Source organism: Chelonia mydas, chromosome 2, assembly GCF_015237465.2.
Source record: "Chelonia mydas isolate rCheMyd1 chromosome 2, rCheMyd1.pri.v2, whole genome shotgun sequence".
NCBI lineage: Eukaryota > Metazoa > Chordata > Testudines > Cheloniidae > Chelonia > Chelonia mydas.
In genome coordinates this window covers 34,956,829-36,110,261 of record NC_057850.1, presented here as the reverse complement: position 1 = coordinate 36,110,261, position 1,153,433 = coordinate 34,956,829, and the positions used below count along the sequence as shown (strand labels likewise).

The following is a 1,153,433-nucleotide window of genomic DNA, read 5'->3' as shown; positions in this document are numbered from 1 at the left end:
TCTTCTTATGTGCCTCATCCCACATCACTGTACAGTAGTGAAGGGAAAGAAATATACTTTTAACAGTGTAGTGAAGAGAAGTAGGGTACTCAAATGACATCTGCTTAGAATGTACAGAAAATGTTGTAGGAAAAAAACACCTGGTTCTCAAGTGATCTCATATTTGGAATATGTTGACACAGCTGTTACTGAGAAGTACAGAGTAATTGCAATAGTGGCTTTAAGCTACTCCAATCCTGGGCTGTGTCTGGGGACTGCTTTTAGTTATACCTAGCTGTTTATAGCCCCAACAGACCACTCCAGCAGCTGGGAACAGTTGGGAGTGTAGTGGTGCTTTGACCACACCCTCTATACCAGTGGACTAGAAGAGAGAAAGTGTCTATATTCCCCAAAGGAATCCTCAAGTAGCTGATTAACTGGCTTTCTGACTGCTTTCCATTACAAAGCACACTGATCATAGACGAGATCTGGGGGCTACATATAAAAAAAGATGTGTATGTTAAACACTATGTAACTGAATGAGGAAACATATAATCTAGAAATTCTAAAGAGAACATGACAGATTTCAGAGTAGCAGCCGTGTTAGTCTGTATCCACAAAAAGAAAAGGAGTACTTGGGGCACCTTAGAGACTAACAAATTTATTTGAGCATAAGCTTTTGTGAGCTACAGCTCACTAATCTCCCCACTGTATTTTCCACTGCATGCATCCGATGAGGTGAGCTGTAGCTCATGAAAGCTTATGCTCAAATAAATTTGTTAATCTCTAAGGTGCCACAAGTACTCCTTTTCTTTTTAAAGAGAACATGTAACATCTTGTACCTTATTTCAGTAACTACTGTTTCTTCAGAACATAATTATCAAGGGAAATATAAAAGGTCAATTTCATCCATAGTGTAACTCATTTGACTTCAGTGGAGTTACAAAGTAATGAATCTGATCCAATAATTTGGGAAAAAATTATTATTAATGAGACTCATTGTAATTGTGCATGGTGCTTTACAGAAACACCCCCCCTCCATAAAATCCAATTAAAACCCATTTTGAAAAATTCAAAATATGAAATGATTGAGGGGGTTTTTTGGTTGGTTGTTTCCCTCCCCTTACCCCGAGCCTTGTGAACTGTTTGGAGGTAAATGTCCCTTCCTCAAAAGACAATGATAACAAACAACATCTACAGAACAGCCTTTACTGACCATCTTTACTCAGGTGAAACATTTGTCCCATGTAACAGGATGGCTTGCCCATGAACTGGACAGCCTGGGGCTAAGCCAGCACTGATTACACAATGTGACTCACCTGGTAGGAATCAGAGGTTGCCAATATAAAAGGCAGCAGGAAGCTGTAGGGGTGGGTAGGGACAGAGGAGGGGAGATTGAGTGCTAGACAGCTGCTGAGTGGAATAAGGTCTCTGTGGCTGACAGGAGTGTTGGAGATGGGTATGAACTATGGGGCTACTATGGTGGACTTTGTATTTGGGGCACTGAGGACTATTTTCAGTTAGGGCTATTGACCCAGTGTCAGTGGAGTGTTGGTGATAGTCCTTAGAGAGACTATATGCTGTTCCCAAGGTCTCCTGAGGAGAGGAAGGACCCTGCTAAGACACCTCTGGCCATAAGGTGGTGCCTGGGAAATGGCACCCGTACTACACCAAAGAACTGAACAGGCAGCATAAACATAAAATGGCTAAAAAGCTATGCAGATCACATTAGTGTGCAGTACGCGATTGTACTTGTGTTAATGGCTCAAAGAGAGAAATCACAATTTACTTCCATGGTAGCTTCCTAGCATTGTGGCAACAGCATGACAAATGAAAGGTGACAATGAGAAAATTTTACATTCTCAATCTCACTTTCTGTTCTGCTAAAACACCTGGGGCATTGAAGCAAGGAGAGAAAACAAGCTGTGAGCTGTCTCCACCACAATCTATTCAGATTGCTCTTCTATAGTCACATGTAGCTCCCATTCTTTCTTGCTTCTCACTGAATGCTGCCTACCTCTCTTCACAGTGGGTCAATGGTTCACTCCAGGGATGAATTTGCCTTTATATGCAAGCATAAACTTTCTTTTTATGATGACATTACATCTCCTTTCTCCATTAGTACAATTGTGATCAATGCTCTTATTTCAGAAGTGCTAGTTAGAATGTACAATGTAATTCTAGAAGACTAACTCACTTGTCCCATTTATCACACTATAACCTCTCTCTTTCTTTATGTAATACATAAGTTCTTTTCCCCACCCTTCTCAAGATACAGTTAGGTTTATTTTACTACTTGTTTTTCAGGCTGGAATAAAATAAATGCTATTGTGTTGTCTTATTAAGTATCATTAAACTTTGCCTTTATGCTTGTCTCAACCAACTAAAAGACTGCATTTGCTTTTGACATGTTGTTGTGCTTTCCAGACATGGTCATGGACCACTCAGAAAGCTGTATTTGTCCCAGAAGTCCCTTTTTAGCTTGGGGACTAAATCAGAAGTGCACATATTGGAAGTTCTGTTTTAGTCCCACCCCGTGGGCCAGAAGTCTGGTTTTGATGTGGAGGTATCTTTGATTCCTATTGGGCAGTTTTATTAAAAGAAGGGTACTGCTGAAGGTACAAAACTTAACATGTTGTTTATATTATCTAGTAGAGTTAGTGAATGTAGGTTGTTAGCTAAGGTTGTCTAAGCTTTTCCATTCCAATATTTTTAACTGTTTATGATCTTAGTCAAACTTTCATCTTTGAGTCTGAAAGTTAGCAGGTCTTGTCTGTCTTCTTTTCTTTCTCTTTTTTAAAGTTGGCATAAAACTATTTAGCCATTTGAGTCTGAAGTCAGTGAAGGGAAAATACATCTTTTATATTATAGAAGAAAAATGCAGAGGTTTTTAAAAATAGCTTCAGAGACTCAATAACAGTTGGTAGAAATCTGTCACAGAGTGAGATAGCACCTTTAAGTGGTCCGATCCAGTGAAAATTAATTTTGATATGAGCAAGTCATAATGGTTAAAAACCTATTTCACCTATGTACACTAATTCTACCCTAACACAATCTTTTTGTTTTTAAATAACCTTCCCACTGTTCTGTCACTGCTTCTTTTGTCCTAGCAAACTGAATGGAAACTTCAGTCTTTGAAGGAACATATGGAACAGCATTCTATATGATGACTGAAGACACCTATGGAATGAGCCAGGGCCACATAGGAAGCCTTTGATGTTTGAAGGTGAATATGGAATAAGACAGGGCTTACAAAAGGTTTTACCTGAGTGTGCACCCTCTTCAGGACCCAGCACTCTACTGCTGTCTAGAAAGTAGTTCCCTATGAGTACAATGTACTTAGATTTGAAACATGACTAAAATCCACAGTAGTGCACAAATTTTCTTTCAAAATGTTAAATATTTCCCCGAGGAGCCTTTCCCTAGAATCTCCTGGTTAGAGGCATATGGGGTGCCACCAGACTCCACTGTTCTGCTTAGCTAATCTGACCCACTGGGTAAGGTAAAGAGTCAGAAGGGGTCCTCTTTAATTGTACCCACGGGGAACAGAAATGTCTGCAATGGTACCATGTGTCAGATCTCATGAGTTAAGCAGAACTGTAGTGAGTCAATACTTGGATGAGAGCTTGCTAAGTGGTTGGCTGCTACTGGAACGGTTGTGTGATTCAGCAATACGGGTGGCACTCTTCATTCTGAGTCACTTCTGAAACAGAAGGCACTATTGGATGAGATGTAAAACTGAAGCCCTTTGTTTATTAAAGATCTCATACCACAGTTTGAGGGCTGCTGACATAGGTGACTTAGTGTGTTTAATTCTAACTGTTAATTATATTCCGGTGATCTAAATTTCCCCACGGTTCTTATTGGATATATTCCCTTGCCTACAATTGTGTAGCTTTGCTGTGTGCTGCTCCTGCATTTCAGTAGTGGATGAAGTGATCCCTGTGAATAATTTGTATTCCCTTTTATAAAGGGCTTTAGGAGGAAAGGTGATCTTTAAATATGACAGGTTTCAGAGTAGCAGCCGTGTTAGTCTGTATTCGCAAAAAGAAAAGGAGTACTTGTGGCACCGTAGAGACTAACAAATTTATTTGAGCGTAAGCTTTCGTGAGCTACAGCTCACTTCATTGGATGCATTTAGTGGCTCACGAAAGCTTATGCTCAAATAAATTTGTTAGTCTCTAAGGTGCCACAAGTCCTCCTTTTCTTTTTTCTTTTAAATATGAGTATCCTATACCTGGTTTGCAGCCCTGTATTGATGAATGATTATACAAGAGAGAAATTATCTGGGGAAAAACCTTTCTCTCCTACAGCTCCCCAGAAAATGGGGCCTCTGAGAGTTGTGGTAATATAAACATCAAATAACAATAACGAGTCAGAACCATATTCATTTCAGCGGTTCCCTCCTCTGTCACTATTCACTATGGCAGATGTGATTGCTGGTTGCTATCAGTGAAAGTCTTAATGACCCTTACTCATGAATGGAGTGACTCGTTGTCTGTTGCTCTGAGAGAAACGGGTTGAAGTGCACATTCCAGCGCACGAAGGAGCTGGCGTTAAAGGGCTGAATTACACACGTTGCCCATTTAACAGCAGCACCAGAGTTAATGCAGCAATCCAGAGCCAGTCGCTGTTGCCCTCGCATGCTAGGAAAAGGAAGGGTGGATTTATGAAATGGGGCGCCCAAGGTTTGTTATGGCTAGTACCTGCCAGGTTTGCCCATCCCATATATTAACAATGGATCACCCGTTAATGTAGGGAACCAGCATCTCTGGGCGGCCGCTTTCTCCCATCCCCGCCTCTTCATGGGCTGGAGGCTGAGGAGTTGCGGAGGTCAGACAGCTCGCTGAGGAGCCTCTTCCAGAGGCGTCGCCGCAGGCTGTGCCGCGTGGGCCGGGGCTGCGCAGAGCGAGTCTCCCGCCAGGAACTCCCGGGGAGCGAGGCGGTGCAGACGGCTGGGAGGCGGGAGACCGCAAGGCCGAGCAGCCGGAGGGGGAGGCGAGGAAGGGAGGGGCGGCTGCCTGGCAGAGGGCACAGCGGCGAGGACCGGAGCGCTGCTCCGGCGGGTCTCGGCCCCCGGGCTGGCGGGCGGAGGCGGGATGCGGTGCTGGCCGCGCCCGGGGCACTGGCACTGAGCGGCTGGCGCTGGGCTGCAGCCGGCCGGTCCCGGGGCCGGCAGGATGGGCTGCGGGGGGAGCCGAGCCGATGCCATCGAGCCGCGCTACTACGAGAGCTGGACCCGCGAGACCGAGTCCACCTGGCTGACGAACACCGACACCGAGCCTCCGCCGCCGGCCTGCGGCCACGAGAGCGCCCGCGCCGAGGCCGGACTGCGGGAGCAGGGCGCGCCGCACCCGGGTGAGTGCTGGGCTGGGCGGGGGGTCCCCGGGGCTGCCGCCAAAGCCCCTCATCTGCTGTCCCGCTCCCTTCCCTCCGGTTCGGTCCCCGGGGCGAGCTGGCGTCCCCCGCCGGCTCTGAGCTGGGGCGGGTGGGCTGCCCAGCTATCGTCCCTCCGGAGCCTGGGAGCGGGGACAGCTCCGTCGCATGTACCCCGGGGGAGCTCCGTGTTCGCCAGCCGCAGACCCCGGGCGGACCGGCAGGACAAGCGGCTCCGGCTGATGCGCCGAGAACCTGGCCGGAGAACAGCGTCTGTACGTCGCGCTGAGACAAATGCGAGGGGTCGGGGAGATCGCCGGTTAAGGCTTACTCCTAGCGATCTGTGAAGTGTGGGCCGTTTCTGTCTCTCATGAGTATACCACGGTGCTCCCCAATTCACCTAGCCCCAGGTATTGGAAATTCCCGCTGAACCCTAACATCGGGCACATAGAAAACGTCCTCACTTATGTGAAACACCACATTTGAATCCAGCATCCCCAGGCTGGACGGACGAACTGTCTGAATCTCTTTATTGTTCTGTTAAGAGTTTAATCAAATGCGTGGACACGGGTTTGCAACTAGCACCAAAGCGGTATTCTATAGAGTCTATTTCTCTTTTTTCCCTTGGGAAAAGATGCTTTTTTACGCCTATGCAGGCATCTAAGTCTGCACTTTAAAAACTTCGTGTTTGCTACAGCAGCACTGCAGCGTGTATCAAAAAAAACCTTTCACTGGTCTCATAATTTCTTGTAGTTTCCAGTGGACATGGAAAAGGAGGAACTTTCACATTCCTATGCTTTTATTAGAAAAGGCTTGTTCTCTACCTACCACACTTTGATAATGATGCTTAATTTTTTGAGGGAGAACATATAAATGGCATTAGTTTTGTGATAATCTCACTGGAAGAGAATGTGACTGTATGGTCTCTTGGTGCAGAATAAATGACCATGCAAAACAAGGCATTAAGGAGTATATTTTAAAAAGTGGCACAAATCAGCCAACCCTGCCTTCCTTAAAACCCCCATGAAAATAAAATTCCATGGACCATGACATTGCAGAAAATCAAATTGACCCAACAGTGTGAAATAAGGCAGTTGGCCTACAATTTGACTTTTTATGTTTAAGGTTTGTCACATTGTTAACTGGCAGTGGATCTAAGAATTTACAGTGGGGAAAGACAGGGTGAGGGAGAAAGGGGAGGAGAGATTCAATATGCAAGTGTTAGATAAATTAGATTCTGAGGGCATTTCAATCTGCCTATGGAATCATAGAGACGAGAGAGAAAAAACACAAGTTGTTTTTCTGTCAGTTTGGGATTGTTCTTAGAATACATTTTTTTGTATTGTTGGAGCTCTGTTGGTCCCAGGATGTTAGAGAGACAAGATAGGTGAGGTAATACCTCGTATTGGACTAACTTCTGTTGGTGGGAGAAACAGGCTTTTTAGCTCCTGGAGCTCTTCTTCAGGTCAACTATAACTTCATACACCTTGTCTCTCTAATATATATAGTCTAGTGTTTTGTCCACTCAAGTTTTAAATGCTCCAGATGATGGAACTACCACTACTTGATGGTAAGTTCTTGGGGTGATGTGCCACTATGAGACAGGGTGGCTGGTTGCTGCTCCTAATACATTTTAGGTATTATCACAGTATAAATACCGCAATAATAATAATAGTTAACTTAAATTCTATTGGGAGACTATTCCTTAGCTATATCTCACTGTCAGGAATTTTTCCTAATATTCAAACCTTGATTTTCCCTTTCCTGGTTATCCTGTCATTCCTGGTAATACTCCCATGTACCACAATAAATAATCAACCCCATCCTTGGTATTAATAATACCTGTCAAAAATATTTTCAGAATGCTAGTACATCCTTCTTTCTCTCTGCCAGTATATTTAGCTCTGTTTATGTACTTGCACTATAGATAAATGTGTGTGTAGCCAAACCTATGATATTTCACAACATTTTGGCATAACTTTTTATTAAATAAAATTACAATTCATTACTGTATGTCTTTTTTTTAAATCTTCTGTCCCCCTCCATATTTCTTCTTTCCTTTCTTCCTGTTTTAGTTTTTTTTCTTTAGATTATTTATCAGTCTTTTTACATCTTTTTAACATGAATGTTTAAATAAACTAACAAAATTTCAACATCTCTGTATTTTTCCCAAGAGTAAATACAGAACAATATTCATTGTTAAAAACCAGTAAGTGAAACACTGAAAACTGTAAAAGAACAGATCCTCTGTCCTCTGACCAGGATCATAACAGAAGTAAAATTTGCTCGGTAGCCATTCATGAAAGTCCAAAGCTGAGCTTTTGATAGCACCAAACAGCCTCACATATTGAAGAGGGAGAGAGAGATAAAAATACAGGTAACATTATGAAGCATTGCAGGTGGTGAAATTGAAAGAAACCTTTTAAAAGACAAACTTGTCTAAACTTAGGGTGTGTGGTTTCCAGGAGTGGGAAATGAGAGTTTCTAGCAGAATACTGATAAGAGCCTCCATTTAATTGTAAGCTAAGGACTTGTCACAGAATCTTGGTTTCCCAAACCTCCGCCAATGCTCAGTCTACAGTTGGGCATAATAATAGTACTGTTTTCCCACAGAAGCACATAGGGCTTCATCATGCAACTCATTACACTTGGTTCTCCTCTCTTGAGTTGCCTCATTGACTTCAGTAGAACTACTAGCATGAGTAAGGGTTTACAGGATCAGACTCAGTCACCAATAGGCTAATCCCCCACAAGAAAACCACTGGGTAAATAATTTTTGAATAACCACCAAAACTGTAATGTCTCAGTTCATATTTATGTATAACTTGCTGCAAAAACCTATGATAAACATCTAGTGGGAATGTAAACAGTCTATTAACTGCAAAACACAAACCTCTATCAAAAACCCTTAAGAGTTCCATTAACTCAATTACAGCTGAAACCAAACTCAGTATTATTGCTCAGAAGTAGCTCCTTTTAAGTCATTCTATTCCCACTCTCTCCTAAATCAGCAGCCGTGTTAAACTCAGTTTTTGCTTATTCCGGAAAATGACTTTGACTAATAAAACAAAATGCTGCCTCTTGCTCAAAAGGTCATATAGTCATGATCTGTCCCTTTTGATTGACAGCTCCTCAGAGCAGATACTGGCTCTTACTATGTATTTTTACAGCATCTATCACCAACGGGCCCAAATTTTGTCCGAGGGTGCGGCATTATAAATAATAATTCATCTTTAATTGATCAAAAAACTTAACTTAAGAGCACATCAAGTAAGACTTCTTTTTAATTACTTGAGTAATTTTGTTGTTTGACTTGAAAAAACAAATAAACCTTTCTGTATTAGTTTTTGTATACTTTACAGTTGTAACCTATCAAAGAACATTATCCACAGTACATTTTATGCAAATCAGCCTGACATACTGTAGAGCAGTGGTTCTCAAACTTTTTTTTTCCATGGACCGCTTGAAAATTGCTGAGGGTCTCAGCGGACCACATAATGATCTTTCCAAATGTTGTTTGTACCATTAGCTAACTATTGTAAAGCGCTTTGGATAAATGCGCTATATAAAAACCCCCTTAATTAATGGTTTTTTTGTTCTACAAATAAAAGCACACAACTCATATTAATATCAGTAGTCTTACCTTTCTAATGCGATGGATGTGCCCTCTCTCCCCCTCTGCAGCAGCCCTGGAGCTGGGTCTGGAAAGGAGGGCCATCTCTCCCTAGCAGCTGCAGCCCTGGAGCTGGGGAAAGTTGCCTCTTTCTCTAGCTGCTGCAGCCCTGCACATCCCAAATTCCCCCCACCCCCTCTTCTCACCCTACTGCCCCCTCCCACCTATTCCGCCCAAGACCACCACCTCACCTTACATGTGCATCTTCTCCAGGGTCCAGCCACCTAATTAGTGAAGCCACGCCGGTGCGGCTCCACTAATTAGGTGGGTGGCCCTTCATTCTCTTGTGTGCGGCCACCCAGGTGCGCACCTTAGAAGGAACTATCTGCGGACCACCTGAATGGAGCTCACGGACCACCGGTGGTCCACGGACTACAGTTTGAGAACCTCTGCTGTAGAGGAAAACATATTCATGATGTTAGCAAAGGTGCCTACTCTCAGTGGGCAGCCACAAAAAATAGACTTATTAGCAGAAAAAAGTATATACCATGGGCCAAATCCTTCTTCTGAAATCATTGGCAAAATGTCCATTAAGCAGGAGCAGGATGGGGTCCTTCATGAACTTGTTAGGGAAATTCCACCAGAATAATAGGAGGGAAAACTCAACAGTGACACAAAAAAATTAATAAATTAAGATCAGCTAATCAACAATATCAGGCTGATATTTGGCATAATTGTCTCTATTTAGATGCATTTGTGTGTGTTTATGAAAAAATATTTTTGTTCTGCTGCATTTACTTAAGTAAAATACCAACTGAGAATGATGTAGTTGTTCTACAAATGTGATCACTCACAGCGCCAGGAAAGGCTGATAGATATCACCTTGGCACTTAGGCTGAGGATTCCTGCTCAAGAATCAGCATACTTGAAATAAAATAAAGGGGTTCAAAGCACTGGCCAATTTTTTTATGGAAGTTTCTGAAAGTTGCCCTTCCCTTGTATGTTGCTTTACAGTAGGAGAAACTGAAAGGAGTTGTAGAAAACTAGGGCTGTTTGAACACTAGTTGCCATAACAACAGAGAGCAGTATTGGTTATAACCACAGCTGCAGTCATCTGCTGTTCCGTTGACCAGGTAAACATGAAATTAAAAGTTTAATGTGAGTAAACAACCATGAGGTTGCAAATGAAAATCTCATCTTGTGAAAAAGAAAGATGCTTTATTAAATCATTATATCTTTAAATATACTTTACAATAAACAATTTCTGCTGGAGAGCCCATTAATGCAATGTCCAGTTCAGTAATGCATAATAAGGGTATATCCATGCCGCGCTCTATGTTCTTACACCTGCCTTTTCCTCCCGCCCCCCCCCCCCCCCCCCCCAAGATCATTTAAACTCTGGAATATATAAGGAATGTGTCATAATAATTACTCTGATGTTTAATCGCTAAATAAGAAGGGGTGACTTTATTACAGTCAAGTGTTGTAGTGACCAGTGGATAATTAGGACATCCTTACTGAGTGTAAATGTGTTCCAGAACTTTAGTATAAACATTACTGTTCGATTAAATTACTAGATAATGTGGCCCATTTTTTATTGTCAATGTATTTTATTCTACACACTTTCAACTTCCATTCCCTATAACTTCTGCTGGGAATATATTGTGTTGAACAGGCCCAGTTCTCAGCAATGAAGAAGAGAGCAAAAGGGAGGAGGAAGAAAGGAAGAAGAGATGGCAGGAAAATAGTGTCTAGTTTCAGAAAGTGGCCATTTATGTGTACGCAAAGTTGAGCAGACACACTTTTCAAGCATTAATATGTATACATGCAGGTGATATGCAAAACCTCGGTAAATTTTATTTGTACAGTGGGTTAGTACAGATGTTCGTGCATGCATAAAAGGATGGGTTGCGATAATGCATGGGTTGAGACCCCTTTGCAAATTAGTCCCTTAAATCATAATTTGATGGGGATGTTCTCCAGATTGGCATGAATGGCAGGGTTTACAGAATACTTAGCACCCATGGAAAAACATATAAATAAACCTCTGTGCTGCCAGTACTGTAAGTACAAACACCGTATTAAACATAAAAGCAAGCCAAAAGCAATATGAAAGAGTGCAGGACCCTGCTGCTTCAGAGGAATTAATCTGAACATGTCATTCACATATATACCTCATCGTTCAGTGACAGCAAATTCAATTTTTCACAGACTGTCCACTAAAGATTGATGGGAAGTACTGCATGGACTGAAAAGAAATAACACTGATGCACAGCATAACCACCTTTCTCCCTCAGTTTTCCTGCCAAGAACAAATCACATCTTTCGTTCAGCCCATGAATCAGGGTATTATAAATAACCTTAAATGGCAGTAGATGAAAAGAATAGTTAACTGGATATAGAGTGTAATAACTGATGGGCGCAAACCAACCGGAATTGACACTACATTGAACATTTGCATTCTTCATTCAAATATATATATATATATATATATATATATATATATATATATATATATATATATATATATATATATAGTATTCAACTTGGAATCCAGTTAAGGTTTCCTCTTTGTAGCCTAAACTTATATTTACAACACATCAGTTTTAAATTAGATGTTGTCCTAGCAGATAAAGAGGAACTGATCACAGTCGTAAAAGTTAATGGTAGCTTAGGTACAAATGATCACGACTTCATTACATTTATAATGTGCAAACAGAATAAAGTTTAGACCAGTAATGTAATGTCATCCCCCCCACCCCACCTCACCCCCGGCACACACACACATACACACGCAGTACTTTAATAGGGCCGATTTCACAAAGCTGAAAACAAGTATGAGCCAAATCAGCTGGGAGAAATAATTTAATTAGAAAAAATACGAAAGATAATTTGGGAATCACTTAAAAACATCTTACTAGATGCCCAAAGAGCCACAATTGAGGAAGATGGCCATGCTAGTTAAAAAACCAAAACAAACATGACCGAGTTTACAGGGAAATGAAGGTAGCTATACAACAAATGGAAAAAAGGGAAAGTTGATAGTAAGGAATATAAATCAGAAGTTAGGCATTGTAGAAAATGATAAGGGAAACAACGGGACAAAAGGAGAAATTTATGGCCAGCCGAGGTAAGGAAAATTTTTAAAAGTTTTTAAAATGTATTAGGAACAAATAGAATTCTGACAATGGTATTGGTCCATTAGCAAATGAAAATGGTAGAATCATCAATAATAATGCAGAAGAGGCAGAAATAGTCATTTATATTCTCTATTTGGGGATAAAACAGATGATGTAGTCTCATCATATGATAACACTCTTGCCATTCCACCAGTATCTCTAGAGAATGTTAAACAGAAGCTACTAAAGTTAGATATTTTAAAATCAGCAGGTCTAGATAATTTGCATCCCAAGAGTTTTAAAAGAGCTGGCTGAGGAGCTCACTTGATTGATAAGGTTAATTTTCAATAAGTCATGGAGCACTGGGAAAGTAAATGGGATAACCCAGGTAATGATTGGGCCTGTCATTCTGATATCAATCCTGGACATGATAACAGAGCAGCTGATATGGGAATAGATTAATAAAGAATTAAAGGGGATTAATGTAATTAAAACAAATCAACATGGGTTTATGGAAATCAATCCTGTCAAACTACCAGGATATCTTTTTTTGATGAGATTACAAGTTTGGTTGGTAAAGGTAATAGTGTTGCTGTAATGTACTTAGACTTCTGTAATGTGTTTGACTTGGTTCTGCATGACATTCTGATTAAAAAATTAGAATGATATAAAAGCAACATGGCACACATTAAATGGATTAAAAACTGGCTAACTGATAGATCTCAAAATGTAACTGTGAATGGGGAATAGTCATTGAGAAGGTGTGTTTCCATTGGGATTCTGCATGGATCAGTTCTTGGCCCTGTGCTATGTAACATTTTTAATAATGACCTACAAGAAAACATAAAATGATCACTGATAAAGTTTGCAGATGACACAAAAATTTGGGAGGAGAAGGTCACTTATTCAGAATAATCAGGATCACATGGTAAACTGAACACAAGCAAACAATATGTATTTTAGTACAACTAAATGAAAATGTATATATCTAGGAACAATATTGTAGGCCGTACTTAGGATCGGGGACTCTATCCTGGGAAGCAGTGACTGAAGAAGATTTGGGGGCCGTGACGGATAATCATCTGAACATGAGCTCCCACTTGATGCTCTGACCAAAAGAACTAATGTAGTCAGGCAACACATAATCAGGGGAATCTCGAGTAGGATTAAAAAAGTTATTTTATCTCTATATTTGGCTCTGGTGCAACCAGAGCTGGAATACGGTGTCCCATTCTGGTGCCTGCAATTCAAGAATGATGTTGATAAATTGGAGACAGTTCATTGAATAGCCATGAGAATGATCAAAGGATAGACTAAGAAAATAAGAATGGCCATATGGGGTCAAACTAATTCTCCATCTAGTGAGTATCCTGTCTTCTGACAGTTGCCAGTGCCAGATGCTTCAGAGGCAATGAACAGAACAGGGCAATTTTGAGCGATCCATACTCTGTTGTCCGGTCCCAGCATTTGGCAGTTGGAGGTTAAGGACTCAGAGAGCTCAGTCTATTTAACTTAACAAAGACAGTTAAGGGATGACTTGATTCCAGTCTATTACTAACTACATGGGAAACCAATATTTAATAATGGGCTCTTCAATCTAGCAGAGAAAGGTATAACACAATCCAATGGCTGGAAATAAGCATGACTTTTTAACAGTGAGGGTAATTAACCTTTGGAACAACTTACAAGGATCGTGGCGGATTCTCGATCACTGACAATTTTTCAATCAAGATAAAAAAACCTCTAAAGATATATGCTCCAGGAATTATTCTGGAGAAGTTCTATGGTCTGTTGTGTACAAGAGGTCAGACTAAACATTCACAATGGTTTCTTCTGGTCTTGCAATATATTAAGCATGTGGCTAGATTCAACGTTTTGATGGCTCAGGGCCATAAATGTAAAACATCCATCCAATTCTCCATATACTGTACAGCAATTTTTCATGCCACTCTCAGTTGTATCTCTTCAGCGATCATACTGACACCAGCATCTCTGTGAAATTAAGATGGCATTATGTTAATGACCTATATTAGAAGCTGGAAATGTGTAGATCAGGAGAAGTAATAGTAATGTCTGCGTTGAGGAGCAGGGACAGTATTTAAGCAATATTTACTTGGTAAATCTGATTTTTCTGAAAAGCTTTTATATTGGTTTGATTTATTTATAGCTTCATAGATTTCAAGGCCAGAAAGGACCACTGTGATCATCTATTCTGACGTCCGGTGTAACACAGGCCATAGAGCTTCCCCAAAATAATTCCTAGAACAGATCTTTCAGAAAAACATCCAATCTTGATTTAAAAGTGGTCAGTGATCAAGAATCCACCACAACCCTTGTAAACTGTTCCAGTGGTTAATTACCCTCACTGTTAAAAAGTTATACCTTGTTTGCTGTTTGAATTTAGCTAGCTTCAACTTCCAGCCTTTAACCTTCTGTCTGTTAAATAGATTGAGCTCCTTGCTTCTATCATTGTAAGGCATGTTTCTAATCCATTAATCATTCTTGTGGCTCTTCTCTGAACCCTCTCCAATTTACCAACATCATTCTTGAATTGCAGGCACCAGAACTAAATGAAGTATTTAAACTCTGGTTGCACCAGTGCCAAGTTTAGAGGTAAAATAACTTTTCTATTCGAATTCAAGATTCCACTGTTTATGCATCCCAGGATTGCATTAGGTCTTTTGTTCAGAGCATCACATTGGGAGCTCATGTTCAGCTGATTATTCATCATGTCCCCCAAGTCTTCTTCAGAGTCTCTGCTTCCCAGGATAGAGTCCTCTACCCTGTAAATATGCGTCACACTAAGTGAGGTTTACAGTTCAGGAGGTGGTACTCTTCCCTAAATCAGTGTTCTTGTTTTGAGCTACTGTGCTGATAGAGGTGGGGACTTTAGGATGCGTTGTATAATCAGTATCCTCATCATTTGTGGTTTATCAACAGACCATACCATTTTTCACAAAATCCCAGATGAATTCCAATTTGTATAATTACAATCTGTCTCCCTAAATTCCCCCTGCATTTCCAAGTAGATGGAGTGGGACTGATTCCACATGATTTTCCACCTTATGTAGTCATTTGCATGTGGGTAAAACAAATTCATTGAATGTGCCTTGTGCATAGGCCCTCAGCAGAGGGTCTCCCTAGCTGTCTTGGTATCTCCAGGAGAGAGTCTAGTGGGTACTGAACCACTTGGGATATACAGATTGAAAAAACAAAAACAAACAAACAAAAAAAACCCCATAAAATTGAACTTGGAAATGTAATGGAAGTTAGTCCCAATCACAGAGTACAGGTGTAATGTGTTTCATATGTAAACACTGCTAAGAACGCAGGCTGCTGCATTCTGCATTTCTGAAACTTCCTAATGGTGTTTAGGGATAGCCTCATGTTGAGCACATAATTGTAATCCAGTCTCAAGGTGACAGAGGTTTGGATACCTGTAACAAGAACAGCATTATAGACACAGAACAGTCAAAATAATCATGCCAGTCCCACTTTCGGTGTAATGCACACCTTAAAGGCAAGGGAACTTAATTGCAGTGTAAGAAATTCTGAGGTTCAAAGTTGTTTTTTATTTTAAGCTCAGATTCAGTTAATGTCAGGACTGAAAAGCTGCGCAGCAATCCTGCTAATTTTTCTTTTACATCAGGCCTCATGTTTGGCAGAGATGGAGCAGTGCTATTTTGTTGGATTATGCCAGTTCTTCTTATCAAATGCAGAGCTTGCCAAGCCAGTTTGCGGCACCCTCATCAGCAAAGTGCAGAGCCCTCAGACCACCCTCAAATCTGGTCAGAGGGCAGTTGTCAGTGCTGTGTGACGTTGTCTGTCTTTGGCCACAGCTGTATGTGAGATCCTCTCATTGGCCTCAGGTGCAGGGGTGCTGGAACAATTTGTATAGTGGGGGTGCTGAGGGCCATTGAACCAAACTGTAAACCCTGTATATGATGGAAACCACTTCAAGCCAGGGGGTGCAGCAGCACCCCAACCACCCCTAGTTCCAGCACCTGTGCTTAGGGGTGAAGACTGGCTGCACATTGACCCTGGTCCATTCAAAATCTGTTCAGAAGGACCCATGAGCAGCATGGCAAATCAAAGCTGGGTACATGCACAGTCAGGTCAGTTATAGGAGAGTGGTTTCTGACATCAGCTCCAGACTATTCTTCATGCCACATCAATGTTACAGAGAAATCTGGGCACGGCAAGTAGGCCTGCAATGGGTGCTTTGAAGACAGGTGTGCTTTTGGGTAGTCAAAGAGGACTGGATGGTGGCAGGTTTGGGTTTGCCCTGATCTTCTCACCCATTGAGGCTGTAGCATCCTCACAACAGATGTGTGGATGAGTGGCTTACCTCGGGGAGCCATAGTGCTGGAGTGGATGAAATCATCCCAGTTACGATGTGCATGGTTGAATGTATTTGTGTGTCAACCAACTTGTTGTGAGACAGATGGAGCCAGACCAGAGTACAGCTGCAGAGTAACAGAGAGCTAACTCAGATGGTCGGAGAATTTGAGTGTTTGCTCCCCATGAAGTCCTGGTCATTTTGCTTAGAAGATATGTTCTGAGTCCTCACGTTAGGTGCCTTTTCCTCAGGTGGTTAAGATATGTAAGAAATCTGTCAAGGATTATGCTGAGGTAGTTTGGCTGGGATTCATATTTCAAGTGATGAGAAAGATGATCAGCATTTTTTCGTGAACTCATGAGTACCCGGTTCCTACCAGGGAAACTGATGATCCAACCAGCAGACAGCATTTGAAGTCCTTTCTAGGACTGAATCTTGGTCACTTGCCAGCCAACATTCCTGATGTAATTCTGCCTACCCCCCGAACATTTAAGCCTTTGAACTAGCCCTGAAAATACTACAGCTCAACATTGAGGGATTGTCGACAGCTAAACACAGCACTCTCAGTGATTAAGCCAATGATGCTACATGCTGTGTGAGTATGTATATTTCCCACCAATGGACTTGCATGGAAACAATGGCTTGTCCCTGCTTTGTACCGTAATCAGTAGTGCGCTCTTCTCCAACAATTTTCTTGGCTATTGGCTTAAGTACTTATTATTTCTTTAGTATCAAAAACCTATTTTGCCTTTTTTTTCCTATTATGATCAGTAACACTGTATGCTTTTAAAAAGGGAAATGGGTAAATGAAGGTGCAGTTTTGTACTGAGGGAGTTTGTAACTGTGAGCTTCACTGCAGGAGGTAAGGTTGGGTTTGTTTTTTTTTAAAGTTGTTGGATTTATTTTTAAATCCCTCTAGTCAGTTGATTGAAGAGTCAAGTTTTCTGCTTTGCCCTCTGCTGGTTGACTCTTAAAGTCTTATGTACCTCATCAAGCAAAAGTTATCTTGAGCCTTTCTGTCTTCCCAGAAGATCATGGATTCTGACTGAGTTGCAGGGCAACCTATCCAGGAGAAAGACTGGCCATCTGCAGAAGAGCAAAATAATTTTCCAATCTCTCTCGTTTTGATTTTTGGCCCTCCATTTTTCCAGGAATACATTTTATTGTGTTTCAGTTCCTGCAGCTACCAACCTTAACATCCCATTCGTGTCCTTCCATTCCCAGCTCTGTGCCTCCCACCCTGCTGATCCTACAGAATGACTTCTCACTCCCAGCACCCCAAAGCCTACACTCTCTTCTCATTCAAATCCTTCCTAAAGTCTCACTTCTGGAATTCCCACAAACCTTAACCCACATCAGTTGCCTTCCTTTTACCAGTCCTTTCACACTGCCTCTATTGCACCATATCAGGACTTCATATCAGGAAGATCTGACTCTCAGTATCAAAGAAAAATTAAAGCACTCTAGATCTCGCAAACTTCCAGCACAATAAGGTGGTTGGGACTAGCCTAATGGTATAGGGGTAGCATAGTGTACTACTGTGCAATGAATCAGGATTTAAACAAGTTCTCTGATACCTGAACAACACATTCAGCTTCTGGGAAGATGGACTACTGTAGCCAATTACTTCATTTTATCATTCATTTATTGTGTAATGTTATGATTAACTAACATGTCATGTAATTGTAAGCAGAGTCAGAATGAGCTCTACCCTGACATCCGGTGGTGAGCTGTGGAAAAGGACTTCAAGGGCTGATCTCGTTTGCATGGGCACACCCACCCTGCCTAGAATGATGAACTGCTTGCCCAAATGGTAACTTTGGCTGCTGCGGGATCCCCAGCCTCTTTGTTATTGGGGCAGAAGTAATAAAGCATTGTTATCATGGTTATGTGAATCAAGGACAGTAGAACTATACTTGGCATTTTATGAAAGAGGGACTCGCCCTCAACTAAGTAGCACTCACTAGGCAACGAACATGGGTTCCAAAACCCAGTGAATTGAGAGAGACTGGGGACAGGTATGTGCACCTGGTAGTTTGGGACTCTTCTGAGGGCCTGAAACACTATTTTGACCCCTCCTCTCTCCACTGTGTAATAGCAGAGCTAATTTTGGCTCTATTAGGAGTCTCATTACATGCTGCAGAACTGAAATCACTGATACCTAGGTCTAAGTATTAGACCTACTTTGGGCTAGTGGTGCACAAGCACTAAGGCTCCCCTACTACCAGCTAAAAATCACTGATAGCTGAAATCGCTAAAGAGCTGAAGTTACTAAGAGCTGAGATCACTGAGAGCTGTGTTAAGTGTGCGTGGGGGGGTCTGAAGACAAGTTGGTGAGCGGACATCAGGATGGCTAGCTTGGAGAGCGGAGCAGAGTGGCTAGCTGGGCAGCTGGCAGAGAGGAGCGGACAGGAGCATGTAAGATGTCCCCCATACCTCCCTCCACTTCCACCCAGGCTGGAGGTAAACTCTGCAGATGAACTTCTGAACTCTGCGGGGGCTGCACTGACCAAGGACAGAAACTCTGTGTGTGTGTGTGGGGTGACTATTGGGTTGCTAGACTTAAGACCTTGAGGGGAAAAGGACACTGCCAAACTTACTTGGGCATGGGTTTTTTGCTCATGGTTGGTGTTATGAATCCTGTTTGTGGTGTTTCCCCAACATAATGCTGCATTGTTTCCCTCCTTTATTAAAAGGCTTTTGCTTCACTCAGACTCTGTGCTTGCGAGAGGGGAAGTATTGCCTCTTAGAGGTGCCCAGGGGGGTGGTATGTAATTGTCATAAAGGTCACTGGGTGGGGGCTTGAGCTGTTTTTGCACTGTGTTATTGAAACAGAACCCCTAGATACTGAACCTGGCCCTTGTTGCTGCCAGCTCTGATGGGCAGAAGGGTTACATAATGTATAATCATTGTATGCTAAATAGATTTAAATTGTAGGATTATAAAAGTATAAAATTGATCAGTAGTCAAAAGGGATAAGAATGCATTAGGTATCTAAGTAAGTAGGGCTGAAATGCAAGGCCTACAGGCCGAGGCATGTAAAATGTCAGCTTAACCATACTAGGACTTATGCCTAAGAAATGCTTGACATAAATAAGTGACCAAAGAATGACCCTGTGCTACAAGATTACAGGAAAAGATGTGCCAATGGCTTAAAAATTAACCACAAGAGTAATTCTGACTACAAGATACCTGGTAGTCACATTGTTCTAACACGGGCCCTAACTGCAGGGTATACATTATGCATAAATGCTAATGAGAATAACCAACCTATGAAAAATGGGGTATACCATTATTCTTGGGGGAACAAATACAAATAAGGAAAAAGAGGGTGGACACCTTCACACACTTGTGCAGAGTGTAGGTGTAGTCAGAATCACGAGATAAGAGGGCTCCCAGACTGGGTAAAATGAGTTCCCTACAGGAAAACTCCAATAGGAACTATCCCTCTACTGATGATCAATTGGCAAGGCATCCATCAGACCCTAGAAATATTGTTAAGCATGCGAGTATGACTATATTTGTAACTTGTGCATAGGTCTTTATATAATTTCTATATGCATGGGTAATCATAACCTTAATAACCTTTAATAAAACTTGTAAAACAGACTAGACCTTGTACTTGTGAATGTATGCATGGCCACTAGCCTTGGTCTTTATGTGTTCCTAGAGACTCTAAATCTGAAGCAAGTAGCAGAGGTGACTTTCACTCTGTTAAGCTTGAAACTAGCCACCAGAGCCAAACCTACAGTGGCATAATACCACATTACTAAATTCACATTAAATAACATAAAAGGCTACAAACACCCTGCAGAGATTTCTAGTGATTCCAAAACACTCAGAAATTGTATTTATGGGCTCCAGAAGAAGTGAGATCCAATCCTCGTCAGACAGAAAAGAGTCCAACACATGGTTGAAGGTGAGGAGGAGAGTCAGAAAGGGGGAATGTTGTGAGGGGATGCTATGGTGACTCTTACAGAGCAGGTCTTGTATAACCTCTCAGATAAAAAAAACTCATTGTTTTGTAATTTAAGACATTCGAACTGAAAATAATTGTTTACCTCCCTCTCTAAAGAGGAATTAATCCCTGTTTTCTGTTCTTTACCAGAGTAAAATAATTGATTTGACATATGGATGTGCAGAACATAAATGCAACATTAACCCAGGATTATATGTATGTTACTATTGGAAGACTTTGCTGTGGTAGCAAGTGGAGATCTGATATCTCTGATAATGTAAATACATTTTCCAGTGGCTGAATAATGAAAATGGACTCTATTTTGTTTGCCTCTGGATTATTTCCAAGGTGCACAATAGGAAATCCTTGATAAGAGTTGTTGATTGAAGTGTTACAGCTAAAAGGATTTCAGCAAGATAAATGAAAATTAATGTTATATTCTAGTACTTTTATAACCAGAAACAAGAAAAACAATCATCCCCAAAGTTACATTAATATTATTGTTTTAACCCTTTGATAATACCGAGGGAATACTGAATCCCTAGTATTTCTTTAACTGGTTTAAACAAATACATTTTCACCATAGCAACCAAGGAACATGTCAGTGGAGTGATTCAGAAGCACTTTCTCTCATTCAAAACCGTGTAATTTTTCATCACTAATTGACTTATTATTGCAGAACCATTTGTGTTGCTATATTTAAGGCTATGAGAACAACATTGCCCAAACCCTGTGGGAGTACTCAGAAAAGTTAATAAAACCTAACACTGTTTAATGTTTCTGCTACCTCTCCCTGCACTGTGGAATCCCTTTTCACTCTTAAGGTGCTTCCAGAGGACACTCTCCAGAGAAGAAAGCCACAGAGGACTGGGAGACAGCAAAGAGACACCGGGCTGCCATACAGGGGGCCCTGGCTTTCTGAGTGTGGCTCTCAGAGGATCCACAGAGGGTGGGAGATTGAACCCCTGCTCTTCCAGGAGCAAAAAGGGAAGGCAAATGCCACCCCAAAATGGAAGAATTAGGAGGGAACTGTTTTTGTTTCCTTCTTCCTTGCCCTCCTCCTGTGGGCATATCAGCAGAAGAAAGGGGTCTAGGTCTTAGATGACTACTGTATCCAGTAAATAAGAGCCAGAGTGAGGGACCAGGAGCCGGAAGGTCATGCTGGGGATCTAGCCCTGTCTGGCACTGGATTCCTCTGTGGCTTTGGGAAAATCAGTGAAGGTAGTAATGTTTACCAACCTCCCAGAAGTGTTGTAAGTGTTTGCAGAGTTCTTTAATGACATAAACCTCTCTATGTACTAAGTATTTATTATTTAAGGCCTAATAAAAGGGTTATTGTCAAGGCTGACTGGCCTCAATTTAACTTTGAAATTGTTTTTATTTTACTGCTCTCCTGGACCTGGAAAGTTGTTCCACTTCTTAAAATGAAGATCACAACTTAAATTCAGATTTATGTGCTAGATGATTAGACAAGTTTTAAGCCTGTTATTTTGTGTGTAGTGTGTGGGGCTGTGATCACAGGCAAGTTGTTAAGTTCGGTACCATCTGTATTTTCCTTCCAGAACAAATATAGCCACGATATTTGCCTCTTTATTTCTTGATGGTGTATCAGTGCATGGGGTGTGTAACAGGGTGGCACCCACCTCTCGCGAGCATCCCAGGGCAGGTGTGCATCTGCTCCACTCTCAGTCTGTGGTAACCCCTGTCAGTGGTTTTTCAGGCAGTTCTTTTGAGACTCAGCCCTCCGACTGAGTCACGCACTGTTGGTGTGCAAACAAAACAAATCCCTTCTGCAGCATACAGTCCAACTGGGTCTATTTCAGGGCCCTCCATAATGTCCTGCAGCCCTCCGCAGGCTCAGTCCTTTAATAGTATGACAGTCTTTACCTGGCCTGGGTATTGAGCCATACCCCAAGGCTTCCTCCACGGAGGCAATGGCTTTGCCCTCTCTGGATCCTTCTGGCCCCAGCTCGCCAGCTGAGCCACTAAGCAGTTCAGTTCCCCTTCTGAGAGTGTATCACATTTCAATATTCAGGCCACTTCCCCGTGGCTAATGCAGGGGAGGGAACCCAGACCCACCCACTACTCCTGGTCTCAGCCCAGGACCCTCTGAATAGCAGTTATGTGCCACTGTGTCCTCTTTAACTCTTCACTATGCTGCTTCAGTTCCCTGGGAAACTTCTCCACAGCCCCAGCACCTTCACAAATGCTTCATTCTTACTGTAGGGTTGAAGCCTTGTACTCAGTCCAGCAGCCAGCCAAGAGCTCCTCCTTGATCCCCTGGTCCCTGCCAGCAACTGTTCTTTCTGCAGTCCTGTAGTTCCCTCAGCCATCTAAGAATGCCATCCACTCTCCTCCAGCTCCAGGCAGCAAATGCTTGTCTTGAGCGTTGCAGCTCTTTTTATACGGCCTACCTGGGCCCCGATTGACTGCTCCTTGCAGTCACTCTAGGCAGCCTGTAGGACTTTTTACTGCTTCTTTCTGGGATGGTGTGTGGTAGTATCCTGAGGCCTCCAGAAAGGGCCTCTGGGCCTGGTACACCCCATCACAGGGTGCAACACCAAACATATCAGTATCAAGGCATTATTCTGTATCTAGACATATCAGTGGGGGAGCACCCGGTCCCAAAAATTTGCAAAGAGCTCCATGTTGTAGATGCCTGTACCTGCAAAAGCACAGGGATGAATCCACATGGAGCTCACTGCAAGATCAGAGTCTATACGTGCTTGATCCTGTCGTCGGTCATTCATTAGGTATCACCTGTCATACTATATTGAAAAATCACCAATTGCACTGCAGGGGATGCATACACTTCATATGACTTGTGCTGAAAATGCATGAGCTACTTTCCAAACAGAAAAGGTGGCCCTGTCCATGCTCTGTAGACAAATTAATGTCAGACAAACATACAGAGTTTAGTCCAAAGGGTATGACACACAAGAAGTGTGGTGATTGGCCATATCTTTATAAGTTATTTATTTTGTATACACACAAGTTATGTAGCTTCCTGCTGCTTTCCAAGCTTTGTGGTATGATGCTGCCAGTCAGAAAGCAGCACTGAGCCCTAAATGTTTGCAAAGGTAGGTGGAGTCTCCCCTCCGTGAATATATATGAAGGGGCACAACCCCAGGCAGATCTCCCTCTGTCTGCACAGAATGCCTTCTCCCTGGCATGTAGTGGAAGCCCTTCCAATGGGGCTCTGTACAGAAGGGACTCCTCAAGGGTTTGGGACAGGAGAAGGTGCAAATGACGCTTCAGCATTTCATACAGATCAGCTTGATTTCCACAATCGAAGGATCCAGCAAACTGCAGCAGGGTTCCTAACAAAGTCACATGCAGGCACAGCTGTCCTTCTAGATGGGTCCTATCTCTGTGGATCTCATGGGTCCTTTCTTTCTGGATCCCAGATTGAGAAGCTTCACCTGCTGCCAAGTCAGCGAGCCCTCAAATTTTGCCCCCTTAGAGGATGCTTTCCAGGAAAATCTCTGATGTTATCCTCATGGAATGTTCCTGCCTCTCTGCCCCCTTCCCTTAGGTTTGTCCATGGTAAGAAGTGACCTGATGCTTCTAAATTTACCTCTCCTTGCATCCCCACCTATACTCATTAAATTAAGGGTGGGAGTATGATCCACAGTTCATTTTACTTTGAACAGGAGAAGCATATAATATGTATGTACCAGTCCTCATTTCAGCAGCTCTGTAAAGTTTTCCCAAACACCAATAGCTTCTTAGAGAAGCAGAGGGGGAGAAATAGGAATTCCAACTTGTAATACATAAACTTTGCTTATGTCACTAAAAAATATTTTAAGACTAGAAGAAAGAAACTTAACTAAAGTCACAGATAAATACTTTCTCTGGTAGAAACCGCCTGTGGTAACAAAGCTAGTTATTCCTTCTTAGCTGTGAAATATTACTCAAAATGTTCATCTCTAATGTCTAATGCTCTACAATATCTTTTTATGACTACACAGCATGACACATAAAAGCTTATACATTGTTCATGAGACATCAACCACAATAAATAAGAGGTGCTGCTGAACCAGAAGAATTTAACCTAACCAGACTGTACCACAGTCAGTTCCAAAAATATAGCATTGTTAATTAAATAACTCCACGCTTCCCATCATCTGGAATTAAAGCATGCTAGGTGGCACATATGCCAATATTCAGTCACTTTAAACACAGGTATACCTGTAATTCAGTATTATAGTATCATGTTTATGATATCATTGCTTGATTATATAGGATCATAAGAATTGCTGTACTGGATCTGACCTATGGTCCATCTACTCCAGTATCCTGTCTCCATGGCCAGCACCAGATACTTCAGAGAAAGGTTTAAGAACCTTGCAGTTGGCAGATGTGAGATAATCTGCCCTTAAGAAGTTCTCATCCTGATCTCTAATAGTTAGAGATTAGAGATTTAAACCCCAAAGCATAAAGTTGTAAATGCCTTCTAAATGTTTTGTTAACATTAACTTTTATAACTCTGACTATTCTTGATATCCATACAAACATTCAATCCCTTTTTGAACCTTGCTAAATTCTTGGCCTCCATGACATCTTGCAGTCAATGAGTTCCACAGTCAAATTTTGTGTTGCATGAAAAGGTATTTTCTTCTGCCAGTTTTGAATTTTCCCTTTCAGTTCCATTGCACGTCCCCTTGTTCTTGTGTGATAAGACAAGGAGGATAGAAGCGCCTGATTTAGTTTCTCTAGACCATTAATTATGTTATATACTTTTACCATGTCTCCTGTTATTTCTCTTTTTTAAGATAAACAATCCTAATCCTTTCAATCTAATTATTCTCATTCTCCTTCTCTTCTTCTGCATTATACTTTTTGAGATGAGGTGACTGCATATGGTATTCAAGATGAGGGTACATCATTGGTTTATATGATGGTGGTATAATATTTTCAGTATTATTCTTGTAATGGGGTCAGCACCCGTTTCTCGTGTGTGCCCCCTTTTCTCTGGCCAATAGTGCCTGCAAACACAGTTCTTTTCACGGGGGAGGGGCAGACAATACCCACCTCTCATGGGTGGCCCCCTTTCTCTCGGTCACGTGTGAGCCTGCTTTTCTTTTCTGGTGATACATCAGGGTGGCGCCTGCCTCTCACAAGCACACCCCCAGCCACTGGTTCTCTCAGCTGGTCTTCAGCAGCTCAGTCCTCAGCTGAGCCACACATGCTGTCCCCCTTCTGGGGTATACAGTCCCAAGTTCTTATCATAACCCTGGTATGGGGCCGTAGCTCTAAGGCTTCTTCCCTGAGGGACCGCCTTCTTCAACCGCCTAGCTGGGGCCCACCTCAGTACCCTCGAGTCAGCTGGTGTCCTTTTCAGCAGCCCTTCCTTGGCTCAGTCTGCAACCAGACCAGCAGCGCCCACCTCTGTACCCTCGCCTGGTCTAGCCAGGTCCTGGACTCAGTCCCCTGGGCTCAGCCTGCTCTCACTGACCTTTTCGTTTCCTGCTGCTGTTCTATCCAGCCATCCAGGCACTTGGTCTTGGCAGCCTTCCCTGGGCTCAGTTCTGCTGGGTGAGCTCTCTGCAGTGAGCTGTCCATGGCTGGCTGCTTGTCTAGCCCACCAGGCACTGGGTCCTCCCTCGTCAAGCTCCACACAGCAACCAAAGGCTCTGCTCTGCTGCTGCTTGCCTTTTATCTGACCCTTCTGGCCCCTTATTGGTCACTCCAGCAGCCCCTCCGATTGGCCACTCTTCTGCAGCCACGCTAGGCTGCCTGGAGGACTTCTCGCTGCTCTATTCTGGGACAAGGTGATACACAGCCGTGAGCCTCCAGCAGGGGGCCTCAGACCTAGTCGATCTTGCCACAATTCTCCATTCCATTTCTTACATAGCCTTATTTGCTTTTTGCCCATAGCTGAACATAGAGCCATGGTCTTCACTGAGCTGTACATAGTGATGCCCAGGTCACTTTCCTTAGTTGATACAGATAATTTATAACCCTGTAAAGTATATTAATAATTCAAATGTTTCTCTCCAATGTGCATTACTTTGCATTCATCAACTTTGAACTTCATCTGCCATCATGTTGCCCCATCACCTAGTTTGTCAGGCCCTCTGAAGTTCCTCATATCTTTTGTGGACTTGACCAGCCTAAGGAAGTGTCATCTGCAAGCTTTGCTATCTCACTGTTCACCTCCTTTTCCAGGTCATTAATAAATATATTAAACAACACTGGCCCTATAGAACCTTGAGGCATCCTGCTGTTAACCTTTTGACATGATGAAAATTGACTCTTTATTCCTACTCTTTGTTTCTTGTCTTTTAGCCGGTATCATCCATGACAATACTTTGCTTCTCACCTGATGGCTACTTTACTTCTTTTGCAGCATCTTGTAAGGTGTATTGGCAATTGTCTTTTGAAAGTCTAAATAAATTATATCAACTGGTTCTTGGTCAGATATGTGAGGGTGGGACACTGCTGCTTTGGAATTTCAGAGAGCTTTTTTTTTTTTTTTTAATTAGGATTTATATAGTAAAGTCCCATCCTAAGCATCTTTAAGGATGTCTCACATGACAGAGTGGGGAAAGGGACTTGGCGTACATCGCTGTTCCAAGTTTAAAGTGCAGCATGAAAGAAGAGATGAGCGTAGCAGTTGGACAGGGTGAAGGGAGCAATCGGAACAGAAGGTCACTGGCAGTATACAGAGCAGTAAGTGTGAGATGGGCAGTGCTCCACTCTGGAGACGTCTGAGAATTTCCATAACACATTCAGATGGCATTTGATGAATTCTATGAGTGGGATTATTTGCTGCTTAGAATTTTGTAAAAGAGAAGTCTTTTGTGCTCTTAGAAAATGGGATGTTCCACTTGTCACTGATACATTTCTTTTTAGTCTGAAACACAAAGGATCTTGATGACAATGACTGTGGTTAATCAATAAAGACTTTTAAAGTAGAGATACAACTAAGAATGCACCATGTATTAGGATTCCTATGTATTAGGATACCTATGTATTAGGATTCCTCCCCTTAAAAGCTCTTTTTTTTCCCTCTTTTTTTTTTTGGACAGCTTTCTAGGCAGGGCACAGAATGAACTCAATACAACAGCTGACTGATCAGGGCAATATACTGTGCACTCTAAATTTTGTGGACTGGGGTTGTATTTAGTGATTCCTGCTAGGAAATGATAACAAAATGACCGCATGCCTATAATAAGCCAAAGTTACTCGGCATAATTTTGAGATTTATTTTTTTTCATTCAGCTTGTAACGCAGTTATGTGACTATCCCAGAAAACAGAAAAGTTTGAAGTCCTACTGGAAGTTTTCATAGATTCCAAAGCCAGAAGGGAGCATTGTGATCATCTAGTCTGACCTCCTTTATAACACGGGCCAGAGAACTTCCCCAAAATAATTCCTAGACACATCTTTTAGAAAAATGTCCAATCTTGATTGACAAATGGACAGTGATGGAAAATCCACCATGACCCTTTGTAAGTTGGTCCAATGGTTAATTAGTCTCACTGTTAAAATTTACACCTTATTTTCAATCTGAATTTGTCTAGCTGCAGCTTCCAGCCACGGGATTGTGAAACAGTCAACATTATGATCAAGCATTGGTTATGAATGGCAGATGTTTTTGGAGAGACTATTACATTAAAAAACTTCCCCTTTCTATGCTATTCACACTATTTACATAAACTATTTGAATATGCTCTTGACACCTTTACAAATATACTGATAACTTGAGTTTCACATTTGTGTTTGCTTTAGGTTTTTGTTCTTATTCGATTATACTATTTTAATGTATATATCATAGGGAAAAAACAATAGACATGTTAGAAGGGCCAATATCTTGCTGTTCTTGGTCTTCATGTTGAAGCACATTAGATTTTAAGCAGATTTCTCTGTCTATAGCACATGAGCACATTTGTAAAACTAGTACAGTGGTATGCTTTTTTAAAATGGTGTGTAACCCTTCTGCCTGTCAGAGCTGGCAGCAACAAGGGCCGGGTTCAGTATCTAGGGGTTCCATTCCAATAACACAATGCAAACCGGCTCGAGCCCCCACCCAGTGACCTGGGACAAATATATACCACCTCCGCTGGGCGCCTCCAAGAGGCAATACTTCCCCTCTCACAAGCACATAGTCTGAGTGTAGCAAAAAGCTTTTTAATAACAGAGAGAAACAATGTGGCATTATGTTGGGGAAACACCACCAACAGGATTCATAACACAACCCATGAGCAAAAAATCCACCCCAAGCAAATTGGGGCATGCCTTTTCCCTTTGGTTCTTGAGTCCAGCAACCCCAAATCACCCAAAGTCCCAAAAGTCCAATGACCCAAAAGTCTCTGTGCCTGGTCAGGGCAGCCCCAGAGTTCGAAAGTTTATCTGCAGAGCTTTACCTCCCAACCTGGGTGGAGATGGGGGGGGGGGGAAGAGAGAGGTAAGGGGCACCTTACATGATCTGAAGCCGACTGCCCCACAGCTCCATAGGCCTTCGCTCCGCTCCGCTCTGCTCCATTCCACCCCACCCCACCAGCTGCCCCACGAACTGCTTTGCTCCGCTCAGCGGCCCACAAGCAGCTCCCGCCATCCCACAAACTGCTCCACCAGCCTGTCCACAAGGCACTCCAGCCATCCCACAAACTGTTCCACAATATATCTTCAGGCTCCCCCACTACTTAACACAACACTCAGTGATTTCAGCTCTTAGTCAGTTCAGCTTTTTGGTGAATTCAGCTTGTAGTAGGGGAGCCTCAGTGCTGGTGCACTATAAGCCCAAAGTGAGCTCAGCAGCCTGTAACTAGACTCCTAATGGAATCAAAATTAGCTCTGATATTCCACAGTGGAGAGAGCAGGAAGTGCAATTAGCATGTAAGGCCCTCACCAAGGGGCCCATACCACCAAGTATTAATACTTGTCCCTAACCTCTCTCAATTCACAGAGTTTTGGAACCCATGACCCTTGCCTAGCAAGTGCTACTTAGTTGATGGTGAGTCCCTCCATCATAACAAAAGGCCAAGTACAGTTCCAAGCACAGCTCCCATAATCAGGGTAATAACAATTTATTCTTCCTGCCCCAATAACAGAGACACTGGGGATCCCACAGCAGCCAAAGTGACCATTTGGGCAGCTATGGCCTCATTCTAGGCAGGGTGGGTGTGCCTATGCAAATGAGATCGGCCCCTGAAGTTCTTTTCCACAACTTGCCACACCTCACCACCAGATGTCAGGGTGCAGCTCATCCTGACACTGCTTACATGTGGAATTGTTGAAACATTACCCAGAGCTGAGGTTCTTTCTGAAGTTCTATAAGAACTAAAGTAGTGCTAAGGAGGACAGGTTTTAGTTTTGGTTTTGCAAAAAAAAAAAAAAATCACTGGCCAGAATTGGTTTGAATCCATCTTCTAGTTTTTCCAATCCACCAAAATTTGGGAGGTTTGGATAAAAGGGTCTAGGTTCGTCCTATCTCTACTAGAGACAAATCTGGGAGGGGATGGGGGCCTTGGTTCTGCAAAACATAATTCAAGTTTTCAGTTTGTAAATATCAAAACAAGGGATAGTTTGCAAACAGGCCCCATTTGGTCCTGTTTTTATCTGTGAGGGAAGTTTTAGATAAAAGGTTATTTTTTGATGTATCTGTAATCAGAACCAATACTGGTCATGGCTAGTGCTCTAAATATTCCTGGAGATTTATAATCTGGACCAGAAACATGTTAGAAGGTGATTTGGGCCATAGTGTTGTTTCTATTATGCTGTGTTGTGCTGCCATCAAGAAGGTCTTTTATTTATAGACAATCACAGACCTCATTAAAGCTGATGGGTGAGTGAACCATCCTTCATTCAGGCTAAGTGGAAGGAGCAATTAAAAACCACTTTATATAATGATAACTAGAAACAATAGTGACAGATTTCAGAGTAGCAGTCGTGTTAGTCTGTATCCGCAAAAAGAAAAGGAGTACTTGTGGCATCTTAGAGACTAACAATAACTTTGTTAGTCTCTAAGGTGCCACAAGTGCTCCTTTTCTTTTTGTAGAAACAATAGAAAACCACCACCCAAGGCAACTGGCTACATGGCAAGGTTAACGTCAGGAGTTAAGCCATATGGTCTCGGGATTCTCTGGGACTGATTGCAAATGCAGGGGCTAAAGGATTGTCTGATGTGTGTGTGTGTGAGAGAGACTCAAAAAGTTACCGGTAAATGAGAGAAGCAGTGGTGAGCATGGTCCTGGAAGAAAGTCGAGAGATAGAACTTCTTTTGGGCACAGTACTTGCTGGAAAGGCAGATGTGGCTGCTGTTGGTTCATACTGTGAACAAAGAAGTTGATTTTGCATACATTTTTTGCAAATAAACTGGATTGTACCAAAAGAAATACTTGACTATCATCGATTTCTGCTTCTAATGGAAACAACTCAGCAAGGCCCCAAATATTGGATATTTGTCAGGATAAAAGGAGCAACATTACATTATTTGAGGTTTGATAGTCTGTCAAGGGGTCAGGATTTGGGAGAAGAGCTACAGAGTCTGTCAAGCATGCTAATTCACTTAATAAAATAGATGAGCCTCAAGGAGCATGTTATGGACTATACTACTTATCCAGGCCCTGGGAGGCCCTCAGACAATTTGAGTGGGCTTGTCCTGACAGAGAGAATTGGATGGTGATAAGGAAAGCATAATTATGCTTCAATTCCTGCTTTGAGAGCTCTGCAAGCTTACAGAGAGGAAGGGGTGTGTGAAAACAGGCACTCTGATATTACTATGATAAGGACATAACAATGGCCATACTGGGTCAGACCAATGGTCCATCTAGCCCCATATCCTGTCTTCTGACAGTGGACAGTGCCAGATGCTTCAGAGGGAATGAACAGAACATGGCAATTCGTTGAGTGATCCACCACCTGTCATCTAGTCTGAGCATGTGGCAGTCATAGTTTTAGGGACACCCCTGGACCTATCCTCCGTGAACTTATCTAATTCTTTTTTGAGCCCAGTTATACTTTTGGCCTTCACAACATCCCCTGCTAATGAGTTCCACAGGTTGACTGTGAAGAAATACTTCCTTTTGTTTGTTTTAAACCTGCTGCCTATTAGTTTCATTGGGTGACCCCTAGTTCTTTGTTATGTGAAGGGGCAAATAATACTTCATTATTCACTTTCTCCACACCATTCATGGTTTTATAGACCTCTGTCATATCCCCCATTGTCATCTCTTTTCCAAGCTGAACATTTTCAGTCTTTTTAATCTCTCCCTGTTCCACACCCCTAATCATTGTTGTTGCCCTTCTCTGTACTTTTTCTAATTCTAATATCTATTTTGAGATGGGGTGCCCAGAACTGCACACAGTATCCAAGCCGTGGGTATAGAGCTTTATACATTGTCATTATATTATTTTTGTCTTGTTATCTATCCCTTTCCTAACATTCTGTTAGCTTTTTTTGGCTGCTGCTGCATATTGAGCAGATGTTTTCAGAGACACAGTGACTCCAAGATCTCTTTCTAGAGTTGTAGCAGCTAATTTAGACCCCATCATTTTGTATATATAGTTTGGATTATGTTTTCCAATGTGCATTACTTCGCATTTATCAACATGATGATCATGACATAAATGCCTAGGCAGTTTGGTTTAAATTATACTTAGGCAAGACTCAGATACAGGATGTTTCTACCTTAACAGCTTGCAACTTCCAGATGGTGAAAGGAAAAATATCTAACCAGTCATTCTTTTATTTGTGACATGGCAGTATTCTGCTTCTCTTATAACACTGCCAAACGCTTGCCATCTGGAGAGCAAGAAGTTTTGTGCCTAGTCCTTTCTTTAAGACCTTGTCTGTTCTCTAATTAGGATTCATATATGAATTCATGAAATAGCTAGCATCTAAATTATGTTTCATTTTCTGATTTGTCAACAGAATCTTGTGCTCTAGCTTCCATTGCTAATGAATTGTTGTTCTGACTTCACACCAGTGATATATGAAGAGGAAAGTGAATACAATAAGTTCCTAAACTTGCAGTGGATTGTGATAGAATTTCCAAGAGTCATTTTTTCTCTAGTCTTGTGAGTGTTTTATGCTTTGTTGTGTCTGGGTCTTCTGCCACATAAGGTCTCACTCAGGGTTTGTTGTGGCTGCTTACAACATGGCTTCTTCAGCCTCCTGAGTTCTCAGACAGTTCTCCAGCAACTGTTGCTTCCAAACAGTTCCTCCCAGGAAACAGCATGCCGCCTGAAAGTGTCTTTCATATTGTTACAGCCGGCTCAGTAAATCACTCCCTTGTTGATGAACAAGGGTTCTAAAATAGTTTCTTACTTTTAGAAAAGCAAACATAATAGCGTCAGACTAAAATAAGGACAAAGCCTGCAGTACATCAATAGACCCTGATAATGGCAATGTAACTGATAACTGGGCTCAATGGAAAGAGAGAATGGAACTGATATTTGCAGTCCCAGATGCTGATAAGTGGTTAGTTTCAGATAAGTATTGGACAAAATGTCTAATCTCAGCAGAGTGTGGCACTTAAGCAGCAAATTAGCAGAGGACACAAATGAACCAAATCTACCATTTCCAGTGTTTATGGTTTTCCACAATCCCAAGAAAGATACATCTATTCCAATAAATCTGTTCCGTGAAAGACAGAAAGCGGCAGCACAATCAGCTGATGAATGGATAAAACAACTGTACCTAATAGTGCTACAGTAATACAAATCAATACAACTGTGCTTTTCATAATAGTACTAACACAATAAAATAGTATTGTTATGGGCTCAACCTCCAAAGAGCTGCATGGTGAAAGTAGTGCAGGAAGATGAACCCACAGAAGAAAAAACTGATAACCTGTGGGTCATGGGACACTCCACTCATCACTGGAGCACCTCCTTCTGGCTGTATCTGGGAATTAGCTCTGCCAGTCTGATACCCTTCCTGCAGTTGCTCACGCCATCACTCTCTCAGCCTCTCTGTCTTGGGACTCAACTACTCTTGCTTCATGGCTTGGCCCTCCAGCCAGGTCACTGTAGTCCTCACCTTCTGGGGTATCAAAGGACCCACAGTCCCAGGCATTCTTCCCTCTCGCTGCCTCTTAACGCCCGCTCCCCAGGGGCTGGTAGGGGAACCCAAGCCCACTCTCAACCCTGGGTTCCAGCCCAGGGATCCTATAACAAGCAGTCAAGGTCTGCACTGTCCTGAACCTTGCACCTGTCTCCCTCAGGTACTTCCTACCTTGCCTTCTCTCATCCTGAGAGTAACTGCAGCTTCTTTCTCTGCAGCCTCCTTCTACTCTCAGGTCCTGGGCTTATGCCGGCCCCTCTTGTTCCTGTCCAGCGAAGCTTCCTCTTTAATTAACTCTCTTTACTCCCTGGCTCCTCCTCCAGGTGCAGCCACTGTGCCACCTAACTACTGTAACTCCTTCAGGCCTTGTGTGGGGTGGACACCCCATCACACCATATGTTTGAAATGTCCAAATGTAGGTATTAATACTTAACACTTATAGCACTGTGCATCTTCAAAGACCTGTAGTAACACATGCTTACAACACCCCTGTGAGATAAATAAGTAAGTATCCTTATCTCTGTTTTCAGATGGGGAAACTGAAGCCGGGAGTAGAACCAATATACACAAAACCACACTAAGTCAGTACCAGAGTGGGGCATAGAACTTAGGAGTTCCTGGCTACCAAGCCTGCATTTGTTTCCATAGGCTATGCCATAAATACATAAACAGTTCTTGAGCCCTTGTTCCTAAATAACTAATTGGCTCCTCATGTCCCTTCCCGCAAATCATCTGAGTGTGCAACAGTAGTCTAGAATCCTTTGTAACCCTGACCCATGCCAGGTGACTGGGACCAAGAAAAAAAGTATCATATGACTTTTAAAAACCAGCTTTATATTTGTGGATAATCTAAGCACTATACCCAGATGTACAGACACTCTTTTCCCAAACTATGTATTATATAGTTTTTTTAACATTAGCTTTAATAAATTTTTTACTACTCTGCTGCACACCTTAGTCTGGAAAGCGGCAGGGAGGTGTGAGATTTAAAATGTAAGCTGCTTGAGTAGACTTCATGGAGGTGCAGGAGAGGAGATGTTTACTGCTGAATGAGGGGAGGTGTCAGTGCTGTGGAATAAGAATATAAGAGCTACCACACTGGATCAGAAGATGGTTCATCTTGCCCAGTATCTTTACTCCAACAGCGGCTCATACCAAAGGTTCACAGGGAGTGTACAGAACAGGGCAACTATGGAATGATCCACCCCATCTTCCGCTTCTGGGGGTCGGAAATGTAGGGTTGTTCTGAACATGGGGTTGTATCCTTGACCATCTTGGCTAATAGCCATTGATGGACTTATCCAGTTCCTTTATGAACCCAGTTATACTGCTGATCATCACAGCATCCCATGGCAATGCATTCCCCAAGTTAGTTGTGTGTTGTATGAAAAGTATTTCCTCTTGTTTGTAATAAACCTGCTGCCTGTTAATTTCATCAGCTTTTTGTATTGTGTGAAAGGATAAATAACACTTTTCTATTAATTTTTTCCACACTATTCATGATTTCATAGACTTCTATCATATCCCCCTTAGTCATCTCTTTTCTAAGATGAACCTCCCTAATCTTTTGAATCTCTCCTTGTATGGAAGCCCTTTAGCATCTTTGTTGCCCTTCCCTGAACTTTTCCCATCTCCACAATATCCTTTTTGAGAGAAGAGAACCATAACTAGTTCAAGGTGTGGGCGTACCAGGGATTTATTAGTGGCATTATGATATTTTCTGTCTTATTTTCTATCCCTTTCCTAATAGTTCCTAGCACACTGTTAGCCTTTTTGACCACTTGCACATTCAGAGGAAGTTTTCAGAGAACTATCCTGGTGATGACCCCAAGATCTCTTTGTTGGTGGTAACAGCTAATTTAGAACCTATCATTGTAAATGTATATTGGAGATTATTTTTTCAAATGTGTATTACTTTGCACTTATCTATGTTGAATTTCATATGCCATTTTGTTGCCCCGTCACTCTGTTTTGTGAGATCCCTCTGTAATTCCTCGCAATCTGCTTTGGATGTAACTATCTTGAATAATTTTGTGTTGTCTGCAAACTTTGCCACTTCATTGTTCGTTTCCCCTTTTCAGATCTTTAACAAATATGCCTAACAGCACAGGTCCCAGTACAGATCCCTGTGGGGGCAGTCCACTGTTCACCTCTCTGAATGGTCAGTCTTAAAACTGACCATTTATTCTTCCTGCCCTTTGTTTCCTGTCTTTCAACTAGTTTCTGATCCATGAGAGGGCCTTCCCTCTTATCTCAATTGCTACGTAGTTTCGTTAAGAGCCTTTGATGAGGACCTCATCAAAGGCTTTCTCAAAATCCAAGTACACTATACCGAGTGGATCACTCTTATCCACATGCTTGTTGACTCCCTCAAAGAATTCTAAGAGGCATGATTTCCCTTTACAAAATCTGTGTTGACTCTTCCCTGACAAATCATGTTTATCTATGGGGTGTCTGATAATTCTGTTCTTTACTGTTGTGACTATCACTTTGCCCAGTGAAGTCAGGCTCACCTGCCTGTAATTGCCAGGATCTCCTCTGAAGTTCTTTGTTAGAGGCAGATAAAGAGATGAGAGAAACATCAGTTTTTTCCTCTCACAGAAAATGACAACTTCCAAGCATTAAGGACTTTAAAACATATTTTTTACATAAAATGCAATATTGATGTTAAAAAAAAGCTAATTCCATTTTTTATTTATACAAACCAAGATTGTCTGGACTTTTTTTTTTTTATTTCTTTTCACCTGACAGTCCTACAGAGAAACTGGTACATGGAAGCTCTGCCACCATCTGTAGACAGTTTAGGAAAATGCAATAATATATTTTTATTCACATTTCTCACGCATTAAGTCACCTTCATCACTTTCAGCATCAAGACTGGAAATTTGGGTGGACCTTTTCTTGCAGTTTGGACAGCTGTTTTGGTATGTCCCCAGTTGCTATTTCCGTCGTCTTTACTTTTCTCAGTCATTTCCTTTGGAAACCTGCTACTGAAAATTCTTTCTATTGATAAGGCAGCTTTTCCTGCCAGGTGTATTCCCTGCAGATTTCTGGGCGAGAATACAGAGCTACTTCTCTTTCATTTGTTGTGTCCTTAATGCTACACTTGTATTCATATCTGATTTATGAGAATGGGTTTGGTGATGCAATGCACAGTTCAAACAGCAATAAATGTTTTCCGTATAGTTCCTCTTCACATTTATTTCCCCTTTGTATCTATATACACACCCTTACTTCTCCATCCAGTTATCACAGCACTTGTACAGCCATAAAATAAGATTATACATTTTTTCTGTTGGCATGTAAGCAAGCCTCTTTATAAACAGAATTTGTTAAGTATTTTTGAACAACGAAAGCTACAGTAGCCAAAGTGACACATCCAGCCTTGTTCTTTTTTTTCATTGTTGTTATAACTTTGGCCAGATCCACAACTCAGATTTGAGAATTACAACTAGAAGTTTAATGAAGTAGGCTTATTGTAAATGATAGCTTAGTTCAGTTAATGCAATAAGATGAGGAAACTTTTTTAGGCTCACCCATATCATATTGCTCTATGTTTGCCTTGCAGTACATTCAACCAGACCTGAAAAAAAATTATTCCTTAATAATTTGACTATTGATGGACACAATGTTTTGATAAAATATGTTTGTGTCTATTATGCAACAAGTCCTCATAAAAATTAAGGGTACCCTTCTAAGTAAAAATCATATTTTTATCAGAATATTTCTTACCTACCATTTTTATAAGTAACCCCTAAGATTACTAAGGTTAGAAGGGATTCAAGGGGAGAGGTGTCTCTAGTTATTTTCCAGTGTCTTCCTTTGTATGAATTTGATCTTACTTTCTATGCAGTCAGTGTCACTGTTTCCTTGTATAGTCAGTTAGGCCATGATCCTCCAAGCCGCTCTGCACTGGCAAACTCCTGTACCCATGAAGTCAACAGGCCTCTGAGGTAGAGAAAAGGTCTGCTCATGTTCAGTGGCTTACAGGACCTGGGCCCACCATAACTCATATCCCATTTTGTTTGTGTAAGACAATGACAGGAGAGGCATTTTTAAGACAGGGAAATGTGAAGGTAAAAATCACAAAAATAGGCAGGAGACACAGAGGCAACTTTACTATCTGAAACTTACTTTTAATTCCTTGTTTTATATAAACTAGGTTTCAAGTTGACAGTGTTCTAGGGTGACCAGGCAGCGAATGTGAAAAATCGGGCAGGGGTGGGGGGGTAACAGGAGCCTATATAAGAAAAAGACCCAAAAATCGGGACTGTCCCTATAAAATTGGGATATCTGGTCACCCTACAGTGTTCTTTAGTTAAAAGTTACAAAATAGTGATACAATGTAAAGGAACAATGGCCATTAGTGTCAAATGTTGTTGGAATGTGATTTCATGTGTTCTTATTAGGTATGCTGGAAGATGAACAGTCAACTCAGACCTGTGTTACCATGTCCTCGACTGCAAGTGGAATAATTAACACTGAGAAGAAAACTAGCTGTGGTACTCAATGCACAAAACCTGCAGTCCATCCCTCTGGAACTATGACACAGAAACACAATAACTTCAGAACAGCAGAGGTAGGTTTATAATTATTTTCTGTGACTCTCAGAACTAGCTTCAATGGGACTACAATTATTTTTGTGACAATTCTCCATTTTACAGTCAAACCCCATTTAGCATCTTGAAATACAAATAAAATACTTACACTGCAGCCACAGCATATTGCATGAGAAGCTGCAGATCTGGGCAGAGGCAGATTTTGAATCTACGTCTTCTGACTGATGATTAAGTATTGACAAGGGACAGACCCAAAGGCCCCTACCCAACTGCACAGTAGGATCATTAGACAGGTTCTCTCAAACATTTACCTCTGGGATGGGAGAACAAGCATGGGAAATGTGAGCCCAAAAGGAATTTGTCTGAGAAAATAGACAGCAACTGGAAAAGGGAGTTTAGAATGGAAGCCACATCTCAACCTTACCTCTAATGTTCATTAATAGCAAACACAATAGTATGTGTGTGTTTATTTTAAACCTCCTTGTACTGTATTATTCATCCTTCATTGCTTCTGCAGCATGGAAATATTTCCCCTGTGACCTACACCCAGTTGTGTCTTTCCATTTAAGTACTGCAGTAGCAGGAGTACAGGGGCACATTCCACGTCAACATGACTTCAAGAGCCATAGGGGGGTTGCTGAAAATGAAAAAGTGCAAATGCTTGTCATAATCATGAGTCCATGGAGAAATTTAATCAGTCAAATTGAATATGGTGTAACAGAATCAATGTAATTATAAAATCCAATTTGTAAGAGGCTTGGCAGCATTTCAGAATTAGATTCTACAAATGATAGCTCTAATCTATTATTCTTATTTTTTTAGCAACAAGAATACAAACATTTTAAGAAGAGCTCTGTGTAAGCTCGAAAGCTTGTCTCTCTCACCAACAGAAGTTGGTCCAGTAAAAGATATTATCCCACTCTTCTTGTCTTTCATTTTATTTGGTGTTACTAGAGATGATGGACCAATTCCTGCAATCCTTAAATCATGTGACCATTGACTGCAATGGGGCTACTCACATGAGTATGGATTACTTAATTGGGCCCTCTATCATTGGCTTGGAATGCATTCTTCCAACTTTTTCTGTCAAACAAAGACGCATGCAATCAATTGTTATATCCATGTGCACAGAGAATTTGGTTGACACTAAGTCAAATCTTGGTTATGTGATTTATGTGAGTATTCTCACTGACTTCACTTTGCCTTCTATCTTTATTGTTAGGCAGTGTTGCCTAGTGCACAGCACACAGGACTGGGGCTCAGGAGACCTGGGTTATATTGCTGGGTCTGCCAATGGCCTGGTGGGTGACCCTGGGGAAGTCACTTGTTCGTGCTGTGCCTCAGTTTCCCCATCTGTAAAATGGGAATAAAGCTCTTTGAGATCTACTGATGACAAGTGCTATCTATTTATCTATATAGCTATCTAAACTAGGTATTATTATTTATTACAATATCTATTCCTCCGTTGTCTTGCTGAATCAAACTGTAGTGCCAGCAAAGGTGTATGTCAGTAAGGTGAAAAGGATATGGGCCTAAAAGAAATTGATAATAAAAACAATTCATAAAATAATGAAGGAAATACAATGGTTGGACACTCAAGGGTTAATGTTGGGTCCAGGATTATTGACTATATTGTATGAAAGATCTGACGGAGGAGGTGCACTGGGAGTTGAAGTTTGCTGACTGACATTAAATTATTTTGATTAACAAAATCTGTGGAGAACTGTGAGAAACACCAGATCGATATGAACACTTTGGATCATTAGGCAGCACAATGGCAGATGTAATTCAACTTCCATAAATATAATGTACGTTGGCAAATGTAGGGGCCCAATTCTGCCCTTAGTTGCAGGGGTGTAACTCCCACTGGCTTCAGTGGGAGTTACACTTGTGGAAGTGAAGGCAGCATTGGCTCTATAATCTAGATAATCTGCAGGAAAAAGATTTCAGATCCATTGTGAATGGCTAATGAAATGTTTGCCAGGTACATAGCAACATTTGAAAAGGCAAATAAGTGAATTAAAATAGAGAGATAATATTATAAGACCATTTCAAACACTGGTGTGCACTCATTTATCTTGTCCAGATATGGTTAGCACACTTTAAGAAAAGTAGAGTGAGGACTGGGAAGGTCCAGAGAAGACATGTATAGATATAAACTGTGCAATAATTATTTAGTCTTGGCAGAAAAGGCAGAAAAAGACTTGAATGAATTATTAAAATTATCAAGGGGAGATTGAAGATTTCACAAGAAGGAGGCAATCACTGAAAATAAAGGGCAGTAAATTTTAGATAATTACAATAAATATAACTTTAGATAGTGTACAGTCAGCCTGTGGAATCGACTACTGCAGTAGGTCACTGAGGCAATTGCTATCGCTAGATTTCTAAAAGGTAAATCTCTATTTTGCATGGGGACTATATATACTGTACATGTCCCCAATATGCACTGTATTTAAAGCTAAACTTGAGGAAAAACATAGCTTCTCCTGTTAAAATAATCAGATTAATATGTATGAGCAGAGGTTAATGGCAAAGGAGAGTTCACATCTGTATGGGACATATGCCTCACCTTTCCTTGTTTGCTAGAGAAACTGCTCAGACTCTCTTCTTTTAGTGTCCACTCCATATAATTTATTCAAGTCCCTTCAACCAACACCTGTACAGTTCAGTACAACAATTCTAATTCCTGTAGCTCTATTACCATCAGACCCCTGTTCATCAGGGCCCTGGAAGGAAAAGAGATCTCCCTTCCTTGGGATCTTCTTCAGTTTGGGCACAGCTGCCCTGCCCCAATAACACTTCCTTCCTGCCTTTTATCAAGTTAGTCATCTGATGAGCCAATTAGTTCCTTAACTCACCCAGTTTCCCATCTGATTAGCTAATTCCTCCCTATTTCCTCAGTCAGCGACTGCTGGGGAAACTAACTGAGACAACAGTGATCAGAGTGCTGTCCCATCTATTAGGCCTCAGCACTCTGTCACAACCTCATTTTAAAATGGACCATCTGAGCTATTATTTACATGATGGCACATACATTCTGGGACAAATCCTCCTGGCTCTACTTGCCACAGGTTGGCCCACAGGGTAACAAGGATTTGGCCCTCTGTTTCCTGTATTTCACAATAGCCACAGGACAATATATTGCATTATGAATTTTGCTTCAGGGAGTAAATAGCCAGGGCTACGTCACTACATCTTGTTTTAAACAGAACTGCCCAGGGACTTCTTGATGATTACTAAGAATAGAGTAATTCAGAAGGAAGCGACACATCTCCTACATCACAGTGATAGAACACCCCAGTTTCTCATGACATTTTTTATATATTTACTTAAGTGGAGGTCAAGAAAAGTGTCGGAGAAATTGTGCTGGTTTTGAGTAACAAGTGTATGGGTTTTCTTCTTGTACAAAACTTTTTCAATCTGTGTACAGAGGTGCATGCATAGCAGTGTTAATGGTGGTCAAAAGGATTTATTGGCCTGGTCCAATGCCCACTGGCATCTATGGGAGTCTTTCCCTTGATGACAACAGGCTTTGGATGAGGCTGGATAGATATCTATTGTGATTAACTAAAAAATTCACCCCAAATCATTAAAATGGGTGGAGAACACTTGGTCTTTCTGTGTATTTAGCATATTTATTTTGACAAACCTCTGATAGCTGTTGTAAATGTCTCACAATTTGCTGCCAATGTCAAACTCATGATATTGTTTTAAACTTTTTAACAGGCTAAATGGGACACCAAGAAAATGCCCACAAAAGAAGTCACCATTAATGTTACAAAAAGCATCAGACAAATTGACAGCGACAGAAGAATCAGAAAGAATTGTGTCAATTAAAGGAGTAAAGCAAAAGCGAAGATGGACCTGACAATACTTTGCTGCACTTTAACTGTGACTGATCACTTAAGATTTGAAGATCTCAAGGTGTTCTGTGTTGAATGCAATGGGCAGCGGCTGCTGAGTGCCTTGAGAAACGTTGTCTTAACTAGCAGTAAATAGCTGCAAACACTGTTGGATGTTCAGACGTGTATTTATCTATTGCAATGGCACTGTACAAAAATATAACAAAATATGTACCATTGTTTTCTCCAAGTCATATGCTATCTAATTGTAGATTTTCTATGCTGCATTGCTGTTAGGATGAGATTGGACAATTAGAGCTGCAGTTCATCTCACTTTAAAACAGAGAAAGAATAACTAATCTGTGTTATTAGTAAGTAGCCTGAAATGTGTTACTTTCTGTTTTACAAAGTTAAAGATCTGACTTTATAAAAACTCAAACCCAGATATCTCAGAAGTAAAGAAACACAAATGGCTTCCAATTTTTGACTATATACGTGATCCATGAGTCATATTGTCTTCTGGTTAAATTACCTTGTTTTAAGTTAGTTTCTATAGCAGAAGAGTTTAGGTCTTGAAAGCAATAATACTCATGTTGTTATCAGTCTAATGAATCTGAAGTACCCAGTTTAAGCTCATAGGTAGTGTTCAGTTTACATTCTGTCTTGGCTCTTACTCAATTCTCCCTTCAGAAACTCCAAACTGAGAACTGTTTTACAAGATTTTGTAAGACACCCTTCACTTTCCAACTTTATATATAAATAATCAGACTTTCCCAAATAATTTCTTAATGCTGACAACTGCAAGAAGATGATCTTTATTTGATAATTAAATTTAATTTAATTTGGCTATATATTCTTGTTCTTCCAATATATAGAAATGGGCAGAACATACATTTTAATTGCATTATATTGTGTCACTGTTCTGTATATTTATCATAAGTATATTCCCAAGAAATCAATGTAAACTTTTGTACAGACCACTAATTAATACAGGACCCTGTTAACAACAAATCATGAGTTTGATATAAACCCACTGTGGTTTTGAATTTGGACTTTCATGGAGATAAGAGCAGTAAAATCATTTGACTTACCCATTATACACCTATGAGCATTCTTAAGGTGTCATTTACAGTAACTATTCAGCTACCATTAACGCTCATGACTTATAATAGGTGGAAGTGGGCAGAAACTGATCTATGTCTGAGTTGCATGAGGTGCTTCTTTTTTATAGACACAACCATAAATAGATTCCTGGAACGGCACCCTAATGTATTCCACATGAGAATTCTTTTAAGAAATCAACATCAGGTTTATGAGTATTTATTACTTTACTTGGAATACAGCAAATATATGCAGCAAAGAATTGTTTAAATAAGTAATTGTTTTTATAATTCTTACACAAAGACAAAGTAAAGTCCAGTCTTTGCCAGAAATATTTTGCATGCAGTAGAGTTTGTAAAGTTTTAAAACCATTTATAATACATAGATTTTCAAAGGCGGGGGCCAAAGATCCCATTCTTAGCAATTCTAATTTTTTTACCTGAGCTGTGCATTTATGTACAGTAACGAAGCAGCATTGAAAGTTGAGTGGAGTAGGTGAAAACAGCTGCTACCCACATTTATTTCACCTACTTAATGGAACCTGCCAACTTGCTGCACCTCTTAGACTCGCTCCGTAAAATAAGCAGTGGCTGTTCAATATTCTTCCTTAGCAATGGGTGGCCATTGTCGTCTTTGGCAGTATACAAATCTAACGGAAAGTACAAATTAATGATTCTGTGTTATTTATGTAGAGCATAAAGTATAGATGGTATTGTCCATGGACAGCTGTGCCAAACCAATAACATTCTTGACCCACAGGGCTTACAGTCAGAGACGGTACAGTACAATCCAGCAAAGAAGCAGTGGGTGGCCCATGTAGCCAGGATGCATCAGGGAACAAATAGATTTTAGAGTGTCTTTTGAAGAAGAGAGAGGTTGCTTTACATACGTTTGTTGGGAGGCTGTTCCACCTTTAGGGCGGTATGGAAGAAGGTAAGGAGTGGGGCATGAGCAAAGGAGACAACGTGGGCAGAAGGAGTTCAGGTAGCGAGATAATTTGTAAACTAATAATTTCAATGGAAACATTGCTTTTGTTATTTTGATTTTTTTTTTTAGTTTTTATAGTTTGTGTTAACCAAACTCAGAAACTGAAGATCTACTGTCCAATAATGTAAACTGAGTTCAGAGGAACTTTTTGTATTAAATAACTGGAGATACTCATAGTACTACAATTTAAATGTGTAACTTACTAATGATTAAACCCAGTGTAACAGGAAATCAAGACATGGAAAAGAAAGGCTGCAATCTAGGTGTTGTGTGAAGATCCTACCACAAGCATTACCTGACTTTTGTGACCTTGTATACATATTGGGAAAGTGCTATGTGTAAACTGTTCCACACATCTTTTTCTCTAGAGATGGGCCCAAACTAAAACATTTGATCCAAACACCCATGAATTTTATGGCTTTTGAAATCCAGATTCAAAGTCTGTGTCTTGTGCCAATCACTAAGTTATGACTGTTTGATAAAGGCCTATGGAAAAAAACCTATTTCTCTAAAGGCTGGATACCCTTTGGATCATACACTCTTATGGTTATTACTTAGAAAGACAACTACTATAAACGCTCAAATGGGGGTCTCAGAAATCTTAATTCAGTCCATGTGTGACTTTCAAATGGTATGAGGTAGTAGATTACAGCCCCTAACAGTCCATTCACTTTCTGACAATGTGAGTTGAGCTGAACTGTGTGAGATACTTTGTTTTTAACTGCTTTATTTTACACCACCTACATAGTATGATAGGATTTTTGTTGATGGGAGAAGAGAAAGCAGTCTACTAGATACATTGTTCCTGGTAGGGAAGTTTAAAGTATCAGATGGAGGAGTTTTGCCTCTGTTCTGAATGCCCAGGATTGGATCCATCTGCCTATATTCTGTCATGCAAAAGCAGGTTGCATATTTTCTATAGATGAAAGAGAGAAAGTCAAACCATTTTACCAATGGTTCATTCAGCAGATTATTCAGCCTGTCAAGAAACTGTGAAAGAAAATAATTTATATCTAGTCTATTAGTCCAGGAGGAGTTTATTTTTGTTTTTGGCATGTATGTAGAAAGCTTTGATAAATGTAAACCTTCTGCCAGGGTACCAGCACTGGGCTGTGCTATTATTAATATACTTCTAGGTTCTGGTAAGCTCATGAAAACATTACACATTAGATATAAAATTATTCAGGGTGGGAAGTGCTAGGTTCTGGCCAAAGCTCATTGAAAATTGTACTAGCACAAGAACATAAGAATGATCCTACTAGGCCAGACCAAAGGTCCATCTAGCCCAGTGTCCTGTCTTCCGACAGTGGCCAGAGCAAGGTGCCCCAAGGGGAATAAACAGAACAGTTAATCAAGTGATCCATCCCCTGTCGCTCATTCCCAGCTTCTGGCAAACAGAGGCTAAGGACACCATTCCTGCCCATCTTGGCTAATAGCCATTGGTGGACCTATCCTCCATGAATTTATCTAGTTCTTTTCTGAACCCTGTTATGGTCTTGGCCTTCACAACATCCTCTGGCAAGGAGTTCCACAGGTTGACTGTGCATTGTGTAAGAAATACTTCCTTTTATTTGTTTTAAACCTGTTGCCTATTAATTTCATTTGGTGACCCCTAGTTCTTGTGTTATGAGAAGTAGTAAGCAACACTTCCTTATCTACTTTCTTTATACCAGTCATGATTTTATAGACCTCAATCATATCTCCCCTTCGCCATCTCTTTTCTAAGCGGAAAAGTCCCAGTCTTATTAATCTCTCCTCATACAGAAGCCTTTCCACACCCCTAATCACTTTTGTTGCCCTTTTCTGAACCTTTTCCAATTCCAATATATCTTTTTTGAGATGTGGCGACCACACGTGCACTCTATTCAAGAGGTGGGCATACCATGGATTTATATAGAGGCAACATGATATTTTTTGTCCTATTATCTATCCCTTTCTTAATTATTCCCAGCATTCTGTTGGCTTTTTTGACTGCTTCTGCACATTGACTAGATGTTTTCAGAGAACTATCCACAATGACTCCAAAATCTCTTTCCTGAGTAGTAACAGCTTATTTAGACCCAATCTATATGTATAGTTCGGATTATGCTTTCCAATGTGCATTACTTTGCATTTATCAACAATAAATTTCATCTGCCATTTTTGTTTCATTTGACAGAAGCACGTGGGGTTAGTCTGTGTCTAAGGAATTGTATCGAGGTTATCCCCTTGAATTTTTCATTGCTGTTCTTTAGAAGAGGTACAAAAGCATATTCAGTCAGACGTGTGACAGCAACAGTGGCCAAACTCAGCATGGTTCTGTCACAAGAGACTTGCAGTCACAGAGCTCATAAAATAAATTTACATACATTACTGCTTAGAAACTGTATCGGGAAGAGAATCCAAATTTGCCCAATCTGTAGTTAAAACAACCTTAATGGTTAAAGTGCAACTAGATGCAATGCAAAATTAGATGTCATTCATGAAGTGCACGGTTCTATATCCTTTGAAGGAATTTCAGCAGGTGCATATTGAGAAACCCACTTGAGATGAATTTGATGAAAGGCACCAGAATTCTAGTTTTCAATCTTTGCAAACCTTTAACATTATGGTAAAATTACAGCCAGTCAGGTCAGTTTTGGCCTCTGAGTGAGCAATTCTCTACATTGGGATTAAAAGCTTCTCTTGATTTTGAAGAACTGGTGGTTATAAGTCCTCTCCAGAAGCTATTCATTTATGAATGGGTCTGTTTCTCTGGACCGACGAGTGACTGGCATATTGTCTATGCATGTGTATAGACCAGGGTAGTGAATAGGCAGACCATGTGCCAAATCCAGACCACCAGATGCTTTTGAATGGACCATGAAATCTTTGTATTTACTTATCATTATTTGTTTTTTTAAATTATTTTCTCTGGAGTCTGAACCTTGACTATACCTTGACCAAGAAATTTGGACCTTGACAAAAAATAATTGACTATTTCTGGTATAGACAACGTAACATGTGACCTGAGCCTTGCTGTGACTACCACCAGCCATATAAGACTCTGGGTGCAGAGGGTGGATCCAAAGGAAGAGTCTTGTACAGGCACTGTAAGATCTCAAACCCAAATACTCTGTCACGCTGAGGATTATGTTGGTTTGGAGGAAAATTTATCAATGTTTCCTTGGAAGTTTCTGCTCCAGATTTTTCCCTCTACTAGGGCAATAGTCCATTGGATATCTTGGTGTTGGTAGCAACCAATGGGTTGCTATGCTGGCTTCGACAGTGAGGTTTGCAATCCCAGTAATTTCTCCAATGTTTCCTCCAGTAGCTCCTCATCAGCAAATTTGCACACAGACAAGCTAACCATTTAGGATGAGCAATGCATATCCATGGGTGTAACATGGCTTCCTTGTAGTCACCAAGTTGGAATCCATTGCTCACAAATCACATCAAGGTTTTCACCAGGACAGAACCCAAGACACCTCACTACAAGCAAGGATTATATCTCTAGACAATGAGCCACTTGTTTGCCACAAAGTAGGCTTTGCCTTATTTAATATATGAAAAATGTTTGGTCTGAAAGGCTATAGCTGAGGCTTTGGAATTCCTGTGCAGTGTGTCATCATGTCTAGGGGGCATTTTGGAAGGAATTTCCCTTCTGAAGGTGAGACGATGTCTTTGCCTGGTGGAGCTACCGTGGCACCAACCTTAGGCTGCCCCAATTTATGAAAGTTCTTTATTTTATATAAACATTTTAGATCAACATTTAGTTTAATCTGATGTCCTTATTGGAATCTTATCATGCCCTCAAAGGAGGCACCTTTGTATCTAATGATGCTTGAAGGGGAAGATATTTTCTTAATATTAATGAGTTCCTTGCAAGCCATTCACTGACATCCTGTCCTGAAAGAATCCTGTAGGTTGCTTTTGTTTGTTGTGATGTGTGTGTGGTACTTCTTCTCCCAGCTGTTTACAGGGGGAGGTAGTACACTACTCACCTGGCATGGGGACCACACAATAGAGGAAGGGTCCTGCTACACATAACTTGATTTTGGGAGTAGCTTGTTAGATGTCCCTGAAAGGCTACCTGCCTGCTCCCTGAGGCTGGCTAACACCTAATTAAATATAGTCAGAGCAACTAGTACCATCCAGGGTTTTACTCAATAAATCAGGATAATTTTGAATTTTGAACCTAGGTAGGGATTTCTCACTTACCTCTCTCTAATCCCATAATGGTGCACCTTCATGGGGAGTAGAATCCCCATGTGCCTCTGTTCTTGTCACAGACTTCCTGAAGTGCTCCTAAGACTTTAACATGGAGCCAGCCTGTGGAGTGGGGGAGGGGTGGAGAGAGACACATTTCCTGCCTGTCAGAGCCTGAGCCCCTTTCCCTGGCAGAGCAGGGGATTATGGCTGATGATCAAAAGGAACATATCCTATGCTGCTGCTGCCTCAGATCTGGCTGAGCAAGGGTCCCTGGGCTGAAAGGCAGACATAGGCTCAATTGCTAGTAGGCTGTAGCCTGAGGCAAGGCTGTACAAGAGGAACAGGCCTCTAAAGCAGGTCCAGACCTGCTGGAGGTGGAGCAGTAATGATACAAAAGCACAGAGAGAGAGACTGTGTAGGAGAAAAGCCTTGATTTTCACCCATGGAGTAACGAATGAGGAGAGAAGCTGTGCAACAGAAAAACATATTCAATCAAACCTATGACAGCAACAGTGGTTAAACTCAGCTTAGTTCTGCCACATGAGAATTGCAGTCAAATATTACTGCTTAGAAACTGCATCCGGAAGAGAATCCAGATTTGATCAGTCTGTAATCGGGACAACCTCAATGGCTAAAGTGCAATTACACTCTGAAAAATGATCATGTGACGATGTCATTGGATTTCTGCATTGTGTTTCAATGATTCCATATCAAATTTAAACAGTTTACAGGTAAAAATCTTTTTTCTCTTATTTGTCAATCTGTCACAGTCAGACCTGGGATTTGAAAGTCAGGGTGTGTTTTTCCTAGTACATAGATCACTGTCAATGATAACATTCTGCAACCAGAACTCAGTTAACAATTTTGTTGATATTGTACACCCTAAAATGTAACTCAGCTCACTCTTCTTGAACTATGTTGGTTCTGCAGTGTTAATATGAGTGAAAAATAGTCAAAGCACATTTTTTCAAAAAGATAAGCAGATATGCCACTGAATTGGCATAAGAAACAGATATGTTGAGTGGAGAAGACAATGTAGCCATGTTGGTTGCTTCCCTCAAATGTAGGAGGGCTTCTACTCCAAACTTAAATCTAAGAGTCTTCATCCCTTTAGGGTACGTCTACACTACGAAATTAGGTCGAATTTATAGAATTCAGTTTTTTAGAAATTGGTTTTATATATTCGAGTGTGTGTGTCCCCACAGAAAATGCTCTAAGTGCATTAAGTGCATTAACTCGGTGGAGTGCTTCCACAGTACCGAGGCTAGAGTTGACTTCCGGAGCGTTGCACTGTGGGTAGCTATCCCACAGTTCCCGCAGTCTCCGCTGCCCATTGGAATTCTGGGTTGAGATCCCAATGCCTGATGGGGCTAAAACATTGTCGCGGGTGGTTCTGGGTACATATCGTCAGGCCCCCGTTCCCTCCCTCCCTCCGTGAAAGCAAGGGCAGACAATCGTTTCACACCTTTTTTCCTGAGTTACCTGTGCAGACGCCATACCACGGCAAGCATGGAGCCCCCTCAGCTCACTGTCACCGTATGTCTCCTGGGTGCTGGCAGACGTGGTACTGCATTGCTACACAGCAGCAGCAACCCCTTGCCTTGTGGCAGCAGACGGTGCAATAGGACTGGTAGCCATCATCGTCATGTCCGAGGTGCTCCTGGTCGCCTGTGTGAGGTCAATCAGGAGCGCCTGGGCAGACATGGGCGCAGGGACTAAAATTGGAGTGACTTGATCAAGTCATTCTCTTTAGTCCTGCAGTCAGTCCTACTGTACCATCTTCTGCCAGGCAGGCAAGAGATGAGGATGGCTAGCAGTCCTATTGCGTCATCTTCTGCCGGGCAGCCATGAGATGTGGATGGCTTGCAGTCCTTCTGCACCGTCTGCTGCCAGCCAAAGATGTAAAAGATAGATGGAGTGGATCAAAACAAGAAATGGACCAGATTTGTTTTGTACTCATTTGCTTCCCCCCCTCCCCCTTCTAGGGGACTCATTCCTCTAGGTCACACTGCAGTCACTCACAGAGAAGGTGCAGCGAGGTAAATCTAGCTATGTATCAATCAGAGGCCAGACCAACCTCCTTGTTTCAATAAGAACAATAACTTAGGTGCACCATTTCTTATTGGAACCCTCCGTGAAGTCCTGCCTGAAATACTCATTGATGTAAAGCCACCCCCTTTGTTGATTTTAGCTCCCTGAAGCCAACCCTGTAAGCCGTATCGTCAGTCACCCCTCCCTCCGTCAGAGCAATGGCAGACAATCGTTTCGCGCCTTTTTTCTGTGCGGACGCCATACCAAGGCAAGCATGGAGGCCGCTCAGCTCACTTTGGCAATTAGGAGCACATTAAACACCACACGCATTATCCAGCAGTATATGCAGCACCAGAACCTGGCAGAGCGATACCGGGCGAGGAGGTGACGTCAGCGCAGTCGCGTGAGTGATCAGGACATGGACACAGATTTCTCTGAAAGCATGGGCCCTGCCAATGCATGCATCATGGTGCTAATGGGGCAGGTTCATGCTGTGGAACGCCGATTCTGGGCTCGGGAAACAAGCACAGACTGGTGGGACCGCATAGTGTTGCAGGTCTGGGACGATTCCCAGTGGCTGCGAAACTTTCGCATGCGTAAGGGCACTTTCATGGAACTTTGTGACTTGCTTTCCCCTGCCCTGAAGCGCATGAATACCAAGATGAGAGCAGCCCTCACAGTTGAGAAGCGAGTGGCGATAGCCCTGTGGAAGCTTGCAACGCCAGACAGCTACCGGTCAGTTGGGAATCAATTTGGAGTGGACAAATCTACTGTGGGGGCTGCTGTGATGCAAGTAGCCCACGCAGTCAAAGATCTGCTGATATCAAGGGTAGTGACCCTGGGAAATGTGCAGGTCATAGTGGATGGCTCTGCTGCAATGGGATTCCCTAACTGTGGTGGGGCCATAGACGGAACCCATATCCCTATCTTGGCACCGGAGCACCAAGCCCGCGAGTACATAAACCGCAAGGGGTACTTTTCAATAGTGCTGCAAGCACTGGTGGATCACAAGGGACGTTTCACCAACATCAACGTGGGATGGCCGGGCAAGGTACATGACGCTCGCATCTTCAGGAACTCTGGTCTGTTTCAAAAGCTGCAGGAAGGGACTTTATTCCCAGACCAGAAAATAACTGTTGGGGCTGTTGAAATGCCTACAGTTATCCTTGGGGACCCAGCCTACCCCTTAATGCCATGGCTCATGAAGCCGTACACAGGCAGCCTGGACAGTAGTCAGGAGCTGTTCAACTACAGGCTGAGCAAGTGCAGAATGGTGGTAGAATGTGCATTTGGACGTTTAAAGGCGCGTTGGCGCAGTTTACTGACTCACTTAGACCTCAGCGAAACCAATATTCCCACTGTTATTACTGCTTGCTGTGTGCTCCACAATATCTGTGAGAGTAAGGGGGAGACGTTTATGGTGGGGTGGGAAGTTGAGGCAAATCGCCTGGCTGCTGGTTACGCGCAGCCAGACACCAGGGCAGTTAGAAGAGCACAGGAGGGCGTGGTACGCATCAGAGAAGCTTAGAAAACCAGTTTCATGACTGGCCAGGCTACGGTGTGAAAGTTCTCTTTGTTTCTCCTTGATGAAACCCGCTGCCCCTTGGTTCACTCTACTTCCCTGTAAGCTAACCACCCTCCTCTCCTCCCTTTGATCACTGCTTGCGGACGCAATAAAGTCATTGTTGCTTCACATTCATGCATTCTTTATTTATTCATCATACAACTAGGGGGATAACTGCCAAGGTAGCCCGGGAGGGGTGGGGGAGGAGGGAAGGACAAGGCCACACTGCACTTTAAAACTTAAAAACTTTAAAACTTATGGAATGCCAGCCTTCTGTTGCTTGGGCAATCCTCTGGAGTGGAGTGGCTGGGTGGCCAGAGGCCCCCACACCGCGTTCTTGGGCTTCTGGGTAAGGAGGCTATGGAACTTGGGGAGGAGGGCGGTTGGTTACACAGGGGCTGTAGTGGCGGTCTGTGCTCCTGCTGCCTTTCCTGCAGCTCAACCATACGCTAGAGCATATTAGTTTGATCCTTCAGCAGCCTCAGCATTGAATCCTGCCTCCTCTCATCACGCTGCCGCCACCTTTCAGCTTCAGCCCTCTCTTCAGCCCGCCACTTACTCTCTTCAGCCCGCCAATTACTCTCTTCAGCCCGCCACCTCTCCTCCCGGTCATTTTGTGCTTTCCTGCACTCTGACATTGTCTGCCTCCACGCATTCGTCTGTGCTCTGTCAGTGTGGGAGGACAGCATGAGCTCAGAGAACATTTCATCGCGAGTGCGTTTTTTTCGCCTTCTAATCTTCGTTAGCCTCTGGGAAGGAGAAGATCCTGTGATCATTGAAACACATGCAGCTGGTGGAGAAAAAAAAAGGAACAGCAGTATTTAAAAAGACACATTTTATAAAAGAGTGGCTACACTCTTTCAGGGTAAACCTTGCTGTTAACATTACATACATAGCACATGTGCTTTCGTTACAAGGTCGCATTTTGCCTCCCCCCACCACGTGGCTATCCCCTCAACCCTCCCCGTGGCTAACAGCGGGGAACATTTCTGTTCAGCCGCAGGCAAACAGCTCAGCAGGAACGGACTCCTCTGAATGTCCCCTGAAGAAAAGCATCCTATTTCAACCAGGTGACCATGAATGATATCTCACTCTCCTGAGGATAACACAGAGAGATAAAGAACGGATGTTGTTTGAACGCCTGCAAACATACACTGCAATGCTTTGTTGTACAATGATTCCAGAGTACGTGTTACTGGCTTGGAGTGGTAAAGTGTCCTACCACAAAGGACGCAATAAGGCTGCCCTCCCCAGAAACCTTTTGCAAAGGCTTTGGGAGTACATCCAGGAGAGCCGCGAATGCCAGGGCAAATTAATCCTTTCACATGCTTGCTGTTAAACCATGTATAGTATTTTAAAAGGTACACTCACCGGAGGTCCCTTGTCCGCCTGCCGGGTCCAGGAGGCAGCCTTGGGTGGGTTCGGGGGGTACTGGCTCCAGGTCCAGGGTGAGAAACAGTTCCTGGCTGTCGGGAAAACCGGTTTCTCCGCTTGCTTGCTGTGAGCTATCTACAACCTCATCATCATCATCATCTTCTTCGTCCCCCAAACCTGCTTCCGTGTTGCCTCCATCTCCATTGAAGGAGTCAAACAACACGGCTGGGGTAGTGGTGGCTGAACCCCCTAAAATGGCATGCAGCTCATCATAGAAGCGGCATGTTTGGGGCTCTGACCCAGAGCAGCCGTTTGCCTCTCTGGTTTTCTGGTAGGCTTGCCTCAGCTCCTTAAGTTTCACGCGGCACTGCTTCGGGTCCCTGTTATGGCCTCTGTCCTTCATGCCCTGGGAGATTTTGACAAAGGTTTTGGCATTTCGAAAACTGGAACGGAGTTCTGATAGCACGGATTCCTCTCCCCATACAGCGATCAGATCCAGTACCTCCCGTCTTGTCCATGCTGGAGCTCTTTTGCGATTCTTTGGGACTCCATCATGGTCACCTCTGCTGATGAGCTCTGCATGGTCACCTGCAGCTTGCCACGCTGGCCAAACAGGAAATGAGATTCAAAAGTTTGCGGTTCTTTTCCTGTCTACCTGGCCAGTGCATCTGAGTTGAGAGTGCTGTCCAGAGCGGTCACAATGGAGCACTCTGGGATAGCTCCCGGAGGCCAATACCGTCGAATTGCGTCCACAGTACCCCAAATTCGACCCGGCAAGGCCGATTTAAGCGCTAATCCACTTGTCAGGGGTGGAGTAAGGAAATCGATTTTAAGAGCCCTTTAAGTCGAAATAAAGGGCTTCATCGTGTGGACGGGTGCAGGTTTACATCGATTTAACGCTGCTAAATTCGACCTAAAGTCCTAGTGTAGACCAGGGCTCAGTGTGCAAGTCCTGGGACAGAGCTAAGATGGGACTTTTGTTAGTTTATTGCTATTCCTACAGCATCCTGGAGTCCCTGTTCAAGCTGACCAAGTTCTTCACTGTGGTAGTGGAGGAGTCATCAAGACTGATTGTTCTGCGTGACTTCAGCATCCCTACTGATGATGACTTGTTTGGGTTAGTTCAAGATCTCATGAACCAAATCAAACCCTGAATCTCAACTTTAGCAGGTTAGAAGATTGGATCCAAATTGTGTGATCTGAATCCATGTCTAATTACAAGGAACTTGTAAAATCTCTTCCTGTAGCATATTACACTTCTCATGAATGTAACGGGTAACTTGAAAAGAACCTACAGTATACGTTTGCTTTCCTAAGCTAGCTGCATTAATTTTAGTGAAATTTGATGCAAAAGTTTTGTTCTTTATTGATGTAGTCATACTCCTATTAACTTCAAAAGGAATAAGACTAGGCTCTTGATGAGTATTACATGAATTACTGCATTTTTGCTCACATAGGGCAGGATTCTGTTGGCTTTACTAATGTGGAGTAATACCTTACTCTAGGAGTGGCCCCACTGAGGACAATGGGGCTACTTGTGAAGTAAGGTACTACTCAATGTGTGTAAAGATGGTAGAGTCCAGCCCATATTGATAAATACAAATGAAGTCCTAAAAGTAACATTTCCCTTATATTATTTCACTGGTATTTCTGAAAGGGCAGAGACAATCTCTTGTGTCTCTTATTGCAGGTAACTTTGCACAGAAAGAGCATATTTAAATGAAACACTTAATATATTTTGATAGCCCGCTTAAATATTTATCAAGTAAAAATTCTGACTTTCAGAAATAGTTCATATAAATGAACATAAATGAAAGGTGCTTTATGTTTGTTTTGTTTTTAGCTTACAGTGGGTATGCAAATGATATAACTAAAGTATTTAAAAACCATGCACTCAATAAAATCTAAATGAATTACCATAGCACTGACTACAGTAGCCAATAGTCAGATTAATTATTGTCTTCCTGCTGCCCTATAAATAAACATTTGATATTGACAAGAAGAAAAATAGACGCACTTTAATCAGAGCACATAGAAACTCCAGAAAGCTTAATAACATACAATCACCAATAGTACACAATGGTCAACAACATGTTCAGAGGCAGCATGTCAATTTTTTAAAAGATCAGAAAACAGATTTGTACTTTTTTAAACTAAAAAAATGAACACTGTGTTTCAGTTATTGTTATTATTGGGAGTAAGTATTAATATTATAGTTAGCATTCACAGACCATAATCGGGACCTTTATGATCTGCTTCTCCCCACCCCATTCGGTTCCTGTTATACCTGCATTCTGTTATTCTCTTTCCATTTAAATGTTTTCCATGCAATCCTAAATTATCACTGTTTTATTGAGAACTGCATATCAGCCTTTACTCCATAAACTGGCTTCTGACTTTCTCATCCTTTCCCCCACCCCCTCTTTTGCCCAACAGACACCTTAGGATATCACTACACTATAGTTTCATCATTTATTTTCTAAATTTGTAATACAAAAAGGCTGTATATAAATTATGTGACAAGAAATTCAGAGTTCCTGCCAACACTGCATCATTAACTCAGACTACTGTGCAATCAGCATTAAATAATGTGTGGAAGTCCATATGCTTCACTGATACACACTCTACGCAGCCTTACTGACTTCGGTGGCATTGTCCATGAAGTCAGTAGGGTTACATGGGGTGTAAATCATGACAGGTTTAGCACAATGGATTTTTGGCTTAAATCTCAACTTTAGGGATAAACTCTGCTCTCAGCTGCACCTCTATAAATCAGTGAAACTCCATGGGTCTGATCCTGGTCCCACTGGATCCAATAACAAAACTTCCACTGACTCCAGTGGGAGAAGTTATTGGGTCCAGTAATTTCAAAAGGGTTCCTCTGGATTCATATCCCTGCAACTGAGAGCAATGTTTGGCAACTGCTGAACAGCGTATGACTTCATAGCCATGCATTGGAGGTTCCTCAGGTTTGGCGTTGCTTATCTTCTTGTGATTCAGATATAGAATAAACTTTATCCTCCATTGCCAATTGCTCTGACTCTGAGAATGCCTTTGCATGTTGGTTTTGCTTCACTACTTTCAGATATGCCACAGTGGCTAATACTGGGTCATTAGCATAAACAAGTTATTGTTGGCCACACCATAATGGCTTCAGTCTTCTGTGCCATTTTCTCCCCACCTGCCCACAAAACCTGGGTCCTTATGGAGTTCCTATTTCTACAGCCATTGAGGTCAACTGCCAATGATGAGTGGTGATTGCAGTGAGCATGCTCAGAAAGACATCCTGACATCCTTACTCAGAGGTATCATTTCCATGAATGAACATTCTCACCAAATGTGTTCATCAAAGGGGGTCTTTAAAATGTTAACTAGGTCAAATTTATAAAACAAAATGATTGTGGTAGAGGGCATTCTCCTCTAAGATAAAAGAACTTCCCCTATCTTGCCACCAATACTTCTGTTTCTCCGGTGATAGGAAGCTTCAAATTTAATTCTACCAACACCTCTCTTTCATTCTAAGTGCAAGGAATCATGCCATTTAGTTTGTTCCCCAATCTGCAGCTGTACAGGAGAATCAAATCACACTGGAACATCCCTTCTGAAGAAATTACTTTCCCATCTCTGGGATGGGTTTTTATTACTTGCATTAATTCAGGTTTAATTTCCCATGGAAATTAGCTCAAGTTGGTCTGTGAGTTATAGAACTGCATGATCCAGAGAAAACATGCGGATAGGATTTTCTTCTGCAATTTTACCCAAGATGCAGATTTACATTTTTCTGAACAGTGAAATAGAGTTACTCAGAGAAAATTTCAAAATTATAATTTGCAGTAGAATTTGCATCAAGATAATGCAGAAAGAGAGATCTCACAGTTACCAGTAGCAAAATTCAGCCCTGCTGTAAGTGGGGTTGTGCTCAGTTGCATCATTGCTCCATTTAGGCATATGCTTTCTCAACATACTTAGTAATTTCATCACCATTAACACTGCTGATTGGCAGACACACACTTTTACAGTACAGCAAAGCTCAAACATCCCCATAGAAAAGGGAGGAAAGTATGATTGTTTTGTAAGCAATATACAGGTACTAGGGTTAACGCATTTTTTAAATTGGTTGACTAAGGCCTCATATAAAATAAGAAATGTTGATATTCCAAGTATGTTTGTTTATATATATATATAATATGTTGTGTATGTGTATTGCAATGTCTTTAATGTGCAGCTATGTTCTGCAGAACATACATATTTTTGTGAACCTTTTAGTTGTGAGTTCTTAAATCTGAGACACCAGTCTAATATGTTTTAATGTTTGAACTGAAATCTGTTTAACATGCCATATGAAAAGATGAGATGTATAATTTGTGCACATAAATATTGTTTGAAGAAGAAGGCTTTGATTTATTTGGAAATAATGAAAAATCTAGTTAAACAGCAATGTAAACTAGAATAAAAGGAGCATTTTTGTACTTGCATTTTATTTGTAAAGGACTGAGCTTTGAAATTGAATTTGAAAACAAAAATAGACTAATTTATCTGTTACATAACAGATAATTAGTCTATTTTTGTTTTCAAATTCAATATAAATATTTAATACACATTTGTATACAAATTATATATATATATATATAATGTGTACAGTAATATAGTTTCTGGCAGATAGATACTACAGAAGTAGAAGTAATGACTGGGGATGTACAAATAGTCCCTCCCCTCTTATAAAATTGGAATACTCTATTTCAGAGGTTCTCAAACTGTGATCCATGGACCACTCACGTTTAAACCAGCTAAAATAAATTAAATGTTTTCCTAATAATACTTTTCCACATAGGCAGTTGCTGTAGTTGCCACAGAGATGCTATGCTGTTGCCAGTGAGAGGGGAAATGGCTCACGGGATTGGTAGATGGAGGGTGGGTGGTCCCTGTGATGGCAAACTGGGAAGGCAGGCGACCCCTGAGAAAATTGTTATCCATGATATGGCAAAGTTTGAGAAACCCTGTGTGATAGGTTCCCCCTGAGGTGCCACCTGGAACTGAGGTACCACTGAGCCCCCTGACCCACCAGCCTGGGATCTCTTTAACATGTACTGGTGTGACAAGCTACAAAGCCTTCCAGCCTGCACTTTAACCCAGCATACACACAGGTTGGGACACACCCAGCTGCAGTTACATGCAGGCGCTCTGACCAGCTCCTCAGGCACGGACCCGCTCTGGAGTATAAACCCAAAATTATACCATCTTGCACTGCACGGGGAACTGTACAGCATAAGCTCATAAAATTCACCCCCTCCCTCAATGTGGAGAGGCATGTGCAACAACCTTCTGACCCTGAGTTATGATTCCCACACACTGGTTTAGATGAAGCAAAACCAAGTTTATTAACTATAAAAAATAGAATGTAAGTGATTATAAGTAATAGCAAACAGATCAAAGCAAATTACGTAGCAAATAAACAAAAAATGCAAAGTAAAGTTAATACACTAAATAGATTGGATATGAATAGCAGATTCTCACCCTAAGGGATGATACAAGCAGGCTGCAGATTCTTAAGGGGAAAGCTGCACTTGTTTACAGCTTAGAATCCCCAGGTGCTCTATTCACAGGCTAAAATCCCTTTAGTCTGGGTCCAGCACTTCCCCCAAGTTCAGTCTTTGTTCCTCAGGTGTTTTCAGGAGTCTCTCTGTGTGGGGAGCGAAGAACACCAGATTATGTCACTCCCTGCTTTGGCATATGGTGGGAATCCTTTGTTTCAAAGCTTGGTTCCTAGTTCCCAGACCCATCTGTGGAAAATTATTGACATCCCAAGATGGAGTCTAGAGACATGTGGTCTTATCACAAGTCTTTGCAGAGTCTTAGCAGCCATTACTCAGAGGCTTTCTGTATGCTCCCCAGGTGGGAGATAAGCTTCTTCTAAGGCCTATTGTATTCCTAATGGCCCATTCCCTACCCACTGTCTAGAATGAAAACTTGTCTAGTGGGCAATACCTAGATGTAGCTACATTTGAAATACAGATACATAGTTAATATTCATAACTTGAGATACAAAAGTGATACATGCATACAAATAGGATAATCATATTCAGCAAAGCATAACCTTTTCAGTGACATCTCACGTCTTATCTTGCATAAAGTACATCATAACTATGTCATAATCATATCATAATATCACTATGAAGAATGTGGGGTGCAGTGTCACACCCTGTTCTATTCGATTTTCTAGAGGGTTGAAGAATTTTCTAATTACAAGAAAAGGTTATTTTATTGCCATGTTCTGAATGGCTCTTCCCTGAAATAACAAGTGAATGACTTCATTCCTTTGTGAATGAAAGACGATATTTGACATTAGATTTCCATTGTGTTAGTTCTGTGCTATTGATATCTCTTTTGCAGTAGCCTCAATCAGGATCAGGGATCCATTGTGCTAGGTGCTGCATAAACATACAAGTAGACACAGTCCTTGTCCCAAAGAGTATACAATTTACTCTGAAACAAGATACAACAAGTGAGTGTAGCAAATAGTAGCAGGAAAGTGGGGAAGGAAGAGGATGAAGATAAGATAATGTGGTTGCATAAGTTAGCCATCTGTACAATATGATGGTTTCTTGTGCAAGTACCATCACTGAAATCTCAGAGAAAGCCTGTGCAAAAGTTGCTGTGAACAAAGGAATTATAGGCCTCATTAGAAAATGGAAAGAATATGAGTTCCACTACAGAAAGACAAAATTTACCTTTGTCGTGTTGGTCCCAAGATATTAGACAGACAAAGTAAGGTAATATCTGTTATTGGACCAACTTCTGTTCATGGAAGAGACAAGATTTGAGCTACACAAAGCTCTTCCTCAAGTCTGGGGAAAGTAACCAGAGTGTCTGAGCTAAATACAAGGTGAGACAGATTGTTAAGCATAAGGGGTTACACATGCGATAGAAGACCACTTAAAATAAAGTGTGTTGTGGGCAATTAAGGTTTAGAAGGCAGCAGGGTGTATCACAAATTGTTATAATGAGCCATAAAAACCAGTATCTCTGTTAAGTCCATGATTTTTAGTGTCCAGCAAAGTTATGAATTTAAGTTCCTAGATTTGTCTTTTGAAAATGTTATGCAGGTTTCCTTTGAGGATGAGGACTAAAAGCTCAGATATGGAATTATCACGCTGTGAAAAGTATTTACCTATAGATGATATGGTGTTTTTGTCTTTTATAATTTTTTTGTGCACATTTCTTTTGAAAGCATAGTGATTTAGTTTCATCCATGTAGTTGTTATTGGGGCATTTGATGCACAAGGCAAGGTACACCACATGTTGTAATAGGCATGGATCTTGAAAGGTGTGTTGTGGAGGGGTATTGATCATCGTAGCAGCGGAGATAGGTTTTTCATCTGTTGTTCTGGCAGGGTCTGGGGCTGCCTGGAGTTAGTGTGTCCAGGTCTGTGGGGAACTTGCTTTTGATAATGAGCTTGGTGAGACTGGGGGAGGAGGGGGTGTTTGAAGGTCCGAAATAGGGAGTTCAGGAAAGATTTCTTTCAGGCTGTGGTCCTCATCAAGCATGGGTTGTAATTGTTTTATGATACCCAAAATGAGTTCCAGTGTGGGGTGGAAGGTGACAATTAGGGGTATGCAGTCAGGGTTTTGTGAGGGTTTTTTTTCTGTATTGAAGCAGATTCTCCCAGTGTATTTGGTTAGCCTGTTCCATGATGTGATCTATTTCTCTGGTGGCCTGTCCTTACTTATTGCCCATGGTTTTAAGTGTGTTTAGGTGTGTATCCTGGACTTTCTTTTTGGAGCAAATTCTGTGGTATCTAAGTGCCTGGGGTGTAGATAACCGATTTCTTGTTGTGTCTGGGATGGTTGTTGGATCTGTGGATGTAAGTGTGGTGCTCAAGGGGTTTCTTTCATATAGTGGTTTTAGAAGTTTGGGGTTGGGGTTGAAGCTGGTCATGGTATCCAGGAAGTTGATGCTGGTGTGGGAGTGTTTTAGAGAGAGTTTGATTGATGGGTGTTGGTTATTGAAGCTGTTGTGGAAATCTCTGAGGGAGTTTAGGTCGTCTCTCCAGAGGATGAAAATGTCATCAATGTATCTCAGGTATATCATTGGTTTTGTGGTGTATTTTTCCAAAAAAATTTCCTCAAGGTGGCCCATGAGGAGGTTGGCATATTGAGGAGCCATCCTAATACCCATGGCTGTTCTGATGGTTTGGACAACATGTTTGTTGTCTGATGTGACATTGTTGTTGGTGAGAATGAAATGGATGAGTTTGGCAATGTGTTTGGGGTGGATTATCTTGTAGGTATTTGAGGCAGGCAGCTATGCAGTCATTGTGAGGGATGTTGGTACGTAGGTTGGTGACATCCATGGTGGCAAAGATGGTGTTCTGTGGGAGGTTGTAATGTTGTGGAGTTTCTGGAGGAAGTCAGTAGTGTCTTGGAGGAAGCTGGTGGTGAGTAGTTTGAGGGTGTGAGGAAGAATTGGCTACCCCTGTGAGCCTTTTTGTGGCCTGGGTACCTCTGATTTTCCCTTTATTCTCCCTCTTCCAGGCCCTTTTACAGAGACTCCATGCAGTGGTCTGTCCAATTGTCACCCTTAAAGGGGTCTGGGTTTAGTCAGACAATAACTCAAAAGTAAAACTCAGAGTCCCAAAAATCTGTCCTAAGGCATGGCTCTTACCTTGGAGCCTGGATGAGCAAAAGGGTTCCTTCATCTAGTCCTTTTCCTTTTCTATGAGATCTTAGGGGTGACCCTCCTGGGGTTTAGCTGTTTCCTTGCTCCTTCTCACTCCCTTTGCTCTCTCACACGGTGGTTTCTAGGAGTCCTGATAATCCTTCAGTAAGAGTGCTATGGCCAGACATTATGGGTCTCCCTGGGTTCACTGGTTTGTGTATTTTGGGGAGCAAGTAGAAGGCCTCTGGGTAGGTTCATGAGGGATGAGGTTGTAGAGTTTTTCTTGGAGTTGTGTGGGGAAGGATTTGATGATATCTTTAAAATCCTATGTGAATTATGGTGTGAGGTCTTCTTTGGCATGGGGTCTTCTCCTTATGCTGAACCATCTGCCCTATCACCTTGTATTTAGCTCAGACACTCTGGTTACCTTCCTCAAAACCTAAAGAAGAGCTCTGTATAGCTCGAAAGCTTGTTCCTTCCCCCAACAGAAATTGGTTCAATGAAAGATATTACTTCACCTACCTTGTCTCTCTCAAACTTACCTTTGAATCGTGGGAGAGTATTAAATGTGCACAGTTAACGTCTCAGAAGAATGGTCACAAGGGCAGGGTGTTCCACAGAATGGCATTATTGACATGTTACTGTCAAAAACTGATGGAATTACAAAGGGTGGCGAGGTGTAGAGATGTCCTAGGATGGCCTCTTCATGGCTGGCATCCTCTTCTCTTCCATGCATCAGATCCTCTTCACTTCTAATAGCTTTGAGGCCTTCCACAAGATTTGGCGCAATGGAAACGCAGTGGGGAAATGCTGCAGTGGTAACCATACTCAGAGCAAATAAGGAAAAACTGGTGCAAAACACAAGCAAAAATGAGGTGAGTGGAACCATTCTTTCTGGTTGTGCTTTCTTAAAGGCCTGGGGGCTCCGCCATCACAAGGAGCAGGGTAAAAAACTCTTTGTTTAATTACTTGTACACCAATTCATGAGTGGCATTGAGTAGGGCTGTGCATTTGGGCTCCATAGGAAGCCAAGTATACCCGTGCTATTTCAGTCCCAGGAGTGGCTCCCTGAGGGATTGAGAAAGCCAGAGAAAACCATAAACCCCAGTACAAATACCAAAATCAAGTGTGATATACCTAGATTGACATCCAATGTTGGGGAAATTCAGTTAGCCAAGCAGGATGCTAAAGAAATAAGAGAGTTCATTATCCTGAAACTGCATGGTTGTCATTAGGGCTCCTGATCTCCAACAAAAAAGGACCTATATATTTTCCAAACTTCCTGCACCAAGGGATGAAAGATTCCAAAATGAGGCTTGTCTATGTCCAACTCCAGAACAGATATTGTGGGGTTTGTGTTGTTTATTTTTGTGTCTGCATTTAAAATTAATGAGGCAAATAGATACAATAGCCAATGAAACACAGAATCAATTCACCCAGAAGAAATAGTACTGATGCTGTAGATTTGATGAGAACGCGGTATTGAATTGCTTTACCCTTGCTATAGAAATTACCCCAGAACTCTTGATGGTGACTCCTACTTTTGTCTCCTTTTAATTAAACTGAGAGTTGTTGAGATTTTTTCCCCTACTGCCTGAAAGAGTTTCTGTGGCTAAAATATCATCCCCAACCTAATTGTCTATGCCTAGTGTGCACTTTGACAAGTAGCTTTTTCCTTTTTGATTCATAGCCAAGATGCTGACACAGCAACTGGTTTGTTTCCTGTTGAAAAGAAATAACAGTAGAAAGAAATGTCTTTCAGATGTGCCAAAAAATAAAGAATTTGGGGGGCACAATGAAACCAGCGTCAGCAGCCGGACACATAGCAGCACGTGGGATCCTGAGAACAGAATGTTCTGAATATCTGGGGTTAGACTGTGCCCTAAGAGTGTGGTGTGGTGTGGTGTGGAGCAATAGAGGGGGACCCACAGCCGTGGGAATCCCAGCGGAAGTCTACTTGAACGGATTCTGTTTGGAATTCCTCCGATGTCTCCCAGGGAGAGCATGGAGCATTAGCAGCTCTGTGTACACATTAAATGAGAGCAACATAGAATCATAGAAATGTAGGGTCAGAAGGGAACCTGGTGCCCCTCCACCCCTCTTTGCCCCCTCTAGGGGAAGATAGCACAGAACATAGGGTTGTCAATCTTGGTTGGACATATTCCTGGAGATTTAATCACATGACATAATCTTTAATTAAAGATCAATCTTTAATTCCTGGAAACTCCAGGCCAATTCTGGAGGGTTGGCAACCCTAATGGAACAGCATGTCCACTCGTCAGATACATTGTAGCTAGCCCCTGCACAAAGGCATAAGAGGGAACATGCCTTCTCCCTCACCTTGGGCCCCCATGCAGACCTATGTGCAGTCTGGCCCTTCCAAAACACTGGAACATAAAAAAACACCCTGTCTCTGGAGACAGTGAATTTAATAACTTCTGTGAGTGTCCAGTGAGAGGGACTGGTCACTGCAGAAAGACATCTCTGGGGACCTCAGGAACTGGGGTTCACTGATTGTTACCTGCAAAAGAAGGTTAAGACTGGCAGAGTCTCAAAGAATTTGCTGGTGAGGTGGATAGACTGGTGTGGCAGGGAGCTGACACATGGTTCAAACCCCAGCAAAACTCACTCTTGCTGAGGCAGAGGGGTAACACAATGGCTTATGTCTGCATGCCCTAGGAATATGTCACAGAAGCCTGGCCACCGCTTTCTATTTTGTACCAATTTCACAGCTTTGTTCACATCTAAACCTTTTTGTTCAGTGTTATTCTTCACTGTGTCTGTCCAACGCATCCTCGGTCTTCCTCTATTTCTAGTTCCGTGCACTCTGGTATGTATCGCCATGTATGGTATTTCTGTTCAGCTGTTTGCTAGCAGTGTAAACGGTTTCTCGTCAGAGTGTTACGGACATTTTCTCCAGTTAAATGACAGCCCCTACGACTGAATTCTTGGAAGCTCTTTCATAAACCTAGTATTGTGCTCTTATCCACTGGGCTTCAAATAATATCATCAGTATGCTTGCATGCCTTCAAGAACATGCTCTGGGGTTCTAAGAAATATTTACTCTGCTGAACTGATACCAAATGGTAATCTTTATAATCATAGAATCATAGAATATCAGGGTTGGAAGGGACCTCAGGAGGTCATCTAGCCCAACCCCCTGCTCAAAGCAGGACCAATCCCCAATCAAACCATCCCAGCCAGGGCTTTGTCAAGCCTGACCTTAAAAACTTCTAAGGAAGGAGATTCTACCACCTCCCTAGGTAACGCATTCCAGTGTTTCACCACCCTCCTAGTGAAAAAGTTTTTCCTGATATCCAACCTAAACCTCCCCCACTGCAACTTGAGACCATTACTCCTTGTCCTGTCCTCTTCTACCACTGAGAATAGTCTAGAACCATCCTCTCTGGAACCACCTCTCAGGTAGTTAAAAGCAGCTATCAAATCCCCCCTCATTCTTCTCTTCTGCAGACTAAACAATCCCAGTTCCCTCAGCCTCTCCTCATAAGTCATGTGTTCCAGACCCCTAATCATTTTTGTTGCCCTTCGCTGGACTCTCTCCAATTTCTCCACATCCTTCTTGTAGTGTGGGGCCCAAAACTGGACACAGTACCCCAGATGAGGCCTCACCAATGTAGAATAGAGGGGAACAATCACGTCCCTCGATCTGCTCGCTATGCCCCTACTTATACATCCCAAAATGCCATTGGCCTTCTTGGCAACAAGGGCACACTGCTGACTCATATCCAGCTTCTCGTCCACTGTAACCCCTAGGTCCTTTTCCGCAGAACTGCTGCCTAGCCATTCGGTCCCTAGTCTGTAGCTGTGCATTGGGTTCTTCCGTCCTAAGTGCAGGACTCTGCACTTGTCCTTATTGAACCTCATCAGATTTCTTTTGGCCCAATCCTCCAATTTGTCTAGGTCCCTCTGTATCCTATCCCTGCCCTCCAGCGTATCTACCACTCCTCCCAGTTTAGTATCATCCGCAAATTTGCTGAGAGTGCAATCCACACCATCCTCCAGATCATTGATGAAGATATTGAACAAAACCGGCCTCAGGACCGACCCCTGGGGCACTCCACTTGACACCGGCTGCCAACTAGACATGGAGCCATTGATCACTACCCGTTGAGCCCGACAATCTAGCCAGCTTTCTACCCACCTTATAGTGCATTCATCCAGCCCATACTTCTTTAACTTGCTGACAAGAATACTGTGGGAGACCGTGTCAAAAGCTTTGCTAAAGTCAAGAAACAATACATCCACTGCTTTCCCTTCATCCACAGAACCAGTAATCTCATCATAGAAGGCGATTAGGTTAGTCAGGCATGACCTACCCTTGGTGAATCCATGCTGACTGTTCCTGATCACTTTCCTCTCTTGTAAGTGCTTCAGGATTGATTCCTTGAGGACCTGCTCCATGATTTTTCCGGGGACTGAGGTGAGGCTGACTGGCCTGTAGTTCCCAGGATCCTCCTTCTTCCCTTTTTTAAAGATTGGCACTACATTAGCCTTTTTCCAGTCATCTGGGACTTCCCCCGTTCGCCACGAGTTTTCAAAGATAATGGCCAATGGCTCTGCAATCACATCCGCCAATTCCTTTAGCACTCTCGGATGCAACTCGTCCGGCCCCATGGACTTGTGCACGTCCAGCTTTTCTAAATAGTCCCTAACCACCTCTTTCTCCACAGAGGGCTGGCCATCTACTCCCCATGTTGTGATGCCCAGCGCAGCAGTCTGGGAGCTGTCCTTGTTAGTGAAGACAGAGGCAAAAAAAGCATTGAGCACAGTAGCTTTTTCCACATCCTCTGTCACTAGGTTGGCTCCCTCATTCAGTAAGGGGCCCACACTTTCCTTGGCTTTCTTCTTGTTGCCAACATACCTGAAGAAACCCTTCTTGTTACTCTTGACATCTCTTGCTAACTGCAGCTCCAGGTGCGATTTGACCCTCCTGATTTCATTCCTACATGCCCGAGCAATATTTTTATTCTCTTCCCTGGTCATATGTCCAACCTTCCACTTCTTGTAAGCTTCTTTTTTATGTTTAAGATCCGCTAGGATTTCACCGTTAAGCCAAGCTGGTCGCCTGCCATATTTACTATTCTTACTATATCTTATATCTTATATTTACTATATCTTACTATATCTTATATTTACTATTCTTACTATATCAAACCCTAAAGCTCTGGCTGCCAGAATCTGGGACTGGATGACAGGGGATGGATCACTCGATAAATTGCTCTGTTCTGTTCATTCCCTCTGAAGCACCTGAAATACTGGTCAATGTCGGAAGACAGGATAACTGGGCCAGATGGACCATTGGTCTGACCCAGTCTGGCCAGTCTTATGTTCTTAAACCATGTAATAAGTATACATATCTTTGCACTTTCATATCAGACTTCAACTGCCAGAGCTTAAAAAAGTAACAAGCATCTGCCACTATTTCTTCTATCTGATTATCCCTTTTTAATATGTTAAAGGTAATAATAATAATATTAATAATTAATAATAAATTAATTAATACCTAACTATTATATAGCCCTTTTCCTCCATAGATATCAAAGTGCTTTACATAGGTCAGTATTAATTTGAACCTAATCTATAAAGTGATGAAGCAAATTAATCATTTACTTCATCACATCATAAATGACATTCATGCTGGGTAAGATCACTAGCACAAATCAGTGTAAATTGAGAGCTGACACCTGGACTTTTCCTCAGGCAGCTAAAACAATAATAAAAATCCAGTGTGAATTAGATCTCAGAGCTGTCTTTCTCCCTTCCCCCACCTTTTAGCAGCACCAAGCAAGAGCTGAGAACTCATCTCTGTGACCCTGATTCTCATTTACACTACACCACACTGGTGGTGTAAAATGACCTTGAAGTTTTCATAAATTTCATTTACTCTGAGGGTCTATGTATTTATTCCTGGTTTTTAGGGCAGATCGGTTTATATAATTTTAGACCATTTAAAAATAAATTACTTTTCTGAGTATTGACAAGTGCAAATAGTTATTTTCTTTACAGGGGCAACATGAATTATGCACCTGCTGTCCTCATGCAATCACGCTATTCTAGAATGAATTACGTTATGGTGATACAGTCATCCCCACTAAAGCAGATTATTTTCTTCAGTCTTTTTGCTTTCAAGTTCAGTAACAAATTAAAAATGGCCCTTCGAGTGTCACAGCCGGAATGAGGGTAAACATAGATTCTTCTAAATTGGTTTAGATTTGAGAACTCTTTTATGGCACTTCACAATTTCACTCACATAATTCACATGGAGCAGGAACAAAAGCTTAGCTGAATTATTCTCTTTGCTCCCAGGAGTGTAGAGACCTACTGGATCTGCAGGTGGCCCCAAAAAACAAAAAAAAAACAAACAGAAAAAATACAATTGGCAGAAATGCTCAGAGGTACTTCTTGCCAAAAGAGGCACAAAGGAGGAGAATGGAAACAGAAAAACAGATATGAATTATAGAAACATCAGTCCTTTGGGCCAAACTCTGCTGTCAGTTATACACAAGTAAATCAATGAAGTCAGTGGTGTTACTCCAGATGTACATTATGCTGGTATAAATGAGAGAAGAACTTGGTCTTTATGTTTTAATAAAAACATTGCCTGTCTTTTGAAGAATCAGGCCAGTAGCATTGTGTCAATACAAGCTGTTCAATGGCTGCTGCACTACATGTCTGCAGATGAGTTTTGTAGAAAAGGATAAATTAGTCTAGAACAAAGTGACTGTAAAGACATGTAGTACATGTAACACTCCGTAGACAAATTGGTACCACTCTAGTTAAAATCATTCCATGGTAATCCAGTGTATTATGCACCTGAATTGTTTTGTCTATCAGAATTTAAGCTTTGTGAGATAGGTAATGTTTCTTCCTCCTATGTTTGTACAAGGCTGAGTAATCTGTCAGTGATCTTTATATACTAACAATCTATTTTCCAAAAAAAAAAAAAAGAATGAGGAGTACTTGTGGCACCTTAGAGACTAACAAATTTATTTGGGCATAAGCTTTCGTGGGCTAAAACCCACTTCATCAGATGCATTCAGTGGAAAATACAGTAGGAAGATATATATATACAGAGAACATGAAAAAATGGGTGTTGCCATACCAACTCTAATGAGATTAATCAATTAAGGTGCGCTATTGTCAGCAGGAGGGAAAATTTTTTTTTAAAAAAACCCCAAAAACAAAAAAACAAAGGACGATCTCACAGATCTCACAGATTTTGGGAGACAGGCCAGTCCTCGCTTACAGACAGCCCCGCAACCTGAAGCAAACACTCACCAGGAACCACACACCACACAACAAAAATACTAACCCAGGAAAATATCCTTGCAACAAAGCCCATTGCCAACTCTGTCCACATATCTATTCAGGGGACACCATCACAGGACCTAATCACATTAGCCACATCATCAGGGGCTCATTCACCTGCACATCTACCAATGTGATATATGCCATCATGTGCCAGCAATGCCCCTCTGCCATGTACACTGGCCAAACTGGACAGTCTCTACACAAAAGAATAAATGGACACAAATCAGACGTCAAGAATTATAACATTCAAAAACCAGTCGGAGAACACTTCAACCTCCCTGGACACTCAATTACAGACCTAAAAGTAGCAATTCTTCAACAAAAAAACTTCAAAAACAGACTCCAACGAGAAACTGCCCAACGTGAATTAATTTGCAAACTGGACACCATTAAATTAGGCTTGAATAAAGACTGGGAGTGGATGAGTTATTACACAAACTAAAAGCTATTTCCCCATGCTAATTTTTCCCCTGCTGTTACTCACACCTTCTTGTCAACTGTTTAAAATGGGCCATCCTGATTATCACTACAAAAGTTTTTTTTTCTTCTGCTGATAATAGCCCACCTTAATTGATTAGTCTCATTAGAGTTGGTATGGCAACACCCATTTTTTCATGTTCTCTGTATATATACATCTTCCTACTGTATTTTCCACTGCATGCATCTGATGAAGTGGGATTTAGCCCATGAAAGCTTATGCCCAAATAAATTTGTTAGTCTCTAAGGTGCCACAGGTACTTCTCATTGTTTTTTTGCTGATACAGACTAACACGGCTACCACTCTGAAATCTATTTTCTAACAGTCTGATAGGATATGTCTTCTACCTTTCACAAAACAGCTCTGTGTGGTCTATTCTTGCTATCGTGATCACTTCACTGGCTTGTCACTGTGGTGTGGGTTGTGTTTAGATTTTCCTTTCCTCTCAGCGGTGTTTTTTCTTCTTAGGGAAATCCTTGTTGTAACCATTGTAACACTGAAAAAAAATCCTCCCTGAGGAGCCCAAATAAACAAGGCAAACACTTTTTCAAAAGCAGGCACTGTGTGGTGAGAAAAGGGTTGCACGGAGTGGCTTGCACTTCTCATAATCCAGCTGTCCTTCCATAGAGTCTGCAGCAGTTCTGCAGTTTATTGAGATTTCCCCTAAAACTGTCTAAATAATGATTACGGTTCTGGAGTCAAGACTAGAGAACTTTTGCAAGAGGGCCTACAAACTCTAAGTACCCAACAAACTTTTCAAGCTGTTAGCTGAATGAACTAGTGTGGTTATTCCCTTGCTGGTTAAGGAAAAGGTTATTTGTTCAGAAAATTGGAGACTTTGGAAAATAATCTGGGTTTTGTGATGGGGTATACAAACCCCACACTGGGCCTGAAGGCGTTAAAAGGCAATGCTAGGACTAGACAGCCCCGCCCCTCCAGACCTGCTGAGCATGCTCCAACTAGAGGAGCAGGTTAAAAAGAACTCAGAAGCCCAGGCAAAGAGCGTGGACAGGCTGCATCAGGGAGGAATTCTTCTTCTGGAAGCCAGACAGAAGAGCAAGCCTGAGGGTGTATCTACACTTAAACTGCTACAGTGACGCAGCTGTAGACCTTCAGTGTAGACACTCACTACGGTGATGGAAGGGATTCTCCTACCACTGTAGTCAATCCAACTCCCTGAGAGGTGGAGCTAGGTTGACAGAAGAATTCTTCTGTCAAACTAGCACTGTCTACATTGAGGGCTAGGTTGGCATAGCTCTGTCTCATACAGGTGTGGATTTTTCACACCCCTGAGAGACATAGCTATGTCTATGTAAATTTTCTGTGTAGACCAGCTCTGAGAAGGGGCCCTAGAGTGGGTAAGGCCCTCAGGCAGAGGCTTCTCTAAACACCACCTCTTTGAGAACTTGAAAGTCCAGCAGAGCCCTGCTGTGATGGACACTTTTGTTGTAAGGTGATTGACTGTTTGGACAATAGGGCCCATGCCCCAAACTGAAGGGATCTATAGGTAGAAAGTAGCCCAGGGAAGCAACTTAGACTCACTGCAGGGAGGAACCTGCTGGGGTCACTTCCCATAGAGTGCTGGGCTGGGACCCAGTGGAGAGGGAGGGCCCAGGTTTCCCTACCACACCATCTTAAGGATCTAAACCCAGATATGGAAAGCCAAAAATCCTCATCTTAAGGTCAGGAACAGGTACTTTTACTGCTCTGAGAGGGACAGGGCTGGAAGTTGGATGCACTAACCACTAGGCCACTTGGCTCTCCAAGCTCCCTATCACAGCAAACTAGATATGTTCACTTTTGGGTATGCAAGTCACAGAAGGTACTGTATGGCTCCTTGTGGCATTCGTTGGCCTACTCAAGCTCCCACTCAGAGCAGGAAGCAGCCTCCAGGGCTGTATAGCTCAGGAGACTATGTGCAGAAGTTTCTTCTGCTTTGCACCTTGTGTAGAATTTACTCTAGTGCAAAGTAGGTGTCAAACGCTAATATTGTTGGATCATATTAAAGAAGTTCTGTATTAAAATCACAAATGAGTTTGATTCCCCATAGTTTAAATTCCAGGGTATTACTAATTAAGAGGTCTCTTGGTTTTTGGTACTGTTTCTCTCCCTCTCTGTGTGAAACTTGCAAGCTGCTAATTGTGTTAGTACATTCTAAGACAAAGTCTGTTCTCAGAGCAATTCTTTGTAACAACAACTACTCACACAGAGAGAGACTCAAAGCAATACTCTGTAACAACAGAAACAGCACCCAGAGACTCTCCGCCCTTTTGTTGTATTCATCTCGCTTTGTTAACAATTGTGATTAAAATAGAGATCGAGGATGTATGTGGATGGATGCGTGGTGTGGATAATAACTGAATGATCATGGAGGTGCCAGACTAAGACTCCAGTGTCCATTGGCTGAAGAAGGCGTCAAGTGGAAACAACCAGAGGACCCCCGGAGGGCAGACTGGAATCCACCCAACAGCCTCAAGAATGGGAGAACCAAAGAACAAGATAACATCTGGCAGCACGGAGCCGTCAGGAATGTGCCATCTGCTGATTGATTCAGCAACAGCATGATGAAGCAATTCCCATAGACTGGCATAGGAAGAAATTCCTATAAAAATGGACTCTAGAAAGTGAGAACTTTGGGGTCTGATTCTGCAAACCAACTTCCAGGAGCATCAGATGAGCATCTGACAAGGCCCTGCTACCTCCTCATGTCCAGGCCACCTGGCCAGTGGCTTGGCATGAGCAACTCTCAGGCTGGTAACTATGATAACAACCTTGCAGAACCTGTGTGTGTGTGTATGAATGAATGTGTGAATAAATATGAAATTGAATGGAACGTTATAGCTATAACTAACTGCTTACTAGGATTCTTTCTGTATTCACAATAAATGTGGCATTTTGCCTTTTCCCCTTTAATAAGATCCTGCTGGTTTTTATTGTATTGGTATAACAATATTCTTATTTGGTATTTACACCTATTTTGCACTCACTTAGCACAGACATAAATAATTGCGCAAGGTGCAAAGCAGTGGAGAATTAGGCCTTAACCTATTTATTGTAGGCTCTTAGGCCTGGGCTATACTCAAAAGTTAGGTTAATATAAGTCTCCTTGAGTTGACCTAGTTGTCATGTGTCATAAATATAAAGGGAAGGGTAAACACCTTTAAATCCCTCCTGGCCAGAGGAAAAACCCTTTCACCTGTAAACGGTTAAGAAGCTAAGATAACCTCGCTGGCACCTGGCCAAAATGACCAATGAGGAGACAAGATACTTTCAAAGCTGGAGGTGGGGGGAACAAAGGGTCTGTCTGTCTGCGTGATGCTCTTGCCGGGAACAGATCAGGAATGCAACTCAGAACTCCTGTAAAAAGTTAGTAAGTAATCTAGCTAGAATGCGTTAGATTGCCTTTTGTTTAATGGCTGGTAAAATAGGCTCTGCTGAATGGAATGTATATTCCTGTTTTTGTGTCTTTTTGTAACTTAAGGTTTTGCCTAGAGGAATTCTCTAGGTTTTGAATCTGATTACCCTGTAAGGTATTTACCATCCTGATTTTACGAGGTGATTCTTTTACTTTTTCTTTAATTAAAATTCTTCTTTTAAGAACCTGATTGCTTTTTCATTGTTCTTAAGATCCAAGGGTTTGGGTCTGTGTTACCTATGGAAATTGGTGAGGATTTTTATCAAGCCTTCCCCAGGAAAGGGGGTGTAGGACTTGGGGGGATTTTGTGGGGGAAAGACGTTTCCAAGTGGGCTCTTTCCCTGTTATATTTGTTAGATGCTTGGTGGTGGCAGCAATAAGGTCCAGGGACAAAAGGTAAAATAGTTTGTACCTTGGCGAAGTTTTAACCTAAGCTGGTAAAAATAAGCTTAAGGGGTTTTTCATGCAGGTCCCCACATCTGTACCCTAGAGTTCAGAGTGGGGAAGGAACCTTGACATCATGTATCTACACTCAAATGTGTTGCTAGCAGCCATAAGCGCCCCATTACAGTGAGAGTAACACCACCTCCCCGAATGGCATTGAGCTGAGGTTGACACAGTTCAAGCATAGAACCTGCATGGCTTATGTGCCACAATGCCCAACACTGACTGCTCTGGTAACAGTTGTGAACTCCACTGCCCAGGCTACACAGAGACCAGAAGTTACTCCTACCTTTGAAAACCTCACATATTTTTGAAATGCCTTATCGTGGTTCCCCAGCTTGGTGAGCACACCTAGCAGCTCTCCCTTGTTGGGTGCAACTGCGAAGCCAACCATGCTGGTTACGCACTCTAGACTCGCTCCTGACTGGAGTAGACAGGGGGCATTAGGTCTCCTGCACCTGTGTGGAGAAGAGGCTGTGCAGGCACAGCTACAGACCAGCCATAGACATGTGCACCTCTATGGGAAGATTGCACAAGGGATGCAGGCGAAGGGATAGAACAGGGAGCAGCAGCCGTGCTGCATGAAAGTGAAAGAACTGTGCCAGGCTTGCCATAAGGTCAGGGAAGTCAACAATAGATCTGATGCTGAGCACAGATCCGCCACTTTTACAATAAGCTGCATACCGTACTTGGCAGAGACCCCACCAGCACACTGCAGGGCACCAAAGATACCTTAAAGGAGCCCGAGACAGGGACTTCTGCCAGGAGCAATGAAGAAGAAGAGGACGGGGGACATATAATGGGAGAGGTCCAGCTATGCCATGAGTCAAGACTTTTTGAGACTTCACTGCAGTCTAGCCAATCCTGCCAGCCGAGCACGGAGGAGCCCGATGTGGGGGTGGGGGGAGGTGGACCTTGGGTAAATGTATGAATGCATTTTGCATTACAGTGTTTAAATGTACAGATGGTACCCGACCCCAACTTAGCAGGACACAGGTATCAACTTTTCATTGTTTTACTTGTACTAGTAGAGGTAGTGGTACAACAGACAAAGGTAGAGTTGTCATCTGCTTTTCATTCTCCTGTAGAGTGAGGTGGGGAATGGCAGGAGGCAGAGCAATTTGTTTGTGTACAAACATAGGGATGTCCCTTGAATAGATCTTGAGAGAGCCTGACGAATCTTCCATGAAGGTACTTGCAATCCTCTCCTCCTGGTAGTTTCTGGGGATGGCAGCCTTATTTCTTCCTCTGTTATAGGCCCCTTTCCCATTCCACTCCGCGATGACCTAGGCAGGCACCATTGCTGTAAACAGCCTAGCAGCACATTGGCTCAAGCAGCTTTGCAACACCAGCAGCAGCTGTGCTGTGCCTTTGTTACCCTCAGGAGCGAGATATCAGCTAAAATCACCACTGCATGTGGAAAATAAAGCCAGTGCTCAGTGCCGTTGCCCTGCACCCATACCCATGGAAATTAGGGGCTGAAATTTTATTGTTTCATGCAGCTAAACAATTCCCCCCTTGTTCCTCCTCCCACCCTGACCCAGTGGCAGCAAACTAGATCATTCCAGTGTTCATGAAATGGGAACACAAAGGGCATGAGAATGGGGGAAAGCAAATCCATTACAAATATTGAAAAAATATTTGTGGAAAATAGTTTTTATTACCCACTCAGTTCTAAAAGTTACATTTGGCTGATAAATAATAGCAGATACCCTAAGGACTCAACTACGACATTTTATTTATCTCACTTGGTCTGTAGAAGCACCCTGAGACAATTGCTTGATAACATGTTGGGTATTCTGTGTAGGGTTGAATTATTTGATTAGATCAGTGGTATGCTTCAGCTAGTTCAGGAAACATGAACCTTGAATGCACATGCTTTTAAGAACTTATCTAAAATATTTGGCATTTCTTGCTTTGATGCAATTCCTTGCGAGTGAAATACATTTTTTCTGTTCAAAAGCTTCTGAAAACACTACTGACATAACCTACAGCCTTTCCTTTCACACTCATTATTCACTCTCTTTCACTGGCTTCTGTCTAACAGTGCTTCACTTTTTTTTCCCTCTGACCCAATTTCTGTTCTGAAACTGTTTCTCACTGCACGGGTGGTTTGGGCTAAACGTTATGAACAACTTTTTCTAGAAATTCTTAATTGCAAGTGTTTCTACTCTGGATATTGCTTTCCCCCCCATAGATTACAAAATAGGAAAACAGTGAAACAATGGTTGATCCTAACCACCAAGGATGAAGAGAGAGAGAGACTTAGAACTGTTAACAGTGATCAGCACTTTCTCCTAGGCAACAGCACACATGGTCAACACATTTTACAGATTTTAGCCTAAAGCAGTAAAATTGATATAAATCTTGGGAGTGCAGCAAAATGTCAGCAACCCAGCAGGTCAGCTGTTATGTGATTGCAGTTACCCTGGGGGTTTCTACTGGGTCTCATTTTTGTATTCTATAATGATCTGCAGAAGAACTGCACCGAAATCCCTACCTGAAAACATGGTTAGTATGCTGTTTCACTCTTGTCAAGGTCAAGGGTACCCTTCAAATGGTTCAGAAAAAGCAAATGCATTTTTTTCAGTTTGTTGCTAGTTGGATATTAAAATTGTAAGAATCAGAGAATTTACGTTGTCATCACCATAAACAGAAAAAATAGCTGGAAAGATCACAACGGCAGAAAGCGACTCGCGGCTTGTAGTAAGGTGGTTTGCCCCTTAGGGTACGTTTACATAGCGTTTTGGAGCTTGTAGGAGTGAGCCTCCCAGCCCAGATCGACAGACTTGGCCTAGTGCGCTCTAAAAGTATCTGTGTAGACAGCGCTTTGAACTTGCGGCTGGGGCTGGGCCTCAAGCTCTGAAGCCTGGAGAGGGGGTGGGCTTCAGGGATCAAGATCCAGCCCAAGCTGCAACTTCAAAGCACTGTCTATGCAGCTATTTTAGAGTGCTAGCATGAGCCCCTGCTAGCCCTTGTCTGTCTGCCCCCCATTTAGGAGACTCACTGCTGCAGGCTCCAAAACACTGTGTAGACATATCTTTAAGGGCTAGAGGCCAGGGCCAGATAACCTTAGTTACTAAGGAGGCATATCGGAACAGGGATCACCTGATTCCCTATAAAGATGCTGTGGAGGGTGGGAAAGTTTGCATTGCTCAGGTCAACAAAGCAAGCTGTAGAGAGACTGCAGGGAGTAAGAAAGGCTCCTGTTTGAAGTCCTGAGACCAGGAGAGTTTGGGCCCTGTGCCCAGCTTCAGGCTGGTGGGAAGACTTTTGTGTTTATTACTGAATTTCAGGTTCATACACCAGACCCTTAGGAGGGCTGCTGGCACTAGACTCATGAAAGCCTGCATGGAGTTTATTTTAGAAGCATCTTGAAGGGGGAGACTGAGGCAGGCCACTTGCAGAGTGACCTCAGGCCACCAGGGGGCATGCAAGTGATGGCCTGCCTGCTTACATTGATCTATAGGTCCAACGAGATGGATATCATGACCTTTTTCTGCTGAGTTCTGATAGTTATTGTTAACACAGCAAATATCTTAACTATGCATGACTCATGATTTTTTTCAAACAAGATGAAACTATTATGCACTGCAAACCCCAAACCCTGTACTTCGATGTTGTAGCCTTCCTTTTCCTTCCCTGCCTGCGGTATAGTGAATTAATGTTCTTCTATTAGGACAGAGAGAGTGGAGAGATACCAGATACTGATAGAGCTGCCTTTTGTATGTCAGGTACTCTGCTTTGTTCTTTGGTAAGTTTCCTGAACTTGAGAGATCACTGCTGTATTGTTATATCTGATGTAAAGACAAATGATTATTATTTGTATTACTGTAGTGCCTAGGAGCCCTGGTCATGGACCAGGACCCCATTGTGCACAGGTGTTGTACAAACACAGAACAAAAAGGTAGTCCCTATCCATTAACTCTGTCAGTGTTCAATGTTATTATCAATATCCTGGAGCTTTGCTGTGGATACTGACTTAGTCTGATTAGTTTAAAATGCTGATTAGTTACTTTAGAAATTCCTTAACATCTGCCAAGCTGCGAAACAGAACCAAGAAGCTCTGTCAGTTCCTGAGCTTTGAAATGTTGTATCCCTGGTATTTTGATGTTTTGACAAACATACTATTTAAGAAAAGTGTCAGCTTAAAAAAAATGGTGAGTGAAATCTGCACAAAGACAGTCTTGCTCAGCAAAAAAATAAATAAGGGAAAGTGGAATCACCTGTTCAGACATAATGCTAGGAGAGACAATTTAACCCAAAGCTAATGGATCAACATGGCAAAGGGAACTGTGTACAGATGTACTCCATTAACTCAAGGTTTGTTCTCTCTGTTCTTGCCCTTCATCTGTACCCTATACTGCTCATAATATAATGTTAATGATTGTTCGGTTGGTGTACCTTAGGCACTGTCCACTGGGAATGCACTCATCATACTATATGGGATAGGTTGGGCTTTAGACTCCAAGTTGCAGCTTGGGCTGCAACATACACTCTCTTATTTTTAGCACGCTAACTCAAGTCCCTCTAGTGCAAGTCTGTTTATCTGCACTTGGAGGCTCACTCCCAGCTGCAGTGTGTAGAGTGACATACCCTGAGAGGCTGCAGTTCTCCTTGGGTTCTGGAGAATTCGGGTGACACACATACATTTTGAGGTCACACTACAGAGGCTGAGAAGTCATCCCTGTGAGATGATCAGAAGGGATTGTGTCTGTATGCGTGCACTGAAGTATAAAAGTGCGTGTGTTCGACTGAAACCTTGCACTGTAAAATGTATAACAGCAACAAAGTGGGGAAGTCTGTATAAGGAACACCAACAGATATGCCACCTAGTAGTTTTGTTGAAGAAGTTATTAAAAAGTATTCCAAATACTGTTTGCCAATGTGTATGTACTTAATGTTTGTTCACTAAGAAATTGTATGACACTCTCTCTCTCAGAGGCTGACTAGCAGCTATTATTAACACTTAATAAAAAGTCCTTAAAATGCAGAACTGCAATGTGCTTCAGCAGCGAGGCATAGGTGCCAACTCTGTGGGTGCTCCGGAGCTGGAGCTCCGTCAGCTAGCTCCTCCTTCCTGCCCCCCGTCTTACTTTGTTGTTCTTTCTCCTCTTCAGCCTCCTGTCCCGCACCCTGCCCCCTTGCTGCAGCGCGTGGCACGTGCGTGCTTGTTGTCTCCCCACCTATGTGTGTGTGTGCACGCATGCACACCCAGCTGCGGCTATGGCGTCCTTCTCACTGCACATGCACAGAGTGAGCCAGGACAACTAATCAGCAGTGTGGGTGGGAATCCAGGAAATTAAAAAAAAAGGGGGGAAGGGGGAAGCAGAAGCAACCTGCAACTCTAAACTGTTTAAAGTGGCTAAATTAAAAAACCCAAGCCTGATTCTGGGGGCACCATTTCAGATTTTGGTGGGGGGAGGGGGACAGGGACTTTAACTGTGATTCCAAAGGCTAGTTGGGCACCTGAAAATGTTCTTGTTTTTTAGCAGATAATAACTTAGACACAGTGCTCTTGTGAGATAATAATTTCTAATTCCTGTATAAAGAAAGAAAAATAAATAAATATTAGACCCACTCAGCTCTAATACTTGTTCTGACATCTTGTGTCAATTCACTTAAGGGACACTGGTTAGGTTTAAAAAATTAATGTATATTCTTACTTTGTTACTAACTCTTGAATTCAACAATTGAAACAACTGTAGAAAAACCTAGATTACTTTCTTTCACTTTTTTGCAGTTCATCAAACTTGGAATAGATTATTTAACTTTTAGAAACATCCTATTAGGGCAAGGCCCCGTGAGTCTATACTGCACCTGCCTGGGGCTCTAGGGGTGTTACCCCACTACAGATAATAGACTAGAAAATGACTTTAAACAAGAGTGAAACTGATACTTTCAGATCACTTCCATAGTATTGCAAACCCCAAATGTTCAAAAATCAAGAATCAGGCTCACCAAAAAGCATGAGACTTATTTTTATATAATCTCATTATTTTAAAGCCATAGATTTGGTGTTCTTTTTTTCATATTCTGCTTTTTGAGCCTTTAAGTGCACTGGGGTCACATTTTGAAGCTTTCTCCCCAGCCACACGGGCTAGAAACTTCATTTTTCTTGAAGAATGAAGGCCGAAATCATCACATATCCACTTGACTCTAGGAGCTGGGGCTTTAAGGAAAACAATAATTATCATGAGACTCATGACAAGATCATGAGAGTTGGCAACACTGCACTTCTGTTTAAAGGCTAGTTACTTTCCAGAAGGCTCTTAAACACAACACTACAGCGACTGAGTTGCAGTTTTCACAGGAGAATATTTTAAATCAAATACCAAGAAAATTCAGCATTTTAAAGTTGGGTAAAAATTGAGACTTCTGAGGTATATGAGGGCCACTGCAGGCAGGAAAGCAAAATAAACAGGCACAGGAGCTCTGGGCAACTCTTTCTCTTGAAAGAAAGTTGGAGGGTCAAATCTTCTAGTCCTTAGTCAAGTCAAACTTCTATTGCCATCAGTGCCTCCACTCATAGATATAAACATCACAGTAAACATGCAATTATAGTTATTGACCGCACATGTTCACTTCATACTTAAATAGCTGAGCCGTCTTATCCCGAGTTACACGTCTTATATGCATTGGCTCAGGGATTACATTTTCTGGCATATTCTGAACAGTGCTGAGCACACAGATCATGCCCAATGAATAACACAAATCACGACAATAATGGTTGACTTTTATGGACTCTGTGGATGCAATTTCTGTTCTTTGTTCTGGAATTGGCCTGAATACAGCTGAAACCCTAAGAATTTGATGTATAATCACATCTGATACTCATACCACACTCTCTCATTCCTTCCTTTTCTCAAACTCAGAACAAAAAATGACAAAAACAAAATGGTTTTCAGTTAAAATCTAAAATTGCACAGCAGGCATTGCTGTACAACTCAGCTTGGGGCAGAACCTGCCATGCATTGGTAGTAAAATCCCACTAGGTGCCTAAATACCTTTGAAAATCTGGCTGTTAGTCTCTCTGTGCCTTGGTGCCCCATCTGTACAATGGGGATAACAGCACTGCTCTACCTCACCGAGGGGCTGTGATGTGAGGCGCTCAGATACTACAGTGATGGGGCCATGTAAGTACCAGAGGTAGAGTGGGAACTTCTCTATACCCCTGCTATCCCTTCCCTGGGTTTTGGTCGCTTCTTTTCACTTATGCTCCTCACATCTTCTTCTTTTCTGAATGTAACGTTGGCTTAGAAGGCTTAGCTGTATTTCTTCTGAGGCCTGGTCTACATTAGCAGTTGAGGTCGAATTTAGCAGCGTTAAATCAATTTAACCTTGCACCTGTCTGCACAACGAAGCCCTTTTTTTTTTACTTAAAGGGCTCTTAAAATCGATTTCTTTACTCCACCCCTGACAAGGGGATTAGCGCTGAAATCAGCCTTGCCGGATTGAATTTGGGGTAGTGTGGATGCAATTCGACGGTATTGGCCTCCGGGAGCTATCCCAGAGTGCTCCATTGTGACCGCTCTAGACAGCACTCTCAACTCAGATGCACTGGCCAGGTAGACAGGAAAAGGCCTGCGAACTTTTGAATCTCATTTCCTGTTTGGCCAGCGTGGCAAGCAGCAGGTGAGTGCAGAGCTCATCAGCAGAGGTGACCATGCAGAGCTCATCAGCAGAGGTGACCATGATGGAGTCCCAGAATCGCAAAAGAGCTCCAGCATGGACTGAACGGGAGGTACGGGATCTGATCGCTGTATGGGGAGAGGAATCCATGCTATCAGAACTCCGTTCCAGTTTTCGAAATGCCAAAACATTTGTCAAAATCTCCCAGGGCATGAAGGACAGAGGCCATAACAGGGACCCGAAGCAATGCTGTGTGAAACTTAAGGAGCTGAGGCAAGCCGACCAGAAAACCAGAGAGGCAAACGGCCGCTCCGGGTCAGAGCCCCAAACATGCTGCTTCTATGATGAGCTGCATGCCATTTTAGGGGGTTCAGCCACCACTACCCCAACGCTGTGCTTTGACTCAGTCAATGGAGTGGGAGGCAACACAGAAGCAGGTTTTGGGGACGAGGAAGATAGCTCACAGCAAGCAAACTGAGAAACCGGTTTTCCCAACAACCAGGAACTGTTTCTCACCCTGGACCTGGAGCCAGTACCCCCAAACCCACCCAAGGCTGCCTCCCGGACCCACCAGATGGAGAAGGGACCTCTGGTGAGTGTACCTTTTTAAATAGTATACATGGTTTAAAAGCACGCGTGTTTAATGATTAATTTGCCCTGGCATTCGCACCCAGTACAGCTACTCGAAAAATCTGTTAACGTGTCTGGGGATGGGGCGGAAATCCTCCAGGGACATCTCAATGAAGCTGTCCTGGATGTACTCCCAAAGCCTTTGCAAAAGGTTTCTGGGGAGGGCAGCCTTATTCCGTCCACCATTATAGGACACTTTACCACTCCAGGCCAGTAGCACATAGTCGGGAACCATTGCAGAACAAAGCATTGCAGCGTATGTTTGCTGGCATTCAAACAACATCCGTTCTTTATCTCTCTGTGTTATCGTCAGGAGAGTGATATCATTCATGGTCACCTGGTTGAAATAGGGTGCTTTTCTTAAGGGGACATTTAGAGGGGCCTGTTCCTGCTGGGCTGTTTGACTGTGGCTGAACAGAAATGTTCCCCGCTGCTAGCCACGCTGTGGGGGGAAGGGGGGGGGTTAGACACGTGGTGGGGGGAGGCAAAATGCGACCTTGTAACAAAAGCACATGTGCTATGTATGTAATGTTAACAGCAAGGTTTACCGTGAAAGAGTGTACCCATTGTTCTATAAAATGTGTCTTTTTAAATACAACTGTCCCTTTTTTTTCTCCACCAGCTGCATGTGTTTCAAGGATCACAGAATCTTCTCCTTCTCAGAGGCTAGCAAAGATTAGAAGGCGAAAAAACCGCACTCGTGATGAAATGTTCTCTGAGCTCATGCTGTCCTCCCACACTGACAGAGCACAGACGAATGCGTGGAGGCAGACAATGTCAGAGTGCAGGAAAGCACAACATGAATGCGAGGAGAGGTGGCGGGCTGAAGAGAGTAAGTGGCGGGCTGAAGAGAGGGCTGAAGCTGAAAGGTGGCGGCAGCGTGATGAGAGGAGGCAGGATTCAATGCTGAGGCTGCTGGAGGATCAAACTAATATGCTCTAGCGTATGGTTGAGCTGCAGGAAAGGCAGCAGGAGCACAGACCGCCGCTACAGCCCCTGTGTAACCAACCGCCCTCCTCCCCAAGTTCCATAGCCTCCTTACCCAGAAGCCCAAGAATGCGGTGTGGGGGCCTCCGGCCACCCAGCCACTCCACTCCAGAGGATTGCCCAAGCAACAGAAGGCTGGCATTCCATAAGTTTTAAAGTTTTTAAGTTTTAAAGTGCAGTGTGGCCTTGTCCTTCCCTCCTCCCCCACCCCTCCCGGGCTACCTTGGCAGTTATCCCCCTATTTGTATGATGAATAAATAAAGAATGCATGAATGTGAAGCAACAATGACTTTATTGCCTCTGCAAGCGGTAATCGAAGGGAGGAGGGGAGGGTGGTTAGCTTACAGGGAAGTAGGGTGAACCAAGTGGGGAGAAACAAAGAGAACTTTCACACCGTAGCCTGGCCAGTCATGAAACTGGTTCTCAAAGCTTCTCTGATGCGCAGCACGCCCTCCTGTGCTCTTCTAACCAACCTGGTGGCTGGCTGCGCGTAACCAGCGGCCAGACAATTTGCCTCAACCTCCCACCCTGCCATAAACATCTCCCCCTTACTCTCACAGATATTGTGGAGCGCACAGCAAGCAGTAAAAACAATGGGAATATTGGTTTTGCTGAGGTCTAAGCGAGTCAGTAAACTGCACCAGCGTACTTTTAAATGTTCTAATGCACATTCTACCACCATTCTGAACTTGCTCAGCCTGTAGTTGAACAGCTCCTGACTACTGTCCAGGCTGCCTGTGTATGGCTTCATGAGCCATGGCATTCAGAGGTAGTCTGGGTCCCCAAGGATAACTGTCTTGGGTTTTGCTTTGCTTGTTTCAAATATGTTTCAGGATTTCTCTGTGCAATTGATACAAATTCCCAGCAGCTGGATTAAAGTAGTAGAGCTTCTACTCACTATCAGGTCTTGGAAGAAAAATGTTTTATTTATAAACTGAAATGTTTTCATCCTTGACTATTTTTGTATCTTAATTAAAGTAAATGGTCTTAACACTCTGTACTTTCTTCTTGTCTTTTTTTTTTCCAAATACATTTTTGAAAATACAAGAATGACTATATTTTTTTTAGTTTGAAGTCTCACATCAAGATTTACTGGTGGCACCTACTGGTTATTTTATAATGCTTGTTGTTTTTAAATGAATAAAATGACAAACAGTGTGTCTCAACAGTATAACAAGAACATTATGACACTTATAAATGAATTAGCCAACAATAAAATATATTTAATTGGTAAATCTGTAATAGCCAAAGTAAATTATTCCAGGTTTCAGTACAGTACATCAGTAGAAAAATACAGTTATGCAATTTTTACTACTGCCCAGGGTGAAATTTGATATTATGCAGAAGGCAAACACGAGGCCTCTACACCTACTTAAATCTCACTTAAGTCCGACCTTGAGGACTTTGTGCTGGTCCTTGGAACTAGTGTGACTATTACAGCTCCTCCCCAGTGCATAATAACCATGTAATGCCCTATGTTTCACTTAAGCTCTCTGTAGCATAAATTGTTTTATTATAAGTATGTGAGGCAATGTACAGCAGTATTACACTGGCTGAAACATTACACTAATTTAGGATCCAATTCAGCAAAGCACTTAAGTGCATTAAATTTAAGTACATACTTAAGGGCTTTACAGAAAAAAGATGAGATTACTCACATGCTTAGCTTAGCCTAAAATAGCTAGAACCCAAACCTCTTAGATCATGACTCTGAGAATCTTGACTCCTTAGTTAATAGTTTTCTAAATTATTAGGTTTTGGTTAAATGAAATATAATAACCTGACAGAACAATGGTTTATGGTCTGATCTTTCTGGTAGATGATTATGCTATATGAAACACAAGAATCCTGGTAAAAAAAACTACATGTTCTTGCCTTAGACCATAAAAAGGGTTAATTATGTATAAAAATTCACCTGAGGGAATGAGGGAAGCCTTTACAAGTATGTATAAGTACAAGTACACTACAAAAGGGGATTTTAAATTACTCCAGCAATTGCCATTGAAAATATTATTAAGGACTAGATCCTGAAAATGGAGCTGCACAAGTGAACCACTGTGTTTACTTGGAGCCCCATTGATTTCACTGGGGCTCTGCATGGGTTTAATGAATTTCAGGATCAGAGCCTAAATCGGGGTGCTTCACTAGACTATTGAGAAGACGGGGGTGTTAAATGATTGAAACAATTGGCCAGTTAAATATTGAAGACACTACAAATAATGGAAAGTGATGTCCTGAGCACAAAAAGAGAAGAGGGCAGAAAGTAGGTGTGATGTTGCACTCCATATGATTTTATGAAAATATGCTAATGAGTGTGAATATAATGTAACTGGAATATGCTTCATGCAAAAGGTCTCTGTAAGGTATCATTACAAAGCTTATAATCTACTGAGCGTGGTCATCCTATTTGCATAAATGTATCATACTTGTATCTAAAACTAGAAATATGAAATATAATTCTGAGGTCCTATTGTAATTATGCAGTGTGGGCCATTAATGGTGGTTTGGAATCTTGATGGCTCCCATCAACTAGGACAATTGGTTGTAAATGGCTCTGTTTACTTGCAAGCCTGTCTGTGAGTCAGGCCAGGAAGAATGAAGGCTTGGGGTCTCATAGGACATGTGACCATGTCATCTGGTACTGGAATCCATCTTAAACCTGGTGCTTTTCCATTTAGAAGGAGGGGTGGGGACCCAGAGAGACATAAGATTCCCACCTTGTGCCAAAGCTATATAAGTGGGTGGAACAGAACAAAGGAGGCTGCAGTCATGAGAAATTCCCTAGCTACCACCTGAGCTGGAACAAGGACTGTACCAGGGGAAAAGATTGGGCCCAGACTCGAAAGGAGTCTAGTCTGTGAAAGAAGCCTACTGAAACATCTCTGAGGGAGAGATTTACCTGTATTGAGTCTCTTAAATGTATTAGGCTTAGACTTGTGTGTTCTGTTTTATTTTGCTTGGTAACTTACTTTGTTCTGTCTGTTATTACTTGGAACCACTTAAATCCTACTTTTTATACTTAATAAAATCACTTTTGCTTTTTAATTAACTCAGAGTAAGCAATTAATACCTGGGGAAGCAAACAGCTGTGCATATCTCTCTATCAGTGTTATAGAGGGTGGACAATTTATGAGTTTACCCCGTAAAAGCTTTATACAGAGTAAAATGGATTTATTTGGGGTTTGGATCGCATTGGGAGTTGGGTGTCTGGGTGCTAGAGACAGGAGCACTTCTTAAGCTATTTTCAGTTAAGTCTGCAGTTTTGGGGGACGTGGTTCAGACCTGGGTCTGTGTTTGCAGCAGGCTAGCATGTCTGGCTCAACAAGACAGGGTTCTGAAGTCCCAAGCTGCCAGGGAAAATGGACTCAGAGGTAGTCTCAGCACATCAGGTGGCAGTCCCAAGGGGGTTTCTGTGATCAAACCCATCACAGTAGGATTATAGCAATTTTACAACATCTAACTGTAGCAGTGCCGACTCACCACCACGGCACCGCCTGCTGGTCATACTGGGAATTAGCTCTCTTGGACCACCAGAGCACCTTTTAGTAACAGTGTCTCACTCGCCCTTATTTTCACTTCCTCCATCATCTCAACCATCTGGACCCGTGTTGCTCCCAGACCATGGTGTCCCCCCAGCTTTCGAGAGACAGGCAGTCCTCCCACTTGTCTCAGCGGCCAACTGCAGTCTTTAGTCTAGCCCCTGGCTTTAGAGCCAAACTGCAGCCTGAATTTAGGCCACTCTCCTCTTTGGCAAGTAAGAGAAAAGGGGGAGGTGGGACCCAGGCCCACCCACTACCCTGGGTCCCAGCCCAGGGACCCTATAGCTGGCAGCCACTTACTGCCCCTCCTCCTATTCCTGCTGCCTACTTTCCGTGGGCCACTTCCCCTGTAGCCCTAGCACCTTCCCTGCCCTTGCTTCAGGGCCTCAGTCTGGCCATGGTCAGCCAAGAGCTCCTCTATTGCTCCGCTACCCTGCCCAGCACTGTAGTCTTTCCAGTGCTCCTCAGCAGACAGTCCTTCCCCCTTGCCCTCAGGGAGAGACTACCTTTTGTTCTGCTGAGCAGCCCTTTATATATGGGCTGCTCCAGCAAGCCTTCTCCTGATTGGCTCTCCCAATAAGCCCTTTCCTGATTGGCGGAGTTCTGCGCAGAGGGATTTTGCGCAACCTCTCCAAGTCTGCCTTACCCTTCTCCTGCCTGTGTGGGGTAGGTGCCCCACCACACACCTTCCCCCTTAAGACCACACACTGGGGGGGTTCTATCTCTCCAGTTTCTTCCTCAGCTGGTGGGCCTTCAGGACATCCGTTTCCTGCCGCAGGCTCTCCAGCATGAGGAGCAACTGGCTTCCCTCCTCAAGGGTTTGGGTACCCACTGTAGCCTGCTTGGCTCCCGCGTGGGGTCCCTTTTTCGTTTGGGTCCCCACCATACCTTGTCTCACTCTCATGTGAGTTCCCCTCTTTATCTGGGGCCCCTCTGCCTCAGACACGCCCTCTGCTAGAGCCTCAATCTTCACCACCCCCTCCTTCTGAGCAGTTTCTGACTGATCCTAATTATCCAGTGTCCCCCTCCATCTCTGGGGGAAATGCTGCCTTATATGGTCCTCTTTGTGGCACCAGAAGTACTTCTTGTGCCTTCTCTTGGCCACGACCCTCCCGCAGTTTATTTCTGGCTTAGCCCTTCCCTCCAGACTCGCCTGGGTCTTGCAAGTCCCATTTGGGCACTCCCTCTTCTCATGCCCCAGTTCCCCACAGGCCCAACAAGTGCGCCACCTCCCTGCTCTCTTCCCAGGGGGACTCTCTTAGGTTCTTCTTGTCTATTCTCTGGGGTGATCTCCATTCCCCATCCCGGTAGGGGCACTTCCTCCTGAAGTGTCCCTGTCACCCACAGGTGAAACATTGTCTAGGCCACGACACCGGCCTCCCGCCCCTGGCTCGTACTGTCTATTGGCCCTCGCCTGCAGCAGCTTAACCAACCCCCATTGCTGCTCGGCTAGCTGGGCCACACAGGCTCTCCAGTAGTAGTCCGCTATTTTCTCTACCCTCCATTTCTCAAGTCTCGGATCGGGCAATAGTCCTACAGTCCTTGTCCTGCCCCTTGTATCAGGGGCGACCACATGCCCACACTGTCCACCACAATGTAGCAGTGCCGACTCATTGCCGTAGCGCATCCTGCTGGTCGTGCTGGGCACTAGCTCTCTTGGACCACCATAGCGCCTTTTACTAGCGATGCCTCATTCGCCGTTACTTCCACTTCCTCCACCGTCTCCACCATCTGGACCTGCATCGCTCCCAGACCCGTGTCCTCTTCGGGACACAGCCCTCCGGCTATGCCCCAGCCTGCTGTCTCCCCTCCATGAATTTATCTAGGGTTTTTTTTTGAACCCTGTTATAGTTTTGGCCTTCACAACATCCTCTAGCAAAGCGTTCCACAGCTTGACTATGCGTTGTGTGAAGCTGTACTTCCTTTGGTTTGTTTTAAACCTGCTGTCTATTAATTTATTTGGTGACCCCTAGTTCTTGTATTATGAGGAGTAAATAACACTTCCTTATTTACTTTCTCACACCAGTCATGATTTTATAGAACTCTATCATATCCCCACTTAGTTGTCTCTTTTCCAAGCTGAAAAGTCCCAATCTTATTAATCTCTCCTTAATACGGAAGCTGTTCCATACCCCTAATCATTTTTGTTGTCCTTTTCTGAACTTTTTCCAATTCCAGTATATCTTTTTTGAGATGGGGCGACCACATCTGAACACAGTATTCTGCGATCTCTGCTCTGAATGTATAAATGTTAAATATTCTGAAAAATCAGGCCATAGGCATCTTAAATTAGGCACCATCCATCCCATGCAATGAATTGAGGAAAGGATCCTCTGGGAAATGCAGTACGTGATCATGTAATTAAAAACTGTATCATAATGCATATGCACAAGGGACTGAACAGGCAATCTTAATTTTGTCTTTTACTATTTTTGAGTGCTTGATTTTGCAAATTTAATGTTCTTTTAACATAGTTTTTGGATGACGTAATCATAATTACATACAGCCACCTTTAATTATTTCTGTTCTGACTACGGCAGACATTAAAATATTATGTTACCAACTCCCTGTACCAATTAACTTTTGAAGGAGTAACAAATAATCCAATATAGACTTTATTTCAAAAGCTATTATCAAAAACAACGACCACCCTTCTGCTATACCCATATAAAGCAATATATATGGTTTCCACACTACTCCCTCTGTTGTTAAATTCTGAATGTTGCACACTTAGGCCTCAATGCTTCAAATACTTATGCACATGCTTAACTTTACTACACTCATTGTAGTAAAGCATACACATTTTTCAGGATTGAGGCTTTAAAATTGTTCCTTGGCAGTCTTAATGGACCAGATCCACAAAAGGATTTAGGAGCATAACTCTTGACTTTTGCCACCTAAGGCCAAAATTTAGGCACTTTGCTTAGCTGCCACTTAACTCTGTAGGTACTAAACTGACTCAGCACCTATATTTTGCTGTGAAAGTCCCTTAGTGTTTCTGGCTGAACTCCTCACTCTAGAGCCGGCGTCCACATGCCTATCTTATACCTTATCCCCTGTGAGCTCCTCAAGCAGAAGAAGATAGGTGCCCCTCCAGTGGTTAGCACACTCTCCTGAGAAGTTAGAGAACCATGTTCAAACTCCTTCTCCCCATCATGAGAATTGAACCCAGGTCTCCCACATACCAGGTGAGTGCTGTAATCACTGGGCTAAAAGTTATAAGGGAGTCACCACTCCTTTCTCCTCCAGCTCAAAAAGCAGCTGAGGTGACTAACTCCAAGAGAGTGTTCATGGTTGTGGATCCCAAGCAGAGGGAGGTGTCTCCCTCGACCTAAGTTCCCTGTAAGCCATGCAGCCGCCTATGTAGCACCGCGCAAGCGCTCAGGGAACCCGCCTGGGGACCTGCCGCGGCCGGGGCAGGTCACCCTCCCCCCGGCCCCAACCTAGCCCAGCCTTCAACCTGTTTTAGCCGGGGTAGCCCCCCAGCCCCAACTATACTGCGGCCCAGAGCTGCAGTGGCCAGGGCATCCCTACCCCTACCCCGACCCCGGGCGGCCCGCCTCAACCGCAGCCACAGCTGGGGTGGCCTGGCCTGAACCTGGGCGGCACAAACCAGACCCAGCTGGGGAAGCACAGTGTGGCCCGGACCCGGCCGGGGCAGCGAGGCGCGGCCCAAACCCAGATGCAGCCAGAGCAGCGCAGCCTACCAGACCCAGCCAGGACAGCGCGGTATGGCCTGTACCCAGCTGCGGCTGCCTGGCCCAAACCCAGGCAACCCTGCCTGGACCCAGCTGTGGCGGCCTGGCCCAAACCTGTTGCGGGGTGCCCCTCCCCGAACCCAGCCCAGACCTGTCACAGCCAGGGCGCCCCTCCCTGAACGCAGCCCGTCCCAGAGCTGTCGCAGCTGAGGGACAGGCGCCTATCCCCCCAGCCCAGGTGCTGCTGCGGGGAGAGAGAGCTGTGGGGAGTCCTCTCTCCCCACAGTAGCCATGGAGCACCCTCCTGCACCCCAAGCCCCTCATCTCTGGGCCCACCCCAGAGCCCGCACCTTCAGCTGGAGTACTCACATCCCTGCATCCCAACCCTCTGCCCCAGCCCTGAGCCAACTCCCACATTCCAAACCCCTCAGCATCACCTCCATATCGGTGCAAATAACAAAATTCATTCCGCACATGGGTGCAAAAAATTAGAGGGAACACTGCCCTCCACCTGCATTTAGGCACCTAAATCCCAGAGGGGGCAGGGTTTAGGACACACCTCTGTCATCGCCGTCTGCTATTAGTCAGCTTAGGTAGCTCATTGCCTTGCATGCTGGCTTTTGTGAATCTCATTCTCAGGTGTTTATCTCTTGCCATATATTGGGAGCCTAGGTGCCTAACTCAGGCTGTGTTCATCTCAGTGATTTTCTAGATGTCTAAATCCCTTTGTGGATCCAGGCCAATATCTAAGGCCCTGATCCCGCAAAGACTTATGCACATGCTTAACTTTAAGTGCTGAGAGTAGACTAATGCATTGGAACGCGACTACTCACGATGCACAAAGTTAAACGTGTGCATAAGACTTTGCAGGACTGGAGCCTAATTCAGGTTTACAAATGTTATACATGGTCTTTCATATTGTAAGTTGTTTGGGGTAGGGACACACCCATATACTGTTCCAGGACATAGAGTTGCACATGCAGTATATGGGCAAATTATTCTTTTTTCCATTTTCATATAGGTATGAAAAACCTTCTGAGGGAGAGAACACTTTGCAGTTAGGAAATTTCCTGTAGGCATGTGACACTTACAAATTAATTTACATGTGTTCAGTGCAGTATCCTGAACTGACTCACAAAAGACTGGCATGACATGATCACCCAGGGTGACCAGACAGCAAGTGTGAAAAATCAGGACAGGAGATGGGGGGTAATAGGTGCCTATACAAGACAAAACCCCAAATATCGGGACTGTCCCTATAAAATCGGGACATCTGGGCATCCTATAAGCACCTTTCCTTTTTCTCAGTTATCAGCATCACACTCCACTTTGTAATGATCTTCTTTCAGGCCCTCTATTTGATGTCTCAATGCACTTTCAGTACGCAAACGAAGCAAGCTTCACAAGACACCTGTAATGTATTTTTATCCCCATTTTACAAATGCAACAAGTGGTTATGTGATTTGCCCAAAGCCATGCAACGGGTCAGTGGCACATGAGGAAATGGAACCCAGGAGTCCTGATTTCCAATATTAGGGTTTATTGCCACGAGAAACTTGCACTGGTATAATTTACAGTGGGCAGTTAAACCGGTGCAAAAGATTACGGACATTCTTAGTTCAGTTAAAGTGTGGCTCATTTCTGGGTAGCCTAGGGGCAGGTTTAACGGAACTACAGGGCAGTAAGCCATCCTCACACCCAATTGCGGTGTTCACCCGGGAGCTTGCACTGGTTCAACTATTATAGGTTTAAAATCCGATTTAAATTATCCCTCTGCATCGCTGGTTTCCAGGTAGCAAGGCCCAGTACTGCCCTGCAATGGGGATGGGCCTGGGCCGGCCCGGCGCTGACAGGCAGCGGCTCGCGACGGGCGGGCGGGCCGCCTCGCGGCTGGCTGTGGTGCCACGCGGCCGTGCGGGCACCGCCCCCCCACGCTCCTGCCCGCCGGCTTTCAAATATCGCGGGATTCTGCGGCCGGGTGGGGAGACGCCACGTCCTGTTGGTGTTTCCCAGGAATCGCAGCCGGAGCGGAGCGGCGTCGCTGCCGCCCCCCCGCGGCTGAGGTGAAGACCGGGCTTCTGCGCCCTCAAGGGCTGAGCCGCCCCGCCGGTTTTCTCCCGGGGCGGGGGGTGGCTGCGCTGCCGCGGGGGGACTTCCGCCCGTGCCGCGGCACGTACCGGGGAGAGTGGCCCCTTCCCCGCAACGCTGCGTCACGGCTCCCGAGCGGCGGGGCCCGGGGGAGGCCGCCTGAGGGGCCCGGGGTCCGCGGACGGCTTGGGGGCAGGGTGCGTTGTGCCTTGTCCCTGGGCGGAGCCGTGTCCACGCCGGCTGGGGCAGCCTGGAGCGGGGCCATGGAGCGAGTTCCGTGGTCCCGCCCCAGGCGCCGCTTCCCAGGGAGGGGCTGGAAACCAAGCCCCGGCGCGGGGCGGAGGCCGCAGCTGCAGATCCGGGGCAAGGCGGTAGCTGAGCGGTGTCCGAGCGAACCGATCGGGGGGGTTACGCTCAGCCAGTCCCGGCACGGGAGCGCGGAGCGGTGCGAGTGGGGAGCCCGCGCCGGGTCGCCGGTCTGCTGTACGTATTCCCCGCTGTAACCTCAGCGGCTGCGTGGTGGTGGGGGAAATTGATTTCTTGTCTGGAAAGTCCCCTTGCCTGCTTAGAGCCATTGGACAGGTACCAGGTGTGATTGAAGGTTAAGCTGCCGCTTGACTTCCCCACTCCGCTAACGTTGGTGGCTCTTGACTTCAGATTTAGCAAACCTGACCCATTGTGAAAGATTAAAAAAACTGGGTGTGCTTAGTGTTGACAAAAGAAGAGGAGGCAAACACTTGTTGTCAGGGATGATCTAACTTGATTTTTGTCCTGCGACAGCATAGGGGCTGGACTTGATGACTTCTTAAGGTCTCCCTTCCAGCCCTACATTTCTGTGATTCTGTGGAGTTACTCTTCATTTACACCAGTGTCAAGTGAGAGGAGAATGAGGCCTGGGAAAAGTTGTCTTTTCGTTTTACAGATTTATAGAAACGTGCTTTCTCTGCTGGAAAGTCTACTGTTTCATGTCATTTACTGGCTTTTGTACAGATAACTACCGCTGAGCTGCGATGTCTTTTTGTTTTTACAGTTCACAAATAAGGAGAGAGAGACTTTTCAAGGAATCAAGATTGTACAGATTGGGGAAGTCCCATGAGAAGCAAGGAGCTTGATCAGCTTTTCACTGCTTTTTGTCCATGTTCTTCTGGAAGAAAAGATGAAGATTGACTTCATATGAAAAAATAATCTCTGTAACCACTGACCAAAATTATGTGCTAAAATCAGAAATCTTGACAAAAATGGGAATATTTGTGTTTTTTGTGATTTACAGTCTAATCTTAACCCTGATACAAGGGCACAGTCTGTTCACCTGTGAACCAATTACTGTTTCCAGGTGTACAGGACTGACATACAATATGACATTTTTTCCAAATATGATGGGACATTATGACCAGGACACTGCTGCTGTCCAAATGGAGGTGAGTTGACCCTCCCTGTTTTGTAATATTTGTTGCATTCAAGTAATATAACTGGGAACAATTGGAAAGGAATGATTTATAAACAGATAAATCTTTCTGTCATCCTGTAATACTTGGAAGGGAAGGTAGGTAATGTGAAACAACTAGCTGCCCATTTGAACACCTAGGAAGTGCTTTTCCTCCCTGTTGCAGCCTCCTGGATGTGCAGATAAGGTGTATGACAGCTGTATGCTGTCCTATGCAGACCCTTGCAAGCCAATAGCACACATTACTGTGGCTATTCTGGGCCTCTCTAGGTTGCAGAGCCAGGATTTAGAGCAACTCCCTGAAATGCCTAAATTATGTCCAGTGGCAAGCAGAACCTTGATCAGGCCAGAATCCAAAGGGTATAAAAGTAGCTTAAAGTTGCCTTTCCCACCCCTACCGAGATGTTTTGTTGTGTGCTGTGCATCGAGGAGACTGAGCACATAGTCTCATCCCTACTTCCCATTCTTTGTTTCCTGAGGTCTCCTGACTGAACTTTTTAAAAAGAAAACTGCATCTGTTTTGAAAGTTGACAAGAAAAGAAGCACTTCGTACACACACATTGTTTCTGAAAATCTATAATACACTTAGTTTTTTCTGGGAGCTTGCCATCTGCAGAAAAACCTTGTTAGTTGTTCTAGTGGTAGGAAAGCCCTCTTGTTGAGAGACTTGTAAAACAAGTTTCAAAGCCATTTTTAAACGGGAGGGAAAATACGGGGCTTGAAGTACTTAGCAGACATGTACTTGCCAGAGGCTAATGCAAAAGATGGGAGGGGCACAAGGAAAAACTTGAGTGCTTTTATCAGGGGCTGAGGACCCAGCAGGCTGATTGAGGGATTGAGTAACTAAAGCAATAAGATGGGAAGAAAAAGCTCTTTTGTTTTTCCAGTACATTTGAGACCATGACCATCCTCTAGTCTGTTTCACTGCTATGTTGAACCCCTTGTCAGTTCCACTGCTGCCCAGTCATGCCAATTACTTACTGGTGCTAGGCACTGGAGCTTTTTGCGGGATGAAGACACAATAATGGATGCTGGAAGAAGGGTAGAGCAGCAGAGCCCCAGTCCCTCAACAGCTGCCAGTAGGTCTGTGTGGCAGCTGTGAAACTGACCAGAGTTGTTTAAGGTTGATTCTGCTGCTGCTTGGGACAGCTTTGTCTAGTGGCAGGGGCCCTGGAATTGAGAATAAGTTAATGCTTGGTTATCGTTGCAACCATAAGAGGTAGAAACAATTCATTTTAAATTAAAGCTTAAGTTCTGCAGGAACTTGTCTTCGTCCTTACAATCACCACTTGCCATGAAAATAATCCTTATCATTGTGCATAGCTATTTGGATTTTTCAAGACACAGAAAGCAGGAATGTTTAAGGCACTGGGTCTAAATTAAGGTGATTCAGGGTCTAATCCTGACTCTGCCATAGACTTGTGTGACCTTGGATAAATTTGTGCATGGAGGGGACCCTCTGTATGCAGCTGTCCCCAGCTTTGTGTGCAGAAGCGGGGTCTGGTCTCCTTTGTTGGCACCATATTCTTTTGTCTCATTGCTTTTGACCTTGTGGAGGCCTCCACGCAGGGTCCCGCTTGAGAATAATGGAGACTTGGCAGGCCACTAGGGAGGAGTGGGGTGGTCCAAGGGTGCATATCATCCTCTCTCTGGCTTTGTGAAAAATCTGTGTTACAGATGATAGAGCCACAGGCTATATTACTGTATCTATATAGCCCACCTTGACTTTTCCATGGCCATCTACAGGGGGAGAGGAAGTTTCTTGTATAGCTTCACTGGAGCCAGGGAGATGTGCTGGGGGGAGGGGCAAAGCTAATGCTGAGGCACAGGGCCTCTGCACCGGTGGCTCTACCTTTCCCCTTTGTCTTTTCCTCTCCTTTGACAGGGTGATTTGGGGTATTGGTGGTATTCTTTCTTCAGACCTTTCTCCCAAAAGAGAAGATGTGAGGGTGCTCTGCCTCAGTTCACCATCTGTAAATGGGGATGCCACTTCCCTGCTTTGCAACAGAGTTGTATGGCTAAGTTTATTAATATATGTGAGGAGTTTCTATACTGTGACGGGTGACATAGCAAAGCCTATTAATAAATTGATACAGAATTGGGCCCTAAAGATTCCCTGCTTTCTTAAATTACTGTGAAAACAGACTAAACTGTTCTTTCAAAAGTTTACAACTGAATATTGACTTAATACAGCTTTGAAACTTTACTATGCAGAAGAAAATGGTGCTTTCCTTTTTTTTAGTAGTTTAACACAGTACCTTACTGTATTGGGGGGTGGGGGTGGGTTTGGTGACTGTGCTGCTGCCTGATTATGTACTTTGGTTCCAAATGAGGGGTGTGACTGACAGGTCAGTTCATAACACTGGTGTTTAACTCTGAGGGCTTCCAGCGGAGGGCAGTGAAAATTGTTAGGGACTGGAGCACGTGACTTATGAGGAGAGGCTGAGGGAACTGGGGTTGTTTAGTCTGCAGAAGAGAAGAATGAGGGGGGATTTGATAGTTGCTTTCAACTACCTGAAAGGGGGTTCCAAAGAGGATGGATCTAGACTGTTCTCAGGGGTAGCAGATGACAGAACAAGGAGTAATGGTCTCAAGTTGCAGTGGGGGAGGTTTGTTGAAACAAATGAAGCTGCTTCAGCTTAGACTCAGTGGAGAAAATAATAAAACGCTTTTGTAAGAATGTTCTATCCTGTGGTATTATAGCTATGTTGGTCCCAGGATATTAGAGAATCAAGGCAGGTAAGGTAATGGACCAACTTCTGTTGAAAGACAAGCTTTCTAGCTTACACAGAGCTCCTTTTCTGCGTCTGGGAATTGTATTTAGCTGGGACTCTGAGTACAACGTGGAACAAAAAAGGCTTCAGAGGTGATCCTAGCAATTATAGGCCAGTAAGCCTAATGTCAGTACTGAGCAAACTAGTTGAAACTATACTAAAGAACAAAATTGAGACACATAGATGAACGTGATTTTTGTGGAAGAGTCTATGTGGTTTTTGTAAAGGGAAATGATGTCTCACGCATCTAATAGAATTCTTTGAGGGGGAGCCAACAAGAATGTGGACATGGATGATCCAGTGGATATAGTGTACTTAAATTTTCAGAAAGCCTTCCTTGCCAAAGGTTCTTAAGCAAAGTAAGCTGTCATAGAATAAGAGGGAAAGGATGGACCTCTCCTGGATCAGTAACTGGTTAAGACACAGGAAACAAAGGAATAAATGGTCCATTCTCAGAATGGAGAGAAGTAAATAGTGTGGCCCGCAGGGGTCTGTGCTGGGACCAGTACTGTTCAACGTACTCAAACGATCTGGAAAAAGGGGTGAACAGTGAGGTGGCAAAATCTGCAGATGACACAAAACTACTCAGGATAGTTATATCCACTGCAGACCATGAAGAGTTACAAAGGGATCTCACAAAACTGGGTGAGTTGGCAACAAAGTGGCAGATTAAATTCAATGTTTATATATGCATTACATTGCATTCATCAAATGATGGGGGTTTAAATTAGCTGTTACCACTCAAGAAAGATCTTGGAGTCTATGTGGATAGTTCTCTGAAAACATCCACTCAATTTGCAGTGGCAGTCAAAGAAGCTAACAGTGTTGGGAATCATTAAGAAAGCGGTAGATAGTAAGGCTAGGATTTAGTCACTGGTATTTTTAGTAAAAGTCATGGACAGGTCACGGGCAATAAACAAAAATTCATAGCTCATGGCCTGTCCATGACTTTTACTAAAAATACCTGTGATTAAAATCTTGGAGGGGGTGCTGGAAGGTGGGGGGGTTGTTGGGAGGGGCAAAGGGACATTGCTGTTTGGGGTGGCACTGGGGGCCAGTGGCACCAGCGGCTGGTGTGGCTGTTGCGGGGGCCACCAACCAGCTGGCCCTGGAGCCATCTGCTAGGGCGGTCCTTGAGTCAGCCACAGTGGCCCCTGGAGAAGTCACAAAGGTCATGGAAAGTCACAGTATCCGTGACTTCTGCGACCTCTGTGACAGACACAGCATCTTAATATTAAAAGAGAAATTATCATATTGCCTCTATAAATTCATGGTACACCACCTCTTTAATACTGCGTGCAGATCTGGTCACCCCCTCTCAAAAAAGATATATTGAAATTAGAAAAGGGCAACAAAAATGATTGGGAGTATGGAACAGCTTCCATATGAGGAGAGATTAATAAGACTAGGACTTTTCAGCTTAGAAAAGAGATGACTAAGGGAGGATATGATAGAGATCTATAAAATCATGACTGGTGTAGAGAAAGTAAATAAGGACGTGTTAGTTACTCATAACACAAGAACCAGGGGTCACCCAATTAAATTAATAGGCAGCAGATTTAAAACAAAAGGAAGGACAGTCAACCTGTGGAGCTCTTTGTCACAGGATGTTGTGAAGGCCAAGCCTATAACAGGGTTCAAAAGAACTAGATAAATTCATGGAGGATAGGTCCATCAATGGCTATTAGCCAGGATCGGCAGTGATGATGTCCCTAGCTTCTGTTTGCAAGAAGCTGGGAATGGGCAACGGGTTGAATCACTTGATGATTGCCTGTTCTGTTCGTTCCCTCGGATGTATCTGGCATTGGCTACTGGGCTAGGTGGATCTTTGTTCTGACAGAGTATGGCCGTTATTATGACTTGTCAGTATCAGGGAAATTGTCCATAATAGCTATAGCAGAATACATTATATAGCCAGAGTAAACTGTTATAAAGATGGAATAAACTACTACAGCTGTAATGGTCAAGTTCCCTGTCTAGACAAGCCCTATATCTTCAGTTTCCCCAGGTCACCTGATTACTGGCAATAGCCTGCACAATTTTTCAGCCTTCGTAGTATGCACATCCTTAAGATATCTATAAATTTTATTTCTAGTCTTTATTTGTTGGTAAGTTGAGATATATGTAAATCAGTCCTTCCTACTGATCCGTCACTTTTGTTTTTCTTTGAATTCCCTTTTGTTTGTCAATGTCTGTGTGCTGATAATGGGCTGCATTCCCCCCCCCCCCCGGTCATGATTTGAAAGGATTTAAGGGAGGGGGAAGCTGGGAAGTGGGGTTAAGTGGGTCATAGATGTAATAAGCAGTAAATCCAGTGTCTCTATTCAGTCCATGATTTTTAGTATCTAGCAAATTTATAAATTTTAAGCTCCTAGGCTCATCTTTCAAAAGTGTTGTGCAGGTTTCCTTTGAGGAGGAGAACAGAGGTCATATATAGAGTGATGGCTTTGTGAAGAATGTTCACCCACAGGTGGTTTGGTGTTGTGACAAAAGACAAGCTTAAATTAATAACTTTGCTAGATACTGAACATTATGGACACCAGATACACTGGATTTATTGCTTACTATAGCAATCTGTATAACCCAGTTATGCTTTCCCCCCATTTCCCCTTCTCCTTGAATGGTCCATTGAAATATGTGTTAACTACTTATGCTAAAACAACATAAGAATGGCCATACTGGGTCAGACAAGTCCATCCAGCCCAGTATCCTATCTTCTGACAGTGTCCAATGCTAGGAGCATCAGAGGGAATGAACAGAACAGGTAATCATCAAGTGATCCATCCAGTCACCCATTCCCAGCCTCTGGCAAACAGAGGCTAGGGACACAATCACTGCTTATCCTGGCTAGTAGCCATTGATGGACCTATCCTCCATGAATGTATCTAGTTCTTTTTTGAACCCTGTTATAGTCTTCTCTGGCAAAGAGTTCCACAAGTTGACTGTGCGTTGTGTGAAGAAGTCCTTCCTTTTGTTTTAAACCTGCTACCTATTAATTTCATTGGGTGACCCCTGGCTCTTGTGTTATGAGGAGCAACTAACACTTCCTTATTTACTTTCTCCACACCAGTCATGATTTTATAGACCTCTGTTGTATCCCCCCTTAGTCATCTCGTCTAAGCTGAAAAGTCCCAGTTTTATTAATCACTCCTCATCTGGAAGCTGTTCCATACCCCTAATCATTTTTGTTGCCCTTTTCTGTACCTTTTCCAATTCCAATATAATCCTTAGGCTCAATATCTGGAAAACTTCGTGGTTGTAAGATTCATTAGATTTTAATAGTTTTATAGAAGGAAATGTAAGGCCATTTCCAAAGTATTTTAAAATTAGATTACAGGATATCTTCTACTGTTTTGCGTAGAGAAAAATCCTGCCCTGTTGAGGAATGGAAAAAAATGATCTGATCTTGTATTTTCCATTTCTAAATTCTGAGACAGGTGTTCTTGTGTCTGTTATCTATGCTTACAGTGGAGAACGAAATGAATCTAGCTACAGCAGCAGGAAAAAATAAATAGAAGAATTAAAGTCACTGTCAAAGATGTACCAAAAATAGTATCATTTGAATTATTGAAGCAGCGGTAGAAAATAAAATAACACTTCTGTACCAAAAAACACTTCTGTATTTTTCTCCTTCTGTAGATTGAATCAATTTAATTTCTCTATTGACATAATAGATTGTAAAATGAAGCAAACAGTGGAGTTGGGAGAAATAAATCTTTCATAATTAGTTCAGCATTAAACAACAAACCCTTGCAACTGGGAAACATTGACATTGTTTAAGTTACCGTATATCTTCAGCACATGGAGGATGTTGGTAGGAGAAAAGAAATGCAGCGGCTACAAATGCGGAGTGTCAGGAATTCTGTAAGATGACTGGCTCAGAATACTAACACACTGAAATGTGGATAGATGTTCTTTTAAAATTTTAAGTGAAAATTATCTGGAAGAAGACAAAGGAGATCATGGACTAAAATAGAAAGATTTTGTGGATGGTGGCATGGTATCCTGTACATCTTGTCTTTAAAGAACAGTATAGCATAGTGCTCACAAATAATAGTGGCACATCACCCAGGTAAGATGCCTATATAAGTTCTTTAGTGTACTTGTAATTTAAGACATTAATGTAATAAGGTGAAGCTTCAGCAGAAGGTGAGAAACAGTTTTATATTTATAATTCAGACATACTATTCAAATTATCCTACATGCTTCTAATAAGGCTAGCTTTAAGACTAGACCGCTATTAGTATGGCAAAGTGGTTTGCTTTCTCCAGGAAAGAGTTGTTGGCTGTATCTCCTTAGAATCACTCTGAAAGTTCAGGAGATGAGCAAATATATATATGAGCACCAGCATGAAGAGTAGTTAATTTTTCTCTTTAGTGTAGAGTTTTATAATGTAATTTTCATTTAACAGCAATTCAGGTAGAAGATGGGAAATTGTTTGTTAGGAAGCATTTATTTGCATGATGTGATGGTTATGCTGACTTTTGCTGGCCCTTTAGGTGGTGGTTTCAGGTGTATTTGTTTTAACCATTATACAGAAGTGCATAAGGGATAACTTCTTATGTACAGTACATAGTGAAGATTAATCCACCAGTTTTGGTATTAGTAGTGGTAAGCATGTCAGTAGGAAAAGTACTATGCCTTTATTTAACCTCAGGTCAGTATGGCTATTCATGTACTTGAAGTTGAGCATGTATGTAGCAGAGGGAAATAATCCCATAGTTGAGACCCTCCTTCCAGATGTCACGGTATCCTTCCCCATTGAGGATACCTCTGTGCGGGAGGGAACTCCAGTTATTAGGAAGAGACGGGTAATAGTAATGGCAGATTCAATTATTAGAAACATAAATAGCTAGGTTTGCAACGAACGGGAGAACAGCATGGTGACTTGCCTGCCGGGTGCAAAACTTGCAGATCTCTTGAGACATCTAGACTAGTAGTTCTCAAACTTTTGTACTGGTGGGACCCCTTTCACACAGCAATTCTGAGTGTGACACCCCCCCGCCCCTTATAAATTAAAAACACTTTTCAATATATTTAACCCCATTAAAATGCTGGATGCAAAGCAGGGTTTGGGGTGGAGGCTGACCACTCATGACCCATGTAATAACGTTGTGACCCCCGAGGGGTCCCAACCCCCAGTTTGAGAACCCCTGATCTAGACAGATTTATGTGTAGTGCTGCGGAGATGGTCATGGTACATGTAGCATGGCAAATTGCCAGTACGATTATGATGGGTCCCACGCTTCCTCTTCTTGGAGGGTGGGGTGCGGTTCAGGGCACAGTTTCCTGCTCCTGAACTAGGGTATTTACTGTCCCACTAGTAACCCAGAGAAGGGTAGTGGAGAGGGAGGGACCCGGGACCGCCCTCTACTCGGGGTCCCAGCCCATGGGCCCTAGGGATAGTGGTAAACCGCTTCAACTAGTGCTTCCTTCCCCTGGGCTACTTCCCTCTCCTGCTCTTCAGCTTGTGGGGCTTCCCCCTCTCTCTACCTAGGGTCTTGGTCTTCTAGCCAGCCACGGCACTTCTTCAGACGGCTTTCTGCTCCAACTCCTTCCCCTGGCTGATTGAAGCAGGAGGCTTTTATCAGGTGACTAGCTTCAGGTGCTCTAATAGGTTTCTATAGATTAATTAAAAGCACCTGAAGCCATTCTTCCCTCTACAGGGAATAAGGCTTCTCCTCATCCTGGGACTTACATATCTCTCCTATATCACTCTCCTGCTGCCTTCTGGCCATGCTGTATTACAGTAGGTACCAATGGCATAGGGAAGGATAGGAGAGAGATCCTGGAGGCCAAATTTAGGTAAGAGATTGAAGTACAGGACCTCTATGGTAGCATTCTCTGAAATGCTTCAAGTTCCATGCACGGGGCCAGTTAGACAGGCAAAACTGCAGGGTCTGAATGCATGGATGAGATGATGGTGAAGGGAGGAGGGGTTTAGATTTATTAGGAACTGGGGAATCTTTTGGGAAAGGGGGAGCCTATACAGGAAGGATGGGCTCCACCTAAACCAAAATGTAACCAGATTGCTGGCATGTAAAAGCAGTTTTTAAAGTAAGGGCTCTGGGAAAGCGGACAGGTACAGAGGAGTATGTGTTTTGGACTGAGACATCCCTTGGAGGATCTATTCATGGAGATTCTATATGTCCTAGTAAGAAGGAGGACATGGAAGATGATAAAATACTCGTAGGATCTGATGAGATCTGGTCGCCCCTTCTCAAAAAAGATATAATGGAATTGGAAAAGGTACAGAAAAGGGCAACAAAAATGATTAGGGGTGTGGAACAGTTTCTATATAAGGAGAGATTAATAAGACTAGGACTTTTCATCTTAGAAAAGAGATGACTAAGGGGGGATATGATAGAGGTCTGTAAAATCATGACGGGTATGCAGAAGGTAAATAAGGAAGTGTTGTTTACTCCTTATAACTCAAAACCTAAGGGTCACAAATGAAATAGGCAGCAGGTTTCAAACAAAAGTAAGGATTTCTTCACACAGCACAGAGTCAACCTGTGGAACTCTGCCACAGGATGTTGTGAAAGCCAAGACTATAACAAGGTTAAAAAAATAACTAGATATGCTCATGGAGGATAGGTCCATCAATGACTATTAGCCAGGATGGGCAGGGATGCAAAACCATGCTCTGAAGTGTCCCTGGCCTCTGTTTGCCAGAAGCTGGGAATGGGTGACCTTTAATATTGCAACCTTTAGGTCTGAAATTGAGTGACCAGAGAGATTGAAGTGTTCTCTGACTGGTTTATGAATGTTATAATTCTTGACATCTGATTTGTGTCCATTTATTCTTTTACGTAGAGACTGTCCAGTTTGACCAATGTACATGGCAGAGGGGCATTGCTGGCACATGATGGCATATATCACATTGGTAGATGTGCAGGTGAACGAGCCTCTGATAGTGAGGCTGATGTGATTAGGCCCTATGATGGTGTCCCCTGAATAGATATGTGGACACAGTTGGCAACGGGCTTTGTTGCAAGGATAGGTTCCTGGGTTAGTGGTTCTGTTGTGTGGTGTGTGGTTGCTGGTGAGTATTTGCTTCAGGTTGGGGGGCTGTCTGTAGGCAAGGACTGGCCTGTCTCCCAAGATTTGTGAGAGTGATGGGTCGTCCTTCAGGATAGGCTGTAGATCGTTGATGATGCATTGGAGAGGTTTTAGTTGGGGGCTGAAGGTGACGGCTAGTGGCGTTCTGTTATTATCTTTGTTGGGCCTGTCCTGTAGTAGGTGACTTCTGGGTACTCTTCTGGCTCTGTCAGTTTGTTTCTTCACATCAGCAGGTGGGTATTGTAGTTGTAAGAATGCTTGATCAAGATCTTGTAGGTGTTTGCCTCTGTCTGAGGGGTTGGAGCAAATGCGGTTGTATCGTAGAACTTGGCTGTAGACGATGGATCGTGTGGTGTGGTCTGGGTGAAAGCTGGAGGCATGTAGGTAGGCATAGCGGTCAGTAGGTTTCCGGTATAGGGTGGTGTTTATGTGACCATCATTTATTAGCACCGTAGTGTCCAGGAAGTGGATCTCTTGTATGGACTGGTCCAGGCCGAGGTTGATGTTGGGATGGAAATTGTTGAAATCATGGTGGAATTCCTCAAGGGCTTCTTTTCCATGGGTCCAGATGATGATGATGATGTCATCAATGTAGCGCAAGTATAGTAGGGGCATTAGGGGATGAGAGCTTTGGAAGCTTTGTTCTAAGTCAGCCATAAAAATGTTGGCATTCTGTGGGGCCATGCGGGTACCTATAGCAGTGCTACTGATTTGAAGGTATACATTGTCCCCAAATGTGAAATAGTTATGGGTGAGGACAAAGTCACAAAGTTCAGCCACCAGGTTAGCCGTGACATTATCGGGGATACTGTTCCTGATGACTTGTAATCCATCTTTGTGTGGAATGTTGGTGCTTCTAGAACTCGATTTCAGATCTAAAGGTCGCAATATTAAAAAAAAAAGAAGACTTCAAAAACAGACTCCAACGAGAGACTGCTGAATTGGAATTAATTTGCAAACTGGATACAATTAACTTAGGCTTGAATAGAGACTGGGAATGGATGTGTCATTACACAAAGTAAAACTATTTCCCCATGTTTATTCCCACCCCCCCACTCCTCGGACGTTCCTGTTTACTGCTGGAAATGGCCCACCTTGATTATCCTACAAAATGTCCCCCGTCCCCCCCCCCCAAACCCCCGCTCTCCTGCTGGTAATAGCTCATCTTAAGTGATCACTCTCCTTACAGTGTGTATGATCTGTGTGTATATAAATCTCCTCACTGTATTTTCCACTGAATGCATCCGATGAAGTGAACTGTAGCTCACGAAAGCTTATGCTCAAATAAATTGGTTAGTCTCTAAGGTGCCACTAGTACTCCTTTTCTTTTTGTAAATTAGTTTAGAAATCTTGGTATACTTAACTGTGCTTGTATTTTAAAATGAAGATTGGAATCAGAATGGTGTTTCCTTGCCTTCCTGTTTCTTAGGATTGGGGTGTGTCTAGAATCATAGAAGAAGTTTAATTACTATGTGTGTATGTCTATATAGCAAAAATTCCCAGCCAGTCATGTTAAAATGCAATTTTAGACATGTCTTGTGTGGGAAAATTCTGATCTCACAAACTATTTAAAAATACCCATGTGAAAGATGTGAACAATTTTCCTATAATTGAGACATAAGTAGCACTATTTTTCTCTCAAGCAAAAACTTTTCTGTAACTTTTGTCAAACTTTAAGGACACACACAGATTCACAAGGGGGGCTTAAACACTTAACTGCCACATGAGGAACCTAAGTTTAACATTTAGGTGCTATTGGCATTCACAAAATCACTGGTGAACTGCTGCCTACCCCTGTAAGTGCCTAAGTTTCCACTGTTAAAGTCCCCCAGTTGCCTATGTTTCTGTGCTGGGGCATGCACGCAGCCTAAGTCCTGACAGCACCAAGCAGCTCAGGGCTTAGCTCTCACCTAAGCCCCAGTGAAAGTTCCCCTACCTATCTTGCCTGCAGGGACTGATCTGTTAGCTGTGCTCAAAGTCTGCCTAAGAGCATGCCTAGCAGATCAGGCCTTTTTTACCCAATAACCCAGTAGTTAGAGCAGTCACCCAGGCTTTGGGTGACAGTGGTCAGTGCCAGATGCTTCAGGGGAAATGAACAGAACAAGGTAACTTTGAGTTATCCAACTCCATTATCCAGTCTTAGCTTCTGGCAGTTGGAGGTTTAGGGACACCCAGAGCATGGGGTTGCATCCTGACCATTTTGGCTAATAGCCATTGATGAACCAATCTTCCATGAACTTTATCTAATTCTTTTTTGAGCCCCATTGTAGATCTGGCCTTCACAACATCCATGGCAATGAGTTCACACACTGCAGTCAGCCTGTGGAAGATGTACTTCCTCTTGTTTTGTTTTAAACCTGATGGCTGTTAATTTCACTGGGTGACCCCTGGGTCTTGTTATGCAAAGGGATAAATGACGCTTTCACTTTCTCCACACCATTTGTGATTTGAGGACTTCAGTAACTCAGCCAGAGGTTATGGGTCTATTAAAGAAGTGGGTGGGTGAGGTTCTGTGGCCTACAATGTGCAGAAGGTCAGGCAAATCAGTGGTTTTCAAACTTTTTGTTTTGGTGACCCCCTTTCACACAGCAAGCTTCAGAATGTGACGACCCCCCCGCCCCTTATAAATTTAAAAACGGGACGGGGAGAGTTGATTTGATTTAATGGAGGCTCGGGACTATCAGCCCCATGGAACTGACAGCTCCTGACCCGGATATAACCACCTTATGACCCCCTGAGAGTCACGACCCCCAATTTGAGAACCCCTGGACTAGATCGTGATGGTCCCTTCTGGCCTTATAGTCTGAGTCTGGGGCTGGATCATCTTTGTCCACATGCTTGTTGAATTCCAATAGATTAGTGAGGCATGATTTCCCTTTACAAAAGCAGTGTTCACTCTTCCTCAGCATATCTCATTCATCTATGTGTCTGATTCTGTTTTTTACTGTAGTTTCAACCAATTTGCCTGGTGTTGAAGTTAGGCTTACCAGGCTGTAATTGCCAAGATTGACTCTGGAGCGTTTTTAAAAAAAAATTTGTATTATATTAGCTACTCTCCAGTCATTTGATACAGAGGGTGATTTAAGCAGTAGGTTAATAGCACAGTTGTGCAATTTCATATTTGAGTATTATTTTGTTTTGTTCCCTGGGGTGGAGGGAGGTGAGGTTGGGCCCTGTCCCCAGGTGGTGGGAGGCAGAGCTGGAGAGCTGGCTTACCCTCAAGAGCAAGCCCATTCCATGCTCATCCCACAGCAGTGGCTCCTGTTCTGTGGAACTGGGCCTGGCTCCCCACTCTGGACGTTGTGACTTAGCACATGGGGCTGCAGTACTACACAGGTTTGGCCTGGCCACCCCTCCGTCACAATAAGTATGGGGGCAGCTAGGCCAAATTTGAGTGAGTTGTGCTACAACCCTTTGCATCAGGTTGCAATGCCACTCACTGAGATTTGGCCTGGTCAAACTTGAGTGGCGCTCTGCCCCTGCGTGCCAGAATTATATTGTATTTTATACATTGTTTTATGTTCGCAAAAAGCATAGAGCTCAACCATTTATATCCATTTATTATAGTATGGATATAAATATATGAAGGAGGACATAGCATCTGAACCCTGAGTTAGTTTTATCATCAGCTAGTTGAGGTTTGCCCTCCCGTTAGAACAATTTACAAAGTTATGATGGGTCACTGGAAACTTTTGAATTGCAATTGGATGTTTTTCTAAAAAATGTGCTCTAGTTCAACCATAGGCATTGGACTTGAAGCAGGAATTAATTCAGCGAAGTCCTATGGACTGTGTTATGCAGGAGGTCAGATTAGGTGATCATAGTGGTCCCTTCGAGCCTTAAAATCTGTGAATCTAGGGTATATAGTAAAGTTATTTGAGGGTCTACAGTGTATTTTTATTTTTCTCTCATTTATGCTCTGTATAATCTACAGGGAGAGAACTATATATAACAGTTTTTCACAAAGATTTCAGATCTGTAGTGCTTAGAATAGAAGCATTTTGTTATGATTGTTTTGAATTGTTAATTACAGATAGTGACATCTATAATTTAGGTTCACGTCTCAAAATGCCGTGTGGTTTTTTTGGTAAGCCATTTGGGAAAGCTGGGATTTTAAATCACTGTACTTCAGTTTGTTTCTCAGCAGCTACTTTTATTAAGATTTAAATGATTTCATATTTATACTGTTTCTAAACTTTGACAGTTTTTATAATTTTTTTTTTTTTAATTTTGAACTTTGGAAGAAGTATAATAGGGCATCTTTACAACAGTTAAATTATTTTAAAGCTCCTACTCTTACTACTGTGTGTGTGTAAAATAACTGCAACATGCCAAAGCCTAGAGAAATCTAAAGCAAAACAACCTGCCTTCTCTACTACGTGCGTGCATGTGCATGTGTGTTTTCAGAAGCACAAGGCAGTTAAGTGGCCAACTCCTGTTGGCCTTCAATTGGAGTTAAGCATCTAACTACCCTTTGTGGTTTTGAAAAATTTTTTCCAGGTGCTTTGTTCCCATCCTGCCTGGAATTCTGACTAATGAAAGATGGGGTTTGAATGGAATTGTTAACACTCATAGCTACAGTAATGATAGAGCAAGGGCTCTCAAATTGGGGGTTGGGACCCCTCAGGGGGTCACGAGGTTATTACATGAGGGGGTCGCAAGCTGTCAGCCTCTACCCCAAACTGTGCTTTGCCTCCAGCATTTATAATAGTGTTTAAATATATTAAAAAGTGATTTTAATTTATAGGGGGGTTCACAATCAGAGGCTTGCTTTGTGAAAGGGGTCACCAGCACAAAAGTTTGAGAACCAGTGTGATAGAGTTTATAGGTAGGGTTGCCAGACGTCTGGTTTTCGACTGGAATGCCCAGTCGAAAAGGGACCCTGGTGGCAGCGTGCGGAGTCTCCCTGGCCACCCATGTGCCATGGGGCTGCAGGAACCTGGGAGCCACTTCCTGGGAGCCACAGAAAGCATGGCCGGGACCCTGAACCCTGTCATGCACCCCAATCTCCTGCCCCAGCCTGGAGTCCCCTCCCGCACCCAAACCCTCCAAACCCCCCCAACACCCTGACCTAGCCCTGAGCCCCCTCCTGTACCTCAAATCCCTCATCCCCAGCCCGGAGCCCTCTCCTGCACCCTGAACCACTCATTTCTGGCCCCACCTGGAGCCCACACCCTCAGCCCAGAGCCCATACCTGCCTCACACCCTTGCCCCAGCCCAGAACCCTCTCCTGCACCCCCAGCCAGAGCCCTCACCCTTCTCATGCACCCCAACACCCTGCCACAGCACAGTGAAAGTGAGTGAGGGTGGGGGAGAGCGAGTGACTGAGAGAAGGGGCGGGGTATGGAGCAAGCAGGGGCTGGCCTCAGAAAAGGGGCGGGACTTCGGGGAAGGAGCGTTCATTTTGTGCAATTAGAAAGTTGGCAACCCTAGTCATAAGTTACAAGACCAAAAGGGACCACTATAATAATGCTGTCTGACCTCCTATTTAACACAAGCCATAGCACTTCTCTGAATTAACTCTTGTTTGAACTAGTGCATCTGTTTTACATTTTGAGACTGTCCAGATAGTTTTTAATCCATTTAATGTGTCATGATCATTTGTATCATTCTAATTTTTAATCAGAAAGTTGTACTGGACCAACTCAAATGCCTTACAGAAGTCTATTATTATTTATTAGTATGACTACAGCGCGTAGGAGACCCTGTCAGGGATCAGGACCCATTGTGCTAGGCGCTGTACAGACAGCGAACAAAAAGTCCCTGCCCCAAAGAACTTACAATGTAAGTATAAGACCAGAGACAACAGATGGATACAGACAGACCAACAGGAAAATACAAGGAAACAATGGGTAGGTCTACACTTTGAGCTGGGGCTGTGATTCCCAGCTTGAGTGTTACCCAGGATTTTTCAGAATCCACAACTGTGGCAACTTAACTGTTTCACTCCTGGTAGTGTCAGGAATAAATCAGTGGGAACACAGCAATTCCGTCTGATAAAAGATGAATGCAAAAAAGCATGCTCTATCTAATACTGCAGCTTATTAGATTTAATACACACAGACAAAAAAAAAGGTTTAGAACATCCCAAATATTTACCTAAAATTTGGAACAGTATTCAGTAATTAATAGCAGGTTCGCAGTGGCCAGTTGCTCACCTGCTGGGGAGAAAAGGTGTCTGAAAAATGTCTCTTAAGATGGCTTCAGAGGACTGCTCCAAAGTACACTGCATTAGCTAGTCTTTTATAACTAACTTCTACAAAACACATAGGTCATCGTGACCCCTACTAAATCAGCACTTTTCCTAACTTTCAATAAACTACTTATCAACAAACATCCCTAACAATGTTAATCATCATAAACTTCTGTATCAAAGGCACCCAAATCCAAGATTTTCATCCACCAAGGTTTTCAGTCTCAGTTGTTGACTCTTCTTTTTCCCTCCTCCCATTCTGATTAGCAGAAACTGCCAGTTAGTTTTGACCTTGCTTCTAAAAGCCTGCTTTCAAATTAACCCTTAACTGTGTGGTGGTCTATTTATTAGTTCATGGTGGCTGAATACCCATAGTATGCAGTTAGCTTGATCAAATCCTGGGGTGCGATAGAGAAGAGGGAGCTAGTGGACTGATGCAAAGAGAGGGTTCAAGGCATGGTCAAAGCTATGGGTAGGAAAATTATCTTTGCAACAATATTCTGAATGGATCTCAGCGGGGCCAGATTGCATTTGTCAGGGCCAGAGAAAATATTGTGGTAATCAAGATGCGAGATGATGGCTGGGCAAGAGCTTTAGCTGTGTGGGTGGATAGGAAAAATTGTATGTTAGAGATATTACATCAACACTGTTGCCTTGATCAACCAAACTTGTAATCTTATGGGAAAAAAAGATAGCAGGTTAGTTTGACAGGATCTGTTTTCCATAAACGCATATTCCGTGACTTTCCAGAACCTCCATGACTTCTGCAGTTGCAGCAGCCAGTGCGACTTCTGCAGTTGCAGCAGCCGGCGGTGCCAGCCGCAGGGGCTGCCGGAGCAGCTGCAGTCCTGGGTGTGGCCCTGGAGCAGCTGTCCTGGAGTAGTGACGCGGCCATCAGGCCAAAAATTTTGCCCGCCCATGTAATAGATTAATGTGCATGGACGAGGAATCAGGGAGTTTCTCTGCCATTGACTCACTGTAGAGCCTTGGACAAGTCACACAGAGCTCAATCCAACCCCCATTGACCTCAGTGGGAGTTAGATAGAGCTGCTAATCTCTGGGGCCTGATTCTGATCTTCTTTACATCAAATCTGGGGTAACTCCATTGAAGCAGTGATCTGATATTAGATTCAAGCCTGCTGTGTTTGTTAAATTGGGGGAAATTACACTTTTCTACCTTTACCGAGGTGTTGTGAGGATTCATGGTTTGTATAGCACCATAAGTACCCAAAAGCTGATTATTGCCTGGTCTTTTGAGAAAATTGTATTCATTACTTAAATACAATTGGCTGAAGGAGTCTCAGTCCTTGTTGGCCACATACTAGGAGTTAAAGCAGACCACAAAAATTATTTGAGTTTAGATTCTGAGGATAAATTTTAGTTCTAGAGTGATGCCTACTGAAAGATATTTGTGTTTGCTGCTGGGGCTATAAACTATTTTACATAAAGAGTGCCTTTCAGATGAGATCTCCTTTGCTCCAAGCAAGAGAAACACTGGTGAACTAAAGTCAATAATATCGGTAATGTAGATTTGAATTTATGGTTACAACGCAATGTGTTTATACAAATTCAAGTACAATCTCCTTTGATGCTTCCAAAAGTGAAATGTAAAGAATTCTACAAAGTAACGTTCTGAGAGATGCTTGCTCAATTTTAAATACGGTATAGGTTATAAATATTCTCAGACTATGTTATATTTTATATTTTGGAGCAAGGGCATATTTTTGACATGATAGTAAAGGAGTTACAGTGTTTTCACTTTAAGTCACAAGATTTATATCCTGCTCAACAGGTAGGGCTAGATCCACAAAGGGGACTTCGATTCAGTGTTGCAATGCCTAACTATTAGGTGCCTTGCTGTCCTAGTGGAATCTACAGCCCTGGGTTAAGCACCAAGGCTACCTAGACAATGTAGAGTCAGAGGTAGGCACCTAAGAATAGGATTCACAAAAGCCAGGACTCTGAGTGGGGAGCTGCCTAGGCTAGCCAATAGGAAATGCTGAGTAGAGAGGTGAGATCTAAGCAGGGCCGGCCCTAGACCATTACAGGCGAGGAGCGTCTTTGGTGCACCCCTCCATTTGTTAAACTTTAGAATACCTTATTTTTTATTTCATTTATAGCCCATTTCATGACTTTGATACATGATTTGCATGCATGATTTATCCCTGTCATATAAGACCATGAATTTGCACACTAGGATCTGTAAATCTGTATTTATTCATGCCATATATAAGCAAAGAAAAAAAAACCCATTTCCTCTAAGCCAGTGGTTCTCAATTGATTACACATTGTGGGCCGCATATGTTACCTGGGTCACGGGGGCTGGGTGGCAGGGCAGGAGCAGCCCCACCCATTGCTGCGTGGGGCAGCCAGCTGCCTGCTAGGACGCTGCGGGGCTGGCCAGTTGCCCTGGACCCCACCACACTGCTGCCCCAGATCCCAGACCTCCTGCGGCTGCCCGGACCCCGTGGGGATGGCTGGCTGCCCTGGACCCCATGGCAGCACTTTGAAATGTGAGTGTGGTCTTGCGTGAGCACTGGGTGAGAGCTCTCCCAGCGCTCCTAGTAATCCACCTCCACTCTCCAGCGCACGGAGCCTGTCTACACTAGTGCTTTAAAGCTCTCAGACTTGTTGTGCTCAGAGAGGTGATTTTTCAGACACCTGAGTCAGCAAGTTAGAGTGCTATAAAATCTAAGTGTAGACATACCCTTAGAAAGTCATCAAACATTACGTGTTAAGCATGGCAAAAGAAGTAAGAATTTCTTTTATATTGTGTATTTCAAACATTCTATTTTCCCTTTTGTTGCTATCAACAAAAACGGCACCCCCCACGCCCAGCACCCCAGGCGGCTGCCTTCCCCTAAATTCTGTCCTGGGTCTAAGCCTTGCTCCTCAAAGGAAGCAAGTACTGCAATCTACCTCTCTTGCATCCTAGGGTAGTGTCCTCTATCCATTGGAAAATGGCAGTCGTTCTCACTCTTTCTCTCTGGCCCATTGAATATTTATACAAAGTGAAACAGCTTTAGCAGGAGAAATTGAGATGGTTAATAGTCTCCTGTAATGTTACTCTTGAGGGATGCTAGGAGGTTATTGTCGCCCAATTGATTAATCTCTTAGACCCCAGTGGTTGGTAAAGGTTTGGTCTTCTGAACTGCTACCGCATCAGGAAGATTATTACCAATATTATTAGAATAAGAGACCTGAGGAGCACATGAGAAACAATTGCAATTTAACCCAATTCCTTTTTTTAACAAATGAGCTATTTCTCAAACTCTGAAATACAACAGCAGATAGAGATAATATAAAGTGTTCAGCCTTCATTCACATTCCCTGCTGGGCAACTCCGGAGTATCAGTCGTCGTCGTCGTCATCCATCAATACCACCACCACCAGTGGGTATCATCTGGCATCTCCCAAGGGATGCAGGCTGGGATACAGCTTTTATAATGTGTTACATGGATGCCCACTGGGGTTTGTATATATTTAGGAAGGTTTCGGCCCCTTTTCCTCCTATAGCTCTGCACCCCACTAAATTTGGGGTGCCCTGTTTTTCATAAAAACGAGGAGTCCTTGTAGCACCTTAGAGACTAACAAATTTATTTGGGCATAAGCTTTCGTGGGCTAGAACCCACTTCATCAGATGCATGGAGTGGAAAATACAGGAGCAGGTATAAATACATGAAAAGATGCGAGTTGCCTTACTTAGTGTGAGGTCAGTCTAATTAGACAATTCAATTGACAGCAGGATACCAAGGGAGGAAAAATAACTTTTGAAGTGGTAATGAGAGTGGCCCATTTCAGACAGTTGACAAGAAGGTGTGAGTAACAGTAGGGGGAAATTAGCATTGGGGAAATTAGGTTTAGGTTTTATAATGACCCAACCACTCCCAGTCTTTATTCAGGCCTAATCTGATGGTGTCCAGTTTGCAAATTAATTCCAGTTCTGCAATTTCACGTTGGAATCTGTTTTTGAAGGGTTTTTTTGTTGAAGAATTGCAACTTTTAGGTTGAAGTGTTCTCCTACTGGTTTTTGAATGTTATGATTCCTGATATCAAATTTGTGTCCATTTATTCTTTTGCATAGAGACTGTCCAGTTTGGCCAATGTACATGTCAGAGGGGCATTGCTAGCACATATCACATTGGTAGATGTGCAGGTAAACGAGCCTGTCATAAATATAAAGGGAAGGGTAACCACCTTTCTGTATGCAGAACTATAAAATCCCTCCTGGCCAGAGCAAAAACCCTTTCACCTGTAAAGGGTTAAGAAGCTAAGGTAACCTTGCTGGCACCTGACCCCAAATGACCAATGAGGGGACAAGATACTTCCAAATCTGGAGGGGAGGAGGCGGGGGGAACAAAGGGGTTGGTCTGTCTGTGTGATGTTTGTGTCGGGAACAGATCAGAAATGCAAGCCTTCCAACTCCTGTTAAGTTAGTAAGTAATCTAGCTAGAAAATGCGTTAGATTTTCTTTTGTTTAATGGCTGGTAAAACAGCTGTGCTGGAGGGAATGTATATTCCTGGTTTTGTGTCTTTTTGTAACTTAAGGTTTTGCCTAGAGGAATTCTCTGTTTTGAATCTGGTTACCCTGTAAGGTATTTACCATCCTGATTTTACAGAGGTGACTTTTACCTTTTTCTTTAAATGAAATTCTTCTTAAGAACCCGATTGATTTTTCATTGTTTTTAAGATCCAAGGGTTTGGGTCTGTGTTCACCTGTACCAATTGCTGAGTTTTATTATCAAGCCTTCCCCAGGAATGGGGGTATAGGGCTTGGGGGGAGAGGGAGGGGATATTTTGAGGGAAGACATCTCCAAGTGGTCTCTTTCCCTGTTCTTTGTTTAAAACGCTTGGTGGTGGCAACATACTGTTCAAGGACAAGGCAAAGTTTGTACCTTGGGGGAGTTTTTAACCTAAGCTGGTAAGAATAAGCTTAGGGGGTCTTTCATGCAGGTCCCCACATCTGTACCCTAGAGTTCAGAGTGGGGAAGGAACCTTGACAGAGCCCCTGATGGTGTGACTGATGTGGTTAGGTCCTATGATGGTGTCCCTTGAATAGATATGTGGACAGAGTTGGCACTGGGGTTTGTTGCAGGTTTGGGTTCCTGGGTTGGTGTTTTTGTTGTGTGGTGTATAGTTGCTGATGAGTATTTGCTTCAGGTTGGGGGGCTATCTGTAAGCGAGGACTGGCCTGTTCCCCAGGGTCTCTGAGAGTGAGGGATCATCCTTCAGGATGTGGTTAGGTCCTATGATGATGTCCCTTGAATAGATATGTGGACAGAGTTGGCACCGGGGTTTGTTGCAGGATTGTCCTTCAGGATAACCTCGTCCTTCAGGATAACCTGAGGCCTTCTTTGGCTAAGTGTGGTGTTTAAATGTTGCTTGTAATTATTAGAATTGGAGCACTGGCTGTTGGGAGTCTGAAAGGACAGGAAACAGGAAGGAGGGGTGAGGTGTTGAAGAGGCTGAGGGAGAGCTACTGAGGGTGCAGCAGCAGCTTGGAAAAGAGGTTTCCACTTCAAAAAATAAAGTCCTGTTGAAGTTTTACTTTGTTAGTACTTTGTCTGGCTACTACAACACTAAGCTAAATATTTCACAGGCCTGAGGCCTGTTGGCACTGTTAAAACTTAAATTAATACTTCACCTCTATATCTTCAATATACCTGATATCTTTTATCCTTGGCTACATGATGCAGAGCAGTGTCACTACCCTAGATACTGTGACCTTGTTTCAGTCATGTTCCAAAGTTTGGTACCCTGCTAAGCAAAAGGGCAGAGGAACTGGTCCATCACGATGTCTCAGAGAATCTAAAAATATAGTAAGTCAGGTGCTAATGTTTTTGTCCAGGCTCAGGAGATCATTCCCTCTGACTAGCCCAAAAAATTTCACTCCCACTGCTGAGAAAGTTTAGGATGTTTGAATTTATGGGAAGCAGAGGAATTACATCTGTCTTGCCAGTGCTGTGCTTGGAGAGAACAAAATCATGGGACTGGACTACAGAAACAGTTGAGCCCCTTGACGTGGCTCAGGACAGGCATGTCTTGAAGCGATTAACTCTCATTTCCAGTGGACTTTTGACCTCGGTTTTACATTTCCTTCCCCACAAACAGGCCTACAGGAGGAGAATACTTCTCCTTAACTCTTGGTGAGCTTTTGTTTTAATGGTCCTCCAGAAAATGCAGACTGCTTATTTGCTGTAATAGCCAAATTGGGAACGTTCTAACTGGAGGGATCTACAGTAACTCGTCACTTAGTCATCCCGGTTAACATTGTTTCATTGTTACGTTGCTAATCAATCGGAGAACACGGTCGTTTAACGTTGTGCAATGCTCCCTTATGTCGTTTTGCAGTTGCCTGCTTTGTTCACTGCTTGCAGGAAGAGCAGCCCGTTGGAGCTAGCTGGTGGGGGCTTGGAACCAGGGTGGACCGGCAGCCCCCCTATCAGCTCCCCGTTCCCCTAAGTTCCCTGTGTGGCAGCCGCCCAGCAGGCTATCAATTGCCGGCAGTTCAGCTTTCCCTCCCCCCACTGCCATGTGCTGCTCCTGGGAGCCTCCTGCCTCCTGTGTGGGGCAGGGGGAAGAGAGGAGAGAGGAGGGCTAATGTCAGGGTGTCCCCCTGCTCCTGCACCCCACTTACCCCATTTTCCATAGAGCAGGGGGGACACACGACAGGGCTCAGGACAGAGGGAGCTTCCTGGCAGTAGCTGCCATCTCAGCTTGCTGATCTACTTAAAAAGGCAGTGTACTTAGAGTGGGGTCAGCATAAAGGAGCAATGCGCATCTCTCTCTCTCTCTCTCTCTCTCTCTCTCTCACACTCATGGTATGTGTCTCTTTCTGTCTGCCATGCTGTCTCCTGTCCCTCCATTCGTGCTGCCTTGTAGAGTGTGAGGCTACATTAACAACAATGGGTTAACCCTTGAGGGCTCAGCCAATCGCTAGTTCATCATTTAGCAGTAAGGCATTCCCTGGGAAATATCCCACCCTCTGACTCCACCACCTCAACCAAGCTTCACAATCATCATCACTGTATACCAGTATTAAATTGTTTGTTTAAAACTTGTACTGTGTGTGTAATATTATTTATCTGCAAAAAATTGGGTTTTTGACAAAATGAAAGGTTTTATGGAAAGTGTCTGCTTTCAGTAGGAAAAATTAGGGTACGTCTTCACTACCTACCGGCTCGGTGGGTAGTGATCAATCTATTGGGGATCGATTTATCGCATCTAGATGAGACGCGATAGATCGATTCCCCGAATTGATGCCTGTACTCCACCTTGGCAGGAGGAGTAAGCAGAGTCGACGGGGGAGCCGCTGCGGTTGACTCGCCGCCGTGAGAACGGCCAGGTAACTCGAACTAAGATACTTCGACTTCAGCTATATGAATAGCGTAGCAGAAGTTGCGTATCTTAGTTCGAACCCCTGCACTCCACCCCACCCCCCCAGTGTAGCCCAGGCCTTAGACTCTTTGCTGAAAACCCAAAAGTTTTCAGTTTGCAGCCAAAAAATGAAAACTTTCAGTTTTTGTTTTTTCAATGAAATGTCAAAATTTTGACCAATTATTTTTTTCCACTTTTTTTGTTGAAATTTTCTGTGGGGTAAAAAATCTCCCACTAGCTTTAATAGTGGCACCTAGAGGTCCTAATGTAAACCCCATTGTGTTAGGCACTGTACAAATAGGAAATACCATGTATAAGTAAAGAGAGAGCCCCTGCCCTAAAAATTCTACAAGCTAGGTTAATGTGACTGGTGGAGGGAAAGATGTGACTGGTGGAGGAAACAGAAAACTTGGGGGTGGAAAGGATGAGGTAAAAATAACATTTTTACATAAACTAGCTATATGACCAATGTAGAATATGTATTAATTTCACACATTCCTAAAATTTTACCTGTCGGTTGAAGCTTTCACTCTGCCTTATCCAAAGAGAGACCTTCTTTTACATCTCTAATAGCCTTACCTACACAAGGAGAATTTTTGAGCTCTATATTTTTATGGAATGGTATAATACCCTTTCATTAGGAAATACAGTAAATATTTCAATAGAACCACTTCAAAAGTAAATTCAGTTTCCATAGGAGCCAGCTATTAGTAGTTCCATTATTTTTAGAGTTGCCAGGCGTCTGGTTTTTGACCGAAACTCCCGGTCGAAAAGGGACCCTGGCAGCTCTGGTCAGCACTGCTGACTGGGCCATTAAAAGTCCAGTTGGTGGTGCAGTGGGGCCCTGTGGCTAAGGCAGGCTCCTTGCCTGCCCTAGCTCCATGTGGCTCCCAGAAGTGGCCACCAGGTCCCTGCAGCCCTTGATGCATGAGCAGCCAAGGAGGTGCTGTGTGCTGCCCCCCACTCCCAAGGATGGGTCCGCAGCTCCCATTGACTGGGAACCGCAACCAATGGGAGCTGCGAAGGCGGCGTCTGCGGGCGCCAGGGCAGCGCGTGGAGCCTCCCTCATGAGTCATGGGGCTGGAGGAGCCTGGCGGCTGCTTCCTCAGAACCATGATAAGCACCACCAGGACCCTGCACTCCGAATCCTCTCCTGCACCCCAACCCTCTGCCCCAGCCCGGAGTCCCCTCCTGCAAACCCCTGTCCCAGCGCGGATCCCTCTCCCACACCCTGAACCCCTCATTTCTGGTGCCACCCAGAGCGCACACCCCAAGCCCATACCCACCCCGCACCCTACCCTCTCCCCCATTCCAGAGCCCTCTCCCACACCCCAAATTCCTCATCCCTGGCCCAACCCCAGAGCCCGTACCCCCAGCTGGAGCATTCACGTCCCTCTCATACCCCAACCACCAGCCCAAGCCCAGTGAAAGTAGGTGAGGTTGGGGGAGAGCAAGCGATGGAGGGAAGGGGATGGAGTGAGTGGGGATGGGGCCTCAGGGAAGAGGCGGGGCCTCACGGAAGGGACGGGGCAGGGGTTTTTGGTTTTGTGCCATTAAAAAGTTGGCAGCGCTAATTACTTTATGTCCTTGTGCAATAAAGAAATGAGCCAGGATAAACTGAACATTAGGACTAGAGCTGGATGGGAAATGATTTTTCTCTGTCCCTTGCATTGGGACAAAATCGAGACCTTTTGACGTTTTTGACGAAATTAAGAGAAACCCAAGAAAATCCAATAGCCTGGTGATTAGGGTACTTCACTAGGACGTGGGAGACACTGATCTGGAGCAGTGACTTGAACCTGGGTCTCCAGCATTCCACCAGGCTATTGGATATTCTGGGGTCTTTTGCTTGCTGCACATTATCCCAGAGTTGTGCCTGCCTCCTCAGCAGAAAGTACTCAAGTCTTAGGGTTCCAACAGAAGACAATTGCAAAGACAGCTGGTCAAGTGCACATACTTTCATAAAGCATTACTTTCTGTAATGGAATCTGCAGATGAAGTGCACAGCCACAATGTTCCATGGCGTAGTGCCAACTTAACATATTTTTGATTTTTCATGAGGGGCTTTTCTGTTTGTTTTATCTTCCCCATCCCAAATACACATCTAAATTTTATTACTTATGTACCATGAAGATTGTTGGACATGTAACTTTGTGAGGGAAAAAAACGTAGTAGTTTGTCAATTTATTTTCTCTTAAATAGCATGTCCACGAATCCCACTCTCCCTCGGGATCTTTACTGTTGAAGGTTAAAGCATCTTGGTTTGAAAAACAGCTTGTTTATGTTAAAAGTTTCCATTCTAGAGTCAAAAATTGACTTCTCCCTCTCCCAATCACTGACTGACAGCTTTAGAATTGTTTCTAGTTGCCAGAAGATATAATAAGGATTGGGAGACATATCCATTAATTGGAAAGAAATAGCTAGGTAACCATTTTTCCTTTGTCCACATTTGCTTATACCATACATTCTGCTCCACTGTGAGAACTCCTCATATTCTTCCTGTTTATCTACAGATTTTCATATGGTTCATATATTATTTCAACTTTCCTGCTATACATATTTGACTACTAGTTGGAGACATAACTTAGTACAAATATTACCTGAATCTTGGAGGGTGTGGTGTGTTTTTTTTTTTTTCTTCCAGTAATCCAAAAAGAGACTTATTTAATCAAGTAGCTGTCCTAGTCTAGGTATATCACTCAGAATATATTGTCAATATAATGGCAAATGGGCTCTCAAAAATTAGCAGTAACTAGTGGATGGGACTGCAGTCTGTTAAGCTAAACCATGTTTTTACCTAGTAATCAATTTGGTATACCATAAATAACAACTTTATTTTTTCCCTCTAGTAGGCCCGTCTGCCTGAAAACAGTGCATTAAGCAATTACTAAAGTTGTATTTAATTTTATGTTAGTAGTTGCCAGGTAGAAGTGGTTACCAGTAATTCAGTGTCTGTCTTTTTGTAGTGAAGATATAAACTAGGAATACTTTGACAGAGGAACGCTGGCCTGTTTTTGAGTTTTGGAATATATTATACAGAAAATCAATAATGTTCCTTAATTACATTAATCATAACAATTCTCAGACATTCAGATCTCATGGTGATGAATGTGATGTATCTTGGCCAAGATTTTTAAGTAAATGGGAGCTGCTAGGTTGTAAATGCTAGGTGTTTAAGTAAATGCTGGGCTGCTAGGTTGTCAGCAGTTCTTAAAACCAGGCCACTTAGTTAGGTGCCTAACTATTAAATTAGGATCCTAACATTAGGCACCCATTTTTGAAAATCTTAGTCTTAGAAAAAACTTGTAGGTGTATAGTACTATCCTCATTTCACAGATGGTGAAATTGAATTAGAGAGGTTGGCCCTAGGCTAAGATATCAGAGCAGAGTTACGGTTAGCAATGTTAATAGAACTCAAAGTCCTTCGTTCTAGTCATTCAGATCACTAGTTACAATCCTTTTTTATAACTGTCAAACAAGTAGTCTTTTTTCATAATATCTTTTCAAATCCACATGAAAGTAAAATGTGAACCACAGTGCTTAAAATTATTTGCAGTATTGTTGTAGCCGTGTTGGTTCCAGGATATGAGAGAGACCAAGTAGGTGAGGTAATATATTTTATTAGACCAACTTCTGTTGGTGGAAGGGATAAGCTTTCAAGCTACACATAGCTCTTCTTCAGGTCTGGAAAAGGTAACCAGAGTGTCTGAGCTAAAATACAAGGTGGGACAGATTGTTAAACACAAGGTGCTCACACATTCTGTAGGAGACCACTTACAATGAAGTGGACAATTAAGGTTAGCAGGCTGTAGGGCAGGAGTAGTCAATAGGTGGACTGCGGGACAAATCCAGACTGCCAAAGGCTTTTAACTGGACTGTGTAACGCTGGGGGGCCATGGGCAGTTAATGTGGGGGGGGAGGGGAGGAGGAGTGTGGGTAGAGGAGTGATGGGCCATGTGCTTGAGCCTGGGGGAGCTGGGGTTGCGGGGTAAGGTGGAGGAGCCTGGCACCAACACTCACCCTGCTGCTGCCACTTCCACCATCCTCTGGCCGCCATCGGCCTGCGACTGAGGAGCAGGAGTCAAGGCACCTGACTGCCTGCTCCACAGGGGCCACAGCGTGCTCAAGTGGCCAGAAGGCACAACTGCAGCTCAGTCCTGCCTGCAGTTTAGCCCAACTGTGGCAACCATGCTTTGTGTGCCCCTGGTGAAAGGGGGTGCCATTTAGGGAGGGCAGGGGGCACACGTGCCCCCTGGGTTTCATGTCACCCCCTGGGTGGCCGGGGCTCCCACTGCCCCAGAAGGTGCCTGGGACAGACATGTAACTGAGGGGGGCAGATGCCCTTCCCCCTCCCCCCCCGCCCTGCCTAAATGGAGCCCTGGCCAGTGCCCAGGGCTGACAGCAGGAGCCCTGGCAAGCACCAAAAGCAGACAGTGGAAGCCCCAGCAGGCAGCCAGGATTGACACATAATTCAAGGGGTGGCTGACACACAACTTGGGGCAGGGGGAATGTGCCCCCCCGCACCTGCCTTCCCTAAATGGAGCTCCGCCAGGCTGGAGCCCCTGCCACTGGAGTCTGGACCTTGACTATACCTTGACCAAGAAATTTGGACTGTCACAAAAAATATTTGACTACCCCGCTGTAAATAAGGTGTGTTACAAATCCATAAAACCAGTGTCTCCATTAAGTCCATGGTTTTTAAGTTTGCTGATTTTTTGCTTCTTTTAAAAATTACTAATCAAAATCTTTTTCTTTTTGTAAAGCCTTTTCTTCCTCTTGTGAATCTCCACTGTTCTCCAGATGTCCACACATTTCTGTGTAAAGCATTTGTGCCTGCCTGCATGAAGCAAATTCATGTGATTCACCCCTGTCGAAGACTTTGTGAGAGAGTATACTCCGACTGTAAACAGTTAATAGACACTTTTGGGATCACCTGGCCAGAGGAACTGGAATGTAACAGGTGTAGTACCTTTTAATCTGACATGCAATGAAGGTGACATTTTCAAACACTCCTGATTTGACCCACAGCTGAACTGAAAGTCTGAGACGGAGAATGTGTTAATATCTGTTTCAGAGTAGTCCCCACATCAGTGGGGACCCTGAAAGGTTACCTGAGCAAGAGAGAAATTTCTCTTCAAGAAACTTAATTAAACTGATCTCCTGGATTTCCTCTTAGTGATTTTGTCTCAGTACAAAATGCTTAAAACCATATATTTCTGTCTGCTTCCTTATCTGTAAAATGGGATAACAGTACTTATCTGCTTCACAGAGATTTTATGAAGAATTATAGAGTTTAAGGTCAAAAGGGACCACCATATCATCCAGTGTGACCTCCTTACTCCTGAGGGAATTCTGCACCAAAAAAATTAAAAATTCTGCATACAATATTTTAAAATTAGATACAGTTCTGCAAATTTTATTTGTCAATAAATAAATGTGGAGGCTCCAGCATAGACCACTGGCTGCACAGAGGTGGAAGATCACCCGGCAGCCCCTCCCCAGGACACGGACTCATCAGTGAGGCAGCACCTGACACTGACACAATACAAGGGCCAGGTCTGCCCCAGAAACACCACAGGGCCCTGCCTCTCCATGCAAGACGCACCAGGTGTGGGGCAGGCAGGTTCAGCCTGGCAGGATCCAAATGTGGAGGGGCTTAGTGTGGGGGGGATCCAGGTGTGGATTGAGAGGGTTCTGTGTGGGGCAATTTGTGTGCGGGCAGCTTGGGGAGGGTCCAGGTGTGGGGGGATTGGATGCACAGGAGCTTGTTTGGGGGGGTTCCAGGTTCAGGGGTAATGGAACTCTGCAGAGGGGTCCAGGTGAAGGTGGTTGAAGTTCAGCATGGGGGGTCTGGGTGTCGGGGGATGGAGCTCAGCCGGGAGGGGGGTCAGATGTAGGGAGCTCAGTGGGGGGTGTCTGGGTGCTGGGGGAGTGGGGCTTGGTAGGATGGGAGTTTGGGGCTCAGTGAGGGGTGGTCCAGGTGCAGGAGAGTGGTGGTTCGATTGTGGGGGGCTCAGCAAGGGGTGATCTGGGAGCAGGGGTGGGGATCTGGATGCAGGGGGTGAGGCTTGGCAGGGTGGGGATTTGGATGCAGGCAGGTGAGGCTCGACAGGGTTCTGTGTGTGGGAGGGTTCCAGATGCACAGGTTGTGGGCAGTGGGAATAGCTCCCCATACAGTGATCCCCACCCCCACAGCTGAGGAGCAATGTGGCAGGAAACAGGGTGTGTGTACGGAGTTTCCTGTAGCCGGGGGAGGTTTTTGGGGGTGAGTTTGACCCGGCTCTGGCTGCTCCTTGCAGGGGAAGAGGGAGTCGCATCCTCCCCCAGCCCAGCTGGGACTAGCAGCTGGGCCCAGCACAGGGTAGGCGCCACTGGTCAGGGTGTACCCAGTCCCACCCCCTGCAGTGATTTATCTCTTCGCCAGCTGCTCTGAGTGCCTGAAACAACACGCCCGCTCTGCTGGAGGGGGGCATGTGACCACTCTTGCAGCTTCCCTTTGCTTCCCTGCAGAAGAATGCTTCCCTGTTAGAAAGTCAAAGAAATCTGAGGGGGATATGAATTCTGCACACACGCAGTGGTGCAGAATTCCCCAGGTTTAACCTCTTGTATATCCCAGATGACACTGACACACACACACTCTTAGACCAAAGTATTCCAGCCCCCAAAGAGTAACTGAATGGTACTATGAAATATAAGGCACTCTGTCTATACATCACTAAGTACCAGAAGGCTTTTATTTTAATCTTAACCACTTAGCTGAACAAATTAAACCTCCCATTACTTTATCTATGCTGCATGCCAAGATTCAGTATTTCACAAAAATCTTATCTTTGTCTGTTTCTTCTAGCCCCCAGAGAGATAATCAAAAATTCATAGATTTTTAGGGCGTGAAGGGATCATTATTATAATTTAGTCTGACCTCCTGCATAACACAGGAAATCGAACCTCACCCAGTAATTTCTGTTGGCAACTGTAGCATTTGTTTTTGAAAGGTATCCAGTTTTGATTTAGGACTTCAAGTGATTTGAGAATGCACCACATCCTTAGGTAAGATGTTCCAATTGTTAATTACTCTCACTGTTAAATAAGGTGCATGTTTTATTTCTAGTCTGAATTATCTAGATTCAGTTTCCAGTCATTGGATTGTTATGCCTTTTTCTACTAGATTAAAGGGCCATTTACTATCCGAAATCTCTTCCCCATTTAGGCAGTTGTAGACCATGGTAAGTCACCTCTTCACTGTGCATAGCCACAGGGAAAAGAGTCTGATAGTACAGACCCAAGGGCAGGGGACAGGTTGAGCAGCAACATGGAAACACAGTATGGAGGCCCATGGGATGTTCAGGCTCTGCAGCATTTCACACTCTCACCCCTGCCCCTCTGCAGAGCTACAAACCTGTCTCAGAATTGTTCTGTAGAATTAGCCATCTTAGAAGCTTATTCAGATATTCAGTATATTTTCTAAAATATATTTTAAAATAAAATACTCAGTTTTTTCCAGGAACCGTTGCATCTCTAAATTATTCTACTACTGACAATAATGACTTAAAGTTAACACTATCTACTGCTCATATGTGAAGTGAGGTGGTATTCTCTGTCCAGTTCTTAACATAGAGTCCATAGCACAAAAAATACCCTTGGAGTCAGCAGTAACTGGCACTGTTGTTGGCAGCCTCAGAAAGGCCAAAGACTGAATGAGCCTAGAGAGTGTTACGAGAGAGGCACTAATGAGAACCCTAAGATAGACACTCCTGACTCCTCAGAGATGACCCCAACAGAACGAGGATAAAGCAAGTTGGTAAATTGGTGAGATAAACTTGTACTGGTGCAGGTTTCAGAGTAACAGCCGTGTTAGTCTGTATTCGCAAAAAGAAAAGGAGTACTTGTGGCACCTTAGAGACTAACCAATTTATTTGAGCATGAGCTTTCGTGAGCTACAGCTCACTTCATCGGATGCATACTGTGGAAACTGCAGAAGACATTATATACACAGAGACCATGAAACAATACCTCCTCCCACCCCACTCTCCTGCTGGTAATTGTCATGCACATTGTGGGGAGAGTGGTCAGTTTGGATGAGCTATTGCCAGCAGGAGAGTGAGTTTGTGTGTGTGTGTTTTTGGAAAAAAAAAAAAGGGGGGGGGGGTGAGAGAACCTGTATTTGTGCTGGAAATGGCCCACCTTGATTTTCATGCACGTTGTAAGGAGAGTGGTCACTTTGGATAGGCTATTACCAGCAGGAGAGTGAGTTTGTGTGTGTGGTTTTTGGAGGGGGGTGAGGGGGTGAGAGAACCTGAATTTGTGCAGGAAATGGCCCACCTTGATTATCATACACATTGTGAAGAGAGTGGTCACTTTGGATGGGCTATTACCAGCAGGAGAGTGAGTTTGTGTGGGGTGGGGGCGGAGGGTGAGAAAACCTGGATTTGTGCTGGAAATGGCCCAACTTGATGATCACTTTAGATAAGCTATTACCAGCAGGAGAGTGGGGTGGGAGGAGGTATTGTTTCATGGTCTCTGTGTATATAATGTCTTCTGCAGTTTCCACAGTATGCATCCGATGAAGTGAGCTGTAGCTCACGAAAACTCATGCTCAAATAAATTGGTTAGTCTCTAAGGTGCCACAAGTACTCCTTTTCTTTGTACTGGTGCAGTGCATGATGTTCCTGCTGTATGGTTAAAAAGAACTTTAGCTTCTAGAATTCTCAGGCCAGCCCAATTTGTCCAGAAGAACCTTTATTAATGGTGGTGATGAAACAGAGAGACCAAGTTGAGTTTGTCCATCTGGCATTTAGGGGGAAAAAAAACCTTTCTACTTTTAAACTGAGCATATTTGTTATGGAAATCAGTGAGAAATCATGATGATGGAACTCCGCCATGCCATTTTTACAGAGGCACTCTTAATCTATTCTCACTCTCAGGATAAATTGTAGAACTCAGACTCATTGGTGAGTAGTTGCACACATTAGTAATCTCATTGTGAGTAAGTGTGCTCCTACTCAAGTAAAGATTGCATAATCTAGCCATAAGATAAGTCCATCACCTGCTAATGCAGAAATGGTCATTATAAAACAGATTAAGTTATTTTGTCCAATCAAATTCTAAATGTCACAAGCTATAGTTAAATTAACTTTTTTTAAAAGTTAAAGAAAAAATAATTACAATTGTGTTCAACTTTTATACTAGCTCTCCTTTTATTTTTCCTGTCTGTTAGGTAATTTCCAGTAATATATTATGGATATCAAAGTCCTTATCAGTTCTATGACAGACAGTCCTCACCATCTGACTGCTTCTGTAAATATTTTTCCCCTGAGGTAAAGTGTTATCAGCTGATATGAAACCAAGCAGATCCATTAGTGAAGGCAGATTTAATGTTAAAAAGGTCATCTCTCCATTTCTAATAATGAGTCTTTTTTCCTTTTTGAATGGATTTACACTGCTATTATTGTGAGACTTCTACAAAATGTTCTAAATTCCCACTGTCCTCAATTGTTTATCCCTTCTTTGATCTCATAGTCTTGATCTCTCGATTTCAAATTAATTAGCACTGTAAGGGGCCTTACAGAGCTGTGAACAAGAGCAGTGGGTACCCTGGGAAGAGAGCTTTCTGAGAGTAGGTGATTTGAAACACAATCAAACCACTATTGTCAGCAGTTAAACATTGACCTGGTCCAATAAAAGAAAAGATATTTCCATCTGTATATCCCAGATGTGCAACATTTCACTCCTATATTTGGATTGGAGCTTGCATTATCCCTAGTGAATCTCAAACAACAATTTGTCAACCAGATATAAAAATCTATGATGGGTGTTTTTTCACAAGTTTACATGTATATAAATAATTCTGATGTGGAATAAGACCAGTAAAGAAACAACTGCAAAATGTCTCTTTTAATTTAAGAATTTGAAGTGTTTCATAACCAACTGAATACAAAACCAAGGTTTTGTAAAGAATAAACAGCTTGTATTCAACTGTTCTTCTAAACTTAACATTAAAGATTTTATTTGACTCTACTCAAAATTTTTTCTAAAGGCCACCTGATTTTGTTCTCATAAACTAATTTTTGGATCATGTATAAAATATATTACTCAAACAGCTTTTTCACACTTAGGAAGAATAGCAGTAAAATAAGGGAACACTTGACAGTGGAAGCGTATTAATGTACATGCACTTTTCTTAATCTGTGTAGACTGGAGGATTGTGATGAAACTGCTCCTGTCACTGCCGCTGTAACCACAAAGGTCCATGGAACACAGAAGACCCCAGGGCAGGCTCGAAGAGACTATGGATTTTGGTGTCCGCGGCATCTGCAGACCTCCAATGGACAAGGCTACAAGTTTTTGGGAATTGATCAGTGTGCACCCCCATGTCCCAATATGTACTTCAAAAATTATGAGCTGGATGTTGCCAAAAGCTTCATTGGAATAGTTTCAATTTTTTGCCTTTGTGCTACTCTGTTCACATTCCTGACTTTTCTGATTGACGTTAAAAGGTTCAGATACCCAGAGAGGCCAATCATATATTATTCAGTCTGTTACAGTATAGTGTCTCTGATATACTTCATTGGCTTTTTGCTGGGAAATAGAACTGCTTGTAACAAGGCAGATGAAAAGTTAGAAATTGGTGAAACAGTTGTTCTTGGCTCTCAAAACAAAGCCTGCACTGTCTTTTTTATGGTTTTGTATTTTTTCACTATGGCAGGAACAATATGGTGGGTGATTCTTACGATCACTTGGTTCCTAGCAGCAGGAAGAAAATGGAGCTGTGAAGCTATTGAACAAAAGGCAATTTGGTTCCATGCAGTTGCATGGGGCATACCTGGTTTTCTCACCATTATGCTCCTTGCAATGAACAAAGTTGAAGGGGACAATATCAGTGGAGTTTGCTTTGTTGGTCTCTATGACCTGGATGCATCTCGATACTTTGTCCTTTTGCCTTTGTGCTTTTGTGTTTTTGTTGGTCTCTCTCTCCTTTTATCTGGAATTATTTCTTTAAATCATGTGCGGCAAGTCATACAGCATGATGGCAGAAACCAAGAGAAGCTGAAGAAATTTATGATTCGAATTGGAGTCTTTAGTGGCTTATACCTGGTACCACTGGTGGCACTTCTTGGATGTTATGTTTATGAGCAGATGTATAGGAGAATCTGGGAGACCACTTGGGTCTTTGACCATTGTGATCAGTACCATATTCCCTGTCCTTACCAGGTAAGGAGTAATGTTTTGTATAATTCATATTGTAATAAGAAAAGGAGGACTTGTGGCACCTTAGACTAACAAATTTATTTGAGCATAAGCTTTTGTGAGCTACATCAGATGCATGCAGTGGAAAATACAGTGGGGAGATTTTATACACACAGAGAACATGAAACAATGGGTGTTACCATACACACTGTAACGAGACTGATCAGGTAAGGTGAGCTATTACCAGCAGGAGAGAGGAGGGGTAAAAAAAAACCTTCTGTAGTGATAATCAAGGTGGGCCATTTCCAGCAGTTGACAAGAATGTGAGAGGAACATTAGGGGGGGAAAATAAACACAGGGAAATAGTTTTACTTTGTATAATGACACATCCACTCCCAGTCTTTATTCAAGCCTAAGTTAATGATGTCCAGTTTGCAAATTAATTCCAATTAAAACACTAACCGAGGAACCTGTCCTTGCAACAAAGCCCGTTGCCAACTGTGTCCACATATCTATTCAGAGGACACCATCATAGGGCCTAATCACATCAGCCACACTATCAGAGGCTCGTTCACCTGCACATCTACCAATGTGATATATGCCATCATGTGCCAGCAATGTCCCTCTGCCATGTACATTGGCCAAACTGGACAGTCTCTATGTAAAAGAAGAAATGGACACACATCAGACGTCAAGAATTATAACATTCAAAAACCAGTCGGAGAACACTTCAATCTCTCTGGTCACTCGATTACAGACCTAAAAGTGGCAATTCTTCAACAAAAGAAGAATTTCTCCCCCACTCTCCTGCTGGTAATAGCTCACCTTACCTGATCAGTCTCGTTTCAGTGTGTATGGTAACACCCATTGTTTCATGTTCTCTGTGTATATAAAATCTCCCCACTGTATTTTCCCCTGCATGCATCTGATGAAGTGAGCTGTAGCTCATGAAAGCTTATGCTCAAATAAATTTGTTAGTCTCTAAGGTGCTACAAGTCCTCCTCTTCTTTTTGCGGATACAGACTAACACGGCTGCTGCTCTGAAACCTGTCATATTGTAATGTTAACATAAAAAAGGCATCGAAATGCATTATGATATTTGTAACAACATTTAGTGGGTAGACTGAAGTTAGGGAAGCCAATGAAATACACACAATGTAATATTTATAGACCAGTTAAACATTTAAATAAATTGACTGAACCAATATTTATGTTGAAATCTCCAGCTAATCAGATTGGTGGCACTTAAAATCTTTTTAGAGTCATGAGTTTAAATTTTTAAGTTATTTGAACTTAAAAAAAAAAAAAATGGTTCATGGTGGAAACTTTCTACATAATAGGCAGCTATTCCTAAAAACTATTTCCCCAAATTTTCTAATTTAGGTGCCTGAAGTTACTCAGCATTTCTGAAAATGAGGCTGCCTTGAAATATGTACCTAAGTATTTAAGCAACTAATTTTAGCCATTCGAATTTGAACATTTTGGTCAGAACCACATTTGATTAAAATCAGTTTTGTCTTTTCTTAAATTGTACAAGTACAAAATACTGAGCTTTTCACTCTTTATTTCTCACAACTATGATTGCATATTTGCAAACTGATTTTTGGTAATGTGGACTTAAGTTTTAGAAATTTTAAAAATATATATCTTAAATTGCTGAGATGTTCAGGTTTAAAATTTGACTTTTGATTAAAAAATTGTCTTCAGAAAGACTTTAATATGCATACCAACTGCACATATGCAGTACTCTCTATAAATTACATTTTGTTTTAATGCATAAAATTCTCTGTCATATCAAGTAATTTTTGGTTTATGTCTCGCTATTTATGAGCTGGTGTTTAAGAAGGAAATAACAGTAAGGGAACTGTTAGTTTTTCATGTCAAGTTACAAACTTCAGTTGCCTTGCATCCCACCATTAATGTTTATACTGCAATGAGCTACCATAAAAACAAGAAGAATAAACACAGAATTCATAGAATGTTAGGGCTTGATCCTGCAAGTTTCTGAGTACCCTCTACTCTGATTGACGTCAATGACAGTTGAGTACAGCCCCTCGTAGGACTGGGTCCTTAATACTTATTCTTGCTCCTGTTTAAAGTCAGTGACAAAATATCCACTTCAGGGGATACAGCATTGAGCCTTTTATCAACTTAAACCCTCCAAAGTAAGAAAGTTAAGAGTTGAGGTATCTATTCCTTCTTTAAGAAATTTGCCTTGCAATGTTTACCTTGCAGCACAGGTAATAAGAAATTAATGACATAATTCTCAAGGATTATTTAGTTTATTGGTATAATATTTGATTGCATAGGTTTGTTCTGTTGCTATTTACTCTCTCCAAGAAATATTACAACTGGATCTGTTCCTTTGTGTTGTACTTGTTGTTTTCCAGTGACAAAAACCTATTAACTACAGAGTGGCTTCTCTTTTTACTCTGCTTAGTTCAAAACGAAACAAAAACTTCAGCTTCAACAATTATGGGTACCTAGCTAACAAAAAGAGTGACTAGTGCTTTGAAGGCCAGAATACAGAGACAAGTGGATTAACCAAGAAAAAATAAATTACATTTGGGGCATGGGAGAGGAAGTTAAATAACCACTTAATGAGTTAAATGTCTCAACAACTGTGACCCTGTTCTGCACATAGGTGGATTAATTTTGCAATAAACAGCAGAAAACACTGGTATATTGGCAAGGGTGAAAGTAACTTAAGGGACTTACCGGTACGCAGGGCCGGGGACCTGAGCAAGGGGGGGCTCAACCGAAAAGGGTGGGACCTCAGGCGGAAGGGGCGGGGCCTTTAAATCGCTGCCACTACCCCGGGGCTCCGGCAGCAATTTAAAGGGCCCGGGGCTCTGGCTGCGGTAGTGGCGGCTGGGAGCCCCAGGCCATTTAAATCACCACTGGAGCCCCATGGTAGGGGTAGCTGTGGTGGCGGCTGGGAGCCCAGGGGCTCTGGTGGCGATTTAAAGGGCCAGGGGCTCCAGCCAGTGCCAGGAGCCCAGGGCCCTTTTAAATCACCGGCCTGGGGAAGCTGCCCCCTGCCAGTACGGTTGGCTATGGACCGGACCAGACCAGCTTACTTTGACCTCTGTATGCTGTCCTGAAGCTCTCTGAAGATCCTGATTCATGTAATTAAATCTAATTCATCCACTCCATCTCCTCTGTATCCAGAGGAAGCTCCCAAATATGCAGTGTTTCACTGGAGAAACTGCTTAATAATACTTTTCTCCCCTCCAAATAATCTTTTCTTCCAGTTTTTTAAAAAAATCTCCCTTGATGCCTCACCTCCTGTCCACACCTTCAGCTACATCTCCATAAGCAAAGATTAACCAGATCTGAGTTGACTGTGCATGTTTTAGTTCAGTCCATAGTGTGTCTGAATGCAGTATAGGATAGCTGGTGTAAAATAGAAAGTACCTCAGTATGCTCTTGTACATGGTTTCTGTTCATTTTATGCACTTTGTCAAGAGTCAGTGTGTGTGTGTGTCTGCGTGTGCGTGTTTGTTTATTGAACTTTGTTATCTTCCAGGCAAAGGCATTAGCTAGACCAGAAATATTTTTGTTTCTGATGAAGTACCTGATGACGTTAATTGTTGGCATCTCTCCAGTATTCTGGGTGGGAAGTAAAAAGACCTGTTCTGAATGGGCCAGTTTCTTCAACAGAAATCGCAAGAGAGAGTAAGAGCAACTCTTTGTATGTGGTACTGATAAGCTTTAAAAAAAATGTATTTGTAACATGTGTCCCTTTAAATATATGTCAGGCAATATAGAAAAAGTATTGTTGTTTACTCTCTCAGGGCCCAATCCTGCAGTTAGACATCGGTAAAATTCCCACTGGAGTCAATTCAAGTTTTTCCTGTGCAATGACTACATGATTGGGCCCTAATAAGGTAGAAAATATACTTCCCTACTGATCTGGTCCTTTAAATTGAGCAAAAGGGATTTTGTTGCTCTTAACACTGACTAACATGGCTGTAACTTTCAATCAACAGGGAAGACTGTTTGGCCCCATCAACTCTGACTGCTTTCATTTTCCAGGTCTGCTGCTTACATCATTTGCACTCATGCTTTAACCGTATCTTGCAGTGATGGTCCATCCACCATTTTTCTTAGTAGCTTACTCTGCTGCCCTAATTCTCTTACTATTTCTAATGTCCTACCTTAATTTTTTCTTCTGTTTCAGACTACTGTTTCTTGTTCTATCCCCTTCTGCACAAGAGTAATTCCATTTCTTTATTTAAACTTACCTAGAGTTCTCTTTTGTAGGAGATGCATGGGCCATATCCTTTTCAATATAAGCAGACTGGAAGTTTAGGTCCCATCCCTTGTAATTATTGTATCCTTTTCTTTTCCCCTGATATATTTTTCTTTAGATTTCCTATATTCTTCCTAAACTGTGGATGTATTTTTAGAACTCTTTATTTCCTTGGACTTGCCCAGCCAACATTACTTTGGTTTTCTTTAGCTCCTTTTATTTTAAGTCTGCATTCCTGGATGGTGAGCTTATAGCTTTCTTTCCATCTCCCTACTTTTCCATTTCCTGTATGAGTCTTTCTTATGTTTCAGCTGTAAACTACTTTCAGCTAAGTGATTAAAAAAATGTTGCCCATTTTATACTATTTACCATTTTTTTCACTTTAACAAGTTTGCTTTAGGAAAACTTAATTTGGTGACATAGCTACCTATGAGCTAATCCTGCTGTCCTTTCTCACATGGTTAATCTCATTCAAGTTATTGGAACTATTTGCAAGAATGAGGCATGTAGGATTTTGCTCTATTTCTGTAAATTTAATTGCTCCACATATATAATTACTTAGTAGCCACTATCCCCAAATTTCTTCCCAATCATCAGAGGTTATCATTTCCTCAGTATTGGTTAACATTGGAGCCAGGTTTGGTACATTAGAGCCACCCCCTTTGTTACTTCCTTCGCATTTTGGAATAAGAAGCAATCTTCCGCTGAGTCTAAATGATCTTTGATGAACTAGTCATATGCCTTTGTTTTTCAGTCCAATCAGTGAAAGCCGAAGAGTGTTGCAGGAATCATGTGACTTTTTCTTGAAGCACAATTCTAAAGTTAACCATAAAAAGAAGCACTACAAATCCAGTTCACACAAACTGAAGGTTATTTCGAAGTCTATGGGGACTAGTACAGGTGCCACAACAAATCACGGAACTTCTGCAGTGGCTATTACTAACCCTGATTACTTAAGCCAAGAGAACTTTCCAGAAATTAAAACCCCTCGAGGAACATCTGAGAAAGAGATGGAGGCAGATGGAACATCCACCCAGAAAGTGGAGGAAGGGGAGAATGCTGGTGGTGAACATGTACTACAAATATTATCTACTTCTAAACTGGCTATGGAACAGGTGGAAAAGAGCAGCAAGGCAGACAACACGTTTGATATGATTAGCTTATCTGAGAGTATGAAAAGAATGGGTGAAGGAAGGTAAGATGCTTATTTTTTTATCTAAGTTTGGACTTCAGTTTTCTGGTGTACGTTCATACTACCAATACTATGGTATATTTTTGTGTCCTTTTCCTTTGAAGACAGATTGTCCAATAACAGTAGCTGCAAGAAAAAAGTAATTCTTATAAACTACCATATATACTTGATCATAAGCCGGTTCGTTTGTAAGCTGACCCCACCCCTCCCGAGATGGATAAGTAAAAATGGAAAATTTTTATGACCCATTCATAAGCCGACCCTATAATTCAGGGGTTGGCAAACTTTGGCTCCCAGGCCATCAGGATAAGCTGCTGGTGGGCCGAGACAGTTTGTTTACCTTGAGCATCTGCAGGCAGGGAGGTACGCCTAAGTAAACAAAGTGTCCCATTACACCAGCTGCTTACCCTGACGGGCTGGGACAGCAACTGGCGGGGAAATTTTTTTTTGGGAGGGGGGGGAGTGAGAAGCTGGGGGTCAGGGGAGTAACCCCTGTGACCACCTCCCACATGACCCCACCCCTAGCGTGAGACCCCCACACTCTCCCCATCCCATTCCTTCCCACCTTAGTTAGGGCGGGCCAGGGGAGGATGTCTCTGGCCTGGCCGGAGCTGCTCCAGCAGGCTGGGCGGTGCGGCTGCAGCGTGCTCCAGCGGGCCAGACTGATTACTTAAGCCAAGAGAAGGCCAGACTGGGCGGCATGGCTGCAGTGTGCTCTGGCGGGCCAGACTGGGTGGCACGGCTGCGGGGCCGGAGTGGCATGGCCGCAGCCTGCCAGCCCTGGAGCTGCAGCTGCTTCGGAGGCTGGGGGGAGAGCAGCGTGGCCAAAAGTGGAGAGACTCTGGCCCTGCCTCTTCCCTTCTGGCTCTGCTGGCTGTGCTCCCTCTCCTTGCCTCCTCTGTTGGGGGGAGGGGCTGTGTCCCACCTCTCCCTCCTCTATACCCATTCATAAGCCGACCCCCTTCTCTGACGCTTCCCTTTTTTACTAAAAAAATTCGGCTTCTGAACGAGTATATATGGTACTTTCCAGATGACCATGCAGATGATGTGTTTCTAAATGAGGATATATGATTTGGGGATTTTTTCTAGTAGAGGTTTGAAGTACTAGAGCTTTTATCTTGGGATAGGATGTGCCTTATATTTAGGGCCCTACCAATTTCACGGCCATGAAAAACATGTCATGGACTGTGAACTAAGCCCTTCCCCTTGAAATCTGATCTCCCCCGTGCTGCTGGAAGCACCCCAACCAGGGGCTCCTAGCTGCGAGTTCCAGCACGGCTGGGGAGGAACAGGACTTGTCCTTTCCCTGCATAGCCGCTCTCGGGGGGGAGCTCAGACCCACCTCTGAGGGCCTCCTGCTGGGACTGGGCAGTAGCCCCGGAGGTTCCTGCAGCCAGAGGAGACTTGTGGAGGTTGGTCTGATCTCCCACTGAGAGCTATTGTGTAGGGGAAGGACAAGTCCTGTTCCTCTTCAGCCTGGCCGAGACTCACAGCTAGGAGCCCCTGGCTGGGACACTCCCAGCAGCAAGGGGGCGATCGGACCCACCTCCACCTCTGGATGACTCCTGCAGCTGCAGGAAGCTCTGTAGCTGCTGACATCGCGCAGAAGTGAGGGTGGCAATCCTATGACCCCCCTACTACAGGTTTGTGACCTCCCACAACGCCCTTTTGAGTCAGGACCCCTGTGGTTACAACACTGAAAAATTTCAGATTTAAACATCTGAAAATGTGAAATTTACTAAATTTCAAATCCTGTGACCATGAAATTGACCAGAATGGACCATGAATTTGGTAGGGCCCTACTTATATTGCTGAATAGTGACCTCTAAGACAAATAAAGGAACAGCACTGAAAGGTTGTGAAAAGCATTCCCTATCCAATGCTTGCCAAGACATCTGTGGCTGCCATACAGCTTCTTTGGATAGGTGGCTGGTATAAAAAACATTACTGATGACCCTCTGGACTCAGGAACACAAAGGCCTATTAAATGGCTAAGGAAAGAGTATTCAGAACTATATTATTGTCTTTTAAAAGGAGTGTTGTAAGTTCAGTGTATATTGCCATTTTGTTGCTAAATATGTTTGTGTTTCAGTCTAAAACATTATATGCTTAAAATTGTTTCGGTGTGTTTTGTTTTTGTTTTTAATTACATATAGGGTATCTCCTAAAAGTGACTTTACTGAAACTCATCCACTACAAGTCAGTAATTCACAGCTACCCAATGTTTCACAACCAGGCAGTACCAGCGGCTCCATATCAATGCTTGTCCACTCAGCTTCAGACACTAGAAAAGATCAGGATTTTGGAAACAGTTCAAATCCTTGAAAGATTAGAATTTCTATATGAATGATTTCAGTTTATGAAACTGTTATGGGTTTGTATTACACTGGAGATTACTGATACTCTGTGCCTTGTAAAAATACCACATACATATCCCTTGTTTTGCACTTAAAAGTTACACTGCAATAGTGGGGAGGTCTAGCAATAACCACTGTATTTAACCTCATAGGAGAGTAACGGAAACTGGAGTTCTAATAGCACTCGACTGGGCAGGTCAGCAGTAATTTAAGAGAAAAAGAAATGAGAGAAATCTTTCTCTTCTAATACATGAACATACTGTTAAATTACAGTAAAAATAATTTATGGAAGACAGTTATTTTGAAGCATAAAAATTTAATTTGCTTCACTGGTGTCTTTCAATCTTCCTATTAACATTTCTTTTTCTTTTTAAAGTAACTGCATCTTAAACAGCTGTGTCATTTAGAATAATTAGAAGTTACACAAATCTATAGATATCTTTAATGTGTAAATGTCTCATGATGTACTAATCTTAGCACTGTATTATGGTAGTTTCTACACTGAATCTGAAAAGGACTCTGGAATTATAGTGATTTATTTTGTAGTTAAAAATGAATCTGGTAAATAACTTATTTTTATAAACTCAACGTTAAGAACTACTGTTTTGTTTGTTGCCCAAATCTGATAACTAAGGTGCTTCCTTCTAGTACCAATAAGATGACATCATTTCCTTCTGAGCAATAGTCACTACAGGATAATATAAGCACTAATATAACCTCCACATCTAGGGCAAAATTGTGTCTGGTCCCTCCACAAGTGAGAAAGGAGAGACACCCTTTGCTTTTGCACACTTACTGTTACCCCAAAAACAGACCCAGGGTATCCACAGAATAGCTTCTCTATTATCCCACTACTGGGTTTACCAGAGGTTCCTTTCAAGGTAACCTATTAATCTATTTATCCAAGGTAAAAATTGGGCCCACCCTAGAGGAACTACTTGGGTTTACCAGGTTCTCTTCAAGAGACTCCCCAGAATAGCTTAGACCTGTTATCCCTGGGAGGACATAGATACGGCCTTCCGTTATAACTGATCGACACACAGGCAGTACTTTTTCTAAAACAAAGTATTTTTTATTACAATAATTACTCCTGGGGGAATTCTGCACCACTGTGCATGCGCAGCATTTATGTCCTCTGCAGATTTCTTTGTTTCCGCACAGAAAAATAACTTTCTGACAGAGAAGCAAAGGGAAGCCACAAAAGCAGTCATGCGACCCTCCCCAGCAGTATGTTTCGAGTGCCCTGGGCAGCCGGCAGAGAGGTAAATCACTGTGGGGTGGAGGCAGGACTGGGGAAGACACGGTCGTGGCTCCTACCCTGCACTGGGCTCAGCTGCTAGGCCTGGCTGGGCTGGGGAGGATAGGACTTCCTCTTCCCCTGCAAGGAATCCGGGGCCGGACCACACCCACCCCCAGATTTCAGTTTGCATGAACACATTCCAATTGTCAGTTTATTAACTTCAATATTATGGTCTGCTATTGCCACTCTATTTCCCTGCCAATTTAGTTAATCCTACCTAATTTTTCCCCCTATTTTCAGCTAATGGTGGCAAAATGATGTCCACCCAGGGTTGTGCTGAGAAAACAGAATAGAGTAGTTCAAAAATCTCTGATATCTCTACACAAGGGTTGAGCTAAGGGATAGCAGGACTGGGAGAGACTAGTGTCAGCATCAGTGCAAAGAGATGGGGCAGAGAAGTGGCAGAGCTATAACCCTGCCTAACTTCTTCACTGACTGTTCTCCTCAAAAAGATGCAGCCTTTGTGCATTCTGTACAGGAGGGGTGCATGAGGTGCAGCTCCACTTCAGAAAGGCTGCTTCCCAGAGCTTCTGCTGGAGTGGTGTTCCACTCATCCCCAATGAGGAGGCACAACAAAGCTCTCAGTACACAGGGACAGCATGTTCTGAAGCACATATTTCTAAAAATCCAATGTTAAAGACTCTGTAGAGAATTATGATATTGCAGAAAAAGCAACTTTTGAATATTAACATGCAAATTCATCAGATGAGGTTTTCACTTAAAACAGGACAATAATGCATTTTCCATGTGCTATATTTTTTACATGCTTTAATGGTCTGTGTGTTTATACAGAAATGCCACATTTTCTTTAGATTTTTTGGTATTAGGGCCCAATTACCCAGCTCAGAGTAGTCCTTACTAATGGAGGAGTCCCATTGTTTTCAATGGGACAATGCACATGAGTAAGATGACTGGTGTGGATAAAGGTTGCAGGACAGGGCCCTTTGGGTGAAATTCTGTCTCCAATGAAGTCAATGGGAGTTTTGCTGTTTCAGTGGAGCCAGGATTTCACCTTCCATCTGTAACACTGATGTTCTATAGGGCTCTTCTGCATTTTGCCTTACTGGTAACTGGAGGGCTCTTAGTGTGACACATCCACTTTGATATATGATACAGTGAGGCTATTACATTCCACTTTGAACAGCTTTTTTGGGTGGTGGTTTGAACACTCAAGCAAAATCACATAACTGAAAGGTCATGTAAATACTGAATAAGAAATTGTAGTTCTGATAAACCAAAGTTACTTGTTTTATCCAACATCTATTGAAATTTGAATGTTTGTTATATTGTGTCTTCTGCATTTTATAATTTGTAATTTATTGCCTTAAATAAGGGATGTTCGTTTTTTTAGTGTTCCCTTTATTTTTAGCACACAATATTCTTGCTGCTGAGATAGAGAATGAGAAAAATCTGAAATATCCTCTGTGAAGAAACACTAAATATTCTTCATTCTCTTGTTCTCCTATTTGTAAACTGAAAACTTTATATGTATTTTTAATAGTTTTGTTTTTACTATCTTTGTTAGTAATAAAATATTATATTGTACAATAGGAGCTCCTGAGTTGATTTTATTGTTAATACTTAGTTCTCATTAATTGGCTTTATTTCCCCTATTGTCATAGTATCTGAGCACCTCACAGTAATGTTTGTCATTACAACACTTCTGTGAGATAGGGAAGTACTATTATCCCCATTTTGTAGGTGGGGAAATGAGGCATAGAGAAACAAAGTGACTTGCCCAAGTTAACTGTAAATGTGTGGTCCTAACCACTGGACCATTCTTCCTCTCTCTGGTCCTAATCAAAGACCTCCTTTAGAGTACAGTATATATGTCCTTACATAGTGTCATCTCGACGTAATGTTCTGTCAGTGCACAAGTACATGTCAGTAGTTTGACTTGAGATGCTTTTCTTTTAAAACTCTTTTAAAAAAATTAGAAAAAGGAGGAGTACAAGAGCACTAAAAAGTTGAGTACAATAAATACTTTGGATTTGTATTACACTGCATTTTCAAAGCACGGTACCAATGTTAACTAATTAATTGTTACACCCTTTTGAGGTATTGTAAGTATTCTTATTTTACAGATGGAGAACCAGACACAGAAAGTAAGTGACTTGCTCAAGATAGAATCTCAGCAAGTCAATAGTAGAGCTATATTTTATACCTCCCATGACACAACCAATTGATCATGGGCTTCTAGTGCAATACCGTAGCTAAGATGGTGAACATGATCCTGGGATATATAAGCAGGGGAATATCAAATAGCGGTAGGGAGGTATATTACGACATTAGTGAGACTATTACTGGAATACTGTGTCCATGTCTGGTCTCCATGCTTCGAAAAGGATGTTGAAAACTTGGAAAGGCTTCAATAAAGAGCTACAAGAATGATTCAAGGTCTGGAAAACCTACCTCACCGTGAGAGGTTTCCTCCCAGCACACAGCTCCTAGCTATTTCCCTGCCTGCATCCCGAGCTACCCCCTGCCTGCACACAGCTCCTAGCTACTCTCTCCCTGCACCCTGAGCTATACCCCTCACTGTGCACAGCCCCTAGCCAACCCCTCCCTGCACCCTGAGCAGCTTTCAAAGTTTGAGCTGAGCACCCCCCACTTTGAGTTACAATTTTTGGTTGCGCGCCGCCCCCCAATCGAGACAAGCTGGGTGGCCTGCTGAGGTTAGTCAGGGGGTGGAGGTGGTGGTCCTTCCCCGGGCCCCACCATGCAGATCTGACCTGCAAAATAGAAGTCAAACTACACCTGTGGAGCCCCCCCCCTCCTCCGGCACCCTGCAGGGCTAAAGCCCCAAGCTCCCCTGGCCCCCGCCCACACTGGGCCCTGGAGTTTTTCTAGCATATGGGGGGTGGGGTTCAGAAAGAAAAAGGTTGAGAACCCTTGGTCTATATTAAGTAGGTCAGACTACATCGGGGGAGCAAACTATGGCCCCTGGGCCACATCTGGCCGGCCAGCTGATCTAATCTGGCCCTTGAGTTTCCACTGGGGAGTGGGGTCCGGGGCTTGCCCTGCTCCCACACTCCAACCGGGTCATGGGCTTGGGGGCTGCTCCGCCCGCACGTGCCACAACTACCAGAAGCAGCGGCATGTCCCTGCTCGGACTCCTATGTTTAGGGGCAGCCAGGGGACTCTGTGCACTACCCTGTCTGCAGGGGCGGCGCTTGTGGATGGGGCAGCGTGCGGAACTGCCTGGCCGTGCCTCCGCGTAGGAGCCAGAAGGGGGGGACATGCTGCTGCTTCAAGGAGCTTCTTGAGGTAAGCACTGTCTGGAGCCTGCACCCCTGCCCCTACCCCTACCCCAGCCCTGATTCCCTCTCATCCTTTGAACCCCTCAGTCCCTGCCCGGAGCACCCTCCTGCACCCCAACCCCCATTTCATGAGCATTGATGGCCCACCATACAATTTCCGCACCCAAATGTGGCTTTCGGGCCAAAACATTTGCCCACCCCGGACTAGATGATGATGATCCCATCTGGTTTTATAATCTATAAGCCCCCTGCAATACAGCACAATGCCGCTCTCTATTTTTTTTAGTTTAAGTGGATCTCCATGATAGAGCACTTTAAAAGTGCATTACAATTAGCTCCCAGGTCACATGTGAAATAAATTTCAAAGGCCAAGACTTAAAAAGAGAATACTGTCATAAACCTTGTGTGAGAGAACCTGTCTGCTAAATTAGGAGTCCTCCAGTTAGTTTTGCAACAATGTGTTTTCTGTATAATCTATTTTACTTTCCTTTTTTATTTATCGTTTTAGAGTTTTGGGTTGCAGTTTACCAAAAAGTTGCAGTACAAAATATATCCTACAGCTTTATCAACTAACTGGAAATCATCTAGTTTTGGAGCCAATTTAGTGGTGAAATGCAAAAAGTAAACCAGCAAATGGCAAAAAATAAATTAAATAGTTTTTGAATTCTCCTACTTGTAATACTTTTAAGGTGATGTTAGTAAATTTGGTAAGAAAAACAACTGCATATGATCTGTAGTTTTATACTATCCTTTTAAATTTACAAGGAGCCTGACCATTGCAAAGCACTCCTGGGCTGAGTGGGAAGAGACAGTTGAGACATCATTGCATGTTTTTAGTTTGAAATTTGGTCAGTTGCTTCACAGGGAAATACAGGTCCTTCCTCTTTCATAGCCACGGAACTCATCAGTGCTTCGTAGGCAGCCAGGTCACCTTTTTAGTTGAGTAAGAAACTAAATCAGGAATTATTTAAATGTTCCCAATTCAACTTCCTAAGTAAAACTAAAAAAGCAAACCCAGCTTTCTACAAAGCACTGAAGACTGCAGGAGCTGAATGGAATGAGGAATCATTTCTCTTTGAAGTTTGACCACCCACTCTCACCAGACCATCTCATAAGGCCACACATCACAGGAAAATGCTACATCTGTTGACTGGCACTAGCTGCTGTGCTCAATAGTGCTTTGAAGGTATCAAGCTGCTTTTTGTTTGGCTGTGTTTATTAGTAAAAATCTTTGCCAATGCTAGCCACTGGTATTAGCAAAAACTTAGAGGACTGGTACCAAAGATGATTCATGGTTTAGAATCTCACAGGATAAAATGTTCCTTTCTGCTGTAGCTGTTTTTGCATTTATGCTTGCTTTCTTGTTTCCCCTTCATCACGTTCACCCTCTTTCTTATTTTATTTTTTCAGATAGAATAAAAGACTCATTATACAAGCCTTGAACTTTTTTAGCCTTAACATAATTGTATTTAAAAATCAAAGAAGTCCTGCTCCCTACACCTCCCGTTAATGCGCTGCCTGCTTTGTACGTCTGGAAGCTGAATTAGGAGTTACTTTTTGATGCAAAACTATAGAAAAATGAAACCCAAATCACATTAGTAAATGTAGGAGCAATTTTCTGCACACTGCAAATGCTTCAGTGTATTGACCCGAGTTTATTCTCGATCACTAACTGGAGCATTAATCACATTTAAAATATTATAAATTGGAATATTGAATTTTTGGCAATGACAGCTAAATCAGAATACTTCACTATGTTTGCTCTCTGCATTTCAACTTTGTTCAAGAACCAAACCTAAAAACCAGCAAGCCTATAAAAAAGGAATGCATATAATAAGGCAACGGTTTTTGTTTTACTTCACTTTTTTTTAGATCCTACATCTAACAAAGATTCTAATATGTTTTGAGCACTATTAAGAGTAGTAATTGTTTATATTGCCTTAGTGCCCAGAAGCTCCAGTCAAGATTGGAGCCTTGTTATGTTTGGTGCTGTACAAATCATAGGTACAGTCCCTGCTTTGTTTAATTTGAGACCAAATTTAACAAGTGACTGTGATAAATAAATGGAAGGCATTGGAGGGGGGAGATCAGAATAACAAAAATAAGATCAGTTGGTTACATATTGATCAACTATTGTGTAACTTAATGGAACCTGATATATCCAAATCATCTTAATTAAAATAAATGAATGAATAACATGAACTATTCTCAACTGCCACACAACTAAAGTGTGTTAAAATTTATATCCCAGACTTTCTCCTTGGTGCATATTCTGTGGCATCTGAGTGCCTGGCTATAGATCAGTGGTTCTCAACTTTTCCAGACTACTGTACCCCCTTGAGGAGTCTGATTTGCCTTGTGTACCCCAAGTTTCACCTTACTTAAAAACTACTTGCTTACAAAATCAGACATAAAAATACAAAAGTGTCACAGCACACCATTACAGAAAAAATGCTTACTTTCTCATTTTTACCATATAATTATTTAAAAAAAATTGGAATATAACTATTGTACTTACACTTCAGTGTGATACTTGAGCCTGTTTTTTTACTTGTGAGCCTTTTCTGAAGCAAGAGCCCCAGGCGGCAGGGCTGAAGCCCGAGGCCCGCCACCTCGGGCTGAAGCATGTAACTTAGCTTCGCAGGGCTCCTTGTGGCATGGGGCCCTTGGCAGTTTCCCTGCTTGCCATCCCCTAATGCTGGTCCTGCACTTGTGACCCCCTAAACCCATCCTGTGACTCCCCTGGGGCTCACAACCCCCAGGTTGAGAAACACTGATCTAGAGGAAAAGGAGTACTTGTGGCACCTTAGAGACTAACCAATTTATTTGAGCATGAGCTTTCATGAGCTACAGCTCACTTCTCATGCTCAAATAAATTGGTTAGTCTCTAAGGTGCCACAAGTACTCCTTTTCTTTTTGCGAATACAGACTAACACGGCTGTTACTCTGAAAACTGATCTAGATGAGCTGAGTACCCCCTGGAGGATCTCTGCATACTCCCAGGGCTACACGTGTCCCTGGTTGAGAACTATTGCTGTAGATAGCAGATTTCTTGGTGTGTTTGGGGTGGTTACTGGCTCTGAAGGTAGGTGTGGAGTAAATTGCCTTTCAAAGGCTATTTGTACTTGAAAAGCATTTGCGTACTATTCCTGGGAACCACTCAAGGGGAACCTGAGGTGAGCATGCCTGTTGCTGGGGAGCCACCCTGTCACAGCATCTTATACTGGACCTCAGGTGACTAAACAAGTGCATTCATTGATTTTGGTTCACAATCGGTACACTTGCTTTTATAATCCCCTCCCTGGGTCCCATGGATTAGTTTGCAACTCTTGATTTTCAGGATGTGTACTTCCATATTTCCATCCTTCTGTTCCAAGGAAGAACCTAAGATTCATAGTGAAAGACACTCGTTAGCCATTGAGACTGTTACCCTTTGGCCTTTCTACAGTTCCAAGAGAATTCACCAAGTCGTAGACAACTCATGCCTCCACAAACCTTACTGGCCTACGTGAACCCCAAAACATCACAGCTTCTCACTCTCTGGACATACCTATTTCTATCATCCCATCCTACAGTAACCAAAGTTTTGAAGGGGCTAATGCCTTATTTCCTGCCAGATAAGAATGTTTCCCCTTCTTGGGACTTAAGCATAGTCCTATCTCTGATGAAATCTGTTTGAATCCATGCCCTCATATTCTGTGTATCATTTGTCTATTAAGACAGCATTTTTGATCTATTCAGCTACTACCTCTAGTCTCAGAATGAGAAAAATCCAAGCACTGATGGCAGGACTATTTATGCCACCTTCCATAAGTAGTTACTTTTCATCCTCATCCTAAACTTCTGCCTGAAGTGGTCTCAGACTTCCACTTAAATCAATGTATTCACTTACCTGTGTTCTTTCCAAGACCTCACTTGTCCTCTGCAGAGGCTAAACTCCACACTTTGGATGATTTAATAGCTATCTTGTAGTACCTCAATAGGACAAAAACATTTCATAAATCACCAAAACTGTTTGTATCTTTTGCTAATAAATCCAACCCAAAAACTCTCAAAATGGGTGTCAGTCTGCTTTAGCATATCTACCAGCCAGCATCTGACTGACCTCTCCACACCCACCTATTGATAAGCTGGGGGGAAAGACCTCAGGACCAGACTGTATTTGTGTAACCCATGCCTGCTTGATATGGCACTCTGTCGCTTTCTAGTGGCACCTAGCCCAGATACAGATTGTTGAGCCTACTACAGCATTGGCTAAATGCCATGTGACTTTGAGCTCATGCAGTAGAGGCTTATGCACTAAGCTTCAGAAGTCCCAGGTTCAATCCCCCCTGCTGACAACTAGGCTCTGTTGGTATTAGATTTGCATGAACACACCTACTCTGCTTATATGATCAGCAGACAAGCCTGCTTTTTGAAAGTGATCAATTTCAGCTGTTCTGGGTTAAAATCCACTTTAGGTTGAATGCAGGGGAAATGAAATGTTGTTATCCTTATTGTATAACTAAAGGGCAGCAGAACTGCACTTAATATGCCCTATTGTGGAAGGGGTCACCCAACTGAAACCTCACTTGCTTGGGGTGGGGGGAGGTAGTGATGTCAGCTCCAAGTAAAAGGGGGGACTGGTTGAGATGCCTTGTTTCTGCTGAGTGAACAGGAGCTGAAATCGCTGATGAGCCGGTCTAAGGGGCTGAACCTTAGACCTGGTGTGGGGACAGTGCAGCAGTGAAGGAGAATGCAACAGTAGTGATATTCCCCATTCCTTGGTAAAATCACTAGAAAATGGGCTAAGTGGGGCGGGGGGGGGAACCTCAGGATACAGCAGTGCATCTGGAGAAAGAGGCAACAGGGAGTAGCAGCAGTGGCAGAGATAACAGCTAGGGCAGCACACAGCAAAGATGGTAGCAACACACAGCAGCAGTCGTGAGCAGCAAGTGGCAGTAGAGACAGCCGCGGCAGTGGTGAGCAGCAGCAGCTGCATTGCACCAGTCCTTGTGATGATTCTTAGGGTACCCAGGTCTGTGAGTCATCTTGTGTCCCTGGGCCTCCAGCAAGTGGTAGCCAGTATCAGCTTCCTCACACCACCGGCCTTTCGGCCATTCAAGCACTCTCCTCTGGGCGCTTCCAGCCCTAAATTCACCTTGCAGGTCCCTGCGTCCCTTAGAACCATTCCCCTGTGATATCCAGCCCCTGACACTGGCTATTCCCAGTAATTTTCTGCCCACAAAAGTACAATGTACCCCAGTTTACCAGTTTTATCGTAAATCACTGCTCCTTTAAACCACACAGCGCTTGTGAGCATTTATAATAAAACAAAAATAGGTTTATTTAAGAAAAAAAAAGGTTTAACAAAAAATGAGAGAGGGGTGAAACAAATGGTTCCAATACAAAACAAAGTCACAAAATGTGACCATGGGTCTAGACGTATTAATAGTTTCCTTTCCTATCTAATAAAGATCCTACCTACAGTGGGATCAGTATGAACATGGGTGGCTGGTGAAGCTTCCGCTGGGGGAGACTAGCTCCTTGTCCCACCTCTTCTGCCCACGGCCCTGCCCACAGTCTGCCCCCACTTGGCTCCAAGCTCCACCCCCTCCCCACTCAGCCCCCCCCCCCCACCGTCACTCCCCATGTCCCTCCTCAGCCCCTGCCTGCCGCGAGATTCCCCCGCTCGTCACATACCTCCTCAGCCCCTCGCCTGCCATGTCCCTCTTCGCCCATCATGTCCTGCCTCACTCCCCTGCCGGCCACTCGTTGTGTCGCTCCTCACCCCACCCCCCGCCCACCGTGTCCCTCCTCACCCTCCTGCCTGCTGCAAGACACACACACCCCCGCTTGCCTCCTCACCTCCCTCGCCTTCTTGGGGGAGAGAGGTGGAGGAGAGGAGGGATGCGGTTAGTGGCAGGGACCTCCGGGGGAGGGGGAGGGGGAGTGGAGGAGCGGAGGAAGACTCACTAGGCAGCAGCAGCAAGCAGTGGGGACCTTGGGGAAGGAGCGGAGCAGGCAGGGGACACGGTCTAGGCGTCCAGCAGCAGGTTGGCGGTGGCTGGGCCAGGGGAGGTTTAGCCTCTCCTGGCCTATTGTACCCGCTGCCCATGTGTGTGGACAAATTCTCAAAGAAGAGGGAATCATTACTTACCTTGCAGTAATTGTGATCTTTGAGATGGTTGTCCACACGGACCCCACAATGCCTTTCTTCCCTCAAATGTAGAATTTTTAGCCTTGGGGATTCTGCATTGGTGAAGGAACTGTGAGGCAGTTGGGGCTGCTCTACATTTTAACTGTTGGAGAAGAGTCTTAGGGCATGCAGGGTGCATGTGCAGCTTCAATAGAAGTTGCTGGCCAAAAGAATCTGATCTTGTGTGCATGGGGCATATGCACACCTACAGCGGGCTCTGAGTGGACAAAACAACTCGAAGAACCACTTACTGTAAGGTACCTACCATTCTTTCTCAAGCATCAATACCTGTTCTCATGCCAGCGGAGGGATAGACCCACAGGAACACCCAAGTTTCCCATGCAATGTTTGGTGGTTTTCCTAGCTAGCATGATAACTTTTGTGGGACTGTGTGTGCAGGAGCATCTGTGCTTTAGGATCAGGTGAGCTTATTTGGCTTTGAACTGTTAGGGCGATCAGTATTTAAATAGCCCAAAAAGGAGAAAACTAGCGACTGTTCAGGGCTGTGGTTGTTCTTTTTAACAGCTGCCAGGCATATTGCTTTTAGATATTATCCTAAATTATTTGGTACTGATTTACTATACTAAATTGCCCAGGGAGGTTGTGGCATCACCACCATTGGAGATTTTTAAGAGTAGGTTGGACAAATATCTGTCAGGGATGTTCTAGATAATACTTAGTCCTGCCATGAGTACAGGGTACTGGACTAGATGACCTTTCAAGGTCCCTTCCAGTCCTATGATTCTAAATTACTTTAATTCAAAAGTGTAAACTATAGTAATATCGTACCCTTCCAAGCAAGTAAAGCAAATTTCAAATTCACAAAGGGTGAAATTCACCACTGTGCAGACAGCCGGCACTAGGCCTATCCTCCAGGTATGTATTTTGAGGACTTACGTATTGCATAGGCTTAGAGAAAGCTCTCTGCCCAGGGGTGATTTTCACCAGATGTGAATTTATCTTACGCTTTGCTTGCTCAGAAAGGGAAGATATTATATTTTACAATTTCAGATTTTTTCGAAGACAAAAATCACATTCTAATGAGCAACATGAACTGACATATTTTATAAAACCATTACATCTGCCCTCAGAACTAGTTTTAGAGTCAAGTCTTAAAAGGTTACATGTCTTACAAAGAACTACTATACATACTACACCCCCTAAATGGCAAGCTGGGCCAGGAATCAACCTCTTTTAGTCAACAAATATCTAACACAGTTTAACCCTGCCAGTAGAAGTAACCAACAGAGAAACAGTTTTCTAGTGTCCTTTAAAATACTATTCCATGTGTTTTATTCAAATCAGGTGCACAAATGAAATGTATTTAATTAAAATTTCAAATATAGCTATTGAAAAGAAAGTTTTCACCCATGAAGAGCACAGTCATTTTCTTATATTGTTCTTAGGATCTTTGTAAGAAAATTAAATATATTTCCTAACCTGCAGTAAGTTTTAGTTCCTAGAAAACTTGTATTTTGGCTTTCCACTACTGCAGAACAGACTGTTCTTTCTTTCTTGAATCAGACACACAGGCTGCACAGTACCATTTGAAATACCCAACCGTCTTCTCTGATCACAACCTTTTAAAAAAACAAACTAACTTGTACACATTTTCACATACTACTTACTTTAGACATACAGAACATAATGAAGAGAGAAACAAGATGCTCCCACAGTCCAACTACAACACAGCCCAGAATATCAGCAAAAAAATTTAAACAAAGCTAAAACATATGATCACTGAAATTAAAAGCGTTCACTAAATTCCTATCTACATGATATCATAGAATCATAGAAGATTAGGGTTGGAAGAGACCTCTGGAGGTCATCTAGTCCAACCCCCTGCTCAAAGCAGGACCAACCCCAACTATGTTATACCAATAAAATAAAAACCAGCAGGATCTTATTAAAGGGGAAAAGGCAAAATGCCACATTTATTGTGAATACAGAAAGAATCATAGTAAGCAGTTAGTTATAGCTATAACGTTCCATTCAATTTCATATTTATTCACACATTCATTCATACACACACAGAGGTTCTGTACGGTTGTTATCATAGTTACAGCCTTAGAGTTGCTCATGCCAAGCCACTGGCCAGGTGGCCTGGACATGAGGAGGGAGCAAGGCCTTGTCAGATGCTCATCTGATGCTCCTGGAAGTTGGTCTGCAGAATCAGACCCCAAAGTTCTCACTTTCTAGAGTCCATTTTTATAGGAATTTCTTCCTATGCCGGTCTATGGGAATTGCTTCATCATGCTGTTGCTGAATCAATCAGCAGATGGCACATTCCTGACAGCTCCGTGCTGCCAGATGTTATCTTGTTCTTTGGTTCTCCCATTCTTGAGGCTGTTGGGTGGATTCCAGTCTGCTCTCCGGGGGTCCTCTGATTATTTCCACTTGATGCCTTCTTCAGCCGATGGACACTGGATTCTTAGGCTGGCACCTCCCTTATCATTCAGTTATTATCCACACCAAGCATCCATCCACATACATCCTCTATCTCTATTCTAATCACAATTGTTAACAAAGTGAGATGAATACAACAAAAGGGCAGGGAGTCTCTGGGTGCTGTTTCTGTTGTTACAGAGTATTGCTTTGAGTCTCTCTCTGTGTGAGTAGTTGTTGTTACAAAGAATTGCTTTGAGAACAGACTCGGTCTTAGAATATACTAACACAATTAGCAGCTTGCAAGTTTCACACAGAGAGGGAGAGAAACAGTACCAAAAACCAAGAGACCTTTTAATTAATAATACCCTGGAATTTAAACTATGGGGAATCAAACTCCTTTGTGATTTTAATACAGAACTTCTTTAATATGATCCAACAACTAAATCATCCCAGCCAGGGCTTTGTCAAGCCAGGTCTTAAAAACCTCTAAGGATGGAGATTCCACCATCCGCCTAGGTAACTCATTCCAGTGTTTCACCACGCTCCTAGTGAAATAGTTTTTCCTTATATTCAACCTAGACCTCCCCCCCTGCAACTTGAGACCATTGCTCCTTGTTCTGTCATCTGCCACCACTGAGAACAGCCTAGCTCCATCCTTTTTGGAACCCCTCTTCAGGTAGTTGAACGCTGCTATCAAATCCCTCCTCACTCTTCTCTTCTGCAGACTAAATAAGCCCAGCTCCCTCAGCCTCTCCTCATAAGTCACGTGCCTGTAATCATTTTTGTTGCCCTCCGTTGGACTGTCTCCAATTTTTCCACATCCTTTCTGTAGTGGGGGGCCCAAAACTGGACACAGTAGTCCAGATCCACAGTGCCAAATAGAGAGGAATAATCATTTCCTTCGATCTGCTGGCAATGCTCCTACTAATGCAGCCCAATATGTCGTTAGCCTTCTTGGCAATAAGGGCACACGATTGACTCATCTCCAGCTTCTCGTCCACTGTAATTGCCAGGCCATTTTCTGCAAGCCTGCCACTTAGCCACTCAGTCCCCAGCTTGTAGCAGTGCATGGGATTCTTCTGTCCTAAGTGCAGGACTCTGCACTTGTCCTTGTTGAACCTCATCAGATTTCTTTTGGCCCAATCCTCCAATTTGTCTAGGTCACTCTGGACCCTATCCCTACCCTCCAGCGTATTTACCTCTCCCCAAAGGTTAATGTCATCCACAAACTTGCTGAGAGTGCAATGCATCCCATCATCCAGATCATTAATGAAGATGTTGAACAGAACTGGTCCCTATCCTCTACCTCAACCAGAAATTATGGGCTTGATGCAGGAATCACTTGGTGAAATTCTGTGGGTTGTGATATGAAAGAGGTTATCCTAGAATGATGGTCAGAATAGTTCTCTTTGGCCTTAAAATCTATCTATATTACTTGATTGAATTTCATGCAATCGGAGTATTACAGCTAAACCTGCACAATGATGACTGTCCTCAGATGTGCAAATAGAGAGCATTTAAATAAGTAAAAAATCACATCCCATGCAGAATGACAGAGAATAGGGGTCAGACTGGATTAGGTTTGGGAGTATGTCTACCTTCATTTCTTCCAGATGGCAATCCAGACAAATGAGTACTGTGGATTTTACAGCAGACATACTTATCGGAACTTGCAGCATCTCCTACACTATTCCTTGCTGACTCACTTTTCTCGCTCAATGCTCAAAAACATCCAAAGGTCATTAAATAAATAGAGTGCATGCTACAATGAGTCAAAACAGTCAATTCCTTCACTAGAAAAAAGTTCTCAGGGCTGTCCTCATAGTAAGGAAAAGTTTCTGTAAGAGTTAGTGGTTTTAGATCTCAAGGGTCTCAAAAATAGATGAGGATAACACAGTTCACAATGGAAACATTTACTTCAACCATGGATGGAAATATTATTAAGCATTATTTAATGCCATAAATGTACATAGCTGGTCCAGATAAGTAGTAGTCCCAAGTCATTACTATCTGTTAGCTGTTGTCTGGCCATTGTGAAGTGAGTTGGAAGTTTCAGTCCACTTCCCAGTGGACCATACATCACGAAATCACCACCCCATTTGGCACTGACTGTAATTAGCAGGGCACTATATAAATACAAGGCGTGCTGAGAGAGACTATGCAGACTGTCATATGAGGTCCCAGCTTTGTTTCTTCACTGGAGCCCCTGACAAGCTGATGCTTCCTGGAGACATTTCAGTCAGCATGGACCCTGGGAGAATGACTGAGTGACACACACACACACACACACACATACTCACTCACTCTCTCTCTTTGTGATGGTTGTTCTTGCATGAAAATAAAGTACAGAGACTCCCAGGAGCAATATCCAAACACAGGGGGCACTGAGTATCTAAATGAATTTCAACTGGTGGGATAAACCAGGTAGAGGGTAGCCCTGACGGGAAATGCCTACCCCCAACATACTAAATCCGCTTTGGCAGACTGTGTGGAGGAGACTTCTTGACCAATGGTTGGAAAGGCACTGCAACAACATACTGTTGAGTACGTAAGGCTTGACAAGGCACAAAAGACGTCAATGGCTATCCACGGCAGCTAATGAAGTTCCCAGTCTTTGTGACCTTTCATGCTGCTGGTCTTTGACTTCAGCAGCTGAGAGAGTGAGATGCAACCGTCTTCTCACTTAAAAAGTCTCGCACACAGGCATTCACACATATAAATACAAAATAGTAATATGGAATATTTCATCCTTGCGGAAACCTTACCTCTATAATCCTACTCAGGCTGATGTCTGCATGGGTTAACTCTCAAGTAACTGTCTGACTCTTCCAGTCCTAATGAGTGGCAACATATAACATAATTTATTTTGGATTGATTTTATTTCTAATATGACTTCATAATAAAGTATTATTTTAATTAATGCAATGTGAGATTAATTATATTGGTTGTAGTTCTTAGTATTTTGGCATTTCCTTGAGCACGAGATCAAAAGTACTCAGTGGGAGGCAGTATAATGTTATCTCATAAAAGTCTAATTTTCTACTGCTGGGAAAAAGAATTTTGTGTCTACGCTCCACACCTGTTAAAATGAAATAGATCCTGTCATCTATACATTTATATTTAGATAGTATTTTCAAAAGTAATGATACTCATGCCACAGTTGAGAATCTTTGCTGTAGCTAAAATAGCATCATTCCGCCTTCTGTAAAATTGTTCTGTGAGTTCCTGGAAAAAAAGCTCCTTAACCAGAAAGATACTAACTGTAAAACAGGGCCTCAAAGGTTTAAAAGGAGGGTTATAATAGAGGGATCTCTAGGGTTGTCAGACGAATGATGAATAATGGATGAGATATGAAAAGTATAAAGCATCTTCCAAATATAGGCCTACTTGACAATTTTCTGTATTAATCTATTTTCTGTATGGCAGCCGTATTGACTCACAGGACAGTAACAACTCCATAAATCTATTTTTAAAATGGTGTCTAAATATGAATTTGCATAAGATTTTTGACATTATCTTTGGTAGGCCATTCCTATTTTCAGAATTAGTTCATTAATACCATTGTATGTTTTTAGTTGAGTGACACAGACAAGGGCGGCAGAGCCTGACCAAAATTGGGGAGGGTTCCCCACCCCTGCCCCCCCTCTTCTGCCCCTGGGGTTTTCAGAACCCCCAACAGTGGTAACTTAACTGTTTCACTCCAGGCGGTGTCAGGAATAAATCAATAGGAACACAGCAATTCTGTCTGATTAAAGATTAAATGCAAGTAAGTGTGCTTTTGTCTAATACTGCAGTTTATCATATTTAAGCACACACAGACATAAGCAATAGGTTTAGAACATCCCAGATATTTATCTAACATCTGGAACGGTACTGAGTAATTAACAGCAGGTTTGCAGTGGCCAGTTGCTCACCCACCAGGGAGAAAAGGTGTCAGGAAAAATGTCTTTCAAAATGGCTTCAGAGGACTGCTCCAAAGTACACTATATTAGCTAATTTTTTATAATTAACTTCTGCAAAACACATAGATTATAATTAGGGATACAGTTATGTCACCAAGGCCATGGATGTCACGGAATCCATGACTTCCAGAGACCTCTGTGACATTTTCTGCCCTGGGGCTGGACTGCTGTCAGCAGGCAGCCCGGCAGTTCTCAGCCGCTGCTGTCAAAGGCCCCCAGCCACCATGTAGTAGTGAAATTTCAGCTGGGCTCCCCGCAGCTACCTAGCTGCAGCAGTTGGCAGGAGCCCCCCCCCCCCAGCAGCCCACCCGTGGCAAGCAGCGGGGGAGGGCAGGAGGACCCTGCTGCAGCCCAGTCACCAGGGCAGGGATTGGAGCCTGCAGCAGCCCAGCCACTGTGGATGCTGGACCCCCCTCTCTTCCCATTTTGTCAGGGATAATTTTAATAAAAATTATGGACAGGTCACGGGCTTCAGTGAATTTTTGTTTATTGCCTGTGACCTGTCCATGATTTCTACTGAAAATATCTGTGACAAAATCTGAGCCTTAGTTATAATGACCCCCACTGAGTTATTACTTTTCCTAACTTTCAGTAAACTTCTCGTATCAGAGGAGCCCAGACTCAAGGTTTTCCAACCACCAAGGTTTTTCATTTCACTTGTTTACTTGTCTGTCCCCTCCTCCCATTCTGATTAGCAGAAGCTATTAACTAGTTTTGACCTTGCTTCTGAAAGCCTGTCTTTAAATTAACCCTTAACTATGTGGTGTTTTGTTTCACTACTACATGGTGGCTGAATGCACATAATATGGGTGCAATTCACTTAATTACATTCTGGAGTATACACACCCCTTAAATCCAGGGCAACACCCCCGGCCAAGCCAGAAGCCAGAGCAGGCCAGGAGCTGCGGACTCTCCATCTGCCTGGGGTGGGGAAGGTTGAGAGCAGCCCCTGGCCCATGTCCCTGCCCCATGGGCCCTCACAGTGTAGCCCCACACCTGCCCAGGTGGCTCTCATCATGGCAATGCTGTGGCCCCCCCCCAGCCGCAGTCGGTTCCAGGTAAGAGCTGCATGTGAGCAGCTGTGGCTGGAGGCTGCTCTCGACCACACTCTACCCCGGGCAGGTGGCGGGTCCGCTGCACCCCACAGCTGCCGGCCTGGCTGGAGGGGTGGGGTGGGGCAGGGCCTCATGGGGGAAGAAGAGGGGCAGGGGCAGAGCCCCTGCCAAAAAATGGACACGCCAGGCCCGTCCACTTTCAAAAAGTGGGAGGGCCATGGCCTCCTGGCACCCCTTATTCCGGCTCCACTGGGCACAGACAATACAGTTGTCTGATTTCATGTGAGGGGCTGTAGGTTTTATGGCACAGCTGGTACAGTTGCATGATTCCATGTGAAGGACTTCTAGTTGTGTGGCACAAACAGTGCAGTTACCTGACTCCGTGAGGCGGGGGGGGGTGCCTGTGTGTGGCACCGATGGGACAGTTGTAGGACTCCATGTGAAGGGTTTTGGTTGTGTGGTGCAAACGGGTCAGCTGTCTGATTCCACGTGAGGCGGCTGTCTGTTGCATGGCACAGGTGGAACAGTTGTCTGACTCCAGGGAAGGAGGCTGCATGGCACAGGCGGTACAGTTGTCTGGCCCTAGGGAAGGAGGTTGCACGGCACAGTCAATACAGTTGTATGACCCCAAGGAAGAGGGCTGTGTGGCACAGGCAGTACAGTTGTATGTTGTCAGCGTGAAGGGTCAGTGGCACAGGCAGTACAGTTGACTCCCGTGAAGGGGGATGCATGGCACAGGCGATACAGTTGACTGCAGGGAAGGGGGTTCTGTGGCTGAGGCGATACTGTTGTCTGATCTCAGGGAAGGGGGCTACATGGCACAGGCAGGACAATTGTATGTTGCCAGTGGCAAGGGTCAGTGACATAGGTGGTACAGTTGTACGTTGCCAGTGCTAAGGCTCAGTGGCACAGGCAGTACAGTTGTACGTTGCCAGTGCTAAGGCTCAGTGGCACAGGCGGTACGGTTGTACGTTGCCCGTGCTAAGGGCCCGTGGCACAGGCGGTACGGTTGTACGTTGCCCGTGCTAAGGGCCCGTGGCACAGGCGGTACGGTTGTACGTTGCCCGTGCTAAGGGCCCGTGGCACAGGCGGTACGGTTGTACGTTGCCCGTGCTGAGGACCCGTGGCACAGGCGGTACGGTTGTACGTTGCCCGTGCTGAGGGCCCGTGGCACAGGCGGTACGGTTGTACGTTGCCCGTGCTGAGGGCCCGTGGCACAGGCGGTACGGTTGTACGTTGCCCGTGCTGAGGGCCCGTGGCACAGGCGGTACGGTTGTACGTTGCCCGTGCTGAGGGCCCGTGGCACAGGCGGTACGGATGTACGTTGCCCGTGCTGAGGGTCCGTGGCACAGGCGGTACGGTTGTACGTTGCCCGTGCTGAGGGTCCGTGGCACAGGCGGTACGGTTGTACGTTGCCCGTGCTGAGGGCCCGTGGCACAGGCGGTACGGTTGTACGTTGCCCGTGCTGAGGGCCCGTGGCACAGGCGGTACGGTTGTACGTTGCCCGTGCTGAGGGCCCGTGGCACAGGCGGTACGGTTGTACATTGTCCCTGCTGAGGGCCAGTGGCACAGGCGGTTCGGTTGTACGTTGCCCGTGCTAAGGGCCCGTGGCACAGGCGGTACGGTTGTACATTGTCCCTGCTAAGGGCCAGTGGCACAGGCAGTACGGTTGTACGTTGTCCCTGCTAAGGGCCAGTGGCACAGGCGGTACGGTTGTACATTGCCCGTGCTAAGGGCCAGTGGCACAGGCGGTTCGGTTGTACGTTGCCCATGCTAAGGGCCAGTGGCACAGGCGGTTCGGTTGTACGTTGCCCGTGCTAAGGGCCAGTGGCACAGGCGGTACGGTTGTACGTTGCCCATGCTAAGGGCCCGTGGCACAGGCGGTACGGTTGTACGTTGCCCGTGCTAAGGGCCAGTGGCACAGGCGGTACGGTTGTACGTTGCCCGTGCTAAGGGCCCGTGGCACAGGCGGTACGGTTGTACGTTGTCCCTGCTAAGGGCCAGTGGCACAGGCGGTACGGTTGTACATTGCCCATGCTAAGGGCCAGTGGCACAGGCGGTTCGGTTGCACGCTGCCCGTGCTAAGGGCCAGTGGCACAGGCGGTATGGTTGTACGTTGCTCGTGCTAAGGGCCAGTGGCACAGGCGGTACGGTTGTACGTTGCCAGTGCTAAGGGTCCGTGGCACAGGCAGTACGGGTGTAAGTTGTCCCATGCTAAGGGCCAGTGGCACAGGCGGTACGGTTGTACGTTGCCCGTGCTAAGGGCCCGTGGCACAGGCGGTACGGTTGTATGTTGTCCCTGCTAAGGGCCAGTGGCACAGGCGGTACGGTTGTACATTGCCCGTGCTAAGGGCCAGTGGCACAGGCGGTTCGGTTGTACGTTGCCCGTGCTAAGGGCCCGTGGCACACGCGGTACGGTTGTACGTTGCCCGTGCTAAGGGCCCGTGGCACAGGCGGTACGGTTGTACGTTGCCCGTGCTGAGGGTCCGTGGCACAGGCGGTACGGTTGTACGTTGCCCGTGCTGAGGGCCCGTGGCATAGGCGGTACGGTTGTACGTTGCCCGTGCTGAGGGCCCGTGGCACAGGCGGTACGGTTGTACGTTGCCCGTGCTGAGGGCCCGTGGCACAGGCGGTTCGGTTGTACGTTGCCCGTGCTAAGGGCCAGTGGCACAGGCGGTTCGGTTGTACGTTGCCCGTGCTAAGGGCCAGTGGCACAGGCGGTACGGTTGTACGTTGCCCGTGCTGAGGGTCCGTGGCACAGGCAGTACGGGTGTAAGTGGTCCCATGCTAAGGGCCCGTGGCACAGGCGGTACGGTTGTACGTTGCCAGTGCTAAGGGTCCGTGGCACAGGCGGTACGGTTGTACGTTGCCCATGCTAAGGGCCAGTGGCACAGGCGGTTCGGTTGTACGTTGCCCGTGCTAAGGGCCAGTGGCACAGGCGGTACGGTTGTACGTTGCCCATGCTAAGGGCCAGTGGCACAGGCGGTACGGTTGTACGTTGCCCATGCTAAGGGCCAGTGGCACAGGCGGTACGGTTGTACGTTGCCAGTGCTAAGGGTCCATGGCACAGGCGGTACGGTTGTACGTTGCCCGTGCTGAGGGTCCGTGGCACAGGCAGTACGGGTGTAAGTGGTCCCATGCCAAGGGCCCGTGGCACAGGCGGTACGGTTGTACGTTGCCAGTGCTAAGGGTCCGTGGCACAGGCGGTACGGTTGTACGTTGCCAGTGCTAAGGGTCCGTGGCACAGGCGGTTCGGTTGTACGTTGCCCGTGCTAAGGGCCCGTGGCACACGCGGTACGGTTGTACGTTGCCCGTGCTAAGGGCCCGTGGCACAGGCGGTACGGTTGTACGTTGCCCGTGCTGAGGGTCCGTGGCACAGGCGGTACGGTTGTACGTTGCCCGTGCTGAGGGCCCGTGGCATAGGCGGTACGGTTGTACGTTGCCCGTGCTGAGGGCCCGTGGCACAGGCGGTACGGTTGTACGTTGCCCGTGCTGAGGGCCCGTGGCACAGGCGGTTCGGTTGTACGTTGCCCGTGCTAAGGGCCAGTGGCACAGGCGGTTCGGTTGTACGTTGCCCGTGCTAAGGGCCAGTGGCACAGGCGGTACGGTTGTACGTTGCCCGTGCTGAGGGTCCGTGGCACAGGCAGTACGGGTGTAAGTGGTCCCATGCTAAGGGCCCGTGGCACAGGCGGTACGGTTGTACGTTGCCAGTGCTAAGGGTCCGTGGCACAGGCGGTACGGTTGTACGTTGCCCATGCTAAGGGCCAGTGGCACAGGCGGTTCGGTTGTACGTTGCCCGTGCTAAGGGCCAGTGGCACAGGCGGTACGGTTGTACGTTGCCCATGCTAAGGGCCAGTGGCACAGGCGGTACGGTTGTACGTTGCCCATGCTAAGGGCCAGTGGCACAGGCGGTACGGTTGTACGTTGCCAGTGCTAAGGGTCCATGGCACAGGCGGTACGGTTGTACGTTGCCCGTGCTGAGGGTCCGTGGCACAGGCAGTACGGGTGTAAGTGGTCCCATGCCAAGGGCCCGTGGCACAGGCGGTACGGTTGTACGTTGCCAGTGCTAAGGGTCCGTGGCACAGGCGGTACGGTTGTACGTTGCCCGTGCTGAGGGCCCGTGGCACAGGCGGTACGGTTGTACGTTGCCCGTGCTGAGGGCCCGTGGCACAGGCGGTACGGTTGTACGTTGCCAGTGCTGAGGGCCCGTGGCACAGGCGGTACGGTTGTACGTTGCCCGTGCTGAGGGCCCGTGGCACAGGCGGTACGGTTGTACGTTGCCCGTGCTAAGGGTCCGTGGCACAGGCGGTACGGTTGTACGTTGCCAGTGCTGAGGGCCCGTGGCACACAGCCCCAGCACACTTGCCCCGTGAGTGCCGGCTGCAGGGTGCCTGAGGCTGGGGTGGCGGTGCCGGGCGATGCGGGGGCGGGAAGCCCCGGCGGGCCTGTGGCTGTGGCCGGACGGCTCAGGCGCGGAGCTGCTGCCCTGTTACAGGATGGAAATTCCTGGCGTCCCCAGGGAGGGAGCTCAGGCTCCGGGCTGTGAAAGGCTCATTTATCCAGCGCGCTGCTGCGGGGCGCTGCAGACACTGACTAATCCCCCCGCACGCTCGCTCTGCTCCCAGCCAGCCCGGCCCCGCGCCCCCGGCAGCCCCGCACCATGCGCTCTCCGCCCGCCGCCGCCTCGCTGCTCCTGGCCGCGCTGCTGCTGCTGGTTGCCCCGCCGCTCGGGGAGTCCGAGAGCCCGAAGGGGAAGCACAAGCCGCTGCGCCAGAGGGAGGTGGTGGACTTGGTGAGTCTGCGCGCGCCGCGGAAATAGGGGATGGGAATGGAGGGGTCGGGAGCAGCGGAAGACTGTGGAGCAAGGGGTCGGGAGAGAGGGGCAGAGCAGAGGGGGCGAGGGAGGGGCTGCAGTGGGGCTACGAGTAGATGATGGGGTCAGGAGGGGCCTGGAGAGGGGTAAGGAGGGCTGAAGTGGGAGTCTGGGGGCAGGGGGGCCTGGAGAGGGGTTAAGGGGGCTGGAGTGGGAGTCTGGGGGCAGGGGGGGCCTGGAGAGGGGTTAAGGGGGCTGGAGTGGGAGTCTGGGGGCAGGGGGGGCCTGGAGAGGGGTTAAGGGGGCTGGAGTGGGAGTCTGGTGGCGGGGGGGCTTGGAGAGGGGTTAAGAGGGCTGGAGTGGGAGTCTGGGGGTAGGGGAGGCGTGGAGAGGGGTTAAGAGGGCTGGAGTGGGAGTCTGGGGGCGGGGGGGCCTGGAGAGGGGTTAAGAGGGCTGGAGTGGGAGTCTGGGGGCGGGGGGAGCCTAGAGAGGGGTTAGGAGGGTTGGAGTGGGAGTCTGGGGGCAGGAGGGGCCTGGAGAGGGGTTAAGAGGGCTGGAGTGGGTGTCTGGGGGTAGGGGAGGCGTGGAGAGGGGTTAAGAGGGCTGGAGTGGGAGTCTGGGGGCGGGGGGGCCTGGAGAGGGGTTAAGAGGGCTGGAGTGGGAGTCTGGGGGCGGGGGGAGCCTAGAGAGGGGTTAGGAGGGTTGGAGTGGGAGTCTGGGGGCAGGAGGGGCCTGGAGAGGGGTTAGGAGGGTTGGAGTGGGTGTCTGGGGGCGGGGGGGGGTCTGAAGAGGGGTTAGGAGGGTTGGAGTGGAAGTCTGGGGGGTCTGAAAAGGGTTAGGAGGGTTAGAGTGGGAGTCTGGGGGCAGAGGGGTCTGATGTGGGGGGAGCTGGTGGACAAGGTTGTGGGTGATGTTGTGGATTTGAGGTTACAGTAACAAGTGAGGAGCTGCTGGAGAATCTTCCTTGCTGCTTTCTCATTCAAAGGGTTGGAACCACCCAATCCTCTCCTTTGCTTTATCCCAGGAAGAGGCTAGAGCAACTCTAGGGGCCAGTCTCTGCAAAGTGTCTATTGTTGGGAGAACAGCTCCCTTCTGCCAGCCAGGACAGTTCCCCTGTCCCAAACCCAGTTATAACTTGAAGACCTGACCATAGACTCAATTATGCTGGGTCATTTTTGCAGGAAGGATGAGTAATTTGATTTATCTTCTTTTCTACATGTTATTGCTCACTGATTGTGATGATGCAGGGAAATGTTTAGAATGGATTTGTCTTCATGGAAGCTATTTCTTTCCAGATGCAGACTGTGTTTCCTCAGATTTTCACATAGCAGAGTCTGGAGTCTGTGGTTAAAGTAATACATACCCTTCTTTCCAGTCATGTCCGCATGAGGAAGCAAGGCCAAGTTAATGTGGCTGGATTGTTTCTATAAAAAAGAGTGGACTGTGAACTGCTATCCTTCCTTACTAAGACATCGCCTAGGCAAAACTGATTTTTTAAAGCCCTTATTAACTAAACTAGAATAGTAAATAAAGGACAAGATAAAGAAAAAAGGTTACTTTTCAAGTAAAGAGCCACAAAAACCTGCAAAACTCTCATTTTATTAAATCCCACTTTCCCATGTGTAAACAAATTCACACTGGTGCTTATACATGGCACGTTTCCAGATGCTGTTTCATTGCAACTACAAATGCACTGAAGGCTATTGAGCCATAGAAAACCAGTGGCATGGATTTTTCTTCCCTCCAGACAAAGGCAAGTCTTTGCAGGGATCCCGCACTTGTATTCACTAACAATTATATTTTTTTAGGATGGAGAGGGTGCTGCTGGTTTTGGTATGTAGACGGCATTGTCAGCAGATGTACCTAGATCATACCCTTCAAATGTACTTCAGTTTGAGGGCTATCACTAGTTTCAGTCCCAAAGCCACCTGTGTTCCACAGAGCTTTGGTGCCATCTCACTGTCATTGTTGAACATTTTTTATATAAAAAAATAAGGAATAATGAATCTGAGGTTTTGGGAAATTAAAGGAGTGAATCCCACAGTTTAAGTTTTCTGTATGAACAAATATTTTTGTGTCCCTCATCTTGAATATTTGCCCAACACTGCATCCCATTATTCAGCTTAGCAGGCTGAGATCTACAACACAGATAAATTAGTGGAAGTTAAGGAAACATACTTAAGTAGATGTATACTAACTGTGTCAGCTAAAATAACTTTGACACAAACTCCTTCAAAAATAGAACCAAAAATATGACAAGGGGTCGGCTTCCTTCAACAGACACAACATTGTCATTTTACAACCAGATGCTCATTCCACTTCAAAAGCAGCATACCATATGTGAAAATAATTGATCTGGTGAGTACAGATCGGTTTGGCTGAAGAGGAGACCAAAGTCCATGTAATTCTTTTGCATACGTGAGTTTCTGGGTCTGCAACAGTTTAAACCTCCCTCTCTGGAAATATTCAACATTTCTTTAATGTTAGATCAGTCTGGAGCACCCTCTTTTTGGCTAGCTCTGCCCCCTGGTGGAATCTAAAAGTAAAATGTCCAGGTCAGCTAAAGCGGTGGTTCTCAACCAGAGGTACATGTACCCCGTAGATATGCAGAGGTTTTCCACAGGGTACATCAACTCATCTAGATATTTGCCTAGATTTACAACAGGCTATGTAAAAAACACTAGCAAAGTCAGTACAAACTAAACTTTTGTACAGCAATGACTTGTTTATACTGCTCTTTATACTGTACACTGAAATGTAAGCACAATATTTATATTCCAGTTGATTTATTTTATAATTATATGGTAAAAATGAGAAAGTAAGCAATTTTTCAGTAAGTGTGCTGTGACAGTTTTGTATTTTTATGTCTGATTTTGTAATCAAGTAGTTTTTTAATTGAGATTGAGGTGAAACTTGGGGGGTACACAAGACAAATCAGACACCTGAAAGGGATACAATAGTCGGGAAAAGTTGAGAGCTACTAAGTTAAAGCAAAGAATAGCTAAATAGCATATTTTATTTGTAAGAGCATGCTTCTCACATGTTCCAGATAGTGGGCCTGATCCTGTGAAGAGATGAGTGCCCCCAACTTCTACTGAGTTCAACTTTCTTAATATTTTTCTATTCATCTGTCATATTAAAGAAATCAGAACTAGGCAACATTACAACCAGTTTCAATATTAAAGGCAAAATGTATCAAATAACTTGGTACAAGTAGTACTGTAAGAAATGAAAATGTCTTCACATAACTGTCTTGCCTATTAGTTTTGTAGGTGTCTCTGAGACCAGACTAATATTCATTGAGCCTTTTTAAGGATCTGCTCCTTGATCAAATGTTTCACTGGCATGTTCTTGTTACTGTATTTGCCAACAGTGATTCTTTCTTTTTGAATATTGTAGGAAATGTCAAAAGTTCATTATTCTGGATCTCAATTTACTTCCTTAGTAGGACTTTTCATTTTATTTATTTATTATTTGTATCACAGTGGGGCAGCCCTGTTATGCCGAGCACTATCCAAATATAGGTTAAGAGACAGTCCCTGCCCTGAAGAGTTTATAATCTAAATAGACAAATCAGTCAAAGGGAAGGGAAGAAGGAAAACAACATACAAGCAGGAGCAATGTTATGATTTGAAAGTGTCATGTTAGTTGCATAATTCTCTTTCAATTTTTTTTTTTGTTTTTGATTAGGGTTTGGTGGGTGGGGAATAATTGAACAAAAGGACACAAGGGAAGGAGATAAGCATGAGACAGAAGGCAAGAAAAGAGCAGGGCAGTAGGAGGTGAAGAGACTCGATGAACGGGTGAGGATTGGAATAAGCACCCAGTCAGCAGATGGGACCGAATGTTCAAGATAAAAAATGTAGTGGACATCAGCAGTGTCCAAAGGTTCCTGTTGCAGCTTCTTCTATGTCTCCTTCTCCTGGCTTTGTCTCCACCCCCAAATTGTCTCCTCCCTGGAGTTATTCCCTGGAGCTTGCATGGGTGGGGACAGGTGGAACTGCCTGGGGTCCACCCTGCACAGCTCTGGGTCCAAATAGTTTCGGGATTGAGGGCAGAGAAGAAGAGAGAGCCCCATCTGAGTTTCATCTTCCTCTCTCCCAAAGGTTAAATTTACACTATTACTATCACAGTCTAGTTGGTTAAAATGTGAAAGCAAGGTGTACCATCATAGTTTGAGGCCAGCAATTGACCATATTAATATTGTAATCTGGGGAAACTTTTTTGGAAGGTAAGGGGCATGTACACTTTTCCATGCAGTTTTGTAGTTAACATATATGAATATTTCCTATTAATGAAACTACCACCCTGCATCTATCTTTGATACCCCAGTAACAGCAAACTCAGCTGCCAGTTTTAACATATTCATTTAATTTTCAGTATTTGAGAGGCAATGCCATTTCTTGCCCCTCTTTCCTCACTAATAGAGGAATTTGCATGGCCTTCTATAACAGACTCCTATCTTGTACAAAGTAAGCAACACTATTTTTCAGCCTTAGAATCAATAAGCAAAGTGTGAAAAAAGATTATGTTTTTCAGTATAATGGAATGTGTTTACAAGGACCTGGTGGTGTTCCTGGACGAGATGGAAACCCTGGAATCAATGGAATTCCTGGGACACCTGGAATCCCTGGTCGGGACGGGTTGAAAGGAGAAAAAGGAGAATGTATGCGAGAAAGCATTGAGGAGTCTTGGACACCCAACTTTAAGCAGTGTTCATGGAGTGCGCTGAATTATGGCATAGATCTTGGGAAAATTGCAGTAAGTAAGCACACGTGATGTTGTAGTCTGATGTTAAAGCAACACCACAGCAGCTGTTGATGGAAACTTTCTTCAACATTCAAGGTTGATCCCAGCTAGAGTTTTAGTTCAGGCCCATTTCTATTATGTGTAATAACTGATTGGACACTCCAGGTGTCTTATTTCAGTAATAAAGCTACAGGTGAGAGAGCTGGGTTGTTCTAGGTACATACAGCAGACCCATATTCAGTTTTCCCTTTTGAAGCAGTAGAACTGGAAGCCAAGGTTTTGGGTTCATGGATGACAGAGATAACTGGCTAACCGACTGGTGAGACTTGTGCAGCATCAACAAGTCCTAACCAGTTCAACAAAAATATTGTATCCTTAGTTCAGGCCTCTGAGTATGAGATTTTAAAATAAGAAAAAAACAAAACATTAATAGGTATAGAAGATGACCAGAAAGAAAAAAAAAATTCCCAACCCCATAGGAGCTACACATCAAGCCTGAGATTTGTAGGCCTACTTTGTTTAAGTAATACAGTTACAGTCACAGTGTGAGAACCAATTCAATAGATACAATAAATATCTAATTTCCATTTACTTTAGAACTGCCCCTTAATGGGCCCAAGCAGCAAGTTATTCAGCATTGGGTAGGTGGAGGGGCACACTTAAAAATTCAACTGAAAATGCTTTCTACTAAATTTTATAAACTATCATATTAAGAGTCTTGCAGTTTTCATGAAAACAGTGTCTTGCGACTGCTAAATCCAGAAAGCCCCTAAGTGATGAAGAGAGAAATCATAAAATTATATTATGTAGGGATTCAGGTTTCAAACACATCCCTTGTTACCTTGCATCAGTGTACTGCAATAGGATGGACTGATTTTAAGTCACCGGTTTTAATCATGATTTTAACCAGCAAGCAGGAAACTTTGATTTCAAGAATTGATTTGAGTCTTGTTTTGCATTTATACTTTTGAGTTACTTAGAAAAGTTGATTCTCATTGGTGGGTAACCATAAAACATGTTGATTGGCAACTAAATGTAGCATTTACATGAAATTTGATACTTCTTTTTGCTAACCACATCTATATATATTTATTTAAGAAATTATTCTGCATAATTTACATTTCAGATTTTTAATTTTTACATCAGAAAATAATGAATGGTGTATTTATTTACTAGATGATTGTGGGGTTTTTTTACTTGTGATTTATTTTAAGCTTGACTTGAATGGAAGTGGGAGTTCAAGTAAAAATACATACACAGCATTTTAATGTTTTATTAGTTAAATAAAACTAAAATGTGGAGGATACATGAGAAAAAAAAATTATCAAAACATAATTTGCACTTAAAACTGAGTTACGAAATTATCTGTAGTTGTTGAATTGAAGTGATTGTTTCTGGTCACCCCGTCCTTCAAGATTTTAGAACTAGGAGATCTCATCCTCACACCTAGTTTTTATTCATAGATTGGAAAAGGAAAACAGGTTTCCTGAAGCTTTTTCAACTCCCAGTCAGTTTCTTAACTTTGAATGAACAAGTCATTGAACTAATTGAATAAACTGTAATGAAGAAAATATTCTCTCTGCACCTGCAGAAGAGGCTACTGTTGTGTCAGGCTCGTTTAACACCTCAGGAAACTCTCGTGTCCATGTGCTGAGCCAGTGGTTTGATGTTCTTTAAAACTTTGGTAGCAAATATGTAGAACTTATTAAAATCACTTAAATAAATATAGTTAATGAAGGCTTTAACATAACTTGTCATTTTAAATGTATTTTAAAAAGCAAATATTTAAAATTTAGAAAATCTGGTTTAAATAAATAATCCCTATTAAAACTTTTTAATAAAACCTAATTTATCCATCTTGTACAGCACCAAGATAACCCTGCATCTTTCCATCAACCTCTTCTGGCTAACATTTTGTGTGGAGTATGGACTGGCTTGAGAGAGAGCTGGTAACACTCTCCTTACCTGCAAGGAAGGAGAGTGTTGGGAAAGAAAGGAGAGAGAAAGGAAAGCCCCAAAGATATTTAGATACCTGACTTGACAGCATACATTGTCTCATATTAAAATATAGGATCTCAACATTCCCCCATCCTCTGGTGTGTTTGAAACACCGATCAGTATTTTGGGGCACTGACTTACTTGTCAGGTGCTAGTTTTTAATAAAAGGAGCAGGGGAATGAATGGGGAGAACAGAGGTGGTGATTAATGTATTCTCAAAAGAATTAGTGAAGTGGGTTCAAAAGCCACAGCCAACAATTTATTCTTATTTTCCTTAGGAATGTACATTCACAAAGATGCGCTCTAACAGTGCTCTAAGAGTTCTCTTCAGTGGATCACTTCGACTCAAATGCAAAAATGCATGCTGCCAGCGGTGGTATTTTACATTTAATGGAGCCGAATGCTCTGGGCCACTTCCTATTGAAGCCATAATTTATTTAGACCAAGGAAGCCCAGAGCTGAATTCAACTATTAATATACATCGCACTTCTTCAGGTATGTATGTCAAAGCCATGTGCTTAGGAATGGAGTTCAAGATAAGGATGCAGTTAACAAGTGACATGGGGAACCTCATAAGGACATCTATTTAGAAGTCTAGGGTCCATAAAGGGGAGGCAGAGAGGGACAGTTGCTAGCTGATTTTTCCCACCTGTGTCAAAATTCAGTATCAGTATTAAAAATACAGTAACTGCAGTTTTTCTTGTGGATTTGGGTTTACTGCCACTCCATTTTTACGGTTTTACTAGCTTTAGTCATACTTTAAGTAAATTCAAGAAGTTAGAGATGAAGAGACTTACTTTATCCAGCCCAACCCATTGAGCTTTAATAGGTTTCTATTAAACAACTACTGCTGCTTCAAATTAGGATAAAAAATGGCATGTGTGACACTATGCCCAACTGCAGTATAACTAAATAGCACTAGTGCTTTGGTGAAACTGGGATACCACCTTCTAAGCAGGCAGTTTATGTATTGGACCTGTATTGTCTTTTGTGCAGTTATTTGCATCAGGTATGGAATTGCATGCAATGTTCTTGGGCAGACTAATTTCTGCTGGAGTTTCCAACACAAACCCATCTTCACCAGTAAGACCTATCACATTAAAAGCTAAACCAAATCATATTTGGAACAATTAGTTGTCCACATCTTATATGATGCCCTCTTCTAGGAAAAGGGCAAATCACAACAACAGTTCTTGTTCAATATCAAAAGATGATGATATAGGGAAAATGGGAGTAACAACTAAAATATACTTACACCATATGTCCCCCTTAATACCTTGAATTATAGACATATGCTGAGAGAAATTGTATATAAAACCAAAGGCTTGCAACATCTAACTTACCAGATGTTGTAGCATAGAGAATATTCACCACAGCGCAGCAGAATAGGCTAGAAGGTTTCACAGGAGAACAACTGCTGCTTGTAACAGGCCTAAGGTTATGGGAAGCTAGCAGCTCTGCTTTTTGCCTATGACAGAAGGCCTCTGACTCTCTGTCTCTCTTCCCCCTGGGGTAATATTTCTCTAAAGTAACAAGAAAATCCATGAAATCTCACTTGTGTGGCCATAGTAGGCCTTTCCATGAAGTACCAGAATGGGTTTTCCACCACTCTACTCATGTCTCCCATTAGTACTGCCACTACAGTGGAGACTGTTGAAAAAAATGAACAGAAATAAGGAACTGTGTATGGTTAAAAACTATTCCTATAGATGATCATAAAATTAAATTACTTTTAAAACTTTGTATTATGGTTTAAAAAACATTTGGCTGCAGATAGTTTCTACCGAGGCCATGGTACCCTGGAAGACAATGTTCTCCCCCCCTAAAGATTTAAACATTAACAACATAGTAACCCTACCTAATGCAGTTTCTGTAGAGATAGTTGCACTGAACTGCTGTTCTTTGGCATGTTAACTATATAAATCAGGATATGGAAAAAAAAAAATCAGTGAAATAAGTGATACTGATTATTTGAAATAAGATACAATGTTTGTTTGTCTTTAAACAGTGGAAGGACTTTGTGAAGGAATCAGCGCTGGGTTGGTGGATGTTGCTATCTGGGTTGGTACTTGTGCAGATTACCCAAGAGGTGATGCTTCTACTGGATGGAATTCAGTCTCTCGTATCGTCATTGAAGAGCTGCCGAAATAAAAGTTTTTTCCAAACCTCCTTATAACCCATCGTTCCCAAGCCCCCATATCAATTTTTTATACACATTTTGTACAATTTACTTTGAAATTGAATAGTTCTCTGGAGCTTTGTAAGCATCTGGCCAGAATACACAAGCTTGCTTACAAGCACCCTAGTTGAATTTTTCCAGCTGAACTGTTTAACATGTAGCCACATCACTGTTAAACACACCTGGCAAGTTCTTCTACCATATAATTTTAGAACAAATATTAGAAACAAGTTTGTCCAGTTTTATTATCATTTGGACTGAATATTTATCACCCTTGTAAAAACTGTAGATTAAATCTTTTTATATCTGTTGAATAAATAAGACCTTTTACAAAAAGAGGCAAAAATCTAGGCTATTTTATTGTCAGCAAATTGCAAACGGTTTTACTTTTTACATGGCTATTATGAAACAGGTGTATTAGAGTAGCTTGACGGACATGAAAGTAACATTTGTGGAGAAAATACTATACTTTATTCATTTTAGATTTCAAGAGCATTATTTAAAAGCATCAAATCATATTATACGAACCTGATTGTATTACTGTAGCACTAGATCATTCAACTTTACTATAGTTCTACTATAGATTCAACTCCCATTGATGTTAGTGAGAGTTGGATCCAGGACAATAATAAGCATAAAATATCTCATTTTAAAAGATTAAGTTTTTAGCATACCATTTTGGCTTTTTCCCCACTAAGTTAAATAACTCATTAAGAGGTTCTCAACACCCAATTTATTTTTAGTATGAAAGTCAGTTTCACCGAAGAAGACTAATAATGGTGAATATATTGGATAATTTTACTACAACAAAGGTTGATTTACCTTAATAATTAAGGTATTTCATTTCCCTAACAAACTAGTTTATTTCAGAGTCTTCTTAGCCAGTCACCATGTATCACCTTGGTGCTAAGATAATTATAAATCAGCAACACAAAAGTATGAAGTGCGTTACACATTAATAGAAATGGAGAAAATAAATAAGGGTAGGCTCAAATGCCTCACTCTGTATGGCCTTCAGAATAGTTTGCAAGTGTTGGAAGCAATCACGCTACAAAGGTGATGTGTTCAGTCTCATAAGACTAGATAAAGAAAATGATCATGTTGATCATTCAGCATGTCTCATAGCTAACTGTAGCATTTTAAGTATTCACTCCAAAATGCAGCTGTCAAGTGACAGTATCCACAAAAGTAGGGCTCTTAAATTTTTACAAAGGAAAAAAAAGGTAAGTGGTTAGAAAGAACTCAAATTTTGCACTGAAGAGCCAAACCAAAGGAAAAGTCACAAAGCATGTATAACATGCGAAAGTGTAATGACTAGTTTTCCCTAGAATTAAAAAGAAAAAAATCCTGCACAGCTTAGATTCAGGTTTTAACTTTTTTAAAAGAAATACTTTGGCTCAGCCAGGTTCTGAAGAGAATATGCAATACATATTTCTTTAAGATTGTCACAGCATTTCCCTCTCAAATTTCTACCTCCATTTTGCAGTAAGTTGGTACTATATAAACGAACCTAAAGCTAGGAGGGCTGTCACGCTCTTCTACCTGGAAATAATATCAGTGCTGCCGCTGAAGTCCAGCAAGCTATACAGCTGATAGATCTCCCCAGAACTTTGTTCATTGCCACTGTCTTCATGGGGTTTCAAAGTATATTCTGATCTTCGAGTGGTTAACACCACAATGCCCTACTGAATTAGTCCTACATATTATGTACTTGATATGTTCTTAAATAAAAACCTCATAAGGCACACAAAGTTAACAACTGCATTACACAGAGATGTTAAGCTTCGTAATTCACATGGTGGCCTTAGAGCAAGATCAATTATCATTCAAATGTAAATATAAAAAATGCCTATATAATAAAGAAGGCCAGCTAATGGAACCTAACAGTATCCCATTTCTGCTGAATGCCAACAATTTCATAATTTAGACATTTATGTTCTCAGGTCTGTGTGAGTGGGAGTAGGAATGGGTTATTTATTATTTGTATTACTGTAGCACCTGGGAGCTCTAGTCACAGACCTGGACCCCACAATGCTATGTGCTGTACAAACACAGAACAAAGACAGTCCCTGCCCCAAGAAGCTTAGTTATTAAAGACTTAAACATGTACAAAAGATTACCCAAGAAGGCAGTCAGATTAGTCAATTGAAACAAACATTCCTCTCAATATCAAGCTACTCTTCAAATGGTTGAATTAAGAATGCTCAACATTTTAACGTTTGCAATGTCCTAAATTCCAGGGTCATAAAATGAAATCAATTCCTCCGCTCCAAATTAATTCTTATGTATAAGGAACTTGTCATAGGTTACATTAGCTTGCTATGAAAGGATGAGCTTTCGGAATAATCAATTTCCTAAGCAATAAAAAAGGTAAACCAGTTGCCTGGCTCCAAGTTATTTAACTTACAGGCTGAATAATTCTTGTATTTACATTTATTAACTCCTGACTCTCATTTGATACTTTATACAAAACAATTGAATGCTTTCACTGTAGTTAAAGAATTTTCCTGATGCAGAATTAAAAATAACTAAAGTCTGAAAAGCATGTACCCTTGATCCTGACCCCTGGGATGCCACCGCTGTTTCAAGTGGTGCTTATGGTGGAAGACTACATGTGGACTCATGCATTTCTGCTGTGGTATTAAGCAATAACCTGAATAAATAAGACCAACATTTTGAAATATCCATCTTTAAAATAAGACTTTGAAAACTACTGTTATTTACAAAAACTAGTGCAAAAGCATCAAGCTATTTATTAAACATGTCTATGTGTCTGAACATGTCCTTTTACTTCAACGTAAACTCAACCTGGAGTTTACATGTAATCTCTGTAACTAAGAGGGACTTTATCTTTCCCTCTAAAAGGAAAAACTGGAGAAGTGGCCAGTGACACATTAACCGCTGATTTAGGTCTGATGCTGCAAACATTTTGCAAGATGCCTTGGACATTATACTAAAACTGGAGGTCTAGCAGATTTTAATATAATGGGCTGGGTGAACAGCCCTCCTCCTTACTGTCTCCAGCCACACTGTACCTTAAAGGTACTCTAAATCATAGAATCGTAGAATATCAGGGTTGGAAGGGACCTCAGGAGGTCATCTAGTCCAACCCCCTGCTCAAAGCAGGACCAATCCCCAATTAAATGTTTGTGCTGTCCCCCGCACAGTCTCCTCCAGTGAGTCAGGGTTTGCACTGCACACACACTGCAATCAGGGCATTCGTCATTCTGAAACCTGACAAATTACACATGGATGGGATTTAGAAAACTCCAGACCACCATGAGGATGAGCATGTACACAGTTCTGTTGGGTCACAGCCAAAGAGAAGCCCTGTGTTTGATACATCTGGAACCTGTCACAACTTTTGATGTCCTTACAAACCCACTCAATTAACCCTGGACATCATCAGCTTCTTGCTCTTGTATAGGAAAAGCTGATTTAGAGAGATCAGTTCATTGAAGGACATGGCTGTTGCAAGTCTGGCTTTTTCCAGTCACTGTGCTGTTTTAAGGTTGGGATGGGAACAGCTGTTTCAGGCAGAGGCTGCTGATTCAGAGAGAAGAGGGAAATAGAGGGGTCAGGAGAGCTCCAATAGAAGAGAAGGCAGTTTGGGTTGTTCTGATCTCCAAATTCTTGCATTGATTACTGGAGCAGTTCACAATCTCAAGCTAAACAGTTGTACAATATTTCTCTCGGATTACAAGTTTCAAAAAATAAAGGACAGTAAACTCCACTGGATGCAAACTTCTAGCTTTAATTTAATTATTCTCTTTTCTAAAATTAAACAAAAAATTCGATACATTTTCATACACTACAAAGGTAATGCAGCAGGCAGGAGTCACTCTGATCACATTGGGGACGATTCCTTTGTAAAATCCATGAACTCCTTCTTTCCTTTGGGGGGGTGGGTGGGGGAAAAGAACATTTTTAAGCAGATTTGAATGAAAAATCACTGAGACAAACAAACATGGAAGCCCAGGATGTCTCTCCCCGTCCCCAATATACAGTTTTACACATATCCATTGTCTTCAAATTCTAGCCCTTGCACCTGTGCAACCCCACTGACTACAAAGAGTTTGTACAGATTTAACTAAGTCCAGGTCTGCACTACAGATCTATAGCAGTATAACTACATCGCTCAGGGGTTCGAAAAAACCACACCCCGGAGCGATGTAGTTACACTGATCTAACCCTCCTTGTAGAAACTGCTATGTCAACACGAGACCTTCTCCCATTGACATAGGTACCGCCTCTTGGGGAGGTGGATTAACTACGCCGAGGAGAGAAGCTCTCCCAATAGTATGTTAGCGTCTTCACTAAAGTGCTGCAATGGCGCACCAGTGCAGCAGTGCTGATGTAGTGCTGTACGTGAAGACAAGCCCTAAGTAAATAACTCCGTTGAGCAGGTGATGTACTAGGAGGAACAGAATCCAATTCACACTTGGCCCTGCAGAACCAACACAGCTAACAGAAAAAAAAAACAGTAATAAAAATGTGTCACTGAAGTCAGAAGACACAACACTGACTACACACCAGGAGCAGATCTGTTGATTAAGGTGAGGTCATTTTCACAGAATTGCATTTTTACTTCTCTATGCCTACCTCCATGTCCTGCGAATAACATCAACCATTCCAGAGTACCGATTGTGTTGATCCTGAAGACGAGCTCGCACTACTTGATATGGGTATGTTGCTGATACAGCAAATATTTTGGATAGTGCTGCCATGGTAATGTATTCTAAAGCAGTCTAAAATTGTAAGAAAGTTACCAATGTTAGTTTAAGTCAAATTACAGACAACTAAAAATGCTGGGAACTATCACACTGCTTTTTAAAGCATGAACGGAGCAGTACTCTAGATTTTTTTTCCTCTAAGAAGGGTATACAGGTTCCAAGAAGTGCTGATGTTTATTACACATTAACACTAGCATTAGATGTACTTATTTTGATGTGAAACCTGGTTATACTGGATGCTTTAATTTATATCACAAGTTCAATAGCATACTTAAGTAATATCCTAAAAAGTATATTATAAATTACTTTTTTGGTATAGCTACTTTTTTATTTGTTTATATTTGTGGAACTACAAGCATTCTCCCAAAAGTTAATTTAACAACAAAACAAAAACAAACAAGATTTCCCAAGTTCTCAAATGAAAAGTGGATTACTCCAACATGTAAAAAAACAGTGCTAACTGTCTTGTGATGAGATAATTTGTACCGAAAGTGAAAAAACAATGAATATTTTCCTTATTTTTCCTATGTGATCTGCCAAAAGTTAACATAACATTAATAGCTAACAAATTAGTAGTTTGTGGCAATTGCACAAACAGTACAATCTCATCTGATCTATGTTCTAGATATACAGTTCTGGTTTCCATATACTCACATACTATAAAAAGATAAATGTTTCCATTTTAGGCAACTTACCAATTTTGTATCCAATAGTCTGTTTCTATGCTTATTGTATCTCAATTTCAGATTTTCATATGCCATGAACTGAAGTGCTCCATGTGAAGTTCCAAACAGACCAGGCACAAATCCCTAAAACATTTTTATTAAAAAAAGAAAAAACAGGTTAATCTGTAACCCTTGAAAGCTAGACAACCTGCTTGCATCTGCTTATTCCAACATATGCTCTGCGCTCCCCTCCCAATACACACAACTCATTTATACTGTTGTAAAACCTAAAGACTACAACCAGGTTCAGCCCTGTTATGCTACATACCATACAAACACGTCTATCTAAACATCAGCCCCTGCCACAAAGAGTTTACAGCTGTAAACTCCCCCCCCCACCTCCTTGCCATAAGGGGGTGAAACTTATCTGGGCCAGCCAGGGCTGAAGACTGCATCCCAGAAGCATTGCTGCTCTGTTGTCAGGCAACCCTCTCTTAAGCAGAGAGGAGGCTGGAGGGAGGGAACTAAACCAGCAGCTCCAGATGTCCTGACACAGGGGACCTCTGATTGGTTCTCTACCCCAGGGATCTGGGAGAGAGAAGATGGTTCTGTATCCCTCTGGGTGACAGTGTAGATAGACAAGGTGGGTGAGACAATATCTTTTATTGCATCAACTTGTGTTGGAAAGAGAGAGACAAACTTTCCAGCTACACAGAGCTCTTCTAAATAAAATAAAATGAAAGCTATTACCTCACCCACCTCGTGTCTCTAATATCCTGGGACCAGCATGGCTAAAACACTACAAATAGTTGAGAAAGAGACAAGGAGGAAGTAGCCCCTCCTTTGAGGCGACATAGGAAAGGGTGAGCGAGATGGTGGCGGAGAGCACCAGACAGGAAGGGAGCATCCAGCTCCCTTCACAGATTGACTTTTTTTTTTTCCCCCCCAATTTTCCCAATCCTCAATTGGGAAACTCCATCAAACTGGGCTCCCACAGAGTCTGCCATGCCACTCTGAGGGCAGTGACTGCCTGATGGACAGTTTAGCTGGCTGCCACAGCCAACAGCCTGATCACGAACAGTTACCTCACCCAGGAGGAAAAGCAAAAAGCTGGTGTCTAAGATTGTTACCCCAGAAGAGAAGGATTCAGATCATCCCTTGGAGCTGAAAAGCTATTTCCGAGATTCAGATTGCTCTGTGGATCACTAGACCCCCTCAGACAAGACACCAGGCCACAGTGCCTGCAATGTCTACAAGTGCACCACTGATAGGTACCTGGACTTGCGACTGACACGTTAGAGCAGTGGTTCTCAAACCTTTGTACTGGTGAGCCCTTTTACATAGCAAGCCTCTGAGCAAGACCCCCCCCCAATAAATTAAAAACACTTTTTAACATATTTAACACCATTATAAATGCTGGAGGCAAAGTAGGGTTTGGGGTGAAGGCTGACAGCTCGCGACCCCACCCCCATGTAACAATCTCGTGACCCCCTGAGGGGTCCTGACCCCCAGTTTGAGAACCCCTGTGTTAGAGGGCTGACATAATAACTAGAGTCAGGGAGACTTTGTGGGTGGTAGTTTTAAGTGACCAAAAGAGATATAAAAAGAGGTTTATAGCATCCTCTACAGATGGCTTTGTATATATTTAAAAAAAATCTATCCATGTTCATATATATTTATTTAGTGTATTTTGTTCTTGACATTTTTTGTGTTTATAATTTCTATTGTTCATATAAAGCTTATTGGAGTTGTTTGGTAATTTGAGAATTGTGTACTTATTTATGAATGGAGTATGGTATCCCGTTAGGGTGGGTTATCCATTATTTCCCAGGAGGCACCGCTGATGGAGTAGCAGTTTGAATAATCCAGATCTCCAGTGCGGGGAGTTGTGAGTTCAACACAGAGACCCACAATGGCAGAATGACCCTGGACCTCAAGAGGTCAAGCACACCCAACCCCTCCTGAGTGTGTACCCTCTGAGGTGCTTGGGGGAATGCAGGACGGGGAGAAGTCATGTCTTTTAGACTATGCTACAAGCGGACAAGACAAATAATTGGCTAGGGGAGACAAGGTAACAAATCCAACAGAATGAGTTCAGGTTCTTAGCCAGTTATTAGCAGTGATCACTACTTGCCAGTCGCCAGGTTCCATTCTTGTGAATACATCACAGGATGGCTGGCCCTTTAAGGGAAGCTGGGCCCAGCAATTCTGCAAGTTTTATCAGTAGTGATTTTATATTATTCATTTGTTGCTGATGAAAATGCTGCATAGCGTCGGGCCTACTACCAATCCCTGTGGAACCCCACTAGAAACACCCCTACATGCAACAATTCCTCACTGACGACTACTTTTTGAGATCTATCAGTTATCCACTTCTTAATCCATTTAATGTGAATTCTATAGAGACTATATAATGCTAATTTTTTAATGAGAATGTTGCGCTGTACTATGTATATTATATCTACGCAATTACCTTTATCAAACTTTTAATCTCAAAGATGACGAATATCAAGCTTGACAAGACCTATTTTCCCTAAACACATGTTGACTAGCATTAATTATATTCCCATCTTTTACTGCTCGACCAGCTGAATTCAATGTCAGCTTTTCCCTTATTCAGCCAACTCTTTTAGGACTCTCACATCAGCAGGCCTGGATAACTTGCACTCAGACAAATTTATCACTAGCAGATGTTGTTTAACATCCTTCTCAGTTACTGATGGACTGGAATGTATTATCATTGTCATATGAGAGCATCATCCTGCTTCTTTCCAAATACAGAACAGAAATATTTACTGAACACTTCTTCCTTTTCTCCATAATCAACAATTATACCATTTCAATGGGTCTATATCATTGCTAGGATTTTGTTCCTAATATAATTAAAAACGTCTACTTATTGTCCTTAGCCCTGCCAACCATGGATTTTTCCCTTGTATTCTTTCGAATCAATGAATTACAAATTATGAAGTGCAAAAAATTGATAAGGGAAGCTATCTACTTCCTCCTTTTCCATGTGTTACATTTTGCTTTTTTATTTCTAATTGCTGCTGTCACTTCACCCTGAACTTGGATGATCTCGAAGGATGCAGGTTTGGAGGCATCTGAGGAGGAGACTGCAGTAGCCAAGGCATGATGCTTAAAAAAAAATCTCTGCTATAGTCCCTTTCAAGATATGTTTACATATCCGCTCAACAAAGGATTTATTGTTAATCAGTAGCTTTAATCTAAGGAAAAACACAAAATGGACTATATAGCTAACATGCTAACTCAAGTGATTTTATTATGAGTTTCACAATATTTGGCATTTTTCTTAAAACCCCAGCACCTGGGGTCTTGTGATTATATGAGAATCTGTTTATTTTTTAATTTAAGATTTTAGCCCTAATGGTTATGGAGAAAAGCTAGAGAACATGAACCTTGAAGTCACCAAGTCAAATAGAGAACGAAAAAAATTAGTATATTTTAAATCTCATTATTTTTAAGCCAACCTCATGATATTTTTGGGGCCTAAATCATGATTTGGCATGCTCAGGCCTGGGATTACTGTGCTGGCTCTTTTAAGACCTGGTAAGACCAGCTTGCTGTTTACTGGGCCTCAACCCTTTCAAACAAGGGAATTCTGGCAGATGAAGTCTCCAGGAGGCAATGATGGGCAGGGCATATCATGTGACAGCTAGGCTATAAACAGAGAACTGTTCTTGCCTCAGTTTGGCAGAGCCTCTCTCTCTGGTCTCTTCACCAAAGAAACAACCTTGTGGATGGACTAAAGAAACAGGCAGGTGAAGAGAACAGAACTCGAGCATCGAGTATCTGAAGGAAAAGGCCTGAGGCAATATAGTAAGGGTGCAGGCTTGAGACCTGGCACTGGGCACTTGTGCTTATTTTGGGACCACAAGCTGGGTTGAATGAAGCCTCCTTCACCCCGCATCAATAGAATGACTACTGATTTGGCCTGGGGAGGATCAAGGAAAAAAACTGCTTAATTCAGGAAAGGCAAGTTATTGAGGAACCCTGTATCAACAGGGCAAATGAACTACCAATCCCAGGCAGGCCTGAAAATTGTGGATGCAAGGCCATGTGCACAACAGGCTAAAGAGAAAGCTTTTTCAGGGATTGCAAAAGAAACTGTTCAGTTCAGAGAGGGCAACCCTGCGTCAGTGGGGTGCGAAAGAGATGCATTTTGCTTTTGGGATAATTAGAGTCCAGACGGGAGAACTCTTTACTGTGGTTTGGCTGGAGGGCTAGATTCCAAGTCACTCATCCACCAGAGGAAGACTGCAGCCCACAAGCTAAAGAAGAGACACAAAAGCAGTGAAATATGAGAGATAAGAACCAGTTAGACACAACTGTGGAGAATGAGGAAGTGTACCTTATTCATCTGCAAAAATGGTTATCTGAAGAGAATACTGAATACAGCTTTGTGTTCTCAAAAAGAAAAGGAGTACTTGTGGCACCTTAGAGACTAACCAATTTATTTGAGCATAAGCTTTTGTGAGCTACAGCTCACTTCATCGGATGCATACTGTGGAAAATACAGAAGATATTTATATACATACAAACCATGAAAAAAATGGGTGTTTACCACTACAAAAGGTTCTCTCTCCCCCTACCCACTCTCCTGCTGGTAAGCTATTAGTTAGTCTCTAAGGTGCCACAAGTACTCCTTTTCTTTTTGAGAATAAAGACTAACACGGCTGTTACTCTGAAGCTTTGTGTTTGTAGGTCACAGAATCTCTAGTTCATACTAAACAAAACTTCACAAAGCTTCAAACATGGCACACAGAGGATGAAGCAGCAGGGAAAGTCATTCCATGCTTTAATTTCTTTAAAAAAAAAAAAAAAAAGGCCTTAAATACTCTAGACTAGAATATAACAGGCTGAAACAGGCCTAATCTCAAGCAAAAGTTCTTGATGTGGATAGTTATGTGGGTACCCTTCTTTAGATAACAGCTATTATAGGCTCTTTCAAAGGAAGTACCTAGCTTGGATGCCTGCTCTTGCAGGTAAGATTAGCATTAGAGAGAAGCATCCAGGGCCAAGACACATACTAAACACATGGAAAATCTGAAAAGCAACCCAATGGAACAGAATTTAAGAAGTCCTAACAGATGCAAGAAATTAGAACTGATCTACATGGAACAGAACAAACATTTATCCAGCCACACCAAAGAATCCCAGCAACTTCAGGTTAAGGAGTAAGTGAAATATTTTGTTTCAGAGTTATCAGAACTTGGCATTCATTGGTACCTGCTACAACAATCTCAGAGACTGGGATCAGGTTTCCCGCAGCAAATAAGGGAGATTAACATTCAGTAACCTACCCATAGTTGCTAAGAGCCAGTAAGCCTGTTCCTCCACATTAGCTGGATTAGAAGAACCAGAGTTCTTCAGGTCTCCAAGGTATCCATGACTGTCCTAATGTCATGGTCTGAAGGAAGGAAGGCAGAACGAAGTTCAAATCAAGCTGTTATTTTGTTTCCCTAAATAAATTCTCACACTAAAAGAATAAAAGCCACATTTGTAGTTGTGTAGCTAGTAGTTGTAGCCAAATTTAAAATCCTACGAAATGTGTGGATCCAGAGCTGAAGATGACACATTACAGGCCTAAATGCCTGGGAATGGGATGTGGGAGGTGACTGCAGTATTGTCCATAGTAATGGAGGGAAGATTAATAACTCTGTTTCAGTCACACTGCATTTAAGATGATGGTTGGACATTCATGAGATGTCAGAAAGACAGGCAGAGAGATGGGATTGGATGACGAGGAACAGTTTGATCAGTAACAGCACCAATCTGCCCTAGAAATTATGCCCTGTTGCCGCCACCTCTCTCCTCCAACGACTAGAAGAGAATACTACAGAAGAAAAATTCATGATCATTAAACAAAAGCAGTTCTTGATTCAACTTTTCTGTTTTAGTCATATTCCTCTCATCTGAGTTTCAGCCCACAATGCTTTTGTCCACGTACCCCATAGTCTTCCCTCTTCCAGTTTCACTACTGCTTATCCTTCTGCAACCTTTACTTACCATTATAAGTTTTTTTTGCTGCAATCCTCTGGTGTGGTAGAAATAGGCTTATGAGATGATGAAAGGTAGCTTTTATAGTAACATGTAACAACTTTCCAATTCCACAAGAGCCACAGTGCTATTACACCCATGATAAATTCCAGAATTCTTCTCCATTATGCCAAATTATATTACCTTGTATAAGCCACGTATACCCTCGAGCTTGTATATCTTTATAAGAGCATCAAACATTCCTTTGTACTGGCGCTTTGATGAATCAATGCCAGCATCATATTGTAACACAAGCCGCGTCTTCGTTACCCATATTGGGTTTGTGATACAGAGGGTCATGACTCCTAAGAACAGATGGAAGTTAGACTAATATTATGAATGCCACTCTGAAAGTTTGTACCCCTTTGTTCAATTCAGTACAAAACACACACACCCCCATCCTACAAGAGCACTAAACAAGAAAAATGTAGACATCCCACTCTTTTCCTCTTAACTTTGAGAGCCAAATGCTGCCGCAACAGTTCTGCTGAACAGAGGGTGGGAGGGGAAACTGGTACAATTTGGGGAGTCTGTGCAGAAGTGCATGCTGCAGACCACAGGGCTCCCTGTGTATCCTTTACATTGGGGCTAGTGGATATTTCCTCCTTTACTCCACCAGGGTCCAAATGGTGGAATCTGGACATAAGCAGCTAGTTTTATTTTATTTGTGCTTTAATTATCTCAATTTAGCCTTATGGTACACAAAATTTCAAAATTAAACGAGGGGGCACAGAAATAAAGTGTCCATGTAACGAACCACCTCGCTCTGTCAGAATGATTGACCTGATGTAGCTTTACAGATTACTTTAAGTCGTAGGACTATAAAGTAATGACAAACTAAGGATACAATTTAATGTGTAATACTGCAACAAGAACTCTTCCAAAGCTCCAAGATTACCATCTATATCAGAGAAATGTGTACAAGAACACAAGAACATTAGAAATGACTTAGATTAAAAATTGCAGAGATCAGATATTTGTATTTTGTAGGTACGATATTTTGAGCATTGGATTTATTTATTCTTTAAGAATTAAATGTATCTGAATTCAACATCCTATTGACACTACAGGTCCAATCCAATGCTTATTAAAGCCAATCAAGTTATTGCACTGTCTTCAATGGGTGCCTGATTGGGTCCTATATCTGCTTTTGTGTGTCATTCTAAGTGCTCAAAATTAACACTAATACATTATATTACAAGGATGTGTTTAATAATTTTTGGCCTTTTATTGAACAGCTGCATATAGTTTATGCACTAGAATTTGTATAAAATATTAAGAAAAGATGGCTAGGCAGCCATAAAACATTTTAGTGGTTGCTATTTATGAATAAAAATGTAGAACACACAGCTGTCCAACCAAACAGTATTAAATTATTTATTACTTTATAAGTGAATGCAGCTGGACTGAAACACTTGCACTTGCCATCTGGAAGAAAAAGCAACATTGACAGACAAAGGCAAAAACAGCATATGGACAGGCTGAAGGTAAACATTAATCTCGCTTGCATTTTCCTCACCGGCCTCAGCAGCTGACACTAGGTGTTCGGTTGCACCAAGACCTTCCAGCTTTCTTTCCTCCTTGTAGGCTTTGATGGCATTATAGCTGGAAGAGGTAAAACATATTTAGATAGAAGAAATACAGATCATTTAGGAAAAGGTTTTTAAAGATTACTTTATGCACCATTACCCATTAGAGAGCAGACAGAGTCAGAGATTAACCTGTCTCAGTCAGATGCGATACAAATTGCTGAATTGTAGCTTTAGGCTATTTAAATATCTTTTACAACAGTACTCTTTAAAGTGACAGAATATTCCTAGATGACAACAATGGGACTGCACCCTGTATGAGATGCTTATAAGACAAAAGACTGCCTCTTCATAAAACCTAGGTGGTAGGTATTTATTTTCTAGCACTACATTACATCAACCTTTATCTGGTGGATTGACCTCATGCCCTCTGGTCTGCATTCTGGATTTTGAGTGAACTTTCACTGGGAGGTGAACAGGTGGAAGTCAGAAGAGAATAAGCTCTAGATCAGGGGTCTCAAACTCAAATGACCACAAGGGCCACATGAGGACTAGAGCATTGGCCTGAAGGCCGCATCACTGACACCCCCCTCACTGCCCCTGGCCCCACCCCCATTCCAACCCCTTCCATGAGGCCCCACCCCCATTCCAACCCCTTCCCTGAAGTCTCCAACCCAACTCTGCTCCCTCCCTGCCCCCAGAGGGTGCAGGAGGGGTGCAGGGTGCTCAGGGCAGGGAGTTGGGGTGCAGGAGGGGTGTAGGCTCCGGCCTGGCGCCGCTTACCTAGAGCGGCTCCAGGGTGGCAGCGGCCAGGGTAGGCTCCCTGCCTGCCTTCACTGGCCCCGCTCCGCTCAGCAGCCAGAACCACGTCCCTGTGGCCCCTGGAGGAGGGGTGGGGCACAGGGCTCTATGCGCTGCTTTTGCTGCTCCTCCAGGTACCTTCTCCGAAGCTCCCATTGGCTGCGGTTCCCCGTTCCCGGCCAATGGGAGCTGCAGGGGGCAGTGCTTGGAAGCAACGCACGGAGCCCTCTGTGCCGCCCCAACCCCCGCAGGGACGTGGTGCCAGGAGCAGCGCGGCGCTCGCGGCACCAGGGAGGGCAATCTTGGCCTGCAGGCTGTAGTTTGCCCACCCTTGGCCCAGAGGTAGGCGATGCGGGTGGTGGGGCACGGGGAGCTTGGCTAATAGTCATTGATGGACCTATTCTCCATGAACCAATCCAGTTCTTTTTCGAACCATTATACTTTTGGCCATCACAACATCCCATGGCAATAAGTTCCACAGGTTAATTGCATGTTGTGTGAAAAGTACTTCCTCGTTTGTATTAAACTTATCAATTTCATAGGGTGACCCCTAGTTTTTGGAAAGGGTTTCACTTTTCTGTTCACTTTCTTCACACCATTCATGATTTTATAGACCCCTCTCATCTCTCTCCTTAGAAATCTCCTTTCCAAGCTGAACACCCCTATCTGTTTAGTCTCACCTCATATGGAAGCCATTCCATACCCTTGATTATCTTTGTTGCTCTTCTCTGAACCTTTTCCAGTTCCACTATATCGTTTTTGAAAGGGGACAAACAGAACTGGACACAGTATCCCAGGTGTGGGCACATCATGGATTTATAAAGTGGTATTGTATCTTCTGCCTTATTTTCTATCCCCTTCCTAATAGTTCCTAACATACTGAGAGACTTTTAGATTGCTGCTGGGCATGAAGTGGAAGTTTTCAGAGAACTATCCACAGTTACTCCAAGATCTCACTTAATTTGCCATTTTCTTACCCAGTTTTGTAAGATTCCTCTGTAATTCCTCAAAGTCTGCTTTGGACTGAACTATCTTGAATAATTTTCTATCAGCAGCAAATTTTGCTGCTTCACGGTTCACTCCCTTTTCCAGATCATTAATTAATGTGTTGAACAGCACAGGTACCAGTACAGATCCTGGGGAATCTGCTGTTCACCATTTTCCACTGAAGACAGACAAGCTACAAGTAAAGTTATTTAATATTTCTGCAGCATCATAATAATAAAACCTAGCTCTTATACAGTACTTTCCATCAGATCTCAAAGCCTTTTACAAGGGAGGTCAATATCATTATCCTCCCCATTTTACAGATGGGGAAACTGAGGCACGGAGGCAATAATTTGCCCAAGGTCACCCAGCAGGCCAGTGGCAGAGCCATGAATAGAATCCAGGTCTCCTGAATCCCAGGCAGAGTGAATAAAAATCAATAATAAAAAAAAAAAAAAAGAAAAGAAAAATCTGATTTAGATTAAAAATTGGATTTTTAAAAAATTAAACTTGAAATTATAACTACAAAAGGTAAATAAAACATACTTTTTAATGTAAGTAGTACATGTTAAAGGAGTTCCGGAAACCTGCCGATTTCTCAAAGAGACAATATTAAAGGCACAACAAACTATCCTGATGCCAAGGAAAGCTAAACAGAATATTAGGACGCCAATATGGCTCCATCTGGAGCTCTTTAATGACCTGAAAATCAAAAAGGAATCGACAAAAAGTAGAAACATGAAAAAATTGCAAAGGATGAGTACAAAAGAATAGTGCAAGCATGCAAGGACAAAATCAGAAAGGCTAAGCCACAATATGAATTACACCTAGCAAGGGACGTAAAAGGCAATAAGAAGAGGTTCCATAAATACAGTAGGAGCAAGAAAAAGAAGAAGGCAAGCATAGGTCCACAACTTACCAGTGAAGGAGAGCTAATAATGGATGACACTCAGAAGGCTGAACTCTTTAATGCTTATTTTGCTCCTGTCTTCACTAAAAAGGTTAATTGTGACCAGACACTTAACATAACATTTACAACAGGGGAAGGCACACAAGCCAGAACACGAAAAGAACAAGTTAAATTTGTTCAGGTTAGCAGGGCCTTATGAAATTCACCCTAGAGTATTTAAGGAACTAGCTGAAGCAATCTCAGAACCGTTAGTGAACATCTTCAAGGACTTATTGGAGACAGGTGAGATCACAATGGACTAGAAAAGGGCAAACCTAGTACCTATCTTTAAAAAGGAAACAAAGAGGACCCAATGAATTATAGACCAGTCACCCTAACTTTGATACCTAGAAAGATATTGGAATAAAATTATTAAACTATGAATTTGTAAGCACCTAGAGGATAATAGGGTAATACGCTATAGCCAACGTAGATTTGTCAGGAACAAATCATGCCAAACCAACCTAATTTCCTTCTTTGACAGTTATTGGCCTAGTGGTTGGGGACAGCTATAGATGTGCTATACCTTCATTTTAATAAGGCTTCTCCCACATGACATTCTTATAAGCAAACTAGGGAAATATAGTCTAGATGAAATAAATATGAGTGCACAACTGGTTGAAAGACTGTACTCAAAAAATAGTTATCAATGGCTCACTGTCAAACCAGGAGAATGTACCTAGTGGGGCAGTTCTGTCCTGGGTACAGAACTTCTCAACATTTTCATTGATGATGACTTGGATAATGGAACAGAGAGAATGCTTATAAAATCCAAGCTGAGAAGGGTAGCAAGAACTACGGAGGACAGGATTAAAATTCAAAATGACCTTGACAAATTGGAGAATTTTTATGACATCAACAAGATGAAAGTCAGTAAAGGCAAGTGCAAAGTACTACACTTTGGAAGGAAAAATCAAATGGAAATAACTGGCTAGGCAGCAGTACTGCTGAAAAGACACTCTGGGGTATAGTGGATCACAAATTGAATATGAGCCAGTAATGTGATGCAGTTGTGAAAAAGGCTAATATTATTCTGGGGTGTATTAATAGGAATGTGGTATGTATGACATAGGAGGTAATTGTTCTGCTCTACTTAGCACTGGGGACCTCAGCTGGAGTATTGTGTCCAGTTGTGTTCACCAGGCATTAAGAAAACATGGACAAATTGGACAGTGGAGAGCAACAAAATAATGAAAGGTTTAGAAAACCTGACCTATGAGGAATGTTTTAAAAAACTGAATACCTTTAGTCCTGACAGAGCAGGGGGAGAGGGGAGGGCATATGAATCAGTAACAGTCTTCAAATAATGTTAAGTGCCATTATAAAGAGGACAGTGATCAATTGTTCTCCATATCCACTGACGGTAGGGCAAGTACTAATCAGCTTAAGCTACAGCAAGGAAGATTTAGGTTAGATATTAAGAATTAAGAAAAACTTTCTAACTATAAGGAAATTAAATATTAGAATAGGTTACAAGGGAATTTATGGAATCCTTGCAATGGAAAGATTTTAAGAACAGGTTAGACCAACAACTGTTAGGGATGGTCTAGGTATACTTGCTCCTACCTCACTGTGAAGGGATGGACTACCTCACCTTAAGGACCCTAATAGACCTACACTGCTATGTTTTCTATGTTTGCTGACAAAGTTTTAAAGAAAGTTGAACCACTGACCTGGTCAAAGTCACTGGCTAAGCACCTGAAACCAGAATTTGCTGAAGTGATAAACCAGCTATTGACAGCAGTACCCTCTTCTGCAGGTGCAGAGACTTTTTTTTTTTTTTTAATTTTAGTCTATTCAAATAGTTCAATCAAAGTAAAGAATCTGATTGGAAGTTGGAAAAACAACAGGAAAACTTGTTTTCCCTCTTCCAATGCATGAATAAAAATGGGGTGTGAGGATGAGATCTACTACTTCTAAAATCTTGAAGCACATGGTGACCAGAAATAATTGTGTCAATTCACTGTAGTATTTTCTTAATAAAGCAATAAGTTTTAAATACAAAGCATGTTTTGATAATTTTTCTTATGTATCCAGTACATTTAAGGTAGTTTTATTTAACTAATAAAAACTATTTTAAAATGCTGTTTTTGTGTACTTGAATTTCAATTTCTATTCAAATACTTAGAAAAGATGCAAATAAAAATTAATAATCTAATAAATAAAATGCATCGTTCACAATTTTCTAATAAAAATGTAAGAAACCCAAGACTCAATGTGTTTTACACTAAATAATTGCTAAGTAAGTGTACAGACATAGTGCATTCTCCTGATTAGCAAAAACATACCATATTTCATGTCAAGACTTTATCTAGTTGTAAATCAACATTTTTGAATGGTTATACCAACCAGTGAGAATGAATCTTTCTTTAGGAAAATAACTAAAGTACAAACGCAAGACAACATTAAAAGTGATTAAGTTAAAATAAATCATGAGTACAGTTGGTTAAAGGATGATTAAAACTGATTTAAATCAATCCACCCTGGTTCCAATCCAGTACTCTATTCATTAGGCCACACTACCCTCCTAGGCATGCACTATACTTTACAACAGTTACAGATCCCTGTCCTAAACTGCTTACAGTCTAAATAAGACTTAAAATATCAAGTGATGACAAAAAAGGGAAACATTTATATTTATGCACCCTCACCATCTCCCCAAAATCAAAGTACAACCTACATTCAAGGATCACTTTGCATAGAATATTAATATTCTACAGATCCACTTACAAGAAAAAGTAGAGTCCCCAGGAGGCACCTGCACCCCACATGTTTGGAGTTACCCCTTTGTACAGGCCACGTAGTCCTTCGTGCTTCCAGACAGTGGTCAAACAGTGTAGAATCCCATTGTACTTTGGTCTCAATTCCAACCCGTCACTCACTATTTAAAAAAAGAGATTACACTGAAAAAAACCCCAACATTCCATAAAGAGTAAAAGAGTGCGGTATAAAAACTACAAAGCAAATACCTTTTTCTCTAGGCTGAGCAGGGAAATGTGCAGTGTTAAAGAAAGTTGTAGTGAACCCGCTGGCATAACTATTTACACTAGAACCTCAGAGTTACAAACAGTTCATGAATGGAGGTTTTGTTCGCAACTGTGAACAAAACGTTATGGTTGTTCTTTCAAAAGTTTACAACTGAACATTGACTTAATACAGCTTTGCAACTTAGTATGCAGAAGAAAAATGCTGCTTTTAACCACCTTAATTTAAATGAAACAAGCACAGAAACATTTTCCTTACCTTGTCAAATCTATTTTTTTTTTAAACTTTCCCTTTATACTTTTAGCAGTTTACATTTAACACACTACTGCACTGTATTTGTTCCCCCCTACCCCCCGCTGCTGCCTGATTGCATACGTCTGGTTCCAAATGAGGTGTGTGGTTGATTGGTCAGTTCGTAACTCTGGTGTTTGTAACTCTGAGGTTCTACCGTAGCTGTATTCCGAAGGTGAATGTGAGTTAAGGTTTGGGGAACTTTACAATGGACTGATGCAGTTGTTCTGCAGACTTCCTAAGGTCAACAGGATGGAAGCACCTCTCACTGAGAAGGTAACTCTGCTGCAGTGTACCTTAGATGAGTAGTGTCCTTGACTTAAAGCATTTTGTCAGTTTTACAGAGGATGGAGTTTGTCTTATTAATGCCCTAAGAGTTTTATGCTACATCTAACCTATAATCTTTGACATTTTTGTGGTCCTCTACAAATACTACTTTTCTCCCCCAAATGATTTTCGTCCCTTGGAATTTTTATTATGACTTTAGCAAGAAATTCCCATTTAAAATGTATCATCCATGTTTGACGTATGATTTTCAACAGGTCATGATCCGGTCAATTCAAAATCAGTTTTCACCAGAACAATCAAAGGTTATTTCCATGCTAAATTCTAACTTTTTCTCTGCCGCTCCTCACTACTTGGGCTGCATTGCATTTTTTTTTTAAATTAGAACAAAGTGTATCTTTGGCCCTTTTCTATTCAACAGCTGAACTGTTTTTGCCCAAACTTTCAAAGACATTCACCTTAAGAAAAGATGGAAGTATGGAAAGTTTTAGCCTGATAGATTTCAGATGGAACAGAAATGTTTGTGTAGCCTTGACTATAGCCACTATAGCAGTTGCTTCTGCTCTTACTATAAGAATGTAAAAATGGCTACAGTATTTGCGATACAAGGAATTTACCTCGAAAGCAGGAACCAGAGGTGGGGTTCAGAGTGACCTAAACTTCAAACTAAAGCAAACTTTCCCAACTCTGTTAAGCCTCTGTCACAACTAGGAAGTCAGCTCAAAATTTTGCCACCAGAGTGGCTTCCTGGCCTGCTTATGCAGAGAAACTATGCTCCCATCAGAAATGGTAGTCTGGTAACTAAAACACAGACAGCATTTTCTGTTTATTACATCCATTCTCTGACCCGCCTCATGTACATAATATGTTCTGACAAAGACCAAGTTTGAAAAAAGAAATGGATCAGCAGGACCTCAAAACAACAGGGAAGTCAGAGCCTGGAACATACATTAGGGTGGTCAGTGAAGTTGTTGTTTACCAATATAATCTTAATCTCAGGTTATCAATTTCATTTCACTTTAACGGTTTCTTAACCACCCTAATTAAATCTAGTGAGATCTTGGAGGTGTGGGAGCTCCTACCCTAAACTTGTTTTTAAACTTTCTCTTTAATTAATAGTTTAGGTTTTTTTTAATCACGATCCTGATTTCTCGGTCCCTAATTCCACTTCCTGGTTGAAGGCAGAGGCTGGAGACTCTTCTGGGTTCAACGCTGGCTCAGGTAAATGAAAAATGAAATCCCATCTATGCTGTTTGGTGAGAATCCATCTTGGTGGGGTGGACACATATTTGGCATCAGAGTTCCAACCAATAATTCAGGGGAACAGCTCAAAACCCACTGGTTGATGGTGATGTTGTGGGCTAAAACCTACCACCTGAGGCCACAAGCAGCAGGAATCACATGGAGCAGAGAAGAAGAGGTTTTATCCTTGGATGAGGTCTTGGCGCAGAAAAAAACCCGAGGCATCAGCATGCGCACCACCACCCCCCAAATTATTTCTGGGAATCAGAAAAGAGCATGTGAAGGGCCCATTCTGGTGAGGGAAGGAGTCCAAGTCTCAGTGGTTTTGAATACAGACTTTTGTCTAGTCATACCATAAAGCTCTTGAGAAACAGCCAGCATCCAAGGCGTCGGAAATCACAAATACAATCTAAAATGGAACTATCAAAGCCCAAGAACAAAGTTGGAATGCAAAACTTAGAGGGGTCTGTGGCAGTTAGAAATAAGAGCTGGGCTGAGGTATAGAGAAGTTTAGCTAGCTATCACTGCCAAAATAAGGCAAAAATGTGGTATTAGATGTCAGGAAAAGTAAGATTTAGAGGAAGGGACACTGTCCTGTTAAAAAAAATTTTGGGTTACCAGACCTTTAAGACTACTGAAACTAGTTTATTTTTTACCACTTATTCTATCTGCTGCTAATATATCAATAAGATTTTCATAATAAAAAGAAATCTAGTCAATTTTTCGTCTACTTAGTCAGTTGCATTTTCCAGGTGTCCATATGCTTGACACAATGCTCCATCTGTAACTAAGAAAAAGTGTTTAAATCCTCACCAAAAAAGTACAATTCTACTTGAATCTTTAAATGTTACAGAAAACATATTTTGTATATTCAAAAATTCACAACATTTAATTTTGGAGTCTAAATTATCCAAAAATTCATTTGAAATAAATGTAAAGAAATTAGGCAGTTCTTTAACCTATATATAAACGGATGTGATAAAATAGAGGCTTCAAAAGAACAACTCATCAGCCACATCAACAGTAGCTCATCGGAAAGAAGAGGACACCCTTCCCTGCAGAGAAACTGCAATTCCAACTTCATTCTCTGCTGACCAGCATCACAGCCTACAATAATGGGGCTAAATTTAGTTGGGGATTGGTCCTACTTTGAGCAGGGGGTTGGACTAGATGACCTCCTGAGGTCCTTTCCAACCCTGATATTCTATAATTCTATGATTAAATTAAATACTCTTTTGCCTCTACTATTTAATTTATTGGATCTAAAGTCAGTAAAACTCCCCAGTTATGTACCACAGGAGAAGTTAATCTAACACATAAGGAATTTAATATTGCATGTCACATCTGAACAAGATAACTGAATACTTGTTATAATAGTGTATTAAGGTTAAGTGTATTTTGACAGGTGCTTAAATCTAGTCAATGTAACAAAACTGCAATGGTTCTTAAACTTTTATACTGCTGACCCCTTTCACATAGCAAGCCTCTGAGTGAAACTCCCCCTTATAAATTAAAAACACCTTTCAATACATTTAACACCATTATAAATGCTAGAGGCAAAGCAGGGTTTGGGGTGAGGGCTGACAGCTCGCGATCCCCCATGTCATAACCTCGTGACCCTCTGAGGGGTCCCGACCCCCAGAAAACACCTGAGTTAAAGTTTAGCGTTACTCAGTATTGTGCTGGATCGTGCTTACAGTAGATTCGCAATCCCAGGCTTTGCTGTAATCGCAGCCCCCCGGTCCCCTCAACCTTTGCTCCCACTAGAAGTCTCGAGTCGTGGCTGGTTTCGGAGAGCCGCAGGCGCCGGGGAAGGAGAGCGGGCACCGCACGCACCACGCCCCTGCGCAGCTCGCTCTAACCTTCCGGCAGCATGGCAAATCCATGCTCTGAAGCGAAGGTGGGAAGAGGCAGACTGGAAGCCAGGCTGCGCTACGCATTGTGCCTCAGTTTCCCCAGCGGGAGTGGCTCCAGCAGGCGTAGCGGCCCGTCCAGGGAGGGTGCCCCCTCTGCAGGGGAACGGGGGGAGCAGGGGGCCCGCCTCACCTGCGAAGCGGATCTTCACCAGGTCCAGCGGATGCAGCACCAGGGTGGAGACGACCCCGCCGCTCAGACCCGCCACAAGGCTCTCGTACCGCACGTGTCTGAACAGGGGCCGCAAGGGCGGGGCCGGCGGAGACTCCACCGCGCGCACCGACCCCCGCGTGCCCTGAGCCGCACTCATCAGCCCTCGTCCACCGCACCACCAGCCCCGTGGCAGAGACAGAGGGTAGGGGGGGCTAGCCCCCGGCGCCGGCCAAGCTCCCTCGCTGGTGGGTGGAGCCGGACAACACGTTGGGATTGGGGAGGGTGTCACGTGAGCCCGACGTCAGCTCTTCCGGTCGTTGCTGTGCGCTCTGACTTGACCCGGAAGCATTCCGGGCTGGTTCCGGTCTGTGCGGCCGCGAGGAGCGGAGTGTGGCGGCGGGATGAGGGTGAAGGTGCTGAGCCGGAACCCGGATGATTACATCCGCGAGACCAAGCAGGATCTCCAGCGCGGTGAGCGCGCGGGCAGGCGGAGGCGGTTGGTTGGGTGGGGAGGAATCTTCGGTGCGCGCGACGGACAGGTGCTTGGGGGCGAACCTGGCGTAATGGCTGTGCGGGTGTCCTGAGCCCCGTTCCCCGGGGCCCGCCTTGTGTTGGGGCCACCCGCCAGAGAAAAGGGAGCATGGGACTGGCAGGCTGGGCTAGGAGAGGGGCTGGGCTAGGAGAGGGTCCGGCCTGCGAGCCCCTTGGACAGGTGTGTACAGCGCCTAGCACACCAGCGTCTTGGTCCCCTACGTGGCGCCATCCCAGGCTGCAAGTAAGTAACGATAACACTGTCGTGGGGTGCAGGCTTTACAGATTAGTAAAAGACGGTCAGGGAGATTAAAGCCAACACCTACAGAAATGTCTGCTGATTTTGGATATCTCAGTAACTCGATGCCCGAGGCACCTATGTCTTTCGCCAGAACACACTTCGTTCTCTTTTTGCAGTCTGTGCCACTATCCACCGTTCAATTTACTCCCAACAAGAACTCATTCACCACTGAAACTGTGTTCTGAATAAGTCAGGGGTCCTATGGAAAAAATGGTTGTGATCATGGTATCAAAGATGGTATCATAATGCTAGTGAATAAGGTATCAGAATTAGGGATATGTGTGCTAGCTTAATTTTGACATTGTTGAACAATTGATTGCTTCATTTTGCAGCCTCAGTGTTCTTTTAGTGTAGGGATGTATTTTTCTTTGAAACTTCCCAGGCTGAGTTTTCATCTTGTGCATTTATTTTTTTAGACACTGGAATAATGTTCTGCATTACACAATAAGAAAAGGACTGCCTCTTTCTATATAAGGACATGCCCCAATAATGTATTGGGAGTTGGGAGTGCAGGGTTCTGTTTCTGACTCTGGATATGGATCATGATCTAGGTGAGGTAGTCAATAGGCGGACTGCAGGTCAAATCTGGACCCCCAGATGGTTTGAATGGACCCTCAAATCTTTTCATTTACCTATTATTATTTATTATTTTCTCTGGAGTCCGGACCTTGACTATACCTTGACCAAGAAATTTGGGCCTTGACAAAAAATAATTGACTACCCTGAGGTTAGACTCAGTGGTTCTCAAACTTTTGTACTGGTGAGCCCTTTCACATAGCAAGCCTCTGAGTGTGACTCCACCCTTAAATATGTAAAAAAAGTGTTTTTAATTTATAACACCATTATAAATGCTGGAGGCAAATCGGGGTTTGGGGTGGAGGCTGGCAGCTCATGACCCCCCATGTAATAACCTTGCAACCCCCTGAGGGGTCCTGACCTCCAGTTTGAGAACCCCTGGGTTAGAGGAAGGGTCTGGGAGTTATGACTCTAGCCTGCTACTTATTTTTCAGTGACGTTTTGCCCTTATGTAGCGCTTGTTCATCTCTGGATCCAATGGCATCTAGTAAAGATGGGTATGTCAGAATAGTACCACATTACGGACAGTCTCGTCCTGATCAGATGTGGCACATTCTTTTTGAGAGATGCTGTGATCGTGCTCTAACGTAGGGGTTCTAAACCTTTTTGTTTCTGAGGCCCCGCCAACATGCTGTAAAAACTCCATCACTCACCTGTGCCGCCACAACTGGTTTTCTACATATAATACTTTTGGGAGAATTTTGCGTCACTGCAATGCGCAGAATTTGTCCCCAACAGATTTCTTTGCTTCCTCCCAGAAGAATGATTTTCTGATGGGGAAGCAAAGGGAAGCTATAAGAGCAGTCATGTGACCCTCCCCAGCAGTATATTTCGGGTGCCTGGGGCAGCTGGCAGAGAGGTAAATTACTGTGGGGCAGGGGGTGGGACTGGGGAAGACCTGGCTGGTGGCTCCTGCCCAGCACCAGGCTCAGTTGCTAGTCCCAGCTGGGCTGAGGAGGATGGAACTTCCTTTTCCCCTGCACTGCATCCGGGGCTGTGTCAGACCGACCCCCACCGGATTTCTCCCCTGGCTCTAGGAAGCTCTGCAAACTCCACCTTCTGCGCTTCCTGCACCTATTTCTCCTCAGCTGCAGGGGGAGGGATCTCTGTACAGGGAGCTGCTCCCCCATTTGCCCAATACCCGTGCAACCAGACACTCCCTGATGAGCCCCACTTCCCCTGGATCACCTCGGCAAGTCACCTGTACCTGGATCCCCACCCTACCGAGCCCTGACCAGCTGCACCTGGACCCCCCTGTGGAATCCCATTATTGTTTTCTGCAGAACCCCCCAACAAGTCCCTGTGCATCCAGATCTCCCCTCCCCCCACCCCCCGCACCTGGCTCCCCCACTGAACTGCCCCCACACAGAACCCTCTCAACCCACACCTAGATTCCCCCCACACTAAGCCCCTTCACACTTGGATCCTGCCTTGCTGAGCCAGCTTGCCCGCACCTGGCACAGAGGGGCAGAACCCTGAGGTGTTTCTGGGGCAGGCCACGTTCTTATGCTGTGTCAGGTTTGGGTATAGCCTCACTGCTGAGTCAGATTTCAGAGCAGCAGCCGTGTTAGTCAGTATCCGCAAAAAGAAAAGGAGTACTTATGGCACCTTAGTGACTAACAAATACTCCTTTTCTTACTGCTGAGTCAGTGTCCCGGGGGGAGCTGCACAGTGATTTCCCACCTCTGTGCAGGCAGTGGTCTGTGCTCCCCAATTCCATGCTGGAACCTCTACGTTTATTTGACAAAATTTGCAGAATTTTAAAATATTTTGTGCAGAATTTTTAATTTTTCGGCACAGAATGCCCTCAGGAGTAATATAAAAGCCAGAGCTCACATTAATGGGTAGCAAGGAGGGCAATTGCCCAGGATCCCACGCCACAGGGTGCCCTTTGAAGCTAAGTTGCCCAGGCTTCTGCTTCAGCCCCGGGTGGCAGGGCTCAGGGCTTTAGTCCTACATGGCAGGGCTTTCTGCCCTGGGCCCCAGCGAGTCTAACACTGGTCCTGCTTGGCAGACCCCCTGAACCTGCTCGTGGACCCCCAGAGGGCCCCAGACCAGTGGTTTTCAACCAGTGGTCTAGTGGATGAGATTTGGGTCTTCCACTTTCTAGTCTATTTGTATGTTTTTGCCAGCTTTGTCAGATATGAATGTATGTAAACTCTTTGTCCCACAGTTATCTCAATTGTGTAATAGGGTAAGGAAGAAACTAAGTTTCATAACGTAGGGATATGGTACCTTGCTCAGTAATGAGTGTTACGAAATGCAGGGAAATATTGTTCCTCATTGGAAGAGGTGGGAGTACAACTCAAGGTCTCCTAGCGCCACTAGACCAGAGGCTGTTTTGGTTGTGCAGAAGAAAAGATCTCATAAATAGGCTATGTCTACACTACCACGGTAAGTCAACCTACGCTACGCAACTCCAGTAATGTGAATAACATAGCTGGAGTCGACGTACCTGAGGTCGAGTTCCTACGGGAGAAACTCTCCTGTTGACTTACCTTACTCTTCTCATCGGGGGTAGAGTACAGGGGTCGACTGTAGAGCAAGCGGCTGTCAATTTGGTGGGTCTTCACTAGACCCGCTAAATCAATCACCGGTGGATTGATCTCTGAGCATTGATGGTTATGTGGTGGGGGATGTGTGTGTGTATGTATGTATGTGTGTATTCCCTCCCACCCACAACAGTGTGGAAGAAACAAAATAATTACAAAATATCCTTGTCCATTGGCATTCTCAATACTGGCTTTGTTTTGGTTCTTTGAGCAGGTAATGTCTCTTGACAGGCAAGAGCCTTTTAACTTTCAGTTCCCAGCCTGCTCACATGACTAGTATAAATCCAATGTTTAGTTAAATTATGGGCATTTTAGTTTCAGCTCTTTTTGAAATATAAGACAAGTGTTGATAGCTAGAAGTCTAATCTAAAAGTAAAATCTTTTAGAAATTACTTGACACTGTCCTTTTAACTTCTTAATTTAAAAAAAGCTAGTAGGACTAACTCTAAACTTAAATATTTCAGTAGCCGGTGATCCCGCAGATCACTTTGCAGTTATCAACGTGACAGAAATCCCAGTGTTGTGGGAAAATATATTCTTTCCATCATGGCAGGAAAAATCAAAGGGAAATTTATCTTAATTCAACTTAACTTGCACCACAGAGGATGTCATGGGTTCTTACGATTATCCATCTTATTCCAGTTCCAAGAAACTATGATCCTGCATTGCATCCATTTGAGGTTCCACGAGAGTATATGCGAGCCCTGAATGCAACAAAATTAGAACGTGTGTTTGCAAAACCTTTTCTTGCTTCACTGGATGGTCACAGGGATGGAGTTAATTGTATGGCTAAGCATCCACATAGTTTGTCTACAATACTTTCTGGGGCCTGTGATGGAGAGGTAAGTGAATTTGCCTCCCAAAAAAAAAATGAATACAAACTTTTTAAAAAAAATATAAGAATGGCCATACTGGGTCAGACCAGTGGTCCATCTAGCCTGATATCCAGTGCCAGATGCTTCAGAGGAATGTATAGGACAGGGCATTATAGAATGATCCATCCCCTGTTGTTCAGTCCCAGAATTGGTCAGTCAGAAGTTTAGGGGTACCTAGAGCATGGGGTTTCCTCCCTGACCATCCTGGCTAATACAATAATTCCTTTCACTGCACTTTCTATGGTCCCTATCCTGCAAGTAGGTCTAAGTCATGTGGAGGAGCTTCCAGTATTGGGTTTGTAAAATCGAATTCTTGCTGGTGGTAGCAGTGACACTCACTTCAATAAAGAAATTTTTAAAAAATATAAGGGAAATGTGATTGTAAGCCCACAAAAAATAGACATGGCTATTCAGGGGAAGGTTTGTTTTGAACTCCTTGGAACACATTTTCTAAAACTAGCTAGATTTCAGGCTGCTGTTGTCCATTTGACATGACTTTTCATGACATCTTACAGCTAGAAAACTACTAAATGGAAAAATGTTTTGGTATTCTTTAACAGGTTAAAATTTGGAACTTGACCAAGCGAGAATGCATCCGTACTTTACAAGCACATGAGGGCTTTGTACGAGGGATATGTGCCCGCTTTTGTGGTACTTCTTTCTTCACCGTAAGTATAATGTTGGTATGACGTATAGAGCATACTTCCACCATTGGTTTTCCAATCAGAAACTTAGTGTAATCATTTGGTGAGCTTCTCTGTGGTAGCATGTTTAAAATGTCAGTAGTTTTTAGGAATAATGTCCACTAAACTCCATTTATATTGCAAACCTAGCCTTTTCTGTTTCTGAACAAAAATGTTTGGTGCTACAACGCATTTGTTAACCAAGACTAGCAATTTTCTGGTGTTCTCCCTTTAATAAGGGCAACTCAATTAATTTGAGTACGTTATTTTACCTACTGGTTTTGTATGGCAAACTGTTCATTGAAAAACACTATGAATAGTTACTGTGATTCAAGATGGTTTCAGTTGAGTAATTAAAGTCAAAGTTCTGTCAGTAAACATCCTTTCATTGTCACTTTATATCAAGTATAATGGGTTTAAGTGCACATAAACTGACTGTGATAAAATATCAGTGTTTTGGTGTTCAGATGAAAACAGGACTAACATCTAACAGTGAAAAGCATGAAGTATGGAGGACAGAATGAGTTGATGGGTCCTCTTGTTAACAAAAATCTTGTATGTCCATCTACCGACAATGGAATGTGTATCCACTGCTCTGAAGTAGACACTAGATAAGTGTCATGGGGCGGGGGAAGGTTTGGGTAGTTGCATAACATAGGAGCTTGAATTGTGTAAATAGAAGAAATGTGTGTTAAATACTCAAAGAGCTAGCTGTATACGTTTTCTCCAATGCTTCTAGGTTGGTGATGATAAAACTGTGAAGCACTGGAAAATGGATGGCCCAGGATATGGGGGAGAAGAAGAAGAACCACTGCATACAATTCTTGGAAAGGTATAAAAACATCTATTCTCTTGTTACTACTTAAGTTAGTTAAGCATGGACTAGTGGGGTGGAAGGTGATTGATTGTGGATCTGGGATTTATATTTCTGCATTTTCTCCTGGGAATGTTTTATGTTTTTCAAAGACTCAAAAAGTAATAGCAAATTTTTTTTAAGTACATCAGAAGCAGGAAGCCTGCTTAACAGCCAGCGGGGCAACTGGACGATTGAGGTGCTGAAGGAGCACTCAAGGACGATAAGGCCATTGCAAAGAAACTAAATGAATTCTTTGTGTCGGTCTTCACGGCTGAGAATGTGAGGGAGATTCCCAAACCTAAGCCATTCTTTTTAGGTGACCGATCTGAGGAACTGTCCCAGATTGAGGTATCATTAGAGGAGGTTTTGGAACAAATTGATAAATTAAACAGCAATAAGTCACCAGGACCAGATGGTATTCACCCAAGAGTTCTGAAGGAACTCAAATGTGAAATTGCAGAACTACTAGTCTGTCACCTGTCATTTTAAATCAGCTTCTGTAGCTATCCTCCAGTCATCTGGTAATGTGACACCTGTTTTTAAAAAGGTCTCCAGAGGTGATCCTGGCAATTACAGGCCTGTAAGCCTGACTTCAAGTACCGGGCAAACTGGTTGAAACTATAACGAACAGTATTGTCAGACATATAGATGAACATAATTTATTGAGGAAGAGTCAACATGGTTTTAGTAAAGGGAAATCCTACCTCACCAATCTACTGAATTCTTTGCGGGGGGTCAACAAGCATGTGGACCAAGGGGATCCAGTGGATGTAGTATACTTAGATTTTCAGAAAGCCTTTGACAAGGTCCCTCACCAAAGGCTCTTACACAAAGTAAGAGGGAAGGTGCTCTCATGGATTGGTAACTGGCTAAAAGGAAACAAAGGGTAGGTATAAATGGTCAGTTTTCAGAATGGAGAGAGGTAAATAGTGGTGTTCTGCAGGGGTCTGTTCTGGGACCAGTCCTATTTAACATACTCATAAATGATCTGGAAAAGGGGCCAACTGTGAGGTGGCAAAATTTGCAGATGATACAAAATTACTCAAGATAGTTAAGACCCAGGCAGACTGCAAAGAGCTATAAAAGGATCTCTCAAAACTGGGTGACTAGGCAACAAAATGGCAGATGAAATTTAATGGTGATAAATACAAAGTGATGCACTTCGGAAAACTTAATCCCAACTATACATATAAAATGATGGGGTCTAAATTAGCTGTTACCACTCAAGAAAGAGATCTTGGAGTCATTGTGGATAGTTCTCTGAAAACATCCACTCAATGTGCAGCAGTAGTCAAAAAAGCAAACAGAATGCTGGGAATAATTAAGAAAGGGATCGATAATAGGACAGAAACTATCATGTTGCCTCTGTATAAATCCATGGTACGCCCACATCTTGAATACTGTGTGCAGAAGTGGTCATCCCATCTCAAAAAAGATATATTGGAATTGAAAAAGGTTCAGAAAAGGGGCAACAAAAATGATTAGGGGAACGGAACGGCTTCCGTATGAGGAGAGATTAATAAGACCGGGACTTTTCAGCTTGGAAAAGAGATGGCTAAGGGGAGACATGATTGAGATCTGTAAAATCATGACTGGTGTGGAGAAAGTAGATAAGGAAGTGTTATGTATTCCTTCTCATAACACAAGAACTAGGGGGTCACCAAATGAAATTAATAGGCAGCAGGTTTAAAACAAATAAAAGAAAGTATTTCTTCACAGAACACACAGTCAACCTGTGGAACTCCTTGCCAGAGGATGTTGCGAAGGCCAAGACCATAACAGGTTCAAAAAAGAACTAGATAAATTCATGGAGGATAGGTCCATCAATGTCTATTAGCCAGGGTGGGCAGGAGTGGTGTCCCTAACTTCTGTTTGCCAGAAGCTGGGAATGAGCGACAGGGGATGGATCACTTGATGATTACCTGTTCTCTTCATTCCCTCTAAGGCACCTGGCACTGGCCACTGTTGGAAGACAGGATACTGGGCTAGATGGACCTTTGGTCTGACCAAGTAGGGCTGTTCTTATGCATGTGTGGACAGGAGTTAGGTTAGAGGCGACTCTTGAGTTATACCTGTAGTTAATATTGCTGTGAAAACAAGCCCTTAAAGTGCTCCATCTGTTTGGCTTATTAAAAAGATTGAGAGGTGACTTGAATAGAGTGTATAAGTACCTCCATGGGGAGAAAATACCGGACTAAAGGGCTCTTTATTCTAACAGAGAAAGGCATAGCAAGAACCAGTGGCTATAAACTGAAGCCAGACAAATTCAAATTAGGAATTAGGACAGATTTTTAACAGTGAAGGTGGTTAACCGTTAGAACAAACTGCCTATGCAAGTGGTGGATTCTCCATCTCTTGATGTCATCTTATTGACTGGATGCCTTTCTGGAAGATAGTCTTAGTCAAATACAAGTTATTTTTTAGTTAGATGGAAGTTATTGGGCTCAATACTGTGTTAACTGGGTGAAATTATCATAGGTCATTATTCAGGAGATCAGACTACATGATGATGGTTCCTTATGGCCTGCATCTATGAGATGTGATAGTGGTTTTGTTTTAAGTAACTTAAAAAAAAAGCTGATTTTTATGGCATCCTCCACCACAGTGCACATATTTTGATGCGGTTTTTTTGTATGTGAGCTAGGGAGAGATTTTAAAATTAATTATGGTACTTCCATAAGGAAAATTGCCAGCAAGATTCAGCTATACATTTTTGTGTAACATATGGGATCTATTTGACTGCCTCTGGAAATACATTAAACATTTTAAAGTTTTTTTTCACGTAGGCTATGTTACCACACTTTTTAATATGTTGTACGTCAAAGTAAAATGTTCAGTCAGACTGGTTTCAAACTGTCTGAGTGACAGTTAATACAGGTTTCACTATAAATATAATCAATAAAAATTTACAAAAAAGAACTTGCAAACAGAAAATGAAAGGCTACAATATTCTTAAAATAGCTAAATGTGAAAGACTAAAACATGTTCAGCAGGGCGTGATGATTTGGTCAACAGTAATTTAAATAATAAATATAACAAGTTTTTCAAGTTGTTACACAAAGTTGAGTTGAACATTCCTGTAACTAAGTTCTTTTGCCTTTTAAAGACAGTGTACACAGGAATTGATCACCACTGGAAGGAAGCTGTATTTGCAACTTGTGGGCATCAAGTAGACATCTGGGATGAACAAAGGACCAGTCCCATATGCTCTTTGACATGGGGTGTTGATAGCATCAGCAGTGTTAAATTTAATCCAATTGAGGTAATGTTTTCTTTATACATACTGTATGTCAATATTTTATTTGATCAGTACGAGGACTAAATCATGTTAACATTTAGAGATTCATATTAAACTCTCCAACTGTTTGTTCCAACTGTAAATTTCCAAAACCGTATTTTTAACACCGTTATATAGCATGTGTTTTTTATTTATTTATTTTTATTAAAGTGGTGACGTTGCTTCAGTAGGTAATACTGAAGATAGTCTTTTGTATACATACTAAATCAATTACCAACATCGTGTTGAGGGGAATTTTGTGATGGGATGTACTGTCCTTTAGATTAGCTGGTGAATATGTGAGAGAATTACCACTTCACAAGTGGGGAAAAACAGATTGATTTCTGTTTGGTGAAAACAAAGCTATTTCTGAAAAAAGCCCTCGAATTGACTGTTCAGCTGTACATAAAGAATAGTGAACCCATTTACTAATGGTTAAAGCAAATAGAACACATTTGACACCAAAATTTTGTTTTGTCAAAGGACATTCAAGATCATGTTCCTGTTCTGTGATTGCTTTTATTCAAACAGTTTTCTTAAAATTTTAAGGGTCATATATTAGAAGAAAGTGGTTATGTCTGTACTTAAATTAGCAAAATAGCAGTTGCTTAAATATTTAGTGTAAAATATATACCATATATATTCGTTCATGAGCTGAATATTTTTGGTAAAAAAGTGACGCATCAAAGAGCGGGCGTCGGCTTATAAACGGGTCTACACCAAAATTTGATGATTTTAAACTCTATGAAATCATTGAATTGAATATCTAATACATTGTTGTTTTGTTTACCTGGAGCGTCTGCAGGCATGGAGCCCCTCAGTTCTCTGTGGCCGCGGTTCGCCGTTCCCAGCCAATGGGAGCTGTGGGAAGTGGCGCACCACTTCCCACAGCTCCCATTGGCTGGGAACGGCGAACCGCAGCCACAGAGAACTGAGGAGCTCCATGCTTGCAGATGCTTCAGGTAAACAAAATGTCCCAACCCGCCAGTGGCTTACCCTGACAGGCCGGGAGCCAAAGTTTGCCGACACATTTATTGATGTCAATACTGCAGCCTTTTAAAGTTGCAAAGTCTTTGTTTAGTGGACTAGATTGGCTTGGAAAGAATGCTAAAAGAGCAGTGCTGCAGATCTGCATGACATTTGACCCATGCATTTTCACAAAATGCTATGCCTTACAAGCCGATCAGAAAAATACAATGAACGATAGTACTATAGCACTGGTGTCAGTCTGCTACTGTGTAATTTGATCTCTTCATGAATTTCTTTCTACCAATGGACCTCATAAGTCTTGAGCCAATATGAAAATATAACGTGCAGAATCGATGGAATCGCTAATAAAATTGATATAGCCCGTTATCCCCACAGACATGCCAATCTACAGGGCTGCTTTGAAATAAACAAAGAACAATAATAATTTGACACTGATAAAGCAGGTGACATTCCTATATAAAATCCTACAAAATCTATAACTACAATAATAATATACTATTTTCATGCTAGTATTTAAAATGAACAACGGTGAAATCAAAAGAAAAAGATCTGCTTATCACGCAGTGTTCAAACTTAAAATTGTTGAATATACAGAAGCAAACAATAATTGTGCCGCTGCTCGTGAATTCTGTATCAATTAGAAGCAAGTAAGAGAATGGTGAAAAAATAAAACAATACTAAAAGACAAGCCAAGAAGCAAGAAAAAATGTCCAACAAGGTGCGCTTCATTTCCTGAGCTGGAGAAAGATCTCAATAATTGTGTTGTTGAATGTCGACAAAATGGGTACATTGTCACTAGAACTGGAATTCGTCTGCATGCTCTGCAAATGTTGAAAGGTGACAAATACAAGTCATTAAACCATCAATGTTTGTCACATCAGCGGGTTGGTGTAGTCACTTCATGAGCCATCATAGTCTCTGTCTTCATCAGCGAACAAAGGTAGCGCAAAAGCTGCTGACAGATCTGGAAGAAAAAATCGAATCTTTCCAAAGGTTTATTATAAAATATCGAAAGGAGTATGCATTTGAACTGTTACAGATAGGAAATATGGATGAAACACCGATGACATTCGATCTCCCGAGCAACAGAACGGTAACCGGTGTTGGTGAAAAAACAGTTTTAATTAAAACCACTGGCCACGAAAAAATCCATTTTACAGTGGTTTTATCTTTGGTAAATGGATCAAAGCTTCCTACTGTTGTTCTTTTTAAAAGAAAAACCTTGCCTAAAACCTTGAAATGTCCTGCTGGTGTCATCGTACGTGCACACGAAAAGGGATGGATGGATGAAAGTGGGACTATTAAATGGCTGGAAAAAGTGTGGAATAAGAGACCAGGAGCATTTTTCAAGAAACCTGCTATGCTCGTTTGGGACATGTTCAGGGCACACAAAGACGGATGAGGTGAAAAACGTGGCCAAAAATATGAAAACTACTTTGGTTGTAATAGGAGGCTTAACTTCAGTTCTACAACCGCTTGATGTCTGCCTGAACAAACCCTTTAAAGACAGGCTATGGAAAATGTGGTCTGAATGGATGTTCTCAGGCATGGCGAAGTTGGCAAAAGGCAGGAATCTTATGAAGCCCGAAATCAGTCTGGTCACCCAGTGGATCAAGCACGCGTGGGTGTCCATTCCCTCGGAAATGATAGAAAAATCATTCAGGAAATGCTGTATCAGCAGTGCACTCGGCAGGTCAGAAGATGATGCCATATTTCATGATGACACAATAGAGGTTGATGATAAGGAATCTGAGTCTGAGGACAACACTACCGACATCTACGATGATGATGCAGGTGCAGCTGTGACTGAAGCCAAGTTTCAATGAACTGTTTGGTGAATTGGAGACTGATTCAGACTTTGAAGCATTTTAAGACTTTTTAAAGTCTCATATTGTTCTAAGTTACTTGTTTTAAATATCCATTTACTGACTTTAAATATTGACTGTAATTTTGAAGGTGAATACATATTTGTTCAGTTATTATAACAGGTTTTTCGTTAGATTACATTAAAATAATTCTAGCAAAACTTTTGAGCGTTTTCTTGTGACGCCAGCTTTTAAAATATAGGAGGGGTTGGCAGACTTTGGCTCCTGGCCCGTCAGGGTAAGCCGCTGGCAGGTCGGGACGTTTTGTGTACTTGCGGCGTACTGCATTCATCCAGAGCTTGGGGCATCTGTGAACGCACTAGGTAAACAAAACGTCCCGACCCAGCAGTAGCTTACCCTGATGGGCTGGGAGTCAAAGTTTGCCAACCCCTGAAATATAGGGTCGGCTTATGAAAGGGTCATACAGTTTTTACTATTCTTACCTATCCATCTTGGGGGGTCGGCTTATAAACGAACGGGCTAATGAACGAGTATATACAGTACTCAGTGTCCTATTTTTTTTGTTTTCATAACTTTAGAAGGTGGTACCTGATATAATGGCATGATTATTTTTTAGACGTATCTTTTGGGAAGCTGTGCTTCAGACAGAAATATTGTGCTGTATGACATGAGGCAATCAACTCCATTAAAGAAGGTAACTTTGTTTTCTTGCTGTTTTAATAATTTGTTCATAAAATGTTGATAGCAGTTTTGGTAATACAGCAACACTTAAGTAGCATGTTAGCATGGAGAGGCCCCGGACAGTTTAAAATTAGTCCCTGACATAGTAAGCATTGGGGATTTTGGACCAAGTGGGAGTTCTGTGAGTGTCATCTCTTTAATTTAAACTAATCTGGGGTGTGAATTTTTGTGATTTAAGCCATGCAAAGGGTTTAAAAAGGGCCCTCTTTTCATTTCAAATTGGCTGTCATACTCTCTCTGTAATTCATTGTAAATGTGTATGAGACTGGACATAAGAGTCTTAAGGCTTGTCTACACTACCCGCCAGATTGGTGGGCAGAGATAGATCCAGCAGGGGTCGATTTATCGTGTCTAATATAGATACAATAAATCGACCACTGAGTGCTCTGCAGTCGACTCCGGTACTCCACCAGAACGAGAAGAGCCAGCGGAGTCGACGGGAGAGCGTCAGCTGTCGACTTACCGCAGTGAAGACACCGTGATAAGTAGATCTGAGTATGTCGACTTCAGCTACGCTATCACATAGCTGAAGTTGCATATCTTAGTCAACCCTGCACAGTAGTGTAGACAAGCCCTTAGTTATGTTCATTTAATGTAGTGTTCCTACATGTGTGATGTTTTTTCTTGCCGGAGGGGGAGGCAAAGTAATTTTTTTTTAACTCTTAAAAGACTTTCACTCTCAAAAAAGGAGTTCCAGTTTAGGCTGTGCTGAAAAATTGAGCTTACACATATTTACAAATGGAAATGACAAGCTTTTCTTGAGCTTGCTTGAGTTAAATGATGTGATCGATACATTTCTAGTTAAAACTGAATAAATACTTTGTCAAATAACATTTATATTTATATAAATTATTTTGTACACAACATGTGAGTTGTCACTTGTCTTTCCATAAACATTTTAGGCAAACCATTAAATGTAAGATAATTCACAGCTGAGTATTTATGAGCAGATAATGTGGTTATTGGGTTCAAGGACTGACTCAGCTTGATGACATTTTTGCTTCTATGGGAGCGCAGCGTTCTGGCTCTTTGTTACGCACTGAGAGTCCCTATGGTGTATTATGCAGTCTGTTCCCACACAAAAAATCTGTCTTTGATGTGAGTGGGAGCCTTGTGTGGGGAAACAAGCACCAAACATCAGTAGAGCCTCAGTGATGATCCAAAATAATGTGCCTAGAAAGGCTTAACCGAACAGTATATCTGCTCTTTGATTTAAAATAAATTAATAAATTTTAAAAAATCTGACAGCAGCATAGGTCTCTTGTAAGAGAATGGAAATACTTCAAGATTTTTAGTATGTGAGAAAGTGCTTTTGGTGGGATGCAACTATAGCTCTACATTCACTCTATTCCAAGCCATCATTATTGTTTATTTTTCGTACTTAAAATAAGTTCTTAGTCCTGGTAGTATTACTGATGTAACTGAGTGAGTGAGCTGGATTCTCCTCTGTTTCACTTATCAACAGAACTGTTGTTAAAGCTCCAGTTCCAGAACCAAATTCTGGATTCATCTTTTTCCGAAGACAATGGAGTTGCACTTCTCTATAGTTGAGGGCAGAATTTGGCCCACAAAATCTCTCATTGGTGATGATGTGCTAGCCATAACACACAGATAAATGTAAAAATAGACTTCCATGCAGTTTAAAGGAGCCTGTCAAAGTTAGGAATGTAGGCTGTGTGGAGATGTAGGAATCCCCATTCAACAATTTTCTCGCTGTTCTATGCACTTCTGCATTGGTGATCTATTGTTCTTTGGGTTACTGCCATGCAATCTAGTGAAGAGGCCCAAGGGGACCTTTGTTTAATTAAACATTAATATATAGATAGTCTAACCACCAGTGGAAACAGAGAGCTATGCTATGAATTGCCATAGTCCAACTATTTTAGCAATAGTAAATATAAAACTATGATAGGAGGTAAAATTTAAAAAACCTCCACCACCAAACCCTGGCTTGCAGATGAGAAGCTTTTAAAGCAACTGTAATGAGGTGCTGTTTTCTTATAGTAAAGCAGTTTAAAAACGAAAAAAAAAAAAGGAATTCAAAACTAGAAGCACTGCTGCTGAAGAAAGATAAATGATACACTAATGATACAATGGAAGTCTATCTGGAAGTCTTTGAAAATGATTTATTTTTAAGAGAGAAATAATCAGTAGAAAAATATGTGCTACATTTAAAACAAAGTGGCTGTGAATGGGTGACGAGAATGGAAAACTCCTGGCCTGATTATCAGACAAAGATGCAAGATTTATCACTTAATTAGAACTGATAACCATCAATCACACCATTATTAAATAACGATTCTGCAGTATTTATAAAAACCTATGTGCGATCACCCTAATCGCAGACCTTCACAAAGCTAATGACTCCCTAAAAAAGAGCAGAGATCTCTTTCCTTTCAGATGTACTAGCTTTAATTTAGGAGATGAGATACCATGGCAGTGTTCAGGAGGGAACTGCAGCTGTGCAAAATAAAGCCCTTTGTTTTTCTTCTGTCTAGTGCAAATTGTTCTATTTAAGTGTGTACATTAATTTTGACAATTCTTGGTATATACATTACCATTACTTTCTCCACTTGCATTCCATTCCACAACTGTTATATGTGGCACACATTTTTAATGCAAACCCTATAAATATAAAAAATGAATTCTATAACCTCTATAGAGTCTGTACTAAAGATAAACATAAAAATATTAGCCAACATAATTGAAAAGATATTTATTATGGGGGAGGAAGCAAACTGTTAGATGGTAAAACTTGCAGATGACACCATTATTTAGGATAGTCAAGGCCATTAAAGACTGCAAAAAACTTCATAGGGACTTAACAAATTTGGATAAATGGGCAGCATTATGGCAGACGCAATTCCAAATGCAAGGTAATCTATACTGGAAGGTATTACTTGAACTACACATGAATATTCCTGGGCTCTAAATGAACTGTGACCACTTGCAGTGGAGTAGTCCTAAGGGTCATTACAGACAGCTTGAGGAAAACATTTGCTTAATTTGTGGTAGTTAATTTAATTTAAAAAAAAAAAAAATGCAAACAGTGTTCTGGTGTTTAACAAATGGAATAGAAAACAACACTGAAAGTATTAATGCCATGAAATAAATCAGTAGAACACCTAATTGGAATACTCTGATCAGTTCTGGTCCCCCCGCACCTGAAAACACATATGGCACAAGCAGAATGTATTCAGAAATGGTGATGAAAAGGACTACAGGCATGGAAAACCTTCCACGTGAAAAGATTGGGACCATTTTAAATGTGTAAAAAAATGAATGGTGTAGAGAAGATAGAAAGGGTAAATGGGAGCACTCATAATTCAAGAACAGGAAGACATTCAGTGAAATTAAAAAGTAATCAACTTAAAACTGTAAAAAGGCAATCATTCTTATATTTGAACTGCCTAGAGAACCAAAATGGCGTTCCCATTGTTTGCAATACTAATAAAAACCTTAGCTGATCAAATAGGCAAAAAACTCAATACATACTAAAGTGGGAGAGATGAGTAAATGTGTGTGTTTGTGTTGCTTTTAATCTGCAGGTCTCCTTATTGACTCTTCACATAGGAAACCTCTAGCAAGTGTTCATGGTTTAAAAATAAACAAAACCAGTGTCCCCAAGGACTTCTTACCTGAAACTTGCCCTAGTAAAGAGTTCTCCTCATTAAATGTCTGGACATTTCTATAATTTAAAATAGAGATCATGAAGTGGTCTCTGTTAGAAATTTAAAAGTTGCTGTAGTGGCTGTGTAAAAAATCACACCCACAGTAACTCAAATCTCTTCAAGCCCCAGGCTGAATTCTACAACTGCTGTCAGGCATAATATTAGATATGTATGGTAACATTATTGGTTCAGTTGGTGTTTTTACTTGAAAAATGTAGAATGAGTCCATGTGTGAAACAATGGACTCAAGATATAGTAGACATCATTCAGTTGGAAAAGAGCTATTATGAAACAAGAGGTGAAGGCATAGATTTGACCAAAACTGGCTCCTTCTGAGTGGGAGCTACCCATACTAAGACCCAAATCAAAACCAACAAATGCTTAGCCACTTCTGATTCACCAGTAATACCAAATAAAAGAAAAGGAGGACTTGTGGCACCTTAGAGACTAACAAATTTATTTGAGCATAAGCTTTGGTGAGCTACAGCTCACTTCATCGGATGCATTCAGTGGAAAATACAGTGGGGAGATTTATATACATAGAGAACATGAAACAATGGGTATTACCATACATTCTGTAATGAGAGTGATCAGGTAAGGTGAGCTATTACCAGCAGGAGGCGGGGGGAGGGAAACCTTTTGTAGTGATAATCAAGGTGGGCCATTTCCAGCAGTTGACAAGAACGTCTGAGGAACAGTGGGGGGGGGAGGAATAAATGTGGGGAAATAGTTTTACTTCGTGTTACCAAAAGAAACTACAGCATTTGGTCAAGAAACTCCCTGAAAAAGCACAAGAACAAATCCACACAGACACACCCTTGGAACCCCGACCAGGAGTATTCTGTCTGCTACCCAAGATCCATAAACCTGGAAATCCTGGATGCTCCATCATCTCAGGCATTGGCACCCTGACAGCAGGATTGTCTGGCTATGTGGACTCCCATCTCAGGCCCTACGTTACCAGCACTCCCAGCTATCTTCAAGACACCACTGACTTCCTGAGGAAACTACAATCCATCAGCGATCTTCCTGAAAACACCATCCTAGCCATGATGGATGTAGAAGCCCTCTACACCAACATTCCACACAAAGATGGACTACAAGCCGTCAGGAACAGTATCCCCGATAATGTCACGGCAAACCTGCTGGCTGAACTTTGTGACTTTGTCCTCACCCATAACTATTTCACATTGGGGACAATGTATACCTTCAAATCAGTGGCACTGCCATGGGTACCCGAATGGCCCCGCAGTATGCCAACATTTTTATGGCTGACTTAGAACAACGCTTCCTCAGCTCTTGTCCCCTAATGCCCCTATTCTACTTGCACTACATTGATGACATCTTCATCATCTGGACCTATGGAAAAGAAGCCCTTGGAAATTGTTGAAATCATGGTGAGATTCCTCATCCCACCATCAACCTCAGCCTGGACCAGTCCACACAAGAGATCCACTTCCTGGACCCTACGGTGCTGATAAGCGATGGTCACATCAACACCACCCTATACCGGAAACCTACTGACCGCTATGCCTACCTACATGCCTCCAGCTTTCATCTAGACCACACCACACAATCCATTGTCTACAGCTAAGCTCTACGATACAACCGCATTTACTCCAACCCCTCAGACAGAGACAAACACCTATAAGATCTCTATCGAGCGTTCTTACAACTACAGTACCTACCTGCTGATGTGAAGAAACAAATTGACAGAGCCAGAAGAGTACCCAGAAGTCACCTACTACAGGACAGGCCCAACAAAGATAATAACAGAACGCCACTAGCCATCACCTTCAGCCCCCAACTAAAACCTCTCCAACACATCATCAAGGATCTACAACCTATCCTGAAGGACGACCCATCACTCTCCCAGATCTTGGGAGACAGGCCAGTCCTTGCTTACAGACAGCCCCCCAACCTGAAGCAAATACTCACCATCATCCACACACCACACAACAGAACCACTAACCCAGTAACCTATCCTTGCAACAAAGCCCGTTGCCAACTGTGTCCACATGTCTATTCAGGGGACACCATCATAAGGCCTGATCACATCAGCCACACTATCAGAGGCTCGTTCACCTGCACATCTACCAATGTGATATATACCGTCATGTGCCAGCAATGCCCCTCTGCCATGTACATTGGCCAAACTGGACAGTCTCTACGTAAAAGAATAAATGGACACAAATCAGACGTCAAGAATTATAACGTTCAAAAACCAGTCGGAGAACACGTCAGTCTCTTTGGTCACTCGATTACAGACCTAAAAGTGGCAATTCTTCAACAAAAAAACTTCAAAAACAGACTCCGAGAGACTGCTGAATTGGAATTAATTTGCAAACTGGATACAATTAACTTAGGCTTGAATAGAGACTGGGAGTGGATGGGTCATTACACAAAGTAAAACTATTTCCCCATGTTTATTCCCCCGCCCCACCCCCCGCTGTTCCTCAGACATTCTTGTCAACTGCTGGAAATGGCCCACCTTGATTATCACTACAAAAGGCTCCCCCCCGCCCCACTCTCCTGCTGGTAATAGCTCACCTTACCTGATCACTCTCGTTACAGTGTGTATGGTAACACCCATTGTTTCATGTTCTCTGTGCGTATATAAATCTCCCCACTGTATTTTCCACTGAATGCATCCGATGAAGTGAGCTGTAGCTCACGAAAGCTTATGCTCAAATAAATTTGTTACTCTCTAAGGTGCCACAAGTCCTCCTTTTTCTTTTTGCGGATACAGACTAACACGGCTGCTACTCTGAAACCTATAATACCAAATAGTTAGTTACTTTTTACCAAAATTTAAATTTAGAATATTGATCAAATATGTAATAAAACTTGGCTATAAATTTATTTTTGTGGCTTTGGTGTAAGCCGTGCAGTGTTCACTTACTGTTAACTAGTTTAAAATTAAATTTTCATCCACGTATAATAAGCTGAGAGAGAGAGTTGAGTAGAATAAAGATTAAATACAAAACTTTGGCTAGGATTAGAGTTGACGACAGTCTGTTTGAATTGCTCACTTATTAATAACTTCTGTGTCGTTATCCATCTAATATGTGGCAGGAAGAATCACTGTGTGCAAATAACTCTCTTGATATGGTGGTTGGAAGCTCCTCCATGCCTCAGGAGAGACCAGAGCTACTCTGTTAATAGATGACAGATGATTTTTTTTTTTTCTCCTCCCCCAACAATTCCCCAGCTGTCATTACGATTACAGGACTCCTCTTCAGGGTGGGAGAATAGAACATATGGCTTCCTAATACCTTTCATCTAATCGACTGTTAGCAAAATGTGTGGGTTGTCTTACTAGGGTAGTTGTCAGCTCCATCTCGACTACTTTAAGATGAAGCTGGTTTTTTCTGTGGCCATCTGGTTTTCACAAGTTCAGGATGCAAAATTCCTGACTCATAATCAACTTACTGCCAGTGGTACAGGTCCCATTTTTACTTCGGGCTTGTCTACGCTACCCGCCGGATCGGTGGGCAGCGATCAATCCAGCAGGAGGTCAATTTATCGCGTCTAGAATGGACGCGATAAATCAACCGCTGAGCACTCCTGTCGACTTCGGTACACCAGCAGAACAAGGGAGCACAAGTGGAGTCGATGGGAGAGCGTCTGCTGTGATATACTGCAGTGAAGACACCGCGGTAAGTAGATCTAAGTACGTCGACTTCAGCTACACTATTCACATAACTGAAGTTGCGTATCTTAGATCGACCCTGCGCGGTAGTGTAGACAAGCCCTTAGTATATCTGTGGTATTATACTAACTACACCCACCCAAAAACTGCTAGGCACTTCTCAAAGCAGACAAGATATCATCTTGGCCTGAGGAATTAATAAACAATAATTTCTGACATAGTAAGAAGATAACAGCTGGGGTGGGGCATAGTTGCAGAAAGGACAGGGGCAGTATTAATTTTAAATGTGGTTACTTAGCAAAGACTAATCCATTGCATCATCCGTCAAAGATATCTTTTAAAGAAATAAATATGTCAAATAGATAAGTAGATTTGAAAGGTTCCTTTTGGTGTTATGGAAGAAATGGACCTTCAGGGGAGATGTAAAAGCAGCTTGGTGGACCGGCTCAGGAATGGTATTCCCTGGGTAAAGGGCAGCATGGCATGGCATAAAGCCCTTGTTACATGATATGTCTCCACAGAGAACTTAATTGCAGCATAATCTGAAGGAAAGACCTCACAATTTGGGACAGGAAGTCCTGAGTCCTAATCCTTGGACTGCCACTGAAATGCTCTGTGGCCTTGGGTATGTCACTTCACCCTTCTGCCTCAGTTTCTGCATCTGTAGAATGCAGTTGTTTACCTGCTTCCCGGAGGTGTTGGGAGATTTGGTTTGTGTGTGGAGAATGGCCACTATTTATTACTTATAACAATGTATTTTTTTCTCAGGTTATCTTGGACATGAGGACAAATACGCTCTGTTGGAACCCCATGGAAGCTTTTATTTTCACTTCAGCAAATGAGGACCACAAGTAAGCATGCTATCGCTTTTTGGTGATCCCTGTTAGTTTACTTACCTAAATCTTATTTATTCATCCTTATTCTACAGTATTTTTATAAAATCACTTCACATTTTATATTTGAGTCACTTAAGTAAATGACTAATTAGAAAATCCTAGGTTTGTTGGATACATTGTTGTATTAAGTAGCAGACCACTCTTTCCACATGAATCAGTAGCTGGAATTAATACATTGTCTTTTACTAAAAATTAGCCACCATTTTGTTCTCTAAGGGCCTAGTGAAGCAGTCCTTCTTTGGCCTTAAAGTCAATGAGAGTGTTTGAAAGACCTCATGACCTACCTTTGCAAGACCAAAGATAGTGCTACTAAGGAGGGCTGTAGTACTATGTACCCACCAGCTACTGTTGTACTCCCAACTAGCTTTCTCAAACTAAATCTGCTGTTCATATATTTACAAGGTCTGTCTGTCCTTGATATGCCTGTGTCACTTATCTGCACTGAAAGTTATGCATAATCATCAAAATCAGAGTAACTATTTCTGTAGGAGGAGGAAATGGGAATATAAGATGACAGCTCTTCGGTCACCATTTTAGCTCACAATAAGAAAAAGTGAATTGATGTAAGTGTAACCTACAATGGCACTTGGAAATTAAACACCATTGATCCGGCCACAAGAGCAATGAAAGTGCTTATTTACTTGCCAGCGATCATGAATCCTGGCATAGTATGCTAATCAGCTATTTTGGCATGAACATTTCTTTTTAAAAAAAAATAAAAAACCTCTTGATTTTTTTTTTCCACAAAAGGTTTTAGTACTTAACCTTTGCTAACTCTTCCTGTCTCCTAAAGCACTTTTTTGGGGGGGATGGCATTGGCCACTTGAACAGTCAACCTAGTGTTGGAAAAAAGCCTTCTCTCTCTCTAATGGTGTTTAAACCCAGAAGCACTCAGGATACACTTCATACCTTTCTTTCCAAGGAGCCAGTGGTCCGAAAACAGAGATCACCGCTTTCTTCTATAATACATTAATATAGTGACTCTTCTTGAGGATACTCTTCCAAAGAACTGGTAACTGGCTATGTCGTTGAAAAGGGGAATACACTGGATGCTCTGTTTATTCCTTATTTGTGTGATGGGAAAAGTAAAGCCTCCTAAGCAGTTTAGTACAACTCATAGCTTGTAGCACCACTGAAGTGATCAAAACTTTATGAAGTTGGCAACCACTATTAATTCCTCTAATTTGTGTTTAAAAAAAATAGTTTAAAAAAAAAGTAACAATACTTGTGTACTGTTGTATATCTTCAACACATTGTACAAGCATTAGTTAATTAAATGGTGGAGTAGCAGGTGCGAGTGGGAGAAGGAGGTCCTGCATTCTGAAGGAGTTTGGTTCCCTTCCCCATTCCCCAAGCAGGCAAGGATTTCCCTGTAAGCGCCTACTGGGAAAACCTCTGGAGTTGGCTGGCCTGCCTTCAGTGAAGATGCTACCACACCAACGGGAGAGCTTCTCCTTTTGGCGCAGTTAATCCACCTCTGCGAGAGGCGGTAATTATGTTGATGGGAGAAGCCCTCCTATCGACATAGCGCTATCCACACCAGGAGTTAGGTTGGATTAACTCCGTGGCTCAGGGGTTTGGATTTTTACACCCCTGAGTGACTTAGTTATACTGATGTAAGTTTATAGTGTAGACCTGACTTTAATGAGGGCAGTGTAGCAGAGAAGAGAGGGTGGCAGGCAGGGCAAAGGGTGTGCCAAGTGGAATCTGAGAAACACACAGCAGTTGTAGATGGTACATTTGAGGCTGGAGGTGGGAGGAATGAAGGAGGAAGATGTGGTAGCTTATGAAGCAGGTTGAGCCAGAGAACCAAAAACAGGCTGAGGGAGAAGTAGAGTAAAGGAGACTCCCTTTTCCTGTACGAACAGGGAAGGAATCCTAACTCTAGCAATACAGCTAAACTTACTAGCTAGTATGTGTTCTGTACCTTTTTTCAAGTCCTACGATTCTTTTCATGCTTTATTAGCAGTTGTCTGACTTGAAATAAACAGTTTTAGGTCCTAGGATCTAAAAGCTGAGCTTTGTGGGTACATATAATCACATACTTCAAAGAAATGTATGGTGATATAACATGCATTTGATAATTCAGTTCATTTGGAAATTGGTATCTGAAAAGCACTAATCTTTTTCACATAAGTGTTTATATGAGATGGTATTTAAAGCATGGTGCCTTCTTTTAATTAGCAAATTTCTTTTACAGCTTATATACATTTGATATGCGTTTTCTTGAGTCGCCTGTAATGGTTCACATTGATCATGTGTCTGCAGTTCTTGATGTGGATTACTCCCCCACTGGGAAAGAATTTGTATCTGCCAGCTTTGATAAATCTATTCGCATTTTTCCTGTAGACAAAGGTCACAGCAGGTCAGTGATTTTTTTTTCTTTCCCCCAAATCTATCTCTTAGGTCTTCCCCCCTCCCCCCCGCCCAAAAAAAAAATGCTTAGCTCTCTCATTAACCTATATAATCAATAGATTCCCATTGCATGCCTATAGGGTCTCATCATATGAATGAATGTAAATACTAAATCACTGTCTAAATTTTTATTAAATATATTAGAGTAAAACTCCTATTTAATGAGCGGTGAATTTTGTGTTCTAGTTTTGAGTGAAAATTATAAGTGGAATCCAGGGATGAAATTTCTCTAGCCTGTTAAATCATTTTTTTTTTTCTCCTCTTACTGATATTTCTGGTACTAAGGTGCCAAGGACAGAAGTAGTAGTCTAAGTGAAACATTGACCATTTCATATAGAACAGGGGATAGATATACTCCTTGTTTCATGATGTTATGTCCTTTGGGAAGGCAGCCGAATGTTACTTCCCTGTCAAGCAGTATATCTTGTTACAAACACACCTTTGATTTCTGCTGTCACCTCAGACCTCTCTTGACACTATTGCTTTCCAAATATGTCTTAGATTGAATATTAATTCTGAATTATTATTCCTAGATGTATTAGTTTGCATTTGTCCATTTTATCTCATTTTATTTCCTGCCTTTATTTCTGATCTGTATAGGTCCCTTTGTATATCTCTGTCACCACTGATGTGTACAACACCTACAGTTTTGTAGCATTTGTCTTTTTATGGGCTGTTTTTTCTCCTCCTTTTGAATGATTACATACAACAGGATGTAAAAGATTCCTGTGGAAACATTCTGGACACTTCGCTGATCTAATTAATTTTCACTTATTATCTTTTGTTCATGCTTCTCTATCCATGTGACAATGTTTATATCCACCACAGTTTGAATTTTTTTTCATGTAAGATTTCATAAGCATATTAAGTACTACACTATAGTTTAGATTTCATCGACTGTGCACTCCCTTCATTATTTTTTCAATTTGATCAAAATCAAAGAAAGTTATCAGGTTTGTCTGGCATTATTTGTTCTCCATAAACCTGTACTGTTTGTTGTGTCTGGTTCCATTATTCTCTACTCTTGTAGGTTCTTCCAGTTTTTTACTCTTGCTGCTTTATTTTAGTGGAAGACTTGCCAAATAGCATTTGCAAGACTTGCTCTTTTTCTTAAGAGATGCCTTTTCTCAAAAATAGTTGCCAGTGGTTTAAGTTTATTAATTATTTCCTCTAGGATGTTGGAATGCATATTAATCAGACCGGCTGATTGTGTGGAGTCCATTTTATTATTGACAGCTTCCTTAGTGTACTCTCCAAACTGTTCATATGCCCCTTTGTCTTAGTAAAGGCCAACTTTTTTTTCCTGAGTCCTTAATAATTGATCTACAAAACTTTTAGTTTTCCTTCAATCCTGGAATTGTGTTGCAGATACCCACTGTAGTTCCTTGACTATTTTTTTATTTTTGTATTGCTAAGCAAAGTTGTAGCTGTTCCTCATATGTCAATCAGATAACTATTTTAATTGTTTTTTGTAAATATTTTTGATCCATAGAAGGGGAAAAGAGGTAGAACTGTGTAGCGCTGAAGGGGGGAAGAGGGAAAGCGTAAGTGCAAACTACCAGGAAGCTTGCCAAAAAGAAGTCTGAGCTGATGGTATCCACTTGTGTATCCAGATGTATTGGGGGGGGGGGGGGGCGGGTTTGTCTGTCTGTCTGTCCCTGGTGCACTAGTAGCTCTGAGAACTGAATGACTTGACTTAAGTACCTCTTTAAACCAGGACCACAATCTTGTCACAGTTAATTCAGAAGACTTTATTCGCAGTCAGGTGGGTTAGGAACTTGTTCTCTTTGTTTTTAAGGAAAGCTTAAATTTGAAACTTGAAACTGTAGGGAAGACACAGACCTGATTATTCCTCCTTGGGGTATGGAGGGAACGTGCCTTTTTGGGTATGTCTATAGTGCAAGTGAAGGTGTGGTTGTAGCATGAGCAGGCATACCTGTGCTGGTTTTAATTTAGCGAGCATGGGTAACAGTGACAGGGTAGATGTGGTAGTACGGGCTTCAGCACAGCTAGATGCCTAGTACAAGCCCGCCAGGGAGCCTGTGTACATACTCTGGTTGCTAGCCTACGCTGAAGCCTGTGCCGCCATATCTACACTATAGTTATTACCTTTGCTAGCTAAATTAAAACTAACAGTAGATTGTCTACCCATCACACTTTCACTTATAGTGTAAACATACCCTAAGTGGGGAGGGGAGTCTTTGTGGAAGACCTTACATGTTATGAGGAAGCTGTAAACACTCTCATTGGTATTCCAAAGTTCAGCCTTGAAGGCACATGCCCTCAAAGGTACACACAACTCCCATTGTACACAGATATGAAAAGGCAGAATTTATGGCCAGATTCTAAGCTGATGTAAATTGGTGTATTTCTTTTGAAGTTTATGGAGCTATGTCTGTTTACACCAGGTGAGGTTGTAGCCCCTGATAGATGATACTAACTAACTCTCTATAGTTCTTGACTTGTTTTACAAGACCAGTAGTTTGGACTTTAATGGAGGCAGCCTGATCCAGTGTATTGGATGCTGCAATAAGACAAAAGACCTAGGCATATTCTTAGCTCTGCAATTGCTTTCCTGTGTAGCCAGGTCAAATCACTTAACTTGTGTGTGCCTTAGGGCTTATCTATAGATGGAGTTATTCAGGACTAGCTCCGTATGTCCTCTTATTCCATAATAAGTGTGCCTTGGTTTTATTTAGCTTAGCCCAGTGGATTAAGCTAAACAGCAAAAAAAAGGCACTTTTCCTTTGGAATAAGTGTGCGCACAAATGGAATTGGCCAGGAATAGTTTTTGTGTTTTTAAATCATATCCTAACTTAATCTGAATTAATTTTCAAGTGTACATAAGCCTGTATTTTGCCAACTCTAAAATAGCAGTAATGATACTTGGCCACCACTGTAATGTATTTTGGGATTGATCTAAAGTCCACTGAGGTCACTAGACACACCCCACCCCCTCATGTTTGTGTAAAAGGCACTATATGTGCTAATTATCTGTTAAAACTATTTTCTATCTGGTTTATTAATCGAATATAGATTTAAATAATACAAAAATTAAAGTTTAAAGTTTAAAACATGAAGTTTGATTAAACTAAAAATGTTCAAAACTTTAGAACATTGGTAAATATATAAGATGTAGTAAATTTTTGTTTGTTTATGTAGCTGAAACCAAGTTATTGCTTTACGTGAATGTTATTGATCCACTTGTTTGCGTGGTAAATATTGAATGAAATCCAAATAGGAGTTTGTTTTGAATAGTGATTTAAATATAACATTTAGAAGCATTCACTCATAATTTAGCTGAAAAATTCATAGTTTGTTGAACACACGAATGAAGCATTTCTGAAGGTCAGTGCAAATTTATTTTTCAAATATTGCTAGCATTGTTGACCAAAAGGTTGATGTATTGTCTATCGGCAGAAATTATTAGTTATTGATTTAAAAGCAACATTACTGTTCTAAATCCTTCACCTGCTTGTCAACAATGGTCACTCCCCAGTGTGTGCTGAAGCATTTTTATTTTAAGCTGTTTTCTCATATGGCTTGCAAATTCCTCATTGACTGACAGAGGAAGAGGCTATTTTTCAGGGGGTAAAGGAGGAAAATTGCAGTGAACAGTAACTGACACATCTCCAAATTCATATTGATGCTCTTAGGTTTCAAACATCTTCTCACTCATTCACAGTATTGGTGCCAGACAGACTAAGTTTAGCTCTACAATTCCCATATCTGTAATGCTTACTCAAGACATTATAAATTTCACTCACAATATTTGTTAGTATAAAGAAATAGCTGTCTAGGATTTGTAGATAGTGTATGTCTGTATGACTGACTTTGGTAATCTAAGGAGAGCAATTCTTCTGCTAGTTAGATGCCATGGAAAAGATGAGAGGTTGTTTTTTGTTTTGTTTTTTTTAAAGTATTATCTAAATAATGTTTTGTCAGTATATTTTAGGCAGAATTTAATTGGAGAACTTTCCATGTATCAGTTTGGAGATTATTCCCCTGTAAACAAAACCATTTTAATCAGTTATGGTTATTGTAGAACAAATATTCAGACTTTGAAGAGAGAACATTATGATAGGTGAAAGGCAGCAATGATTAGGAAGGTAACTATAACACATTTTCTAATGATTCTTTTGGCTTCTTTTAGAGAGGTATATCATACAAAGCGAATGCAGCATGTCATCACTGTCAAGTGGACCTCTGACAACAAGTACATTCTGTGTGGCTCAGATGAGATGAACATTCGTCTGTGGAAAGCTAATGCTTCTGAAAAACTGGGCGTGGTAAGATTTTTGTGCTAGCTTCACCAGTTATCTCAAGACTGATTAAGATACAAACAGTATTTTCCCAAAATTAAAAATAAACTTCTAAAAATTCAGAACTTTCTAAAAGGAAAACATAATTGAAATTTATTTTGAAAATTTTGAGATAATATGCAAATCAGCATATCAGTATTGGCAAATATTTCACTCATTGTAACCTTTAGTGCTACCTCCATTGTTTATAATATTAGAATCATGCATTTTTGCCCAGTAAAGTATTTCTTTAACAAATATGACAAAGTATACTGTTCAGCTTGTACCAGTCTGAATAGGATTTGAGCCTTCCACATCTACGATGCAGGTGTGAATTCAGGTCTGAGTGGTAGTGACAAAAAACCAAATTCTGTCTGTCTCTCACCAACAGAAGTTGGTCCAATAAAAGATATTACCTGACCCACCTTGTCACTAATATCATGGGACCAGCATGATTACAACAACACTGCATACACATTCTGGCATGACCTATGTCCAGTGCAACTCCATTAGAGCGCAGTGTCATTATTTGCCAAAAACTGTTCTGTGATCTGTTTGAAATAAGTTGGTGCTCTTTGTATAGTTCCTAATGGGGTAGATCTTCATATACTGAACAACTTGCTCTGGTATAACTGAATATTTGTCTAGTTAGTCTATGCGAACCCCTAATATAGATGTGTGTAATTCTGTTCAGTGTAATAAACATATCTATTTTAAGTGTGACTTAGAACTCATTTAAGCATGTCTGTTAGGGGTTTATACCAGCATAACTCGACAGACTTTTTATTAACCTCAGTGCAAGTTGTATAATACAGTAAAGGGTAAAATCTGATGATATGATTCGTGCTAATTTGTACCCTCCTGAGCAGACTTAGTAAGAAGATCAAGTTCTGAATGGGCATGGACAGTGAAATTACCCTCTCCCTCTCTTGGAGTAGTCCCTTCAGGTCATGGTGGAGGCATATCAGTAGGGCGGTTGGGAGTTGCTTGCACTGCTACTGTTTATTCTATATTAGTCTACAGAGCTGTCAGTCTGATATCTTTCACAGTAATGCATTTTTCTTTTGTAAAAGAGAGGAAGGGAGGAATTTTAAACTGTAATCTGACCGGCAAAATATATGTAGCCTATGAACATTTATATAGTAACAAATTATCATTGAAATTAAATTTCTGTAAAATGTTGACTGGCCACTTTCTTTATTTAGGCTGCTGCAGTAGTCATTTTGGTCTGTATTTTGGCTGTATTTATAAGGAGTTTTATATGTAGCTGTCCAGATAGGTGTTTTTGTCTGATACTTACAAAAAACACTTCTAGTTCTAGAGACTGTGTGACATCCATTGTGTACTTCTCTGTTGCTGCTGATTTTGTGTGGAAGGGGCTCAGCTACTGCAGTGTTGGACAGCAGTATAACACGATAAGAATAATTAGTTTATCCCACTGGTTGCTCATCATATACGATACAGATGTACCCTCTCACATCTGGCATCACAGTATGAGCCAAAACTCCATCTGCTTCATTCATCCTCTGTATACTGACTGAGAAAAGCACTATGTTGTCTCCATCCCCCATATGGTTCTAAAACAGATGCTGTCCAGAAACAGGTTTGATGTGCACCTTTACTCTGCACACTCTTCACACAGGGGACACAGATGAGTATCTAAAGCAGTTGTTTGCAACCCTTCCAGACTGCTGTACCCCTTTCAGGAGTCTGATTTGTCTTGCCTATGCCAAGTTTTACTTAACTTAAAAACTTGGGCTTTGGCTTCAGCCCCATGTCACAGGGCATGGGCTCTCTGTCCTGGCCCCCAGTGGGTCTAACCCTGGTGCTGGCGACCCCATTAAAATGAACTTGCCCACAGTTTGAGAACTGCTGATATAGTATATAGAACAGTATAGACAAATCATAGACTATATGAAATATTACTTTGTACTGAGTTCGCTAGTGCTTTTTATGTAGCCTGTAGTAAAACCATGCAAATATCTAGATGGGTTGCTGTATCCCCTGGAACATCTCTACGTACCCCTGGTTGAGAACCACTGATCTAAAGCACGCTGATATTCATATCAAATGTTAGTCATTCTATATGTATGATGATGTGGTATTTTTGTTGCAGAACGTAGAATATTCCATTATCCCTGTTAGGTGGACAGAGGCAGAATACATGATCTGGAGTTAGGTTGTTTTGCGAATCTTTAGGTGCAGCTTCCTGAAGTTTCATTTTATTAACTACTGGTGGCAGTGAATTAGTCTAAGAACTGCTGCTTTGAGTTTAATAGGATGGGTACTTGGTTTTAGGAAGTTATGGACAAAGGCAGCATTCCTTTTGCATGTAATGAACATAGCTACTTAACACTAAGTACAGTAAAAGCTGTGTTATCGGGCTGGAAAGCTCTATAAACTGGAAAGCTCTGTAAATCACATTTCTAATTTTCATTGAAAGTCTGGTTGGTGCGGGGCAGGCAGGCTCCCTACCTGGCTCCGCATGGCTCCCTGGAAGCGGTGACATGTCCCTGCTGCTTCTAGGTGGAGGAACAGCCACGAGGGGTTTGAAGTGTGGGAGGGGGTGCGGGGCACGGACTCTGAGGGAGTTCGGGTGTGGGAGGGGGCTTGCGGCAAGGGTTTGGGGTACAGGATGGGTTTTGGGGTTCTGGATCTCAGGCGGCTCCCCGCAAGTGGCAACATGTCCCTGCTGCCTCCTAGGCAGAGCAACAGCTTTGCACGCTGCCCCTTCCTCAAGCGCTGGCTCCACAGCTCCTATTGGCCAGGAACCGGCACACCGCACTCCCTTCCATGCCCCAACCCCCTGCCCCAAGCCGCCTCCTGTTCCTCAACCTCCTCCCAGAGCCCGTGCCCCACACCCCCTCCCACACCCCAGCCCTGAGCCTCCTCCTGCACGCAAACTCCCTCCCTCTTGTTAATTGGAATTTTTGACTTACCGGCACCCCCCATTCCTCCAACATGCCGGTTAACAAAGCTTTTACTGTATTCTGAACTATTTAAAAATAGTTAAGTTGTAAGCTTGGTATACAATCTAGTATTTTGTGTGCTTTTTACCCTATACTATACAGATTTCACAAGGGAGACTAGTGTTTCTCAAATTGGGGTCCTGAACCAAAAGGGAACTGCAGAGGGGCACAAGGTTATTTTAGAGGGCTTGTTGTATTGCCATCCTAACTTCTACACTGCCTTCACAGCTCAGCAGCCAGAGAGCAGCAGCTGTGGGCCGAGCCCCCAGCTCTGCAGGCAGTGCCCCGCCAGCAGCAGCACAGAAGTAGGGGTGGCAGTACCATACCATGTCATCCTTACTTCTGCCCTGCTGCCTTCAGAGCTGGGCGGCCAGAGAGTGGCAGCCGCTGACTGGGTGCCCAGCTCAGCAGGCAGTAGTGCAGAAGAGTGGCAATACCATGTCATGCCATCCTTACTTTTGCAGTGCTGCTGGCAGCAGTGCTGCCTTCAGAGCTGAATTAAGGGTAGCTGTACCACAACCTCCCCTGCAATAACCTTGTGACCCCCAGCTCCTTTTTGGGTCAGAAGCCCTACAATTACAACACTGAAATTTCAGATTTAAATAGCTGAAATAATGAAATTTATGAATTTAAAAATCGTATGACCGTGCAACTGACCAAAATGGAGCATGAATTTGGTAGGACCCTAATAACATAAGGTGGACACACAACTGATGGGAAACACAGTACCCAAAGAACAGTTATCAATGGTTCACTGTCAAACTGGGAGAACGTATCTCGTGGTGTGGCCCCCCCCCCCCAGGGTCTGTCCTGGGTGTAGTATGCTTCAACATTTTCATTAATGACTTTTAAATGGAATGGAGAGTATGCTTATAAAAATTTTAAATGACACCAAGCTGCGAAAGTTTGTAAGCACTTCGGAAGACCGGATTAGAATTCAAAACAACCTTGAAAAATTGGAGAATTAGTCTGAAATCAACAAGATGACATTCATTAAAGACAAGCTAAAGTATTACACTTAGAATGGGGTGGAAATCAAGTGCCCGAGTACAAAATAGGAAATAAGTGGCGAGGCAGTATTGCGGAAAAGGATCTAGCAGTTATAGTGAATCATAAAGTGAATGAGTCATCAGTGTGATGCAGTAGCAAAAAGGGCTAGTATTCTGTGGCATATTAACAGGAGAGTCATATGTAAGACACAGGAGATAATTGTTCTCCCTTCTTGGCAATGGTGAGACTTCAGCTGAAGTAGTGTGTTCAGTTCTGGGCACCGTACTTTAAGAAAGATGTGGACAAATTGGAGTCCGAGCAACAAAATTATAAAAGGTTTAAAAAACCCTGACCTGTGATGAAAGATTTAAAAAGGGGCATATTTAGTCTTGAGATAAAAAGATTGAAGAGGGACCCACTAACCTTTTTCAGATATGTTAAGGGCTTTTATAAAGAGGTCACTGATTGTTCTCCCATTGTCCACTGAAAATAGGACAAGAAGTAATGGGCTTAATTTGCAGCCAGGGAGATGTAGGTTAGATATTAGGAAAAACTTTCTAACTATAAAGATAGTTAAGTACTGGAATAGGCTTCCAAAGAGCCTGTGGAATCCCCATCATTGCAGGTTAGAGAGACACCTGCCAGGGATGGTCTAGGTTTACTCGGTCCTGCCTCAGTGCAGGGGGCTGGACTGGATGACCTGTCAAAGTCTCTTCCAGCTCTATGTTTCTATGATTGTATAAGAGCATACTTCTGGGGAAAATTTTCAAAAGTGCCTAAATGTCTTAAAAAGCATAAACCCATTGACTTTCAGTGAGACTTAGGAACCTGAGTCACTTAGACACTTTTTTGAAAATGTTTCCCTCTTTATCCTAGTGTATTATGTGTATACAAGTCAGAGAGATGAAGTTAAATTCTGAAGACGGAATACAATGCTAAATTCTAGCCAGTGTGCTGCATAGATACATGGCAAAGAACACAAGGCTAGTTAGCAGAAGTACATGTGGAAGCTGGCTTTCCCAGTTTTGGCTTCCCAAACACTGTAGAGAAGCTGCTTTTATAAAAGGGGCATCACCAAGTCTGGCTAAGGGGTTTTGGGCTGTGGTCTGCATACTTAGTGCAGTTATGCTCCTGACCCAGCAACAACTTGTGTGCAAAACGCCCTGCACAGGTTTTTTTCCTATTTAGATTAGATATTTAGTACCTAATGTGCCTCTCTGCATGGTATCTAAGCATTGTAATATGTTGAAATTGGAGGTTGTTTGTGGGTCTCCAATCCACTATGGGTTCTTATTCATACAGCTTTTGTGGCATGTATGCATGACTGTTTGTGGGGATGTATGCTAACCAGAATTTGGCCCCATCAGCTGCTATATAATTGAGTTTGAGGTTCTTTGTCAGTTCGGTGCATAGATGTATCTGCTAAAATGCATGAGGAACAGAACCAAGAACAATAAGGAAAATATAATGCTGTTGTATATCAATCAGAAAATCAGTGGTGTGCCCTCATCTGGAATATTGTGTGCGGTGCTGGTCTCCCTATCTCACAAAAGGGTATTGCAAAATGTAGAAGGGATTCAGAGAAGGACAATGAAAATGAATAGAGGCATGAAAAAACTCATAAAGAAAAATTGGAAAGGATGGTATTGTTTACCTTAGAATGGAGAAAAATAAGAGGGGACATAAGGAATGGGACAGAGAAGTTAGATTGGGAGCTTCTATTCTTGTCTCATAACACAAGCACAAAGGGATCCTCGGTGAAACTGAAAGGAGGTCAATTCATAACCAGTAAAAGGAAATAGGCTGTGGAACTCGATTCTGTAAAAAAGTCTGAGTATTTGTAATAAAAGCTGGGGGTGTTTGGGCTGCCGTATTTTCTTAGGTGGGAGGATTTGATTGAATGATGCATACAAATATCATTGCATTTCTAATACACCAGCACCTTGTAAAATGAGGTACTTTGTTGAATTAAGATTTACTTATGCTGGGGAGGCCTGGATCATCGTGATGTTTTATTATTGCTAATAGCAATTTAGGGGTTTTTTCTAATTAGAGAATTCTTCTTTGGCTTGTGCATAGTCTTTTACTTCCCATTCAGGCACGATAGATATGAGACTAAAAGTGAGCTGCTTATTTTGTGTCTTGTGGCTGATGAATGTTCGTCTGACTGGAAAGTTGTACTTGCAGCACTGTGGCTGCCCAAGTATTCATCAGTTCTGACATCCATGTTTCCTTTGTTTTGTTAATGCATTTGGCATTGCTCTCATTACGCAAAATCAGTGAAACGTTCAAGAATCAAGTCTCTGCAGGAGCCAGAGGCATACCATGTCTACACTCCACTGACAATTAAATCTATATGATTCTGTGTAAGGATTGGAGTTAAACTAAACCTAGTCCTTAGATGCACAGGAGAGATTGGCCTTTTACATACAATTTTAGCACTCTAACACATCAAAATAGAAGTTAAACTCTTTTCAGTAGCTACATAAAAGTAAATTTTAAAATGGGACTTAGTAGCATAAAAAAACATTCACCATGGGCTTCATAAAAACTGCAACTTACAATTCAGGTACTTTAGAGTCCTATTAATGTATAATCTGGAGTACTCAAGTACTTCTAATGCACACATACCTTAGTTTTGTAGAGGTCTAGGAATTTAAAAGGGGACTAAAATTTTAGTTTGATTTGGAGGAAACAAGCATTTAAAGTGAAAAGTGGAGAAGGCAGCACTGATGGAATAAAACAAGTAAGTCTCCTCTAAATATATCTTGGAAAAGGTCTGGTTTTTTTTGACTTGTAGAAAACAGGATACACTGAACCTACACCAAGGCTTTGAAGATCTTTACTAAACTTGGAATTGTTAAGACATTTAGTAACTTCTGATTCAGCAGCCTATACATGATGAATCCTTAATAGGATTACTCACCTAAGTAAAAGCTGCAGAACTGGCCAATAGTTGGTTCTGTTTCCTCTCCTATAAAAGTAAGGAATGGACTGAAAATGGAGCAGGAGACTGACCAATTAAAATGCTTTTTTAGTAAGGAATGGTTTGTATTCCTGTAAGTGTAAAAGTAAAACATTAGTGTGAGGAGAAACTGGAAGCCTGGTCGCACTTAGGGTTGCTGTTTACCGTTGCTATCCTATAGGAGATATGAAAAGAGCAAAAGCTTTTGATTTAAGTATTGAGTGAGAGTTAAAGGAAAGTGCATTTACAGCCCCTTGTATGTTTATCTAGCAAACCACATTAGCAAGAGAACATTGAGGTTGTCTAAATAGATGTGTGCTTTCAATCTACAGTATCAAAAATTTCCATTCTGCGACATAAGGCGAACACATGGGTAGTATGTGAGACATGGCATTGGTTTAGGAGTGATTTCTAGAGCTTGTGATGAAATGTGAATGCGACTTATCCACTTCATGCTCCTGTTTAACAACTCTGTGTGAATTTACTCTGTTATTGAATTGTCCTCTGACAGAAGGAGGACACTTTGCTAAATTGTAAATAAGCTTTACATAGAAGCATTATCCATATACATATGCATGTTTACTTTGCATTATATCTCTAAGGTCAAATTTGTTTCTGCAGAAGCGTTATTTGTTTTGTTTTTTGTTTTTTTCCACCATTGGGTTTTTTTGTACCCCAGCTAATCTGGATCAGGCCTCATTATGCTAGGCGCTGTACAAACACATAGTAGGAGACAGTCCCTTCACCCAGAGAGTTTGCAATCTAAATTGAGACAAGATGTAAGAATAGGTGTCACCAACCAATGGAATAGCTTGTGGTACAGGGAATGCAAGAGTAGCAATAATAGAAACACATTGACTATCTGTATGCACGGTGGGTAGGTGGAGTCTTAAACATTTAAAAAAAAAATCCAACTTGCTGCTAGAAATGCCTACTGGCTACCAACTAGTTGTAACCATTTGGCAGTTTGCTATAGGCATTATGGTCGATTTGAGTATCCTGGCTTTGTGTTGCAGCAATCATGAACACTTGAGTTCACTATTTGGGAGGGACTTCACCTCCTCCCCCATCCCCATTACTGGTGAGGTGTGTTTGCATGGCCCCTTGTCCGCTAGAGATGGGACCAAGAAGACGCATCTTGAGCCAAAGTTCTTATCTTGTCTAATGGTACAAAGCACCTGCTAGCTAGGTCCTTCCATCACTTAACTTGTAACTAAATCTGAGCCAAACTAAAGAAACAAAATGTTGTAGGTAACCATAGTCCTTGAGCTTAGTGTCTTTTTTGTTTTACTTACAGTTACATTTGGATGTTGAGCCTGCCCTTTCTAAATTATCAGTGTATAGTTTCTAATGCAATTCGGCCTTTGTGCTTAGGGTTTTTTCTTTATTGTTAATGTTATCAACTAGGGCTTGGTCTACACTACAAACTTACGTCGATATAACTACCGACAACCCTGAGCAACGTAGTTATGCTGACCTAACCCCTGCTGTATACAGCGCTATATCAACAGGAGGGCTTCACACTGACATAGCTACCACCTCTTGGGGGAGGTGGTGTATCTACACCAATGGAAAAATCTCTCCCATTGTTATAGTTAGTGTGTTCACTAAGCGCTACACTGGTTCAGACAAGCCCTTAGATGCAAGTAGGATGTAAATTAAGTTTCGAGGTAATAGTTAGTAGCAGTAAATTTAGTATCCAGTTAGTTTCATTAGGGACAGGTGTAGCAGGTCGAGCACTCACTGCCATAGCGCCTCCTGCTGGTCAGTCCAGGAATTAGCTCAGTCCAGTCTCAGAGCGCTTCCTGCTGGCCAGTATCTCCCTACGTATACCTGCTTCCTCGTCAGTCTCCACCACTGTGCTTCAGGCCCCTTTCTCTTGGGTGCTGCCCCACAACAGCGCCTCCACACTCTGGGTCTCCCCTCCCAGGGGAACCCCCTCCCCCTATGCCCACCTTGCCTCAGTGGCTGTTGCCAGTTGTCATCTAGCCCCTTTTCCCTGTGGCAAACTGCAGTCTGTAATGGCACTCATCATTGGCAAGGGGGTTGGACTTGCTTCCTTCCTAGTCCTAGCTGTCTTCCTGTAGCCCCAGTACCGCTTTCCTGCCAGGCCTTAGCCTGGGAGGTCGCCAGGCCTGAGCTCCCCAGCTCAGCCTGCCCCTTCCCCAGCACTGCTCTGTCAAAGGTACCATGTCTCTCCCAGGCAGCTAGGTCCTTCTCACTCCAGCCCTGGAGTGAGACTCCCCACTCCTTACTCACAGCCCTCTATCAGGGCCAGCTGAGCCCTAATTGAGCTGGCCACACCTGTGTCCAGCCACTCAGCCAGGCTCCCCCAGCTGTTCTCACTCCTTTTATCCCAGGAGTGGGGTAACTGCCCTGCTACAGTAAGGAATATGTGTAAATAAAAGTGAGCTGCAGTAAGAGGCTGTCATAAATATAAAGGGAAGGGTAAACTCCTTTAAAATCCCTCCTGGCCAGAGGAAAACTCCTCTCACCTGTAAAGGGTTAAGAAGCTAAAGGTAACCTCGCTGGCACCTGACCAAAATGACCAATGAGGAGACAAGATACTTTCAAAAGCTGGGAGGAGGGAGAGAAACAAAGGGTCTCTCTGTCTGTCTATATGCTGTTTTTGCCGGGGTTAGACCAGGAATGGAGTCTTAGAACTTTTAGTAAGTAATCTAGCTAGGTATGTGTTAGATTATGATTTCTTTAAATGGCTGAGAAAAGAATTGTGCTGAATAGAATAACTATTTCTGTCTATGTATCTTTTTTGTAACTTAAGGTTTTGCCTAGAGGGATTCTCTATGTTTTGAATCTAATTACCCTGTAAGGTATCTACCATCCTGATTTTACAGAGGGGATTTCTTTACTTCTATTTACTCCTATTTCTATTAAAAGTCTTCTTGTAAGAAAACTGAGTGCTTTTTCATTGTTCTCAGATCCAAGGGTTTGGGTCTGTGGTCACCTATGCAAATTAGTGAGGCTTTTTATCCAACATTTCCCAGGAAAGGGGGGGTGCAAGTGTTGGGAGGGGTGCAAGTGTTGGGAGGATTGTTCATTGTTCTTAAGATCCAAGGGTCTGGGTCTGTAGTCACCTAGGCAAATTGGTGAGGCTTTTTACCAAACCTTGTCCAGGAAGTGGGGTGCAAGGTTTTGGGAAGTATTTGGGGGGAAAGACGTGTCCAAACAGCTCTTCCCCAGTAACCAGTATTTGTTTGGTGGTGGTAGCGGCCAATCCAAGGACAAAGGGTGGAATATTTTGTACCTTGGGGAAGTTTTTGACCTAAGCTGGTAAAGATAAGCTTAGGAGGTTTTCATGCAGGTCCCCACATCTGTACCCTAGCGTTCAGAGTGGGGGAGGAACCTTGACAGAGGCATTGGCAGAATATGTCTGAATTCTGACAAATGTTGCATTGGGGATTTAGCTTCCCTAACCTAAAAGGCATTCTCTGGGCAGGATAGATAGCAGCAGCTGAGTTGCTGAAGTCCTACTACTGTTTTTGAGCTTAAGTGCAGTACAAATGCAGTTTGATTTAAAAGGAGCATGATTTCAGCTTCTTAGTTATTCCCATTCAACAGACAGTTCTTAGGGTAAGGACTCCTTTGAGAACTGCTTCTCTAAATTCTGTGTACAGTGGAGAGGGCACTGAAAATGGTTGGGCTGTACCTCTCCTACTAAGGCCACGTCTATACTATAGCAACACAGCTACAGTGTTGCAGCTGTGCCCCTGTAGTGCTGTAGCGCAGATGTTTCCCACGTTGACGGAAGGAGTTTTTCAGTTGATGCAGTTAATTCATCTCTCCAAGAGGCGGTAGCTAGATCAATGGAAGAATTCTTCTGTTGACCTAGCTGCGTCTACACCAGGGGTTAGGTCAATTTAACTACAGCGTTCAGAGCATGACATTTTTCACAGCCCTGAGGTCCATCTAATTTTTAAGTGTAGATCAGGCCTAAGATACAACAATCGAGAGAGTTGATTCAAGGGCAGATTTTACCAGTACTGACAATATAGGTGCCATTTTTAGAGTTTCTTTCCTTATTTCTCTCTCCAGACTTCTGTTCCCAGCAACCACTCCTTCCTTCCCTACATCACCTCTTATTTTTTATCCCTTATATTTTTATCCCTTATATTTCTAGTTCCTATCAGTCTAGGGATTGAAAAGATTTTTATGGTCAATCAACTTGAGTTCTTTTGCATGGTAGTGTTAAACACTTCTTTTATGAAGAGGAGTGGAGTTTGTTTTGATGAAAATTGATCTTGGATTTGCCAAAACCCAAAGCTGTCTACACACTGGTGCTGGTTAGGAATGTGCACATAGGTTAAGTGCCTTAGGCAGGACTTGTCAACCACCCATAGAATTGTATAAATCCTAATGTATTAAAGTGTAAAATGTTTTAGTCTCTCAACTCTATGGACCTGGTCCTGCAAGCCTGTTGTGCATGGGTGACCCTGCCTCTCCCTCCCGCTTGCAGAAAGCACTATGGAAGTCAATGGAATTCTGTACAGGTGCTTAGTCCACCATTGTAAAGCTGCTTGCAGGATGGGAGTCTGTTTGCCTCTCTCTTGCTGTCTCTTTTCTATGGTATGTTGTGTTTTCATCTTTGATAGTCATTTAGTCAATAATGATGTCCAAATGGCCAAAATTATCTTTGATAGCTCTTTGGGTAAGGTAGCTATGCATACTGGGCTATAATCATCCACTCTTCACAATTAGGCAGTAAATATCCAAATATAACCAGGTATATGAAAGGCATATAAAAATTACCTGAAAAAGATGCAACAGACTTTAAAATAACTGACCCTGTGTTGATATCAATCAGTTTTTAACATGACATCCTGGATGTTTCATATGTTAATTTACAGGATCTTTTTTGTCAGCAAGGTTACACTAAATCAGCAGCAATTTTTCTTCTTTAATTGAATTTAAGAAAATCATTGATTTGAATTAAAATAAAAGCCCTTTAATTTGGATTATGTTGGCAGTTTGTGGCACAGTGAGAATGCCTGGGATTGATTGCAACTGAACCAGCTATTTAGGCTGGCTCAGTATAATGAACTTGACTGCGGAGGGTGGGGGGAGAATTAACCAGTAATGGCTGCTGGGGTTGCTCACTGATTGAAATTTAGGAGATGATCGCAGATGTAAGTAGAATGGAAGATGTGTTTAATGGATTAGAAGATCTAGAAACCAAATTTTAGAATATTTTTACTACTTTGATGTTTGAAAACATGTTTTCTGTTTAATTGATGGATAACTGGCAACTGCACATGTGGCACTCTAGTTTCTCTGTTGCATCGAAGGGAGAGGGGTTTTTTGTTTGTTTTCTTAATTAAGGACTTGGAAGCGAGATATTTAACACACTTTTGGTCTGAGTCTGTAGGTGAAGTATGTTTCCAGAATTTATGAAATATTTCTGTCTGAGAACTTCTCTTAAAGGTGACCTCTAAAAGGGAAAATAATTGGGAGGGGTTAAGGAGGGCCCTTTTAAAAGCAAAACCAAACCATGTTTTGGGGTTTTTTAAAACTTTGTACATGAAGGGGAGAGTTTCTTCTTGTTCTCTTACGTTGGAAATTCCGATTTTGTTCACCCTGGAAGGCTCTATAGCAGGGATGGCCAAACTTACTGACCCTCTGAGCCGCATACGCTAATCTTCAGAAGTTCTAGATCCATAAGACAGGTACATCCTGCCCCGTGGGGCAGCACCTGCTGGGGTGCAGGACTTCTGCCCCAATGCCCCCCTTATCCCCCCGGCTGGACTAACTCCCTTAGATCCCCCTCGCTGCAGGGCAGAAACCCCTAGTCCCACCACCCCACCGCAGGGCAAAAGCCCCAAGCTTCAGTCTTGTAGGCAAAGAATGGGGGGAGGGGGTGTATGGGGTGCTCCAGGAGTGGCACTTAACCGTAAAAGAGCCACATGCAGCCCAGGAGCCACCATTTGGCCACTCCTGCTCTATAGTAACTAAAGCACTAGTGAAATTATGAGTCAAATTGAAAGCTGTCTACACTATCCTTATTTTTCTAAAATTTCCCACTAGTTGTAGCAGCAGTTGAAATATTTACGGGGGGGAGGCTAACGTAGGTGCCTCCTAAGAATGGGAAGGGTTTTTAGTCAAACTGTTTTTTGTGGGGAGGGCGGAGAACATGGAAGGCACGACATGTGGGGAAACGGAGGACATATATAACTTCCAGCAAAACCATAGAAGACCAAACGTTTGAGTTCTAAATAAGCTGTGTGTTTAAAAGCACACACTCAAAGCAACCATTTACCAACCTTTCTTACACAACATAGGCAATAAAAGGGCACAAACCCCATTTAACAAACACCCTTTCTGCAGGTCATTTGTAAGGTGATGGGATAGTCGATTTCTAATAATAAGCGCCAAAAGAAAAAAAGCTGTTAACAGCATTTTGGTTATACTTTTTAAATAGACATAATGCAAAAAATTAAAGTGCTCATAGTAATTTTAATGCACTTGTAATGCCTGTACTCTCTGTGATAAGGTATCAATTCGACTGCTTAATGAGAAATAAAAATTACTCCGTATGTGCAATATTGGCAAGGTAAAGCTTACAGTTCTCATGTGCACATTGCAGTTCCCAATGGACTAATTCCATTAAAGTGGATGAAGATGCTGGGGAAGCTTGGAGCATGCCCCCGACCCAGTGAAGAGAATATTCCTTCTGTAGGGAGAGGCTGTAGCTCGGGGTGGCCAACCTTTGGCTCGGGAGCCACATGCGGCTCTTCAGAAGTTAATATGCGGCTCCTCGTATAGGCACAAACTCCGGGGCTGGAGCTACAAGCGCCAACTTTCCAATGTGCCGGGGGAGGGGGGGGTGCTCACTGCTCAACCCCTGGCTCTGCCACAGGCCCTGACCCCACTCCACCCTTCCCGCCCCCTCCCTGAGCCTGCCATACCCTCACTCCTTCCCCCCCACCCCGCCTCCTGCACATGAAACAGCTGATCGGGAGGTGGGGGAGGGAGTGGCAGGAGGCACTGATCGGTGGGGCTGCCGGTGGGTGGGAGGTGCTGGGAGTGGGGTAGGGGAGCTAATGCGGAGGGGCTGCTGATGTGTTACTGTTGCTCTTTGGCAGTGTACATTGGTAAATTCTCGCTCCTTCTCACGCTCAAGTTGGCCACCTCGGTATAGCTAGACACGTCCTTAGCAGCATCTCTAGTTACAGTAGATAAAAACTGAAAAGCCTGTGAATCTTTTGTTTCATAGGAAAAGCTCCTCACTAGCTGGGAGTTAGGAATGTTTTTTTCCCTGTTTGCAGTTGTATGCTCCACATTCTACTCTGAGGGCAAATCCTTTGCTCTGCATACTAGCAGCTCACCAGTTTCCATATCATCCCCCCACCCCACCCCCCATGGTAGAATAAAGTCTGCTCTTAAAGAAAAATGAACTTACGTTGTAACTTTTGTGAAACTTAAAATTATGGTACTATATTTGAGCAGTGGGGTGACAAAATGTAACATTTTTTTAGAAAAAAATATTTACTAGTCTTAAAGACTCTGCTTTTAGGTTTATAACACCTAGAGAGAAATGGCCAGAAGAAACCACTGAAGCTGTCTAAACTTGTAGTTTGCTTTTAGAGACGGTGATGTCATTGCAACCGGTGCTGTTTATAACACACTTGTGTCTTCTGTAGCTTGTACCACGAGAGAGAGCAGCTATGAATTACAACCAAAAGTTGAAGGAGAAGTTCCAACACCACCCACAGATCAAACGCATAGCTCGTCACCGTCACCTGCCCAAAGCCATCTATGGCCAGGCCAAGGAGCTGCGCATCATGCGAGAAGCTCGTCGGCGAAAGTACGACTCTTCCTTTTCTTTTCATTTTGTCTTAGTAAAACATATGCTGTCCCATTGCTGTGGCATCAATGCATGGGGCCTCTAACAAGGGAACAGCTCTTATGAATGACTGGTATTGATTTAGTCAAGTGAATAAATCAATTATTAGACTGGTTGTTTTGGACTCTATGGAGTGGTAAGTGCAGACCAAGCTGCCAGTAGTAGCAAGAACTAGTTTCCTTCCCAGGCCTTCTGAAAGGGTGGAAAAGGACATAAGGTTATAGGGGGAGGCAACACCCCCTCCCAGCCTTATGTGTAGTCATATCAGAGGGATTAGTCTTGATGTGGGAAGATGAGGGTCTTCTGGCTCCTTGTAGGTGCTAGGCCTCAGGATCAGTGTGAGAGGTTTTTCAGTTCCCCAGGACATCTCTACAGGTCCCTGGGAGCAGAAAGGGATGGGGAACTGAAAGCATCTGTGCATGGCTGGTGCCATGGTATTGAAAGAGGAGAAGTTGGCTGACACATGCATGGAGAGGAAATGGGAAGTGGTGGGGCTGAACATGTTTGTTACACTCTGGTTTGGCCACGCTTTCCAGCTGAAAGACCCCTATAGGATTATCTGCAGGGAGCAAATATTTATTTACAATTAAGAATAAATAATTAAAAATAACTTTGTTTCATAGGAAAAGCTCCTCACTAGCTGGGAGTTAGGAATATTTTTTTCCCTGTTTGCTATTATATGCTCCACATTCTCCCCTACTTTGAGGGCAAATCCTTTGCTCTGCAAGATACTGGCAGGTCAAACTGTGCATGCTCTAGAAAGAAGGCTCTTAAAAATGTGAACTCTTCTAAATTTGCAGTTTAAAGGGTTTTCATATGGACAGTGTTCCTTTTTTAAGGGAAAAATTTAATAAATTTCAGCCACCTCAATTGATTTTGACTCTGAAGACATGAATTTTTAGGAGCGGTGGAACACTTGCTGTAGTACCCTAAGCAAGAACTTGAACACACCTACTGCTGACATTCTCAATCTCACTTTTTTCTCTTTTTCTTGTCTGTTTCCAGGGAACTGAATCGCCGTAAACACAGCAAACCAGGATCCTCACCATTTGTGCCAGAAAAGAAGAAGCACGTTGTGGCTGTAGTGAAATAATTTTTTGCTGGCTTACAGCATTGTGTGTAATTTTTTATTTAAATAATTAGCTACACTGTACAAAAGTTTGAGGATCTGCTGCAGACCCTGCCACAAGTGGTGCGGCTCACTTTTCTTCTTTGTATATTCCCCCTTCATTTCTCAGGTCATCATCCAGTTTGGGAGGTGAGAAGAATTGGCCCCTTTAAAGTCCTGTACTCAAACTTGCAGAGAGTGTAAAGTGATCCACCCCTATATATCCCAGTGGAACTTCATTTTTAATACAAGGAGAGAATTTGCTGTGGTGGTGGTACCTCAGTGGATCAGCCCTCTCTCCTGCCACCTTCCCTATCAGAAAATGGGTGAACGTGCTTCAGCATTGCTTGTGGCAAATAGACTTTCCCTGGTGTTAAAAATTACAAACTACATTGTTTTTTAAAATGGCAATTATGAAAGAGGAAAAACATTTTTGGTAGAAGTGAAGAAAATGAATATTGCATACAATGAGGTAAACCAGGATTATGCTCAGTAACTATACATTGCAGTATACTTGTTACCATGAAACATACTCTTGTTTCTCTTTGATTAGAAGGGCTTCAACAGGACTCTCTGACCAATGTAAATAACAGGATTTTATTGGTTTTTTTTCCCAGTGTACCCAGTCAACACCTTCAAGGGCTGTTGTATCCTGATAATATTAATAGAGTTGTTGAATAAATGTCTTTACTTCTCAACTTAATTAAAACGTCTTAAAATTATTCAGTCTCTCTCTCTCTCTCTCTCTCTCTCATATTTAGGTCTTAGAAAATCTTGAAATTTCCCTTCATGTGAGAGATGTTGTAAGCCTCTTGTTTAAGATTGCATAAAATCCCCCCACTCTGATACCATACCTTTCATCCCAAAGTTCTTTAATTTGTATGCAGATATCACTTCACCCCCAGCAGTGAAATGGAAGTGGCTTCCTATTGAAATGACAGAGTAATTTAGTTGGGCAGATTGTAATTATCCACACTGGAATTCAACAAGGCTACTTGGTCTAATACCTCTGTCCTTGCAGAAATTTTGAGATATTTAATGACCATAAATATTCAGAGCTTTAGTCTGGTGTCTTAGTTAAAAACATGGTGTTAAGAAGCACTGTGCTGCTGGAGATACTTCCTTTAGGGTGAGTATTAACTCAGGCCCTAATCGCTTTTGATTATTAAAAATCCTGGGTAAAATTTTCAAAAGCACACAAGTCCCATTTTCAGCAGCGACCTAAACTCTTAAATATCATTGACTTTCAATGAAGCTTAGGCTCTTAAGTGCCTCATGGTCAGATTTTTACAGATAGTCAGGTGTCTAAAGATACAGAAAGGTGTCTGATTTCAGAGTAACAGCCGTGTTAGTCTGTATTCGCAAAAAGAAAAGGAGTACTTGTGGCACCTTAGAGACTAACCAATTTATTTGAGCATGAGCTTTCGTGAGCAGTGGTGCCCAAACTTCTCTTGCATCCCCCCATTGCCAGTAATTGAATCTGTCTGCGTGCCACGCTCCCGCCCCATTACTGCATAGTTGGCTCAGCAGAGGAGCTTGGGCTGAAGGCAGAGCTGGGGCCTGAACTGGGGTGGGGGCGGAGCTAGGGATAGAGGAAGGGTGGCTTGGAGGCAGAGAAGGGATGAGGGCAGGGTTGGGGGTGGAGTGGAGCAGGGGCTGGCGGCGGAACACGGTGTGGAGAGTGGGGCTGGGGGCAGAACAGGGGGTGGAGTGGGGCTGGGCCCAGAGCTGGGCTGTGAGTAGAGTAAGGGGAAAAGTAAAGCTGTGGCTGGGGCCGAAGCTAGACTGGGGGCTGGGTGGCACTCCCTTCCCACCCCACATGGGGCCTGGGTGGCGCTCCCTCCCCATCCCCCCATGGGGACTGGCCTGGGCTCCGCCATGCACCCCCCTGAGTGTTCCTCTGTGCCCCCTAGGGGGGTGCGCCCCACAGTTCGGGGACCACTGGTCCAGAGGGATTTTCAAAAGCATATAGTTACCAAACGTCAATTAATTTCAATAGGAGTTCGGTGCTAAGCGCTTTTGAAAATTCCACAAAATGCCTGCCACTTTTTAAAATGGGACTATAGGCACCTTTGAAAACTCTATGCCCTCATGACACTTTTTACTGAAAGTCAGAGGAGTTAGCCTTCAGATCCTGCCCAAACCCCAATTTGGGGTAATTATATTTTGTTCTCCTTATACTTCCCCTTTATTTAACTATATGGGCAAAGCATTTGTCACATGAAGATGAAAAGCAGTTGCTGTTAAGAAATGTCTGACGGGATGGTATAGAGATTACTGTTTTTCTCAGGACTAAGTAAAGAGAGTCTTTCAAAGCAAGGCTGCAATCTCTATAGAGTAATTTCTACATCATGACTTTTACAAACGTCAAATTACGGGGGAGCTGGTAGCAACCCCCATATTAGACTGCCAAACACTTTCTGTTATAAAAGTTTTTGCAGCCTTTTTTGAAAAGGTCTAACATGCCTGTGCATTATGACAGTCTTTAATCACATGATCACATCCTGTTTTTCCCCTTGCAGAACTCCTGCCTTATTTGTTGCACAGGTTGGATATTGAAGGGAACAGAATCAAGGTTGTATGAGCAACCTAAAAGTTAGGAAATGCCAGATTTGGAGGGTTGTACCTTGCAACTTAAATAAATTTAATGCCTTTGATGCAAGGGCAATTTAGGGTACTTCTGAATCTACACAGCCCATGAGCCTGTGTAGAGGCAGTGAGCCTCCCAATCCAGGTCATCGGACTTGGGATTGTTCAGCTCGCACTAGTGCTCTAAAATTAGCTGCGTAGACAGCGCTTCGAAGTTGCAGCTCAGGTTGGAACTCAGGCTCTGAAGCCAAGGCAGGAGGGTGGGTGTCAGAGCCTGAGCTCTAGCCTGAGTCAAAGCATCATCTACCCAGCTATTTTTAGAGTACTAGTGCAAGCCCTGCAACCCCAAATCTGACAACTGGGGCTGGGAGGCTCACTGCAACAGGTTATGAAGACATATCCATAGACTTATGACATTTGGCAGCTTTTGGGGTGGGACAGGGGAGTTGTATTTTGGCTGGTTGTAACTTAGGATATTTAGAGGTCCTCCTCCAGCTACTAACTATAACAAGTTTTCATCCAGCTCAGTGGTGGAGGCTTGTGCGTTTGGATCTCTGTCCAGGCTTCTAGTCCAACTGCTCAGTTGTATGGTTCATTATGGAGATATCACTGACCGTTTTTAACAGGTGTGGTAATAACAGATGTGGTAATACAAGTCCTCTTCTAGATTAAAGTTAAAATAGCTCCTCTTTGAAATTCCTGCGAAGTTACTATAGACCCCATTCTGCTAGGCATTGTGTCATGCTATACAAAGCACACAAGATCTTTTATAGGGGAGAAGGGAAAACGCCACATTTATTGAGAATACAGCAGTTAGCATATACTTTTCAGTCACACACCCATACACACCATGCACACAGTCCCGCCAGTCTATGTTTATAGTTACCAGTCCAGACTCTGGACTATCTAGTGGCCAGCCAGATTGGTCACAGAAGGGAGCCGGGCTCTGTCAGTCGCAATCCGATGCTCCTGGAGTAGTGGCAAGACGAACCCGAAGTCCCATGGCAAAGCACCCTGTTCTTATAGTCGTTTTTTTTCCTCTGTTGAAGTCTATGGATTTTGCTATGTCAGTTTATGACCGGTTACTTCTTAATTGGTGTTATCTTTTGATGTTAATATTCCAAAACACCTCTGAGAGGGTCATCAATTGTCTTTAGGGGTGCCAGCCTCCACATCAGGGTCGTCAGTCTGTCCTTCCTCAATCATGGATGTGCGTTGATGGTTCTCTGGCATCAATAAGTCTCTAAGTGTCTTCGCTCCTCCTTTCTTGACCATCTGTTTAACAATGGCCTTCACACCTTATCTTTTCCTGATGCATGCGTTCCTCATTCACACAAACAGTCTTTTACAGAGACCTCTGAGAATACAAACAGCAGTATTTTATATCGAGCAAAAAGACATTATAAATTAAACCTTGCTAAATTTTATAACCAAAACAATTCACATTGAGGCCCAGGCCTTCAACGTTCCTCTAATCTGCTTAACATAGACACAATACAGGATCCTGTCTCTTACTAACTATACCTTAAAACAAAGAACTAAAAGGGCCCAATTTGTAATGCATATGGGAAACGGAATCCCATAGTCCCAGAGTGTCATTCCTTCCTGCTATTCAAATAAGGTGGTTGGCAGGATGAAATCAAATCATACATTAATTCTTATAGTACAATTATAAAATCCTGCTCCTAAATCCTGCTCCTATACAAACAGAACAAAAAGGCAGTCCCTGCCCAAAGAGTTTACAACAGAAGCGTCAAATAGTTTGTCTCTCTCCTTCCTCCAAAACCACAACTTAAAACAGAGGTAGATTTTGTCATTGGTTCATGCATGATGATGTTTTTAAAAGACTAGAAAAAATACTTCTGAAACTTTTTGAAAACAACATGTGATTCTCTATCATGGAAGCTGATAGAAGAAAAAAGCCAGTGAAGACTATATTCTATTGCTGCCTGTCAGCTAATTATTTCAGAGTTTTATCCTATTCTCACTGAAGTCAATGGCAAAGCTTTCATTGATTTTAATGGGGCAGGATCAGGGCCTCAATGACTAAAGCAGAAGGACTGGGATGATGTGTTGTAAAGTGCATTTTTGCTTTGTTGGATTCTTCCTACACAATTTTCAAACTAGAGGAATAAGGATGTTGGGTTTTGGCCTTTATTAACTTGGTCAACTCCCCTCACTCCTTTAACAATCTGGTGACCCTTTCTTCCTACATATCAAAACTTTAAAAACTATATCTAATCCCAAGAGCAAAGGTTAAAAAAAATTGTACTTCTAAGAAGTGGTCTTAAAATCCAGTTTGTCATCAGACACCTGAAATGTGGTCTGTTCTTACAGGTGGAAAAATTGTGGCAAAGATTGCGTTTAGGGGCCTTGAACTCTAGTTTCATTCAATTAAATCCAGGATGCATATTTAGTATTTTATCTTGAGCACCACTGACATCCTTTTTAGAAAGCTCCGGGGCTGCAGCTCTTTATTTCATCACAGCTATTCTGACAGAGTGTTATCTGGCAGCTTATTTTCAGTACCTTGCTCAGTGGTACAAAGGTCATCTTAAGCTAATGTTCCAATAGAAATGGAGGATATTAAACTAGTGGCTGTTTATTCTGAGAAGGACTTGGCTTTGTTCACCAATTATTCTTTTATGCACAATTCCATTAAATGATATTCCAGGAATTAAAAATGACTTTTTTCCAAACATATATGAAAATCTACACTAGCTAAAGGAGGGATGTAGGGGGATTTATAAATGTAGGGATTTATAGAATTTACAACTTAAGAAAATAGAACCTGTGTGCATGCATATAAACTCTCTCTATATATAGTTTGTATACATATCAGCTTAAATATTTTTGTATTTTATTTGAACTAAAAGAAAATGCTGATATCCTGTTTCCAGGATTTTGCTATACATGATTATATAATGCTTGTAAATAGGCAGAATGGCAGAAGATGTGGTGAAGGAGAAATAGACGAATATTGGTTAAGCCAAACATAGGTCTTGGCTGAATCCTGCTTAGACAGAGCAATCTCCCATACGCTGTTTCAACAGGGAAATGAATGTAAATAGTCTATATTAAAGGAACTGTGATGAGGACTTTGCAAGCAAGTTAGATCCATATCATCATGCACACACTTCCAGCTGTCTTCAAATTTTATACCTATTTTATGCTAGTCAGATTAAATAAACCATACACTTTTAAAATATGCTGATTTTTAAAATATTTTTAAAAATTTAAACCAAATAGATTTTTCACTGTTGATGCATGTGTTATGATGTTCTGCATTTCCAGAACCAAATACATTGCTACAGAAGACTCTGAAAATAACATAAATCAGTGGAAGTCAAGGTAAAGTAAACTTTCTTTTAATTTTTTCCAGTGTCCCTATGTTAATGTTTTTTATTTATTTTATGTGAAGATATTTCTTTTGCACACATAAAACAATATTAAATCAGAGGCAAATCTACTGAATCAGAGCTCAGAAATTAATATTCAAATAGTCAATTTTAAAATTACTTCATTTTTGTAGAGCTATTATTGCTTAATATGATGAAGGCTTAGATGTGAGTTTCTGTGTAGAATTGGTTTATGAGGAAACTCTGATTAATTTAGATTGCTGAATAATTAGTGTCGGCTATGCTGCTTAGAAATGGGTCCAGCTTGAAATGGATGATGTTACAGTAATTACATAAGAAAGATAGGTGGAGTTATCTAAACTAGATGTATTATGTTTTGTGTGGTGAAATGATCTCTAGACTTTGTACAATACACATACATCATGTATGTATATGCATCCTTTTTGATATTATGTGTGTAGTACGTATAATAAAAGGAAGGGGATGAAAGAACTGATCGATGGAAGTGGTTTCCATCCAATTTAATTGTTCTTTAGCAAATGCCCACACTGGGACTACAGAGCCTCTTCACAATCTGATTACTTTGTCATTTCACATATTTGATTAATTTACAAAACATTAATATATATTAACACAATTTAAAATTAATGAGCATGTATTTATATTTTTAAATTGAAAGCATTAGCCAGAAAGACTAAGCATATTCTACCCATCATAATGCATTCTATTTAGGTTGTATAGGAACTTAATAACACAAGATTATTGATTGACTTCACACAGACCAACGTAGCCTGGATCAAGTGGTAGCAATAATCCTTGATGTGGAGGAAGTAATTCACAGCATAAATTTAAAATATTTTATCCTAAGCATAGATCTGGGTTTGGAAATAACACATTTAAAGGCTTCTCTAAACAGATAACATTTGTAGCCTCATGTGGGGACACAATCTACAGGCTTTTTCATTATATAAAATAACTATCTAGAGATATCTATTATCCCAGTTATTATTGAATTTGGCTGTACAGCCAAACAGTTGTTTTGGGAAGTAATAATATCATCAAGGGAATAAAAGTTGAGTGAGAAGGAATGAAAAGATCTGATGTGTGGCTAATGCTGTGATAGGGAGTCTCAAAAGACAGTAAATGCCATTCTATATCTAATTGGGGAATATGGCAAAATCCCAAATAAGATTAATGAAACCCCACCAGAAGTTTGACGTATTTTAAAAGGATGTTTCCAGACACATTGTGTAGACTGAGATTTAGAAACTCCTCTCCAGGCCCTTCTGTATCCCTAGAGGAAGCTTCTAGAGGGAAAAGGATTCAGCGTCTTTTGTGAGAAGGACATGAGTGAGACAGGGCAAATAGAATAATAGGGCAAAAAGCAGAGGCCATGATGGTGATGGGAAAAGGAAAAGAAAGGCATAGATGAAGTGACCCAGGTTAGAATGGCCCAATGTAGCGGGTAAATTGCCTGAGACAATTCAAAGCCTGTACTAGCTACAAAGTCAAAGAGTGTATGTTTGACATCTTTGTAAATAATTATTGGGGTCACCACAACCAACCACTTATATCAGAGGTTCCAAAATTGTGCTCCGTGGATTAATTGCTGAGAAGGTGCAAAAAGCTGGTTACATGATGTTGGCTTCTCCACTTGTTTCCAGCTGCAAAATTGCATTAAAGACTGTTAAAAGTATATTTTCCTAGAATTATTTTTCCATGTAAGCAGTTGTTAGCTGCGTTTGTCCCAGTTATCTTATGTAATTGTGAATGGAAAGAGGGTGGCCAGTGTAATTGTGAGTGGGAGGGGAATCGATTCTTTATCAAGATGTGGTCTACACTGTTTTTTATTTATTTATTTATTGTTTAAAGTGTAGGAAACCCTGAGCATAGTGGATTCTGGTAAATTTCACTCTGCCCTGACAGTGTCAAGCCAACAACTTTTATAATTCCATTTGGAAGCTATTGCTTTTGTCACTTTCCATCCATCATCACAAACTCCCCAAAAATCTTCCAAAAGGAAATAAATTAGGTTCTGTAAGGAGGGAGTGGAAGTTTTCAGTGATGACTGTTTGTGGGGAGTTTGAAGACGAGCACAATATAAGGTTAAAACAAGTTGTGAAGGTAATTGAGGCTGCTGGACTGAAATTAAATAGACGTATTCAAGAACAAACTCAACTATCGATCTTGGCCACAAGGCTGTACAGAGGAAATACACAGAAATCTAGAAAAAGTCCAAGCCATAGTTCAAGTGCCACCCACTAAAAATATATCAGAACTGATGTTCAGCAGTATGATAAAAATTTTGGTGGAAATTCATACTTGCCCTGTCTTCACAATGCCAGCTCTTTATGAACAATTTAAAACAGACCCTGGGTTTTACTTTTGAAGATGTTGAGCACCCACACAAGCTCTCATTGACTTAACAAAAGTTACAGGTTCTCAGCACCTTAGAAATTCAGGCTGCCTGTGTGGATCTGGCATAGAGTACAGAAATATGTTTTGTAGATATAAACAATCTGTTGTTATAGATCCGCATCATACTCTGGTTTCAATGCCAGAGATTGTTCATAGCCATAGGGGCAGCACAGAACTTACAGCCCAAAGGGAAGGGGGGTTAAAGTGGCTTCATGATAACTGTGTTCCTCCAACCCTGGGTTGCTCTGAGGGCTGAAGAAACCCCCCTCCAGCATAACTGAAGCCTAATCTACACCAAAATAGCTTTACCTATATAGAGATACTAACAAACCCTCCTAGTGCAGACAAAGTTTACACCAATGAAAGAACTTTTTTGGTGGTATCCCTCAATCTACACTAGGGCTTTTCCTTATCTAAAAATGTTGGTTAAAAACAAAAAATCACACTCTTAACTGACATTATTATACCAGCAAATGTTTTAAGTGTTGGCCTGGCCTGGCCAGCCTTGGGCAGCCCTATGAGCTGTAGTTGGTGCACAGAGTCCCCTCAGCACTGTCTACTGTGCTCTGCCCATGGCACACCTTTCAAACTCCCAGCCCTGTCCCTGGCATGTGCCATACTTCAGGGCTTGTGAGGGGGTCCTTGTCATGTAATCGTACAGCTGTCTTCCACATTGCCTGCTCCTTTTAAGGAACCTAAAGAGACCAGTTTAGATCTCATCTTAGATCTAGGAGTTCTGTTGATTACCCAGATTCTCCAGAATTTTAAGATATCAAAACACAGATGGGTGCCATTTGAAATGGCCTCCCAGCCTCATTAATAAAACTGATTTTAAAGTGTCATTATTGCTGATGGACAACTACGGACTCTGTCAGGGTTTATATGACATGGTTGACCCATATATTTATGAGGGGTGTCTCATCCTTCCTACCTGTGATTTCTTTTGAAGGAGCAGGGGACTCTGAAGGTGAAAGTCTCATTACATATGGCAATCATTCTGTAGTTAGTACCACAGTTCTTGTGGGGTGACATTGAATGGACACGTGAGATGTCAGGAACTTACAAAATCCTGGTGGTGAGCCTAAATGTTGATGTGGTGGCACGGTGTGAGGCAGAATGACAAGAAGAACATAACTAAAAGAAAAAAATATGTACTAGCTCTGCTGAGAGTAACCACCTCAGTAGTCACCAGAGTAAGACCGGTTCACCTTCTTATGGGTTGACAGAGCAAAATGTCAACGTTAGTGGTAAATATTCATCCTAAGTGGTTCTGCTTAAAGAATGTGAAGTTTAAAGATGCCAGATCTAAGAGCTTTCTTATTCAATTGTCAGAATGCTGCCTAAAGCTTACACCAGGAGATCCAATCTGGTAAAAGCTGGATAAGGGAAAAAATAGGGATAATAGGGAAAAAATAGCTGCTGTCACTGGACTTAGCGGCACCTTGGCGAAATAGCTAGCAGGTTTCTCCTAGTTGATTTCACTTTCTTTTTCCCAGCCTTCCTTTCTTGAGGAGCTATGATTTTGTTGCCTTCCAGCAGTGTGGGATCAGGACTGGAGGATGCAATCCATCTGAAGCCAAGGCAGTTTTGTCCTTACCTGTAAATTGGTCTGCTCAAAGAAGTGCAGATCCCTCATCTGTTGGGTTTTTCCTCCATTTGTCTTTCGGTTACTTTAGATCTCTCCTCCTTCAAGCTCTTCCTAAGATCATGTGCTGGATCTATTATCAGTCCTCCAAACCCAGGTGTACAAAATCTCTTAAACTGCCTTTAAACTCCTAGCAGTAGACAGGCCTGCTGAGGAGACTGGAGTCCAAAGTGGCAGATACATTCTTTAAATGCGTCTAAAGAAGTGGGGTTTTTTACTCACAAAAGCTTATGCCCAAATAAATCTGTTAATCTTTAAGGAGCCACCAGATTCCTCATTGTTTTTGAGGATACAGACTAACACGGCTACCCCTCTGATTCTTTGAAGTGGTGCATTGACAGATAGGCCAAAATTGCTAGCAAGCGATCCAATGACCTGCTCTCTTCATTATTTACCACTCCCCCAGTTTTTGTCATCTGCAAATTTTAACAGAGATGATTTTATGTTTTCTTCCAAGTCATTGATAAAAATGTAAAATAGCATAGGGCTAAGAACTGACCTCTGCAGGACCCCATTTGAAACACACCGGCTTAATGATGATTTCCCATTTTACAATTACATTTTGAGACCTCTTAGCCAGTCTTTAATCCATGTAATGTGTGGAATGTTGGTTTTGTATCTTTCCTGTTTCTTAATCAAAATGTCATATGGTACCAAGTCAAAGGCTTTACAGAAATCTAAGTATATTACATCAATACTATTACCTTTATCAACCAAACAACTCATCTCATTTTTTTAAAAAAGAGTTATGTTGATGAGGCCTGTTTTCCATTAAATCCATGTTGACTGGCATTTATTATGTTTCCTTCTTTTAATTCATTATTTGAGTCCTGTATTAGCCATTCCATTTGTCTAGGATTGATGTTAGGCTGATAGGCCTATAATTACCTGGGTAATCCTATTTACCTTTTAATTTAAATATTGGCAAAACATTAGCTTTCTTCCAGTCTTCCAAGACTTATTGAAAATCAACATTATTGCTCCTTGGCCAGCTCTTAAAACTCCTGGATGTAAGTTATCTGGACCTGCTGATTTAAAAATGTCTAACTTTAGCAGCTGCTGTTTAACATCCTCTTGACTGTTGGAAAGGAAAGTATTCTGTCATCATCATCATCATATGATATGACTACATCATCTGGCTTTTCCCCAAATATAGGACAGAAATATGTATAGAACATTTCTGCTTTTTCAGCATTATTACTGACAATTCTGCCATAAAATATTCTCTGGTGGAACATTCCCCTAAGAAATGATGATCTTTGAGCTCTGAAATGAATGATTCCTGCATATTCCACCATGTGTTTGGTCTTGTCTATGCACTTTCAGATGTCACCAGTCACTACTGCTTCCCTGTTTCGAGGCAGAGAGAGCCATAAGGAGCTTCTTCTGGGTAATTATTTCTAATTGAGAGTGGGGTTACTGGTCTGCAAGTCTACACCAAAGGGAGTCTGGTATCTGTAGTGCCAGGGAAGGGCATCAGGGGAGACAAGATCTGGCATCTAAAGTGCTGGAGGATCAGAGGAGAGGAGAGCCTTATGGGTGGATTACCAGAGTGCAGCAGGGGTTTTTAGGCAGGCACTGAGGTGGCCACAAGGCAGAGATTTGGTATTGTAGGGAGATGGGAGTATCAAGTCACAGAGGGGTGGAGAAGGAGCATACCAGCAGTTTTCCTCCCTAAATTTGAGCAGTGATGACAGGAAAAATCAGTACAGATTTTCTTATTGCCATCTAAGGTAAAATAATCTTTTTTTTTTTTAAAAAAATCTACATTTATTTATTTATTTTGAAAAGGGCATGATCCAGCATTTAAGGCTGATGGTAAAAAGATTCAATAGTTCAGCTGGATAACTAAAGGTGTTGTATTTATAGACCACCTATTTCAGGAATAGAGCCTGTGTTCTTTTGTATCACTTAAGGCAAAATGTAACCTTGGCAAAGAAAACCACTAGCAATATTTGCAGTTGCGTCATTCTCAATAGAGAATTTAAAATCAGGAAATATAAGCCACTGCTTTTAAATAATCCTAGCTGTTATGGCTGTCCATAAGAATCCAGCTGCTTCAATACAAATATCTTGAGCAGTAACTGTTCACTATCCAAAATTAAAGAAGCATGGAGTAGGTAATTGGATTAGGATATTTATGTCAAATTGTGGAATAAATTTAATACAATTGTTGGAAAAGTCTGTGTGTGACTTCAAACTAAGGTTTAGCCAAGATTTTTTTTCTTTCAGGAATGAAAATAGTAAAAAGCAAAACTCTGGACCATTTTATAGAATTTTTAGAATTATGAAGCAGCATATGCTAATTTGCTACATCGAGAATATGACTTTTTTTTTTCCAGCTTTATTTTATCCCCCCAAATTGTATGTTAGACCTGTAATTTTACTGAGCTGCATGTACAGCAGACATATCCTTATAATGAAGATGGGGCTGGGCCAAAATGTAATGGGATAGAGATACCAACTAGCTCAGATATCATGGTAATGGCATAAAACGCAGACAGACTAGATTAGAAATAGTGTTCACTAAATGCAGTATAAGAAAGTTTGTGAAAAAAGGTTTCTGCTAAACTTTTGCTCAATAACCAAGAAATTGATACCCAATTTGGAAAGAGTTAACATGTCATATTAGAATGCTAAAATAACTAGTTAAATCTTTTATTGAGAGAGCACCACTAGAAAGAACTTGCAAATCATTCAAGCTCTCATTTTTTACTATATATAAAACCCCAGAATTAAGTTGGTTATTTTAGCTCCTCCTATTATTTGCTCATATATCTAATATAAAAAGAATTTCTAAATTCCTAGTCTGTCTTCATTTGGTTTAATTTACATAGGAAGCAACTTTTGTGTCTTGCCTTGTAGACATTTTAAATGTTGCTTTACTTTGCAAACCTTTTTCTTTTTTCATACATTCTCTGTACTCTTCTGAAGTAAAAGAAAATTCTGACTATGAAATAAATCTCTGCAATTTTTACAGCTGCAGGATGTGTGATTACTAATTTTGTAAATTGGAACATTTTGGTATCCCAACTGATCCTTCAAGAAGTTCCTAAAGATTTTCAGTAACAACAATAAAGTCAACCACAAACACATGAAACAGAATAAATATCAGGCTATTATGCATAACGTGGCTATAACAAGAAGTTGCAGTGATGTCAAAAACCACAAGAGTAAAGTTCAAATGGTTTATTTGTACAGTTACTAGAAACTCTCAATGGAAATCTAGGCCCATAAATCAAAATTGCCTGTTTGCTTATTTTCTATATACGGATTTGAGTCACCCATTTATGTCCTGCACAGTTTTCCATTCCTTCTCCAGTCATGTTGCTTTCTCCAGCCTCTCCATGTTCTTCTTCACTGTCTAACTCCCTTCCCTCCGCTGCTATTATCACCCCTCGTCCCTCTATCCTTTCCCTTCTATTGTTACTCTTGTCCTCCACTGCCTTCCTTTTGCATTGTTCTCCGGGCCAGGCCATTGCCTTCCCCTTTCTGCTTTTTGCTGGTGTTGTAACTGTCTCCTTACTACTGGTCCAACAGCAAACCCAAGGTGCAGCCCTTTTAATCAGGAGATTGATTCCAACATTTCAGTCCATGTTCTGGAATGTCCTGTAGAACTGGACAGTTGGCACTGGTGGGAAGATTGAGGGGCAGATTGGGAGTGAGTTTTGGGATGACGGAGGCTGGGAGAGGGCCAGATAGACCTTCCCAAAGTTGCCATTCCCTAAGTTAGGAGTGGGTAGTTAGGGAGAGAGGTTGATGTGAATATTATTTATTTATTTATTTATTCATTCATGATTACTGAAGAAAACATAGTAACAACTGCTGAACCCCCTTGAGAAAGCAACAAACACAGAAAATTAAGGCAAAAATGTCCTGTCTATCCCTCTCTGCCCTACTCATCATCTCTCATATATTTCAACCAAATAAATGGTTGAAAAGAGCAGTACGAGTGAAGTGAAAAAAAAAAGGAAGGGCAGAGAGAACAAAAGAGGAACCCAACCCAAAGAGGAAGAAAGTGAAAGCAAACAAAGAGGCTACCTGAAAATGTGAGTCCTTGGTTATTCTCTCTCACTGCATAGGAGTTTGACTCGCTCATTGATCTATGTTTAATTTAAACACAAAAATATAAACTATTTCTTTTTCTCCAGTGGATGGTTTATCTTTAAGTAATCTGTTCTCATGAAGAGTAAATTGATTCTGGGGATAACAATACATTTACTAAGAAATTTAAGATTATGGTTTGGGACTTGGGGTCACAGCCATGATTAACATATGGAACTCCAGGTCATCCAGTCTGGTTTAAGTGGCACTTGAGAAGCTTGACATTTTGTTTGAGACATTACAGATTCTGCAGGAAAAAGCTAATGGACTGTAGATTCTTCTTTGAGTGATTGTCCACCCTTGGGGGCTCAGCACATGAGATTGGATTATTTTTGAATAGCAGTATCCATTGTTGTTGCAGCTGCACCCCTCAAATCCTCCAAGCCACCAAAGCAGAGGGCATAAAGGGCAGAGTGGCCTCAGCTGCCACTCAGTTTCTTTTTGCCACCCATGGGAAAAGATGGAACACCAGCAGTATTCATATTCCTGTGTGACATAGCTGCTACTTCTAGTTCATGTTGTTTTGGAATCTTTGGTCCTAGTTTATTTTTATTTTTAGTATTAGTTACTGTTTTTCTGCCTGTTGGCTTAAAATAAACACAAACCTTTTAAGGGGTATGTGTAGTGAGACACTCCTTCATCGCCCTCCAGGGGGGTACTCCTCCAGCATGGTGCACTCGATCCAGCTTTAAGAATGGCTCATTTGATTGTGCCATGCGCATTAATGATGGCCACTCCCAATGTCTCATCTGCCTAGGAGTGGGACACATAACAGAGTGCTGCTCTCCATGTTGCTCATTCTCCAAGAGAACCGTCAAGAACAGAGAACTAAAGTTATTCCTGCTGGAAAGAACCATAGAGCTCCAGTTCCCACCTGGAAAGGATCAGCCTCACCTCACCTTAACACCAGCCAGCTGCGTTTCCTCCTCTACCTCTCAAGCGGTCTCTTCCTATAGACCACATTCCTCAACAGTTTCTATGCCTTCAGAAAGGGGGAGAAAAAAGTGGTGTTCCAATCAAGAATCGAGGTGCAGAGCACTTACTCTTACCCCAACTCTGAGTAAAAGACTCAAGACTTCTCCTCAGGCTACAACTAAGACCGCTGGCTCTGAATCACTTCCCAGTGCCTTGGCACTGAAGAGCAAATTGACTGACTCTTCCTTTGTCCCACAGGGGTCATTCTGCCCTTGGTACTGCACTGTTGTGAAGCACTCCAGCATCATCTGTGGCTCCGAGACCCTTGGTTCCTAATGTTATGCTCACAGCATACTCACAGAGAAGTTAAATAAAAACCTTAATATTCTTTCTGGAAGGTGACACTGGGCCAAATAGCAGTGGCCATCAATGAGGGTCTCCTCCAGCCTGCTAAGGTGTTCTAACATACTCCTGTCTCTATTTCACCCACTACAAAGAGAGGGGATAGAAAGTACCAGGTCCCAAGAAAGGCTCTGAATATTTCTATCAGCACCTGACTTTGTGAGAAGATTCCAAAGAGGCTAGTTCTTTTCAGCCATAACCATAAGGTCTATGCCAAATGAGAGTGGCCAACTACCAAGCCTTGCCCCTGGAGTATGACTTTTTATTTTGGGATAGAATGGCCAGCATGATGGATAAATGACTGAAAAAACACTATGAGGAATAAAAGACATTTATGGCAGAGAGCCAGCTTATAGCCAGGACCTCTCTACAGGCTGCCCTTGACACTTCTGACATGGCGGCATAGACTATGGCATCTACTATTGCCATAAGCTGTTTTTCTTGGCTCCAGGCATCTGGGATTCCACATGAGGTCCAAACAATCATAGAAAACCTGTTTTTAGAAAACCAAGCTATTCAACAACACCACCAACATTCCACAGTCTCCAGGACATTAAAGCTACTCTTCTATCCCTGGATCTATACATCCCCACAATGCAGAGAAACTAACAGTCATACTATAACTACAGGCTTCAGCCTCAGTACTATCCCCAAACAGTGCTCTTCTAAGCTTCCAAGAAAAAAGCTGAGATACCACAGACATTGACCATCTGCTCCCTCCCTGCCCCATAGTATGGACCTTCTTCCAAAAACCAGTTTTGACATGAGTTTCAAGATCCTATGGATCATTTTTTTTTACACCTCCTCCTCTCTTTGGGAATCACCTTTGATTTTTCCTAGAATCTTGGTTGAGGATAACCTCAGACTAGTGGATCTTTGAGATAGTAAGCAAAGGGTATCCCCTGTGGTTTCAGTCTTCACCTACTCCCTCCCTCCTTTTTCGGTCCCTTTCCATGGAACCCTCTCATGAGAGACCTTTTTGGAACAAATGAATTCCCTAATACAACGTGGAGCTGTGGTAAAAGTACCCTTGAAGTTTAGAGGGAGGGGCTTCTCTTTTCCTGCTACTTTCTAGTTCTAATGAATAAAGGGGCTGGCGACCCATCCTTGATCTTTGACATCTTGACATGTCCCTCTCTCATTTCAAATTTGGTTTGCTCAGCCTGGCCTCCTTACTGCTTCCCAGGATCTTTTGTACTGGTTCACAGCTCTCAACCTTCAAGATGTGTACTTGCGTATTTCCATTCACAGGGTATATCTATGCAGCAACTAGACACCTGTAACTGGCCAGTGCTGGTCAACTCGGGCTCATGCAGCTCAGGCTGTGGGGCTGTTTCATTGCTGTGTAGACTTATGGGCTCAGCCTAGAGCCTGGGCTCTAAGACCCTGCGGGGTGTCAAGGTCCCAAAGCTCAGGATTCAGCCTGAGCCCAGAAGTCCACACAGCAATGAAATGGCCCCACAGCCTGAGTAGGGTGGCATGGGCCAGCTGCGGGTTTTACTTTGCTGTGTATACGTACCCACAAAGTGTCCTCAGAGTCGTACCTTTCAGCCTCTTGACGGTCCCTTGAGTCTTCCAAAGGTTTTAGCCTTAGTGCATGTCCATCCATGCAGGATGGGAATACAAGTATACCCAGTCCAGATGATTGACTCATTTGGAGGAAAGTCCCACAACAAGCTACTGACTCAATTCACACAGTTCTTCATCTCTTCACTCAGGGTCAACAGCAACAAATCTACTCTGACCCTGCTCATGCCATAGAGTTTATCAGGGCAGTGTTAGATTACAAATCAGCAAGGTGATACCTGCCTCAACAATCATTCCAGATGATGGTAGATGTCATTAATCAGCTTTGCGCCAACCCCAAAACACCCATGAGGATGAGTCTGAAACCCATGGGGCACTTAGCAGTGTGCACCTATGACACAGCATGCCAGATCTTCACATTTGGCCTCTGCAAGATTGGTTGAGCTCAGTATATCTACTCAACAGACACAGCATGGACCAGCTGGTCATAGTTCTTTCAGGAGTGCTAGCCTCTTTAGGGTTGTGAACGGAGCCACATATCCCCTTTAGACAAGTGTGTAACAGAGTTCCACTCTCTGTGCCTCTCCCCACCAAGATATATTGTCCACACAGATTCCATGACCCACTGTCTATGCCTCCTAATCAGAGACCCAACACCTGGGGAGTCTTATGGCCAAAGTAACTGAATGGCAGGTGAAGCCATCTCACCCGTTATGCCCTTGGCTACAAGAGTCAGGCAGGCATGAGGGCCACAGGCACAACCACGAGGGATCCAGCTGTTCAGAAAGAATCTGGAGTGACACAGTTCATCAGAGGTGAGAGATATCTTATTGCAAGGCAGAAAGACTTCCACCTGAGCTGAGAGATGCTGCAAAATGGAAGAGATTCTCAATCTAGGTGATGTAATAACAATTTTCATCATATCCACTTCAGTCCCAAATGTCCTGGATTATCTACTCTGCCTGAAGCAATCTAGGCTCTATCAGCTTGCTTAGAGTGCACTCAGTGGCCATTTGTGCATATCACCCGCCAGTACAGAGTTATCCCATATTCCCTCTTTCTACAGTACTGAAATTCCTGAAGGGCCTCTCTTACATTTTCTCCAAGGTGAGGAGCCTTCCCATTCCTAGGACCTCAATTTTGTTCTAACTGGCTTACTGGGATTGTCCCATCAAACTCATAGCAACCTGCTCCCTTTAATACCTGTCCATGAAGATGTCATTCCTGGGAGCCATTACCTTGGCCAGAAGAGTCAGCAAAGTACATAAGAATATAGGAATGGTTATACTGTATCAGACCAATAGTCCATCTAGCCAATATCCTGTCCTCTGACAAAGGTCAATGCCAGGTGCTTCAGAGGGAATAAACAGAAGTGGTCAATTATCAAGTGATCCATCCCCTGACGTCCACTCCTAGTTTCTAGCAATCAGAGGCTAGGGACACCCAGAGCATGGGATTGCATCCTTGACCATCTTGGCTAATAGCCATTGATGGACCCTTCCTCATGAACTTATCTACTGGTAATTCTTTTTTGAACCCCATTATACTTTGGCCTTCACAACTCCCTGGCAATAAGTTCCACAGATTGACTTTGTATTGTGTGAAGAAGTACTTACTTTTGTTTGTTTTAAACCTCCTTTCTATTAATTTAAGTGGGTGACCCCTAGTTCTTGTGTTATGGGAAGCTGTAAAACACATTTCCTATTTACTTTTTCCACAGCATTCATGTTTTATAGACTTCTATCATACCACTCCCACCCCCCGCATAGTTGTCTCTTTTGCGAGCTGAAAAGTCCCAATCTTTTTAATCTCTCCTCATATAGAAATTGTTCCATATAGCTAATAATTTTTGTTGCCCTTCTCTGTACCTTTTCCAATTCTAATATATCTTTTTTGAGAGGGGCAGCCAGAACTGCATGCAGTATTCAAGGTGTGGGTGTACCATGGATTTATATAGTGGCGTTATGATATTTTCTGTCTTACTATCTATCCTTTTCCTACCAGCCTTCACGATGGGTCCTCTTTGACTATATTCCATATGGACATGGTCCATCCTTAGGTGTCATCCGATGTTTCAGGTTTTCAGCTCAGGCAGTAATCCACCTTCTGATCTTTTTTCTGAAGCTTCACTTCAACCTAGGTAAAATGAAATTGCATACTCTAGATGTGGTGAGAGCTTTATCCTTTATTTGGTCAGAACAAAGTAATTTAGAACATCTCCCATACCGTATGATTTCAGAGAAAGAGATAGAGGATAATCTATTTCCACCCAGAGGCTATCGAAGAGAGTCTCCAACTGTATTAAAACTTGCTATCAGTTGGCCAAAAAGAACCCTACAGGCTAATGTCAGGGCCCATTCCACTAGGGTGCATGAAGCCCCAGCAGCTTCCCTAGGTATTTCCCAATAGCTGCAATATGCAGAGCTGCTACTTGGAATTCATTTCACACATTCACCTTCCATTACTCCTTGGTCCAGGCTTCCAGATCAGATGCCAGATTCAATAGAGCTGTCCTGAAGTCACTCTTTCAGCTGGAGGAGAGAGAGGAGTCTCTAGAGAACTACTTGCTGGTCACCGAGTGGAATCAGTGTGGACAATCACTCAAAACAGCAACAACAAAAGTTACTTCCCAGTATATGTACCAGTGTAGGAAGAAACAAAAACAAGGGAAGCCAGCCTATATGATAGTTAGCACAATCCATAAAGCCATTGCATTAAAAATGCAGGATCCAAGTGTTGAATACACATGCAGGCCACAGGGGAATATAAGAGGAAAAGATGGTTATGCCAGGTAACCAAAGTCACACCAAATAATATATCAAACAGAAATAAGATGATGAATGAATAAAGCTATGTGAGGGAGACATTTAGCCATGTACCCAGACCTCCCTCATTGCTATCTAGATGTATGAGCCCATTGATGATAATCCTTGGAGGGTCACACAGCCATCTGTTACAAAGATCCACTCTGGCTATCATTTGCAGCACTGAAAGCTTCTGAAATCTTATGCCATGGCTACTGGGGTAAGTGAAGAAGGCACCTTTCTCCTCCATGATAGAAACTATGGAGTGTTGGCCAACTGAACTACTCTGAGTAACGGCTTGACAAACCCTGGCTGTAGCTGCTTCCACCTTGAAATGGAGTGGAATATTTCCTGTTGTAAGCAATCTTTATCTTCATAGATTACATAATTTGGATTTGGAGTAGATTAGCTGTCTCTTTTAAGGCAGAACATAGGAGACAAATGTCCTGCCATTTCTGGTTGAGTGTTGCTTACTTGAGGTGCCAGAGATGATGCTGGGAGAGCTTCAGCCTGCCACCAGCAAGTTGGATCCATGATTAGTGAAAGAAAGCAGGGAGTATTAGTTCCATTGTTCCTTTAGATCATTAATGTTTCCTTAGAGAGAGAAGGTTTCCAGCTTCATTGAAACAAGGTGGTGTTAGGAGAAACCATATTTGTTGGTATGATTTTGCTAATTTTCAACCTGTCATTTCTGGGCACAGTGATTGTAAAACTTGTAGCAAAGCAGCACTGTTATCTATAATCTTCAAATTTCCTTTATCTTTTTAGTCAATTTTTAGGCCTGGCTGTTGTGCAGAGACTATGTTGGTCTGTGTGGATGAATATCTAAAGATAGACAAAAATCAGATGTTCTTTTATATCTGTCACAGGCCTGCAATACCATTGACAATAGAAGTCTGTGAAGGATGAGTCCTGGTGGAATCCACAACACTCACTATTAAAATGCCAGCAATTATAATTGCTAGTTTATAAGTTGTTCACCACCACCAACATGCTGATCACTTTATGAAACAGTAAAAAAGACAGTCCCTCCTTAAAAGAACATACAGTCTAAAAGACAAAGAGAAGATAATGCACACTGGCAGAACCAGAGAAAGGAGGTGTAAAGAGATCTTTCTTTCTTTCTTATGTAATATTAGGGCAGAAAGAGCTAGTGATGTGGGCTAGTATTAAGGCATCTGAGACACTACAGTAATTTTGTGGATACTGTGAGGGTTAGGGGAATCTTGTCCCCAATGTACCTATGAGCATCTGAATCAGATCACTGCAGCAGCCTATGGGGTCTAGGATTTACAAGTGGATGGAACCAACTACATACACAACATGTTTTGTGGGCCAGTAGGTTTTGGCCCACAACAGAATAGATCCACTGGCCATGCCCTAGTCTTCAAAGCCTATCTACATTCCACTTTTTTCTTGAGGTAAACCATGAAACTTGCAATGAATATTTTCTCCATGGTACACGGGGAGCTGTAGAGTCTGACTGTGCAATGTGTCCTATTTTGGCCTCCTACCACATCAGACTTTTAACCTCCTTTGTAATATCCTGCTTAAAGAAATGTGTGCCTTATAAAGCCTACATAAGTGTATTGGAATAGCTATAAGTATTAGTACAGTTACTCATTTTCTTTCCATCTCAGGGAAAACTGATTTTGAAAGCATGACCCACTATTTTATGTAAGATGCAAAAAGTACAAGCAGGCTTTGAAAGCTGGCATTCTGTCTAATGTAATCTCTCGATGATAGATACTTGAGTCTCATTAAGACTGAAGGAACTCCCTTCACCTCTAATGGAAGAAAGTTCACTTAAACTTTTTTTTTTAAGGTGCAAGTGGCAATCACAAAGATAGAAACTGATATTTTATCATCCCTTTTCCCAACTTCCCAAAACAACCATGTGTACATTACTTCACCTCTTGCAGATATAAATAATTCATTCAAGTTACATTTTATTCAACCCCTGTACAATCAGGAAAAGCTGGAGGAAAAGGCAAACTCTTAAACCTTTCAACTATCAAAACGAATAGATATTAATTTTTTAACAATCCACAAATCCTGAAGTATATTTCTCTCGTTATCTTTTATGAGATTCCAATGAACAACATATAGTAAAGAATGTTTTGACTTCTCATCTGTATTTATTAACTTTCTTATAATGAATGCAAATGTTTCAATGGAAATAGTATTAAAATATAACCATATAGTGAAATCTTGTGTGAGTCTTTCCATTACTATCTGGCAGGACACTCTTCTAGAGAGAAGTGACTATAGTATTACCATGCATTTGCTGACTCTAATTTTGTCAAGTGCAATTTTCCCCTTAGCATAGTAAAATGCCAGATTTGATTAATGCTGGTCTTTATAAACTTTCACACTGCACTTGTATATTTGATTTTAATCTGAGGTATGTCAGTGAGCACCACAGGGACCATCTTCAGTAAAAGGTGCCAGAAAGTGTCAGATGAGTGCTAATGATCTCAGTGCACAATGAGAAAATTGTTGTCCAATTAGATATTAGCCTTTATAATTCTAGTGGCTCTGCCTTTGGAATATAAAATGAACTTGTATAAGATATTGACTCCTTTCCTCATGGTACACCATGCTAAAATCGTAATGGAGAATTCTATTTGTTTAAATACAATGGAGTTGATTGTTCTCTTCATAGATCTGCCTCCAGTAGCATTTTGGTAGAGTCAGAGATGGAAACACTGCTAATCATCTGAATTAAATGAGGTTCATGAAAGATTTTTGTGGCCACTTGGCAGATGTGGAGCCCAGGCAGAAAAAACATTTTCTATCTAGAAATTTACTTACAAAAAGGTTTTATGACCATCTCTCTCAGGCATATTCTCATTGCAAAGGAAACCATATGCCAGTTCCAAGAGAGTTAACCTTACTTGAAAACCTTAGATGCATTAATCAGAATTGGTTCTGGGGTTTGAACTACAATGGGCAAACTCAAGTTGAAAAATGTCTACTCTCACTCACCCACAGGCCAATATCTTAAAAGTGGATACATAAATTAGGCACCAACACAACCCCCATATTAGGTGCCTAAATAACTGATTTTCACAGCGACTGATTTTCACAGCTGCTGAGGTTCCATAGTTCCCACTGACTTCATTGGTAGTTGTGGATACTTAACACCTTTTGAACTCTGCCCTGAAGTGATACCGGGTTGAAGGAAAAAATCTAATATTTCTTTAAAAATCAGTTTAATCTAATCTGGGACTACAAACATTAAAATGCCTTAATCATAATCCACAAACATAATATGGTTATTGCATGCTGCCACTACAGGGCAGATAAAGTTGTTTGGGTGCCCTAACTATGCATTTGGGTGCTCTAATTGTGCATCGCTTGATTTGGGTACAATTATAACATGCATGTGATGTTATATATATAACTAATATTGTCCTAGTTTACTGATGCGTATTCTCAACCTTAAAGTCATTTTTGTTTAGAAATTCACCAATTAAATGGGGTTGAGCATTTAAATAGCAAAAAATTTTGATGATGCAAAATTACTTAGGTTAGTAAAGTCTAGGGATGACTGCAGGAAACTTTAGAAAGACCTCCCAAAGCTTGATAAGTGGGCAATGCAATGGCAGATGAAGTATAGGGCTTGTCTACATGGTGAATTAGTGTGTGGCAAGCCAGGGTGTGAATCTACAGCACACCAGTTTGGTGCATACTATCTCACCATGTGTACTCTGTTAAAGCACAGTGAAAGTCCCAGATTGCAGCTTAGCCCACTGCACTTTTCAAGCAGGTGTGCTGTAGACTTACACCCTTGTTGCCAAGCACTAATTTGCCATGTAAAATACAAAAGATTTTGTGGTTTGCGTAGAAGAGAAATTTAGTTTCCATACCTGTAATTTTTATGTTTTGTAATGGATGGCACTAGATACCAACTTTTGCCCACTAAACTTGATTATTACAAAAAAGGCTGTTTTAGATTTTTTTTTTTTTTAATTCTCCATTGAGTTCAGACTGACTCTGCTGAACTACTGCAGCATCACACTCTGACTCCAGGAAATGAGTTCCATAACCTAAAGGTAGAAAATATGAGTAAGTCACTGATTTGCAAAAACTTACACACATTCTTAACTTTAAGCATATGAGCAGTCACATTGAGTTCAAGGGGACTACTTGTACTTAAAATTAAGCATGTGCATAAATCTTTGCAGGATTGGAGCATGATACCGTTGATAAAATTAACAACATTTAGAGTACAATATACATACATTCAATTATTCCAGACACCCCAGGAAGAAAGACAGATCATCAGAAATGTGGTTCATCTAGGCTGCAACTTTACTAAGTACAATAGAACCCCTATTTTATGAAACAATTGGGCCTGAGGCATTCATAAAATTGAACATCTCAAAATTACAGTAGGTACAGTGCATAATTGCAGTATGGTGCACTACATCAATTTCTTCTTGTCTTTCAAACCACTGCAAAGTGGTTTCCAATGCATTGAAGGCATTGGAATGAGAAGGGATGTTGACGTGTTCTTCATCAACATCATTTTTCTTATGTGATTTGTTTTTTCTGTCAGGGAAAAATGGTTCATAGAACTGGTCATTCATAAAACTGATGCTCTGCTCTAAAACATTTGGGAAACTATGTGGCAATAACTTGTTCAGTACAGGTCATTCTTCCCTTCAAAAGCTGTACCAGTGGGGGGAAGGGCTGCCCTCACTGCCCCACATGTTTAACCTAGTCCCAGCACCATTATGGGGACCCATCATCCTCCCCTTAGACAAGAGTTGAGATAAAGAGGAAAGTGGTTTTCCCTCACTCTACTGGACATTAGGAGCCCCAACCCTTTCCCCCACCTTCTTTAGGAAATGCTGTCTCCTAATCTACTTCTATTCTAGTTTATCAGGGAATGGGACCTCCTATTGAATGATTACCTGTACTGGGCACCTTCTATATTTCAACAAGCTAACCTATTCACCAGATCCCTGGGCTGGAGAGTTGAAGATGAAAAATCCCACACTGCGTAGGCCAATCTAGTAAAGCGGGCAGAAAAACTTTCCTAGCCCCAAAAGACAACTAGCGTGATACACACACAGAGGCCCAAAACCTTGGTCATACTCTAATCCCAAGGGGGGTGGGTGGGAACTGTTTCTCCCAGTGCAGAATGGCACCCTAGGCAGTGGGAAGGGATTATAAATCTTCCCTTTGAGTGCACAGGTTCTAATAGGATTACACTGCAACATTCTGTCCATCCAGTCAGCCAAGGAGTCCTCACGCACCCCCTTCTTCTCAAGCCCATGAGGAGGCTGAGTCCCCACAAGGGGAAAAAGTGGGGAGGGCAATTCTTAAAGTGGCCAAGGCTTTTCTTTCTCCTGCTGGCTCAGACAAAGACTCCTCATCTCTGAGGCTGGGAGAGAATTTTGTCCAGAAGAGTTTGATATATAAATATGAGTGTGGGGGTATCTTTGCAGACTAGTGGGTGGCCCTCTTTTACAAGAAATGAAATAAGGAAATCGATTTTCTCTTTCTCATTCAAAGTATCCGGAGGTCTTGACATTATAGGAAATATCCATCAGTAAGATGCAATTTCTTGGATGGAAAGTAACTTCAAATACAAAGCAATCTAAATCCCTCTAAGAGAAGCAATGGAAATGTTTACTTTATTATTCTTGTCTGGTTTGATCTTTTTACTTGTTGTAATTTTAATTTTATTTGCTTGCTTAATGTAAACTGAGGGCAGCCTGGAAGGCCCCAAGGCTGTATCAGCCAAGGAATGAATATCAGTATTGTAGTGCTTGGTGAAGGAATTGCAAATCTCAAATTGTTGTATTGCAAATTTCATTATGCAACTATTTTTGCTTCTCAGCCCAGAACTTTGAGGAGCCCCTTGTAAAATGTACTTTGATGCCTCTAGGAAGGGTCTTACTGTATGCTTTGAAAGCTTAGTATCTGTCTGATTTGATCCATCAAGAGACTGTAGATTGGAGGCCTTCAAGCAACAATGAGGATATCTGACTTTTCTCTATTCTTGGTCCAATATAGATAGATTTTAAAACTTTTTCACATCAAATATATGAAGGTGATTTTCAAATGGATGTTGGAGTTAAGGCAAAACTAAGAGAAAGAAATTGATAAAACGGAAATGTTCATTTTGCTTGTATATAAAACCAAAAGATGGACTAAGCTCCATCTTTTCAAGGAAGAATTGGAGATAGAATTCTTTAATTGACAAAGCTACCAACTCATTTACTGTTAGCTGAAACTTCTGCTACAAGGTAGGAAATGGAAACAAATATAGTTAGGCCTCTAATAAAGGAGGTTTGTGAGAGTTTTCAAAATTAAGTGCTGCTATTTCACTAGGAGCTCCTCTTGTGCAGCAACGTTTAAGAAACTGGAGACAGCAGCATGACATTGGAGGAGAAGGATGAGACCAGAAAACTTGGATTAATAACCTCAAGAGTATATAAGAGTATACCTTTAGGCAACTGGGATTTAATCCTTTCTGGAGGCCACCCAAAAGAAACTGGAGGATGTATCTGACAAAAGTCAGCTGGGGTGAATTTAGGCTGAGGGCTGTGCAGCAGGAGAACAAATCTAACAGAATATTGGAAGAGGATTAAAAACTGGGAATCTGATTTTCAAAAGTGCTGAGCACCCACAAATCCAGCTGAAGTAAACAGGAGCTGCAGGTGCTCAGGACCTCTGGAAATCAAGCTCAGCATTTTTAGAAATGTCACTAGTGAGAGAATAACTAATTACTGTTTCTTGAAAATGAGTTCCATAGCTGATAAAACCCAGTATTGATATTTTGTTTGTTTAACTATGGATTGCTATTGCTGCAGTTATTCTGGACTGTGTGGGAAGAAGTTTGCTTCAAGTACATTTTCAACAGTAAGTCATCCATCTAATGTAGATATCAATAACAGCATGAGAGAAAATTGTATGCAAGGTGACATGGACATAAATAGGTAATGTTTCCCTTTAATTACAGGAAAATGAGCATAATAATGGCTAGATCTGATGAGAGAAAGAGAAGGTAGATTTTTTGAGATCTATGGAGCATAGAGAAGTCAAGTGGGACCATTGCTTCAATGAGTCATAGAATATTTTCTGCTCTGGATCTTGCTTCACTTGCAAATTAAATACCTGGATAAGGCTCTGAAGGTGTGTGTGATTTTGGCTCTTATTCTCAGATTTATTTATAATTATAATTTTATTGACAGAGGATATGGAAGGGAGAGGGAAAATATGATATTTTAAATTAAGGCTGAGAATACGTATCAGTAATTTAAGGGTGAAAAAAAAGTAGGCATTTTGACATTTTCAAAACCAATCATTATAAACTTAGAAAATTCAGTGAACATGTTTAAATGTATTTTATGTAATGCACACAAACAACCTTAATTCTGCCCTATAGTGATGTCATGCTTTAAACACAGCTATGATTAAAGCAATTTTAGTGTTTGTGGTCCCAGATTAGATTACATTTATTTTTATAGACTTTTTTTCATATCCCTTCCACCTTGTGGCATTGGCAGTTACTGACACAGTTTCATGACCTGGCAGAGTGGAGAGAGTTGTCATAGAGTGGGGTTCTGCTAATTTTTCTGATAATTCTTAGAGAGTGGTGATGAGTGATTACTTCTCCTTCCTGAATGCTAACGTGTGGAATCCCACAGGGAGCAGTCCTGTTGACCTTTCTGTTCAACATCTGTTATCCCATAAGTAGAGATCATGAGATGATATGGGCTATAACATATTCCCTATGCTCATGACACCTAGCTCTACATTTTCTCTCTTCTGACCCAGAAACTTACCCAGTGTCTGGCAAAAATTGGACACTACATGAAAGCCATTTGGTTAGAGTCCAATCTGGCAAGACAAAGGTAATGTTCATTGGCAGATGAAAATGCTTTGAGGACCTGGTGAAAGCTATAATTGTTCTACTGTTTGACTGTATCTGCTCAACTGGTATCAAAATGGTTCACAATCAAGGGGGATCTTACTAGACTCCTCATTATTCCTGTATGTACAAGTCACATCAGGTAACAGAATAACCTTCTTTCACCTAAGGCTGACAAACAGACTTACTAGATGAAATTCAAGTCACTGGTTATCTTTTTTAAACAGTTACACTTGAATGGTCTAGGCATATGGTACTGAAAGCACTGCTTCACCATACCTAACTTACAAGTAGTCTGTGTTCCTCCAGTACACTGGAACTTATTCTCCCAAAGACTTAACACTTATGAGTGCTGGTGGCAGAGTGTTTTTGAAATTTAGGCTGTTCCTTAGAATTCATGCCTTGTGGAAACACAACTATGGATAAATCTGGCCACTTTTAGAAGAGGCATCACTTTGCTCAGGCTTTTCAGTATGGTTAAATCTTTGTTTCCTAGCCCAGGTGAAAGGGTGCTGGCATCAGCAGAGTATGCTATTTGGTCTCGTACTGGGAATTTGAATCTCTCAGTGTAAGTTTTGTAATATGTTGATGGACACCAAATAAAGTGTGTAGTAATAATAAAGCTGACTAGAAATATCTTCTATTACACATCATGTAAAAGAATGTCAGGTGACTATCTTAATGTACTTTTAATAAATACATTGAAAACCAACAGATTTGGACTAAATGTGGTTCTGCATCCAGATATGTTATTTGTCATTTATTGTTGCTAAATGGCATTTTTTGACACCCATTGGTTCTTTTCCCAGGTGTGATTACTTCCTATTGAAATGGGGGGTGGGGGTGGGGGGAAAGCGGGATGAGTAGGTGAGCTTTGAGATGCTTTCTCCAGTGCAACCTGGTCCCTATTGTAGAAGAAAGATTCAGTTGTGCATGAAAACTTTCTCCTCCTTTCCCTTTCTTTTCCACTGTAATGCGCCACTGAGTTTCTGCTTCTGAGGCTCAAAAGAACCCCAACCCCAGCACAAACACCTCTGGGCAAATCTTACCCTTTGCATCTGTGGAACGATGCTCCAGTTGAGCCTGTGACAGGTAATAGCGGCAAAGAGTCCTGTGGCACCTTATAGACTAACAGAGGTATTGGAGCATAAGCTTTCCTGGGTGAATACCCACTTCGCCGGATGCATGTCAGATAATGGAGTTTAGGTAAACGGAGATAAAGAATCTCTGACGGCTACGGAGAAAGCCAAGTAATTAAAAGGAACAAGGGAAAGAAATAAACTGAAAAGTAGTAAGAAGAAAAGTACTATATAACAGAACTGGAAGCAAAAAAGACAGGAAATTCATTTGAGTAAATTAGATAAGTAAGAGACAGAAAATAGACGTTAGATATATTAATTGAAGGAGAGTATTAAGATAGTAGTTAGAAGAGTAGAAAAGAAAACTCAGAAGACTTACATTATTCAAAGAGTATATGTTTGTTTCGTTTCTTTAGGACTCGCCCTTGCTGTTATCTTTTCAGTAGGTTACTCTGATTCCAGACAAACATCCGTAAGGTACGTGGCTATGTACAAATTTGACTTTTCCTTCTCTGTGACCAGAGTTCGGATTGTGGGTGGGTGGTATTTTATTCACTGTCTCCTACACTTTGGGTTGGATCTGTACTTTCTTCACCTTCCGAAGGCGAAAAAATGAAGTCAAGAAGAACCTGAGCCCTCTCCCTAAGGACTGAGCTCTCCAGCCGATAGCAGCCGGGATGCCGCCGGTGCCTTCCCAGAACCCCTCACTCAGGTCAGGGCAGAGCTCAGCTCAGCTGCTTTTAGTAACTGTACTGTCGTGACTCCTCTCCTGTTATTGCTTATTGGGTGTGATTAAAGATATTGGCGTGCACGGCTTTCCCCTCTTACATCCAGCGGTGCACTGCACCCGGTTAGCTCCCATCCCCTTTGTACCTTTGCTCCATCGCACTTTCTGCTCCAGTTCGCCTCCACGGCCGACCCCGTCTCCTCTTTCCCCAGGGGCTCCTTTCCCAGCCACTTCGCCCCCTCGTAACCCCCTTCTCCCTCATCCGATTTCTCTGGCCGCCTTTCCCACTCTCACTCTCTGCTCTCCCCACCCCCTTCCCCAGCTCCTCTCCACCCCCGCCTCTCGGGAGAGCCCCGGCAGCGGCTGCTGTGCACCGTCTCTCTCCGCCCCCCTCCCTCGGTGCGTCCGCCCCTTGAGCAGCTGGGCTCGGTCCTCCCAGCGCGTCCCTGGCGCTTGGCTCCTCCTTGTCCTTCCTCGCGTGATTTTTATCGCACCCATTTTTGTGCCTTTATAAATAAATAACAATAATAATAAAAAATCTCCTCCCCACCCCGGCTGGGCGTCGATCGCCCGCGAGAAGCGGAGCCCCGCCACCCCCGCGGCAGGCAGAAGCGCCGCTCCGGGCCAGGCGGGGGCCCGGCAGGAAGACGCCGAGCCCCCACCCGTGCCTCCCGCTCTCAGCGCGGCGATGGGTTAGGCGGATTGTATCCAGCAGCCGAGAGAAGAGCAGTCGAGCGCGGCGGCGGCGAGGCCCGCGCGGCAGCACCTGCAGCAGGAGGCGGCGGCAGTCAGCGGCGCCCCACACACAGCCCCCGCCATGGACCTCGGGCTGGAAGTATGAGCCGGCTACAGCTGCCGGCGGCTGGGGCTCGCGCGCACCCTAAAGGGTTTGCCCCCGCTCGGCGCTCGTGGGCGGCGGGGCTCCCGTCCCACACCCCCCGCTTCTCTCCCTGCAGCCGGCCTCCTGCCCCTGGCGTCCCTGCGGCCGCTGGTTTCCGGGCTCGGACTCTTCCCCTGGCACCGGGGTTAGCGTAATCTGGCCTGGCTCCTTCTCCTGGGGTCAGTCCCGGCCCCCGGCTCTCTGTCTGGCCACCCCCTCAGGTCTCCGCCCGTTCCGCTGCCCCCTCCCAAAGTCCCTGGTCCCCCAGCTCCCTGTTCATTGCGCTTCGGCCCCCTTCCCGCGCGTCACTCTCCTTCCTCCCTTCTCCCCCCGCGGCTGCCCTCACGAGTGGGCAGAGTGTGTGTGGGTGAGGCCGGGCTTCCCCGGCCAGCCCCCTCCCCGGGGCGCTGTTGATTCATCCGGCAGCCCATTGATCCGCGTGCACTGACTTGTATGTATCGCTCCCCGCGCCAGCGGCCGCTGCTCCTGCCGCTGCCGCCCGGGCGAGCCCCCGTCTCCCGTCGCGTGGCTGAGCTCCACCAAACATGTCGGCTCCTGTCGGGCCGCGGGGCGGCCCTGCTCCTCCTCCGCCTCCTCCACCTCAGGCCCCGCAGCCGGAGATGCCCGACCTCAGCCACCTCACGGAGGAAGAGCGGAAGATCATCCTGGCCGTCATGGAGCGGCAGAAGAAGGAGGAAGAGAAGGAGCAGTCCGTGCTCAAGTAAGGGCAGCCCCCTCCTTTCCTACCCGCTCAGGGCCGCAGAGAGGGCCGGGGTGGCGGTCTCGACCCCAGCCCCGGCGGTGTTTCGGGGACTGGGGGCTCGATTCTGTCGGGGCCCTAGCTGCCGTGGGGAGGGGGATGCTGATGGGGGTGTGGAGGTGAGGCCGCTCGGCTGTGGTATTTGCTCCATGTCCCCGGTGCCTTGCCCTCTCCCCCCGCCTCCCCCCAGCTCTCTGGGGGCAGGGGGAGGCGGCTGGCACCGGGCAGAGACTGGGGCTAGGTACCCAACATGGCCGCACAGGTGCTGCTGTTCTAACCCGGCGTGTGCAAGGAAAAGGGTCTAGGCAGCGGGGGAGCTGCCGGAGGGCGGGCTCGGTCCTGGCTTGTGTGCCGGGCTCCGAGCCTGTGGCGCGGCGCCGGGGCCGCTCGCCCCCATACCCCGGGTCGGAGATGTGGGGCCGGGGCCTAGGCTCTAACTGTCTCCAAGTGGGTTTGCAAGAGCCGCCATCTTCCTCCACCAGCGTCGCCCGCCCGCCTCGGCTCCGCGCCTCTCTCCTAGCTGAGAAAGCGTCTCCGCGGGGTGGGGACTCAGCCCCCGGCACCTGTGGTTCCCTAACACCCTGTCCCGCTAGCCACACGCCGGGCGGGGCCTGCAGGCTGCCAGCGGCCGAGACGCTGAGGAGGGAAGCACGTTTTTACAGCGGCTCTGTAACTTCAGCACCAGGGAGCTGTCCAGACCCGGGGGTGGAGGTGGGGGCCGTTTATGGCCCTGCTGTCCTTCCTCTTCTCTCCATCGCCTCCCTTCCGTCTGCAGACAGGTCCAGCTCTCAGCAGTTATCAGGGATGGGGGCACTTGTCTCGGAAGGCTCTACATTTTAATGCATTTTTGTTTCTTCGAAGTGCAGCGGGAAGTGAAGGGTGCTAAGGAAATGCAAACTTTTTCTTGTAATCTTCGGTGATTTTTACCTATCTAAGGCACTTGGGGAGGGATTCAGAGCTATTGCTTGCAGGTTAACGTGAAGATACTGGGTTTGTAATCTCGATCCGTACTGTTGTCCCATATGTCTACTTACCAAACACATGTAAACACTCATGAAGACTGCTTCCCTATCTGGTAAAAACACCACATTCACCTCTAATGATTTAGAAGTTTAAAACCACACTACTATACACAGTATTGTGTGTGGAAATATGAAAAAGCCAGAAAAGAGGCAGCATAATATTTTTCACGGTATCAGCAGTTAAGGCAAAAAAGAGAGAACTGCATGAGTCAACACTGTCTCTTGACCATTGTGGTCTTCAACTGTTCCTTCAAAATCTGTAGCTAAAAGCTATCTCTGGGCCTTAACGCTTGGTCGGAAGTGTATGTGTTCCAGTCATTGTTTAATTAGGAATATGCTAGTGGAAATTTAAACTATGGATATTCTTTAAATAACAGTTATAGAAGGCAGAAGAGTGCTCCACTTCTTAAATCCTTTTCATTGTCCCTCTGCTTTAAAAAATGCTTTAATATGTCAACATTTTGAAGAATACCAGTGTGAATTATACACCGGAAATCAAATTACATATCTAATTTTGTCATTCTAATTCTAAATAATCAAAAGTAATTCAGAGTATTAAATAGCTGACATTTTAATATTATATATTTCACACAATTGTGGCACCCACATTTTAAAGTACTTAAAAGATTTGTTACATTTCTGAATAATATGGAGAATCAAAATAAAAGAATATACATTTTTAACTTAAAAGTTTTGTGTGTTTAAAAACATTAACAAGAAATGAAATTACAAGTTATTAATCAGAAGTATAGCTTCAATATATGAGAGTAGCATTAAAGATTAACAAATAATGCTGGCAACTTTGTTTTGGATTCGATAAAATTTGTGATTTTAAAAATTACATTCACTGTAAGAAAGTAAGAATATCACTTTTTTTTATAGTGAAAAATCATGTATAATTCTAAAATCTAAACGTGTTATGTGTATTTTAAATGTGATTGTGACCTATATGCATGAGGAGTCATCTAATTTTTTAGGAGTAAGGTTGTTACAAGGCTAAGAATTTCATAAATGATCACTAATGTGCATATTATAGGCAGAGTAATTTCCCAGTATTTTAAGAAAGGGAGAGGCTCCAACTAACATCAAATGGTTTAAGTTTAAGGATTATAAGTGTAAACAGATTTTCTATTTTTTTTAAATTTAAGTTTGCTCTGTTATTATCTGAGAACACACTCAGCACAGAAGGAAGTTTGTGGGGGGGAAACAATGCATGCAGTTACAAAATAAAGTAAGGTGATACCACACCCTTCATTAGAACTTTGAGAGAAGCTATATGCGTTCTATGAGGCTTAGTTTCTCATTGTTTTCACATGCAAACCTCCTATTGCTGGAGCTATGTCAATTTATATCAGCTGAAGCGCTGACCCAATGGCTTCCCATTAAGGAGTGTCATTGCTGTAATTTCAGCTTTTCACTTGACACAGCAGTGGGGGGATGGTGTGCTGGAGGCTGAGAATTGTGTATAGGGTATTGGAAAGACTATATGCAAAAATATGTATATACAGGATGGACTGAAACAACTATTTTATAGAAGTATTGTTGTCAATGGGAGTTAATAATAATTTACAAGATCTTGAGAAGTGATATGGTTTCAGGTAAACAACTTATCAATGTTATTTTCTAAAGACATTTTACTTTATTTAATGTGAAATATGCACTTGACAGTTTTAAAGCACTGTTTATTCTAAAAATGTTCTCTTTTTCTATATTTACTAGAAAAAATACCATACAAAAACTTGTTCTGCTCTCTTAAGTAAATATTTTGCAGTTTAACCTTCTTGACAGGTATGTTCCCCAATTTCTAAAAGAAAACAAGAACATTAATACAACATATACATTTAACTATTCTTATTGATATCATGCAGATAGAGCCAAATTCTATACTCCTTATTCAAGCAAAATTTCCATTGAAGGCAAACTTCTTTTGAAGTGAAATGGACTTTTGTCTGAGTAAGAATTACGGGCTGTATCATTCCATTCCATGAAAATATAACATGGGAGGGTAAAATTAGGCTGGAAAGTCTGAGCTGACACTTGGAGAGGTCTTGTGATAACATTCTTATTAGAGAATCAAGGGGATATGAATGGATTTCCTGTAAACTTTGGGGGAACTTATGATGACTGAATGTCAGTCTGAGGGGCTAGCCCCTCCCTCCACTCTGCTGCTTTCTTCCATTCCATTTCAAGTTCTTGCATGGTGCCTATCACTGTGATATTTTAGCACTTTCCAGAAGTTCATTAAATAATGTGATTCGTATCTGTCATGTGGGCTATTTATTTTTATTCCTCTCCCTTTCTATCTCCAGGGGGAAATGTGTATGTCTATTAAAAAAAAATATAGATATATAATTTTCTTCTCTCTACGTGCGCTAATCTTTTTTGGGAAGTGAAGGTAGATGCTATAGAGTTTGAATCTGCAGGAGTTAATTTTGATAAGGTCAGCATGAACTCCTGCTGAGATTTGTTGGGAGAAGATGACATGTAAAGTGGCTGTTTACCAGATCTGCTCCCTTCTGGCAGGCTCTGTCTCCTAAAAGCACACAGCTGTAGCCATGCAGTGCTCTCATGGAGGAGGAGGGGTCAGGATACTGTGCTGCTTCTACTCTGAGCCTCTCCTCTGGAAGTTTTGGTACTACTGGAGTTGGGTTTTTGTTTCTTTCATCCCTGCTTTCTTGAATGTTGATTTGGTTCAGTGTAAGAGTTGCTGCAGCTGGCCCTTCATTAAGGCTATCATTCTATACTTAGCTCACTGTGTTGTTTGTTTTTTCCTAAATCCGCTATAGGCCTAAATTTGAGATTCTTTGCTTTTGCTGATTTGTGTTTCAACCTAAAGCTATTTAAAATTATATTATTGTAATTTATTTGTGAGGCAATTTATCTTTACTAGAAACTAGAGTAATGTTTTAATATTGGACTGTCATTTTTTAATCTGGAAAACTGCACATTTTAAAAATGTTCCTTCCATAGAAAAAACATTTTGCTGAGATTTAACAAAAGTATTTCAATTAACAGGCAAAGTAAATGTAGTGTGGTTAAAAAGATACAAAGTTATTTAATTTAGATAATTTGACAAAAAAAGATTTTGAGCAATATTTAATATACATAATATATGTACTCCAGATGCAATAAATTTTACCTCTACAATTTATACAAGTTCATCCCAATTAAACTACAAAAATGCGAATGTATTGAACCTCTGTTGTTTTTGGGACTTTGTGTAGAATTTGCATGATTTTTCATTTAAAATACGTATGTTCTGCATCTTTTTTCTAGTTTTATCCATGTAAGCTTCCTAACAGATTTTCAGGTCATGTTGTCTCTATATAAACGAATTTATGATCCCAGTCTTGCAAGGTCCTGAGTGTGCTCCAGCGTCCACTGATTTGATTGGCATTGAGTGCACTTTGCAGGATTGAGCCCTATGTTAGAAAAAAATGCAAATTAACTTAAGTCTCTGTATAAATCTGACTTTTGTGTGGGAGGGCTGGCTTGAGGGGAGTGCTTACTGGGAGGTCTCACAAAACGTAGTAAGGTGGCAACATTATTGCATGACAGACTAGGGAATGGTCCTTTAGGCGCATATGTGTGTGTCCAGCTTACCTTCAATGTCACCACAGGTTGGCAGCTATTTCAGGTGACCAGTCTGTTATGTCTATAAAAACTAGGATAAAATGTTGTTCTCTGTAAAACCAACAGGAACAGGCTCTGAAAACAATGTACATTTCATTGTTTCAGAGACATATTGTAATCCTATTTTATAAATAAACTGAAATTAGGTGTTCATTCACAAGGTGCTGAGTGGGGTGTGGGCACGATGAAGGGATTGGAAGAGGAAGTAGGTATGGCTAGCACAGTGGACAAAAGATGATTTTTACAGCTGTGTTTTTTTGATGCAGTGAAGTGAGAGCTAAGGAGGTCAGAGAAGAGGGGTTCTCAGTAGTCATGAGGAAAGATGATAAAGTGTTTAATGGCAGGAATGAAGTGACTTTGGAGAAGTAAAGGAAAAAATACTTAGGATTTAGCAGTAGTGTTGATGTGGGAGGAGACTGTTGCCTGAGAGTTCTAATCCTGATTTGCCAGTTTGTGGTCTTCAAAGTTACACAAACTATTTGTATGTGTTACTGCTATATAAAATATGATTAAAGCTTCCCTACCTCACTATGCAAATTGATTAGTTAGGATTTATACTATTTTTTTTTTAAAGATAAAAAACATGAAATGCTCGGTGTGTTGATTGTTGTTGGGGTGTATGCGTATAAAGTGATCACTCTTTGTATGTTTTTTCTGAAGTGCAAATATGAGGGATTCGGAAGTGCAAGTATGAGGGATTCAAAATTTTTAAGATGATGTAAATCTTGAGGGCCCACTGGTCTGAGTAATGCCAGTTCAAGATTCTTGAAAATAAAACAACTGGTTGCCAAAGGGTAGAACAAAGATCCTTTGGTCCAAGCATGCATCAGGCTTCCTGACTATTCAAAACCTCAGACTGTGGGGCAGCCAAGGAGGAGGCAGAGAGTTGCCTCTGGTGGAATCTCTGCCTCTTTCTCAGTGGCTCTAAAGATCTTGAGTTGAATGTAACTGAGCACTGTCTGAAATATGGGTGCTCTCATGGCTGCTTCCTTTTAGGAGTTGGGATACAGAGCCCTGGAAGAACAGAGTTGCTCTGTCATCCTTTAAAATATGAGGGGCTTTGTCTGTCCCACTGTTGAAGAGGCTTTCCCTCAAATGAGAGGTCCTCAATTATTGCCTGAATCTCTGTTGAAATTCCAGAGGACTGAAGCCAGAACTACCTTGTCCGGCTTATTTCAGTAGCCATGGTGTGACCTTCTGTATCACGTGTCCAGTGCAGTCTGCTGAGATGTTTGAGCAACCAGTTGGCCATAAGTTATTTCAGCAACTCTTGTTGCTCCTTGAGTAACTGATCAACAAAATTAGACAGTTTGTCCCAAATTAAAAACACATGTTGAGCAGTACTTGATAATTTGCTGCTTTCATTTGAAGGCTTGCTGAAAAGATCCAGTTTTTTGGGGATCTTTTTTCTTTGGGGTGACTTTTGTGGACTTTGCTATTTTGTTCTCTCCTGTACTACTTGCACAGCAAGAGAGCCAGATGAAGGATGAGAGTAAGTGTTCAAATCCTTTGCAGGGACTTGACCTTCTGTCTGCTGTCTTAGAGGTAGCTGAGATGGAAGTAGGCCTATGCCAGATGGATTTGGCAGGTTCCAGCAGGCCATTGTTTATTGGCATGGCTAATTTCCCGGGTCTGTGTTAATGCAATATGTTTAAGAGCTTGTGGTGTTTTTCTTGAATAGTCTCCAGGGGAATGTCTAAGATTTTACGTGCACTTTAAGTACTTGAAAACTTTATTAATCTGCAAAGACAGATGTAGATGGATTTGCTGCCTCACCAAAAGAAGATGAAGATATTGCAGATGGGACTGGATACTCTTTCTCTGGAATATTCTTGTCTACTCTCTTCCTTTTTTTCTAAAAGATATGCTCTAGGAATTATTTTGGAGAATTTCTTTGGCCTGTGTTCTATAGGAGATCAGACTAGATGATCAGATTTTTTTGAGGTAAATAATAACCTAGGACTATAGTCAACATTTCTTATTCAGGCAGTATTCCTATGATTTCATTATGTGTTTTGCCGAATATAGAGTGAAGGATGGAACATACAGTTTTGTTTTTGTTTACTTGTGCCATACAACATATGTATACGGTGAAGATGAATTTAAATGTAGTGTCTTGAAACAGTGGAAAATAGAAAGTATAGGAAGAAGAAACTTGAGTGATGAAGGACCTGACGCTCTTTTTCTCCTGTCTTTTTTTTGTTTCTTTTACTCTCCGCTTGTTTTCTGTTTGATTATTCCACTTGCCTGTGCCACCTCTTCCTTCTTTCTGTAAAGTTACTATTACCCTTTTGGATGCTGGATAAATAGTAGTAGTAGTGGGGTTACTTCCTGTCAGTGACTAAGCAGAATGTGTTTGTAGATGAAGGCAGACTCCAAACGGGTAGTAGTGAATAGGAATAGGGAGTTGATTTTACCTCTCTATACAGTGTTGGTGAGACCAGTACTGGAATAATGTGTACAGTTCTAATGTCCACATTTTTAAGTTAAAAATTGGAGAGGATACAGAAAAGAACCATGGCAATTTTTTGAGAGCTGTAGAAAATGCCTTATAATGAGAGACTTAGAGTTAAATCTGTTTAGTTTATCAAAGAGAAGATTGAGAGGTGCTTGATTACAGTGAGTATGTACCTTCATAGGGAGAAAATACCAGGTAGTAAAGGGCTCTTTATTCCAACAGAGAAAGGCATAACAAGAACAAGTGGCTGGAAGCTTAAGCCAGACAAATTCAAATGAGAAATAAGGTACAAATTTTTAATAGTGAGGATGATTAACCATGGAAACAAACTACCAAGGGAAGTGATGGATTCTCCGCCATATGATGTCTTCAGATAAAGACCAGACGTCTTTCTGCACGTTATGCTTAGCCAAACCCAAGTTATTGGGTTCAATACAGGGGGAACTGGGTGAAATGTAGTGGGCTGTGATATACAGGAGGTCAGACTACTTGATCTCATGGCCCCTTCTGGCCTTAAACTCTATGAATCTATGAGTAAGATAATTTAAAACCTATGAAAACGTTGAAAGCTTGATTTTTTTGCATTGAAACTAAAGCCTAATTACAGTATATATTGTAAGTTCTAAATTGTACAGAACAAAACTGTCAGTCTCACCTGATTTAAAAAGTGTGTTTTTCCCCAGACCACTTTTAAAATATTTGCTGTGACCTTTCCATTTTCTTTCCATAATGAGAAGAAAAAAGTAATAAAAGGGTTCTAACTTTGAATTTTAAGACAGTGGGATTACTTATGTGTAAAGTTATTCATGTGCATAAACCTTTATTCTGCACTTCAAAGGCAGGCACAAGAGCTTCCTGGTGTGTTTTTTGTTTTGTTTTCCCCCAGACTGGGTGCCGGCACCCCCTTCTGGCATGCTTGAAGTATTACAGAATATTGAGAGCAGAGTCACATAAAGAAGGTGAATGTTCCTTGGTGCACTTTGTTAGCTCTCCTTTTCTGGAAGGCTGTTTGCCTTTGTCTGTTTCTCTCCCCTCTAGCCCAACTGCCGTCCTGACACTGGGAGGGTCTGTCAGAATGATTTTAGGGGAACTGGAGAATTTTCCTGTTTTTAGTGGTGTGGCGTGTGGTGGTTTTTTTTTTTTTTTTTTTTTGCTTCCAGCTGTTGAAGTGGGGCCCAGGATTCAAATAAAATGAGCCTTTGCACCGACTGTGCTCAACATATGTGCAGCTACTCCCTCGCTCATCAGTAGTACTGGTAAAGGCTATTTGAGGAGATTAGGGGTTGGTTTTTAAAGCTAGCTAGTAGAAGCTAGCTTTACACATATGGAGAGGTGACGCAAAATGCTTCTATGCCGTCTTTTCATTTCCCTGATTCTGGGGCCAGCTGGAGGCTGAAACAGCTCTGATGTAATTTAGAGCAGCTTCAGGTCTCAATGGCTGCAGTGACAAAGCATCTGGGAAAGAAAGACAGAAAAAATATAAAGGCAAAACAAACAATACAAGCAGTAAACAGTGGTTACTTCAGATACAATCTCTTCTGTATTTCTTTCTGTGGAGAGCTTTCAGCAGAGATTACACCTTAAGAGTGGAACCTCTTCTGGTGGGGACACTCTTCTCTAGGTAAGATAAGACCAAAATCAGTAGTGAGTCCAGTCTCAGTGTATCATAGATAACAAGAACAGTTTATATGTAGGCAAAGGAATTTCATTTAAAGGTTGTTGAATCCTGTTTGATTTATCATGGGTAATATAAACAGTTTATAAATGAGTAAAGGTGAGTATTCTTAAATAAGTACTATGAAACCAAAAAAAGAATTTAAATTGGTTACTTAAAAGAAACCATGAAAAGTAATCTTCAGATGGGCAAATTAATGAATATTAAATTAAATTAATGAACACTCAAGATAGACCCAGGCAGACTGCAAAGAGCTACAAAACAATCTCTCAAAACTGGGTGACTGGGAAACAAAATGGCAGATGAAATTTAATGTTGCTAAATACAAAGTGATGCACATTGGAAAACATAATCCCAACTATACATATAAAATGATGTGGGCTAAATTAGCTGTTACCACTCAAGAAAGAGATCTTGGAGTCATTGAGTGGATATTTTCAGAGAACTATCCACAATGTGCAGCAGCAGTCAAAAAAAAAGGAACAGAATGTTGGGAATCATTAAACTAGGAATAGATAATAAGACAGAAAATATCTCATAGTCTCTATATAAATCCATGGTATGCCCATATCTTGCATACTGCATGCAGATGTGGTTGCCCCATCTCAAAAAAAGATATCTTGGAAAAGGTGCAGAAAAGGGCAACAAAAATTATTAGGGATATGGAAAGGCTTCCCTATGACAAGAGATTAATAAGACTGGGACTTTTCAACTAGGAAAAGAGACGACTAAGGGGGAATATGATAGAGGTCTATGAAATCATGACTGGTGTGGAGAAAGTAGATAAGGAAGTGTTATGTATTCCTTCTCATAACACAAGACCCAGGGATCACCAAATGAAATTAATAGGCAGCAGGTTTAAAACAAGCAACAAAATATTTCTTCACACAACACACAGTCAACCTGTGGAACTCTTTGCCAGAGGATGTTGTGAAGGCCAAGACTACAACAGGGTTAAAAAAAAGAACTAAATAAATTCATGGAGGATAGATCATCAGTGGCTATTAGCCAGGATGGGCAGGGATGGTCTCCCTAGCCTCTGTTTGCCAGAAGCTGGGAATGAGCGACAGGGAATGGATCACTTGAGGATTAGCTGTTCATTCCCTCTGGGGCAGCTGGCATTGGCCACTGTCAGAAGACAGGATACTGGGCTAGATGGAAGGAAGATATACCAGGCCTGAACAAAAGTAATAATGGTCTCCCTCCATACTGGCCTTGACTCCCGTGGTTCCCCAGATTTCTTCTGATTCCTGTTCACCAACGCTGGTTCCTGCCAATCTTTCAAGACTTGATACATCAGGGCACTTTCACTCACTGAGACCTCCAGCATCTGAGATCTACTGCCTAGAATCTGAATGTTCTCCCTTTCTAGACCAGGTCTGTTCCTAATACTAGTATATTTCTTGCTCAAATTCTAAAAAACTTCAATGAATCATGCTTGTAAGGAGATTTGGAGACTGTGATCCTTTTGATGTGTATGACTATGCATCTCTACCAGAGAGAACTTGGAATTCCTCCTAGATGGCTTCAGTTTGGGTTTGAGGGGGAAGCTTGAGTCGTAAGATCTGAGATTTCCGGTCCCATCTGGATCACCCTGAATATGGACGTTGGACTATAACCTATAATTAATGCTGAAAGAACTCTTTGCAACTACAAAGCTCACCATCTCTACTATGAATCTGATCTCATAACTGTACCCTTGTCTGTATGTATACTGATCTTTTAACCAATACACTTTTTTTTTTTTAAATAAATTTTAGTTTAGTTAATAAGGACTGGCTGTAAGCTTGTATTTGGGTAAGATTTGGAATATTCATTAACCTGGAAGGTAATGTGCCCAATCCTTTGGGATTGGTAGAACTTTCTTATATGATTAAGATTTTCAGTTATTCTCATCATATTTGACTTGGGTATCTGGGTGGAGGCCCAAGGCTGGATTGCTTTATGGGAACTGTGTTGTTGGCTTCTGGATAACCAGTAAGGTATTAGAAAAGCTGTTTTGCGCTGGCTTGGTGAACCTAAGTATTGGAATATCCACCAGCTTTGGGGATTGTCTACCCCATTCTTCGCAGTTTGCCCTAACTGAGTAATCTCAGAGTAACTCCCTGGGACCACACTCACAGTTCTGTCTTGCTAAGGAAAGCCACCTACTCACCATTAGAGAGTGGTGAGTGGATATTTCAAGCCATAGGCTAGAATAATACGGATGAAGCTAGTCCCATCTCTAGGTTAAATGTTATAAACACAGGATTCAGAGTAACAGCCGTGTTAGTCTGTATTCGCAAAAAGAAAAGGAGTACTTGTGGCACCTTAGAGACTAACCAATTTATTTGAGCATGAGCTTTTGTGAGCTACAGCTCACTTCATCAGATGCATACTGTGGAAACTGCAGAAGACATTATACACACAGAGACCATGAAACAATACCTCCTCCCACCCCACTCTCCTGCTGGTAATAGCTTATCTAAAGTGATCATCAAGTTGGGCCATTTCCAGCACAAATCCAGGTTTTCTCACCCTCCGCCCCCCCCCCCCCCCCCCAAACTCACTCTCCTGCTGGTAATAGCCCATCCAAAGTGACCACTCTCTTTCACTTGTGAAAGAGAGTGGTCACTTTGGATGGGCTATTACCAGCAGGAGAATGTGTGTGTGTTTGTGTGGGGGGGGAACGACATGGAGGGTGAGAAAACCTGGATTTGTGCTGGAAATGGCCCAACTTGATGATCACTTTAGATAAGCTATTACCAGCAGGAGAGTGGGGTGGGAGGAGGTATTGTTTCATGGTCTCTGTGTGTATAATGTCTTCTGCAGTTTCCACAGTATGCATCCGATGAAGTGAGCTGTAGCTCACAAAAGCTCATGCTCAAATAAATTGGTTAGTCTCTAAGGTGCCACAAGTACTCCTTTTCTTTTTATAAACACAGGAGATAACTTTTCATTTAGATTCCTCCTCCTCCTCCTCCTCCTCCAGTAACATTAAGGAAACAGTTTATTGTTAAGATTATGACACAAATTTACAACACCCAGCAGTTCAATTAAGACTGTCATTTCTCTCCTTAGCTCACATATTGTCATTCTCTCCCCCCAGCTTCCAATGTGATAGAGATTTAAACTTTGGATGTGAATGGCTTGCTTTTTGTAAGTTGGTCATTACCTTAACATTATTTATGTAGTTATTTATCTATATTACCTATACACAAGCTTTTGACAGTAGTCTGTTTTTGTAAATTTAACATGAATATTTCTGAATTGATTCTAATATCTGCAACATCTAAAGGCTGAATTCAGCACTGTGGACATTTAGAAAAACTTGTATCTGCTGTCTTGTGTAGCATGGAAATAAAATGAATTTTTGCCAAATCAGGCCCTCAGACAGCTGCTTTTTTTTTTTTTTAAATTCAGAGTGCTTTCATTAATTTGGTTAGTCGTGATTATGATTCACTTCATTCTGTGTAACCAACTGCTGCACAGTAAGTGACAGTTGAATTATACATTACCTAAGAGTTAGAAAAATAGCATCCTATCATATTAAGAAGGCTGAGAATTACATTCTACTGAACACTGATGTCTTGAATCAACAAGGATTTTCATTAATAATTTTTATTTTTCTCATGAGTGATGATATAATAGACATGAAAGATAGCTACAAAGAGTCTAAGCTATTCAAGAATAAATATTACCTTTTATTTTTGTGCGGAGAATGATATTTCTTGATCTTGCTTTGGAATATTTTCACTGCTTTTTGCAATCTCTCATTAATTGACTTATAAAAGTATATCAGTATCTGCAGGGGCATTGCTAATAATTTGTTTCACATACACTACAAGCTGCAGATTCACAGATCTAAATATACCAGAATAGGAGACCTTCTCTCAGCAGTCATATTTTCTAAAGTCTGTCTATCTGGCATTGGAAGAGCATTGTCAGAGTAATTGTTACCTATCACCTTAAATAGATGTGTTTGAAAATATTAATTGTAAATACAGATTAAGGAATGTATGGAGAATCAGTGGTTAAGAAGCTTTAAAATAAACCAATCCCTCCTCTTATTTGAAAAAAGCTATATTTCTCCCTAGTATCTATGTATTGCAGACCCCTGTGGAAATGGATCTGGGGGTCATAGTTGATCACAAGCTAAATATGAGTCAAGAGTGTAACACTGTTGCAAAAGAAGCAAAACATCATTCTGGGATGCATTAGCAGGAGTCTTATAAGCAAGACAAAGTAATTCTTCGGCTTTACTCCAAACTGATTAGGCCTCTGCTGGAATATTGTGTCTGGTTCTGGGTGCCATATTTCAGGAAATAAGTGGACAACTGGGAGAAAGTCCAGAGAAGAGCAACAAAAATGATTAAAGGTCTATAAGATATCTCTGCTGAGGGAAGATTTGAAAAAAATTGAGTTGGTTTCTCCTGGAGAAGAGGAGACTGACGGGACATAATTTTCAAGTACATAAAAGGTTGTTACAAGGAAAAAGGAGAAAAAATGTCCCCTCTGAGGATGGGACAAGAAGCAATGGACTTAATTTGCAGCAAGGACGGTTTAGGTTGGCCATTAGGAAGAGCTTCCTAACTGATGGGGTAGCTAAGCACTGGAATAAATTGCACAGGGAGGCCATAGATATCCATCATTGGAGATTTTTAAGAGCAGGTGAGACAAACACCTGCCAGGGATAGTCTAGATTATACTTAGTCCTGCCTTGAGTGCAAGGAACTGGACTAGAAGACCTGTTGAGGTCCCTTCCAGGCCTATGATTCTCTGAGTCTATGATTTTGGCCAAATTATGTCTTCCAGAGTCAAAAGTGAATGACAGAACACCTGAGAGGAAAGGGCTGGAAGTTTTATGCCCTGGTACTGGCTTTTCCAACACACATTTATAGAGAGGGTGCTTTGCAGGCATTCACCCAAGAGCTCAGGAACAATGCTCTAATATGTGGGGCACTACATCCTCTGACACAGCAGTGGTAGTGAGGCATCTCCTCTGTGCTGATTCATGTTACAGACAAAAATAATTAGTATTTATAGATGGGCCTGTACAGGTGGTCATAGCTGAATGGATTATAGAGGAACCAGGATAGTTCTTTGGCAGTATATATTTGTGCCTATTCAGATATATTTAGACAGGGTTGTGGAATTTGGCTCTTAACTCCATATTGTACTTCTGCATTTATGTTATCCACATAGTTTACTGTAGTACGTCTGTGGGTTCTTGTCTAAAACATGCTGCTACTTGTATATCTGAAAAATATTCACAAACCCAGTGTGCCCGCAAGCAGGGTGGGGGGAGGGAAAGATACCAGCGAAAGGATGACACTCAGGCCTAAGAATAGCAAGCTACGATTTATTGAAAGACGAACTTACGCTCCAATCTGTGCGGTGAGTCCTTAGGATGCGCGGAGGGGCTGCAGGGGACTCTGGCCATTCAGGATAGCTGACCAGGCAGAACTCCGCTGGGGGAGTCCTCTGCAGTGTTGTTCTCCGCACTTACCTCGAGGTTACATGGGGTCAACAGCTGGTTACATCCATTACGTTCATGATTTATGCTTTTTTTTTTTTTTTTAAAAAAACTGACTTGTTTACAGGAAAAAAATATGCTGAACTATGTTAAACTACTTTGGCAGGGTCTGTCGAACAAAGTTCATTGAACTGCCTGCATCCTCTGCTTACATTCACTCACGTACGTGGTCCACCACTTAGCTCCTCGCCAATCTTCCTCAACCTTGCCCCTACACTCCACCCCTTGGCAGACTGTGGTGTGTTTGTTACTGCCACCAGTACACGGTGAGCATGCACACTGGTTTGGGGGTTGCTAGTGAGGCCAGGAGGGTGGAGGAGCAATTCACACAACATTGAAGAAGGACAAGCACACAAAAAACCCACTAGTTCAATCAATAGTAGGAGCCCGATGCGTCTCTCCCAGGCACCGAGATCCAGAAGCGAGGAGGTTAGCCACTGCCAAGGGTCATCCCATACGGAAGTCTCAGAACCATGTCATGTAACACCTCCTGATTTGAGTAAAAACAACTTTCATTAATTAAGGCACAAATGCCACCTTGTGCGGCTAATAGATTATCTAACACCATACAATTTTGTAATTCACGATAAAGAGGCTACCTCTAATTGCAGGGCTTGGATTGCATCTATGGTATTTTCTATAGCCTCTAACGTGGCTGAAATATTTACTATAGCGCACTCCAATTTGGCCACCCCTAAGTAGGGGAGGAAAGTGCAGTCAAACTGATGAAAGCCCATGGGTCTCTGCACAATGGGGTTTGGGCTTCGTCGTCGATGTGCCACCAATATGTAATTATGCACTGCACGAGCATGCATGATTTGCATTCCATACATCCAGGGGAGGAGCCGTCCCAATGTGCACCATCCACACCATTGGTTGGGTAGGGGTTTTATATGCCTGTGATGGGATTGGGACTCACCACCATGGCGCCTCCTGTTGGTAACTCTCTGGGAATTAGCTCAGTCCATGTGGAGTGCCCTCCACTGGTGGGGTCCCATTTGTCTCTCGCTCTCGATTGGCTTCTCGACCCGCATTGCTCGCGGTGTCCTCTTCAGGACACTGCCCTCCAGCAGTGCCCCCAGGTTCACAGTCACCCCCTTCCAGGGGGTGGGGTGGTGATGGTTGTGGTTAACAGCAGTCTTTTCTTTTCACCCCAGCTGCAGAGGCCAACCATATCCCCAAAGTCTAACCCCTTCTATCAGGGGTCAGGTGCAGTCCGCTATGGCCACTCCTAATGGCCGGGTATAGTACAAGGGGTAAGGGGGGGACCCAGGCCCACCCTCTACTCTGGGTCCCAGCCCAGGGACCCTCTGGCAGCAGCATCCCTGCTCTCCTTCGCTCCCCTTGTTCTCCTCCCCTCCCTGGGCCGCTTCCCCTTCGGCCCCCTTGCACTTTGTGATCCCTTCTATCAGGGCCTGCAGCCTGGCAGGTATTGGGCTGGAGCTCTCCTCAGCTCCCCCAAGCCTGCCCAGCACTGCACTGTCCTGGGTGCTGGTCTCCTTCGCTCAGGAGACAGACCTTCTCCTTTGAAAGTCTGGGAGAGACTACCTGCTCCCTTCCTGGGCAGCCTGTATATAGGCCTAGAATTGTCCTGATTGGCTGGCTGTAATACTGGCCCTGACTGGCTCTCTAACAGGCCCTCCCTTATTGGCTGCCACCTTGCGCAGCCGCTCTGGCCTGTTGTAGCCCAATCTGGCACAGGGGTGGGACACTGCCTCACCACAATGGCCGCATAGCCAGTACAGCCCCGGCAATCCTGCTGTGGGGAGCCATGTGCTATCTGAGGCGTTGCGACACCACCTGTTGGAGCTTTGGTTATGCTGAGACCAGTAATGTGCACGCGGGATTTGCCCGTGTCTAATTGTACTGAGGGGCGTTCTCTATAAGTGGGCACTGGCATTGAAATAATACAGAAAATCACAGGTATGTAGTCCCCGCTCTCCCCAACGCTACCACCAATGGCAAAGGGTGGTGCCATTGGTATAAGTCAAACTGGTTTCAGAAGAACTGGAACAGTTCTCACTTGAGACCCACGTCTCTCCAGCCATCCTCTTATTGTGCAATTCCGGTGGGCCGGCAGTAACGTTAAATTGCCTGGCATCTGGCAGGTATTCTGCTATCACTGCGCACGAGGATGGGGGAAGTTCTCCAATGGGATGAACGGCGTCCATCACCAAAGGTCGCTGAACACACCAAGAAGCATCCCCCAGTACCACTACCGGTGTCCCTTGGCGCCGGTAAGGGGGCGTTTCATTATACTTGGTGTCAAGGTTCCTTCCCCACTCTGAACTCTAGGGTACAGATGTGGGGACCTGCATGAAAACCTCCTAAGCTTACTTTTACCAGCTTAGGTTAAAACTTCCCCAAGGTACAAACTATTTTACTCTTTGCTCTTGGACTTCCACTGCCACCACCAAACATTTATCTGGGTTTATTTTTATTAGAAAAGCGTCGTTTGGAAATGTCTTTTCCCCCCAAAATCCTCCCAACCCTTGCACCCCACTTCCTGGGGAAGGTTTGGTAAAAATCCTCACCAATTTGCATAGGTGACCACAGACCCAAACCCATGGATCTTAAGAACAATGAAAAAGCATTCAGTTTTCTTACAAGAAGACTTTTAATAGAAGTAAAAAAGAATCACCTCTATAAAATCAGGATGGTAAATACCTTACAGGGTAATTAGATTCAAAACAGAGAGAATCCCTCTAGGCAAAACCTTAAGTTACAAAAAAGACACACAGACAGGAATATTCATTCTATTCAGCACAGCTATTTTCTCAGCCATTTAAAGAAATCATAACCTAACACATACCTAGCTAGATTACTTACTAAGTTCTAAGACTCCATTCCTGTTCTGTCCCTGGCAAAAGCATCACCCAGACAGACACAGACCCTTTGTTTTACTCCCTCCTCTCAGCTTTTGAAAGTATCTTGTCTCCTCATTGGTCATTTTGGTCAGGTGCCACGAGGTTACCGTTAGCTTCTTAACCCTTTACAGGTGAAAGGATTTTTCCTCTGGCCAGGAGGGATTTTAAAGGTGATTACCCTTCCCTTTATATTTATGACACTTGGTGAGAAAGGTGGTGTCGTTAAGGGCCCAGGATTCATTTCATGGTACTGCAGCCCATGGAATGCAAGCGCTTGCCAATTGGGGGGCGTGCGTGCAGTACCAACAGTCCGATTTGTTACCCGCTAGTGCCACCGATTGCATCCACTGGACAGCAGAGTTGTGATGCCATGTGGCTTGGACACCAGTTGTAACTAAAATTAGTTTGAGGATTTCGCTGTGGGGAACACGTCGTAGAGACATCACGCAGGTGTCGGTCTTCGGGTGGTGTGACCGGGACACTCCACGGAGCTGCCCAAACTGCAATGCGGCGGTTATGGTTGCCTGGAAGAAAGACGCTTAGCGGGCACATAAATTGGGGCATCTTCCCCTTTAGCAGCACGAGATGAGCGTCCCCGGGGCCCTCAGTTAGGATTTCCTCTTCGAGTGGGTTATGTTTGGTGGGGTTGTGAACCCAAACTGCATGTCCAGTTGTGCTGAACCCCCCCCCTCCACTCGAGTGGTGGGTGCAAGCGCATCCACTTCCTGCACATCAGGCAACCCAATGCACTCGCAAATCAGCTGTGCAATACGTTCGCCTTGGAGGACAGTTATTGCCTGCTGGCCATTATGAACCAAAAGCACCTTTAACCTCCCCAGTATAGTCAGCGTCGATTACTCCTGCTGCAACATCTATGCCCTTAAGGGCTAGACTGCTGCATGGAGCAATGTGCCCATAATAGCCCTGTGGGAGCCCAATGGCTAGGCCAGTACTTACGAGGTTTCAGCTATTGGGCTATAGAGTGAGGCTCTCTTGAGGGACCTGCAGATTGAGACCAGCACTTCCCGGGGTGGCCTGAATGGGAAGGTGGGCTTGCAGGTGCAGACGGTGCACTCGCAACACACGGGGTGGCTCAATGACCTCCCCCTTGAATCTAGCATACAGTGAGGAGCCATAAAGAGGGTGGTCATTGAGCGCAGCCGTGGCTTGGTGAAGATTACGGCTCCACCTGGTCAGGGATTCTGTGGGAGATAGTTTGTTTAACTGTTCTTTAAGCAAGCTGTTCATGCGTTCAATGAGCCCGATGCCTTGCAGGTAGTATACGATGTGGAACACCCACGCAATCCCTCATCCCCTAGCCCATTCTCTTACTTCCATTCCCATAAAATGGGTTCCCCGATCACTTTTCACCTCAAGGGGGGATCCGTAATAGCAGATGAGTTCTTCCAACCCCTTTATAGTCTGCTCCTGTGTGGCGCTTGTGCACGGGTATACAAAGAGCAGACCTGAATACGTGCATGCATTGTACAAAACGTATCATAATGATCACAGTGGTGAATATGGGAGTTCCAGGGTGCTACTTTGAGGTACTGAGTGTCACATTGTGCATTTGGTATATACAACTACACATGAAAAGAAATAATTAAATTATGAAGACCTGAAATCTATCCAAGTCTATGTAATTTCCTTAGAATACAAGAAATGAAGAATTCTGGGAACTGTAGTTCTATGCTATGCATAGAATCATAGCAATGTAGGGCTGAAAGGGACCTCCAGAGATCATCTCATCCATCACCCTTGGGGCAGGATCAAGTATACCTAGACCAACCCTGACAGGTGTTTTAACCTGCTCTTAAAAACCTCCCTGTCAGGGATTCCACAACTTAACTATCTTCATAGTTTAGTTTAGATGAGAGGTGGGCAAACTACGGCCTGCAGGCCACATCCAGCCCACGGGACCGTCCTGCCCAGCCCTTGAGCTCCTGGCTGGGGAAGCTAGCCCCTGGCCCCTCCCCTGCTGTCCTCCCTCCCCCGCAGCCACGCTGCTGTGTGGCTGACTCTGGCTGGGAGGTGGGGCTGCAAGCTACTGCTGCTCTGAGCTGCATGAAAAGGGGGTGGAGGTTGGATAAGTGGCAGGGGGTCCCGGCAGGGCAGTTAGGGGACAGGGAGCAGGGGGCGGTTGGATGGGGCAGAGGTTCTGTGGGGGTGGGCAGTCAGAGAGCAGGGGGTGGTTGGATAGGTGTGGGAGTCCTGGGAAGCCTGTCAGGGGGCAGGGATGTGGATAGGGGTCGGGGCGGTCAGGGGATGGGGAACGGGGGATTGGTAGGAGGTGGGGTCCCCAGGGGTGTGGATAGGTGTTGAGGGGGGCAGTCAGGGGACAGAGAGCAGGGGGGGTTATGTGGGGGGCGGTCAGGAGACAAGGAGCAGGGGGGGTTGGATGGGTCAGTGGTTCTGAGCGGGGCAGACAGGGGTCAGGAAGTGGGAAGGGGGTGGATATGGGGTGGGGGCCAGGCTGTTTGGGGAGGCACAGCCTTTCCTACCCACCCCTCCATATAGTTTCGCACCCCGATGTGGCCCTCAGGCCAAAAAGTTTGCCCACCCCGGATTAGATAATAGGAAAACTTTCTAAATCTCCCTTGCTACAGATTAAGACAATTACTTCTTGTCCTACGCTGATGGACATGGAAAACAATTGATCACCATCCCCTTTATACAGTCTTTCACATATCTGAAGACTGTTATGAGGTCCTCGCTCAGTCTCAAGACTAAACATGCCCAGGTGTGGGGTTTTTTTTTGTTTTTGTTTTTTTTTTTAAAACCTTTCCTCATAGGTCATGTTGTCTAAACCCTTTATCATTTTTGTTGCTCTCCTCTGGATTCTTTCCAGTTTTTCTACATCTTTCTTAAAGTGTGGCCCCCAAAACTGGACCCAGTACTCCAGCTGAGGCCCGACCAGTGCTGAGCAGAGAAGAACAATTTCCTCCTGTGTCTTTTATACAATACTCCTGTTAATACACCACAGAATATTAACCTTCTTTGCAACTGCATCACATTGGTAACTCGTATTCAATTTGTGATCTACTATAACACCCAGATCCTTTTCCACAGAACTACTGCCTAACTAGTTATTCTCCATTTTCTATTCATGCATTTGATTTTTCCTTTGTAAGCACTTTATTGAATTTCATCTTCTTGATTTCAGATCGGTTCTCAAATTTATAAGGGTCCTTTTGAATTCTAATCCTGTCCTCTAAGATGCTTGCAGACTCTTGTTTCTTGCCATCTTTTGTACATTTTATAAGCATACTCTCCATTCCAATATCCAAGTCTTTAATGACAATATTGGGTCCAGGACAGATCCTTGCGGCACACTACTAGATACATCCTCCCAGTTTGACAGTGACCCATTGATAACTCTTTGAATACAGTTCAGTGCTGTGTACACAGAAGGAAAAAGAAAAGAAACCGTTCCCAACAACTCTCTCATCCTGGCTCTCAACCAAGAGAGTTAAGTATATTTAGCTGTATTGAACACAGGAAGACTGCAGTTCCTAGAACTCCCCACATCTCTAGTCAGTACAGAGAACAAGTCCAAAGATGGTCCTTGTCCCAAAGAGCTTACAAACTAAATATAAGACAAGAAATAGAGACAGATGGCGATAGACAGACAGAGGAAGGAATACAAGGAAAAAATTAGACAATGTTGGTCAGCATGATGGCTGGTGGTGTCAATATACCGTCTATTGTCAAGTTTTCTGTAGGCATAATGGAAAAAGAGGGTTTGAAGGAGAAAAATATATTAGTTTTGTGAATGTTCCCTCATACCTGAGAAGATCTCCCCAGGAAAGCATGGCAGAAAGCATGAAGGTACTTGTTTGACAGGTGGACTGATTGGAGATGGAAGACAACATCTTGATAATGAATGAGAGATGACAGGTAGGATGGGGATAGCCTATGAAGGGCATAGAAAATGAAGACAAATAGCTTATAGTATCGTAGGACTAGAAGGGACCTCAACAGGTTTTCTAGTCCAGTCCCCTGCACTCAAGGCAAGACTAACTATTATCTAGACCATCCGTGACAGGTGATTGTTTAATCTGCTCTTATCAGTGATGGACATTCCACAACCTCCCTAGACAGTTTATTCCAGTGTTTAAATACCCTGACAATCCAACCTAAACCTTCTGTGCTGCAATTTAAGCCCATTGCTTCTTGCTTTGTTAACAAGAACGATTTTCTCCCTCCTCCTTGTAACAACCTTTTATGTACTTGAAAATAGTTAAGTCCCCCCTCAGTCTTCTCTTCTCCAGACTAAACAAACCAATTTTTTTCAATCTTCCCTCATACGTAACGTTTTCTATACCTTTAATCATTTTTGTTGTGCTCCTCTGGACTTTCTCAAATTTGTCCATGAAATGTGGCACCCAGAACTTGACACAATACTCCAGTTGAGGCCATATCAGTGCTGAGTAGAGCAGAAGAATTACTTCTTATGTCTTGCTTACAACACTCTTGCTACTACACTCCAGAACAATGTCTGCTTTTTTCGCAACAGTGTTACATTGTTGACTCATATTTAGCTTGTGATCCACTATGACCCCCCCAGATCTTTTTCTTCAGTACTCCTTTTTTGGCAGACATTTCCCATTTTGTATGTGTGCAATTGAATGTTCCTTCCTAAGTGGAGTAGTTTGCATTTGTCCTTATTGAATTTCATCCCATTTAATTCAGACTATTTCTCCAGTTTGTCCAGATCATTTTGAATTTTAATCCTGTTCTCCAAAGCCCTTTCAACCCCTCCCAGCTTGGTATTGTGTGCACATTTTATAAGTGTACTTTCTGCCATTAGCCAAATAATTGATGAAGATACTGAACAGAACTGGACCCAAGACTGATCCCTGTCGGACCCTACTTGATATGCCCTTCCAACTTGACTGTGAACCACTAATAATTACTCTCTGGGAATGGTTTTCCAACCAGTTATGCATCCACCTTATAGTAGCTCCATCTAGGTTGTATTTCTCTAGCTTGTTTGTGAGAAGGTCATGTAAGACCGTATCAAAAGCCTTACTAAAGACCAGATATACCACATCTACCACTTCCTCCCTATCCACAAGACTTGTTACCCTGTCAAAGAAAGCTATTAGGTTGATTTGACACATTTTATTCTTGACAAATCCATGCTGTTACTTATCACCTTATTATCTTCTAGGTGTTTGCAAATAGATTGCTTAATTATTTGCTCCATTATCTTTCCGGGTACTGAAGTAAAGCTGACTTGTCTATAATGCCCCAGTTTGTCCTTATTTCCATTTTTATAGTTGGGGACTACATTTGCCCTTTTCGAGTCCTCTGGAATCTCTCCTGTCTTCTATGACTTTTTGAAGATAGCGCCTCAGTTTCTTGCGTATTCTAGACTGTATTTCATCATGCCTTGGTAACCTGAAGACATCTAACTTTTCTAAGTAATTTTATGTTTGATTTTATTTTAGGATTTTATGTTTTCTGTTTGAAGGAGGAGCCAATGGAGGAATGCAAGGAGAGGGATGACATAGTCAAAGCAAAATGATCTTTGGAGCAGCAATCTGAATGAACATGAGGGGGCAAGGTTGCATTTGTTCAGGCCAGAGAGAAGGATATTGCATAACTGAAACATATGTTGAGAGCCTGGACAGGAGTTTTTGCTGTGTGGATGGATAGGAACTGTCATATCTTAGAGATGATATGCAGAAAGAATCATCCAGATTTAGACATAGCGTGGATATGAGTACCTAGAAAGAGGTCCACGTCAAAGATGAAGTCCAGTTTATGGGCCTGAGTTACAGGCAGGATGGTGGTGTTGCCCACAATGACTGAGAAAGGAAGTAGTAGGGAAAGCTTGAGGATAAGATTAAGAACTCTCCTTTACCCATGTTGAGCTTGAGGTAATGGCTAGAAATCCATGAGGAGATGGCAGAGAGGCAGGCTGAGGTTTTAATTTGGAAAGAAGGAGACAGGTCTGGAATAGAATAAAACAAAATTTGCCAAAAGGCTTAAGTAATATATAAAATATAGTATTGCAATTTTTTTTTTAAAATTGCAGTGCAATCTGGGGGCATTGCAAAACTGTGCACCCACTGCAGAATAAATAAAAAGAAACATCAGTTTCAACAATATCTGCAGTCAAATATACTGTAGTCACAATTTTTTTGTGTATTACCTACACTTTTCAGGAGTGGATTTGAATACTTACTTTTACTTTTCTGCATTTGTATTTCATTGAAAACATTTCGGTTGTTTTAAAGTTTCTGAAAAGTTAATGCCAGTAATTGGGCTCATCCTTTCCAACAAGAAATTCCTCAGAAATCGCAGTTTCCACTCTGACTTATATATTGACTTAGCAACCTAATTCTTCCCTCAGAGTTACATTTCTGATGTGAAAATTATTTAACTGAATTTTCTCATCTTGAAGCAGTTTCAAAGGGAAACCTATTCTTCCTTTTGTGTTGCAGGCACATGCCTTCTCCAAATCATTAAGTGTATGTGTCCAAAGAACAAAAAATGGAGACTTCTGGGAATTGTACTTGTAGTTCATGTTTACATAAAAACAAAAGAAACAAAAAAACAAAACAAACAAAATCTATTCCCAGCAGCTCAGTAAAGTGTGTAACAGAATACAGTTTTACCTGAATTCAGCACAAACCTATTCTGCTGTTGAGAATTAGAATGTGGTAGTAGTTCCCAGTGGCTGGAAACAGTTTTCCCCGCCTCCAAATAAACATGAACCATAACTACAGTTCCCAGACGTCTCTATGTCTTGCTCTCTAGAAGCATTGTGCTGTTTGGAGGAAGGCATGTACGTACAGAATACCAACAAGAAAGATGCCTTTTCAAACTTCTTTTCAGCTAAATAATTTTCAGATGAAAAATGTGAAATTGATTGGGCAGTGACATGTGCCAGTGTATGGACATGATAGAAACGTACAACACATTAGTATTTGTATATTTGAAAATATATTTAAACGGTGTCCAGTAAAAATTTAGATATCCATGTAGTAACAAGAAAAAATACAAATAAAGCTGGAAATATAATTTTTTAAAGTCTACAATTTGAGAAAATTGGAGTGTGGGTGAGATTATATAATATAAAGTCTTACTTTGAGAAATAGAGAAATTTCTCTAATGTCTATCAAGTTCACAGGATGGCAAATCAGAATTTTTGTTTTGACGAAGCAGGTCTTAAATGGAGATGAGGAAGAGGGCATAACATCTAAAGGTTTGGAAGACTAGTTTCATTCAAAACACTACATATCAAATTGGCTTCTTTTCAGTCAATAGCATCAATAAGTTGCGTGCAATTTTTTGAGGGCAACAAAATCATGAAGAATCAAAAATTGTGTTTATGACTCAGTAGTGGACCACAGCCTAATGATTATATCTCATTTTAGTATATAGCTGTGGTATGAACTAGTGTATGTGCATCCTGTCTTCAGATTTTTCCAGCATCCTTTCATTTCCTCTACACTACAATTTGATTATCAAGCTAATAAGCCCTCTGAAATTTTACCCATTTAAAATCTAACAGTCCTGGTGGAAAGAGTAGAGGTTTAGTATTTCTCCAGTCACCTCTTGGAAAACTATTGCTTGTCCCATTTATGATCTAAAAAGTATCCCTCAGATATTGGATACTTGCATAATGCTTTAATATCCTGTACACATAGAGACTAAAGACCAAATTTTGCTCTTTTCCTGTGCCGTTCCAGTGAATTCAGTGTGGTAGAGTGTACGTAACAGAGCAGAGTATGCATAATCTAACACTTTTTCATTGGTTTAGTAAAACAATTAAATCCAGTCAGTCTATCCAGCAACAGATTATTATTCATTGTCTGGTGTATTGTCTGACAGTGGGGTTAGAAAACCTCCAGCCATCTACTAAATCATGCATGTGTAAAAGAGATAAAAACTTCCATCCAGACTAAGCATATGGTTTCAAATGGTTTTTGTTCATTCTACCTAGCTAGCTATCATTTCTGTTGCTAAAATCACTTGCTGAAATCAACACTTTGTCAGCATGTGAAAATGACAAGTGATTGGGCCAGATCCTCAGGTATGGAATCTGATTTATTATCTAAAACCTACAATATTTAAATATTCTTTTCCATTTCTAGTCACACAACTATTTAATAACGTAGACATTTCTAGCTGTTTGTACCTGTAACAAATAACCCCCAATATCTCATTTGGAATAAGAATCCTATTTAAAACCCATAGAAAACTAATTAGTTATTCCCACGCTCACAGAAGAATAAAGAGATGAAATTAAGCTGGCATTCCCTTCTGCCACTCCACCTGATTTAATTTAGATTGTGAGCTCTTTGGGACAAGGACAGAATCTTTTTATGTCTTCTGTGGGTACAATCCTAGTAGTTTACATTTCTGATGGTTTAAAATGTAACACTAACTTCCTTCCTTTTGTGATTTAAAAACTCAGAGGGAACTGGTCTCGTGTGTGTCTGCTCCCATGAATTTTTAAACCAACCAGAGTGAACAGATTCACTGAGAACATAAGAAAAAGCATCAGTAAACATTACAATTGAATAAAGAAACAGTAAATTAAATGTGTTCTTAGGACTAACAGCCACTTAAGACTAATATTCTTTCAAAGAACAGCAAGTTTTATAAATCAATGTCTTTAAATAGAATTAGTGCTGATTACCGAGCCAAGACATATTTGTTTTTTCATTTATCACTGACTAGAATTCAAACAGATTAAGATGAGGACATATTTTTTCTTTGATTTTATTTTTAAATGAAAATACTTTTGTCATTGTAGCATAGTTACCAATATTTGAAAATTTTAATCTGGGACAGTTTTCCAAACAAGCTGAGGTCAGAGGACCAATTCCTTCTGTCCCCTCTCTTACAGCTTCCTCTGCCCCTCTGGACTGACCTTGATGTCCATTCAGGCTCTCTCCTATTAATAGCTCAATGGCCTATCCCACAGTCCCTACTGGATGTCCCTTCACTATCAGTAGCATCAATTCTAGTTCTGCCTCTTCTCTTCTCTTATGAACAGTCAACAAGTGGCTGCAGGGGGAGGGAATGGAGTTGGCAGCTCTGTGTGTGTGATAGGGAAAGAGAGAAGTAGCCAGGGGCATGAAGGAGAAGGCTGCTTAGCTAATGGGAGATAGATAACTTGGTGAAGAAGAAACTTTCTACTGTACAGTCCTGGAGCGTTGGCTGAAACAGCAGTACCCTGGGTTAGATATTGAAAACTTGAGCCTGTCCTGGCCAAAAAGGGTCTGTTGGAAGATGCTGACTTACTACCCCTGCTGAAGATCTGGTCCCGTTCCCTTACGAGGAAACTGTTCAAGCTCTGGGAAAGGACTGCACTCTGTTTCCCCTTTCCATACTGGTACTGAGGAGGTTGTCAAGGTGTCATGAGAAAAGCCATATGGTTGTCTTTTCCATAGACTATTTTTTAAACAGTTTACCTAAGAGATGCTGCAAGATCTAAGGGATGCATCCTACATATAATGAAGCAGTCACTTTGTTGAAAAAGTCAACTTGTTTCACTGAAAGTTCCTTCTGGTAAAAGCTCAGGAGGAATTGTGTGCTGTTTTAGAAAGCATTTCTGTGGGTGGGGATTGGGTTTCAATCATGGCCTTTTACTCTATGATATTAACCATTTGACTCCAGCCTCTGTATCTGGTCTCTCAGGCAAATCACAAATAGATGAAAGCCGTCAGGGCTAACCTTTGTTTGGTTTCCAGCTTCTTGTTTGATGCCTTACTGTCACCTTGGCCTCCCTCTACTAATGAGTAAATTCACAAAGACGTGGACCCTCTGGTCAAGGCCCTAGTGCCAAATATTCCTGATCAAGAATAAATCATCATCACCCCTTTTAAAGATGGGAAGCTTATCAAGGAGGTCTTCGATCAAACTTTTTAGAGCTTCTGTATGTAGAAGAATATCATGCTGGAACCCAGGAAATTTTCTTAGCTGTTCTTTTTTCTCCTGGTTTGTTCAAGTCCACAGAGATGCATCTTTAACTTTTTCTACAAGACAGGGTTGCAGAGGGCCTATTATGCAAGTCTGAAGGAATGGACCCAAGCTGGAACAGTTTATTAGACTAGGAAAGGAAACCATTCCCAGCCTCCTCACTTTGAGGAGCAGACTCTGTTTCTTCTAGCAGCAATGGAAAAGATCACGAAGGACAATTGGGTGCTCTCTGTGATCTCTCCAGTATACTTTGTGTTCTAGTTTCTTTCTGGTTCCTGCAGATTTGTTCCAATTCTTATTTCCTGTTAGATAAGCAGGAAGTAATAGGGTGTCATCTCCTGGACCTCAACTTTGTCTCAAGTGCCAGAACTGGAGAACTTTTTGGGGGTGTATTTTGTGGTGTTGGAGATGAGGAATTCATGACTATATCTGTCTAGTCTTGATGTGGCTCATTCATAGATTCCAAGGCCAGAAGGGTCCACTGTAATCATGTAGCTGACCTTCTGTATTACATAGATCATAGAACTTATCCAAAATAATTCCTAGAACTTATCTTTAGAAAAAACATCCAATCTTTATTTAAAAATTGCTAATAATGGAGAAGCTACCACAACCCTATGGTAAATTGTTTCAATGGCTAATTACCCTCACTTAAAAAGTTGTGCCTTATTTCCAGTCTGAATTTGTCTAGCTTTAACTTTCAGCTATTGGATTGTATTAGGCTTTTGTTTGCTAGATTGAAGAGCCCATTTTTAAATATTTGTTCCACTTGTAGGTACTTATAGATTGTAATCAAGAGACCCATTAACTGTCTCTTTGTTAAACTAACAAGATTGTCCTCTTTGAGTCTATTGCTATAAGGCATTTTTCCTAATTCTGTAATCATTCTCGTGGCTCTTCTCTGAACCCTCTCCAATTTATCAATTTATCTTCTTGAATTGCAGGCACCAGAACTGGACACAGTAATCCAGCAGTGGTTGCACTAGTGCCAAATGTAGCGGTAAAACAACCTCTCTATTTCTACTTGAGATTCCCCTATTTATGTATCCCAAATTTGCATTAATTCTTTTGGCTACCGTGGTAGAGTGGGAGATCATGGTCAGCTTGTTACCCATGGTTCTTTCAACCCAAAGCTCTTGGTAACTTTACTCTGTGTGGGGTGGTGCCAGGAAACAAATCAATGAAGACACGGGTGTCCGACTAATAGATGGCTGGCACAAACAGTACAACACAAGGTTTCTCTCACTTAAAGCTATACTTTTCCTAGTCTCAAGCACTTACACATGTCCGCAACAGGTTAGTAAAACACCCCAATCCTCAATAATTACTGAAGTTTGGTGTGGCTCTCAAGTGGTACAGTGGCAGCCTTCCGATTGACTCATCTTTCAGCTGCCATTGGGGAACCCAAACTGTGTCTAAGAAAAGATCTGAAAGAGTCCAAACCTCTCCCCCCTTATTTATCCTTATAAACAAGTTTTTTTGTTTTTTCTTTGATATGTCATTGTTAGGCAAGCAGTTTCAAAGCCAGGGTCTGCATGTTTTGAGACCCTGACAGACACATCTCAGAAGGCAAATATAGATAAGGTTCTTGCTTTTCTCCTAAAACACAGACCCCAGCACATCCAAAAGAGCCTTCATCAGGGAGGGGCACAGGGGCAGGCAAAAGTTAAGCAAAAGGCTCCCTTCCTGTGGTCACCCAAATCCCCTCCCCTCCTGGCTTAGTCATGCTAAACTGCACAGGCCTGCAAAAAGGCCTGTTAGTTTTGGCTGCTGTTAGCAACAAGTCTGATAAACAATATTACACTATTGGTAGTTATCCCTGGCCTTTTACTGGTCTGTCAAAATCTCTGCATACAAGCTGATTGTCCACCACGACTCCTAAATCTTTTTCAGAGTCACTTCTTCCCAGGATAGAACCTCCCTTCCTGTAAGTATGGCCTACATTCTTTGTTCGTAGATGTATACATTTACATTTAGCCATATTAAAATGTATATTGTTTGTTTACACCCAGTTTACCAAGCAACCTCGATCACTTTAAATCACGACTTGTTGTCTTCATTATTTACCACTCCCCCAATTTTTGTGTTGTCTGCAAATTTTATCAGTAAAAATTTTAAGTTTTCTTCCAGGCCCTTGATAAAGATGTTAAATAGTGTAGGGCCAAGAACCAATCCCTGTGAGGCCCCAATGGAAACAGACCCACTCAATGACAATTCCCCACTTAGTTATATTTTGAGATGTATCAGTGAGCCAGTTTTTAATCCATTTAATGTATGCCATGTTAATTTTATATCATTGTAGTTTTTTAATCAAAATATGTGATACCAAATCAAACACCTTACATAAATCTAAGTATATTACATCAACTCTACTACCTTTTTCAATCAAACTTGTAATCTCATCAAAAAAGAAGATATCATGTTAGTTTGACAGGATCTATTTTCATTCTCTCCGTGGTCTACTGAAAAATCAAGATAGAGGCACCCTAAATTATTATAGAACCTGGAGCTTGCATATACCCAACAGGAATACTTGTATTATGCATCAAGTCAGTCCTTTGGCTTGCATTGGATACCTGAGCTGCACAGCCTTCCTTGTCTCAACAACTGGCTTGTGAAGGCCCCATTAGATCTAGAGGGTGGTTTAGGGGTATATGAAACTGCTTACTCTCCTAGCTTTTGCTATTGTGAGGAGAGAACAAGCTCTCTAAAGAAACTGTCCCCTTATGGAGCAGTTTTCAACACTTCCCAGAGGCATGCCTCCCCTCTCAGGAGCAGACTAACAAAGCAGTGTTTTTAGTAGCTTAGTTTGGGAAAATTGATGTCTGTGTGGCCAGGTGAATCCTCCAGATACATGGCATCACATTATCTTTCATAGATCTGGTCCTGTGGTTTGGGCAGTATGTTTTACTCTTGCTCCACTACCTTCTGGTTCCGTGGATTCTGTACATGAGAGACCTACAGACCAAGATAATCCTAACTCTGGCAGTCCATGCCCTATTATGGTGGAAAGACCTTTATAAATCTCTCCAGAAAGATGCCTCTTTTCTGGGATCCTCCGAGACCAATAATTACCACAGACTCTAGTCTTTATGGGTTGGGAATTCCATGGGACCTCTCTCAGACCAAGGATTCTGATCTATAAGGGAATCAGCCCTTTACAGCCAACTTTTCAAACTGTGAGATGTGAGATTGTCCCCCTCCCCCCACAAGGTTTCAAATCACAGGTGGCAATTTCAGCTGAGAACACCGAGGTAGTGTTATGAATGAACAATCAGGTCAGCACCAAGAACAAGAGGCTAGTGTACAAAAATCTGTGTTCCTGAGGGACTGAACACAATGCAGTCTGGTATAGTACTGGTTTGGTATGCTCCATCTTCAGATGGACTGGCTGAGTCAATATCCTATCTCCTCCGAAATGGGAATTGAACCAAGTGGAGTTTCTGCAAATGTTGGGGAAAACTATCACTTGATCTGTTTTTGACAACCAAGGCCAAGCTTCCCCGATTTTACAGTTGCTACAAAGAGGAAGTGGCCTGGGTGACCGACGCATTTCCTGACACTTAGCATTTGCCAGATGTATTCCTTCAGATTCCTCAAGATTGGTCCTACTGGTAGTAATTTTTCAGACAGCTGACCCTAGTGGTGAGAGATTCCTGTCCCCATCCCAGTGTCTTAGGTCCTCGGAAAAGTTATATTTAAAAGCCTGCCTCCTTAAAGATAAACCCCAGCATTCTAGGTGTTGTTAAACAGGGTACTCTACTTGCTGAAGTCCAGAAAGACTTCTGCAAATGGAATCTAACCTTAAAAAAAATTCAACTGCTGGTGTGCCAGTAAAGGGTTGAGAGCGCTTTCTGGTTATCTTCCCAATTACTGATCTGTATAAACCAGGAATGTTCGCAGAGCATGTGGTACTGGTCTGCAGAGTGCTAGCCTACCACATGGTGTTAGCCCTCCTCTTGGTTTCTACCTTCTAAATAGCATTCCAGGATAGTTTATGTTGCCAGTTTATTTTTTCCCATTTATGCAATTGCTGTATTTGTGTCAGGGATGTTATTTGACTGTGAATGAGAGGGGAAGTGATCCATAAGACTCTCTTTCTGTTAAGATGTAATCTGCACTATCAAAAGCTTTGAAAACTCCTGTTGTAAAGCGTGAGAAAAAGAGACTAAATATAGAATTAAACACTCATTGGTTAAGTATAGGGCTGTCAAATGATCAAAAATTAATTGTGATTAATTGCACAATTAAAAAATTTATCGCGCTTAATCAGGCGATTAAAAAAATTTATCGCAATCACATGATTAAAAAATTAATAGTGCAATTAATCGCACTGTTAAACAATTATAGAATACTATGTATTTAAACAGTGTTAGATATTTTCTACATTTTCAAATATATTGATTTCAATTTCAACACAGAATACAAAGTGTACAGTGCTCAACTTATATTTTTTATTACAAATAATTGCACTGTAATAAACAAAAGAAATAGTATTTTTCAATTCACCTAATACAAGTACTGTAGTGAAATATCTTTATCATGAAAGTTGAACTTACAAATGTAGAATTATGTACAAAAATAACTGCATTCAAAAATAAAACAATGTAAAACTTTAGAGCCTACAAGTCCACTCAGTCCTACTTCTTGTTCAGCCAATCGCTCAGACAAACAAGTTTATTTACATTTGCAGGAGATAATGCTGCTTGGTTGTTTACAATATCACCTGAAAGTGAGAACAGGCGTTCTCATGGCACTATTGTAGCCAGCATCGCAAGATATTTATGTGCCAGATGCACTAAAGATTCATATGTCCTTTCATGCTTCAACCACCATTCTAGAGGACATGTGTCCATGCTGATAACTGGTTCTGCTTGATAACCATCCAAAGCAGTGCAGACCAACGCATGTTCATTTTCATTGTCTGAGTCAGATGCCATCAGCATAAGTTTGATTTTCTTTTTTGGAGGTTAAGTTCTGTAGTTTTCTCACTGGAGTGTTGCTCTTTTAAGACTTCTGAAAGCATGCTCTACACCTCGTCCCACTCAGATTTTGGAAGGCATTTCAGATTCTTAAACCTTGGGTCAAGTGCTGTAGCTATGTTTAGAAATCTCACATTGGTACCTTCTTTGCATTTTGTCAAATCTGCAGTGAAAGTGTTCTTAAAAGGAACATGTACTGGGGCATCATCGGAAATTGCTGTAACATGAAATATATGATAGAATGCGGGTAAAAAAGAGTAGGAGACATATAATTCTCCCCCAAGGAGTTCAGCCACAAATGTAATTAATGCCTTATTTTTTTTAACGAGCATCCTCAACATGAAAGCATGTCCTCTGGAATGATTGCTGAAGCATGAAAGGCTAAACATTTGTATGCCCCATCTGGCATGTAAATACCTTGCAATGTAAGCTATAAAAGTCCTATGTAGATGCCTGTTCTCACTTTCTGGTGACACTGTAAATAAGAAGTGGGCAGCATTATATCCCGTAAAAGTAAACAAACTTTTTTTGTCTTAATGGTTAGCTGAACAACAAGTAGGACTCTAAAGTTTTACACTGTTTTGTTTTTGAGTACAGTTATGCAACAACCAAAAATCTGCCTTTGTAAGTTGTACTTTCACCATAAAGAGATTGCACTACAGTACTTGTATGAGGTGAATTGAAAAATACTATTGTTTGCCATTTTACAGTGCAAATATTTGTAATAAAAATAACAATATAAAGTGAGCACTGTCTACTTTGTATACTGTGTTGTAATTCAAATCAATATATTTGAAAATGTAGAAAACATCCAAATATATTTAATACATTTGATTGGTATTTTATTATTTATCAGTGTGATTAAAACTGCGATTAATCACGATTAATTTTTTTAATTGCCATTACTTTTGAGTTAATTGCATGAGTTAACTGCGATTAATCGACAGCCCTAGTTAAGTGAACCATTTTGGCTGAAATATATAAATAAAAAAAGCCAGTCTAAGGCAGACACCCAGCATGGAAAATATCTGGCCAAATGGATGAAGGTTAGCAAAGATGTAAGCAACCGAAAACTGTGTCTTGTAAACTTAATACGCTGCTACTGGTCTCGCCTATAATTATATATACACAAAAAAGATTTTTGTTTTACTGGTATGCAGTTTGGGGTTTGAAATCTGTTTTTCTAAAATTTTCTGTGATATATCTCAAAGATGCTCATCCTATAATACTGAAATTATTCTATGGAGTCAGGTGGTATTTTACATGAAGCTGATATGAAGTATTTAAATGAGAATCTCTTTAAAATCTGCTATATAGATGTAATTGGATTGCAGAGGCTAAACATGTTAATGTTTACTGCAATGAACAATATTTATATTTGGTAAAAATCTCTTTAAAACAATATTAACTGGTGATTTTAAGTAAACCAAGTTTTTACTCATGTTACAAATGGCTTTATTTCAAAGCTATTTATGATTTTGAAGAAATTGATGGTGGTAACTGACCCAGACTAAGTATGCAACTTTTAGACAAGCACACATTCCAGTACAGATCAGGAAATGTAATTAGATTACAGCACTTGAGAGCTTAGACCCTTGATTTTGTTTTCCCTTTCAGCACCAGTATAATAGTGGTCCTGTTTACAGATGTCTTATGTTTGGTTGGTATTTGGCTATTGTAGTTGTGTAGTATTATAGTCTCCTCTCATAAAAACGATCAGTATCAAGAATATGGTTTCAGTGAAGTTATTAAATCCTTTACTGATTCATTTGGTTTGCCATGCAAAGCAGATCATTTTTGGGGAAATATAGCAAGCACAGATATTAAGTTTGTGTGTGATATACTGCCACAAAGAAGATTTGGATTCACAAAAATAAACTGGTTCATTTGATATTTGTCAAAATCACATACAGTCTAGCTCTCTGCAATCTGTAATAGCATGCCTCTAGTACAGTATGTGAGATCAATATAAGGAAAAAACCATGTAGAGTGTGATTATACTCTGAAAAGTGAGTATGTGAAAGTGGCAACATGGGGTTCCATGTTTGTTGCATCTCATTGATTCCATATAAAATTTGCTTAGTTTACAAGTAAAAAAGTACTAGAGCTTTAATTTTTCCTGGCTTACCCAACACCACTAATAATAAAGATATTGCAAATAGGAACTTAGCTAACTATTCTGTTGAAAGTGCACAAACCAGGGTAGAATTCAGTTCATTCTCACACAGCTCTGTTGGCTTTTTAGCAAGAATATTGTCACTAAAGTAACAAATATGACTTGGAATACACAAAAGGAGCAGATTGTGTTTAAATAAGAATATGTCCATTTTACCTAGTTCTTTTTCTGATCATAATCACTCTTTAAACAAAGTTGTTCTATCATATTTCATGGAGTACAATAGCACAGAACACCAGAATGTTTGAAGACAGGCATGGAAGAGTGTTTTTAAAAAAGTTATAAAATACATAGAACAATATCTAGTAGTCTATATAGGTGCATTAATAGGATATTATGTAACACATTATCTACATATGAAGAGAAATATTTAGTGTGTGTATATATAGTTTCATTTTCCTTTTAATTTTGCTTCGGTGTTCTCTTTTTTCCCCCCACATACTGAAGGGATTTTTCTCTGAGTGTGAGTAGTTTGCTATTACTTCTGTATCCAAAACATTATTTGTACATCTAAAACTGATGTTTGGTGTAACAGATGGCACAGTACATAGTTTCATATTATTTAGGAATATAAAGGAATGAAAGATTTTTGGACATGGCTAATAGAACTTGGCAGTATTTATTTTTACAAAAACACTAGACAAGTTAGGAGTAAATCTACTGACCTCACATTGAAGAGCTGCTAGCTGTGTTGAAATAACAACATAATGGGAGAAAGTAATTCAGTTGTTAATGACCTATCTATTGTAAATTGATTGCATAAAAACAAATGGATCTCACACACTTTTCCAACATGTATCAATGCCATTCTCATCAGACATTCTATGTGACTCTACAATTTGTGTTACTTAGAAATTCTACAAATGTGCAATAGAATAAGTGTTCAGTATGATGATTTACTAGGTTGTATGCTGTTGGGATGGTACAGTATTTGTCTGCATTTTAGTTATGAAATGACAAAGTATCAATGCTACTAACACATTCTAACATTAGTGTGCATTTGATGCAGATAAAGTTGTGGTGTTCTTAAATGCTGAAAGTCCTGTGTTTGAGAATAAAAGTGTTTGTTTTAAGGAAACCCCTATGACCACCCAGTTCCTGTTTCTCTGTTATGCTTTTGTTGTTGCCTCAGTCTGGATGTGTGTCACATGCTGGCTGAGTACATCTTGGGGGAAAGCTCAGTCCCTCCGGTCTCAAACAAACACCCACTCCACCTACCCCCCAGAGCCCAGCCACAAGACACGCCCCAGCACAGCCACCCTCCCCCCAGAGCCCAGCTGTTGGGCATCTCCCAGCCCAGACACCTCACCCTCCAGAGCCCAGCTGCAGGATACCCCCCAGCCCAGGCACCCACCCCCTATCCCCCAGAGCCTAGCCACTGGGCACCCCCTTGCCCAGACACCTGCACCTCTTAGTTCCCCGGATCCCAGGAATCCGGAGAGAAACAGCCTGATGCTGGGTCCCAGGTGTTCACTGCATGCTATCTCCTTCCTTCAGCATGTGCTGGGAACCGCAGCTGCCCAGAACCATTCAGCTCCCCCTGCCCCTCGGCAGTGTCCAGTATTTGCAAGCTGGAGAGCTAGGCTCTGCAGGGTCCAGCATTCTATAATGGTGGCCAGCCTCTGTGCAGCACCAATTCTGCTGGGAAAAATGAAATTCTGCACAGAACATTAATTGTGCGCAAATTCTGAATTGCACAGTAGTGCAAAATTTCCCCAGCAGCAACTAAATCCAAACAGCCACCATCTCAGATTACTTTAATGGGACTGAAGCCACAGGCTGCTTGTCAGTCAAGATAGCTGCTGTTTTCCTACAGTCATTGCATGTTGAAGTGAGGCAGCCCTTATTATAGATGCCACTATCTCCCATCATTTTCAGTGCATCTGAAATCAGAATGCTGTCAGAACAGGTTGTGACCTCCTAGACTCTATAGTTAGGAAAAAATAGTTTCTCTATGGGCACTGGAAGAGTGAAAAAGGGGCTATACAAAGGAATATAGGATGCATGTAGGAAACTCAGGAAGGACATGGGCATAGGAGGTACACGAGAGAGACTGAAGGAATGCAAGGGAATAGGGATACCAAGGGAGAATGTTGAAAGTAGGAGACTGATTAGAAAAGGAGGGAAGTATGGGGTTAGGTGAATATAGGTGGCTGATATGGATGAGACTTTAGTAGTGCTTAGAGGGAGCATATGACTGGAGCAAGAGATTTGATAAGGCTAGGAGGGAGACTGAATACTCAAGAAGAGATTCCTGGATGCAGCACAGTACCTTCTTCCAAAAGCTTCCTGTATTGCAAAAAGGATCTTGGGCATCTTCTAGTTTAAGAAATGCCATACCAATGGTGTCTCCTTTTGAAGTGTCACAGTGCCCTATAAAAAGGATATAGGGGCATTTTAGAGCCTTGTAGATGTTGGTTGCTATGGCTTAGCAGGAAATTTGGTTAACATACATGTAAGGAAAATTTTTGCCAAAAAAAACAAACAACCCAAACCAAAGCAAAACAACCCCCCCCCCCAACCTCCTTTTTCAACTCAAGGAGCAGTAGTTCTCTTTTTAGCCCTCTATACCTTATATGTATATGCATAATGAAACGCTTTATATCTAGCACGAAATGCCTTTAGGACTTTAGATCTGTTTTAAAGGTGATTTTTTGAAATGTAGTTTCAGCATTACAGTAGCTGGTAAAATGAGAAATTAAATAACTTGTTTGTGGGTTTTTCTTTCTTTTTGAGATGGATCCAGATCAGAAATGTATCCTACAACCCCCCCCGCCACCAAAGTCATATCTATTGAAATAGATGCACACGAGTGCTGTGAAAATGTAGTCAATTTGGGTGACCTTATAAGAACCTGAAGCTAACAAGTTGTGTGCTGAACCTCACTTTAATTATCTAGCTAGTATATTGTATTTCTTACCCCTGCCCTTCAATCTGTTTTGTGGCTTTGCAGATTCTGAACTCTGGGGCAGAGGCTGTCTTATGTTTTGCACAGTACGTAAAACATCTGAGGCTGTATCACAATACAAATAACTAAAAATAATAATAAAATAATCAAAGTGTGACCAGGAGGTCGTCTATATGCTATTGTGCTGTTACTGTGCTCAGAGTTCCTACTCAGTTCTCATGACCAGGAAGGGTATTGAAATGAAATATGCAAGAATGTTGTTCCTGTAGAAGGGCAAGGTTCCTGAGCATTTCAATATCCTGCAAATGCTGATATGAATGCATCAGTTGGGCAAAGCTAAGGGACACTGTAAAATGCACACTTTCCAAAAGAAAAACATCAGGTACTGTAGGTCTATTTGAGGCTATTTAACCTTAAAAATGTCTGTCTATTGTACACTATAGCAGTGGTATTCATACTTTTCAGACTACTGTACCCCTTTCAGAAGTCTGAGTTGTCTTGTGTACCCCAAGTTTCATCTCCATTTAAAAACTATTTACTTACAAAATCAGAGCTAAAAATACAAGTGTTGCAGCACACTTACTGAAAAATTGCTTATTTTCATTTTACCATATAATTATAAAAAATCAATTGGAATATAAATATTGTACTTACATTCATAGGTGCCAACTCCGTGGGTGCTCCAGGGCTGGAGCACCCATGGAAAAAAATGGTGGGTGTTTAGCACCCACCAACAGCCCCCCTATCAGCATCTCCCCTTTTCCCCCAGTGCCTCCCACCTGCCGCGATCAGCTGTTCCGCAGTGTGCAGGAGCTGGTGGGGGGGAGGAGGGAGCAGCAAGGGTGGTGCGTGATCGGGGACGAGGTGGCCTGGGGTGGAGCCAGGGGGAACACCCCCAGCGCATCAGAAATTTGGCTCCTGTGCTTAAATTTCAATGTATAGTATATAGAGCAGGATAAACAAGTCATTTTCTGTATGAAATTTTAGTTTGTACTGACTCCACTAGTGCTTTTTATGTAGCCTGTTGTAAAACTAGGCAAATATCTAGATAAGTTGATATACTCCCTGGAAGACCTCTGTGTCACCCCAGAGGTACATGTACCCCTGGTTAAGGACCCCTGAACTATAATGTTCAGCATTGAAGAGCTGTCCTTTTACGCATAGTTATTACATTGGCATATAAGACAGCATAGTAACCTACTTCTGGCACCAAGAAATCTATTGTATCTTGAATAGTGCTTCTAATTGGCAGTTAACATTTTACTACAATTTCTCCTCCACCCACCTCTTCTGTATACGTATTCTTAGATTCTAAGGCCAGGACTATTTAAATTTTGGGCTTGATGCTGATCTCGCACTAGTATAAACTGGGAGTAACTTTGCTGAAGTCTGTGGAGCTAATAAAGGGTAAATGAAATCAGTTGGGCCCTGTATGCTTTTAATAATTAAGGAAAGTGTGTAGGTGCTCCTAGAGACAGTATTGTATATGATTAACTATGAGGAAAACAATTACAGTCAATAAAGCAAAAACATGGTCCTTCATAGTTACATCTATCATGTTAGAAATTTTTTTCATAATTTTTACTGACACATTTGATGATTAAAGATACTGTACCTTGGTTTAAAGAAAGATTTGCTCCTTCCCAGTCCATCTTGACTTTGTACTCAACACTGTACTGAAATCAGTCAAGGTAATTGGAAAAGACTGATGCAACGATGACAGGATTATGGTTTCACTTTTGGTTAATCAGAAGAAGCTGAATTATGAGGAAATAATCTTAGTCTAAATGCATCTCTCAAATAAAATGAAGTAAATTCAGAAATTGAATTAGCCATTTATTGTTAAAAGTGTAATTGAAAATGCAGCAAGGGTATGCATGTACATATTCTCCCCCTCCCTCCCTCCCCAAACTTCCCCACTAGCAAATTTAAGTTTGTCAGGCTAGCACATTATCTGTATAATAATATCAAATACAAAGCCATACAGTTTTTTTTAAAAGTGATTGTTCTTTCCCATTTATTTTAAAAATGGTCTGAGTTTTGTGTTGCTCTTGCTAAGATTTGCTCCATAATGTTTACAGCTTGAGCTATAGGTCTTGAGGTGTGGTCCTGCTGGATTCCTCCAGACTATCAGGATTGCTTTCTTTGGCCAGCATTAACACTAGTAAAAGAGCCTTTATATATAATGAATGATGTTTTAGCATGTTAATGTCAAGAAATGCGATTGTGGTATTTTGGGAACAACAATTTCAAACCTTTGTTTATATTACTTGTACCCAAAGAGTTTGTGTGTGTTGATGTGAAAGGAGGAGTCGTCTTGAAATTTTCATTCACTGCAGATGCTGTTGGTATTTTTTGCATATTATTTCATTTAATTGTCTGGGTATACCGCAAGAAGGACAGGAGACTTGTTATGGGTTTTAATCAGGCTGCAACTTTATTATATAGATGTCTGGGACTATCTGGCAGATAAAGTGTACAGTACAGGCAAATCCATGCTTATTCAAATCAATCCTCCAGGGCTTCCACCAGCCCCCCTTTGTTTAATCCATGCTTATTCAAATCAATTTTCTGGGGCTTCCACCAGCCCCCCTTTTGTTTTCATCCAGGTCCCCCAGCTGACCCTGGGACCTCCTTAAACCTCTTACAAGGCTTGGACCTTACCATCCACCAGCCTCGTAAGAGGTTTAAGGAGGGCTATGAGAACTGGGGGGGGGGGGAGGGGGGCGAGGTTTGGCTCCCTGCCGTATCAATCATAGGAGTACTGAACCCTCTCCCCTGTTCTGTTCTTTTATCTCGTACCTCCTTTTAAGTCCTTTACAGGCCATTTATCTGGTCACTGGCTGCCCTCCCTATGGAGTACCTGCACTGAACATCCACCAAACCTTACAAATTAAGTTGACATATGGCCTACCACCTTTTCTATTCACCAGAAAAGGTCCAGCCTCATACCCGCTGTGGGGAAGGCGAAAAAACTACACTCCACCGAAGCCAGTTCTGGTGGTTTTTCCTTCCCAGCCCCCCTTTAAAAGGGGCAACTAACGTAATGCCCATAGCAGGTCCTAACCCAGCCTGCCATTTGCCTCCACAAGGGGAGGGAGGCTGGGTACTGGCTTCCTCACTGCTTGGACATAAGAGACTTGCCCCACCCAGGTTTTGTACCTTTTATGCACATTCCTGGGGGGGGGGGGTGGTCATTGCTGCAAAGCTGACCACCAAGCACCTTTACAGCAGTTTCTGACCTTCCTCCCCCCCTCGCCTCCCCCCCGCCCGCCCAACTACAAAGTAGAGCTGCCCTTCTTTGGGTAAGCCCAGACAAATTCTGCCCCGCTTTAGTTGTGGTGCAGTCATTCTGGAGAAATAAACCTCTATAAAGATCTATGTTTGTATAAATGTTATTTCCGGTAATGTAATACTTTATAGCTTCACACCATCGCTTTTGACTAATATCTTTTGTTTAAAATATTTAAATCCTAAAGTCTGCGATTGTGTACAAAGTTCCTTTGTACTTCACAGCCTTAGTAGATCCTCAGCTTTTCAGTGGGATGCAGTTCCCACAGACCTTTGATGGTGCTGAAGTATTTAAAAATGTAGTTTGAGCTGGAAGTAGTGCAGCCTGTATTTGTTTGAAACTCCTTTTTGTTGACTTCAGCAAAGTTACTTCCCATTTATAATAGTGCGAGATCAGAATCAAGCCCCAAATTTAAATAGTCCTGCCCTTCATTAAAACCTGCTATTTGTTTGGGGTTTTCTTTTGTATATTGAAATTTCAGGCTCAAACTTGCCATGACTGGAATATGGGATCTATTACTCCTTGGGAAAAATCAGATCTCCTGTTACTGACTGTATACATGAAGTTTTGTGTTTTATTGTGTTTTCCAGTCTTCTGCCAGGTGTTTACTGTACCTTTTTTATAAGGAGATGACCTATAGGTGGACCATGGAAATAATCACTTATTTTTAAGAAATACATTGCCTTTGTCACTTTAAAAAAATTGTTTTAATAATTTCCAGCCAAATGCTATCCATGGACTCCTGGGCCCAGTGTGAAACATATTTTAGTTTGATAGCCCAAAGTACATTTTTGAAGACAGACAGCCTAGTATCTTCCTCCTTTTTGGGCATCTGAGTCTATGTAAATCAATATGTGATGTATTCCCCATTCCTTTCTCCCATAAGAAAGGAGTGACAATTTCATTTAGGCTTGTCATAAAAATAAAGGGAAGGGTAACCACCTTTCTGTATACAGTGCTATAAAATCCCTCCTGGCCAGAGGCAAAACCCTTTCACTTGTAAAGGGTTAAGAAGCTAAGATAACCTCGCTGGCACCTGACCCAAAATGACCAATGAGGGGACAAGATACTTTCAGATCTGGAGGGGAAGGGGAACAAAGGGTTCATCTGTCTGTGTGATGCTTTTGCCAGGAACAGATCAGGAATGCAGCCTTCCAACTCCTGTTAAGTTAGTTAGTAATCTAGCTAGAAATGTGTTAGATTTCCTTTTGTTTAATGGCTGGTAAAATAAGCTGTGCTGGATGGAATGTATATTCCTGTTTTTGTGTCTTTTTGTAACTTAAGGTTTTGCCTAGAGGGATTCTCTATGTTCTGAATCTGATTACCCTGTAAGGTATTTACCATCCTGATTTTACAGAGGTGATTCTTTTATCTTTTCTTTAATTAAAATTCTTCTTTTAAGAACCCGATTGATTTTTCATTGTTCTTAAGATCCAAGGGTTTGGGTCTGTGTTCACCTGTACAAATTGGTGAGGATTCTTATCCAGCCTTCCCCAGGAAAGGGGGTGGAAGGCTTGGGGGAAGATGTCTCCAAGTGGGCTCTTTCCGTGTTCTTTGTTTAAAACGCTTGGTGGTGGCAGCATATGGTTCAAGGACAAGGCAAAGTTTGTACCTTGAGGAAGTTTTTAACCTAAGCTGGTAAGAATAAGCTTAGGGGGTCTTTCATGCAGGTCCCCACATCTGTACCCTAGAGTTCAGAGTGGGGAAGGAATCTTGACAAGGCTAAAGGAAACTATTTACATTAAAGTGAGGCATCTGGATAGGATATAGTATTCTTAGCAGAGTATTCTTTTATTGCACTCCTTTACCTAATAGTAACAGAGAGGGCTTTTTCTATCTAAGAAGTTATTTCTTAACTGGTGCCATTATAGTTGCCATAGAATATTTATACATATCTTTTAATTCCATGAAGGTTCATATTTCCGAGTGTCTAGTTTTCTCTTTTTTGCTTTTTTAAAAGCAAAATGAATGGGATGGGAATATATGTCCAGTGTGAGCTATTAAGATTCAGACTACTTAATTTTATACCTGACGTATGATGCAAAAATATCTGATTTCCATTAATCCTGAGACAGAGTGCTTTGATTGCATAGTGAAAACTAACAACTCATCAGCACAGAGTAACAGTTTGCATCCTTCCACATTTATACTGATATCTGACTTTTTAGGAAGATATGGCTAATACTTCTCTTACTAACTAGAAAGGGATATAGTGGCTGGTCATGTGTTGAGTGGGGTTAGCTGCAAAAAGGATTATATTAATTCCATTATTTAATAAAAATGCTTGGGATACAGAGTTCTTATGCAGTCTGAGAGTCTTCTACATTAAATTTGTACAGTACAGTCCTCATAAAAGCCCATTCCACTATGTCAAAACCCATTTCAGCATCCATAGGTATAATTAGAAATTTGGTTAGCATAGCATTTCACATGGTGAAATATATTCAGTAACCCTTTTAATTTACTAGCAGGCTCTCCTATTGTGACAAATCCTGCTTGATCAAGATCTACAAGAGATGTTAAAAGCCTTCCCAGATAATGTAATTTCTTTAACTAGATTCTTTGCAGCCACATGCATTAATGATACAGGCCTATGTGATGCACATGGATTAGGATCTCTGCCTGGCTTTGGTATTAGTGCTATACATGCTTTTATGGAAGCTGAAAGTTATTAATGGAGCTGATTGAAAAGTTTTCAGCAGAGCAGTTTTTCATTGTAAAAGGCAGTTGAGTCAAAATCTAAACATTTCACAGGAACATGTTGAATTTGACAGATTTTAGATGGAATAAACTATGATAAATGATTAAAATTTCCAGATTGTGGCAGCAGTTTCTAGTAACCCATTAAAATTGGTCTGATAATGCCACTTTTCCAATTTTGATATGGATTATTTTGTCAAGTTTGTGCCAAAAAAGACTATTTAGGTGTAAGTGTTTTGCATTGTGAAAAACCATCACTTGGGTTTCCCCCCTCATACAGCCCCTTGCAACACACACCACTGAGAAATGACACCTTTTTGGGGGGCCCTTTTGATTGAGACTGAGGTCAATGTCAGATTCAGCTCCAGAAACTCCATTTGTCTTCTCTATTTCCTCTTACCAGTTGAAGGACTTTGCTGTCTGTAGAGGCAATCTGTGTGAAACATCCACACAACAATATTCTTAGAAAATAAGACTTATTAAAATAAAAATGGTTTGTGTAACATTCCTCATTAGAATATTCACTTATCTGATACATTGGGAAGTTTCTTGATGAAGCTCAGTGTTCCTGCCAACATGGCAAAGGTGTGTGTGTGTGTAGCATGTTTTTAAATAAAATCTTCATGGTAGCTGAGTAAATCCAATGCAACTTGAATCTATTTAGCACGGAGTTGTTGCCTCCCCAGGTTATGTTTCTCCCTGTGATTCTATATTTTAGCTGAAAAATTCTAGAACACTTGGCTCCCAGACTTCATGATCTCTCCTGCATGTTTGGATGCTAGGAGGACCCTCTGATCCTGGTGTTTGGAATCTGACAATTATAGTTTTGAGTCTGATGTTGCTTATCACCCCTATAGTTCTGTGTGCTCTTTCAGTTAGCAGAATACTAATTTTTGATGTGTCGGAGAACCATTTTTCAAAATATTCCACAGAATCATGACCATCCTGGCCTTCCAGGAAACTTATTATACATATATTTTTACATCTATCTGTTCAAGGTCTTTTATTTTATGTTCTAGAATTTTATAGTTCATTCATAATGATCACATTTTGTTGTACAAACCACCAGGTTATTTTCTGTAGCTGAGAGTTTTTTATATTCCTCTTCCATGACTTTAGATCTGTTGTAATTTTGTTGTCCAGTGTTTCATTTTACTTTCCATTACCCTCCAGGACAAAAGTTAAGCTAGCAGTATAATTTGTTTCCTCACTGGGTATGTCTGTGTTGCAGCAGCTTTAGTATTAGCTGGTGCTTGGCCCACTTCTTTCTTTCTTTTCTAGCAGTTTTCTGTAAGGAATATTTAACCCAACCCCCCCCCCCCCAAATCAGATAGGACTATCTTCTCCTGACTTTTAGATCTTTTTTTCTGGTGGTGGGAGTGAGGAGGTGGTACGTCAGCAGAATTTTTAGCATGATTTTTATTATAGAAACTAGAAGGAAAGAGGGTATTCACAGGACCCTCTGCTACTGAAATCAGCACATCACATGATCCCTTCCCCCTACCCAGCCCTCACAAAGATACTGTGTTGCATAAATTTAGTTGTTGAAATTTTTGATCCAGTGGAAAAATCCCTCCTTATAAAACCTGTTCTGGGCTAAGAATAGCACAGGTATCTTGCTGTCTACTGTGCAGAATGTTAATGAATCTGGAATCATTATTATTTTGTATCAGGAAACTAAGTACTGAAGTCCATTTATTTGAGTTATTTTATTTTAATCCTATGAAATAGCTCTAGTGCTTTAGCACTGAATGCATTGCTGTTCATAATACTAGGCCTGTTTATAAATAGGGAAATTATTGATTAAGCTGCAGTGATCTAGAACAGAAATTTTAACTGGATTGGCCACCAGCCAAACACCCCCACAGGGCCAGAGGTCATTCTTTCCCTTCTCCTCCTTTAGGGCCCTTTAAGAACTCCTAGGTCAAAGCTGTTTGAAATAATCCCCAAAAGGAGCCCCATTTATTTAGTCCTCTGGTACATACTGGCCCTCTAGGCCTCAAGCTCAGTTCAGTGTCTCTCTCCTAATTAATTCAAAATAACACAAAACAAAAACTCACAGAGTCTTCATCCCAGCTGACCTTTTAAGTCCCTCTACTGCTTGTACAGGGTCTCTTCCAGATCTCCCTGCCTAGAGAACTTTCTCCTACTCTCTCCTGCTTCTTAAGCTTTTCACTTGGTGATTCAGAGCCTTGCAGGAGCCTTCTTCCTCTCTACAGTGTCCTCAGATACAACTGAAGCCTTCTCAGCTTCCCCCATTTAATGCAACTTCCTGCCCTTTTTATTCTGGGATCACCTGATTCAACCCAAGTGTGGTTCATCCTGTAATCAGGGCTGGCTTAGCCCTCGCCTCTCCAGCCCATGGAGCAAGCCAGTGTTACATTAAGCAATTTGCCAATATTTCTTCCAAGAAGAGTCTAGAAATATATTTAATTATTTGGCTCTTTGACAGGGTGACCAGATAGCAAGTATAAAAAAATCGGTACAGTGGGTTGGGGGTAATAGGTGCCTATATAAGAAAAAGCCCCCAAAATCGGGACTGTCCCTCTAAAATCGGGTCATCTGGTCACCTTACTCTTTGACGATCATCATATTTACATTTTTTTTCCAAGATGGACCTCTCTAAAAACTATTACTTTGTATACAAACAAGTAAAATAGTTAGAGTTCTGTAATATAGCCTTGTCAGAAGAATCATTAAGCAGCTCAGATACCCAAGGCAATTGATTAAAAGATTCAAACAAAATTAAAGAGATGTTGAGACTGAAATAGTCATGGTGCCTACTTCTTACATCATGGAGAAGCTAACAGTTTTTAACAATATGCATGATGATACAAATTTTGGTAAATAAACTGTGGTTGTCTTAGTGCCACCTTTTGAGTTTACCTTTTTTGTGTCTGAATTGTTGCTAACCAATTAGAGGACTCTGCAAAATCTGGATTTCTGTGTGGAGCTGGGATCAAGTTCTTCATGATATTAAGTATGATACTTAATTTTTTAAACACATACAAAACATGCAGAATTGTAAATTTTTAGTTTTTGCTATAATTTTTCCTAACATTTTACAACCTACTTTTTTATGAGTTGTTCAATTGGATGTTGGATGAAAACTGTGATTAGAGTTCAGATGTAAAACTTGTCAAATAACTTTATGTAGTTACATTTCTCATTTCTTGTGTAAAAGTTTGAGAAGCAAGAACTATTTAACTATAGTTAACACTTGTTTGACACCTTTTTGGTTTTTGTGCTACATTTTTCACATACAACACACTGTTTGAATTCCCAAACAGTATTGTTGATAAAGATTAGTTTATATAATACTGATATTTCTCACCTGAGCTCTTTTTTTTCTATAGTAAGTGATTGCTGCTGTTTCATAAGGCTAAATTTGAATGTATATTGATTGTGACAGTATGCAAATCTCAGATCAAATCTTTATATTACTTAAGAAAGTGTTAGTTAGACTTGTTATAATAACTCTTGTGTATGTACACTGTAGGGAAAGAAGTAGACCCCTTTCCTTGCCTCCAAACTGGTAGCCAGAGAATAGAGAAAACTTTCTCCTGCTTTAACCCCATTTAATTCTAGTGTTGCATGATGATCTTGCTGCTTAACTCCTGGTGCTGCTGATGGTGGTAGTAGTAGTGTTAGAGTAGTGCCTGGGCACCAACTAAGAATGGGCTCCCAGTTGCACTGGCAGCAACTTGGGCTAACTGCCTGAATATGTATCCATGGGGTCCTGACAGGTTTGTATGAGAGGCATCTAGTCCCTCCTGCTGCTCACCGCCGCCCATGCTACTGTGACTATACTACTATTTTTAGCATGCTAGCTTGATAAAAGGTGGTGTGAGTATGTCTCCTCTGTCTGGGATCATACCCTCAGCTCTGTGTAGACATACCCGTACAATAATAGACTGTCCCTGTCCCAAAGATCTTACAAGACAAATTAAGGACAGGGTATACTGATGCAATATACAAGCAATGTGATCCATGTGATGGCCTGCAAATGTTATATTAGTGCCACAATTTTTTTCCTGCCCCTTTTAGGGGTAGTGGTGTTGGTTTTTGTTTTTATTCTCTGCGGTTTTGTTGGAAGGGGAATCACTAGACTAAAAACAAAGGAAGTCAGAGGGAACATAGAAGGAAGAAGAAGGGTATGAAGGGCAGGTGGAGTGAGGCTGAGGTGAAGAGAAAGTGAGAGAGAAGGCGGGAGGATTTTGGAGAAAATAGCCAATCAGTACAGGCAGAGAATATCTGGAGTTAAAAAAAGTACAAGTATGTTTAGGCCTATGGAGATGAACTATCCCTCTGTGTTGTGTTGGCTCTACTTATGAAACCCAAAATCACATTGGTGTGTTTTGCTGCCATATAGTACCATAAATTGATAACTAATTTACTGTTTGCAGTGTTGGTCTCAGGATATGAGAGAGACAAGATAGATGAGGTAATATCTTTTATTGGACCAACTTCTTTTGGTAGAAGCTACAAGCTTTCAAGCGTTGCAGAGCTCTTCTTCAGGTCTGGGTAAGGAAACTAGAGTGTCTGAGCTAAATACAAGTTGGGATAGATTGTTAAGCATTAGTGGGTTAACACATGTCATAGGAGACCACTTAAAATGAAGTGGGCAATTAAGGATTAACATGCAATGGGGGTGTGTGACAAATTGTTGTAATGAGCCATAAAACCAGTGTCTCTGAGTCCATGATTTTTAGTGTCTAGCAGAGTTATGAATTTAAGTTCCCAGGCTCACCTTTTGAAAGTGTGCAGGTTTCCTTTGAGTACTAGTATCTAATTTGCTCTCCATTATCAACTCCCAGTTTCTTTTAGAAACACTCTTTTCAAGGTGCCTTCCTCCTTGTATGTGGTGACCACTGTAGGTTTTCCTTTATTTTTCATGCCTAGTGTAATTACTCAAAGTATTTTGTGCTCATCTAAAAGCTGGACGAGTACAAGTCCATTGGGCCGGTTATACTGCATCCGAGGGTGCTAAAGGAGTTGGCGGATGTGATTGCAGAGCCATTGGCCATTATCTTTGAAAACTCATGGCAATCGGGGGAGGTCCCAGATGACTGGAAAAAGGCTAATGTAGTGCCCATCTTTAAAAAAGGGAAGGAGGAGGATCTGGAAAGCTACAGGCCAGTCAGCCTCACCTCAGTCCCTGGAAAAATCATGGAGCAGGTCTTCAAGGAATCAATTTTGAAGCACTTAGAGGAGAGGAAAGTAATTGGGAACAGTCAGCATGGATTCACCAAGGGCAAGTCACGCCTGACTAACCTAATTGACTTCTATGACGAGATAACTGGCTCTGTGGATGAGGGGAAAGCAGTGGATGTGTTATTCCTTGACTTAAGCAAAGCTTTTGATACTGTCTCACATAGTATTCTTGCTAGCAAGTTAAAGAAGTATGGGCTGGATGAATGGACTATAAGGTGGATAGAAAGCTGGCTAGATCATTGGGTGCAACAGGTAGTGATCAGTGGCTCCATGTCTAGTTGGCAGCTGGTATCAAGCGGAGTGCCCCAAGGTTCGTTCGTTCCTGGGGCTGGTTTTGTTCAATATCTTCATTTAATGATCTGGAGGATGGCATGGATTGCACCCTCAGCAAGTTTGCAGATGGCACTAAACTGGGAGGAGTGGTAGATATGCTGGAGGATAGGGATAGGATACAGAGGGACCCAGACTAATTTGAGGATTGAGCCAAGAGAGATCTGAGGTTGAACAAGGACAAGTGCAGAGTCCTGCACTTAGGATGGAAGAATCCCATGCACTGCTACAGACTAGGGACCGAGTGGCTAGGCAGCAGCTCTGCAGAAAAGGATCTAGGGGTTACAGTGGATGAGAAGCTGGATATGAGTGCCCTTGTTGCCAAGAAGGCTAATGGCATTTTGGGCTGTATAAGTAGGAGCATTGCCAGCAGATCAAGGCACGTGATCATTCCGCTCTATTTGGCATTGGTGAGGCCTCATCTGGAGTTCTGTGCCCAGTTTTGGGCCCCACACTACAAAAGCGATGTGGAAAAATTGGAAAGAGTCCAGCAGAGGGCAACAAAAATGATTAGGGGGCTGGAGCACATGACTTATGAGGAGAGGCTGAGGGAACTGGGATTATTTAGTCTGCGGAAGAGAAGAATGAGGGGGGATTTGATAGCTGCTTTCAACTACCTGAAAGGGGGTTCCAAAGAGGATGGAGCTAGACTTGTCAATGGTAGCACGCACAGGACCCAGACTTCCGTGAGTCCACCGAGGAATTATCAGCCTCAGAGTAGGCAGGAGGAGTTTTGCAGGAGGAACAGGAACTCTAGAAAGAGACCTCATCCCTCCTCTGGCCAAGCCTCTGGCCAGTCTAAACTCACCTCAGGCCAAAAACTGGCTTTTTGAAGGTGTGCACGGGGACGGTGCACCAGAACAAAGACTGGATCCACCCGCCTTACCTTTTCGTCTCAACTATCCCCTTTCTACCCTGTCTGGGGCTGTATTACATCAGACCATTGGGTAGAGAGGGGATACTTCCTCCAATTCTCTACCCTTCCACCCCCTTCCCCGTCCTTCAGGGACTCTTCTCGCAAGCAACTCCTTGTACAGGAGGTGCATTCACTCCTATTGCTGGGGGCAGTGGAAGAGGTTCCTCAGGAGCTGAAGGCAAGGGTTTTTATTCCCAGTATTTCATAATGCTGAAAGCCAAAGGTGGGCTCTGCCCCATTCTAGACCTGTGAGAGCTCAAGAAGTTCATGAAGAAACCCAAGTTCCACATGATCTCTTTGGCCTCCATCATTCCCTTCTTGGATCCAGGGGACTTGAAGGACGCGTACTTTCATACATCAATCACATCGTCCCACAGAAAATACCTCAGGTTTGTGGTGACGGACAGCCACTATCCATTCACAGTCCTCCCGTTCGGCCTGTCGGTGGTTCCTCGAGTTTTACCAAATGCATGGCGCTTGTGGCCTCATTTCTGCTCAGATGATAGGTACAGGTATTCCCGTACCTTGATGACAGGCTGATCAAGGACAGCTCCAGGGCTCAAGTGGAGGCACAAGTCAACTTCATAAGAATGACATTTGACAAACTGGCCCTTCTCCTGAACATGGGGAAATCAACTCTGTACCCTGTTCAGCGGCTAGAGTTCATAGGGGCAGCATTGGACTCGACACAGGCCAGGGCATACCTCCTGGAAGTGAGCTTTTGGGCCCTGGATGACATCATTCAAAGTCTCAGGCAGTTTCCCACCACCACAGCAAGGAATTGCCTGAAACTTCTTGGACACATGGCCGCTTGTACCTATGCGGTGCAACACGCCAGACTCAGGTAGTGTCTGCAGTGGTCCCCTTCACCAGTGCTCAGCCATCCCTCTCGCTGGTGACAGGCGCATCAGCCTTGGTCTGGGGAGCACATTTGGGAGAACTCAGGACACAAGGCCTCTGGTATCGGGTGGAAGTTGCTCTCCATATCAGTGTCAGAAAGCTGAGAGCTGTGCGCCTGGCATGCCAGACTTTTGGAGTCCACTTGACGGGGAGATGTGTATTAATTATGACAGACAATACCACGGCGATGGTCTATATCAACAAACAGGGTGTGCATACTCCTCTCCTATGTGCCAGGAAGCCCTCATGCTGTGGGACTTTTGTGTAGCTCATTCAATACATCTGCAAGCATCGTATCTCTTGGGATTACAGAACAAGTTGGTGGACCATTTTAGCAGGTCATTTCACAGCCATGAGTGGTCCCTACACCTGGATGTCATGAATGACATCTTCCAATGGTGGGGCTTTCCCCAAATAGACCTCTTCGCCACGCGACACAACAGGAAGTGCCAGCAATTTTGCTCCTTCCCGAATCACAGTCTGGGCTCCATCGCGGACGCGTTCCTCCTCCTGTGGGGAGACCATCTCCTGTACGCATTTCCGCCCTTCCCTCTTGTTCACAAGGTGCTCCTCAAGATACGGAGGGAAGAAACTTCGGTGATATTGATAACTCCAGCCTGGCCCCGCCAACACGAGTACACATCCCTCCTTGAGATGTCCATGGAAGCTCCAGTCACCTTGCCACTCTTCCCGGACTTAATAACTCAGGATCACGGCCGTCTCCAACACCCGAACCTGGAGTCACTGCACCTGACGGCGTGGAAGCTCCGTGGCTGAACCCGATGGACCTCTCCTTCTCAGACCCAGTTAAACAAGTCCCTCTTAGCAGTAGGAACCTCTCTACCAGGGCTATCTACCTGGCCAAATGGAAGAGTCAGCACAACACTGTCCATCTCCGATGCTCGCTTCCATACCACTTATATTGGACTACCTTTTCCATCTTAAGCAGCAGGGGCTGTCCATGTCGTCAATAAAGGTTCACTTGGTCACCATTTTGGCCTTCCATCCAGGTGCAGAGGGCCAGCCGATCTTTGCCAACCCTATGGTTGGCCATTTCCCGAAAAGTCTCGACAGGCTATACCCACATGTCTGACAACTCTCTATAAATATATCAGATATATAGATAGCTCTCTATAAATATATCAGAGGGATAAATACCAGGGAGGGAGAGTAATTTTATTTAAGCTCCGTACCAATGTGGACACAAGAACAAATGGATATAAACTGGCCATCAGGAAGTTTAGACTTGAAATTAGACAAAGGTTTCTAACCATCGGAGCAGTGAAGTTCTGGAATAGCCTTCCAAGGGGAACAGTGGAGGCAAAAGACCTATCTGGCTTCAAGACCAAGCTTGATAAGTTTATGGAGGGGATGGTATGATGGGATAGCCTAATTTTGGCAATTAATTGATCTTTGACTATTAGCGGTAAATAAACCCAATGGCCTGTGATGGGCTGCTAGATAGGGTGAGATCTGAGTTACTACAGAGAATTCTTTCCTGGGTGTCTGGCAGGTGAGTCTTGCCCACATGCTCAGGGTTTAGCTGATGGCCATATTTGGGGTCGGGAAGGAATTTTCCTCCAGGGCAGATTGGCAAGGCCCTGGGGTTTTTTCACCTTCCTCTGCAGCATGGGGCACAGGTCACTTGCTGGAGGATTCTCTGCACTTTGAAGTCTTTAAACCACGATTTGAGGACTTCAATAGCTCAGACGTAGGTCAGGGATCTGTTACAGGAGTGGGTGAGTGAGATTCTGTAGCCTGTGTTATGCAGGAGATCAGACTAGACGATCATAATGGTCCCTTCTGACGTTAAAGTCTATGATTCTAACCGGTCCAGACCTGGGACCTCAATCTGGTCCTTTCCAAATTGATTGGTCCGCCCTTCGAACCGCTGGTGACTTGTTCCCTGCTCTTCCTGTCGTACAAGGTGGCGTTTCTGGTAGCGATAACCTCAGCCAGGAGGGTGTTTGTGCTCAAGGCCCTAACAGCAGAGTGTTCTTATACAGTGTTCTATAAAGACAAGGATCAGCTCAGGTCACATCCTGCATTCCTTCCGATAGTTGTCTTCCAATTTCATATCAACCAGGATATCTTCCTCCTAGCATTCTATCCTAAGCCGCACACAAGCTGCAGGGAGCAGAGGCTTCACTCACTGGATATCCGCAGAGCTTTAGCTTTTTACATAGAAAGAACGGAACCATTCCAAAAGTCCATTCAGCTGTTTGTGGCCATGGCAGTCAAGATGAAAGGTCTTCCAGTCTCCTCGTAACAAATTTCGATGTAGATCACTTCCTGCATCCATGAGTGCTATAACCTGGTGCCGGTGCCGATCCCACCGCTCACCATGCACTCCACCAGGGCACAGGCTTCTTCAACAGCCTTCCTGGTGCATGTTCCCACACAGAAAATATGCAGAGCGGTGACGTGGTCCTCCATAAATACCTTCACATCGCATTATGCTATCACCCAGCAGGCCAGAGACGAAGCGGCCTTTGGTAGAGCAGTGCTCCAGTCAGTAGACTTCTGAACTCTGACCCCTCCTCTGGAACTGAGGCTTGGGAATCACCTGAATTGACACGAACAAGCACTCAAAGAAGGAAAAAACAGTTACTCACCTTCTCGTAACTGTTGTTCTTCGAGATGTGTTGTTCATGTCCATTCCAATACCCACCCATTGACCCCTGTGTCAGACTAGCCGGCAAGAAGGAACTGGGGAGGTGGCGAGTCAGTAGGGCCCTATATTGGGCACCATGAAGGTGCCACTCCAGAGGGCACCTGGATCAACCCGATGGATACTGCTGGGGGAAAATATTCTGGCTGCTGTGCACATGCGCACACACACACACCTGATTGGAATGGACATGAACAACACATCTCGAAGAACAACAGTTACGAGAGGGTGAGTAAACGTTTTTTTCCCCCCATACTACCCTTCATGTCGAGCCATATTTACCCTGCCACTTTTGAAGCCATGAGGTCCGTGTCCCTCAAATTGAGGTGCAATAATCCTTTCTCCTACTCTTTGGAGAAAGGGTTAATCTCTTGCTGTATGTACATTGCCCAGCACAATGGGGCCCCAATCTTGGCTGGGATCTCCAGGTGTTACTCTAATACTAATAATCAGCAAGTGAAAGTGTTGAAATAGATATTTTACTGGGAAAGGTCACACATAATATTTTAACTTGAAACTAATAAAAACATAACACTAACAGCAATTTTTAACTAACTAAATAATTTACTAAGTAAAAGTAACTGCTCTGACAGCTATAACAAATTGCTAAATCATAACTTGCTAAGTCATAACCATTACTTAGAGGGTTTTTTTTTTTGAGTTAGCTCCTAGCAGAGTGAATTAGATCATTGTTAGTTTACTGAAGCTCTAGCAGGAACTGTTTTTTTGTAGACTTTGAGCCAGATTCACTGCTGTGTTGATGTAGCATCAGAAGGGAGATGAATTATCCCTCCCCTGTTAAGGGGCTGCTGGGAAGTGGTGAAGGCCAACCTGCTTCAGAGGCCTCAGTGGACTAATTCTGAGATGCTGGTTCATCCCAGCCACGCTGTCTTCTGGTCCCAGTCTATCTCCAATCCACTCTCATCCTTCTCAGAATTCCCCCCTCCCCTCTGCACTGGTACTATTCACTACAGGGGGCATAGTTGCAGGGGCTTTCACCTGCCCTATGACTGGGATAATTTGCACAAATAGACCATAGAGCAACGATGAATTGGGCCATGAGCCTCTTTGCTGCTGCACAACAGTACTGTCAGAGAGTTTTGGTAGGGGGATGTAATGCTATCCCCAGTTGTATTACCTTCTATGTGTATTTCTTTGTTGGAATTGAGAAAAGCAGGGTAGAGCACCATGGACAATAGCGTTTTCCCTACTCACCTACACCAAGCTCCTAGGAGTTCCCATTGTGGGGAAGGTGGTACAGAGGCAGAACTCTCTTGTTTTCAGGCAGAAAGTCAGATAGCCACATGTGAAGGCACCTTCCATGTGCAGATCTATAGACAAGACCATTATAGATGGTTATTGCCAGTACTGCAGCTTGAAGAGGTGGAAATACCCATTTGACATCCATGAACATTAAAATGATGGATTAGTATTTTTGCACCTCTTGCAAAAGGTATTTTAAGGTGTTGCTGAGGAATCTTCACATGACAGCTTTTACTACTTGTTAATGATCAGGTGAGAGAGAGTATTTTACAACTGTGTTATATAACTGCTATCAGAAGAAATAATTTCAGAATTAGGTCAGCCTGCACACTGGTTGCCATTTTCAGTTAATTTTGTGAAAAGCAAATGTTGGGAATGTTTTGTTCACTATGTTACTCAGTAACAGCCTTTTCCATATTAAACAAAGAAAGATCAATGGCAACTGTCACAGACCACCTGTCTGGTTGCTTAGTATTGCTGATTGTTTAGGTGTGTTTTGCTTTAGGTAAGAACACACTTATCAGCAGTATGTTGCAAGTTTTAGTACAAATATTTATTGTCCTATTTGAATAAATTTCCACAGCCAATACATTTATGATATGTTCAATCACAAAAAATGGTGACATTAACTTTTCAAATATAATTTTAATGTTTCCACATTTACAATTCCAAAAGTAACTTCATACTACACCTCCTTTTTGAAAGCAAGAATTGTTAATTTGCAAATCCCTTTAATTCTCCCAGAAAACTGCCTAGCATCCTCATCCAATTTCTCAGAAAAGATTCATTGACTGAGCTTAAAATGCTAACATTTGATTATCTGTACAAAATACACTACAGTAGATTTACTGCTACTATATACTGTGTGAAGCATTGTAATTGCACAGAGAATATAATTAATGTGACATGAACAAAATGGAATATTAAAAAGAAATGAGTACTAGTCGTCTGGGAGCAGAAGCAGTTATTTCCTGTTGAAATATGCTTTGAGGAGCACTAGTGATTCATAGATACTAAGGTCAGAAGGGACCATTATGATCATCTAGTCTGACCTCCTGCACAACGCAGGCCACAGAATTTCACTTACCCACTCCTGCAAAAAACCTCTCACCTATGTCTGACCTATTGAAGTCCTCAAATCGTGGTTTAAAGACTTCAAGGAGCAGAGAATCCTCCAGCAAGTGACCCGTGCCCCATGCTACAGAGGAAGGCGAAAAACCTCCAGGGCCTCTTCCAATCTGCCCTGGAGGAAAATTCCTTCCCGACCCCAAATATGGCAATCAGCTAAACCCTGAGCATATGTTCTTCGTGATGGTTCTTTAAAGGGAAACCACTGCTTCCTATCTGAGTCTTAGTGCACAGAAGTACTTCAAAGGGAGATTTAAAGTTAAAGTTTACTGTAAGAAGTGGAATTGGGGGTAGTTTAAGGGTCCAGTTTCATTTGGTCTTGTTGAATTCAGCCTTATTCTTTCTGCATATACAGTGATGGTACTTAGAACTTTTTAGTTATCTTAGATAACAAAATATTATTTCAGTATTTGCATATTTGCAGGAAGAGTAGAATAGTATAAGAAGCATTGAGGTAAAGATATTAAAGGCAAAATTGAAAGCAGCAAGCACTATAATGCTTCTATGATTTACAATACTGTGTGTAGGTAAAGCATAAAACAAAATGGACACTTGGGGAAAAAAACCAAGTGCATCTTTTTTTAGTCAGTAAAACTGCTCACTATTGAATATCTATTGACTATTTACTGTCTCAAAATATAGTGTAGCCATGAAGTAACTCTTCAGATTGGAGGGAAAAATAATTAAACTTGTGGAGGAGTAGCATATTAATTGTTGCTTTAGAATATTCATTGTGGGAGCTTCGATGTTAATAGAATATTTAGTTTTTTAATGTCTATTCAAATATTTGATTCTGATTTAACATGCTTATATAACTACAAAGATGTCCTGATAAACTGATTATATGTCAAAATATCTAATTTTTAAACTAGATACTTGTCAGATGATTGATGATTTCTGAGATCTAATTTTATGGATTAATTACATTTTGCATAAACTAAATTTTAAGAGGGGGAAAAAAGAAAAATTGCATTAAGCTCTTGTTCATTCACCAAAAAAGAAAAAAAAAACCCCTTAGGGAAGTACAGTGAATTCCATGAAATAATTTCCAAATGAAGGAGGAAACTTCGTCATGTGCTGGTTTACTTTTGGTCAAAACACATCAAGAATTTACACACATCCAGCTTGTAAGTGAACTAGCTTTAGTGTGCATAGCTTAATGGTTGCCATTAAAAAGCCAGCATTTTCCAGTATTTTCACTGGGCATGAAGTAACATGATTAAAGTCACATATATGAAATTCATTGAGAGAAGATTTGCAGAGAATTATGGACCATTGCAAGATTTGGTCATCTAATCATTGATAAAGATATTTTTCAACTTAATTATAATAGCACCACTGAGGTAGGAACTCCAGTTGGAGAAAGCTGAATAATTTCAATTCAATATTAATAATAATCATCACTGTTTTCATACATGTCTTGCACAAATATGCTACTGGTCTTTATCAAGGCAGAGCTAGTAGCTTGTGTGTCATGAGATTCTCTCTACTGTCTTGGTTTGTTTGCAGCTTAAAACTGACACTGTAAAATGTTTTACTAATGTTAGTGCATCATTTGTTTCTGGTGTCTTTGGTGAACTGTGTACTTGCTCTTCTCTGAAGATCTTGGGAATTATTTTCCTGCTTCTGTGAATTAGGAAACCTTATATTTTCTAGCCATAATCTTTACGTGGAGCAAAGGTAGAAGGGATCATGTGTAGGAGGTTCCATACCCTGATTTAATGGGCCTAATCTGAATTAAGCTCTCAGAAGCATGTGTTGTGCTAGTTCCCTCAACTGCCTGTAACCCAACTACTGCAGAGAGTCTTCTGGGCCCACCAGAAGATCCCCAAGCCACTTGAGTCTCCATTACTATAAGGAATGAGAAACTCTTTCAGAAGACTATCCTTGCAGTGATGGAGAGAGAAAAGGGAATACATTTAAAGTGGGGTAGAGTATAGGAGAAAAATAGTGATGTGAAGTAATTCTGATCTCTGAATAAAAAACAAAACATAGCCAGATAACAGTATAAGTTACAATCCATCTTGTTCATGTTTCATATCAACATCACATAAATGAAGCTGATATTAATCTTTTACTTTGCTAGTGGCATATTTACTAGTGTATTAAAATACAGCATTAAATGCAGTAATGGCATTCTTCATAGATTTTAAAGCCAGAAGGAACCACTATTATCATCTAGTCTGACTTCCTGAATAACTCAGGCCTTGTAACTTCACTCATTAACTCCTGCATCAAGCCCAATCATTTGTGGCTGAACTAGAGCATATTTTTTAGAAAGACATCCAATCATGATTAAAAGATTTCAAGTGGTGGAGAATCCACCACAGCCCTGAAAAATTGTTCCAGTGGTTAATTATCCTCTCTGTTAAAATTTTGCATCTTATTTCTAGTCTGAATTTGTTTTCCTGCTCCAACTTTGAGTAATTGGATCTTATGACACTGTTTGCTAGGTTATCTTCTTGTCAATAAGCTAAATAGATTGAGCTCCTTAAGTCTCACTGTGACAAAGTGACACATCAGCCAGCGTACCGCTTTATGATTGGATGGGGAATTGTTAGGTTTTCCTTCTTTGTAGCCTCACTGACTATCCATTCAGGTCCACTGGTGGTTCCTGTTGGCTTGTGACTTCGCCTTCCAGCTAGGTCACTTTTAAGCTCACCCCTTTCAGAGTAAGTCAAAGTCCAGTTTATTAACAGTCTGGAAGTCTTTTGCCAGGGCACGAGCATGACTCTAGGCCTTATTGTTACCCAGGGTCTTAAACCCAAAGCAGTGGTAACTTAACTGTTTCACTCCAGGCAGTGTCAGAAATAAATCAATGGGAATGCAGCTCTTCCAACTGATGAAAGATTGATACAAATAAGCGTGCTCTTTTCTAAAACTACTGTTTATTACATTTTGATCACACACAGATAAGCAATAGGTTTAGGACATCCCAAATAATTACCTAAAATCTGAGATATCCACTGATTAGCAGCTTCCCTGCCAGGGAGTAGGGTGTTAGGATAAAAAGTCTCTCAGGGTAGCATCAGAGAACTGTTCCAAGTACCCTCTATTATCTAGTCTTTTTATAACTAACATTTACAAAACACATAGTTCATAGTGATCCCTACTGGGTCATTACTTCTCCTAACTTAAATAAACTATCAATAATACATTCCTAACAATCTTAGCCATAATAAGCTTCTATACCACAAGCACCCAAACTCAAGGTCTCCGTCCACTTATTTTCTTTCAGTCTCATAATTTGTTGACTCTTCCCCCCCCCCATTCTGACTAGTAGAAACTGCAAGCGTGCAGCTAATGTTTGACCTTGTCCCCAAAAGCCCTGCTTGTTCAAATTAACCCTTAACTATGTGGTGTTCTATTTTATTAATTAAGGGTGGCTGAATGCACACAATATGTCTGCGATTAGCTTGCTCAAGTTCTGGGGTAATGCCCCTCAATTCTGGGGTAACACTCCCCTTCTTAAAGGTCCTATATCTTTACTATTAAGACCTTTATATATGTATAAGGAGTTCAGTAAGTTACTCGTGAAGGCCCGGCATTAGGCTCAAGGCTGTCAACCGAGAGCAAGAAAAGAATCTTCTCACTGGCACTCTCAGATTTTACCCCTGATTTTGCCTTGTTAAATACCAGACCTCATGTACTTATGTTCAGGGAGTACCCATGGTCTATAGAACCACTAGCTTTGCAGCCTATCAATCTTCCTCTTTATCCAGGATGTCAGTGCTAGGAATACAACATGTAGTAAAACATAATATTGCATAAAAAATCCCAGAAACATTTGCTACAAAATTCATAGACACGTAATGATAAAAATGTTTGATAAACTGAATGTAATTGTAAAATAGAGGGAGAAAACTAATTGGCAAAAATCGAATGTAAATATACCAGGAAGAGGTGGCTCTCAGATAAAACAATCTACACGTACTACAAGGCTCTGTTCCACTAGCATTACTTTAGTCTTGCCTGGGTTCAGATTCAGTTGCTTATTGTGCTGCTGATTTTAGCTAGGATTTGAGGAAGCTGGGAGATGGTACTGTTTGACCTATGCGAGATAAAGAATTGAGCAACATCAGTGCCACTTCATCCTGTGTTGTATCAGCTGAATAATGTGGAAAAGAAGATTGAGGTTTGTGAGATGCCAGAGTTTAGAGTTTTAGACCTGAAGGAGCAGATGCCCATTGAATTCAGTTTTAGGAGAAGAACCTGAGCCATTTAAGACTTATTACCATCCACCTCTTCAGCCTCTTGGCTGCAGGAGTATTTTGTTCTGATAATTTCATGGGTAGTTTGTTCATAAAATGGACTTTAGACTAGACTATAAGGGATAGTCTGCAAGGTCTTTAGTAGTGTCAGATTATTGCATATTTTCAGGTGTATGGGGGGCAGACTTGTATAGTTAAGGAGGTACTGAAAATCTTTTACCAAGGATTCCAGCTATTCTCTATCTCTGTCTATTCAGGAAGGACAGCGTCAGACTTGTGGATGGTGGCCACCACTGCCATCAGTACTTCCCTGACTACTGCTTGTGTGAATGGACCAAATTCTTTGAAGGAATTTTCTGGTTCTGGTTCTTGGCTTGACTTATTCTTGGTGGCCCATGAAACTTTCATCTATCTTGTGAGATTAGGATTTGGCCCTAAAGTTGTAAATGTAAACACATGCATGACTAAGGAAATAAAAATGATAAACTTCTTATTGCAACAATAACTTGAGCAGATGTCATATTTGTAGTATTTGATATACTTAATGTTCAGCATGAGCAAGTTAAGGATGTAATGGAAACTATAACTTTTCTCATTTACCTTATTATGTGGTTGTATATGTGTTTAATTTATAATCTTAGGGTGGAGTTTTCAAGAGCTTGTAAATGACTTAAGAGCACAAGTATTACTGAAAGGAAATGAAACTTGTCCTCATAAATCATTTAGATCCTTTTGAAAACTCCACCTTTAATGTTGAATTAATGTAGGTTTTTACATGTATTTAATATTTCCATTTCTCAAAGCAGAAATGCATTTTTCCTTGCTGGTAGGAAAGAACACAACAAATGGTGTTATTCGTTGTGTGCCAACAGCATGCACAGAAGTTTGCAGAACAAAGAGGAGCTCTTTTTTCCAGGAATTTACAATCTGCACTATCTCCGCTTGAATGTGGAGTTGGCATTTTTTAATAGAGTCAATCCAGACAAGTTTCCTACATTTGTTTTTTTTTAAAAAGTGATTTTTAAGATTATAAAAAAGTAAGTTCTCATCCAATCTCTGATATTTTTCATTTATACTAGTGGTGTGTGTTAAAGAAAACACTGAAGTGCAAACTTTAATTTTCTCCTGATGTGCATTTATTTGAAATGAGCATTGGGAGTAATTATAATCATGTTTGTCACTCTGTAAAATAGTGTTCATTACCAGTGATTTTAGTAAGACACTGCTGATGTCCACTTTCTTACAGCTGCAATGAACTATTTATCTAGCTGCTGTTGATGTCATTTTGTATTTACTGCCTTTCATTTGCATATTGTTTCTTCATGAATGATAGTCCGATTCATTTTAAATGCACACCAACTGCAAATAGACATGAATGAATGCTTCTAATTAGCTCGTAACAAGAACAGTGAGTCCCTGCTTTACAATAATGATTTATGGATTAAATGGTCTGAAGCTGTGACTCAGGACTCAGTTATTAAACATTCAGCATTTCCCTTCAAAGAACAGTTTGAATAACCAACCCATCTTGATACAGAGTGACACACACAAAGGTAAATATTGTATAGATGGCATTACATTTCTATTCTGATTGTGGAATGGAAGTAAACACTAGAGGTAAAGCTGATTTATTAAACAAAGGACATGCAGTAGATCTAATCTATCTGGACTTTACTAAAGCATTGGACACAGTATCATATTGGAAATTATTAGTTAAATTAGAGTAGATGGGGGATTAGTACAGAAATTGTAGAGTGATTAAGAAACTGGCTAATGAGACAACAATGGATTATGCTGAAAGGAGAACTGTCGGGCTGGAGGGAGGGTACTAGTGGAGTTCTCAAGGATCGGTCTTGGGAGCAATCTTATTTAATATTTTCATTAATGACCTTGGCATAAAAAGTAGGAATGTGCTAATAAAATTTGCTGATGGCACAAAGTTGAGAGATATTGGTTGTCAATATAGAGGACTGGAATATTATACAAGAAGAACTGGATGACCTACAGGACTGTAGTAGTAGAAATGGGGTGAACTTTAGTAGTACAGCGTTGAAGGTCCACGAATTTAGGAACTAATATCAAGAATTTCTGCTATACGATGGGAGTTCGTCAGTTGGAAACAACATAGGAGGAGAGAGACCCTGATGTATTAATCAATCACAGAATGTCTACGATCCACCAGCATAGTGTGTCCATAGAAAAGGAAAATGCAGTTGTAGGCTGTCGCAAGTGTGGTATTTCCAGTAGATATAGGGAGGTATTAATGCTGTTGTACAAGGTACTAATAAGACTTCATCTGGAATAATGTGTACAGTTCTGGTCATCCATCTTCAGCAAAGATTAATTCAAACTTGGAGGAGGCTAAAGGAGCTTTGCTTGTTTAGTCTAGCAAAATGAAAGCTGAGAGGGGTTACGATTGCTCACTATAAGTACATCAGGAGGGCAAACACTAGGGAGGGAGAAGAGCTATGTAAGCTAAAGGACAATGTTGGCACAAGAACAGATGGATATAAACTGGCCATTAATAAATGTAGAGTAGAAATTAGAAGAGGATTCTTAACCCATCAGAGGAGTGAGCAGCAGAGGGGCAAACAACATAACTAGTTTTATGATAAAACTTGATATATGTATGAATGGGTTTACATGATGTTCCCTATGATAGAAAGGGATGGGACTTGATGATCAAGGACATACCTTCCAGTCTTATGCTATTATTAGTAGAGGCCACAGAGGGCTACAAATTCTTCCAGAAAAGGATGATGCTGATGGGGGCAAGCCTCTGGCATTGCCTCCTACTCCTCCTCTCCAGTAGGATTTACTGGGGAAGCAACCCGCAGCCCAAATAGGTATAGTAGAGTTAGCCATCAATAGGCTGATTTTTATAATTATATTCTTTAGTGGTTTTTTGCAGTTATACAGTAAACAATCAAAAGAGTATTGATTTTTATTTAAATTTTGTGGCTGAGTTAAGTGTTTGAAGAAAAAAGTGATAGATTAATAGTACAAGACAGGTGTACAAGTTTCTAAACACCGCTCCAGAAATGAACCTGAGTTCTGAGTGATAACATCCTCTGCTATTTTAATTTTTGGCCTTATCATATGGATAATGATCTAGGTGATGCTATCTTGGAGACAACCAACATTAAAACAAACCAACACATCCATAAATTTTCAGTGCAATCCTGTAGAGAGTTTGTTTATCACACATTGGAAGAAAAAGTGATAGTAAATATGAAAATTATTCAAAGCTCAACAGAAAATAAGAGAATAAAACAAACTAAAAATATAATTAGTTTTTAAAGCTATATTTTTCCCTCTAAATGATGTATTGATTTTCATGTCTCACAGAGTCCCTCTTTTTCCCATTTTTTCTAAACTTGGAATGGTTTCTTATAGAAGGACAGCTGTATGTACAGAACAAAACATCCACTATTTTCAAGGGCCTGGCCTCCTTACCCTTATTATGTGTTTCTCAAGTGGAGATGTTTGAAAACCTTTTCCTTTCTTTGAGACTAATTAACATACACACAGGAGGTGTTAGAGGTATAGTTTGCAACCAGGAAAAGACATCTATGAGGTCAAAAACTGGGAGGGTATATGCCAAGGCAAATCCATTGGATGGGATGTAAATTAGCACAGAATTTGGTGCATGGTTGTTAAATCTCTGCTTTACAGCAGTCAGTGCTGTCCAGTTTGGTCATCTGACCCTTTGCCTGAGACCTATATATGGACTGCATGTTTTATCCTGGTGTTAGGTCATAGGAGCTAATCCAGGTCAATTCCTTTTCCTGTATTATGTGTCCATGGTGTAGATTTAAATGAGTTAATTTGCTCTTGTGACTACTTCATCAATTTATTGGGTATCTCTAAGTATGCATAGATGTGAATAAAATGAAAATTCAAACAGGAGAGAAATGCACAAATGGCAATACACCCTTTGAAACTCAGCAGTGCTTGTTTCATTTGCCTGAATTATGTTCCAGAACATCAGATCAATTAGAACCAAAATACTCTTCCTTGCCAGCTTTGGTACTACAAGGTTATAGCAGAATGAATAAGAAACATGGCTCACTGGAGCCACAAATACATTTCAATTAGATACAACCATTGATATTACCGAGGCTCATATTCCAGTGGAGCTACTGAGACTATTATATGTAGGTTTTACATTTAAAATTATGACTTCCCTTGCCAAAATTCTTCGTAACAATTATACAGAGGCCAAAGAATTCTGTTTATGGACACAAGATTGTTCAACAGATCAAAAGGATAATTTTCAATATAGGTATTTTACAATGTGCACACCATCACAGTATTTAAGTGTATTTTATTTGTCTTATGTAACATTATTCACAATCTTTTTTTTTTTTAAGAGCGGTCTTCAGAAATAGTAAACCTTCCTTAAAGAGCAGTTAAACTTCCATAAGCTCACTTTGTCTATTGCAAGAACATATTATGTTGAATAATGAGCTATCAGTGTTGAGTTTTTTGCCTTTGTATTGGATTTAGATGTTAAAGGTGACTTGAAAAGGTTTTGTAAAAAAGCAACTGGCACTTATAAGATTCCAAAAGTGAAATAAATGTATATATCTGTTTTAACATACATTTGGCATGGTATTTTAACCATCTAAGAACAGCTGGAAAGGAAAGGATTGGGAAATTAGGCAGAAGGGCACATCCTGACGGAGAAGGACACATAAGAAATGTCAGCAAAAGTGCCATTAACATACAGTGAGAGGCCTGACTGAAGAGGGGAAATCTAGCAGAAAGAGCAGAAATGCCATTGGATACTACATTGTTGTTCTCTTATCAAGTAGTGGAGAGTCTCCTTTAGTTTAACTGGCAGGTGTTATTGTTTTTGGGGAACAAGGATTTAAATTCTTTCCTCGTTGTCATGAAGTCATGAGGCCAGTGCTTGTGGATTAGAAATAAATGTGAAGTTCTTAGGTGACTGTGGATTTATTACAATATTTTAAAACTAAAATCAAGTCAAAAATAATCTGAATGGCAAATAAACAAATAAAATACAAACATATAAGATTAATATTTTTACTGAAGATATAGTATGACACAGCAGTACCAGTGAAACAGAGAGCTATGTTTGGAATGGCAATGAAGACCATTGCGATTTCTCCATGCCTGAAGAGCAGCAGAAATGAAAAGCCGAGGAGCTGACGTGAAAAAGTGTAAGGGGTGGTGGTGGTAGTGGAATCAGAAACAAAACGAATACTTATAATTGTTTTTGTTTTTATTTTTGATCCCAAATGTTTTTTTTTTGTTCAGCTTTTGGGTGGGTTTCACTTTTTTTTTAACATAGTTAATATTAGAAATAAAATGCTTTGAAATGAAATGTCAAAACATTTCATTTTTGAAATTGTCGAAACAAACCGTTTTGACGTTTTTGAAAAAAAAAGTCATTTTTCTGGCCAGAACTACAAAAATTGTACCCAAATTTGTGAACAACTTTGATGTCCCCCAAAATGCATTTTTTGGTGCAGGTACCATTCTTCTTCAAGCAGTGTCCCTATGGTGGCTCCAGTTCAGGGTGCATGCACCTCTCAAGCCCTTGATCAGAGATTTCTAGCCAGCAGGGCCTGTTTGGCCCACACATGTGCCCTGTGCCTTCGTGTGGCAAACACCGAAGTTATATAGGGATACACGGGTGAACCGCTCCCAGTTCCTGCCCTATCACCTCTTCCTGGAATGGAACTCTAGCATGTCCACATAGAGCAGGGGTCTCAAACTCGCAGCCCGCGGACCTCCCCAGTGTGGCCTATGTGGCTCCTGCAGTTTTGGGGCTGGGTCTCTCCCTTGGCCCCACCTGCTGCCCCCAGGCGCTCCTCCCCTCCCCCAGGAGATTTAAAATGACTGGGGGCCCCGGCAGCGCAGCAGAGCTGAGCAGCGTCTGCCTGCTCGCTCCAAATGTCTGTCGGCCCCTCCCTATGGCCCCGGGGCAGGGCGGGCCTGTGCCTCCATGCACTGCCCCTGCCCCAAGTGCCCCTGCGGCCAACGAGAAGCTGCGGGGACGGTGCCTGGGGGTAGCAGCGTGCGGAGGCCCCCCAGCCCGCCCTGCCTTGGAGCCCCAAGTAAGTGCCGCACCCCCCGACCCCTTCCCAGAGCCTGCACCCCTACCCCCTTCCCCCCTCAACTCCCTCACAGAGCCTGCACCCCCACCTTCTCCTCCTGCACCGCAATCCCCTACCCCAGATCTCCTCCCCCACCCAAACTCCCTCCCAGAGCCTTAGGCAGGTGGGGGGTGGAGTTTGTGGGAGCGGTGTTTGGGGGGGGGGCAGGTTCTGGGTGGCATGAGTGACATTATTGGCCCGCTGGGAGGATTTGAGGACTGGCACTGGCCCTAAGGTAAATTGAGTTTGAGACCACTGGCATAGAGCATACTTGGCGTTTTCTCTTTACCTTTTTCTATCAAAGTTAGTTTAGAGTTGTTAGTGTTAGTTTAGATGAGAGGGCTGTTTTTTCCTTTCTTTTGCCGTGGGAGACTTGTCTTCTCCTGATGTGGTATGCCTGCTTCTCCAGGCTTCAAGTGGTGCCTCTCCTGCTGGGAGGCTATAATGGGGAGCAACAGATACTCCAAGTTTGTCCGTTGCCTGGGGGAGTCCCACATCTCCCAGGAGTGCTTCTTTCGTTTAACCCAGAATCCAAGACGAGGAAAAACAGGAAGATAAAGTTCAGATTGTTGGCGATGGAACATTCCCTATAACCACCCTCTGAGCCAGGTCAGAAGATCCCCTTTGTACATCTGTCCCCAGGCAGATCCAGCATCCTGTCAACATAGGGGCATGCTTCTCCTATGAAAGGGAAGCCTTTGGAGCACCTTGGGAACACTCCCAAAAATAGGAGCATGAACTCTAAATCTAAGAAGCTGGCTCCAAAACAGACCAGGTCCCTGTCGAGGTACTCAGTCTCTGAGGATACCGTTGAGACCAAGGACTATTCCTCCAGTATTGGTGGGCCTGCAAGCCCCCGAGCTGCAAGGAGAAAAAGCACAGCTCTGATAGGGTAACCGTACTCTCTGCTAATAAGGAGAGAAAGCACAGGATATTATTGAGTTGGCCCCATCATTGCCACTGAAGCATCCTGCTCAGCCACTGGTGCTGTCACATGCATTAACCCAGCCATTGGTACCGATGCAAGTAGCTCAGCCGCTGGTGCCTGTACAAGTGGTACCCTCAGTACTGAGCAAGCATTGACGTCTGACAAAGCATACAGTGTGCTCATTGTGACTGGTACTGTGGCCCCAGCTACAGTGACTTTGGCTATGGTATTGGTACTGGTACTTTCCAGTACTGCAGGAGTTCCAATAATTGAGGGATCCCTCAGTGTCACTTACATGGGAGTCCCATTGCTGTCCGGTATCAAGAGTCTCATGGTACCAAAACCTCCATCTTTGAGTGGCCACTCTGTGGCACTGGACTGTCCTCCATCCTCACTGGCTGCCCCCATGGGAACACATGGAGGAAGAAGAGGAGGACTCCCAGTGGGTCTCCTTGATATCTGTTAGGGGTTTTCCTACATACCCATATGAGAATCCACCCATGCACAGGGGGGCTTTGGCAGTGTTTCAAGGATGGTGGAATCAGCCTATATGCCACCCTGCTCCCTTATGGACTTCTGCACTTGCCATACTGGGGCCTGTGGGCTGCCTATTGGCAACAATTCAATAAACCACCAGTACCCTCTCTTAGGGAAACGGGTTTCACATCCTCCCCCTATCCTTCCAAGGCCGGAGGAGACTTTGAGGAGTTAGAGACTAGGGCAGATTAGGAAGTCACCCCTGACACTCCCATTTTGTTGTCACTGGATGAGCAATTATGCCTCCCCCTCCTTCCATTGCTGATGACTTCAGACAATTCCATGACCTCATTAGAAGGGTAGATGACACTCTCTGCAGATCCCTCTGGAGGAGGTCAAAGAGCAGCAGCACAGGCTGCTAGATATTTTGCAGTCAGCAACACCTTCCAGAGTGGCATTACCGATTAATGAGGCTCTCCTGGATCCAGCTGGGGTATGGCTGATGGACCCCTAAGGACTCTGACTTTTTATTTTTCCATTCCCCACTTAACTCCCGCATGGTGAATGCTGTGAATGAATGGCGTAAGTAGCACTTTTTGAGAACTACCCCCATGACAAAGATTAAAAACAAATGCATTTCTTTGGACAAAAGTCTTATTCGTCCACAACCTGGCTGTTCCAGATTGTGAACTATCAGGTGCTCATGGCCAAATATAATTTTACTAACTACAACACGCTCATGGCTCTCAAAGTGTCCCTAAATCAGGGGTACTCACATCATTTTTTGGTGGCCTCAGAGTGCGACCACCGACTCTTGCTGGTGGCCGCACTGACATACTTGATGAACTTTAGGAAAAACAAATAAATAGCACATATATACATCCACGTCATTGTAATTTATTTATGTAGAGGGTTTTTTTTGCAGAATCAATAGTAAAAATATTACTGTGAAAAGTGATATTTGTATGTTTGTTAATATCAATCACTTTTCACAGTACACTTAATAGTTATCTGGAAGGCTGTGAAAAGTGATACTTGCATGTTTGTTGATATCACTTTTCTCAGCAAGTCCCATGACAAATTAAGCTCTGGATGGCGGGCGGGAGGGAGATGGAGACGGAAGCAGTGGGGGACATGATGGGATAGATGTGGGCTGGGGGAGGCAGTGGGGCCCTGAGGCAATGGAGGGGTGGATATGGGGCCAGGAAGGCAGTGGGGTCCAGGGGTGATGGGGAGGGGGACACGGATGTGGAGCCAAGAGAGAGGAGGGTGGGTGGTGAGCCCAGCAGCTGTGCGGCTGGAGCTGGGGATTGGCACCTGCTGCCATGTGGCCGGGGGTCGGTGCCCGTGGCCAGAGCAGGAGCTGCATGGCCAGGGCAGGGAGTTGGAGCCCAGGGCCAGTGCCCCCTGCCACGCAGCCAGAGCCTGGAGCTGGGTGCTGGAGCCCGCATGGCCGGATCTGGGGGTCAGTGCCCGCCGCCACGAGGCTGAAACCAGCACCTGCTACCACACACCTGAAGCTGGGGATCGGTGCCCGGTGCTGGTGCCTGCTGCCACACAGCTGGGACTACATGTTGGCACCCGGGGTCAGCAGCCAGGACTGAGGATCAGAGCATGCGGTGCCCAGGACCAGCAGCTGCCATCAGGGTCTTGGCCTGAGGCGGGCACCACATGGCCAGAGACGGGGATTGGAGTCTGCTGCCTTGTGGTCAGGGGTTGGAGCCTGAACTGAAGACCCATGGCCAAAGGCCAGGGTCCCGTGGCCAGAGCTGGGGATCAGCACCCAAAACCTTGCAGCTGGAGCCGGGTGTTGGCACCTGAAGCCCCATGACTGGAGCTCTGGTCTGCACAGTCAGGCTTCCAACCACCCCAGGGCTGAAGCCCGAGCCTCATTCCCCCCCCCCACCTGCGCCGGTAGAGAACTCACCGTGCTCCTGCAGCGTTGTGTCCCACCTGTTTCCAGGGGTCGTGCAGGGCTGTGTATCCAGGAGGAACTGGGAGGGATGGGGGAGAGGCTGATGCTTTGCCTCTCTCCCCCCACATCACCACTCAGGAAGCTGTCGTGTCCGCAGGGAAACCCTCTGATGGCCGCATGCGGCCATAGTAGTCACATTTGAGAAACACTGCACCTAGATACTGTGGATACTGCTGCTAGATCCATCTCCATGGTGGTAGTTATGTCAGAGAGAGGTCCAAAATACTGTAGAGGACCTGCCCTTTGATGGTCACAAACTTCTGTCAGTGACCACAAATGACTCCCTGCACATATTCAAGCACTTCAGGGCTATCCTATGTTCCTTGGACATTTATACACCTATGAGCAAGAAGTATTTCAGTAGGTCATAGACTGCCCAGAGTTCACGCCCCACTCAGTTCTTGGGCCAGGGCGGAGCGGGAGGGGCGGGGTGGGGGTGGGGCATTGGGGGAAGGGGTGGAGTGGGGGCTGGCCCTGGGGCAGAGCTGGGGCTTGAGCACCCACCGGCACTTTGGAAAGTCAGTGTCCGTGGTTGTATCTGCTCCCCCTCTGCTTGAGTTGTTCCTTAGGGGATTACTAAGTAGAGAAAGAACTGGGGTTGGTTCACCCATGCACCCCTTTATGGCCTCCATGTCTGCCATGAGGAGGCAGAGGGTGCATGCAAGGGCTGAATGGACACTGCTAGCTAGAAATCTCTGATCAAGGGCTTGAGAGGTGCATGCACACCTGAAGGGGAGCACCCATAGAGAGACACATCTCAAAGAACTACAGTTACTGCACAGGGTATAAACTTTTTTCCTTTGCAAATTTTTTTTTCCCATTTCTATTAGCCGGTATCTATGAAGGATCCCTGCCAAGGATATTTTCTGTCTTGGAATATATAGTTAGTCTTGTGTACGTGAGTTTGCTATGCTAATCACTGCTGCTGTTAGAATCTTTCATTTTAGAACAAAACATAGTGTTTTCCATAAAAATCCTACATTATTTTAGATGTGATTAACTTTTGGATTCTTCCTCAGCATTTAGCATCCATTTGGATTCATTTTTATTTATTTCAGCAATTTCAGTTCTTTTTATCTGCCCAGCACTTCATCCATACCTATGGTGACTAAAACATAAGAACAATCTGCATCTCAATCTCATGGTGCTATATGAGAAGTGATTATCATTTCAGATTGTTTAAAGTCCAGTGCTGAATACATTTTAAATAACTAGATATGTAACACTTTCTTTTCCTGGAATTTACAAACATATGTATTTCCATTAGCTCATCTTTTAATTGTCCAAACCAAATATTTCTAGATTATCTAAACCACAATTTTTCCAGGTTATCTGACTCTTAGATAAGTAAGTACAGTACCCAGAAATTGATCTTTCCCTTGAAATATTTAGCTATTCAGGGGAATTAAGCATGTTTATAAGCTGCCAAAGAAAAGTTAGAAAAAAATTGTATTAATTCTGTAAATGTCATTTCTGATAAAGAGAAGGCCTGTATAATGAAAGGATTTCCTTTTTTCCTTGTGGAACCAGTAGATTAAAAAATAATCTGGTTGTGAAAAGTTTCTAACTATTTGTATATGCTACACGAGAAAATCTCGTTTACCTTACTTGTAAGTAGTCCCACTGATGTAATTTGAGATTTCACTTTACGTGGGTACAGGATTTTATTCCTAACAGGCTAGATGATCCGGGTCTTTAAATTATTTATTTTTTGTGTTACTATTCAAAATATGGTAGGCCGTTTCCATAAACAGCTCTTGTGCTAAAGAGCATTACAGCCTTAAATGACAAAGATGAAGAGGGGGAATGGGATTGTAATGTACAAGAAAATTTTTTACTAAAGTGCACATCTTACTAACTACACCTTTGTTGTCACTGGTTTTTTTTAAAAAGGAAAGAACATTAATTTCTCCTCCTCTGTAGTCTTCCTCCAAAGGAAATTCCCAGCGTCACTTCTAGTGTCCTTCAACTCATCTCTCCATACAGATGAGTGTTTTTCTCATGAAACAAATAAATGAAATAGGTAAGTAGATGACTTTAGTCACCTACTTTTTTGTAGGCTTGCTTCATGGAAGAAATGGATCTTCAGTAGGCCCTGATCCTGCAAGTGAATCCACATGCACGTCTGCATGGAGTTCCATTGAAATCAATGAGGAGCCCTGCCTGGGCAAGTGTGGGCATAAATAGGATAGGAAAATGGTTATGTAGACCAGTTTAGGAGTGGCTTTTCATGTTTAGTGGCCAGAGGAGAAGAAAGCTTCCGTACAGTTTTGGAGGAAATGGGCAAATCAGTGACAAAACTGTCTTCTTTGGGCTGTTGCAATGAGAAAGAAGGGTGGATAACTATGAAGGGACAGTTATAAATGGCCTTGAAGATGATCACAAAAGACCCAAGTTTGATGGAGAGGAGAATGGGGAAACAGTGGAGAGAATCAAAGAGGTGTATGTGGTATGATCAGATTGTCAGGCAAAGATGATGGTCTTAGTGGTGTATTTTCCATGGCCTGGAAAGTGAGGGGGCATGATGTAGGTGTAGAAGAGGCCAAGGAGGAGGATACAATAAGTAAGATTGGAGATGAGGGCCTGAACAGGTCAACGAGATTCTAATTGCTTTACAGCTAGCTGAAACCTTTGTAATTTGATATGTCACTCTACAACTTCAATGTCCTCACAAAGCTTGATATTTGCAAAGAGTTTGTTGGTACCATATTGAGCTTAAAACGTAGGCTCACAAATATGTTTTTATAAAAAAACTTTTGGTTAAATTGTATTCTCTTGAAGAATTAGACAGGATGAGTCAGTATTGTCTTAGAATGCTTTGAGCAAAGATCAAAATAGGATCTATGGCCACTGAACATCAAGGTTTATATCCTATAGATGAATGTATCTACAGGGTTAAAAGTAAGGCTGTCAAGTGATTAACAAAATTAATCACGATTAATCGCGCTGTTAAATAATAATAGAATACCATTTATTTAAATATTTGTGGATGTTTTCTACATTTTAAAATATAGTAATTTCAATTACAACACAGAATACAAAGTGTTGCAGTACTCACTTTATATTTATTTTTGATAAGTATTTGAACTGTATAAAAACAAAATAAATAGTATTTTTCAATTCACCTAATACAAGTACTGTAGTGCAATCTCTTTATCATGAAAGTTGAACTTACAAATGTAGAATTATGTAAAAAAAAACTGCATTCAAAAATAAAACAATGTAAAATTTTAGAGCCTGCAAATCCACTCAGTCCTACTTCTTGTTCAGCCCATCGCTCAGAGAAAGAAGTTTGTTTACATTTGCAGGAGACAATGCTGCCCGCTTGTTTACAATATCACCTGAAAATGAGAACAGGTGTTCTCATGGCACTTTGAAGCGGGTGTTGCAAGACATTTATGTGCCAGATGCGCTAAACATTCATATGTCCTTTCATGCTTCAACTACCGTTCTAGAGGACATGCGTTCATGCTGATGATGGGGTCTGCTCGATAATGATCCAGAGCAGTGCGCACCGATGCATGTTCATGTTCATTTTCATTATCTGAGTCAGATGACAACAGCAGAAGGCTGATTTTCTTTTTTGGTGGTTCAGGTTCTGTAGTTTCCATATTGGAGTGTTGCTCTTTTAAGCCTTCTGAAAGCATGCTCCGTACCTTGTCCCTCTCAGATTTTGGAAGGCAGTTCAAATTCTTAAACCTTGGGTCGAGTGCTGTAGCTATGTTTAGAAATCTCACTTTGATATCTTCTTTGCGTTTTGTCAAATCTGCAGTGAAAGTGTTCTTAAAAGACACAACATGTGCTGGGTCATCATCCGAGACTGCTATAACATGAAATGTATGGCAGAATGCAGGTAAAACAGAGCAAGGGACATACAATTCTCCCCCAAGGAATTCAGTCACAAATTTAATGAATGCATTATTTTTTTAACGAGCGTCATCAACATGGAAGCATGTCCTCTGGAATGGTGGCCGAAGCATGAAGGGGCATACAAATGTTTAGCATATCTGCCATGTAAATACCTTGCAATGCCAGCTACAAAAGTCCTATGTAAATGCCTGTTCTCACTTTCTGGTGACATTGTGAATAAAAAGTGGGCAGCATTATATCCCGTAAAAGGAAACAAACTTCTGTGTCTTAGCGATTGGCTGAAAAAGAAGTAGGACTGAGTGGACTAGTAGGCTCTGAAGTTTTACATTGTTTTGTTTTTGAGTGGATTGTAAGAAAAAAACCTACATTTGTAAGTTGGACTTTCACGACAAAGAGTTTGCACTACAGTACTTATATGAGGTGAATTGAAAAATGCTATTTCTTTTGTTTATCATTTTTACAATGCAAATATTTGTAATAAAAAATAATATACACTTTGATTTCAGTTACAACACAGAATACAATGTATATGAAAATGTAGAAAAACATCCAAAATATTTAATAAATGTCTATTGATATTCTATTGTTTAACAGTGCGATTAATTTTTTTAATTGCGATTAATTTTTTTGAGTTAATCACATGGGTTAACTGCAATTAATTGACAGCCCTAGTTAAAAGGAATTGACAGCAAAAATTTCAGGTTCTGAATATGTTGATAGCATTGTATTGTATTCATTTCTTGAGTCTAATGCATTGATTCAGTGACTGGACAAAAATAATTATAAGCTATCAATTCTTTTGAGTTATATTGCATCTGGAATGTTAGCATTTTCAGCACTTCCTTTCCTAGTTATAGAGAAGGAAACTTTTCAGGCAAGAGTAATGTAGGCTCCTCAAAATCCACTAATTACAAAAAAACTCCAGCTTTTCAGGTAAGGAGAACTTTACTCCTAGAGCATTTAACACAAGGCACATGGGCTTATAAAGGAATCAAAAGCCCAGAAAAATCCTGTAGAGTTCAGAATCTTGTATATCCCTAATTCACTTTAAAAAGAGCTAAGTGATGATCAAATAAGATAAGTGGACAGCAAAAGCAAATCAATCAACAAAAAGACACTGATTTATCTTCTCTAAATTGAACATCAAAGCAGACTTGTATAGCCAAGGGAAATAGGTTCTTTAGCACAATATTTTTTTTGTGTTAATATAATTATGTAATTATATAAATTATATATATATATATTTGTATAATTATATAGTGTTATGTATTAAATAGAGCTACATGCCCATTTTTCATCTGTAGGTTGCAATACTATTCTCACCGATTTTAACTCCTTCAGGCATCAGATTATATTTATCTTTCGAATTAATAGCCCAAAGAAGGCTGCTTTTAAAAGGGCAATCAGCCCAAAGGCAGGATGATCTGACCTAATAATTTGTGCCATCTTTCTACAGTCTGAATAGACATCATATCTACTCCAAGTATCTCATGTTTCAATTAGTATTGTTCTCCAAATGAGATTAGACCATACTTCAATGACCTACCAGATAACTACATTTTATTTAGTCATAAACTAATAACTTTCAAAGAAGGTTTTAAGTAGAGAACTTGAGATGCTGAAGCCAAAATAGTTTCCCATTTATGCTTTTATTGTTTCCTTATATATACAGAAGATTTCTCTGAAACTATAAATTTGTACATGTGCTATTTTCTTAAGTTGGAGACTCCAAATACTAGTTATTCCTTGCAAAAGTCTTTTAAAATAGATCTTCCAATAATATAATATTTTTTTACACTTGTCCACACACAAGTGGACAGCTGTAGGAAATCAGTCAGCAAAAAGAGACTGCTATCTCTTTAAATTAAATATCAAACTCTATCTAATTATGCACACAAAAAAAAAAAGACATGGGACTTTGATTTCAGGCATCTGAACCAGCTCTCAGAGACCATCACAGCTCTGTTTAGTCCAATTCTCTTCACAGTGATAATTGCACTGAATTTGCACTAAAATGTACATTAAGTAAAATATGCATACGATCAGTTAACATACAACTATATTTTAATGTTCTTTAAGAAATGAAAAACTAGCATTATCCGCCTCTCAACCAAGTCATTTAAAGGTGACTTAGTATTGATCCTCCATGGGGGAGATACTTGACAGTGCAGCTGTTGAAGAGATTATGCTGCCAGCAAGATCCAGGAATCAATGGGAGAAGAACAGGACCTCTGTATCATTGGTCATGGGCTTCTATGGGTTTCCAAGGATCTACTGGTTTAAGGTGCTCCATTTCTTTCATGACAAAGTGCAAACCCCACTCTAAAGATTATGTTTACACTATAAATGAAGGTGTGATTGCTGGCATGGGTTATAGTGGTAGTGAAGAGATAGTGGCATGGGTTTCAGCACAGGCTAACCATCCCAGTGCAAGCCTGGCAAGGCATTCTGGCACATAGTTGAGTTGCTGGCCCACTTGAGGGTCCATGCTATTGGGTCTTAACTGCCATTGTTACCTGTGCTAGCTAAATTAAAGCTAGCACAGTATAACTACCTGTGCTGCAATCACACCTTCATTTGCAGTGTAGACACACCCTTAGGAAAAGATACCAGGGAAACTTCCAAAGAGGAAATGTCATGGAACTTCTATTTCCATACACAGATAAATTCCATAGGAATTTGGAAATAGGCCCATAGATTTCACCCTCTGAATGATAGAGTCCTTTTTAGTGCCTTGCTTACTGAGTTAAATAAAGTGGAGTGGGGAGCAGAGAATATAGGAATTTAATCATGTTGCATCTATACTAGAGAAACAACCATTTCAAAAACCATTTCAGCTAACATAATTTTACCATCAGCATGGAAGGTGCATAACTTTGTTAAATTTTGTTTTTTTAAAACCTTAAGACTAAAATCAATTTTGACAAAGTTGTACTTTGCTTGAACTGATGGAAAAACTGTTCTAGCGGAAACCGTTTTTAAGCATGACATTTTCTGTAGCATAGACAGATTCTAATGCCATGAACCAGCAAAACACTGAAGCATGTGCTTTAACTTTTTGTCCCCAGTGAGACTACTCACTAGCTTAAAGTGCTTTGCTGGATTGGGACCTTTAAAGAGCACTAATAATACTTAACTCTTATACAGCACTTTTCAGCTACTGATATCAAAATATTTTACAAAGAAGGTAAGTATTATTCTTATTTTAAAGATGGGTAAACTGAAGCACAGAGGTGACGTGACTTGCCCAAGGCATCCAGCAGGCTAATGGCAGTGATGAGGATAGAACCCAGGTCCTCTAATTACAGTCCATTACTTTTCCATTGGCCCACACTAACATCTATATTCTAATATCAGTCCTGTATTCTCTGAGCAGTGTTCAAATAAACTACATAAGAACGGATAAACTGGGTCAGACCAAAGATCCATCTAGCCCAGTATCCTGTGTTCCAACAGTAGCCAATTCCAGGTGCTCCAGATGGAATGAACAGAACAGGTAATCATCAAGTGATCCATTTCTGTTCGCCTATTCCAAACTTCTGGCAAACAGGCTAGGGACACCATCCCTACCATCCTGGCTAATAGCCATTGATGGAGTATCCTCCATGAATTTATCTAGTTCTTTTTTGAACCCTATTATAGTCTTGGCCTACACAACAGCCTCTGGCAAGGAGTTCCACAGGTTGACTGTGTGTTGTGTGAAAAAATACTTCCTTGTGTTTGTTTTAAACCTGCTGCCCATTAATTTCATTTCGTGACCCCTAGTTCTTGTGTTATGATAGGAAGTAAATAACACTTCCTTATCTACTTTCTTCACACCAGTCATGATTTTATAGACCTCTGTCATATCCCCCTTTAGTCGTCTCTTTTTCCAGCTGAAAAGTCCCAGTCTTATTAATCTCTTCTCATATGGCAGACGTTCCATACCCCTAATCATTTTGTTGCCCTTTTCTGAACCTATTCCAATTCCAATATATCTTTTTTGAGATGGGGCGACCACATCTGCACGCGGTATTCCAGATGTGGGGGTACCATAGATTTTTATAGAGGCAATATGATATTTTCTGTCCTGTCCCTTTCTTAATGATTCCCAGCATTCTGTTCGCTTTTTTGACTGCTGCTGCACATTGGATGCATGTTTTCAGAGAACTATCCACAATGACTCCAAGATCTCTTTCTTGAGTGGTAACAACTAATTTAGACCCCATCATTTTATATGTATAGTTGGGATTATGATTAGTGTGCATTACTTTGCTTTTATCAACATTGAAAATATGTAACAAGAAATGTTCACAGTTATATGCTAAATAACATAGCTTTTGTACATATAACAAAGGATGAAGATACTGCAGCAGGTGCAGAAATTATATCACTTTGAGTGGCAGGAAAAGATACTTTACTAATCAGAGCCACAGTTAGAAAGACATATGACGTTCTCTCTATTCTATCACCCCGGCATGTCTGCTATTTTTGTCCATGTGATGCTTAGTTTTCACACTCATTAGCCTGTTGCTTTATACCTGCCTGCATCCAGAATATCTTTACAATAGTCGGGGACCAACAAAGAGTGGAATTGGATCAAACTTATGGATGTTTGCTGCTCGTGAGAGAGTCAGCCTTGAATGTGGCTGTTAAACTGAGGCTTAACCAAAGACTTGATTAACCAGTTTAGTTCAAAATGCAAACTTTTTTATTTAAAGTAATAGACAGAAGTTATATTTAAAAAATAGCATCATCATCACTGGAGTTTAGCTTAACAATATTCAGGTAACACAGAGTTAGGAGGAAGCGTCCCTAAATTAGTATTATCTGACATTCTAAATTTAAATTTTTAAATTTTAAATAAAAAATAATTTAAAGGAAACAAATTGGCCTCTCTCCTGCCCTTGCATAATATTTCTTCTTTTCTTCCTCCTTTTCTTACCCTACAAGTTTATATATCAATTCAAGACTGAATTTGGAGGAATAGGCTTGAGTTATTCTAATATAAACAAACAGCGTAAACACAAATATTTGAAAGTATCGGGGGGGGGGGGGCAAGCCCTGATAATGTGTAGTAAGGGAAAGTGGGCATTGTGGGCACTGACAAAACTCCTGCTGGAGTTAAATGGGAGTAGGATTGGGCCTGATGAACAAAGTTGATGGACTTTAAAATATTTTTTAAAAGTTAATTTTATGTCACGTTAGGATTTTTCAAATTCAAATGGAAATTACGCAGCATCTTTTCAAAAAAATTTGCAAATGCTGAGTAGCACAAAAGACTGAAGGAGTTTTGTATTCAGAATACAATTACTTAAAAAATAGCTATACAGTAAGTATGTAAAGTCATGCAGTTATTAGGTAGAGCTGGTTAAAATAACCCCCCACCCCAAAGTGTTCAAACATTTTATTGTTTGTTTTTTAATAAAAATCAATTTTTGATTAAAATATTTACTCAAATTTGAAATTTAGAAAAATTTTGAAGAACTTTATTATTAGCTAAATCAACACAGGGATTTGCATATTATATAGACACAGAAATAACCACACGCTTAGATATTCACAATAAGAGTTGAGAAAAGTATATAATTGGGAAAAACTGAAAATGTTGTTTCAATATACATAATTTAAAACAACTGTATAATATCCCTGAACCCTGACTTACAAAGCAAAAGTCCAAAAATGTAATTAAACTTATTTCACAAATTGTATATAGATCAGCTGACTCACTGCTTGAGCTTATTTTTGTAACACAATGCAGCCACATTCCATTTCTCCCTTCTCATCTGTTTTCCCCCCTCACTTTGTCATTTCATGTCTAAATTCTAGATTGTAATCTTACTTTCAGGGCAAAAACTGTCTATTTGTTCTGTCGTGTGGTTTTGTTTTCAATGCAGTATAATTATTGGGCTATCCTTAATTATTATGTAACAATACTGGCAATACTACCATTTCTTATAACGCATTTTCAGTGGAGAAAATGATCAAACAGTGGTGTCATTGCTCCTATAACCCTGAGGCAGTGGAAACAGAGCAGTTGTTGGGACATATGACAATATGCTCACTGCAGCTTATGTGGTGGGCCTTTGTTCGGCTGGCCAGAAGAAAAGGGTTGCCGCATTACGGGCTCCCTCTGCAGCTGGTAGCAGAGGCGGAAAAAGGGGAAACTTTACCAAGACAGAGCTGGGAGACCTCATATGGAAGATGGTTAGATCATGCTCAGGCAGTTCAGCCTTGCTGTTTGAGAAACATTGATTTAATGTATACTTATAACTGTTGTGATATTACAATTAGCATGTATAATTCCAAACTGCTGAATACTATGATTTAGCAAGTAACTTAAATTGATCTATTTTCAAACTTATTTTAATAGGATACTGCAAAAAATCCTATAATAGTAACAGAATACCTAGCATATGAAGACTTACAAAAATTACAAAGTTTAAATCAATTATATAGTTTGAAAATTAATGTTAAGAATTGAATTCAGGGTTAACTGGATGCCCTGAAGCAACCAGTAACATTACCAAGCACATCGGAAAGTACTTCCCGCAGTATATGGTTGGGATGCCATCTGCTGTTGAAGGAGAGGCACAGAACACTGAACTCAGATCATGGAAGCTACATAGCAAGAATTGCTTTTTAAATATTTTGTTAAGTAATGTACTTGTAATGTCTAAGCCTAAACAGATAGTCCTTGAGAGATCATTTAAAAAATCAGCTTTGTAGTACATCTTTAATAGTTATTGTATATTTTATATTTCACTACAGGTAATACTCGGAGGTTTTAAATATTAATTTCAATATACTAGTTTTGGCATGATTTTAAAAAAAGGTTTGTTTTAATTTTTTCATACAGAGTTTATTAAGAATTTCAGCCAGTCTAAAAAAGACCTAGACAGAAACAGGAAAAAAAAATTGAAATATCTTCCATGTCTTTTTCATGTGGAAAGTTACATTGAGAAAAAATAGTCCAGACACTACAATAAATATTCACACATACCTCTTAAAGCAGTACTTGTAAACAGGTCGGTCAGGGTGTCTATAAAAAGAGAAGAGAGGAAAAGAAACACTGCACAGCATTCAAATTAATTCTTTCTAAGTGAATAAAACTTCTAAATAGTGCAGTTTTGCTTCCATGCAGGCAAAGAAGTCCTATATGTTCTCAGTCTATTACGTTAAAATATTAGCTGCATCATGGTCTGAGAGGGTGTATGTATTTGCTATTAGAGATATATAAGGTAGCCTCCTAGGTTACATTCTTCCTTGCTTACATTCTCTAAACACTACAGGTTAATATGCATTTATGAGCTAATGCATCATTTGGTGAGAGAATGAGGTAGATGAGTGTGAGACATTAATCCTTTCTGACTGCATGGTACTTCATTGTTTTGGGACGTTCCAAGCCCCAAGGCTGGCACAGAAAATTGAAAGGGCAGGTTGGGGTTTTCCTTATCTGTTTAGTTTACTGTATTTGAGGTCTTCTAGACAGTCCACACCTCTTCCTTTGGAGACTAGCACTCTTTTACAAAGTTTCAGAGTTTTATGTTACAATTTCAAAGGCTCAAAATTTGAGATATATTTTGCTTTGTAAATAACGTGAACTGCTTTTGAAGATTCAGCTGAGTTCTGGGAGCTAGTTACCCTCCCAAGTCTATCAGGCTATGTCTACACTGGCAACTGAACGATAAAACTTTTCTCTTTCAGAGATGTTAAACCCTCCCCGCTCGAAAGACAAAAGTTTTGCTGATGACAAGCACCAGTGTGAACAGCACTTTTTCGGCAGGAGTGCTCCTGCCGACAATGCAAACGCCATTCGTTGGGGGTGGAAGTTTTTTGTCTGCAGGAAAGCCGACAAACAGCGGCTACACGGTGCGACTTTTAGAGGCATGGCTGTAGTGACACGGCCGTGTTGCTAAAAGCTGTGTTGTGTAGACAGAGCCTCTGTGTCTCCATCTTCTGTCGGGAGGAACAATAGTTAAGTGTGTGGACTGCTGTGAACAATTTCAAAGAAAGAAAGGTAATTAACATGAAGAAAAATTTCTCATAATGCTTTTTCCCTTTCCCCACCTCCAGAAAAAGAAAACGGAATCAGTCAATAAATATTGAGCCTGAGTTTTTTCCTGCATGGGGGATGCAATTATATATGCCACTAGTATAGTCCAGGTCTGAGGAAGAACTCTCTGAAGCCCGAAAGCTTGTTCCTTCCACCAACAGAAGTTGGTCCAATAAAAGATATTACCTCACCTACATTATCTCTCTATTAGTGAAAACAGAAAGTTGCCATCAAAGACACATCAACAAATCAGTGACTGACAAAAAATAAAAGGGACATCTGTATGCATTGCTTTCTGTCATTTAAAGGGATAAGACACTGACATTGCAAAGTAGAGCTAAGTTCTGTTAATCAAAATGAAATTATATTAGCTGAGACTTTTCAATTCATGTTGGAGAAGCAATAGTGCAGTATAACACCACGCACAACAGGAGAGATAGGAGTATTAAGCCATACAGAATCTCTATTCTAATTTCTCTCACATAGCTCCTTAAGGAGAATAAAATTGATATTTACTGAAACATTTTGTGTATTTAAAAGTTTGTATCCCTTCTGCCTGGAAAAGATTCCACGAAAACAACATACTGATTCAAATGGAAGAGGTTTTGATTGGCTCTCCTGCTCTCAAAATTGGACTAGTTCTAGTAAAGTTTCCCTAACAGCAACAGTATTTAAATAAACTAGTAGGAGCTAAATTTGTACAACCTTTTTTTAAATGATATTGAATATGGTTCAGGGATTGTTAGGAGCTTGCTTGTACTTTTCTAACTACCCACTTGACACCCATCCAATGTTTCTGATTAGATCTCTCCTTTGTTCCTAGTGGGCATTCCACTGGCATTCTACAACAAGCTAATTCCTGCTTTTGCCGTTAAAACATAACTGATGCTGATTTTGCAATTATTCTTCTGGCATAGTCTTGAAGTAAGCAACCAGCAGGTTATAGCAAATTTATCCAGTGAGGATCAGGCTTGTAAATCTAGCAGAGAGGTAACCAAAAAAAATCCTGCTGGAAATTCAAGGTAGGAGGAAACATTTTTTCTCCTCTTATGATTTTTCTTTACATGTTATTTATATAACATGAAGAAAATGTGAAAACATTTCCTTTTGTCTTTAATTTTTAAAATCTATTAGTATTGTTTTTGCTTTTATATTACCTGTTTTCATGGATCCTTATATATAATATTTGCTTGATCCAGCAACTTAATAGACTCAAGTTACTGCAGCTAATTTTTGTTTCTTTTTGTTTCATGATTCCCTCAGCAGACACAAGATGCCCAAGTGTGAAGCAGCTGGCATATCCCACATGGTGACCAATTACGATATTGTAATTGTGGCATCTGAAATACCATTGTTATTTGCTAAATATAGGGAAATCTGCAGTATCTCATATTGATTAATGTGGTAATTTTTTGGCAAGTGCAAGATTTTTTTTTTTAATGGTGACCTCTGTCTCACTTCCCTGACTGAGTCTTATTACTCCCAGTTTTGGATCATCACCAAAACAGAGGATTGATGTTAGTCCTCCATTTACCTGGTCCCTGAATTAATTTTTCTGAAACCTCACATAATGTGGTTAACATTTGATGTGGATCTTGCTTCTTATTGTTATTGCACTGGTTTCTCATCCTTATTTGTTGATTTCTGAGTTTGGCTCACATTCTGTAGGTTAAATATCAAAACCACAGTTGTGAAGGAGAAAATCTGATCATGCTAGAAGACTTGTAAGTGAGAAGAAGGGGAGCAACTCAGCATTAAGAAATAAGACGAGCTCAATAACTCCTTGTAGAAGGTGAACAACCATCAATAGTGCCATCTACTGGTCAGGTGGGAGTATGGCAGGTGATTTCCCAGTTGCAAATAGAGTCCTGCAATGGTTGCTGTTCCTTCCCTTTAGCATGGGGACTTTGGGGTCTGGTCCTTGAACAGTCAGTGTCTTCCATAGATGGGTTCTCCCCTGAGCTGAAGGCTTCTGTTATCACATCTTCTTGGAGTGCGTAGGTGAGCCTGAGCCCACCCCTTCCACTGGGCTCTGATCGAGAGCCCAATAGTGGGCAGCTATGCTCTGTACGGTTGGGTGCTCAGCAGCTGCCCCCTGGACCACTTCCTACCCAAGTCTCCTTTTCCCCACAGAGTAAATCAAAGAGTCTCAACTGAAGTCTTTGACCTGCACAATCAGAATCAGTCACCTGCCTCTCCTGTGTAGGTTTTCTCAGGTTTACATTGTCAGGTCTTAGGCAATGAGCTCCTGGTCAGCACTTCCCCCCAGAGCTCAGAGCAGCACTCTGTTCCCTTCCACTGTCTGCCTGCCTCTGAGCAGCTCTGCTTCCCTTTTTATGGCCTGCCTCCTGCTTGTGCAGGCTTTGCAGTTGTGGTTGGGCAGGACCACCTGGCCCTAGAGCTGTTCCTTACCACCTTGCTCTTCAGTGTGGGGTTTGTGTGCCCCAACATGCTCCTCCACAATTCTCTGCCATGAGTTCTAGAGAAAAATATGTCCTGGTTCCTAAATGGAAGAACTATGAAGTCCCAATGATTATCATGTACCAAACTACCTTTTCACCAGACTATTACAAAGCCCCAACTTTTTAAAAAGTTATAAATTAATAGTACTTTTGCAGTAGGGACACGCTGTAATTTGCAACCCTACAATGGAAGTAGTATAAATCATTTATTCAACATGTTAAATGTACATATTGATCTATAAACATATAATAAAAAGCATTTCTTGTCCCAAAGAATTTACATTCTAAGATAGACAAATTTTGAGTTGATATCTTTTAATGGACTAATTCACTGACCTTTTCTTTGCCGAATTCTGGGACCAACATGGCTACAAAAGCACTGCAAACAAATTTTGAATTGTTAATCTGGTACTGAAATAATGAAGGCTTCTTGTCAGTCTCCATAGACTGAGAATTTTAAAAAGTATATATGGGGCTGCTTACTTGCTGGCAATATCTTTATTTTATTATGTCTTAAGATAAAATGACCCCTTTAGTATATACTTGCTAAAAATATTGGTGTGAAAATTCCATCTTGTGAATTGATTGTCCTAAACTGAATTTTATCTGAAGAATATTAAGTCTTTGGTAAAGTTATCCAATTTTTATCACCTGCATATCAGAACAGCCTTGATCTCAGAGATTTTGTTGAAATAGTTGTCCTACATTTCTTATAGTTATTGTCATGAGACGGTTGTTCTTTGAGGGTCCATTTGGAACTCATTCAACCAGCAGTACTGTACAGCAGCAATGATGAGAACCAACCTTAGGTCAATACTGTCTCTTGAATGCTATGTGGTGTTCACTTGGTGTTCTTTATGTTTTTCATAAATATTCCTGCCTTAGTTTATGCTCAGAGGCATTTTAAATTCATTATGAATATGTTACAGATACTTTTCCAAGCCGGAGAACTTAACTTTACCCTCCTGCTTGTTTACTAGCATCATAGAATCTAAGGCCAGAAAGGACCATTGTGATCTAGTCTGACCTTCTGTATAACATAGGCCATAGAACTTCACCAAAATAATTCCTAGAGCATATCTTTTAGAAAAACATTCAATCTAGAGTTAAACATTGTCAGTGATGGAGAATCCACCCCGACCCTTGGTAAATTGTTCCAATGATTACTTATTCTCATCATTAAAAATTTATGCCTTATTTTCTGTCTGAATTTGTCTAGATTCAACTTCCAGACATTGGATCATGTTATACCTTTCTCTGTTAGATTGAAGAGTCCATTATTAAATATTTGTTCCCCATACAGGTACTTGTAGACTGTAATCAAATCACCCCTTAACCTTCTCTTTATTAAGCTAACAAGATTGAGCTCCTTGAGTTTATCACTATAGAGCATGTTTTCTAATCCTTTAATCATTCATGTGCCTCTTCTTTGAACCCTCTCCAGTTTATCAACATTCTTCTTGAATTGTGGACACCAGAACTGGACACAGTAGTCCAACAGCAGTAGCACCAGTGTCAAATACAGAGGTAAAATAACCTCTCTATTCCTACTCAAGATTCCCCTATTTATGCATCCCTGAATAGTATTAGCTCTTTTGGCCACAGCACCACACTGAGAACTCATATTCAGATGATTATCCACCATGACCCCCAAATCTTTGTCAGAGTTATTACCTCCGAGGATAGAGTTTTCCTTCCTGTAAGTATGGCCTAAGTTCTTTGTGGCCAGATGTATACATCTAGGCTCATTAAAACACATATTGTTTGATTGTGCCCAGTTTATCAAGTGATCTAGATCACTCTGAATCAGTGACCTGTCCTCTTCATTATTTACCATTCCCTCAATTTGTGTGTTATCTGCAAACTTTATCAGAGATGATTTTAGGTTTTCTTCCAGGTCATTGATAAAAATATTAAATAGTTTTGGACCAAGAACTGATCTTTGTGGGACCCCACTGGAAACAGACCCATTTAAAATTACATTTTGAGACCTATCAGCCAGTTTTTAATTCATTTAATGTGTGCCAAGTTAATTTATATAATTCTAGTTTTTTAATCAAAGTGTCGTTCAATGCCAAGTCAAACTCCTTACAGAAGTCTATTATGTCAACACTATTACCTTTATCAACCAAACTTGTAATCTCATAAAAAAGATATCTGGTTACTTCGATAGCATCTATTTTCCATAAACTCATGTTGGTTGGCATTAAGTATACTACAGTCCTTTAATTCTTAATAAATCAAGTCCCATATCAATCACTCCATTATCTTACCTGGGATCGATGTCAGGCTGACAGGCCTATAATTAGGTCATCCTGTTTACCCATTTAATTATTAGCACAACATTAGATTTCTTCCAGTCTTCTGGAACTTCCCCAAATATCTATGGATATCTTTGTTCCTTATCGAAGATGTGGTTTTACGGTGGCTCCTTTTTTTGTATTTATATTGATTTATGTGAAAATCACTCCACTCTGAGGAAGCTTTTTGTGAACAAGACCTTCTCTTTAAAGTGGTCACTAACAGGATTTCCAAATATAAGATTCTTGGACTGTATTCCATCTTCTCATGCCGACTTATCTATTAAGCAATAGAAGCAACAATTGTGTAATATAAAGATGCTGACTTGATTAAAATATAATTTAGAGTTGAATATAGTCATGAAAAATTAACAAAAATCAATTAGAAAATTAATTAGTTATATGATGACCTCAATTGTTCTCTCTCACATAATTAGGATAATCAATTCAGTTTGTCTTTAAGATTTAAATATCCAATTAATGGGCCAATTACACTTAATCTACTTCACTCTGTAGTCTAGGAATCAAACATAGTTTATTAAATACTTTTAATTACAACTTCTTACCCATGGCAATACTCAAGTGCTCCTTTGATATTCTGTATCTTTTCCTGGCTATCTTTTCAACTGAAGAAGTCTCCTCTGTCCAGAAGATAGCATCAGGTTTGACTGTTTGCCTTCTGTTACTTAAGTAAAAATAGTTGTGCCAGTCTGTCAGATTCTAGTACAAACTGTGCAATGTGTGCATTTTGCTTGTTAATTTCTGAAGACAGCTTTTGGACATAAAAATAAACAAGCAACGTTACGTAGAGGAGGTATTAAATGCCACTAGGAAAACTTCTGTTATGTTGTCCAAGCCCTGTGTGTGTGAAAAGTTACATACAGTATGCACAACGTACGTTTAATCTTCAGACCTCTAAGAAGCTAGTCACTATGGCTTAATCCTCAGACAAAACTGTATTCCTCTGTTTCCCAGTCATTGGGTGAATGTCAGTAGATTGATATTATGCAAATATGGAAGAAAGAAAAAAAAGTTCAGGAGTGTACAGGTGGGAAAAGGACATAATATTCCCACTTGGGCTGGCAAATTCCTTGATTTAGTACACTCTCTGCTAAGAGGGTTTTCATAATCTTCTTGTATAGACCATAGAGGAAAAGGGACTTAGAAGGGGCCATAATCAGTGGGGTACCATTAACTATTCCCATAGACCTTTCCAGATGTCTTGAATAATTGATTTGTAGTGGTTCTAGCCCCTTTTGGAATAATACATTTATAATTTCTCCCCACAAAGGTAAAGTATTATTCAGTGGTTGGGATGTAAGCCTGTGAATCAGAAGACCTGGATTCAAGTCCTTGCTCTACCAGAGATTTCCTATGTGACCTTGGGCATATAATTTTCTCTGTGCTTTAATACCCCATCTATGAAATGGGAATAAGTACTTCGCTACTTCACAAGTGTGTTGTGAAGGTAAATATTTCTAAAAGATTGTAAGGTGCCCAGATACTATGGTGCTGGGGGCCCCATAAGTACCTAAACGAGAGTATTAAAAAAAAACAACTTAAAAATGCCAAAGATTATTTGTAAGGTTATTTCTTTGCTCCGATGTTCTTTCTTTATTTCCATCCTGTGCAATCTTCAACCTTTCTTTCCATGACTAAATTGCCATTAGTGTATAGTGATGGGTAAATTCTCGCTCACCTAGTCAGTCAGGCAGATCAGCAACCAAAGAAATGGATTTCCTCTACTGCCTTAATTCCACTCAGCTCTTTTCTGCAATGTGATAGCCTGCACTGATAAAATCAGGCTAATAGAGGTGGCCTCCATTAAGGTTTTCATAGTTTTTAAAAAATCTACGTGATCTTTCCAAGAAGAAAAATATAAGAGTATGACATTTTAAATTACTACAACAATCATTCTTTTTCGAGTAGTGTCCCTGTGGGTGCCCCACTCTAGATGTGTATGCCCCCTTCCGCCTTTGATTGGAGATTTTAGGTAGGAGTGCCCGTTCTGCCCACAGAGGCTTCCCACATATCCTCGTGCCCTGTACCGAGGCTCTATAGGGCTGTACAGTCAAACTGCCCTCAGTTCCTTTTTAACCACCTTCCACCAGAGATGGAGTCTAGCGTGTGCCTGTTTGTTTGCCTTTTTTATTAGTGTTTTAGCTTTATAGTTAGTTCTTAGTAGGTTTAGAACCGTATAGTTGGAACGTTTGTTCTACTTGGAGTGCTGTCCCTGTGGGTGCTCCACTCCAGGTGACGGTGCATCCCAGCGCCATTGATTGGAGATCTTCGGTAGCAATGCCTGGTTGGGACGCACACGCTCAGCTGCTGTCTCACGGTCTCCTTAGAGTTTGCCTGAGCGCGTGCGTCCCGTGCCCCCTTCAGTTCCTTCTCAACCATCCTTGGTTGAAGACGGGACTCGGGGCAGTGCTGATCCTCTTCCCTGGTCTCTGAAGGAAACAATTACAAAGAATATAGAAATAGTTAGTTTGTAACATCCCAGTTGTTTCCCTTCCCTTAGAATAGTTACTTAGTTTAAAAACAAACAAACAAAAACACCCCCCCCCTTTTTTTTTCTTTAAGCTTGTCTCCTGCGGAGACACTTTCCCCCGGCGTTCCTAGTTCAATAATGCCGGAGCTTCAGGATTCAAGAAATGTGCTTCCTGTCAGGACTCTATGCCAAGGTCCGATGGACACTCACGTTGTGTGAAGTGCCTCAGCAAGACACACGTCCCTGCCAAGTGTGTACATTGCACGAGCCTCAAAACCAGGGCTTGTTGTGACAGGGACCTGCGGCTGAAAATGCTTCTCATGCAGAAATCTCTGCAGCCACCTCTGGAGACGGGCAATGTCAAACCCTCTCCCTCATGCTCCGCGGCCAGGTCCGAACCAATTGGGAGCATGGCTTCACCCTCTCAGGCGAAGAGGCAAGAAGCCCAACTGTCTCCAAGCAGAGACTTTCACAACGGTAAAGGATCTCCTGCGAGATCCTCACCCTCAGTGCTGACAGCGCCGAAGGCAGGCGCCTCCAACTGTCCCAACACCTCAGCCACGGTTCCCGTGGAGTGTAGAGGCAGGGACCCAACTTCCTGTGCCGGGAAGGTCTCCTCGGCACCGGTCCCCTCGGTACCGAAAATAGACCTGGTACTGACAGTGCACTCTACTCCGGTGCCGAAAAGAACGTTGGCACCGAACCTACCTGCCACTCAGATATCAGCAGTGGACCTCCCACAGGGCACCTACAAGAGACCCGCAGCACCAGGAAAAGCCAAACAAAAGTCTGTGCACGCCTCTGAACACAGGTCACGCGCAGTGGAGTCAGACCCTAGGGAACAGGAACAACACTTCCTAAGTCAGGACGACCTTTCAGTGGCACCTGAGCCTAACTCTCCACTCCTGGACACACAGTGCTCACTCTTTGACCAGCTGCTCTCCCCACCTGACTTGGCTATCTTTACTGACAGCGAGCCTGATATGCAGTTGACCATTTTGCCACGGCAGCCAACACAAAGTGTAGGAAATTCTGCTCTTGGTGGGGGGCTCAATCCCTAATCTCTAGAAGATACTTTCCTCAATGCATGGACAAAGGGTCTTTTCAGTGCATATCCTCCAACTCCATTGTTCCTAAGGGTCTTTATCAAGATCAGACAGGATCAAGCCAAAGTCATAGTGATTACACCAACTTGGCCAAGACAAGTTCGGTTTCCTTACCTCATCAATCTCACTTCTTACCCTCCAGAATCACTCCCAATTTGCACCTCAGCTGTTGTCTCAGGATGTTGGTCAGACTCTTCACCCTGATCTGACTGTCCTGTAACTACAAGCTTGGTTCTTCAGTGGTTCTTCGGATTAGAGACCACATGTTCATCCAAAACTCCCACCTCCTTCAAGGGTTATTTTTAGGAAGTCACCTAAAGTCACCACAGAGGCACTATTTGAAGAAGGGGAGAGGTTACTCGCCCTGTGCAATAACTGGAGTTCTTTTAGATGTGTGTCCTGTGGGTGTGTAATTTAACGGTTACTGACTGGCTAATTATAACCCCATATTTAATCTTCCCTATTTGGTTAAGTTTATTAAAAAGGCTGTGTGTAAGAACTCTTGAATATTTTGTTGCCACAGATCTCCTTGAACCTTGTCAATCTTGCCTTTACAGATTATTCTAGTTGAATTGGCAGTAGATATCCTGTTGGTGATAAAAACTATTTGTCCATGCTGCTGTTAAGCTACCAGCTGTCTTTGATACCATTGGTCCTGAGGTCATGTTGACTTGCTTGCAAGCCTCAGCATGTGTGGACAAGACTGCTCTTGGGTGTCACCATTCTTTTCTTGCACAGTATTATCAAAGAATATTTACAAAGTTCTCTTTCTATGAGCATTTTACAAATACATTCTTCAGTCTGTACTGACTACCTCTTGGTTCAGTGTGGATCTTAAAGAGTTGGTTTTGACCTAGATGGGTAAGATAATCCGGGATCCAACTATCTGAAAGATAGTCTCTTTCCCCATGCCATGCTGATATGGTCATAGTAAAGGTGCTTGAGCTGGAGTCCCCTGGATAAAAGAAGAATCCATTGGCAGGACATTCTCTGTGGGGCCCTCTCCACTTTGTTTAGTTTTCTCTAGACTGAAGTAGCTTGAAACTGATTACTTTGAGGTCCATCTCTCTTTCCTGGATTTTGGAGAGTTGGGAGACTTGTGAGGTCAGGGAGTGGTAATGTCAGAATGTGGCAGGAGGGATAGTCTTAAAAAACATTTCTAGTTGCCAGGCCAATTTTTAGCTGTGGAACTGTTATAAGAGTTGTCTATTTTTTTTTTAAGAAAAAAAATTGAGCAAGGTAATATGTTCTTTTTCACTGTTTATAAATCTAAATAAATAGTAATACTTAGCCCTTGTGTAGCTCTTTATTTTCAAAGTCTCCTACAAATGCCTGATAGTTAGTGTTTCGGTGAATTAGTTAAGTATTACCCCCATTTTATAGATGGAAACCAGAGGCAGAGAGTAAGTGACACTCAAGGTTATTTAGGAGATGGCAGCACCAAGTTTAAAACTCCAGAGTTGTGCTTAGACCATGCTTCTCATTATCTTTACACAGACATTACAAACCTGATTATAAAAAGGTCTTGGAATAGTTGAAAATACCAGATAATTATGGACTTGGTTAATTAGGAAAGCCAGAATGAAGTTTTCCCTCAGAGCTTTCATGCTGGCATCCCTCCTCTTCAGCTTCATGCTGGTTCTTCATTACCATCTGTGTTTGGGGAACCTGGAGTGTGATGCAGCGCAAATTACAAATCCTGAGGAGAGTGCTGAGTTTAATCAGCTTTGTAATGCATATGTATGTCAAATAATTGGAATACATGCAGTTATGTTTATTACAAGGGTAGCACTTCTGCAGGCACACTTTTACAAGTTTTTAAATGGTAATCAACATTTGGGACAAAATTCTTTTCTCAGATCTGCATTATTTGGCTCTCATCAAAAAAAGTCTCTACTCCTTTTTTGTGAATGCTGTTTGTGGTCAGAGTTGGTATTGTGCCTGTAGAGAAAGCAAAATATCAAGATTCTTCTTATATTGATTTAAGAATTTTCCCTCATTGTTCTGTGCTTCTTTCTGTAGAGGCAATAAACAGTACTCCTCATGCACTGTATGCAATATGTAATCTCTTTATTTCTCAACCAAATTATTTAAACTTTAGCAAAACATGCATTTCTCATTGAGGACTACTATACATAAATGCCACATTAAAGTTTTTGGGCCATGAGGCTAACAAACTCCCCAAACTTGCAGTTTCATCCAAATTATTCCACAAGAAGTGGGGCTGGAGAGGCAGAGTTTCCCACATATTCTAATTCCCTTAGAAAGATGGGTGTTCAGAAGTTCTCGAGACATTTTTGAGGGCAGAGCAACTGAATACAGATCGAAGTTCTTTTCTTATATCTTGATACCACTGTTCCACAGCAGCTGCATTCAACCTCTGCTCCTCACAATGGATGAAAGGGTAGTAGTTGTGTTTTGGATGTTTTTCAATTAGACACACAGCAGGATTTGAAGGAAGCATGCTATCAAGTCTGGACTTGTTATTAAATGGGGGAAGGACCTCCAAAGTATTTGGGAATTATTTTTTAAGGTGAAAAAAGTTCTACTTTGTAAAATGTTGTTTTTTTATTTTATCAAATTTCAAAATAAAATTACTTTTCAAGAAAATCTGTCACATCATTTTAGTTTTCAGATGCATTGATATTTGGGCAGAGCATAAGCATGAAAAACTTCAGCCTCAAAGTTAATGTTCTGAGTGTTGTATTAATGACTCCCTAAACTAGTGTTGCTATTGTGGTGATGTAACAAGCTAACATTGCATTTTCATCAAATCATTTAAAATTTGCATTGTGGCATGCTGAAATTTGCTGTACAATTCTTTATTTTCAGTATATTACTAGTTCTTCTGGCACCCTGAACTTCAACTCGTTTGCCTCAGTGGCCATATTACATTATGTTCTTAAGAGCAGTTTTGTTGTCTTTGGAATACTTGGAGCATTGCATGCTGATTGTAACCAGCGATTAAATGCACTGTGTGTCTTCATTTATGGACAGCTCTAGAATCATAGTATCACAGAACCATAAGGTTACAAGGGACTTCAAAGGTCATCTAATCTAACCCTCCGTCAAGATGTAGGATTTGTTGTGTCTAAACCATTCAAGACAGATGGCTATCCAGTCTCCTTTTGAGCATCTCTAGTGAAGGAGCTTCTACAACCTCTGTAGGCAGTCTGCTCCATTGTCTTACAGTTCTTACAGTTAGGAAGTTTTTCCTAAGATTTAATCTAAATCTGCTATTCTGTAGTTTGAATCCATTGCCTTTTGTCCTGCCCTCTGTGGCAAGAGAGAACATCTTTTCTCCATCTTTTTTATGGCAGCCTTTCAACTATTTGAAGACCAATATCATGTCCCCCCCTTAATCTCCTCTTTTCCAAACTAAACATACCCAGTTCTTTCAGCCTTTGGTTCTATGGCTTGCATTCCATCCCTTTGATCATCTTTGTCACACACCTCTGGATCGTTTCCAGTTTCTCTACATCCATTCTATACATTGGTGACCAAAATTGGACACAGTATTCCAGTGGAGGCCTAACCAATGCCGAATAGAGTGGTACTATCACCTTTTGTGACTTGCATGCTATGCTTCCGTTAATGCAACCTCAAATTGCATTTGTTTTGTTCGTTTTTTTGCAATGGCTTCACATGATTGATTCATATTGAGGTTGTGATCTGCCACAACTCCCAGATCCTTCTCAGCAGTGCTGTTGTCAAGACAGTTATCCTGCATTCTTTATTTGTGCATTTGGGTTTTCTTTCCTAAGTGTAGCACCTTACATTTGTCTTGGTTGAATTTCATTTTTTGTCTATAGCCCAGTTCTCCAATTTGTCAAGATCCCTTTGAATTTTAGCTCTATGCTCTGAAGAGTTCAAAACTCTCATCCCCCACACTTTGTGTCATCCGCAGAATTGATCAGTATGCTCTCTATTCCAACATCCAGGTCATTAATAAAGGTGTTAAATAACACCAGCCCCAGAATAGATTCCTATGGGACTCCACTTGAGACCTCCTTCTAATCTGACATCATTCCATTAATAGCTACTTTTTGTTTGTGGTTGTTTAACCAATTATGTATCCACTTAATTGTAGTTCCACTAAACCTGAATTTCTCCAGCTTACTTATCAGAATGTCACGTGGGACTGTGTCAAAAGCCTTGCTAAAGTCCAGGTATATTATGTCCATCACATTTACCCTATCCACCAAACCAATTATCCTGTCAAAGAAGTAAATCAAGCTGGTTTGGCATGATTTCTTCTTAGTAAATCCATTCTGGCTACTAGTGATTACAGTTTCATCCTCCAGGTATTGGTATCCCAAACAAAAATATGACTTAGTCTTCCCTAGTCCTCTTAGGCAACTAACTGGTGCCCCACCCCTTCTTACAGAATGTGTCTGTTTCTGCTCCTTCATAAGAAGTGAACATGTTTAAGTTCCTCAAAATGTCTCTGAATCTTATGTATTGACTTCAGCAGATCTTTGAAATAGGTGCTGTAGTAGCCAGTATAGAGGATTCTGAGGAGCATTTGGGAAGTGAAAGATATTTTCTGACAAAAGTTGAACAGAAAAAAAGACTCCATGTAGAGAGGGGCAGGGACCAAGGCACACAGGAACCTTCCAGATTGTGATTCCAGTCCAGTTCCAGGAAACCCTTAAAGAGGATGCTATAGGAAGCTGACAATTAGTCTGTGCTGAAGGCTATTTCTGAACTGATTAGTGTGAATGTGGCTAATTCACCTTTTATCCTCATCCCCTACAAAGTACAGGTGCTTCAAAGGGATACAATTTAATCTTTATGTAGTGCGGTTTTTTTGTTTTGCGGGGGAGAATGGGAAGGTCTAATTTTCTATGCTGACACCAAACTGAGGAAAAACAGTCACTTCTCCCCACAGACATTTGTTAGGTAGTTGAGGTTGGGATTGTGAAGCCAATCAAAAAAGTCAGAAATGTCAGTTGATAAATCATTTTGCTGTTCGTTCACCTGATTGAACAATAAAACAAATCATGACATGAATAATAAAGCAAATTAATAACAGCACCTTTCACCATAAAGGAGTTCAGAAAGTTTACAGGTTTCATATATAGTGATCATGTGACTACTAAAATGCAAACTTTGGTGTGTAGTGTTATAACCTTTCTGCACTAATACTTAACATTTAACTTCTAACAAATACTACAATTTTTTATGAGACCATGTAGTGGCATGGCTGGAGTAGCACCCCCTTTGTGGACCTACCAGGTGCTCAAACGTGCCCAGAGATCTCCCCAGGGGGAAGAAGTCTCTGTCTCGGGTGTCCACTAATGCAGACTCCGGTCTACCAGCTAATTGTCCCTTTGTGTCCTTTCCCCTTTGGGGATAGGGTGTTGGAGAGGCCTACCTCTGAAATGTTCTAAACAAAAAGCAAGCACAATTCAATACTGGGCTGCCCACTAGTATTCCCAGGTGGTGTCCCTGCCTATTTCTTTGGGCCTGGTGCCCAAACAGTTTCTTACTCATACAACCTGCTGCTTGGGGTCTAACTGCTGCTCCCCACTGGTTAGCAGACCCATCTCTCTGCAACTCTGCAGACAAAGCTCCTTTCAGGCAGAGCTCCGTTCTCCTTCCTGGCCGGTCAGCCCTGAATGGAGCCAGGCTCTTTTGTTTTATTTCCCCTGCAGGTTTGGTATTGGCTGCAGGTATAGTGGGGCAAGGCTAGCTGGACCCATAGGCTTGCCTGAACCCCTTCTCATGGTGTGGGGCCTCTCTGCACTGTCACAGACTACAAGTATGGTTCATCAAAGTAACTGCTGATAAAATATTCTGAGACTTCTGTAAGGCATTTAACTTAGGACCACATAATATTCTGATTAAAAAATAGCATATATAAAATGAATTAAAAGCAGACTAAATGATAGATTTCAATAAGTAACTGTAAATGGGGGTTCATCAACCAGCGGAGGCATTTCTAATAGGGTCCCCATAGGGATATGTTCTTGGCCCAGTGCTATTCAATATCCTTGTCAATGATCTGGAGGAAAATATAAAATCAATACTGGTAATGTCTGCAGATGACACAAAAATTGGTGGTAGAATGGTAATTAATGGTAAGGACAAGTCAGTTACATAGAGTGATCTAGATTGCATGGTAAACTGGGCTCACTTGAATAACATGCATCTTTATTAGAGTTAGATAGAGAAAAGTAATTCTGTTTTGTGCAAGATTTTGAAATTAGATTTCATTACAATTTGGAACAAAACCCAAATATTTCAGAATGTTCCACAAAAGGGAATGGAGCACTGTACCCCTGAGCCTCAGATCCTGGGTTCTCTGGGGTCCCAAGCTCAGCGGCAATCCATCTGGTAGGCTGCCCTGAAGCCATGGACCGTAGAAACCCTGGGGTCCCTGATTCCAAGACAGTCCACTTGGTGGACTGCCCTGGAATCACAGAGTCTGGAAGCTCTGGGGTCCCTCTAGGTTGATCTGCCTGGTGGGCAGTCCCAGAGCAGGGGACCCTTGGAGCGTGCCTGCTGAGAAACTGAAAGCCTGGGCTCCCCAGCAGCAACCCAGCAGGCTGCTGCAGAGCTGAGAGGGTGAGCTGACAGGAAACAGGCAGGGCACTGTCGGAACTTTTTGGAAATGTTTCTGTTTCCACTAAAAGAAAAAACATGTTTCATTGACTTTTTTTTCTGGTGAACTCTAGCTGTAATACAGCTAGATGCAAGGTCACACATCTAGAAACCAAGGACATGGGTCGCACTTACATGTGGGGACCTGTATATGGAAAGCAGTGACTCCAAAAAGAACTTAGGGATTGTGGTGGACAACTGGTTGAACATGATCTTGCAGTGCAGTGGCTAAGAGAGCAAATGTAATCCATGGATGTGTAAGCAGGAGAATATTCAGTGGAAGTAGGGAGGTGGTTTTATTACTGTATATGGCAGTGAGACCATTACTGGTATATGCGTTCTGGTACTGTGCCCGCTTTCAAAAGGATGTTGATAAACTAGAAAGGGTCAGAAGAGCTACAAGTGTGATCTGAGGTCTGAAAAACTTGCCATGCTGTAAGAGACTTAAAGACACTCAACCTATGTAGTTTCTTCAAGATAAGTACTTGCATGGGAAGATTTCTTATGGTAGTAGAGTGCTCTTTAATCTAGCAGACAAAAACTTAAAATGATCCAGTAGTTGGAAATTGAAAATCCTACCTAGGGTTGTGGTGGATCCTTTGTCATTTGAAGTTTTAAAATCAAGATTGGATGTCTTTCTAGAAGATATACTACATCTGAACCAGAAATTATGGGCTTGATGCAGGGATCACTTGGTGAAAATGTGTTATGCAGGAAGTCAGACTAGAGGATTATAATGGTCTCTTCTTGTATAAAAATATTTGTATGTGTATCTGGCGCATGGGCTAGGCACACTTCTAGAAATTTAAATAAACAATTGAACTGCTTTCCCAGTGTTTGTGTTCCCTTTACATATGTTCTGTAAAGCCACTTTGAGTAAGGCATGAGGAACTGAAGAAAAGAGGAAAGGAACTGAAATATAGAAAATTCTAAAAAGAAAAAATATTTAATAGAAAAAACACACATCCTTTTTTTGTTTCTATGTCCTTTCTCCCTCCCCTCTCCCCCCCCCCCCCCCGTTTTTGTTTTTCCTTTTTTCCTTTTCTTTCTGCCTTTCTGCCTTTTCATTCTCTGGAGGATGAATGGGGAATGTGGTCTGTCACTGCATGCATATTTGACTTTTTATCACTAGAGGAAAATGTTTGGTCATCCCAACTTATCTATTTAAAACTACAGAGAAAATTTAAGTAGGGAGAATGAATCCACGGTAGAATTTATTCAGTACACCAGGGAACAGTGTTGTCAAGGGATTAATCTCAGACACTTGGGAGTTGAGACTAATAGGTTCTATTCTTTCCTGTTACTAACTTGTCGTGTAATCTTGCTCATGAGTAGTCTCACTGAAGTCAATGAGACCTTTCGTGAAGTAAGATGCTACATTACATAAGGCCTATCTGGCCTTCTTTCCTCAGTTTACTTCTCTGTAATGGCTTAAAAATACATAACTAAAAGTACCCCAGAAAAGAGTTTGGAGGCTTAATTAATGTTTGTAAAGTGATTTGAGACACATGAATAAAAGATGCAGAATACATGCAAAATAGTATTACCACACCTGCAAAAATTGCCATGGAAGTACTAAAGGCCTCGATTTCTTCTTTTAATATTTTACAGTGAATCTTGGGCTTGTGAAAGGAGCTAGGTAGGTGTTGTGGAGACTGAAATCTTCTGACAAATGGTTCCGATCCTACAAACACTGATATGAGTAGTCAGAGCCTTTTCAGTGGAATCACTCACATATTCAAATTTAAACATATGGGTAAACATTTGCAGGATCAGGGTCTAATTGAGAAAATAGAAATGTGAGGCTGATGTTCCAGCTGTTATTTTGGATGAGATCTAAAACTTGCCATAAGTGGAGCTAGATGTCTCATGAGACTGGAAATGGGATGCAGAATCTTTCACCTTTTAGATTGCTGGGATGAACTGAGTCCTAGTCTTTGGTAATCAAAATTTACTATCACGTGCCATCTGTTCACTGGCCTAAGTTAAATGAGTTGGTGATCTCAGTCCAATTTCAGTTTCCTCATTACAACTGGCATTCTTGCTAGCAATGTCCCTAGAGAGGATAAGATTGAATAGACATGGACTCTAACTAGTCTGTCAGAGCAAAGTCATGTTGGCAGGGTAACATGGGAGGAGATTGCACTACCATACTCCCAGGCTGTACTTGTTCTTTGGGTAAACAGAATATTTCTCTTTCCAAAGTGGTCAATCCAACCCCTTTCATGAACAGTTAATTAAACTAATTTTTAAATGGGAAAAATACCTCCACCCGCACATACAATAATAACACTATTGAATAAAAGTAATGCATGGGAATCAGGGCAGTCTACAAGAATTAGTACTGGAGTAGCAGTCTTGATTTGCTTTGCTTTGTGCCCTTGGTCAAGTCACTTGATTCCTCTGTGTCTCAATTTTTCTCTTCTGTAAAATAAAGATAATGATAAGTCCTAGTGATATTTTGAAAACAGGTTGATATTTGTGCATCACTTTGAAGATTACAAAAACTATGTAAAGAAAAATATTTTTATGAACATTTTAAGACTGAAGGAAGCTGTGCAGCTCATCTACTTAACTATCTATTTATCTTCCCAGTTTATTAACTTTTGTAATATAATTTTGTATATAAGTGCTTGATATAGCAGATTTTTTCAGGCTGTGCAAGTTGCAAAATGCAGTGGATGCCAATGACATAATGGTTTACTTGTTTAGGGGAAGTTCTAATGATCTAATAATAGGATGCTAAGTCAGGAACCACTGACTTTCTAAAACATTTTAAAAACTTTTAAAATTTTAAAAAGAGCAGGTCCATATATCTTGCATGCAAGAAGTTTAAAAGAGCTGACTGAGGAGCTCACTATTTTGATACTGTTGATTTTGAATAACTCTTGGAACACTGGGGAAGTTCCAGAAGACTGCAATAAAGTGAATGTTGTGCCAGTATTTAAATGGATAAATGGGATGACCCGACCAATGATAGGCCTGCCAGCCTGATATCAATACCAGGCAAGATAAAGGAGTGGTAGAAATGGAACTTAAGAATTAAAGGAGGTTAGTATAATTAATGCAAATCAACTTGGGTTTATAGAAAATAGATTCCATCAAAGTAATTTTATTTTTTTATGAGATTACAAGTTTGGTTGATAAAGAGGTAGCACTGATGTAATATACTAGGGCTTCTGTAAAGCATTTGACTTGGTACTGCCCAACAATTTGACTAAAAAACTAGAATGATACAAAATTAACATGGTACACATTAAAAACTGGCTAACTGATATGTCTCACAATGTAATTGTAATTGGGTGTGTTTCTACTGGGGTCCCACAGGGATTGGTTCTTGCCCCTATACTATTTAACCTTTTTATCAATTACCCGGAAGAAAACATAAAATCATTACTGATAAAATTTACGGTTGACACAAAAATAGGGGGAGTAGTAAATAATGAAGAGAATAGGTCATGTATACAGAGCATTTGGATTGCTTCATAGGGGGGTGCAAAGACAAAATCGGTGGCTTTGAAAATCTATTTTAGAAAGCTTAAAACAACAGACCCTGTGTTGAGGATAATAGAGTATTGGGTATTCCTTTACATGTTCCTGCAAGTGAAGTAGCACTAGCCATTTTTTATCTCTGCTGTCTGAGCCCTCTCCATTTGCAAATAATCTCTCAGTAGTGGGTAATCATTGTTACTGTAGATTGTAGGCAGGACCACTGTTCTTAAGGGTGTCTAATACTTCCCATTATAAGATCCTGTTTTCAGCTGATTATAATTTTGCCAAAGTTCAGCTGTTTGGTTTGAAATTTTCCATGCTAAGTGGCTGACTCCATTTTTTTTTTGAATGTTTGAGGGAAAAATGGGTTAGCCATTTCTCAAAATGGGGTTAGGAAAAATACTTTGTTTTGCCTATGTTAAATTTTTATAATAATTGAATAAAATATGGAATATGGGCTTCAAATTTGGCAGGTGGACCATGAAAATCTGCCCAAATTTCAACAAGTACTTAGCATCTGAAAAATCATAATTCACACACACTCAACTGAGCCTTGATGGAATTTGGCAGCTAAATTCTCAGATTACAGCTGCACTGAGCATGTCTCTTCTGTGCTCTGAAGGGTTCCACTGCTGGCACACAGGAGAAGGAAGAATAGTTTCTGGCATAAAGAGGGGTAAGCAGCAGGGAGGCATACAGGGAGATGTGGGGGGCAGAAACAGGCTGCAAGGTGAGGAAAGAGAAGAGGGGACAGAGGCAATATGTGGATATTGGTTTGTAACCACAAAAGCACGTTCTCTTCAAGAATATGAATTGAACCCAGGAACCTTGAATCTCAGCATTCCTCTGCTGTCTAGCAAATAGCTCTGAAACCTGCTGAAAAAGTTTGTGTCAGATCCTCATTTAGTGGCTTGTTCACATGGAGGATAAAAGCCTTCTACTGTTATCAATTACTCCATTAGTTCAAGTTGTAGAGAACTCTGTGCTCTGGATCTAAAGATTCCAATTCTGGTGATGACTCTTGTAAAGGGTTGGTATGGTAGCATTTAATTTTTTTTCCAGGATTATTATTATTGTTGTTAAACCTAGGAAATTATATTAAAAAGTTAAGGTTGTAAAGTCAAGGAAGACCTTTCCCTCATTCAGTGCAGAGGATGAATGGCGCTCAAGGAATCTATTAGGTCTGTGTAGTGAATGAGTCTGTTGTCTCTAGGACCTCTTGTCTTAATTTAGATGGAATACATGGGCCCAAAGAGTTAAGTATTAACATGACCCTATCACTGTTCAACACTGAACAGTGTTAAACAAGCTTTAGAGAGTTTGATATAGAGACCTCAGCATGCTTAGTACCATGGCAAACACACCATGAAAATCTTTCTTCTACTTAAGATACAGAAAAGCAGGAAAAACAGTTAAGGCATTTGAAATGTAAAATTTTAAGAGAGGCTTTCATTTTAACGACATTCGTTGTTCCCTGTCCCTTTCCCTGCAGAGAGTCTTCAGAAGGAAGCCAGCCCCACCACCTGTTTGACAGTCTCTTAGATGGTAATAAGTGTCTTTTTTGGGGAAAAGATAAGTTAGCTGAGATGGGCTGGAGCTGTCATTGTTGCTGTTGTTGTTAAAGTCCTGTCCTATTTCCTAGAAGACAAAACAAAACAAAAATACATAGAAAGGGAAAGAAAAGATAGTAAATATGGAAAATACTGCTTTTGTCTCTGATGTTGACTCTTGCTACATTTTTTCTGCTGGAAAAACACAGGCACAGAAAATGGTCTTATCAGCCACTCAGAGACCAGGCAAATTTGTACCAACATTGGGCTGTTCAAAGGCATTACTTTTAGTTGTCTCTCTTACAGCAGTGTTGCAAAATACGCAGTGTTGCCTGGCTAAGTCAGACTTTTATTGAACAGAAGTGAAAAGAGAAGGATAGTAAAGAGAAGAAGTATGGTGGGGAAGGAAAACACATGTGGGAGAGGAGTGTGACAAAGTCTCACATTCTGGGTGGCCTTTGGGATTTTGCTGGAGCCAGTGAAGAGGGAGATATCATATAGGTCCCTCTCTCTCTGGCTCAGTCTGGTCAGGACATCTTTTTGGCCAGTATCAGGATCATGAAGGCACAGTGGTGACAGCAGGCAGTTGGGTGGCAACCATCATGGTGTAGCTCGCACCTTCCCCTTCTTTTGTTTTTCAGACAGACAATATTTGCAGTTTTTCTCTTGTCCATATTTTCCTTCCAAAGTTTCTCTTTTTAAGAACTCCAAAAGGGAGTGGTGGGTGGAATAGCTCATCCCCTCATCATTTTGTTTGCTAATTAGGCCTAATTTCCAACACACCAATTTTGGTTCATTAATTTATGGTCCCACACTGTTCTTGTGTGCTAGATATGATCTTAACACAGCCTTGAATTATATCAATAGGCCTTTTTGTTTAGACCAGTTTTTCTGTCTTCCTTTTGCACCTTTTCTCATCAATATTTGTTGTTATAGGTTATTTTAATACTGTAACGGAGTCCTCAAAGGGTTAGGTATCCTTCTAGTTAGTGCACTTAGTGCCACCTCCCTGTCTGGATGTGTCTTGCAGTCCAGGTCCTCTTTTAATCAAAGGTGCAATGAGGTGGGCAGGCAGCTTGGGTAGTAGTAGGGACAGTAGTACGGGAACTTAGGCCCACCCACTCCACCAGGCTCTGAGCCAGGGTCCTAGGAGGGTCAACAGTGTCTAGCCCCCAAAAGTGGCCTCCAGGTTCCCTCCCTGGGTCACTTCCTACCATCTGCCTTTCTCCCCCAGCTTCCAGTCCAGTATAAGGTGAAAAGAAAAAGAAAAGGCAACCAAACCATCAGCTGCATCTGAGCTCAGCACATGGTCTTATTCCCTTGGGGAGGCTTCAGGATAGGTCTGCCCTCCTGCCCAGCCTCCCTCTTTCTGAGCTCCATTGCTTCCTATTCAATCCTTTCTCCATCTGGAGCATGCTCTTCAGGGTTGGAGGGGTGGGGTTATGGGGCCTGTAATGTTCTTTAATCCCTTTTAGCCCAGTGTGGGGTTTGTATACCCCATCTCAAATACTTTATGAACTTTCACTCAATTTTAACAGTTGAGCTCACATTAGGGTAAATTTGTAGGCCTCATTATCAAAACAGACACCCCGCCTCATTTCTTGTAGAGGGTTGGATGGTGTCTAGTGAATGAGGCAGGGGATTGCAGGAAGAGAAAGAATGGCCTCGTGGTTTAGGTAGTTGAATGGTGCCCTGCAGAACTGGATTCTATCCCAGATTCTGCCACAGAGTGCCCATCTCTTTAACCAAAACTTTTCAGAGGTGATCACTAATTGTGTATCCTTTATTTTATGTATGCCCAACTAGAGCCACCTGGTGTCAGATTTGAAGAAGTGTTCTTACAACTGCATTGAAGTCCGTCAGGGCTGTGCATTGAATATATAAAATGTTAAATACTTTGAAAAATCAGTTCCTAGGAGACTCAAATTGTGTACCCAAAATTAGTAGCCATTTATGTCAATGTTGGTTTTAGTTGCTCAGTGCTTCGTTTGACCATCTGTAAAATGAAGATGATGATTTTACTTTACAAGTGTGAGGTGAAGAATATTTCATTAATATTTGTTTTGAGGACCATAGAACAGTCCATGTGGAAAGTAATTATGCTGTATTCAATGCAGAGATGGCATATGGTAAATAAGGCTTGGACCTTACATTGAACAAGAAGGATACAAAGAACTATTGAATAGCTACCCATTCAGGGGCACTGTCTGTTATGGGCACTGAAAGAGGTAGAGGTCATATGGAAAATATAGTATTTGATCATGTGATTAAAGACTTAATCATAATGCATAGGTACAATTCACTACAAATATATGGGCTGAATTAAGGTTGGACAAGGAAACTTAATTTAGACATTTCCTAACTTTTGCATCTGTGTGCTTGATTTTTCAACTGTAACTTATTTTTAACATAGTGGGGTGTGTGTGTGTGTGTGATATTGTAATATACTAAAGAGGCAAAGCAGTGATAGGAAGTTATTGATTCTGTGCTGTATGTTTTGTCTCTGATGTAGTAAATTATGAAATATTTTCAGGATATCATATTCTACCTGCTGTGTCACTGACTCTTTTCACAGACCGCTCTCCTAGTTTTGCATTTTGTGGATGTTCATTGAACCTTTTCACAGTAGTAATTCACTATGGCATCATAGAAAGCAGAAAACACTTGGCTACTGCTTGAATTTTTGGCGCAGGTTACAGTAAACTTCTATGACTTTCTGTACTTCACTACATGGGACCCTGTGTGTATATGTGGTCCTTGCTGTGTGAGATGCGAGTGTAATTAGGTGGTGTTAGAGCACTGGATAGCATGCACAAAGCTAAGCATGTACTTCAGCTGAAATGTTTTCTTAAAGACATTTGACCTTACTAGAATTGTTCAATAGCTATTGTGGGTAATAAATAGCTGTCAGCCTTTTTCAAGTCCTAGTAAGGTTTATTCAAACAAAACTGACTTGTTTAATTTTCATAGCTGTACTGTACACTGATGCTTATGAAATAGAAATGTAATTTAGAAAGTGAAATCAAGGTTTATCTTCTAATTTAACCTACTGGTTCAAGAAACTAGATTCACTTCACTTTGAATTACAATCGGTGAGAATTTAACTATACATGTAGACCCTGAAAATTTTTCTCTATCAGAAATATAAAAGTATAAAATATTAATATATTAACTTATGATTAAAACACTACCTTTTTCCATTTTGTAGGTTAATATATTTCTAAAAATATTCTAATATGCTAAACTATTCTGTCTAAAGATTAGAAATCAATCACAGTACATCCTTCTACTCAATTTTAGATATTAATGTTACGCTACCTCATTTTTTAGTCTTAGTGGAAGTTAAAAAAGAATACGGTTCGACTACAACTATATGGACAAGTATTAAGTAAATCTAGTTTAATACAAAATTAAACTACTTTTCCCCATTGGATGTAGATTATAGAACTGCAGATAGAAACTGTTTTCCAGTACACTGCACTCAGTTGTGCAAACTTATTTTTTTAGGGTCAAAGAAGAACAAAAACCACAACCGACACAGTAAGTAAAATATCTTAAAAGTACAGTAGGCTTGACTTTTCTACCTTTGCCATGTTCTGCTTTCTGCACCTTTGATGGTATTAGCTTTCACTAATACCTGATAGGCTGCAGCTAGTTTGTCATCTGCTTCCTGATCGGCTTGTAAGAGAGCTGCCTGCAGCTTCTTACTTCATCCACATGTTAGCTGGATGTAGTTTCTTGCTGCCTGCTTGTGGCCTGGTTAAGTGTAAAACTTTATTTCCCTTACATCCTTAGTGGCTGACTTATTATTGCAGCTAACATTCCCATTGGCTGTAGCTTTTCCACCTGTATATTTCTATTATTATTGGGTAAGAAAACACTTAAACTAGTATGATTTATTTGGTTATTCAGTCACATTATTTGCTTATTTAAACAGGTGGTTTCCCTTTAGCGGGATCACTGAGCTGGTAAATAACGTTCTTCAGCCACAGCAAAAACAACAAAATGAAAAGGAGCCCCAGACGTAAGTAAGCTGCTCTCTGTAGACTAATTCATGTCTCTATAGCATTAAAACATACTGGAGAGTATGTGTAAAATACTTTCCCATTCATAACATCCTTATAAGAGCATTTTACAAGCTGACACTGCCTTTGCTTTCAGAGCTTTGATTGGCAAAGAGAAATATGCAAATTAAGTGAGGGCCCACTTTTACCAGACAATTGAGTTGATTAGATGGGGGAGGGAGGGAGAGAATCTTAGGAACTCTCACTGCTCCATTTAATGCCTTTCCTTGCAAGTACTCTTTTTGAAAAACTTCCATTGAAGTTAACATGAGTTCTATGCATGGGAAGGTTGAATGATCAGATATGTAGTATTATATGTAGCATATCTATGTAGATACACAGTATTTATGATATTGATCATACATAGAATGCTATAAAATATACATCATACATCTGAAGAGCTGGGAATTTTCCATTTCATTTTTTTCATGACGTTGAAATATCTGTAAAGTTTCTGAGCTTTGACAGATATGAGGTGAAATCCTGGTCCTATTGTAGTCAATGGGAGTCTTGCAGTGGACTTCACTGCAGCCAGGATTTCACTGATGATCTTTTTACAGTGCCATGCCACGATGGATTTCCTTTAAGGAGAACCATATGAGAAATTAACTGTTTTTGCCATTTGAAAATGTTAAGGTTGAACAGAACCTGGCAAAGCTAGGAGATTCAGACTTACGGTTGAACTTAAACCATGCAGCCACAAGTAAAAAGAGAAGAAAGTTAAGAATAACTTTAATTTCAAATTTCCTAGATTTTTCTAAGTGTTACAGCCTAATGTTATAGCTTTTTAATTTATGGAGTTTTATTTTATTTATTTACTTATTTTATGGGAAAAAGTCTTGTTGGTTTATATAATTAATTTTTAAAATCTTTTTGGGCACATGCTTAGGTGGTTTTAAAACATGCATTTTTATTATTTCCTTTTTATATATTTTTCAGAGACCTGTCCGGTCCCTTTGTTAGATATATATTTAGCTGAGTTTCTTTTAGTTATTATAGGCAATGGCAGTTTTAGTTTATTGTGAAAATATATATTTAGAAACATAAGAATCTTTAAAAAATTGCACAGGAGAACAATTTGTGGGATTGGGTATACTAAGCCCTGAATTTTGCAATCCTTGCAAACGTTCTTTAGAAAAGGCTGTATGATTTGGCTCATAACTACTTTCATATATATATATATATATATATATATATATATATATATATATATATATATATATATGATCCCTTTAGTGGGATCACTGAGCTGGTAAATAACGTTCTTCAGCCACAGCAAAAACAACAAAATGAAAAGGAGCCCCAGACGTAACTAAGCTGCTCTCTATAGACTAATTCATGTCTCTATAGCATTAAAACATACTGGAGAGTGTGTGTAAAATACTTTCCCATTCATAACATCCTTATAAGAGCATTTTTCAAGCTGACACTGCCTTTGCTTTCAGAGCTCTGATTGGCAAAGAGAAATATGTAAATTAAGTGAGGGCCCACTTTTACCAGACAATTGAGTTGACAATTTTGCACTCAACTAGTTTTTTTATACACTTAAAGGCTAAAAAATAAATTTGATAAAATCTATACTGTAATTTTTTTGTCAGACATACATATATGCAAAATTTCATGTGAAACTTTTAAACCTTTCAGCCAGAATTTTTTTAAAGGAAAGCAATAACCTCCTGAAAAGAGTTAATAATGGAAATGTTGACAATTAAACTACAGCAGCAGAAATGTTTAGCTATAAAGTTATATATTTGTATTACTTATATTTTTCCACATACACACATTATTTCAGTTTTATTCATACTTTTTTATGATACCTGAAGTATCTAATTTCACTTAATTGTACTGTAGGCTGTATTTTCCAGTGATCTACTATGAGGAGTATTCACTTCTAACATTATAATAGCTGTCTAATAATTAGTATTATGTGGCAATTAGAATCAGAAAAGGAAGGGGAAAAATTGAAGAGTAGTCATCATAATCCAACTATGATTTCATCCTTTTAAAAATTTCTACAGGATAGTGTATAATTTGTAATCCTAAAATCATAGATTTCTGGTAAAATTTATAGAAGATGCATTTTTTTTCTTCATGAAATACAACTGTGTTAGTTACTGCTTACATTCAGCTCACTATGCTACGAGATTACGTAAAACACTGAGATAGTTGTCATAGTGAACATGAGCCAAATTCTGCTCTGGTATATGTACAATTCCCACTGAAGTCATGATAGCAGGGCTCCTAGATCAGGGGAAAGAGCTGTTCAAAAAGTGGAAAAACAATTTCTGGAAAAATTTTGAAATTTCAAAGCTGTTTCTGTTTTGCAGGGTTCAAAAATTTTTCCTTTTAAAATTGCTTTTTGGCCAAAATATATTTTGAAAAATTTCAAAATTTTTATTTTTTTCTCCTTTCTCCTCTATTTTTCTTTTTTGTCAATGAGTACAATAAAATGGTGTCCAGGTTTTGTGTGTGTGTGTGTGTGTGTGTGTGTGTGTGTTGTTGACTCTGCAACTTTTCAAAGGTGAGGAAATTTTGAAAAGTTACAAAATGGCTAATGGAGGAGGAGAAGAATGAAAAAGTGTGTGTGGGGAAACAAAACATCATTCATTCTGTTGTATTCAGTAATGAAAAGGAAGGAGGATAAATGTGTGAAACAAATGCAAAATTTTGCAATTTTCAGTTTCAGTGAAAAAGTGGAAAACAAAACTTTTTATGAAAGTTTTATGTTTTGGAAAAAAGGCCATTTTTCAGCAAAAAAGTTTTAGTGAAAAACTTTAACCACCTTTAATTGAGCTTAAAATTTGGTGACAATCTGTGAACAAAGTGGTAAAATATTTAATATTACATTTTTTTTCATTATTTAAAAAAAGTTCTTTTGATATTGACAAGTATTCTCTATTAGATTTTGTAAGCTTATTTTTGTCTGAAGATAAACATCTATAAAATTCAGTTATTGGAAGAAAACTCATTTATGTGGTTTCTTCAGACATTCAGTTACAATTATTCACAAGTCATCGAAGGGTCTGATCCTTCAACCTTTATTCATCTGAGCTTAATGGGACTACTTGGACGAATTAGGGTTACCAGTTTGATTGTAATGCTTTTTCACTATTAACAGGCAATATGAAAAAAACTTCACACAAAAAGTCTAGTGTGATATTTTTCACGACATAAAAGTACTATATTTTGTATTATTTCAGATACATCACATCAATACCTACAATGTCTAAAACCTGTATATAAAGATACTACAATTGATCTGTTGTCTTTGGCAAATAGGGGGTGTGTGCAGATGAGAAGAGGGAGAGTTAGGTGGCTAGATTTGTTTCTAAAGTTCCCAAGATGAAATCAGTGGGGGAAGGTGTCAAGGTTCCTCCCCCACTCTGAACTCTAGGGTACAGATGTGGGGACCTGCATGAAAAAAACCTCCTAAGCTTATCTTTACCAGCTTAGGTCAAAACTTCCCCAAGGTACAAAATATTCCACCCTTTGTCCTTGGATTGGCCGCTACCACCACCAAACAAATACTGGTTACTGGGGAAGAGCTGTTTGGACACGTCTTTCCCCCCAAAATACTTCCCAAAACCTTGCACCCCACTTCCTGGACAAGGTTTGGTAAAAAGCCTCACCAATTTGCCTAGGTGACTACAGACCCAGACCCTTGGATCTTAAGAACAATGAACAATCCTCCCAACACTTGCACCCCCCCTTTCCAGGGAAATGTTGGATAAAAAGCCTCACCAATTTGCATAGGTGACCACAGACCCAAACCCTTGGATCTGAGAACAATGAAAAAGCATTCAGTTTTCTTACAAGAAGACTTTTAATAGAAATAGAAGTAAATAGAAATAAAAAAAAATCCCCCCTGTAAAATCAGGATGGTAAATACTTTACAGGGTAATTAGATTCAAAACATAGAGAACCCCTCTAGGCAAAACCTTAAGTTACAAAAAAGATACACAGACAGAAATAGTTATTCTATTCCGCACAATTCTTTTCTCAGCCATTTAAAGAAATCATAATCTAACACGTACCTAGCTAGATTACTTACTAAAAGTTCTAAGGCTTCATTCCTGGTCTATCCCCGGCAAAGACAAAATATAGACAGACACACATACCCTTTGTTTCTCTCCCTCCTCCCAGCTTTTGAAATTATCTTGTCTCCTCATTGGTCATTTTGGTCAGGTGCCAGCGAGGTTACCTTTAGCTTCTTAACCCTTTACAGGTGAGAGGAGATTTCCTCTGGCCAGGAGGGATTTTACAGGGGTTTACCCTTCCCTTTATATTTATGACACGCCCCCCAAATCTCAGCTAGGGTGAAACACTGGCTGGGATTTCTTCCTGGAGCTCTAGGAAAAACAGAGTTAATAAGACACATGCATCTCTAAATATACTACCAAGTACATAAAGACTAACAATATTTTCTACATCTCAAGGACGATTTTAACCAGTTGATTCTGGGAAACTTTCACGGGAGAGTGCATCAGCCACTTTGTTAGAAGCTCCTGAGATGTGTTGGATGTCAAAATCAAAATCTTGGAGAGCTAAACTCCACCGAAGAAGTTTTTTGCTATTTTCTTTGACCGTGTGAAGCCACTTCAGTGCAGCATGGTCGGTTTGCAGGTGGAAACGCCGTCCCCAAACATATGGGCGTAGCTTTTCCAGAGCGTAGACAATGGCGTAACATTCTTTTTCAGTGACTGACCAGTGGCTTTCCCTCTCAGACAGTTTTTTGCTGAGAAACACTACAGGGTGGAATTCTTGATCAGGTCCTTTCTGCATTAAAACTGCTCCCACACCACGCTCGGACGCATCTGTGGTTACTAGGAACGGTTTGTCAAAGTCTGGGGCCCTTAGTACAGGGTCAGACATGAGTGTCGCTTTAAGCTTGTTAAAGGCCTTCTGACACTTTTCGGTCCACTGAACCGCATTTGGCTGTTTCTTTTTGGTTAGGTCTGTCAGTGGGCGGCGATTTGGCTGTAGTGCGGTACAAATCGTCTGTAATAACCGGCCAAGCCTAAGAAGGATTGAACCTGTTTCTTTGACTTTGGGACAGGCCACTTTTGGATAGCATCCACTTTGGCCTGTAGGGGGCTGATAGTTCCTTGACCCACCTGGTGTCCAAGGTAAGTCACTCTGTTTAGGCCTATTTGACACTTCTTAGCCTTAACAGTTAGTCCTGCCTCCCTTATGCGCTCAAGGACTTTTTGTAGATGTTCCAGGTGGTCTGCCCAGGAATCCGAAAATATGGCCACATCGTCAAGGTAGGCGACTGCATATTCTCCTAATCCTGCTAGGAGACCATCTACAAGTCTTTGGAAGGTGGCGGGTGCATTTCGCAGCCCGAAAGGGAGTACATTAAATTCATACAGCCCGAGATGTGTGGTGAAGGCTGACCTTTCCTTGGCAGATTCATCTAGCGGTACCTGCCAGTACCCCTTGGTTAAGTCCAAGGTAGAGATGAACTGGGCCCGTCCCAGTTTCTCTAATAGTTCATCTGTGCGTGGCATTGGATAGTTGTCTGGGCGAGTTACAGCATTTAGCTTACGGTAGTCCACGCAAAAACGTATTTCCCCATCTGGTTTGGGAACTAGAACCACTGGAGATGCCCATGCACTTTCAGAGGGGCGGATTACACCCATCTGTAACATATCCCGGATCTCCCGTTCTATAGCAGTTTTAGCTTGAGGAGACACCCGGTAAGGTTGGACTCTAATTGGGCGAGCATTACCTGTGTCAATGGAGTGGTATGCCCGTTCAGTCAGTCCTGGGGTGGCTGAGAACGTTGGCGCGTAGCTAGTGCACAGCTCCTGGATCTGCTGTCGCTGCATACGCCCAAGGGTCATGGAGAGGTTCACCTCTTCCACACCACCAGCACATTTCCCTTCGTAGTAGACACCTTCAGGCCACTCAGCGTCGTCTCCTCCCTGGGCTGTAAACTGACAAACCTTTAATTCTCTGGAATAAAAGGGCTTTAGAGAATTAATATGGTACACCTTAGGCTTTCGGTTGGAGGTGGGGAATGCTATGAGATAATTAACAGCTCCCAGGCGCTCCTGGACCGTGAATGGCCCTTCCCACGATGCTTCCATTTTATGGGCCTGGAGCGCCTTTAAGACCATGACCTGGTCCCCTACTTTGAAGGAACGCTCTCTGGCATGTTTATCATACCAGGCTTTTTGCTCTTTTTGAGCATCCTGTAAGTTTTCTTTAGCAAGGGCTAAAGAGGTTCGGAGGGTGTTTTGTAGGTTGGTTACAAAGTCCAGAATGTTAGTTCCTGGAGAAGGTGTAAATCCCTCCCATTGCTGCTTCACCAACTGCAATGGCCCCTTAACCTCACGGCCATATACAAGTTCAAATGGGGAAAACCCTAAACTGGGGTGTGGTACAGCTCTGTAGGCAAAGAGCAACTGCTGCAACACTAGGTCCCAATCATTGGAGTGCTCATTTACGAATTTACGTATCATGGCCCCCAAAGTTCCATTAAACTTCTCCACCATGCCATTTGTTTGATGGTGGTAAGGAGTGGCAACCAAGTGATTTACCCCATGAGCTTCCCAAAGGTTTTTCATAGTTCCTGCCAGGAAATTAGTCCCTGCATCTGTGAGGATGTCGGAGGGCCAACCTACCCTGGCAAAAATGTCTGCTAGTGCCTGGCACACACTTTTAGCCCTGGTGTTGCTTAGAGCTACTGCTTCCGGCCATCGGGTGGCAAAATCCATGAAAGTCAGTATGTACTGCTTTCCTCTGGGTGTCTTTTTCGGAAAAGGACCCAGAATATCCACAGCTACTCGCTGAAATGGAACTTCAATGATGGGGAGTGGCTGGAGAGGGGCTTTGACCTGGTCTTGGGGCTTTCCCACTCTTTGGCACACCTCACAAGACTGGATATAGGTAGAAACATCCTTGCCCATTCCCTCCCAGTGGAATGACCCCCCCAAACGGTCTTTGGTCCTGTTCACCCCAGCATGGCCACTAGGGTGATCATGGGCTAAGCTCAAGAGCTTGGCCCGGTATTTAGTTGGAACTACCAACTGTCTCTGAGGATGCCAGTCTTCCTGGTGTCCACCAGAAAGAGTTTCCTTGTATAAAAGTCCTCTTTCTACAACAAACCTGGATCGAGTAGAAGAGCTGAGAGGCGGTGGGTGGCTCCGTGCCGCCGTCCAAGCTCTCTGGAGGCTTTCATCTGCTTCCTGTTCGGTCTGGAACTGTTCCCTTGATGCTGGAGACATCAGTTCCTTATTGGATTGTGGACCTAGGCTTGGTCCCTCTGGAAGCGATATAGGGGATGGGGCTGTTTCTGTTGACTGTGAACCGCTCTCCGCTGGTGAACTATGTTGGGATTCAGGCTCCGGCTGAGACTCTTGTGTCGGGTTATCGGCTGCTGTCGGTTCAGGGTCGGTGGGGCCCTCTGGTGTTGAGGTTGCAAGTACTGGATTCAGTGCTGGCAATGGGTCTGGTGTTGGTTGTTCGGCTGGTTCCGGTTCTGGGACTGGTTCCGTCTGGGTCTCTGGGACTGGATCCACTACTGCTGTTGCAGACATTGGTCTGGGGTCCGGATCCATCACCTCTGACCGGGTCCTGATAGAAGTTTCCGGAACAGAGCTAGGCCTCACGGCTTGGTTAGCCTGGCTGCGGGTGACCGTTCCCACCCTCTTGGCCTGCTTCACATGATTGGCCAAGTCTTCCCCCAACAGCATGGGGATGGGATAATCATCATAGACTGCAAAAGTCCACGTTCCGGACCAGCCCTTGTACTGGACAGGCAACTTGGCTGTAGGCAAATCGAAAGAGTTGGACTTGAAGGGTTGAATCGTCACTTGGATCTCTGGGTTGATTAAATTGGGGTCCACTAAGGAAGCATGGATAGCTGACACTTGTGCTCCGGTGTCCCTCCACGCGGTGACCTTCTTCCCGCCCACACTCACAGTTTCCCTCCGCTCCAAGGGTATCTGGGAGGTATCTGGGCCTGTGGACCTCTGGTGCGATTCCGGTGCAATGAACTGTAATCTGTTGGGGTTCTTGGGGCAGTTGGCCTTTACATGCCCCAGCTCGTTACATTTAAAACATCGTCCAGCTGACTGGTCACTGGGGCGAGGAGGGTTGCTGGAGAACGGGGTGGAGGGACGATAAGGGGTCTGGAGGGTTCTTTGGGAGGTAGGTGGGGCTTTGGGCGGCCCCCGGTAATAGGGTGTGGTCTGGGGTTGTCCCTTCTGGTCTCCGCTCCAACTGCGACCAGTTTTCTTCTTCTCTGCCACCTCCACCCATCTGGCTCCAATCTCTCCTGCCTCGATTACAGTTTTGGGCTTCCCATCTAGGATGTATCTTTCTATTTCCTCAGGAACACCCTCTAAGAATTGTTCCATTTGCATTAGGAAGGGCAAATTTACTGGAGATTCAACACTTGCTCCGGATATCCAGGCCTCCCAATGCTTCACAATGTGGTAGGCATGTCGGGTAAATGACACATCTGGTTTCCACCTTAGGGCTCTGAACCTCCGACGAGACTGCTCGGGTGTTATCCCCATTCTGACTCTCGCCTTGGATTTAAACAGTTCATACTTGTTCATGTGTTCTTTAGGCATTTCAGCTGCCACCTCAGCTAAGGGTCCACTGAGCTGCGGCCTCAGCTCTACCATGTATTGGTCAGTAGAGATGTTGTACCCAAGGCAGGCCCTTTCGAAGTTTTCTAGGAAGGCCTCAGTATCATCGCCTGCTTTGTAGGTGGGGAACTTTCTGGGATGGGAAGTGGTACTTGGAGAAGGATAGCTAGGGTTTGTTGGGATATTCTCCTGAGCCTTTATCTTCTCTATCTCCTCCACATACTTCCTCTCTTTTTCCTTCTCCTCCAGTTCTTTGTCCCTTGCTTCCATAGCTCTCCTGTGAGCAGCCGCTTGGTGTTGTTCTGCCTCTTTCGCTGCCTCTTTCGCTGCCTCCCTTTCTTGTTCCTTCTCCTCCTTCTTCAGCCGCATGAGTTCTATCTGTCTTTCATGTTCCCTTTGTCTTTCCTCAGCCTGAAATCTGGCTAATTCCAGCCGTAGTCGAGCCGCAGATTTTGTCATTCTAACCTCTCTGTTTTTAACTAACTTTACACCCGAGGTTTAGAAATAAACAAAAAAAAACTTGGCTGTAAAATTTTGCTGTGCTGGAATAGAATACCTATTCTCTGATAGTGATTGTCAGCCTACAAAAAAAAAAAAAAAAAGACAATTCCCTTGTCTCTGCTCTGGGCCCAAATCAAAGCAAAAACTTCCAGCTACTTTGAAACCTGTTTACCCAGCCCAAAGAAAAACCAAGTTTCCTTTTTAAACTTGTGCTCCTTGTAAAAAATCAAAATCCAAAAAAAAAAACCCTTGCCACTTTTGTCTCCAGGCAAATGGGTAGAACACCCCCCCTTCTATTTACTTTTAGGGAAAAAAAAACAACTCTGGGTTGGAAGACTGTGAATTTCCCTGCAGGAGTTAAGTACCCTGCCTCCAGGCAAAGAAAACCTGCAATTCACAAAGATAATCCCCTTTTGTCTCTGCTTGGCCACAAAGCAGAGAAAAAAACAAGCTGCTTTCAGTTTCAGCTGCTTCTGGACTTCCTTTCCAAAGGAAAGAAAAAAAAAATCTCCTTTTTTAAAATCTGTATTTCTAGTTCAAAAAAAAATCTCAACTGGATCTCAAAATGATTTCAGGTTAATCCCACCGCTGCCACCATGTCAAGGTTCCTCCCCCACTCTGAACTCTAGGGTACAGATGTGGGGACCTGCATGAAAAAAACCTCCTAAGCTTATCTTTACCAGCTTAGGTCAAAACTTCCCCAAGGTACAAAATATTCCACCCTTTGTCCTTGGATTGGCCGCTACCACCACCAAACAAATACTGGTTACTGGGGAAGAGCTGTTTGGACACGTCTTTCCCCCCAAAATACTTCCCAAAACCTTGCACCCCACTTCCTGGACAAGGTTTGGTAAAAAGCCTCACCAATTTGCCTAGGTGACTACAGACCCAGACCCTTGGATCTTAAGAACAATGAACAATCCTCCCAACACTTGCACCCCCCCTTTCCAGGGAAATGTTGGATAAAAAGCCTCACCAATTTGCATAGGTGACCACAGACCCAAACCCTTGGATCTGAGAACAATGAAAAAGCATTCAGTTTTCTTACAAGAAGACTTTTAATAGAAATAGAAGTAAATAGAAATAAAAAAAAATCCCCCCTGTAAAATCAGGATGGTAAATACTTTACAGGGTAATTAGATTCAAAACATAGAGAACCCCTCTAGGCAAAACCTTAAGTTACAAAAAAGATACACAGACAGAAATAGTTATTCTATTCCGCACAATTCTTTTCTCAGCCATTTAAAGAAATCATAATCTAACACGTACCTAGCTAGATTACTTACTAAAAGTTCTAAGGCTTCATTCCTGGTCTATCCCCGGCAAAGACAAAATATAGACAGACACACATACCCTTTGTTTCTCTCCCTCCTCCCAGCTTTTGAAATTATCTTGTCTCCTCATTGGTCATTTTGGTCAGGTGCCAGCGAGGTTACCTTTAGCTTCTTAACCCTTTACAGGTGAGAGGAGATTTCCTCTGGCCAGGAGGGATTTTACAGGGGTTTACCCTTCCCTTTATATTTATGACAAGGTGTGGCAGGGGTGCTGAAGGAATTGAGGACGGGAATTTTGTTATTGATTTCAGTAGGGTCAGAATTCTACCTGCATGTCTACTGGAAACATACAGAGGGGACTGTGTGTGTGGAAGAAATGCAAACTAGGTGAAGAAGGCAGTAAGGCATTCCCTGTTGGTGCATAACCATGATGTTAGGTGTCTATTACAAGCAAAAAAAAAAAAAGAAAAAAAGAAATCTACACACTTGTAAAATACTCTTTAACTGACCATTAATTTAGCAGTGTTATACATTCACATCTCTAATATACAGATTTGAAGAACTGCTGCATACTGTTCTTCTAATCTAGAGCATATGGGAAATAACATACAAGAACTTCTAGATAGACCAGTACATGAACATGATGATTTTTGCTATGCTGCTGTATATGAACCAGAAGTACTATAGCCTACGAACAAACTTTCTCATTTGAATAAGAATTAGCGGATAAACTTGGAGAAGGAAAATCCAGTTGAAAGTTTACTTTTCTCATTTATTAGTGGTAACATAAGTAAGTTAAAGTATTTTGGTTTTTGTTTTTAAACTGATTTTTTGAGTTGACAAAGGTTTCTTGGGGCAATATGTCTTCTCTGTGAGGGCTGGCTCAAGAAAAAACTCAGACCCCGCCCCCCCATCAAAATGATTGACTTGGGCCATCCAGTGTGCTATCTTCTCCCTAAGATATGTCCCAAACTGCTCTGTCATGCCAGCAGGGAGAGGCAGCGGAGGAGAAGAAATAGATGATGTGTTCAGAATTGGTACATTTGTGAAAAAGTTAATGTAATCCTGTATGGAAATGTCTCGATAAACAGGAGGAGACAGAACCTGCAGTGTTTTCCCAGTTAGGACTTTGATAAAAGGGGAGACATCCTGATTCCTGAGGGGACTCTAATGATTAACACTGCAAAATTCTCAGCACGAAGCAGCTTTCACTTCACTTTTCAGTTCTGAAGCCTAAGTAGTAATGCTAGCATTTCATTTTGCCACTGGTATAATTTAGCTGGGTTCCCTAACTTTTTTCTGCTTATTTATGGTCTGCAGATGGCTGTTGCAGCTGGGGATTGCGGGGGGAGACTGGGAAATAGCATGAAGCTGCTCATTCTGTCTAGAGTTTTATACTAGTGCTTGACACTATAGTATCTGAGCATCTTCCACATAAAATCAATAGCAATAATGGAGTCTGTAGTGGACTACATGTCTCTTGCTCTCTTCCCTTTTAGGGGTAAAAACTTAGCTTGTGGTACTGGTTTTTTTGGGAATATATAGTGGTGGTGGTAATCTTGTGAATGTCATTCTTGTTATGTTGGAAAGGCTTTTTCTAAGAGGAAGGTTTCATAGCATTTTCCAAACATAGTCAGATTGTGAATTTGTCTGCTTTCCCCTTGGAGTTTATTGCATAGCCTCTTGACTTAGAATGTTTTGTCCCCCAGCTCTCACATGCTTCATCTTCATTACTGTCCTGGATGTTTGTATGTCAGCCAAAGATTCCTCACACTGAAGACATCCTCAGCTGCCCAGCATAGCTTTATGGGCCCCTTTATGGCCCCATCAGCCTTTGGCCCATCATTTTTGATTGATGCAAATAGGTTTAGTATATTTTCTGTAAAAAGTAGATTCATATTATTTGACTTCACTGGGAGTTGCAGGTGCTCAGTGTACCTCAGGATTTGGGCCTGAGTTTATAATATTTTGTCTTGTAAACAAGTTGAAAAATCGTGCAATTGTATTCTGTAGTAAGCTCCCTTCAAAAGAACAAGGTTTACAAAATTTGCTTAAAGAAATGTCCAGAATATAAATATTTTATTTCTGCATGTGGACATGTTGGTTTATTTTTTGAAGTGTTGCATAATATATTCATTATTACTATACTAATGCAACTTGAGCTGTTAAAGATAATTTAAGAATATAGTAATACCATATTTTAAACATATCAAGGTGCCCTAAATAACATTTAAGATTAAAGAAATACATAAATTATTCTAGCCAGTTGCAAAACTATTTTTTGAAATATGTAAACAATTTTTTCTTTTGGTGCACATGTGTAACACCCACTATTACTAAAGAAAGTTATGTATTTACAGCAGAGAGAATATACGTAATTCACTTCATCAGTGGCTGGTAGAATTTTTAAAGTCATCTTAGGCTCCTGCTGATGATCCTAGTAGAACTCTCATTGCCTACAATGAGAAAAGGAGCAAGCCTTCTTTCCTGGCTTTTGATAATTTATCAGGAGGATGGTATTCTTAATATAATAAGATTCCAGAGTGTGTCACTCTGTAGCTTCAAAAGTCTGTTGTGTCAGTGTGAAGCTATAGAAATTACTACAAGCATGGTTGGGAGATGTTTTTGTTCAGAATATTACCAGGTTCTGTCATTCCTCCCCCCTCCAGCCCCCCGCGACAGCCAGGCATGTATCTATGCCATGCCATAAATCCTAGACCACTGTGGTATATATCACAAGTAACTCAGCCAATCAACATCCTTACTTTACAGCTAATTTTCATGCTACTATTTTATTGGTTCTGTTAGGGAGACTGCACAGATGGTGGTTTCTTTGGCCCAACTGCCACAGTTCTTCAGAACTACCTATAAAATGGCACACACAATAATCCCAAACACACCTCACTACAGCATACACCCCTGATCCACCAGCTGCACAAATACACCCAAGTCTCCCAGCACTATACAACCCACACACAAATCAACACAACCAGCACAAACAGTAACCCCAAATATCCTAGAATGCATGATGAGTCAGTGTGAAGTGATGAAAACAGCTACAAGCAAAGTTGAGAGTTCTTTTTGTTTAGAATATCACTAGGTTTAATCATCACTGGGGTTCATGGTGTGTTGCTGTCAGATTTTTAAGTTCTCAGCCATTTTTGGCTTTTTACACACATGATTTCATGAATTATATCTGTGAAAGCACAGACTTTCAGGTACTTGTTACAAATGCAGCCTGTGTCAGAGGGCGTTATGGATTATTTATTTATTTAAATAATTAGAATCAAGAAAGTATTTTCTTGTACTTGTAAGATTAGTTTTGAGTGGGAGAGGGGAGCCAGACATAATAAAAGTACACTATTTATCACAACATAGTGACCACACATGGAAAAAGATTTCTCAAATCAAGCATGCTAAATTCAGTGCTTTCTCTATGCTTATAACAATAGTGTGTTAATAGACAGCTATCTTGTGTTTTTTATGAGGCTATTGTTACTTTTGTAGGGGAGATGATGGATAATATTTGTTACAAAATGAGATGTTACAGAATCTTAATTTTTCTACAAGATAAATCTCTACAACCAAGGTAACTTTTCTATTATTAGCCAAACCCGACATATTCTGAAAGAAATATTTTCAGTAAAATGTTAATTTATTAAACATCTGTGTTCTCTCTGGCCAAGAACCTCAAATAAACTGCTAGCAGATTGTTTATTAATTTTAGTTTATTTCTAGAGGCAAACCTCAAAATAAACTGATCTTCAGTCACTCAAGAATGATATAAAATTTTTGCTATGCAAGTTTTTGAGTAATATTTGATTTCTACCATATATACTCATCACTGTGATCTCCTGCTCACATCCCTACATTTTTGTCATGTGTCCTACCCCATTGGAATAGAGTGGCCTCTGGTTATAGTTGGCAAAGTTTGGAATCATAAAAGTTTCTGTTATAACCATCATGCACTGTATCTATACAGCAAACAATGTCATTGTTCAGCTCATCTTCCCTCAAGGCACTGTTGCCTAAAATAGAACAAAGGAGTGAAATCAATTGTAAAACAGTATCAAGATATAACATTGCTTTAGTTTATGACCTCTGTGCCATTAACCCCAGAGGAGAACACTTGACAAGTAGAGGTTTTTGATATGATGTACATTATTTTCTACATAAAATGGTCATTAAAGGAAATGATAGTGGATATATTTATCAGTATCTGAATAAAAATTCTTTAAAATCGCCACATTGATAGTTAAAATAAAATATATCAAGAAAAATAAATTAATGTCTCAAACAATTAAATGGTTGATTATTGTTTGAATTTTGGACATGATGCATAAACATTGTCATGGCTTTCAGATAATTGGGAAGTCCACCAGTAGATTATTTACTTAAAGCACAGAAATAAATGAACACAGGAAAATTATTAAGTTATTGCAGTCTTTTATTTACAATATGTTTAGTTCCTGGAAAAAATGGTTGCTCTTCGAGGAGTGTCCCTGTGGGTGCTCCACTTTAGGTATCTTAGCACCCTGCGCTTGTAATCAGAGATTTGTAGTAGCAGTGTCCCAGTTGGCCGCACACGTGCGGCAACCGTCTCGCGCCACTCCAAGCGGCTACCTAGCATGCGCACCAACCGACCCCCAGTTCCTTCTCTACCACCCTTGGTTTGAGTTGGAGCACCAGCAATGTCCCTTCAACTTTGTAGAAAGTTCATATTCCTTCCTTTTTCTTTTATCCCCTCTATTCTAGTTAACTTCAGTTAACGTTACTTTTAATTTCTTCCATATTTAAAATAAAATTTTTTTTAGGGTATTTTTTTCCTCTCCCGCCCCCGGTGGGCCTCCTCCAATGACTGCTTAAACACGGGTTACCCATTTTTCTGCAGAGCTGGACCTTGCTCAGGCATGCCTGGTTCCCCTGGATTTAAATGCTGCCTGAACTGCAGGCTATCAATACCTGTTTCAGACAGTCATGCTCAGTGTGTCTGCTGTCTCCGAGAGACCCATATTCCTCAAAAGTGTCTTCCCCGTAAAAAACAGACTGTCAGGTACTAAAAGCCAGGGACCTCCAACTTAAATTACTCATGATGGAGAAATCCCTTAAGCCAGCCTCCAACCCAGAGTCCAGGATGCCTACTGGCCAATGCTTGCCAGCAGCAGCCTCAGAGAAGGGCTCCGCTACCAACACTGTTTCCAAGGACCTTGCCCCTAAAAAGGTGATCAAACACCAGTCTCAGTCATTGCCACAGCGAGATCCACCAAAAAAGAAATGGTCTCCTGGCAAAAAATCTGCCCCAGTACCAACGGTACCGAGAGCCTTGGAGCGAGAGGCTACTGAGACTTCCTGAGGAGCCAAGGATCCGGTACGGGCAGGCTCTCAGTCAAATGCGCAATCCCTAGCTCGGCATGGACCATGCCGAAGAACGTCCCGGCACTGACCACTGTAATGGTGCCACCTACTGCATCTACACAGCTCAGCAAGACCTCAGCACCGACAGTTCTGACCCTCTCCTCTCAGACTGCTCTGCCATCCTTGGCACCGAGCTTCCCAGTACTGCAACTTTTCACTAGACAGGCAGACCTGGCAGTTTCTTCGACGCCAGGGACCCTCCACATTCAGTACTGACGGTACCCCAGTGTGGCCGAAACCAAGTCAGATCATCACCCCAGGGGCTTCAGCACGATGATGCTGATCTCCAGTGATGATGATGAGGAGAACAACCCAGGACTATACACCCTTGCCACTCCTCTGCAAAAGCTGGTCCCTCACATCACCAGCCACTAGTAGACATGCAAGCTTGGAAGCCCCAATCCTGGCTGCCACCTCCTATGGCCCTCCCACCCAACTGGCCATATTGGGACCCATGGGCCATTTATAGGGCCCAGAACATTAGACTACCTAACCCACCAGTCTCCAGAACACCCTGCTCTCCCTCACCAATGGACCCAGCACTTTCAGAGGCCCAGGATGAGGAGACTGAAGAACAGCAGGACGCACCTGAAGGAGACACCTTGCCACCTATGCATATCTCATCTTTGTCTTCAGATAAAACCATCATGCCACCCACCCCCCACCACCACATCTGGGGATGACTTCAAGTCCTTTCGGGATCTTTTCAAGAGGGTGGTGTACTCCCCCGACATCACCTTGTCTGAGCTCCCTGAGACCCAACATAAGCTCACTGACATTCTCCAGGCCTCCCCATCGGCAAAAATAGCACTGCCAATTAACGCTGCCATAATGGACCCTGCCAAAATCATCAGGCAGACACCAGCCACAGCCCCTCCTTCCTGTCGGACAAAAAACACTACGTGCTGGCAAAAGGGGCTGAATTTCTCTTTACCCACCCCACTCCTAATTCACTGGTCGTGGAGGCAGTAAATCAGAGGGGCAAACAGCAACAGTCTAGATCCACCCCTTACAACAAGGACTGGAAGAGGCTAGACCTCTTTCGGCGCAAAGCCTATTCTTCCGCCACCTTACAATTCCGCATCGCAAATTACTCTGCACTGCTCACAAAATACACACAGAACCTGTTTTCTACAATGTAATCTTTTATTGAACATTCCCAGAGGACGAGAGAAGCATATAAGTCCAACATCTCTGAAGCTTTCTCATCACAAGGATGGCCCTCCAAGCCTCTCTCGATTCCAGCACGCTCCACCGTGACCTCCGTGGTCATGCATCAGGCATCTTGGCTCCACCTATCAGGATTTCTGAGAAAGGTACAGGCTATAGTTGAGGACCTACCTTTTGAGGGTCAGAAACTGTTTTCCGAATCCACCAATGTGTTCTGGCATACTCCAAAGGACTCTTGGCATCTATGTCCTTGTAAACAAGAAAAAGCAGGGCAGGTTTTATAACCAAAAATTCCAGGTTGCACCATACTCCCTGCCTCAAAGACACTATACCCAATGCTGCAAACAGAGGCAGACGGGATGAAGGCATAATCAAGACCAGCCTTCCACGTCCCAGCCTTCCACTTTTAAGCAATTGTGTTTTGAAGGTCTGGTCAAGGGCCTGATACCTCTACGCTCTCTAATTCCGGATCTCAACCCCACTTGAACACCTTTTTGGGGACTCCCAAAATGTCACCATATTACCCAGTCTGGAACAATATCACCACAGACAGATGGGTCCTGAAAATTATCCAGCAGGGTTACTCCATCCCCTTTATTTCTATCCCACCTACCCATCCCGCTTCCCTGTCCCTCTTCAGGGACCCCTCTCACGAGCCCCTATTACAACAGGAAATAAACCACCTCTTGCATTAGGGGCCATGGAACCAGTACCACCTCAACACAGAGGAAGAGAATTTTATTCCTATTTCCTCACTCAGAAAAAGAACGACGGATGGAGATTCATTCTGGATTTACGCAAACTCAACAAGTTTGTGAAAACACAGTGATTCAAAATGGTGACCCTATCGACAATAATTCCGGCATTAGTGAAAGGAGATTGTAGGTCGAGGGATGAGAGCCAAAGACACTTATTTTCATGTCCCCATTCACCCAGTGCAGAGAAGATTCTTGCGCTTTCACCCTAGGACATCAACATTACCAATACAAAGTGCTACCCTTCGGACTGCCCCAAGAGTCTTTTTCCAAAGTCCTCGCTGTTGCTGCAGCTCACCTTCACAGACTAGGTGTCATGATTTTTCCATACCTAGACAACAGCCTGTTAAGAGCATCAACACACTGGGCAGCACTAGAGGTCACACAGACCGCAATGGCCCTCTTTACAAACCTCAGAGGCCAAATAAATCTTCAGAAGTCCACTTTGGTCCCTGTGCAACAACTGTAATTTATAGGGACCTATCTTGACTGCCTCACAGCAACAGCGAGGTTACCTCAATAATGCTTCCTCAATTTAACCAATCTGATTACTACAGTCATGCTCAGCCCACAAAGGTCTGCCAGGACGTGCTTACAACTTTTGGAACACATGGCCGCTACGACTTTTGTCAAACATGCCAGACTACATATGAGATGCCTACAAGCCTGGCTTTGCACATGCTATATACCACACAAGCACTCCCTCAACAGGCAGCTCACCATGCTCCACAAGGTAAAGGATTCCCTCGAGTGGTGGATACACCCACAAAACGTCTGCTTGGGCATCCCTTTTCAACAGAAAGCTCCTACAATAACTATCACCATGGTTCCTCCCTCATGGGATGGGGAGTTCACCTGGGCGACAACGCGATCCAGGGTCAGTGATCCTCAACGGAAGCCACCTTGCATATAAACATACTAGAACTAAGAGCAGTCAGAAATGCATGCGAGCATTTCCTTCCTCTAATCCACAACACAACTATCAAAGTCCTTACGGACAACACAGCACACATGTTCTACATAAACTGCCAAGGGGGAGCCCTGTCATACCCTCTATGCATAGAGGGTTATACACCTTTGGAATTGGTGCAACTCCCACAATGTAGACATCTCAGCATCCTACCTGCCAGGTCACCAGAACACCATGGTGGACCAATTGAGCAGAGTCTTCTCACAAACCCACAAGTGGGAGATGGACTATGCAACCCTCACCACCATATTCAACCTCTGGGGGTTCCCAGCTGTAGACATATATGCCACAACTCACAACGCAAAGTGTCCTCAATACTGCTCCCAAGCGGGGCTGGGACGCCACTCCCTGGGCGACACCCTCCTCATCAAATGGGAGGCTCCACTAATGTATGCATTCCCTCTGATTCCACTTCTGAGTCAGGTTATAGACAAGATCAGGCAAGACAAGTCCAGGGTCATTCTCATTGCCCCTATGTGGCCCTGAAAAACACGGTTCCCATATCTGAGACAGATGGCAGTGAAACCAACTTGAACCCTTCCTTTAATACCTCACCTCCTGACACAGGACGTGTCAATCACCCCAACGTAGCTCTTCTCCATCTCAAGACCTGGCTTCTCAATGGCTGATGGGTATTGACAAAGACTATTCCGACAAAGTTAAAGACATACTCTTGAACAGCCGCAGACTAAGCTCACAGAAAACATATACACAAAAGAGTACACGATTCTGCACCTGGTGCGAGGCTAGCCATATTTCTCCACGATCAGCCCCACTGCCCAGGGTCCTCGATTATATATTGGGTCTTAAAAAATCAGGGCTATCCAACAGCTCCGTCACAGTACACCTCCCTGCAATCATCTCGTTCCATAATAATGTGGATGGAGCCACTATCTTTGCTCATCCAATGACAAAGCATTTTCTAAAAGGCATGATGAATACCTACCCAATGCTAAAAGACCTTACAGCCATGTGGGATCTTAACCTCATCCTCTGTAGCCTCATGGGGAAAATATTGGAACCCTTAGCGACTTGTTCATTGCTACATCTATCGATGGCCTTCCTCATTGCCATCACTTTGGCAAGAAGGGTAGGAGATCTAGGTACCTTAATGGCACACCCATTATATACAACATTCTATAAAGACAAAATGATCCTACAGCTGCATTCCAAGTTCATACCTAAGGTAGCCTTGCCCTTTCATCTAAATCAACCAATATACTTACCTGTGGTTTTTCCCGAAACCACATGCCAAGAACAGGGAGGCTTCTCTTCACAAACTTGTTGTCCACAAAGCACTAGCTTTTTACCTAGAAAGAACAAACATTTAGAAAATTGTCTCATCTCTTTCTCTCCATAAGAGAACGATCAAAAGGTCAGACCATCTCTAAAAATGGATCTCAGCTGTATCCATTTGTGTTACCAGCAGAACAACCTCCCTGCTCCACCAGGAGTTCACATGCACTCCACTAGAGTGTTATCAACACCAGTAGCATTTCTCAATGACATACCCATCACGGACATTTGCAGAGCAGCTACCTGGGCCTCCGCCCACTTTTAGTAAGCACTACACTCTCGAGCAACAATCAGCTGCAGACGCATAGTTTGGACTCTCAGTGCTCGTCACCGTAAATAAACCAACTCCGAAGTCCCCCCTCCATTTGTTACTGCTCCATAGTCATCTAAAGTGGAGCACCCACAGAGACACCCCTCAAAGAAGAGAGTTACTCTCGCTGTGCAGTAACTGAGGTTCTTCGAGATGGTTGTCCCTGTGGGTCCTCAACTACCCCCGCTTCTTCCCTCTACTTCGGAGTTTCATGGTGATCCTCTGGGGTAGAGAAGGACCTGGGGGTTGGTTGGCTGTGCACGCTAGGTAGCCACTTGGAGCGGCATGAGATGGCATGTACTGCCAGCTGGAACACTGCTACTACAAATCTCCGATTACAAGCGCAGGGTGCCAAGCCACCTAAAGTGGAGCACCCACAGGGACAACCATCTCGAAGAACCTCAGTTACTGCACAGGGTGAGTAACCTTTTTTCAATAGCAGTGAATTTTAAATAGTACTTCATAAGCCTATGTACTCACACTGCAGTGACACTTTTCTTAAGACAAAAATGTGTACTTTCAACTGGCACACATGGTACTACAAATATGAGCTCTTGTTCAAATCCAGTGTTTGTATTTGCAAACAAAAACTATATTAATATGAAGGTAAAGTTGAGAGTAAATATGAGAGACTTGTGTAAGTCATTCTGTGAGAGGCTGAAGGTGAACACCACACAGAAAGCTCAGTTTGTCCAATATGTAGCATCCCATGTCTTGAGCAAGGAAAAACTGCATAGAGAAGATCACACCAAGTATGGCACACTCACTAGCTTACCCATTAATTTCCAAATAGTTCCTGGTCCTAGTCCTCATCTTGAAGATGATTAGCCAAGCCATAGCATGAATATTTTGTGGATAAACTTTGTCAGTCTTTATTCTGTACTTTCAGTATTGTTAGCGCCAAAGATTTCCAACTTTATGGGGGGAGAAGGAAATAACTGCTTTTAAAAAGAAAACAAGATTTTTTGACTTGCCTACTGATTTTTTGAGCCCTGCCCTCCCTAATTTGTGTGTGATAATTTTAGGTTGAAATATAATCTTTAAATGTATGTGCAATGTGCAGACATCAGTATGGTTCTTGTCCTATCCCAGCTGCTAGAAGAAGGACTACTCTTAATTTACACATCTCAGAAATTAAGGGAACTTCATTTTTCCTCTTTCTGTTCCTCTCTCTGAACATATTCCTACCTCCCTTTCCTCACTATCTCCTGCCCATTCCGGATCCTTTTCCCTGCACTCTATCACCTCTGTCTCCTGTCCAAGTCGCAGCTCAAAGAGAAATGAGGGTGGCTGTCTTGGTTGAGGGCAGTCTGGCTTCTAGTAAAGGCAGCCTTGCGTTCAGTGTCGAGATTGCAAGGAAATGTGGGCTATCTTAATTGAAAGCAGCCTGATTTCCAACCTTTGGAAAATAAGTGAGATACATCATGGTTTATGGATAATTACTTAGATGCCATTACTTAATGTACCCCATGGCTAGTGCTAAATGTAGGATTCTTTTCATTGATTAAATCTTAATTTTTCAATAGTCACGCATAGTGTAAATCTATTTTATTAATTTAAGCATGCAGAAAAACTTGCAAGCTATAAAACCTGTTCTTTTGATTTACTCTTTTTTTTTTTTAATGGTGGAAATATTACATCCAAAATGTCCTAACAAATTGTTAGTTTTTAAATTTAAATTTCTCCAATCACAGGGAGAAAAACTCAGATTAATGAAAACTGGGGAAGGGGAAAAGATTCTTTATATAAGTTGGTGGTATGTGGTGATTGTTGTCAGCTTCAAGCTAGCTGTGACTTTTTCCTCACGCTGGGAGAGCCCCATATCTATCTGAGGTCTAGTTGGAAAGCTGGATCCAGAAGTGCAAGATCCAGTTGTCAAGTAGGAACCAGGGCCGCCCACGGTGGGGGCAAGTGGGGCAATTTGCCCCTGACCCCGCAGAATACTATAGTATTGCACCTTTTTTTTTTTATGGAAGGGGCCCCCGAAATTGCTTTGCCCCAGGCCCCCTGAATCCTCTGGGCGGCACCAACAAAGGTGGTATCAGACACACAGGTAAAGACCAAATTCAGGACTGTCTAGGGTATATTCTATAACCTAAGAAACACCATGGCCTGAATTCCAATGGGCTTTACATTGACTAGAGATCTAAATTAGAGAAGATTTAAAAAAGAGACTGACATAAAGGAATACAAAGTGAAGAGTAAGTTCCTCATTCAGGGTTATTCACTCTGATTCACACACTTTATACTTCACTAGTCTATGAAAAGTACAGAGGTTGTGCATAGCAGCTCTTTTCAGAGTTCTTCTGTAGTTTTTTAACCCAATTTTGTATACACAGTGTCCTTGATCACAGTCTCAAAGTATATTTTTAACAAGTTCAGTTTTCAAAACAAAGTTCCCAACATTCATAGGCTTTTCCTTAGTCTGAATAGGGTAAGTGACTTTAGTGATATGTATTTTGTATTGTATGTTGTGCATACTTATTTTTCCAGTTCTGGGAAAACTATACTTTACTTAATTCTTACTCTTAACTCCTTTTCCATTTTGAGAGAATAAGGTCAGGTTGGAGAGCATGAACAGATGAAAAGGAGTTGATATTAAAGTGAGAAATAAATGCAGATATTTCAAGGGTTTAAACAAAAGTACATTCCTTTCTCTACATATATTTAGACACTGGATACCGTATTGTGAAGTATGTTTTCTAGTCATTCCTCAGAGTTTACCTATTACTTCTAGGATATAGCAGTGTGAATTTTTTTCATGGCTGTTCCTGTTGTGGCCTTTCAGTATGATGGTATATTAAAATGTTCCCAGTGATTAGTTTCACATTTATCAGCATAATCTTTTATATGCTGTGTGAAGTAGTTATGGATATGTGATTGAGGGATAAATTTGGAAATATTGATTAAAATTGTTTGTAATGTAAGTTAAGTTGTGGTTTTACATAGTCAAAGGGATTAACTCTAGTCACAACTAGCAACTGTTAATAGTATTTTTTTACCTCTTCATCCCATTCTTTGATTTCTCTTATCTCTGAAAATAAAAATCCTCCAGAAAATATATTAACAATATTTTAAAAAGTTTTGCCATGTGCATGATAGGACTTATTAGCACATCGTTCTAGAAAATATGAGGCTGAAATTCCTATATAATTGTACAAGAAAATGCCCAACTAAGGCAACGAAGCAATTCCGTTATTTTAGAATAACCGTTCCAACTTGGCAGTTTGAAGCTATGTGGAAATTCCAGGCAAAACACTAGTGTATTCAGATGGTTGCATGAAGCTATCTTCTGTGGTTATAGTACAGATGCAGTAAACTTTTTCTTTTCAACTGGTTGTTAGAATCTAGTTATATAAATATACCATAGTTTATATATATAAATAGTTATATAAATATACTATTACCAGGATAGTCACTGCTTTGTATCCATTCCATTTATTTATTCTTGGTTTCACAAGGGCTATCTAAGAGATTATTGTGCACTGCATCAATCCCTGCTACCTGACTGCAGGTTTATCCAATGCTGTCAAGCTCCACAGGTGTTTTTATAACATGATACAGATTCAGTTAAGCTTTTTGTTTTTTGTTTTGTTTTACTTTATGTAATGAACCCTGACTGAGTTAACGGCTAACGTGAGAGCACTACTACTTGTGAGCTAGATTCAAATCCTATATGGAATTGCAAGGGCAAATGACTTTGGATGGTTCTCAGTCTAATTGCTGTTAAATTATTATTATTATAATGTGTTATTTGTATTACAGTGGTGCTTTGGAGCCCCAATCATGGACCAGGGCCTGGTTGTGCTAGGTGCAGTATCTAAACAACAAAGAGCTTACAGTCTAATATTGATCTATGTGACAAAATTGCAAAGGAGTTTATTACAGTTTAACTTAACCAAGTCTAGTTTTAGATATGATAGAAGACCCTGTCACCAAGAATTGTGTCAGTCATTGAGGTGTATTGGCTGAGCAGTCTGGGTGTAACCCACACACCTCCAGGGTGTGGTGTTCTGTCCCCTCTACTGGCACCAGGACCACTTAGAAATGAATGATTCTGTTACAGCATTAGCTAAGCGCCATGTGGCTTTTAGATCATGCAGTAGAGGCTCATGCACTAAGCTTCAGAGGTCTTAGATTCGATCCTGCCCACTGATGACCGGCGTCTGTCGGTGTTACAAGTGGGGGCTTGTCCGGGATTTCAACTGGAAAGTCTCTGAAGCTCAGGACGCGCTTTCTCAGCTAGGTGAAGTATGTAGCCCATACACCTCCTGGTATGTCTCCAACATACTGGGGAACAGGCTTACCTGTCCTGGCTCCCAGCTGCTCCCAGAAGCAGCAGGCACATACGCTGTCGGGGGGCGGGGGAGGCCATGGAGTCTCCACGTGCTGCCCCCAGCGCAAGTGCTGACTCTGCAGCTCCCATTGGCCGGGAACTGTGGCTAATGAGAGCTGTGGGGGCAGTGTCTGAGGGCAGGAGCAGTGTGTGGAGACCCCTGGCTCCCCCGCCTAGGAGCTGCAGGCAGAGGGATGTGACGGATGCTTTCGGGAGCATCCCAAGGTAAGCGCTGCCCCCCTCCCACACTCTGCTCCCCTGCCCCAGCCCAGAGTCCGCATCCAAACTCCCTCCCAGAGCCTGCACCCCCTCCGCACCCCAACATCCTGCCCCAAACTGTGAAAGTGAGGGAGGGTGGAAGGGAGCAAGCAATGGAGGGAGGGGGGATGGTGTGAGTGGGGAGGGGGGCCCTAGGGAAGGGGCAGAGAAGGGGGCAGGGCCCCGGGGGAAGGGGCGGGGCAAGGGCTGAGTGGGAGTCTTGGGGATCCCCCAAAATTTTTAAATAAAAATGGGGGTCCTTGGGTTGCTAAAGTTTGAGAACCACTGCAGTAGAGTCTCATGCACTAAGCTTTAGAGGTCCTATGTTCAATCCCGCCTGCCAATTACCGAAGTTTGTCGGTGTTACTTGGGGAGCTCAGAACAAGACAAAAAATGAGTGGTGAGTGAGAAATGTTCTCCCAGTCCCTGCTAAACTATGACTGACTCTAGCTAGTTCTTCCTCTCTAATCATCTCAATTTCTTGAAATTAACCAATATGAACAGAATGAGTGGAGGGGCAGGTGTGCTGGTATCTTAGTGCTAGACCTGGATTTGATGTCTGAGTCTGGTCTTTTGCTCTTTGAGCCAGAAACGCTGCAGAAACAGCAAAAACTGGGGGAAGTGGTAAAAAAAAGGATCAGGATAGGTCACTGATACAGAACAATCTGGATTGCTTGGTAAACTGGGAGCAAGCAAACAATATACATTTTAATATGGCTAGATGTAAATGTATACACCTAGGAACAAAGACTATAGGCCATACTTATAGGATGGGGGGACAATATCCTGGGAAGCAGTGACTCTGAAAAAGATTTGGGGGTAGTGGTGGATTGTGATGGGACATGTCCTAATCCCACTGGCAGCAAACCTAACAAGTGTCCCTGCACTCAGGCAGGGCCAGTAAGGTGCACCTGCAGAGCATACCCTTTCTGAAGAAGGGGAAGTTAAAAAGGTGAAGCTGGCAACAAAGTGGGGGAGTTTGGTCAAGAGTAGAGGCTGCTAGGGACTGCTAGGGACCCCAGTAGGCAAGGGAGCCTGGCCTGAGGCAGTGACTAGCCTTCCCTCCCCACACCTCTTGTTTAGGGAAAACAGACACTGCAGCCCTGAGAGGGGCTCTGGGTGTCTGCTCTCCATAAGGGTTCTGTAGCAGGACTTGAGGAGCAGCTCCAGGGATTGGAGGTAATTAGACTGAGAAAGAATCCCGGAAGTGAGATCAACCCCTGCAGGAACAGTGAACTTGCCCAGAAGTGGGGGCTCCTGTAGGGGATCATGGGGAAGAGACTGGAAGAGACTATAGCCAAACCCAGGCCTGAGGGTGAGCCAATTACATGGATAATCAGTGGAACATGAGCTCTCAGTGTGATGCTGTAGCCAAAAGAGCTAATTGTGATCTTTGGATGCATAAACAGGGCAATATCAAGTAGTAGTACAGAGATTATTTTGTGTCTTTATTTGGCACTTTCGTGTCTTTATTTGGCACTGCTATATTGTGTCACAATTTAAGAAAGATGTTGATAAATTGGAGATGGATTAGAGAAGAGTCATGAGTCTGTAAGTACCTACATGGGGAACAAATATTTAATAATGAGCTCTTCAGTCTAAGCGAGAAAGATATAACAAAATCCACTGGCTAGAAGTTGAAGCTAGACACATTCAGATGGGAAATAAGGTGTAAAGGGTCATGGTGGATCTTCCGTCACTGGTCTTTTCTAAATCAAGATTGGATGTTGTCATAAACATACAGCTAAGGGTATTATAAAATCCTTACCTGTAAAGGGTTAAGAACTCAGGTAACCTGGTTGGCACTTGACCAAAAGGACCAATAAGGGGAGAAGATACTTTTAAATCTGGGGGGGTAAGGTTTTTGCTTTGTTCTCTTTGTTGGTTCTTTCTGGGTCAGCGAGGAATCAGGACAGGAAAAATACATCTTTGAAAGCCCTACTTGAACTAAGCATCTACATTACAAAAATTGTAAGTAAAGCAAGGAGATGCGTTAGTTTATCTTTTGTTTTAGCTTGTGAATTTTCCCTGTGCTAGAGGGAGGTTTATCCCTGGTTTTTTGTAACTTTTAAGTTTTGCCTAGAGGGAAATCCTCTGTGTTTTGAATGTGATTGTCCTGTAAAATTACCTTCCATCCTGATTTTACAGAGGTGCTTCTTTTACTTTTTTTTTCTTTATTATAAAGTTCTGTTTTTTAAGAATGTGATTGGGTTTTTAGTGTCCTACAAACCCAAGGCTCTGGTTTGTGCTCACCTTGCTTATTTTTCAAGTCTCCCCAGGAAAGGAGATGTAGGCTTGGGGGGATATTTTGTGGGAATAGGAACTCCAAGTGGTCTGTTCCCTGATTTTTTGTCTAAATCACTTGGTGGTGGCAGGATACCTCAGTTCAAGGACAAATAGAGATTTGGGCCTTGGGAAAGTTTTTAACCTAACCTGGTAGAAATAAGCTTAGGGGGGTCTTTCATGTGGGTCCCCACATCTGTGCCCTAGAGTTCAGAGTGGGGAGGGATGTTCTCCCCTAGATGTTCTCTAGGAATAATTTTGTGGGAGTTCTATGGCCTGTGTTACACAGAAGGTCAGATGAAATGATAACAATGGTCCTTTCTGGCCCTTAAACCTATGAACCTAGAATCTCTGAAGACAAATGAGTGGATCTGAAATTGTCAGTAAATAATATTTTACCAGGAAAAATGTTGATTATCATGTACTGTGCATTGTTGTTATTCCTTTGTGCTAATTACTTCAGCAGTTTTGTGTTTGGAAAAAGAATTATTGGTGTGCAAAGAAAGATTTAGAATAAATATATAATTACCATCTCTTAAGGTATGGGAAAGTCTTAAAAGCTGCTTGGTTCTAACATATTATAGAACTTAAAATAAAAATCGTTGATCCAGCCAAACTGTGCTTGATGCAGGACTGGAAGGGTGGACAAAAGTGGCTTCATGGCTCCCAAATCCTGGGACTATCTGAGGGCCTGCTTAGCTCCCAGAGCAATTTAAGAAACTTTTAGGATTATCAGCCCAGGGTATAGTAATTAATGATGTAAGAGGCCCTCAAGTTCTTATGATGAAATATGCTTTTCCCACAGCACCATGCAACCTTAGTCCTTATTCCTATCAATAATTTTTTTACATTATATTTATTTTAAATACTGATCCTCTATTCATTTTTTTCCTTTCAGTGTCCCTAATTACCTCTTCTTATCTTTTTTCTTTTCCCTCTCCTTCCCCATGTCTTTCTTCTGATCCTTTTTCTTCCTTCACCATTTCTTTTATCTCCTCAAAAATACAATATTACTTTCCCCATTCAATGCTATTGAGATGCTAAATGGGTTAAAGGGTAGAATAGTGTGTCTCTTTCTTTCCCCGATCATAGTTGCTGTTACTGAATCTGTAAGGAAATGGAGGATGGGTGAGGTCCCAGGAGACTGGAGAAAGCAAACACAGTGCCTTTCTTTAAAACTGGAAAGAAAAAGGACCTGGGGAATTATAGGCTGGCCAGTCTAACTTCGATACCCGGAAAGATACTGGAACAAATTATTAAGCAATCAATTTATAAACATCTAGACAATAACAGACTCAGACTTTAAGGTCAGAAGAGACATTGTGATCATCTAGTCTGACCTCTTGCACTTTGCAGGCCACAGAACCTCACCCACCCACTCCTGTAATAGAGCCATAACCTCTGGCTGAGTTACTGAAGTCTTCAAATCATGGTTTAAAGATTTTAAGTTACAGAGAATTCACCATTGACACTAGTTTAAACCTGTAAGTGACCCCTGCCCCATGCTGCAGAGAAAGGCAGCCTCCCGCATGGTCTCTGCCAATCTGACCCGGGGGAAAATTCCTTCCTGACCCCAAATATGGCTATCCGTTAGACTCTAAGCATGTGGGCAAGACTCACCAGGCAGATACCTGGGAAAGAATTCTCTGTAGTAACTCAGAGCCCTCCCCATCTAGTGTCCTGTCTCCGATTGTTGTGGATATTTACTACTGGCAGTCACTGATGGGCCACATGCCATTGTAGGCAGTCCCATCATACCATCCCCTCCTAAACTTATCAATAGGGTTATAATACCCAACATGGATTTGTCAAGAATAAATCATGCCAAATCAGTTTAATTTCCTTTTTTGATAGTGTTACTGGCTTAGTTTAAGGGGGAAGCTATAGATGTGACATGTCTTGATTTTAGTAAGGCTTTTGGCACAGTCCCACGTGATATTTTCATAAGCAAACTAGGGAAATGTGAGCTAAATGAAATTACCATAAGGTGGGTGCTTAACTGGTTGAAAGACCATATTCAAAGAATAGTGATCAATGGTTTGCTGTCTAGCTGGGAGGGCATGTCTAGTGGGGTCCCATGGGGTCAATCCTGGGTACAGTACTGTTCAATATTTTCATTAATGATTTGGATACTCAACTAGAGAGTATACATATAAAATTTGTGGGTGGCACCAAGTTGGGAGTGGTTGATAGCACTTTGGGGGAAAGAATTAGAGTTCAAAATAACCTTGACAAACAGGAGAATTTTTTTGAAATCAACAAGATGAAATTCAATAAAGACAAGTGCAAAGTATTTCACTGAGTAAGGAAAAAAATCAAATGCACAACTACAAAATGGGGAATAACTTGATAGGCAGTACTACTACTGAAAACCATGTCAGGGGTAGTGGATCACAAATTGTATGAGTCAACAAGGTGATGCAGTTGTGAAAAAGGCTAATATTAACAGGCACGTCATATGTAAGACACAGGAAGTAACTCCTGCTCTACTCGACACTGGTGTATGGTGTCCAGATCTAGGCACCACATTTTAAGAAAGATGTAGACAAATAGGAGAGAGTTCAGAATAGACCATTGAAAATGATAAAATGTTTAGAAAGTTTTACCTACAAAGAAAGGTTAAAAAACCTGGGCATGTTTAGTCTTGAGAAAAGAAGACTGAGGCGGGAACCTGATAACAATCTTCAAATACGTTAATGGCTGTTATAAAGAGGTCGGTGATCAATTGTTTTCCACATCCCTTGGAGGTAGGAAGATGGGCTTAATCTGCCAAAAGGGAGATTTAGGTTCAATATTAGGACAACTTTTCTAACTACGGCTACATCTACACTATGAACTAGCGCTGTGAATCTCCTACTTATGTACACATATGCTAGCTCTCACTGAGCTAGCGCAAGTATAAATAGTGGTGTAACCACAATAGGACAGGTAGTGGCAGCAGCAGCATGGCCTAGCCATGCCGAATACATACCCACTTGTTTCAGACAGGTTTATACTTGACATGGCTACGCTGTGCCTCTGCTGCTCCTACCTGTGCTACTGCAGCTATATGGCTATCTATACTTCCGTTAGCTCGATGAGAACTAGTGCAAATATATGTGCATGAACAGGGGAATCACACTCCTAACTTGTAGTGTAGACCTAGCCAATAAGGATAGATAATTACTGGATAAGATCCAAAGTAGGTTGTGGAATTCCCATCATTGGAGGTTTTTAAGAACAGATTAGACAAACACGTGTTGGGGATGGCTTATGTATACTTGGTCCTGCCTCAGTATAGGGGTCTGGAGTAGATGACCTCTCAAAGTCCCTTCCATTCCTTTGGTTCTATGAAATGAAGGGAGCTGTTAATATATACAGATAATGTAATTACGTGTGTGTGTGTGTGTGTGAGTGAGAGAGAGTTGTAGCTTTCCTCAGGAGCAAGGAGAAGCATGGAAAGAGGAGCAGTTTGAAAGGATCAGGGGTATCTGGGGTTAAGTATGTGTGTGTGTCTGTGTGTGAGAGAGAGAGAGCGAGCACATGCACGCACAGAACACGAACCAACTGTTTATTGTGTTCATCTTATGGAGTTCTGACAACAGAATCTAGTGTGAAGAGACTTATGTATTGTACAGTAAGTATGTAAATCAAATCCTCTCAGCTACGCAGGAAGCAGAGATTTGTAACCGTATAGTTGCAGGTCAGTAACTGGTAGAATCATTGTGCTCTGATTAGTTGAGGCAATTCATTCAGTGTAATACAAAACTATTCTCATAGGCCACATTTTTCTGGCTTGGCTTTCTCTCTTTCTAGTTCAGACTCCTATGGCCATTTCACTCTGCCAAGAGGTCTCTCCCATAGTGGCTCTCTTTTGGCTCTCAGGCCTGAGATATCAATTTTCTGTTTTAAACCCCGAGGACACCATTGCTCACCATAATTTTCCCTGATGTTGTCCATAGTGCCTGTGGCATATTCATGTAGAGATGTGATTCACAGGAGGGAATACTATCTGTAACACTCAATTCACAAAAGTTATATCTTTCCGCAGTGCCAGTGGCTTATTTACATCATGTTGGAACATGGACCCTGACTGAAATGTAAATGGAATTGTACTGAAATAACATAGTCTTTCCAAAAAATTGGCTTCCTGAGGAAAATATTAAATCCACAAACATTAGGCTAGAACTGTGCTTCCTGTTATGTGCTAATCATCTTCAGCTCCCATTAATGTCAGCAGGAGTTGAGGACATTGAGCATATTTTCGGCACGACAAGCACCTTACAAGTTCAGACCCCATAGACTGAGTTTAAAAATAAATCTAAACATGATCTCCTTAAAATAATAATTTTGGTTGGGGTTTGGAGGAGGGATTAATAAGTGTCTAACAGACCCACAAATTTAAGGATGTTTGAACTAGTGATTTTTGTAGAATTGATTAATAGAATTCCTCCTTCAAGTCCCTCTTCAAAACATGCTTTTTTTGTGACCTCTGTAAACCCTAATCCTACTTTGCAAACATAAAAGGTGTGTGTAACAATCACTCGCCCAAGAAAATGAATGTGGTGGTGTTTTCAACCTGGGCTAGCTGGCTCATTTGGAGCTATAGGCTAAAGCCTGTGTGCCACTTTCATTCAAGCTGGTACCCATTCCAGTTTGCAGTGAGGATGCAGGCTAAAGCACTCAAGTGCTGATAGTCCTCCATTGCCTTCCCACAATTCCCCCCCAGGTGCCCAGAAAGACAGACAATTTATTTTGCAATTCATAGGGAAATAATTAGAGTGACTCAGTTTACTGCAGCACAAAGTACCATGGGATATGTCCCCAGAAGTCCTAGAGACATTCACAGGTGAGTGCAGCGCCAGTGAGGACACAGTAACTTGAGCATGGCTTTGCGTTGTGGCAGTTCACACCTGGGTGAAACCCATAGCTTTGTTCCATCCTGTTTTTGTTATCCACATGTTTATAATATAACAAGGAAAAACATGAAAAAAAAGTAGGTGTATTCCTTTGTTGTATTAGTTAATGATGCAGTGAAATTTGATTGTCATATCATGTATCTTTTTAAAACAATAAAGTCTCTGAAAATTTGTAGACTAATAGGAACTACATTTTAAATGAAATCAGATTATTTTGGATGGACATTGACAAAGGGTTTGAGTAGCTGAACACAAAGAAGATTTTATGTTCATGGAACTGGAAGAGTCATAAATATTAATAGTTAAAAATTGCAGTCACCTTTCCTGAAATAATCTGTATTTTTTAAAGAAAAAACAGTGATAGGGAGACAATTTTTAGATTGCAAATTAAAGATTTGGGATCAGGTTTATATAATCTATGTAGATGTATATTAATCCTCTGAAAACCAAGAGTTATTTTTACACGTAATAAAGGGTCTTTCAAACATCAGTTTTATTGAACAGTAATTTTTGGTAACAAGTATTCTAAATTATCATCTTTAAAAAAAAAGTTGTTCAGTTTTAAAGTTGAGTCACTTGGAACTTTTAATATTGTGTGTGACTTGACTTTTCCTGAGAATAATATTTAAAACCTAAAAAGAGCATAATCAGCATCTCAAAATAAAAGTTTTTGGGGAAGGCTTTAGCTATCATGGTCAGATGGCTATAGCCAAGGCTGTGAGTTTGTCATGGAGGTCAGGGAATTTACGGATTCTGTGGCTTTCTGGGATCTCCATGACTTCTGCAGTGGCCCGTACAACTGTCCTGGGGGCTGCCTGAGGAGCTTGGGCAGCTCCTGATCCAGCTGCACCGGCCGCTGCTGGGGCAGTCTTGGGACACTGCCCCCTACCCCAGCAGCAGCAGGAGTTTGGGTGCGTGTGGGGATGGGGTCAGGGCTTGGGCTTCTTGGCCAATGGGAGCTGCAGAGCCAGCACTTGGGGCAGGGGCAGTGCGCAGAGCTAGGAGCTGAGGGAGGAACATGTTGCCGCTTCTGGGGAGCCACAAGCAGCCAGATAGGGAGGAAGCCAGCCCTGCCAACCCCTGCCCCCAGCACCAGCAGGGGTCCCGGACTACACACTGCTGCCTGCTCCCCCCAGTACCAGCAGGGTCCTGGGTTGCTCCCCTCCCGAGCACCTGCAGTGCCCCCTCCGAGGACCTGTGTTGCCCCCCCGGGCCATCCCCCCAAGCACCCATGGGCTGCCCCTCCCAAGATTTAGTCAGGGGTATATAAGACAAGTCATGGACAGGTCATGGGCTGTGAATTTTTGTTTACTGGCTGTAACCTGTCCATGACTTTTACTAAAAATACCTGTGACTAAAACATAGCCTTAGCTATAGACAATTCAAACTTCACAAGTCTCCTAGGCCAAGATTTTTAAAGGTATCAGTGTAACAATGCATAACTGATTTAAGAGACTAAATCTCATTTTCAAAAGTATAACATCTAAATACCTTTAAAAATCTGGGGCTGCTAACTTTCTATTCATAACTTTGGTAAATTTGATGAAATCCTATAAATAAAATTCTGGTGTTTAAACTAGCAAACAATTTTACAACTTGTAGGCCATAACTTTAGAGTATTTAAAAGTAATACCTACTAAGGGATAGATCCTGTGAGGTGCTGAGTGCCCTTCAGCTGCAACTGATTTCTTCAGGAGTTGAAGGATCAACAGCACCTCACAAGGACTGGACCTAAGATCTAAGCCCTACATGTTGATGACTGCTTTTGAAAGAAATGGACATAACCAAAGTGCTAAGGCTCAGCACCTACGAGGAACAGCTTCTGCTTAGGACCCAATTTTGTGAGGTGCTTTGTGCTCCTGTGATGAGTTAATCATCCTCAACTGTTAATTACTTCAGTGGAAATAGAAGGCATCAGTCTTTGTTCTAAGGTCCACAGTCCTGTTACAGTGGGTGCTGTGGCCTACTTGCAGGTTGGGGGCAGAACCAGACCTGTCACTCACTGCCCCCCCTCACTTCCTCACCGTTTTCTCTGCTTCCCATTGGCCAGCTGCTCAGCCAGCCCTCCCTGCTGCAGAGTTTTCACAGGGAAATCACAAACTTTCGTTAAAATTTCTGACTTACAGTTCAGCTCATTACATGTCTGTCCAATTGCCAGCCGTGTCCCAGAGGTGTGTTGCCTTCTGGGGAGAATGCCTCCTTGGCTTCACTTCCCCTTCAGAGAAGTTTGCACTGGCTGGTGTCCTACAGGCTTCAGGGATTTAACTGGGATGAGAAAAAACAGAGACAAAAAGAAAGGGCTGTATCTCCTGCCCTCCTGCCTTATCGAGTATCTTGCTGGGGAGCTAAATCAGCTCTGTGGTCAGGATATAGCTTCGCTCACAGCCCAGCTGGCTGGGGTCACCTCAGCTTCCTCTTCCACCAGCTGGAAAGGAGCCAGGCAGGAGTGGAATTGCCCCCCTTCCCATCTCCATGGAGTCACTGAAGCCAGGAGGGCATCGCACCAGATGAATGCCTGAGTCCCTATAGCCTGCACCAGCAGTCGCTCCTAACTGCAGAGCTCAGCCATCTCGTCCCTCCGCCTTCACTTCCCCAGGGATAGTGGATGGAGGACACAGCACAGACACTGCCAGGGCCAAAGTGTATGGTAAGGGCCTTCAGGCCTAGCTCCCTCTCCCTACTTCATCTTCCATCTCCCTAACAGGTACCCCCACCTCAGGGGATCCCTACTGACAGGAGACCTCTAGGAGAAACACACATCCACCTGGCCCTTGTAGCTCCCATACAGTGAAGAGAAGTGGAGCTTCTTGAACCATCTTGAACCTCAGGCCAGTATCTTCCCTGAGAGACCCAGAAGGAGTCCATGAGGGAGAAAGGAGACAAATAAATCCAGCCTCTTTGAGGGGAGGGGGCGTGCTAGTCACTTGAAATATTTTTGGAGTAATCTCTGAACCCAGTTTTGCTCCCCTTTCTGAGGCATGATTACAGGGACAAACTCCCAAAGGGGAAGTAAATAAATAATTAATTGGTGGTGTTTTCTCTTTCTCACCTTAACAGAGTGCACCAGGGCATATAATCCCCAGTGTCTGTTCCCCTGCTCTACCTCAGATGTGCTGCATGGCAGATCAGTGCAGAAAAGCAATAAGCCATAGACACATGCTAATTCCTCTAGGTGTGCATACCCTTCCTCCCCAACATCCGCACACATATAAAGGGAATTTTTCCTCCTTAGGGAAGGAAGGCATCCTCATCAGGCATCTGTTAGGGGTGTATACCTTTGACGTCCACCTACACTGATAACTCTGCTACTCTAAAAGGCTTTTGAAAAAGTCATTTTGACCTGCCTAGAATGTATCACCTAGTCCCAACATTGTAATATCTAGTCTCTCCATTTTTCTGAATATATTGGCTAGCTTCCTGGGTTGATTCATTCCCCTTACATTCCATGTGGCAATCCTTGTAGTTGCCAGTTTCAATCTTCCAGCCTACTGGGGCACTGATTCCCGCAGAGGCCTAGTTGGATTTCACAGCAGTTGAGGAATACTAAGTTGGGTTATCATGGTATAACTTTGGGACTAATGCCATACAAGGGCCCCAAGAATCAAGAGCAGCCAGTTTTTTGGGTTGGAACCCTAGCCTTTAGCCAGAAGGCTTAACCCACAAGGCATCAGGGATTTTGGCAGCAGGCTTACTGAATGGTGGTCTACACTTGCCATATCACAGTACCAATTTTGGACATTTTGTGGCATTTTATAGGTGCAACAGCACCATCTGCTGTTGCACCACATCCTGTTAGTATTCTCATTAAATTGCCCTCAACTGCTTATTCAAATAGGTTTCCCTGCTTGTATTGTGTCTAACCTCCATATTTGAAAACTGTTCCACTATCCATAACTTGTGGACACACTCAGTGGCAGAAGACACTGCCAAGGATTATTCAAGAATATGCCACAACAACTTCAGGTTCTGATGAGGATGTCAAAAAATTCTGTGAAAACACTGGAAATCGGTGTTGGAAAGAAAGACAGAGGTAATTCTTATGGGAGATTGGAACAGAAAAGTAGGAAGGGAGAGAACACCTGTGGCAGTGGGCCCATTTGGCCGTGGGGAAAGAAACAGCAGAGGATAGAGATTCATAGAATTTTGCAAGAAACATGGCCTCATTATCTGCAATACTTATTTTGAATGAAAAGAAAGCTCAAGGTATACATGGGAATCACCAGTTTGTATGTATAAAAACCAAATATATTTATTCACAATCAGCTTTGGGTACAGAAACAGTGTTAGGAAGGTTAAGGTTATGCCAAGTGAAGATTATGGATCAGATCACAGATTGGTGTTGATGAGAGTGAATATCAAATTGAAAAAGTTACAGAAAATCAAACACTATCTAGGACTGAACTTTGATGCTCTGAGGAATCGTGAAATACAAAGTCACTACCAAGAAGAAGTGTTATCAAAGAAGCTGCAGATAAACATGTAAGGAAGAAGTTACTTGCTAAAAAAACCTCATTGAAATCATTGTTCTGATGCACAAAAGAAGGAAATTAAAAGCACAAAGATTGACAAGAGAAAGAGTATTACTGAAGTAAAAATAAAATGATAAAGAATAAATGCAGATTAGTAAAGACTAAATGACTGAATGAGAAATGCAAAGGAATTGAACAACTGGATAAAGAGAACAAACCAAGTGAGATTATCAAAATATAAGACACTTCAATTACAGAAGGAAGGTGATCAATATGACTCTTAAACACAAACGTGGAAAATATATGACAGATCCTAAAGACAAAAACAAGAGATAGTGAGAATATGTCATATATGATGCCAATAACTGATGAAGAAATCATGGTAGCAGTAAAAAGTGTTCAGAATGAAAAAGCACTAGGCTTATAGAATACGAGCAGAATTGTTAAAAAAATATAGATGATGAAGGCTTAAAAGCCCTATCAGAGGTGATGAAGAATATGTTTGAGACAGGAGAATCGCCAGAAGACTTTATAACGTCTCTGTGTATCCAAATCCCCCAAAAGAACAATGCTATGGATTGTTAAGACTGCAGAACAATCAGCCTAGTATCACATGCCTCTAAGAAACTTTTGCAATTTGTTCAAGACCACATACAAGGAAAGATTGTTAAAGAAATAAGCAAATGACAAGAGGCTTTCAAACATGATTAGGGCATGGTAAGTGCTATTAGGAACTTGTAGCTCATATTAGAAAGATCAGTTGAAATGGGGAAAACAGTATACTTGTGTTTCACTGACTTTCAAAAAGCATTTGACAAAACCTGCCACTACAAATTGCTCAACATATTAAGATCAGTAGGGATTGATGGATACGAATACTGAGTAATGAAACATTTGTACTGGAATCGGAAGGCAATTATAAATGGGATTTGAAAATGAAAATTTAATAGAGATCAAGAGAGGAGTGAGACAAGGTAGTGTAATGTCACCTACTTTATTCAACATTTATAGTGAGTGTTTGATTAAATTAAAGAAAGAGAAGACGGTATTAAGAAAAATGGAAAAAGGGTGAAACCACTGATAGACCCTAAGAGCTACCGACCAGTTTCTTTGCTGAGTGTCATCTACAAGCTGATGGAGAAATTAATCTTGATGTGGATTAAAGAGCTAGTCGTTCCTCAGCTGTCTCACATTCAGGCTGGACTCAGGAGGCGATGATGCACCCAAAATCAGGTATTCTTCTTAGAGGCAAGATATAGAAAACTCATTTGAATCAGGAAAGAAAGTTGGTGCAGTTCCTATTGATCTGATGACAACTACAACAACTGTGTGGCATGTCAGGCTGACTGCCAACTGCTGCAAGTTATTCCTTGTAGGTCGATGGTGCAATTCACTCAAGACATGATTAGCCGCTGAGGCTATATCCTGCAAGTTGGGGAGAAAAATCAGTCACCTAAAATGTCTCCTTATGGCCTTGCACAAGGGTCAGTTTTGGCTCCTCTTTTGTTTGATACATACATATATGATCTTCCTGAAATGCAGGCTGACAAGTAGGTGTATGCTAAAGACATCTCTATTGCTGATACTGGAAACTAATTCCACAGGATTGAAGGGAATCTTAGACAAGACATGGATACCTTGACCACTTACTTCCAGCAGCAGAGACTAATGCTCACTGACACCAAGACCATGACAACTACTTTCCATCTAAACAATTGCTTGTCAATCAACCTATTTTGATCCATGTCCAAGGATGGCTACTGACATTTCATCCAGTTGTCACATACTTGGTAGTAATATGCAACCATAGCCTGGCACACCAGTTTTACTTGGAACATCTGAAAACAAAGATCTATTCCCACACTGCTTTGGTCTGAAAACTGGGGAGAACGGGGAGCAGACCCTTTCCCCCTTTGTACATTCATATTTGCCCTGGTGTTTGCTCCAGCTGAATATTGCTTTGACATCTGGGATTGCAATCCCCACACTCAGCTTGTCAACACAGTGTTGAATTTGGCTACTCATATTATTAGTGACTGCTTGAATTATACACCAAGTTCCAGTCTATATGTGCTAGCACACAGAGCTCCATCAGACCTTCGATGAGAGGCCATTGCTGTTGTCTCTCTGGAGACCTGTGACAAATGAAACAAATCCATTTTATCTCTGGCTGACTGATTCCCCAGTCTCAGACAGGAAACACAGTGCCAAGTCAAAAGTCTGCTCATACTCAGGGGAGGTATCCCACTCCGGTGGACTGGCATGTGACACAACAGCAAAGAGGTGTCCAGATCAGCTACAGGCCCTGTACTATGCATGGATGATCAGCACCACCAAGGAGCTGAAAACTGTGACCTTACAGAGTGGAGGCATCAGTGGGAAAGAGAAAGAGAGTCTAACCCACTAAGTAATCAGGATTCCGTCACCACACCTGACTCCTTGTCCACTTGATTGCAGATATTGGAACAGGTACCACAGGTATGCACCAGCTTGGCTTGGTTTCCTCCCTACTCTGTGACTATGGGACAGCATTGAAAACAATAACTTCCATCTTGGAATAGTGCCCAACTCAACATTTGGAGGGCAGTTTACAGTGTCTAGCCCTCCCTGTGTTCAAAGGCTGTCCTCTGGTTATGGAACCTGAACATGAAGCTCTGACCTCTGCAGGCAAGAGAACTACTTTTTGGGCTGTCGTTACCACCTAATGTAATGTCCATATTATTGCCTCAAGCTTCTGTCACAGGTTGCATGTCTCCACCTCCTCCCCCCACATGAGGGCTATGGAGTTATGGGAAGGACAGCAGACCAGATATTGAAGAACTAGCATGCATTAAGTGACCTCTTACCCACCATTTCTTTCTTTCTAACTTTCTTACCATCCGCCTGACCCCCACTGCAGGTTTAAAGACTTTCTGGCCCAGAAAGTTCCTCAGTGTGCAGCAGTCAAAATTTAATCTAGTATCTCTATCAAAGGTACATGTGGCTACTTTCCCTGGTGGTCATGGATTCAGCGTTTCTTGCTCGAGGAAATTTGTACCCGAAAGAGTGGTATCCTCAATATATGGACCCTTCATAGGCTCCTGACCCAGCTCCCCAGCAGGAGCTCACAGGCCAGCTTAAAATGACTCACGGGCTGTAGTTTGCCCACCCCTGGTCTATTGCCTCAGAGCTGCCAGCAGATTTCCCAGCAGGCATATCTGGCATTAGAACTCTGACTGGTGCCAGGTTCTTTCAATTTGAGAGCAAAAGGGCTGCCTACAGCTTTGATTAAATGTGGTCACTGGACTTTGTCCAGAGTTAAGCAAGAATTTCAGGAAGAAGCTTTGTTCCATTCCCAATCTCAGCAACCTATTGAGAGTCCATAAAATCATCCATTATCTGTTTCAGATCAGAGGATCACAATCCCCTCTCCATCCTATTTCTTGTCTCAGAGAACTGGGGACAGGCAGAGAAGGGTCCTGTCTGAATCACCTGAATAATTCCCTAAAGGAGGCTTGTCTTCAAAGTATTCACATTTTACTATCCTCAGACAATTCTTACATTTTCAGATGAATGGATGGCTATTTCTTTTCCCAGCTTTGAGCATTACCATTTGATCTTGCAGGGTCATGTTTTAATATCATAGTAGCAATTATATTGGCTTTAGGGAAGAAGGAAATCTCTTCCTAGACAATTTTTTCTGATCAGGGTTCTGTGCAGAGAGAAAGTTGATGTAAACGCATGGTGGCATGGTTCCTGGAATATTTTGGCTTCAGGAAAAACACAGACACGTGGTGTCAGGGAAGCCAATCATAGACCTCGGCTGAGGATAAATACCATCAGATACAAGGTAATAACTCAGAAAAATAGTAACAGAAAATAAAGATGTCCATAATGGAAAACAAATGGCATCACAAAAATAAAAGTCTAAGTCTTTTTCAGAACCTATTAGCAATTCTCATGTCATACACAGCTATATTTCAGTGACCCAGATTTCATATGATACCTATCCTATAGTTCTGGATATCCCCTTCATACCTCTTCCATCTCCTCCTTTGGCAGAGATCTAGCTCCAAATGTATATTCTGCATTCCAACAACTGGTGAACACAGATTTTTTTTTTTAACTTTTAAAAGCATCGTCCTAATTCAGTTCAGGGAAAGGGATACCAGAAAAAGATCACTGCATCCACCCACGATTCATTGAGGTCTTAGCGCACTTCTCCTTTAATGGATAACAGGCCTGTTTTGGTTATGACAGTCTACATGTCTGACAGGATTTTCATAATAACTGGGAAGACCACGGTCAGCCCTACTCCAGAGAGATATTTTCCTGTTGTGGGTGGAACAAGAGTTCCCATCTCTATGTGCACTGCCCATCAAGAGGGAGATGAACAGCAAGACTTGCATAGCAGAAGTTGGATTTGGAGAATGGCTCCTATGCCCAGAAATATCTCTTTTTCCCAGTAAGTCAATATGGTAGGCTAGTGGTCTTTGCATTTTGAGACAGTAAACCACTTTGCATCTTGAGACAGTAAATAAAGTACCCTGTAGCCTCTCTGTATGTCAGGACCCAGGATATGAGGTGATGAATGACATCTTACAAAGCTGGTCAAGGTCCTTGAGATATGTCTTCCCACCTTTTCCACGACAATACAAAAGATAGGTCTATGAGAGTGGCAGTGATAATGTTTATATCTTTCTGGATATAGAGGCTATGACTTTTAGGCCTGATTTACCTAGCACTGGATCTTCAGATGTAGTTATTTTGCAGAAGAAGACTGCTATTGTAAAACCAATTCTCCATTTGGGATCAGAAAGGTATACAATTAATACTTGGATGAAGTGATTATCACTGTCCTGGACCGCCAAAGAAATCAACAAATAGAACTTATTCTATTGGCTGAGACAAAGTCCATTGTTTAACAACCATGTTAAACCAATGAAACATAGGCTTGAGTTCCTCTAGGAGGATTTTTTTGTGGGTGTATAATAGTGTCCAAACAAAAAGGTCAAGTCTCTGTAGTATAATGTGCTCAGCCTGTTCAAGAAAAGAAATTTTTGTACAATTCCTAACAGTAAATGTTTCCTTAGGGCATCAACCTTATTTCAACCCTGCAAGGTCATAGTACACTACCTTGGAACTTCATTGTGTTCCTTACAGCACTACCCAGATTGAACCTCTGTTGGAGATGTCATAATACTTCATATCCTATCCTATCCTATCCTATCCTAACCTGATAGCCACTATTCCCACTCAGGTGAGCTCTTTTTTGAAGCTGGGAGCTTTCTGTAATGAGATCCTGTATTGTACTTTTAATTCAGACAGGTAGTCCCCACAACAGCCATAGCATTCGTTCTCTAAGTAAATTCCTTCAGTGAAGCATGAAAGTCGTCCTGAGGAGCACTGACGATCCCAGGGCAGAGTAGTCATATCTCCTGTGTTGATATCAGTAGAGAACCACATGGCAATCAGTTCCTAAGTTCATCATGTTCTACATATTGGGCATCCAGCCTTAGCCAATGCCAGTTCCTTTCTTTTGGCAGAAGTCTTCACCATACTTTAGTGCTCAAAGAAAGATAGAAGATTATATTTATATATAATCTACTTCATTTTTGGATATCCACATTTAAAGGATGATCCTGCTTCCTATTCTAGAGTCATATTTTTGTGAATATCCCATTGTAATGGATATGTGGAGCTTAGCATGAAGAAGAATAGCAAAATATATCTGTGCTTATCTGAAAATTTGCTTTATTTTGAGGAATAATATCCATAGATCTTGCCAGGGCTGCTGGAACAATTTGTATAGTGGGCGTGCTGAGAGCCATTGAACCAAACTGTAAATCCTGTATATGATGGAAACTACTTCAAGCCCGGGGGTGCGGCAGCATCCCCTGCACCCCCACTTCCAGCACCTGTGGATCTGGCCCACCCTGGAGACAAATGGATGGCCCAAAACAGTTGGAAATTGACATCCGAGGATTTGTTTTCAGGTGGAGTTTATAATGCTTTGTGGCAGGAGAAATTGCTATGCTTTTTCCTCATAGTATATTTAACACAATCTGTAATTTAGGAACATAAATTTGAATTATCCTGGGTATGGAAGTTATTTTAACTGGAGGGAATTTTAGAAGGGGGAGCATTTTCCTCCTGCCAATGACTGGCAGGTCTAGTTCTGACCCCCAAGCTGCAAGCAGGTGGAAGTACCCATAGTTATGGGTCTGTGGGCCTTATTACTTGAAGGAATTAATTTTTCAGGTAAGCACAAGTACATTTTCCTATTCAGCATGTTGCAGGATTGTGCATATAATACAGAGAAATATGAAAGGTGTTTGACTATGTGAGCAAATTTCTATACCATACTGAAATGAGAACTGTAAAGCAAGAAGGAAAATGGTTATGATTTCAGGCAAAGATAGGGTAGGGTCTTACTGATAGTGTTTAAATGCAGCCTAGTCAATACAAGCTTTTATGAGTAGCTTCTCTTTTTGGAATGTTCAGTTATCTGATTCGAGATAATTGTAGCTCACTAGAGGGTGCTTTAAGAGAGGCATTTAGAATAAACTGATATTGAGACCAGTTCTTAACATAGAAAAATGTCCAAGGGTTCTGGGAAAACAGAATTTCACACAGTCGTCTCTTCAGTGTCTCATGATATATACTCGGCACAGTGTTCTTGATTCCCCCACATGCATACAGTGCCTGCTATTATCTGCTTATTCATTTTAATGGATCCTGGGTAACAAAGCATGTTCAACAGCCTTAGTGGTCACTCATTATTGCAGTCTTACAATCCTCACTTACATCCCTGTAGGACCAAGTCCTTACTGATTAATTGATGAACTTTAATTGAGAAGTAAATGGATTAAGTATAGGACTGGATTTTAATCCTATCTCTGCTACCATTTTCTTGGGTGTGGTTTGGACAAGTCATTTAACCATTATGTCTAGGTTTGTATTTGAAAAACTGAGATGATACTTCTCAGAAGCATTGTGAGATTAGTTAGTGTTTATACGGTGCTATGAAGATTAAAGCATAATTACTATTTGTATCTATTCAAATATTACATATTTTGATTGAGCTAAAATAGGGAAACTGTCACATATCTTCAATTTATATTAATGCGTTCATTGTACTGACTAAAGTTGTGAGCGAGGGATAATTTTTTAGGTAAAAGGAAGGTGTAAAAAGGGCCAGCCTTAGAAGTTAATAACATAGGACGAATTGTTCCTGAATTGTTCCTATCCTTAGTCATGCAAATAGTCCCACTGAATTAGAATAATGTGAGTAGGATTTCCCCCATAGTCAGTAGTGAATCCTTTGCTAATTCAAAAATGTAATTCCTTTAATTTTAATGGCAAAAGAAATGGTCTGAATTGCATTTTCACTTTATTTCTAAAGGTCTATTCCTTTTGAATTTCTGGAAGATCTTATGCTATAAAAACAAATGTTGTGTTTATGTGCATACTTCCTATTTAAAAGTATGAAAACTGACAACCCCCTGGGCACTTTAAAGCCTTGTCTGTTTCAGGAGATCTCCCACTATTGCACTACCACCAGCTCCACTGGTGATAGTGCAACAGTAGGAGTTCTGGTGTAGACAAAGCTCAGACCTTTTTAAATTTGGAGTCCTCACAACCTGCTCTGGGCAGGGTTAAACAATAAAGTGGTAAATACTCCTGAGCCGTGTCTACACTAGGACTCGTAACATTGCCCACACTTATCTCCTGTTCATTAAAAGGAAAACCATCCAGATAAGAACAATGCTGTCACAGTAGTAAAAGGATAGGGGTTACTTAATAATTGAAAACTCTCATGAATGTTGTAAATGAAGTGGAATGAACTCATTCTAATCATGATACTGTAATGTCAACAAGTGTTAAGTTTCAGAGCTAAAATAGAGTGACCTATTTTGTACGCATTTATTTTAGTTGTGTCAAATAAAGTATTACAGAAAGTTAATTTTGCATCCAATAATAAGGGCAAAAAAATCTTTAACACAGCAACTTTGTAATATTTTTGTTCTTCTAATAACATGGTCATAAAGGTTATAATTAGCTAATGTACAGCTACTCATGATGCAAATAAAGTAACTTGAGTGACTTGTCAGAAATATTATATCTGGTACAGAGACTCTTCATAAATGTAATAACGTTTCAAAGTACTTAACAGCCAGTGACTGAGCTAGTTATTCTTAAAAATACATTTTGTAAATATTGTATGCCTCTTAAAAGTAACTGTTACTTTAACCATTGTGCAAAGTAAATCAAAAATATAACTTACTGAAACAAGTAAAACGTACAACTAACTGTGGCCCTTTTATATGGGGAAGCTTTCAGACCTCTGATAATAAAGCAGTAAACCGTATAGTTGTAAGTAGTGAGGCTGAAGTTTTAAAAAGGAAGGTCTAGCCACTTAAACCTGCCAAGGGAGAAATTGTTGCATGATGCTAACTCACTCTCTTTATCTGAAATAAAGTTTGATTGTTTAAAGAGAAGGTCAGTGTGAAATTCACCAACACAGGCTAAGACCTTCTAAAGCCTGTCCAGTTAAGGCCCTGCTTTCTTGATTGCCAATATTCATGTGATTACTGAATTCAGTAGGGTGAATAACATATAAAAGGATCAGACAGATGTAAAATTATACTTTTACAGCTTTTACTACTGCATAATGTTTTTATTATAAAACTCTTAAATGTGACTGGCAAAGTGTCTGTGTGTGCGGGGTTGGGGAGGATATACCGAAGTGGTCATAGAAGTAAGCAAAGTTAGGATTTATAAAAATAGGTGGGAAACAATACTGAAAACATATTGATGCCATAAGTGTGTCCTCATCTGTGTTCTGTTCTGGAGACCCCATCTCAAAAAAGACATAGAAAATAGAAAAAAACGAAGGAAGGGCCTTTTACCTGATGTATTCCAGAAGGATCCATTCACCACATGAGAGCCTTGGAGAGGTGGTGAGATGTTGCACACACCAGTGGTCACACTGCATGGATGATACCCAGCTGTATGTCTCATTTTGCCCAGACAAACCAATAACATCATAAAGTTGTCAGAATGACTACAAAGCATCAGATCTTGGATTAAGAATAGCTGGCTCAAATTAAATCCATGCAAAATTGAGGTGAGACTGTTTAGAAGGAGAAAATGCTTTGAATAGTTGGATAGGATTCTGTACTGCACTTCTATTGAAGGCTCAGCCCTCCCTTCCCAAGTAATGAAAGTGGTGTTAAGCCTTGGCATTCTGTCCAACTTTATCTCTAAATCTAGATTATCAGGGTGACAGACTGACAATATCCTGGACAAACCTTATGGAATTAAGATAATTTATTGAATTTAGTTAAACCATACAGAATTAGGTTTAATACATTTAGGGTACATTGTGTTAAAAATGCAATTATGTACCTATTGTGGCATTGTCTGTAACTCCTCTAGGAGGAGGCGGTGCGCATGTAATTCCTCAATTTATCAGCCCTTTCAGAGGTTGATATATACTAGTTCAAACTCCAGGGACCAACAGACAAAGAAATAGCCTGGTTTTAATCAGCTCAGGACCTCATTCCTAATCCAGCAAATGGACAGGACTTCTTGTCCATGGAGGACCCCAGCCCTTAGAGATGGGTTGGAATGACTTGGGCTTAAGAAGCCCCATAAGGCCTTGTGCTTGCTCTGAGCTAAAGCCGTGATGAACTTGATATCACAAAGAAACCCCTTGTGTGATGTGTTGAAGGACTGCTCCTTCCAGAGCCAATGTTAGGATTGGGGTGATCTCTGGTAAGTGTAGTAGCTTGCATGTAGGTTCTTTTATTGTTTTTAATATATTTTCTGTGTAGTGCACTTACCTTAACAATAAAATACGCTTTTTTAAAAAGAGCTGTGTGGTAACTGTAACTATGGGCAGTCACACTGTTAACAATCTCTGAAGAAGAATAGCAATCTGCCTTCTTAGGAGATCAGGGTTGGAAGGGACCTAGTCCAACCCCCTGCTCAAAGCAGGACCAATCCCCAATTTTTGCCCCAGCTCCCTAAATGGCCCCCTCAGGGATTCAACTCACAATCCTAGGTTTAACAGGCCAATGCTCAAACCATTGAGCTATCCCACTTGGGCAGCTTATCTCTGCTGGGAATAACACAGTGAGGACAGGGAACTGTTCAGCCCAGAAATACCCTCACCTGGAGGGAGTGAGACGTTTGTCTCCACCTAAGAGAGGTGATGGCCAGGGGAGCCAGAAGCCTGAGAGTGGGTGCCCTTGCTGTACCATAGAGGGTGAGTACAGATGCAGTTGACCTGAATTGTGACAATCAGTTTGCATTCAGTTGTAATATTAGCCATTTTCAGTTGTAATATAAGTATAAAGACTTTTTCCACTTGCCAGTTTGCTAGGAAACTCTAATCCTTCTTCCTAGAGGAGGATCTGGCCAAAGCGATCCATGTACTTTGTCATCTCAAGTCTGGACTACTGTAGTTCAGGGCTTGTCTCCAGAAACATTGTATTCAAAACAAGCTACAGTGTGAATCTACCATGCACTGACTGACCATGTGGACCCTGCTGATTCACACTAACAGTTCCTTAGTGTGCTTTGATGTACCCCGCTTTCAGTAGTGTAGTAGTAACAAAAGGAAATGGGTAAACTAATTTATACTAATCTCCATATTCACCAAATGAGAAGTGGATAAACTTTGTTTACCTGCATTTACCCTCTACTACATTACTGCCCACTTTGAAACAGGAGTAGATCAAAGGTCACTAGGGAACTGTTAGTGTGAGAAGGCCATTACTTCCATGTTTCCCACTCAGTGCCCTACTAAGTCTTTGCTCATGAAACAGCTCATTCAGAAGAAGAGAAGATTTCATTTATATCTTAAGCTGAAGAATTCAGAGCCTAATTCCTATAGCCAACTTGTTAGGGAAGACTTATTCTATCTTTCAGGCAAAATCCTGCATAGTATTTGTTTTAACTTCCAAAGTGCAGTAGTCCAACCAATAATACAGAGACCATAACTTGACACTTCTAACCTTGCCAGTTACTGTCTGGTGTATAACCAAACTGTTCTAAACAATTAACTCCAAAAGCTAGGAAAAATAGTCCTAAAACCACCAGTTAGCTCTAAAAAAAAACAAGAAGGAGTCCTTGCGGCACCTTAGAGACTAACAAATTTATTTGGGCATAAGCTTTCGTGGGCTAGAACCCACTTCATCAGATGCATGGAGTGGAAAATACAATAGCAGGTGTGTGTATGTATATATATATATATATACATAGTACATGAAAAGATAGGATTTGCCTTACCAAGTTGGGGGTCAGCATCTTGGATGTCTCCCAGTCAGGCTTCCTGCCAAGGTCTGGGATTGATATAGCACTTACTGGTCTTGATCGAATAAATCTGTATTCATTCCACTGGATCTCTTTATGACATTTGATACTGCTGATCACTGAATTCTCTCTCCAAGAGGCTACAGGGGTTTCTGAAAACATGCAGAAATGGCTCAAGTCCTTCTCTCAGACCAAACTGAGGGTCTCAATAGGTAACTCTTCCTCTGCCTTAAGAGCCTTCACCTTCTGGAATCCAGAAATAATCAGTCCGTCCTGTCTTCCATCTTTCAAGGTCTCTCTCCGGATATTCAAAAGCCCTCTGTGGGCATGGACCAACCAACCTAAGATAGCATCTTCCTTCACAGCCACAACCATGACCTTTTGTAGTTACATTCCACTGAAGCCAAAAAAACTGTTGACCGGTCAGATGGAGCGCATGAACTTTACAGAAGCTAGTTCTAAACTATGAAACACAAGAGAGAAGAATGGCCACAACTTAATGCAAATCTCACCTCTTGAACTTAGCTTTCACACAATTGATTCTTCACACAGACACATGACAATCCCTCTTCTCCCTTACAAAAATTCTATTATTATTCACACTTACTCTTACGTGTGTTGAAAACATGGGAGTGGGAGAGTGAGAAAATTTTGTTATTACTCAACACTTGGGAAGTGGTCAGACACTAGGTACTTATACTGCCCCATCATCATAGATGGGTAATGATCTGTTTTGGGGAAGACTTCTATTCATTTTTATTGGCCCTTTCAATTGTCCTTCTGGGAATATGTTTCCACTCTACACGTCTCCCATTCTTTTTACTCAAACCTTACCTAAAAATGGTACATAAGCACTTTCAGATTCAGAATTCAATAAACTTCTCCTTGAACTGATAAAAGAACTAAAGTCAGATGTGGATGAAATTTTAGATACTACAGTGATGTGGTCATATAATTCAAGACTATCATAATGCATATGCACAAAGAGGCCAAATTAAGGTTGCGCAGGCAAACTTAATTCTGACATCTACTAACTTTTGAACATTTGACTTTACAATTGTAATATTCTTGTAATGTGATCTTTTTGGATGTAATAGTCTATTTTTATAAAAAACTGAAAAAAAAACAATAGCAATTCTATCATGGAAGTACATTTCCCCCCCACATGGGTCATCAGAAGGGTCTGGACCTTGTATGCACAGCATAGACTTCTTCCATTTGAACTAACAGAGTAACTGATAGCAGGAGTAGGCTGGTATTTCTGTGTGTACCAGCCACTACATAACGATGAAACACACACTTTGTCAGTTCCTGCCTCCCACTCTGCCTAGCCACTACTCCCACCCCCAGCTCCTGCCTCCTTCTCCCTCTACATCTATGCCATGACCCAACCCTCAGCTAGGCTATGCCTACTGTGAGGAGAGGCAGAGGCAAGCAAACATAATGGAAATAGCCTTAAATTTTAAATTGTAAAAAGGAAAAGGTCAGAAATTTGACAGGAACAGTAATATAAATAATAGAGTAATATTATAATATAATAATATAAGGTAACATTAAATACTTACAAACATAATAAACTATAAATTACCATCACAATCAAAGTACGTTTTTCAGCAATATGTTGTGTCATGCCAGGAGGTGCTGCAAAGTTTCCTTGGCTGCAAAGTCCAGTTTCATCCCAGCTGTCCTGCCTTCGCCTCTTTCTGGCTTGCAATGTTCCTTTGCTTCAAGGCTGTAATGACTGCACCTCTTTCCAACAGCTCCACCTTCAAACGAGGGCCACGCATGTTCACCAGGAACCCAAACTGTATTTCTTATGATGGTGTCCCAGTGGTCAACCTCACTGATCATACACGTTGCGGCCTGGCTCCTTGCACATTGCCCTTCAAAGTCAAGCTTCCTCTCCCCAGCTTCATCACAAATCCTCTTTTTACCCCAGCACTGCTTCTTTCACCTCCTTTTGCTCTAGCCACCTTCTTGCTATCCACTTTGGGCAGATTCTAAGATCCTTTCCCAGCTTGAGCTGCCATCTTATCTCTCCCAAGGACAGCATTCTATGCTGCTGCATCACATCTGTAGGCCCTAACATTACTCCTCTTGGTCAAAACTGCAGCAGGTGCTAGTGCCAGGGCAAGGGTTACTACACCTATACAACCCTTTCCCCTTTCACTTGATCTTGCAAACTCCCTTTCCCATGTCATTTCTCATCTCTCTCTATTCAAATCAGGCAGTTTCTGCCTCTGTCTCTTCCCTGCTCTCTTGGTGCCTTCAGGAGGAGTATCAAGAATACAAGAGAGACAGTTTCCCTGCTCTCAGTTCCTGTGCCTGACACTACCATGGCCCCTGGCCACCTGGAGGAACAATAACAGGTAAAGTCCTGCTCATCCCCTACAGTCCTGGAATGGAGCATGTTCAGTGCAGAGGGAGTCTTCAGAGAATTTAGCTTCCAAACTCTTAACATATGTCTGCTGAATATGTGCTTGCTGAGATTTTTCAAAGTCTCATATCTTGGCCAGATTTGGGCAGATTTTTCCAGGGATGGGAAAAGGCTAATCCCTGCCACCAGGATGACCCTCTGCTAAATTTGAAGTCCATGCACCAAAGTGTGGAGATGCTACAGCTTTCAGCAAAACAAATTATACATTTTTAAAAACATGGGTATAATAAAAGCATTTTCCCCTAATCTCATTGTTGGAAATAGCAGAACCAGTTTTGCTGAATCCTCCCCCAAAAATTCAGCCTGAGCATGGAAAATTTCTTTCCAAGTCATTAAACATGGGCAAAGTTTTAAGCAACTAAAAACAGAGTATTATAATGGGAGGTGTTGAGCAACCTTAAGTATAGGTGGTGCTATCAACTCCTCTTTTTTGTTCATCAGAAGGTATGAGCTAATCTTTTGGGAGATTTAATCAATGCTATTCAAAGACCTGTGAGTTGATGATAAACTATAAAGCTGATATTAGACTTTCAGTCTACAGACTGATAAGAAAGACTTTATTGTGGGATAGGTAATAGAAAATTGAAAAAGGCTAGCTTGCAAAGTATTTTAGTAATGCTTATTTTGAAAACCACATTAATTTTAAAACAAAAATAGTGAGCTAAATTCTGCTCCTCTTATCCATACAATTAGTCCCATTAAAGTCAATAAGACTTCTCAAGTGAATAGATAAATGGCATTTGATCTTTTGTCTGACAAATTTTCTTGAATTTTTTTGAATACTTTGCTAAAATGATAGACAAGGGTGAAATAGTATGTAGAAAAGCTTCAGATTCTGTTCTACACAGCAAATTAATTTACAAAATCAGAAAGAATTGTGTGAGGAACTGTTGAAATGAAAAAAAAAAAGTTAGATACCTGATGGAGATGTGGAGAAAATATGCCTTGTAACATTATTTTTGTCTTTTTGTGTGTGTGTGTGTGTGTGTGTGCGTGCGCATGCGCACATCCGTGTTTGCATGCACATGTGGGGGAAAGGGAGAGAGAGAGAGTGCTTTTTTTCCCTGCAGAAGTATATACTATACATTTTCTAATTGGCACACAACTAAGACAAAAGAATATGAATTCAATTCTGAGTTTCAGGAACAGGATATACAAGCTTCATGGTTGTACCCTGCAAAAGTTAGTCCTTTGTGGAAAAGAAATACATTTTCTGAATATGATCAAACTGTGATTTGACTCTTCTGGCCTTCAAACAGCCTTCATTTCCAGTCTCACCATACTCATCATCAGAAGGAAGCTCCTCACAGATCAGACCCACCAACTTAAAGCGGCACAATGGATACAAAACCTGAAGATGTCTCTCCACTATTACAATGATCAAATATACACCACAACACCTTTCAAGATCCAGGAGTCCTACTCATGCCTATAACAATGTGTTGTACCTCATCCAGTGCACTAAATGCCTGAATAACAACTATATGGGTGAAACCAGACAATCACTATACTCTCAAATGAATTCACAGAGAAAAATGATAAAAGACAAAAGCACCATATCACCTCTGAGCGAACACTTTTCACAAAATGATTGCTCCATATCAGAGCTCTCAGTCCTCATCCTCAGAAGAAACCTACACAATACATTAAAAAGAAGAGCCTGGAAATTTAAATTCATATCTTTGCTAGACACTAAAAATCATGGTCTTAACAAAGACACTAGATTTATGGCTTATTACAACAATCCATAACCCACTAACTGCCCTTTTTTGTTCTATGACTGTAGTGGTGTTAATGATCCACTTCACCTTGTATAGTCCCTTAGAATATGTGTTAACTACTTATACTAGAAAGTCTGTTTCATCTTATATTTAGCTGTGACACTGGGAGTACCTTTCCCAGACCTGAAGAACTTTCACCAACAGAAGTTGGTCCAATAAAAAATATTACCTCACCCACCTTGTCTCTATGACCAAGCTAAACATTCTTAGGTGAACATATGAAGATGTGGACTCAGTGAACTGATATAACCCTTGTATAGCAGCCTGAAGTGTTCATTGAGGTTATTTCTGCTGTACTTTGTCCTGATATTGGGACAACATTGATGCCAAATTATAAAGTGATTACTTCTAGTGTGCTGGCACCAAGCTCCTGAGAACTTTCAGACAGAAATATTGTGTGTAGAGACCTGAATACAGATAATATGAACAAGCTATAATTTTATTTGCACAATATTTTATGAAAATTCAGTGTTACAAAATTCTTATTAAATTCTGTGCTATTATAAAAAAGCAAACTTTATTATCATGAGGTGACATTAGACATTTAGTTTTTGTTTTAAGCCACTGTTTGTGAGACCTATGAGAAATAGTAGATATTGAAGTATAAAATAAAGTGGTTCAAGTAATTTTATGAGTTTCCTAAACTGAGGACTTTACTGTTCAGCTATGATTATTTAACCTGGGTTGCTCTGTTAATTAAGTGAATGCATACGACGTGTTTTAGAAGTATCTGTATGAAATTTTGTCCTATGATGTTGTTTTTTTGCCCTCTGACAACTGTCAATACAATAATCTATGTAGTATATTCCTTCAAATAGAAAATATTAATAAAGGAGAGAGGCAATACATAGGTTGTTAAAAGTGCATATAGTTTTAGTTTTGTATATGACCTTGAAAAAGAGTCAGAGGCTACTAGTAAAACAAAGTACTCGTGTATGGCAATGAGAAATCTATTTGAATATATTTGGCTTATGGAATGGCAAAGGGTTTGTGCTTTTTATGTAGATAAGTATAAATTAATGAGACCAGTGACAAAATAAATAATAATAATAATAATAGAAGCTTTAGTTTACACAGAAGCACAATGCTTAATGGACTAAAACCTACTCTCGAGGTTCATTACAGACAACACATTTTAAATCGAGAATACAATGTCTGGCAGGAATAAAGAGGCAAGCAAGCTCTCAAAGATTACATGTATTATATGGAAATGTGCCATACTGCTGGTATGTTTATATACTATAGTGTATATAACATGTGGAAATGTGCCAGATTCCAAACATTTTCCAGAGTCAAATTCTGCTTTCATTTACACCCATGCAGCTCCACTGAAATCCAGTGTTCCATAGACTGTATTACTCTCTCTGTGTGTGTAGACTACATTTCCCCCTTTCATATTTTATAACAGCAAATGAGCAGAATTTAGTTGATATAAAGTGCTAGAGCAACCACCTATGACAATTTTATTCATTTACTATCATTACAATACAAGAAGGACATTGCTATTAAAATTCTTAGTGCAACCTGTATATCTTGGGGTTTAATGTGCTTGTGAACAGGCACACCCTATGAATTAATATATTTAACAACAAGAACCATTATTTTCGGGCTTTGGGGATTTAAAATTTTTCATATTTTATTTTTCCCCTCTCAAGGAGTATTGGGTGTCATAGGAAAAGTGAAACTGTAATGTATTCTGCTTCCAGGACTGGAAGTGTGCAAAAATGAAAAATAATAAGTGAAAACAGTTATCAAAATAAATTTGGATTTCAAAAATGTAGTTCAAGCTTTTGGGAAGTTCAGTTTTTACATATTTTTTTTGAAGTAATTTGCCCTTTCTTAGTCTTCATATGGCCAAGACAGAGACAGCCAATCTTAATTTTTCCACAAAAACAGAATTACTGGAGAAGAACTACACTTGATGGCTTTGAAAATCTCTAAAAGTGGCTTGAGTACAGAATAAGTTTGTGTATTCCTTTCATTCCGCTGAGACAGTGAAAAAGACACAGGCACTGAAACGTTGTTTGCTTTAGGGTTGCTACAACAATTGTTTGTCTGTATTTGAAGGAGGGATGGTTTATAATGATATAATTGTAATGTATATTGTTATCATAAACATTAAACATGTTAACATGAAGAACATTTAGAGACCATTCCTTGTGCACTAAAAACTCCTGAGGAATCCAGTGGGAGTTCTGAGTGCATGAGAAATTCAAGATAAGGTCCATAGTGCTAAGTTTTGTAAGGCATAAAAAGTATAAACTGAGATATTGACATTGTAATTATTTCCTGGTAAATTGCGTAATAGCAAGTTGATAACCCACTAAGAGTAATCTGTTATACCACTCAAGATCGGGGGTGAAATCCTGGCTCCATTTAAAATAATGCAGTTTTGCTGTTGAGTTAAATGGAGCTAAGATTTCACCCCTAAAATTCAGCTTGAGATCCCTCTGAAAATTGGATCATATATTTAAGTAGCTAGAAAGCTTGTGAGTCAGTGTAGTTCAGACTCACCAAAGTGCTAATGTTTTTGGGACAATGAAAGCAGCAGCTAGAGTTGGATCTGAAGGTCTCTTATCCAGCCCAGAATGGATGGGATAGCCATGTGTATAGCTGAGACACCTTCAGAAATTTTTTTAACTGAAGTGGTATGATAAAAAAAACTATTTATTTTGGAAAGGGATTGGAACATTTTGAATTAAAGTATTTTATATCTCAGTATTCAAAAATAATCAAGGAAATTGGACTCCCAGATTTAATTTCCTTTTGGAGATTGGTTGTATTACACTGTATTATGCTTCATGTGTATTGTTTTTAATAATCCAATCTGCAAAACGTCTGGGAAAGATAAAGAATCAAACAAATGTGAAACCCTCACACACATTTTTCATTTTGCTTTAAGTGTACCATGTTTGTACTATTTCAGATTGTAAACTGTGTGGGACAGGAACTATGTCTTCTTGTGCATGTGATTGTGCCTGACACAATGTGGGCCCTACAGGAATACATAAAATAAATATTAATAGATTACCGACATCTTTAGAGGCTAGAGACAAAACTTATTCCACTAGAGCTCAGGTAGCCTCAGCATCATCACTTAAGCACATGCCCATCTCTGATTTTTTTCCCTTTTCCTTGGTCTAACAGAGCCAGAGTCTATCTATTCTTGCTTTTTATGATCACTGGCTTGAGCATCGAAAGGCTTTTGGCTTCAAGGGGATTACTTGTGTGCTGGAAGTTAGGCACATGCTTTAGTATCTTGCTGAGTTGGGGCCTATATGAAAGTGATCATTTTAAGTACAAGTATCAGAGGGGTAGCTGTGTTAGTCTGGATTTGTAAAAGCGGCAAAGAGTCCTGTGGCACCTTATAGACTAACAGACATATTGGAGTATAAGCTTTTGTGGGTGAATACCCACTTCGTTGGATGCACTTATGCTCCAATACGTCTGTTAGTCTATAAGGTGCCACAGGACTCTTTCCCATTTTAAGTACGTTCATTTTGAGATTTGCTAATAAGTTTGATGTATAAATCGAAATGGTAAACAAAGTAAAAACTGCACATTTCTTATTGTTAATATCTTGTTTTGTTTGTTTATTATTTCCCTCATTGGAAAGCCCCCTGCTTGCCAGCTGTTGTTGTTGTTTACATAATGCAATAAGTAGGCCTTGTTTGGCACTTTATAAACCCAGAGTAGACAAGGGCCAGAGTTTCCAAACCTGAGTGCCAAAAGTTAGGCTTCTGAATCACTTTTAGAATCACTGCAAACCTGCAGTTCCCATTTTCTCCAAAGTGAGCTGCACTTGTGTAAGTGAGCACAGATTTATCCCTTAGGATTTAGTTTAGTTATAGTACAAATAACTAAGGAACAGGCTACACTGGGACATTAGTGTTTAGCCAAAAGAAGTGAATTTATAGGAAGAAAGAACCAGTGTCAGAAGAGACATGAAGATGAAAGTGTGAGGATACTAAGAAGAGAGGGTTGGCAGAGAAAATGATTGCTGAAAGTTGGTAGGAGTGGAGCTGTGCAGAGCCTTAATGGTGAGGACAAGGAGTTTGAGCCTAATATGGAAAGAGTCAGAGCATGAAAGTGATTCCAGGAGGAGGGAGGGTGAATGGAGAGAAAGATTAATCATAGTTCAGTAGACCCACAATATTTCATAGTAATGGCTCAAACCATCTTAGTAATAATACCATTGTAACTGTATTTGTATTGTGATTGTAGTGTAGTGTAGTGTGTTGGAGCAGTACTGTAGAACAATGGTTAACGACTTTTTCTGGGTTTGCAACTCCCAGAAAGCAAAAATAAAAATAAAAAAAATAAATCATCCTGCAATGCACCATATTCCACAAGTCTGTGGGGTATAGGTTATGGGAATAAGCCATGGGAGGCTTTTGGGTGCCTGGAGTGGGACAGCTTCTTCTGCTGTCAGGTGATAGTGTTGCTGAGTGGGTAGAAAAAGCTGCTGGGGGCGTCTGGTAAACATGCTTTTTCTTTGTTGTGAAGATGAGTGTTGTACAGCTGGGAAGGCTGAGGAGCAGTAGAGAGCTAGTCCTGTAGAATTCCAGAGGGTTATTTTTTCTTTTTAATAAGCATCCGACCTCTTAGCTAGAATCCCTTCCAGCTGTTGGATATCAACTGAGATATATGCGAGTTCCAATCTACAATATGCAGCCTCAGCATGTATGTCAGATACCTAGTCATAAAGTCAGTAGCCAATTAAATCAAATTCTTGTTTCAGTATGTCCGTTTGTATGAGATTGTGGATAATGCATTATATATACTGTAATTTTATGTAGTAAAACTATCCAGTATTTATGCATGGGTGTGACACTCACACAATTGCCCCTCCCCTTACACTGCGCATATATAATGTACGTAAATGTATAGCAACATCACTGGAGTGTTGTGAGTTACAGGAGCGGAGCAGATCTGAATAAGCTGTCACCTCCTCGGGGGTGCTTCCACTATACACGTCTTTAAAATCCTGTTTTTAAAAAAAATAAAAATATTAATTTTTAACAGTTTTCGATAGGGTATTGATTTACTTGCTGACTCAGCAAGATTGTGTATCAATCATGATCATCACCTCCTTTTTCCCACATCAGGGTTAGGTAAGGTTGAAGTAATGAGCAAATTCTATCCATTGAGCCACCATTTGAGGCTGTTGGAGGGTTGGCTGGATGGTTTTATATACTGTGTTATACCGCTGTCTCTTTGGACATCCACAGCCTCTCTCACTGTGCACTCTTCCATAGAGAACTATTTTAGGTAGTCAGTATAGGGTCATACTAGCAACATGGCCAAACTATTATAGTTGGCACCTTTTTAAAGATTATAGTCACTGCACATTCACGCTTTAACAGGTGTCGTCGTTTCTTAGTCTGGTTAGCCTTGTCAACTCTAGGATATGATGGAGGCACCCCTCATTTCAAATGTTTGTGGCTTTTGCTTCAGATGCTAGCAAATCTGCTATGTTTTCATTGGAAATTCCAGTGGGAGTTAATGATGACGGCCTGACATTATCTCCTGCTATGTGCTTCCTACGCCTACATCAGAGAGTTCTTGAGCGAACGTATTGCCAGGGAGCAGGAAGCAGTGAAGTGGAGCAGGTCATTCTCACTCATGCCTAGAGAGTCACAGGATTTCTGTGGTTTCAGAGTAGCAGCCATGTTAGTCTGTATCCGCAAAAAAAAAAAAAAGGAGTACTTGTGGGACCTTAGAGACTAACAAATTTATTTGAGCATAAGCTTTCGTGAGCTACAGCTCGCTTCATCCGATGATATATCCGATGAAGGAAGCTGTAGCTCATGAAAGCTTATGCTCAAATAAATTTGTTAGTCTCTAAGGTGCCACAAGTACTCCTTTTCTTTTTGAGGATTTCTGTGGGATTTCTCAGTGTATCTTGTGATATATACTTTTTATAGTGGTATGCTCCCTTTTACCTTCTCAGAACCATGATCAACATGACCCCAAAAAGGATGTTCTGGGAATTCCATGTCATTGACTCCATAGCATTTTTGTAATAACTTTTCCTCTGCTGCAGGTTTTCCAAAGGAGGGGATGATATAAGCTATTGTATCATATTTGCTCCCCCCAGCCAGATTCAGAGAATAAATAAGAATCTTCCTGCAATTACTGCTTTTGTCTATTGGAGGTGGCTGTGGTGCTGGGTACCAGCACTGAGAGCAGTGCACTCTTCGAATCATAGAATCATAGAATATCAGGGTTGGAAGGGACCTCAGGAGGTCATCTAGTCCAATCCCCTGCTCAAAGCAGGACCAATCCCCAACTAAATCATCCCAGCCAGGGCTTTGTCAAGCCTGACCTTAAAAACCTCAAAGGAAGGAGATTCCACCACCTCCCTAGGTAACACATTCTAGTGCTTCACCACCCTCCCAGTGAAATTTTTTTCCTAATATCCAACTTAAACCTGCCCCACTGCAACTTGAGACCATTCCTCCTTGTTCTGTCATCTGCTACCACTGAGAACTGTCTAGATCCATCCTCTTTGGAACCCCCTTTCAGGTAGTTGAAAGCAGCTATCAAATCCCCCCTCATTCTTCTCTTCCGCAGACTAAACAATCCCAGTTCCCTCAGCCTCTCCTCATAAGTCATGTGTTCCAGTCCACTAATCATTTTTATTGCCCTCTGCTGGACGTTTTCCAATTTTTCCACATCCTCCTTGTAGTGTGGGGCCCAAAACTGGACACAGTACTCCAGATGAGGCCTCACCAATGTAGAATAGAGGGGAACGATCACGTCCCTCAATCTGCTGGCAATGCCCCTACATATGCATCCCAAAATGCTATTGGCCTTCTTGGCAACAAGGGCACATTGTTGATTCATATCCAGCTTCTTGTTCACTGTAACCCCTAGGTCCTTCTCTGCAGAACTGCTGCCTAACCATTCGGTCCCTGGTCTGTAGCGGTACATGGGATTCTTCCGTCCTAAGTGCAGGACTCTGCACTTCTCCTTGTTGAACCTCATGAGATTTCTTTTGGCCCAATCCTCTAATTTGTCTAGGGCCCTCTGTATCCTATCCCTACCCTCCAGCGTATCTACCTCTCCTCCCAGTTTAGTGTCATCTGCAAACTTGCTGAGCGTGCAATCCACACCATCCTCCAGATCATTTATGTAGATATTGAACAAATATCTGTAGTCTTCTGTAGTCTTTCCTGTACTTTCAGGGCAGCTTCTGCTGGTCCCCAGGGAGTGAAGGGGCAATGAAGGAAACAGCATGACGTGAGTGCAGGGGGATGAGGAGCAGAGTGGAGACAGCAACCTGACTCTCTTTAGCTTCTAGTAAAGTCTCCACATTCCCCAGTCACCGCTGTCTATTTCCAAGCTCCATTTCTGAAAGTTATAAGGGATAGTCTAATGTCTCTATCTGTGCCCTTCCCCTTGTTCTAGGGCATCCTGAAGGGGAAATAAGTGACAATTTTGCTAACGTTCAAAAATCAAAGAGACAGTGGTATAACACAGTATATAATTACTGTTATGTCTGCCAATAGTGGGTCACACACTAGAGAAGCATTAACTAATTAGTGAAGTCCCCTTTATAGTAGCTGGACTTACTGTGTATGTGATTTGCACATGATCACATCCAAGACTCAACCTAAGCCCCTTATGTTTAGTCCTGTTAAAATGGATGGTAAAAGGTAGAACTTCATGTAACATATGAAGTAAGTGCATTATGTATGCAATCAATTAAGTTTTTTCAGCTTTCTCTTTATTGTGGTATTTCTTATTTAAATTTGTTTTGAAAATTGATGAACAAATTTATGCATGAACCTGAATAAAGCAACTTTTCATTGATCTGTTTTCTTCTGCAGGAAATTGCATCAACAATTTGAAATGTATAAGGAGCAGGTGAAGAAGATGGGTGAAGAATCACAGCAGCAGCAGGAGCAGAAGAGTGATGCCCCGACCTGTGGTATCTGCCACAAAACAAAATTTGCCGATGGCTGTGGCCATAACTGTTCATATTGCCAAACTAAATTCTGTGCACGTTGTGGAGGAAGAGTGTCTTTACGCTCAAATAAGGTATGGAATTTGTTTAAAATAAATATCACTGAATTTTCATATTGATGTTGCTTAATGTGAAGTGTGATGTAATTTGGTACAGAAGTTCTTTGAAGATTATTATTGTAATTTGTCCACAGTTAGTTACTTTAGTTATTGGAAATATATCTACTGAAAAAATGGATCTCATAGGACATACCTGTGCCTGTCCACAAGTTCGGTATCTGTTGTTCAGAATCACTAGTAATGCCTTATGGTTATTACTCAAACAATTTTTCCTTCAAGGAGGAAACTGTTTTAGGTCTATTTAGGCCGTTGTCCATTTGACAAAGAATCTTCATTAGAACTCTGGTCTACCTGTGGACCAGTGAATATTGCTTTTAATTTAACACATACCACAGTTCTGCTGCAGGATCCATGTAAGTGGATCCTTGTGCCTGTGTGGATCCAATTACAAGATTAGCCCCTAAATATGGAAGGAAAGGAATTTATTTAGTGACAATCATGTTGGGGGAGTTAGAAGTTAGAGCAAGGAATTGTTCCTGGCTTTGCCTGTCCCAGGCTCACTTGGATGTCTTTTAGCTTTATTTTACCTCAGTTTAGTAATGGGTATTATAATGTTTACCTACCTCCATAGTGTCATTTGAGGGAGCTAATTAAACAATGCTTGTAAACTGCTTTTTTCTTATACAAAGCAACACAAAATGCAAAGTATGTACAGGGAAAAGAAATCACTTTTTTTTTTTGCTTTTGAGAATGTATGCTTCATTTAAAAAAGATTAGTGTGCTAAGAAATAATACTCAGAGCTATCATAATGATTTGTATTATGAGAAATCAAGTGGACTCCCAGGTTGAATTAAAAAAAATACTTAATTAAAACAAGTACAGCAGAAGTCAAGTAATTACCAAAATATTTGAGTTTAGTAGAGAAATTAGTTTACTAAAAATTTTAAATAAAATTCCCAAAGTGATGACTTGACATAAAATAGGGAACAACAATGTAAATCACATTCAGCATAGAAGTCTGTCTCAGATTCAGACAGATTCAGATATTCAGGACACTGTTCTGAACTCTTCCTTTTTTATGTGAGTATGGGAACATGCATGATTATTTTCAGTAAATTGGCACAACATGCACATAGTATGCAGACTAAGAGAAATTGGTATGTACTTTACAGGAAGTTGCTTTCTTTATCATATCATTAGGCTGAAAAACAGGGCAAATAAGGTTTAATATGTATGTCAGCAATGCAAGTTATAAATCAGAGTACACAGAAATCTGCTCACTGGTGGCTAAAAGTAGCTGAGAGTATATACATCTCCCAGGTTATGTTGAAAGTCAATTAAAATATATTTTTAAAGTTTTTGTAGAGCCTTTTATCCTGAAGGATCTCACATACAATTATTACTTTTGATAACTAAATAACTTTACAACAATATTTTTGGTATAGGAAATACAATCAGTACTGTAATAATTTTATCTAGTTATCAAAGGCAAAATTGGACAGTCTTTATTGCTGTACACTCAAACATCATGAGAAGACACCTCTGTGATGGGAAAGTGTCACCAATTGGCACCCAGAAAAATGCTCTGAAATGTGGGGATGCTACCTGCACGTTTTGTCAATTACTCTGTTGAAGGAAATCAATTTTACTGGCAGAAAGTGAAATTGACAAGAGCCTGCCAGGCTCAAAATTGTACAGAAAAACTGAAATTTCCCCACTGAAAATTTCAGTTATGCAAAAAAGGTAGTTTTTCATCAGAAAAAATTTCTGATATAAAATTTTTGATCAATAGTTGCCTCTTTTTTTACCTGTATCCTCAAAGTCCATCAGATTGATCATTTAAGATATAAGAAGAGGGAAGCTGTACTTACAACCATGGAGTAGATGACAAACGATTGAAACACAGCCTTGTGATGGTTCATTCTAAGACTGGGTTGCTTTTATTTCCTGTGTCTAAAATAAGATCATTGATGGACCTGTTTGATCTCTTTCCATAATTCCAAGTTCATCCAGGTTTATGTCAGCTTTTGCTGCTATACACATCAGTGCAGGTCATGTAGAGGCAGCAAGCACTGGAAAAGGAAGTTGCTGAAGTGCAAAGCAGCCACAATTGCCCTTCTCTTAGGCTATGTTTACACTATAACCTATGTTGGTATAATTTATGTCGCTCAGGGGTGTGAAAAATTCACACCCCTGAGCGACATAAGTTACACCGACATAAGCACTCGCGTGCACACCACTATGTTGGCGGGAGAGCTTCACCCGCCGGCATACCTACTGCCTCTCTGAGATGGTTTTATTATGCCCATGAGAGAGCTCTCTCCTGACGGCATAGAGTATCTTCACCAGATATGCTGCAGTGGCGCAGCTGTATCCTCAGGCCTGGTAAAGGTACTCAGAGTGTCACAGCTAAATATAAGATCAAACATATAGTTCAGCATAAGTAATTAACGCACATTCTAAGGGACCATTAAGTGTGATGTGGCCCTTTAATACCATGGTAGTCAGAGGACAAAAAGGGGATTAGTGGGTTACAAATCCTTGTAATAAGGCATAAATCCAGTGTCTTTATAAAGACCATGATTTTTAGTGTCTAGTAAAGTTATGAATTTAAGCTCCCAGTCTCCTCTTTTGAGGGTGTTGTACATATTTCCTTTGAGGATGAGGACTGAGAGGTCAGATACGGAGTGGTCGTTTTGTGAGAAGTGTTCACCCACAGGTGATATGGTGTTTTTGTCTTTTATCATTTTCCTGTTTATGTTCATTCGAGAGCATAGTGATTGGCTGGTTTCACCCACATGGTCGCTATGGGACATTTAGTGCACTGGATGAGGTACAACACGTGATATCAATGGTCCTATACGTGCCTCTTGAAAGGTGTGTTGTGGGGGGTATTGATCATTGAAGCAGTGGAGATATGTCATCAGGTGTTGCATCTGTTGTTCTGGCAGTGTCTGGTGCTGCTTTGAGCTGGTGTGTCTTGGTCTATGGGCAGCTTGCTTCTGATGATGAGTTTGGAGAGGTTGGGGGGTTGTTTGAAGACCAGAAGAGGGGGATCAGGAAAGATTTCTTTCAGGATGGGGTCCCCGTCGAGTACGGGTTATAGTTGTTCAATGTTACCCTGCAGGGGTTCCAGTGTGGGGTGGTAGATGACAACTAAAGGCATGCAGTTGGAGAGGGGTTTATTTCTATATTGAAGCAAAACCCGCTCCGATCACATACGCCTAGTTGTCATCGGACAATGATACAAGACAAAAGTACCTTATGACTAGTGGATGAACACTTTTCACAAAACTAGCCCTCTATATCTGATCTCTTAGTCCTCGTCCTCAAAGGACATCTTCACAACACCTTCCAAAGAGGAGCCTTAAATTCTTAACTTTGCTAGACACTAAAAATCATGGTCTTAATAAAGAAACTGGATTTATGGCTTATTACAACAATTGGTAACCAGTTAACCCCCCCTTTTTATCCTGTGACTACAGGGGTGTTAAAGGGCCACATCAGCTCAACTGATCCCTTAGAATATGTGCTAACTAGTTATACTAAATTATATGTTATATGGTTGATCTTGTATTTAGCTGAGACACTCTGAGTACATAAAAACATGACTTGAAATCATTAAGTTATGCATATTGTTAGTCTTTGTATCTGTGTAATTTTATTACTGTTGCCTTCATTCTTCTAGTCATTGTCATGCTCCCTGGTTGTCTTAATGTAGATTGTAAGCTTTTCAGGGAAGGGATTGTCTTCCTATGTGTGCATACAACACCATGTACAAAAAGACTCCTATTCTAATTGTGGCTTTTTGGGCACTACCACAATACAAATACTAAGTAACAATAAAAATATTTTTAACGGCAGATTCACAGATTACAAGGCCAAAAGGGACAACTGTGATCGTCTAGTCAGCCCTCCTGTATAACACAGGCCATGGAACTTCCCCACAATGATTTTTAGAGCATAACAGGGCCAGAGCAAGATTTTAATTTTCAAGACATTTGGGAAAATGTAAAAGAAGCAACAATTTTTAGGTAACTTCCTGTTTTAAGAGACATCTCAAAGCATCCACAGCCATAGTGAGTTAAATTCTTTATACTGACCGGGTGAGCCAAACAGTGCTGCGGCTGGCCACATCCTCCTAACTGGGGATTTCATTGATGTTGGAGTCTCCACTAGATATAGAGATGGCTCTTATACCATCCTTCTCACGGTCAGTGTCAGGTCTTAGTTGGGGGTGGGGAAGAGGAGTGGCTGGAGTGTGTTGTATTCTGGCTGCCTCGGTGGAAAGTCCTTTGGGGACAGTTGCCTGCTGCCTCAGGTTAGAGCAGTTCCAGGGCTGCTGTAAACTGTGCTTTAGCCAAAGACCCTCTAAAAAATCAGAATGCTGTAACTGGTTCCCTGACAGCCTCCCCCTCTGCTTTGCCAACTGCAAGCTTTGTGAAAAAGAGAATCTGGCCAACTGAATATACATTTTTTGCATCTCATTATGAGACTACCTCTGATAATCAATTTTTCTGGGCATCTCGCATGATTGCTTGAGACATTTTGTAGTCTGTGGTATTGGCAATGACCAGGTGACTTGGATTTATTGGACATAATTTTAATATCACTTACACTCTCATAAACTTCATTCATTTAAATGGAGTTACTCCTGACTAATATTAGTGTGAGAAGAAAATCAGGCCATGCAATTTTTATTTGATTTTTAATTTTTTTTTTTACTATTGATGGGATAAAATGATTGGGATGAAACACGTTGTTTTTTTCTTATAAGAGTGCTGTTAAGTTTCTAAAATTTTTATTTAAACCCTTTTGCAGCCTGAGTGGCGGAAGGTAATTTGACAGAGAGCGCTCACTCACTTAGAAGTGCCTTTGAGTATTCAGATGACAATGGATTTGATTTGTCAAAGTTAAGAAGCTTTGTAAATTACACTTTGCAAATATGCAGAGCATTTTTAACAATGATCTGCTAACATGAGGCTCCACTCTTCACATATGTTCAGAGAACTGAGCAGTGACTGTAGATGTGTAAATTGCACATTGAATGAGGTTGGGCTACACAGTAAAATGTATATTGACTGGTACTCTGCACAGTGAACTGCACATTGAAAGAGGCAGTGCCAACAGGTGCATAGCCTTGTGCAACTGAAAAATTAAGTGCTGACACACAGCTTTCATGCATTGATAAGTTGGTGCCCAATTGATATTTTCAACAGCACAAAGTGCCAACTCAATGAGGCAGGATCAGTGTTTTGTTTTTCTACCCCTTCTCTTTTAGAGAGAGGAAAAATGTATTTGTATTACATATATAACATACATATTTAACTTGTATGTAGATACAAGTGTGTGTGTGTACCATTATATGTGTAATACAAAAATGTTTTTATTTTTGTACAGTGCCTGTTGCAGTGTTTGTTGTTACTTTGGGACATTATTCAAGCTATTTACTATGAAAGAATAAGACTACTGCAGAGATGGTGTACTTCAAAGTTTCAGCAAACCACCTTTAGGGGTCAGGAAGGGATGTTTTCCCCCAAATGTATTCTGTTTATTTATTTATTTTATTTGATCTCCTTCCTCTGAATCCTATACTTCACACAGGATTCTCACTAACCCACCACATTCTGAGTTTGGAGGGATGTTTGTGAGATGGTGTGTGCGTGGGGGGGTGGGTGGGTTTGGATTCTATTTGCTTACATCCCTTGCTATTTTGCTATGCATTATGTCCAGCTTCCTTTATTTAAAATAAGAGTTGGCCATTGTTGTGACTTCTTGATTCTAACACAGTTCAGGATCTGGTGGAAGGATCTGGTCACCCAAGTACATGCAGTTGTTGATGTGCACCTTTTGTAGACTTACCACTGTCATTAAGAGGGTCAACATTTTTGAGCTGGGGAAGTTTCATGCTGGGAGCTACAAAAACAAAACAAGACTGCTTGGCAGGTCACTTCTACCACTAATTTGAACTTCCAGAACAATATTTTTTAAACAAATATTACACTATTTAATATGTTATCTTTCTGTGTCAGTCAGGTTAATCATGAATAGTTGATTGTGCATTTTTTTGAAAGAATTAAACATGTCATGCCTGTTTATGAATCTTTTCTGTCTCTGGTTTGGTCTATATACAGTAATGCTATGTTGGCTGAATTGGAGTGACTTTTCTCCTCCTCATTGTGTATTTTGATTCATTTTTCTTGAAGGTGAAATTAAAAAAAAATTTTCGCTAAAGGTAAGAACTATTAAGTGTGAAACACAGATCAACAAAACAGCCAAAACTGTGAAAAGCAGCAGTCTTCTATTTGTGCAGTTATGTTGGTATATATAGAAGACTATTAAAATATTTCACAGTTAAAGACTAGAAAATAAACTATAAATACATTAATAACCAAATTTTTTTAAATGAGTATCCAAGATTGACATAAACTTATTTAGGCCACTGGATATAATTTATATTGGCTGTAACTTTTAAAATAAACTCAGGTAAGAATAGGAAAATAATCCAGATGGGTCATAAGAGCAGAATTCATAAATGGATGTAGGTGACCAGACTCAGAGAATTATTTAAAAAAACCTGATAGTCTAAAGGGCATATTTTCTTAAAAACTAAGGGCATGATGCCAGGCTACATCAATGAATTGTGTGTGCGAATCATAGGTAGTGTGGGCCCTTCATTCTCTTAAAGAGAAAATACCTGCAAAACTGTTAAACCGCGTAATTTCCAGTCAGTTCCTGGAAATATTATTATTATAATAGCAGTACATTTTCCTGAATCTCAGGAATAGAGTTCATATACTGTAGGAGAGAAGAGTCCTTTGTAGTGGCAAATATGAAAAGATAATGTACAAAACCAGATATTAAAAATTCTTTATTTTATTTTTAAGTAGCAATAATAATTTACTAGGAATAAACAGTTCTACCTCAAAGTGTTAACAGTCTGAACAGATAGAACAGACAGTAGTAGATGGAAAACAAGCAGGTATATGTGAGTAAACATGACCTCAAGCATCTTGTTTCTTAACCTCTTGCCTCTTTATTAATTTTACTTAATTTTAAATCTTATCTATTAATTATTTTTTATTGCCTAGCCCCTGTCTTTTATTTTATTTTAAGTTTTAAAACCATTAACTGTCTTCTTTTTTAAACATTAATATCTATTTTACATTTTTCTATATTACCTTTTCCTTTCCTTTTTTCTGTTTTTGTATATATTTTATCTTTAACCTTCCTTATGTTCTATATTTTTAAAATTAACCTTTTAGGTAATTTAGTCTTGTCAGGTTTCTATTATTTTAAAATTAAACCCACCTCCCTCACTCCTGTCTATTTCCAACCATTTTGGGGATTTGATCTATTCCCACCCTATTATTCTCCTTCACTGTCACTTGTCTACCCAGAACATCTCACTAGTGGCTGAGAGGCAGTCACAGAGAAAGCAGCAAAACAGGTAGGCACTTCAAGGTTCCATGTGTCTGAAGGTATGCATGGCCTCTCCTACCCACCCTGAATCTCTTTGTTAGAAGCTCCTGGCATTGCTCGTGCTACTTATAAAGTGGGGAGTCAGGGGCATAGGACATCCACATGGCTCCTCCATTCCCAGTCTAAATCTCTCCACTTTTGCTCCTGTGGGCCAGGGAGCCTTGCTACGAGTCCAGATCAAGGGGCAAAGATGGCCTGGTGCAGTACGGTTAAAAAATGTACTTGCACGTACAGTGGTACACTTCAAAAATTCTGTGATTTAAAAGACTTTATGATTTTCAGTGATACTCCCTACTTATATAATGGGGAATACCATTAGAAATGGTAACATCTTTCAAAATGCTTAAAATTTAACCCACTGTACTTTGACATTTTCAATAGCTAGTCTGCAAGAGCACAAACTGTTTGTATACAGATACCTGAATGAGAGCAGTAAAACAAATGGAGAGAGCTCATCTACTTAAGTGTGCAATTAAGTTCTTAATAGCATACCTAAGTTTAGTCAGTGTATTGGCAAGTGTAAGTAACTGAGTTATCAAAAATCTTTCCATTTATAAAGCTTTGTTCTCCATTGATACCAAATTGGTTGCCTGAGGGATAGTTTTGATTGAAATAATTTTGAATATTTTTTGTTTTCTAAAATGTGCTTCCTGTTACATTTTTAGGCAGCTAAAAAGACAACCTTCTCGCCAAGAAAAATAGTATGGCAATATTAATACAACCATATATTTTCATAAACATGCAAAGGAAAAAAGCACAAGACAAACACAGAATAAAGTATATCCTACATAACATATAATAAACAGTTGGGGCAAATTTGTCTTAATTTACGTCTATGATTCAAACTCTAATATTTTGTATGAGCTATGTCACTATCAGTCTCTTATTTCCAATTGCATTAGTCTATAATCCTTCAAAGAGATTTGCCCACCCAGAATCCCATTGACATCAAGCCAGTGGGCTTCTGTGCAAGTGTGCAAGGGTTCCATCCGTGCAATCATTAGTAGGAGTAGGACCTATCACACCCGGGCCAAATCCTGCATTCTTTATTCACATGAGCTCCACTGACTATTTGTTTTAATAAGGCAGGTGGGATTTGACTGTTAAATTGTTTTTATTAAAATAATTTTCTTTGTGCATGTATTTGTACTTTGACTTTTTTTGAAAATGTAATTCATAAACAACTTGAAGAAAACCAATAAAATAACATCCCTTTCACCATATACTTTTCATAATTAGAAGAAACAAAAAGCTATATGTGAATCAATTTCCTTGAAATTTGTTTATTTTTACTAACAAATACTAGTTCTTGGTTTCAGTATGGAAATAACTGTCTTTCCTTCTTTGTCTTTTTCTGTCCTTTCTTTCTTGCTTTCATGGATATGAACTCCAGGAAGACAAAGTGGTTAGAGCCTTTTTCTGTCTAACATTATTTATTTTGATGAGTATTCTTAATGCTAAAGGCTAGATTTTGCCCTCACTTATACAGATGGAATTCCCACTGAAATCAAAAGGATTTGCTCTTGTTTAAGTGAGAGCAGGAATGGGCCTTATATGTTTCATAATTATTCATCTTAAAAACCATAAAACTTTAAAGTGTTGTAGATATTATGCATGAAATTCTTTTGTTAAGAAACTTGTGAGCATGCACTTGTTTTTCCTTCTTTAATTTTGTCATATTCTATATGTGCAGTTTAAAAAAGAAAAGAAAATGGATAATTGATGCAATACTAATGTTTTTCTTCCAAAAGTATTTGACAGCAATTTTACAACTTAAGTGGCACAAATTTGGTAATCTCAGCTTTATTCACAGTGATACCTCTGATTGTATTATGAACATCCACATGGTTCAAATTTAATTTTTTATTACATTTTATCCTTCTGATTTTGATGGAATGACACCTCAGTAGTTTGAGTTTTTTCACAGTAATTCAAAACATTAATCATCAAATATCATCAAGAAAATAAGTCTATCCTAAACTTTTAAGAACGAACAATTTACTAGATACTATTTAATCCCTATAATATTGTGGAGTTAAGAATTAGTATTTAACTTATTTTTATTCTTTAAACTAAATTGTAAGCATTTGTTTGTCATCCACAAGTCCTGGTGCACATATTATATTGAGCATAATGTTGAAAGAATGTTAAAAATTATGCATGCTACTAATATTTTGCTAGTTTGTTTTGTGAATACTAAACCTAAAGTATTCTCTTAAAATACTGATTTTATTCTAGCTATGTTTAGGAGAGGATGTGTAAGAGAATATGAATATGCCTGGACAACTTTAAGCATTTATTGAAAGGAATTAAATTTCATTTAAAAAAAATACAAACAACAAAATATCCTGGCTAAACTAAATCTACTTTTCCATGAAAGTGACTGTAAACATTCTAAAATCAACTGCTAATATAAAAGCTCTTGTCCTCTAGTGCTTAGCAATTAAATCTCTGTCACTTGCAGACTAAAAAGTTTTTTACAGTTTACATATGTCCAAATGGGGTACACATAGAACAAACACTCCCATTTAAATAAATGGGAGTTTTCTACCACTTTTCATTGGGAGCTGTTTCAGGCCTCACAGGTTATGTCTACACAGCAATGAAAAAACCCTCACTGTCCTATGTCAGCTGACTCAGGGTGATGGTCTTGGGCTATGGGACAGTTTAATTGCGGCATAGATGTTCGGGCTCAGGCTGGAGCCCGGGCTCTGGGAAATTCTCCCTTTGCAAGCTCCCAGATTTTGGGCTCCAGCCTGGGCCCAAACATTTACACAGCAAAGAATACCAGATTAAGGACAAACTGCTAATAAATGAGGCAGATCCAACACAAACTGGTGGTTATTCTTCCATAAGAATATACCAAGCCAGTTACAAAAGTAAACTTCTGTCTCACCACGCTGGTTAACAGGAAGTCCAAACTGTAGTCTCCTTTGGCATCCCAGCCCTTGTTTCACCACCCAGACACTACACTTGATGAGTGGTTATTTAATACCAATTTAATCAAACAAAGGTTCTTCTAATCCCAAGAGATCAGCCACACAGCCACGCCAATATATTACTCAGATTTTACCTAATAATTCTGTTGCCAATCCTTTAGTATCTAATATCTAAAGATTTATTTATATGTAACCCTTCTGCCAGGTGGAGCTGGCAGCAGTCAGGGCTAGGTTCAATATCTAGGGGTTCCTTTTCAACAATAAAACACAAAACTGGCTTGAGTTCCCACCCAGTAATCTGGGAAAATTACACACCACCCCTGGGTGCCTCTGAGAAGCAATTCTTCCCCACTCGCAAGCACAGAGTCTGAGTGTAGAAAAGAAACTTTTAATGAAAGGAGAGAAGTCACCTGACATTAATTAGGGAAAATGCCACAAACCAGATTCATAAACATAAAAACTGTGAGCAGGATGCCCACCCCAGAGTGCATGAAGCAGAGTCTTCTGCCTCATGTTCTTGAATTCTACAACCAAAAGTTTCTTTTCTGGGCCTCCCTCTGCTCCCTCATCATACCTCACTCAAAGTGGTTGTCCTTGGTCAGTGAGGACCCAGGGTTCAGAAGTGCATCTGTGTGAGTTCACCTCCAAGACAGGGAAGACGGCTCCTGGCTTGCTCTGTCATCTGAGCAGTTTTTCTGGCTGGCCACCTCACCAGTCCTGTTCCTTGCCACCTGGATGCCCTACCAGCCACTGTTCCTCACCGCCTCCCACTGGCTATTCCTGCCAGCTGACTGCTCACCACTTTCGCCGGCTGTTCCCGCCAGCTGACTGCTCGCCACTTTTGCCAGCCGCTCCCACCGGTCACTTTCTGCTGCCACCAGCTTCTCTGTTGTGACCTCTGTAGGTCAGTCCCTTAGTGGTTGTCAGCTCTTAGTGATTTTTAGCTCTCAGCAGGCTGGGCAGAAACACTGTCCCACCACAAGTGATTTCAGCACTTAAAATAACAAAAGGCTCCTAATGAAGCCTATTTAGCTCTATGTTTGAACAGTGGGGAAGAACAGGTTAAACCAGACTGGGGACCCTTAGGGAGAGTCCACATCTCCTGGCTGGGACACCTGTCCCCACGCCTCTCTGCTTTCACGGGGGTCTGGCATTTGAGTCCCTGGCTTAACTAGGTCCTTTCAGCTGAGGGTGACCACTACATTTGGGACAGGTTAAGCACAGTTCTGCCCCCTTTACTCAGACAATAAAGACAACATTGAAAACATTTCACTACCCTTGCATCCATACTAAAGTGCTTTGTAACCCAACGCCAACCAAAGTTGATCACTTGGGGCTACACAGCTCCTGTCTGCTAGATACCTACACAGAGTAGGTGTGTTTATGTAAATACGGTTTTCTCCTGAAGTCTCTCCTCCTCCCCAACTAGCTGTCAAAGGAGAGTTCAGTCAGACCCTGCTTACATCTAAGAGAAAAGAAAGAGGAGAGTGTTATGATGGTCAAGGAAAACAAATACATATACTCATTGCAAAGTTCTTGGATCAGGCTTATGATGGAATAAACTGCTGGCTTGTAAAGTCTCTTGTAACTTCCAAAAGATTGGAAGGTCCACAGTCAGTTGGTTGGAATGCTCCTTTTAGTGTAAGTCCAGAGATCAGATCAGGAAAGAGGCAAAATGGAGATGCTTCCAGGACATTTTATATGTTCTACCATGTGGAGGGAATTCTCTTGGTTTTAGTTTGTGGAAAATTACAGGCACAAGGTGGAATCCAGGCTCACCTGAACAGGTCACATGGCCTTGCATGCTTTGATGAGTCATAGGAGCTGCATATTTTGGCTAAAACGTCCATCAGGCAGGGACAGGCTTCTTCTATGGTCTATTGTGCGAGCTAAATGTCCTTTAATGGGCAGTCAACTTGAATAGTCCATTCACTATGTGCTGGTCAGACTGGATGTAAATTACCTTGTGGGCATTACCCCAGAAGCACACACATTTGAATTACTGGTACATAGTCAATATTCATAACTTTAGATACAAAGATGATACACGCATACAAACAGGATAATCATATTTGATAGATTATAACTTTTCCATTGACACCTTAAATGATCTACTTCGTACAAGATTTGTTGCAATTGACTAACAGTGGCAATATTAATGATATAATGGGTCATGTTTCAATCATACAGTGTCACACAGCCCAAGCCCTGTGATCCCAAGTCAGCTGACTCAGGACAGCCACAGGTTTTTAATTGCTGTGACAAACTGTATTTTAGTGTGGTTTAGAAATACATTTCTTCAAACAGAGTCCATGTGGCACATGATCACTTTTGTTTATTATTTATGTAGCACCCAAGGTGTGCTAGGTATGTAACAGATCAATAAAAGAAACTGTCCGCCACCCCAAAGAGCTTAGAATCTAAGAGTGGTCTTGAAAGTACTTACACATAAGTAGTATCATTGTGGTCAACAGAACCACTCGTCTCTATAAAGGTACTTTTGTCTATATGTTTACAGTATCAAGCTCTAAATTTAGTAAGATAGTAAGCCCTCAGTTAAACAATGCAGTGAAGGGAAAACACAAATACCTGGATTTATGATGTATGTATTATGTTGGTTACATTTCTTGGGGCGGGTGGGGGTGCAAATCTTGGGAGCTATTAGTGTTTAGATTACCTTTTAATGGTTAATAATTGCATCTCAGATTGCTTTAGGTAGTACCCAGTTCTACTGATTTAGAATTGCATGTTCAGTAATAACGAAGATAGAGAGCCGAATACATACTGTGACAGGGTCAGGCCAGATGGCTACAAGAGAGTGATCCTATTGGGATCCAGGAAGTGGGTGGGCAAAGCCCACCCACTGCTAAAGGATTCCCCCCTCCCAGCCTAAGAGGGGGGTCCACAGGACCTGAAAACCAAATAAGTACGGGGACAACTAATGAAATAACAGGGACAGGAGTGCAGTCAAAGGGTCAAATGAAGGGAACCAGACTTGGACACCGAGCAGAGAACCCCGGACAGCGCCCACTGCTCCTCACAGGCATCAAGGGAGTCAGTGGCCCCCGCCCAGAGGAACTCTGCCTGGATACGGGAATGGACAGAAAATCGGAAATAGGCCCCATAGTCACAGGATACTCCATCGGCCAACCTCCTCACCCTGGTTTTATAGATGATCACTTTAGCCAGGACCAGGAGGAGGTTGACCAGGAGGTCCCGTGACTTTGTGGGGCCATGGATAGGGAGTGCATAAATAAGAAGGTGAGGGGAAAAGTGCAACCAAAAGCGTAACAAAATATTTGTGAGGAGCTGGAATAGGGGCTGCAGCCTGGCACACTCCAAGTATATGTGTGCCAGGGTTTCCCTCACACCGCAAAAGGGGCAGGTGTCTGGGATGGGGTGAACTGTGCCAAGTATATGCCCGTGCTCATGGGTCCATGAAGGAGCTGCCAACTGATATCCCTGGCGGGCCTCGGCTAATGGTTGAACACTGACCATATGGCTGAGCAATGTGGATCAGGAAACCCCTCCCATAGTTTAATCTGCAGCATTCAGATCCATGCAGAGATGAGAAGCAGAGAAACATTCTACCATGCCTTGTGCCATAGGGATCCTGTCAGTTAGGACAGGATTTCAAGAGGAGGGCTGGGGCACTGGTCAGCATGCAATGTGTGTAGAAGTTAGCTGCCAGTCAATGTATGCTGTTGATGGGAGCATATGCAGCAGTTTAGATGGGAGCTGCACATAGCCTCTGACTGTCAGAATATGGTGCCCATTCTGTTATTGAACATGTATGGTTGGGATTTAGTTAGATGCACCTAGTAAGGCACTCACATACATTAGAGGATTCCTTCTTTGCTGTTCATGTGGAGGGAAGAGGCTTTCTATGCACTCCTATTTTCTTTTCTTACAGCACTCCTGCTTAAACCATTGTTTCCACATATTGTGTACTTCATGTGTACATTTCTGCTGATGTTGATGATGATGATGATGGTATAGTGAGAACAAATTAAAAAGCAAAAACAAATCCCAGGCATGCCTCAGTCTTGCATAATTGGATATAGCAAAATATGTTTGCCAAATGGAGGACCAAATCTGTAAGGAAAGAAATAATCTATTCTTCTTTAAGGGATGGTCCCTATATGGATTCCAAGATAGGTGCGCTTGCACTGGAGCTGGAAGGTTTTAGTAGCTGTGTCTGTTGACCCACATGTGAGCCATGTGTCCCCTCATGTTTGCAGCTCAGGTTATAAAAGGTTTTGTGGGTCAACGCCTCTCCAGTTCCTTCTTACCACTGCATGGCTTGAGTTGGAACCCCTGTTCCTTCACGCTGTTAGCTTAGCTAAGTGAGTGAATTTGTCCGTTCTTCCTTTCTTGTATATAGTTATAGTAGTTTCTTGTTTTGTAGTTTGTTTTTAGAGTTCTATTTAGTTAGGTTCTTCAAGGAATGTCCCTATGGGTGCTCCACTGTAGTGCGGTAGTGCCCCTGCACCTGGGATTGGGGATCTTTGATTGCACTGCCTGTTGGGCTGCACATGTGCGTCTCCCCGTCTCTCACTGTGAGCTGTGGCTGTATAGCGCTGTGTGGTCCAACCATCCTCAGTTCCTTCTCAAGCACCCTTGGCTGGGGATGGAATCCCTAGCAGAGGCCTTCATACATCTGTAGTGATATTAATGCTTCTGTTGCAAGTTCTTAGTAAGCACGTGTTTCCTTTATTTTTTTCTTCCCTTTACCCCTTCTCTCTCAATTTTTTTCCTTTTGCTGTTTCCTCCCTGTTACTCTTTAGATTATCATAGGTTTCCTTTTCTATGCTCTTTTCTACTGAGAAGTTCTCCCTACTTGGGGATATGCCAAGTACATTGCGCTCACTTGGCATCTATACACCAGAACCAAAGAAAAGACAGGGTAGATATCAACCTACTTCGAGATCTCGACCTTCCTCTTCCTCCCCTCAATGGCATTATGTTCCACAATGCAGGTGACAGAGACCTCTTCTTAAACCTCCCCATCCCACTTCACGGATCCTTCTTACAAGCACCTTCTATGAGAAGAAATAAAGCACCTTCTGCAACTGGGAGCTGTAGAACTAGACCCATTCTAACACAGAGGGAAAGGCTTTTATTCCCATTATTTTGTAATCCAGAGGAAAAAATCTGGTGGGTGGAGACCTATCCGAGACTTGAGGAACCTCCAAAAAGTTTGTCAAACTACAACAGTTCAAGATGGTCACACTATCAACAGTAATCCCAGCTCTGGAATAGGGGGACTGGTTCTCAGCCCTCGACCTCCAAGACATGTACTTTCAAATGATCATACACCCTTCCCACAGGAAGTTCCTCAGATTTGACCTGGGGTCTGACCATTATCAATACAAGGTACAACCCTTTGGCCCCTCTACAGCACCCAAGGTATTTTCCAAAGTCCTGGCAGAGATTGCAGTGCAGCTCTGCAAACAAGGGATTATAATATTCCCATACCTAAAAGACTGCCCCATCATGGCTCCATCCAGAGTCGATGTGCTCAAAGCCATAACAAAAATTTTGGACCTTTTCTGGAAACTCGGCCTCCAGATAAACATACAAAAATCAATGCTGACACCAGTCCAACAACTAGAGTTTATTGAGGCCCCCAACTAGATGCTATAGAGGCCATAAATTTCTTCCCAACTCAGATTCTTTACAGTAGTCAGTTTCATCTCCACTGTAAGGACCAGCCCACAGATCTCATAAGAACTTGCCTACAGTTTCTCACTTATATGGCAGCAACCACATTTGTGATAAAACATGCCAGATTACATATGCACTGTCTCCAGGGATGGCCATGAACAGTATCCGTACCCCACAGACACAGCTTGAACAAACTTCTCTCAGTACCACTCAAGGTCAAGCAATCATTAGAATGGTGGACACAACCCCAGAATGTCTGCATGGGGATTCCCTTCCTCCAGCCACCACCGTCCTTGATACTGATGACTGATGCCTCGCTACTCAGTTAGGGAGCACACTTACAGATCCACATGTTACAGGGCAAGTGGTCCCCATCGGAATCCGTGTTGCACATCAGCTTCCTAGAATTATGTTCAGTCTGCAATGCATGCCTTCACTTTCTACCAATAATCAGACAAAAGACGATAAGAATAATGATGGACAACATTGCTTGCTTGTTTTAGATCGACAAGGGGGAGCGCTAAAATTGTGGAACTGATGCATCCAACAGGACATCAACATCTATGCCAGCATACCTATCTGGACACCTGTACACCACGGCAGACTTACTGAGCAGGAGGTTCTCACAAGAACATGAGTGGGAGATAGACTCAAGAACCCTACAGCACATATTCAACTGCTGGGGATTCCCGAACATAGATCTGTTCGCCACACCCGAAAACACCAAATCCCCACAATTTTGCTCAAGAGCAGGTCTGGGTCACCAATATCTGGGGGACTCCTTCCTTGTTACATGGGATGCACCCCTCCTCTACACCTCTCCCCCCTTTCACCTACTATTCAAAATGATTCACAAGATACAATTGGAATGAGCCAGAGTAATTCTCATAGCCCCAAAATGGCCATGACAGGTAGAGCGTCCTTACCTCTTGTGCATGACAGTCTGTCCACTGACCACGCTTCAGTTGACGCCACACCTCCTCTTGCTGGATGCAGGCCAAGTTTTCAATCTGAATCTAAAACTTCTCCATCTTAAGGCCTGCCTCCTTCATGGTTCCAGGATCCGGAGATGACCTGTTCAAAAGAGGTAAAGGAGATTCTTTTAAATAGCAGATGTTCAGCAACATGCTATCATAAGTGAAAAAGATTCCGGACTTGGTACGACACCAAATGTGTCTCAGCAATGAACGCTCCTTTGCCACTCATTCTGGATTACATTCTAGAGCTCAGAAGATCAGGGCTATCATAAGCTAGGATCGCATACTTCCGGTCGCCATTACTGCATTCCACTCCAAGATAGAAGGTCATTTGGTATTTAACCACCCAATTACAAAAAGGTTCCTTAAGGGCCTTCAAAACGTTTACTCTGAAGTATTAGACCCCATCCCACCTTGGGATCTCAGCCTAATTTTACACTGTCTCCCCAGCCCCCTGTTTGAACCTATGGCAACCTGCTGCTACACGCATCTATCATTGAAAGCGGCCTCTCATAGCTATCACATCTCCTTGGAGGGTAGGAGAAATAGGTGTCCTCATGGTGTATCCCCCATTCACAATTTTCTACAAAGATAAGGTCATGTTACAAATAGGGCCATCAAACGTTAAAAAAAAATTGCGATTAATTTCAGTTTTACTTGCACTGTTAAACAATAGAATGCCATTTATTTAAATATTTTTGTATGTTTTCTATATTTTCAAATATATTGATTTCAATTACAACACAATACAAAGTATACAGTGCTCACTTTATATTATTATTTTTGATTACAAATATTTACACTGTAAAAAAGATAAATAATCTCTTTATCATGAAAGTGCATCCTACAAATGTAAAATTTTTTTTTACATAATTGCACTCAAAAATAGGACATGCTTCCATGCTGATGACACCCGTTTTAAAAAATTAGTTAATTTAAATTTGTGACTGAACTCTTGGGGGGAGAATTGTATGTCTCCTGCTCTACGGTTTTACCTGCATTCTGCCATATATTTTGTGTGATGGCAGTCTCAGATGACAACTCACATGTTCATTTAAAAAAACCCTTTCACTACAGATTTGATAAGACACAGAAGGTACCAATGTGAGATTTCTAAAGATAGCTACAGCACTCAACCCAAAGTTTAAGAATTTGAAGTGCCTTCCAAAATCTGAGAAGGATGAGGTGTGGAACTTTCTGTCAGAAGTCTTAAAAGAGCAAAACTCGGATGCAGAAACTACAGAACCCAAACCACCAAAAAAGAAAATAAACTTTCTGTTAGTGGCATCTGACTCTGCACTGCTTTGAATAGTTATTGAGCAGAACCCATCGTCAGCATGGAAGCAGGTCCTCTGGAATGGTGGCCGAAGCATTAAGGGGCATATGAATGTTTAGCATATCTGGCACATAAATACCTTGCAACGTTGGATGCAAAAGTGTCATGTGAATGCTTGTTCCCACTTTCAGGTGACATGTAAATAAGAAGCGGGCAGCATTATCTCCCGTAAATGTAAGCAAACTGTTTGTCTTAGCGATTGGCTGAAGAAGAAGTAGGACTGAGTGGACATGTAGGCTCTAAAGTTTTACATTGTTTGTTTTTGAGTGCAGTTATGTTAATTCTATATTTGTAAGTTGCACTTTCACAATGAGGATTGTACTCTAGTGTTTGTATGAGGTGAGCTGAAAAATACTCTTTTTTTAATGCAAATATTTGTAATAAAAATAATATAAAGTGAGCAATGTACCTTTTGTATTCCATGTTGTAATTGAAATCAATTTATTTGAAAATGTAGAAAAACGTCCAAAATATTTATAAATTTAAATTAATATTCTATTATTGTTTAACAGTGCATTTAAAACTGCAAGTAATAGCAATTAATTTTTTTAACTGAGTTAATTTGTTTTGAGTTAATCGCTTGAGTTAACTTTGATTAATTGACAGCCCTAGTTATAATCACACCCAAAGTTCTTACTCCAGATACTGTCCTCTTTCCATCTAAAGCAACCTATTCACATAAGAACATAAGAACGGCGCTACTGGGTCAGACCAAAGGTCCATCTAGCCCAGTATCCTGTCTTCTGACAGTGGCCCGTGCCAGGTGCCCCAGAGGGAATGAACAGAACAGGTAATCATCAAGTGATCCATCCCCTGTCGCTCATTCTCAGCTTCTGGCAAACAGAGGCTAGGGACACCATTCCTGCCCATCCTGGCTAATAGCCATTGATGGACCTATCCTCCATGAATTTATCTAGTTCTTTTTTGAACCCTGTTATGGTCTTGGCCATCACAACATCCTCTGGCAAGGAGTTTCACAGGTTGACCGTGCATTGTGTGAAGAAATGCTTCCTTTTATTAGTTTTAAACCTGCTGTCTATTAATTTCATTTGGTGACCCCTAGTTCTTTTGTTATGAGCAGTAGAAAATGACACTTCCTTATCTACTTTCTCTACACCAGTCATGATTTTATAGACGTCAATCATAACTCCCCTTTGCTGTTTCTTTTCCAAGCTGAAAAGTCCCAGTCTTATTAATCTCTCCTCATACGTTCCATACCCCTAATAATTTTTGTTGCCCTTTTCTGAACCTTTTCCAATTCCAATATATCTTTTTTTGAGATGCGGCAACCACATCTGCACACAGTTTTCAAGAAGTGGGTGTACTGTGGATTTACATAGAGGCAATATAATATTTTCTGTCCTATTATCTATCTCTTAATTGTTCCCAGCATTCTGTTCACTTTTTTGACTGCCACTGCACATTGAGTGCATTTTTTCAGAGAACTATCCACAATGACTTCAAGATCTTTCTTGAGTGGTAACAGCTAATTTAGACCCCATCATTTTGTATGTATAGTTGGGATTATGCTTTCTAATGTGCATTACTTCGCATTTATCAACATTAAATTTCATCTGCTATTTTGTTGCCCAGTCACACAGTTTTGAGAGATCCTTTTGTAGCTCTTCACATTCACTTTCCCTCCTTCTTCCCCAAACCACATGACAACCAGGATGAGGCCACACTACACACCTAAGATATTAGACAACCACAAGCCTTTTACATTGACAGAACCCAATTGTTCAGACAGTCACAATGCTTATTCCTCTCTGTTGCCAAAAGATCAAAGGGATCAACTGTATCCAAACAACATATTTCTAAATGGATCTCAGAGTGCATCCACCTTTGCTACTGATGAAACAAACTTCAGCCCCCACCTGGAATTCAGAGGCATTCCACTTGATCACTGTCCATCTTGATAGCTTTTCCGAATAATATACCTATTGTCAAGGTTCCTCCCCCACTCTGAACTCTAGGGTACAGATGTGGGGACCTGCATGAAAAACCTCCTAAGCTTATCTTTACCAGCTTAGGTCAAAACTTCCCCAAGGTACAAAATATTCCACCCTTTGTCCTTGGATTGGCCGCTACCACCACCAAACTAATACTGGTTACTGGGGAAGAGTTGTTTGGACACGTCTTTCCCCCCAAAATACTTCCCAAAACCTTGCACCCCACTTCCTGGACAAGGTTTGGTAAAAAACCTCACCAATTTGCCTAGGTGACTACAGACCCAGACCCTTGGATCTTAAGAACAATGAACAATCCTCCCAACACTTGCACCCCCCCCCCTTTCCTGGGAAATGTTGGATAAAAAGCCTCACCAATTTGCATAGGTGACCACAGACCCAAACCCTTGGATCTGAGAACAATGAAAAAGCATTCAGTTTTTTTACAAGAAGACTTTTAATAAAAATAGAAGTAAATAGAGATAAGAAATCCCCCCTGTAAAATCAGGATGGTAGATACCTTACAGGGTAATTAGATTCAAAACATAGAGAACCCCTCTAGGCAAAACCTTAAGTTACAAAAAAGATACACAGACAGAAATAGTTATTCTATTCAGCACAATTCTTTTCTCAGCCATTTAAAGAAATCATAATCTAACACGTACCTAGCTAGATTACTTACTAAAAGTCCTAAGACTCCATTCCTGTTCTATCCCTGACAAAAGCAGCATATAGCCAGACAGAGACCCTTTGTTTCTCTCCCTCCTCCCAGCTTTTGAAAGTATCTTGTCTCCTCATTGGTCATTTTGGTCAGTTGCCAGTGAGGTTACCTTTAGCTTCTTAACCCTTTACAGGTGAGAGGAGTTTTCCTCTGGCCAGGAGGGATTTTAAAGGGGTTTACCCTTCCCTTTATATTTATGACATGCCCCCCAAATCTCAGCTAGGGTAAAACACTGGCTGGGATTTCTTCCTGGAGCTCTAGGAAAAACAGAGTTAATAAGACACATGCATCTCTAAATATACTACCAAGTACATAAAGACTAACAATATTTTCCACATCTCAAGGACGATTTTAACCAGTTGATTCTGGGAAACTTTCACGGGAGAGTGCATCAGCCACTTTGTTAGAAGCTCCTGAGATGTGTTGGATGTCGAAATCAAAATCTTGGAGAGCTAAACTCCACCGAAGAAGTTTTTTGTTATTTTCTTTGACGGTGTGAAGCCACTTCAGTGCAGCATGGTCGGTTTGCAGGTGGAAACGCCGTCCCCAAACATATGGACATAGCTTTTCCAGAGCGTAGACAATGGCGTAACATTCTTTTTCAGTGACTGACCAGTTGCTTTCCCTCTCAGACAGTTTTTTGCTGAGAAACACTACAGGGTGGAATTCTTGATCAGGTCCTTTCTGCATTAAAACTGCTCCCACACCACGCTCGGACGCATCTGTGGTTACTAGGAACGGTTTGTCAAAGTCTGGGGCCCTTAGTACAGGGTCAGACATGAGTGTCGCTTTAAGCTTGTTAAAGGCCTTCTGACACTTTTCGGTCCACTGAACAGCATTTGGCTGTTTCTTTTTGGTTAGGTCTGTCAGTGGGGCGGCGATTTGGCTGTAGTGCGGTACAAATCGTCTGTAATAACCGGCCAAGCCTAAGAAGGATTGAACCTGTTTCTTTGACTTTGGGACAGGCCACTTTTGGATGGCATCCACTTTGGCCTGTAGGGGGCTGATAGTTCCTTGACCCACCTGGTGTCCAAGGTAAGTCACTCTGTTTAGGCCTATTTGACACTTCTTAGCCTTAACAGTTAGTCCTGCCTCCCTTATGTGCTCAAGGACTTTTTGTAGATGTTCCAGGTGGTCTGCCCAGGAATCCGAAAATATGGCCACATCGTCAAGGTAGGCAACTGCATATTCTCCTAATCCCGCTAGGAGACCATCTACAAGTCTTTGGAAGGTGGCGGGTGCATTTTGCAGCCCGAAAGGGAGTACATTAAATTCAGACAGCCCGAGATGTGTGGTGAAGGCTGACCTTTCCTTGGCAGATTCATCTAGCGGTACCTGCCAGTACCCCTTGGTTAAGTCCAAGGTAGAGATGAACTGGGCCCGTCCCAGTTTCTCTAATAGTTCATCTGTGCGTGGCATTGGATAGTTGTCTGGGCGAGTTACAGCATTTAGCTTACGGTAGTCCACGCAAAAACGTATTTCCCCATCTGGTTTGGGAACTAGAACCACTGGAGATGCCCTTGCACTTTCAGAGGGGCGGATTACACCCATCTGTAACATATCCTGGATCTCCCGTTCTATAGCAGTTTTAGCTTGAGGAGACACCCGGTAAGGTTGGACCCTAATTGGGTGAGCATTACTTGTGTCAATGGAGTGGTATGCCCGTTCAGTCAGTCCTGTGGTGGCTGAGAACGTTGGCGCGTAGCTAGTGCACAGCTCCTGGATCTGCTGTCGCTGCATACGCCCAAGGGTCATGGAGAGGTTCACCTCTTCCACACCACCAGCACATTTCCCTTCGTAGTAGACACCTTCAGGCCACTCAGCGTCGTCTCCTCCCTGGGCTGTAAACTGACAAACCTTTAATTCTCTGGAATAAAAGGGCTTTAGAGAATTAATATGGTACACCTTAGGCTTTCGGTTGGAGGTGGGGAATGCTATGAGATAATTAACAGCTCCCAGGCGCTCCTGGACCGTGAATGGCCCTTCCCACGATGCTTTCATTTTATGGGCCTGGAGCGCCTTTAAGACCATGACCTGGTCCCCTACTTTGAAGGAACGCTCTCTGGCATGTTTATCATACCAGGCTTTTTGCTCTTTTTGAGCATCCTGTAAGTTTTCTTTAGCAAGGGCTAAAGACGTTCGGAGGGTGTTTTGTAGGTTGGTTACAAAGTCCAGAATGTTAGTTCCTGGAGAAGGTGTAAATCCCTCCCATTGCTGCTTCACCAACTGCAATGGCCCCTTAACCTCACGGCCATATACAAGTTCAAATGGGGAAAACCCTAAACTGGGGTGTGGTACAGCTCTGTAGGCAAAGAGCAACTGCTGCAACACTAGGTCCCAATCATTGGAGTGCTCATTTACGAATTTACGTATCATGGCCCCCAAAGTTCCATTAAACTTCTCCACCATGCCATTTGTTTGATGGTGGTAAGGAGTGGCAACCAAGTGATTTACCCCATGAGCTTCCCAAAGGTTTTTCATAGTTCCTGCCAGGAAATTAGTCCCTGCATCTGTGAGGATGTCGAAGGGCCAACCTACCCTGGCAAAAATGTCTGCTAGTGCCTGGCACAAACTTTTAGCCCTGGTGTTGCTTAGAGCTACTGCTTCCGGCCATCGGGTGGCAAAATCCATGAAAGTCAGTATGTACTGCTTTCCCCTGGGTGTCTTTTTCGGAAAAGGATCCAGAATATCCACAGCTACTCGCTGAAATGGAACCTCAATGATGGGGAGTGGCTGGAGAGGGGCTTTGACCTGGTCTTGGGGTTTTCCCACTCTTTGGCACACCTCACAAGACTGGACATAGGTAGAAACATCCTTGCCCATTCCCTCCTAGTGGAATGACCACCCCAAATGGTCTTTGGTCCTGTTCACCCCAGCATGGCCACTAGGGTGATCATGGGCTAAGCTCAAGAGCTTGGCCCGGTATTTAGTTGGAACTACCAACTGTCTCTGAGGATGCCAGTCTTCCTGGTGTCCACCAGAAAGAGTTTCCTTGTATAAAAGTCCTCTTTCTACAACAAACCTGGATCGAGTAGGAGAGCTGAGAGGCGGTGGGTTGCTCCGTGCCGCCGTCCAAGCTCTCTGGAGGCTTTCATCTGCTTCCTATTCTGTCTGGAAGTGTTCCCTTGATGCTGGAGACATCAGTTCCTCATTGGATTGTGGACCTAGGCTTGGTCCCTCTGGAAGCGATGTAGGGGATGGAGCTGTTTCTGTTGACTGTGAACTGCTCTCCGCTGGTGCACTATGTTGGGATTCAGGCTCCGGCTGAGCCTCTTGTGTCGGGTTATCGGCTGCTGTCAGTTCAGGGTCGGTGGGGCCCTCTGGTGTTGAGGTTGCAAGTACTGGATTCAGTGCTGACAATGGGTCTGGTGTTGGTTGTTCGGCTGGTTCCGGTTCTGGGACTGGTTCAGTCTGGGTCTCTGGGACTGGATCCACTACTGCTGTTGCAGACATTGTCCTGGGGTCCGGGTCCATTACCTCTGACCGGGTCCTGATAGAAGTTTCTGGAACAGAGCTAGGCCTCACGGCTTGTTTAGCCTGGCTGCGGGTGACCATTCCCACCCTCTTGGCCTGCTTCACATGATTGGCCAAATCTTCCCCCAACAGCATGGGGATGGGATAATCATCATAGACTGCAAAAGTCCACATTCCTGACCAGCCCTTGTACTGGACAGGCAACTTGGCTGTAGGCAAATCGAAAGAGTTGGACTTGAAGGGTTGAATCGTCACTTGGATCTCTGGGTTGATTAAATTGGGGTCCACTAAGGAAGCATGGATAGCTGACACTTGTGCTCCGGTGTCCCTCCACGCGGTGACCTTCTTCCCGCCCACACTCACAGTTTCCCTCCGCTCCAAGGGTATCTGGGAGTTATCTGGGCCTGCGGACCTCTGGTGTGATTCTGGTGCAATGAACTGTAATCTGTTGGGGTTCTTGGGGCAGTTGGCCTTTGCATGCCCCAGCTCGTTACATTTAAAACATCGTCCAGCTGATGGGTCACTGGGGCGAGGTGGGTTGCTGGAGAATGGGGTGGTGGGACGATAAGGTGTCTGGAGGGCTCTTTGGGAGGTAGGTGGGGCCTTGGGCGGCTCCCGGTAATAGGGTGTGGTCTGGGGTTGTCCCTTCTGGTCTCCGCTCCAACTGCGACCAGTTTTCTTCTTCTCTGCCACCTCCACCCATCTGACTCCAATCTCTCCTGCCTCAATTACAGTTTTGGGCTTCCCATCTAGGATGTATCTTTCTATTTCTTCAGGAACACCCTCTAAGAATTGTTCCATTTGCATTAGGAAGGGCAAATTTACTGGAGATTCAACACTTGCTCCTGATATCCAGGCATCCCAATATTTCACAATGTGGTAGGCATGTCGGGTAAATGACACGTCTGGTTTCCACCTTAGGGCTCTGAACCTCCGATGAGAATGCTCGGGTGTTATCCCCATTCTGACTCTCGCCTTGGATTTAAACAGTTCATACTTGTTCATGTGTTCTTTAGGCATTTCAGCTGCCACCTCAGCTAAGGGTCCACTGAGCTGCGGCCTCAGCTCTACCATGTATTGGTCAGTAGAGATGTTGTACCCAAGGCAGGCCCTTTCGAAGTTTTCTAGGAAGGCCTCAGTATCATCGCCTGCCTTGTAGATCTACATGATCTTCAACAGAGATGAAAGTTTCCCTGCGTCTCCACCCTAAATTCCCCCCAAGGTGGTGTCAGAGTTCCACTTGAATCAGTGTATTCTCCTCCCAGTCTTCTACCCCAAACATCACAGCTCCATCATGGACAAGTCCTTGACATCTGCCGTATCCTGGTGTTCTATCTCCTTTCATGACTTGCTATGGCTCTTTGTCTCCATTGTTGACTGTTGTAACCAGCACGCCCTCTCCTCCCAGTGCATTTCCGAATGGTCTCTGGGTGCATTCGTGAATGCTACACCCTTTCCAACCTCATGCCAACTGACGACATCATGTCACACTCCACCCAGGCTCAAGCAGCCACATCATCATCCCTAGCTGATGTCCCCTGGCAGGACATTTGTCATACCACGATGTGGTGCTTCATACACACTTTCACTACGCACTAAAGTATCACCCATGCAATGACTGCACACATCGCTATGGGCCATGCTGTGCTACAGATTGTGCTCCCGAGCACATCCTCGCACCCACCTCCACATTGATCACTGCTCGCTACTCACCCGCATTGGAATCCTTAGAGGTACCATCCCTCAAAGAAGAAGAGGAGGTTACGTACCTGTAACTGGAGGTTCTTCGATATGTGTGGTCCCTATTTGGATTCCAATATCCGTCCTCCATCCGCCTTTGCTGCAGCTTCTGCTACTTAGCAGTAAGAGGGATCTGGAGAGGCATCCATCTGCAAGGCCTATTATAACCTTGGCTCCAAGCATGAGGGGATACATGGACAAAACCTTCTGGCTCTGGCACATGGCACTCATGCACACCCACGCTGGAATCCAATTAGGGACCACACTTCACAAAGAACCTCCAATTATAGGCAACTAACCTCCTCTTTGAGGTTCTAAAACTGAACGACAACCATAGACAACCAAGTAAAAGTAGTTGGCAAAGTTACTTAATTAAAAATAGTTTATTTAGTTAAAGGTTTTCAAACTGCTTAGGTTTTTTTAAACGATGGAAGTACTTCACTGAATTTTTAAATTCTCTGGATTTCTGTTAGTATTATCATACTTTGATTATTCGAATGATAACTAAGTGAACTGAGAAATCAAAGTCTAATTTTTAAGTTTAAATTGAACTGAAATTATTTAAATAGATTAAGATTCAAGACATCACTTTCTCTTGCTTGGATTCAACCTAATTTGAATTGATATGTATATTTCTTCTTTAATATTAATGGCTTCAAAGTAGCAATGAACACTTCTGGTAAAAGGCAAGTGAGCAAGCAGCCTCTCAAAATCTGTGAAAACAAATGGAGGGATGGGAAGAATGTGGTCACGCTGGGCAGAAATGAGATTTTTCTGATTATGATATGACATTTAGCTACTGTAATAATGGCCACAATAAAATACATAGTTTTGGATATTCCACATCTGGCTACGTCAGTCCATGCCTTTCAAGGGTTGGTTTTCCTTTTTTCTTTCATAGATAGATCTCTTAAGAGCAACCTTTGGAGAACTTAGAGCCTGATCAAAACTCCATCAAAGTAAATGGAAAGACTCTCATTGACTTCAACCAGGTTTAGGGTCAGTCCCTTAGAGTCTAACCTACAGCTGTAATTAAAAAAGGAAAAAATATTTCTCTTTTGATACCTGGATTTCTTCCTAATCAGTTAATTAAAAAGTGTGACAAAAATGGGCACTTCAGTTGCTGCCATAAGAGAGGCTGCTATTTTTTTTGCTCTTTAATCTCTTTTAGTCTGGTTAAGGAAGTTGCTTTTAGTGAATTGTTTTTAAACTGCTCTAGGTAAATCAAAGCTTTCAATAGAGTAATTTAGAATTCTATATAGAATAAACCCATGCAGAGCCACGTCAGGAAACTTCCTCCCCTTTCTTCCTTTATCTCCTGTGAAAAGTTGATAAAACATTCAACACTTTCTTTGAAGTAGATCCTTTGTCTCAGTAATGTTATGCATTCTGAAATATTTAAGAAAAAGGCAAATAACATGTCTGTCAAAGTTCAGTCTTTAACCTTTGCTATTTTCAGGAATCCTGGGATTCTTTACTATAAAACTCCTTTCAAACATTCCTCTAAACAAATTTTAAACAGAAGGTATTGCTTGGGTAGTTTCTCAGGTCAATCCTCATAATAACTTGGTTGACTCCTGAGTTCTGTATGAACACTGAATTCTTTTCGATTCCAAGACATAGACTGCTTATATAATGAAAGATATTTTTTAGCAAATTCTTTGAATAAAAGTAGTCTAGAAACTACAAATAAAAATGAAAGAGCACATGAAGATAGATCCTGATCTTCTTTCCTTCCCTCCCATTTCCCCCTGCCATACCATTTGGGAACATTCACAGGAGGTACTAGGAAGGAGGAAATGTTCACAAGGTTTTCCTGGTGGAGATTTTGCCTGAATTGTTAAAGGTTTCCCCTTCCTTTTCCCTTATCAAAACAATTCATGGAGCCTATTCACATACCCCGCAGATCCTGCAAAGGCTAAACCATCTGGGCGGAGTCTTTCTGATTCTGTATTGGCTCTGTATCCCCAGAGTGCTGTACTGGAGATACACTGCCATGGCTTCCTCAGCCTGTGGCTGCCCATAGAACCCCTTTTCAATGGAGATCACCATCATGGAGTGGGGACTAGTCAGTCATTACAGCTTGAATCTGTATCGATTTCTGTGGAGTTGCCAGGAGGGAGATTTGAGGAGAACATTCTAGTTTTCTAGTAAAGAATTTTCTTCCCCACATTCAACATTTTTTTTTTGGCATATCCCCTCTCCACTCATGGATTGCTGGACTCATGGAGTGCACTCTACAGACTCCAGGGCAAGTGATAATGTAGCCATGGAGGTGGCTGATATTCTCATTATGATGTTTTCCTGCCTCTGTTATTTTTGGAAGATTAATGGGTAGGTAAACAACCTGCAATAATTTCTTGATATGACAGTAGCTTCAAGATAGGCATTATAAGTACAATTACTGTAAGTTATAAAGTTCTGATTTCACCTTATTAGTTATTACTGCAAGTGGCATCAGCCCATAACATTTTTGTTAATGAGTTCTGAACATGGAAAACATATTTACGCATATTCCGGACTCCCACATATGATGCTAATTTTTGGTTGAAAACTGAAGTGATTAAATAGTGTGCAGATGTGAATATCCTTTCACAGCCAGATACAGATGCTTACATTATGCATTTTTGATAGCAAAGACATCAGTAATAATTTGCCTGATCATGTAGGGAACTGAAACAAACAAGTAAATAAGGAATTAATGCAAAGCCTCCTATAAACAAAATGATAGCTTAGTTATTAATATTAAAGGCAATTATACTGATGGAAAAATAAATTCTAGGCACTGAGAGATTTTTTTCTTTAATTACCAAGTTACAAAAAATAAATGTTTGTCTCTTCCATATTTGTTCAAGTTGTTTTAAAATGTTGCCTTGTTACTTAAAAATAATAGTGTATCAGAAGAACATACACAGTAAAGTTGCACTTCATTTTTTTCAGATATAGAGATCTTTGCAATTACAGAGCCAGAAGACTAAACAGTTCTCGAACATTAAGTTATATTTGCAACCTGTTACAGTATTCAGAAACCATATCAAGTGCTATTAAGTTCCAGGCGTAGACCTTTATCAAAGTTAGTTCAGCAAATCCCTTGTTTCAGTCACAGGTGTGTAACTGCACACCTAGGATTCTTCGAGCACAGTTTAGGCATTACGGCACAGCAGGAGACTCTATGAATATTTAATCAGCTAAATTTGGCTTCAGCGGCTGGAAACCAGCACCTATATATATAAATGATGAAGTCATTACTAGTAATAAAGTAGAGAACATAGTCAGGTTTTCTCTTTTTTCTGAGCTATTTGCTTAGAGCTTTATTTGGATAATGTCTACAAGGAGTTCTTTACTGATAGCCTGAGGAATTAAATGAAAAAGGCCTGACTTACACCTGCAATAAGGTTCCTAATTTATGTGTCAAGCACATTATATAGTGGAGATGCAAGCCTGACAGTTGTTACCAAGCTAATACAAGTGGCTTTATGAAGACAGCTTTTGCAGACCTTGGACTTTAATGAGTTTATGGTGAGAGATTATGTAAACTGAGAAAATACTGTGCTTTAACAAGGTTTCACCAAAGTTTAAAAAATAAGGATTTGAAACCTACACATTCCTTGGCTTTCATAATTATAAAGATGCCTTCATTCAGAATAAAGGAGCTCAACGGAGAAGCCTGGATTTCAGGTAGTTAAATTGAATTTCAGTCAATTGATATGTTCTGATGTTTATGGATTCTTGTGAACATAATTTCAACATAGTTAAGATCTTTTTGTCACTGTAGGTCTTTAATAAATTAATTACATAAATTTTTAAAACAATATGCATAATATTAATAAAAATCTTGAATCAGGCTGGGAGTAATACAAAGCACCTTAAATATAAAAATTGCTGTACAGTTTGTAATTATGAGAGAGTCATAAATGTCATCTTGTTAACTGCAATTAAAATATTAACTATGAATGTGATGAATTTGCCATCAATATGTAGATGTATCTACCACATATTTTTACATGTTTTGAACATCTTGGGCACCATTCATCGACATCCTTCTTTTATCTGCTCATTTTTCAACTTCACCTCAGTAGACACATACCTTTAGACTTGTGACTGGTTAATTAATTCCTGATCCCAAACATTTCCATCATGTGAGAATCAAGGACTATATTGAGTGTTATTACCAAATTTTTGCATAGCTTTCATATAGTTTTTAGATGGGGAAAGTGTAAATTATCCATAGTATCTTTCCCAAAGATCGTATCAGCTCCTACAGTGTTTTTGGGGCTCCAGTTTAAATAACTTTTTCAAGGTTTATACAATAGTTTATTGATGTTGGGTTTTAGTTCATCTTTATAACTGTAAACCATATGGGGAAACCTATGTACTCACAAATAACTGTTTTTTATATTCTTATATGAATAGGAAAATTGAATTCCATCCTAAGTGTTCCTCAGCTGTGGGTTTTTGGTTTTGTTTTTGTTTTTTTTTGGTAATATGTAATCCTATATTACTTGGCAGACAGAACTGGGAAAGGAAGAAAAAACTTTTGCATATCAGATATCCTGGCCTTAATTGTTTCAGTAAAGGAACATTGCTACTGAATGGGTATTGCAAACATACATGCTTTTAAGGGAACAAATAAAATCAGCTTGCCATTTATCCTATAGGTCCATCAAGCACACCATTCTATAGTACATTTTAAAGAGAACTGCAAAGCAGAGTTAGTTTACTTTTCCTCCACAGGACAGAGTTGTACTGTTGTTGTTGAACAAAAGGCACACAAGATTTATTTTTTGCAATAATCCGATCTTGCAGTTTTTTTTTTCTAAATGAACGTGATGGTTACCATGGTCTGCTAGTTTCTTAACTTATTTACCTTAATTGCATGTGTAGTTGTTTAATCATAGGAGACTCTATCATTTAAAAAAAAAAGCCCTGTACTCAGGATCTTTAGACTTATTTTAATTTAATTATGCCAAAGGTTAATTTTGGACAGTACACTTAAACCACTTTACGAAGAACAATATTGAGGCAAGTATACTGTGGTTGCATTGTGAATTTTAAATTGCCTTAAACTATAACAATTTAAAAACTTTTAATAAATTTCCTTTTATTATTACTTTTAATTATTTATGATCATGTATTAATAATTTTTAGTATGCCCTTCCACTGTGGTATCTGGGTGCCTCACAAATTTAAGAAGAAAACTGCATTTTTTAAAATGGCCACGTCATCTCTGCTTCCCATTTTACTGCAGCACTGTCAGGATCAATTATCAAGAGGTCATTTAGGAAATGTCATGTAAGAAGGTGCATTTTAACCTATGTAAGAAGGTGCATTTTAACCTGCGTAGTAAAGGTGAGGAGACTTGGATTCAGTCATATGTCTCATGATATCTAATCTATAGGTGTATGCCTTCCTCCAGAAATGTCCTGCTCCTGATTTCCAGGAAGCTAAACCTGGATTCTATCACCTGGAACATCCCTGTTGAGCACAGTTGACATGTTGATGAGCAAATCTTGAAATAGTCACTGAGAGAACTGGGCTCTAACCCATTTAGGGCTTTAATGATAAGGGAAAAAACCTTGCAATAGACACTGTGGTGTATTGGGAACCAACATAGAATCTGGAACACTGGTGTACAGTGCTCTCCTTGATGAGTTTAACGCAAGAGATGGTGGTCTTCAGGTTATACCAACTATAGTTTTCAGAATTTTTCAAGGTCATTCACAGGTAGAGATCATTATAGTAGCTTTCCCTGCCGATGACCAGCATGCGAATGACTCAGATAAAGTACACATCTGATTTGAAAGTATTTGGTGTTTGGACCAGCTGAAGATAGAAAATAGTATTTCTGGCTACCATTGTCGTGATGAATCCAATAGGACTCAGATATTCTGCTTCACTTCCACTATATGAGCACTGATGTCCTTAACAGAGAGTGTGATTAGAGTCCCAGCCAATCTCCCAATGTGCCGCCTTCTACCAGTCAATGTAACATCCTTTCTCTGCAGTTATCCATTTTTATCAAGCATTCAGATAGCTTGGGACAGTATTCCCTCCATGTTTGTAGATATGGTGAGGAAGAGAAGACTGTTCCTACAAAATTACAAAATGCTGTGTATGTATCTAAGATTGTAGGAAAAAGTTCTGATATTTTATTATTAGAGAAATAGTATATAATTATAGACTGTGTCATAGTACATATATAGAAAGGGTTAGAAGTTTGAGGTTACAAACTTTGGAATTCGCTGATTTGTTTGGGGTGATCTGAATGACTTCTAACATGTCTATGTCCTCGTAAGTAACCATCCCCCCAAAACTGACGCACTAAGCCCTTTATGCTACATTCCATAGTCATGTTCTCTCTCTCTCCCTCCCTCTCCCTCCCTCAAAACGTGATACACCCATACCTTGAATACTGCATGCAGTTCTGGAAAGATATATTACAATTGGAGAAGGCCAGAGAAAATGATTGGGGTATGGAACAGCTTCCATACAAGGAGAGAATAAAAAGACTGGGACTATTCAGCTTAGAGAACAAATGAATAAGAGGGGATATAATGGAAGTCTATCAAATCTTGAATGATATGGAGAAAGTGAATAGGGAAGTGTTATTTACCCCTTCACATAACATAAGAACAAGGGATCACCCAATGAAATTAATAGGCAGCGGGTTTAAAACAAACAAAAGGACGTACCTCTTCACACAATGCACAGTTGACCCATGGAACTCATTGCTATGGGATGTTGTGAAGGCCAAAAGTATAACTGGGTTCAAAAAAGTATTAGATAAGTTCAAGGAGGGTAGGTCCATCAATGGCTATTAGCCAAGATGGTCAGGGACGCAATCCAATGCTCCAGGTGTCACTAAACCTCCAACTGCCACAAATGGACTGGATGATAATGGATGGATCACTTGAAATTGCCCTGTTCTGGTCATTCCCTCTGAAGCATCTGGCACTGGCCACTATCAGAGACAGGATTCTGGGCTAGATGGATCATTGGTCTGACCCAGGAAGGCCAATCATATGTTCTTATGTACATCAATACACACACACTTTCCAATACATATTAAGACATTAACCTCTCATGTAATGACCTTTTTCATCTTTTGCTTAACAGCAGCAATTGGAATCCTTGTGGTTACTTAGGAGGGTTTTTTTTTTTTTTAGTTTTTGGGGGCAAGCATAAACAGCCAAATGCATCAATATGGATGTAGGACAAGTAAGCACTGAAACAGTTATGACATTTGGCCAAACTGATTGCATCTTCATTTCTACATGAAAGAAAATATTGCAGCAAAGATTAGTGGCATAGCAAAATCATTAAACAATCATTTTTATCAGCTATTTTACAACGAATAATTACAATGATAAGAGATGGCTTTGTTCCTTTAATTGATTTAATGGGAAAAATTCATCCCTGGTATAACTTAATTGAAGTAAGTGGTATTACACCAATGGTGAGTTTGGCCTGGGTGTGTTAAGGTATGACTGAATGAACACATTATCAAATAGAGGTTATATTTTATTTTGTACAAGAGCAGGAAAATCCATCTTGCAGTAAGTGTTGAGGTAATTTTTTTAATAAAGAATATTAAATCATGTACATTTATTCTGTTTTAAAACAGAATAAATAAAATCACTTGATATTGAATGTAAACTAAATTATTTTTAAAGTAAAACTAAAAATTTAAGTATAATACTCACTGTGGGGAAAGTCTGTCCTCAGTTACAATAGTGTAAATCCAGAATAATTCTATTGACTTCAAAACCAACAGAACAATTAGCTGGGATTTATACCAATGTACCAGAACTGCATCTAGTTGTGGGAAATTCTTATTTGAACATTGTCAATCTGTGCACACTTTAGAAGAAAATATGTTCTCTACCACATAGAGTTTACCTTCTAACAGGCAGTACAGTTCAGACACACACACACACAGCATTGGATGAGAATCCAGTCTCCAACTAATGCAGAACATATTTTTTGTGTTTTTTTCCTGATCTTACTTTGGTGGTTCTCCATTGAAGAGCTTGACAGAATAAAATTTTTAAAGAAGAAATTTGACAGACAATTTAACAATTTGACAAATTTGATAGTGGAAACCCTACAGACCTTTCAGGCCCAGGTTTCTACCTTGCAGGCACAGAATGTGGTCCTACACGCTCAAGCTGCACCACCTTCAGCTCTGACCCCCGCTCCCTGCCAGCCCCCTCTTCTTCACAGCACAATGGTGATTATGACAAATTTTGTGGGGTCCTAAATCAGTGTTGGCTCCTATTTCTGCTATATCCACAGTTGTACCCCATTGACCAAGCTGTGACCAACTGCACCCATGCCTTTTGAGGCATCATTTGAAAACTAATAACTTGCTGGTCAGTAATATCATGGTGAAATGTGTGTAGAATCATTAAATGTAAAGTTATGACCATAAGCAGAAATTATGTCTGAAATGTATTTACCAGAGAAGTCTGGAGAGTGGGTAAACCTTTTACTCAAAGACAAAAGACAAGCTGATCTAGCCAGGTGTCATCAAAGCTGATTGGCAGTCACCGGTCAGGTGGCCATTCTTTGGCAGCAAAGGGGGCAGGAACCTGGATTTTAACAAACAACAACATGGAACTCTTTCACCACGAGACTCCATGTCTCCATCCTCACAGCTGGAAGTAACTTTATCTTGGGTAACTCTCAGGAAAATGCATCTCAAAGGGTGACTGGACTAAAAGAGTGAGGGCCAAACCACCCCAGGTATTCTGTCCTTCTTCTTTCTCTTTCACTCTTGTTCTTTCAACTAATCAGACAAAGTAACCAGCCCTTTGTACTTTGAGGACAGATCCTGACTTGAGAATTTGGTCAGCAGTGTTCCTGGGAATCTGGCATAAGAGATTTTATCTTGAATCCAAGTCTAGTTTAAGTTTTAGCACCAGAAAGCATTTTATATTTATTTCTCTTATAACCATTTCTGACTTTAATGCCTTATACTTGTACTCACTGAAAATCTTTGTAGTTAAATAAACTTATTTTATTCTTTAATCAAAACTAATCCAGTGTTCTGTTTAATTGGAGTTGCCAAACAATTCAGTTTAAAGTAGCAAACACTTGTACTTTGACCCCTTACACAGGCAACAGACCTCTGATATCCAAATTGTCTAAGGGAGGGCTGGATAGCTCAGAACACACGCTTTGGGGAAAATTCAGGACTGGGAGTGTGTTGGGGTCAAGCTGCAAGCAGTAACCAAGGCTGCTGGAAGCCAGAGTGTAGCTAACGTACAGCTGGCAGGCAACAGCTACTCAGGGTCTGACCTGCATGGTGTTTGGGTGTTCATGAGGGGCCCAGGTTGGGAGCTACAGCTGTAAAGCATTGTGAGACACCCAAGGTTGCAGGGCAGGTGGTGGCACAACCCCTCACTAGTCTGGATTGCATCCCAGAATGAGATGCAAGCCCAAGTGGGATTGATTATTAACCTGCTTACTTGGGAGGTCTTTGTCTTTGCTCCTGGGACAACTTGAGGTGGAATCCCCATCTGGATTGTATGCCTTAATCAACCTGTGCATCAAGATCAACTGCTTGACCAAATGCCCCCAAGAAAAATGATGGCCTTCCCGGATCCTGCCAGCTCTGACCCAGTTCTCCCTCCATTGCCCAAACCAATGCAAGTCTATCAGGTCCAACTCCACCTCTGTAATGTGGAGAAAAAATGATGCTGGGCATTAGGTCTATGCATATATTGCAGGGAGCCAGAACACTTTGCATAAAGCTTCCATGACAAAGTCCAATCTGTGCCCTGGTCAGGAAATGCCATACCCGAGCCCTGACTGGGAGGGAGGGATTGGGCCGAGTGGTGCTCTTCCTTTCTCCCCGACAACCCACACCAACTCTTGTCTGCGGGTACCTTGGTGATGGCCAATCCGCATCCTACATATCTCCAACTCCCTCTCTAGCTCTGGCATCCTGTGATGCCTGACATCAGCATAGAGCTGCTGGTGGACTCAAGTGCTTCAGGCAGTTCCGTGGACCTGGAGTTTGCCTGAGTGCACAATATCCCCACCAAGGATTGCCCTGAGTTAGTAGAGTCCATATATGGGTCACTCCTTTCATCAGGACTGGCCATCCACCAGGCAGCTCTCCTAGAGGTAACTATCCTTTGAGACCACTGAGAAGTTCTCCAGTTTGGACTAATTTGTGCACCACATTCATCAGTTGTCCTTGGCATCCCCTAGCACGTCACCCAAGATCTCTGCAGACAATCCTATTTCCCAAAAGCTGACCTGGGACCAGAAACCATTTGCAATGTATAGTAGAACCTCAGAGTGATGAACTGACTGGTCAACCACACACCCCATTTGGATCTGGAAGTACACAATCAGGCAGCATCAGAGACCAAAAATAAAATAAAATAAAAAGCAAATACAGTACAGTACTGTGTTAAATGTAAACTATTAAAAAATAAAGGGAAAGTTTAAAAAAGAAGGATTTGACAAGATAAGGAAACTTTCTGTGCTTGTTTCATTTAAATTAAGATAGTTAAAAGCAGCTTTTTTTCTTCTGCATAGTAAAGTTTCAAAGCTGTATTATGTTAGTGTTCAGCTATAAACTTTTGAAAGAACAGCCATAATATTTTCAGAGTTACGCACATTTCAGTGTTACAAACAATCTCCATTCCCGAGGTGTTCAGAAGTCTGAGGTTCTACTGTATTTGATCTTCTAAAGAATTCAGAGATATGAATGGAACATCCAAAAGTAAATCCAGCAATCCCGGGGACATTCCAATGGCTCCAGGGATTCCTGTTAAATATCAATGCTATGTCAATATGTTCAACAAAAAGAAAGCCAACACTCTGTCAACCCATTGCCGCAATGACTGTCCCATCTACGTCCAGCCAGGAGCAGACATTCCCTTTGGGCTCACTTACTCCCTCTCGTAACCTGAACTACAGGCACTGCAAAGCTATCTCAGGGAAAACCTACAGAAGGGGTTCATTTGCCCCTGCACATTCCAGCTGTTTGAAAGACTCTGCTCTGCCAAAGTCTTCACAAAGTTGGACCTCCACCAAGTTTAAAACCTAGTGAGGATCTGGGAAGGAGACAACTGGGAGACCACTTTCCATACCAGGTATAGTCATTTAGAATATATTGTCATACCAATTGTGTTGTGCAATGTCCCTGCGAACTTCCAGCATGCCATAAATAACAACTTTAGGTACATGCTGAATCAATGAGGACATCCTAATTTTCTCCAAAAGTCAGGACCTCCACAATCATCCATGTGTCTTGGAGAGACTCTGCCAAACCCACCTTTATGTGAATTTTGAGAAATGAGAGTTCTATAAGAACACAGTGGAATTCTTGGGATATATCATCTTGCTCAAGGGACTCACAGTGGACCCGCAAAAGGTGGTGGCAATATCTGACCAGGCCACATAAACTGGCAGCAATATCTGACATATATAGGGGTCCAATGATTCCTGGGGTTCACCAGTTTCTACAGGCAATTTATTAAAGGGTTCTCTAGCTTACTAGCACCTGTAACAATATTCTTGCAAAAGGAGCCTGGTTCACCTGGTCCATGGAGGCTCAGTCAGCCTTCAATCAACTGAAGAGAGCATTCACCTTAGCATCCATCCTGATTCATTCAGCTCCCATAAAGCCATTAACAATTGAGGCCAATGCCTCAAAATTTGCCATTGGTGTAGTATTATCTCCACATGTGGGCTCCCGCAACCTACTCCATCCCTGTGCCTTTTACTCCTGGAAGATAACTCCAGCAGAAAAATATTATGATATTTAGGACAAGGAGATACTGGCTATCAATGCGGTTTTTGAGGATTGGAATCCCCTCCTAAAAGGAGCCTGAATTTCCCAATCCAAGTCCTGACAGATGACAAGAACCTGGAGTGCCTATGAACTGCTAGATGCCTTAAACAACAGGTCCCTTTTCTTTACTTGATTTGACTTCATTGCCCGGGGCGAGAAACAGGAAGATGGACGTCCTATCCCACAAGGCGGAATATTTCTAGCCTGGCGAAGAACCCTCTGCCACAGTACTCAATGTATCCACCTTTGTCAACAGCATGATTGATAGCAGTCTGATGTGCTCCATCTGCTATCTGCTCCCTTTCACAAGCCAGATCCACCAGACCCTGAATGATGATGGTATCCAGTCCAACTTTGTGTTCTTACTACAGAATGGCCTCCTTTATTCCAAGAGTTGTATTTATATTCTGGAGAGACAGTTTAGGCTTCAGGTATTGAAATAATGCCACGATTTGCCACTTGTGGGCCATTTTGGCCAGTTCAAGACTTGGAATCCAGTCTCAAGAAGCTTCCGGTGGCCAGACGTATGAGCTTACATCAAGGAGTATATAAGGTCCTACAGCCTTTGCAGCCATACCGAGAACCCATGAACAAAACCCCTATGTCTCCTCCAATCTCTGCCCATGCCTCCACATCCTTGGTCTACAATATCAGTAGACTTCATCATAGAACTGCCATGCTTCCAGGAACACTTGGTAATCTTGGTTGTCATGGAGCTCCTAACAAAGATGGTGCACTTCTTTCCATTTTGTACTGTTCCTACTGCATGGGAGACATCTTCGCTTTTCCTGGAAAATGTCTTCCGGTACCACAGGTTACCATTGTATTGGTCCAGGATCTCTAGTTCATCTCCTGATTCTGGCAGGAATTTCTCAGACTCCTTGGCATTGAGCCCCGTACCTCATCCACCTGTCAGCAGCTGACTAAGGGAAAACAGAGAAGGTCAATGAAATCTTGGAGCAGTATCTTCGCTTCTTTTTGAGTTACCACCAGGACAATTGGCTTCCCCTGCTGTGCTATGCTGAATTCACATACAACAATGCAATCCACACCACAAACCAGTGTAGCCTTTTCTTTGCAAGCTATGACTTTCACCCCTACTTCCACTCAGACTTACCTGTGAGTTCCCCAGTACTGGCCACTGCAGATTTAGCCTCCCACCTATACCAGGTGCACTGGGAGCTCAAGGAAGTCTTGCATTCTGCCAAAAAAGCCTATAAACTCCATGCAGACCAAGATTGTCAGGCTGCCCCCGATCTGACCAAGGGGGAGAAGATGCGGCTCTCTTCCCAGAACCTTAGATTGAGCTGCACATCCGCCACAGTAGACTACGAATACCTGGGCCCCTTCAAGATTATAGAATGGGTAAACCCTTTCAAGTTTCAAGTTACAGCTGCCCAAGTCCTTGAAGATCCACCCTGTCTTTCAAATCTCACTTTTAAAGCCCTGCCCATACCCAAACTGCTCCAACCTGCTACTGCCACCTGCTATACAGACAGGCGGACTACTTGGTTCCCTACAGTTCAACTCTTAGCAAGTAGGGGAAGGCTCCAGTACCTGGTCAACTGGAAAAACTACAGTCCAGATGAGTGGTCTTGGGAACCAGTGGAGAACATCTATGCCCTGGGCATGTTGTGAGAGTTCCATCAGAAGTAACCCAAGATACCAGGCTCCAAGGCCCCTAGGAGGTGCTCTTGAAGGTGTGGGTACTGTCTGGAAGCAGGGCCTGCAGCAGAGCCAGTCTCCGGGCAACCTAATGGGCACAGCTGGCCCTGTAGTAGGCTGCCTGGTTGACTATACCGCCTGATTGATTGGAAGAGTCAGCATACTGGATCTTAAGCCCAGCAGCAGCAATGGGTTAGTGGCTGTTCAAAGTATTGGCCCATGGATGTGATAGCTTGTGTGCTTGCTTCTTCCCATCCTTGTTTCAGCCCTGCTTCTGCTTTGGCCTCAGTCCTGCACCTGCATTGCCTCACTTCAGGAACCCGGTTCTGACCTTTGGCTCTGATTCCTGACTTCAGCTCTGACACTTAGTTTTGGCATCTGGCCTCTGATTCTGGCTCTGACCCTGGGCTCCTATTCCTTACTATTGACTCCTGCTCTTAGCACAAGTCCTGGCTCCTGTTCTAATCATTGTGCGCGACCACCCATATCACAGTCACTGACCGTACCTTTCCTGGTGAGCTCTCTCTCTAGCTCCTCTGAGAAGTCCCTCTCCTCAGAAGCTTTCTGTCTTCTGTAGGCCTCCTGACTGAGCACTCCTAAACCTTTATTATGCCCAATTGTTCCTTAGTTAATTAACTGCTGCCCAGCCTCCTAGGTAATTCTTCTTTCATATGGCATTTGAAAAGTAACACGCTGGGATTATAATTGAATCTTAATATTTGAAAGCCATTCTAATGCTTCTGGGGTAGCTAGGTGCCACCCTGCCCCTGTGCCATCGCTGTAAGCATGAATGGGGCAGTTGTCCATGACATGTCACATAGGGTTTGTACCTCACTACAGTCACAATTTTATGATTCCTTGATTATCTATTTGGGGAGGAGATAACCACACCTTCCATGAATTGCCCAAAAGTGGTTGAGTGCAGTCCATTGCCTATGGGGAAGGCAGAATCCTGGGATTTTTTTTGTTGGCTCTTCAATCAGGTCTTTGTTTAGGATTTCACAAGAGGGCCATGATTCAAGCCAGCAAGTACTGGTGTCCTTTCTGTTGGCCTGCAGCACTGTCACATGGATCCAGAAAGGCTTCCTCGATTTGAGATGGGGGCGTGGCAGTGAATTGAGTCTCAGTGTATTGGCAGGTCTGGCGCAGCCAGGATCTTGCACTCCCAGAACATCTTGTCTGATGTTGGCTGGTATGATGGGAGCCATAGTATTGGGATTGATTTGAGAGAGCCACTAGTAATACTGAGCATGGTATTGATTTCAATATCAACAAGACTGATGTGGGAGCTGTTGCACCAAAGTGGCAAACAATATGCCACTGTTTGCAAGACCAAGGCTGTACTGATGTTTGAAGCATGCATGTATCACATCCCCAGGATATTCAAGCAAGCTTCTGGATGATGTTAACTCTTGTCTTTTTCTTCCTTTTTGTGTTGTCAAGGTGTTGGCAATAGTTTAACGTCTGATCAAGGGTAACTCCAAGTGGGTTCTAGCCCATGAAAGCTTATGCCCAAATAAATTTGTTAGTCTCTAAGGTGCCACAAGGACTCCTCGTTGTTTTTCCAAAATACTGGGGACTGTGGTCATGTGAAAGAAGCAGACCACAAAAGTTCACTTTCCGCTGCACTTTGACCTCACAATTTTTCAAGTGGAAGGCAGAGACAAGTGTTTTCAAAGCACTGGGTTTCAGTCACCAAACTTTTTGAAATATATCTGAACTGTCCAGAGGTGGTTGTTCATGAATTTTTCTATGGCCTCCAGAGACGATGCTTGCATTGCTAGCACAATGTCATTTGCGTAGATAAATTTACAGGATGATGGGACCAGAATATTGCTGGTATAGTGCAGCCACTAAAACGGATCCCTCTGAGAGGCCATGTTCAATCTCCATAATTTGCACATAGATGTATGGTGAATTTTCTGTTACTCAGCATCTTGAATCTGACGGTTGATTGGCATGGGAAAGCTAATGCTAACTTCAGTTGAAGACCCTTTGCACCATACGTATCAGATGCAGAAGAAAGATCAATGAATGCTGCTGCTGTTTTTAATTGTTGCTGGTAGCCAGATTCTATGTACTTGGCTAAGGCCAACACCTGGTCACAGCAGTTGTGACCAGTTCTAAATCTCGCCTGCTCTTTAGGAACCTGTTGCTCCAGGATTAGCTGTAATCTTTGAAGTAAGAGCCATTCCAACAGTTTATAGGGAGATGGGTCTGGTAGCTTTTTGGGTCAGTGGCTTCTTTTCCAGGCTTCAGAATGGCTATGATCTTGGCTACCTTCCACTCTTTTGGTATTATGCATGAAGAGTTGATGTTGCTGAAGAAGTCTGGCAGCCACCTTCTTGCCTTCAGAACAAAGTTCTTCAGGAATTTTGGATATATTCAATCCATTCCTGCTGCTTTCCTGGACTTAGTGTTGGAGAGAACCTTGTCCACTTCATAAGAACATAAGAATGGCCATACTGTGTCAGACCAAAGGTCCATCTAGCCCAAAATCCTGTCTTCCGACTGGCCAGTGCCAGGTGCCCCAGAGGGAATGAACAGAACAGGTAATCATCAAGTGATCCATCCCTGTCACTCATTCCCAGCTTCTGGCAAACAGAGGCTAGGGACACCATTCCTGCCCATCCTGGCTAATAACCATTGATGGACCTATCCTCCATGAATTTATCTAGTTCTTTTTTGAACCCTGTTATGGTCTTGGCCTTCACAACATCCTCTGGAAGGAGTTCCACAGATTGATTGTGCATTGTGTGACGAAATACTTTCTTTTGTTTTAAACCTGCTGCCTCTTCTTTTCATTTGGTGACCCTTAGTTCTTGTGTTATGAGAAGTAGTAAACAACATTTCCTTATCTACTTTATACCAGTCATGATTCATCTACTGTGTAGGTGGCATAAAGGGATGAAGACAACTGGTACTGATTCAGTGTGTGGTAAAGTTGGTTGTGGACTTGCCGCCTGATTTTTTTATCCATTGGCACATGGGAATTGGTAATTAACTGAGCAGAGATGGTACCTGCACTTACTGATATGGTTTGTAGGCTGCTGAAGCTGGACTGCCTAAAAGTTTGAGGAACTTCCAGGCTTTGCAGCTTCAAGTCAAGCACCATCATGGTTTTGCACAAACTTTTTCTTCTAGCTGAGTTCAAAAACTCAAGCAATACTATTGTGGTTTTGGGCTTTTGTCGGCTTGATATTGTCAGAAGAGTACCTCATTCTCTTCTGTTGAGCAAGGAGTGAATGCTTTTCTAAAGCCCCTTGCAATGTTTGATTTCACAGCTGATACTAGTAGGCCTACAAAGCAGTGGTAATTGAGCTGTATGTGGTGGGATCTGGTTTATTGAACCCTTGCTGTTATCACCAAATAGAAGGACCAATCAACAGATTGTAGATTCCAGCACGGTTTCAGGAAGGATTGAATGAGTGGAACTTGTAGGCCTATACAAATCACAATAGGTAGTGTTGGCTGTTCGTAATGTCATTGAGAACTGACCTTTTGGATGGCATGGGGTGGCTGCTGATGTCACATGACACAAAACAAAGGTCAGAAGTGTAGCATTACCTCCATTAGGCCAACTTGAATGTGCCAAAGTTTTTGGTATCGTAGAGGAGGTGCTGGTCTTCAATGAAAGCTCAGGATGTCAGCTGTTCTCCAGCAGAGTTGTTCTTGTTATAGCCCCATAGGCTGTTGTGGATATTGAAATCACTGACATGGATGGTAGGATGGCTTGGCGCTAGTAATGCTAGACATGGCCAGTCCATTGATGGTGGCTTGTACCCATTTATAACTGTCAGATTGCTGATTTTAATGGCAATTGAGCTGGGGTTTGTGATAGGCATGACCTGGATGGAATATTAAGGTCATGTTTTATGTACATCATGAGTCCATATTTGGGATGATGGCTTGCAGATATCAGGACATATCTGTTGATCTTTGATTCGTGGCCTTCACTCTCCAGGTGTGTTGTAGCACAAGGACACTGATATTTTGAGTCTGCAGGATCATTGTGATGTAATCACACTTTGCATTGGATGGCCCTCGAGGTTGAACTCCATAATGTGCAGTGATGGACTGATTTGAAGAAAGGTTTGGCCCTTACATGGGCCATTTTGCCATTGCTTTTCTGACCAGGAGGTCCTCTAAGGATGTTTGGCTGCACATAATGGGGAAGACTGTGTGAAGGTTGTTGTCTCCTCCTAAGTAAATTAACTACTCCGAGGTGGATCTGGGTTGGGTTGTTCTCTTTATCAGCTGCCCTGTGAAACATGGATAGTGACCTTTGATATGGTTCAGTATGATGCTTTAGCAATCATAAGCCATTGGTTGGCGTTAATCAGAGTGTGCCCAGTAAAAAGTAATATTTGTTTCCCCAATAATCCAAGCTTTTAATTTTTTTCAGCATGCTATGTACAGTGAATTCTGGAATTAGTTGCCTCAACCATTAGAGTATCCAAACTTGAGGGCAAGAAAAAGAAGAAAATTTTTGTTTAGAAATCTGATGAAAGCCTGTATTTTAACCTTTTACGCAACCAAGTAGGATGGGAATAAATACCTTTGGCTAGTCCCAAAGAATATTCTTTTGATTTGAAGGGCTTCTTAAGGTATATGCTTGTGTGTAACAGGAAGAATACTGAAGAGTTTGACCTCTGTCTTGCACCACTAATATTAGATTATCCAGAGTTGCTGGTATGCTGCTGAAAAGCTCTTGGAAGCTTCAGTGTCTTAGAAAGAAACTGATGACTAAGCAAAATAACCTTCTCAAAAAAGGTAGATCGGTCTCTCATTTTCTGAGTTAGATTATGTCCAGAAGTGACTCCTGCCAAGAGAAACAGAGGTTAAACTAATAGCTCACTGAAATCCCTTATTGCTATTTTGCAAAATGAGGAAGGCCCAGCACAAGTTTGGAGCCAGAGAGAAGGATCGTAAAGTTGACCCCAGTTTTCACTAGGAAAAAGCAAATATGGCCAAATTGTGCAACATAACAGATTTGACCATATGCATAATCCTAATTTATTAAGAGATTTTTCTTATGTCCTCTAAGGACTGTCCTGAAGCAGCTGTTTCAGCAGGTTATATTACAAATCTCCAGCAGTGACCAAAACAGAGATTGAAGAACTTCTCAAAGAAGCCTATTTTACACAGGATGACTTCAGTTATTGCGCTGTTCCAAGTTGGCACTGACTCCTTTAGCATCAATAAATGGTAAAAAGGACTGAGTTAGTAAACGTGATTAATGAAGTTGGTGACTGGCCAACTATAAACTCATCTCATTGAAACTAACATTCTAGACCTGCCACAATCTGGATTCAGGCCAGGATTTACTGTTTAAAGCATTTTATCTGTCTGGAATATAAAGAAAAAATAAAATGTTTAAAGAAACACTATCACATTCTGGGAAACTCCAGGGTGCATAAGCAATAAACATCACACTAATGTTTCAACCTGCTCCTGGCACCTGGGATCTCCAGAGAATTGACAGCATTGTAATAATAGGCACTGACTTTGCTCCAAGAGCCTCAATGCCATTTCAGCAGTTTTGTGGCCTAAAATCCACTCTTAACATACTTTTTATTATTACAGCTAAATAGCCTAGTTACTGCAACAATGTTATAACAGGTTTCAAAGTTATAACAAAGAATCATACCAAATAAAAGGTACAAAGTGATGATGGTTAAATAGATCCAAAATAGTTTTTGTTAACTTTGGTTTAGTTTTATTTAGGTACTTATTTTCTGCTACAAATGTACAAGGCAAGTGGCAAATGGAACATGTGTTGGGCCTTTTTTAAAATAACCTTTCGTCTCTTAGTTAAATATAAGCAGGTGGTCTAGTCTTATTTTTCTTGGAATATAGGGCACCTGTGATCACAATCAAACTTGTAACTAGTATGCAATCAAATACATGATCTGTGGTTTTGGTTATGCCCCTCTATCGATAATCTCAAGCATTTTGAAATTATTATGAGACCTATATTTTTCATATAATTTAATGTGATACATCCTGTATTTTTAATATTATACAGAAGTTTAGCAAATGGTAATTTTTTTGCAAGATATAGCAGTCTTAATTTTCATATAATTTATTGTAAAGGTATAAAATAAAAATGACTTGGAATTTCAATCCATTTGATTAAATTTAAGATGTATTTTTACTTTACAAGAAATCTGCAGGCAAAAATTATTTATAAATAAGCAATACTTTATACATTGCAATTACAAATGGATTTAAAATAGTGGATAAGTTTTGTTCTATTATTAAGAAGAATTACATACTGTGAAGTAGTAAATTGGTGTGTAAGAATGTACACAGATCATACTACTTAGTCTAGCTGTGTCTGAGTGTGTCGCTCTTATCCTCTATGTAAATGTTCATTGCCCTTCTCCAGACACTGGCTGATTAGACTGACATTTCTGTCTTTGAGGAGTCTGCTTATCTTTCCAACTATATTAAGATAGTAGCTGTGAAAGTAGGGGATATAATTATTTATTCAAAAAGCTTGCTTCAAATGCAGAGGTACTAGCCACCAGTGGTCTTCGGTGGTGGTGGTAGTAGTCAGAAGCTTATCATATTATGTCCATTAAGTGATGATAGAGTAAAGGAAAGCCCATGCTAAAACATTAGGAACTTCTCTGTTTCTTGTACAGATTAGGATTGTGTAGAGTCAAAATAAGGTGAAGATTTAGGTAAATCTATATCTTCAATTTGGGTCAGTACTTGGCTAAAAACAGAGAGCTACTTAAAAAAAAAGTAAGAAAATGTGTTTTGAAAAATAAACTAAATTCAGAGTTAATACTGAAATGTCATCTTTGATATATCTTATGTAGTTATTGTGACATATTAGTAAAGAACATTTAATTTTTTTGAACATCAGCAATACCTACTATAGGCACTAGATGGTGTTTCAGCCTTTACTGTGAATTAATGAACATTTGTGTGTTTCAAAAGATACTGGCAACCTTTTAGGATGCAAATTTTTTGGTAACTTCAGAAAATGAAGATTATTAGAGGTGTTAAGAGAGCAGAATTTTGCATTTTTCTCCATTTAAGATGGACACTGTACTAGTTTTTAAAATAATTCACACACAGAATCTTCCATGTTGGTATAGGCACACATTGTTTTCTTATATATATATTTTTTCCACGTTGCTGTTAAACAATGGATAGAGGAGTTAAAATACAAATGCAATTTGAAAATTGTCTTTAGATTATGATTTTGTCAGAGCATGAATCAGTCCTTCTCAGTTTTAAAACAAAATATAACCTTAGCATATTGTGTGTGCTACTGGAAATAAATATTTTTTATAACAGGAATGCTACTAGAGACTGAGGAATAAGATGTAGAAATCAACTCTGACCTCTAATAAATCAGAGCCTGAATATCTTTGTGTACATTAATTAATTCGCCTATGTATGTGACAGTGGTATTTTGTTAGTTCTTTAATGTTACTTTAAAAGAAAACAGTAACTGCTTATCTCAACAATCTGAACATCTAAATGTAAGAAGCAGTTTTCCTCATGAATAAATATGCAATGTATTTGAAAATAAGTGTGAGTTATAGCTGGTATTTCTGATATTAGCAAACAGGTAAAATGATGAAAAATATGAAAAGCAAAGGGCTATATATTTTTCGCATGCTATATTTAAAAGTCACTCTAGCATAGAACACTTTAATATAGCTTTCTGTTTTCAATTTCATTTATTTTCATGTTTTGTAGGGTTGTTTTTTTTAACATTTATAGTATAATTTCATTCAGATCTGATCCATTTTGCTGTGAAAGTCTATAAGAAATATAATGAATTATCTTTAGAGCCAATCTGATTTTTCTGAGAGTCAGTTGGATATTCTATGATTACTTCTCTGGCGTGTGATCAGAAACAAAGGAGCTGATCCAATCTCAGTGGCAGTCTATGAGAAACAGATTCCAAACTTTAGAGTGGAAATGAAAAGACAAACCAGGATACCACAGATTCCTATCCCTTTAAGATTGGGTAGTGCCTTTAAAGAAAGGGACAGATGTTGATCCAACTTCTATCATAAACATATCTGTTTCCTCAGTTGTCTAGTGGCATTGGCAACTGTGCTGCCATGTGCTGAGCTAGCTTTTCAGCTACTCAGCCCAGCAGAGGCTGGTATTACTGCAGAAGTAGCTCATTAAATCATACAGGGCTATAAGGGAAGGAAATTGGTATATTTCTCTCTGACAGCTCACTGTGGGTAACCCAGGAGCAAGTTCATGACTCCTGGCAGGGGAAACCTCCAACCATCTTCTGTTGGAAGGACTGATCACTGTACCACATTGCTTTGTGGCAAAGGTGAAAATGCTAGGCATCCTGAAATGCCTCTCTTCAAGGGAAAAATGTAGCTGGGGACTAAGGAGTTATACACTGAGTGGTTCAGCTTGTGCGGCTTGGTTTCAGTGAATCATTTAAAATCTCTAACAATACAAGAAAAATACTGTAAGAAGACTTTTAGGGATCTGATACTGCAGTGGGTTACTCGTTCAAAATTGCCACTGACTTCTGTGCCTGAGTAATGATTGCAGGATTGGGTCTTTAAGTATAGTGTCATATATGTGAAAAGTTTACCACTTCATTCAGTGGAAACTCTGCCTGTGCAGAAGACAGCTAGAGACATTACATCTATTTCTGGTTGGAAAATGGTTTTCCCATCCCAGGAAAATTTTCAGTCCCCTCCTCCACTCCTCCCCCCCCTTTCACATTGGAACAAAATGGAGAATTTCTAAGTTTTTCATGAAAAAACAGAGAGAGAACAAGAAAGATCCCATAATAACCAAACAGTGTACTCAACTGGGTTGTGTAAGACCTAGCTTCAAGCCTCTGCTCTTCCTTATTCTGTAACTATTTAGCTCTTCTAGGGCAGTGACTCTCAGTCTTTTCAGGCAATTGCACCCTTTTCAGGAGTCTGATTTGTCTAAAACCTACCTGCTTACAAAATCAGACATACAAATATAAGTGTCACAACACGCTCTTACTGAAAGATAGCTTGCTTTCTCATTTTATCATATAATTATAAAACCACTGTTCTAGGGAGTCTCTTGCTTTCTAGCTCATTTTGACTAGAAATTCTATCTTGGACTTGAGACACCTTCTGGACAAAAGTTTCATCAACATTTTCCCACAAAAAGTTGTGGTTTTTGATGAATTGGGGGAGTTTTCTGATTTTTTTTTTAAATCCTTGAAAAATTCCTGACCAACTCTAATTACAAGTTTCAGTGGTCACCCATCACAAAACCTAATCCTGTTTCAGAAGGCAAAACGCTTTCCCTGCTTTGGTTCTAAAATTTCAACTTGGAGCTTTGGTCTATGCTCTGACTTATCTGTGGGATGCATAGCATTCCTGTCTTCAGGATATTTATATATAGAAGATAGTCAAGTGGTTCGCTGATGTTCATTGTGAGGAGATCATGCTACCTCATACAGATACCTGAGGGGGTCTGTCTCTTTTTGACACTTTGATAAGCTTATTTAGGTTGTCATGTCAATAAAATCTCACTGAATTGAACTGAAATGAGTTCTCAAAGCTTGAATATTAATGATGAGGATATTGCCACAGTAAAAATGAAAAGGACACCCCCTCATAACATAAGAGAAACAGTCATCATCCTGGCGGTTTTCAAATGAGGAAGCCACTCAGTCCAGCTTTAGCAGGACCTCTCTCTTTTAAGTCGCCTTCCAAATGAAGCTTCCATAGAAATATTTTTGGTCAGAAATGATTAGGCAGCCTGGCCCAAGTTTTCAACTGGGTAACTCATTGGAGATTAAAAGAACTGTACAGTTTCTAGCTTCTTCATACTGGATATTTTTTGGTGGTTTGAGCTGCTGTGTTAAGAGACAGGTACTACATTTTCAGTGTGATGTCTTTCTCTGTAGTGGAACTCTCTTCTTGACTAAGACATTGAGTGTTATACCTCCATAGCCTGATCATCTAGTTAGTTACATTTATTGAAAAACTGGTCAGGAGCATTAAGCAAGTTCTGGTTGAGTGTTTCGTAGTGCAAAATAAAAAAAATTAATTGCTGATCAAGCTGTGGTTAGTGGGGTGATTAGCCATACCTACGGCTGGGTGTGGTTCTCCCGAAAAATATGTACATAAGATGTATAAAAATGTCAGCACACAGACCACAAAATAGTAGAAGGAAGTATACAAAAGGAGACAAGCTAAGACATGTGAAAAGAGGAAGGAATTAAAAGACTAGATTAGTGAATGAGTACTATATAAATTAATTGTTTCAAAACAAACTGAAACAGATGTATTGTTTTATTATAATGACTTTATAAAGTATTACTATTGTTTTTACCCTTTGGACATGTTCTGGCATATAGACGTATATATTTACTTTGTATTGTGGTAAGATTAGCTACATAATCAAGTTCCAAATTACCTAGTGCTGGAAATGACCTGCACTAATGTAATTAATTACAATCTCAAGACCCTGTAGATGAGCACATTTTATTATAATAAAAATAACTAAGTACAAAATATGTAATAGTTACATAATTGGGAAGTTGCAATAAATTTTTGAATAATCAGTTATTAACACAAAACAAGAGTTAAATAATCTCCCCACTTCATTGTTAAAAATCATTCCCATAAATATTGAATTTTTACCTTTGTGTTTATTAAATCAATTTAATTTAATTGACAGCAGTTTAATTTAATTTACAGCAGTTTAAAAAATCAAGTCAGATGCCCCATTTAGCCCTACAATTAAATATAGAGGTCCAGATACTAAGCTGGTGAAATCAGCATATCAAAGTTGAAGTCAGTAGAATTATGTTTATCTGCACCAGCTGAAGATCTGATCCAAAGTTTCTAACCCTGATTTTTCTTTAATTTAATCCATTTTCTTATATTTTTTACTCCCTCGTATTGCTTCTATCATGTTACCCTTATCTCTTAATAATAATCTTTTCCCTTCTATTTCTACATCTTGCAAATCCATCTACGATTTTTCCAATTACTGTAAACGCAAAAGCAAGAATGGAAGCAAAAATACTTTCTTGCATTATATTTTACTAAAGAAACTTTTCTTTCCACATTTGCCTAGACATATTTTATTATGCTTATTAATACCTTGTCTGTAACTTTATTTTAAAGAAGCGAAGTATACTCTTGTTTGTACCTCCAGAACTAGCACCCCAACTGACACATGCTTAACTAAAACTTTTTTATCTTTGTATTATTTGACAAAACTAATTTGTTTTTCATTTAAATCTATGCACAGGTAATGTGGGTATGTAACTTGTGCCGAAAACAACAAGAAATCCTCACAAAATCAGGAGCCTGGTTCTACAACAGTGGATTAAATACACCGCAGCAGCCTGATCAAGAACATATTAGAGGATTGCGGAACGAGGAAGCACCTCAGGAGAAAAAGGCAAAGCTGCAGGAGCAGTCCCAGTACCAAGGACCCTCAGGTGACATATCCACGCCAGCTTTGGACAAAAATAGATCTCAAGTGCTCACAAGACAAGACTCAATTAAAAATGGTTCAGGAGTGAAGCACCAGGTTGCAAGTGACACAACTTCAGACAGGTAAGGAACTATTTCATCTTTATACTGATAAGAGAGTTTGTTGAAGTTGACCTTATTCTACAAATCCTATATGAGACTTTTGCATCTTCTAATTATATGTATTTTAGGTTGTTTTTTTTAAACAGTTCTAATTGATAAGCAGCTGAGGAGCCTTTCATTGTGTTCAGAAAGTTGCAGACAGCATACTCTCTTCTTCATCCTCTCCTTCTCAAAAAAGGTATTAGCCAAAAAATGAGGATGATATGATGTACCTGAAAATGTGATGCTGAAAGTGTACGTTGTGCTTAGATCATTTGCTCCTTTCAAAACACTCTTTGTATACTCTTTATAAAATATGTAGTCTGCAATGTTGTGTGATCACTAACTTTCTGGCATAATTATTGTGATTACTGCCAGTACTTAAAAAATGAGACATGGCAAGGTGTGTTGTTGGAAGTTAGTAGTCGTTCAGACTGTCAGAATGTTACTTTGCATAATACCTGCTGTATTTTGAATGAAAGATTGTAATATCTTTGAGTGATGACGTCAGCACTGCATCTTCCTTAGAGTTTCCAACCTCAGGTTTAAACCTCAGTTCCCTTTGTCAATAATAAAAAAAAAAATTCTTAACCCTGTCATCTTAGTGTCACCTATCACAGGCTGAAATTACAACTATTTTTTAAATTAATATAATTGTAACTTTCCTTCCACCTGTCTCACCAAATTCTAATTCATATTTCCTGCTCTGGTTGGAAAAAAGTTGAATGTAATTAACCAGACCTTTTTGCTTCACCTATTCTGCCTGCTGCCCTTTGTTCTGATTTCAGTTGACAGGTTCAGTGCGGAGTGGCTCCAAGTGCTTCTTAATTATATTCACTGTCTCTGAGCTGCACAGTACTGAAGTTGGCAGTTGAACTCATTGCTAAAGAGCAGCAGGCACAATGAGAAAAAAAAAGACTTATTCTACTTCTCATTTTTTCTTAATTATGCCTAGAAAATGGAATCATGCATCCCCTATAGTATTATAATGATAATGCCCCATCTCCTCAGCAGTATTTCAATTCTTGTATAAAGGCTAGATAGATAGATTTTTAAAATGCTATTTTCTAAAACTCTAACTACAGATATAATATAAATATACACAGTTCAAAATAAAATAGACCAACAGGAAAAAATACTCTGTCCTTGAATTCCATCCATTCCTGTTAAGATCATCAATATCCAACTTGTTGATAAACTGTATGGTCAATTGCTTGACTACACTTGGTTCATTCTGAAATATATTCAAGAGACCAAATAATCAATCAGTCATGTTTATTGCTAAAAGCCATTAATAATATAGTGTAGGAAAAAGGTTCAGTACTATACCAGTCTCCGGGAAGCTGTCTCACACAGGGCTGTTACATTCATCTTATACAGAAGATGTTCTCCAAAGTTACCCATTTCAGTTAGGAGTGTTTATGAAATCCAGCCCATCAGTTCCTCCTAATCTCTTAACTTTTATGTACCTTTCCTTATCTTGTTTTGGATACTAGCATTCCAGGTCCTGGTCCGTGAAGGTACTTCTTTTACCAAGGTATAGAACAAATGTAGCTTGATTTTTGAGTTCCCTCTCTCTTATGCCAAATACTGAGCTATACTATTGCAGGGTATTGTGGGATGTAGCTTAGCATAAGTGAACAGAACTCTCAGAAAAACATAAGCCTATTCAGCTCTTATTACTGTCAGGCATTCACATAATGTGATATATACTAACCTAACCCATGTGTCTTGGGTAGCAAACAAACACTGGCTCCTTCAGACCCAGTCTCCTCTTTCAGTTTTATTTGTATACTGTATTTACTCATCCTATTGTCTCTTAACTAACATAAATACAATCTTGTGTAACAACCACACCTAAAATTGTATCTATGGTAAGTGCTGCACATCCTTGAGGTTTAGAGGAGCCTCTAGTACTGAGAAAATCTCTCTTAATTTTTCTATGGTTATAATACCCCGTCTTAATGTTCATTGAGCCAATCTTCCTTCCACTGAAGGAGAGCTTGAAATAGGATCCTCCTGATGCATGACCATCTCTTTCCTAAGCTGGCCATAGTGTCTATTAGAGAAGGATGCCAGACTCTCCCTACCTCAGGGTCTCTAAGAGGTGCTGCGCTAAAATTCAAGGACTGAGCTAAGTCTCAAACATGAATCCTTATATGACAGTGTGTTGCATACCAATGTGGTAGTCTTAACAGTAGCAATATTTTTAAAAGGAATTATAATTGTACTTAAAACAAAATTTTAAAAGTGAAGGCTTTCATTTTATTACATTTACTCCTTTATTAAAAAGGTACATAGTATTTTATTAATAATAAAATGTTTTCTTTTTTAAATGATAAAGTATTTTGTAGTATTCTCTTAGGCTAATGGAGCAGTACCTATTAGTCTATAAGTATTATTTTTTCTTTTTGATTGCTGATCGTGCTCTAAGAACCTCTTTCCATCTTCTAATCCCTCCAGCTTTGATCAAAGTAGCATATCCAAAGCATCTGAAAGAGTGTGAGACTTGATTTTGTATCTTCTATTTAAAAATATAAATTAGAATCTCTAATAATGCAGATGTATCTCTTTAAGTGCAACTGAAGGATTAAAATGACCAGCCACTAGATAAGCATGTTGGATGTGATATCACCTTGATAGAATTTTATTATAAAAGCGCTCAATCAAGGGAGTGAGTTTTTTGTGACTAGTATGGGAGGCCATTTTTGTTCCTTTCACTTTTCTGCATAAGATAAATCCAAAAGAGAAAGATGACAAATCAAAATAACCCCACTGACAGTGAAGTAGCAATAGTGCAGCCAAAGTTTTGAGAAGGGGACTTATATCCAGAGCACAGTAAGTAGTCAGAAAGTGAATAAGAATATAAAAAATAACATGATATAATAACATGTTTCCAGGTTTTTTCAGTGTCCCCAGGTTTATTAGTGTATTTACACCAGACTTAATTTTGGAAAATTAAAGCAGTAAAATAAAATAATTTATTCTCATGTGTGAGAGAGCTCATTCATTATCTCCAGGGCTGTGGTGTATTGTTGCTTTCTTGTGACCATGAATATATCCCCAGGACATAGTGTGCTGAACTATTTTCCAAATGCTGCATGAGATTTATAGGTCCCTTTCAAAATTAACCTGACAATATACATCCAAAAGGCTATATACATGCCTGTATATTGTTTTAATTTTCTTAAAATATATTAATTTACTTACATTAGCATATATATAGTGTATAGTACTGATGTATTGCATGTAATTTTGCTATAATTTTGAAGTCTCAAGTACTGATTTGAGTTTGTGTGGGTTATTTGGTTCATTATTTTTGCTTTATCTACAGTAAGTGGCTTGTACAGTATGGCTGAGGATATGAATTGCATACTGTCTGCTTTTTTCATAGCATATAAGAAGGAATAAGTATGTTTACAGATTAATATATTTTTCCAGTAAAATTTGAAAATTGGTGTCTTTAATTTGTTTTGAGCTTTTGCTTACTGAGCACCCACAGCTTCCATTAACCTTAATTGCAGTAGTCAGCACTTAGCACTTTGGCATATCAGGCTCCAGATGTCTCAGTTTGGGCACCCAGAAAATGAGGAACACACAATTAGTGGGCACTTGAGAAAATATTGGTGTAAGTCACTTGCCCAGCATCATATGGGAAATCTGTAGCTGAGTTAAGAATAGAACTGAGCTGTTGTGGGTAGCATTCACCTCCTTAATCATGAAACCATACTTGCTGTCCCTGCATTATTCTCTACCACTGCCCTGTTTGTCCCTTTCTCCCACCTTTCCTCTCTTTGTCTGTCTCCTTTGATTGTAAGTTCTTTGGAGCAGGCACCATATCTTCTTGAATATCTGAGTATCATCTAACATGTTTTGGCTGCTACTGCAATAATAATAATCTTGATTAGCATAATATTCAATATTAACAATATCTTGACTAATATTCTGTTTCTGCTACATGTACAGAACTCCCTTTTGATATCAGTGTGAACACTGTGGCTGTAGGAAGAACAAGGTATTGGAGTGGAGATCCTGTTTTATTGACCTAAGAGCAGAAATTTGCTTTAAAACTCTTGAGATGGGTTTGAACTGCAAAATTTAGATGTGACCTTCCTCAAGGCTGTTTGAAAAAGAGGTTTCAGTTTGGGTCCATGTCTACTAAAAACAGAAGTCAAAATCTACTTAACAGAAAAGTGTACTTGTCACCACCAGATCAGTCTTCCATTACTGAATATGTTTCTAGTATATATATGGTAGTTATAATATGCTTTAAAGTATTTTTATATTGCTGTTTGTGAAATAAATCTATGGAGAAGTCAGAGCCAGAAGGTTTATGATTGGACCCAGCGTGACATTGATTTGGGTTAGTGACCTACCTATATATGAAGTGAGCTGTAGCTCACGAAAGCTTATGCTCAAATAAATTTGTTAGTCTCTAAGGTGCCACAAGTACTCCTTTTCTTTTTGCGAATACAGACTAACATGGCTGCTACTCTGAAACCTACTTATATCTGACATTGATAGATGCTACACTGACATTGTTTGTATAATGCAGAGATTTTATCCTACAGACAGACAGGAAATATATAGTATTGTTGAAAGATTTAATCAGTTTTTGAACAAAGTATAGGTGTTGATGGGGACACAGTGCCAGGGCCTCTGAAAACTGGTGAGCAATGTGAAACCAAGAAAAGTAATCTAAAACATTTAATACAATCTAAACAGTAGATGCAGAAGGTCCATTTTGAGATCTGCTGTGCACAGATGGGTTATTTATGCTGCTGCGCATTGCAGTTCTTTGATTTGTACTATTCAATCTATTTTTTTCCTGGATCACTCAAAAGGGTCCTTTTTATTTTACTGTTATTAACAGCACCATACAGTCTGTCATTGTCCTCAAAACCAACTCTGTTGCTGTTTTCTAATACTTTACATTTCCATCCTCACAACAACTGTGATCTTAATATTATCTGGATAGAAATATTGTCTTTTCTGAAGCTACCTGTAATATTCCTTCATTAATCATTATGTAGAGGACTCTCAGTCTTCCCTCTCCTCATCCAAATCCAAGACAAATCAAGACAATACTCTGCAATTAAAGAGAAGGGAACGGGATCCTTATGATTGCTCCCAAACTCAAGCTGTTTGCACAGCACCACACTATTTGTCTGGAGTGCAGCTGTGGAATAGTCATGTGGAGTGAATAACAGATGTTACCATGTTTGAATAATGCCATGAGCATGAAATAAGAAGTCATGCCTCCCCCTATGCCAATATAGAAAGTATGACACTCAGGGATGACATAAGAAGGACTCAGCTAAGCAGTAGGAATGGGTTATTCAATTCAGACAAATAAGAATTGGCTACATTCTTGTTCATCCATTGTTCATCCCATACAAACCACAAACCCTTTCAGAGATTTGAATAAGTTTGGTTAACTTTTAAAAAAATTATTTTTCATACATGTGTACTTGTATTTGGCCAATATACTATAGGGAAGGCTATTCTCAGAGTATATCCTACCAGGTCCAATGCATGAAGTAGTGAAAATCTTGCAAGAAATCTTGTTTCCATGAAATTTCCAGTGCTGAGTTTAGTTTGCTTTTGCTGCATCTGTTTAACAGTCTGCCATGTTACAGAGAGAGAGGGTACTTATTCTCTGGATGAAGTGGGGAGTTGTCAGCATCATGGTGAATTGGTTTGGAGCAAGACTAGTAGATTGGGCTCTCTGTCCCTTTTCAACCTAAAAGAAGGGAAATGAAATTAAATGAGTAAGCCAAAACTAAAAAAATTTCTTGAGTGATCAAGTAGCATCATAACAGTAGTATCTGCTTTCCAGGCAGCAGACATAGCACAAAACCTGTACTCTTTCCCCTCCACATACAAAAAGATGCAGATGTATTCTCAGGGTATTCTCTCCTCCTTTTTGTTTTTCTGCAATAAAAATGGGTTGCTCAAATTGGCTTCCTTTATTAGGGGCGAAAGGACAAAAATCCGAAGTTCTGGGCAAGAACTGCAAACAAGGCAGTGGAAGAACTATTTTTTTGGGGTGAGGAGGTTGTGGCAGTTCACTTTCTGTGCAAATGTTTCTTGAATAGGAAGGGTGCCATGCAAGGAAAATCATCAAGGATTTCATGTGTATTCTGCAGCACCCTAATTCACTCCACTTCCTCATACAAGCCAGTGTAAGGGTATTTTTTGTTTTATAATTAATCAATTTTAGTAAGAGTGTTCCATAGAAAGATACTACTTACTGTCAGAATTAGGGAGTTTAAATTTGACACTATATGATGAGAAATATAACCAGGTTACTTTTTTGTTTTTTAGTTTCTGTTTTGTGTTTGTACAGCACCTAACACAATAGGGTCCTGGTCCAGGACTAGGGTCCTAGGTGCTATTGTAATACAAATTAATAATAATAATTTGTCCAACAGATTACCTGTCTGCAGTCTCAGTTGTTCCTTCTTGGCTCCCCAGTGACTGCACACGCACCCATGTTGTTCTTGTGGGCTGGCACGCACACTAAATATAAGCACAAGCACTTCCTACCATGGGATAACAGGAGGTTCACCAACAGTCTGTCCCTTAAGGCTTAATCTTCTCTCTCACCTTGGAGCAGGGTTTCACAGCCCCCTCTGATCTTTGTAATTTGTCAACTTTCTGCTTGACTCAAACAGTCATTTTGGCCCTTTTGGACTCCAGCTGAGGGCTTCCTAGCTCTCCTAAACCAGAGGTTCTCAACCTTTTTTCTTTCTGAGACCCCCCTACATGCTATAAAAACTCCACGGTCCTCGTGTGCCACAAGAATGTTTTTTCTGCATGTAAAAGCCACGGCCAGTGTTAAGGGGTAGTAAATATGTCAATTGCCCAGGACCCATGGCACAGGGGGCCCCATGAAGCTAAGTTGCTCAGGCTTTGGCTTCAGTCCCGGTTGACTGGGCTTGGGCCCCTAGGCTTCAGCCCCATGTGGTGAGGATTCTGCATTCTGCCTTGGGCCCCAGCAAGTCTGATGCCAGCCCTGCTTGGTGGCCCCCCTTAAACCTGCTTGTGGTCCCCCAGGGGGTCCCGAACCCCTGATTGAGAACCCTGTCCTAGACCTTCTGTTTGGTCTACTACGGACAACCTCCTATCTCTCCACTTTCTGCTCTTTGCAGGTCTCTCCATACAGGTACATTTTATATCTTGCTTGCCACCCTCTTAGCTGCACTGCAGGAGAGCCGTACTACCTGCAGGTCATCTTCCTGTTATATTCATAAGTTAGAATATACTTGTTAGAGTATTCTTGTAAATGTAAGGGGGTTGTGTAAAAACTACATGGAAAGCCAGGGCTGTATTTTCCTGTTCCCTCTTGCCTATACAGTATTGAGGTCAAAGTAACATAGCTCTGGTAAGCAGGGTGTGGTCAAAACAGTTTTGTTGCTCCTGAGTAGAGCAGGGTGATTTTCTTTCAGTGAATAATAAATTCACCAAAAATGCATTTTTTGGCACACTGAAAGTGTTTGCAAATTTGACGCTGATTTGCTGAATAGTTTCAGCTATTCTGTTTTCAGGACTGAGGCACCATCCACAGAAAAGAAGATGGTTGTGCAGCCACCCCTGTAAGCTTTAGTCATTGGATAAGAGAAAGAGAGAGTAAGTGATAATGACCGTAGCTTCGTGGTTAGGCCACACACTTGAGGGGAGGAGAAGACCCAAGTTCATGTCCCTGCTCCAATAACTGTTTAATTACTTATATAGAATGGAACAGCTTCAACAGGAGAGATTGAAAGAGCCACAAGAAAGAAAATGCCATAGCCCAGTGCACACCTCTGCAATGGGGGAGACCAATGTTCAAATCCCTCGTCTACATCAGGCAGCTGGGGGAATTGAACCTCAGTCTTCTACAGCTCAAGTGAGCACCCTTACCTCTGGGCTACAGGTTATAAAGGGAAAGCATCCAAAAACATGTTTTATTTGAGTAGAAATGGACTTTTTTGATTTGCAAAAATTTTTCAGTATTTCAATTTTTTGTAACTGCCAGCGAATCAAAAAGATCAATTATTCACCCATCTCTACAGCTGAGAGGCTCAGCAGCCATGGAACTTGTCAAGTCTTCATGTGTGCTGGATTATGGTAAAAAGTAAAAAAAAAATTAAACAAAATTTAAAACAGCGCCCTGCCCTGCAAGTGTATTATGAACAGGCAGCCCATCTTGTAGGACGTTCTGCCTCTGAGCTGCTGTCACTTGACTAGGGCCCTACCAAATTCAGGGTCCATTTTGATCAATTTCACAGCCAGAGGATTTTAAAATTGATCAATTTCATGTTTTCAGATGTTTACATTTGAAATGTCATGGTGCTGTAACCATGGGGGTCCCAACCCAAAAGGGGACTGTGGGTGGGAGGGTCGCAAAGCCACTGGGGAGGTCACGGGATTGCACCTCTCACTTCTGTGCTGCCTTCGGAGCTGGGCTCTGAAGGCAGTGCAGCTGTGCAGCTTCCTGCAGCCAGGGGTATCCAGAGGTGGGTCTGATCTGCCCCCCAAGAGTGGCCGTGCAGGTGAAGAGGAAGTCCCAGCCCTCCCCAGCCCAGTGGACTAGCAGCTGGAGTTCGGTGAATGGTAGAAGCCCCCAGCCATTCACCTCCCCCTTCTCTCCATTAGCTAGATTTCACAGGGGAGGTTTGATTTCATGGTCCGTGATGTGTTTTTCACGGTTGTGAATTTGGTAGGGCCCTAGAGATGATCCTTTGTCACCTCAAAAGGTATTCTAGAAAAAATTCTGTTTGAAGAGAATTTGTGCTTCTGTTTCTCTCAGGTGTCACCAAGAGGAGAAAAAGGAAACTGATGAGGACAGCACAATTCTTATAGTTATGCTGTTCCCGCTGGTGCCGTAGGGAAGTGCTGTGCTATATCTAGGATACAGGAACAATCCTCTGCTGCTTCATGAGCGCTCTGTGAGTGGGATGATATGAAAATAGGAGGGAATAGAGATTGTCCCTTTTCCTGCCACTCTATTCCTCTCCACAGTCCAAGGAGCATATTGTTAATAATGCAGATGTTTTTCCATGAAAAAATCTCCAAAGAGATGGGTTCTGAGGAAGAAATGGAAAATTTCCTCCTTCTTTACTCACTGCAGGGGCTGAGGTGTGAAGTCGGTCAGCTGAGATCTGTTTGATTGCTCTCTGTTACCTATCTAGGTAACAGGTGCTCCTATCTAGGTGCTCCAGCAGAGAGCAGAGTAGCTGAGTCATGGAGAGGGGAAGCGGAGACTGATAAGAACTCCTACTAGCTCTCCATAGTCCAACATTTGTTTCCTTCCATACAAGTGGCCTGAGGCTTTAACAGGATATGTGTTTAAAACATCTAACACTGGATTGATAAATCTGGGGAATTTCTAGCCAAAATGGGATATTTGGTCAGTATAGACACGTGCTTCCTATACATTTTTTTCCATAACACCAGCACAGGCAGCAGAGTGAAACTGATACTTCTCACCTTCATTCAGTGCTTCTGAAGGAGCAGCAATAATGTGCAGGCAATTAGGTACAGTCTTTTGGGATTGCAACTGGGGTTGTCAGGGAGGGAGTAAAGAAACAGAAAAGCGAGGAGGGAGGGAAAGGGTGCAAGAGGAGGCAGAGAGACAGCAGGGAGCAGCATGAATTAAATTGAGGAGAATGGCACTATCCTTATCTGTTTTGTATTGTATCATTCTCAAGTGACCTTCCTCTAGCCACTAAATGATGAGCAATGATAGATTCTAAGAGAACACCATTGGTAGATGCAAGATGGCTTCTCAGTCTCATGAAAAACCTTACTCAGAAGCAGACTTAAGAACAACTCCATGAGTGATTTGAATTTAAAGACAAATATAGATATTTCTTCTCCTAAATGGAATTTTTGGACTCTGATTCATAGTGGTCACAATGTGCTGTGTCAGTCTGCTTTTGTGGCTGAAAGTCAGCTGACCTACCTTTCTTGTGTGCCCATAACTTTTAATATATCCAATATGCTTAGGGGTGACTCTTCTAGGACTTGGCAAACCAGTTCAGGAAAAACAACAACTGATTAAACTGTAAACTGATACAAACCTTTAAAGAGGTTTTCTGTCTACATTTTAAATGCAGTATTGTTCGATCATGGTCATATTGGCAGAGAAAGAGAGAGGGAGATGATAAGGGGAGAGAAAAGGGAATGTGGAAGAAGAAAGGGACCATGGGAGCAACAGAATAGAGAATGACAGGAAATAGGTTTATGGTGAAAGGGAGAGTGTGTGTGTATGGGGGAGGGTTAAGAGTCAGAATGCAAAATGTATTTTGAAGAACTGATCAGGGTCCTGGATCAGGTCAAGGAACTTGGGTGAAGGATCTGGCTGATCTGAAAGAAGAAAGGGAAAAATAAGAGTAATTATAGAGAAGGCTGGAGGAGGAAGCTCTAGAATAATAATTAGCACCCTAATTTGGGGCAATCTGAACCTTAATTTTCACATGTCAGTAGTATAATATTTGCAGACTTTTTTTGCCTGTTCTCAAAAAGGATCTAATCAGCCACAAGTATTAATGAGTTCAATGTTTTTCCTTCTTTCACTGTTCAGGTATTCTATTTTAGGCACATACTGTATATATGAACAGATGTTAGCAAGTGTAAGCAAATGTGCTGCCAATTCTTCAGTGTTGGCAGAGAGGAAGGACTTCCTGCTGATGAGATGCCATTTTCAATATTATGCAGGCTGCTCATGCAAAGTCATTGTTGCCTGGCACTTATGCCTTTAAGCAAGACCTCATTATGATTAAGCAGGCAAAGGTCCATCATAACAGATGGACATGAACACTGGGAGCCCAGAGTGCATGTATATGCAAGGAATATGGTCTTGTGGGAAGAATCTCCACATGAGCATGCTGAAATGGTTATTTGTTCTCAGAATTAGTTGACTATAAGGGGGATATGCCATTGCTAGTTCAGTTTTGATCTGTATTGACCTGAACAACCAACCAAACAAAAACCCATCCCCTCCCCCCCCCCCAAATAATCCTAATTTATAAATAGCTCCAGTGGAAAAAAAAGTCAGTGGGACTAAAAGAGGAATTCCAATGTAGTTCTGTTTCTAGTTTGTCACTAGTGGGAATTGTCTTTGAGTGGGCCAAAACAAATGTCTTCACCTATGTGACTTCAAATTCAAAATTGACAAGGTCAGAAATGTGTTCCATAGGTGTAAGGAATGTGTAACACCAAGTCTAAGTAAAGCTATTGATATGAAAAGCAATCCAGTAAGAAAGAGCATCTGCTGCAGAAAAATCAGGAACAGTAGTTAAGGTTAAAAAATACAGATGAACTAAAATGTACCTTTACAGGATAATTAGTTGTGTGAAAAGAAAACCTGCCAAAATCAAGATGCCAAAACATAAACTACATGAAAATACAAACTGTCAAATGCAAGCTGCTGAGTTTTTTACAGTGAATTAATGAAGATTTTGGAGTAATGTTATTCTGAGGGTGGCTTCCAAGCAGTAGTTGAGTAAGGGAGTATTAAAATTTCATAAGTATTTATGCTGCAATAAACCACCCTTCTATTATTTATTATGTACTATCGGTGTGCTTAGTGCTATACAAACATTTGTATACACAAATACATACAACATGACATTGCATCACTATTTGTTTTTATGCCTTTGAGTTTACATAAAGTAATTTGGAATGGCAGGCAATGAGGTGATTCTCCAAATACTCTGTACAGTTATTATAGTATAAGACTTAAGGACGTTCACTAAATATTATGGTTTCAATTTATTTTACCTTAAACCATGAAATCCTAACACGAGTTGATCAGTTAAATTTCTTTTTAAAAAAAATGAAAGCTGTTTACCTACCAAAATTATCCATATTTTCATATTTTCACCTAAACATTTGTGCCAAAATATTGAAATGAGGCCTCTGATTTTGGTTCTAAGCATATTTGACAATGAGGACCAAGGGGTCTCAAGTTGAGAGGCACACAAACTCAGAGGCTACATTTTAACATTTTTGCCCTAACTTTTCTTGAAGCAGCAGTGAAATATTTTCAGTTTTTTGGTTCAGATGACTATAGAAATATTATTCAAGAATCTAACTGACAATGCATCAGGCACATTTCCTCATATTTATAGTTCATGACATTGACAATTATGAGCGCTATCATGTAAAGAAACTGGTACTCAAATACAGTTTTTGCAATCTGTAGATCTGTTACTTTGCATATGTAAGAATGTCTTCTTGTTATGGACATTGTTGACCATAATAATAAATAAGAAATCATTTGTCAGGTAAACAGAAAAATGTATTCTAAATGCTGAATTTTCATGAAATTAGCACAAGTATTTAGGCAATTTGTATAGGTAAGTTTGAAATTAAGTCTTAGGGCTGAATTCTGTCCTTGGATGAGGGCACAGAGCTCCCATTAAAAATAAAATGCCTATTTGATAGCACTTTTCATCAGTAGATTTCAAAGAGCTTCACAATCTTTAATATATTTATCCTCACAACAGGTGGGGAAGCATTATTGTCCCCATTTTAAAGATGGGGGACTGAGGCACAGAGAGGCTAAATAACTGGTTACACAGGAAGTCTAAGGTGCAGAGCAGGAGGTGAACCCAGATCTTCCACATCCTAGGCCCATGCTGAGCCACTGGACAATCCTTCCCCTCCCATTGACTTAAGTGCTAGAACAGGAGGAAAAAATGCACAGTATCAGAGGAACACTACCAATGGTCTCAGCATCTAGTTTAAGACTGAATTTGGTGCGACTTTCATACCTGTTTCTGAGGATTAAATTTGGCCCTGTATCCCTGCTTCTATTCCATCAATTTACATCCCCGGCTATCTACCTTGCTGCTTTATCCCTACAATTAGCTCAAAAGAAATCCCCTTTTAAGAATTCTGAAATAAAATCTATATCTATATGCAGATTGCTATTTCAGTACTTCTCTGTCTGCATCTCAACTCTAGGGTGCCATATGTCTCTAGAGATAATGATGTTAGAACAGCTCTAATAGAATCTCAACCCCACTTTTAGACATATGTAATAGTTTGGATCTGTTTCCCTATTATCCTTATGGCTACTCCCACAGTTTTTTAATGCTGTCAATGTTCTTCTTCCCTCATGCAAGCTGGGTTTATTAGCTCTCTGAAGTTGGGAGTGGAATGAAAGTTAAGTTCAGTTCTGGTCTTGGCTACAGGAAGCAGCTGCAACATGAAAGAAGGAGGAAGACAGAGAAAATCCAGTATTTACAGGCAGTCGGAGAAACAGTAGCTGGATATTGGTGAAAAAAAGAAAAATCTTTCACCATGTCATGGCAACACACACAGAGAAAATTTTAAAAAACTTACCAGACACCTACTAGTCAATGAACTAAATCTATTAGCAAGAGGTAGATATGAAAGATGACGAGGGAGGTGGGGTCTATCTGCGAGCCCTAGGTGCAGAGCCCTTGTGAGAAATCCAGCCACCCTTGCTGCTGGTGAGGAATTGTCATTTCTACCAACAATCCTGTCCTTTGACCTTGCTCTTCGAGAATCTCTGAGAGAAGTGAGATTCAAGCCCTAATGGCTGACCCTCCTAATATGGTCTTCTATCCTGACAAGGTGTCTCTAAGAACTCATCCATAGTTTCTACATGAGGTGGTCACAGAATTCCATCTGAATCAACAAAATCACCTGTGCATTTTCTTTCTCAAGGGACATGCTTCCAAGATAGAAGTAACTGTCCATATCAGACATTCTCTATCATTCCGTCTTCAAATAGAGAGCAGTTCATGATTTTATCAAGACTCTTTGTTGCTGTAATGGAAAGACTGAAAGACAAGGCAATCTCAGTTCAGAGACTATCAAAATAGATTTCTGGCAGTGTAAGAACTTTCTGAGTTAGCCAAACTAGAACCACCTACTATTCTCAGGGCCAGCTCTACCAGAGCTCAAGCAGCTTCAGTGGTGTCATTGAAGAATGAGTCTGTCTCAGACATTTGTGTGCCAGCCATCTGGGAAGGTATATTCATACACTTACCAAGCATTACTCTGTTATTGAAGTCTCAAGGTTCAAGGCTGTGCTGCAATCCTTAGGGTATGTCTACACTATGAAATTAGGTCGATTTTATAGAAGTCGATTTTTCGTAAGCGGTTTTATACAGTCGATTGCTTGTGTCCCCACTAAGTGCATTAAGTCGGCAGTGTGCATCCACAGTACTGTGGCTAGAGTAGACTTTCGGAGCAGTGTACTGTGGGTAGCTATCCCACAGTTCCCGCAGTCTCCATTGCCCATTGGAATTCTGGGTTGAGCTCCCAATGCCTGATGGGGCAAAAACATTGTCACGGGTGGTTTTGGGTACATGTCAGTTGCCCCTCCCTCTCTCCCTCTCTCCGTGAAAGCAACGGCAGACAATCATTTCGCGACTTTTTTCCTGGGTTAACCGCACAGATGCCATAGCACTGCAAGCGGGAGCCCACTCAGCTCACCGTCATCACTGCTGTTGTGGGCAAGTCTACTGTGAGGGCTGCTGTGATCCAAGTAGCCAATGCTATCATTGACATTCTGTTATCAAGGGTAGTGACTCTGGGAAATGTGCAGGCCTTTTTAGATTTTAGGTGCATCATATTCCTGTCCTTTGTCACTAGTGAAGAAGTCTTGCAGGCGCACATTCCACATGAAACAGCTCCAGGGCTCCTGCTCTTTTGCCTTGGCCACACAGCAGCAGCTCCCGGGTGCCTTCGCATCAATGGTGAATGGCTCCACTGCTTCCGCTGCAACTCTGCAGCAGATGGTGCAGTAGGACTGCTAGCTGTCCTCATCAATGGTGTTTTGCTCGCTCCACCGCTTCCGCTGCAACTCTGCTATCCTGATCTCCTGCGAGCTGGAGGCTTCTGCCTCAGGCTGCTCTCCCATGCAGTTTCACCTACCCCAGCTTACCCCTTGCTCCCATGGCTCATGAACCCTGGACAGTAGTAAGGAGCAGTTCAACTATAGGCTGAGCAAGTGCAGAATGGTGGTAGAATGTGCCTTTGGACGTTTAAAAGCTCGCTTGCGTTGTTGGTCAGACCCCAGCGCAACCAACATTCCCATTGTTATTGCTGCTTGCTGTGTGCTCCATAATATCTGTGAGAGTAAGGGGAGGACGTTTATGGTGGGGTGGGAGGTTGAGGCAAATTGCCTGGCATCCGATTTTGAGCAGTCAGACACTGATTAGAAGAGCACAGCAAGGCACACTGCGTATCACAAGAGACTTTGAAAACTAGTTTCATGACTGGCCAGGCTACGGTGTGACAGTTGTGCGTGTTTCTCCTTGATGCAAACCCGCCCCCTTTGTTGATTTTAATTCCCTGTAAGCCAACCACCCTCCCCCCTTCAAAATCAAGTAAATATTGTTTTGAAACCATGCATTCTTTATTAATTTAAAAAAAAATTGAGATAATGGACAAGGAAACCGCCAGTGGTTTTGGGTACATTTCGTCAGTGACCATTCCCTCGCTCCCTCCCTCCCTGAAAGCAACAGCAGACAATCATTTCTCGACCTTTTTCCTGGATTGCCCGCGCATACACCATAGCATTGCAAGCGGGAGCCTGCTCTGCTCACCGCTGCAGTTGTGAGCATTGTAAACACCTCACATTTGCCCTGGGAGATTTTGGCATATATATTGGCATTACGTCTTTTGGAACGGAGTTCTGATAGCACGGATTCATCTTCCCATACAGCGATCAGATCCAGTTCCCCCTGCTTTTGGGGAACTGCCTGGTCACCTGTGCTGATGAGCTCGCCATGCTGGCCAAACAGGAAATGAAATTCAAAAGCTCCCGGGGCTTTTCCTGTGTACCTGACTAGTGCATCTGAGTTGAAAGTGCTGTCCAGAGTGGTCACAATGGAGCACTCTGGGATAGCTCCTGGAGGCCAATACCGTTGAATTGCATCCACACTACCCCAAATTCGACCCAGTGATGTCGATTTTAGTGCTAATCCCCTTGTTGGGGAGGAGTACCAAAATCGATTTTAAGAGCCCTTTAAGTCAACAAAAATAGCTTTGTCATGTGGACGGGTGCAGGGTTAAATCGACCTAACGCTGCTAAATTTGACCTAAACTCATAGTGTAGACCAGGGCTTATTCTCCTAAGACTCCAAGCTCCTATCTCCATTGCACTGGTCTACTGCTTGGGCGTGACAAGAATGATTACATGATTATAAAACATGCCTTTATGGACTCAAGAAGCTCAATTTATTTAGTTTAACAAAGAGAAGGTTAAAAGGGTGACTTGCTTACAGTCTATAAGTAAATACATGGGGAATAAATATTTAATTGTAGGCTCTTCAGTATAGTGGTGAAAGGTGTATGACACAATCCAATGGCTGAAAGTAGATGCTAGACAAATTCAGACTGGAAATAACATTATTAACAGTGCGGGTAATTAACCATTGGAACAGTTTACTGGGGGGTTGTGGTGGATTCTCTATCACTGACCACTTTTATATCAAGTTCGGAGATTTTCTAGTGATATGCTCTAGGAATTATTTTGGGGAAGTTGTATGGCCTATGTTATACAGGAGGTCAGACTAGATGATCACCATGGTCCCTTGTGGCCTTGAACTCTATGAATCCGCAGGGTTGGAGTCTTTAGATCCACCACACAGACCTTTACTACTTGAGCTAATGAAATAACTGATAGCAATACTCGGCTCATGCTTTATGTGGACCAACAGTAGAGAAGAATGAAACACATTTTACCAGAGGGTTTCATAGATATTTGCTGACAACAGAGGAATTGTGAGATTCAAGAGTCTTGGGATCCATTTCAGGCTGTGAAGGGGAGTGTTATCTAGCAGGCACAGACATGTCTGCCCATTCGCTACAAGTTCTGACCCCTTATGCCCCATCCTCCCCAACTTGTCCCTTTCCCAGTACTGTGTCTTCCCCATCTCTGGCTCCTTGTCCCAGTCCTGTTCTCCTCACCTTCTCAGACCCAGTCTGAACCCCTCAGACTTCTAATTCTAGTCCCAGTGTTCTTGCACAGCCACTTTCTAGCCACCCTTTCTGGGCTTGCTGTCTGAATCCCAATCTCTCCACCCACTCCAAGTCTTTCATTCTTCCCACACTTAGTCTCCTTGCCCAACCAGTGCCAGTTCCTCCCCCATAGCTCTTCTTCTGATCTGTTTCTCCCTGTGTTTTGTCAGATCTGTTCCCCTTTCATCTGCCTTCATTTCCCCCAATACTGATTCTTAGTCACAGTTTCCTTGTCCAACCAGTCACAATCTCCCCCATTGCCCCAGCTGCTCATCCAGTCTTAGTGTTCACTCCCATCCAGCTGGCTCCCAGTATCCCCATGTATCCCTCACTGGCTCCCAGCCTTCCGGCCCAACTAGTCTCATCCTCCCCTCTGGCTACCAGTCCCACTCTCCTTGTCCAGCCAGTCCCAGTCTCCTTGCCCCACCAGTCTCAGCCCCATTTTCTCTTCTCTCCCATCTCAGTCTCACCTGCCTCTTTGTCCCAATATACTTATTTCTTCCCTGCCCCGGTCCAGATTTTGTGCTCTCTACATTCAAATCAGATGGCTTCCTCCTCCACACTGCCTCAGTTCCACATGGATGTAATGTGAATCATAATAGAAAAAGGACATACTACTTCTCTCTTCCACTACTATGTAAGAAAACTCTCCTCACTCCACCCTCCTTCTCAGGACCCCCTGTGTAAATAGATAGGTCTTGTAGTGTGCTTTAAAACTGAAAAAAAAAATGGTGATTCTGTAATACATAAGAAACTCAAGAGCATGTACTGTATGAAAGCGTTTGAGTAAGTAAGGTCTTGACCTTAAGGCGTTTATAATAAGAAGAGTAGATGGGGTGGCTTACTTAATTATTTCCTTTTATCAATAAAATTTCTGTTAGCACTGGGTAAGCTCAACTTTGCTCTACCATTTTTGTAATACAGTGATAATAAGTATTAGTAATTGACAGCCCGTGCTATTGCATGGGTGTAATTCTTAAGCCATGCGTATAAAAACACTGAAAATGGCTGAGAACAAAAAAATTGGATGGTAACAGACTGCAGATCCCAGTGGTGAGTGAACCTGGTGATATTCTAAACAAAAAGAGCTCCCAACCATGCTTCTAGCTGGTTCCATCATTTCATACTGACCCAACAAAAATTGTAGGTTTCAGAGTGCTGTTTGTGGTTAGTGTGTATGCTGGTTGTGGTGTTATGTGCGTGGCTGGGTTGATTTTTGTGTGGGTTGTGTTCTGTTGGGGGAGTTGTGTGGATTTGTGTGGGCAGAGAATGAGGGTGGTGTGCTGTGCTGAGGGCACAAATATAACCAATTACCTGTCTGTCTTCTAATAGCAGTTACGATAGGTGGGTGATTTTAATAGGTTTCCTTTTACTTTTTTACCATTAGGAATGGTATTACTTGAATGAGTAGGTATTTTCTACACTTCGAGAAGCTAACTGTTGATTCCTTATCCAAGAGTAAAAATATAACAGGAAATTTTTAAAGTATGTACTGCATTTTAATCAGTAGTTCTCAAATTGTTTTACAAAGGAGGGTACGTATCATTACCTTTACAGATATGAAAACAAAAGCACCGAGTGGCTAATACCAAGATGTTCATATTTGGGTGCCAACTGTGAGCATTTTGGCTTTGGTGATGTGAACAAAGTCACCCAGCAGTGTAATTATGTAGCTGGAATTGGGAATAAAACAGAGGTCTCCAGACTACCAGTCTTGTATCTTATCACAGGACCACATTGCCTCAGTACTATTAACAGACTGTCACAAGCCTAGTAATTGTAAGAGGCTTGGGACCACATTTAAAAGGAAGCAGTTATACATCTTGGCTGATGCAATGGAATCTTTAGCTGTATATCTTTGTGACGGAATGTAGACAGACTAATTTCAATGCATTATATAAAAATGTCGTTTCCCGCTTCATCCGGGTTAGCTAGTTTCAGGAGTCAAGTTCTCATTCTTTCTCTTACAGTAAACTATCCATAAAGAATGTGCTCTGTAGTAATGAGTTACTACAGTTGCCCTATATAGCTGTGCTTCAAGCTTGCCTCCTCCATATGTTTCTCAGATATAAATATATTTCAATATATTTCAATAATGCATGGTATCTTGCTATTGCCTGAATTAGCAATAGCAATTCAGCTAAAGATTGCTTCTCCCAGTATTCTCTAGTATGGACTTTGATAATATTTGTTGTGATTTAATTCATAATATTTCTCCATTATATTTTTTGAAAGATTATTTAACACAGGTGTCAGTAGGGAATCCTCTGTCTCCCTTTCACAAACTTGGAAATGTTTCCCACTTCCCATCCCCACTATCCACCTTCTCCTGTGAAAGCTCTGTGTTGTGGCTGCCGTCCTTTTGGCCTGGGAAGACTGGATAGGGACTCCCTTCTGATCCCATCAATGCAGGTTTTTAATTAGTTGGAAGGTTGCTTATTTCCTTTTCCTTGAGGGTTAAAATCGCTTTTCGTGCTGAGGCTTTAATAATAACCCTCATTTTATGATAGTTTATTTGGGGATTTTGTAATTAGTTGGTGAGATGTTTAAAGCAGTACATAGACATTAAGAGATTCTAAGGAAAATCTTATTAATTGATATTCTTCAGTTTGACAGTAATTGGATATATTGTAATATTATGCTATAATTTGGCCTGAGTATTGAAAGAAAAAGGAAAAAAAATAATTTGCATTCATGGACAGTTATTTGTCAGATTTTAAACAGTGTTCACTGAGCACATTACACTGTATTCTATCAAATGAACAGTTTTGTCTCCTACTCATTGACTTACTGTACTGCACATGCACCAAAGCAATAGGTTTCCAAGCCTATAGCTTTCCTTGGGGTTAGACAGGTATGGAATAGTTGATGTAATGATTGTTTTGATCACTATTAAAATGGTTGATTATGTGCAATAAACTTTGAAAAGGTGCTGAAGGCTTCTTATTTTGGAGTATATTGTATAGATCAGTGACATTCATTTTGGATTATTTTTTAAATATCTGTGACAAATCAGTGCCTCAATACTACATGTATAGTATGTAACTGAATAGTGTTACAGAATAGAACTCAACAAATAGTATTACAGAATAGAACTCAATTAAAATAGTTAAGAGATGAATCTCCTATTATCTCATGCAAGGTACAGCATACCTTTTCAAATACAAGAGACAAAAGGCCTATTGTTACATTCTCATCACTACATATTATTGTATGAAGAATACAATAGCTATTTTTAGCATGGTCTGTCTGTCCTGTACAGCTGCCTCCACATTAAAAAAAAAGACCTATATACTTGGTCACTGGGTTTGGCCATTTTTACAGGGGAGGGAAAGATGCAGAAATCTTCCTCCTCTTAGACAGTAGTAACACTGTGAGGATGCCTTGTCCTCATTTTTATTACTTCTGAGATTTTATTGCTGGCAGCCAGATGTGCTGAAACTCCTGACGACAGCATCTATTCGCTGCGTGTTTTTAATAGGCTTAGAGAAATATGAGTAGAGTACATGAAAGCAGCTCAGCTTCACACTTCAGCTGGGAATGCCCAAAAAGCTTACTGCTGTTTAGAATTCTTGCTACAGTCAGGAGAAAGCCGCACGGGTACTAAATCTTCTACGACTGAATTAGAAGAATAATGACTGTACAATTAACTATCAACCCCTGCTCATTTAGGCACAGTTTTTACAGAGATCAGGAGAAATATGGAACTTGACTGGCATATTTGTATTTGATGGTGTCTGCAAAATAGATGACTTTTAAGACAGGTGGGGAGGAAAAATAAAAGCGAAAGAAAGAAAGAAAATGCAATTTGAGACATTGCGCCAGGTCTGCAATTCTGTTTTATCTCATTTTCATGGGGTTTTCTCATCCCCTCCAAATGTTTTACAAAATGATCTTTTTGGACAAACATTGAACAACATTAGGTAAGTAGAAATAAAGCATTTTTCCTGTAGCATTTCTGTGCTCATGACAAGAGTTTATCTATATGTATGTTTTCTGGTAGAGAACCTCTGTAATTAGACTTTGAAATATTAATATTTTATTGTAGCAGAGAGTTCCTCCTATTGGTAATTTCATGTTTTATATCAGGATTTAAATGAAACTTGTTCTGCAGAAATAAAAACAGCTTAACTAAAATAAAATATTTAAGATGTATATGTCTCTTTCAAACCTATTAGCTACCATTACCAGGCAGCATTATTAGGAGTAATCCTAAAAACATATTAAATATTCACAGACAAATATGTCTGAGAAAACAATTTTATGTGGATATGGCAGTGAAAGGATTAAAGCTACAAGGATGTGGCTATTCAATCATAAATAATTTGTTGGAAGATATAAATGAGCAGTCCTGCATACAATTTGCAAAATATGCAGAGAACACTTTATTGTTTTCAGAAGACTTATATATGTGTATAGTGCTTTTCAATAATCTTTTAACTGGCCATATTACAGAAGATCAGTAGATGCTTTGCAGTAGGTCAGTCAGTTCTGAAGGCTATTTTGTTATGAACAGCTATTGTTTTGTGGGAAGTGGAGATGGCAAAGAGTGGTGTTGCTTATAGTTGTGATGGGGTAGTTGAAGCTAAAATACTGGTTTGGAATTCATTTTTTTGTAGTGAACTCTATTAAATATTACTTATTACTTTTATTACATTTATTCAGTAAACACATGCTGTATAAATGATGTCTAGAACTTTTTTCATATGATTATTAAATATTAAAGGTGAAAGAAATAAAGAGTTTTATCTAAAAGAATGAGTGAAGGCAGAGGAAGAAGACAGAATTCTGTAGTTTTGTATAATGATAATGCATTAATGGAAACATTCTGGAAAAAGGGGGAAGTAATAGTGTACAGAACATATAAATAACATTTTAATCTTCCCCTCTCTATCTGTAAGAAAGGCCATTGTTAAAGGGGATTTTCTTTCTCTTAAATACAACCACATTTCCACTTTAAAAAATCAGAAAACTATTATCTGTTTATTTCACCAGACTGTTATTCTAAGGATTTCCATTACTGCTGCTATTTCTTTTACATACAATCATTATATTTATTTAATGTAGTTCTTCACAAGTTTTACTATCTTAGAGATAATTTTCTAATTAGTCATGCAAATTTATGAAGCTGGTGATTGTAATCATGTTTAATTTAGCGACAATTGCAAAGTAAAGTTAATCCATTTAAGGAATTTAGGTATCCTTTCAAACATAAATGAAAATCTGTAGTCAAAGGTAAGATTTTCTCCTAACATGGCTTTTTTGCATGCTTTGACATCTTTGAAGATCTACAAAATGGAGCAATAATTTTGTATATTATCAACTGTGCTTGTAAAATAGTGCACATCTCCAAGTGCATAGTCTTAGGCCTGCAGCTACTAACACTGCCTAAGCAGCTGTTCGCAGCATCCATGAACCTATTCCTGATTTGCTCATTTCTGCTTTTGCAGTAATCAGAGTGCATGCTCCTTGTAAAAAGGAAAATGTAATGCTTTTAGGTAGGTGCGTGTGTGTGTGTGTGTGTGTGTCTGTGTCTGTAAGAGAGCAGCTGCAAATGATAACAGTTTCAAATCATAAAGACATTCAGAGAAATGTTTTATCGCATTTAATATGGCTGAGACTTAAAATTGTTTATTCCAGGGGACTGGTTAATGAAAGAGGATTACCCGGAAGCTCAATCTCAAACTCAGTATTGTTTATAATTTTAGGCTGAGGATATTTCTACCTCTTTAGACAGTAATTTGGTGTTTTTTCAAGCTAGTGATTTTGGGCTTCAGAAAGCCTTGCTGTTGTGCTGTTTTTGACAGCATAGAGAGACTAAGCAATGTTTGCTGTGGTAATTAAATTTAAACTGTGTGATTAATTGAAAGTTATTTAAGTATTTAAGTAAAGCTATTGTGTAAGTAGTTTTTTTCCTGTCTTCTGGATTTTGCACCTTGATGGTAGGGCTCTATAGAAGTCATTTATTTAATGGTCACCGAAAGTAAGAGGTCTTCCCTAAATTTGTTTTGGAGGTTACTTACCTATGTTATTTATTTTATGATTTTTAAAAAGCAATTTAAATTTTCTAATTAAATCATTATAATGGGCATCTTTCTCTTCTTTATGTAGATTTTCACTGAAAACTTTGATTAGCAGTGTAAAACTATTGCTCTAAACTAATTGCTCTAACATCAAGTTAATTTTTCAGAACTATGGATAGGCAAGCACATAATTATTTTTAAAAATAACAACTTGTGCTTTTGAGATGTATAAATGTGATCTGTGTCCCAAGACCTGAAGTTAATTGTCAATTCATGGGATTAAACAATAATAGTTCTCGTGCTTTTTCAATTATTTTTTTTCCATTCAGTTTTTGGTGGTTATATTTGAAACAGTCAGACTATAGAAAGATAACTACTGACATATTAAGCATAAATTAATCTGTTAATGCATCGACTAGCACAGTGCAGCAAGCATACTAATATGGTATAAAATACAATATAAAATGCAAACTAAGGATCAGAGGGAGAGAAAGTAGGTACATATAATTGTAGTAAGAGACACATCACTATTAATATGTTAACATGATCTAGGTTCTTAATCTAGGGGACTTTAGTCTTTTTTGGAGGGCATAAGGAGTGCTGGTGTTTTGTTCCGAGAGACACTGAGTATCCTAGCATTGGTTTCCCAAACCCACCACCAACTACTAGCAAGGATGTATATCAAGCTGTTTTTTATCTCCCCCAGTTAGGAACCCTACTTGGTCTGGCTGTCTTTTTAATATTTATTATTTATATTATAGTAGCATCTAGAAGTCTCAACTGAAATTGGACTCCTGTTGTGGTAGAATGATGCTATCATTTAGATAGGAGTTTAGTTAGTCTCTGCTAAATAAACTGAAACACTCCATAAGCTGCTGTAGTGGTGTGCAAACATTCGATGTTCTGTATGCTGTGCCCTCCCCCAGATGCTGAGTGTCACTTCCCTGACATTCCCAACTCCAGCTAGCTGAAGCAGCAAGACCCACGAGTTTACTTCAGAAACTCTGGTCTTCTGAATTATGGATCATGGTGATATGTACTTGTGGATTGGGTTACATAGGCTCTTTTTATCTAACTGTGATTATTATTGTGAAAGCAGATTTTTTCTGCATAGAATATGTGTTTGCTCTCCACCTGGTGAGTAGCTAGTGTGGGGAATAAACTCCCCTTGTTTATGATTTTTATCTTGCAGTTGAAATAAAAAGTGCAGAAACAGAAATCAGTACATCTTTTATCTTGTTTTTAAAAACTCATTTGATGTCTTTATAATTAAATGCTTGTATTTAGTCCAGTCCAATTTTAAAGGCAGAGTCTAAGAGCCCTTTGATTTTTGGCCTCTAAATATTTTTGATGATTGAACTCCTTTATTTTTAAACTTGAAGTACTAAGAACACCAAAGTAAAGTGGTACTTATGTCTACTAAAAGCCCTTCATTATTGGATATATTTACTGGATTTTCAGGTTGTGATTCTTCATTTAGAGCTGAATCACAAATATTGTACTGTCAGATGCTCTATTTGTAGCAGCATACTTTGCACTGCATTGGAGTTCACAGTTGCTTTGGGCAATATTCAGATTAACACACCACCGCATAATGAGTATCTTTCTGACCAAAATTGATATAAACTGCACAACACAATATCAGTCCAATTTACCATTTGCCGTGTATATTAATAGCTTTTTTTGAGGAATGGAAATGGAGAATACTCCCCCTTCTATTTTATTGCTTCTTTGTTACTAGTAATGTGAAGGCAAATTTGTTGTGCAGGTTGGCCACACAGGGGCATAAGACATCTAACAATTTCCCAGAATAGATAGTAGAAAGGTTGATCTTATCACATAGGCACAGTAATGGTCTGTATTTTGATGCTATAAAATTAGAAGGACTTTAGCTTCAAAAAGTAAAATATGTTTTTTTTAACTAAAAACAAACTGGCTTGGAGATTCTTAGGATTATGTGCTTTTTGAAAGAGGAACTGGATGATAAGCATGTTTGGATGTGATATTAATGATTATTTACACATTTTTTCAGAGGAGGATTACTATCGGCTCTAAAATATTAGCCTGCAGATGAAATCAGATTTTACACTGAAAATACAGTAATTCTGGCAGTAAAGTGTTATTTATTTTACAAAAGAGTATTTTGGCCCATACCTTTTGTCTTCCAACTATAATTTACTATCGCTTTGTCTTATAACAAAGCTGTCATGTGATGTCCGGGTTTATTGGCACAGACATTTGTTATTCATCATGGTGCACTAACGATTACTTTGACATTGAAGGAACAAGAGTGCTTGCTTTCTTTTCTTTTATTTATTTGGAAACACTTTTGTAGTTATATGTGCACAATATGCACAATTTGTGTGATTGGGACTCTCTATCATTGCAACATAGCTATGTGTGTGATATAACTTGTGTGATATAACTCTAAGGATATATTGTCTTGATATAATCTATGATTCCAAGAGACAAAGAGAAAAACATGCTGCTAGCATTAGAACTGAGAATATTGCCCATTCTGATTATAGTGACATACAGTAATGAGCAACAACTAGATCCTGCCTCCCCTTACTTTAGAAATCTAGCATGCCTACCCTCCTTAAAGATTTTATTGCTGAGATTTTCATATCTTCGTAGTTTTTTATTTTTTTTACTGGATCAACCATTTCCTGACAGTTGTGAATGATCAGCTTAATCATATACAAAAACCTGCAGTGTTGGACAAAACATTTATTTGAATTGTCTCTGTCTTAAAATGTAGATAATTTTTAATGATTGATAGGATTAGTGCATATAAAATTTTATTATGTTTTTCATTCTTTTGTCAGGTTGTGTCTTACATGGTAAACAGGGCTCTAAGTTAAGACCAGTAATATGATTTCCATTTTGCTTCAGTACAACATTTGCAAAGCAGCAGCCTGCGCGCATGTTATGCACCAGATTATTGGTTATTCTTATTGTTGTGACTGGTTCTCAGAGTTTCACAATGCTAGTAGAGCACCATTAATATTGATTTACAACCTGAGTTTACATAAAGATGTGTGGATAATTTTAAAGGCAACACAGAATGTTGAAGAATTCAGAAGATGATTTCTTGATTAAAGAAATAACAGCACTTAGCATTTGCATAGCATTTTACAAAAAGCTGTATAAATAGTAACTAATTATTACACGCATACAAACATTCTGGAATCAAAGTTCTACTTAAAAGAAGTTACTTTGGAAGAAGATGAAGAAGATGAATGATGAAGATTTGTAAATCGCCAACACTGACCTTAAAAAATTGTGATTTTTGGAATTTTAGGAGCTACTCTGAATGATCTTTTCAGAGCAGTTTTCTGCTGTACCCACTGCAATCTTCATGCAAGGGGATCTTTGTCTGGTTAACTGGAAGAAAAGGAGCATTGCCCCTTTAAGGGCTTCTTACAATGGGTGAGGAGTAAGGGGGGAGTTTATAGGGATGGACAGGAAACAGTTGGGGCAAGGTCAGGGGAAGGTCACTGCTCTTCCCACTGATGGGAAGAGTGTGTGTGTTGCGGGGGTGGAGGGGCTTTATGGCCCATGCAGCCTGGAGAGGTCCTCTTTTACTGGGATAGGGCTGGCATCACCTACCCATGAACTTGGCAAAAGGACTGGGTTCTCTCTTGATCCACTGTGGGCATTATGCTAATTGCCCTTTTCCTTGCGAGGCTGGGCAAGAATTTTTCCTTCACCGCCAGATTGGCTGAGATGGTGTAGGTTTTTTTCACCTTCCATCCCCACAGCAGGTCTGGGACCTGGGGAAGTGGAGTATGGGTTTAGGTTATAAGTTTACAACTTAGTATGTAAAACGTGTGGCAGATGTCCAGTGTAGCTAAAAGGGATATGGTCATTGGATAAAATGGACTGCAAAAGGATCCGAAGGAAAGCATCCCTTAAGGGAGTGGAGGAGGGGAGGTTGGGGCTTCTGTATCTGGAACAAGGCAGGGCAGTGGGGTCCCAGCAGTAGTATGGCTGGAACCAAGTTGAGGATTATGTGGAAATGATGATGGCCTGCTCTGTACAATCTGTTGCTGGGTATTCCCAGATATTTTAAATGAATAAAGTTAAAGCCTAATTAAACCACATCCATTGCCTCCTGTCTGTCTTCCAGCATGGACGGACAAAAGTGTGGCAGATGTTCTGCTCAAGTAAACTCCTAAAGGCCAGGAGCAGACACCTGAAGAGAAGAGAGAAACTCTTGTTGCTGCAGTTTCAAGTGACCCAGAGAAGACACACCTTGGAACAATGCAGGGAGGAACACATTTGCATCCCCTCTCCCTCTTAACAGCAGAACAAAGGGCTAGCAGGACAGGAGAGTAGGTCGCTCAGGGCTGGGCTCAGTAACCAGCCTTCTGATCTCTTCTGCAGGCTGCAGCTCTCTCCTGCATCTCTGTCCCAGAGCACTCTGTCATCTTTGAGCCAATGGTATGTTCTCCACTGACTTCCCACTATCAGCATGGTAATTTTAGGGCACATACGACAGGTTGCAAGCAGCACAAGTGCTTTCCCCCAGGCCTCCCAAGCTTTCTGTTTTCTTGGAAAGAACAAGAGTGTGGAGCTGCCACCCAATTATCTATCCTCAGGCTACTAGATTTTAGGAGAGGTTCTTCTTCCCAGTTGCTCTGTTCCCTCTTACCTACTGTCTGGTCCATCATTGAGAAGAGGATCCTCTGTCCTGCCATAGTTTTTTTTTTAAATGAGAGGGGGAAGGGGTAGGAGAGCTCCTTCCAGAACCCACCCCGCTTTCTGTCTCTTGCAGTTCTCAGGTGAACGTCCCTCTCTGTCTTTTGCCCCAGCAGCTACAGAGTTCATGAGAGGCACAGATGCTCTCGCTCTTTGAGTCTGTTAGAACTGAGGGTCTTTGCAGCAGCAGGTTTCTCAATGTACTCTTCAGGGAACAGCTGCTGCTCTTTGTTGACCATATAAAAGTCTCCCTGGGTTTCTCCATCCCATCAGGAAGAAAAAGAAGAGAGGTAGCTTACTATCATGTCCATAAGGCATATAATATTTTACATTAACAACTTTAAATGCTTGTAATTTTAAAACTGCTAAAATATTTCTTCAGATTTGATGTGATTTTTAAGTGTTGGTGAGATCCACAAATGCTTAACAATTTTTGAGTTATCCAAGTACATTTCTGATAAGAACATTTTCCTCAATGCACTCTTCAATAACTCAGATAATTCCTATAATGTCTCACAATGTCCTCATGATGTAAGTAAGTATTATCTCTTTTCTCCAGATATGGAAAAGACAGAGGCCAAGATATTCAGAGGTGACTAGTGAATTGGGTGCCCAATTTGAAACATTTTAAAGAAGTGTGACTTTCTGAGGGCAGGTGCTCAGTAGTTTCTGAAAATGAGGCCCTGTGATAGGGTGCCTGCCCCACCCTGGGTTCTTAGGGGTTAATAGAGCCCTCGGGAGGCTGCGCAGGAGGCAGCCAATCACAGAAGGGCTTATGGGAGGCAGCCAATCAGGGCTGGGATGGCCCATATAAGAAGGGCTGCAGAGCAGAGCAGCTTCAGTCACACCCAGGAACTTGAGGACAGAGGCTGACTACCTGCCTTGGAGGCTGAAGGCAGCAAGCACCCTGGACAGAGCAGTGCTGCAGGCAGAGACCTGGGGAGCTAAAGGCAGCTCCTGGCAAGCTGCAGGAATTTGCAGGCTGAGGCCCTGAGGCAAGGGCAAAGAGGGTGCTGGGACCCTGGGGAAGTGGCCCTGGGAAATCTACTGAGGAGTCGGAGGGGGCACTGCAAGCAGTGGCCATCTACAGGGTCCCTGGGCCAGGACCCGCAGTAGTGGGCGGGCCCGGGTCCTCCCCACCCTCACTCTCCACTGAGGAAGTGGCTGGACTAAAGGACTGTGACATTCTTCCAGAAGAGGGGAGGATAGAGTGCAGCACAGCTGGAGAGCTGTGTCATAAAGAGAATGCCGCGGTCCTGGGGGTGACGTGGGTCCCTGGAGCAGAAGTGACAGCGACAAGACACCAGCAGAGGAGGGCGCACTGGCATACACAGCTAATCCCCAGGACGGCCAGCAGGAGGTGCCACAGTGTTGAGTCAAATCCCATCACAGGCCCCTTTAAGGTGTTTCAAGTTGGGCTTCCAGAAACTGAGGCATTCAGAATTACCAATCACTTCTGAAAATCTTGGTCAGAGAGCTTAAAGGATACTTGCTGTGTCCAGGGTCACACAAAAAGTCAGTGGCAGAGTTGGTATTAAAACTCATGTTGTCTTTCACCATTTCATTCTTACCCCTTCTTTATCCTTTCATCTCCTTTTCAGGGTCATGACTGATTCTATGTCCGCAGCGCTCTGTGAAAATGTATGGCACTATATAGATGATAATGATAATAATTATTTCCCCCCTCAGTAATAATAGTTGTAATGCATCACAGGAGCATGATCGTCCAAGAAGTAAAATTTTCCTTAGCTGAACAGTAAAATAGGGGAAAACTTAGTGTTTTGTGGCTGTTCCTTTCTGTCCTAACAGATCTAAAACTGCTTCTTTTCTCTTTTATTCTGTTATGTCATCCCAAACAGGTAAAAATGTGTCCTTAAAATAGTTGGGTACTATTTTCTGTTAAGCGCTGAAACAATTTGCATGGGGGGGTGCTGACAGCCATTGAATCAAACTGTAAACCCTGTATATGATGGGAACTACTGCAAGCCAGGGGGTGCAGCAGCACTCCCCGCATGCCTAATTCCAGCACCTATGGTAATTCCCAAAAGGAGGCACTAGATCATTAAACATGCTTATACTGACAGAGCTTTAAAAGAACAAGATGTTCAATACACAAAAGTAAGCATACATACTTCTTATTAATATAAAAGTGTTACAAAGCAAGTGCTGCCTGTTTTTTCAAACAGAAGCTAAGCAAAATATTGTCCTCAAAACTATTCTAGGGTGTGCAGCCTGGGTGGAGAAAGCTGCACAATTGATCCTGCTTCCATTACTGGCTTGTTGAAGCAGTCAGTGAGATGCAGAAGGGATACTTCCTACAGTGTGGGCTCTCCTGGTATTGATTTCTAGATTTACAGGCTTTTTTCACTTTTGATCTACCTGGGCAGTGGTGATACTGCATAAGAAGATAAAACTGCACAGGAAACACTGCAAAAGCAAAAAGCAAAACGGAGCAAAAACCCCTCAGCCACTACTTGGGCTCAGAAAGAGGCTATACAAATAAATAAGGCAATTTGGATGCTCTTGGTTTGAAAAATATGAAAATTCAGAAGCTTTCCTAAACAAAATACAAATGATGAACAAAGATCAAAGAAATTGACGTCACTTACTTCCTCACATTAAAGTCTTAATGTGACTTCCAGGGCTTTAATAGAAGGAATACAAAGAAAGGTGTAAATATTGCAGAATAAGTCTAGGGTCCAAAATCTATGGATACTTGGTTAACCAGAGTAATCAGAGAATGGTGACACTGTTAACAGTGGCTTGATACCCTTTGAGGAAATATTAGATATGAAGTTTGACGCAGAAGTCACAACAGTATTTCAGTTTTTTGGCCTCTCCTCAGGGTGTGCTTTGTAACCAGTGCAAAAGGTCACTTTCTGACCTCTGCTATAGGCTCTTTGTTTCCTTTCTTTAGCTGAGAAGAGAAGAGAGAAATTTTGAGAATGATGAAGGAAATAAATATTCTCTGGTTTGAGAGTACTGTGTTCATATGTCCTGGATATGTGACTCGGCTCACGGATTTTACTTGTTGAAACCAGAATTTTCAAGTTTTGGGGTGAGGGCTATGTGGAGTTTTGTCTTGAAGAATTCAAAATTATTTTGGATGTGAACACGTATGGTATCCTCATTTGTGAGAAGACTAAAAGATATCTTGATGTAAACACTTTATCTTATCCACATGAGAGGTTTTTCCTTTCAGTTTCTAACTGTTGCTAGTATCGATGAGAATGCTTGAGTAGACCTGCCATGGGTGTTTTTACTTCCATGTTTTCAAAATCCTTCTCAGAGCAGGTGTAGGTGGTTAAAATGCTGGTGGCCAACAATGCTTTATTTACACAATAGCCTCCACTGTTACTGCTACTGGTGTAAAATTTTAAGAAATATATGTTGTGTAGACAAGGCTCAAGTAATCAGGAGCAGTGTTTCACAAGTCCTCTGAAAGAAAGTATGTCCAACAGCACTGTGCCCCTGACACTATGCTGGGTCATGGGTTTCAGATCTGACTTACAGTATATGGCTCTAATTACTCTGTCACCAAAACCACTTTCTATAGAACCTGGATTTCCCTGAACATTTTTCTTTTTAGGTATTGGCTTTACCTAGCCCTTCATACTTGTGAGAGCTGTGATAATGTCAAGAAGGACCGAGAGGGTTTCAAACATAACTGGAGAGAGGAGTTTATTTCAAAATCTAATTATTTGTTCACACACAAACTGATGTTCTTAACATACGTTTTGATTGGAAAGTAAGTCCATTCACAGAGTAAGGCAAAACAACTGTGTGCATGGATTATCTGTAGTTGGTAACCCAAATCTATATTTTTAAATAATTCAAGGGAGGAAAGAGTATGTTGTTGTTGAGGCACAGGGCTGGGCGCCAGGAGTTCCTGCCTCTGCCAGTACTTCTTGTGTAATGTTGGGCAAGTTACTTTCCTTCAGTTTACCCACTGCTTCTTGTCCTATCCTCTGAGGTTAAGGAGAACAGTTTGTAATCTACTATAACTCCCAGATTCCTTTCCACAGCACTCCTTCCTAGGTAGTCATTTCCTGTTTTGTATGTGTGCAACTGATTGTTCCTTCCTAAGTGGAGTACTTAGCATTTGTCCTTATCAAATTTTATCTTATTTACTTCAGACCATTTCTGCAATTTTTCCAAATGGTTGGGAATTTTATTCCTACCCTCCAAAGCACTTGCAACCCCTCCTAGCTTGGCATGGTCTGCAAAATTTATAAGTGTACTCTCTGCCATTATCCAAATCATTGATGAAGATATTGAACAGAACTGGACCCCGGACTGATCCCTGCTGGACCCTGCTATATATGCCCTTCCAGCTTGACTGTGATAACTACTTTCTGGGAACAGTTTTCCAATCAATTATGCATCCACCTTATAGTAGCTCCATCTAAGCCACATTTCCCTAGTTTGTTTATGAGAAAGTCCTGCAAAACAGTATGAAAAGACGTACTAAAATTAAGATATACCACATCTACTGCTTCTCCCCATCCACAAGGCTTGGTAGTCTGTCAGAGAAGGATATTAGATTGGGTTGACATGATTTGTTCTTGACAAATCCATGTTGGCTGTTATTTATCACCTTATCTTCTAGGTGTCTGCAAATTGATTGCTTGATCGACCATTTGTTCCATTATCTTTCTGGGTACTGAAGTTGACTGGCCTGTAATTCTCTGGGTTTTCCTTATTCCCCTTTCTATAGATGAACAGTATATTTGCCCTCTCCCTGTCCTCTGGAATCTCTCCTGTCTTCCATGAGTTTTCGAAGATAATTGCTAATGGCTCAGATATCTCTTCAGTCAGCTCCTTGAATATTCTAGGATGTGCTTCATCAGGCCCTTCTGATTTGAAGACATGTAACTTGTCTAAGTAATTTTTAATTTGTTCTTTCCTTATTTTAGCCTCAGATCCTACCTCATTTTCATTGACATTCACTATGTTAGATGTCCGATCACTACTAATCTTTTCTACATTTTCTGTTCTTGTCTTTCCTCCTCATTGATTAATGGGCCTACCCTGTCCTTAGTCTTCCTTTGGCTTCTAATGTATTTGTAGAATGTTTTCTTGTTATCCTTCATGTCTCTAGTTATTTTAATCTCATTTGTGCTTTGGCCTTTTTAATTCTGTCCCTACGTGCTTGTGTTGTTTGTTCATAGTCTCCTGCCCCCATCAAATCCTCTTTAAAGCCCTTCTCACTAGGTTAGCCAGTCTGTATCAAAAGATATTCTTCCCCCTTCCTCTTCCTCAATAGTTGGACCCCCATCTCTGCTCAGCAGGCCTTTACAGAGCAGCATGCTGTGGTCAAGGAAGCCAAAGCCCTCCTGGTGACACTGTCTGTGCAGCAATGGACCCTTGAATGGAATATGAGCTAACTATTTATGCTTGCATTTAGTTGTGCCAGTAGGTGTGCCTTTCCCAGACTTGAAGAAGAGTTCTGTGTGGCTCAAAAGCTTGTCTCTCTTGATAACAGAAGTTGGTCCAATAAAAGATATTACTTCACCCACTTTCTCTCTCTAATATCCTGGGATAACAAACAAAAATAGACATCCTTTACATAGAATTTCTGATATAAAAGGGATTAAGCGCCTCCATTTTCACTTTTAGGAACTTAATCTGCAACCTTTAAATTAGCTTGGAATTATTATTGTCAGTTTTCAGAAAGGAAAGAGGTAAATAGTGGTGTCCCTCAGGGGTCTGTAGTGGGACCAGTACTGTTCAACATATTCATAAATGATCTGGAAAAAGAAGTAATCAGTGAGGTGGCAAAATTTGCAGTTGATACAAAACTACTCAAGATAGTTAAGTCCAAAACAGACTGTGAAGAATTACAAAGGAATCTCACAAAACTGGGTGACTGGGCAACAAAATGGCAGATGAAATTCAATGTTGATAAATGCAAAGTAATGCACATTGGAAAACTCAATCCCAACTATAAATATAAAATGATGGGGTCTAAAATAGCTGTTACCACTCAAGAAAGCGATCTTGGAGTCATTGTGGATAGTTCTCTGAAAACATCCACTCAATGTGCAGTGGTAGTCAAAAAAATGAACAGAATGCTGGGAATAATTAAGAAAGGGATCGATAAGAAGACAGAAAATATCATATTGCCTCTATATAAACTCATGGTACACCCACATCTTGAATTCTGCATGCGGATCTGGTTGCCCCATCACAAAAAGGATATATTGGAATTGGAAAAGGTTCAGAAAAAGGCAACGGAAATTATTAGGGGTATGGAACAGCTTCCCTATGAGGAGAGCTTAATAAGCCTGGGACTTTTCAGCTTGGAAAAGAGATGGCTAAGGGGAGATATGATTGAGGTCTATAAAATCATGACTGGTGTGGAGAAAGTAAATAAGGAAGTTATTTACTCCTCCTCATAACACAAGAACTAGCGGTCACCCAATGAAATTAATAGGCAGTACATTTAAAACAAACAAAAGGAAGTATTTTTCATACAATGCACAGTCAACCTCTGGAATCTTTGCCAGAGGATGTTGTGAAGGTGAAGACTACAACAAGGTTAAAAAAAACAACCAGATAAATTCATGGAGGATAGGTCAATCAGTGGCTATTAGCCAGCATGGCCTGGAATGGTGTCCCTAGCCTCTGTTTGGCAGAAGCTGGGAATGGGTAACAGGGGATGGATCACTTGATTACCTGTTCAGTTCATTCCCTCTGAAGCACCTGGCATATGGCCACTGTCAGAAGACAGGATACTGGGCTAGATGGACCTTTGGTCTAACCCCATATGGCCATTCTTATGTTCTTATATCTAAGCCCCCTCGTGCATTAGAGCTGAATACAAGCAAAGTGAGAATTTTATATGAAAGTATCATTTTGAAAATTAATTAGTGCTATATGTATCCCATGTAAAAGTTAATTTTAACCTTACTTTTTTGAAGAACTAGATTATTTTATTAAGTGTTTAGAGCACAATTACGCCATGATTTACATCCTGTTCAGCCCTACTAACTGTAGTTGCACAGGTTTAAACACAGACCAGAATCCAATTAGTGTAAGGTTTTAAAAATACATACATCATTCTGAAAATATAGTGGAGATAGGCAGCCCTATCCTAAAACTTATTGCATACAAAATAAAACCTTGCCACGACAATTCAGGTAAAGAGACGATGAAAAAGTAGTCCAGGGGTCATACTGGATTAGTTCACAGTGAATTGGCAAACCAGTACTTTTTTTTCCTTCTTCAAGTGCTTGTCCATGTCAATTCCAATCAGGTGTGCATGCACTGCGTGCACGGTCATCGGAAAGTTTTTCTCTTAAAAGCTCCCATTGGGTTGGCTGTGGATCCCCCTGGAGTGGTGCCTTCATGGACTCAATATATGACCCTGCCGACCCGACACCCCTTCAGTTCCTTCTTACCACCCATGACAGCTGTTGGAACTGCGTTTGTTTGCCTAGCAAGTGTTTCCCTTAGCTTTCTTCTCTAGTTCATAGTTTTAGACTAGGTTTCAGTTATTATAGTTTTAGTGTACATAGTGTATATAGTAGTTAAGGTTAAGGAGCGGGGTCCTCCCCATCCCTTACCTTTCCCTCAGCTCTGGGGCATGCCTCCAGGCCAAGGTTTTAAACCTTGCGGGACCTGCAGTAAGCCCGTGCCAACTGGCAACCCCCAAATGTGTCTGAAGTGTCTGGGGGAAGAGTACCAAAGAGATAGGTGCAAAATCTGCAGGTTTTTCCACCCTAGGACGAAGAAAGAGCAGGATTTCGGTCTGAAACAACTTCTGATGGAGTCCGCTCTCCATCCCCAGCCCGCCATGGAGCACCAGGATCAGGGACCGAGCGTGCCAGTGCGGAGTGCTCCAGCTTCATTCCCCACTGCCGAAAGCAGCCAGCTGCCAGGCGCAACAGCAGTGCATCCCTTGAAGGAGCATTCGGCAGCCAAGGAGCAGGAGTTGACGCCATTGACTTTGGTTCCCCGGAGGGGACCGTTGAGTCCAGCGCCCAGTGACTCCCTGGACAGTCAGTGCCAAGTGGAGGAGTTGGAGTTCCCCTCCACCCTGGACACTTTTGAAGCCACCAGGGATTTAATAGAGATGACGGCCCTTCAACCTTTGGCTATCAGAGACAAGCCTCCAATTTCACCGCGTCTGGCACCACTGAGAGGCAAGCCGGCCCTGATGTGGTGATCATCTTCTCTGGTCCAGTACTGCTCACTTCGGCACCACTTGGGTTTGACATCACCAAGGAACCGATCATCAGCTCCAGACCCTGTGTGTGGTTCCCTGGCACCAACAAGACAAAAATCTCGATCTCCAGCACTGGCAGAGCAGCACCGGTGTCTGGCACCTGCAAAGTGGCACCAGTATCGGTTCCCAAAATCGGTCTCCCAGCACCAATCCCTGGTGTGGGCACATCGGTGCTGACTGGTACTGTGGTGCGCACTGGTGCCGCTGTGGTTGTCATGATCCAGATCGTTGTCATCTGACTCAGACGGGGACTCATTTTATTCCCATCGTAGCAGGCAAAGATCGGATAGGCGCAGAAGTGAGGCACCGGCGGCATGGCCTCCACATTGGCAACTGTAGCTTCAATGTCCCTTTTTGACTCCCTGGGCTGATCACGAGGTCCAGGGCTCATTTTCCAGGAGTTCTTGGTCGGTGGTCTCTGAAACCCGAGAACCTCAGCCACCTAAAGGTCGCCCAGTGCCTCGGGGATCGGAAATGACAACAGCAAAGGGTTCACAGCCCATCCAGGTCACCACCGAAACAACCAGCCCCAAGAGCTGGCCAGACTGCCGCTGCTGCAACAACAATCAGCGCAGAGGCCCCAGGCACAGACCAGGAGGACAGTAGAGAGCTGGAAGGTCAGGAGGACTCTGTACCATCTCTAGCCTCCTCATCCTGGTCCCCGGACAAGGTGTTGCAGGGACTTCGGCCTCGGGTCCTCCTCCGATAGATCACTGTGCACACAAGGACCTCCTGTGCAGAATCGCCCATAACATGGGATTACAGGCGGAAGAGGTTATCGAGCCAGAGGACCCCATAGTCGATATCCTAATGCTGGAAGGTCCCTCCAGGTTAGGGTTCAAAGCAGGCCTTTTGAAGGTGTGCCTGAGGACGGCGTACCCTCCATGATACTGGATCCTTCCCTTTCCTTCATGGATCGGCTCTCCCACTTCTACAAATAACATCGGACCGCTGGCTTCTTCGCACAGTAGAAGTGGGATATTCTCTCAAATTCTGCTCTTCCCCACCCTCCCACTGCCCTTCCTCATCCCTCTTCAGGAACACTTCTCACAAGCAGCTCCTTATCCAGGAGGTGCAGTCGCTCCTCTCCATAGGAGCAGCTGAGGAGGTTCTTCAGGAGCTAAGGGACAAGGGATTTTACTCCCATTATTTCGTAATCCCCAAGGCAAAAGGGGGTCTCAGACCTATTTTAGACCTCTGAGGACTCAACCAGTTCAGGCTGAAGTTGAAGTTCCACATGATCTCAGTCAGCACAATCATCCCTTCCCTGGAGCCAGGAGACTGGTACACCATCCTCAACATGAAAGACATGTACTTTCACATAGCCATTTGCCCCGTGCACAGACAATTTCTATGGTTTGTGGTTGACCACAAACGTTATCAGTTCACGGTCCTCCCGTTCGGTCTATTGACGGCCCCCCAAGTATTCACCAAGTGCATGTTGGTGGTAGCATCCTTCCTTTGGCGGAGGCAGGTGCAGGTATATCCTTACCTCAACAACTGGCTACTATGGGGGCACTCCAGGGAGTAGGTAGAGTCTCAAGTCTGATTTCACCCACTCCAGAACAAGAGGGGACTAGATCAGACCAGACCAGAATCCCCTGGCAGTTTCTGGGAGGCCAGATCCCTCTGCACAGATTCTGTACATCAGCATTATTATAGCTGACCTCACCACTTCACATTTCAGCTTGGAGAAGACAATCGATTTTTTCCTCCAACGTTTTAGCTGCCTAAGGCAGCAGACAAATAGCAGGATGAGGCTGCTATTTTGAACAGCAACTTACCCAAGTCTCTTCTCCCCCTCCTTCACCTGGCCTTTTCTGCTGCTTGGCTCAACAGCACTCTTACTTACTGCAGCTTCCCACCAGCTGGAAGAGGCAAGAGGCAGGCAAGAGGGTGCATTGTGACTGTATGCCACTGACTCAGCTCCCTCCCTAAACTATACTCCTCCAGGCTTAGAAAATCTGAGAGCTTGGAGAGGAGCTAAGCCAGCCACGCAGGCCATCCTTGCTACCAGACTCCTATCCAGCAGCAGCAGCTTTTTCTATCACTATGAAGTCAAATGTTAATGAAGATAACAGGAAAGGAGCACACCCGAAAAGCAAGAGACGGGGTTATTCTGTCTATAAATAAAGACAATGAACTTGGGGAAATTTCTAGGAGGCAAAGATGACATCCTGGTACCCTGCACCTAGGAAGAAAACGGACAGTATGCATTCATGAAAACAGGGTCTCAGCCAACATTGGTTGAGAACTCTGCAGAGGACTTTGGGTGAGAAACTTCTTTAGACAGGAGGTTAACCTGCAAGTTAAGTTTAGTCTCTAGAAAGAGTGTTATGGTTTTGTTTTATATGTAACCATTTGTTCCCAATATTCTTACTCACTATGACTTGAATCCTTGATTAAAAAAAACCGTATTCTTGTTTTCACTATAAATATCTCTAAGAGCTGTGGCATTAAGTGAAGTGCTGGTCCAGAGCTGAATCTTACCAACCGGTATGTACTGTTCCCTAGGAAATAGCAGAACCCCAGTTGTGAGTGTCCAGTGGATAAGGGATTGGACACTGCAGGGAATGTTCTGAGCACTCAGGGTTGGTGAGTGCCTATCGTTACCTACGGGGAGAGAGCAAGGCCTGCGGAGGCCTGGGAGGTTGTGGCTATGCTGCCAGAGGCTGTTGGTTTCAGGGACCTGATCCAAAGCAGGCAGAGACAAGACTTCTTCATGCTAAAGGCAGGTACGGGCGAGGAACCTCACAATCCTAGGGAACATCACAAAAGCAAAATATAAAAATTAACCTAGTAATCTGAAGATTTAAATCAAAATATGTTTATCTTTCATTAATGTGAATTCACATGTTTCAGATTAAGATATAGACTGGAATATTCAAAGTACAATCCAGTTGAAGATAAAGAATTGTGAGATGCTGGGAGCTTAGTTATCTTGGTCTGGGCCCCTCCTCCCTATTTATTTCACTTAAAAAAAATAAAAGACAAACAGTAGCAGAATTAATTCTAATGACCGTATGCACTAGTTTAGAAGTTAATTGGAGGGAAACATCAGAGGTGCATCTCGTAACTCAAACAGAATCCATAATTATACAAGAAAAGGTTAACGGTAATTACAAACTTTTTTCTTCTTCTTTACACAAAAGCAGATTTGACATGGATGATAGAGCTGTTAAGATTATTTTTCATCACTCTTAACAGCAAACAGAATGGTTTTCCATATGATTTATCCAAGCTTGGCCTGTCATGCAGTAGTTGTGTCTATTTAGCATTCTCACTCATTTTAAGTTATTTTTAAATATCTATTTTGCTTTCAAATATCAAAGTTTTATTCCCATGAAATATATGTAAATACATATACACAAAGACTTTTTTTAGATGGATCTAAACTGTTTCCACATAAATGAGGCATCTACTGAATTTATTTTTAAAATTGTTAGAATTATTAGATCTGTACAAAACAAAATAAAACAAAATAAAACCTTCTAAGTTTGCTATTGTCAAGACAAAACCCAAGATTGCACAGCAAGTTTAGTTCTAGTAGACTGGAATAATAGCTTTTTTTTACTTGGCTTTGAATTACAACATGCCCACAATACACCTCACAGTTGGTAACCTTCCTAATTTTGAACTATGCTTGGGAAGGAAAGTTGAAAAAACTTGTAATGATAAATTAAATAACCATAGGTAGTAGCTTATTTACCATTTGAATTAACTTAGTTTGTTAAAAAGTATACATTTTCATTACAGATGAATGAATACAACACTATATTTGACATGATACTCTATAATTTTCACATCATTATACAAGAGGAAATAGAGTATGTGGAAATTATCTACTTACATGCAGTAAACTGGAGGTCAGGGGTCTAATTTTCAAAATCTATAGACCTTAATAGGATGTCCAAACTGACACTTGTGCACAAAAAAAGCCATTTATATGTCTGTGTACTCATAGCATCAAACCGCTAAATTTAGACAGCCTGTTATAGTCCCCATACTTGGAAAGTATGGGCTCCTAATCTACTTCTATAACTGGATATTTCCTAAAAATCAGATCAGAAAAGAATTATTCACTTATATATGGAATTCTCTGAAGGCACAAAATGAATTTGAAAAATTCCAAACTTCATATATCTGACCTTGAAATTTTACATGGTAAAACACTCAAACTAGCTACCATTATTACAACCAGTCAAATCATATGATCCTTTGAGCTTCAGCTGACAGCCTTGAAAACAATATTAGTATGAAGACATCATCATTTCAGTTTTTTACAGAAAGGCTGCCTTCATTGACCCCAATGGTGCAAAATATGCTAACAATCTTATTCACTTAATATGCAAAACTAAGACAAACTCACCAAATACAGATTCAGGGAACAGAAACTAGAGGTGAAAACTGGGAGACACAAAGAAAACATAGTCCAAATGCAAAGAAGCACAACTACAACCAGTGTGACAGAGGGCAGATTGAGTTTGAGTGGCACTTTCTGCTGCAATTTGTGAAATGTTTAAGTATTAAGTATAATATTAAGTTGGTTGAGTTCAGGATCCTGACGCAGGGAAGAAAGGTAAGCAGCAGGATACGGACCCTGGACTTCAGGAAAGCAGACTTTGACTCCCTCAGGGAACAGATGGCCAGGATCCCCTGGGGGACTAACATGAAGGGGAAGGGAGTCCAGGAGAGCTGGCTGTATTTCAAGGAATCCCTGTTGAGGTTACAGGGACAAACCATCCCGATGAGTCGAAAGAATAGTAAATATGGCAGGCGACCAGCTTGGCTTAATGGTGAAATCCTAGCGGATCTTAAACATAAAAAAGAAGCTTACAAGAAGTGGAAGGTTGGACATATGACCAGGGAAGAGTATAAAAATATTGCTCGGGCATGTAGGAAAGATATCAGGAGGGCCAAATCGCACCTGGAGCTGCAGCTAGCAAGAGATGTCAAGAGTAACAAGAAGGGTTTCTTCAGGTATGTTGGCAACAAGAAGAAAGCCAAGGAAAGTGTGGGCCCCTTACTGAATGAGGGAGCCAACCTAGTGACAGAGGATGTGGAAAAAGCTAATGTACTCAATGCTTTTTTTGCCTCTGTTTTCACTAACAAGGTCAGCTCCCAGACTGCTGTGCTGGGCATCACAAAATGGGGAAGAGATGGCCAGCCCTCTGTAGAGATAGAGGTGGTTAGGGACTATTTAGAAAAGCTGGACGTGCACAAGTCCATGGGGCCGGACGAATTGCATCCGAGAGTGCTGAAGGAATTGGCGGCTGTGATTGCAGAGCCCTTGGCCATTATCTTTGAAAACTCGTGGCGAACGGGGGAAGTCCCGGATGACTGGAAAAAGGCTAATGTAGTGCCCATCTTTAAAAAAGGGAAGAAGGAGGATCCTGGGAACTACAGGCCAGTCAGCCTCACCTCAGTCCCTGGAAAAATCATGGAGCAGGTCCTCAAAGAATCAATCCTGAAGCACTTAGAGGAGAGGAAAGTGATCAGGAACAGTCAGCATGGATTCACCAAGGGAAGGTCATGCCTGACTAATCTAATCGCCTTTTATGATGAGATTACTGGTTCTGTGGATGAAGGGAAAGCAGTGGATGTATTGTTTCTCGACTTTAGCAAAGCTTTTGACACGGTCTCCCACAGCATTCTTGTCAGCAAGTTAAGGAAGTATGGGCTGGATGAATGCACTATAAGGTGGGTAGAAAGCTGGCTAGATTGTCGGGCTCAACGGGTAGTGATCAATGGCTCCATGTCTAGTTGGCAGCCGGTGTCAAGTGGAGTGCCCCAGGGGTCGGTCCTGGGGCCGGTTTTGTTCAATATCTTCATAAATGATCTGGAGGATGGTGTGGATTGCACTCTCAGCAAATTTGCGGATGATACTAAACTGGGAGGAGTGGTAGATACGCTGGAGGGGAGGGATAGGATACAGAAGGACCTAGACAAATTGGAGGATTGGGCCAAAAGAAATCTGATGAGGTTCAATAAGGATAAGTGCAGGGTCCTGCACTTAGGATGGAAGAATCCAATGCACCGCTACAGACTAGGGACCGAATGGCTAGGCAGCAGTTCTGCGGAAAAGGACCTAGGGGTGACAGTAGACGAGAAGCTGGATATGAGTCAGCAGTGTGCCCTTGTTGCCAAGAAGGCCAATGGCATTTTGGGATGTATAAGTAGGGGCATAGCGAGCAGATCGAGGGACGTGATCGTTCCCCTCTATTCGACACTGGTGAGGCCTCATCTGGAGTACTGTGTCCAGTTTTGGGCCCCACACTACAAGAAGGATGTGGATAAATTGGAAAGAGTCCAGCGAAGGGCAACAAAAATGATTAGGGGTCTAGAGCACATGACTTATGAGGAGAGGCTGAGGGAGCTGGGATTGTTTAGTCTGCAGAAGAGAAGAACGAGGGGGGATTTGATAGCTGCTTTCAACTACCTGAAAGGGGGTTCCAAAGAGGATGGCTCTAGACTGTTCTCAATGGTAGCAGATGACAGAACGAGGAGTAATGGTCTCAAGTTGCAATGGGGGAGGTTTAGATTGGATATTAGGAAAAACTTTTTCACTAAGAGGGTGGTGAAACACTGGAATGCGTTACCTAGGGAGGTGGTAGAATCTCCTTCCTTACAGGTTTTTAAGGTCAGGCTTGACAAAGCCCTGGCTGGGATGATTTAACTGGGACTTGGTCCTGCTTTGAGCAGGGGGTTGGACTAGATGACCTTCTGGGGTCCCTTCCAACCCTGATATTCTATGATTCTATGATTCTATGAAATGTGGGGGAATCATAAAACACTTAGGAAAAGGTGATGAGAAAAAACTGTTCTCAACCCTGGGACTGAGATGGCATAAGTGGACTAAGCACTGTGTAACAGTTTGCCACTGTGTCAGAAATGGACAGTAATAATAAATGGACACAGGGGATTGAACTTCCCAGACACTGTGTAGCCCTATCCTGGGTAGCCCCTATACTTTGGGATCTGTCTCTTGCTTACAGTTTGGCAACACTTGTATGGGTTCTCATGGCATAATGGTTTTTAGAATCATAGAAGATTAGGGTTAGAAGAGACCTCAGGAGGTCATCTAGTCCAACCCCTTGCTCAAAGCCAGACAAATACCAACTAAATCGTCCCAGCCAGGGCTTTGTCAAGCTGGGCCTTAAAAACCTCTAAGGATGGAGATTCAACCACCTTCCTAGGTAACCCATTCCAGTGCTTCACCACCCTCCAAGTGAAATAGAGTTTCCTAATATCCAAGCTCGACCTCCCCCACTGCAACTTGAGACCATTGCTCCTTGTTCTGTCATCTGCCACCCCTGAGAACTGCTGAGCTCCATCCTCTTTGGAAACCCCCTTCAGGTAGTTGAAGGCTGCTATGAAATCTCCCGTCACTCTTCTCTTCGTTTATCGGTTTGAACTGACACCAATACAATCTGTTAAAAGGAGCCACAGACTCCCAGCTCTAGAGTGTCAACCGAAGACATATGCAGTTTCCCCTCTGCTTTGACATCCTTTCCATTATACAAGAAGGTTGATAACCCCAACTAGCTTTTCTCAATCTGGTGAAATCATTTCTGCCACCAACAAGATCAGTTGTCTCTTACCTGGCCTTGACAGTAAAGGGTTTCACAGACTGTGTGCTTGTCACTGAAGCAGGGCAAGTGTAGTAATCAGATCAGAGCAATCTACGCATTAGAATTTAACAGTCTGACCATGCCTCAGGAGAGGACAATCAAAGTGGCATCCAAAAAGTCTAGCAAATTTTCTCAGTCTCACCAACTCCCATGTAAATGTTGGGATAGCCATCTTTGGTAGTTGAGATAAAAGAATGAAGAGTTATGTGGCAACACAGCAAAGGATCAAAGAACAAATTATTTTGTTAAAGCAACCAATTATTTTTAAACCATTTTGAGGGCAGTGCATTTTGTAATCTAAATCACAATAATAATATTTTATCCATAGTAAGTGATGTTCCAAAACAATGACATCTGCCAGGCTGTCAAACAAAAACTAATTTAGGATAAAAAGAAAAGGAGTACTTGTGGCACCTTAGAGACTAACCAATTTATTTGAGCATGAGCTTTCGTGAGCTACAGCTCACTTCATCGGATGCAAAAATTTAGGATAGGCGTCCTGGTAACATGAAAGCACTATGTTTTTGTGAAGTCTGTAATTCTTCCCACAGAACTGATTTCTTTCAAGAAGGCCTGGAACTAAAAGATGCCCTTTCCTGTATGACCTGATATATTATATAATTTTAGGAGAATGTATAAGACTCTATTGTAGAAAAGAAACCTGATTTGATAGAACAGATTACATTTCTGGTTAACTATTAACCTGCTAGTAGGCCTTTTTGCCCTGGAAGGTTTTTTCACATGTAAACTGCTTGGTCTAAGGAATGAGAGATCCTTTCTCACCACATTGGCACCTAATCCACTATTCTGCAGAAAAGCTGACTAGAGTAGCTGTTTGACATCCATCTTAGTTTCTTTCCTCCTTCTTCACACTCCCCTTCTTTCCTGCTAATTCAGATACTGCCTATCACCGGTGCATATCAGATGAAGAGAATGAAGCCATGTGGCATGAATGTCTTTGCTCAGTCTATGGTGAGTGACAAATAGGAAGATTTACTGCCTTCCAAATGCCTACCTTGAACTTCCAAAAAAAAAGATGACTGGCTCAGACATTGCTGTTTGTGATACACCACATTATTGAAGAGTCCCCTCTACTGGTAACTGAATAGATTCCTCAACAGAAGATATGTTACAAATTCTCTTATGGTTTTAGAATCACTATCATCTGCAGAATAATTTAACTGTGAAACTGAACCATAGATCTTGACAAAAAGTCATTGTAGGATTAATTAATGGTTTCCAAAACTTGACAATGGCTTCACATTCCATATAAGTCAAGCTTTAAGACTGCATAGTACCCAGTAATTTGTTCCCCTTTTATTTTTTTATCCAGTATTCAAAAAGTTTGCCTAAACATGAATATTCAGTAAACTAGAAAGAAAAAAGAAAAAAAGAAGGAGGGATAGAAGAGGGCATCGGCAAATGTCTCTGGTCTGTTCTGTTTTTCTGTTTGTAACTTTTTATTAATAAAATGCTTTGGATTTATATTAGCTTTGTTTCAATACCATTGAAATAGGAACACTGCAAGACTTTTGATAAAAAGGCATTAGAATAATTCCATTTAAATTGCTCAGAAATTTGTTTTAAGAACCTTCCACATGTGTTAGAGTCTTAATTCAAAATGAATGCTAACAAAACCGAGATTTCAGGAAGGGTCTTTGGTCTGTGAAATAGTGCAGCAGGCCCTGGAAATTTCCTGTTACCCGATTATTCTGGTGAAGGTAAATTTTAAAGTGTTAAATAGAAGGGGATACTGTTAGGGGGCTTATTCTTTCACCCACTTACTTCCCTGGTCCTTCTCGCATGAACAGAGAGCAACAATACCCAAAGTCCAAAGGTGCAAACAATTCGATGTTTATTGGGGTGAACTTCCAGCAAGCATGATTCCAGTTTCCTTCCTTAGTGTCCCCCTTCGCAGCTCTGACACCACAGAGCCTTACACCTGTGTCCCTGTTCCCATTCCTGCCCTGAGCCAAACATGATTCCAATTTCCTTACCCCTGTTCCCATTTCCCCCTTTAGCAAAACATGATTCCAATTTCCTTACCCCCATTCCCTGTTCCCATCTCCCCCACCCACACATCTACCCCCTCACTTCCGGATTGACTGCAGACTATATAGTAAAACTTGAGTTCTGCTTACCTATGCCTTAACCAATCATTTTCCTGAAATTTAACTAACCAGTCCTAACGTATTGTAACATGATTATGTAACCAATTATATCCCACCATCTTAATTAGTTTACACCCAGCAAAATTAATTATACAGCAGACAGAAACAATCACAGAATCAGATAGAGATTATACAGACAAACAATAGCAAAGTGGGAACTATAATGACAAAACAATACAGAAGTGAGGATTTCACATCCCAGCTATTGATAAGTGAGTTCTTGCCAGACAGGATGCTATCAAACTAAGTTCCTTTTACATTTTCTAGGCACTTCCCTTTCTCTGGAGGTGATAGGCACTATCAGGACAGGATTGTATTCCTAACAGCCCAATAGCACCTTATTTCAATGGGACTAGTTTGGAATGTGAGGATGTGACCGGTCGCTTCCCAGCTTATGGCTTCCTCTGCTGCTTAGCCAAAGGCCTTAGCCTAAGAAGAGGGCCTCAGACTGTCACAGTAAGAGAAGGCCCTTACACTGGCAGACAGTGATTTTGTTTCTTTCTTTTATACCTCTATAACTAGCCAAGTGATAAGAATACACCTAAATTCTTCGAGTACAGGCCTTCACTGGCAGGCCTGAATATCTATATCCTAACAAATACATGCTATTAAGAGTTTATGCACAGTTCCACTGTACCCAGTACATTATTGTTATACCTGATGCTACTGGTTTCTCAAGGCACAAACCAGCAAAACTATATAAAAAGTTAAGTTTTTAGATAATGGCAGAGTTTATTTTTCCCTTGATATGCATTTTCAAATCTTGTACAGATATTGTACTATAGTGTAGTTTCAAGTATTGGCAGCCTCTCCAGAACCTGAGAGTCATTTCAATCAATCCACTGGAATAATATTAAATGGTATGGAGTGTAACAATTTTATTTGACTAAGAAACTGCTTGTGAAATATGAACTACTTCATCCTCCAAAAGACAGCCAGATAACAGCTGCCATCAACTTACTTAGAAGATTATCTTTTGCAGTCAACCAAACTTGAAGGTCCCATCCTCTAACACGATCAGGCATTCTAGCTGTCATGTGACTTCACTAGGCAATCTTATTGTGTTTAAGCATGATTGGAAGGGATTGAGTTAGCTGTGACTGGCTTGTGGGTGTAAGCAAGTACAAGCAAGACATGTTAGTACTGTGGTTTAACTCCAACGGTTTTTGTTGTATAGCTTTTTAATTGCCATAGAATTTGTATTGTTCTGATAGTCTATAACTGAGGATTGAATTGCACTGTGAAACTCTTAGCCTGCCAACTCAGTGACACAGCTCATGATTCAAGAGGGATGTTTCAAATCCCTGGTCCCCCACATTCCCTTTAAATAGAAAGGATGAGCTCCTGTTAAGAGGTCGTCTTCATTAACCATTCATTTCAATTAGAGTTGTGGATGCTCAGCACTTACGAGAGTCAGGCCCTAGGTGTCCCAAAGCGGAGAAGCACAAATCTGAAGCACTCAGAACTTAAGTCACTTTTGAATGTCTTGACCATAAGCTCTTTGTAACTCAGTTAGCTCAGCTGCAACATGGGAATAACACTTGCTCACTATAAAGTGCGTTTTGGTCTACTCTTAAAAAAGGAGCATAGTAAATAAGATAGAAGTATTATTAGTAGTTATGTTATACAATAACTTCATTCACTTCACAATGTGCTGAAGTTTTCTAGTTTCACTGCAGCTTTTCCATATCTGTCTATTTTTTCTGTCTGAAATATTATTTAGAGCAAGGCAATACACCTTAAATGAATCACAAGAGACATTCCTGAGATTCCAGCAGGAACAGAATACTAATGACCCTACTATATTTTTCCTTTTTCTCCACTGGCAGCAACAGACCAATGTCACAAAAAGGATTTTGTGCATCTGCACATCTGGACTCCAGCCCTCTCTTCACTAATATTAATAGATCCTATGAAATGAAAAGACTGATATTAGCGAAGAATGGAAATACTCAATTTCCCAAGAATAATTATATTGGAACTTGGTTCCTGCTTTCTTTTATAGGTCTCTTGAACTCCAGATTGAAATATTTGGGCTCAGAATATGAGGTGCAGGAGATATTAAAAGGACCCTACCTTTACTGAACTTCCAAGGGCAGTGTTGGAAGTGCCCACTCAGATACTTGGGCAACGCCCTGCTTAACCTTTCCTTTTCCCCCTATCAAAATCTTATTGTTACATTTGGATTACTACAGTGAGGAAAGAATCTGAAGCCGTGAAGGCCATTGGCACTATACATTGAAAAGCTGCAAAGAATATGCATACATAATTTCATTCCATTTTAGTGTGTAATATATTAGAAGGAAAACAGAATGACATTTTTAATAACTTCTCATGTAAATCTATGGAAACTGCAGCTATTTACAGCAAAATGGTAAAAAAAATGAAGGAAATGATATTACAAAATGACTGATTCAAATAACAAATGCTTTGTTATTAATTCATTTATTTAAAGACAAACCAAGGCTCAACACTGCAAATAAACTGTATAATCAACAATTAATATGTACACTATATCAATAAATCATTTCTAGAAATGATCACCTGATGCAATGATAGTTAGACTTCCAAATGGTTAAGTGAATATTTTGGTGATCACAACTGAACAAAGTCCATTTAGAAAGAAGTGCGTCTATTAAGAAAATACAAACCTATTTAAATGTGATAATCCAGATTAGTTGATCTAATTAGGGCTGGTTGAATGATTTGGAGACTGTTAACTGAAATATATACAGATATGAAATATTTCAAGTTCTGATTATTCTCATTACCTGAATACCATTGTGCTTTCTCATCTTATCATACTATGACTACTTAGTACACTCTTAATTTTAAGGTCAGCTTTTCCACCTTAAAACATTATCAGTTTCAGCTGACATTTTTATGGAGTCTTCAAAACATCTTTTGAAATTAGCAGGAGAATAATGCTTCTTGTAGCAGCCTATAAATAACTAATAGAGCACTTAAAACACAGTCAAACCTGAATAACGTCCTTGTTCTCTAATTAGAAAAAGGCACTTTGTTCTTTAGCAGACTTAAACAGAGAACTATATAACCCTTTCAGTTTAGCATACCTCTGCTGCTGGTTGAAAATTCTACTCAACCATTCAAGCATTCAAAAATAGTGTAAGGGTTTAAGGTTAAATGTACTGCATGAAGACATTTAATCTTTTTTGTCCTTCATACCATGGTTTGTCAAGTGAACAATTTTGCTTTGTGATATAAAAATGTAAATGCTAAAAGATAAAATTAAAATTATACTTGACTTATTTTTGTCTCTGTAAACAGTGTTTTCATCTATAGAAATACTCATGTTAAAACCAGAGGCTAAATGAATATCTTACCAAGCAGAAAACATGATGAACTAATTAATGTACAATGTGATCTCATTTATAAAATGAATTCATAGAAACACTAGCAGAGCAAAAGGAAAAGGAGTACTTGTGGCACCTTAGAGACTAACAAATTTATTTGAGCATAAGCCTTCTTAGGCTCAAATAAATTTGTTAGTCTCTAAGGTGCCACAAGTACTCCTTTTCTTTTTGCGGATACAGAGTAACACGGCTGCTACTCTGAAAACTAGCAGAGCAAGCACTGACTATTGATCCATCTTCTATTAGAACCATGTGCCTTTGAGTAATTTCACAAACAATAACAAAAAGACAGTGGAAGATATTATGTACATCCTATACCTACGTATGACATCATATATGCATGACATGTCACAACTCAGCCCAGTACTTGAAGTAAAGTGTACAATGCCACAACAGTGAATTTCTTTCAAGCTGCCTATGGAAGCTAATTATGTGGCCTACGAAGACAGTTCATGTACATGTTTAAGGGCATTTAGAATAAAAATACGTTTCTGAAAAAGTTACAAAAATCCAGTTTATAAACTGGTTGCAGCTCTGATTGATTTTCTTTTCTTATAGGACAAAAGCATTATCTACCCGTAAGAAAATAACTACAGTTTCTTTAAAGAAAAAAATTGTTAATGTCCGTAATTAGTACTCATTTTTTAAGTAAATATATAGTAGGTTACGTGCGCCAGAAGTAACAATATTAGGCCTGATTCTCTACTCTCTTACACTCAGGAGACTTCATTGGAGCCAATGGACTTGCAGTGATATAAAAGTGAAGTAGCACAGTGGAAAATGAGGCTTATTAACTTTTGAATTTCATTAACAGTGATTGTGTTCTGAACATTCAAACACCAAGTACATTTAAATGAAGACTGGACTACTGTATTCACTAAGCATAGTCATTTCAAATGCTGGCTATAACATCTTAACATCCAGTAAGAAGGTTCTATCATCTTTACTTCTCTAGATACCACATTTATGGAACAACTAGCAAGTAGCCAAGAACCATATGGCAAGGGGCATTAGAATAGGTATATGTTACATTCATTCACACCACTTGCCCCTCATTTTCATTATTAATTGACTTTTAAGGCAGGGTTGAAGGGTGATAATCCCCAATTCTGTAGCTCTGAGAAAATTGCTCTAATTTATCTTATTGATGTACTGGCATCTTCACATGATGACCCAATATTTCAAGAGCTCAGCACCCACAAGTGGGCCACATTGAACGGGACAGATTTTTGAATGTGCTCAGTACAGCAGCTCCTTGTAACGGGGTGGCATGCACCCTATCGCATGTGCCCCTTGGTCGAGTGTGTGCGTGCCTGCAGTTTTTCTTGATTTCGTCTGCTCATGGTGCCTTCTGTTGGCTGCTGTACTCATCAGGTAGGACTTCTGTGACTCAGCCCTGTGGCCGAATCTCACACTGTCCACGTGCGAAACAACCCCCTTCCAGGCTATGCTGTCCAACCAGGCCTATCTCAGAGACCTCAGTAATGTCCTGCAGCTCCTACTGGGCTCAGTCCCTTCACAGTCCAACAGGGCCCATCACGATACCTTCAGTTGGTGTGTCCCTGCAGCCTGTCCTGGGCTCAGTCCTTAATCTGACCAACAAGGGCCTATCTCAGTATCTTAGTTGGCCAGCTTATGTGCAAAGGTTCTTGCTCTGTGGTGGAGCAGCACCCACAGGGCTTCCTCCCTGAAGAATCTTCATGTGTCATTTAGTCCTCTGACCCCAGCTCTCCAGCTCGGTCAGTCTCAGTTCAGCCCTCTTCTGGGGGGAGCGGGGAGCAGTAACAATTCCAGGTACAGTTTCTTCCCTGGGCCTATCTAAATTCCCTTCTCTCAGGGTATAGCCATTTCACCAGTGGCTGTTGGAAGGGATCCAAGCCCTCCCACTACTCCAGGTCCCAACTCAGGGACTCTCTCAGTAGCAGCCATGTGCCATGTCTTTTTAACTAACTGCGTTTCCTTGGGCCACTTCCTGCAGCCCTTATCTTTGTTGAGTCCTAGCAGCCAGCCAGGAGCACCTTTCTTGCTCCCCCTGGTCCCTGCCAGCAACTACCTGCCTTGGCCCTTACAGCTCATGCAGCCAGCCAGGAGACCCTTCCTCTTAAATTTATTTATAAATATAAATTGGCTATGTGTCATCTACACATACACACACAAATACAGCATAAAGAAATAAATACTTGAATGTAAGATAAAAATGATTTTCTATACTTGTCTGTTAGCCTTTTACTAACAAAGTCTCTTTTAGGTTTCCATTTTAAAGGCCCAGTTGGTACTAGTGTAAGGAATAGTGTCCAGACACATCAGAAATCTCTTTTCTGTGAGCGGTCTTTTTCCACTTCTGTTCTGAGGATTCAAAAATCTTAGGTACATGTAGTTCAGTGTGTGGGCATTTGGGAGGTTGGTCACTTTTGGAGTTGAGAAGTACCTTATGAGAAACACCTAAAATTGGTGAGGAAAAAGGTGATCTTGTTTGGAGTGCTTCCTGTTCATGGACAGATGATTTCAGATGTAGGAAAAGGCAATTAGCTAGGAGCTAAAGTGGCCAGGTATACTCCTGATCGGCAGTATGTGGAAGAACCAGGGTCAGTAAAGAACAGCAGAACAGACATATCACAATGCCCAATATTATAGCAGTCTACATGTAGTAGCCTTATTGTAGTATATGGTACTACTGAACCTTTGTAATGTGGTACTTCTGTTACAGCTCCTACCACCAAGTTTGCTGCTTTCTCTCCTTTCTACTTTCCAGCATCGTTGTCTTTCAAATACCTCTTTTTAATAAGCATTGCCTTTCAGATTTGTTAACAAGGCTGAGCTGTCTTTCTGCAACTACATCAAAGATAGGTATCTGCAAAATCTAGCTAGGATTATGAGGGTTTGGAAGCACTCTCCAAGTTCCCAGTACCAGTCATACCATCATTGGATGCCATTGCATATTCCAGCACCTTATACACTAACAATGGAAACTTTGTCTAGCATGAAAGTACAAGATTTTCAAACCTGACTAGTGATTTTGGGTGCCCCTGCTCTTGAATGCCCAACTTGAGACATCTTTAAGTTGCCTGATTTTCAGAGAATAGGTGCTTTACGTTATCTCAAGTTGGGCAACCAAAAATGGACACTCCTCAAATCACTAGCTATTTTTAAAAATCTTGTTTTAAATATAAAAAGAAGTGGCATGTCCCTCTCTTAGAAGAGATCACCCGTTGAATCTGAAAGCATACTCGATCACAGAGCATAAAAAGAAATAACACATGCAAGAGGTTGGAAAGATCTAGCTGGTCATCTGGTGTTTTTTCCTGCCAAAGCAGGATTGTCATTTACAATATTTACCATTGTTTTATGTAGTCTAGTTTTAAATTTAAGTATGTATTTCACATACTTACTCATGCATCCTTCAATATCCATCACCATAGTATCCAATAAACTAAACACACACACCCCCCCACCCACACTCTTCTGCCACAAAAATCAGCGTACACGTGGGTCAACACAATTACTATCATGTATCGGCCATGCAAAATACCCTACACTGTTACCCTGACATGGTGTTGTCACTTCAAAGCCTGATTTAACAGATAATCTGTACACCAGCTCTGAAGATCATGGGTTCCCACAGGGTATCAGAGGAAATAAATTTTGTAAATTAAGACTTCAGTATCTCCTGTTAATTGTGTTTTCCTGTTAGTACTAAACACATCTAACCACAACAGACAACAATCATGCCCAACCAATTCTAACTGTCCCAAGCAGATGTAGAGGAAGAGATGATTTCAGATAGCCAGATCCCGGCCTATTTAGCGTTTTTCATTGGGGAGGGGCACTATTTTTTAATTTTATTTTATTTTGCTATTCAGCCAAATATTTTCCTTTGCTTCATTTCATCCCATTTCCCTTAGTTTTATTCTGTTGGACAACCTTGAACAAATGCTTGCTGAAAGTCTACCACTGAATGAGAAAAGTAGGCTTAGCATTTTTAATTTCTCCTCATAAAAGTCAATCCTTTAGTCCCACACTCATTTTTGTTGGTATTATCTGAAATCCCTTCAGACATGACATTTTTTTCTAGTACTCATTGGAGCTGTATCCAGCATTTCTGGAGAAACACTGACATATATAGGACAACCCATCCTTCAACCATCTTCATATCCAACCCAATGCTGTATTGCCTGTTTTACTGCCGTGTAACATTACAAGGTCATCATCCGTACCCTAGCTCTCTTTTGGTATTACTGCTTTACAAAGGTTAAATTATGGACTAGAGCCATTGCCCTGCAGAGATTCATGAAACCAAAATAAGCTCAAAGAGTCATGCCTCCTAAAGAAACTGGAGACTAAAGCTACTTTACCACCCTTAAAGAGCAGAGCACATACTCCTCCATGCAGTACAGACAGGGGGTGGAAGGAGTGAAGTCATTGGCCTACCTCTTCCTGGAGACCCTTCCAGAAACTAGTGTTGCTTAGCCAATCCTTGCAGTTGCTGAGAACAATAAACCCCCCATGCCCAGCCACAGGTGTGTGTGGAGGGGGCACAATGGAGGGGAAAAAAATCTTCTGTCCCTCATTTGCATACTTGCATAGGAGCCAGGCACCATCTAGCACCAAATCTGACTCTACCACTGAATTGCTGTGTTCCCAGTTTTTTCCCCCCACAGGCCTTAGGCTCTGATTCAACAAGCTATTTCATCACCTGTCTATTTTACACATGACTAGACCCATTAGAATATAAAACAGCCATAGTGGGTCAGACCAATGGTCCATCTAGCCCAGTACCCTGTGTTCTGACAGTGGCCAGTGACAATGCCAGGTGCTTCAGAGGGAACGAACAGAATAGGCAATCGTCAAATACTCCATCCCCGTTGTAGTAGTTTCATTGACTTCAATGGGACTATTCCCATGTTTAAAGCAAGGCACGTGCTCAGGTATTACAAGCTTACTGAACTGGGGTCTTAACCTCCATTTTTCCAGGTTATATTTCATTTTATTTCTGAGCTATACATCTAACTTTTCTAGGTTTCATTCTATTAATTATTTCTTTTCTCTCCGCTGTTGGCAGCAATCCCAATTAGTATCATCTCCGAATTTAATTAACATATTTACCCCTCTTTGTTGTTCGTTAATAAAGATGTTGATTTGATTTAGATCAAGCCCTATGCTAATCTCTGTGGCATTCCCATTCCATGCACTGCCATATATCCTTACCTATAGTTAACAGTCCTTCAGTCACTTTTCAATACATGTGATAGAGCTCATTTCCAAATGAATTTGAATTAATTTTTGAAGTACCAAACAATTTTTAGAGCACAGTTAACTACTGCATTCTCTTCATTCATTAATGTAATTTTATCAAAATACCAATAGAGCTTGTCTAGACTGGGGGAGGGGGTGGTTCGAACTAAGTTACGCAACTTCAGCTACGTGAATAACGTAGCTGAAGTCTACATACTTATATTGAATTACTGTGGTGTCTTCACCGCAGTGAGTCAACTGCTGCCACTCCCCTGTCGACTCTGCCTGCACCTCTTGCGGTGCTGGAGTACAGGAGTCGACGGGAGAGCGCTCGGGGATCGATTTATCGAGTCTAGACTAAATGCGATAAATCGATCCCCGCTGGATCAATCGCTGCCCGCCGATCCGGCGGGTAGTGAAGACATAGCCTTAGTCTCTATAAATTCAGGCTGGTTATTTGTCTTTGTTCCATTAATCTCTAGATGCTTACAGATATTCTGTCAAAATTTGTTCTATTATTTTGCTAGGAAGTGAAATTGGATTTAACAGACAGCAAGTGATAGGTTGACACCTTTTAGTTTTGAAGATTCATATCACATCCTTTCCCACTTCACCACAAGTTCTCCATGACTTTTTAAAATTATAAAGACTCAAATATAAGCAACTGGCTGAGTAAAACTGAGAGGTTGTTTCACTGGAACTCTTTAGAGATCTGAAATTGTCAGAAATACATTAGAGTAACTGAAGATGGGAGCGAGGGAATGGACCTGGAGGATAGGATTATGGGGCCTGACCCAGCTTCCAGTGAAGTCAATTAGAGTCTTTCTATTGATTTCAGTGGAAACTGAATCTTGTTATTCAAGTCAGCAGAGGTAGTTAAGTTGAATAGAAAAGGTAATAGACCTCAAACAGAGAGGTTATATTTAAGGAATTGGGTTAGGGAAGCACTTAAAGAGCAAGAAAATATATCTGCCTTTCTTCCTGATTAAAAATTTAAATTACCTGGTTCATATGATCCCCAGTGTCAGAAGGAATTTATTTTAGCACAAAGAAATGATGGAAAATCTGAAGGAAAGAAAGGGGCTTTCAAAGGCAACAGACACTCACGGAATCAAGTACTCTGAAAAAAATGAATTCGTCTCTATTTTTAAAGATGTTACGCACAAGACAACAGGACCAGGGAAAACCTACTGGGTTCAGATTGTTATTACTCAGTTCTGTTTTGTGTAGAACTTAGATGATGGCTAACTAAATTACGATGGATCAAACTCACCTTGTGGCTTTGTGCACTCTGAGCCAATGGATACAAACAGCTACAGTACAACAAAAACACATTAGAAAGTACTTTAGTCCACCTACTTCTCTAGTTGACGTCTTCCTTGGTTTTGTTTGATTTGGGAGGCACTCAGTTACTATGGTGATGGGCTCCAGATAACTACCTAAATATAAAAGGAGAAAGTTGCAAGCACTGGAAAAGATACACTAGTGCCTTTGAGTCATATAGTCATGTTCTGCCTTCTTATGTAGTTAGAAGACAAAGCATTGAGCATATAAAGGAAGAAGAAGGAGAAAGAAAAGTGAAAAGTACAGAAAGGAAAAAAAGATTGTAAAGAAAATAGCATACAGATAGAACAAGGTGGGCCAAATTGAAATTCCATGTCTGTGGAGGGAACTCCACTGAAATAAATGAAGCTGCATCCATTTACATCAGGTACGTATATTTTGTGGTATACACACATGTGTTCCCAAAGAAAGAATAAACACTTTTGAATCATCACAGTTCAACACAGTTTGTGTTTTCCGGTGTTCTCTTTATCCTAATCTGTCTCTCTTTTACTTCTCCCATTCTCTCTCCCCAACTTTTGGAGGTGGATGGCATGTAGCTCTTCAATGCCTGCTTGGCAAAAAGTGTGACACACTGATGTGCTGCCAATATTTTAAACAAGGAACTCTTACAAAAATATCTTCCCTAAGCTTATGATAAACCCCATTTATTAAGAGTGCATGTACTTATATTGGGTGGGGGATACAGAATTGGGAATCCATTAATGTGCCTTCCTATTTAAACAAAACACTTCGTCATAACCATAATCTGACTGATTCCTGAATGTCGATCATATCCATTTTAAGAAGGTATGAATGGATGACCAGTTGCTCCCCTGCAGATTTCATCATTTGGTGCATAAGATCTCCCAGGTGCAATCTCTCAGGGCATGCAATGGATGTAGAATTTGAGGGCTCTACAAGTGTTCAATGTAGAAACAGAGTCTTTTTCAATTCAAGGATATGCAAATGAGCTTCTTCTGTGTGGGCCTGGGCATTAGGGAAAGAGACAAGGGGAAAAATACACTGGTTCATGTAGAAGTGTGTAAATATTTGGGAATTAAGTTAGGATGTAACCTAAGAGCTGCTTTGTCTTTGTGTGCACTGGTGTATGGTAGACTAGTCATCAATGCTTGCAGTTCGTCAATCCATCTGTGAGAGGTCACCAAATGCTCTGAGAAAGGCAGTTATACATGATAAATGTGCAATGGAACCAAACTTCTGGGGATCCAAATGCTGTTTCCATCAGCTTTTTCAGCATCAAAATTAAATCCTAAGAAGAGACTGGTTCTTTCACTAGTGAAAAGGCGTAGGGAAGGCCTTTTAGAAATCTGGAAACTGCAGTTTGAGTGAACACTGTTGTTCCTTGAGCATGCTGATAATGGAAACTGCAGAAAATATCTCTGAAGATCTATCGGGTCAGCTCTACAGGACATACCTGTGGGTGATTGCTCAGCCCAATCCTAAAGACAATCAAGCATGCCCACAAATATCTTCAACTGTCCAAGGAAGACAGAGGATCCTTGTTGAGCATTCTATGCTAAGCAGAATTAAAAGAACATTTTGCAATGGGCAGAGGGATAACAGGATGGTGTGCTGTCTTTCCAGAGCCAAGATATGAGATGTAACTAACACTGGAGAGGCTGCTGAAGTCACTGAGCAAGGACCCACTATTGATGGTGCATGTTAGCACTAATGAGACTGCTTCACATGACACCTCACAGATTATATATGACTTCAGGGAAATCAGAAGGGTATTGAAGGAAAAGAATGTCCAAGTGATATTCTCTGAGATTCTTCGTGTCTTGCATGTGAAGGAATACAGAAAGCTTAAGATTTTGGAAGTGAACCACTGGCTAGGTACTTGGTGCAATGTAGAAAAGTTTGATTTTGTGTGGCCTCTATCTCAGTAGAAGGGGAACCAATCTTCTAGAAGACAGGCTAGCTAAATTCTTTAGGAAGGCATTCAGCTAATAACAAAGGGGGAGGGTGAAAAGGGGAAATCAATGAGCACTCATTTAACACAAAAATCAAGATGTTGAGAATTAAATTAACCAAGGAATGTTAGGAGAATAAATTCCTTAATTGCCTATGCACTAATGCTAGGAGCCTGGGTAATAAACAAGAACAGTTAGAATTTCTCATTTATGAGCATGAATTTGACCTAGCTGGTATCACTGAAACCTTGTGGGAAGATATATATGACTGGATGCTAAAATCACTAGTTATAACCAATTAAGGAAGGATCGAGTGGGTAAAAAGGTAAGGGGAAGCATCACTGTCAAAAATGGCATTATCTATTCCAAGTCACTGACAAGAAGCTGATTAAGAAACTAAGAAGCAAATGATCTTGAATGTTTATGGATGAAAATTCTAATAGATAAAGTAGAAGAAGGATTACTAGTTGGTGTATGCTGAAGACCATTAACTCACATGAGAGAACAGGATCACCAACTCCTTAAGCACCTATCTACATTATATAGGAAAATGGCTGCATTATCACAAGAGATTTCAATCTTACTAAATTATGCTGGAGGCCTCAGGGTGCCAGTACTAACACATCACTTGGAATTTTGAAAACTTATAGACGTCAATTTCTTAACTCAAAAAGTATTGCATCCAGCACAGGGGGATTCTATATTAGACCTCATGTTGACAGATAAAGAGGAATTGTTAAATTAATCATAATTAAAGTGAGTTTGGTTGCTTAAGTGCAAGCATTCAAACCTTGATTACATTTGTTATGTGTAAGCCAATCATGTTAGTACTTGGTGCTTTAAAAGGGCCAATTTCACAAAGCTGAAAACAATTGTGAGCCAAATCTACTGGGAAAAAGAATTTAAACAGAAAAAAGTGAATTATAATTGTGAACTGCTTCAGAATACTTTACCAGGTACCCCCAAAAGCCACAATCACACAATCAAGAGAGAAGGGTACATTAGTTAAAAAACAAAATGAAAACGAAAAGCTAGCTTAGTAGGGAAGTGAAAGTAACTATAAAAAAGCAATATATAACAAATTGGAAAAAAGAAAAGGTGATAGGAATGAATATAAATTAGAAGTAATCGCACTGTTAAACAATAATAGAATATCATTTATTTAAATATTTTTGGATGTTTTTTACATTTTAAATTATATTGATTTAAATTACAACACAGAATACAAAGTGTACAGTGCTCACTTTATATTTATTTTTGATTACAAGTATTTGCACTGTATAAAAACAAAAGAAATGGTATCTTTCAATTCACCTAATACAAGTACTGTAGTGCAATCTCTTTATCATGAAAGTTGAATTTACAAATGTAGAATTATGTAAAAAAAAACTGCATTAAAAAAAATGTAAAATTTTAGAGCCTGCAAATCCACTGAGTCCTACTTCTTGTTCAGCCAATCACTCAGACAAAGAAGTTTGTTTACATTTTCAGGAGACAATGCTGCCCGCTTCTTGTTTACAATGTCACCTGAAAGTGAGAACAGGTGTTCTCATGGCACTGTTGTAGCCAGCGTCACAAGATATTTACGTCCAAATGCACTAAAGATTCATATGTCCCTTCATGCTTCAACTACCATTCCAGAGGACATGTGTTCATGCTGATGACGGGTTTTGCTCGATAACAATCCAAAGCAGTGTGGACCGACGTATGTTCATTTCCATTATCTGAGTCAGATGCCAACAGCAGAAGGCTGATTTTCTTTTTTGGTGGTTTGGGTTCTGTAGTTTCCGCATTGGAGTGTTGCTCTTTTAAGACTTCTGAAAGCATGCTCCCCACCTCGTCCCTCTCAGATTTTGGAAGGGACTTCAGATTCTTAAACCTTGGGTTGAGTTCTGTAGCTATTTTTAGAAATCTCACATTGGTACCTTCTTTGTTTTTTGTCAAATCTGCAGTGAAAGTGTTCTTAAAATGAACAACATGTGCTGGGTCATCATCTGAAACTACTATAATATGAAATATATGGCAGAATGCAGGTAAAACAGAGCAAGGGACATACAATTTTCCCCCAAGGAGTTCAGTCACAAATTTAATTAACCTTTTTTTTTTTTTAATGAGCATCATCAGCATGGAAGCATGTCCTCCAGAATGGTGGCCGAAGCATGAAGGGGCATACAAATGTTTAGCATATCTGGCATGTAAACACCTTGCAGTGCCAGCTACAAAAGTGCCATGCAAATGCCTGTTCTCACTTTCTGGTGACATTGTACATAAGAAGTGGGCAGCTTTATCTTCCGGAAAAGTAAACAAACTTGTTTGTCTTAGCGATTGGCTGAAGAAGAAGGAGGATTTGTAGACTCTGAAGTTTTACATTGTTTTGTTTTTGAGTGCAGTTATGTAACAAAAAAACCTACATTTGTAAGTTGCACTTTCACGACAAAGAGATTGCACTACAGTACTTGTATGAGATGAACTGAAAAATACTATTTCTTTTATCATTTTGACAGTGCAAATATTTGTAATAAAAACGATATACACTTTGATTTCAATTACAACACAATACAATATATATGAAAATGTAGAAAAATATTTAATAAATTTCGGTTGGTATTCTACTGGTTAACAGTGCGATTAAAACTGCGATTAATTGCCATTAATTTTTTTCATTAATCGCATGAGTTAACTGCGATTAATCGACAGCCCTAATTAGAAGCTAATAATTGTAAAAAATTGATAAAGGAAATAAAAGGACAAGAGAAATCTATGACCAGCAGAGTTAAGGACAATAAGGAAGAGCTTATTAAACCTATGAGGAACAAAAGGAATTTTAACAACAGTACTGGTCCACTGCCAGATGGAAACGGTAGATTGTCAATAATATATACAACAGTAGTATTCAACATATTTATGTTCTGTGTTTGGAAAAAAGTCAGATGTATTCATATCATTTGATAAAATTATTTCCATTCCAAAGATAACGCAGGAGAATCTTAAACAGCAGTTACCAAATTTAAACATTTTACAATCAGCAGGATTGGATAACTTGTACACAAGAGTTTTAAAAGAATGGTCTGAGGAGCTCACAGGACCATTAATGTTGATTTTCCAATAACTTTTGGAACACTGGGGATGTTCCAGAAGGCTGACAGAAAGCTAATGGTGTGTCAATATTTTATAAAGGTAAGTGGGATGACTGAGGTAATGTCAGCCTGACATTGATCCCAGGCAAAATAATGGAATGACCAACATGAGACTCAATTAATAAAGAATTATAGGAAGGTAACAATTAATGACAGACAATGTGAGTTTATGGATAGATCCTGTCAAATTAACTTTATTTTTTTATGAGATTATAGGTTTGGTTGATAAAAGCAATAATGCCAATGTAATATACTTAGATTTCTATAAGGGATTTCACTTGGTATTGTATGAAACTTTGATTAAGAAACTAGAATGATATAAAATCAACATGGCACACATTAAATGGATTAAAAAACTGGCTAGCTCATAGGTCTCAAAATGTAACTGAGACGGGAAGTCAATCTTCATCAAGTGGATATATTTCTAATTTGATCCTGCAGGGTTCAGTTGTCGATTCTACCCTATTTAACATTTTTATCAATGACCTGGAAGAAAACATAAGATCATCAGAGGTAAAGGCTATAGGTGACTAAAGACTGGGGAAGTGGTAAATAATAAAAGGGTACAGCTCACTGATACAGTGTGATCTGGATCACTTCGTAAACTGGGCACAAGCAAACAACATGTCTTTTGATATGGCCAAATGTAAGGTCACTCATTAAAGATGAAAGAACATAGGCTATACTTAAAGGATGATGGACTCTGGGAAGCAGTGACTCTGAAAAGATCTGGGGGTCATGGTGAACAATAAGCTGAACATGAACTCCCAGTGGACAAAAGGGGTGATGGGATCCTTGTATAAAAAACGGGGGAACAGTGAGTAGGAAGAGAGAAGTTACATTACCTCTGTATGTGGCACTTGTGTGACCCTTGCTGAATAATGTGTCCACTTCTGATGACCATGCTTTAAGAAGCATGTTGAGAAATTGGAGAGGATTCAGAGAAGAGCCATGAGAATGGTTAAAGGATTGGAAAAAACACCATACCGTCAAAGAGCTCTGTCTATATAGCTTACTAAAGAGACAATTGAAGGGTGACTTTATCACAATCTATAAATACTTACATGGGGAACAGAAAATTGATGAGGGCTTGTCAGTCTGGTAGACGAAGGTATAACAAAATCTAATAGCTAGAAATTTACACTAGACAAATTCTGACTAGAAAGAAGAGGCAATTTATTTTAAAAGCAAGAGAAATTAGCCATTGGAACAACTTACTAAGGGTTAAAAGAAAAGGGGGACTTGTGGCACCTTAGAGACTAACAAATTTATTTGAGCATAAGCTTTCGTGAGCTACAGCTCACTTCATCGGATGCATCGGATGAAGTGAGCTGTAGCTCACGAAAGCTTATGCTCAAATAAATTTGTTAGTCTCTAAGGTGCCACAAGTACTCCTTTTTTTTTTTGCAGCTACAGACTAACATGGCTGCTACTCTGTAACCTGTTACTAAGGGTTGTGGTAGATTCTCCATCACTCGCAATTTTTAAATCAAGACTGAATGTTTTTCTCAAAGATATGCTCTAGTTGAACAACAGCTATTGGAGTTGAAGCAGGAATTAATTCAGGCAACACCTATGCATGTGTTATGCAAGAGGTCAGACTAGATTATCACAATGGTCTTTTCAAGCCTTAAAATCTTTCAATCAATATAGCAGCCAAATGGATTTTGATGGACCCAGATTCTTAAAATGTAGTAAATAGTTCAATATGGGGAAAGTGATGACAAATCAGATAATAAGCCTTTTTTCTCTGGCCAAAATAGAGAAATTTCTCCATTTCTGTGTGTAGCATTTTGAGGTAGAAGGCTCTATGGAATGTAACAGATCATTTGGATTTAATGGTGCAATCTAGTGAATTCCAAAGGTAAATAAGATGCTTTTCAGAAGTAATATGATGAGCCCCATATATAAAAGATATCTCTGGCTGAGATGATTTAGCAGTATACAGAGAGAGGATGAGCACTGGCTTTGCTAGCTTTCAATTTGATCATGAACATTTCTTAAAACAAAATTCTATTGTCAAGGAGATTAACATTTCCTAATTGTGTCTGTGTATTAATATTTGCATATAAATTCCCTGTAATTCCCATGTACAGTAACTCCTCACTTAAAGTCGTCCCAGTTAGCGACGTTTTGTTGTTATGTTGCTGATGAATTAGAGAACATGCTCGTTTAAAGTTGCGCAGTGCTCCCTTATAACGTCGTTTGGCAGCTGCCTGCTTTGCCCACTGCTTGCAGGAAGAGCAGCCTGTTGGAGCTAGCTCGTGGGGGCTTGGAACAAGGGTGGACCGGCAGCCCCCTGTTCCCCTAAGTTCAGAGGGCAGCAGCCGCCCAGCAGGCTATCAGTTGCCAGCAGTTCAGCTTTCCCTCCCCCCACTGCCATGTGCTGCTCCTGGCCTCTGCCTTGGAGCTGCTCCCCAGAGCCTCCTGCTTGCTGTGCAGGGGGGAGGAGGGGAAAAGGGGGGCTAATGTCAGGGTGTCCCCCTCCCCCCTGCTCCTGCACCCCGCTTACTCCCATTTCCATAGAGCAGGGGGAGGACACGACAGGGCTCAGGATGGAGGGAGCTTCCTGGCAGCAGCTTCTGTCTCAACTTGCTGCTCTACTTAAAAAGGCAGTGTACTTAGAGTGTGATCAGACTACTTAAAGGGGCAATGTGCATCTCTCTCTCTCACACATGGTATGTGTCTCTGTCTCTGTCTGCCATGCTGTCTCCTCTCCCTCCATTAGTGCTGCCTTGTGGAGTGTGAGGCTACATTAACAGCAATGAGTTAACCTTTGAGGGCTCAGCCAATTGCTAGTTCATCATTTAGCAGTAAGGCATCCCCTATGAAATATCCTACCCTCTGACTTCACCTCAACCAAGCTTCACAATCATCATCGCTGTGTACCAGTATTAAATTGTTTGTTTAAAACTTGTACTCTGTGTGTGTGTGTGTGTGTGTGTGTATATATATATATAGAGAGAGAGTCTTTTGTCTGGTGAAAAAAATTTCCCTGGAACCTAACCCCGCCCCCCCCATTTACATTAATTCTTATGGGGAAATTGGATTTGCTTAATATCATTTCGCTTAAAGTCGTATTTTTCAGAAACATAGCTACAACGTTAAGCGAGGAGTTACTGTAACATGCAGCACAAATATCACTGTGCAAAAGGTTTCAAAATCTGTATTATTCCAAAAAACATACACTAGTTCATTTTTAGGTCATAACCAGTCTGTAGCAGGTTTCACTCGGACACTATCAGGCCTAGGGGTTGGCAGTGGCTCAGCAGTCCTTCCCACCAGGTTGTAGCAGATTCTACTCAAGGCCAATGCGCATAATGGGGAGGCTGTGACTGAACACTCTTTCCAGCCCCAAAGTCCTGGGATGGGCTTGCCTGGAATCAGCAGACCCAGTAGTCAAACTGCAATCTGTCATTCCCAGGACAGATGGAGGAAGATGGGGAGGTAGGAGGACCCAGGCCCTCCCACTCCACCAGGTCACTGCCCAGGGCCTAAGCGAGGGAGGCAAGGAGTGTCTCAGTTGCCCCTTCCAGGTGCATCTGACTAGCCTTCTGTGGGTCACTTCGTACGTTCCCGCTGCTCTCTTCAGCTTGGGGTGTGGTTGTAGCCACCATTTCCCCTCCAGCGAGGAACTCCCAATCAGCTTTAGAAGCTCCATTTGTCAAATAAGTATTCCCCAGCTCTCTTCCCAATGTTCAGTTATACTCTCCTGAGCAGGGAATGGGGAAGGGAAAAGGGTCAGGCCCTTGCCTTCTGGTTGGAGTCTTACCAACAGTCCAGACCCTTCTCCTGTGGATTGCTTTTTCCTCAGAAGCTGCAAACTGGCTTCCTCCCTACAGACTGCCTCTCCTTCACTCTCTTCCCTTGCTTGACTGTCAGAATCCTTTTGAGCAGATTCACCATTTGAACCATGCTCAATGGCTGCTGAGGAAAGGTGCTTTTTTTGCCAGTACTGCTCCTTCGTTCCCTTAGTCTCTGTCTGGAGTCTGTAAACCTCATCACACAGCCCCTGATATTGAGGTAGATTAAAAAGGTAGGCATTTGATATTTGTTTTTTAAACTAAATCTATTAAAATGTTTTTGTTATTTTTAATAATTACAATGAAAACAGTTTGTTTGGATTTGACCATTTCCCCTTCAAATATCTGCATCCCCAAACATTGCATTATTGTTTAAGAGCATGACAAACAGAATGTGAAAGTGTCTGAAACTGGCTAGTTTATTTTTATTGTGAAAACTGAAAGTGGTGCAAAAAGGAAACAAACCTCATAAATGATTAAAATTTTTAAAACTCTTCCAAGTTTATTAACTTATGTTAATTGTGTGTTATTAGTGTGTTATTAGTATCAAAAGGGTAGCCGTGTTAGTCTGTATCCACAAAAACAATGAGGAGTCCGGTGGCATCTTAAAGACTAACAGATTTATTTGGGCATAAGCTTTTGTGAAGTGGGTTTTTTACGCATGAAAGCTTATGCCCAAATAAATCTGTTAGTCTTTAAGGTGCCACTGGACTCCTCATTGTTTTTGTGTTATTTTCCACTGTATTTTCCACTGAATGCATCCGATGAAGTGAGCTGTAGCTCACGAAAGCTTATGCTCAAATAAATTTGTTAGTCTCTAAGGTGCCACAAGTACTCCTTTTCTTTTTACTGATTAAGTAATCTGTCTTCAAAAATATATTATTTTTCACCTGATTGACTATTTAAACATGTATTAGTCTAATTGGAATTAACATTACTTGAAGTATATTTTATCTTTTTGCTGGATGACCAGGTTCACAACAGCTAATCAGAAAGATTCTTTCACAATAGAGTATGCCAAAGAATATCAAAGATTTCATCACAAAAAACTCAAAGACCGTGTAACTCAATTGTTAGCTTTGAAGCGTGGTGTAACTTTGGAGTTTTTTCAATAGGTTTTTGTTCAGCTATTTCTTTTATGCCCAATACCAGACTTCAGCCCCAGGTTTACATATATGAGGCAGCTGTGCCCTCAATAATGGGCATACCAGATGTTTGTTTTGTCTGCGAGTGGGGCATATTACTGAAAAAGTGTTTGATCTGCAGGACATTTTCAAAAAACATGAAAAAGGTGAGAGAAACTTACCTGAAACTTTTCTTATCAGACAGATCAATGAAATCTGCTTCAGTCCCAGGGACAACAAGATCCCCCCAGAAAAGAGTAGTCTACACCAAAGAGATCTGTTAAGATCTGAGTCTGCTGTTAACTCCTGAGTGCCTTCTTCTAAAAACAACTTTTCTGCTGTTCCTGCCCTCAAGTCTTCCTCACTGACTACTGAGAGGGGATATAACAGAGCATCTCTTTACAAAAAAGCACAAGCATAGTCACCTTCCAAAGGACTGAGTAAAAAGAAGAGGCAGAAATCAGCTCATTTCATGCCCTCAAAGGGTAGCATGTGTCATGAGATGGGTCCTTCTGGCACCCTGAAGAACTCCAGTCACCCAACTATGATACCTGCTAAGTAGCAGCTTTAAGCTGCATGTATTTTTGGAATTGCTGTCCTTTCAATGGTGTTCTTGGTACCAACTCTGGGACTCCCAGTACCAGCACTAGCCCTTTCAGTATTCACTTCTTTGGCACCTTCCGCTTTGATGCCAATGGTTTCGAACATGTTGCTCCCAGTATCAACCTTCTTGCCACTGAAGTTTATGGTTCTGAAGTGGTGACACCATGAGTCCACTCTTGATTCACCACTGTTATCTGTGGTGAAGGTACCCCCTTGATACTGGCCACTAGCTTGACATTGGTGTTGTGTATTTGTGCAGCACAGATGAGGGAACTCTGCATAACATAGCCAGGGATCCCTATGAAAATTACACAACCACTGGAGTACTAGTCTTTCTACTCATCAGCCTCAGAGAATAGTAGGGGTGCTTTTCCTGGATACTCCCCAAAATCCTACATTGTTTATAACCCATACATATCCATTAGATTCTAGGTCATGTTACTTTTGCAGGTGGGGGGTGGGGGAGAATCTAAAGAGAGAGAGCTAGCATCCTCAGCATCAGTGACTGCCAATGAATGAGGGCCTGCTGGAGCCAGGACAACCCCTATGGTGTACACTGACATCAATATCACTTACACCTGAGGGTTTGTCTAGATGAACAGTCAGTATGAGGCAGGCTCTGGTGTGAATCTACACTGCTGCAGTGGGCCCTGCACTAACTGTCTGTGTGGACCAGTTAGTCCTGTCTGTGTGGACGAAGACTGTTGGAAGAGAGAATTGAGATTTGCTGGCGAGAGGTGGGGATTTTGGGGGATCTCAATGAAGATGCCAGGACCAGATCCTTAAAGCACTAGAGACTAGTCTGACCGGGGACTGTAGAATTTTGGCCTACTGGGAAGAGACTAAGTTTGGAGGCCCTAGAACCCAGCAGCTTCTGAGAAGGAAGAAAGAAGAACCCAGCTTCTGGGATCTTTTAAAAGACTTTCCTGTGTGTGAGAGGGCACCTGTCGATGAAGACTAAATGGGCTCATTCATGAGTTTACTAGTAAGCAATAAAGAGTTCATTAACCAAGTCTGGAGTAGAGTTATGTGACTGGGTTTTCCTTCAGTGGCCTTCGAACAGCATATGCCATATTTTTCAGTGAGCATCTTACTCTCAGGGTCCTTGGAAAAATAGAGTAGAGTGAGTGGTGACACCATATAAAATTTCCAAGTGTGAAGCTTGGTGTTGGCAGCAGTGCTCAAACCCAGGGTGTAGGAAACCTGGAGCCATGACACCAGGGAGGCAAAGACAACTATAGAAGATCTCCCACTCCAGGGTGTGGACTCGTTCAGCAATAAAATGGATGAGGCTTTGCACTCCTTAAGGACATCTGGGCAACTCTCCAGTCTCTAGGCATTTATTCTCCATGGCCTAGAAAAAGACAGTCTAGACAGTAGACACCTATAGTCAGGCTCCTCCGCCTCCTTATTACCCTCCTCAAAAACTGGTAGAACTCCAGAGAAAGAAACAAAGTTTTCACAAAAGAAGATCTGTTGTAGCAATTTAGATTGGGCTAAAGGTGCTAACCCAGTCACTGTCCAACATTAAAAAGTGTTATAAGATCTGGCTTTGGTATGCAGAGACCTCAGTCTGCTTAGTATCATGGCAAACACACCATTTAAAGTCATTTTTAACCTTTTATTAAAGATAGAACAAAGAAGAAAAAACAGTTAATGCATTTGAAATGTAAATTACTAAGTAAGGCATTAATTTTAACATTACTTATTCCCTTTCCCTTTAGCTGTAGACAGTTTTTATATGAAAAAGCCCCTTTTTCACAGTCTGAGATAGAATCAATGATGGTAATAATTGTAATCCCAGGTGTGGCTGGGATTCAGCTGGAGCCCGTAGGGGTGACGATATCATCTGGGTCCCTCACTCTCTGTTCTGTTCTGGTCAGGACCCCATTCAGGTTTAGAACGAGGAAGGCCTGGGGATCCAGGAAATGGTGAGTGTGGCAGTCATGATTGTGAAGCTTGCTCCAGTAGCCTTTTTCTGTTCTTATTTTTTGTTCTTTAGAACTTTCCCCACAAAATCTTTCTTTAAGGACCCCAAAAGGGAGTGATGGGTGTAAAAGCCCTTTTCCTCATGAGTTTGTCCACCAGTTAGGCTCGATGTCCAACATACCAGTTTTGGTTCATTAACTTCCAGTTCTACATCTCCTGTTTTTAACAAGCATAGTCCTTAGTCCTTATAACGTTTCTTATATGTTATTGTGACAGTTTAAGAACTTTTTACAGTTGAGCTCACAATTCAGATAAATTTGTAGGCCCAACTCTGACAACCCACCTTCAGCTACTTTATCTATAGCAGTGCATTCAGTGCCCATCTCCAGATATCTGGTTTGATTGTGTGGTTGTGGACAACATGGACCCCCTTCTGATGTATCTTTACCCCATTCCTGCACCATTTTGGAGACCACTTATTTCATTTTCTGGATGCAAATCACCTTGGACCACTGAGTCTCGGAAATCACTGAGGTGGGATATTCTATATAGTTCCACAACCCGTCTATGCCCCCCAGTGCTTCCCCGTCCCTATTACAACAGACAGTGCAGTCACTTCTGGCTCGAGGCGCGATAGAAGAGATTCTGCTTCCGTTGAGGGGAATGAGTTTTTTTACCCCTATTATTTTTTAATTCCCCAAAAGAAATGATCCGGACTTCAGAAGACTCTATACCTTCAGTCATCAATTCAAGTTCAGGATAGTAATCTTGGCCAATATCATCCCATCCCTTGATCCACTAGTCCTTGACTTTCAGAACACGTATTTCCATATATCCATTCATGTTGCTCACAGGAAATAGCTAAGATACTGAGTGGAGAGCACTTATTTCCAGCACAGAGTCATGGTTATCAGGTTATTGACTGCTTCAAGTATCTTCACAAAATGTCTCACTGTGGTGGACAGCCAAATAAGAAGGCAGGCAGTCCAAGTTTATCCCTACCTAAATTATTGGCTTATTTGAGGGAGCACCTTAGGAGGCACAGAATTCTAATCATCAAATCATTCAGCTCTTCACATCACTTCAGGACTGAGAATTAGCAAGGAGAAATATTCCCTGATGCCAACCCAGATAACTAAATGTATAGGGCCAATCCTATTCTCAATGTCGATGACCACATATATCTCTCAAAACAGATTCATGATAGACCTCTAAAATAGCCTACTGACGTCAAGTAAGAACATGTCTCCAGCTCCTCAGACAAAAATAGCCTTGTCCATGAATGTAACTCAGCATGCCAGACTTCACCTTTGTTCCATTCAAGCATGGTTGAAATCTCTCTACTTCTCAAGCAGACATTACATCCATATGGCAATGCAATTCCTCAGGATGTCCTTATCATGAAATTGATGGAAGAACCCTATTCTGGTATGCAAGGGAGAACAATTTACACTACCTCTGCCCACAAAAACTCCAGTTATCAACACTTTCAGCCTTGGCTAGGGAGTGAATTTGGATCACTATCAATCCCAGGAACGCTGGCCTCAAGAAGCACATGCAGATGAGTGGCTTAGAGCTAAAAGCAATCTGATTACCCTGTCTGGCACTTCTGCCCTTGATCTCAGGTCAGGTTATGAGGTATGATGATTCAGGTTATGATAGACAATACCACGGGGCTGTTTCATGTAAACAGACATGGGGAAGCCTGATCATCTGCCTGTGCCAGAAGCAATTTGACTGCGTCAACAATAAGATAACCCTTGGTCCATCAAGGATTTTGTCCTCAAAAACATTTTTTGAAAATGGGATCAACTAGTCATGGCTTTATTTGCCACAGAAGTGCACACAAAATGTCAATTTCTGCTCAGGAGTGGGGGTTGGGATGGAGGAGGAAGTCAGAGTCCTGGCTCTTAATCAGGTGCTTTTTGTTTTTGTCCTCTGGGTTGAGGGGATAATGTATGTGTACCCACCAATCCCTGCAATACCAAGGGTGTTAAGGAAACTCAGGCAAGTCATGGTGGTAATGGTCCTGAGAGCACCAGCCTGGCCTAGACAGTTTAGCTGCGCAGATCTACTGAGACTGCCTATCCCTCCATTAGTAACACTACCTCAGATTCCAGGCATAATTTCCCAAAACAATAGGAATATTCTTCATCTGACCCCCAACCCCACTGCATCTCACAGCAGGGATACTGGCTGGCTAACCAAGGTGGAAAGAGGCTGTTTTGTGGATGTTCTCAACATTCTAACTCAAAGCAGAAAAGACTCCACAGACTGACTGACATATACAGCAAAGTAGAAAAGATGCTCAATTTGGTCAGAGCAGCATCACTGTTTTCCTTTGGAGGTTAATATCCCTTTTAGTTTGGTCTATTTGTTATCTTTTTGAAGAAGTCTGGACTATCTGTTAGTTCTAACGTAGTGCACCCAGCAGCAATATCAGCCCATCGTCCTCTGATCCAGAGTCATATGATATACTCACTCCTGATAATAGTTAGGTTTCTCAAAGGGCAAATTCATGGATTTCCTTGAGTCTGGGTGCCCCATCCTTACTGGGATCTTAATGTGGTTTTACCTAGATTGATGGATTTCCCCTTTGAGTCTTTGGCATCATGCTCTCTGTACCATCCTTCAATGAAGAACGTATTTTTGAGTGGCCGTCGTATCAGCCTGAAGGATAGTAGAGATTCAGGCATTTGTGGCAGGTTCATCATACACAGTCTTCCTCAAAGGCAAAGTTACCCTTTAGGCCCCATCCAAAAGGTTTACCTAAAATGATCTCTGACTTCCCTCTAAACAAGATGATCCACCTACCCATTTTCTTCCCTGAACCACATGACAATCAAGGGGAGGCTAGGCTCCATATTTTAGATGTACACAGGGCTATCTCCTTTTTGCCTTGATAGAACCAAAATGGTCAAGGTCTCACCTAGGTTTCTTATTGTTTTTGCAGGTAGGGTTAAGGGTCAAGCTATATTGTCCCAAAGACTGTCAGAATGGATCTTTGCATTAGCTGTTAGCAGCTAGCTAGTTTAGACCCACAAATCAGGTTAGAGCTTATTTGACTAAACTGCAGACAGCATCTGTGACTTCTCTGAGAGAGTTTCCCATCACTAAAAGCTGTAGGGTAGCTACCTAGGGCCAGCACATACATTTACAATACAGTGTTCCCTTTTAGAGGCATCTAGCATCAGGTTACTGCTTGTGAGTCACCAAGAGTGGATACATATGGACAACCACTTGAAGAAAAAAGGTTACATATCTTACAGGAACTGTGGTTCTACCAGATGTGTTGTACTTATGTATTTATGACCCAACCTTCTTCCCTGCCACTGTGGATTCTAATGTGTGGATTCCATATTGGTGAAGGAGCTGAGAGATGCTTTGCCATACTCCACCATCGTGTGTGTGTGTGTGTGTGTGTGTGTGTGTGTGTGTGTGAGTGAGTGAGTGAGAGGGTAGGGTGACCAGATGTCTCAATTTGATAGGGACAGTCCCGATTTTGGGGTCTTTTTCTTATATAGGCTCCTATTACCCTCCACCCCTTGTCCCGATTTTTAACACTTGCTGTCTGGTCACCCCAAAGAGAGAGAGAGAGGTGATGGTGTGGAGCGTTCAGCCCAGGGACACTGCTGGCCAAAAGATTCTGATCTCAAGTGCATGGGGTGCATATGCACAAGAATGAAATACATGTGGACAACCTATCTTGACAAACCACTGTTACTGTAAGGTAAGTAACCATTCTTTCCCATTTCTTACAATTCCCACCGCCTTGTCTCTGTTGCAGTGTGAAAGACCCCAATAAACAAGGGAAACTCACTAATTGTCCATACAGGGGAAACTGACTGTTCACGAAGTACTGACAAATGCAAAAATTAACTAATGAAGGAAGAGGAAAATAATTCTCTCTCTAATCCCTTTCATTTATAGTAATTTTAGGCATTACTTGTAACTGTACCAGATAAAAAAGTCAAACAGAAGTGTGGTTAAGATGTGTCCCTTTTAAAGCTTTTGTCCTACTGTAATAGTCTTTCATATAGCCTATCAGTGTTGATCGCTCTGCTAAGAAATACAATCCTGTCTATTATTAAAATACCAAAATAGAACCAGTTTGTGATGGCTCTGTGTTCTGGTCAACTACTATATTCTGAAGTGCATGACTTGTGGCATGACAGTAAGTTCTTCTGTGTTGTGTATCGCACACAGCACATAGCAACTCAGTAATAACTTTTTAAAAAAGCTTTTAAGTTGTAGCAAAAATCAGATTCTTTTAGTTTAAAATAAACACTCATTTTCTCATTAGAGTATTTTCTTTTTCTTAAAAACAAACCAAAAAAATCTGTTTGGCTTTCTCTTAGATTTTTCTACATCTCCCATATCTGTAGTATCTAAGTACTGAATAAATATTATTATTATTATTATTTATTATTTTTTATTTTATTCGACATGAGTAGAAGAGTCCCCAGTGCTGTTGTAAAGTTTTTGGAGGCTTACAGAAATGGTAAAAAGCAACAGCTTTCAAAAGCCCTCAAATTTATTTTTAAGCTTTTAAATCCAGAGTACCATTAATCATATTTTGGAATATAGTGCTCCACTATCACTATCACATATTATACCTTAATTTCGTATTAAACACATGAAGAAAATTTCCCTTTATTCCTGTAGCCAGCACTTCTGTTTCGCTGCCTGCAATTTGGAAAATAAGACCAAAACAGACTGCTTATATTCTGCAATATTTTTTTCTCTGATGTATTTATTTTCATTGGGTCACTCTGAGCCTCCACTGAAACACTGTTTTGTTCTACAGTACACAGAACACTCCCAAACAATCCAGCCATGACTGGATTGATCATTTTCTTGTCCAATTGCTTACATTAAAAAAAAAGATAGACACAAATATAGACTGAGGCATATCATTTTATGTTCTTGGATTAAAGTGGCATATCCAGTACAATGCATTGCGTATTTTCATTGGGTTAGCTACTTCGTATTTTTAAAAGATTTGCTAAAAGAGGACACCTTTGTAACAGTACACATGGCTTTACATTTTGTGTATTCAGTGACCCAGTATTTTGTTATATTTATATGTGCGGTAACAGAAAATCAACAAAGACTAAATGCATGGATTATTTGCTCGAAGGATATTTATGTTCACATTTTTATTGTATCCCTTAGAGTGAAGCTTTTTAAATACATGGTTTTTTTCATAGATTTTTAAGGTGGCTTTTTTATAGTGAAAATCAGAGTAAATCTGAAGTTCTTTTTGTTGTTGTTCTTTCAACTGTTAAAGTACAATGCAGTCCCAGCATGTACTCTGCAGTTTTGATAATGACATGAAAAGTATGGAGAGTCAGAGACAACTGACTAAATGCAGTCTTATTTGAAAAACTTTATCCCTTCCCCAGTAAAAAGTCTTTGAACTTTTCCAAAAATATGTGCATTAATAGACTATAAAAATACTCTGATACTGAAACTACCACATGTGGTTTTCCTGAGGGGATGCTGATATTTACGAAAAACTACGTAAAATGGGTTAAATAATCTATGCCAAGGATATTAAGATCATAATAATATTGCTACAGCTATTTTAACAAATTTTATTCCAAAAACAATTTGTTTCTAAATATTCGAAAACTTTATTTTTTTTCAACTAGATTGTTCCTTCAACAATCTGGTTTTTGTTCTTACCTGATAATAGGAGAAAGATTGCCTCATATAATTTGCCTTGATGAGATGGATGCAATGGCTAGATAGCTCTTAGATGGCCCCAACAACTCCTCTTTTGAATATATTTAAACATTGTTTTCAACAGGAATGTTAATTGGGGGGTATATTGAGTTTTGGTAATTAATAGATTTTCATATGGATTCAATTAGAGTGCTACTCAAGCAATTCTGTCTAATCCTTGTGTTTCACCATTGTACACAGAGTAACCTCCACAGAGACACAGAAGATTTGATTTGCTACACTAGAAAAAAATTGACCTGAGATGCAATAGAAGACATTTGGGATCTACAGGCCATTGAAATTCATATGTCCTGCCTTATATACCCATTTTAAAGCACATAACAGAAATCTTTACTTTGCAGATGTTAGTCTTCTTCTTCTTAATGTGTCCTTGTCACAAATTAGATGTTTTTCCAGAACCGTGCACAAGCGATCGCTTTCTGTCACTGCAGCGAGGTCCTCCTTAGTACAGGTCTCCCCAAGGAGTCAGCAAACAAGCAGGTGCTCCATGGTCTGCACTTCACTGCAGTCACGTGCATATGTGTCTTTATAATAGACTCATTTGATCATGTTAGTCTTTCATCTGCCGGTTTGCATACACAGACAGTTCAGGCATCACCATATTGACCAGTTTGTATCGGCCCCTCTGAGAACGTCCTCCTGGGGTTCCAGATTTATTTCAGTGTGTCCAACTGTGTGTGGTCTTTCATTCCATAAACTCAGTCATGCCTTGCCAGCTGTTATGACCAGTGTTGTGCCCTTGGATACAAAACTCTTTCGCGATTTAATGAATTTGGTTACTCCTGTGTGACTATATAGTGGATGCCTGGGATTTTCCATCTGCCATGATCTTTCCCTTTGGCCTGATACCTTCCTCCTGATATTAAGTGGTGCAATGCCAGCCAGTAAGTACAAGCTATCCTTTGGTGTTGGCTTCAAACATCCCGTTATTCCACAACAGCTGTCATTTAGAACAGAGTCTAGTTTCTTTGCATGGATGAATTATTCCCACACTGGTTATACATATTCTGCTATGGAGTAGCACAAGGCAGTAGCAGTGGTCTGCAGAGTCGCTGAGTTGGCTCTCCACTTCGAAGTGACTAACTTTAAGAGGATGTTGTTGTGGACACTAACTTTCCCATTCATCTTTTCTACATGTGCTTTGAAGGAAAGTACTCTGTCCAATGTCATCCCCAGATAGACAGGGTTTGGGTGATCAGCCAGCGGGATTCCATACCAGGTGATGCTTAGTTTCTGTGTAGCTTCTGGGTGGCGTAGTTGAAAGACCGCCACCTGCATCTTGGTCGGGTTAGAGTGAAGGTGGTTCTTATTGCAATAAGCTAAGAAGTTGCTCAATGCACATGGCAGTCTGGTCTCGACAGTGGTGAAGTCCTTCTCTTGTGACATGATGCATAGGTTATCGGCGTGTATTGTGTTGCTCTGTATGGGCTGGTGATTGGTATATATGTTGAAGAGGAGTGGCACTAGCACACTGCTCAGTGGGAGGCCATTTCGTTGTTGTCTCCAGTGGCTCCATTTCTTGCACAGTTTTACATAAAAAGGTCTGTTCTCCAGAAGAGATCGGATGAGTTGAACAAGGTGGAAGACATGCATCATATCATAGTCTTTGGCAAGTAGGTTTTGGTAGCTGACTGTGTTGTATGCCACTGATAGGTCTACAACAGCACCTGTTATCATCATCCTTCTCTCAAATTCATCTTCTATATGCTGGGTGGTAGTTGGTATTTGGCCAGTACAAGACTTTCTGGTCTAAATCTGGCTTGTTCTTGTATTATATGCTGTTACATATAAGGTGAGAGGCGATTGAGAATGAGACGTTTATAAAGTTTATAGCGGTGGCATAAGAGTGATATTGGTCTAAAGTTCTTTGGGTCAGAGGCACCCTTCCCTGGTTTCAATAGGGCTATGAAACAGGCTTGTTGCCATAATTTAGGTATTCTAAGGGTTGATGTGCAATTGTTAAAAAGGTATCATACCCATACCTTGGACACAAGTGCTTAATCTGCTCCCTTCTTATGTGTTTGAGTCCAGCTGCTTTATTGTTCTTCAAGTTCTTTATTGTTCTTCAAGTGACTTATTCTGGCATTGAGTTCATCTGATATATGGTGTGCTGAAATTATTTTCTTCCAGGTCAGTTTGCTATCTGATTAGTATTTTAGGCTGCTTATTCAGAGCTTTTCTATTGACCAGAAGCTGGTGTACCACCTGATTGGCTGTGATGTTGTGGTGTTGCTCTCCTGTCTTCAGGTCGTTATTCAGCTTACTAATGATCAATCATGCTTTCCTATGAGTGTAAGTCATGTCTGTTCCTTCGATCAATTCTTTCCATCTCTGTTGCCGTTCTTCTTGGAGCTTGTTAGTTAGGACTGTCCCTGCTGCAATAGTGTCTTCTGAGAAAGGAAGTGGTTAGTGGTAGAATGGTAAGAACATAAGACCACCATACTGGGTCAGACCAAAGGTCCATCTACAGTATCCTGTCTTCTAACAGTGGCCAATGCTAGGGAATAAACAGAACAGCTAATCATCAGGTGATCCACCCCTCCATCGCCCATTCCCAGCTTCTGGCAAACAGAGGCTAAGGATCCCTGTCCATCCTGGCTAATAGCCATTTATGGACCTATCCTCCATGAACTTATGTAGTTCTTTTTTGAACCCTGTTATAGTCTTGGCCTTCACAACATCCTCTGGCAAGGAGTTCCACAGGTTGACTGTATGTTGTGTGAAAAAATACTTCCTTTTGTTTGTTTTAAACCTGCTGCCTATTAATTTCATTTGGTGACCCCTAGTTCTTGTGTTATGAGAAGGAGTAAATAACACTTCCTTATTTACTTGCTCCACACCAGTCATGATTTTATAGACCTCTATCATATCCCATTTAGTTGTCTCTTTTCCAAGCTGAAAAGTCCCGGTTTTATTAATCTCTCCTCATATGGCAGCTGTGCCATACTCCGAATCATTTTTGTTGCCCGTTTCAGAACCTTTTCCAATTCCAATATATCTTTAAGATGTGGGCGTACCATGGATTTATATAGAGGCAATATGATATTTTCTGTCTCATTATGTATCCCTTTCTTAATAATTCCCAACATATCCAATGGTATATCTTTTACTGTATCTAAAAAATTAGGTCTCAATCCTTCAACAAGATCTATTCTTGTGAATCCTTCTACTGACATGGAGTTCCACTAATTACAATGGGAACCTTTGTGGGCATAATGTTCTACCCATACTGATGGCATTGCCAGTTTGGGATCTTAGATATTTAACAACTGAAAATTATCTTAAAATGCTACTACTGAGCTGAGTTGCCAACAGTCTACCAGTTAAAAGGTTTGTAATTTTCATTTGTATTTACAGTAGAATCTCAAAGTTATGAACATCTTGGGAATGGAGGTTGTTTGATCGTAACTCTGAAATGTTCAGAACTCAGAACAAAACATTGGTTGTTCTTTCAAAAGTTTACAGCTGAATATTGACTATTAAGCTTTTAAACTTTACTATGCAGAAGAAAAATGCTGTTTTTAACCATCTGAATTTAAATGAAACAAGCACAGAAATAGTTTCCTTTCCTTGTCAAATCTTTTTTTAAACTTTCCCTTTATTGTTTTAGTAGTTAATGTTTAACACAGCATCATAGAATCATAAGAGCTTAGGGTTGGAAGAGACTTCAGGCGGTCATCTAGTCCTACCCCCTGCTCAAAGCAGGACCAACACCAAATAAATCATCCCAGCCCAGGCTTTGTCAAGCTGGGCCATGAAAGCCTGTGAGGATGGAGATTCCACCACCTCCCTAGGTAACCCATTCCAGTGCTTCACCACCCTCTAGTGAAATAGTTTTTCCTAATATCCTAGACCTCGCTCACTGCAACTTGAGACCATTTCTCCTTGTTCTGTCATCTGCCATTACTGAGAACAGCCTAGCTCCATCCTTCTTGGAACCCCCCTTCAGGTAGTGGAAGGCTGCTATCAAATCCCCCCTCACTCTTCTCTTCTGCAGACTAAATAAGGCCAGTTCCCTCAGCCTTTTCTCATAAGTCATGTGCCCCAATCCCCTAATCATTTTGGTTACCCTCTGCTGGACTCTCTCCAATTTGTCCACATCCTTTCTGTAGTGGGGGCCCCAAAACTGGACGCAATACTCTGGATGTGGCCTCACCAGTGCCAAACAAAGGGGAATAATCACTTCCCTTGTTCTGCTGGCAATGCTCCTACTAATGCAGGTTGTAGTGGGGCAATTGCCCCACTTTGGCAAACAAAGGGTTAATAGCAGCCTTTGGAGCAGCTGCGCAGAACCAAGCCAATCAGAGAAGGCTTAAAGGCAGCCAATCAGGACCAGGCTGGGCCCTATATAAAGGCTGCAAAACAGAAGAGACAGGAGTCTCTCCCTGACCAGCAAGGGAGGAGGACTGGCTCCCAGGGATAGTACTTGGATAGAGTAGCACTGGGCAGTCTTAGGGGAGCAGAGGGAAGCTCCAGCCTGATACCTGCCAGGCTGAGGCCCCTGAAAGAAAGGGCCGAGAAGGTGCAAGGGCCAAAGGGAGCGTGAGCAGTAGAGGGGAAAGAAGGAGGGTAGGATCTGGCTGCCGCCAGAGGGTCCCTGGGCCAGGACCCAGAGTAGTGGGCGGGCCTGGGTCCCCTCCCTCCCCCCTTACACTGCACATGGCTGTGGAGGAGCGTGGCCCAATACAGCTTGCCCCTGAGGCAAGGGGCTAGAATTTGGGGCTGCAGTTGGCCATGAGACAAGTGCAGACTGAGGACTGCGGATACCCCTGGAAGGGGAGAGAACCGAGTGGAGCATAGCTGGAGGGCTGTGTCCAGAAGAAGACGCTGCAAGCCAGGGAGCAATGCGGGTCCCAAACAGCAGAGCAGACAATGGGTGAGACACCACCTGCAGAGGGCGCTCCACAATTGGACAGAGTTAATTCTCAGAGAAGCCAGAAGGAGGGGCCACGGTGGTGAGTCTGCAACCCGTTACACAGCCCAATATGCCGTTAGCCTTCTTGGCAACAAGGGCACTCTGTTGACTCATATCCAGCTTCTTGTCTACTGTAATCCCCAGGTCCTTTTCTGCAGAACTGCCACTTAGCCAGTTGGTCCCCAGCCTGTAGCAGTTCATGGATTTTTCCATCCTAAGTGCAGGACTCTGCACTTGTCCTTGTTGAACCTCATCAGATTTCTTTTGGCCCAATCCTCCAATTTGTCTAGGTCACTCTGGACCCTATCCCTACCCTCCAGCTTGTCTACCGCTCCCCCCATCTTAGTGTCATCTGAGAACTTGCTGAGGACGCAATCCATCCCATCATCCAGATCATTAATGAAAATATTGAACAAAACCGGCTCCGGGACCGACCCATGGGTCACTCGGCTTGATACTGGCTGCCAACTAGACATCAAGCCGTTGATCACTACCCATTGAGCCTGACAATCTAGCCAGCTTTCTATCCACCTTATAGTCCATTCATCCAATCCATACTTTTTTAACTTACTGGCAAGAATACTGTGGGAGACTGTATCGAAAGCTTTGCTAAAGTCAAGATATATCATGTCCACTGCTTTCCCCCTATCCACAGAGCCAGTTATCTCATCATAGAAGGCAATCAGGTTGGTCAGGCATGACTTGCCCTTGGTGAATCCATGTTAACTGTTCCTGATCACCTTCCTCTCCTCCAAGTGCTTCAAAATGGATTCCTTGAGGATCTGTTCCATGATTTTTCTGGGGACTGAGGTGAGGCTGACCAGTCTGTAGTTCCCCGGACTCTCCTTCTTCCCTTTTTAAAAGATGGGCACTATATTTGTCTTTTTCCAGTCATCCGGGACCTCCCCCAATTGCCACGAATTTTCAGAGATAATGGCCAATGGCTGTGCAATCACATCAGCACCCTCAGATGCATTGCATCCAGCCCCATGGACTTGTGCATGTTTAGCTTTTCTAAATACTTGTCAGCAAGTTAAAGAAGTATGGGCTGGATGGATGCACTACAAGGTGGGTAGAAAGTTGGCTAGATTGTCGGGCTCAACGGGTAGTGATCAATGGCTCCATGTCTAGTTGGCAGCTGGTATCTAGCGGAGTGCCCCAAGGGTTGGTCCTGGGGCCGGTTTTGTTCAATATCTTCATTAATGATCTGGAGGATGGTGTGGATTGCACCCTCAGCAAGTTTGCGGATGACACTAAACTGGGAGGAGTGGTAGATACGCTGGAGGATAGGGATAGGATACAGAGGGACCTAGACAAATTGGAGGATTTGGGCCAAAAGAAATCTGATGAGGTTCAACAAGGACAAGTGCAGAGTCCTGCACTTAGGACGGAAGAATCCAATGCACCACTACAGACTAGAGACCGAATGGCGAGGCAGCAGTTCTGCAGAGAAGGACCTAGGGGTGACAGTGGACGAGAAGCTGGATATGAGTCAACAGTGTGCCCTTGTTGCCAAGAAGGCCAATGGCATTTTGGGGTGTATAAGTAGGGGCATTGCCAGCAGATCGAGGGACGTGATCGTTCCCTTCTATTCGACCCTGGTGAGGCCTCATCTGGAGTACTGTGTCCAGTTTTGGGCCCCACACTACAAGAAGGATGTGGAGAAATTGGAGAGAGTCCAGCGAAGGGCAACAAAAATCATTAGGGGTCTGGAACACATGACTTATGAGGAGAGGCTGAGGGAACTGGGATTGTTTCATCTACGGAAGAGAAGAATGAGGGGGGATTTGATAGCTGCTTTTAACTACCTGAAAGGTGGATCCAAAGAGGATGGATCTAGACTATTCTCAGTGATAGCAGAGGACAGGACAAGGAGTAATGGTCTCAAGATGCAGTGGGGGAGATTTAGGTTGGATATTAGGAAAAACTTTCACTAGGAGGGTGGTGAAACGCTGGAATGCATTACCTAGGGAGGTGGTGGAATCCCCTTCCTTAGAAGTTTTTAAGGTCAGGCTTGACAAAGCCCTGGTTGGGATGATTTAGTTGGAATTGGTCCTGCTCTGGGCAGGGGGTTGGCCTAGATGGCCTCCAGAGGTCCCTTCCAACTCTGTTATTCTATGATTCTATGAAATAGTTCTTTCACCACTGAGGGCTGTTCACCTCCTCCCCATACTGTGCTGTCCAGTGCAGCAGTCTGGGTGTTGACCTTGTCTGTGAAGACCAAGGTAAAAAAAGCATTGAGTACCTCAGCTTTTTCTGCATCATCTGTCACTAGGTTGTCTCCCGCATTCAGTAAGGATCCCACGCTTTCCCTGACCTTCTTCTTGTTGCTGACATACCTGTAGAGACTCTTCTTGTTACCCTTCACATCCCTTGCTAGCTGCAACTCCAATTGTGCTTTGGCCTTCCTGATTATACCCCTGCATGTGCGAGCAATTTTTTTATACTCCTCCCTAGTCATCTGTCTGACTTGCCACTTCTTGTAAACTTCCTTTTTGTGTTTAAGGTCACCAAAGATTTCTCTGTTAAGCCAAGCTGGTTGCCTGCCATATTTGCTATTCTTTCTGCACATGGGATGGCTTAGGTCTCCATCCCTGTACTGTACTGTATGTGTTTTTCTTTTCTTTTTTTTTGTCTCAGCTGCTCCCTGATTGTGTACTTCCCATTCCAAATGAGATGTGTGGTTGACCAGTTAGTTTGTAACTCTGGTGTTCGTAACTCTGAGGTTCTGCTGTATAGGCATAATTACCCATTGGTCTCAGCCTGTTTTTATCTCCCTGTCATACGTCTTGTGATATACTGAAAATTTGGCAGTATCTTTGATTGTTTCTGGACTTACAAAAAGGGTTATGCCTACTTGGACATCTAAACACTTCTAAAAATCTGGCTCTCCACATAAGCTAAATTTAAGCCTTGTTGAAGAAAGGGACAGGGGAGCGGCAGGGCCTTTACAAGTTTATATTTTTCTTGGCTCTGTGATTCTCTGCAGGAAACTTAGTATAGCAAAGGATTCAGCAATAGATTAGCCTTACTCATTTTTTAAAAAAATACCATGATAATTGCATAGAAAAGCATTAGATATCTAGGAAGCTGAATATCTTTAACAACTGTCACTGTAGCAGTGATCCTAGAGAAGGTGTTCAGAGATAAAGTGGGTCAAATTAAGTTGTGGTGTAATTCCACTATATTGTTTTGAACTGAATTATACCTGTGGTGACCAGATGTCCCGATTTTTATAGGGACAGTCCCAGTATTCAGGCACCCATTATAAAGGCGCCTATTAGCCCCCATCGCTTGTCCCGATTTTTCACACTGGCTATTTGGTCACTCTAATTAAACCAGAGTTATATTTGCCCTAGTATCTTTAATTTTCAGTCTCCTTTTACTTCCAGCAACAAAATCAACTAAATTGGAAGTTCTTGTAAGGAGGGCAAAGAATCCAGTGATCCATGGAATAATTATTTCCAATTCACTCAGTTTTTGCTGTTGAAAAAATAGTCCCAGTTTCTTTAAAGTTTAAAGAGATTGTGTCTCCTGGATGTTTTCTGTTTGGTTCTATGAACAAATCTTAATAGGTACCTTGAAGGTATTTGGTTAGCTCTTGTGTCAGCATGTATTGCATTACCAAATACTGGAATGTGGGATATTTTCTCTGAAGGGAACTGTGTGACACCTTCAAGGTTGTGTTCAGGGTAGTAGCTATTTTGTAATCCAGGCACGTGAGATCAGAACAGATATCACTCTCTATATTAAGAAAGGAGAAAATCTTTAACAATATATTGAGACATTAATCATATTAACCATATACTTAGCAGGGTAAGATCAACGGTATTACATTTCCCCCTTCTCCCTAGTTTTTATATTACCTAACATTGAGGTTTTCACAAGGGAATGATAATTCAGGCAATTTTAATAGTATTTGACCATGTGAGGATTTTTGCAAGAAGAGGATTAATTATACCATAGCTAATTTTTTTAAGAGACGTTTCATTAAAAGCAATAATTTCAATTAGATTTCAGAGCTCCTGACAGTGATTTGCCTTGATTTGCTAGGAAGGATCTCAACTGGTTTTTGAAAGGCCCCAACAAGAACAGCATCCCGCCCCCAGAGATACAAATAATGAAATTAAAATACCTTACTTGTTGAGAGTAATCTTTTAAAAATAATAACTTTCCCAGACCTGTAGAAGGAGATGGTTATTAAATATGTATTTTTCTTTTTTGAACGTTTTCTACATTTTTTCATATGAATGTTGTGAATACACTATATTTGCTTCCTCAGAGGATTTTCCTAGTAGAATCTCAATAATTCTTATTATTTAATAGATAATAATTATCATAATTTACCCAAAGACCCACATAAAAATGTTCACAAACAATAATAAAAGAAAACAAATGAAAAAACACCTACTTCTTAGCAAAGTTTTAAGCAGAATGTTGTAGTTAAATATTATATTTTACCAGGGCAATATTGGTAGGCTCAAGAAACCTAGAAAAGTAATTTGAACAGCCTAAAAATATATGAAAGGGACACTGTCAGCCTGAATATTCTCCAACCGGGGTGTGCGCACGAATTTAAGTTTGACCGCTTTTGGAGGGGCACATTCTGTGCAGCTCTCTCTTCTTCCTCCAACACCGGCCCTTGGAGGAACTCGCTGCCCCCCACCGCCCAGGCCCTGGCAAGAGCTCGCTCTTTCCCCCATCCTGGCAGGAGCTCACTCTTTCCCCCACACTGGTAGGAGCTCACTGTTCCCTCCCTTCCTGCCCGAGCCCTGGCAGGAACTTGCTCTGCCCCTGCCCACCTGGCCCTGGCTCTTTCCAGCCTCCATGGCTCCGGGGCCAGAGAAGTCCTGTGCCCTATGACAATGATTGAGGGCTTGCCCCCTTTGTGCACACTGCTGTCTCCAGCAGACAGTTATGATGCAGTCTTTCAATAACATGCCCCAAAATGTACCCATTGTGGGGGAGTGCCATTTTGTCTCTACTAGGTCCTGCGATGAGGTGTGGGGTTGAGCCACCCCATCACATATTGCGGTTGAGAAGAAAGTAAATCTTTAAACTGTTAATTCTAGTAGATTCCCCACATGTAAATAATAATATGGGAATAACTGAACATATTAAATAAAAGAAGTATGTGAAGAGCTGATAAACAGACTTCTTTCAACACCAGACCCTAAACAACTGTCCCTCTGCTCCCACCCCACCCCCCAAATATTCCTTTAGAGAGTCAGGGTTTCTGGAAACTACTCTTCCTTTTCTAGGAAGACCTGCCCCCTTCTCCCTACACCTCGTGCCTCCAAATGTTTTAATTAAATACTCCAAAATGTTTATTTCACACTTACATTTCCAGGGTTTCAGCAGGTTATAGCAGTGCCGAATTTATTCCTAGAACATCTAATATAGGACTCCATACAGGAAGGCACTGTATAGAAACCATTTTCTTCCCTTTGTTTCTAACGATGAAGATAAGAACTGTTTCATGGGGAGAATCATCATATCCTCATGGATTAATCTTTAAACAAATGTGGTAGAATGAATCAGTAGAAAAAAAAAAGTCTGTCATTTTCTTAAGGAATGAGTTTCATAGTTAGAAATAAGATGACACACTGTAAGCGAAACAGAGAAAACAAAGTCTCCAGTCTGAGATTCAGCTCTGGGGAGTGGATCCCCACCTGCTCAGGAGTACTCTTTTCCTTCAGTCTCCGATGCAGCAACTGGAAAAGTTCTTTAGCTGAGTGCCAGTGCAAGATGAAGGGGAAACTGAGTTGGAGTTAACCACTTGCTCACTAAGGTCCATGTATTGCCCCTGCTCCCTGTCACACCAACTTTCTGACACCCTTAAAGGAAAACACCAGTGTTTTCAAAATGATCTAAACTTTTGTATAAAAGAATAACAGAATTTATTTTTTAAAATATAATAATGAAGAAAAAAAAATCAAACTGACTTTGTGAAGGCTGCCACTTCCAGTTTAAATGGCAGGAAATGTCTGAAATTAGGACAGCAAGAAACTCATTCTACAGTGGGAAAAGCCATGAAATTTGGACACAGATCTGAGGCAGCTTTTGAAGTGCTCACCTTGCTCACCAGGATGCAGCTTTGATGGGGCCAGGAGCAGTGGAGATATTTTCAGGGGCCAGAGGTGGGGGAGAGACCTCAACTAGGAGCAGGTGAGTCGTGCTCCTTTCTTTTCTCTCCTCCACTCTTTGGCTTCAGTGTCTGGGGATTGCTTTTCTCTTCCCGCAATCCCCCATTTTAGTCATGCGCAGGATGCAGAGAGAAGTGTATGGGGGGGGTGCCATATGATGCACATAGGGCCCAGGCTCTGGGACTTGTCCTGCCCACTGCTGCCACCATTGAGTGGTGAGGTAATGATGGTGGGTGGTCTGCTCCCATTTTGAGGGGTGGAACAGGAGGTGGGTTGATACAGTTTGCCACCTAGCCATTGTGGGTTTCCTGTTTCAGCCCTTTCTCACCCTTAATCTAGTTCCTGGATCTCTGCTGTTGCTGGGGTTAGGCTGATCACCAGTTTTGGGGTTTGGAAAGAATTTCACATGTGGCAAAACTGTCAACCTTCTGGGTGTATTTTTTTACCTTCCATCCAGCATGCAGGGGAGGAAGTTCATGCTCACTGTCAGCTTACAGTTCACCATGGGGCCTTTGTGCCCATTGAGAACCACAATAGAAGAACCCTGCCAAATAATTTGGGGGTGATTATCCCTGTTAGGTGATAGTTTTAAATAAAGTTGTGGCCTTTGCATTTAACCATGTTACTGTGTCTTTGTCTCATTGTTTCTGCATCCACGTCTAATTTCAGCTTGAATGCTTAAAATGGACTGCCCAAAGGAAAACTACTGCTTTTATTAACTGTATTCTCTTCTCAGAGATATATGTAGAAGTATCAATTATGGTTGAATGTCATGAGTTACTTGGGGAAGGGTTCTTTTCCCTAGGGTAACCAGGTGTCTGGTTTTCAACCGGAACACCCGGTCAAAAAGGGATCCTGGTGGCTCCGGTCAGCACCGCTGACTGGGCCATTGACTGTTCGGTTGGCCGCGCCGCGCAGTGAGATTGGCAGGCTCCCTGCTAGCCTCTGTGCGGCCCCCGGGAAGCAGCCGGCATGCCCCCCCTCTGGTTCCTATGTATAGGAGTAGCTAGGGGGCTCTGCATGCTGCCCCCATCCCAAGTGCCGCCCTTGCAGCTCCTATTGGCCGGGAACCACGGCCAATGGTTCTGGGGGTGGAGCCTGGAGACAGGGCAGTGCACAGAGCCACCTGGCCATGCCTCCGCGTAGGAGCCGGAGGGGGGATATGCTGCTGCTTCCGGGAGCTGCCTGAGGTAAGCTCTGCCCGCAGCCTGCACCCCTGACTCCCTTCTGGGCCCCAGCCCTGATCCCCCCCCCACCCTCTGAACCCCTCGATCTCAGCCCGGAGCCCCCTCCTGCACCCCAAATCCCTCATGCCCAGCCCCAGCCAGAGCCTGCAACCCAACCACCTACCCCAGCCTGGAGCCCCCTACTGCAACCTGAGCCCTTCATTTCAGGCCACACCCCGGAACCTGCACCCCCAGCCCAGAGCCCATACCCCCTTCCATACTCTGATCCCCTCGACTCCACCCCCCAGCCTGGAGCCCCCTCCTGCACCCCAAACCTCTCATCCCTGGCCCCACCCCAGAGCCTGCACCACCAGCCAGACCCCTCATGCTTTCTCACATCACAACTCACTGCCTCAACCTGGAGCCCCCTCCCGCACACTGAACTCCTCATTTCTGTCTGCACCCCCACTGGAGCCCTCTTCCCCTCCTGCACCCTAGCCCCCTGAGCCAGCCCGGTGAAAATGAGCAACTGAGTGAGAGTGGGGAGAGCGAGCAACGGTTGGCTGGACTGACACTCGGAGGAGGGGTGGGACAGGGGCAGGGCAAGGTGTTCGGTTTTGTGCGACTGGAAAGTTGGCAACCCTACTTTTCCGTCCTTTGCATTATGCAATTAAATCTAAAATAAAGATTTTATCTTTCACCAAGGAGCCACTCCCTCTTTCTCCATTCCAATATACAAGGAAAATTAAAGGTGACACAGATGGCATTGTAAATTACATTGGTGAGTCAGCAGAAGTGTAAATTGGTATAACTTACATACCACGGCCTTGTCTAATTTGCTGAATGTAGGCATTCTGTAGGCATAATTGAAACATCCTCATATGTCTCTAATACACTGTTTCTACATGCTGAGTTAATACCACTGGTACATAAGTGTTCACATAACTGTTGGGATTTCTCTTGTGGTAAAAGGCTAACTACTCTGTCATTCAACACTGTCAATTTGCACTGGTTTAATGATAGCGTGTATAGCAAACTGACATAGTAGCTATTTCAGTTTCCACCAGCGTCTCTCAGTGTACCAGTCTCTCCTGCAGTGGCCTCACTGGTTGATTTTCTGTAGTCTACTGACCATCATCTGCAATCAAATATTCTGGGAGCCTCCACTTGTACAAACTGCGCCTCTTAAATCTCACTGTGTATATTGTCTCTGCTTCTGTGTGATCCCTGTGTTTCAATGCTAGCCTCCCATGCTGGTTTTGGATCATAACTCAGGAGAAGCTTCCATATGCCTGGCTTGGTGAAGAAATACAATCCCGTATATACCGCTTCATAACTGAGTATCTTAGAAGCTGGCCCCTCCCAGGGTATCATGGCCACTGTGAAAGTGCCCCAGGAGAAGATAAAGACTTTCAGGCTGTGTTTTACTGCAAAGCTGCTCTGATGAAAGGAGGAAAGCTTTATCCTTTTCTGAAAATTTAAAGCTGATTCATGGCACACAGGAGCTGGATTTAATTGTGGACAGCACTACAGCACCCTACATATGTTGCTGAGAGATCGGGAGGGAGGAAGATGTCTCAGGTGGGTATTAGGAGCAAAACTGAGTATGTGGCTGAGATTATGCCATGATCACAAGACACCTTCTCAGGTAAATGGCACAGAAAGGGGATGTGAGAGGTTCAGAAAGAAGAGGACTGAGGAGATGCTCTGTCCCTCTACATAAGGTATGTTGCTTTTTATTGTTTTTGCAGATTTTGGCTTTTTCTGCATCTATCTATCTATCTATCTATATCTGTCTTGTCACCACTTTTGTTGTTTTGTTAAATGGGCAGGTGCATCCTTACAAGAAAGTGGAGATGCTATCCACTTCCTCTACTGACTTCACCACTGTAGGATATTTGGCAGCATTTCCCCCCACATATTCACAGCTTGTTTTGTAAGATTGATTGGATGAGTCGTGCTACATGACCAGCCTCAATATGGGGACAAAAAGGGTAAACGTAAGTGTTTGTAAAAGGGAGAACAACATAGAAGCATTGAAAATGGCAAGATATATATTTATTTCAATAAGGTTGGTTTGTAGATTATGTTGTTTGAGCCAGTCCATAGGCTTCTGTCAGCAAGCAGTCCAGGACACTTGTCTAGTGGAATCACCTTTCATGCTGCTTTCTGTTAACCTCATGAAACATGTGTAATAGCCACCTATTTAGTAACAAGCAGAGGAAACAGGGATGGGGGCGGTGGGAACCATGAATCTGTCCAAGCTCCTTTTTGTCAGCCTGCAAGCCTAGGACCGCAATGTCGTGGACTAATGTGTCCTCAGTATTTGGAGGTAATCTCTGGTTAAATTAGAACTCCAGTTTGGCGATTAAATTGGGTGATCAAATTTACTTTCCCCATGTCCCCTTGAAATTCACTTGTGACTCTTCACCTCCCGAGGCTGTTTGATGTTAAAAGCAACTATAGAGCAAACATATTGGTCTTTCCCCCATTCAGTCTAAGAGGGTCATTCCTTCCTTACACATCTGAGAAAAGCTGTTTTAGCCTGCAGTAAGTAAACATGGTAGTACCACATCTCCAAACTCTTAACACTTCACATCTCCCCAATCTCCATAAGGGGAATTAATGACATGAAATAAAGAAAGTAGGTGATAATGCCCGTGTTATCTTGAATCCTTCATCACACCACCTTTCTAAAAGTATTTGGAATTCAAAAGTGAACATAAAATAAGTTTTACTGTATTATTTGCTATTCCAGGTGTGGGTAGTGCATTCATACCTCTTGCTAACCCTGTTCTTCTTTCTCAGTTTACAGCGCATTGCTGCATCAATGCCAGAGTCAAGAAATGCCAGCCTATCTCAGACCAGGAGATTAAATGGGCATTCAGGAGCTCAAGTGGCAGAATGTTTGACCAATATCCATGCCAAGAAGAGAACAATGGCAAAATCATTCTTGAGTTTAAGAAGAATACAAAAGGAGTTAATGACAGCCTATCAGAAGGGGGGCAAGTTTAAAAGTTTGAGGAGAAACAAAAGGCTTCCTTTGAACACCAGGAGAAATTCAGGTTTGAGGACAGCAATGGATGCTATGATGGAGCAAATCAGTCATGAGGGGGAAATGAGGTTTTTGTAGCAGCAGTTCTACAATGAACTCTTCAGAGACCATATACAGACATCAAGACAAACTAGAGGACCCCAGCTGTCCCTGCACAAGTCCATTCACATATGCAGTATGTACCAGCTTCTGAATTCAGTACCACGGCACAGGCCAGTAGCAATGCATACTACACCCTGTGGGTTTTCACCTGTTTCCTCCCAAGCGCCATAATCATGGAACTCCACCCCAGACTTACAGAGAATGGAAATCAGGAATCCATACAGCATTTCTTTCCCATAGTGCCTAGCCATAGTGGCAGACCATGTTTTGTTTTTGTGTGTGATTTTCTTGCATTTTTTGTTCTGATCACTCCAGTCTTTATTATTTATTGAAGATGTTCTGCATACTTTGTATTAAAGAAAGTTGGTTCTTAGCCTTTGTCTTTATCAAGATGTCAGTAAGCAGATTTTATTAACCCCCCAAGCATCTCATTAAATTATATTCAGCACCTGATTACTTTACTCTTCACTACTCCATAAGCTTCCTTACGCAATTGTTATATAATCAAATTATTACTGAATATCCATGGTTAATCCTGCCACCTGCAAATAAAACAATCCTAATAATAATAACCAATGAATATATTACAATCTGGTACATTTATAGGTGCCCCTCTTTGTCCCCTCACATTCCCCTGCATTTACAAATAAACAGCATAGTATTTCTGTTTAGGTCTACACACTTGGTGCTAGCGGCATTTAAAGTATCAGGCTCCTCTGCTTGTCTCTCTGGCTGTGCAAAATTTGTATCAAATTCTGTGGCTTCCACAGTCTTTTAAACACCTTACCCTTGCTTTCATGAATGTTGTGTCGGCTATACGCAGGAGATACTATGATAACCTTATGTGGATTGCACTGTCGTGTGTCAGCAGGTGCTGCCACATTTCTACAATTATCTTGCCACTTCCTTTTCCCTTATGAGTGGAGCTCACATCCCTGCTAGTCTGGCACTGAAACTTCAGGCCCAGCTCCCTGTATAGATAAAGGTTTCCTTCCTCATCCAGAACTGCGGCAGCCACTGCTACTTTTCCAAGGTCTTGGGAACAATAAAGGCCCACCAGTGTGGCGTTGAAGTCTTGACTCAAAAATGGCATTGCACCAAGCAAATGTCCTTTTCAGATAATTGATGAAGGGAATAGAGTGGGCAACAGCTCCTCACTGGAGTTGCAGCGCAAATTCCATTTATTGATGGTCTTTGTCTCTGGCTTTCCAGCTGCATATCTGGAACAGCCTTTATTGCCCATGATCCTGGACCTTTAAAGGCACTCGGTAAAGCATTTTCAGGAGCTGCAGCAAAAAATTGGGTCTCTGAGCTATGAGCAACCTAATTGTTTTGGTTGGTTGCCATTGTGTTGCAAAACTGTGAGTATATCCTAGTGACTTATGGGAGTTTGACCTCTTTTCTCACATTTCCCTAGAATTGCTTTCAAAATTCCCACAAGTCATTGCTGCAAGGAGGTGTACTTGGGGCTGGATGATAAGTATACAGAGAGCAGTACAACTTTGATGCTTGACAAGAGTGCTATGCGTGGACATGAGGCAGTACTGCACCCAAAACAGGATGGTTAGTCTGGAGGCAATGTACTGCTGTTATTTGTACTGGTGCAGTCTGACTAATTCACTTACTAATGGTACCATCTCTAGCGTAGATGCTCCCTGACAGGGCAGAAGGGCAAGACTGTACTAGAAAAAGCAACCAGCAAGAAAATATAAGATAAAGCAGAGGACCATTCAGTGTATCACAGTCTAAATGAGTGAGAAAGAAGGGAAGGTAACTATTCCGCAAAAGAGAGTCTGTATCATCATCTTATATTTCCTACCACAGAAGCCTTGTTACAAAGAGATAATTACTGGCTCTCTCTGCTGGCAAACAGATCCATTTCCTATTCTCCCCATACCTCTGTCAGTTTCTGGAAAATATCGAGATTCAGACCTATGGTTTTGTACATATAGCTAGTAATTGTTAATGTAATCTGCTACCACATTCTTTCTTCCTGGGACATGCCCTGCTTGCAAATACAGATTCTTGTTCACAATTCTTTGGATATTTGTAATGATAGATTTCTCATCAATGCAGACTTGGATTTTTCTTTCTTGTTCAGATAAGGTCTGTATATGCTATTAGAATCTTTCAGAAGCCACATACGAATCATTTGTAGAATGTTGAAAGCTGCGAATGGCTTCCAAATTATTAATGCTAATTAGTGTATACTCTATTTCTCTCCACTGCAGACCAATAACCTTGCTTGAATTGTCCATTTAGAGATGCTCTCCAACACATCCTTGGAAAGCTGTGTCCAAAACAGTGGGTGGTGCAAGTGGCAGAAAAGAATGAAGCTGAAGAAGTATCATTAATGACCTCCCGCACAGTAGATATTCTCCAATTCTCTTCTGTTAGACTAACCTTGTGATCCCAATTTTTCTGTTTATTCCTCTCCTGGAGCATACATGCTTTCAGTCCAAGTAATAAAAGTTGTCATCTAAAATACAGGTAGGGATGATAGATAAAATCTTTGGAGAGGGGCTAACTTTCATTACATGTCTGTTTCTGTGGTCATGATTTTTTGACACAGCTATAGTTTTTCATCTCTTTCCTGAGGGAAATTCTGTTGCTGTGTAAACCAAATTGATAGTTAATCTTCAAAATTCCAACTCTCTAAGCAGCATTGATTTTTCTTGATTTATCACAAGCCCTAAAGCTGTAAGGAAGTAGCCGACTACTTTGTAATGGAAAGATAAGCGTTCTTGAGACTATGCTATTAATAGCATATCAGCTAAATAAACCAGTAATCTAATTCCATTGCTTGGGGAGACATCACCCTCATGAGTAAGATAAACAACCTCAGTGCCACTGATAGGCCACATGTAATTAATTTAATTTGATACTTCTTCCCCTCCCAGCAAAGTCTCAGCTATATCTTGTACCTGTCATGCATTGGTACACTTGGCTATGCATTTAAAAAAAATGTGTAGGCCATTAATTATTCAATTGCAGGTTGCAACCTTCAAATCTTTCAAGCTATCCATTCTGAATGTTTTGATTCTTTAAAAAGCATTTAAATTATTAAAAATCAACATGGCTGCACACTCCCCTGAGACTTTCTTTACTGTAAAGAGGGTGTTTCAAGAGATTCTTGTTCCCCACTTTCTTCGTCTGTCAACTCAAACATCCCAGACGTCACATGGTCTTTTATCTCCTCTCTCAACGTTGACCTGGACTCCTTGTCTAATGAAGCACCCAGAGGCTCTCATACTTGAAAAAGGCTTCCATGAAATATATATTTAGCCCTTCTTGGTGCCTAAGGTAACAATGTATATAGTGACTCTAAATTCTTCTAAATGATTATACCTTCCAGAAATATGCCAGTAGTTGTGCTGGTGTAGTACTGCTAGTATTTTAAAAGCTGTTATCGGCATCTTCACAAAGTGTTTTAACATGTCTCTTCCCTTATCAGAATGTATCATTTTCTGTTAACCGATGGCTCACTTTCTACTGGGAGACTGAATCATGGCCAATGGTTCTACTCATTCTACTGCACTTTCATTTGGTAATTTGGTGTTGTGTAAGGCACCCAGCTGTCACACCACTGAACAATTGCAACCCATGTTTTTCCACCAGCTGCCATTTGGGCTTCTGGATGGCTTGGGTTGTCCTCTTTGATTAGTTTAGAACATTTCTAGAGATTAAATAAACAGGGGTGTTTGAGTGGGAGTTCTGTTAGAGGAGAAGGTATTTGTATGTATTTGTATTGGTATTTATAGATGCTTGTAGGGGCAGTGTGCTGGGAGAGAAGCTGAGCCCTGATTAGGGGGCGGGGCTTCTCTGACTAAGGGTCCTATGAAGGTAACCAGCCAGTCAGGCAGCAGCACAGACAGCTGCAGTGGCACAGAAGCCAGCAAACAGAGCTGTAAACAGGGGAGTTTGAGTGGGAGTTTGTCTGGGGGGGAAGAATAAGAGCCAGGCAAAGGAACAGACAGGCTAGTGAAGGGAGTGTGGGGTGTTCTGGTCGTGTTTTGGTGCTCGTTGGGGGTTTGTTTTGCTGTGGGTGGTGGTGGTTTGGTTTGGTTTGTGTTTCCCAGACTAACAGGACTTAGGTGGGAAGGCTAGGATAGATACAGAGGCAGCAGTGGGAGTGACCCAAGTAGTGGAAGACACAATGAAGATGACTGAATGTAGAAGCTGTGGCACGTACATGATCCTGGAGGGGGCACCTGAAAAGAATTTCGTCTGCACGAAGTGCTGCCTGATAGAGCTGATGGAAGAGAAGATCTGAGGATTGGAGATGCAGGTGGAGGCTCTGGTTGAGTTTAGAAGGGGGTTCGAGCGGATGATGGAGCAAAGACATGAGGAGGCTGAAGGGAAAAGCTCAGACTTGCAGATGGAAGCAGGACCGAAGAACTCTGAGGGGATACTGCTGGGTGAGGAAAGTGGACAGTGGAAGCATGTGACTAAGAGAACCAGGCAGAGGAAAAGACAGGGCGGTGAAGGAGAAATAGAGCTCAGGAACAGGTTTGCAGAGTTGGAAAATGAAGAGGGGCACAGAAGGTGCCCACTGAAGGTGAGAGGGCAAGGAAGAAGAGAAAAGCAGATAGTTCTATTGGAAGAGGGCAAGAGTCAATGGAGATAACAACACCAAATATGAACCCCACGAGGATACGGGATGGGTTGCAGAGGATTGCAAGGGACAATAGGAATTGAGAGGACTTGCAGCCAGATGGAACAGGGGATAGACTGGAGAATCGCACCATCTCCAGGAAAAGGCAGGTCTACGTGATTGGAGACTCATTACTGAGAAGAATAGACAGGCCTGTAACAAGAGCTGATCCAGAGAACAGAAGGGTGTGCTGTCTGCTGGGTGCTAAGATACGGGATGTGGATCTGAGGCTGAAGAGGATCCTAACGGGAGCGGGAAAGAATCCCCTAATTATCCTTCATTTGGGAACAAATAATACAGCCAGATTCTTGCTGGAACGTATCAAGGGAGACTATGCCAGGCTGGGGAAGACGCTTAAGGAAATCCAGGCTCAGATGATCTTCAGTGGGATTCTGCCTGTTCCTAGAGAAGGGCAACAAAGGTGTGAAAAGATTATGACTATCAACAGATGGCTCAGGCAGTGGTGCAATAAGGAGGGCTTTGGGATGTATGGCCACTGGTAAGCATTCATGGACAGAGGACTGTTCTCTCGGGATGGACTTCACCTGAGTAAGGAGGGAAATAGACTTCTAGGATGGTGGATGGCACAACTGATCAAGAGAGCTTTAAACTAGGAATTCAGGGGAGATGGTTGGGAGATGTCCAGGTAATCACCACGCCAGATTTTCTCTTTGAGAGGGAAGAAAATGAAGTAAGAAAGGATACAGCTGTGGTTAGGAGAATGGACACATGGCAGAAGGGCAGTGTACATACCAATCTAATATGTAATATTGGCAGTAGAATGTCTGTGCTCAATCGGGTAAAGAATGTGAGTGAGGCCAAACAGCAAAAATTAAGATGTTTGTACATGAATGCGAGGAGCCTAGGTAACAAAATGGAGGAACTAGAGCTACTGGTGCAGGAAGTGAAACCAGATATTATAGGGATAACAGAAACATGGTGGAATAGTAGTCATGATTGGAGTACGGGTATTGAAGGGTATGTGCTGTTTAGGAAAGACAGAAATAAAGGCAAAGGTGGTGGAGTAACATTGTATATCAATGATGAGGTAGACTGTAAAGAAATAAGAAGTGATGGAATGGAAAAGACAGAGTCTGTCTGGGCAAAAATCACATTGGGGAAGAACGCTACTAGAGCCTCCCCTGGGATAGTGCTTGGGGTGTGCTTTAACTTCCCAGATATAGATTGGAGGACAAATGCTAGTAATAATAATAGGGCTCAGATTTTCCTGGATACGATAGCTGATGGATTCCTTCCCCAAGTAGTTGCTGAACTGACAAGACGGGATGCCATTTTAGATTTGGTTTTGGTGAGTAGTGAGAACCTCATAGAAGAAATGGTTGTAGGGGACAACCTTGGTTCGAGCGATCATGAGCTAATTCAGTTCAAACTAAATGGAAGGATAAACAAAAATAGATCTGTGACTAGGGTTTTTGATTTCAAAAAGGCTAACTTAAAAAAATTAAGGAAATTAGTTAGGGAAGTGGATTGGACTGAAAAACTTGTGGATCTAAAGGCAGAGGAGACCTGGAATTACTTCAGGTCAAAGCTGCAGAAACTATCAGAAGCCTGTATCCCAAGAAAGGGGGAAAAAATCATAGGCAGGAGTTGTAGACCAAGCTGGATGAGCAAGCATCTCAGAGAGGTGATTAAGAAAAAGCAGAAAGCCTACTGGGAGTGAAAGATGGGAGGGTTTAGCAAGGAAAGCTACCTTACTGAGGTGAGAACATGTAGGGATAAAGTGAGAAAGGCCAAAAGCCATGTAGAGTTGGACCTTGCAAAGGGAATTAAAACCAATAGTAAAAGGTTCTATAGCCATATAAATAAGAAGAAAACAAAGAAAGAAGAAGTGGGACCGCTTAACACTGAGTATGGAGTGGAGGTTAAGGATAATCTAGGCATGGCCCAATATCTAAACAAATACTTTGCCTCAGTCTTTAATGAGGAGCTTAGGGAAAATGGTAGGACGACAAATGGGAATGAGGATATGGAGGTAGTTATTACTACATCCAAGGTAGAAGATCCAAACTCGAACAGCTTTATGGTACTAAATCAGGGGGCCTGGATAATCTTCATCCAAGAATATTAAAGGAACTGGCACATGAAATTGCAAGCCCATTAGCAAGAATTTTTAATCAATCTGTAAACTCAGGGGTTGTATCATATGACTGGAGAATTGCTAACATAGTTCCTATTTTTAAGAATGGTAAAAAAAGCGATCCAGGTAACTACAGGCCTGTTAGTTTGACATCTGTAGTATGCAAGGTCTTGGAAAAAAATTTGAAGGAGAAAGTAGTTAAGGACATTGAGGTCAATGGTAATTAGGACAAAATAACAACATGGCTTTACAAAAGGTAGATCGTGTCAAACCAACCTGATCTCATTCTTTGAGAAGGTAACAGATTTTTTAGACAAAGGGAATGCAGCGGATCTAATTTACCTCGATTTCAGTAAGGCATTTGATACGGTTCCACATGGAGAATTATTAGCTAAATTGGAAAAGATGGGGATCAATATGAAAATTGAAAGGTGGATAAGGAACTGGTTAAAGGGGAGACTACAGTGGGTCACACGAAAGGTGAACTGTGAGGCTGGAAGGAGGTTACTAGTGGAGCTCCTCAGGGATCAGTTTTGGGACCAATCTTATTTAATCTTTTTATTACTGACCCTGGCGCAAAAATCAGGAACGTGCTAATAAAGTTTGCAGATAACACAAAGCTGGGAGGTATTCCCAATACAGAGAAGGACAGGATATCATACTGGAAGATCTGGATGACATTGTAAACTGGAGTAATTGTAATAGGATGAAATTTAATAGTGAAAAGTGCAAGGTCATGCATTTAGGGATTAATAACAAGAATTTCTATTATAAACTGGGGATGCATCATTTGGAAGTAACAGAGGAGGAGAAGGACCTCGGAGTATTGGTTGATCACAAGATGCCTATGAGCCGCCAATGTGATATGGCCGTGAAAAAAGCTAATGTAGTCTTGGGATGCATCAGGCAAGGTATTTCCAGTAGAGATAAGGAGGTGTTAATACCATTATATGAGGCACTGGTGAGACCTCATCTGGAATACTATGTGCAGTTCTGGTCTCCCATGTTTCAGAAGGATGAATTCAAACTGGAACAGGTACAGAGAAGGGCTAGTAGGATGATCTGAGGAATGGAAAACCTGTCTTATGAAAGGAGACTCAAAGAGCTTGGCTTGTTTAGCCTAACCAAAAGAAGGCTGAGAGGAGATATGATTGCTGTCTATAAATGTATCAGAGGGTTAAATACCATGGAGGGAGAAGAATTATTTAAGCTCAGTACCAATGTGGACACAAAAACAAATGGATATAAACTGGCCATCAGGAAGTTTAGACTTGAAATTAGACGAAGGTTTCTAACCATCAGAGGAGTGAAGTTCTGGAACAGCCTTCCAAGGGAAGCAGTGGGGGGAAAAAGACATATCTGGCTTCAAGACTAAGCTTGATAAGTTTATGGAGGAGATGATGTGATGGCATAGCCTAATTTTGGCAATTAATTGTTCTTCGACTATTAGCGGTAGATATGCCCAATGGCCTGTGATGGGATGTTAGATGGGGTGGGATCTGAGTTACTACAGAGAATTCTTTCCTGGGTGTCTGGCTGGTGAGTCTTGGCCACATGCTCAGGGTTTAGCTGATTGCCATATTTGGAGTCAGGAAGGAATTTTCCCCCAGGGCAGATTGGCAGAGGCCCTGGGGGTTTTTCTCCTTCCTCTGCAGCGTGGGGCATGGGTCACTTGCTGGAGGATTCTCTGCACCTTGAAGTCTTTAAACCATGATTTGAGGACTTCAGTAGCTCAGACATAAGTTAGAGGTTTGTTACAGGAGTTGGTGGGTGAGATTCCGTGGCCTGTGTTGTGCAGGAGGTCAGACTAGACAATCATAATGGTCCCTTCTGACCTTAAAGTCTATTAGTCTATGAATAAATACTCAAGTGTCCCATTCTTTGTCCCCCAACCATTCCTACAAATCAGCAGCTTAACGGGCTAACTCGCATCCTTCAGATAGGCACAAATCACTCAGTGGTTATGCCTCAAGTTCCCCCAGTATTTTTCACCCAAAACATGACATTAGAATTAGAATATCAAATTCAAATAGTTGGGAATCTGGATTGAAAATGTACTGTCTACTTCCTCCTCCTCTTACTGTGCATCTTTCAATATCCACAGTTCAACTTGTCTTCTACTTTCCTTCTTTAGTATTGTTCATCCTGCTTGTACTCCTGTCAATTTACTGAATATCAGATGTAAATCTTGCACCATAACAAGTTATAATAATAAAAACTACTTTTCATTTCCATAATGCCTTTCATCCAAGACTCTGAAAGCTCTTACAGATATTAATGAATTATGCCTAAGAGCAGCTCTCAGAGAGGTAGATCAAACATTAGCTCTACTTTTCAGATGGAGAAATTGAGACACAGAGGGTTTTCAGTAATTTGTCTTAGTTCATCGAAGAAATGACTGAGAACAAAGAATAGATGCCAGCTATTCTAATACTCATTCTTGGGCTTTAGTCACAAGCTCATTCTGCATATTCTGACTTTGGATGATCCTGAAAAATCCAGTCTGTCAGATAAATATATGTTTGTCACTGGGTTGTGAAGATGGAATTAATTTTTATGTACTGTGCATGCTATTTATAATTACTCAGATGTACAAACAAGTTTACAAAATGTGTATTCTGTACTCCCACTGTATGAGAAAATCCAGGTCACTCCTTTTTTCTTTAGGCAAGGTTGAGGAATGTTGAACCTTTTCTTTTTCCCCAGCAGAACACCAGAACATCAGATTACACATTCTCCTTCACCCATGGTCTTATACATGCAATACTTCAGCCCCCTATGTGCTCTGAGTGGGGTCCTTGTGGCTTTACTCATTCTTTCATTCTTAACTGCGGTCTGTTCCTATTTTTAATACATACCCACTTCAACTTTCCTTAGTTGTGTTCACATCATACTGTCATATGTAGCTGCACCTTTTGGTTATGTGTGTTATCTTGTGACAAGTCTGGGTTTAGAGTACCATGAAGCAAAGTTGATCAGTTCTTGCGACTATGGTTCTTGCGACTATGGAGAGGAGAATCATACCCTAATAAAAGGTATCTTAGCTTATTATAAATCATTTGATTTATGATTGTGGAAGTCGTTCTTTGCATTTTTGTTTTGGCTTGTCATTTTTTTAACTGTGAAAACTTCCTTGAAACAATGGATTATTTCTTTAGAGGGACAGTTACCCTCTTCACCAACCATTAAGGCTTTCTCTGCAACATTCATGCCAAAATACAAATGCTTCAAAATGTTGAGAAAAATCTACATGCTAAATGGCGCTGGTGGTAAGATAACTAAACACTTTTTACCTTTCAGGTTGAAAATTAGCTGCAATATATATGATGATATACTTCCCCTTAAATCTGAGAACCGAACTGAGCCATGAGAATGTCATCTCTTCATGCTCCTTTTCCTCACCACTCTCCCATCCAAAGTGGGGAGAGTCTAAGTTGTTTCTTAATTTGAGTTTTCCCATGAGATACCACATTGTCATGACTACTATATTTTCTAAATCACATTTAAACTGAGAGGTGGTGCTTTCAATCCACAAATTCTGTTAAGATTGAGTCTGTTTTTAGTAGACAGAGGGAGCCTTAATTAGGAAATAATAAGAAATTGGTATGGGTCAAAGTACTGTTCAGAAGGTACTGCAGAACTCTTTATTTTAATGCAATTGAGGGTAGCCATGTGTTTGCATGATATTCTTGTCACATTCCCATCTGCTTCTGAAGGTATGTTCTGATGCTTGCCAGTTGCTAGAAATAAATACTATACATTCATTTTCACTGATTTTTCAAATTGGTGAATAGAGCAAAAATAATTCAAAGTGAATGTTTTCAGTTCTATAGTATGTTCAGCACATGAAACTGAAGTAGATCCTGTAGCTGGTTTTAACCTAAGTTTTCAAAAGGTATATCAAGATTTGTCCAACAAATATTTTAAAATAATGAATATTATCTATTTATTATCTGAGAAATATCATAACACAATAGAAGAAGTTGAACAGATGTACCATTAAATACAAATATTAGAATTAGGCAATTGTAAGAGTAGTTTTTAAAATATGTCTGGGCCTGGAGTGTACATGTTGCAGGCAGTACAACTGTAGCAAGGCACTAATCAGCTAAGTACCATAATCCTCCTTATAGGGTAAATTCTTACTTGACCTCCAGCTATATACAGCACATGGTAACAGTATTAACTAGAACCCTCCTCTCATACTCTCAAAGGCTTCCCCATTGGGTCAACTCTCTGTCTTGAATTATTAGTATTAGTTTTGTTTTATGCACTGTACCTTTTTCTAGATGCCGTATATCTTTTAGTTGTATTTTGGAGGGAAAAGGATTGTAAAGAAATATCCAGCAAGTTGTATCTACTAATTAAGAAGCTGTTCATATGATTACACTGAAGCTAGAAGGATTAAATGAAAGTGCTAGTCAGCACAGAAATTGATGTATTCTCATTATCATGATGCTTCCTACTTCCCAGATGTGCAGTGGCTGATCAGAAGGTAATGCCAGGAAGAAAGGTGCTGAATGTGCTTTGTGAAAACAATGTATTATGCTCAGTATTTGTTGTCCTTTTGGGGGGAATTAGGAAAATATTTATTATTTTAAACAAAAGATTTATTTCACGGATTGGAAGATAATGTACTGAGCATTAGGCACAGGAGTGTAGCTGTTGTGTCTTTAGCAAGGTCTCATACCCTTGCTGATTTTTTAATTCAGTATTTTAACTTGAATGACATCTGCAGCGTATAGAATTTCCTTACAATACTGCATTTGTTTCAATTGTAATTTATGCAAACTTTTAGAATTCTACTAATAATATTAGTGTTTTTCTGTATCTCGAATGCCATTTCTTAACAGTTCATTACATAGGTTGTGGACATCCTTCCTTTTTATTCATGTGATCTCCTTTACGTTGAGCACTCCATTATTGTTTACCTCACTCTCCATCTTTTATTTTACCACTGTATTATAATTGGTAGGGGGCCCCATTCTTCTCCCATGGATTGCAATCGGGGCAGGATTGAACCTAATAATTTCAATGTGCATTGTGACTAGTTAATTTAATAAAAGGAATTTAGCATTTTAGTGTTATATTCAACACATTAAATAAATTGTTTTCTGGGAAAAGTAGGTCAACTACAGTTCACAAAGCTATAAAACATAGAAATCAGTAACTTTGAAAATGTTCGCAAATAACTAAAAAACAAAGAAAAGTTCTGGAATATTTTACCTATCTTATGAGGGGTAAGTGTTCATCTGTGAAGTTGACTAAAAAGACTACGAGATTGAAGTATCTAAACTATTAATTTGTCTGTTATTATTTTCAGTTATTTGCTACAATAATGAATTCTCAAAAGTGTGTGTGAGTGTTTGTGTTGTTTCCAGTTACTTTCTAAATCATCCTAAATTAGTGAACTTTCAAATAAAACTAAGTATATATTTTGGGGCTACAGTTCAAAATTATTACATGATCTTTGAAGAGGACATTTTATAAACTTCATATTTTATAACTATAAAAGTAATTCTGCTCATTTGTTGAGGCTAATTCTGTTTATATTTCTCTAAGTTAAATAGTTAAACATTAATAATATTTGTTGTAAATATCAGTCATAATAAAATGATTAGAGCATCTTTCATTATCAGTATCATTTTCCCACATGCAATGCTCTTGATGCAATAAAGAAAATATATTATTTTTGTACTTGAAAATTGTGATTTTTTTAAACAAAGGAATAATTGATTAGAAGCTTTGCCGACAAACAAAGGCATGTCTAAAATCATTTTGGTTCTTTCACTTAAAATGGCAGAATATTTTATTATTTTGGTTACAGGCAGCAGCTTCTCTCTCTTAGTGTAGCCAGTTTCCTACACAAGTTAAAATATCCTAGAATCAGTGGTATTGTGGAATAAACATGTATTGGATGCTGCATTTTTTATAAGGTGTATATGATTTCAAAATGAAAGTCCAGGTTGTTTTGTATATCTCTGCAATCACATCCTGTTCAAAATGAGGTTATCAGTGAAAAATGTCATTATGTTAATGAATTTGTTACCACAAATGTCCTTTCACTCTGTTGATACCAGATTGAGCCCATAAGTGAGTGTTTTTCTATATTCCAGTTAAAGCTAACAGATCAGCAACTGCAGTGTGATTTTTTTCATGCTTCAGTAAATTTTATAACCCTCATTGCAGGCTTAACTCAGTATTGCCTGGAAATTCTTAGATAGAAAGCATTACAGAGATACAAGGTATTGTTATAAAATGTAATTTGTAAGGAGATTGTTGAATTGAGAAATTAAGTGATATTTCAGATAAATTTTATTTAGTGATTTGGTTACACAATTCAATGCTGGACCAACTGCAGCACTGTCTGTTCAAAGGACTATTAGTTAAATTAGCCTGTAAAATGAATATATTTGTTGTGTATCACACTAGGCTGCTGAATTGGCTCAGCACAAAAAACACGGGATCAGCTGTATATGTCCCATTTCCCAGTGGAGTGAGAAACCAAGTAAAAAGCACAGATACAGGAAAGATTCCATGCAATATAGCACTGTACAGTATGTGAGAATTGGAAAAAGGGAGGTCTAGGGAGAAAGTGAAAGTAGTTTAAAGCATTTTTACAGGAAAAGGTTAATATTCTCAATAAGCTGGAGCAATATCTGTTTTTTGAAATGTGTGCAAATGGTCGCTTATGTAGAATATGATTCAGCAATACTGCGTCAGGAACATTATGTACACAGAATGAGAAAATGACTGAAATTAATACAGATACAGCATTCGTAACATTTACAAAACAGCTAAAATTTGGCTGGATTCATTACTGTGGAAAAGAAAATATAAGGAAATATTTTAATGAAAGAATCTCATTGTAGAAGCACAGAAAAGACCTTGGATATTTCAGCCTGATCTCCTGCACGCTGCAGGATTCTCTCTCTTTAGGTCGAAAATCTGTGTTGTTCTGAGCATTCAGTTTCTACTCTCAGTTGCATTTGAGGATTCCATACCCTACACAGGAGAATAACTAAAATCGGGGAACCCCAGAATAGACCATCAATTTCTGTGGAGTCATTCCTGCTGCAACCAGTGGCCCCAGTGCCTCACTTGCCAAGTCCATGCAATGCTCAGCCCCTGCCTTCCAGCTCACCTTCCCCATCTCTGATAGGTGACACAGGCTGCTGGAAGTGGGGCAAGTCTGGGCAGATGCCCTGGGGGTAGCCCTGGTGAAAGAGCTGTCCTACAGCTAACCCACTGACCACTCAGGTTAGGCCCCACCAGCTCTCCATCAAGATGCTGGGGCACTGTGGGGCCAAAACTTAGTGAGTGGCATTGCAACCTGATTCACAGGGGTTGCAACACTGCTCAGGTTTGGCCCTATGGCCACTCTGACATGATGCAAAGCCAAATCTGAGCAGTGCTGCACCCCATGTGTACCACGTTGCAATACCACTCACTGAGTTTTGATCCTGCCACCCCCCATGTTGACAGAGGGACAGCAGGTCTAAACATGAGTGGGCAATAGGATGGCCTACCCTGCTTCTCTTTCCTGATATGAATGTACTGCGCATACAGGTGCAAGTGCACTGATTAGCACTTGGTCACTTGGGCCCAAATGTCTTATGCATCCTTTTAGGATCCAAACGTGCAAGGTCCTGAATGTCTCCAGCTCAGGTCCAGGCACTTTTTTTTGCACATCTCTAAGGGATGGTTTCTCAACTACTTCCCTACATCTTACTGGAGGTTAGGAACCTAAGCATTTCTGAAAATGGTGCCCACTTGGTGCCTGTCTTTATCTTTAAGCGCCTAGATACCTTTAAAATATGGTCCTTAAAACCTATATGCATTGGAACCATTCTTAAGCAATCTCTCAAAGGAACCAAAATATTGGTAATCAAATAAAAGTGATCATCTCATAAAGGAGGAGCAAAATTTGCTCCATATATTTGGAGATTTTTGGGGTGGTCTCTTACAAGTAGTTGCATAATAACCCTGTGTCTTGTACAGCTTTCCTTGTAGATTTCCAGGGGAAACTGGAGAGAACCAGAGGCATGCATTGCTTCTAAAGTGTAGTTTGTCACTCTGAGGATTACAGTAGTGCCAACTTGTGTGATTTTTGTCATGATTCTGTGATAGTGATTTTTGGGATGTTTGTTTTTACCTGCCTCATGAAATCATGATGAAAGGTGCCAACTCACAAATTTTCCCTTATTCATGGCCACCATCTCCTATGATGTCCATGGGGCTGAAGCCTGCAAGATGACCACTCATGGAGTTAGCAAAAACAGTCACTTGTAAGAGGTTGTCTCTCTTCAAAGTTATAGTATTGTCACCCTTACTTCCGTGCTGCTGCTGATGGTGTGGTGCTTTCAGAGCTGGGTGGCTGGAGAATGGTGGCTGCTGGCTCTGCCCAGCTCTGAAGGGAGTAAGAAAATGTGGTCTATGGTCACAGATGACGGGTGGTCACTCTTCACAATTTCTTCACAGTTGAATTATAGGCGGAAAAGTTCTATGGCCTCTGCAAGTAGTCGTTTGGGACAGGTAGTTTCTCTTCAGAGATTGTTGCTAAGGCAGGTTTTACTGTATTTGCATGTGGAAGTGAGGCTGCCCTTAATAAAGTTGGCTGTCACCTCCTGTTTTCAGTGAGATTGAAGCATGCCCATAAGCAAAATGGTGTCATTCTATGGTTCAGGAGGCTGAAGAGGATACAGGGGCTGTGTTCGGGTTGCCAACCCTCCAGGATTGTCCTGGAATCTCCAGAAATTAAAGATTAATCTTTAATTAAAGATTATATCATATGATGAAACTTCCAGGAATACATCCAACCAAAACTGGCAACCCTAGCGGGGAGCAGCAGGTAATGGGACACTGTGAGGAGGACTGCAGGGCACTGGGGGGAGCAGAAGGAAGATTTAGGGATTGCAGGGTAATGGGGTGCAGAAGAATGTGGGGGCAGGAGGGAAGCTGAGAGCGTGCAATGTTGGGGGTGGGAGATGGAGGGCACAGAATGGCAGTTCCCTCAGCCTGATGGTAGTGGTGGGTAAGGAGAGTCTCTCTGAGCAGTAAGGGGAAGGCAGTGTTGCCAGTTCTCACAAACTGATTGTGAGTCATGGGATTTTATTGCCTGAAGGAGAAACTTTTGCAATCCTACAGTTTCCAGGGCTGAGCACAAGGCCAGATATCTGTGTGAGCCTCGTGACTGAGGACACACACCTGCTTTGCCACTGAGACCTGCCTTCATGTATGGCCTTATAACACAGAGAGGCAGTAGAAGGCAGGAGAAGTGGTGGCCAGAGAAGTGGTATTCCTTGGTCCCAGCTAGAGAAGTCCTTGGACAGCAGGAAGTAGAGAAGATTGCTGCTGGGTCGAAACAGTAATAGAAAATGGATTACAGTTTCCCTATCTCAGGGATGAGGATAAGGTAAATGATGTCACCATCTGGGCAGCCAAGGAGAGGTGTACATTTTTGTTTGCATTAAAGGCTGACTTTTCAACCTGAAATTATCACACATGTTGGTAGAGGAATAGAGGGGAATTAAAAAGTAAAAAGACAGACTAAAACCACAATTTAAAAAAAATCATATTGTTTTTGAGGAGCTGATGTAATTTTTGATCACTTGAGGTTGGCAATGCTAATGTTAAAATAGTACTTAGCATGTACAGTTTTCATATCACTTCAAAGTAACTCATTTGTGTATGGAAAATATATTTTGAAAACATTTAAGTAAATTTTTTTTTGTACACATTGCATATTAGTCAGTGCTCATTATTATAAATATCTTCTCCTGGTTACGTGCTCATTTATGACAGTATTGAAATGCAATTTCCCTTTACCAAAACAATGGCACCTGCAATTAAAAAGTGAACCTAGTTTTTCTAATGCTGGGAACACAAATAATCTTTCTCAAGAAATTCCTTTTAATTCTTTATAGATACTAAGGATAATTTGTCAGATCTATAACACTGAAATATTTGTATCTTTGAAAATCCAGAAAAATTAATCTTTTTCACAACAATAAACATACACACAAAAACCTCAACAAGATAAATCCATCATCTTTCTAATTCTGTTATATTATGTATGATGCAAACATTTTTAAATTGATTTTTAAAATTATATTTGTTTCTCAGTAATCTGGTTTGTAGGAAATGAAGAGCAAACTTTTTGGTAAATCATAACTAGACTATGCAACAAGGCAACTAATTTTTGTATTTGTAAATAGATGACTATGGTCCAGGCTAAACCAAGTATATCTTTTTATGTTTAGCTACGCAATAACATCTCACTTGTGTGAAAACTGTAAGCCTGTGCAGATAAATTTAGTGCCCAAACTGTTGTTTTTACATGGGGTACAAGCATAATTTTTTCAACACTTTCTGTACATAGTGTATGTAGTACAAAATAAGATCATAAGCAATGAATTAAGCTGTATGTTAATGGTCTGAACACAGAACTGGGAGCCAGGGAGCGTTGAGAACAAATTCTGAATGTGATATAGATACCCTTTCTACTGCAGCACTGGTGAATTGCAAGGGATTTTTGAGTGTAGTCACTTTTAAAAATTTAATGGAAACTTACCTCAGCCTATTTTGTTTCTTCACAAAACTCTTGAACTGATTTAAAAACAAAATACAACTGTGGATTTTCCTTTCAGCGAAAAGTCCAAATGAATGAGAGTCTCATCAGGCTTAGGCTCCAGCCCCTGAAATCAGTGCCATCAGAGAAGGGAGGGTGATTATTCCTTCTCTACTTTGCTTTAAGTACTTATCCTCCAACTTTTCCAGCATGGTGTGGGGAAGGGAATCAAGTAAATTGACTGTTTGAGCAGAAGGAGCTCAGATTACAGCTGAGCTATTTGAATTTCTATGGTACTAGTGATATCACTACCACACTGTAAACAAGATTTCCCCCGATATGAAGGTAAGGATGAGACACACACTAAATGTCATGGATCTGAAAAAAAGGAAAGCTTTAAAAATATGTTAGTATGAATTAATAGCAAACATATGTGAAGGTTGTTAGGATTTTTTTTTCTTTACAGTTCATCTTCAATCTGTTTCAGCTTTCAGATCTGTAATTAAATTGGGATAATATTTATGTAATATGCCTCACATACATGTTTAAATATAATATTTGTGAAGTACTTGGAAGTTGAAAAATACTATATATATTTTTATTTATTTTTATTAATTAAAAGGAGCAGAAATCAAGCTGTCTGTGCTCACTTTACAATCAAAGGATGACCTTTTCAAAAAATGTGTTAATTTTCAGAAAAATTACCACAAATATTGCCTTTTTGACCTGATAGTTGGATGTTGCACATCAGAATTATTGACACATTCTCAAGGCCATATTAGCTTTGAATGTGCCAGTGTACTTCTGTAAACACAGCAGTAATGATTTCCCTTAGTGCATCTAGCTGGGGGAGCAAAATGAAGGGTTTTTATAAGACACCTTAAAAGTAGTTAACGGCAAAGAATGGATTAGACAGAAGCTCATAATGATCAGTGGGAATTAGCTTTTAATCTAAAAATAACAACAGATATATAAGGTGGTGTTGTAGCCATATTGGTCCCAGGATATTAGAGAGATAAGGTGAGATTCCACCCTGAGAGAGGTGAAGTCACAGGGCTAGGCACATGTGTGGGTTCACTGGGAGACCAGGAAGGGGTCAAAGATTATGAATGGTAGGAGGAAAAACAGCAAAATAAAGACAATGGACTTCAAGAACACAGGCTTTAGCAAATTCAAAGACTTGGTAGGAAAGATCCCCTGAGAAGCAAGTCTAAGGGGAAAAAAGAGTTCAGGAGAGTTGGCAATTTTTTAAAAGAGACATTATTAAGGGCACAAGAGCAAACTATACCTATGAATAGGAAAGATAGGAAGTATGGTAAGAGGCCACCCTGGCTTAACCAAGAGATCTTCAATGACCTGAAACTCAGAAAAGAGTCATGCAAGAAATGGAAACTAGTTCAAATTAAAAAGGATGAATATAAAAAAACAACACCACGCATGTAGGGACAAAATTTAAAAGGCCAAAGCACAAAATGAGATTAAACCAGTTAAGGATATAAAGGATAACGAGAAAGCATTTTACAAATGCATGGGAAGCAAGAGGAAGACCAGGCACAGGGTAGGCCCATTACTAAATGAGGAGGGAAAGACAGTAACAGAAAACACAGTGATGACTGAAGTTTTAAATGCCTTTTTTGTTTCATTTTCACCTAAAAAATTAGAATTGATCGGATGACTAACATAGAGAACAGCAGTGTAAATGGGGTAGGATCTAAAGCTAAAATAGGAAGAACAAGTTAAGAATTTCTAAGACAAGTTAGATGTCTTCAAGTTGGCAGGGTTTGAGGAAATACATCCCAGAATACTGAAGGAACTGGCTGAAGAAATCCTTGAGCATTAGCCGTTATCTTTGAGAACTAATGGAGGATGGGAGACATAACTGAGGACTGGAAAAGGGCAAATATAGTACCTATCTTTAAAAAGGGGAATAAGGACAATCCAGAGAATTATAGACCAGGCAGCTTAGCTTCGGTACCCAGAAAAATAATGGAGCGAATAATCAAACAATCAGTTTGTAAGCACCTAGAAGAAAATAAGGTAATAAGAGTCAACAAGGATTTGTCAAGAACAAATTGTGTCAAGCCAACCTAATATCCTTCTTTGACAGGGTAACAAGCCTTGTGGATAGGGAAGGAGTGGTAGATGTGGTACATCTTGACTTTAGTAGGGCTTTTGATACTGCCTCTCATAACCTTCTCATAAACTAGATAAATGTAGCCTAGATGAATCTACTACAAAGTGGGTGCACAACTGGCTGGAAAACCACACTCGGAGAATAGATATCAATTGCTCACAATCAAGCTGGAAGGGCATATTGTGTGGGTCCTACAGGCATCAGTTCTGGGTCTGATGCTATTCAATATCTTCATAAATGATTTGGATAATGGCCTAGAGAGTATACTTGTAAAGTTTTCAGATGATATCAAGCTAGGAGGGATCGCAAGCACTTTGGAAGACAGGAGTAAAATTCAAAATGATCCTGACAAACTGTACAAAATGGAGAAATAAACAGGATGAAGTTCAATAAGGAAAAATAAAATATACTGTAGTAGGGAAGGAATAATCAATTGTACAAATATGAAACAGGAAATAACTGCGTAGAAAGGAGTATTGCAGAAAAGGATGTGGGGATTACAGTGGATCACAAACTAAGTATGGGTCAACAACATAATACTGTTGCAAAAAAATCAAATATAATTCTGGGATGTATTAGCAGGAGTGGCATAAGTAAGACACAAGAAGTAATTCTTCTGTGCTACTCAGCACTGATAAGGCCTCAGCTGGAGTATTGTGTCCAGTTATGAGCACCACTCTTCAGTAAAGTTGTGGATAAATTGGAGAAACTCCAGAATAGAGCAACAAAAATGATTAAAGATCTAGAAAACATGACCTTCAAGGAAAGATTGGAAAAAAATAAGTTTCTTTAGACTGGAGAAGAGAAGACTGAGGGGGGACATAACAGTCTTCAGGTACGTAAAAGGTTGTTATACAGAGGAGGGTGATAAATTGTTCTTCTTTACCCCTGAGGACAGAACAAGAAGTAATGGGCTTAAATTTCAGAAAGGGAGACTCAGGTTAACTGTTAGAAGAAACTTCCTAACTGTAAGAGTAGTTGAACACTAGAACAAATTACTGAGGTAGGTGTGAAATCTTATTAACTTGTAATTTACATCAGGAAATATAGAAGTTCGTAAGATGGTTGCCATGCTGTACAAGTGGTGTAAGTACTTACATTCTATTTTTTAAATGTTTAATTATTATGACATTAACATTTTTCTTTGTAATGTTTTTGACTTCAGTGAATTATGAACCTTCAATAAATATACAACGTGACATACTCTTGTTAAGTTTCTGCAAAAAAATAAAAATAAATAAAAGGTGCAAGCACACTTGCAATCAGAAAAGAAGTCAGTGGAATGATTGTGTTTGAATCTGTTGACCACAGTACCTTCTTAATCCATTTAAAGTAACAGATATATTTATGCTATTGGAAGTATCGACAGAATTTTCTTACTTGTTGTTTGTCTTTGTTTACTTAGGAAAAGAAGCCCATCAGTATCGAGAGATCAGAACAGAAGATACGACCAAAGGGACGAGAGAGACGAATATTCACAGTATGCTACATCAGACAGTGCAATGCCAAGGTCACCATCAGATTATACAGATAGGCGATCACAACGTGGGTCTCAGCTGTACGAAGAACCTGAACGTGGTGACTACAGAGATTCTAACAGAAGAAGTCGCAGACGTTCCAAAGAGTATTCTGTAGAGGAAGATGATGTGCAGAACAGAGAGGAATATGAGAGGCAGAGGCGAGAAGAGGAGTACCAGGCACGATACCGAAGTGATCCTAATTTGGCTCGTTATCCTGTCAAACCACAACCATATGAGGAACAAATGCGTATCCATGCTGAAGTATCCCGAGCACGCCATGAACGAAGACACAGTGATGCCTCATTGGCAAACACTGAACTGGAGGAGTCCCGGATATCTATGCTGAGGATGGAACGACCATCAAGGCAAAGATCTATATCTGAGCGCAGAGCTGCCATGGAAAACCAACGTTCATATTCTGTGGAAAGAACTCGAGAGGCTCAGGGACCAAGTCCCAATCGTCAGAGGACAACAAATCATAGCCCTCCAACACCTAGGAGGAGTCCAGTTCCTCTGGATAGGCCAGAAATGAGGCGCACTGATTCATTAAGGAAACAGCACCATTTGGATCCCAGTTCTGCTGTACGAAAAACAAAACGTGAAAAAATGGAAACAATGTTAAGGAATGATTCACTCAGCTCAGATCAATCTGAGTCAGTCAGGCCTCCACCACCAAAGCCACATAAAACAAAAAAGGGAGGTAAAATGCGTCAGGTTTCACTGAGCAGCTCAGAAGAAGAATTGGCTTCTACTCCAGACTATACGAGCTGTGACGATGTAGAGATTGAAAGTGAAAGTGTTAGTGAAAAAGGTAAGACCAGTTTTTTTTACCATTTCAGTATTTAATATGGGTCATTGTTTATTCCATTGTATTTTATCTTATTTAATATACTTGACTGAATCGTGATCTATAGCTGTTCCCATGTGGTTTTCAGTTTCACATGGTGGGGTTTTTTTTTGCTTTGTTTTTTATTTTGAAATATGTTTAATGACAAATTGCAGTAAGGGTAACATGGAGAAGAACATTACAGTTTATAAATTAATTTGGATATGCTACTCATTTTTGACAGGGACAACTGTGCCTGTTGAAAACTTGATTAACTCTTTCAAGTATCTGGGTAGTGTTGTCACATAAGATTTTCTTGGTCAAATGATTGAATGAAATCACAAACCTGTCAAAAGGCTACATTTTTAATGATGTTGGCTGAAACAGTAAAATATTTAGGACCAAATTCTTCCTTCAGTTATGCTTGTGAAAGCTGAGTGATATCAGTGTGGTTGCATAGAGGAAAGAGAGGGAAGAATATGACCCCTGTTTGTTAAATATGTGAATCTATTTAGCTGAGAGGCGAGGAGGTGAAGATTAGTGGTTGGTATGGACTGTGTTTCAGAGAAGACATACACACAAATTTTATGTGTCTGTAGCAGAAATGCTTATCTGACCACTCTGTGTGTCAGGAAGTCAATTTGTCTGTTAGGCACATGCAAAAATGACTCTACTTATCTAATGTTACAAAAATAACATTTCTTCCCCATTACAGACTAGAATGGTTTGAATATGCTGAGGTAAAAAGCAGATGAAAAGTCAGAACAGCACAACTGGTCGGGGAGTCTCAGTAGTGCTTACAGTTGCCAACTTTCTGATTGCAGAAAACTGAACACCGCTGCCATACCCCTTTCCCAAGGCTCCATCCCTGCCCCGCCCCTTCTCAAAGGCCCTGCCTCCACTCATTCCATCCCCCATACCTCTGTCACTTGCTCTCTACCACCCTTGCTCACTTGCTCATTTTCACTGGGATGGGGCAGGGGGCTGGGTGAGGCAGGAGAGGGTGAGGGCTCCGGATGGGGGTGCAGGTTCCGGAATGGGGCCAGGGATGAAGGGTTTGGGGTTCAGGAGGGGGCTCCATGCTGCGGGGTGTGGCCAATGGTTTTGGAGTGTGGGATGGGGTGCAGGCTCTGGGCCTGGGCCAGAAATGAGAGGTCCAGGGTGCAGGAGGGGGCTCTGGGCTGGGGCAGGAGGTTGAGGTGTTGAGGAGTGAGGGCTCCAGCTGGGGGTGGGGCTGGGGCTGGGGCTGAAGGGTTTGCGGTGCACGAGGGGGCTCTGGGCTGGGGCCGAGAGATTTGGACCGTGGGAGGGGACTCAGTCTGGGACAGGGGGTTGGGGTATGTGAGCAGGTGCGGGCCCTGGGTGGCGCTTATTTCAGGAAAAGAAGTGCTTTGTGTTGTTCAGGAGCAACATTTATGGAAAATTAAGGAGCAGTTTCTAAATAAAAGTATCCAGCTCTCAGTCAGAAGAATGATGACCATAAGGTGGAGTCTTGAGAATAGAGTTTATGAAGGAGGGGAAGAAAAAGGGAACCTCCAGGGCTTTGAGAGGAAAGACCTTAAAACAGACAAGTATTTTTAATTAAATATTTAGCTGGCTGTATGAAGAATTATATATACAGATCTAGATTTTCAAAATTGTGTGAATATTTTTTCATGCACCCAACAGACACTTCATCCATACTGGATGCATGTGCAAAAGTTGTTAGGATTCTAATGGTTGCACAAGTCTCTAGAGAGACAGTTAGGTACATTGCACAAGATGTACACATGAACATCAGATGTTCCACACGCACAAATCACATAGGCACTTTTGAATACTTAGGCCAGAATTCCTGTTGTTAAGTTGGATCATAGTGCTAAATATTGTCCAGCATAAAAAATTACCATTTTTCTTTCCACAGATTGTTTTTTCTATCCCTGCCAACACTGACAGATGTTTTGTCTTTGGTAGAAAGAGGGTCTGACATTACTTTGGTGTAAACAGGAGGAACTCCACAGAAACCAATATAATACACAAATACAAAACTAGTGTAAGAGAAGAGTCAAGCTAATATTTATATCACGTAACTTCATACATTTTCTGTATTGGTATAAAGTATAATGGTTGTATTACCTTTGTAACTTACTTTTTATTAATATTATTTCAATGAGTTGTAATTTTATCTTCACCTAACTGCTCATAAGTATTTTGGGTTCTTTAATAGTAGTGTTCAATATATTAACTGCTAGGAATAGGAAACCAGAACATTCATTCCAGTTTGCCTTTTATAGAATGGCAACACCTAGCCAGTTTTGTGAGTTGAGATCAGGAAACTTTTTGCTAATATTATTATCCAGAAAGCTGAAAGCCCATGCTGTCGCACAGGTGTCGCAATTGGACCAAGTAATCCCCCATCTGTGCAGTCTCCTTCATACAGCCAATGCAATTGTTGCCTGCTAATTAGTGGTAGAGTAAGGGTGGTGGTTGGTTGAGTTACCTTTGATGTCACAATAGTCTAGAACTCTTGGCATGCATAGATACATGCTTACTGAAGCTGTACACTGCAGGGGTGTAATTTGTGAAGTCAAAATGGCTGAGAACTTAAAAACTGCAGAGCCCAGTGATGACTGAACTCGGTGATATTTTGAACAAAAAGATCTCTAAACTATGCTTGCAGCTTCACTCTGACTCAATAGACATTCTAGGCTTCAGAGTGACACACAGAGTGACAATCGTACAATCTTATGATACAAATAGCTTTACAGATGTTGAGGTTCTAAATCTTATCTCAGTTATGACAGTAAGGATCTGAATAACTCAGCTGAACTTACCCAATGAAGTCAATGACATTTATACATGTAGCCCCTCCGACAGATGTTGATGGTGGCAACCAGGGCTAGGTTACAGGGGGAAACAGACAGTTCCATCCCTCTACGTCTAGCTCTGGGGCTTACACAAATTCTGTTTCCAAGAATCAAATGACTCAGTTAGGTACAGTAGGGTTTACATTTAAATTCCTAGAGTGAAAGCCTGGCCCCCTTTAAATCAATAGCAACACTCCTGTTGACTTCAGTGGGGTCAAGATTTCACCCCTAATGTTTATGACTTAACATCTCCTAACAGGGAGATGACCCAATCTAGTGTCTAGAATGAAAATATTAATGAAATGTGCACTTAGTGTATCTTGGGAAATATGATATAAAATAATACTAGAATTCTCTGGAATCAAAAGGTCTTAGCTATCAAAGAAACTGAATTATATTATTAAAAATGGCCTACTTAATCTGACATTCAGGTAATAAGTGAAGCTAAATAATGCATCCATTTAATATATATGTGCACTAATTCCTACAAAAATGCCATGAGAAAAAAAATGTTTTCTGAGTTGACTTTGAGTGAGTTAATATACACAATTCACATACTGTATAGAACATACTACTTGAGTAATTATTTTCATTTTCATGAACAGCAAGCATTCTCTTTGGACTTAAAGCCTTGACTCCGAATCTTATGCAAGCATCTGTCACAGAGAATTCTCCATAAAAACCTAGCTAAAACCCAAGCTCATATGTACATACCCCTTCTATTGCAAGTTTTCCAAATGTCTTGGCTGCTCCAACAAAATGAGCCCCAAATAAAATATGCTCGCTATATGCTCTCTGAGGATCCCCCACACCAGGGAAATCCTCAACCATTCCATTAGGATGGATTTTATGTCCTTTTGTACAAGGATCATCAAACCAAAAGGCAGAACATTTAAGTGACTTGATTGAGGCCACAGAGGCAGGTGGTGTCAGAACTAGGATTAGAACACAGTAGTACTTTGGTCTTAGAGTTGTATGCTTGGTGCATTGCATAAGGCCATCTCTTGCGTTGCTGAGCTTTCCTGTCTTTTCACCACAGGCAATATTGACAACTGAACAGAAGAACCTGCTCAGAGGTCAGAATCTTGCTATGACAGAGCTTGCTGTAGCAGCCTCTTATATCTATGAATTGTTCCAGTGTCCTCTCAGAATTGAGTGATCTGTGGCTGAGAGTTTTTACAGGCCCCAAACACCTGCCAGTGAAGTCTGTGAATAATCCTCAACGTTAGGAAAAGTTGCACTGACAAACATTCAGCTCTTTCAGTCATTTTACATTTTCAGAGCAGTCCTTTTATTGGAAGGGGCTAGAAACTGACTTTTTTATTTTTTTGAGAAAAACCTGAAATTAGCATTGCCATTTTAGGCCCAAAAGCAGTTATGACCTGCAGCCATAGGCCTGAAAGGCTGGCTCTGTGTGCATGTAATAGTTGAAGGATGAGTGTTTAAAGGAGTATTGAATGTCTTTGGTTTTCAGTATTCGGTTTAATCTCAGTCAATGGGGGGAAGGGAATATACAAATATAAAACATATTTTATAGAACTTAATCTATGTTAATATTCTGGCAATGAACTAAGTATAGTGTCTATGTATACTACTAGAGTATGTGTTAGATTTATCAATATGCTTCACTTTCTAACTAGATGTCAAATTATATAAATAATGGTAAATTGTATGATTTAAATCAGGCATTGCATTTGTTTCCCCACCCCACTTTTTAAACTTAAAGCTGATCGAGTATCATGGTATAAATTAAGGTGAGGACATCAGCCTTTCCTTTAGAATTCCACGGCTTATATTGATTATTGCCTTAGCATTATTTTTCCTTTTTCATAAAAGTAATTACAAAAATGGTCAAATAAGAAAATTTAAAATCTTTCATGAACCAAGGTCTCTGCTACATTCTCTGGTATCTGTCTCTATAGTTACTATGATGGTCAAGGCTCCACTGCTGGGTCTGGACCACTCTCCCAACCTGGCTGTGGCCATGCCTCAGTCTGCTCCCTAGACCAGTCCACAGCCCCAGGTCTGGGGTGTCTTTGGGCCTGCTTCTCCCAGAAGATGCAGCACCACATATGCCCTGGTCTCAGCCTGTTTCTCTAAGTCTGCTTCTGCATCAGCTGTTTGGTCCAGAGCTAAACAGGTAGGCTGAAACCAATCCTGGACCAGGGCTGAGGGGTTTGGGGTGCAGGAGGGGGCTCCGGGCTGGTACTGAGGGGTTCGGAGTGTGGAAGGGGGCTCAGGGCTGGGGTGGGGGGTTGGAGTGCGGGAGGAGGTGGGGGCTTTGGGGGGGAATTTGGGTGCAGGAGAGAGTTCCATCCTGGGGTAAGGGGTTGGGGTGGGGGTGTGGGGTCCGGGAGGGAGTTAGGGTGCGATAGGGAGTTCCGAACTGGGGCAGGGGATCATAATTGTGACCTAATTATATAGAGGAAGGTGAGAAGTTAGAGAATATGTGCAGGGAATAGGTGGTAGTGTTCTCCATCAGTGTACCACTGCCTCTAGCCCCTATTTATCCAGCTCTCATATAGAAGTTCAACTCCATTACTGCCAGGTGGGATACGTCAAATTCAACTAGAGCAGGGTAGATTTGTGGGGAATACAAAGTTGCTGAATACAGTAACTTCCCTGACAGGGCATTAGAGCTTTCAGTGCAATTTGCCTTTTAAGTTACTGTCAGCACAAGAAGCTGCAACTTCCATTCTGCAGCTTTAACAAATCGTAGAGTGAAGGTAAGAGCTGGTCAGCTGCTACCATTAATTGGGAGGACTGGTCAGGAACAGTGGGATCCAACTGAGGACAGGATCTGAGATTCATGGAGCCTTCACTTTCATTTTCTGCACATCTCAGGTCTGTGAGATTGCTAGGTCATGCCTCCCTTTTCAACACTGCTGTCAGTCCTGAGGGGATGATGTAGCAGACTGTCTGCTGTCAAAAGGCCATATCTGGAGGGCAGACTTCCCTTCTGTGCAGTTCTAAATGGGAACTTTAAATAGGAAATACATGTGCCATTTCAGATAGAAAAGGTTTAGAATATGTACAGCAACAATATTTGGAACCTAAATTTTACACACATTTATATTTTTCCTAAATTACGGAGCAAAAGCTATTAGCTAGTTAGATAAAAACAGTTCCTCGGATGTCAGTGTTCTTATCAAATCATATGTGAGTTGTAAAAAAAAGATCCTAAACCACTAAACTATTTTTTTTTAATTGTATGGTTTTACAACAAGGTGAATGGAGGGTAGCTGTAGCCATATTGGTCCCAGGATATTAGAGAGACAAGGTGGATGTGAGAGGGTTATAGATAGTAAGACCTCAGGGGATGATATTTTGTTTCTTGAATTTGTTCAGAAAGTAGATGTCGCTTTTAAGTTTTGCTTCCTTTTTCCACAACATGAAGAAATGAAAAGCTCTGTGTGGCTAGAAAGCTTGTCTCTGTCACCAACAGAAGTTGGTCCAATGAAAGATACTACCTCACCCACTTTGTCTCTTTAACAAGCTGAATATTTAGATGTGCTTTTAGATGTACTTTAAATTGGTTTTAAAAAGCCAGAAACCCAAAGAAAGCTTTCAAGTTTACACCAGTTTTTAGAGCCTAGTTACAAGCCCCTGAGAGACAATGTTCATAAAATTAAAAGTTGTCACAGTATTAACTGTGGCAAAGTGAACAATGAGACTCTCACTACTTCCCTAATGTTCAGTCCTAGAACGAACATAGTACTATTTATTTGAAACATTTGTAAAAAATAATATAGGCCCTAATAGTAGCTTTTGGGACAAATTTACCATTCTGTTTGCATTCAGTGGAATGGGATTTGCCACTATTGCTGCAGATATGATTCCCATAATCCTCCAAAGTGAGGAGCTCAAAATCTGTGCCTGGAAGGAGTTAGAGCTGGGCCAAGATATGGACAGTCTCTGCAGAAGTCTCCATTCCAACCTCGCATAAAATGATTCCCAGGCTAAGTTATGTTGACTGTCTATGTCAGCATTAACTTAAGTGGCTTCCATCTTGCAATGTTAAAACCCTCAGGGGGTGGGGAGACAAATTCTTAGGGCAATGACCACTCTTGGAAATTAGGCCATGCTGTTAAAGAGGCTGGAGGGGCTGGGAGTCAGTGCAGTGGTACAGGGCTTCTGTGTGTTTGGTGCTAGCCCCAGTTAGATTCCCCCAAGATTCACAGGGATCTAGAAAGATCTGTGGGTTCCATATGCTAAATACTTTGCCATTTTTGCAAGGAGGCATAGGGTTGCCATCTTTCTAATCACACAAAACTGAACACCCTAGCCCCACCCCTTTCCCGAGGCCATGCCCGCCGCTCACTACATTCCTCCTCTCTTGGTGGCTCACTATCCCCCACCCTCATTCACTTTTACTGGGCTGGGGCAGGGGATTGGGGTGCGGGAGGGGGTGAGGGCTGTAACTGGAGGTGCGGGCTCCGGGGTGGGGCCAGAAATGGTTTCAGGGTGCAGGAGGGGGCTCTGGGCTGGGACAGGAAGTTGGGGTGTGGCGGGGGTGAGAGCTCTAGTTGGAGGTGTGGGCTCTGGGGTGGGGTTGAGGATAAGGAGTTTGGGGTGTAGGAGGGGGCTCCAGGCTGGGGGGGGGAAGGCCAATGGATTTGGAATGTGGGAGGGGGTTGTGGGTTGAGGCAGGGGGTTGGGGTGTGGGAGGAGGTCCAGGCTCTGGGCTGGGGGTGCAGGCTCTGGCGTGAGGTTGGGGATGAGGGGTTTGGGGTACAGGAAGGGGCTCTGGGTTTTGGGGCGGGGTGCTCAGGGCAGGGGGTTGGGGGTGGGCTTACCTTGGGTGGCTCCAGGTCAGCAGCACAGCAGAGGTAAGGCAGTTTCCCTGCCAGTCCTGGCCCCCACACTGCACCTCGGAAGTGGCCAGCGGGTCTGTAGGCACTGCCCCCCCCAGCTCCTTTTGGCCACAGTTCCTGGCCAATGGGAGTGCGGAGCCAGTGTTCGGGGTGGGAGCACTGCACTGAGCCCTGTGGCTCCCCCCTGCTTAGGAGCTGGACCTGCTGGCCGCTTCCAGGGCATAGCACGGTGCCAGGATAGATAGGGACTAGCCTGCCTTAGACCCACACCACCGCCAACTGGACATTTAACGGCCCAGTCAGCGGTGCCAGGGTCCCTTATCACTACATAATCCCCTTTAGTGAAATAATGTAATGGGAACTCCATATATGAGAACTCACTCAGTTTCCTATCCCATACACATAGTGATCCCACAGAAGAGCAAGATAGCCCTTAAAGAAAGTGAGTATTCATCTGCTTCTAGCACTCTGTGATATGAATAGTTACCTTGTTAAAATGAGCAAGATAAAACAATATTTTAATAAAATCATTGCATCAGTTTTGATGTGCATAATAAATTTAAATAGAACACACAAACACAGCCACATAATAGCAAAGCATGTAGAAACACATCGTTAGTTATGTTTTGATGTATGTGTGACGGGCTGGATCACAGAAACCCCCTTGGGACTGCCAGCTGATGTGCCGAGACTATCTCTGAGCCCGTTTTTCCTGGCGGCTTGGTGCCTCAGAACCTTGCCTTGTTTGAGCTAGACATGCTAGCCTGCTACAAACACAGAACCAGGTCTGAACAACGTCCCCCAAAAGCTTCAGGCTTAACTGAAAACAACTTTAGAAATGTTCCAGCCTCCAACATTCAGATGCCCAGCTTCCAATGGGGTCCAAACCCCAAATAAATCCATTTTACTCATAAATTGTTTGCCCTCTATAACACTGATAGAGAGCTATGCACAGCTGCCCCCCCCCCCAGGTATTAATGCTTACTCTGGGTTAATTCATAAGTAAAAAGTTATTTTATTAAATACAAAAAGTAGGATTTAAGTGGTTGCAAGTAATAACAGACAGAATAAAGTGAATTACCAGGCAAAATAAAATAAAACACCCAAGTCTAAACCTAATACAGTAAGGAAATGATTACAGACCAAATCTCACCCTCAGAGATGTTCCAGTAAGCTTCTTTTACAGACTTATCTCCTTCTAGTCTGGGTCCAGCGATCACTCACACCCCTGTGGTTACTGTCGTTTGTTTCAGTTTCTTTCAGGTATCCTTTTTTGGGGTGGAGAGGCTATCTCTTAAACCAGCTGAAGACAAAATGGAGGGGTCTCCCAGGGGCTTAAATAGACTTTCTCTTGTGGGTGGAGACCCCCCTCCTCTCTCCTATCCAGAATTCAGCTCCAAGATGGAGTTTTGGAGTCACATGGGCAAGTCACATGCACATGCATGACTGAGTCCCTTACCAGCCAGGCCACATTCCTGGGAAAGCTCAGATGTGGATTGGCATCTCCAAGTTCATTGTTAGCTCACATGTTTCTTGATTGGGCACTTACTGAGAACAGTCTTTTCTCAGGAAGCTGACCAACTGCTTCACCAAGGCTACTTAAAATTAAACAAGTACGTAGCCAATATTCATAACTTTGAATAAATAAATGATACATGCATACAGATAGGATAAATATATCCAGTAGATCATAACCTTTGCAGAGATATGTTACATGGCATATCTAGCCTAAAACATATTCCAGTTATGTCTTATTTACTTTTATAAGCATATTTTCATAAAGCATTACGGGGTGCAACATCACAGCATGAAAGCAAATAAAGGGTGTATTGTAGTTCCAAATATTCTATGTAATTACAAAAATTCAGATAGTGAAATCAAACCAATGTTTAATTGCTATAGTAACCTCGCATATAAACTCCAGTGTGGTAGTGTGTTCAGTGTGCGAGGTGTTTTACAGCTGCCAGATGATGGGGATATAGAAAGTTGGGGTGGCAGTGGAAATAAGGGTCCTTCTATCCCTGTGGTAGTGGATGAGGGGAGACAGGTGGAAAGGAAGAGTGCCATTGGCAGAAACCAGAATCAAGATTTTTAATCTCAACACCACTCATTTCACCTGCAGTCAGCTCCTGTAAAGTCAGGGAATTGGTTAACCAACAACCCAGTTTTAGGGTCATGCTGTTTAATGTAAGATTGTTGGCCAATAAAGTATCCACTATCCATAGTATAATTCAGAACAAGGGACCAGACCTTCCATAGGCTGGTCTGATTGTTGGGCATCTGTTGCCAGTTATGACTCTGCTGTTTGCATCCAACCTGAAATGCAGGAGGCTGCCCACTCCAATTTTAGATGGGATACAGTGTGTTTGTCGTGTGTGTGTGTGTTCCAGGATGGGATTGAAATTTTGGCATGCTAATCACTCTGCTGCACTAAATCCTAAGTGAGCTGATTGTGTTCATTATCATGGTGTCATTGAAGGGACAGAGGTAGGGTTGCCAACTTTCTAATTGCAGAAAACCAAACAGCTTGCCCTGCCCCTTCCCCGAGTCGATGAAGTGAGCTGTAGCTCACGAAAGCTTATGCTCAAATAAATTGGTTAGTCTCTAAGGTGCCACAAGTACTCCTTTTCTTTTTGCCCCTACCCCGTCGCTCTTCCGAGGCCCTGCCCCCATTCACTCTGTCCCTGTCCCTCTGTCGCTCACTCTTCCCCACCCTCACTGACTTGCTCATCTTCACTGGGCTGGGGCAGGCGGTTGGGGTGTGGGAGGGTGTGAGGGCTCTGGCTGGGGTTATGGGCTCTGGCGTGGGGCCGGGATGAGGGGTTTGGAGTGCAGGAGGAGGCTCTGGGCTGGGTGGTGTCGCCGAGGGGTTCAGAGTGTGGGAGGGCTCTCCAGGCTGGGGCAGGAGGTTGGAGTGTTAGAGGGGGTGTGGGCTCTGGTCTGGGGGCGCAGGCTCTGAGGTGGGACCAGAAATGATGGGTTCAGGGTGTTGGAGGGGGCTCAGGGCTGGGGCAGGGGGTTGGTCTGTGGGAGGGGGCTCTGGCTCTGGCTGGGGGTGGGGCCAGGGATGTGGGGTTTAGGTGCAGGAGGGAGCTCCGGTCTGGGGCCGAGGGGTTTGGAGTGTGGGAGGGATCTCAGGGATGGTGTGAGGTGTGCTGGAGGAAGTTCAGGGTGCAGTTCATGGCCAATGGGAGCTGTGGAGCCAGCACTACGGATGGTGTCTGCAGGCGGGGGCAGCATGCAGAGCCCCCCATGGCTGCCCCTCTGCCTAGGAGCTGGAGAGACATGCCGCCACTTCCCAGGAGGCACGCGGAGCTGGGCACGGAGCCTGCCTGCCCCACTTCTGCGAACCGGATTTTTAGCACCCTGGTCAGCTGTGCTGACCTGTACTGCCAGGGTCCCTTTTTGACCAGGCATTCTGGTCGAAAACTGTACGCCTGGCAACCCTAGATTGAGGCTGATAGTGCTTAATGACTTCAACAGCCACGTGAACTGGCTAAGGATCTCATGGTCACCATCATGATGACCATGAGCTATCCTACTTGGGTACTGGCTCAACTCACGTAGCTGGCCATGCTTTGGATCTAGTGTTTGGGATGTGATAGGACTGGAAGTGAGACAATTAAAAACGAGGCCTTTGACATGGACTGACAATTATCTTTTGCATCTTTAGGTTGGGCTGAGGCACCTGTTGCAATGGTCCATGTCTTTTTTTGTTTGAAATTGTTAGCTCTCAGAGCATGATGGAGGCTGCATCTATTTGCATAGGTTGCTGTGGAGGTGTCACAGAGGTGAGGTTTGTGTTTTATATTTTGTAGGGGGTTGAGTTCTGTTGACTGCTGTTTAATTTAATTATTTTTAAACTGTATGAGGATCTCATAGAGCTCTGGATAAGTGCCCTTTTTATTATTGTAGAAATCCAAAAAAAAAAAAAAAAAGAAGACAAATATACTTCTGTGCTATGAACTCTTTATATTGTTACATCAATATTTTAATAACATTTTAATTATTAAAAGAAAATTGGGTGAAGGCTACAGAACACAGGTGGTTGTGTGTGTGTGTGTGTGCATGTGCACACACGCATATGGGGAAAAACCCAGGACTCAGTTCTTTTCCTAGCTTTGCCAGTGTTTTGCACTGTGACCTTGGACAAGTCACTTAACCTACTATTGCCTCACTGTGCCTATTTCCAAAATTTAACTAACAATGCTTACCTCACTAAAAGTTGTGAGGTGAATTGCATTACATTGGTGTCAGTGGGGTTCTGTGGATATGCAAAGGTGCACAAATGTGCAAAACTGACTGCAGAATTAGGGCCTAATTTTCTACTGCAATTCTCTACATTTGCAAAATTAAAACAAAACAACTTGTGAAGTGCAGGCAATATTTAATTTTCAGTAGACTAATATCCACTTGGAAACAATTTATTTTTGTCATTTTAAAACTGATAGTTTTGCTCATTGCTTGAGGAGAAAAAAGCTTACTTTATATTGCTGAGTGCTACTACAAGAGCAGTGAATGTTTTCCTTGTTTGAAAGGTGGGAAGCAAAAATGGAATATTATTCTCTGTGGCAATGTTCTTGCCAGTGATCTCACTTCAAAATTTTAAGTGACAATGGGCCTGATTTTGATAGCACTTATACCAGTTTTACATCTGTGTAGCACCAGCTTCAAAGGAGTTATTCTTTATTTACACTGATTTAAATTAGATTCAGAATCAGGCCTATTGTTTCAGTTCTTTGCAACAAGGCTAACACCATGTAACAGCTATGAATTGCAACAGAAGGGAAAATTGCAAGAGAGTGTCTTGAGCACCTGTGGTTTTGAAAATTGTGTAGCGTCTCAAGTGCCTCGGTAGGACATTTAAGTGGTAAAGATATTAAATTATGAAGGAATGTGAGGCAGTATAATTGTTTTACCCAACCAAATTCCTCAGAAATCTTGCAGGTATATTTTCATTTTAATTAACTAATTTAAAAGAGGCTGACTAACAATTAATTTCAATTTTTGCTTAATCTTGCAATGATCCAAAATGCAGAGTGCTTTGCATCGGCGAAGGGATGCTCCTTTGCATGCTGAGTACCCTGACTCTGCAATACATGAAAATATGGTGTAGTGGTTAAAATCTAGGACTGGAAGTGTGGAGATCTGGAGTCTATTTCTGTCTTTGCCACAGATTCTTTGTATGACCTTGGGGAAATCTCTTAACCATGCCTCAGTTTCAACTACTGTAAAGTAATAAAATAACATGTTTCCAAAGTGCTGAGTATCCAGCAGTCAATGGGAGCTGCAGGATGTTCAGTAATTTTGAAAGTCAGGCCATGCATTTTAGGTGTGTTAATATGGCACCTATTTATGAAAATCTTGTCCTATATTGTAATCAGCAGTAGTATTTTCTTCAGAAGAAAACAAAACATACATGTTTTGAAGTTTTGTTTTTCTTTTACAAATTTGTGTTTTCAACTGAGAGAAATATTTGTAGTGATTTCTTGTGCTTCTTGATTTCAGTTTTATTTTTTTTGGGGGGGGGAGGTGATTTTTTTGTGGGAGGATAATATATTTCATATGATCAGTACACTTTTTTCTCCACTCTGGTTCAGTATTTTCATTTGATAGAAAAACTCCACTTTTGGGGGGTAAAGTACAAGTCTTGCAGTAATTGCAATGTTTTTTTCAATAAAAGGAAAAAATATTACATAAAGTAATTACCAAATCTGTGTGGATAAAATTGAGATGTTGCAGTTTGTCAAATTGGTAGTTAGCAGTTATGTTGTGGAGAAATATATTTTGACATGTATTATACACCAACTACATCAGAACAGACGTTTCCCCTGAGTGTGAAATTTTAAATGTGATATGCTAACATTTTCCTGATATGCTTCTGAACTAATCCTGTTTGTCACAGAAAGGTTAAGGATAGGGTAGTGTACTGTAGCAGAGAGCAAATAAAGACACCTTCAAGAATGAGAGGAATGTCTTTGGTATTATATTGTCTTTTTGTTAAACTTAAATGGTGTCTTCAGAGAGATTTTATGGTGGAATAAGATATAAATCCAGTCCTCATCTCAGTTGTAGCACTGTTCTTCAAATCGATTTGAAATTGAAAAGGTGAATGCACTTGACAGCTATAATTTGTTTTATTTCTGGAAGTATATGTGATAAAATTTATCAGCTTCTGATGTAAAATAGTCATATTACAGTAAATCCAGAAGTATGGAGTATAAAGTACAGGTGCTGTGTCTGTCATAAACACTAGGTGATTATGTTTGGGCATTGTATTTGAAGCTATCACAAGATTAAAGAGAGAGGATAAAAAAATTGTTTGAGGTCCTTAAAGAGAGATTTGCATTACTTGCATAGCAGTGTGCTTCCACTTAGTATTACTTATTCAGATCTTGGCACTGTTCAATATTTCTTTTTCCTCTACAGAATTTGTGTTTGCTCTCTCTCTTGTTGCTCTCCTTCATAGTCCCATTATAAAGACATTTAGTTTAGGCAATAATGTGACTGGTGCAACTTCAAGATTCCACATTTTAAGAGATTATTAAGAAAATACACACTTCAGATTAACCTGGTGAATTGCCATGTGTGCTGGAATCTGCTGTTATATTGGTAATCAGTTATTCTATCAAATGTATTTGACTCCACTGCTTCACATTTTGTATTTAATAGTTCATTGCCAAGTACATAGTGAGCACCACTTGCCAGCACAGAGATTTACAGGTTATTCTAGAGCACATTGTGGCGCAGTTCCTGGATTACTTTTTTAATCTGGTGTCAATGGAAAATTTCATCAAACAACCTATATTAATTCAGTGTTCTGTGTGTGAAGATGTAGTGACTGACTGTTGTAGATTTATAAAGATAAATTAAATTAGTGGATATGAAAATAACTTGAGTTCCACATTGAAACTTTGTCCAGACTGGAGTCACATAGTAATTCTTAATGAACATTTATAGTTCAATAATATTCTTCAGAAAAATTTCATTAAAAATAGTTCCACTGACACATTGGATGCTGTAATGAACATTTAGATTATGATTCTCTTTGAGGGCTTTAGTTATATAATCTGTTTACTTGGAAACGAGAATATGTGGACATCAGTTATATAATATGAATTAAAGTCAAACTGCAGTTTTCATCACAATGCTCCATGACTATTTTCTGCTGCATGTTCCTTGACCATATTTATATACATCAGTGTATTTCTATAACAACAAGAAAGGCCCCTCTACATCCAACTCTCTTAAAAGAATTGTGTGACATTGGGCCATCTATGTGTGCTGACCAGATGATAGATGATACACTACCAATAACAGAAATGCTTTCATGCTACAGATTCCAGGAGTTCTAGAATTACTTGGGTTTTTAGCATTTCAGTACATTTAGGGGAAAATTTTCAAATGTTCTCAACATGTTGAATGCTAAACACTTTTGAAAATATGGACCTCAAGGCTTTACCCTGCAAATCTGACATACTTGAAAAAAGCAAACTACAGCAGGATGTATAATTTAATTTTTCAAACAAATATATTGCTGAATTGTGAGAGTTGAAATTTGTTTCTTGGATGTTTATGACTAAAGATATATAACTAAATCGAAGACTGATTAACTAAATCTATATTAATAGGATACACAACCGCACTCCTTACAGCATGGAAAGCATATTTTGTGATTCTGAAAAGTGCTTATTTTTGGATAATTATCTAATCTGTTGCCTCAGATCAAATACTGTGCCCATTTACATAGACCCAAGGTTGGTCAATAATAAAGATCCTCTCAAATGTATCCACTATAATTAAGGCTGAATAGAACAGATCTTCTGTGGAGGCTTCTCTTTTGCTACTGCAGCAGATACAATAATCCTCCTTTCTAATTTCTGCTACCTTTTCTTAAGGGCTGCATTGCATTTTACTGACTTGGTTAAAACTTTTTGTGATGTGGGTAAATGTTATCAGTTTTACAGAGGAGCAGACTGAGACACAGAGAAGTTAAAGGGAGACCATCAGCATAAAAATAAAACTTCTGTCTGAAAATATTTTACAACCTGTTGTTGCAAGAATAATCTAAGATTACTATAGCTAAAAGAGATTAGAGAAAAATTAGATTTTTCTCTGTTTTTCCATTTGTTTACTTTGTGCACTTTATATATAGTCAATTTCCTTTTCCCTTTATGATTAGCCAGGTTTGTTTCCTGTTATTTGTGTGGGTCTTTAACAGAGCAACAGAGGAGTGAAACACATTTTATAAACAGGAATTTTGCTTGTAAATCCACCAAAATTGTCAGGGAAAATCAAGCCAGGTGGAGTGCCTGAAACTGCTTTTTAACTTTTTTTTTTTTAACTGACTAGATGTCAATTTGATGGTGTCCTTTTTAAGTGACTTGCCAGAGGAGGCAGAGCAAGTAATAGAACCCATCAGGATCTATTCAGAGTTCTCTGTGCGAACTAGTAGATAATGTTAATGTAGCCCACACACCTCCTGGGTGTGGTGCTCTGTCCCATAGAGTGGCACTGAGACCACTTAGAAAGAGATTAATGAGTCTGCTCTACAGCATTAGCTAAAAGCTATATATGGCTTTTAGCTGATGTAGTAGAGGCTTATGCATTTAGCTCCAGAGGTCCCAGGTTCAAGCCCGCCCGCCAACGACCAGTGTCTGTTGGTGTTATACTACCACTTACAAGCACTACTGGGCAGTATAGGCAAAAATATAAATTTACAAAGACAGTGGAGCCACATGTCTCGGAGAGGATGTGTGGAAGATTATTGCCACTCTGAAACAACATTTTCGTAAAATGAAAATAAATAACAAAGAAGCATCTTTTGGCCCATGGCATAAGGAGAATGATGAGCCTTCCATAAACTGTGTATTTGAGCAAATCTGAACACATTAGGATAAATTGCAACTTTCAGTAACCTCTCCGGTGGTGAAATTGGAAGCACTGGCTATAGAATTAATAAAGCAAACTAGTTGGCATGGAGTGAAGCAAACTAATTCTGAGGATTTTTTTCACTCCTAACCTTGGTAACTCTCACAAAACAAAATTTTTGTTAAGAACTGTATGACTGTGGAGCGATATCCGGTGTTCCTTGAGAACTAGGTCTGCTACTAAAATGAAACTACCAGGAAATAATCTTCTAATATAATTGCTTTTACAGAATACTTCTTTCCTAATTTATTGGATATAAATGTTAGGGGTGGTCCACTCTGGATAAATGGCTCATGGAAGTCCAGTTATTGGATATTCATATTAAAGGTGATACACTGTATGTATATTCAAGATGAAATTCAAATTAGATTATTATTCTGAGAATTGCTAAGGTTAGAATATGTTGTTTACCTGATATCTGAAATACAAAGTGACCATATATTTGTTCCAATCAAAAACTGCTCAGGCCTGATTCTGTATTACCATACAACCTGTTCATGTGTGCAACGTGATTACAAAGTGGATATACAACACTACCATTCTGATTTGGTAACATTTTACATCTATTTTGTATTCACTTAACAGGGTGTAAACGGGTGCACATGGTACAAGACAGTGGCGAATATAGGCCTGATTTTTCACAAGTGCAGAAGTTTCAAATTCTAATTAAATTTAATGATGGTGCTTAGCCAACAGTTTCATTTTTGTTCAAATATCTTGAAGAAGTTAAAGCAAACTTTACAGTGTAGAAGCAAACTGTAGACCCAATTCTCCATTCTCTTGCCCTCTGCATAGTCCTTTACACTTGTGCAATTGGAGTGTGAAATGCCACCGGCCTGATATGGTAGTGTTTTACATTAACTTTGCACAGGTATAAATCACTGAATTAGCCGCATGGCTGTGGTGAATCAAGCCTGATTTGTTTCTGTTTATTCACATTTATAAAAATAAAAGTACTTTAAAATAATATGTTAGTTACTACTTATAGGTAAACACAATTGTGAACAGTATTTTTTTGCTCATGTTAAGAAATTGTTGGGATCATTTCTTTGAAATGCTGTAGCACCCTCAAGCTTTGGAGCAGGGACTTGAAATTTGGAAGGGGGTGGCCTTTGGGTCAGGTATGTGCATTTTTCTTTCCTGGTGAAAATCCATCCAAATTTGGCCAAATTATAAACTTTCTTCCATTTTAGAGACTTCTTCAATTTTAGCAGCTAAAATCTCTGAAGATTGCATCCTCACTGATCATTCTCCAGCCTCTGATAGCTCTGATGTGCGACTGCACTGCACGTGTGACATCACCACAGAGCAACTGAGCATGCTTTAGCACAATGCTAAAGGGGCTCCCAGGGACTTTCTTGTAACTGATGCTCCCAGCTTCTCTGAGCCAGTATAGATCTGAGCACTGAAACTGAGATCAGGGAGCCTATCTGTCTTGTGCTCTCTACGGCCTTCTCTACTCTTGCAGTGGCAAGTAGGGTATATCTAGCTGCAAACCACAGTGAAAAGCAGGCTTCTGCCAGCATTGCAGTGTGTAGCTACATGCACAGTGATGGATATCACTGTATTGTCCCACTGCCTCACTGCTGTTGGAGCCTTTCCCAATCACAGGGAAAGGCTCCAGCAGTGGGGAAAGGCTCTGGCAGGAGGAAGGCAGTTACTGGCAGCCCTTTGTGGTGGAGAATGACTCCTGCAGTAAGGGGGCAGTGGGGCACTACACTTCCAAAAATAGCAGTATAGACATAGGAGGCACTGCTTGGGGGTGTAGAGAGTCTTGTGGAGTATATACCCTATGGATCTGGTGTGTCTTTACACACCTAGGCGGTGCCTCACCATCTACACTTTGTTTACCCATGCTACGGGTATGTGCAGTGTCTGTAGTCTGCAGGCCTCCATAAGTGTAAACATAGCCTGTGACACCCCTGCTGGCACCCAGGCACCATAGAAGAGTAAGCCTTCTGATTTGAATGCAGAGGGGACACAAGCCAGACCAGGGGAGGAAAAGGAGTAGATGGAGACAATGAGTGTGGTGAGATGGGGACTGGAGAGTGGGGGAGAGAAACTGGAACTGGGAGATGAAGATAGGGAAGCTGGGACTGGCTGGACAAGGAGACTGGAACTCAGAGCTGTGGCAAAGTGGCTAGGACTGATTGGGCAGGGAGGCTGGACCTGGTTGAGTGGGTGAGAGGGACTGGGAAATGGGGGAAAGGAGAGACTGGGTCTGGGAAGCTTTGGGAGGAGACTGGGAATGGGAGCAGGTGAGGGAAATGGGAGGACTGGGAACTGGTTGACTGGATAGAACACTGAAATGAGAAGAGGAGATTGGACTGGCTGGACAGGGAGGTTGGGAAAAGGAACAAGTGGAGGGAAGGGGGGATGGGGATGAGGGTGGAGGGTAGACAGATCTGTCAAGGAGCTGGGGGGAAAGTAGGAAACTGGGAGTGGCTGAGCAAACAGACTGAGATGAGGAGCCAGGAATGGGATTGGGGGGAGACTGAAGTTGGATGAAGACCTGGAGAGGGTGACTGGGAGCCAGTGGAGGCAAGGACGAGAGAGAGAGAGAGAGGATGAGCAGGTAGGAGGAGGGGAACTGAGATTGGCCTGGCAAGGAGATCAGGAACTGGGTTTGGGGAGGGGTCAACTGGGATTTGGACAGCAAGCCCTGATGGGGAGACTGAGGAACGAGATGGGGACTGGGATAAGAAGTCTGAGGAGTGGAAACTGGGATTGGGACAAGAAGCCAGGGGTTGGGAAGAGTCAGGACTGGGACAGAGACAGATTGCAGGGGACAGAACAGAACGGTCAAGCTTGGGGGAAATGGAAAAAAGAGTCTGTGCCCGCTAGAGCACAGTCCACTTCAGAGCATGGAGTGGAACCCAAGATTCTGATGTCTCACCATTCCTCTGCTGTTAGCAAATATCTGTGAAATCCACTGGCAAAGTGTGTGTCTTCTCCTCCTCTCCTGTTTGTCCACATAGAGGATGACAACATGATAGTACTATTACTTCGTGCTTTAGTTCAAGTGGAAGAGGTCTGTGTGGTGGATCTAAATGTTCCACCTCTGCTGCTTGAGCCATGTAGGTATCAGTATGATGCCCATGATGGAATATCTCTTGTTTGTCTGCTTTTTAAAAAATATAAGAAATTACACACCAGATTTTTGTTTTGTTAAAAGAATGGTATTAAGGTTGCAAAGTCAAGTATGTAAAAATAGGGAAATGCCAGAATTAAGGTAGCCTATGCATCCTTAAATCAGTGCCCTCGTGTGTATGAATTATGATTTAGTTTTTAATTACATGATCACATAATTTTTTTTCCCACAGGACCCCTGCTTCATTCAGTGCACTGTATGGAAATACTCTGGGGATGAATCAGGGCTGTGTAGTGAAGGACGCTATTGTCTGTAGGACCAGGCCTCATTTATTACAGAAGTGAGAAGGAATGTACTGAATGAGGCAGGGGATTTCAGAAAGAGAAAGGAGGGTCTCATGACAAAGACAATTGACTGATGTCCTGGAGAATTGGATTTTATCTCTGCCTCTGCCACAGAATTCCTGTGTGATGCTAAGTAAGTCATTCAAACCAAACTTTTCACAGGTGGTCATTAATTGTGTGTTCCTCATTTTCTGGGTGTCCTATGTCAGACGCTGGGTTCTGGTTTGCAGAAGTGCTGAGCATTCACAGCTGGAACGGAAGTCTGTGGTAGCTCTGATTGAATATTTAAAGTGCTATATAATGCTAAGTACTTTGAAAGATTAGGTCATAGGTATTTCAAATTGGGAACCCACCAAAAGTTAGTGGATACTTCTTGTGCCTCAGTTTTCCATCTGTTAAGTAGGGGTACTATTGTGCCCTCATATCACTGGGTGTTATGAAAATAAATGAACTAATGTTTGTGAAGAGCGCCATAGAAAAAGCTATGAAAAAAATTAATAATTCTTTCTTTGTAGCAGGTTTTGAATAGTGTGCAGTATATAAAGCCTAGGGCCATACATTGATAAATAAGGAGAAAACAAAATATTGATTAGCTTCTAATTAATAAAGCACTCTCCATCCTGTGCACTGAATGAGGCCGAGATCCCAAGGAAAAAATACTGTATAATCATGTAATTAAAGACTATCATAATGCACATGCACCAGAGAGCTGAGTTTAGGTTGCACAAGCAACCTGAATTCTGGCATTTCCCAACTTTTCATTGCTTGAGTTATCAACCTTACTAATGTTTTTTTAACATAGTTTATGTGTGTGTAATTTTTATAAGCAGTAGTAAAGAACCCATCAGTATATAAACCAGTCATTTTTATATGAATCACTATATAATCAGTCATTTGTTTTATTCTCAGTTCATGTCACTTTGCTTCATTTTTTTCTCAGATAGTTCAGTTGTTAACTAGTACTAGGGTTGCCAAGTGTCCAGTTTTCGACCAGAACACTCGGTTGAAAATGGAACCTGGTGGCTCTGGTCAGCACTGCTGACCGGGCTGTTAAAAGTCTGGTTGGTGGCAGTGCCGGCACAGCAGGGCTGGTAGGCTCCCTACCTGGCTCTGTGCGGCTCCCGGAAGTGGTCGGCATGTCCGGCTCTTAGGTGGAGGGACAGCCATGGGGGCTCTGCGCGCTGCCCCCCGGCCCGAGTGCTGGCTCCGCAACTCCCATTGGCATTGGAAAATTCTGTCTTGCTGGTGCTTGCTTTGGCATGTGCTGTAGACTCGATAAATACATAGACAGGTCATTCAGGTATAGGTGTATGTTAGCTGCTGGACCTCAGCCTTCTTCCCCATCTGGGATAACACCTAGCTGGCATGCTCTTTTCTCCTCTACCCCCGCCCACCATCTGTTCCCCTACATGCTGGGACAAGACTACTTTTTATGTTTTAACTTATCCTGGTGGTTATGGTAGTAGTATCATAAAATTAAGTTAATTCCAAAACTGGTCAACCTTGGGACTAGTTAGACAGAAAGGAAAAAGACAGAAAATAGAATCTGATAAAGAGAAGTGTGCAATGATTATTGTCAGCCTAACATCCTAACGATGGTTTAGGATTCAATCAAATTAACATCCTCACTGGTTTCTCTTCTGGTCTTTGGAGTTGTACAGTGGTACATATGGGAGGTGAAAACAGTCCAAAGGCAGTCCAAATGACTGCTGGATAATGAGATTCGATCTCAACATCTCTGAGGACCTGGCAATACCTCTGTTTTTCTCTCCGGGCAAACTCCTCTTTCCTTTGAATCAGTGTGAGTTTTGCCATTGACTACAATGGAGTCAGATTTAACTCTAAATGTCTAGAGGGGGCCTGGTCGGCCCTCATTTCCCCCATCAAAATGTCCACCGTAGAAGGCCTTTGTATCCCAAATATTGGCATATCTTTTTGTTTCCAATAATTTGAAGTTTATTACTATTCCTTGTAGCCTCCACTCCTTTGAGGTCATCTTGCTACCATATTTTAGTGTAAAGAAGCTAATTTCACAGAATTTGAGTCAATTTTATGCTTCCTTTCATTAAACTTATTTATACAACATGTTTACAAGGTAAGATGCCCTTCGTCCAACTTTACCCACTTTGGGTAAAATTTTGCTCCATTAAAGTCAGTAGGAAAAACTCCCATTGACTTTAAAACACCCATTGACTCCCTTTGGCTCAAAAAAAAATTTTTTTTAAAAGGTAACAAAATATTTACCTCCCCCCAAATCAATCATCTTTAATAAAGTAAAGCTGGCTCAGCCCCCAGACCTTGCACAGCTGGATGTCCACAGCCTGGCTTCTTCTGGCAGAAGCCAGTAGAACCTGAGAAATGAAAGCAACGTTATTGGTGAAACCATTATTGGATGCTTTAATCAGATTTTAGAACAGATCTTTTTTACTAACAGAAACTACAGGAAAAAAAATGAGGCATACTTGTGGCACTTTAGAGACTAACAAATTTATTTGGGCATAAGCTTTCATGGGCTAAAACCCACTTCATCGGATGCATGCAGTGGAAAATACAGTAGGAAGATATATATATATATATATACAGAGAACATGAAAAAATGGGTGTTGCCATACCAACTGTAATGAGACTAATCAATTAAGGTGGGCTATTATCAGCAGGAGAAAAAAAAACTTTTGTAGTGATAATCAGGATGGCCCATTTCAAACAGTTGACAAGAAGGTGTGAGTAACAGTAGGGGAAAAAATTAGCATGGGGAAATAGTTTTACTTTGTGTAATGACCCATCCACTCCCAGTCTTTATTGAAGCCTAATTTAATGGTGTCCAGTTTGCAAATTAATTCCAATTCTGCAGTTTCTCGTTGGAGTCTGTTTTTGAAGTTTTTTTGTTGGAGAATTGCGACTTTTAGGTCTGAAATTGAATGACCAGGGAGGTTGAAGTGTTCTCCGCCTGGTTTTTGAATGTTATGCTAGAGAGAGAGCTGAATAAATTTGAAAGTTTAGAATGTGATGAGGACCAGATAAGAATCTGGTTATATAGCAGCTGTTAATTTTACATACAGGGTCCATGTGAAGCCTAGAAGTTGTTGAAACTAATCTTTTTTTCCCTGCAGAAAATTTTGAAAAAATAAAAGATTTTTTACTGCATTTTTTGTGAAAATTTTCATTTTTCCCAAAATTTTGTTTTGAATTGTTTTTCAAAAAAATTGTTTTCAGTTAACCCCCAATTTTCAGTGAAAACAATTATCAACATTTTTTGGACAAACTGTAATAATTTCCGTTGTGAGAAAAAAAGCAGACAAGCTGACTTCTCTGCTCACTATAATGGAAGAAATTTGACAGTACCAAATTGTCTTTTCACAAAGATGTGCAGATGTGGCTAAGTGAGGTACTTGCAGCTCTCTACTTGTAAAACATCACTGTTAATTCCTTCTTTAGATAACTTTTCTTGTGTGTAAATTCAGGGTTCTTCTTTTTGGCTTCAACATGGAATGATGTCAAGGGTCAGAGAGGTAGTGTTAGTCTGTATCCACAAAAACAATGAGGAGTCCAGTGGCACCTTAAAGACTAACAGATTTATTTAGGCATAAGATTTCGTGGGTAAAAAACCACTTCTTCAGATGCAAGGAATGCAACATGGAATGATATCCATAGTCATTTTTTTACATGAAAGTACGTTGATATTCGTCATAACTGATAATCCCTGAAGCACATTTATGTTTGTGCTGCAAGACCAGGGTTCTAATGGGTATTCCCAATTATTGTTAGAGGATTACAGGCGAAATTTAGCAAAAATGACAAAAATCAGCTAAAAGGATGTAATTGGAAGTCTGTCTATAACAATTTAATATGAAGGACAGGAAAATCTACATTGAATGATGGAGGCCAACAGTACAATATATGGTACCTGTCTGATAAGAAGTTGTAAAATTTGCAGCATTTTGTGTCATATCCTGTATGTCTATGAAGTTAGAGGCCTGTCACACACAGTCTTTTAGCTGTAGTATGCTATGGCATAACACTGCTGGTTTATGGCATGATTCAACTTAGGTGTTATCCACACTATAGTTAAAAGGTGTGTGGACAACATGCCTCCAACTTCCTTGACATGCATTACACGTAGGACAAAATGCTCCTCTACCACCTCATGATTTGGATAAGTGTTAGAGGGGAAAAAAGGTAAATGATCTGTTTTACTTTGTATATAACTAGCTAGAAGTCTTTGAATAAAAATAATTGTTTTACATCAACAAATTGAGTAGGATAAATAAAACCAGCATTAAATGGTATTTTAGACTTTAAATATTACATGTCATGCTCAGTCAAAAATATAATGAAAACACTGCATTGTAGTAGAAATCTATTTCATTTCATTTTCTGCCCTAAAATAGATTGCAATTTTCGATACTTATGTCTATGAGGGAACTTTATTTCCCTTAACCAGTATTTTAATTCACCTAATTAATACACTTACTATGTATTATTATCCTTTGCTTGATATTATTCATTTTCACATTAGCAGATTTTTTTTTTAATAGGTTGTCAAGTTAAGTCACTGAGGCAAATAGCACAAGACAGTTAGACCTTTTGGGGAGAGCAGTGAGGATTGAAGGATATACAATGAAAAGCAGGGAGCAGGCATCAAGATGAACTTAGAGGACAGGCTTGTTTGGTCTGATGACCTTTTTTCTGTCCTATTCTTCTTTGGGTCCTTATGTTTCTTGTTATCAATTCAAACCACAAAGAATTGCTGTAGACCACAATTACACTAAAATACTTATATAATATAAATGTACTTTGGGTAGATAAACAAAGTTGATAAATAAATAGGGCCCCCATTGTACTCTCACACTTACATTTACTAAGCACCTTGCAATTTTGAAGTACAGTATCTTCATACTCTGAAACCTTTCATGTTTTACTAGCAATTGGGGGATTTCTAATTTGTAGTCCCTACAGAGCTATGCACTTTCCTCTCTGTTTGCTTTCCATGCTGTGTGGCATGAATAACAAACTACCTGTCCTACGCGATCCCCATGATGCTATGTAACCTACTGTTTGGAATTAACCACATTTCATTTGAACAAGTTCCTGAATCTAATTTTTAGTCATTACTATGCTTTCCTCTCTCTCTGTCTCCTTCTATTTTTAGTGTCAATATTGCCATAAAGATCTGCAAGAAGACAGTCTTTTTAATATAACAGCCATCTTGTAGGATTTATGTATTAATGTCAAAAAGATTATATTCTGAGCTTCTTCAAATATTTAAATTGCAAAGGGAGATGGAGAAACTGGAGTTTGCTGTCCCTGTAAAATAAGTGATGTGATTGTAACCTGATTGAACTTTCAAAGTTGATGAAAGTATTGGATAAGATTGACTGAAGCAAACTCTTCCCATTTGCAAAGAAGGTAAATTACCAGCATACACTCTGCAACCTATAGGAGGAGTTGAAAATAAGGAGCCATAGGCCATAGCTGTGGCAGTTATCCTAAGCCATGGCTTGAAGTAAGTGTGTGTGTGTGTGTGTTATGGCTGTCAGAATTCCCGTCAGCTGGTCTGGGTTGCTGTGCTGAATAGCACAATGGATGTCAGTTCAGTAGCAGCAGTAGTAAGAGGTCTGACAGATGCTTTCTTTGAAAAGGAGCTGGTGTGGGCCAATCCTGTCCACAGCTCTGGCTAATGAAATCATCATACAGTGCCTCTGCCAGCATGAGTAGACATGATTGATGCCTCGAGGAGGCCTTTAGCCACCCTGACATTCTATTAGAAGAAAGGGGCAAAAAGAGGTGAAATGGAGAGCAGAGAGGAAAAAAGAGACAGCAGGGGTCAGGGAGAGCAACATGAGGAGTGTGGAGCAAGGGGAAAGAGCAGATGTGGGGGGGAAAATGGTATCATGACAAGGCCAGAGCGGTAATATGAGTGGGGCTTCTGCATATTAGGAAAGAAGGCCAGTAAATCCTGTGTGTAATCCAGGTTTTAACATATAGAATTAACATGAGGTGAATGGATAGGTGATGCTGAGGCATTGCCACTGACCTTAGTGGGAGCAGGTTTTGGCCCTTAAACTGAACAAAACCAGTCCTAACGCTAATCCTTGTGGTACTCCTCTGCTTACTTCCCACACTCACAACTGCTGACTTCATAGACATTTTTCTCTGTGATACTGTATTAATTTTTTAACATCCAGTAAGTTTTATGCACAGGTTCCTTTTCACTTCTCCAAAAAAGTGTGACTTTTTACACCGACTGTAAACATTGTCCAAATATTAATCTTAAAACAGTTTTCATATCCTCCCTTCTCACCATTGCTTTATCCTAATAAATTTCTGCTAACATCCTGAATTATTTTTAAAAAATTGTGCTACAATTCATCATCTTTATTTTTCCCTCATGGTATCACTTAATGGGATTATGTCAAGTTGAATTTTGAAATTATATATTGATTTTTTAAACTTTGCTCTATCCCAATATATATCAGAGCTTGAACTTGTTGAATTCCAGGCTATTTTCCTGGACATTTGGTGAGGGTTAGGTGTATGTGATGCTGGATGGGACAAATTGTGATTTATAGGGAGATCTAGTGGAAGACACTTGATATAAAAAGGCTTGTCTGTCTATTCTGAACTTTATCCTTTTGTTTACATGCATTTTAATTATATAAAAAACAAAACAATCTCCCTCTAAAAATAACAAGAACTGCTGACCGGGCCGCTAAAAGTCCAGTCGGCGACGCAGTGGGGCTAAGGCAGACTCCCTGCCTGACCTGACTGCACGGGGTTTCCAGAAGCGGACGGCATGTCTGGCTCCTAGATGCAGAGGCAGCCAGGGGGGTTCCACGTGCTGCCCCCGCCCCAAACGCCAGCTCCACAGCTCCCATTGCCTGGGAACCACAGGAGGCAGTGCCTGTGGGTGCGGGTAGTGCGCAGAGCCCCCTGGCCCCTCTGCCTAGGAGCCGGACATGCCTGTCATTTCCGGGAGCTGCCTGAGGTAAGCGCCACCTGGCCGGAGCCTGCACCCCTCACCCCCTCCCACGCCCAAACACCCAGCCCTGAGCTCCCTCCCGCACACAAACTCCCTCCCATAGCCCGCACCCCACACTCCCTCCTGCATGCCGAACCTCTTGGCCCTATCCCAGAGCCTCCTCCCACACTCCAAACTCCCCTGCTTCAGCCCTAAGCCCCCTCCCACACCCTAAACACCTCATCCTCAGCCACACCTCAGAGCCTGCACTCCCAGCCCAAGCCCGCAGCCCAACTGCCTGCCCCACCCCTGAGCCTCCTCCCACACGCCGAACCCCTCAGCCCCAGCCCAGAGTCCCTTCTTGCATCTCAAACCCCTCCTCCTCGGCCCCACCCCAGAGCCTGCACTCCCAGCTGGAGTCCTCACCCCCTCCCACACCCCAAGCCCATTCCCCAGCCTGGAGCCCTGTCCCGCACCCTGAACACCTCATTTCTGGCCCCACCCCGGAGCCCTCACCCCCTCCCGCACCCCAACCCTCAGCCCTGGCCCGGTGAAAGTGAGGGAGGGTGGGGGAGAGCAAGCGATGGAGGGAGGGGGGATGGAGTGAGCGGGGGGTGGGACCTTGGAGAAGGGGCGGGTCAGGGGCAGGTTCTCAGGGAAGGGGTAGGGGGCGGGGCAAGGGTGTTCGGTTTTGTGCAATTAGAAAGTTGGCAACCCTAATTTCCATTGATGATGATCAAAATTTACAGATAGGCAAAGTAAGAAAATGCTGCTTAAGAACTTCTTAGTTTGATGTAAGGGTATTTACTTGTATATTTTGGCATGTAATGTTGATAATTTGTGTTTTAACGGTTATAAAGCTTTACCTTTTTGAATCTCAATCTTTACTATTATTCTGGCCTTCTCTACTGTCTGACCCTGTTTAATTTCCTCCACTGTGAACATTTAAATCTGCAAAAATAAAGAAAAATGCTTAAAATGCATAATTTCATGCAACTATTAAAATTTAAATAAATAAAAATAAAATAATTCTTAAAAATAACCATTGATATTATCCATTGAGATTATCAAATAGAAAAAAGAAAAAAATTTGAATTCTGCCAAGCCTAGATATAAACCACTTGAACATATGACTTTAAAATAGAAGGAAGGAAAAACAAACAGATATTCACCTATACAAATCTGTCATCATGTGCTTCTATAACATACATATGTTTCAGAAAAGTACACTGCAAAACAAACTGGTGGGAAATCAAAATGAATGTGTGTGTGTATAGAACTGAGGTTTTTATTATTGTTATTGTGGTGTACAATTTTGCAACCATTTTTTGGCTGATCTAAAAAGTATGAAGCTTCTTTGAAAATTCTATTTTTTTAAAAATCTAGCTTTAATATTACATCTAGGTTCAGAAACCAAGTCTTACAAAGTCAGGAAATAAAGAGTTACGATTGAATGGTCCTGATTATATACATTTATAATCTTTAGTAAGATAAGATGAAGAAAATTGTCAGGCAGTAGCAGTACTGATGAATCCATAACTATTTATTAAATATAAAAACTACTGTTTTAACTGTATTTTCAACTATGCAAACTAAAATAATGAAGCTGACATAAAAAAAATAAATAAATAAGAGGAAATCAGCAAGCATTTGAAATAAAAAAAAGATATAAGTGACACATATGTCTTCAATGCTTCACAAATTCTAAAATCAGTACAATTTGAAAGCAAATGTTGCAAAAATGCACATCTGAAAAGTGTTTCAGTGCTTTCCATTAAACATTTCAGACTGTATTATTTTGAGAAGTAATGAAAAAAGGTAACAAAAGTGTTATTCCTCATTGATTTTGGTAAATGAGCACAGTATATTTAGTGGTGGAAATACTGTGCTAATTATTTCTAAGCTCTGTGTTTTTATGTATTGTGAAAATGGGGAGATGAAAGCACTGTCAGTTAAGGGTATCTAATGTATGATGTGACATACTCTGTGAACAGTGAAGTTTTAATATATGTAATCATTCTATTAGTAAGGTATTTAAAATGTTGGGTCCTCAATACAAATACACTTCTCTTTGTTTCAAAAGAGAAGGTGATGAAACACTGAAAGTTGTAAGACAGTCATAGGACCAAGTTTACATGTTACTAGTTTACAGAAATTGTATTTCTGATCTACTATCAGGCAAGATTCAATTTTTATTACACAGTAGTAGTGTTCAGTACTGTTGTGTACAATTCTCTGTTTGCACTACATAGTCTGTTATTTGACTGTACATATGTAGTGCATGTTTTAAAGGAATGTGCACAAAGAGACTGAGGTGAGATTGAGCATTCAACACTATATTTCCTGGTTTTTGATTAACTGGTTTCTCAATCTTAATGGTGCCTTAGCACTATTTTTTCAAATAATTAATATGTCTACAGGGCTTTGATGATTTAATATGTTACAGTAAGCCATTTATTTTTAGAATTATTATGGTATGATGGGTGACCCAGAACAATGAGCAAAGCCAGACTCTGAAGTTCTTCCTTCCCAGTTCAGTGTAGAGATTTCAATAAAAAAACAGCGTGTTCATAAAGCTCATGTGGGTGTTTCATCAACACAGTCTGCTATTATAATATTTTCAAAAGTTGGATATCTTCTCTGTATGCAACTGAAAATGTAGTTCTCCTCTAAAAAATGTCTGTGTAAAACAGAAACCTTCTTATTCAAGAGACCTGCTGATCATAGTCAGATATCCTCAGTGTGCTTACTAAAATACATATTTACTATACTTCTTGTAGCACTGCATAGCTACCAGAGTTCTGGAAGAATGTGCAGGAGTTGTTCTGGCTCACACATCATTATTAACAATTCTGTTAAAGTTCTACTCACACAATAATTTATTGTTGGAGATGCGAGAGCCAGAAAGGACTCTGCTTGACTTTCAGATTGCAGACTGAGTTTGCAATGTAAATACTTAGAAAAAAATAATCTTATAAACTGCGCAGATTTGGTCTGCAAATCATTGAGTCAATAAATGTGGAACCCCACAATGCTGTTCTTATACAGTTGCTGTTCAAATGAGAACTGCACTTGAAAATTGACTCCTTGGTGTGTCATAGTTGCCGGCATTCCTTTTTTGGCTAGGACAGTCACTTTCCCTCCCTTTCAAGGGTCCTGGTTAGTTGCTGTTCTCACTGGAGAGCAGGAATTGTGTAATGTTTTCACTATAATTCTTCCAACCAGATTCTAGGAGATTAAATGGCTTATTTTCTGTTTCCCTACAGCAAAGTGGCTGTAAATCAAAATGCTTCCAAATCAAAAATGGAAATCCATATTTTAATTAATATCTTCTTGTGGAAAATATTTTGTTAAAAATGAGGAGCCCACTTTTGAGAAAAGTCTCTTAATTTTAGCAAGCGTATACAGTGACAAATTTTGCCTGTATTGCAAAATATCATCACTGGCAGAAGGAAATACGAAAATTTGAATTCACCGTTCAGTTGGAAATGCTAATGTGAATTAGAGTTCATTAATTTGAGTCATGAATAAAGAACATGGCATACCAAAGGGCACAAAGTGTAAATCATATATTTAGATCTTAACTGGAAGTTTCTGTGTGTTCTTTGGAGACATTTAACATGGATATTTCTCAGTAAGTACAGTGTTGATGTGCCACAAAATCCTGAGTTTTAAGTGATTAACAGATTTGTACCCATAATTTACCACTGACACCCTTCTTCCCCTACAAACATATACATCATAATATAAATATATGCCCACAAAGAGAGGGTGAGATAGAAGGGAGAATGTCTGTAAGTACTGAATATTGGTAGTGATGTGAAGATAATGTGAAGATGTGAAGATAACATCTTCAATATTTTTATTGATCAGTTTTATTACATTCTGCAGAAGCTATACAATACAGTATGGATACATCTTAAATTAATAAATAAAGTCCAGACTTGAGTTTTCTGCACATTTTATGGAATAACTAAAAGTTAAGGAATGTTAATTTTGGATGTATTAAAAATAGTGTAAATCAACACTTACTGTACAGTAGACATCTATCGCTCAGTAAACTAGATGATGTATAATGTTTGTTATTTTTCTTGTGTATTGACAAATCCAGGCCTTGCAATAGTTTGTGAATTTATTTGTCCTGCCCTTAGTTCAGCTGTTGCCTTTAGGAGCACATGAATGCATACTAATGAAACAAACATCTGAAGAAAAAACAGACATAGAATGCATTAGCAATCTGAGAGGAGAATAATAGTAATTTGACCTGCAAATAAAGTTGTATTAATTTTTTGTAAAATAGGTAGGTTTTTAACTTTAAACCTGGACTTTTGCTTGAGAGAAATAGAGAATCAATTTTAGCATCCATGAAATAACATATGCTGTGTAACAAGATAAAAAAGGATTGTTAATATGAACATAGTTTTTTGTAATTATATCATTTTACATTTTTCATAACCATAGTATTGTTTCCCTGTGGCATAATTTTTCAAACTCTAATTTTTAACCTGATAGTATGGTAGTGATTTTTTCTTAAATTCTACCTTTACACTTTCTTTGGAAGTATGATGAAATACACTTCTATTATTAGTGTCAAGCTGTCTGGAGTGGCTCACGAATAGGCCAACTTTGTAGTAGCACAAAATTGAAAACCCTGGCCCCACCCCTTCCCCACGGCCTTGACCCTGCCTCTTCCCCAAGGCCCCACCCACTGCGTACTACATTCCCCCTCCTGCAGTGGCTCGCTCTCCCCCACCCTCACTCACTTTCACTGGGCTGGGGCACGGGGTGGGGGTGCAGGTGCGGGAGAGGATGAGGGGCTCTAACTGGGGGTGCAGGCTCCAGAAATGAGGGGTTCAGTAATGAGGGGTTCAGGGTGCAGGAGGGGACTCTGGGCTGGGGCAGGAAGTTGGAGTGTGGGAGAGGGTGCGGGCTCTGGGGTGGGGCTGGGGATGTGGGATTTGGAGTGCAGGAGGGGGCATCAGGTTGAGGCAGGGTGTTGGGGTGTAGGGGGAGTGAGGGCTCTGGGCTGGGAGTGCAGGCTCTGGATTGGGGCCAGGGATGAAGGGTTTCGAGTGCAGAAGGGTGCTTCGGGTTTGTGGGGGGCTCAGGGCTGGGGCAGGGGGTTGGGGCTCGGGCAGCTCCCAGTCAGTGGTGCAGGGGTGGGGGGCTAAGGCAGGCTGCCTGCCTGTCCTGGCACCACGTTGCACGGGCCCTGGAAGCAGCCAACAGGTCTGGGTCCTGGGGGATGGGGCAGGAGGATCCACGTGCCACTCTCGCCCATAGGCATCGCTCCCATTGGCTCGTTCCTGGTCAATGGAAGTGCGGAGCCAGTGCTCCGGGTGAGGGCAGTGCACGGAGCCCCATGGCCCCCCTGCCTAGGAGCTGGACCTGCTGGCCACTTCTGGGATGCAGTGCAGAGCCAGGACAGGTAGGGACTAGCCTGCCTTCATGCCGCAGCACCGCCGACCAGACTTTTAAAGGCCCAGTTGGTGGTGCTCACCGGAGCCGCCAGGGTCCCTTTTTGACCGGGTGTTCCGGTCGAAAACCAGACACCTGATCACCCTACTCACGAATGTGAGTGGCAACCTCAGGGAAGAAACCAGCTCACAAACCCCAAAGATGTTGTGGGTTCTATACTTCACCAACCAAGTGTCAAGTGTCAAGTGTGAACTCCTCAAGCACTGTAACAGCCTTAACCTGGAGTCACAGACAGTCCTCTTGGGTACTCGGGCTATCTTGCCACCCAGGCAAACTTACCTTTGTGATAGATGGGCCCTTACACAAAAAAGCACAATAATATTCAGGTTATTCTCAGTACCAAAGGACCGGTCACTTACCCCAGTTCAATTGTATCTCAGATCTCACACCAAAGACAACGCTTGTAGCGAATCCTATAAACTATCTAAAGGTTTATTAACTAGGAAAAAGAAGTGAGCACCTTACAACGTTAAACAGGTAAACACACACACACAAATGAGATAGTCTTAGGTTTCCAAAACATAAAAATAAAAAATAGAAGCTGCTATAGTGTGCAAGCTCTGTGTATCCTTTTAGGGCTAACCTAAGCTAAACAGCCAGAAATCCCTTGCTTATGCTTAGAAGTTTTGCCCTTTCGCTGAAGTTAAAGCAGCATAGAGATAACAATTTCTTCTGGACAAGGATTTTTATTCCCTTCCCCCAGAGCTTGAGCTGATGGGAAGAGTGTTTGTGCACATCTCTTCTTCATGGGTGTCGGGGGAGCAATCAACAAAATATTTTGTCCTCTGATGTTCTATGATGGGTTGTCTGGTGTCTATGGGCCTTCTTTTGTTGGAAAGATGACACCTCCTGTTGTCAACTAGTATTTCCCACTTGGTAATGCTTTACTCCTGATGGTGGGGGTTTACAGTTTTAGAGCAAACACTTAAATATTACTGTGACTGCGGTCCCAGGGGGGCCACACTGAGATTGCTCAGTTAGGACAAACTGTAAAGAATGGGGCAAACAATCCCCAAAACTAGTGGTTATTCTAATACTTAGATGCACCGAACTAGCAACAAAATAGCTTTTATAATACCTTATTGGTTACCCAGAAGCCAACAATACAGTTCCCTTAAAGCAAACCAGCCTTGGGATTCCACCCAGACAGTCAAGTCAAATACGATGAGGATTATTGAAAATCTTCTTCCTTATATGAAAAGTTCTACCAATCTCAAAGGATCGGACAGATTACCGCCCAGGTCAATTAATATTTCAGAACTTACCCGAATACATGCTTACAGCCAATCCTTGTTAACTAAACTAACATTTATTAAAAAAGAAAAGAGAGAGAGAGTATTACTTAAAAAGATTCATATAGATATGAATAGTGTGATGGTGAGCTTTAGAGTTGCAAAGAGCCCTTTCAGAATTAATCCATAGGTTCAGTCCAATGTTCAATATCAGGGTGATCCAGAATGGAACTGGAGAGCTCAGTTTTGTGGCTCAAGTTTCCCCTGATGAAGCATAAGCAGATTTGAGATGAAAGGATCAGGTCCAAAAGCCCTTTATACATTTCCTGGGCAGCCTCTTGACAGCACCAGTCCTCTGGTGAACAATAGTGTCTTTGAAGTAACCTCCTATTTCCTAAACATCACCAGTAATTAGCTACATGGATTAACATAAGGCAATTGCCTATTCCCCGCCATTTGCAGGTTGTTTGCTATAGACTTGCAAAAGAAAGTAAGACAGTGATATTACTACATAAACAGTTCATTTAAATGTTAACCTCTTCTTTTGATCTCTGAATTAACAGAATACAGCCATAGGCAGGAAATGTTTGGTTACATTGTTAACCTCTAACAATATGTATGTAAACACACAAAGTCACAAACATTATCTAGTAATATGTCTCTAAAGGTTGAATCTGGGTCAATTAGCCTGCTAGTTGCGTAACCCTTTCTGGCCCTGTGTCACAATTACCTTACAACATGGGATACAGATATCGTAAATGAGATGAATGCATGCAGCAGCTTGCAAGTATTTCATCAGGTCTAAATGCTACACATTTTTATAAATCTCTAATACCTGGTCTGCCAGAGACACAGTTATCGCACCAAAAAACTGTTTAAATATTCCATGGCTTTAACCAGTTAAAATACGAAACTTTTGTTTTTATGATTCGGAGTCTTTTGTTTTTTGTAATGTATAATATGATATATATTTATGGACAATCATATATAATATGATATATATGATATATATTTATGATTCAGTCTTCCTTTTTTGTAATTGTTTTATATATATATAATATAAAACAATCAAAAAAGCTATCAGTACTGGAAAATAAGCAATATTTGTATCTTTGCATATGAGAAAAATGTATATTTATACAAAGCATTATCAGGAATACTCCTTAGACAAATGTTAAACAAATAAAGACTCTATATGTTGAGAAATGCTAATGCAATTTCAGCTTATGTTAATGTTTGCAATGCCAGCTGAGTATGTTCTGGCTGATGTCCAACATATATGGAAAACAGTTTTTTGTTGTTAAATAAAACATGACATCCTTTTGGGCCTAATGACAATTTCTTTATATTGGAGCAAATAATGTCCCAATTTGAGTCAGATAATTAGGTATGCATAAACTTCAGAGCTCTCTACTGTAAATACTTTTAGATACCGCATATGTTTGTAAATAAATAATAATGCACGTTGGCTAATTTTTGTAACAAATTTGAAAGACATGGTGGCAACAGTTGAGCTGGGATGATATTTGCAAGTTGTGCCTTTCATCACTAGTATAAATTATCACTTTGGAATGTGGTTAGACTCAGAAATCAGACCTTGAATGTAAATTTAATTTTGTGAAAAGAGCTGTTGTGACAAACCTGCCCACTAGTCTTCTCTTTTTTCACTTACCAGATTAAGCACTGGTAATGGCAAAGTAAGCTTCACCATGCTGCCCCAAGGTGTCTCAACTGTAAGCATCTGCCTCTAGGAGTGAGACTGTAGTTCTCTTTCCCATTCCCATTCAATCTTTGCTCTCTTCTCAGACTGTTAGTGAGAGTGCTTATTGCAATAGTCTTCTAGAAACTGAACTGAGGCCACTGACTAATTTTACACAGGTCACAAAACAGTCATCAGAGGATAAAAGCTTTCAGGAACCTATAATGGTTCTGAGCTGGTGACTAAGAAGCGAAAAGCTCAGTGTCCTAATTCCTAAAGTTATCCAGTCCCCTAATTACAGTACTTGTGATATTGATCAGAATCAGTATCTCAAATCACAGTATATTATAATAATACATAAAATTATATTAAAAGGATATTATTTAGGTTTCAGAATCAAGCATTCTAAAGTTAGGAAATGCCAGAATTTAGGTTGCACATGCAATCTTAATTCTGCCTCCTTGTACATATGCGTTATGATACTCTCTTAATTACATGATCATATAGTACTTTTTTTTAGCAGGGCTCCTGCCTGAGCCAGTGTATAGGATAGGTGGTGCTCAAAAAATGAGGTAGCTAGTCAATCTTTTCATCCTCATCATTCAATTATTGCCTTATTTACTGCAGACATCCTAACCCTACACTGAGTACAAAACTATACTATCCTCAAGTTCTTTTCTAGGGTGCTCTTCACTGTAGTCTGAGTGCCTCACAAACATCAATTAATCTCCATGGTGAGATGAGAGCTTTATCTCAATTTTACAGATAGAAAACTTAGATGTCTGTCTGGGGTCACACAGTGAATCAGTGATAGAGTTACGCTTAGCACTCAGGTTTTCCAGACTTCCAACCCTTCTGCCCATTCCTCCAGGCTACGCTGCCCAAGGAGCCGAGCAACCACAGCTTCTTCAATTTCAGTTGCAGATGTTAGTACTCAGCACTTCTCCATATCGAGGCTTGGATGACTCAAGTTGGGCATGCAGAAAATAAGGAACACATAATTTGTGGCCACTTGCTAAATTTTTGGCTTGTTTCTTTCTCAGCATTACACTGGAAGACTGTGAAAAGAGGCAGTAACAGAACTGAGTGCTGCTGTGTGACTTTCACTTGCTTTCTCTAGAAGACAATCCAACCAACTTTTCTCTTCCTGCAGGACCTTCCTTACACTCTATGTACCTTTGAATTGCTAGAGCAAATGAGATAAAGATCCTACAAACTCATTCCCTACACAGCCCTGATTCATTCCCTGAGCACCATTGATCCTGTGCATGGAATGAGACAGGGGTCCGGTGAAAAAAATCTAGTATGTGATCGTGTAATTAAAGACTGTGTCATAATGTATATACACAGGGGGACCAATTAAGGTTGCCCATGCAACCTTAATTCTGGCATTCTCTAATTTTTGAGTACTTGACTTTGCAACTTAAATAATGTTCTTTTAAAGTACTGCCTAAGTTGTTTTTTTTAAGTAAAATCAAATTCTGTTATGTGCTACTGTGATAACTTTACTGTCATGCATCATTGGCAGAGTTTGATTGCTGAACCTTCAGTGCTGCAGTGCAGCTTGAATTACAGGACTTACTACATTTGGCTGGCAGCAAGACAAGACTGTTATTTTTGGTGCGAATAGGCCATTGGGATTCTGTGCTGCATCCAGGGGTGACGGTTGTCAGAGTGAGACTGGCCCAACTTATCTCTCTCTCTCTGGAAGGGGTGGATGGGCAACTGGGACCTTGTGCTAGTGTTGACGGAGGGTAGGTTTTTGGGGAAACCCAGCTCAGCTTTCTCTCCCCCATCCTAAATAGTCTGTCTGCTCCTAGGGACTCCACTGCAGTGCGTGTGCTGCTGCTGTTTTGGTAGTCGTGTTACCTGGGCTCATTAGAATACCTGTCTTCAGTTAATGTAGTGGCATGCTGCCACGTTTTGATGACAATGCAAGTTTCTCTCTTAGTCAGACCTGAATGGAATATCATGGATCAAAAAAAAAGGTCATTTTGCTTGTCCCAAAGCTTTCACTGTGCCAAATTTGTTTCTGCTGCAAACGATGAAAGTGTTAGAGATTCTCACAAAGAAGTTGCGAGAATAATTTGTAATTGAAAGTGTCTGGCAATCTAAAGATAGGGTGTGCTACTTGGTACCCCCTCTTAGAAGTCATACACACAGTCTATAGTGTACACTGTTGCCAACTCTGTTTCATCCTGAATAATACATTTTTTGTCCTGCTCCAGGCAGTCTTGTGAGAATGTGAAAGGCTCCAGCTCTCATGTTCAACCCTGAGAACAGGAAAATGCTGCCTGATTGTCTGCCTTCTCTGCTTCCTGGAGACAAACTGTAAATCACAGCTGCTCCAGGAGACAGGCAAAGCCCATCTCCCTCAGAGACCATCAGACATTTTTGGAGAGGGGACAGCTAATGCCATTTTTGCAAGAGGGGGAGTGGCAGGAAGAAGCAGACAGAGCTCTGAAACTCAGGGTGGCCCTGTGCCTGCTCCCTCCTTTCCCCCTCCCCTCTTATGAAAATTAGGTTCTTCGAGTGCTTGGACAAGTTCATTCCACTTCAGGTGTGTGCATCCCAGTGCACCATCAGAGAACTTCTCCCATAGCAGTAATACTCATCAGGGTGGTGCATGTGTCCTCTGTATGCTTGTGCTGCTAGCCAAGAGCATAAAGGGGCGGAGCTGCACTCACCCCTCCCTCTCAGTTCCTTCTCACCACCTAGAGTTGATAGTCGGAATTTGTGTGTGCTTGTCACAGTCTGTCCCTTTCTTCTCTTTAGATAAATTTATTCTACTCTTTTAGTGGGATTGGTACATTGATTATGGTGTTAGTTAGATAACTTGTTTTAGTAATTTGTTTTATATATATTCTTTGAGCTTTAAACTCAGTACTGTGGCCTGTGTAAATCCCTGGGAATTAGGCACTGTTCTGGCTGTAATAAATCCACGTGAATCAGCAACCGTAATTCTAGCCGTTTAAAGTGGTTAGGAGAGGGACACATAAGATATAAGTGCCTCGTCTGTAGAGGGTTTAAAACTAGGTCTAAGAAGTTGAAGGAGGTTCAGCTGTGGCATATTCTGATGGAGGTCACTTTGTGCCCTCACTTGGAACTGAGCCACTCTATATGCAGGAGTTTATGCACTACTCCATCTTGGAATGCACGCCAGAATTGGCGGTACCTCTTGTCAGAGGAAACCCAAGAGAAGATGTCATTCTCCTTCTCCCAGTACCACATAAACACCAGAAGAAATCAGGCACTTTAAATTCCTCCAGCCAGAAGAGGCCCTTTTCCTCCTTGAAAGATAGGTCTCCAACAGAGACTCGCAAAAAGAAATCAGGTGCTGAAGTCAGAGCTAAGCTAGGCCCAGCTAGGAGCTCCGTAGTACTGCATTCATCATCTACCGCTGTAGAGGCATGGACTTCAGCTCCGCTTGTGATACCATTGAGACCAACTCCATTGCTGTGACCTTTTATAGCGTAGTTTTGGTCTGTGATGTACCCTATGCTCTTGGTCCAACAATGCCTGTGACCAGAGATCTCCTTTATCTCTCAGTTCCAGATTCACCATTGATGCAAGATGAGTTTCAGGCCACTGTTCCTGCCACACAACCTGTGGTACCATCATCTTCAGCACCCCCACTTTCAGTGCCTTTGGGGTCTGGGCACTTGCTGGTACATCAGAATCCAGAGGCCATGCAACAAGAAAGGTGTACAATACATTCAGTAGGATAGCTGCCAATCCTTCCTCCATGTGTTTTTTCACGTTGAGAACACTCTTCCACTTCTTATGAGCCCACTGAATAACCTGTCTGTACATAAATCCCTCATAAAATACAAGTAATCATTGAACTGATAACCTATCAAATAAATACATTTTACATTTAAAAATAATTCTAAATATTTAAATGTAACTAAAAAGAAGTAGGTGTGTGTTTGTGTGGGGGAGGGTGGTCACGGAGGAAGGGAAGCACATAGGCCCAGATCATCAATGGTATTTAAACACCTAAATACCTTTGAGGATCTGGGTCATAGTGTATAATCTACTTTATAGTAAACTCTGCTCTTGAAAGATCAGTATCCCTTCTTATTTACTTTTGTTACTCTCCTTGGCATGGCTTGTTATTTTTTTGTCATGTTTTCCATCTAATTTAGCTTGTAAACTCCATGGAGCAGGGATCTTGAATTTTATTAACCTGTAAAGCACCATGAACACTGCTGGTGGTATATAAATTTAACCCGTTGGTTGTGTTGCTTTTAGTTCCTTGCTAGCAAGATAAAGTATTTAAAATAGTTTGAACACAGAGAGACTGGCAAAGTCCAAGCCAGGATGCTATGCTACAAGCACAGATCACTACTGGATGTGTTGCCTCCAAGGAAAACTGACAACTACCAGATCTGCCAAGTGTGACGCAGCACATATGATGTGCATTTTTCAGGTCTGTTTCACCTACCTGCATCTCAGGTAAAAATGTCACACAATTTCAGAGTGACTCCCACAAAAAATCCTCTGTAGTTTAGGGAAAGGTGTACTGAGCTGCAAGCTACAAGACTATGAGTTTTAGTCCCTGCTCTTCCACTGATAGATATTAATATTTTCATGCATTTCACAACCCTTATTATTAAGCAAGGACTAATACCACTATTCTAGAAGAGGCAACTATTCACTATGTATTTTACAGATAAGTTTCAGAGTAACAGCCGTGTTAGTCTGTATTCGCAAAAAGAAAAGGAGTACTTGTGGCACCTTAGAGACTAACAAATTTATTTGAGCATAAGCTTTCGTGATGAAATGAGCTGTAGCTCACGAAAGCTTATGCTCAAATAAATTTGTTAGTCTCTAAGGTGCCACAAGTACTCCTTTTCTTTTTACAGATAAGATAACTGAGAAGTTGTGCAAGGTCCCTTCAGTCAGAGCAGGAAATCGAATCCCAGTCTCCAGTATGACAGAGCTAAGTCACTCCACTCTACCTTTCAGAAGAAATGCACCAAATTAGGTAGTGGGGTGTGCTGTCTCTAACCTCTCGATACACTGGTCTCATAACCAAGATTAGAACTCAGGAATCCTGATAACCAGCATTTCAGTGTTGTCTCACAAATAGTTATCTAGTGCACTGGCAAAGTGTGTCTCCTTTTATGGTCTGGTCTGTGTAGAGGCTTCTCCTTTCTCCAATTACTTATAGCTACAGTGTTTTTGTGCCCTGGCAAGTCTGATAATATCGGACCAAAAGTGTGTCTGCCACTTACTTTATTTTTTTTTTCAGTATGTATATTTACATTTTTGACAGTTAATTATGTAAGACTTTGGCCATATCTACACTAAAAGTGTTGTACTGGCATAGAACTATAGGAATGCCAGAATATTGTACTGGCAAAGCACTTCTAGAGTGGACACAGTTTATATTGGCTAAGCTGCATTTTTAACTTATTACACACACACGTCCTGAGTGAAACAAACAATACCAGTAAAAGCACAGTTTTGCCAGTATAATGTGTCTAGGGGCTTTTGCCAGCACAGTGATGCTGCGATCAGATCTCTTCACTCCGACCAACACAGGTATGCTGGCAGAGAAGTCTGTAGTGTAGACATAACCTTCAATAGTTTTAACATTTGTCCTTTCTATTTTCCATCTCAGTCTGAAAATCATGTTGCAGCTGGTGTCATAAGCATTCCTATTTCCACATTCCAAAATCACTGTTGTTATCCTATCTAATTAAGTGGAGAAATTATTAGACTTTGGACAAAAAAATGTAAAGTTTGATATTTTCTTAATTTCGTTTAATTGTCGTTGTAGTTCCCATGAATGTGGAAACAGGAACTGCTTGTGACAGCATCAGTGAGCGAGCATTCAAATGGATTATCAGAGTTTACTGGGAGAAAATCACAACCCAAGCACAAATATTTATTCTTTGTCAAGTTTAGTAAAGATACAGAGACATGTTACATAGTTCATATTTAATAAGTACAACAGTATTGAAAATAATTTAATAAACTAGACAACATCCACTCTTTGGGCCAGATCTTCACCTTGCATAAATCATCGTAGCTCTGTTGAAGTCAGTGTACTTATCTCATATACTAGATGATGATCTGACCCTTTAAACTCATTGTTTGGATATATCCTCTTGCTTTCTTAATGCCAATAGAAGTATGTCTTTAACAGTATTTTCATAAACTTCTAGGCTTACAGATTAATGTTTTATATCACTTGAAAGGTAGGATACTAAGGCTTTTCAGATGATATTCTATTCCTCATTCATTTCAGCTCAAACAGTTTTCAATATGGAAAGAATTAAAATTGAGTCAAAACTGAAGTGGGGAAAAAACAAGATGATTATTTTAAAGTCTGACACCTTGTAAACCTTGTTGGAAAGCCAAGACACACATCTTTCTATGGGTGGATAACATTTTGTGGGCCAGAATCTAGCCCCTGCTGAGACCCTTTATGCTGCTCTGGCATTTAAAAAGGACTTTTAAAGGGTTGGAACAGTTCCCTGGGAAATTTCCCAAGGGTAGAGTAGTATAAGGCAGAGTAGACACATCAACCTTGTGGCAGATAGACATGACAGAGGCGGAAGGAGGAGTGTAGTAGTTCTCAATCATATCTGTTCTGGGATCCTCTTATCCGTACTGGGAGTTCCCCCTCCCACCCTCATCTAGTCAGGGCTGTCTCCCGTGTAGCGATACGGGAAGGGTGCGGCGGTTGGAAATCCTTGTTTTATAACTGCCAGCTGCTGCTGCCAATACATTTTAAAATTTTTTTGGCTAACAACACCATAGCCTTTAAAAATGGGTTATAGAAAATAATCACAGGACATTGTCCTTGTAAACAGAGAACCATATATGAACGTCTTTTAAATAGGGTCTCATTTGAAAAGAACCAGATAAAAGAAAATGTGATTGAACTGTGACAGAGAAATGGTTACATTCAACAGTTTCAGTTGAGACATGCTGCTTGCCAAAGTTGTTATTCCTAAAGCATTTCATACTTGCCAGGTTTCCCGTTGGGTGTGACAGAGGGTGAAGCTCCTCATCTAAAAAAAACTGGCACGGGCAGCAATATCACACTCAAAGGTCATTAACTGCTCAGTGTGTTGTTTACATTAGTATCGTGGTGAACATTGCTGAGCTTAGATTTGCTAAAAACTTGTGGTGTTCCCATATTGGAGAAACTGCAATGCTAAAAAAATATAAAATGTTATAAATCATGATCTGTTCTGAAATGCTGAGTAACAAACATTAATGGTTCCATTTTCTCTTTTAGTGGCACAATGAATCATCAAGTTATTTTTTTAGAGACAATTTTATATTTCTTGGAAAGATCTAAACAATCCAGTTTTGCTTTCATACATGAAAATACCAGCAAAAGGATAGTGTGGATACAGTGACTTAAAATCTCAGCAAAATAAATACATTAAAGTACATATCAGAACCCTTAGTGTGGGACCTGGGACCAAGCACAAAATAGAAAATACTTTTTTACAAAGTGTAATAATTTATAAGTTCATTAGGCCCTTGCTCCTTTCAAGTCGTCTTGAGTTGGGGGAGAAAGACTGCAGTGTTTTCACAGCTGAACCAAAATTCTCTGATGCAGACACAGGCAGAATGGCAGAATGCTTCAGATGCCACAAGTACTCCTTGTTTTTTTTACATTAGAGCAGTAACTTCGAAGCAGTATTAATCCCTGGCAGCACACATACCTCAGATTCTGCAGTGGATTATAAAAATGTTAAGGATGGAAACTTAAGCACTCAGAAGCTATGTAAAATATGAGACTTAAGGTTCCCATCCAATCTGGTGGATAAGTCACAGGCCGTGAATTTTTGTTTATTGCTCATGACCTGTCCGTGACTTTTACTAAAAATACCCATGTCTAAATAGTAGCTTTAATCATGGCCCATGTTAATTAATTTGCTTTGGTAGTAATATTTTTTTCTAAAATGATCAGAAACAACAAGGGTAAAGCTACATTTGAAAACTTACAATGATTATTATTATTGGAATTCGTGGTAACTTCATTTTCAATGTTGCTGCTTAATTACCTTCAGATGAACTGGTTAGACAAAAATAACATGTGACCAAAGTCAAAAGAAGAACTGTTGTTTAAATATATCAGATTGCTCCTGTTACCGCAACTAGCAAAAGGGACATCAATAATTATTGATCCAATTACTAGTTTACAGAAGTTTATATTGAGGTGTCAAAGTGATGAACTTTGGCACTGAACCTTTCTGCTGCCACTCCAGTTTACTGAAACAGCAGATCCACTGCACAGTGTGTGGTATGTGTGCTGCCAGGGATTAATATTGCTTTGAAGTTACTGCTCTAATGTAAAAAGAACAAGGAGTACCTGTGGCACCTTAGAGACTAACAAATTTATTTGAGCATAAGCTTTCTTGAGCTACAGCTCACTTCATCGGATGCATTCAATGGAAAATACAGTGGGGAGTTTTATATACATAGAGAACATGAAACAATGGGTGTTACCATACACACTATAATGAGAGTGATCAATTAAGGTGAGCTATTATCAGCAGGAGAAAAAAAGCTTTTGTAGTGATAATCAGGATGGCCCATTTCCAACAGTTGACAAAAAAGTGAGAGTAACAGTAGGGAGGAAAATAAGCATGGGGAAATAGTTTTACTTTGTGTAATGACCCATCCACTCCCAGTCTTTATTCAAGCCTAATTAAATGGTGTCCAGTTTGCAAATTAATTCCAATTCAGCAGTCTCTTGTTGGAGTCTGTTTTTGAAGGTTTTTTGTTGTAATATTGTGACTTTTAGGTCTGTAATCGGCACCCTGACAGTAGGATTGTCTGGCTATGTAGACTCCGTCCTCAGGCCCTATGCTACCAGCACTCCTAGCTATCTTCGAGACACCACTGACTTCCTGAGGAAACTATAGTTCATTGGTGATCTTCCAGAAAACACCATCCTGGCCACTATGGATGTAGAAGCACTCTACACCAACATTCCACACAAAGATGGACTACAAGCCGTCAGGAACAGTATCCCCGATAATGTCATGGCAAACCTGGTGGCTGAACTTTGTGATTTTGTCCTCACCCATAACTATTTCACATTTGGGGACAATGTATACCTTCAAGTCAGCAGCACTGCTATGGGTACCCGCATGGCCACACAGTATGCCAACATTTTTATGGCTGACTTAGAACAATGCTTCCTCAGCTCTCGTCCCCTAACTCCCCTACTCTACTTGCACTACATTGATGACATTTTCATCATCTGGACCCATGGAAAAGAAGCCCTTGAGGAATTCCACCATGATTTCAACAATGTCTATCTCACCATCAACCTCAGCCTGGACCAGTCCACACAAGAGATCCACTTCCTGGACACTAAAGTACTAATAAGCGATGGTCACATAAACACCACCCTATACCGGAAACCTATTGACCACTATACTTACCTACATGCCTCCAGCTTCCATCCAGAACACACCACACGATCCATTATCTACAGCCAAGCTCTACGATACAACCGCATTTGCTCCAACCCCTCAGACAGAGACAAACGCCTACAAGATCTCTATCAAACGTTCTTACAACTATAATACCCACCTGCTGAAGGGAAGAAACAGATTGACAGAGCCAGAAGAGTACTGAGAAGTCACCTACTACAGGACAGGCCCAGCAAAGAAAATAACAGAACGCCACTAGCCGTCACCTTCAGCCCCCAACTAAAATGTCTCCAGCACATCATCAAAGATCTACAACCTATCCTGAAGGATGATCCCTCACTCTCACAGATCTTGGGAGACAGGCCAGTCCTTGCCTACAGACAGCCCCCAACCTGAAGCAAATACTCACCAGCAACCACACACCACACAACAAAAACACTAACCCAGGAACCTATCCTTGCAACAAAGCCCATTGCCAACTCTGTCCACATATCTATTCAGGGGACACCATCACAGGACCTAATCACATCAGCCACACTGTCAGAGGCTCGTTCACCTGCACATCTACCAATGTGATATATGCCGTCATGTTCCAGCAATGCCCCTCTGCCATGTACATTGGCCAAACAGGACAGTCTCTACGTAAAAGAATAAATGGACACAAATCAGATGTCAAGAATTATAACATTCAAAAACCAGTCGGAGAACACTTCAACGTTCCTGGTCACTCGATTACAGACCTAAAAGTCGCAATATTACTATAAAGAAGCTTCAAAAACAGACTTCAACGAGAGACTGCTGAATTGGAATTAATTTGCAAGCTGGACACCATTAAATTAGGCTTGAATAAAGACTGGGAGTCGATGTGTCATTACACAAAATAAAACTATTTCCCCATTTTTATTCCCCCTCCCCCACTGTTACTCTCACCTCCTTGTCAAGTGTTGGAAATGGGCCATCCTGATTATCACTACAAAAGGTTTTTTTCTCCTGCTGATAATAGCTCACCTTAATTAATCACTCTCATTATAGTGTGTATGGCAACACCCATTTTTTCATGTTCTCTGTGTGTATATATATATATCTTCCTACTGTATTTTCTACTGCATCCATCCGATGAAATGGGTTTTAGCCCACAAAAGCTTATGCTCAGATAAATTTGTTAGTCTCTAAGGTGCCACAAGTACTCCTCGTTCTTTTTGCTGATACAGACTAACACGGCTGACACTCTGAAACTTGCTGTGATGTGTTTCCTGCCTCTCAAACCGCACCATTTCAACAGTGAGCCTAGTTTGTGGAAACTGCCATTATAACCACATTTTGATAATCTGGCAATTTATGTTAATTAAACATTATATTTGTTTAGGCCGTTAGGAAGGCTATTGTTAGTATTCAGTATGTGTAATGTTAAACAGCCTTAGAGAGAAAAGAGTAGCTGTGATTTGTAGTTGAATGCTGTATTTTTCCTGTAATTAATCGCTTCCCTTTAGACAGATGATTATACCATTGTGTCTGTATTTCCATCCTACTTCTTAGGTAGAACTTTAAACTTGCCCCAGCTTTCTGTATAATGCAAATCACAAATTATAGACAGGAAAATAATAAGTCAACTTAACTCCTAAGCAGCATATTACTATTCAGTATACTTAGTAGTTAAAACATGCATTATGCAATGTTTAATTTCTAAGTTTATTTTATATTTCTATAATAATAGAATTTGTGTTTTCTAATCAATAATCAAGACATTCGGAGCAAATTTAGAGTCCTGTTATGCGGCCACTCTCAGCATGAGGAACTCTCACTGAGTTCATTGGGAATACTATGTACAAAGCTGTAGAACTGGGCCCTTTGCCAGTTTGTTGAGATCTCCATCCAGTAGCTGGCCTCACACCATTATCTCTACATCCAAAGCTAAAAGTATAGGACCTTTCTAATCCCCAAGCCGCAAACAACTGAGCCAGCAATGGCTGAGATGAGCTGGTAGCCACATATTGGTTCTAGTATTTTATATGAGAAATTGTGCAAAGCGATTGTTTCACTTTGGAAATTTATTAACATTCATATTGATTATTTGTAAAAGTATATTTTACCATAGTTCTTTATTGCATTAATGTGCTAGAAATGCAAATATCTTTTAATTTGTTAGTTGGTTACCTCATGCTGACAACCAAGCCCGGAGATCAATGTTATGTTCTCAATTCCAGTTTTGGGGTGCAAAATATCACTGAGCTTGACTAGAATAAGGGTAGAGGGGAAACCAGATTTGATCAGTAAAACAACTAGCTGATCTTCTATCACATTGTAGGCGGGCTGTAATGTACAGATGGGAATTGATTCTAGATCAATTAATCACAGTCTGCTACTGTGTTCCTACAGTACTACTACTGTGTTGCTACAGTAGCAGACATCTTCATGTTAGGAGGGTCACCTTTAATGAGAATTGTTTCTCTAGGATTTCAGGGATAATTATATACAATGCCCTTATGAATTAATACTTTTTTAAGTAGTTCAACATTTTATTTTCACTGCTGATAGTAAGTCTGCTCTTTACCATTTACCTCTGCTCATGATTGTTTCATTATGTGGGTTGAAAAGGAATATCTGAACATCAAGTAATTTTATCTAAAAATTATGTAAAGAAAATAAATCAAATTATCAAAATTGATAACCGGGAGAAACAACAGTTAAATAGATGGAATTGTTAACTAACTGTTTCTCGTGTGACTAGTTAAGTGGAAACCAAAATAAAAAGATGGAATGATTGATACAGGCTGGTCATGAGACTATATCAATGGATGTGACTCCCACTGTTTTAGGGGTTCTTTTAATGCACTACATGATGCCTCAAAATCAACAACTGAATTTGACTTTGAAATAAAGAAAATGTTTATTCAAGTAACTACAATAACAAGAGAAAACCAATACACAAAATAATCAATAATGAGTATGCAAATGAATACAGTAAAGGTAAATAAATGAGTAATTCCCTACAGAAACTTAGGAGTAAATACTGACTTTTGAAACTTCCTATGCTTTAAAGCAAAGTGGGATTTATCTCACCCTTCCTTTTTTTGTTCAGGGAGTTTTCTGGTGTTGTGATGGTATCTGCTTGGTATCTATGATCTTCAGAAAGGCACCTTCTTTCCTAAGGCATCTTACATTTGCTACTTTGGACCTCTAAATTTCCAATACTTAGGTTCTTGTCTGTAAATGAGATTTAGATAAAAGAATCTCTGTCTTGGAAGAACAAAGTCACCTAACACGGCTTACATGAATAGAACAGAGTTTGGAACCTTAAGCCCTGAAATGAAGTCTTGATTTTTCAGGTTAAGCAAATCTGATGGCTTATTGGAGAGAGAATAATGAGAGAATAACGAGTTGTGATTTTGCAACACTTTTATGAGTTGTGTCTTCATTCAGTTGTATTGAGGGACTAGACTGATTCCAAAAAAGGAAGTTCTGATGCCTCTAACATCTTCCTGTTGGGCAGTCCAAGATTTTGGTATGTATGCAGATGTTGCAGGATGTAAATTTACCAACTGCATAGGCCAAAGTGTCATTGCATATTTCCTATCCATCCAATAGGTGGCATCTAAGCTTTAAAAAGTTCACCATTCCAAGAGTTTTCAAACTTCTTGGAATTCCTTGATTTCTTCTTAGCATTGGTAATTAAAATATACACTAACAGAGTTGTTTAAAAGTCTTTTGGCTCAATTTTCTGTTGCTAGTTCCTGAGCTATTGAACAACAGGATAAAAGTTTTCACATGCTTTGTTATAAGTAGATAATTATCTTCTGAAAGTTTTACTTAATTTCAAGGTTTAAAACTTTATTCTTCTTTCTTCTTACACTTAATTTGAGGAGAGTTCCTCTCTTCTTTCTCTTAAGAGTAGGGAGAGTTTTCCCTTATTTGATTCAAATGTTAAACAACTTCCAGTTCAATTATAAAATCAATCTCTTAACTCCAAATAGTTGGAATATTCTATCTTATTTTAAGCATTGTCCTAGATGTTTCAAAACAGTAGTGACACAAGAGTGCTAATTCTTACTAACACCACATCCTAATATAACTTCACTCTTGCTACTCTTTGATCTTTATGTAAGCGGGGGAATAGTCCCGCTATTGTGGGGAACTTTCCTGGCTTCTGCACTATCCCAGTGAAGTGGGCTAGCGAAAGGATCTGAGTCCTCGCTCCCACTTCCTTTACCCAGTGGCCTCCCTACCCTTGAGGACTCCCCTTCCACTCTCCTGTCTGGCAGAGTCCTCGTAACCCCAACAAGGCGGGGGCCCAGGATTCCTGGGGGGCTCAACCCCCAACCCTGCTATGGTCACCTAGGACAGGGGCTAGGGTGTCCTCACTCCGGGGTACTCTCTCTGCACTGGGCACTTCTCTGACCCACTGACCATTACATACAATTTGAAGCAAATGCAAGTTATTTAATCAACAATTAATTATAAAAAGAATAAGGGGAAATGGGAAAGGTTAAAGGTAACACATCAACCTACTCTGTGGCAGGGAACATCACAAACAGTGTCTCTGGAATGTCAGGGCAATTCACAGTCTGTTCCTTGTAAGTCCCAGGCCTTCTTCTCAGGCTCTGGCTGTGCTGCAGGGATGCTGTGGGTTGGACACTCGCTCTGGTGGAGGCCACAGGCTCTAGGTGGCAGGGCCCTTCTTCCCAGCGTCGCCCCCACCCTGTTGGGGTTACCAATCCCCCTTGGAGTCTGGCCTGCAGAGCCTCCTGGCTGAGGCGTCTCCCTGTGTTGGGCCCACTGCCCAGGGTCCCCCCTCGCTCTCCCCAGCTGCTCACGACACCCGGCTCCAGACTGCTCCAGCCCCAGCTCCAGCTCCAGCTCCGCTCTGCCTTAGCTCCAGCTCCACTCTACTTCAGCACGGCTGCTGCTCTGCCTCCAGCTCCCTGGGCTGCTTCTCTGGCCCCTCTGGCTCTGGTTGCTACAGCTCTGCTCCCAGGACAGGTCTGCTCTGCAGGCTGCTTCTGTGACTCTGCTCCCAGCACTGACCTGCTTCATGGGCTGCTTTTCTGGCCCTTCTGGCTCTGGTTGCTTCAGCTCTCCTCCCAGGACAGGGTCTGCTCTCTCTGGGCTGCTTTTCTGGTCCCTCTGGATCTGGCACAGCTCTGCTCCCCAGCTCAGCTCAGGCCCCAGCTTTCTCCTTAGCTCGGCCCCACTCTGTCTGACCCAGGCAATTCCAGCTCACGCAGAGGACGGGACCTCCCTGGCCTCCTGACTCCCTGATTAGCCTGCCCGCCCTTTCATTCAGGCTGACGTGGAGCATTGGCCTCTCCCCATTGTTCCTGGGGGCTGTCAGTCTTAGGGTCCTGATTCCCCATTGACCCTTCCCCCTTTTTAGTACTGGGAGCTAGCAACTAAAACACCCCCACTGAATGTTAGTTAGGGGGCAACAGTCCCCTTACATTTATACAACATTTCTAGATTTACTAATATATGAGCATACACAACAATTTTATACACCAACATCTTTAAGTGTTTTTAGTAAAAACATCATCTCATACGTAAATGAATTTATCCAAGTATATATTCCCACAAATACCTATTGTATTACAAAAAGCCTTTGTTTGAACACCTTGATTTTTAATAGAAATCTTATAAAATGTGTTTTGGCTTTAAAGTTTTATTTGTTCTCTAGATGGCTAAAACATTGATTGTGCAATTTTCTGAATATTATGAATTAGAGACTGTTGTGAGATTACTTCTTAATGCATTCCTCTGCACATTGAGAAGATGTGCATTAATGGTTGTGATGAACCTGTAGTACCTAATTCATTCAAAGATAAGAAATTTTCCCCAAACAATTTTGAAGATGTTTATTTTAAATACACTCAGGTTTATGGTCTCATTTTCCTGGCTAAGCTTTAATTGTACAGCTTTTTTATGTGGGACCTTGGTCCTTTTAGAAAGGATATATTGCTTGCAATGACACAGAGAAAACAAATTGCAGCATCATTTGTGTAGGCTTCTGTGTCACGTATTAGGAAATTAATTGAAACATCTGTTTTGATATTAACTACAGTTTTAGACTTTTTGGCGTATTTTGTTTTAAGTCCAACTATTATTAACATTTTAGCTAATATGGGCTTATTCAAAGTGTTAAATAGAAATCTAAATTAAGAAAAGGAGGAAGAAGGGATAGAAGGAATGTGTGCGAAAGTTGAGAGGCCTTTGTTTATTTCTTCCTTTACAGCCATATATTTCCTCTTGAAGGTACAAGATAACATTTGTATAGTTAGAAAGGACTGTTAGCGCAGGATGCAGGAAAAAGAAAATGAGACCGTTTAAAATATCTCAGGGTTCAATTGAAGGTACCGTGGTCTGCAATCAGGCCTTTGTGAGAGTTTAATGCAAGTATATATGATTCAAGGGTGAGCTATTTCATTGTATCATTACCTTATAACTTCTAAGTAAAAATATCAAAATTTCATATTCAGGGGCCAAAAATCAGACCAGTTAGGCACCACAGCTCTAGTACCTCTCTTGAGCTGTAGCTCACGAAAGCTTATGCTCAAATAAATTGGTTAGTCTCTAAGGTGCCACAAGTACTCCTTTTCTTTTTGCGAATACAGACTAACACGGCTGTTACTCTGAAATCTGTTATTAATATAATTCACAACCTGAATTCTTGGTTTTGCATCTGATGTCATATCTTATAAAGGAGACACAGTCCATTCCCTCACTCTGTGCTGATCCTCTACGATCTGGGGCTTTTGACTTAAAGTTTCATTTACATTTAGAGTACTGGTTGAGTGTGGTTTAGGATTTGTTTAACTAATTAGCACTGATTTTAACACACTATAAACTCGGAACTAGACAAATAGCCAAAAGGAGCCTACTGTACATTTGATGTGTATACTCAAGCCCTATTACTATTAATATGAGATGTGTGTGTGTTATAGAAAAGTAGGTCTTTAATGTTTATTTGCATTGGCTCTGACTATTGTAATAGCTTATAATTCATTAATAGGAGAAAAATTGCCATAGTTTAGCTACAAATGTGCACGTCAGTTTCAAACTAGGTGAATTTCACTTGCATCAGACTTCAATAGGCACAAATGACAAAAGGAACAACAGAAGCATAGTAGTACTAAGCACCGAGTTCTGGAAAAGGTAGTCTCGAGGTTTCCGTTAGCTTCTCCAGTTACACTGAGCATCTCAGAGTAAACAGTACAAATGACTAGCTCAACTGTTGCTATTCAGAATTTTCCTAAAGCTAATTGTTTCTTCCTCAGTTTAATCAGGACTCCACAGTAGGCACGGAAAATTGCTAATAAATACGAGAAAGAGGAAAATAGGTGATATGCAACACACACGATCCATTCTCAGCCTCTCAGATCAAGTCTAACAGCTCTACAACCCTGTCTCACCCTCTACCGTAACTGATGATAAATATATCTCTGTAGTCAAAGAGTCTATGATGCAAGTATGCCCTTGGGGTCCAAAACAGCACTCTTTAATGAGTGCATTATTCTCCATCCTTTCCTGATGCCTGTATCTTCGCTGGTAGCCAAGGAGTTCATGCTGGCTAGAGTACAGCTGGTGAATCCGTTCTTTGTCAATTCCAAGTCTATAAAGATCCATCATTAAAATTTTACTTTTCAATTTTCAGATATTTCTTGGTACATATAGGAATCCAAATAACATAAAAATTAAAATTGCACAAAACATTCACTACATAACCTAACACATAAACTTACTCTTCTCAGTCTTTCAGACAAACGTCTGAACAAACAGGTTAACTTTGCATCATGTCTTGTTGGTTAATATACTTTTTACCTTAGATCTTAGTTCCTCCAGTGCTACTGACACATCTGGCTATCCACTTCTTCCATTTATTACAGTCATTCTCTAATTGTGGTACTTCTTTCCAGGTGTTGCCAGCGCATTCAGTGTCCTCTGTCACTATCTTCTGCTAAAAGAATTTTTTTTTTTGGCGGATACAGACTAACACAGCTGCTACTCTGAAACCAATTTTCTGCTAGTTCTTCCTTGGCCTTCCTTGCTTCCTCTTTCCTCCATTGCCTACTCAATGTAATGCTTGCTTAGCATGTCTCCAATCTTCCATACAGTGTACATGTCCCAACCACCTCAGGCTTCTTTCTTTGATGACATTTTCTAACATGTCCTGCTCTATCTGTTCCTTCCTCTCACATTTACTGTTTTCTTTCCATGAAATGTAAAATATCTTCCTCAGCCATTTTTGATGGGCAGCCTCTAATCTTTTTTTGTTAGCCATCATCTGCCACTGGCATAGTTCAGTATTATCAAGTAGGGGTGTCATAAATATAAAGGGAAGGGTAACCACCTTTCTGTCCACAGTGCTATAAAATCCCTCCTGGCCAGAGGCAAAACCCTTTCACCTGTAAAGGGTTAAGAAGCTAAGATAACCTCGCTGGCACCTGACCAAAATGACCAATGAGGAGACAAGATACTTTCAAAGCTGGGGGGAACAAAGGGTTCTCTCTGTCTGTGTGTTGTTTTTGCCGGGACCAGAGCAGGAATGCAGGTCAGAACTCCTGTAAAGTGTTAATAAGCAATCTAGTTAGATATGCTTTAGATTTCTTTTGTTTAATGGCTGGTAAAATAGCTGTGCTGAATGGAATGTATATTCCTGTTTTTATGTCTTTTTGTAACTTAAGGTTTTGCCTAGAAGGATTCTCTATGTTTTGAATCTGATTACCCTGTAAGATATTTACCATCCTGATTTTACAGAAGTGATTCTTTTACTTTTTCTTTAATTAAAATTCTTCTTTTAAGAACCTGATTGTTTTTTCATTGTTCTTAAGATCCAAGGGTTTGGGTCTGTATTCACCTGTAAAATTGGTGAGGATTTTTATCAAGCCTTCCCCAGGAAAGGGGGCATAGGGCTTGGGGCAATATTTTGGGGGAAGACGTCTCCAAGTGGGCTCTTTCCCTGTTCTTTGTTTAACACTCTTGGTGGTGGCAGCATAGGGTTCAAGGACAAGGCAAAGTTTGTACCTTGAGGAAGTTTTTAATCTAAGCTGGTAAGAATAAGTTTAGGGCGTCTTTCATGGAAGTCCCCACATCTGTACCCTAGAGTTCAGAGTGGGGAAGGAACCTTGACAAGGGATGATAATCCCAAAGCAGAGAACCTCTCACTGAAAATGCTAGTGACCATCACCTGTGCAAGAGCAGATTAACCAGTCCCAGTTGTCATGACTGTGACTAGGCAGAGGTGTTTGTTCTGATAGCTAGCATCCAAACACACATGTAGAATTGCATGTGAAAGCAAACAGGAAGCCAGTTGAATCCATTGAACATTGGTGTGATGGGCTTCCTTTACCAATCCTAGTAAGTTGGGCTGCCACACTCTGCACCAACTGAAATCGCCAGGTGTCTGGGGTAGCCTCATGAAGAAAACTGTATGCATATATAACTGCAGGAAAGTTTGCATCTGATGGAAAGGGTTAATAGCTTCTGGCTGCCAAACCCACCAGGGAGTCACAACAATCCATCTGAATTTCTCTGTGGACTTTATAAATATTAGTTAGTTAATTTAGCCTTGCATCACCCCAGGGAGATAGGTAGGTGGGGTATACATAGTAATTTAACATTAATCATATATTCCCATATCTCAAACATTTCAGATGTTTCTCACAAATTTGTATACAAATCCAGTTATGAAGTGGGGTTTTTCAGCCCTCAAGAAACTAGCTAATTCCAAGTAGATGACATCGGAGAACTTGTTAACTTTTAGGGGGGACGCTGTGATGTATAGAAAGTAGCTGCTGAGATAAAGGCTGGATATGGGACTGAATCTTTGGTGGTCTTTCTCTCTACCAGACATGTTCTTTGGCTGCACTCCCGATATGACTTGTTTCCCACAGCTTGCAATTCCTGGTCCTTCTCTGGGCCAGGCAGTATTAAGGAGAGGCTGGAATTGCATTAGGTGAAGCCAAGGGCTGGGAAGAACTAGCATGGAAGCCAACCATGAGGAAACTGGGATGGTAGTATAGGTGGCAGGGAAGACGTGTGAGGCTGTGAACCCAAATATGTGTGTGAGTTCCAGCTGCTAGATGGGGACAGAAGAGAAAAAGAGTGTGCTCAAGAGAGGAAGAAAAAAGGAGAAGGAGAAATCTGGGCCTCCTGCACGGGTTGGAGAAGAGAGAAAGAAAGGAAGTTGTCATAAATATAAAGGGAAGGGTAACGACCTTTCTGTATACAGAACTATAAAATCCCTCCTGGCCAGAGGCAAAACCCTTTCACCTGTAAACGGTTAAGGAGCTAAGATAACCTCACTGGCACCTGACCAAAATGACCAATGAGGAGAAAAGATACTTTCAAAGCTGGAGTGTCGGGGGAGGGGGGTGGGGGGAAGGACAAAGGGTCTGTCTGTCTGTGAGATGCTTTTGCTGGTACCAGGTCAGGAATGCTCTTCAGAAATTCTGTTAAGTTAGTAAGTAATCTATCTAGAAATGCATTAGATTTCCTTTTGTTAAATGGCTGGTAAAATAAGTTGTGCTGAATGGAATGTATATTCCTGTTTTTGTGTCTTTTTGTAACTTAAGGTTTTGCCTAGAGGGATTCTCTATGTTTTGAATCTGATTACCCTGTAAGGTATTTACCATCCTGATTTTACAGAGGTGATTCTTTTACTTTTTCTTTAATTAAAATTCTTCTTTTAAGATCCTGATTGCTTTTTCATTGTTCTTAAGATCCAAGGGTTTGGGTCTGTGTTCACCTATGCAAATTGATGAGGATTTTTATCAAGCCTTCCCCAGAAAGGGGGTGTAGGGCTTGGGGGGATATTTTGGGGGAAGATGTCTCCAAGTGGGCTCTTTCCCTGTTCTTTGTTTAACACGCTTGGTGGTGGCAGCATAGGGTTCAAGGACAAGGCAAAGTTTGTACCTTGAGGAAGTTTTTAACCTAAGCTGGTAAGAATAAGCTTAGGGCGTCTTTCATGCAGGTCCCCACATCTGTACCATAGAGTTCAGAGTGGGGAAGGAACCTTGACAGAAGTACTAAAGACAAATTGTCTTCCATACCTTAGTACTGAACACTAAATGTGTAGTTTCTGAGGAACTAGTGAACAGGAGCAGCAAACAGAGGAGTTTTGCGAGGGACTTTTCCATGTGAAGGAGGAGTGACTATGTGACTCCTTGAGATGGGTTTATTGTCTGTTAGTTTGTTGTGTGCTTGCTGTATGCCAGATTGACTGAAGTTTATAGTGTGGTCTGTTTGAGGGGGCCGTGCACTGAAAACATCTGCTCAATGTGCAGCGGCAGTCAAAAAAGCTAACAGAATATCAGGAACCATTAGGAAAGGGATAGATAATAGGATGGAAAATATCATAATGCCACTATATAAATTCATGGTATGCCCACACCTTGAATACTGTGTGCAGTTCTGGTCGCTCCATCTTAAAAAAGATATATTAGAATTGGAAAAGATACAGAGAAGGACAACAAAAATGTTAGAGGTACGAAACAGCTTCCATAGGAGAGATTAAAAAGAGTAGGACTGTTCATCTTGGAAAAGAAGTGACTAAGGGAAGATATGATAGAGGTTTATAAAATCATGAGTGGAGAAAGTGAATAATGAACTGTTATTTATCCCTTCACAAAAGGAGAACCAAAGAAGTTCATAGAGAGCAGGTTTAAAACAAACAAAAGGACATACTTCTTCACACCATGCACAGTCAACCAGTGGAACTCATTGCCAGGGGATGTTGTGAAGGCCAAAAGTATAACTGGGTTAAAAAAGAACTAGAGAAGTTCATGGAGGATAGGTTCATCAATACCTTTTAGCCCAGTTGTTCAGGGATATACCCCATGCTGTGCTGTGGGTGTCCCTAAGCCTCTGACTGCCAGATGCTGGGACTGAACTACAGGGAATGGATCACTCGATACTTGCACTGTTCTATTCATTTTCTATGAAGCATCTGGCTTTGACAACTGTTAGAAGACAGGATACTGGCTAGGTGGAACATTGGCCTGATCGAGTATGGCCATTCTTATGTTCTCCTACTGTGACTAAAATTTCAGCAGATTTCCATTTAATATTTTAGTCTAGACAAGTCATTTGAAAATACAGTATATATAAATCAATCACAAAAAAACTTGCAGTTGAACCAAATATCAAGTGTACAGGGTAACTTGGTTACCTCATACATAATGCCTGATTGCCTCCCATGCCTTTCTGACAATAACTGCTTTTTCTCTTAAAATGAAAAGCAAACAAACATAAAACCATACGCAATTGTTATTTCTTTCTGTAAGATACTCCCTTATTGTCCTTACTTTGAAGAAGCCCTCCTTTTTTGAACTCCAGCCCATTGGCTCAAATAACTATCAACATTCAATTGCGAGTGGACATTCAGTGACACAAAATGTGGTTGCCATATTGATGTGCTTTCCCTCCTTCCCTTTCTCTAATAAAGGCTTTTATCAAAATGTACAAGATTGATGGATTGAGTCTGGTTGTGGGAATGTGTATGTAAATGTATTTCCTACTGTTTAAGCCCTCCTGTGGAAGCACACTTAAGAAAGTAGTTTCATTAGGCCGTGTTTGAACTCTGAACAATGATGCTGAGAATCCCTAATTGACAGAGAGAGCATGGCTAATGTGACCATTCAGGTTGAAACCCTTTTACTGTACTAGAGGGTCATCCTTTATATTAAGGTTGAGCTAAATGAGTAGTGTGTGGAAACATTTGGCTTGAGGATAAATTAAGGAGCTCATTTTCTTATAATATTTTTTCCTCAAGCAACCACCTATTCTTTTTAAATTAATAAAGATTATCAAATGTAAATCAAGGGATTTTTTTAATTCTTACTGTGACATGAAAAATCCAGCAGAAAACAGAACTTGGAAGTCATAGGTACTGCTGGGTAACCTTTTCATAAACATTTAAACCGTTAGTTAACTTCTCTAGCTTAGGCCTCTGTTGATATATCATCTTTCTCTAATACAGTGACACAATCTAGAGCTACCCTAGCTCAGAGTTTGCCCGTGTTTTCATTATAAACCTTGTTTTTCAGGGGCTTCTAACAACCATAAAATATTCTTCTTGACAGAAACTTGGCAGTAAATTTTGAGCTTGAGAGAAAACCCATAATTTGTTTGTCTTTTGCTATATTTGATTTAACTTGGTTTGATCATTTTTGATTTGTAGAAGGGCAAACAAGAAAAAGAAGAATTAAAAAAGCTTTGCCAGGTCAGATAGACCTCAATCCTATTTCCCAGAAGTCACTGGAACTTTTGTCACTGGCTTCAGTGAAAGCAGCTATTGACCCTATTTTTATTTGCACTCCCATAGTTTAAAAACAGCCTCATGTGAAAAGGTAACAATAGGTAAAGTGTATTTGTTCATTATGGCTGAGATTTTCATAGGAGCCTGCTTAAAAGGGAGTTGAGTGCCTAACTTCCTCAGGCAACGTCCCAGTCTGTACAGACCATTTGATTTTGGGCGCTTAACTGCTGTTCCTTAAGATTTTAGCAGGAATATACTCTATACTATGCTTGTAGTATAGTATTCGTGTATTCTGGTTAAGCATAGTACGTAGTGTGTGTAGACATTAAAGATTATAGTTTTTCAACATTGTGGAGGAATGGATCCTCTGCAGCCTTTCAACTTAATTGCTTGAGGATTTTGGAGTCTCTTCAGGATTTGGAGACCATACCCCACTATTCTTCATAGCCTACTTATGCTCTGTTCCCCTTAGAGAGAAGCGTACATTGAAAATGTATGAGGTGAACTTGTAGAGAAACACTTGTGGAATGACAGTGAGAAAAATCAAGAGACAGTACTTCTGGGTAGAGTGCTGACTGGAAAGAGACTTGGATCTTTGAGCAGAAAAACTGTCTCCTGCTGTTTGATTCCTACTCTGTTCAGGAAAGCAAGACTTCATGTACATTCTTTGTATGTAAATAGGATTGCTTCAAATAAATACCTGATTCCATTCTAATCAATTTCTCCTTCTAATGGAAACAACCCACAAGTACTCCAGAGTTGGCTAACCAGTTGTGCCAAAAGGGTAACACTATATCAGTCATTAATTAATGCCTCACTTGAAGGTATTCAGATACCACAGTCTGAGTATGATATACACATCTCAATAGAATAGAATATATTGTGGAAATAGCTAATAATTATAATACCTCACTGTTGAAAGGTCATTTTGATACAAATCTGCTCTTATAGAAGACCATTAAAATGTATAGCATTCTGTGAGAGGAAACTAAATAAGAGTTTTTTCACCGAGTGAAATATTTTTTTTTCTCAATGGTACAGACTGTTAATGGGCAAACCAGAAAAAGATTGGAGTGTGGTTTGGATAAGAACATTGTGAAAATGAGATGCATCTCCTAGGAGGCTATTCCAGTGGCAAACATTGTACAATCAGACTTTAAAACAAAAAAAATGGAAGCCGATCTGAACCACATGACTGGAAATCTTTCCAGAGCACTTTCTTTTGAGACTTTCACTACTTTTAGCTTCCTGTTGGGGTGGAAATGTTGTAAAAAAAATTTCTTTTGCTATTCTAGCAACTCCAGTTCTGGCCAAAACTCAGAGTGGAAAAATATAACATGGGGAAAAATACACGGAAACAATTTATAACCTCCAAAACGATTTGGTTTGGTTTCCACTGAAAAGAACATAGGATAATTCATAGGTTTGCTTATTTTTTCCAAACTGATTTGTCCATGCCAAGTTTCTTCTGCTCTTCTTCTACTGGCATTATTAGGAACTGAACTTGCATATCAATGTGATGATTAACCTCCTCCCCCATTCCTAACCCTGAACTTATTTATTTACAGTTTGAATATTACGATAATGATACTAACTAACATTGTATTGTCCTTGATAATATACTGGTTGATTTTGGGAATTAATATGGAAAGCTTGCTATACATTTTTACATAACAAATAGTTCGTAAAGAAGCATATAATGTATCTGATAGCCTGACACTTTTACCTGACTCATTTCTGCTGGGTACTATACTTAGCCATGAAATGCACTTACAGTATTCTCAGTAATAAAGAGCCTGCTGTTAGGATAGAGAAGTTTCTGAGCAAAGACCAGTAATGGTGCTCTCCACTAGTCAGAATTGACAATTGAACATATTTTGTCTTAATATACAAAGATTTGCGATATAGAAGTTTTATCTGTAGGAAGCAAAGAATTATATATTTTCATGCATTATTCTTAATTTCAAGATTTCACACATCATAAACCCACTCAAGATTTTAATGTTTAATGCTTAGTCATTTCGTTGAAGTTATTCATTGCATCTCAAAATACTATTGGTGTACAGGCTGCATCTTCTGGGGTGTATTCATAAACCAAAGCCAGGATTCGGTGCCTAGAATTTTAAAACCACACTTCGGCCAAAAGTATCAAACCTCAGTGTTTAATGTTAGATACCATACCTAAATCTATGTTTAGGCATCTAAATGAAAGTGGACTGGTTTTCTGAGGTGCTGAGTAGCTGCAGCTCCCTTTGGAGCCCTTTGGAACTACAGGTGCTTAGAGCCTTTGAAAACAAGGCCAGTTTTATTTGAACGCTTACATCCACATTGAGGTGTCTAAATGTAAGCAACTAAACTAGAAAAATTTGACCAGAATCTAGATATGGGGCACAGCAGTTATATAGATGACACAAATAATAATTGTTTTGAAAATTATACTTTATTATGCCTTTAGTTCATGTACTAAAGAGTCTTAAGTCATAGAATTGAGAATCATGGAATACATTTCCCTTTCATATAGAAATTCTCTTTTGACTTGTGTCTAAACAGGGATTTACAAGATAGATCATATCGCTACAAGGGAGTCTTGCCATTTATTAAGGAAAATAACAATTAATTTCTAGAGAGCCCTAAATATATATTTATATGGTATGGGTGAAATTCTCCACTGGTCACTGATGGCATAACTCTGCTCCCATTGAAGCCCCATCAGGAGGGTGCAAATGTAATGCTTTAGAAAATTCCACCCTACATGGTTACTCAGGAAATAATTTATGTATAATACAGTGGGTGCTCTTATGAAAATTCCTTTTTCCCATTAAAATATTTACAGTTTTAGCTGTATTCCCATTTGTAGGAATACCAGAAATATTGGAAATATCATATTTAATGGTAATAAATTAAAAGGAAACATTTTAGGTAATTTAAAACTTAACTACTTTACGTGAACATAGAATCATAGAAATGTAGGGCTGGAAGGGAGCTCAAGAGGTTATCAAATCCAGCCTTCTGTGCTATGGCAGAACCAGGTAGACCTAGACCACCTCTGACAGGTGTTTGTCCATCCTATTTTTAAAAACCTCCAATGATGGGGATTACACTATCTTTCTTAGAAGGTTATTCCAGATCTTAACTACCCTTATAGTTGGAAAGTTTTTTCTAATATCTAACCTGGCTGCAGATTAAGCCCATTACTTCTTGTCTTACCATCAGTGGACACGGAGAACAATTAATCACCGTCCTCTTTATAACAACTTTTTACATATTGTGGCAAATTGCTGGCATGGTTATGATGGGTCCTGCACTTTCTCTTTTGGGGGGGGGGGGCGGAGAGGGGATTCAGGACGCAGTTTCCTGCCCCTGAACTAGGGTATCTACTGTCCCACTAGTAACCCAGAGAAGGGTAGTGGAGAGGGAGGGACCCGGGCCCGCCCTCTGCTTCGGGTCCCAGCCCAGGGGCCCTAGGGATGGTGGCAAACCACTTGAACTAGTGCTTCCTTCCCCTGGGCTACTTCCCTCTCCTGCTCTTCAGCTTGTGGGGCTTCCTGCCCTCTCTCTGCACAAGCTGGGTGTCTCTTTACCTAGGGTCTTGGTCTCCTAGCCAGCCACTTCTCCAAACTGCTCTCTGCTTCTGCTCCAACTCCTTCCCCTGGCTGATTGAAGCAGGGGGTTTTTATCAGGTGACTGGCTTCACGTGCTTTTAATTAATCTATAGAAACCTTTCTTCCCTCTACAGGAAATAAGGCTTCTCCTCATCCTGGGACTTACATCTCTCTCCTATATCACTCTCCTGCTGCCTTCTGGCCATGCTGTATCACAATATTTGAAGACTGTTATCAGGTCACCTGCTGAGTCTTCTTTTCTCATGACTTACTGTGTTCAGTTTATTTACCCTTTCCTCTTAAATCAGATTTTCTAAACCTTTTATCATTTTTATTGCTCTCCTCTGGACTCACTCCAATTTGTCTACATCTTTCCTAAAATGTGGCACCCAGAATTGGACACAGTACTTCAGCTGAGACCTCACTAGTGCCAAATGGAGGAGGACTGTTGCCTCCTGGGTCTTATATACAACACCCCTGTTAAGATACCCCAAAATGACATTAGCCTTTTTCGCAGCTGTGTCGCATTGTTTCAGCAGTACTATCATCTCGCCAGTTTTTCCCCATTTTGTAGTTGTACATTTGATTTTTCCTTCCTAAGTGAAATGCTTTGCATTTATCTTTATTGAATTTCATCTTGTTGAATTCAGACCAATTCTCCAATTTGTCAAGGTCATTTTGAATTCTAATCCTGCTCTCCAAGGTGCTTGCAATTCCCCTCCTCCCCCAGCTTGGTGTCATCTGCAGATTTTATAAGCATACTCTCCACTCCATTATCCAAGTCATTAATTAAAATATTGAACAGTACTGGACCCAGAACTGACCCCTGCGGGACCTCACTAGATACATCGTCCCAGTTTGTCAGCGAACCATTGAAAACTATTCTTTGAATATGATCTTTCAACCAGTTGTGTACCCACCTTATCGTAATTTAATCTAGACCACATTTCCCTAGTTTGTTTATAAGAATGTCACTGGGAACTGAGTTGAAAATCTTACTAAAATCAAGGTATATCACGTCTACTGCTTCCCCCCGTCCACTAGACTAGTAACCCTGTCAAAGAAGGAAATTAGGTTCATTTGGCATGACTGTTCTTGAAAAATCCATGTTGGTTATTCCTTATAATCCTATTATCCTCCAGATTCTCTACAAATTGCTTAATAATTTGTTCCAGTATCTTTCCAGGTATTGAAGTCAGGCTGACTGGTCTATGATTCCCCAAGTTGTCTTTGTTCCCCTTTTTAAAGACAGGTACTATGTTTGCTCTTCTCCAATCTTTTGGGACGTCACCCATCCTCCAGGAATTCTCAAAGATAGTTGATAAAGGTTGTGGGAATGCTTCAACTAGTTCCTTAAGTACCCTAGGATGAATTTCATTGGGTCCCACTGACTTGAATACATCTAACTTATCTAAATCTTCTTTAACCTGTTATTTCACTATTTGGCTTGCATTCCTTCCCTCTTGTTGTTAACAATAATTGTGTTGAGTATTCTTTGTGTATCCCTCCGCAACTCCCATAACAAGTTCTCCCATTCTTTCCCTAAAGCAGCTGCATTGTATGTACCTCCTTTTCCATTTCTCCCCATGTCCTCTATTCCCCTCCATGACAAGAACTCTGTCTTCCCCATTCCTTCCTTCTGCCATACCAGCATCTCCCATTGCCCCCCAATGCCAGGAGTGGTATGTGCCCTCCTCCCCTTTTCTTCCATGGCCCCCATTCCACCCTTTTCCCCATACCAGTATCCTCCAATCCCCTCACCAGGGGTTCTATTCCCCCCCCCACAAACAATTCCACTGCATACCAGGGTACCCCACTCTCCACCCCGTCACAGGGGCTACTTACAATCCTATATGCCCCATATCAGGACCCTCCATTCTTCTCCCCTACCCGGGATTCTGTGTGCTCCCTTTTCTCCCTCCATCTGTTGCAGCATCCCCTGTTCCCCCCCCATTATATGAGGCTCCCCCATTTTCCCCGCACATTCCATGGGCTGTGGGGCCCCATGCTGTTCTTTTCCTTTTCTTCCACCATTATTCTTCCTTCTGTCTCAGAGAGAAGTCTTTCAACATGCCAATATGTTATACTATTGGAAGGATAAGCGGAGATGAACAGTGGAATTGTTTTGTTGAAAGGCATAATGGGTACTATCTACCAGTTCTGTGATCCATAGACAATTGCAGTGGTTCTAGAGGCTTTTGCTGCTCTAAAGAGATGTCTGGGGCTCCATTTGTCTCCTATTTTCGGTTTTCTGATTTCACGAAAATCAATAGAGTTTTGACCATTGATGCCTACATCATTCTCTGAAATTTTGGAATTGATGGGATGCATTGTTCAAAAGTTATCATGTTACAGATAGAGAAATGCCACTGAGTAAAGTGTAAGGGCTTTGGAAGCTCAGCTAATAGCCCCACTGAAAGTTAAACCCGATCACCCTGCAAAACCATGAATAAGCTTTGTGTAGGGTAGTTAGTTCTGTGGGATCTGTATCTGTGCATCCCATATGCAATATGTTTTGGTCAGTGGATCAGAGTGATATCAGACTCACTAGTCATACTCTACCCTGTCACCTGATGTGAACTATCCCAAACTTCTCTAAGCTGTTTCAATAGCACACATTGAGCCCCCCACAGAGCAATGGTTTGAGGTACAAGGCAGATACAGGCGAGGTGTCTCAGGGGCCTGTACCATGGATTACAGAACCACATGGGTTCTGTTGCCTATTGGACCCTACACTTGCAGTTAGATGCAGGAGGCAGGAATTGGTCTTGAATAAGAAAATAAAGATAAAATAAAAATTTTCACATATAGTAACATGACATTTATGGTTCTAAAGTACAAGGAAAATGTTATAAGGCCAAAAGACTTAGGTATATTCTACAATTTACAGAACCTAGATAAATGGGAAAATATTTATATAGCACATAGTCATGTATTATCACTCATTTTTATTGACAATAGCATTAATCCTTTGGAACAACTGTTCAAAAGTATGAGTATCTCTCAGTTTATCTAAGAAGTCAACTTTCTGGTATAAAAATTACATTTATATTGTATGAAAATATTTTAAAAGTTTGTTATGTATCAAAATACAGTCCATTGATTCCATGTTTGGAGATAACAATACAATAGCAATAATTTTGCCTGCATTAATTCATGAATGTTAAACTTTTCTGTGAATTTTATGCAAAGTTAATATCAATCAATTCTGAGTATTTTGTACCTTTTATTTTTCTTAATGATTTATAATCTCTTGACAGGTGTTTCAACATTCTGAAGCTTATTACAATAAAGTGAGATACAGAATTGCACTGTTTAGATGTTTTGTTATAGCTATTAGAGAAAAATCATTATTTTGATCTGAAAAAGGCAAGAAGGTCTTTCCAACAAGACAAACCCATTATTAGGTCAATACTGACAAAGCTGATGCAAGTTACACTTACTGTCGTCAGCGTCCAGAAAGTTTCAAATGTGTACACATTAAGTTGTCGCATCTTTTTGTGATGTTTGTAGGTATTTTCATAAGAATTTCAAAGAACTGTTAATGGTATTGAATCAGTCTTTCTATGTTACATATATTGAATATGTATATACACACACACACACACAAACATGCAGTTTTCCACATTCCATGTGTTCCATTGTTTTAGAGTCTCAACTTTCTCTTGAAAACATTATAGGCAGTGTTACAGACAAAGGTTATGAATCAGGCAGGATAACCACAATTTTTTAAAAGTTTATTATATCTGTGTCTGTCCTTTCTTTCGCTTTTCCTTTACTTGCACTATCTTGTCTGTCTGATTCTCACAGGAGACATGGATTACAACTGGGTGGACCATACGTCTTGGCATAGCAGTGAGGCATCCCCAATGTCTTTGGTGAGACATGTGGAGCCTTACCATTCAGTTTACTTTATCATTTCACTTTTCCTTTGTTTTATTTACACCTTTGCACGTTTTCTTTTTTGTATCCCTTTTTTTTTTATCCCACACTTATAGGGGACAGTCAAAGGGGAAAAAGAAAAACTAGTGAGCAGGCAGTTTTGTCGGATTCTAACACCTTATCTGAGAGACACAAGAAAATGGTGTGCTTTGGTGGCCACTCTTTGGAAGAGGACTTGGAATGGTCTGAGCCTCAAGTTAAAGACTCTGGGGTAGATACGTGTAGTAGCACAACTCTAAATGAAGAGCATAGCCATAGCGAGAAGGTACTGAGATTGTGGAGCCTGCATTTTAAACTTCTCATTTGGTCTTCGTTTGCTCTGTGTCACTCATTAAAACAGTGCGTTTAATAAAAAGACAGGGAGTTTTTAGAGACAATGTAGTATTTCTTAAGGTGCAGAAAAGAAAAACAAAACCAAAAATTCCTGCTTGCTTTGTCACTTTACTATTTGGTAGCACAAGAAAAAAATATTCAGGCACAAAGGAATGTTTGGTCTTATGGTCGCATGATAGTACTTGGTGATGTTACCTTCAATTATAAAGTTATTAACAATGAGGATTCTGTTGGATTGGCTTATATGATTTCCTGCCTATGTGCTCCTGGGCCTAAAGTATAATTAATAGTTTAAATTCCAGGTAAAAAAGGGAGAAAAATTGGTCCATTTGCACAGAAAAGTTGTTTTTCTTTTTTCCCTTTCACTGTCATGTTTGTTCTTTTGTTTTGTTGTCATGCCATTTTTGTGGAGTATTGTGTAGTATTAGAGTCTTTGCCATCTGCTTTGATATTTGTTAGTATTGCCTTTCGTTTGGTGGGGATTGTGATAAATCTTTTTAGAGTTATTAGATGTAACGGGAGAGGAGATGTCCTGTGCCAGTTAATTTTGCATGGAGAGGAGCATGAAACTAGTGTATAGTTGTGAAAAAGTACTATGATTACACCAAATAAATGATAAGTTTATTTAGAGTTTTATTCAGCATGTTATAATAATATAAAGTAATAATATGTATGAGTGTGTCTATGTGTGTGTTTGTGTACACACACACCGACACACACACACTGTAGTGGGATGATGGAATATTCAAACGTAGCTGTTCTGAATATGTTTAATATGTATGAACTATTATAAACGATAATGTTATGTCAATAAATACATCAGAATGGGGAGTTACTACTTTATACCTTTACATTTAATTTGTCCTTTTGATAATTTTGGAGCACTGAGAGAATGTAAAGGTGTCCGAAAGGCTTTACATATTCAGAGAGGAAAACTGAGATGGTTAGAATGGTGGAAAAGAGAATAAGTTTGAGTCTCAATATATCAGGTTTCAGTTTTGATTTCTACAGTAGAACCTCAGAGTTACGAACACCAGAGTTAGGAACTGACCGGTCAACCGCACACCTAATTTGGAACCGGAAGTATGCAATCAAACAGAAGCAGAGACACTGAAAAAAAAATCAAATACAGTACAGTACTGTGTTAAACAGGAATTACTAAAAAAAATAAAGGGAAAATTTAAAATTTTTTTGACAAGGCAAGGAAACTGTTTCTGTGCTTGTTTCATTTAAATTAAGATGGTTAAAAGCAGAATTTTCTTCTGCATAGTAAAGTTTCAAAGCTGTATTAAATTAATGTTCAAAGCTGTAAACTATTGAAAGTACAACTATAACGTTTTATTCAGAGTTATGAACATTTCAGAGTTATGAGCAACCTCATTCCCAAGGAGTTTGTAACTCTGAGGTTCTGCTGTACTTCCTATTCAGCATCAGGGTTATTGTGTTAGACTTCAACATCCATTTTTGTTTCAACTCAAATGTAATGATCACATATATCATGTATATCTAAATATCTGTACTTTTCTACCGTGTACAAAAGAGACAAGGTGGGTGAAGTAATATCTTCCACTTCTGTTAGTGGAAGGGACAAGCTTCACACAACTCTTCTTCAGGTCTAGAGAATGAAACTAGAGTTTCCAAGCTAAATACAAGGTGGGACAGATTGTTAAGTATAAGGGTTCAGACAAGTTGTAGGAGACCACTTAAAATGAAATGGGCAATTAGCATCTCTGCACTTGTAGGACAAGGGAGGGTTAGTAGGCATCAGGATGTGTTGCAAATTGTTGTAATGGGCCATAAAACCAGTGTCTCTGTTAAGTCCATGGTTTTTAGTGTCCAGCAGACTTATGAATTTAAGTTTCCAGGCTTGCCTTTTGAAGGTGTTATGCAGGTTTCCATGGAGGATGAGGACTGAGAAGTCATATGTAGAATGATTACTTAGTGAAAAGTGTTGACCCACTGGTGGTAGGGTGTTTTTCTCTTTTATTATTTTCCTGTTTGAGTTTATTTCATAGTGTAGTGATTGTCTGGTTTTGTTACCCAGGATTTTCAGAACCCAAAACAGTGGTAACTTTACTGTTTCTCTCCAGGGAATGTCAGGAATAAATCAATGTGGGCACAGCTCATCCATCTGATAAATAATTGGCACAATGGAGTACTTTCACCTAATCTTTTATAGCTAACTTCAAACAAAGCACATAACCTACAGTGACTCCTAGTAGGTCACCTATTTTCCTAATTTCAGCAAAACTACTCATTATCTCTTATCATTTGTAGTCATAACAACAATGTGTCAAGACACTTAAAACCAATGTCGCTATTCACTGACTCTCTTCCATACTTATAATCTGTTAACTTTCTGTCCCATCCTCCCATTGTGATAGCAAAGCTGCAAAGATGCAGCTGTGTGGCCTTGCCTCTCAGGGCCTAAGATTCTTCTAGCTATGTGATGTTTGGTTTTCAGCTGGTAGTAGATGAATATACAGAATTACTCACTGCAGTACTGTCCCATCTGGGGTACATACAAGAATGACAAATTCTTGGGTAAAACTCCCCTCTTTGCAGATTGTATATGTTTAATATGAAGATCTGCACACACATACACAATGAGTTCAATCGGTTACTAAAGAGGCCCAGCATAGGCTCAAAACCCTTGACCGAGACTGAGCAATAATCTTCTTGCTGGCACTCTCAATTTTCACCCCTGATTCTGCCTCATTATAGACCAGACCCCATGTAGGTTCCCTCAGGGGATACCCAGGGTTTGCAAAAGCATGGGCTTTGAATTTATCTTCCTTTGAATCCAGCATGTCAGCACCAGGAACAAAACAACCAACACCATTTGAAACACCAAAATCACCACAATTGGTAAAGCCAGATTAAAAATCCCTGTTGCCGTGGGGGACCATCCCAACAATGTCTCCCACCATTTGTGTTCTGAGTTTTTGCTAACCCTGTTTACATGTTTAATTTCATGGGTAGAATGATGGACCGTGACCATAACCAAGACCATACATGCCTCTTGTTTAGCAGCATGTAAATAATTCCTCAAAAGGGGATGTTGAAGCAATATCTGTAAAAGCAGTTCATTCCCATGGGTGGAATTATTACATTTGAATACAATGTGTATTTCATTTTTAATTGGCTGTATTTCAACTCAGGCACTTGAAATTTAAAATCATATCCTTCAATAACTAGAACATGGCAAAATCATCTATTCTCATGGGGACCATGAGATACATGATGCACATATTTAATGATAAGAACTGGGCACTAACTTCTAAGACATATACAATTATCACCATATACATAATCACAGATTCATTTACAAATGGATTAACAGCATAATGACATTTTCCCTCTATTACTTCTAAACATATATTCTGTGGCTGCTAGGTATTTGTGGTGAATTCATATGCAATGCCAGGTTCTTCTAAGCAGACTCCCAATTGTACTTTCTTCAACCCTTGGGCCTCTTCTGTACCCATACCCTATGATCCAAGGGCTCTATCACTATCTGATTAGCATTAAGACTCACTTTATCTCTGCTTCTGACACTAGTAAAACAATAATCGCTCAAGATCTTTTATCATATGCAAAATTTACCATTTTCCAATAGGATTGTAAATCCCTCTCAATCTGGATGGAATTTTTCCTAATAATGCTCCTAATTTCCAATGGGAGTATCCCTCACATACAGTCTCAAATCATGTCCTTTACCACATCACTAATTCACATCTCCATTTGCATGCATGCCAGGGCTAAGGAAACATTACTCTGGAGGGTACCAACAGGCTGCAAGAGACGGAGATGATCTTTTTCTTGGGATTGCTCCCATTCCTCTAATAACTGCGCCACCCTATTCTGTATGGAGTTTAGCTGATCTAAGGATACCCTCAGAGATGTTACTAAATCCTTTAGGTGTTGCCCCACTGAATTCATTTTATTCACAACCACTTCCTCCTTTATACTATTAAGAACCCCTACCCCTGTGCCAAATGATTCCAGTATGTCCCTTTTTACTCATTCCTTGCATGGTCTGGGGACATCATGAAGATTAATCCAGTTTTTCCAGCCCTCATATAATGGCTGGACAAACTTTCCAAAATGGGGTTCTATTGTTGAGATATTTGCTAAAATGAGGTTCACAATAACCTTATTCAGGGTGTGGGTTGGTTTAATCACCAATTGTTTCTTTACATTGCTTTGAACCACATATGCTCTGATCAAATTAATTACAGGTAGTTCCAGAATTCACACTTCTATACCTTTTACTCCATGGGGTCCCTGAAGGAGCCATTTTCCTGTCATATTGGGCTTCAAATTAATAACCATTTTATCACGGCACCATTTAGCTTCAATATCCAAACATCCTTTCTTCTTCGAGTGATTGCTCATGTCAATTCCAAATAGGTGTGAGCGTACCACATGCACAGCAGCTGGAAAGATGTTCCTTTAGCAGCACCCTTTGGGTCGATCCAGGTACCCCCTGGAGTCATGCCTTCATGGCATGGGGCCCTGTGATGGTTAGCTGGAATGCTTGTTATCTCTAGCTTCAGCAAGGCTTCTCTGTCTCTTAGCAGATTTTTCCTGTAAATAGTTTGATATAGTTAGTCTTAGTAGTTGTTAGTTAGTTAGCTCTCTCTAAAAGTTTGTCTGGGGGGTACTCCCCATCCTCCCCTTCTCCCCCGTTACCGGGGCATGCCTTGGTCCCCGGGGTTTAAACCCTGTGCAGCCTGTGGCATGTCTGTGCCCAGAAGTGACCACACTTCCTCCTTGAAGTGTTTGGGGGAAGCCCACCAGGATTTCGCCCTAGGACTCAGAAGGAGCTTGACCAGCGCCTCAAAATCCTTCTAATGGAAGCTGCTCTCCATCCCCACTTGGACCCAGGGTCAGCTGAGCCAATGCCGAGCACCTCGACATCACTGTGCAGTGCTCCAGCATCATTGCAGCATGAGTCGGCACCGAGGAAGGAGTCAGCACCGGCAAAATTTCCCACATAGGGGCCCTGTGCAGGGCAGTGGGTGGCACTGTTCACAATCCCTGGTTCCCCACAAGAAGAGGAGACCCAAAAGGGGTCGCTTACCCACGCCCAGACTGGCGCAAGAGGAGTCCACCGTTGTGAGACCCATGTTAGGCCACGTAAGCTTGGCATGGCTGTCTAGGGTTCCGTCAACTCCTGCCCCGCCATGGGACCAGTTGAGTCTGGGCCCCCAGCACTCCCCTTTCCAGGAAGGTTGCGACCACCTGCAGTTGCCTTCCATGCCAGAGATGTTCAAGGCTGCCAGGGACCTCATAGCCTTCATGGTGCCGTCTTCCCCTCCTAGGTGCAACAGGATACCGAGCTCCATCTCACAGGTGCCTGTGAAACCCTTGATGCCATCAAGGGGCAAGCTGGAAATGGTATCATGCTGATCACCATTCCCTTGGCACCAGTTACCAGTACCTTCCACCAGCGGATGGATAGGAGAGCCACACCGGTCCCCAAGTTCCTGGCACCGCTCCCCGGCACCAGTGGGCACTGCCCCTCTGTGGTCATCCTACAGTGAGTCCTCCCAGTCAGAGTCAGAATCCTATAGTTGAGGTGAAGCGGGTGGTCCAGGTCCAGCAGACACAGGCAACAGTTCTATCTGGCACTGTGGCCTGGACGATGGCAGGCTCCAGCCCAGTGGCCTTTCTGGATCCCTGGGCATTCCATCAGAGTCAGGGCCAAAACCAAGAGTCCCATTTGCGGAGGTCGGCGTCGGTGGCCTTGACATCAAATGTGCCTCTGGCATCTCACCCGGGTCAGGACAAATCGCACCACACTGCACTGGCACCGACTGCACCGGCACCAACTGCACCGGCCGCACTGGCAATGGTCACACCAGAAGACCAGGCACTGGTGCCAAGGGCAGAGAGCAGGACCCACTCCCTGCTAGGGCCGTGTTCTCATCCTCGCCTGATGAGGCAGTGGCAGGAACTTTGACGGCCCTGCCCTGGAGGACAGCAAGGTGCTCCAGCAGCTGCTGAGAAGAGTGGTGCAGAACCTCGGGATCCAGGTTGAGGAGGTCGCTGAAACATCGGATCTGATAGTGGACATACTTGCCCCCGCTGGGCCCTCCCGTATTGCCCTGCAACTTATAAATACTATTCAGGACACCACTACGACACTGTGGCAGACCCCCGCCTCCTTACCACTGACGGCAAAGAGGACTGATTTAAAGTACTTCATTCCCTCTAAGGGGTTTGTGCATTTTTATACTTATCCGCCGCTGGACTCCCTAGTGGTAGTGGCGGAAAATGAGCAGGAGCGCAAAGGGTACCAGGGCCCATCCCCTAAAAACCGAGAGGCTAAGAAGCTGAACCTCTTTGGGAGGAAAATTTATTCCACCGAGGGGCTCCAGCTCCGAATTTCTAACCACAAGGCTGTCCTCAGCAAGTACAACTACAACTCATGCGGAGGTATGGCGAAGTTCATAGAGCTTCTGCCAAGGACTCCAGGACAGAGTTCTCCTCCTTGGTGGAGGAGGGTAAGCTAATTGCCAGTGCTTCACTCCAGGCAGCCCTCGATGTGGCTGATTTGGCCACCTGCACCATGGTCTCTGGGGTAGCAATGAGGAGCAGCTCCTGGCTGCAAGTATCAGGGCTCCCATATGAGGTCTAGCAGACCATACAGGACCTTCCTTTGAAGGCTCAGCCCTCTTTTCAGAGAAAACTGTCTCATGGCTTCATAGACTCAAGGCTTCAAGGGTCACCCTCAAGTCCATTGGCCTGCATACTCCAGCTACGCAATGGAGGCACTTTAAGCCTCAACCCCAGTTTCTACCACCCACAGAACAGGAAGGATTTTTCTAAGAGGTGTAACAGGAACAATAGAAAGGGGCCTCCCCTCTCATCAACCCAGGTCTCTGGGCAGGTGAAACAGTCCTCAGGCCAGAAGCAGAACTTTTAAAGGTGTGCCCAGGGGTGACACACCAGTCCAGACTCTGGATCCATCCCCGTGCTGACTGTCCCTTTTCTACCCTGCATGGCCCCGAATTACATCCGATTGCTCGGCACTCCACATGGTAGAAAGGGGATACTCCCTCCAGTTCTCCTCCCGCCCCCTCTCCTTGACCCTGTTCAGGGACCCTTTTCACAAGCATCTCCTCATTCAGGAGGTGCACATGCTCCTAATGGTGGGGGCAGTGGAAGAGGTTCCTCAAGAGCTGAAGGGCAAGGGGTTCTATTCCCAATGGTTCCTAATACCGAAAGCCAAAGGCAGCCTCAGGCCCATCCTAGACTTGTGAGACCTCAAAAAGTTCATAAAGAAACTGAAGTTCTGCATGGTCTCTTTGGCCTCCATTATCCCTTCCTTTGGATCTGGGGGACTGGTATGCCACCCTCAACTTGAAGGAGACTTACTTTCATATTTCAATAATGCCATCCCACAGAAGGCACCTCAGGTTCGTGGTGAACCACATTATCATTATCAACAACAATCATTATCACTTGACAGTCCTTCCATTCGGCCTATCAGTGACTCCTCGAGTGTTTAACAAGTGCATGGCAGTCATGGCTGCATTCTTGCGCAAGCATCAGTTGCAGGTGTTTCTGTACCTCGTCGATTGACTAATCAAGGGCTGCTCCAGGGCGCAAGTGGAGGTGCAAGTGAGCTTCATAAGGGCTACTTTCGATGACCTGGGCCTTCTATTGAACATACAGAAGTCAACCCTATCCCCCGTTCAGCGGATAGAGTTCATGGGGCGGTATTGGATTCTACATAGGCAAGAGGGCATCATACAGAGTCTTAGGCAGTTCCCTACCACCACAGCAAGGAATTGCCTAAAGCTTCTGGCCCATATGGCTGCTTGTTACCTATGTAGTACAGCACGCCAGACTGAGACTCTGACCTCTTCAGGCATGGCTGGCTTCAGGGTATTGGCCTATTTGGGACTGTCTAGACAAAATTGTCACTCTAGCTTGACCGGTTCTCACATCCTTCCTATGGTGGCTCGACCCTCAAGCGGTGTTTGCAGGTGTGCTCTTCACCTTTTGCTGGTGATGGACATGTTAATGATGTTGGAGAGTGCACCTGGGAGACCTCAGGACTCAGGGCCTCTGGTCCCAAGCAAAGCTCTCACTTCACATCAATGTCAGAGAGCTGAGAGCAGTCGGTCTAGTGTGCCAGACATTCCAAGCACACATTTCCCTTCCAAATGAATCGGCCATGATGGACAATACAACAGTGATGTTTGATACAAACAGACAGGGATGTGCACACTCCTCTCCCCTGTGCCAGGAAGCCCTCAAACTGTAGGACTTTTGCATAGCTCACTCAATACACCTGGAGGCGTTGTACCTTCCCAGAGTCCAGAACGAGTGGGTGGACTATCTCAACAGGTCGTTTCACAGCCACAAATGGTCTATCCGCCCAGATATCGCAAATACCATCGTCCAGCATTGGGGATTTCCCCAGATAGACTTGTTCACCACGTGACACAACAGGAAGTGCCTGCAGTTCTGCTTCTTTCCAAATCACAGCCAGGGCTCCATCATGGACGTGCTCCTTCTTCCCTGGAAGGGACACCTCTTGTATGCATTTCCACCCATACCCCTCATTCACAAGGTCCTGCTCAAGGTTCGAAGGGACAAGGCCTCGGTGATAATGATAGCTCCGCAAGCGCTGGTACATGTCTCTCCTGGATATGTCCGTGGAAAACCCAATCACCTTACCGCCGCTCCTGGATCTGATAACCCAGGATCACTGCCGCCTCCAGCACGAATCTCGTAACCTCACGGTGTGGAAGCTCCATGGCTGAACCTGATGGAGCTCGCCTGTTCGGATCCAGTCAGGGAAGTCCTCCTTGGCAGTAAAAAACCCTCCACTAGGGCTACCTATCTGGCAAAATGGAAAAGATTCACAATTTGGTCTTCGCAATATCTCCCGTCTCCAAGACTTTCATCCATACCTATGATATTGGACTGCCTCCTCCACCTAAAGCTGCAAGAGCTTTCTATGTCTTCAGTAAAGGTACACTTGGCTGCCATTTCCACCTGCCATCCAGGCATAGCGGGCTGGTCAGTCTTTGCCAACCTGATAGTAGGCCATTTTCTTAAAGGTCTTGACAGACTATATCCTTACATATGACAGCCAATCCCCGCTTGGGACCTTAACCTGGTCTTTTCCAAGCTAATGGGTCCACCTTTTGAACCACTTGCAACATGTTCTCTGCTGTACCTCTCATATAAGGTGGCATTCCTGGTAGCCAGGAAGGTGTCTGAGCTCAAGATTCGAACATCTGAGCCTCCTTACACTGTGTTCTATAAGGACAAGGTTCAGCTTAGACCGCATCCAGCCTTTCTTCCTAAAGTTGTCTCCCAGTTTCATGTTAACCAGGATATCTTTCTTCCAGTTTTCTTCTCCAAGCCACATGCAAGCAGCAGGGAGCAAAAACTTAATTCATTGGATGTTGGCCGGGCGTTAGTTTTCTATATTGAGCGGACGAAACCATTTTGGAAGTCTATTCAGCTGTTTGTCACAGTAGCAGACAGAATGAAAGGTCTTACAGTCTCCTCCCAAAGAACTTCGTCATGGATCACGTCTGTATCCGGCATGCTACAATCTGGCGCAGATACCTGCCCCTCTGCTTACAGTGCACTCTACAAGAGCACAGGCATGGTCTGCAGAGTTCCTGGCCCAGGTTTCAACCCAGGAAATCTGCAGAGCTGCGACGTGGTCCTCAATCCACACTTTCACCTCGCATTTCGCCATCACTCAGCAGGCTAGAAATGACACAGCCTTTGCCAGACCGGTGCTACCATCAACAAACCTTTGAGCTCTGACCCCGCCTCCAAAATGTCAGTGTGGTAATCACCTAATTGGAATTGACATTAGCAACCACTCGAAGAACAAAAAACGGTTACCTACCTTTCGTAACTGTTGTTTTTCGAGATGTGTTGCTCATGTCCATTCCAATACCCACCCACCTACCCCTCTGTCAGAGTAAACTGGCAAGAAGGAACTGAGGTGGCAGTGGGTCAACAGTGCCCTATATTCCGTGCCATGAAGGTGTAACTCCAGGTGGCGCCTGGATTGACTCAATGGCTACTAATAAGGGAAAATCTTTCCGGCTGCCGTGCGTGTGGCATGTGCACATCTAATTGGAAAGGACATGAGCAACATCTCAAAGAACAACAGTTACAAGAGATAAGTAACTGTTTTTTGTCTCTGTTATAAATTTTCTGAGGACCTGGGATCTCCAAAGTACAGGGTAAAATAACCTCCCATTCCCATCTTGTTATCACTATCTGCAGTTTTGCCTCCCCAGATCTTCTTGTCCAGTGTTTGGGAATAAAAGGGAGTGTTTCAGCCTAAAATGAATTGTCTTTTCTCCTGGAGCTGCCTGCTTAGGGATGCCAGTCCACAAGTGAATGCACTGGCTTTCACAGGGGAGGAAAGAATTTGAATTTGTTTGTTACCCATCTGTACTCCCAGATTCCTGTGTTATTGTTGTGTCTTCCCTCAACTCACATGAAATTCGCTCTTGAAAAGTCTGGAGGAGGGAGGTAGATGTGAGCATCCATTTTGTCCCAATGGTGGTGAAACATGTCAAAAAGACGTCGGCAGCATTGTTCTCTGCTTCCTCAAATTGACATTCATTTCTTTTGCATTGTTCACTTTACACTCCATGGTCATCCCCTGCCTTGAACACAACAAATTCCAGATTCACACCACCAAAGGAGCAGGTCTGCAATCCAAAACCAGCAAAAGCAGTTAATAATCTAAAACACAAAGCAAAACAAACTTTTCCCCTTCCTATATAGGGGACGGATCACTAAACATTTAAGCTGAACTTACTAACTTTTACTGAGACCCATCTGGGCCTGAGTCCCTTTTTCCCCAGGAGGGGGCTCTTAAACTTTTAACTAGGCTTTTAGCACAACTTGGGGCTCAGCAAATTCATCAACCCTAATTTGCTTAGGGCTTGCTGGGGCTAGACACATACATTTTATTAATCTTCACTGTGAGCACATATTTCACTGGAGAGTAGACAGTTTTCAGTAACACAGGAGACAGCCCCACCAGATATTCCCGCTGCAAAGCCCATACTAGTGCCAAAATCTCCTTTTCACAGGGGGTGAATCCCCTCTTGACTTCACTTAATATTTTGGAGGCATAAGACAAAGGGCCAAGCCCTGCTCCATGACTCTGACTCAGCACAACTCTCACCCCCCTTTCTTAATTGCCAGCCACAGCACAAACCGCTGTTTCACCCTGTTCCCTCCTGTAACAAGTCATGCAGCAGGGCTGCTTTCTCTGAGAATCCCTCAATAAAATCTTGGAAGAAATTAACCATTTCCAAAAAAGGATCTAAGAGCTCTTATATCTGTAAGAGCTGGAAGTTTAAGAATCTGCTCCACTCTCTGTTGATCAGGGGAATGCCCCTCCTGCTCCAAATTCACTCTAAAGTAATTTACTTGTTGGGAGTACAACTGGGCTTTCTTTGAGCTTACTTTAAATACAATTTCCTGAATCTTTTGTAACACCCTATCCAATACTTCCAAATTCTCTTCCCTGGTCTGAGTGCAAACCAGGATATTATTCACATAAGAAATCACACTGTCTCTTTCAGGCATCTCATCTGACATCTTAACTACACAGGCAAGACAAATAAGAGGGGCATTGTTCCAGGCCATGGGGACCCTGGCAAAACACAACTGCTTCCCTTGAAAGGTAAAAGCAAATTTATAATAGCTGTCCCAATGTAAAGAGATAGTCAAAAGGAAAAAGAAAAAAAAAAAAGGCCAAATCCAAAACTGAAAGCTACTGGGCCCCTCCTATAATGGAGGCCAGTACTTCCTGATACTTAGCCACTATGGGGTCCATCAGCTGGGTCACCTGATTAAGATGGCAAAAATCCACTACCAGCCTCCAAGTCCTGCCATCACTTTTAAGGACCGGCTAAAAGTCAGCATTATTGGGGCTTGATTATTTCATTAAACCCCCTTGTCTTAAAAGCCCATCAATTATTTCTTTCAGCCTGGCTTCTGCCTCCTTTGGATACCTGCTCTGGACGTGGGGAATCGGGGCCTGTAATTAGGATTTCTGCCTCAATTTTATCACATTCTATTTTATTCTTGGCCCAGGCCTCCCAATATTTTTCTGCAATTGCCAGAACTTCTGGGAGGCTATGTTGGCCACTCCAGTTCTTCAGAAGCCTTAAGGGCTGCTAGCCAGTAGCTTGCTGAAATCTCCACTGGTTCCCAGGATGGGCCAGGAGGCATTTCCCATAGGACCCTGTTAGCAAAATCAACTAACACTCTTAATTCTCTCAAGACATCAATCCCAGGATCCGTTCTCCTCCCAAATCCATTAAGCCAAATTGCCCTTTTATTTCTCCTCCTCCCCACCCAATACAGGATGTCCCTGCAAAAGGGAACAACACTCTGTACCTCATTAATACCCAGTAAGGTTTTAACTCCAGTTGGAGATTCAAACAGGGTTTCATTCTGGGTACTCATCAAGGAATAAGTGGCACCTGTAACAATTCTGAATGCCCCCTCTGAATGCCCCTCAACATAAACTGTGAACCTCCCCCACCCATCAGTGTCCAAATCGGGAGATCTAGAGGGTGCCCAGCCTTCCTAAGGGCAGCAGCGGGAGGCACACTTGGGGTCTTCCCTTCGTGCTCAGCCAGTGTTAACAAAAGTTCCAGGGTGGACAATTCATCTATGTCTTCCTTTGGCTCGTACCTTAGGAGCTGTCTCCAAATTTCCACCTGCCAGAGATGAGGAGCTCTACCCCAACTTTTGTAGGGCCTTTCTCTTTCCTCTCTCCCCCTTTAGCCCTTGCCTTCCTTTAGAGTATTATCTGAGAGGGCTATTGCTTTAAACGGGGTTGCTTCATGTGCAACCACAAATCCTCTTGTGGCCATAAAACAAATGGTTTTTAGCCTGATCCTTCTTTTGTTAATTTACAGTTTTTCTCAAAATTGTTTTCAATAATTAGAATCATTAGCAAAGCAAACATTTCTGTTGCTTGGCAACCATATCTTCAGGGACAGTAAAATACTTTCAGTAAAGTAAAACCAGTTGTGGCTTTAACCCTTAACTTTCAAAACAAATATACACAAAAGAAAAAAACACCATGGTTGGTGGGGGGCTGGGGGAAGCAAGAGTCAGTGCGGGGAAGAGAGAAGAAGCAGCAAAAGAGGGGAAGAGTGTGTGTGGAAGAACGACTTGGGAAGAAAGGAAAATTTAAGACAAGAAAAACTACAGACAGAAACAACCAATCTAAAAGTGGGGCTCTATGGGCCAAAGCATCTGGGAACCCGTACCTCTGGCCACTATCCTAGGTCTGAGAGGAGAGTGGCAGTTGCTGTCACATCCGCCAGAGTGAGATCGAGAGTGCCAGCTATCCTTGCCAGCCATGCCAATGCTGTTCTCCGGTTTAATGGGCCAGCCAATCTCTCTGTGGCTTTAACCTGGTCAGGGGAGAAGGACTGAATCTCTACCCATTCTTCTCCTTCTTGGTTACCCCTTGGAGACCAATCTTCCTCACCATGGGAGCTATAGGTGTTGGCATCTTCAGGTCTTCCAGTGACCATACGAGGACTGAGAAGGGCCCAAGGGAAAAGGACCATCCCTCTCAATATAATAAGAAGGATACAAATCAGGGTCCTCCTCTGACCCATCCCTCCTTCCCAAACTACTATTCCCTCAAAGCGCAGCCATTATTACCTTCTGATCTCGCAACATGGCTCTAAGAGTACAACTTTGTCTCTTACATTACCAGTAATCTGCCGAGGTCTTATCCTGAGAATCCTTCAGTAACGCTCTAACAATTCCTTTACTCTCCATTGTCTGCTGTTTCAATCCACAGACTTCCTGTTCCATGTTCTCACTTACTCTCTCACTGTCATTATTACACACTTGCTTTTGCGTTGCCACTATCTCAGTCCATAGGGTGACTTAGTTAGCTTTCAAGCTGTATATCTCTTTCTCTTTCTCAATTTTATCTTTCTCTAATTCTTCCACTCTTGCCTTTAACTGATTTTTCTCTTTATCTACTACCATTGCTACCATCTGCTTACAGAGCAGCAGGAACGTTCTGGGACTGGTAAAGCTTCCAGAGAGCATTACCATGCTCCTGTACAAAATCAGTCAAGATGCTTCCCAAAATCATTTCCAGCTGTTCTTTCTTTCTAGATGTTCCCTTTCCTTTTGACATAATCCCTCGACCAGGCCACCAGCCTGGGGCCCTGAGTCCCAATAACGAAAAATTGACTCACGGCCCACACATGGGGAAATTCCAGGTTCATACCCTGTCCTACGTCCTCCATTCTTGCAGTGCATGGCAAACCGTTTGTACCAATTGTTACCTTCCTCTCCACCACTCCTGGCAACTGGCTTGCCAAATTTGTAACCCAGGTTTTCAGAACCCAAAGTAGTGGTAATTTGACTGTTTCTCTCCAGGCAGCATCAGAAATAAATCAGTGGGGGCACAGCTCACCTGTCTGATAAATAATTGGCACAAGCACAGTGTTTTCACCTGATTTTTTATAACTAACCTCAAACAAGGCACATAACCTATAGTGACTCCTTGTGGTCAATCGTAGTAACACCTAGTGAGTCACCAATTTTTCTAATTTCAGCAAAACTACTCATTATCTCTTATCATCAAAACATTTCTCATCATAACAACGTGTTGGGGCACTTAAAATCATGGTGGCTATTCACTCACTGTCTTTCATACTTATAATCTGTTAACTTACTGTCCCATCCTCCCATTCTGAAAGGAAAGCTGCAGACATGCAGCTGCGTGGCCTTGCTGTTCAGGGCCTAAGATTTTCCTAGCTATGTGATGTTTGGTTTTCAGCTGGCAGTGGCTGCACATACAAAACTGATGACTGCAGTACTGGTACACCACATATTATGATAGGCATGTGTAGGACCCCAAAGGTATGTTGTGGGGGAGGTGTTGATCATTGTAGGGGTGGAGATACGTCTTCGGGTTTTTTATCTTCTGTTTTGGAATTGTCTGGTGCTGTTTTGAGTTGGTGTGTCCTGGTCTGTGGGGAGCTTGCTTCTTCTGATGAGGTTGGTGAGGTTAGGATGTTGTTTGAAGGATAGAAGAGGGGATTTGGGAAAGATTTCATTCAGGATGGGTCCTCATCAATTCTGACACTGATTGTATCACCCATTACAACAACTTTTGACATATCCTGCTGCATACAACTTCCCATTGTCTGTGACTGCAGAGGTGTTAATTGCCCAAGTCATTTAAAGTATTTTCCAATAACATCTGTGAACCCTTATGCTTAACAATCTGTCCCATCTTCTATTTAACTTAAACATTCTAGTTTCCTTCTCCAGCCTGGAAGGAGAGCTGTGTGAAGCTCAAAATCTTGTCCGTTCCACCAACAGAAGTTAGTCCAGTAAAAGATATTACCTCACTCTCCTTGCATCTTTCATGTCCTCGGGCTAATACAGCTAAAACTACATTGTAAACAAACATGTTCTGTATAAAGATAGTTATGGATATTCTACAAATTGGGTGTAGGAATACATTTGTGAGGTAGAGATTTTATTCATTCTTTAAATGACTTAGGGATAGAATGAATGACTTAATATGTCTTTTCTGGGGCTTATTTCTATGATTCTATTAAACTAATAATGGTGTAATCATACTGCTTTTAAAAATTGTAAACTTCCTGGAAATGAAAAATAATATTGAGATTTTTTTCTGAGAAAGTATGTTCACTATGTTTTCCATTAACACTTCATCATAGCATCCTGTGACCTGGCAGCCATCCAAAGATGGAGACCGTCTAATTGGACGGATTTTGTTAAATAAACGACTAAAAGATGGAAGCGTGCCTAGAGACTCGGGAGCAGTGCTTGGACTGAAGGTTAGTAATGGACAATTTTGAAAATATGTATTACTTTGTTAGCTAAATGTTAAGTAATCACATTTAAAGTTAAGTAAACTAGGTTAATATGCAGGAAAAAACATTATTTTAAATGTTGCCATTACACTGAGAAATACAGTATAATGACATTTTTTCTTCAATTACCAAAATGATTACTTTTCAATGTAATTTTCAATTTTTCAATTTTCAATTACTTTTCAATGATTACTTAGATGTGCTTAATAAAATGTATACTAGAAAGGTGTTGGAACTTTGTTTATCTTAATGCTATGTTGTTTTGAATTGCATTTATGGACTTCTGTGTTTTAAATAAACTGAGTTGTGATTTAATTTGTATTTATGTATGCTATATGATAAGCAATATGTTTTCTGCTTTATTATGGTTTCATGTCTAGTACACATCTGTTAGCTTGTAACTTACATATCTATATCTCATGTTTTAACTCATTTCATGTATATCTTGTGGACTTTGAGATAATGGGTTGTAATTCTAACAGAATACTAGCACAAGAAGAAGAATGAATAAAATTTTGTAAAAAAGAATGCAAAGAAACCTGTAAATGTGGTTTGAACTTCTTTATTTATGGTAAATTGTCAACAAGTTTGATTAATCTAATATTCTTCATTTAACATAGTACTGGCTTCAGTTCAAGTGCACAGATTAGTCTGTAGTTTGGGATACTGTAAATAGGGATTATGTCAGCACAGTTCATTATGAGCAATATTAATCTGCTTTAGAATTTTTTGAAATTTTTATTTAATTGAAAAATGTTTACATTGTGAGAGGACAAGGTCAGTGAAAATACAAGCTTGAATCATTGGTTTGGTATGTATTGCACTGTCTAAGGATCAGAAAACTTAAGACAAGGGGATAATAATATCACTCTGTCAATAATTATTAAATACTTTGCATTCTGTTATACTGATGCACTATTTGTTTTAAACAGTTTTGCTGTCATGGATTTTAATTTTATCAGGTTGTTTCTTTAAGCTGTAAAACTAACCTTAAAACAGATTTGATATTATTATTTTATTGCTGCATAAAGAATGCTAAAAAATCTAAGGTATAGAATTAGAAGATTATACTATATAATACATTCTTTCCTGATTCTCAGAGATACATAGTAAAGTCAATGTGCCTCGTCTCCAGACAGAGAGAAATCCTTAATACAACAAGTATTTTTAATAAACTTAATGAACCAAATTAGATTTGGTTGAGTAATTAATTAATTAATTAATCCCTTTGAATAAACTCCTCTGCTTAGTAATATTATTTTGCAAATTACTTGTACCTTAAAGGTAGAGGTTTATATTACAGATAAATAATAGAAGTAGAAAATAGAGTTATAAGCACAAATTCTATTGTTATGCAATTAAAAGTTCACATCGCTTTAAAATCATAGAATCATAGAATATCAGGGTTGGACGGGACCTCAGGAGGTCATCTAGTCCAACGCCCTGCTCAAAGCAGGACCAATCCCCAACTAAATCATCCCAGCCAGGGCTTTGTCAAGCCTGACCTTAAAAACTTCTAAGGAAGGAGATTCCACCACTTCCCTAGGTAACGCATTCCAGTGTTTCACCACCCTCCTAGTGAAAAAGTTTTTCCTAATCTCCAACCTAAACCTCCCCCGCTGCAACTTGAGACCATTCCTCCTTGTTCTGTCATCTGCTACCACTGAGAACAGTCTAGATCCATCCTCTTTGGAACCCCCTTTCAGGTAGTTGAAAGCAGCTATCAAATCCCCCCTCATTCTTCTCTTCCGCAGACTAAACAATCCCAGTTCCCTCAGCCTCTCCTCATAAGTCATGTGCTCCAGTCCCCTAATCATTTTTATTGCTCTCCGCTGGACGTTTTCCAATTTTTCCACATCCTTCTTGTAGTGTGTGGCGCAAAACTGGACACAGTACTCCAGATGCGGCCTCACCAATGTTGAATAGAGGGGAACGATCACGTCCCTCGATCTGCTGGCAATGCCCCTACTTATACATCCCAAAATGCCATTGGCCTTCTTGGCAACAAGGGCACACTGTTGACTCATATCCAGCTTCTCGTTCACTGTAACCCCTAGGTCCTTTTCTGCAGAACTGCTGCCTAGCCATTCAGTCCCTAGTCTGTAGCGGTGCATGGGATTCTTCCGTCCTAAGTGCAAGACTCTGCACTTGTCCTTGTTGAACCTCATCAGATTTCTTTTGGCCCAATTCTCTAATTTGTCTAGGTCCCTCTGTATCCTATCCCTACCCTCCAGCATATCTACCTCTCCTCCCAGTTTAGTGTCATCTGCTAACTTGCTGATGGTGCAATCCACACCATCCTCCAGATCTTTTCTGAAGATATTGAACAAAACCGGCTCGAGGACCGACCCTTGGGGCACTCCACTTGATACCGGCTGCCAACTAGACATGGAGCCATTGATCACTACCCTTTGAGCCCAACAATCTAGCCAGCTTTCTATCCACCTTATCGTCCATTCATCCAGCCCATACTTCTTTAACTTGCTGGCAAGAATACTGTGGGAGACCGTGTCAAAAGCTTTGCTAAAGTCAAGGAACAACACGTCCACTGCTTTCCCCTCATCCACAGAGCCAGTTATCTCGTCATAGAAGGCAATTAGATTAGTCAGGCATGACTTGCCCTTGGTGAATCCATGCTTACTGTTCCTGATCACTTTCCTCTCCTCTAAGTGCTTCAGAATTGATTCCTTGAGGACCTGCTCCATGATTTTTCCAGGGACTGAGGTGAGGCTGACTGGCCTGTAGTTCCCAGGATCCTACTTCTTCCCTTTTTTAAAGATGGGCACTATATTAGCCTTTTTCCAGTTGTCCGGGGCTTCCCCCAATCGCCATGAGTTTTCAAAGATAATGGCCAATGGCTCTGCAGTCACATCCGCCAACCCCTTTAGCACTCTCGGATGCAGCGCATCCGGCCCCATAGACTTGTGCTCTTCCAGCTTTTCTAAATAGTTCCGAACCACTTCTTTCTCCACAGAGGGCTGGCCATCTCTTCCCCATTTTGTGATGCCCAGTGCAGTAGTCTGGGAGCTGACTTTGTTCGTGAAGACAGAGGCAAAAAAAGCATTGAGTACATTAGCTTTTTCTACATCCTCTGTCACTAGGTTGCCTCCCTCATTCAGTAAGGGGCCCACACTTTCCTTCACTTTCTTCTTGTTGCTAACATACCTGAAGAAACCCTTCTTGTTACTCTTAACATCTCTTGCTAGCTCTAACTCCAGGTGTGATTTGACCTTCCTGATTTCACTCCTGCATGCCCGAGCAATATTTTTATACTCTTCCCTGGTCATTTGTCCAATCTTCCACTTCTTGTAAGCTTTTTTTTGTGTTTAAGTTCAGCAAGGATTTCACTGTTAAGCCAAGCTGGTCGCCTGCCATATTTACTGTTCTTTCTACACATCGGGATGGTTTGTCCCTGTAACCTCAATAAGGATTCTTTAAAATACAGCCAGCTCTCCTGGACTCCTTTCCCCCTCATGTTATTCTCCCAGGGGCTCCTGCCCATCAGTTCCCTGAAGGAGTCAAAGTCTGCTTTTCTGAAGTCCAGGGTCCGTATTCTGCTGCTCTCCTTTCTTCCCTGTGTCAGGATCCTGAACTCGACCATCTCATGGTCACTGCCTCCCAGGTTCCCATCCACTTTTGCTTGAACAAACATTTTTCTTCATCAAGAAAATGCTCCACCTTAAAGCCAAAGAAAATCAAACAAAGAAAAAAAAAGTCAACATTACAGAATATTATATTTTTCATGAAATGAGGCACTAAAAGATTGGTGGGTGGTTTTTTGTAAAACTGTGAGAGGTTAAAACAGTCATTTATTGATTAAATATATTTTTACTGAGTATGGGGGAGAGAGAAGAAGCAGAAAAAGGGGGGAAGAAGGTATGTGTATGAAAAACGACTTTGGAAGAAGGGAAAGTTTCATAAAAATATTAAATATTTGGAGACATTTAATTTTAGTGATAGTCAACATTTATGATATTTCCCCTAGAAGAGAAATATAATGTAAAATAGACCTTACAAAAATGCTTCTTTTTGTAACTAAATGATTTCAAATGAATATTACATCTTCAGTTAATAGCAATGAATTTTGTGCCTTCCGGCTACAAATTAAGAAGTATAGTCTCTCTGAATATCTGCAACCAAAACCGTGTAATACCAATCTGAGCTGTATGCATGCAGTTAGAACAGCATACACTAGGATTTCCGTATATTTTTTATTGATGTAAACAGTCTAGCCACTGGTACATTAAATGTTGCGGGGGGAGGGGGGATAGCAGTTTCCAGTGCTGTGAGACTATAAGCTTATTCTGTTTACATGAACCATACAGTTTATAAACTTTAAAATTCTATATTTGCATTGCATTATCTTTAAACCACTTAAATATCCAGAGTAGATGTCAACTGAGCCAGTCAACCAATATTCTGAGGGGTTTGGTTTTTCTTACATGTATACCAGTATCTATCTCACCTAGGCTGCATTTTAAAAAAATAAATCAACTAATTATTTTGTTTATATTGCCATAAAGTCTGAATTGTTACAAATAATTCTATTTATGTGAAAACCCTTCTCTTCCAAACAGGTCGTAGGAGGAAAGATGACTGAAACTGGTAGGCTGTGTGCATTTATCACCAAAGTTAAAAAAGGAAGTTTAGCTGATACAGTGGGACATCTTAGACCAGGTATGTGTCTGCTTTAGAAATGAGCTCCTGTACAGGAGACAATAAGCAAGAGAATAAGTTCTTATAAGTTTAGTTTGAAGTAATCATGCATACTAAATGTGATGAGCAACAGTAGTGCAGCTGATAAATTTGAAAGTTCAAATCAAGCCCTACATTCAGTCACTAGATTATCCATGTTGCCACTTTTACAGGCTCTCTCAACTCTCACATTTTTCCAAAAAAGCAACTAACTTAAAAAAAAAACGCCACCACAACATGCCATATCTGGTGAATAACTGTGTTACTTTTACTAGGCAGTAGTTGTCTTAGTTGTAATATTAATATTTTGCTGGTATTTATCCAAACAAAGATGATGTATGGGAAGCTTTTAGTTCTCCAGACCTCTCCTATATTTAAGACACTAGACTTGTTCTACAGTACAGATTGCACAATTCAGAAAGCTTGTAGTAGAGTAGGGAGGTTGTCACTACCAGTGCAGTTCATAGGATTAGCTTTTTTTCCTAAGAAGATAATTATTACTGCAATTGCAGGCGATGAAGTGTTAGAATGGAATGGAAGGCTATTGCAAGGAGCCACCTTTGAGGAGGTATATAACATCATTTTAGAATCCAAGCCTGAACCACAAGTGGAGCTTGTCGTTTCAAGGCCAATTGGGTGAGTTGTTTTCTAAATTTTCTTACTGATTAAAATAAAGTGCTGTTACATTTCACTTTAGACCCAACACATATTGTGCAGATTTTATACAGATTATAAAATGGTACCCAACATTCTATAATCAAAACGCTTGAGTGTAGGGCCAGATTGTCCGTGTTAGGCATGGGTTCAAATGGGAGGTGGTCGAGAGAGCTCCAGGAGGTGTTTTGGAGCTTCTTAATGCACAGGTTGGACATACCTGCTACATCACCTCTTGAGAGGATCCAGAATATGCTCTCCTCAATGGATGGCAAATCCCTACCCAGGGCAGTACAGGCACTGCAATTATTGTTGGCTCCTGCTTAGGGGAAGCAACTTGTTCCTTGTCTCTGCTCCACACTTTTGTATCCACACATGGATCGGTCGAAGTATGACCCGTAATGAATCCGGACCCATTTCCTGATATGCTGCAATGTAGAGTTTTTGCCAGAATGTGTACAATGATAATATAATGCATAGGAAGTATTCTCTCATGTAGTGAAACCAGATTTCTTCTTGCTCAGCTGTGAATAGATGGTCTAATAAATGATTGGTTAGCATCTAGCACATGAGATACCTCAGTGAAGCATTAGTACAACTCAGTACATAATTAACTCTAATGTCTTATCTAAACTGTTCTCCCACCTCCTATTTAGTGTATTGCATTGCCCAATTGCTCTTACCTTTGAGACTTATTTCCTAATATCTAGCCTAAACATTTTCTTTCTTAGCTTCAGGCCATTTCTCTTTGCTTTGTCTTTAGAGACTGTGAATAACTCCTTTCCTTCATTTATACAATTCCTTAAAGGTATTTACAGATGGTGGTCATGTCCTCCTTTTCCTGCTCCCTCATTTTCTCCTTATATGTTTTCTTCTTCCATGCTTATATCATTTTCTTTGCCCTTTTTATCTTCTCTATTATGTTTATATTTTTCCTAGCCTGTGGGTCCCAGTAGTATATGAATTATTCCACATGGCTGTGAAGAGGGGCATTATTACCTCCCTAATTTATTTCCTCTCCCTAGGTGTATGACTTTGCATAATTTGTATTGAATCTAATGTTGTTTCATATAGCTCTGTGTATCTGATGATATCTCTTTGGTTTTGAATTTATAATTACAAAATTCCTCTACCTTCAAACTACAGATTAGTGATCTTTGAATGTCATGGTGATGAATAACCAAAATTCCAAAGAAAAAATGTAATATGGTTTGATATTTCAGTTGGGATATTTCCATGTGGGTTCAGTTTCATATAACAGTATTTGTATGGGTTTAATTTGAGGATATTTTGTGTTAAAGCTTAATTTAATAACGATCAAAGATTTTAATGTCTGTCTTGTCTGTAGGGTGGGAGAATGTCTCTTACATATATGTTAGATTGCAAAAGGCAAGGACTAGATCTTTCTGTTTGTTCCGTAAAAAACCTAGGACACTTTGGGAAGCTGTAAAAATGATCATTAATAATGATAAGGCACACACTAACATGCACACTTTTTCAGATGGGGAGGATTCACATTTTTTCAGATAGGAGTAAGTTTTATATCTCAGTTTCTTTCAGCTAGCATTATAGTTCATGGTGGCAGCCTACAGAAGCTAAAATACAATCCCCACCCCAAACTTAAGTCATTCATTTCATTCATTTCTTTTTGTGCTCTCCCATCATTGTGTGTCCTCTTTCCCCCGTGCTCCATCTCCTCTCTGCTGTTGTTCCTCCCTCCCCATGATGTCCCCTTATTGACCCTGACACCACATATGCTGTCACCAGAACAATTTTTCTGTAATTGCATTAGGAAGATGATGTAAGTTCTCACGATACCCTCATTCCCCATGATGACAGGTTTCAGAGTAGCAGCCGTATTAGTCTGTATCCGCAAAAAGAAAAGGAGTACTTGTGGCACCTTAGAGACTAACAAATTTATTTGCTCAAATAAATTTGTTAGTCTCTAAGGTGCCACAAGTATTCCTTTTCCTTTTTCTCATTCCCCATGTCAACAACAGTGTGCTGCATTGGCCGAAGAACTGAGCAGGGGCAGAGCTGAGGTGCCTGTTCTGCGTGCTAGACTCCTATTCACTTTCCCCTGGCAGGGTGTGTTGCTGCAGGCCTGTCAGAGGAAATGGGGTATTTCATCCCCAGTACTCCAGTGGCTAATCTGAGTGGGTTTATAGGTGAGGTCCTAATTCAGAATGATTGGTTTCCCTTTTCAGGTACTTACTTGGCCCTCACATGATTAATTCTCTGTCTCATCTACAGGTAGGCCAAGGAGACTGTTTTGGGATCTAGATCCAGATTAGATTTAGGTAGTGTTTGGAATTTGAGACTAAAACTGTATTATAGTTCAGTTTTGGTTGTACTTAAATCTGACAAACTTTTCTTACTAGATTCCAGCTAATGTGTTGGAAATATCATTCTGTCAGGTGGTATTGGAAGATTTCCAGTCATAGCCAGATTGTGACTGGACAACATGCGTCTTACTGGGTTGAATCCAAGCAGACACAAATCTATAAGGCCAGGTTCTGTTAATGGGAGTCAAATCATAATCAATGCAGAATTAGGAAGGATTCAGAGTTGAGGTTCCAGACCTGACCAAGTCTTTTAAAAGGCCATTAATTCAGTTAAAATCACCAATATCTCACATTGTACCTGCAGGACCTTTCTAACTACACTGACCCCAAGATCTATCTCTCAGTTTGTTTATTAAGATAGTCTGTGGGGCTTCTTTTGGCATTCTCATGGCAGTGCATTGTTCAGCCCTGTGATAAATTCAAGTTCAGACCTTGCCTTTTGCTAGAGCTGTCCAGACTGGCAGAGCCTGGGAATTAGCTTGTGTGAGAAAGTGAGCATCTTGTGGAACTCTTAACTGACCCACTCTGACATTGAAAGTGTATTGACATATTCCAGTGAGAGCTATATTCAGTTCTCCTTCACTGGACAATGGGTTGCCTAATATGGAGGCTTAAGATAATAGGTTAGGGTAGTAAAGGAGAGGGAAATGGTAGATTCAGGAAGATCTTCCACAAATGAAATGAATTAATAAGTTCTGCATGTGGCTTGTCCCTCTCACTCTCTCAAAATGAATACTAATGGATGAGCTGCTATTGAGTGATAATTGGCTATTGCTCAAGCACAGAAGCTTTTTTCAGTTTTTTAAAATGTTAATATATGTACCTGGTATTAACGCAGGAGAGAGCTCTAAACCAAGGGTTCTCAAACTGTGGGTTGGGACCTCTCAGGGGGTTGTGAGGTTATTACATGGGGGGGTCACGAGCTGTCAGTCTCCACCCCAAACCGCGCTTTGCCTCCAGCATTTATAACGATGTTATATGTTAAATGTATAAAAAAGTGTTTTTAATTTATAAGCTGGGGGGGTCGCACTCAAAGGCTTCCTTTGTGAAAGCGGTCAGCAGTACAAAAGTTTGAGAACTACTGTCTAAACTAAGGCCTAACATGATATGTTTTATTAAGTATCCTATCAAATGTGCATACAGTGAAACACACCTTAAATGGCAAATTAAGAGCTGAATAAAAAAGGAAAATTGATTGCCTACTAAAGATAGTGTTCTAATAAATATATAGCTGAATTACACTGAATTGTACTGGAGATACTCTAGGGTGGTCTCCTAGAATGGAGGTTGCTACTTAGGTCCCTAGAATCTGTGGCATCCTGGTACAGTAGAGTAGTAATTATACACCAGCTTCATTTAAATTAACAAAAGTCTGTTTAGCTCAATATGAAACTGAGAGAACAATCAGTACAGTACCGTGTTGATTTATATGAAATTCAATTTATTTTAAACTGGTCCTTCATTTTCAATTTGCAATATGCCACAAACTTTTGAATTCACAACACGTTTAACGGTATTGTAGAAGTTGTCAGATGAAGGTTTTGGAAAGTTGGTAAGGGAGAGCTGGAGCTTTTGGAATCTGAGGAGGCATAGGAGGCAGTTTGGGATAAGCACATTGGCTTCATGTTTCTACTGAAATTGTGAGCAACGCAGCAGTTAATAATGCTGATAATTTAAATTGGTCACTTTTGGTTTCTAGGGCTGCCAGGTGTCACATATCTTACATGTTACATCAGGCAGCCCTGTGATGCATTCTTGCAGCCTAGCTGGATTCTTATATAGCCAGCTGGGCTTCCGGAATATCCCCACAGTTGCTTTTTCCAGCTGTAGGGGGCTGCTGTTCTGCCTGCTCTGCATGCAGCAAACTATCCTTTTAGCTTCTCCACTCACTGTTCTCCCTGCTGGATCCAAATAGGAAAGGAGCGGCTGGTGGAGACAAATGTTTAAGGGCCCATTAGTGACCCCAGCTAACCTCTTCTCAACCTTCCTAATCCTCAACAGACTCCCAACATCTCAGATATCCCCCAACACTTGCTAACCACATTGCCCTCATTACCCCCTTCCAGACAACACTTACTTACTCCAACAACCTTCAGACCCACCCTTTCACCAACTCCAGAAATACCCAAATAACCACCCACCTAAATTGTGATACCTAGACACTCTCCAACAACACATACCTACCCCAGTCACAGCTGCCAACTTTTTTGCAGCTCTGTGTCCTAACCCCACCACTGGTGGGCAGGATGGGTGAGGAACATCAGTGATTCTCATCCATAAGGAATGTCACATATGTAGCTGCGCAGAATTTGGAAGCTATAGATTTTGGGAGGCTGAATGGAAGACTCATATTTTTCAGATTTCTTGTTTCAGCTATCTGCAGACTCAGGAAGACATTACTTCATCTGTTTACGCTGGTTCATATTTTCAAGGTTTTATTCACAACCCTGTGTGCTAAAAAAGACAGGTTAGATTTTGTACCACAAATCAGAGCCAAAGGGCAAGGAGCAGATTACGCTGTAAATTTTTTGGTTGTGGAATATGTGAAAGCCTGAATATGTTTTTATATAATAGCCTTAATAAGTACCTTACATGCATTTACTTACTAACATGATAGACTGCAACATTTCCTTAGACATGATTTATTGTGCCAGCTGCATCTCTTGTGATGAATTTGGATTATAGGATACTGCAGCACCACTGAGCTTAGAAAGATCCCTGCATCATTAAATAAGGGTATCTTTCTAATTATCTGTAATACTTCAAGAAGCATTTGGTAAGGCTGTACATTTTTTTTTTTTTTTACTAGATAGGGTGTTTGATAATCATACTATAGACTTGTTTTACTGTGTCAGATGCCAGATGTTTCCAGAAAGATTTTTTTTAATGCTGCACTTTCCCTTTTATATACACAAAACCAAGCATATTTAAACACAAATAATTAATTTTAGTGTTGTTTTTAGTCTGACTCACAGCTGAAGCTCTTTATTTGACCCTGTTTTGTCCAAATAGCCATATAGTTCTTTTGAAAGTATTTGTTCTTACCAACATATAATGCAAGTTATACACGCACATCTTGGGGAAAACAGACATCTGTGTTCCGTAGGCATAATGAGGTACTTAATCATTGGAACATCAGTGCTTCAAAATGACATAGTTGGTACATGGAGCTGCATCTGACGTGACGTTTTGCCTCATATAATAGTAGGTACATGCAACAGTATTAAGTAGTTATGTCTGCTGTGTTAGCCTGCACAATGAAGATCCTGGTTTGGGGATTCAAGTCAAATCCTTACCCTTACTTGGGCGTAAATTTATTTATGATCTGTATGTTTTTTGTCAACTGTGTTCACACCCAGACTGATTGCGAATAGTTATCACATATTAGAAGATAATATATTCAGGCTGTTCCTGTCTATTTGTCCTGTTGTCAAACAAAATTACGCACTTTTAAACTTTTACAGTAATATTTTATCAGTGCCATAACCATTGCTAGTAATGGACACACTGAGACAACCAGTGTTAAGGACCCAACTTGTTTAAGGTGGTTTATATCATAACAACAAACTCACAGTTCTAATTTGTGCTTAACTTTGGAATTATTGTATTTTTTCTTTCATTTTATTTACTCAGCCACTGTATCTGTGACTTTATGGATTCTCAGCTACATTAATTAAACAGTGATTACATAGACCTTTACTTTAAACTAGATAGATATGTATAAATGGGCGGAGGTAAATATTCCCTGTGGCTGACAATAGCCAGTAGATGTATGGTTTTCTCAAAGTACTGTGTGGTGATTTGAAATGTGTTATAGTTGACAGAAGTTTTAATACTATTGTTAGATAAAGGATCCAACTGTCTTGCTTTTCATACTTACAGGGATATTCCCAGAATACCTGACAGTACACATGCACAACTGGAATCCAGTAAGTTTCATATACTGAGTAGGAAAAACTTAAATCTCTCTTATGTGAACACAAATTGAAAAGATGTTATCTATTTTCAGTGTAACTCTTGTCTCTTTGTCTGTCTACGTATCTGTCTCATCTACCTTTTTTATCTCTCTCTGTTTAATAATGAACTGTCAAAAGTCAGGAAATTTAAAGTTAAGGTTGACATTTTCTTATAAACTCATGCTGCTCTTTAATAAAAGGAAAAGAAAAACATAGTGGTAAATAGTGTGCATAAAGAGTTGAATGTCAATTCTAATGTTTAATTTCCTGTATTTTGTTGTTTTGCATTTCAACTGTAACCTTATTAAACAAAACAATTTTGATGGCATTTTTGTTACCTCGGGCCTAGGAGATGGATATTTTGAAATAAGCACGCTTCTGTTTTATTTAGACCATTCAGTATAACTGACCAAACCAGTATTTTGGGGAAAAAAGAAATTGTGGCTTGGCTTAGACGTTGTATATCAGATTTCAGCTGTAGTTCTTTTTTATGGCTGTTTTACTGTGCTGTTATAATAAACACCACCAATTAAAGTGGTGGCACAAATTTAATTGTAGTAATGTGAACAAGCTTCTACAATAACACTTCACTGGTGAGTTAAGTCTTACAATAAAATCCATTATGTTTTTTTGTAAGATGTGGGATATTAATATCCAGTGTTCTGTATTGTATAAGAACTTGATATCTTCCTTTTACTGTACTTGTAACATGACAAACATGTCATCTCCCATTTTGCAGAAGTCGTTGCAACCTCCAGATTAAAATCCCCAAACTCTAGCATCTTCATTCTGCTATTTTTAAAAAATTTGCAACAACATTTAGAGTCTGATTCTATTAGGAGCCAAGCACTTGTGCAATGTGCTGAGGACCCTGAACTTCCGGTGAAGTCAATGGGAATTGAGGATGTTCAGCAGAGAAGCATAACGCACAGTCATAAGTAGTGGAATTTTGTATTTATGCTATGTGCTTGACATGAATGTTGACAGCTTAGTTTTTATTACATTTTGCTTTTCTCCTTGTAAGCTGTTCGGTCATCCTGAACACATTAAAATAAGGTTCCAGTTTTCACCACCGTATACTCCATGTTTATTGTATGTGTGGCTATAATTGTGTTCTGTAATATGTCAGAAATAATGTTTTTATAGACCTCTGAGACTATAAAGGACAATACAAGAACCAATTGTTATTATTTTTTATACATTATATTTATTTGTAATTTCAGGTTCTAGTTCATTTGAATCTCAAAAAATGGACCGACCATCTATTTCAGTGACTTCTCCCATGAGTCCTGGCATGTTGAGGGATGTTCCACAGTTCTTGTCTGGACAACTTTCAGTATGTAAACATTTGTTTAATCCTCTCATATTGCTTTTTATAACGTACACAATTTTTATGCAAAATGCCAGCTAGCTGTAAAATAAAGTTCTTGTAAGAACCTGATTCTCTTCTTTAGTGCCATGTTTCTCAGTATAGGCAGGGCATACCTTTTAAAGTGCAGCCTTTTCATCATCTATTGGGAATTTAAATATATCCATTAAGCTATAAGAGTGATATTCTGAGACGTATAGGGCCAAATTTTCAAATGTGCCTGAATCTTGCCTCCAGCTGTATATGTGCAATTGAGTGCCCACACTTTTTGAACAATAATTCTTACCCATGCATTTGACAAAATTTTTCACCGCATGCATGGATGTTAATACTTGAAAAATCCACACATAGGTGCTTATGTGTATAAAGTTGCAGATACTCATCTATCCACTCTGTGAAAAATTTGGCCCATGTTTTCAACAATTTAAAGAGTACTGTTCTCTCCGCTGATTCCTCATGGTGTTCACTTTCATTCTCCCCATCCTCACTGTGACCAAAGCTCATCCAAAAAATCCACAAATACATCCTCTGAAATGATGATTTTTGGACTAAGCTAAAGGTTTGGGGGCTTTTTATGCTCTCAAATGATATTTAGAACTCCAGGGTGGGATTTTCAAAAGTGCTCAGCATTCGCCTAACTCTATACCCATTGAAGTCAATGGTGAAGCTATTGGTGATTTCACTGGGAGCAGAGTTAGGCCGCTGTTGAACACATTTGAAAATCTCACCATTATATTTTTTAAAAAATGTTTATAGGTACATGATCAGTGTGATATAAAAATATGTACAGAATCTAGAGAAAGTGTTCATAAAATTCTCACAACTGATGCAATGGTATGTAGAGATGAGGGGAGTAAATATTTTTTTCCAGTGAAGTCAGTAGTCTTTTCTGCTACTTTTTAGCTGTGGATGAGACATTATCTGTTTTGCTTATCAGCACAGCCATCTGTAACTATTTCTCTTTAATTTCCTGTACTGCTCTGCTGTTGAACTACTTTGCAAGACTGTATTATTTGGAAAAGTGAGATTTAGATATCCTCAATGTAGAGTAACTAGTAGGTGTGGAGACTGCAAAAATATTTGCGCTAGTTTAAAATACAAGAACAAGGAGACACAAACTTGGGTTATCAAAGATACAAACATTAAAGTTTCTTTATTTAAGGATTAATATATAGAATAACTTTTCAAGTACAGCAAAACATAATGAAAATATAAATAAAAAAGGACTTAGCCAATCATATGTAAAAGAGAAAAAATATGGCCATAGCTACGGCCTCAAAGCAGGGGACAAGACAAGAGTGACCTCCTGGCTTTCCTAACTCCAGAAACATCCCCCTCTGTAGCTAAATACAAAATTTGCAAAGCTTTAAGGTGAGATTTTTTAGATGAGGGAGTAATACTGTTTATTCTCCAGATTGTTGTGATGTCACACTTTGAGATAATGAAAACTCAGGATGCTTATGAGCTAATATTAGGGGATCTGGAGGAATGGTCTGATTTAGTCACTGCAATTGCAGAAATCACCAAAAGAAAAATAAATGTCAAAAAGCTATATTACTGAGGGTTGATGTTTGCCTATTTTTAATGAATTTTATTTTCAGTCTCTACATTTAAATGTCTTTTAAATATTTTCTTTTTAAAATGTCTTCCCCTCAAAGAAAACCAAATGGCATTAGGAGGAATTCAGAGAAATCTTTGCACTCTTGGGACTGACTTATGTACTATCATGCATCAAGCAAAAATGAGTTTTCTTTCACAAATATTTTTCACAGAACCTTTTCTGGAACCACTTAATTCTTCCTTCTTTGTGATAGACAACCCTCTGAGTCACACAGAGCCTTCTTTCCTGTCTTTTGTTTTCATCCATAAGTTTAGTTTACTTTTTCTTTTTCTACTGATGAACTGTTTCCCTGCTTTAATCCATAAAGCAGCTGATTTTCAGAGTACTGAGCATCCACAACTCCAGTTGACTGAAATGGAATCTGCAAGTGTTCAGTATCTCTACAAATCAAGCTCTAGCTCTCTTAAGCTGGGCGCCTAAAATTAGTGGACACTTCTGAAAGGCAGATATCTTTTGCTACCAGCAGAAAGAAAGTTAAGGTAGGGAGATGATTAGTATGAAAATTATTATTTCTTCAAATCTCCCTTGATCACTCCCTACCTGAAAATACTTACAGCCCTCAGTTTATTTTCCTTCAAAAAGATGTAAGTAGAGTATGTCTATCCATAAAGTATTCTGGGGTTGTATTAGGCAGCCACAACTCCGATCATCATGGATTGGCAGAGCCTATTTGTTGCTACCTGCGCAGCCCACTTTTTGCTGCAGCTGCCACAGGGGCCTTATATTTCTAAATTGCGCTTAGTCCCTGCTTCCTGGAACATAGGGATGTCTGCTGTCACCCTAGAAGATTCAATGCATGGGAAGAGGCGTGGCACTTACCAGGCAGCTGTCCTAGTCTGAAATAGAGCTGGTCAAAATTTTTCTACTGAAAAATGTTCCCAGAAAAAAAAATTGGGTTTCATTAGAAACAAAATATTTTATGGGAAATTTTCATTTTTGAGAGTAAAAAACTTTATAGAAATATGCTTAATTTTATTTTGTATTGAAATTGTAATTTAATTTTGGTTTTTTGAAAACTAAAATTATTGAAATGTCAAAATTTTTGTTTTTTCCCCTTCAGCCTCCTTTGTCCCTTTTGCCACTGAAAGCAGTGGTATCAATTGGATTCCCCTTTACACACACTTTTTCTTTTCTTTTTTTTTTTCTTTTTTCATCTTTCCCACCATAGCTTTCCAAAAGTTACTTAATTTTGGAAAAGTGAAAGAGTGGCAAAAAGACAAATGAGACACTCTAAATTGACTTGTCAGAAGTTGAGGAAATTTCGATCAGTTACAGAGTTGGCATCTTTCTTTCTCTGTTGTAATCCGTGTTGTTGTAGCTGTGTTGGTCCCAAGATACTAGAGAAACAAGGTGCGTGAAGTAATATCTTTTATTGGACCAACTTCTCTCACCAACGTAAGTTGATCCAATAAGAGATATTACCTCACTCACCTTGTCTTTCTTTCTTTCTTTCTTTTTTTCGGTAATTTTTCCAAAGTTGGAGCAAGTGGCAACAAAATTCAAATTTTTGAAATTTTGAAAATTCTGATAAAATATTTGCTATTTTTTGGCAAAAAAATGAAAAATTGTTCCATTTTGAATTCTGAGAAATGGAAACAACTTGAACATTTTTTGTGAAATTATTTTTTCCATCTGAAGATCTTGAGGTTGGTGAGCAGCCATCTGACTCCTCTCAGGAGAGACTGAGATGTTGGAGAAGGAGGGAAAGACTAATATTCCAAAACCACTCGGAATGAGTTTGGCATGGTGTCTGGTTGGGAAGGAAAATACTGCAGAATCCAGGGTCTATATGGGAAGGAGGATATATGCAGATGCTGTTGGAGGTGTGAGCATTGTGAGAGGAGTGTGTGTGTGGATAAGTGCAAGGGATAGTGCTGGTCTGGGTAGGAGAGAAGGTCAAAGGAAAAGTGGTGATGGCTTCCTGTCTGCTCTTGGAAAATTCTTGGAGGATATAGAAGGCTGCCTGGCCTCCCATACCAGTAGACACTATCAGATATTGTCAGCATAGTTAGTGTGTTGTAGGATGTGCTGTAACAGAGGGCTGCTGGGATTGATGGAGGCCTCTGTAGTTCTGTTAGAGGTGTGCATAGTGTGGATACATGTCTGCATTTGTGTGTGCTTATCCAAACTCCACTACCCATTTTTAAAAGTTTTTATTGGTAGTATTTTGGGACTACAGTATATATTTTTGCTATCTTCAGGCTGGTTTATTGCTTGCTCTTTCAGCAAAAAATGTTCATAACTGCACACATTAAACCAGCCCCAACAAAGCAAAAGTACTGATATGGGGTTGATTTCCTGCATGCTACTGTATGTATTTTGGCAGTGCTATGGACAGGATTTCATTTTCCTCATACATACTTTGGCTATGCCTGATGCTGGCGTCCTGCATGCTTCTATGTGTACAATGTTTTTAAAATGCTGAGGATGAAATCTTGTGTGCTCTCAGCTGTATTTTGGCATCAGCGTGGATGAGATGTTGTGTATATGTTTGTGTAACTGGGCAACGCCAAGAGTCTGGAGGTTTATTTTGGCCTTAGAAACATAAAACCAAAGAAGGCTGTCTGAGCCCATAACTTGCTATATTCCTTGGCCAAAATGTTCAGACTTAGGTACTGTGACAAAGTTTCTGCTCTACCTTGGTGGGTCTTGCGCTTATTGGCGGATTTGCTCGCCTTGGAGCTTCACGGCAGCCTTCAGCTTGACCGTTTTTCTGAATTCACAGTCCAGGTCGACTCCTCCTGTGTCTGACCAGGAGATGGGAGGATTTGGGGGGGGAGTCCGGGCCCGCCCTCTACGCCGGGTTCCAGCCCAGGGCCCTGTGGAATGCAGCTGTCTAGAGTGTCTCCTGGAACAGCTGTGCGACAGCTACAACTCCTGGGCTACTTCCCCATGGCCTCTTCCCAACACCTTCTTTATCCTCACCATAGGACCTTTCTCCTGGTGTCTGATAATGCTTGTACACCTCAGTCCTCCAAGAGTCTGCGTTCTCACTCTCAGCTCCTAGTACCTCTTGCTCCCAGCTCCTCACACGCACACCACAAACTGAAGTGAGCTCCTTTTTAAAACCCAGGTGCCCTGATTAGCCTGATTGATTCTAGCAGCTTCTTGATTGGCTGCAGGTGTTCTAATCAGCCTATCTTAATTGTCTCCAGAAGGTTCCTGATTGTTCTGGAACCTTCCCTGTTACCTTACCCAGGGAAAAGGGACCTACTTAGCCTGGGGCTAATATATCTGCCTTCTATTACTCTCATATAGCCATCTAGCCCGACCCTGTCACATATCCGCCCGCTCTGCTCAACACTACGGGGTTGGGCAACTTGGGACGTCAGGCAGTGTACTCGTGACAAGCCATCTGCATTGCCATGGTGGCTTCCAGCCTAGTGTTGTATGGTGAATGGGAAAGGTTGTAGGGACAGGAACCATCTGGTCACCCTTGCGTTCTTCTCTTTATTTTGCTGCATCCACTGGAAGGGTGCATGGTCGGTCACAAGGGTAAACCGTCTTCCCAGAAGGTAATAACGTAGTGTTTCCATGGCCCATTTCACAACTAGGCACTCTCTTTCAACTACGGCATACTTCTTTTCTCTCGGGAGGAGTTTCCTGCTGAGGTAGAGGATTGGGTGTTTTTCATCTCCGACCATCTGCGATAGGACAGCTCCCAATCCTACTTCAGATGCATCTGTTTGTAAAATGAATTTTTTGTTGAAGTCTGGGGCTATAAGCATGGGGTTACTACAGAGGGCTGTCCGTAGATCCATAGTAGAGAATGCTTTCTCTGCGGCATCTGTCCACTTCAACATGTCTGGACCCCGGGCTTTTATCAGATTTGTCAGGGGACTCGCTCTGGTAGCAAAATGGGGAATACATCGTCGGTAGTACCCCACCACACCGAGGAATGCCCGGACTTGCTTTTTCTGATTCGGCCAGGGCCAATTTTGGATAGCCTCTAGTTTTTTAGTTGGGGCTTGACCATGCCCCTTCCTACGATGTAGTCAAGGTATTTAGCCTCGGCTAGCCCTATAGCACACTTGGCTGGGTTGGCTGTGAGGCCAGCCTGTCTTAGCGTGTCCAGAACCGCTTCCACCTTTCCTAAGTGGGTTTCCCAGTCGGGGGTGTGAATAATCACATCATCCAGGTATGCTGCTGCATAACTGGTATGGGGCCGAAGGAGCTTGTCCATAAGACACTGGAAGGTGGCAGGTGCCCAGTGTAGTCCAAAAGGAAGAACAGTATATTGAAACAGACCCTCTGGTGTAGAGAATGCCGTCTTTTCTTTCACATCTTTGGCAAGGGGAATCTGCCAGTATCTCTTTGTTAAATCAAGGGTGGGCAAAAATCGGGCATTGCCCAGGCGGTCAACTAACTCATCGAAACGGGGTATGGGGTATGCATCGAATTTGGATATCTCATTCAGCCGGCGAAAGTCATTACAAAACCTAGTGGTGCCATCGGGTTTGGGCACCAACACAGTCAGGCTTGACCACTGACTGTGGGACTCTTCGATGACTCCCAGCTCCAACATCCTTTTTACCTCTGCCTTGATCTCCTCCCTTTTTGCTGCTGGGACCTGATAGGGCCTTAAAGTTACCTTTGCCGCAGGGTCTGTGATAATGTGGTGATATGCTTCGGTGGTCCTGCCTGGTTTGTTTGAAAACACGTCCTGGTATTGGTTGATCACCTCAGTTACCTCCTTCTTCTGGTTTGGTGTCAGATTAGTGGATATCCTGATGTGCTCCTGCATATTATTTCCCTGGATCCGGGTCTCTTGGGCCTACCTTAATTGATTCTAGCAGCTTCTTGATTGGCTGCAGGTGTTCTTATCAGCCTGTCTTAATTGTCTCCAGAAGATTCCTGATTGTTCTGGAACCTTCCCTGTTACCTTACCCAGGGAAAACTTACCCTGGGGCTAATATATCTGCCTTCTATTACTCTCCTGTAGCCATCTAGCCCAACCCTGTCACAATACCTAAAAGTAAGTATCCAAGATTTTCAAAAAGGCTGTGTATCCACAACTCCCATTAAAGTTAATAAAAGCCCGGACTACTTGGCACCTTAGAAAAAAGGGCCAATTATTTAGGTGTCTAAATGTGGAGTTAGGTTCCTAACTTTATGCATTTCAGTTTTCCCCAATGCCCCAAACAAAAGTAAGAAAAAATTTAGTGTGTGTTTTTGGAGGGCAATGTTTACTGAATTGATTCTCATCTCTCAAGGGCTGTAATATAAGTGTTATTTAGACACTTCGAGTGTGATGCAGTCACCCTATATTTTGCATTCCCTTTCCCTGTGTATTCTTGGTCCTCTCTCATTTTCCCTTTGTTGCAGTTAATGTCTCTATACTTATTCTGTAACGGGAAAGACAGGCTGTGTCCTCTGGGGATATACTGTAAATCCAGAATTGACCATTAGGGAGTAATGGAATTTGTTACCAGCCTCACTTTTCCACCAAAAGGCTGAGAGAATCAGCAGATCATCTTGCCTAATAAAAAACTCCTATCTCCATAAATATTTACCATGTTCAAATGCATATTTCATATAGGCTAATTCTGTGTAGTTACACAAAAAATGTGTATGTTATCATTTGCTAATTTAATTTGAATAATTTATTGTCCATGTTTTGCAGAGGTTTGGCCTCTTTGCAGGAAGTAACATGTGTTGTAGTTATTTTTTTTCATTATTATTTGCTTTTCTTGCTGCCTTTCTCTTTACATTTCACTTACTTATTTTCCTTTAAATGTATTTGCTTTCATTTGCTCCAAAAAAGCAGCATTTGAGCCTTGGTGTTGTTTGTTTCATTACTACATTCTGGCTATTTCTTCAGTGCTGCATGAAAAGAATAACTTGGAGACAGTCCTGAGGTGGTTAGAATTAAAGATTGAAAAAAATGCTCTTTAGAACTCACAAATGAGTAGATATGTAAAATCACAATTACTCACTTTTGCACCAGATAGAGAAGCTCTGCAGAGAAGATATAAAGTATATGATTATTTGCCTGTACAATTGAACCCCATTATATCTCTATGCATCTCATTATATCTACCATGTATATTCAGCAGTTAAAAACATTATAACAAAAATATATTTTATCACAAATTAATTTCTGTGGGATACTGGAAAGGGGATTGATAGATGCACTAGTTATAATGATGTGCATAGACTGTATGTTTGTTGAGGGAGATGAGATTTGATTGGTTCAGTGAAAGAAGGGAAAAAAACTGGAACAAGTTGGTATTTATTATTGGTTGGTTTATTTGTGGAGGTGGCATTGCTTTAAAAAACAAAACCTGTTTTAACAAGGGCTGTCTCTGTGTTTTAGAATTGTTCTTTAATGGCATATGGTAATGTCTAAGATTGTTTTAGGAGAATCTGTGATGGATTACCATTGTTAACCTAGGGCCCAACCAAACCTGTGATAAGCACCCCAGCTCTCAGTTCCCACTGCAGTGAGTGAGAGTCAAGGGTGTTCAGTTCATTGTAGGAGCGATTCAATCTCTTAGGATTGTGACCAGTCTGTGAGGCTAAAGACATTGGAGTAGACCTGGAATAGAGGAACTCTGTATTTTTTTAAAGTTGTTACAATATGGGAGAATCATGAAGACTTTGAAATCCTATTTTTTACTTTGGAGCCAGATTTGACACATTCTCTCACATTGGGCTAGATACAGTCTATCTTGGGTAAGGGACAGTATGCAGCTGTGCCACTGCAGGAGCGGACCACGGGACAAACTGTGACAGAGGGTATGTCTACACTGGAGCTGGAGGTGTAATTTCCAGCTCAGATAGATGTTTGTGCGCTAGCTTTGATTGTACGAGTGTGCTAAAAGAACAAGTGGTGTGGGTGGCAGTATGGGCTAGCCTTCCGAGTAAATATCCAGTGTCCCAGCTGGGTTTGTACACGGGGAGTAAAAGCCCATCACTCATGTTGCCACTTCTATTTTTAGCATGGCAGCTCAACCAAAGCTAGTGTGTGTATGTCTACTCAAGCTGGAAATTACACCACCAGTTCCAGTGTAGATGTACCCTGAGAGAGTCACAACTCTTCTCAGACTCCCCCTTGCTTTGGTGTGAGTTTCTTCTCCCCTTTTCATGGAGCAGCTTATTCCAGCAAGAAAAGCCACGTTTGCAGTCCCAGCCCCTCTCCACACCTTCTCTGCCCTTACAGGAGGGAGTGCTGGGCAAGTAGTCCCTTCTTTCTTCACCCTGTGGTAGAGCAACAGTCTTAGCTGGGCCAACCGATGAACAGGGGTGGTGAAACAATTTTTATAGATGGGATGCTGAGAACCATTGAACCAAACTGTAATCCCTGTATGTGATGGAAACCACTTCAAGCCAGAGGGTGCAGCAGCACCCCCAGCACCCCTACTTCCAGCATCTATGCCGGTGGAGTGAATGGGACTTTCGTACTTCCCTGCACAGCTGTATCTAGCCTGTTGGATAATACCTTACTCTGTGAATAGTCACACTGAAATCCTTGGGATTACCTGCAGAGTAAGGTGTCAATAAGGTGACAGAATGGTCAAATTGTACAGAGTGTGATTCCTAACTGTTGCTAAATTTTTCAGGACTCATTTCATGCAAGAGTTTTCTGTATACACGATATGTCATTCCTGTCATGACTGGTAGGGAATGGAAATACATTATCACACCATTTCCCCAGTGCTAATATCCAACTGCTCCAACTTCAGTTTAAGGGTTGCTACAGCGTGTATGAGGGCTGCTGGTACAAATGCTACTTTAAACTGTGGAAAAGGGGAATAAAACCTGGTATTGCTGTATTAGTTTCTAGCCTCTCAGTGCACACTTTAAGCTTTCTGACAGAGATATTCAGGCTGAATTAATATTTTCTATTCCACTTCTAATTCCCACTGTACTCATTTTTTGCTTTAGTTAATATTATTTCTTAATCTGTTGAAAGCATAATCAGTAGACAGACATACAGGGTGAATCCTGGCTTTGTTGAAGTCAATGTCAAAACTTCCATTGACTTCAGTGGGACCAGAATTTCACCACAGAGTTTTGACATGCTTCAGTAACATATGTGCAGATTTAATTTATGCACTGCATTAAAATAGTTTGTTTTGGATAACTATGTCTTTGGTGTAAAGCTGTGTTTAAAGTAATAGTTGTGTGTCTTTGTTTTTACTTTTGGTCTTTTAGTTTCCAGCGTGTTGTCTTTTTTGGGTTTGTTTTATTGCTTTTTCTTTAATTTTGCTTACCAGAGCCAAAGCCTTAGTAGAAGAACAACGCCTTTTGTTCCTAGGGTTCAGGTAAAGGCCTCGTCTGCCTGATAGAAACTAAAGTTGTGTTCTTTTCTTTTGTTTATTTTGGAAAATGCATAGTAGGAAAACGTTACGTTTTGGTCTGTTTTCCCATTGTTTTAATGTGTTGTTTCAAACCATATTAACAAATTTCATACCATCTTGTGAGCAGCTTGTAAAATTTTGCATGGGGGTTAAATATTAAATTAAAATTTAAAGAGACAATTAGCTTTAGTTTTGCTACTTTTGTGATATATATTTAAACTCACACAGGTTTCAGCAGTGATAATGGCTATGTGTTCTGCATACATACATACATACATATATTGTACAAGTAGTAAATAATCTTGTGCTGTGGATGTTTGATCTCATTATACCAAGGTTGATGTCTCTTTAAATCATTCATTATCATTACTTAACACATCCTTTTTTGCATTTTCCAATTAATAGTAGTTCCTTCAGTGGAAGATTGGCAAATAAATTTGTACCTTGTCTAAAGAAATGAATTTTGTGTATATTATACGCAGTGCTTGCATTTTGAAAAGTAGGTTGATTTAATCAAAACCTGATTTAATTAAAAAATAATTTCTGTCTGCCTCTGATCATTGAGTTTATTGAGTTTTACAGTCCTATTTGGGTACAAGTTGTTTGCCTTTTTTCATTAGGAAACCCTTAAGGTACTGTAGATTAACTCAAATGTAGGTTGTACTAATATGTTACAACGCTTCGGTTGTTTTGCTGCATGTTTTTTCAGTTTTTTGTATGTAGAATATTACCTGATTTTGTTACAAAATATTTTTATGGAAATGTTCATTTTTTGTTTGAGAATTGTATAATTTTTACATATATTGCTCAGTCACTGCCCAAGGAAATGTGAAAATGAAAGGTTCCAAATGATGAGAGTGAGATTTTTAATTTTCATAGTGAAATGGAAAAGTGCTCATAGTATTAACTTGAAGGGAAACATTACATGAGATAGGTTAGACAGCAGAAAATGGTTTGGCTGGGATTAAGGTTTAATAAGCAAAGCATACTGACTAATTTTTTCCCAACAATTTATGATTTCCCTAAAGTGGTATATACAAATGCCTGATTATAAGTTCAGAATAAAAATGTGAGAAAAATTTGGAGCAAAAGGTTAAAAGCTTGGTAATATTGTTTAAAATATTATGTGCTACTGATGTGCTACTGATATGTAGTGGGTATCTAGTAAGAACTTCAGTGCAGATCCTTTAATATGTGACTGACGTTGATGGTTTATGAAGTTGGCAATCAAAATGGAAAACAAAAGTTGCATACAAATTCAAACACAAATTGTTAAAAGTCCAGGAAGGCCAAGTACTGGCCACTACCTTATGTATAATTTAAATGATTCATTTATATTTCTCTTCTGCTTAGATATTTTCAAAAGAAACTATGAATTAGCAATTTCATCTGACAAGCAAGTGTTCAATTGAAAAGCAAAAATCATCCTAAATTCCATGATTTTATGAAGTATTATAATTTAGAAGCACATGTGGTAGCCCATCATTTTAAATTACATTAAATATGACAAAAATCCTGATATAAATCCCATTTAAAATAATTTATTTCATTGAAGAATGAAAGGTATCTTCATTTGATCAAATGATCATGTTACTCATGATTAAGAGAGTAAAAATAACAATAATTCTGTATACAGCATACACCACAAATTACATGAGAGTGTAAGGAATAAGCATCTCCAACACTGATTATTTATTACAGTTCTACTACTCAAGGGCTCTATTCAGATGAAATTTTATTTTTGCACATTGTCCATGGAGCCTTTACAGACCTCTCTGCGTATCCTTCTACAGAGTATAATTCTGGTCAAAGAGTCAAATGTTGCTTGGCATGGTTCTCAGGAAGCTTATACTCATGGCTTTGACAACATCACCCTAACTAACATGAGAAACCAAATCATGCCTCCCAATATGCCAATATTCAGTAGGAAGGTAGATGGATTAATCTGGATTAGTGTACAGATCTCAGGGATGTTCACACATCACTGTCAATACCTATTCATTTAATCATTCTGAAAGATTGGGTTTGCCCCTGATTCCACTGTCAGCTTCCCCACTGTTTCCCCCACACCCTCCCACCTCTCACCACAGCCACACTCCCTCTCTATCCCCTGAGTCCCTGGGTATATTTTTAACCTTCACTACTACTTCAATAAAAAGAAAAGGAGTACTTGTGGCACCTTAGAGACTAACAAATTTATTTGAGCATAAGCTTTCGTGAACTATAGCTCACTCATGAAAGCTTATGCTCAAATAAATTTGTTAGTCTCTAAGATGCCACAAGTACTCCTTTTCTTTTTGCGGATACAGACTAACACGGCTGCTACTCTGAAACCTACTACTTCAATGTATGCCACACATGGGTATGTATGTATGCACACCATGCACCTGAGTCTGGAAATTTTTGGTAAGCAGTTTCCATTGGTCTGCACATGCACAGTTATTTTCCAAAATAAGAGTATAAAGGGCAGTGTGGATAGACACCTCTCCAGTTCCTTCTTATCACCACCTGGCCTGAGTTGGAACCCTCCATGTCTACTTTGATCTTCCTTTACTGTGAACCTATGAATACAATCTGTAAATAGTTTTTGACAAATTAGTATTTTCTTGTGTTTAGCACACTAGCATAGTTAGTTTTGTTCTTCCTGCTCCAGGGAGCTTCTCTCTTCGAAGAGGGACTTTTCCAAGAGTTCAGGGGTTCAGGAACTGTGTCTCCTGCTTCTGTTCCTTCTCTATCAACGACAATCTCCTGCACTGCCTCTATTGCCTTGCGGAGGCTCATATCACCTCCAGTTTGCAGTATCTGCAGTGCCTTCCCTCTCCGAACTCATGAGGGACCAGAGCTTGGTCTGCAGAAGCACTCATGGAGCAGCCCATGAGACCCCATTCAGATTCAGACTGGGAAGACCTGCCTGTACAACTGTAATGGGGATGATCATGCCTACTGGTCAGAGCCATGGCCATTGGGCCTAGTGGTCAGAGCCAGGGTCAGAACTGGGATTATGAATCCAGAGTGAGGCTGGAGTGAGAGCAGGGCTGGAGCAGGACTAGGAACAGGGTTGGAGCAAGAGCAAGGCTGGAACAACTCAGGCTTAGGGAGTCTGTTAGGGTTAAAGATGTGTATGACGTAGGATACATGAAGGCCACATGGATATTGAAAAATGCAAAAGAAGGGCTAGAAATGTTCTATACTGGCCACAATTTAATACAGATAGAGTAAAATCCATTAAAGCTTGTGAAACATGCCAACAATACAGAGATAACCAAATAAAATGGCCTATGATGGTAAATGAAGAAATTTTGTCATCCTGGTCCAAAGTAGGTATGGGTCTGTTTACTGCTGGCAAGAATTATATATTAGTTCTGGATTATTATTCTCATTTTCCAGAAATAACAGGATTTGAGAACACTAGTGCAAAACATGTTACTGTGAGTATCAAATCTATCTTTGCCAGACATGGCATACCAGAAGTGGTCATGTCAGCCAATGGACCAATTTGATGATCATAAATTCTCATGTTTTGCAAGAAAATCTGAGTTTAAGCCCATTATATCTAGTCCAAGATGTCAACAGTCTAATGGCTTATGGAAAATGGTGTTAAGAGAATAAAAAGACTACTAAAGACAGCAGAGGAGTCTTATACAGACCCTTATCTGGCATTACTAAATTATAGGGCAACTCCTCTGAAACATCGATTTTCACCAGCAGAGCTTTTATTGATCTCTCCCATCAATTCTTACTGCGTCCCGTGGGATCATATAGAGGCACCCTGGATCCAGGCGAGAATCACACTGACCCTCTTCTCCCTTCCTTCTGACCCTCTCCTTCTGACCCTTCATGTCAGAATCTGTGGAGGAGGAGTTTGAGCCAGATCCAGTGTTTCCAATGGGTATGCCACCCTCCTCACTGTTGAGGCAGTTGTTCCATCATCTCCCTCTCCACCCAATGACCATGAGCAGCACCAGGAGTTCTTGCGGAGGGTGGCTACTGAAGTCCAGATTCCTCTTGAAGAGGTCCAGGGCACACAGCAGAGATTACAAAACACCCTCCAGCTTTCTAGCCCTTCAAGGGTGGCCTTTCCAGTTAAACAAGCCATTTTGGAACCTGACATTTTGCTGTGGCACACCCCAGCCTTTTGTGCCCCAAACCTGAAGAAAGCTGAGAAACAAAAGTTCATGCCAGCTGAAGGGGCAGCGTTTTTATTCACTCATCCAGCGCCCAACTCCATAGTGGTGTGAGTGGCTACAGAAAGGTCCAGAAGCAGTTCTCCAAGCGTGCCCCTACTGATAAAGGTGCTAAATGCTTCAACCTTTTGAGTAGGAAAGTATTCATTGTCTAGTCTCCAATTAACAGTAGCTAAATACCAGGTATTGCTAGCAAAATACAATTTCCTGAATTATGCCAAATTTGCAGACTTTAAAGACAGACTTCCCTAGGTAGACAAGACTTCCCTAGGCCCAGTTTCAAGCCCTTATTGATGAAAGCAGGCCGGTGGTGAAGACATCATGTCAAATGATAGTAGACACAGAAGATACTGCCTTTAGAGCCATCACCACTGCTCTAGTCATGAGGTATGAGTCATGGTTGCAATCTTCAGTGTTCCCCAGGGAGGTCCAGAATACCATTGAGGAACCTTTGATGAGTCTAACCTCTTTAGTGAGAAGACCAATGAGTCTTTACACGCTCAAAAAGACTCTAGAACCACCCTCTTCTCTCTGGGAATTTACACCCTGGCCCTGAAGAGAAGCCATCACAAGCAACACTATAGACTCAGACCTCCTCCTCAGGCATCAATGCCCATATGAACCCCCATGTAAGAAACAAAGGGCTCAAAGACCCAGATGTATGCTTCCTTCTACTTCCACAACCACCTCCAACTCCACCCACCATCCAAGCAGTTCTTCTGCTGGTATGCTCAGGGACTGTGTACCACCATGGATGGCATGCCTCATTGCAGCCTGAACCTTTGGTGGCTTTTTTATACACTTTGCTCTCAGCTGGGCAACAATAACTACAGACAAGTGGGTACTAGATGACATCCACCAAGGCTATGTAATTGAGTTTATCTGACCTCTTCACCACAAACCCCCTTACTGCCTCCTTTTCAGGGATCACTCTCATGAGCAGATTCTATGTTAAGAGGAAAATTCTCTTCTCCAGAAAGTGGCCATAGAACTGATGCCCCCTTGATATGAGGGGAAGGAGTTCTACTCCCCATATTTCTTGGTCCCCAAGAAATCTGGTGGATGGAGACCGATTCTTGGCCTACAGCAACTTAATGTTTTCATCCAAAAATTAAAATTCTGCATGGCCACAGTGGCATCAATAGTCCTCTTTCTGGAAGAGGGCACTTGGTTTGGGGTCTTTCATATAGACATTGACTCTTCCCACAGAAGGTTCCTCAGATTCCTCATTAGGGAGGACCACTTATAATTCAGAGTTCTTCCATTTGGGCTAGCTGCAGCACCCAGAGTCTTCACAAAAGTCCTTTCAGCAGTGGCAGCTTGGATGAGACAAAACAGTTTCACCATCTTTCCATAGCTCAGAGACTGGCTCCTGATGGGCAGATCCAGCAGGGAAGTCCAGTCAGCAATAGCATTCCTACTCCATCTTTTCTCTTCCTTAGGAGTCTGGGTCAACCATCAAAATTCTACTTTAACCCCTACAAGGTTGATAGACTTCGTAGGAGGAACACTGAACTCGACTACAGGAAGAGCCTATCTTCCCATCAAGAGATTACATGTTATGGGTGATCTAATAAAACAAGTCACCCTCAAACTGTTGACCTCAGTCAGGGCTTGCCTTTCTCTTCCTCAGCCACGTGGCCTTATGCACCCACATTATACCATTTGCCGGGTTCCATCTAAGCTGCCTATAAACCTGGCATTAGTCCATCTACTCATCAGAAAAAGACAACATCAATGCCAAAATAACAATTCCACCAAGGTTTTGGCTTCTCTTGCCTGGTGGGCAAAGTTGGAGAAAGTTTGGGCGGGTATTCTTTTGCTCACACCTACACCCAAGGTAACTATAATCACAGATGTCTCTCTGTGAGATTGTGGAGCTCATATGAACAATCACACTGCACAAGGCACCTGGACCCCTTAAGAGGCCAGGATGCACATCAACTTACTGGAATTAAGGGCAGTCTGTCGGGTCTGCAATGTATTCCTCCCACTCATCTGATCCTGACATAGCCAAGTAATGTCAGAAAATATGACTAATGTGCTATACGTAAACAATAGTTGGGGACAAGATCCCTCTCCCTGTGTGTAAGGACGGTTGACCTCTAGAACTGGTATATCAGACATCACATAACTCTCTCAGCAGTATACTTACCAGGCACTCAGAACTCACTAGCAAACAGTTTCAACAAACATTTTTCAACAGACCAGGAATAGAAGATTCATGATTCTGTTCTCAATGAGATCTTCAATCAATGGAAACTCTGCCCTGGGATTGCTTTGCCTCACAAGGGAACAGTAAACTCACCCATACTGCTCCAGAACAGCTCTGGGCCAAGGCTTGAAGAACAATGCCCTTCTGTTACGCTGGACTGACCACCTCAGGTACAGCTTCCCTCCCATCCCACTGATACTATAGTCCTGCAAAATATCCCTCATGACAGGGCTTGGGTCATGCTCATTGTGCCCAAATAGCAGATGCAGTTCTGGTTCTCAGGCCTCCTGAGGATTTCATCCTGCCTGTATACCAAAATCTGCCCATTTCTGGATCTGCTGATGCAGCACAATGGTATGATCAAACATCATAATTCCGGGCCACACCAACTCAAGGCCTGGTATTTGGATGGAGTGCTCAAGTTAAATAGCAGTTCAATCCGTTCTCAACCAGAGCAGGAAGGATTCTACCAGGAAATATTATTCAGCCAAATGGAAACATTTCTCCTTTTGCTCATGACAGTCTTCAGAGTCTACTGGGATCCCTGATATCCTAGATTACCTATTTACCCTTAAGACATCGAGTTTCTCTATCAGTTCCATATGGATCCATCTGGCAACAATCAGAGCTTTTCCTCCTGTCAAGAACCACATTGTCTGCACCCATCCTGCAATCACTAGATTGCTAAATGAACTTCTTAGATCTTTTTCATTGGTGGTGAAGCCAACATCTCAGTAGGCCCTCAACATTGCTCTTTCAGTTCCCACCAAACCTCCATTCAGACCATTAGCCACTTGCTCTATGTCCCATCTCTTGGTGAAAGTTGCCTTCCTAGTCAGCCAGAAGGATGAGTGAGCTTGCAATGCTCATGGCAAATCTGCCATATGCCACCTTTTATAAAGAGAAGGTGTCTCTTTGCCTCCACCCAAAAGTCGCCCCTAAAGTAGTTTTGTAGGTTCCTGTGAATCAAATCATCCTCGTACTGGTATTTTTTCCAAAACCACATGCTGCTGCTGAGGAAAGAAGGCTTCACTCCCTAGACATCTGATGTGCACTGGCCTTTTATCTACAGAGAACAAAAGCAATTAGAAAGACACTTAGACTTCTTATTGCTTTGTGATCCCTTATTGCTAATGTGGTCCCTATTCTAATACCCAACCTCTGTCCCTTCTGCTGTGGATCATAGCCGGATTTGTGATAAGCAAATGAACTGGAGAGGCATCGGTCCACACTGCCCTTTATACTCTCAGTTTGGAGCATGAAGAGAACTGCACATGTACAGTCCAACAGGCACTGCTTACTTAAAATTTCTGGTGTGGTGTGTGCATGCATACACAGGTGTGGTATACACATTTTGAAGAACCGCCAGTTTCAGGTAAGTAACCTTTATTTATGCGCCCAACAATCAGAATTTTTGTTCATTATTATTTTTTTCACTGCACAGAAACGTTCCTGTTTCTCTTGTGCTTGCATCCTCCTTCTTGATCTGTGCTGGTTATACCATTTTTGGAAAAGTACAAGCCTGTATCTTGAACACTGATGTATTCACATCTTTGTGTTTCAGTTTAACTCCCAGTGAAGTTTTTTAATGCATACCGAGTGCTATTAGGCAACATTCTCCTGGGAAATTATATAGTCTTAAACATATTTCCCATTCACCATCTTTAATTAGCCTGACAGCCAGAATTGGCTCTGAACTCCTGTTCTTCCTTACCTTGCAGTTTCAATTTGTCACACAAATATCAACAAGTTTAATCAAGTATAACAATGTATGCACTGCCAATGTATCAGTGCTGGCAGACAGGATGAGCCTGCTAGAGAAAACATGTATGTGTAGGTAGGCACCTTGAATAGCTATGATTTCCTGGAAGTTGTGCCTTTAAACTAGGATCAATCTAAGGGCTTGTCTACACTACCAGCTGGATTGATAGGCAGCAATCCATCCAGCCGGGGTCGATTTATCGTGTCTAGTATAGATGTGATAAGTCAACCACCGATCGCTCTAGCATCAACTCCGGTACTCCACCTCAATGAGAAGCGCAAGGGGAATCGATGGGAGAGTGTCTCCCATTGACACATTGCAGTGAAGACACCACAGTAAGTAGATGTAAGTATATCAACTCCAGCTAAGTTGCGTAACTTAGATCGATTCCGCCCCTGCCCCCCTGTAGTGTAGACCAGCCCTAATTTGTGAGTGATTGGGTATTATCTTAACAGTCATTCATGTGTGTAGTTTGCCAGAAATCTCCACAGAGATTTGGTATTTCTTGTTCACAAGTGTTACTAGGAACAGTAACATTTTCAAATAAATACATTTCCATAGCAGATCAGTTCATGACGTTCCATTGTGCATGTAGACAGGAAATATAGGTGAACTTGGTCCTCTCAGCTGAGCCCTACAATACTCTTTCCCACCCTCAGTAACATCTGCACCCACTATTGCCTGTTAGCACTCCTCCCATACTTGTTCCCAGCAGGCCAGAGAGCAGCCAAGGCAGCATTAGTCTGGTTTTGGCTATGCTCAGGAGCCACTCTTTATTTTGGGAAGGTAGTCAAAAGTTCATGTCAGCTACACCACAAACTTCCCCACCTGAGGAGTAACATCTGCATTTGTAGAAGCTTAATCTAAATAAAATTTTAAACAAAACCATCCCCCTGAGGTATCATTTGCTCAAAAATGACACAAAATAGAAAAGAACATATTATTTCAGCTATAAAACATTATAATTATAAAAATAATTATAATGCATAAAAATAAGTATGCACATTATATATAAAAGGAGAAAAAAGCAAAGCTCAATACCACCTGAGGTCGGTGGGGTTAACCATAGTCACCTCAGAGCCAAAGTTTGTATGGCAGAGGATGTCAGTAAAGCTTGTGGTCACCTTCAACATTGACCTCTGCATGCAGTTATGTGAGAGTGCATCTCCCCACCTCGAGACATATGTACAGATGATTGGAACAAATCAATAAAGAGATCAAAGATACCATAATGTTAACAAGTATAAATACAGTCTGTTTTTACATCTGTAAGATACAACTGTCTAAGTAAAGTATATCATATATTATACACACAACATGTGCTCCTCCCTAATATTAAGATAACATTATCAAGGTTGCAAAGTCAAGCACTCAAAAATTATGAAATGCGAGAATTAAGGTTGTCTGTGCAATCTTAATCCAGTCCCGTTATGCATATGCATTATGCTACAGTCTTTTATAACATTATCACATACTATATTTTCAATGGGACCCCGGCCTCATTCAGTGCATAAAATGGACATTAATGAGCAGAACTGAGGCACGAAGAGATTAAGGTCAAAATAATCCACTGGTTTTGGGTGTCCACTTTGAGATGCCTAGCATGTCTGATTTTTCATACTATTTAGCATTATATAACAATTAATATGTTCAAAGCACAGCTCACATTGACTTCAATTCCAGCTGTGAGTGCTCAGCCCTTCTACAAATAAGACCGCTGGGCCTCAAGTTGGGCACCCGTAGAACACAGAATTAGTGACCACCTATAAGAAGTTTGGTTTAAGTGACTTGCCCAACGTTGCATAGGAACTCGTTGACAAGGCAGGGATAGAATCCAGTTCCTGAGAAGAGTATTCTAGTGCCTTAAAAATGAGACCCTCCTTTTTCTTCCTGTAATTCCCTGCCTCATTCACCATACACTGTCCAACTTCTGCAACAGCAGAGGCAGGGATCATGCATACAATAGCTACCTTTATTACGCTCATGGCTCCTCATATGCTCTGTCTCCCCTTTCCCACACCTCTCCCAACCTCCCCACTAGTTACCAGTCTTCTTCTCTTCCAGACCCTGCCTCCCTCTCTGCTCCTCATATAATCACAGTCTTCTTTCCCTCACCACCTACTGGAACCAGTCTCGTTGTGTTTCTCTCCTGGGCTCATACTGCCAGTCTCCTTGCCCAGCCAGTCCCAATCTCCCCACCTCAACCTCAACTCCTAGTTCCACTTCCCCTCTCCCCCATTCCAGCCTCCCCCATCCAGGCTCCTTGTCCCAATCTATTCCCGTAACCTGCCCCTCTCAGTCTTTCTCTTCTCCCTCAGCATTCAAATCAGGCACCTTCCTCCTCCATGCTGTCTGGGCCCAGCAGAGGGGGCTTTGAGAACACATGCGAAACCAGCTCCTTGCTTTCAGTTCTGGTGTCTGTTCTGGCCTGCAACAGCCCAGCGCAGGGAAAATCCTGCTCAGGTGTGTTGGTGGTAGCAGCAGGGGCAACCCATACAGTACTCTTTGATTAGGCAGGAGTGATATTGACAGTGCCCCCACCCACAGAGCTCTCTGCTTGGGAGTGATATGGTGAGGCAGAACCTCCCTAGTGACCTCTCTGTGAGTGGGTGGGGGTGCCCAAGACATATGGGTGGTCAATGCAGCCCTCCCCACCCAACTGTGCAACTTCAATGAACATCAATCCTCAGTTTGGGGGAAGGTTGCCAAAGCCCTCTGAATTGAGTGGTTGGGGGAACAGCCCTCTAGAGCTCTCTGTGTGAGTTCAAGATGTCGAGGGTAGCACCACTCCCTCCATCTTCTGTTTGGAGTAGTTATAGAGCCACCTAACTGGGAGTACAGAGGTGTCTCCACAAAGCTTTTTAGTGAGCTAGAGGCCCACTCTTCTCCTGAAGAGAAATTTTAGAGGAAGTGATAATGGGGAAGAGAGGCCGCCTCCTTCCTTTGAGCATCCATTTGAATATCACTGGCTGATGTTAGGCACCATAGTGATGGACTGGGGAGGAGAGAGGCCCTGGCCCACCAGAGAATGAAGCCGAGTGTTTGTGGTCATGTTCTACCAAAGTCATTGAAGTACTGGGAACTACAGAAGCCTGAGCCAGCTTTTTGTGTTTTTGTCATATGACCTGAGAAGTGTGCCAGCTGCCAACGCCTGTCTCTGGTTGCCTGAAGACTAGAAGCTGGGGTGCCAGCTGATGTGCCCCTTCCCCTGGCCTAACCAAAGAGTGTGAATTAGAATCAGGAGAGGTGGTGTCAACCCCCAACCTCCTGCCCATCAGGAGTTGTAGTGTTGGCAGCTCCCATCACAAGATTTACCTCTGCTGGGATGTGTCTGGGCATGGAGATGGGCTGCTCTGGTAGGCGTGGAGTGACAGGACTGAGCACTCCCCTCTCTGGCTCTAGTAGGTGCCACTAGTAGCTGCTGCTTCCTCTAAAATCTCTAGTTCTTCCTCTCTCTGGAGCAGACTTTCTTGTACAGATAGTCTGTTCTGTCAGCCTGTCTGTAATGATGTGTCAGTGATGTTATCACACTATCATGTGATACCCTGATAATTTTTAATACTTAATCCTGCTATGGCTACACCATTTACCCCTGAAAGAGTTCAATGGTCTAATGTAGATATGCTCTGTATGTGAACAATATATATTTGGAAGCATAATGTTTAGGCTGGAATGTCTAAATAGCAGTTTGTTATGAGCTTCTAATACCTGTAGTTAAAAGGATACTCCATGGCTAATCTAGTTCTGAGATTAATTAATAATAAAAACAACTTGTACACCTAAATAAGATTTTTTTTGGCCTGTTGGTTTGGTTATTATGCTGAGTTGGATTGAGGAGGGAATCATCATAATGAAACATTCACCCACCCTTTCATCTGTTTGTGAAAGCTCCTGAGAATTGAACATAAACATGCCTCCAAAACTATTCTGAATATCATTTGAACAGATCCATAATGCCTAGGGCTTCATTCCATAGTCTTTTTTTCCCCAACAGGATATGAAACATTCATTCATTGTGAATAGAGCCCTTAGAAATGGCAAAATATTTAAAGACCCCATGTAGCTAAATACCATACAGCAGAACCCAAAACTACAAAAGGAATATAATTTTAAACAGTTCACTATTTGGAAATCAATGAGAAAGAAATAATATGCATATATGTGTGGGTTTTTTTTATGAAATAACTTTTGATACACATTGACTTTATTACAGTGTATCCTTTCATTTTTCTGCCTCACTACAATTTACAAAATGGAATACAAATTATCTGGGTTTTAATAATCAATAAAAACCATCACAGTTGAGGGGCTGAAGAGTAAAATGCATCTTGGGAGGAGGAATAGTGTGCTAGATTGTTAAAGAAATGAGCTGACTAATGCATATTTTCTCGTTACAGATAAAGCTGTGGTATGACAAGGTTGGTCATCAGTTGATAGTCACAATACTGGGAGCAAAGGATCTTCCTTCAAGGGAAGATGGGAGGCCAAGGAATCCTTATGTTAAAATTTACTTTCTTCCAGACAGAAGGTAGGGTCAAGGGAAAAGTAAGGAATATTTTAGTAGACATTCAAAAAGATATTCAGATGGCATGCAGAGTTGAGAAGAGATTGCTAGCTAGTACTGGTCATACATGAGATCTTATAGAATAGTCTTAAAGAATGGAATTTAGCGATTGAACATGTTATGCAATGATGAAGAACAGGTTTTACATTTATTTTAATACTATTTTCTATTAAACAAATTAACTTCAATTGGATTATTTTATCAACTGTTGGATGGCAAACTAAAGATAAACCTGTCTGCACTGCATGATGAGATGTTGTTTGCAAATATTGTTGTTAATATTTTAAGGCCATATTATCTGCTAGGTAATTCTTGTGTAGGAGACAGGAAATTCCACAGATATGGATTCATTGAGTTTCTGATAATTTCTTCAAGGCATTCATTGTCCCCCTATTCCCTTCCCCACAGTAAAACAGGAAGAGGGTTTGGCATCCAAAAACCATGGGTGTCAAATTGTGGTACTGAAAAGTTAATGCTGAACAAGACTCAAACCTGTGACATGCTGAGAACCCTCAGCTCTAACTGTAGGCCTTTCTCACTACACAGTATTGATATTAATTTACACCAGTAATCCCCATGGCATTTAGGGGAAGATGATGGTGTGATGGGGCCTTTACCTCCCCTGGCCCCTTTTATCTCAGTGCTTGATTCTGTGAATGTAGTTGTTTCCATTGGGTCAGAGGGAAGGGGAACAGCTAGAGGAGTCCCTCTGACTGGATCTGCTCATCTGTGTTTCTTCTGCTCATGTTGGCAGAGGGGAATGTTTGGCTTTATTTTGTGGTATGTTGCGAAATGTAGCAGAGGTTTGTTGTAAATTGAGGAATCAGTATATGAAAAACCGATTGATGGAGCTATAGAATAATGTGCATCTTTAAAATAAGAATTTTTACTGCATTTGTTTGTTATACTATGCATAAATGTTTCCCAGCCTGGAGATTCTGCCTTCCTATGCATCTCTCCTCAGCCCTGTCTGGGGCAGAGCCAGTTAACCTTAAATATTTAATTAGAAAGAATTGTCTAATCATGAAAGGTGCTAAGTACCTTCAGTTTCCATTGATTTCAACAGGAATTGAGGGTGCTCAACTCCTTGCAAGATTGTCCTTTTCACCTTCACGCTATACAGTATGGTAAAGTAACCTGAAATAGGATAAAATAGTGAAGTTAGCCAAAGAAGAATGGTTTATCCATTTTATGTCAACTTGGATACTGTGATATCTTTTATGCCATCATCATATGCATTGCTGTATTTCAAAAGCTTTTTTACAAAAAGGTCCCTGTTGGGCCTCTTTGCCTTAAAAGTTTTTAAACCGTTGGCCTAATAAAATACAGTGGTCTAGATCCTCAGCTCGTGCAAATTGGCATAGTGGCATTGAAGACAATGGAGTAGGCAACAATCTGCACTAGCTGGGGATCAGATTAATTGTTTTATTATATTTATCTTGTCCACTTTTTTGAAGATCAATATGACCACCAATAATTTCTGTATTCATATTGTTAGATAATTAGAGCTCTTATAATGCAATGGGTTATGGGCAGAAAGACCCCTGTACCCTAGGTTGGAAAAGGATGGTCAGGTGATGAAAAGAAGAAAAAATCCCCAAATATAATATAAAATAAATAGAAATATATTATTAAAATAAAATAATGTATACAATACCAATAATGATATATTTTGGAATTTTATTATGATTTGGTAATGTTTTACAAGAAATACTTTGTGTTATTTTTTTTTATTTTCTTTTATGTGAGGAGTGTAGAATTTTTCCTTTAATTATTCCTGGTATTTCCTCTAATATAAAAGAAACAGCAGTTTGTCTTATTGAATTAGTTTTCTTCTGACAGCCAAACTGCTTTTTCTTTCCTCTGAAGAATAAACCTAGTAGGCTAAAATAAATCTCTTGTGCGTGAAAAAGTAACCTGCAAGAGGAAAAGTGCAGTTAGACAACTCAAGCATTTAATTAGGTGAGCATGTGAAGTCCTGACTAAACAAATTTCACTGGAAAACATGTCCAATGTAACTTAGTTCTCTATGGTGAACAAATCTTGAGTTTTGAAATATGCAATTAAGTTCTTTATTTTAACAATATGAATAAAATGCAACTACACAGTGAACATGTTGTTCTGACATCTAGCTACCAGGAGTTTACAAATAATGCAGTTGTTATCCATATAGTATGGATTAGTATGTTATACTTAGAGTATTTGCAAATGTGCCAGTGTCTTCATTATATTGTTAAAAATATATAAATTAGTACTGGAGTTTGAATGATGCAAAGAACCCAGCTAGTTTTAAACTAATGAACTTTGTAAACATGCTTCATGAATACAAAACTGTAAATTATGACCAATCCCAGGTCCTAATCTTTATTTCATCAGAAACTCCTAATTCTGGTGTCCTTCTGGTTTATTGTTAATCTTTCAAACTATACACAAATTACCACTGTTCTAAGAGATCATGCATTTAACAAAATGCTTAGTACAATGTAGTAGGTTTTGGAAGTCTTTAATGTTTAAATTGCTCTTTGCAGTGATAAAAACAAAAGAAGAACAAAAACAGTAAAGAAAACATTGGAACCGAAATGGAACCAAACATTCATTTATTCTCCAGTTCATCGGAGAGAATTTCGAGAACGAATGTTGGAGATTACCCTTTGGGACCAAGCACGAGTTCGTGAGGAAGAAAGTGAATTTTTAGGAGAGGTATTTGGAATTGTTTTGACTCTTCATAATCAGTCAGTAGTTGGGGACTTTGTCAATAGTACATGGATGACTGATGATTTCCTTGGCTCTTGTGAATAACATATTTTTATCTGATGTAAAAAAAAAAGCTGACACTTTTGCACATATTTGACTGCTTAATAGTAACTCTTCCTAAAAGTTACCTGAAATTTACTATGTAATGTTGGTATCAGATACCTTCTTTAGTTGTTCTGTCTTAATAACAACATGAACATAGTTTCAAAAAGTCATATTCTTTGAGGATTGTTGATAATGGTCCAAATTTGTCCCTGGTGTAACTTTACTGAAGATGTTGAAATATGATTGTTTATTAATTTGTCCCAAGATGTTTAGATGCTGTTCAGATTGTCATTAAGGTGCTATGGTTGCTATTAAAGTTAGAAGTGTTTGTCTTATTCGGTGTCAAGATTTGTTACAAGTACTATATTCGTAAGTGTCTTGATGGCTCATTTTTGAGTGAATGCAAGAACTCTTTAATTTCAAATGTGAATGTTAACATTAGAAGAATGAATAGAATAAAATGTGTAGAAATACCTATTTTAAAATAGTGTTCCACTGTAACACCTGTGCTTGTTTCATTTGTAGATTCTTATTGAGCTAGAGACAGCACTATTAGATGATGAACCTCACTGGTACAAACTTCAGACACATGATGTTTCCTCATTGCCACTTCCCCATCCCTCGCCATATTTGCCTCGCAGACAGCTACATGGTGAAAGCCCTACACGGAGGTTACAAAGTAGGTTATTAATATTACTAATGCTGTGTATATCTCATCTAAATTAGTGTGTACAGTATGTTACATTCTAAGCTAAAGATTTGTAAAAGCAAGAGTTGACATTGTGTGTTTGTTTTTCATTGCCATTAATCAGTGCCTTTTGTGATTGCCAATGAGCTTCTGAAGTACTCAAAACGCTAATGCCGAATAGTGCATGACAATGCATTCTTTCTTAAAATATATGGGCCAGATCCTCAGCTGAAGGAAATTAATTTAGTTAATGAAGTTATGCCAGTTTGCACCAGCTGAGGACCTTGTAATCTGATTGTACACCCAAACTGAAAGCACAATAACTTTGTCTTCAGCCTAAACATTTTAAAAAAATGAAGCACAACGACTTGTATGTAACTTTGCATGTATTGAATTTAATACAATTGTTTGTTACTGCCTTTTGATACTATCACTACAGTAAAAAGAGCATGTTCAACATTTTGTTAAATTCTGACAACTCTGAATTGTCAGACCATTTGCAAACGTTTTTGTTTGATTTTGCAAGTAAAGGGGTGCTTCATAACTCTATTTGTATAGTACAGTATTAGAGGTCAATGGTAGGTTGCAGTAAATAGCAGAAGTGTTAACAAAAGAACTTACGCTGAGTTGGTAAAGGAAAATGTAATTTGGTACTTAAGACAGAAAATAAGTGGTAGTGTATGACCAAATCTTGTTTAATTGCCTTCTTTCTTTTTACCATTTAAATTACTTTATTGAGTCAGTGTTTTGTGATTATCCTTACAAAATTTCTGTAGGCATTGTGAAGTATCCTTTGTGAGTCCTACAGATATTTTTGTAAAAAAATTGTAAATCAATTTATAACATTTTTTTTTGTTCACTCTCTCTCTCTCTCTCTCTCTCTCTCTCTCTCTCTCTCTACATGCACATTTATGCGCACCTTGAAAAGATAATTATTTTTTAAATTTTGTTTTTGACAGTGGAGCCCAAACAACGTTCATATATTATAAACTCCACATGGATTCTCCAGTAATTACGTTCATAAACATAAGTATTTGTAATAGTTGTCTACTTTGAGGTCGTGCAGCTGATTATGAGAGGGATTGGAATGCTCCATATCATAATATTCTGAAATTGATAAACTACTGCACCAAATTGTGGTGCATAACTTTCTACTCATGAGATTATCATTATACTTAGTCAGATTTTCTTTTTCTGACTGACAGGTGAGGATCTCCTTTTCAATCCAGTATGCTTCTCAGTAGCTATGTTGTTGTTTTTGACAAATTCCTATGGTTTTAAAGTATTTTGTTCCTTCTTCATTTCCTGCAGTTAATTTTTCTGTAAATTTTTTTTTAAATTTAAACTCAACTTTTTTGGTGTGTGAGAGTAGTTTTCTATTTGGCATTTATTTTATTTTATTTTTTTTCTAGCTTTCAGAAAATATTTAAACCCTGAGTAGCAAGCCCATTTGTTTTTAGCATATGACATACATACATTCAAATGTTGGCCATTGTGGATAACCATAACAGCTAATTGCTTTGTTTTGGGGGTGTAACCGTGCCTCCATGGGTCACAACTGAGAATACCAAATTCAGGACAAACTGTTGATAAATAAGGCAGATACACCCCAAACTGGCAGTTATTCTCCCTTAAGATATACCAAACCAGCAACAAAAGTAAACTTCTGTTTCACCACACTGGTTGAGAAGAAGTCAGAACAGCAGTTTCCTTAGGCATTCCAGTCCTTGTATCATCACCAAAAACACTAGACTTTAAGATGAGTGGTTCTTTACAACCAATTTCATCAAATGAAAGGTTCCTCTTATCCCAAAGGATCAGCCACAAACCCAGGTCAATATATAACTCAGATCTTATCCAATAATCATGCTGTTGCCAATCCTTTAGTATGTAAAATCTAAGGTTTATTTATAAAAAGAAAGAAAGAAAGATGAGAGTTAAAATTGGTTAAAGGAATCAAATATGTACAATAATTGCAAAGTTCTTGGGTCAGGCTTGTAGCAGCGATGGCATAAACTGCTGGCTTAAATCAAGTCTCCGGTTGCTTACAAATCATTGGAAGGACCTCAGTCCCTTGGTTAGAATGCTCCCATTAGTATAAATCCATAGTCCAGAGTTTTGAGCAGGAAAGAGGCAAAATGGAGATGTTTCCAGCCTTTTATAGCTTCTGCCATGTGGAGGGAAATCCATTGTTTCAAAGAAAGCCCTCAACACAGCTAATGGAAAATTACAGGTAAAATAGTCACCTGGGCAACTCACATGTCCATGCATGATTTCACTTAGTCATAGCAGGAAAGTCCATTAAGTGTAGATAGGTGTCTTCCATGGTCCATTGTGAGTTAAGTGTTTCTTAATGAGCCACTTAATTTGAATAGTTCCTTCAAGATGTGTAGGCTAAATACCTTATGGGCATTATCCAAGGAGCAAACATTTGAAGTCCAGGCATAGAGCCAATATTTATAACTTCAAATACAAAATGATACATGCATACAAATAGCATAATCGCATTCAGCAAATCATAGCCTTTCCATAGACACCTTACTTTGTACAAGATTTGTTGCAATTATATAACAGTGGTAGCAACAATGATCTATATGGTCATATTTTAATCAGATAATATCACCGGGGGAAGCTCATAGTGATGCTAAGATTCAAGATCTGATCAAATATCTTGCCTCATACCTTCAGATCTAAGGAGTATATTCTGTCTTCCTGTCTGCACCTGAACAATCTTCTAAGCCTGTATGAAAGCAAGTATGGAAAACCTTATCAAAGGTTGCATGGTGTCAAATATTTGCTCTGGTTGGAGGTCAGGACTTAGTGCAGAAATCCTTCTCCATTTCAATGTAGCTTTGACCCAATTGGCCCCCAAGCAGTAGTTTGACATCCTCAAAATGTGCCACAAGTTCCAAAGAATTAGAGCCAAAGAAGAAGTTTAAAGTGCTCATTATAATTGTTGGAACCTTTATACATTTCTCTTTATGACACAAGGCTGTCTAAATTGCAGTAATAATATGTGTGTCCAAATTGAGATGAGAAGTCCACTCAGAAGGATTTCAGAATCATGATCCTTCTCGTAGTCCAAACTTCTCACTCTGCTAGACTGTATGTACTTCAAGATTTTGAAACCTGGTGTCCCATAAATTATTCCCAATTCAAATTGACACAGTTTTGCAAGCACAGAAATACAGAACAATGACTTTTGGAACTGAAATTCTCCAGATTTGGGACTGGGAAGATGTCCAAACTGAAATTTAGTATTCACTAGGAATTCTTATAGGAAAAGGAATATGTGATAACTAAGCAATTCAATTGAACAGTGGTAAATCTCATGAGTTATCCCTGCATCAGGAATTGGAAAATTATATATTTCTTGAACTGGAGTATGCCTAAATTAAATTTATTTGTCGCATCTCCGAGTTTAAAATTATAAGTATCAGTTTCTTGCAGAAGAAAGTGGGAAAGTCATGGGAGTGCTTGGGGAACAGACTTGCATATCCCTCTGACTTCTCCAAGAAGAGAGTGTTTAAATTCTACTGTTAGTACCATAATGGTGAAGAAATATTTGGTTCCTGTTCTTTTTGCTGGCGGTTTCAAGAGTAGATTCAGCTAAACTGAAGGCCTCATCATGTGTTTTGACTTATGAAGGTCTTACTGAATCCTGTGTTAAAAAGTCTTTTGTATAATGGAATATGAATGTGGTTCTCAGATTATGAAACTTTATTTTGAGCAAAGAGATGCTTGTAAAATCAAGTTTCTTCAACAGAAGATGTTATGTCTGGTGTCAGTGAATTCATCCCATAGGGCGACTGAGTTCCAGGCTTAAGTGACTATGATTTTATGAAGAGACAATGATGTTGTGTTAGATATGCAGATATCTTCCAAGCTGGTCTCAGAGTTCCACCACAGTCATCCCATTTATATTTTTTCCATTTCTTAAGCTCTGTCCTGCTGTACTTCTACATGCACAGAGTTTTAAAAGTCCCCAGTGTTTGTTTTGGTGCAGACAAAATCCCTTAGAAAGTCAGTCCAGCTATTTTCTTTCATATGGCACTAATTGCTTCAACTGCGTATTGCATAGTGAATCTTGCTTTCAGCGACTGGGGTTACAGAAGCTGTTTCCAGGTTGAGACAGGAGTAGTTCAACCCTCCCACTTTTGTATTTTGGAATGACTCTAAGTATATTATTGTTACTTTGTAAAATAAGACCTGTCTTAGTTCATGTATACAAAAGTTGTTGCTGTTAGAAATATCTTATTCCTCATTTTAAAAAAATAGATATTTTTACTGTATTAGAGGTACTGTATATCTCTCAAAAAAGAGATTTTGAATTACAAGGATATTTGTTTTTCTTTTCATATGCAGACATATGTGGGCTTTATAGTGTCCAGATTAGGAGAGAAAGGAGAGAAATTTACTTAATTTTTGTTCTCTGAAGGTAGTATAAAAGAATCACCTACACTCACCCCACTTTCTTTTCTTGCTAGAGTCAGGGATATGGTGTTTTACTTGTGGCACCTTCAATTCTCTTTTTAGCTTCAGTGAATTTTTGTGATAACGAAAATTGCCAGATTGTCAGCCCTGAAGAATGCATTTCTGTATTCATGCACAGCCAGTGATGTAGAGCAAGCTTTCCACAGCACCCCATATGCTGGTTTGCAGTGGCCAGCTGTAGCAGAGAGTAGTTCAGTTTCCATACCCATTTATCCCTCGATTATCTCTGAATAGACAGATTTTGTGATACAGACATGTCCAGTAAGAATTAGTCTATCATTGGTTTTCACTTATGTCACTAAACATACAACAGGTGGTAACAAGTTTCAGTCATCTCCAGCCTGTGCTGGATTTGAATTGGTGCAGATGAAGGACTTTGTATCCTTAACCGATCCTCCCACACTATCCAATCCCTGGACTTTCTATTGAGAAATGCAGAGCATTTTATCTGGGGGTATCTCATATATACACTGATAGATTACAGCTACTGCAGAACACTCAAATATACAACATTAAAAGCATAAAAATTTATCTTCTAAATATATCAGCAAAGGGAATTCATGGTGCCATACTACACTAATGACACTGTTTGGCTCTTATACAATGACTATGTTTTAAGCTTTTTTCATATAGCATATAAGGTCTATGGCAACATAAAATGTAAATAGTCCATCTCACTGATCATAAGTGGACTTTTGGGCTACATTTTTACTACAGCCTCAACCCAGCTTCCAGTTATGCCCCCAAAATCAGCGGTGCATAAAAAAATCCAGGCAAAATAATCAAAGTTATTGACAATTTTATAGTGTAACTAGGGAGTTATTTGCATTATTTTCCTTCTGACAACTGATTGTAGACACAAAATTATAGGTAATTGAAAAAAAATTGGCATTTACCCCCTGTAGTTGATCATTATATTGTGGTATTTGTGACATTTCTCATAGAAGATGTAGAAAATACCACAAATTCCATGGAAAAGTTAATAAGTAAAGTAAGTCAAAGTAAATATTGTGGTGTGGTATCACATTTATGCACTACAGCAGTTCAAATCAATGGGACTGAGACTACGAGTAGTTCTACAGTTTAAACTCAAGAGGTTGAGAGACAAGGTCTTCTGTATTGTGGGCCTTCAAAGCTGGAAGGTTTTTCCTCTCTGTTTCCCAGGGTACATATGTAGTATTCTTCACATTGAAAAGCAAGATAGATTTGTTTCACATTTTACAATTATTTGCAGTTGTAGGTATGTGGCGTGGACAGTGTTTATATCTGAGTCATGTGGGTTGATATTGAGTGGTGGGTGAAGGTGTAAGGTTATTGAATATTTTGAGGCACTAATTCTGTACTAATTCTGCTTGTTTTATAGAGACATATGCCCTTTGTTTATTGAAACTTGTTTTAGATATTTTAAAAATAATTGAATTATTGTTATTTATTTTTACTTAGTGTTAAAAAGCAACAGATTCATTTTTCAAAGTCAGTTCTTACAGCTTTAGAACCACACTCTGCCCTGCATTATTGATCCGTTAACCACAGAGTGTGGGTGGACAGCACTGATAGTGGTGAGATGCCAAAAAAGAAAAATATATACAAAACAGAATTTTTTAGTCCCTCTGGAACACAGCTTCTCTAGCACTTTCACAGGAGTGGAAACCTGCAGACATAAGGAGACATAATATGGCTGAGATCCTGAAAGAGAAAAGTTTTAGATTATGAGCACTTTCACTAGGGGGAAAAATGAATTCATGTCAAACTGTGACCTTCAAAGAAAGACTTAGCAGTTTTCAGAAATAACAGCATTTGGAAAATGACTGTGAGAATCAACAAATAATGGACAAACTGCATTATCCTGAAAAGATAAAAGTGAATGTAATTGCCAAAAAAATAAAAAAGCAGTATCTAGAAAATCAAATTAGAGTCCTCAACATATCTGAAAATAAGAAAATTCCTAACTGGTTTTATTACATGAAGAATCTTATATTGTTTGTTCTTAGAATTAATGTCAGTAAGAACCTCATTTACTAACCTACATAATTCCAAAGTGAGAGACTGAAAAGAACTCTGATAAGGGAGAAATTGTGGTCGTCAGCATTTCAGAACAAAGAGACAAAGACTGAATGCAGCATATGCGACAAAAGAAATCTGCATATAGTATATGAAAACAAAACATTCCTTTTCCAAATCTAACCTGATTAATGTGGATGACAAGAAAAGATTTGGTATCCCTAAAAAAAGGTCTAGATGAGGGTATAAATTCTGCAGTCCACTTCATGGCTAAGTGTTGGGCCATTTACCAGGAGACCGGCTATCTTTTCAGGGGCTAAGCTTCAAATTTGAAATTACTAGAAACCTTCAGGTCCAACCAGAAACATGGGGAATTTAACAAACTAGAAGTCTCAGTTCACAGGTAATTAACCCGAAGATGTTTCCTCTGTTAGTTAATTTCTGAGAAACTTTACTAACTGGATTTGAGATCCTGGATTCAGTTCTTTGGCGTTTAGAGGCAATACTTTCCCTCTATCTTCAGCAAACTGGGGATGAATGGAATTTTATAGTGCAGATTCAAGCCATCCCTCCTATTGCATTGTAATGTTAAAGTTTGCAAATCAGTAATGTTGCGACTTGTGAAAAACAGGAGACTTTTTATTGGTATTGCTGAAATTTGAAAAGTTCAATAATAACTGAGATAAGTATTGCAATGTGTTGCGATTTTACCCTGCTGGATCAGGACCTTCCATATCATGTATTTCTCAATAGTTTCCTTTCACTGTACTGTGAATATGGAAAGCCAATAATATAATTTTAAATCAACGCCACCACCATCAAACCTAAGTTGAGGTAATTATAACCATTCTATCTCACGAGTCAATAGGCATGGGGCACTGAATGGAGAGGCATATGATTTTTTAATATTATAATATGGAGCATTTTATGTGCATTTTACGTGCAGTAGCACAGACCCACAAGTGGAGAATGTATTACACATATTTAACTCTGGTGAGCAAGAATAACTTTTTTCTTTCATGCTTTTTACATAATTTTCCCCGTTCTTTTGTGGAACACAGGTCTTGGGCATGTTATCTTGGTTTGCATGTATGAGTGTTTTGTTCATAGGATATGAATATCAATACCAGTATTATATTCTTATTATACAAGGATGAGTTATTAAATCCTTTAACAAAAAGGTATTTAACATGATACAGGGGTGTCTGAAAGCCTTTAAACTACCAATATTTTTCTTATTAAAAGAAAACTGTTTTGGCTATGAATTTTCTGCTGTTTTGGATAATTAAAAAGAGGCTACAGTAAAGTGTGATTGAACCACAAAAACATTTGAAGGCCCAGCAAAAATTTCCAAAAGCAGTGAAAGGGAATTTGGGTATTTTTATAGTTCTCTAAGTCTGGCTACTTTATATAATCAAGTTAGTAAACTATTCTCCTCGCTCTGATTCAAGAGGGCCAAAACCAGAAATCGTGAGAGAAAAAAATGCTTTCATAGCAAATTAAACCATTTGGAGGCAAAATTTACTTTGCTAAACAGCATATATATAGCAGATTAGGTTGCCTTTAAAAAAGGTTTTAAAGTATCTGGTTCCAGAAGGGGGCATTCTGTTTTGGCTGAGGGTAATAGAGTCTTGATATAATGATTATGCATAATAAACTATCATATATAATTTTACAATAATTTCTGGAAAAATGTTTAAAAGTTTAACATTATTCTAATGGTACAGTTTCTATCTTGTAACTATGTAAAGGCAAAGGTGGCTGCTCAGTAGTCAGAGGCCGCAATATTGCAATGATCTCCACATGGGCATAGGCTTGTGCCTTCCAGGAGATCTGCCTCTGTACAGCTCTTTGCAGAACTAGAGCCTTAGAAAGTCCATTCCTCTCTAATTACATCATGGAGCTTTGGCCCAGATTCACAAAAGTATTTAGGTGCCTAATTCCCTGCTGGAGGAATCAGCGAATATAGTGATTATGGGTCCCTGGAAACTATATTGTCAAGTGGAAAGAGAAAAGGGCTCTTCTAATTTTAATTATATTTACCAACAACAAAATTTGATAATATACAGAATTGCCATTTGTAGGTAGATTAGTAGCATCATATACACTTTACACAGTGAGAAACTGAGGCTCACAGAGATTAAGTGACTTGCCTTCGGCGGCACACTGATCTAGCAGATTACTGCTAAAACTAGTTGTCTGGAGACTTGGGTTCCAGTATAGATTCTGACGCTGACATGCAGTGTGACCTTGGACAGATCACATCCTCACTGAATTTCAGTTTCCTCATTTTTAAAAAGGGGGAAATTATATTTAACAACATTATAAAGTTGTTGCAAAGTCTAAATAATATTAGTAAGCTGTTACTTGTGCAAAATATTATTAGAGCCTCTTAATGGCCAAATAGAACTCAGGACTTCCAACCACGTTCTCATTGCGTTGTGAAGACAGTAGCATCAGCTCCTCCTGTGGTAGCTTTACAAATTTGCAAATGCAAAAGTGACTTTTCACTTTTTCACAAATGTTCAAATAATGAATTTTGTCCCAAAAAGTTGAAGTTTTGGAAAATTTGTCCAATTGCATAAGAATTAGAGACCTGTAAAAGAGGCAAACTTTATTTAAAAGAGTCCACGAAACAAAATAAATGTTTTTGTCTGCTTAGCTGTTAGGTGAGGAAGCACAGGAGGAATACAAATACTAAACTAAATCCTGCAAGCTGGTACCCACATCAATAACTTCGTTCATGTCAGTAATCTCAAACTCAGTGGGGCTATTGGGAGGAATGGAGTTATTCATATATGTAAATGCTTGCAGAATTGGGGGCAGAGAGTTAGTGGAAGGAGGGGAAGATTGACAGAGACTTCCTTTTTTGGTGTGGTGAATCAGGAACAGGACTTTTAGGTGCCAGCCCATAATAGCATGCAGAATTGCCACAAGTGAATGCTGCTGATAATATTCTGCTGGAGACCCCTTCAATTCAAAAGCACTGCACAATCACTTAAGGATAGTAATTTATTGTTTTATTATATTAAAATTCACATAACTGAATATTATTTGAGCAGACTGGTTGCCATTAAAAAGTAAACATTTATTCACAATTATAGTTCAGAATAGGCAACAACTGGAGTATCTTTGCCAACATTGTTCAGTTACTGGGAATAAAAGTTGACTTTCTATTGGTGACCAAAGTATCATTGTTGTGGTTTAATTTCTGCTAATTACTGTGGTTTTCCTCTTTTGTATTTAATTTAGTTTGAAATATATACCTTTATGGAAATCTTTAAGCATTAATATGGCCAGTCATAACTCCTCCACTCTAAACAGAAAAGTGTTTGCAAATTCACAGGTTCTAAGCATCCCTGTTACATGTATAGATTTCATGTATTTTTTCTTGACATCACTTCATTTTAATATTTGTTTTGCAGATAAAGGCTTATATTCATATAATTCAGGTAAATCTTCAGCATGCCTGAAGTGTTTATTGCTTGCATATATATGCACAGTTTAAGTTGACATTTTATTGATGTGCTTATGCTACATACTGTGCATATTTTAAATTGCTAAAGAGTTCTTTGGCTTTCCTGTGTGCTTTTCAGTTATGTCCTTTGTACTGGCTTTATTTTTTCAGAATCTTAGTATTGGGAACACCTTGCTGAAAGTATAATATTTGTTTTGTCTGTCTCTATTTGAAGGGAGATAGATATTTGATAGATAAGTTGTAGTATGCTTTACTAATTATACTGGGGAAATATTAAGTTATTTTGGTCAGAGATTTATTAAAATTGAAAACTTGTACTGAAGCTACTTTGTAAACTGTTTTAAATAGTTAAAGAATGCAGAAATGTGGTAAGTAAGATACTGTTAATATCAGCATAAGTGTCTTTGTATATAGCTATATTATACCGTCCCAGTTGCAAATCATTTTGCTATATCTGAGAGAGAAAAGTGATGCTCTTAGCTTTCCTTAATTAAATATAAATAACCCAATAATTTAAAGCCTTCCTAATACAAACTTAAATTCTGTCACACATTTCATGTGGGACTTTTCCAGGTCAAACAGTTTTAATTACATGAACTTCATTGAGATTTGGTTCACCTAATTATATTTTAATTATGTTTAATAAATGTAATACCAAGAAATTAAAGCTAATACTATGCCCACAAAAATCTCTTCAGCCACTGATAATCAGGTTCTCTGAATGAAACTGAGAGAGAGAGCTGCATGATAGTCAGTTGTGGCTTCCTAAGTCTAAGTCTGTTTCTGTTTCAAGCCTGGCATAAATTAGAATAATTTAAGGGCTTCACTAAACTAGACAAGGGGCTACATTCACTTCTCCTCCTCCTCCTCCTCCTCTTCCTCATGTGTAAGATTGCCTATAGAGGCCCAATCTGGTAGGCGAGTGCTGAGTCCGCTTACCAGATCATGCTCTGCAGGCGAGTTAGGCAGAGGACCACATCTTCCCCTGGTTCTTGCATTGCTCTGGGACATATGTGTTTGGTCACCTGGTGTAGAGCTGCTTTGCACATGATCAGAGGCAGAAACATAGATGCCTTGGGAACTTTATTGCAAAATTTTAGGTGCCAAGTGAGCTTAGGCACCTCCAGGGTTTGGTGGAAGCCAAGGGAGAGGGGGCGGGGAAGGTCTCGTGATTCCTAGTGGGGCCTGATTCTCGGATTTAGATGCCTAAAGTGTCAGTTAGCCACTTAAGTCCTTTTGTGAATCCAGTCCCAACTGACTAAGCCACCGAAAGGCCATCTACCATCTTGAGATACCTCTAACCACTGGACAATATGTTATTCTGATGTCTGTCTTAGTCTCTCCTGTTGAATTTATTCCACTTTTTATATGTAATTAAATTTACATTGAGCCTGAGACAGAGTGAGAAATGAGTCCATAGTCCAGTGGTTAAGGCACTCACCTGAGAGGTGGTAAACCTGGGAGACGTCTGTGCTACCTTGCATGTAAAAGCAATATCTCCCTGGGATATTGATGACAGAACTATGCACAGGTCTCTACATCACTGTCTAATATCTGGTCCAATGTGGAAAGTAGTTTCAGCAGGTCTTCTCTGCATGCTAAAGCTGTCTGTCTTCAAAACATTTATAAATACAGAGTGTTTCATTCATGATTTGGAAGAGGCTGGATAGCCATCTCTCTTGGATGGTTTAGACACAACAAATCCTGTATCTTGGCATGGAGGGTTAGACTAGATGACCCTTGTGGTCCCTTCTAACCTTATGTTTCTATGAACTGCAGTCTTATAAAGTTTGGTAATGCCCCGAAATGTAATTCTGAAAACATGCTTTTTGGATATGACATATTCATTCTTCTCCAATGACTTACATATCATGTTTAAGGCTAAGATTTTGTCACAAATATTTTTAGTAAAATTCATGGACAGGTCATGGGCAATTATGAAAAATTCACAGAAGCCATGACCTGTCCCTGACCATTACTAAAAATATCCATGACAAAATGAAGAGCCTGCGCAGGTGCTGGAGGGCTGGGAGCTCCTGGGGTCCCCACCACCCGTGGGGGCCTGGAGCTCCAGGGTCCCTGTCCACTGGTGGCTCTGAGCTCTGGGGGTCCCGCTCTGGCATCTGCGGAGGCGGAGAGCTCTGGGGGTCCCCCAGTGACCCACAGTAACCGGGAGTGGCAGAGGGTCCTGCCTGCCACTTATGGTGGCTGTGAGCTGCGGGCAGTTCCCGCCGCCTGGGGTGGCGGGAGTACCCTGCAGCTTACTGCCTCTGCAGGGGATCCTGCAGCTCCCAGCCAGCCCTGGCTGAAATCCTGGTGGTCTTTGGAAGTTACAGATTCTGTGACTTCTGTGACTAAATCGCAGTCTTAATCATGTTCACTCAGTTAGTCATTCAAGTCAGAAAAGGTTTCACTAGCTACCAGGACTGTGGACTCTGTGATGGATTTCCCCCAGCTGGGGTGCCACCTGCAATGAGGCCCCATCAGCCTGGGCTCCCTATACACTGTACTGCTGTGAGCAGCCTGCCAAGCCCTCTCCTAGGCTCCAGCACACATAGAGGTAGGGACACACCCAGTTCTTTAACCAGCCCCTGCACGGGGAGGCATAGCTAAGGCACCTCCCATTTCCTAAGGCACACATCTCCCCTTAAGTGTAAACCCCAAATTATACTGTCTTTTATTTCACAGAGATCTGTATGGCATAAGCTCATGACATTCGCCCCCTCCCTCAATGTGGAAAAGAAGCAGAAAGCTGTTGCATATCTAAGTTATGACTCCCACACACTGGTTTTAGACAAAGCCAAAATGAGTTTATTAACTACAAAAGTGATTATAATGGATAGCAAACATATTAAAACAGATTACCTAGCAAACAAACAAAATACGCAAACTAAGCTTAGTATACTAAAGGGATTGGATATGAGTAGCAAATGCTCACCCTAAATGATGATTCAAGCAGGCTGCAGAGATTCTTGAGGGGCCAGCTGCACTTGCTTACAGCTTAAAAAACCCTAGGTGTTCCTTTCTCAGGTTAAAAATCCCTTTTAGCCTGGGTCCAGCACTTCCCTCCAGTTTAGTCTTTGTTCCTCAGGTGTTCCCAGGAGCCTCTTTGGGTAGGGAGTCAGTGAAGAACCACGATGATGTCACTCCCCTGGCTTAAGTAGCTTTTGCATATGGCAGGAACCCTTTGTCTCACGCCTGGTCGGTGGAAAAACACTGGTATTCCGAGATGGAGTCCAGTACCAGGTGACCTGATAGTGTCATAGCAGCCATGGGTCAGAGGCTGTTTACAGTGTCCTCAGGAAGAGAGATTAGCTGCTTCTAAGGCCTATTGTTTTCTCCTAATGGCCCTTTAACCTGGATGGGCCCTTCCCAGCCAGCCATCTAGACTGACAATCTTTTGCCTAGTTGGTGTTCCCCAGGTGTAAACACATTTGTAATACAGATATATAGTCAATATTCCTAACTTCAGATGCAAAAATGATACATGGGTACAAATAGGATAATGATATTACAGTAAACCTTTCAAATGATATCTCACATGATCTATCTTGCATAAAATACATCAGAATTATGCCATAATCATACCATAATAATATCACTGTGAAGAATATGGGGTGCAGTGTCACAGGCTCATTCTAACACAGCCAACCAAAAAGAAACTTGTATGCGTTTGATGTGTAAAGCAGAATAACTTAGTTTTGCTTTTGTTCAATTTGGTACTGTATTACCTGCAGTAAGATAAAGAGAGATGTCTTGGAAGAAACATAGGAAACACATACAGTATTTACACCAGTAAGTTGCCATATTTACAGAGTTATTTTGATCCCTATCACTTCTCTTTTTAAAAATGGATTGTGATTTTGGGTAATTTATTCCTATTAGACCTGACCCAGAGATTACTGAAGCCAATGAGAGTATTTTCATTGACTTCAATAGACTTTGGAGGAGGCCAGTTATTCCTTGAGGCAATTTTTAAGTTTTAGACTGGATAATCATATAGCATGGTGTGTATTTTGTTTTCAACACACAAATGTAATAAGTCATAATGAAAGACAATATTCACCCTAAACTGGGATGATTTGTTAATAAATTATATTCTAGGACACTTAATTAGTGCTATTCCTTACATTAAAATAGAGCCAAGATAGAATTGAAGGATAGAGGCAATGATCCATTTATATTCTGTAAGGCTGTCAGTCTTGAGAGTCCACCCTAGGTCTGTCACAACATAGCTGTCACATACACCATACTAATGGAGTTTGAACTGGTTTCAGAGTGGAGAATGACTCCCTTTTTGCACTTACATAATACATACCTTCCTTTATAAAACATCTTGAAATATACATATGAAAAGTGCTAAATAAGAACTTATTATTATTATTATTATTTATTATTTATTATTATTCCTTGGGAATAATTTATTTGTGAACATGTTTCATTTTCAATAGTGCCCGATAAACCTGAGATTGATTTTTTTTTGCCTTGTTGGCATTTATTCTAGTTGCTCAGATTAAAAAGGGGTAATTTTACGGGGCACAGGTAAGAAAAGATAGAAATCTACGTCTTCAGAGCTCTGATGTGTGATTCCAGAATTGCATCTTCAATGGGCTATAAAGGAAAAAACCATCAGAATTACTAAATAATACCACACTTGCAAAACTTACAAGAAGTTTTAAAGTCTGCAGCCACCATTTACAGTAGTATCTTATACATTGATTCCAGTGAGGGATCTGAACCTTTCAAACTTTTTCTGTTTCTGGGGCTAATGAGAGACATTTTAAATAAACACTCAGTTTGGTCTGACTACTTCACAAAACTTACCAATTCCAGGCAGTATTTTTGCACATCGCTCTGTTCAGACAGACACTTTATTTCCTCCATCCTACCTAAAAACATTAATGTCAAAAGGGAATTTTTTTAAGTGAAAATTTTCTTGTCTTGTTAAAATAACACCCCCCAAAAAAACCACCAAACCCCCAAAAAAACACTTACTCTACACTTGATATTTTGATGATTCTTTAAAAGTTAATAAAAACATTTTATTTTCATAATTAAAAATGCATATCTTGTCTCTAGAATATTTAACATAACATTCTAAAATATATTAAAACAGCCCTGTTAATTGCAATTATAAAAACATATAAAAGTAATATTCTAATAATTAATTAGCAAGATATGCTCATGTCTAATAAAATATTGCTTACTGAAAATCACTGCAGCGCTTCACAGCCAGACTGGCTGTGACCCTTCTTTCATGAGAAAGAGACACTGTCAGTTTGCCTCCTGGGTGAAGGATTCTGGATGTTTCTTTGTACTCCAAGATATACCAATCCTTTGTCTTTATTCATAAATCAGACACCCCCTGCTGTTTTTCTTCCTGTAGATTTCCTCTCTTGTATATTGCACAATATCTAAACATGCAGCTGACTCAGTATGCAAATAGGCATGCACTGTGAGGCATACAATACATGAAAGACCAGACAGGGAAATAGGTATCAGTTACCTCTTGCCTGAAAGTAACATTTCTGAGGTATGTCACCTCCTGGTGACCTGTCTTAATTCTACGACTTTAAGAACATAATTTTCAGTATAGATATATAACACCTTAAATATTATCCATACACACATTTCACAATGATTACGGTGACCAGTAGGCTACTGCCTCTTAGTGTAGACCTCACATGCTGCCTTCAGTGAACTATTATGCAGCTATCTGACCCAGAGGATCCATATAAAACCCTATTCAGATGATGTGTCCTCTGCAAATTGGCATAAAGGGGTCCCTGGGTCACAAAATAGCTTGGGGTTAAGGTGTGTTATAGTTTGGTTTTTGTGCTGGTGCCAGGGGGATGGAAGCATGTACCCCTGTCCATCTTCCACCCTGGTGTTATTATCAGTACCATATGGAAGGCTCTCTATTGGGTCTAGAACATCAGAGACAATATTACATGTTTCAGAGTAACAGCCGTGTTAGTCTGTATTCGCAAAAAGAAAAGGAGTACTTGTGGCACCTTAGAGACTAACCAATTTATTTGAGCATAAGCTTTCGTGAGCTACAGCTCACTTCATCGGATGCATACTGTGGAAACTGCAGAAGACATTATATACACAGAGACCATGAAACAATACCTCCTCCCACCCCACTCTCATGCTGGTAATAGCTTATCTAAAGTGATCACTCTCCTTACAATGTGTATGATAATCAAGATGGGCCATTTCCAGCACAAATCCAGGTTTTCTCATCCCCCCCCGCCCCCAACTCACTCTCCTGCTGGTAATAGCCCATCCAAAGTGGCCACTCTCTTTACAATGTGTATGATAATCAAGTTGGGCCATTTCCAGCACAAATCCAGGTTTTCTCACCCGCCCCCCCCCCTTTTTTTTTTCCAAAAAACCACACACACAAACTCACTCTCCTGCTGGTAATAGCTTATCCAAAGTGACCACTCTCCGTACAATGTGCATGATAATCAAGATGGGCCATCTCCAGCACAAATCCAGGTTTTCTCACCCCCCCACCCCCATACACACACAAACTCACTCTCCTGCTGGTAATAGCTCAACCAAAGTGACCACTCTCCGTACAATGTGCATGATAATCAAGTTGGGCCATTTCCAGCACAAATCCAGGTTTCCCCCCTCCCCCCCCCACACAAACTCACTCTCCTGCTGGCAACAGCTCATCCAAACTGACCACTCTCCCCACAATGTGCACGACAATCAAGGTGGGCTATTTCCAGCATAAATCCAAGTTTAACCAGAATGTCGGGGGGGGGGAGTAGGAAAAAACAAGGGGAAATAGGCTACCTTGCATAATGACTTAGCCACTCCCAGTCTCTATTTAAGCCTAAATTAATAGTATCCAATTTGCAAATGAATTCCAATTCAGCAGTTTCTCGCTGGAGTCTGGATTTGAAGTTTTTTTGTTGTAAGATAGCAACCTGATTCTCTTTCCCTGTGGGTTAGGCTAGATTTTTATGGAAGGTCCCCTCAGGAGCTCTATAATTAGGGAATAATCAGATCCAGAATTGCCTTTAAGTCACATTTAAGTATTTTCCTTAATTACCCTGTTTACAGTACGTCCTTTATGAGTATGGAACCTGCTCCTTCACTCTCGCCCTGATTCTCTGGGTCTTCCCTAGCGGTAAATTGTTCTTTCTCCTTGTGTTAATCCAACCAATGGACTTCAAAAGAAAAGCAACAAACCACATGCATGGAAATTTAAAATTATTTACATAACCTATTAAACTAATCATAGTCAGTCTATCTTAAAGTTATACATTACAGTAAGAGTAGGCCTGGCTTTCCTTGCATTGATAACTTTCAGGTTCTTAACTGTGCTTAAAAATTGGTATATCATATAAACAATAACAATTAACATCTTTCTAATGCAATTACAGAATTAATTTAGTAACAAAACAAGTTAACTGTTATAACACTTAAAGAGTAAAAATTACATTTCCAAGAATTTCCAAGTTAAACAGCTTTATTTGAGCAATGAAGGGCTGAATTGTAGATTGTGGGCTTTGAGCTGGAGGGGAATGAGCATCAATCAAATATAGTGTTCAGTTCATACTCCTCAATGAAAATTCTCCACTGTAAAGTGGCATGCACTATGCACCAGGGGGGCACATCCTCTTCATGGGATCCCCAATCTGGCTATATACCCCTGATTCTATTACAATAGGGTTCTCCCCTACTGTGAAGGAGGGGGCTTAGGATCCACCCTAAGAGATATGTGAATAATCTCCATTCCCCTGAGTAGTGATTCTTCTTAGTCTCTATGTCTTGGTTTTACCCCTCAAAACTACTATTTTTTCTGCATCTTCCAGGAAGATTAATCGTCTCTTTCCTACCCATCAGAAACCTTGCACACATGTCAAGGACTGGTGGCAAGTAGGTTCAGTCTCATAGCTAGTGACCTATTGGATGATTGCAAACAGTCTGAGCTGACACACAGTTGTGACCATGTAATCATTTGTTAATATGTATTACTACAGAATGCTAAAAAATACGGATTTCCTTGTCCTCATTTCAAAAAGTACATTCTCTTTTATTAATGGGTGAGTATCACCGACACGTTAGGATACAGATTTGAACATTCCAATATCAGCAATAAAACAAGTTGGGCAGAGCTGTACTTACAAGATGCCAAAGAAGAAAGAGATAAGTGTGTGTAAGTAAAATTAAGCCAAACAGAGGCTAACACATTTATTTGTCATACATGACCTACATTTTAGGTCTAATTATGGATTTAGAATCTGCTTTTGCCAATTAAGCTCTAGCTATTTTAACAAGTGTTGTGCTTGCTGTGGTACAATTAAAATACGTCTTTTCCTCTGAATTTTCACAGCTATAATTTGTCTTGCAGGATGCAAACTATGCATATGAATCTGCCAAGCTCTAATAATGATTATCATTATCTTTTAGAAAATGTAGCATTCATTTAACATAATAGCTATAATTCATCTTCCAAGTGTTTATATATGAGTTTAGCTATATTGCAAACAAGAAAAAAACATAGCATAACTTCGGTATTTTGCAGCTGGATTTCACTCTTTCACTTTTGAACTATTACTTTATGGATTTCAAGGAAAATAGTTAATGTGCCACTAATTAATAACCATTACAATAATATACATATCTTTCTGTTCCAAGGATCCTGTATTGATTCTCCTTGTATTTATCTATATATTTTTGCCAAGTTATGTAGTCTGAAATGCATTTCATTTGGTTATTATTATTGCCTGAGCAGTTCTGACTTACAGTAATAACAATGGTATGTTTGTGACCATTCTTTTTTTGCAGGGTCCAAAAGAATCAGTGATAGTGAAGTCTCTGACTATGACTGTGATGATGGAATTGGTGTAGTTTCAGGTATGAATTTCTAAATGCATTCTTCTAGTTTCAGTAAAGAGCTTTCTTATTTATAATTTACTATGATTAATTTAATGTTGCTTTTCTCCTGGTAGAAAATAAATCAGCACTCAATACACATTTTTCTAACAAACACGCAGAATGCTGTGAGCTAGCTTTTCTTAATGCATTAACTACAAAAATGACTTGTAAAGGGGAAAAGCAATGATACCTTTTCCTTTTTGGCTTCTTTATAATGTATTTTGTCCAAAAGAATGAAAAAAGAGTTTTATTTTGTTGTGCTTTCTTTTTAACTCAGAATTCATGTTATCTGGAAGACTCTATGGTGAAATCATAGTGAAATAGTGAAAACACTGGAGTCAAGGGCTCAGAAAGCTGAACATTTGAGAGAGGAAGGGAATTTTAGCCATATGTTTTTAAAAGTGTATTTGTTTTTTTTAACAGGCATTTAATTTTGGTGTTTCATGAGTATTTAAGACAAAAAATGTTATTGGCAAAGATCCAGCCTCTTATAATAAGATGCAAAGAGCTCACAATATAGAACTCTTAGTTCTCCAAGACATCCATCAGTAAAACCAGAAGAGACTACGTTTTGCATTTCTGGATATTTCTAAGATAATAAATAGAAAAAAAAACAACAATTGTTTTTATAAAGAAAAAATAACAGTAATAAAACCCATACACTATCGTTCTGAGTCTTTAAACATCCCACAGAAACAAAAAGGGACATCCTGTGATAGGAAAAAAACCTTATGCCAGTCATGTTTAATTCTTTCTTTTGCAAGAGGCACCATTCTGGACTGGGGTGCGCTTTGTAGTTGTCTGGATTGTTAGCTCAGTCCCCAACATTTCTAGTTTTTTTCACACCTAATTCCCCCTTTTTGTTGCAGCCCACCTTTGGCCCCATATCTATCACTACCTTATGGTCGTAGGCCTTGTCTACAGTGGAGAAAGGAATTATGTTAGAAATCATTATTAACTAACACATCTAACTAACAGAATGTAAAACACAATTTAGTACCTAATGTGTTCACTAATTATGAGTAACTGGAGGGTCCTCATTACCATAACCAGATAATACATTTTAAAACTTGTCCTTGTCAACACTAGTTGCTACACATCATATTAGTTGACACATTTCTAACATGATGCATCTTCCTGGTCTACACAAGCCCTAAGAGGGAATTCTGCTGCATAGTAGACACATCCAGCTGGCAGTTGTGCCTTTGAAGAAGCATGTTTGATGGTGTAGGGATTGCAGCTGAGATATTGTTCCATGTGGCTGGCCCCTTTTTTATCTTTTGTCTCCTGGCTCCAATTCTGTCTCCTGAGAGGAGATTTCATTCTGGTTCCTTTGCATTCATGGGCAGGCATCAAACAGATAGTCCGACCTCCATAGTGAGCACCAGGCCTGAGCCAAGGTTCACAAAACTGTGTACAAGGAGGGTGATCTGAAAACAGTTGGTTTCATCCAAGTTTAACTGTGCCATAATTCATTTACATTCACCTTTCCAGGATGCAACCAGTCGTTGTTTCCACCTCCCCATAAGCTTCTGTATGTTTGAGAGTACAGGAAGGATAGTTGTAGGGTACTTCTCCTCACTCTGCAAGGTGTTCTTTAGGAGTTCCTTCACCCTTCTCCTTTCCTGGCACCATTCTCAGTGGCGAAAGAGGCCATAGATTTCCCCTGCCCTAAGCCTGTTTCCCAGATCACAAAGAAACTGTGGAGGAATCCTGGGAGAAACATGACTTGAAGATAGCTTTTCTTGTTGCCTCCTTGGACCTGGTGACTTTTTCTTCTCTTCTGCTTACCAATAATCTTATGGGCAGAAGAATTTTATGAAAAGCACAATTCCAAACTGAACAGTGCCTTATAGCCTGCCCCTTTTAGGAAAAAAGCTATTTAGGGAAGATCAAACCCTGTAGACTGTCCAGGATGAGAAAAATTCTGCTCATGAATGACCAAAGTATCATATTCCTCCTCCTAGCATAAAGAACACTCAGGTTGCTGTTAGTTTCCCTTCAAGTCTCACTAAAGACCAACGTTCCAAATATCTCATCATGAAATAATTCTCAGGAACAAATCAAAACCGGAAGAGTTTGCAGACCAAGCCATGGAGAGCTTTTGATCCCAGGGCTCTGAAACTTCCTCCTCTCCTTTTAAGAGAAGTTTTCTACTTCCCTTCTTCAGACAGCACTTGGTACAGATCTCAGAAGACCATTAGGTTCATTTGGTGAGTTCTTTAGATTAGTTTGTGGATTTAGTGAATATCCAGGTCTCTGCCCCGCTTGCCCCAATCTCTCTACCTAGAAAACAGTGAGGAGAGGAAGCAGCACCACAGTCCTTCTGACATATTCAATCCATAACAGAGAGACAGTGATTCTTGGAGATCTGATTGCTCCTAATTGCTGTGCCAAAGATGTCAGTAGGAGTTTATCTTAGTTTAGATCTGAAGTGGCTCAACTTCTAGTGTATGCTCAGTCATCACCATAGTAAGACCTGGGGGATTGCTCTTGCCGCTGTAGATTCTAAAGATGAATGCTTTCATATTCCCATTGCTCAGTTGCCTCAGAAATACCCCATTTAACTTGTGGGGAAAATCAGTCCATCTGGCCTAATGTCAGCACCCCAGTGCTCACAGACTCTCTCACTACTGTTTGACAATTGATGGACTTGCTGTGAAACACTTGGGCTTTATAATACAATGACAGAATCTAGCCAATTCTTTATTAGCTGCTAAAGCATGTGTTGACATCGCTTTAGGGGTAAGCCAATGCTTTCAGAAAAGAATTTTCAAAGGTGATAGTCCATGTCAGGAGACACCTGAATAATTCAGCCAAACACATACTAGAAATGTCATCCATAGATCTAGTAATTTGGGACACAAAAATCTGCTAATATGCATCATGGTACCATGTTGGAGCAATGGAACCCAAAGAATGATCTGCCAGCCACAATCTTACTCTCACCAGTGGTCAGGCAGTCCTTGTTGTGATTGGAAAGTCGTACTGCTGCACGATTTTCAGACAGTCCTAACACCATCCGATGCAAGCCTGCAGAGATGTGTAGCTGTCTGGTCCTAGTTACATGAAGACACTTGGTCCCATCAGGAGAAGTGTCTCCAAGTCAGCCTACTGGAACACGAGGCAGTGGGGTTTGCCTTTCAAACCTTCAGAAATGAAATCCTGAATCTCATAGCCCTGTTGTGTATGGACAACACCCACTGTAGTTACATATTTTAATAAGCAAGGGGGTATCAGCAGTAGAAGACTGATACAGGAAGCATTGACCCTAGTTCTGTGTGCAGAAGATCACCTGCTGTTCAACATGGCAATGCAATGGGCAGACTTTCTCGAGTTGCAGGTTAATCGGCTGAGCCAACAGGTACTGGGCATTGAATCTGCAGGACTTCCAATCAGTAAGCAATCAATGGATCACCCCAGCAGTGGACCTCTTGTGACCACCAAGATCCCTAGATTCTTTGATCGGTACATGAAATCTCAAACCTGGGCAAAGCAAACCTTCTCTCTCAACTAAAGAGGCCTGCTGATGTATGCTGTTTCTCTTTTCGCCATGAAGGAAAGAGAGTCCTGTAAAGGACAAGATGGACAAAGGAGTTCTCATTCTAATAAACCCCAGACTGCCCTTACTGGTCAAAGGATTCAAGGCTGCTGATGCTCTCACCCACAGATCTGATTTTTCTCCAGGAAAGTAGAAACACAGGTCTACTTTTGCATGAACTGGAGTCATACAGTGCGCCGGGCAAACTGCATGTAAACGTCTGGCTTATGAAAGGAAAGACCTGAAACTAAAGGGGCTTCAGACAGGTTACTATAGTCCAGATAAATATCCCCCTCTAGAATTTACCACAAAAGTTGGGATAAGTTTTATTGGTGTGTAGGAATAGATTGGAGAATGAATCTGAAATCCTGTTCCATTTCCTGTGCCGTTTCCATTTACCAGAGGTTTATACTCTTAGTGAACAGACGTCTGAGGACAGTGAAATTATTTCAGCAAAGCCTCATTCTATAGAACCAGTGGTTAACTTAGTTTTTCATAGGGTGTTTTCCTCTCTTCAAGTCATTAGTAGTGTTAGTTCCCTTCTTTTGGTTTTCTGTTAAGCTGTCTGTTACTTCTATTCTTGGGGGCCATTACTTCAATTATGAATATACGGGAGCTAGCTGCTTTCCTGATCATGCATAATGACAAGGTATGCCTCAGAGAGTTACAAGATTTACTCCTGAAATTAGCTCTAGATTCCTCTGAAATCAAGCCATTAATCTCCCTTCCTTTTGCTTTCAGCCAGCATCCCCAAAGGAGCCCTTATAGCATACACTAGGCCAGAGGTTCTCAAACTGTGGTCCGTGGACCACCAGTGGTCCACGAGCTCCGTTCAGGTGGTCTGTGGATAGTTCCCTCTAAGGTGCGCGCCTGGGCAGCCATCTGCCTAATTAGTGGAGCTGCGCAGGCGTGGCTCCAGTAATTAGGTGCCTGGACCCTGGAGAAGACGGACACGTAAGGTGAGGTCGTGGCCTTGGGGGAATATGGGGTAGGTGGGAGAGGGCAGTGGGGTGAGAAGAGGGGATGGGGGAATTTTGGGACATGCAGGGCTGTGGTGGCCAGACTTTCCCAACCTCCTGGGCTGCGGCTGCCGTGGAGAGATGGTCCTCCTTCCCAGCCTCAGCTCCGTGTCTGCTGTGGCAGGGGAGAGACCCCCCTCCTTCCCAGCCCAGCTCGGGGGCTGCTGCAGTGGGGGAGACCCCCCTCCTTCCCAGCCCCAGCTCGGGGGCTGCTGTGGCAGGGGAGAGAGGGCACATCTATCGCATTAGAAAGGTAAGACTACTGATTTTAAAATATGAGTTGTGTGCTTTTATTTGTAGAACAAAAAACATTAATTATTTAGGGGTTTTTTTAAATATAGTGCTTTTATCCAAAGCGCTTTACAGTAGTTAGCTAACGGTACAAACAACATTTGGAAAGATCATTAGGTGGTCGGCTGAGACCCTTGGCAATTTTCAAGTGGTCTGCCAAAAAAAAAGTTTGAGAACCACTACACTAGGCATAGTGTTATAGCTGTTACATTCTGTTATAGCTGTTGCATTCTGTTCACACAGAACTCCAGACCTTTGGAAATCAGATTTCCTATATGTACTCCTCAAGGGCCAAAGGCGGGAAATGCTATATTTCAGTCATAACTAGAATGGTTAGTCTGTTGTATCAAGTAATTAGACTGAAGTTTGTCCTTATGGAGTCAAAAGTCAGTCAGAGGGATGAGTGCCTCCTGGCCAGAAAGAGTCTGCTTTTGTGGATGAGATTTGCCAAGCAGCACTTTCATGCTTCATTCAGAGGAGATGTTTGTGTGCCTACAGACATAGCTGCTAGACTAAAGGCTAGATTTTCAAAGGTATGTAAGTGCCTAAAAATGGGAGTTAGATCCTAACCTGCTTAGATATCTTTGAATATCACAAAAGATGCCCCTCTGCATCTTAGGGCACCTAAATACATTTGAAAATTTGGCCCTGAGAGTTTTAGTGTTGTGTCGGGGACACGGGGAGCCAGCTGCAACTCCCTGAGCCCCAGTTACTTGGCTCCAGTGCAAGTTACATCTCCAAGGAAACAGTCTGCCCCATTCAGGCCATGACAGTCTCCTCCCTCTCTATTCCCCACGAGCCGGAGGGGCAGCTGGTGCAGGAAGCAGAGGAGCCACCTCTGTGATCTTTCAGCTACAAAAGGGGGGATTTTCCACTGGACATCTCTGGCCAGTTTAAATTCATTGTGTGGCACATAACAACCCTTTATTATTGCTTTGTGATTTATGTTTTGAGCACACCAGTTAATTTTATCCAGGCTGTGATTTTTTCAGAGTTCATTCAGTTCAATTACAGTAGTAATGGAAGGTGCTAAAAAAGTTATCAGTATGAGCTGAAAGATGGAGCAAAGAAGGATAGCTGGGTGTGAAAAATCTAGCTAAATAAGGGATAGAATTACTTATATTTAAATAGTCCAGTCCAAAATGGTGGGCCCCCCCACACTGGAAGAATTTCAGTTTGCAAGAAAGACCAAAGTCTCCTTTATTTAGCTTGTTTTCTTAATCCTTTTATGTTAGTTAAGAAGAGTACTATGACCGCATACTCTATGTGGTGAAAAGTGCATAATTTCATTTTGAAATCCTTCAACATAGTAGCAGTCCATTTTATAGTATTAAGAGTTTGGGAGGCAAAGTTGGGATCATACTTTTATCTCACCTAAATGAGTTTTTTTCTAGGTGAGTGGATAGCATTTGTGATTTCCTCCCTTCTTTTGTACATTATTTGAAAACAAGTTAACTCTTTCAAAACGTTAAACTATCCCTGTTGTTCATTTTGAGTGTTGATTCTTAAATAAAGCTGATAATGACTATTCATCTACTTCATCTGAATTTGTTCTGATCAGCCACTTATGATATCCTCTTTTTCCTGACACAGAGTAGCAGACAGTATGTTGAGCCATCATGTTCCATACAAGATTAATGAGATTGTTCTTAATTTCTTTCAGTTGTATGAGTCTCCTATTTAAGATAATGGGTTAAGAATCGATTGGCATTTTCTGTCCATTCTCTAAGACCTAAATGTCTTCATAGATTGTATGAAGTTTACCTTTATTTGACTTCTGTTTTGATATATGACTGTACAGCTGGAGAGTCTGCACAATTCTGTGGATGAGTTTCCTGCTCTTAACGGAGTTTGCAATATGCCTCAGCACATTTCTTTTGGGGCTTTTTAACTTTGATTTTTCTGCTACCTTGGTTGCATTGTAATTGGGGCTGGTTGTGTGGGTGGGAAAGGTATAATGTTCCTGTGGCCTTGAAAAAATCTATTTAATTGCCTCTCTTTTTCAGTACTGCTGTCACTCTGTGTACTTTCTTTTTAAATGTATTCCTTGTTGTCTTGTCTCATCATCCATATACATCTCTCATTTACGGTTCTTATACTCAGTTTGCAAACTCATCACAATGTCATCTTGATTTAAATATTTGCCTTCATTTCATCAAGTGTTACCTCTTATTTTTTGCTTCTTTTCCTCCTTATCCCAATTCTTTCATTTTGTGTTCTTGGTTTTTATTTAACAGCAGGTTTTATTTAACATGACAGCTCATTTTGCTCTTTGTTTCTTCTGTCATATAAATACGATATCGCCTCAAATAAGTTTGCTAACATCTGTCAAGTATTTGTCTTGATCCTTTCCATGGCAATTCTTGCTTATTTAAAGTATTGCACATGCAACCTAAGCCCCCCAGAAACCTTTAGGCTTTGACTTGTCATGTTTCCATACTTATGCTTAAGAAACAGTTATACTTGTCCATCCTCCACATGGATGATTTTCTTAACCTACTGTCCAAAATAATTTCCATTTGGCAAGACATTCTTCCACCTGTTAAGGACAAGAGCCTCCTGTGGGTTGCTCTATGTTTCATTTTTATTCAGATACCATATGTGAACATGAGAAAAGGCATGAGGCACCTTGTTGAGTCCATTATGCATCTACTTATTTTCTATCAAATGACAGTTGGTCTTTCATCTACTGTAGTTACTCCTTATATCATTTTAGATGCACTTCTTTAGCCATACCCACCTCTTAATATTTGTGTACCCTGTTACTGGTCTCATAAAATCATGGGACCTTGTGAGTAACCCATCCGTCTGGCTAAACTGGTTGTGACTAGAAATCAGTTATTGGCATGGGAGGCTCTTAAAGCAATTTTTAGTGCACATATGTAAGCAAAATTATATCCATTCATATCTGCTTGAAAATGAAATGGCAGGAACCTTGCAAATGATAATTCCTCGAACTGCCTTTTTAACTCCTTTTTCAATATGTTCACAAATGCTGATTCTGCCGCTGCCTATGGTAATTTGATCCACATATTTAATTACAAACTCTGTAAAGAAATTATTCTTAAACTCTCTTTATATTTGATCCTTTCTTAGTTTCCTGCCCTCTCTAGTTTTTGAGCATTACGAAGTTCAAAGATATCTGGTGAGAGCTGTTTACAAAGCTGTCTCTTTTGATGGTTTGCACCTTGTCAAGGTTCCTCCCCCACTCTGAACTCTAGGGTACAGATGTGGGGACCTGCATGAAAAACCTCCTAAGCTTACTTTTACCAGCTTAGGTTAAAACTTCCCCAAGGTACAAATTAATTTTATCCTTTGTCCTTGGAATATCCACTGCCACCACCAAACTCTAACTGGGTTTACTGGGAAACGCAGTTTGGACATGTCTTTCCCCCGAAAATCCTCCCAACCCTTGCACCCCACTTCCTGGGAAAGGTTTGGTAAAAATCCTCACCAATTTGCATAGGTGACCACAGACCCAAACCCTTGGATCTGAGAACAATGAAAAAGCATTCAGTTTTCTTACAAGAAGACTTTTAATAGAAATAGAAGTAGATAGAAGTAAAGGAATCACCCCTGTAAAATCAGGATGGTAGATACCTTACAGGGTAATTAGATTCAAAACATAGAGAATCCCTCTAGGCAAAACCTTAAGTTACAAAAAAGACACACAGACAGAAATAGTCATTCTATTCAGCACAATTCTTTTCTCAGCCATTTAAAGAAATCATAATCTAACGCATACCTAGCTAGATTACTTACTAAAAGTTCTAAGACTCCATTCCTGGTCTATCCCCATCAAAAGCAGCATATAGACAGACCCACAGACCCTTTGTTTCTCTCCCTCCTCCCAGCTTTTGAAAGTATCTTGTCTCCTCATTGGTCATTTTGGTCAGGTGCCAGCGAGGTTACCTTTAGCTTCTTAACCCTTTACAGGTGAGAGGATTTTTCCTCTGGCCAGGAGGGATTTTAAAGGGGTTTACCCTTCCCTTTATATTTATGACACACCTGTAGTCATATTTAGACAAATATGTATTCTTCAGTTTATTAAGGAAAGTGTTGCTTTATCCTGTACCTCAACAAGAAAAGCATATCTTTCATAACAATCAAAGAAAATATTTATAAATCAGACTTGGAAAAATTATTGCACTTCAGAAATCTTTTTCAAATTACTTTTTCTGCCTGTTTATCTATTCTGAGCTACCTACCCCAGAGAGGGCTACAGCAATTAAAATAACAAATGTTGTTATAGTGGTTTTTGGTAATTTTTTCCCTTCATATGCAATACATATAATATAGAGTTCACGCTTGGGAAACTGGAAACACTGGGCCAGATTCTCTGCTGCATCCAGTCTCTGCTGGGTGCAGTGTGGGAGTAGCTACAGAGAAGCCACTTGCAGCTCCCTGAGTCTCAGATTAGCTGTTCATTGGTCCCGGTGTAGTTCAGAGCAGTCCTAAACTACACCAATTGATACTGGCCCTCAAGGAGCTGACTGGCATCAGACAATAGCTAGTGAATAGCATCTTGTCATGCCCCTCCTGTCTCTAGAAAGATTCCCATGCAGGGCAGAGATGGCAGAGAGGATGGTAAAGGAGCCCTCTATGCCTACTGTACATCAGCTGAAGTCTCTTCAATGGCAGGGGATTCTTAGCTGAGGACATTTGTCTAGTTTCTGGCTCTTTTGTGACATCAGAGTGTGGCAGAGAAGATGGATTGCAAAAGGGAATCTGGACAATTTATGTGTGTTTCTCTCTCCACATCTGTATAATGTTTTTATTGGATAACGTCAATACAATGCCTTTTACATTGTGTTCTTCTGAAAGAATCTGAGAGTGCTTTATAATAAGATACTATTTAAATTATCCTAATATTAGAAGTGATTGAATGGAAAGCTAATACATTTTTCTTTAGCTCTATTTTAAATACCAAATCTGACTGGCACTGCAATTAGAAATATTAAGTAAGTTCAAAAAATTGTGGCACATGGTTGCTAAAGACCATCCCTCCCATGGTATTTTACAGTAGGGTGTATTTTGGACTAGATAAGTAACCTGCTTATGGAGGTCAGAATCAAGAAACAGGGACAAAAGATGAGTTATTTATAATGGCTCTCAGCTATTAAGTGGCTTATAAATGTTTTAAACTCTATAATCAATACTACAGAATTTTATGGAGTGCCAGTGAAAGACAAGATACATTTTGAACATCTGTGTTCTGGACACTTTATATTCAGGAGTTCCTGCAAGTAGAGGATTGTGTTAGTTCAGTCTTGAGAAGACAGCAGCATTTATCAGGGACACTAAGTATTTTTCACTGTGTAAAAGATAATGAGATGCTTGAGGAGCAAAATGAGAATACAAATGAGGTATTACTCAGCAGGTGTTCAGAATTATCTAGATTAGCAAAAGTAAGAACAGGTAAAACTCTTCTCTAGCTCACAAAACTACTCTGTTTCCAAAAGAAAATGAAAACCACTTTTTTCTCTTTTCCTCCCTTTTTTAAAAACCTATCTTGTCCTTTTGTTCAAAAAATTGGCTTCCTTTCTTTTTAACATTGCATCCTTCTCTGTAATTGAAGCAAAAGGTTTGTTTTCTAGTAGCATTTGATTTTCAGTAGTTACCTTAGACATGTTAAATTGCTGACAATGAGGTCTGAGTTTTCATATGTGGGTTCTGTAGGGAAATTACTTTGCAGCTATAAAACACTAGAGTGCTTTGGTCACTGCTTGAAACCAAGTGCAGTTTGAAAGTTATTTTAAAGCAAAATATAAATGTACAGAATGGATGCAGTCTTGGGCCCATTGATGTCAATTGGAGTTTTGCCTCTGACTTCAGTGGGGCCAAGATTTCAAATTAGATCTCTGGTTTGTCCCTGAGTAAGAGCCTTTATCACTCAGAAAGCCCAATAATTACCAATACAAACATTTCGCTAATTCTTAGAGTCCATGTCCATAATCTAATACTGTTCTATGTGAATTCTTGGGCTGGTCTCGATGGAGGTAACTCACCTCTGTGTAAAGGGCCAGTCCGAGCCTATATCCTACTTAAACCGCCCAAAATACTTCTGAAGTGAAAAGTAAATGGTGCAGAGGTCATATGCTGGATTTTTATACTTGGGTGAGTTTCATCTTATATTCTTCATATGAAACAAGAGTGACTTTTAAATGTCTTTCATTCACAACTCTCAAAATGCAGTTATTAACACAGTATATGTTGGTGTAATGATTAATATTTATTTTATTATTACTCAGCAGTTATTGGATACACAGTTAATATTTATTGCTTACAATTACTTGTTTAGTACTTATCAGTTTCTGAATAAATCTTATCTGCAGATTTTAACAACACATAATTCATGGGTATATAATTATGCTAAGCTTTTGATTCAAAATGGGCTTTATGTTTTCCATAAGAGTATCAGCTTTTTTATGTGTTTGCATCTGTGAAGCAAAAGGCTTAGAGAGTCCAGAAAGGGAAATTACTAAAGTATCAATAGACTAAAGTCTTTATAACTTACAAGTCCCATAAAAATTGTTTTAGAAATCAGTCTATGGCCAGAGTAACTTATCATCTATAACCAATACCTTTTCTTGTCTCTAAGTCAGAAATAACTGGTTTTCCAGATTCATGTGTCTGTCTATTATTGAGAGAGGCAGAAACAATGTAACTAACTTTCTTTGTGATGTTTCAGCAAGCTTAAATTGTCATCCACAAACTGTCAGCTAATCTTCTTGGCTAATGAAGCTGCGATGCTTCTTCAAGAGAGTTCTTGCTTCTTTCTTGAATAGTTTGTCCTTTATGGGTTCTCCCTGGAGACTGGTTACCTCAACAAGCAATTCCCCAGAAATTAATTTCAGGTTGTCTTGGCTGCAGATTCTGGATTTTACTATCTTGAGCAGTTTAGTATCATCTGCAAATTTTGCCACCTCACTGTTTACCCCTTTCTCCAGATAATTTATGAATAAGTTGAATAGGATTGGTCCTAGGACTGACCCTTGGGGAACACCACTAGTTACCCCTCTCCATTCTGAAAATTTACCATTTATTCCTACCCTTTGTTCCCTGTCTTTTAACCAGTTCTCAATCCATGAAAGGATCTTCCCTCCTATCCCATGACAACTTAATTTACCTAAGAGCCTTTGGTGAGGGACCTTGTCAAAGGCTTTCTGGAAATCTAAGTACACTATGTCCACTGGATCCTCCTTGTCCACATGTGTGTTGACCCCCTCAATGAACTCTAATAGATTAGTAAGACATGATCTCCCTTTACAGAAACCATGTTGACTTTTGCCCAACAGTTTATGTTCTTCTATGTGTCTGACAATTTTATTCTTTTCTATTGTTTCAACTAATTTGCCCGGTACTGACGTTAGGCTTACCGGTCTGTAATTGCCAAGATCACCTCTAGAGCCCTTCTTAAATATTGGCGTTACATTAGCTATCTTCCGGTCATCGGGTACAGTAGCTGATTTAAAGGACAGGTTACAAACCTTAGTTAATAGTTCTGCAATTTCACATTTGAGTTCTTTCAGAACTCTTGGGTGAATGCCATCTGCTCCTGGTGAGCTCCTGCTCCTTGTTATGTTAAGTTTCTCAATTAATTCCAAAACCTCCTCTAGTGACACTTCAATCTGTGACAAATCCTCAGATTTGTCACCTACAAAAGACGGCTCAGGTTTGAGAATCTGGCTAACATCCTCAGCCCTGAAGACTGAAGCAAAGAATTCATTTAGTTTCTCTGCGATGTCTTTATAATCTTTAAGTGCTCCTTTTGTATCTCGATCGTCCAGGGGCCCCACTGGTTATTTAGAAGGCTTCCTCCTCAAGTACTTAAAAACATTTTGGTCATTATCTTTTGAGTTTTTGGCTAGTTGTTCTTCAAACTCCTTTTTGGCTTTTCTTATTACATTTTTACATTTAATTTGGCAGTGTTTATGCTCCTTTCTATTTACCTCACTAGGATTTGCCTTCCACTTTTTAAAAGATGCCTTTTTATCTCTCACTGCTTCTTTTACATGGTCGTTAAGCCATGGTGGCTCTTTTTTAGTTCTTTTACTGTGTTTTTTAATTTGGGGTATACATTTAAGTTGAGCCTCTATTATGGTGTCTTTGAAAAGTGTCCATGCAGCTTGCAGGGATTTCATTCTAGTCACTGTACCTTTTAATTTCTGTTGAACTAACCTCCTGCTTTTTTCCCTATTTATTCTTTTTTTTCTATGTATACTATATTTAAGCACAATAAATAAAACATATAATGTACCTACATATAAAGTTCAGTTATGTTTGATTAGTATCTGAGTGTTGTTGTAGCTGTGTTGGTCCTAGGATGTTACAGAGACAAGATGGGTGAAGTAATACCTGAAGAAGAGTTCTGTGTAAGCTTGTCTCTCTCTCACCAACAGAAGTGGTCAGTAAAAGATATTACCTCACCCATCTTGTCTCTCTAACTAGTGTCAATCACAGTTCTTTAAAATAGGACATCCAAAGCCTGCATTTGGATGCACAAATCAGAATGTAAGCAGGGGCATGCATGTGGATGTAAGTACCTATATGGATGTCCAAATATGGGATTTGATTTTCCATGATATGCTCATGGAATTTTGATATGTTAAATATTTTTGGCAACTTGATTATATTGTTGCTTTTAATTGGTACTTGCTCTACTAATTTTAACAGTGAAGTGTTAAAAATTAAATAGCATATAAAGATAATGCTCGAAGCCTCAGACAGTACAGATGTTAAAGAAGGAAATGACATTTAGCATCACAATCTGAAACAAGTCAATTATGGTATCTTTGATATGCAGAAGTATAGTATAGTTAATGAGTTTTTTACACGTCTGAAAGCTATTTTTTTCCTATAGACAAGCAAACAACAAGACATTTTGTAATTCACTTTAAAGGTTCATAAAGGCTCTTCCACTGGTGTTTGCTGGTTTATTCTAGAGATATTGATGTGAACTTCACACATTTTAAGGTTTGCGAATTACTGTTGTATGCTGGCTCAAATATAAAATATATGAAACAGTTATTAATAATATTAATGGGTGAACAATGACACTATATTTGGTGCTGTACAAGAACAAGTATGAGAAAAAACCCTCCTGTGTTCCTTTGTGAATTAACTTCCCTTCATTAAGCCACTTAGTAATCTAAAAGAGAGAGAGAGAGGGAGAGAGAATTATTTAAAACACTAGGGAGCTGTTTCCGTGCTAGAAATAAAAATTTCAATATTCTGAGCAAAGGTTAAAAAAACCGGTAATCAAACTTTTAAGTTCAAAGATAGGGAGCACACTTCGTAACATATGGCCAAAGAGAGCAGTGGTCTGTTTTCTGCATGTGCAACAATATTCCGTGGGGCATGTAGGCTTTTGCTTTATTTTCTTCATTTCAAGGTGATTGTTGTTATTATTTAATATTGTGTATTATTGGTATGAATTGTGATAATGCCGAAATGCCCCCAGTTATGACTGGGCTTCATTATGTTAGGCATTCTGCAAATACATCAGAAGTCATGTTCCCTGCCCCCAAAGAGTTTACAATGTAATTTAAGGCAAGGTGTAACCAGTGAGAGTAACAAACATTGCTCAGGACAGAGAGGAGAAAGAAATAGAGACATAGGGATGGATTTTTAAAAGGAAGTCTGCAACATTATTAACTTCGAACATTAATGAGGAGAGGGGCTAACATCCCCTCGCCTTCCCCCCCAAAATACCAACCATTTACTGAGGTCCAGTGCATGTTAAATTAGCTCCATGCCAAATAACCAGTATTTGGGGCTGTCCCTCTTCAGCCTAACCCATAGGATCCAGGCTACCTCTGAATCCTCTTACCCTCCTCCTGTTTACTTCTAGGAACTGGCCCCTTTGAAACTTTCACCCTCACTGGACACTGACTGCAAGTTGTAACAAACTTTCAAATTCCCTCAGAAATTAACAACTTTAAAATCCTGACAAGCTCTCTTTACCTAAAACCAGGAAGCTTCAAAGAAGAAGAAAGACCCATCAGATAGCTTGTCAGTGTTGCTCTAATGGAAAACTTTCTTCTTTATCCAAAAAAAGTGGTGATTGGTCAGACCTACAGCATCTTGGAAGCACAGTTCAAACTATACTTCCATTTTAGGGCAGAGTGGGTGGGGCAGCAACCCCAGCAGAATGACTGGTGCATGGCCCAGGGTTTCACATGCAGGAAGGGGAGGGGAGAGAGCACAAAAGACAATCAACTCTCCCTCTCCCCCTCCCCCAAACACATGCAGCCTAACCAATGGAAGCAGAGAGAGATGGAACATTCTTTCCTCTCTCAGGACCCTCTCCCTGCCCATGTTCCAATCTTTACCTGATTTCTGGGTGGGGGAGAAGGAGAAAGGCTCCAGAGCAACAAAGACAAATCTGCCTCTTCCTTCCTCATCCTCTTAGAATCACAAGTGTTGTCTTTCCTGTGCTGATCAACCAAGCATCTCTTCCCTTTAATGATTCCCACCAGGTAATATTTTTATTGTGTTTTAATAATTATCTATGTCTTCAGTCCAATCGTGGTTAAGTATCCTGAGATGAATGCATCCGATGAAGTGAGCTGTAGCTCACGAAAGCTTATGATCAAATAAATTTGTTAGTCTCTAAGGTGCCACAAGTACTCCTTTTCTTTTTGCGAATACAGACTAACACGGCTGCTACTCTGAAACCATTTCTTTAGCTTTACCCAAACCTTTAAGTAATGGAACTTATTTGTGGTTTAGACAATACCAGGAACTGGAACTGGAATATAGAATATCTGTGGGGAAATGAATTCTGGCTTGTGGAATGGTAAAATAAAATGCCCTTTTCACAAACTTTGGGTTAGATATGATGGCTGTCTTCTAAACCCCCAAATTATTCTCCCCAGTCATGTTTTTCACTTGCTCCCCTTCACATAGACTAATGAGAAAAAAGGAGATACTGGTAATTGTCAAAACTATACAACTGGATGTTATTGATTTCTCCCTTTTTCTTTCTAGTAAGCATGCACTCACATATGTTATGAATACTACTCCTGGGGGAATGCTGCGCCAAAATTTAAAAATTCTGCACCAAAAAATAAAAATTCTGCACACAATATTTTACAATTCTGCATATTTTCTTCATCAAAATAACACAATATAGTCACGCTAGTTTCAATTATTTTGGTAATTTATTTAAACTACAATACAATAAATGGAGAACGGGAGTGGGGAGCATAGGAGGAAATCCCCAAACCCCCTCTATCTAATAGTAATGTAGCTAGTTTTGACCCTTTACTTCTAGTTATCAGTTAACAAATATATGCAGTCATATGCTCAGTGTTACATCATAGGCAACTGAAGAGCAAGTGACGGCTGGGGACTCAGACTCACAATATATATTGGCTACTGACCATCTCCAGAAAGGTCAGTCGCAAACAGTTCAAGGAGCACATTTTGATAGGAAATTTTTTCAGTCCAAAAATTTAGACCAGTTCTAATCCCTAAAGCACTATAAGCATTTATAAGGTCACACTGTTCTTTACAATAAAGCTCCTTTACAACATTCTGGCAATGTAAAGGCGCCTTAAAACTTTTATACCTGTTTTATACTCCTAGGGGAATTCACTGAGAACAATAGGAACAATTTACTAAGCAGGCAGGCTGCTACATTCTGCTACATTCTGCTCTGCCTGAGGGGACAGAGCCTGCTCCACACCTACCTCCTCAGAAACACTGGAAAGCCCTGCTCCTCCACACTAAACGTGCTACAATAGCGAGCGAGAGGGACAGAGTGTGTCCCTCTCACTTGCACAATTGCCCAGCCCCACCCCCTGACAGTAATTTACGTCTCTACCGGCGGCTCTGGGTGCCCAAATCAACATGCTTGAACTGCCAGAGAGGGGCGCGTGATCACTCTTGTAGCTTCCCTTTGCTTCCTCGGCAGAAGTCATTTTTCTGTGAGGAAGTAAAAAAAATCTGTGGGGGTCATGAATTCTGCACAAGAATATGAAATCCAGAACACATATTGTAAGCATCAAGAAGGCTCCCGTACCTACACACACACACACACATTTCTGTTAGAACCAAACATTTATATAAGAGTTGATATAGTACTCTTATGCCTGTATTTAATTTGGAGTTCCACTAGGGATAATTAAATATTAATGAAGTCATTTTCATGAAATTATGTAGCTAGCAAAGTCATTTTTGCATGTGCCTCTGAAAGCCAATTAAAAAGGTGACTCACTTTAAATTTCATCATGGACCCTGAGGAGTACAAATTAGATTACAAAGCACTTCAGGACAAATAATTACAGGAGTCAGGGCAAATATGATCATACTGTACAATGGCAGTATGCATATGTGAAGGAAAATTAAACTACATTACTTTCTAATGCAATATAAAATATTGGTAGCTCGTAATATTTTCTAACTTTAAATCAAGTTTCATGGGAAAATGTTACTGATTCTGTTAGTAATTTAGTGGTTTTCAGGAACCAATCCTGCAAGGTGAGATTACTCTCAACTACCATTAAAGTTTGTTTCAATGAGAGTTGAGGACGTTCAGCACCTTACAGGAAATATTCGCCACCTCATGCATTTGAACCCTAAGTATGTTTTTGAAACTGTGCTTTAATTTGATCCCTGCTGTCTTTTAAAATTAATTTTGGTTAATGAAACTGAACAATGAAGAAAAGTTGCAGATACGCCTTTCCTGTGTCCCTTCTAAGGACTGGCATACACTTGAAAGTTCATGCAGATTACCCTGGAACAAGAGTGCCTTTCAAAAAAGGGTATGTCTACACTGCAATTAGATATCTACAGCCAGCCCATGGCAGCTGACTTCTGCTTGCGGGGCTTGAGCTGCAGGGCTGTGAAATTGCTGTGTAGGCATTTGGGCTCGGGCAACAGCCTGAGCTCTGGGATCCTCCCGCATCTCAGGGTCCTAGAATCTGGGCTCCAGCTTGAGCCCAAATGTCTACAGCATAACTAAAGAGCCCGTGAGCCCAAGCCCTGCGAGCCCAAGTCAGCTTGCACAGGCCAGCCACCAGTTTTTAATTGAAGTGTAGACTTACCCAAAGTGGCTTAACCTAAACAGGAACTTGGAACCTTTGTTTCAGAATGAGAGCAGCCACACCTAGAGTTGATCAGGAAAAATTCTGTGTGTAGACAAGCAATGAGTGCCCTCAATAGCTATTTGTTTATCTAGGCTAATTATTTAATAACAAGTGTATATTAAAAAGGATCAAACATTGTCACAGCTAGTTTTGCTCTTTGAGAATAATATGCAAATAGGATACCAGAAATGTATAGAGAATTTAAAAATAGGTAGGAATGAAAAATGAAAAGAGTAAAGCCCTCATCCAGCAAAGCACTTAAACATGTGCATGACTTTAAGTACGCCAGTATTCCCATTGACTTCCAAGAGTTCGAAGATTTTTCAATTGATTTAATTGGAAATGCTCATATGTGTAAAGTTATGCAAGTTATTGTTACCCTTTTTCACCTGAGCAGCGAGTCGAAGAAGCTGAGATGGAGTCAGGCATCTTTTATGCAATCATATTTACAATGTACAAAGACCTGTTTCCTTGGACACAGGAGAAATCAAACAACAGGAGATAGTTTCTATGCTTATAGCTCCAAGCCCCTTTTAGTCAGCACTCAGTCCAAAAGTTCTCCCTAGGCTTTTCACAGGGCCATGCTTATTCTCTCTGTGTCTGGAGCTTCCTTGTTGCCTTCTGTCTTCTTGTCTGGTGTTTCTCCCCTTCTCTCTCTCTCACACAGACACCCGCCCACACATCAAACAATATTCAGCAAAAAACCCTTTTCCCCACAAAGTGCTAATTCTTGAGCAGATTCACATGTGCTTTTGTTCTGGGCAGAGACATATCCCAGTGTTTTTGTTTGAGGCCCTTATTTTTTCTTACATTCACCCTGAATGAAGGGTACACCCACCAACTTAAAACAATGTTTTCACCCAGCCCACAACACTGAGGCCCCACTCCTGCAAACACTTATGCATACACTTTACTTTAAGCATGTGAGCAATCCCACTGAAATCAGTAACTTTGCTGAGGTTGTTCAGGTGGTTAATATTAAACATGTGTAAATGTATGTAGGATTTGAGACTTGGTGCTTTCCTGGGTCAGGGCCTATGTTCTCTCTGTTGTTTTGGGATGCTTATATTTTAAGCCTTATTTTCAGTGCCCTGATAATTTTGGATAATTTTGGATCTCCTGTTCTCCATCCCCCCGTGCCACGTTTTATTTTCAGTCTACACTACAATATTTTTTTAATCTTTGAAGACAATTAGCATATTTTTAAATTGACAGGCTTAAAATAACACTTTTTAGAAATGTCACCTCTGTTGGCATAGAGGATTGACTGTTGTACCCCCTGGACAATGGTGGAATGCAGTTGTATTCTGGAGGGGATTCATTCCCCCAGAGAAGGCAGGCAGGCAGTGTTTGCAGCTCCTTCCTCCATGAACACTTTTGTCAGGGAGGGATTCTTTGAAGTACAATTGGGACATTGTAGGAGTCCCCAATGGCTGCTGCGCCCAAACTGTGCTGAATCTAATTATTCCTTGGGCACCCGGGCCAGTACTGCCCACTTTTGAAGCTACTCTGGTTAACTCCAAGCCCCCTACCAAACTTCCCAGCAAATCAGGGGGTGGGATGCCTTGTGCTACCGTAACTACTCCCAAGCTTGAAGTCCACAGAGGAGCCAGGGACATCCTAACTTCTCCCTCTGCAGTTTCAAGGGGATCAGTGAAAGACACACATTTCCTACATGCCAAAGTATTTTATCCGTTAGATGTTAATTGCAGCAAATGCCAATGAAACCAACTAATAGTGGATTGAAACTGTAAGCAGAATGAAAGATGATTGAATCAATTAAAGACTTTCATACTATTCCATTACTACATTATCAGCAGAATTTTGCTACATTGGAGTTCACTTTAAGTGGGTTCCATTGCTTGTAAACAATTTACTCGGTAATATTTATAGAGCTGCCACTTACAATGCTTCAAATGCTATAATTTTGGGATGAAATCCTGGCCCCATTGAACTGCCCAATGGCAGTTTCACTATTGACTTCAGTGAGGCCAAGATTTCACCCTAAGATAACAAGACAAATGTGAAATGCAGAATTTTCATATGCTAAAGTGAGTGGACTTAATTTAAATCACACCTCTCCCTTGCCCGGACCTAGAACTCTAGATGCAGAAGATGCATTAATCATTACTATTGTAATGAGATATGAAAGAAGACTTCTACATAAAACAAATGCTAAATAACAATACTGTTATCTCAAATTTAAAAATGATTTTTTAAATTTTTTTTCATATATCTTCACAATCTTAAATAAGACCTGTGTTAAAATGTAGTGTAAAGAAATAGTCTTTATATAAACTTTTGTGCAAACATTTTACTTAAGGAAAGCCTGTATTGTTAAGTCTTTATTAGCTATTTCTGGCTCTCTTGTTTTTTGTATACATTTTTTTTGAGATTTAAGAGACATCTTTGAGTCATAAAATACATGCACATGAAACATGGTCTTTCACACCGTTAACATGTTGTGATATTCTAATAATCATAGGAAAATTCCTCCAAGGATGTAGAGTAGGAATTGCCTTACAATTACCATAAAAACTCTATACAACTATTTAAGAAAAAAAAGGAGGGGACTGTAAGGAGGAAACATAGAGAACCAGAAAAACTTGTGTCAGATATCTGATATTGGGCACCAGTGTTTCTGTGCTTGGTACAGTAAATGTATTTGTAAGGAATAATTCATTCTCTCATAAGGATTATCCACATAGGGATCTTGAGTTATATGATATAAAAGTGCCAGTCACCTGTACTAAAGATGTGTGGAGCCAGTTTAAATTGTTAAGCAGTAAATGTTTATTTAAGAATCAGTGTTCTGTATTACTTTGAGATAGATTATTATTTCGTTCCTCATTCTTAACCCCCTTTTAGACTTTTGCACCCTATTATACAAAGTGAGAATGCACTAATATACAATGAAGAATCCATGTGAAAATACAGATTTTTTAAAGTAAATTTGAGTTGACTTCTCTCACTTTAAAACCAAAAGTTACATGGAAATCAGATTTCAGTGATGTCTTAAATAGAGATGCCCACAAAATTGGGGATATTTAAAAAAATTAATGTTTTCCCAACAAATAGAACATGCCGCTAAATGATAGCTATGTACAGTCATCCCGCCCCAACTATATCATAAGTCCAGTTATTAGCTAATCTCTAAACCCTATATCTCCACATTAAAATTCAAATACATTTTAACGTGCTGTGTTTTGGAAACATACAGAATACCCATTATAATGGAATAATAATTTTACCTGCTACAAATGCTGGCAGAAAGCTAACTGTACATACAGTTGAAGCCAACCACATGTTTTTTCCAGTACGACATGGCATACAATTTTGCATGCCATGTTGTAGACACAGGACTTGTAGGCACAGGTATTTTTTTAATAGGAAATAATGGCAGATAGATGCATTAACTCCTACATAATTGAGGGACTACTTTGGTACTAGCTTATGTTAATATAAAATGTAACAGGTGTTGCTACTGTGTAAAATGTCACAATTTTGCCAATTATTAAATTATTAGGTGTTTACACATAAAGTCATTATTCCTTTGAGTGAATTAATTACAAATTTGTTAGGATTATTTTCTGGCAACAAGGCATAGAGCATTTTAATCCAGCTCTAGAACACTATCTGATATCTGTTAGTTATTTGTGTTGATACTAAATTGAATGAATTGATGTGCTTGAAGTGGTTGCTTTTTAAATTATTATACAGGAATTTTATTAAGAAGCATTACAAAGTTTACTTATATTTGAATGTACAACATTCCAGATCAATCTTTTCTTCTTTAGGTGGTTGCAAATGTATATTCCACTCAGGTGTGCCTGGGCCCAGAGCACCGACGTCAGAGAATTTTGCTTAGTGGTATCTATAGGGGTGGCACTTGCACACTCTAGCCCTTATAGCCTATCCCATGGCTATATAAAAATGGCATCACCCTCAGTTCCTTCTCACCACACATGGCCCGAGTCAAACTGTTCCATGCAGATTTTACCTCACGGTTTTTGAGAACACAGAGATCTTTGTCAGCTTTTGTACATAGTTATTCCCTCACCAGGTTTCAAACACTGCCCACCGTGTGGGGTAAGTATGCCGAATAATGAAGCCCACACTCAGTGTTTATTGTGTTTAGGCAAGGAGCACATTAGGGAAAAGTGCTCCATTTGTTGCTCCTTTAAGAAAAGGACACAGCCAATGAGGCCTCCTGACATGCCACTGGTTTCAGACTCTTCTCCCTGGAAAGAAAGGGACCATTCTCCTTCCTTTGGTCGCTCTAAGAAAAGACCTCAGAAGACTAATTGGAGCCATTCCAGGGCTCAGAGAGACTCGTCCTCCTGTTGTAGGAAGAGTTGGGAAAATCACCATGGCTCTCCAAGTGCCCAAGATAGAGCCAGGGATGCTCTTCATTATCAAAGCAGGATCAGAGTGGCATTGTACTGTTTACTCCAGCAATGCCCATCAGGTGAGTCTGGTACCAACCTTGGTTTCAGCACTGACAATCTCAACCCTGCTTGCTTATCAGACAGAAACTGATTTACTCTGCCTTCCTGTTCTCAACTGTGACAGGGCGTACTAGGCCTGAAAGCCCCATGCTGGAGGTACTCATGATTCTACCACTCCCCAGCCCAGGAAAAGAGCAGAAGAATGGAGTCCTCCGAGCTTCCTAGAGAGGCGGTGTGGGAAGCAGCCAATCAGAGCCCAGCAGGCTCCTATAAAAAGGAGCTGCTGGACAAAGAAGTTCAATCTGCTGGCATGGACCAAGGGAGCAAGGAAGGTGCTCTTGGCTGGTTGCCGGGACTCAAACATGGGAGAAGGTGATGGGTATGCAGGGAAGTGGCCCAGGGGAACGTAGTGAGTAGTCAAAGGGATGCAGAAAACAGCTGTTTCTCATAGGGGTTCCTGGGTCAGGACCTGGAATAGTGGGTGTAATGGGCCTGGGTACCCCCCAACAGCCACTGGGGAAGTGGCTTAAAAGCCCAGAGCACAGGGAGTTTAACCAGGCCACATTTGGGAATTTTGATATATCCCAAAAGGAAATCAAATTGAAAGACAAAGCCAGCTAGAGTGCTGGACCAGATGGCAAAGAGTCTCAAGGTAGGAAGACCTGGAGGCGCTTCTCCATAACAGAGTAGGGACCTTTGCAAGCCAGCCAAGGGAGGGCTGCAAATCAACCAACCGCGGGTACCACTATGGGGCATGTTGGACAGTTTAAGAACTGAGTCCAGGGAGGGCCACAGATCAACCAACCGAGGGTACCATGATGGGCCCTGTTGGACTGATTAAGGACCTGAGCTGAGGGATGGGGCTGCAGGCTGATACCAACTGAGGGTCCCGATATAGGCCCTGTTGGATGTAACAAGGACAGAGCCCAGGGAGGGCTACAGATGAAAAGGCCAACCAGGATACTGTGATAGCCTCGGTTGGTCAGATTGAGAACTGAGCCTGGGGAGGGCTACAGGGAGTTCCAACTGAGGGTACTGCTGTAGTTCCTGTTGGAATGTTTACCCCGGAAGGGATTTATTTATTTATGTTCACATGGACTGAGTGTCACTTGGCCAGAGGACTGAGTCACCAAAGATCCACCTAAAGAGGGCAGTAGTGGACATGAGACACTGAACTGAGAAAAAAGTGCAGGCATGCACCTGACCATGAAGAAGCACTCACAAGAGGCAAGTGAGCCCTCGTCACACCAACTCTGCACTGTTTCAGGAGTCCTCTTCAATAGGATATTCTTACTGATACCAGCACAATCTGGATTTATTGCTTTGCCATATGGCCTTGTGCCTTCTTCTGTTCCAATTACTAGGCCTGCTAGAGATGTGATATATGTCTTGTCATTGGTACCAAGACATTCTTCTTCTGCACTAACTCCAGTTTTGGCACCCAGGGTCATGTTAGTCCAGGCCTCTATGCCAACAGGATTGATCTCTGCTCTGTTACCAACCTCGGCTTTGATACAGTCTTCAGCCCCAGCACTGATTCTTGCACTGAACATTAGTGTGGTTTCAAGTCTCCAGCCCATACTGACACAGTCTGTAGTATCGCCTGTGAATTCAACGCAGCGCTGGACTTTGGATTGATTGGGGGGTGCAGTAGCTGCGGCAGGTTTGGCCTCTCCATTACCTACAAACCACTCAGGGCGCTCCTTATTCTCGAGTCCACAATCAGCTTCTTCTTCCACATCTCCTCCCTGGGACTGGTCTCACAAGTCTTCTAGATCTTCAGTGGAGGACCAACATCAGTCTGAGATCAGAATGGGGATGTCTGGGCTTGGGCTAGCATCTACTGGCCTCTGGTGCCATTTCTGGTGCCATTTCTGAAATGGCCCCCCTGAAATCCATGGGGTGTCTCATGGTCTCCAAGATCCCAGTCGACTGCTGATTCTTGGCAGAGATCCCCAAATTCTCCAGCTGTTTGTCCTTATACTCCATCTAGATGGGAGACACAGACCAGTACGGCATCTATTAAATCTACATTGCAGCAACAGAATCACACTTTACACTTTGGCTCCACTGCATTTATCATCATCTTCTCTGGATGATTCTACTGTCCCAGATTCAGCTTCCCCGTCCCAGAAGATTTTAAATCTTACCAGGCCCTTTTAAGGAGGATGGCTGTAGCCATGGGTATTCAATTTGTCCAAGAGAATGCCCATAAATTAGTGGAAATACTGCAACCTTCATCCCCAGGGAGAGTAGCGCTTCCTATAAACGATGCTTTCTTGGATCTGGCAAAGTCCCTGTGGCACATGCCAGCGTCCCTGCCTCCTACTCTGAAGAATACCTACAAACAATAGATACTAAGTCCCTAAACTTGTTGATCACCAATTTATATCCATTTGTTTTTGTGCCTACATTGGTCCGTAGCTTCAGTAACTCCTCTACCTCCCTGATGTTTATCCCTCTGATGTATTTATAGAAAGCAACCATATCTCCCCTCAGTCTTCATTTTATTAGGCGAAACAAGTCTCCTCTCATAAAGTAGGTTTTTCATTCCTCTGATCATCCTAATAGCCCTTCTCTGCACCTGTTCCAGTTTGAATTCATCTTTCTTTAATATGGGAGATCTGAATTCCATACAGTATTCCAGATGAGGTCTCATCAGTGCCATGTATAATGGTAATAACACTTCCCTATCTCTACTGGAAATACCTAACCTGATGTGTCCTAGGAGTGCATTAGCCTGGTTCAGGGCCTCATTAATGAAAATATTAAATAATATTGGTCCCAAAATCGATCCCTGAGAAACTCCGCTAGTAACCTCCCTCTAGACCAGTGGTTCTCAAACTAGGGCCACCGCTTGTTCAGGGAAAGCCCCGGCGGGCTGGGCTGGTTTGTTTACCTGCCACGTCCACAGGTTCGGCCATTTGCGGCTCCCACTGGCCGCGGTTTGCTGCTCCAGGCCAATGGGTGCTGCAGGAAGGGTGGCCAGCACATCCCTCGGCCCGTGCTGCTTCTTGCAACCCCATTGGCCTGGAGCGGCAAACTGTGGCCAATGGGAGCCATGATCGTCTGAACCTGCGGCTGCGGCAAGTAAACAAACCGCCCAGCCCGCCAGGGGCTTTCCCTGAACAAGTGGCGGCCCTAGTTTGAGAACCACTGCTCTAGACTGACCGTTCACCTTCTGCACGACCCATTGAAGTCTCCACTTTAAGCAGTTACTTACCCACCTTTTCATTCTCATATTAATCACCATCTTCTCTAATTTAATAATTTCCAGTGTAGAATTGTGTCAAATACTTTATTGAACTCTAGGTAGATTAGATCTACTGCGTTTTCTTTGCCTAGAAAATCAGTTATCTTCTCAAAGAAAGAGATCAGGTTGATATAAAATGATTGCTTTAGTAATATTTCTGGGCACCCTTCAAATATTCAGCTTTTTAAATCTTTCATTGTAAATCAATACTTTGTGCTTTTGCTCATTTTCATTGCGCTTCTTTGTATTCCCCAAATTTTAAATACTGTCCATAGGTGTAGGCAGTGTCTTAACTGCCATCTCTTCAATGCTGTATAAAAGGGAATTGTCATATTTATGATACATAACACTCTGCCTGTGCATATGCAGAGAAAAGCTTATTGATATTTTTGGTACCACATTGCATTGTAAGCTTGTATCTAATTTGCTGTTCACAATCATTGCTAGGCCTCTCTCGGCGTTATGACTTCCCAGCTTTCTGCCATCCACTGAATATTCTGAATCTCTGATATTATTCTTCCCCATACGTATTAACTTGTGTTTTCCACATTAAATCTAATGCTGTCCATATTTGTAGCCTCTCCTCGGACAAAGTATATTATTTTTCTATCTTCCCTAGGGCCTGCAACAACTCTCAATTTAATATAATCAGCAAATTGAATTAGCATACAGTTTACTCCTTCTTAAGATTTTTTATGAAGATTTTAAATATTACCAGAGCTAACAGGTTCCCCTGTGGAACTAAACAAAGTGCATTGTGAGCATACGGGCTATAATACATCACAAATTAATATTTTTAAGACACAGTGCATTTCTAATTATTTCAATTTCTGTAGCTCAGTCTTGCATTTCTTTATAAACCTGATTTATAGGTATCATTTTATTTCAAATGTGGCATGATAACATTAAACACTTCTTAAAATTCCTAGACCTTTAAAACATATTTTGAGTTATGTTCACAATGCCATTTTGTGCCTACAATCGATTTGTTGAGCAACATAGCTTAATTTCTTAATTTTATATAACAATTTAAAATATAAAAAATATTTTATTAGAGCATCTGCCATGACATCTAAACTATCCAAGATACTATCTGAATGGAATTCTCACTCTTGTATCTTATGTTCCCAACGTGCTCATAGTTTTTTTGGCTCTCTGAGGCCTGCAAAACCTCTCACTAGTCAGTCATATGCCACGAGTTGGCCCTATCTCACCTATAGAACTTTCCACTCTTCTTTATCCCAGTCATATAAAGACCTTTGCTCAATACCTGACCATTTGTCTCGCTAGCTTATCTTATCTGCCTATCAGTGCTCAGTTATATGCTTTCTGGTTTTGCTGACTTCCAGAAAGCCCTAATAAAAACCTCATGTACATGGCATCCTTCATATACCAACCTTCCCTTTTTCCTGCATTCTCTACTGTCAAGGTTCCTTCCCCACTCTGAACTCTAGGGTACAGATGTGGGGACCTGCATGAAAATCTCCTTAGCTTACTTTTACCAGCTTAGGTTAAAACTTCCCCAAGGTACAAACTATTTTACCTTTTGCCCCTGGACTTTCGCTGCCACCACCAAACGTCTAACCGGTATTATTATTATTATTAGGAAAGAGTCTGTTTGGAAATGTCTTTCCCCCCAAAATCCTCCCAAATCTTACACCCCATTTCCTGGGGAAGGTTTGATAAAAATCCTCACCAATTTGCATAGGTGACCAGAGACCCAAACCCTTGGATCTTAAGAACAATGAAAAAGCATTCAGTTTCTTAAAAGAAGAATTTTAATAGAAGAAAAAGTAAAAAGAATCACCTCTGTAAAATCAGGATGGTAAATACCTTACAGGGTAATTAGATTCAAAACATAGAGAATCCCTCTAGGCAAAACCTTAAGTTACAAAAAGACACAAAAACAGGAATATCCATTCCATTCAGCACAGCTTATTTTCTCAGCCATTTAAAGAAATCATAATCTAACGCATATCTAGCTAGATTACTTACTAAGTTCTAAGACTCCATTCCTGTTCTGTCCCCGGCAAAAGCATCACACAGACAGAGATAGAGGCTTTGTTTTTCCCTCCCCCCAGCTTTTGAAAGTATCTTGTCTCCTCATTGGTCATTTTGGTCAGGTGCCAGCGAGGTTATCCTAGCTTCTTAACCCTTTATAGATGAAAGGGTTTTTCCTCTGGCCAGGAGGGATTTTAAAGGTGTTTACCCTTCCCTTTATATTTATGACATCTACAAATACCAATTTCATCAATAAGAAATTAGTTTCTGAACATTACTTCTTTGTGCAGAAGAATCTTTCCTTGTTTTGTAAAGCAGAATGTGTTTTTATGGCACTACTTAAGTAATAAATTATAGTTTGTTTTTGTTGATGCTTTGAGGTATGTGGCCACACAATATAACTTTCTTGAGGTCTGTGCCCCAAACTGCCTTAAACTATCTTTTCCACTAATCTTTTAATCTGAGCACCAGTGTGTCTTCTATTTTGACTTAGATTGTTTCTGAATGTAGGACATATAGGCCTATAGGAATGAAGACATGAAGCAGAAACTTGATAGAGTGAAATAACCTATCACACAGTTTACCAGTTTCCCATACTGTGCAACAGTTCTGCAATTTCTTATTGGGCTCATTAGGCCTCATAGACCTTGTGAAAGTATATGTATGAGACATATGAATGGGAAAGGAAGAATTTTTCTAAGTCAAAGGATGGTGGGTCATAAATTAGGACCAAAAAAGTGGCCAGGACCAAATGGTCAAGAAGCTGTTTAGGAGCTCTGACTGTTGACCCAGATAAGGGGAGCTGAGATAATTCTGGTGGAATCATTACCTCCTATTGTTCCCCTAACATTGCTTGCTTGAGACAAACACCCAGATTTGTGCATGTGACAAAGAACCAGTATCCTAGGAAGTATGGCCCCAAAAGGGGACCAAAGGTCAGACTGACCTCACTTGACCAGGATTGGACAATGCAGTTGGAGTCCAAAGTCTGTGATCCTCTGATCAGAAGATTGCTGAGGAGATCCTTTGGGACAACACCAGCCTGGGTTTCTCCCTTAAAAGACCTAGTAAATGTGAAAGAGCGTGTGTTCCTCCTGGGGTCACCACGATGACAATGAGATGGCTGATACTCCTACTTTCCCTCCAAAGGAAAGTAGAGACCGAGGCATTGTAGAATGGCCAGTTGACCAGAGGATGGTGCTTGCTAGCTTGACAATACCTGAGCCACAAGACATCACCTAATTCTCCAAACTGCAGTTTCTGACTGACTGTAAAGCTCCACAGACCGAGCAAGGTGAAGAGCAGATCCTTTATCTTTTTCTTAGTAACTTTCATGTTTTGTTCTTTTCCTTAACAGGATACTTGAATATCTGTGCAGAGACACCTGCCAGGAAAAGACTTCATATCCTAACCTTTTTAGGCATGCATGAATGCATGTGTATGGCCAGTAATAGTGCATGCATATAAGCCCATAATGCAAATTACCATTGGACATTGGTTAATCTAGGTTGAAAGAAAACTTTACCACAGAGCACTAGAGATCACCTGTGGTATTTAACACATTAAAACTTAACCCATTGTTTCAATAAGGGAAAGTATAAGCTGCTAAGTAAACTGCATAGAGAAAGAAAGACCAAGTAAACCATTTAATCTTTGATGTTTTGTTAACTTTGTGATTTGATTAGTGGTTGTGCTCATGCAATGATTTGACCAGTTGTTGATCTCAAGTTGTTCTCTTCAATTCTGATTTGTATTATTGTTAAGTCCTTGATTTGGCTATCTTGATTTACACTGTAGGATCAATCAGATTTTCATTTTTTTTAGTATTTTATGGAAGTATAATAAATTAGTTAACCTTCTAATTGTTTATGCTCTTGAATAAAAGCAGTAAAAACACACCAAATTGGTTTTATCTGATTAAATGGTGATGAGGAAAACACAACCTTAATTAAAGGAATGTGAATTAAACATTAGACTCAAGTTCTGAAAACCCTATTGTTGTTACAAGGAGTTGTATCAGCACATTGGTATCAAGGCTTTGACATGTCAAGACTTTGCTCCAGTGGTCTTCCACACATAGATATGTCCGTCAACTCTCAACATTTTAAGGCTTGTATCTCTTGACGCATTCTATGAGCATCCTGTTGGACATCTGCTACACTGAGTGTTTTGGTGTTTTTTGCGTTGATACATCTTTGTCAATAAATGCAGCTAGTATTTATACTGTTTTCTTTTACAGGATGGCATCTCTCTCCCTTGATCCACACAAAGGAGGAAAGAAAGAATCTTAAGAATTGAAGAAGTGTGTATGTAGCAGGAAGAAGTTGCTTGCAGATTAACATGATTGCTGCATCCTTTGTTTTGGAGTCAAGCATGATGTATATGGGTACTAGATTTGCTTGACGAGGTCTTGCTTCATTGGAACCATGACTCTAAGTCAGTTGGGTTTGGTTTAGTTTGTTACCAAGGGCCAAGACTGAGAAGTACCTGGACTAGGAGCACATTGGAATAATATGGCAGTGTCCTATTCCTGGTGAGTTAATGAAGACATGATAGAGACCTGCTGTGGCTAACAGAAAACCATCAAAATCCATGAAACTGGACCCCAGAACAGAGTTTCAATGCTGCAGTCCTTTTGGAAGTGGATCTACTGTTTTGTGGCTACTCTCTTATGGACTGCAGTCTATAAGGCCAGAGAGAAAATTTGGGTGTGGATGAATGCTCATGCTTTAGTTGAATTTCTTCTCCAAGCAGGGAATGCCAGGATAGATTATCAATTTTGTGCATGAAGTTATGGACCTGACCAAGTATAAGGTGCAGACAGCCTTTGATGTATATGGTATATTGCCAAGAATTATTGGCTGAAGAGTGAATACCTGAAGGTCTGCTTTCTGTAGGTATCTGAATTCCACATGAGGGTCCACAAAGCTTCAAGATCTTCCATTCACTGGAAAGGGTAACTTCAGAATTAGTGGAACATCTCTACAGAATGCAAAGGAACATGAGGTCACTCTGCTGTCTCCGGGATCACCCCGTTTTTCTCCCCATGAGAGGTGAAGACAGAAGCAGAAGACACTACCTTGCATGCCGTTGTACACACTGACTAGATTCAAGTGTGCCTAGAGACATCCAGCAAGGCTTTCAGGGACAACAGCTATGAATCTCTTTCCCTTTTACCTGAACAAGAAACTACTACTCTTCTGCTCATGATGCCAGGAAGAGACCAGACTATTAAAGGACATCACTGGTGATGGTGATGCCTGCATGCCTCTCTATCGGTACCTTTCTGTTAGCAAAGGTCCTGACAAGCTTAGATGTAAGGGTTTGAGTATCCTAGTAGTCCGATATAGGCTCAAACTTGTACAATTCTCCACATTGTTGCAGCTAGCAGTGACTGTTCCCACAGATAATTGCTCAGAACCAGACTGTCTTGCTCTCTCCTGTGCTGAGAACCCTAACTTTGAAAAGTTTGGTTCTTGACAGGGTAGAGTTCCATAGGTGTTCTGTCTCAAGTCCTCCTGCTATCTCAGCTGTCTGCCAGAAGGATTTATAACTTTAAGTGGCAACATTTTTCAGTGTTGTGCAATCAGGCCATTGTGGATCCCTTTAAGTACCCCTCACCAAACTGTTTAACTACCTTCTTCTGGATGAAAAACCAATTCCATCCATGTTTATTGGGTAACTACTATGGCTTGTCATAAGCTCTTTGAAGACCAGTCTCTCTGCAGCTCTTTGTGATCAGGATTAGTTTTAAAATTCTTCCATCTCTTGTGACAGCTCCCTGTATCACTGGATATTAGTGTGGTCCTGACAAACCTCAGGAAAGCTCCTTTAGAGCTGCTCAGTATCTGTGAGTACCCATATTTCTTACCTAGAAGATAATGTTCCTGGGGCAGTGACTTCAGTTTCAGGAACTGGCAGATTTAAGTAGGACAAAATGGTGGTATTTACTTATCTGCAATTCCTTCCAAAGCTGGAGATATATTTCCACCTAAATGAGTCTATCATCCTACCAACATTTATCTCATATTCATATGCTGATCCTGCTGAGTCTCTTCTCCATAAACTTGATATTAAATGAGTTTCTACTTTGTGTATATGAAATATCTTAAAAGTCTGTCCATCTCTTTTTTCCCCTTTGATTCCATTTCTTTCTGTTGATGTCTGTACAATGGGTACAGCTGTCATAAAAAGGACCATTTGTTTGCATTTTGCCATCTGATTGCATTTTGTACTTCTATAACTTGGTAGGTTTTCTGTTAAGACTTTTCATGAGTCATACTATCTAAACATCAAGGATGTTAACTTCAGGACATCCACATTTTCCTTCTTATATACATTTACAAAGCAATCACTATTGCTTAAATTTGATCCCAAGAGTGGAATCCCATTTCAGTATGTCAGTGCTGCTCTACCTGTTTCTGAAGTAGGAGTTCCCAAACCTCCCCATCTGCCCCCTAGAACTTTACTTTTCTTTTAGGATCACCAATTTTTGAAGGATTTTGAATTATGGAAAGTGATGGATCATGACATTACACCATTTGTTAGAAATTGCATTAACTAATTTTGTATATCTTATTGTTCTAATAAAATATATTTTAAATGAATGTAATTAATGTATCATACTCTTCACAGATCTTTTTACTCTAAATTACTGTTTGGATACATGGCAATTTAAGTGCTAGTCATTTAAAGGGACATTCCATCATAAATGTAGGAAACATATCTATACACATATTTTATGTTATATGCATTTGAAAACAGACATAAGTCTGTCAACAGTCAAAACAACATTGCCCTATTCTTCATGTTTTATGGCATCTTTAACAAGTGCTACATACTTAATAAAATAGAAAATAAACAAACAAACAAACCCAAATGTGATTTTAGTTTTGCTCATCTTTTGTATTTTCTTTAGATTACCGACATAATGGAAGAGATCTTCAGAGCTCAACATTATCAGTGCCAGAACAAGTGATGTCATCCAATCACTGCTCTCGATCAGGGTCCTCTCACCATACAGATAGTATAGGACGGACTAGATCTTGGTCTCCCAGTGTCCCTCCTCCACAAAGGTAAATCACTTATATGGATTCAGTGCCTGTGAGGGTATGAAATTAAGTGCTGTTGAAATCCATGAGGATGTCTGAAATAACTATGACCCCAAGAAAAATTAGTGAATGATAGAAACACAGAGTAATTGGTTTGCTCTTTATGAAATAATGAAAAATGAGTTTTTAATAATATAGCCATGTGTAAATTATTCCTTCACTTTTTTTGCATCAGTCTGACACAAAAGCAATAGAAATTTTTATCCCCATTCTTCTAAAGAGAGATTTACAAGGTTAAAGGTATTATGATATGTGGTGTTCTTGTTTTTGTTTTTAATCAGTTTGTCAATGGCTGTTTTCTACCACTATGTCTGTAAATGACCAAGCCTTGGGAAATCCAAAGGTTCTGTACATGAGTACATTTTTAAACACGTTTTGGAAGCAACAACTTTTTATATAGAAAAGAATATACCTCCTTTTCCTCAAGCAGCCTCTGATCCTGTGAAACAAAGATCAGGACATCTTCCTTACACCCCAACTACATAAGATAATGATTACTACAGGATTGAAAATACTATTTATGAACAATCTTGTTAAGCATGGACAGACATTGCCCTCATGGAAATGTTTTTCTTCAAGAGGATGCAAAAATAGAGATATAGAGTAGAACAGGTTTCCTCTTGGTGTTTAGTGTCACTTTCGAGGGCTAGGTCCTCAGCTGCTGTAATTCAGGGTAGCTACACTGAAATCAGTGCAGTTGCACTGATTTAATACCAGCTCACGATCTGGCCATAATGTTAATATTGCCTATTAAACTTTGAGTGCACAGTGTCAAATATTCTGAATCAAGTACATGTCTGCATGCTCTTCCATAACAATTCTGCTTCTCTCTCTCTCTCTCTCTCTCTCTCTCTCTTTTGTTTTCCCTTTTGTTCTTTTTTTAGATTAAACTGTTAACTTACTGGTCCTATTATTTATTTATTTATTTACTTACTTACTTACTTACGTGCTATTTTCTCAGTAACAACATATTTTTATTAATTTTTATTACTTATGCACAGGTAACATCACACACATTATCATAATTCATCACATACAGGTAACTGATGATAGGTTCCTACCTAAAAATCCAGTAAAATAAATAAATACAACCCTTCTATAAATAAAAACCTACTTAGGAAGTAGCTAAATAGAACACACAGAAGGGCTTATTCTGATCTCATTTACTTAAATCAAGATTGGATATTTTTCTAAAAGATATGTTCTAGGTCAAGCATAGCTATTGAACTTGAAGCAGGGATTAATACGAGAAAGTCATATGGCCTGTGTTATGTCAGAAGTCAGGTAAGATGATCACAATGGTATCTTCTGGCCTTAAAATCTATGAACATATGACATGATTAGAAAATAATTTAGCAAGATAGGATTTTTTTTTCAGTTTGCCTTTAGTATATCTAGGAAATACCATTTTTTAAAATGTTAAAATAACATTAAGGTGACAATCTCAAGCACTCAAAACTTAGGAAATGCCAGAATTAAGGTTACCTATACAACCTTCTTCAGCCCCCTTGCATGGCATTAGTATACTGTCTTTAATTATGTGCTCTCATACTATTTGTGCCTTATTCAGTGCACAGGATGAACAGTTAATGAGAAAGAAGACTGCAAGAAGAGAAAGGATGTTTTCTCATGTTTGCGGCCCTGGACTGGGACACAGGAGAGAACTGGGTTCTATTCCTGGCTCTGCCATAGACTTTCTATGTGATGCTGAGTTAGGTTATCATAATTCATACATACCATACCCCGAGGAGAATTCTGCATCACTGCATGTGCGCAGAATTCATGGTCCCACGGATTTCTTTGTTTCCCCGCAGAAAAATGTCTTCTGATGGGGAAGCAAAGGGAAGCTGCAAAAGCGGTCATGTGCCCCTCCCCGGCAGTGCAGGCAGGTCAATTTGGGCACTTGGAGCAGCTGGTAGAGATGTAAATCACCATCGGGAGTGGGGCTGCACAGTTGTGCAAGTGAGAGAGAGACACTCCATCCCTCTTGCTCACTATTGCAGCACGCTCAGCAGGGAGGGGACAGGGCTTTGGGATGTTTCTGAGGAGGTAGTTGTGGAGCAGGCTCTGACCCCTCAGGCAGAGCAGAATGTAGCAGCCTGCCTGCTTAGTAAATTGTTTCCATTGTTTTTAGTGAATTTCCCCAGGAGTATAACACAGGTGTAAAAATTTTAAGGCTCCTTTACCTTGCCAGAGTGGTGTAAAGGAGCCTTATTGTAAAGGACAGTTTGGCCTTATAAATGCTTATGATGTTTTAGGTATTAGAACTGGTCTAAATTTTTGGACTGAAAAAATTTCCTATTAAAATGGGCTCCATGAACTGTTTGCTACTGACCTTTCTGGAGATGGTCAGTAGCCAATATAAATTATGAGTTTGAGTCCCTAGCCCTCACTTGCTCTTCAGTTGCCTATGATGTAACACTGAGCATATGACTGTATATATTTGTTAACTAATAACTAGATGTAAAGGGTCAATACTAGCTACATTACTATTAGACAGTGGGGGGTTGGGGCTTTCCTCCAATGCTCCCTACTCCCATTCTCCATCCATTGTATTGTAGTTAGTTTCAATTATTTTTGTAATTTATTTAAATGTGATTATATAGTGTTATTTTGACAAAGAAAATATGCAGAATTTTGCAGAATTGTAAAATATTGTGTGACAAATTTTTTTGTTTGGCGCAGAATTTTTAATTTTTTGGCACAGAATTCTCCCAGGAGTAATACAAGGAAGCCTTAATTCTGGCACTTCCTAACATTTGAGTGTTTGACTTTATAACCTTATCATTTTGTTAACATAATTTTGTATGCACATATGTATTTACGTGTGCATGAATGCACACATGCGTATGTAACAAAAATATACTTGAATAAATGTTTAATGTATATACAACTTCTATGAAGATTTCTGTCACTGCATACATCATGATTTCATAGTATGGACCATAAATGCCAAGAATATGGAAATACTTTATTATTCTGATTGATCTTGTTTGCATCATTAAAATTATAACACAATTGTAATAAATATATGCATTTCCTTCATTGCATGATAGTCTTTAAATATCTTTCCTAATAAACTCTGTGAACATACAAGTGAAAATATTGTATTTACCTGACAAACTTTGCAGTTGATAGTACTACCTTCCTTTCTTCGTACTTATGATTGCTTTGTTCTATGGTTCTGCAGGCAAAGATGGGTCATTGAATACCAATGATTATCAACGTTTATGTTGAATAAAATATAGGTGAAAGCTTGGCCCCACTGAAGTCAGTGGTAAAACTTCAGTGTAGCCAGGATTTCACCCACTATAATAATTACTTGTTGCTACTGGAATATAGAAAATGTTTGATTAAAATAAATCTTCTTCCTTTAAACTCCTAAATTATGCAAATTATTGTGCTGCTGCTTCATTGCAAAACTGATATCTAGTGATTTGTACAGGTGATAATTTGCTTGGCAGGCTGAATTTTCCCTTAGTAGTCCTTATTTCACTCCATAGTAGATTGCCTCTGCCTAATATGGCAAAACACCAGCCCTGTATTTGATGGACCCTGGAACATTCTAGTTCTCTACAATAATCCCTCAGTTAGAAAGCAGACTTCTGCTACAATGCATCACTCTATAAGTACAATGGCTCAGATTCCCTCCTGTGCTAAAATCACAGTATCACACCACCACGAAGGTGGTGCCTTTTCTCTTTGAAATAATGATAGCCACTACGTCAACAATTCACCATGAGATTTATAATTATGTAACAGTACAAGTATGTGAAAGATAAACCTCTTAAAGCTTTTTTTATAGCTGACATTTTCATTAACAGAACTAATTTTACAAATCAGTATAAGGACATGGTGCACTACTCACCCTAAGACTTTGATGGCTTTTATGTCCTCAGTAGGAATGTGGAACAGGGACCTCGAGGGACTCGATCTACTCCTGCACATTATAATACCATGAACCGAATGGATAGACATCGTGCAATAGATGACCACTACTCCCCAGACAGAGAGAGGTAAAAATCATATAGGAATTAGAAACACCTTTAGTCTACAGTCATCACAAGTGAATTATATCAGTGTGATGTATTAACCCTAAATTCAGGTCACTAAAATAAACAAAAAACCCACAGAAACGTACATAGCCGCAGAATTCCGTAAATGATGATAACTCTGCTGTTCTTTTTAGTGGTTTAATGTTTAAAATTCACAGTGTGTACAGGGCTGCCTGAACTGCCATCTTGTATCCTCTTCAAAAGAAAGAAAACAAAAAAATCTTTGAGGTGTATCTGTTACACTAGCAGCAAGACTGATTCTCTGTGTATTTGATTTGATTTTGACTATTTTCAATTTTTTAAACAATGTTTGTTGTTTACTGTGTTTGTAAGGTCTCCAGACTGGTGAATATATTGAAAAATATGTAGCAGTATTCTTAGTTGATAATTTTCACTGCTGTATGAAAATTACATAAAAGTCCACATTTTGTACTCAGTGTTTGTGCAAAACTCCCATTGGGTACAGTGGGAGTAGCATGCATATAGCAAAAGTAGAATATGGCACAGTTCTTACCTGTTCTTAACTTTATGAGCCATTTACCCTTAAAATAAACTGCTTTGCCATTCTTTGAGATCAGAATTGGGCCTTGTGTGTTTAGAATGCACATCTCACCATAACAGAAAGATTTCTGCCGAACAGGGCTTCATAAATCATGAACAGAGACATATCAACCTATCTGAATTTTAATGAATTAGAAGTGAGATACAGTTTATGGTTGGCTAGTGTAGCTCATTTTGCTATATTACCTGAGGTATCTTCTGCCTTCAGTTTAAAAAAAAAAAAAAAAAAAAGGACGAGGTGCTTGCCACCACGACTTTGGGTCATAAAACAAAAAGAGAAAGCATTTGTCTCCCTTAGTTTTAAAATACTCCTGCACTTGACTACGTTTTGTGCATCAAGATGGCAATATACCCATCACAATTATACAGGCAATATTGCTAAATACTGTAGAATTTGTTTTTTTCAGATACCAATGAGCAATACAGATATATTTTCCCATCTTCACTTATCATACGTTGTGGGCATTTATGTAGTTGCTGTATGCCAAATTAATATTTTTGCAGATTATTAGTAAAGACGGATTATCTAATAAGTGACATCAAAATTACATAACTGAAGTTGTTAACTATAATACAATTAAGAATTTAGGAAACCAAGTTATCTTATCATAAGTATATTGAACAGAAAAGACCATTGTGTTCGTAAAGGGCATTAATGCTATGGTCCATAAATGTGAGGCACACAATCCCCAAGCAAATCGCAATCCTAGTTATTTTATATATAATCCATGTAAAAATATTAGGAAAAAATGTGTATCAGAAAATTTTTGACAAAACAGAGCAAATGCATAAAAGTGAAATACTGAAAAGCAAACAAATTTTTTTGTTGTAGATTTCTAACTGTATTTGTTAGAAATATACATAGGTTGTATATATATCTTAACAAATTTCTTGTATTGGAATCTTTGCCTGGGTTTTGTAATTATGCCATCACCAGGAGAAACATTACTTAGCTGGGTGTTGAGGCCAGTTTGTTTAATTTTGATGTCCTAAAGCAATTAACTCAGGATTGTAACTGATAAATGTCTTTTTCTGAAATGGGGGGGAACACCCAGAGTGCTCTTGGGTGTTGTTATATAATCAATAGTCATGAAGCTCTGACTCTTTGAAGCACCACATATAGGTCTTATAGAAACTGTTTTCATGCTTGAGTTTGATCTCAGGCAGACTGCTCTCCTTGCTACTGTACAAACATCCACGCACACACAACAGTGCAGGGAGTGCTGAACAGAACCACTAGAATCCCTCCTCATCACTTCAAGCAAATATATCCTGCTCCAATCAAGTTTGCGTGGGGGAGCATTAATTAGAAAATGGACATTTTGTTAACAAGTGTATCAGAAAAATACACGAGTTGTGATACTGTGTTTTGGTACTGCACTGGGATGTTTGCAGCAGTAGTATAGTGTTGTATCAGTACAATGGTACTCTGTACTGTGATCATGCAATATCATGATGCAGACATGGCAGTAGATACCCAGGATGATGTTTCTTAGTTTATGGCACTCTGGAACTTCAGTAGCTGACAGTGGCTCATTAGATCTGTAAGGTTGAAGATTAATGATTTTTTTATTTTATGCTTATTTTTATGACTTTCTTGAACTTTCATATGTGGCAATACTTGAAGAATTATTTTTCTTGTTTTTTCCCTCTCCATACAAATACTTTATATATTGTTCTGTATTTAAAAACAAACCAACCAACCATAAATGTATCCTATCATGTGTTGTTAGCAGTATAACCCAAACTTTCAACCATTGAAGTTTCTGTTGTGAAATACATTCTCTAAAGTATTATTGGCTGTGAGCTATTATATAGGGGAAGAAAAAGAATAGTCCAAAACCTTTCACAGTTTATATTCTTTTGCGTACCTAGCAGCAGGAATGTGAATGGGAAGGTAATTAAAGAATCAAAACAATAGTATTGAACATATTTCAGATGTTCTCCTTGTCTCCTATCGTCTTTATCTGTTCACACTAAATTCCTGGGGTGAAATCTTGGTTCCACTGAAGTCAGTGGCAAAACTCCCACTGACTTCAGAGGAGCCAGGATTTCATTCCTGGATCTGATTTCTTACTTTCTTGGTATTGCACTACTCCTGCTGGAAATGCTTATTTACTTTTGAATAATATACAACTTTGCCAGATATATCAGGGAAGTGTCTGTTTCAAAGTCCCTCATAGAATTCATGAGTGTGATCAGCTCCTGATCATGCTGAGTAGTAGGGTAAAGTTCAGAGGAAGGAAAATTGCTATATTTTTGTACAGTTATAACCTTTCTTCTTGCTGCCAAAATTGTCCTGAGTTTGTCTCACATATAACTGTAAATAGCTAAACGCATACTTTGCACTACTATTGTTTTGAAAAAATATGAATGCGTAGGGCTGCATTTACCTGCATAGATCTGTGGGGATTGTGGTCTGTTTAGGACTGCTTGGGAAATGGGATTCATCTGCATAAGTTTGTCTCCCCACCTCAAGCTACTCTTCATTACCTGGCTAAACTGTGAGTGTGAACACTCTTCCCTCCATGTGGCTTGCTCATTTTCTGGTTCATCTTAGAGTTGAGCTAGCATATCTGACATTAAGGGGCTACACTGCTACTGTCATAGAATCATAGAAGATTAGAGTTGGAAGAGACCTAAGGAGGTTATCTAGTCCAACCCCCTGCTCAAACCAGGACCAACCCCAACTAAACCATCCCAGCCAGGGCATTGTCAAGCCAGGCCTTAAAAACCTCTAAGGATGGAGATTCCGCCACCTCCCTAGGTAACCGATTCCAGTGTTTCACCACCCTCCTAGTGAAATAGTTTTTCCTAATAGCCAACCTAGACTGCCCCAGTGCAATTTGAGACTACTGCTCCTTGTTCTGTCATCTGCCACCACTGAGCTCCATCCTCTTTGGTACCTCCCTTCAGGTAGTTGAAGGCTGCTATCAAATCCCCCCCTCATTCTTCTTTTCTGCAGATTAAATAAGCCCAGTTCCCTCAGCCTCTCCTCATAAATCATGTGCCCCTAATCATTTTCATTGCCCTCCGCTGGACTCTCCAATTTGTCCACATCGTTTCTGTCACTGTATAGGACAAGCTGACTTACTGATTGGAAGGAAAACATGAATTGGAATGTTCTTTAGCCCAGGCTGAGCGGTTAAAAAAATCATATGAAATACAATGTATTAAGAACGTCCATACTGTGTCAAACCAATGGTCCATCTAGCCTAGATGCTGGTGCCAGATGCTTCAGTGGGAGTGAAAAGAACAGGGCAATTTATCGAGTGATCCATCCCATGACATGCAGTCCAGCTTCTAGCAGTCAGAGGTTTAGAGACCCCCAGAGCATGAGATGACCATATATTTTGAAACATAAAAAGTAGGATTTAAGTGGTTCCAAGTAATAGCAGACAGAACAAAGTAAGTTACCAAGCAAAATAAAACAAAACATGCAAGTCTAAGCCTAATACATTAAGAAACTGATTATAGATAAAATCTCACCCTCAGAGATGTTCCAATAAGCTTCTTTCACAGACTGGACTCCTTCCTAGTCTGGGTCCAGCAATCAATGGTCTCAAGTTGCAGTGGGGGAGGTTTAGGTTTGATATTAGGAAAAACGTTTTCATTAGGAGGGTGGTGAAGCACTGGAATGCGTTACCTAGGTAGGTGGTGGAATCTCCTTCCTTCAAAATTTTTAAGGTCAGGCTTGACAAAGCCCTGGCTGGGATGATTTAATTGGGGATTGGTCCTGCTTTGAGCAGGGGGTTGGCCTAGATGACCTCCTGAGGTCCTTTCCAACCCTGATATTCTATTATTCTATGATCCTATGAATCACTCACTGCCCCATAGTTACTGTCCTTTGTTAGAGTTTCTTTCAGGCATCTCTTGGGGGTGGAGAGGCCATCTCTTGAGCCAGCTGAAGACAAAATGGAGGGGTTTCCTGGGCCTTTTATATTCTTTCTCTTGTGGACGGAAACCCCTTTGTTCTCCTGTGCAAAATCACAGCAACAAGATGGAGTTTGTAGCCACCTGGGCAAGTCCCATGTCCATGAATGATTCAGCTTTTTGCAGGCCGACACCATTGTTTACATGTTAGTTTGAACGTTCCCAGAAGAGCTCAAATGTGGATTGGCATCTCTCAAAGTCCATTGTCAGTTAAGTGTTTCTTGATTGGGCACTTACTGAGAATAGTCCTTTCTCAAGAAGCTGACCAAATGCTTCACTGAGGCTACTTAGAACCAAACACATTGCGATACAAGTACATAGGCAATATTCATAACTTCAAATACAAAAATGATACACACGTACAGACAGCATAATCATAACAAGCAAACTACAATCTTTCCATAGATACCCCACTTGACCTCCTCTGTACAAGACCTGGTGCAACCATAGGATCCTGATTGCAACAATGATCTATACAGTCATAGTTCACGTCAAAAACATCGCACCTCCCTTGACACATTTCCACGCCCCCTTTGGGAGGCCTGCCCCATAGTTTGAGAACTGATGTTCTAGAGCAGGGGTGGGCAAACTCTTTGGCCCGAGGGCCACACTGGGGTGGCAAAACTGTATGGAGGGCTGGGTAGGGAAGGCTGTGCCTCCCCAGACAGCCTGGCCCCACCCCCATCCACCCCCCCCCCACTTCTCGTCCCCTGACTGCCTCCCTCTGAACTCCAGACCCATCCAACCTCCCCTGCGCCTTGTCCCCAACCACCCCTTCCCGGGACTCCCCGCCTCTAACTGCCCCCCCCGGGACCCCACCCCCTATCCATCCCCCCTGCTTCCAGTCCCCCGACCCCTATCCACACCCCCTCCCCCTGACAGGCCCCCCGGGACCCCATGCCTATCCAACCCTCCCTGTTCCCTGTCCCCTGACCGCCCCCCCCGGCAGAACCTCCGCCCCATCCAACCGCCCCCTGTCCCCTGACTGCCACCTGGGAACCCCCACCCTTTATCCAGCCCCAGGCCCTGGCCCCTTACCGTGCTGCTCAGAGCAGCATTTCTGGCAGCTGCTCCGCCCGGCCAGAGCTACACATGCTGCTGCTCTGCTTGGCAGGAGCGTGCTACCCCACTGCCCACGTGGCTGCAGGGGAGGGGGGACAGCAGGGGAGGAGCCGGGGGCTGGCTAGCCTCCCCGACTGGGAGCTCAAGAGGCAGGCAGGACGGTCCCACGGGCTGTAGTTTGCGCACCTCTGTTCTAGAGCATATCTTTTAGAAAAACATCCAAATGTAAAGTTAAAAATGGTCAGTGATGGAGAATCCCCCTCAACCTTTGATAAATTGTTCCAGTGATTAATTACTCTCACCGTTAATAACTTAAGCCTTATTTCCAGTCTGAATTTGTCTAGCTTCTACCTCCAGCCATTGGGTCATGTTGTACCTTTCTCTGCCAGACTGAAGAGCTGATTAGAGCTGATATTGGTTTTCCATGTAGATACTTATAGACTGTAATCAAGTCACCTCTTTACCTTCTCTTTGTTAAGCTAGATAGATTGAGCTCTTTGAGTCTATCACTATAAATCATGTTTTCTAAACGTTTAGTAATTCTCACCGCTCTTCTCTGAACCATCTTCAATTTATCAACATCCTTACTGAATTGTGGGCACAAGAACAGGACACAATATTCCAGCAGCAAACACATTAGTGCCAAATGCAAATATAAAATAACTTTTCTATTCCTACTCAAGATTCCCCTGTTTATATATCCCAAGATTGCATTAGCTCTTTTGGATACAGCATCACACTGGGATCACATGTTCAGCTGCTTATCCAGCATGACCCCCAAATCTTATTCAGAGTAACTGCTTTCCAGGATAGAGTCCCCCATCCTGTAAGTATGGACTATGTTCTTTGTTCCTAAATATATAGTTTTACATTTGGCCATATTAAAATGCATATTTAAAGACTTCACCCAAAATCTACAAAACACCTCTCAAGACCACTTCCCCAGAACTGTCATCTTTCACTTCCTGAATCAGAGATAAAGAAAATATACTTAAGTATGCCTGGTAGAATCTCTCACCTTCTAAAACACTTCCCACATCTCGTTCAACCCAGATTGTAAGTGATGTAGATGAGAGTTCTGAGGACAGAAAACTTCCTAAGAGAATGTAAAATAATATACTCTTTGCTGTATTCCATGAAGTTAAGACAAGAACATCATAGTACTGCGGTTTTCTCCTTGGAGCTACTGGCAGCCCTAAGGAATATAAGAATGCTTGTGTCATGGATCCACACTGAGAGCTTATGTACGGCTTTTATACAGACTCTCAGAGAGTATACCTCTTTAGTGCAAGGCCTAAGGCCTTCACTTTTTGTAGTGGATCCACTACATCCATGGTGGCAGAACTACCTGCCACTCTGGCCCAAAATATCCAGAATGCCATCTCTCTCTCTACACTGGGAAGCAGAGTTTTTACAACAGTTTTCTGACACCTTACTCATTTATTTCAAGATCTAGTCATATTATTTTCACATATTTTGCCTCCCTCAGCTGCCAGGTGTTACAAGTTAATGTCTGGTCCCTGATCTTCTATTGTATGTCTGAGGGTAACTCCATTCATATGTTGACAGTTCTTGGTAGTTCGTTCATACTTACCTAGACATGCCTACATGACCAACATCCATCTCTTATTCCTCTGCCGCAAAGAAAAAATTAACCCAATCAGTCCTAGTAGAACACAATACAAAAGTGAGTAGGGAAACCAAGTCATATATATTTTTCATAAAATGCAGTAATTTTGACATTCTTCACTGTTAGTGATGCAGAAGGAACATCTTCCTAGCTGACACCACAGACAAAACTCTCTTACCACTTTCAAGTCTAATGGCAGTGTAAATGTTCCCTGAAAAATTAATACTCAGAACTGAAAAACAAAATACCAACAAAGCACCAAAGAAGACATAGACTTTTTTCTGCCTGGATGTAGTCTGAATCCTTAGCGCTCAGCCACTGAAATGTGATTTATTTTATTACAACTTGAACATGAGTCAACAATGTGATGCTGTTGCAAAAAAAGCAAATGCCAGTTTAGGTTGCATTAACAGAGGAATAGCATGCAAGTCACAGGAGGTAATAATCCACTCTACTTGGGGCTGGTTAGGCCTTAGCTGGAATACTGTGTCCAATTTTGGTCACCGCTGTATAGAAAAGATGTAAAGAAACTGGAAAGGATCAACGAAAATGATCAAAGGGATGGAATGGAAACCATATGAGCATAGGCTGAAGGAACTGAGTATGTTTAGTTTGGAAAAGAGGAAATTAAGGGGGGGACATGATCATGATCTTCAAATACTTGAAAGGCTGCCATAAGAAAGATGGAGAAAAGTTGTTCTCTCTTGCCACAGAAGGCAAGACAAGAGGCAATGGGTTCAAACTACAGCATAGCAGATTTAAATTAAATCTCAGGAAAAACTTCCTAAGTGTAAGAACAGTAGGACAATGAAACAGACTGCATACGGAGGTTGTGGAAGCTCCTTCACCGGAGGTTTTCAAAAGGAGGCTGGAATTAGGGTGCCCAGATAGAAAGTATGAAAAATTGGGACAGAGTGTGGGGGGTAATAGGCACCAATATAAGAAAAATCCCCAAATATCAGGACTGCCCCTATAAAATCGGGACATCTGGTCACCATAGGCTGGATAGCCATCTGTCTTGGCTGCTTTAGACACAACAAATCCTGCATCTTGGCAGAGGAATGGACTAGATGATGCTTGTGATCCCTCCTATGGTTCTATGATTCTATGATTAATCCTTTAAAACATTAATTATTATAAAAGGCATGTTTATATATCTTAATTAAAGGCCAATATTCCTTCTTTGATTTACTGAATTTTAATAGACACACTGGCATGTAGTCTTGATGACAGAGTTAAACTATAATTAAATTTGATGACCTTAGTCTCTAAGGTGCCACAAGTACTCCTCATTCTTTTTGCTGATACAGACTAACACAGCTACCACATTTAAACCTTTAAATATTGTATTCTCCTTAATCTAATACCATGTTTTAATAGTATAAAGCACAACCATCTAATAAATGAACAATGCACAATGAATTTCATTATCCTTCCAAGTTACTATGTACATTTTATTGATAATGTTTTAACAGCAGTTTATTATATGGGTTGGAGAAAGCCAGTAATCTGCTTGACTTCCTCAGAAGGAGGACTGTCAAGAGGATGACTGTGATGTGGCAAGTGAGGAAAAAGACATTTTAATTTATGTAATGATGTCCTGAAAAAAATCAGAAACACATTCCGGTGTATCTATCTATTACAAATAGTTAGAAGTTATCAGTGACCGTAAAATTAGAATGCCTAAGATTTAATGATAGAGCCAACTAGTAATTGCTTGGTAGGAGGAGATAGACTGTGTAATAAACATCCCCACCGCTAAATTGAGAGCATGAACCACTCAGATGTATGCTGGCCATCACCCTGAGAAATATGCATATGTGTTTTAGTCTCATCCTCCACTGTAAGTTATTTTAATTGTTAATTTTCTGTTAGGGCCCTGTCCTGCAATTTACTGCACCCAAGCATAGCCCCATTGAAACTCACCACCCTGCACTTTAAGCAGGGAGGGGTTTGTCTGGCTGGCCGGGAGAAGAAGGCAATGCTTTCTGGCTTGGGGGACGAGGGGAGATGTAAAACTGCTGGAAGAGTAGTCAGCCTGGTGGATGACTCACCACCTAAGAGGGGTTTAAAAAGGTCAGTCTGGGCCTGGCCCCTCCCCTCATCACTTGGAGCAGCTGGGCAGCACCCACTTTTCCTCCCTAATTAGATCACAAATATTCCAGGTGTTTAGCTATATCTGCTGTGGACATTACGGTAGCCACTCCACTAAGGGGGGCTGGGAAGGAATTTTTCCATTACCACCATATTGGCCAGGTGCAGTAGGGGATTTTTTGCCTTCCTTGCAGCAGGTTCAGGTGGGCTCTGTTCATGCGTAGCATTACGGGCGGTACGCCATATGTCACAACTCCTTATTTAAGTGTATAGCGGATGTTCAGTGCAGGTAATCCATAAATTAAGGCACAAAAGAACGGAAAAATGGCTTGGAAAAGGAATTAAGGAGAGGTGCTTGGTAATTGAGCAAGCTAGGGGCAGTTGGGGACTCCTATGATTGGTACAGCAGGGAGCCAAGCCCCCCATCATTATAGTCCACCTTAGCCTCTCCTACAAGGGGGGATGGTCGGTAAGCTCCCGGCAAGGGAATTGCTGGAGGGACCTGGATAAATAGGAGCTGTGGAAGCTCTCCTCCCCCCGAAAATTGGCTGGAATTGGTAAGGTCCTGGCAGTGAATCTGCTGGAGGGACATACATTTTGTACCTGCACTGTTCACATTTTATCCGCTGGGTTAGTCCCAAACATCTGTCTAATAATGAAGTTTAAACCCATATCTAATGTCTCCTGTCATTCTTTCAGCATAGCCAGACAATGGTAGGGCTCTGCATGGATGCAGCAATTGTAATTTTCAGGATTGGGGCCTTAGATTCTGAGCTCTTTTGGTTGATGACTATGCATTCATATGTGTTTAGAAAGTAGTGAGCACAAAGATCTCATGCATTATTTCAGCTAACCTCATATAGCTGAGGAGCATCTACTTTTTAAAGCTTACGTTGTGGCTGATAGCATATTGTATCCTTGTATTTTATCAGAATGGGAACCTGGCAAATATTTGTGTAAAATATCCTATGGTACTGCAAGGGCCTCCTTCAATGGATGTCTGTCTGATTAATGCCCAATCACTAATTATTAGAAACATAACAAGTGAGAAATACATATATTTAGACAAAAAAACAGTTCCAAAGGTATTTATTTTTCTGTATTTCTGATCAAATTGGCCTGCATGTCTAGGGTGGGCTTTTACAATGTTAGTGCGCACTATGTTTTTACTGATATGGGAACATGATTTTGAAAATCTGCAAAATCTATTTCATGTCACTTTCTAATGGGATAGTAGCCTGCAGTATACTCCATCTTGATAAAAATAAGATATAATGATGTGGCATTCTCCTGGCAGACAAACCAAGTCCTGTGAGGTGAAAGACAGTTTAGTTTTTATGCAGGCTTAGTCATGAGTCTCGCCTGAGACTTGCAAATCATGCTGCATTGCACTATATTATATGTAGTAAGTTTGTGATGTGGGTTATTGCCTGTTACGAAGTAAGGTAAAACTGCCAAAATGAGATTCCTGTGATGAAAGACTAGTGCCTGATGTATGACTTTGTCCATGCTTCCGAGCAGTGTTACTGGAAAAAAAAAGTCACCTTGATAAGACTGGTACTGAACTGGAAAAATCGAGTTTTATCCACTCTGGCCTTCAGAAATTGAAATAGACATCTGAACAGTTAGTGCTCTGGTCTGAGTGAAAACACAGGCACTCACTGGAAAGATCTTGTAGCAAAAAAGCATAAAGGGATGTTTGCTTAAACTGATTCTGGAGGGCATGACCATATTTAATGCTATTTTTCCTTTTTTTTCCTCAATGTTACCCATAAATCAACCCGACTGTTATGTAACAACAGTTATTGCTGTCTTGCTTATCCTTTATGCCTCTAAAATCAAACCTAGGAATTATTCTGCATTTTTTGTTCTTTTTTCCAGAGAAAAATATTAAAATTCAAAACATGTACCACAGCAAGTATTTAATTATTCATTGCCAGCCACGTCTCTTTTTTCTCTTTTTCTATCTTTATTTTATTCATCTGTGAAGTTGCTGTATGATGTTTCAGACTGTACTCAAACAGTTTTTAAGTATTTTAATTTTTATAAGAGAGTGTAAAACTTCGAAAGAGTAGAATCAGTTAAAGTTACCCTTGCCTATTCATGGTAGAACTAAGGAACATTTATTAGAAACAAGTTATTCACAAAGTTAATTTCTTTAAATGTTTTTTACTGGCCATTTAGTCTTCAAATGTGATCATTAGTAATTTGTAAAGGATCTGTGAGCATATTAGACTTCAGGTGTTGACTAGTGTATTTAATACATCACTTCTGTGCATTTTTATACTAGTTTAACCAAATGTTCATAAATACCATTTTTGGCTGTCATGCTGCCATACAATCAAGCCAATTTTTTTTTTTAGACTTAGCCTGACGGTGTCAACATGTGTTCACCATGGTCATTGTGGCAGCATAACATATTCATTCATGTTGCTGATTGATCACCCTCCTCCAGTCAAGAAAATTCCAGGATTGTCAGTCTCTCTCTGTGTCACTTTCAAGCCTAGAATGTCTGTTCAGTCAGTCTTTTCTCAAGACTAAACATGCCATTTTTTAACCTTTCCTCGTAGGTTGGGTTTTCTAAACCTTTTATCACTTTTATATCTATCCTCTGGACTCTTTCCAACTTGTCCACATCCTTCCTAAAACTTGGCCACCCAGAACTGGACACAGTACTTAACTGAGGACTCACCATTGCTGAGTAGAGTGGGACAGTTACCTCCCTTGTCTTATGTAACACTCCTGTTAGTACACCCCAGAATGATATTAGCCTTCCTTGTAACTGAGTCACATTGTTGGCTTATTGTCAGTTTGTGATTCACTATAACCCCCGGAGCCTTTTCAGCAGTACAACTGCCTAGGCAGTTATTCCCTCTTTTGTATTTGTACATGTGATTTTTCCTTCTTAAGTACAGTATTTTGCACTTGTCTTTATTGATTTTCATCTTGCTGATTTCAGACAATTCTCCAATATGTCATAACCCATACATAACCTCGAAATGGGGTAAGATGATTACAAGCATCCTGTCTTATTCTTTGTCAGCAATTACTGAAGTCAGCTTTTCAGCATGCGAAAGTACAGTAAAACCTCAGAGTTACGATCACCTTGGAAATGGAGGTTGCTCATAATTAGTAGCAGAAGAAAATGCTACTTTTAACCATCTTAATTTAAATGAAAGAAGCACAAATCTTTTTTGTCAAATCTTTTTTCTTATTTCACTTTTAGTACTGTGTTACCACGATACTGTAGTTTATTTGCTTTTTTATTTTTTGTCTCTGCTGCTGTCCGATTGGATACTTCTGGTTCCAAATGAGGTGTGTGGTTGGCTGATCGGTTTGTAACTCAGCTGTTCGTAACTCTGAAGTTCTACTGTAAATTATCTTCTCTAAACAGACTATCTGTGAGGATTCTCAGTCCTGAATCTTAGCACCTTACCTAAGACCAGTGGTTCTTCTTTAGTTCTTAAAGAAGTTTTACTCCTGCTGCAGACAGCAGTAGCGGGGAGAGAATGAGACATGACCCTACTGTTGCACATCATCCCCTGCTGGGCATCAGTGCTTCCTTCTGAACATTCCAGTGGGTTTCTTCTTGACTGGGAGTCAGCAAAGGACCTTCCTGTCACTGTGCCTCTGCATTGCTCCAGCTCTTCCATACATTCTCTAGTATCCTTTGCAAATGACTCCCTAGATTCCAGCCAGTCTGGTCAGTTGCCTAAATTGTCAAGAGCATTTTGTGGCACTTCAACATTTGTGTCTTGGTGCTTCAGCTTCCACCTCAGCATTTTGGTGCTTGCTCAACTATTTGCTTTTCCTCTGTGCATCTGCACCTGCCCAGATGTTTCAGTACTAACCTCCATGCTTTTGCATCTTCTTGAATTGTTTAAAAATGCAATTTCCTGTTAGTGTGTCAATGTACCCGTTTATTTTTATCAACCTACTAGCACCTAAGTTATGGTTTTCCAGCACCTTGTGTTTAGTAGGCTTCTTGGAACATTGACTCCTACTACATATTCTTGGTGTGAAAGATTTTTGTTGTTCATTTCCACCACCCAACTTTTCCTTTTAATATATGTCAAGAAAGAAAGAAATAAACTTTGAATCATGTTAGTGCAGCAGAACTGTGTCCAAGATGGACAGCCATGTTCTGTGTGTCATCTGTCTTTGAATTGACCATGGTGTGTAGGATCGGCAAGTTTGCTTGCAGATGTCCACCAATGTGAGCAGCGTTTTCATACCCACTTTGAAGAACACCTTGGATATTCATGTAAGTCTAGTGTAAGGTATTACTTATACTGATGCAGACCACACTCTCTTCTCATAAGACCAGGTGGGCAACTTGCTTATTGAAGTACCAGGTGGAGTAACACGCTCAGTTACAGACGCCATGAAGCATTTGGCTTCTCAATAGTAGGGCCCCAGCTCATTGGATAAGACAGAGACATTCCCCTGTTGAAGGCCTTGAATCCACAGTTTTGTACTGAGGATGAAGGATTTCCCTTCCTACCACCCATGTGCTCAAAGTAGAGAGGAGGAAGAGGAGGATTCTGGTCAGTGCCTACTCCTAGTTCTCTGTGAGACTGCCATGATGGCCACAGTAAGGCATTGTTCTCTCCATGTCTCTACAGGGATGTCTCTCAGAAAAGAGAGTGCTCTTTGCACCAAGACTAATGATTGTGTCTTAAAAGTTGGTGCTCTTGGGATAGGAAATTCAGGACTTCATGTCAGTGCTTCTTATGCCAAAGACTGCAGCATAGCCAGTTTCCAAAGGTCTGGTAACACACTATGCCTCCCCATCCAGATGACACTTCCAGATGGTTTGGAGGGGGCAGGCTGAGGATTAGATGACCAGAGCTGCTGCTTGGGACTGATGGTCTGGGGCAGTGGTTCTCAATCACAGGTATGTGGACCCCTGGAGGTATGCAAAGGTCTTCCAGCAGATACATCAACTCAACTAGATATCTGCCTAGTTTTACAATAGGCTACATAAAAAGCACTAGCAACGTCGGTACAACTAAAATGTCATACAATGACTTGTTTGTACTGCTTTATATACTATACACTGAAATGTAAGTACAATATTTATATTACGATTGATTCATTTTATAATGATATGGTAAAAATGAGAAAGTAAGCTATTTTTCAGTAATAGTGTGCGTGACACTTTTGTATTTTTATGCCTGATTTTGTAAGCAAGTAGTTTTTAAGTGAGATGAAACTTGGGGGTACACAAGACAAATCAGACTCCTGAAAGGGGTATAGTAGTTTGAAAAGATTGAGAGCCACTGGTCTGCAGGACTCATCTGATACTAAATTCACGTTTTCTGTGGGAAACACCAACATAGCAATGGCAAAGAGGATGTTTCTACTTTTCTCCAGTTTTTGCAGAAGCCATCCAAGGCAGCTGATATTGAGTTAAATTTTGTACAGGAATGTACAAAGGCTACAACCAAAAGATACCTGGGCAAGGAATCCCTGACCAAGTAGAGTTGCCGTGTCCTTGCGCCTATTTTTGACCAGCTGCTTCTAAGTTGATAAAGAAAAAGTATAACTACTTTAAAGACCATGCCAACTCCTCCCACACTTCACATTAGAAGTACGAAGTGGAGGTAGCTATGGCTAGAGGGAAGGCCAGCCGTAGCTAAAGTTCTCTGCCCAGAATCCTCATCTTGCAGTATTCGGAATCATTTGAATGAAAGATTTACTTTTTTGTCAATGTAACTCTTCACATTGTGAACTACAAACTGTAATGGCAGTCAGATTGTAGTTTTGGAAGAAATCTTTCATCCTGATCATTGATTCTCTTTCTGAAGAGAAATGTCAGGACCTAGATCTGGGCTGCATTAGAATCAGGAAGATTTTAGAAGGCTTGGATGCTTCTTGGATTCTTCTCCCTTTTTGGAAGCTGTGTTCATTAGATTCCAGTCATATAATTTGTAAAAGATTTCCACACAGTCTTTGGACCAACTTTTAAAAACAATATTATTTAGATTAGCACACCTACTTTGGTAGGGCTACTCTTTCATTTCTCTTTAACTAGAAATACCATTATATACTAGTGGGTATTGCTTTTTAGCCTCTTAGATTTGCTATCTATGGATGGATGTTATGAAAGTGAAAACTGGGTTATTGGTCTGTAACTGGAATTTTCAGAACTTGTCTCCTTTATAGTTATATATTTGCTTCCAGCATCTCTGTTTGTATGAGAATCTTCATTCTTCTCTTAAGTGGAAGCTACCTGAGAAATGGAAGATGGTTCGTTGGACTTTGGATTTATAGTGAATGCTTTGTTTCCATGTTACACATAGAGCCTTAACAATCAACATTTTAAAAAACACCTTATTTTTTATCATCTTCTGAAGTCCCACATAGCCATGCAATGCATGATCCAATTATATGGAGTAATCTGTGGAAGAAACAAACTGAAAACTTTCATTACAGGAAAGTAACCTAGTTTTCTCAAAATATTAATAACTTTTCTTTGAAAATGTTTAAGTATTTTACCCAGTTTTGATACTTCAGATTTAAAAGTTGGTAATTATTTCAGTACTTCCAGGCAATATTTTTATGGATGCTCTATCCACAAGCTGTCTGACCTTCATGTTTCTGTTGTGTGATGTAAATTATTCCCTCTTTGTTTTTTTGTTTCATATTTGTATTTTTGTTTCTGTCATGCTTTCAGTCATTGTCTCACGCTACCTGGCTCTCGATATACTCAGTCCTTTGACCACCACCACAGAGATGCCAGGTATATATTTTCCTCTGTGTGATACTATGTGAATAACTGCATGTACCTGTGTGCACCAACATTGTATAGTGGTAGAAGATAAAATTCCGGAGAACTGTGCTTAGTACCAAAATAAATAATGTATTTTTAGAAAAATTTGATGTCTGGATTATTAGTTGGTAGACAATTGGATAGGATAATATTTTTATAAGATGTATTTTTTTTACATTTTTCAGGCCCAAAAGTCTGAAAATTGGTACCACATAAAAATGAAACTACATTTTTATAGTTGCAGTGGTTTCTCTCCAATAAAGTTATTAAAGACAACTATTTAAAATCAATCAACGTAAACACTAAACAGAAATATATCTGTCACATACAGTATTTAAATTGTATAAGCCTTTTCGCTCTAGGGTTACAACAGACACATCCTAAGTGTGATAATTATATTTTTATATTCTTACCTGCATGTTAATTTATTTTACATATTTTTATTTCCAGTAATTTTTCTAAGTTAACCAGTGCTCTGTTTCTCGTTTCAGTTTGTATACGCTGAGTTCTATTTCTGATGATTACCTCATTTGCTGAAAGTTTCCTGCTTTTCATGTTTGTTTGTCTTCATCTCATTTTTGTGTTGCTTTTCATTGTGTTCACCCTTTATGTTTTGGCAGCAAGGATCACACAATGTATCCTCTCTTTTGCGAAGATGCAATCAGGTTACTCCGTTCCCATAAGATGTGTCGTACTTATTCTGAGGGTGCTTACTATGATCTTGAGAGGTATAATTGGTGTGCTGTATATTATTTATTCTCCCATTTATACTTAGGTAGACAGTAATCCATTCAGGTTCAGAACTAAACAATGTATATTTTTCAGCAGTACATTTATACATTAAAGATACTGTACAATATACTGTGATTATTTGCAAATATATTAATCTAAGATTTATTACCTAGAAGTATATTTATATCTTTAAATACTAAGAAAAACGGAACGGTTTCCTAAAAGAAACAGTCATATTTAGAAAACAGAGTATATTAATAAATATAAGGGGTTTTTAATAGCTCATAATTTTTGGCTGGGATTTTTAAAAGTGCTCACTGCTGTCCGAACTCTGCTTCTATTGGAGACAAAGGTTAAATTCTTGAAAATCCTTTGTTTGAAAAATTCTGGCAGAGATTCTTTTTAATACTTGTAAAGTATGTATTTATTATTCATTCATTCTACTTATAGGTATTTCTAAAGTTCTCATTCAATAGTTTCTGAGTACCTCACATGCATTAATTAATTTAGTTTCACAACACCCATCTGTAGTAGGGAACATTATTCACTCTGTTTTATAGATGGCAAAGATGAGGCAGAAAGAAGTTTAGCCCATAGTACCTAATTTATTATTTAGCAATATCAGGGAATATAAAATATTCCATGTGGAATATAGTTACATCTAAGGCTTGTCTACATGGGGAAATAGCCCGGCATAGCTAGTGCATTTGGAAGTGGATTAAGCTAAACTGCAAAAAAGGCACTCTTTGTGCAGAATAAGAGTGTTGACATGGGGATTTTCTGGAGAATAACTATTACACTTTAAATTCACATAGCATATTTTGCACTACCTTGTAGTAAGTAACAAGAAGTGCTAGTATGGTGCTGCATTTGGAACAGATTATTAGCGTACAGTTCTTTCAGCAAAACACTAAATGTAAGAAAAATGTCTGAATGGTTTTGTGGGAATGCTACAATATGAAAATATCACTCCAATATGCTATGAAATTATTAAGGCCAGATTCTAATCTCATTTAGTATACTTAATAGTAGATATTGCCATTTCTTTAAAGGAGGAGCTGATATGTAGCTCTTCTGCATTTGTCCATTGCAGAAACTGAAAAATTTCTCCTACACTCACTCACGGTTGCCATCTTGATCTCACTCAATCAGAAGGACAAATCCTCATAGCATTTTTAAAGCTTTGTTTTGTATTAAAACAGCATAAAATCCCTTTAGTATCTGTAGAACTGGATTCAGAGATAAAAACAAAAATAAAATGGTAGCCAGAATTTTTACATTCCCACAGAACTCTTCAAATCCTAAAGGTACCTTGTTCAAAAATTCCTTCTCATACATTTCCTTGGCATGACAATTCCTCTGAGGACTCTTCCATGTCAGGACAGCTTGACAAGCTCTGCCTGGCTGCCTGATGATGTAAAGTTTAATTGGCCGGTGATAGGACAATAATTGGGGAGAACTCTGAATTACTGCAGAGAATTCTTTCCCAGGTATCTGGCTGGTGGGTCTTGCCCACATGCTCAGGATCTAACTGATCGCCATTTTCGGGGTTGGGAAGGAATTTCCCCCAGATCAGATTGCAGAGACCCTGGGGGTGGGGTTGGGGGTGGTTTGCCTTCCTCTGCAGCATGGGGCATGGGTCACTTGCAGGTTTAAACTAGTGGAAAAGGTGGATTATCTGTAACTTTAAGTCTTTAAATCATGATTTGAGGTTTTCAGTAAGTCATCCAGAGGTTATGGCTCTATTACAGGAGTGGGTAGGAGAGGTTCTGTGGCCTGAAATGTGCAGGAGGTCAGACTAGATGATCATGATGGTTCCTTCTGGCTTTAAAGTCTGTGAATTATGAGACTGAACACCCGTAAGTGCTGTACCTAGGAAGCTACCTACAGTAGAGTTTGTTTATTCTAAACTGAATGATTAACAAATCATCACCATAGATTTTTTGTGTTTTTGTGGCTTGTGCCACCTTCCCTGAATGAATTAACAGTAGGTTAATTCTGCCATAACTGTGCAGACACACTTCTCAAGGCAGTGCTGCATGTGTTCATGTCACACTCCCTGTCAGTCCCGGCCCTGACTGGGGAAGCTGATGATCCAACCAGTGGACAAAATTCAGTGATTAATCCTGGTCGCATGCCACCTGAGGCACATTGCACACATGCTAAGAAGAAACTTTCCTAATACTTTCTATTACAAGACTCTGTTTTCAGCTGGTTATAACTTTGCCAAACCTCAATCGTTTGGGCTAAAACTTTCCATGATGATTGTTAGCCTCAGGCAGATTATATTATTATTACTATTATTTAAGTTTAAGATACAATGGTTCATTTGTCTCCAAAAACACTGCACTAAGTATGGACCTGCCAGGGCTGCAAACCTACTCCTCCTGGCTACCACCAGCTACTGTGGTATGAACAACTGGAACTGAGAGCAGGGAGACTGTCCCTCTCTGTCACCACAACAATGTACCACAGTATGAACTCTGTCCCCGCTGGGGATGCCAGTCTTCCATCACCCACTTTAACTGGATCACTTCACCACTTTACCAACCTATGGTCTCCAAACCAAACCAATTACTACACCCAGCATTCACAACTCCTTGTGTAGGTGCAGGGTGAGGGAGGTAATCTGGTAAAGGGCTGTGTGCAGAAGTTATGGTGTCTGGTCTGTGGTGTATAGTGGTTGTGATAATGATAAGACTTGCACTTGTAGGTGCAAGAGCATAAGATATGTATTGTTAAGTTGCTTAAATTTTCACAGTTAGGTTTGTATATTAGCTGTTGTTGGTGGGTGTATGAGTCAAAGCAAGTAGAGCAGGTCATTCTTTGCATGGAAATGTTCTCGGGGATCATTGTCCTGACAGAAAAAATTGTCCTGTTTTCTGTTTCTAGGGAGCATGGCACTGATAAAGCAATTTCACTGTGCAACTAAATATCTTCTCTTGCCCAGGAACAAAACAGAATATGTATTAATATAAATGGCAATATGCTCTGTACATCTGAGATTAGAATCTGACTCCTTCATGAACATTTTGAACGATCATGAATTTTTAATATAGCTACTTTATTTCCTTTATAATGTTTTCTTCGTGTGTGTGTGTGTGTGTGTGTGTGTATAAATAGCTATTACTTGGCAAGCTTTATACCGTTTATTTTGCCTAATCTGAGGATTATGGTTCCTTTAAAAAATTTTTTTTTTGATTTATATGCATATTTTTATCAGGGAATTTTGGTAACGCTCCTAGAGAACATAAAGTGGTCAATCAGAATTTAGAGAGATTTATACAGCAGAGAATGTAAGCTGTTACAAGTAGGGTTTTTTTAACCTCAGATCATTGAGCAGTCCTTCTTGAAGCTAAATTAGCCACATCTTGTACTTTGGATTCTTCATAGGTTATTGTGCCCTGTTGTATCTCGATGAAGTATTTTAGTATTCTTCCCCATTGTTGCATTTTACCTCCTATTGTAATTTACTCACTAGATTTCTCAAATCTGCTGTGCTTATTATCTAATTCAGTGTTGTACTTCTGTAGCCTTTGAACCCGTTGATTATTATGGTGTATGCAAGTAATTAACGGCCAATGGTACTAAGCTTCCTTATTCCCACATTCTCTATTAGTCCCCCCTTACTCATAAGCAGATGATCCAGATGCATTCTTCTCTGCTTGAATCTTCTATCTTACTTGTTAGCCTAAAGCAATCTTGTTCATTAAATCCTGCATAGCTATATATTAATATGAAGATATAGTGCTTTTTGCAGTGTAGGTCAACATGTAAATAAGTTAAGCAACAGACACATTAGTGTTATCTCCAAATTACACAGAACATTCAAAAGGTACCTCAGTCACTGCTGTGTGACCAAAAAGAGAAAAATAACATTCAGATTACAACTTCCAAAGTACCTTCAATTTAAAGCCCTGAAGATTGCTTACAAATATAATTCAAGCCTCCTGTGTGTGTGATTATTCCCAGTTTACAAATGGGGAAACAAAGGCACAGAGAGAAAGAAGGTATACAGCTTGCCAGAGATCATATAACAATTTCACAGCAGAGCAGGAAATATATTCCTGGGGCCAGAGCCTCAGTTGGTAGAAAGTCACTGGAGCTACGCTGACATATAACAGATGAGGATCTGGCTCCAGATCTTCTGAATCACAGTCTTGTGATTCAAGAAGACAGAGACAATTCAACCAAATTGCTGCATATGTAAAGCATTTCTTGAAAGCATGAAAAGAAATTAGCCAATTAAAATAGCGATCTTAATTAATTAGTTAATTTTTACATAATAAAAAAGCAGTTACCCTGGTTTGTCTGAGTCTGGTTTCAGACTGTGGGCCAGATCTTCAGATGCTATGAATCAACATAACTGAAGAATGGAGCTATACCAATTTATACTAGCTCAGGATCTCACTCTCAGAGTTCTCATTTTAGCACCTGTGCTAGTCACCTAAAAGAGAAAAATTTTGATCAGTAATGCCAGAACATGAACGTGTGTATATGTATAACTGAAAAGCCATATGTGAATTGTGGGATAGTTTGTAACTTTGCACAAAGCCCTGAGTACAGAATCATAGAATATTAGGCTTGGAAGAGACCTCAGGAGGTCATCAAGTCTAATCCCCTGCTCAAAGTAGTTGTAACAAACTTCAGCTTGTGTCAGAAAAGAAATCTAGTAAAGCAAAAATAGTCCTGTGCAGGCTTAATTCAACTATTAAAATGGTCTATTGAGGTTCAGAGTGCCTTCAGATTTAAGGAATGTTTTGATCTCTTCAATCCAAGTGGTATGTATCTATCTATGTTGACATTCCAGTTATGAGAATCATCTCACCAAGTTTTAGTTAAATCTCATAGATTATAGTCTCCATCATTTCTCCTACTTTTTCTTGTTTTTATCCCATATTCTGACAGTTGTTCATAGACACTTGAGTGCTAATTAATGCACAGTACTTATCTTATTCTTCAGTATCAGTTACAAAAAATCAAATAGTTTAAATCTTCTTTCTTGTTTTGAGTTTGTGTTTTGGGAATACATGAAGAATTTCTTCAGTTATGCAAAACCTTCCCTGTTCTTCTCATATACCTAGTTTAACACCTGTCTAACAAGCAATATACCACATCTGAATCCAATTTACAACCCATGTGAAGACCAGCTAATTCATTCAATCACCTCTCATCAAGAACTGTTCCTTAAATCCAAACACCACTTTTTTATACTGTTAGTCTTTACTATCAGTCTCATACCTCTTTCACTTTTACTTAACACTGAATGTCTGAGAAGATAAGCTACATCAATTCCAAATTCAGTTCCTGAAATCATTCTTGATTATACTAAATATTCCTTCACAGGTGTCATTTATTCTCACATGGATTACAATCACTGGGAATTTTCTATAGTTCATGAGGATATCAAACATTATTTTATAACATATTTTGTGCTGACATCCAGGAAAAGGCAGGCAATCCTGTTTTCATCTGGCCCAAAGATATCTTGTGGCATATTTCTCACGATGGACTCATTAATCAGGACTACTTGCTGCTTCTTTCTGTTTGATGGTTGCTATGCAGTGCTTGTTGTTAACCATTTAGGGCCAGCTACTTACCTCCCGTGGGCTCTCATCATTGGAATTTTCTTCTTTCTTGTCAATTAGACTAGACATTGTGGATATCAGTGTGAGATGGCTGCCTGCGCATTTCTCTTTTGCTCTTCCTTTAGTTTCTAGTCTTTCTAGATGTTGTATTCTTCAGCCTTCCTTTATATCATGTCTCCATTCCATACAGGTTTTCAGTTTTTCATAACTCTCTTGATAATCATTTCATTTAATCTCTAACCATTTCAGCTTTCTGTATGTCTTTCAGTGATTTAGCTGCCATTTGAGTCCACCTGTGTCTCCAGAGTAAAAATATACTTGCACTTCATCTATAGCTCTCTTGATCTTTGTTCACAAACAAAAAAGGAACCTATGTCATGAAACTGTCTTAGATCTTTCAATAGCCATTCTTTATGGCAGTTTGCTATTACTGCAGGTAGTCTTTTGTTTGGAACCCATTAATATCAGGATACTCTGTTTTTGCTGATACAGACTAACACGGATACCACGCTGAAACATGAATTAACAATGAGGAGTCCTTGTGGCTGTTAATTCATGAACTCCCTGTTTCCAACTTGTAGTTGACCTCTTTTAATGTAATAGCCCAGATGGTTGCACTAGTTGGTACCCCAGTTTACCACACAGCACCTAATTTCTACTCAGATCAAAGTCATTTTAGCCATCATCCTAGCTGGCCTTTCAGAGTTTTACTTGCCCTTTTATAAATACTTGGGAAATCATTCAGCTGCTTTCCTCCTATATTTCTTTCCTTATTCACAAATTCAATACAATGATTTTGGTTCAGATCACAGTTCACACTTCCACAGTCACTCCCTTTAAAGAGACTCAGATGAACTCAAAAGTGTAGCATAATGAATGGTCTCAACATTTTTATTACAAATTCATTTTAAAAGGAAAACATTCTGTGTATGTAGTCTAGCTATGCCAATATTCACTAGTCACACTCATATCAAACTTGAGTTTTGGGTGGACTCTGTTGAACGCTTCCCTTCTCATCTGGCATCTCAAAGCCCAGCTTCATCACTTAAGAGACCACACTGTTTTTTATTCTTTTAAGATGCCTTCATGACTCTTTTATTTTCATCCTTTTTGTTTACATCGAAGGGCTTGTGCTTGGAGAACAATGGAAGCTGATTTATGCATGTAGGTGCAGGAGATGTATTTCTCATCCATTCAGCTATTTTATTGGTTCACTTTACAATAAGGAACTTGGGATTTCTGTTACCAATCATGGAATTTCACAACATCCATATCTTATATTTCCTGAAATACTCACCTGCTTAAACACCACTTACATGCTGATATGACTGAGCTGTTAGGAAAAATCTTTGTATAGCTCACAAGGCCTGAATACATTATTAATCATGGCTGAATACGAATTGAATGTGAAAAAAATTAAATTAATTTGGCTTTGAATATTTATGTTTTTAGTAGATATTGCTGTACAGGAAGTGGACTAGCATACTGTATGTGCATCATCTCTATGATACAACAAGGATAAACACTCAATTATAAGGCACTATTAAAATGTCTAAATATCTGTGCTATTTATTTCATATTCAGGAGGACTAGGCAGGAGAGAAGAGTGCCTAATACATATTATGACGACACTACCCATACTACTGAAAGGTATTTTCATTTATATAGTAGAAATAGATAAGTTTCAGTAATATAACATTTTGTGAGCAGTGTACTGTAGAATTATGAATTGGCCAAGAATCATGATACTGAAATTTACAATGCATTTCATGGAGTATTGTTTAAATTTGGAACAATCAGGCTCCATGGTTTGAAATGCTAAATGTTATTTTAGCACTACATGAACTACTTTCTGTATTTTAACTAAAAATGTTACCAGGAAACATGTTTATTGGTAGGGAGGAGTGGGGGAAAATACCAACAATTTAGGTGAGTTAGGTGGTTTCCCCCTTAATTACAATATGCCTCCCATAGCTAGGATTTTCAAGTAATTTTATTGTTAAAAGGGCAGTGTAGTTTTCTCAGTTGTATTATTTTAAGGCTCTGATCCAGCAAAGTGCTTAAGCATGTGCTTAACTTTAAGCATGCAAGTAGTTGCATTGATTTCGGTATGATTAAGCACATGCTTGAGTTCTTTGCTGAACTGGAGACTAAGTCAGTATTGTCCCTCCTAAATTTTGGAGTGTACCTGAAAATTTGCACAATTCTGAGACTGCATCTAGTCAGCTCAAAAGTGTGAGAAGAGTTGAGAGAATTGGTAACTCATTAACCACAAGCAATTTATTTAGTCTACATTCAAACCTCATACACAAATACAATCATATTTATATCCCTTTTGTAAAATTTAGTTTCATATTTATACATTACAGTTGTCTACAGTAAAAGACCTCTACAATATTTTAAAATAGAGGTTTGATGTTTTATTGAATATATTTATTAAAATATAATTAATACAAACAATTAATTTCCTAAAATCAAGATAGTCTTGATCATTTCATAAATAGCCACCATTACAACTTTATAATTAATACAGCACTGATTTAGTTTTAAATGCTGTTATTAATAAAAATAAAGACACAAAAAGGGTTGAATTTAACTCAGGTGGAAAAACTCTTGTTCTCTGAGTATCCAGGTGTTCCATCTCCTTTTTTCCCTGCTGAGTGACATCCACTCCTTACTTTGTTTTTACGATATGGTGTAGAACTTCAGCTAGATTTCTTTCAAGAAATGCCAGTTCTCTTCCTAAAATTATTATATTATAAATAATTAAAAATAAGTGTAAGCATAATAATCGTAATAATGCAAATTACTTATTAGGCAAGGTCATTGAGTTAGAATGGAATATGAGCCATTCCAAGGCCATGGAGTCATGATGCAGGCAACAGAAGTTTATTGTATTTTATTTATGTATTGCAATTTTTACCAAATGGTCTCATCCACTGCTCTGGATGCATCTACATCCAGTCCAAAATATCCCCAATAAAAAGAAAGCCAAAGATCAGACCAACTCAGTTGCACCAAATCCCTGCGATCAAGCCACAACTAGAACTTTACCACACCCTAACCCATCATCTTACTCCTATCCCTAAGGAAAAGGCTGAAGGAACAAATGGGCATTTCAGTATGACCCGGAAGTAAACAAATTCTCAGTTTAGCAAACTGATATGAGAATCAGATTTCACAGTTGAGGACCCCTAACTGAAAATGCACCTCTCCCCCATCCCTAGCATTCTCCCAATTTAGCTAAGATATTGAGTACCGAAGATGATCTCAATTGTCATGTTAAAATATGAAAAGAGATGGAATCTCAAAGGTAACCAAAGATCCAACCCAGTTAGGGATTTACAGATTAAAAACAGCAATTTTGAATTTCACCCAGAAATGGATTGAAAACCAGTGAAGATCACCAAGGATAACACACCTCCTCTGAGAAACACCCTTTAATGAATGGACCATCGTGTTCTATGGTTTCAGAGCAGTCCTAAGAAGCAGCTTTCTGTAGCATGCATTGCAGTATCCAAACCTGAGTTGACAAAATAGCAGATACAAATTTTGAACCTGAAACAAAAATTTGCAACATGTTGGTCAAGCACACATGATCAGGAGCACTCTTGCATTCTGCTATATCCTGATAATCCAGAAGCTGGTGGGTCCTGTGTAAATTGCCCTCATTCAAGTCTTGGTCCTGGCCAGATACTACATAACCCCATCAACTGCTCCAGCCCAGTTTGATATGAAAAGGAGATGAACTGCTGAGTGACATCCACATAGTAAAGATGCAAGTAAAGCCCATACCACTTCATTGTCTTCCCGCAACTACCGAATACATACATTAATCAGGAAGGGTGACGGCAGAATTATGTGATACCCCACATGAGGTTGCTCCAGTACTATACCCTGAGACCTCAGAGGAAACAACTGTGTCACTCAAGAACTACTCCATCCATCCTTGCCATGGTTTGCAATAGTTTCAGCAAAAACCTTGTGTTCATCAGTATCAAAATCACTAAGAGGTTCAGCATGGACACTTGGTCTGGGATTTTCAATGGAGCCTAGAGAAGTTAGGTATCCAACTCCCTTTGACTTTCAAGGATCCCAGAGACTTAATTGAAAATCCCAGTCTTGGTTCTTGTTCACCATCTTTAGAGGATCACTGATCCATGAAACCACTGTAGTCTCAATGTTACATACCCAGGCCACTTGCAGGAGATCTGAGGATTCCATGTAGTACCAAAGTTGATTTGCATCACCATTTCTCTAACCCAGAGTTATATGAATTGCACATGTTTCCAGAGTTTCAGGGTAATGAATGATAAGAAGATTATCATGTGGTTTCTGGAAGAAGGACAGGTATTTAACTGAGAGGTTGTGACTCCATCTGCCCAGAATCTCTTTTTCCAATTCTGCTTCCGTTCAAACATAACCTTTCTGCAAACCACTTGATGCTGTTTTTGACTGATGTTGCTGATGTCATGTTACACATGTTTAAATCATTTAGGTCAGCTAGAGCAGTGCAGAGTAATAATGATTGTCATTTCATTGATTTTTCATTGTGGACGCTGAATAGAATGCAACACCCCCCTCCCGCCTCCCTCCAAAACAAATAAAAAATCCCACCAAAAAAAAAAATCTTCAATACATAACAGTAAACAGAATTTTAAAAATTGCTTTACTATTTAGAGGTGTTTTTAGGACATAGGTAAAAAAATGGTTTGGCTTACAGTATATGGCTTTTAAGTTTGACACTATCCCTCTATGGTCTAATCTTAAAAGTATTCCACACACACTCAAAGACAATGGAAGTATTGCATGCAAAAGCATTGAAGGATCAAGCCTTAAAGAAAGAAGTTAATAGTTAGGCAAACTTGCTGAAAATGATAGAATTCACTTACTGAAATATGTTGGGAATTAGATCTGGAAAAAAATATACATAACTGTTGCCAGAAAGCGCCTGTTTTTCTTAATACCTCTTAGCAAAGAAGAGGAAATGCAGAAAACATATTGGAAGCAATTGAAAAAAATCTCCAGATTAGTGAGAAGCAAATATGACACATGAATTATAGTGTTTTTAATACTACCTATATTTATTTATAACACCTCTTTATTTTAACTGCATTGTAAAGGTGGTACAATGGTGCAAGTTCATGGGCAGATCATGTAGTCAATGGTTCAGCTGAAAACTATGGGTAAGTAAAGAGTGTAGTGATACTGAATATGTGTTCCTAATCTGCTTGTAGAGTTGACTAACTGTAGTAACCAATTTTATTTCTGATGTCATGTAAATCATCCTCCATTTCTTTCTCTATTGATCCCAGAAAAGGCATATTTGTTGGCTTGTCTCTTTCCAAGGTTTCCATTATGAGGCCAGAAAAAACAGTGATGATGCTTGAACTACTTTATGTGAATCTTTTTAATATGTTGGGTTGTTCTTGAGAAAAAAGATTATGGTGGACGAAGGACACATACAATTTGGAACAAGATAAATTAAAGTCCAATATTGAATTTAGCTTAAAGAATTTGGACCTGATCCTGCCAGCCCTTACTGCAGTGAGCAGCCCCATTGGGTACTTGTTGAGTGGGATCTTGGGGGATCAAGCACAGAGTGTGATGCATATAGTGGTCAGTTCTGAAGTCCTTACTCCCATTGATTTACTGGGAATTTTTCTATAGTGAGAGCTGGTTAAGGTCTTCATCAGTGGACCTGCAGTGTTTCTTTTCTTTTCTTTTCTTTTATGTAAAACTCCTTATATTTATTTTAGGATAAATATGAATTAATTATGTAAAAATAATAACCACTCATCTGTCTCTGTCCTATAATATTTTAAATATCAAAAATATGTTTTAAATTACACAAAATAAAGCCTGTAAATATAAATGGATATTTGAAATGCAATATGTATTGTGCCAATTTTTCAAATATAAAGTAATGTAGAAAAAATTCCATAACCATTGAAAGAGTACAAAGTTATATTTTCATTTTGTTTCATTAGTAACATTATTTGTGTCTCTAGTATGGAAATGGTGTATTTACTCATTTTTCTATAGCAGCACAAAGTAGACATTTAACTTTGCAGAACTATTTAGTCAAATGTATGTTTGCCTGTATAAAACAGATGTGCAAGACTCAAGCTGTGCTGATCAGAATATTATAGACTGTACAAGTGTGAATGATTGACCCGATATATTGAAAGAAATTGTAGATACATGATCACTTATTTTAATATCTTTAAGACTAAAGATTTTACTAAAATAGTAATTTGTATTTGCTCTGTGTGTTCCACTGTTAATGAGAAATTTTTTGTTAGCCATCTAGTCTGGCATCCTTGTATATCACAGGCCCCCAACACCACCCACTCTGAGAATTATGACAAAAGTAAAAAAAATTAATCAGTGTTCCTACTCCGCAGCTATGTTTGTAACAGACTTTTGGATGGGCCCCAGAGCAACATCACCCAATGTACTTTCAGGTCCCTTTTCTTTCTGTGCACTCACCTGCCTGCTGACTCTTCAATTTCAGTTTTACTGGTAATGGGGAACATCCTCTTGCAGAGCCTGGGGTAGAGCATGTATGTGAGATCCCCCTGGAACAGTGCATAAGTAGCATGCAGATGATCATCAACAAAACAGTTAAACAAGATGCTTTCAAATGCACAAAGTAAACAAGCTGAAATGAGAGAGAAAAATTGAATGCTTTCTATTATCTTTTTCTGGTCTAGATATATAAGATATTCCTTGTGACAGTATTAGGTACAAAATGTTCCACTGATTGTTTTCCAATTTGGCAGTTTCCCTTCAAGACAAGCTTCCATCAGCACATCTGTAATTAAATCAGCAGTTGTAGTATAAAAATATATTTGTATTGAAAATTGACATACCAGGTCCTAGCTCCTTCTTGTTTTTCTTAACTCCATATTATAAAAAATATTAATTTGGTCAATTTAAACTAAAGCTATGTAGTGCAAAAAAAAAAAAGTTGTAGGTCTAAGCTGTTTTGTTGCACTAGAAACTTAAAATACCTTTATTATTTATCTGATATTTCTTAGGCTCAGCTCATAATAGAGGTTAATATGGTAGGTAGAGAGGAAAAAATAACCACAGTTTATAATTCAAGAAACAATTTGTGTTGGTACTCTGTGTACCAATTTAAATTAAGATCAGCACGGCTGTTACAAAAAAACAAAAGTTGGTTTGGGACATATATGGTTCAATTTGACATTTAAGCAGACCATAAAGAATATTTTGAATATTTTAAAAATCCTTAATAATTATGAAACAAATTCCATTATTATCAGAGGAATTAAACAAGGGATTTTGGACTTTGAGTCAAATCCTGACCTTTTTTAAAGTCAATGGCAAAACTCCCATTGACTTCAAAGGGGCCAAATTTTCACCCTGCAAGTGGTCCCATTGAGATATGGCAGTATGGTCTGGTGCATAAAGTTAAGCAGATGCATAAACCTTTCCAGAATTAGAGCTTTTGTGTGGACTCTTACAATTATAGTTAAAGATATGCCGGGGTATCAGTCAGCAAATTACTACCAAAAATAAAGGAAAATTAAATCAGAAATTGTGTTATTAGTAGCATGTAAGATTTAAAACAAAATCCCAGAAGCAAGGAAATTCAGAGCAGAGGTTGAACCTTTGTCACTAACTACTTGTGGGCTGAATTATATATCATGTGTTTATCCAAATGTAGTGTTCAATCCTGAAAGGTTCTGTGCACGCAAACCCAGTCCAGCAAAACACTCAAGTTTAATTCTGAGCCTGAGAACAGTCCCATTGACATCAGTGGTAATACTCATGTAGTTAAGTGTTTTGCTGGATTGGACTAGAGTGTTCAGCACCTTTAAGGAATGAGCCCTTATTGGACATTATTTCTGTTTGTATTGCCTGATATATCGCTTAATTCTCATTCATTAAATTACATGTTCAGTAGGGAATTTTGAAAATTGCTACTGTGCGTACACATCTTTCCATTTTAAGGTGCCATTTTTATTAAATATTTCAGAGCTTTTCAGTGAGTGGGTGAATTTACATATATACTGAATTACCTAGGGGAAAATAACATTTTAAACACATAAGACTTAGTTCTGGATTTGCATGCTTGAATAGTTTTAGTATTTCCATTAACATTGGTGTGATTATTTTTTTAAGAGGTATAGTATACTCAGTTGTAGGGAATGGGCTATGCAAGAGGAGAAGGCAGCAGAAGAGAAGCAAGATTAGAGGGTGAGATTCAAAAGTGGTTGTTGAGATACAAAGCACTGCTGAAAGGCAGCTGTGATCCTGTAGGTGATGGGAGGAGGGAGAAGAGGTCCCATGAGTACAAGAAACCTGGGGTGATTTTTTTTACAATTAATGGATTCAAAATTATAAGAAAAGGTGTTTACATTTGTTCACATTCATAGTGAAAGGATAGCTTGCTTAAATGTCCGACTGCTCAAATTGGTTTTTCAAAGATTTTTTTATATTAAAATTTAAAATTAAGGTGCCATACCAAAATAAAAATAAGTCAAACCATGCCATTGTATGCATGTGAGATTGGTATGCTTATTTTTTGAAAAATAATCTTAGGTCTTGTCCACACAGAGACATAGTGCATGGCAAGACGGGGTGTAAATCTACTGTGCAGTAGCCTGCTGAGTACCAACTGGCCCTGTGGACCCCGCTACTGTGCACTAAAAGTTCTGTAGTGCACTCTGACGTCTGCTGTTTGAAACAGCAGTAAGTCAAAGTGCACTACAGCACTGTTAGGTCTTGTCTTCACTGCAACAGTTAGCCTGAGTTAGTACACTGAGGTTACTGCCTTCAAGGTACCATAGCTTGAATGAGAGGGACCACACTTCAAAACAGCACTGGAGTTACACAGTGATTTGATTAGCAGCACACTGATTGGATTAGAAGATTGGATTAGCAGCACACTGATTGGATTAGCTGCTGCTGAGTTGCTGTAACTTGAGCTGTTGCATCCTCACCGCATTAGTAGCTGGAGCATCAGCGTCATTCAGGTCTCAACCTACCCACTCCTGACCAGTCAGCTAGCTCAAGGCCAAAGCACCACTTAACTCAAGCTAGAGATTTTTGTGTGGAGAGGAGTCAAATTAGGGGTAAAACTCCAGTTATAACTCGAGCTAACTGTGCTATGAAGACACGCCCTTAGTGCACTGTATCAGGGTCCATATGGCCAGTTAGTGAACAGCAGGCTAGTGTGCGCAGATTTATACCCAGCTTGCTGTGCATCAAGACCCTTGCTGTGGACAAGCCCTTAAAGTCTAAAAGTGGAAAGTGGGATCCTTTAAATTAAGCTAACAGTGTCATCACCTCATGGTGCTGTGTCTGCTTTCATTTAAAGTAGTATTAAATATGATCTGCGACAACTGGAGATTTATTTAGAAAGATTTATTAATAATTAGAAAGTCCTGAATCCCCTTTCTGAACAGTACACACACTACTTGTACTAAATCTTGGAAGATAGTGAGATTTTTTTGAAATATTTAAACTGAGATATAATGTAAGAAAAAGCTATTCAGGTAACTTTTAGAAGTATTTTAAAAATGTATTAGTTATTTTTTCTCTTTTCTTCCAAGACCTATGTTGTTGAACTCATGATATTATTAAGAACTGGGTAAAGCCTTGCAATGGGTTAAAACTTCATCAGACTGATGTGTGAATGTGCCCTTCATTTAAGGTAGTTGTAAGAGATATTTAAGGGGCACACCTAAAACAAGACCAAATAGAGTGTGCTTGGAAACTAGCACCATGTGTGTGGGAGATTCCACTTGGTATTGTGATCAAGTGTGTGGATGTGTGTGAGGGAAAGCAGAACACACACAAGCCGAGAACACATGAGACTAGAGAAAGAGGAAGAGTCAAAAAGCAAGCAAGTCCAGCAGGAGCCTGTGAGCACAGGGTGACCCTGGGAAAAGTTAGAGAGAGAGATTCTCAGCATGTTGGCTAAAGAGACTTGGGGCTGTAAGCTAAGAAACTGCTCCTCTTTCTTTTGATTCCTCCTTCATATGTTGAAGCAGGACTTTGTATATTCCTTGTAAATAAACAAAATTGCATCAAAGAATACCAGTCTCCATCAATTTCTGCTTCCAAATAGAATGTCCCCAGGGCCCTGTAATTTGACTAGCCGCTCAGGTCAAAGATGGACAACTGTATTAAGTGAATTTACAGGAAGAAAAGATAGGAAAAAATGGACCAAATCAGTTTTTAAAAACTTTCTAAAATATTTCTGTAATAGTATTTCTAACATGAACAGATGACATGAGACCATGGTGTGGCATAAAGGTTTTATTGGCATGACTAGTGTAATTCACTCATGGCATTGTTCATATGTAATGCACCCATCCCAAACTGATGTCAATGAAGAGTCAGATAATGAGTGTAGTTCCACTGAAAATCTTTGTACTATATCATCACTTATTCTCTATATAGTTATCACACAGATACCATAGTATATGACATTAATATATGATTGACTATTCACGTACATTAATTTATTTATATTTTATTTACTAGAGTTGATGCAAGCATTGAATTCTTTTCTGCACTAAGTATTATTCAAGAACATACTTTTATATTATGTTAAGCTTCTTCATAGGTATTTGATTTTGATCCTCGTAAAAATGAAATTACCCTGCAGCTGCTAACTAGTTATTTCTCTATCTCTGTGTGGTTACAATGAACTGTTCTTCACATCTTCACACACTTCCTGTTACAATATTCATGACTCAATGGTTATTACTAGAAATCTCACTTTTTGCAGACATGCTTATTTATGTTATGCTAACAGAGGATCTTGTGTCTGTGACTAAACAGCAAAGTTCCTATAGCTAGTAGAAGAACAGCATGTCCAAGGATTGAAATCCAGCAACCTTCCACGGACACTGACAGGTATCCCATTGGATAGTAGCTGGCCTATTCTTGAAGTAGTGACTATTAGATATTGTACCTTTTGTATTTCTCTTGTTATTTGCTAAGTGTTTCTAGAAGTAGTGAAAGCCTGATATGATCACAAAAGTTGCATTAAAAACCCTTGCATAGTGTACATTTATACTTCTGTTTCTTCAGTTCTTTGTTATGAGGACATATTAACTACTTTTGAAATTTTAACAAACTGTGATTTTAACTGGCCTGCTGCTATAATCTACTTTTTATGTATTGTGCACAGTAAAATGAATATTGCACATGGGATGGCAGCTAAAATATGGGAAGAACATCCAATTGTTTTGGGAAGTAGTGAGATGCTTGTGTGCTTGCACTGACAGCTTTTATGATTATTCACTATTGTTTGCCTCCTAAAAGTCTTTCTGTATGAATGCACTTAGATAAACTACTATTTATTCATTTGATGAAAATTCTCCTTTTTACTTGTTAAAAAAAGTAACATTAATTTTTGAATAATTAAAAATGAGAAATGCTCACTTTGTGCGTCGAAAAAATTATTAACTTTGGACATTCCCAGAATATGAGCATGAACCAATGCACATAAGTTAGTACTTAACTCAAGGCTTATAGCCGCTCAGGTTAGATGGTAGTGAACAGAAATTACAATTATTACTGTATACTAGAGGTGACTTTCTTATAAAATCTTGGTAATTCTAAATTTTGGCCTTTTAAAATGTTTATTTTAAATGTAGAATAGCCAGAGTGCTGTTCTACATGGTGGCTTACAGAAAGCTGAAACTTTGTCAGTGTGATCGATATGCTTGGTTAAGATATAAACAGCTACTGATCCATTCTTCCGTCAGTGCGTGGGAGAATTATGTGCGCAAATCTCCCACACACTGATAAGAGAATAGACCACCTAAAGTGAATGTTATTTGCCAGTAGATATAGAAGTATGGTGAAGTAGGTAGTACTAAAGGAGAAGTGGGAGGCCATACTGACATTTCATTAGATTTAAAAATGAAAACCTTTGCACAAAGGCTGTTGGTAATGCAAAGGAGTTTCAAAACACTTTAAGTAATGCTGTGGGTGTTGGATAGCTTTAACTTTGACTATCTATTTTTCCCTTTAAAATGGCTTTCAGTAGTTCATATGCAATAAGTTATATTCATATTGGATGGGATTTTCAAAAGCACCTTAGTGACTCAGGCAGTCGTGTCCTACTGAAAGTCAATTGACAGTAGGATGTATGCCCCTTAGTCACTTAGGGGTTTTACAAATTTCATCCATCCACTGTTATGGCCAGATTGTGACCAATACAGCCACGTATTATAGGTGATGTGAAGCTGCATTTCTGCAGCTGGTTCTTTGATTGGCATTGCATCTCTTCTGCAGATTACAGCATGTGCACCCCGTCTGAAGAGGGTGCAAGGACCAAGCCCTGCCTGACCCCAGATAGCAAACCAAACTCCTACAGTGTGCAGAGACTGCCTCTCTTACAGAGATGAGCACAGGAAAGCAGCACTAGTCCTACAAGGATTTTCGCATTCCTTTAGTATAAGAACTTCTGTTGTGCTTGACCCCTCTGTGGAAGGCAGAAGGAAGAGAGAAAGATGTTCCTTGTGCCAACTCCTTCTCTTTCCCACCTGCACAAGGACTAGGCACAGTCTGGCTTTAGTCATGCACTGTTTTTAGAATTCAGGTCTAGGGGTGAATTGCTTTCTTCAGAATTTATTTCTGTAACCAGAGAAAGCTTATTTCTTCACCACCATGTGGATGCTTGACTCCCTTACTCATCATCTGTAGCACTGAGACTCTTCTTTAAATGGTTATCTAAGCTAAGCAACATCTATTACAAAGCTAAGGTTACACTTCTTTGTTTATCCACAATGTTAAAGAAGCGAGACAGTGGATGTTTTGGCTGATCAAGCTTCCCATTCAGAAACAGAATTGGTAGAGCCAGAAGAAGACATGAGGTAATCTTTGTGGTTTTGTGCCAGGCTAGTTTTACTTCTCCCCTGATTGTCAGTGCCTTTAGTTTATAATTACCACTGTGTGTCTCATTGTGGTGTGTTTGTTTGTTAGGAGCTTTAGAAGTAGGGTAATGGTGGCTGGCATTATTCTAGACCTGTCTGGGGGAATTTCATTTTGTTTTCTACGAATCCAGTTACTACCTCATGGAAGGCGTGAACAGACATTCATTTTAATGACTCTTTTATCAAAGCACTCAGCAAAGTTAGCAGCCCTAGAGAAAACTTTGCTCTGTCTCAGTACAGTCTTTTATAAAAATAATGCAGTTAATAACGTAAGACTCTTCATAATGAGGCTGCCTGCAGTGTCTCTCTCTATTTAAAATACTAATTAAAACTTGACTTTTTGTTACATTTAATCACCATCCAGTCACTCTTCTTATTAACCAACCAACCAACCACACACTCTTATTAACCAACTTCATTGTAAAATTCAGGACTTAGCTATAGGAAAAGCCTTAAAAGGTACTATTAGGTTAAGAGTTTGTAATTATGTGGAGATTCCATTAACTCCATTGGAGGTGTGAGGTACAAATTATTACAGAATCAGCTGTAATATCATATCATAACATATCAACTAATATGTACAACTTAGTTTTAAAATTTAAAATGGATGTGTATATTTAAGGAAGTTGCTAGCCAACTTTCCCCCTTTGTATTTCTGTTTGCAAGCAAAAGGATCAGACTATGACCTGAGATAGAAAAGTACCGCAGAAATCCAATAATTATTTCAGAACAAATGAAGCTGAACCCCACAAATTATTTTGTACTATATCTTAATTTAGTCAGTTGTTATGGAACCTCTTATTTTCCTCTGCCCATCTTTTTCCTTTCACATCTCAGTGTTTTCCCCTTTCTGTCATTACATTGGCACCATACATTAGATCAAGAAAACAAGAAGCTAACTTTTATCAGAGACAAATCTTGTGTTCCCCTGTGGGTCATCTGAATGTGTACTGTGCTAGTGGTACTAGAGGTCTCTATTAACCAGAACATCGAGTACTCTAACTGTATGAGCCATTCTTAATGCATGGCATATATATTGTCCTTTGTTTCTAAAGTTGAGTCTTACAGCTGACGTCAACGTACTGTAATTAGATCAGATATAGCTTGTAAATATTTACTATGGACCTTATCCTGCAAACCCTTGTTCATATGAGTAGTGCTAATGAAATTAATGTAATCGGTAAGAACTACTTATATGTGTGAGAATGCAGAACCAGACAACTTATTAACACCAACTAGGTTTAATATTCTCTAATCAAATTGATTTTTCCTTCAACGTTTGGTGTACTGGTGTAGTTGGTTAACAAAATAGTTTTACTGAGAAATTGCCTGGAAACAGATTATAGCATGGGAAGTCATTATTGAGACACGGAAAACATTTTAGCCTATTCATCCAGAGTTTTGCATAAGAGACTGCATACATCTATAAATACTGTATGTTATCAAGAAGCGAACTCAGAAAAGTTACCAAAATGTATTTAACAATGATTTTTCTCCAAATCAATACCAAGCAGCATATTTTATAACTAACAGAACAGTTAAAGGTCAACTGAGCTGCTTTTTGACTAACATTACAGGAATTGTGAAGCAGCAGATAGACAGCCATATCAAAGATCCAGATCAACAGAACAGCGTCCTGTGCTAGAGCGGACCAACTCCCGCTCCCGATCCACAGAGCGTCCTGACTCAAACCTCATGAGGTCGATGCCTTCATTAATGACTGGAAGATCTGCCCCTCCTTCACCTGCCTTATCGAGGTGAAACAGACAAATCAATCAGACTAATTCCTTTTGCCCCACCAACTCACATTTTATTTTCCCAGTAGCTAATTGGTATCGCCTTCCATCTTTGGCTGATCACTAGTAGCAGTAGATACTAACCCTGTCAGTGCCAACACACTATTTATATTCTATTGTGGATATAATGGTGTGGCTGCCATTGTAATTTGTTTACTAACGTATTTAACTACATTTGTTTTGTGATTTCTCATTTATCAGGAATCCTGGGAGATTTCCCACATAAAGCACCTCATAACTATCATGTTCTTCTCTTACAGAATGAGAATTTTTTTGTGTTCATCAGACATCGCTTATGGAACAACCATCATAACATCAAACGAAACTATTTTTTGTTAAAAAAAAGTTTCTTTAAACGGATTGTACTAACGTTGTGTATTAACCGCTGTTTTCTCTGACTACATTTTACTGTGCCATAGTCTGTATAGTTCCTGTTAAAGTACATTATATTAGTACTGATGCAGAATTTTACCAATTTATGTAAACTCCCTTTAGTGCAACTACAGTAAAGAAAGTATGACTATATGTGGAGCCAATTTGGCCGAGTAGGAAGTTGAATGAAACATCACCTTATTTTAGGATTGTAGAATATATTTCTTGGCTTTCCGATAGTGAAAGCTAAGTATATCAAGAATCAATTCCTGATGTCATTTCTCACTATTTTACTTCATTTTTACTTAGTCAGAAAAGCTTAACTGAATATAAATGGAATAAGGATCTTAGCATGTAGCCCCTAGATGGTTTTGTATGTATGCGTGTATTTAATAAAAGAGCACACACACATACATGAATACATACACACAGAAAATATGTGGAGTCAGCTACGCAAACATATTACATGTCAATATTTAGCCTTATTTTGGCTTTTTTCTTTAGATAGAGTTTTCTCTGTTTAATTGTTAACTAGTCCTTCTGTGAAAAAAGACAGCAGTACCACTACAGTTCTAAGGGGTTCTAAGCGCACCAAAATTTTCTTAGTCATTGTATTAGCTCTGTAGGTATCGAAGGATGAATGTGACTTTTAAAGGGCATGTTTTGTTTTGATGTGTGTTCTGTAGGTCACATCCTCGAACTGGGTCTGTCCAAACAAGCCCATCAAGTACTCCAGTAGCAGGACGAAGGGGCAGGCAGTTACCACAGCTCCCACCAAAGGGGACATTGGAAAGAAGTAAGTGTTATTTTTTATGTGACTTCAGAATTGTTTGTGGATTGCTAAAATGAAGGAGGTTATTATTTATTAATAATGGTTATTATTTATTCCTTGAAATTAGAACCTAAAGGTCTTGAGTTTTTCCTGTGTCAAACCAGTATTTGCCAATAGTTTTGTGTTTTGTACCATCCGCCATTTCTTTCAAAATCTGACTAACATCTACTGCCACTTGAATTAAACTAATCTATATCATCAAAACAATTCAATAAACAGAGACCAAAGTGGACTATGCCTTGACTCAATTCTGTTCCCATTGAAGTCGATGGGCATTTTGCACTGACTTTAACAGGAGCAGAAGGTCCTGTATCAGTTGCTTAGCATTTTATTGATAAAACTATGGTGTAATGAATGTGTTTCATAAAATGTCCAATTCTGAAAGGTTCAGAGTGCCCACTGTCTTCCCTGGGTGGTGAGAATGTAGCATCCTTTCTAGGATCAGGATCAATGTGTGGTAGAATAGTAGCACAAAGCTCCTGTGCTAACAACAATAAAGGAAAAAATCTCACAAGTACAAAGGATGATTAGCTCATGCATAAGTATAGATATCACTCTTGACACAGAAGGAACAAAAAAAAAGGGCATCGTCTTTAACAACAAAAATAAATACCAGCAAGATGCTTGGTGATGCATATTTTATGGATACTGTCAATACTGTTCCTTTGAATGCCTCATGAAAGCGTTGTTCAGTAGACAAGACATTTTCAGGAAACTTGAAAATCATAGGAATAAAACTACATTTTTGGCATCAAATATATTTTCAGCTTTTCTATTGATAGTATATAAACATGCTTTGCAAAATCAGTCTAAATGCCCATGTGCTTTCTTTTTTTTTTCCCCTTATGAAGATGTATGTTATACCTTTTGTAAAAGTGCTGTTGTTTTTAAACCCTATTCTTTGGTTCCCTTTTTTGTTTTATTTTTATTCTCCCTAGACAATGGAGACAAGGAGATAGAACCTTATGAAGGTCTGTACATAAAGGAGGGTTTGTTTTCTGCTTGAAAGTCTTTTTGGGAGGCTGTATAAGCAAAAATAAACCCAACTGCAATTGATGTTGCTTGATTGCATAGACTTTTATTAGGTCAGTGGAAGAATTTTTGTGATAATTATTCACTCATGTATTTTTCCCCATTTGTAGTTCATAAATTGTACAGTGGTCAGCCCTAAAAATGTAGAATTTTTCTTTAGATAACTACCTAAATATGGCCCCAATTGAGCAAAGTAATTAAGCATGTGCCTAACTTTAAGCACATAAGTAGTTACATTGCATTAAATGAGACCGCTTCATGTGCTTAAAGTTAGACACATGCTTTAGTACCTTACAGAATCAGACTGTATATGATTCCATAGATATATGATTCCTCAGACTGTATATTTCCTAGAAATATTTAGGCCCTGATCCTGCACAAACTTTCATGAGTTGTCCTACTGAAGTCAGTTGGACTATCATGTGCATGAAGTTAAACACATGTATTACTGTTTGCAGTATCAAGACCTTAGGTGTGTATTTAAATTTAAGCACTACAGTAGTACCATTAATTTCAATTGGGCTTCTCAGCATGCTTAATGTTAAGCCTGTACGTACATCTTTATGGGATTGGAGCATTAGTGTTCACTACAAGTACACATGTAACATTATTTTGTTGTCTAAAGCAATTACTGGATTTTAAGTCACACCCATTGGACCCAGAAGTAAAAATTCCCTGAATCAAGGTAGACTTAAAACAAAAAGCGGTAAGATTTTTCCTAAAAATTAATCTCCCCACAGAAGTGAAAAATATTTCATAGAATTAATGCCAGTTTTGATACTCAATTTGCTTAATGGCAAACCAGAAGATATCAATTGCAGTCCTTTTTTACGTCACTGAGGGTCTATACGTATCTGTCTCAACAGACTTTTTATTTAGTGTTTATGGTGTTTATTTCAGTTTTGGAATCAGACTCTCCAGATCATTACCCTATGTGTACTTTTCTGCAGTGTCTTTTGCATTGTGAAAATGTTTATATCACAGTTAAATGTAGTCTAGCTATGTCAGGAAATAATATACTAACATGACTTCTGTGCCATTGTTCATTATGTTTGTATATTCTATCCTTTTTCCCTACCCTTTGTCTGTGTTATCTATTTAGATTGTAAGCTTTTGTGGCTGAGACTGGCTATTACGCTGAGTTTGTACAGGGCCTACCACAATGGGGCCCTGTACTCAGTCAGTTCCTAGGCACTACCATGATAAATACATTTTTAAAGATTGTAATATTTGTTTATGAGAAATCTAGAGTTGTTGGCTGTCCTGATGTTGCATGAGACACTACACTGATGGTTTCAAAGAATGAAGTGGTATTTTGTTATTACTGAATATCAATCTAAAAATTAGATTTTTCTGAAGATTTGGGTTACAGAGAACTGTAAAGTACATCGATATTGGAGTTCAATATATAATCAAAGTATGATCATACGTTCAGGCCTCAGTGGCTTGACCTATGGCATTTTAAATTTTGTATATATATTTTTTCTATAATATGTGAAGAAAAAGTACAAATGTAATTAAAGAGAATATGTAGAATAAATATAAATATTTTACTTTTATATACCCTAGCTTATCTGCCATAACCTGCAGCTATGCAATCTTTGTCTCAATATTCTACATAGTTTTTTTCATGTGGTAATTCAGGAGCCAGGTAACTCCATTTTGTAACTCGTTTTATGCAGTTACTGGTAAGTAACCTCTGACAGCGACTCAATGAAATTATGATTATTCTGTGTAGCTTGATTGCAAAGGAAGATTGCATTTTACAGAAAAAATTGATATAATTTTAAGAATGTGGATTATGTCCCAAAATATTACTGTTGTTACAACAACAAAAAAAGCATGAAGATTCTGACCGAAAACCCGTGGAACCCAGAACATTGACCACAATGGAAGAGTTATTTAATTAATAAATAATTTAAAAAACTGTGTAGAACATTGAGGCAAAGAGAACAGCATTAAAGGCAATAGCAAGTAAAACTGAAAGTTGTCAGGCATTCTGCGGATTATTAGTTATCATTATGAGTAGCGCGATAGTATGCAGAGACCGCAGTCAGGCTCAGCTGCTCATGCTAGGCATTGTACTAACACATGCTAAGAAATGCTCTGTAAGAGTGATGTAAATGTGGGCAACAAAGAGGGCAAAGTTTTCCATGATTTAAAGAAAATGACTGTAAAATATAGGATTGAGTACTGTATGTGGAATATGCTGTATTATATAACTTTCTTGCATTTTAAAAACCAACATTTTAGCTTGGACCAGTTGAAGTTCAGATGTTAATGTAACAAAAGAGATAATTAAAAAATTATCAAAGGATTACAAACAGGAGTTAGTCCATGTCATCTCTGTATTGTACTAGAAGGAAAAAGGTTTAAAAATAACATGATCTGTTGACCCTTAGTGACATGAATAATCTGTACTTATTTCAGGGTTAGACACTTATTACACATGTCTGAAGAAAAATAGTAAAATGCTGTGATTCTAGGAGGGAACAAATGAGCTATTCACAGCTCCCCAGTCTGGGTCCCCTTTTGTTGTAGCTGAGTACTCAGCTTTTAGTGTGTAACAGCGCGAAAGCTTGCTTTAAACTATGGTGACTGCTTGTGGCGGCAAGGGGCCGATCCATTCTCAAGGGCATAGTAGGGAATCCACAGTTGGCTAGATCTGCCACATTTATGACCTCTTTGTGTTGATGAACCAGTACAAAAGTGGTGTACTGCAGTGAAGTGTCTGGCTCTAGAAGGTGGTTGGTTTGTTTGTGTGTGTGCTTTTTAAGTATATAATATTTCAAGGGCATTTTCAGACCAGAAAACACTTATTTTTTATGTTGGATCCTGCATATGGTATGGTACTTCTTAGAGGCTTGGGGAATCTTTTTCTTTCTTTCTTTCTTTCTTTCTTTCTTTCTTTCTTTCTTTCTTTCTTTCTTTCTTTCTTTCTTTCTTTCTCATTTTTTAGGAATATTTTCAATATTTTGTTCTGGGCTTTCGCTATACAACTCCTTTTAGCATTAAGTGGAGCTACACAGCTAAAACTGTGCGTACTGAGCTGAAAATACACCTCCTACAATTTTATAACGGTGTTAGAGACATCAAAAACTTATTACCAGTGAATGTTTATAACTATTGCTAATCTAATAGGAGGAAAATAAGAGGTTTTACTTTATATGTTGCTGAAATGCAAGTCTTGATCCTACTTGGCTTTAAGAACAAGGCTAAATTCAGTAACGGCCTGCAGTCTATATTTTAAATATAAACCCCATGAAATTACTCTTAAAACTATTTCAGGTATCGGACTTCTTGACTTCCCATATTTTAACCCTATCTGCTACATTTAATTATAACAATAAGACTTTCCACTTCACAAGATTTTGAGCCGCTTTGAAGTGATCGATGCTTCACTCATTATTCTCCAAAGAAATCACAAATTATTGATAATCTTCTGTGTTTTAATTTGTAAATAATTGTTTATTAAGATCTATACTATATTGAAATTATAATAGAACTGGTAACATCTGTAGTTAAAGTTGCATAATACTTTCTGTTGTAAGACCCCATTTTCAATTGCTAATAACTTCACCAAACTTTAAGTGTTGGGGCTGAAATTTTCCATGTTTGCTCTCTGTCTCAGCTGACTTGCAAAAACCACCGTCCAACTGTTTCTTTGAAGAGCTCTAACACCTCCATGCTATAGAGCAGGGACTTGAAATTTAGCAGAGGGATAGTGTGAGGCCAATTCCTTTTTCTGTTCTTATGAAAACCCACTCAGATTTGTCCAAGTTCTAAGTCTGTGAGCATCATCCTTTACATGTGTTCAGTATAGTCTTTAGTGTGGGAGTGCTAAAATGTCTGAACGTTCCATGTGCCTTAAACCTTTCCCAGCCCAATATGAGCTCATTACATGCCAATTGCACTGAGTATACGCCCATCCTCTACTGAACCTGCTATGTGTTAAGCATAGTGCAAGAACACCAGATGGGAGATGCAACAGATTTAGGCAATCCTCTATCCTAGGGAACTGTACCATAGATTGGGAGTCAGGAGGTGACCTCAGCCTCAGATTCTAGCCTCAGCCCTTCCACTGACGGGGCTTATTTCTGTTCATTTTACAGACTTTATAAGTTATCAAAGCCTTGTATTCCTACTGTAGCATAGCATACCCCACCTGTTTTACAGACAGGGTAACTAAGAGGTTGTCCAGGGTCATTTCTGGTAGAACTGGGAGTTCACACAGCGTTAAAGAATGAATATACCAAATCTATATGTGTATCTGTGCTTTCTGTAACCATTAGACCACATGACCCTCCAGAGTAGAGGTCTGCTTGGGCCTAAGTTTTTGACATGGACCCAACTTAGACCCAAGCTCACACAACCTAAGAGGGTCAGGTTGTTTTCTGACCCAATCCGGAGCCTTCCCCCTGAACCTGAGTCAGCTCCACAGCTGCCATCTCCTGCCTATGGGGTCAGCTCTCCTCCTCCTGCCCCGGAGGTGGCGAGACAGTGGCTGTGTGCCCTGCTTCTGCTGTCTGCCACATCCTGCTGCGCTGTGCATGCTGTAGAGTGAGAGGTGCTCTGACTCACCAGCACACTGTCTCCAGAGCACACACAACATATCAAGGTGGCGATGGCTTGCAGGGATGGGGCATGCAGCTAAGGTGGTGACAGCCCCAAAGGCAGAAGGAGGGAAGCGAACCCAAGCCTCAGACAGTCCATTTGTTTTCCCACCCAAGCCAACCCAAACACTTGTAGTTGGGTTCTTTTGGGTTCAGGGTGGGTTGTAGGCTCTACTCCAGGCTGGGAATTAAACCCTGGATTCCCAATTCCCAGTATTTCTCTGCTATCAATTAGTTGTATAAACTACTGGCAAAGAGTGTGTTGCATTCCCCTGCAGTGTTGCTTACTACTTTAATGCAGTCTCTAGAAGTCTGTGCTGTGAATCCAAAGGTGGTGGGTTCCCTGCTGATGACCAGTGATAATCAATATGGGTCCATATGATGGAATTTCTGGTTTTTCAGTTGCTCTTAAAAATAAGGGTGGGAAAAAGGGGGAAATTACCTATAAAGTTGAAAAATAATTTTAAAAGAACATTAAGGTTGCAAAGTCAGTACTCAGACGTTAGGAAAAAGACATGTTAAGGTTGTCCGTGTAACCTTAATTTGTTTTCCTTGCACATATGAACTGTGATACAGCCTTTAATTACATACCATTCTGCCACCCTGTCTCTCCTTGGAGAAGTCACTTAGGGCTTGTCTACGTATGTAGTTATTTCTGATTAACCATTCTTAATTAACTCCATGTGTGGACATTCTCATTCCACATAGAGTAATGTGCACATCACTGTTGCCCAGTTTACACCGCCTTACTTCCTTGCACTGGCGACCTTGACTGGCAGAAGCTCAAAGAGGAGAGTAGCTCAGTTATATGCTTCTAGTCTGCTCCTGTGGTAGTGCAACAATGCACTGCCCCTTGCTTGGAGCTTGTGACAGCCACAGTTGAGTCCTGTATTAGTAACCCTGGGTACCAATAACATTCTAGCTCAGTTCTGCAAACTTTTAGTGGAACCAATCTTGTATTTCCATTAACACAGGCATAGCAGATCTAATCCTGCTCCCATTTCAATCAGTTTTTCTACTGACTACAATGTGCTATTAATAATCTGAAATACCATAACTTTATTGTAGAAATCTAGAGAAAAATCTAAGCACCCATCTATTTCCATTTTACTGACACTACTTGTTGTCTAAATATTAATATTAATGGCTTGGTATCAGTAATTTTAAGTTGTGAGTACAAACTAGAAAATCCCAATATTTAGATATTCAGTATACTGGTTAGTTGCACAATATGTTTACAAGTAAAAATTATAATAAACCTATACAGTAGTGGAATCATTAACAAAGAATTAGAAACAGAACATCACACTCAGTGAAGAAGCAAAATACAAATATTTCTTTTAAAATTCTGTGAGAAACTGTCAATAAGTACCAGAAAAAAATGCAATGTTAAAAATAAGTTAAAACAAACCAAATAAATGAATTGCATTCAAAAATGTGGGTTTATAGAAAGATAAGTGCCAACTCAACATGCTTTTTCTCTGTCTACTGTAGTTACTATGGTCACAGATATGTTATATAGGAAGAGTTCTGGTTCTTTTTTTATATGTACTCATTGGTACATTAAATAGATCAAATAAGATTTATTTTGTTTATCTTATAATAATGTACCACCTGATGTTGTCTTTACTGAATCTTGTGAACTTTTTCAGATGACAGTAAAATCTACATGTACTTATACTAGCACTTTCATTTTAATTGTAGTTCCTAAATAAAAGTCAATTGAGTTAATGTTTTGTTGAATTCTAGGTTTTTCGAAATTAAGCTAACTTGCTGTTTAAGTTACAAATTGATCATCTTCTTCCACATCCGACCTTCTTTCCTTGCACAAAGCTTTCATTGAACTAAATGAAAGTCATGCATAAAAAAGCAAAACAGGATTTGGTGCTACTAGAATTAGGTACAACCACATACACAAGATTTATTTCACCCTTGATTCACTCAAAAAAAAAATTGTTCCAAATAGTGAGGAATTGTATATTATGTGTTTGTCATTTATTGTTTATTTGATCAGCTTGTAATGACGTATACATGTTTTTGTCTCACTTTTTTTTTCTGTTTTGCTTATATGAATGCAGAAGGAGATGAAGAAAGCAAGCATATTGGAGAGCAGGGGTCAGAGGTTGAGGCAGGTCTGTCTGACCACATCTGCATATCCCCTTTAGATATATATTCCCTATGAACACATATATTCTCTAGCTAGCTTGGAAATATATTAAGATGCAAAAGCCAGACAGTAATAATTTCATTACATTTAAGTTGAAAGCAAACAAAACCAGTGCATCATGGATTATTTAAAATGCTTACAGGGACACTGTCAAGCATTTCTCAATCAAATGTTGAACATACAAAATTGTTATAATCTTGTCATCTGCATTCTAGAGATCCATTTTCATAAAAATCCTCTGTTCTGTCACCAAGAACAAATCTCACCATTTATTAAATGCATAGTCTTGCAATATTTTTCTTGTCTTGCTGCAGAGTTAGCCATCCAATCATCAGACTAAGCCCAGGTTAATTAACAAGCCCTGTCACAGAACCGTGCTAACATTAGTCACAGTGCTTTTGACAAGCAAGGAAGTAAAGACTTTGTCATATTGCTCTATTGTCCATAAAAAATACAGCTGGGTAGAAAGTACAAAATGAGCAGAGAAGATTGTTATTTTAAAGCTCCTAAGTATGTATTTCAAGCAATGGCCCTGATCCTGCTTGCAAAAAATTTTAGTTGATACAAATGGGAGGTCAAGTATGAGGAGGGCTGAGGGAAATCAGGCCCCCTAGAGGCTAAAAAAACAAAATTTGAAACTCTCTTATAATAGACACTGTCCCTTGTAAATCAAATAGAAATGCCAATGGTAAATAATTTTTTTAAAATTGTCCCAAATACTAGTGTGCTCAAAATGTTTAGGATAGCTTATTCTAATAACAGAAAACATGCTTCCTACAGTTACAATAACACACAGAGCTCAAAAGGATTTATTTGATCGTCTAGCTCTCAAAATTTGCAGCCTTGCTCTCAAAATTCTTCCTTAAAGGAAGAATGTTAAAAAGACATAAATGTATAGTTACACATATTACAATTTAAGTAGGTCAAAGACAGTTAATCTGTTACAATTTTCAGGTTAAAGCTCATCTCACAAATAATTTGTTCTGTGGGTGTAGTCTTTGACCTACAGCATTTATTTATTTTCAGAGTGGAATTAGTAGAGCAATGTAGTTGTGCCTTTGTGATCATAGACACTTGCTATTTTTATTAAGTTGCACATTTTACATTGTTGTTTGTGTTGTTGTGTCTCTGTATGTGTATTGTGCAGTCATTTGCAGTTTTGTGATAGTTCAAACGTAGTGCATGGATTTGTATTTTCATAGTTTCCACTTTCCTCTGGTGTGCTATGCTTAAGTTGTTTGTGTTATCATTAGTCTTAATTATTAATCATCATTGTCTGTTTTTAAAATCATAAAGATTATGAGGAAAAACAACAAAATCCATCGATTAATGGGAGAAAAGGCAAGTTTATAACATAGTGGATTTTGGGGTATCTGGAGATTCATCACTTGTATTTTGTATTGCACATCTCTGTGTTTCTTAGTTATATTAGTTTAAAATAAGTAACTCCATTCATGTTTAGCTTTTATGTTCTGTCTTACTTTCTTGAACCTCTTAAAATTATTATTATCTGTGTGATTTTTAATCTTTCTTGGAACTAGTAGTTCCAACATTTTTGACCCTTATTTATGACACAATACTGAAGTTAGAATTTACACCTTCTTAATGTGTAGTTAAGTTAACTATTAGTTATATGTGTAGTTAAGTTAACTGCGGAGGGGTCAAGTTTTTCCATCTTGATGCTTTCCATTAGTCCAGATGCACAAGGTCCCAATCTGCTGAGTCCGAAGGGACTGAGTAAACTTTATAATAATTTACAGAGTAGACTGCATTGTCATCCAGTTTTTACCAGTCATTTACCTAATCAGGCTATATATTTTGCAAGTTTGGCACATTTTTACTAATCACATTACAATGGAATCCTCTTAATTGGTACATCCTGGTGGAAATAGGCTCATGCCATTAGACAATCTTCCCAATTATCTGTGCCTCATAGGAATACATTTTTCTTGTAAATACTCACTTCTGTTTCATGAAAACAAGTATAGTATAAAGCACTCAGACATTCAAACATATAGGTGGACTTAGTCATAATTGGAACAGGAAAGCAGAATGAAGCACCCACAGGGCTTAACAACAAGATTTTTATACTAGAAAATAGCAATTCATGTTTGTAAATTACTATGATAGCTCTGAAGACATCATGTGTGCCATTTATCCAGCTTTTAGCGATACTGAAAAATGCATTACATTGACCCTATTTCATCCATTAAGAAGGCTTTCTTTTATCAGAGGGCTGATTAAGGACTAGATAGTGCCCTGTCTTTATGCAGCGGCACAGAAGCAAGAGTAAATATTCCCTTTACCCTCCTTCTCTCCCTACAGCCCATGAAAGGGCTAGCCCCAATTTCAAGTCCACAACTTTGGGGAGCCCACAGGCTCCTTCCAAGAACAGGCTGGCAGGGAGGATTACAGTAGGCATTAGGGAGAGCCATGGCGCTACCTTCCCCTACGCTGGCTCATTGTGTGCATGTTGTGTGGAGTCTTTTTAGAGGTGGGTAATCAATTATTTCTCTCTCCCCACCCCAGTGCAGCCAGGTTGTCATATTACACACACAATGGGGCAGTGTACCTTGCACCAATCTGTTACTGTATACTCCATGCTAAAGCATAATCTAGCCCTGACTGAATTCTACTGTGTAAACTTTATTGATCAGATTCTGTGCTTCAGTGGTAATTACCAGATAGTTCACTGATTATATTGCATTGTAGGGCCAAATCATGGTCCTATTGAAGTTCTGGGGTTTTTGCCATTGGCTTCAGTAGGACTAGAAATTGCTTCTCATTGATTAAGTTTATAGTGTATATAGTTTGATTTCAAGCACAATTTGTCTTCATAAATTGAACTACAAACCTGTCCTTTGCATACTCATATAGATCAAATAGCTTACTCTATACAGTGAACTGTATATTTAGTATATTGCTAAACTGTATTCAGAATAGTTCACTTTTATGTATTTAGTCATCTGTCTAATGGGACCAGTTTACATTTTGTTTCTGTCGAAAGCTCTTGTTGCACCTCAGAGCTCCTTGCCTCCAAAGCAGCAGAGTTTGTGTCTGATTCTTGGGCCCAAACAGCCGATTCCCCAAAATATTAAGTCCCCCTGGACTCTGTTCCATTCCTGTATAAATTGTTGCCTTTTCGTTTCTCTTATGTGACGCTGCTGGATAATGGTTTGGGATTCTGAGAGAAGGCTGCTGGTATTGTTCTCCTTCTTTTGTATGTGCTAATTAGGGCTCATAATAGATGACATATTTCGAGCTGTGGAACCTGAAAACCTTTCTGTTTTCTCTTCCCTTGTTCTTTACAAAGTTTTACTTAATTTGGATTTGAATGTCTCTGTCAACTTTTACTCTGATATTTGAGCCTTGGGATGGAGTAATATGATATCAATTGGGAAGTATGGTGAGATCTGATATAAATTAAGAGGAATTCACGGAATAGATTTAACAAAAGATTCTGTATTGCATCAGGAAGAGTATCACAAAGTAAACCTCAAAAAATCACATATCTCATATAGCCATTAAAATTTTTTAAAGGTATGAGAGTGCAGATACCCACTAGGAAGAGGCTCAACGTAGAGCTCTGAAATGTCACCCACTGCCTCTATGAAATATCTAATACTAATGGAAATCTTTTTATGCCTGTATATGTTTCTTGGGAACAAGAACAAATTTCAGCTCCCAGAGTTGCCTACTAATCAATTTATAAGGAAAAGGGGTTTGCTCTGTCATAGAATTTGGTCACTCAAACCACCTCACTGTTTAGCCCTTTTCCAGATCATTTATGAATATGTTGAACAGTACTGGTTCCAGTACAGGGACACCACTATTTACCTCTCTCCATTCTGAAAACTGACCATTTATTCCTACCTTGTGTTTCCTATCTTTTCACCAATTACTGATCCATAAGAGGACCTTCCCTCTTATCCCATGGCTGCTCACTTTGTTTAAAAGCCTTTGGTGAGGACCTTGTCAAAGGCTTTCTGAAAGTCGAATTACACTATATCCACTGGATCCCCCACCCCCATCCACATGTTTGTTGACACCCTCAAGGAATTCTAATAGATTGGTGAGACATGATTTCCCTTTACATAAGCCATGTTGACTCTTCCCCAACAAATGATGTTCATCTATGTGTCTGATAGTTCTGTTCTTTACTATAGTTTTAACCAGTTTGCCTGGTACGGAAGTTAGGTTTACAGGCCTGTAATTGCTGGGATTACCTCTGAAGCCTTTTTTAAAAATTGGCATTACATTAGCTATCTTCCTGTCATCTGGTACAGAGGCTGATTTAAGTGATAGGTTACATTCCACAGTTAGTACCTCTGCAATGTCATATTTGAGTTTCTTCAGAACTCTTGGGTGAATACCATTTTGTCCTGGTGACTTATTACTGTTTAATGGATCCATTTGTTCCAAAACCTCCTCCAATGACACCTCAATAGGGGACATTTCCTCTGATTTGTCACTTAAAAATGGCTCAGGTGTGGGAATCTCCCTCCCATCCAGGTTTTTCCAGCTTGTGTCATGCTGCATTATCATGTAATGATTAATTTTAATTGTCCTTTTGATTAACAAATTCTTAAATAATTTGCTCAACTTGACTGCTTTATTAAGAACACACCTTTTTCAGTAAAGCTTACTGTATGAAAGTATTATTCAGCTACGAAAGTATGCAATATAGATGACAAGACTTGTTGTCTTGCTTAATGTAGCTTTAAATGAGATCTTGCAATCATTACCATATACTGTATGATAGCTACATAAAGTCTTAATAACCTTGTAAATATAAGAAATAACATGTATAAACTATTGTATTTTAAATAGTTTGAACAAAATCTATAGTTTTCTGGTTGTAAATGAACCTATGCAAAAAATTAATGAAGCAACAGATTAATCATAAACGCTCAAGATGCAGAATTGTGTTGTGTAGCAGAAATAGTTCCTCAAATGTGCCAAGAAATAGAGATAGATGAATCACAATGTTATATTTTCAGAATTTGTAAGAGAAGGTCTTTTATACAGATTCCACTTAGGTATTACATTGTTTAATGTATAGGCAATGTATACTGTGGATCTTTGAAGTATAACTTTAACAACTAACTGCACCAAGTAGAAACTTATCCTCTGCAGTGTGGGTCTTTTCTGCAGTGTGAGTCTATCAGTATTCTGATTTCAGTCTATGCATGGAACTTTCACTTACATTTGTGAGAGTGCTGAATGCAAAATGAATGTAGCAACAGAGATCTGAAGTAGTGCAGAGCAGAAGGGAGAATTTTGTTCCACATTTGCATTGTCCATAATGCTCTAAATTTCTTTATTACAATGTTTGCAAAACTCCTTGCCTACTAACTGTCAGATGTTTTATTAAACTCCATTCTGATTGAGACTGTTGGCCCAGTCCTTCTGTCCAGATTCAGGCAAGCCTCTCTGTGAATTCAGTAGGAGTTAGGGCTGCAGTGTTGGACTCTGAAGATGTTTTGTTTTTTTCCCTCCCTGTTCCTCCAAAACCCCCCACAAAAACCAAAACCAAACCAAAAGCCATTAAAGAGTCATTTTGATTTGGGGCCTGATCCTGCAGCCCTCACCTACTGAAGTGACTCATGTTACCTTAACAGGACTACTCATTTAAGTAAGGCCTACAGGATCAGGCCATTAGGCCTGTTGTATCATATTTGCTTCTAATGTGTTATGTGCATGTAACCAGAAGAGGGAGCAAAACTTCCATCTTTTAAAAACACAGTCATAATATTTAGAAACCCAAAAAACCTACCCAGCTGTAAGGAAAAATCTCAGTGCTGGCTTAAAACCAACACATTTGCTCATTTGCAGTGTCTCTTTGACCAACGGATCTTGGTTGAATAAAAGATATTACCTCACCCAACTTATCTCTCTAATATTTGCTCATTGTTATTTAAATATATTCATACAATTTGAAAGTTCCATTTACCCATTAAATTAGTACTTCAAATCTTTTGATTTTATAGTTTTATGAAATGTATCTAGTATTCTTAATATTTGGCAAAATCAATAATATTTATACTAACAATAGCGATGTATTTTGGTTTTGGGAAGAGGTGATATCAATTAAGCAGTGATGCAAGTAGTGTTCAGCTAAGTATTTTGTTTGAGTAATGGTACATAAGTAATTTCTTTTAAATTCTCAAGGAATAGGAGTCTATATACACTCCCCCCCCCCACAAAAAAATAGAAGAAACCACCAGTACAGTACATTATTTAAAAAAAAAAAAAAACCAGACATGGATGGTATTTGCATTTAGAGAGTATTGCAATAAGGATTCCCATTTCATTCCCCTAAGTGATTTGCTACTACAAATAATTGAATTACCAAAAGTCTGTGAAAGAAAATATAACTGAAGGAAAAAATTAAACTAAACTGTATTAGAATACATACTAGCTATAGTAATATAAAATATAGACAGCTGGCTCTATTTTTATCAGTGCCCAAAGGATGTACACTAAAACTCTTCATGAGCCCTAGTAAGTGTTGTTCATATACATTTCCACTGCAGTCACAGGGAGGAACAAAGTACAAGTTGTTTTCAGAATGTGTAGACTCAACAAGGAAGTTCAAGCCAGAACAATAAACAATTGGGAGAGCATGTATTGTATATATTTTTCTATAACATTAAAGATAGTTAAAACTAATATGCAAGAAAAGATTTAAAAATGAACACAGAATTATTTACACACATAAAGAGAGTAGGAAGAAGGGCTCTTAATATCTGAAACTTATGGAATGATCTCTTTTAATGAAAAATTATTTGACACTCAAAGTCACATTTTGTCAAAACAATGAACTCCTGCAAAAGGCACTAGTTGATAATACAAGATCAATGACGGGTTCTCAAACTGGGGGTTGGGACCCCTTAGTGGGTCGCGAGGTTATTACATGGGGGTCATGAGCTGTCAGACTCCACCCCAAACCTCACTTTGCCTCCTGCATTTATACTGGTGTTAAATATATAAAAAAGTGTTTTTAATGTATTAGGGGGGTCGTACTCAGGGGCTTGCTATGTGAAAGGGGTCACCAGTACAAAAGTTTGAGAACCACTGATCTATGATGAGTCTTTAATAAGAAAGAAAACCAGTTTCTTGAGGTGGTATCAAATTGAAGCTTTACACAGGCAGTGTCATTCTGGAATTAATTCTAGGAATCTGGCTTACTAAGATTAAAAATAGTTACGTAGATGAGTTACGATAAGTTTTGTAATATCAGTTGTGTAATCATCTCTAAACAAAGAACATGGTAATAAATTGACAGCAAAATGAAATGTATAGCAAATTAATATATACAGTATGTGTGTATTATACTACCTAGGATAGACATTGAAGAGTTATTGAATAATCCATAAAAACTTGTGGCCAAATTATCAACTGTTGATGGGCACTGTAAGAGATAAAAATATTTGAGTATTGCTGGGTGAATGTATTGCTTGGGTGAAATGCTCTGGGTAAGAGTGTGATAGGATTTCCATTATAAGATCCTATTTTCAGAGTTTATAACATGACTGAATACAAGCTGGAGTATGACACAGCCCAGAGACATGATGTTATCGTTACTAAATGTTGATATAATTGGATTTTTATAAGATACACCATAGAAATTTTATTTATATAACATATTGAGTACAAAGGGTCTGGAAAGCTGTCCTGATGGGCAGCTGTAGATTCTTCTGGTGTGAGGAAGTCCTACACTGGCATAAAGCCAACACAGCTGGGTCTATGCCATTCCTTCCTGGCCTTCATGACATGAGCAGTATGTTAAGATGGAAGGTGGGACTGGAGTTGTTCCAGATAATATAATAGGTTCTGGCTGGCTCAGATATGAGGGAAGCGCAACAATGTTTTAAAGCCACCTTTGCCCTCCTCCCATTCCTATGCCAAGTGGTGCTCTGGCACAACTGAGAATCTGGCCTAAAGTGTGCATATGTATTGACCACACTGTCTTTTTTCATTCTCTTAACGCTCAAAAGAGGACTTTTCATCGTAAAGTAAAAATTTGTATAATGTGGACCAGGCCTTTTCGATGGCCTAATAAATCTATCCCTACTTCACATCATTCATCTTTCTTACTCTATTAGTGCATGAGCATTTGATGTTACATGTAATTTCTCTGCCTTTGACAATTTATGTAATAGGATTAACAGTATTTCAGTGTGCTGCTTTGTATTTCATAAGTCACTAGTCAGAGCCACCCTTGATTAATTTTTATAGTAGTTGTCTCCAGACATTAGTAAGACTATAATTGCTTTTTGGGGATTCATTTATAGTGTGAGGAATAGAAAGAAGTTCTCAGAGTTTTCATCTGTAAGGAAAGGTCACTACATTAAGTTTGTTCTAATTCGAAAAGCGAAGACTTTCTGGTGATTTAATTGAAATTTTAGAAATTTGGAACTGAATTGATAAAAACAGATTCAGAGAGAGTGGATTTAATCTAAAATATTGGAAATTTGGATAAAATGGAAAGTGCATGAAAAAGGGTTTGATGCACAGGGTAAATAACGTATAATTTTAGCTTACTGAGGGACATTTTCTCCCCTACTACAGAAAAACACATGGAAAGGGGAGAACTTACATAGGAAAGATCCAGAGCTTCAGTAACCCTGCAATTTTGCTGCATCATCACTAGCACTGCAGTTTTGCATCATCCCAATTCATGTGAAGGATTGGTTGGGGTTAAGAAGTAGCCAAGGGCATGGACAAGAGCGGTCACAAAGTCTGAGAATCTACATGTTATTATCATTTATTATTTTGATATTGCCAAGAGAGTGTTATACACTGCATATTGAGTAAAGATATGGGAAACCCAGTGAATACTAAGGTCAGTGATTGCATCCCCCGTGTCTAATAGGTAAGCATCTGGATCTATCCAGCTGTCAAATCTTCTTAGCCCCAGAGTTGCTTTTGAAGGCTATAGAACTCTGCATGAAGATTTTATCTTCTACTTGGTGCAGGACCCCACAAAATCTAAGTTGGCTCTGTTGTGTGTTTTTTCATTGCTCTTAGATCTTCTGTAAACATAAATCAAACACTTGATACAGGAGAGACTAAATGATCATATTATGTTATATGCTGTCTGTACTTGACTTTACTTATTCCTTGACTTTAGCAAAGCTTTTGACACAGTCTCCCACAGTATTCCTGCCAGCAAGTTAAAGAAGTATGGGCTGAATGAATGGACTATAAGGTGGATAGAAAGCTGACTAGATCGTTGGGCTCAACAGGTAGTGATCAATGACTCCCTGTCTAGTTGGCAGCCGGTATTAAGGGGAGTGCCCCAAGGGTCTGTCCTGGGGCCGGTTTTGTCCAATATCTTCATTAATAATCTGGAGGATGGCGTGGATTGCACCCTCAGCAAGTTTGCAGATGACACTAAACTGGGAGGAGAGGTAGATACACTGGAGGGTAGGGATAGGATACAGAGGGACCTAGACAAATTAGAGGATTGGGCCAAAAGAAATTATATGAGGTTCAACAAGGACAAGTGCAGAATCCGTCCAGCTGAAAGCGTCCAGCGGAGGTCAACAAAAATGATTAGGGGACTGGAACACATGACTTATGAGGAGAGGCTGAGGGAACTGGGATTGTTTAGTCTGCAGAAGAGAAGAATGAGGGGGGATTTGATAGCTGCTTTCAACTACCTGAAAGGGGGTTCCAAAGAGGATGAATCTAGACTGTTCTCAGTGGTAGCAGATGACAGAACGAGGAGGAATGGTCTCAAGTTGCAGTGGGGGAGGTTTAGATTGGATATTAGGAAAAACTTTTTCACTAGGAGGGTGTTGAAGCACTGGAATGTGTTACCTAGGGAGGTGGTGGAATTTCCTTTCTTTGAGGTTTTTAAGGTCAGGCTTGACAAAGCCCTGGCTGGGATGATTTAGATGGGGATTGGTCCTGATTTGAGCCTAGATGACCTCCTGAGGTCCCTTTCAACACTGATATTCAGTGATTCTGTGATTCTATGATACTTCATGTGCACTCATTGGAGAAGAGAGGAGGAGAATAGTCAAGGAGTCATTGCCTAGTTAGCTGAATAAAATAGTTCAGTTTATCATTAGTTGTGGCATGACTAATGATAGTATTAGACAGAAGAAAGAGCACTAGAAGCTTTTAGTATTTCATTGACATGTTTTGTAGAGCTTCACAGGAGTCCAGGAAATGGTTCAGTGAGAACCTACTAATACTGTTTTTTCAAACCAGAAACAGCTAAAATGGGCTCTTCATTCGTAGTAGTAGTGTTGCTGCTACCAACCAACGTATTACTCACCTGAGGAAAAATTCTGCTACTCTGTGCATAGAGGCTCATATGGTAGCAGAACTGGTATTACTTTGCTCCATAAGAGGTGGGTATGATTCTGGAGAAATGTGCAGGGGTTGCACCCCCCTTATATAGCACGTAGCTCAGCTCCACAGGAAGAAGAGGACAGGTGATCTGCTGCTATGTGCATCCTTCAGTGCCTGCAGGGGGGGAAATGTTGGGTGTTTGTGCATGACTACATTATTGGTATGAAATAGCTGAACAGAGTGACTGAATAGTAGCTCTGTAGCCATTCCAGACTTAGGGGAAGATGCCTCCCATATTTTCCTTAGCCCTCTGTCCAATGCTCAGTTCAATTAGCTGGTGTGGGAACTTGATTCTGTATTTGGTCCTAAATGCAAAAACCTCCATAATGCAGGGTTAAGGGCCAGATGCTGGGGTGCATCTGAGCTGCATTTGGTGTAGGTCAAGGTGGGAACAAAGGTCATTGTATGCCGTCTTTATGTCCTTCCCTCTCCTGGAACTGACTGTCTACCAGTCCTGTCCTTAGCATGAACAAGAGAAGCCTCTAGGTTGGTCTACTTTACACAAGCTGTCATAAGGCCCCCAAAACTATTCCAGTGTCTGAAGGTCAGGGATATCTTACCCATGCCCCCTTAATAACCACATCCTCTAGCCCAGTGGCATAGGAGTTGCTATGAATTCCCCTAAGCAAAGGAAATCCTTCATTGGCTGGATCCATCATTGTTACACCACCTTTGGCATGGTGGACTGCAGTGCCTCCGAAGATTTGGGTTGAACTTAACAACGTTACAAATTTAAAATGAAAGAAAATGGAAACACTAAAGTTTCCCCATCCAAGTTAACTTGGCCATGACAGAACAAGGAGTAATGGTCTCAAGTTGCAGTGGGGGAGGTTTAGGTTGGATATTAGGAAAAACTTTTTCACTAGGAGGGTGTTGAAGCACTGGAATGTGTTACCTAGAGAGGTGGTGGAATCTCCTTTCTTAGATGTTTTTAAGGCCTAGCTTGACAAAGCCCTGGCTGGGATGATTTAGTTGGGGACTGGTCCTGCTCTGAGCAGGGGCTTGGACTAGATGACCTCCTGAGGTCCCTTCCAACCCTGATATTCTATGATTCTATTCTATGATTCTATGTGGTACTTTCTTCTTTTTTATTTTGTCTGGTTAAATATCTAACATTATTGCACTTCATAAACACAGTAGTCTGGGATTTTAGTGGTCCCCTGTGAGAAGTGAAATGTGCTATCCAAGTCCATGGGGACTGGAGGCTTCTGATAACATTTTCAGACTAAGGTGCATAAAGTTAGGCACTTTGATAAATGACCTGATTTTCATAGGTGTTCCATGCCTACAGCTCCTAATGAGGGCAATGAGTCCAACTAGTGCTGCTGTAAATGCTCAGCACTGTTGAAAAAAAATCTATTCTTAATGCCTCTGAGAATCTCTGCTTATCTGATCTTAGAGAATCATTTCAGACTTACTTGGCTTTGAAACAGTTGATCATAAATGCAATGCAATAGCTTTAAAATTGAAATGCCAGTCGTTATGGAATGTGGCATTATACATTTTGCATCATCTTCTACACTAAGAAAGTTGGCTCCCTCCCTGATGTTGACCATGACAGGCTAACACATATTTAAACATGACTTGTCCTGTTCATAGGAGGTACAGAGGACTGTTTAAAATCTTGTTAGTTAAAGCGTGTTGGCTAATACATTTTAGAAAGCAACCAGTTTTGCTAGTCTAGATATGGCCTTAATGTCAATTTGTAAGTTGTTGCCTATACTGATTTTTTTCTACACCAAAATATCATAAATTAAGAACATAAGAATGGCCATACTGGGTCAGACCAAGGGTCCATCTAGCCCAGGATCCTGTCTTCTGACAGTGGCCCATGCCAGGTGCCCCAGAGGGAATGAACAGAACAGGTAATCATCAAGTGATCCGTCCCCTGTCCCCCATTCCCAGCTTCTGGCAAACAGATGCTAGGGACACTTCAGAGCATGCTTTTGCATCTCTGCCCATCCTGGCTAATAGGATACTCAATGAACTTATCTAGTTCTTTTTTTGAATTCTGTTATTGTCTTGGCCTTCCCAACATCCTCAGTGTTATGTGTATAACATAAAAATATGCGTTGTAATGTGACTTCCATAGTGACCACTCTTTTTGATAATGTCAGATTACATGACACTTTATCCTTCATTCCTTGATGTGTCCAATGATCAGTATAGATATCAGTGGTATTAGTTTTTATCAGCATTGCATTGATAGTTCAGTGGCACTACAGATGATGTGCATGTACTCTAACTTGTGAGATTAAGTCACTATTTGTTTATAGGACAGAAATAGATAGAACTGGGGAAGATCATTTCATTAAATTAATACTTCCAGAATTTTCAGAAGTTAAATTTAGATATTATATCACCATAGAGTTACAGAATCTGTTTAGTAATATAGTCATCATAATGGGCTTGGGTTGCTTTTCTGATATTGAAAAGTGAAATGGAGTAGCATCAGCTCAGAAGGCTTGAAGGATGTATACAGGTGCTTTTCTACATTTTGACACAAAGGTGTATTCATCCTCCTTTATAATAACAATGGAAGAGTGTCGAATAATATCCATTTATGGCAAATTGACTTTGTGATTACACAGTGGGAAATGTGCTTCACTACTCTCATGATTTTTCCCCACTGGTGATTGTGGGTGTGATTCTGTAAACATGCCCATTTGTGAGTAGTCCAAATGGTTTGCTGGGTCAGCAAAGCAAATGCCCAAATAGTCCAAAATTAAGACAAAGATTTATCAGGGGCATAGTACTATCCAACTGTTTAGGCCGATATTAAAGAAACTAGCACATGAAATTGCAAGACCAATAGCAAGGATTTTTAATGAATCTGTAAACTTGGGGGAAACTGTTTAAGAAAGGGGGAAAAAGAGATCCAGGAAATAAGAAGTCCATTAGTTTGACCTCAATTGTATGCAAGGCCTTGGAACAAATTTTGAAACAGAAAGTAGTTAATGATATAGATATAAACAATAATTGAAATAAAATAAACATGATTTTACAAAAGGTAAATTGTGCCAGAGCAACCTAATCTCTTTCTTTGCAAAGATAACTGATTTGTTAGACAAAGGAAATTAAATAGATCTAATCTACATGGATTCCAGTAAGGCATTTGATACAGTTCTCTACGGGAAATTATTAGTTAAATTGGAGAAGATGAGTATTTGTGACAGGTTTCAGTCGGTCCTCCGAGCCCCTAGGGGGCGATGGAGAGCTATGGTCCCACTGGCAGGCCTTAGTCACACCTTTCGGACACTGGGGAATTAGCGGGAAAGGTGTGCTGGCACGAGTCGGCAGCGCGCCCCTCAGGCAGGGGAGCGCTGGCACGCGTCGGCAGGGCGCCCCTCAGGCAGGGGAGCGCCGGCACGAGTCGGCAGCGCGCCCCTCAGGCAGGGGAGCGCTGGCACGCGTCGGCAGGGCGCCCCTCAGGCAGGGGAGCGCCGGCACGCGTCGGCAGGGCGCCCCTCAGGCAGGGGAGCGCCGGCACGCGTCGGCAGGGCGCCCCTCAGGCAGGGGAGCGCCGGCACGCATCGGCAGGGCGCCCCTCAGGCAGGGGAGCGCCGGCACGAGTCGGCAGCGTGCCCCTCAGGCAGGGGAGCGCCGGCACGAGTCAGCAGCGCGCCCCTCAGGCAGGGGAGCGCCGGCACGCGTCGGCAGCGCGCCCCTCAGGCAGGGGAGCGCCGGCACGAGTCGGCAGCGCGCCCCTCAGGCAGGGGAGCGCCGGCACGCGTCGGCAGCGCGCCCCTCAGGCAGGGGAGCGCCGGTATGGACTAGTAGCGCACAGTTTTGCTACCCAAGGCAGGTTGGCCGGGGTAGGGGAACGCAGGCCCACCCAACTCCACTGCGTTCCAGCCCAGGGCCCTGACAGTGGCGGGAGGCGAAGGTCCCGCTGCTTGGTCAGCAGGGGGCCATCCGCGCCCGCTGACCAAACACACCCACCCCATGGTGCAATTCTGCCCCTGGGCTACTTCCTACCCGGTCTCTCAAGCGGGTCTCTCTGGTCCCTCCAGCTCGTCCGGGTATTCTGCTGCTGGCAGCTCCAGCTCCCACTCTGTGTCGGACTCACGCTGGCCTGGACTACAGCCGGGCCCCTCCGGGTCCTCCGGGTACTCAGCGGCGGGCAGTCCTGGTTGCCATAGGCCTTCCTCCCGGTCAGGTTCCTCCTGGCCCCGGGCCTCCCCTGGGGCGGCAGCAGGATCGCGAGGGAGCAGCCTGTGTCTGTCTTCCTCCCTGGTGCTCTCTTCACTGGGCAAAGGGCCCCACCCTTTGTACTTCCTGTCCCACCCCTCCCCTTCCGGGGATTGGCATAAGCTTGGTCTGGCCCACTAAGGCTGAGAGGGTGGCTCTTTACCCTCTGGTTCGGAGGGAAGCCACCCTGGCTCCCTAAAGTATTAATATTAAATTGAAAGGTGGGTAAGGGACTGGTTAGAGGGGAGATTACAATAGGTCATACTGAATGGTGAACTGAATGGTCAGGTTGGAGGGAAGTTACTAGTGGAGTTCCTCAGGGATCAGTTTTGGGACTAATCTTATGTAACATTTGCATCAATGCTCTTGGCACAAAAAGTGGGATTGTGCTAATAAAATTTGCAGATGACAAAGTTGGGAGGTATTGACCTAAATACTGAGGAGGACCAGAATAACATACAAGAAAATCTGGATGGCCTTGAAAACTGGAATAATAGAAAGGGGATGATATTTAATAGTGTAAAGTGCAAGTTCATGCACTTAGGGGCTAACAAGAAATTTTGCTGTAAGATGCGGGTGTAGCAGTTGGAAGTGGCAGAGGAGAAGAAACACCTTGGTGTATTGGTCAATCACAGGATGACTGAGCCATCAATGTGATGCAGCCATGAAAAAGGATAACACAGTCTTAGGATGCATCAGGTAATGAATTTTCCAGTAGAGGTGAGGAAGTCTTGTTACCATTATACAAGGCATTGGTGAGCACTCATCTGGAATACTGAGTGCAATTCCGATCTCCCATGTTTAAGAAAGATGAATTCAAACTGGAACAGGTGCAGAGAAGGGCTTTAGGATAAACAGAGGACTGAAAAACATACTTTATGAGAGAAGACTCAAGGAGCTTTACTTGTTTAACCTAACCAAACGAAGGCTGAGGCAAACAAATGATTGCTCTCGGTAAATACAACAGGGGGATAAATGCCAGGGAAGAAGGAGCGCCAGTGCTGACACAAAAACAAATGGATATAAACTGGCCATCAACAAGTTTAGGCTTGAAATTAGACAAAGATTTCTAACCATCAGAGGAGTGAAGTTCTGCAACAGCCTTCCAAGGGGAGTAGTGGAGGCAGAAAACTAACTGGTTTCAAGACTGAGCTTTATGGAGGGGATGGTGTGGTGAGATTGCTTACAATAGTTTGTGGCCTATCTGCGACTGCTACTAGCAAATATCCACAACGGCTGGTGATGGGACACTTGATAGGCAGGGCTCTGAGTTACTGCAGTTAATTCCTTCCCAGGTGTCTAGGTGGTGGATCTTGCCAATGTGCTCAGGGTCTAACTGATTTCCATATTTGGAGTTGGGAAGGCAATTTCCCCCTGGTCGGATTGGCAGAGACCCTGCTTTTTTTCATGTTACTCTGCAGCATGAGTCACTTGCTGGTTTAAACTAGAGTGAATTCTCTGTAACTTGAGACTTAAAACAAGATTTGTGGACTTCAGTAACTCAGCCAGAAATTATGGGTCTATTACAAGAGTGGGTGGGTGAGGTTCTGTGGTCTGTGATGTGCAGGAAATGAGACTAGATGATCAGGATGGTCCCTTCTGGCCTTAAAGTCTATGAGTCTAAATTCCCCTTTAGTAAGAGATTAGGTTAAAAAAGCTTTAAAACCTAAAAAGGAGATTGCTGAGGCCAGTTTAACCCTAGCAAAAGATGGAGAGTAAATCTTTAGGCCCAGAATATTATAACAGCCAAAGAAAGAAATTTCAGAATCCTTCTGAATCAAGAAAATGGTGTCCTGGATGGCGGAGGGTACATAAGCTTCTGTTGACAACTTATCTTGGTGTTGAGGTCAGATATGCTCATTTACACGGTATAGGAGTCTGGAGGCTATTTACACATTATGAGAGTGCTAATTGAGTGATATATTACCCTTAATATACCAAATGAAAGAAAACCAAACCCAAAACTTTATCATAAACTGTAAGTTAAAACACTGAATATTTATGATTTTTTAAAATGGCAACCTCAACTATAGTTGGCATAAATATTTTAATAGAAACTGCGGGTAACTCAGATAATGTATTTGTTAAAAATAGGCTGTTGATTTGAAAAGAAACATACATAGTTGATGGTTTCATTTTTTCTTTGTTTGTTTGAATTATAAATTTGCAAAGCCTTTTTTACCAAAATATTGTTGGTAAAGGTCTTTTTAACTTGCAGAAATATAAAAATATACTAAAACTCTGTAGATTATAAACACAGTAATCTTTAAAAACTGATCACTGTGCACTATATCAGGGGTTCACAACCTTTTTCTTTCTGAGGCCCTCCCAACATGCTATAAAAACTCCACAGCCCACATGTGCCACAACAGCTGTTTTTCTGCATATAAAAGCCAGGCTCAGTGTTAGGGGGTAACAAGTAGGGCAATTTGTCATGGCCCCACAACACAGGGGGCCCTGGGCTTCAGTCCCATACAGTAAGGCTTTGGCTTTCTGCCCTGGGCTCCATTAAGTCTAATGCCATCCCTGCTTGGCGCACCCCCTGACTCCTGATGGCGGCCCCCTAGCCCCTGGTTGAGAACCACTGCACTATAATATACACTTTTTTCCTATTCAAAATGTTAAGTGTAGCAGAGAGAGCAACCAAAATATTTGGTAGATTGTATGGATATTAATATACATTGTATGTCCTATTCTGTATTTTAAGACATTTGATAAAGGAAAGTAATGAAAGAACTCAAGTTTTGGCCTGCCAGTTACAGTCTACCTGTTTAGATTAAACTGTTCCAAATGATGTTAGGTGTCTTATAATGGAAGTTACATAATGTTTCTGACAAGCTCTGATTTCTTTTGGTTTATGCTAGAAGTTACATGGGAGGACCAGCAGAAAAAGGTGAATGGTACAATAACTGATGACAAACCATTGCCGAAAAAGAAACACCATTCTGAGCCAGGTTTGTCAGGGTTTGGAAAACCACATGAAAGCATGAGACTATAGAAGCATTGCATTACATTTCATGCTTTTATAATGAGTGTGTGCTTGATGTACCTTATTTTTTCACTTTGGTGTGAAATTTTTAGTATGTAGAGACCATTTAGTTTAGTGTTGTACACAGTTCTGTTTTAGATTAGCAAAAGTAGATCCACTTGTGTAAGCAATTGTGTTAGACTGCACATGCATTAGAAAAAGAAATAATTTGGCATAATATTAGCATTAGCTTGCTTTTCAGTTTCAATTCTATTTTGATTTGTATATGTGTGTGAGTCTCAGGAATCCAAGTCTGAGTTCTGCTAATCCTTATCTTGGTTAATCCCAACCAAGGTATACACTGCATATAAGGAGGTGGGACACTCACCTCCCAAGATCTGAAACAGAATCCTTCCTGCTATGTCAGATGTCGCTTAAAGCATAAAAAGGCTCAACCATCCCTGTCCTTCCAGTGCCACTCTTTGCATGTATCCAAGATAGGAACTCTTAAATCTGGGTTTGGAAATGTAGCCCCTATCCTACAGAGATGTGCATAGCATTGAGCTCAATGGGTCTACTCACATACTTAAGGTTTAGAATGTACTTAAGTCTGTGTACCCTAACCTGCAATATGAATAAAGCTCCTCTGTGCAGAAGACAGAACTTTCTCAGGAGCTAATCTAAGACTGTAGAATGAACTACCCCAGGAACTGATGACTATTGCAAACCTCACTGGCACATTTCTAAACAAAAACACCCTACCCAAACAAGACACTACATAGAACACAATTCTCCCTTGGGGAGAGCGTGAGAGAATAAACAACATGTGGCAGGTGTCAGTCACATCACTACTCATGCAAGTAAAGGTTTGTAGGATTGGCCTTTGTGCAACAGAGTTGTTGCTGTCTGTTGGGTGACTGCTAAGAGCCAGTTGGGAGAGTTTTACTCCATTTTTATTTAGTCCTTACTTATCAGTGGAGGATTTGTCATTGTAAGGATTTACTAAGACCCATCAAAGTGAGTCCTATGCATTTTCTAACTGAGTACTGTTCCCAAATATAAAATATACATTCTAAAATAAATTAGCTGGGTAAAAACATATACATTTTTAGGAAAATAATCCTAATTTTTTTTATAATTTTAAATGTATGAGCCTGCTAAATATTCTGAACATGATGTACACTTTATATATCTTCTGGTAAAGGTTTTAAATTAATAAATGAAATGGATGCTTAACCATTTACTTCTGCAATCAAGAGAGCATTTTGAGATATAGTATGTTAAAAAAGATGCTATATGAGAAAATAGTGGGTTACCTTATTAATATAATTCAATATATGACATCACATACCATCTTTTGAACATACTGTATCTCAAAACTCTCTGCACTTGCGGAATCAAATTTTAATTAATAGCATCAGAAGTTAGACATTAAGAGAAATCAGTAGCAGATTCTGGGCTACATTTGAGCAGCTCTGCACTATTCTGTTATTGCAACAATGCTCTAAAGCTAGTTTAGCCAATCACTGGGGGGATTCCCCCTATGAATAACAAAGCAGTTACATTAGACACTGTTACTCAACCAAGCTCTCAGCAGATTGTTTCAGTCCTCCAACTTGGGTGGTCACATGACCAAGCTGGAGGACTACGATAATCTGCTGACTGTTTGGTTGAATTAAATAGTATTGCAAGTAACTGTGTTGCTATTGGCTAATGACTGGGATTGACTCTGAGATTTTGGTGATAAAAATTAGTTGAGAGAGGGTCCCAGTCTTCTGATTTCTTGAGGAGGAATGCAACAAATTTGAGATATGCAGGGGAGATGTTGAGTGAGAAACAAATGATGTAAGAGAATTTGTATTCAAGGAGTTTGCTGAAGGGGAAGCCAGTTAGCCATACATATTCCTTGCTCATACAACCTTTTGATCATAGGTCAACTCCCAGTAAATTGAAAACCAGGGAGATTTAGTTAAATATAAAAATTAATAATTCAGTCAGTATGTTATTCCTTGTATAATTTGGTTGATATGAAAATCAGTACAATTACAGAATTATGAAATGTTTTCCAGTTTTTAATTGCATCCAATTTTCATTTCAGTATGACACAGAATTTTTATTGATTACACATAATTGCATTGTAGTGTATGTCAGGGGGAAGCAGGAGGATTTTGCAGCTGTATATAGAGTAGTTTCATTAAGGGACATACATTAAGAATGGTGGGATGCAGTTTGGGTTTTTGAATCCAGGAAATGATTGAGGCTTTTTGTACTCGGGAAGAGATACTTTTTCTCTCCTTCCCCTTGTGGGTCAGAGAAGACTTCACTTGAATTTTTGGGGAGCCTTGAATTGTTAATTCCCCATCTTAACAATTAACAGTAATAACTTTCCCTGATCTCCCATTCAACACCCATTTCTGCATCCAGAAATTTTGGATAAGCACATGAGCAGAATGTTTTTTTTGATCAGCACTGAAAAATTACTACATTGCCAAAAACTAGATTTCAGAATCAACAATTTATTCTGATGAATGAGACAGTTCACACTTCTCTGAAAGATATTTTTTCAGGTTTTCTTTTTGTAGACTCAATAACACTGCACTGCATCAGTTTACACTTAGTTCACATTCCGATTGTTTTCTGCACAAATAAATAAATGCTAGAAACTTTTTTAAAATAAAAGATGTTATATATTGCAAAAAGTAATCAGAAAATAAGATAAAACCTACAGAAATAACCAGGACAAGAATGATCTCTAGTGTGTTTTAAGTAGAAATATTTTGAATTAAATTTTAAAATGATAACATCTGCGTGTTGTTCACAGAATATATCTGCATGTGTATATAAAAATGTTTGAAAAAATAGATAACTATTTCAGGTAATTGAAATAAATAACAATAAGGATGATCTGCACCTTGTATAGCACATAACATTTGAGAAATAGAGATTTTGGCAGAAAATCAGTCAGAAATCTAAACAAACTTTACCAAAGATGATAAAATACAGTAATGGAGATGGAAATGATGTAGAGCAAACTGTGCTGTACAACTGAAGTGGCCTTATTTCTAGGATAATGAAAGAAAATATAACTAGTTGGAACATAACCAACTAGTTAACCATAACCATTAAGTAACACAAACTCTTTACCTGATCTCAGCCAGGTCTTTGTCATAGCCAAGATGTAAGTATCAAATTCTGAAAGTATCATTGAAGAAAAGGGACTAATTTTGTAATGACCTAAACTTAAACACTTTCATTATTTTTCATAGATTTTTATAAAATGGGCTGATAGAATTAACCTGAATAATATTGTTTTGTATGAAGAGATTAAACAATACTCACTAAATTAATCTGGATAACATCCCCTATGTATAATTTCCCAAGGAGTGGCTATCTATTTTATCTTATCTATTCTATCTAATCTATTTAGGATCTGATTCTACACATATCACCATGATATTACAGAATCTTTAAAACCTGATTTAAATTAATTATTATGCAAAATATTGTAGTGTGTCAGAACCTTAAAGAGACAAGGTAAAATAGCCTAAAGTCTGTTCTAATTTACATTACTGCTAATGGCTACAATGGACCACAGCTACAGCCCGGTATTGGCACAGGGGCAGCATAGGAGCACTGTAACTATCCCCCTTTTTCGGCCCACCCTCTGTGCACTACAGCTGAGAGGAGAGGTGGTGTAGAAGCCCCTGTAGAGGCTGTATGCCATTAGAGAATCACCAACCCCGCCATATATACATACAGTGGGGTAATCTTGCCAAAATCCCCTGTACTGCAGAAGGGACACAGATTTCCTGAAACTTTCCAAGATGGGATTCAGCCTCTAGGTAGGAGTGGCTTTAATTTTTACCAAGAATACTTTAGGAACCGAGGCTGCACAGGCTGCGACAGGGAGCCACTAATTCAGCACAGTCCCTGGCCAGGCCATCCGCTTTTGAGGCTGCATTGGACTATCTGCAGGACTGTTGGCACTGGGAAGATTGTGGGCACCTTGCACTGCTGCAGCCCCCTCCTGATGGACATTCCAGTGCTAAGGACCCTCTGCCATAGCCAGCTCTGGCATAATGAATCTAGACCAATTTGTGCAGGATGCAGTTGACAATATAACCTACGTGGTCACATGGAACATGGTATTGTTGTAGTTTATAAAACATCTTTTTTAAAACTATAAATCCCAGTTGAATTTTATATATATATAGTGATTCATGAATTGGGTCAGGTTAGGGCAAATTGGAAGTAAAAAGGTAAAGAGATGAAAATAAAAAGAAATAGCTCAGAATCACAAGAAATATAATTTTAGAAAGCCTACAAAAGCATTAGAACCCAGATGCATGTTTGACTAGAAATGCTTTAGAGTTTATCAAGGGTATTTGGGGACAAGTGAAGATGATAATAAAGATGTGGAGAAATTAAAGGAATTAAATGATCAGTGTCTACCGTAGAAGAAGACGGGGAAATTCGTATATCTAAGGTATTCCTAATGGTAAATCAATGGCGTTTTTTTAACATAAATTGAAATCTCTAAGTTATGGGGTAATTTGGTGGCTATTGTTTAGTAAATCATGAAGAGTAGATAGTATTTATCTATGGGTTTTGAAAGAAATTAAGTGCAGAATGGCAGAAATATTGATATAGGTAAGCAATATATCCTTAAGAACCATAACAACTCAAGGCTAGTGTGGTGCCTTATTTTAAATGATTTCATGGCTCTGTGAGAGAATGTTCCACAGTCAGTGCACCACTGTGTCAACAACCTGATGCAATACAGTATTCACCTTTTGTCCTTAACTGTTGATATAGTGGCTTCTGCTGTAAACACTGCTTCCCTCTGAGCTATGATGGATGAAGCATGAAGGCAGGTGGGTTAGAGTTTCTGTGTCAGGAATCACATTCTGAGGCCTTGAATCTTCTATTTTCTTATGCAGTGCAAGGAAAGGGACAGAGCCTCAGTCTCTTGCTCTCTACTGTAACAATGAGTGGAGATCACGTTCGGGAACAATGTTAAACACTGGGCATAGTCCTCTGCATTGAGAGTTAGTAACTTATGCCTGATTTATTACTCTCAAGAGTGTGAGGTAAAAGGTAATTGTATGTGGGCAGAGAATAGGTATACCCTATGTTGATGGAAATAAGATAGGGCAAGATGCCAGGATTGGTCTATCTTGTTGCTGGTAATCTTGCCAGTATCACCCTGTCTCTGCTGTTCCATTCTTCGAGAAGGTAATTGGTAAAGTTGTGCTGAAGAAGCTCTTGGTTCTCAGATTTCCTAGATCCCCTGGTTTTAGAACTAATAATGATACAGACACAGCACTGATCTATCGATGATCATCTGTCAATAATCTCTTGACAATGGACAAAAACTAAGTGGCCAGTTGTTTACTTTAGATCTGTCGGTTGCCTTTAATACTATATCTCATGATGTATAGTTGATAGTGTTGTACTTTCTGGCAAGGATAGATGAAGAGTTGTGCAAGGGTGATGGGGGTGTGTACTCTGTGAAAGAGACCAAAGGATAACATCCAATCCCAACAGCTCTCTTGGGCTGATACTGCAGGTCCACATCATTTCATCTTTTTTGTTCAATGTGTATGAGAAGCAACTGGAGAGAGATTGAAGTGTTTAGATTACCAAGCCAGTAATATGTCAGAGACATGAGTAATATGTGACACAGAAACGATTATATGGATTGTGCAGTCTTTCAGATTTCACAGTGTCCAGAAAAAATTGGGGATTTAATGAGGTCTAGCTCGTTAAAGCTCAATCCAGACATGATAAAAGTGATTCAGAAAATATCCAGATGAGATGACAAAGCTGATATTTGGGTTTCTCCCTGTTTTTATTAGTAAGGTGGGCAATCAGGGTCCTCTTGTATCTCTACCTGCTATTATATGGTAAAGTACAGCAATAACCAGGACTGGTTTCCTTCATCTTTCTCTGTCAAGGAAATAGCATTATTTAATCAAAAATGCAGACCTTGCCACACTCACTCATAGTTTACAAGCCACAATTAAGGAACATGAATAACCCCCGGGTGAGAGGGAAAGTCTTAGCATTTATTAAAAAGCAATTAACAATTGAAGACAAAGAGAGTAATTGATGTGGATTTCTGCCTTTCAGAGTACAAAGAAGTTAAAATTTGAGAGTCCCAATTGTCATTTTTGGGGAGCAATATTGTTCAATGTATTTTTAATGATTTAGAAGAGGTAGCACAATGTTAGAGTGAAGTTAGCTAGAATAAGAGAAAGATAATGAACATTCACAAAAATAGTCTAAATTCGTATATGTTGAATGTCTAAACTTAGAGGATCATGAGGGACAGAAATCTTAGGAGTCATGGATAGCTCAGTACATTTACTGATTGTGTTTAAAATGTTTCTTCTGGTTTGGATGTTTTTCCCAATTGTGTATAGAAAATATCGTGCAGAAGGATTTTAAAATGAGACCTCCGTTTATCTGTCCATTGTGTAGCAACAGTTAAAATAGAAAATAGGATGCTTGGATTTGTGAAAACAAGATAGAAAATAATACAATGGTATCATCCTAACATTTTATCACCTATCTGAAATATAGTGTCCAAATTTTAATTATTTGAATTAAGAAAGTTTATTATTTTTATTTGACTAAATTCTGATGTCCTTAGTCATCCCCATGATCCAGCCATGTGGAAGTTCTTCACATATAGAAGGAGAAGATCTGTGCCTCTGTGGCACCATCTCCCCTTCTTGGGCTCTCACAGAAAGCCCTCTGTGGAGTACCAGAGCCACGTGTGGGGAGCAGGCTGTGATCCAGAGGGGGACATACATATTTCCCAACAGACTGCACAGAGAATCCATGTAAGAATACAACTCTAAGTGGAAATTCGTGTCATGGAAGTCCATCAGAGAGATGACATCAATTTGTTTAGAATAGAGGAAATTGAAATTGAGAGAAGAGAGGAGGAAGTCAGTGTAGTTACAGGACTTTGTACAAAGGCGCAGAGAGCTCAGAAAAGTGTGGAGGTATTGAATGATGGGAAAAAGTCAAGGTTAGGGATTAAAACAATTGGAAGATTGCTGTGAGAGGAGAGTGAAGAGCATAGAGTTTGAAAGTAGAAACAGTGGCATCAGTAGCAGTGAGTGGGACAAGGACAGAGCAGCAGAAAAGTCAGAAAGTTTGCTAGACCAAAGAATACAAATGGTGGATGTGATTGGAAGTGAGCAATATTGAGAAAGAGCAAATGGTGATCAGAAGAAATTTAAACAAAGAGAGAACAGTGTTTGGGGGAAAAAATCCCATCCAAAATTGGTGATTAAACATGGAGGTTAGTGAAAGAAAGTGAAGAGACAGGAGAATCAAAAGGGTAACTGATACTGAAACTGAAATTACCTAGTACTAAGATAGCAGCGTAGAATAATAAGAAGAAAGAGCACCAGCCATTAAAGCTTGACAGGAAGGAAGGTGAGGAGCAGATAATGTCCACTTAGAGAGGATAAAGGAAAACACAATGGATTGGGATTCAAAGGAAATGGGTGGGAAAGAGAAGAGGTAGGAAACAGAAATTGTAAGGGGAAAAGAGTTCGTTGCTAACACCATGCCCACTGGGTCATGACAGGGGAAAGAGAGGAGAAGTTATGGATAGAGGAGGCTATGAAGGTACAGCAAAGATTGAAAAGGTCATGAAAGAAAGTGAAGGTGGTTAAAATTTATAGCAGGATTTACATGTTAGGAGCGATTTCAAAAACTAGGATTATTTAACATGGGAAGAGTAAGAGCTGGCTCGACTAAAGTACTCAGAATTACAGCTGGCGACTTTTTTTGGCCAATAGTAAATTCACCAAAAATGCATTTTTCCAGACACCAAACCTATTCCCAAATTTGACATGCTGAATAGTTTTGGCCTATATATATTTCAGGACTGAGGCACCATTCACAAAACAGCCAGAGGAGGTGGTAGCAGCAGCCCCCTGATTAGTGTCAGCCCATTGATTAGGGCATCCACCAAGAATGTGGGAGTCAGGTTCAGTTCCCCCTGTCTGTCTGATGTGGAGAAGGATTTTGACTATGGGTCTGCCATATTACAGGAAAGTGCCCTAGCTACTGGGATATGGGATATTCTGATATGGGTCTCTCTTAATCTTTCCCGTTGAACTGTTCCACTTTGTATAAATAATTAGTCACTGGGGCCCAGAGAAAGAAAGGGTCTGAGAATGACTCTATAGCCTGCTGGTTAAGGCAGCTGACCTGGGAGGTGAGAGACCTAACTTCATGTCCCTGTTCCAATGGCTATTTGTTTATTTATAAATAGTGGAACAGCTTCCACAGGAGAGACTGAGAGGAACCCACATCAGACTAGCTCAGTATGTAGAGTACTTTTCTGCAAGATGGGAGATCCCTGTTCAAATCCTTTTCCACATTAAGCAGACTGGGGGAATTGAACCTGGGTCTCCCCCATCCCTGGAGAGGGCTAAAGCTCATAAGGGCAGGAGCAATGCCACCCATTCCTCCGGTCAGTTTGTGAATCAATCCTTTAACAATGCTTAGAAATTAAGTGTTTTGTGTCAAGCAAAATGTTCAGTTCAACATGAAATTTACTTGTTATTTTCACCAACACTTATTTTTTCAATGTTTCAGAATTGCCAATGAACTAAAAAATCAATTGTTTGCCCATTATCAAAAAACACTCAGTGATTCCTTGCTGCTCCAGGGCAACAAACTTAAAACAATTACTCCATTAATTTATTGATTTTTATGTTTATTTAGATTTCTTAATAACCCACAGCTCTAAGTTATAGTACTTCAAATGGGCAGCAACAAAAATCAAATATGAAATGCAAATGAACTGCCCAGCCCAAATCATTCAGACTAGAATAACAGTTGAGTAAAATCAATATAAGACCCTCTCCTATATCTAACCACCTGCAGCCCTTAATACACATCCTTGTCAAAAGTCCACATGAAAAGGTTTACTTTTCATGGCCTCTATGAATGGAAACAAATTCAGGCTCTAGTAGACTTAACAGGGAGTATAAGGACTTCTCATAGGAAAAAGTCCTGCCATCTCTGTGTCTCCTTTTAAATCAGGGGTCTGTATGCTGATTGCTGCTGTAGTGCTATTGCATAGGTGGCAGTTATAATGAAATCTTGGGCTTCTGAGTTGAAACGGAACTTGTACAGAGGTCAGGAAGGAACTTTACAGCATACCACACATATGGCTGGTTGGACTCTGTATGCATGGCAGACCAACTGTCTGATGTAGCATTCTTTTTCATACTACTTTTTGTGTGTAGTTATTCCTAATTCCATTTCTGACTGCTACTTTGGACAGAATTCTTGTGAACTCTGTTATCATAGGCCTATGGAAGGCCTGATTCTATCCCAAATTGAAACCACTGACATCTTTGGGAGTAGGATTAGACCAGAAAGATCAACTTTCTGACAGCAATTACTTCAATTTAAAATAGCCACTATACCCTATACTGCAAGTAGATTGTATATAAATGTGGTAACACACCCTGAAAAATTTATTTTCTGAGGCAGAATTAGAGTTTTAATAACTTAAATTAGATGACCTGTTGATGGGAGTTATTTACCATCTTCTCAGCATAGATTAATGATATACTTTTTATTAACTGGATTTCAAAAAGCCCTTCAGTGTGTAATGGCAAAAGACTGTTTGAAAAGTCTTTCTGTTTTTTTATATAAACATATAATCTGAATTTGGTTTAAAGGAACAAAATCATAACTGCAATCTATCTGCATTTCTCATTTGTATTTCTTATATTCTGTGATCAGTTATATCTCTTGAGATTTGTAAAGCAGTAAGTTTGATGCACACTGGATATTTTTCATGCAATACAGAGACAATGCTACCCAAATTATCTAAAGGTTGTTCTTTTATGTGTTTCCCAACCTCCTTTCTATGTATTGCCCTTATCTATGTAAAGGAGTATCTGTAGGTTCTCCATATTCCTATTCTCTTTTTATCTAGTCATGTATTTACTCTGAAAGATCAAACTACAAAATACAGTATTCCAATTCTTTGATCTCTGTGGGGATTTTTACATCACAGTCCTTTGACTATTGTTTTGTGCAAAAAATCTCAGTCACTGTCCAGTCTGCTGTAATGATTGTCGGTGGATGATTCTGAACTTTAAAGAACTAGCCTTTAGTAGTAGGGATCTTATATACTTGGGGAAAGAACTGGAAGTCTGAGTCTGAGATTTAGTAGACCTATAAGGAGGGCTAAAATCATTATTATTTGTTTTTCTCTCTGTTTGACAGGGAGATTATACTGAAACCTGATTTTTATTTCCACTTCATTATAATTGACTGCTGTTCTCCAAACTCCTCCTCTAATAATTATCTCCCTGCTCTTATCTACTCCCAGATCACCTACACTATCCCCACCCTTTCACCGTTCACCTGGCCTCAGGGACCAGCTGCCTTTCTTGAGTCCTGGAGGTGAGGTGCCACTTGCCTCTATTCTCCTCATCCAGATATGTGTGTGCTAGTCAAATGTATTTATGAGACATACAAAATCCTGGATCATCCCTGTCCTAGAATTTTCTCCATGTTGTAGGATTTTGAACAGGACACTGTGCTTCTACACACAATTAATTATATTTTGAGGACAGCAAAGAAGCACTGCAGAGCTAGGATCCATAGAGGCTGCTGAGCGTCAAGATATAATGGAAGATCTGTGTATGTGAGGAGCAAAGAATATTGGAATCCAAATCTGCCAGGAGAGGAAGATGTTTGCCCTTTACTTCTATGCCCTGTACTACCATTAGTGTTTAATATGGGCATATCTGATTAGTGTAATTATCCTGCCTTGTGGCAGGTTAAAGCAAAGTTTGACCTCAGTAATATGCAAAGTTTCAGATAGAGTTGTTTGTGCACTGAGATTGATACCTTTAATTAAACACGTTTCTGTAGTAATTCACATTTTATTTGTCATGAAAAACATTACAGAATTTTGTGTCAGAACAAGATAAAAGAATAATCAATTAACTTCTGTTTTACTCAAGTGTATGGTACAATAATTGGCATTACTTTTCTTTATAAATGTATGCAGTAGAAGACACTCATATTTCCTAATTTCTGTGCAATAGGCATTTATACTTAGCATTGTTCCACATCAGAATGAACAATAGATCCAAATAAATGCTAGTTCCTTACCAAAGCAATGACTACGTAAATGAGCCGACTGCCTATTACTATCATGCAAATTTAACAGCCTTTCACCCCATAATTTTGCTCTCAGATGCTAATAAATTGTATCAACAAAGATTTAATTCATTAGATTAAAAGAAATAGAGAGAGAGAGTTTTAAAACTCTACTTTTTGGGATGTATGGCATAGCTTCTTAGTCAAAAGGAAACTGCTATAAATATTCATGGATTACTCACTAAAAGTTATGACATGGCAACACACCAACCCCTTTCAGTTAACCATCAGTAGAAGGAAGTCCTAATAGCACTATCAATTTAGCTGCTACAGAACTTTTATGAATCAGTCATTATCAAAAATTAAAATATTACCAATGGCAAAATTTTCTGAGTTCTTGAGACACAAGCTGCCAGATGTCCTCAAGTAAAACAAAAAGAAAAGGAGTACTAGTGGCACCTTAGAGACTAACCAGTTTATTTGAGCATAAGCTTTCGTGAGCTACATTCGATGAAGTGAGCTGTAGCTCACGAAAGCTTATGCTCAAATAAGTTGGTTAGTCTCTAAGGTGCCACTAGTACTCCTTTTCTTTTTGCGAATACAGACTAACATGGCTGCTACTCTGAAACCTATCAAGTAAACAAGTAACTTTTTCATATTTTCCTGCCTGGCTCGTGTTAATATTGGGCTTCTAATACATTCTGTCTGGTAACAGAAGCAGAATAACAGTGCATTTGTACTGTTAAAAATTGTTTCATTTAATTGATAATGACACTGTTGGATTGTTAAAATTTAAATAAAATACACTCGAATTTTCATGACAAGTGTTGCACGAGGTAGCAAATTGGTAGTAAATATTGTGACATGTTACTTATATTATTGAAGCTAGATATTGATCATTTGGGCCTAAATCATATACCTGATCCTGCAAAGGAGCTTCCCTCATGGACTCTTTCGCCCACACAGAGTTCTGTTTGCTGGAACTCCTCATGGGTAGATCCCATCGCAAAACTGGGGCTTTATTCCTTTCTCAGGCCAAACTTCCTTCACGACCTCTTAAAGAGAGATTTGGCCAACTGCAAATGTCTTTTTCTAAGATAAGCAAATGGCTGGATATTAAAAATAACCAATGAAAAATATAAGGAGGTCGAGAGAAAGAGAGAGATTATATTTTTCCATGTTCATTTTAACACTTTCTGATAATACTTTTAGTTGAGGTAATAGTCTGGGTTTCAGGGATATGTGAATACAACATAAAACATGTTCAAAGAACTTAACAAAGCTGGACTTTTTAATATGGTTGTTGCAATTTTGTTCACATATTGCCAATACAGGATTTACAGTACCTAGGAAAAGCTGAGCTTTCGTATTCACTTCTTCATATCTTGGTTTATGACATATATGTCTTGCCTATCTAGAAGGATATGTACTCATCCTAACATTTTACCTTTTCAGAATGTAGGTACATAACAGTCCTTATCAAAGCTTTCAGCTGCTCTGGTCTTTTTTTTTGTTTTTTTGTTTAACTCTTTACTGCTTTCATATATGCTCATTGATTAGCACCCATATTGTAAACAAATTCCTATTCAATTAGGACAAATAAATATCAGATGTGTCTTTTACAAATTGATTTATTACAGAAGATTTGCAGAATCTTGGCATTTGTCAGTATGCGATAGGTTACAATATGCCAGCTGTAGTTTAACATGGAATAAAGTTAGAAATGTCATTCTTAGAATAGACAACATTAAATTGGTAACAGATAACATTAAGTTTTGTCTTTAGCATCATTTTCAATGTATTGACTTATGCAGATGTGTTCTAATTTATATAATTTTTTTTGGAATCACAATACTGATTGCAAAACAACTGCCCAGACTTTTCTGGGATTCTTTATATAGTGCCTGCAAATGAATTCTGATTGGGGGTTGAATATATGAGGGAAGTCTCAGGATCAGTATGGATTGCAAGTTAAAGCTAGGCCATAATTTGGCTCTGCTTATGTTTTGGAAGACAAGAATATATTTATGTTGCTGATGTTGGCAGGTCACCAACATTTGTGTAATTTCCACTTCCTTTGAAGATGACTTCCCTCCACCCTGTATCTGGAAATAGACATATAGTACACTGAGTGAAACTCTCCCCAAAATATACTCATGTCTTAAATGGCAGTGCATGGTTCTGAATGCTACATTTTAATGTAAGGTACAAGACACGATTGCTTCATGCACTTGACTTGTATAAATATCCTGTACTGTAAGTCATATATAATTGGTTTACAAGTGAGGGGACTAGAATGTTATCTACTCATTTGAATGCAAGAGAAAATAATTATATATTCTGTTTTTTATTGTCTGGTCTTGTTCTACAGTTTGGGCTGGAGAATATTGCAGTAGCACAATGTTATGATAACACAGATCATTTGCAGAATGTGTTATGTGGATTCTGGAAAATATTGGACTTTTTTGTCCTTTTCCAGTTATTAATCTGTAATTTTGGATATGTGGAACTTTGGTTCAGCATAAATAAGAAAGGAAAAGAAATAATTAAAATACTTTAATAATACAGTTCCGGATGCTGGCAATTTAAAAATGAAATCAGGGTTTGTTATCTTTAAGGTTCATTTAAAGAAAAAAAAAGTTACTTGGTTTTAAGTAGATATTGTTTCAAGAAGCTGAATAATCCATGTCATGAACAAAGTGGTAACTGCTAATTAGCCTACCTTTTACTAACCAAGTCTTTCCTCAGCTTCGCTGCCAGGACTGGCATTGCAGTCAACTGTAACATTTGTTATTTCCTTATCTCTTTCACTAACTCTGTCTTTCTGGTTCTTTTTCTCCAGCAGTAGTTTAATCAGCTCTTTCTTGGCTTTCTTTTTCCTTTTGGTGTCTGTTGTGTTATTTTACCCCCTTTTCTAACTCTGCACTACAAGCCTCTCTCTAAAACAATTTTCAGTCCTTTCCCTCAGTGTCGGTTTTTACCTTCTGAGTACATCCACTCACGCCCATCTCCTTTGTCTATGTCTGTCCATTATATGATGTGATCACAGAAGAAGCAGAATCATCAAGGAGAAGAAACTCAGGTCTGTCTCTTATAGTGCTTATCTCTCTGTTATTTTTTCATTTTACTTGTCCTGTGGATTTTATCATCTTGCTTGTCCTGTACATTTTATCATACCCCGTCTCACATACTTTCCCCTCTTAAACTTAAACACTTTATGATTGTAAAAAATTAATTTTAGATGTTTATCATTTGTGTATAGATAATTATTTTTACCAGTGCATATAAACTATATACTGCACAAAAAATATTAAGTGTTAAAGTAAATGAAATGGTGCCATACACATAAAAAAAAATACCTTATCTTACTCATTTCAAACTACCTATTATAGTTTTTCCAACTCACTGTTTATTCCCCATATCCATTTTCTTTCCATGTTAGCTTTTAAGATCCCTGTCAACTCACATTGCCTACTGGTGAGGTCTGGTTTATCACTACATTCAAAAACTGTTCCAGAAGTTATAGAACCTCAAATATTTTAGCATTCTTTTTTTTTTTCTTGGGGAAGAGGTAGTTTCAAAATTGAAGATTTTCACTGGGTTGCATTTGATGCTCTGAGATCCTGATCTTAGCTTAATCAAATGCACCATGATGATAAACCCAGGGTTGTGAGTTTAATCCTTGAGGGGGATGTTAAGTTGATCTGTGGCAAAAAATGGGGATTGGTCCTGCTTTGAGCAGGGGTTTGGACTAGATGATCTCCTGAGGTCCCTTCCAACCCTGATATTCTGTGATTCTGTGATTGATTTTAGAAGAAAAACTTGTTAGAGTTCAAGCACTGTTCTCCCATACCAGAAAGGGTGTGATAAGAATATAAGGATGTAATGACTAAACATTGGAGAGCTGTTTGGGTAGTGATTAATATCTATGTTGTTCAGTGCTTTTCTCAAGGCTGTGTACTTCTTATTTCTTCTGGAGATTTCATCCTTCATATCATTGCTGCTGTTTTTAGTAGTAGGTGATGAGGGAGGATAACTGCTGAGCAGCCCACCACTCACCCCATTTTTCAGGAGGGGACTGGAGGACAGGAAGCAGAGTTCTTTTACAGGACGTGTAACAGCTGAATGGCCACTTATCCTATAAAAGGAGCAGGGGAGGAGGGAAGTGCACAGAATTAATGGACCAGTGAGGAGAAATAGAAGAACCCATAGTTCATTAGTTGGGAGAGAGGGTAGCAGGAGAACCAAGGACTCAATCATTCGGAGTAGAAAGAGGGAAGCCCAAATTATACTTGTCAAAGGGGGGGAGCAGAGAGACCTGGATTTATTTAAGATGTTCTCTTCTGTTTCTTTAATAACACGTTGGGTCCACTATATGTAATGCAACATATAATGCTAACTTATTTTAATACGAATATGGACATATCTAATTGAGCATACAGTTCAAACCAGGGAATGTTTAAATATGTTAATAATGTCTGTGTAAGGAATGAATGAATAAAACATTTAGGAATGTGCAACCAAAAAACAGCATCTCATATTTTTTGAAAATATTTTAAATAAGTGTACAATAGAGCCACAATGCCTGCTGCAGTATATGTGCCCAGAGAGGTCATAATCCTACAAACAAACCCATTTAAGCAATGGGCTTGAAATGCAGCAAGGGATGTTTAGGTTGGACATTAGGAAAAAATTCCTAACTGTCAGGGTAGTTAAGCACTGGAATAAATTTCCTAGAAAGGTTGTGGAATTTCCATCATTGGATGTTTTTAAGAGCAGGTTAGATAAACACATTAGATAATACTTAGTTCTGTCTTGAGTGCAGAGGACTGGACTAGAAGACCTCTTGAGGTCCCTTCCAGTCCTATGATTCTGTGAAACATGCATGATCGTAGTTTTTCTCAATTACTTATTTATGCCAAGGTAAACACATTAATTTTTGCAGGAACAAGGTCAGGTTCAGTACATGGGCATATATTGTAATTGTATGGTATCTTCTTAATTAACAACACTATTTTCACATACTCAGATGTGGATATACCACCCATAATGCATGAGTAAATGACTTAGCACCTCCATATCTCAACATTCATCAAAGTCAGAGACAAGGTCTGGAAAATTTTATTTTTCAGAAAAGTATGAATGGAAATGATCTAGGGTAGAAATTCTTAGCCAGTTGTAACTATATCTATCACTCCAGCTGTGCAGTATATTGCTGATAATAAAGCTATATTTAAATACTTTTATGAAGGTTGCAAAATTAAGCTCTCAAAACTTAGGAAAAGACAGAATTGAGGTAGGTTATGCAACCTTCATTCTGCCCCATTGTGTGTATGTATTATGATACAGTTTTTATTTACATGATCACATACTACCTTTTCCAAAGGACCCAGCATTATTCAGTGCACAGGATGCACTGAGCTCACTAAATGAATTAGGGCTGTGTGGTGAGTGAGGCAGAAATGTGTAGCAATGTGTCCTATTTACTGTAGAAGGTGTAGGAGGAGTGTAAAGAATAGGGCAGAGAAAGGATGATTTTGTGGTTAAAGCAGGTGAATGCTACTTAGGAGAACTTGATTCTCTCCCTGCCTCTGCCACACACTTTCTAGGTGAGTTACTGGAACCAGATTTTTGCTGTGTGTTCCCCATGTTCTGGGAACCCAACATGAGAAGGGCCTGATTTTCACAAGTGCTGAGCACTCACAATTGCAGCTAAAGTAATTGGCAGCTGTGAAACCTCTGGCCAGAGTTGGGACTCAGGAGACCCCTACGTCTAATCCTGACTCTGATAGTGACTCACTGTGTAGCTTTAAGCAGTTCACTGTGCCGCTCTATCTCATTTCCCCATCTGCAATAGTTACCCAGCTACCTCTCAGGCAGGAGTGTTGTGAAGATTCATTTATTATTCATGTAAAACTGTAAAATGCTAAGTATTTGAAAAATTATGCACCATAATTGGTCAACACATGCAAATTTTGTTCTTATGCTCTTTGTACTCATCTGTGAAATAGTGATGATAATAGTTTTGAATCTCAAAGGAGAGTTGTGAATATAAATTAACATTTGTGAGGCACTCAGATACTTCACTGATGAGTACCATAGAAAACCCCTTAAGGAAATTAATAATTCCGTATTCAGTGCAGAGTTTGGATGATGAGTACTACATTCAGTGTGGGGACACAACTTAATGATGAGAATAAACAAGAAATACTGAACAGTTACCTGAGCACTGTCCATCCTGTGGACTGAATGAGGCAAGGGTCCTGTGGACAAAATAGTATGTGATTATGTAATTAAAGACTGAACCATGATGAATAAGAGATGGAACTTAGGTTGCATGGGCAACCTTACTTCTGGCATTTCATAACTTTTGAGAGCTTGATTTTGCAATTTGAATAACATTCTACTAAATTAGATTCTGTATGTAATTTCCTAGTGTTGTTTGGTTTGTTGGTTTGTTTAAAAAAACAAATTAAGTAATGTGCAGTTGTAATACTTCCTTCAGGGTCATCAAGAGAAAGTGAACCCTAGCCTTTCAACAATACAGCTTAAGCCTCTACTACTTCAATAAAGGAGTAATTGCAATGGCTAGCAGCTAGAGTAGGCTGTTATCCTCTTTGGACCAGCGACTACAGAAGGAAGTATAACATTTTGAAATAGTTAGTATACTGAAGTTGCTCCATTTTTCAGACATCATGGCCAACCATGGAGATTTTACAGGTCCTTTAGAAGAGGCAGTCCATCAAAGTGGATGAGAATTGGATCTTCTGTATTAAGGGATGTAGATTCTATTCCCAACTCTGCCAACAATGATTTTATGTCACATCTCAGAGGTTGGTTGAAACAGGGACAGAACAAGAATAGGAGGAAGGAGGACCTGAGCCGGTTCTCTGCCTCCACAAAATACTCAGAGCTTCCCAAGCCTGAGCATGAGGCTGCACTGATTCCTGCCATCCCTGAAATGGGGAGCAGTATGATCTGCCACTACTGGCACTTTCACTGATGCAAGGATGAACCTTCCAGAGTGTCTGCTACCACTCGTCCCCTACCGCATCCTAATCTCTCTCACACACAATGACTATTTGTTTTGTTTAAAAATATAACATTTAAATAATTCTGAATCATCCAGTCTTGCATATTACAAGCCTCTATAACTGCACACTCCTATTAGTTACCTTTGTCTTTCCTCTCCTACTTCACCCTAATGTTTGTTACACTCCTTTGAGTCCTGTTTTAAATTAGTTTGTAAGCTCTTCTGAGCAAGGATTGTGCCTTCCTACTGTACTTAGGTCAGTCAGAACCTCATTTTTAAGGCCTCCTCCAAAAGATGTATGCAAATTTACCACCTCAATGTATCTAGCTCAGAAGAATATCGAACTGAGTTGACCCTATCATTTTTTGAACCTATGGTTCTAGTGAGTCTTGGTCTTTCCTTCCTAAGGCTTAGATCACCAAGTCATCTCCTTCAGTGGTTTTACTAAGCAGTGATATTTATTTTGCAAATTACAGTCAATTTAAAGTGACGTCATTAATATGTTTTAGGCACTGTGATAGAAATTGGTGTAATTGTTGAGAAATATCCTCAGAGTCTCTTTTTTTAACGTATCAGTCTGAGGCCAAGAGAAAACATGATGGCTAGTTCTCAAATAGAAAACAGTAAAGACATACTCCTCCCTGAGGAACTCCACTGACTTGAAGAGTTTTCATCCGACCCTTCCCCTGTGAGTACTGTGATTGACTCTTCAATCTCCTTTAAATTTCCTTTAAAAATAATAAAGGAGATCTTTTCTGAAAAAAATTATTTTGTTTCTTGTACAGAAACATTTAACTTCTTTCCACAACAGCTACTCCAGTTCTCTGCACTCAGGCTGTGAGTGGGTCAGAGATAGATGATAATAATATAACCCCCCTGAAAAGAATGGCTGCATACAGTGTCTCTCCAGAGGTAAGGGGTCAGATATCTGTAGGTCTTGCAGGTGGCACTGAAGGTGGCTTTTACACATTTGTCTACTTTGGCTGTACAGCCCCTGACTGTAGTACAACAATCATGAAAAAAGCCACCACCAGCAGTTTCTTTGGAACTATGGAGAGCAAGAATAAAGGGCATCAGGACAGACTCATAATGCAAGGTGGAGTATGACTAAGGCTTGCCAGTCTTCTTACCCCAGCATCCTCCTCATTCAGGTAGAATGGACAGTTTAGCGAATATGCTTGTTCCAGCAGTGCTAGAAACTAAACTTGGAGGCTGTCCTTAAAGGCCTCAAATGCAATCTGTATTAGCTGATCCTGTGGAAACAGGTGGTAAACATAGGCTTTTCCTCAGTTACACCACAGGTTGGCCTACTCTTAGGAAGAGTTTTACTTTTGTTAAATATATGCTTTTCATGGGATATGAATAAAAGTAGTGGCAAATACCCAGCCAGTCTCTCTCTTGAATCAGGAGGTAAGGCATACAGTAAAATATTTTTTTCGGAACAAAAAAGAAGTGATAGGGGTTTTTTTGGGGGGGGAGGAAGGGGTAGAAATAGAAGTGGAAACTGAATTAGTTAGAACGCTTTGAAAAATTCAAGGAATCTTAACTCTTTGTTATTGCATGTAAGAGGAGTACAGAGCTGTTGATATGTCCTAGTTTTGCTATTTGAAACCAAACACTTTAAAAAAATGAGACCAAAAAAACTCTTGTAAAATGTTTGTTTTGAGAAGAGTATTATTTTAGTGAGTTTTAACACAAAGTTGCTATTATACGCTTTATAAAGCAAATTACAAGAAGGTTACCTCCTTTTCTACGTTGTATGGAAATCAGTGTGGTAACTTATAGTAGTTTTGGCTAACATTTTATAAAGTAGGTACCTAAAGTTAGATTGCTAAACCCATATTGAGGAATCTCAATTAAATGGAAGTTGTGGGTACTCAGCACCTCAGAAAATCAGCCTCCTACCCTTTTATAAAACAAAAATAGGGACCTAAATATGGATTTAGGGTCTAAGTTGACCACCATTACTATGGTTATACCATTTATTTTAGCCTAAGGATTTAGAAAAAATATGTTATATGATGTAAACAATATATATTTTTTATCTTTTGGGGTTGGAAAAGTGTTTCTTATCACAAAGAAGATTCGGGCATCTGTTGAGGAGGTTGCTTCTATTGGTTGGCCATAATTCATAATGCTGAAGTGCTTCCAGTTTATTTTTATTTTTTAATAATTTTTTACATTTTAATCACTGTCATTTCCTTTGGAATTAAAAGTTTGTATTTTCTGCTTATCAGCATGCTATTGATTAATATGATTCAACAACATTCATAAAGAAAAGTCGCATCCACCTATCTAATGCTGTATGTTTGTATAAGTTTGGGAGGAAAAAAAACATTTGTATTGCAGTAGCTAGTGATAGGAAAGAACCATTGTGGTCATCTAGTCCTCCTGTATAACACAGGCCAGAGAATTTTCCCCCAAATGATTCCTAGGGCACATCTTTCAGAAAACGTCCAATCTTGATTTAACAATTGCCAGTGATTGAGAATCCACCACAACCCTTGGAAAACATGGAGTACTGTGTACTGGCATGAGTTGGGATAGTCATAGTAGGTGTTTTAGTAATATGTGTTTTATTTGCTATTGGTAAATGGTCTGACATTCCCAGAATGTTTTTAATTGATATATTAATATAAAGTCAATCTAAAAAAGAAATAAAACAGAGCATTTCAGGGATTCATTCATATTCACCAAGTACAATATATACACACAGCTCAGACATTTTAACCAGCTTCTTATTCTTTTCTTTGACAGTTGTACTCATTGCTATAGTCTAGATCTACCCATTTATAGAAAATCAAAACTTCATTAATATCAAAGAATGCAATTTTCCAAATACAAGTTTTCTATAACAATATATATTCATCAACTATCAACATTTAAAAAGCAACAAAATAGTTAAAAATTAGTGTCATTTGTTTTTTACTACATGAAAATAAACATATTAGTTTTTTTATTATTTGCACCCATTATGTCTGATATTATCCCTTTGAACAAAAATCACACATAAAAACTCTTTCCATAAAATACAATACTTATTTCAACAGAATTTTCTCTTTCTATTTTTTTTTTTTAACAGAAAACACAGAATGCAAGTCAGGAGCTCTGGGATTCTAGCCCTGTGCACATTTCTCTAAATCATGTTGCCCCTGAATTGAGCACCACTGCCATAATGTTCTATATTAATATCCCTCAACAATTCATATTATTTTTGTTGCAATTTTTGCTGCACTGTGCACATTCATACTAATACATTTTGTCAAAAACACTTGAAATGAAGATTTCATTGAGCTTTAAAATCAGCTATGAATTTAATTAGCATCCTGTCCTCTTCATTCCATCTCCTAAATAGACATATAGAATCTAACTGAAAAAAAAGGCCCCTACAAGATCTGTGGGGAACATATGCAGTGGTTAACTATTATATGCAGGCTTAGGGATCATTGTGATTACAAAGGTCAAATACAGGGGCGATTCTGTTTTGTAGCAAAGTGAGGAATATGGGAATATGGGAAAGAGAAACACAGATATACAGACCTACAGTCTGATCTAGCTGCGGCCCAACACAGATCATTTCAGCAATGTACAGAAATCCACTTATGTGAAGTGTATTGTTTCTTTTCCAGACAAATTGGATAACTTTGGTACAGTTAGAGTTCAATACTTTATTCAGTTCAGCTGGTCACACACAGGATACAATATCAGGATTTCAGTCTATATATCAAGGTTAATTCAAGACACAGCAAAGTAAAAAAGGAAAAATATTGGTTAATATGAAGGATATAGAAAGGAAATAAAAGCCTAATTAAGTAATCATAAATACTGAAATACGCAAGCTTATTTAATTGCTTCTCTTGAAGCATTGCTGTAAATATGTAAGCTGTGCTTATAGGTCATATTTCAAATTAAGGCTCAGCTAGTATTATTTTCTTACCAAATATACACATAGAATAAGTCACTCCATTTTCAAAACACTAAATTAATCTTCAGGGAATTTTCTTGAGCTTATTAAGAATGGGGGTCAGATTACTGGCTAGCATAAACTGGTGTAGTTTACTGAAGTCATTGAGACCGGCCCCTGACCAGACTCACACACTGAAGGGCAGAAAGATAATACAACCAGATGAGATATGAGCCAGAATTTTCAGAAGTGACTAATGATTTGGGGTTCCTCAAATGTAAGGTGTCCAATTTGAGTCAATTTAAAATGGCTGATTGGTTACTGGGTTGGTGTTGAACACTTTCTAAATATCAGGCCCCTTTCAAGCTCCCTTCTTTTTAGCAACCACGTACTCATATAAAGATGTACTGCAGAAAAATCTTGTAATTTAGGCAGTTGGACAAATATGTCCTTTGAAGCATCCCAGCATATCAGGAAAATAAGTTTATCCTACATCATAGCAGAAATAGATTTCCACATTTTTAGATGCTGTTGCAGACTGAACAGAGATTTCTTCTCAATATTTAATCATAATCTGTGCCCCAAATCAAGGGTATTATCATGATGGATGCCGCTTAACTCTCACAAACTTTAGATTGAACCAATAACAATAATTCCTTGTATACAATTATTTTTAGTCAATGAAAAGCATAGCTATACTTTTGAGGACGTAATGTGATAAAGTATTGTATTCCTAGCCATCATATTGGTGAGTCCGAGTAGTGTAAAAGAAAACATAGAGAAAACTCAAAAGGTTTAGCAATTTGTTTAATTAAGAAGATGAAATGAGTTTGCCGGGGCAACATACCATAACATAAGGCAAGAGAATACAAATAAAGTTAACTGCAAATAATAAAGTACTTGCAAGAGCAAAAATAGTCTGTTTCTAAATATCTAATTACCATTACTCACTACCAGATGATGTTGCATGCAGTGTTGTAGCTGTGCCAGTCCCAGGATATTAGAGAGACAAGGTGAGTGAGGTAATATCTTTTATTGGACCTACTTCTAAAAGGAACTCTGTGTAGCTTGAAAGCTTGTCTCTCCCACAAACAGAAGTTGGTCCAATAAAAAATATTACCTTACCCACCTGTCTCTCTAATACCATTCATGCTGTAGGTTATATGAAGACCTCTTTATATGAGAGCACAAGGCTGCATAGGAGGTGTAAAGAACATCCCACCAAGCCTGCATATATACACAGGAACCAAGCATATTAATATGCCTTACAGTATACTGACTTCCCCAAGTGAGCAGAGAGGGGGTAGAATGATGGCTTACCATGTTACCCTCCACATTGACCAGCAGAGCTGGTTCCCCACAGGAAGGTGAATGAAAGCTCTACTACATCAAAGGATGATGCACTATCCATGCTTTCTCTGCATTCCAAGAGTCTATATTTGTATGATGCACATATACCCTGACCCTGCTGTGAGTTGTTCTTTAGGCACAATTTGGCCCTTTCCTTTGGTAGCTAACTACAAATTGTAGATGAAGTCAGATTTTGATATTTATTTAAGATTTATCTTTTGTATTATTCCACTAGGACAGAGGTGGTCTGTGCACTATAAATAATAATAATGTGGAAAAGATCCCCTAATAAGTGGCAATTCTGAAATAAAAGGTTTAATAATTTGAATAATACAATGTATTTTGGATTTGTGACTTGCAGGAGTTTTTTGTTCCATCAACATTTCAGTCATTTTTGTTTGGTTGGTTTTGGTTTTGTTTTGTTTTTAATTAATCTTATTTTGGCTTATGATGAGAAAGAGAGAGACTGAGTTGAAGAATAAATATACTTATAATTCTAATTAAAAGTAAATTTCCTTTTGACATTGAATGCTTATACATTAATTGGCAAACTTAGATTTCAAAGTATAGTGTATGTGCTGGCAAACTTTTTGGATAGGGATTCAGTTAATTTTCATTTCCTGTTTCCAGAGAAACACATAGGTCTATATACAGCCCTTGATCTGCATTCAAAATGTCTGTTGACATCAGTCAGTAGAAATTATGTGCAAAAACAGGGCTGTGTATTGCCTTTATTATCTTTTGTTTTATTTTTCATCATACCCCAGCTTGAAGACAAAACTACAGTAGCATTGTTGTTAAATCTGGTGACCTGTGGGAGCTACAAGAATTGGTTATCTAAAAAAAGATTTAAAGTAGTTACTGGGGAAAAAATTGAGACATTTAATATTCCTGCTTGAATCACTTGACTGAATCCTGTATTTGCTTCTTAAATCATATAGCACAAGTATGTTTTTGGCTTTTCTTTATATGACGCACTATTCATGAGAACCATAGGCTAACTGTGTTTGACACCTGCCTTGCTGTCTTTTGTATGGACTGTGTTAATGAGACTGAAAGTGCATAAACACCCATGACAGGTTTCAGAGTAGCAGTCATGTTAGTCTGTATCCACGAAAAGAACAGGAGTACTTGTGGCACCTTTGAGACTAACAAATTTATTTGAGCATAAGCTTTCGTGGGCTACAGCCCACTTCATCGGATGCATAGAATGGAACATATAGTAAGAAGATATATATATATATATATATATATATACATACAGAGAACATGAAAAGGTGGAGTAAGAGGCTAATTAATTAAGATGAGCTATTATCAGCAGGAGAAAAAAACTTTTGTAGTGATAATCAAGATGGCCCATTTAGACAGTTGACAAGAGGGCGTGAGGATACTTAACATGGGGAAATAGATTCAATCTGTGTAATGACCCAGCCACTCCCAGTCTCTATTCAAACCCAAGTTAATGGTGTCTAGTTTGCATATTAATTTAAGCTCAGCAGTTTCTCACTGGAGTCTGTTTTTGAAGATTTTCTGTTGCAAAATTGCCACCTTTAAATCTGTTACTGAGTGGCCAGAGAGGTTGAAGTGTTCTCCTACACGTTTTTGAATGTTATGATTCCTGATGTCAGATTTGTGTCCATTTATTCTTCTGTGTAGAGACTGTCTGGTTTGGCCAATATATGTGGCAGAGGAGCATTATTGGCACATGATGGCATATATCACGTTGGTAGATGTGCAGGTGAACGAGCCCCTGATGGCGTGGCTAATGTGATTAGGTCCTATGATGGTGTCACTTGAATAAATATGTGGACAGAGTTGGCATCGGGCTTTGTTGCAAGGATAGGTTCCTGGGTTAGTGTTTTTGTTGTGTGGTGTGTGGTTGCTGGAGAGTATTTGCTTCAGGTTGGGGGGCTGTCTGTAAGCAAGGACTGGTCTGTCTCCCAAGATCTGTGAGAGTGAGGGATCCCATGGGTTCCCTCCAGTAAATCTCTAATAAGGGTGCAAAAATGTACATGCTAGTATGCAGTGAATAACCTTCGGAATGTAGAACACTTTACTTGGTTGGTTAACAAAAGTCATGAATTTAAATGAATTTGATGGATTTTACTCCTTTAATGCATGATTCCTATTACTTTTATTATTATTTTCTGCATTCTTTCTCTCCTTTTGTTTTTGGTTTACACATTGCTTTCATTTGTTTATAGAAGAAAAGAAAGCAGATCCAGAGAATGGGAATGCAGGTAGGGCAGCTTATTAAAAATCTCTCATCCTTAGACGATGTGCAACTACAATATTTAGCCAGAACGTGTATTATACAGCTGGTATACAGTGTTGTATTCCCTCTGATTAATACAAAATCAGGAGTAGAAAACATAACCACCACCCCCCAGCGTGTTCTCAGGACTGCTCTAAATTGCGGCCATGTTCCAGCACCTCCAAGCAGCCATTCTGCAGCCTGGCATGCTGAATTTTAGCAGCACTACAGCCACGCCTGCTTCCCCATGACACATGTTCTCTGCCAGGGTTGGGAAGGAGGTACACAGTGCCAGCTATTTTGGCTCTTCACCAACCATGTTGGATCTGTTACGTATAGAATATTATCTATTAATAAAATTCTGAGACGAGGTTCAAAGCATAAGAAAATTGTTGGAGCTATCAACTCCGTCTGTTTGGGACCTTAGCCTATAATAGCTTACATGGAGCTGATTCATGCCCAATGCTGCAGGCTATGTTCAGAAGTAACAGCTCAGATGATAGATGCTTCTCTCCCTACACAAAACTTTCTACACCTGTAGATCTTGACACTCTAGCCACACCTTTTCTCTACTGTATTCCCACACATTGGGTCACTGGTGAACTTAGCCTATAGCTCTCAGTGACCCCTGCAGAGCTTTTATACGTGTCAGTTCTATGCACAACGGAATCACACCTGATCTGCTGCATCATGAACTTCCCACCACCCCCAGGATTTCCCCTTTGTGCATCCAATTTATTTGTTGAAGATGTTTTAATATGAGATAAAAATATATTATAAGAAGTCAGATTTTGATTAATGCAATCTTATAACAGTCCTGAAGAACCTACATTTTGTGAATTTTGGTTAATTTTTTTCTCCATGTTACCGGTCTGAATTTTTTAAAATATATTTCTTCTTATTGAGAGCACAGTGAGCCAACTTTGGCTTTTTGTTTTTGACATATGGGCGATTCAGCCATCCTGAATTCCCCTCCTGTTCCCAACCAGGATATGTATCAAAATGGCTGTCAGTTCTCACCATCTTCCCTCTAGCTGTGATTCAGAAATAGGCGGCAGTGTAAAGTTGTAGAGTTTTCATTGATTTACTAGTAGGGTTGAAGATTTCTTGGAAGAAGGAATTCAAAAATTCAATAATAATGCTAAAACTTAAGGGAGGATCTATAAACAATGTAGGTCTCCAGAGTTCTCTCTGCAATAAACAGAAAGTATCCCAGCATAATTAAATCAACTGAGTCTATAAATTGGGCTAAATATGAATATAACAAAAAACAAAAACCTTTAACATATGTTTATATTAATAATCTTACTTATTCAGGTAAATTAGGAGTGACATTCACCCTGGAGATTCAGTAGAGGGTGCTATATATGGACATGTCTACACTAGAAATACTTCAGCAACAGAGGTGCAGCTGCACTACTGCAGTATAGACATGTACTGCAGCAACAGAAGAGATTCTTCTGCCACTGTAATAAAGGGCTTTAGTGAAGTATTGCGCCTTGAGCAGGGTCTCTGCATGTGGCTGATATTTGCTATAGGTGCAAGACCTGTATCACAGTAGAGGGGGTAGAACTGGAGCTATGCAAAGTATCAGCTTTCACTTTGCCACATGTATAAAAACAGATATTCTCACAACTATTTGTGAGATTTTCCATATACAAGAGTTAATATTTCTCCATTTCTTACAATTTCCTCAGCTTTTCATGACAAAAATGACAGAATATGAACTTTTCCAAGTTTAACAGAAATGATTATTTCATACCAGGGCAAAACCAAAATGCTTATATTTTACCCTTCATCCCTTTCTCTTTTCATTAAAAACACCAAAAGTATGGATTAATCTTCAAAATATTCTGTTTTCATGGAAATCTATTTTTTTTAACTATGGGTTGGAGTATTTTCATTCATCTTTAGTGCACTGTTGTGTTATTTCTGTCATTGAAAAGAAGAAAAATATTCCAAGTAAGGATTCATTTAGCTGTGCTTTTTAGAAGCTATCGAGAAATTCAACTATCTTTCAATCTATTAATCAAAGCACTTGCATCTCCCTTTTCAGAGTAGGAAATAAAATAATTATTGAAAAATAAAGTTAATCGCTATCAAAAGCACTTTAATTAAATAGAAAATTACCAAAGAATCAGTGTGGTCCCTTGATGCTTGCCAACTATTGGTTCAAGTTTATACAGTAGCTGATTTAAACGTGGGATACATTAGATTTATCTTCTTTTAGGGTTTTTCACTGTATGCTTTATTTATTAGCTGCCTCTATCCCTGTAACAGCATTTTCTTCTTGTTCATTCATTTCCCCCATTGATTTTCATTCCAGTTAGTATTTGGGATGTACTGTTTTCGTTTAGGTTATTTTAGGGTTTTTTAAGGAAAAGCAGAGACCATAAGGGCATGCTGCTGATAGTGCATCACATTTATTTTTTCTTTTCCACACCCATCCTCACCCACAATTTCCTGTTAGAGTTGCAGGTTTTGCGGGTACCAAGTAGTGCCATCAATAGAACTATCGCTAGAAGATATTCAAAGCATAGTTCAGAGGGCCTGCACATGGACCTGTTTTACCACTTAGATTTCTCCTTAAGACCCATGTTTAGGGTTTGTGTGTGACTTCAGTGGTACCGGGGAAATAAAGTTAAGCTCCCCCCCAATCCTATATTTAGGTGCCTAAATAAATGGACAGATTTTCAACAATGCTGAATACACAGCAGCTTCCATTCAGAAATGAAATTTTCCTTTGCAAATCTTCATCTTCCTCAGAAAAATGTATAGTATGCGAAATATGTCAGTCAAAATTAATGTGACTTAGCCACAATACTGTATGAAAAGTAATGCTATTAGTTACATTGCTTAGGCTAGAAACTTTGGGCCTGATTCTCCACTCCCTTGTTTTTGTTTACACTGGTATAACTCAATTGACTGTAATGGAGTTATTCCTGATTTACATCAGAATAAGTGGGAGAAGAATCAGACCATTTATGTACCCAGTAAATATCTATATTTTGCTTGATTGGAGAGATGCCCTTTTTGCTTGGACATTTGCCTACCATTTTGTTTGGGGGCTGCTACCTTCCACCTCCAGTGTTCTCTCTCACACATTTGTTTTGGTACTTTCTTTTGGCACTTTTAGTACTTTCAGCCACTGCAGGTTGGCTGAAAAGGGCTGCTGCCTGAGTGACATAGCAAGCGTCCTTTTCCCATACTGAGGCTAACTATGTGCTTAGTCTCCTGTGGTCCAGGAAGAATGAATCCTGAAATCACTCTTGAGGCTGAATGTCATTGTAGAGTGATACAGAAACACCACTGGGCGGCTTGTTAGCATTCCTTTCCAAAATTATTTTTAAAAAATTGTTATGAATATATTAAATTATGGTAAATCAAAGCTATGCCAACCAATCAGATTATTTCCAGTGATCCTTATTTACTGATAGAAATTAAAATCAGTCATTTCATATAAAAGAGCTAAAATCACCATAATAGAACATATCACAAGATCAATATCTCCTTTGGAAATAAACATGTTGCCTTTGCATTACTCTTTATTTTCTTTAAATAAAAGTCTTGATTTCTTCTATAGCAGCAATAAATTATTCAGTGAAACATTCTATTCCATTTACATTCTCTCCTCATTTGAAAGTTTTCTTCATATTAACTGTGGAGAATAAAATATTTGTCAAGGTACAGTTAAAATACTTAATTCTTTACTACTATTTCTTGCAATTATGGCTTTTCTCCCAATTTTTCCACAAAAGGATAATTTTGACATGTTTTTAATTTACCTGGAAACACAGATACAGTAATTTAAGCAAAAGTCAGATTATATCCCTTCTGTAAGAAATTGTATGAGCACCACTTTAAACTCAGGATTCAAAATTAATTGATTATTTATTTATTTCTTCTATTTAACAGGTGGTATGGATGTAGAAGAAAGAAATCGTCAAATGAAAATAAGCAAGTACAAACAGGCAGCAGGATCAGACTCCAGGCTGGAGCAAGATTATCATTCTAAGGCAAGGGAGTTTTGTTTTGAAAAGCAGCAAAATATGCTAATCTGAAACATTTGATATTCTTTTAGGGTGATGTAGACAAGTGAACCTTGCATGGGGTTCTTGCATGTCTGTTGCAAAGTAATTAAAATAAGTGCAGCAACCATACAAACCCTTATAATATAGAACATTCTTGATTACTAAAGTTTAAGATATAGGAGTTAATTGATTAAATGTAGTGTTCATCTGCTTCAAAAAGTGAGAAATGACCATTTAGTTGTCTAGTGGAATGAGCAATTAAGACCCAAGTTTAGAAAAGATAAAGAGGGAGCAATAGACTCAGGGCTTGTCTACACTTACCAGGGGATCAACGAGCAGAGATTGATGCCTCAACGGTCAATTTAACAGGTCTAGTGAAGACCTGCTAAATCGGCCGCAGATCACTCTCCTGTCGACTCCTGTACTCCACCGGATCAGGAAGAGTAGGGGGAGTCGAAGGGAGAGCATCGCATAGTGTGGACCCCACGGTAAGTAGATCCATGCTATTCATGTAACTCAAATTGCGTAGCTTAGATTGAATTTCTCCTGAGGTGTAGATAAGGCCTCAGGAAGTACCTAGAGTCCTAATTCAGAATGAGATCCACTAAAACCTGTGCCTGAATTCCATGCAATGGAGCAAATAGTCATATAGACCTCCAAACTTTTTTTGTTATTGTTTTCTTGGCCTTCTAAAGACTTCTGCAGCACAGACATAATCGTTTTTATTTATTCTGTTAGTGAAAGTTTAGCCTTTGGATAGATAACCTTACCAGTCAAATCAGTACACAAGATTCCAACGTAATTGTGGCAATTTGCAAGTAATCAGGTTGGCCATGTAGCAATGCAGTTCTAAATTTATGATCCAAATTTCCTGTTATCTGGAACTGGGTCATGTCATCTATTATATGTTAATTGAATTGAAAATATCTTGATTATTTTAAAATTCCATTATACAAAATAATTAAGTGACCTCTCTGAGACCTGATAAATCAATTTGAGACTGTAAATGGTAAACATAAGACTTCTTAGCTATAAAATCTTGCTGAGGAGAAAAACTCTGTTGCAGACATTGTATGTTAATTGTGCCGTTCATTACTCAAAGTAATGGGGAAGATAAGGTAAAACTAGGTTATCTAATATATGAAAATAAAGAAGCCATTAATTGTATTAAGTGCTATTAGTTTTGTAGAGAATTCTGGTTAATTTAGTGAATTGCTTTCTAAAAACATAATTCCTCATAGTAAAAAATGTACATGATATTGTGGGAGTATTACATGAAAGCCTCGTGAGAAGTCCTAGACAAAATGGAAGAGTCTATTACTGAAAAGATTTAGAATTCATTGGAACAAATGGGCAAACTATATAGTTATGCTCTGAACATTTAGACCAGTAGATGTATTGTATGACTTAAGGATGTGTTCACTCATAGTACTTAATGTAATGTAATAACATGTATAAGGGGGTTTGGGTTAGGAAATGTTTTCATGTTTATTTTATATGGAAACATCACTCTTACGTTTATCAGTTATATCCTTTCTTGAAGGGCATTATCTTTTCTTGTACAGGAATGGTCTTGGTGCTGTGACCAGACTTCCCCATAAATAGCTGCTATGATTCTATGTACCATGTAAGGATGGTGAATATATAAATAGATCTGCAGTTATGCAGCCAATTCAGTTGCTCCCTCACTGTTTGATTCTGTCCCCTTGATTCTGTGTAGTTCCTGACTCCATAAGACAGCATTGGGACTACACATGCAGAAAGGTGCATCTTTAGGCCCTCAAAAGTGTTTTTCAAAGGAAACCACATAGAACACAGTAGCTCCAAAGAAACACTTCTTCCCCTTGACCCCACCATCTCATCATTTCTGCTGTCTCCCCCTGTATATGAGTTTATCTTCATCATTATCCTCCTGCGTTGAGGATGGGAAGTCTGATATCGGATCGATTTTTGAAAATAATCACTTCTTAATTATGCAGACTATCTCAAGAAGTATGCTTTCAGATTTATTTCCCTGCCAGGATCCACTTTACCTTTGGAAAGGTAATGATTTGCCTTACCAGTTAGCCCAGGAAGACAGGCAATGGCCCATTCACAAGCATCACTGAGTGTGCATCAATAGAATCTCATAGAATCCCTAAGATCTTATAAAGTCATACCCAGAGAGTTCAGTCTTCACTTTCTCACCATTTCCCTGTTGGTTCCATTTTTCTTAGTTAAATATTAATATTACATAGAGTTAGGAAAATAAAAAAATACATATGATATACCTGTTTTTTGCCAAGTATCTTTTATATTGATGAACTGATCTGGGTATGTCAGATACTAACTGAAAACTCCTAGTCTATATCTATTGCAAGTGGCTTTGATTTTCTAAATTTGTCAACTAGCATAAGGTCAAGTTTGCTGTTTTCTGGGAAGACAATTTGTTTACTGCAGCCCTTCACCTGAGAACAAGTTTCTTTAACTAAGCTGTAGATGGCATGCAAGTGGAGTTTAGCAGGTGGAATTTTCTGTTGTATCTCCATTCTATTTTTAATTTTGGTGGAAATAAACATAATTACTATTTGCTGGGGGGAAATAACCCTCCTATTATGATTGCTAAGGAAGTGGAAAGGTGTACCAACAACAACAGGACTAGCCATATTGGATTAGACGAATGGTCTATCTAGTATTGTTCCATCGCTGCCAGCTGCCAGTAACAGATGCTTCAGAGGAAGCTACAACCCCTCTGCCCCAAATAGATAATTATGCAATAATAAGTCTGTGGAAGAAGATTTTTCCTAACCTCAGGGCTTTTAGCTGTTGGCTGAAGTATGAAGTTGACTTTTCTTTATAAATTTTTCTTTTAGCTGGTGTGAGTGCAGATGATCTATCTATCTATCTATCTATCTATCTATCTATCTATCTATCTATCTATCTATCTATCTATCTATCTTTTTTTCCAGTGTTGTTGCAGCCCTAAAGTCAAGGGTCACCTCTGGTATGCTTGTCAGCAGGCATGTAGGATCTTTTATTATTTTATATGCTCTTTCTTTAACACTTTTTCCTTAAGAATAAATGTGCTTGCTCAGAAGGAGCTGTGTGGTAACTTGTAACTGCTGGCAATACATTGGTCATAGCCCTGAGAAAGAAAGCAAACCGCAGGAGCTGACTTTTTAGGGAGACCAGCTGGCTGGGGATGTCACAGTAAGATAGGGAGCTATGCAGACTTCAAATCCCCAGGGAAGAAGGGAGTGAGACGTGGGGCTCTGCCCAGGAGAAGTGATGGCTGGGAGCTGGAAACCTTTAAGTGGTTGCACTGGAGGGACCATGGAGGAGGAAATATAAGTGTAGTTACCCTGAAACTGTGACACTTACTACCACAGGACAGTATTGAAGTAAAATGCTTAGTAGAATTCAAAAAAGGATTAGACGTATGAGTAACCATGCTCTGTACTGCCTCTGGTCCCCTGGTCAGGGTAGTCAGAGAGATTATTTCCCTGGCCTGTGCTACAAGACTCAGAGAATTTCCCTTCAAGTCTTTAGGTCTCCTTACTCCCCTGGAGTAGGATGCTGTCTGTCACACACACACCACATACACACCCTCCTCAGATACTGGTTTGCATACACTGGGGAGGTAACTTGATTTCTCTTGGATACTGTCAGAGGGGATACACCTCCCACTCCTTCCTGTGAGCTACTCTATTTGCATTTTGGCTAACACAGTCTCTTGTAGATCTGGAGCTAACTGAGAAGGTCTGATTCACCCCTTCTGCTTTTAAAGCCATAAAATCATTCCTCAAAAGCAAATACTATGGAATATCTGACAATACACCTACAACCAGCAGCCCTGACTGTTCTTGGATCTAATGAAATCTGTGCTGTAGGTAGAGCAAACACTTTTACACTAGCAACTTTAACCTGGATTTCACATGCTGGGAGTATTTGATGGGGTTTAATGGCATGGAGCTTAACTATAGTCTTAGCAGTCCCAGTATCTCTCCATCAAATGAATGTCTCCCCACTGACTACCACCTTCTACTCCCACTGCCAATCTGATGGATCTGCACCCAGGTGGTGGGTGGTGGTTTGGGATCTGAGTGGCTCAGTAAGAACTTTGGTATTGTGGAACAGCACCACAGTTCCACACAAGTGTTCCAACAGTTATCTTCCAAGATAACAGCCAGTGGCTATACAAAGCTCTACAGATCTCTACAATGCTTACGTGGTTTATGGTATTCCTAGGTCCAGTATACTCTATCACAAGGACTTGTTACCTAGAAAGAGGACTATAGTGTTTTGAATCAGTAGAAGAGAAGGTAAATGGAGAAGAGGGAAAGGTCAAGATGGGGCCATTGAGGCATTCTATAACAAAAGAGAAGTTTAATCCTTTGTTATTATTGAGAAAGAAGAGGCTGGATTCAAAATAGGAAGAAAGAAAAGAGGAAAAATTCTTCATGTTCATGGAACTCAAATTCTTAGTATAGAGAACAATCTTTTATTAGATTGATGATATAACTGATGTATATATTTTAACAAAAACCCTCTATATATTGAATTTTGTATGACACTGTAATTCCGTTTAATCTGTAATGACAATCCAAGTCTCACAATTGCTAAATATTGAGTGCAAAATACATGTATAACCAGGAATGCGCTGTATTTGATTTGAGAGAAAGGTAGTAAAAAAGCTAAGGCCATATTTACTTTGTGATCCCATTAGAATTTATAAGGTAACTGGGTCAAGCCAAATTAAACTGTGGACAAAAGACTTCTTTGGAATACCTAGGCTTCAGTATGACACTTCCCTTTGAGTGAACATTCAATGAGGAACAGAGTTAGTGAGTGTTCTCTACTACATTACTGGTTCTCTTTAGCTGCCAATCTGGCCACAATTAGTTCTTTCATCCCACTCTCTGGAAATGTCGTTCTTATCTATTTTTTGTGCACTCCTTGAGATATTTGCTTCAGTGATGCTTTTGTCTGTGCTGCCCTTCTGATTTGTACCATTATAATCTATTAAAACATTTGATTAAATGCTGTACCAGAGAAGAGTTTGTCACCTCTCTTTGTTGTTCAATATTTTGCATATCTTGCAAATGGCAGCCATAAGAACCACAGAAACTACTATTAGAGTATTGAAAACATTCTTTGCCTTTAAGCCCTCAGAGCTGGAGGGGAGAAGGAACACTCAATCAAAGGAGTAGTTTAAGACTCTTGCTCCCATCACCACATACCATACCAAAAGTTGGTGATTTGTGGCCTGTGTTCCAGAGACTGGTAGCACCTTCTGCAGATGTGTGGGCTCAATCCTCCAGGCTGTCAGGAATTCTGGAGCAGATCTTCAGCTGGTCTTCCATGGAGCAATGAAAATTTACATGAGCCGAGATTCTTCCTCTTTGCATCTATAATTGTCTCTCACAGCTCCCGACTAACTGTTAGATCCAGTTAGAAACGTCCAAAACAGAACCTAAAACTTTAGGCTGGGATTTTCAAGGGCACCTAAGGGAGTTAGGCACCAAATTCCAATGAATTCAATGGAATTTGGAAATGTGTCATCCTTAGGGGCTTGTCTACACAGTGTGTTAGACCACACCAGTGAGGTTTAAATATTTAGTCTGCACCAGCATGTTGCACACTAACTTGCCCTTGTGGACCCTGCTGGCATGCACTAAAAGTTCCCTGTGCCTATTAATGTATTCCGATTTCACACACACATAAGGGAACTTTTAATATACTCCAGCAGGATCCGCATGGGCCAGATAATGCTTGGGATGCTGGTGCAGACTAAGGCACCATGTAAGTCCTTAGATGCCTTTTAAAATTCCAAACTTAAGGAGTAAACTTCTAAGTATATGGACTGAGCTCGAAAGGGCTAAATAATTCAAATGGAGCCATGCAGTGGTTCATTGAAGAATAATTGAGAGGGGGAAAAATTGACACTGATAACACAACACATAATTACCCTGTGGAACTCATAGCTACAGGAAAGCTACATTTCTAGTAGGATTCATAATAAGATTAGACATTTAGATGAATGAGAACATCCACAGTTACATTGTATGAAGTATGTTTAGAAGGGATATAATAAACCCCTATGCTTCAGAACATAAGCCAACCACTTATTAGGATTAGGAAGGAACTTTCCCAATGAGTAGGCTATTTGGTAACTGTCCATTACAAGATTTCTTGTAACTTCCTGTGAAGTATCTGGTCCCACTGTCAGGCAGGGTACTGGACTAGATGCACCATGGCTCTGATCCAGTGTGGCAATTCCTATGTCCCCATCAAGTCTGTGAGCACTAAAGGTACTCAACACAATTGTTTTGATTCTTGATATATATTAGGACTTTTAATTGGTTGATGATAAATGGCATGTGATAACATCAATAGAGCAAAAAATTATACGTCTAGAAATGGATTCATCCCTTTTCTGGTGTTGCTTATGACATGCAAACTTCCAGTCAAGAGTAATTATTATAAACAGTAAAGTTTGTGGACCAGGGTGCTGATATTGCAGATCTGTTTTCTGCTAAATCTTGTTTAATGTGGAAGGACCCAAACATGTAGTTTTCAAGATTTACCTGAGGCGAAGCATTTTTCAGAATTCTAGATTTGAGTTTCAAGGGCAAGATGATGATGATGAAGATGGTTTGGGAAATTTCTCTCCTTCCATTGAGGTATTATATCCAAGGCCATTATCAGTTTTTATGATATTAATCAAATGTGTTTGGATAAAAATGCAATCTAATATAATTGTTTATTTTTCCCTCAGTAGCTTTAGTTTTTCTTCTGGGATTGTTGAAATCCAAATTATGAGATAAGCATTTATGTTGCATCTGTGGCACTAATCTGCTTAGCTGTAGTTTCTTCTTCGCTGCTGAAGTTCAAACTCTGGTATTGTTCTGTTTATTTATTTTGCTTCCACTCCTTTTTATTTTGTTTTTAATTTTCTAATTTGTGTTTCCTGTATTATAGGTTTAGTGAGGATACTGTTAAATATTATGCAGCTGTTTTCCATGGAAAATATCATTTAGTAAAAAACCCAATTTCCCATTGAAAAACAGTTTTAGTTTAAAATTTCAGTCAGCCCAACTAATGATCAAAAAAGATAAGGGTGTTAATGCTATTGTCCTAGCCAAATTCCAACAAGGGCAATCATACTCTGCCTACTCGATTTCTTCTCACAATTTTCATTAAATATAATACCTTCATTTTGTGTCCAAAGCTATTCTGCTGTTATGAACTGATTTACTATTAGTGTATTTTAGATCAGACATGGCTATATTTTCATGGTGAAGTAAATGATCTCTCTATATAGTTTATGTTAGTTTAATCTGTAAAATTCTTGGCGATATCAAGTGCTATATACAAATAATTTGCTATCATTACATAAAACAGTGCTGTTAAAGTAACTTGTTTCACTTGTCTAAGGCACACAAAAACCACAGTTATGTTCCCTGTTTTTAATAAAATGGTGCCCTATATGTATTAATAAAATCTGGGAAAAGCCAGGACTAGAATTAGCTGGGTATAATTTAGATAAATATCTGAGTGCTGAAGTGAAACACTCATAAACAGTTAGTAAATTAACAGTTTAATGAGTTAATTTAATTGATGGAGGGGTGAACATGTCAAGAAAGGGAACATGAATGTTGTGTATCCAGTCCAGAGACTTTTAGTACTAATTAGTTTCTGTGACAGCCAGAACAGATTATGGACATCTGATGAAGGTCAGCAATGGCAAAGCAATGGTTGAGTATATTCCCAAACTACTAGATAAGTCAGAAACATATTTGCCTGAATCCAGTACTTTTTTTCCATTTGAAAATGTCAAATCAAGCATTAATTCATGTCAGCAAAAGTATAAAATGTAGTGTGTGAAGTCATTGTACAGTGATTACATGGAATATGCCAAAGTGTGTGGGACTGAAAAGTGAAGGACCAGGATATTTGGCCCATGCCAGGTGATTCAAAAAGGACCCTACAGTTGCCCAAATTAGGTAGCAGAGGATGTGAGGGGAATCCTCAGCTGGTGCAAAGCCTGTGTAGCTGGTTCTGTGCCAGCTTCTTACTCCTTTCCCCTTAACCTGGGATGTCAGAGCCAGAGTGCACAGTACTCTGCAGTGCTTACTGGCATAATAGCCACTAGTGAGCTGGGGCCAAGCTGGGGTAAGTTAGAGCAGCTCTTAGGTGCAGCTGAGATTTTAGCCCCAAGTCTAGATACGTTATGCCAAAAAACTATTGTGACGCATATTTTACTTATACATGTGTATAGAATTATATACACAGTTACATTAACAACATGTAATACCAGGGGCTTTTTCTTCTTCTATACATCAGTTTTACCGCTGTGTAACTACACTGACTTCAGTGGAGTTACTCCTGATTTAAGAAAGGGCAGAACTGGGCCCCCAGCATGCTGGTTCACAAAAGACAGCTTGACTATAAGAGTGGAACATATGTAATTGATTAATTTTATAAAAAACAGTCCTCATTTAAGGTAAAAATAACATAAAATACAATGAAGTTGATTTTCTGTGCTTCCATTTAAATCAGTGGAAGTCTGGCCATTTCTAGGTTCTTTCCAGAGAGCAGATTTTATAGTTTTCTACAAATCTTTGCCATCTGTTATACAATAATTTAAGCTGTGGAATTGCGTCAGATTTTCCAAAGCACTCCACATTTTATCTCATGTGTTGGAACATCCCTATATATAGGATATTCCAAACTATATATATTACAGTTAATCCGAGGGACTATTATACTGACTTTTAGCATATGTATTGAAACCAAGGCATGTGTAGAATTAACTTGAACATGTAACAGAGCTAATCAATAATGAAAATAGTCATATATTGCCTTTGTTCCATTGGATCCAGATCCTGCATTATTGAAGTCAATGGAAGCAGGATCAGACCTTAGGAGCCCTGTTCCACATAGCTTTCCTTCAAAAAAACCTTTCTCCCCCTAACAGCACTTGTATTGAGAACACCATTAAAACATGAGATGTGAAATACAGCACTTCTTGCCTGCTTGCACTATCTGCCAATGTGAAAGAAAGTTTCACTTTTTAAAAAAATGTATTAATTTATTGTTAGCTAATAGTACATCAGAAAGAGCACAATCCTACTCCTATTGAAATGAAACATAGTTTTTCCATTGACTTTGGTGGGAGCAGACTTGGCCCAGTGAGGAGAATAAGAAGAATAAGACTACCTCACAAGTCATGCTGAAAGTCTAAGTCCCAGTTGTAGACGGAGGTAATAATTATCACACACAAAAAATTCCCAAGAGATATCTTCTTCTTCTCATCCTCAAGCATATTTACAGATGTAGGGAGCTATTACAGCATCACCATTAATTCCTATTCATGAGATATAAATCTTTTTATAAATTAGATTTTGAAATGGTTAGATTATTGAAACAAACTTAATTCTATTAGTAGAATTCCAAGTGTGTAAAGTGAAATTTACTTTGGAGGCAATATTTCCTCATAAGTAATAATCAATCAATATAGATTATAAGTAATACTCAAAATTAAAATTAAAACTTTTTTTCCCTTATCTTGGAGAATACATGATTTTTCATCTAAAACCTTTGTGCAACATAAATTGAAAACAAATGATTTTGAAAGAACTTGTCCCCATGTAAGCCATGTTAGGAAAAATAATCGATCAAATAGTCATACCTACATTACCTTTGTTCTGTAGTTCAACACAGATTCACTCATAAGCAAAAAATTAAAATTGTATTTTTCTACTTAAAACTCCGTCAAATATTGACAACAAATTATATTCATGTTCTTTGTGTTCAGTATTTTAGACCAGTTACATTTTTCAGAATTAGGAGTTTGGTTTGTCATCCTGAAATCTTTTTTTTGTTTGTTTAGAATGGTAAATCACATTTATTATTGAAAGACCAAATCTATCAGTTTTTAGATTCCCACAACAGAACCCTCTTATTAATGCTTAATTTCTACATATTTTTACTCTGAACAGATTTTCCAAAAACAAACAGAAAACTCCCACATTTTCTTGATTTACAGTTACCTAAAACTCAGAAGTGACAACTTTAATTGATTACTTAAAAATCTGCAGAATCAAAGTTTTTCAAGAATGGTAAAAAGCTGGTAAATGTATAGGAAGTGGTGTTGGTGACATTCTTCTTTCTTTGTCAGTACTAAACCAATACCCTAGAATGGTGTTCTGTAATGTTGTGCTAAGGGAGATGCTATATTTTAAATGAGATGTAAAACAAGATTCTCTCCCCTTTTAGTCATGAAAGATCTCAAAACATTTTCACAGGTGTAAAGGCATCAACCCCAATACCTAGTCAAATTCTAATGTGGGTAAACTATTTTCTGAAATGGCATAAATTCCTCCTGTAATTTCAGCTGGTTGGGACATTTCTTGTCCTAAAATGTTACATATTTTTGGTCTGTATTGTCATGCTGGTTTGTGTAATCTGGAGGAGAGGCTGTAAGTAATACTCATTCCTCTAGCTGAGAGACAAGGTGGGTGAAGTAATGTCTTTTATTGGACCTACTTCTGTTATTGAGAGAGAAAGCTTTTGAGGCACACAGAGTTCTTCTTCTTTCCCAGAATTTGGTCCAATAAAAGATATTACCTTATCCACCTTGTTTCACTGGTATCCTGGGCCTGACATGGCTACAACTACACTGTATTCCTCCAGTTGGTTAGTTACAACATGTGCTGCTTGTTCAGGTTAATTTAAAAAGTGACTACAGTTTCAGCTTGAGAGTAAGTAAAACAATCAAATTAGAATATTTAGAAAGTGCTAGGTGGCTTTCACCAGCCTAAGGGTAAACAATCTACTTCTCTCTAGTTTCTCTCTCCTCCAGAGGTGGAGTTCAAGGTATAGAGAGAGTGACATATTTTTTCCAATCCCTAGTTAAGAGAGACTGCAGTCAGAAGATCTATCCCTGTAGACACTTTCCCCCCAAGTTCTCAAAGTAAATGGTGTAATGGTGCTAAGGAAATCTACCTGAAGGGAGCAACATTTATTTTAGGAAACTACATTTTACTCATTGAGGGGTCCCAAATTAGCAGATTTCCTCCTGCTGATTTCATCCCCTTCCTTAGACATATGAGTCATCAGAAAACCTGTAGCCAAAGAGCAGTCTTGACCTGGTGCATACTATTTTGTGCAGGACTTTTTCAAGGTTTGTCCTGAGTGTTAATAAAAACAAGCAGTCAGGAAAAAAAGATTTGTAATCCTACCCATTTTGGAAGCCCTGCTTGATAGAATATCTGTGGTGTGGCCATTTGAGGACCCTTGGGGTAGAGTCATGTAAACATGAATTTATATCTTGTTCTTGCACAATTATTCCACACATTTCACAACAGCATTTTTGCTTAGGGGAGTAAAAAGGTTACCAGATGGTGACTGTGTTGGTCCAGCTGTTCTCTTAGGCAGGAATGCCATTGGAGTTGCTGACAAGTCCAGGTACACATTTTATGAAAAGCATGATTAAACTTTTATATAAAGAATTGAGGATTAAGGTGATTAAAACCTCACCGTGCTGTCTCAACCAACTGGCTTGTTGGAAGTTTTACCGGGCCTCAAGGGAAATGTGTTTTTCTTTAAAGGAAAGTGTTGATGTGACAAGGAAAGATGATTTTCCTGCCTTCCTTTTGCTTCACTGACAGGCCTTGAAAGGTTTTTCACATTTTGTGACAGGTGAAAGGGCCAAGAGATGTAATCATGGAAACCACTGGTCAAAAACAAGCCTCTGGGGAGTGTGGCCTCATACGTCCTGAAGATGCTCAACTTGTGTGACTCTGATAAGGGAACTTGCCCAGAAACATCTGGAAGAAATCCATTCCATCCAGAAGATCATAGCCAGAAGAGGGACTTTAAAGCAGAGCAGAAGATCATAGAGTGAACTGCTAGCAAAGTGGCAAGCTTTGTAAAGTCCAGAAGAAGGTGAGCACCATCATCTATTAAAGGTTTATGCTGAACAGATTTAAGAGGCAACAAATATGGCATGTGAACTTTCTGAGAGATGGAAAGGAGAGAATGCAAGAGCTGCATTTGAAGATATTTATCCCAAGCCTACTTGTAGGTGGTGAAAGTCCAAAAGGAACCAGAAATGGAACTGCTGATCATCAACAAGAATTAACCCAGTTAACTAGTGGTTTTACTACAGATTGTGCCAGAAAATATCTGAGAGGTGGGTTTGACAGTAAACCCTAATGTGTATGCTTGGGTTCACCCGGAGGTAAAGTACTTGGGATACATAATGGGAAAGTTAAACCACAAATGTAAAATCTTAACCCATCCATTGAACAACAGACCAAAGGATGATGATGATGAAGGTCAGAGATTTCCAGGGATTTTTAAATTCAATTAGACAATTTAGCCCGCATTTTCCACTTTTGCAATTTCCCTAAGAGACCTGTTCTGGAAGCAAAATCTAATAAAGAGAAGTAGATTGTGGACTGTGAAGTGACTTTCAAGCCTAGGAGAACAACTTGTGTGTGATTGTCCTGGCTTGAACAACTCAGATTTTCAGCAGCTGATACTGTGTTCAAGATGATACATTTCCAGTAGAATTTGGGACAGTGTTGTCCCAGAAGAATAAAGAACTGCTTATCTCCTCCTTTAAACAAAAGCAATTTCCTCCAGAGACCAGTTATGTTTGAGTCAAAAAGTTAATATGTGTCAAAAGGATGCTGGATGGGTTGAAGAATTATCTTCTAGGGGGAGAGTTCATCAGGCACTCTGATAGCTTCACTTGATGAATAAACAGAATGCCATACTTACTTGGTGGTATATTTACCTGTTATTTTTAATCAATCTTGTCAGTGAAATTAGATGGTAGACTACCCAATCTCTCTTACATGGCAGTTGACAAGCCAGGAAATGAGCCAGTAGTGTGAATGGGGAAAATTGATATGCCACCTGTACCAAATAGCTTCAAGAACTAGTTTTGTTTCTTTTCCTTTTCTCCTGCCTTTCCTTATTAATTTTTAATTTGGGAAATTAAATTAAATTTGGGTTGGACAGAGGGTGCCCAGTCTTCTACCTAATGCTACCCCATAAAGAATTCTTCTTCTGAAGCTCCTGTCCATTCCTCTTTTGGCAACCATGTTCTAACGTCTCAAATCTCAAGAGAAAATTCTCAGTGACCTCTTATCTAGGTCATAGTGATGTCAAAAGGAGCAACTCCACTGACATCTGTGAAATTACACTGTTGAAAAACTTGTCTGAATGAAATCTATATCAGGGCCAGAGATTTTAGATTTCTTCTGGGCAAATACAGGTGCTTCTACAGCTGGAATTAGGGATTGTCTTTTATTTTTGTTCATCTCTTTTGGAAATTAACAGTAGAGCTGGGAAAAAATTTTGATCAAATTGTATGTTCTTCAAAAAATGCATTGTCAAGTCCACCAGAACTCTTTGCAAATTTATGTCGAGTTCACTGAATACTTTTGTCCAAACTGAAAAAGTAGAAACATTTCATGATGTCGACACAAAATGTTTTTTGTTTTGTTTTGACCCCAAAAAATTAGTTTTGACTTTCAGGCTTCACAAAATGGCAAGAGAAGGAGGAGGCAATGCTGCCATCATCCCTTCCCATGTAAGCTTTAGCCCAGTGGTTTGGCAAGTCCCTGGGCTGTGGGAATCTGAGGTTCAAGTCCCCTTTCTGCCTGTTGTTGAGAAGGAATTTAAACTCGCCATTCCCCATTGTAGGAGAGTGTCCTGGTTGTTAGATGTCCTTGTATGGGGCTTTCTCAATCTCTCCTCTTGAGGCTGTTCCACTTTTTATCAACAATTAAATAGTTATTGGAGCACAGATCTGATCTGGATCTCACTCATCCTAGATGAGCGCCTAACTAACAGTCTTTAGAGTCATTCTTCCTCTCTTTCCCTGGCCCAATGATCATTCATGCACATTGGAAAATGCACATTGGAAAACAGAATCCCAACTGTACATATAAAATGATGGGGTCTAAATTATCTGTTACCACACTAGAAAGAGATCTTGGAGTCATTATTGATAGTTCTCTGAAAACATCCCCTCAATGTGCAGCGGCAGTCAAAAAAGCGAACAGAATGTTGGCAATCATTAAGAAAGGAATAAATAATAAGACAGAAAATATCATATTGCCTCTATATATATCCATGGTATGCGCACATCTTGAATATTGCATGCAGATGTGGTCACCCCATTTCAAAAAAGATATATTGGACTTGGAAAAGGTTCAGTCCTGGGACTGAAGTGGCTACAACTACACTGCATTCCTCCAGGAAAAGGTTCTGAGAAGGGCAACAAAAATGATTAGGAGACAGGAACAGCTTCCGTATGAGGAGAGATTAATAAGACTGGGACTTTTCACCTTGGAAAAGAGACGACTGAGGGGGCATATGATTTAGGTCTATAAAATCGTGACTGATGTGGATAAAGTAGATAAGGAAGTGTTATTTACTCCTTCTCATAACACAAGAACTAGGGGTCATGAAATGAAATTAATAGGCAGCAGGTTTAAAACAAACAAAAGGAAGTATTTCTTCACACAACGCACAGACAACCTGTGGAACTCTTTGCCAGAGGATGTTGTGAAGGCCAAGACTATAACAGAATTCAAAAAAGAACTAGATAAATTCATGGAGGGTAGGTCCATTAATAGCTATTGGCCAGGATGGGCAGGGATGGTGTCCCTAGCCTCTGTTTGCCAGAAGCTGGGAGTGAGCGACAAGGAATGGATCATTTGATAATTACATGTTCTGTTCATTCCCTCTGGGGCACCTGGCATTGGCCGCTGTCAGAGGATACTGGGCTGGATGGATCTTTGGTCTGACCCAGTATGGCCGTTCTTATGTTTATTGTTATCATGAATGATTATGAACTGCCACTATGAATGACTGAGCTAAAGTCTGTAGAGGGAGGCAGTAGCGGCGGAGCCATCACCTCCTCCTGCTCCAGATGTTATGTGAATCTTTTATTTGCTTTCATCAAAATGCTTGAAAGTCAAAATGTTTTAACTCAAAAGTTTTCATGTCAGTAATGTTGAAACATGTCAATTAGTTTTGACTTGACTTTTTTTTCCTTCAAATTTTTGATTTGCTGATACATTTAAAAAAATGTCATTTTGGTTTGACCCAAAATGAATGTTTGTTTTCAAGTTTTTTGAAACTGCCAGTGAACTGAAAAATCCATTATTTGCCTCCCTCTAATGAACAGCTAGGGCAAGAGACTACTCAGTTTCCTAAAACTGACTGTGAGCAACCAGATTTGGGTATTGACAAGTTAATTCTCAAACTCACTGAATACCCTCTTGAGTCTTCCTAGTCCTCTCCCACTTTAACATCTATCTTCAGGCTCTGGATCTTCTGCTTAATGTAAGAGTCCTTTATAGTGCGGTATTATCTTTGTTTCAAATTGCCATTTGTATCCAGGAAGTCCTTAAAGAACTGCACCATCTGCTTGCATATCTGAAGCAGATGGTGCTTTTCTGGCTCACCTCCAGACTGTTTCCTTCTAGGTTTTTTTCTTCTCAGACAGTGTACCAGGGGTGGCTTCAATATAAGCTGCTGAGCTTGCAGTTTCTCCTTCAGCTTTCAGAATTTCCTGACTCACTTGCTATTTCTCAGTGTTCAGGTTTCAGTTGCTCCCAGACCTGGCACTAGGATGCTGTCCACAAGATAGCCTAAATCAGGTAATGGAGGCATGTTCCTTAGACCTCCCCCTTGGTTTAGGACCTCTCATACAAGACAATCCTACACATAATACTTTTACACCTCTCTGATTCATGAGAGGGAGCAGAACTGATAAGTCTTACGCTCCAAACCCCAAGTAAGAATGAACAAGGGCCCTTGAAAGTGAATAGTATTTTTTCCAAGTGGTTGGGTGTTATACACACACAGGATTTGTTCAGTGGGAAGCTTCTTTTGGCATCTAAATTACTGGCCTTATTTTCAGAGTGGCTTTGCAAGTGGTGTTACCATTAGTGTTAATAGTACCTGGGGGTGCTCAGAACATCTGAAAATCAGATCACTTATTTAGATGTCTAAATATGGATTTAGGTGCTTATTTAGGCATCTCCATTTGAAATGTTTAGCCTAAGGTTCCAATTAAAATTACAACTGAGCTACATTAAACATTTTTATTATTTTTATTTCCATATCCCTTCTTAAATGTGTAGCTGAAAATATTTTATATTAAAATAGATAACATAATATAAGATATGCGTGCAGCGTGCAACCTTATCACATCATTTATGTAGCTTTTTGCATGTATTTTGTGAGTATATAGTATACATACAAACATGTATCTTATATGTGTATCCCTTACCTGTATATGTTAGTAAAGAGGTCTGGAATCTTTTGTGGTCAATGATACAATACAAAAGTAATATTATTAGTAGTATTGCTATTTATCATGATTGTCATTTGTATTTATTTTATTGGCTTGGTGTGTGGTGCAGCCATTATCAAGGTATTAAATAAAAAACAACAATCTAATGAGAATAAGTATAATGCGGTATTGCAGCTGAAAGTTGCACAGCCCTTTGAGGCTGTAAACTGGTCCAGAAGTTTCCCTTCGCATCAAGAAGGAGCCCCTGCAATTGCTGAGCCCTGGCTGCTCATGGAGATTCTGTAGATTCTACAGTCACAAACAAATTTAGCAAGCATAAAGCCCTAAAAAGGTTGAGACAGTTCCTAAATCTTGGTATGGTGGAGCAAAGTACTGTAGTCCGCAACAACCCCACAACAATCTGATCCATTAGTAAGAAAGTAGAAGGATTGACCAGATCAGTATGTTCCAATATAAATGCTAACACGTGAACACTGATGACAAAAACACGAGAAAGAAACCATATTAATCAAATAGGAAGGGAGTTGGAAATCCCTGCAAATTTCAGTTGTCTGGGAGTTGAGTGATTATCTGGCAGCCGAATTATCTAGTTCAACCTGGAAGGTCAGTAACACTATATTAAAACTGAGCAATAGCAATTTCTTTAACTGTGTGTAGAGTGCTCCAGGGTAGTTAACTTCAAGAAATGAGTGTAAGAAGGTTTCAGATTTACACACAATCAATTGCTCATGTAATGGCAGTTTGCCAATCAATCAGAAATGGTGCTTGCACTTAAAAGCCCATTGTAATAGAAAGCAGAATAACTATTCTAACTATTGTAAGATTTGTCACCACAGCAAAATATTCCCTTGTCAGTGCAAGAAATCAGAAATCACAAAAGTACTTCAATATCAGTTTGTTAGAGCCTCTTACGAGTACTTTCTCTACCACAGAGGATAGGATTTTAAGAGTCCACAAAAGCTTGTTGTTAGATACAGTACTTGTTATTCGTATAACCATGCAGTGTTAACCTGGTTCCTGATAGGCATATCAGGAGTCATTCTTGTCAGTTGCAATAATGTTGCAATATCTGAAAATGAAGTGACAGCAGAGCTTGGTTCCTTTCTGCAGCCTACGTGTATCTGACGAAGGGTAAAATTTTCAAATGCACTCAAGTGTCTGAGCAGCCTAAGTCTCATTGAAAGTCAGTGGGACTTAGACTTCTAATTCACCTAAGTATTTCTGAAAATTTTACCCTAAATAATAAAATTTTTAAAATATATCTACTTCCAAATGAAGGAAAGTAAAGCGCAGCTTCTTTCAGTACAGTAGTTGTAATTAAAAAGGCAATATTTGATTATCATTTTGTCTCTGATACTTACATGGCACTGATTTGCCATGTAAGTATCCTGTTAAATCCTGTGTAAACTGTTATCCTGTTAAAATGTCCTAAATAAATAGAGATGTCAGTACTTAACAGCAGTTCCCACAACATGTCTGAGATACCACAATCCCTCCCTCTGAGATGAGAAATAACTAATGTCTCTCAGATATCAAGACATGATAGCTGCTGGTAAATCATAGAACTGTGGGGCTGGAGGTCATCTAGTCCAGCCCCCTGTATTGACATTAGCTCAGGTAAACCATCCCTGACAGGTGTTTGTGGAATCCCCAACATTGGAAGATTTTCAGCTCCCTTGGAAGCCTATTTCAGTGCTTAACTATCCTTATAGTTGGAAAAATTTTCCAGATATCTAGCTTAATTCTCCCTTGCTGAAGATTAAGCCCATTGCTTTTTGTCCTACCTTCAGTGAACATGGATAACAATTGATCACTGTCCTCTTTAATATATTTGAAGACTACTACCAGGTCCCCTCTCAGCCTTCTTTGCTCAAGACTAAACATGTCCAGTTTTTTTAACCTTTCCTCATAGGCCAAGTTTTCTAAAACCTTTTATCATGTTTGCTGCTTCCCTCTAGACTCCATCCAATTTGTCCACAACTTTCCTAAAGTGTGGACACTGCTACTTCTAAAGGCCACTGTAGTACTTGTAATCCATAAAGTAAAAACAGTAAAAAAAACCAAACAAACCAAAAAAAAACCCCAACAACAAACCTTGAGAAGATTCTGAACAAGTTGAAATGGGAAGCTCTGGATGAGGGAATGCTTTTATTTGGCATCTTCAGGCTAATGTCTAAACCTTCCACAAATTGAATAATGCAAATATATACATTTAAAATAAGGCTTCACCACAAGAAGAAAAATGTTGCCCATATCTTTTTTTAACATTACTCATAAAACGGAAGGACTAATTTAATGTCTAAGCATAATACAGAGGGGCACTTTGGAAGCTTCCCTGTATTGGAATCATAGTGAACTTAGGGCCCAATACTGCCCCTTTCAAGTCAATGGCAAGACTTCTATTGACTTCAGTAGTGCAAATCAGGCCTTTAAACCCTAACACGCAACACACTGACTACTGTGATACTTGCCCTAATCAAGGGGTCAGATACAAGAGCAGAAATAGATTTCTGAAGGATGGAAGTTAGCAGGAGAGCATAATTTTTGAGATCTGTACTATGGGAAAACAAAGTCTGAACAGTAACTCAGAGCAGAGTTGTGCATGCCTTGACTGAGGTATTTGAACTTAGTCCATGGAGGCAGCAAAGTTGCAGAGTCTAGATATTACTATGGAACGTAATTTAGAGAGGCTGATATCTTAGATTCAAGAGGATATGTGTGACTATGTAGTGGAACCTGTTACTGATACTTTGCCTTTTTTAATGAAAGAGGTATTGTATATTAAAACTTTCATAGAGAGTACAAAATGTTATTTCTGCTAAAAACAGCCTTCATCCCAAACTCACATTATCCTAAAATGATAAATATTTATCCTCTTTACATTTATGTATGTTCTAACTCAATCATAAAATATTTTATTGGGGTTAACACATAAAATACAAGAGCAGAGAGTTATTTTAACATAATTTGAATAAAACTATGATTAAGAGAAAAAAGATCAGATGATGGTTTCCTTCAATGTTCTTATATTTAAAGTATGGCTGTTTAAAATTGAAATTATTGCTGTTCTTGATCCACATTGTGCACTAGTGATTTAGATATTTTGGAAAGGTAGAAACTGAATTAGGCAAAAATTGTTTAACAATTTAGCTACGGTAAGGGATGGAAAACACCGTAAAACCAACACAAAATGAAACAAAAACTTGGAAAAAAATTACTGGGTCAAATGAAACATTTCATTCAACCCGAAACAGGTTCCCCCCAGTTTTTAATTTTATCAAGAAAAACCATTTTAGCCAAACTGAAATATTTTTGGATTTTTCAGTTCAGCCCCCAAATCGAAAAATCCATGATTTGCTCAGCTCTAGATAGAAGAACTAAAGTTTAGGAAAATGTCTAATTACGTATATGCAGTAGATTCCTCCCAAAACATTTCTAAGGACTTCTAAGACAAAAAGTTAGTTTACATAACCAGCAGTGGCAGAAAAAATAAAGCTGTGGGGTATGTTCTCCTTGCAGTAGGTAAGCCCCATTTTGGGAGGTAAGCTTGTAGGTAAGCCCCATTTTGTCCTGTGTTTATACGTACCTAACACAGGGCTGTCCTGCTCCATGACTAGGGTTCCAAGGTGCTGCAATACAAATAATTAATAATAGTAATAATGGGTATTCCTTAACATGATAGCAATGCTGCTGCTGACATGGATGCTCCATGAAAAGAATTGTGGTGATCTTATCAGCAAAGAGCAACAACCAGTTAACTATTTTTTTATATGTGGATGATTTGAAACTATATGGATGGTCACAAAGGAGATAGAGATTGATGACAATGGTAGACAAGCTTGGTGAAGGTATAAAACTGTGAGTTGGCTTGGCTAAATGTGTGTCAGCATCTTTAAAGAGGAGCAAACTGGTACAATGAGATGGCATACAATTAACAAAGGTACTAGCAAAGATATCTCTCAACATGACACCCCCAAATACCTGGGAATCAGGGAATTGTCAGAGTTACAATATAAGGAAGTCAAAGAAGAAGTGAGGAAGAATATTACAGCTGAATAAGAACTTCTTTAAGTACAGAACTTAAGGAATTTGATCCCAGCCATTAATATGTGAGCAATTTGTCATAGTATGGTACACTTCTGGAGTGATCAAGTGGAATCAAGAAAAGAAGAACAAAATTTGACATCCACACAAGAAAGCTTCTGGCAATACATAGAGTAATAAATATCAATCAAGATGTGAACAGGATGTACATCCGATTATGCGTTGGAGGAAAAGGTCTGCTATCTGTGGAGGAAGCAATTGACAATAAAGTCTATAACATCAAACTATATGAGGAGTCAACCAGAATAAAAGATGATCCGGTCATGATAACAAGTGATGACCGAACATGTATCCCAGAAGCATAAAAGAAAGGAAAAAGCAAACCACTAAAGAAAGACTTGAAAGATTTACATAGAATCAGTGCACAGGCACTGTGGGAGAGAGATCAAACCCATTATATCGAAGATTAACAAACTCATGGCTTGTAGAAGGATTCCTCAACAGAGAGAGAGAAAGAGAGAGAGAGAAAGCTTCATTATGAGTACACAAGAGCAGTCCTTAAAGGCTTCATTACATTTAAAACAAAACTGACCAATAGAACTGCTTCCCAAACTGCAGAATGTGTTCCAGAAAGAAAGAGAGGGTGGAAAATGTATTGAGCACCTGCAGGAGCCTGGCTGGGAGGGAACATATGAACAGACACAATGAGGTTGCCAAGTGCCTGCATTGAAGCCCCTGTGGCAAGTACAGATTTAAACGATTTAATTACAGCCACCAAATTGAAAATGCTCTAGCGAATGAAAAGTGTAAAATTTTATTTAATCTGGCAATTGTCAAGACTGAAGGGTGCAGGGAAAGAGGCTGGCCATGGTTGATGCAGAAAAGAGGAGAAACAAAACTGTGTTAATTGATATTGAAATACCAGCAGATAGAAACATAAAAAAGAAACAAGAGAAGCATGAAGAACTCTGTTATGAAGTGGAAAGATTATGGAAAACTAAAACAAAGATGATCTCAATGATTACTGGAGAACTTGGCGCAATCGCTAAGGGTATGATTGAGCAATGCAAGAACTTGTTAGGAATGCAAGACATCACAATCAGTGACCTCCAGAAGTCAGCACTCTTAGGCACTGCAAGAATTTTAATGAAAGTCAGAGGAGAACAAATGCATTTGAGCACCTAAAATGCAGAAATTCTGTAGAGAATTTAATGAAACTCCTGACTCCCCAAACATGTGGAGTCAGTTCGTGGTCAGGATTTATTGGTGACTCATGCAGATAAATTTTAAGCAGTAGCTCTCTCCTTTCTGTGCTTAAAGATCTTTTATGCTGTGAAGGCTGTTTTAAAAAAAATAATCCCCATGATGTAATACTGAGGGATTATAATAATAATATATTTTGCAAAGATGCCTGAAGTATCTTTTAGTATATATTATTATAAATCAAAATAAAATAAATACTAGTGGGACTTACATGCTTGAATCAATTATAAATTTATACCTAAATGCATTACAGGAGCAGTTATTGGCCGTTGGAATAACAAATGATAAAAGATAATCGAGGATTTATAATCATTTTGAAAAAGGAGGTGAACATTTGGGGCATATTTAATATCTGTCCACCCGTTTCTCCTTCGGTGCGCATGCATGTATGTGTGTGTGTATATAAGTGCACTACAGAACTGTGTATCTCGTAAACTTTGTAAGGGATTTTATAAAAAAATAATAAAAACAAGCAGTAAAATATACTGGGGCTGAATTGTGGCATTTAGGCACAGCTCTGTGCTGGGTGCACTGCAAAGCCTCACCACCAGGGTAGAGTATCAGAGAACATTCTGCTTCAGAAAAGTACAGTACGTCCCAGAGCAGATATCTAGGAGGCATGGGGGCTGCAGTTCAGGGCAGCCCCTGTACTGGCTGCACAAGGTTGGGGTAAATGTCCTCACTCCTTTCTCTCCCATATTGCCAGATGCATAGGGCCTACCACGGTTTAGATCTTCATCAGCACCCTGATAAATTGGGCTGATAACCAGGGAACAGAACCAGGGCAACTCTTTTTGATGCCTCTGAGCAGTGGATTGAAGGTACACCAAATTATATAAATTCACTTTGAATGGTTTGCTGAATGTTGTCTGCAACCCTGTTAACTGAGTGTCCCATTTTCACTTTATGCTTCTCTCTGGCCTGATTATGGCCGCCACAAAAAGTCACATGACCTTAATACAGTTTTTTAAAAACATTTTTGAAGTGCAGTTATACTCTGTAAAGTGACTCTCTCAAAATTCAGGCACTGCTTTACACTTAATGCTATTCTCATTTGTTCATTTTATACTTTTTTTTCCTGCTGATGGTGCAAGCTTGATATGGGATCTGCTACTCAAGTTGTATTAATGCATTCATTACCACAAGTAATTAAATATCCTGTCATTGGAATTTAGTTAACAACTCTGTTGATTATTTAAATTCCAAAATATAATCCAATTTACTTCACCATAGTATAGCTGCATTGGGTCTAGAATGCTAAGAGAAATCAAATGGAGTAGATATGACTAAGTGTACACAGAGAAGAGATCTTAGTAAGAATGTACCATTTTTATAGTCACCTTTCTTATGTTAATGTGTTTTACATTCCCTGTTTTAATAAGCTCTAAAATAAACAGAATCTCCTTGTATGATGTGTTCCTGTAACTCTGAAGATCTGGACAGTTGCTTAATTGTCAGATTTCTGTTTCCACTGGGATGTAAAGAGGAATTTATTTTATTCTATCAGGCAAAAAAATTTGACTATGTGGCTACAACACAAGTCAAGAAATGCTGTGACATTCAAATGTATGGTGTACTCCTAAACTTATGGCTCAATACGTATAACCTCTTCTTATAAGGTCTGAGGGGACAGAGCTGTCAAAGCCTGGAATCTATGTGGGTAGAAATGACACTGTTCCTATTTTTGGTTCTGCATCCTAAATTTCACAAAACATCTTAACTGTTATCTGAACTAGTTGGGTTATATTTAAGAATCATGCAGATTATACCTAATGTAGAGTTGGGGCTGTGCCCTGGCCTTTGTGCCGCAGCCTAGCATGACTGTGTGGGAAGGCTGATTTAGCAGACTGCGCACTGGTCTGGGGCTCAGGAAACCCATGTTCAATTTCTGGGTCGGTCGCAGGCTTTCTGCATCTCCTTGAATGTCAGTGTGAGTTAAATGCTTAGGCCCAGATTTTTAAAGGTATGATGTTTCTCTGCATCTTTATGTGCTTACTGACTTTAAAAGAATCTGGCCACTAGCTCCCCTAAGACCTTTTAAAATTCCCAATCTCGTTCCCAGTTTTAGTTTAATAATCTCATTTTCCCCTTTCTTTTAAGTAAACAAGAGTTAATATCTGTTAGAAAATCTTTTGAAGGTAAACAGTATAGTTCCCTAGAATACCAGTGTTATTTAACCATTAGAACATGAGTTCTATCCCTAGCTCTGCTTTTTGCTAGCTGAACAAGCCTGGGGAAGTCACTTGGCTCTATGACTCTATTTACCCATTTGTAAAATAGGTATAATCATTAAATCCTTCACAGTGATGTTGGGAGTCTTCACTAAAATTTGCAAAGCCCTTGAAAATTGTCAGACGAAAGGTGTTGTACAAGTTACTGAACATGTGGCCCATGGTAAGGACCTTAATATAATATTTTTAGTTGGGCAGTGCAGTTAGGTTATAATTGAGATATACAAAAACAAGATTTGTATTCCATACAGTATGACCAATTAAGAACTTCACTGTAATAATGCAGACAGAATTTGGTGATGGAGTCAATTAACATACTGTTATGGGAAAGCCCCAACAGCTGATTTATGGTGGTTTCACTGACTACGTCTGTGTCTTTTTCGTTCTCTTTTTATAGTATCGGTCAGGACGGGATCCTCAGCGAGGCTCAGACAATATTTCCAATAAGTCTTCAGACAGTGATGTCAGTGATGTGTCAGCTGTATCAAGGACAAGCAGTGCTTCTCGTTTCAGCAGCACAAGCTACATGTCTGTCCAATCAGAACGACTGAGAGGGAACAAGAAAATAAGGTGAGTAACAGAACTAGGAAGTTGGTCACTTATATGCTTTTAGAACACTTTTCAGGTGAGTGCATGTGAATATTTTGCTAAACTTTTAACATATATAATTTTAATAAAACTTACAGGGCTTTCCAAAATATAGGTTTTAGTTTATTTTTGTGTTTCTACTGCCCTTTTGATTCCTTATGCTAGATATTTTTTGTAAGTGAATAAAGGGATTTTCTTGCATGCAGACTTTAGCATCTTGAGATGACGCTGCTATCAGAAGGCATTTGTTACACTTAGACTTGCATCTTTTGAAAAAAGACTCTTGAAAAATATTGAACAATTTAAATGATAATTTTATTTACAAAATATTTGCCAATAGTCTCAGAGTCATTATAACATTCTTTACAAATTGGAGCAGAGACTATCCTCCTGCATCTCCACAACTTCTGTGCTTGAATTTAGGGCTGTCAATTAACTGCAGTTAACTCATGCTATTAACTCAAAAAAATTAATTGTGATTAAAAAAATTAATCGTGATTATTCACAACTTTAATCGTACTGTTAAACAATAATAGAATACCAATTGAAATTTATTAAATATTTTTGGATGTTTTTCTATATTTTCTAATATATTGATTTCAATTACAACATAGAATACAAAGTGTACAGTGCTCACTTTATATTATTATTTTTATTGCAAATGTTTGCACTGTAAAATGATAAAAGAAATATCATTTTTCAGTTCATCTCATACAAGTGCTATAGTGCAATCTCTTTATCACGAAAGTGCAATTTACAAATGTAGAATTTTTTTTTATTACATAACTGCAGTCAAAAACAAAACAAGGTAAAATTTTAAAGCCTACAAGTCCACTCAGTCATACTTCTTGTTCAGTCAATCGCTCAGACAAACAAGTTTGTTTACATTTACGGGAGATAATGCTGCCTGCTTCTTATTTACAGTGTCACCTGAAAGTGAGAAAAGGGGTTTACATGGCACTTTTGTAGCCGGCATTGAAAGGTATTTATGTGCCAGATATGGTAAACATTTCTATGCCCCTTCATCATTCGGCAGCATTATCTCCCGTAAATTCAACTTTCATGATAAAGGGATTGGACTACAGTACATGTAATGGGGGAAATTGAAAAATACTGTTTCCTTTGTTTTTTACAGTGCAAATATTTGTAATCAAATAAATATAAAGTGAGCACTGTACACTTTGGATTCTGTGTTGTATTGAAATCAATATATTTTAAAATGTAGAAAACATCCAAAAATATTTAAATAAATGGTATTCTAATATTGTTTAACAGTGGAATTAATCATGTGATTAATCGTGATTAATTTTTTAATCGCTTGACAGCCCTACTTGAATTGCCGGACTCTTAAAACCTCTTGTAAAGTGCTTCTATAGATACTGGACCCAGTTCTATTTAAATATATTGCTGTGCAACACTCATTGTCTAGTCTTTAATAAGAGTTGCACAGTATATCTGAAAGCAGAAATGGGCTCAACTTCCATTCCTTGAACACTCAAAACACCGATGAAAGGAATGTAAGAGTGGGCCTTAAATATTTTGGCACTAGTATTCCTTATTTTGGGAAATTTCCCCTCCGAAGAGAAATTATATTTTTAAAAAAGGGTAGGTTTAAGTATCTCTCATTTTGCATAATTGATATTGTCTGGAACACAGAAGTGTGCATTCCATGTATTTAAGCACCGTTTTGTGTGATTTATCAGCGTGTAACTTTGAATACAAAATATGTGCATTACAGAGTGTCAGGAAAAATGTTTGCATCTTAATCTTTGTCTAGCCTGTGCTGGAAGTTGGCCAGCATGCTTTTACCCGTCACTACATTTTCCCTTCTAATTTATTTCTTTTCTTTTAAATTTCTTTTTGTGTACTGCATGCATGCTTCTTCTCTGCAACCCTAACTACACTTTGTCTTCTTTTTTGTTTGCATGCCTTCCTCAACTTGTGTTGACTTCAGAAGGTCAAGGGATTTAGAAGGAAAAAAAGAGGGAGGGCAGGAAGGGGATGAGCATGAGGAGATATTTCCTGAGGAGGAGGAGCTTGAGGAAAAAGTGAAGCAAGAACAAGTTAATGAAAAGGGGGAAGAGCAAGAGGTGTCAGAAAACTGTGATAAGGAGGAAAGCAAAGAATCAGGAAATGATGAAAAGACCCATGATGATCAAAGTGAGGAAGGGAAAGAGAAAAACCAGAGGAAAAAAGAGGATTTACAAAGGCAATTCTCACAAGATGATGTCAGGTAAAATATATTTCTGTTTGTAGATAGTTCCCTATGGTCCTGTAGCTCTTTTTCCAGTGCCTGGACCCTGTTTGTTTTCCCATTTGTATTTTATTTGACATAGCTTGTTGTTTATGTTCCCTTGAATCCTTCTTCACTTTCAGCCATAATTCTTCAATAGTAAACAAATTTATCTCTTGATTTTAATGGAATGGTTCTGCAAACAGAATAATTAAACACCTTAACTTTACCCCTTAGGATGCAGGCAGCCACGGCCTTTTGTTCCTTTTGAACTGGTTTATAGTTTGCATTTGACTGTATGACATACTGCTGGGGAGCTAGCAGGTGAGCACTACAGTAGAACCACAGAGTTACGAACACCAAAGTTACGAATCGACCGGTCGACCACACATCTCATATGGAACCGGAAGTAGGCAATCAGGTAGCAGCAGAGACAAAACAAGTACAGTACAGTACTGTGTTAAATGTAAACTACTGAAAAAATAAAGGGAAAGTTAAAAAAAAGATTTGACAAGGTAAGGAAACTGTTTCTGTGCTTGTTGCATTTAAATTAAGATGGTTAAAAGCAGCATTTTTCTTCTGCATAGTAAAGTTTCAAAGCTCTATTAAGTCAATGTTCATTTGTAACTTCTGAAAAACCAATCATAACACTTTGTTCAGAGTTATCAACATTTCAGAGTTATGAGCAAACTCCATTCCCGAGGTGTTCGTAACTCTGAGGTTCTACTGTATTTAGGTCCCCTAGAGACGTCTGATTGGATATTGGGATGTAATTTTATCTAACCAAGCTAGCAGTCTGGGGGTGCTAAAGGGCTAATTAACCCATTAGCTGAGGACTGATACAAAGGCACAAGAAGGCAGTGCTGGTTGGGAGGAAAAGAACTAGCTGAGCCCAACTTCAGAGAGAACGTCAAGACTTCTCTGTACTGAAATTACTTTTGTGTAGGCTGATAAATATGTGTGTGGATCAATTGTGGACATGGATAATCAAAAATGGTTCTTTCACCCATTTGCATTAATGGGTTAGTGTGGTGTGAAGTGGTAGCGTTGTATAGGTCTGCGACTGTAGTAAGCCTAAAATATTTTAGGTGCCTGTGACTGGGTGTCCTATGCATTTGCTGCCCTCTACTGGAGACCCTGCTATCTTGGTGAGCCATGCCCTAGGAAACAGCCTTTTAAGAAAAGAAGGGCAGAAGAGTTTGGACTTTCAGGAGTTGTCTAGAAACTCCTCCCAGTTTCTACCCTCTAGCCATGCCTCCCAGGGTCAGCTGCTGGTAGAACAAGTGAAACTTTGTACTCCAGCGTGCTAGAAGGATTGGGAGCAGGCAGAAGCCACTGAGGCCTCTGGAGGCCAGATAAAAAGGACTGGCTGCTTCTATCTTGTGGCAGTTCTGGGTGAAGCCAGGAAAGGGGAGGGAAGAAGGATCCTCCCTCTGCCTTAGCCCAAGAAGCCAGTCCTGGTCAGCACCTAATTCTGAGTGCACTTTGCATGTAAGTCAGGGAGAGACTGAGTTAGACATTTATTACACTACTGAAATTCAACAAGCTCATTTCATGCAACACCCATAGGCTTAATCAGGTCTGTGATATGCTTTTACCAATGTAGTTTCTACTTCAACACACTCAGAGTTACACTATAGCTACAATTAAATAGTCTGGAATTGTGATATTTAATATACAATTATTACATTTGCTGTGTTTTCCACTTAATTTATAATGGGAAAATGCAATATTCCTTATCTGATTTACTCATTGATAAAACATTTGGATTTCTTGATTGGCTGAATGCTTCTGCCCCTCTTTTTGTCATGTGACAATAGGGAAAAAAATCAGAGTCACTTTCTTTTAATGCTGAACAAGGAACTCTTTTAGAATGAGAAAAGCAGTTTTATCTTAACGGCTACTCTCTCACACTTTCTCTGCTTCACTGCAGAGCTTCTGCTTAGGACCTAGGTCAGACCCCTCCTGCCTTGCTATTGATTTAAAGAAACAGAATCAATGTCACCTTTGTTGCAATAGAAAGGTGTCCTCATGCAATAGGATGTGCAACCATCTGTGAACTGCTCCGTTGTACATGGTAGAGGGGATTTTTTCTTTCTTATAACAGTATTGCCAACTCTTGCTATTTTATCACGAGTAATGGGATTTTAGAGGGTGTTGAAGCCCATCTCACAATGACATGGGAAGCTCCAGCCCCCAGTGCTGCCATAAGCAGAGTCTCTCACCTCTACTCACTCCTAGAGACCTCACAGCAGGGGTGAGGGAAGGAGGGAGCAAAGAGCCCAGCAACCCATTATAGCTCCACTCCCTCAACCCTGGCTCCTCCTGTGAGAAACACATACAGGATGTTGCCTCTGCTTCTGAAACGGCCACCCCCAGCCAGGGAAAGGGGACCCTGTTGCAATCCCCAGGCCTGGGAAAGGGGAATGAAGAACTCTAGCAGGAGCAGAGGTGAAGTAGGTGAGGACTGATGAGGGGATGTTCATGGATTCAGGAAAAGGGAGAACCCCTGGAGGCTGTGGGAGGGAAGAATAATTAAAACAAAAATGAATTATTTGCATCATTTATGTAGTTATCAAAATTATAGACAGAAGAAGAATGATTTACGTTTTTTTCAAATAATTTGAATGTGACTGAATTGATTATTTTAAAAAATAATATTTAGAATTATCAATATAATAACTGAACTGAAATATAGAAAGCTCTAAAAGGTGGTTAATGTAAAGATGTTCTTGCATGTAAAGATCTTTGCAGCTCCCCAAAGTCTTAATTGAAAAATAGAATTGGAAAGCTTGATACATAAAGTGCTTTGTCATCCTTGGCTGTTCATTGTTCATTTTCCAGCTCCATTTTATAGGATTTTTACAGTATATTTCTAAATATGCACAAATTCGTTTTTTTCACACTGTAGAGCTCTCCACTGAGTATGTATGTTATATGTGTGTACAACAGCCTAGAGCATAAGTACTCCCCCTTTTTCCCACCAGCACGGATGTCTTCCCTCCAGTCCATCTCTCCATTTTTGTAGGGATATTTTTGAGTGGACATCTATCCAAATATTGAGATACCACTAACAGAAGCATTACAATTACATTGAAATTTGAGTTTCTTGCTACTTAGGACTAGCCCAAATAAAGCAACGACTTAAATATTATGCATCTTTCCCACTCTCAGAAGCCAGGGAGAGGCATGTGTATGTTAAAGATCAACTTTTCAACCTGAAATTTATTACAGACACATTGCCAGAGGAGCAGATGGGAGTTAAAAATGCAGGAGACAGACTACAAAACATGGTTTGATTATGTTTTTTTTAAATCTCATGGTTTGTGGGGACAGTCTTGTGATTTTTTTTCTTGATCTCTTGAGATTCAATATACTATTATAACCTCTGGGGCAGCCAGCTGGTCCAGCATTCTTCCCTTTGCTCTTCTCTTGGTAGAGATTACAGAGATCCAGCACAGTATGGCTGCGGTGAATGCAAGACTGATGTATTTCCTGTTTATACAGGCACTTACTTCCTAGCTCTATGCCCCCTAGTGACTGCTTTAAACATTCACAGGTAGCACCATATTCCTTGTGAAGGGTGATACAACTTTTATCCAAACTTTACATTAAACAACAGTTAACAGGAATAAAATATCACAGCAAAACAAGAATAAATAGCCCTGTAAAGGATAGAGTAGGCTGCCTGAACTTGTGTCAGGGATTTATTCTGCCCTTTTAAGACGTTCTCTACTAGTCCTCTGACTTTTTTGAATTCTCAAGTCCTGTGTAATCCTCCATACTACAGGAAGCTGTCTTTTTCTTGCTGGCTATCTCCTTGCAGGGAGAGGAGCTGGAGGAATCACTAGTACGAAGGCAGGTGGGGTCTTCACAGGTTCAGTCTCGGGGTAGTGATCACTGTGTATTGGAAGTCTGCCTGGGGAGGTGACAAGATGACACTGGTTCTGAAAAATGATTCCTACTAGCACCCTAAAAAGTAGAATCAAGTGTCCTGGTACATCCCTGCATTGTCCCCTTTTCTTGAAAATCTTTCACCCAAACATGATCTCCTGGATTCAGTACTACCAAGGATTTGACTCCATAGAGCCTGCCAAAGTCTCTCTTCTGATGGGCTTTATATGGATCTTCCTTCTTCTGTAGTCTCGGGAAGTCAGGCCAGCAAGAGTCTAGTTGAGTAGGGATGGCTGGGATAGTGGACCTCATCTTTTTTCATATCAACAGTTCCATAGGGCAGAATTCATTTGCTAGAAGAGTTTTATTATCTTTACTGCACATTCTGCTTCAGCATTATTCTGAGAAAATTGTGCCTGGATGTGACGTGAATAAAACCATAGGTATCTTCAAACCTCTTAAATCTCTCAAAAAAACTGAGGACCAGGATCAGAGATGACTTGCCCTGGAATCCTAAAATTAGCAAATAAGTGTTCTATCCTTTCCATGGCACTTGATGTCATTTTGAGCAACCTGGCAGCTTCAGTTAGTCTTGAGAATTAATCAGTCATCAAAAGATAGAAAAGATCACTCCTGAATTTCTGTCATGGCCTGTCTGGAAGAGCAGTTAGTAACAATGGTTCTGATGGGTTGGTTCTCATGCAAGCACAAATATTATATTTCTCAACACTCTGGTGTAGTTGTTTGCTCAGCTCAAGCCACCAAATAGACTTTTGAGCTCTCTCCCTGACTTTGGTAATGCCTTGGTGCCATTCATGCGGTCTGTCAATAATTTCCTGTTGCACTGATGTAGGTATAACCTATCTGGATTCCTTCATAAACAGATTTTGTTTTATGGTAAGATTCCAAGAAACCACCCAATATGGTTTTATAGAGGTTTCTGACCTGGTCTCATTTGTCATAGAATCATAGGGTTAGAAGGGGCTGCAAGGGTTATCTAGTGTAACCCCCAGCTAAGATGCACGGCTTTTTGTGTCTAAACCATCCAAGACAGTTGTCTTGCTATATTTTTCTGAATGACTGGCTTGTGTAGTTCCCCAGTACCAGGAATTTTCTGGACAGAAGAGATCTCATAATGGCTTTGACTTCTGTGCCAGCTGAGGTAGGAATTTTCCCACATGTGTCACTTCACTGCCACTCTGTGGCTTCTTCATGTAGGTAATCACTTGTACTTTCTTTTGGATCTTGTCTGACCCTTGGTCCATCAATGGGCCTAGAAACTTGATTCTGTCTTTGAGAATTCACACTTGTTAAGTTTAGGCCTGCTTTCTCTAGTTTTTCCAGGACTGCAATGAGATGTTGGGTTTCTGTTGATCCATAGCTAAAAATACCATTCATTTGGCTGAGAACCCCTTCCAGACTCTCTGGGAGCTGTGACATTTTCCTCTTGAAGAGTTCGGGGTAGATGGCATGCCAAATGGTAGCCTATTGAAACAAAACTTTCCAGAATTGAGCAAAATGAAAGTCAGGATAGATCCTTGAGAGACACGACAAATCAAATCCCTCATTGCAGATATTTTCTGGTGACATGTTGAGGTGCTCATATTTCTCAGATAGGAACCTTTTTTATTTTTATAAATTTAAATCCATCAATAAATAAGGCCGCAATTCTATAAACATTTGCATATGTGCTTATCTTTGTGCACAAAAGTAGTTTCACAGAAGTGTTTGCGGGATTGGGGTTTTCATAAATAAAGTGTTGATACACATTAGCCTATCATCACAGCTTGGCAACTTGAACCAACCAAGAGAAGTTTCTGACACACTGCCAATATTTGCTAGTCCCAAAGCAACACTCAATGTTCAGTCATATCAAAACCTGCTTGAGAGGTCTAACATAACCAAACTAGCCAATTGGCTCTACTTCAAAAGCAGCAGGAAATCATTTGGGACTCTGGCTATTATGGTCTCAGCCCTTAAGAAAGGTTTGAACCTAGACCAGAATCTACCAAGGATATTATTGGTACACAAATGCACCTTTGATTCAATAGCCACCACCTTCTAAATCACCTTTCCAAAAAAGGGCATTTGGAGGCCAAGTGACTGTTAGCAAACATGTCATCATTAGGGCTACAATTTAGTCATGGGTATTTTTAGTAAAAGTCATGGACAGGTCATGGGCAATAAACAAAAATTCACGGCCCATTACCTGTCCGTGACTTATACTATAACCACCCCTGACTAAATTGGGGGGGGGGGCACTGCTGCAGGGGGCCGCTCCTGGGGGAAACCCCAGTGGGGCATTGCTCGGGGTGATGATGCTCATGGGGGACTGGGCCAGTGGCACCAGCTGCTGGGGCCCACCAAGCAGCAGCTCCCCTGGCCGCCCCAGGGACCGCTGCTGTGTGGGAGGGGGGCGGACCAGAGGGCCACTGCTCAGGGGGAGGGGGACTGCCTGAGCAGCGGCCACTGCAGCTGGCTGCAGGGCCACCTGAGCGGCTGGCTGCAGAGCCACTCCAGCAGCAGCCAGTGTGGCTGTCCCCAGGGCCACCTGAGCACTGGCCCCGGAGCTGGCTGCTTGGGTGGCCCTGGGCTCACCCACGCTGGCTGCTACAGAAGTCACAAAGGTCACCGAAAGACATGGAGCCCTAGTCAGCATCAAAAATTGGTTTCTTGAGAAGTTGTCAGACCTCCAGATTTTAGAATGTTAGAGACCCCTCCCTTCCACACACACCTAAGCAAAGCGCTGATGATACTCATGAATAATGGCAACACAGACTACTTGCTATAAGCAACTAAGATGCACAAACTTTAGAACTGCAGAAGGAGGGCCTCAGAAATCAAAATCTTGTCTATTATGGGGACCCTGATCGGACACAAACTCAGACTGCTATGGAGAAAGGTGGGAGTATGGGATGGCTAATCATGGTCCATGCCTGCTGAAGAAAGCAGGTTTCCCCCAGAGAACTGCAGTTAGCCCCCACATTTTTAGAGAAGTGAAAGTCAATAAATCTTCCTGGGAGAAATAGAGCTGGAGTCAATTTTTGCCTGGCTTAAGCATTATGACACTAAAAATTGGCCACCTGTTTGATATATAGCTAAAACACAACTGCATGTTTTTTGTGTAATGCATGTTAGTAAAATCACAGCATAGATCAAACTTCTTAAATAATTTTTCTTGGATTCCCTTATTTGAAGCTATTCTGTATCCATGCTGCTGTGTCCTTTTGTTTGTATCAAAAACAATTGTTTCTAATACTAACTCATTTTAAAGTCCCTTATAAATAATACTCTGAGAATAAAGTAACTGGAAGAATCCTTATGTAAGACAAACAGACCCCGGTCGTCGGTGGGTGGGATCGAACCTGGGATCTCGGGAATTTATTGCAAGAGCCTCTACCGCATGAACTAAAAGCTACCTGGCTGTTAGCTAAGGCTGTAGAGCAGACTTATTAATTGCACACTCTCTCTCTAAGTGGTCTCAGTGCCACTAGGTGGGACAGAACATCACACCCAGGAGGTGTGTGGGTTACACTTTGTTCAATAGCTTCTAGTTTAAAACTTTATTTGGACTTCATAGTTAATTAAACAATTCAGTCCTCATGTTATGAAAGGATAATACTTTTTGTGTCTGATCAGAAGTTTAGTGTATTGTTTGAACTGTTTCTAGTGTTGCTTCAGTGAATCATAGTTCAGTTTGTCATGCCAGCCTTGTGATGCATAATACTAGGTCTCGTAGAGAATGCTCCCTCCTACACTAATTATTTTTGTCTCAAAGCAATGACACTTCTCTGAAAAATGAGCAACTTAGATCCACCGTCATCTCTTGTAGTACCTCATTCTTCAGTTCCTTCACTGAACTGCTATATGTTCTTTGAAGGTTTGTGCATTTGATTAAAATTCTGCAAATATATCCTGCCTGGCAATGTACAATATGACTGTGAAAGAACTTGGCAAGATTTCATAGACCCAAACCCAAAGAAAGTAAGAAACTATATTAATAAAATTGTTGTTAGCGTGAAGGGTGCAGAGTGATAAAAATGATTATTTATGGTTTGTATTATGGTAGATCCAATCAGGGTCATACTTCCTGCTTGGTTCTGTCCAAATACACAGTGAAATGTCAGGGTCTGTTTGTATACTTTAAGACTCTCTTCCTAATGGGCTGTTTTGCTGCTTCATAGCATGCTGTCCACCAGTGATTAGCTAAGAATTGCTAAACTATTGACCATGGGAATTTTGGCTGGCAGACCTCTTGCACCCCATCCATCTCCTAATCTGCAAAACATTGTCTTCTGGAACTGCAGAGAGATGTTGCATCCAGACCTGCAGTCGTGACTGTCAGGGTTCCCTCCCCACTCTGAACTCTAGGGTACAAATGTGGGGACCTCATGAAAGACCCCCTATGCATATTTCTACCAGCTTAAGTTAAAACTTCCCCAAGGCACAAATTCTTTGCCCTTGGAAGGTATGCTGCCACCACCAAGTGATTTAATAAAGAATCAGGGAAAGGACCACTTGGAGTTCCTATTCCCCCAAAATATCCCCCAAGCCCTTCTACCCCCTTTCCTGGGGAGGCTTGAGAATAATATCCTAACCAATTGGGATCACAGTGATCACAGACCCAAACCCCTGGGTCTTCGGAAAATAGAGAAATCAGTCAGGTTCTTAAAAGAAGGATTTTATTGTTTTAAAAAAAGGTAAAAATCACCTCTGTAAAATCAGAATGGAAAATAACTTTACAGGGAAACAAAAGATTCAAAAACACAGCAGAACTTCCTCTAGGCTTAGTTTCAAAGTTACAAAAAACAGGAATAAACCTCCCTCCAGCAAAGGAAAAATTCACAAGCAGAACAAAAGATAATCTAACATGCCTTGCCTGGCTTTTACTTACAATTTTTGTAATATGAGAGACTTTTAGGATGGTTTATAGAAGGAGTTTTCTGACCTGATGCTTCTCTGCTTCCCAAGAGAACACACACACAAACAGCCTCCCCCCCCAGTCCCCGCCCTACGATTTGAAAGTATCTTCTTTCCCCATTGGTCCTTTTGGTCAGGTGCCAACCAGGTTATTTGAGCTTCTTAACCCCTTACAGGTAAAGAGGAGTTCTAGGCTACCCTTAGCTGTATAGTTATGACAGTGACATCTTACAGTTTGGATTTTGGCTGGTTGAGCACCATTGACAGACTGTTTTTGGAAGGTTCAAGAAATTCTCATCCAATACAGGAAGTTGTCTACTAGGAAGACTACTTCTCCAAATAGAAACAGTTCTCTATATGGACAGCTCAGCATAAGCTGATCCCAGTTGAGGTTCCGATACCACAGATCCTCCACTTCATGCTGCATTTAAAACTGGCTGGATTGGTTGTTTATTTTGCTCAAAGTCCACCTTGCAGCAATAACAGTATGTCATGCTCTGATATGGTCATACTCATTCTTTCAACATCTAATGGTATCAAGATTCCTCACGGACTTCCTGCATACTTACACACCTGTTAGAGACCTGACTCCTATATGGGATCTCAACATCCTCCTCCTCAAAGGTCATGGAGCCTCTGTTCAAGATGCTATTGGATTGTTTGATACATCACTTTACCCTTAATACAGCCTGTCTGGTGGCTATCAGCTTGATGTAAAGGGTAAGGAATTTCCAAGCCCTTATGGCCAGACCTCCATATTGATGCTTTCACAAGGACAAGGTGTTCTGAAACTGCACCCTAAGTTCATCTCTAAGGTGGTCCTGATTTTCACCTGAATCAGTTGATTTAATCTGTCAGTGTTCTTTCCAAAAGCATATGCAACACTAGTAGAGGAGAAGTTGGATGTGTCCAGAGCCTAGCTCTATTACCTGGATGGGACCAACTCCTTTAAATTGTCTCTTCGTTTCTTTGTGGCAGTATCCAGCTCATTGAAAGGCCAACTTGTCTCATCATAGAGACTTTCTAAGTGGATCAAGTAATGTATTAGTTAGCTAGTGAGCCACTCCCTCCGAACATCGTGGCACACTCCCCCAGCGTACATACAGCATCTTCAGTCTGCTTCAGAAATGTGCCAGTATCTGAGCTCTCTAAAGCAGCAATGTGGAACAACCCTCTGTACTATGCCCCTCAAGTATTACGCCCTTGACGTGGTGGCTAGATCTGATGTTTGGGAGAGTAGTATTCCAATCATTATTGGACAGATGTAGCTGGTACTGCTCATTCCCATGGTCCAGAGGGAATACTGTTTGTCAGTCACCTACAGTGGACTCCACACTGAGGCATGAAGAAAAGAGAATGGCTACCCTAGAGTAGCTGTGTATTTTTTCAGATGTTGCCATCAATGTGGATCCCACAACCTACCCTTCATCCTGGCTTTTCAGAGTCCTCAGCAACTCACGCTATGTCTACACGGCCACTTTCAGCGCCAAAGCTTTAGTCATTCAGGGATGTGAAAAACACACCCCTCACCGACAAAAGTTTTAGCGCTGAAAAGCACCAGTATAGACAGTGCTTTATCTTTGGGAGCCACACTCCCAGTGATAAAGCTACCACCCCTCATTCAGGGTGGTTATTTTTTATCTCCGGGAGAGCTCTTGCAATAAAGCGTGTCTACGCTGCTCACATCACAGTGCTGCCGTAGCCACCTTATAACATGGACAGTGTAGACATACCGTTACGCTTTGAATTGCGAAGCAATTGAAGAAGGGCGGTGACCACCCCACATTTTATGCCCTCATATGGGTTCACAGGAAGGCATGAAGCACCTGTGTAGCCTTGATGGACATAGCTATTTGAAAGACTCCAATCTTGCATCTATGATTGCAAACCTATAGTGGGATCCACACTGACTACAACATCTTGAAGAACCACAGTTACTGTAGGGCAAGTATCTGTTCTTTAGAGTCTATATCAGATATTAAATAATCTAATTCCAGTAGCCATTGCCATCTGATTCTTGCATAATTTAATCAACAAGTTGTTTAGCTTCTGGTGTGTTTGCTAATTAGGAGAACGCTTCCTTATAGATAATGTGTTTACTCAAGTAAAGATGATAAATTGTGGCTTGTCTTACCCTGAAGCTGTACATGATTTTTCTCATAGACTCATAGAAGTGTAGGACTGGAAGGACCTCAGATAGGTCATCTAGTTCAGTCCCCTGCACTGAGGCAGGACTAAATATTATCTAGACCATCTCTGACAGGTGTTTGTCTAAACTTTTCTTTAAAACCTCAAATGATGGAGATTCCACAACCTCCCTAGATAATTTGCTCCAGTGCTTAATTACCCTGACAGGAAGTTTTTCCTAATGGCTAACCTAAATGTCCTTTGAAGCAATAAAAGCTTCACCCTCATCTTTATAACAACCTTTTACATACTTGAAGAGTGTTATCATATCCCCCCTCACTCTTCTCTTCTCCAGATTAAACAAACGCAGTTTTTTCAATCTTTCCTCATTGGTCATGTTTTCTAGAACTTGGATTAATGTTGTTGCTCTTCTCTGGACTTTCTCCAATTTGTCCACATCTTTTTCAAAGTCTGATGCCCAGATGTGGACCCACTACTACAGTAGAGGCCTTAACAGTGCTGAGTAGAGTGGAAGAATTACTTCATGTGTCTTGTGTACAACACTCCCGCTAATACATCACAGAATGATGATCATTTTTTTTGCAACCTTATTACAATTGTTGACTCATATTTAGTGTGATCCACTATAACCCACAGATTCTTTTCTGGAGTAGTCCTTCCTAGGCAGTCATTTCTGATTTTGTATTTGCGCAATTGGTTATTCCTGAGTGTAGTACTTTGCATTTGTTCTTATTGAATTTCATCCTATTTATTTCCAACCATATCTCCAGTTTGTCAAGGTCATTTTGAATTCTAATCCTGTCCTCCAAAGTGCTTTCAACCCGTCCCAGCTTGGTATCATCCTCAGACTTTACAAGAGTACTCTCTATGCCATTATCCAAATCATTTATGAAGATATTGAAGCATACCCAGGACAGGTCCCTGCAGCTCCCCACTCAGTATGCCCTTCCAGCTTGATTGTGAACCATTGATAACTATTCTCTGAGTACAGTTTTCCAACCAGTTGTGCTCCCACATTATGGTAGGTTTGTCTAGGCTATTTTTCTGTAGTTTGTTTATGAGAAGGTCATGTGAGACAGTATCATCTCTGTATATTTTGACAGTTTATAACCTCAAGTCTGAAAGGATATGAAAAGATCTTTTTTTCTACAAGATTATTCTCACTTTTCTGGCTTGATTTAAAATTCTGTCTCTGGTAGTTTTAGCTCTGGGACACAAGGTAGATTCAGGATGTGGTTGATCAGCTCACTACATTCTCTTCATTTCAAAATTAACTTTCCAATTCTTCCACGAATAAACCTCTCAAGCAACCTTGCAGCTTAGTTGTATTCTTGGATTTAATAAGCATTGTCAGATCTGAAAACAAAAAGCATTCCTCTCTGACTTTCCACCGTCAGTAAAGTAGGCTACAATTCAAAAAAGTATTTAAACATGTGCTTAACGTTCACTTCAAATTTAAATCTGTGTCTTAAGTGCATTTTTAATAGGGATGCTTTCAGGGCCATAATGTGCAGGCTTGTAGAAGGCGAACTGCCCTTTTTAAAGGTGGAAACTTCATTGTTAACACACTATTGACAAATGTTGTTGTTTGGTTGACAGGTTTAGGCAGACAGGCTGTTCACCTTCTTAGCTGAAAGATGTGGATAACTGCTAGATGTTTCAGCCTCATGAGTTCTGTTCCACTGATTCAGTCACACTTTAATTTATGTCCTAACCCTGTTCTCTGATTGACCCCCCATATTTACAGATTTATATGAAACTAAAAAAATATAATAGTACTAACTAACTCATCCTTGCTACATTTCTGGGAGCTAGATAATTAAGTATTATTTACTTCCAATCTTATACTTAGTTCACTTGGTCAAATCTGTTCTTAATAGTTCTATAGTGATAAAAGTATGTTAAAGCAAGAAGAGAATTCATTTACAGGAAGGTTCTACAAATAAGAGAAAACTATTATCATGCAATTTGGCACTCAGATTTTGTCTTTGTTAGAAATTTTACAAGGTATTGAAATATAATGTCCTGAAGAATAGAAAAATAAATATCTGAGATAGGAATTTGCATATCTGAAATCCTTATATAGTGTAATTTTATCAAATAGAAACTTGTGCCAAGATATGTTAGTACTGAATTATTGTCTTGAAATGCCAAAATGAGGGAAAGATTATAACACAGAATCAGGTCTATGAAATTCATACAAGTTTATCCCAGCAAAGGGTGTCAGTACAGATACATACGTGATAACATTGTAATGAGGGATCTCATGGGGCCTGACTACATGGAACTTTACTGCCCAGCAAGCCACGGTATGAATCTACAGCACAGTAGTTTGCCATGCAGTAACATCACTGCACACCCAGCTACAGTGGGTATAAATAGTAGTGAGGCATTGGCTAGGGTACAGCCCTGAACCCTAGGGTATACCATAGACAGCTCTTTAAATGCCCAAGCAGTGCCTTTGGCAGCAGGGAGCTGATATAGACTTTCCTTGCCACCTCCCTCCTGCCAGAGCCCTTTCTTGCTGCAGTGAGAGGCTCTGGTAGCAGGGAGCTGCTGGAGCATATCCCTGCTGCCTGTCCCCCACTGGAGCCTTTCACTGTCGCATGTAGCTACACACTACAGTGAGTGTGGACCCACTCTGCCTTTCGCTGTGGTGTGTAGCTACATTTACCCTCCAGGCCACCACAGGTGTAGGCAAGTATAGATAAAGTCTAACAGTCCCAGAGTGCACTTTGTGTGTTGCCTATTGTTTCTATTTTTATACACACATGCTTTGCTTGAATAATGTTTATATATAAGAGAGTAAATTGAAGTCACCTATGTATTCACTGATGAATTTCTCTTCAGAGAAATATTGCATGTTGAGAGCATTCTTTTAAACAAACCATACTCATTATTTGCTCAATTGTTTTCAGTCAACCTACTAATTATAAGTTCAATTAAATAAATCTAATAATTATGGTTTAAGGGAGGGTAGCTGTTAGAAGTTTACATCAGTTGTATAAATAGGTAAGAATGAGTCAATACAATATTTTTTTGGCCGAATGAGGACTCTAGGGACCAGTCATTATAATTATAATTCATTATAATTTCCCATTGTAGTGTCTCTCTCTGATGTGAATTGACAGATGAATACATGTATTAGCCTGAAGCATAGTTCCCATGGAAATATTACTTTCTACCTCATCGTTGTTCCAAAAATGCTGTTATTGTTCAATTTCTTCAGCAAATCAATGGAATGAAAGCATCTTTGAAGATAAAACATCTATTAACATTTAAATTCCTTTCTCAGTTGTAAAAAAGGTGTGTAAGAAAATCTTGAGGGGTCTGCTAACCTCATGAGAGACAACTATGATGAAAGATCTTTCTGGAGCACTTAAGAAATCATTTCTCCCCTAAAACGTCATAGTATGTTAGTTCATTACAATATCCATTCTATGGCAAAATGAAATGTTAGAGTTATAAATAAGGCTACATTTTAATCACGGGTTTTTTAGTAAAAGTCACACACAAGTCACAGGCACATGGCCTCTTGATGACTTTTACTAAAAATACCTGTCAGGGTTCCTCCCCCACTCTGAATGCTAGGGTACAGATGTTGGCACCTGCATGAAAACCTCCTAAGCTTATCTTTACCAGCTTAGGTCAAAAACTTCCCCAAGGTACAAAATATTCCACCCTTTGTCCTTGGATTGGCCGCTACCCCCACCAAACAAATACTGGTTACTGGGGAAGAGCTGTTTGGAAACGTCTTTTCCCCCAAAATACTTCCCAAACCCTTGCACCCCACTTCCTGGACAAGGTTTGGTACAAAGCCTCACCAATTTGCCTAGGTGACTACAGACCCAGACCCTTGGATCTTAAGAACAATGAACAATCCTCCCAACACTTGCACCCCCCCCCCTTTCCTGGGAAATGTTGGATAAAAAGCCTCACCAATTTGCATAGGTGACCACAGACCCAAACCCTTGGATCTGAGAACAATGAAAAAGCATTCAGTTTTCTTACAAGAAGACTTTTAATAGAAATAGGAGTAAATAGAAGTAAAGAAATCCCCTCTGTAAAATCAGGATGGTAGATACCTTATAGGGTAATTAGGTTCAAAACATAGAGAATCCCTCTAGGCAAAACCTTAAGTTACAAAAAAGATACACAGACAGAAATAGTTATTCTATTCAGCACAATTCTTTTCTCAGCCATTTAAAGAAATCATAATCTAATACATACCTAGCTAGATTACTTACTAAAAGTTCTAAGACTCCATTCCTGTTCTATCCCCGACAAAAGCAGCATATAGCCAGACAGAGACCCTTTGTTTCTCTCCCTCCTCCCAGCTTTTGAAAGTATCTTGTCTCCTCATTGGTCATTTTGGTCAGTTGCCAGTGAGGTTACCTTTAGCTTCTTAACCCTTTACAGGTGAGAGGAGTTTTCCTCTGGCCAGGAGGGATTTTAAAGGGGTTTACCCTTCCCTTTATATTTATGACATGCCCCCCAAATCTCAGCTAGGGTGAAACACTGGCTGGGATTTCTTCCTGGAGCTCTAGGAAAAACAGAGTTAATAAGACACATGCATCTCTAAATATACTACCAAGTACATAAAGACTAACAATATTTTCCACATCTCAAGGACGATTTTAACCAGTTGATTCTGGGAAACTTTCACGGGAGAGTGCATCAGCCACTTTGTTAGAAGCTCCTGAGATGTGTTGGATGTCGAAATCAAAATCTTGGAGAGCTAAACTCCACCGAAGAAGTTTTTTGTTAGTTTCTTTGACGGTGTGAAGCCACTTCAGTGCAGCATGGTCGGTTTGCAGGTGGAAACGCCGTCCCCAAACATAGGGGCGTAGCTTTTCCAGAGCGTAGGCAATGGCGTAACATTCTTTTTCACCGACTGACCAGTTGCTTTCCCTCTCAGACAGTTTTTTGCTGAGAAACACTAAAGGGTGGAATTCTTGATCAGGTCCTTTCTGCATTAAAACTGCACCACGCTTGGACGCATCTGTGGTTACTAGGAACGGTTTGTCAAAGTCTGGGGTCCTTAGTACAGGGTCAGACATGAGTGTCGCTTTAAGCTTGTTAAAGGCCTTCTGACATTTTTTGGTCCACTGAACAGCATTTGGCTGTTTCTTTTTGGTTAGGTCTGTCAGTGGGGCAGCGATTTGGCTGTATTGCGGTACAAATCGTCTGTAATAACCGGCCAAGCCTAAGAAGGACTGAACCTGTTTCTTTGACTTTGGGACAGGCCACTTTTGGATAGCATCCACTTTGGCCTGTAGGGGGCTGATAGTTCCTTGACCCACCTGGTGTCCAAGGTAAGTCACTCTGTTTAGGCCTATTTGACACTTCTTAGCCTTAACAGTTAGTCCTGCCTCCCTTATGCGCTCAAGGACTTTTTGTAGATGTTCCAGGTGGTCTGCCCAGGAATCCGAATATATGGCCACATCGTCAAGGTAGGCGACTACATATTCTTCTAATCCCGCTAGGAGACCATCTACAAGTCTTTGGAAGGTGGCGGGTGCATTTCGCAGCCCGAAAGGGAGTACATTAAATTCATACAGCCCGAGATGTGTGGTGAAGGCTGACCTTTCCTTGGCAGATTCATCTAGCGGTACCTGCCAGTACCCCTTAGTTAAGTCCAAGGTAGAGATGAACTGGGCCCGTCCCAGTTTCTCTAATAGTTCATCTGTGCGTGGCATTGGATAGTTGGGCGAGTTACCGCATTTAGCTTATGGTAGTCCACGCAAAAACCTATTTCCCCATCTGGTTTGGGAACTAGAACCACTGGAGATGCCCATGCACTTCCAGAGGGGCGGATTACACCCATCTGTAACATATTCTGGATCTCCCGTTCTATAGCAGTTTTAGCTTGAGGAGACACCCGGTAAGGTTGGACTCTAATTGGGTGAGCATTACCTGTGTCAGTGGAGTGGTATGCCCGTTCAGTCAGTCCTGGGGTGGCTGAGAACATTGGCGCGTACCTAGTGCACAGCTCCTTGATCTGCTGTCACTGCATACGCCCAAGGGTCATGGAGAGGTTCACCTCTTCCACACCACCAGCACTTTTCCCTTCGTAGTAGACACCTTCAGGCCACTCAGCGTCGTCTCCTCCCTGGGCTGTAAACTGACAAACCTTTAATTCTCTGGAATAAAAGGGCTTTAGAGAATTAATATGGTACACCTTAGGCTTTCGGTTGGAGATGGGGAATGCTATGAGCTAATTAACAGCTCCCAGGTGCTCCTGGACCGTGAATGGCCCTTCCCACGATGCTTCCATTTTATGGGCCTGGAGCGCCTTTAAGACCATGACCTGGTCTCCTACTTTGAAGGAACGCTCTCTGGCATGTTTATCATACCAGGCTTTTTGCTCTTTTTGAGCATCCTGTAAGTTTTCTCTAGCAAGGGCTAAAGAGGTTTGGAGGGTGTTTTGTAGGTTGGTTACAAAGTCCAGAATGTTAGTTCCTGGAGAAGGTGTAAATCCCTCCCATTGCTGCTTCACCAACTTCAATGGCCCTTTAACCTCACGGCCATATACAAGTTCAAATGGGGAAAACCCTAAACTGGGATGTGGTACAGCTCTGTAGGCAAAGAGCAACTGCTGCAACACTAGGTCCCAATCATTGGAGTGCTCATTTACGAATTTACGTATCATGGCCCCCAAAGTTCCATTAAACTTCTCCACCATGCCATTTATTTGATGGTGGTAAGGAGTGGCAACCAAGTGATTTACCCCATGAGCTTCCCAAAGGTTTTCCATAGTTCCTGCCAGGAAATTAGTCCCTGCATCTGTGAGGATGTCGGAGGACCAACCTATCCTGTCAAAAATGTCTGCTAGTGCCTGGCACACACTTTTAGCCCTGGTGTTGCTTAGAGCTACTGCTTCCGGCCATCGGGTGGCAAAAGCCATGAAAGTCAGTATGTACTGCTTTCCTCTGGGTGTCTTTTTCGGAAAAGGACCCAGAATATCCACAGCTACTCGCTGAAATGGAACCTCAATGATGGGGAGTGGCTGGAGAGGGGCTTTGACCTGATCTTGGGGTTTTCCCACTCTTTGGCATACTTCACAAGACCGGACATAGGTAGAAACATCCTTGCCCATTCACTCCCAGTGGAATGACCCCCCGAAACAGTCTTTGGTCCTGTTCACCCCAGCATGGCCACTAGGGTGATTGTGGGCTAAGCTCAAGAGCTTGGCCCGGTATTTAGTTGGAACTACCAACTGTCTCTGAGGATGCCAGTCTTCCTGGTGTCCACCAGAAAGAGTTTCCTTGTATAAAAGTCCTCTTTCTACAACAAACCTGGATCGATTAGAAGAGCTGAGAGGCGGTGGGTTGCTCCGTGCCGCCGTCCAAGCTCTCTGGAGGCTTTCATCTGCTTCCTGTTTGGTCTGGAACTGTTCCCTTGATGCTGGAGACATCAGTTCCTCATTGGATTGTGAACCTATGCTTGGTCCCTCTGGAAGCGATGTAGGGGATGGGGCTGTTTCCGTTGACTGTGAACCGCTTTCCGCTGGTGCACTATGTTGGGATTCAGGCTCCGGCTGAGCCTCTTGTGTAGGGTTATCGGCTGCTGCCCGTTCAGGTTCGGTGGGGCCCTCTGGTGTTGAGGTTGCAAGTACTGGATTCAGTGCTGGCAATGGGTCTGGTGTTGGTTGTTTGGCTGGTTCCGGTTCTGGGATTGGTTCCGTCTGGGTCTCTGGGACTGGATCCACTACTGCTGTTGCAAACATTGGCCTGGGGTCCGGGCCCATCACCTCTGACTGGGTCCTGATAGAAGTTTCTGGAACAGAGCTAGGCCTCACGGCTTGTTTAGCCTGGCTACGGGTGTCCATTCCCTCCCTCTTGGCCCGCTTCACATGATTGGCCAAGTCTTCCCCCAACAGCATGGGGATGGGATAATCATCATAGACTGCAAAAGTCCACGTTCCTGACCAGCCCTGGTACTGTACAGGCAACTTGGCTGTAGGCAAATTGAAAGAGTTGGACTTGAAGGGTTGAATCGTCACTTGGATCTCTGGGTTGATTAAATTGGGGTCCACTAAGGAAGCATGGATAGCTGACACTTGTGCTCCGGTGTCCCTCCACGCAGTGACCTTCTTCCCGCCCACACTCACAGTTTCCCTCCGCTCCAAGGGTATCTGGGAGGTATCTGGGCCTGCGGACCTCTGGTGTGATCCCGGTGCAATGAACTGTAATCTGTTGGGGTTCTTGGGGCAGTTGGCCTTTACATGCCCCAGCTCGTTACATTTAAAACATCATCCAGCTGACGGGACACTGGGACGAGGTGGGTTGCTGGAGAACGGGGTGGTGGGACGATAAGGGGTCTGGAGGGTTCTTTGGGAGGTAGGTGGGGCTTTAGGCGGCCCCCGGTGATAGGGTGTGGTCTGGGGTTGTCCCTTCTGGTCTCCGCTCCAACTGCAACCAGTTTTCTTCTTCTCGGCCACCTCCACCCATCTGGCTCCAATCTCTCCTGCCTCGATTACAGTTTTGGGCTTCCCATCTAGGATGTATCTTTCTATTTCCTCAGGAACCCCTTTAAGAATTGTTCCATTTGCATTAGGAAGGGCAAATTTACTGGAGATTCAACACTTGCTCCTGATATCCAGGCATCCCAATGTTTCACAATGTGGTAGGCATGTCGGCTAAATGACACGTCTGGTTTCCACCTTCGGGCTCTGAACCTCCGACGAGACTCCTCGGGAGTTATCCCCATTCTGACTCTCGCCTTGGATTTAAACAGTTCATACTTGTTCATGTGTTCTTTAGGCATTTCAGCTGCCACCTCAGCTAAGGGTCCACCGAGCTGGGGCCTCAGCTCTACCATGTATTGGTCAGTAGAGATGTTGTACCCAAGGCAGGCCCTTTCGAAGTTTTCTAGGAAGGCCTCAGTATCATCGCCTGCCTTGTAGGTGGGGAACTTTCTGGGATGGGGAGTGGTACCTGGAGAAGGATTGGTAGGGTTTGTTGGTATATTCTGCTGAGCCTTTACCTTCTCCATCTCCAGTGCATACTTCCTCTCTTTTTCCCTCTCCTCCTCCACATGCTTCCTCTCTTCTTCCACATGCTTCCTCTCTTCTTCCTTCTCCTCGTTCTTCAGCCGCATGAGTTCTATCTGTCTTTCATGTTCCCTTTGTTTTTCCTTAGCCTGAAATCTGGCTAATTCCAGCTTTTGTCGAGCCGTGGATTTTGTCATCCTAACCTCTCTGTTTTTTAACTAACTTTACACCCGAGGTTTAGAAATAAACAAACAAAACTTGGCTGTAAAATTTTGCTGTGCTGGAATAGAATACCTATTCTCTGATAGTGATTGTCAGCCTACAGAAAAAGACAATTCCCTTGTCTCTGCTCTGGCCCCAAATCAAAGCAAAAAACCTCCAACTACTTGGAAACCTGCTTACCAGCAGCCTAAAGGAAAGAAAATTCCTTTTCAAACCGGTGCTCCTTGTAAAAAAAATCAAAATCCTAAAAAAAACAAACAAACCCCTGCCACTTTTGTCTCCAGGCAAATGGGTAGAACACCCCCCCCCTTTACTTTTAGGGGAAAAAAGAAACTCTGGGTTGGAAGACTGTGAATTTCCCTGCAGGAGTTAAGTACCCTGCCTCCAGGCAAAGAAAACCTGCAATTCACAAAGATAATCCCCTTTTGTCTCTGCTTGGCCACAAAGCAGAGAAAAAATAAGCTGCTTTCAGTTTCAGCTGCTTTCTGGACTTCCTTTCCAAAGGAAAAAAAAATTCCTTTTTAAAATCTGTATTTCTAGTTCAAAAAATCTCAACTGGATCTGAAAATGATTTCAGGTTAATCCCACCACTCTGCCACCATGTCAAGGTTCCTCCCCCACTCTGAACGCTAGGGTACAGATGTGGGGACCTGCATGAAAACCTCCTAAGCTTATCTTTACCAGCTTAGGTCAAAAACTTCCCCAAGGTACAAAATATTCCACCCTTTGTCCTTGGATTGGCCGCTACCACCACCAAACAAATACTGGTTACTGGGGAAGAGCTGTTTGGAAACGTCTTTCCCCCCCAAATACTTCCCAAACCCTTGCACCCCACTTCCTGGACAAGGTTTGGTACAAAGCCTCACCAATTTGCCAAGGTGACTACAGACCCAGACCCTTGGATCTTAAGAACAATGAACAATCCTCCCAACACTTGCACCCCCCCCCTTTCCTGGGAAATGTTGGATAAAAAGCCTCACCAATTTGCATAGGTGACCACAGACCCCAACCCTTGGATCTGAGAACAATGAAAAAGCATTCAGTTTTCTTACAAGAAGACTTTTAATAGAAATAGGAGTAAATAGAAGTAAAGAAATCCCCTCTGTAAAATCAGGATGGTAGATACCTTATAGGGTAATTAGGTTCAAAACATAGAGAATCCCTCTAGGCAAAACCTTAAGTTACAAAAAAGATACACAGACAGAAATAGTTATTCTATTCAGCACAATTCTTTTCTCAGCCATTTAAAGAAATCATAATCTAACGCATACCTAGCTAGATTACTTACTAAAAGTTCTAAGACTCCATTCCTGTTCTATCCCCGACAAAAGCAGCATATAGCCAGACAGAGACCCTTTGTTTCTCTCCCTCCTCCCAGCTTTTGAAAGTATCTTGTCTCCTCATTGGTCATTTTGGTCAGGTGCCAGCGAGGTTACCTTTAGCTTCTTAACCCTGTACAGGTGAGAGGAGTTTTCCTCTGGCCAGGAGGGATTTTAAAGGGGTTTACCCTTCCCTTTATATTTATGACAATACCCATGACTAAAACACGGCAGGGGCTACCCAGCGGCCCCACGGGTTCTGGGGGAGGGCGGCCCAGTTGCTGAAGGGGGGATGGGCAGCGCTTCTGCAACTCCCATTGGCTGGCAGGTGGCCAATGGGAGTTGCAGAGGTGGTGCCCTGGGCAGAAGCAGTGCTCAGAGCTGCCTGGCCACGCCTCCGCCTAGCAGCTGAGTGAAGGGGATGTCACCACATCCAGAGAGCCCCCCAAGTAAGCGCTGCCCAGAACCCACCTCACCCCATGTCATGCCCCAACCCCCTGCCCCAACCCACACCCAAACTCTTCTGCTGTGGGTGTGGGAGACTGCACCAGAGACTGCCTGAGCTGCCCCTAAGCCAGGCACACCTGCTGCTGCAAAAGTCATGGGAAGAGGTCACAGAAAATCACAGAATCCATTACTTCCATGACCTCCATAACAAACTCACAGCCTTAGTTATAAATGCTTCATTTTAATAAAGAATCATTCATTAAAGAAGTAAGAAAAATCACAAGGAGGTATTAATATTGGCATTTTTATTGGAGAAAAACAAATGATTTCAATGGAAATCAGATTCTGATATTTACATCTTTAGTATAAAGACGAGAAAGTATTGCTGGCCCAAATTTATTTTGCAAATTAATTTGCAATTCAGGCTTTAAAAAATAAAAAAAAAAGTAACAAAGTTCTACAAGATATCCAATAAGTGAGATACATTTTTTTAAATTATATCACTAGATAAAAAATGATAATCTAGATCTATCTTTTGATTCTCTAAAAACTATTTATATTAACAATATTGTAAATATAAGAAAGAGGCAATGTTTGGTCATAAAGTTTTTATTAAAGCGTATTTCACAAGTAAGTAATAAACAGTAAAATATTTGATATACACACATGAATAGTTGGCTTTCAGTTATACTGGGGAACACAAGTGATAAATTTTTTTTACTTTTTCTGAGTAAAAGAAAATTAAATTAGATACTTATGTAAGTAACTTATCACTGATTATGCAGTTACTGAACTGTAAAATTCCATTTTCTCAATTGTGGCTCTGTAACCTATGTGAAGTGAACTATGTTGTTTCCTGCAACAGATATTCTTGATTCAGGACCAGATTCTGATACATACTTTTAGTTACATTTAGTAGCACCGTACTCAAAAAGTAGTCATAATGACCTCAGAGAAACTACCCTGGGGGCAAGGTACTATTTCATGTGAGTGAGGTGTCCACAGTCTGTCTCCAACCATTAAGTCGGCAATATTCAGAATCTGGACTTTAGCAACATCATCTTGAATTACACAGAGAAAGAAATTACATAACTAACACTTACCCTTATATTTAGGCTTGGCAGAATTCAGTTTTTATTTTTTATAATTTTGACAGACAATATCAATATTTATTTTTAAGCTTTTTTAATATTGTTCTTGATTTTAAATTTTCACAGTTTAAAATTATGGGGTGTCAAGGTTCCTTCCCCACTCTGAACACTAGGGTACAGATGTGGGGACCTGCATGAAAGACCCCCTAAGCTTATTCTTACCAGCTTAGGTTAAAAACTTCCTCAAGGTGCAAACTTTGCCATGTCCTTGAACCCTATACTGCCACCACCAAGTGTATTAAACAAAGAACAGGGAAAGAGCCCACTTGGAGACATCTCCCCCCCACCCAAATATCCCCCGAAGCCCTACACCCCCTTTCTGGGGAAGGCTTGATAAAAATCCTCACCGATTTGCATAGGTGAACACAGATCCAAACCCTTGGATCTTAAGAACAATGAAAAAGCAATCAGGTTCTTAAAAGAAGAATTTTAATTAAAGAAAAAGTAAAAGAATCACCTCTGTAAAATCAGGATGGTAAATACCTTACAGGGTGATCAGATTCAAAACACAGAGAATCCCTCTAGGCAAATTACAAAAAGACACAAAAACAAGAATATACATTCCATTCAGCACAGTATTTTACCAGCCATTAAACAAAAGAAAAGCTAACACATTTCTAGCTAGATTGCTTACTAACTTTTTGCAGGAGTTCTGAGCTGCATTCCTGATCTGTTCTCGGCAAAAGCATCACACAGACAGACAGACCCTTTGCCCCCCCACCCCTCCCCCAGCTTTGAAAGTATCTTGTCTCCTCATTGGTCATTTTGGTCAGGTGCCAGCAAGGGTATCTTAGCTTCTTAACCCTTTACAGGTGAAAGGGTTTTGCCTCTGGCCGGGAGGGATTTTATAGTTCTGTATACAGAAAGGTGGTTACCCTTCCCTTTATATTTATGGCATGGGGTTTAAGCATTTTTTATTGTACTTGATTTACATTTTCACAGTTGTTTCTCCAATCATTGTCTCTACAGTCTGCTGGACAGTCCTTTGTAACTTATCAGCGTTGGTTACTTTATCCTAACAACTATTCTTCACAAGCATCTCTGATGGAATGCATTAAATTTTTATGTGGGTTTCTAGCACTTGCCAAGTTTCAGAACAATGTAACAATGTGGAGATCACAATGGCATTGTATAACTTTATCCTGCTTCTTGTGTGAATCTCCTTATTTTTCCAGATATTTGCCAGTCTTGAAAAGGAACCACTTGTCTTTCCAATTTTTGCTTTCATCTCCTTATGGAGTTAGCCATTAGCACTAAATTCTGCTTCCACAATATAAAAACTTGTTAACCATGCTGTATTCTTCATTATCGATCACATGTACATCATCATTGCTGACTCCTCTTTCAACGTTCATGACTTTTGCTGTCTTTTGGCTGATTCTTAATCTTACCTTGGCAGCCTCACATTTGACATTGATAATGGCCTTTTTCCTAACATCATCATCTGTGTCCAACAGAACAACGTCATTGGCAAAGTAGAGATCTTGAAGTTTTCATTACTCCACGTAATTCCTGTATCTTCCTTTGATGTTGATTTTTGCATTATGTAATCTATCACAATGCAGAAGAGGAGAGGTGATAAGGTGCATTGCTGTCTTACTCCAGAGACAATATCGAGCCAGTTGGTCTCTGCACTTTCTGTCTTTATACAGCATTTTGAACCTTCATACAGCATCTTAGTCTCTGCCACTATCTTTCTAGGAAGTCCATGTTGTCACAAGATCTTCCATAGCAATTCTCTATGAATACAGTTGAAAGCTTTGGTGAAATCTAGGTGGTTCAAGACTGATCTTCTTTGGTAAGCAAGCCCTTTCTCAATCAGTTATCCCAGGCGTTGTGATTCCCTCTGAGACCTTTTCCACTCAGCTTATCCAGAACACCTTGTCTAGTTCTGGAGAATGCTTTATCCAGTTTTATAAGATCAAAATATTCAGTTCAACTCCTGCTCATCAAATAAGTTATTTTATTATACAGCTCTATGCCCATCTTATACAGGCTTAGATGCAGGGGGGTTAAGTACAAAGTGAAACCACAATTCCAAATCAAGTCATACAATACACAGTTTATATACATTTTTCCTAGCTATTAACATCTATTCTTCTTATATCTAATTGGTTTGAATATTGCATGGATCATGTAAGGCCCAATCACTTATGTCCTCACCTTACCTACATTTCAAGCTTATCAATTCACGGTGTTCCCAGTTATCTCAACCAGCTCGAAAACATTGTCTCCATCACATAATCTATCACACCCTTATTTACAGTTTAATTTAGCACTCAAAAAATCTGAATTTGTCCTACATTTTGTGACCCAAGTAAACTTTCAAAATTACTAATTTTTACTTTTCACACAAAGGAAAGTTTGAGATTTTACACACATTTCAGAAGCTGAAGCCCTTTCCTTCTACACTAGTTTGGTTGACAGAACTTGCCTGAATGAAATCTACTTCATTGTCTAAGGTAGACAAAGCAGAACATGATCTTATGCTTCCAGTTACCTAACTGTAGTGAACTAGCTGACTTTTCTAATATGTAGTTCTTTAATAATGAGCTACAGTACTCTGTGTCTAATGGAATTATAGTAACTTTGTTTGACAGCCATTTTAAGCACCTTGCTACAGATTTATTTAATGGGGATGACTGTTTGAACCTCTTTCATTTAGGGGGAACGGAACAGCTCAGCCTAAGGATTAGTAATGGCATATTTCTGAACCATGTGGGAGCATTCACTGCTCTCCATATTTTGTGGGTAAACAGAAGACTTTAGTTTGGAGTGCTATCACTCTAGAGCCTTTCCTTTCCCCAGCATTACAGTCATGTATTAAATAATGCAAGTTTTATTTGCTACTAGGAAATGAACAGTTTTTATCACACAATTTGTATGTAAGTACCACTTTCTTACAGGATGTAAGTACCACTTTATGAGTCCTGCAAGGATTTTACTGTAAGGTAGTCATGAAGATAGTTGCTCTTCCCAGTATCAACCTTCTCTGATCTTACAAGGATTTTATCATGCAAATGATGCTGACACTGCGTATTACTTCGTGTTGACTGGAATTGCCCCTCTGTGCTGTAACCCCTAAAGGAGTCCAAGATAGACACAGCTGGGTTCTCATAACAGTTGCCAGGGCAGTTTTTAAGAGAATATGCTGCCACGGGTGAAAGACCCTGGTAGTAGACAAGCACTTCTTTCCTTCCCTATCCCATCCTATTTCAACACCTCTTAGGTTTCTGTTCAGTTCTTGGAGAACATTTTACACATGTGCTAAACCTGGAATGGCCTTTTGAGACCACAGCCCTATTTGCTCTCAGGGCAAGTCACACTTGGCACCAACGATAGAATTCTGAACAGGATACTGCAAGTTAACACTCAGAGTTTCTTAAGCCAACCATGGGATTTTCCTGCATAGGATATGGCTTCGCCCTGAGCTTTTAGCTGCTCCTTCCTACTTAATCTCCATTTCTTATGTAATATAGAGAGGCAGCAGCCCCTCCATAGCTAAGGTGCAGCCAAGGTCTTACTCGAAGGGTGATTATGGATGCCTTTTACATTTAAAAAATAGAAAAACCCTAATTGCTTCATAATCTCCTGGTGTAAATCTCAATGGAAATTAAAAGACTCAAAGATGGCTCTTTATTTTCCCAAATTGCCTAACATTTCTATGGCTCCTTTTCTGTACCTACTTATTTGACAGTCTGGACTAATGGGTATCCCTCCTGTTTTACAGACCTGCTGTCAAGGTTCCTTCCCCACTCTGAACTCTAGGGTACAGATGTGGGGACCTGCATGAAAAACCCCCTAAGCTTATTTTTACCAGCTTAGGTTAAAACTTCCCCAAGGTACAAACTATTTTACCTTTTGTCCCTGGACTTTTTTGCTGCCACCGCCAAGCGTCTGACAAATATAACAGGGAAAGAGCCCACTTGGAAATGTCTTTCCTCCCAAAATCCCCCCAAGCCCTACACCCCCTTTCTGGGGAAGGCTTGATAAAAATCCTCATCAATTTGCATAAGTGAACACAGACCCAAACCCTTGGATCTTAAGAACAAGGAAAAAGCAATCAGGTTCTTAAAAGAAGAATTTTAACTGAAGAAAAAGTAAAAGAATCACCTCTGTAAAATCAGGATGGTAAATACCTTACAGGGTAATCAGATTCAAAACATAGAGAATCCCTCTAGGCTAAACCTTAAGTTACAAAAAGACACAAAAACAAGAATATACATTCCATTCAGCACAACTTATTTTATCAGCCATTTAAACAAAACAGAATCTAACGCATATCTAACTAGATTGCTTGCTGACTTTTTACAGGAGTTCTGACCTGCATTCCTGCTCTGGTCCTGGAAAAAAACAACAACACACAGACCGAGAGAGAACCCTTTGTTTCCTCCCCCTTCAGCTTTGAAAGTATCTTGTCTCCACTTTGGTCATTTTGATCAGGTGCCAGCGAGGTTGTCTTAGCTTCTTAACCCTTTATGGGTGAAAGGGTTTTTCCTCTGGCCAGGAGGGATTTAAAGGTGTTTACCCTTCCCTTTATATTTATGACACTTGCTAAACTGAATGACCAGTCATTGGCCTCCAAGATTTTTTTTCTCGCCCCACAGTTGTATTTCCTCTACAGACTAGCTCCTGCACTTTCCTCTGCTTAAACTCTGCCTTGGCTCCAGGTAGAGACCTTTGCCTCCTCATGTAGCAATCAGCCAGACAACAGAAAGTTATAGGTCCCCAAATTTCTTTAGTGGAAGGTTCTTGGTGCCAAATTTAATGCCTCTTCTCATTTTCCCTTGAGACCCATGTGGAAGAAACCCAGTCTCACAGTCTCCCATCACTATTATAACAAAGGCCATAGCAGTGTTGGCAGACCACCAGGCTCACCTCAGGACCGAGGTTTTGTGTCCACCCTCTTATGCTCACCTCATCAGGCAGCAAATGTTCGGACCTCAGGCTCCTGCTTCTCCTCCCACTTCAGGGCAGACAACGTATTCCACAAGTTTTCCAAACTGCTCTGGTCCTCAGCAATTTTTCTTCCTCTCCAGGGTGAGTGGTGCATTAAAGAGGCCTTACTATTTATTTGCTGAGCAGTCTGACAGGATCCAGTACACCAACCTTTCTCTTTCTGCAGGGATAGAGCACCTCTGCTGGCATCTTAGGGACAGTCACCTATAAGAAAGTTTCTCTCAGGCTCGGGTCATGTGAGCACTCCAGTTCTACCTCCCCTCGGTGGGGCAACAGGGAACATTGTCTGAGGCCGTTACTCCTAAAGCATGGGCCTTCAGCTGAGAGACAGTGAATTTCAAGCAATAAGATATCTTTTTTCTGGAGGAGTTCCACCCTGAAATCTTACCCTTAATGGGTCAAGAGTCAAGAGCTGTCTAAGAGTCTAAGGCTTCTCTCACTAATGAGGCCACCCTGTTTCTATACAGTTACTCATCACCCCTTTTAATTGTCTGATTCATCTTCTGTTCCTCAATCAGACACTGTAAATGTGAGTCAGGATCGAAAAGGAAAAGCTCTGTAATTTGCAAATTCTGTCTCTCCTCACACCCCATATCCCTTCACTTCTCCCCCCCCCCACACACACACAAAAGGAGGTATCTTCTTCCTCTTCTATCGTCTTGCTCCTCGGAAGAGCCCGACCTTGCTGGATTCTTCAGTTCTGAATAGTGTTCATTAATCAAATCATATTGATACTCCAATAAGCTTCCCAGACCTTGAAAATGATTCAAGGATTCACAGAAGAATGAGAAGTAACATTTCCTTGATACTGAAGGGGAATATGTTTACTCTCCTCCCAAATTTGGCCAAGGTAATCCCAGAGATTTGCAGTGATCCAGATTCCCCACCTCTTAATCTCCGTATATTTCCTATGTTCCCTTTGGATAATAAACCCACTTAATTAGGTAATCCTGGGCCACTCATGACTTATCCTTGGAATCTTTGGGATGGAGATGTCTGACTTTCATTCTCCCTTTCTCTGTAGTTATCATGTTGAAGTGAGTGGCTAGCCCACCTCCTTATTCAAGGAGCCAGATCAATGAAGGGGGCACTCTCTAAAACTGTCAAGAGACTGGTTATTGTACTTCCTCTGCCCAGTCCGGCTGGCACCCTGGGGTAGATGAAGTCTGACTCTGCTTTTATAGGCATCATCAAGGGAAGAGTTTTCCTAAAATGGGGAACCCTGTCCATTAGACTACATGCATCCGATGAAGTGAGCTGTAGCTCACGAAAGCTTATGCTCAAATAAATTTGTTAGTCTCTAAGGTGCCACAAGTACTCCTGTCCATTAGGGGATTGGGTTTCCCTGACCTCAGGCCCACTAACAGCCCCCACCATCTCTGTGGTGTCTCTAGACATAGAAGACGTAGATCTACTCTGAAAGTCAGCATAATTGTCTTTATTTTTCACAATTAAACATATTCAAGTATGCAGTATTTTTCCAGATGTTTGCACTTTACTATTTATAGATAGTGCCTAGGGATGCCTAGTCAGGCCAGTACTGCTGATTAGCTTGTAAAGTAGGTACCCAAACATAAAAGCAGACTTTCAGTAATGTGAACTGACGTACCAATTGCTTTGTTCATGCTGGATTTTTCCTTCTCCAGAAAGGGGGGAACAGACTCAGCCACCCAGTACAGTGGACACTATATTTGTGTATATATGAGTGTATAATAATGGCGGAATGTGTGCACTCTGGAGGGCACCACATACACTCAGTGAATATGTTTATAACTGCATAACATCTACTGTGGAAACTGCAAGGATCAAAGACACCATCCCTGCTTTTTCAAATGGATGTGGAACAAAATAACAATGGGCCAGAGGGCTGCTGTTGCCTGTGCAGAGGCACAAGTGAGAGAGTCACAGCGTTACTCTGTGCAGGGGTGAGGACATCTGAAGCCCCAGTATTCACTCCAAAGACAGTAAGAGGCAGGGTTATGGCCCCAATTCTCCTCTGCACTAACTAACAGAGCTGGCTGGCTCTACAGGGAGCACATGCTGGATCCCCCGAAGTGGATCCACTCTTCTTGAGTAGCAGGAGCTCCAGGAGGATTGTCTTCATAGGACTGTGGCTAAAAGCCACACTGAAGCCCTATGCTGGCAGAAATCACTCACTCCCTGTCTCAGTTCTGTGTTTAAAACAAACAATCAAAAAGCCTTTGTTAATCTTTGTGGTATCACTACTTGTAAGCAAAACTGTGTTAATTATTTTCTTTACCTCACTAAAATATTCCACTTTGTTCTATTTTTACTATCCAGCATTGTGTCTAAAGCAGAGTTACCAAGAGTAGGCGCCTACCAAATCAAACTAATAAAGGGCCGAATCCTATGCAAGGAGTTTCCATGGAAGTCAACATGGAGACCTTGTAGCAGCAGGCTCAAAGTTAACACAAAAGTGCAGTACTGTAAAGTGTTGCATATATTTCTGTCTTTCTGAAGGGAGGACTTTAACTTTTTCCCAAACTGTCCACATCATATGTCTCAGACAGCCCTTTTTCATCAAATGGTATAACACTGATCTATGTAGCTCTCACATCATGATTCATGGAATACTTATAGGTGAGCGTGGAGCTGCTTCTGTCACAGTGCTTTGCCATTTACCAATTTTCAAGTTGTGATACTTCATGTTAATTGTCCCCCAGTCATGGATGATTAGGGTTTCCGGAGGATTTTTTGACCAAGTAAACTAAACAAACCAAAATAAATACCCCCCTGTGACTCCAGCAAAAAGAAGTACCTGTCTGCACCCTGCCGTGCAGCCACTTTGTGTGTTCTGTGTAGGGTGTTTCTTTAGTGTAAATAATAAATTTGTGGATGACAGTTATGTTGGAGTGGCAGCAAACATACAAAAGGAGAGAATCAAATTGCAGTGTCACCTAAGCAGTATAGTGGGAGATGCAGACAGCAATAGGAACATGGTAGTAATAAACGTATGGCACAGCCAGGGCCGGCTCCAGCGTTTTTGCCACCTCAAGCGGCAAAAAAACAAAACAAAAAACCTTGCCGCCGAACATGAAGCCAGTCCTGCCGCCCCTTTACATTTGCTGCCCCAGGCACTTGCTTGGTTCGCTTGTGCCTGGAGCCGGCCCTGGGCACAACACAGATACAAAATGCAGGGGAGGAAAATAAGCAATTAGCCCTGTCCGCCATGTTGAAGCAGGCTTATTTTTATTTAATCTCTCTAAGCCTGCCCTCATATCGCTTTTACATGTAATCAAGCACCATAGTTCCTGCAGGGAAGGTGAGGGATCAGGACTGGGAGGTTGGGGAGTAACTTGTTCATGATCATTGGGAAGTGACTGTGAGCAAGTCTTTCTTACCAAGGAGTCTGCACTGTGCAATGGTTTGGGAATCACTGATCTGTATGAGAGGCTGATCACTTGCAATTATAAGATAATATACCCAAATGTCAATATAGTGCAAGTAAGTTTTAGAATCAAGAAAGAGCCTACTCAGGAAAAAGAATCCAGTGCAAAAAAACTACTCATCTACTCAGGGATTCTGCAGCATTAGATTTTTAGTTAAAAAAAATGACATTACAGATGACCCTTTTGATGCTTTATTTGCTTTGCCTCTTTTGCCTGGCCTAGGCAGTCTTTGCTTAACTGATTTGCAGAATCTGCCGAGTGGCAGACCGGAGGAACAGATGTGTGTAATTTGACTGGCCAAGAGTTAAACATGGAAAGAAAATACTGAACTAATAAATTGTATATTAAATATGAAAATACATGATGTTTTCACTACATTTACAAATGCTATACAAGTGTATTTACCATTATGCTATATGTAGATAATATACTTTTAAGAACTTTCATAAGTAGAAGGAAAGCCTTTTAATTAAAAAAAAAGTTTAACAAGTGAAGTATATGATTAAAGAGAGAAAACCAATAAAGTGCTAGCAGGAACTTGACAATTAAAGTTGTTCCTCTCTGCCTCTAACAAAAGCAAAACCCTACCTTTGTGAATTAGCTGCTTTGCTCCTACAGTCTCCCAAAACTTTTCATCTGAAACCTGTCCTTTTCTGTCTTCCCCTTTTTACTCTTCTGTTGTCTATGTTGTTTGTCCGTCCATCGGCTGACAGTGTCTTTACATCCAAAATGCAAAGCAGACAGATGGGCGCCTCAGGAAAGAACATGACTAAGAGCACCAGCATTGGCGGGGACATGTACACGCTAGAGAAGAACGATGGCAGCCAGTCTGACACAGCAGTGGGCACTGTGGGCACTAGTGGCAAAAAACGACGCTCCAGTATCGGCGCAAAGATGGTAGCGATTGTGGGTCTGTCACGAAAAAGCCGCAGCACTTCTCAACTCAGCCAAACTGGTAGGAATCAGATTTTTTTTCTTTGTGATTTAAATATGTATAATATGTATATATTACAATGTAGTCATTTGAATGTAATGCTGCAGTTGTCTAATTAACAGTATTCTAGGGGAAAAGAGGAGAGTGGAAACTTTTTACCTGGCTGAACATTTACCAAACTGTTTTGTTTCTTTAGCAAAGATCCTCCTACCGATTGGACTGTGGCTTGGGTTTTTATGCTTTCTAGAGCACACCTAATGCAATAATCCTTTCCTTTTCAGGAACCAATGTGAGTTGTGCTTATGTTTTGGGGATTGTTATTAATGATTTGTGAAGGATCACTGAAATGCAGTTGCAGAATTGTCTGTCTTTTGTTATAAACATTCTTTGTATATTTCAGTCCTCTTTTTCTCACATTTGAACTTGCAAAATTTATTTGATGTGGAACAGTTTTCATTACCAAGAAGGTATCTTATATTTTATTGGATTAGTATAACCATTTTATTGATCAGTACTTCCCTTCTTTTCAATTTGCATTTGTCATTGCTTTTTACATTTACCAGTTAAAATTCAATACCGAAATGTTCTACATAAATAGGGATAGAGTTATATTCTGACTTAATACGAGGACATCCAGAATCAGTGTTAGGTACTTTGTTTATTTCACACCTTACATCTGGAAAAAATCATTTATATATAATTCACTCTGAAAAGCTGTCATTAGCAATTAAGGAAGTTGAGTAAAACTACTGTTTCTTACAAAGGAAATTGGATATTTTATATTAAAATGTGTGTGTGTAGTATGCAGTATATAGTGTATGCTCATTAATATTCATACAAAAGTAGCGTGTTATGTTGGTATGTGGTTTATACTAAATACAGTAAAAAACAGCTCACTCTCTCCTGTTCATACATGCATGGAGAAATTATTATCTATTATTTGTATTATGGTAGCACCTAGAATTCCCAACTGCAATCAGGCCCCCATTGTACTAAGCACTGTTTAGAGATGCAATTAGAGACAGTCCCTGCCCTGAAGAGTTCATAATCTACATAGAAATTACAGACAAAGGGAAGGAGAGAAGGAATATAACAGAGTGAACAATGGAATGATTTCCAGGTGTCATAAATTTTTGTTGTTTTGTTTGTAAACTTTTTTGGATGGTGTTTGTTGGGAGTGGATTAGCTGAACTGAGAAAGGGAGAACAATGGAATTGAGCGGGGACAATGAAGGGAGGGGATAGGAAAAAACAGAATATGCGGGAGGAGAGGAGCATGGAGTGAGGTATAATGAAGAGACTGTGGGAGTTGGGAGGCTGTTGTACCAAACAGCCCAATCACCAGAGGGGAAAACATTGTCAGAGTGAAAGCTGTAAAAACAGTCAGACACTGGTGATATCATCAGCACCCTAAGATCCCTGCTGTAGTTAGTTGTCTGAGCTCCTGTCAGCTCAGTTTCTGGCTGCAGAAACTGCAGTGCTTTCTGATGTTTCTCTCTTCCCCAAGCTCACATGTCTGAGTGGGAAAGGATGGGGTTACAAAGGTGCCACCTTATGGAAGCTCTCCCTTGCACAATTCTGGGAAACCTCTAACTGGGTGTGCAGTTTGCCCATGGCTAGATGCATGTCCACCTAGACATGGTGTGCAAGCAAATCAAGGATTTGCACATGCAATAATGTTCTTGTAATGTAAATGTGCAGATGTGTGTGGATTTCAGAGCTGAAAATAAGGTGCTATATGATTAGGGATAGTCTGTCAGGACTCCCTTACTATGAGAGGCATCAAATGATTTCAGGGTGGATGTTCAGTTCATACTATATTGTTCTCTTGGAAGAGTCGGTAGATTGCCATAGCCTGGATCCAAAGTAAGACAGGAGCAGACTAAATATCATGTTGAGATATTTGTGTGGCACAATATTTTTAATACGAAGTATCTCCATCACTACTTTTTAAAATCAGTTGGTCGCTATTTTGTATCCTGTAGTTAAAAACAAAAACTAGGGGTACAATTTTCAGAGTTGCCTCATTGAAGTAGGAGCTTGACTGCCATTGATTTTCCTGGACTGAGAAGCAGGTGGTATTTTAAATAATCCCCAAATATAAACAAATTCATTTCACTATTAGAGTTGTGAAAGAAACCAATTAAAGACAGTACAGTAATGACAGACAGGCAGACTTTTGCTCAGCTTTTCCCCTTATGTAGTTGGAGTGAGGGCCTAAGTTAAGAACAGATTGTTAAACTTTTCAAATTGAATTTACTTACAGGTAAGTTCCATCTATTTTATCCACTGGGTCATTTTCCAGTCCTTAGACTATAAGATCTAATGACAAAACACGAAACGTGCTGTAAATTACTTGTAAGTAAATTTTAGTATAACTAAGAAGCAATGGATACTATTAAAATAGCAAAGCACTATCATGATATAGAAACTGCCTGAAATAAAGGGAGTAGGAAATTAATTTCCAGCAATACCAACATAGTTCAACGGGTATCATGCTTAAGCTGTCAGCTAAGCGTCTCTTAAATTGGTATGCCAAGGCTGAAACAACAATTATGAAATAACAATACAGCATTTGTTGAAATTGCCATCACACTTACAAGTACTTAACTTTTACTGTCCAAATCATGTTGGCCAATTTAAGTCGTTACATAGCGGTATATTAATGTCGCTACAAAATTGCCTTCTGATGCCTCCCAGTTATATGTTGTAGTTGTCTTTGTTTATATTTAATGGCTAAAAACTGTTACAGAATGTGGCTTTGTTTAAAAAGCTGAGTTCATCTCATGACCGTTTTTGTGGCTATGAGTCAAACATCCTGTATATTCGTGATATAATTCGATAAAAGAGCTAATTTCTATTGTCATTTGAATTTAACTTTGTGTTACAGGCAAATTTAATGCATTCTTTGTTGTTAGTAGATGTAGAATTGGCAATTTTCAACTCTCGGGATGAATAAATTAATGTACTCTGTATTCTAGTCTTTAACATTTGTTTAATGCATTCAGATGTTTTTGTTATTGTTTTTTTTGAGTCCCAAAATTGTGTTAGATACACATGAAAACAGTCCCTGCCCTGAAAAGATTAATTCACCAAGACATAACAAGTGAGTGAACAGATCAACAAGAGGGAAGAAAAGGGGGCAAGGAGACAATAATAATATCATATTGCTTCTCGATAAAGCATCTACGTATCATAATCTTTATGGTTCTGTGTGTCTGTGTATGTGTGTGTGTGTCTCCCAATAGGCTTTGTAGCAGATGTGAGTACTCAGGAAGGATTTGAATGTGGCAAGGCAGGTGGCTTCATGAATAGGTTGGAGAAGGGAATTCCAAGCATGGAAGAAGGCACAGAGATGTCTGAGGTTGTCAAGGCTACATCGTAGGTTAAGTGGAGAGGGCAGGGGGCAACATTAAAGTAGAGCAGATCTAGGATGTACAGCCATGAAGGCAAAGCAAGCAGAGAGGACTGAATTTGATTTAAAATGTTTTGCTATATTTAGTTTTAAAGTGACTTTTCAGTGCTCCTGAAAGGTGCTATCTTGATAGTTTGACAGCACTGGAAACCTGTCTCCACAGAACAAATACAACACAGGGACTGTGCTTCTTCTTACTCCCCTACTTCAGACATATTCTGAAGATCCACCTTCAGTCGTGAAAGGACATATTTGTCAACAGGCTACTTTGATCCTTGGCCTTTTTGCTGAGATTGTCAACCAAAGTGCCAGATGTGAATTGAACTAAATACATCAGAGGACACCACAAAGCGTAGTGATCCTGTAGTAGATTTACAATGATTTTGTAATAGCGATGTTGCAGTAAGTTTACAATAGGAGGATTCAATTTTTTCTTGGTCTCCAATTTATCTATTTTGAATAAATGAATTGTTTCTATCTAATCAAATTGTGATATCATCTACGTCTTTATATCACATCCATCCCCATAGCATCTGAGTGCTTTATAACAATGAAATTAATTCCCTCCTGTGGAGTACCACTTCCCAAAGTCTGAAGTTGGATTTAGCCCAGATTTTAACCACTGATTGGCATGGCTACATTGGTGCTCGATGCCATCCCAAAGTGTAGACAAAGCAAGCTGAAATGTACATAAGTGGAATTCACACTGGTGTCAAGCCAGGGTAAGTTGTCTACATTAGGCATTTGCATTAATGCAGCTCCTCCATTGGCTGACAACAGGGCCAATTCCCCATGTGGACAAGCTTTATGAGTTTTTCAGGGAATATCTAATCTTTCTTTTTCACTGGCATTTTTAGGTGGGAAATGTCTATAACAGACAACTAAAGCTCATTAAAGCTTATGCTCAAATAAATTGGTTAGTCTCTAAGGTGCCACAAGTACTCCTTTTCTTTTTGCGAATACAGACTAACACGGCTGCTACTCTGAAACCTGTACCTAAACAATTCTTCTTCCCCTTGGTACTTATACCCTTCAAATACTTGTAGTCATTATTTAGCTATGCTGTACAGTTTGAGTTGTTTAGTCTTTCATTCTAAATCAGTCTCTTCCTAGGCCCTTAGTAACTATTTGTAAGCTTATTGTTGATGTTTTTCTGATGTTGAATTGGCCCAGAACTGTCTGTATATATTGTATTACTTTTAAGCCAACCTTTGAACTTTGAATAATTTAAGCACTATATCCAAATGTACAGACACTCTTTCCTTAACCTGTGTATTATATAATTTTAACATTAAGTTTATTCAAGAACTCGCTACTATATAAAAGAACTATTCCTAACAAGTCCTTAACACAATGCCTCTGTGTATACAGACCAAACTCAGACTGAATTTTTGCCAACATATTATATTGCAAGCTCATATTCAATTTGCTGTCTTCTGCTTTACTGCTTTCCAAGTATCAGCCTCCCACTGAACCTCTGTTAGATTTCTTTCCCCAGGATGAATTTTTGCATCTCATGAGTAGTTCTGTTGTCTTCTGTCTTTAGATCTCATCTCTCTAGCTTCCCTTATTTTTATGTCCTCATTTGTACTTGCAGTACCTCCCAAGTACGTGTGTTCTGAGTGTTCTATGTGCAATATCTTTTGCAATATCATTAATAAATACTTTAAATAAAACAAGGCAAAACACTTATCCCAGTGCATATCTCCTCTCCACCCAATTTGACATGGTGCCTTTTATTATCATCTTTTGTGTATGGTCTTTTGACCAGTTTGTCCTTTATCATCTAATGCTGTTTGTTTACAGTTTTGTTATTCTCTAAGTGCTTGCTCCTACAGAAGCTGAATGCCTTCAGGTAGGTTCTGAGAGTACTGAATTGCCAATAAGGGCTCTCAGACTGGTCTTCCAGCTACCTTCATCACTACTGATCATAAGGTGTTGCTGATATTTTATGACCTACCTGATGTGGACAGATTGCTACAGAATGATTCTGCACATTTCTTTCTGATTGTTCCTTGAGAGTGATGTTGGGTAATTGCTAGTTCCTCCACACAAGGGTTTTCATCTGTGCATAGATTAGTCCTATCACCTCTACAACATCCATCAAAGGAGACTGAGAAAATATGGGTTGCAGCGTAATCTGTTTGCTGATAACACCCAATTCTGTTTCTCCTATTCTGACCTAGGCACTATTATTTCTAGGCTTTCTCAATGCCTGGCAGAAGTTAGACGTTGAAAGAAAGCCAGCTGGCTATAGCTTGGCATGGGAAAGTTGGAGGTGTTGCTGATGGGCAGGGAAAATTGCTTTGAGGGCCTGGCAAAATCTATAGCTTCTCCATCAGCTGCAAGTATCTGTTTGGCCTTTCTCCATATGGTCCACAATCTGGGGCCTTACAAGAATCCTATCTGCATGTAGACTGTGTTACTTTCAGTCATATGTGGATTTTTCACTGATCATCCACTCTTTGTAAGTACTTGGCTGGACTCATGCTCTCTATTCAGAAGTTGTGGGTGAGAATGCAATGCCCACCTAGATGCTAGAGACCGGACATTTTTGTTATTAGGCCTGGCCCTCTTAAACTTGCATCATCCAGAAATACAATTAAGCATGAACCCTGGTCATATTGAGAAAGAGCTGTCACCTTTTTCCATAGATCTTCCCACTGATCAAACAATGACATCTTGGGTTCATATTCTAAGGGCAGAAGGGACCATCATTTCGTCTGAGCTTCTGTATATCACAGGCCACTAATTTCATCAAATTAGCCCTGTATTGAGCCCAGTATTTTGTGTTTGACTAAAGTAAATCTAGTTCCTACTTCACTGATCAGATTAAAAGATGTGGGATGTTCGCATCAGGCAACATGGAACCTAATTTTCCAGGATGGTAGTGTACACAACTCTCTTTGAAGCACCCCTTAAAATCAGGACCATGGTGTTTTGTTGCTCCGATTTGGCTTTTTAATAACTTAGTTGAAGCATTGTAAAAACACACAGATACCATGGTGATACACACTCTTTACATGCTGGCAATAAACTTATCAGCTATTGGGGTTCGATATTAAGTGAGTCAAGATGTCAGATAACCAGGTTTGGTGGATTTATTTAGCAAAAGTAAAATCAGCATAATACAGAAAGGTCAATATGTTACCAATCTGAAGAACAGTCTTTTAGTGGTTACATCTTCACTTGGTTCCAAATTATGAGCTCAATTTTGCTCATATTTACACTCCCCTTGTTTGTGACAGGTAGAACATTCCACAGATTCAATAGACCTTACACACCTTTTCTTATCAAGGTTTTGTATACAACATTCCAAAGGTCAGTAAACCATAGAGCAGAGGTCCCCAAACTATGGGGCGCACCCCACTAGAGGGGCACAGAGGAACATTCAGGAGGCCTGGTGCGGGTCTGGGTAGTGAGGGAGCACTACCTAGCCCCGCTCAGCTTCCAGCTCTGCTGTGGCCCCAGCCGCGGCCCCAGTGCCTGGCCCTGCCCCGAGCCTTGGCACCTGGCCATGGCTCCATTCCTGGCCCCAGCCCTGCTCCCGTCCTGCTCCCAGGTGCAGCCACAGCTTCCACCCCCTTACATCTGTCTGTGTTTCCTGCACCAGAGCTGTGGCCCCACTCCTGGCCCCAGCTCAGGGAGGGGGTGGTGGTGCGGACACAGGTAAGGTGGGGACACGACCCTGAAAAGTTTGATCACCACTGCCATAGAGACATCTACATTAACTGTACCAAGCATACAATTCATATTTGGCAAACCTCAACAGAATGTACTACTTGCTTAAGACAAATTCTGCATTTTCAAAGAACAAAGGTTACAACAATTTATCTCTTAGTACGTTTTGACAAACTTAGCATAAGTACAGAGTATTATAGGAGATTTTAACAAGCTCACTACACTGACAAACTTCAGAGTTGAGGCTCTCAGAATTAAACCTGGTTGCAAACAGAACTTTCCTATGGAAAATTTCTACTTTTTGTCCCTCTCCCAAAAAATCAAAAACATAAACCCAGATATTTTTTGTCTGAAAACTTCCAAAAAATGAAGAAAACAAATAATCCAATATTTTCAAGGAAAGTGAACCCTTTACATGCAAATTTTCATTTAGTGAAAAACCCAATTTTATGTCAGAAATATTGACGGATAATTTTCAACCAGCCCTACTCAGAATCAGGGCCAGCTCTAGGTTTTTTGCCACCCCAAGCAAAAAAGTTTTTGGCTGCCCCTCCTTTTTGGCTGAAATGCCGCTCCTGAAATGTGCCGCCTCTGGAAATGTGCCCATAGGCGCTGACTCTGTGGGTGCTCCGGGGCTGGAGCACCCCCAGGGAAAAATTGGTGGGTGCTTTGCTCCCACCAGCAGCTCCCTGCGCCCCCTCCCCCACCCACCCCAGCTCACCTCCGCCTCTGCCTTCTTCCCTGAGTGCGCTGCCACTACTCTGCTTCTCCCCCCGCCCCAGGCTTGCTGTGAAACAGCTGTTTCAGGAGAAGCGGAGCAGCAGTGTGCTCAGGGGAGGAGGCGGAGGAGGAATGGAGGTGAGCTGGGGCAGAGAGCCGTTCCTCTGCCCCCCGCCGAGGGTTACTTCTTGCAGCCCTCCCGTGCGCTCCCCCGCCCCAGCTCACCTCTGCTCTGCCTCCTCCCCTGAGCACGCCACCGCTTCACTTCTCCCCAGTCCCTCCCAGGCTTGCCATGCAAAACAGCTGTCTCGCATGGCAAGCCTGGGAGGGAGGGGGGATGAGGCGAAATGCAGCACGCCCGGAGGAGGAGGTGGGCCCAGGGATTTGGGGAAGGGGTTGGAATGGGGGCGGGGAAGGGGCGGGGAAGGGGCGGAGTTGGGGCAGGGCCAGGGGTGGGGGGTTGCGAGCACCCACCGGTTCCGGGTAAAGTCGGCGCCTATGAACGTGCCGCCCCTTGAAATGTGCCGCCCCAAGCACGTGGTTGCTTTGCTGGTGCCTAGGGCCGGTCCTGCTCAGAATCCAACAGTTCCTCTGTCCGTGAAGATTACTTCTCTGAATATCTGTAATAGTTTAACTAGAGATTCAAGTAAGACTTATCAGTTAGTATCTTTTTAAAGATTGGTCCAACGTTATTTTTTTCCAGTCCTCTAGTATCACCTTGACTCTCTGTAAGTTTTCAAAGACATTTGTCAATGGTTCATTAGTGAATATCTTAAAACTCTGGATTCATAATGTCTGGGCCTGCTGCTTTGTGACTGAGTGTGTGTGTGAGTGTTCAGTTTTTTCCAAGTATTACTCTATCTACTTTTCATTACCAACTCCTGTCTACAGTCAATATTTTCATTCATTCTTAATTTCAATGCCACCTTTTTTAATGTTCTTGTTAAAAACAGATTTAACAGTGTTGCCTTTTAACATTATTGCTATTGTTCCTCCATGTGCACTGCTTCTCCATTATAGGAATGTTCTCACAAGGGGTTTGTGCTCATCTTGTTTATTCTCAAGCCTCCCCAGGAAAGGGGGTGTAAGGGCTTGGGGGGATATTTTGGGGAAATAGGAACTCCAAGTGGTCCTTTCCCTGTTTGTCTAAAACACTTGGTGGTGGTAGCGTTTTATCTAATCCAAGGGCAAAGACTTTGTGTCTTGGGGAAGTTTTAACCTAAGCTGGTAGAAATAAGCTTAGGGGGTCTTTCATGCAGGTCCCCACATATGTACCCCGGAGTTCAGAGTGGGGAAGGAATCTTGACAACTCTCTTGCAAGTTTAGAAAGATTTCTTACACTGCATGCCATATCCTGAAGGATATGTATCTATTTTAGGTACTTATACGCCCCCCATCACTGAATTAAATGAGCACCTCACAATCTTTAATATATTAATCCTCACAGCACCCCTGTTCGATAGAGAAGCACTATTATCCCCATTTTACTGATGGGAAACTGAAGCACAGAGAGCTCCAAGGTCACACAGAAAACCTGTGGTGGAGCAGGGAATTGAACTCAGGTATCCCAAGACCAATAGGCCAGGACCAATCTTATTCAGTCGTTACTCAGACAGAATGCCCACTGAAGAAAGTTAGTAATGTGGCCCTGTGACTGACAGTCTTTCAAATTAGAATATTAGTGGTACTAGTCTGGGTATGTTTTTGTAAATACAGCATTGTGTGCATGGTACACTGATCCACCATGAGAAGGAGATCCGTTTATTGCCCCACAGTCAACAGTTCTCATCACTGGGGTCATGACCTCAGAGTAGATCAAGAGGGGAAGGTAATGAGTACAAAATCAACATACCCCTTTTTTTTTTAATTATCCTACTGATTAGAAGTGGTTGCTAGGGCCTAGGATGAGAGAACTGGAGGGAAGGAGAAGAACCCTCTTTTAGCTACTGCTGCCCTCCATGGCAGATCTTCACTTCTCCCATAGCCTCTGTACCGTATTCAAATCCTGAGTTTAAAGATGGTGTGGAACTTTCTCAAGGGCAGCTGCCTGGGCCTCATGGAACCACACTGCTCAAAAGCACTCAGCCCCACAGTTGATCAAATGCCATCCTTAAATGGTACATTCCCCAAAAGATTAAGATAGTTTGGGGTGGAGGGAGAAGAAAGAAGGGTCTAGGTTGTTACTCCCCATCCAGCTCACAAGCACACAACCTAGCAGCACCCAGTTCTAAGCACCCCCACCAAACACTAATCTTCCCACTCTCTGCATCTAGCATTCTTCCCAGTCCCCAACCAGCAATATCTAGCATCATCACCAAGCACATCCACCCACCACCAGTCTCATCTGGCATGCCTCAACAAACACTCCACCACCACCATTACCCAGTACGCCTCCCCTGATAGATGTCCAGCAGCACACATCCTATGTGTATGTTTATTTTTTAAATGGCACATGGTATAACCATTCATATATTTAACATGCACCTTATACGTTCTCTGCATATATTTACTATAGTTAAAACCAATTTCAGTGAAGATGCATCTTCAAATTATTGTGGCAGTCTAGTATTATCGGTATTGTCATTCTGTTCTAGAGGGACAGAGAAATTAAGGGATTTACTCAAGCTCACACAGAAAGTCTGAAAATGGTACCCAAAACTCTTGACTCCCAGTCCGACACTTCAGCCACCTTTTCACAAAGTATTTCCTTTGGCAGCTTAGATGGAACATAATATCATAATCAGTATTTGGACATGCAGTATAAGCAAATGTGGCTACTGAAGCCTTGTTATTAGCATTACATATTTTATTGTGATCTCCATGTTATCCCTAAAATACAAAAATAAAACCATCTTTATTTCTGTGTCAATATTAGAAGTAGCTTACATTGCAATCTAATAAGTGCTCAGATAAGTGCTGCATGGAACCTGGAGGGAGCAGCATGGGTTGCACGGAGGAAGTATTTGAAGGAGGCACAAGGAAGTCAGTCTGTAGGAATGTTGAACTCCAGTTGACCAGCTGTTTAAATAGTTGCTTTAATAAAGAACCATTTTAGTTGAATAAAAAAGGAGTTCTCCGAATCTCTTACCTAGCATGGTATATGAAATACTGTAAATTCCTAGACAGAGCAATAGTCAACATACTGATACAGAGCTTGATGTTCCCAAAGGGTCTTCTAGTGTGAGTCCTTACTCCTGAGTGGAATCCCATTCACTTTAATTAGACTTTTGTGCAAGAAAGTGTCTGTTCAGGACTGTAGTTTCCAGCACTGAAACTCCTGCTCATGTTCCCAAATTCAGCTAAACAATACAAATAAATATTTTAGGCTACAGCTTATTTAAAATTAGTTAAAGTTAAAAATTTAATTTAAAAACTACAAATAGTCATCAAGCCGACTATCCACAGCTGAAAATTTTAAAGGTCAGGGGCATATATGCTCTGCATATAGTCATGATGAACTTCAAGAACAGATAAATCAGCAGCAGACAGGATGTGGTACCACAGTAAAGCATGGTAAATTCTTTAAAATAAGATGAATTGAGTTAATGTAATATCTTAAATACACTCATAAACATTTAAAAATTAATACAGTATTTAATTAGAAGCTAGTGCATATTTATCAATACAAGTAAAGTGTGAGACGTTATTTAGTCAATGTTAAATCTCGGCATTGGCAGTTTGAATTAGTTCAGTTGTAGCCAGTGTGTGTTCTGGGCTGGAAGGACTCCAAAGAGAGAGTTGTGCAAATCCATCTGAAATGTAACAAAGGCCTAGATAAGCAAAGCTGTGGTCTCCTGGGAGCAGTAATAACACAAACTTGCAATGCATAGGAGATGATAAATTGCCAACCTACTTAACCCTGCTGACCAAGCTCATCACAAGTAACTTGCCAGTGCAACATTAGGACTCAGGAAACTCTGAGAGATCTGGGAGATAACCTAACTGAAACAACTAGTAAGCACTGACCTTCTTTTCAGTTGATCATAGGACACAGCACTGTATGTGCAGTAAATATGAGTGACATTTGAGCACATATACATAAGACCTGAGACAGTGCCAGACTGTCCCGTGTGTAAAAGGAAATTGAACAATAGCCAAAAGGAAGTTGATGACAATACAGAAAATATGAAGACAAACAGAGGAGGATACTTCTTTGTATACTTACTGGTTTCAATATGTGCTTAAAGAATAACTGCAGTTTATTTTTAGAAAGTTTGTTACATTGTCTACTTGTACAAATGTGCAAATTCAGTGTGTTATTCCATAACTATTAATAGATTTAATAAACATTTAATATCACTGAATATACATGGAACATCCAGTTTCCTGATGTGATTTGTGACAAAGCAATGCATAAAAGAGACTGCAGAGTTTTGCAGTTCCTTTAACCCTTAGGAACTGAGCTAATGGTTGGATGACACTTGGGAACTAGCTAATTTTGGCAGGTTGTAAGAAGGTGGCTAATGTGTGCAGGCCAAGGTATGAGACAGGATATCTTCCAGTGGAGAAACAAGGTGAGTGAGGACTGGCTTTAACCCTGAGTCCCATACTACCTGACTACCCCTGTGTGTTTGATGCATCCCACTTTCCCTGGAAGTGACCTTAGAATCAGTCCCTAGGGTAAAAACAGATTATTTTGGGAATTTGAGGCAATGAGCCAGAGAGGAACAATATGGAGGCCAGCAACCTACAAGTGAGGTTGGTGACAGTGAATTGGCCCCCAAGTGTAGCAAGTAGGTCGGATATTTACCTAAGGAGGTCAGAGGTAGAAGCTGTGCCATGTTGTAGCTGAGATGCAAGTCAGAAGGGACAGCAGCTGTAGAAGGTGGTGAGACTCCAGTTGGAGAAAGAGAATCTGTCTGATGCCATCCACCCTGTGTAATCATTTACACCAGTGAAAGATGTTTGTAAAGTACTACCATTCTGACTTGGTAACATTTCAAAACAGGTGTTACTTTTTACAAATATTCCTGTTAAATTATGAAAGTCATAATGATACTTATGAAATTATACCAATGAAATACTGGTTTGTAAAAAGGAAAATAAGATCAATCCATTGCAGATGAAAAAAAGTTGACTTACTTTTGTGTCCTACATAGTGCATGCAAAGAAGCACTTCCGTTATAGTCGGTTACTTTTACACAGCTTTTCAGGAGACCCAGCATGCAAACTTAGCAAAACTAGACAGAAGCCTTTTGCAATTTTAATTTGTCAAATATGTAAACGTATTTTATGTTCTTTATAGCACTTGGGCATGAGGGAAGTGGGAATGGTTATTTAGACGAAGAGGATGTAGACTGTGGGATGAGGGACCCAGAGGGAGGAATCCTAGGAACAATGAAGCATTCGGGAGAAGGTTTGAGCTGAATTTTATCTTACTGTAACTTTCTGTGCTAATAATACCAAACTGCAGGAAACTGGAAAGTTTGGGCCCTGTATAGTAGTTGTTGCTCTGATATTTTTAGTTATGATGATATCTGTCCTGAATAAAATGTACAGTGTGTCTGGATTCCGTTTCACAATCATTGAAATAATTGAAGGGAATCAGTCAAGTACTGGGCACAGTCATGTCCTGGATCTTAAATTTCTCATCTCAAATTTATATGAGACTTTAGATTTTGTAAAAACAAGCTTTTACCAAATGCGTATCAGAAATGTTTCTGTGTTCTTTCCTTTCCCATTCTCCCCCATTTCCAGCTGACACGGTTGTTTTTAAACAAATGTTTGTTTACTCTCCTGCAAGGTTAGCAATGGTAACATTGAAACTGAAAGTGAGTCTGATTTCAATCGACTGTCATTGTCCAAAATGAGGGAAATTAAAAAAAACAAAAACAACCCAGAGTTTACATAGGGAAAAGCAAATTGAATTTTATAATCTAAACTGTTGTTGGTAACATAGGTACAATAATATAAGGCTGAGGAGTTGACCCATGATTTTTTAACTGTGTACCTTTTACATTCTTAAAGAAATCTTTAAAGGAATTTGAACAAAGTTCTTATTTCCCAAAGAAAGGTAGGTAAGATTAGTAAATTATATTTTCTTATAATATTGCACTTTTATAAGTATTTCTAAAGTTTATTCTGAGTTAATTTCAAAATAAACCACACATGTTGAGAATAAGAAATATCAACTTAAATACTGATAGGAGATTAGGGCAGGAGTTGGTAACCTTTCAGAAGTGGTGTGCCGAGTCTTCATTTATTCACTCTAATTTAAGGTTTCGCACGCCAGTAATACATTTTAACGTTTTTAGAAGGTCTCTTTCTATAAGTCCATAATATATAACTAAACTATTGTTGTATGTAAAGTAAATAAGGTTTTTAAAATGTTTAAGAAGCTTCATTTAAAATTAAATTAAAATGCAGATCCCCCTGGCCCGGTGGCCAGGACCCGGGCAGCGTGAGTGCCACTGGAAATCAGCTCACATGCCGCTTTCAGCACACGTGTCATAGGTTGCCTATCCCTGGATTAGGGCCTAAATTTCCAATTTTTACTTGTGAAATGTGACTTGGATCCTTTATCAGCTAGAAAATATTATTATAATAAATAATGTTACCAAAAAGAGTAATCAGCTGTTACTAAACAACATGCAGGGAGTGCCATAATAAAAGCATATACTTGTTTAATAGCAAAGTTCAAGGGCTAGTAAGACAGGATTTTTGTCTGTATATTTTCAGATATCCAAAAAGAAAAGGAGTACTTGTGGCACCTTAGAGACTAACCAATTTATCTGGGCATAAGCTTTCGTGAGCTACAGCTCACTTCATCGGATGCATTCAGTGGAAAATACAGTGAGGAGATTTATATACACACAGAACATGAAAAAATGGGTGTTTATCATGCACACTGTAAGGAGAGTGATCATTTAAGATGAGCTATTACCAGGAGGAGAGTGGGTCGGGGGGGAGAAAACCCTTTGTAGTGATAATCAAGGTGGGCCATTTCCAGCAGTTAACAAGAACTTCTGAGGAACAGTGGAGGGCGGGGGGAATAAACAAGGGGAAATAGTTTTACTTTGTGTAATGACTCAACCACTCCCAGTCTCTATTCAAGCCTAAGTTAATTGTATCCAATTTGCAAATTAATTCCAATTCAGCAGTCTCTAGTTGGAGTCTGTTCCTGAAGTCTTTTTGTTGAAGAATTGCCACTTTTAAATCAGAAATTGAGTGACCAGAGAGATTGAAGTGTTCTCCAACTGGTTTATGAATGTTATAATTCTTGACATCTGATTTGTGTCCATTTATTCTTTTACGTAGAGACTGTCCAGTTTGACCAATGTATATGGCAGAGGGGCATTGCTGGCACATGATGGCATATATCACATTGGTAGATGTGCAGGTGAACGAGCCTCTGATAGTGTGGCTGATGTGATTAGGCCCTATGATGGTGTCCCCTGAATAGATATGTGGACACAGTTGGCAACGGGCTTTGTTGCAAGAATAGGTTCCTGGGTTAGTTGTTCTGTTGTGTGGTGTGTGGTTGGAGGTGAGTATTTGCTTCAGGTTGGGGGTCTGTCTGTAAGCAAGGACTGGCCTGTCTCCCAAGATTTGTGAGAGTGATGGGTCGTCCTTCAGGATAGGTTGTAGATCCTTGATGATGCATTGGAGAGGTTTTAGTTGGGGGCTGAAGGTGACGGCTAGTGGCGTTCTGTTATTTTCTTTGTTCGGCCTGTCCTGTAGTAGGTGACTTCTCAGTACTCTTCTGGCTCTGTCAGTCTGTTTCTTCACTTCAGTAGGTGGGTACTGTAGTTGTAAGAATGCTTGATAGAGATCTTGTAGGCGTTTGTCTCTGTCTGAGGGGTTGGAGCAAATGCGGTTGTATCATAGAGCTTGGCTGTAGACAGTGGATCATGTGGTGTGGTCTGGGTGAAAGCTGGAGGCATGTAGGTAGGAATAGTGGTCAGTAGGTTTCCGGTATAGGGTGGTGTTGATGTGACCATCCCTTATTAGCACCGTAGTGTCCAGGAAGTGGATCTCTTTTGTGGACTTGTCCAGGCTGAGGTTGATGGTGGGATGGAAGTTGTTGAAATTATGGTGGAATTCCTCAAGGGCTTCTTTTCCATGGGTCCAGATGATGAAGATGTCATCAATGTACCGCAAGTAGAGTAGGGGCATTAGGGGACGAGAGCTGAGGAAGCGTTGTTCTAAGTCAGCCATAAAAATGTTGGCATACTGTGGGGCCATGCGGGTACCCATAGCAGTGCTGCTGATTTGAAGGTATATATTGTCCCCAAATGTGAAATAGCTATGGGTGAGGACGAAGTCACAAAGTTCAGCCACCAGGTTTGCCGTGACATTATCGGTGATAGTGTTCCTGACGGCTTGTAGTCCATCTTTGTGTGGAATGTTGGTGTAGAGGGCTTCTACATCCAGAGTGGCCAGGATGGTTTTTTCAGGAAGATCACCGATGGATTGTAGTTTCCTCAGGAAGTCAGTGGTTTCTCGAAGATAGCTGGGAGTGCTGGTAGCGTAGGGCCTGAGGAGGGAGTCTACATAGCCAGACAATCCTGCTGTCAGGGTGCCAATGCCTGAGATGATGGGGTGCCCAGGATTTCCAGGTTTATGGATCTTGGGTAGCAGATAGAATACCCCAGGTCGGGGTTCCAGGGGTGTGTCTGTGCGGATTTGTTCTTGTGCTTTTTCAGGGAGTTTCTTGAGCAAATTCTGTAGTTTCTTTTGGTAACCCTCAGTGGGATCAGAGGATAATGGCTTGTAGAAAGTGGTGTTGGAGAGCTGCCTAGCAGCTTCTTGTTCTTATTCCGACCTGTTCATGATGACGATAGCACCTCCTTTGTCAGCCTTTTTGATTATGATGTCAGAGTTGTTTCTGAGGCTGTGGATGGCATTGTGTTCTGCACGGCTGAGGTTATGGGGCAAGTGATGCTGCTTTTCCACAATTTCAGCCCGTGCACGTCGGTGGAAGCACTCTATGTAGAAGTCCAGTCTGTTGTTTCGACCTTCAGGAGGAGTCCACCTAGAATCCTTCTTTTTGTAGTGTTGGTAGGAAGGTCTCTGTGGATTAGTATGTTGTTCAGAGGTGTGTTGGAAATATTCCTTGAGTCGGAGACGTCGAAAATAGGATTCTAGGTCACCACAGAACTGTATCATGTTCATGGGGGTGGAGGGGCAGAAGGAGAGGCCCCGAGATAGGACAGATTCTTCTGCTGGGCTAAGAGTATAGTTGGATAGATTAACAATATTGCTGGGTGGGTTAAGGGAACCATTGCTGTGGCCTCTTGTGGCATGCAGTAGTTTAGATAGTTTAGTGTCCTTTTTCTTTTGTAGAGAAGCAAAGTGTGTGTTGTAAATGGCTTGTCTAGTTTTAGTAAAGTCCAGCCACGAGGAAGTTTGTGTGGAAGGTTGGTTTTTTATGAGAGTATCCAGTTTTGAGAACTCTTTCTTAATCTTTCCCTGTTTGCTGTAGGGGATGTTGATCAGGTGATTCCACAGTTTCTTTGAGAGTGTGTGGCACAAGCTGTCAGCATAGTCTGTGGTTGTAGGAGCTGTGCCAGCCTCTTCCCAGTGGGGAGTTGAGGTGAGCTAGACAGAAAATTGGGGGGGTCTGTACTATACATATAACACATCACCCCCCCCATACACACACACAGACCATACCATGCCACCCTTATTTCTGCACTGCTGCTGGCAGCGGCACTGCCGTCAGAGCTGGGTGCCTGGCCAGAGAGCGGCAGCTGCTGGCCGGGCACCCAGCTCTGAAGGTCACACTGCCGCCAGCAGCAGAGCAGAAGTAAGGATGACAATACCATACCACGCCACCCTCACTTCTACATAATGGTTGACCTTTTTGCTGAAAGGGGTAGCTATAAGGTGATTAAAGCAAATTTGGGGGCAGCTATAGCCCCCATCCCTGCCCTGTGTGGTTGATTTTTATTTGATTTCATTTTTTTAACCTGTAAGTAGAAAAATTACAAATAAGATGTGTCTCTTTGGAGTAGAAAAAGAGGAAATAAAGTAGGAAATTAATGGATTCGTGCCTAACAGTTATTTTGAACAGGACATATTTGCCTCTCAGTGGTTGCACTTCCTATAAGGGATGCCTACAGTAAAAGGAAATACATGGCTCAGGGCTCCATGCTGAACTCTATACTTAGGCAAAACTCATGCTGACTTTAAAAAAGACCAACTATTGTTGAACAACAGTGGTTTGTGGCCAATCAACCTTTAGAGGCCCTTCCCTCATATAAAATATTGGACATTCCATATGCCATATATGGGTTGAAGATGCAAATATATCAGAAGAATGTTTTCTGAAGGGAGTGGGAAGAAAAATAAAAGGATTGCTCTTTGAACAAGGTGTATATATATCTCATATATCAAACTAAGCGTTTACATAATTGGCAATCTGGAAAATATCGGTATTCTTAGAGTTCATTTTGTGTTCTGTGTAGTTTGATGCTTGCGTCCAAACAGAGGTGCCAAATCAAAGAGTTCCATGGACACAGTTCAACTTGGTACCTCCTGGACCAATATATTTTTTTCTTAAAAGTGCCATAGTTTTTTTATTATTAATTTATTTTCTAGAATTATAAAAGTTAGCTATAGAAAAGATCTGTTCTATTAACTAACTTCTAAACCTACATCTTGGCTGGGGGTTAGACTAGATGACCCAGGCAGTCCCTTCTAGACCTATGATTCTAGTCTCACTAAAGGCCAGTTCCAAAGTACACTGATGTCAGTAGGAGTGTTTCCAATGACTTCAGCCCGCTTTGGATCAGGCCCTAATTTGTTTAAAAATGTGCCCTGTAATACTTAGGGCCCAATCCACTTAGGCACATGCTTAATGTATGCATATGAATCTTTCCTTTGACTTCAATGGTCGTAAAGTTAACCCAGGCATACGTGTTTGCAGGATCAGGATGGTATCGACTAATAAACCTGAGCAATATTTTCTGCAAATGATTTTCAATGTTGTCAGCCTCTTCCTTAAAAAAACAAATACAATCTATATTCTTACGCCAGGTCATCTATTTTATTATCAAGACAAAATTGAAATGTGGAAAAAGATGTGAGTAAAATATAAACTCTAGCTTGACCTTCTTCTACCGGTCTTCTTTTTGTTTTGTAATTAGCAGTGTGATCAGTGAGATAAATGTAGTGTGATATTTGTTGGTAAGAGTATTGCTAAATTAGCTTGTTTTTATTCAGAGCATATGAATTCTCAAGAGATCTGTGCTTAAAAAAATATACACACCTTATCATAATAAGTCTTCAGCTTTTTTGATATCTGTTTTCACAATAAAACAGGTTTTTCTAAATTGTGTTACATAAGTCTGTGACAATTCCTTATAATCTAATTCAGCTGGGACCGGTGCCTAGATCCTCAGATGTTGATTTATATCAGCTGAGGATATGGCCCCATTTTTTTTTGTTTATGTCAGCTGAGCGCTATTCTATAAAACCAGTTTTGGCTTCCTGTACAGAAGCTGCATTTTGAACTGAAAGGGGCTGGGCAGACCACCCCATTGCTGATTTTCTAAGTCTCCCGCTAATTTGATTTAGTACATATGAATTTCTTGATGGATGTTCTGCAGAAGGAAACTCTAAAAAAGCTTGAGAGCATAATAAATATGTTTATAAGCTACTTTCATACTTTTCTTCCAGTAATTATTCACTTCTGCAATCTGCTAATATTCCCAAGATACTTGAATTCCAGATCACTACACTGTGTATATATTAAGTACATAGTTTACATTTTAGTGAATAGGCTTTTAGTTTTTCTTGTTTCCAGATGGAGCAATATTTCTAGTATTGCCACAGGTTTACATGGCCATTCCCAAAAGTCAAGGCTTGTATAAAATAACCTCAGTTATCCATAAAGGGTGACATTTATGCACCCACAGAGTGCCTGCACAAAGCCTTCTGCACCACAGAAATGTTGCTATAGGACACCAGGAGGATTGGGGGCAGACCAGCTGGCTGTGTGCTATGGAGGGAGACACTGCGCTAGCTGCAAATAGGCTAATGAGGAGAGGGCTAGTAGGCCTGGCCAAAGGGAAGGCTACTGGGTCTATTTGTGTGTGTGAATAATCGGAAACTTGTTCTAACTACAAAAAATTACAGCATTTGAACTTTGATTCAATTCATATTTTGAACAGTGCTCAAAATTTGAGTTACATTCTCTGTGATATTATTTTATGGAGTTATTGTGATCATTGAAACACTAGAGTTTTATAGGGCTGTATATTTTCAATTCAGTAATTTTCTATTACTGTAGAAGTTGTTGTACTTTCAAAGAAGGAGATGTGCAGTGCTCTTTAGCAAGTGAAATCTTACTAGTGACATTACATTCAACCATCATCCATGCAATCAGCAATACAATAATGCTCTTATGGTAAATGGGGATATGTTTCTAAGGACAAAAAGTGAATTGTAAACCAATTGGTCTCAACAGACAATAATAAGGGTAATCCAAAAAAGTAAAGCCCATGTTAACAAACATCCTTTGCAGAATAATTCAAGACAGTGCTGCAGACTCAACCTTGTATACTATACAATGGTTACAAAATAAAAACTTTCCTGTTACCTTTTTGCTAGCATAGCATGTAAAATATTGCAGCTTTGAGTAGGCCTTCTGTCTGCTTAAAATAAACCACTGTAGTAAATGGGATTTTACATTGACGCCCCCCTCATCCAGATCTGAGGGCAAAAAGTATTAATATTACTCTTCTAAACTCCACCCTCCAAAGCTGTATCCATGACATGCTACTTACTGTAGTTTATGCAGATATTCAAAATATGATTGTGTGTGTTCACTGACTCTACTGAGATCCTTGAGCTTGACTCTCTCTTAGGGTACGTCTACACTGCTATAAAACACCCATGACTGGACCATGTCAGCTGACTTGGGCTCACAAGGCTCGGCCTGTGGAGCTATAAAATTGCAGTGTAGACGCGCAGGCTCAGGATGCAACCCAGGCTGTGGGACCCTCTCTACTTGTGGGGCCTCAGAACCCAGGTTCCAGCCAAAGCCTGGATGTCTACACTACAATTATAGCCCTGCAGCCTGAGCCCGATGAACCTGAGTCAGCTGACATGAGCCAGCCACAGGTGTGTTATTGCAGTATAGACAAACCCTCAATATGGCTTGAATATACTCATAGATGCTGCCAGACTGCTTGGCCTTGGCTCTCTCTTAATTGGGGAAAGAATAATTGTGGTATCTCCCAAATGCCACCCACTTGGGGCACCAAAATGAGACTTGCTCCCAGTAAATTGTACAGATTGGTGATTGTTCCTTTCCTCTCTTACGGGAGGAATGAAATAGTTAATAATTTTGACATTTAAATTATCATCACTGGGCCCCTGAGTTATCACCTCCCTGAGATGAATGGGTCAGTTTGCACCTCTCCTCTCAGATCTGTTGTTCCAAGGTGTCTGCAGACTCATATCTGCTTCACACTTGCTTCATATTTTTGAGGTTTTCTTCTGGAGAATAAGATGATAGCTTCAGAAACATGCCAGTATGGCACATGGGTGTGTTTCGTCTGTTTCTAAGCCCTGTGCCTATCAGGCAGCAGGAAAAGGTCATTCAAGAACATTTAATACAGTGTGTGGGAAAAACCAGATGACATGTCAGGGCTGACATCACACAGTGCATTCAAATATCAGTATTATCACATCAGTTGGGGGCTTGATTGTAACTATTTAAGTACAGAATTCAACGTATTTAGTTTGGCAACTGCTTTGCATTACGCAAGAAATGTTAACATTTAGTTACTTTAATATCATTTTTTAAAAACAATGACCCCTTAAGCCTTACATTTACTGTGATTCTGTCGTGTAAGAGCACTGGATTGAGCTGCAATAAACCAAGGTTCTATTCCCATCTCGGTCATACTTGCTGAGTGACCTGGGGAAAGTCATTTAACTTGTCTGTCCCTCATTTCCCTGTCTGTAAAATGTAAACTATGTTACTTCATAACGTAGATTTAAATCTACTGAGGAAGAATGGAATATAAGTAGCATTCCTGCTGAAATTGGAATGTCATATTACAGCTGGAGCACAGGTCAGACCTTAGCAGGATTTATTTCCTTTGTAACTACACCAAGCCTGGTTTCCCAGCCTGATTTTGCTGTCCTGGACCTAGCTGTCCACTGGCTGTTCAAGACCATGGTCATCCCCTGTTCTTTACTCTCAGATCTTGCACAGGTGTTTTTTTAATGTTCTTCCCCCCTTTTTTAATGATGTATAAAGGAATCCTGAAAGCTTTTTAAAACTTTTTTTCTGCTTTTTTTTTTTTTACCTTAGAAATATCAGGAATATAGGCCTTGTCTACACGACACAGTTTTGTCAGCAAAAGACTGCTTTTGTTGAAAAACCCGTGGAGGTTTGTACACCCTACAATGCTCCTCCCACCAACAAAACTCTCCTGGTTTGCCAACAAAATAAATGACCTACACGAGCGGCGTAGAACTTTTTGGGGCAAAGTTAGATCGACAAAGCATCGGTGTAGACACTGAGTTTGTTATGTCACTGTAACTGGCCTCCAGGAGGTATCCCACAATGTAACTGCTCTGCTCACCATTTTTAACTCCACTGTCCTGCATCCAGCTATACAGCCATGCGCCTATCCCCTTTCAAAACCCCAGGAAGTTTTTGAAATTGCTCAGTGCGGAGAGCTCACATAGCCATTGCCCAGTTGAGCATGCTGGCTCCCAGCAGCAAATGCTCTCCTGCCTGGACTACAAGAGAGGGGGTGGATTTCCTTGGTCTGTGGGGAGAAGAAGCTGTGGAAGAACTCTGAGGGAAATCATGGAATCAAAACATTAATGCAGAATTCTGCTCTCCCTGGTACTAGGATCACAGTGGCAGGCAGGCAGGGTGGGCTGCTGCTGGAGGGTGGGGGGCTGGTGAACTGGTGTGGGGAGACTGGGGGACACCAACTATCTGTGCACTACCTTCTGCCTCAGGATTGGTTGCTTCCGGCTGCTGTCTGAACTTAGAGACAGCATGCTGATACACTCACTCTCCCCCAACTCACACACTTCCCCAACACACACTCTGTCTCTGTCTCTCTCTCGCACACACACACGCACACACACACACACAGTCTCCCCTCCTACCCTGCCCCTTCTATGGGCTTCTTATGTTAGTGTTCACCAATGTCAATTTGGTCATATTACCAAATGCTACTTTAAATAGTGATTTAAAATATGTTACTTTTCGGGCACATACCACAACCATTACAAGCCTCATAGCATGGTGCAAACAAGCAATGCCAGGCTCAGCACTCTACAGCATCACCACATTACTGTGGCTCAGTGTTAATATGCTCCTTCAAGGCATTCCCCAGCCATATAGCCCCCCGTTGGGCTCCTCTGATAGCCTTGTGTTCATAACGCACAGCACAGTACTGAAGAGCAGATCCCATCCATGCTTTCTGACAGAGATGGCTGGGTTGCAGGTTATCATGGCAGTTGAAAAGCAGGTGACACTCTAGTAAGATGCCCATGGAATGATGGGACTGAGAAATCTTCATCATGTGATGCTGTACCTGCCCCCATGAGGCATTGCAAACCCTTCTCTACCCTGTGGCCAGTTGCACAGTGGGATAGCTACCCACAGTGCACTGCTCTCTGTGTTGATGCAAGAGCTGCTATTGTGGATGCATTCCACCGACACAAGGAAAATTGTGTGGGCATGCAACAGCGGTTTAATTACAGCAGTGGATGTACATTGGCATAACTTGTATCGACAAAACTCTGTAGTGTAGACATGGCCTTAGTCTAGTCTTCTCTGGTTTTGCTGAAGAATCTAACTGAAGACTCAGAACATGTTTATAGTGAGCTCTAAGACATTCATTGTTGAACCGGAGGTTTTCTGGCAACTTTAATAAAAGTGTTTTATCCAGAATGTTAATTAGTTATTAAAGATCAATAGCTGATAACAAAAATAAACAAAACCAGAGTTTTAAACAATCTAACTGACCCCCCGAACCATTTTTTCTCTTAATTGCTCAACTTTCATGGCTATCTTGAATATATTACTAAATTTAAAACACATGCAGTATTTTTGTGAAACCTGATATTGTTTAGAAAATGACATCTAAATAATTGAGTAAATTAGATTACATTTGCATGTCATTATTAGAGTTATGATTTTTTTCAGATACTCTTTATTGTATAGATTTTTAAGTAGCGTTAAAATATTTTTTGTTTTAACAAGCTGATTGTCTCTCTGTGTTCTTATATAGCATCAATCTGTGCTATGGTACATAAGAATTAGAATTATTTTCTGTAGATTTGTTTTATATTACATGTATTTACCCATTGATATATTCAGTATATTAGTCATGAGAACAAGTTCTCTTGTAATAAGCATACTTACAATACAGTACCCACTTGATTTAAATGTCAACATTTTATAATTTGAAATCAATTAATAGTCTTTTAATTTTTTTTAGTAATGTCAAGAGTGAGCAAGATTAGTTAATGTTTTTCAAGCTCCGTATCCAGTAATTGGAATAATTTATCATGTTAAAATTTGTACACTCTGAAAACGTCTTTAAAGCTAAAGTAAAACCACTATTGAACTTGAAGTTCTAGTTAATAGCATTGCCTGTAATTTAACAAAAAATATATGTGGCTTCTGCACTAAGACAAGGAAACTGATTTTGTAGAGACTCTGCTTTCTTGATGCCAGTTGCATTTCTTTGTTGCATCAGACTTCTCCAGGCTGCATCCACTCAGATGCAGTCAGGTATTTCTCAGAATTAGGAAATTTCTGTCTGTTTCTCAGATAAGATCTGATCTGGACTGAGTTTTCACTGTTCTGGGTGCAAATCTGCAGTAGTATCTTTGAAGGAATTTCAGCATTTTGCTTGTTGAGGTTTGAGAGATGCTTGAGGCACTGTGATCTGCATACTGGATTATTGTACTTTACGTGACATAGCATAGATCCACTACCCTTTCTCCTGGTCTAATAGCTTTTATGAATAAGTAGCACTGTTGAAAATGAAGGAAGTTGAGGGGATTTAGAGCTGAACTATGTTATTATGGAGGTGTGATAGAGGCACTCTGATATTATTTATGAGCTGCTCACTCCTGAAAGGTGCTGAACACTCTGGCCCTGATCCAGCAAAGCATTTGGGCACATGCTTAGCTTCAGGCACCTGCACAGTTGCATTGAAGTCAATGGTACTTGCTGCACAGCAGGGAGATGCAGAGTTACTGAAGAAGTGGGGAACTAATGTAAATTCATGTCCTACTCAAAGGCAGCCCTATTCACTATTTTCAACTCCCTTTCTCTCTCTGCTAGGGCCACATAGCGATTGAGAGTGACTACAGCCCTTGAGCTTCACTACCTCTGTGCAGCCTCAAAATACTCCATTACAGCAATTACTGTGACTTGTAGTTTAACTCTTCCCATCATATATTGTATGCTAGATCAGTTCTTTATTGGTGAAGAGATTCAGCTACCCAAGCACAAGAGGTATAGAAAATACTCCTGGGTTTAATTACTGGCAGTATCCAGACTGAGTCATATCTCATCAGTTACTTACACAAACAGTAATGCACATTACTTTGAAACACAGAAAACAATAGAAATACGAAGAAAAAGGACATGAACAGAGATGCTCCTTTTCTTGTAGCTTCTGATTCTTATCTCACTGTCTGGCTGCTTGGCTACATGCAGGACTCATCTTCGCCTAGGGAAATGACCATAGAAAATCTGTTTCTTAAGGTAGTTTTGCACCTGTTATTTTAGGGATGTGTGGCTGTTTCTGGCAAGATTCCCACAAGATCATACCAAGTACACTCAGACTAAACAGGCAGAAGCAGATGTTCATGCTTGATCTGGTTCATTGCTGATTATCAGAAATAGAAACAAAGTGGTACAGGAAAAATAACAGAGGCAACGCTGATAATTGCCCTACCCATGCTAGACCTTTTACACAAGGGTTTTTCTGAGGTGAAATGCCCCATATTTCAAATGTCAGATGTCTGAAGATGCCTCTGTACATTTCCAGTAACTCAGGCACATTAAGGGTATCCAGGCTTGGTCAATATTTCTTTCCATTATCATTGGCTTTTTCTTCCCTTAGCAAGAGATGCACAAAAATATAGCTACTTATAAAAGTCCATATGTAATATAGTCTGTATATATATTGTATATTGTATTGTACAATCAATATTGTATATTGAAACCCAAGAGTAAAAATGGTGGCATTAGTTGCTCAGTGCCTTGGTTTCCCCATCTGTAAAATGTATGTTGTCAGACTTAATTCATTCATGTTTGTAAAGCAACCAGTCATTGTTGGATAGAAGGCACTATAGAAGTGCAAAGTAGTATTAAAATATTATAAAGTAAGTATTAGCTCAGCCATACTAACAATTATTGTTAGTGGAACAAAAAATCTTGAGGTTTTTTTTTTAAATAGGGGTCTTCTATTTCTAAGCAGCTTCCAAAAATGATTGAAGTAAAAAGAGATGTTCTGTGGAGAAAAGGGATCAATTCTTATTAATCTACAAGAACAGAACAAAAAGTAATGGATTTAAGATGTAGCAAAGAGACTTCAGGTTTAATATTAGAAAACATGAATAATTATAACACCAAATGGGCAGTAGGACAAACTGCCAATGGAGACTGATGAAGCATTTTCAAGGCTATTCAAAGTTAGGCAACCATCTATTAAAAAAGTGATTAAAAGTGACATAAATCATTACAGCTATCATTCCATAATGTGGGGAGATTGGCTAGTTATTGATAAACCTCTAGAAACGCCTACCCAACTGAATTATTCTATGAATGATTTTTAATATTTTTATAAAATATTAGTTACTTTGAACAAGGCTATTCTGTATACTTGTCAAAATAATCAGAAATATGTTTTCCCATAAAATGGTCTTCCATAGACTTTATAAGTAAACTTTGTATCTTAAAGTGTGAACCTGTTATTATGACAAACATACATTTCAGTCTGCATGCTTGTCAATAATCAGACAGAAACTTCTTGGTAAATGCTGCATGTAGTTCCATAACCGTTTTAAAATGCCAGAGAACAGTTGATCATTTGGAAGGGAGGGAATTCCAGAGGTGATGAGGAAAATCCAGACTCTGACTATCTTGAGGATATGCTGCAAAACCTCTCTTTGAAAAAACCTTTGTGCCATAGCAGGAATGCCACTCACAACACTGACAACCCCTTCTTCTCTAATGCTCTTCCGTCCCCAAAAAACCTGAAATAAACATATCAGCTAGCCAAAAAACAAGGTTAAACTCCAGCATGTATGCCAAGCAGATTTGTTGTCCCCAAAAGGGAGAAGAGCCAGAAAGTCTGAGAAGTCTGCTAGGGATTTCGTTATTGCTATTGATTTTACATGAAAGGCATTCAGATACTAAGGTGATGGGTGGCAGTAGAAAGAGGTGGGATTCTCTTTACGTCAGGGAGAGTTCTGGAGATCTCTTGGTGTACATACACACACATACATTGGTAATAGGTGATAGGCGTGATTTATCTTAGAGGATTGCAATTTTAGCCAATCATATTTGTCTTTATAATTACTTTGGCATACTCACCCATGTTTAGTTTCAGCAACTTGAAAATAAAACAAATATATGTTTCATTTTTATATATACCATAAATTCCAGTGGGTTGTACTCACCTCCATGTGGATTCTCAGCCTGAGAGTCATTTACCTCATGGTGGACATTAACAGGTCTAAAGGGCCACAACCACCCTCTTTTTCTCTATAGTCAGGTGGGAGGGGAGGGTCCCAAAACTATGGGAGAAGGGTTCTGAAGCCTTTTGCTTGTATCATATGGGGTCACAACATGGAAAAAACACTGTTCTAATGCATATCACAAAAGAGCCAAAGGTTTCTGGGTTGTGGTTCATTTCACACAAATTTTGCTGTAAGCTATATACAGTAATACTTTATGGGAATCTGTCTGTATACTTCTCCTCACTAGCTCCTTTACTACAACTGAGTAATGTTTTCTTGGCTATTCAGAGGAAAAGACCTCTCCTGCTAATGTGACCTCAAAATTAAAAATGTGAGAAAGTTTTCCCAGTCATTCATCTTATTTCTCGAAGAAATCAGGTGGGAATTTTGGCTCCTTCTATTATCAGATCTCTCATCCATGATTTTCTTCTTCAATTTAATTAAAAATTAATTTAATGGAAAAAATCTGCGGTGACACTGTCTAGTTTTTCTTCACATAATTAAAATATATTAAATAATGTTCTGCACAGTGTAAAGTTGTACATCTTTAATTAAATACATTCTGCTATCTGACAAAGATTCCTTATGTCTACCCAGTTGAGGATCACCTCATTTTTTCAATCTGTATAAGCACTCAGGGACTCTGGTGTTGAGCACCATAAAAACATCTATTAAATTAATAAATAGAATAAAACAAAGTTAGGGCTAAGATACATTTTATTTCAGACTGCAAAGTTTCTAATTCTTTACCTAAGACTTATGTCATTACAACCAGTGTATTTGCATCTTCCACCCCCCCATATAAGGAAGAAACTAGATTTTCAACCGTTCTTTGAAGACCATTGTCTGCAAGGCCCTGATTAGGGAAAGCACTTAAGCACGGGCTTAACCTTAACACTTCAAAGCGACTTAAGCAGGTACTTAAAGTGAAGCATATGCTTAAATGCTTTCCTGAACTGGGAGCTAACTTTGATTTTAAAATGATCCTTTCTTTTCTGTTCAGGGAAGCTTTACTGTTTGAATCAGAATATTTTTTTAATATTCCATCCTATCCTTGCAGGAAGAGAGGGGCAAAGCTACTGCTAGCAGCAAGGGTGTTAAAATTCAATGGTTTAGAGGAGTTGGTTTTCATTCAGCTGAACAACAATCTTTGATGGTTCTTTTTCTGCTTGCAAACTGTGCATGTATATCGGCATCATACTCAGCATTTAGCTCAGAGGTCCGCAATCTGTGGGGTGTGCCTCGCTCGAGGGGCATGGAGGAACATTCGGGGGGGGCATGGCTGGGGCCCAGGCCAGCTGCCACAGGGCACATGGAGGGAGCACCACCCAGCTCTGCTCCTGGTCCCGGCTCCCACTGCCAGCCGTGGCTACCGGCCCCACGCCTGGGGATCCAGCTGCCAGCTGTGGCTGCCTGCCCCATGCCTGGTGCTCGACTTCTGGCCGCAGCCACCAGCCCTGTGCCTAGGGCACCAGCTGCCGGCCTTGGCCCCCAGCCAAGCCTCTGTTCCCACCCTTGCCCCCAGCTATGGCCCCAGCCTCGGGCCTTCTTACCCAGTCTGCATCCCCCCTTCCCAGAGCCATGGCGCCGCTTCTAAATTTGAGTTTGCAATGTGACCTGACATCAGAAAGGTCCAGTGCAATTTGGGGCTGCATAGTTAGAGGCGTGATAAAGATGGAAACCAATATTTTCCCTTTCCATTCATCTCTGGTGTGACCACACTTGGAAAATAGTTTTTGATTCTGGATACTATGGTAAGAGAAAAATTTTTAACAAATTGAAAAGTTAGAGAAGAGTAAAAGACAATTAGGGGCTGAAGATTCTGACTTATGGGGAAAGATGAAAAAAGCTAAAATAACTGATGTTGACTTGGAATAGGTTGGCTGTGTTTAGCAAATGTTTATTCAGCTCATCTGCTATGTATAACATGTCTAAGAGACCACTAAGGGGAACATACCAGTTACAAATATTTGAAAGATTTAAACACTAAGGAAGAAAGGAATCATGTTTGCCAGTCTTGCTTCAGCTGATCTTGAATTCTGAATACAGTAGAGTAGGCCTGACTGAGATAGGATTTTTTCTGAAGATCTGCTGACAAAGCAATTATGAATATTATATATATATATATACAATGCAGTTTTCCGAGGCTTAGGACCTAGGTAAAGCAGTGGTGGTTTGTTTTAGTTTTTGTTTTGTTGCTGTTGTTGTTGTTGCTGGGGTTTTTTTTTTGTTTGTTTGTTTTTGCTGCTAGCCCTTTTAGAAACAGATTGATATCAGAATGATAGTGGCTAAAGAGCAAGACCTCACTGAAAACCAGACACTGTGATTAAGCTCTGATTTTCTGAGTAAATAAATTAGTTATAGAAACAGTCATGCTACAGCGCTCATTGCTTCAGGAGCGGTTTCAGTCAGCTTTGTAAATTAATATATCGTGTCTTATCTTTAGAATAAAATATTTTTAACGTCCAGGAGGAACTGAGTAAGCAGTGAGGGGAAGTTAAAGGAACAAAGTTAGGTTAAGGGGGAATAAAGCAATGTAGGAGGGATGAGGAACTGAAGTAAGTGCCAGTCATTGATCTTGTGTAATCAACAGGTTAAGCACAACACAGGTTGGCTATTTGGTTAGTAGGTGTACAACAAATACTCACTCAAGAATTACTCTGTTTTGAACCTCCCATTTTTATGGAAAGTAATTGAGAAAGTCAGTTCTCACTGCACCTGGATTCCTCTGCTTTATTTCTTCCCTATACATCCGAGTTAAATATGGAACTGAGACTATTGATAGTGTCCATGATGTTTCTTCAGAATATTTTGGCAACTTTTGATACCATTTCCCACAAAGGTGGCTTAATACTTTATAAATGATAGCTTGAAGCAGCAACAGAGGATGTACCATCCTCCATGAAAAGACAGAGTTTTCATCAAGCAGAGAACTTCACACCAATACCAATGTTCTCAAGCAGAGAACTTCACACCAATGTTTCTCCACAAGAATTAAAAAGAGATGGTGAAATTAAGAGGGAGATGATGTAGCTGAATCTATTCCATATCTGGACCCAGGGCAGAGGGAGAGTCCAAGAAACATGAATAACATATTGGTAGTATGCCACCTCCCCCCATGAATACAGAAAGGAAAACTTTTTCATAACCAATGTGATATATGCCCCATACCTTGAAATTATGGAACAAAAATGGTGTAAAACTTGAGAGGATAGTATCTTTCAGAGCAGCTATTCGGTGAGCATCTTCCTGTTTAGATAAGTATTCATAGAATGTCATTGCACAGTTCTTAAGGCATGCAAAACAAACAGTTGCAAATTCTTCTTTTAAAAAATGGAAAGTTACGGGCAAAGTTACTCAATCCTCAATTATTCTAATAAGGGGGAAACTGTGGACCAAACTTCCATTCACTTCATGTAAGCAGTAATTAGTAAGGAGTTCAAGGCTGGGCCTCTGTTGGTTAATAATAAATTTGCTCTTGAGTTATGTAGGATGGAAGATGTTCTCTTGTATTTGATAGTGGGCAATAATGTATAAGTTGATGGTGAATGCCAGACTCACCATTGGGTACCAATGGTGAAGGATATCTATTCTCTTGCTAGTCCTTTAAATGATCAGCCAAGGCTCACTGTTGGAAGGGCCAAATTGTGAGGTCTTCACTTAGGCTGTTTATTTCATTAGGAGTTTTGCCTGAGCCGACGCATCTGGACTTGGCCCATAAAGAAAAATTAAGAGATAGTTTAAACTGAATTTTGTATATGGGGTAAACATTGTCCAAGGAACTAATAAAACTCTCATGGGCAAAACTAGTAAGACAAATTCAGATTGTCAAAGGAGACCATCCTGCCTACGTAACAGCAACAGTTCACCATGTCATCACTGTACCTACCTGCTGGCTCAATGCAAACATCAGCTTTGGAGTCACTCTTGAAGACACTATTGCTTAGGTAGTATTCAAGCCAAGATATTTTGCTGCTTCATTGAACACACTCAGAACAGCCAGATGACAGCAAAAGCAGCAAAACAAAAGTAAGTTTGAGTAATGATTATGATGAGTAATGAACAGTCTGCAGAACGTAATTTAAACAAGTAGGTAACTGCCTTTCTTAGGGAAAACATCTGTATACAGTGGAGTACACTGTGCACTTTCTACTATTCCATTTACAAGCTGCTTTGATGCTGTGTATTGTGAGATTCTGCAACATGTTGGACATTACCATATCAGGAAGTTGCTTCTAAGCAACTATTTAAAATAAGGGTTTGCTGTCTCTGTTCAATGGGGAGATTAGCATAAACATAGCTCAGTGGTTTGAGCATTGTCCTGCTAAACCCAGGGTTGTGAGTTCAATCCTTGAGGGGGCCATTTGGGATCTGGGACAAAAATTGGGGATTGGTCCTGCTTTGAGCAGGGGGTTGGACTTGATGACCTCCTGAGGTCCCTTCCAACCCTGGGATTCTATGATTATACTGTGAATGTAATCTAAACAATGTTAAATTCAGGAGAACAAGTCTCTGAGGAATGACAGAGCAAAAGCTGCATTGTTCCTGGGCTCTGGTTACAGTCTCTACAAATCACCCCAGAATCCTTGTTAGAGAGACTGCTCCCAGACTCACTTAGCTCATGTGGGTCTGTACTTGGGAAACCAAACCTCTCTAAAATCAGTTAAGCTGCAGCATCGTGGTCTTCAGCATGAGCTACTTAAACGGGGAAGCAAAGGGAAGCCACAAGAGCAGTCATGCACCTTGCAGCCAATTCAGTGTGGGCACCCAGAGCAGCCAGTAGATATGTAAATTACCCAGTGCCCATCCCCTCCCCACGGTGGTCATGTGTGTGGGTAAGAGAGACACTTTGTCCGTCTCGCTTGCTATTGTGGCACCCTCGGCATGGAGGGACAGGGTTTTGGGGTGTTTCTGAAGAGGTAGGCATGGGGGCAGGCTCTGTTCCCTCAGGCAGAACAGAATGTAGCAGCCTACCTGCTTAGTGAATTGTTCCCTTTGTTCTTAGTGAAATCCCCCAGGAGTATAAAACAGGTATAAAAATTGTAAGACTCCTTGTCAAGGTTCCTTCCCCACTCTGAACTCTAGGGTACAGATGTGGGGACCTGCATGAAAACCTCCTAAGCTTACTTTTACCAGCTTAGGTTAAAACTTCCCCAAGGTACAAACTATTTTACCCTTTGCCCTTGGACTTCCACTGCCACCACCAAACTTTATCTGGGTTCCTGAGAAAACGTTGTTTGGAAACGTCTTTCCCCCCAAAATCCTCCCAACCCTTGCACCCCACTTCCTGGGGAAGGTTTGGTAAAAATCCTCACCAATTTGCATAGGTGACCACAGACCCAAACCCTTGGATCCTAGAACAAGGAAAAAGCATTCAGTTTTCTTACAAGAAGACTTTTAATAGAAGTAAAAAAGAATCACCTCTGTAAAATCAGGATGGTGAATACCTTACAGGGTAATTAGATTCAAAACATAGAGAATCCCTCTAGGCAAAACCTTAAGTTACAAAAAAGACACACAGACAGGAATATTCATTCTATTCAGCACAGCTATTTTCTCAGCCATTTAAAGAAATCATAATCTAACGCATACCTAGCTAGATTACTTACTAAGTTCTAAGACTCCATTCCTGTTCTGTCCCCAGCAAAAGCATTAACCAGACAGACACAGACCCTTTGTTTTTCTCCGTCCTCCCAGCTTTTGAAAGTATCTTGTCTCCTCATTGGTCATTTTGGTCAGGTGCCAGCGAGGTTACCTTTAGCTTCTTAACCCTTTACAGGTGAAAGGATTTTTCCTCTGGCCAGGAGGGATTTTAAAGGTGATTACCCTTCACTTTATATTTATGACACTCCTTTACATTGCCAGAGCGGTGTAAAGGAGCCTTATTGTAAAGGACAGTATGGCCTTATAAATACTTATGGTGCTTTAGTGATTAGAACTGATCTAAATTTTTGGACTGAAAAAATTTCCTATCCATGAACTGTTTGCTACGACCTTTCTGCAGATGGTCAGTAGCCAGTATAAGCTGAGTTCTAAGGTACTTCACAGCAGAGAATCAGCCCTCATATTATTTACTGTATATTTTAACAGCCTTTTTCATTTAACTTTGTTCCCTCTTAAAGCATTTCTTGTAGTAGATAGATCTTAGGGTTTTACACGGCTGTCCATCACCCTATTATCTGAGCACTTGAGATGTCCAGATGAAAGGTACTTTATAGAGTAAATACCTAAGATAGAGTTCAATGTTTATAACAAAGGGAACTGATAGCAGTAATTAAAGACCTCACGCAAGCTTCTTCACGTACCTAGTTAAACTGTGTGCTTTTCGGAGGAAAAACCATCTTTTTGTTATATGTTTGCACAGTGCCTAGCACAATAGGGCTGGGCATCTGAGCACTACTGCAATACAAGTAATAAATAATATATTCATGCTAATATTATCCTATTTGGTATATTTCTGTTCTGACTTGGGAGTCTCCTGTTGTTCCACTTCTGAGCCTTTGCTGAGCAGAGACTGCCAACTGGAGATTTGCTAGTCATTGTGTTTATTATTTTTTCTTAGGGATTAAACTGAGAACACTGAATTCACTTCACTTGTGCCCTAAACCAGATTTAAACCCAGCTCTCCAGAGGGGGAAAATCTCGTCTATTATCCACTTTACTTCCTAGGCCACTTTTTACTGCTGCATTGTAGTCAAGTTGTAGTCAAGTTGAATTATTTAAGAAAAGTACAATTCATGTGACGTATAGCAGCATCTCCAGCACCGTGCCCTGGGACTGTCACTTGCACTGTGAGTATTCTCTGTTCTGTATTGCAAAGACGTTACATCCTGTAGTGAACAATCTTGCATTGGCAGTGGAATAGACTAGCTGACCTAATAGGCTTTTTTCTATTTCTAATTTTTATAATTCTGCCTTCTGAAATATTGCATTATACATATTTATGGATACATACTATTCTGCTTTAATTTTCCACCCTTATCTATTTCTTTCAAATTGAATAGTTCACAACAGGAAAGACACCACTTTGTCAAATCTGAGTGTCTAGGCTAACAGATTCTGCCATCCACGAGCCAGGCAGCAGTGCGATTTGTATAATAATTTTGGCTGATATTTTCATATGTACTGTGTTGATTATGCAATCTGTTTTGTAATACATTTTCACTAAGCAGGAAATAGGGTTGTGCTTCTTTGGCCTGTTTATAGGGGACTTCAGCTGATCTCTCTCCCACACGCAGATCAGAATCCGCAAGCAAACCTCCATGGGTCCAGGGACATAGGTGCTGTGGATGCTGCTGACTCATTCCATGGAGGAAGGATGAGATCCATGTGCAGATATGATCCTGTGAGCATACGTTCTTAGGGAATGATCTCCCACCTAGTTATTATAGGGTTGGAAATACACAGCGGTCCCCATTTGTTAAGCTGTGAGCCCTAGGAAGAAGGAAGGAAAAAGTGACAGCATGAGGAAGTCATTATTAATTATTATCTGAGCTGTATTTGCTTGTACTCTATTTGGATCTTTATAATTGAATGTTTTGGGGCAAAGGTTTCTACTAATGATTCTTATTTGGGATATATTTTTGGTAGATGGATAGGGGTCCAGTTGTTAGGATAGAAGCCAGGCAGTCAGGAGACCTCCTTTTCTCCAATTCTTAATCTGTAAATTAGGGGATTGATAGGTTTAATAAATTAGAACCAAATTATAGCTTGCTGTCATGGGTACAACAGAGTAGACAGAGGGTGCAGTGAGCCCCTTTCTCACATACACAACCTGTTCAGAAGGCAGCCATAATTCTGGCTATGCTTGGGAGCACAGAAGGTGGAGGCTGGGTAGCGCTGCTGACAGAGTGTATCAGCCTAGTAGGTGTGGAGCCATAGACCCACCTGAGAACAGACAATGCTGGCAGTGGAATTCAGGGAGAAATTCAGGCTACAGCTTTTTAGATATCTAAAAAGACCTGCCCTTTATTGCATTAGCTCTAGCATCCCAGAACGCCCCTTCGCTACTGCTAGAGCTGCTGCCCACACCAGAGTGCTCTAGATGCTCAGCAAATCATACTTTGGCCCTCGCTGTTTGCAAAACTCTTTGAGCCCCTTTCAGAAGAGGCACTGCATACTGACGAAGGAGAAGCAGGAATGTTATTAAAAATGTTTTAAAGTCAGCGTGAGTAATGGTGCTGAGCACCCACAATTCCCCTCCTTTGTCAAGTCCTTTGATACCTGAGGAAAAGCACTATATAAGAACTAGGTATTATTACCATAGTAATAATACAAGTGAAATATATCCAGGCAGGAGCGAGTGAAGCTGAGGCAGTGATGTGGTTAAAAATGTATTTGTTTTGTCAAATGACTTAATTCATCCATGAAAATCACTTCAGCCCTTTAATTCCAGTCACCATTTAATAGGTATAGGAAAGAAACATCATGTGTAGAGCAGGTGCAGTTGCTGTGGACACCGGTTCAGATTCTTCTTAGTTACATCAGTTCAGATGTAACTCCAAAGAAGTCAATGATGCTACTTAGGTAAATGTAACCGAGAGCAGACTCTTGCCCTACCTATGCCTGAAATTGTAAAGAGAGGGCTTTTTTAGCACAAAAAAAGGAAAAAAGGAAAATAAAAGAGTCTTTCTTACTGTATAATTCTACATGGCATACTTCAGTTTCCCATTTTGTTTTGTTCACTTCACTACTTTATTTGCTGTATAGCTACATCACCTTTTCTCCAGGCCATGCAAAATGCTACTGCTAAAACCACCTTCCTTGACCACTGATCTGACTATATCACCTTTCTGGCTCCCTGTTTTCCCAGTGCATCACATTCAAGCTGCTTGTCCTCACCTTCAATGCTCTTCAGCATCCAACTCCATGGATTCTGGAAATCAGAAGTTTATATATGGTTTATTCATTAAAGATTATTCTAGTTTCTAAAGAACCTTTTCTGTTTTCTTATTCTAAATTTTGCATTGGCCCATGCTGCATTTTATTTGATTCTGTATAGAAGTTTAACCACCTTATCTTAAGCTGATTTTTCATCACTCCAGTCAGACAGGCTTAAGATTTCATTCTTATCCCCACAAGCTGATTCTGACCTTGGTTACACCAATGTAAGGTTGATTTTCAAAGCAGCCTGAGGGCATTAGGCACACAACTCCTACTGAAATTCGATATAATTGGGTACCAAATTACATTAGGCTCCTTTGAAAATCACCATCCTAGTATGGAGAGACAAGGTGGGTGAGGTAATATCTTTTATTGGACCTACTTCTGTTGGTGAGAGAGACAAGCATTCGAGCTTACACAGAGCTCTTCTGCAGTCCACTGAAGTCCATGGAGTGACTCCAGGCTTAAATATATGTAACCCTGTCAGAAGCCAGCCTCACATCTGCAGCATATCCCTGTCTTGGGCCGAGTGGCTGGGTAGCTTTTGTATAAAATTGAATTTCTCCCTTTCATCCAGCCGAGCTTCAAGCTAAATCATTTGATTAGTTTTTGTCCGTATTATTGGGGGATTGTATACTGGGGAGGAAAACTACATATCTTTCTTGTTGCTCCAAGATCTGGAACTGGGGCTCTGAAAACTATCATAAGAGTACGTTTACTTCAGTATACTGTGCTATTGTCTCATTGCAGGGACTGAAATAATGTTAGTTCATTTGTCAAATATAGAGATATCTTTCAATATAGAGAATATCTTCCCTCTATTTTCATTCATACAATATTGAATTAATCCATGTGTTATATGACCCAGAGACTGGCGGCATATCTCAAGTTGTTTAATAGCACATGGCAGTTTAAACCATATGTAGCAGACTGGGTTTGAACCATATGTAGTGAAAGTTAAGTGAGCTTTTTTTGTAATTCACTAAGCTATAGTAGAAACTTAGCTAAGAATTCACTTAGCTAAGAATCCAGATTTGTAAATTTAAGGCAATGAGACGAGAGTTGAGAACTCTTGATACACTTCATAACAGGCAGATGCAGGAAAGTTATATTCAAATAATCAATTTGCATTAGTGAGCTGTATCTATTCTTTAATTGGATTTTGTAGAGGTTTCTCAGCATTATTAGAAGACTATACATGAATGCTGGCTCAGAATGCTGATAAGTGTCTGGCATTTGTTAAATCTGCAAAAAAAATTTTCAGAAAGTAACAATTGCCAGAGAGTTCATTCAGCAAAAACGGCATTTTAATTTACAAAATGCTTGTCTTCTTTTGTTCCCAAAATGCTTGTTGTTTTGTAGTTTGAGAATTTAACAGTAATATAGTTTTATTAAAATATTATTTTCATTTATGATTTTAATTTTTTAAACATACTGTTTTACTTGCTGGTGTTGGAAGGTACCTACAAAAATATACATCACCCCGAGATATCACAAAGATAAGAGCTACAGTCCTAAATGCTGTTTTCACTCTGTTCTATCTACTATTGGTATAGTCTTGGGTCCTCTTTTATTTTCTGGGTTTGGTTCTTATTTATGTGACTGCATGAAGTCCCATAATGGGTTCTCGGTAAAATTATGGCTTTCCCTTTTCCAGTTGATACCAGCAGTTAACTGAAATGTCTTTCATTTACCATAACCAATGCTCCAACACTAGAGTTTATTTCCAGCACAGTGATATTGTGGGTAACATTTTCAAAAATACTACTTGATTCAGGAGCCCAAGTCCCATAGAAATTAGTGGGAGTTCGGCTCCTAAGTCTCTTAGGCACTTTAAAAAAAGTTTCCATGTGTGTCATGCAGGATATACCACTTGTGAAATAAGACCTTTTTTCTGCTTTGATCTTTAACCTGGGGAAAGTACTGTAGTACTTAGTCTGATCCTTTTACCAGGGACCATATGTATTGCTATTCCAAAAATCTTGAATTAATGGCTGTCCTCAGCAGGTGTTGCTATAAATCCTAGCCCCCTTAGTAACACTTGCGGGGTGCTATTCTTTATTTTTAATTTTAAAAAAGAAGCAAATTTTGATTTCCATTTTATTGGAGGAAATCTGAAGTAATTCTACTGACTTTAGTGGCACTATTCCAGATTGACACTGGTGACATTTAGATCAATATACTCTGGCTCATAAAATATTAAATATTAAAAAATGACAAGAATTTTGCTACACAAATGTTACTGCTAATGCACACAGAAAACTGCAACCTGATAGTGGCTAGGCAGATGGCAGGTAGCGATCGCTGCTTCTGACTAGCTAAGGGCTTGTCTGTACAGAGAGTTAGGGCTCAGCAAGCTAGGGTATAAATCTCCAGCGTTCTAACCTGCCTCACCCTAACCTGCCTCCTTGGTACAGTGAACTACTCGTTCCACAGTGTGTTTTGACTTGCAGCTGTTTGGAACAGCAGTTGGTCATAGAGCATTATGGAACTTCTAGTGCGTGGTAGAAAGGTCCACATGAAAACTTAGCAAAAAGAAAAGGAGTACTTGTGGCACCTTAGAGACTAACCAATTTATTTGAGCATGAGCTTTCGTGAGCTACAGCTCACTTCATCGGATGCATACTGTGGAAATTGCAGAATATCATTATTATATACACAGACACCATGAAACAACTTAGTGCATGGCAGGCTGGTGTGCTGTAGATTTACACTCCAGCTTGCCGAGAACTAACTCTCTATACAGATAAGCCCTAAGAATTGTGCACATCCTATTAAATTTGTTACCCTGTCTCTGTGACCCACTTGTTTGATTTGTCCACCTGTTATGTCTTATCATTTAGCCTGTATGCTTTTGGAGCAGAATTGGACTTTATTATGCCTTTGTAGAGTTTATAGCACAATGGGGCCCAGCCTTGTTGTGGCCTTTAGGCTTTATCACAATATAAATATTGAATAATGATAATCATAAAAGCACTCCTAACCCAGCTGAAGCACATGGGGCATTGTCCAACCTTTTAAAATACAATCAATTTACAATATAATACAACACTATGAAAACTAATTAAAATGCAAATAACGTGGCAAATAATGCATTTGTGTAAGTGTTAAAATTGTTCAGCTGCATACACAGATGCACAGTCTTGCACATGTACAAATGGAGGCTGGAGGTTGAAAATGTATCTAGACCTGAAGTGCATCAGTGACACTTCTCTCTTTTTTTCCTCTCACATTCTTTTGGTTACACTGCAGGGAACAACCTAAATTATATCTGAAAGATTTTGTACCAACTATCAGTGCTTTTGAAATTCAGCTTGCATGTCAATTTGGGGTTTAGACAGTTAATGTAAACCAGGGGTAGGCAACCTATGGCACGCGTGCCAAAGGCGGCACTTGAGCTGATTTTCAGTGGCACTCACACTGCCCAGGTCCTGGCCACCGGTCCGGGGGGCTCTGCATTTTAACTTAATTTTAAATGAAGCTTCTTAAACATTTTAAAAGCCTTATTTATTTTACGTACAACAATAGTTTAGTTATATATTAAAGACTTATAGAAAGAGACCTTCTAAAAACATTAAAATGTATTACTGGCACGCGATACCTTAAATTAGAGTGAATAAATGAAGACTCGGCACACCGCTTCTGAAAGGTGGTGACCCCTGATATAAACTATGTGTTGGTGCATTGTATGAGGGCTTGGGCACAAGGAGACCAGCAAATAAACCCAATTAAAGAATATCTTCTAACATTAAGGTATTTAGGTAGCCAAAGAGGGCAATTTACAGACATTCTCTTCCTCTCTGACAGTCTCTTCTAGAAAAACCCAGATTTGGAGCTGGGTAGCTGGTGGGTTTTTCTTTAGTGAGGTCAGCAGACAGCACAATGCAGTTCTGAAAAACACTTTATAAGTATTTTACCATTTTGTAGTTTAGCCTAATATCAAATGTATTCCGGTAGCATTTTTTAAAAGGATAAATATCTGAGGGGGATAATTTAGTGCCAGAAGCATGAAATTTGAACACCTTAGGTCTTTTGAATCAAGTGATCAATCCTCAGCAAGGTCCATTCAGCGCATTATCCTTTTGAATCAGCTAAAAGGAGTGCCATGCAATTTACTGTATGGAGGTCTTTGAAAGAAACCTTAATAAACTGAGCACCTGTCTGTGGTATAGAGATATTTGCAATTCCATGGCACTTTTCACAAGAGTAGAGGTTTGCCCAACTGTACATGGCCAAAATTTCCCTTATCCTCATTGTTGTGTTGTAGGACAGTTGGTTCCATTATTTCTTTGATATCTATAACTGAGCTGTCAAAATTCACTGCACTGGCTGAATATCATGGAAATATAGTCAGTCTATTTTTATTCTCTGTGTGATAATCAGATCCCTACATTTAGTTCAAAATGACAGTCAAAAATGTCTGATTTCTGCTTGAGGAATTATATTAATTGTTGCCTGGCTTGATTTTATTTCTACATGAATGACCTCAGAAAGAGTAAATGCAGCTGTCATATGTGTTATGTGCTGAGTTTTTAGACCTGAAATTGACCTCTTTGAAAAGAGCACCTATACCTTATACAATAATTTATGTATAACAAGATATAGAACATTTTAATTTTTACCTGGTTTATATAGTATAGAACATTTAATAAATCATTCAGTACATTATATAAAAACTCTAAGGCACTTACCTCAACATTTCAGTCGTAAATGCTTAAAGCATTTTGGATGATGTTTCCTGTCACAAATTCCACTTTTATTACATTATTCTGAACTATTAATGCATTTTTCAGGCACTTGGTGTTTGAGATCTTTTCAGACCACTTGTCACATATGGCTTGCTATACTGAAAGACATTATTAGATATAAGAGAGACAAGGTAGGTGAGGTAACATCTTTTATTGGACCAACTACCTCACCCACGTGGCTACAACGACACTATATACATTATTAGATATAGACATACATTTCCTTAGCTATAGGCCTGATTCTGTAGGGTGCCTTCAGTGGGAGCTGAGAGTGCTCAGCACATTGCACAAGACTGAGCCCAGATACGTGAACACAAAAGGCCAGATACACACCAGCTGGTCTATTGCTAGGGCTCCTAGATGCTATGGTAATACAAATAATAACAACTGTTAGTATTTACACGTATCAATTTTTCTCATCCCAGAAATCTGAAATGACAAAATTAGGCTTCTTATATATTCTAGAGATTATTTATGCATAAAAGTGCATTGTATCTTTATAAACTGTAGTGCTGATCTAAGAAAAAGGGGTAGTTTCCCTTTAACTTACATGAAATCTAGGGTGGCAAGTTTAATCTTAAACTGCCAAGGTTTGTTTAAATGAAACTGAAATTCTTTGGGGAGCATTTCAAATCTACATAATGTTTGTGTGATAATGATTGTGTGATGTAACCTTTAAATTAACAGATATATGTGTGAAGATATGTACCTGCCATCTGCTTAGTGGCTTCACATTTGAAGATGCGACAGTGTATTAATTATGCCACCTAAAGGCTATAATGTTTGGATGGAACAGCTTATTTTCGTGATGTCTGATGATGCTGAAAATGTTCCCTTTTGGCCAAACCATATACCCTGTGGTGACCACTCAGTTCCAACCAGTAGCAGTGTGGATTTGGTGCACAATTCTATCTAGAGTGGGAATTGTTTCTATAGATTCCAAGTTATACATTTCAGTAAAAAAAGTACTTCGTTTTGGCTGGCATCTAATGGTAGAATTTGGCTGCAAACTATTATACCTTTAAACACAGAGCTCTTTAGCCATACTGTGCTCCTATTAATTTTGGTGTCAAGTATAGAGTAACTCCATTGACTTCAATAGGGCTAGTCTGGATTTACACCAGAGTAACTGAAAGCATACCTTTGTCCTTGACTATATTAAATGCACAGAAGTACTTTAAAAATAATTGTCAGTGATCTGACAGTAGCAACCGAATCAACAAAATTCAGAATTAAACTTTCAAATCACCTTTGAGTTCAGGAACACAATGAGGTATGATACTACACCTAGCCTTCATAATGCTTAACTCTGTTCAGAAGTTATTTGTGGTGTACTGCATATAGGAGTTCTGAAACAAAAAAAACGGTGCTTGCCGTATGCTATTTTTATATTTCAGTACCCATAATCCTTTTCTAGCTCAGCAGTTTCAAACCTGTGGTAGTGTCTGACTTCGGAGGGCAAACTGATTGCCAGAATAGTGTAAGATTTTCCTCACATGCCGTATAGCCTCATTCTTTACACTTCTGTTGTGTTAATGCTGTTTAAAAGCAGATTTTTAATGGAAATGGACCTTTAATTTTAGAGGATCTGATCCAAAGTCCATTAAAGTTAATGAGATTCTTCCCACTGTCTTCAGTGGTCATTGGACCTTCGATAGATACCCTGCCTTAGGATATTATACTGCTTCACATTACTATAATATCTGAGACTTTCCATGTAAAATCTGTAGCAATAGTGAAGTCCATAGTGGACTTAATGGCACTTCTGGCACTTCTACCTTTTCAGGGTTAAAACTCTGCTTAGGGGAGGGCTTGTGATTTTTTATTTGATTAATTTACATTTATTGGGGGTTTATTTAGGTTGATTTGTATCTGGATTTTTTGTTTGTTTTGGATGGAGGAGGTTGTTTGTGTATCGGTTGGTTGAAGATTTTGAGCAGAAGAAGGGGTGTCAATATTGTGAGTGCTACTCTTAAGGTGAAAAGTCCTTTTGGGAACCAGGCTGCAAGATGCTTTCAGGACTTAGCTCCTAATGATGAGTGCAGTATAAGTATCTAAATAGAACAGATCAATAATTGTAATATCTATAAAATAAAACTAAAATTTGGGATTCTGTCAGTTAAAAATTAAATTGGTAGGAAAAACTGATGAATTTCGGATGGGTCCTGATCTACACTGGCAGCTTTATAAACTCCAGTTCCTGGAGTCAGTGAGTTAATGGATGCCTTTTTATATTAAAGTGACCCTTTGGGGAAGTGAACTCTTTGGAGATGAAATCCACCCCCCCACCCCCACCCCCACCCCCACCCCCGTGTGCAGACAGTCCTATGTGCCATACAAGGCCCTTTGTCCTTTCAGCCCCATATTAACACTCCAGTCCTGCATCTGGTTCCACAGTATGGACTTCTGCACCCACATGGAGTCCCACTGAAGTCAGTGGGTAAAAAAATTAAGGGCTAATAGTGTGAAACACTCCTATGAGGTCCTGAATGCCCTCAACACCCGCTGAAGTGAGTGCAGGCACTTTACAAGATCGAGCCCTAAGTGAAATTTGCTGTAGTGCTGAGGGGCTGGGCAAGGCCCTATACACCAAAAGAAATCTCAGGGCCATTTGATGGCTAGTCAGTAAAGCAATACACTCTATAGTATAACGTATTCAACACACATTATCTGTCATGTAAAGAAAACAGACCATTTCATTATGCATAAAGGTGCCTGAAATAGGTTGCTTCCATGATTAGCATTTAGAGGACTTTTAAGTTTCTAAAGGTGATGTCAAAATTAGGGCACAGACTTTCGCATTCAAATGTCTCATTTAAGTGCTGACAACCAGATGCTCCAAAAGCCTTCATTGTTTTATCACAGTGAATTTTTCTTAACTTGGAAAATGGCTGCCATGGCTGACTGAACATGAACTCCAGCAACAAAATTATCAACAAACCTAGTATGTTTTTCTTGTTAGATACAGTGCTTGTCTTAGTCGGAAGCAGGGTGTGGTACCTAAATTATTTTGTTTTCTGTGACTTCTTTTTCTTGCCACGTTGTTTCTATTTGTTATTTTCTTATGCAACTTGTAACAGCATTATACTGGAATCTGTTTCTGTGGCCAACTACTGGCAGAAATACCAGCATATAGATCAGAAAGAGCTTTTCCACAGTCTAATTAAATAATGCCAGAACACTGCTGCATTAACATAGCTACAATAACTCTATGCAGCATGCATCATAGTCAACATTTTTAGACAGCTTCTGCCATTTATGAAGTGAAGTCTGAATTATGGGTGGAGACAAGTCATGTCTCATAAAGACATGGTTTCAGGAACCAAATTCAATTACACTGTAGTAATCTAATATGTGTTGGATCCCTACAGTATGGTATACATGCAGTTATAAAGAAAGAAATAGGAATTTTTATTTTGTGAATTCCTTCTGTTTATTTTTTATTTGAGGGCTCTGAGAGGTTATAGAATAGTTTAGACTATCTAGATTCATGTGCTAAGTAAGAAGGGCAGACAAGGGTAGAATGAAGTGAATGGATAGGCTGTGTGAATTTTCAGTTCTTTAAAATCACTAAATATTATCTATATATTTATTTATATTGTTTAGTGTACATTTTTTCTCAAATATATTTCTTTTTAAAAAGGTATGTGCTTTGATTTCTATGCACCTTCTTTTCTCATCCTTACTGAAAACATTATGAATTAACATATTTTGCTGATCTCCTCCCCAGTTTGCAAATTGTCCTGTGATCTTCAAGGTGCAATATTATTTTAATCAAAACAGCATTACTTTAACTGACTTAAGTAGTCTGTTCTGGTTCAGAAGCCTTAATTAATTACTGCTGAACTATAAAGAGTGTGCCAATGCATGGATAGACCATTCACATGGTCTAATTATACGGAGTGTGACTTACCCTACTTTGTAGTTTCATTATAAACAACAGAAGAAAATGGTGAGGATATTTTATTTAAATAAGACAAAAAGCCTTCAAGTTTTGCAAAGGTTAAAATTAATCCAAAGGGATTTTTTTTTCAAAGCTCCTTGATGGTCATTAAGGCATAATAAAGGAGGAAGGGTCATGTGCAAAGCTAATTCTGCTGTGTTGTTTTTTAAAAATCTGAACATCTAACACCTACTTGGATCTTAAAATGTCTAATTTAGAGTACTCTTTTTGTTGTTTCTGTTTGGTTTTTTTCATAAAGAAAAATCAAACTATTTTAATTATGTTTCCATCTTAGGTTTTTCAGATTTTTTTTTTTTTTTTTTACATCTCTAAAAAGTTCACCTTTAGTGGTTGAGACTTATGTGTTCAAAAGAGAAGCAGTGAAGATCACTGTGAGATCTTCAAATAATTGCTGGTTCAATCATTCATTAATCAGGATTTTCAGCTTATAGTTATCAGGGCTAAAGTCATCCATTAACTGCAGTAGGCTAACACTTGGGATGAAGTTGATCCTCAAAGTAGGAAATGCATGAGAATCAAGAGAACAGAAATCAACTGCTTTCAGTTGTATAATAGCAAAAATATTTAAGGGTTGATATCAAATTACTAAACACTGGATGCTCAGAAAATATTGAAAAAAGAATGGAAGCCAGAAAAATGACATCAAACCAATTGCTATGCAATTACTCAAGGAATACTGTGGGAGAGGTCCTTGTATTGGGAAACTATATGGAGACAGGACAGTAGCTAACCACTGAAGGCTAATCCTGTACATAATGTACCTTTAATTTGTAATTTTTAAATTTATTTATTTACTAATTCAAGATTAGTCTATTAACTGTATATAATTTTCTAAACAGCATTTTTAAGTCAATAAACATTTTATATTTAAGTAAAAACAAAACTTTTTAGCTGAGTGTGACATACTTTAAAACAGGGGTCGGCAGCCTTTCAGAAGTGGTGTGCCGAGTCTTCATTTATTCACTCTAATTTAAGGTTTCGCGTGCCAGTAATACATTTTAACATTTTAGAAGGTCTCTTTCTATAAGTCTTTAATATATAACTAAATTATTGTTGTATGTAAAGTAAATAAGGGTTTTTAAATGTTTAAGAAGCTTCATTTAAAATTAAATTAAAATGCAGAGCCCCCCGGACCGGTGGCCAGGACCTGGGCAGTGTGAGTGCCACTGAAAATCAGCTTGTGTGCCACCTTTGGCTTTAAACATCAAACATGTATGGATCCATACAGAAAAAAAGTCAAAACTAAATGTGTTTGAGGGATAAAAATCACAGTTGTTTAAAGTAGGAATCATCTTAGATTCACAACAAACAGAGAGCTGTATCCGTTACTCTTTCTACTACATATGTAAACCAGTATATAATTATTGCACTTTAGGTCTCAGAGGTGCAAGGCATCTCCAATTCCCACTGGTCAGCATCTCTGAAAATCAGACGAGCAATGCATAGTAGTGTTAGCTGTGGGTGCTCAGAACTTCTAAAACTTAGACCATATGTATCTCATATTTGGCATTTCCTTTACTGAATGTAAATTTGAGGACTAAAATAAGTGCACAGTATAGTCCATATGATATGGCACGTGGAATGCCTTTTATAAAGTTTTTGCTATTCCAGGTTTTTGAGATCTTGGTCTGGATAATGTTCTGATTGCTTCAGCACATGATAGTCTCCTCTGGGATGGGAAAAACTCCTCTTCTGAAGCTCTTTGAGATTCAGAATAGTCCTTTGACAGTGTTTCTAAAATATATTTATTCCATGCAAGTTCCAACGGCAGTGTGGTGCAGGGTCTTAAGGAATCTGGTTTTGGGTGGCCCGCTGTTTTATTCTCTAGCTGAGCTTAAAAGTCACATTTAGCAAGATAACAGTTTTATTCTGAAATTATCAATTGATTTGATATGATATTATGAAAATAAATGTATGAGTCATAGGATATTCAGAACCACACAATCTCTCACTTAACCAGTTAGCAAAAAACACTTCCTCTGTCACTCCAAATACAAATGAAACAGAGTATCAAATAGCACACACTGAAACTCTGACTTCACAAAATCCTTTGTAGAGTTCCAAAGTAAAGTTATCAAAGAAAGCTTTTACATTTTGTCCAGTGATGATCAGTATTCATATATTGGAAGAATTTGGTCAGTGTTTTTGACTTCTATTATGAATGTTCTGCCATTCATTGCTTTCAGTGGTATGTCCAGCACTATTTTCCTCAGACTAAAATCTGAAGAAAAGTCTTCAGTGGTGTGAGTCACTGTATATGCTGTTAGATTCAGTTCACATCAAACACTATTCCACATGACGTGGGCAACATTTTATGGACTCTTTGTGCGAAAGACTGTTTTTTCTCTTTCAAATGTAAGAATTTGTTTACATCTAAGTAAGCGTGATATTGAATGTGAATAGGCTACAGGCAAAATCTAGCTGTTCCTACATTTAACTGTGTTTATAATTAAAACAATATTACCACAGATAATGTTTTTTTCCAGTGAATATTTGTTAGTCCTTAGTTCTAACATTCGAGAATAAGGTAATGCTCGCTTCCCATATTCTCTTTTTGTTTTCTTATTAGCTTATTATTATCAGCCTGTGAACCCCCTTCTAGACCTTTATCAAATGGTTTATTTATGGTAAGAAACAAATGCTTTTCTCCTTCTGTAACTGCATTGCCAGTCTGAAGCCACTCAAGACAATCTGTCGCGGTCTGGGCCTCCTGCAGCAGATTTGGCCTGGCTGTCCCAAATTTTAGTGAATGGCACTGTGACCTGACACACAAATCCACTCAAATTTAGCCTATGTCATGGAGGGTGAGCTGGGTCAACTCTGCTGCTCTGGGCAGCTTCCCAGAAATCTGATGCCCTAGGCAACTGCCTAGTTTGTCTATAGTCAGACCAGCCCCTGCTGCTTAGTGAAGGCTGAGGCTGGAATGACAAACAGGTTACAGGGCAAAACTCAGTTAAAACATATAAACTGAGGCCTGGACTGTATCTGTAAGATCCATGCATAGATGGGACCCTCCTACATGTGGAAAGAGGCCCATTACATATGGAAGGCGACTTGGTCTCCTCTACAGTACTACAACGTCTCCTCCTGACAAACCCCGTGGAGGGTGTTCCATGAATGTTGAGTCCTCTGCCATGGAAATGTGTGGAGGTGGGGCAGGCCAGGGGTGGAGTTACACTGAACTCTCTCAAGTCCCAGAGGGCTTAGGCATAATTATCTTTCTCATATAACAGTATTATCTAGGCAGCTATATCCTCTATGTAGACCACTGGAGGCAACCATGGTCAAGAGAAATCTTTCATATTGCAGCTCCAATGGAACCCCACTGCCAGCGAGACGGGTAGGGAAATATTGAGGGGCATAGACAGTGAGAGGAAAGCACAGATGGTTTCCTAAAATCTGCAAAGTGTGTGGGGTAGGCTCCCACAGGAGACAAAAGGTTTTGCAGTGGCTTCCCTAATGAGATCATTTGGAAGGATTTTGGAGCGGGGATGGAGGGAAGGTTCCTTGCAGAGATTTCCTCCCCCAGACCTCCTCCCAGTGGTTTTAAGCATGGGAAGGGTGGATGTGGTCCAAAGTAAGGAAATTTAATAGTCTGTCCCAGAACTACATGGGATCTGTCCTGGGTCTGGTTCTAATCAATATCTTCATAAATGATTTGGGTAATGGCATAGAGAGTACTCTTCTAAAGCTTGCAGACAATACCACGCTGGGAGGGGGTTGCAAGCACTTTGGAGGACAGGATTAAAATTCAAAAGGATCTTGAGAAACTGGAGAAATGGTCTGAAATAAATAGGATGAAATTAAATATGGACAATACAAAGTACTACACACAGGAAGGAATAATCAATAGCAATAGCAGGGAATGGATCATTTGATGATTGCCTATGCTGTTCATTCCCTCTGAAGCACCTGGTATTGGCTGCTGTCGGAAGACAGGATACTGGGCTAGATGGACCTTTGGTCTGACCCAGTATGGCCATTCTTATGTTCCTGAGCACAAATACAAAATGGGAAATGACTGTCTAGGAAAGAGATCTGGGGTTATAATGGGTCATAAACTAAATATGAGTCAACAATGTAATACTGTTGCCAAAAAAACCCAATCATTCTGGGATGTATTAACAGAAGTGGTGTAGGCAAGACACTAGAAGTAATTCTTCTACTCTACTGAGCACTCGTAGGGCCTCCACTGGAGTACTGTGTCCTGTTCTGGGCATCACATTTTGGGAAAGATGTGGACAAATTGCAAAAAGTCCAGCAGAGTGCAACAAAAATGATTAAAGGTGTAGAAAACTTGACCTACAAGGAAAGACTGAAAAAATTGTGTTAAATATTTTCCAAGTTCAGTACAAGCACTAGTTATAATCTTTCCAATTCCATCTCTTCTGTGAGATGGAGATAATAATTAAATATTAATAATATACCCATTTCACAGAAGAGGAAATTTGTTCATAGAGAAGACACACAATTTGCCCATTGCACACAGTAAGTCAGTGCTAGAACCAGTATTAGAACTCTGGAATTCTTATCTCACAACTCCATACTCTGTCCAGTAGCTTATATTGCCTCTTTTTTGTAATACAAAAGGTGTGCTACAAATATCCTGATAAGGCTTTAGGGAAAATGGCAGAAATAGATTTTAAAATTGTGTAAATCTTGTGGCATGCTTGAAAGCAGATTCTATTGTTTGTCCAGGCTTCTGTAAAAGTCACAGTTGTAGTTGCTCAACCAGTGTTTTATGTTTTTTTCCTCTCCTGCTGGTAATAGCTCACCTTTCCTGATCACTCTCGTTACAGTGCGTATGGTAACACTCATTTTTTCATGTTCTCTGTGTATATAAAATCTCCCCACTGTATTTTCCACTGCATGCATCCCATGAAGTGAGCTGTAGCTCACAAAAGCTTATGCTCAAATAAATTTGTTAGTCTCTAACGTGCCACAAGTACTCCTTTTCTTTTTCCCTTTGTGTCCCTGTCATATTTCTTTTAATTTTTATGCAACAGTTTTTTATGGAAATTAGTGATAGTTCAACTAAGATTTACTGTTTTTTACATTCCATATCCCAAAAGGACTCTTTAGTGAAAACTAAAATAAATCAAACCATGGACAATTCTGTTCAGAATTTTGCAGTACTTGCACATATCAAATATTTTATTTTTAGTGCACTTTAGTTTATATTAATAGGCGGAATGATCTGCAAACACAAAGGCCATTTTACATCTCTGCTTCAACCATTTATTTGAAGACAGGTGTAAAAGTGTAGAAAACTTGACCCACAAGCCTTTTAGCCACTTATTTCATACTGTATTTTAGAGTTTATTTTTGTATTTTAGGTTTTGTATTTTAGATTTAAATTTTAGAGTGAGCTGCAAACAAAAAATGTTGACTTGCATTCCATCCTTAGCTTGAAACCAAGTTTATCTGTAGTTTGCAAGTAACTGAATATGATGCAGAATAGTTCAAGGTGGAGAGGATTAACTAGAGAGAATTCCGTCACTGTTAGCTCTGATGAATCCATTATTTGGTAAACTGGACCTGTTATCCCACTTATATAGAAAGAACCAATAATGTGCACAATGTGTTACTTTGCTGTTTCCCCCCCCCCCCCCCACTTCTGGTGGAATTTAGCCCTTAAATGTTACTGATGATTTTATAACAGAAACTAATATATATGGCCCCTTTACACAGCTCTGGCAGTGAAAAGGGGCTTTGAAGTGGCATAAATTACATTTACATCCACTTTAAAGCCCCTTTATGCTGCCCCAGTGGTGTACAGGGGGCGGGAGGGGGAGGTGTCTAAGCATAAATGACAAACAGGCTCAAGTAGGTTTATCATTGACAAGGAATATGCATAATTTAAAATGTACTGTATGGAATATCTGTTTTTTTGTTCTAATAAAAATACAGTGATACATAGCCTTGTGAAATGTAAGGAAAATGATGTAATATGAGTGGCTGAATATCAATGCAGCATGTGCTGTTACAGACAAAATTTGCCACAGGGTATGTCTTCACTGCAATGCAAGTACAGGGTTAGTAAACTCAATAGTTTTGGCGGACTTCCAAAGCATGAGTGCTGTGGGGCAAAGCAACAGGACTTGAGTCAGGTGCAGATCCTCCACCTCCATAGGATCCTGGGTCCAAACCCTTGGTTAGTGCGATTTGTGTGTAGACAGAAGTTAGGCTTGAGCCTGATTTCGAACCCTAGGCTTATATTGCAGGGTAGACATACCCCTAGACTCATTTTAACATTCAATTGTGTACTCTCTTGTGGAAATTTTAATGTCAGTTTTTTCTTGTTTAGTTGCTCACGGAAGAAGAGAGAGGGTTTCTCCATTTATTTGGCTCGTTCTCTTTTTTCATTTAGTCATATCTAACATAACTTATTAGGAATACTAGATTATAATGATTTGGAAATAAAAAATGTGATGCACACTCTAAAAATAGCTAGCAGATTACAAATACACAAGAATCACTTTTTATAAGTGCAGAGGATCATATGTTCCATCCAAATGTGATTCTTTACCATAGTGGAAGAATAATAATATTGGTTTCAGAGTAGCAGCCGTGTTAGTCTGTATTCGCAAAAAGAAAAGGAGTACTTGTGGCACCTTAGAGACTAACAAATTTATTTGAGCATAAGCTTTCGTGAGCTACAGCTCACTTCATCGGATAATATTGAGCATTTATAACTTCTTATTATCTAGACATGAATATTCCTTTGAAGAGACCAACTCAATAAAAATTTGCTCCAATGACCAGATCCTGCATGAACGTCAGATGTTAGACACTTTGCATTCAGACCCTACATAATAATAATTTATTACTGAGGAGTTAATACATAACATTAAAAACACTTAATGTTTCATTTACTGGGCATGATATATATGGGCATAAAAGAGCCAGTCAGAAAGCTGCACTTGTATGAGTTCTAAAGCAGTTTTGTCAGCTTGCTGCCTTTTTTGCATTGTCACAGACTGTTGTAGAACAATTCATTAAATACAGGTTTCAGAGTAGCAGCCCTGTTAGTCTGTATTCGCAAAAAGAAAAGGAGTACTTGTGGCACCTTAGAGATGAACAAAAATAATTTTGTTAGTCTCTAAGGTGCCACAAGTACTCCTTGTCTTTTTTCATTAAATAGTTTTACAACAGTGAAAACTAGCCCTTTTTGACGATAGCCAGTTCTTTGGGTTGTTTTGTGCTTAATATCCAAGTACTACCTATTCTATTAATAATGCTAACAGATTGCACCACCAAGGAGACAGTGATTCTAAATGTTCTGATACCGTTTAGCAAAGTTGGGGTGAAAAGCGTGGCCAAAGCACCAACTATGAAGTCCAACAGAAGTGCTGCCAAGACACGTGACATTTAGGGACTGAGCAGCGGCAGTAGTGCTGCTCCCTTGGAGCCCCCTATCGAAAAAGTAAAGTAGACCGACAAATGTGATAAAAGAAAACCTTGACACCCGCTGCTCTCTCGAGCACTGTCTCCTCTCTTAGCCTGCGGCCCTTTTCCCGCTGCTCCAAGTTCTGGTTTGGGGGGAGGGGGGGACGCACTCGCTGGCTTAACTATGAACAGAGAGAGGCGTCGTCAGAGAGTCTGCTGAGCGCTTTGTGAGCGCCGGCGGATCAGGGGCTGGCTGGTCTCCTGCCGTCACACCGAGCAGTCAGTATCGACTCCCAGCTGCGACCTGGGCGCTCCGCAGGCGAGCCGCACACGACATGGCTTTGGCTCCGACCCCCGGCAGCAGTCCCGGAGGCCGGGCTCGCTGACGGCTAATTCCCGGGCTCGGCTGGACGCCGCCGCCCGCTCTCCCCTGAGCCAGCCGCAGAGGGCAGAGAAGAGCTGGGTCTAGCGCCGAGCCCGGGAGCGCGGCCGCCTGCTGACTGCCGGGGCCGGCCGCTCCCCGCAGCCCGGGGAAAGGGGCCGCCTGCCCCCTCCCCGCTGCCCAGGCTCCGGCGGCACCTGCTGCCGGGCTGCGCAAGCCGCCAAGACGCCTCGCTTCTTGTACCGCGCCAAAGGCAGGTCCGGCTCGTCCAGGATGGGCCGGCAGGGGCCGCGCGCGGGGCGCAGCGTGGAGAGGTCCCCGAGCCGGAGCAGCCTCTCCGCCTCTTTCGAGGCGCTCGCCGTCTACTTCCCCTGCATGGGCTCCCTGGAGGAGGAGGAGGACGATGGCGGTGAGGAGCCGGACGGCGCGGGGATGGGCGCTGCAGGGGGAGCTCGGCTGGAAGGGGGCGGCGGGGATGCCCCGTGCGGTTTAGCCAACTCCCAGGAGCTGTGCGGGGCGGGGGGGGCCTTGAACCCTGGGGTGACACAGGGCAGGAGTGAGAGCAGAGAGCGCGCAGCCCTCCCTGTGTGCCGGGGGCTCCGCTCCGGGCTGCCCGGCTGGCGAGCGCGCTGCGCCGGGCCCCGTGCTGGCCGGGGGGCGCCGGGCCGGTGGTGGGCGTTGTCCCGGGAATCCTCAAGCAAGTGGTCAAAAGTGTCACTTTTGCTGTTTAAAGCCGCGGTTGGTTTCTTATAGGATGAGGCGACTAACGTGCAAAACCAGCTCAGTGCTTTACTGTCAGACTTCGCTTTTCCCCATTTAGAAGAGAATAGTGCTGAGGACCTCGACGGTAGATTGTTTTCCGTTTTTAAATTGCTTCTTGTTTACATTCTGAACGCCCCAGGTATATAGAATTGAATCTGTTGTGTGTTATTACAACTAGTAATACGCTAGGAATTCTTTGTGTTCAGAGTGTAATTAATGACACGCTGTTTTGTAAATCAGAACTGAGCTGTAATTTAGAAGGAGCCTTTTACATGGTCAATGAAACCGTTAAGAGTAATTTTGATATTAGATCATTTGCTAAGCATTATTTATACTGTAAAATGTTTCTGGGTTTTTCGGTTTCATTTTCTTTAGTAAACTGTCTGGAGAGCAGTAAATACAGTCTCAATGTTGAGCTTGCCAACAGTTCTTACTCTGTAGTTAACACACCAGTTCCAAAACAGTTACAATCCGTTTTGAATAATTAAATACTGTCCCTATTTAGTAATTCATTTTATGAATATAGGCAGAAGACCTAGTTTTAGAGCCAGATCCTGTAAATCCTGGCTCATGTAAATAATCTCCGTTCATGAAAGTAGCCCCAGTCAATTCAGTAGGACTATTAGCATAAATATGAATTACTTATGTGAGTTACAGGATCAGACCCTTACTAGAAAAATAGTGGAAATATATTTTCCCAAATAACAGTAGTAAATTAATTCAAGTCAGATTTGACTGTAGTTAAAATAGATGATTATAATGGAAAATTAGGAATACTGAGCTAACCAATGAACACAGAACCTGAAAAACAAAATTGTATCTTTATCATTTTCCATTTGGAGTGTATGCATAGAAAATGTATGTACTTATGCATAATACCAAATTCTTGCTTGGCTACAAACGACTTTTCTTCAGCTTATGTTTTGAAAATTGACTTCAGAAAAAAATAAATTGGCATTTTCATAATTTTACAGGTAGAACTATTTTAAATTTCATTGGCATTTATCACAAGGAATTTAAGGTTTATGTTTAAAGAAATAGTAATTAAAATATGCTCCAAAAATTTCTGTTAAAAACACGCTGTTTTTAAAGCAATTAAATTACCATCAATTATGCTAAATGTATTTAGATTTTCTGTTAAGAGAACATCTCCGTACATTTCAGAACAGTTCTTTCATTTTCTAGCATGGGTTACAATTATTATATGTATCCTGTCTCATCACCATGGTATTGGTGCACCTAGTTATTTTATTTATTCTTACTTACTTTGTTTCTCTTACTAATAATTACTATTCAGCAGGTGCCTTTGTATGTTAAGAACTGAGGATTGGTAATTTCATGAAATTTCAACCACCTTAAAGAACTTTTCCAATGAATGGATAGTAAATCAGTAGAGGAACAACTAGAATATCTAATTAAAAATCAATTGACGTATATATAATCTTTCCTTTACTTACTTTGTAATATCAGTTTGTATATTTTCCCATCCTGGCTGTTTTTGACTCTGTATCAGAACAAAAAAGAGATGTATGTACACTTTTCAGTATTTTGTTAACCTCTAGTAACTAACCATATTCTGAGTTCAACCATATACAACAATGATTCTCATGTAATTTAAATGAGACCATTGAAATATGTTTCCCATATAATTTGTGTGAATTTGGGTTTCTGCTGCCTAATATTTTGGATACACATGAGGAGATAAAGGGAGTGAAAAGGCGTGGAAGTCAAATTCATCTCTCAAACACACTCAGTGAATCTGTGAAAATAGACATTAGATGTCTATGATGGACTCCAAGTAGCCTCCGAACACAGATCAGGATCTGCCATATTCTGAAACATTTTATATCATGACTTTGATGTGTTGTCAGATCCCATAAGTAGGTGTGGTTTGAGCCAAAGTGAGCAGTATACACAAACAACCTCTCCCCTCCATGATCTTTGTATGCAGTCATCTGAAAGGGCAGATCCCAAATTCATTTCATGAGTAAACTGTTCCAGCCCCGAGGTGGAATAACTGCTGCATGTGATGCGTAGGGAAAAGATAGATGTCTCACCATATGAGCTTTTACAAAAATTTTCAGCTAAATGAGACATACTAGTACAAATGGAAAATCTGTCTTTCCGGACTTTAGTGTGGATTTGTGAAACTGACTAGAGGACCTTTGGTCCATAAACCATTGAATTGAATACACATATATGTATTTTTACATCTGAAAAGATACAATGTGGATAATAATCTTTATTTTAGAAGTGAGCAAAGTGTAAGTCAATCAAATTTATTAAGAGTTAAGCTACTATTTTTAATACCATGTTTGAGAGAACATAGCCCAAGGGAAATTGATTATAGAAAGATTTAGGTCCTGACTCCCCACTACATCCAAGTTGTGCTCAAATATAGTGGAAAAGGATGGACACAGGGAGCTGCCTGATTCAAAATCACCTGACCCTCAGTGTAAGTTAGGTCCTGCCCATAGGCAGTCTTAACTTATGTCAGAGAGAATTTATGACAGTGGTCAATTAGGTGTAACAAAGCTTGCTCTACTTCACCACGTCCCCTCCTCAGCCTGTCTTCAAGAATGCCCCCAGGGGGTGGTGGTTGGGCATAGAAGGTGGCAGAGGTAACTCAGAGTTCCCCTGCACAGGGAGAATTCCCCGCTGGCAATCTCCAGCCACTTTAAGACTACTTTGCGCCACTTAGCAGACTGGAAAAGCTAGCCTTTAGTCAGTATTTATCAAACACATTGTATTGCTGGGCTATAATGATTGTAACAATCACGAATAAGAGCTAAGAAATTGAGCAACTTTTACAGTACCCAGAGTGCTTTATGTTTCCTAGTTGCCTCTCTGTTGAAGAATCTATGTGGACACTGACGTTTCAGCCAGTTATTTATTCTGAATAACATTTTATTTCATTATTATTTTTATCTATGGTATGTATAGTAAAAAAAACATTATTAAAGCTAATTCTAGATTAGACAGCCAGAGAGAAGTGTATGGTGGACACACACGCACACACACCCCAGTAGACATCCATATGGTATTAGAGCAAAGCTTGAGTCACATATAGATGCTATCAAAGGATTTTTTTTTAGCATTAATGTGTCACATTAACTGAAAGTTAAAAGTTTAGTCCCTACTGAAAGAAGTGTTTGATATTTGGAACAAAATGAAATCACATTTAGCATGAAGAAAAGTTTGGGTGACAATCTCCGCCTGTCTAATCCAGCCACTTTTGAATATGAAATCCTGGCCCCATTGAAATGAATGGGAATTTTGACACTGATTTCATAGAACTCAGGAATTCACCCTGTGACCTGAGTTTGTTAGAAACCTTTTTAGATGGCCACACTTCCACAGTGCGAGCTTGTTCCATGATGTAAAAATGGTGAGTCTGAGTTTGCTGAGCTTTTTTTGGGCTCTGGCAGAACGAAGGCCTGATTTTCACTACCACAAGTATGTCCACACCACAGTGTGGACACTGCCTGATTTTCACTGCAGTGTGTAACTTCACACATCTTACATGCCAGCAATGCCACCATCAGTCTAGACCAGTGGTTCCCAAACTGGGGTTTGCAAAATGTTACGGGGGTTCTCGGGGAAAAAATTCTTTAATGGCAGACAGAGCTGTCCCTAGGGACCCCAGGCAGCGCGGGGCCGGCAGCCCGGAGCCCCTGGACTTCCAAGAGCTAAACAGATCGAAGCAAGCATATCTATCACACTGAGGAGATTTAAACTTCAAGACTCTTTATAAGAAATGGAAAGGGAGGTGGATATTTTTTGCTGTTTTTAAAATTAAATAGGCAGCTAGTGTTGTTTTTAAAATTATTATGAAGAACAAGTTTAAGCTTTGTTGTAACGTGCGTTGTTTGCCTGGACTGCTCAAGACCTAAATGCTTGCATAGGAGGAACTCTTTGAGCTGGCTTCTTAAATACCTTTATGCTGTTTCACATCTGATACTCCTTGATGAAACATAGGAGCCTTGTCTTATAACAGGCTTATTCAAAGTAATACAAGCTACGAAAGTGAGATCTTGGAAGAGTGTTGCAGTTTTCATAATGTAATAAAAATACTGTAATGATAAATAATAATTAACAAATAATGTGTAATAAGCATGTCATAAAAACAAATTTTATGTTTCCAAGATCACTGCTTTTATAATTTATATTCAGGTAAAGGAGAAAATCCCTGGAAATATTCATTTTTAGGAGGGGGTTTGTGAGACTTGACATTTTATTGAAAGGGTTTCACAGGTTATTAAAGTTTGGGAACCACTGGTCTAAGTGGTTCCCAAAGCCTAAGTCAGGCACTGATGGTATGTGTGCTTCCATATCATAGAAATGTTACCTGACCTAGATACAAAGCCAGCCATCACCAACAACTGAAACATCTTCTAAATACTACTGAGATACACACAGTGTTTGGATAAGATTTGATCCTTCCCCATATAAGGACATGTTCATTGGTATACTCCAGCTAATTTTTGCCATTTCATTAACATTAGCAAATTAGGTCTACACCTAACACTTAGGTTGATCTAATTATGTTGGTCAGGGCTGTGAACTAGTTAAGCCGACCTAAACCCCACTAGAGACACTGCTAGCTCAAAGGAAGAATTCATTCGGGGGGTGGATTAACTACAGCGACAGAAAAACACCTTCCGCCACTTAACACATCTATGCTATTGCGCTCCAGCAGAACAGCTACAGCACCGTAAATGTGCTGCAGTAGTGTCTGTAGTGTAGACAAGCCCCCAATTTAACTGGCTGATCAAACCATGTTTTGATTGCCAAAATGTGGCATAGGAGCTGGAGTGCACCAGTGAATCTACCCTGGTTAAGAGAAACACATTCTAACATAGTGAAAAGAGATTAATTCTGATTAGGGGCTGCTCCCCATTTGCCCCGCAGCAGCCCTCCCTTGGCCTTCTCATCCTACACCCCTTTGGACTGGGGACCTCCTCCCCTTGCAACCTTTCCCAGAGGACCCAGGCATCTCCCTGCCTCCCACCCTTCCCCACATGCCAGACCCCCAGTCGGAGTATAAGGGATTCAGCCTGGGGTTTGTTTTTTTTCCATAAAAACACCCCACCCAGTCCCTTGCAGTTGGTCATAAAAACACCCCACCCAGACCCCTGCACTCTGGACTCCCAGGTTTTTGCAGTTTGGCTTTTTTCATAACACTTTTACTTCCTCTGCTAAATGGTATTGTGTATGATGTTAAACAGCAGCTTGGCAAAGCTGCCTAGAAGATGCATTGAATCAGCAAAGCCCTCAGTTGCCCTGGACCTAGCTCCTCCCTGACCAGCGTCACCTGCTTTTTTCAGCTGTTCTGGCAGAGCTGGAGGCGATTTCAGGCAGCTTGTACCTCTGTCCCCACCCCCAAGTGGACTTAACCAACTACACTCAGATACCATGGTGATGAAGGCGACATAGATGTCTAGATCTTCTTTTAAAAATGCCGAAACAGTTTGAGCAAAACTAAAAATGTGACTGAAACATAACTTGCATATTCTGGGACCCAAGTCTACCAGGAAAACCAAGGGAGAAAATTAGAAAAGATCTGCTGGCTGACTGACATTTATTAGACCTATTAGCGTCAGAGCATAACGCAACCTGAATATTTGACTTAAGTGACTGGATAGAGCTTTAAAACTTTTGACTTTGATGATGTTTCCCATATAGTCAGAATAGTAAAACTCCATAGCACCATTGTTTCAGCTGGAGTTACAAATGTGTAGCAGAATGGTTTGAAAACACCTGCAGTCCCCACTATATTGTGAAACTTGCACTATATCTAGGAGAGTGTTTGGGACTAAACCTTGGCAGAAGGGGTCTGTTTAAATAATGTTCTTTTTGCTGGCTGGGATCGTATAGATATTCATCTGTTATATCTCACCTGCAAAAATAGGCTTTAGGATTGTGTCTAATTTGTGTAATGTCAGTAATGTCATCCAACTATTTTGGCAAGATTTCTCTCATTAAGTCCTACCAGAGGGTAGTGAGTTATTTAAACACTCTCTACATTGCTCAAAAATGTTACACAGATCCTGCTGATAATGTGTATAATGGTCCTTTGCAACTCTAACAATAAACAAGAGTTGGGTAGAGATTGGTTTTATGATGATTACTGCATGTTTCAAATGTTTACTTTTCTAATATATGTAAATAGTAATAAAACTGCAATAAAAACAATTTTTTAAAAGGTAGGATTTCTCTTAAATATATACAACATTTACAATTTACGGAAGTGTATTCTATCCAGGACACTGCAGAATTCCTGTTAACATTGATGAGCACATGAAGAGAGTATACCACCTAAAATTATATGAATGCATTTAACAGCATAACCCAGAAATACCATGATCTTAGTAGTTTTGACATAGACTGTCTCTAAAGATGATCAGCTGTTGACCTCTCTAACTAACAAAATTAAAGTCTTGGAGTTGAATGGTTTGAGTGATGGGGATATATATCTCCTTCTCTAATCCTCATATAGATTATATAAAATAAGAGTTTTATTCAACAAAATTACTTGCTCTAATTTTTTAGGGATTTTAATAGTTTGGGGTGGGCATGATTCACCACTGCTTTGTACTTTGTGTAGTCTGTGCACACACAGCTCAAGGTGGATGTAAAATGGTACCATTCTAATATGGTAGCATTTTATACTCACTCTGCACAGGTGTAGATGACTATGCAAAGTACAAGGCAGTTGTGAATCAGGCCCATGAGGCATGAGGTTTGAGAACATTACTGTGACTCTGGAAAATAGCCAGGGAGAGTTGCTGTCTGTTCATATCCTATTATAAGGAATTGTACATTTGTAAAGAAAAGTAGATTAGGATAATTTAATAAGCCTACATTTTGCCATCTACTTATTTTTCTCTCCTAACAGAATTAACCCACTTCTTGGGTTCCAGTGCATGAACCACTCAGTGCTGTAACAATATCAATAAAGTTAGCCATAGCTAGGTTAAAGTGTTTAGGAGTTAGTTAAAGATAAAAGATCAGAAGTTGTGATTATATTTAGTGTGTTTTTATATTCCCAAATCAGCAACTGTACTGTAATTTACTTTGCAAAGTGATGAATTGAGGTTTACTCCTTTTAGCTATGGGCAAAAATTTCAGAAAGTGTTCCATCATAAGTATTGTGGGTCTATCCTTGTTTCATTTTGGCCAAATAAGCAACTAAAGATTTAGCACAAGTTACGTTTTTTTTGTAGTATATATTTCTGCCTTAATGTCAGAAATACTTTTTCTGTACAACTATAAAACTGCATTCTTGGTTGATTAACTGTTCCACTTAGATTTTCTTAGATAAATGATGATCACATGAAATGTGAATTTCAACTATTATGGTTTTTATATTTGTTGTATTTTACAATGAGTCACTTAACAACAATAACAGTTTGATAATTCAATCCTTACTATTTTCACCATTAAAGTAACAAGGGGCAAGACAGAGGATATATTCTCCTTATGGGTGCACAGGCATAACTGTCACTAATACTAATGCAAATACAAGTGAGTACAGAGAGGAAAAGAGAAAAAGAAGCTGCTCAGAAATACCCAGAAAAAATAAAGGTGTGGTATTGTGCAGTTAAAAAGGCAGACAGTCTCTTTTGAGACCATAAGACAACTCTAAATTGACTTCTGTTGAGCGCTTACCAATGATTCCTCATACAACTTTCTTTCAACCCCAGTCAAGGGCTGGGGATGATGAGGGTGTTTTAAATTATTCCAGATTAGGAATTTATACATACACATAAAGGTTTAGGTTAGCTTTGGACTGGTAACATCCACGCAACAGCAATGTTCCTTCTTCTACTTAGCCATCACTCTGGCCTCTCATCTGAACTGAATCACTTGTTTCAGATAAAATGAATATGGGAAAAGAAGAATATTTTAAAATGAGAAACCACAATAGCCACACTCAGAACAGCTAGTGAAATAGGTGCACATGCGCTGAGCCTTGAGCAGCTGTTGCTCTGCTGTTTCTTATGCCTCTTCCATAATTTCGCAATAAATCAAGTTGCAACATATGTGTTCATTCTTAATGTACGTTTAGTTGAAGCGTCAAGGCAAATAGATTTAGAATTCTCACTCTTCCTTACATGATTAACAACAGTTAAGGACAAGACCAAAAGACCATTCTGAAGGTGTATTATAGTGACCTTTTAGAATCATGCACAGTGAAAGTGTTCTATCGTGTTTGCATTAGAGAGTATAACAACACTGACTTGGGAACGATCCGTACTTAAATATAAACTGAACAAAAACTAACACTGAATGGGGCAAAGAACATTTTTTAAAAAGTGTAATATCACAAGTCTCTTAATGTGAAGAGTATGGAGCTTCCGATATTGTGAACCTTTTATGTGGCCTCCACTGTAATGCCTGTTTGTCCATGTAGCTGTGTAAGAATATTCTTTTGTTCCTGTCATAGTAACTGGATTTTAGATCAATTCTGGACCAATGTTGGACGTCGGCTGTCAACTTCCATTAGTTTAATCTAAATAATAAAACAAGTAGACACTTGGAACAGTACAAGTAGATACAAATGAAATTGTCACCCTTTGCCCTTCATTTTTCATAGCTAATACAAAGCTCTTAGTTCTTGCATTTATGTTTATTGATATTGATGGACGTAGTTAGTTTTGATGTAACAAAAACTGATTTTGTTTTATTGGATGATAAATTCATATGAGTGGCCAAAATTTTGCAGCAAAGTTAATCGTCCTATTATTCATCATATCACTGTAGTGATTAAAAGTAAAAGCCTTGGGCAGTATACAGGCTGAAGTCAGCTATTTATCCATAGAACAGGGCCAAGCAACTGGAATTCAAGCTTCCCTACTCCATTCGCTGGATTTAGAGATACCGTAACACCTCAGACACGACCTGGAGTGACTACCTCTAGTCATGAAAGAGGGAAGTTCAGTCTCTATGCCACTTCAGTACTTAGCTTTTTTGTCAAGGCTGTCAACAAGTGTGCCACCCGGGGAATAGATCATAATCCCTAGTCAAATCACTACTCCCAAATTCTACTTTATTCAATTTTTCTTCATCTGTCTGTCTCAGTATCTAAAATTAAAATAGAACATATGTAAGCACTGATGTCTACTTTTAGGTATAGAGATAGAATTTCCATATTATTGTGCATAAAACTAAGCACAAGCTGTATTTCTTCTGCAATACATAGATAAAGCTAACTAACTAAAAATAATAGGCAAGGAAAAGGAAAGATTTGAAATAGGGATTGTATTTTGTTGTTCACCTTCCTCGCTAATAGATATCTATAACTTCATTTAGCAAATGATAACCAAATGCTTTTCAGCCCGAATCAGAGCATTTCTGAAATAGTGTAGGCTTTAGTTTAATAGTAACATTTCAACAGAATCGCCGGAGAAGAGTGCATTTATCACAGGACAAAATATTTTTAAGTACACTAAATCTAAGTACCTTTGTGAGTTGAATATATTTCAAGGGTTTTTATGTTCTCATTCTCTCAATGCTGTCATAAAAAACCAGCAACTCATAGAACCAATATATTTTAAAAGATCTACAATATCACAGTCTGCTGATTGTTGTGTCAAAGTGTCTGTTGCTCAAATATATGTGCACAGTATTTTCAATACATATTTGTATATTCCTACTTTGGCATCCTTCTATAATGTTCATTGTCTATATTATTGCCTTCTAAGTAGATCTGTTTACTATAGTGAAAAGAAAAGGAGGACTTGTGGCACCTTAGAGACTAACCAATTTATTTAAGCATAAGCTTTCGTGAGCTATAGTTCACTTCATCGGATGCATAATCCGATGAAGTGAGCTGTAGCTCACGAAAGCTTATGCTCAAATAAATTGGTTAGTCTCTAAGGTGCCACAAGTCCTCCTTTTCTTTTTGTGAATACAGACTAATACGGCTGCTACTCTGAAACCTGTTATTATAGTGAGATACAGTAAGTGTTCTGGTCTGTTTTTACAGAAGCGGGTGGTAAGAAGCTGCGGAGCACTGTCCAGAGAAGCACAGAAACTGGGCTAGCTGTGGAAATGAGAAACTGGATGACACGTCAGGCCAGCCGGGAATCTACAGATGGCAGCATGAACAGCTACAGTTCTGAGGGAAAGTGAGTAAGATTGACTGGTTATGATGTTCTTGTTTTATGTTTCTCCACTAAACTAGTCCTATAAAAAAACAGGAGTTGAATCCTAAAGTCCCTACTCAGGGCAGAACTCCCATTTAAATCAGTTTGCCTGCGGGAGGTTTTTCAAGTAAAACCAATGGCTAAAATGTTCTTCTGTGATCTGTATATGGAGGGATTTCCTACTGCCTATGTTGCAGTTGTTAGTGTCACTTTTGCAGCACCATCACCATGACCTGCAGAGAGTTCTCAGTGGGTTTAGGCTCCGAGTGTACAGGTTGGGAGGGATACAAATGGGTGGAGTAAGTGCATCATACCTCTTGTAACCTGGTGGAGAATCTGCCATCAGGAGTCTTTCTATTCTGTGAAGCCTACTTCAGGCAGAGGACCTCTAGCAGATCTCCCGTGATCCATAAACTCTGTAATCTGAACCTACTTCTTTTTCCAAATACCCCTGCCTGTACTGACACAACCTGTTAGAAAGTCCTCAAGGTGACCCTTGGTGTGTTTTGGCATGGGCAAGAGTAAAGATTTGGCCCTATGTTTTTAAACTTCCTACACTAGGCTTTTTCAAGAGGGCCCAAGTTAAATAGTTCTTTAAATAAAATCTGCACAAACAGTTTACACAAATGTCTCACAAAGTATGGTTTATACTAGTGTGGTATACTCTACCAAGCAATATACTCTACAGAGCTTGTTGTATCAAAGCACATAATTTTTATGTGGCTAGAGCTGTGAAAATAATGTGTAATGGATAATTAATGTGACCCGTTTTGCCTCTTTTTCTGTTTATAAATCATCCATAGAAAGATTGTGTCAAAAGTATTAGTTATTAACCCGATAATTTTTGGTCTGTAGTTGTTCACAGGCAAATTTTAATATATGAAATTTGAGTTCTTTTGTTTAATTATATATGCCTTATGGTTCATTTCTCTTCTCTAATTAGATAAGTGTAACTCTTAGAAGAGTTTTTGGGTGCAAATACACATGCATGTGATTCTGAAATTTGTTTCTATGAATATCTGCATGCTCAATTAAAGTTCACTATTTCACCAAACATTTCTGCCATTACTGGCATTCATTTGGTTGAGTATTTGTAGAGCACAAACACAGTCAAAGTGAGTTCACTTAAAAATGTAAACAAATATTTGCCAAAAACTTTACTTCAATGCAACTGCTCGCGTCCTTCAGGTCAAATATGTGCTTAAGTACCTTGTGGAATCCAGGCCCTTATTAATACCGCAGGAATTGACAATATCTTTGATGCAACAAAAAAGCAGCAAGATGGAGAAATGTCATAATGGGAGGAAAGAACATGGGAATTAGATCACCCTAATCAACTGTCTTCCGGAGCCTGAGTTGCCATTGTTTGAGGTTGTTAAAAAGAGCTTGCAATTGGTAATTTAAACTGTTCTGTTTCCTTTGTTTCCTTAGTCTGATTTTCCCAGGTGTGCGGTTGGCCTCTGACAGTCAGTTCAGTGATTTTCTGGATGGACTTGGCCCTGCGCAGCTAGTAGGACGCCAAACGCTGGCAACACCATCTATGGGTAAGAATTCATGTCTTGCAGTTTCAGCATAATCTTTGTGGTCTAGTAACTAAAGAATAGTACTAGGAGTCAAGAGAGCTGAGTTCTAGTTCTGGCCATGCCATTGACTTGTTGTATGATCTTGAACAAGTCACCAAGGGCCAAATTTTCAAAAGTGTCTTCTAACTATCAGTACCTCATCTTCAGATGAAATTGATGATTGTTGTGAATGCTCAACAGCTCTGAAATCAGGACCTAGGTGACTAAAGTTGCACATCGAAATATTCAGACGCTCAAAACTAGAGGGCCGGTTTTGAAAATTTGGTCCTTAATCTCTCTGTACCTAAGTTTCCCATCTGTAAAATGGGGATAATATTACTTACCCACTGGTATGAGCAGCTGGAGATTGTCAAGTGAAAAGTGCTATTTAAATGCAAAAACATGTAGTTATTGTTCATATAATCTTTAAATGTACAAACATCTTTTGATGCATATTTTTTTAAACTAGAAGCATGGTGGAAATAGTTTGAAACAGCTTTACAAATGTATTTTAATGGCTCTTGTAGTGACTCTTAGCTCACTGAAGGGTATGTAAAGGAAAAAAAGAAATGTAATGTAGATTAGGGGAGAGAAACCAAGATGAGAATATTATCTGTAGTGGTTTTTGTACTGTACAGGACCTCAAATAGCAGTGGGAAAAAATCTTTAAAACGTATCTATTATAGTTAATTCCTTATTGACTTCGTTGGTGTTATGTGAAAGAAACAAGATGTCATACATTAATTCCATAACATGCCACTAGTTTAAATATGATTGGATGTTCTTGAATAGCAATGTCTCAACGTTTTCCTCTCCCAGGCGATATCCAGATAGGAATGATGGACAAAAAAGGACAGTTGGAGGTAGAAATAATACGAGCCCGTGGCCTTGTTGTAAAACCAGGTTCAAAGACACTGCCAGGTAAGAAAAGAACAACATACTTTTGTGAATAGGAATACCTTGCTAACACACTAAGTTCTGTCTGCAGAAAAATTTCTGAGGCTTCACTGTTGAAGTTGAGTGAAATCTATTAACAGATAGCTAATAGCAGTCGGTTATAGCATTTGCTGTACATTGAAAAGTAAAAATGTACTGACCCGGTATGAAAGCCTACATGTACAAGTAAAGATTTCGTTTCAACCCCAACGTCAGGAGTAAATGTTAACAGCGAATGTCTTTGGTGGTGCTGTGCTCTGGGCTCCTATTGAAGGACAACAGCTATTTTAATAACAACAAATGCCTCCTTGGCTATGGGAAAGGGAAAGGAAGCATGTGTTGAAGATGTGACATAAGTAATTTAAGGGAGAGGAGGAAGTTAACAAAATGCTTGGAATAGATACATAACTTAGAAAGAAGACAGGTACCTGATGTTTATTTTCTTCTCTTTTCACAATATATTGTCTTACTATGTTAGTATACAGTGTTGAATGAAGGGGACAATACAGTGACATGTTTAGCAAGTTCTTCTGTCAAAATAGAAATCAGTTTAGAATCTTTCTTTCTGCAGCTTTTTGTCTTGCAGATTATTTGAGAGCATAAAATATTTGAGGCTTGATCCAAAGCCCATTGAAGTCTGTGTCCTTTATTTACTTAATGGGCTGTGGATCAGACCCTAGTTTTGTGTTCATTGAAGAAATATTTAATTTTTTTTTCAGTTCAAAAACTGAATTGATTCATAAAGTAGACAATACCAAAAGAGAGAGAAATATAGAGAAGGTTTGTAATCTGATATACATGAATATGATACGTAAGGATAAAGGTTCATAGTTACTGAATACTGTATTTGAGCACTTGTTTAATTATTTATCTACTAAATGACAGGACTCAGCAAATGGTGATAGAACGTTGCAGCTAGCTTGCAAAATCTGGATTAGCCTTTCACTTACTTTTTTTCATTTTCTTCCCCTCTAAGCACCATATGTAAAGGTGTATCTATTAGAAAATGGAGCCTGCATAGCCAAAAAGAAAACAAAGGTAGCAAGAAAAACACTTGAACCTCTTTATCAGCAACTTTTGTCATTTGAAGAAAGCCCCCAAGGAAAAGTTTTACAGGTAATTTAAATCAATATTCTTGTCTATCTGAAAATGTTTCACTTGTACAATTCTCACTGAATGAGCCCAAGACTTCCTTCCACGCCTCATTCTACAAGTCCTGTTATTTCAAAGCCTTCCTGAGCAGATGGCTACCAGAGCAATGCCTTATGCTCTATTGATGATTAGCCAGTAAGAGGTGCTGCATAAACATTGATTAGGACACGCAGGCAAATGAGAACAGGCACAGGGATGGATTTAATTGTAAGGCCACAACTTCATTAAACTTAATACCCAGGTGGGGTGTCATCTGCCCCATCTCCCTGTACTAGGCCTTTGGGTCCAGTACGGGGTTTAGAGGGCTCCTATCAGATATTCCTTAACACCGCGTAGACTTTCCACTGCTTACCCCTATGATTCAGCTCACTTTGCTGAATCATCTCATCCTCCCCGCTTGTAAAGGAGACCGAAGGTATCAAAAAGGGACCTCAGTCTGCAAAGACTTCAGGTCTCCCCTTTTCCCGTAGGTCTGAGATCCACCAGCAAAATCCCAGTTCTCTGGTTTCTGGTCATTGGCCCTTTTGGCCTTTTATCTGCACTGTACAGTGGTTGCAAGTTATGATGAACTAAACATTCATACAAATTCCTAATGTTAAATTCCTAACTCCTGTTCCTGTGTAACCGGACTGTGTCTCCATGATGCTAACAGGAAATTGAAAAAAATCTAATAAGCCTCAGCCAGTTTGACACCGATGGGGGAAAAAAATCCTTCCTGACCCTCTAAACCAGTTTCATGGCGCCCTAGAAACACAGTTCCTGTATTATATAACTACTGGGAGGGAGCGTGGGTTCAGCTAAAATGGAGCAAGAGGCTCAGGAAACCCTGAACCCTTGTTGAGATTAATGATTGTGGGGAGCAAGGAGCCAGTCTACTCCCATCTCCCTTTGGCTGGGCAGTAGGTGGTGGAGTGCTCAGGGAGAGGAGGGGTCTAGCCCTGGGTATATTCCCCCTTTCATTCCAAAGCTGTCAAGCACTTTGTGGATTCAGTCAAGTCTCCCATCCATTAAACTGTGTGGGTAGCATTCTTACAGTCATATTGTGTCTGTAATATATGGGCTCCATTTCACACTGGGCCTCAATCTTTTAGTTTTTATTTAACATGATTAAATAGGTTTACAGCCCAGGGGACTTCTGTGGCTGCACCACTATAGCAGAACCAGGATTAGCCCACGCCAAAAGTCAAATAGGCCATTTTTCTTTAGGATTGTTGGTTTGTGAATAGGTAACTGGTTACATCTGAAGAATTGATTGAATCAGATCACAGCTTTCGTATTTGTTGCTGAAACTTCTCTATCTTTTGTTTCCTTTACCAACAGATAATTGTTTGGGGAGACTATGGACGTATGGATCACAAATCTTTTATGGGAGTGGCTCAGATACTTTTAGATGAACTGGACCTGTCAAATATGGTGATTGGATGGTTCAAACTTTTCCCCCCTTCCTCCTTAGTAGATCCAACTTTGGCTCCTCTGACTAGAAGAGCTTCCCAGTCATCTCTTGAAAGTTCAACAGGACCTTCTTATGCTCGCTCATAGCAGCTGTGAAACTGTTGTCATAGCAACCAGCGTTACAAAAAAAAATTACAGGTCGCAAACCCTGGTAACACTGCATGCTTAATGTTGTGTCTTCTGAGCCTGTTTCTAGGGCTACCAAGCGATCCTGTGTTCTCAGAGGAAGTTGCACACATTGTGCACTAAGGAAGGCCCTCAGGTGAAAGAGTGGAGCTGTAAAGAACTAACAGGTTTGGAGTTCAGTGACGCTTAAGTTTTGGTCCAATCTGAAGCCATGGATTAAACTAAAAGATCAATGTGTTTCATGCAACAAAAGTCCTTTTCAATGGCATATCTATTTTGTTGCTCCCTTTTAACTGCCCCCCAAAGCCTGTTTATGCCACAGAAATGGAGCTACCCCTCTCCCCCATGAAGCCATGTTACAAGTCAGTGGAACAGAAGATGTCGGAAGAACAACAGAAGAACGTAAGACCATCAAAAAAGAAAAGTCAGCTGTGATATGGAACAAAGACCAGAGAAAACTCTTCGTACTAGAATGCTTTAAAAGTTATAGTGGCAGGCTTCATAACTCCAGCTATCGCTACAGTGAAACCCCAGATATGATGGACTCTCTGAAAAATAAAATTCTTTGGATATACTGTACTGTATGAAATTAAAGAAACTTTTTTGCATGGACACAGATTTAGCTGAACACTTAAATTATTTTCTTGGGGCTGCAACTTGCAAAAAAAAGAATAAATCAGCCATTTTCAACAATTTATATTATTTTTAAAAGTAAATTTCACTAGTGCATGGTTTTAAAGGGGAGAGAATGCAACAGGGTGATACAAAGACACCATTCTTTAAACCAATCATGATCTGTGTTTTTGCAGACATATATTCAAAATAAAAGATGATAATTTCTAGCTAATATTTAAAATTCTGTTTATGTGACAAGAAATAAGTGTACTATATTAAATTTATTAAATGTAAAAGGTACAAGCCTTGTAAAGGTCAACATTATGTGCAAATTGTACACTTCTTCCTCCTTTCTCTCTCTTCTGAATCTTCCTTTGGCTCTTTTCCCCCCTCTTATTTTCCAGAATGATCCATTATATCCTAAAATTGCTACCTTTTGACTTATTGCTTTCTTATGCCCCATATTTGGTTCAGGGTTGCAGATTGTTTTGCATTTCTGAATTCTTGGACAAAAATATTGTTTAAGAGCTTACTTTTTTCAAGCATGTTGAAAAGGATTTTGCAACATGGCTTGAGAGTTCATTAAAGTAATTCAGCATGTATTTGATAAAGAAGATATTTGAACTTTTTGCAATTAATTGTACAGTGCATGGTAACTTATTTTCATTTTTTTCTCACCTTCAAATTGAATTCTACAGCAAAATACTGGAATCATGTGGCCATTGTAAGATGTCTTCAATAAATTTGTTTTCAGCACCGGCATCATTCATTCAAGGGTTGAACTATAATTTCTTGAAGGTCTTGGAGAGAGGAAAAAAAAATGAACCAAATGTTTGATTTTTAGGAACTAAATTTCAGCGGTTTCATTTGCACTCAGCCAAACAAATTGCTGCATATTTAGAGTCACAATAACCAACAAAGATTAGTTTCAGAGTAGCAGCCGTGTTAGTCTGTATTCGCAAAAAGAAAAGGAGTACTTGGGGCACCTTAAGGTGCCCCAAGTACTCCTTTTCTTTCAACAAAGAAAGAAAGAAACTCCTTTTCTTTCAACAAAGATTATTAATTCTTCATAATTCTTCTGCTGTAAAGTTCGGTTTTTCATGGTCTATATTTGTGATGGCAACAATGTAATTAGTGAACATTGGTCTGCCATAAAAATGTCAAACTTTGATTTGTAATTGCCTTAAAGATAGTAGAACATGTACCATCAAACAGTTATTTGACACCGTCACCACAAGCCTAAATGCAAAGTCAACAGATGATAAAATACCCGTCTCCATGTAGTAGGCATTTACTACCATTGGGTGGTGCTGGAAGTCCAGATCGCTCATTTACTTCCCTTTAAATATGAGAAGGTAACTGGCTTACATTTAATGATAAACTTTCTCTCTTTTTCTGGGTCTTTATATGCCTTTAATACATAATTATTGTTTAATGGTGAAAACTTGCAATAAATTTTTGAAATATACATTGCATTTAACTTTAAATTAAGGCCATGCACACAGAATTATTCTGATTTTGTTTGAAAACCTATTAATGGTGCCCATCAGAAAACTGTCCATGTTTCATAAAAGTAACAACAGTATCACTTTATATGCCTTTTCCTTTATGTGGTGCAATATGATACACATCAAGACTGTGTCTTGTCATTCTGAGATTATATGATGGATCAATGTTAAGTTAATGAACAGACCGTTAAAACTATGTTTATTGAAATAATGTAGACACCTGTGTACCAGCAACAGATAAATGCTAAGGACATACAGTCTACGATATGCCCTAGAATTTAAAAAAAAAAAGTACAAAACTGTTTTCCTAATACTATCAGATGCAGTCACACATTCTTTTATGCATATTCCTCTATAAATTATTTCTAATTTTGAAAAGGAGGACACGACCATATGGAAGGATTGTACATACTTGCATTATGCAGTATTTATTTTAAAATTTAATTTTTTTTAATTTTCACACATCTGCAACTCTACTTATGATTTAGTCATGTAAATAGCACTATTCCAGTGATCACTGCTGTCTTGTACATAGTACGTTTTAAAAGTGAAAGGAAATTACAGTTGGGGAAAAAAGGGCAGATTAGGCCTATATTGACCACCAACTGATGTAAATCAAATTCATTCTGGTGATGGTATTTAACACTTTAAATAAAACATTTTCTTTACAGAATTGGTACGTGATGCTTTGTTTCTTTACTAAGTGGGATGACTTGCACCATTCTTTAAAAGAAGTTGTGCTCTTCATAGAGCATCACACAGGAAAACAAAAGAATAATGTAGCTTTTATTTTCCAAACAGCAATGATGTAAATGAAATACTATTCTTAATGCTGCAGCAATATGGCAGCGCTCTCATTGAAGAAAACCTCTATTTCTGGCAGTCATTGTACTGTAATATTACACTGTCAAAAATTAAACCCCTCAGGACAACATTCTGCGTCACCCCTAAATGCAGTAGAAAACCAGCCCAGTTTTGCAGCATGGGATGAGGCAGCACAGGTCAACCTGGCATGAGCCCCATACACTCTCTGTGCCACATCACAGGCTCTGAGTGGCAGCGTGCCGCAGTGTGAGAAATGGGAGAAGAGTGCTCCCAGTGCTTCCTTCGGTATGTAGATCTATTGGCCAAAATCTTCTGAAAGGGGGAAGCATAGAGCTGAGCTGGACAGTACTGCAGCTCTGAGCCTGCAGTAGTAACACTGGAGCAGCGCTGAGTGTGGTCTGGCTGCGGAGAGAGGAGGTCTCTTCCTGGAGCCCTTTACAGAACCACAGTACAAAAGGCTTTTTGTTCAGACTTTGGCCAAAATTCAAGTGTTTTGCTCTAACAAGCTCTGTACTGTATCTGCTACTTTTCACTAATGAATGACTAAAGGGAGAGTCAATATAGCAGTAAAGAATCCATCCAGCTTTGAGGTCACGAATGCTTCGCAAAGATTGTTTAGTGGGAACTGAATGATGTTGCACTTTACTGGGCACTACACTATGTAGGTATAAATACCAATGAAATCTTTATGAACTTATACATTAGTTTCCAGGCTACATCTCTTGAAGTGTGAGCACTACATTAAGAATATATATTGTTATGCCGGAGGGTGTTGGAAGCTGCCAGCAAGTGTGTGTGATTTATGGGCAATCACAGACCTTGCTGAAGCTGAGGCATGTGCTTGCCACCCTTCGTTCTGGCTAAATGGAAAAAAAGCAATTAAGCTCCTTTAATAGGTAATGTAACCCTTCTGCCTGTCAAAGTTGGCAGCAACAAGGGCCGGGTTAAGTATCTAGGGGTTCCATTCCAATAACACAATGCAAAACTGGCTCGAGCCCCCACCCAGTGACCTGGGACAAATATATACCACCCCCGCTGGGCGCCTCCAAGAGGCAATACTTCCCCTCTCGCAAGCACAGAGTCTGAGTGTAGCAAAAAGCCTTTTAATAACAGAGAGAAATAATGTGGCATTATGCTGGGGAAACACCACCAGCAGGATTCATAACACAACCCATGAGCAAAAAACCCACCCCAAGCAAATTGGGGCATGTCCTTTCCCTTTGGTTCTTGAGGCCAGCAACCCAAAATTACCCAAAGTCCCAAAAGTCTCTGTCCCTGGTCAGGGCAGCCCCAGAGTTCAAAAGTTTATCTGCAGAGTTATACCTCCCAACATGGGTGGAGATTGGCGGGGGGGGGTTAAGGGGCACCTTATGTGGTCCAAAGCTGATGGCCCCACCTCTCCATGGGGCTCCGCTCTGCCAGACGCCCCATGAGCTGCTCTAGGCATCCAACAAACTGCTCTGCTCCACCAGCCACTCTGCTCCACAAGCTGCTCTGCTTGCCGCCCCGCAAACTGCTCTAAGCCGCTCTGCGCTGCTCGCCATCCCACAAACTGCTCCACCATATATCTTCAGGCTCCCCCACTACTTAACACAACTCTCAATGATTTCAGCTCTTAGTAAGTTTAGCTCTTTTGTGATTTCCTTTTGTAGTAGGGGATCCTCAGTGCTGGTGCACCATTAGCCCAGAGTGATTTCAGCTCAACAGCCTGTAACTAGACTCCTAATGGAATCAAAATTAGCTCTGATATTGCACAGTGGAGAGAGGAGGAAGTGCAATTAGCATGGAAAGCCCTCATCAGGGGGCCTATGCCACCAAGTATTAATACCTGTCCCCAGCCTCTCTCAATTCACAGAGTTTTGGAACCCATGACCCTTGCCTAGCGAGTGTTACTTAGTTGATGGTGAGTCCCTCCATCATAACAAAAGGCCAAATAAAGTTCCACTGTCCTTGATTCCCATAATCAGGGTAATAACAATTTATTCTTCCTGCCCCAATAACAGAGACACTGGGGATCCCACAGCAGCCAAAGTGACCATTTGGGCAGCTATGGCCTCATTCTAGGCGGGGTGGGTGTGCCTATGCAAATGAGATCAGCCCCTGATGTTCTTTTCCACAACTTGCCACACCTCATCACCAGCTGTCAGGGTAGAGCTCATCCTGACTCTGCTTACAGTAAGATGGCTGAAATAATCGAAGCCCAAATCAGAGGCTACATGGAAGGCCTGAGCACAGACTAACTCAAGGAGCATAAGAGGGGTTTCCCTGTGAACTGATTGCAATGCAGGGGGCTAAGGCATTCCTTGGATTGCAGTTGTGTGTGTGTCTGTATCAGAAGCAGAATGCCAGGAGAAAGCAAGAGAAACACTGGCGAATGTGGCTCAGAGAGGAAGCCAAGAGAGAGCTGCTTTTGGGCAGAGTGCTGGTGGGAAAGTCAGGCTTGGATTTGTGAGCAAATAAACTGCCTCCTGTTGTTTGTGCCTATGTTTTCAGGGAAACAGGAACTTATATTCATTCTTTTTAAATAAGCAGGACTGCACCATGGAACCACCTGACTGTCTTCAGTGTCTCCACCTAATGAACAATTGCAAGGCCCTGAATATCGCCTAACCACTCAGACCAAACGAGGCAACAATATGGAACCACTTGTCTATATGCTACATGGTCACAGCATTTGATTTTGGGGGGATGGGGGGTGTCCACGGGCTTGCTCTTTTCCCCGGTGGCCTTTCCCATTCCCCTCCTCCATCTTACCATTAAACCAAACCAAACCATATATCACCATCTTAATCCTAATAATCCAGCTAATGGGGTTGGCATGTGACACTCTCTTACAAACACTGGGCCACCTGCCATGTGCTTTGCATGGTTAGGTTGCGTGCAAAGCACTTAGCATTTACACTGCACTGTCCTTCTGCAATGTCACATTAGTTATTTGGCTACTCTATTACACGTATATGTACTACAGCTTTAAATGCATTCTTATAGCAATTAGGACAATTAAGTAGCATGAAAATGCTAAAGAATAGTACATTCCCCTCTGGACCAACGGAGCTCTACCATCGTCACCAAATCAGTCACAGAGTTGTTCACACTTGTATACTTTAAAATTAAGTTAAAATGCATTTTATAGAAGATAAATCATGTAACAGTGAAAGAGAATGAAGTTTAAATTGGCATAAAAGTAAGGAAAACTTTAGATTTCCTAGATTCCTTGGGAATTTCTGCAGATTCAGTTAAGGGAGCCTACATAAGCGGCATGTTTGTCCATGATTCTGTCCAACAACTCTGTATTTCTAATGCTCCACTCACCAAAATAACTAGATACCAAGCACAATTAAAAATCTCGCGCATTCATCCAAGTGTGACTATCTTCCCTGGCCTTTCCTTAGTGAGGGCTTATAAACAGGCCTTCTTTAGGGAGAGATTGCTAAGGGAGGAAGAAGGTGCATATATTTTGCCATGCAAGAGATATCCCACATTTAGTAACTATTAATAGAGTAAAGGAGCCATGATCCTGTCAGCAATTGCCTACATAGTTTAAACATCCTTCAGCTGAAGAAGTCCTATCTGAACTGCCTATATCATTATTAACTTTGATGGTATCAACCAACTAGTAACCGACTGACTGATGAGGAAAGGGCCAGTGGCAAGGCTACCATTGGGAATCACTGAACCACTGCCCCCTCCCTGAGTCCAGCCACACACACAAAGGGAAAGTAAAGCATGATCAAATAAATGTATCTTCACTCAGCTCCATTAATTTACCCATGTAGAGTTTGCCAGTATAAGCTCTGGGCAAGTCAGTTGTATCCTTATGTGTATTTGGCATTTTACTAAGTTACAAAGACACCATTGGACTTTAGGGAGGGCACCTGCAGTGCTGTAAAAAGCCCTGTAACCATAACAGAGGACTAAGGAGGCACAGTCAGAAGTGCCTGTCCTTAATAACAGCATCTGCAACTAAGTTGGGTTATAGCATTCGACCTAAAATTTCCTTAGCACTGCTACTGGTGATGTGCTGAGGATGAAATGGGTAGATGAAGGAGTCAGAGATACTAGGTTCAGTGATACCCATTAGGATGATGCTCCAAGGAGGGTTAAACTTGCAGATGACAGAAGTAGATTCATCTAAATGTCTTTTGGTAAACGCACAGGCACTTTCATGGACTGGAAGAAATGATTCATTCAAATGCTGCTGCTTCGTCTTCAACGCTTAGCCAGCCAGTCAGCTGTAGCGATCGTTCGCCATTTGGTGCATTCCTGCACAACTGCGAAGGCTTGACGACCTGAGAGTCCAACACTGGAACAGACTTGATGAACCCATGTAATGGGGTGGTCTGCCTATGGGCCGCCTCCACCCCTCGGTTGGTGGAATTTTATCCTGGATGTTACAAGCCGCCCGGAGAATGGCGTTGGCTGGTACGTCTTGTGGCATCTTTACGACATGTCCGAAAAGTGTAAGGCACCTCCTGTGGACAATGGCCCCAGTAGTCTGCAAACCCGAACAACCATAAATATCTGCATTACAGATGAAGTCATTCCACTTTATGCCCAATATACAACGTTGCCATTTTGTGTGGAAAGCCTTCCAGCTTTGTCCAGTCTGCGCGGCATAGTGGCCATGTTTTACAGCCGTACAACAGTAAGGGGAGGATACAGCTCGAATAAATCCTGAACTTGGTTGTCATACTAAGATGATGTTGATTCCATATCCATTGTAAACAGTGATGCCAATCTGATGGAGAACCTCCGTGTGAGAATTGGAGGAGCTGCTAAGTATAGAACCCACATAGCAAAAGCTGTAAACTGATTTGACGGTTTCATTTTGAACATCCCAAAGCCTTCCTTATAGCACCACTGCCTGAGCCAACAGTTTGAGCTTGACAGTTGGTGTTACCCACCCCTTTCTTCTTGCCTGCTCATACCCAGGCTCACCCCTCAACCATCCATGAAGATTAATAGGGTCAGCCTTCCCTACCGGGCCCTCCATACAGTTTTGGAACCCCGATGTGGCGCTCAGGCCAAAAAGTTTGCCCACCCCTGTTATAAGAGAAACTGAAAACAATAAACCCAATCAAATCCTTAAAACCACAACCTTAAGTATCAAAGTAGACACAGTAGCAAGTGTCACGATTTAAGGTTAGCGCTCCTCTTTTCCTTCAGGGAATCCTGGCCAACAGAGTGATTATATTCACTTTAACATGGATATATCTTCAGAATACGAATTGTAAAGTTGAACTCCTTAACTTCTACTTAACAAGTGTTGTGAAAAGTTATTCAAGGCAGCTTCTACAGATTTAGTGTGTTTTCTTCAGTACCTCCATCTAGAAGGTATTTATTTTTGCAGTAGAAGCAGAAGTGGTGGGGTTATTATATACCAGTGCTAGAGGACTAACCACAATGCATTGGGGATCAAGTCATCTATCCCAAGATAGCTAGAAGTAAACACCACACATTTTGAAGGTTAGGCTGCAGCAAGACAAACTATAGGAAGCATATATTTGCATTAAAATGCAATGGTACTGTGAAATTGCTTTAGGCACGTTAGGAAGCAGGAGTGCCTCAACAAATGTCAGTTACTATTCTACAACAGTGTTCTCCCCCACAACACTTAAGTTTAAATGTGGTCTTGACTTAACTTCAACTATAAACAAAATTTAGGCAAGAAGTTAGTTCTGTCTGACTTCAGGAATAGTTCCTCCCATTTACTGCTGGGGGAATTCTGGGCCACTGAGCATGCAGAGACTTCATGTCCCCGGCAGATTTCTTTGCTTCTCTGCAGAAAAATGACTTTCTGATGGGGGAAGCAAAGGGAAGAGACAAGAGGGTCATGCAACCCCCTCCCCCCACCCCCCCCCACCCCCCCCCCAGGAGCCAGCAAAAAAAAAAAATTGGGAGTTCCAAACTACTGACATACCATCACATCAGATATTTTTGCATATTAGACACATTCATTTCCTTATTTCAGCTTGAGTATGGCCCACTGCATGTATATTCATAGTAGAAAAGGTGCAGGGCCCAAGTTCAATAGAGAACAGTTTGATGATCATAATCGTGTCAGCTTCCTTCTCCAGGTAGAATCTAACTGAAGTGTCAGCTTCCTTCTCCAGGGGACAGGTAGAATCTAACTGAAGATCACCAGAGCCTCCATGTCTTTAAGTGTCTTCCGCAGCCTGGCATAGTCTCCCTTGATGTGTTCCAGTGAGAACCTAGCTGTGTCATTTGTTCCCACATGAAGGACGATCAGATCCACATCCCACATCTTAGCTCCCAGCAGACAGAACACCCTTCTGTTCTGTGGATCAGCCCTGGTGACAGGCCTGTCTGCTCTTCTTAGTAGGAAGTCACCAGTCATATAGACCTTCTTCCTGGTGGTGGTGTGATTCTCCAGTCTTCCTCCTGTTCTTTCTGGCTGCAAGTCCTTTTGTCTTTTGTTCTCTTTTGAAATCTTCTACAAATCATCCTCCATCCTCCTGGGGCTCCAAAATCTGTCTATCTCCATTGACTCTTCCTGTAGGACTAGCCGCTTTTCTCTTCTTTCTTCTGTTACTGCCTTCTCTGCCCCTCAGGGCCATCTTTACCCATACGCAAAGTACGCAGCTACGTAGGGCAGCTGCGTGCCACTCCAGCCCCTGCTCCGCCTCTTCCCCATGGCCCCTTCCCCAGCCCCGCCCCCACTCCACCCCTTCCCCAAAGCCCCCTCTCCTGCTCCGCCCCGCCTCTTCCCACCCCCACCCCACCCCCACCCCCTGAGGACTGCAGCAGGGCTGGGCCTGCACTCACTGGCGGACTATATTGCTGTCTTTAATTCTGATCCCAGCTACCCTGAAGCTTGTCTCTCCCGTACATATTATTATTACTGTGTATATCCTCTACTGAGCTTCCTATTTGCCTCTAAGGTGCCACAAGTCCTCCTTTTCTTTTTGTGGATACAGACTAACACGGCTGCTAGTGAAGACCCGCTAAGTCAATCACAAAGCACACTCTGGTCGACTCCGGTAGTCCAGTTCCCCGAGAAGAGTAAGGTAAGTCAATGCAGGGCAGTGCATACACCACAGTAAGTCAACCTAAGTTATGTCATCTCCAGATATGTTATTCACACAGCTGGAATAGCGTAACTTAGGCTGACTTAGCCCCGTAGTGTAGACAAGCACTAAAACTCACTCCGGGTCATCCTGGCTATTTGTGAACCCAGGTCGCACAGCCCAGGCTAACATTGTAACCATTGAAACCACAATGAATCACTGTTTGTAACATAGCATGAGACAGCTCCTCCCCTAAAAGCTTACAGTGCAATTAGGCAAGACAAAGATTAGGAGGGAAAATAGAAGTGAAATAAGTTTTCCACGGTAACATGGGAGATGAGTGGTAGAGCCGTAAGAAAAACCCAGGCATCCTAGTTCCCAGTCCAGTGCCCTGTCTGTTAGAGCACACAAGCTGCTCTCATATCTCATCTTATTTTTTCTACCATGCCCAAATCTCATCATTTCTTTCTCCCTCTGCTTTCGAGTGCTATTTTCACTTTGAAACCGTATCATTTTATCTCCATGATACACTTTGGGTACGGCTGGTATGAAAGACATTCTCTGGAATAACCTTCTACTGCAGTTTTGCATCAGGAGTGAAGGAGTTCTCACAGTTCTTCTCTTTTCAAGAAAGTCACAGTCTGTGTGAGAGAAACAGCAATTCTGACACCTTGAGGATGGAAGAGGCAACACTTCTGAGCAGAGAAAGTTAGATGCAAAACATGTATACTTATTAAAGGCTGATATATAGTTTAATTTAAATCATTATACATGCATTTACACTTTTAAAATACGCTTTTATTTTTCTATATGGATGAAGAACTCTTGGCAAATCAAAAAAATGTTTTACATGCAAACAAGAGGCTCAGTACAACCCATCTGAACAGAAAGATTTATAACACATGAGCTTATCCACCTGGCTAATATGGGTTTTGAGAGGAGTAGCTGGAGTTTATTTTGTTAACTCATGAGTGGCTTATTACATTTCCTTAAAGGTTGTGTCCTGTGCATGTGCATTTTTAATGCTTTGGTAATAGATCAACTCTAACAAATACAGCAGGCTTTTGCATCCTCAAAAATGCCTCCTACAGTTAAACCACAGTTGGAATCACCTTTTCTCTGATCCTCACTTGGTTTAAAAAAAAATGAATTAAAACAATTTTGGCAGGCGTCAGGATTTTGACCTCCCCTTCCCCACAACCAGTGAAACTTCCACCAGATGACAACTAGGGCTCCTTCATGGCATCAGCTAGAGGAGCTGTCCAACTGTCAAACAAAAATGTTTTTAAGCAGCCGTAGGACAGAGTGAAGAGGACTTGGGGGCCCCTGTAGGAAGGATGGTTATGGGGGATGGAGAAGTCAAACACCTCTGGTCTAAAAGTGCAAATGTCATAATACAACGTGGGGCTTATTTCTAAATAGTAACTGGGGACTCTGCTCCCATGCTCACAGATTTACATATTTTTAAAAGATACCCATAGGGGTCTGCTAGTGGCCTTGACCCTTTACTTGTATCTAAAGAGTCCAGACTGGCATGGCAAATAAGGCTCGAGACTAAGGCCATGTCTTATATCAAACATAACCAAAAAAAACCTGAAAAAAACACCCCGAGTGACATAAGTTTCGCTGGCATAAGTGGTAGCGTGCACAGTGCTATGTCCGTGGGGGAGCGTCTCCCACCAACATAGCTACTGCGGCTTATTGAGGCGCTTTTATTATGAGCGGCTACACGAGCAATCTTACAGTGGCACAGCTGCATCGGTACCGCCACGGCCTAAAATACCACCACTTCCTCCACATCCAGCTGTCTCAAAAACTGCAAGAGAGCTAGTTTAATTTCTAAGGACTACCAAGCAGACCCTATAGAAACATACACACACAAATATAGGAGCGAGAGAAGCCAGTGTAACATTGCTATTTAACATACAGTATTTATGCCTGGTTTTACGCCTCATGCTGAACTTTAGGAGTGCTCAAGCCCTCACATGAGTTATGCTGGCAGAATCATCTTTCCCTGAAAGGTCATACCCCATGCCTGGGCACAAACCCAGTGCTGGACTCACTGATGCCCAGGAAAGCTCTGCTAGAGTAAACAATGCAGGATGAGCCACAACATATTTAGTTTGAAATAGATTAAACCGTGAGTACCTTGCTCTGTAGACAAAAACTGTATGGCATGATATTGCTTGAGATACAGTATCATGGAATTAAACACTATCATGATAGACATCTGCACACAGAGACAGGCCAAGTTAAGGCTGTGTAGTCCAGCCTAATTTTGTAGAACCAGAATATTTCATTATCATAGTGTTGAGGGAGAAGGGGGGTGGGAATTGTGTCCCTGAGGCACAGAGCTTCCTGAGCTGCTGTAGGTGGTGCAGTTTACACACCGCCCCTTGCTCAGGATTGTGCCTGAAGGCACAGTCTAGAAAGCATAGTTGTTTACAGACAGTGGTCAGCACTAAAATGTCAATATTTCCCAACAGCTTCTGCAGTTTCCTTCTATACCTTACCAGGGCTTAAATTCTCAATGATTATTTCCCGGATTCCTGCCCCCCATTAGGGCTCAGGGCTTTAGCCCTGAAGGGGGCCAGGGGAGGGACGGGAGCACCAAGGCTTTGGGCTTTAGCCCCACAGGGGTGGGGAGACTCCAGGGCTTGGAGCTTTAGCCAGGCTTCCACAGCTTTGAAAATATTTACCAGAGCTCCACTCTGCTGGGCTCTGGTTGAATTTAAGCCCTGTATATTACCAATCGTTCCTCAGGTTCCCTCCCAAGATTTAAGTGGTGATGAACACAATCTATAAGTACTTACACTGGGGAGGAAATTTCTGATTGATAGCAGATGCCTCTTTAACCTAGCAGGAAAAAAAGGCATCACAAGCTCCAATGTCTGGAAGCTGAAGCTAGAATAATTCAGACTTGAACTGAGGCACACATTTTTAACAGTGAGGATAATTAGTCATTGGACCACTTTACCTAAGGCCACGTTGGATTTTCCTTTAAAATCAGGATGAGCTGTCCATGTAAAGACATAGTATAGTTCAAACAGAAGCCAGGAAGGGGAGGAGGGGTTTAATGGCCTATGTTATACAGGAGGTAAGACTTGATGATCTTAGTGGTACCTTCTCACCTTCAAATCTATTAATTCATATTGAAAAGTGAAAAATTACAGGAAATAACTACAGTATTCCAAACACCTTTGTGCATAGATATTGGTAAACAATGACTTTTTAATTGTAATTTCTGTGTGTGTGTGTGATTGCACATATGTAAATATACACTATTTATAAAGCTGGTGGATTAGGCTGAAATGTCAGTTCCCATATCTTCCTATATTTTCTGTCTCACCACCTTCCAAAATCAGCTCAAAACATCTCTCTCGCCTATTTTCTCTCTTCCACTGCTGTTAGCTTTCATTTGAACTGGTGAAATGTATTATTTAACTCTGCCACATATTTTTTGTTTGACAGACACTGTGTATAAGAAGGGGGTGGATCCTACAAACAGTCCCTTTGATTTCAGCACAAGCTATGAATACAGAGAGCTAGCATGAGCAGGCCCTGAAGTTGTGTTGTATTATTGAAATCAATTTAACATATGTACCTGAGGAGCCAAGTTTGAAAATATCTGGGTGAAACCCTGGCCCCATTGAAGTCAATGGCAAAATGCCTATTGATTACAGGACTTCACTCGCTGGGTTTTTGTACGCTGAATTTTAAGCGTTATTAGGCCAGAGTAATCATGTATACCAGGGGTCAGCAACCTTTCAGAAGTGGTGTGCTGAGTCTTCATTTTTATTCACTCTAATTTAAGGTTTTGCATGCCAGTAATACATTTTAACATTTTTAGAAGGTCTCATTCTATAAGTCTTTAATATATAACTAAACTATTGTTGTATGTAAAGTAAATAAGGTTTTTAAAATGTTTAAGAAACTTCATTTAAAATTAAGTTAAATGGCCAGGACCCAGGCAGTGTGAATGCCACTGAAAACCAGCTCATGTGCCATAGGTTGCCTACCCCCGATGTACACATTTGGAAAGGGCAAAAATGTACAAGGATTTTTTGTCATTTTATTAATTATTTTTTATAATTATTATTATTATGATCCACAAAAGAGGGCTTTGCCTGCTTGCCTTTCATGGGCAAAACCCCCTCTTCTGCCCCCAACTTCAGTAACTGTATCCAGGGGAGTTTTTGTGAAAGGAAGAATTGCAGGAGTGAGGCCCAAACCATACAGGTGGATGTCAAACACAATGGGCACAAAGCCACCCTGGTGTCACATCAGCAAGTGGGATCTGGCCCAGTGTACTGTAAACAGCATGTAAATCGTTTCTGTTGGCTTAAGGCAGAGCAGTGTAAAGTATTTCCATGAAAGTTTTATACCCTGCTTTTAAATCACTGCTGACACCAGCTGCTGAGTGCAATTTATTTTCTATACTAAAGCCTATTGGACTACTTCACAATTTAGGAAATGTCCCTTGGAGATCCCCGTGATTCCCAGACTGGATGCGCAGTAGCAGCAGAGTAGTAGGCCTCCTGGAGAAGCTTTTACCCTGCAGAAGGCTGACAGTGATTGATATGGTGGGATATTTGCACTGAGTGTGTGAACCATGCTGCCTGAGTTTGCAAGGGCCCTACAGTGCTTAAGAGAAAGGGAGAGTTATTACAGGCTTAAAGTGTGTCTGGGTTATGCACTATACAGTGGCAGGAAATCAAAACATGGTTTTATCTCCAGGAGATGCCTCCCACTTCCTACTGACGCCTCACAATAAATTCTTCTTTTAATGGTGCTTTGGATCTTCTTCCTTTTCACTCACCCAAGAAAGGGAAAATTACAACTTATCTCTATTTTTTGTTTCTTGAGAATTAGTTCTGAGGGCACTACACTGCTTGTGCTTAAGCTCTCTGTTTGTCCTTGCAGAGGACAGAGTTTTGCACGTGAGGATTAGTTCATACCACTGCAGATCTCAGCGTGATTAAAAGAAAAAAAGAAAAAACAAAACCCCACTCCAATAGATGCTTATACTAAGTGTCATTAACTCACAATAGCACCTACAAAGACCACAGCCTGCCTGCAGCCTCTCTCCTAACACGTGTATCCTCGTAGCCTCCTTTCCCTGCCCCTATATGGCAATTCACAGCAGTCACACTCCCAGGCACATGATGAGCAGCTCAGCATTGAGCTTCAGGTTTGATTATTGCTTTCTTCAAGTGCAACACTCCATAAAAAGTGGTGGACAGTCCACATGCTCAGCCATTATAGTGCTTCACTGCAAAGACTTCCACTGAGTTGTGTTTCAACCACTGCCTTTCATAGCTAACCGAAAGCATTTTACTGTACAATATAGTAAGAAAATCTGGCTGTGCTCAAGGTATGGAACACAAAAGGTTATGGATAAAAGAAACATAGAAAGAACATGGGACGTGCATCTGAACTGCTAATGCTGGCTTTGGGCCCACAAGGCACAAGCTCATAATGTCAAGGAGAATGTTTTTCATGAGTAATACATATCCAGCCGTGTTGAGATAAGTGGAAACCACTATAGACCAATCGGTAGGATGAAAAAGAAAAAGCAGGTGAGCTACACTGATGCAGAAGGAGCTCTGAGGAACCTAAATCTGCTCTCACTTTCCCACATTTTATGTAAAATGGGTCTATCCCAACAAATTATTTCACCAACCTTCCCCAAACTCCATAGGCTGCCTTTTCTTTGTGCTGTGATTGTGGTCAACAGGCATTTGCTATCATGTAGAGCAGCTGCTAGTGTGTAAGGAGGTAGGAAATGACTAAAGAGAGCAAAGGTCACCCTCACTGTGTTGGCTGGTGGAGCTCAGTGGCTGCTGAGAAGAACAAAGAGCTACAAGCTGCAGTTAAAGGGCAAGCTCTTGTTCCTGTGTGTTTATACATTTACATAACAAGACTAAAATAATGTAACCGTTGAACAGAAACTCTACTAGTTTTAATGGGAAAATCAACACAGCTAAAACCAAACATTTTGCAGGCAGACCCAAAAATGCTAAGAATAACTGTGAGCTATTCATGGTATTACAAAGTAATCTGACAAAGATTTGCAAAACCCCAACCATCCCAATTTTTTTTTTTTTTTTTGCCCTTTTTTGTGTCTTTCAGATTGACACAGGAAACTGCACTGTACATCTGGAACCTGATCCTGTTCCCACTGAAATCACTTGGGTCTTTCTCTGATTCATCGAATGGGAAGTGGATTAGGCCCCTAGAGAGGTAGGTATCTCTTCCCCAGGATGAGGCTCAAATGAACAAGATACATATTCTCTTCTGCAAATTATACTGAAGTTCTGGCAGAAATGAATCCATGCATTCAAACTGCCCGCACACTTACGCAGCAGGTCACCCTTGGTCTCAGCATGATCAAAGGTAACAGTTACATACAGACCAAGGTTTTTAAACTTGGGTGCTCAAAGTTATGCATCTAAAGCCTTATTTAGGCACCTAACTGTAAGTGGTCTGATTTTCAGAGAAGCCAGGCAACTCCAGTCCCTATTGACTTTAGTGGGAACGCTAGGGTTCTCAGCAGCTGTAAAAGTCAGTCATCTATTTAGGTGTCTAAGTAGGCATTAAGACTCCCACAATGTATGAAACAGAAACAGGCTTCTCTTCAGCATGCATTTGTTAATGTTCACTTTTCAGAAATATAATGTATTACTTCCCAGTGTTCACCTAATGGCATAATAGTGGCTCCTGATCTAGCCTTTGTAACAGTGCGTGCCTGCTCCCATATAGCTCTCACGGCTATCAGCAAAGCACAGCCAGTGGATTGTCTGTAGCCTTATCTTGCACTGTGATTTCATCAGATCTCACAAGCTGAGCAGGGTCAGGCCAAGTGAGATGCCCAAGGATGGGATGGAAGGGGAGCTCTGAGCAATGGTACAGGAAAGTGGCACTGGTGGTGTGGCATGCTCTCCACCACATCAGTATTGAACCACTGCCCAAGCATGGAGATAGGCACAGTATTCAGCTGAAGGAGCTGGGGTTTTTTGTTGTGGTTGTTCTTGTTTGTTTCTAGACATAACACCATATTGAAGTCCTGGACATTTTTGGTAATTAAACAGTCTACATCACTCTGTGTGAGTGCTGGTGTTAATCCTGGTGGTGTCGTGGACAAATTTCAATTTACATAATTACATACTCCCTTCTGAGAGTCCCCATGAAGTTTTAGTTGAGAATGGTATTAGTCATTATCTGTCCTGAACTGGTGTTTAATGTTGTGAGGTGCTATAGAACCATCACCCTGATTCATTTACCACACTGTGCCTCTGTGCCTGCCATGTCTAGCAGACGTTTGTAAGAGTTAAGCATGTCCACTATTATATAGGCGCTATTAAAAAAAAAAAATCACTAAAATCAGTGCGTCATGCGACTTGCCAAATTACTGCCATTATTTCCTATACTTAGGGCTGGGCCAAAGCCTATTGACTTTAATGGGCTTTGGGTCAGGCTCTTAGAACATGAAATCTGGCAGTATTTAACAACCAGGAGTGAAATATTGCTATTAAGCGGAATCCACCTTAATACAATTCAATATGGCCTTCCACTAGTGATCAAAAAAAGAATCCCCATGGCTATGTGTGGGCCCTGGAATAGACATTTTAGAAATATGTTCACATTGTTGGTATTCAGTAATAATTTCAATATTTGTTTATCATTGTATGTATTTTTGTTAATAGGGATATAAATTATATAAGAAGAGAAATGGGAGATGCCCCTTAAAGTGTAGGGGCAGGCTGCCTGGGTTACTGCAGAGGCTGGAGTGCTCAGACAATGTGCTGCTGCGGCAGCAAGAGGAGGCTGGCCTGGCGCTGGAAATTGGGGAGGTCTCTGTCTGCAAGAAGCACCTAAAGCAAAAGGCTTCAATTCGCAGAATAAGTAATGTTCTCTCTAAAAAACTGAATCTTGTCATTAAGGGTGTAACAAATTTGAACGTCCTACTAAGCTTATTTGTTCGGGGCCCTTTTGAAGGAGTGCTATTGAGCAGGCCACAAAATGGCGGTGACTGAAAACTTGCTGCTTGAGACTGAAAGCTGCCTGTGTCTCCTGGCTATGTGGGAGCTCCTGATTGCAGACATTTAGTCACAAATTGCCGGGCAAAAGCCATGGAGGTTTGATCCAGTATAATCTGCAGCCTTTAGCGGGTGAATCTGTTAGCTCAATGGAAGATGAGGCAATGTCTATATTACTTCATCAGAATGATCACGGGATCTGATTCAGAAAGAGAAGGGCAGACCAGATCCAGAGACGGCTAAACAGGAAAACCCCACTCAGGCGTGGAAACCAGAACTGGAAACAGGTAGAGCTGCAGCATCAAAAAAACAACAGAGCAATTTGGAGCTAAACTGATGAAAATTGAATCAGTGCAACCTATTGAAAATTGAGGTAATATGGGAACGCACCCTCGGATCCAGCAAAATCTGCAATCAGTATTTAGGAAAGATTTCAGAATTACAGGACAGATTGGTGATTCCACACAAAAGGACAAATTCAGTTTAGTAAGTCTGGAATACCAAATTGAAAATGGATTAAAGAAGGGTTATTGAGAGCCAGACATTATAGAAGATGTACAGTCAGCCCAGGATTAAAACTCCCAAGTTATCTGGAGGGCAAATGTGATCTCACATTGCCCAAGCAAAGGCAGATTCTATGAGCACATTATTGTGGGAAAAAAAGCCACCAATCTCTATCAGAAATTGATTAAGGCCGTTCAAGAATCCAAAAAGACTCCAGTGGATTTCCTGGCATATGCCATGGATCTTCGTCACAAAATTATCTTAACATCAAGAAGATGAAATCTAACTAAAATAAACTGAACTGGTCCAAAGTCAGTTTCTATAGTCTATAGGGACGGGTATGCACAATGAGAATATGACAGTGTAGTGGCAGGATTTTAGAATTGCACTATAAGAATTAATGTATAATTTGATTTCATCCTGCTAGTCACCCCCATTTGAATAGCAGAAAGGAATGACCCTCTGGGACTATGAGATTCTGTTTTCCCATATGCATTACAAATTGGGCCCTCTTTAGTTCTTTGTTTTAAGGTTCAGTTAGTAAGAGACAGGATTCTGTATTGTGTCTATGTTAAGTAGATTAGAGAAACATTGAAGGTCTGGGTCTCAGTGTAAATTGTCTTGGTTATTGATTGTAAAACTTAGCAAGGTTTAATTTGCAATGCCTTTTTGCTCGATATAAAATACTACTATTTGTTTTCTCAAAGTCTCTGTAAAAGACTGTTTGGTCTCTGTAAGAAACTGCTTGTGAGAATGAGGAATGCATGCATCAGGAAAAGATAAGGTCTGAAGGTCATTGTTAACCAGATGGTCAAGAAAGGAGGAGCAAAGACACTTATCGGGATTTGTTGTCACCAAAGAACCATCAACGCGTATCCATGATTGAGGAAGGGCAAATTGACAACTCTGAGGTGAAGGCTGGCACCCCTAAAGACAATTGATTAAACTGAAACCAGGACAGGATGACCCTCTCAGAGGTGTTTTGGAATGGTAACACCAATCAAGGAGTAACCAGTCAGAAACTGACACAGCAAAAATCTATAGACTTCAACATAGAAAAAGGACTATAAGAACAGGGTGCTTTGCCATGGGACTTTGGGTTCATCTTGCCACACTCCAGGAGCATCGGATCGTGACCAACAGAGCCCTGATCCCCTCTGCGACCAATCTGGCTGGCCACTAGATTGATCCAGACTCTGGACTGGTAACAATAAACATCAACTGGCAGGACTGTGTGTGTGTGTGATTGAAAAGCATATGCTAACTGTTGTATTCTCAATAAATGTGGTGTGCTACCTTCTTCGCTATAAAGATCCCGTGTGCTTCTTATAAGTATAACAACAGGAAAAAAAATAAGTGGATCGGGGCAACTGAGGCCATTATAGGTAAATGCTATGCCATCTCTTTTGAGAAAAGGAGAAACTGAAAATGTCACCACTGTCAAAGAACATAAATTGCCAAAGTCATTAGTTACTCAAGTGGGAAAGAACAATGAAGCAATCCAACATATAGCAATTGAAATAGTTGTGTTCACAAAGACCATGATCTCAGGGAAGACCTCTAGTAATTCCCCGAATTATGCTAACCAGAGAGGACAAATGCAAAAGAATTTTCAGAAATGCTGTCAAAATTGCCAGTTGGGGAAACTCAACTGAAAGATGCAATTGCTGCTACAAGTGTTATAGCAGTGCACACTGGCCGAGAAGATGGCAAGGGTAAGGTCAATAGTAGCAATCAGGAAACGAGAGAGGGTCACAACCAGAGGGAAAGGGCGTGATCAATCCAAAACAGAAGCTCCAGTATACTTGCTCCGTTAGCCAACATAATGGAATGAAAGACAGTTCAAAGTGTCTTCACGAAATGTATTGTTCAAGAGACTGTCAAATGCAGCACTGGAGAAAACAACATAAAACAACATAAAACAACCTGCCAAACCCAGCAAGGTTCCACAGAGAACAGTAATAAGTTATCGAACCCTGAGGCTCATCAAAGCTTTAATGTAGGTGCTCCTAGAGAGCCAGGAAAACTTGCCAAGTTAGTTTGAAAGAACTATTTAGTGTGGTGTTATCTCAATGACAAGAAAGTAACAGCATTATGGGACACAGGTGCCCAGGTATCCATGACTGATTAAAAAAAAATGGAAAGAGGACCATCTCCCAGGGCTAGACATAAGACCCATTGAAGAATTGTTAGATACTGAAGGGAGACTAGATATAAAAGCAGTGAATGACACCAAAGTTCCTTTTGAAGAATGGTTTGAAATAGAATTCTGCTTATCAAGATCTACTACCAATCATGCAACTAAGAAAAATGTCCCTATGCTGGTGACATGGGAAGATGGAGCAACCTGTAATAGGTTTCCATGTCACTGTAGAGATTATCAAGACTAATGCCCCTTTCTCACCTTGTGTGCAACTCTTAACCTTGGCACTTCAGACAGAGTTAAATCAAGCAAAAACTATAGTTAATGTCATACAGCAGAAAGACAAAAGGACAGCGGATATTTGCACATGAAGAAAGAAACAGGAGATACCACTCTTCTGAGAGGACAAGATGCTGAAGTGAAGTGTATAGCAAGAACCAATTGCACAGAGGGAAACTTTTATTCCAAAGGAAACAGCACCCTGGCCTGAAGGACCAGATATTACAGAACAGCTAATATGTGTCCCAAAAGGAAACTCTCATCAGATTGGAGTGAATGTCACTAAACATGGTATCAATTTAAAAAGGAGAACCATAATAGGACGATTACAGCTGATCACTGCTATCTGTCTTATCCAATTACCACAGGAGCCAGGAAGTGGGCCCCCATTGAAACACTGGAATGAACCTCCCCATGAACGTTTTAATAACCAATCAACAATGCTGGCCAATCATAAAGATACATTACAAACCCCTAGTGAAGTATGGGACCCTCGTGTCAACTTGCAACACCTCACAGAGGAAGATCAGGAAGTGATCAGAGAAATGCTGCATGAAGAATGCAACACCTTTGAAAGGAAAATTCAGATGTAGTGTGTACTGAAACTTTACCAATGGATATTAAACTGGCTAACAAGACTCCTGTCTAGAAAACATGCTAATGCCATTCCCCGACCATTGTATAATGAAGGGAAGAGCTACATAAAATATCTTCTTGCAAAAGGGTGGATAAAAAGGTCTAAGTCAACATATTATTATCTGTGATTTGTGTCAGAAAAAAGGATGGCACATTACAACTATGTCTAGACTATACAAAGTTAAACAAGACAGCATATACCCATAATTCAAGAGATCCTCAATTGCTTAGGTGGAAAACTCCTGGGTCTCTGTCCTTGATAAAAATAAAACATCCTCAGGTGAACAAAGTGCACACACTCATCACACGCTGGGGTTTATAGGAATGGGTTTTCATTCCTTCTGGGTTTACTAATGACCCTGCAGCATCCCAGTACTGCATGGAAGAATGCCTGGAAGACTTGAGGGTGAAATGTGCATACCCTACCTTGATAATGTACTCATCTACAGCAAAGATTTCAGGGACCATGTAGAGGATGTAGGAAAATTCTCAAAAGTCAGCAGAAATGGGTATCAAACTGCAACCAATTAAATGTGATTTTTTTTCAAGAAGACAGTGTGCTATTGTGGATAGATGGTGTCAGCTGAGGCGTAGGAAATGTACCAAAAGACATTGCTGATGTACAGGCTTTGAAAGAAAGTACTCCTTCCATGGGGAGGGCAGTTAATAAATTGGCTGGGATCCTTTGCTGTTACAAGGGATTTATAAAGGAATTTTGAAGGATGTCAAAATCACTGTACGATATTCTTTCCAATCCCAAATACCATGGCTTCAAAAAGAAAGACAAGAACTCCCAAGGGAACAGGACAATTACCTGCCAACCAAGTGACATGGACAGAACTACATCAATCGAATAGTTGATTGATGTTCTGTCCAATCCTCCAATCATGGCCTACTCGTTCACCTCACATGCCGATCCCTCAAATGAGGCCCTGGGGTCAGTCATGTATCAGTATCACGAGGGAACATTTGGGGTGATTACCTGTGGATCCAGAACCCTAACATCTGCAGAGAAGAAAGATTGAGAGATTACCTCTTCTATGCACCTTCATTTATAGTCTATAGTGATAATAACCCACTAATGTACATCATGACATTGGCTAACTGCTTTTCGTCATATATGGGTCCTAAAACAAGACACGCATGCACTGTAGATTTCATGTTCTCAAGTATTTGTTTTTGCTTTAGCAGCTACTGAAGAAGCTCACTTAAAGGTCCATTTAGATCAGTCTGCAGTGTGTACTGTTCCCAACTGGACATCTCATAAAATTTAACATAGAATGTGTCGAACGTCCATTCTAATTTTAGGGAATACCGGTATAAAGTTTTACAGGGGAAAACTAAAATTTTAATTCTGAAAACAGGAAGTTTTCTTTAACTCTTGTCCTCCTTTCAGTAAATTTTTAATCACCCATATTTCCAGTCTTAGTAAGTAAACATTTTATTTCCACAAACAGTCAGAATCTGGGATATTTTGAAAACCATTAATGATTATAGAAATCAAATATCTATTAGGCTGGCGCAGCTTTATTCAGAACCCCCTCCCATATGTTTGTAATACACTTGTTTATGGATATACTCAACAAAAATTGGAAGTGGGATTTATACTTACTGAATTTTTCCAGACATAAAACTACATTTAATATTAAGGAAGTTAAGGAAGAGTCTGCATCAATAACTTAAAGGTACAAAACATTACCGTCAAATTATAATTATCCCCAAACCAGGCATTATAAACCCAGGAAATTTAGAGTTAGGCTTGTACTTAAAGAAATGCAAATATGTTGAGGGATGGAAATGCACCATTAAGAAATACAAATAACCTTAAACTCTTCCTTATAGTGATACCATACTATTTTGATTATAGCATTTTTAATGTTTGTAATCCCAGATTAGATTAAATTGATTTTTGAAGACCCATTTTTTTCTCCTTCATGATGTCTCTGCTGGGCAGAGTCAAGATTGTTTGGGTGCCTTAATAGTTTATTTTGATAGCTTAATAACTGGATTTTTTAAAGTGTAACCTTAACTCTGAATTTTCTGGGTTTACTATGTTATGCTTAGTTTGGGGATTTTTTTTTTTTTTACTCTTATAGTGATAAGTACTCTTAACCTCAACTCCATTTTAATGTAGTTTTCTGAATTTCCTTGGGTTTAAAAATCATTACAATTTCCATATATGAAGAAGGCACCCAAAGAGAATCACATTCTATTTCTAATGATTTGAAGATATGCAGCACCAACCTTAAATCATTTCTAAACAAATTTTACTTTTAAGGCCAGATTCAGAGCAGCATAAAGCAGGCAGAGTCACAACAGCACCAAACACTGTCCAGGTAAGCTGTGTTTTACTGCTGCCTCATACCGCCAGAGCAGTGAAAAACAACTAAAGTGTTCCGGTCAATCTGGCTTTATTTTGCAATTGACGCATTGGTTTAGACTGGGTTACAAAAGGTACATCTACACTGGAGCTGGAAGGCATAATTTCTCGCTCCAGTAGACATACCTGTGCTTAGCAACACACTAGAAATAGAAGTTTAGCCGTGGCAGTGCAAGCAGCAGGATGAGCTAGCCGCTGAAGTGTTTACCTAGAGTCTTGGACAGGATTGTATTTGAGCATCTGGGCTGCCAGCCACTTGGGCAGCCATGGCTACTATTCTATTTTTAGTGCCCTAGTTCAATCAGGGAGAGGGCAGGTATGACTACTCAAGCTGGAAATTACACCTTCCAGCTCCCATGTTGCCATAGCCACAGATCAGTGCTTTGTGAAAGGAGGTGCAAGGGAAGCTCAGTTGCAATGTCTCTGCACTTTAAGGGTTTCCACAAGGCTCCTGCCTCACTTCCACCAGTCCTGTGGCAGCAGTGGGTTGGGAGTCTTTTTAAACCTTTAGTGCCCAAGTTAACCTGTTGCCACAGAACCTTTAAGGAGCAGGGTCAGTTGGATCAGTTAACCTGCAAATGCCAACTCCTGACTACAGGTAGGTGAATTTTTTCATATGAAACATTTTAGTGAAAATGTACATTTGGTGACACCGAAATGTTTCACGTCTTGTGTCAATTTCACTGAATGGTTGCCAGTCAATGGTAGCTGTGATTTCACTGATTTCAAGGGAAACAGTATTGAAAGTTCTGTAACCTCTGAAGCTTTGATCTTGGCTGTCAGCGATTCATAAACCCACCCCCATTTGTACGGACTACTTCAACATAACAGTAAAAAAGGCACTTCAGACAAAAACATTTCTATGCAATTATTACTTCCTCAGCAGCTTACATTATAATCCCCAAGCAATATAGTGCCTGTTTTATTGCTTAATTCTGCACTGTCTGGGTTAACAAATGATTACAGCTGTCACCAGTGACTAAACTAATTCAGGGTTGGTGAAATACATTTCCTGACCTAGTAGCAGGACCAAAGAGCCACAAAAGAGTGAATTAATATGAATTATCTACATTATGAAGCAACTCCGTTGCGATTCAATATTGAGAAGCATTATCACAAACCCAAAAGATGCGGCAAAAGAGATTAATTTTTTTAAATAATTGTGAGGTGGGAAACAGCAACAAATATCATTTTATTATATGAGGACTCCTTGTGGTGCCTTAGAGACTAACAAATTTATTTGGGCATTGTCAAGGTTCCTTCCCCATTTTGAACTTTAGGGTACAGATGTGGGGACCTGCATGAAAGACCCCCTAAGCTTATTCTTACCAGCTTAGGTTAAAAACTTCCCCTAGGTACAAACTTTGCCTTGTCCTTGAACCGTATGCTGCCACCACCGAGCGTTTTAAACAAAGAACAGGGAAAGAGACCACTTGGAGATGTCTTACCCCAAAATATCCCCCCAAGACCTATACCCCCTTTCCTGGGGAAGGCTTGATAAGAATCCTCACCAATTTGTACAGGTGAACACAGATCCAAACCCTTGGATCTTAAGAACAATGAAAAATCAATCAGGTTCTTAAAAGAAGAATTTTAATTAAAGAAAAGGTAAAAGAATCACCTCTGTAAAATCAGGATGGTAAATATCTTACAGGGTAATCAAAACATAGAGAATCCCTCTACGCAAAATCTTAAGTTACAAAAAGACACAAAAACAGGAATATACATTCCATCCAGCACAGCTTATTTTATGAGCCATTAAACAAAAGGAAATCTAACACATTTCTAGCTAGATTACTTACTAACATAACAGGAGTTGTGAGGCTGCATTCCTGATCTGTTCCCGGCAAAAGCATCACACAGGCAGACCAAACCCTTTGTCCCCCCCCCCTCCATATTTGAAAGAATCTTGTCCCCTCATTGGTTGTTTTGGGTCAGGTGCCAGCGAAGTTACCTTAGCTTCCTAACCCTTTACAGGTGAGAAGATTTTGCTCTGGCCAGGAGGGATTTATAGCACTGTATACAGAAAGGTGGTTACCCTTCCCTTTATATTTATGACCCCCCCCCCCAAATCACGGATAGGGTGAAACACTGGCTGTAATTTCTTCCTGGAGCTCTAGGAGAAAGCAGAGTTAATCAGACACATGCATCTCTAAATATACTACTGACTGTATAAAGACTAACAATATTTTCCACATCTCAAGGATGATTTTAACCAGTTGTTCTGGAAAACTTTCACGGGAGAGTGCATCAGCCACTTTGTTAGAAGCTCCTGAAATGTGTTGTATGTTGAAATCAAAATCTTGGAGAGCTAAACTTCATCGAATAAGTTTTTTGTTATTTCCCTTGGTGGTATGAAGCCACTGTAGCGCAGCATGGTCGGTTTGCAGGTGGAAACGCTGTCCCCCAAATGTATGGGCGTAGCTTTTCCAGAGTGTAGACAATGGCGTAACATTCCTTTTCACTGATTGACCAGTGGCTTTCCCTCTCAGACAGCTTCTTGCTGAGAAACACAACAGGATGGAACTCTTAATTCGGTCCTTCCTGCATTAAGGCTGCTCCCACACCACGTTCGGATGCATCTGTGATTACTAGGAATGGTTTGTCAAAGTCTGGGGCCCTTAGTACAGGGTCAGACATGAGTGTCGCTTTAAGCTGGTTAAAGGCCTTCTGACACTTTTTGGTTTACTGAACGGCATTTGGCTGGGGTTTTTTTGGTTTGGTTTGTCAGTGGGGTGGCGATTTGGCTATATTGCGGTACAAATCCCCTGTAATATCCGGCCAAGCCTAAGAAGGATTGGACCTGTTTCTTTGACTTTGGGACAGGCCACTTTTGGATAGCATCCACTTTGGCCTGTAGGGGGTTGATAGTTCCTTGACCCACCTGGTGTCCAAGGTAAGTTATTCTGTTTAGGCCTATATGACACTTTTTAGCCTTAACAGTTAGTCCTGCCTTCTTTATGCACTCGAAGACTTTTTGTAGATGTTTTGGGGGTTCTGCCCAGGAATCCAAAAATATGGCCACATCGTCAAGGTAGGTGACTGCATATTCTCCTAATCCCGCTAGGAGACAATCTACAAGTTTTTGGAAGGTGGCGGGTGCATTCCGCAGCCCGAAAGGGAGCACATTAAATTCATACAGCCTGTGTCATGAAGGCTGACCTTTCCTTGGCGGATTCATCTAGTGGTACCTGCCAGTACCCCTTGGTTAAGTCCAAGGTAGAGATGAAATGGGCCCGTCCCAGTTTCTCCAATAGCTCATCTGTGCGTGGCATTGGATAGTTGTCTGGGCGAGTTACAGCATTAACTTACAGTATTCCACGCAAAAACTTATCTCCCCATCTGGTTTGGGAACTAGAACCACTGCAGATGCTCATGCACTGCCAGAGGGGCGGATTACACCCATCTATAGCATATCCTGGATCTCCCGTTCTATAGCAGTTTTAGCTTGAGGAGACACCTGGTAAGGTTGGACTCTAATTGGGTGAGCATTACTTGTGTCAATGGAGTGGTATGCCCGTTCAGTCAGTCCTGGGGTGGCTGAGAACATCGGCGCGTAGCTAGTGCACAGCTCCTTGGGCGTATGCAGAGACAGCAGATCAAAGGTCATGGAGATGTTTACCTCTTCCACGCCACCAGCACTTTTCCCTTCGTAGTAGACACCTTCAGGCCACTCAGCGTCATCTCCTCCCTGGGCTGTAAACTGACAAACCTTTAATTCTCTGGAATAAAAGGGCTTTAGAGAATTAATTTGGTATACCTTAGGCTTTTGGTTTGAGGTGGGGAATGCTATGAGATAATTAACAGCTCCCAGGCGCTCTTGGACTGTGAATGGCCCTTCCCAGGACGCTTCCATTTTATGGGCCTGGAGCACATTTAAGACCATGACCTCGTCCCCTACTTTGAAGGAACGCTCTCTGGCATGTTTATCATACCAGGCTTTTTGCTCTTTTTGAGCATCCTGTAGGTTTTCTTTAGCAAGAGCTAAAGAGGTTCGGAGGGTGTTTTGTAGGTTGGTTACAAAGTCCAGAATGTTAGTTCCTGGAGCAGGTGTAAATCCCTCCCATTGCTGCTTCACCAACTGTAACGGCCCCTTAACCTCGCGGCCATATACAAGTTCAAATGGTGAAAACCCTAAACTGGGATGGGGTACAGCTCTGTAGGCAAAGAGCAACTGCTGCAACACTAGGTCCCAATCATTGGAGTGCTCATTTACGAATTTACCTATCATGGCCCCCAAAGTTTCATTAAACTTCTTCACCAGGCCATTTGTTTGATGATGGTAAGGGATGGCAACCAAGTGGTTCACCCCATGAGCTTCCCAAAGGCTTTCCATAGTTCCTGCCAGGAAATTAGTTCTTGCATCTGTAAGGCTGTCGGAGGGCCAACCTACCCTGGCAAAAATGTCTGTTAGTGCCTGGCACACATTTTTAGCCCTAGTGTTGCTTAGAGCTACTGCTTCCGGCCATCAGGTGGCAAAATCCATGAAAGTCAGTATGTACTGCTTTTCTTTGGGTGTCTTTTTTGGAAAAAGACCCAGAATATCCACAGCTACTTGCTGAAATGGAACCTCAATGATGGGGAGTGGCTGGAGAGGGGCTTTGACCTGGTCTTGGGGTTTTCCCTCTCTTTGGCACACCTCACAAGACCGGACATAGGTAGAAACATCCTTGTCCATTCCCTGCCAGTGGAATGACTTTCCCAAATGGTCTTTGGTTCTGTTCACCCCAGCATGGCCACTAGGCTGATCATGGGCTAAGCTTAATAGCTTTACTCGGTACTTAGTTGGAACTACCAACTGTCACTGAGGATGCCAGTCTTCCTGGTGTCCACCAGAAAGAGTTTCCTTGTATAAAAGTCCTCTTTCTACAACAAACCTGGATCTATTAGAAGAGCTGAGAGGTGGTGGGTTGCTCTGTGCTGCCGTCCAAGCTCTCTGGAGGCTTTTATCTGCTTCCTGTTTGGTCTGGAACTGTTCCCTTGGTGCTGGAGACATCAGTTCCACATTGGATTGTGGACCTGGGCTTGGTCCCTCTGGAAGCAATGCAGGTGATGGGGCTGTTTCCGTTGACTGTGAACTGCTCTCCGCTGGTGCACTATGTTGGGGTTCAGGCTCCAGCTGAGCCTCTTGTGTAGGGTTATCTGCTGCTGCTGGTGCAGGTTCGCTGGGGCCCTCTGGTGTTGGGGTTGCAAGTACTGGATTCAGTGCTGGCAATGGTTTTGGTGCTGGTTGTTCCACCGGTTCCGGTTCTGGGACTGGCTCTGTCTGGGTCTCTGGGACTGGATCCACTACTGCTGTTGCAGATGTTGGAATGGAGTCCGATTCCATCACCCCTGACCGGGTCCTGGTAGAAGTTTCCGGAATAGAGCTAGGTGTGACAGCTTGCTTAGCCTGGCTGCGGGTGACCATTCCCACCCTCTTGGCTAGCTTCACATGATTGTCCAAGTCTTCTCCCAACAGCATGGGGATCATCATCAGAGACTGCAAAAGTCCACGTTCCTGACCAGCCCTTGTACTGGACCGGCAACTTGGCTGTAGGCAAGTCAAAAGAGTTTGACTTGAAGGGTTGAATCGTCACTTGGATCTCTGGGTCAATTAAATTGGGGTCCACTAAGGAAGCATGAATAGCCGACACTTGTGCTCCGGTGTCCCTCCACGTTATGACCTTCTTCCCTCCCACACTCACAGTTTCCCTCCGCTCTGAGGGTATCTGGGAGGCATCTGGGCCTGAGGACCTCTGGTGTGATTCCAGTGCAATGAACGGTAATCTGTTGGGGTTCTTGGGGCAGTTGGCCTTTACATGCCCTGGCTCGTTACATTTAAAACGTCATCCAGTTGACAGGTCACTGGGGCAAGGGTTGCTAGAGAACAGTGTGGCAGGACGATAAGGTGTCTGGAGTGTTCCTTGGGGTGTAGTTGGGGCCTTGGGCTGCCCCCGGTAGTAGGGTGTGGTCTGAGGGTGTCCCTTCTGGTATCCGCTCCAGCTGCGACCAGGGTTGTTCCTCTCTCCTTCCTCCACCCGTTTTGTTCCGGCTTGCCCCACCTCTGTGGCAGTCTGGGACTGCTCGTATTGATCAGCATAAGAAGCAAGACTTTCTGCTGAGTCCATTTTCTTATCCCATAAACACTGTTTTATATCCTCCTTGGACATATTCAGGAATTGCTCCTATATCATCAAATCCTGCATTCCTCCAAAGTTAGTTACAGCCCATCCGTTGAGCCATTTATCAAACAGATCTGTCATCTGGTTTACATAAGCCAAATTACTTAGTCTAGGTCCTCTCTTAAGGGCTCTAAATTTTACTCTGTAAGTTTCAGATGTAACTTGAAATTGTTTTAAAACCAAATCCTTGAATTTATTATAGTCAGAAGCCTCATCAGTAGGCATCTTATTGAATATGTCCAGAGCTCTTCCAGTCAATTTTGCAACCAGTGTGGTCATCTTGTGAGCTTCAGGAATTTGATGGAGTGAGCACAGTCTCTCAAAGGTGAGAAAATATTCAGCAATGTCACTGGATTCATCATACTGTGGACATAGTCGCTCCCATTTGTGGATTGTTGGGGAAGGACTGTTAGGGTTATTCGGTATATTCTGCTGAGCCTTTGCCTTCTCCATCTCCAGTGCATGGTTCCTCTCTTTTTCCTTCTCCTCCATTTCTTTAGCCTTTGCCTCCTCAGCATACGTCCTCTCTTTTTCCTTTGCCTCCATTTCTCTCCTGTGGGCAGCCTCCCTTTCTTTTTCTTTGGCTGTCATTTCTTTTTCTTTTGCCATCTGTCTTTCATTTGCCATTTCCATCTGTCTGAGTTCTACCCGTCTTTCATGTTCCTTTTGTTTTTCCTCAGCCTCAAATCTGACTAATTCCAGCTTCTGTTGAAAAGTGCAGTCTGTCATCCTAACCTCTCTGTTTTTAACTAACTTTACACCCAAGAGTTAGAAACAAAACAAAACAAAAAACTGTCTTGTAAAATTTTGCTGTGCTGTAACCTCATACTTTTTTCTCTGATACCTGTTTTCAGCCTACAGAAGAATCCTTTTGTTATGCTTGCTGCTCTGTCCCTCAGGCACAGAGACAGAATCTACAGCTGCAATCACCTTTTACAAAACCTTTTAAAATCCTGGTGTGCTTCTGGTTCAAAATGATCTTTGATTCAAAATGATCCCACCGCTCTGCCACCATGTCAAGGTTCCTTCCCCACTTTGAACTTTAGGGTACAGATGTGGGGACCTGCATGAAAGACCCCCTAAGCTTATTCTTACCAGGTTTGGTTAAAAACTTCCCCTAGGTACAAACTTTGCCTTGTCCTTGAACCGTATGCTGCCACCACCAAGCGTTTTAAACAAAGAACAGGGAAAGGAACCACTTGGAGACATCTTCCCCCAAAATATCCCCCCAAGCCCTACACCCCCTTACCTGGGGAAGGCTTGATAAGAATCCTCACCAATTTGTACAGGTGAACACAGACCCAAACCCTTGGATCTTAAGAACAATGAAAAATCAATCAGGTTCTTAAAAGAAGAATTTTAATTAAAGAAAAGGTAAAAGAATCACCTCTGTAAAATCAGGATGGTAAATATCTTACAGGGTAATCAAAACATAGAGAATCCCTCTAGGCAAAACCTTAAGTTACAAAAAGACACAAAAACAGGAATATACATTCCATTCAGCACAGCTTATTTTACCAGCCATTAAACAAAAGAAATCTAACGCATTTCTAGCTAGATTACTTACTGACGTAACAGGAGTTGTGAGGCTGCATGCCTGACCTGTTCCCGGCAAAAGCATCACACAGACAAACCAAACCCTTTGTTTCCCCCCCCCCCATATTTGAAAGAATCTTGTCCCCCCATTAGCCATTTTGGGTCAGGTGCCAGCGAGGTTACCTTAGCTTCCTAACCCTTTACAGGTGAAAGGGTTTTGCCTCTGGCCAGGAGGGATTTTATAGCATTGTATATAGAAAGGTGGTTACCCTTGCCTTTATATTTATGACAGGCAAAAGCTACAAAAGCTTATGCCCAAATAAATGTGTTAGTCTCTAAGGTGCCACAAGGACTCCTTGTTGTTTTTGCTGATACAGACTAAGATGGCTACCACTCTGAAACCTGTCACCATTTTATTATATGCTCCCCAGGCTAATGCGTGGCATTTAACATGATGGCTGTGTTTCTCTAGGCTCTTCCAAATCTTTAGGTTTCAGAGTAACAGCCATTGTATAATTGTATACAATTAACTTAGGCTTGAATAGAGACTGGGAGTGGCTAAGTCATTATGCAAGGTAACCTATTTCCCCTTGTTTTTTCCTACCCCCCCCCCCCAGACATTCTTGTTAAACCCTGGATTTGTGCTGGAAATGGCCCACCTTGATTATCATACACATTGTAAGGAGAGTGGTCACTTTAGATAAGCTATTACCAGCAGGAGAGTGGGGTGGGGGGAGGTATTTTTTCATGCTTTGTGTGTATAAAAAGATCTTCTACACTTTCCACAGTATGCATCCGATGAAGTGAGCTGTAGCTCACGAAAGTTTATGCTCAGATAAATTGGTTAGTCTCTAAGGTGCCACAAGTACTCCTTTTCTTTTTCCAAAATCTTTAGTAGAAGCTACAGTCAAATCTTCTGCCATTGACTATGGGGAGACACCAGTTTCTACCCACACACTTACACTACAAAGCACATCTTGCAGCAAGTACAGTCATTAATAGGTTAGTCAATGGTTCCTATTATGTAAGAGTGAGGTGAAGAGGTGCTTTGTTCTCTGTATTCTGACACCACTTTACTAACTGGCAATATGAGCTTTTAGTCAGACCTTGAAGCTGACTTAGACACATACAGCTTGTCAAGCTGACAAATGTTAATAGTTAATGTCTAGGATGTCTTGCAGCAGGTGGGTGTGGTGGTGGCATCTTCACAGGAGGTGGCCAAAGGTTATTACATATTTCATTGCCATCACATATATGCTAACACTAGCTGACAAAAAGTCCAGTAGAGTACAAATTTGCATACATTTATATATAACCAAATTAAAGACTTTGCTCATGATTGAGGCATCCAGCTCTCCTCCTTTAACGTGGGTGGAGCTCTCAGTGGTATGGGGTGTATGTCTCTTCCTTTTCCAGGGGGCTGAGGGCGGGAAGTGGATATGGTTGGTCCTGGTGCCACAGCAGCTCTTCCCACCCTGGATGAAGGTAAGGTATGTGCTTTCCCTCTAGACCCCTTGCACCTTGTCAATCTTTTTCTCCTTATGTAAAAAGTAGGGAAATGTGGCCTGGGAAAGAGGCGAGGGAGTGGATGTGGGGGAGATTAGTGATTGCAGTTTACAAGGGAGAGTGGGAGGACGGAGGGAAGAAGGGAGATTTTTCTTCATTCCAAATATTTCCTTCTTTCCTCCCCACCCACCACTTTCTCATCCTTTCCTGTCCAAAACTGTCTAATCTGCCCCCCCATAACACAGGCCATTTAATTTTGCCTCCTTACAACTCTCCCACCAACAATTTATTCTGCCAGCAACACAGACTAATTGATTCTGGCACTCCTTCCCCTGCAACCACACATTTTGATAGTGGGGACTTCCCATGCACTTGATTCTGGCATTCTCCAAGTCCCCAATTAATTCTGGGGCCTCCCACCCAGTTAATTCTGATTCTCAACACTTCCACATGCCCTATAATTGATTCTGCCCCTCGGACATTCTTCATACACACAGCAGCCTGCAGGGAGGAGACCAGCGGGGGGGGGGGCAGGAGTTGCTGAAGAGTTGGCAGGGAGCAGCTGCTCCTTAGCCAACTACAAGCACACAGGGCTCAGTGCTGCAGGTATGCTGCAGCCCCGTATTTCCAGAAGGGGCGGTGGGGAGAGCAATCCCTGCTACATATGCTGAGGCTGGGCTTCAGCACATGCAGCAGCTCTGGTTGGCTGCCATTCCCCAAGGGCAAGGCTACTGGGGAAAGTAGCAATCACCTGGAATTTCCCAAGAGGCTGGGGCTTTCCCTACAGGCCTGAGCTCCCTGCAGACTACACTGTACAGAGAAGTTGACAGGTCTGCATCTTCTTTCACACTGGAAACTGCAACCAGGTCCATTTTCAACAGGCTGTTTAGCATTTCCATATCTGGGCTGTACTATGCAGCTGCATGGTATGTATGGTCTGCAGCCATAGCAGTTCAGGTTGTGATCTCATCAGATCTCATGAACTAAGCAAAGTCAATATTTAGATGAGAATACTTCAAAGAAAAGCCAGAGTAATTCGTTTAGTGGCTCTCTTTCCTGTGAGTCACTAATACGCCAATGTCCCCAGCCTGGGGTTAGGCTATAGTATGCTTTTCGAGGTACATCTTTCAGATGGAATTGAGGGCCTGATCCAGCTTTCTTGAAGTCCATAGGAGTCATTCCATTGAATCAATTAAGTTGGATTTGGTCCACCAAAAAAATGAGGATGTGATTCACCTGTCACCCCAGCGTAAATCAGGAGTAACTTCATTGAAATCAATGGAATTACACAAGTGTAAAGCTGGTAGGTGAAGAGAATCAGATCTTAAGATCCTTTCATTATTTGAGCTCATTAAAGGTCCCATACAGGTTGAGTGTTAGCTCCAGTATCCTAGCAGAATTCCCCTTTGGATAATCTCATTCTGCTTACCTGAATCCTGACAACATCCATTGACTATAGTATTCTTCACTTCCTGTCCTAAACTGATGTATACCACTGCTATGTGCTATTGAACTGCTCTGCTCCATGCCAGAGGCAGCTGCATTTCAACTGATTCCAGGATATAAGGTCTGTAGTGAACTTTGGGATCCTTCTCAATGAAAGGTGCTAAACTCGAAGCTGTTATTAAAAGAGTCTTGATAGTTTTTGGAGAGTGCCATAGCCCCAATGAGCATCCAAAGTACATACTTGCCCCTTAACAGAATGCATGCTCAATGAGTTAAGGGAAGCAAAAAGTTAATACGTAATGGAGCTGCTTATCTACAAAGTCCATTATATGAGAGCAAGATTAAACTCTCTGGGGCATTGGGTATGCTAAACAACCAGCAGAGAATCAATTTGACTGAAAGTATTGCAGAGCGTCTTTTCTTCACTGATCTAAGTCTGTGCTCTCCGCCTATTAGTTAAGTGACTAAGATATATATCTTCTTATGAAACTTCAGTGAAATAGGGCCTGGTACTCTACTACCTCTGCTTCTAAAGGAATTGACTTATATTTCACCTTACAGATATGACACCAATCAATGCTTATATAATCTCCACCCGACAGAAACAGAATGGTTGATCTTGTTGAAAGCTTTTAATATAATTATGATGAGGGGAAAAAACCTCCATCAGGAATATTTAGGCCACATGATGACAGGAACCAGATCAGTGATTGCAATGCATTGAGATTTTTTCCCTCCTGCTCACAGATATAAACATTCACAGCCCACCAGAAGCAAAAGGAAACAATAACCCTGCATTGCCGGTGAGACTTCTGAGAATTCTTTGAAATGTACATAAAAGCCCACACCGCAACTTGAATCAACGTGTGCATCAGAAATTAGTGGTTTAATTTGTTTTTGCTGGAGCCTTACTATCTAACCTATCCTGAACATTATAAGCAAGAGCCTTGGCCTTGCTAACTCCCTTTTGCACTGTTTCAATGCTGCAAAGGGATTCTACAGTGTCTTCCAGTGTAGGAGAATCCTCATCTGGTCAGGAACCAGTGTATCCAGTTCTATACCTCCTCCCTCCAGATTCCCCGCCTCCATCATATGGAGCATGCTGGAGATGTAAAGGGGCATGGCCTCAAGCATGCTGCATTCAGGCAATCCCTACTGCTATAATGAATATTAGGTGACTGTTTCCTACCAGTGAAACTTAGAGCAGCCCTGAGGCCTCTAAGTTTCATCCAGGACAAAACCAGTCAATTCCTGCTTACTGGATCGGTGCAGGGGAGGAGCATAAAGATGTCAAGACACCTTTGCTGTCCTCTTAGATGTACCAAGTGCTGCACCTGAGGTTTCAGCCTCTTTTACCATAATTTTAATGATCTCTGTAAGAATTTACCCATTACAAATATTCCTCGTGTGTTTTAAAATGGCTAATAATAGACTTTAAAAAATAACGGTGTATAAAAAAATTCCCCCCCCAAAAAGTCTAACTTCAACTGCTAAGTTATTCCCTTTTACAAATGCAGCTGGGAAAGGCAAGTCTCATTACAAACCTTAAAACATAGACTTTTGGCAAATCTCATTTAAGTTTGTCAATGAATATTAATACTCATGAACTCATAGTTCATGTGTAAATGTAATTATAGTAAACTAACTTTAAGGAGGGAAATTAAGCTAGGTCCGTAAAAAGGCTACACATTTGAGAGATTATTTCACAGTCTAGTCAGAAACAAATGAGACTCCCTGTAACACAGTGTCTTGGAGGGCTGGGCAGCCTGGTGTTTGGAGCTCTTGACTTCTGGTCTCCTGTTTGATTGAGGTGTCTCAGTCTTTAAGGCAGGGGAGTAGGGGGACCTGGGTTCTCCCACTCCATGAGATCCCAGCCCAGGGCCCTGGGTGAATCAACTCCCAAGAAGGGGACCTAGAGTGACCTTTTCAAAGTGCAAAATACGGGACACATGCCATTTTAAAAAAATCGGGGGGAGGGGTATTATATGTGTACACATTTTATATTCTATATTTCATAATGGTAATTAAAAATTAAATATCAATTTACCAGCGTGTCTTGTTCTTCACTGGACTTTAATCCACCAGATTGTTTTTCAAAAATTTCTGCAGTAAAAATGTTACAGTTCTCTGAAAAATGTAAAAAATAAAATAAAAAATAAAAACAGCAGCGTTCATTTCAATTTTAAATGTGTATTTCCTATCTGAACTTGCAGATTTCAAGAGTTTGGTATTTGATCTGACAAATCAATAGAACGCAAAGCAAGTGAACCGACAGTTTAGTTTCACTTGCAGTTCAGCTTTTACCAGATCCACAGAACATCTGTTTCTTTGATCCGTCCATATCATGTTCATCAAGTTGAATACTCCCGCAATGTACGCATTAAAGCAAGGTGTGCTGAGTACAAATGAAACAATTTTTAAAAGATGTTTCAAATTCTGCTCAAACTTGTCAAAGATATTCTTCCATTTTTGGTCACTGGTCATACTGGTCTCTGTAACACAGCTAAGTATTGGAGCAATACCTGAAATTTCTTCTTAAAGTTCATCCAAATCAATCTTTAAGGAATCTGTCAAATTCAGGGTCCTTGCAACTTTGCACAAGCCTCCCTAGGTCAACAGGCAATCTTTTTCCAGTGACAGTACTTCAACAAATTTTAAGAGATTGGCATCTGAGAACACAAACCACTTTTCAAGAGATCTTAGCACTCTGTCATAAAAACCGAGCAGATCATGTTTAATCTTTTTAGCATCATAATCTGCCAGTTTTTTCAGACCTGTATTCACCAAATAGCTGAAGAATTTGTCCTCTTTCCTTCTCTGTAGTTTGTTTCTTAATGACAGCCTTGTACAATACAAACTAGTGGTGCAAATAGTACAAACTATTTTTCAAGTTTAAGAATGGTTTCTTGGAAAATTTGTAACACATTCTGCAGAAACAGCATGTAGAGCTCTGGAATGGATGTAGCAATTTGATCACCAATTTCATCTAGTATGAACTTCCAGCTAGTGTTGGGGCACTCTTCCTTTCCCAGACTGGAAATAAAATCTGATCACTGGTCAGAACTTTAAAATCCTGTCTACTTCTGGTAGAAGGGAAAGCCATCGAGTTGGAATGTGTCTTACTATCTCTACCCACTCTATCGCAAGAAATTCAAAAGTTTCTCTTAAGTAGTCTGCTCTCTTTGCTGAAAAGTGGTTGAAAATTTTAATGATCATAGTCTCCACATCACATTCTAGTTGATCAGCAGCAAATTTTTCACAGTGACAGGTTATGTGTGCTGGGCACTTGGCAGCTATGAGCATGCTGTTTTCTTTTTTAAGCAACTGATATACTAAATGGTGTTTTCCATAATTCATGCTGGCATTGTCAGCACAGTAGGCAGACATGAGGGATAAGTCAAGACCATTAGAATCTAGCATACATTTTATCATCTCTGAAATCAACTGCTGTCTCATCATGGTCACTGTAAAAATCCTACAGACCTGTCTGTGCTGGTACAAAATAACTCAGAGCAATGGAGAAGAGCTTAGTGTTTCCTTTATTTGATGCATCAGATGATACACTGTAAAACATGTAGGGCTTCTTTAGTTTGTTGGGCATAAGCTCTATGCTGTATGGAGCAAGTATATTTTTGGTTATGGCCACAGCTTTTGTAGGTCCACATAATATTTTCGTTGCTACATCTGAATCGCGAAACATACGGCAAATTAGCTTGTGCAGTCTAAAGCTCTGTAAGAATGGTGATGTTGGTTTGTGTGATAAACCATGGTTATCTCCACTGCCGTACATTCCTTTATCTGAGCTACATCATTTGTTTTCACAGCAAATAGAGTCATCAGCATCTGCCTGGCATCAGAAACAACATTCACTTTGTGTCCATCTGACTTTAAATGCTTTTTTATATCATTTTCACCTCCATGTACAATTCCAGCGTCTTTTCTACATAAGGCACAAAAATCTGTAGTTGAATCTTTTGGATTTTTCTGAATCCACATGGATGACCTACCTTACTCCTCTCTGAATTTACACAGGCACTTACCCTTTTTTCTTTGATGGAGTTGTAGAGGTAGAGGGTCCTTCTTTCCCCGAGTCTTATGTATCACTATCAGTGCCTCTTCCACTTTTGGAGTCGGCCATTTCACAGGAAAAAAAAAAAGTGGGGTTTTTATCAAAGCTTATGCTCAAATAAATCTGTTAGTCTTTAAGGTGCCATCAGACTCCTCGTTGTTTTTGTGGATACAGACTAACACAGCTACCCCCTGATACTGACTGGTTTGAAATTTAAATAATGATACTGCTGTGTATATTTTTTTTTCCATCTGCATCTCCAAAGCAGATTAGTTTCATCCATTTGGGAACAGTTGAGACGTGTAACAAGTCATGTGATACTGAGACAATAAATTATGTCTTTGATTGGCTACACAATGTGTCAGTCATTTTGGGGCAGGGTAAGCACTGTGAATGTGGTAAAGGGAATCAGGGACAAATGCTGTCCCAGAGTCATTCAGCCTGGGGCCAGGACTTGAAATCTACATTTTGCGACTGTCCCACACAGTTAGGGACAAGTGGTCACCCGAAGGGCACCTCCCACTGGGGAGTCTATGTCCACTGCCCTGGCTACTTTCTACTGTTGCCCCTTCAGTTTGGGGCATGGCCCCTATAATCCAAGTCGCTGTGGTGGCTTGTCTCTAGGAGTGCCCCCTCATGGGCCTTTGGCAGCGTTCTGCTGCAGTCCCAAATTCCTCTGGGTGGGGCAGCTGTAAATTCAGTGGGGCTGGAACCCCACAAGATCTCCGTGCTTCGTTCACCTGGTTACCTCTTAGGGCAGGTGATCCTAAGTCTCTTCCCCCATCTCCTTTAGCCAGGGAGATGGTGCTTCCTTCCTGGTGCCTCAGAGGGCAGGCTAGTGACCCTTTCTCTCAGTTAGTGAGGCAGCTAACTCCTGCCTCTTTGCCAGTCAGTCAAACTGAGACAGGTTCTTTCCTTCCCAAAGGCTCTCTCAAACTCCTGTTGTGCTAGCCGGCAGTCCCTCCGCTTCCTCACACTCATATTTCAATATTATTTATAAATAGGGCATTTATTTTCTCCCCATTTCTGATTCATCAAGTTCCTTCTGATCAGAACTCTTCTGACACGTAATTTTCCCTTAAAAAACAAACATGCTGCCACCTTTGTTCTTTCTTTCTTTTTTTTTTTTTTGTTTGCTTTCAGAAGTTAACTCCATTCAGGTCAGTCACATACACAACCAACCCTACTACAGATTCATAGCGAGGGTGACCAGGTGTCCGGTTTTCGACTGGAACACCCGGTCGAAAAGGGATCCTGGTGGCTCCGGTCAGCATCACTGACTGGGCTGTTGACTGTCCAGTTGGCGGTGCCGCGCAGCGGGGCTGGCAGGCTCTCTGCTAGCGTCTGCGCCATGCGGCTCCCGGGAAGCAGCCGGCATGTCCCCACTCCGGCTCCTACGCGTAGCAGCAGCTGGGGGGCCCCACACCCTGCCCGCTCCCCTAGTGCCTCCCCTGCAGCTCTGATTGGCCGGGAACCATGGCCAATGGGAGCTGAGGGGGAGGCACCTGTGGAAGGGGCAGTGCGCAGAGCCACCTGGACGCGCCTCCACGTAGGAGCCAAGCGGGGACATGCCTCTGCTTCCGGGAATTGCTTGAGATAAGCACCACCTGGAGCCTGCACCCCTGACCCCCCCCATCCCAACCCCCTGCCCTAGCCCAGAGCCCCCTCCCACATTCTGAACACCTCAGCCCCAGATGAGAGACCTCTGCTGCACCCCAAATCCCTCATCCCCGTCCTCACATCAGAGCACCCACCCCCAGCTGGAGCCCTCACCCCCACACACACACCCCAACCCCCTGCCCCAGGCCAGAGCCCCCTCCCACACCGTGAACCGCTCGGCTCCATCCCCCAGCCCGGAGCCCCCTCCTGCACCCCAAACCCCTCATATCTGGCCCCACCCTGGAGCCCGCACCCCCAGTCAGAGCCCTCATCACCACCCGCAGCCCAGGCCCCTGAGCCAGCCCAGTGAAAATGAGCGAGTGAGTGAGGGTGGGGAGAGTGAGCAACAAAGGGAGGAGGGAATTGGAGTGAGCGGGGGTGGGTCCTTGGAGAAGGGTCAGGGCATGGGCGGGGCCTCGGATGAGGGGAGGGGCAGGGCAGGGCAAGGGTGTTCAGTTTTGTGCAAGTAGAAAGTTGGCAACCCTATTCATAGCAGACTGTTGCACAGTTTCTCCATAAGGTATAAAGCTGACTGACTCATTTTATTATAGTTGTTTCCTCTAGTAATCTGCTTTATACACTCCCCAAACCCTTATAGGTCTGCTCCTTCTTGTTTTCCCTCAGGGTTCTCTAGATCCGGTATGTCAGAGTCCTGATAGAAATACTAGTACTTTCTTAACAACTTTTACTATTTACTTTATTATCTGCTAATCACTCTTGAAGTATCGTTACTACAGGCTACACATCTGCTTCAAGAATAAGAGTAATTCACATCATGCTGTTCCCTTTTTGGAAAGCTGAAAGAATCTTGGATAACCATATGGATAACCATTGTTTACATACTCCTTCCTGCTTTCTTTTTCTTCTTTCTGTACCTTAAAAAGCTGGATTGCCTAAACCTTCCCACACCTGTTCTGCATCACCAAACAGTAATCCCTCTAACTGAGCAGAGACATAGTTGGCTAAAAACACATTTCATGTTCACACAGCGCATGGTTAATAATTGTTTAATGGATAGAGAATCTTTACCATTTACCACTGCTGCTGGTTGATGCCTAGTCTGACACAGGGTGTGGTTGCTGTAAGAGTCCAGGCACAGTTATTTTACAGAATAGACAATAAGTGTCATGGTCACTGGCAAATCAGATCCTACCTCATTCCATAACCCTGTAACATCACACATTCCACAGTGGCTTTTCCCATGTGCTGAGGGCACCACTCTCTGTGCCTGACTTCTTGATTTACAGGAGCAATTCTGCCTATTTGTAGCAAATCCCAAGTGTATACATAGCATCAAAAAGATGCCGTACACAAGCATTGTGTCATCTACTTGCCTATTTTTTTTTTTTTGGAGGTCAGTCTCTACTTCTTCACCTGAGCACTTGGAGTCTAGTTTCTCTGCTAACATTACAGTCAGTTCACACTGCTGCATCCAATTGCCTTTTAACCACCTATAAATACAAGTTCTAACAGGTCTACACACCCAAAAACCCAACAGTCAAGTGTGTGCAATCCTCCCACTCATTTTATGGCAAGCTCCATTCCCACAGCTGTTTCTTAGGCCTTTGCTGACCACCAATAGGTAGCGAGAAAGAAACTTCCACAATTGGAAAACAAATTTAATAATTAATAGAATCAGCAAAGTTATAAAATTCTTAAAAAACAGATGAAAAATAGTTATGGAAATGCTAACAGAAACAGAACTACTATACAGCAGCATTGCCAGACACTGTGAAATATCCATTATACATTTTACTTATAATATTCTAAGCAAAAATTACTGACCACTTATTGTACATTGGATAATTTTTTCTTTCCTTATCTTATTGATCCTTTGAATAGCATACAGTAGGCAATTTATTAGTAATATATCAGATCTCCTGGTACATCTCCAGACAGGCTCCATCAAAAGCTATGATTACTTTTCTCTATTTATTTTTTAATATAATTTTTTTCTGCATTGCATTGGCATTCTGAACTGTATGTGCCTCTCCACTGAGTTTAGTTATCCAAAATTGCATACACTATGGGAGAATTAGACTGGAATATTCTGATCAATCACTTAAGCTTAATTGCCTGGGGAAAAATCTTATTGCAGCTGCATTATATTTGATTTGCTTTTCATAGACTTTAAGGTCAGAAGGGACCATTATGATCGTCTAGTCTGACCTCCTGCATAACTCAGGCCATGGAATCTCACCGACCAACTCCTGTAACAAACCCCTAACTTATGTCTGAGCTACTGAAGCCCTCAAATCATGGTTTAAAGACTTCAAGGTGCAGAGAATCCTCCAGAATCCTTTTATTTTAGATCCATGCAGAATAATCACTTCCTTGGCCTATTGCCCATTGTATTGGTGGAAAAGATAATAGCATAAAAGAAAGAGAATGAGAAATGAACAGGATAATAAAAATATTAACTTATAACAAGCGAGGGTGGGGCCATTTTTAGGCTGCTGGTGAGTGTTTGGGTGTCCTGTGAGATGTTGAGTTTCTTCTGGCACTCCTGTATATGCTAAATGCCCCCTGTCAAGGTTCCTCCCCCACTCTGAACTCTAGGGTACAGATGTGGGGACCTGCATGAAAACCTCCTAAGCTTACTTTTACCAGCTTAGGTTAAAACTTCCCCAAGGTACAAATTAATTTTACCCTTTGCCCTTGGAATTTCCACTGCCACCACCAAACTTTAACTGGGTTTACTGGGAAACGTAGTTTGGACACGTCTTTCCCCCCCAAATCCCCCCAACCCTTGCACCCCACTTCCTGGGCAAGGTTTGGTAAAAATCCTCACCAATTTGCATAGGTGACCACAGACCCAAACCCTTGGATCTTAGAACAATGAAAAGCATTCAGTTTTCTTACAAGAAGACTTTTAATAGAAGTAAAGGAATCCCCTCTGTAAAATCAGGATGGTAGATACCTTACAGGGTAATTAGATTCAAAACATAGAGAATCCCTCTAGGCAAAATCTTAAGTTACAAAAAAGACACACAGACAGGAATAGTCATTCTATTCAGCACAGTTCTTTTCTCAGCCATTTAAAGAAATCATAATTTAACACATACCTAGCTAGATTACTTACTAAAAGTTCTAAGACTCCATTCCTGTTCTGCACCGGCAAAAGCAGCATACAGACAGCCACAGACCCTTTGTTTTTCTCCCTGCTTTTGAAAGTATCTTGTCTCCTCATTGGTCATTTTGGTCAGGTGCCAACGAGGTTACCTTTAGCTTCTTAACCCTTTACAGGTGAGAGGATTTTTCCTCTGGCCAGGAGGGATTTTAAAGGGGTTTACCCTTCCCTTTATATGTATGATACCCCCAATTCTCATTGAACTCAATGGAAGTTGAAGGCATTCCACATATTACAGTAGGTGCATAGCACCTTGCAGGAACAGTCTCCTAGCATGCATGACAGGAAGGATAGTCTTGTGATTAAGACAGTGGACTGAGACTTGCAATCCTGCATTTAAGCCATGATCCAGCAAAGCACTGAAGTACATGCATGGGACCAGAATTTGGAGATTACACATACCAGCACCTCTTTTGAGCTGCCATCTTACACTGCAGACTCTCCACTTTCATTAAAACAAAAAAGTGTCTAACCCCTAAGGTTCTGGAGATCAAGGTAAACTATAACCAAGACAGACATCTTAGCACTACAACAGCTCTACTGTTATTTCACAGTGTGACTGCTCTCATTTGAGCTCGGTTAAGTCAGAGGAGTAACTTGAGTGTAGATAACTCGAGTTAACTCTGCAGTGAAGACTTACACTGCATCTGTAGGTACCCTGAAAGAATAGCTTTAGAGCATGTGAACTGCCCCATTTATCTAAGTGAGTTGTTAAGTGCAATATGCAATTATTACAGTTAACTGTGTTGATATTTAACTTACTTCACTGCTGATTAAAGCATGGAAGAAAGGGGAGGGAGAGTGATGTTATGATGACCGCTCATTATGGCACCATGAATGGTGCTTAGCAGACACGCCACATACTTTCTTCCCTATTCAAGGAGCCACATCCAAGGAGAGCAGCTGATTCCCACTAAGGAGAAGCCAAAGTCAGACAGTCCAGCAAAGCCCATTGGTGTATTAGAGCATAACTGGATAGAGTTATGGTCATTGTAAGCTAGTGGTCAGATAAACCAGTCGGGGAACTAAAGCAAAGTCCAGGTTCTGCCGCAGTTCTTAAACAAATTCCAAAAATAGAATCAAAATAACATAAAAGACTTGCTAAGCAAGGAGAAGCTTTTCTAGATTTCAGCAAGCAGGATCAGACACATTCTTCCCCTTATGTAATAGCTCCTGGATATCACTTATGCTTCCTGCCAGGATTCCATGTATAGACTTCCCTCAGGGTCTTACCTCAATCCTCATTTTCCCATGACTGGGCCAGGAACATTCCTTTATATATGCAAGTGGGGGAATGGTTCCACTATTGTGGGGAACTTTCCTGGCTTATACACTACCCCAGTGAAGTGGGCTAGTGAAAGGCTCTGAGTCCTCACTCCCACTTCCTTTACCCAGAGGCCTGCCTGACCTCAACGGCTCCACTTCCAACCTCCTGTGTGGCACAGTCCTCGTAACCCCAACAAGGCTGGGTCCAGGATTCCTGGGGGGCTCGACCCCCAACCCTGCTGTGGTCACCTAGGACAGGGGCTAGGGTGTCCCCGCTCCGGGGTACTCTCTCTGCACTGGGCACTTCTCTGACCCACTGACCATTACATACCGTTCAAAACAAATACAATTTATTAAACAGCAATCAATTTAAAAAATAAGGAAAAAATGGGAAAGGTTAAAGGAAAACACATCACCCCACTCTGTGGCATGGGGACGTCACAACCAGCATCTCTGGAATGTAAGGACAGTTCACAGTCTGTTCCGCAGAGGTCTCAGGCCTCCTGCCCAGGCCATGTCTGTGCTGCAGGGATGCTGCAGGTCGGACACTTGCTCTGGCAGTGGCCACACAGTCTCAGGCTTTAGATGGCAGGACACTTCTTCCCAGCGTCACCCCCGCCCCGCCAGGGTTACGACCCCCCTTCAAGTCTGGCCTGCCAGACATTTTGGCTGGGGGCGTCTCCCTGCACTGGGCCTGCTGCCCAGGGTCCCCTGCTCTCTCCCCAGCTGCTCACGACACTCGGCTCCGGACTGTTCCAGCCTGAGCTCCAGCCCCACCACTCTGCCTCAGCACAGCTGCTGCTGCTGCTCTGCCTCCAGCTCCCTGGGCTGCTTCTCTGGCCCCTCTGGCTCTGGTTGCTGCAGCTCTCCTCCCAGCGCAGGTCTGCTCTGTGGGCTGCTTCTGTGACTGCTCCCAGCACTGACCTGCTTCCTGGGCTGCTGTTCTGGCCCCTCTGGATCTGGCACAGCTCTGCTCCCCAGCTCAGCTTGGGCCCCTGCTTTTTCCTTAGCTTGGCCCCACTCTGCCTGACCCATGCAATTCCAGCTCACATGGAGGATGGGATCCCCCCTCCCCAGGGCCTCCTGACTCCTTGATTAGCCTGCCCGCCCTGTCAATCAGGCTGACCCGGAGCATTGGCCTCTCCAGATTGTTCCTGGGGACTGTCGGTCTCAGGGTCCTGATTTACCATTTACCCTTCCCCATTTTTTTGGTACTAGGAGCTAGCCAACCAAAACAGCCCCACTGAGTTTTAGTATATGTAAGGCAACAGTCCCCTTACATATACTCCCCAGCAGGCAGTCATATGATGCTTCATCAGCTGACCACTTTGTTCCCTGTCTAGAGATTACAACACTCAGCAACTCCTGGTCCTAAAGGGACTATGTCCCCATAACGGATGTGTTAGCCACATCTGCACCTAACTGCTCTGTTACAATCATATGTTATGTTCCTCAAAGCTCTGACCCTGAATGTCTCATAATGATGTTAGCCTCATTCACAGCTCAAACAATATTGGCTTGGAAAGTACAAAGATCGGCTCTAGCCATAACTTCCTCAAATTTCAGCAACGTTTGGATCCAAGGGTATGTCTACACTACAGCTGCTGCACACCTACATTGGCAGAAGGGGTTTTTCCATCAATGTGGTTAATCCACCTCTCCTGGAGGCGTTAGTTAGGTTGATGGAAGAATTTTTCCATTGACCTAGCCACATCGGTCAACCTAACTATGGCGCACAGTGCACAAAATGTTTCACAAAAGTCGGTCAATTTCATTTTTAAGTGTACACCAGGCCCAAGATTTCCATTTGGCTCCCATCTGTAATATAATAGGCCAGATCCTGCAACTTCTACTCACACTGAGTAGCACTTATTTACTGGAGTAGTTTCATTGTTCCTGTAAATTAACTCATGCAAGTAACCGCTGTTCAGTTTGAACCATTATTTAATTTCCTTTAATATTTTTAAACAAAATTTAATTTCTCCTTTATTTTTAATTGAAATATATAATGTAACAGCAAAGCAGACCCATGTATGAAAACAATGACTCAGAGTACAAACATTTACAAAAGCCGATCTTCGCTTCTGCATGCCCTGGAATTTAAATGCTGGAAAGGACAATCTAAGCTGACCTTGCTTAGACAGATCCAGGTTGATCAAAAGAGTAAATGATCAAAATGTAATGCAGTGTTGACTTGTATTAACTGCTGTTTGTTCCGGCAGCACATTGTGTCACAAAATGAAATGAGGACAAAATGAACACCAGCAAATGTATGAATAGTGCATTGTACAACAGCTAAAATACTGCCTTCTGTCAGTTATATTAATTGCAGTACTGCATAAATCCAAAGAGACCAGCAGGAAATATGCCAGAACTATATTACCTACAGCAGGAGACAGTTTCTAAGATACTCTGTTCTATTTTGGAGATGAACTTTGCTTACACTCTACAGGGATTAAATAGTTAAGAGGAAAAGAGGTCAAAATAAAGTGGCAACTGCATCTGTCCTCACTGAGTACCAATTATGAGGAGCAGATAGAGCTGCAGTGTACCACCAGGTGAAGAGAAAAAGAATAACAGTTATGAGCATTGTTAACCAAATCAGTAAGTTGGGAGTTCCTATCACTTTGTAAGGGTCACTCCTGAGCAGGTTTTATACACCAGTTCAGGCATCAGGCAGCATTAGTGGTTACTGTCCAGAAGCTAGTTATCAAAGGATAACAATCTGGCATTAGAAGGACAAAACACATGTAGGTATCTGGGCTCTTGGCTCTCTAGTTGTTAGGAATTTTCTGGGCTACAGGTTTTGTTTTTGTTTTCACCACATGGATTTTACAGGTTTACTCGGATCTGAAGAAAGAATGAGTAGACACTGGGAGAACTTGTTCTTCATGACACTGCTGCTGCAAATCCCCACTATGTGATCATATGCCCTGACATTCAGTGATGGAACCCATTTCAACAGTCAGCCACTGGGGACAGAGCACATGCCTCTATCTTCCAGCAATCTGGAACTGAAAGTGTATAAAGTCCCCCATCCAGCCAATTGACACCCGTCTCTCTTTCCTGTAGTCTGTCTGGATGCAGAACCTTCCCACCCTTACAACCACACCCCCATTCATGCAGGAGTCAGGCACAGTTACAAGCTCTGTGCTTTCTTTTGTGTAGAGACTGCACTCTGCTAGCATCCCTAGGACACTAGGCTCCCCAAAGGCAGCAGGGAGGACACAGTTCTAAGCCTGTACTCTCTGCCATATCAGCTAGCGCAGGTGGTTGGCCATGAAAGGGAATGCATGCTGCACCCTCCTAAGGGGTAGTACAGTGAACACACTCTCTTTGCTTGCTAGGGAGCTTTGAGAGCCATTGTGTCTGCTGGGGATGTGCAGTTCTGTACCACCCCCAATGCAGGCCAATGCCTACTAGCTAAATCCTGTTTCTATAAAATACATTGCTATATTATACTCATAGAATGACTCAGATGCAAACAGCATTACAATGGAGGCAAATATTGCATTTTGCCGGTTGTATGCAATAGTTTGTGTTCTGTTCTGCACAGATCTACTTAGAAAATTTAACATGTACCTGCCCTGTAATGTTATGCAGAATATGCTCTGTTGAAATATCTAATGATGAAGAGAGTCACCAAATATAAAGGATGATTTTCTTGCCTCATATTTAATTATACTCACATTTTGCATAATTTAGGGACTAATCTAATCTTGCTGCCTGCCTTGTTCCATAGATACCATTGAAACAGCGGGGGCATGGCCACACTGTGGATGTAAAGACTCTTCCCGTGGTGAGCTAGTGTGACCTGCTGCTTCAATGTTATCCTCACCTGCTAGACAACCAGCTGTCCAAAAATTACACTCAGATCCAGGTCCCTGAAGCAATCACAAACCAGATCATTTTCATGTCAGCAGTTCTATTTGCTGACTGAATTGTACTCTACACTCAATAACTGGGCTTAACACAGAGATGGGCCTGAACGCAAACCCTGAGTCTTTGTGTGGTGAGTCCAAATCTAGACCTAAGTTTTGTAACTATGGCAGGTCATGTCAAACCACCATAGTCCCAGATCTAAACACCTGGAATCTTTCTGGGGAGAGGAATGGATATTTCTACCTACAAATGTGGATCTGAATTTTGTGGCTCAGTCCATATCTAATAAATTCATTAAAACCTCAGTCTTAAATATGTTCTGAAGGGAACATTAATTATCAGTGTATAATGGCTATCAGAAGGATGGTACACTGACAAAGGGACTCTGGGGGATTGATATGAGCCCCTTGTTAATAGAATTATTCTTTGGTGCTTGTAACAAGACTCTCAGCTTTCATTTTTTTTAAAGTAAATCTCTAGTATTTTTCCTTATTAAGATGGCCCCAGGGGTTTGGAGGGCAGGGGGGGAATCAGGGCTGGGGCAGGGGGTTGGGGCACAAGAGGGGGTCGGGGTGCAGGCTCCAGACAGTGTTTACCTCAAGTGGCTCCTGGAAGGAGCAGTATGTCCCTTCTCCAGCTCCTACGCGGAAGCACAGCCAGGTGTCTCTGCGTGCTGCCCCGTCCTGAGGCACCACCCCTGAAGCTCCCATTGGCCGTGATTGACAGTGAATGGGAGCTGTGGGGGCAGTGTGCGGAGCCTCCTGGCTGCCCCTAGGCATAAGTGGCAGAGGGGGGACAGGCTGCTGCTTCCGAAAGCCACACGGAGCCCTGGCATGCATGGAGCAGGGTAAGCCCCCAACCCCGCTCCCCAGCTGGAGCGGGGCAAGCACAGGACCTCACTGCCCAGCTGGAGCTCAAGGGCCAGATTAAAACATCTGAAGGGCAGGATGCAGCCCCCGGGCCATAGTTTGCCCACCCCTGCCCAAGAGTGCCAAACCTAAATGTTTGAAAGTTTAAAGAATTGAACTCATTTGGTTAGCTCTGTTGATTTCCCAGCGAGATATAAGATATGTGAAGCTATTTGTCAGCTACTGCATGAATTAGTAGTTAATAAAGGGCTCTGCTGTGCATTCTGTCCCCTTCGCACTGCCAGATTTTAAACTTTCTCCTCATGTTTGGATACAAATTATCACTGCTCACCTTTTTGTTTTTGGTGTCATGAACAAGGAATTCATTCAATTAACACCTCAAATTAACTCATCATTCCGCTATGGTGGAGCTATTTTCTCTTTCAAAATAGCAGCCTGTATCCCAATTTATTCACATTACAAAGGATTTAGGGCATTTAAGACACCATGGCCAAGTCCCAAAGTCCCTGCTCAGGCATTATGAGGGCAAACTCCTGGAGGATGGACATATCTCAACTTGCCTTTAGAATATTAAGCTACTGAAAATAACAGGGCTGAATATCTGTGCCAGGCTCTGCTTTTTTAAAATTTGGTTTGGGATGCTGCTTATGCAAATTGAACATGACACAAGAACATCACATACACGTGTGATACCGTACATGAAATGAAGTAAATCACAAGAGGATTTTGAATGATTCAGTATCTGCTTCGTCAATCAGCCCTGAGGTGTTTTGTTGTAAATCATTGCTCATGTTTATTATGTGACTAACATGATTTATGAGAAGCCCTTTGACAGTGTCTCATTTCTGCTGCTTTATAATTAGTATTTATTAAGTGCCTTCCATGTGCTTAATCCTGTACCAGGAGAAAATACACATTCTGCTTCAAATTGTTGACCTCCTACAATCAAATATCAAACACTATTTGTAGGGCTAGGGCCTGAGCAAAACTCTCACTTAGGTCACTGGAGGTTTGTGATGCACTGTGAATAAAGGATGGGCCCATATGTAACAAACAAATTGAGAAGTCAATTTCTTGAGGGCTGTGATCCAAACTTGGGAGTGGAAGCCAGGAACTCCTGAGTTCTAAACCTACCATTGACACTGGGGATAAGTAGGTTCTGCTGATTCCCTGAGGCAGGTGACCTGTCATTCCACTTTGATATAAAGGATGTGGGAATGGTTTTCTAGTGGAAAGAGCAATCCTGAGGGAGGATTCAGAGTATTAGTTAGTTGTTAGTCTGTATCCACAAAAAGAACAGGAGTACTTGTGGCCCCTTAGAGACTAACAAACTTATTAGAGCATAAACTTTCGTGGGCTACCACCCACTTCATCGGATGCATAGAATGGAACATATAGTAAGAAGATATATATATATACACATACAAAGAATGAGGAAGTTGCCATACAAAGGAGGTGCTGTCGTCATCATGAATAAGTTGGAATATGAACAAGAGGCTGCTAGGCAGCTCTCTAACTCCACATTCTACAGGCCATTATCCTCTGATCCCACTGAGAATTAACTACACCATCTGCTCAAGAAACTCCCTGAAAAAGCACAGGAACAGATCTGTGCAGACACATGCCTAGAACCCTGACCAGGGGTATTCTATTTGCTATTCAAGATCCATAAACCTGGAAATCCTGGATGCCCCATCATCTCAGGCATTGCCACCCTAACAGCAAAACTGTCTGGCTATGTGGACTCTCTCCTCAGGTCCTATGCTACCAGCACTCCCAGCTATCTTCGAGACACCACCGACTTCCTGAGGAAACTACAATCCATCGGTGATCTTCCAGAAAACACCATCCTGGCCACTCTGGATGTAGAAGCCCTTTACACCAACATTCCACACAAAGATGGACTACAAGCTATCAGGAACAGTATCCCCGATAATGTCATGGCAAACCTGGTGGCTGACCTTTGTGACCCACAACTATTTCACATTTGGGGACAATATATACCTTCAAGTCAGCGGCACTGCTATGGGTACCCACATTGGCCCCACAGTATGCCAACATTTTTACGGCTGACTTAGAACAACGCTTCCTTAGTTCTCGTCCCCTAACGCCCCTACTCTACTTGCGCTACATTGATGACATCTTCATCATCTGGATCCATGGAAAAGAAGCTCTTGAGGAATTCCACCATGATTTCAACAATTTCCATCCCACCATCAACCTCAGCCTAGACCAATCCACACAAGCAGTCCATTTTGTAGACACTACTGTGCTAATAAGCGATGGTCACATAAACACCACCCTATACCAGAAACCTACTGACCGCTATACCTACCTACATGCCTCCAGCTTCCATCCAGGACACACCACACGATCCATTGTCTACAGCCAAGCTCTAAGGTACAACCGCATTTGCTCCAATCCCTCAGACAGAGACAAACATCTACAAGATCTCTATCAAGCATTCTTAAAACTACAATACCCACCTGCTGAAGTGAAGAAACAGATTGACAGAGCCAGAAGAGTACCCAGAAGTCACCTACTACAGGACAGGCCCAACAAAGAAAATTACAGAACGCCACTCGCCGTCACCTTCAGCCCCCAACTAAAACCTCTCCAGCGCATCATCAAAGATTTACTCTCGTTCTATCCTGAAAAATGATCCCTCACTCTCACAGATCTTGGGAGACAGACCAGTCCTCGCTTACAGACAGCCCCCCATCCTGAAGCAAATACTCACTCTCCAGCAACACAACACACAACAAAAACACTAACCCAGGAACCTATCCTTGCAACAAAGCCTCATGTCAACTCTGTCCACATATTTATTCAAGTGACACCATCATAGGACCTAATCACATTAGCCAGGCCATCAGGGGTTCGTTCACCTGCACATCTACCAATGTGATATATGCCATCATGCGGCAGCAATGCCCCTCTGCTATGTACATTGGCCAAACCGGACAGTCTGTATGCAAAAGAATAAATGGACACAAATCTGATACCAGGAATCATAACATTCAAAAACCTGTAGGAGAACACTTCAGTCTCTCTGGCCACTCAGTAAAAGATTTAAGGGTGGCAATTTTGCAACAGAAAAGCTTCAAAGACAGACTCCAAGGAGAAACTGCTGAGCTTGAATTAATATGCAAACCAGATGCTATTAACCTGGGTTTGAATAGAGACTAGGAGTGGCTGGGTCATTACACATATTGAATCTATTTCCCTATGTTAAGTATCCTCACACCTTCTTGCAACTGTCTAAATGGGCCATCCTGATTATCACTACAAAAGTTTTTTTCTCCTGCTGATAACAGCTCATCTTAACTAGTTAGCCTCTCACAGTTTGTATGGCAACTTCTTCGTTCTCTGTATGTGTATATATATATATAGATATAGATATATCTTCCAGTCTATGCATCTGATGAAGTGAGCTGTAGCCCACGAAAGCTTATGCTCTAATAAATTTGTTAGTCTCTAAGATGCCACAAGTACTCCTGTTCTTTTTCCTGAGGGAGGAGTTTTTTTGAGTAGCCAAGCTTAATGAGAATATTTGAGTGAACTTGTGTTGTACTCTTCAATGTAGGGCTACCTTCGCTGACTTGAGTAGGCCCAAGTTAAGACAAGACAAGCCTGAACAAGTAACTGCTGAACAAGTCTGAACTAGTAATTGCTGAAACAGTTAACTATTGTGAATATGTTTATTGTAAATAAGGGAGGCAGAAACTAACTGAGCTAACTATTGTGGATATATTTATAGGAAACAAGTAGACAGGTACACCCTGAATTTATTAATTTGCTTTATTCAATCTGCAAAGCGATTGGCCCTTTTTAGGGTCGCCAACTTTCTACTCACACAAAACCGAACACCCTTGCCCCGCCCCCTGCTCTGCCCCTTCTCTGAATTCCCGCCCCTTCTCCAAAGTCCTGCCCCCAGCTCACTCCATCTCCCGCCCTCTCTGTTGCTTGATCTCCACACCCTCACTCACTTGCTCGTTTTCATGGGGCTGGCTCAGGGGGTTAAGGTGTGGGAGGGGGGGTTCAGAGGGCAGGAGGGGGGATCAGGGCTGGGGCAGGGGTTTGGGGCACAGGTGGGGGTGAGTAGTGCAGGCTCTGGGTGCCGCTTACCTCAAGCACCTCCCAGTAGCAATGGCATGTCCCCCCTCTCCGGCTCCTACATGAAGGCATGGCCAGGCAGCTCTGCATGCTGCCCCATCCACAGGTGCTGTCCCTGCAGCTCCCATTGCCTGCAGTTCCCGGCCAATGGAAGCTGCAGAACTGGCTTTTGGGGTCAGGGCAGTGTGCAGAGCCCCCTGACTGCCCCTACATGTAGGAACCGGAGCGGGGACATGTCGCTGCTTCCAGGAGCCGTGCAGAGCCAGAAGGGACCCCTGTGATCATCGATTCTGACCTCCTGTATAAGACAGGCCATAGAATTTACCCACAATAATTCCAGAGCAGATCTTTTTGAAAAACATCCAATCTCAATTTTAAAATTGCTAGTGCTGGAGAACTGGTAAATTGTTTCAATGGTTAACTACCCTCATTTATGCCGTATTTCCAGACTGAATTTGTCTAGCTTTAACTTCCAGCCATTAGATCTCGTTATACTTTTTTCTGCTGGATTGAAGAGCCCATTGTCAAAGATTAGTTTCCCATGTATGTACTTACAGACAGTGATCAAGTCACCCCTTAAACTTCTCTTTCTTAAGCTACACAGCTTGTTCTCCCTGAGTCTATCACTATAAGGTATGTTTATTAGTCCTTTAATCATTCTTGTCGTGGTCCTATGGACCCTCTCCAATTTATCAACATCCTTCTTGAATTGAGGACACCAGAACTAGACACAGTATTACAGCAGCAGTCTCACCAGTGCCAAAAACAGAAATAAAATAACCTCTCTGTTCCTACTTGAGAGTCCCCTGTTTATGCATCCAAGGATCGCATTAGCTCTTTTGTCTACAGCACCACATTGAGAGTTCATATTCAGCTGATTATTCACCATAACCCTCATATCTTTTTCAATGTCACTGCTTCCGAGGATTCAGTCCTCCATCCTGTAAGTATGGCCTACATTCACAGGCACTGTCTTTCCAATGTGCCGGGGGGGCTCGACCCCAGGCCCCACCCCACTCTACCCCTTCCCCCAAGGCCCCACCCCACCCCATGCTCCACCCCCACCCCACCTCTTCCTGCCCATGCTCCATCCCCACCCTGTCCCTTCCTGACCCATTCCACCCCCTCCCCTGAGCACGCCACACCTTTGCTCTCCCCCATCCCCCAGAGCCTCCTGCATGCTGCGAAACATCTAATCACAGTGGGTGGGAGGTGCGGGAGGGAGGGGAAGGTGTTGATTGGCAGGGCCCGCTGATGGGCGGGAGTCACAGAGGAAAGGGGAAGTGCTGATAGAGGGGCTGCTCGTGGGTGCTCTACCCCCAGAGCATCCATGGAGTCAGTGCCTATGCCTACATTCTTTGTTCCTAGATGTATACATTTACATTTAGCCATAGTAAATAAATAGTGTTTGCTTTTTCCCAGCTTGCCAGGTCATCCAGATCACTCTGTCAGTGACCCGTCCTCTTCATTATTTAATACACCCCCAATTTTTGTGTTATCTGCAAACTTTATGTTCTCTCCCAGGACATTGATAAAAGTGTTCCATAGCATAGGGCCAAAGAGTGAGTTGATTTATTTATTTAGATTTCAGTCTAAAAGAAACTCCACACCAAAAGACCCCCATCTAAAGTTTTGGGACATACGGAACATAGGTAATACAAAACATAAAATCATCCAAAACCGTAGAACTTCTCCTTCTTCTCCCTCCCATGTATAACTGAATCACGTCACCATGTGACCCATACAGCTTACCTGCCCTTCCTGTTCCCCAGCACTTTCTCATTAGGCAGAGCACCAAACAGTTTCCACTCTATCACATGTGTGGTCTGCAGGCCAGATTCCAGTCCTCACTCTGTCAGCTTGGTGCTGGTTTGGCAGTACAAAACTGTTAAAACCAGTAGATCTGGGCCCTGGTGAACTCCCATTGTTATAATCTGGTGCAAGGGCATGTCTGGGAGAAAGAGGTGTGTGACTGGGCATCCTTATGTCTTGGTTAACCCTTCTGCCAGCACAGCCCCTTGGGGTCATAAGCAGACCGGAGCAGCTCTAATTTGTACCAAGAATCAAGGTGTGTGTAAGGGTTGGTTACAGCTACCATTGCTGATGAGTATTGTCTCCTTATGCCACCTGTATCTGTTTGTTGTATCCACCTGTTGTCTCTGGTCATACTTAGATTGTTGCAGGGACCATCTCTTTCTTGTATGTTTGTACAGTGCCTACCACACTGGAGCCCTGATTCATGACCAAGAGCCTCAGGTGCTACTTTAATACAAATAATAAATGTTAATAATGATAGCATGAGACCATGTTTTTATGCAGGCTGTGAAAGGTGCCTGCTCACATACTTAATTAGCTCAGAGGTGTTATGGGAATTAGTTAGTTCATTACAGAAGAGAACTTTGAAAATATAAAATACTTATGTACTGTTGGGTATTATTCTGTCTCTTGTTAAGACATTTTTTACAGTTAAAAGTGCATACAAAAGCCCTGTTTTAAGCTTAAGGACCATCCAGTTCTACATTTTACATAATTCACGAATTATCTTAGGGTGTATAACCTTGGTAGAATTCCTTATGTATTTCCTATGTTCCAAAATCCTTACTCATGGTGAGCAGCACCTTATTCTACAACTGCTTGTATAGATTTCAATGGGAGCACTTGTGGAGTAAAGCACAATTCAATCAAAGTTAAAGGTATCCAAGTCTGTCCCTAAAACTCATTTGTTGATCTCTGTTATTCTGACAGGAGGAAAGTTTTAAGAAAAAATGGCACTTGCAAATTATACATTATTTCAGTTTTGTGCATGAGTTACATCCTCATTTGTCTTTGTCAAAACCAAAATAATTTCACAACTGTGGTGTGCCTGACTCAGCAGGGGAGCAGGGGGACAAGTGACTCACGTGAAACTTTTTATTAGCTCCAGCCCCTGCTTCTCACCAAAATCAAGAAGTACAGCAACCCAAAGTATCTTCATGTGCTTTACGGAAGAACTTTCCAATCTTTAGGGTAAGTAAATCTTTAGGGTTCTATTCTAAAAGGGCTTGAAGTGGAAAATCAGTTAACTGTTTGTAACTATTAAGTACTGATTTTACACTGTTAAAAAATTAAATTAATATTCCAGGACTAAGCATTCACTTTGAAGACCAGATTCTCAGCTGGTGTAACTCACGGAAGCTCCGGTAGAGTTAGTGAAGCTACAGCAAATCACACCAGCTGAAGATCTGATCCTAAATGATGGCGCTGCAGTTCAGCTTTAGGCTTTTTCCAGAACATAGGTGGTTCAATTGTACATTCATACAAATATTTGGGGAACTAATCTAAATGCAAGTTACATTTGGGATTTCCCACACAATTAACTCTGGCTGCAAACATACAAAAAATTACATTTGTGCTTGAAGTTAAGCATGTTTTTAAAGGTCTGGAGCATCAAGGCCTGTGTCCATAACATTGTGGGGTGTTGTTAGCAATGTTCCTATTAGAAAAATGTATACCTTCCTCCATTTTCTTTTAGTAGCTGCAAGACTTACTATCGCTGTCCCATGGCATAATCACTATGTGTCTTCTGTGAGCATCTGGCTCAGTATTGGATGTGTTTATAGGGGAGAAACTTACTAGCCTAAAGAATAAAATAAATCCATTCCACCTTGCACTATTTATTATCTTTACTGAGTCATATACCTCAAAGGTGGTCAATTGTTATTTGATCCTTATTAAGAACGTGTGGTGTTTAGATACATCTTTGTTTTTGTCTGTTTATGGATAGTTACTTTACCTAATTTTCTTTGTATTACCGTATGTTTCTATTTTAGTTACATATTCATGTATGTATCATAATGTATTGTAATTGACATGTGTTTGTTGCCATCGCTCCCCTCTCTAAATACAATTTAAATATACGAACCTTCCATTAAACACCAAGGGCCTGACTGAAGTCAGTAAGGGTATGTCTACATTGCAATAAAACACCAATGGCTGGCCTGTATCCACTGACTCGGGCTTGTGGGGCTGCGGGGCTATAAAATTGCAGTGTCGACATTCGGGCTCAGGATGGAGTCTGGGATCAGTAAACCTCTGGGACCAGCCTGAGCCCAAACGTCTGCAGTGCAATTTTATAGTCCCACAGCCCAAGTCAGCTAACATGGGCCAACCGTGGGTATTTTATTGCAGTGCAAACTTACCCTAAGAGTCTTTCCATTGACTTCAGTGGGCTTCTGGGCCAGGCTCTAATTTCTGTGCTGAACGCCCCACACTTATCAAGCAAACAGAAGTTTTAACCAACTTTTCTACATTTATTTTTTCTCTTCATAAAACCCTCATAGTATTTCCTGGTGCTTTTAAAAAGGTGAAATAACAACTCTAAGTCTCAGTGTAACCCTGATGGCTGAAACGGGGTGGGGAGGTGGGAAGTGAATATTTTGAAACTCATATGTGATTTTCTTTTTCCTACTTTTATGTATTCTGTATACAGTCGGTGGATTTTAAAAAGCAAATTAGATAGCATGCAAAGCACAAGTATAATGCATGAGACAAAATCACAATGTCAAATGCAGCCATTAATAAAACTTTTGCTTTGTATAAAAATACTGTGTATTGTATGGGGAATGGTTTCATAATGCCACCCTTTCCTTATGAGTAATCTTTTGCCTTCAAGTAGCTGTTGAAATAATGGGGCCATTTGTGGTCAAACTATACTTGACTTTAGATAGGCATGAAGTAGACTGTGATTATGCAAGTTCCCACCCCCACCCAACAACTTGTGTATGGACTAGACAACACTGCAGTCCTTGGGCTTTTCCCAAGAAAAGTCTGTGTCAAAATGGAGTAAGGACTTCAGTATTTGACTGTATGCCTTTACAATATGCAATCATGACTTTCAAATAAGCCATGTTTATATTGTTTCATGGTTTGATTTAGAATTTGCACTGACAAGTCAAAATATTTTGTGGAAGCTAGTTTATATTAGCTGACAAATTCCATTAATTCTCTCACTTTACATTTTTATGAGACAGAATTTTGCATGCTCCTTCCAAGGTGAAAGTCATTTTCAAAAAAAGGCAATAATGAATTTGAACCAGAGTAGTGAAGCTGTATATCAGTAATATAGCTCTCATTACATTATATATGTAGCAGACTACAGCATATAGAGATGTTTTCAGAAACGTTCCCATGTTGGTCTCCTTTCCCTTCGGCACCACTGATACTTCTTGTCTTTGATTTTAGTTCTAGAATATGAATGTGAAGTGAAAAGGAATAGCTAGATTATCGGTGATCAAGAGATTGGGAGAGAGTACAAGAAGCAACCTCCCCGACCTGTGATCCCGCAGAGGTGACAACTACCCAGCAAAGTAGATGATTATGAGGATTCCCATTTTAAATAGCTAAATTACAGTTGGGGAAACTGAGGCACAGATTCACTGAGTGACTTGCCTGAGGACACAGGAAGAATCAAGCCAGCACCAAGTCAGCAGTCTCTGGCTCCCATCTTTTGCTCGGATCACTAGGATCCACCTTCCCTCAATAATATATAGATGCTGACAGAAAATAGGAATCTAGTGGGGGAATTGCTTTCCCAAGCTGGTTTCTCTTTTTGTTATATATAATGGCAATGATCCCCAAAATCAGTGTATGCTGGGGAATACAAGGATAACCATGTTGCATTCTTAAAAGGAAGACATGGGACTTGTAAAAATGAAAGTGCAGGGTCTCTGGAGGGCAAAATGCTCCAAAACTAGGCAACAGACACAAAAGGATGAGGCCCTTTGCCTCGATATTACAGTAGATATAGAGGGGTTGTTTTTTCCCCTCCTACTAAAATGCAGTGTAGCCATATGTTAGCATAGCTTCACTGATTTACTTTTTCCATATTAGAAGTTCCAGAAAGCTCTCAGACTTTACCACTTGTTTTAAGGACTGACTCATGATTTTTAGCTGAACCATTTCACACAGATCTGTTTCTAATTCTGAACCAGGGTGTTAATTTCTAGCCCCAAGGATGATCAGCTGTTTTAGAGAGCAAGTAGCTGATGCAACTCCAAAGAATTTTTGGCTTTCAAGACTTTTGTTTTTGTTGTTGTTGTTGTTGTTTTTTAGAAAGTCCCCAGTGTTCACCCTTTTTAGTGATCCTGCTATATTCAGGTGATGACATTTTATATTTAAGAATTGGGTGGTGGGGGAATAAAACAAACAGCTGCTGAGCAGGTGGGTTGCAATCAGTGATGATTGTGTGATTTTGGCACTATTCTGAGTAGGCTGTGAGGTGGAGCTGTGGGGACGGGATTGTGCACAATCACTTTCCGAGCACTCCCAAATGCAGGCACTGTACTGACTGCCCTGGGTGACTATGGAAGGAAAATGGGGCTGTCAAGGCTGAATCCCGACTCTGTCACTTTGAGTACAGAAGGGTGAGGGCCCTCAAGGATTTTAAAAATTAATACTTGCCACTCCAGGCTTGTATTAAACTCCCAAGGTTACAGCTTTTCTCTGACCATAGCTTGGTAAACACAGCCACCACCCAAATACAAAAAAATGCCCTTGGACCTAGGAAGGAGCACTTGGGAATTCCTCCCTGTGGGGTACTCTCAAGCCCTTCACCACCACCCCTCAGGGGAAGAGCTGAGAAAGAAAACAAAGGAAATTAGCCATTACTACCCAGCTAATCAAACAACATGACAAACCTCTTAGGACACTAAAATCCAATCCTGTTCTTAAAAAAGGTAAATTTTATCAAAAACAAAAAGAAAGAAAATACATCTGGAACCTAGGTTTTTGCTAGATTTTAAAAGAGCAATTCCCAAAATTAAGCACCCAAAATAGCTTTCTTGGGGGTTAGCTTAAAGGTTACAAGCAAACAAAAGCATCTGGGGTTAGCACAGAGAGATCCACAAGCCAAAACAAAGAAATAAACCTAATTGCATCTATTTAAACATGCCCTGTCCAATGATTTCTTCTAGGTATGGAAGATGAATTTTTATACCTGGTTGAAGCCTTACACAGCATTCCTGCTTATAGCATTGCTGCTCTGTCTCTCCTTCTCCCAAGAACACCAGAGAAATGGAAAGTTTCTTTCCCAATTTTAAAAGTTCTAGCCTTCCCACTGGCTCTTTTGGTCAGGTGCCCACTCCTTTTCTTTTAGCTGTGGGCTTGTTAACCCTTTACAGGTAAAGCAAGCAGAGAACAGGCACCAAGAGGGATTTTACAGCTAACTGGCTGGCTGGGTGTTCATAAAAGGGAGCTCCCCACCCCCACTCTTCATTTATCACAGGGGCCATGGGACTCTGACCATTAATAGCCCCTTGTGAACTCCCCACTGCATATCAGCACAAAGACTAGGGATAATCTGGCCCCGTATTTGCTAAATTGTAGTGAAGTGATATGCAAACACATGCCAATTTTTGCAACTCATAACAACAGCCCATTCTTCCTGGAATTAGACATTCAAGTTTGTTTTCAGAGTTTATGCATATTTCATGGGTCCACCATCCTGGCTTTTCGTGTCCAAAGTCTTGCTTTGGTATTTCTTTCTCTCTTCATCTCCCTAATTTCAGAAGCTATCTTAGATCCGGGCGATCTTTTCTGTGATGTATCCGGCCATGTATTGCTGCCTACATATTTTTTGGGAGTATAATCATTAACAAACAATAATGCACTGAAGTATCTATATAATAAGGAGAAGAGGAATAGAAAATATGCTTGTGTAAAAGGGATGGTGCGAGAGAAATCAACCTTATAATTTGTGATTGTCTCACATTTGAGTGCTTGCCTTAATGTTACATTAATGCTAAAAATATGTGCATTTGATTTATATAAATTATTCATTAAAGAACAGAAATCCAGAACTTTTCAGTATCCTAGGTCAGACCCTCCAGTCATATCTCCATTGTGGCCCTCCAGTTCTGTGCTTGATTCCATTGTGGAGCTATGACAATTTTCACCAGCTGACCCATAGAACTTACCAAAGCTTCACCATCAGAGTTTGCAGTCTTCTTGTTCTGGTTTGCAGAGCTTATAAGCTTCGCCTGCTTCCTTAGCAGAGCTTAAAAATTTCTTGTACCACCACAGGACTACAGCTCTAAGTATCTTAGGAGTTTCATAGAAGGTCTCTGAGCCCAGGGCTGTCCTTAGGATTTATGGTGCCCTAGGCAGGATTATTAAACTGGTGCCCCTATGGCTGACGTGCTCTTAGCAACACAAACATAAGCTTACAGTACTGGAAAACTTGCCACATGCACTTTATTAAAAACAGTTTAACTTAATTAAGCACACTGTAATGTTGATGAACTAGCACTAAAGAAGTAGCGCTATAGAAAAAATTCTGATTTATTGACAGAATGATGCAAATAATATATTTTTTAAAATTTGTCAACATTTTATTGGAAATTTCTATGAAGAGGTATTGAAATAAGGATTTGTTTTTAATTAAAAATGATTTTTCTGGCTTTTTTGGCTGCAAAATCAGTAATAATGTCATCGTATGACAAAGACAAAGTGATGTCTTGTTTGATTGTAAGAATAGCAAGACCAGTCAATCGTTCCTGACTCATTGTAGAACGGAGATAGTTTTTAATGAGCTTTAGTTTTCAGAAACTCGGTTCTCCTGTTGCTACTGTTACAGGAATTGTCAGTAGAATACAAGTGGCAATGTACACATTAGGATATATGTCAACAAATTTCCTGATATGAATAAACTGTACAATGTCCATCACTGATTTTGCATGTGGCAACATTGATGACAATGTACTCAATTCTTAGTACAGTTCAAGTCCATTTAAATCAAAACTATCACCGTGCTTCATGAGGCTCTCTAGGCTCTTGCACTCCGTCATTTGCTGCTCTTGTTTTCCTATTTCGTTGAATTTAGTTATGTCATACAAAAAGCCAAACTGTTCATGGTATGCTCGTAAGGTATTAAACCTTTCATCAACGGCAGATATTGCTTTATCCATCACAACATTAAAAAATTCAACCTCAAATTTCTTTTCTGGATCGTCTATGGGCTCATCTGCGCCTTCATATTCTGCTTGCTGTTTTTTCCTTGAAACTCGTTTCACATTCAGACATGGAAATTTTGGTTCTACACCGTGTGCCTGTACAAGCTCTCTTGCTGTAACCAGTGCTTCTTTGAATCCATTTTCTCTGTATTTCACTAAAAAGTCTCCTGTGTTGTTTAGTAAGGTAAGTGTTGAATCAAGCTGCATCATTGGACTCTGCATTATTTTGCTTACACTTGAGATTTTAACAAGAATGGCATACCAGATTAAGACAGATATTAGAAACTTGAAGCTGGATATTTCAGAGGCCAATGATTGTGCTTCACTTTTAGCTTTTGGATCTCTGGCTTCTTCCAGAATAGGAACCAGTGCTTCATACACTTCCTCAGATTGATATCTCAATGTTTTTGCACTTTCTACTCTGCTTTTCCAGCATGTCTCAGATAGAGGCTTAACAGTATTGACATGTGCTTTGAATATTTGCCATCGTTGAGTGGAAGATGAAAAGAGCACGTAAATGCGTTGCAGCAAACCAAAAAAAGAAATAGGTTCTACAGAAGACTTGGCCATATCACACAAAATCAAATTAAGGCTGTTGTATGCACACAGAACAAAAAAGGCTTGTGGATTTTATGCCAGCAATCTAGCTTGCACGCCAGAAATGCATCCTCTCATATTGGCACCATTATCATAGCCTTGTCCTCTAATGTTCATTACGGACAATCCCATTCGTTTTAGTTCATCAAGGAGAGCTTGAAGAAGTCCAAAACCTGTAGTGTCCTCTACTTCTAAAAATGTGATAAATGATTCCTTAACTGTAATCTGTGCTGAATCACTAATGTTGACAAATCTCACTACTAAAGACATCTGTTCTTGATGACTTATGTCCGGAGTGCAATCTAGAATTACGGCAAAATATTTTGCCAAAGTAACCAATTAAACAATTTTGTCTCTCACTTTATCACTCATTAGCATGATCAGTTCATTTTGAATTCTTGGTCCCAAATAGTGCTCATGTATTTCATTTTCAGTTACTCTTCGGAGATGTTCACTCATCACTGTGTCAAATTTTTCCAGCAGTTGTACAAGGCCCAAAAAATTGCCATTTTTGGGCTGAAATAATTTCTTAACGCTTCCTCTAAAAGCAAGATTGTTTGTTGATAGATATACTTTCAATGTGGTGTTGTGCCTTTTCATGTTGGGGTAATATGTGACTAAGATTTTTCCAATCATTAATACCCATGATTGCTATCTTAAAATTGCAACTATTGAAAAGCTTGCATTGGAAACAAAATATAGCATCCTTGCATTTAGAGTACACAAGCCACCATCTGTTGACAATTTCATCATTAGAAAGTCTTTTGTAGTAATTGTTTTCTGTGAATTTCCTACCTCTAATGTGTTTAGGATATTCAAGACCTTTTATTCTCCTAGGGCATTTCTTAAGTATAATGGCACAGAATTTGTTGTTTAAAGATTGCGGCCATGTGCCAAGGTCATCTATATCCCATGCTAGTACAGTTTCAACTATTGTAATTTCTTGTTTTGTGTCTGCATCTGTTTCAAATGATTGTTCTGTGTGTTGTTGCGTTTCTTGAGCTTCCTCTGCATAAAAATTTTCTTCGGCAGTTACTTGATGATCTTGATCAACTTTGTTTTCTTCATGACATACAAACTTAAGTATAGAACCCTTCTGTGCTTGTACAGCTAATCCTATTTCATCTTTCCATTTTCTTTTTTGTGACACGGAAAGTTGTTTTCGATATGACATAACTTATAAGATTTTTTTTAAAAAAAATAACTGTTTAAATTATCAGATTATCAGAAATATTATTTAAAATAACTAATATAGGATAGTCGTGAGTCTGTGACCTTGAGCTAGTGTGAAGACACCTCACAAGGCGCTCTGCCCTGACTGAGACACAGTAGAGTTGGACACCCATGTCATCTTTACAAAGCCACTTTTTAGTTTTAAATGTATAGTGGGCATCAGTCTTAATGTTAGTTACAACTCTCTATCAACCTTATACTGTAACTAGATCAATGGCATTATCCAGTTTAATCAGCTGGGTTTCCAAGCAGTGGGAAAATATAACCCTAGTTTTACTCCTAGGTAAAGCACAAAGGGACCAAAATGAAGTCAGCCCAGAATCATCTCCTCTCGATTAAGGCAGCACAGAAACGTGACAGGAGTCCTATTGTGCCTTATTTTTGTTTGGAAAGACATTAGCAATAGCAGCACATTTTGGGCACGGCCAGAAATACGTGACAAATCACTGCCTCTAAAGTTCCATCAAAACCTGACATTCTCACAGCTCCAGCAAGATCTGCTGCACAGATTGTTCACAAGGAAGCGTCCCCGGCCTTTTTAACTCATATTAACCGTGTATTTACTTTATGAAAGTTGGACAAAACATTGTGAAAACGTAAGATATTGGCTGCTCAACCTCTAGGCTGGCATAAGCTACACTGACTCACTGGGGAAAAAAAGCAAGAGACTCTTAGTACAACATATGGTCACGCTATACACTAGTAAGGAGCTGAGCATATTACAGTTGTTGGAGGGCTCTATTTAGCAGTAACAGGGCTATAGGAAAGCCAGTCAACATTTTTTGTTTCTCTGATGAAAACTGGACCACTCCCTGCCCCAAACCAAACTTGTCACAAATAATTGTCAACAACTCAATTTTCTGGTTTTGGCTAAGATATTGATTTTTTTTTAAAAAATATTGAAATTGGATTCAGGATTGTTAGCAAGCATTTTTGGAAAACAAAGTTGTTAAATGACAATCTAAATGGCAACACAGTACTGCTTTCATGCTTGGCTCACTCACCCCCCAGCCTGCTGGTCCAACAGCTGCAGTAGAAGAGGAGATAGGTGGAAAACTGCAAATCCACCTCTTGGGGTGCAGAGCGGCAACAGCAGCAGCAAACCCTCAGGTCTGATCACATGCCAATGGGCACCATCACCAACCCAACGGACCAAGGTGAAGTTAGCACAACTTCTGATCTCAGGGACGGGGCACCCCCGGAGCCACAGCAGCTCATCCTGCCCTGCGCAGCTCCCCCCGGATAAGATGGATCGCTGCCAGCCCGGGGAGAGACACGCTCCCCAGCTAGGGTGACCAGGTGTCCTGATTTTATAGGGCCAGTCCCGATATTTAGGGCTTTGTCTTACAGAGGCACCAATTACCCCCACCTAGGGTGACCAGACCACAAGTGTGAAAAATCAGGACGGGAGTAGAGGGTAATAGGAGCCTAGATAAGAAAAAGACCCAAAAATTGGGACTGTCCTGATAAAAGTGGGACATCTGGTCACCCTACCCCAACCCCCACCCTGATTTTTCACACATGCTATCTGGCCCAGCCAGCTGCGTATGACCCTTCCAATCCTGGCTGGCTGCCGAGGAAGTGAGTTACTTTCACTTTCGTTCCTCAGCACGCACCCACTCAGCCCCCCCACCTTCCCCTCACCCAACCCAGCCCTGCCGGAGGGGAGGGGGGAGAGAGGCGTGCTCCGTGGTGGGGGGGAACGGGGGGTGCTCCGTGGCGGGAGTGGGGGAGAAGAATGGATGCTATGGGGGGCAACAAAGGACACTGCAGCCGCCGAGCCTGCCTCACCTCGAGCCAGGGGAGAGAGTCACACTCACAGGTGAGTTCCTCCTTCCCCGCCCCTTCCCAGAGACCCCAGCAGCCAATCCCCTCCCTCAGACTGTGCTGCATGCGGCTCTCTCTAGGACCCCGCAGCCCTGCTCTTACATGCTCCACTGCTTCCCGTCTCTCCGGACTCTCAGCACAGTGGTGCCCTAGGCAGAGTGGTGCCCTACGCGGCTGCCCTGTTCTGCCTATGGCTAAGGACGGCCCTGTCTCAGCCTGCAAAGAATTGAACACCAGATCTATTGAACCTAACTCATTTGAGGACTGGAGTATTGTAATAGGGGCACGAGGGGCAGGAATCCTCCCACACAAGCTGTGGGGTAAAATCTCTGCTGCTCTTTAGATGCTACACCAGCCTAATAGGTGGAGTAGTTTCCACAGTCCTGGACCCACTCCCTTTGCTGAGGGGAAAGACTAAAGTACCTGCAAAGCTGCAAATCCTTTGATCCCTGGCCCTCTGCTGATCCGCCTCTGTCCCGCCACTGTGCACAGGGCTAATATTAAAATTTAAATACGTGTATTTGTTTTCTAACGTGTAGATTAAAGGTTTCCTTATTAGGTGAGACTATAATAATCCATTTACAAAATCCTGCTACAATAATAATATGTAAGTAATCCCTTACCCATGCTAACTACCAGGACAAATTTTTTGGTGGCCTCAGAATAGGACCACCAACTCTTGCTGGTGGCCGCACTCACACTTTTTCATAAAATACTTAATTAGCTTTAGGAAAACCAAATAAATATGCACAAATTACAATGATTTGGACGTGTATTTATTTACTGCTAGCTAGTAAGTCTGTTGTGAAAAGTGATATTTACAAACATACAAGTATCACTTTTCACAGCAGGCTTACTCAGCCCTGGCAAGCCTGGGGACAAATAAAGCCCTGAATGGAGAGTCGGGGGAGGCAGTGTGGGCCAGGGGAGATGGAGGTTGGGGGCTGGAGGAGGTAGCGGGGGCTGGAGCCTGAAGCCCTGCTGCCAGAGCCTGAAGCCTTGCAGCTGGAGGACGGGGCTCGGAGATGGAGCCCGAAGCTGTGGGGCTGGAGTCTGGGGCCTGCCGTCGTGCAGCCAGAGCCCAGGCCTGGAGCCTGAAGCCCCAGGTCTAGAGCCTGCCACCCCGCCACCCCAGGGCTGAAGCCCAAAGTCTGAGCCCCACCGCTCCTGGGAAGGCAGGGAACTCATTGACTGCCTGGTCCTCCAGTGTTGTGCCCCAGGTGACTCCAGAGGGGGGCAGGATCCAATCCCTGCTGGTAGCCCCAGCAACCAACGTCAAGGCAGTGCATCCAGGTGCAACAGGGAGGGGGAGGGGCCCATCCCTCTCCATCACAGCCCAGGAGGCTGTGGCCGCAAGAAAAGCCCCTGGTGGTCACATGTGGCCATGGTGGCCACATCTGAGGAACGCTGAACTAGACTACATACTGTAACAGAGTTACTGTGCTGGCTGGGTGTATGCATGTGCCTCACATCCGTAGCCAGCCCCTAAAGGCCGTGGCTCCTCCAGTTTGGAAGGACCCCTGGCTCATGGAGTAACATTGAGAGGAATTTTTCAGCAACAGAGTGTGATTCTGTCCCCTTTTCCAATAATAAATACATGTTCTGCGGTGACTGAGCTCATGTCATCATTCCAGGGACTCTGTCCTTGTGTACTAACCCACCAGAAAGGAGATCATGAGCTCACACAGCAATACATACAATGCATAAGGAGATGAGAATGCTCACGATAGATTAGATAGGAAGGAAAGGAATACTTGTGGCACCTTAGAGACTAACCAATTTATTTGAGCATAAGCTTTCGTGAGCTACAGCTCACTTCATCGGATGCATCCGATGAAGTGAGCTGTAGCTCATGAAAGCTTATGCTCAAATAAATTGGTTAGTCTCTAAGGTGCCACAAGTACTCCTTTTCTTTTTGCGAATACAGACTAACACGGCTGTTACTCTGAAACCTGTAGATAGGAAGGAGCATCTTTTCTAGTGGCTAGGGTAAGAATTTGGTTTCTCCCGTGTTCTCTTCCCAGTTCTGTCCCTGAGTCACTTATCTGAAGCCTGGCATGATACCTTCCACCTGAAGGTCCCAGAATACTTTACAAACATTAATTATAACGTTCCTCTGATGTGTCAAGCATTATAACTACCAACTGCTACTGCACTCATTTTACAGCTGAGTAAACTCAGGAACTGAGATTAAATGGCTTCTCCAAGCCTGATACTGGTAGGGGTTCCATATTTCCAAAGAGCTGTTGTGCACCCTACATTCCCATTGAAAGTCAATGAGCGCTGAGAGCATGCAGGAGCCGTTAGGTTATGCTCCACACCTGGATGGCCAAGCCACAATGAGGCAATGACAGAGTGGAGAATAGAACAAAGAAGTCTCAGACTAGAACATAGCTGGAATCAGGGCCCTACTCTAACCACTAGACAACTTGCTCCTCTCTTACTTTGTATCATATGCAAACTTGCTCCTCTCTTACTTTGTATCATATGCAAATACTGCTAAAACCAAATAAGTAACAACAAGGAGAAGAAGAGACACACAATACAATGAACGCTTCAGTGAATTAATAAACTCAAGTGCAAGTAAAATACGGTATTTGTATGAACTACTAGCCTAATTACTGGTAACCTGCTGTGTTCAGGCGAAAGAAAACCCAGTGTAATATCTTCAGATGATATTTGTAAAGACAACAGCTTCCTATTACAGGACAAAATTGCAATAGTTTGTCTTATTTAATTGGTATCTGACATAATAATATGTTAAAACTTTAATATGCATATAAATTTGTCCTGTATCTTTGGAGAAATCTCACTATAAAGAACATATTGTAAAAAATGAAGGGAAAAAAGGATGTGGTTGCAGGAAATATATTATTACCTAGCAAATGTTGATTTAATTTTACAAAAATGCTCTAATTTAAACACATACATACACACGCACACACACACAGCGGCACATAGGAAATAAGGTTATAGAGGGCAAGAGTGAGTCTTTAAGGTTATAGGGTTACCATATGTCCAGGTTTTCCTTGACACTGCCTCTTTTGCCTTTCTCTGTCTGGGAAATTGGTGAGAGATAAAGGACTGAATGGGCATACAGCTGGAGCTATCCTTTTGCACCATAGAAGTGATCCTTCTGGTTCAGAGACCTCTCTAGCTGCCCCATTCTCTTCCCAACCCCTCTGCAGATTTTGTAATGCAAAGAGTTGTTGGTCAGTCAGTTGAAAGCATATTACTAATAGACTGCAGCTAACTGTGACTAATGCCATGTTTTGTTTTCCTTTATTTCTAGTATGAGCCAGCAGTGGATTACCAACCTTCAGAAGAAAATGAGAATTTTTGCCTCAATAACTCAACACATTTGGGGACTTTTTGTATCAGAGAGGAAGCCTGGATGGAAGAATCTGTTGCAGCTTTTTGCAGTTTGCTGTACTGTTAGCTTCATCATAAGCAGCCTCTTATTTCTTGGCTTGCATTCCTTTCTAGCACACTATCCTTTGGTTTCCTTAGCAATTTCTGGGTCCACCTGGATTGGCCTGTCTATTGGGTTGTGTTCCTCCAAGCACATGCGCTGCTTTGGCACGCTGTTTGTTCTTTCTTGCAGCTTGCGTGAAGGTAGAAATGCGCTTATTGCTGCTGGGACTGGTGTTGTGGTAGCTGGCACGATCCAAAATATTTTTCACAACCTAAAGATATTGGCAGACAGTATAGCTTGCAATCTAGAGATTGAGCAATTTGCCTTTATAAAGCTCTATATTAAAATAATTCAGTGGATTTATAATGAGGCTAAACGTTTAAGTAACCCAGTGGAAGAAGTAGTATCACTGAGTGACAAATTCAGTGTCTCTTACTTAATTTCAGATGAAGATTTGAAAATGAAGTTAAACGCCACAAAACAACAAATCCAGAGTGTTACTAACCATATATCTTCTATACTGGCTATACAGCCCTATATAAGCCAGAGGCTGTTGCCTATAATAGGGATTCTTCTAGTTCCTCTTGGCACATACCTTTTCTTCAGAAAATTCTTGGGCACTCATAGTGTGAAGTTTAAGAATATTTACATTACAAAACAGTTCATTGAATTTGATGAGCACCAAAGGCAGCAAAGAAAGCCCTGTGTTCTTCCACTCAGTAAAAAAGAAAGAAAAGAGTATGTGATAGTCCCATCCCTCCGCCTAACACACAAGGAAAGGAAAAGCATAGGACGCATTCTAATCCCTGTATTTACTAATCTTTGCATCTGGGTTCTGTTTGCAGCAGTAGATTATTTGCTTTACTGGCTAATTTTTTCAGTGAGCAAGCATCTCCAAGCATTACCAAAGCTAGAGGTTAATTTGAAAGTCAGGTACCAAGTAAGTACCTTACCTATAATACAATATATTGCTCCTGATAAGTTTTAGTATAGAAAAATTCCTCTTGACTTCAGTGGATGCTCGATCAGGCCCATAGATACTTCTCTCGACTCTTTCATTCCAGAGAAGTCACCGTTATCCATCTAGTCACGTATTTCTAGTAGGGCCATTACCATAGTGTCTGTGCGCCAAATACAATGCTTCAAGTAATTTTGCTGTATGGGACCAGACACCTCTCTGCTCTTTCTTTGGTTTCATATTTCTAGGGGAAGATATATAGGAGAAGGGACAGTTTCACCAGCCATTCTGTATGTTGATGTCTTATGGGGAAGGTCCACACAAAGAGATAAGTTTTGCATTGCATTCTAACAAGATGCTCTCTGGTGGTATGGAGTTCTACAGAGAGGTCCTTCTGCTTGAAACTCTCTGTCCTTTGCTCCCAAGAGCATAATCCATGAAGCCTATTAGTGATAATATCCCTGAAGGTCACCACTTTTATAGTAAATGATATTACCATGAAAGTGACATAAGAGATGTCTCTGTGTGCAGCTGAGTTGTTTAAAGATTTCACCATTTAACAGAATATTGAATCACCCAGGAGCAAACATTAAAACTATTTTACCAACCCCCCAGTGTTCCTCAAATATATTGCACAGTGACACTTACACATGTATTCCATGCAGTCTCCAATTTGGATTTGCTCCTGAGTGAGGAAGAAGATCTCTGTGACCACATTTTATTTAAAGCATTCCATTGAGCATTTATAACGTAGAAATGGCTCCCATCTAAAAGAACCGCCTGCAACTTGCAGTAGGCCAAAGTAGGGTGCCGCAAACAAAATCAGTCAGGTAAATGGGTGAGGTGTCAACTTTATTCTAGTTAGACCCTTACACAAAGTAAGTTCCAGGTCATGTCTTCCATAAGGAACTTCCAGCCTCCCTGTGGTTTCTATTCACAACAGCTTCCCCTTCATAAATTTGTGCCACTTGAGCCCAATCACCATAAACTTTCTGGCAACGAGTTACCCTGAATCTTCACGTATTGTTTAAATACAAACTCTTGGGAGTGTGACATTACTGAAAAATTTCTTAGGGGAGGGATTGAAATCACAGAATATTTTAAACAGGAACCAGTACTCTGAAACAAAATGGTGACGCCCTTGGTTTATCACAGAGGAAGGCAACAGATAGAAGATATGTCTCAGAAGAAAGCTCTAGTGTTTAATTCCTCTTTATGAATAACTTCATTTCCTTTTAAGCACACAAGGATTCCAGCTCTCTATACACAGTACTTTTTGTACTGGAGGCCATTTTAACAATTTATACTCTTTATTCTGGGCTGCTTTACCCATAACAGCATCATCAGCCACCCAAGCTGACTAACAGGCATTGAAAGCTTGTGTGCTAGGAAGAGGATTCCACCTAAATGGTCTATGAATTCTCTGGTAATTGGCATTCTAAATACCTACAGTGGATCTCACAATGGAATGCCACAGGGAGGGAACAATCAACATTTTACCCTCAAATTCTGATACTTGCAAACAAAGTTCGTGATCCTGCAAGCTGCTCCATGGGTGGAGCCACATAGAGATCAGTGGGGCCTGCAAAGGCACAGGAGGTCTGCCCACCCCAGGTGGCTTGCAGGATTAAGGCCTAAAAACCTTACATAAAGTACACAACTTCTTGATACCTTGGGGAATCAAGAAGTTTCAAAGGGATTTCAAGATGTTTAACTATGTGTACAGTGTAGCACGTGTTCATTCCTCTACTGTTGATTTCTTGCTGCTCAGCAGGTACATTTCTTATTACTTCCTCTTGGGGTTAATTGTGCTAACTCTAATTCCCCTCCTCCCCCCGCCCAAGAAGAGTTCATTTATCCAAGAAGCAATTATAAAAATCTCAGGTGTTCTGAAGAGGAGGGTTCTTAAAATGAGGAAAATAATTAGGTATTTTGCTTCAAGTTACAACCAAACAGAGAGGGATTTAAAATTACTTAATATTTGATCTGCCAAGGGATTTTTTTCCTTTCTCTTACTCATTTCAATAAATAAAATAAAATTGATGGCCCCTCTTCAAAAGGGAAGTATAGAAGAAACTCACCTTAAAAACCCAGAGACTACTAAATTCAAATCCACTGCCTCTCCTATTTCTGGGGGTGGTCTACAATGCTATGGAGAAAACCTGAGTTCAGGTTTCACTCCCAGTTACTGCTTTTTTATTCCCTAGCCAGTGAGCACTGCAAAGGATTCTCATATACAGTTCTTGAAATCAATTTGCAAAATTTCTGGAAGTATGTTAGCATAAACAGTATAATGGAATGAACTATGGCAGCTCTACTGCACATCAGGGCCACTCTGATCTTCACAGCAAGCATGGGGTAGAACCTCAGATCCCCCTTCTTCAAAGGGCCAGACTTCCTGCCTCTACAAATTTTAAGCAATAAGCATGGTAGGCCTGGGGAAGAGGGCTCTGGGCTACACTTGCTGTTCTTTGGGACCCACAGCTACTCAGAGGGCTGCCTGTGGGAGAGACCTTGACAACCCCAACCAGATTGCTGGGGACCTCCTCCCTCCATTCTGCATCTAAGCAGAGAGTTCTAATGCTCTGGCTTTCTCCCAAACTGCGTAAATAAAGATCCATGTGGAGATTTTCATTGTATCACTCAGACAAGAACAGTGACATCCCTCAGACAAGAACAGTGACATCCCTGAAGGATGCTCTTGGCTCTGAGCAGAGGGCTTTACAGGGAAGGTCCCACACCCAGATCACTTTTAGGTGGCAGCCCCCACTCACAAAGAGGACTGTCGTGGGAACATCCCCCAGCACAGCAATAGGTTCTGTAGGAAGGGTGAGAGGAATTCCCAACACAGTGGGTTCCACGAAGATGCTGGTCCACTGCCCTCCTGAGCAGTGGCCTTTCAGGGGATAATGGTCCCTCAGCCTTCCCAAACAGTGTGCTTTATGGCACTCTCACACACTTCTTATTTTTTCAAGTAGTGGTATCTGTGAGTGTGCTTGTCTCCACCTCCACCCTACTATAAGCAGCAGGCTCTGTGCTTCTTTCTTTCCCCTCACCCTGCTACAGGAGTGGATGTGGATGGGGCTACTAAGAGGCAATTGCCTTAATCCAACCCTTCTTCTCCAAAGGTAGAGAGCTGTTCACTTTACAAGACTAGTAACTGCAGCTGGTCAAGAATTTGCAAACTAAATGTTTTTCCTGTGGAAAGCATGGTTTCTGCACAATCAAAGATTTCTGTGGGAAAATTGAAACAAAACGTTTTGGATTGGGATTTTCCCCAGTTGAAACATTTCAGTTTGTCTAATTAAATCTGCTTGTACTACTGCAGTGTCTCATGGAACTTATAGTTTGTGGGCTTCATTTACCCTATTGGGTAGGCTCTCCGTCCAGATAACATACATGATACATTGCAGTTTCCCCTCTGGGTGGGCCACTGTGGGATATAATGGGAATCCTGTGGTCACGGTGCATCATGGGGGATGTAATCTGGCTGTGGTGCCAGATCCAAAGGTGAGAATGGGGATATGAGGCACTAGAGTTGCAACTCCTTTGAGGCAGCAGGGCAGCTCAGGTGAAGGAATGCAGTTCACTGAGCGGAAGCAAAACGTTTCCACATTTCATTCAGGACTTTTAATTTCCCAAAAATACTCAATATTTGAACTTGGACATAAGCGATTGTCAAAATACCAGAATTTCATGGGATGAGATTCTGACTTTTGGTCAGTTCGACCTGTACTGGACAAATGAGCAGTACTGAGTCTCTGTAATAGAGGGCAGTAGCACACAAACAGGATAATCCAAACTGTGTTCTGCAGAGAGCTGTCTGGTCATGTAGAGATGGATTTGACTGAACAATGTAGCCTTCTGCTTACTGTTCGGTTTTCTGCTGTGTGGGAAATGAGTACAATTCCTGGTAGATTTGAGCCCAGGCGGCAAAGTTCAAACCTTTATTTCAACTTCCTTAAAGTCTATGAAATTTGGATCCTATGGAGCGGTTCTAATACCCTGTAGGCAGGTATCCACATGAAAAAAACCACCCTATCTTCACCACAATTGGCCCCATAGTTGTCAGTCTCAGAGATAGAGGCCAAAGACTAGTCAAGCAGAATGAAGCCTGCAACCTCTTGAGCACTTAACTCCTGATAAAGGCAGGCACAATCTAGCTCCATTTTTTGTATCTATGTTTCATATTGAATGTCTAATGTGGTCTTTCTTCTCTTATCCACTGGCTCATTTACACAGTATCTTTGTGAATAAATTTCCCTCACCCGCTCTTTAGCTATTAATCATCAGATATACCAAAGAGATCAGAGAAAAGCAACAAAAGTTACTGGGCGGGGAGTAAGGGGGTAGAGAGAGTAAATTATGAGGAAAGATTAAGAAGTAAAATATCACTTTCATTTACACTCCTGTAAATCTGGACTAAAGGAGAGTGTAATTGAAATGGTATACAGTAGGAAAAGGATAAAATTAAGGAGCTGGACAATATCATCAAGAAAAAGCTCCTGACAGTTTGACCCCTTAGACTGAGGGACAGACTCCAAAGAGACATGGTGAAAATCCTATCATTTGGCACATTTCAAACACAACCGGAGAGTTCACTAGTAAACATACTGTTATGAACAATCCTTCCTTGACCGGAGATGGGCTAGAATGATCATCATGTCTAATACAGATAACTCTGCACAGATGAATATTAAATGCAATAACTATTTTAAAAGTAAGTAATTAGTACTAAAACCAGCTTTTTCCCCCCATACAGAAAAATGAAAACACGTTTATTTTCAACAATGGGGAGCGCAAGACAATGAATCTTAACTTTAGCTCTTCTCTGTTTAAGCATGAATGCCTCCCTAAGCCAGAGTTTTTGCTCTCCTCAACATGGATCCAGCTTGGATGCATCATCTTTTGTCTAATAATATTTGCATTATTCTCCACCACCCTGACGCAACTTAAAATACTTGTGTCAACTTCATTTTATCCCAACATAGAGATGAAACGGATACATTATCTGCATGCAAAACTACTGAGAAAAAGATCAAAGTTTCCACAGAAAAATGTAAAAAGGAAATTGAACTCATTTGCTACAACGGTAAGCCATGAACACTATGGAAAAAGAGCTCTCTCTCTCTCTCTCTCACGCGCGCACATGCGCTCACACACATGCTTTCTCAGAATAACTGCACAGTTCAGATTCAGATCAGAACTTTTCCAAAGTCCAGGTGTAGCTGAATCCAGGGTTTTGGTCTGCTTGATCATAAAGGCCCCAGTTCAGGAAAGTACGTAGACATTAGCTTAACTTTAAGCATATGCTAATATACTTTCCTGAATAGAAATGGACTTTAGTACATGCTTAAGTGTTTTCCTGTATCGGGGCCAGAGGTAAGTTGCAGTTCTATCACCATGTTGTCCTATCCACACAACACATGAACTGTCTTTGAACACACAGGCACACCTAAACAGGCCAAATAATCATGCACTGGCACAGTTCGACTTCCCAGACTCTGAGCTCTTCAGGGCAGGGACTGTGTCTTCATATATGTGTGGAAAGTGCCTACCTTATAAATGGTGTTCTCATGATCCAAACATGAAATAACTGGTAGTAGTAATCAGCTTCTTACTGTTAATGTTCAGTTTCTAGCAGATCAAGATGCACTCTGGTTAATGCAGTTCTCTTTGTAAAACACGATTGGATGGATACTGCAAATAGCATATAGCGAGAAGAACCTTTTATTTTAACGTACAAAAAACAATGAACTACCCAAATACATATTTTAATGGATTTCTATGCAAAAATAGCTCTTGGTGTTTAAGATGCTGGATGGCAGGGTCTGTGAAGGACTGGTACTCAGTGGTAACATATCACTAACACACCTTTTCTGTCTTTTCAGCTCCACTTCTGGTTCCCAGTATTCAAGGCAATGGGGATGGTCAGGAAGAAAGAAAAAGACATGATAAACATCAACAGTGTTTGAAAAAGGACAAGTAACCTTTTGGATAAGTTCACAGTTCTTTGGTTCAACAGGTCCCTGTATATTGCACCTGTATTGCTCCAGCTTTGTTAAAATATTTCCATAAAATGCTGCCAGTTAATTTGCATATTATATATACATTTTAAATAAGTAAAAATAGATGTCAAAAGATAGCAGCCTGCAATATTTTGGTAAAATTTGGGAAACTGTAATAATATTTAATCCTATTATTTAATCCATTTTCAACTCTGATTCTACACTGCCTTGTACATTGTGCAGACAGTTAGGGCCTGATTACCATTCCTGGTACGACCACCATACGTTGTTGTGGCAGTATTACTCTGTAATTTACATTTGCACCCACCTTGAATACCCTGTACTCTGCCACAGTGTGTAAAGTGGCTCTACTGTAAAATAGGAATCAGGCTCTTAGTCTCCAATCCAACAGTATGAGCTGTCCCATTGAAATCACTGAGCCGAACATCTTCTTAAGTATCCTGCTGAACTGGTGGCCTTACACACGTGGGAAGTGAGAGCAAGATGTTACTATTCTGAACTGGTAGCATCTGACAACCACTCTGGACTCTTTTTACACATACAGAAATGCTACAAAGTGCAAGGAACTGGAAAATCAGGCCTTCTGTGTCCTTGTTTTTTCTTGGATTAATTTATTCTCCCCCAAGCAATTTCAGGGGACTACACTGGTCGTATATATGGTTAGGGTAATATAAGGTTGCCTGGGCAACCTTGATTCTGGCATTTCCTAACTTTCTTCTTGCAATATTAATAATGTTCTGTGAACATAGGGGTTTTTTGTTTGTTTGTTTGTAATTTCCTAGGTTTTTAAAAAAGCAAACTGTAAAAACATAAATTCCATCATGTGGCAGCTTATTGATACTCACATTATTCATCTGCCAGGTGAGAATCTTTAGATCCATCACACAGACCTCTGACACTTGAACTAATAGAGTAACTGAGAGCAGAAGTAGGTTGTTGTCCTCTATGTGGAGCAGCATTAGAGGACAATGAGGCATACTCTTTGCCAGAACTTTACTGACAGTAGAAGAGTGGTGAGACTCAAAGAATCTTGGGTTCCATTCCAGGTCCTGGAGTAGAATGTGCTCAAATGGGCACAGAGAATCTCTGCCCATTTACCTCAAGATTGACCTCTCCTGCTCCATCCCCTCCAACCTGTCCTTTTCCCAGTCCTGTTTCTTACCTACTCTTGGCTCCTTGTCCCAGTCCCATTCTCTTTGCCTACTCAATGCCAGTCTCCATTCCCAGGTTTCTCATCCCATGCCCAGTTCCCTTGTTCAGCCAGTCCCAGTGCCCCCTTACAAGTGCCTTGTCTGATCTGTCTCCCTCCACCCCATTGGTTTCCAATCCTAATCTCACTCCCTGGCCCCCTCATCCAATCTCAGTCTCCTTCCTACACCCTTTCTGGTGCCTTGCCCCAGTGTCTTTGCCCAGCCAGTCGCATTTCTCCCTTGCACCGCAGTTCCTTCTGAGATCTGAGTCACCTCCATCTGCTCTCATTCCCTCCACCCACAGATTCACAGTCTCTTTTTCCAGCCAGTCCCAATCTCCCATCTCCCCCCAGCTCCTTGTCTGATCTGAGTGTCATACCCCAGCCAATTGGTTCCCAGCCCCTCCCCAGTTTCCTTCACCAGCTCCAAATCCAGCCTCCCCTCCCTTCTTCCTGGATCCCAGTCCAAAACCTCTTTCCCCCCCACAGTTCCCAGGCCCAGCCTCCCCAGTCCCAGTATCCTTTCCCAGCCCGTCCCAGTCACGGTTTCTCTCTTCCTCACTCCAGTTCCATTCTCACCAAATTTCTTGTTACAATCTACTCCTTTTCCTCCCCCGGTCCAGCTTTTGTATCGTCTTTTGTATTCAACTCCTGTGGCTTCCTCCTCCATGCTGCCTGGGTCTCAGCAGGGATGTCATCAATCACATAGGAGAGTCAGGCCCCCTGCTCTCAGTTCCAGTGCCCAGCCCCACCCTGGCTCAGAGCAGCCATTATGAGAAAAGTCCAGCTTCACCCCTGTAGCCCTGGGCCAGAAGAAGCATGTTCTGCGCTGTGACAGGGTGGAGTATGCTCAGCTGCTCTGTGAAGATGGCATAGTAGCTGTAAGGGGATGGAGCATGCTCAGGTGCTCTGTAGGGATGGTGCATGCACAGTCTAAAAAGGCTATGTGTACACGACAGACCATACAGCTGTGCCACTGTAAGGTTACCCGTGTAGCCGCTCTTTGCCAACAGAAGAGAGATCTCCTACCTGCATAATTTTACCATCCCCAATGAGTGGCATTAGCTATGTCAGCTGGTGAGCCTCTCCTGCCAACATAGCACTGTCCACACCAGCACTTTTGTTGGTGAAACTTATGGTGGCCAGGGGTGTGGTTTTTTTTCACACCTCTGACCAACCAAAGTTTTACCAACAAAAGTGGTAGTGTAGACAAAGCCTAAGTAATAGTTGCTGTGAGAAGCTCAAGCATGGTCAGTGAGGATGAAATCTTTGGACATTTTAGCTGCTAAAGTAAAAACAGTCTCTACTGAGAATGTTCAAACTGTGATTTTTAAAGGCTTATAATTTGGCCAAATGTGGGTGGGTTTTCATGGGGATGGCAAAAGGCCAATCCCTGACACAATATGTCCTGCTTGCTAACTTTCAAGTCCCTGCTTCACAGCATGGAGGCTCTAGAGCTGCTCAAAGAAAAGGTTGCCAGAATTTTTAATATGGGCCAAACAATATATTTCTCCTTTGCCTCCTTCTCACGAATGGCTAAACTATTTTGGCTAACATTTTTCCAAAAGAAAGGTTCAGCCTGAGGAAGCCACTTGGCATGTAAAAGTTCAGCCTAAACAATTAAAGTTTGGCAAAGTTATAAGCAACTGAAAAAAGTGTTTTATAATGCAAAGTGTCAGGCAACCTTAATATTAGCCCCTCCTATAATATAATATGTGAATTATACTTGGTGGATTTTCACTTAACGGCCATAGGGAAGAAGCATATTTTCAAGTACAGTTATGGGAGGAAAAGTGAGCATATTAAAATGGCTCCTTCCCACTCCATAGATCACTGTGTGTATATATAGAGAGCCAAATATGCTGACTTTAGAGACAAACACATTTACTACATTTGAATTCTGCAGGGATTATTTTCTGGTTCGTGTATCACCAACAAAATTGTTGGTAAAGTTCCATTGACTGTATCTGTATTGGGGGGGGGTGAGGCATGGGCTGGAAGGAGGACAGTTTGACTCGCAGATTCCAGGTTGAGTTTATAGTTCTTTCATTGTAAACTAAGCAAATTTGCTATGAACTCATCAACAGGCATGATAGGCATGTTAATTTTACAGTCACTTTTCAGGGTAGAAATGCACTTTGAAGGTGATTGTGATCATCGGGCAGCTGCTATGTAATAATCTCAGAATTCTGAGTTGTAATGAAGTGATGAATACTGTGTCTAACCTAGCTATCAAGACAGCCTGTATGCTTACGTTGGAGTAATATCCACTCTTCCTATATTGCTTTAATTCAATGGGGGCTGAGGGAAGAACAAATGGGAAGGTAACTCAATGATTCTCAAGATCAGAACTTCCCAGCACACTCTTGAAAGACTTAAGCTATTAGCCTTGAGCATCCTATATCCTGTCTGCAACCCAAAGTGACACAACTGTTTTGGCAATGCTGGGAACTATCAGACCAAAGGGTTATAAACATTTTAAAAATGACTTAGTCTCTGGGAAGGAGGGTGATCAAAAAGACTAAACAGCTTTTACAGTAGACTCTCCTTGCAGCTGGGGGGAGGAGTAGGATGGGGAGGGAGAAATGGTTTGGGAATGAAGGGAACAGACTATGCCAATCAGACCCTAGAGGTCTCAAGGGAGTGAAGCTATAGGAATCTTAGGCCTACCAGGCACCCCATGTGGAAGATGGATAGGTATCCGGTAAACCAGACATGTATAGGACTGCTGTATTATTTTAATACAGGTTTTCTCTGAAATGTGTTGGTGCAAAATCATTAATACTCTGCTTTAAGAAGGCTGTTTCATTATTGGATACACTGCCATAGCTCCCAGACATAGATGAACTGCAGATAGTGAACCAAAGTCAGGCCTGCTGAGGTCATCACAGCTGATCAAAGGGGACTTCAGCCCAGAGCCCGGTCTGAAAGCGGAAGAGTTGCCTGATTCCACTCCAAGACAGGTGATGGCTAGAAGCCTGATACCTGAGAAGAGGCATGCTCCAAAAGACCAGGTGGGGTCAGAGTTGCAGTTAGCCCAGTAACTGTGACAATGGGGAGAGAGGGAACATGGCAAACAAGAAAGGAGAGTGTTTCCAACACGTGAGGGTAATGGAGGGCAGCACAGAGGGAGATGATTCTGTGAAGAAGGTTTAGGAGGAGTGTATGTAGCAAGGGTAGGAGAAGAATTGTGCGGTACTTTGAAGTCTTCAATCTGAGGGTCTCAAATGGATTTAGCAGATGGGATTTTCAAAAGTACTTAGCATTGACCTAACTTTATTTCCATTGAAGTCAGTGATAAAGTGCCATTAACCTCAATGGGAACAGAGTTAGGCCACTGCTGAGTGCTTTTAAAAATCCACTCTATTAATATTAATAAATTAAGCCTTCAAAGACCTATGTTACTGGAGGTGAAACTGAGGCACAGACAGATTATACCTGACTTGACCGAGATCACACAGGAAGTCTATTGCAGAGCTAAGACTAGAATCCAAAACACCTGAATTCCAGTCCTGTGCTTTTAGCCATAAGAGCATCTTTCCCCTCTATGCAACCTCAAAATAGCAATTACACACCATTACTCTGTACTTTGTGCATAAACCCCATTAAGTCATTAACACAAGGCTCTCCAACCTATAGTAATAAAGCCATATTTAAAGTTTTCCAGCACTGATGTATGAATATGTGGTTCCCCTCCGCAAATGGCTGTCTTATTAAGCTAATAAAACCGTATAGGCAAGTAACCCTGTTGCAGAGAGATATTGCTTTTCTACCCTGCTTCTGAATAGGTTAATCCCCCACAGAATGATATTAACAAACACATACCGGCTACCCCAAGCCACTCAGTTCTCCACCCTGTCCCATGAAGAAATTTATGATGAGTCAGCATGAATGGTGCATTGTGCAACACAAAGCAGTGCCAAGAAGTAAATCTGCACAGGATTAGTCATCATCAGCTACTTGGGAACGCTCTGATGCTGAATGCTGAACTGAACTTCCTTTCCAAGGCAAGTCAAAAACAGAGAACTGGTTTTAATTTTGATGTCTACTTTAAGCAGGAGTTACTGATTGCTGTCACCTGTTAGATCTCACATCTTTATCAAATGCTAAAGCTAAGCATCAAAGTCCATTTGGTCCATATATACTACTAATTCTAAAACACTTGCTCCTTTGTGGATATTGGTGGTGGGGTGACCCAGTGCATCAGCCTTTTGACTCTAGACACTTGAGCTCTAGAGTGTAAAGATAGGCTTCCTAGGGGATGTGGTGAATCAGTGTAATTTCTGGGTGTCCTGGTCATGACCCCACCCTGGCTAACACTGCCTGCTATTGGCCAGCTACAGAAGTCCAGGTAGTCACCAAGTATTGCTGAGCTGCCTCTAGTTGGGCTAACAGCAATTTCACTTTGAAGTGCAACTGGAGAGTAAGAAGAAAAATGAGTGGGAAGAGGCCAGAGGCAACAGAGGGAGGAAAACCAGACAGTTAGCAGAAGAGTTACTCCACCCCTGCAATGACTTCTCTCATCAGTATTACCCACTCTGCGTGACACACTAGCCCCAGTCATTGCAGGGGATTTTTTAAAAAAACATCTCCGCTTGGCTCCCACACTCTGACCATGTGTGCCAGGCAAATCATGGAGGGTGGCTAGTAATGCGGGGGGAAAGAATGGACCAATGGTAAGGAGTACTGCCCTAATACTGGTGAAGAAGGAGAGAATGGAGCAGAAGGGCAAAAGTATAGGAGGAAAACTCCAGATTTCCCTCCAGTCCTGTAGCCTTTGGGGGTGTCCATCCTACGCTCCATGTATGAATGCCACAAAGCCAGCGGGCTACTCTGGCATCATTGATAGTCTTGGCTAAAATAGCATAAAAAGGGGTGTGGAGGGGTCACATTCCTCTGCCCTAGTTATTATATGGAAAGTGATAGGGGATGGCAAAAAGGCATTAATTCTCGGGAAAAATTGATCAGCAAGTTGACCGAGTACTGACAAACTCATTGCTGGTGTGATTCTTTGTGATCCCTGAAAGAAGAGCTTTTAGAGCAGATGGCTGGGGACAGGGGCTCCCTCGTCTTCCTTGTATTTCCTTCCATGGTGCTGATTAGGATACTAAAGAGAAGCAGCTATTTTTTGGCAGACATACTAGTGTGGATGTGAAGGATTGTGGCATACTTGGTAGCAGGAATACAAAACTACTTACCTTGTATGACTAGTGTGTGCATGTGTCTCTCTCTGTGTTTTGTGCATGGCTGTTTACCTGGCTCTTCTTTCTTGTATTTCTTTCTTCTCTGTAAGATGGCTAGGAAAGCTTCATGGTGCAATGGTAAAGTTGTCCTACAACAGCCGGAAGGGGATTATACTTGGGCTAGATGCCTACAATGAGGGGTGTGGGGATTTTAAGATTAGGAGTTTACTACTAGATTTATACTGCATTCATGTTAGTGTTCCTTTAATGAAACTAGGCCTGTTGGGATAGCTGGTTGAGAAATAACAGCTTGTTGGTCCTCACTAGCTCAGCTGGGCTAGAAATGTTTACAAAGTGTAGCATCAGCTGGAAATGCTGCTGCTGCTAGTTGGAAGTGCTTTTCATTGGTTATTTGCTGTTTGGTTGGCCAATTATAATTTACTTAGCCTGACAATATGGTTGGTGTTTTACAAGAGAGAAGGTAAAGACAAATCTCTGCCCTGAACAGCTAAGAATAAAATTGCAATAACTATTCAGATGAGTTATAGACTCACTTTTATCCAGCTGCATGACCCCTCTCACAAAGAGGTTTCCATAAATGTAAATGGCTAGAAATGTACTACCAAAGGTTAGGTTAGTCTGTGAATTTAATGTGCAAACTCCAGGGTGCTTTCTCCTAAACTCTATCGTTGTTACACCCAGTTCTTGGAGGAATATTTTAATTAACTGACATGTCACTTGCTCATCTGCCCTCTTGCCTACCACAAACCACTGGTGAGGAATGAACGAGTAGCCGCTAAAGGATGATGAGGAACGCTATGCTGCTCTTCTGGGGCAATGCCAGACTCACAGCTGTCTTCCACATTCGGTTTCTGGGGAGCAGTCTGCCTGGTTACCAACATTTAAAGAAAAACAATTTCTAGGGAACATTCTAACAAAAGCTTGGCTATCCCAGGGGGAAAGGGAGAATTCTATGCTTCCTGATGACTTCTGTGTTCTAAATATAACGATCTTCAGGGCCTCAGAGAGACTGGGGCTCAGACCAGCACTAAGAGCTTTGGATACAGAACTGAACCTATGGAGACTCCTTGATCCTCTGTTCCTTAACTACTAGGGTGGCCAGATGTCCCGATTTTGGGGTCTTTTTCTCATATAGGCTCCTATTACCCTCCACCTCCTGTCCTGATTTTTCACATTTGCTATCTGGTCACCCTACTTACCTACCCCCTTTATCTCAGTTGCCTTCTGGGGTGGGGGAAGCCCAGTGGCCTGAAACCCTTCCTCTAGAACCTTCAGAGAGGAAAGACAGGTCTCTCTCCCCTCTGGAGTCTTCAGGGGACAGGTGGGTCTCTGGGCTTCCTGGTCTTTCTCCTGTTTGTCTCTGTCCTGTGAGTAGGGGAGGTTTGCAGTTTTCTTAATCTTCCAGTGTCCCCTCGGTGTGTTGTCTGCATATCCCCCTTCAGTGTTCCTCATCCCCTGGTGTGTATGTCCAAGTGTGTTTTCTGCCAGTGATCCTCTTATGTTCTCTTGTGAGTTTCCTGCAAAACATTCTGTTCCTCTCCCATGTGCTCCATATCCTCCAATGGGTCTTCCTTTCTCTATCTCCATGAACTGGGAAGGGGTGGGAAAATTGAACTACCATCTCCTTCATCACTCACAACAGGACCCAGGAAACTGTTGTATCTATTCCCAGCTCCCCACTGTGGCCCCTAGTCACTGGAAGTCCACTTTGTTATCTAATGAGCTAAACCAGCTGCCCTGGACTTCACCTGGGATTGAGACCACCCAAGTTAGTCCTAGGAAAACCAGGAGAGTTGGCAGGTGTGGGCCTGCCTCTTCTGTACATTAACAGTGGTATCATTCTGTGATGAATGTTCCCATATGGGTTTTCTGTGGGGAATTTTCTTTTTTTTTTTTAATGGAGTTAGTTTGTTTTGCAAGAGGCTGTACAAATCAGCTAGTGGAGATATTGAGGACTCATCAAAAAGGAATCAGTTGCAATGCATGGCAATTACACACTCGGTAACCCAGAAGAAAGGCTGACATGAAGAGTGAAGGTGAGAATAAATTATGAGGCCTGCATGTGAAAAATGAAGTCTGTGGCACTTCTGATATTATCAGACTGCAAGCTTCTTGGGGAAGCAACCTTGTGTCATACCTGCAAACTGTCATACATACATATGGTGCTATCTGAATAATCTTCCATTTTGATACATAGCTCATATTTAATTACAAAAGGTCTGTGTTGTGAAATCTGTTACCAGCTGCCTCTGTAAACTCTGTTCAACCTCTCTCAGCTGCAGACAAAGTCTAAGTTCTGGTAGGAGGGTTCATCTTCCATCCTGGTAATGCTTTTGGCGAGGAGGGTAACCCACTGTCTATGTGAGCTGAGGTCAAGTCCCCAGTGTACAGTGCAAAGTGTGGTAGATCAAACCCCAAACACACCATACGGCCCTTCCGTGGGGGAAGCATACCTACCTCTGACAGATACTCAAGGGATAGGTCTCCCTGATACTTTGCTGACACTTGCGTAATTTGTCATGCAAATAAAGTTTCATTGAATTTAAATGAAAAATGTATGACCGGCACCTGTGTCTGCAGGACCAGTAACACCTGAGCTCCTCTGACCATTTGTTTGATTCTGTGCTTAGGGAACCTGTGCACAGATTTGACTTGGAGAAGGTAGGAAACTAAAGAGCTCAAGAAATAAGCTATCAGGGTGAATCATGATCGTGGTGGGAGCATGAGATCTAGTTATCCAAGGGTCAGATTTTGTTATCCGTACTCACGCGGGGTTGTATCTTACTTCATGGTTAGTCCCATTCATTTCCAATTGATTACCCAAGGAAGAAGGTCCTATTCCATGTGAGTAATGGTGGAAGAATCTGGCCCTATGATTTTATGCCACATTCCCCACCACAGTATTGTTCTGGTGCTGTCCTGCTTCCAAAGGCTGTTTGGGTCTCACTTCTTGCTCTTTCTCTCCCTTACATTTCCAAACAACACAGAACATAATATTTTCTCCCCTGTCCCTCAGCTCCTCCTTGGCTGTTTTCCTGTTTGTTTTGGTGGATTTTACCTCTCCTTTTACAGATTGCTCAAGTTGCATTCGTCCCCCAGCCACCAGCCTTTTTATCTCAGTTTTTCCACAGATGTAAGACATTAATTTTTTCTTTCAACTCAACACTGACTCACTCAGTATAAATGTGAAATTAAGGGTTTTATTTATTTGCAGCCAATAGTTAATGGATTTACTCTGAGAGAGAGGTTGGAGGGGGTGGTCACAAGCAGCAGTGAGAGAAACACTAGGAAGTGAGTCCCAGAAGTACAGCTCACACAGCAAAGACTCACACTGAAAGAATGAACCAGACAGCTGGATTTTCCCTTTGATTCATCTGTCCCTTCTCTTTTGCCTGATACTCCAGTGCTCAGCTTCCCTTTTTAGACACCCTTGGTCAGTAAGGAAGGTGTTTCGTTTACTGTGAAAAATCCCCAAATCAATTCAACTCCTGTTTGCAAAATTAATGAAAAGCTGACCTGATTGTCTATTGAGACTGGTGTGATCTAAGTGAGGGGAACAGGGATTCAGAAGGGTATTAACCATCAATGGTCTGAGTCTGTGTACTCTCTCCCCTCACTACTAAATGTGCCATGCTCCAGCTTTGTCTTCCTTCAAGGCCAGGTTAAAGCCTTTGTTTCTCTGTTAGTGTTGTTGCTGAATTGTGTGTGAGTGGGCTAGGTATTATAGATGTGAGGATGCAGGGCTTACAACGGGCTCTTACTCTGCTCCTGCCTTGCAAATATTGTGACATACTGACTCACTTTGTTTTCAGTACAGTCTAATTGCCCAGAGGCAGTTACATGCTAAGAAATTAAACATTATAAAAAGCTTCAGTTTTGTTTTACGTTATAAACATCCAATGGCTAGATGTTGAAGCTAGACAGATTCAGATTGGAAATAAGCCATATTTTTGTTAACAGTGAGAGTATTTGACCACTGGAACGATGGACCAAGGATCACGGTGACAATTTTTACATCAAGATTGGATATTTTTTCTAAAAGATATGCTGCTCTAGGAATTATTTGGGGAAAATTCTATAGTCTGTGTTATACAGGAGGTTAGACTAGATGATCATAATGGTCGCTTATGGCCTTGGAATCTATGAATTTTACAAAGTTCTAAAAGTCAGGGTGAACAGATTAATCTGCACTTATTAAAATAAGCCTGAGAGTCAGGGTGTTACCTTAATGAGGGTGATCATAATAGGCTGTGAAGTAGTAGAAAGTATGTAATGTACTGCCTAATGTCCTTGTGGCCAACCTGTGGCTCTGGAGCCACATGCGGCTCCTTATATAGGCACCAACTCTAGGGCTGGAGCTGCAGGTGCCAGCTTTCCAATGTGCCGGGTGGGGGCTCACTGCTCAACCCCTGACCCTGCCACAGGCCCTGCCCCCACTCCATCCCTTCCTGCCCCCTCCCCTGAGCCTGCCCTGCCCTCGCTCCTCCACCTCCGAGCCTTCTGCATGCCACGAAACAGCTGATTGGGAGGTGCTTGATCAGTGGGGCTGCCGAGCAGGAGGTGCTGGGAGTGGGGCGCTAATGGGGGGCAGCTGACGTATTACTGCGGCTCTTTGGCAATGTACATTGGTAAATTCTGGCTCCTTCTCCTCTCAGGTTGGCCACCCCTGCTCTACTGGATATGTAATATCAGAACTGCCCTCCCGTGGCCCAGAAAAGATATACACCATAATACTACGATTGTCAGTGGAGATTCTTCTTTAGTTCAAGTCACAGCGGGTATCTACTTTAGGAGCAGGAGGCCTGGAATTATCTCACTGCTGATGCCTATGAAATCTATGCATGTGGAGTAGAGCTTGGTGAAAGTTTTCATCCAAAGCTTTTTCTTCATCCAAAAAATAAATAAATAAATAAAAAGTGCAGATTTCCATTGACTGGCATTTTGCAGATTCATGTAGAATTTACCAAATTGTTTAAATTAAAAAAAATTCTGAAAATTGTAATGTTTCATTTTGTCATTTTTTAAATGAAACTGCTTGATTTTTTAATTCAAAACTACTTCAAAATTTACTTCAGTTTTATTAAAAAATAAAAATAGCAAATGTCAGACAAAACAAATTTTGTTTGAACCAAATCTAAATTTGTTCTATTTTTTTGATTTACCAAACATTTTGAAAAAATTTCATTTCAGGTTGACCCAAAACAATTTTCTTTTTTTGGTATGGCCAGGGAATCAATCAGTTATTCACACAGCTTTAATCTAGGGTGGGTGGATCTCTGATGAACCTGAAGTCTGATTGACTAAGGGAACTAGTATAAGTACTTGTGACTATAAAAGTGCACCTGAAGTCTCCTCTGCATGGACAATACTGGAGAGGAGGTAGGACACAGAATCAGAGTTGTTTCTTTTCACCCTGATGAAGAAGTTCTAACCATTGTTAATAGTGAAAGGGTGTGATGACCTTTCTTCTCAACAACAATGTAACAAATCACTTCCATTTTAGGCTGCTGAAATCTATTGTTTATAGCATAAGTCCACTGCTTGGCAGGGAAGGAAAGCTAAGAAAGGACACCACCAAGAAGGCTGAGCTCTTTAATACCTATTTTGCATCAGTCTTTGCTAATTGGGACCGATGCTTAACACAATTAATATTAAAGTGGAAGGAACACCAGCTACAATAGGGAAAGGACAGGTTAAAGAATATTTTAACAAGGTAGATGTAGGCAAATCAGCAGGGCCTGATGACATTCACTCTTAGGTATTTAAGAAACTAGCTGAAGCAATCTCAAAACCATTAGTGATTATCTTTGAGAACTCCTGGAGGATGGGTGAGGTCCCAGATGACTGGAGAAGAGCAAACATAGTACTGACCTTTAAAGAGGGGAACAAAGAGGACCTAGGAATTATAAACCAGTCAGCCTAACTTTGATTCTTGGAAAGATACTGGAACAAATTATTAAATTATCAATTTGTAAGCTCTAGAGGATAAAAGGATTATAAGGAATAGCTAGCATGGATTTGTCAAGAACAAATCATGCCAAACCAACTTAATTTCCTTCTTTGAAAGAGTTATTGGATAGGAGGGAAGCAGTAGTGATGGATTTTAGTAAGGCTTTTGAGACAGCCCCGCATGACGTTCTCATAAGCAAATGGGGTCTAGATAAAATTACTATAAAATAGGGACCCAACTGGTTGAAAACCCACACTCAGAGAGTAGTTATCAATGGTTTGCTGTCAAATGGAGAGGACATATTTAGCGGAGTCCCACAGGGGATTGTCCTGGATCCAGTACAAGGCCATATTTTCATTAATGACTTGGATAATAGAGTGGAGAATAGGCTTATAAAATTTGTGGGTGACACCAAGCTGGGAGAGGTTGCAAGCACTTTGGAGGACAGGATTAGAATTAAAGATGACTTTGAAGAATTGAACTTAAATCATCAAGATTAAATTCAGGAAAGACATACAAAGTACTATACTTAGGAAGGAAAAAAACAAATGAACAACTGCAAAACAGGGAAATAACTGACTAGGCTGTAATACCACTGAAAAAGATCAAGGAGTTGTAGTGGATCACAAATTGAGTGTGAGCCAACAATGTGATGCAGCCGCAAAAAAGGCTAATATTCTGGGGTGTATTAACCAGAGTGTTGTATGTAAACCCAGGGGGTAATGTCCTGCTCTACTTGGCACTGGTGAGGCCTCAGCTGGAGTAACATGTCCTTTAAGGAAGATGTGGACAAACTGGAAAAGAGTCCAAAGAAGAGCAACAGAAATGACGTATGTCCTATGAAGAAAGCTAAAAAAAAACTGGGCATGTTTAGTCTTGAAAAAATGAAGACTGAAAGGCAACCTAATAAATATATTAGGGTGTGATATAAAGGAGACCGTCACTGATTGATCTTCATGGCCACTGAAGGTAGGACAAGAAGTAATGGAATTAATCTGCAGCAAGGGAGATTTAGGTTAAATAAAAAGTTTTTCCCAATAGCTCTAAGATTAGTTAAACACTGGAATAGGTTCCTAAGCGAGGTTGTGGCATTCCAGTCACTGGAGGTTTTTAAGGGGGAGGTTTAAGTTGGATATTAGGAAAAACTTTTCCACTAGGAGGGTTGTGAAGCACTGGAATGCGTTACCTAGGGAGGTGGTAGAATCTCCTTCCTTTGAGGTTTTTAAGGTCAGGCTTGACAAAGCCCTGGCTGGGATGATTTAGTTGGGGATTGGTCCTGCTTTGAGCAGGTGGTTGGACTAGATGACCTCCTGAGGTCCCTTCTAACCCTGATATTCTATGATTCTAAGAACAGGTTAGATAAACACCTGGCAGGGATGGTCTAGATTTACTTGGTCATTCCTCAGTGCAGAGGGCTGGACTAGATGACCTCTCAAGGTCCCTTCCAGCCCTAATTTCTAAGATTCTATGATTAGGGCCTTAGTGTCTGTATCTGCAATGGGAAAATGACCATTTAGCACGGAAAATGACCATTTAGCACAGCAAATGAGATGACCTAACTATCTTGCAGTAAATCATAAATTTTCTTGTAGCTAAAAATCATACATAAGGGCAAAACCCAGTTACAGTCTGTGAATAAAAGCATAGTTTGTATTCATGAAATCTATACATTAGTTAAAAAGCTAATTACATTTAAAACATATATAAACTAATAGACATCTCATCCCTTCATTAATGACCAATAACCCAAGGCCTCCTCCTTTAAGGAGTACAAACTCTGGCATAAAGCTGAAGAAATCCAAATAGAAATGGCAAGTTTTGTGGTAAAGATATGAAATGTAGGTTCTTTATTTCTCCTGCCATAAAAATATGTGCAGGGAGCCTTCAAAGATTATATATTTTTCACAGATAATATACTTTCATGGTTTAGAGAGCTCAGTTTACATACATTTTTATATGACTCATAAAACTACTCTCTGTATCACACTGTGAAAACATCTGTTTTTGGAAAAATCACTAATAATTCCTGTAATGATTTGCAGCCTTCTGATCTCAGCAGGGCCACCTCAGACAACTCCTGAGCCCAAAGGACATTTGAAAATTCTGGGCATACTTACACTATCCAGCTGACTGACAGTCTTGACTTCCAGGCTCTAGTTTTGATTATCACAGAGTCACTGGTTGACCGTCACCCTGGGTAAATCACAGAGGCCAACACTTTCAAACTTGAGATCAACATCTTTATTTAATTAGCTAAAAGAGTGGCCTGATGTGCAGAAGTGTTGAACAGTCACAGATCCCAGAACCATACAATCAGTGTAATGAGATCTATGAGCCTCACAGGTATGTGGTGTGAGGCTTTTAGACCCTTGGATGAAAGGCAGCCTACCAATGCAAATTACTATTTTTACATGCAAATGTTTATCTTCTCCTGTCCCCTCCCTGTTTTCACACTTCTTTCCCGTCATCTCCCCCGCCTCCCCGGCAAACAGCAAAAGATGTTAATAAGAAAATGTAGTGGTTCTGTGACTGACAGCAGGAGCCACAGAGTGGGGCAGACTGCAAGAATCTGAGGTTCCACACATGTTTGAAGTTTCCACTCATCAGAGATGAAGAGAGTTATCACAAACATTTCAGCAATACTGTATGGATAAATTGCCCTGCTCCCTCTGCCATCTCAAAGCTAATCTGAGTAGTGGGAATCCAACCTAGTTCCTCCTGAATGTCCCTATTGACCACCCTGCTGAGATATCTCTACATTGTTATCCATAGGCATAGGACTTTATTGGCCTTCCAGGAGCTTATTTCTCCCACAAGCCAGTAAGTGACTCTGGGACTGTTTTTAAAGCAGAAGTCATGATTCTTAACTGTCAGATCTAGCATCACAGCCCCTACCATGCCTCTTCTGTACTTCTATTAAAGCTGCAGTATTCATAGATGGGTGGCAAACACCATCAGCCTCTGAGCTGACTTCCTCTCCTGCTTGGTCGATACATGAAAGCAGGGTGGGGACAATAATCTTCCCACACCTCATGAAAGCTTCTACTGGTCCCACACATAGGACTGGGAGCTCCCTAACACTTCAAAGTTGGGACCCAATGGCTCCATGCATGACAGAAGGTTTGCTGGGTTCACCACTCTCCCAAGCTTTCTGAAGCACATGCTTTCCCAGCAACTGCTGTCAAATAAGGGACAATACAAGGAAACATTCAGTTTTAAAAAAAACACACAAAACAGGATTGATGTGTAGCAAAGGCCCTACTTTTGGCTGCTTACATAGGAACAGAATACACATATAATGTCGAACCATGATATTAGCAGTAACATAAGCCTTCTGGGAATATAGTTACCTTCCAAAGAAGAAAAAGGGTTGAAATTTAACAAATGAGAAGTTTTTCAGTTTTTTTTTTTTTTTTTTTAAAGAAACAGACTCCAGGAAACACTGACTTTTGTTAACATTTCCTTTGTCAAAACCCAGGTTTTGGTCCATGAAAAAAATCCAACAATGCTTTTGAATAAAAAAAACCATTGAAAATAGGTCTGTTTCAAACTCTGCAAAATTGAAAGTACTGCAAAAAAATTAAAATTTGAAGCTTTTTTTTTAAATCAGCTCTCATTATTGCTAACATACTCTGGACCAAGTTGCCCTGTTAAACTTTTATTGCATCCTGTACTCATGCTTCTCTATGCGTAGTGTGTGTCATTGTGCATTGTAGAACTGATCAATGAAATTGTTTTTAATTGTTCACTTTATTAATATAACTTCATAAGTAAAGTATTATGAATGGAACTACATTCATTCATAAAACCAGGTACCCCAACAACTGGCTAATTGAGTTTCACTTTCAATCCAATTGCTGCTTAAATCACTGAAACTTGCACTGCTTCAACACTGTAACTTCTGTTTGCCATTCCTTACACTTATCCATGTTGTAACCCAAACTCCATTTTAACTTGTCCCAAACTCCATTTTAAAATGTTCACTTCATTTTTGCAAAACCCTGCTGTAATCTGATTAGTGTAGTTTAGATGTGTGAATGGGGTATGTATGGATGATGGAACTAACCTCCAGCCCCAGACTGTCCTAATGAAATGAAGTGTAAACACCAAAGGCTGAAGATCCAGATAACAGCCCTGACAAAGCAAGAAGAGTCCACCCTCAAAAGAAAAGAGCAAAAATACAGTTGAAGAAACATCAAAGCCAGGTCCCAGGCTGAAAGTCATGTCTGCAATTAACGGGTGATCAATCACACTGAACCCAGAGGCAGCGTGACACAGCAAGACCTACAGCCTCTGGATTCAAACTGAAGCTTACAAAAAGGATGGGTGAGATGGAAGACTTTGGAGGGTAACATTCTGCTGCCAACATGGAAAGGCATCGGTGCATGCCCAACAGAGACCCAGCCCTTCCTTGTGCCCGGCTTTCCTGGCCAGTTAGCCGCCACAAGCTACAAACCCAAGCCACAAACTCAAGCTACATTCAGGACTGGTAACTATCTAGCAGCTGCAGAACATTTGATATGTGTGTGTGTGTACATAGGTATTAGATATTAGTTATTGGTCATAAATCAAATTGTGTTATTATAATAAAAGTGACATCTTGTCTTGTCCCCTGAAATGCTCCTTTGCAGCTGGGTAATGCTAGCAGATTTGTAGGATCACCACCAGTTTTCTCACCACCTAGATTAGCCTGGGAGAGGGGATAAAAGAAGCACCTGAGCAGACTGGTTGGAACAGATCCCCAGGAGGGCCAACATCTAGTAGTGACAGGTTTCAGAGTAACAGCCGTGTTAGTCTGTATTCGCAAAAAGAAAAGGAGTACTTGTGACACCTTAGAGACTAACGAATTTATTTGAGCATAAGCTTTTGTGAGCTACAGCTCACTTCATCGGATGCATACTGTGGAAAGTGTAGAAGATCTTATTATATACACACAAAGCATGAAAAAATACCTCCTCCCACCCCACTCTCCTGCTGGTAATAGCTTATCTAAAGTGATCACTCTCCTTACAATGTGTATGATAATCAAGTTGGGCTATTTCCAGCACAAATCCAGGTTTTCTCACCCTCCCCACACACACAAACTCGCTCTCCTGCTGGTAATAGCTTATCTAAAGTGACCACTCTCTAGATCAGAATAATCTCTTGCAGCATCTAACTTCTTCCAGGAAGGCGGAACCAAGTACAGCACTTGATAGCAAGATTGCTGTAATTCATCCACAAGCTGTTGAACTAGATTCAGGAACTACTGGGAGAAATTTGTGGCCTGTATTGTGCAGAAGGTCAGACCAGCCAATTATAATGGTCCTTTACTGGCCTTAATCTGTGAATTCGTGAACACAGAACTCCTCTCTACCATGTGAAGCAAGAGATTTAGACTTAATCTATGGTGGCTTTATGGGGCAAGAATAAAGAAAACTTGTGTTTAAGCCCTAGAAAGAAATGTATTAAAGCCTTATTATTTTGCTCGACTAGGTGATGTTTTTAAAAAGTAAAATGTGAAGAAATACCATCCCAGCAGTCAGAGTTTAAGACTTTGCAAGTAGCTGTCGTGTTAACATAGCTTTGCTTTTTTGTGTTACTCTTCTGTTATAAATGTTTGGTTCAACTAACTAAATTCCTCTAAAGCAATTACTAGAATGACAAGAGCTTTCAGAGTAGCAGCCGTGTTACTCTGTATTCGCAAAAAGAAAAGGAGTACTTGTGGCACCTTAGAGACTAACCAATTTATTTGAGCGTAAGCTTTCGTGAGCTACAGCTCCGATGAAGTGAGCTGTAGCTCACGAAAGCTTATGCTCAAATAAATTTGTTAGTCTCTAAGGTGCCACAAGTACTCCTAGAATGACAACATTCACTCATTAAAGCATATTAAGCTCTGTAGTGCCTATTTTGGCAGCTGGTAAATTTTGGCTCTTCAGAAGTTGATCTGGACTTACTCACGATGGGCACCAGAATGCATTGCTTAGATGGGGAAAGCAGGATCATTTTCATCTGGCTTTATCTACAGAGAAACAAGGAAGACAATATGATACAATCTTTCAAAAGAAAGACTCGCTACTTTGCCTTTTGTCTCCCGAAGTGGTAATAACAGAGGGAAAGCACTAAGAACTGGAAAGAATGAGTACAGCTCCCTTGCTCTGTTGCAGCTTTAGCCTTTGTTGCTCTCTGTTACAAGAGCTCTCTCCCGTATGACAGAGGAAAACAAATAACATGCTGTTCATTGTTACTGCAACTGATGCTCTGGATGAAGCTTCACACTGCTGGAGACGTTCACAGAACCATAGAAATTAAAGATAGAAAAGATAAGTCCATAATCCTGCCATTGCAGGTTTGTTCCCAGCAGTGTATTTATTCATTGGTGCCTTGTATAGTTGCGTTTTACGTGACGCAAGTAATGGAGCTTTTTCCCTGTCTCTTGGGATACTGTTCCACTGGCTAGCAGACCTCACTATTAGCAAATTTCTCCCCCAATGATCAGCCTAAGTTTTCCTTTGCTTACTTTTCATCTGATGACTCCTACGTGCTTGGCCCATCTTCAATTATTCCCCTGCCATGAGGCATACACCCTTCACATACCTGTTGTTTGCGGTCATTTTGCCCCCTCATTACTGTTTAGTGAAACTATAACTTTTTAAAAATTTCTTTCTGAGTCAATCCCTTCTGCTTCTTAAACACTTAATGGCATTTTTCTGTAGGAAAGAAAAGATGTGACCAATACCCTTCTAGTGGAGCCCATCTTCCTTGAGGCAAAGGTGCTGAAAATGTCACCACCAAAAAATTGACATTTACCAACAGTAGCCACAAGCAGTATCTGAAATAAACCTGCATTGCTCTGCTTAGAATAGGGAATAACAAAAAGAACTGTAACTTAGATACTAAGGTGTGGTAACTTGGTTAATGCAACTCACTTTACTAATCACATTGTACAAGTGTATCTACTTAGCATGCTTACTAAAGAGTATGAAATGTGTATCATCATAATTAATACTTGGCAATTACACAGTGTCTTCACTCACCAAAGCATTTTACACACAAACACACTCATTAGGTAGGTAGGGCCTCCTTATGCCATTTGAATATATGGGGAAACTGAGACATAGACAAGTTAAATGACTTGCACTAAGTCGCACAGTGAGAAAGGAGCAGAACTGGGGATAGAGAAGATTCCTGCTCTCTCACGGGGGACTGCACTGCCTTCTTATCATATAGTCAGTCTGCTAATATTAACTCCTTTCTTCTCTCTTATACCTTCTGAGTCAACTAAAGTGTCTCTGACATGGAGCTCATTTGTCTCCTTCTGACAGAGGTTTGTGTGCTTGCCAGAAACATTATACCCCTTGGTGAGTGTATTGATTATGAAACAGGGGGGCTGTAAAATTCTTTTTTTTTTTTAAAGCTCGTTTTACTAAAAAACATCAAGTTATTTCCAATTTTTCGGTAAAATTTTGTGTTGGATTTTGAGCCATTCTGTGTTTAGATTTTGTTACTGCTCCTGTTGCTGTCTCAGACCTTTTCTACACTACTGGGGTAAGTCGACCCCAGTTATGCTACTCCAGCTACGTTATTCATGTAGCTGGAGTTGACGTAGCTTAAGTCAACTTACTGCAGTGTCTACGCGGCGCTGTGTCAATGGGAGACACTCTCCCGTTGACTTACCTTCCTCCTCTTGTTCTGGTGGAGTACTGGAGTCAACCAGAGAGCGCTCTGAGGAGACCCGCTAAATTGACCCCGCTGCATTCATCGCAGCAGCATCAATCCCCAGTAAGTGTAGACATGGCCTCAGACATAGCTCCCTTAAAAAGGGGCGTGTTATCTCAACAATCGACTTAGCTCAACCTTTTCACTGTTCCTCAGACCCAAGTTTCATTCAAGCACTTAATTCATCCAGGCTCCAGCTCAGTTATCCCATAGGATTTCCTCTGTTTGAAGCTTTCATCAGCAAGAGGTCTTCCAAAGCATAGGCTATAGAACCTGCCATATATTTTCATCAAAATTAAAGATACAGGAGTGTTCAGCCCACCCTCCAGGAGTGTTCAGCCCACACAAACTTGTCACATACAAGAGGGCTTGCAATATTTGTTCTGCATATGTGCAGAAAGGTGCAGAAAAGAAAGTAGAAAAGAGTTACCTGGAAGAGCCATGCTTTAGGGATATGTCTATTTTCCGCCCCTGCTGGACTGGACTGAGCCCACTTCTCCATATCGTGCTCGCTCAACAGGGACAGGCTGGCAAACCTACAAGAGAACAGTTCAGTTCTTTCTTATTTGTTTCCCTCTGCATTTGAAAATTGCACGTAACTGAAAATGAAGCCCGTTATTTCCTAGCTGCCTATTTCATGCCTCAGAACATTTTCATCAGCTCTCTTGAAAATCCCAACCTACAGTATTTCAAAGTGCCCAAGAGAGTTTGACACTCAAATCCTATCAACCTTTAACTGGGGTTGGTTGGCTAACTCCCGTAAGTGCTGTTGAAGCCATTTTTAGGAACAGCTGGCCTTCTCCCATCTCATTTTACTTTCACTCCCCTTCCACTCCCAGCCTGTAGTCCAAACAGGGCCTAGAGCGCTGGGGGATCCCTCAGTAACTAGTCAATGTTGCTCTGATTGCAGGCAAGACAAATGGGTGCCCAATAGTGATGCAAGATGTCCCCTCCCCTGCAGATCTGCACACCACCCCTCCAGCATTTCTAGCTCTTGTCAGAAAGAGATCAAGTGATTGAAGTCACTTGTAAAGAGATTTTCTCTTCATGTTTTGTTTAGGGAAAATTCTCCCTAGTTCTTTCTGATGGGAAATGTAAACTGGCACAGTTACTGTAGTCTCAGAAATCCTGTGACTGCCAAGACTGTCCTTAGCTCAATTGTGAATTTGCCTCTGAAAAGATACATACAGTCCAGTTTTGTTCTTTTGTTTTTCAAGTGCCACAACTAATCTCAATTCCACATGTGGGTTGTTGCTTTAGCCATAATACCAGAATCTGGATGTAATGGTGTTCTGATACCAAGGCTCAGCCCCGCTGCGGAGACCTGCTAAATGAGCCTCTCATTACGTATTAAATAAATCATGGACCTTTCCCAGACGTGTAGATGAACATCTTGTATATTTGCTGGTGTAATATGGCTCCAGAAATGGTTTCAGTAGTAAACTAGCATTAGCATTAAATGTCATTTATTTTGCATTAGAAACCCACAGAGCCAAAGGTAAACAATGAAGACAGAGTACAAGTAATAAAGTGCCCTGACTTGCAAAGTGCTGAATGTTTCCAACTTCCAATGAAATCAGTGGAATTCAGGGCACACAGCACCTTGCAGGTGATGCTCAGCACCTCACAGCATTGGGTCAAAGGTGACAATTGTTAAGCAGAGCTCTGGAAAAAGTTTGACTACTTTAGGAATGTTTGAGAAAGTACACAGTAGATACATTATGTAAAGCAGAGGTTCCCAAACACAAAATTCTTATAAACATTGAAAGGGGAACATAATATATATAAGAACTGGGGAGATGTTTAAATGAAGAACCTGATTTCAAGGCAAATATCAGGCAAAGAATCAAGAATAATTTGGGTCAGATCCTCATTTGGTGTACATCAGGATAGCTCCATTTTACCCAATTTACACCAATCTATACAAGATCTGTATAGGATCCAGCCCTTCTTTTTCCTTTGTGAAGCTAAATAAACAGTAATCTCCTTTTAATTCTCAGCAAAAAGAATATATTTTTTAGGAGGTTGGCAGAGAGAAAAAAGCATTTTGTAACCCTATTTGTATTATGTATGTCAATTAGCAGGCAGGCTACCAATTCCTACAGGAAATGCATTCACAGAGCGGAAGTCAGTTGGAAGAGAGAGCAAGACCCATTTAACCTCTGGCACATATATTTCATCCGGCCAGAAGAGGGAAGTACTGGAGCAAATAATATACCCAATTAATTGGTTTGGAAACATTTCAAACTGCAAAAAGCTCACATGTATGTTGATCTGTTTCAGGGCTAAGAAAGTGTTATGAATATTACTGATTCAGGGCAGGATTTTCAAAAGCACATAAGTGCTTTAGAAGCACAAGTCACTTAGGTGTTTTTGAAATCCCACCCCCCGAGGCAGCAAGGCTAAAGCAGCAAAAATATGTCTCATGACCAGTAGTACATGGTGAACAGGCATAAGATAGTCAATCTAAATGTTTCACAGATTTCCTCCTTTAGTAGTTTAGACACTGAGAACTTGATCATGGAAAATGCTGAGCATCAGTTTGATCCAGCAAAGCATTAAGCACATGCTTAACTTTAAGCATATGTGTAGTCCCACTACTGGGACTGTGCATTGCTGAATCATAGAATCATAGATATGTAGAACTGCAAGGGAGCTCAGTAGGTCATCTAGTCCAGTCCCTTGCAGCGAGGCAGGACTAAGGATTATCTAGACCATCCCTGACAAGCATGTGTCTAACCTGTTCTTAAAAACCTCCAATGACTGAGAGTCCACGATGTCCCTAGGTAATTTGTCCCATTGCTTAATCTGGTCCTCCAAAGTGCTTGCAACTCCTCCCAGCTTGGTATTGTCTGCAAACGTTATAAGTGTACTTCCTATGCCATTATCCAAATAATTTATGAAGATATTGAATAGACCCAGACCCAGGACAGATCCCTGCGAGACGCCCCCCCCCCCCCCCCCCCCGATACGCCCTTCCTGCTTGCTTGTAAACCATTGATAACTGCTCTAAGTAAACTTTTCCAACCAGATGCACTCACTTCACAGTACGTTTATCTGGACTATATTTCCCTAAATTGTTTATGAGAAGGTCGTGTGAGACAGAATCAAAAGCCTTACTAAAGTTGAGATATATCACATCTACTGCTTTCCCCTTATCCACAAGGTTGATACTCTGTCAAAGAAGGATTTTAAGTTGGTTTGACATGATTTGTTCTTGATAAATACATGTTGAATGTTTCTTATTTTCTTCTACATGCCTACAAATCGATTGTTTGCTCCATTATCTTTTCAGATACCGAAGTTAAGGTGACTGGCTTATAATTCCCTGGGTTGTCCTTATTCCCCTTTTTATAGATAGGTGCTATATTTGCCCCTTTCCAGTCCTCTGGGAGCTCTCCTGTCCTCCATAAATTCTCAAAGATAATCACTAATGGCTCAGAGATCTCTTCAGCCAGTTCCTTAAGTATTCTAGGACAGTGGTTCTCAAAGTAAGGCCGCTGCTTGTTCAGGGAAAGCCCATGGCAGGCTGGTTTGTTTACCTGCCGCTTCCACAGGTTCGGCCAATCGCGGTCCCCACTGGCTGCGGTTCGCCGCTCCAGGCCAATGGGGGCTTCAGGAAGCAGCGTGGGCCTAGGGATGTGCTGGCCGCCCTTCCTGCAGCCCCCATTGGCCTGGAGCGGTGAACTGCGGCCAGTGGGAGCTGCAATCAGCCGAACCTGCGGACACGGCACAGCAGGTAAACAAACCGGCCCCGCCCACCAGGGGCTTTCCCTGAACAAGCGGTGGCCCTAGTTTGAGAACCACTGTTCTAGGAGGTATTTTATCAGGCCCTGCCACCTGATGACATCTCACTTGTTTAAGTTATTCTTAACTTGTTCTTTACCAATTTGAGCCTCAAATCCTACAGTCTTCAGCACCTTGCAGGATTAAGCCCCAAATATCTAACTATGAAAGAGCTAGAAAATTGCTGATCTTTTTTCACAATTTAGGATCTCATTCTGTGAGGTGCTAAACATCTATAACTTCTGTTAAGTCAATGGTGATTACTGGTGCTCAGAGCTTATCATGATTAGACCAGTGTGACCACTTGTACAATGAATGGGACCAAGATTTCAAAGGCACATGATACCAACCTCCAACTTACACAGATATACCTGAGAACTGGAGTTAGCTCCAGGTGTTTTTGTGTGAAAAGAGGAAGAGCAACCTACAGCTTCACCTCCAACCTACAGCTTCACTTTCTCCAGTCTGGACACATTTTGATCACACAGGCAAGTGAAATAATCACAGAAACCCAGACCTCCTCCCCCCACAACCCAAAAAAGCTAGTTTTCCTCATATTGCACAAAGATTGCAAATGCTACAGCAATGTATTGTTTTAATTAACCTCATCCTGCTGCTTGATTCTTTTGTAGACATATTCAGGGAATGGTTTACGTGTAATGTATTTGCCGTCTCCTGCTGTGACATTGAAAACGCCACCTTCATACACCACTTTGCCTCTTGAAATTGTCACAACTGGGAACCCATGGCAGATCATTCCTTCAAATATATTGAAATTGTTGGCATGGTGATGTGTCTTTGCAGATATAGTCCTGTTTTCAAAACAAACAGAAACCCAAACAAATTACTATTATCCTTACTTTCGACTCCAACATAAAGCTCTGAGAAATGGAGGGGGAGAGAATTTAGCTGTATTATTAAACTGCAGCTTTGCACTATAGATCATAGAAGCAGCTGTAAAAATAGAATACAGCATTAACATTTCATTGAAAAGTAATTGCATTTCAAAAGAATAAAAAGGGATTTCAAATACAAGAGACTTTGCAGCCTTAAATGTAGAATTTTCCACTGCAAAGAGGTTAGTGTAAAAAAACAGATCAGATCCTTGTTTTTGGATTTATCTCATAATTTAACAAATATGTCTATGTTCAAAATTACAGCCTGGAAAAAATGTGTCCTTTCAACCAAAGTGAGCTTGCAACCTCTGGTTTGAAAAGTTTGGCTCTGGCAAGTAAGAGATTGAGAAGTATTAACAAGACAAGACCCTGGAGAGTCAGAAGTTGGTAATGAATATTGGTCACTGCTAGACTGGCCTGGATTTGAACTGGTGACCTAGAGCTCAACACCATGTCCCTACGCTATGTCACTTTACTATCCTGGGGCTATGATGATACTACTCTGCACTATTGTAGTACCATTCCTCCAAGGATATAAAGCAATTTATGTTAGACACCACAATACTACTTTGAGGTAAAGGAGCATTATTATCTCCAGTTTATAGATGGGCAGACTAAGAGACAGAACTAAGGGTACATCTACCCAGTGAGCGGTTGTAAATCTCAGAGCCCAGACCAACAGACTTGGGCTCATGCTATGGCACTAAAAATAGCTGCGTAAATGTTTGGGCTGGAGCTTGGGGTCTGAAGCTTAAGGAGGAGCTTCAAAGCCCGAACTCCAGCCCAAGCCACATTATGCCTACAGAACTATTTTAAGTGCCATAGCCCAAACCCCAGTCTGTCAACCTGGTCCTGTGAGACTCGCTGTATAGATGAACCTTAAGAGATGAAAGGATTGTCTTAATGAGGAAATTGACCAGAATAACTCTTCTGTAATAGCTCCCTGTCTGGACATTCTATTCTGGAATAAAAATCACCATCTTGTGAAATAATTAGTGTGATTTATGTATAGCTTGTTCTGCAATAGCTATTTCCGTACTGAGAAGCCCTAAGTGGCTACAGAATCAGCAGTAGAGCTGGGATTAGAACTCAGATGTCCTGGCTCTTTTCCCCCAGGCCTGATGCATGGCATCCCATTAAGTGTATGATTGGGAGTGTGATTTTTACTTAGCTATTTTTCGTCTCCCCTCAGTTTTATTTTTTACTTGGGCGTTTTGCCTTTTCATTGTTTACATTTACATTTATGTTTTCACTTACTGAACATCTTTTGGAAGTAGCCGGAGATTTTCAGCGTTGGCCACTCATGTTGTACAAAGAGGTATTATGTATGTGAAAATACAGCCCTTAACATTATTTCAGAGGCCTTGGTTTGTGAAAGAGAGGTTTCAAAGCCAAAGCTAAGATGGTATTCCCTATGTTCATCAGTTTTCAGAAGAGCAATTATAAGCAATAATTATATTTTTAATAAGAGCAATACTAAAAATCTTAATATACCTGACTGACTTTGAATAAATATTTTCTTGAGGGTTTACCATTTTCAATAGTGTTCATGTTTCAAGTACTTAAAGGATTAATTAGGCAAACAGATGCAGGAAAATCTTAGTGTCTGAACTACCACACTTTTCTGGGTTTTTTGGAAGAACGTGTAGTTGTCCTTTCATATTGATCTGTAAATCATGAAGACTTAGTGGAAGTGATTCCTTTTAAGCGTTATAGTGAATCTCAGTGGCCCCTGACTTTTCATTAGATGCCTCACATGCGCTGTATTCTCAATGGCTGCTTTGCCCAAGGGAAAAGATGCTTTTTTATTTAGCACACTTTAAGTAGAAAACAGACATGTACACATGCTTCAGTGTCAAGATCATCTTCTAGAGTCTTGATTATACGCATCTCCAAGATTGAAGAGATGGAAGGAAAAGCTGAAGAACATTCTCTCAATATTGATCAATCCCACCAAAAACTTTGAACCAGCACACCCACTGGCATTAACAATAACTATAGAAAGAGTGTGTTTCTGTGAATAGCTTTCTGCAGTACCTTTATGGGTACAACTGCCACAGTGCCCGTGATGGAATTATCTTTAGGGATCATATCCTATAATACATTAGCACTGAACCACTAAACTTGGAAAGGTGTCAAAAAGATGTGGAAGCTAGTCAAAAAAATAAGATGGTTAAAATCCTTACACTCATCATGGAGGCTACTTCAGCATACTATAGCAGAGGCACATCAGGTAGACATATCGCTAAACAAAAAGAGACATGAAATTCATGGGAGATGGCACAAATAAGAAAGAAAGGCAGTGATAAAATTTACTAGATGACATAATGGATTTTCTGGACACTGCCTTCCACAAAGCTCCTTTACACCTGGGTAATATAGGTATTAATCTCCAGAAAGTACTGCATAAGCTTAGTACAGTCTCCTTAATAGTCCTTGATAAAATAAATAAATTGATTGATTTTAAAAAACTCTCCATAGTTACATGTGACCCTTAGGAATCCCTGGTAATAGCCACAACAGTTGAAGTGTCCCAGGACTTGCAAAAGTAGAAAGAATGACCAAACACCTGATTAAACAGAAGCCAGAGCAGCACTGATTGACCCAGAGAGCATGACAATACAATTTTGCATCAAAGTGTTTGTGGTTATCATTGACAAGATCATCACTGAGCATCATTACCAGGAAGCTTCTGAAAGTTCCTGTATTTGCTTTGAATGTCTGCATGATATTGACTGCTCAGCTAATGGCACTTGCATATGAACTGCTGCTGCCAATGTTCAATCTAAGTGCCCAAATCTGCCATCTTTATTGGGGCTGCAAATGGCCCCATTTTGAGCAATGGGATTTCTGTTGGATTAAGGAATTACTCAATGTAAGGAAGGTATAATCTGACACAAGCATCCAAGACCTGAACAAGAGAGTACGTTGATGAGTTTAAGTACTTCAACTTTGGTTACTAATTACATAGGTTCTTGTTCCAAGCTAGACATTATCAAATGCAGACTGAGATCAACCATAGTGGGACAGAATGAACACAGCCATTTGGTTTAGTAGGATTATTAAAGTCATCAGGCCTGGTTCTTCTCTTGCTCACTTCACTGGAACTATACTGACTTCAGTGAAGCTACTTTTGATTTTGAGTGAGTGAGTGTGCGTGGGTATATACAGAAGAATTAGATCTGCTGAAAATATCATTACACATGTGTTACACACACACAATTGTATGTTTCCTAGTTTTTTAATGACACCTTTCACCATGGTATCTAATTGCTGGTATTAAACGTATGAAGTGTTCAAAATTATGCTCACATTTCAAAGGGGTTAAGAACACCGTGACAGCACAAGTTGCTCTGCTAACGTGTTGTGTTTCTCTTTCTTAGGAAAAATAACAAGCAGTCTCTTGGCAAAGAGTCGTGTGCAGCTGGGGCTGAAGACTGACAAAAAACGTGACAGATACAAGTTGCTGATTTTTATTTTAAATGAGTGCAGATTTGTCCACCAACATTAGATAAATGCATAGGCACTTAGGGCCTGATCCTGAGCCCATTGAAGTCAACATAAGGGCTCCAATTGATTTCAGTGATCTTTAGATTAAGCCTGTTAAAGCCTGACCCTACAAGAAGCTGTGCTCCCATTGCCTTTGCAGGGCCAAATCACTACTTGTCAATGTCTCTCAGGCATTAAAAGGTGTCAGTGAAACAAGAGCTGACAGTGTGTGTTCGTATATGCACATTGCTGTGCGCTCCCCACTGTCCCTCCCCTTTAGAATGTAACACTTAATTGCTTTTGTTTCACTGGGGTTTGGGTTGTCAGCATGCACACACCATACAACCGCCAATGAGAGCAATCAGGGGTGAGGGGGAAGTTTCAATCAACATGTATTGCACGTTCATGGGCAAAGCCTGAATTAAAAATAATACAGGTCAGCGAGTACAGCTACCCACACACATTTTCCCTATGACTCTTCATTCACCATTTAAGTACAGGATGTACGGGGGTGCTGTGTGTGTTGGGGTCTGTAAGAAGACGCCATGTAGCATAAATACGATAATATTACAGTTCTTTTCCTATCCAAGTGCTGTTTAATGAATACGTAAATATAGGAGCTTAAAATAATCCTAAATTGGTAGAAAATAAGTTACTACTGCTGCTGCCTTGGGCTTCCAAGTAATTTTTACTACATCTTTTCTAGTAGTTTTAATTAGTTTGTACATTTGACATGTCTCTGCTCAGACTGCTTGCCCCTACGCAGAAAGCATTACAACTAGGAGACTGAGGTTTTTAAATACATACACAACTGAGACTTATGCACTACACTTTTTCTGCAAAAATAACTAGTGAATCCTGCAGAAATAGGCCAAATATTTCAATGTGAAATGGACCCTTAAAATGGAAGTCTTGGCCAGACTGGTGGAGTGTTGGAAATGGAACCTGTGTCAAGTGCAATAGCTACTGGCTCGTTGAGCTGTCACTCTGAATCCTATAGATTCTTATAACCTGAGGAAGAAAAGAAAAGCAAAGCAAAGCAAAACACTCAGCATGCACCGAAAACACCCAACTTGCTGTTACTGTGCAATGACACAGAAGGGCTAATGCAGCTGATTTTGTAGGTTTTTTTTAACTGCCTCACATCACCATTGGTAATCTTTCAGAGAGATGTCAGAATCTCCCCTGCAGGCCTCCTCTGTCAGGCTCCACTCCCAATTCTCCATAGTTACGAATCAGCACTTGACCAGTTCTTTCCGCTAGTATCATCCAATGCTTTAAAACTGCAGCCCCATTGCATCCTACCACGGGGACTGAGGCATGTTAGTGATGCTAATGATTTTGTTTCACATGGACCAGCGTCTAACATTTATTAATAAATAAGAAGAACGCAGCTCTTATGAAATTTCAAATCATTGCCAAAATGCAACAAAGCTCGTGAGGCTGGCTGTGCGTAATATTTCAAATGGTTGAAGGCTGTCAGCTAGCTTCATTTTTCCAGTAGGTTGTGTGTGCCCTCTTTAGGATTTTTGGTGAAACATATAAAGATGCTACCAGTGAGAATTAGCATCACCTATATACTTAGGCTGTGTCTACACTACAGACCTTAAAGCAGCACAGCTATACTGCTGCAGCTGCTCGGCTATAAGGTCTCCCGTGTAGCTGCTCTATACCAAGGGGAGAGAGCTCTCCCGTCGGCATAATTAAACCACCCATCAATGAGCAGCAGTAGCCATGTTGGTGGGAGAGCATCTCCCACTGACATAGCACTGTCCACGTCGGCGTGTCTGTCAGTCAGGGCCGCCGCTAGGCACCAGCTAAGCAAGCTGATGCCTGGGGCGGCGCTGCTGAACGGGCAGCACTCCGGCTGTTCTTGGGGCAGCACTCCGGCAGCAGCCCCGGCGGCAGCCCCTCTCCGTTGTTTCCCGCGGCGGCAATTCGGCCGCAGCTCACTCCTGTTCTCTACGGCAGCGGCATATTCAGCAGGTTTAGGGGGTTTTTTGGTGGGGTTTTTTTTTTTTTGCTGCTTGGGGAGGCAAAAAACGTAGAGCCAGGCCTGCTGTCAGTGAAACTTATGTCGGTCAGGGGGATGTTTATTTCACATTCCTGACTGACAAAAGTTTCACCGACAAAAGTACTAGTGTAGACATAGCTTTAGTAATGTACTCGTCTCACAAACCACTGTATGGGCTCAATTCTGCTCCTGTTACAGTCAAAGGCAAAGCTCCCATCCCATGCAACAGAAGCAGGATCCGATCCTAAACAAAAAATGCATTTTCTGAACTTAAAATTCATCTGTCCAAATAAGGAAGCAGAGCCTTGCTGACTGAAAAGATACCCACAGAAAAACTGCACCTTTGTAGTTGGAGCTGAAACCCGTGGCAAAAAACTTATAACATACACTCACCAGTGGGTGACACTAACTTAACTGGTTGGGGCAGGTCTGACAATAACTTAACTGAATGAGGCCTGATCTCCACCTTCTTAGACTAGGCACTAACCCAGAGCACCCCTCGCACTTTCCTTGAGTTCAAGGATTAGGATTGTGCTAGGATTGTGTTCCTGTCTTCTTGCACTGGTGGGAGGCTGAACTTAGCTAGCATGGATCATAGTTACACAGAGGTCTCAGTGTGGTTAGTGTCATGTACTTCTTGTAAGGAGTTGGTTGCCTGGCTGCTACTAGCCGGTCAGGCTTCTGTATCAGATATACATGGATTACAAAGCTTCCTTCTCAGAGATACACTTCAGATGTGTTCACCATAAGGTCTTTTAATGCTCTGACAGGTTTGGCTAAGGTTAGCTTAAATACAGCATTTGACACCCAGCGCCACCTTGTGATTGAACTGTATAATAGAGTTTAGCACTCCATTAGTTAGTTTTACTCTTCAGACACAGGGGTATTTAGTATAATGTACAAAGCTTGTTGTTTTTCTATAAGGTCAGCAGTCCAGAAAAACATTTACAGTCTGTCCAGACATCAAAGACGTCTGTTTAGATACACTACTGTAAGTGCCAAATAACCTGAAAATAATTTATGTGCAGTGCTGCTAAAATAAGACCTTCCTTCACCCCACCCTAGGGACTTATTGCACTACAAAATGCTTTCATATTTCCTTTTCCACATAAAAGGCTGGACGGACAGGATTGGATTACTCAGACCATACCTTGTAGCTTTTGGGTCCCAAATAACGATGTCAGCATCAGAACCCACCGCAATTCTTCCCTTCCTCGGGTAAAGGTTAAAGATCTTAGCTGCATTTGTGCTGGTAACAGCTACAAATCTGTTTTCATCCATTTTACCACTGTGCTGCAAAACAGTACATGGAAGCAAAAACACTAATTTTGTCCGGAAGGAAGGAAATAAATTCCTGTAATCAAAACCACATGGCTGAGTGGTGTAGAGGTCTCAGCTAACAACACACCAATCTTTTCAATAACTATCTGTGCTGTATTGATGAGTTTAAATTAAACATAAATGTCATGACATTGACACACACATTGTAATGTACATTAGCTGAGTTTGATACAATAATTTTCTTTTAACTTTCCAAAAGTGGTACTTCAAAGAGTAATGGATCTGATCTCAAAGCCAACCACTCAGAGTCTGCACCCCTGAACCACCTTCCCCCCGCCCCAACCCCCTGCCCCAGCCCTGATCCCCCTCCCACCCTCTGAATCCCTCAGTCCCAACCCAGAGCACCCTCCTACACTCCAAACCCCTCATCCTCAGCCCCATCCCAGAGCCTGCACCCCCAGCTGGAGCCCTCATCCACCACCGCCCCCACCTCCCCTGCCCCAGCCTGGAGCCCCTCCAACACCCTGAACTCCTCATTTCTAGCCCCACACCAGAACCCATACCCCCTCCAGCCAGAGCCCTCACCCCCTCGCTCACCCCAATTTCGTGAACATTCATGGCCCACCATACAATTTCCACATCCAGATGTGACCCTCGGGCCAAAAAGTTTGCCCACCCCTGATATAGAATGGTGGGGAGAGAAATGAAAGGAAAGAAATTGTGACAGCCTTAATTGCACTGGTGCTCTGGAAGGAGAAAAGTTTTAGCTAAAAAAAAAATCAGCATACCATTCTACAAGTATGAAAAGAGAGAGATGTCATGAAAAGAGAGAGAAGTCCCATTTGGTGATCTTTCCTGAAAAGTTACTTTGACCACAGTGTTACACTTTCAAAAGCAGCAAATGGTGGGTGTGTTTCATGACTCACTTGCATAGTAAATCTGGAGGAAATTCTGTCCTGATTTACGCCCTTGGGAATCCCCCTGACGTTACACAGAGTGTAAAACGGGGCAGAATACCACCTAGAGTGTGTAAGATGTATATTTGCTTTGCATCCCAAGTCCAGGATAACAAAATAGATCATACTCAATAGAGAGAGGGGGGTGGGCATTTCTTAAGTGATAAATTAATATATTTTGAATGTACATTACCAGCATGAAATTCAGATTCACCAGGTAAAAGGAGTTCAATTCAAATTCAATTAAACCAGTGTTCTCTAGAGCCTTTAATAGTTCTGAATTGGTCAGAGTTTTCTACATTCCAGTGCCAACTCACTCAGCATGTGGTAGATAATCAACACTTCTGAAAGCCAGGTCACTTATTTAGATTTCTAGCTTTATTCATAAATGTTTGAAAAATGTGACTGCTAGCTTTCAGCTTTTGTTTTTGTTTATAGTCCAAAGGGCCTGATCCTGAGAGGTGCTGAGCACCTCCTTTGAGGGCACTGGATCCTGGAGTCAATGGGAATTGAAAATGCGTTACCAAAAATTGCATTTGGGTCCTTGCCGCTTCATCTAACCAGGTGCCGTAATAGCTACTCTAAGGGATCTGGGAAGCTAGTATTTTTAAGAAGTTATTTTAGCTTTTGTTGGGGGTACAGGATGGATTTTTCTGTTCCAACATCAGCTTAATCATGAGGAAAAAATACTCACCACTCCTTTTTCCCATATGACAGACATCCTGTCCTCTACACCGTTCACCCCGTTAGGGATCTTGGTGAAATCATCCCTCCCCAGGGCTTTCTGGCAGATGTCGAAAGTGCAGTTGTCAGTTCCTGTCACAGTTAGGTCATCACTATAAAGAAACAAGATATGCCATGAAGTGAAGTATGCCATCACACTCCTATGGACATGAGAGCTTGTGGGAAGGCTGGCCACGCCCAGCTATCCCTCCTGAAAAGAGCAGCTAACCCTGCCAATCTGAATTCAGTTCCTTGCCCCCATGAAGAGTAACTTCTTCCAAGTAGAGACATCCAGCCCTCTTCTGCAATGCATTTCTCTCCTACCATACCCACATCCAACTTTTCTATGCTTTGTTTTAGATATTTCAAAGGCCTTCTGTGTGCAGGTAGCATCCCCACTTTGCCTCAACCAAAGGGACTGGTTCTGCTCTCATGCTAATTTTACACCAGTGTTATTGAAGTTCAATGGTGTTACTCTTCATATGCACCAGTGTCAATGAGAAGAGAATCAGACCCCACATCTTGGGCAGATGACTAGGGAGGAGTATAAAAATATTGCTCGAGCATGCAGGAACATAATCAGGAAGGCTAAAGCACAATTGGAGTTACAGCTAGCAAAGGATATGAAGGGTAACAAGAAGCATTTCTACAGGTATGTTAGCAACAAGAAGGTGGTCAGGGAAAGTGTGGGACCCTTACTGAATGGGGGAGGAAACCAAGTGACAGATGATGTGGAAAAAGCTGAAGTACTCAATGCTTTTTTTGCCTTGCTCTTCACAGACAAGGTCAGCTCCCAGATTGCTGCACTGGGCAGCACAGTTTGGGGAGGAGGTGAGCAGCCCTCAGTGGTGAAAGAACAGGTTAAGGACTATTTAGAAAAGCTGGACATACACAAGTCCATGGGGTCAGATGCAGTGCATCCAAGAGTGCTGAGGGAGTTGGCTGATGTGATTGCAGAGCCATGGGCCATTATCTCTGAAAACTCGTGGCAATCGGGGGAGGTCCTGGACAATTGGAAAAAGGCAACTATAGTGCCCAGTCAGCCTCACCTCAGTCCCTGGAAAAATCATGTAGCAGGTCTTCAAGGAATCCATTTTGAAGCACTTGGAGGAGAGGAAGGTGATCAGGAACAGTCAACATGGATTCACCAAGGGCAAGTCATGCCTGACCAACCTGATTGCCTTCTATGATGAGATAACTGGCTCTGTGGCTATGGGGAAAGCAGGGGACATGATATACCTTGACTTTAACAAAGCTTTTGATACGGTCTCCCACAGTATTCTTGCCAGCAAGTTAAAGAAGTATGGATTAGATGAATGGACTACAAGGTGGCTAGAAAGATGGCTAGATCATCGGGCTCAACAGGTAGTGATCAACGGCTCGATGTCTAGTTGGCAGCCAGTATCAGGTGGAGTGCCCCCGGGGTCAGTCCTGGGGCTGGTTTTGTTCAACATCTTTATTAATGATCTGGATGATGGAATGGATTGCACCTTCAGCAAGTTCACAGATGACACTAAGCTGGGGGGAGAGGTAGATACGCTGGAGGGTAGGGATAGGGTCCAGAGTGACCTAGACAAATTGGAGGATTGGGCCAAAAGAAAGCTGATGAGGTTCAACAAGGACAAACGCAGAGTCCTGCACTTAGGACGGAAGAATCCCATGCACTGCTATAGGCTGGGGACCAACTGGCTAAGCGGCAGTTCAGCAGGAAAGGACCTGGGGATTACAGTGGATGAAAAGCTGGATATGAGTCAACAGTGTGCCCTTGTTGCCAAGAAGGTTAATGGCATATTGGCCTGCATTAGCAAGAACATTGCCAGCAGATCGAGGAAAGTAATTATTCCCCTCTATTTGGCACCGGTGAGGCCACACACCTGGAGTATTGTGTCCAGTTTTGGGCCCCCCACTACAGAAAAGATGTGGATAAATTGGAGAGAGGGCAACGGAAATGATTAAGGGTCTGGGACATATGACTTATGAGGAGAGGCTGAGGGAACTGGGCTTGTTTAGTCTGCAGAAGAGAAGAGTGAGGGGGGGATTTGATAACAGCCTTCAACTACTTGAAGTGGGGGTTCCAAAGCAGATGGAGCTAGGCTATTCTCTGTGGTAGCAGATGACAGAACAAGGAGCAATGGTCTCAAGTTGCAATGGGGGAAGTCTAGGTTGGATATTAGGAAACACTATTTCACTAGGAGGGTGGTGAAGCACTGGAATGGATTACCTAGGGAGGTGGTGGAATCTCCATCCTTTGAGGTTTTTAAGGCCCATCTTGACAAAGCCCTGCTGGGATAATTTAGTTGGGGCTGGTCCTTCTTTGAGCAGGGGGTTGGACTAGATGACCTCCTGAGGTCTTTTCCAACCCTAATCTTCTATGAGTCTATGATCTGCAAGTACTGCAGAATGACAAATTAATTCCCTTCTTGAGGTTTGACTTACTTTGTTGTTTCAGTCACCAATAAAGCCTCAGCTTAAGCATTCTCCTCATGGCTGGTTTCCTAAGGGTTCCTGCGGGACCCCCCAGTCTCTGCTCCTACTTCCTTCTGAATAGAGGGTCATGCCGCTGGAGTGAACAAGCCCTAACTGGCACAATGAGTCAGCAGAATTTACTCAGCAGTTTGATGCAGGGTTCAAACTCCTGCTAACCAAAAGGGTCAGCCAAGGAGCCGGGCATCCCAAGGTGTGGTTACAGATCCTGCCACTGATTACACCTGGCAATGTGCAGCCTTGCTGCCCCATTACTGCTTTGCTAGCAACTTTATTTATTTATTTGAATACAGAAGTGCTGTAGCTATGACCCGTTAATAAATCATCTAATAGGTCCCATACACAATACAGCAGGACTTGTCACTGCTTTTTAGTCTGCTTACTTGGCTAGTAAATTCATGAGGAAATCAGGTGTTGAAGGGTCTGGCCTCAGTGGAGGTCCCATGACATGTCCTGCGGCGTGATGCCATTCTTTATGCCAGTAGTGAGTGCCATCTGTACCAAGACTAGCAGCAATAGGTTCCCCATATACTATCTTCCCTGAAAAACATGACAAGTTAATATAATCATTAAAAAGCATTTAAGGCAACAAATACTGTAAAATGCTGGTTTTGTAGTTTCTCTTCCCTGCTCTTCCTGAAGATGGTGGATTTAAGTTTGAAAAAACATGTATAGTCTCTGTCATCTTAAACTAGACACTAAGGTACAGTAGAATACAACATGTAAACTGCAATACAGTGTCTCCGTTGTGAATATATTATTGATCATCCTCTGCTATGTTTTCTTATGTTGCTTGGGAAAGCTTTTTCAATTATATTTCTGTCAGATATACTAGTATTGATTTTTTTGTATTGTTTGCTTCGTGTGTAGAAGACATTTCAAAAGGAACATAGTCCCAGGTTATATTAAATTATATCAGAGGTCTGGAAGTTTCCTCATAGTGGGATAAATAAATTTGGAATGATTTTTCTTCTTGGCATTATAAAATGTGTCAATTATGTGGTGGTATAGGTGTATAGAGAGAGACCTTCCAAGTTTACATTTTTAACTGTCTGAACTACAATTGTGTAACAGGCAATCAAGAGAACAAAACTAACTTGGAGTAATTTTGGAGAGATGTTGAGCTAAAAAAGCTAAGAAAACTTCTGATCAACCACAGGGACATTTTTAATCACTGTAACTTTAAAAGTCTTTTAACAAAAAAACAAAAAAGCCTCACAGGAAAATTCTACCCAGATGTATCATATGAAATTTCAGGGGGAATGTTTCTTTCTGGGGAAGGTGGCAGTGTTGGAGCTTGAAAATAAAATTGTTACTAAAAGCTGCTAGCATCAAGCATGATTACAGAGTGGCTAATTCACCACACAATCAATGGAAAAAATAAAACAACAAGCATTATCAAAAACTTAAATGATATCAGATAATTTTAGATGACTTTCACTGGTATTGGCACTGCACATTCACTGATAAGGCCCTAGTTCTGGTGAACCTCTATAACAGAATATTGAAATCAAAGATGCAATATATCTGGAGTCAGTAACATTACAGCTGGTTAACTGAAATCAGGCTGCCCAAAATATCATAATGGTTCCACGTGTGACTGGCTATGTTCCCTGGTGCATGAGAATTTCATTCTGCTCTGCAGCTGCCCTACAGCCTGTTTAAAGGAATAAACAGTAATACTTGTTATGTATCTATATACAGCACTTTAAAAGCATAAACTAAATAATCCTCACCATACCCTTATGAAGGAGATAAGTATGTTTTACTAACCCTATTTTGCAAATGAGGTAAATAAGGCAAAAATGGCTAAGCAACTCTCCCAAGATCACTGAAGGTTTCAGCGTCAGAGCCAGGATTGAACTCAGTAGTTGCTGGCACAATACTATACTTGCCCTTTTTGTGCGGTGACTGGTATCCCACTGCTGGGGAATTAATGAACCTTCATGGGTGCACCTACAAAGCTTAATGGAAACTTAATGAACTATAACTGTTTCTCTCGTGGAGAGCTATCTGCATGCTTTGATATGAGCCATAGTAAAACAGGACTGCAAGGTTTGAACACGTGAGGTTTCTAAACGCTGGTCCTCTGTTTGGTTCAGTGTTTTATTTGTACATGAGAATGCCACAGCACATCTACACCTGACAGCCAGACTGAAGGATGTAGGATTTGTTTATTAGCAGGCTTGTGTGCAGTGACACATTGCAGGATTATCATGATTTTTAAACATCACACTTGGCATGGAAAGTGCAGGGAAGGAAGGAAGGAAGGAAGGATGGTCCAGTGGTTAGGGCACTGGGCTTGGGCTCGGGCTCAGGGGACTCTAGTCCAGTTCTCTACTTTACCACAGATTTCCTGTGTCATCTCGGAGAAAAGCACTCACTCGCTCTGTGCCTTGAAGATTCCCATCTGCAAAACAGGGATAATAGCACTGTCCTGTCTCAGAGCGGGAGTGGGAGGAGAAATACAATAAAGGTTGTGAGGTGCTCAGATACTGCCCACTATAAGGAAAACTGGTCAGGAATTTTTGGATGTAATCATTTTTCATTAAAAAAAATCACAATGTGTCAAAACCAAAACTCTTGTGGGGAAAGGTTTTTCAGGTCCAGGATGAAAATTCTGCTCAAAGCCAGAGAGAGACATTGGATAGCCCAGGGGTTTGGGCACAGACCTCGGATGTGGGGGACTCAGGTTCAGAACAGGGCACTTGAACTCCAGACTCCCATGTCCCACATGAGTCTCCTAACCACCAGCCTATGACTTTCTTTTCTCTCGTCCCACCTCTCCTCCCTCTGTGATGCATAATGGGGAAAAGATTGTGGGATAGAAAAGCCCAGCTCTAATCATAAGTATGTGTTCTGTACAAGTATATGTACTATCACAGAAGTATGATAGATACATACATTCATGCTGTGATGGCTGTCAAAGAGCTTGGACCCATATTGGTGAAGCTATGCCACAGAGTAAATTGATGTATTACTACAAACAGGGTACAGTATCCACACAGACAATTGCATGGCTCAATTTCTATCATTTTTCTCTGGGCCACAAGATTGTTGGGAAAGTTCCCATCTCAAGGGCATGAGTTATTATCCAGTGCTGATAGCATTGTGCAGGATGAGGGAAGGATGTTGCACTGTGACAAGTGCTACCCCAATTTAAGGTCTCCTCTGAAAGGCAACCTCTGCTTGTGGCTCTTCCAGTGGAAATTAAATGTCCACTCACACCTTCTGAAAGGGATAAGGCATAGCCTCACCAACAAGCTAGATCTCAATAGCCAGATTCTGATGTCTGTGGGACTGTTTTATTTGCACAGACAGTTACTGCATTACCGGTGTGTAATTCATTTATTTGTGAAGGCCTGTGAGATGACAATGAAAGGCACTAAAAGCATCCCATTCATTCAATTTCAAGCTAATCTAGTGCCACCTGTTGAAGAGGGGCTCAAGTTTTCAGACATGCAAGCAGTGCCTTTCTTTGCTGATTTGCATTCTTTTAACTTACATTCTCAGCAGGTGTTGTACCATTATTCCTCAATTGCTCTGTGAGGATTAGGTATACAAAAATGCTCTATGACCATTTTTAAGCTTTGATCAATCCCGATATGCCTGCAACTATTAATTAGTGTATGGCTTCTAGTGCTGCTCTAATTTTATTCTCCAGTTACACCCGTTACCAGATGGTTTCAGCATCTCTCAGGACACAGATATTAGTAATCTTCTCCCATTGGCTCAATTTGCTTTGCTTTGTCACATACTGGTGAATGTTATTTTTCTCATTATTACTTCGTCTTTGGCTTGCGGAGTTTTAAGCTTCCAGTCCCATTTATCTAATTGTATTACGGAGTTAGGCAAAGAGAGGAGGAGAAAGACACAAAGAGAAGAAGATGGGAACCCCAGGACTCTCTTCCAAGACCTAAGCAGTAGATCCTTTTCATTATGTCCATTTATTTTCAAACTTTAAAGGATGGGATTCTGCCTTCTAAGAGACACAGCACAAAATTCACATTCATGGTTCAGGTGGGTGGGGAGCGGGTGGTAATGTGACTTTAGGCCACAGGGGCCTCCCGACGTAACAGACATTTCTGAGGGTCTGCTGAGGTTACAGCAGCCTGTCTTCAGCTGCCTGTGGGAGGCAGGTCCACCTACACCTTCAACCTGCAACACTCCTCTCCCACGCTCACCATGCCTCCTACCCTGGGTCTTGTGGCGGCAGTGCTTACGCAATGCCTGTGCTGGGGGAATTCTCTCTTGCTGGGGCTGGCTCAGCAGCAGAGGAAAGAATTCCTCCCAGAGTGAACTTCACCGTGAAATACTGTGGAAAAAAGCCTGCAAAAACGGCACTGGGGGGATTCCGTGATTGTCTGCCAATAGTTCCATATCTGAGTTTCAGCGTTTACAAGTACATAGATGTTTTCAGTTCTTAGCCCAGCACACTCTGGGATGCATGAGTCAAGCTGGTTCTTTCTGGCTCATGTATCATCACTCATGATGAAGTTTCTGCAATCAGAACATAACCTGAGGTGCTCCCATGAGTGGCAAAGAGCATAAACCTGCAGATTCATTTTCAGTAATGGCCTTGAGTCTAGCATGCTGCAACTTTGCCAGGTTAAATTTGGACATTTTTGCTGATTTTACTATTTCTTGCATTTCATTCTGACCATGACTCACTGGATTTAGTGGTAAAATAATATTAGAAACTGCCTTAAACCAACAAGCAAGGGAAGGCTCTAGTAACTCAACCTGCTTGTGCCTAAAGACACTATACTGGGTAGTGCAGTGACAGATCAGACCCGTAATACCATTGCATTTTGTCACATTTTCTTGTATTTAATAAAAATACTAAGCAGGAAGCAAGCCCCTTCCGGTCTTTTTGACTGCTTTCGCTGTACTCTGGAGTCAGGTCTGTTTGAAAATAGGTTAGTTGTCTCTTCACTAAACATTTAGCTGAGCCGGCACTGGCTGCTTCTCCACAAACTGGTCTATCCCTAAGCTCATTGCCTGCTTCAGATTTATTGTCAAATCTCTCTGCAGTTCAAGGAGAGGCACAATCTTGAGACCCATCAGCTGAAATCATGTCACACTTGAAGATTTGATTCTTGCATGTTGTTTATTGGGATAAAATTTTCAGAAGCATGTAAGTGACAGCCTAAGTCCCATTTTCAGAAGTGTGATTCACACATCTGCAATTCAGAGCCTAATCTGACCTGTCAACTGAGCCTTAGCTGGAGTGGTCTTTAAGGGCTTTGTTCTGTATGTTTAGTCCAGCAATCTTCTTATTCTACAGTGACATTCTGTTTATAATTTGCCCAATTTTAGTATGTTGTTTTTGGATCAATCTTTTAAAAATTCAGGGGGCTGGATTTTTTAGTTGGTCAAAATTCACTCTCAGGCCCTATCTACACTAGAAAGGTTTGTGCTTTAACTGTTGTGGTTCTCCCCCCACCCCCATAAAGCATGGACACAGTTATACCAGAAACAAAGTACTTACTGTATATTGGTATAGCTATTCTGTAGGGGAAGCAGAATAAGCTATACCAGTCACCTTTATACCAGTACCCACACTAGGCTTTTACTGGTACAAACTATTTCAGTCAAAAAACCCGCACGTCCAACTGAAGTAAAAGTTTTTCCCGTAAAACTTTTTAAGTGTAGGCCAGACTTCATTTCTCTCATGTAAACCTGGAGCAACTGAATGAAGTAATTCCAGATTTCTTCAGGGTAGCAGGGAGCAGAATGCAATCAGTTTGTTCTTTGTGCCTAGTCACCAGTAATCCTACATGGACTCCAGGACATACATATAATATGAAGGAGACTTTATAAGTGTTATAGGTTTTGCCAGCATTACAGACTTCTGTACTGACACAGCATAGTGCAAAACACTCTTTTCCTGTCATCAGGCCTTTACATTTGCTTGTCAAAATTTCTGCTTTCAGATGGATATTTTGACTGATTTTGCAGTTTCTTATATTTGATTCTGACACCACTTGACTGAATGAATTTGCAAAGGCATACAGCAAGTTAGATTCCACGTTACTACCAGGAGTGTCACCTAGTGGACAAATCTAGTTTAGCACAGTATTGATAATCTTTGCTGCTAAATAAGATACAGGTAAAAGATTCCTTTACATATTTGAATCAATAAGACAGAATCTTATTAGAATACCATAATACGCTGGCTATCTCCAGTATGTCTATACTTCAAAACAGGATGTGGGTAAACATTACTTTAATCCTATTTGTAACAATATTACTGTGCACTTCTATGGAACCTTCATCCACTATCTCAAAACACTTTAAAGAAATTAATCAAGCCTATAAGGTAGGCCGGTAGCCAAAATGTATAGGCAGGGAAACTGAGGCATACTTGGATCAAGTTGGATCAAGAGGGAAGCCAAGTGGGATCTGAAAAGGCTAGTAATCCATAAAGATTTGGGCCCCTTCCATCATGGTTAGAGCTGTGTGAATATCTGATTTTTCAGTTTGCTGGCGGGTCAGAAAATCTGGAAAATAATTTAATTCAGGTCAAACTAAAACCAAAATCCTTCAAAATTTTTGGTGAATCCAAAAGGTTGGAAAAGTTTCACCTCCTGTTGACTGACATGTTTTGGTTTGAGTCATTTTTTGAACTTTGTTTAAATGTGAAGAAAATGACAGGGGAGACAGGGCCCCCCCACACACACACACACTTTAGCCCAGTGGGGAGAGCACTCACCTGGCATGTGGTGCCTCAAGTTGGGCACCCAAAATTAGTGAGCACTTTTTCAAACACTGGCGTTCACCAGCATGTATGTGACATCCCACAACTTGATTAAAAACCAAGTGCACTAATAATTCAGAACATCAGTGCAAGGGCCAGACTAAAGCTTTTGTACACAAGGGCAGCATGAAGTTAATGTCCAGGCTACCCTCAAATGCTCCTGTTTCCTGCTATTGGAATTCCTCATAGACCAAGTAGATAGTGAAAATTAAAGAGAGATTTTCCTCTTGCAATTAAACAAACTATTTTATTTTTATTAAAGCAGCAGCTGACTCAGAAAGTCACAGTATTTTTATATCTCTGTGCCATGACATAGCAGTGACCAACCGTGTATGTTTAACACACAGAGGACAAGTACACTCAACATCTATACACTGCTCGGAGCCACTGTCTTTCTCTCCCCTCCAGCAGCAGTTTAAAATGCCCTTACCCACCCTCCCAACTATCCTCCCAACTATCATTCCCACCCTCAGCCCCTGACAGGAACCCCAACTGAGGAGCCAGCTAAGACACCTTCCTGTGACCATCCTTCAACAAGCATGACCATTACTCTCATGCTCTGGACCAAGCATGAACATGCCATAGGACAGTTACCTTCTCTTCGTGCATTAGCTATCACCTTTGCTGCAGATTTGCTCATTACATGAACTACATAAAGAGGGCAGTTCACCGAGTTTGCTATGGTGATTGCTCTCAGTGTCGCTTCTGCTTCCACCTCTTCAGGACGACTCAGTTCATGTCCCTCAGGGCCAGTTATCCCCAGTGCTAACATCTTCTTTGCACCCTACAGACCACACAAGAATGCATATATGTTAGCGTTGCTTTAATTAGCAGCGTTAATTATATAAGTGCAGCAGTGGTTTGGCCAACTGAGCTGTCAGCTGATCTGGGTTCTAACCCAGATGCTGCAACCGACTTCCCGCGTGACACTGGGCAATTCACTTAGGATGGGATTTTCAAGAGCGCTCAGCACTGGCCTACTTCTGCTCCCATTGAAGTCAAAGGTCAGACTCCGATATTTAGGAGTGCAATTTAAAAAATGCCTAAGTGACTTAGGAGCACAAGTGCCACTGGCTTTCAAAGATGCTTAGCTGCTTTTGAAAAGCCCAGCCTGAACATCTGTATTCCTGAGTGGACCAATCAGTAGTACAGATACTTTCCCACATTATAAAGACACCTAACTACCTGTGTAAAGTACTTTGGGGTCTAGGGATGAAAAGGGTCTAGGTGAGCGCAAAGTATTATAATTGTCATTGTGTTACAGGAGCTTAAACACTCACTGGTTTGTAGTTTAGTGACAAATGCATTCCCTATTGAGGGACTCGGGAGTCTATTGAAGCATCTTTGGCTAGAGTAGTTGAAGAAACTCTGAAAACCTGGAGTTAAGTCCTAGCCTCATCATGCCACTGAAGCACTTAGCCATGTGTTCCTCCCACTGACCTCACTCCTGCTCTTCTGGGCTCACTCTTCTTGGCAGCTGTGTGGTAATGCTCTCATTATAGAAGGATCATTTCTCACCCTACCACATACTCCTGGCCCTACTCAGCGCTTTTCACTTTATGCATATAAGCACAACCCACTAACTACTTAAGGGAGCTAAACTACATATACAATAAACAAACACAACATTAGCCTTCATGTTCATGCACAGTGGTTTATCTGACATGCTTAAAAGAAATTCAGAAACATTAAGGGCCTGGTTTAAAGCTCACCAAAGTCAATAGAAAGACTCCTGTTGATTTCAAAGGTGTCTGGGTCAGGCCCTAAAAAGAATTTGATGAATTACTTTGCACTGAGTAGGCTACTTGGCATCATCAAGCACCTATCCAAAATCAAATGGGCCCACTGGTTAGGACACTAGCGTAGCATTCAGAACACCTGGCTTTAATTCCCTGATCTACCACAGAGACTTCTGGCAAGTCACTTAACCTCAATTCCCCATAAGTAAAATGGGGATAATAGCACTTCCTACATAACTGTAAAGACATAAGGCAGCCAGGTAGTGTGGGAATGGGGGACATGTCAATACCTTTGACTTCCAAATTTTAAATCATTGCATCCAACACCTACCTCTGCAATCAAATCCCCATTCTCTGCATGCACCTGAGCAATGGCTCCAATGTGCTTACACTGGGAAAAAGCTGCATACAGTTCACTGTCTCCAACCATATACAGATCTTTATAGGCCATAAACATCTTGAAGGAGTTGACCCCTTTGTCTTCAGCAAGAATTCTCATTTCTTCCTTGACCTGAAAGAAAAACAGTGTCAACAATTCCCACAATGCAGCTATGAAAAATATAATTGTTATCTTTTCCCCTTCTATTAGCCTTGCTAAACTGCCATGAGGAGATGAGGATAATGAACAACCCAATGATATTTTACTTGCCCATCAAGAAAAAATTTACTCAGACCAAGCAAGCATGGAAAGTAAAATGTTTCAGAGCAATTTACATAGCTCCTTTTAGAGCAAAGTGCTTCACAAACTACATATACACACATACAGATGTCCAATACACAAAGGATTTTCAAAGACTGGACTTTTTACCAAAGAAAGTGGTGCAAAGAGCCTGGAATTTGTAGAAAGAGCCCTGCACTGTATGCTAATTAGTATTCAATTTCTCTCTCGCAAAAGGTCAGAGCGTGGAATAGGTCTGGGCAAGTTTTGATCCGGGAGTTTAGATCTTTCAGACCAGATGCTAAACCTGCTGTGTCCCTGCTGGGAATTAATCTCTGGCACTCAAAGAGTAAGGACAAATCTGGAATGACTGACAAGGAAAAGGTTTCTGCTTTTTAGGGATGTGACCTGGGGGCTACGTAATATTCAGTCATTTGGGATATTTTGTTCCAGTTCTCGAATCATTGTCTACATGGAAGCCTCCTTTGTCTCTTGCATAGATCCCAGGTCATGGGATCTCTGGGCTCGGTAGAATCAAAAGTCCTGATCACTAACAGTATATCCCGGAGCCACAAGGGATTCATGTTTCATACCCCTGTGTTCCCTGCCCTAAGTACTAACTGGATCCAGAGGCGTCTTCTAACCCCCAGCCCTTTCCATGGTAACCAAGGGGTTCTCACAAGCTGGTGCTTTAAAAACTTCAGCTTGCTTTTTTTAATTTGTTTTGCGAGCAGGTTGAATTTTACTGTTGGGATTTACAGGTAACTTCTTCCCAGGCAGCTTGGGAAGTTAGCAGATTCTGGACTGACACAAGACAGAAGCAAATAGGAAGAATGACCTCCCATGTAGTGTGGTCTGTTAAATGTACTGGTTTAAAGGCATAAGCCTGTCATAGCTGCTAGGCCACCAGGGAACTTGGGAGAGTGAGGGCAACCAAGTGAGGATTTCCAGACCCAGTCCCTGTGTGTTTTGCAGATGGCTGAAATGTCAATTTATATTTAGGTTGAAAACAACTAAATTACAGAATTTGGAAGAGACCCTGGAACTGGAGGGGAGAGAGGGAGGGAATATGCCCCATCTGGGAAACGCCTCTCGCCAATATCCACATATGTGCCCATCTGGGAAGCCCCTCTTGACCCCCTCTCCATTATTCCAGGGTATATGCCAGTCTGGGAAGCCTTTCCTTCCCCACGCTAGGGCGTACTCCTATTTGGACCTGAATATGCCTGATAAATTGCAATCTGTGTCATTAGTAGGAGACACATGACAGTATCACTTTGCTTGGTCTTGGTCACCCACTAAAACGGTTTCCATACAGTGATGTAAGGCAGTGTCATAGATAAGGAAGAGTGCTGAATGTTCAGAACTGACACGGACTTCCTGGGACCTTGGACAAGTCATTTAGACCCTGAGCCTGCAATTGACTCTGCATGGGGGGAACCACGGGGTTCTGCATAGGTGCAGGGATTTGCCCACATGTAGCCAGTTGTGGGGTTGGAGCATTAACTGCTCAATAAAATTAAGATAATACAATACTTCTGATTGTTAGTTTGCATGGTGCTTTGAAATCCTCTGAGGATTATTATTAAATGATCATTAACTATGATCTCTAACATCTGGGTGGGTCTATTCCAGGGAACCTATGAGACCCATTAAATCCAAGAAAGACTTCTGAACTGGATAAAAATATTAGAACATTCGCTCTGAGATCAGAGATGTCAAACATTTAGCACACTTGCTATATTCATATAGGTATGGCGGGACGGGCAGTGGTGGAGATGACAAATTAATAGGTCTGCTTTCTCTAAACTCTAGGATCTGGTAAAGGAATTCTCAAGAATTTAAGTTTTCTGTTGCATTAAATTAGAATTAGATGCAGTAGCTGCTAGAGCATGAGGAGCTGGTGGCATATCAAAAGGGCATGACATATGTACTTGTCTTCATCTGGTTTGCCTAGCTTTCCCTTTCTATTTGAAAAATGTAGGGACTTCCATTTTTCTTGATAAATTAAATGCATTTATGCAGCCCAAGACTACAGAACAAAATGAATGGAATTATAAATATAAAACCAGGGCAGTTCACTAATTTACACTTAGCCAGCGTCAATGGTATTTTCAATGTATTTCTACGGTCCTAAGGCTGAGCTTCTAAGGCTCATGCATTAAGTTTTACTGGCTAATTTATTTTATACCTTTTATACAATTACAAAGTTGTGACCAATGCATTAAGTGCTCAGTGCACAGAATCCTATGCCTGGGATGTTACAGGACTAAGGTCTCAGTGTGTAATTTGGGGAGTTAAAAATTGGAACTAGAAGAACCATATTCTGGTATTTAATATTAGTATCATACCATTATTAATATAGCACCTCATATTCTGTATGATCCCAAAGAATGGGTCTCATTCTAAGAAATGCAAAATTCCTGAAAGTCCCGTTGAAATCAATGGAAATTTTAGGTGATCATCAGGGTCTTAGCACTTCTCTTGGTCAGGCCCAGTATACACAAGAATGAATGGGGTTTTCCTGGAGATCTCTCACAGACCAAGGCAATACTACTGAAGGCCTTTGCAAACACAGGTAAGTATTTATACATTTTACCTATGTTAGCAAGTTACACTTTACATCTGAAATCTAGTCATGAATAATTCAACTTAACATTCAGAAATCAATATAGCGTTAACACACTATTGTATCTACCTTACTGCTCCACCATGTAACTGCCACATGCAGTGCATAATCACAGCAGACTTTAGGATCTGCCCAGTTCCTCCATGTGTCATAGGCTTCAACAAGGGAACAGCCTTTCTGAGGTATTGCAAAGTCGATGATCATAGTGGTGCCTCCTGCTAGAGCAGCCTGAAACCACAGGAGTTGCAGTTATTTAGCCATCAGTGAAGAAAGGTTCCTCTCACTCCTCCTTCTCCATAATGTTGATACATCTTGTATATCTTCAAAATCAAATTTTCCTCTCTATGCCCACCTTTGTCCATGCATTGAAAATCTATATGCAATTTAAGACTCATCTTGTATGAAATCTGAGTTTAGAGTGTGATTGTGCAGAGACCTACTTGGTTTCCATCAAATAGGACGTTAATTTTCTGCCTAGGTGTGTCACAGATGTAAAGGGCCAAGTAATGAAGCAGGGCTGAGGACTGAGGTCCCAACCAGGCATTCAGAAGAAACACAGGAAACTAAGACTAAACAAATTAGATAGTTACACAGGCCCCACACTGCACTAAAGGTTTGAGAGTCTGCAGCATTCCTGCATCATTGAACGTCTCTAACCAGCTGGTACATGAAACAGGGAGAAGAGTGCCAGAAACACATAAATCAAAGTGGATATGTTTTTCCAGGGTCTGATGAGTTGGCAAAATAAATCCAAACATCAGCAGAATAACAAGGGAGGCAGAAAGGATGCCTTTGAATTATGGTACCTCCAATACAGAACAGCATCAGTTTAAAAACCTGAGCCCTGTGGGACACCAAAATTACTTTAAACATATTTTTAAATGCATTTTTCAATTGAAAAAGGGGATAACCCGGGGAAGTGGCAAAACTCACAGACGACGCAAAGTTAGCTAGGTAAGTCATGACTAGAGAGGACTATGAGAGACCTCAGAAAGGCGTAATAAAAGGTAGGTGATGGGCTTCACAATGGCAAATGAAATTCAGTGTTGAGGAATGTAGAGTAATGCAGGCTGGAAGAAACACATTGCTGGGTTCTTCCTTAACTGTAACCACTCAGTAAAAGACTTCCATTTCAATGTGGACAATTGAATGGAAACCTCCATTTAAAACAGCAATTATAATGCTTTTTGTATAAATCAGTGGAACAGCCCCACCTGGAATACTAGGTTCAGTTTTCGTCACCCTATCTAAAAAAGATAGCAGAAATAGAAGGGATTCAGAGAGAGGCAACAAAAATAATTAGGAAAGGCAAAAATACAAAATGAAAAGACTGGGACCATTTATTTTAGATAGGGAAAGACTAAGAGGGGACATGAGGTGCAGGGAAAACAAATCAGGTACTCTTATTTGTCCTCTCTCATACATAGTGCACGAATAAGGAAACATTCACTGACAACTAATTTAGGATTGATTCAGGAAACACATTTTTAAACAGTCCACATTTAACCTCTGGAACTCATTGCCACAAGATAGCAACTGCAAAAGCATGGCTGTATTCCAGAAAGATTAGATAGTTACATGGAAATATCTTTTTTACATGGAAAAAAAATCTTTTTTTGGTGGGGACACAAACACTCATACTTCAGACATAAATCAACCACTATCTGCATGGAGTTAGGAAGGAACTTGCCTTCTAGGGAGGATTATTCATTAATTATCCACTGTGGGGTTTCTTGCAGTTTTCTTTGAAGCATCTTGTAGTAGGTCACTGTGAGAAATAGGATACTGGACTAAATAAAGCACCAATCTGCTCCAGCCTGTCAATGCTCTTATTATTTAGTTTGATCAGCCAGAAGCTCTCCTCCTCTGAATAGTATCACTTTGCATAGCTGTTAAGCCCAGGTCAGATCAAAATACACTGGGGTTCACATTAACATTGCAATACTCTTTTCCTATTTCCATCTCAGTCAGCCTGTTTCTGCGTCTTCTCCTTTCCTAAACCTGTTTGCTGAAGCCACCAGAATTTACCGTAGAGCTATTTCTTTCAACCTCACAGTCCCTTCTTTGTTTTCCAAAACAATTTAATATTCTACCTACCACTATCTGGATGCCAGAATTGGAGAAATTTTTGCCACAACAGCTTTTCTGTTTCTCTTTGTGGATTTCAAAACAATGCTCTTAACAGAGCAGTCAGGAGACTTTTGAACGTTCAATTGGTTTGGGTTTTGCAAATCACTTTTGTCAATGTCAGTGCAACTTTTCACACACATTTGCATTCACTTTATAGTGAATTTTATTTTGAAACAAAACAGCTCATCTCTCATAACACAAAATACAATAAAATCTTGTTGGTGAGCACTTTTAAAAAATAGGTATTTCCACCTCCTTAGTCTGTCTGCCAATCTTTTCTTCCTTGACATCTGCAACTACAGATATGCAATGCTTTTATTTATGAAACCAGAAGGACACAATTCAATCCCCTAGCTAATCATTTACTCACATTTCACAATGATTCTGATATAAATGTGGCCCTGTGATCCTTCTTGCTAAAGTGTGTGCTTAATGATGCCTTAGGGCAGCAGTTTTTTATGTTGTCCGTACTATGATCCCATGTTACAACAGAAGCAAAAAAAAAAAAAGTCCACCTTGCCAAGTATCCTGTCTCCAACAGTGGCCTGCACCAGAGCTTTAGGGTGAGTGTACAGAACAGGGCAATTATCCACCTGTCTTCCATTCCCAGCTTCTGATAGTCAGAGGTTTAGGGTCACCCCAAGCATAGGGTTCCATCCCTGACCATCTTGATGTAGCCCTGGCAAATTAAGTCACTGTATATTTCACACTGCTATACTGTTTATTGATGATCACACTTATATTTTATCCATTAACATAGGTTCTTCCCCAAATTGAGCTACACAGAAGTTTCTCTTACAAAGGATTCTATGTCTCTTTCTCTATAGGACCACATATTTCTTAATTCTTATGTGTAACTATGATCTAACTGCCTGGTTACTAGAGGTCCCTGGAGGGGAGCAGGGGTCTCCACTGCCTGCGCCCAGAGAGCCGACTCCGCAGCTCCCACTGGCCAGGAACTGCGGCCAATGGGAGCTGTGCGGGCAGTGCATGCAGGCAGGGGCACCATGCGGAGCCCCCAGGACTGCACAGACATGGCGGTCACTTCTGGGAGTGGCGAGGGCAGGCAGGGAGCCTGCCTTAGCCCTGCTGCATTACCGACTGGGAGCCGCCCAAGGTAAGCGCCGCCTGGCCGGAGCCTGCACCCCTCACCCTCTCCCACACCCCAGACTCCTGCCCGAGCCCTGAGCCCCCTCCTGCATCCAAACATCCTCCCAGAGCCCACACATGCTCCCTCACCCCAATCCCCTGCCCTAGCTCTGAGCCTCATCCTGGAGACTGCACCCTCCACCCCCTCCAACGCCCCAACCCCCTCCCTCAGCCCTGAGCCCCCTCCAGCACCCAAACTGCTTCCCAGAGCTTGCATCCCCTCATGCACCCCAACCAGGCTCAGCCCTTAGTATAACTACTCTTACAAGGCCTCAAACTAATATAGCAGGCCCTTAAGCTTAGTAACCCAGTTACTTATGCATGTTCCAAACTAGCAAGTAATGCATACCGGTTAATATTATACCCTTATAATATCTTCTACTTACAGCAGACTTTGAAACATGCAGGAAACAAGGCCAGAGGTCAACATTGGCTAACAGCTATTGATGGACATATCATCCATGAATTTATCCAGTTCTTCTTTTAATCCAGTTATACCTTTGGCCATCACATCATCCCATAGCACTGAGTTCCACAGGTTAGTTGTGCACTGTGTAAAAAAAGTACTTCCCCTTTGTTTGTATTAAACCTGCTACCTCTTATTTTCATAAGGTGAACCCTGGTTTTTGTATTATGGGAAAGGGAAATATCACTTCACTATTTACTTTTATCACACCATTTGTGATTTTATAAACCTCTATCATACATGTGGGATCTTTCCATTCCATCTAAACATAAAGAAAGGGAAGATGATCATGACTAGAGCTGTGCAAGTAACAGATGTTTCAGTTTCCTGAGAGTTCCAAAAACCCTAAAATAAATTTGGGTTGACCAGGACCAAAATCACAATGTTTTGAAATTTTCAGTCTCAAACAAGTTGAAAAAAATTCATTTTGGGTAAACAAAGAAAAACATTTTGTTTGACCTGAAATGTTTTGTTTAATTGTTGGGCATTTTTTTAAATAACAGCAAAGGAAATGAAGGGCTAGATTCCAAAAGAATCCCCTTATGACCTTTAGCAGGGACTAGGGAACTCACCTGTGACGTGAGAGACATTAATTCAAATCCCTTCTCTGGAGCAAGAACTTAAACCCAAGTCTCCCCTCTCCTAGGTGAGTGCCCTAACGACGGGTCAATAGCATATTCTAGGGTGTGTTGCTCAATCTCTCCTGTTGGAGCTATTGCACTTTGAATAAAATACTTTGGGCCAGAGAGAAAGAAAATGACTCTATAGCCTGGTGGTTACCACTGGGCTAAAATTTTCAGGTAGGGTGGCACAACCACCTCCAATCTAACCACTCTACCCCACAATTATTTTGGGGGCAAAAAACATGCAGCAAATTAGTGTCAAATTCACACACGTTTTTGGGTTGACCAAAGATACGTTTTCCAGCAAATGAACTATTTGTTTGAAAAATGTCACTCCGCTCTAGTCATGACCTCCCCTGACCTTTTTGCAACCCCTTCAAGTTCATGATCCCAGGTTGAGAACCCATGACCTTGGAAACTTTTGAGTAAACCAGCTGAAAAGTTAATCTAGCAGAATGTGAATACTATGTACAGGAATGAGCCCTTAAAAGGGAGATTATTTTGAAAAGAAGTTTAAATAATTGTGTAATTTCTGAAAAACTGTTAGAATCAGCTTTGAAAAAATGTAAACTGCAGGTGTGAAGTCAATGCATATGCATTAAAGTGTCTTAACCCTTGTGTGGATCCTCTCATTCAGGGGTAAAGTAGCCTTCGTTTCTTGTAACGTAATTCTCCAAGGATTTCACTGCATTAATTTCACATCCTTTCAATCCCTCCGTGCCTATGGAAGATCAAGGCAGAGTAAATGGCCCTTTGAATGTGAGCAAATCACAACGATTGGGTTTTGATGTCATGTCAGTCTCATAAAAATCCATTTCCCAGCTCATTCTTGAAATTTAACATCAGGAAAGCTCAGAGGAGTGAAAAGTCACAATGTGCAATTTTCTTTCACAAAAAAACCATAAGGGCAAGTCATGCAGTTTCCATTCTGATGGACAGTTGTCTGATTTTATATTTTCAAACTCAAATGAAGTGTGCACAGGATCCTTTTTCAATATCTGAAAATGTTTTGGTTTAAAATAATTTTCAGTGGGACAGCTTGCATGTAATTGGAAAGTGACTCAACTAAACCAAGCTGGGATGTTAAAATGAACAATTGCAATTTAGCCTTATATAATGCTGAACAATTTACTGCAATATTTAAATGTTGTTGTACAATCAGACATTTATTATTGCTGTATTTGATCCTGGAGTTAAGCAATGGTTCAGGGTCAAGAAATTTGGTTCTATTTCCATCTCTGCCACATACTTACTATGTGGGGATGATTGGCAAGTCACTTTATTTCTGTGCCCCAGTTTTCCTATCTATAAAATAAAGATACTAATACTTCTCTAGCTTGCTGGGAGGCTAGGAAAATTAATATTTAAGCGCTGTTGAGAACCTCTTATAAAAAGACATGCAAAATAAGATATGTAAAATGATATATTCTATTCAAAACCAATGTCAAAAGAATCACATGGTTGCAATGTGAGGCATTCAGGAAATGCCACAATTGTTGCATTTACATTCTCCACTCTGCCTGCTTGTGCACATGCTTGAAACATGGCCTGAAGTTCCATAACAACACTGGTATTTCTGCAGGACCCTGCCTTGTTCTTGATTTTGAAGCCTATCTAAGCATATTATTTATTCTTGCAATTCAGTATCTTTTACACATTTTAAACAGAAGCAAAGTAATAGCATAGCTCACTATATAACAAAAGTACCACTAAAAGAAAAGGAGTACTTGTGGCACCTTAGAGACTAACCAATTTATTTGAGCATAAGCTTTCGTGAGCTACAGCTCACTTCATCGGATGCATACTGTGGAAAATACAGAAGAGTGAAAAAACTCATATGTAAGTTGCATGGGGCAGGGACAGTCTTTTTGTTCTGTTTACAGCACCTAGCATATTATTAATTATTGTTATCATTATGTGGCTTTCAGAGCATTATTGTATATTTCACAGCTGTTAGATTAGCCTTATGAAATACAACATATTACAGTAGGGAATAATTTTACAGCATTAGAAAAAATAGAAATGCGGCATGCAAATGACGTAAAGCCAGTTGCATGATGGCTGAGTTACTGCTGATGTCACAGTCTTGTGTCCTGATCCAGTAAACACTTACAATTAGGTGCAAAGGCACATGTTTAAATCATCTGCACAAGCAGGTGCAGAGGCTACTCAAAGAAGAGAGCATTTTGCCCAGTAGTATGTGACTGTGCCCTTAGTACCCAACAAAGCTTTCCATATTGGTTTTGAAATCAAGCCAAGTTTAAAAAACATGGTATGAGGGAATGGGGGTGTGTGTGTAGCAAACAGAAACACACAATAGAAGATTTAGGTGAGGAAGCCTAGCTGTGCCACACTAATGAAACAAAACAGCCCTAATGCCTAAAGTGCTGGCCATTGGAAGGTCGTCCCAGTGAAAGTGAATCTTCCAGTGGTACAGTACCTCCTATACTGGAATGTCTTCCTGTGGTCAGCAGAGGGGGCATGGCACAACAAGGGGTATGGCCACAGCATCCCACACCTTAGCTGCTGTCAGCACTCTCGGGCTCCTAAGAGCTGGCACAAATTAAAGCAGCCTTTGATCTGTTCTAATTTATGCTAGGGAACTGCCATGGTACACAGCTGTGCCAGGACTGTGGAGAGAGCAAAGCTGTCTCAAAGTCACGTTTGCGCTCTCGCTCCCAAGTTGTGTTGTGCTTACCTCAATCACAGCCAAGGATCTGACCCAGAGAACATAGGACAATGTATTATATACAATTTTAACTAACAAAAATCATGTTAAAACCTTAGAGAGACAAGGTGGATAAGGTAATATCCGGGGACCGACATAGCTACAACTATACTGCATACAATGTATGTTAAAACCTTTTGATTCATCAGAACTTCATCCAAGCCTGCGCAGGTTAAAAGATGCACAACTCAGTGGTTCCAGGGACAACATAAAACACTTGCACTCTGTTCTTAATTTAGAACCTCTTGATGTATATGTGTTTATAGCCTCACAATCAGAGTTACCTGTGTTGCGTCTTTGTTATGTCTATGTCCAGAGAAGTTGCTAGACTGTATGCATCTGGAGAGTTTTCATGTTTCTTAGCAACACAGGTTTGTTCCACTGAAATAATGTCTGGTGGCTATTGTAGTACATTTAAATAGACATTTGGAGCCAAGTTTTATTTTCCATTTTGCATGGGAAATATTTATATTTACAAAATAAATAATTTGTTTGGTTTATTCTGCATGAATTAGTTATAGACATGAAGTAGCTACATACAGGGCCCATTGTTTCAAAACTTGCTCACATGAATAATAGAGGAAAAGTTCAGGCCCAAAGTAAACTTCCTAGAAAAATTAGGTAACTTGCATTAACCTTTCCAAGTTACCTAGCACAAACAATGCCAAAGTTTTCCTAATGATCAATTATAACAGTTTCATAACAGAGCTTCCCAATTTAATTCACTCAGGAAATAATGATTTCTCTGATTTAAGTTTAAGATTAAGATTTAGGAATTCAAGGCTTCTCTGTCAGTTGATAAACTGGGGAAACTACAGAGTGATATGTACTAAATGGCTAGCACTGAACCTACACTGGATTAGATGGGTATTAGGTCTAATCCAGAATGGCAAATCCGATGTTCCAATGTGACCAAGGCAGAAGTAAACAGGATCACCATTATAAAGATTTCTGTGTCCACTTTAAAAGGAGGTTTCAGAGTAACAGCCGTGTTAGTCTGTATTCGTAAAAAGAAAAGGAGTACTTGTGGCACCTTAGAGACTAACCAGTTTATTTGAGCATGAGCTTTCGTGAGCTACAGCTCACTTCATCGGATGCATAGCATATCGTGGAAACTGCAGAAGACATTATATACACACAGAGACCATGAAACAAAACTTCCTCCCACCCCACTCCCCCGCTGGCAACAGCTTATCTAAAGTGATCATCAAGTAGAGCCATTTCCAGCACAAATCCAGGTTTTCTCACCCTTCCCCCCCCACACACACACATACAAACTCACTCTCCTGCTGGCAACAGCCCATCCCCCTTTGAAACCCCTCTTTATAATGCGCATGATAATCAAGGTGGGTCACCTCCAGCACTAATCCAGGTTTTCTCACCCCCCCCACACACAGCCCCCCCTCCAAAAACCACACACACAAACTCATTCTCCTGCTGGCAACAGCTCATCTTACAATGTGCACAGCAATAATCCAAGTTTAACCAGAACGTCTTGGGGGGGGTTTTGCAGGAAAAAAACAAGGGGAGACAGGCTACCTTGCATTATGACTTAGCCACTCCCAGTCTCTATTCAAGCCCAAATTAATAGTATCCAATTTGCAAATGAATTCCAATTCAGCAGTTTCTCGCTGGAGTCTGGATTTGAAGTTTTTTTGCTTTAAGATAGCGACCCTCATGTCTGTGATTGCGTGACCAGAGAGATTGAAGTGTTCTCCGACTGGTTTATGAATGTTATAATTCTTGACATCTGATTTGTGTCCATTTATTCTTTTACGTAGAGACTGTCCAGTTTGACCAATGTACATGGCAGAGGGGCATTGCTGGCACATGATGACATATATCACATTGGTGGATGTGCAGGTGAACGAGCCTCTGATAGTGTGGCTGATGTTGTTAGGCCCTGTGATGGTGTCCCCTGAATAGATATGTGGGCACAGTTGGCAACGGGCTTTGTTGCAAGGATAGGTTCCTGGGCTAGTGGTTCTGTTGTGTGGTATGTGGTTGTTGGTGAGTATTGCCAGCAGGAGAGTGAGTTTGTATGTGTGTGTGTGTGGGGGGGGGGAAAGGGTGAGAAAACCTGGATTTGTGCTGGAAATGGCTCTTCTTGATGATCACTTTAGATAAGCTGTTGCCAGCGGGGAAGTTTTGTTTCATGGTCTCTGTGTGTATATAATGTCTTCTGCAGTTTCCACGATATGCTATGCATCCGATGAAGTGAGCTGTAGCTCACGAAAGCTCATGCTCAAATAAACTGGTTAGTCTCTAAGGTGCCACAAGTACTCCTTTTCTTTTTAAAAGGAGGGTCTCTTAAGAACATGAGGGCTCTTCTTGACTACTCTCTGGTCACAGATAATCATGTCAAAAAGATAGACAAAGATATGTTTCACTCAGGTGTAACCCACATAAATTCAACCCTTCTCTGGGTAGTCAACCAAGCAGTTCTGTCTCCTGCAGCTAATACAGATCCATGGGTTCCACCATCCCATTTCTAAGAGTAGCCTATTCCAGATGCTTAAAAGGAAGTAAAACCAAATGAAATCTATTACGCAGCTGGCAAACTGTGCATATTCCACCATAGGGGAAAGTTTTTCTTGATACAGCTGGTGATCAGATTATGCTGAGGCACAAGGACTGACAGTTCTTTTTATCCAATCTACTGCATATGGGCATAAGCAACTAACACAAGAATTTTAATGTGTTTCCCAGCTGCTTCCAGGCCCTCTCAGAACTCCTGATCTCTCTCTCAGCTGTCTGCTTGTCTGGCCTTTATAGCCTCAAATGTGCTTCAGCCCTCTTGGCTGCCTGAGCCTGTGCATTTCATCTGTTCACATGCTGTCAGTATTTCACCACTATGTGACTATATACTTGGATGTGGGACTGACCATGTCATTAGTGTCATTGGTGGAGTACTTGTGTGGGTGTATTCTTGTTATTATCACTATCCAATATCAATAAATTTCATGTTAAATGGATTAAGAACTGTCTTACTGACAGATCTCAAAAAGTAATGGTCTTTGGGGAATCATCATCGAATGGGGGTATTTCTAATGGGTTCTTCAGGGATTGACTTTAGGCCCAATGCTATTCAATGTTTTTGGCAATGATCTAGAGATGTAGTGGGGTGGTCACCCCACTCCGGCCCGAAAGGGGTTAAAGCAGCCCTGGAAAGGCAAGGCTGATTGGGGAAGCAGCCACAGCTGTGGCCAGCTCAGTCAGGCCATAGCTGGCCCTATAAGAGGGCTAAGGGCCAGGAACTGAGAGAGTCTCACTCTAGCCCTGGAGTGGGAAGAGCTAGCTGCCTGGGAGCAAGGTACCTGAAGTGGAACTGTGCTGAGGAAGGGCAAAGGGAGCTGGAGAGCTCCAGCCTGGTAAACCCCCAGGCTGCAGGCCTTGTTTACAGCCAAAAGGTACTGGGTCTGCAGAGATGCAGCCCGGGGATAGGCAAAGGCAGCAGGTCCTAACCCCTTGCCAGTGATGAGTGGCCATTACACTGCAGTCTGCCCCAGTGAGCGGGGGCTAGATAATGACTGGCAGTAGCCACTGAGGCAAGGTGGGTTTAGAGGGTTGGGGATTCCCCTGGGAGGGGAGACCCAGAGTGTGGGAGTACTGCTGGGGCAGAACCCCAGGGTAAAGGGTACCAGGGTCTGGGAGGGACCCAGGGCCAGTGGCAGGTGAAACACTGGCCTGCAGAGGGCGCGCTGGGCTGGAAGGAGCAAATTCCCGAGATGACTAGCAGGAGGCATCGCACCAGTGAGTCATCACCTCGCTACAAGAGGTAACTATAAAATCAGGGCTGATAAAGTTTGGAAGAGTGGTGAATAATGATGAGGACAGGACAGTTATATAGAATGATATGGCTCTCTTGGTAAGCTGGGCTCATTCAGAAAAAAGTCACATCTAGGAACAAAGAATGCAGTCCATGACTGCACAATGGGAGACTAGCTCCTGGAAAGCACTTACTCTGGAAAGGATTTATGGGACATATTGGATAAAAAATAGAACCAGGAGCTCTTATTGCGATGTTGTGGCAAAAAAGGGCTAATGCGGTGCTAGGATATATAAAGAGGGGAATAGTGAGTAGGAGGAAAGAGACGATTTTACCTCTGCATAGGGCAGAGACTGATACTAGAATGCTGCATAGAGTTCTGGTGTTCACACTTTTGAAAAGGATGTTGAAAAATTGGAGGGGGTGCAAGTAAGGAGCAAAAAACAAAAAAAGACTGAGGCTGGAGAGAAAGTCAGACAGTGAGACTTAAGGGGCTCAATCTATTTAGCTTATCAAAAGGACCAAGATATGATTTGATCATAGTGCATAAACACAGGGAGAAAATACCAGGTACTAAATGCCTCTTTAATCTAAAGGGAAAGGCATAAAAAGATCCACAGACTTGGAAGTTAAACCTGGACAAATTTGTATGAGAAATAAGGCATAAATTTATGTATTTTAACACTGAGGGTGATTAACCATTGGAACAAACTTGCAAGGCAAGTGGTGGATTCTCCATCCCTTGAAGTCTTAAAATAAAGATTTTTTTTGGAAGGCAGTCAAATGCAGGTTTACTGGTGTCAAGGTTCCTTCCCCACTCTGAACTATAGGGTACAGATGTGGGGACCTGCATGAAAGACCCCCTAAGCTTATTCTTACCAGGTTGGTTAAAAACTTCCCCAAGATACAAACTTTGCCTTGTCCTTGAACCGTATGCCGCCACCACCAAGCATTTTAAACAAAGGACAGGGAAAGAGACCACTTGGAGACGTCTTTCCCCAAAATATCCCCCCAAGCCTTACACCCCCTTTCCTGGGGAAGGCTTGATAAGAATCCTCACCAATTGGTACAGATGAGCACAGACCCAAACCCTTGGATCTTAAGAACAATGAAAAACCAATCAGGTTCTTAAAAGAAGAATTTTAATTAAAGAAAAGGTAAAAGAATCACCTCTGTAAAATCAGGATGGTAAATACCTTACAGGGTAATCAGATTAAAAAAACAGAGAATCCCTCTAGGCAAAACCTTAAGTTACAAAAAGACACAAAAACAGGAATATACATTCCATCCAGCACAGCTTACTTTACCAGCCATTAAACAAAAGGAAATCTAACACATTTCTAGCTAGATTACTTACTAACTTAACAGGAGTTGTGAGGCTGCATTCCTGATCTGTTCCCAGCAAAAGCATCACACAGACAGACCAAACCCTTTGTTCCCCCCACTCCATATCTGAAAGAATCTTGTCCCCTCATTGGCCATTTTGGGTCAGGTGCCAGCAGAGTTATCTTACCTTCCTAACCCTTTACAGGTGAAAGGATTTTGCCTCTGGCCAGGAGGGATTTTATAGCACTGTATACAGAAAGGTGGTTACCCTTCCCTTTATATTTATGACAATTGGGCTCAATAAAGGGATAATGGGATGAAGTTCTATGGCCGCTGCTATTCAGGAACTCAGACTAGATCAGCTCATAGTCCCTTCTGGACTTAAAACCTAGAAATCTATGGCATGCTTCATGAGCAAGTGAACAGTGGCATAATATAACCATTGAACTTCAAGGGCAGCGTCAGGAGGGGAAGAAGAATTATCCCCATAATCTGATCCTCATTTGACAGGAAAAGGCATAATCACTTAGCCATCCACAGATTGGTAAAGGTGTTTTTGCTTCTAGTTGTTATCCATAAATTGAGCTGAATCTACCAGGTACCAAAGTTTGGGTGACTCATTGATGAATAAAAGACAGATGCCCTCAACTGCAACAAGGTCATAGTCTCTGCTAGCTCTTCAAAATGTTTCCTTCTGCCAGCCAGCATCATCTAGGTTTCCCACAGATGAAGCCTGAACCACAACCCGGAGATTTTTATTCACACCTAGAATTTCACCCATTCAGAGTATATTCTGGTGAACAAGTTTATGGGCAGAAATGTCTGTGGTAACAGTAAGCCTTATGTTTTGGAGAATATTCACAGATAGCGAATGTTGTATATATTAACATGAATATTTAGTCCATAAACCTGATTTGAAGAGTTTTGCTTGTCCAATCAGGAAACAGAAACATGCCACGAGAGTCATATGTCCCAGGAAAACTAACTACTTGAATTTTCAATTTCTAATACCCAGTACACACAGAAAGCTGCTCATTGAACAATTTACAAACCAAGAGTTATTTTTGGAAATTATTTGTATAATGACTGTTTTTGAGAAAAATGTAATCAGCTCATAGACAGCTTACAAATATAAAAAGGTATGAAATTCATATAATAGATTCACTGCTAATTATTCTCTCATATCTACCAGCTACCCATCACAGAGCTTGGATTTTGCAAAACACCCATGATTAAGTTTAAAATGCTCTTTCAGTTGTCAACCTTAATAAATATTCATGAATATAGAGATTAAATATTTTAGTGTCTTTTAAAAATGTTATAAATCTACCTTAAAACAGGAAACATGACACGTTTGACATAGTTATTTTACTATGCTAGAAAATTGCTTTGCTTTGATACAAAAATCATTCTTTACTGAACGCTTTGCAGTAAATTTAAGATCCATCTATTTTAACAATTGCAAATGGCCTTGGTGCATGTTAAGAAAAAGCACACTAATAATGAAAAATGCAGTGTAAGGATCCCTATACAATATGTTGTACTCTCAATATTAAGTCCAGTGTATATTGGTAACTTAAGGGTAACACTCATTACAAGACCGTTGTAATTATCCTAAAAAACAAACATTACAGACTCTGAAATTCAGAGTTAAGGTTAAACATAAAAGAAACCCAAATAGGTTAAAGTACGGAAATGCATAGTTAAGATACCCAAACAACTTTAACTCTACTCTGTGGTGAAAACACAGGGTGGGCAAGAAATGAAAATCTGATCTGTGTTTAAAAATCAGGTAAATCTAATCTGTGATCACTGATACTAAAATGCCTTAAATCATAATTGTAGGGTTATTGCATGACATCACTACATAACAGAACTAAAATTTAATTTAACTTATTGGATATATTTTACAATGTAAGGTATATGAAATAAGAATTTAATCTAGACTTAATTTAACCCAGTCCCCCTTATGAGGGTACGCAATTCTTCTCTTTTCTACAAACAGCAATTCTGCCTTTAGAGGACTGGATGGTTCAGGGGACTGGTAATGGGATACAGACTCAGTTCTGGGACATCAGTTTGACTCCCGTGGAGGCTGGTGATAGGGCAAATTTACTGGAAGGGCAGAGTGAGGAATGCTGAGCAGCTGCAGTGCTGTAGCTGCTCTGGGGACAGAGAACTTCAGTCTCCAGGGCACGATATCAGCACGTTGCATAAGGAATTAAATTGATTCACTAATTTCAATAAATTCTAACGTACAAACACCTCACTACACTAGAGCTGCTCATGTAATTTACCTGGCTTGCAAAGGTGAAGCAAACAGAACCCAAGTACAGAACTCAGGAAAATGAGGACATCGCTGGCAGATATAAACTGGACCTTCCTCAGTAGAGAGACAGAGGTAGTAAAACATGGAAGAGAAAACCCTCCTCCTTCCTGTGCTGACCCTCTAAAAAGGGAGAGAAGGTGTTCAGGAGATGACTTCTCTCCTAGAGCAAGAGTTAAGATGGTGGTAATGAATTTTCCTCCTGGTAAAGACAAGATAGATAGATTGATTTACCTTTGTTCCCTGGTAGAAGTCATCTTTGGACTGGCTGCCCATAAAGGGGAACTGCATGTGTGTGTGGGTATCAATCCCCCCAGGCAGCACCAGTCTGTTGCAAGCATCTATAACTAGAAGCCCAGCAGGTGCCCCAGGCTGCAAGTGTGATCCCACTGCCCGCACTATTCCATCCTCCACATACACATCAGCCAACTGCGAGTAGTCGTCATTCACCACTCTCCCCCCTTTGATCAAAATCCTCTGCTGTAGGGGAGCCATGGCTTTTGCTGCAGGCTCCTTGCAAATGTGCCCCGCAGTGGAACCTGAATACTGAGAACAGCAGGAGAATCAGTGGCACTATCAGGCATCAGGTTCAGGCTTCTCTTCTGTAGGAATACAGACTGGGAGAACAAGAACACTCTGCATGCATTCCTTTGGAATGAAACAGACAGATTCCTGGTTCCTCCTCTAAAACTGATCCCAGCAGTTCCTCCTGAAAGGTGCTTTGCTGCCCACTCTCCCTCACCAGTCTGCTTCTCTCAGCATGTCAAGTTATTTACATGTGGCTCCCAAACATAAGTGACATACTAGTATTTATATCTCTATCAGAGGACTCTCCTCCTGCACCACTAACTCCTCCCACTGCCCCCAGTTTAGCATGTAACATCTGCTGATCACTACTCTGAACCACTCGGAGAAAGCAGGGGTTTCACCAATTTCTTTTAAAATATTTAAATAGTGACTGTGGGAACACATTTTCAGAATAGCTCAGCTCCTGTTTAGGCAACTAATAAGGGCCATATTTTCAAGAGTGCTGAGCCTTGATGCTCCCTCTATGATGCTTATAGCCAGATTTTCAGAAGTGAGCAGTGTACAACATGCTGAGCTATTTTGCAGACCTGGCCACTTATTTTGCTGTCTGAATGGGAGCTGAGCTCTTTAAAAGCTAGTGTTTAGTGCTGGGGTGGTGGCTCTGGAGTCTGGCTTTACTCAGATCAGGGACAGCGTAAGCAACAGCAGTGCAGGCTTCACTGTCACCCACACAGTAGGCTTCTGGATTAAGGCGAACCTGGGCCCCAGGCAAAGTAACAGTTAGGGTCACCTCACCACTGCACAGGGCTCCCTTCCAACCCTAACTAGTTCTGGCTGCTCCTCTTTAAAATGAGACCACCTCACTGAATCCATTCCCTATAGGGTCGTGGGGGACTGGCATTCCCACAGAGCCCATTTCTTGGAGGATGTGGGGGAAGGCCTTCAAACTCAAAAATCCCTATGCTCTGGGAAAACCCTTTCACCCCCATGCAAGGGGAGTAGCTATCCAAAATCCTTCTGTTTAACTGAGAAAAGCCCTCACAGAGCTGTCTGGATTGTGGAGGGCCCCTCTCCCAATCTTGCCTGCAGGAGGCCTGCTTCCCTGCCACCCCATCCCACCCCAAACCCATCCTTCTTGTCCCACAATAAGATCAGGTAGTGGCAAAGCGGTACCACGCTGCCCCCTTGCCATTCTTCCCCCAAGGTACTTGCCATGTCTGGGAGACCTTTACTGGGGGCAGGGCAGTCAGGACTCCTCCTCTTCTCCCCTTTTGGAATGGCTGCTTCCAATGGATGGACTTCACTTAAATGGAAGGAGTTCCATTCTCCTGGATTCAAAATGGGAAAGGCGTGTTAGGAAGGCATAAAACTAGGGAGGAAAGGAGAAAGTTACAGCTTCATGCTGGACGTGGAGGATGGTTAACACCTCACAGAATCAGGTCCTAAAGGAAGAAGGGGAATGACATTAAAGACCAAAAATGGCTGTGTTATTTGTAAATATCTGTCCAACAAGAAAAATAAAGGGAGCTTGGCCAGTGAGGAAGCAATGAAGACCTTGTAAAATAGCTGTTTATAAAGCATACGTTAGAACACTGGGATAATTTTAACACATAACACAATTATCCTCTCCTGCTAATATGTTTCCTAGTGTGACAAGGTAACTAGCGAAGAACTTAAACCACTGAGAAGTGCAGAGGTGATTGACAAATAGAATAATGCACCTTGAACCAACAACCCACATTTATATCTAACTCCACATAATAAGGATCTAGCTATAAGCTGAACCCCGACAAAGCGTGGGAGCACTGCAGATGTGGTCAGTCCTTCATGACCAGTTCCACCAGGCCCAGACAATCTGTCAGGTAGAAAGGGATTTGATCTGATCTCTACTGCCTCAAACATAGAGGACTGTAGCATGGTGCCTGCAGGATGAAGAAAAGAATCTAAATCCCACTGGCTTTCAATGAGGCACACTTCTAAGTGCCTAAGTCAATTAGGTGCTTTTGAAAGTTTTACCCTTGGAGCGAAATATATTGCTGGCAGATATCGAAGCTCTGTCCATTTATTTAGCTCACATAGACAAACAAGAAAATCTTGTATCAGCAACATTTACGTAAACTTGGTAAATGTTTAATATGGTCATAGTGCAACAGCACCTTGTTGGATTGGCCTGAATTACCCCCACTGGATAGAAATACCTCCCACTGGACCCTACAGGAAGATAATTCATCATCATCTCCTGTTCCTGAGGTCTTTCTCCTAGGGTGGATTTTTATTAAGCGCCGTTGCCTTTCAGTGGGACTTGTTCTCCTACGTCTTTTGAAAATCCTACCTCAACGATTTTTCCAAACTTCCCTTCTCTCAATTTAAAAATTGTCTTTATTATATAATCAGGACCTGACCCTGTACTGTGTAAAAGAGTTTGATGTTAAGCAATGTTTGCTCATACTACACCCTTACACCGTAATTCAGTGATTTGAGAGACTGTGTAAGAATAATTTGTGCCCTAGCATTTTTACTTCTCTGGAGCCACAGAAATATTGATAAAGTAGACATGATTGAAAGAAAGATTTAAAAGTCTAACTTGACTCAGACTCATGGTTTTGTGGTCAGGAACAAAGTAAGTATTCTCAGGAAACTATACTTAGACATCTCTTGCATGACAAATACCAAGAAATGGTAATAGGCAGAGAGATTGTGTTTTAGAGACCAATTTAATTGCATGATCTCAAAAGCAAAGGCAAACCCAAACTAGATCTATTTCTTACCAACAAGGTGTCAGTTGCTGTATAACATTCAACGTAGTCTAAGGAATGGGTTTATATTCATGCAACATTCAATGTAGTCTAAGGAATGCATTACCTAAGGAGGTGGTGGAATATCCATCTTTAGAGGTTTTTAAGGCCCAGCTTAACAAAGCCCTGGCAGGGATGATTTAGTTGGTGCTGGTCCTGCTTTGAGCAGGGGGTTGGACTAGATGACCTCCTGAGGTCTCTTCCAACCCTAACCTTCTAGGATTCTATGAGATGTGAGTGTGAGATTGCAAGAATTTAGTTTTGTAGGATTTAATAAATCTAGTGAACATAATTTAAGGTGGCTTTGAGGCTGTACTAAGGTGGAAGATATTTCAATTCCTCTGAAAGGGATATATGCTCTAGGAACTGATTTGCTCCATCACAGCCTAACTTTCAGATAGGCATATTATACTTTCCAGGGAAGAAGGTTCTGAGCTGACACTCAGGGATTAGTCAGTGGTTAACCACACTGCATCAATATAAGGGCTAGGGAGGTGTGATGTAGGAATCCCATGGTGCCAACTGGAAGAGGATGCAGAGGGCTTTACATGGATCTCCTGCATTGTATATCTGAATAATATTTCATTGAAGTGTGGCATGCAATGTTTTTCCAGGAGCCGGTAGCTCACTGGTCATCGTAATCATTGCAATGTATATATTGTGACAGACCCAGACCAGTGGGGTACAGGAGTCTGGTAGAAGGCAAATATACTGGCCACTGGATGAATAGTTTTGTTCCCTGAGTAACCAGAGCAGGGGCTGCCCGAAAGCAATCAGGAACCTACTAGAACCAATTAAGACAGGCAAGCTAATTAAGACACCTGGAGCCAATTAAGAACTTACTAGAATCAATTATGGCAGGCAGGCTAATCAGGACACCTGGTTTAAAAAGGACCTCCCATTAGTTAGTGGGGGCATGTAAGGAGCAGGGAGTGAGAAGGCATGGTACTGGAGGACTAAAGAGTACAAGTGTGATCAGGCTTCAGGAGGAAGATCCTGCAGTGAGGATAAAGAAGGTGCTGGGCGAAGGCCATGGGGAAGTAGACCAGGGAGTTGTAGCTGTCACACAGCTGATACAGAGGACAGTGTAGACAGCTGCTATCCACAGAGCCCTGGGCTGGAACCCAGTATAGAGGGTGGGCCCCAGTTCCTCCCAACTCCTGATCGGACACAGGAGGAGTTGACCTGGTCTATGAAGAATACCAGAAGGGAAGGTCTAATTTGGAAAGGGATCTGGCCTGTCCCCAACCCACTAGGTGGGGGACAGAGACTGCTGGGATTGTTCTCCATTTCCCCCATGCTGGCCAGTGATGAGATTAGCTGAGTGAACGGTAGGTTTGAGCCTCTAGCAGAAGGAGCCAAACTGAGGGCTGCCGTGAACCTCTGAGGTGAGCAAATCCATGCAGTGGGTGAGTGCAGGACCCACCAAGGCAGAGGAGGAACTTTGTGACACTATATGGATAATAATTAAGGAGTTTTGTATCTATATTAAAAGATATATGTTCTTAACATCTTGCCGTCAAAGCAAGCCACCAGGAGGTGACATGCCTCAGCAATGTTCCTTTCAGGCAGGAGGTAACAGATAGCTATCTCCTTCTCTGGTCATTTGTTGTACTGTATGCCTATTTGCATACAAGCTACAGGTGAAATAAAAGATTGTGAAATCTATGAGAAAAGAAATCTACAGGCAGAAAAAAACAGCAGGGGGTTATTTATTCAGAAAGGCAAAGTAGCTTGGGCTGCAAGGAAACACGGGATCCTTCACCTAGGCACAGACAAAGCTGTCTAAGGCTAAGGGCAGGTGGGAAGTGTCATATTAAGTCTTCACCACACGTTTCAACCTGCTAATGGCCAGCCTCACCACTACCACATTAATCGCCTTTGTCTACTTCCATTTTTATACGTATTTCCATAATGTCCCCTATTCATGGAAAACCCTCCCAGTGCATCACTTTCCCCTCATTCTTACCATACAACTCATTCAAAAACACACAAGCGTCTTAAGCATTGTGGAAAGAACCTACTAATTGTCCTGGGTTTGGGATCAGGCTCTATATCACACAAAATAAAAACAAAAAGTTACATTCTATGTTAACCTATCTTCTGTATCTACCAGTGTGCTGTCTTACCTGTATCTGCCTTTGATTTCAAACCCGAGGCAGACAATGTCACCGTGCATGGCTTGTACCAAGCACATCATCAGCATTAAATGTATAAGTCTTTATTTTGTGTCAAAAAAGAAAATCAACCTTTTGTTGGTGGGATCTGACTCTGATGAAAATGAACATGCGTTGGTCTGCACTGCTTTGGATTGTTATTGCGCAGAACCCATCAACATGGAAGCAAGTTCACTGGAATGGTGGGCAAAGCATGAAGGGATATATGAATCTTTACCACACTGAGCACATAAATATATTGCGATGCCAGCTACAACAGTTCTATACGAATGTCTGTTTTCACTTTCAGGTGACATTGTAAACAAGAAGTGGGCGCATTATTTCCTGCAAATGTAAACAAACTTGTTTGTCTGAGTGACTGACTGAACAAGAAGTAGGACTGAGTGGACTTGTTGGCACTAAAATTTTACATTATTTTGTTTTTGAGAGCAGTTATTTTTTTGTACATAATTCTACATTTGTAAGTTCGACTTTCACAATAAACAGATTACGCTACAATACTTCTATTAGATGAATTGAAATACTATTTTTTTACAGTGCAAATATTTGTAATAAATATAAAGTGAGCATTCTACATTTTGTATTCTGTGTTGTAATTTAAATCAATATTTAAATATTTTGGATGGTTTCTACATTTTCAAATAAATGGTATTCTATTATTAACAGAGTGATTAATCATGCCATTAATCACGATTAAAAAAATTAACCGGGCAATTTTGATTTTTTTTAAATTGCTTGACAGACCTATTAAAAACCTTTGTTATAGCAAGTCAGGTACTGGTTTCTATTCTTGCAGATTTAGTCTCTTCCTCCCTTAATCATAACTGTGCTAGTCATTATCAACTGCACTGGAATAAACGAGAGCAGAATCTGACCCAGGAAATCTACAGTCAAAATTTATCCCAGTTAAAAAAAAAAAAAAGCTAGGAGTGGCAGAACTAATGTGGCTACTAAGGGAAGCAAGAAGCAGAGTCAAAAAGATATACAATCCAACTGGGACACTGGAAAGATAAAAAACAAGCATAAAAAAGGGAAAAACTTTTCACAAACCAAAGGAACTGGTCTCATCAGTAATAGATACACTAGAAGATCATTTCCTCTGAGCATCTGCTGTAGGCTATGTGTATCTTCTAGATTTGTTGTTAATTTGGTCCTCAGACATAAATAAAATATGTTTGCATAGTATTTCTCCAGGTACACAGAAAGTGGTTACATATGTACTTAGGCAGTGTGACAGAACATTGCAGAGAAAAATAACTTTTGACTAAATTACGTATCTATGACAGCCATGTAGGACATCTGTATAATTCTCTTTAGCCTTCACCATTCAGTTTTAAATACATTTTCTTGTTACTTCAGTGCATGTGCACTATAAAAATATTCGTGCTCATGAACTGGTGCTGCACTATTTTATTTGAATCAGCAGCCAAAAGTGAAGTCTCTGTTCTAGTACTATTCTTTTGCAGTTTTAAAAATATTTCTTCTTTCATCGTTTTGATCTCTGAAACTACTCAGGAAAAGAAAACTCTCTCACTTGTTTGGAGAGATGATAAACAAAGTGGCAACAGAATTTAACTTTTTTTTTTTAAATCAGATTTTTAACTAAGTTTGCTGAGCAGTCAGTAGCAGACATTTCAAGGGTGCTTCCTTGGAGAACAAGCCACAACTGGTTGCAGGGGTGGGGGTGGGGGGGAGAATCACAGAGACTATCTGCACTGGAATTTTTTTCTTGTTCCTTACAGGCTCAGTCCTGCTCCTGTTTAAGTCAATGGGAATTTGGCCATATATTTCAATGGGATTGGACTTCATTATGCAACAACTTGCCTGATCCACTAAGACAACTCCTATATTTCTAAATTTAAAAGTGATACATTTTTCCACAATACTCCTTTGGAACCTAGTACCACAGGATGTTCTTCTGCAAAAGACCTTATTAGGATTTTTTTTTTTAAAGATTGGATGAACAATATCTAGTTAAATGAAGTAGGATAAAAACTTAAGGGATGTCAGCTCATTAACTGTGTAATTTTATGGTCTTTTTATAATTGCCCATTATGGATGTTTTTACACCTTCTCAAACATCTGATACTGGCTGTTGTTGAGGCAAGATATTGGTGTCTGTCTTGTGACAGGGTTGGGCCGGATGGCTACAGGAGAGTAATAGAAGGCAGATATTTTAGCTCCAGGTTAAGTATATCCCTTTTCCCTGGGGCGGCCTCCACCTCCTGAAGCACGCGCCGGGGGGTGCGAAGGCTGGAGAGCCCCATGCGTCGAGCGAGCGTCGGGGGATCCAGCCAGTCTCCCCGGTCGTAGTCCAGGAGGTCCCCGACCCTCGTAACTCCCGCCAGGACCAACCTCTGGCGCACCGTGCGGGACTCCGCCGCCTGCACACGAAGTTGGGGGTTGTGTAGCAGGGGCTCCGTGAGGAGATCTGCCCCCACGAATGGCCGCCACGGACCTGGTCGTTGAAAACAGTTTCCAGGTCCGGAGGAGGTCCTGGTAGAAATCCGGCAGCCCGGAGAGGTCTCGCGGAAAACCTCTCGGACAAGATAAAAGAGCTGCCGGTCATATCGGAGCCCATGGAAGCGGCGTAGGAAGGCATGCGCCAATATGCTCCACGTCGCAACTACCTGCACTATAAAGGAGCCTCTGCAGGGCCTGGAGGCGGAAAACACGGACCTGAGTGTACAGACACTTCAGGCCCTGCCCTCCTTCCTTCAGGGGCAAATGAAGAACTCCAACAGGGGCCCAGTGCAATCCTGACCAAAGAACTCCCAGAATCAATCTCCGGAGGTGGGACAGGAAACCCGGGGCCGGGGCTAGGGTGTTGAGCCGGGTACCAGAGCGTGGACAGGACTAGTTGGTTAAGCACCAGTGCTCTCCCTCGAAGGGAGAGACATCGGAGTAGCCTCGTCCATTTCCTGATCCGCTCAATCACGCCGCCTTCCAAATTTTGCCAGTTCTCCGGCGGAGAAGGATGCGTGGCAGAAAGGTAAACGCCGAGATAGAGCAGAGGGCCGGCACTCCACCGGATGGTCTGAAGCGCGGGTGGGAGGGAGCTTACCTGCCGCCAGCCCCCCCACCGCCAAGCCAGAGCTCTTGACCCAGTTGACTCGGGCGGAGGAGGCTGCTGAATAGATGGCTTGGCATGCCTCCACTCGCGCCAAGTCGCCCGGGTCCTGGACCACGAGGAGGACGTCATCGGCGTACGCCGACAGGACCAGCCGCAGCTCCGGCTCCCGCAGCACCAACCCCGTCAACCTCCTGCGGAGGAGACAGAGGAAAGGCTCGATCGCCAGAGCGTACAGCTGGCCTGAGAGGGGGCACCCCTGCCGCACCCCTCGCCCGAAGCTGACCGGTTCGGTCAGGGTCCAGTTGAGCCTAACCAAACACTCCGCGGAGGCGTACAGCACCCGGAGAAAACTCACAAACTGAGGTCCGAATCCAAACGCCCGCAGGGTGCTCAGGAGGTACCCATGATCTACTCTATCAAAAGCCTTCTCCTGATCGAGAGACAGGAGGGCGAACGACAGACCGTCTCTCCGCCCGAGTTCCAAAAGGTCTCGGACTAGAAAGAGGTTGTCAAAAATGCTGCGACCCGGGACAGTATAGGTCTGGTCTGGGTGAATCACGTCCGCCATCACGGACCCTAGCCGCAGCGAGATTGCTTTCGCTACGATTTTGTAATCCGTGCTAAGGAGTGAAAGGGGACGCCAGTTTCGTAAGTCGCGGAGGTCCCCCTTCTTCGGCAGCAAGGCGAGCACCGCTCGTCTGCACGAGAGAGGGAGGACCCCGCTCTGCAGGGACTCAGCCCAGACAGTGACTAGGTCTGGGCCAAGGATGTCCCAGAACGCACGGTAAAACTCCACGGTCAGCCCGTCCATGCCCGGAGATTTATTGGTGGGCATGCGACGGAGGGCTTCCGAGAACTCGGCCAGGGTGAGAGGCAGCTCTAGCCGGTCTCGGTCGCCCACGCTGACCGTGGGGAGTTCCTCCCAGAGCACCCCGCAAGCGCCAGGATCGGTCGGATCCGGGGAGAAAAGGTTTGCGTAGAAGTCACGGGCCCTCCCACACATCTCCTCCGGATCCGTGAGGGGGGTGCCGTCTTCCGCTAGAAGGCAGGTGACGTGTTTTTTGGCCCCCCTCGTTTTCTCCAGGGCGTAGAAGAAGCGGGAGCCGCGATCCATCTCCCGAAGGAGGCGGATGCGGGACCGGACAAAGGCACCCCGGGCCCGGTGGTCCTCGAGGGCTCGAAGTTCCTCCCGCTTCTCCCGGCACGCTCCGCAGAGGGACGGGTCCCCGGGGCTGGCGGCCAGGCGCCTCTCCAGCTCTAAGACCTCCCGTTCCAACTGCTCTATCGCCGCATTTCTCCGTCGGCTGGTGCCCCGAGTGTAGTTGCGGCAGAAGAGCTTGGCGCGGACCTTCCCTAAATCCCACCAGCGCCGCACCGAGGGAAAGGCACGCCACTGCTCCCGCCAGGCCAGCCAAAACTCCCGGAAGGACATCACAAAGCTCTCGTCCTCCAGCAGGCTGTTATTAAAGTGCCAGTAAGCCGGCCCCGGTCCTCTCTACACGGAGGGAGACCGTGACGGTAACTAAATGATGGTCGGAAAAAGGGGCCGGCCGAACGGTGGAGGAGTGGGCCTGTGAAAGATGGAAACGGGATAGGTAAATACGGTCTAACCGAGAGCGGTGTGACCGATGGGCCTCCACCCGAACAAAGGTAAACGTGGAAGTATCATCTGGGTGATGGTCACGCCAGACGTCCACTAGGGAGTGATAATCGACTATGTCTCGGAGAATGGTCGCGGCGGCCGGGCTCGGCTCGGCCCCCGAGCGGTCCCGTTCCTCAAGGGTGGTGTTAAAGTCCCCTCCCAGGATCAGGCACTCGTGCGAGTCTAGGGTGCCGAGAAAATCGGACACCTGCTGGTAGAATTGTGGCCGCTGTGAACTCACTTGCGGGGCATAGATATTAACAAGATTGACCACGAGCCCCTCCAGACGAACTCGGAGGTGCAACAAGTGGCCCGGCACGGCCTCAGTGACCCCTAGCACCTCGGGCCGCAGGGTGGGGGAGAACAGGGTCGCCACTCCAGCTTGCCAAGTCGTGCAGTGGCTGAAGTATACCCCGTCCCCCCACTCCAGCCGCCACCTATCCTCGGCGGTTGGGTCCGTGTGGGTCTCCTGCAGGAAAACCACAGAGTACCCCCCCTCCCGAAGGTAGGAGAGCACCTGGGACCTGCGGAGAGCCATCCTACAGCCCCTGGTGTTCAGGGTTACAATAAGGAGAGGTGTCATGCGGAGGGCTGGGGGGGTGGGGAGTTCTCATTGGTGGGGGTGCTCAAGGCCCCCGGCGGGTCGCGTAGCAACCCGTGTCCCATCCCGTGAGTAAGTAAATCTCTCCGGAAGCTGCGGGCCCGCTCGTAGGCCGCGGCACCGCCCTTCCCTTGCCCTCTGCCCTCCCTCATAAGGGCTCTCGCGGCCCGAAGGAGTTGATCAAAGTCCCCCCATTGCTGGAGAGCCAGCTGTGCCCTACCGCGGGCACCACGGCATCGTTCTAAGAACTCCCGTAGTGCATGCTGCAGCTCATGGGGGGGTGGGGTTACAATTCCCAGAGCAGTCCCTGGTGGGGCTCTTGATACAGCCTCGTGGTCCGCTAAGGCGGGTAGGCAGGGTGCGGACCGCCGACGGGGTGTCTGACAGGCTGGGGTTATTAACTCCATCTCATGCCTTGGGGTGGACGGGGATGGCAGGGGGAAAGGTGCAACTCCTGAGGAGTCGCAACTAGAAAACGTAAAGACTGCTCCCTGGGGGGAATCTGCAAAGGGCGGAAAAGAAATAACCCCAGGGGCGGCGGTAGCCTTGCAGGAGGAGGGAAACTGAACCGGAATAGGGGTGGGGGCAGGGGCAGAGGTAAGGCCCTGGGCTTCAGGAGGCGAGCAGCGGAAAGAAGGTGCCTCCCGAGCAGGGTCGGGGGTTAAGGGGCAAGGGAGGGGGCTCCGAGGAATGCTAGGTACTGGCTCCGGGGTGGTCGTGGCAGCCATGGCATCAGGTGGTAAACCACTTTCCGTGGGGTGCTCACCCGGAAAGGCAGTCAGGGGGAAAGAACATGGGGAAAGGGGGCCTGGGGTGAGATTGCCCAAATCGAGGCCGGCCGGCAGTAAATCATCCCCTCCCTGGGTGACCGGGGTCAAATCTAGGGCTTCAATCTCTGCATACACAGAGGAGAGGCCAACTCCCACCACCCCAGGGGCCTCTCCGCTAGGGCCCGCCTCAACGGTCACGTCGGGGTTCGTAGGGAGTTCAGGTGGTATCCGGTTAGAAGGGGCTTCCTCCGGGGCTTCGGAGGGGAGGGTCCCCCGCGGAGGGGGGATTCCACCCTCCAATGCTGGTCTATCTTCACCTCCCGACACCAGCGAATGGATCGCACTCGTGGCCGAGGCGGGAGGCTCAAGGTCGGTACCTCCCTTCCTGGTCTTCCGGGGGGCTTCCGCGTCAGGTGAATGCAGCGGAGCTCGAGCCCTCCGCTTGCCTCGCTTCCCCTGGACTACAGTCCAGCCCTCCATGGCGTCGTCCGGGGGTTGAGTAGCAGGGGACGGAGCGGGGCGCGGAGGCAGAGGTTCAGGGGTTCGGGGGGGTAGCGGTAAGGCAGCATTAGGGGCGGGGGGTTCTCCTCGGGGCGAGCCCTCTCCTGCACCCGGTAAAAGCTTTGCCACACCCTCCTCTATAGGCTCTGCCGAGGTGGTTACAGCAAGAGCGGGACTCCCGTGGTCGCCCGGGCGTTGTTGGAGAGGTGCCTCTTGGGCCCGGACGGGGGCAGCGTTGGATCGGGTGGGAGGAGGGGTGGTTTCAGGTGCCGGGTGGCCAGGGGTGTCGGCAACGACAGGGCCGATATCCTGCCGGGTCTCGGGGGTCTCAGGTGCCTCTCTCCCCCGGGCCAAAGGGCAGTCCCTGCGGACATGCCCCGCCGAGCGGCAGAGGTAGCACCGGGCCTCTCCGGTGGAATAAAAGACCCTATAGCGGGCTCCCTGGTAGGGGACTAGGAAGGACCCCTCGAGCGCCTCTCCGTCACGCACCCCCGCCGGCAGTGAAATCTGCACTTGCCGGCGGAACGAAAGGACGTGACGGAGGGCGGGGTCCTTGCAGCCTAACGGGAGAGGGCTGATAGCAGAGACAAGCTTCCCCAGGGCAGAGAGAGCAGGTAACAGGGCAACATTAGGTAAAAAGGGAGGAACGGAGGTGAGGACGAAGCGAACGCCCAGATCTTCTAGCGGTTCTAGGGGGAGAAACACCCCCCCCACCACTAGGCCCTTCTCCACCGCCTCCTGGGCGGCAGTCTCCGAAGCCAGAAAGAAAACGACCTTCCCATACATCTTGGAGGCCGCCACAATGGCCATGGGTCCTACCACTTTCGCCAACGCCTGCACGTATGCCTCCACGTGGGGCGAGGCGGGCACTAGGAGGCAACGGACACCGTGCTTCCTGGTCAGGGCGGGAAGAGGGCCCCGGTTGCTAGTGATGGCAGCGGAGGTAGTGGGTGGGCGAGATGAGGAGGCGGCAGGTGAGGGGGGGCCTGTCGCCACCCGGGCATACGTCCTGGGGGCCGGGGGAGGGATGGTCGCAGAGCTGGTGGAGGGAACAGCTGGGAGGGGTGCCGCGATCGATGACGAGGCCACAGTGGTGGGGGCGGCCTCTGCCACGGAGGGTCCAGCGGCATTAGCGGGGCCCTTCCCTTTCGGCTCGCTTCGATTTTTCCGTCTAACTGGGGGGGGGTCCTAGAATCTAATGGGGTAAGAACCAGAGCAGCAGTAGTAATTGCCCCGGTGCCTCCCACTGCCGAGGCCCCAGCGGGGGCGGGGGCAGGGGTTCTAACAATGGAGGCGGTGGGGAGATCTTGAGGGGTGGGCAGGGGGGTAGATGGGGAAGGGACAACCAATTTCGTCAGAGGGGCCTTGCGTCCCTCCTTCTCTGCCATTGTAAGCAGGGAGAGACAGGGAGACACTGGAAGGAGGGGGGGGGGCAAAAATCGGGGTCCGGTAGTAGGGGTAGGCTATGGGATAAACAATCCGGGGGGGGGGAGGGGTGGAGGGAGGACGACCCACCACAATTGTCCAAAGAGTCTCGTTTGGTTGGTTGTTATGCCCGGTCCGAAAGGCAAAGTCCAAAGCAAACAGCTGGATCCGAAGGCAGATGGCAGATTGCCAGCAGGGACGAAGCGGCGGGGGCCGTGATAGTTGTAGTAGTGGTGGGGGGGGTTGGGGGCACCGATGGATCTGGGGGTAGCTCCCTGCTACACCCCTGTGCCGCCACCGACGCAGCTGAAACGCAGTCAACTCCCCCCCCCCGAGGGTATAATTCAAAAGAAATCCCTCAGTCTTACGGCTTCTCTCCACGATGATTCATAGCTGCCCGGGCGAGTTCTCCGGCCTCTGGCGTCTGCTGCAGCTGTTGGCTCTGTCCCAAGGCTCTCGGCAGCTAGGAATGTTGTAATGATAAGGAAAAAGTCCAGGCAAAAAACAAGACAGCTGGGTCTGGGGGCGTCCACTCCCCTCTCCGGACAGCGGGTCGGCAGTCCTCCCCCCCTCCTCTGGGGGTTTCAATTAAGCAAAAAGCAAAGTCCAGGAGCAGGCAGTGGGGGGGGTGCTGGCGGCCGGCCAGCCCACTGACGCAGCTCAGAAAAACGGGAAAAAACAAAACCAAAAAAACAAAGCGTCCGGCCCAAACGCGGGGGGGGAAACTAAGCGAAAGGAAAAGTGTGAAAAATCCGGGCCGGGGGGCTTTAGGAAAGAGAGGAAAGCAGATAGCTCAGGAGCGAGCGAAAAACGATTCCGTCTCCCGTAACAGGGAAGGTTTTTTTTTTTTTTTTTTTTTTTTTTGAAACAGAAAAGAAGTTTATTTGTATCAGTTACAGAAATTACAAAAAGATAAAGAAAAACTTAGCAACAAAACAACGCAATCAAAAGATATAACACAACAGCTTTCAGGAGGGAGAGGTGTTCAGGTTAGCCCAGGCCCAGAGCGGGGGGGCTTCCTCGACACTCGTGGTCTTCCACCCTCCTGAGTTACCTGGTGGCCTAGAGCGGGGGGGCTTCCTCGACACTCGTGGTCTTCCACCCCCTCGAGTTACCTAGTGCCGCGCCCAGGGTCACCGACCCTCCCTCTCCTGAGAGTGCCCGACAAGATGGGCACGGCTGTGGGGTGGGTGGTTGGGAGGGAGGGGGGTACACCCATGTATTATAAGACCCCTCCTAGATGACAATAATGATGGTATTCACAGCAGCTAACGGCTGTGGCTGGCGTCCCTCGCTCCATCCCTCAATCAGAGGGTCAGGCGGAGGGAACCGGACGGGGTCACCGAGCAGAGAACCCCGGACAGCGCCCACCGCTCCTCGAAGGTGTCAAGGGAGTCGGTGGACGCCGCCCAGAGGAACTCCGCCCGGATGCGTGAATGTACTGAGGATCGGAAAACGGCCCTACAATCGCAGGACGCCTCATGAGCCAACCTCCGCTCTCTGGTCTTATAAATGGCTGTTTTAGCCAAAGCTAGGAGGAGGTTAACCAGGAGATCCCGCGACTTGGTGGGGCCACGGATGGGGAGTGTGTAGATGAAGAGGTGGGGAGAAAAATGAAGCCAGAAGCGCAATAGAAGATTTGTGAGGAGCCGAAAAAGGGGCTGCAATCTGGCACACTCTAAATAGACATGCGCCAGGGTTTCCCTCACATTACAAAAAGGACAAGTATCCGGGATGGAAGTAAACCGTGTCAAAAACACGCCCGTGCTCACAGCCCCGTGAAGGAGCCGCCAACTGATGTCCCCGACGGGCCTCGGGACCAAGGTGGAGTACAGGCTGGCCCACCGAGGTTGCTCACCCTCCAGAGGTGGTAGGAGATCTCGCCACTTTGTATCGGGGCGGGACACCAGGGTGCGGGCGTGAAGGGTATGAAGCGTGAGTGTATATAGATATTGCCGTGGTGCAACTTGAAAACCGACCGGTTGCAGTTCATGCAGCCGGCTTGCAGTGAAAGGATGAGGGGTGTGTTGGGATCGGCAGGGTAGGGGCCCGATGGAAAGGTCCGGCGGGCCTGGGGTAGAGGATGGGCGGGGTGCGCCCTCGCGCAAGGCTCGGCTAACATAAGCCCGAGCGGCGGGGGTCAAAGCGGCCTCCACCTCCTGAAGCACGCGCCGGGGGGTGCGAAGGCTGGAGAGCCCCATGCGTCGAGCGAGCGTCGGGGGATCCAGCCAGTCTCCCCGGTCGTAGTCCAGGAGGTCCCCGACCCTCGTAACTCCCGCCAGGACCAACCTCTGGCGCACCGTGCGGGACTCCGCCGCCTGCACACGGAGTTGGGGGTTGTGTAGCAGGGGCTCCGTGAGGAGATCTGCCCCCACGATGGCCGCCACGGACCTGGTCGTTGAAAACAGTTTCCAGGTCCGGAGGAGGTCCTGGTAGAAATCCGGCAGCCCGGAGAGGTCTCGCGGAAAACCTCTCGGACAAAGAAAAAAGAGCTGCCGGTCATATCGGAGCCCATGGAAGCGGCGTAGGAAGGCATGCGCCAATATGCTCCACGTCGAACTACCTGCACTATAAAGGAGCCTCTGCAGGGCCTGGAGGCGGAAAACACGGACCTGAGTGTACAGACACTTCAGGCCCTGCCCTCCTTCCTTCAGGGGCAAATGAAGAACTCCAACAGGGGCCCAGTGCAATCCTGACCAAAAGAACTCCAGAATCAATCTCCGGGGGTGGGACAGGAAACCCGGGGCCGGGGCTAGGGTGTTGAGCCGGTACCAGAGCGTGGACAGGACTAGTTGGTTAAGCACCAGTGCTCTCCCTCGAAGGGAGAGACATCGGAGTAGCCTCGTCCATTTCCTGATCCGCTCAATCACGCCGCCTTCCAAATTTTGCCAGTTCTCCGGCGGAGAAGGGTGCGTGGCAGAAAGGTAAACGCCGAGATAGAGCAGAGGGCCGGCACTCCACCGGATGGTCTGAAGCGCGGGTGGGAGGGAGCTTACCTGCCGCCAGCCCCCCACCGCCAAGCCAGAGCTCTTGACCCAGTTGACTCGGGCGGAGGAGGCTGCCGAATAGATGGCTTGGCATGCCTCCACTCGCGCCAAGTCGCCCGGGTCCTGGACCACGAGGAGGACGTCATCGGCGTACGCCGACAGGACCAGCCGCAGCTCCGGCTCCCGCAGCACCAACCCCGTCAACCTCCTGCGGAGGAGACAGAGGAAAGGCTCGATCGCCAGAGCGTACAGCTGGCCTGAGAGGGGGCACCCCTGCCGCACCCCTCGCCCGAAGCTGACCGGTTCGGTCAGGGTCCAGTTGAGCCTAACCAAACACTCCGCGGAGGCGTACAGCACCCGGAGAAAACTCACAAACTGAGGTCCGAATCCAAACGCTCGCAGGGTGCTCAGGAGGTACCCATGATCTACTCTATCAAAAGCCTTCTCCTGATCGAGAGACAGGAGGGCGAACGACAGACCGTCTCTCCGCCCGAGTTCCAAAAGGTCTCGGACTAGAAAGAGGTTGTCAAAAATGCTGCGACCCGGGACAGTATAGGTCTGGTCTGGGTGAATCACGTCCGCCATCACGGACCCTAGCCGCAGCGAGATTGCTTTCGCTACGATTTTGTAATCCGTGCTAAGGAGTGAGAGGGGACGCCAGTTTCGTAAGTCGCGGAGGTCCCCCTTCTTCGGCAGCAAGGCGAGCACCGCTCGTCTGCACGAGAGAGGGAGGACCCCGCTCTGCAGGGACTCAGCCCAGACAGTGACTAGGTCTGGGCCAAGGATGTCCCAGAACGCACGGTAAAACTCCACGGTCAGCCCGTCCATGCCCGGAGATTTATTGGTGGGCATGCGACGGAGGGCTTCCGAGAACTCGGCCAGGGTGAGAGGCAGCTCTAGCCGGTCTCGGTCGCCCACGCTGACCGTGGGGAGTTCCTCCCAGAGCACCCCGCAAGCGCCAGGATCGGTCGGATCCGGGGAGAAAAGATTTGCGTAGAAGTCACGGGCCCTCCCACACATCTCCTCCGGATCCGTGAGGGGGGTGCCGTCTTCCGCTAGAAGGCAGGTGACGTGTTTTTTGGCCCCCCTCGTTTTCTCCAGGGCGTAGAAGAAGCGGGAGCCGCGATCCATCTCCCGAAGGAGGCGGATGCGGGACCGGACAAAGGCACCCCGGGCCCGGTGGTCCTCGAGGGCTCGAAGTTCCTCCCGCTTCTCCCGGCACGCTCCGCAGAGGGACGGGTCCCCGGGGCTGGCGGCCAGGCGCCTCTCCAGCTCTAAGACCTCCCGTTCCAACTGCTCTATCGCCGCATTTCTCCGTCGGCTGGTGCCCCGAGTGTAGTTGCGGCAGAAGAGCTTGGCGCGTACCTTCCCTAGATCCCACCAGCGCCGCACCGAGGGAAAGGCACGCCACTGCTCCCGCCAGGCCAGCCAAAACTCCCGGAAGGACATCACAAAGCTCTCGTCCTCCAGCAGGCTGTTATTAAAGTGCCAGTAAGCCGGCCCCGGTCTCTCTACACGGAGGGAGACCGTGACGGTAACTAAATGATGGTCGGAAAAAGGGGCCGGCCGAACGGTGGAGGAGTGGGCCTGTGAAAGATGGAAACGGGATAGGTAAATACGGTCTAACCGAGAGCGGTGTGACCGATGGGCCTCCACCCGAACAAAGGTAAACGTGGAAGTATCATCTGGGTGATGGTCACGCCAGACGTCCACTAGGGAGTGATAATCGACTATGTCTCGGAGAATGGTCGCGGCGGCCGGGCTCGGCTCGGCCCCCGAGCGGTCCCGTTCCTCAAGGGTGGTGTTAAAGTCCCCTCCCAGGATCAGGCACTCGTGCGAGTCTAGGGTGCCGAGAAAATCGGACACCTGCTGGTAGAATTGTGGCCGCTGTGAACTCACTTGCGGGGCATAGATATTAACAAGATTGACCACGAGCCCCTCCAGACGAACTCGGAGGTGCAACAAGTGGCCCGGCACGGCCTCAGTGACCCCTAGCACCTCGGGCCGCAGGGTGGGGGAGAACAGGGTCGCCACTCCAGCTTGCCAAGTCGTGCAGTGGCTGAAGTATACCCCGTCCCCCCACTCCAGCCGCCACCTATCCTCGGCGGTTGGGTCCGTGTGGGTCTCCTGCAGGAAAACCACAGAGTACCCCCCCTCCCGAAGGTAGGAGAGCACCTGGGACCTGCGGAGAGCCATCCTACAGCCCCTGGTGTTCAGGGTTACAATAAGGAGAGGTGTCATGCGGAGGGCTGGGGGGGTGGGGAGTTCTCATTGGTGGGGGTGCTCAAGGCCCCCGGCGGGTCGCGTAGCAACCCGTGTCCCATCCCGTGAGTAAGTAAATCTCTCCGGAAGCTGCGGGCCCGCTCGTAGGCCGCGGCACCGCCCTTCCCTTGCCCTCTGCCCTCCCTCATAAGGGCTCTCGCGGCCCGAAGGAGTCGATCAAAGTCCCCCCATTGCTGGAGAGCCAGCTGTGCCCTACCGCGGGCACCACGGCATCGTTCTAAGAACTCCCGTAGTGCATGCTGCAGCTCATGGGGGGGTGGGGTTACAATTCCCAGAGCAGTCCCTGGTGGGGCTCTTGATACAGCCTCGTGGTCCGCTAAGGCGGGTAGGCAGGGTGCGGACCGCCGACGGGGTGTCTGACAGGCTGGGGTTATTAACTCCATCTCATGCCTTGGGGTGGACGGGGATGGCAGGGGGAAAGGTGCAACTCCTGAGGAGTCGCAACTAGAAAACGTAAAGACTGCTCCCTGGGGGGAATCTGCAAAGGGCGGAAAAGAAATAACCCCAGGGGCGGCGGTAGCCTTGCAGGAGGAGGGAAACTGAACCGGAATAGGGGTGGGGGCAGGGGCAGAGGTAAGGCCCTGGGCTTCAGGAGGCGAGCAGCGGAAAGAAGGTGCCTCCCGAGCAGGGTCGGGGGTTAAGGGGCAAGGGAGGGGGCTCCGAGGAATGCTAGGGTACTGGCTCCGGGGTGGTCGTGGCAGCCATGGCATCAGGTGGTAAACCACTTTCCGTGGGGTGCTCACCCGGAAAGGCAGTCAGGGGGAAAGGACATGGGGAAAGGGGGCCTGGGGTGAGATTGCCCAAATCGAGGCCGGCCGGCAGTAAATCATCCCCTCCCTGGGTGACCGGGGTCAAATCTAGAGCTTCAATCTCTGCATACACAGAGGAGAGGCCAACTCCCACCACCCCAGGGGCCTCTCCGCTAGGGCCCGCCTCAACGGTCACGTCGGGGTTCGTAGGGAGTTCAGGTGGTATCCGGTTAGAAGGGGCTTCCTCCGGGGCTTCGGAGGGGAGGGTCCCCCGCGGAGGGGGGATTCCATCCTCCAATGCTGGTCTATCTTCACCTCCCGACACCAGCGAATGGATCGCACTCGTGGCCGAGGCGGGAGGCTCAAGGTCGGTACCTCCCTTCCTGGTCTTCCGGGGGGCTTCCGCGTCAGGTGAATGCAGCGGAGCTCGAGCCCTCCGCTTGCCTCGCTTCCCCTGGACTACAGTCCAGCCCTCCATGGCGTCGTCCGGGGGTTGAGTAGCAGGGGACGGAGCGGGGCGCGGAGGCAGAGGTTCAGGGGTTCGGGGGGGTAGCGGTGAAGGCAGCATTAGGGGCGGGGGGTTCTCCTCGGGGCGAGCCCTCTCCTGCACCCGGTAAAAGCTTTGCCACACCCCCCTCCTATAGGCTCTGCCGAGGTGGTTACAGCAAGAGCTGGGACTCCCGTGGTCGCCCGGGCGTTGTTGGAGAGGTGCCTCTTGGGCCCGGACGGGGGCAGCGGTGGATCGGGTGGGAGGAGGGGTGGTTTCAGGTGCCGGGTGGCCAGGGGTGTCGGCAACGACAGGGGCCGATATCCCTGCCGGGTCTCGGGGGTCTCAGGTGCCTCTCTCCCCCGGGCCAAAGGGCAGTCCCTGCGGACATGCCCCGCCGAGCGGCAGAGGTAGCACCGGGCCTCTCCGGTGGAATAAAAGACCCTATAGCGGGCTCCCTGGTAGGGGACTAGGAAGGACCCCTCGAGCGCCTCTCCGTCACGCACCCCCGCCGGCAGTGAAATCTGCACTTGCCGGCGGAACGAAAGGACGTGACGGAGGGCGGGGTCCTTGCAGCCTAACGGGAGAGGGCTGATAGCAGAGACAAGCTTCCCCAGGGCAGAGAGAGCAGGTAACAGGGCAACATTAGGTAAAAAGGGAGGAACGGAGGTGAGGACGAAGCGAACGCCCAGATCTTCTAGCGGTTCTAGGGGGAGAAACACCCCCCCCACCACTAGGCCCTTCTCCACCGCCTCCTGGGCGGCAGTCTCCGAAGCCAGAAAGAAAACGACCTTCCCATACATCTTGGAGGCCGCCACAATGGCCATGGGTCCTACCACTTTCGCCAACGCCTGCACGTATGCCTCCACGTGGGGCGAGGCGGGCACTAGGAGGCAACGGACACCGTGCTTCCTGGTCAGGGCGGGAAGAGGGCCCCGGTTGCTAGTGATGGCAGCGGAGGTAGTGGGTGGGCGAGATGAGGAGGCGGCAGGTGAGGGGGGGCCTGTCGCCACCCGGGCATACGTCCTGGGGGCCGGGGGAGGGATGGTCGCAGAGCTGGTGGAGGGAACAGCTGGGAGGGGTGCCACGACCGATGACGAGGCCACAGTGGTGGGGGCGGCCTCTGCCATGGAGGGCCCAGCGGCATTAGCGGGGCCCTTCCCTTTCGGCTCGCTTCGATTTTTCCGTCTAACTGGGGGGGGGTCCTAGAATCTAATGGGGTAAGAACCAGAGCAGCAGTAGTAATTGCCCCGGTGCCTCCCACTGCCGAGGCCCCAGCGGGGGCGGGGGCAGGGGTTCTAACAATGGAGGCGGTGGGGAGATCTTGAGGGGTGGGCAGGGGGGTAGATGGGGAAGGGACAACCAATTTCGTCAGAGGGGCCTTGCGTCCCTCCTTCTCTGCCATTGTAAGCAGGGAGAGACAGGGAGACACTGGAAGGAGGGGGGGGGGCAAAAATCGGGGTCCGGTAGTAGGGGTAGGCTATGGGATAAACAATCCGGGGGGGGGGAGGGGTGGAGGGAGGACGACCCACCACAATTGTCCAAAGAGTCTCGTTTGGTTGGTTGTTATGCCCGGTCCGAAAGGCAAAGTCCAAAGCAAACAGCTGGATCCGAAGGCAGATGGCAGATTGCCAGCAGGGACGAAGCGGCGGGGGCCGTGATAGTTGTAGTAGTGGTGGGGGGGGTTGGGGGCACCGATGGATCTGGGGGTAGCTCCCTGCTACACCCCTGTGCCGCCACCGACGCAGCTGAAACGCAGTCAACTCCCCCCCCCCGAGGGTATAATTCAAAAGAAATCCCTCAGTCTTACGGCTTCTCTCCACGATGATTCATAGCTGCCCGGGCGAGTTCTCCGGCCTCTGGCGTCTGCTGCAGCTGTTGGCTCTGTCCCAAGGCTCTCGGCAGCTAGGAATGTTGTAATGATAAGGAAAAAGTCCAGGCAAAAAACAAGACAGCTGGGTCTGGGGGCGTCCACTCCCCTCTCCGGACAGCGGGTCGGCAGTCCTCCCCCCCTCCTCTGGGGGTTTCAATTAAGCAAGAAGCAAAGTCCAGAAGCAGGCAGTGGGGGGGGTGCTGGCGGCCGGCCAGCCCACTGACGCAGCTCAGAAAAACGGGAAAAAACAAAACCAAAAAAACAAAGCGTCCGGCCCAAATGCGGGGGGGGAAACTAAGCGAAAGGAAAAGTGTGAAAAATCCGGGCCGGGGGGCTTTAGGAAAGAGAGGAAAGCAGATAGCTCAGGAGCGAGCGAAAAACGATTCCGTCTCCCGTAACAGGGAAGGTTTTTTTTTTTTTTTTTTTTTTTTTTTGAAACAGAAAAGAAATTTATTTGTAACAATTACAGAAATTACAAAAAGATAAAGAAAAACTTAGCAACAAAACAACGCAATCAGAAGGTATAACACAACAGCTTTCAGGAGGGAGAGGTGTTCAGGTTAGCCCAGGCCCAGAGCGGGGGGGCTTCCTCGACACTCGTGGTCTTCCACCCTCCTGAGTTACCTGGTGGCCTAGAGCGGGGGGGCTTCCTCGACACTCGTGGTCTTCCACCCCCTCGAGTTACCTAGTGCCGCGCCCAGGGTCCCCGACCCTCCCTCTCCTGAGAGTGCCCGACAAGATGGGCACGGCTGTGGGGTGGGTGGTTGGGAGGGAGGGGGGTACACCCATGTATTATAAGACCCCTCCTAGATGACAATAATGATGGTATTCACAGCAGCTAACGGCTGTGGCTGGCGTCCCTCGCTCCATCCCTCAATCAGAGGGTCAGGCGGAGGGAACCGGACGGGGTCACCGAGCAGAGAACCCCGGACAGCGCCCACCGCTCCTCGAAGGTGTCAAGGGAGTCGGTGGACGCCGCCCAGAGGAACTCCGCCCGGATGCGTGAATGTACTGAGGATCGGAAAACGGCCCTACAATCGCAGGACGCCTCATGAGCCAACCTCCGCTCTCTGGTCTTATAAATGGCTGTTTTAGCCAAAGCTAGGAGGAGGTTAACCAGGAGATCCCGCGACTTGGTGGGGCCACGGATGGGGAGTGTGTAGATGAAGAGGTGGGGAGAAAAATGAAGCCAGAAGCGCAATAGAAGATTTGTGAGGAGCCGAAAAAGGGGCTGCAATCTGGCACACTCTAAATAGACATGCGCCAGGGTTTCCCTCACACTACAAAAAGGACAAGTATCCGGGATGGAAGTAAACCGTGTCAAAAACACGCCCGTGCTCACAGCCCCGTGAAGGAGCCGCCAACTGATGTCCCCGACGGGCCTCGGGACCAGGGTGGAGTACAGGCTGGCCCACCGAGGTTGCTCACCCTCCAGAGGTGGTAGGAGATCTCGCCACTTTGTATCGGGGCGGGACACCAGGGTGCGGGCGTGAAGGGTATGAAGCGTGAGTGTATATAGATATTGCCGTGG

General features: G+C 41.2%; 8 protein-coding genes and 1 pseudogene across 55 annotated transcripts; 6 read left to right on the top strand and 3 right to left on the bottom strand.

The window, feature by feature from the left end:
• The first annotated feature begins 5,046 nt into the window (after positions 1-5,046).
• BAALC (BAALC binder of MAP3K1 and KLF4) lies at positions 5,047-46,043 on the top strand. The gene is made up of 3 exons (XM_007056101.3): positions 5,047-5,337; positions 37,808-37,977; positions 41,687-46,043. The coding sequence occupies exons 1-3, from the start codon at positions 5,160-5,162 to the stop codon at positions 41,795-41,797; spliced, it is 459 nt and encodes a 152-aa protein (XP_007056163.2). The 5' UTR covers positions 5,047-5,159; the 3' UTR covers positions 41,798-46,043.
• A 45,668-nt stretch (positions 46,044-91,711) lies between these two features.
• FZD6 (frizzled class receptor 6) lies at positions 91,712-138,619 on the top strand. Of its 5 annotated transcripts, none has more exons than XM_037892162.2 (7): positions 91,712-91,903; positions 92,959-93,346; positions 121,542-121,738; positions 126,969-127,986; positions 131,492-131,640; positions 132,972-133,412; positions 135,566-138,619. In XM_037892162.2, exons 2-7 carry the CDS (start codon positions 93,167-93,169, stop codon positions 135,732-135,734), a joined length of 2,154 nt encoding a protein of 717 aa, XP_037748090.1. In that variant the 5' UTR covers positions 91,712-91,903; positions 92,959-93,166; the 3' UTR covers positions 135,735-138,619. The 5 variants fall into 5 exon arrangements, with proteins under 5 accessions (XP_037748090.1, XP_007056162.2, XP_043395163.1 ...); XM_007056100.4 differs by having other exon boundaries at positions 91,883-92,411; XM_043539228.1 differs by lacking the exon at positions 91,712-91,903 and adding an exon at positions 91,910-92,510.
• A 19,812-nt stretch (positions 138,620-158,431) lies between these two features.
• On the top strand, positions 158,432-170,693 carry CTHRC1 (collagen triple helix repeat containing 1). The gene is made up of 4 exons (XM_037892161.2): positions 158,432-158,701; positions 163,262-163,483; positions 165,748-165,964; positions 167,478-170,693. The coding sequence occupies exons 1-4, from the start codon at positions 158,570-158,572 to the stop codon at positions 167,618-167,620; spliced, it is 714 nt and encodes a 237-aa protein (XP_037748089.1). The 5' UTR covers positions 158,432-158,569; the 3' UTR covers positions 167,621-170,693.
• Positions 170,694-171,382: 689 nt separating this feature from the next.
• On the bottom strand, positions 171,383-190,399 carry SLC25A32 (solute carrier family 25 member 32). The gene is made up of 7 exons (XM_007056099.4): positions 190,222-190,399; positions 186,103-186,253; positions 180,626-180,711; positions 179,251-179,411; positions 173,077-173,190; positions 172,251-172,396; positions 171,383-171,542 (listed from the first exon to the last, which is right to left on the bottom strand). Exons 1-7 carry the CDS (start codon positions 190,397-190,399, stop codon positions 171,407-171,409), a joined length of 972 nt encoding a protein of 323 aa, XP_007056161.2. The 3' UTR covers positions 171,383-171,406.
• A 181-nt stretch (positions 190,400-190,580) lies between these two features.
• On the top strand, positions 190,581-234,997 carry DCAF13 (DDB1 and CUL4 associated factor 13). 2 transcript variants are annotated; one of them, XM_007056098.4, is made up of 11 exons: positions 190,582-190,713; positions 194,845-195,044; positions 195,638-195,745; positions 196,500-196,592; positions 199,723-199,878; positions 203,326-203,403; positions 211,542-211,624; positions 213,870-214,034; positions 218,238-218,373; positions 232,965-233,128; positions 234,173-234,997. In XM_007056098.4, exons 1-11 carry the CDS (start codon positions 190,644-190,646, stop codon positions 234,258-234,260), a joined length of 1,341 nt encoding a protein of 446 aa, XP_007056160.1. In that variant the 5' UTR covers positions 190,582-190,643; the 3' UTR covers positions 234,261-234,997. The 2 variants fall into 2 exon arrangements, with proteins under 2 accessions (XP_037748086.1, XP_007056160.1); XM_037892158.2 differs by lacking the exon at positions 194,845-195,044 and having other exon boundaries at positions 190,581-190,713.
• A 29,170-nt stretch (positions 234,998-264,167) lies between these two features.
• RIMS2 (regulating synaptic membrane exocytosis 2) lies at positions 264,168-992,772 on the top strand. 39 transcript variants are annotated; one of them, XM_043539199.1, is made up of 32 exons: positions 264,178-265,336; positions 430,552-430,762; positions 439,624-439,635; positions 481,764-482,074; positions 592,299-593,224; positions 658,707-658,774; positions 674,927-675,046; positions 679,660-679,759; positions 680,290-680,413; positions 686,659-686,705; positions 687,956-688,068; positions 697,942-697,989; positions 710,584-710,714; positions 713,279-713,450; positions 714,075-714,228; positions 724,158-724,184; positions 733,022-733,090; positions 765,677-765,833; positions 769,772-769,885; positions 793,884-793,949; positions 797,423-797,485; positions 806,806-806,985; positions 808,083-808,192; positions 859,219-859,254; positions 863,184-863,284; positions 887,562-887,734; positions 922,164-922,405; positions 986,005-986,146; positions 987,596-987,708; positions 988,546-988,647; positions 989,639-989,778; positions 991,135-992,772. In XM_043539199.1, the coding sequence occupies exons 1-32, from the start codon at positions 265,161-265,163 to the stop codon at positions 991,351-991,353; spliced, it is 4,767 nt and encodes a 1,588-aa protein (XP_043395134.1). In that variant the 5' UTR covers positions 264,178-265,160; the 3' UTR covers positions 991,354-992,772. The 39 variants fall into 39 exon arrangements, 38 of the variants coding, with proteins under 38 accessions (XP_043395134.1, XP_043395132.1, XP_043395133.1 ...); XM_043539197.1 differs by having other exon boundaries at positions 769,769-769,885; XM_043539198.1 differs by lacking the exon at positions 859,219-859,254 and adding an exon at positions 809,167-809,199 and having other exon boundaries at positions 769,769-769,885.
• Positions 992,773-1,047,874: 55,102 nt separating this feature from the next.
• LOC102935666 (dendrocyte expressed seven transmembrane protein) lies at positions 1,047,875-1,079,427 on the top strand. Of its 5 annotated transcripts, none has more exons than XM_037892137.2 (5): positions 1,047,875-1,047,998; positions 1,056,821-1,056,966; positions 1,060,929-1,061,991; positions 1,066,772-1,067,101; positions 1,067,901-1,068,216. In XM_037892137.2, exons 3-5 carry the CDS (start codon positions 1,060,930-1,060,932, stop codon positions 1,067,982-1,067,984), a joined length of 1,476 nt encoding a protein of 491 aa, XP_037748065.1. In that variant the 5' UTR covers positions 1,047,875-1,047,998; positions 1,056,821-1,056,966; position 1,060,929; the 3' UTR covers positions 1,067,985-1,068,216. The 5 variants fall into 5 exon arrangements, 4 of the variants coding, with proteins under 4 accessions (XP_037748065.1, XP_037748066.1, XP_037748064.1 ...); XR_006288397.1 differs by lacking the exons at positions 1,047,875-1,047,998; positions 1,056,821-1,056,966 and adding exons at positions 1,057,534-1,057,631; positions 1,079,087-1,079,427 and having other exon boundaries at positions 1,067,901-1,076,467; XM_037892138.2 differs by lacking the exon at positions 1,056,821-1,056,966 and having other exon boundaries at positions 1,047,919-1,047,998.
• Positions 1,053,737-1,055,176, bottom strand: LOC102935883 (annotated as a pseudogene).
• Positions 1,079,428-1,086,169: 6,742 nt separating the features above from the next.
• DPYS (dihydropyrimidinase) lies at positions 1,086,170-1,131,593 on the bottom strand. Its single transcript, XM_007056108.4, has 10 exons — positions 1,130,246-1,131,593; positions 1,115,564-1,115,722; positions 1,112,539-1,112,718; positions 1,111,063-1,111,252; positions 1,104,092-1,104,248; positions 1,101,196-1,101,337; positions 1,099,415-1,099,557; positions 1,092,470-1,092,677; positions 1,088,510-1,088,615; positions 1,086,170-1,086,382 (listed from the first exon to the last, which is right to left on the bottom strand). The coding sequence occupies exons 1-9, from the start codon at positions 1,130,504-1,130,506 to the stop codon at positions 1,088,538-1,088,540; spliced, it is 1,518 nt and encodes a 505-aa protein (XP_007056170.1). The 5' UTR covers positions 1,130,507-1,131,593; the 3' UTR covers positions 1,086,170-1,086,382; positions 1,088,510-1,088,537.
• Positions 1,131,594-1,153,433: the final 21,840 nt, after the last annotated feature.

Coding starts and splice junctions, on each gene's coding strand:
- RIMS2 (XM_037892154.2), top strand. CDS start 265,161: ATGTCGGCTCCTGTCGGGCCGCGGGGCGGCCCTGCTCCTCCTCCGCCT. Junction 370,136..370,532: donor CAAAAACCACAACCGACACA/GTAAGTAAAATA, acceptor TTATTTAAACAG/GTGGTTTCCCTTTAGCGGGA. Junction 688,069..710,583: donor TCTTGTCTGGACAACTTTCA/GTATGTAAACAT, acceptor TTCTCGTTACAG/ATAAAGCTGTGGTATGACAA.
- DPYS (XM_007056108.4), bottom strand. CDS start 1,130,506: ATGGCTCCCCTACAGCAGAGGATTTTGATCAAAGGGGGGAGAGTGGTG. Junction 1,111,253..1,112,538: donor ATGGGGATTTGATTGCAGAG/GTAGGTGTTGGA, acceptor TGTGGTCTGTAG/GGTGCAAAGAAGATGTTAGC. Junction 1,088,616..1,092,469: donor GAATCAAGCAGCAGGATGAG/GTTAATTAAAAC, acceptor GTTCTCTTGTAG/GTTTGCCAGCCTGTCCCTGT.
- SLC25A32 (XM_007056099.4), bottom strand. CDS start 190,399: ATGAGTGCGGCTCAGGGCACGCGGGGGTCGGTGCGCGCGGTGGAGTCT. Junction 180,712..186,102: donor TGGGGACTCTACTTTTTCTT/GTAAGTGGATCT, acceptor TACCTCTTCCAG/CTATAATGCCATCAAAGCCT. Junction 179,412..180,625: donor AGTGTCAGCTGCTGAGGCCG/GTGAGGAAAATG, acceptor ATCTGTTCTTAG/GAGTCATGACCCTCTGTATC.
- LOC102935666 (XM_037892136.2), top strand. CDS start 1,057,552: ATGCTATGGGGGGCAACAAAGGACACTGCAGCCGCCGAGCCTGCCTCA. Junction 1,061,992..1,066,771: donor ATTTGAAAGTCAGGTACCAA/GTAAGTACCTTA, acceptor CCCCCCATACAG/AAAAATGAAAACACGTTTAT. Junction 1,067,102..1,067,900: donor TGAACTCATTTGCTACAACG/GTAAGCCATGAA, acceptor CTGTCTTTTCAG/CTCCACTTCTGGTTCCCAGT.
- CTHRC1 (XM_037892161.2), top strand. CDS start 158,570: ATGCGCTCTCCGCCCGCCGCCGCCTCGCTGCTCCTGGCCGCGCTGCTG. Junction 163,484..165,747: donor TAGATCTTGGGAAAATTGCA/GTAAGTAAGCAC, acceptor TATTTTCCTTAG/GAATGTACATTCACAAAGAT. Junction 165,965..167,477: donor TATACATCGCACTTCTTCAG/GTATGTATGTCA, acceptor GTCTTTAAACAG/TGGAAGGACTTTGTGAAGGA.
- BAALC (XM_007056101.3), top strand. CDS start 5,160: ATGGGCTGCGGGGGGAGCCGAGCCGATGCCATCGAGCCGCGCTACTAC. Junction 5,338..37,807: donor GCAGGGCGCGCCGCACCCGG/GTGAGTGCTGGG, acceptor TGTTCTTATTAG/GTATGCTGGAAGATGAACAG. Junction 37,978..41,686: donor ATAACTTCAGAACAGCAGAG/GTAGGTTTATAA, acceptor ACTTTTTAACAG/GCTAAATGGGACACCAAGAA.
- DCAF13 (XM_007056098.4), top strand. CDS start 190,644: ATGAGGGTGAAGGTGCTGAGCCGGAACCCGGATGATTACATCCGCGAG. Junction 214,035..218,237: donor GTAGACAAAGGTCACAGCAG/GTCAGTGATTTT, acceptor GGCTTCTTTTAG/AGAGGTATATCATACAAAGC. Junction 218,374..232,964: donor CTTCTGAAAAACTGGGCGTG/GTAAGATTTTTG, acceptor TGTCTTCTGTAG/CTTGTACCACGAGAGAGAGC.
- FZD6 (XM_037892162.2), top strand. CDS start 93,167: ATGGGAATATTTGTGTTTTTTGTGATTTACAGTCTAATCTTAACCCTG. Junction 93,347..121,541: donor CTGCTGCTGTCCAAATGGAG/GTGAGTTGACCC, acceptor CTTTTTGTAAAG/CCTTTTCTTCCTCTTGTGAA. Junction 127,987..131,491: donor ATATTCCCTGTCCTTACCAG/GTAAGGAGTAAT, acceptor GTTATCTTCCAG/GCAAAGGCATTAGCTAGACC.